This window comes from Cavia porcellus, unplaced genomic scaffold (assembly GCF_034190915.1).
Source record: "Cavia porcellus strain 051 isolate PalLab524CR breed Dunkin Hartley unplaced genomic scaffold, mCavPor4.1 scaffold_25, whole genome shotgun sequence".
In the NCBI taxonomy this organism is placed as follows: Eukaryota; Metazoa; Chordata; class Mammalia; order Rodentia; family Caviidae; genus Cavia; species Cavia porcellus.
In genome coordinates this window covers 25,590,715-26,744,147 of record NW_026947508.1, presented here as the reverse complement: position 1 = coordinate 26,744,147, position 1,153,433 = coordinate 25,590,715, and the positions used below count along the sequence as shown (strand labels likewise).

At 42.0% G+C, this 1,153,433-nt stretch overlaps 8 protein-coding genes and 3 long non-coding RNA genes across 36 annotated transcripts; 4 read left to right on the top strand and 7 right to left on the bottom strand.

The window, feature by feature from the left end:
* Positions 1-292,970: 292,970 nt before the first annotated feature.
* Positions 292,971-331,735, bottom strand: CUNH1orf94 (chromosome unknown C1orf94 homolog). Its single transcript, XM_003471069.4, has 7 exons — positions 330,607-331,735; positions 311,989-312,677; positions 308,588-308,836; positions 307,167-307,342; positions 302,008-302,088; positions 298,286-298,482; positions 292,971-293,414 (listed from the first exon to the last, which is right to left on the bottom strand). The coding sequence occupies exons 1-7, from the start codon at positions 330,927-330,929 to the stop codon at positions 293,339-293,341; spliced, it is 1,791 nt and encodes a 596-aa protein (XP_003471117.3). The 5' UTR covers positions 330,930-331,735; the 3' UTR covers positions 292,971-293,338.
* Positions 331,319-340,178, top strand: LOC134472993 (uncharacterized). Its single transcript, XR_010043071.1, has 4 exons — positions 331,319-331,510; positions 337,248-337,337; positions 338,625-338,689; positions 339,854-340,178. It is a non-coding gene; the product is annotated as an uncharacterized LOC134472993 (long non-coding RNA).
* LOC134472994 (uncharacterized) lies at positions 338,475-346,038 on the bottom strand. The gene is made up of 3 exons (XR_010043072.1): positions 345,912-346,038; positions 341,293-341,463; positions 338,475-340,140 (listed from the first exon to the last, which is right to left on the bottom strand). It is a non-coding gene; the product is annotated as an uncharacterized LOC134472994 (long non-coding RNA).
* Csmd2 (CUB and Sushi multiple domains 2) lies at positions 345,967-912,526 on the top strand. 9 transcript variants are annotated; one of them, XM_063236031.1, is made up of 71 exons: positions 345,967-346,153; positions 410,671-410,887; positions 453,052-453,164; positions 535,805-535,999; positions 548,383-548,590; positions 614,130-614,242; positions 627,432-627,509; positions 632,444-632,531; positions 633,219-633,343; positions 641,856-641,977; positions 657,918-658,021; positions 658,763-658,875; positions 674,547-674,729; positions 699,998-700,324; positions 704,162-704,356; positions 724,045-724,183; positions 725,068-725,255; positions 725,930-726,118; positions 726,316-726,432; positions 733,419-733,634; positions 735,270-735,458; positions 740,635-740,804; positions 749,151-749,307; positions 750,562-750,753; positions 755,589-755,715; positions 778,008-778,210; positions 784,032-784,223; positions 788,879-789,017; positions 792,988-793,175; positions 801,530-801,724; positions 802,699-802,815; positions 804,059-804,172; positions 810,647-810,742; positions 811,829-812,032; positions 812,453-812,577; positions 813,523-813,619; positions 814,661-814,765; positions 819,559-819,677; positions 820,206-820,275; positions 822,127-822,243; positions 825,240-825,449; positions 830,892-831,080; positions 834,633-834,810; positions 836,019-836,164; positions 847,329-847,409; positions 847,923-848,036; positions 852,420-852,608; positions 854,934-855,080; positions 858,074-858,262; positions 862,806-862,991; positions 863,711-863,905; positions 864,897-865,070; positions 866,692-866,865; positions 871,456-871,629; positions 873,003-873,191; positions 882,836-883,009; positions 886,947-887,129; positions 891,018-891,194; positions 892,358-892,537; positions 892,903-893,076; positions 895,438-895,611; positions 895,923-895,996; positions 897,829-897,940; positions 898,406-898,585; positions 901,636-901,698; positions 903,893-904,054; positions 905,460-905,572; positions 907,324-907,411; positions 908,549-908,687; positions 909,147-909,362; positions 910,071-912,526. In XM_063236031.1, the coding sequence occupies exons 1-70, from the start codon at positions 345,967-345,969 to the stop codon at positions 909,304-909,306; spliced, it is 10,821 nt and encodes a 3,606-aa protein (XP_063092101.1). In that variant the 3' UTR covers positions 909,307-909,362; positions 910,071-912,526. The 9 variants fall into 9 exon arrangements, with proteins under 9 accessions (XP_063092101.1, XP_063092100.1, XP_063092102.1 ...); XM_063236030.1 differs by having other exon boundaries at positions 901,633-901,698; XM_063236032.1 differs by lacking the exons at positions 847,329-847,409; positions 847,923-848,036 and having other exon boundaries at positions 901,633-901,698.
* LOC134472992 (endogenous retrovirus group K member 13-1 Env polyprotein-like) lies at positions 363,315-369,284 on the bottom strand. The gene is made up of 2 exons (XM_063236029.1): positions 368,685-369,284; positions 363,315-365,793 (listed from the first exon to the last, which is right to left on the bottom strand). Exon 2 carries the CDS (start codon positions 365,788-365,790, stop codon positions 363,901-363,903), a length of 1,890 nt encoding a protein of 629 aa, XP_063092099.1. The 5' UTR covers positions 365,791-365,793; positions 368,685-369,284; the 3' UTR covers positions 363,315-363,900.
* Positions 595,576-596,319, bottom strand: Hmgb4 (high mobility group box 4). Its single transcript, XM_013153946.2, has one exon. It carries the CDS (start codon positions 596,182-596,184, stop codon positions 595,630-595,632), a length of 555 nt encoding a protein of 184 aa, XP_013009400.2. The 5' UTR covers positions 596,185-596,319; the 3' UTR covers positions 595,576-595,629.
* A 48,620-nt stretch (positions 912,527-961,146) lies between the features above and the next one.
* Zscan20 (zinc finger and SCAN domain containing 20) lies at positions 961,147-990,817 on the bottom strand. 7 transcript variants are annotated; one of them, XM_063236023.1, is made up of 8 exons: positions 990,679-990,817; positions 975,487-976,005; positions 968,342-968,528; positions 967,609-967,685; positions 967,235-967,319; positions 965,464-966,144; positions 964,010-964,438; positions 961,147-963,469 (listed from the first exon to the last, which is right to left on the bottom strand). In XM_063236023.1, exons 2-8 carry the CDS (start codon positions 975,898-975,900, stop codon positions 962,217-962,219), a joined length of 3,126 nt encoding a protein of 1,041 aa, XP_063092093.1. In that variant the 5' UTR covers positions 975,901-976,005; positions 990,679-990,817; the 3' UTR covers positions 961,147-962,216. The 7 variants fall into 7 exon arrangements, with proteins under 7 accessions (XP_063092093.1, XP_063092096.1, XP_063092092.1 ...); XM_063236026.1 differs by lacking the exon at positions 990,679-990,817 and adding an exon at positions 985,533-985,712; XM_063236022.1 differs by lacking the exon at positions 990,679-990,817 and adding an exon at positions 985,517-985,621.
* On the bottom strand, positions 985,795-991,426 carry LOC100725477 (toll-like receptor 12). The gene is given in 6 exon segments (XM_063235121.1): positions 985,795-989,445; positions 989,448-989,498; positions 989,501-989,636; positions 989,719-989,886; positions 990,679-990,956; positions 990,959-991,426. Coding segments are annotated over 6 exon segments (1,713 nt in total). The 5' UTR covers positions 991,347-991,426; the 3' UTR covers positions 985,795-988,753.
* An 18,674-nt stretch (positions 991,427-1,010,100) lies between these two features.
* LOC134472991 (uncharacterized) lies at positions 1,010,101-1,032,099 on the bottom strand. Its single transcript, XR_010043070.1, has 5 exons — positions 1,032,017-1,032,099; positions 1,016,001-1,016,165; positions 1,015,408-1,015,467; positions 1,014,643-1,014,715; positions 1,010,101-1,010,556 (listed from the first exon to the last, which is right to left on the bottom strand). It is a non-coding gene; the product is annotated as an uncharacterized LOC134472991 (long non-coding RNA).
* Phc2 (polyhomeotic homolog 2) lies at positions 1,026,585-1,136,397 on the top strand. 11 transcript variants are annotated; one of them, XM_063236007.1, is made up of 18 exons: positions 1,026,600-1,026,688; positions 1,036,360-1,036,453; positions 1,045,151-1,045,247; positions 1,090,879-1,091,094; positions 1,092,617-1,092,775; positions 1,093,741-1,093,818; positions 1,094,238-1,094,402; positions 1,096,122-1,096,208; positions 1,097,355-1,097,682; positions 1,100,001-1,100,066; positions 1,109,390-1,109,796; positions 1,110,051-1,110,216; positions 1,127,527-1,127,729; positions 1,129,394-1,129,523; positions 1,130,318-1,130,432; positions 1,132,158-1,132,299; positions 1,132,965-1,133,241; positions 1,134,996-1,136,397. In XM_063236007.1, the coding sequence occupies exons 4-18, from the start codon at positions 1,090,933-1,090,935 to the stop codon at positions 1,135,148-1,135,150; spliced, it is 2,640 nt and encodes an 879-aa protein (XP_063092077.1). In that variant the 5' UTR covers positions 1,026,600-1,026,688; positions 1,036,360-1,036,453; positions 1,045,151-1,045,247; positions 1,090,879-1,090,932; the 3' UTR covers positions 1,135,151-1,136,397. The 11 variants fall into 11 exon arrangements, with proteins under 11 accessions (XP_063092078.1, XP_063092081.1, XP_063092077.1 ...); XM_063236008.1 differs by lacking the exon at positions 1,036,360-1,036,453 and having other exon boundaries at positions 1,026,585-1,026,688; XM_063236012.1 differs by lacking the exon at positions 1,045,151-1,045,247.
* A 151-nt stretch (positions 1,136,398-1,136,548) lies between these two features.
* Positions 1,136,549-1,153,050, top strand: A3galt2 (alpha 1,3-galactosyltransferase 2). 2 transcript variants are annotated; one of them, XM_013154216.3, is made up of 5 exons: positions 1,136,549-1,138,684; positions 1,148,322-1,148,399; positions 1,148,539-1,148,628; positions 1,148,924-1,149,061; positions 1,151,607-1,153,050. In XM_013154216.3, exons 1-5 carry the CDS (start codon positions 1,138,665-1,138,667, stop codon positions 1,152,292-1,152,294), a joined length of 1,014 nt encoding a protein of 337 aa, XP_013009670.2. In that variant the 5' UTR covers positions 1,136,549-1,138,664; the 3' UTR covers positions 1,152,295-1,153,050. The 2 variants fall into 2 exon arrangements, with proteins under 2 accessions (XP_013009670.2, XP_063092091.1); XM_063236021.1 differs by lacking the exon at positions 1,148,924-1,149,061.
* The last annotated feature ends 383 nt before the right edge of the window (positions 1,153,051-1,153,433 follow it).

Sequence of the window (1,153,433 nt, the reverse complement as noted above, 5' to 3'; positions counted from 1 at the left end):
CACAAAGTCCTAGTGAGAATTAAATGAGTTTTGTGAAATGCTTATCACAGCGGCTGACATGTGGTTATCATTCCCAAGTTTTAGCTATTATTTTAATTTCAGTGTTGTCAGAAACTAGACATGGATTCTCAGACAAGTCTCTCATCTACTTAAGATCCTGTGGTTTCCTATCTCTAGTACTTTTCCTAATGAATCAAAGCTAGGTTTTAAAGACTGGATGAGGTCACCAGAGCTGGTACAAAGTTAGTGACTCGCTAAACTAGCTTCCCCTAGCTTAAGCCTACCATTAAAGTTTCAGTAAGTTACTAAAGTTAGCCATATAAACAAATTAAGTCATATGAATATGAAATTATAGTTAGAAACAAACATAACAGGCACGTGAAGCTCATCAATTTCTGATACTTTGGGGTGTTTTACTAATATCTGTGTTTTTGTACATATCTATTGTATCTGTGTGGTGGAAATCCTACTTGTTGGACCACTGTGTGGTTTTTTTTCTGAATTCCATAGTCAGAGCTATTATTACACTGGCACCTTGAAATGAATGGAAATTGGCACATGCTACAAACATGGATTTTTTCCTCAGAAAATTTGCTATTAAAGATTTATATATATACCACTGCACATTATGTAAAATAGTCCTCCTGACTTGTGTCTCACGTACATAGAATATTTATGATGCCTTGTGGTCTCACCCAAAAGTGTTGGGCAAGACAGGGCTACCTTCTGAGTACAACAAAAGGATCCTGACATTTGTCTGGTTGTTTGTTGATGCACTGTCCTAATACAAACCTGCCCTTGACAATACCAGTGACATTGTCACGTGCCTTGTTTAGTTCTAATTATCTACATACTCATTTTTTGCACTGTCCTAGATTGGTCTGTTGAACTTGGTGAATATTTGAGAAAAAAAGTGATTCTATATTTTATCTACCCTGTTAAGAGTGTAAAGAGATATTGCCTTCACTGTGCATGCCACATTTCTTGAGCATCTCATCTGCTAATCCAGGCACCCTGCTAAGCACTTGGTGAAAGGATGGGAATGAATGTGATTAAGACCATGCCAGGTAGTTAATAGTATAAATGGGGAGACATGCATGAATAAAGTCTGCAGAAAAATGGAGGAGGAAAGGCGTGGCAGGGCAGTTAATTTGTTCATGTGTATAAAAGGGATGATGGGAGATGGCCGGGAGGAAGATGGAAAGGTTTCAGGGCAGGGAGGGTGTGTCAGAGCTCTTGATTGTAAAAAGTATAAACTAGTCTGAGACAGCTGAACAAAAAACAATAAAAGATAAGAGAAAGACAGAAGGCATTTCAGAAACCTTGGAGACTCTCCAGATGACCTAGTAACTATCTATGCATTTGGAGGCAACACTGAAATCACAGCATAATGCTAAATCAGTGACGTTGTCATGGCTGTCTACCTGGGCACAGAAATGGCAGCTCATGGTCAACTCTGAAGGTGCCAAACAACTACCATTAGGATCTCTACATCTGGTATCTTGGGGGAACTGAATGTAGTGGCTGTCCTAGACTATATAGAGTGCTGATTCTACAATTCAAAAACTTCGCATTCAAAGCCTATCAGGCTACTAATTGTGTTAGTTATTTGAAAAGAACAGTTAATACTATGTTTAGATCAATTTTGCATGTGTATATCTGTTCACCTAAGCATCCCTCTTGAAGGTAACTATATACAATATTACAACCGTTGTCAAATTCCTACTATCTTGTTTTGTAAACCTATACTGTTATTGTATTTGGTTTCTTGTTGTTTGTTTGTCTGTATTGCTTTTTTGTTTTTCTTTCCCGTGTCTTTTTAATCTTAAATAAAAAATAAATAAATAGAGTAAAAAAAAAAAAGCCTACCAGGGATGTGTCTGTATGGTGACACTTATGGTACATCTCTGATCTTAGTTACGAGGCAAGTGGGGAGGAAATTTGAGTTCTCTTAGGGATTTAGAAGACAAATAACTCTCCAAATACAAGAAGTTGTTCAGTAATCTAGTCAGCTCAAGTACTGTCAGGTTCTTTATATTGTAAAACTTCAGCTGAGTTTTGCAGGAAGTTTAAAAGTATGTCAGATTGACAAGGTTTTGATAGGGCATGTTAACGTTGGGAGCAGCATATTCTAGGGCTTGATTGTCCAAGGAACCTGGAACAGACAGGTAATTTCAAGCGTTTTAGTCTGGTTAGTATCAAAGTTGTGTGTGTATGTCTCTGTGTGTAGCAGAGGTGATGACCAGACAGAAATTTTCAGAAATAAGTGAGTTCATGGTAAATATTTAGGGCATTAAGACTTCATTTTGTTGGTGATGGAACCAGGGAAAACTGTAAAACATGAAAAAATGGTGATTTTTTCCAATAGTTATGGAAGAAGACAGAGAGAATACCTATATGAAAGTTTTTAAAAGTTAAGAAAATAAAAATTATTTTATATTTACCTATGTACTTCACATTTTATTATTCATTTTTGAATTTCTATCTGGTATAATTTCTCTTGAGCATGAACAGTTTCCCTTAACATTTGTTATAATTTGGATTTGTCAGTGAAGCATCTTCTCAGTTTTTTTTATATGGCAGTGCCTTCACATTTATTTAGTAAAAATGGTGTCTCTAGGTAGAGAATTTTCATTTGACATTTTTTTTCTTGTTTATCACTTGAGAGATACCATTCTGTTCTCCTCTGAATCTCCCTGTTTCTGAAGCAATCAGAGTTGCGTGCCCCGTGTGTGTGTATGTGTGTGATGCATGTGATTTTTGCTTTCTTGAACTGCCGTAAATGTTTATTTTTTAAATTTCACTATGATACACTTAGATGTAGTTTTTATCACTTATGTCCCATTTGTTTCATGTATCTCTGGATAGACATTTAAAAATAAAATTAGTTATATGTTTTTTTGTATTAAAAAATTCTCTTTTCTCCATTGGACTACATTTACAAGCACGTCACACAACTTTATATTTTTCCATATGTAAATGATGTTCATTTTGACTTCATATGCTCCTTTTTTCTGTTTTTGTTTGGGTAATTCTTCCTGACTTGATTTTAGGTATACTATTGTGTGTGTGTGTGTGTGTTTTGCTTATTGTGTCCCATCTGCTCCTAAGGTCATAGAATTAACTTTAAAGTTTCAAACAAATAAATTTCAGATCTGTAATTTCCATTTGGTTAACGTTCATTAAGAATGTTTTTTTATTTCATGGAAAAAATAAAACAGGATTTCATAACAATAATACGAGAATAACAGTAGTTAATACATTACATATTGTTGTCATTAATTACTCCGAGTACAAAATATGAGTATAAAAATTCTCCAATTGATTTTAGCACAATCATTAAGAATTTTTACTTATTTCTTCACGCATTATATTAATGTTTTCCTGTGAATTTCCTAACATGTTCATAATAGTTACTTTAAATTCCTCACTGCCAATTCCATAATTGGCCTTCTGTGGGTCTGCTTTTACTGGCTGTTTTTTTTTTTTATTATGGGCTATATTTTCTTATTTTTTCATATATCTTGTTAATGTTTTTATTGTGTAACAGATATTACAAATAAAAACAGTTAGTACTGAGGCATACATTTTGCTTTCATGTATATGCATGTATTTATTTTTGTAGAAAGCATAAATCATTTTCTCCATCGGTTGGAATTCAAATTTCATTAAGACCTGAATTGAACTGGGGCTGGGCACCCTCAAAATTGGATTGTATTCACTCCTAGTTTAAAAGAAAGCCAAGATCATATCTCTTTGCCTTTCCTCTGAACCCACAACTTTCCAAGGACTGATTCCTCTATCTCAAGACTACTCTAGGAACAAGTTTTGCTGTAACTTCAAATAGATTTGGTTGTTTCTATATCAAACTCCAGCACAGTCTCAAAATTCAGGAGCCACAAGGCTGAACAGAATTTTCTGTTTGTAGCTATATTTCCTCCACTGGCAATTCAGGAAAATTCCAGAACAGTGCCATGTGCTTTCTTTTTGTGTTTGAGACTCTTCCCGATTCCAATACTTCTGCTTATCACACTATCATTTGGAGCTTGTCTGGCTTCTCTTATTTCTGGAAATGCCCTCTGTCAATGGCAGACCCCATACTCTACCTACTTCAAGACAAGCTCTTGTCTTTGTGTGTGTGGGGAAGCCACCATTACCTTCTTCTCATTTTGCTTCTCTGGAATGAAGTTTGGTGAGGCTTGCTTGCATGTACTGCCCTTTAACTGTCCTATAGTTTACTTTTTGTTGTTTTTTCCTTTCTCTATGGGATTATGGGTTATATACTAAGCAGAAAGAGAAATAACAGTCATCTTTCATTCCACGATTTCATCTTTTCTTGATAATATTCACTTGAGTCTCTGCTTTGAGATGGAAGAAAGAGACCTGACTATGGGTAGACAGAGCTCACTGTCTCTGTCAGGAAAACCCCATGCTCCTCCCTAGGCCTTCTTTGCAAGCACTTCTGGTGCGTTGGTGTAGATGCTGTAAAATTGGCTTGAGAAGGCATTCAACACCTCACTTATTTCAAAGCAAGCACTTTGTACACTTTGAGCTTTTTTCCCTTTATACCCAACAGATACATATACATAAATTTATAATTCCCTCTTTTTTGATTGAGTTACTTGTTCAATGCCCTATGGGGGTTTTCTATGTAAAGGAAATTTGTAGCTAATCCTTTTGTGACATAAATAATGAGAGTGGGAAGTCACCTCTCACTCCTACACACCTATCTCCACTGTGCATCTTGAATACCATATGAAGAGCTTAGACCTGCGAGTTCCAGAGATCTGAAGTCAAACCTTTCCTCTTGCCTCTTAGTGTATGTGTGAACTTCGGTTTGCCTCAATATTATCATTTATGCAAATTGTTCTTGTTGCTCTCAGTATATTTCCTATCTATCATCCCTAATTAGATTCTACTTCTGATCCCAACTGAAGTGTCACTTCCATCTGATCTCCTTGGCTGGGGCAAATAAGCCTGTTTTATATTCTCCGAGCCCACACACTTGTTCTTTGTAGCATTTACCATGAAAATCACTTTATATTTATTTGATTATTGGTTTAGTACCTTCTTTTGATGTAGAATATAAACTGTTTCTTATTGATAGAAACCATGAATATGTTCCCAATGCCTAGTCTTTGGCACTGAGTAATGAAATTCACCTCACCAGTGCTGTTAAATAAGTCAATATGAAGATTTATTCATTTGGCTTCCTCTTGAAATAAGGTGTTAGGTGCAAGAAGTTTATTTGTTTTTAGATCCCAAGTAGGGTGGTGAAGGAGTAGGAGAGTAAAATAAGGGGAGGGGAATAAAAGCAATAAAGGGGTGTCAGTTACCACTGTGGGTAACTAGTGCTCAGTCCTACTGGGGACTCTGACTGTGTAGAACTTACTTTGGAATTGAATTGGGAAGTGACTATCCTGTGTTAATTATTAACCCACTCCTGTGTCTCCTTGTTTGAGGGTCTCTCCTAGACCCTTATCTCCATGCCTTCTCAACTACTAGAATGCATCTTCAAGCAGAAAGATGTAGGAAGCCAGACACTGTATAGAGAAACTGTACACAGAGGACTTAGGGCAGTTAGTACCCTCTGTATCCCCCTACACAGGGAAAGATCCCTGTGCAGAGTCAAATGCTTACTAAAGTTATTCCCATAAATCCCACCCCCTTCTCCATCTTTCACAGCTTTATTCTCCCAAGACAACTGCACAGTTATGAAGCTTACACCAGGGCCTCAGAGTGTCCCTGCTTTTGCCATTGACCAAGGAAATCAGAATAAGTGGACAGGCCCCACTGGGGGGAACGTTTCTCACATTGACCTTGGTGACAGTTGGAGAACACAAGCTCCAACTTGTGCTCTGGTGTGAACTGCAGAGAGGTGAGGTGTGGATCCAACCCGCACCTGAGACATGAGCTTCCAGCCCAGCTCCTGTACCTAGCTGATGCATGCTAAATGCCTATTGAGCTAACAGTGAGTCCACCACAACTGGCCAGACCAAACATAGAACCATTATGGTAAAGATATACTAATATTTTAAAAACATTTGTAGCAATAAAAGTGTTTTGCGACAGTAAAACTATCTACTTCTCTCAGAGATGAGATAGGATGATTCTAATTCCTAGAATAAGATGAAGGTTTATTTTCACACTGAGATGAGGATTTCTAGAATATTTGTACTGCCAGATTTTATCTGTGCTTTAAAAACACCTGTACTACAAATAACGCTGGCTGAGCATCACCTTTTTAGAATGTGAGAGCTGATCTAGCCCTCCCCTCCAAAAAGGAGTAGGGGAGAGGAAGAGAGGGAGGGGGTGGAGGGACGGGGAGAGGGGGAAGGTGAGGGACGGCGGGAGGGGAGGGGAGGGGAGGGGAGGGGAGGGAGAGGGTGCAAAGCCTTTCCTAGCTTTGTGCACACCAATGCTGTATTTTCACAGCCAACAAAGGAAGGAAATCTTTATCTCTTGGTTGCTCTGTCTCTTCCTCACAGTGTCTCTGCCTTTTTGCTACCTGTCTCAGCTTTCCTGTCCATCTCTCTCTGAAGCTTTTGTCACAGCCTGTTTATCTGCCTGTCATCCCTTTTCTACTTCTCTTGTCCTCAAGTATGTTTTTATCTCTTCTCTTGTCTGTCACTGCTTCTGTTCTTCACCTTCCTCTTTGTTTTCCTGCTCTCTCTCTCTCTCTCTCTCTCTCTCTCTCTCTCTTTCTCTCTCTCTCGCTCTGCCACACAGAATTTCTTAAAACACAAAGATATCTTACACTTTATCAAAAGTAGGGTGATACAGTTTCAATCTGCCTCCCTGTTTTCGTTTTATTTTATTTTTTGAGACAGGGGCTCACTATGTAGTTGAGGCTGGCTTTGAACTCACTATATAGCCTAGGTTGGCTTGCAGTGATTCTTCTGCCTCAGCCTCTCAAATACTGGGATTAGAGGCATGTGCCACCCTACCCAGCTGCCTCCCTTTTAAGCAAGAAAAAGCATCTAAATTACCTGTAATAAAAGGTTTGAAGCTCCTTGGCTGGCCTTGACTGGTCACTTGAGTCTGGGATTTTTTTCAGGCACCCCCCCACTGGGAAGCCTGCCCAGTGGCCAGTGGCTGGCACGGCTGTGTGTCCTGCGAGATGACATATATGGATGAGGCTCCCTAGGAGCCCAAAACCACTCTTTCCTTTCACTCTGGTGACTCATAGCACAATTCATCAATGTTGGATACAGTGCTCCACTACTATATTTGCTTTTATATGTCAATTAAAGAATAAATTCTATTTAAACTTTTTTAAAAAGAAGAATTGGTTTGGGGTAAAAATGCCAAGTTCAGTGAGTTTTTCCAAATTAATTGTATTACCTCCACCTGTCATTCTGCTTTTAAGTTCAAACACCTACCAACAAGTGACAGGCAAATTCCTTTATCCCTTGATCCTTGGGCTTCCCAACTGTAAAATGAGGTGATGACTACATTGAAGGATTGTTTCTAGAATTTAATGAGGTTGTCAGTGTAAAGTTCTCAACACACTGCTTGGAACTGAACCATAGTTACAGTGGGGAAGTTAATGCTGCCCTATCTTTCAAAACAACAATTTCAGGTGTTAAATGAAGAAACAGTGGAGAATATGGTTTGAAAATGTGTCAGGCAGCTGGGTGGGTGGCTCATTCTTATTATCCTAGAACTTCAAGAGGTTGAGAAAAGAGGATCACAAGTTCAAAATTTGTCTAGGTAATTTGTGACTTAGTGAGAACTTTTCTCAAATTAAAAAAAAGAACAATTAAAAAGGTTGAAATGTAGTTTAGTGCTTAGTGCAAAGGTCATGGATTCAATCTTCAGTACCAACAAACAAACAAACAAACAAATGAATGTCAAGCATTCTCTAAAGTTTGTTCTTAGTAGGAAAATAGCTTTAATAGCAAACTGTTTTATTGAGCACTTACAATGATGCAATTTAAAAACTGAGGTGGAGATAATCTGTGTTTTACAGATGATGAAATGGAGCCAAGGGCAGGTTAAACGATGACCAACTCAAATGTAAATAATGCAATTTATTTATTAAGTGCATACTATGTGCCAGACACCATACTAAGATCTCTGCCCACATTTTATTTTGTTTCACAATTGCATAAGATAGCCATTATCTCCAGTTTTCTTGTTTGTTTGTTTGTATTGTTTTTAGGTGAAACAAAACTGAAGTTCGGAGAAGTTAAGCAGTTGACCCATGCTCATGTGGCCAGAGACACAGCCTATCAGATGCCAAAACATGTTCTAGAAACTTCCAGCTATTCCATCTCACATCTACTCAAGGGCGGGGCCTGGCTGAAGCACAGTCTCTGGGACTGTGTCCTGTGCATCTCTTGGTGTGTCGTGTAAGTCAAGCAGAGAGTGCGTGTGGTATGCTGGGTATCCTAGGCTGTGGGCATTTTTGCTCTGGTGCACAAAGTCAAGGATACAAGCAGTCCTCCTCTACCTTTCCTTTTTCTCTCCTGTTCTTTTTTCCTTTCCATTTTGCCCTCCCTTCCTCCTTCTCTTTCCTTCCATCCTTCTTTCCTCTTTTCCTCTCTATATGTTACCAATTACTCTTCCATCATCTATTTTTGTCTCTCGTTCTTAACCTTCTCTGACATCCCCTTCTTTCCTCCTCATCCTTTCACCCCTTCCTGTGACTTTTCTCTCCCTTTGCCTCATCTTTGCTCTCCCTTCCAGGTCAGCTCTTCCCCTCTCTTCCTGATTCCCCTTCCTCCTGGCTCATGCCATCCCCACCAACTTGCTGCCTCCAGAGCAACGCTGCCTGTCGTTGCCATGGAAACATCTCAGCCCTCTTGCAGCCTTTTCCTGTATCTCAGCTGGCCAGTGACCAATAGGAGAAGCCTAATGAAGTATCCCCAGCATCTGCTTCCTCTCCCTTACTCTCAAAAGGCCTAACTCTCCACCTCTGGGAGTGTTACAGGCAAAGCCTTGAAGGGTTATATCCAGAGCTCAAGGACAGGTCTGACCATGTGATTCTATAAAGTTACCTTTGCTGTGCCTCCAGTGCCATTCACCAGAGATTTTAATGCACTCTTGTGCTTAAAATGGCCTATCACAAGGATCCTACTCTAGGATTCTTCGCCTAGCACCCAGCTGCACACAGAAGTCTCTATAAACTGATTTGTGCCAGTTCCGTCCCAGCCAGATGTTGGGTTGTGATCATATACTTCGTCTGACAGATACTTAGTCTAGCTAAAAGAGTCTTCAGCCAGATTTCAGTATCTACCTTTGTCCTCATTCTTTCTGGGGGACTTGGAGAGGTCCCTAATACAATGGGAGCTGAATCCACAAAGCTGTGAGACTGTTGGTGATTTCTTGTTTTTCTGGAGGAAAGCTCTATCTATGGACTTATTCTACTGCGGGGAAAATGTTTTCCACTTAGGCTTGTTTTCTGCATTTGTGGGAGCCACCCACAAGGATGGGAAACTCAAAATACCTTGACCGCTTTGTCCTTCCTCTTGTTTCCGGGTCTTCTGTGGCTTCATTACTTTGATTTCAATTCAGAGAACATATTTAGATCATTAATCATGCACAAAAATGCACCCAGTTGGTTTAAAGCTCAATTTTATAACAAAATGCATTATTTTGTAAAACAGCAAGCCTGGGTTACCCCTCCTGAGTCTGTTCTATCACAATAGAGGTTACCTGGTCTGTCTACCACCACTGGGATCATATTTGCATTAGTTGGCATTTCCTGAGGCTACAACCTCCAGCTGCTGCCATCTCAACACCTTATAGCGCCAAGCATTTCCCTCCTGTTTACAATATGCGAGTGTCACTGGTCAGCAGTTGCTGTCCTTGGTTCTTCTGGGCTCTGCAAGATTTGGCTCAGCTCCATCGATCTATTTATTATTTGGGGGCCCTACCCGAAGAGGAAGTTCTATTTGTGACACTGTTCTCATGGCAGAGGCAGGAGCTCAAGGAGAAAGACATGAACCAGCAACTCATTGAAAGGCTCTGCTCAGAAGTGGAGTAAGTACTATCTGCTGTTACCCAGGAGCAGAGCAAGTCACGTGGCTCACCCTGACATCAGGGGGCAGGAGGCAGGGCTGCTTAGCAGGAGGGAGGGAAGAGATGCCTGTGAGGAAAGAATACTACAATGTCTAAAAAGTTCTAGACCGGAGTGAGTCTTTTTCTAGCACTGTTTTCATTTTACTTTGAAATTTTATTACCTGAAATAACAAACTGTGCAGGTTTGGAGCCACCCAGACATGGACTGAAATTTGAATTTTTCAGCTTGCCTGCTCCATGACTTTGGGCAGAGTTAATCCTTAGTTTTTGCATCTACGAAATGGAAATAGTAGCATGCCTTTCATGTGGCTAGTGATGGGCATCAAATAAGATTATACAGTGCTAAACACATAATAAATATTATTGTAGACAAGTAAATAAATTATTTTTTCATTAAACTAAACAACAAATATAATGCAACTGTCTGCTGCTTTTTCCTACTGACCCAACTGGACCAGGTGATGTGAGGAAAAATATAACAATTGCAAATGCTAATGGTTAAGTGGTACTTACAATGCAGGAGATACAATTTAAGGACTTTATGTATTCTAACTCACTTAATCTTCACAGACCTAGGAAATACAGTCATCCATATCTACAGGCATTGCATCTGCACATTCAACCAATTTCAGATCAAAAATAATTGAAAAAATCTGCACTTGTACTGCATATGTATAGATTTTTTCCCCTTGTTCACTTAAAAGAAAAAACCACAGTGCAATTTAAATAGCACTTATAGTGATTAGGTATTATAAGTAATCTAGAGATAATTCAAAGTATACAGGAGGATTTGCATAGGTTATATGCAAATGTTATACCAATTGATATAAGGAACTTGGAACCTTAGCATCTGTCCCCACAGATACTGAGAGAATGCTCTATGCCACAATTAGAAATATGACCATTATCTACACTTTACAGGTGATAGAACTGGCACAGAGAGACCCAAAGGAAGTTCAATGGTTTATTTATAGTCACATAGCTTCCTAGCAGAGTCTGAACTTCCTGAACTTGAACCCAGGTAGTTCAGCTGAAAACCCATGCTCTTAGCCAGGTAGACAGTGGTGGTGCAGGGTTGGTAAAGGGCCATGGGACTGTGGGTGTGATAATTAATCTCAGTTTGTGATACTGAAAGTAAGTCTGGGGAGTCACTTGAGGACAGAACCTATTTGGACATAATGGAGCCACGGGGGGCAAGAGCAAGATGTGGAATGTGTGGGTCCAGCCCTCACAGTTAGCAAGGGGCAGGATCCATGGGGCGGTGTCTGGATTTCCTGGAATGGAGGGTAACTCTTCACTTCTATTCAAAAACCCCAAGCTCTGCTTTGCAGTTAGAACAGGTGCCCTTTAGAAGGCAGGTCTTTGGGACTTCAGTATTTATCAGTACTATTTGCAGGATTGTCTTCTTCTGCACACAAAAGCAGTGAGATAGAAACTTGTCTGGGAAGCACTCTCACTGCCCTTCTTAAGGCCGTGGGAACATTATCATTCCAGCAGACTCAAGGTGACTGTAACATCTGCAGAAGGGAGAGAGCTTATGACATTGCAGAGGAAACTGCAACCACTAGAGTAACCATTACCTTCTCCTCTTAGGCCAGGAATGCAAAGCCATCTCACAACAACTGAGGGAGAGACAGCATCAGAGCCTGACTTACTCTGGGCCTTTACCATAAGCAAGCAAATGCTGTGGGTTGGCTGTGGATGAAGCCTGAGAGTTCATATGTTGAAATTTCATTCATATTGTGAATTCTTAAGAGGGTATAACTGAATCTGATTGTAGTGTTTAGAAGTGGGATCTGTGGATTTGAATTAAATAAGATGGTAAGGTAGAGCACTCAGGATTGAATACTATTGGCGTTATCAGAAAAGAGAGACCAGAAAAGGCATGCACACAAATACTTTTTGCCTCTTGTCCAGCACTACCTTGAAACTCTGCTAGCAGGAAGTTATCAACATAAGCAGGCCCTTAAACCTCCAGAATTATGAGTTAAATAGTCCTCTTTTCTTTGTAAAATTATCCAACTTCAGGTACTTTTTTGCAGTAATAAAAAAACTAATACACCTTATAGCCACATATCATAGGACCTTTACTAGAGTGCCTTGAACATTTCAGTCTTATTGATAGCAAAATTCTTAATCTGTGGATATCAACTCACTACTTCTTGCCTCTTTATTTGCTCAATCCCTACTCCTCAAACACCACTTAACTGTGAATACTGGTAAGTTTCATTTGATTTGATTCATGGATGTGGTTTTGGAGTCACCTTTTAGATTCAGTCCCAACCACTAACTTGCTGGTCCAGATCCCCTGGTCTGGTGTTGGATCCTTGGGAGCCAAACACTGCTTCACTCCAAGTCAGCTGTCATCCTTGGTTTCCCCAAAGCTTCTTGGGACACTGATAATCTAAAGCAAAGGACATAAATTCAATGGTAATCAATGTAGGAATGGCATTAGTTCAGATTCATTTCTTTGTTGTACCCATGCTCACTCCCACCTGTACACTGTAAAGGGACTTTATTTAAAGGAATTATCCAAATGTTTTGTAGACTTAGTTGTCAAGAGAATAGTACATACCTGCTTCTGATCCGTGTATCTGCCCCAGTTCTTGAACCAATAAAGGTCTGGCCTGGAGAACTATTAAAAGAGCCCTTGTCCCCTAATGAGTGGAATCTTTAAACCATCTGTTGCCCCTATATCTCATGTGTCCAGTGTACAAAGGGTGTTTATGCCCAGGTGCCCAAGGGGGTATCATGCTGCATTCTCAGGTCTAATTATCCAGTTCCCAGGTTTCTGACTTTGCTCTGGGTCTTATTATCTAGGTCCATAATCTAGACTAGTATTCAGGTCCCTATATCTCTATTTACTATGTTCCTTCTATCTTATTCATAAGATATATAATCTCTCTGGTGTATATTGCTTCTACTATTCCTCAGATTGCTTAATGGTACATTTAGATCTACAATGCAGATGCCCATTAGGTGCCAGAAAATGTGGCTGTCTAGAAAGTTCACTGAAATCCTTTGGAGGGGATGCTAAGTGAACCAGAATACATCTAACTATACATCCTGAATTTCATGATTTAGACAAATTGGCCTCTTCTTCCAGAGAGCCAGCTCCTTATTCTAAGTGACTTCTCTAGGAAAAATCTCAGCAAGTTCTTCTCTCCCCAGCATGGGCTCTTAGAATCTGTACTGTCCTGTCAAGGCATTATATCATCTCCTTAGATGGGGCTTGTCTTAGATTATTAAATTGTCAAATTTAACAAGAATAAAACATTAAGTTTTATCCATCACACTGACAAAAGTGAACATGATTGACAATGCCTAGAAAGGCTGTAGGGTAATAATACTCCCAGACAACATCTGTAGGAGTGTACATCAGCACACATTTTTACTCCTTTTGAGCATATTTTGAAAATATGTATTGAAACTTTGACCTCAACTATTTTTCTTCTAGGAGTTTGTGAGGGAGTTAATTGGACAAATTTTCAAAAACATATATGCAGAAGAATATTCCTTTCAGTGATGCTTTTGGGTGCAGAAAAAGATGAGGTTTATTGAATAATTTATGTTACATCCATACAAGTGAATACAGTGCAGCTGTTAAAAGAGGTTGTTATAGGGCAACATGCATTGATTCAGAAAGATCGCCACACTGTATTGCTGAGTAAGGAAGCAATATACAAATAGCTTATCTAAGATAAGAAGATTTCATTAGTGTGTCTGTGTATGTATAGATATGTGTGTATATGCATGTATATATGTTTATATACTTGCAAAATTATTTCAAGGAGGTCATAGTTTAACAGTGACAGCAAACATACATCAAAAAGACAACTATGAAATCATCATATGCAGACTAACAGGAAAATGCATACAGGAGAGAAGACTGGTTCAGGAAAATCTTCCTAAAGTGACAACTAAACTGGGCCCTGAAAGATGAGTGGAAGCACTGAGAGGGGGAGATGTAGGGACCCAAGTGGAGGTGTCTGGTAAGTGGTTGGATCTATGGATCTCTAACTACAGTCATGACTTAGGCCTAATAAGCAAGCCTTCTACACTAACCACTGAAATCCCTGGCCACAAGCCACAGACGATGATGAAACACCTCTGAAATGAACTGTGCAAAGAGATTATTAGGTAAAAAGTAGTGTGATGCAGAGAGAACTCTATCTGCTCTAACAAACTTTCCAAGTTCTCTTTCCTTTGCCTGCCCTGCTGTGCCCTACAGCCAGATGACACTTGGTCACACAATCCATTCCATAGTTAAACTTGCACTTTATTAAAATTGCTCTGAATAACTCTGGGGGGAAAATTGTATCCATCTCCATTCATCTTCGATGGCTTTAACACCTCACTCGACATAACTGTCTCCTTTGATTAAATTTCCATTAGGACTCTGTTCCATATTCAGCAGCTCTATAAGCCAATTAACCCATCGTTCCATAGGTTAGGACAAGGAGCAGTGCTTCTTCAGAGAGAGAGGGGAAGATAGAGGAAGAAAGAGGGAAATTTCTTACCCTGGTATAGTCATAGTTAATCAGTACTGTGTCATCGTCCTCTCATTTCTCACACTTAATCTAAAGAAAACGGGAAGGACACCACCAATATGATGCAATGCTAGGCTTAAAAAGTTTGTGTGTGGCCCCCCCCATTATGTCAGAGTCCATAGCTCAGATGCAGTTTATTGTGGCCTTCGTCAGTGATAGAGAACCTTTCAGAGCTTTCGATGATGCGGACACCCTGGTATTGCATGTGTGCCATAGGTTTGCCACTACTCCTTAGGTCATGGCCCAGTGGATCTGGACGCAAGGGCCTGGATGTCCATGAATCACTAAGGTTCTGCTTGCTCAAAAGTATTCTACTACTATGATTTGAATGTTGGCCTAAATTTCATGTACTGGAAACTTAGTTTTTAATGCAACAGTTGTGAGGTGAGATCTTTGAAAGGTAATTAGGCTTTGATGGCTCTACCCTTATGAAAAGGTGTCCTTATCTTGGGAGTGGTTTAGTTATAATAAGAGTGGGTTTCTGATGAAAGGGTGAGTTTAGCCCCCTTCTCCCTCTTGTCCTTCTGCCTCTGCCCTGGGATGATAAAGTAAGAAGTACCTTGCTAGATACAGGTCCCTTGCTCTTTACACGTTCCCAGAGCTATAAGAAACAAACCTTTGTTCTTTATAAGCCACCCACTCTGATATTATTTTATAGCAGCACACAAGCAGCACCCTCTCATCTTGCTCTTGTTGGAGCAAAGTATAAAACTGGCTTTTGGTAACCTTCTTTAAGGGCTGGTGGTCCTATATGCCTCAGACTCTCACACTGGTTGTCAAGAATACAACATTGTCCCCAGTTCTACCGCTTCCTTTCACAGAGGTATGGACACAGTTCTTTGCTTGGCAATGGGATGGAGTTCTTCCCTGGAGAGTCAACATCTGTCCATGTTTTAGTACTGCCTGAAGCTAGAGAATTTCCTATTTCTCAATGCACAACTACTGGTAAAAACACTGTTTATTTCAGACCCTAAACATTGCAACAACCTAAATCTATGGCGGGGCTGAATGAGATGACCTTGAACAAGCGCACATGTCTGGTTTTATGCTGAGGCTAAATTCTCCTGATGAGGTCTGGAGATCAATCCAGTTGGAAGCTGATTTTGGGTGGAGTCCTCCAAGCTATTTAGAATGGATCCACCAATCCCACTTTGTTCCTCTCAAACCAGGAATAATGGCAACAGAAGGTACAAGTTGCCCACAGTTGTCTGTTCCCTAGCAAGTGGTGCTGGGAGGACAATCTTATCTGTTTTCATGTAAATTAAGATTTTAAAGGAGCCACAAGACATAAAGGGCGGTGGCAGCAGCTGGGTGCATCTCCCTGAGCCTCCCAAAAGAACTTGGATGGAAGGGACCTGGTATAGATCCCTGGGATCCTCCAGCCTAGTCCTGTGAGTCTTTGGCAGAAGACCAACAGTCATTTGCAGCCCAGGAAGGGTGTGTGTCTCAGTTACCTTTCTCTTTGCCGAGGCAAAATACCCAACACCCAAAGTTAAAGGAGAAAAGGGTTATTTTGGTTCACACTTTATCGACATTTCAGTCCATAAACGCACTTTATAGAGTTTCAGTCCATAATTAGCTGACTCCAAAGTAAGGTGACATGGCAGAGGGGTATCACAGAGAAGAAACAGCTCGTGGCAGGCAGAAGCCAGCAAAAGCTGCAAGAAGTGGTAGCACCCCTCTTTCAGTCGCTTTTAGTCTATCAGGCCAAATGCCCTTACAGGGGGGTAGAACTCACACCCAGGATGGGTCTTCCCACTATCTATACCTAGAAAGATGCCAAACCAATCAGTGGACTAATTTAGTAATCACGTACCCTTGATCTCGGCATCTCATACTTCATCCCAGCATCACATACTCTGTATCTAGACACCTCTGAAAAGCCCCACTTATGACTGCATAAGGCTTTGGGGGACACCTAGACACAAGCTGTAACAGTGAGTGTGTGCTCTTAAGCCATCTAACCTTTTTCCAGAGCTCACCCAGTTCATACAGACTTTCCACTAAGGTGGGCACATGTCACACGTCCTATTCCATAGTGTTCACGCCTTGACATTCTATTTTGTTCAGGCAGGGCTGGTGCATGACTCTCTTTTTGAGGTTCCTTTAGTGAGATGGCACTGAAGAACCCCTGGTTAACTTCAGTGTTTGGTGTTTTCCCCACATCCAGGTCTCATGGATCCTAGATATCACATTCTGGATCTTAACAACTCAAGTTGACCTCTTCCTGTGAACTCCATTCTGTCTGCCACATATTTCCAGAAAGCCAGAGAACTCAGCAGCAGCACTAGCACAAGTGCAGCTTCTGGAATGAAGGAGGTGACTCCATTTTACTCTGTGTATCTCAGAGTCTGTGGTACTCTATGGAGGGTCTGTAGTACTCTAAGGCCACGAAAAGAAAGAGCAATGCATGCAAGCTTGGCCATACATGGTGGAGGGTAGCAGAGGATCGGAACAAAATCACACAGTGCTATCACAGTTTCCTGTCACTTTTTGTTTCACTCTGCTGCACGTTGACTATATAATTTGGAGCAAATTAATTCATTATTTTGAGCCTCTGTATTCTCAGTCATAAAATGGGAAGAACAATTATGGAGAGAATCAAATGAAACCATGTACATTATCTGGCACTTGGTGAGTGCCTGATAAATGACAGCCATTATGGTGAAATGGCAGAAAGACTCAGGACCATTTTTATGAGGGATATTTGGGAGGACTGAATGATCAACTTGGAAAAGTCTTGGGGGAACATGATGGAGATTTTCAGACACGGGGACAATGCTTAGAGAAGGGGACCAGAACCAGTGAAGTTCCTGCTATGTTTGATATCCTGAGAGAATCTCTTTCAACAACTCCTCTATATAAATAAGATTAATTGTAATAATAAACATGAGGTAAAATAAATAGTAACAAATGAAAAGCAGACAGTCATACACATATATGTATATATATCAGTAAAAATACACAAATATTGTAGAATAAAAAATAAAAAGATTAATGGATTAATATTTTGTTATGATAGTAGAGATTTTGAGAAAAGGGAAAGCCACTTTATAGTATGTTACAGTGATAACTAATAACAGTACATTTTCCTGATTAATTCTTCAGCTCAACAGCAATTATAAAAGAAAGATGAATTTCAAATTTTAAAATATTCTCCAAATTCAATATAAATAAGCTATAAATTGCACTTAACAAAAATATTGCACTTTGTGGTTCTGTTTTACTGTTTTAAACTTTAAAGACAAAAACTCAAGTGTTTGCACTAAATGTTAGAATAGACGCTGCTCATTTTCTGAATTTTTTCAGGTCTTCATGATTGTAGGGCTTACTATAAATTTCCTAAACTCAGGGATATGTAGTACCGTCGGGATTGGAGATATGAAATGTGCTCAAATCAAGCTGGAACTGGTCCAAACTTGAAAATTTTATTCTCAAAATGAACATGTACAGCTGAGTTTGCATGCATTGGGGGGTCAACTGTAAAATTGGGTGTTTTCCAAATTAGTGCCCATTTAGAATAGAATGTCATTAAAGGATTAGTAATAAAAATGTGCTCAATGAAAGCTTATTCCACCTTCATTATTATTAAAACTCAACAGTAACTGTCATAATTATTTAGAATTTGACCAACAAGAGCTTTTGTAAAGGGTAATATTTTACCACTAACATTGTTCAGAATTGCCTGTGGATGGTGATGATAAAGCACAGATCAATTTTTAGTCAGTTTTATTATTTTTGCATTCTCTATAGTTGATGTCTCTTCTTAGCCAAGTTCTCCTCCTTGCCACTTGATCTGCTCCAATCAGGATGGTGGCCCAGAGAAGAGAGGAGCTCAGTCAGGGTTCAGTGTGGAAGAGCACCCCAACTGTCAGGACTCCCCAACCCCGAAAGGAGTGACCAGCCATGAGAGGTAATAAACCTTCTGTCACAAAAGGAGCTTCAGCAAAGATGACCTTTAAGGTCTTTCCAATTTGGAGATTCTAACTCTTTGAATCAGGAATGACAGAGCCTTCCTCAGTTGTTGAGAGAAAGTTGGGGACTTAGCTGTGTCTGGGGCTTGTAGACCAGCTATATTCCATATAGCTACAACCCAGAACTCTAGTGCCAGCTCTACCTCCATCCACCCTAAACCCATGTTTTTGCCAATAACTGACCACACGGCTCATGGCCAGTGTCCAGAAAATTCATGACTTCTAGGTCAGAACAGTAGTAGACAGGCTGAAGCCACCTGGTGGGCTGCCACCAGGAAGATGGTTAAGTGGAGTCTCCTAGATGTTACCTCTTCTGTGACTCAAGTCTTTCTGTAAATCTGATGGTCCTCCTGCCAACCCCAGGAGGACTGGTGCTCCCTGCTGTTTGCACCCCCAGGGATAAAGCAATTTTGGAGAAGGAATATTGACCTTAAATCCCCATACTTCTTTAATTCCCAGTAGGAGGCTCTATAGTACAAAATACATTATTAATGGATTACTCTTTCACCAAGCAAAGGTCAGTTTTTAATGCTTTTAATGCCTCTAACCTGGATTTTCCTTTTGGAGATAGTATTAGCATGGCTCTGACTGTGAACATTAGTGTATAGTGAGTGGATTACAACTGAGGGAGGCACCCAAAGGCAACTGTCGCCTCCTGGGGAACGCACCCATCTGGGTAGGTGTTCAGTTTGTACATGCTAACGCTTGTTCTAGGGCATAGGTAGGGTGAGGCATCAGAAGTCTGAAGATAGGAAAGCAGACTATACACTTAGGGCACCTACAGCCTACAGACAAATAAATGGCCATAAGGGCTCAGCAGATTGTCTAAGTTTGCTTTATTCATTTAAGTAAATGAAAAATGGATTCTGGAGAAATTCAGCAAAAGATGCCAGGATTCTTTTGAGGAGTCAGAGAAGATCTTTTTCAACAAGAGTAGAATGGCTTTGAGAACTTTAAAACTCTCTGGAGGGTTGTACTTTATTGATTCTTTTCCAACGACACCCTTACGCCTAGACCCACCCCACACAGTCTCCATGTTGCTTTGTAAAATCCAAATGCAGGAGAAAGGATCTGATAAGTGATCTTGACTAAAGAATTCTTGAGTAGTTTGTGCAGACAGGGGCATCATGGAGGGCCAGGCAGTACTGCAAGTGTATGAAGTGTCAGCTCATCAGCAGGACCAGAGAAGCTGATCGAAGATTCTTCCATTATCATTAAAACTTGACTTGGGTAAATGGTCCTGGTGAAAGCAATATCGTTTGCAAAGTCTTGGAAGAAATAAAGACCATAGCAGATGTGGAGAACTTTGCATGACTCTATTGGGGAGGATCAAAAATAGCACAATACTTCAGTGTAGACTGTAATGCCAAGCTCCCTGGTTTGAATCCCGCTTTCATCACTTACTAATCTTTAAAACTTTGATTAATTGCTAAATCCCTTGTACATGTATTCCATAACTATGAAAAGAGAATAATAATAAAGTTTACTCCATAGGAGAGTGAATGTATCTAAAGGATGTGGATCGGTGCTGGTACATAGTAAATGTTCAATAAATAGCTATTTTTTTATTATCATGTATGGAGCTTTGAATGAGAAAAGAAGAGGGGGCATACAAGGCTCCATCCCTGCTTCTCCAAATTACCAGATGTTTCCTGGAGTGTGAGAAGAAAATAAGAGGCTAGATGTTGAAAATGATTAAGAAGTTAAGCTTTCTTAGTGTTTAAATGAAGTGAGGTTGTTATCCCCAGTTATCTACTGATCAAACAGGGGTGAGAGTCCTAGGGTATTTGAGATATCCAGAGGAGAAAGAGGGAATCTCTTCACACTAGTAGGCTGCAAAGACTCCCTGAATTTCGCCTGAAGAGCCACATAGCATTTTGCATGGCCTGGCAGAGGATAATGTTTTGAGTGGTAGAATCTTTGGTTACTTTGTGATAAGAAGGGCAGTGATCTTGTGCTACAAAAGGGTCTCTGGCTAGTTTGTTGAACTTAACGATGAGAAGTATAATTTTCTTTTACAAAAAAAAATAAGTTTTCCAAATTTGCTGACCTTTATAGTGATGACAGGTAGCTGCTTTTATTAGATATTTTCAAAAAAGTAAATATCTGTAATCTGCCCTTTCAAAGTAAAGGTGATATTTTTAACAATGAGAGAGAAAGCAACTCCTTTTAAGAGGTTTCTCTGAGAAAAAGTACATTTAAAAATGGACATTTGAAGTATTTCCACCATTATATGTTGTTGTCTAAAATAATGTCAGTGTGTCGTTTATGAATTCTATCATGTGTGTGTTCTTTGAAGACTTGGAGACACAATTTTCCAAAGTACTAAAAAAAAACTTCTAAAAAAAATTCTAAAGGATTCCAAACACATTTGTTCAAATATTAAAATGCCAAACCACCTGTTTATTTGCAAAAGCAACTGACTAGTGTGTAGAAAATGGAAATGTGCTAGGCAAATGTCCACAACATCCTTTGTAAATGGGAATGAGAATGAATCCTACCAATGAGTACAACCAAGAATGTACCTCTTTGTTTTTGATGTTCTCTTTGGGACACCTCACCGCCTGTCAAGCCCCCAAAACCATGCACAAAACAAATATACTTTCAACCTGACCTTCAAAACAGTATGTCAGAAACTGCTAACCTAAGATTTTTGAAAGTAATGAAGCATTTACAGTGAACGATTACATTGCCCTCATTTTTTCAGTTAATGGCTGAAAATGTTGATGCATAAAATACATTTTATAATTTTCATCTTTGTCTTCTCCTTTAAAATTTTCTACTCATGCAAACTTCTGTAGTACACTAGCACATTACATGGTGGTGCATTAATTGCACATATGCTAGACAAGTAAGTAATAAACACATTCACTAAGATGTTGCATCCTCAAAAAGTGTTCACTGATGGAGTGATGATCATTAAAATGGGGAAACTTCAGTAGGTGACAGGGACACCCTAAAGGAAGATAACATATAAGAGTGACAGGGCACATTTGTGAACACTGAGGACAGTCTATGGCCTGTTGGTGCTACAGCAAGGAAATGTAGTCATTGGCCAAGCTGTGTGGCTCACCTTAAACAGAAACGTTCAGGAAAGCTGTGTGGGGATGCATGTTTGTGTGTGTGGGTTTGTGTGTACACACACTTTTGGTGGAGGAGCAAAGATAGACATAGATGGATGTCTTTAGATGTATACTTCAACATGTCTGAATGATACTTAAGGAAAGATGCTCATTGCAGGAGCACCATCTCCTAGTTATGGGATCAAACTGAAGCCATTTGACCAACACAGGGAAAATGAGTTCTTATCTGCTGTTGCTGTTGTAGCACAGTTTAAGAACCTGGGAGATACTTGAGTAATTTTTCCTCCCAGGCACATCAGTAATGACAGTTGGCAACAGAGCCTCGCTGAGGAGCACAGAGGGAATGAATACTTTGCAGTCCATTTTCTGAAAGGTTCTTGATAAGCCTAGAGCTCCATTTCTCGACCCTCCAACCATATGGATTCTTTTTTTTTTTCTTTGTTTGGCTACCAAAATGCATCTTGTTGTCTTCAAAATAGCTTCGTATACCATCAGACATAATAAAATCAGACAAAACAGAATAGAACCAATTAAAACAAAACAATGAACACAATACAAGACTTCAAAACAAGGTAATAGTAAATCCAAAATGGCTACCATATTGTAGCTTGTTGTCTTTGAAATAGCTGCCCATGTCATCGGATATAATAAAATCAAATAAGGCAAAACAGGATAAAACCAAACCAAACCAAACAATGATACAGGACTTTAAAACAAGATAATAGGGAATTAACAATGGCTACCACCTTCAGAAGGAGATCCCACATAGACGCCAAACCCTGTACTATTACCCTCTAAATAGATGATCAAACTACTGGCTTTAGGCCTGCAAAGTCAATGAAATGCTAAACACTATAAGCATTAAGTTGTGTTTTACTTCAATAGCTGTCATCTCAGCCTCTGTTTCTCTGTATCAGCCGTTGCTCATGGGATCTGGTGGCAGGGAAGGGTGGAGACCTTGACTTTCTAGTCTCCAAGCCCGTGTGCTGAAAGGAGCTGGCATCTAGTTGTCCTCCCAGTGGCCTGTGCATGGTGCTGACTCACAAGAAGTGGTTGGGGTCTGGTTCTCCCTGTGGCCCACAAATGGCACCACCATACAGATTCTTGAGGACTGCTGTGGATCTCAGCTTTACTCTGGATATGTTGCTGCGTTTTCTAGTGTAGAGACTAAGTGCAGATGTGAATAAAGCACAAGATGCAGCCTGACAGGAGTTGTAAACCTGAAGCCAATCAACGATCAGAGGGCATATTTTGAACTGGAGAATGTTATTGTTGTGCCTCAACCTTTCTTCAGTCATTCTCCAGTTTGGACTCTGGGCTTCTTATCTATAAAATGAGAGCATTCGACAGTGCTAGTACTTTTGATTCTTTCTTCCCATGTCACAGATGATTAAAGTACCCACTACCTGATAGAGAACTTCCGGCTGTGGAGCACTTCCCATGTTCAAGGCCTGTATCAAAATGCTTTGTACCTTACCTTATTCTGCAGTCTCAGCAACCTTCTGGTGGGAGTTCACTCTCCCTTTTTACAGAGGATACTCCTGAGACTGGAAAGTAGTCCAAGGTCAAGAAGCTGGTAACACAAGTAGGATTTGAACTCAAATCTGTCTAATCTCAGAAGTTCAAACTCTTTGGTACTATGTTAGACTGTTGTGGGAGGCTATTCATAATGTAATTGGGCCATGTTTCCCAGTTTTTAAAAGAACTATTTTCCCTGTTTGTTACATAGGGAAATCTCACACTGCCATTTAATATAGGTCTCTCAAAAGAAATGCTGACTTGATGAGGTCAAGTGTCTCTAAAGTCTATTTTGAATCTATTAATTCAATGAAAAAATTTGCATAAGGCATTCAATCTCCAGCACCTTTAGTGGTCATTTCTAGATGCCCCTCCAGCATCTATTTCTCTGTTCCCTTTTCAAAAAGAGATCTAATCTCCCATTTGTCCCCATGGGTGTGATTTAAACTAAACCCATATCTGAAGTGGGTCTTGACTGGCTGAAGCTATCATACCTTATTCATATTTTCCTGTCACATTTTCAGCCATAATTATTGGTTCACAGATGGCTGTGAGACTAATATTGATCCAATCAGAGAAATCTCTGAGTTTTGTTTAGAATCTCGTATTTGTAGTAGGTGTGAATATTGTGTATCACCAATGATACAACAAAACCTGTAGAGAAAAGATCTAGAAAACAATGATGATACCATTTCACACAAATGGGAGGCAGCAAAACCATGAAGAACTTGCATGATCTTACAAACCAAATAGGAAAGAGTAACTTGGGGGAAAAATGGTCTTTCCCCTCATCTGTCTATGGCTTTGCCTCTGACTTCCAGTTTTTCTTACATCTGAAACCCCTGGTCTCCTTCCCTTAAATGTGCATTTCTCATCCCTCTCAAACATCCCAGACCAGTCTGAGCTGAAGGCAGGGGGTGAAGGGTTGAGGGGTGATGGTTCTTATCACCCTTAAGTCAGTTTCAAGTGTAAGTTAGAGATCCAGAAGTGACCCAGAGCCCCTGAAATGTCACCATAGCTCCCCAAACCTCTTTTCAATAGTTGACATCTCCTGCCCACTAGTAACACAATATATAAGGCTCCAATTTTGAGTCCCCTGAAATAAATTTCCACGGATTTTCATAGTTCCCTAGACCCTAAGAGGTTGACTTTGCCTAAGGCCATGATTGTGCCAATTGCTTGTTGTACATGTATTGACCTCAATGTTGATGTTAGAAACCTGCCGGGATACCAGATACCTGCCATTGTCCACTGGAAATCCATCCCTAAGGCTTGAATATGCACCGCTAAGGCTTAGGCTGTATTTTAGTCCTTTCCCCCTCTTTGAGGAAAGGCAAACATGTTTCCCTGTGGAGGTGGGGTGATGATGACAAGTAGAACCTTCTTTGGATGGACACAGATGGGGATGGATTCGGGCAGCTTTTGGCAAGAACATATGCTAGTACAGGAGAAGAATGCTTTGAAAGGCAGTGATAGATAGATGCTGGTGTGGGCAGCGGAGTGGGCAGTGTGGGAGTCAGACTGAGCTGGCAGTAATTTTTCCTGTTTTCCCTGGCTTTGACATGACAGTCTTGAAACATGGCCCGGCACAGTAGCTGGTCACCTTGAGTGCTTTATTTTTTCTTCTTATCCCCAATCAACAATTGTTCTGCTCTTATTAGCAATCAACACTCTGCCAGGAGTGCTGACGTCAAGGCCCAGTGGTCAGCCCTCCAATAACAACTTGGTGGAGAAATGAGGAGGAGGAGGAGGAGGAGGTGGAGAAGGAGGTGGAGGAGGAGAAGGAGGAAATAGAGAGGGAGGAACAGAAGCAGGAGGCAGGATTATGGGCAAAATTACTTCCCAAAACTGAACAGAACAAGGGCTTGTGGGGGGCTCTAGGCTTTGGGGATCACAACAGGGGCTTGGATTAGTGGAGTATGGCTGGAGGAACTGTCTCAGCACCCACAGCCAACTCTCATCCACTCTTCTTCAGCCCCCTGAGGCTCAGTCTAGAAAACCTCAGTAGGGACTCAGTTTCCCCCGAAGTCCGCAGCAGCGTGATATTTTTTAAATAATTACCTCTCTCTTCCCTAGAAAAGATGAAAGAAAATTCTGTTACTGTGTTTCAAGTGGAAAAAGTCAAAGGCAAAGAGGATACAACCCCTTTTAAGAGCTCAGCCCCTGGCAGCAGCCTAAATCCTCAGTGATTTCACCAATGTTCTTGTGTGGCCACAAAAAGATCCTCAGTGTAATACAGCCCAAGAACCAATCTCTTGGGAGCCTGAGCAGAAATTATCTGTTTTGTCGCAGAGCAGTTAAAAGATGAGCTAGGGGTTGGATCCCACTTGTGCTGAGTTCTGGCTCTGCCCTCCCCGGTGGGGGATCTTATTCATATGTCCTAACCGCGGGGCTGGGGATTTAGCTCAGCGGCATAAGTGCCTGCCTTGCAAGCAGGCAGTCATGAGTTCGATCCCCGGTACCGATAAAAAGCAAAAAGACAAAAAAAAAAAAAAAAAAAAAAAATGTACAAACTCATATGTCCTAACCGCTCTGCTGCTCACCCATTTGATGTGGAGGGCTGAAGGCAAGGAGCAGAAGGGCCCTGTGCTTCTGTGCTTCACAGAATGGCAGGGTGCAGCTCTCTGTTCTGCCACTTAGGATTGGGGTTACTTGGGGCAAATCATGAAGTCACTTAATCTCTAGGTCTCAGTTTCCTCGTCAGTCTCTTCTCTTCTTGGGGCCTTGAAAAGGCTAAATGCTTGCGAAGCAGCTGGAATAGTGACTGGCTTATAGCAGCTAGGTCAGAGGTCAATCAGGTTGGTAAACTACTTCCATCACACTTTGTGGAGGGGGAGGTACTGCAGGCGTGACCGCAGCCGTGATGTTATCGATGTTATCATCTGGGCTCGGTATCAGGAAGTGAGGGCAGCTGTCTTTATCACCCACTTTGGTCTAATGGCAAGAAACATTTGCCCGGAGGCTCTGCAGCCTTACAGCATGACTATTCAAAATGCAGATTTTTTCCAGCCTCCCTGCCAGCCTTCTGAGTCAGAATCTGCATTTCAGCAAGAACCCCAGGAGGCTGTGTCCAGTATTCAATCTTGAGAAGCATCCAGACAGAGTGCCTCAGAAGGAAAGGATAAAACTCGAAGCTTCCAGCATTGTCGCTGGGATGGTCACTCTTGTGAGCTCCTGTGGCACCTGTCATGCAACAATTGTCCCACTATGCTGTCATCACCCATTTACTTGTCTGTTTCCCTTATCAGCTGTGGGCAACTTGAGGGCAGATTCTGTTACACCCACTGTGGAGAGATGGTGAAGCACAGTGGTCAAATTCATCAGCTTGCAGCTGACTTTAGTCCCCCATCCTAGCTCTGTCACTTACTTGTGTGATCTTGCTATGGTTCATTTTCTTCATACATAAACAGTGAAAAATAATAGTATCTGTCCCACAGCGTAGTGAAGGTTAGAGGATTAAATGAATTCCAGGAATGTGGGAAGCATCAATATGAGTCAACTCCTATTGTTGCTTTCATTGTTGCTGCTGTCATTGTGTCCCTAGGCCCTAGCTGTATGCCAGGCACCTTGCTGACGTTCTGTAAACATTGATTGAATGAATGACCACAGCTGGGTGCACATTAATGTTTTCCAAACCCATGACATTGACAAAGCTCTTTCAGATATCAAACATTGAACTCCCCTTCTGTTCTGTGACTTGAATTCCCTGGGAGAAGATGAAGGATGGAAAGGAGACTCTCATGGTCTTCTGAAAAATAACTGCTGAATGTGGGAGACCACGATGGCCTCTGTCTTCAGGGCAAAGTAGAAGAAAGAACAGTACTTTTAAAATACAGTGTTTATGGTTTGAGGAGGCAGATCTTTAGAGTCAAGTGAGCAAAATCCAGGAAAAATAGTGCTGCTTATTTATGTTTAAGGAGAAAGCATGGAGTAAAGCTCTGACCAGCCAGCAAGTGTCTTGCTGCTCTTGAACAAGATGGTGTGCTTTGAAAAAAGAATTTCCCCCCCAACAGGGTCAATGGCTGGAGGAGGGACATGAGGATCTCCCTATTGAGTCTTTGGCTTCTATGTCCACTTCCCCTTCTCAAAGTGATTGGAATGTCCCTTGGTCACCAACGATATGATGCACAGTGTGTTAGAAATGGTGGAGGATGTTAGAGCCACACACTTCCAGGGGGAAACATCACTGCTAATGTGTAATGAAAGCATATTAGGGAACTCTCAGCTCTTGACTCATTGGGACAAGCTTGCTGTGCCTCTATATTGCTCTGAGAGCTTGGGGGACAATTATCCTATGTAACTTGTTAATATTTTCCTGAGTCCTGGGCAGGGCTGATACATAATGTGTGTTAGTAAATCTTAATACGATTAAGCTTAACAAGGATCTGCAGACCTGAGAAGCAGGATCACTTCTTGGAAACTACTGTGAGACAAATTGAGGGGCAGGGACTAGGAGACAGGGGTTGGAGGACAATAACAGTGATACTCACCATTTCCTGTGAACCTCACATGCCAGGCTCTGCACTAAACGTTTAAAGAACATTATCTGTTGTCCCTATTTATGTATGAAAGAAACCTAAATTTTAGAGAAGTACAAACAAATAAATGCATGTTTAAAAAATATTCCCACATGTTCTCTGCTAATAGTGGTAGGAATAACAGTCATGGAAGACTGATTTGAGAGGACAGGAACCCTGCTTTTGATGCTTCAAATTGGACATAGGTGGGAGAAGTTTCGCTACTGTACTTCAGTAAATGTAGGAGCCATGAGCAGGTGGATGTTAACAGGCAGGGCAATTTACCAATATTGAAAGTAGGTCCATACGGAATCAAGGCATGTTGATGAATAACTTTTAATTAAAAAATGTTCCTGCGAACTTTAGATCCATCATTTTCTGAAAATCAAATATGGAGGGAAATAGGGAATTCTAATATTACAAGCTTGGGACACTGCATCCAATATTAGCTCCTGAAGACTCATGATGCCTGCTACATATTTGGAGGATCCTGGAGAAGGAACTGCTGCTTGACTTTCTTGAATGCAGTGTTTCCTACATTTATTTTACCAATGTACATATTTATCAAGTGACTTTTTTTTTTTTTTAGCATTCCAAGGAACAACTGTTCCATTGAACATGTGGGAAAACTTCTTTAAAAATGTGTCTTGAAAGATGCTCTCTGTGTTCCTTCCTCCCTGGGGTTGAGTGAGCATGCCATGGAGCTCAGTGTCAGAAATGTCCCACTTAGCCAATTTGTAACAATTTCCTAAATTGGGCAACTAACCTCCAACAAATGGCTGCAGTGATAAACCCGCCAGAGGACGTGCGGGGAAGCTGTGTGCTTTCCTGCACGTGGGGCACCGCTTCAGCTCCCAGCAAAGCAATGCTGATAGGGATGTTTTCCTTGGGTATTTGAATTTTCCATTCCACAATTATATCTTAAGCCACAGATAAAATTCACAGCCACGTTTCACTCAAGATAAACCTAACATCATAATAATACAAAAGATTAATTTGTGGGGGGGGGGAGATAGAGGAATGAAATGGCCTTGGTTTAAAGAGATGTCAACACTGACGACTTGTAGAAGGAGACTGCTTCTGTCCCGTGCTCACTGATGTGTGAGTAGGTGCAGAAAGCTCATTAGCATATAGGTGTTGGAATGTGAGCCACAGCAACTCACCAATTGATACAGTGACCAATTGAGGTCCACTTTTAAAGCCTATAACCTCTATGCTTTGCTCACCCTCTGGGACTCATGATGGTCTTTTATCCTGAAGTCTTCCTTGACTATTTACATATCACTAAATTTTCTCTTCTATGATCATTTTAGAGAATATGTTAGTTGCCTATCACTATAATTATGCTGCATAATAACTCCCCACAACAAAAACTCAATGGCAAATAACAACAGATATTTATTTATTTATCTCCATCAAACCCAGGACTTCATGGATGCTATGCAAGTACCTTTCCCCTGGGCTTCACTCCCAATCCTACTGCTTACTCTCATGTCGACAGGTCAGGTGGTGGTGGATGATCTAGTCTGAGATTTGGCCTAGATGGTTTCTTTCAGATTTCCTTCATAAGTCTTTCATTTTCTGGTACCGTGAGGCTACCAGTGAGAATGCCCTTCAGAATAGTATATCTCATAAAGCATGTGCTTTGATTTATATATTGTTAACTCTGCCATTGCAGTTTGGCCACACCCTCTGTCATCTCTGCTTGGTCACCACTTTTTATTTCTAACTTCTGACTAATGAAAGAACCAACAAATTTCCCACATGAGAACACTTCCTTGTTGCTGTCTCTTACCATTGCAGTTTGGCCAAAGCAAGTTTCATAACAAAGTCCACCATCTGTGTGTGTTGGGGAGGCGGTGGAAGATGCATTTGTCTGATGGAAACTGAAGGAGAAGCAGTCAATATCTCATGAACAATGTTGAATATACCACAGATGGTTCTTGGTGCTTGATGAGGTGCTCTGAGGAGTTGTGTCTTCATTTTTGTCAGAGGTGGTGACACTGGAGCTGAGCCATAAGGGATGCTGATAATCCTGTGCCTGTGTTCACTGCAGCAGTGCTGAGAAAGGTAGATAACATGACATAAGATGCCCAGGTGGACTGCAGCACATGGTCATGTGTTGTAGCTCTGCTGTACAAGAAGGTGCCCCTGGAAAGTTCTTATTTCTCCCAGTGTTGGAGCTTGGTTGGATCATAATGAGTCACACTCCTCTCCCCCATAAAGTTCTGATCCAATTTAAAATTATATACTAGAGTCTGATGGAGATGAGAATATTAACATTATAACTGGTGAGCCTCAATTTGAGAGCAGCATGCAAGGAATTTTCTTGACACTTTCAGCCTAGTGTGGATTCTGCATTCCACCTGAAGGTAGATCTGGGTTTTCCCAGGGGACCTCTAGCATGATGAGTGGAGAATTGTGGACAGGAGTGATGTACACCTGGTCTGGGGGCTTTTCGTACAATAGAGAAGCACAGATCAATGAATGTCAGCCTCTTGGAATCCCCAAAAATGTGCTTCTTTTTTGCCACTCATATGAGGAGAAAGAGTTGCAAAAAGAGACAGAGATGGAACAGTGTCTTTTCATCCCCACCTTTTGAGTGAGCAAAACTTAGTGTCATGTGGGTCAGCAGAAGATGGGAAAGAAGATTAAAAAGCATGACCTGGAACAGTTCTAGCTTGTTGCTATATCCTAACTCTGTTTCCTTTCATCTCCTTCCTAACCTCTTTCTCTACCCATTTCCAACTGAACGAAGACACTTGAGTGTGATGAATTCATTTACTTGTTGCTGTCTCTTGGGATACAGTCCAATAGGTCAGGAAACTGGAATTTATTATGCAGGGTCAGATGCTGTCATGTTGGAAGTCACATTCTTTCCTCTCATCTGGGAAACCTGTTGGTTCTTTCATTAGGCAGAAGTTAGAAATAAAGAGTGGTGGCCAATCAGAGATGACAGAGGGTGTGGCTGGGAGGGAGTAACTTCTCAGAATTTATGACAAGCTGCAGACTCCACAGAGATTACACTTTTTCTTCAAGGGCAAGACACTGGGTGAGTAAGACTGGGAAGGGGAAAATGGGGAAAGGAGCTTGTGTTTGCAAGGTCAGTATCATTGTCTTCAATGTTACATCTTATCCTCCCAGCAGCCCCATTTTTAGGCACTAGGGTTCAGTGGTGAAGAGCACAGACTCTGCAGCTAGTTTCTAGGCTTCTGTATGCCAGTTGTATGACCCAGCTGAGTCTCTGGGCCTCAGTTTCCCTGTCTGTAGCATAGTGCTAAAAGAATATGTTAAGTATTTACCACACAGAAGTTGCTACAAGGATAAAGTGATATATGAGGATGGTGGGCAGCTTCTGAGTTGGCTCCCTGTTATCCTCCATTGAAATATCCATATACTTGTATGATCCCCCCAATTCTGAATATGGGTTAGACTGAAGGACTTGTGTCTAATGAAGAAAATCTGTCACAATTGACAGGGTGTCACTTTCACTTCTGAGATTAGGTTAAAACTCTAACTTCAATCTTGCTTATCTCCTCTCATATGTTCTGATGGACTTCATGCTTAAATTGACTAATGGCAAGGCCTACCTGGGAAAGACTAAAGAGTGGAATCTGGCTCACAGTCAGCTGGGAGCAAGGTCTATCTAACACCCCCACGGCACTGGATCCTACCAACATCCACACGAGTGAGCTTGGGAGTACACTTTCCCCAAGGACAGCCTGGTGGTGGCTATAGTCCACCTGACACCTGAATCATGATGCATGGGATATTCTGAAACCCAGGCCCCTGGTCCCTTTATCCATGTTCATGGTCCACAGAAACTATGAGATAATAAATGCTTGAGGGTGTAGGCAGCTAGATGTTAGGGCATTTTAAAAAGAAGTAATAGATAATGGATGCAATACCTGTGAAATTTTTAAAGCAAGACCTAGTGCAGAATATATTCTCAATAGATATTCACTATATTTATTATTGATATGATCAGCTGCAGCTTAACAATCAGGATAGGTTCTGAGGAGTGCAATGCTAGGCGATTTTGTCATTGTGTAAACATCATAAGCTGTCCTTATATAAGTGGCACAGCCTACTACACTCCTAGACTACATAGTATAATTATTATTCCTAGGCTACAGGCCTGTCCAGCATGTTACTATTCTGAATATCATAGGCAGTTATGCTACAATGGTGAATATTATGTGTCTAAAAGTATCTACACAGGTTTGTTTACATCAACATCACTGTAAACATATGGGGAAAACACTGTGCTAGATTTTATGATGGTTATGATGGCTACAATATCTCTAGGTGATAGAAGTTTTCAGCTCCATTTGGGGTCCATAATTGACTAAAATGCTGTTGTATGGTGCATGATAGCATTTTCATTTCACTGATGAGTAAAAGACAGGGCTTAGAAAGAGGTGATTTGCCCAGAGTTGCATAATTGCTATGTAGTTGAGTAGGGTCTCTTCCTTGTTCTGACTCTACAGTCAGTACTCTCAAAATACCACTTTTGGGAAGATCTCACTCCTGGTAGTTCTTGTCAAGAGCTACTGAGGCAGGGAAGGGAAGTTCTGTGGAGATCCTGGAGAGAAAAATGACTCATTTGGGCTGCAGAGGGCTGAGTTCTGGAATAGACAGAACCATATCCATCTCCCCAGAGGACCCTACATGGTAGAGTATTCCACCCCAGCCATTGGCTATTCCCTACTTATGAATCCAGTTAGGGCCTGAGCCTTTCCATCACACAGAAGAACCAACACAGGTTGAATCTGTTCCAGGCGTTTCTAAGGTTCTGTGGGTTGAGGGGTGGAGCTCTGATAACCTCTTGTCTTCTCTCATTTCCTCCAGCAGTTCATGAATTCTGAAACAAGCTCTATCTAGAGTGGTCCTATTGGGGCAAAGACCATTTTCTTCATTGTCTTGTCATGGTAAGAACCATGGTGATGACTCCTTCTAGCTCATTGGAGAGTGGTCACCATTACTCAGGAGATCATATTCTCTGAGCATAGTTCTTTCTGGGGATATCAGCAAGATCCCTTAGGAGCTCTGAGCAGCAAATACAGGGAACTGGGAGAGAGGTATGTGGAGAAGGCAGGATACGGGTTGCTTAACCACTGAAATATGAGAAAGTGGGCAGCAGGATGGTTCAGATTTAAGCTTCACCACACAGACACACAAAGAACCAGGCACTCACGCAAAGGCACAGAGATGACCATATCAATACAGATACACTCCAGCCACACAGCCATAGTCACAGCCACACATGTAGAAAGATATCCTCCCTAGATATTCAGCAAGGGACAGAGGATGCAACTAATGGAGCGCTTACCTGTCATGAAAGAGAACCTGAGTTTAATCCCTTAAAGTAGTAAAAATACTTAGTATAAAGACAAAAAAGCTGATAAATTCCCAGATGTTAGGGAGGAATTTTGTATCCCATAACCATGTATGTAGGGAGGGAAGTTTTCTTTCACACTATCCATGAAGGAAAAGTGTGCAAGGAGTTTTTCTTGCTTTTTTCCATCCCCTCACATCTGATTGGCCAGCCTAGAAGAGGAGCTAAATAAGCTCAGTTTAACCTCTCCTGAGGCATCTTTTTCTTCTTCCATTCCTGCCTGCAGAAAGGACTCAGCATTGTTCCTCTAAGTAGCCTCCCAGCCTGGTTGGACCTCTTGGACTCTTTCCTGATGTGACCACTACCAAAGGGATATGTCTTTCTAATTCATTGGTGAAGAATTTGCAAGCCCATTGGTCTATAGATTTAAACTTATATTCTGTCTCGACTTTACCAGCAATTTGGGTTGACTTTCTCAACTCCATTTTGTCTCCTAGGTCTTATTTCATAGTTGTTTTCAGACTCAGGATTCCCCAGCATCAGACACTGCTAGAAAGGAAAAGAAATGTGGGCAGATATTCATAGACACAAGCATTGAGACAGACTAGACAGTTTGTTTTCTTGACTGAGAGAGGAGAAATGGTCAAAAAAGGAGTTTTCAACCCAACTGGATGTTAGAATCACCTGGAAATATTTACAAACTTGTCTTGAGTCTAGATTCCAGTAGGGGACATGGGTAGTAGTAATTTTTAAAGCTTCGTATGTGATTTTTAACAGGTAGTTGCCTACCCCAGCACTCAAAGGCTTACATATACTTTTGCCTCCATGAGGAGCCTAGCGGTCCCCATGGCCTATCTTCTCTGCCACAGACTTCTCTGTGTCATCATTTGTTCCCAGCTACAGCTTCAATTTCTCCCCATAGACTTCCTGGGGATTCTGGTAGTAGCCAATGGCTGTATAACAAGCAGGCAATTGCCTTTACTGTTGGCTGCTGCTAATCCAGTTCTTCTGAAATAGGACTGGGGGCTTTCTCAGCACACATCAAATGTAGATCTCCTTACCTGCCTTGGGCTCCCGGATATGCACAGATGCTCAGAACACCACGTCTCATATTTCACCTCTGGCTTTCAGTCCTGCCTCTGCTGGCCCTCTGTGAGCCAGCCATGCCCTGGCAGAGCAGGGGCACAGGATGTTGAACAGCAAATGCTACCCTGCGAATAGCCAGTGGAACGTACATTTTGGTGGATGGAGGCCAATTTTCTTTGCAAGCAACAGAGAATGCATGGGCAAGGTAAGGTCTGTGAAATGAGAAGGCTCTCTGCCATGGGACCTGGGGCTACCCATATCCTTCTCTGTTTTCCTTACATACATTGAAGGACATCCTGGCAAGGAGTCTGGCTTTCTTTATCGCTCCCTTTTTCTGATACATAATTCTCCACTTGTGTGCATAGAAATCACCTGAAAGACTTGTTAAATCACAGATTTCTGGGTCCCACTTGGAAAGTTTCTGTCTCAGTAGGACTTGAGAATAGGCATTTCTGACAAATCCGAAATGATTGATACAGCTACTGTCGATCCAGACACCACATTTTAAGAATGACTGCTTCATGCTGTTGCTTCACACATCTTTGAGGTTGCTTATAGTGTGTGTGTGTGTGTGTGTGTCTGTGTGTGTCTGTGTGTGCGCGCATGCGCACACGCGTTGTTCTTATCATCTGAAGATCCAGGCACAGGAAGGAGACATTAGGCAAGTTCAACATCAATGATCACGATACCCTTCCTCTTGTTTACTCCTTTCCATGTGCCAGGCACCATGCTGCATGACTTGCTTCCATTATTTTACAGAAATCTCCCAACTGCTCTGTAATTGTTATTTTCCCCTTTCTATAGATGAGGAAACTGAGATAAGCTAACTCACCCAAAGTAACATAATAGAGAGTTAAATAGTCAAGCTGGGACCGGAACGCAAACCAATCATGATGTTAAAATACTGAGTCATACATAACAAATACATTTAACAAAATTATATTAAGCATTGCCAATATTAGTGTTCTAAGCCTTCATTATATAGTAATGAGCAAAGATGCCTGGGTAGCTGGCTCATGAAACCTAAATTAAAGTGAGAAAAAGATACAGTAACAACAAGTATATTTAAAAATGCACATGAGTTTTGATCAACTATTCCTACAAAATATACAAGGAGGAAGGACTTGGCTGACAGCATAGAAACATTTTGACAAGAGCTGCTGGTTGGTGTTGGGGGGCAGAGAGCAGTGAGGGTGGCCCTTCACTCCCTGTGACCTGCAGGTAAGGCTGACGGGCAGGAGCACATGGTTTTTGGTGGCAGGACAGAGCATGGGGCAAGCCCAGCTCTGAGGTGAGTGTCAATCAGCCTCCACCCCCTCAGACAACCACTAAATTCTCTCCAGACCAAAGTACACTTTGTCCTTTGGACAGTTGCAGCCCTCATCGTGACAGCGTGGCTTAGTCTGAAGATCATCTTGTGCTCACTGTATGAAGGAAAATGTCTTATTGAGCTGCTTCCCCAAACTCACTTACACAGTGAGCAGGTGAGGGGTGTTGCCAAGTATCTTATTTTACAAAGCAGCCATAGCCTAATCTAATAATTACGCACACCATCGTAGCAGCCACCCCTCCCAGCTGTTCCCATTACTTATCAATACATGTCCTTGAGCTTGCACAGCATTGTCAATTTAACTTAGTGTCAAGAGCCTGCTGCTTAGGAGTTCCATGAAAGCACCAAAGAGCTCTTAAAAATCTTAACTTCTGCAATACCCACTAGAGTGCCTGAGAGTTACATTTCAGTAAATTTTGGATGAATGAGTAGATGGATGGAGGGACGGGAGGGCGAGTGAATGAATGGATGAGATATTCCCTGGTCCTTTGTCCTCCCTACTGATCTTAGACCTCCTCAGCTGTAGACGCTAAACAACCTTCAAGAAACAAACTCAACCTCATGACTTAGCCTGGCTGCCTTGGAGGAGCCCAGCCACAGCACTCTATCACTTTCCATGTGATATCTGGAGGGAGGAGGAGCGGCTGTCCTGATCGCTATCATCCCTAAGCACTGTTACCATCATTATGCCTCCAACCCCTATTACTGTGATACTTGCCTTAGCTTTCCAGTTGCCCACTAATCCCCTGTATGGACTGAAGTTTGCCTTGTGTCTCTTTTGTTTTTCTAGGAGCCCACCAGCCTACCTATATCTTTTTAGCTCTTTTTTGCAGGCCCTGAACTCTGTCCCCTGTGACTCCAGCAGATGGTGGATTGGACCAAGGGTCCTGCCACTTTCCTTGACTTGCACTTTGCCTCCATTGGGTCCCCATGGGTTCAACTTCTCTCCTTTTCTTAGTGGCCCACGCTCTTTCTGTCTCCCTGGGTAAGGATCCCGCACAGGTTCTCATCTTTACTCCCTAGCCCCTATTTCAGTCTCCTTACTGAGCCTCCTGCTGGATTTAGGAGGGTCTGATGGGTGCCTCCTTTCCTCCGCTGCTCACTCCAGGCCGAGCCCTTCACCCCCAGTCCTCATCTTCTATCAGCCTGACACCGTAGGCAGTCTCCTTCATCTCTTTCCTCTCCTCCTGGCTGCACGTTCCCACCAGACCCCTGTGGCCTCACCGGTGCAATAAGCCATTTCAAACAAAAATCCAATCTTCCAGCATCTAATGTATTCTAACTAATCTGCTCACAGGTGCCTTCAACAATCCCACTGAGAAAACTTGCTTTAAATATTTTAAGAAGTAGGTAATGTGTTAGTTAACTGTCTAATTTCTCATGTTAGACTGCTAGGGTTCAAACCCTAGCTCTGCCACTTTCTTGTTGCCACTTTCTAAGGCAAGATATTAAACCTCTCCGGGAGCTGACTCCCCATCTATACAATAGGAATAATAATTGCACCTGCTCTCAGGGCTTTTGTGCCAACAAAATGAGTAATATATGTAAAATGCTACAAAGAAGATCTAGTACATAATAAGCACTTTAAAAGGTTAGGTATTATAGGATACATACTGATTGTACCAGAGTGCTATTTATTCATTCATCTATCCAAGACACGATCATTGAGAACCTAGTATGTGTCAGTCCTATGAAGCAGCAAAAGACAAATGAATTGCACTCTGTGGCTTTTGAGATGAAGGCAGCGGCTAAGGCACGGACATTCCTAAGGGATAAGTGTGGGTGTCTGTAAGGGATCCTGTGGGGCACAAAAGGCTGAGAAAAGTGCATAGTCTTTTGATCACACATAGGGATGCGCCTGGGTGTGTTGGGAGGTGCCAATTACCTGTTCTCAAGGCAGCCTTGAAGACAGAGAGGCTGCAGGTCTTAAAGATCAGACTGGAAAGGAAAAAGTCTCTCAACTCTGGTCTTAGGAAGAAGCAGAGCCCAGGGCTCTAGGATCCATGCCCCCAATGTATCCTGGTGACGGACAGAGTTGAATGGGGATAATCTCACCAAGGATCTTGGTAGAGTTGTGTAGACCAGAGACTCTGGGTCAGCTGGAGTCTGCTGCACGAATCTCTGCCATCCAGGATGAGGCTCCTTCCTTCCCCAAGATTTTCTTGCCTTTTTTTTTAAAAGGACGGAAATATGTCCTTCTCCTTGTTCTGCAGCCCCTCTCCTAACACTCTGAGAAAAAGATCACCACAAAAGCTGTCTTTTGTCTGCTCCTCCTCTTTTTTGTTGAAGCTTCAAGCATTAGAGTTTCTTCCCTTTCAGAACTTGGTAGAAAAACTACAACTACTGCTTGCCTTTCTATTTTGTTTATAATTCATGTCAGGTGGCTTTTCTGAGTTTACCTCCCTCTGGTCATTTTCTCTGCTTTTTTGAACCAGCTCACTCCTGTTACTCCTGTGCCCACCACCTCGTGAGTCCTTAAACAGCCTGGTTCATCTTCAGGGGGCTCCTGAGGGAGGCCTGGAGTTTTAACACTGTCTTGAGGCTCATTCCAGTCACATAACAAAGCAATCATAAGTGCCTCTGGTAAGGTGCTACATCGGCTTACACAGGAAGGTAGAGGATGTTCCACCACCCACAAAACTGTAGACAGGAAGGCAATGTATAAGGACTCACAAACACTTGAGAACTTCATTATCTTCAGATGTCGCTAAGAGATATCAGACATCTGGTGGGGAATGTAAAACCTCCATTATTAGCCAATGAAGCCTACAGCTGAGAGGAGAGCACTCTTTCTAGGAGTTCCCTTGTGGAAAAGGGAGAATAGGGTGATAATTGAGAAAGCCTGAAAGAGGGTGTGTGTGTGTGCACGTGTGCAAGCGCGTGCACGCATACACGTGCACACTCAAAGGGGAGACTTAAGCCAGTCTGGAAGTTGAGGAGCAGGATACAAAGCAATCCTAAAATGATGAAGAAAAGGACATGGGGAGTGTGTCCTAAAGGTCAGCCCTAAAGAGGGCAAAAGAATGAAGGTCATCACTGTATTAAGTCCAGTTAAAGGAGGGTTCACTCTGCCCTGCATACCATGCCTTGAATGTCACACAGATTATGCCTTCTCTTGCCTCAGAGAGCCACTGTCATGCCCTCATTTTCCACATGAAAACCATGAAGAGCAAGGAGGTTAAGTGACTTCTTCAAGGTCCCAGAACTGAAACATGACACATCCAGGACTTCACAGCTTGTGTTCACAGTGGATTTATATTTGTTTATGTGCTATACTTCTTACATCAGAAAAAAACCACTGTTAACCTTATTCAGTCCATACTCTACTAGACACTGTGTTTTACTTGTGCTAACTTATTTACTACTCAGCAGCTCTATGAGACACAACATGTCAGAGCCATCAGCATTTTGCACATGAAGTGATTTACTGAATGAAGGTCCACAGCTTAACTCAGACTTCATTGCCCTTTTCTTGCAAAAGGAGGGCATGTTAAAAAAACCAGAACAGAAGTAGAGAGTTCTGATCTGATAGCCTTGCTGTTTTCCTGAAGAAAGAGGCACGAAAATCTGTTGGAGATGAGTGTGATGTGGGTCAGGTAGGCTGGGGAGTAGAAATAGCAAGACCTTGAGACAGTAGAAGGATATGGAGAACCCACCCTATGAAGAAATGTGAAGCAGTCCTAGTGAAACATCAGAGGATGGGCAGAGAGCCAGAACCAGTTAGAGTTGTCCAGATATCTGAAGTTGAAGTTGCTCTTGATATCTGAAGTTTGAAGACCTCTCCAAGTCTTCAGCAGAAATCTGGTAGAAATGATGTATCTGGGCCTAAGTAGCATCCCTGTGGGTAGAGCCCTGTGACCTTGAGTCTCAGACACTGAGAGATGGTGAGTATACTGAGGTTCTTATGTCAGTGTTGACAACATTAAATGGACAAAAGGGGCTTTGTTTCTAGAAGACACCCTGTTATGTTTCAGAGGCTGTTGACGGAGAAGAGGGACCTCCAAAAATGTCTCCATGGAGGAGTATGGATGATGCTCCAGGGTGCTTGTCTTGACAAAGTTAACAACCAGTCACCACTTGTTTTAGGGAGCCCCCGGGGCACAGACTTCTCAATGAGGAGAGTCCCAAGGATTTTGAGACTGCATGTTGAGGGTACAAAGTCTGAAGCGTTCATGATCTTTTCTGGGTGCCCTGGAAAACACAATGTAGACCTGGGTGGTTTCCAGCTCCCAGTGATCCTCTTACCACATAGTTTTTAAACTCTAATGGGAAGTACTTGATTCTTCATAAGAGGCTCTGGTAAGAAAGGCCCAGAATCAGTTAGATAACCAGAGTCCCTCTTCTGGTTTCAGTCCCTCCTGTCTCAGTCTGTCTTGGCTATTTTTCTAAGGGGTGACTCCTGGCTCTTGGCCTAGACTGGGAAACCCTTGAGTCTCTGTCTTTGGTGACTCATCTTATTGGCATTAGTGATTCCATGATTCCATTCAGAAGTCATGGGCTAAAAACATGCTTTAGTTCTGAACTGACCATTTCTTGGCCAAGACTTGCCCTGCCCTGGCCATGCTGTGACAGCACATTTCTTGCAATCATTGTACTCAGAGCTCATTACCAGTGTCCAAACACAATACATTCTAGGGATAGAAAGAAAGAGGAGCTTGGGTAAGTATTATAAGTCTGCAGAAGTGCTTGATGGAAGGAGGCAGATAGCTGCAAAGCCAGTGATTATTTATTTATAATTGTCCCCTGGGGTTACAGCCTCAGGGGTTTTGCTCTGCTCTTGTCAGCCTGGAGGACACCAGAGCTCAGTCATATCCATGAAAGGAGTCCGGAATATAAAGACCAGAGGAAGCCATATGCAGGGTTGCACGGGGCTCGGAGGACTCATTAGAGCATTATTTTGCTCTGATAAGTTGTTAGTCAAAAGTTCATCTGAAGGAGCTATTATTGCATCCCACAGAGAAGTCTTACCTCCTACTAAGAGTACATATAAAGGTGGAAGAATTTTATAGATGGTAAAAATGACTAGCCATTCTGAGTGTTACTCAAGCTTTACATAGCTGTGCTCTTTAGACATATAGAAAGAACAACCCTTTGTTGATGGAGGAGCAATCAGAAATAATATTTGGGCAGAATTAGGGGTCAAACAATGCAATGAAAATAATAGTTATAAGAATAGGAACAATAACTTATGGAATTTCTATACACCAGTCACTCTAATTAGCAAGTACCTGCAGTAGCCTAAATAATGGTACTCAGACTATCCACATCCTACTCACAGGAACCTAAAATTGATAAACCTTTGGCCAACCTTATAAAAAAAGGAAAGAAAAGACTCAAATCCATGCATTAAGGAAATAAACAAGTAAAATCACTAGAGATCCTATGAAATTTCAGATCATCAGTACCTACTTCAAAAACCTGTACTCTCATATAATTCTCCAGGGATGGGTCAAGCTCAGCATCAAGTCCAGCCTGCAAATGTGGGGCCGGGGTTGAGGTTGCTTGCAGGTCCCCATCTGTGCTCAGAACCATCTCTGAGGATGCCATAGCTGCATGGGTCAGGAGGAGAGGTGGAAGGGGTTGGTGGGCCACAGAGTCTCTTTCAAGTGAATTCTTAGATATAATTTTGATGAAGGTCCCCAGTGCTAGTTCAAAGTATGGTTCCAAACCAGCAGCACAAAATCTCTTGGGAATTTTTCACAAGTACAATTTCTCATTCCCTCCCCAACACTATTAAATCAGAAACTCTGGGATTGTGGTTTGTTGATCAGTTTTACGGCCTTCCAGGTGACTCTGCTACCTTCTAAAGTCTAAGAACCATTGACTCAGAACCAACTAGGTTGCTTTAGGACGAGTGAGGACATAGCCTGTCCTTCACATTTGCTTCCCCAACCCATGCCACACAAGTGGCAAATCCCCAAAGATGTTCACATCTGTATACAAAACAACCCTCTGCATAAAAGCAGACTTTCCCCTGCTTTCAGGGATATGAATTCCGATCAGCAGATGAGTATCTCCTCTTACTGGGGCTTTTGCATTATACAAGAATGTGGGAGGAGTTCAGGGAATCAAATATTAACTAAGCCTTGAAATGCTTTTTTTTCTAAATGGATGCATAGTCTTTATTTAAACAGAAAACAATTCTGACTAAATTTGGTGGCTTATTTATAGGAAAACCAGCAAAAGCTTGACTTCTGGGAGTCTCGATGATTTAAGCCATGTTAATATTAGCTGCTGGTTGAATCACAGGGAGAAAATCGACAGATTCATTCTCTCGGGGGCAGGGAGGAGAGGGAGCTCCCAGCTGAGTTAAGAGTCTGCAAATGCTGCGTCTGGGTGATTAATGGCGTCAGACCTCTGTGCCCTCTTCAGCGTGCAGCCAGTGGCCTTAGGGAAGCCGTGCAGTATTGGGCTTATGTGCAGCAGCCCTGAGGGTTGGAGGATTGGAGACAGGACTTAGGTGCATCAGGGAGGGAATGAGGGAACAGAAACCTCTGTCATCCATTCCTGGAAGAGCAGCTGGTCTGTTACCTCGTGCACCATGAAAAAAAATGATGACTTGACTTCATTAGGGCCTAGTCATTTTTTCCCTACTGACAGCTTGAAAAGAGCACACTTGCCTGAGCAGAGCAGGATTCCAGGGGCCACTGGGGCACAGAAACCACAGACAGAAGTTTTAGAGATCACTACCTTTCTCCTCGTGTTAAGAAAATGCTTCTCAAGAAAATTAAGTGGGCTGGGGAAAATTCATTCCAGTTTACGTGGTGCTGAGGTATGCACAGTGGTTGAGGTGCCCAAGGGAAGGGCTTCCAGGGACAGCAGGATCCTTGCTTTCCAAGAAAGATCAACCTGGTCTTTCTTGTTTTGAGTTGATTTCCTTACTGCCATGGGGTCCAGTCATTGATGCTTACCAAGCTTCTGAAAATCTCTGAGGTAGTCTCAGTCACACATGTCCTTGAGGGCCTTGAAGGTATCATTCTCTTTGTTCAAAGAAGCAGAGGCTGGAAGACAGGGAGGAGAGGTACTTTTTTGACTCGATCCACAGATGGGACTATATTTGGCCCATTAAACACTTTGGTCTTTGAGTCAAACAGAGACAGCTCAGAGAAGAGTGAGAGCTTCAACCTTGGATGGAGCCCACAGATACCCATTGTCTTGCTGGTGGCCACCTACCTCAGTAGAGAGGACAGACCTCCAGCCCACAGCTCTGTGATCTTTAGTATGCACCCAACCACTTAAAAAGTGAATTACCTTTTAAAAAACTCTTAACTTCTATAAAGAAATTTTAAAACAATGCATATAGTTGAGAATAAGTAAGACATAAAAGACATAATGGAAAAGAACAGCCCTTGACTTGATTGTTTCAAACTTTTTTAGTATTTACTTTAATTCTTTATCTCTATCTTTGTGCTTACACAGTTCTTCTATTTCTTGATTTATGGAAGGGAAATCTCCTTTATGGCTTTGTACCCACCTCACCTCTAACCTCATCATCCTAATTTAGTCTTAACATGGTTTTTACTTAAGTCTATGATAAGAATTAACCATAATTATATTTCCCTTCTGATTTTATTTTCCTTAGAGAATAATTTCTTAACTATTTTGGTGGCATATTTTCTACATATTCCTCTTTAAAGTTTTCAAAATCAATTAGATGTATCATCAATCTATCATTAGTTTGACAAAAATTCCACATTATCACGTATTTTATCATCTCCTCCTTTTCACTGCTGGAGTTCTCCACTGGAAAAAAAAAATCCTTTCTCTTATTTGTAGTTGTCTAGACCAATCTGTAGGCAGAGAACCACCCAATGTCTCACAAGATCCATGCCATGTTGGAACTTAGGGCGCTGGGAAACCAAGCAAACAGCTCACTTCCCTGGTGAGTAGCCATGAGCCTACCAGCATACAGGCTGAGAATCAAATACCCCCTGCCCCCTTTAGCAAATGGGAGCCAGAGATCTGAGCATCTCTTGGGAGGTTGACCATATACAATATAGCAAATAGGGGGTATTTCCTTCTACCATCTATTTGAAGGCAAATATTGTTATCACTATTTTTCTTTGTTCTGATTAATTATATTGCTCTATTTAATATTCTGTTTTGATATGTTCTATAATGTTCTGTATTTGGTTTGATTTTGCTATACCTGATTGAAAGGACAACTATTATGAAGATAACAAAGATATACCATGGTACCTATTACTGTTATCTTGGTAACCTGATGTGACGTTCTGTACCAACTTCACTGCGCTGTCTCAATTGTCTTTGTTCTGTCTTGTTCTGTTGTATTTTACTACCTTCAAAATAATAAAAAAATTTTTAAAAAGTACATCCCAATGAACACTATAGGCTATGGAGGCTCCCAAACTTGGTACTGCTTGACTTCAAGAACAGAGGTTTCATCCATGTGTGGTGGCACATACCTGTAATCCCAGTACTTGAGAGGCTAAGGCAAGAGGATTGCTGTGAGTTCAAGGCCAGCCTGAGCTGCACAGTGAGACCCTTCCTCAACAGAAAAAAAAAATCCAGCACTTCTAAGAGTTCCCAAGGCACTGTCTGCTGTCATTGTTCCGCTCAATAGGAGGTCGGCCTCCTCACCTGGAAAAGTGTTCTGAGACTCCTGAACCTCCAGGGTCAAGGTTGGAAGCCATGGGATCTGAGAAGGAAGGCTGGTGTTCTTCATTGCCCAGTGCAGGGCTCACCTGCCCAGGACTTGCTTACTTCCTGGAGCCGTTCTCTCCTGGACATGGCTGATGGTACAAATGCTAATTTCCCCTTCATTGAACTGGGCAGGTCCTGACTAATGGCATCCAAGCAGACAAAAGCATCTCCTACAATGGTTCAGTATTGGTTCATTCCTCCAGGGCTGCAAGGGAGAGAGTCATTTGCTTAACGTTTTGTAACAAAAAGCCCATTCAAAGAGTTTTCCCAAAATAAATGTCTACTCCTAAGGTCAGTGGAAGTCTCTATCGCTTTGAGGCCAAAAACTGTTTATTTCAATGCTTCAACCATTAAGGTTAAAAAAATACCATAAGCCCACAAATTTCAGCTGGACAATTTTTACACGTACATTTAGATACAGAAAGTGTGTGTCAAACATGTTAAGAAGAGAGGTTATTTCACAGTAGGGAGATGAAGAGTGATTTTTCTTAATTTTGCTTTGGCCTATCTGCTTTTTCTATAATAAACATAGATTATTTGTAAAAATTTTTAAAGTTAAACGAAGATGATGAAGTATATTGTTCATGTTCTTTCGACCAGATCCTTAATAAAGATGTTCAGAGCAGTGGGTACGGGGACTGCCTCTCACTGTCAGAGTGCCTCCGAGAGAATCCATCATGCTTTATATTTCCCCAGCAGTTGACTTTGCAGCTGATTTCAGTCCCTTATCATGTCCCGGCAAATGCCTATGCATTTTCAAAAAGACCTGCATCAGCAAACATTTATTCTGAGGTCTGGGTAGGAAAAGAATCACTGAGATAGATGTGGTATTCTCTGATAGTGCCCCATACTTGCCTCCCTGCCTTTCTGTCACCTACGGCCACCAAGCCCCAAGGAGAGGATTAACCTAGAGAAGCCCTTCTTCAGGAGGGCTCATGGCTTTGGTTGCCAAAGGAAGCAAAACATACAAGCTGGTATGCTGGGTGTGAGTTGCAGGAGTCTGGAGGCAGAGCCTGGTGTGCAAAGGGCTGCAGGATCTGGGTATCAGAAACAAGCAGAACCGTTTAGCCTCTGTGTAGTTAATAGCTGAGGACTTTAGCAGTGAGAACTAAGGATGGACTGAAGGTGCTCAGGTGCTCATGCTGGGTCCCCTCTTTGAGGTCTTTTGTGTGACCCAGATAGATGTAACCTGTCCCCATAACCCAGTACCCTCGAGTCTCAGCTTCCCAGACCAGTGCTGATTTTCAGAGTCCAGAGAGTTTTGGCTTGCCAGTCTCTTCTGCTTGCCTTGGCTCTGTGGGAAGTGGGCAGAGCCTGATATGGGACACAGAATCTGCCAGTTGCCTGGATTCACCAAGAAGTCAATCTTGTCTCTACCAAGTCTGGGGCCATTACTGATTGAAAGAGTATGCTTGGTTTGATATTCAAGTGTAGGAGCTTTTATGGATCCCTCCCCCCAAAAAACAAACTTATGCCTTTCCTGAGTCCCTCTATTGCAAACTTTTTTGCTATTTCAATTGTTTCTATTTTTGAGTATTATTAATTCTCCTTATACTAAGTTCCATCCATCTGTTTCTCAAGCCTTTTAGATCCCATATAAGGTAGACTTACTTACTATAGGATCAGAGGAGATTTCTAGCAGTAGATGACTGTCTTTGCCCAATTTCTGTTTGTATTACTGCATACCACAGACTGGGCAATGCATAATGGTTCTAGGCCTTGAAGGTCTAGGAGCATGGTGCTGGCATCTGGTGGAGACTTTCTTGCTTCATTTTAGCATGATGGAGGGCTTTACATGGCAAGACAGAAAAAGTAGACAAGCTCATGACTTATAAAGCCACCACTGCCACCATGGGGGGACCTACTTTCAACTACCACTCACCTAACATGGGGATTAAGTTTCCAACATGAGAATTTTGGGGGACACATTCAAACCATATCAATGTTCCTGGAAACTAGATGATACCTGTCTCTTTGAGCAGGAGTTCAGCACAGCCTGAGGACAGGGATTCAATTCATGTTACCCAGGGCAGGGACTGGTAGAGCTCATAGTCCTTCCAATTCGGCCAGGGGGTGGAGATGCAGGGAAAAGTGCCAGCCTTATTGGGGGCAGTTAACATCAGGCAGGACTTATAGGCTGGTCCTATAGACTTCTCAGGTAGGATGGTAACTGTAGGAACTATCTAGGGGTGAGACCCATCCAAGGGTTTAAACCTGTTTGAGTTAGTGAGGTAGGAGTCACCCAGCGTTCTTGTGCCTCTGGGTTGAGGCATTAGGAATGGTGTGGGTCTCTACATCGTGGTTGGGAACAGGGCTTCAATCCAGTGGACCAGGCACAATGAGGTTAGTGACTGAGCATTTTGCTCTGTACTAAGCACTATTTTAAGGGCTTCATGCACAATAACTCATACAATCCCACAGCCACCTCATGGGATAGGTACTGTCAGTATTTTCACCTAACAAATTAGGAAACTGGTGCAGATGCCAAACATAATAAGTTCAAAATGACTACTGATAAGTAGCCAGACCCATCATGTTCCTTGTATTACTCCCACCCTTTCTTCCCCACTGTCCCTCCTCTTCCTTCCTCACCCTCCCTTCCCCTCACCTCTCCCCTTCCTCTCCCTCTCCCTCTCTACCCTCCCTTCTCTTTCTTCTTGATACCAGAATCAATCCACTTTGGGGTAGAAAATGTTACTTTTGCCCCAAACTCCCCCTCTCTGCACTCATCATTCAGTAGCTTACTAATACATTTCTCATGCAAGAACTTTTACCTCTTCTCTATTAAAGCGTGTTTTCCAAAATATAGAACTACTAGGGGGTTAATACCCTTGAGAAGAGCCCTCAACCAGCCACTGGAAAAGATTAGCAGATAAATATCCAGTTTCTTGCTCTGGGGTGTGACAACTCTGACCATATTCTACCCAGTCTCCCAGAGGCTTCTGCAGGGCAGAGTTTCAGTTGCCCAGACTGGAACTCTGCATTAGCTTCTTTCTCTTCACTGTGTTACTCACCACTCTTTCACCTGGAGTTACCTACTATATAAACTACTTGCACTCAAATTTTTGTCTCAGGATTTGGTTCAGGGGGCCCAGTCCAGTATCTGCTCTGTCCTCAGCCTGCATATCAGGGCCTCTTAGGCTCTGCCCATCACTTTTGACCTCTTCTTTCCAAGAACACTTTCTGTTGAGTGCAAGGAGGGAGGAGGCACAGTTTCTGAGGACATGTCAGCTCAGTCCCGGAGTTGAAAGGAACAAGGAAGCTTTATGCTGTCAGAGAGAGCTGCTGCTGTTTTGCTCCTGTCTCTCAGGAATACTAGTTCCTATCTGTTGGAGGTGGTCCGTGAAAGATATATAGAAATGAGGGTGTAAAAGGTTTCCTCTGTCATTCAGTGGTTTTGGAAATGTGTGCTGTCTTTTTAATTTGACTGGAAGCTCAGAATGATAAAGCCCAAAGGAAATGAAATTAGTCTTCCTCTGATTTTAAATAGAGGTATGGAGTAATGAAGGGATTAGCTTTGGAATCAGATTTGCTTAATTACTCTGAGCCTCAGTTTTCTCATGGTAAGTGTAGGAGTAACAGTCCACTTGAGAGAATGGCGTGCTGTGGATGGATGGAGGTAGCTGATTGCTGTGTTTGCTGGGCTTTGAGATGGTTAGACAAGGAGATCCATTTATTTTGAAAGTCAAAGAATCCTGAAATTAAGATCAATTTTGGATTCTCTGTGGCTTGGTCAGATTGTCCCTTCAGATCTCTTGTGCTTCAGGGTGACCATTTTGTTTATAAGGCCAAACCAAGAGACTGGGATGTGAGTGAGTGAGTGTGTGTGTGTGTGTGTGTGTGTGTGTGTGTGTGAAGAGAGAGAGAGAGAGAGAGAGAGAGAGAGAGAGAGAGAGAGAGAGAGAGAAGAATCTGGTCCCAAGTTCCCTTTCTCCAAATGACTTACTTGATCCTCCAAACTGTCACCTCTCCTGTCCCCACACTGGGTCCTTGGTGACCCATACATTCTACTCAGTGGCCATGGAGTTTTTCCCACTGTAGCCCTTGGGTTTACTCATACTAGACCCATCACAACCTTGATGTGTTGCTATAGTTTGGATCTTAAATGTGTCCCACTGGACTGTGTTAAGGGTTTGGTTCTCAGCTTGGCACTAGTTGGAGTTGGTGGAAATTTTGAAAAATGGAGCCTAAGGAAAGACTTTGAGTATTAGGAGTGTGTCCCCCAATAAGAATTATTTGACACCTATCTTTTCCTCTCTCTATCACTTCTTAGTCATGAGATGAATGATTGTGCTGTACAACATGTACCCTGCCACAATGCGCTGGTGCTCATCACAGACGCAAAAGCAGTGGGGCCAACTGATAATGGACTGCAAACTTCAAAACTGTGATCCAAGATGAATCTTTTTACATGTTGAAAATCTCAGGTATCTGTTACAGTAATGCAAAGCTGACTACACATATGGTCATCAAGCTCCTTTGCTTATTGCCTCCGACTGTGAGAGGAAAGCCCATCTTACACTCAGTGGTGATGGGAGAGTTTCTTATAGTGCCTTTGTGTTCCAACATTTCTAATTAACTTGTAGGATCAGATGGGCCCTTTTCTTCATTGACTTGAAGAAATCTACTCATGGCTGGGTTTGAGAATCGTCTTTGTGATGCTTTACCAGATCAAAAGTATCTAGCTCTGCTCCTTAAATTTTGTCAGAGATAAGCTTTCAGTGGGTTCCTAGTTAGATAAACTACACATTCATTTGGCTATAGAGATGGTCTCCAACTTACTCAGTCAACTTGTGACTTTTCAACTTCAGGATGGTAAAGAGCAACAATCATTCAGAACAAAGCATATGCTGAAATTTATCTTCTCCTAGGCAAGTAATATGAAGTACAATAATCTCTCATGACCCTGGTAAACAGCAATGCAATCTTGGGATGAACAACCAGTACCCTACAGTGGGCTATGTGGCTAGGTTAGGATGCTTAGTAGGGTGGGTGTATTTAGTGCATTTTCAATTTATAATATTTTAAATTTTGAGTGAGTTCATCAAGATATAACCGCATTTTAAGTTGAGGAGCATCTGTATATATTCTCTCTCTGTTACTGGTGTAGGGTCCTCCTCCATCTCAGATGTTGCCTTATAAGTAGTGCTTATAAATTCCCCTTGCTTACCCATGCTGAGTGTCCCATGTCTTTTCTGTTGGGCCATGACTGGTACAGAGCCCTTGTAGTTTGAGTGATGGAGAATCTTAGTTACAAGACTCCACTGTTTGTCCCAGTGAGAACATTGTATCTCCCAGAATATTATCTACCCAGAGATTATAACACCTATGCCCTGGCACCTGAGATGGTATAAAAATTAGAACTTGGCTACATGGTAAGTTAAATTGCATTTTGGCTTTTCATAATCATTCAAGACCTTCAAAAAATGGGATTGATTATTTTTCTCCTTATTTGTGTTTTCTTCTTTACAGATGCCAGTTTTTGGAAAAGGGAATATCTTGAGCCTTAGGACCAGGGAATAAGGATGTACTTTTTGGCATTTTTATAACACTTAACAAAATGAATGGCTCTCTGTTAGAATTTTCAATCGATTTTATTTACTTTCTTGTATGTCTGTATGAAAAGCCTCTTTTTCAGGATCTTTTTCATTTCTCTTCTTTAACCAGAATTGCCGTGAACTATCCCAAGGGCCTGGAATATGACAGGAGGATGCTTGTGAAATTGTTATGTTCTTTTTAAAATGTAATTTTTCTTTCAAAAAAATCAATAGGCCCATTGTGGTACCTTTACTAGAGATTAGATCTGCTTTTCTTTAATAAATATAAGCTCTTACTTCAGAATACCTTTGAATGATATTTCAATGTTTTGAGAGATGTAAGTCTTGACTGACCCTATTCTGAAGCTCCTGTGAAGTGCTGCTAACTTCCTTGCCTTGCTAACAGATGAGAATTTTAATCCTATAATAAATGTTCAGGGCTGGACCCCACCCAGCCACTCCACGTGGCAAGGGGACCTCTTGCACTGAGTGACGCAAGCTGAAGGCCTGCACAATGAACTCTACCTAGCTATGCAATCTTGGCCTCTTGCTCAGAACCTGGCACACCATGTGGCATGAGCAGAAGCCCTCAACAGCATATTTATCTAGGTGTTTAGCCTTGGTATGCCACTCAGAAACTGACAGAGTCCTGCTCAACAACTTCAAGCAACCAGGGAGCTTCAGAGTGCCATGTAGGATATACTGAAGATCTGCCCAGCATACTTCCCACCATTTGAGGAACCTTTGAGTGCCACTAGAGACTGGGTAAGGCTGTCTAATGATCCCCATTCAACTGGGGAAACTCCCCACAGTATACACAGACGTCCTCAACCCAGGAAGCAACTGATACCTTGCATTTGGCTTCCCCAGGGGAATACAGGAAAATGACAAAACAAAAGAGCAAAATGCAATCTCAAACCTCCAGTACATCCCAAACAAGCCTGGAGACATGGACATAGAAAAAAGTGTATGCTATACACCTGAAACTTCTGAAATGATAGCAAATAAAGTAAAGAAAGAACTCCATAAAGCTATAAGGGAACTCAGATCAGAAATAATCTCCTAGGTAAAATAAGAAATGATAAACATAATAAAAGAAATGCTGAATAAATCTAAAGACATAGCTAAAATAAATGAGCAACACTGCAAAAGATGGAAACCTTGAATGAACAATATAAGAAAGAAATAGAATGCATGAAACAGATTCAAAGAGATATCCAGGAAATAAAAAATTCTATTGAAAGCTGGTAAAACTGCCTCAACGAATGTGAAGATAGACTTTCAGACCTTGCAGACAAAATTGCAGCTAGTGAACAGGAAAGGAAAGACCTTTTAAAAAATAACAAGGAATCAGGAAATAACAGTTCAACAGTTGCAAGAGAATGCAAAGAAAAACAATCTAATATTGACAGGTGTAAATGAAAAAAGTGACAACAAAAATGACATCAAAAGATGATTTACAGAATAACTGAAAATTTCCCAAACTAACACACAGATAAGTGAAGCACATCAAACTCCAATCAGTCATAACCAAAATAAATATATACCCAGACATATAATAATCAACATCCCAGAAATTCAACCTAAGTACAGAATATTAAAAGTTGTTAGAGCAAAGAGACAGATCATCTATAAAAGAAAGCCTCCTATGAGATTCCTATAAAGGAATCACAGCAGATTTTTCGCTACAAACAATAAAGTCAAGAAGAACATAGAATGAAGTATTTCAAATCTTGAAAATGTCCTTCAACCTAGATTGTTGTACCCTGAAAAACTTCTTTAAAGTTTCTTTAAAACTGATGGATAAATAAGATACTTCCATGACAAAGAACAGCTGAAGAATTTCATGAACACCAAATCAATCCTGCAAAGAGTACTGAAAGACATTCTAGATGGACATAGGAAAAAACCACTAAGCAAGGCAAACAATTACACAGAAGGGAAAGATAAGATATATATATATATCAGTTATAACCATTAATGTAAATGGTCTCAATTCACCAATTAAAAGAAATAGACTGGCAGAATGGATCAAGAAAAAAACATCCAACCACATGCTGTATACAAGAAACCTATCTAATCCAAAAGGAAACTCACAGACTGAAAGTCAAAGGATGGAAAACAATACCTCATACAACAGGAAACAAACAAACAAAAGACAGAGATAGCTATTCTGTTTGCAGACAATGTGAACTTCAAACAAAGAATGATACAAAGAGATGAAGAAGACCACTACATACTAGTTAGGGAAAAACTTCAAGAGGAAGAGATAACAATGTTAAATATATATGCGCCAAATTTGGAAGCACACAGCTATACAAAACAAATATTAATAGAAGTGAAAAATCAAATAAACAATAACACAATTATAACAGGAGATCTAACAGACAGATCAGTTAAACAGAAAATCAGCAAGAAGTAATGGAACTGAATCAAATGTGTGAACAAATGGACTTAGTAGATGTTTACAGGGTGTTTAACTCAACAATATCAGAATATACATTCTTCTCAGCTTCACATGGGACATTCATTAGAATAGATCATACATTAGCCCATAGAACATGCTTAAGTAAATGCAAAAGAATCAAAGTTATGTCATGCATATTATCTGATTGTAGAAGCTAGAAATTACTGACAAAAGATATTGCAAAAACTCCATAAAACATGGAAATTAAATAATATACTCCTGAACAACCAATGGGTCACAGAGGAAATTAAAGAAAAAATTAAACAATATCTACAGGTAAACAAAAATACAAATACAACTTACTGGCACCTGTGGGATGCAATGAAAGCAGTCTTCACAGGGAAATTTATTGTAGTAAATTCCCACATCAGAAAAATAGAACAAACACAAATAAACAACCTAATGTTACACCTCAAACATCTATATAAAAAGGAGCAAAGCCAAAAGAAAGAAGGAAATTATAAAGATCAGAGCAGGAATTAATGCAATACAGACTAAGAAAACAATACAAAGAGTTAATGAATCAAAGAGTTGGTTCTTTGAAAGAATAAATAAAATAGATAAGCCCCTAGCCAACCTTATTAAAAAAGGAAAGAAAAAAACCTCAAATTCATGCAATAAAGAAAGAAAAGGGCAAAATCACTACAGATCCTGTGGAAATACATATCATATATGCCTACTTTGAAAATTTGACTCTCATCGGTGCGATAACACAGAAGAAATGGACAGATTCCTAGAAATGTATGAATTACCAAAGCTGGATCAAGAAGATGTAAAATCGCTGAATAACCCAATTTCAAGTAATGAAATTGAAAATGTAATTAGAACCTTGCCAACAAAGAAAAGCCCAAGTCCTCATGGATTCACTACTGAATTCTACAAGAGACTTAGATAAGCAAAGACACACAAGAGACTGGCAAACAAAATGCAGTAAGTCATCAAGAAAATTATACACCATAGCCAAGTAGGATTCATCCCAGGAATGCAGGTATAGTTCAACATAGGCAAAGCAATAAGCATAATACATCATATCAATAGAGCCGAAGATAAGAATCACATGATCATTTCAGTAGATGCAGAAAAAGCTTTTGATAAACTCCAATACTCATTCATGATAAGAACCCTCTGGAAAATTGGAATAGAAGGTCTTTATCTGAATATGATAAAAGCCATCTATGACAAACTAATAGCAAGCCTCAAATTAAATGGTCAAAAACTGAAAGTTTTTACTCTAAAATCAGGAATAAGACAAGGATGTCCACTATCACCACTCCTATTCAATATACTGCTGGAAATAGTAGCCAGAGCAATTAGACAAGAGACAGAAATAAAAGGAATAAGGATATGAAAGGAAGAAGTTAAATTATCATTATTTGCAGATGACATGATGCTCTACATAGAAGACCCTCGAAATTCCACTGAAAGATTTTTAGATGTAGTAAGCAAATTTAGTAATGTAGCTGGATACAAAATCGACACTCAAAAATCAATAGCATTCTTCTACACAAATGATAGACTGAGAGAGAAATAAGAGACCACATCCTTCACAATAGCATCCAAAAAATAAAATACCTAGGAATCAATCTTACAAAGGAAGTAAAAAAGATTTATTCAGCGAAAACTACAATACTCTGAAAACAAAAATCAAAGAGAATCTTAGAAAGGAAATGCATTCCTTATTCATGGATAGGAAGAATACGTGTTGTGAAAATGGCCATTTGCCCAAAATTGTTATACAGATTTAATGTAATTCCAATCAAAATACCACTAGAATACCTCACAAATCTAGAGAAATCATTCCTACAATTAATTTGTAACCAGAAATGACCTTGAATATGAAATGCAATTCTGGGCAACAAAGGCAAGACAGGAGGCATCACAACCCCTGACTTGAAGTTATACTACAAAGCTACTGTGATAAAATCGGCATGGTACTGGAATAAAAACAGACCTGAAGATCAGTGGACTAGATCAGATGATACGACCACAATGACTAACACACTCTGCCACCTAATCTGCAACAAAGGGATTAAACATGTTCACTGGAAAAAGGATAGTCTCTTTAACAAATGGTGTTGGAAAAATTGGCTTTCCATTTGTGGAAGGCTGAAACTAGATCTATGCCTGTCACTATATATGAAGCTAAAATCAAAATGGACCAAAGATCTAAATATTAAAACAGAAACAGTAAACCTTCTAGAAGACAAAGTAGACAGAAATCTTGAAGACATATGGATTGGCAGAGAATTCATGAACAAAAATCAAACTGCCTGGGAAATACTCCCCAGAATCAACAACTAGGATCTGGTCTTACTAAGAATTTTTTGCATGTCTGAAGAAATCTCCAACAGAGTGAGAAAAAACCCCATGAATTGGGAAAAAAATCTTAGCCAACTGTCCATTAGATAAAGCACTTCTATCTAGAGCAGATAAAAAATTTTTTAAAAAATCAGGCCCCCAAAATTCAAAGGCCCAATAAAAAAATGGGCATCTGAGAAATACAAATGGCAAATAAATACATGAAAAAATGTTCAACATCATGGGCCATTGAAGAAATACAAATTCAAACAACACATATTCCATCTCACTCCAGAAAGAATGGCCAGGATCAAGAAAATGACATAATAAATACTGGAGAGGCTGGAGGTAAAAAGGAACTCTTCTGCACTGTTGGTGGATGTGTAGCCTAGTGCAACCCTGTGGAGATCAATCTGGAGTTTCCTCAAAAAGCTGGGATTGGAAGTCCCATTTGACCCCGCTATTCCACTCCTGGGTATATTCTCAGAATAATTGAAAACATCAGACCATAGTGATACATGTACAACCATATTTATAACAGTACAACTTGTAATAGTGAAATCTTGGAAACAACCTAAATGCCCATCAACTGAGGAATGGATAAAGAAGATGTGATGTTTTTATACAATGGAAGCTTACAGGTAAGTGGATGTGACTTTTGACCATTCTCATAGGTGAACTAAATCAAACTCACATGTGGAAATACTGTTTTGTCTCTCTAGTGTAAGAAACTGAAAGAGTAAATAAGATACAAAATCTTCAGTAAATATTGTGAAAGGAAAAGAAACTACTCAAAGGGGAAAAGGAAAAAAGGAAGGGAAAAGAAAAATAGATATAAATGTGTATATATACACTTAAGATAGCTAAGATGATTGTATAACTAATTTTATTAGTTATTGGAACAAAACAGTTAACATTAATATGACTGGATCAATTTTGCAAGTTTATATGTTAATCTGAGTAATTTATGAAGACAACTACGCAAAATAATAACCTTACTTATGTTCCTATCACCTAGTTTTGAAAGCCTATATTGTTATAGTTTGGGGCTTTTGTTATTGTTGTTTATTTGTCTCTTTTGTTTCTTGTATTTTGTTTTGTTTTTCCCTTTAATACAGAAAGGATAGATATGCATGCATAGGCTTATACATTCCTAGAACTTCTAAAGAGTTTATAAGAATTGATTTTACTACATGTGATGCAATGAACAGCTGCTTTGAAAAAAACAAGACATTATGGTACCCATTGTTGATTCCCTATCATCTTGTTTTGAAGTCTAATAATGCTTTTATTTATTGTTTTGATTGGTTTTAGTCTGTTTTCTATTATTTGATTTCAGTATGTGTGATGGTATGAACAACTATTTGGAAGAGAACAAGAGACATTATGGTAGCCATTATTGATTTTCCTATTGTCTGGTTTTGAGGGCCTGTAATGCTTTCATTCTTTTGTTTTGATTGGTTTTATACTATTTTGTTTTGTTTGAATTCATTATGTGTGGATATGGACAACTATTTCAAAGAAAACAAGAGACATTATGATAGCAATTGTTGATCTCCTATTGTCTTGTTTTGAAATCCTTTGTTGTTTGCATTGTTTTGTTCTGATCTGCTTTGTTCTCTTCTGTTTTGTTTTGTTTTATTCTCTTTAAAATAAAAATTGTTCATTGTGTTTGTAGCATCAATGATTGCAGAGGTACTTTCATTCTTCTCCCCATTGTGAAGAGGCACATTTTACAACTGGGTGGAACATCTCCAGGGCCCAGGACACAGCAGGCTCTGGCACAGACATTGTGGGATTTTTGTAGTGACTACTGAGAACCCACTCACATCCAGAAGCCTGCAATTATCTGTTGTCCTTTTTCTCATTGTTGTAGTCAGGGGTTGTGCAAAGAACAATTAAAATCAGGACATGGAATTTATAGTATTATTTTATAGTGGTCACCCAAAGTTAACACAAGAAAGTGCAGGAAATCTATCCACAACACTAAAGACATAGGATATTCAGCCAAGGGCCTGTACCCCACAGCAATGTCCTATATGAGTCCAGATGAAAATCTAGAACCCATGACAATGCCTCCTATAACTCCAGCTGGAGGTATAGAACCCACAAGAAAGACTCACACCAGTCTGTTTAATGGATCCATGCCGGGAAGACCCAAAGGTCAGTGTGGAAGCCAGAAAGTCCATGCCAGTAGGGTGAAGGAGCTGTGCTGGTAGGTTGAGTGTTCTACGCTGGAGCCAAGAAGACAAAAACAAAGATTAGGGCTCTCCTGAAAAGTACCACAGCCATCCTCAGTGACATGGAGGCCCTGAGCTCCTCTCACGATAAGCGCAGTCGAGCACATGGCAGGAAGCTAGCGTGACAAATTCATCCTGGAGATTAAGTGGCATACATCTTCCGCTCCAGAGCCAGGAAGTAATGCTCGATGTAAGGACGAGATCTTCTCCAGGAGAGTCAATGGCTCAAACAGCAACTCATAAGATGCCTCCTCGCCTCGATGCCTCAACATCTCTATTTATGTGGCAGCTTTCCTCAGATGGGACATCTATGCTCAGCACCATACTGATTTAATCCATCTGGCATTAAATTGACCACCAGTTTTCAATCCATGACACTCATCTTTGCTCATAGATGGATCCCAGCCACTTTCTGTGGACTCAGGACTGGCCAGAACAGCAGAGTGTCTCTTCAACAGTGCCTTTCCCTGAAATATCCTTGACTACCTTGGTTGGCTGATCCCTGCTTTGGGGTGCACCACTTAGGGTAAACACTGGGAAATCCTCTTCCTGAAACTCTCACTGGGTTACCTGGGCCATTCACTCTGGTCACCTCCACCAGGGATTAAGCAGGAACCTAAGTTTCCTATCCAAGTGGTGAGAGTCTTGTAGAGCTGATAAATTGCTGAGCACATGGCCTTCAGCAAGTGCTCGGTCAGTGTTTTCAATCTTTATTGCTGTCACTTGTTTTGAATACGGAATCTCAAGGTGACACAGTCATATGAAGAAAAAAAGCACCATATAGCATAATATAAAAAGATTCTACATTGTCATTGTTCTGCGGAAAAAAAATAAAGGCTAACATTTGGGGGAATATGCTCATCTGTCTTCCAGATGTTTGTTCTTAGAAAGGTTTATTTCTTATTCTGAGCGTACATCCTCCTAGTCTTTGCTGTTAAAATGTGATTTCTTTCATGAAATCATAGTAATTAAAAAATCTTTACTTGCTGAAATTTAAAAAAAATTGCAGATCACCCTGGTTTTGAACTCTGACTTGGAGAACAAGGAAGAGCTTTGGGCTCCTGCAGTGAGGGAAAGGACATGAGGTGACCATGGCTAGCTGTGTGAGTAGTGGATTTTGGTAATAAGTAAAAAATCCCATGAAGCTTTGAGCTGAGCCTGTTGTATTCTAGGCTCTGGAGACATTCCAGAGAGCTGTGAATTGTGTTTTCACAGCTGGAGGAGGATGAAAGGCATCCAGCCTCACTGCATTTGTTCACTCCACAAATATTTATTGAGTACCTACTATATGCCAATCAAGGTCCTAGGGCCAGAGCTGTGAGCATGACACATTCTCTGCCCTCACATAGCTCTCATTAGGGATTCTGTCTGTCAGTAAGGCATCTAGTTTGACCCTCCAACTGCCCTGGAAAGGTAGGCATGATACCTCCATCCTCACGGCAGGAAACCTGAAGTGGGGAGGTTGCCACCAGTGATAGCTATGGTTTGGTTCCCTGCTCTCCCTCCAAAGTTCGGCTCCTCAGGTAGAGCCAGGCCATTCCCTGTGCTCATGCTTGGGGGGCAGTCTAACACTGGGGTACTGTTCCTCGGTGAATGTGGTTTGGTGGGACCTTGAAGTTGGTCTGCTCTGTGCAACTTCTTCTCCCCAGCTGCTGTATTAGCAGAAGCCAGAGGCCCTGATGATCACTTTTGACTGATGATCAGCAAGACGAATCCTTCAACTAGTCTTGCATAGCAATAGAACAGTGAAAAAGTTCTTGGTGCATTCATGGTTCCACCATCAACAGATGAATGATGTTGGGGTTATCCCTTCTGCTCCTCTCATCTTTACTCTGGTCTTAATACCCTTGCCAGGCATTTGCAGCCAATCACATAGCACACAGGAACACACCACGTTCATTGCCTGGTCAATATAGTCATTCAATAAATGCTAGTTGATTCGGAGTCTGAAAAAGTGAGGTACACATAATGAGCCTCATTTTTAGGCCTGTAGACTTTATTTGGCTCCTTAATTTGCCTTTAAGTGATTGATTTTATATGCCTGGGCACTCACTGGGATGGTGCAGGGAACCCAATTGCAAGCCCATTTCATATGATGTGTATGTGATCTGTGACTGAAGTCAGCAGCATCTCCACACAGGACATCTGAAAACTCTATGAATGGTCCAGCACTCTCACCTGTGGATTATATCTCTGGGCTAACTACATTGGCAGTTTGACCCCTCCCACCTCTCCTCTCAAGCCAGCAGGAGTCTTGAGAAGCACTGAGGTTGCTTGGAAAGCCAAAGTTGTCAAGCACCTTTTTTCTGATGCCTGTGCTGCACTTTCAATGACGGTCTGATTCTCTCAGTGGATGGGGAACTCAATACCTTCAAAGACCAAGGAGCAGCACAGTCAGGAGTGTTCTCCACCCCAGGGCACGACCCTACTAATTTTCCAGGTGTTAGTGCTGGTGACGATGATGATGCCAGAGGAAGCTCCAGCTGAAATAGTAGACTATAGACTCCTGATCCTACTCACCCAGGAGTAGCCCAAGGGACTATTTCTTTGAAGAGAAGGACGTTTCTCTTTCCTGGTAAGGACACAGAGAGAAAGAGGTGCAGCCATTTTGGTCCCTCTGATGGACCAGAATGAGGTCTCCATAGCTGTGGAGCCTGAGAGCCAGCATCAGAATCATGCCCCCTGAGGAAGGTGCCCTAGCTAGAGTCAAACATCTCAAATGAGCCATCAAGCAGGCGTGCTGGAGGTGGTGTCAGGAGCAGAGGTCAGCAACTGAGATGAGGAAGAGTGGGCTAGAAACTAGGGGATGGGGCTCTGGACAGTCCCAGCTCCTGTCTTCCCTGGGCAAGAGGTAAGACAGAGGCCAGCTGCTTCCCTAGACACACATCAGAGTGGACTTCCTACATAGCCACACAGGTTTGAGGCAGAGGCTTCTGAATCGTTGGACACAGGTCCCTAGCAACATGCTGATGAAGGTGAGGATTCATTTTGGAGGTTGTACTGCTCACATAATGCCAACTGAGGGAGCGGAGGAAGCAAACACCTGACAGATATTTGTCACACACATTATAAGTGGTGGGCCCAGGTGGGCCCAGGTGGTGACCTAGGGGGCTTCAGGAAGCTCTGGGGCCCTCTCTCTGTGCCTGGCTGGCATTTCATGTTCTTCAGCTACTGAACAAACCCCTTACTTCCATCTGCAATTGCAGAAGAGTGAAGCCAAGTAACTGATGTGTCCCACTGGCCAGCAGGCAGGCAGTGTGCCTGACAGCTTCTGTCACCCACGTGACTGGTGGGTTTGGACAGGTTCAGCAGCAGGTAGACTCATCATTTGTCTATGGATGGCAGCCGTGGCAAGATCAGATCTCTGGAGGACCCAGCAGGAGGCCTCTCCTCACTTAGCCTGAGACCTGAAGCAATTACCCGGATTATTCAGGCAAAAGTCCCACAAAGGAGTCACTGAGATGGGGAAAATGCAAGCAGCACATCTTCGTTTAAAAAACTCCCTCTTCTCTATTCCAGAAGCTGCTGTGTTAACCTTACTTTAGTCTGGACTCGGCTGGGGTCTCATTGTGCTCCCCAGGGATTCACACCAGCCCTAGCCTTGTCAGCCCTTCCCAGGGTGATTGTAGCATTGAGTTAAAATTGAGCAGATTAGTAAATAGATTCCCATTTCTGTGCTACACAATAAACAGCATTGGGAAGAACACGTGGAAGGATTACTCAGTGAAAACCTAATCAATCCGTTCAGAAGGGAAGGAGTCTTGCTGCGACCCAGCACAGAGGTGTTTGCACTTGCATATGCTGGCAAGTGAGGAGCAGTTGGAACCTCTGAAACCTCTGAGCCACCCTTCAGGGCCAGAGCACTTTGGCAGTCCCTGCCCCTCCACATTCTTCTTTTCTTCGTTTCTTGTTCTCTCTCTGTTTTTCATTTTTTTCTATACTGAGGATTGAATTCAGGGCCTCTGCACTGAGCTACAATCTTAGACCTTTTATTTTTTCATTTGATGGCAGGAGTTCACTTAAGTTACTAAGTTGCTTAGGCTGAGCTCAAACTTGTGAGTCTCCTGCTTCATCTTCCCAGAGTGCTGGGGTTGCAGGCATATGCTACAATGCCTAGCTCTTACCTCACCCTTTTCTGGTCACTGGGAACTCAGATAACCTTTCCACGGCAGACTCTGCATCCACACTGAACAGGCAGGTCCTGGGTGAGTTCCACCAGCATGTGTCTGGGCTTAGACTGATCTTCCTGGGCTTGGTGTACAGCAGGTGCTGCACTCTCCCCGGCCCTCACCCCATGGGCCTGGCCACTAAGCTTTTCCTCGTCCTTGGTCTTGGAGGATTATTTGTACTCCTTAATGTATCTAGAATGGTGCCTAGCACAGCATAACTTTGTTTTTAGATGATGAAAGGGGACTGAGGATTGGAGGACTTCTCTCAGCTTATACCAAGGTCCCTTAAGATATTATTATTATATCCCAGGTAGGAGGCAGCTTTGGGCTTCAGCAATGGAAACTGAGACTGAAAGCACAAGAACAGCTCTTAGACTAATGGTAGCAAGGCTGACCTTGGGTCCACCTGCTGGTGAGATTCTCATCCCTCCATGATGGGCTGAGCCCCACGTATGCAGGACTCACAGAAAGGTAGTTATCTGAGTCTAAACAAATCTATAAAGTTAGGGTGCAGGAGGGGCACATACAGCACACCTTGTCTGCTGATTACACATGTATGACCTTGCAGATCACAATCAAGACTTCTGTCATTTTCAGCGGTCCCTCCAACCTGATATTCCAGTGCATACCTTCGGTCCTGTCCTCATGACACGAGAGAGTTATCTCAGACTCCTCTCTGCTTATAACTGACAGACTGCATTATTGCATGTATTTCCAGCCATCCTTTTGTTTGCTAATTCAGGAGGTGTCCATTTTCTAGTACCAAAATACAAATCCCTTTACTAGTGATCCAATTTCACTCAATATGACAATTACTAGCTCAATGCAAGCATTTCATCTTTCCAAGCCATGAGATTGCCTAAGAAATTGATTGGAAAGCATATTCTGCTTTCAGGGCTGGATGCTCAACTTGCACATGTGTGTGTTAACTCCTGGGTCACATCCTGACTGGCACTGCCTACAAAACATACAGACAGGGAGATGTATTGGGAAGACATGAGCCAGAGAGGTCAGAGGCTTCTGCCAGACCTTGGGCCTTCTGCATCGCTATCTTCTGTTTTTGGTTGTATTTCCATTTATTTCAGAACCAGGTCTCCCACTCATACCTGCTCAGCACCCTGCAGTTTGGAGGCTCTTCCTGTTCTGGTACCCTCTCTGGCTTCCAAAATTCAGCTTCTCTTTGTTCTGGGCTCTGCACATTCTTTTTTTGTTTTGATCTGTTCTGGGACTCAGGTGCAAGAACTCTGTCTTCCTCTTGCATTTGCGACAAGGTAAGAACTACCCAGAGCTTCCCAATATAAGTGCCCATTGTTCTCATGCTTATCTCTGCCGTGACTCTTCTAGGCCATTCTGGTGGCAGAGAGATCTTAGAAATGAAGTAAACCTGACTTTAGAATCAGGTCACACCTCCCCATGGCCTTTGATACTTGGCACAGTGTGCCTAACAGATATCCCATTGGTTTGCTGTTAACTTTGGCAAGAAATGGAGAAGGGGTGGATCCTTGCTTTTCTTTACCAGATGTTATGAATATATACTTTGTTAGTCTACATAGAATCTCTTTCCCCAGTTTTGTGATTTCCTTGAAATAATCACATCTCCATTTCAATGATCTATTGATCATTGAAGTGAACATAGTGGTTTAACATTTCTTTAAATTGTCTTTTATGATTCAGTGAACTCCTAGGCTCAGCAGGGTGGTCTTCTTATTCTTCCAGATATTGGCTAAGCCACATCCCTTGAGGTCTGGCTGAGCTGAAATGCCACTCACATAGATAGTACTAGTCATGACTGTCAGCTAGGAGCTCATCTGTGCCTCTTGATCTAACCACCTCAGTTCTCATTTATGATGTGTCTATGTGCCTTAGGCTTCTCAGAGCAGACTGACTTAAGTTCTAGGAGAGGGCATTCCCAGAGCCCGGAGCTGAAGTCACAAATGGCATAAGTCTGGCTTTGGCAGTAGAAGAACATCTCGTCTGTGGCCCTGTCCTAGTTAAAATAGCCACAGGTCAACAGTGGACCAGCCCAGGTTCAAGAGGTGGAGGAATGCATCACACCTGTCAGTTCAGTGCATACTGAGGAGTTTTGGGCCTTTCTTAGTTTACTGTTTTAATGTTTGTTGTTGCTCTGACAGAAAATCTGAAACTGAGTAATTTATGAAGAACAGATTTATTTGTTATCTCTCTGGAATCTGGGAAGCCCGACATCAAGGATTCTGGAGCTTATGAGGACCTTCTTACTGTGTCATCCCATGACAGAAGGCAGAAGGGCAAGAATGCGCACAGGAGGGAGGGAAAAAAAGAAGGGTAATAATCTCATCCTTTTGTTAGGACCTCATTCCCCAAATTATTAACTTACTTCTGCAATAACACAACCTTTCATGCGTGCAGAACCCTCTTAAAGGCATCACCTTTCAACACTGTTGCTCTGAGAATTAGGGTTCAATTCATGAAGTCTGAGGGATTCATTCAAACCCACCTAACTTACCTAACACCAAAAAACTGCCTAGGGAGATTGCAGTCAGACTCCAGCCAGTTGGTAACCAAGACAGACAGCTGCCCCAGAACCAGACAATCAAATTTTCTGTCCCTCCTTGAAGAGACAAAAGCCCTAAACTGACAATTAGTTCAGTAATAGGCAACATGTTCCAAGTAGATTCACCTAGACCCACCCCTCTTTAAGATTTAATAGACTGAGCAGGAGTTTGATTAGCTGTGATGACTTGATCCTAAAGCTATCTGTAGCCTGAGAGCTCTTCAAAGCCATCACAGATGCTCTTCTGCTTTAGGCGACAGTGATGCAAATATTCAGATAGGAGAAGTGCAGTTAGAGAATGAGTGAGAGTTAGAAGAGGAGGGCAACAACAAAGATGATGATAAAGTCTTGTGAGGTTTATAGTCTCCAGGCTTCTAACTATATAAAATAACCCATATATAAAATAACTATATAAAATAACTATTTTGCTAACACTAGTTTTAAGTTAGCTCTTGTCTATAGTCAAAAAGGAGGAAGCCATTCATTATGGTTTGCTTTCTCATGTAGAAAATAGCCACGGTGTAGATAACTATTACAGGCCAAGTACTGTGCCAGCAGCGTCACACACATCTCTTTATGTAATGCTCACAGGAATCTTGTAGGTGAGCACTATTTTATCCAGTTTTTAGACAAGGAAACAGAAGCTCAGAGAGATTCATGCCCTGTTTAAAAGTAAGACAACCAGTAAATGGTGTAGCTTTGCTCAAACTCTTTTAAACAATAAATGTATATTCCACCCAGTACTCTTACTCATGTAGATTAAACAGAGAAGGTGTGGTTAGAGTGAGGAGTGGTATGACTTTTGGGGGTAAATGTGCCATCAATACAAGGGCATTATGAGAAAATGGGATCCTTTGGTCTCTCTGAATTCTCCTTCTTTGGGGCATTTTTGTAGAATCACCAACTCATGGTTATAGTTAAGCAAAATCAAGCCATTAGTAGTCTAACATTTTGGGAAAGGCATTTGCAATTCACAGGGACCTTCTGGTGCTAACCAGACAGGAAGAGGGAAGGAATGACAGTGAAGGTTTCTCTGTCCAGCTCTGGGATCCTTTGCAAGACTCTGTCCAGGTTCTTAAGTTTCCTACTTAGAGTCCTTTGGGAATGACTGCTCCTCTGTCTTTTGCAAGCCACTCTTGACAATCGTCTATGATGTGGGTGTCTAATGAGGTAGGAAGCCTTCAGAGCAGATGAGGGCAGTCTGCAAATTAGACAGTTTACCAAACACAAAAACAACTCACCCCTCCCCAGGCCTTTAAACATTTCTGTCCATATCTAGTACCCACAGAGGTTGGTTCAAAGCCTAGATGTCATAACTGGCAGATGTCGGCATAAGAGAGTGGCATGCACTGCACTCACTTACAAAGTATTTAGTCAGTAGGAAACCTTTGATGCTGCTTCATACCAAAGCTGATGCAAAACCCCTTTCTTGGATTGCCTGCTTTATGGCCTTAAGCAAGAATTATGCAGAACTGAATTTGCCTCTTGATGGAAATGGACTTGAGGCCCTGGTGAAGTAAATAAGTAAAGCACACACCCAATATACCAAACATGCATCACTGCTGGCTCTGCTCCCATGGGGCCTGGCTTGGAATGTACAGGTTGAAGCTACCTGTAAAGATACCCACCTCTAATAAGATTCATTAAGATGCCCATTCTGGTTTGACTATTATCTCCTTTGGAAGTCCTGTAATGTTTACAATGTTTAAGTTTTATTGGTCTTGTTCTCTACTGTTTTGTTCAACTTTATAATACCTAATGAGATAGACAATTCTTTTTAAGGAAACAAGAGGCATTATGGTAACCACTGTTGATAACCTTGTACTCTGTTCTTACATCACGTACTATGTCTATCCTTGGTTTTGACTGACAGCTTTGTTTTGCCATATTTGACTTTATTCTCTTCCAAAAAAAAGTAATAAGAACTAAGGAGTAATAAAATCCAAAATGTGTAAATTTTGTTTTAAAAAAAAGAGGGGAAAAAAGTGCTCTAAAGGATACAACTGCAAGTGTGTTTAGGGGTGTTAAATAGCTGACCATATTAATGTTTTTGGTTGGATCATTGAACACAACTGTTTGCAGTCTCTCTGTTTGAATGTTCACTTTGTATGCTTTGATACTGTGACTTGAGCAACTATCTCTAAGACGATAATGTATAATCTATTAACTGGTGATTTCTTACTGGTTTTTTTTTTTTTTTTGTAGTTCTGTATTACTTGTACCCTTACACCACTTTGTTTTGTTTTGTTTTTTCTCTTTTTCCTTTTAAATAAAATTAAAAAAAAAAAAAAAAGATACCCGCCTCTGGGGAGGCCCTGGAGATGTGATGGAATCCTCAAAATTTCCCTGGTGCAGGAGCCCCCTTTGCAGCCCTGGGGATGATTAGTTTTGCCATAATTGCCTTCACTCTCCCTGGCTCCCATTTGAGGCCTGGATTTAGATGTCATCTCTCTCACTCCAAATTCTATTGACTTTCAGAATAACCTTCAGGGCTTCTTCCACTGGAACCTAGAAAAGCTTTTACTTGCCAAGAGATGTTTAAATCCTGTTCACATGAGACTCATCAGCAGTAACTGACCAATCATTTTCTCCCCATTTGGGAAACAGGAGAGGGCACTGACAATCCCTTAATTAAGGGACAGCCAGGGAGGGGATAGACCCTTGACTGACAACTGAGAGAAGGCGATTTTAGACATTTTGCCCATCTTTATGGGTAGCTGTAGATGTCCACACTTCCTACGCAGCCGCTGCTGCCTGCTACAGTCAGTCTCAGTGCTATCCAGTTTCTCCCCTGCTCCCACCCCCTTTCCCCAGTGGCTGTGTAAATATCTGCCAATTGCTAAGCCACAACACCTTCTGCCTGTCAAGCCTTCTGAATGCACCCCTTCCCCATAAGAACAGGTCTCCTGCACCTTCCCTTCTCCCTCCTTTTCCCAAACAGGCCTGGGTGGATCCTGGTAGATGCTTCGGTGGGGCTGGACCCTGTTTACTTCCCATACCTACCAGTACACATTTAGCAGAGAAGATAGTCTCTGTGATAATCTATGGGGCTGCCATAATAAAATGTCACAGGCAGGTGGATTAAAAACTGAAATTTATTTCCTCACAATTCTGGAAGCTTGAAGTCAAAGTCAAGTTCAAGGTTGGTTACTAGTCAAGTTTATCTTCCTGGCTTACAGATGGTACCTTCCACGTATGTCTTCATATGACCTTTTCTCTGCATGTATGAGTGAAGACTGAGAAACTGTGAGAACTCCAAGGTCTCTTTCTCTTCTTATAAGGACTCTGGTCCTATCAAATTAGGGGGCTATTCTGTGACCTCATTTAACCTTAATTACATTTGGAAATGTCCTATCTCCAAATACAGTCAAAGTGGGGGTTGGGGTTTCAAATTATGAATTCAAGGAAGAAAATTCAGTCCATAATAATCTCCTAACCTAGGTGAACACAAACACTACCCAGGGGCTGGAGGCCACCTAGCTCCCTTTGACCAGAATGCTTATAAGCCAAGGCTGAATTTAAGCTTGCCCTGTGTTCTTGCTCATTTTCTTGGGGTAATCACAGCCATGCCCCTGTACCAACAAACATAGTTATAGAAATCTTTCCTGAGGCTCCAGTAGCTCTGCAGATCCCACTTAGTTCCTTATTCCATTCCGTAATTCCCCATCCCTCCCTACCTGCTCCGAGTCAATGCCGGACAGAAAGGTGCATCAAACCCCAGGAACTTCCTTTTTTGCTTGCCTTCTCCTCCCTGATGGCCCTTCATCTTGGAAGCCTCTGCCTTTTGGTATGGGAAAGAGGCTGGCCCAGAGATGAGGACCTGCAAATATGGGCAGGAGGGTTTAGGAGAGAAGAAACCAAATGTTCTTTCAGCATGGTTTGTAGAGTCACAGGCTTGCAACTGGATGTACCAGGGGACAAAGAAGATCAAGTGGAGGTTCAAAACAGTTGCCTGAAGCAAAGCCCCTCTGCCCGCCACCTCTGGTGGAACTCCCTCACCTAACAGTGTGCTAAAGATTCACCCCCAAGGAGCAAGACTGGGCTCTGTGGTTAGAGTTTCCCTCTTTTGCTCCAAGGGGCAATGGCAGGGAGCGGTGGGGCAGCTTCCCACCTTTTTGAAACCCCAGGGAAATAATGAAACACAATCTTGCTTCCATTCTCAGCTCCCTAGGCTTCAGTTCTTGCCTTTCAAGGACACTGGAGGGAGGCAGGGGCTTCTCCTCCTGCATTGGGAGCACTTGATGGATCTGGTGTGCAGCTGTGCTGTCCCACAAGTGGCCCTGTCTTCCAGTCTCCAGGAAGCAGAGAGACCCTGCTGGCTTCCTGCAGACCCAAATGGAGCTAGAATTTCCTGGAAATCCATGAGGCCTTCCTGACCCAGCTGCTGCCTCCCATTCTGTCCATACTTGTGTTATCCCAGTCTTATCTCCCTTCTGCAGTTCATTTTTTATTCATCCACTCAACAAATTTTACACACAAATTCCAATTCTGAGTTTGGGCTACAACAGTGAACAAGCCAAACAAATTTCCTGCCTGAATGCAGCATATTGTCTAATCTGGAGCAGCAAAAGAAACTAGCAATAAAAATATAAAAAGTTCAGACCCCACAGAGGACAGTGACGAGTGCCATGGGAACATCTGGTCGCACCCTGCACTGGTTCCCCAGGGCTGCTATCGCAAAACACAATCATGCTCTTGTTAAAACACCAGAAGTCTATTTTCACAGAGTCTGAAGATTAGGAATGTGAAATCAAGGTGCGGATGGATGCGCTCCCTGGAAAGGTGCTGGAAGAGGACCTGTTCGTGACTGCCTAGCTTCTGGTGGTTGCTGGTGGGCTTTGCCATTCCGTACCAGATAGCTACATCTCTACCTCTAGTCATGTGGCCTTCTCCCTGCAAGTCTGTGTCCAACTTCCTCCTTATAATGATATCAGACATTACTTGAGGGCCCATCCTAATCAAGTATAGTCTCAACTTGGTGAGCCTATTTCCTAGAAAGGTCACTTTCACAAGTAGTTGGAGTTGAAGGATTTGAACATACATTTTGGGGAATAAATCATTCCACATTAGGGACCTTTACATGGACGTGGATCATCAGCTTCTTATAGAAAGTGAAATTAACCTTTGCAAGTGAGTAGGAGTTAGCCAGTTGAAGAATGAAGTCCACTGCAGGACTGAGATCAGAGCACTGAAAGACATAAAGGACATTTGGTCTTGCTGGAGCATTCTTTGGAAATAGACTGCTACGTGAAGGAACTAGGGCTGGAAAGTACAGGGTTCTGCATCACATGTTAAAGGGGTCAGATAAAAGGATCATACTGGCAACAGGGAGACAGATCAGGAATACTTTTTTTTGATCCAAAGTAGACAAAGTGGCTTACACTACGATTAGTGCATAGGAATTGGAAAAAAGTGGATGGGTTGGGGAAATATTTATGAAATGAAATCAATAATACTGTATGATTGAAGGGATGTGGTGAGATGAAAGACAGGAACAAACAGGAATTTCAAACTGACCTCTGGTCCATGTAATTCCCAGAAAGGATAGATCACACTGCTCACCAGAACTTAAGTGAAAACAGTGGAGTCCCCTATCTAAGGAATTCACATGGATGCTTAGACTTTGATCTAAAATGCACAGAGCATTTACTCTGTGTGATGCCAAATGCCTGGAGGGTGAGGGCCCTTCAAAGAAAGCTGTAGTCAGTTTTCCACCAACATGGAGAAACCAAAAACTGTGACATTATTTGGAGAAAGTGAGTTTCAAAGGAGAATAATGTAGTCAAAGACATTACCTTTCAGATGGGGTTGGGCAATAGGAATGCAACAGGGAAGGGACTGTCAACCAATAGGAAAAGTGAGCTCCGGGTCAGTACACCCCACCTGAGTTTTTCCTGACATTTTCTCATCTCCTCTTTCACCTCTTTATCTTTTCCCAGTGCTCCGGACCAATGATTTTTGTGTCACCTTCTCCCCCGCACACCTGGCATGAATTCACCTGTCTATCTCTGGACTGCGGGCTCCAGGATGGCCGATTCCTGGGACGCTCCTAACAGGCCTCTCCATCTGACTGCAGGTATGCAACTCCTGTCCCCCAAAATGTCCCAGAGGCTGCCAACCTGGAGCATCTCACAAAGGAAACAGGTGACCAAACAAGTTGGAAAATGAAGTTATATTTTAGAGTCTGAGAATTACAGAGGTTTTAGAATACTAGGTGGAAAAAAAAACCTCAGGATAACAAAAGTTGCTATTTATGAAGCCATACACTGTACTGAGAACTTTGCATGCATCATCTTATTTGATCTCCATAATCCCCTAAGTATTGATATCTCTATTTCACAGACAAGCAAGAGTGGTTTAGAGAGTTAGGTGAACTGTCCACTGTCACACAACTTGGCCAAGGTCATACAACTAGTACATGGCAAAGTCAAGAAGGAAATTCAGGTTGTCTTCATTTTTAAAGCCTGAGATGTTGATCTTTCCATTTCCTGTCTCCCAGCACCATAGGTCTTTGTTGCACCATGTCCCCATAACTCCATTTACCAGAAATGGGATCACTCCACACCCACATCACAACCACACCACAGTCAGGCTTACTTGCCATTGAAAAAAAATGATCTCAGGAACAGAAATTATGTTAATGATACTCCTTGCATTGTAGCTCATTATCATAAAAAATCTATACAAGGCCTTCTGTTGTTTATGAGCTTTTTCCTACTTTATCCTCAGTACTCGTTCCTATTCTCTTTCTTTCCCTAGGTACTCACTTCTGTATACATGATATATAGCCTTACATACTCATGGATCCTTGTTAAAGTCTAATGTTCTGTAGTATGTATGTGTTTTTAATTTATGCTAATGGTATTATGCTATAAATCTTGCTCTGTTTCTTATTTTCCCCCCTCTGCATTATGTTTTAAGATCTATTCTTTGCACAGCTTGTTCACAGTTTCAAATGCACCCGCCAACTTCTTATCCCTTCTCTCAGGGTTCAGCAAAACAGAGATAGTGCTTGCATCATCTTTCTAGTACATTTCCCTCAGAATGGCTCTGGGCTGTATATCCAGGAAAGAATTGCTGGTCCATAGGCTTCGTGCAAACTTAGTTATATCAAATACTTCCGCAACACTTTCCAGAATGCCTCTAACAATTTATTTTGCTACTAGAAAGGGTTCCCGTCTCTCTATTTTTTTCTCTAGCACTTGGTTGCAGCCTCTTCTTTAATTGTGTAACTCCCTGAAGATTTGTTGGCATGCAAAAATGAGGTGAAAAGACCATGAGTTTGAGTCAGTCACCTCTTTGAGAATAGTAGCTTCTCCCCAACTGCTCGTATGAACAACTGTTCACACACTTGCCTAGCCTCATGGCGTCTGCTAATCTACCTCTTTCTCTATACTGATGGCGGTAGTCCTATTTCATCACAGATGTCCATAAGTATTGGGTAACAATTAGAATTAGATGTGGTCTAGAGTCTTTTACCTAGGGAAGTACCTATCTTATTGGTATCTTCTCAACCCTTGGTATGTATGGTTGCAAGTGTAGCTGGACATTTCCTCATTTCTAGCACCAGCCCAACAGGGCCTCAGTTGATCTGGTCCTCTCAAGCTCAAGTACTTACTCCTCCTTGCCCCTACAAACACTCTCATGCCCAAGAGGGAATCCCAGCACTCCCTCTTCCCTAGGACAGATGACTGTTTGCACAAGTAGCAGAATAACCTGTTGAACATTTAACTTTGCATCTTCACTATGCTAGAAAAAACATTTTCTTAAATTTATTTGTAGGTGGGAGGACTTATCAGGAAGAAATGGTGTCTGCTCATCTTCCATGTTTTCCCTTTGGGTTTCCTCCTGATTGACCATCAATATTATCTTAGTTACTTTTTGCTCCTTGCTGGGACAAAATACCCAACACTCAAAGATAAAGGAGAAAAGGTTTATTGTAGCTCACAGGTTGTAGAGGTCTTAGTCTGTAATCAACTGACTTATGCTGCGAGTGGGATCACAGAGGAGAGGTAGTCCATGGCAAGCAGAAGACAGCAAAATAGTGAAATAGCAAGTAGCAAGCAAGTGACTGCAGCATCCCTTTTTGTCCCTTATATTCCATCCAGAAGGGTGGGTAGCACTCACACGCAGGGTGAGGTGCCCTTAAACCCAGCATCACATCCTTAATCCCAGCATTACATACTCCAGATCCAGCCACTTCTAAAAAACCCAGCCTATGACCACATGAGGCTTAGGAGGACATCTAGACACAGCCATAACAAAGATCCATTGTGGGATAGAAAGTGGAGTAAATTTCTTTTGTTTTGGATTTGACAAAGGAACTGGTCTAGACATTATAGTAACCAACTTAGGACAAAGAAACTGGTCTAGGACTGACAGAGGAACTGCTCTAGAGTTATGAACCAGCTAAGAAATTATGGATGATGCCCCATCCTTGGACCAATCATGTGTTAGCAGAAGAGAAAGCAAAGAAGATGATGTTTAGAAAGAGGCTACAATGAAGCAGAAGAGCATAGCAAAGCAGAGACGAAAGACCATATGGAACCAAGAAATGAAACAAATGGGAAGAGTCACTGCTGACAACTGTATCAGTTAGTTGTTGTCACAAATATGCTGAATAAGAGACAACCACAAATTCCCAGTGTCATATGACAAGTACTGTTATTTAATCTGCATGTTTTGATCATCTACGCTAAACTGATAGAGACTAGGCTTAGGTAATCATTTCTGTGAGGCTCAGCCAGGCTCCCTTTGCATCTGTGGCTGGCTGCAGTTTGGCTGATCTAGGCAGGGCTCCACTGGTAGTAACTCAGCTCCACATTTCATTTTCCTCCTGGAATTGATAGCCTTGCCCAGCCATGTTGTCCTCATGGCAATGGCAAAGTTCAAGACAGCAAGCCCCAATGGTGCACATGCTTTTCAAAGCTTTGGGGTTACGTAGCTTTGAAATGATTCCAAATACTTAGATAGTTTGATACATGAATAATAGCTATTTTGGTGTGAGAAGAATTTGGAGCCTACTTGCTGTCTCCTGGAGACCATGACAATGAACTCTCTTTCCTCTCAGCAATGTTACATCACACTTTATCCAACCACATACATGAGCTGTTGACCTCTATTAGCCTTTGAAGGTACAAATAAATCTGAGTTTGACAGACACTATGAGAGCTAGGCAATGGCAGGCCACACCCTATCAGTCAAATGCTTCTCTGAAGACTGATGGCTCAGGCAGCAACAGGGCTGAAGGTTGTTAGTCTTAGAGCTTCTTCCTGAAGGCCCACACACCAAAACTTGGTGGTGTCCAGTGGCCTGACCTGCTACTGTGGGTCTCTTCTCTGCTGGACTCTGTCTTTCCCAGGAAGATTGGTATATTAAAGGTACACCTCAAATTTTAATTAGATTTTAGATTCCACAGAGGCATACTTCTATCCTAACTGAACAACTAGACTTTAATCATTCTGCAGCTAACTCAGTATGTAGTCCCTTAGTATACTTCATCTATGTTGTATTTTCTGTGAACTTTGTTCACATTATTTTTCCCTTCTTTGAGCCTTGTGAAAATAAGGAAACTGTCATTGTGTGGAAATGAACTGGATGATTTGTGAAATCACACTCAGATTATCTTCTTTCTGTAACTACTCAAAACATTTGGTCACGTAATACTTGTTGTGATTTCACTGGCCAAACCATCGACATAGCAAAGGGTAGAAAATACTGGAGGAGTAAGGATTTGGGGCAATTATTGTATTTTACTTTCAAGACATTTCATTCTTATGAGGTTTATTTCTTCTTCTTTACCTTGTTTCATTTAAGTGGCTTTGCCTTTCATTACCAAAGAATTCCTAATCAAGTAAATAAAAACTACAGTTTTTTTTCTGTGATTTCATAAGACTTCAGGATATGGCTGAGGTGACCGGCTTGATTTGTGTTTGTCTTTCTCATGATAGAGAACATGCATGCGACTGACCAAAAGACACCCTGGTCTTGACCAGGTCCCAGGAGAGACATGAATTTTACCAGCCTTGGAGAAAGGACCATGAAAGGTGTGTTCTTCTTAGAAATTTGTCCTAATCACACATCTAAGGAGCCTGGTGGAACCCATCTTACTGGGTAGGTTTGCACTCAGCAGGATTTCTGGAGAGGTGAGTGGGTGGGTATAACCTCTGGGTAACAGGTGGAGTAGTCCTCAGCATCATGTGGAATGTCAGAGAGATCTGCAAAGCCCATGTGAAGGGTACCAAGGGACACTTCTTCAGGTGAGGAAGGCCTGATGTGCAAGCATCAGAATTCAGTGGATGAGCTAGGAGCCAAGCCCATCAGAGCTGAGTGAGACCAGGTGTCAGGCCCAGGACAGAGGGCTGTTAGAAAGGCTCTAGCTTCATGCTTCTATAAGCACCTGAAACTTGGCCTCCTCAAGTGCAAGAAATGGGGTAGCATATGACTGCCATATGCTTTTGATGTTTTTCCATACCTAGACCCAATCACCAGTGTCTATGCGTGTTTATCGTACTTCAGTGAGGCAGGGGCAGGTAAGTACTAGAGAGACAAGCACCCAGAAACCTGAGTATCTAGGCAAGTTCTTTTTCTACTTTACTTTTTCCCACCTTCTTGGAGGTTGGCAACAACAGGTGGGCAGACCCTGATGCCCATTGACACTGCTTCAGTTATTGGTGGTCCCTGTGGTCTTCTCTCTCACCTACAACAAGTGCTTGGGAACATGATCCTTGGGAGATTTATGGGTGATGATGTATGAACCACAACAAGTTTGATTCCTTGACCTCACATTGAACTGGCAGTGAGATCAATTCTGGTAACCTGAGCAGCAGGGAAGAGTAGGAGAGAGCAACAGAAAACGGTCAAGGCCACTTTCTTACTGCACAACAGGGAAGAGAAGAAAAAACTAAGCCAATAACAACACAATGACTGTGAATTGATGCCTGCTACAAGACGGATCTTGGACTGAATAATTAGATGCAAAGCTGCATGAGATATTGACCTGGAGCTGATCCCACAATGGGTGAATTTTGAGGTATAGATGTATATATGTATATACAATATGCATAATAGGAGGGTTAGAGAGCTGTTTGAATCCAGAGAAAGCAAAACTAGTTAGGTCAGGGAGTCCACATCAGCCAGCACAAGCAAGGTTATGCAGCAGTAATGACTACCCCTAAATCATAAGGGTGGAAAGCTTTCGCTCTTTATTGTGAGAGAGCAGGAAACACTGTTCCACATTACTGCTCTTACTCTGGGAACCAGTTTCAAGGAGTGGCTTCCATCTGCTTTCTATGACAGAGGGAAATATGATTCTGGAGAATCTACCAAGGCAAGAAAATGTGAGGACCAGAACTGCAGCACTTTACTCTTTCTCCCAAATCACTGGTTAGAGTTAGTCATATATTCTCAAAAGCAACAGTCCTGAGAACGCTATTCTATTGTGTGTTTGTCATGTGGAAAAGTTGCAAATTCTGGTGACCAGCACTCAGAACTGCTAGAGATATTTCCTAGAGGGGACCCTTGGTTTGGAACTGACAGAAGGTATAAGCAATGAGGCAGAGTAGAGGAAAAGACCTTTCAGACTCATTTCATGGAGAACTATGAATGCAAGGTGTATCCCAGAAATCCTGAGGACATCAGATCTGGGGCCCAGGGTGAAGGGTGGGATATCCTCAGCGTAGAGCTTCTGGTGAGCTTTACTTGGCAACTTGGAATCTATCCTTCAGCCCCGTGCAGGCAGCAGACATCTCTGAGTAGCACAATGCTGGGAATGCTTAAAAGGGAAATGTCCAGGAGGATTTGGGGAGAGCTATATTGGGCACACGACTTCCCAGGCAGAGGCCTGCAGTCAGCTGCCCTCAGCCTTCATTGCCTTTGATACCTTGGATAATGCTTTTTATAACTCTGTAATATCCAGCATTTGTGCATATATATATATATATATATATATATATATAATCTCAAACCGCACCCCAATCACCACAGCAGATATATATATATATATCTGCTGTGGTGATTGGGGTGCGGTTTGAGATTCTTAGGGTTGTTTTGTTGGCCTTTGCAGATAATGTACAGGAACAGTATACCATGGATGCCAAGAAATTGGGAGCCCCTGCATGTATCAGAGGTTGCTCCCAGGGACCCCATTAAAGCGGATCATCACAGGACCAAGAGCAGGCAATATGATTTTATGATGAGACTTCTGAGGACAAATGTCTCTGAAGACACATACAGCTGCACTTTTAAGTTCCCATCACTCTAGATAATTCTCTTGTTAACATAGAGGGAAGCAGCTGAGCAGGGAGGGAACTAGGAAAGGAGTTGCAATGTACTACAGGCTTAGTTTAAAATACTTTTGTCATACTTGAACCAGTGGAGCTGTGTTGGAGGCAACTCCCTGAAACAGGTGCCCTTTCCCAGGTGGTGCCCCCTGCTAAGGGAAAAGCCTTAGTCACTTCTCCCAGGCATGCACAGCTGGGAGAGGACCTTGGTTCTTCTTTCCCAGATGAGCAAATGTTGCAAAAAACACTCTTGTTTCCTTCATTCTTACATTCCTGCTCTTGCTCCCTAGGGGAACTGCATCCTTTCTGCTGGTGGACTTGGTTCTTACTGGCCACGTTCCTGTGAGCAGGGTTATACAGTTATGCTAGTCTATCTTTCATTCTACCACCTCTCACACAGATATCACCGGCCTTAATGAGTTAGGGCTCTGTCTTCTTCCCTTAGACCCTCAGATCATCATCATAGTATTTTACTCAAGGAATGCCGTCTTCCATTCTGAAAAACAGACGGTGAGGTCATGTTGGTCCTGCACTGTAGAGCTGGTTATCTTGAATTAGGGACTTAGAGTAGGATATTTCATTGTGACTTCAGGTTAGTGTTGCAAACTACAGAGTTCCAAGTAAAGCTGACCACTGGCTCTCCATCTTGTCATTTTTGTCTCCTTTCTAGAGTTTAGAGGGAGGAAGGGCCAGCACTTTAACCCATGGTGTACAGCATTAGCACATTTCTTGAGCCTTGCTATCATAAAGTTCCTTTCTTTTCTCTGCAGGCTTTGTGTCTCGCTGAGTGTGACTATGGTAAAAGAGTTCCTGGACAAAGAACAAGAACTATTAGACTTGTGTTTCAGTGTGAACACTCTGGCAAAGATGGATTGGAGGAAGGTGTGCTTGAAAAGGGCCTCAAAGAGCATATGACAAGAATTCAAGTCAGACAGTGCCTTGAAGGACAGCAAGGTATCCATCAGAGTTCAAATGAGAAAAACAGAAGCAGTAATAAAATAATTTGAAAAGATTTATTGCCAGGAAGTGGGCTCCATGTTTGTGAGGGTTGGTTAGACAAGCCCAAAATTCACAGGGCAGACTATCAGAAGAACAAGTTGGACCTCTCAGGTGAGCTAAAAGTACTGAATACAGATAGAATTTGTCTCCCTCAAGGAAGTCTCTGTTCTGCTCTCAAGGCTGTCAGCTGGACATATCAGGCCTTTCAGATTATCCCAGGCATTGCTGCCCTACTTTGAATCAGAAAGATTTGGATTACATCAACTGCAAACCCTGGAATGGTATTTGAGTTACTGAGGATTATAGCCTAGGCAAGTTGGCACATCTCAGAGGGCTTTGTCCATTCTCTGTATGCCAGAGACGCTGATGTTTCATGGCAAGACTCACTCAGAGGCTCTTAGCATCATTTTGCTTGTGGTCATGATCCTGTAATGGCCACCATGAGTACCAGTCTTCACCTGAGGTAATGAGGAGCCAGGCTGAGGGAACCGAGTCGGAGGTCTAAAGGAAGATAGATATTCGGGACCTCCAGGAAGATGCCTCCAGACCTGAGCCTCCTTATTGCCTCAGGTGTAACAAGGATCTGTCTTCCCTCTCCGGAGCTGTACTTGAGAATTAAATGAGTTAGCAGTGATCTGTCAGCTGTAATCAGGGCAGGTGTGTCAGGATTTCTTTCTGATAGAGTCTATAATAAGCCTGTCCTACTTCAACAATAAAAACAATAATGGAGATTTTAAAAATACTAATTGATAGCACCAGTCTCCTCGTAAGAACCTCTTCACTGTCGGGGCTGATGTTTTTTACCTATTACTAATCATATGTAATTCTGTTAATATGCCATATTCTAGAAACATAACAAAAATCAACTTTTAAATGCCTGATGCAGTATTCTAGAAAGTTATGTGGAGCTATTTCAAGAAGTCTGGCAGAAATGACATTTATGACTCGCTTCCTACATAATCTCAGAAAACTCCCACTTATCTTCTCACATCGCACTGAAATGTTCCTTGCTTGGTGAAGGCTGCCCTAATGTCCTCAGGTCTGGCCTGTGCTTCATCCTAGGATGATCACTGGTGACAGATGTCCAAACGATGGCTCCGCCACTTGCCGCCACCACCACCTGACACTCCCCTCCTATTGTCATCCCCCCAAACTCATGCAGCATTCACAGTCCTCCAAGGTGGTGTATTTAGAGCTTTGCTCCCTTTGCTGAAAGGCAAGACAGGGTCTGGATACCTGGTCCCTTCATACCTGATATCTGTTATCTCTGAGAAACTGTGTGCCTGGAGACCCAGGAGGAGGTTGACCTGCGTCTCTTTCTCTCTGTGGGTGGCTCACCTCTCAGGCATAGAGCTTAATGCTTTGCCCAGCTCACTGTGTTTATTCTCTTATACGAAATTAACAGCATCTGACATTTATATATTTACTGTCTTCCACAGTACAGCCATTTTTCTAAGTAAAGGGCATGTATTAACTTATATAATCCTCATAGCTCTATGAGTAGGTATATCTACTACACTAATTGTATGGTGGGTAAAATTCAGTTTAAAGGACTCGCCCAGTCTTCCAGGCTTGGAAGTAACAAAATGAGTTTGCAAGTCCAGGCTCACCTAATTCCATGGCAAAGTCCTTAACTATTGCCCTTTTGCCCCCATAAAGCAGTGGAATTTGCTGGAATTTGCTCTTCCAGCCCCACCCACTCCCTCTCACAGTCAAGTCCCTGAGACACTCCTATAGGTTTGGAGTAACCCAATCCTTGTCATCTGGGTTCCATAGTCCTCTCAAACAGCTCAGTTAATCCAGCAGCTAGTCTCTCTCTCTTTCTCCTGTCTCATCCCAACCTCCACTCATCAGCCACCCCATTTCCCGAGAGCCACAGAGCAGAGGGAGCCTGACAGTCAAGTCCACAGTGAGCCGGGATACTCCATTCCCTTTTTTATCCCATCGCACCATCTGGCTGTGTCTCTGTTTCTTTGCTGGTCTGTGAACTCCTTTAGGGCAGACCTTGCATCTTATTTACCTTCCTTTCCTTAGATCCTAACTCAAAGGAACAAATGAAAGAGTAAGTTGAGCTGTAGCATTAGTGGGAAAACCCCTTCTAGGAACAGGGTAGAAATGGGGCCAATGAGAAAAGTTAAGGGGATTTGCAGGGGCTGGCTGAGCTGTCTAGCTGCCGGGTGAGAGCAGCAGTTTGTGTTTCTACTGAAAGCCAGGCACTTTTGGAACTGAGAAGAAAAAAAGAAGAAGAAGAAGGCCATAAGAAGGCCAGGGTTCTGCCCAGGGCTGGAAGCCTATGCAATGATGTTGACAAGGCCTTTCGTCCAAGGGCCCCCGTCAAGATTTCTTTGCCATTTACATTATTGGGACTCACTGTTACCTGCAGAGAAAGAATGACAAAAACACAAACAGTAGTGGCTTGAAAGCTTGGAAGAAGAAAATGAAGATAGCAAAGGAGGTGAAAGAGAGGGACAAAAAATGAAAGAGTCAGAAACAGAGATAGAGAGAGACAGACAGGTAGAGAACATGGGAGGAGTAACGGAATACAGAATGTTTCTAAACAGACCTCAGCAATATCCATGGCTGGTGCAAACTCACAATCACAGACCAGGAGATTCTCATCCCATCCCCACCACCCATCATCTCCAGAGGCTCAACTCTGCTTCCTGTGAAATGAGCAATAATTTAGCTTTTACTCCATCCCAAAGGACTTAGGTATGATCCTAAGAATATAATGGTTCCTTTCCCAAGAATATCATGAATTCCGTCAAGTCATTTTGCCGGATTTGAGAGACTTTTGTTCTAAAATGGTGAAACACTTATTCACCAGACAGTGGGGGAGAAGGCAGGGAAGGGAGGGCCTTCACACTCAGGCCTCAGATGGAGAAGCATTTGGGGCAAGGCTAACTGACCACCCGTCAGTAGGACACTGTGGAAGAGAAAACACTGCTTCAGGAGCAGTGAGCATATGCCTGGTCTCTCAAAAAATCATCAAGTACCCCAAAGAACTTTTATTTACATTTAAAAATCTGTTATTATGTATCGCATTGGAAATTCAAACTGAGAACATGTTAAGACACCAAAATATCCAAGCACACGCTTCTTAAGTTCTTAAGAGAAGACATCGTCCTATGTCACACAGACTCAGAAAAACTCCACTGTACACCAGAGAGAGAATGAGAGGGGAAAAGGCAAACCACATTTTAGCATAGTTAGGAAGAGTTTTGATCTCTCAGATACCCAGATGCTCTCTGGACTACGCATTGAGAACTCTGCCCTAGAAGCAGACTGTTGTGTGTGATGGAGTCCCACTAGATCCAACGAGGACATTATGCAATCACAGCTGGATCGCATTTCTTAGATAGGTGCACCAGTGGGTCAGCAGATAGGTCAGAGCAACTTGTCACCCAGCCAGAGGAGCCAAATCAGAGGGATTCAGAAGAATGGAAAATGCAAAGAGGATTCTGGATCCATGTGATCTGTAAAATTTGAGGGCTTGGACTCAATTTGTCTAAATCTGCCAGCAACAGAGAGGACCCATTATTATTATCTAGATTCAAACTTACTGCTGTGGAGTAAGTTTGACTTTCCCCAAAGACTTGGACCCCACAGCATCATCTGCATGCCCCTGTGAGGTCAGTGTCTGTCTCAGCCCCCTCCCAATCCCTCCCCTTTGCCAGTGCTGGAGGAAACAAGAAATGCTGCAATCAAAATGAAATGTCAAATTTTTAAAAACCCAAGGCATAGCTGTAATTTGCAAGGAGACAGAATGAAATTAGCATACCCTTGTCAGAATGAGAGAGGCTCTGTGAGCTCCATATTGCCTCAGTTTTATTAAGACTTGGAGAATTTCTGCAATTCTGTTTGCTTTCTGCGCAAGTTAATGGCCAGACCCGAACAATAAACAGGAAGCTAGTGGAGAGCGTTTATGAGCAGTACGGCATGGCCCTTGAGAGTCTTCACGGAGGACAGTGAAGGACTGAATGCCCGCATGTGACCTTTTGATTGGAATAAGGGGAAAAGGGGCTCTGGCCAAGTGTCCTTCATTTCCCTGACCTAGCAGCATCTTTTGTAACCTTTGCTTCCTGGTTCACAGTTTTTGGTGCAAAAGGTAACAAAATCGAGCAGACGGGAAATAATAAAATTGTTAACCGGTATCTAGATAAGGTCCTGGGGGAATTGTAGTTTTCTAGGCAGGTTTCAGAAAGGCCTTTAAATTGTTACTGCTGGAGCACTTTTCTCTGCTACGTGACATTTGTCAGTGATTGCAGCTACTTGATGTTTCCTATCCTTACCCCTACCTGACCTTGAGGTGCCACTGGGGATACCCCCTGAACCCCACTCCTCTGCCTGCTGCTGTCAGAGGTTCTGCAGCCTTTGACGAAGCCTAGACTTCCTGTATGTGGGGGTGGGGGTGCCTCTTAGGTTATCTTGCGTGTTCACAGCCCCGCTGGGTCCCCTTCCGTGGGCTCCATTAAAGGACTTGAAGCCTATTCCTTGAATGCGTGATCTGAGGATACGACTAAAGTATCATTTTCTTTTGTGCTCATTCTCCCTTTAAAATTTATTCAGTGAGGGCCATTTTTCCCTCGCCTGAGGATGAAATCTGTGTCTCAGGCAGGCCCCATAATTTTCTCTTGGCTTTTAGGTAATAAAACGATCTCTGGTCACTTGAAACCGCAAATACAGTCTCAATTCAGTAATTAAACTGTTTTCATCCTGGATAATAATTTTGAGCGTGTTTTACTGCCAGCTAGCGGAGTTGTTTGCCATGAAGACGAGAGAGGTCTTTGGCTTCCGACCGCAGCATTTTTCCTTCTGCAGCTGTACTGAGAATTTTTGAGGTTTCTGCCCCTTTCCGAGCTTGGCTAGTGCAGTTGTGTGAGTCTCTGGGAACTGCTGGGGCTGGTGGCTTGAAACTTCCTCTCCACTCACCTTCGTTCAACAGGTTCAACAGCTCCCTTGCCCCCGAGTGCTCATTGCGTGTCTGTCACACAGCAGGACCGACTCACTGGAGTTCCTTGCCTAGGTCTAGATGGTTCTTTGGCAAAATTTGGCTACAGCACAGTGCATTTCCCTAGCCTTAGGGGATGGGGTGATGGTGGAACTCTGGTTCCATCCTGTTCACTGGGCTGTCAAGGGACAGCCCAGACTGTCCCTTTAGCTTTGCCTTTTCAGGCTAACAGCAAAGGCCTTTCCTTTGAGATTCCATAATGTGTATGCCTCTGTGTGTGTGTGTGTGTGTGTGTGTGTGTGTGTGTGTGTGTGTGACTAATGCAAAGGGCTCCACAGCTACAGAGGCTTCACGCTGCTCTCTGAGGGCCCCATTAAGGACCTCATGTCACCCCCCAGACACTCGCCGTTTTGTTTGCTGCTTCTAGTCCATGTTTAACTCTGTCTTGTGTGCTTTGACTTTGGCCGGAGGTTCCTGCTGAGGCCTGAATACTGTGAGCATTCCCTAGCCTTCTCACTGTTTCTTCAATGACACTTGTTGGATGCCCCAGGCCTGGTCCTTCTCCTTCTGGAGCAGTGCATCTGTTCATTTGGGAAGACACTGTGCTTCCTTCCTGGGCCTTGTAGCTTTAATCCAGCTCCTGCAGTGGGCCCAGGGAGAAGAGGACAGGGTGAAGAGACAGGCTGGGAGTCCAACATGGAAAGATGCAGGATCTCTGCTCTGTGGGACTAACCCAGGGGAACGACCTCTTTTCTTCTGGATGGTGGGTGAGAAGCTGTGAAGTCTGAGACTGGGGAGCCATTGCATTGCCACGAAAGGAAAGAGTAGATCCACCAGTAATCACTATGTGAACCCTGAGGGTGAGCTGAGACCGCATAAGGCTTAGGCTCTGGTACCAGAAACTAAGTCTTGGTAACATCATTTAAGTCACCAGACCATCTTTCCCCGAACAGCTTCTCAGTAGGGAGATTTGGGCCCTCCTGTCCGAGGGGGTTTCTGGCAGTATTTGCAGGCATTTTTGGCAGTGCTGACCAGGAGGTGTGAGATGGGGGTGCTACTGACATAGCCTTCAGTGGCCAGGAGTGCTGCTAAATGTTGTGTAATGCACAGGAGAACCCTAAAATAAGGGATCAATTGGTCCCAAGTGTAAACTGCATCTGGGCATTTCAATTATATGAGTAACATGTTTCATTTATTTATCTTATTGAGTCAGTTTGAGGGTTTTTTTTTTGTGCCTCTTTTTTTCCTTATGGTCTGTAATTGAAAGGCTCTTAAATGACAATTCCTGGAACAATGAGACCTCCTCCATTACAGTGCTGTTCTCAAGTCTCACCTCAGCCTGCAGACTACTTCTCAGAAACTGTCCCTTTCCACACAGGTCCTCCTGGTTGTTGTAGGCTTATTTTAGAAAAGGCATTTCCCCCTCCTTGAGTCTCCATCCAGAATCCCATCTCCTTAGGTCTTAAAGACACTTGGATACAATTTGGCTTAAAAATTTAAGGGTTATCATTTAAATTATTTATTGTGAACTACTTTAGGCCTACAAAATGAGTGACAGAACAAACCTACCCTCCTGCTTAATAAATGTAGCCTTTCTCCCATATATTATTGGAGAACTGTTGTTCTACCTCTTCCGCTAGAGAAACTAGTACCCTAAAGTTAACAATACTTTCCTGAGTATCTCTCTCTCTCTCTCTCTCTCTCTCTCTCTCTCTCTCTCTCTCTCTCTGTTTCTCTGGTGTTTTTGAGACAGGGTCTCACTGCAATTCGGCTGACCTTGAGCTCACTTTGTAACCCAGGCTGGTCTCAAATTTGCAATGATCCTCCTGCCTCAGCCTCCCAAGTGCCAGGATTACAGGTGTGAGATTGCCACACCCAGCTGAACATATCACCTCTTAGTGATTTCTAAATAACATGTATTTCTTTGACTCCATTGTTTACACTTATATACATGATATATTGTATGCATTCTCTTGTGTCTTCTTTTGTTATGTTTCTCAGAATCTCCCAGACTATGTTAGGTAGATTTGAGTTCTTCAGGTCTATGTGGCATTCCTATATCTGTGTGACTAGATATATGTGTGACTTCCTATATCTAGGAAGTGAAGCACAGAACAACATTTTCTCAAACACAAAAGAGGCTGCTCTAAAGACTCACAAGCCTGTGTCCTAGAACACAAGTGCTTCAGAGCATTCACCTAAAGGTAGCATTGTTTAGTTGTAGAGTGTATACATTGTCATCTCTACTGGCTGTTGACAAATTGGTCTCAACAGTCACTTGGATGTTGTGTAATGTGCTTTAGGATACAAACACTGCTCTTGGCTTCCACCCATCTTAATTACACCTGAGATTTCAGAGTCTACAGAAACCATGTAAATAAAGGTGTGTATAGAGTGGAACTCATGACCTCCAAAAATGTCCAATCCTAATGTCTGAAATCTATGAATATTTACCTTACATGGTAGAAATTTTGTAGATGTGATTAAATTAAGGATCTTAAAGTGAGGATTATCTTGGATTATCCAGGCAGGCTCAATGTAATCCCAGAGTTCTTATAAGAGGCAAGCAGGGAGGAGGGAGTCAGACAAAACTCTGAGCAGTAAACAGATTTTGGAGCGAAGCAAGGAACTGTTCAAAGATGTAAGAAGCCTGTAGAAGTTAAAAAGGCAAGGAAATATATTCTCCCCTAGAGCTTCCAGAAGCAACATAGCTCCACAGACCTGGTTTAGATTTCTGATCTTTGGAAGCATAAAATAACGTATTTGTGTTGTCTTGAGCTGCCAAATTTACGGTAATCCATTAGCAGCTATAGGGAACTAATAAACAAGGCCAACTCAGGAAAAAAATAAAAGGAGAAGGAAAGATTGCATCTGGTGACCCCACTCACCCACTGAAATACCTGAGTTAGAGTAGGCTGTCTTAGTTCATTCAGACTACTGTAAAAAAAAAAAACCCAGCATAAACTGAGGTGGTTATCAACAACAGAAACACACATCATATCTGGAGGCTGAAAAGTCCAAGATCAAAGTGCCAGCAGATTTAGAGTCTGGTGAGGACCTGCTTTCTCACTATGTTCTCACATGGTGGAAGGGTCAAGCCAGCTATTTAAGTGTTCATTTATAAGAACATTAATCCCATTGATCCCTCATTTACAAAGACATTCGCTAATCCTTCATTAATCCACCTTCTTGATTTAATCATCTCCCAAAGGCCCACCTCCTACCCTCAGGGTGGGGGTTAGGATTGGCATATGATAATTCAGGGTTAGGGCATAACCATTCAGACCACAGAATTGACATTTAATGAATGTTTACTTACTCCTGCTTTCCTGGAGTTTCAATCTTCCCTAATGCTGACCCCTGTTCTATCAAGAGGGATACTTGCTAATACAGGTTTTAATATGAGAAAATCTAGATAATACATTATAAGCTCTAACAAAAAAAAAACCAAACAAACAAACAACAGAAAAAAAAACAACATTTTGCTTGTATGAGGTACTTCCCAAAGTGTCTTCACATAGTATTTCACTGAAGTTTCACAAAAATCCAGGAAGGTAAGGGTATAATATATAAGAAATCATAGCTCCCTGTTATGGAGACCTTATTTTTAGGCCTAGGTTTCATTTAAAAGTTCAGTTGAGCTATATAGCTAGATATGCTTGTCTCTTTTTTGTTGACAAGGATGTTGAAGAAGTTAAATGACTTGCCAAGTGCCCAAAGGTAGCATGTTATGGAGCAAGGGCTTGTAACCTAGATCCATGTGGTCTCAGAACATCAGCTTCTTTAGGACAATGCCCTGAGCAAAAGGAGTTACAGGCATTCCTTCCCTTTGTAGCACATGATTGTAGTTCTTATCCTTCCTGTTAATGGTGTGGATCCACTGCAAATAGCATTTCTTAGATCCCAGAGATACTGTGCTCTGTGTATACCTGTTATCATAGGCCTGATAGTACTGCAGTAGGGTGATGGTCCACACACACACCACTATAGAAGTGATGGCAGAGGATGGAGAAACCCTTCCAAGTTCCGGTCCTTCTGAAGGTATCCTGCTTCCATCTGCTGTTGATAACCATCTGGCTTATCATCTCTCCCATTCAAGCCAACTGTCAGAGAGCGCAAGGAAACTGACGAGTTGCCATTGGTGCTTGTGTGTGCACATGTGTGGGAGTAGGTTGCTGTCTGAGTCCCTTTAGGGTGGCTGGGTTAGACCAAAGATCTCAAGTATAAGGATCACTGAAGTCTTTGACTTGCTGATGAAGCATGGAGGGAGGAGAGGGGCTGTGAGTGAATGAGGAGGCTTCAGAGACCATCATCTGACAATGGCGGTCATAAGGCCAACAAACTGTCCCATCTCTTAAAAGTCTCTCCAGTGGCAACACAGCTTGCCCAATTGCAGGTAGATGTGGTTATGATTAAGCACAAGGCAGTGGGATGTGCGCAGACTCTGAAGACTTTGGATCTTCAGATTCTTTCCCAGCAAAGCATAAGCCACCTTCTTTGGGTGTAGCTCCTTTTGTCCTTTCTGAAGCCTGGAACTGACTTCGTTGGTAGATCTAACCATCAGCCCTTGCTGTCTGGATTATTAGCCAAGTGAAAAATAAACTTCTGCTTTATCTAAGTCACTTCACTTTGGAGTGTTTTGTTATATCAGAGAAGTAGTTTTACCCTAATACCCACTCAATAAGTGTTAGTCATTTGGGAGCATATACTTTGGTTTATTCTGTCACATAGATTACAGACATGATCATCACTCCCATCTCTTCTTCACTCTTGGTTATACCATGGAGTTGCTTCCTTAATTGGAGTTAATTTCTATAGATGGGTCATACGGTAACAATAATTAATACTTAGAATGAATTTTATTACCTTTGATAAATCTAATGTGACCTTTTCTTCCAACATTGAAAGATAGCTATTTCCTTGGTTTTACTCTTGATGAAGATTGAGGGACCTTATTATGTGAAAAAATATGTTTTAAAATATCCTTATTCTCCCTCTCTCAACTTTTTCATTCTGCATCTTAGATAGAATTAAATTTACCTGTGTTGACCATGTGTATTAAGCAATTCACTGTCAATGCTGGTAGTCAATAGCTTGGCTGCCAGGAAGGAAGTGGACTGTGAGCACAGGAAGCCAGAAAGCTCTCAGTCCATCTGTTTTGCTTCAGGTACAGTTTTGCCTTGGGTTAGGAAGCTGGACACAGCGATTTAACGAGGTTGCTTTGAGCAAAGACAGACAGCCCCTGAGTGGCAGAGGAAGCAGTTATATGCGTGGGCAATTATTCTGTCTCTTCCATTCTCTCCAACATCTACTCCAAGTAGATTTATTTACTGATTTATGCCTAAAGATCTCCTTCCTCTAACAATGCTTTAGTAGATGTTTCAATATAAGTCTTCGCACTTATTAGTCATCATTTATATATCTACTTTGCAAGCTCAGGTTATTTTTATTAAATGTTCCTCCTGATCTTTGCTGAAGAAAAAAAATATCAACCATATTCCCATTACCTTTCCTTAGCAACTACTGTTTTTATAGCACAATCCCTTTTAGCTTTTGTTTACATAGGTATATTTTTCTTTATTTGCAATTATGTCAAATATACTAGTTCATATCTGGCCTTTTAATTTAAAATTTTATTATTGAAGTCTTTCCATGTAGTTACATATTTATAATTATAATTTTTAAGATGTGTGCAAAAGTCTATTGAATTTATGTATTATATTTTACTCCACAGCTGCTGCAGCTTATAATGGAGAGGATAATATCCACTTTTCAGAGCTGCTGAGATGATTATATGGATATATGGTACTTAGCCTAGCATCTGACATAGCATAGGATTTGTTAATAGCTTGGTTTTTTGCACTCAGACTTCCGGGTTGGGAATTCTGGCTATCTCTACCACACTATGTTTGAGGAGTAACCTACTTCTCGGTATCAAGTTTTTCAGCTACAATGTGGAGAGAGTAACAATTTCTAAGTCATAGATTTTTGATGAGAATCAAGTAAACACTGTACGCATTAGTTGTTACCATTCTTATTTTCATTCCTTTCCAATACACTTGGCCTTTGTCGAAGTCTGAGAATCAATCCTTTCAAACAACTCAATTTTGTGTCTTATTGCTTTATCTAAAACTCCCACGGTAACAATAAATGATTAAATGATTATCTGGCATGATTATTCTGTTGCTTATTTTAGATTTGACATATTTTTAGAATTATCATTAGGTATACAGTTGAGGTTTTCTGTCCAATGGGGTTTTTTAAAAAATAACAGTGGCTATTTTTGTTCATTTTCTTTTAAAACTTTTACATAATGAATAGACTTTAGGTTGTTAACAACTGCTTTGTGTCACTCATTGAAATGATTGTGATGTTTCTTGCTTAACTATTACAGTGACATGCATTTGTTGTTAATTAAATTCACTAGTTTGGATTTTTGTATCTTATCTTTTATTTATTATCTTCTCCCTTTTGATTTCCTTTGGAGTTTTGTTCTGGTTATGTTTTTCCCAATTCTGCTTGCAGCCTCCTCAAATACATTAAATGGTAAGAATATTAGCCATGGTTCCTTGGAAAAATGGAACCAATTGGAGATAGGTAGATGATAGATATAGATATATAGATATGGATAGATGCATAGCTGATAAATATAATAGGAAATTTAGTATAGGGATTCAACCACATGCTTATGGAGACCCAGAACTACAGAACTTTTCATATTTTATCAGTATGAAAGCTACAAGTCCAGGAAAGGTGGAAATATAGAACCAGTCTGAACCCACCTGAGAAACACGAACAAAAATAAAATATCTGAGTACAAAGCCCTGACTACAGTGGTGCTGATGTGCTATGTAGGAGACTGACTATCCAGCTCAAGAAGAGAAAGCACATCGCCCTTTCCTCCACCTTTTTGATTTATCTGGGTCCTCAGTGGAGTAGATGATGCCCACCACATTGGTGAGGGTAGGTGGATTCCTCCTTATTCAGTTTAATGGTTCAAATGTTAGTTTCTTCTAGGGCAGGCTTGTAGGCATACCTAAGAACAATGCTTTACCAGAAAAATGGGCATCTTTTTGCCTAGTCAGATTGACACATGTAAATTTAGAGTTTAGAAAAAATTCACGTGGGCATGGAAGCTATATGAGCACTCTAATCAGTAAGTGAACAAAAACCAAGTAGTAAATTACAGACCACTCCTATTAACTTCAAAACAATGCTAGCAATGAGTACTAGTTAAAAGAATTGCACATATCTGTGCATGGTGGTGCATACTTGTAAACCTAATACTCAGGAGACTGAGGCAGGAGGATCACCAGGAGCTGGAGGTCAGCCTCAGCTACATAGCAAGTTCAAGGACAGCTTGAACTGTCTAGGGAGACCCTGTCTCCAAAAAGAAGTTTCATATACTGAGAGCAGTTTTAGCGATTATTTACTTAATATTTGAAAATTAACCTTAGCATTTCTGTAATGGATAATGTTGAATATTTCACCAATTTTGAATTTAAAAAAATATTTCTTATATGTATTTCTGTGATGGTTACAGTAAAGACTTTGGGAAGATCTGTTCATTTCCTAGGAAATCTATGTTTTGTCACATGTAACATGTAACATTTGCATGACTATCAAGAATTTTTCTCAGGACTTATTTACTTATACCTGTTAGGAATCTGATTTCTATTTGTATTTGCAACAATTTGTGCATAAAGAAGTGATAAAAGCAACATTAATAACTGCTACAATCTTTTAGAATAACATATGTTATGCCAAATGTGCCTGATATGAATGTTTTCCCAAAATAAAACATCTTTATTTTTCTGGAATAAATCCTATATATTATTCTCTTGGTATATTATTCTTCTAATGTAAGTTTGATTTTACTTACTGATACTGTATTTTAATACTTTCTGTCTGTATTCAGATACAATGTGAGCAGAGATTTTGCTTTGTAGGTGTATCTTTATCAGATTTTCAGCTCTGAATTATACTGACTTCGTTGACTAATGTGGACATCCTGAAATGCTTTGCTTTGAAACAGTTTATAGCACACAGGAATCACTTGTATTAGGAATAGTCAACAGCACATCTTTGTAGATACTGTAAATAATCTTAAATTTAAGAACCTATAAACAATTTATGAGAACTGATCATATAATGCGTGATGAAATGAACAACTACTTTAAAGAAAAAGAGAGAGACACTACAGTATCCAGTGCTGATCCCATAGCATCATGATGTGAAGTCCAGCAATACTATTATGCTTTGTTCAGAGTGATTTTAGCCTGTTTGGTTTTGTTTAATATCAACATACGTGAAGATATGGACAGCTATTTTGAAGAGAATGAGAGACACTATAACAGCCATTGTTGACTTCCCTATTGTCTGGTCTTGAAGACCTAAAATGCCTTCCTCATCCTGTTCAGATCAGTTTCATACTATGTTGTTTTGTGTGAATTCTCTGTATGTGAAGATATGGACAACTATTTGGAAGAAAACAAGAGACAATATCATAGATAGTGAAGTCCTGTTGTCTTGCTTTGAAATCTATGTCTTACATTGCTTTCTTATGTTCTATTTTGTTGTGTTTAATTTTATGCTCTTTAAAATAAAAACAATTAATTCCAATAATCTTTTCTATTTTTTCTTACATCAAGTCTGGGATGCCACGTATTTAAGACAATTTTACCTCAAATTTATTAAGGTTTCATATTATCTAACAATCTGGCATATGCTCTCATAACTTAAATATTGTTTTATATTGGTTGCTTTATCAGATTTTTAAATTCTAATTTTGATAATTGGATTTTTAAAAATTAAATTTACTGTTCTAGGTTTCTCTACTATTCTAGGTAGTTTTGATCTGGAATTCCCCCAAAGGCCCCTGCTTTAAAGGTGCTATTGGGAGGCTGTAGAAACCTTGAAAGGTAGGGTTTGCTTGAAGGTATGTTCCTGCAGGGAACTGGCATATGCCAGTCTCTTCCTTTTGCACTTCTTACCTATGAGTTGAGCAGTTTTGCCCTGCCATGCATTCTCACCAAAATATGCTGCCTTACCACAGACCCAAAACAATAGAACAAATTGATCCAAACAAGAACTGAAAATGAGCAAAAATAAAACTATTCTCTTTATAAGTTGGCAATCCCAGGCACTTTGTTATAGTGATGGAAAAGTGGTTAACGTGTGGTTTCTTTATTTTGTCACGTATTTATTTTTTTCTCTTCTCATTTCCTTTGAGCTTCTATTATTCTATCCTTGCCAATAGAGTCCTGTGCCCTTGTAATTTGACCATAGCCACTGATGTTTATTTGATGCCAGTATAGATCTTCCAAAAGGTAAACTTAATCATTAGATTTTTAGAAATGTAACTAAAAGATTCAAGGTCTGTAATTGTTACCTGTGGGGAGCCAAGTTGCAAAGTCACAAGGTGTACAGACCAATTTTACTGTTACCAAAAAAGCCCTGTACAAACTGAAATTAAGGGAAAGAAAGATATCAACCAGAGCAGTGATGCTGATAGAAGAAAGCCAAGAACATATCGAAAGAAGCAAAGATCAGGAGCCAAGTAATCTGAGGAAGATAGGGGATGGGGATTTAGCTCAGCAGCATAAGCCCCTGCCTTGCAAGCAGGCAGTTGTGAGTTCGATCCCTGGTACTGATGAAAAGGAAAAAGATTTAAAAAAAAATCTGAGGAAGATGAAGATGGAAAATCCAGCTGCCTTTTGCCCCTCAGTTCACATGAGGTCTGATTACACTGCTGTCCACGTATTCCTTTAGCTAGACTAAAATTTCTGTTTCATACAACCCAACACGCCTTAAGCTATTTCCTTTTATTTTAAACGTATGCTTATTTTACTGTTATTACTTTTAAATAGGAATTATAATTAAGAGACCGAATTGACACAAATTTATTACTTTATCTATTACTCAGAAAAACTCAGATCCTCTGATTTTTTGATAATCTTTGCTTTGCCCATTTTCCACAGTTCTTGGCAGCCAACACTAGGATGCAGTTTTTGCTTAATGGTTGTCTTAATTTCTCCCAGGTAGGTAAGGTACCAGATTCTCAGCTTATTTTCTTCCTGAATCATAAATTTAAATTATGTAAAAAAATTTAAATCTTTATCTCTGTGAATGTATGTCTACAAAGGGAAAAAAAAGACAAAGAATATAAGCCATCCTATTACGAGTGGTTGTTCAAAGATTTTATTTTCTTGTTTATGCTCCTCTGTTTTTTGGAAACAATGACATCTATTATTGTACAATCAGATAAGAGCAATTATACGATATAAAAATGAACAGTTAATTTCCTCTGAGTGTGACTTTGCTGCAAGTCTTGTTTTATTGATTTCCACATTTGTTATTATTTGACACAAATATAAACTTGCTAAGATTTATTCCCTCACAAGTTTTAAGAATATTTGTGTTTTTAAACATATATTACTAATAAAGTATCATTTTCCTGACCACCAGACCTGGGAGAATATTAAGTCATAATACTATTTTTTTACAGTCTTCCCTGCGTCTTATTCTTTCATTGATTCTGACCCACCTTCCCCAGACACTGGTAGAACATGAACGCCTGGCACAAGCACTGCACATTTTTTCACTTACTGCTTTCAGTAATTATTTGTGTCGAGCTCATGGTTTGCCCACCACAATTCTAAGGTCAGAGGATGAAACTCAGAACTGGACAAGATGGACAAAAACCTGATTTTCGTGGGGTTGGTATTCTAGTAGGGAGTCAAGGAAACAGATCAGAGTATAACATATAGAAATAACAACTCCTCATGGGGAAAGTCTTTAAGTAGATACAGTAAAGACTGGATTTTAGGGAAGGGCTATTTGCAGTGGTTGTATTTACAATGAGATCTGAAAATATGGAGGAAATCACCCCAGGCAGTAAGGGCACCGGTGTGAAGATCCTAACAAAAGAGCTTGCAGTTTTTGAGGAAATACAAAGGCCGGTGTGGTTGGAGTTGAATGGGCAAGAGCACTTAGAGTGGAAAGTCTCCTGGAGAGGTGGGCAGGGAACGGTGCTTAAGGGTGTGGAACAGAGTTAGGTGTGCAGATCTTGTTTTCAGGATGATGTAGTGGAGCACTTTAAACAGGGATATGACATGCCTTGTTAAAAAAGATAACTTGAAGAATTCTGCATTGGGCAGATGGAGAACATAAATTTTTTTTCTTTTCCTCCTAACAATTACAGCAAGTATCTCTGGGTGTTATATATACCCATAAGAAAGTTCTGAAAGGTAGAGAGAAGGATGGGGACCTCTAAACCTGAGGAGTAACGCAATGGTGAGTTTCTCTCTTTCTCTTTCTGTCTTTCTTTCTCTCTGTCTGTCTCTTTCTTTCTTTCTCTCTTTCTCTTCTTTTGTATATTTTTAACTTTTTACCTCATATATCCAAAACTATCTGAAGAAGCCAGCTGTGCAGAAACAGATGCTGACTTTTAAAAAACCCTAATAAAAGTTTACTCTTTCTATCAAGTGAAATAAGAAAAAGAACATATACTCCATCTTCTTGAAGAACTTTTGAAAGGGCCAGGAAAGTAGCAGGATTAGCAAGAGAGAAAATATTTGGACAATAACTGCTGTCTCTAGCCAAATGCCATAGAAAAAACTGAGGCTCCTTCTCTAACCATGACGGCAGAGGCTCAGTGGAGAGCCCAGACTCCCTGAAACAGATGGAAGGTGTCAGTGAAAGCCACACTGAGAGCTGACCCCCTGCAGTATGAGTGAAAACCACAGGGAGAATCAGAAAATTCGCCCCATCAATAGTAACCAGGTGTCTTTCTCCTTCCTCACTAAAGTGTGTCCAGGAGGACCAGTAAAGACTTAGGACTTTCACCCTGCCCAGAAGTAAAGGGCCCACTTGGGGCCCAATATCATCTGTGGTGATATTGGAGATCACCCAAGGAGTGGGAACAAGGCACTCTGACCCCTCCCAACCAGGAAGGTGCTATTGAAGGCCTAGTTAGGGAGCCCGAACTCCCAGCATTCCCTGGAGTAATGAGGGACACACCCTTACAGATGTCAGGGGAAGCTGGGTCTGGATTCCATACTTACACCCTCACCTGTAAGTAATGAAGTAGCCCCAGGCCCCTTACTGTGGTGCACTAGTGTCAGAAGAGCTCAGCTAAAAGAGGTTTAAACTAGCTCCATAACATAATACTCCAGATGTCTAAGTTTTAGTAGAAATTACTTGCCATACGAAGAACAACAAGTTTGACAGAGGCCATCATTGTGGATACAGAAAGGGTAGAACCATTGGACAGAAATTTTTTAAAAAGCCAAGAGAGGGTTAAGAGCCATAAAATGAGGTAAGGCATCTTTCTATATTGCACTTGCCATGGTAAAATGACACTAGTAAGGTATACTTCCTCTCCCCTCCCTCCCATCCCCTCCCTTCCCCTCCTCTCCCCTCCTCTCTTATATATATCATATATATGATATTTGTACTCACTAACAGAAAAATATAGAAATCTCTAAACACTGGGCACTAAACAATATAGTTATAATGATCCATGAGTCAAAGAGGACGCTTGAAGGAATGATTTGAAAAATTAAATCTTGATTTTTGGTCGGTGTGCGGAGGAGGAGCTGCGCGGATCTGGAGCCGCCTGCAGAGGCCCCGTCCTTTGTCTGGAGGAGGAGGGGTCCCGGGTTCCTGGGGCACCTCGGCCCGTACCCAGCCGCGCCTGGCCGTCGGTGTGCGGAGGAGGAGCTGCGCGGATCCCGAGAGCCTGCAGAGGCCCCTTCCTTTGCCTGGAGGAGGAGGGGTCCCGGGTTCCTGGGGCACCTCGGCCCGTGCCCAGCCGCGCCTGGCCGTCGGTGTGCGGAGGAGGAGCTGCGCGGATCCCGAGAGCCTGCAGAGGCCCCTTCCTTTGTCTGGAGGAGGAGGGGTCCCGGGTTCCTGGGGCACCTCAGCCTGTGCCCAGCCGCGCCTGGCCATCGGTGTGCGGAGGAGGAGCTGCGCGGATCCGGAGCCGCCTGCAGAGGCCCCTTCCTTTGTCTGGAGGAGGAGGGGTCCCGGGTTCCTGAGGCACCTCGGCCTGAGCCCAGCCGCGCATAGCCATCTGCGTGCAGAGGAGGAGCGGGGTAGATCCGGAGTGCCCGCAGGAGGCCCTTCCTTTGTCTGGAGGTTTGTGGATATCTCTGCAAGCAGGGAGGGATCACAGGCTCCTGAGGCACTGCGGTCTGTGGTGAGTACCCTAACCCGGCTGCGATCCAAGAGCTGTGGATCTACCAAGGGGCAGGTGGGCGCACAGTGTCCCTGAGGCCCAGCTTGTCTGGAACCGTGGAGTTCTGAACAAGCAGAGAAGGGCCATTGGTTCTGCAGGCCCAATGGCCTGGGGTAGAGTGGTGCCAGAGTCTCAGTAGCTGCAAACATAGAAGGGGATTTTCAACAGATCCTGAGGAGGCTTTCAAATAACACTTGAAACACAGAAATATAGGAAAATGACAAAACGAAAGACCAAATTACAACCTCAAACCTCCAGCCCATCTCAGGAAACCCTAGGAGAAGTGTATTTAGAAGAAAATATATCCCATCCTCCTCATATATTAGACACAATAGCTACTGAAGTTGACAAGCAACTCCAGGAAGCTTTAAAGAAATTCAAACTCGAAATAATTTCCCAGATAAAAGAAGAAATGATAAAAGAAATGAAAGAGATTCTAAATATATCTAAAGAAAACACAGATAAAAAATTGGAGGAATTAAACAAAAAGATAGAATCCCTAGACGAGCAATATAAGAAACAAACAGAATACATAATGCAGATGCACAGAGATATACAGGAAATAAAAAACTCCACTGAAAGTTGTAAAAACCGCCTTAATGAAAGTGAAGATAGAATTTCAGACCTTGAAGACAGGATTGCAGCAAGTGAACAGGAAAGGAAAGATCTTTTAAAAATAACAAGGAATCAGGAAACAACAATTCAACAACTGCAAGATGATGCAAAGAAGAATAACATAAGAATGATAGGGATTAACGAAAAAGAAGGAGACAACATAAAGGATATCAAGAGGATATTTAGAGAAGCAATAGCTGAAAACTTCCCAAGCATGAGATCAGAAACTGACATCAGGATCAGTGAAGCATATAGAACTCCAAATAGTCATAACCAAAATAAAACTACACCCAGACATATAATAATCACCATCCCAGAAATCCAACACAAGAATAGATTATTAAAAGCTGTCAGAGAGAAAAGACAGATCACTTATAAAGGAAAACCTATCAGAATCACAGCAGACTTCTCATCACAAACAATAAAGTCAAGAAGAGCATGGAGTGAAGTATTCCAGATCCTAAAGCAAAATGATTTCCAACCTAGACTGATATATCCTGCAAAACTATCATTTAAAATAGATGGTGAAATACGAAACTTCCATGACAAAGAACAGCTGAAGAACTTCATGAACACCAAACCAACCCTGCAAAAAATATTGAAAGACAGTTTAGATACACAAAGGAAAAAACCACTAAGCAAAGCAAATAATTAAACAGAACAGAAAGATAAAGATGCAACAGCAGAGAGATAAGAATCCTACAATTAAACAACATTTAACAGTAATAACCATTAATGTAAATGGTCTCAATGCACCAATCAAAAGAAACAGACTAGCAGAATGGATCAAGAAACAAAATCCAACCATATGCTGTTTACAGGAAACCCATCTAACCCAGAAGGATACTCACAGACTGAAAGTCAAAGGATGGAAAACAATTCTTCATGCAGCAGGAATCCAAAAAAAGGCAGGAGTAGCCATTCTGTTTGCAGACAACGTGAACTTTAAACCAACAATGACCATAAAGGACAAAGAAGGTCACTACATACTCGTAAGGGGAAAACTCCAAGAGGAAGAGATAACTATCTTAAATATATACGCACCAAACTCCAGAGCGCCCAGTTATATAAAACAATTATTAACAGAAATGAAAACTCAAATTATCAGTAACACAATTGTAACGGGAGACCTTAATACACCATTGACATCAAGGGACAGATCGACCAGACAGAAAATGAGTAAAGAAATAACAGAACTGAATCATACCTGTGAACAAATGGGTTTGATAGACATATACAGAATGTTCCACCCAACAACATCAGAATACACATTCTTCTCAGCAGTACATGGATCATTTTCTAAAATAGACCATATATTAGCTCATAGAACATATTTAAACAAGTGCAAAAGAGCTGAAATCATCCCTTGCATGTTATCGGATCACAGCGCTCTGAAATTAGAAATTAATGATAAAAGATACTGCAAAAATCCCACAAACACATGGAAACTGAATAACACACTCTTGAGTAATCAGTGGGTCACAGAAGAAATTAAAGAAGAAATCAAACAATACCTAAAAGAAAATGAAAATGCAGATACAACTTACCGGAATCTGTGGGATACAATGAAAGCCGTTCTGAGAGGAAAATTTATTGCACTGAGTTCCCACATCAGGAAAACAGAACGAATACAAATAAATAACTTGATGCTACACCTCAAACAGCTAGAAAAGGAAGAGCAAGTCAAGCCCAAAGCCAAAAGAAGAGAGGAAATTATAAAAATCAGAGCAGAAATCAATGCAATAGAGACTAAGAAAACAATCCAAAGGATCAACAAATCAAAGAGTTGGTTCTTTGAAAGAATAAATAAAATCGATAAGCCCCTAGCCAACCTTATTAAAAAAAGGGAAGAAAAAGCTCAAATTCATGCAATAAGAAATGAAAAAGGAGAAGTCACTACAGACCCAATAGAAATACAGAAGATCATCAACACCTATTTTGAAAACCTCTACTCTCAAAAGTTTGATAACACAGAAGAAATAGACAGTTTCTTAGAAGCATATGAAGTGCCAAAGCTAGATCAAGAGGATGTAAAATTGTTGAATAACCCAATCTCGGTTACTGAAATTGAAAATGTAATTAAGTCCTTACCCACCAAGAAGAGCCCAGGCCCAGATGGATTCACTGCAGAATTCTACAAGAAATACAAAGAAGACCTAATGCCGACACTCCTCAAACTATTCAATGAAATTGAAAGGGAAGCAATCCTGCCTAAGTCATTCCTGGAAGCAAATATCACTCTAGTACCAAAACCTGAGAAAGACCCAACTAAAAAAGAGAACTATAGACCGATCTCCCTAATGAACACAGATGCAAAAATCCTCAATAAAATATTGGCAAATAGGATCCAGCAAATCATCAAGAAGATTATACACCATGACCAAGTGGGATTCATCCCAGGAATGCAAGGATGGTTCAACATACGCAAATCAATAAATGTAATTCACCATATCAATAAAGCCAAAAATAAGAATCACATGATCATTTCTATAGATGCAGAAAAAGCCTTCGATAAGGTCCAACATTTATTCATGATAAAAACTCTACAGAAAATTGGAATAGATGGTCTTTACCTCAATATAATAAAGGCCATCTATGACAAACCAACAGCCAGCATCATACTAAATGGCCAAAAATTGAAAGCCTTTACTTTAAAATCAGGCACAAGACAAGGATGTCCTTTATCACCACTCCTATTTAATATAGTACTGGAAGTACTAGCCAGAGCAATTAGGCAAGAAAGAGAAATAAAAGGGGTAAAGATAGGAAAAGAAGAAGTTAAGTTGTCATTGTTTGCAGATGACATGATACTCTACATAGAAGACCCCCTAAGCTCCATTGAAAGACTCTTAGATACAATAAATAAATTCAGGAATGTGGCTGGATACAAAATCAATACTCAGAAATCAATAGCATTCCTATACACAAACAACAAAACCACAGAGAGGGAAATAAGGGAAACTGGACTATTCACATTAGCAAGCAAAAAAATGAAATATTTAGGAATTACTCTTACGAAAGAAGTGAAAGACTTATACAGTGAAAACTATATTACACTGAAAAAGGAAATTGAAGATGATCTCAGAAAATGGAAAGACATCCCTTGCTCATGGATAGGAAGAACAAACATTGTGAAGATGGCCATTCTCCCAAAACTCTTATACAGATTCAATGCAATCCCAATAGAAATACCATCAACATACCTTATAGATCTAGAGAAATCACTCCTAAATTTCATCTGGAACCAGAAGAGACCTAGAATCACAAAAGCAATTCTAAGCAGCAAAGACAAAGCAGGAGGCATCACAATCCCTGACTTGAAACTATACTACAAAGCAACAGTAGTAAAATCAACATGGTATTGGAATCAAAACAGAGCTGAAGATCAATGGAATAGATTAGAAGATACAACCACAACTACAAACACACTCAACCACCTTATCTTCGATAAAGGAGCCAAGCAGGTTCACTGGAAGAACGACAGTCTCTTTAATAAATGGTGCTGGAAAAACTGGCTCTCCATTTGCCGAAAACTAAAGCTAGACCCATGTCTATCACCATGTACTAAATTAAAATCTAAATGGGTCAAAGATCTGAATATTAAAACAGAAACGCTAAATCTATTGGAAGACAAATTGGGTAGAAACCTTGGAGACATAGGAGTAGGTAGAGAATTCATGAATAGGACTCAAACTGCACGGGAAATACTTCCCAGAATCAATAACTGGGACCACTTCTTATTAAAAAGTTTTTGCATGTCAAAAGAAATCTCCAGCATAGTGAAAAGAAAACCCACAAACTGGGAAAAGATTTTAGTGAACTCTCTCTCAGACAAGGGACTCTTGTCTAAAACATATAAAGAATTAAAAAAACTCAGACCTTCAAAATTCAAAGATCCAATCCAAAAATGGGCATCTGAGATGAATACGCAATTCTCAGATGAAGAAATGCAAATGGCAAATAAATACATGAAAAAATGCTCATCATCATTGGTCATTAGAGAAATGCAAATTAAAACCACACTGAGATACCATCTCACTCCTGAAAGAATGGCCAGGATCAAGAAAACCAACAACAACAAATGCTGGAGAGGCTGTGGGGAAAAAGGAACTCTCCTGCACTGTTGGTGGGAGTGTAGACTGGTACAGCCTTTGTGGAGATCTGTCTGGAGGTTTCTCAAAAAGTTGGGATTGGAAATCCCATTTATTCCAGCTATTCCACTTCTAGGCATATTCCCAGAAGAACTGAAAGCATCATACCACAGGGATATATGTGCACCTATGTTTATAGCAGCACAATTTGTAATCGCCAGATCTTGGAAACAACCCAAGTGTCCATCAACTGAGGAATGGATAAAAAAGTTGTGGTATTTCTATACAATGGAGTATTATTCAGCTATAAAGAAGGATCGCATTGAGATATTTATCAATAAATGGGCGCAGCTTGAGACCATACTCATAAGTGAAATAAATCAATCTCGCATGTATGAATACCGAATAGTTTCCCTAATGTAAGTAATGATTCAAATATATAAAAATATGTGATAATCATGATTCCCCATTATGTGGCCTTGAAGCCTTATAAAATTTTCACTTATTAATTAGAAAGGCTTTACTCTGGGCTTTTTGATATGGAATTATTTGAAGCTATAGTATATGAAGTTTTATCCAAATATTTTAAGGAAAAAGACAGACACTATGGTAACTACTATTCTTTAAAAAAAATTATTTAGCTATTTCTTATGTTTATTTTAATTAAGGGAAAAACTTAAAAAATTAGGATATATAGTAGTAACTCTTTTTGATCTCCTATTAACTTGTTTTGAAGTCCTGTAATACTCCCAAGATCTTGTTTTGACTGATTAGACTCTGTTCCATTCTGTGCGATAGTAGCAAGTTTGAAGGTATAGGCAACTAATTTGAAGGCAATAAGATTCACAAAGATGCCCATTCTGGTTTGACTATTGTCTCCTTTGGAAGTCCTGTAATGTTCACAATGCCTAAGTTTTATTGGTCTTGTTCTCCACTGTTTTGTCCGGCTTTATAATATCTAATGAGATGGACAATTCCTTTTAAGGAAACAAGAGACAATGTTGATAACCATTGTTGATGACCTTGTACTCTGTTCTACATCATGTGCTATGTCTATCCTTGGTTTGGACTTACAGCTTTGTTTTGCCATACTTGACTTTATTCTCTCCCCCCCCAAGAGAGTAATGAGAACTGAGGAGTAATAAAATCCAAAATGTGTAAATTTTGTTATAAAAAAGAGAGGGAGGGGAAAAAAAAAGAGCTCTAACGGATATAACAACAAGTGTGTTTAGGGATGTTAAATAGCTGACTATATTAATGTTTTTGGATCATTGAACACAGCTGTTTGCAGGCTCTCCGTTTGAATGTCTACTTTGTATTCTTTGATACTGTGATTTGAGCAACTATTTCCAAGATGATATTATGTAATCTATTAACAGGTGATTTCTTACTGTTATGGTTTTTTTTTGTAGTTCTGTATTATGTGTAACCTTACACTGCTTTGTTTTGTTTTGTGTTTTTCTCTTTTTCCTCTTAAATTAAAAAAAAAAAAAAGAAAAATTAAATCTTGAGCCATGGATAAAGCAGAACTGAGAAGGACATTTGTAGCGCTAAATGCACACATTGGAAAAGAGGAAAAATTCCAAATCCATATTTCTTTAACAATTGAGAAAACGATAGCAAAATAAACTTAAAGCAAGCAGAAGAAAGAAGCTGATAAACAGCAGAAATCAGTGAAGTTGAAAAGAGAAAAAGAATACAGAAAATCAATGGAAGAAAATCTGTTTCTTTGAAAATAGTAATAAAATTTATAGACTGATAGCAAGACTGATGAAATAGCAAAGACACAAGATTAATATGAAGAATGAGACAGGGGATAAACCAACCCTACACACCTTCAAAGGATAAGAACACAACGAACAACACTTTGATTTCTATGCACAGAATTTTGCCAAGTTAGGTGAAATAGATTAATTCTTTGAAAAATACAACTATGATAACCTACCTAAAATTAAACAGCTCATTTGAGTAGAAAATTGAATCATTTCAGTTAAAAAGAATACTAATACAATTTTTTAAATTCTCAGAAAGAAATTAGGGACCTAGATGGTTTCATTGGAGAATTCTACCAAATGACTTCCAGATAATAGAAAAGGAAGTGCCAAAATCAGAGAAAGATGGCTTAAAAAAATTTTCAGACTGATGTTTCTCATGAGTATTGAGACAAATATCTGTAACAAAATATAACAGAATAGTATTCAGCAATAAAAAAGTCTTAAATTTTTTCTCATATAGATGTTTTTAAGTCTTTGATAGTAGAGATTCATTTATTTATTAATATACTGTGATTAGGGCCTAATAATTTTATAAAATACTGGGTTTCAAGTTGGTATTTTTATATAATCATGTAATAAGTTTAGATCAGATTCATTCCCACTACTGTCCTACCTAATACTCCACTTTTCTCTCCCCCTTATTTCCTTTCTCTTGACCAATAGTAATCTAGCTGGGGATTTAGCTCAGCAGCATAAGTACCTGCCTTGCAAGCATGTGGTTGTGAGTTCAATCCCCGGTACAAATAAAAGGACCAATATAGTCTATTTTCATGTTATTATATTTTGATTCCATACATTAGTAAAAATCTAACACACTGGTTTTTCTCACTCTGGCTTAGTTTCCTTAAAATGATGATTTGTACTTACATCTAACTTCCTGCAAATGACATAATTTTATTCTTCTTTGTCACTGAATGATACTCTATTGTGTATACTACATAGATGACATTTTCTTTATGTGTTCACCTGTTGAAGGACACCTAAGCCGATCCATATCTTGGCTATTGTAAATTACACCATAATAAACGTGGGTCTGCATTTATCCCTTTGTTGCCTGATGACTTTATTTTCTTCGGGTATCTACCAATGAGTGGTATAACTAGTTTCTATGGAAGTTTTATTTTAATTTTAAAGGAATCTTTATAGTGATTTCTGTAGTAGCTCTACTAATTTACACTCCCACCAGCAGTGCAGAAGGGTTTCTTCCCCCCGCCCACTTGCTTGCTAGAATTTATTGGTGTTCGTATCCATGATGCCTCTCATTCTGACGGGGGTGAGATAGAATATCAGTATATTTTCACAATTGGCTGTAGATATTTAACATTTTAAAAAATATTTTTAACTGATTGCCCACTGACACCTCTTTTGAGAAGGGGCTGTTCAATTCATTTGCCACTTACTGATCAACCTACTTAATTTTCTGCTATCAAGTTTGTGTTGAGCTCTTTATGAATTGAAAATATTACTCGTCTGTCAGAAGTATCTGGCAAAAATTTTCTTCCATTCTCTAGGCCAGTGGTGGTGAACCTATGGCACATGTACTATCAGTTTTTCTTTTTTTTTTTTTTATTTAAAGAGGAAAAAGAAAGGAAATAAAAAACAAAGCAGTAAAAGGATACAAATAATACAGAATTTCAAGAAAAAAAATAAACAGTAAGAAATCACTAGTTAGTAGGTTACACATTGTCTTCTTAGAAAGTTGTCCAAATCACAAAATTAAAGCGTATAAAGTGGACATTCATACAGTGAGATTGCAGACAGTTCCACTCAATGATCCAACAAAAACTCAGTAATACGGTTTTCCAGCCTACTAGTTTTTCTTTTAAGACAAAAGATGTCAGTGTATGAATTATTTTTTCTAAACGAGAACCTCAGCACTCAGGTTTAATTGCAGTGCTGGCACTTTGTGATAAGTGGGTTTTGGAGGACAGTTCAGGTGCTTGTTTCTAAAACTTTTGCCATCCCTTTATGGGCTATTCCTTCACTTCATTTATTATTTCTTCTGCTGTGCAGAAAGTTTTTAATTTGATGAAGTCTCGTTTGTTAATTCTTGCTATTATTTTCTGTGTTATAGAGTCCTGTTCAGGACGTTTTAAGTGGTTCCCCATGTTTTCTTGTAACAGTTTCAAAGTTCCATGTGTTTTATCCATTTTGAATTGATTTCTCTGCTGAGTGAGAGATAAAAAAGATCTAGTTTAATCTTCTATATATGGACACCCAGCCTTTACCGCACCATTTGTTAAAGAGGCTTTCTCTTCTGCAACATATATTTTTGCCTTGGTTGTCAAGAAGCAGATGGTGGTAGTCACATGGGCTTGTTTCTGGGTCCTCTATTCTATCCCATTGTCTTGGTCTTGGTATTTGTGCCACTAGTGTACTGCTCTTGTTGCTGTGTTTTAGCTATCATGGCTTTGTGGTGTAATTTGAAATCAGGTATTGGGATGCCTCCACCTTGCTTATTTTTCCTTAAGATTGTTTTGATTTTTCTGTGTTTTGTATTTCCATATAGTTGTGGTTACGTGCAGAGGTTTTGCAAAAGCCTCATGTGCCGTAGGTTAGGGTTTTAGAATGTGACTGGATTATGGGGGCTTAGCTTGCTCCTAGGGTGTCTGATTAGAAGGGTGTCTGATTGGAAGAGGTGGGTTATTGGGGTACAGCCTAGAGGAGTTTATCTCTCTCCTCAGCCTCTGTCTCTGCTTTCTGTTTCTTGAATACCATTAGGTGAGCACCTCTCCTCTGTCCAGGACCTTCCTTCATGCAGTTCTGCCTTTGGGACCAGCCCAACTATGGGGTAAAACTTCTGCAAAGTGTGAGCCAAACTATACCTTTTCTCCTTTAAGTTTTGAGTGTTGGGTATTGGATTTCAGTGATACAAAAATGGCAAGACTTATGAATATTAGGATTTTTTCCTAATTCCATTAAGAATGTTATTAGAATTTTGGTGTCATTGGAATGTTACTGGAATTTGAATCTGTAAACCATTTTGGGTAGTATTCCTATGTAAACAGTATTAGCTCTGACAACCTATGAACACAGCCATTCTTCCCATTTTCTAGTGTATTCTCCAATTTTTCTCTTCAGAGTCCCATAATTTTCATTCCAAAAGTCTTTCACCTTTTTACTTATGTCAATTTCTAGATATTTTAAATCTATCTTAATGCGTTATTTTCCTGATTGCCTTCTCAGCTACTTCACCATTTGTATACACTCATATAGATGTTAACTATTTTGTTACATTTATTCTTAAGCACTTCATTTCTGGAGAAGTGCTAGTGTAAATGATATTTGTATTAAGCTTCAAATTACAATTGTTCATTGCTAGTATATATGAACACAAGGGTATGTTAATGTCCTATACAAAAACTTCACTATATTTGCTTACTAGTTTTAAGATTTCTTTTTGTGTCAATTCTTTGGAATTCTCTGTATAAATAATCATGTTACAATAAAACAAAATTTTATTTCTCTTTTCCCAATCTTTGTACATTTCACATCCTTTTATTGTCTTGCACCACTAGAATTTTGTTGGAAAAGGGGAAAGCCTACTTGTAATGTCATCTCTGGTTGTGATAGTAGGTTAATACTGTCTCAGAAAAAGATGCAGGATGTTTATCTTATGCTTGTATTGTTTGGAAGAGATTTGTACAGTGTTCACAACAGTTCTTCCTTAAAAGTTTCGTAGAACTCTCTGTGAAAACATTTGGTTTTGGTGCTTTTTGTTTTTAAGATTAGTATCATTGAATCAGTTTCTTCAATAGATTGGTGACTATTAAGATTATCTCTTATATCTTCTCTGAATCTTGATAGACTTGAGGCTTTCAAGAAATTAGTCCTTTTCATATAAGTAATCAAACTGTAGTCATAAAATTTTTCATACTATTCTTTTATTAACCTTTCAATGTGCATTTGATCAGTATTAATAATCTTTACTTCAATTCTAATGTTAATGATTTGTATCTTTTTCTTTCTTAAGAACGTAAACATTTATCAGTTTTATTGATCCTTTTTAATTAATCAACTTTCAGTTTCAAATTTTTATTGTTTTATTGTTTGCTTCATTGATTTTTGCTTTAATTTTTATGATACATTTTCTTCTGCTCAGTTTAGGTTTATGTTGATTTTCTTTCTCTATTGTCCTAAGATAGAATCTGGAAGTTTAGACTATTAATCTTACATTTTTTATTGTTATTTCTGAATATGACAGCAGTGTAACAAATTAACTTCTAATCATGGTTTTGCTGCATTCTTACAAATCTAAATATATCATACTTTTGATTTAATTTAGTTCATAAAATCTTAAAATTTTTATCTTAATATTTCTTCTTTGATCCACATGCATGTACTATTTAAATTCATATTGTTTAACCTCCATGTGTGTTCCAGTTAGCTTTTTAGTATTTATTTCTAGTTTGATTCTACTGTGAGAAAAGAGCAAATTTTGTATGGTATCTAGGCTTTTAAACTTGGAGTATACAGTAATATCTCAGTTCTTGAATGCTTCTGTTTGCAAAAAATTCTGTGGCAAACAGGAACAGTTGCCAAAATTTTGCTTCATTCAAGAACTCCACATGGATAATGAACACAGTTGAGGCTAGTTTCCTCAAAACTGTGAAGTGAATTAAGCTCGTGAAGTGAGGCGCTGCTGTAGTTTAGCCTAGTGTGTCATCTATTTTAGTGATTGTTTGACCTGAGCTTCAAAAGAATATAGAATTGGCTCCATAATACCTCAGAGTTACCAAAATCTGCAGGTCGTCAGAGTTATGTAACATGGCTTAGTATTTGTATATAACCTATGTGTATCTTCTGTGTACTTTAAATAATAGGTAAAACAGTATAAATGTTATGTAATAGTTGTTATACTGTATTGTTTGAGGTGTGGTCAAGGTCTATACATATTCATCAAGATGCAAATTTTTTCAAGTAAGTTTGACCCATGATTGAACCCATGGGTATGGAACTTGCAGAGATGGCGGTCCAACTGCATATATTGTGCTATTGTTTAATTAACTCCTCTGTAAACATCAAAAATAACCAGTTCATTGGTGATTATTTCACTAATTTTCTGCCAGTTGGATTTTTCAGTTACTGAAAGCAATATGCTGACATTTTCAGTGATAAGCAGTGGTGTTGTCTATTGCCTCTATTTATTTCAGGAATTCGGGAGCTCTGGTATTAAGCACACACATGTTAAACATTGTTTTGTTTTTTAGAGGATGGACTTTCCTTATCATTAAGTAACGTCCTTGATAAGTTTTTTTCTGAAGGCTTTGTCTAAAATTAGCATAGGTATTCCAGGATTCTTTTGATTTTGTTAGCCTACTATATGTTGTGTTATCCTTTTTCTTTTGTTCTCTGATTTCATTCAGATTTTCTCTTTGTGTTTGATAAGGAGTTTGATCATGAGATGACTAGGTGTAAACTTTTTATTATTGTGCTGCTTGCTCTTTTCTGGACATACTGAATCTGTGGTTTGTCATTCTCTAGTCTTACCAATGATTCTCAATTTTCTTAAGGTTTTACATACCTACCTCAAGTATTTATTGTCTTTTTTTCTTTTCTCCTCTTTCTTGCATTCCATTACACGTAGTTTACATCTTTTATAATTGACTCACAGTCTTAAGTAGTCTGTTCAGCTTGTTTCACTTTTATTTTCTCTTTCCAGATCTCCTGGTTTGGGGATTTTCTTTACTGATCAACCTTCAGAATTAAAGTTTCTCTTCAGCTGTGTCTAGAGGTATAGGGAACTTTGGCTAGTGACTTTAGGCTTTGGGTTTTATTATGAGTGTGATGGAAAGCCATGAAGAATTGTAAGGTTCACAGATGTCTTGCAAGGTTCAGCTCAGCTGCTGTAGGAGGAGCAAAGCCAGAGAAGCAGACAGAAAACTAAAGGCTGTCATCATCATCCATCCAGAATGATGGTAGCTTGGACCTAGATAACAACCATGGGGGCACTGGGTAGTGGTTAAATGTGGGGTAATTTAAAAAGCTGATTCAGTTAGACAAAATGCAAAAGGAGAAAAATTTTAAAATCCTCTTAGTAATATCTTCATTCAGGGCTGGGGATTTAGCTCAGCAGCAAAAGTGCCTGCCTGGGAAGTGTAAGGTGAGTTCGATCCCTAGGATCCAAAATAATAACCTACCAAAATAATAACAATGATAATATCTTCATTCAGAATGATAGTTTTTCTCACTGGTATCGTACCTTTCTTGGTTTTTAGCATGTACAGTCATGTGTTGTGTAATGACAGGGATATAACCTGAAAAATGCACTGTTGGTGATTTGCCATTGTACAAACATCATTGAGTTATCTATACCAGTGATGGTGAAACTTTTAGAGCTTTCAGTGATACAGCCTGCTGTGGCATGCATGCCATAGATTTGTCACCACTGAATTATACAAACTACCATAGCTACCATGTTTCTAGGTGATCAGGTCTTCTAAGGCCACTGCTGTGCAGTCTGTAGGCAAACAAAATGCTGTTATGTGGTATAACACATGGTATAAAATATTTTACTGCTAACCCGCTGTGCCATTTATTACAAACATTTTGCAAGTATTTTCTAAAATATAACTTCAGCAATTATACAATATTTGATCATGAAACCCACCAAAATTTACTTAATTTATCCTCTACTTTTAGACATTTACATTATTTTCCATTTTCACTGTTTTATAAATACCTACTTCAATGTTTATTCTATTAACTAAATCCATAAATGCTTACTTACTCCCTTAGGACCTTTCCTCAATGCACACAAAGGTTTTGCATGTTCTTAAGGATTTTAATATTCATTTATTAATCACCCTCTAAATATCCTCCAGCAGCTTGTCTGCAGTATCCCTATTAAGTTTTATCTACTCACCGCAGAGTATCATCTTTGTATTTAATCTTTGCCAGGTTGATAGGCAAACAATGTTACTTCATTGTTTTAATTTGCTATTCTTTGATTATAAGTGAAGTTGAGCATTACCTTGATGACATCGATTGACTCTACCCTAGTCATTACTCAGGCCACTCACAGCTCAGCTGCACTGGCATGAAGAATAAAGTAACTGAGGGTGTGAGGGCCTTTCTGTTGCAAGTGACAAACAACTCATGTAATTGAAAAGCCTGGGAATAGAAAAAGTCATATTCAGGTCTAATTGGATGCAAAGAATGTTGTCCAAACTTCGTTACTCGCTGTCTCCTCAATTCTGTTTTCCACTGTGTTATTTGTTGTTGGTTCAGACTTGTTATGGTAACTGAGGTGACAGTCACTCCAGAGGCCTTTCTTTCAGTGTCCAGCAAGACACCTGCACTACCTCAGAGGTCATAGCAAATGACTCAGTAGATCCCATTGATCCTGGGGGCTAAACAGCTGGCTAAGAGCAGGCACAATGGAAATGGACTAGGAAAAGGGACGGGGAGATTTCAACTGACCATTGAGATGCCACTCATCATGGGGCAAAAACACAATCCCCTTATAAAAAGAGAATAACTCTTCTGTCTCTCTCTCCATTCCTTTCACAATTTGTCATGACTCTTTCCTGTGTGCTCCTTAGCTGGCATGGACAGAGAGTGGCTGGCCAGCCTCCTCTTCAGTGCAGAGTACACACTGACTGATTACATATATCAGGCAGGAGACAGCCATAGCGGTGGAGAGGAAGGTGGATGACATGCAGATGTTTTAGACATGGATTCGCCTTTCAGTGAGTTTCCAGTCTCTGAGAAAAGCAGAAACAAACAACCATACTTCAAAGCAGAAGTGAAGTGATGACCAAATGCAGGCAAAATGACCTGGGGTGATGGGATGAAACAGAGCAGAGAAAAGGAATTCAGAGAACTCTCTGCAGGTGCAGCCTTTGACAGAGCCCTCAACTCTGAGCTGGTTTTCCATAGGTACCAAAAATGACGATGAAATCCCAAGCCCACAGCACTCAACATATAGTTTCCAAACCCCTTTTTTTTTTTCACAGAGCTCTGTGCAAATGACTTGTAAATTATAGGCAATTAATTGCATCATTTATATTCCCTGCAGATCCGAGCCAGATCTAGTCTCAGCCTCTTTAAAGCAAACAGCACAGCCACATTCCTTCCCTATGGCAGATGCCACTTCTTTTAAGTATTTAGTCTCATTTGGCCAGGATGCTGGGGCCCTGGCTACTTCTCAGGCACTCTGAGCAGACCCATGTCTCAGGTCCCTGGGAGCAACAGGAAAGAATGTCAGACAGCACCAGGCTGGCCTCAGCTGTGTTTGGTCTGATTCCAATTGGGAAAGACTCTTTAGTAAACAACCTTCCTAATAGTTACCATTTTTAATTTCTCCTGAAATATTGGCAGGGGAAGGCCCCAGAGAAGAAAAATGCACCTTGTGAGATTATTCACTGACACAAGGTGCAGTCATGCTCAAGCTAAGCCGGGCTGCCTTACCGAAGGCTGCACTGTTCATTCCCTCTCCTAAATTCCCATCAATAACCCACTAACAATAACAAATTGCTACATGACATCCTCGCCATGTTGTTGGGACTAGCACCTGATGAGGTGTTCGCAGTAAATTGGACTCCTTGCCTTTCCTTTTCTGTTCATACTTCATAGAGTCTGCTAATATTTATGGAGTACCCACCTTGTACCAGGCTCATAGTGAACAAGATGGGGAAAGTCCCTTCTCGTGTGATATTGTCAGTCGTGGAGGGCAGAGACTTAAACAATGAAAAATAAGCTCATCATTTTGGAGAGTGGGAAATGCTATGAAGGAAACAAGTGAGAGTAATGGGACAAGTGATGACAGGGAGGAGCTTCTTTCTTCTTGAGTGAGTGTCTTAATCTAGCAAAATAGCTGAGACTGGATTCCTTAATAAGAATAGAAGTTTATTTGGGGTCATGGTTTTGGAGGTGGAGACGTTTAAAAGCCAGCAGCTACCTGGCTTTTTGTGAGTCTCACATGTTGCTCCATATCATGGCAGGAAAGTAGAAAGGAAGCAGGCGTATTGAAGCAGTGGATAAAGGAGAGTGAGCGCTTGATCACCACTCACTCTTATAGCAACTACTCCATTCATGTGAGAGCTAATTCAGTTTCATGAAAAAGATATTACTTCATTCAGGAAGGTGGAGTCTTCATGGCCACAATTGTTCTTTAAAAGCCCCAACTCTCAACACCAATATATTAGGGATGATTCAAGCTTCCATATAAATTTTGGTGGAGAAAAATCATGTTAGATCCATAGTGTGTACCTCCCATGACCTCTCTCTGGAGGTAACATTTGAATTGTAACTTACTTGAGTGATCAATGGGAGTCAGCTCTCCGAAGTGCTGGGGAGAGAACATTCCAGAAAAAAAAAAGCACCAGGAATGCCAGAGGTAAAGAGAGGCTGTGGAGTTGAGTTATTCTAGCCATAGAGGGAAAGAAGCTTCTGGGCACATTGTTTTTTCGTGTGTGTTCTTTTCTTCATCCCTGATTCCTCCTCCTTCCCCAACTCTTTTCCCTGTCTGCATCCCTCCCTTGTTCAATCTCTCAGGACTCCTTGGGATCAGCTTTTCATTCTGGAACTCCCAAACTTATAGACTTCTGGGAGTCCAAGATATTGTGCTTTTTGAAAGTTTGGCTCTTGGCAAAGAGCCAAGGCTATTTCCATCTTGTGTGGAAAATATAGAATTACCGTGAATTATATTGAAAAATTAGATTCATTCACTGCTGTGATAATTTATCTCCCAATCTGTCTCAGAGAGTTAGCAGCTGGTGAGAAAATAAAATGTAATTTAGGCAAAAAAATCACTTTTAATCTATGTCTGGCAGGGAGAGAGGCTATTAAGTGAGTTTACTCTTTGCCAATCAGGTAGTTTTCTTTAGCATACTCTCAAATGAAATGTTGTGATAAAGACTAATGGGTAGCTTGTTGTCCTTGAGTGGGTCCTGACAACAGTGGATGAGAAGCCAGGCTCCACTTACCAGTCAAAGCTTCCTAACCAGGGCCTCTCACAGGCCTGTCTTCTGAGATCCTATTTGGTTAGCTCCTACACTTGAGGATACGCTTGATAGCACTGGGGTTTGGGCAATTTCTGCCTTGAGAAAGGAGCGAAATAGCTCCCAATTTTAAGCCTCACCTATTGAAGATGTTTGAAATATTCCTCTGTGATTGGTAATGATGGCCATTTTTCTTCTCCAGAGTGCCTGATGATGTACCCTGGAATTGTCCTGACATCACTGCATGAGTCAGAACACTGAGCTAATCCTGTTCTGCCCAGAGTGGAGTCCAAAACTCCCTGCCTGGGTGAGTCAGCCTCTCACATTAGCAGGTCCAGTGGAGACCATTTGGAAAGAGCCAGTTTTAGGTGTTACTGTCACCCCTCCCCCACAGCACGTTGTAGTGTAAAGCCAGGCTTTTACTTCTCCTCCTCCTCCTCCTCCTTCACCTCCTCCTCAACATAAGGGGTCCTGTTCTTCCTGAGCAGGGCAGTGCAACATTAACATGGCCCATTTGCTTCCTGAGGAATGGATTCCTTAGCTGGTAAGACTGGAGGACTGGAGGTGGCAGATATTCACTGTTTGTCCTTCTTCCTAGCTTAGAATCCTGCATTTTGGGGGAAACTGAGGCACCATGGGCCAAGAACATCTTGGAATGGGCTCAGGACCGTAAAGATGTAATGGAGTGCTTTAGTCCATTTTCTGCTGCTGTGATATAATACTATCTACTGGGTGATTGGTAAGGCAAAGAAATATATTTCTCACCGTTCTGGAATCTGAAAGTCCAAGATGAAAGGAGTGTGTCTGGGGGGGGGGGAGAGAGAGAGAGAGAGAGAGAGAGAACAAACCTGCTGTCCTGATAACTAAACCACCCCTCCATAATACGCATTAATCCATTAATGTGGGAACTTCTTAAGTTTCTCAACTATTAATAGTAGCAAAATGGCAATTAGATTTCAATGTGAATTTAAAGGGGACATTCAACCTATAGCATGGAGGTTCTGCCATCATTCATTGTAAAACTATGGAGGAAGTCTCTTTTCTCTCTCTTGATTGGAGCTGCCAAAAAGTGAGAAATTTGGGAAAGTTGGGTAAGGTCCCTCCAGCTCAGGGATTTGGACTCTGTGAGTTGCAATTCTGGTTTCACAAATCTGTGCTCAGCTCTGTTTTGCATGCACCCAGTAGAGCAGAGAGCTTGTTTGGAACTCTGATTCTCTTTGCAACTTTTTCTTGAAGTATGATGTCTCTGGTGACTTTGGAGAAGAGGTAGTACAGAGCAGAGGGAGTATCAACTTCTCATTGGTGGCTCAAACACTGGGTGCATCTGGTGGGATGCAATACTGTGGTGCCTGTTGGCAGGGTTTCCTCACAAAACAAAACAAAACAAAACAAAACACCCAGAGACTCCTGCATGGCAGCAGATTAAGGAGAATTTATTGTGACCCTGGCATGGGGGCCCATCTTAAAAGTCACCTTGCCCACCAGGTATCCTTCCACAGAAAACTGTGTCTTGTCTACTTCCCCCAAGATCTCACTAACTTCTTGAATATAACCTCCAAGGCCAGGAAAAGAGAGGAAGAGTTTAATTTAAATTCATTCTGAACTTCCAGGAAAACCAGAGCTCTCATTAGTGATTCCACCTGTCTCATCTCTAGCCTTCCACCCATCAGGTTAAAATTACCAGTAGAATATAAAAACAAGGGGCTCTCACACAGGTGCTGTACAGTAAGAAAGCTGATAGCATTGCATAGAGATTTTTGTAAGATGGAAACAGAGTGGTTCAGAGGGAAAGAGGGTGAGAATCTACAGAAGAATGCTGCACTGTTCATTCATTCATTTTTTCTACTTTTTGTTTTATGGGTACATTTTAGGTATACATAATGATACCATTCATCATAGGGAGTTTGCACCTGCATGTGATATATCTTGCTTTTTCCCCTCATTCTCCTCCCCTCTCTTCAGCTTCCTTCTGCTCTTTACTTACAAAATCTTTAATGAGCACTTCTTACGTACTGTGCATTGCTCTCAGTATTGGGGACAAAGAGGAAAGATATTATCCTTGTTCTTATGAAAGTAATATTCCAGTTTGGAGAGATAGAAGGAAGACTAATGAGTGTGTACACAAACTATTTCACAGTAAGAAACACTGTGCCATGTAACGGAGACTGTGCTCAGGCAAATGGGTCATCTCTACAGGTGGTAAGTGGGGTGAGCTTCAAGCTAATAGTTGAGTGATTACTAGAAGCCACTTCACGAGGAAGACAAAGGGGGAAATTATTCCAGAGAGATTCCAAGATGGGAGCAGCCTGGCTACACCCAGTCTGTGGAAAGTGAAGTTAGGAATTGTCTGAAGTTAGAGACGGATCCTGGTAGGATCCACCAGTATCACCCTTGTCAAAGATATCAGATGAAATGTCTTCTGAAACACTGAAATTACTGAAGGAAGAAGGTGATAATTTTAGATCATGTTTAACCATCCACTCAACAAGATTTGAAATGTCATCGCATCTATAGATCTCAAGCAGAAGCTCACCCATGACAGCATGGAGGGAGGACAGTTGAGGACAGACTGCAGTGGGAGATGATACAGAGTGATGGTGGGAACGGGGGCTGCGTGTTGGCTCCACCGAAAATCCCCCAAATCTCCCAGACTCCCCAAACCCCCAAATCAGAATTCTACAAACAGGGGGTTTAAAATAGTGTTGTCTTCAGAGAGTGTGGCAAAACATAAACAAGATAACAATGTGTGAACAGTGCTTAAAGGTGCAATGTCAGGCAGGCAAAAAGCACCCCACAAATATACCACATTTGCGAGAAAAGTGCATGAAGAGAGAACTCAGTTGCTTAATTTAGAGATTACGATGACGGGAGTGAACAGCAAGTGAGAGTCTGCAGAACCAAGAACAGAATGAAAGGTGAGTCTGGGAGATTTTCATTTGAAAAGAAACGATATGTAAAATGAAAATAATTGGGCAATAAATTCAGGCAGATATCAGAAGTTGAAGAGGTGAAACTAGAGCAAATGAAACTGAATTAATTGTCTTTTTTAAATTGGAAAACATTTTCCACTCTTCCTGCTGGTTCAAAGGACTCACTGAGCAACAGGAAATGAAAACAGACTGACAAATGAAAACACCCCATGGAAGATTTTGAATTTCAAGGATAAAGAAAAACATTTGCCTCATGTAAGAGGAAAATGAAAGAAGTCTATTACAAAAGGAGTAAAATCAGACCAACTTTAGATCTGTCCATCAATTAAGCTCCAGATGAGAAGGAATCTGTGAGAGGGAACTTGTGATGCACAATTGTGATTGCCATTCTAGACCGCATCTGTGCAGGCAGCAGGAAGTGTTACCAGATATGGAAGGTGCGGGGACACTCACCATGGGGTTGGGATGAAGAAAATAATCACTTGAAGATACAGCCAAAAGCTTAAGAGATGTATTAGAAATAGATTTCAAGACAGCAGAAGCTGCAGTTTAAAGAACTGTAGGCTAAATTAGGATATGGAGCTAAGTCTAAATGCAGGATACCAATCACGATACATATCTACTTAGGAAAAAAGGGTGTGTGGGGAAAGAAAGGAGGTGGGGGACGGAGAAGAATTGTTAATAGTGGTTTTTTCTATTCTTTAATAGAGTTTTATAAAGGCAAATATTTTCTTTTTAAAATGCCTTCGAATAAGTTAATAGTAACCTAGAGTTAACACTTTATATTTCTTTTTCTTTTAACTGAGAAATGAGAGTAATATTTAGAGAGGGAAAAGTTTACTAGTTTTCTTCTCTTTCCCAAGCAAGTGTTGATAAAAATTTCTTTTGTGGCAGAGAGTAGGGAGAATGGGACCACTTCTAAAATTCAAAAATGAAAACAGAATATAAACTTCAAATTATTTAGGCCAAAAAAAAAATAGAGAAAAGGTATTCCCATAGATCAAAAACAAGAACAGAATCAATAAAATAGCAAGTAAGTATAAAAACAAAAGCTTAATGTAACAAAAATAAAATCTCTATTTTCTAAAATAGCAACAAATATGAATGAGCTAAGCTCTTATCAAAATTAAAAGACCTCAATTAAAGGATGAATTGAAATCCATCCAAGTTTATGTTACAGAAAAGTTAAAGCCATGATATAAGACATAGGAAAAAAAAGTGAATTAATATCAAAATATATCGTGTTTCTTGGTAGGGAGTCTCAACCGTGAAGTCACAACTTATATCTAATTAATTCATAAATAAAATATAATTCTAATAAACATTCAAGTAAAAATTGTAAAAACTTCACAAAATGATTTTTAAGTTATTCTGGAAGAATAAACATGGGAAAAATCAAAATAAAATTGAGGCAATAGAATAAAAGAGGCACTTATTTTTTTATTAAAAAGTATTTTTTAAGTTTTTAAAATTAAAAAAAGACTTTTAAAAATTTAAAGTACTTTAATTAAGAGGGCGTGGTATTGATGAAAAAATGAAGGTATTACTATATTAGAAATCCCTAGGATAGACCCACCACCAAAAGGTAGAATTTGATGACACTGGGTAAAATATACCTTATTATTGTGCTGAAGTAACTTGCTACTTATTTACCATTAATAAAACTGGATCACTGCATCATAACCTAAACCTAAAAGAAGGTAATGTAGATTAAAATATTAAATGTAAAAGCTAAAACTACAAAACAACTAAGGTCAGGTAAAGGTAAAACAAGACTTTTTCAATCCCTGGGTAGCAATAGGATTATAAGTCAATAATAATAATAATAATAGGAGACAAAAATTATAGTAGGAGAAAATGTGAGATTTGACTATATAAATATTAGAAAATAATCTCTCAAAAAGCTCATAAATGAATTTAAAGGAGAACAAACAAAACTATAAACTGATATTCACTTGCGTACACACACACACACATATGACACATGCAAAGACTGTCCGACTATATAGAAACTGACATCAAATTAGGAAAAAATTAAGCAGTCACCAGGAAGAACTGGGCAACATACACAAATTTATGAATTATAAATAAGCATAGTAGTCAAATGCTCAGCTTTGTTAACAAACATGATATTCTCAAAGTAACATGTCTATTAAATTGAAGAAAAAACATTAAATTATGCAATATTACTGAGTGATAGAATGGGTCCAGGACATGCATTCCTACCTCAGACTTCTTAAAAATGCTCATGATCTTGGCTATAGATATTCTATTCCTCGGAATTTATTGTAGGAAACTTTTAGGAGTTTCTACTAACATTTAGAACAAGGATGATCTTTACAGCATTTTAAAAAGCAGGTCAAAGTGAATGATAATAAGTAAATCTAATATTTATTTATTGAGCACATAAAATGGCCATGTACTCTGCCAAGATTTTTTCACATGCATTATCTCAAGCAACATCCACTATTACCTCTATCGTATAGACAAGAAGATAGAGGATTAAAGTGACTCGAATTCCTAGCAAAGGAGATGGTTATACATACCATGGAACAAAAATAATGTTATTAATATATCGTATTTCTCAGAGAACACAAAGAAACATTCCTAACTGTCCATAGTGTGTGTGTGTGTGTGTGTGTGTGTGTGTGTGTGTGTGTGTGTGTGTTTGATTCATATCAGGATACCGATCATGATATGTATCTCCCTAGGAAGAAAAGGATATCAAGAAAAGATGTAGAGGATGGGGAAGAATTGTTAATAGTGTTTTTTCTTTCTAGGTAGTGCAGTGATGAAGATCTTAATTTTCTTTTTTATCATTATCTGTTTTTCAAAACTTTTTCAATGAATATGCATTTTTAGAATAAAATAGTTCTAAATAGAATTTTATTTAAAGATGGAAATAATTGACGCCATTTTCTAGGTCATCTTTTTAATAGAGAAAAGAGATTGTTCTCCGGTTCAGAACCAAACCCTTGTGGTTTATCCAAGGTTTCTGGGGTCACTAAAATTCTCAAAGCAATCTGATCCAAGAAGAACAAGGCAAATTTCTCTACATTGGAATTATACCACCCTTTGGTCCAGAGAGGTTCAAATTTAAAACAGGTTGTTTGAATTCTTAAGTCTTCCCTCTGGCAAAGGGTTTTATTCTGAGATGGAACCCTCTGTGCATTCCCAGAGAAATATATACGTCTTGATGCTCATGTTTGTATATTGTATATCTGAGAGCCTCCAGCTCAATGGTCACCCAGCTTAAAGTGATTGACTCCACTGCATCATCTCCTGAATTTCCAGAAATTGTTATCTTCACTGAATTCAAATAAGTCACTACATTCTGACCAATTCATTGCGGCAAGGTGATTTAGGCTGGAGAGAAAGAGACAGTGTAATATATAAAGGGGAATCTTAGGGCATCAGTCTAATCATTGCTGGAGAAAATAGCCACGAGGTTGACCACAGAGAGATATGTCCCATCTGCTCCTAAGGACAAGGTTTACAGGTAGAAAGGCTCCTTCCTAGAGGGTAGAGCTTCCAAACTCTCATAGGAGATTTTTAAGAGAGGGAAATAAAAGGCTACCTTTCCCACAAGTAAGACAAAAGAACACAGAAAAGTCTTCTCCTGGCAGTACAGTATTGCATCCTTCTATTTGACCTTTCTACCCATTCATTCATTCTTTCATTCAAAAATATCTGTTGAACATGTGACATGTACCAGGTGTTGGGGATGTAGAGGAGGACAGAGTTGATTAAGCCCCTGCTCGAATGGAGGTTTACACCCTGCTGGAATTGGTTATTCAGTAAGCATGTAAACATACAGACAAGTCAAGCAAATAAAAGGAAATGATTTTAGAAAGTAGTAAGTGCTCAAAGAGAATCAAAGAGAGTACTGAGATCGGAAATGATAGGGTGGCGATAGAAGACCACTCCAGGTGACAGTGCTGCCAAAACTTGAACAAGGGAAAGCTGGGAACTCTAAACAGCACACTGCTGCCTTATTTCCCTTAATCTGACTTCTGACTATCCATCCAGCTACCTGCTCCAGAGACGTTTTCTCTGAAATTCTCAGCAAGTGCTCTGGACCGCCCTCAGATTGTCCAATGATATGCATGTCTGTATGTATGCACATGTCATGCCATACATGAGACTATCCTACCTTCCTGCCAGGCTACAGGTATATCTTGTGGTCAGGCTTCAGCTAGGGCTGGAATTCTTCCCAAGTCTTGGCCCAGATCTCCATATTCAGCTGATTAATGGTTAGATTTAACTGAATCTCCCATAGACACCTTGAACTCTGTACAGGCAAAACTGAATTCATTATTTTCCTTTCCCTAGCATGCTCCTCTTCCTATGTTCTGTGTGTATGTTCAGTGACAACTGAGCATGCATTTCTTTAAAGGTCTATTTCTACCAGGGTCACCATGTGTGGCTGGGCCATTTGCACAATGCACAAAGATTAGAGCATGAGTGGAAGCTGAACCCTAAACCATGTTCACAGTAGTCAGGCCATCTGGCATGGAATTTGGTTCTGTAACAAGAACAAGTACCTTAACCTGATTTGCCCGAAGGTACTATCATGCACCCAGTTCTGCACCACATGCTTAGAGAAGACATATTTTTCTAATTTGAATAAAGATATCCTACAGTGTGCTATGGCCAAGTCCCTATTTAGTGTCTGATCTGTCCCAGCCTACCTTTGTGTTTCATATCAATCAATATTCCCTCTAGCCATCTGTTCCTTCTTTATTCTTCAAGGTCACTAAAAATTCCCCCTTTTCCACAAAGTTCCATAGCAACACAAAATCACCTCTCTTCTGATGTCACAGCACAGTATATCTACATTAATCCCCTCTTCTCCTCTTACGGGTTGCCTTGCAAATTTTGTCACTCCAATTGAACCATCAGTTTGCAATATCTAGGACTGTGTTTTGGGCTCTGTGCCTGGCAATGATGGCTGTAGTCTCAAATATGCCACCTGTGTCCAGGTATGGGTTTCTTCCAATGGCATTGTTTCTCTGTGTGGCATCTGTGAACTGTCATAGCAGATTGCACAGCATGGACTCACCCTGGACCACTGTATCAGAATCTGCAGGAAGTGGACTGCTATTCAATATAGTACTTGAAATATTAGCCAGGGCAATTAATAAGAGAAAGAAATAAAAGTATTACATATGGGGAAAATTATTGTTATTTGAAGGTGATATGACACTCTACATAGAAGACTCAAAGAAATATACCAAATATCTTTTAAAATTAAAAATCAATTTCAGCAAAGTAGTAGAATAAAAGAGTAACACACAAAAATAATCAACATTTGCATACATCAACAATGAGTGAGACGAGAAGGAAACTATAAAAACAATACTATTTATAGTTGTTTCAAGAAAAATGAAATATCTAGGAATTAACCAAGGAAGTGAAAGACCTCCACAGTGAAAATTGTAGTATACTGAAGAAGGAAGAGGACATCAGAAAATGGAAAGATGTCTCTTGCTCCTGGATAGGCAGAACCAATATTGTAAAACTGGTCACACTTCCAGAACTGTTACACAGATTCAACACTGTCCCAATCAAAATGTCAACAGCATACTTTTCAGATCTAGAGAAAATAATCCTAAAATTCATGTAGGACAGAAGAGACCTTGAATAGCAAAAAATAACTTTGGATAATAAAAGAAAGCAGGCAGCATAGCAATACCATATTTCAACTTATACTTCAAAACAACAGTGATAAAAACAGCATGGTACTGGAATCAAACCAGGCACATGGATCAGTGGAAACTGAGGATACAGAAATCTTTCTAGACATATTCAACTATTTGATCTTTGACAAAGGGTCCAAACCATGTATTGGAGGAAAGGTAGCCTATTCAACAAGTGATGCTGGGAAAACTGGTTACCTGATAGTGGAAATCAAACTAGACCCTTATCTCTTACCTTATACTAAATTAAAATCAAAATGATCAAAGATCTAAACATTAGAAACAGTAAATGTCCTGGAAGATAAAATTGGTAAAACTCTTAAAGACATATGTGTAGGAAAAGGTTTTCTACACAAAACCTCAACTGCACAAGAAATACAGCAAAACTCAATGAATGGGATTACATCATACTGAAAAAAGCTTCAATATAAGATAGAATCAATTAGTAGAGTAAAGAGGCAACCTACAAAATGGGAAAATATTTGCTGGCTACTCCTTAGACAGAGGACTAATATCTAGATTATACAAAGAACTAAAAATAAAATTAAATCACCCAAAATAAAATGCCCAATCTAGAAAGTGAACATTTTACAGAGAAAGACATACAAATGGTTAACAAATATGTAAAAAATATGTTCATCTCCTCTAGCCATTAGAGAAATGCAAATTAAAACAACACTAATATTCCATCTTACTCCAAAAAGAATGGCTAAAATCATGAAATCAAATAATAAAAAAATGCTAGCAAGGCTGTGGTGAGAAGTAACATTCCTCATTGTTACAATCAGTATGGAAATCAGTATGGAGATTTCTCAACGAACTGAAATTAAAAATTCCATATGTTCCAGTTACTCTACTGCTAGATATCTACCCCAAAGAATTTAAGCCATTATACTACAGTGATACATGCATACCAATGTTTTTAGCAGCACAATTCTTAATAGCTAAATCCTAGAAGCAACCTGTATACCTACTGACAGACAATTGGATAAATAAAATATATTTATATGTAATGGAATACTACTCAGCTATAAAGAATGACACATTTGAAATATTTGTAGGAAAATGGATGCACCTGGAAAGCGTAGTGTTTAGTGACACAAATAAGACTTAAGCTTAAATATGGCCTGGTATCTCTCATTTCAGTGAGGTAAAATACAAAGAAAATTACAAAGGATGGTTAGAAAGGCACAAGGAAACAGATCTCTTGCAATAAGGTACTGGTCCATAGGAACAAAGAAAAGGGCTTAAGAGAAGGGGAAGGGGAGATGAGAGCAATGAATGTGTACATGTACAGGATCCTAGTAACTCAATTCAATGTAAATATTGTATGCCATAATATGATCTAAGGCAAATAATATCAAGTATGAAAAAGGTGATAGGGGAACCAGAAAAAGAAGGGGGAGGAGGAAGCAAAGAGGAGGGATTCAGGAAAAAGAAAAACAAGCAGTAATATGTACATGCAACCAACTCCCCAAGGTGACTGTAAACTGCATGAGCTGCAAACATATACCAGTAAAATATTTTTAAAAAATTTTTACAAAGAATCTGCAAAAGTTGATTTAATGGAACTTTTAGTTGTTAAGACTCTCCCAAGTGGTGCAAATGCATGTACACTGAGGTGTGGGGACCACTGTCCTGACCACACTAAACCTCCAGAGAAAAGACGATTGTGAAATCGGAGCCAGGGAATGGATCCTGCAGGGTGACTGGGGCAATGAGTCACTGCTCCTTGTGGCTTCCGGTACAACTTCTCAGTCCTCAGAAAGAATAAAGAGTTATGCATGCTTGCCTGGAGCCATTTCTGAGCTATATCTCTAATTTAACAAAAACAAAAGCCAGAGAACCAAATAATTTGGTGACAAGTATATGACAGATAGGTGATAGACAGATAGAGGGCTAGATAGCAATAGATGGACAGACAGATGAGGAAACCGAAAGATAGACAATGTACACCTTTGTAGTGCCTAGAATACCTCTTGGAAGATACTGAAGAGACTAACAACAGAGGTTTCTCTTACAGAAAACAACTTGTGGCTTAGAATAGCTGAAAATTTTTTCCACAAATCTACTGAAATACCATTAGGCTACAATGTCCCTCAGGCTTCTTAGTCCTGGGTTAGTCTAAGAGAGAAGTTCATCTTCCATCTTCCCTTGGCCCTCACAGAATCCACAGAACCTCTGCTCCAAGTATTATCTTCTCTCTCCCTAGCTGATGGATCAGTTACTATTCCAGATAATACATACAGCTCAACCTGAGTGTAGGACATGTACAAATGAATAACTGAATGAATGCATACATTGACCAATCAGTCAATTAGTTAAGGAGTTTCTTTGAAAAGACCATTAACCTAGACACATCTCTGACAGCTGTGATGTGCTAGGTGGGGGTGGCAGGCAGTAGGGTACGTTCCATGTGAGAATTTTGAGATTGGAGGAAGTCAGAAAATGAAGAATTGGAAAGGTCAGTGTGACATGACCATGGTGGAGATGATCAGAGGTATGGCTGGAGAAGTAGGCAGGGTCCAGGCCCTTACAAAGGAGTTTGAATGTGCTCTGAGACCCAGTGGAGCCATGGAGGGATTTCAGCAGGACAATGACTTTCCTAGCAATGTTGGTGGTGGTGTGAGGCATGGCCAGCCGGGTGCTGTGTTGCTTGATGGCACTTACAGTTCTTTTGCTCTGTGAGACTAATGAGCATGAGTAGTGAGTGAATCTGTCCTGCATGCAGGTCAAGATCCTGTGCAGGAGAGGCCCAGATGCCTGCAGAGGGTCCTAGAATAGGATGTGAGAAAATGTCCCCATTGCTGACTTACTCAGTGGCTCTTTGCCTTAGTGCCTTTGCCCCCTCCTACTGGACCTCAAATGGGGATTTTCCTCCAGCTGGAACTTTAGCCAGCAGCTGCCCTTTAAGACCATGGCACTGTGCCCAAGGATTTTGAGTCATGAAGGCAGCAGCGTCAGAAGAGGCAAGGAACTCAGTTGACATTTTGAGCCGACAGGGATGTGTCAGCACATAACGGTTTCCTGAGCCTGCTGGGCAGCCGGACTCTGACTGAGGTCATGAAGACACAGCAAATGGAAGCACACAGCACCCCAGGGGAGGAGACAGAGGTAATGACCCATCAGGTTCCACACAGCCCATTAGCATTGAACAGTGTACTTACCTCAGTTCCTGACCCAGACTCAGTCCTTATCAAGGGCACCCAGCCATGAGAAAGAGTCCAGCAACTGACATCTTTGCAGTCACTTCTTGGGGATGAAGGAGATGGGATGCTGTCTTAGGTGTGAAACCTGGAGATGATTCAATGCAGCTCATCATCAGTTCCTAATAAGTCCTGGATTCCAAAGGCACAGTCTCTGCCCAGGGAAGCTATGGTCCTTGTGGGATGACCCACCTGTGAGTAAAGAATGGCAGTGCAAGGTCCCCCCTCTCAGCAGGAGTGAGGAGCACATGCAACCACATCCTAGAAGGCAGCAAAGAAGTCCTCCCAGAGAACATGGAGGATCGAAGGAACTGAACACAGAAGAAAATGTGTGAGCTGGACCTGGATGGATGAATTGGACTTTGAAGAAAGAACAAGAAAGGAGAGAGTCAGAGGCAAATAGAGGGGCACAGTAATTAAGGAAAAGAACCAGGAGTCAGAGCACTGTGTTTGGAAACACATTTTGCCATTTACTAGCTATATGATCCTGGACATTTTACTTATCCTTTCTGTACATTAGTTTTTTCTGTAAACAAAACAATACTACTAGTATGGACCCCAGAGGATTGAAATAAAGATTTGAAATATTGATGTACATAGAGTGCTCAGAAGAGTGTCTGATCCATAGTAAATACTATGGAAGAATTAGCTGTTGTCATCATCATCACTATTGCCTTTGTCCCAGGATGACCACCATGTAAAGCTACAGGCGGATGAAAGATCAGTCATGACTACAAAGGCCAGCTAAAGCCAGAGAGAGGAATGCTGGCTCATTGTGATTTCAACCCTTGTCTTCCATGGAGAATTTTCACAGGCAGAAAACTAGAAGCACAGTGAGGCTTACCTGTGCCCATGTTTTGGACCAGAGGATGGGAAATCCACTCAGAGCCTAAACCTCAGCTTTAGTCTCTGCCCTGGCCACTGAGCAAGCTCGGTCAGTACCCCATCCTACTCACCAGAGGCAGAGAGGGAGGCACCAATGGCTTTGTCCAAACTGGGCAAACATGGATGAATCTGATGTCTGGAGATTTGGTGGAGCATGAGCAGGGAGACTGGATGGGATTGGGAGCTGCCTCAGATTGATAGGTGGCCCCAAGAGGAGAGGGATATTCAAGAGAAGGATGAATTTGGGATGTACACAGGGCAACGTTGTGGGTGAGCATCTCATGCGAGTATCTCAGCAGAAGGAGAAGAGCCTGGAAAGCAGCAGACAGGACTCCAGCATCCCAGCCAACTGGTGAGTGTGGGCTTCTGGATCCTTGGAGAACTGCAGCATCATCCTGAGTGAGCAGAATGCTGGTGAGAGCAAAGAGCAATTTCTTCTCTCTTCTCTGTTCCTTCTGTCTCCACTTCCTACCTCTGGAGTAAAATCTTAGGGTATCTCATAGTTTGAAATGGCTACTCTTTTATAATAAAGTCCTTTGGTCATATTCAGGCTCCTAAATACTCTCATTTACATAATTGGCATACTCACTATGATAATTAACACTCAAAGCTTAATGTAAAGTGAAAGTTCTTCATTTTCTCCAGCCTGATCACACGTGGTAGATCTGGGGAGGCCATCCCCAGCAGACAAGTAGTCCAGGCTTACTTCTCTCCAGGCCTAATTTCTCCCAATCTCACTCCCACCAGGCTGTCCTGAACTTCTTCTGGTTAAGGGCAGAGGAGAGAGAGTGTGGTGTGCCAGGTCTGATTGCATTTCAGTGACTAGTATGGATTCACTTGGTCTTGAGTGATAGCCAGTATTAACTCAAGGCCCCTTCTTGGGAAAATTCCTTTACAAGATGTCTTTGGATCAGTTTTTCCCCAAGGTCCACTTGATTCATGGGGAACATGGCCTCCACCACACTCTACTTTGTGGACAGAAGCATGACTAATCCCTAGGGTAGGCTGGCTTTTCTCTTTTCAACCCACTAGTCAGACCTTGACCTCTTGCTCTAGGTAACTATTAGAATCAGGTCATTTTCTCCTGATATCTAAGTGACACACATTGAACCCTCCTTTCCATGTCCCTTTCTCATTTGGCTGAAATGAGGAGAGTGTCACCTTCATCACCATGGATTGGTGGTTAGACTGATGGTATATTGATAAATTTTTCTAATAAATTACTTCTCTCACCCCCCAACATTCCTAACCTGACCATTTGTGTTGGATGATGAGGTAAGTTCCCACACTAGTTTTGGGCATCACTTTGCACATAAATCTTGCACTGGTGGTCAGGGAAAACCACCCAGGTTCCCTCTGTCCTAGTGACAAGCATTACATGAGGTTCACTATGGTATTTTCAGATGCTTCAACTGTACTTGTCATTTAATTGCTACAGTTAGTCTGGTAGACAGAATAACAGTCCCCAAAACATCCACTGATGAGTTCAGAAGCAGAATGTGCTGTTAGGAGCTGGGATTGTTTGGAAGTCAGTTACTGAGGACGTGATCAGGAAGGGTGTATTCTTTTTTTTTTTTCTTTTTTTTTTAAATTTTACTTAAGGAGAAAAAGAAAAAAAAAGCAGAGAAAGGGTACAAGTTATACAAATTTACAGAAAGAAGTAAACAGTAGGAAATCACTAGTTAATGGATTACATTTTGTCATCTTAGAAATAATTGTTCAAGTTACAAAATTAAAGCTTATAAAGTGGACATTCCAACAGTGAGACTGCAAACAGTTCTGTTCAATGATTCAACAAAATTGAGTAATATCATTATCTATGTTATACACTTAAATATACATGCAGTTGTATCGTTTAGAGCACTTTCTTTTCCTCTCTTTTGTACAATAACAATTATACGTTTTGGGTTTTGTTGCTCCCACAGTTCTTATTACTTTTTTGAAAGAAAGTAGAACCAAATGTGACATAACAGAACAGTCAGTCAAATCAAAAGGGTGGACATAATAGATAATGTAAAAGCATAATACTAGGTGATCATCAATGGTTACCATAATGCCTCCCGCTATCTCTAATAGAATTGCCTATATCATTAGTTATAATAAAATTGAACAAAACAGTAACCAACAAAACCAAAACATTGGAGACATTATAGGTCTTCAAAAGTAGATAATAGTCAACCAGAATGGGCGTCATACTGAATCCCACTATCTTCACAGCTGTTGCCTAAACTTTCAAACCTGGTACTATCAAGCAAAACAGAATAGAGGAACATCAGTCAAAACAAGATGGTGAGAGTAATACAGGGCTTTAAATCAAGATAATGGAAAGTCAAAGTGGGTTACTATAGTATATACTGCTATTTTTAAATTTATTTTTCCCTTAATTAAAAGGATAAAAAAGTAAATAATAAAATGGAGATTGAGATAAAAGAGGGCATAACAGCAAATCAGCGCAGATCAAAACATAACCATTTAAGCAAAATAGTGTTTCACCACAAGATTATCCTGACATAAAAGTAGTTACCATATTGTCTCTTTCCTTGAAATCTTTGAGTATAACTTCGTATACTGTAGCATCAAATATATCAAAACAATGTAAAACCATTTAAGAGAATGACAGTATTACAGGGTATTTAGAATCGACTAACAGAAAATGAACAATGGTTTCTGTATAATCTCCTTGTCTATAAAAGGTTTTGCTTATGCTATCATATATAATAAAATCCAGTAAGATACCACCTGTTTAGACCAATGGAGACAGAAGAACAAAAGCTTGATGAGACTTCAAAACAAGATGATACTAAATCAGTATTACCTCTTAAGAGGTCATTTTCTCCAAAATAGCTGTTCCTATCATCCAATCTTCTCTGCCTCATTTCTGTTGAGCTCTTTTTCTGTCATTAGTTGTCACTTTGTCTTTTTCATTTTGTTTTCTGCTCCATTCATTGTGGCCTCTCTGCCGCTACTTCTGGATTCTTTGTATTTTTCTTTTTTAGAATATCTTGCAGTATTCTCTGTAGAGTTGAATTGGTGGTTGCATATTCCAATAGATCCTCTTTATCCTGGAAGCACCTTGTTTTTCCATCAATTTCCAGGGATAGTTGTGCGGGATATATCAATCTTGGCTGGAGATTATTATCTTTCAAAGCTTGAATTATTTTCCCCCACGCTCTTCGTGATTTGTGCCGAGAAGTCTGCTGTAATTCTGATGGGTGTTCCCTTGTAAGTGATCTGTTTCTTGTCTCTGACGGCTTTTAGTATTCTGTTCTTGTATTGGATTTCTGGAATTTTAATTATTATATGCCTAGGTGTTGCTCTGTTTGGGTTGTAGGTGGCTGGAGTCCTGTATGCGTCATACAACTGAGTATCTTTACCTTTTGCTAAATTAGGAAAATTCTCCTGGATTATTTCTGTGAGTAGCTTTTGTAGTTCATTTGTTTGTGTCCCTACTTCTTCTTTTATGTTCTTAATTCTTAAGTTATAGACCCTCTTATCATCTTCTAGTCTTTGTATTATTGCTGTTTGTTTCTTTGTTATTTTTAAGAAGTTTTTCATTTCATGCTCCCATATTGCAAATCTGCCCTCCAGTTCAGATAATCTGTCCTTAGTTTCTTTCAAGCTGTTATGCCAGTTTTTGATAGACTTTTTAGTTTCTTGGTAATCTCTTTGAACCTGCTTCACATATTCTATGCTTTCTCTATTTTCTCCATTAAACAATTCTCCCCTCTTCTTCTGTTCTTCCATTCCACCATCTGTTTTTTCTTTGGGTGGTGCTTAGCATTTCTCTAACTATTCTGCTTGTGTCTAGCTTCAGGTCATTAATAACTTCATTCCTGAACTTGTCTATGAGACTCTCGAGATAGCGCTTTATGTCTATTGGTGCTGTGTCTGCTGTTGCCTCTTTCTTAGGATTGGGGGCCAAGGACCCTTTCTTGTTGCTGCCTCTTCCCATATTCTTTGTTCCTTATATATGCAAGCATATATAGGAGGCCCAGCTTCCTTCCCTGTCAGTCACAGTCTGATTGAATTGCCCCGGCTAGGTGTTCCCACCCACTGCAGCGCACCAGGAAGTTGCAGACCAGGCAGCCTATGTGGGGCCTGCCCCTCTAGGTCACCTTCAGGAGCTGGGACCTGGGCTGTGCTAGCCTACTGGGTCTCAGCCAGCAGCGTCATGTGGGCTAGGCACTGCTCACCAATCCTGCTTGAGACAGGTATTGGTGACTGAAGTCACTGCAGCGCCCTGTTCCCACAAGTCTGCGCGGTCCCAGAATGTCCTCTGTTAGAGTCTCCTAGACCGTGGGAGAGTCCCAGTTTTCCCTCACTCACCGGAGGTGGATGCACGGCTCCCTGCCCGTCCCGCTCTCAACTCCGTTCACCGATTCCCGTTCTCAGAGCTTCCACGCCTCTCTCTCCCTGCTGAGCCAATGCAGACGCAGCAGCAGTGTTGGCGGGAAACCCAAATCACGGCTTCCAATGGTGCGGGCTCCAGCTTCCATGCTGAGGCTTTATCTGTTCCTGTTATAGCACCAGGATTGCATTCCCAATTGGTTTCTCTCAGCCCAGTTTGTTCTTGCTTATGATTCCTTACTCAGCACCATTCCTGAATTCTAAGCTGGGTCTTTCAGAGAGCCTCCGTAGCTGCTGCTATCTGTCCGCCATGTTCTCCCGGAAGCGGAAGGGTGTATTCTTGTGCTCCGATCCCTTTCTCCCTGCTTCCTGCTCCATGGGATGAGCAGCTTCCCTCTGCCATTCCCTTGTGCTATGCCATTTCTGCCTTGGAACTAGCCAGCCACAGACCAAAACTGTGAGCCAAGATAAACCTCTCCTCCTTCATATTGTGGGTGTTTGATATTTTGTCCAGCGACAGGACAGTGGCTAAGACAAAGCTGGAGAAGGAAAGAAAATGTATTTTCCCTTAGAGCCTCTAGCAAGAAATATAGCCTGCCAGACACCTTGATTTTAGCCCAGTGGGACTCATTTAGGATTTCTGACCTCCCAAACTAAGATGTCACACTTGGTGTTGTTTTAAGCTACTAGATGTGTAGTGATTTGTTACAGCAGCCCAGGAAAACTAATACAATCAATACTTAATAAATTGTTACTTGAATTGTGAGGTTACACTGAGTGAGGAGAATGCATAATGAATATGGAATCCAAGCAAAGGCAGGAAACAACCTGGAGGGTTGTGTCCTCTGGACTCTAGGGAATGTTGAAACCTTTCTAGAAATTTCCTGTGCCACTCCATAGTGACAAGATATTCAAGTCAGCCACACTCAGAGGTGTCTCCTGTGGTCAGCACTGGACCAATAGTGCCAATTCCTGATTTGCAAATGACTCTTTTTCCAGTTGTTTGCAGGTCACTCTTTTCTGCAATTTTGCTGTTACAGTTTTCAGAATGGTAAAAGTAGTATATGTATCTGCAAAATTTCCCCCTGCAATTCAGAGAAGTATTATAACATGGAAATAGAAGTCTCTTTTCTTCTTATCTTTTACTTCTGATTTTTTAAAGGTAAACTACTGCTTTCTTTCTTTCTCTTTACTCTATTTTTGAGACAAAGTCTTGCTATGTGTAGTTCAAGCTAGCCTTGAACTCACAGCGATCTTCCTACCTCAGCCTCCCAAGTGCTGAGATTGCAGGCATGTGTAGCCATGCCCAGCACTACTGCTATTTTCTTACATCTTTTCACAGTTTTCCTACTTGATAACAGAACACATTTCCGTATTTATTTGTGCACATATACACCAAGTATTTTGATAAGAATTATACCATAAATACTGACCCACAAATTTCTTTGTTCATGTAACATAGCTGGATGTCTTCTATGAGCACAGACAGGTATACTACATTCTTTTTAACAGTTCCGTAGTAGTCCATGCTATGATTTATAGAACCACTGCCATAGTGACATTTAGAGGGTTGGATATAACAGATTCTTTAATATTTAATCACATTCTTTTACGAATAGATACTCACAGACATTTTGTGCACAGACATTTTGTGCTTTTCAAAGACTGGGTAATTAATTATTGGGATTTCTATCCCATATCACATCAAACATTTAAACACACATATTCCACATAAAAAGGAAATTTTTACTGTAAAAATTGAAAGGAATTTTTATGATTTTGCTCTTGATACAATTTGACTCTAGGTTACTTAATTTATGACTACAATTTTTTGGTAATCATCATACATACTGGGAATTCTTTTAAAATGAGACAATTTAACCAGCAAATAGCTTTTAATTGTACTGACTACTAAGATTAACAACTAATGACTTGACAGAATTCTATACTTTGTAGATATTTAAATAAATACTAATTTTGATTCTGTTGCTTTTTTTGTAGTTTTGAGTCAAACATTTTTGAGACTTCTTTTTTTTTCTGAATCCAGAGATCCATACATACTAAACAAATACTCCACTACTAAACTACATCCCCAACCCTTTTGATTTGATTTGGTTTAATTTTTTTAGATAAAATCTCACTACATTATCCAGGTTGGTCTAGAAGTCTTCTTGCTTCTGCCTCCCATGTAACTGGGATTATAGGCCTGAACCATCATGCCCAGCTGAGACATCATGTTTTCTTAAAACTTTGAGAAGTTTTTAATCCCTAGAGATGATGACTGGTGCAAGAAGGGGTCAAAAGACCCTGTACACTCTAAGAAGCTTCCTGCCCCATGCTGGATTCTAGGCTTGCTCTGGAGGTGAGTGGGAGGGCAAGTTGAGGTATGTCCAAGACTGGCCTGGGCAGGAAGCTTCCTGGAGTCCCCAAGATGAACTCTACTCAAGATGATCTGAGGGCAGAGCAAGAAGGGGTGCGGGAAGGGGTCATAAAGAGGAGCAGAGCTGCGGCTAAGCAATATCACCCAGGGCTGTTTCTCACAATGGGAGAAGATATGTCAGGGTTTGGTATCCCCGATTTCCTCACCTGTGCTTTCCACGATGATTTCTCAAAGGTCCTGTTTTATTTACTGCTATTCGGAAAATCTCCCTTATTTCCCTCTCAAAGTGTTTCCAAGCTTTCAAGGTCGGGAGCTTCCTCCTTCTGCCTCTCTATTCAAGCTATTGTAAAATTGGAGCAAGTGGCAGTGGTCGATGGGGAGCTGACTAATGAGCAAACCAGGAGCCTTCATCAGGAGGTAAATTTCCCCATCTGCATTGCTACATGTGGAAATGTCACACTGATCACAGCAGTAAGTGCTCAAGAGGGAAGAGCAACATAACTATGAAGACAATTTGGCATCTCATTTAATTTCCTCACAGAAAATTAACATTTTTTGAAAAGATTGACTTTCTCCATGGAAATTCCTCTCCAATACAAGCACTTGTTCAATGATGGCCTATTATAAATGCTTATGATCTTCAGGATGAGATTTCTATAGCATCTGATGCTGTTATTACTTTGAATGAAATCACTGTAAGGACAATTTCAGGTCCCGCAAGTAGCTCTTAGCTTTAAGAAGTCTCTGTGGATTAGAACAGAGTTTTCATGATTCAGTGACATAGAAAGCCAGGAAGCTGGTCCAGGGGAGGTGAAATTCATGTGGCGCAGGGAATGTAGCAGTGGGGAAAGACAAAGATGAATAACCTTTGGCTCTTGGGTTATGGCTGGGACAAGAAAGAGCTCACAATTTATGGTCCATATGCCATTTCCTCCAGTTCGGTCTAGTGGACTGTGGGACTCCTTGGGAGCCTCCTGGTAAGCCACACTGTACTCTAGATTGGAATTCTTCCTTGGCAACAGTATTTCTTTCTTGACAATCTTCAATATCCATCCTCTTCCTCTTCCAGCCTAGGCCACTGTGGGATGATTTCTGCTCCTAACAATAGCAAATGTGTCTGCTCTTACTGAAGACATCAGTACTGCCACAACTACCAGAGAACTGCCAATGCTAAACAAGGCAAATGCTACCCAATATCAAGGTTGTATACACTGATATCTTTTCTATGTAGGAAAGAATGCTGAGATCCTGCAGTATCTATTCTATTTTTTCTTCTTGGTAAAAGAACTCAACTTTTCGCTACAAAAATATTGACATCAGCAAAAGATTATGTTTCCTGAGTTTCCTTGCAGCTACAAATAGCTATAAAAACCAGTTCTGTCTAATAGGATTGATCAAAATTACTATGTGAGATGCTAGGCACATTTACTGAAAATGAAGTTATACCTTTACTCTTTATTTGGTCCAGCAGCCATCTTAGACCACAAAATGACCTTTAGAATGAAAGTCATGCACTGAAGATGACAGAGTCTTACTCCTCTGATGACACCATGGAACTGTCATCTCGGCTTTTTTTTAAGTGACTTCTGAGTCTTATGCCACAAGCAGTCAAATGTTATACTACCTGAGATATGATTCATGTTGAAAATCCTGCTTCCAAAGTGTATGCAAACCACATGGCACCAGTTCTCTGAAGTTGTAGTCACTCTGCATAGCAGTCTTTTTATCCTCTACCCAGACAGAAATCGATGGGTAGATGGGTGAGTGACACAGTAATAGGTAGAGACTGTGCTGGGGTCTCACTCTTCTGTTATCTGCCCATAGACCCATCACCAGCTTGGCCACATCCTCTCAAGCTTTCCTTGGAGTGGTTTACTTCCCTCTAGACTCCTGAATACATGTCTAATGGACTAGCCCTACCAGTCACTGGCTTCAATTCCATTCACGATAAAGCTGTGACTTCCGTGCTCTTTCTCCTGTGAAGGACATAAGGTCCATGACTAGTTCCTGGCCATCATTCAAGGAATGTTTTCTTGGAAATACCATTGTCAAATTACTTGCAGACATGCTGATCATCTCCTCATCTGCAATCTTCATGCACAGTCAGCCATGACATAGTAAAACTACAGTTGTGCATAGGGCTTTTTCCTTTTGTAACGGGGTAAGTTTTCCCTGGTCAGCGATGCTCTTTGTAACAGTGTTATTAGATTGCTCATCATGGAATTTTTCCCTGCCTCCCCACCTGCATGAGAGGAGCACAGGGTGATGTTATACTGTGCTCCTCACATGTTATGCTTGGTCATGTGACTTATTTTGACCAAAAGAATGTGTAACAAGGAGTGAGGTCCAAGTTTTCAGAGAGATCACACATTTCTCTTTGGCCTTCCGGGAGCTTTTACCTTCCACTGTCAAAACACTCAGGCCTCTGTGTTAGTCACTTGTTGTTGAGTAATAGATGAAGTACAGTTTATAGCTAACCTACAGAGGTACATTCTGAGTCAGGGACACCTCAGCTGACCTGAAGACTTGCAGACTTGGACATAAGTGAAAATTGTTTTATGTTACTATTTTTTGGAGTGGTTTATTTCCATAAAATTCTGACCAATGCAGTGAGAAGTCTCTCTTGTGTCTCACAGCTTCTCAATCCTTACCTAAGCTGACTGCCTCAAGGTGAAAATGATATGATTGATGAAAAGGTACCAACAGGCACAAGAAAAGGAAATGAGCTCTTTTAATACAAAATAGAAGATATAATTAACTACATGCAAACAGCTTCCCAGAGCAAGGACACAGAAGCAGGCCCAGTTCAAAGAGGTATTAGTTATATTAGTTAGTCTTGCTGCTGTAACCAAGAGACCCAAGTTCTTTTTTTCCCAATTTTTAAAATTATTTTAAAAAGAAAAAAACATAAAGCAGATTTTCAATGCAAAGTAATAGGAGAGTGACAATAATTAATACATTGTGTATTGTTATTTTCATAGTAGTTACTCAGAGTACAGGATACAAGCATGAAAGATTGTCCAAACAGTATTAGCACAAATTTTGCCTTTCAGTGAGCTGAGAAACTAGCAGTATAGCTACCTTATCGTGTGTGTGTGTGTGTGTATGTGTGTGTGTGTATGTGTGTGTGTGTATTTTTCCGTTTCCTTTCCTTTCTCCTTCCCCCTATCATGGTTTCTCTTTTCTTTTGAACAGTTTCTTCCCAGTGCACACCATCTATTGTACATTTTTGGTCTTACCTACTCATTCAGTTTCTCACACTGGTGAGACAACACAGTACTTACACGGTGAGTCTGACTTACTTCACTTATAAATATGGAAGAGCTCCAAATTCTGAAGGCACCCTTCAAATCCCAGCTCATGCTTGCACTTGTTACTTGCACTCCTAAAGAACCCACCACGCTATCATATCATTGGTCTGTCCAGATTCAGAGCAGTTCTTAGATTCCAGGGAAGACAGGTAGCCTACCAGATGCTTTTTATATTCCTCAGACATCACTTAGTACATTGCTGGTGTTCAATACCTACCTGAGAAGCAATTTGTATGTTTGAGTTTGGCATAAGAAAGGTAACAGCACACAGACTGGCTGATATGTGTCACCCGGATGGTAGGTGCTTGCTATAGACATAGACTCATGCCCTCTGAATTGGTTCTCTGCCTATGGAATCATCTCATAATGCAACCAAAGCAGTTGTCTGCAGTACCAAGTTACTTGTTCTGCTGTCATTTAAACTGTCCAGGAGCCCTCAGTGCTTTGAGGTCTGCAGTGGGGCTTACAAAGAAGGGGCAAAGAGTATTGAGTTTAAATGCTTGTATTTGATCATATCCATCCTCTTGACTTCCCTCCAAAACTAGGTATTCTGAATTGTGTCTGGCAATCCTGTTTATGAAGCCCTCCTCCCCGGTCCCTGCTTTCCTCTGAAGACTCTTCTCCCACTAGGGCTCTGCGGTAATATTTTAAACCACTTCAGTCCCTCTGCTTCTTCTCTTGAACTTTCTATCATTCTGCTTCTGTAAGAATTAAGTGAGTTTACCAATGCAAAGGGCTTAGAACAGGTCTGGTTCTAAGGGACAGAGCTGGTACATAATAGGAGACACTGAAGTTTTGCTGTTATGGCCATTGCCCACCTTGTTGGACACAGCCCAGTTTCACTGCCCCTATCAGCCAGGTTATTTCCCATCCACTTCTGTGGTTTGGATGTTATTTAATTGTTTAATCTGAGTGTCCCCCAAGAATTCATCATAACTGAAGCATTGGTTGACAAGGTGATACCATTGGGAGTGATGGAGTGTTTGAGAGGGACCTTGTGGGAGGTTCCTAAGTCACTGGAAAATAGTTAGAGTACAGCCTTTTGAATTATCACTAGAGCAGAGGATTGTTATAATAGGGTCGTTTGGTCTTGCTCTGTTCTTTTTTCTCTGCTGTGATTCAAGATGTGACTTTTTTCCTGTACTTCTATCATGATTTTCTATTACCTGTTGCTCTCACCAAGGCCAAACAAATGGAGATTCCAATATTAGACTTTTAACCACCAGAACTATAAACTAAATAAACTTCTATTTACCTTTAAAGTTGCCAGTGTCAGGTAATTTGTTATAGTGATGAGCTACTAATACATGCATTATGTAACAAGATGGTGATCTCAGATGGTCAGTCTCTTCCTTGGGAAGCCTGCTCTAACCATACCTTGGAAGAATTAAGGGTGTTTGGCATATACTCCCAAGTACTCTGCACTTACTGAGTTATAGCTCTCCTATGGTTTGGATGTGATTTTTCCTCTCCAACACTCATATTGAGATTTGCTCTCCAATGCAATAGTGTTGAGAAGTTGTCAGGCCTTTATAAAGTGATTAGGACATTAAAAAGAATTGGTGCCTTCCTCTTGGTAGTGAATTCTCAATCTCACATGACTGAATTGGTTACAATGAAACCAACTTATTATAGGACAAGCAGACACCTCCTCCTGTGTGTCTGTCTCAGTGGCTCTCTCTGCATCTCTGTGTCTGTCTCCCTATCTGTCCTTTTCTTTTTGTCTTCCATCATTTGATGTTCTTTTGCTGTGTGGTCCTCACCAGAAGCCCAGCAGATGCCAGCACCCTACTCAAAAGTAAATCTCTTTTCTTTATGATATACTCACCCTCAATTATTTTTTAAGGAAATAAAATGGACAAAGACAAGCTCTTCATACACTTTTCATGATATCTTACGATCTACTTCCTTACCTGACCATAATGTTAGGAGAGAAAGGAATTGCTTTATTTAGAACATCTCTGCCCTCAGTGCGCAACACTTGAGGGAGGTGGTGGACTCAGTACAGACTGCCTGATAGACTGAACAGCACTCTGCAAATCCCTTTATTGCTCAATAGTTGGTTTTCTAGATAACCTCATTGTGGTCAAGGATCAGAGATGTTCTAACATTGCCCAGCTAGAGGGCTAATTTCTCTTGGGGTACTCCGTCCTTGTTCTGGCAGAAAGGAGGCCAGGGTTTCAGGGTTAATTCTGCATTTTGCAATCCTGAAAACCATGCATCTTTAGTGCTGGGAAAGTTACTTCTCTGAACTTTGTGTCCTCATCTGAGATATGGGGTCAAGAAGCTGCATCTAGACAGGACTGGGGTGGGGACGATGACCTATGCGGTGGTGCTGTGCCTGTGAAGGGATGCAGCATATAGCAGGAGCTCAGCAAATGTGAGTTTTCTTCCTGTCTCTCCTACTGGGCTAACCAGGGCCAGGTTCCTTCAGATAAAATTAAAAAGTCTGGAGCCATGTGACCCATAGCTGCTAAGTTTGCACAGAGCAATGTATTGCAATATATTCCTGTTTCAGATCATGATTAGGAAACTCCGTACTTTAAAGATGAGAAGGAAAAAATATGGAAGTGAGAGAGGCCATGTCTGGAAACTTGAGAGAGAAAAAAGGGGCTGCAAGCAGCAGATCAATCATCAAGGTGAAAACTTAAAAGACGATTGATTTTCCTCCTTGATGTCCACGTTTCAAGGGCCTTGTTGGGTTCCTCCTGGGAAATCAACTTTGAGGCTTGCCTGCCGCAGACAGTCATTTCCTCTATGCTCTGTTTCCAGTGGCTCCCAGGCTCCGGGCAGGGAGCAACTGCTAATGTCCTTGGAGATCAGCAGTGTGACCTTGGGACCATCCCTTGCTCTCTTTCCCTGTGGTTTGGCAGGTTTCTAGAGTTCTGGGATGGAGTAGCCTCACTTGGATCCAACCCAGCTGCTCTGTCTGTGTAATTTTGGGTGAACCGATATACCTGCCTGCAGATAATTGCCAGATGAATTTGGGACAATACTAGTACTAGGTCTTTGAAAGTTGGTGACACATGGACAGGTCAGGGATGTCCAAGGTGCTAAGAATGTGTCATTGAGATGACAGTGTTAGAATAAGAGAGCCAGTGTTCCCCAGGACTGCATTCAAAGAGCAAGCAAGGCAATGAGGTTAGATACAGGGTGAGGGAGCAGTGGAATAAACTACAGAGGCCCACAGTGCCCACCGGTAGCTGCAGAAATCACATGGTAGTAAATGGTCTGGAATACCCCAGATCCGAGTGGACACATCTAGTCTGAAGGCTCAGGGTCAAGAATGACCACTGTACCTTTAACCCTGTTAAGGATCAAGGCTAGCATTGGATAATGAATGGGAAAGTCCTGTCACACAGGGCTTGACAATGGGCTAAGCCAGAGGAAGAATATAAATTAGGCAAATGAAAAAAGAATTGACTCAGTTTCTCTCCCATTCAGCACACAGCTGCCCCCCTGTTGCATGCTTATATCATCTCTTTCTTACTCCAGGTATTCTGTCTGTGGGCATGTCTCCACTCTATTGCTGGGGATTCCAGAGATTTCTTCTCTAGTAAGTGGGCTTTGGAGAGTTGTACACATTGGCCGGCCTTTGCCTTTTATATCTCCTCTACCAGGGCTGGATTGCTCACATCACAGTCAGCTTCCCTGAAACCCACCGGTAGATCCACACACTCACAACCCATCGTTTCTCAAGGGACCTGATCATGGAGTTCACCTGCTTCTCCGTGTTCTCCATTCCACCTGGCCATGACTTTTGCTCAATCTTTTCTAATTATTTCAAATCTTTGGTAGCTTCCTCATCAGTCTCAACCCAAGACATATTCTCCCCAGTTGATTCTTCACATGGCCACCTGAGAAATATTTCTAAACTATAAGGAATTTTGAACACTGCTGTTTTTGAAACAGAGAACATGCCTTCCATGAGCCAGGATCCACTATGAGGAACAAAAAGAGACCCAGAAAGCCAAACCAAGCCTTCCTGTGAGCCAAGGTCTGCCATGAGGAATGAGAGAATCCCCAGCAAGAAGCTGAATCATGCCTTCCCATGAGCAAGCGTCCACCATGGGGAGCGGGAGAAGACTCAGCAATAAGGTTAACTACACCTTCCCATGGACCAGCTGGCAGACAGGTTGGAAAACCAGAAAAGCATCCCCTGCTGCTTCCCCTCATCCCTGGTGAACAACTGGCTGATTAGAGGAACCCAGGATAAGATGATGGACCCTGAGGTGAAAGGAACAGCTTGATGTGTATATTTTTTGATTGACTTCACAGGCCTGGGGCTGGTGATCTGGGCATCCATTTGGAGGATGGCAGTGTGTGATGTGGCAACTGTGGGGATTTCCTTCTGTCCTGTTTTTTAATGCAATGTTTTGTTTTGTTTTATTCCTTTATCTGGTAACCTGAGCAACTATTTTGAAGATAGCAATATGTAGTATAACAACCATTGTTAAGTTCCTATCATCTTGTTTTGAAAACCTATTAGCTCTTGTTGTTTTTTATTGTTGTTGTTTTTAGGTTTGTTGCTTCTTGATTTTTCTGTTTTTTTCCTTAAAATAATAAATAAACAAAGAGAACAATTTTTTAAAGATCTGATCTGTTTTAATTCAGTTATGTGTATTCCCTGTTCTCATTTTCCATGCCCTATTGTAGGCATCCACACATGTGTCATATGTGTATGTGACATTTATCTTTGGAAAATAAAGTTTATTTTGATCTACAGGAGTAACCCTGTCAAGACCCTGACATGTTTCGTGTCTTTCCTTCATTGTGTTACTTCTGCCCATACTCTTGTGCATGCATCTAATTTTACTGCTTACTTGGCTTGTGAGAATACAGGGATTATTCCCAGTTCCTTCTCTGAAAAATCATGGGGCCAAGCACGTCACAGAGATTCCTGTGTGAACTCAGCGGTGTGGTTGAACCAGTCCACATCCTACCAGCCCAAACTCAAGCACTATTTGACCCCTCTGTCCCTAGTTCCTGTCGCTCCATCCTGAGTTCCATGACATGGTCAGTTCACTGACTCCACAAAGGTGAGTGTTTCTAGAAACCACGGAACTCAACCAACCGCACTGCTTTCCTGATTAGAACACTAGGGCCCCGAGAAGGGACATTCATGCCTCATGCTCACATAGCTTAGAATGGCTTAACTAGGAGAGCCTGTACCTCTGGATAAGTCAAGGCTCTTTTTATTTTACTCCAGTATCAAAGTTTTCTTCCCCTTTACAGAAGTGGAAAAGAAAATGCCAGAGATGTCAAGTAACAAAATTGAGTTACATGGAAAATGAGAAATAAGGAAATGGTGGCTCTTGTGTCCCCTATGTGACTTTCCCGGTGTGTACCCACTTACAAAATAAGCCAGAGACAGAGACTAACATCAGAACCTGAGGATTGTGCTGGGCTCAGTTCACATCACACAAAGCAATGAGGGCCCAGATGGCACACCCACTGTGCTTACCGCCGCCACCAGCCTGTGAATCCTGCATGTTCTGATGGGTTTCTCATCAGCTTGGTTTTTCTGAGGTGTCAGCTCCAGGTAGCACATTGAGAGATAAGTTTCTGTGTAATTGTCAGTTGTTACAATGCATTGAAGTGGGTTTGGAAAATCGGAGACTAAGTGTAAGTCTGTTTAAAGATTATAAAATTGTTTGGGAAGAATAATAATGTAAGAAGAAGCAAGTCCTTTAATGCAATTTAAAATTATATCATTGTATTTCATAGGATTTTTATTTCCTCGCCCCTTTCTACCTCCAGGGCATGACTCTCACACTGAGAGAAGGTTTGGGAGGGACACTAAGGGGTGGAAGACACAGTGATGTTGGGATCAGCCTTGCAGCTGCATGCTGGGCAGCCCTAGGGAGTGGTCTCCACACTAAGAACTGAACTCCCCACCTTGAACTCAGGCTACTAGGTGCCTAAGTTCCCACACGCCGAGGCTAAATGGCTTTTCAGCTTCGGTAGTGACATGTGCTTTGTTGCTTGTTCTTTAAGCAGGAACAGCCACAAGCCTACCCCTACCCCTACACCTCCATTTGGCCCCCCAAATTCACCCAAAAGTTACATGCAATTTAACAGGCAGATCTAATCTCATCATAGCTTCAAAGTCTATACAGCCTAGCTCTGCTTCTCTCTGCTTGTCCTCTTCCTTCTCTTCCTCCCAAGCTGTGGCACTGTAGAGACCTGTCAGATAAATCAGAGATTCTTCTCTGTTCAGCTTTGTCTTGTTCTGTTGTAGGTTACAATCGAGGAATGCAAAGTCTTCAGTGATTCTGAGAAAATGTAGACTGTACTGGTTGAGAGCATTGGTTCTGGAGTCACAGAGGCGTGGTTACTAGCTGTGTGACTGGCAGGTTGCATAGCCTGTCTGAGCTTGTATTCCCCAGCCCATGAACTGTGAGTACCCATAAGAACCTGTTAGCACCCCTATGTTCACTGATACGTTTGTTAGCTTACTTTTCCTGTGCCAAAATGCTAGGAACAATGCCTGGTTTATGACAAATATGAGACAGGTGTTGGTTATGATGAAGATGATTGATGACGAGATGATGATGAGCAATCATAGAAAGAGAAGAGAGGTGAGAATTGGATGATTTGATTATTTCTGTATTGTCTTTCCCTCAGTGTCCTTGGGGCTCAGAGATTTTACAAAAGAGCTTCCAGGAAGCCTGTACTAAGTTAGCTTAGTACTTAGCCAGAAAGAAGTCATTTGAGACAAGTGATAGACAGTCTGCATATATTGGAGGGTGTTTCTGGGATTTTGTCTTTTTAGGATAGATAGTTAGCATCCCTATCACATGAGGGATTCTAATACTACTCAGGATATGATCTTAGGACAAACAACATGAGCCTCTTCCAAAAATTTCTCAGAGCCACAGAATTTTAGTTCAGTCTCAAACTGCCACTAAATCAGAATCCGCATTTTAATAATAACCTCAGGAAATTTCTGTGCACATTAAAATTTACAAAGTACTCTCCATCGCAAATATGAGGCAATGAATTCAGTGGTCCCGCTTTGCTGCATGTGATCTGTAGGTAGGGATTGTGTTTTATTTCTACTGTGCCCTCAGTATTTGGCATTGTTTCTATTACATACCAAACACTCAACAGATAAAAAAAAGAATCACTAGAGATGATTCAATGAGCACCAACATAGATGAATGAGTGATGGGCAACTGGGAGGTTCAGGAGTTCCACTATGTTGTTTTGAGGGAAATAATTCTGGGTTAGCACAGCAGGAGGAAACAATTGCTGAAAGAGACAAACACCTTTATGGCACTTAGTGTATCTCCCAAACTGACCAAGATTGGTTTGAGAGCCTTGGAACTTTCAGTTTCACGTAGAGACTGATCTTGGGTCTACCATACGTCCTTACTCACATACTCAGATGAGCCAGGCAAAGAAGGGAAGCAGGTCATCCTGACTCGGCTTGTTCTAGAAGTCTCCAGGTAACCAACAGTGAGCCTTTTATCCTTATCTGGGACCTTGCTGTCTGTATCCTACCAATACTGTGTGCCCTTATGTGAGTGGAGACCATGGGTTATAGAACTTACCTTCTCCAAAGTTTTGAAAAATATAAATGACATATGCCTGTTCCCAAACTTTCAGCCACTACCAGAATTGTACGATTCCTCAAAGATCAACAAATAGTGGTCATTGGGCAATCACCTTTGCAAATGTTTTTATATATCCTGACAAGAAGCAGGAACAAACACACACAAACGCACAGTGTATGATGGTAGAATCCTTTTTTCCCCCTTTTAGATGTCTTTTATCCCTACCAATGTTTATCCTAACCTTTATATTCTAAAGAATTATGTTAAAGAAAGACAATGGGGGTGCTGCATTTATGTCAGACCCAAGACCTTAGAAGATCTATGAGCAGCTCAGAGAGACCCTGCTGTTCAAGACTATCTTTATCTTGCTCCCTGAGAAGCCCTCCTTTGTGATTATTCAATTATAGAAGATTCTTTAAGGATGGAGGCAGAGTGGAATATGATCAAGATATCATGTCAAACAAACCAGAACTGGGATCCCAGCTGGTGAGTAGCAGACCAATAGGGGACAGCTGTTAGTACTAGTAGGTATATCCCGGGGAAGTGTGAGGCACATCTTCCCTCTTTACCTTCCCACCTTGCCCTGCAGGTCTCCCTGCCCTACATTAAGGCAACATTATGTTGTCTTTGCCCATGTAAGTGAAGCCAATGCGGTGGTTGCCTCTTTTCAATCTCCTCTCCTAGCCCTTCTTCCCTTTTCCCAGTGGGCCCCTCCCCATTTCGTTGGGTATTCACCACAGGCCTTAGAGGATTTCATCAGATGTCTATATGGTACATCTGAATGAATCTGAACCAACCGTGGTTATTCCCATCCCCACTACTAGTGCCTGGAATCAGTTCTGCCCAGTAAGGAATGCTGTAAAGAATGTCTGCAGAGCTGTCCCGAAGAGATTTATTTTTTCTTCAAAATACACCCGGGGAAGCGAAGGTATTGTCTCTCCCTCAATGCCAATAGGTCTAGAAATGATACCTGGAAATGGCTATAGCTCCAGGAAAGCCCTGATTTAAGACACAGCCAAGATATTCTGGAAGGCAGAGAGAAAATAGAAAAAAGCCTGGGTCCTTAATGACATGTATAGGTCCCTGGATTAATCAGCCCCATTGCTTGCTGCCCTGCCTCTGGACTGGTTCTAATATAAGATCATAAATCTTTTTATTGTCTGGGGCTGCTGAGTTGAGTTTGCTGGAGCCAAATGTGAAAAAAGCAAAATGCATGATTAGATATAGACATCTCAGGAGGAACTGTATGCTCCTGTCTCCTGCGCAGTGATCGATCTGCAGAGAAACTCACCTCCTTGTCAAGCTGTAAGTGAACGTACCTGTAACTAAATGCACACACATGCTTCATGGACATCCACACACGTATGCATTCAGATCACGGAAGCAGTTACAAATCTGAATATTTCTATGAGAAGAATCCAGTTATGTTAAAAGCCGAAAAGATAAGGACACAGTTTTGTTCAGATCAGGGAAATGAAGCTATACTAGGTGGGATTGGGTGAGAAAAAGCCAATTAAATTGTGACATTTATTAGTATCTTGTCCCTGAGCACAGGGCCTAATTGGTGCACATTTGCCTGGGAGAGGACTTCTGAAGCCATTATTCTGTTGCTAAAACTAAAACTCACAATTTTAACATTAAATGGTCCTTTTACTGTTCAGAATCCATTGGGTAAGTTGGGAGAGACTGCAGCTACAGCATAGACTCTTGTGAGGAAGAGGAAGATGATACCAAGCTTCTGGCTGGGCTTGCCCATGACGGCACATTGTGGCCCCAGAGGTCCTCACTTTCTCCCGTTATCTTCAGCCCAGCTAAAGCCAAGCCTTACACCTGTCTCGGGTGAAGTGCTCCCTGGAATCAGAGTCCATAATGGAACTCTGACTATAGGGAGTTTACTGGGCAGAAATGGAGGTACAGGGGGCAAAGGGGTCCCAGGAACTGGAAGGGAAATGACTGAGAAGAACAGGATTGGGAAGATGGAGGAGTTCAGCTGGGATACAGGAGTGGTGATAGAGATCTTAGCAGATCCCATGGGACATCCTGGAGCTGGACAGGCCCTTTCAAAGCTGTCTTGAATTACAGTGAGGGGCTGAGCCTCTGGCTCTTATCACAGACAGGTTATGGAATGTGGAGAGCAATGATTCTGGGCAAAGTAGCACTCTGAGGGAGAACAGTAATTCCCAGGGAGAAAACAAAAGTCTAGCAGTTAATTTTTCTAACCACTTGAGACACACTGGCCTTAGTCCTGTAGGGGGCGCTGGGTGGCACATCACAGCCTGCTTCTGATGTGGTGGGCATTGGGAAGTGTTGGAAGAGAAATGCTCTCTTACTCTCTCTTTATAACCAAAACATCCCAGAATGCATTGCAGATACTCGGGGCACTGAGTCCCCAAGAAAGGGGTGAAAGTCATGTGACCCTGCCTGTCTTTTCTTCAGCCTGCCCCTCCAATTGGAGAAATCTCCTCCAGGGCTGCCAGATATTGTTTACACTGCACAGATCTGCTTCAGATAAGAAGAGAAAAGAGGACAGGAAATCTGGGAGGGGTTTTTAACATTTGGAAAAAGAATGACAGCATTGCTGTGTAGTAAACGACAAAATAAATTTTAAGCGGTTAAAGAGTTAATTGTAAAACATCTGAAGCCATAAAAGAAGCAGAAAAGTCTAGAGGGAATTTATACGAACTCAGGGTGGTTAAGCCCTTCTAAACACTCCCAAGTATCCAAGAATTTCTGAGCAGAAACAATAAAGGAAAAGATTCATGAATTTGATTACTTAAAAATAAAACCTTCTCTGGGTCAAAAAAAATACCATAAGCAAAATTAAAAGGAAACGGCACACTGGGGAAAATATAATAAACACATATTACAGAAACAGGCTGATATATATGAAGAGTTCTCAGAAGTCAAAAAGGAACAGATAAGCACCCCTATAAAAATGGACAATTGACATAAATAGGCAATTCACTAAAGAAAAATTACAAATAGACAATAAACATATGAGGAAATATTTAGTCTAGCTGGAACCAAATATATGCAAATTAAATTAGCAATGAGTGTGGAGACTTGGGCATTGCTGTGCCCGGCTGCAGAAAGAGTAAATTAGTGCAAACTTTCTAGATGGTAATCTGGCCACATCTACTAACAGACTTAAAAATGTACGTGTATTCTTGACTCAGCAATTTTACTTCTATAAATTTATGTTCATGACCCCCAAAATACATGTGCAAACTACTTATGCATAAGTATGTTCAGAAAAAAGCATTATTTATATCAATGAAAATGGAAATAATCTATATATCTAACCATAGGCAATTAGTAAAATAAATTATGGAATATCCATAATTTGAAATAGTGTGAATTAAAATGAAGTTACCAAAGACTGTTTATTAACATAAATGCTTATAACATTGCTGAATAAAAAAACAGGTTATGAAACAGAATGCATAACACAACGAATGTGGGTGTGCTGATGTGTATGTACCTACAAACATGAATATGTTATTTTGCAAATGTTAACTTTATTTTTCACTTAGTGGTGGATTACTAATTTTTTTCCTCTTTGTATTTTTTTGTGAGCTGTCCAAATTTTCTGAATTAATCAAAGATTATTTTTATATTTAGAAAATAAAATGTCATGAGCAAAATAATTGGAATTGATAGATATGTAATAATAATAATAATAATAATAATAATGTAATTGTTAGTATTAATAGTAGGACTGGGCCCTGAATTCCAAGGTGGGTAAAACTAGGATCGGTTTCATGTGAAGCTGAGGACTGAAAGCCAGAGAGAACAACAGAAGACCCCCAAAGTGAAACAGTCGCCAGGAGGGGACCATCTGTTGTTCAAAGGCAGGATAAGTCCAAGCACCTCTGCTATCAGCACAGAATGGACAATGAGATGAATGAAGGTGCGAATGAGCGGCTTAATTAGTAATCCTACCTTCTACCCTGGCCTCTTTCATGCCACGTTTACTGTGCATGAAAAGGAGCCAGCAGGATCCTCTTGTCGCCAAGGCAACCTGGCTCTGAGCAGAGATTGTAGCCCCATGGAGGACAACTTCTACCTTGGTTTCCTTCACCCCTGCCTGTCCCTCCCTCTGACTCGCTCTTAATTTTCTCTCTGGGAAGTTTCTGTCAATCTCAAGGTACAGATACTTGGCTGCTCTATATGAAGATATTTTGTATTAACCTTGGCCCCAGCAGAGCTGCATGAAACTCCTGAGGCCCCCAAATATAGATTGTTGATGTAGCTTTACTCCTGGAGTAGATGGTGCCGTTGCAGCTAAGCTTGAGAGTGGGTGCATGGATAGATGGATTTGGGGTGATGGATGGATAGATAGGTAGGTAGATGGGTGGATAGATATTAAATCAGTCATCTCAAAGCAGAGGTAGATAGAAAAGGTACTAGAAATTTTATAAATTAATAAGAAGGGTAGAGGTGACTGAGAATGTTGATAAATGAGGACAGTGGTACCCTCCCATACTCACCTTTGCCAACTTGCATGTCATCCAGTGTCTTTGCAGCTCTTGGAGCTCCCATTGCTTGTATTCATCTCTATGGAGAAGCTCCACAGGCTGGTATAACTATTTGCTTGTTTCTCTTACGACCTGGACATGGAGACCTCTGAGGGAGGGATTTTGTTTCAGTGTCCTTCAGTTACAACTTAAAGAAAAATCACTCCAAACTGGCTTCAGAAAAGGGAATTTATAGCTTCGGTAACAACTAAGATCCAAGAAATAACACTGGCTTCAGGGCAATTTGATGCAGGGGCTCAAGTGATCTCACCATGAATGAACTGGTTCTCTTTCCATCACTGCCTTTTTCCTCCAGGTTGGTTTTATTGTCATGCAAGTATTTCCTTGCAATAGCAAGAAAGTTGCTGTGGCTCCTGAAATCACAGCTGCTTCAGTCTCAGTCTCTGACCTCATCATATACAGCCTGACCACCGGACATTGCATGAGACCATGGTAACTGAGTAGGCAGTAAAACCACATTGTAATCAAGAATCATGCTATCCTGCCCTTCTCTTCCTTTTTCTCTTCCTCCCCTTCAACCTCTACCCCTCAGACTCTACCCAAGACTGGGTCATATACTTTACTTTGAATCTTCTTTCTTCAGGAGAGTTTCTCTTACCTGGCTTAGAGTAAACAAGCAATAAATACATGTTGAATTATTGGTTGGATGAGTACATGGGTGGAAAAATGGATGGATGGATGGGTGGATGAATACAATGCTTCATCTGTTTTTATATCTATAAATTTCTGGTACTCTTACCCTACATATTTGAATTTCATTTAAGCTCCAACTAGGATTCTTGCTAGAGTTGATATAATTTGCCTCTGTTTCACAATTAAAAACCTGAGGCCCAGAGCTGGTATTCAAACACAAGCCCATCTGATGTTAAAAATCCATTCATCTTTCTATTTCACTCAACTCCTTCCAACCAAGATGTTGGCAGCTGTGGTTAATGAGACTCTCACATATAGGAATTATACCAATTGGTATCTCTCCTGCAGTAAAATGTCCCAAACGATACTGGCCTTGCCTGCTACACCATGGCAGCCCCAGATGCAACACATCTGGGCTGAAGATCCCCATCGATGACCCACTTCAGGAGTTGATGTGTCTGTCCCGTCCACTGAGGTCTACTTTTTCTCAATTCACGGTCACCTGCAGCATTGCATCTGAGAGGTCAGCTGTTCTCAGAGTTCTCCTAATCCCACAGCTGCTACCCCTTCCAACCCCTTCTGGCTCAGTGAAGAAGCAGCAGCTCCAGCTTGTTTGGAGAAGGTGGACCAGAACTTTACAGTCAGATCTGGTATGCCCACTCCCTTTTCTGAGAGGTTAAATTAAATTTCCTGTTGTAGTCTCAGCCCTGCTCAATTACAAGATACAAGGGATGTCTGTCTGGTCACATTCAGAGGCTTCTGGCCCTCTAGTGGAAGAAGCAGGTATACATACCCCGCTCCCTGGAGACAGCTCCCAGATCCCAGGTCCCAGGCCATGAACTTCCCTGGTTTGTGCTTTGCTTACAAACAGGCTTCCAGCCTGGCCCTGGCCTTCCTCCAGGCCCTGAGTCCTAAATCCTGCAGCTTGGTTGACCTCTCATCCTGTTCCCCCAGGCCTCTCTCCATGTCTCTCTGCAGGTTGGCTTTTATTCTCCATGCAGAGCCACAATTTGGGTCCTCCAGGTCCTAGATACAGTCTCAGCCTGAGATAACTATAGCCACTTATGGCTATCCCCTGGGTATTCTCGGAACCAACTTCTGGGGCCCAAACCTTTCCAGGGTCAAAGTTCTCCAGGCTCCTCCAGCTCAGCCGTATTACTGAGTCCTCTCAGGCTCAAGAAGAGGCTCTGATATAAGTCATGGCCTGGAGGAACTCCCAGCTGGACTTGACGCAGACAGAGTTGAATGCTTTAGAATTGACATAGGCAGGAGGGTTGGTGGTGCTTTGCTATTGTAGAGGAGGTAGAGCTTCCATAAATTTTCAGATCTGATGCTATAGACCAGAGACCACACAGTGCAAAGAAATAAAAGCCTGGTTGTAAGATCACTAAACGAGAATCAGGTATTGGTTTCACAAGATACAAAAACATGCACGTTTTTGTGTGTGTTATACTAAAGACATCTGGATCTCTTTTATTAATGACAACGTTTACTGACTTTACTGTGTGCCAGGCTTTGTTCTAAGTATGAATACATTTGCATACATTAATACATTTAATCCTTATCACATCCTACGTAATAGGCATTATGGCTATCCTCATTTTGTTCTTGGAGAAATTAAGGCCCAGGGAGGCTACATAATGTGACCATGATCACTCAGCCGGCAAGAGGTGAAATTGGTGTTTGAACCCAGATCTTTGTGAATCCCACATTCATGTTTTCAGCTTCTTCATATTAAGATTGTCTCAGAGACACCTGGGGTCTAACAAAGGCTGAGAACCTTAACATGAGAAGTGGGAAGAATGGAAAAGACCCTTTACTAGGTGAAATGTGGAGAAGGGGAGCATTAAAGAATCCACACCCACTCTGAGCCCGTGGTGTGATAGTAGACATCTGTTCTCCACCCTTTGCACGAGTGCTTTCATTTGCTTCTCATGAGCACAGCAGATCCCCTTTACAGATGAATAAAGTGTGGCTCAGCAAGGCTCAATAAACTGCCTGTAATCATATTCTGACATTCAGTCTCAGCCCCACACAAGCCTCGACCTGGTGCTGTTTGAGATACTGCATTTGCTTAGCCATGGACGCACTGATCATGGGCAGCAGCAGTGGTGCCCTGTGTGCCTCCCTCTGTCCCACACTACCTTGGCTTCTCCTCCTTCCCTGTTCCCCACCCACTTCCTGCCCACCACACCTTTTCCTTTTGACTTGCTACAGATTAAGTTAGGGAAACAAAAATGAAATGAACACAGCTTAGCCAGCCCATCCCGGGAGACACTGGCTTACACAGGTCTGATGCCGCTGATGATGTTCTATTGATTTTCCCTCTAATTGCTGCAGCTGGATCTATATTCATTTTCTGTCTCAAACTTCTCTTTTGTTGATTCAATCAGCTAAATGAAAGGCCCATTTCTCCCTGTTCCTGTCCTGAAAAGTCAAAGAAGTTTCAAATCAAAAGCTCTCCTCAGTGAGGTCAACTGACTAGGGGGCAAAGAGGGTTAGAATTTGTGATCTCTTTTGGAGATTTGACTGAGAACATGGCTTGAAAAGAAAGTCCCAAGGGACGAGTCCAGGTGACAAGAAGCAGCTTAAATTCCACCTTACATTTATAGATCAGTGGTCCATTAGTTCACTTTGTTAAGCATCTACCTTGGATCAGACATCATGGTAGAATCTAGAGATACACAGGATGATTCAAATGGACTCATCTCCTGCCTGGATGGAGTTAAATAGGAGTTGAGAGAATATTTAACAACTGAATAACCTTACATATTATTTGTTCTTGGCAAATATCTAGATCAAACTCAAGAACTACAGGAAGAAACCTCAGGCTGGGAATCAGAATTGGTTCAAGTAAGACTCACCTTTCCTCTGTTAGTTCAGCAAGACTTTCTTTCCATGCAACTGTAGAAGTACAACAGAGAGAAAATGCTAAAGGAAATCTCTAATGTGAATTAAACGTGGTACTTTTCTTCCAGGAGTACACTAGATAGAGGAGACAGAACTTGGCACATGAAACTCTTGAGTTAAGGTAGATATTATAACAAAAGTAGAGATTGTGTGCTCTGAGATTCTGGGAAAGCAGAGGTAAAATCTAGTGAGGATCATGTTAGAAGAGTTCTTTTTAGAGGAAGAATTTGAGTTGAGCCTTGAAGACTTAATAGAAACTTGACAGCTCTGCTGCCTCTTCTAGGTACCCAGCCCTTCAACAAATCCCACAGAGAAAAGAGTGAAGGGAGGGGCGTACCATCTGCAGTGACACCTGATTCCAGGGAGAATCAGTTCTAGGAGCATTGTGGGGAAACCAGATGTAGCAGGAATAACACGGGCTTCTGCAGGTCTTTCAGGAGCAGCTGACTGTATGCAGAATCAGCTCTTTTCTTCTGTGACCTGCCTCTGGCTTTGGCCTTTGGGTAACTGGCACCTGTTCTTGGCGTTCACCCCTGAATGTCCACCAGGCATCTGAGGTTGCTCAGTGTCCATTCTTGGAATGTGACTGCACCTTATCTTTTCAACTCAGTCAACTCACCTTCAGTTTGTCATTCTTTCCTGGCCAGCTGAATGTGTGAGGAACACAGGGAAATTAGTCACGATAGACAAGGTTATGCTGTGATAACAGATAACCCTAAAATATCAGTGGCTTAACACAAAAATTTGTTTCTTATATTTTTTAAAATTTGTTTTTATCAGTATCAGGGATTGAACTCACGACCGCCTGCTTGCAAGGTAGGTGCTTATGCTGCTGAGCTAAATCCCCAACCCCTGTTTCTTATATTTTTATGGACTACAGCAAATACAGTGACTCTCAAGGGCAATCTCCCTTTAGTCAGAGTCTTAGGAATTTTATTGGCTTCCACCTGTGGTTCTTATACCTTATACATATTTTGCTTTGTCAGGAGAGGAAGCTGGACATTAAAGAGCTTTTGACTGCATCTTCCCTAAAGTGACATAATTTCTGCTTGCAATCTTGACCAGAATTAATAACATGGGTACACCTGACTTCAAATCTTACCAGGAACAGTCCCTTTTTGTTTTCTTTTTGCAAAACTGGATACTGAACACAAGGATCTTTCACTGAGCTGCATCCCCCACCATAAATGTATATACATATATATTTTGAGACAAGGTCTTGTTAAATTACCCAGGTGAAACTCAAAATTGAGATCTTTCTGCCCCAGCCTCCTGAGCTGCTGGTATATAATGAGCTATTTATAAGTCCTAATCACATCTACGCTGTTCATCTAGACTCTGAAAAAGAGGTCTTTTTATAGATACTCTTATCTAGGGCCCCAAACTTTCAAACTCAGTAGAGCTTTATTCTTATTTCCAATCTTTGACCCTATCATACACACTTACTTTATAGCCTATGTCTCTGTCTTCACTAGAATCTTTTTAGTAATTGGTGAGCTGTGACTCAAAAGGGAAATTCACATCTTTTTTGTCGACTTCCTACTACTGTGTCAGAAAAGTCCCTGTCCTTAAAGCATTCCTGAGATGCAAAGTAAAGTAGTATGGCTCAAATACAATGCTTCAGAGTCCAATCTGCAGGGACCACACATAGTTCAACTCTCAACTCTGACCTTTGGTATTTGGGTGACCATAGGTTGAGAAATTTAACCTCCAACTTGATAATCTGTAAAATGGACATTGTCACAGCACTAACTCAGAGTGGTTGTGATTCCAAATGAACTAATGTGGTTAGTAAAGGCTCAATAAACAGTAACTGCTATTTGTATTATTATTGATTTCTAGAAGTCGAAATCTAATCAAGGGTTTGATAGTGTGTTTCAGATTCAATGCTAAAGATGTGTAGAGACAAGGGAGGGGAAGTAGAAACACTTGGGGATCTGACTTTTTTCAGGCTCCAAATGAGTTGCTGGGCAATTAAGCTGCCAAGGAAGATAGGTATGGTAAGGATCTTTCAGGCATGCATCTCAAGAGCAACAGAGTTTAGAGGTAGAAGTCGATAAATCTCTGAGTGTAAAGGAAAGGCTAGGTGTATGCAGGTGTAATACCTTTTCCTTTTTTCACACCTTTGAAATTAGGCTGCCTCTCAACCTTGTTTGATTTAAATCACCATGTACATAAAATGCTTAGCAAAGTTCCAGGCCTACAGCTTTTATTCTTGGGAAATAGTAATTATCATTAACATCATTATGATTATCATTCTACTCCAGTAAGCTGGCCCAGTGATTTGGGATGCAATAAGCCGGCAGTTATTTATAAAGATACTTATTCTATGAATTGTTGATATACATCCGCAGCGTGTAAGGAACCCTATTCAAGAACAACTTTACATAGTATGATTTGAATCTAAGAAATACATTGCTAGAGCCCTTGAGGAAACTGTGGTCAAGGAATGGAGCTGGATAAAATCACAAAGCCAGTGTGTACTGAGCGTCTTGTTCTATCCTGTGTTTATCATTATCTTCAGATATGCAGTTGACTGCAGTAGGTATTATTCTTTCCATGTTAAAGTTGAAGAGAATTAAACATCTATTTCTTTAACATTAAAAAGCATCCAACAATGAATTTGTCCAACTTGCTGTAAAGATTAGCAACAACTACAAAGAGCATGGAATTATTCCATGATATTGTAGAAGATGACGGAGAAGTCTCCAGAAAACAAGGACATGTCTGTTCAGTTGCTACCTGTATCAGGAAAGTATATGGGGATGGATTGTGACACAGGAATCTGACAGATAGAGTCTAAGAAGAATTGTGTGGAATGAACTACAAGGAGGAGGATGGGGAAATGAGACAGGGAATAAGTGGGAAGGAGGTGATAGGACACAAGGCAGCTTTTCCCAAGGAGATGCATCTCAGACCCTACAGGACTTCCTCCCCTTGAAGATGTGGGGGGGCTAGGCTGGATATGAGTATGGGACAGCTTTTGTACTGTTCCAAACTCCCACTGCCCCACGTAGTTCCAAGATGACCTGAAGTTCAGATCCAGTTTGTGGCTGAGATCCAAAGACTGCTTGCATCTTTGACTTCTTGTGTTTTCCCTGAATTTTCTTTGCAACCAGCCAGTTCCAGAAGTCAAGACACCGGAGGCAAGCCTTAGAGGGGGGCAGCTCCAAGTCTCCCCCAACATACCTCTGTCTTCATCCTACTTAGCATTTTCATGTACAACAGTCATTGTAGTTTTCCACTAGTGACAGAACACAGTAGAATGTGACCCTGTTAGTTTCTAGGCATGGGTTCTACTATATGTAGCACATCTCCTTTCTCTTTGTTTCTAAGTATTTGATTTAAGGTAACATGTTTATGAGACCACAAAGATGACCTTTGAAACAATAATGAAGACATACGCTCTATAGAATTAGTGAGAAATAGCCAACTATTGAGTGAATTTTCTGGAAACCCCCTCATCTAAAATACTGTCTTTCGTGTCAAAGGTCACTACATTCCACCATTAAAGATATTTTACTTTGCATTAAATAGCCCTAAGCCAAAAATCTTTCTAGGGAGGGTAATAGGTAATTCTTTAAAAAAAGAAAAGTAAGGGAAAAAAACTATGACATAGAATTTCAAAACAAAATAATAGGAAATTAATTCAAAGTCTTTAAAGGTGGAGCTTCTTGATGAGGTCACCGGTGGCAAAGTCAACAGTCAGAGCACTGAAGGGTGGATAGCATAAAGCTAGGTTGGACTTCATAAAACCAGAGCCATGGAGAGTTTCTCCCAGGCTTGTTGAAATTTCAGTGCAGTTTAGGTCTATGCCTACCTCCATCATCTGAAGGCATCACGTGAAGGCACCACTGTTTCGGCCATCAGCCTCTCAGCAGAAGAGTTCACTATTAGGCCCTGTGTAGAACATGAAACCTCACTGCTGAGAAAAGGTGAGGATCTTTTCAGTGCACTGAAGTGGAACTTGAGTTGAAATTTGTGTTTAAAAAATCAGATTGATTGGAATCTAAAAAGGCCTGGACTTATCTTCATGATGCTGATGATTATAATGGTTGTGGCAGTAACGGTAACTATAACAGTAGCTAATATATATTATATATTTACCATGTGCTTTTATGGTTTTATGAATTTCATGTGTTTCAATTTATAGACTACCTAGAATAAGCCTAGGAAGTGGTTACTATTATTATCCTCTCTTTATTGATGAGTAAACAAAGCGCAAAAATGTGAACCTTGCTCATGTCACAGCTACGAACAGTTCCTAGAAAATTCCTGTTATGTTCACAATAGTCTATGAGCAGTGTTCCCTGGAGATGGACAGGGCACAAACTGTGCAGATAACCTGTAGAAAGGTCAAGTAACTGACCCGACTCTGAATGGGCTTAGAACCCAGAGTCCTTCTTCATAACTACTGTTTTCAATAGGACATTAACAGTGTTTTTTCTTCAGGTAAGTGTCTTATGGGCATGATAAGCTTCGTTAGTCACCTTGCTACAACTATAATAAATACACAGGGTAATTAACTTACAAAAGAGTAATGTTTTATTTGAGCTTACGGTTTTGAAGACTCCAGTCCACTGGAAGATGGCCCTGCTGTCAGCACTGCCCTTGAGAGTGGTCCCTCAATGACCACAACACCTAGATTTTGAAGGTTTGGCTATCTCACAATAGCACCAAATTGGAGACCAGGCTTTTAATATATGGACTTCAGAGGGTGACACATGACTCCAAACTATCACATGGGCCAAACAGTATTTTTAAACTTCATTTTAAAATTCTTATTTGTTATTAGAAATATACCACATGCTTTTAGCAGCAAATTCAATCATCACAGAAATAATTAATGCAAAATCAAAGTCCCCTCCCTCATATTCATATTCTTTATGTGAGCTGCTGCTGCATACCTTGCCCCTGTCCCCCACTGATAAGAAATAGGCTGGAAGAAGGCAATGCTAGATTACAATTTTGGGAAGTGGGGCTTAATATAAGAATAGACAACAAGAACATTTGGATTCCACAACAACTTTTGGCACTCAGGACAGGCTTCCTGCTTGCATCTCTCTTGTCTGGAGAGATGAGATAGTGACTTTGTCCCATATACAGCTTCAAGGAGTTTATTTAAAGGGCTTTATGAATGGGGTTTTCAGAGCCTTTGAATCTTACTAGCACCTATTAGACTCCTGCCAGGAGGACAAAGCAAGCGTCAGTGTGTAGCATCAAGAGCTGGCTGGTTCTGTTCTCATTTTATAGACTGAAGATTGCAGGGTGCTTCTGGGCAGTTTCCTAGCTAATGCTAGCAGGAACTACACAGACATTGCTGTCGAAAGCCATTCAACCTAGGACACTCCTCCTGATCTCATAAACACAGGCATGTGTTTTTTTTTCTTTCTTTATAAAAATAAGATCATACTCTATTTGCCTACAGTAGATTTTTCTGCTTGTTTCACTGTCACCTATCATGCTTATCTCCACACATCATCAGCACATAAAACCTACCACTTTTTCTAATAGGGGTGTGGGGATCCAGTGTGTATCTGTACTACAATTTCTTTGTCAGCTTCCCATTGATGGATATTTAGATTGCTTTTAACTTCTCCCTGCCCCCTCTACTGTTCCAAGCAATGTCATTACAAGTATTCCTACATATATCCTCTCACTTTGCATTAATACTTTTGTATGAAGGGGAATTGCTGTGTCAAAGGATATGCAATCGGTCGGTTTTAATGATACTGCCAGATGGCGTCAGAAACAAAGGAGATGCGTTTTAATATGAGGGTGGAGGTGTAATGGTTTGAAAGTGGTCCTGAGGAAGAAAGAGAATGCTGACCTGAGATTTCATATTTCACAGGATGCGCTGCCTTGGCTTGAGAAGAGGGCAGAGGCAGCAGCGTCCTTGGAGAGATCTCATTTTCAGTTGAGGTAGGAGACGGGAGGAAGATTCTGGAAAAGTCCCAGGAATGCAGGGAAATCTGCCCGCCACAGAATACGCAAGGACTAGTAGTGAGGGGAGCTGCTGTGAGGTTGAAACAGGACTGTGGAAGAAGAGAGCAGTGTGGGAAGGAAAGGGCAGGGGAAGACAGGGGGCTCAAAGTGAGGGGAGTGTTCCATAGGTGAGGTGAGCAGCACTGGTGACAAGGATGTGACTGTGTGGGGGTGGGGGTGGGGGTTGTCTGGCTACCAGCATCAGCTGGATCTCACGTGATAGTCCCTGAATAGTATCCAAGGCTTAACAACATTTGCAAAAATGTGGTCTTAATATAGGGTTTGTGTTAGGTTCAGCTCCCTAAAGACAGAGCCTCAGGGATTTGGATGTGTGTTCTTTGTTAAGTGAGGACTCTTAGGAAAATCTGCAAGCAACACATGGAAGCAAGAAACAGAATGAGAAAGAGCCAAGCAAGGTCCAGTTTGCCTGGCCAGGGAGTGCTTGCAGAGCTATTGTTTATGAGACAAAAGGGCCAAGTGTACTACAAGTGTTCCAGCCAGGCATTGAATATGGCCTCCCTGATGTTTCCAGACCTAGGGTTCCCATCTGCCAAGAGCAACTCTCCAAAGAAGGTCACAGTCATTAGCCACAGCAATTGCAGCAGCCTCAGTGTCTCAGGAAGAGATATGTGAGCAGGCAAAGAGATGTGGGAAAGATGTGTCTACATTTGGAACAGAGAGGTACTCGAGGCAATCAAATAAGGATACTTCCACTATGTGCAAGCCAGACATGGGACGGCAGTAAGATTCACTCATACTGCAGAACAAACATACCAGGAGGTGAAACAACTCACACTTCTTCAGGTAAGCAGCTGGCCAAGGCCTGGTGCGAATCCCTGAAGAGCAGTGCTTTGTACAGTGGATATTCTGAGACTGAGGCTGGTGCTCATGTAGGTCACTGAGAAACTACCTTTGCTGCAGGGCCTGTGGGAAGAGTCTGAGACTCTGGCACTTGGAGACTGTGCAGGTGAGCCACAGAAAAGGCTGGGGCTGTGTACACTCTGTCTCCGCCTCCCCACATTCTACCTCCCCAGAGCATCTCCATGCCTGTTACTGCCCTGGCAATGCTTCCAAAGAGTGTGCCTCAAATTCTTATTTTAGACAGAGCCCCTCATGAACCAGAGTGTCGTGCTGCCAGCCAAACTCCCAAAGGGACTTCTCAGTTGTGGACGTGGGCAGACTCTGTTGACTGCCCACTAAAGTCCATTCCCTCATTCTCCCTTGCCCACTGAGCCCTCATTTTACTCACAGTAAGTGCCCCCAGTCTTTGGAGAAGAATCATGACTGGACTCTTAAGAAGATATGATAATTTTAATCATTGCTTTCCTGGAAAATGAGGTTGGTCTTTGAACATTTTTTAATTTTATGAAGAAAAGGTAAAACAAAATTTCATAACAAAATAATAGGAGAATAACAATAGTTAATACATTGCATCTTGTTATCTTTAAAGTAGTTGCTCAGGGCACAAGATATGGGCATAAAAAATTCTCCAATCGATATTGGCACAAACCTTCATTTTTAATGAACTAAGAGACACTAATAGTATAAATGACTTGCATTTTTTTCCTGTTCCTTACTGTCATTTCCCCTTTAACCCATCTTAGTTACTTTTTCCTTTTAAATATTTTTCCCATATCAAAATATCTATGTATACTTTATTTATGCTTTCAGTTTTTCACAGCAGGGAGAGAGTAGGATGTTTACACCTGGGAATATTATTTTTTTGAGATAAGGTTTCACTGTGCACTTCAGATTGGCCTTAAACTCTCTTATGTAGCCCAGGCTGGCGTCAAACTCACAGTGATCCTCCTACCTCAACCTCTGGGTTGCAGGTATGTGCTACCACACCTGGCTTCTTTGGACAATTTGGCCAACTGTATCTGTCTGGAAGTCTTCTGATTGGTTCTGGGAAGGTTCTTACTACCTTAATAAAAGAGTAAAAAGTAGAGTTGGGACTGTCTCTTGCTTTTTCTTTTTTCATTTCTGGTTGGGCTTGGGTGCTGTGTTACCTTGTGACCATGAAATAAACTGCAAAGATAAAAGCTAAGAGATGCCATCTCTGACATCATCCAGCTGCTGAGTCATTTGCAGAAGTCTCCTATTTTAGGTACCTGGTGGTGTGGGAGGACAAAGGCTTATTTTCTTAAACCACCTTTAACTCATTGTTCTGTTACTTGTAGCTCAATGCATCCTTATACCATAGGGGGTACACCCTGAGCATGGCATAAAGGATGGACAGTACCTGCTCAAACCTGGCCCATCTTATTTCCTTCCTAACCTTAGTTGACCATAAAAATGTAAATCTCTTGTAATTAGTCAAAAATGAATAATAGGCAAAACCCACCAGAATCAAGAAGCAGAGTTTAGAGACTACCAGAGGACTAGAGCAGGAAAAAATCTTTTAATAGATATTTGTTTTGAGATTAGAGGAAGAGGGCTAACCTAGACACTCCTAAATAGTGAAAATCAACACTGACTTAAAAATACTGCCATAAATTTGATGCCATTATTGAATATGCTCTATATAGTTTTTCACTCATTTGCTCATTTGCACAGCCACTCAATGACATGGTTAATTGATACCCATGTTTCAAGTGAAAAACCTGGGGCTCAGAGAGAAAAGGTAACCCATCTAACATACCAGTTAGAAAGGTCAGAGCCTGAAGATATGCTCCTCTTGCCTGAGTCTGCTGTTCATGTTTAAGGCATCTGTAGGTGTGGAGATACTCCAGGGAGGTGAAATGTGGGGGTAAGCAAATGTGCAAAGCCTTGACCTTACCTGCAGCTTCCTTGTATCCCCTCTGGGTTCTCAGACCCCCTTCTATCGGTCCTGGATCAATGGCTGATTCCTAGTGCCCCATATCAGCACCAGACTTTCATTTTCATTCTCAGAGCATCCACTCTTCCACAAAGCAACTGTTTCTCCTCAGTGTGCCCAAGCCAGACCTTGGCAAACTATTCACCTGAAGGAGTCCGTCTTGTCACCCACTGACACTGTTGCTGTTCTGTGGTGGAGAAAATTCCAGTGAATCTTGCTTCCCCACCCCACATCTGGTTGGCATGAAAATTCAGTCATACCCTGCTCAACTCCTTTTGTCCTGGCAGGGCTGACCAGTGGAAGGCAAGGTTTTCTGGGGGAATCTAGATCTTGTTAATGATGAGTGGGATTTTTTTCACCTCTTTTTCAATTTTGTAATTCTTCCAAACATAAATTTCTAATAAATGTTCTATTTGCTTCAGTTAGCCAACAAACTTTAACTAAAATGATCGTAATTAACAGGTTCTCTTCCTGCATACAAATTATGACATGATTAATGGATTTTCGGTTCACATGCAACATCACAGAGATTGCACACAGGAGGCAGCTTCAAATTTGCTGTTTGCCACAATCACACCATACTCCCTTCTGTCCCTGTGCCCCAGTGCACTTGTCCACACTGCTTTTTCCAACTGGAATGTCCTGTCTCCTTGCAGTCACCTTGTCTGGGGGTACCCAGCAAGCTGTGACAATGACTCGTCTTGAGAGGTGCTCTGTACTCAGTTGTTGGGCCTGAACTTCCTGAGCTGAAACTTCAGGTTGAGCAAAATAAATCAAGAATGGGCCTCTGGCCTAAATTAGGTCAATTAAGTTCTCTGAAAAATCTGGAGTTTCCCACCAGAGGGGAATTCAGAGGCTATGAGTTGATACAAATGTTATCTCAGTGCAATATGTTTTTTAAAGGAAAGTCCTGGACTCCTGCTGCTGAGATTTTCCAAATTTCTGGATTCTTGCCATTCCTGAAACTTACTTGTTCATCTGTTCCTTGGATTCCTTCAAACAACTAAGATCTTACTGATACAGGGGAATGAAGCTCCAATCTACTATGTCCATGAGTTTGTGTTCTCTAAAATCGGAGAATGAATTTTAAGAACAACGAACATTAAGAGTAGAATATATTTATTGAGAGAAAGAAAGCTTCTGTGTGAGAGAGACAGAAGGGGTCCTGAGCGGATTGCCAAAGACTCTGTCTTTTCCAGAGACTTTATAGAGCAAAATCATGGGGTGAGAAGACAGATTCAAGGTGGGGAAAACTGGGAACTCACAAGGCAGATGGGCATAAGCTCGGACAGAACTATAGTCAGCCAATAAGATTAATAGTTCAGGTAATTGATTAAATTGGGGACAAATGGGGAAGCCAGTCATATAGAAGATGGGCATTCTTAGAGAGCCCTGACTCTTCCCTAGGGGGTTGGAATGGTGACTCCAGGTTTCCTTAGGGCGATAGAGAACTATTTAGAGTATCAGTCCTTAGGATGTGGATGTATTTGTTTGATCTTTTATCTTGAGGCCTGGCCCACAGAAAAAGGTGTCTGTCTCCCCCACAAATGGAAGGTATCTGGTCTTACACGCACCGTCTCCTTTGAGGACCTAGCCCTGTCTCACTGCCTATAATATTTCTAACTAACTCAGCCGCCTGCAACACTACCAGTAACTCTCTGGTATTTAAACTAACCAGCTTCTTTTATAGTACTTAGAACCAAGATAATATTCTTCAACACACTCCTGATTTTCTGCCCATTTCTTTAAGACTGCTGTGTCTGTCCCCTTTGCAGGGAATCCTTCTCAGACTCACTTCTCCCACCAGGGGAAGTTCTTCCCTTCCTCTTCTGCATTTTCATGGCATCAGATGATCCTTTCTACTTCAGCATCCTGTATGCTACTTCATAAACGGCTGTGTTTAAACCATGAGTGACTCAAGCAGAGAAGCAGCCTTATTTATCCTAGTGTTCCCATTACTAATCTTAGTGCCTACAACATAAATAAGTGCTTATTAAATTCTTCTTGACTGGCTGATTAAACAAATGAATGAACAATTAGAACTAAATTGGAGATAGAATCCTGAAGAGTTAAATCTGCTCTCCTCTCTCCTTTCCTCTCCTCTCCTCCGATTCTCTCCCCTGTCCTCCCTTCACCCTCTCCTTAGTAAACATGCCAGGATAGTTAGTGTCTGTAGCAACACAGCTCTTCTGGACTCCTACCACAACGGACAAGCTGTCAGAATCCCTTTGTCCCAGTGAAAGGATTATTTGCTGCCTGTTGCTGAGAATGAAAAGCCTTAAGATTGGGACTAGAGATTCTCTTGATGATACAGAGACTTCCTGTTTGCAGAGGGCCTCACATGGCAAACTGCTGGCCATCCCCTTGACCTCTAACTGTCTGAAGCAAGTCCCTGAGGGGCAGAGAGAGGAGCCTTTTTGCCTGGGCTTGGGAGTTATTTGCAACAAGAAACGTAAGTGAGCCTGGCTAACTTGACTCCTTGTTCACAAGGGTTTCATTCTCACAGGCTTCAGAGACTCTGCTGTGTGTGGCCTGGCCCTGAAATTTAAAGACAATCACAGCATGGGTAAATATGTAAATATTTCCAGGGACCCAATGACTTTAACTCTAACCCACATGGCACAAAAATAAGTGCAGTTATGGACAGGCAGGGCAAGAGTGGCCAGATGGATCTGAGGCTAATCAAAGTTCCTGGATTGAGGACATATGCCATCTCAGAAGCTGGATCACAAGGCCAAAGTATGGGTTTCAGCAGAGCTGCAGCTATCTGCAATCAAAGTGCAATCACGCCAGACAACTGTGTTGTATGATTTGGACAGTGGATTAGAAAGGCAGAAACTGCATAGAAGGAAAAAGTTCTCAGAAACAAGGACCTGGGCAAAGGATGGCTGAGAATGATAGTCACAGTGACAAAACAATGATCAAAGTTAATATGCCAGGCATAGTTCTAAGTATCCCAGATGTGCTATCCCATTCAATTTCCATAAAAACTTATAAGATCAATGCCTTTATTATTCCTAGTTTACAGAAATCAAAGCAGTCTTGAATGTTGTATAACTTGTTTGAACTCACCAAGTGGTAGGTTTGTCTGATGCTAAGGCCATCAGGCCAAGTCTCCAGGCCATAGATGCTCCTCCACTACCCAGGGCTGTTTACTTACTCAAGGCCTTTATATATGTTATTGCCTCTGCCCAGGACAATCTCAGTAACTAATAATAACAGTGTAATAAGATGGAATTTTTTACAAGTCTCACATGTTGTTTATCTAAGATATCAGTATGAACTGTCAGAGTCATCAGTAAAACCTAGCAATAGAAAGCAGCCAAGTTGTGGGTAAATATATTTTAAACATTTCACCTTGATAGAGTTAGAATCAAGAGAAAAGAAGATTAAGAAAGATTTTTAGAAAGAAAATGAAGACACAGTACTTTAACTTATCCAAGATTACTCAAGAATTAAAAACTTGTCAAAATGGATCAGACACACAAGCTTAAATAGCACATGGCTTCTCTTATATGAAAAACCCAAGATATAAATAAAGAGCAAAATAAAAGATCGATCATGGAAATAAGGGAGATATATCTTTTGCAAAATGGAAGGAGATCAAGAAATGGAGGAAGGGGGAAAGAAGGGAATGACCAAAGGATAAAATATTAAGATGTGTTATGTAAATGGACCAACTTTGCATAAGGAATGTAATTATTATGTACAGCAAACATGTCTTGATAATAGAATTAAAACAAAAAATAAAATTTGTCATTATGTATCCTGAGGCAAACTGAAGTTGATCTTTGGGGTTTTTTGTGGCTAGGTATTCGTTACTGATCAAAACAATTACCTTTTTCTTCCTGCCACATGGTTAGATGATCTCTCCCAACTTCTCCTAAAGAAACATGTGACCATGACAGAATCCTGGCCAATGGCATGAGAGTAGACATTAGACATTTGTCATTCCTAAGCTTGGCTCCCATGATCGTCTAGTATATGATATTTACTCTGCTTCTATCTCCTAGCAGGGTTTCTAACAGAGAACTCCAAGGCTCTAAGGGATGAAAGGATCACAAGAAGAATAGACTTGGCCACAGAATTCCTTCATAGCAGGCCACTTTCCAAACACCTGTCTGGATGATTTATAGATGAGAAATGAACTTTTATTTTGTGAAACCATTGAAACTTGGGTGTTATAGCCTACATTGTCTAACAGCTTTGCTGGAAAAAGAGCACAGGCAAGCAAGCTAACCATAATTGCAAAGGGAAATCAATTAGTGAAATTGCTAGTTACAGAGTCAGATGGTAAGACTTATTGCAGAACATTTCCTAGCTTTTCATGGCTCCTTCTATAGTTTGGAACAATCTAGCGATTAGTATTTACTATGTGTCTAAGTCATGTTATCAAAATAAGATTGCAGAGCATTCAGGAAAAAATTAAAGACCCCTCCTTGCCCAACAGAGGCTTTTAAAGGTGAAACCATTTGCTGGAGGAGTGGTCCAAAAACCTGTGGCAAATGCTCGTGACACATATGCCATTGATGGGTCCCCTCAAACCTCAGTGGCGGTGGCTGACAAAATACGCAGATTAAGAGAGACTTCAGAATTATATAACCTGTGCTTGCTTTGACAGCACACATACTAAAGAGGATATGACTGCTTTCATGTCCTAGGCAAAGCCTTACTCAGAAAGAAGAAATTTCACAAATAATAAATAGGTTACAAAATTCTATCCACCACCTATGTCCTTCCCTCCGGCATAATCATACTATTATCTCAACACAGTAACCTCTCTACAACCACGATTAGAGGTTGGGGAAAGCTAGGTTTATTTGTCCAGTCATTAACTGTACTGAAAACTACTAATTGTGCTAGGTGAACAAAACATAATAGGAGTCCTAATCTTGAGGAATCAATATGAAGAAAAATGAAACAGAGCAAGAGAATGAAGAGATTAGAGTTTTCTCTGAAGAGATGATACTTAAGCAAAGATTTGGTAGGAGAGAAATATATGGCTTATGTAGGGAAAGAGACCAAGTACACTGTAAAATGGGTGTGGCTTCATGCATCCAAAGAAAAGAAGCGAATATGGCTACAACAGAGTGCTGGTGATGGCAAAAGTCACAGGATGTAAGGTCCAAAAGGCCATGGAGGTCTTTGGCTCTTATAGACCATTGCAAAGCCTTTGAAACTTTTCCTTGAAGCGAAATGGAAAGCTAAGAGAGAGCTTGTACTAAGGAGTTAAATCATTTCTTTCAATTTTTACTTTTATTAGTACATGTTAGCAGTATACAATGCTTCCATTCCTCGTGTGGAGTTGGTATATGAACATAACACATCTTCATTCTTTTCATTTTCATTGCCTTTCCCTCTTCTCCCTCTCCACTCTCGTTCTCTTGGTCTCCACCCCTTTTGCAAAAGATCTGCCTCCCTGTTTTCTGTTATCTATCTTTTATTTTGCTCTTTATTTATATTTTGTATTTTTTAGATGAACCAGATCTTGCATAGCTATTATGTTGAAAACAGGTGTAAGGAGTGTTATCGTGGAAACAGGATTGTGAATTAGAAGCCTATAGAAACAATCCAGGTAAGTGATGATCTTTGGCCAGAGTTGTAGTATCTATGGTCGTTAGAAGTAGTCTTGTTCTGGTTTAATGTTGAAAGAAGAGGTGATAGGATTTTCTGGCACATTGAAAATGGAATGAAAAAGAGAAGAGTCAAGATAATTCTAAGATTTGGAGCCCAAACAACTGGAAGAATAATCCTGCCATTTTCTGTGACAGGAAGGACTTCAAGAGGAGTTACTAGGCTGGGGATTTAGCTTAGCAGCATAAGCACCAGACTGACAAGAACAAGGTCTTGAGTTTAATCCCCTGTATCAAAAAAAAAAAAAGGAGTTACTTGGGGAGACCCATTGGGGTTCAATTTTTGGTACTTTATGATAGAAATGTCCATTAGAAGTTCAAGCAGTCATTGCATATGAAAAGATGTCCGGGTTGGAGAGATGCACTTGGGAACCATCAACATACACATGGTGTTTAAAGTTACAAGGCCAGAGAAGACAACCTAGTTTAGATAGAGAAGAAAAGAGTTTGAGACTGAGTGAAACTACTGTTTAATGTGGAAAGGCAAGGGAGGCAAGGGGAACCTGCAAAGGAAGTGGAGAAGCACCCAACACATCAAGAGGAGGATCAGAAACTTGAAGAAAAAAGTATTTCAGAAAAGATGGAGCAACCAAGGCCAGCTGCCATGGAGAGGTTGAGAGTAAGGATCAGGTAATAGGGAAAAGGAGGGGAAGATATGGATAGAGCATATAGAGGTGATGCTTCTGAAAATTAGGGTAGCTAGGCATGGTGGTGCATGCCTGGAATCCTAGCACTCTGGGAGGGCTAAACAGCAGGATTGTAAATCTAAGCTCAGTCTGGGCAAAATAGCAAGACCCTGCCACCTGTCTCAAAACAAAAATAAAAAAGGGCTGGGGATGTGGTTCAGTGTGAAAGTCCTAGGTTCTATTCATAATATCTAAAGGAATTTTCATGTTAGAAGAAGTGGAGAAATAGTGCAAGCTCTGGGATAGGAGAGTTGTAATTAACATTTGTTGTTATTTTAATGATATTTGAATGCTTATGTGAACGGTCTCAGAGAAAGAGAATAGTTATAAAAGATTAAGAGAGTATATTTTCAGGATTGATGGACATTCTTCTGAGACAAGAAGGATTATTATTCAGGTCATAATTTAAGAGATCCTTAAGTGAGAATCATATGCAGTTCTTAAGGAGGGAAGGCAGCTCTTCTGGGCAAAGATGTCCTTGATATTTGCCTTGGAAACCTAAAAAAGTTACTCATGCAGTGCTCTATGTTCTCAGGGAATTAGGAGGAAAGATTGAAGAGTCAAGATTGAGGAGGGGAAAGATGAAGAAGGTGTGGTAAGACAGATAAAGACAGTTTATAGCCAGAAGTGTGCAGGCTAATCATCAGCTTACATTCAGAGCTGGTTTGAAGTTGGAGTCATAAACAGAAGGGGAGAGCAGTCAGCATGGTTTGGAGTTCTCATCTAGCTACAGCCAGCTGTACATGTGCATTAAGCAGAGAGTTGGATTTAACTCAAACTGGGTTAAGGCAGACCATTGTGACAGTGGAGGACCTTGCTCTGAAAAGAGAGCTCACCCTGACACATTTACCTTGGGTTGTTCTACAAAGGTCTCTTGTACCATGATGCCTTCATGCTCTAGGCATTTTCTGAACTTTACTCATATCAGTAGTGGTCATTAATGTTTACTGAGTTTCTCTCTTCCAGATGATGTGCTGGATTATCTTATTAAACTTCATGATAGCCTAGTGAGGCAGTTGCTCTCCTAGCCATTTTATTGTTGATAATACTGAGACACAGCAAGATTTAGATACTTGGTCAAGGTCATGCAATAAATAAACAGAAAAGTCACAAGTGGTATGAAGAAAAGTCCAGAAGTTATACTATAAATTGTAGTTTTCCACTATAAAGCCCAGAGATTCCATCACTGTTACACACGCTGCTGACCAAGCACCTGTGATATCGCAGAAGCCTGGGCTCTGCTATTCAGCTCAGTGCCTCATGAAAATTAGCAGATTCCTTGAATTTGGAAACCAGATGGGGAAACATATTCCAATTTATAGCCTGACTTATGAAGCGCTCTAACTTAGCTCAAGTTCTACAGGCATGCTTGTTTAACAAAAGCATTCTAATCCAATTATGGGAGCTAGAAAAGGGAAGAATGATGGTTAGTAATTCACAGTCAGCCTGTCTTAACTGTTGGTAAATGGGAGTGGGAGAAAGTTTACCTCAATTCTTAAACTTCTCTATAATTAACAATATTGTGATTCAACATCACATCCACATACACCCACAACTGTTTGCATTGTAGCACGACAAGGGTGATGCCGTTATCTACCATGGCTCCCTAAGAATAACTAGGGAAATGGTCTAGTTGATCTAGACAAAGACATATTAGAAGTTTGTCTACTAAATTATTTAAAAGTCAGTGTTATTAGGCACTCAGATGACCTCAGCAGCCTAAGGGAATCTCAACCACCCATTCTCCATACCTGTAGGATCTCAGCAGCTGATGGGAGCTTTGGCTACCCCTCTCCAATACCCAGAAGAACTTAGAAGCTGGTAGGATCATTGGCTGCCCCTCCTCCACTTTAGGAGGACCTCAGCAGCTGAGGGGAGCCTTGACCACCCATCTACCACACCCATAAAACCTTAGCAGCAAAGGATAGCCTTGGCCATCCATCCCCTGCATCCACAAGACCTCAGCAGCCAACAGGATCATCAGCCACCCCTCTACTACACCCAGAAGATCTCAGCAGCCTAGGGGAGCCTTGACCACTACTCCATCACACCCATAAAGCCTCAGCAGCAAAGGGGAGCCTCAGTCATTCATTCCTTGAAACCAGAAGACCTCAGCATCCAGGGATATTGTTGGCTGCCCCTCCCTCACACTCAGATGATGTCAGCAGCTGAGAGGATCCTCAGCCAACACTCCACTATACGCGAACAAACTCAATAGCTGACAGGATCTTTAGCCACCCCTCCCTAACCCCTTGGAGGTCTTCAGCAACTGAGGAGAGTCTCAGCCCCCCCCCCAACACTTGGACAACCTCAGCAGCTCAAAGGAACATCAGCAACCCCTTCCACTACCTGCAGTACCTCTGCTCACTGACAGGAGTGCAGTGAGTCCCCATCACGCAGAGGACTTTAACAGGAGGCCCAGTGAACTCTCCCCTGACAGGGAGGATGTTGGCAAACCAGCGAGAGCACGGGTGAGTCCTTTTTATGTACAGGGAACCCCAGGTGGGCTGGCTAGAGCACTGGTGAAGTCTCCACTCACCTAGAGAAATCTGATTAGGCTTGCATGACACCAGTGACATGTAGAATCCTAGCTAGGGCACACACTATGGACTGGAACAGACTAAACGATATGGGCTAAGGGTTGGTTCACAACAATACTCCTAGGCTAGTTGGAACTCACACAACTGGTCTACAGGAATAATTCAGATGACTTCAACCTCCACTACACTGTAGGGTCCAGGAACTGGGTGAAATCAGCCACACAGTAGAACTCTAAGATACACACAATGGACAGTTGAGACTAGCAGATTTGAAAATGCCAAAATATTAACCCAAGAGATGAAAATGACGAAACAAAAAAGCAAAATGCAATCTCAATTGCCCACCTCATCTCAAACAAGTACAGGAGACATTGAAATAGAGGTCACTGGAAGTCACACACCTTAAGTTTCTGAAAAGATAGCAAGTGAAATAAAGAAACAAATCCATGAGGATATAGGGGAAATCAAATTAGAAATAATCTCTCAGGTAAAGAAAACAATGACAACTTTAACAAAGAAATTGCTCAGCAAGCTAAAGAAGACCTAAATAAAAGGATGGGAGCATGGGAAAATAATGAAAATCTTGAATGACCAATATCAGAAAGAAATAGAATGTATAAAGCAAATTCAAAGTGATATCCAGGAAATTAAAAATTCCATTGAAGACTGACAACTGCCTGAATGAAACAGAAGATAGACTTTCAGATCTTGAAGACAGGATCACAATTAGGGACCAGAAAAGGAAATAACTCTTAAAAATAACAAGGGACCATGAAATAACAAATCATCAGCTCCAAGATGATGCAAATAAAAACAATGTAAGGATAATAGGTGTTAATGAAAATGCAGGAGTCAACGCAAATGACATTAAATAATGATTTGCAGAAGTAATAGCAGAAAATTTCCCAAGGACGAGGAAAGACTGAAATATTGATAAATGAAGCATACAGAACTCCAAATAGCCAAAACCAAAATAAATCTACACCCAGACATATAATAGTCAAGATCCCAGAAAATCAACATAAAAACAGAATACTAAAAGCTGTTAAAGAAAAGAAACAGCTCACCTATCAAGGAAAGCCCATTAAAATCATGACTGACTTCATAACACAAACCCTCAAGTCAAGACATGCTTGGCATGCAGTATTTCAAGCCTTGAAAGAGAATGATGTGCCTGAAAAACTTTCTTTTGGTTTTGGTTTTGGCTGTTTGGAATTCTGTACACTTCACTTTTCTGTATTTTAGAGTCCTTTTCCGTGCTTGGGCAATTTTCTGCTATTACGTCTCCAAATAATTTTTTAATGTCAGTGAAATACTTCTTGGAGTGCAGCATTTCAAGCTCTGAAAGAGAACAATGTACCCTGAAAAATTTTCTTTCAAAATTGATGGAGAAATAAGATACTTCCATGACAATACAACTCAAGAAATTCATGTCCACCAAACCAACTCCAGAAAGAGTACTGAAAACCATACTAAATAGAGATAAAAATGACCACAGTTTCCAGAACAACAGAAGAAAACCTTGAAAGGAAAGCAACTAAACAAGGAGGGAAAGCAGGGAACCAACAACAGAAAAATAACATGAAAATGTTAAACCAATGTCAGTTATAGCCATCAGTTATAAACTGTCAGTTATAATCATCAATGTAAACGGTCTCAGTTTACCAATTAAAAGAAATAGAAAGAAAAGAAACAGGATCCAACGATATGCTATATCGCAAGAAACACTTTTTTTTTTTTTTGTCTTTTTCCTTTTTATCGGTACCAGGAACCGAACTCATGACTGCCTGCTTGCAAGGCTCGTGCTTTACGCCGCTGAGCTAAATCACCAGTCCCACAAGAAACATTTTTAACTCAAAAAGAAACTCATAGACTGAAAGTCAAAGGAAATACAACATCCCATGAGACAGGAACCCAGAAAAAAGCAGGAGTAGCTGTTCTGTTTGCAGACAACATGAACTTCAAAACAAAAATAATCAAAGGAGATAAAGAAGGTCACTACATATTTCATAGGGGAAAAATTCAAGACGAAGAGATAACAGTCTTAAATATATATGCAGCAAATATAGGAGCATCCAGCTACACAGGACAAATGCTAACAGACACAAGAGAGAGAAATAAAAGGGGCAAAGATAGGAGAAGAGGAAGTTAAATTATCATTATTTGCAGATGACATGATATTCTACATAGAAGACCCCCTAACTCAATTGAAAGTCTCCTAGATATAATAAATAAATTCAGCAATGTAGCTGAATATAAAATCAATACTCAAAAATCAATAGCATTCTTATACACTAACAACAAAATCACTGACAGAGAAATAAGAGAAGCAACACCCTTCATACTAGCATCCAAAAAAATGAAATACTTGGGAATTAATCTCATAAAGGAAGTAAAAGATGTATACAGGGAAATTTATAATACCCTGAAAAAAGAAATCAAAGAGGATCTCAGAAAGTGAGAAGATATCCCTGGTTCATGGATAGGAAGAATAAATATTATGAAAATGGCCATTCTCCCAAAACTATTATACAGATTCAGTGCAATCCCAATGAAAATACCATCAACATACCTCATAGATCTAAAGAAATCACTCCTAAAATTCATCTGGAGTGAGAAGAGACCTAGAATAACAAAGACAATTCTAAGCAGCAAATGCAAGACAGGAGGCATCACAATCCCTGACTTGAAGTCATACTACAAAGCAGCTGTAATAAAATCAACATGGTACTGGAATAAAAACAGATCTGAGGATAACGGAATAGATTAGAAGATACAACCAAAACTACAAACACACTGAGCTACCTTATCTTTGATAAAGGGGCCAAACATGTTCATTGGAAGAATGACAGTCTCTTTAATAAATGGTGCTGAAAAAACTGGCTCTCCATATACCAAAAACTAAAACTAGACCCAGGCCTATCACCGAGTACTAAACTAAAATCTAAGTGGATCAAAGATCTGAATATTAAAACAGAAACACTGAATCTGGAAGACAAATTGGGTAAAAATCTTAAAGACATAGGGGTATGTAGAGAATTCATAAACAGGAATCAAACTGCATGGGAAATATTTCCCAGGATCAATAACTGGAATAACATCTTATTAAAAAGTTTCTGCATGTCAAAAGAAATCTCCAGCATAGTGAAAAGAAAACCCACAAACTGGGAAAAAGTCTCAGTGAACTGTCCCTCAGACAAAAATCTTCTGTCTAAAACATATGAAGAATTAAAAAAAAAACAGACCCCTGAAATTCAAACATCCAATCCAAAAATGGGCATCTGAGATCACAGTTCTCAGATGAAGAAATACAAAAAGCAAATAAATACATGAAAAAATGTTCATCATCATTACTCATTAGAGAAATGCAAATTAAAACCACACTGGGATTCCGTCTCACTCCAGAAAGAATGGCCAAGATCAAGAAAACCAATAACAACAAATGCTGGAAAGGCTGTGGGGAAAAAGGAACTCTCTTGCACTGTTGGGAGTGTAGACTGGTGCAACTATTGTGGAGGTCAGTCTGAAGATTTCTCAAAAAGCTGGGATGGGAAATCCCATTTGTTCCAGCTATTCCACTTCTAGGCATATGCCCAGAAGAACTGAAAGCATAATACCACAGTGATACGTGTGCACCCATGTTTATAGCAGCACAATTTGTAATAGCCAGATCTTGGGAACAACCTAAGTGCCCATCAACTGAGGAATGGATAAAAAAAGTTGTGGTATTTCTATACAACGAAGCACTGCTCAGCTATAAAAAAGATCACATTGAGATATTTATAAAAAAATGGACACAGCTTGAGACCATACTCATAAGCAAAATGAATCAAACTCACTTGTATAAATACCGAATAGTCTCCCTAGTGTAAGAAATGGTAAGAATACATAAAAGTATGTGGTAATCATGACTCATCATCATATTCCTTTGAAGACTTTGGTGTTTTCATTCATTAGTTAGAATGGCTTTATTCTGGGTTGTTTGATTTTATTGTCTGTGATGGTATGAACAGCTATTTTGAAGAAAACAAGATATTACAATACCTAATGCTGATTTAATACCATCTTGTTTTGAAGTCCTACCAAGCTTTTGTTCTTCTGTCTCCATTAGTTTTATCATGTTGTATCTTATTGGATTTTATTATATATGATAGTACGAACAAAATTTTTTATGGACAAGGAGAGAATATAGTAACCATTGTTCATTTTCTGTTAGTTGGTTCTGAATACCCTGTAATATTTTCATTCTCTTGAATGGTTTTATACTGTTTTGTTATGTTTGATGCTGTAGTGGTATGAAGGTATACTCAAATATTTCAAGGAAAGAAACACTATGGTAGCTACTATTATTTCGGGTTGTCTTGTGGTAAAACACTATGTTGCTTAAATTGTTCTGTTCTGACCTGTTTTGTTATATCCTCTTTTAATCTTTTTTTTTAAGTTGTGGTATTTTTATATAATGGAATACTACTTAGCTATAAAGAATGGTCACATTGAGACAAAATGGATACAACTTGAGACCATACCCATAAGCGAAATAAATCAAACTCACATGTATAAATACCATATAGTCTCCCTACTGTAAGAAATGGTAAGAGTACATAAAAGTTTATGGCAATCATGATTCCCCATTACATTGCTTTGAAGCCTTATAATGCTTCCATTCATTAGTTGGAATGGTTTTATTCTGGGTTGTTTGATTTTATTGTCTGTGAGGGTATGAACAGCTATTTTGAAGAAAACAAGACATAATAGCTAGTGCTGATTTAATATCATCTTGTTTTGAAGTCCCACCATACTTTTTTTTCCTACCATACTTTTGGTCTTCTGTTTCCATTGGTTCTATCTTGTAGTATCTTATTGGATTTTATTATATGTGGTAGTATAAACAATTTTTTATGGACAATGAGATAATATAATAACCATTGTTCATTTCTGTTATTTGGTTCTGAATACCCTGTAATACTTTCATTCCTTTCAATGGTTTTATACTATTTTGTTATGTTTGATACTATTGTGTATTTTTATTGTGTACTGTTGTGTATATTGTTTGACACTATTGTGTACTAATGTTTGATACTATTGTGTATTGTGTGTGTGAAGGTATGCTCAACTATTTCAAAGAAAGACACATTATAATAGCTACTGTTATATCGGGTTGCCTTGTGAAATAAGGTGTTGCTTAAATTGTTCTTTTCTGAAAAAAATACTAATAGACATGAAAAATCAAATATTCAATACCATAATTGTAACAGAGGAACTTAATACCCCATTGTCACAAAGAGATAGATCAACTAGACCAAAAGTCAGCAAAGAAATAAGAGAACTGAATCAAACCCATGAACAAGTAGATTTACTGGATGTTTACAGGGTGTTCCACACAACATCAGCATTATTCTCAGCTGCACATAGGATTTTCTCTAAAATAGAGCATATGTTAGCTCATAGAACATGCTTAAGTAAATGCAAAGGGATTGAAATTATCCTATGCATATTACTTGACTATAGTGCATTGAAGTTGGAAATAAATGGTAAAATAAACTGCAAACCTTACATAAGCACATGGAAATTAAATAACACCCTCCTGAACAAACAATGGGTCACAGATGAAATTATAGAGGAAATGAAACAATATCTACAATTCAATGAAAATGCGTATACAACGTACCAGAACCTGTGGGACACAGTGGAAGCAGCTCTAAGAGGGAAATACATAGCAATGAATTTTCACATCAGGAAAACAGAACAAATGCAAATACTTCACTGCAAGTTTCTAGAAAAAGAAGAACAAGTTAAGACCAAAGCTCCTAGAAGGGAGGACATTGTAAAGATCAGAGCAGAAATTAATGCAATTGGAAGTAAGAAAGCAATACAAATAATTAATGAATCAAAGAGTTGGTTCTTAGAAAGAGTAAACAAAACTGATAAACCCCTTGCCAACTTTATCAAGAAGAGGAAATAAAAAGTACAAAGTCATGTAATAAGGAATAAAAAGTGTAAAATTATTATGGATATTTTGAAAATCTGTATTTATATAGGCTGGAAAACACAGAGGAAATGGGCAGATTCCCAGAAACATATGAATTATCAAAGCTGAATCAAGAAGATAGAACAATTTTAAATATCCCAATATCAGTTACTGAAACTGAAAATGATAAAAACTTAGCAACAAAGAAAAGCCTCGGTCATGATGGAGTCATGAAATTTAGAGAATATTTAATGTCAATACTCATCAAACTCTTTAATGAAACTGAAAAGGAAGCAGTTCTTTGTAACCCATTCTGGCAGGCAGAGAAAGACACAACCAAAAGCAACACTATAGGCCTATCTCCCTAATGAACATTGATGCAAAAATTCACAATAAAATGCTAACAAACAGAATATAGCAAATCACCAAGAAGGTTATATTTCATGACCAAGTGGGATTCATCCCAGGAACACAGGGGATGGTTCAACATATGCAAATCAATAAATGTTATACATCACATCAGCAGAGCCAAAAACAAAAATCACATGATCATCTCAATAGACACAGAAAAAAACTTTTGATAAAGTCCAACATTCGTTCATGATAAAAAACCCTACAGAAAAATTGGAATAGATGGCTTCTACCTCAATCTGATAAAAGTCATCTGTGACAAACCGACAGCCAACATCTACTCCAGTTTTCGATTTTGCCCCAGCCTCCAGTGTACTTGGGATTAGGGGCATGTACCACTGCACTCAGCTTCATGGCAGTGTTTGAAAAGCTCTGGGAAACACACCCTAGAGCTTTGTAGAGGGGCAGCCTCAAGGAAACACTGCCCCATTCCCTCAGTCACTGACATTTAGAGGCTCAAAAATTCTATGTGCCAAGCATGGAGACTGGCAACCAGCAGTGTACATAAGCCTGTCTTTATGGTAGCCCAGAGTGATTCTCCCACTGCAGTTTTTGAAAACATTTACTTAAGTAATGCATTTCATTGTAGAGAATTTTAAAAAGCTAGGATAAGTACAGAAAAAAATCTTATAAACACTTCATAAAAACAAACACCTTCACATCTTCACATTTTTATTTCTTTTCACCAACAGTTTTGTGTGTATATCTACACATAAATATATTTTACACAGATGGCTCTGTACTATGTATACTATTTTGTAACTTTCCCTTCCACTTGACAATGCGTCATGTTCAGGTTTCAATGTCAGCACACAGAGTGCTACATCATTCTTAATAACTGCATTGCAGTCCTTTGGGTCAATATGCTAAAATTCATTTAACCAACACACTACAATTGGATATTTTTGTTTCTCTCAAATGTTTTCCTATCATAAAAAAGCTTCAGTGAATATTTCTGAATGTATAGTCTCTGCCTTTGAGGAACTCTGAGCATAAGAATTTGGGAGATGGAATTCCATTTCTTTAGTACATGGCAAATGAAATAATAGCTATTGTCTTTAATAACAATAATGATAATAAAAGCCACTTTATTAAGCATTTGTTTCATTCCAGGCATTGTGTTAAGGGTTTTAGACTAATAGGTCACTTGAGTCTTACAACTCTGGTATTGTTAAATTCCTGTTTTACAAGAGAAGAAATAGAAGTTCAAAAGAAGGAGATAATTTGCCCACAATCACATCGCAGCCTAGGTCTGAAGACTCCAAAGTCCAAACCATAAATTAAACACTAGATTTTTCTCTTGATTGTTAGTTGGTACTCAGATTCCTAGGTTTTAGTCTCAGACCTAATACTTATCAGATAAAGACTTAAGTAATGAATCGGACATTTGTGGATAGTCCAATGGCCACAGAGTCATTGTCTTTTTGTGTATATGCCTTTTGATCTTCCCTTGGAGATGGTGCCTATTTCCTTTACTGTGAAACCAGTGCTTTTTGTTGTTGTTTGTTTTGTGACTTGCTTTATAAGCAAGCAAGAGCAGCTCTAAGCTTGGGCTTCTAGAGGCCCTGCATCTTAGCCCTCACCCTTGCAGTGTTAACAGAGTCAGGCTAGCTTGCTTGGGCTTGTGAGATATATGGCCCCACAACCAATCCAGCAGAATCTAGCTGACAGGTACAGGAGGGACCTAAATGAGACCAAAAACGACCCACTGAGTTGTGAGCTCATAAATACTTACTGTTTAAACCTATAAGTTATAGCACATTGGTTGTGTAGCAAAACCTGATGAGCTTTATGTGGATGACATGGTCTTAGAGGCAGGGTGCCGGTGAGCTATGTGCCTGGGAAGGCTTCACAGAAGAGGCAGCAGCTCATGTACTGCAGGGTGAGCAATAAACAGCCACACCTCGGAAGCAGACCAGGGAGGTGGGCTTGCAGGCAAAATTAGATAAACCTCAGTACTGGTGCTTTGGATTGGTCTCCAGAGCTTGAATTAAGCAGAAACCTCCTTTTAGCCAGAAAAACAGTTAGATATCATTTATTCACTAAGGTAAAAAATAAAACACCTGGCACCCTCAGCAGGTCTGCTCTGAAGGCTGGAGCAAAGATAAGCTGAATGATGGTCAGTTTCAAGTGGGGAATTAGAATTCCATTATTGGACCAGGGGAAAATGAATCTCCTCCTCAAACAAGGGCTGGGCTCTGAGGCATCCTTTGCCCTGAGATGTCCTTAAGGAATGATACATGCATCCTCTAACTAGCCCTCCAATAACCCTTATTGTAAGTGTCCTGGGGGCAGAAGGAGTGGTGTTCCCCAAAGTTTCCAGATGAAAGAATTGAGTAAGTCACTTATACTTTTGTTACTTCATTCATTCCACAATTACCTCCCGCCTAGACAAAGTTCCTTGTCTATGATGCCCTTGAGCAGCTTATAGTCCAGCTTGCAAAGAGCCGCAAGCAGAAAGCTGGGATTCATAAAATCTTAACTTCCTTTACTAGACACTTCTTTTTTCTTTGCTTTCCTTATTGCTCAATAAACATGTCTCTTGAAAATGATGTTCCTGGTCTCAGTTAAGCCTAGTGAGAACACAGGTGATGCAGGAGCAGACCTGTTCAGTCTGGCCTGGTGATAGAGCAGCCTCTGGCATTTGAAGGAATCTGAAGAGCTGGTACAGTGAGAAAACAAAAATGGATGATGTTGTGTGTTGGGTAAAGAGGGTGGTTGGGGGCTGAGACCAATTATACTCTTGGATTTTGGAATCAGCTAGAAAATGAGAAAGGGCAGATATATTAAGGTGCTACTCTTACAGAAGAACCAGGGAACTGGGTTGGAGTCCTGTCTTAGTTACTTTTCACACTGATGAGACAAAATACCGAATGTCTACAGTTTGTGAACATTTCAGTACAAAGCTGGCTGGCTCTAAGGAAGGCAGAGGAGCATCACAGCGAAGAAACAGTTCATGGAAGGCAGAAGGCAGCAAGCATCAATGTACAGGTGAAAAGCAGTGACACTACCCTTTTTTCCTGGCCTTAGGGAGAGTAGCACTCACACCCAGAGTGACATTCTTAATTCTTCCCAGGACTGGGCCAAACCAATCAATGAACTAATTTACTAATCATGTACCCTTGACTCCAGCATCACATACATAATCCCAGCATCACACATTCTAGATCCAGCCACCACTAAAAAAACCCACCTATGATGACCTGAGGCTTAGAGGGGGGACACCGAGGCACAAGCCTTAATGAGTCCTGAGGCTACTGTTACCTGGTATTGTACCATCATTAACAGGAACAATTTTGCACACCTAAAAATATTTTCTGACAATGTTTATCGATACTCTATTTTACTGGTCATGTGGGAGGTGCTGAGGAGCTATAAGAGGATCCTGCCTCCAGGAACTTGTGGTATATTGGCACAAATAGATGTGCAGATAAATGAGTGCATTCCAACTTGATGGGCATTGTGATGGACCAAAACCCAGGGTACTGAGGAAATCAGGGGGAAGGGTTTGGGTGCAGTGGGAAAGCCTTTGTATTAGAATTGGATGAGTAGGAGTTTTAGGTGATAAAGAAGAATTTCAGGAGCAGTAAGGAATTCAATCCACCAAGATACAGTAGAATCATAAAATACTTCAGGGTCTCTGAGTGTAAAATGAACAGAGTTTGGTAGGAGGAAGGATGGCAGGAGGTAGACAGGAGCCGGACCACATAGGGATTTATAGGCCAGTTGGAGGAGCTTGGTCTTTATTCTGCAGAAAATGGAGAGCTCTTGAAAAGCTTTAACCAGAAAGTCACTTGATAAGGGCTGTGTTTTAGAAATATTTGGCTGGTAGTCAGGTGGGAGAAGAGTTTGCAGAGGGGTAAGATCAGGTACACTTACACCGAGTTACAAGGGTTTCTGCAGGAATCTTAGCAGGAGATGAAGACAACGCAATGGGACAACATCAGTGCAGGGGTTATGTGCAAAAGCTCTAGCAGCCTGCCTGGATTCTTGTCAGCTGAGTGGCCTTGGATAAGCTACTTAACCTATCTACACTGAAAAGTAAACTAAGGTTCATAAAAGCAACTACCTCGTGGTATTCATTCTATGAATGAAATGAGATGATCCATGCAAAGCACTTAGACTCTGGTATATTACAAATGCTCTGTACTTACTAATTATTCTTTCTTTTTTTGTGTTTTTCATTTTTATCAGTACTGGGGATCGAACTCACGACTGCTTGCTTGCAAGGCAGGTGCTTATGCTGTTGAGCTAAATCCCCAGCCCCTTAATTATTGTTTATTAAATCTACTATACTGGATATGGACAGTCAGCTAGAATGGTGGTATTCCCAGAGCAAGAAAAGTGAGAATACTGAGACTGTTTTCCAGGAGAATGGAGGGGTGCTGAGTGCATAGAACTAAACTCTCTTCTTGCTTCTTTTGAACTCCTGCTAACGCTGCCTCAGTCATGTGTGAGTAGGTTAAGCTCCAGCCTCAGACCAAGGGTAATAAACACATCTGCAGAGACTCTGCCACACCATCATAGTCTCCTTAAACCTCACAATAAGCTTCTAATACTAAGATGAGCATATTATCATCTCCATTTTTACCAACAAAGAAACTAAGGCTTGGTGTTACTATCAGGAGAGACAGATCAAGAAGAAAGAGATATGAATCTGATCCCCAAGTCTTCTGACCCTCAAATACAGTACTCAGGCCATGACCCCAGGTTACTGTCATCTTTTTGTTTCTTCATGGGTTTTGCAAAGCCCAGGTGACTGCCTAGAGTCCCCAGTAGAAGCTATAAATATCGGTTTTCCTGTCTCTTTGGAGCCAAGATGTGGAATGAGAAGGATGAAGCAGGTGGTGTTTTAACTTTGCTTGAGTTCCCCTAGAAGGAGTCAAGTCATTTGAAAGCCATTGCTACTGGTTCAGAGATTTCTAACCACCACCTGAAGGAGACAGACACAATCAGTAGTCACCCTTTAGAGAATGACCCAAAGAAGAATAGACAGAAAGGGGAAGGAAAGTTAGTCTTTTCCAGCCACTGCTTTCCAAGGCCAAAAACTACTCATTCATTAACTATTCTTGGCCACTACAAGGTCATTAATATCATTTATTTTTTATATGTGAACACCAAAGGCCGGAGAAGTTAGGTACCAAAATTCTTAGCCATTCTGCTGTGGCAATGCTACCTACAGGTAAAGAAATAAGGAGCTGGGACACTGTGTTAGGACAGCTTCTTCTTACTCACTCTGTGTCTTTTTACTCACCCAAGTTAGTCTTCTTCTTTTACCTATTGCATCAGTGAGGAAAACCAGGCACTGTTAAATGGTATCTGAGGAACAGCAGGAGAGGGGAAAGAGCTTGTTGTTTTTGTTTTTCTTATGAGGTTTAAAGTGTGCCTACCTCTATCCTGTAATAAAAATAGCAAGTAATGAAGAAGGAACACTTAAATAGGACATTCTGATCAGTGATCACACACAGAAATGTGATCAGTACTTTTTATATATTATTTCACTTAACACTCAAACAACCCTATCAGTTAGCTACTGTTATCACCATCCCATTTTCCATCTGAGAGACCTGAGGTTCAGAGAAAATGGAGTAACTTCTAGTTCTGTGCTCATGCAGCTACTCAATGGCAGAGTTTAGTCCATGCATTATTAATCTGTGATGTATGGCATCTTTTGAAGTTCAAAAAAATTAACAATTAAGTAACAAAAAAATTGTTAGTTACAGGACAGTGTGGGCATGGCACATAGACCATCCATGATGCCCATATGTACCTTGGAGGCCAGAGTCTTCTGTAGCACCTGAGGCTAATGGCTAGTATAAGCTAAGCACAGTAGCTCCCAACCTTGGATCTTATCCGTGAATGGAAATCCCATTCCCCATGAACCTTGTTTGGAATGCATACCCAGGTTGTATGAACCACTCGTTACTAGGTGGATAGATACTGACAGAACAAACCTTGTGATGAGTCAGATCATTTCTAAGCTCTTGGATTCTGGAAAAATTGCTTTGCATCTCAGATTCCTCATCAGCAAAACATGATTCATTTCAATACCAAATATTCAGATCACAATTGCTTTCTACCTAACGGGGGTTACAACAACTGCATGACTTTGTGGATAAGGAAATTAGAAAATGTAAAGCTGAGCAGTTCTGGTGTGAGGACTCTCAGGTGACTGTAGTCTAGAGTCATTTGGGAGTGCTGCTGTCCAAAGGTTCCACCGATCTGGACATCCAAGATGATCTATTTAATAGTTGGCTATCAGTGTCCAGTACTGCTTGCAGGCACCGTGGAGCTGTTCCAGGGATTGTTTGTATATGGTCTCTCCAGCTTGGCAGGCTTGGGGTGTAACTTCTTATAATGACAACTCAGAGCTCCAAAACAGTGTCCTTTCTAATAAAAGGGGCTTCATCACTTTACATGACGATGCTTCAGAAATCAAACTATGAAGTCAGGTATGGTGATGTACATCTGAAATTTCAGCTACTTCAGAGGTTGAGGCAAAAGGATAGTGAATTTGAGGCTAGTCTTGGCAACCTATTGAGATTATATGTCAAAAAGCCAATCAATTTTATTGCACTCTATTGATTATGAGTGAGCTGCAACACAGCTAGGTTCAAGAGGAAGACAATTAAATTTTGCTCCTAAATGGATGAGGGGGATAAGATTACAGAATAGTGTGTCAAGCAAGTGATATTGTGGTCATCTTTGGAGAATGCAATCTGTCACCCTTGCATTACAATCTTGTAAGTGGATCGAATAAGACATTGTAAAGAAAGCACTTAAAACAGTGCTTAGCATAGAGAAAGTGCTTGCACAGATTTGCTATGGTTATTAGAAATGACATGTTTGGGAGATGTCTTTCAACATACCAGGTTGATGAAAAATGTGGAGGAAAGAGTGAAATGTTGGCAGCATTTGCTCACTGGTAATAGGAAAGAAGATCAGATTTCTCCAATGAGCATCATTTAACTAGTAAATGGGCCCCAGGGGAGGGAAGAAGGACTTCTGCTAGAGGACAAGAAACAATTACGAGGTTTTTGCTAGAGAGTGGACTGAAGTCTTGCATGTGGGGAGATGCAATCCAGGGGGTAGGAAAAAAAAAAGGAGAGGAAGAGAAGAGCCAAGCTGCCTGGGGCAGGAGCAGCACATCCTGGATTCCTATTGTAGAAGAAGAACAGACAAGTTCTGAGACGGATCAAGAGTCCATCAGGTCTAGGGGGAGCCAGCATGCAGTTCAAAGACGTGGAGTTCAATCCACGGAGACTGGAACACTTTGAGCCTGTGTCTGGGCTTGTCCCAAAGGATGAGATAGTAGGTGAACAAACTTGTCTATTTTAGCAGATAGGGATGAATCTGGAAGAGTTCTTAGTTTCCTGCCTTAAAGACATCTGAATTTTTGGAGAAAGTCTAGAAAAAAATCACTTTTCTATTTTATTTTTTCTCCTAAAATAAAATCCAGACTCCACAATATTACTCTCAAAACCATGACCATCATTTGGGCTTGCCTACTTCTACTTTTTTATCTTGCATTCTACTACCAGACCTCAGTTCTACCAAAAATCTTTCAGATCCTTAAGTGCTAAATTTTTCTCTCTTTAGGACCTTTGTCCTTGCTCATTTGCTTCATTTGGAATAGTGCTCTCCTCCTCCCCTGGCATGGCAAGCTCCTCTTACCCTCTAGATCTCAGCTCCAATGTCATCACTTCAATAAAGATTTTCCCAATCTCCCAGACTAAAGCTGGCTTCCCTTTCTCGATCCATTTTGTGCTGCTGCAACAGAATACTTGAGATTTGGTAATTCATTATGAACAGAAGTTTATTTACAGCTAAGGAGGCTAGGAAGAAAAAGATAAAGCACCTCACATCTGGTAAGAACCTTCTACGGTGGAAGAAAGACAAGAGAGAGCCAAATTGCTCTTTGCATAATAGGGGCAATCTTGTTTGTAAGAGTGGAGCCCTCATAACCTAATCACCTGCTAAAATTTCCACTGTGTAACACTGTTACAATGGCGATTAAAGTTCAATATGAGTTTGGGTGGAAACAAACATTCAAACTATAACATCTTGTTCTCTTTTAAAACATCCTATTGTTTTCCTCGTATCATTTATTTCAAGTTGTATTAATGACTTGACTACCTCTTCACTGATTATCTTTTTCTTTCATTAGACTATGCACTATATAAATATTGGTGGCTGTGATTTTTATTTTCACTCTATATAACTGGTACATTTCCAAGTGCCTGGCACTCAGGGGCTATTCACTGAACGTCAGTCCATAACCTCAGTGTTGGTGAACCAGAGGATTTGAGTATTTTCCACCCCAAAGTCACAAAGCTAGGGCAGGTTAGAATAGAACAGTGGGAGGCAAGGTGGCTTTGTCCCTTCAAGTGAGATTGTAGCATCAGGAGCTGGCGCACTTTTGTTTCTGAGGGTCAAGACACCTTGAAGGTGACTGAAGCTGATCTCTCTTCCCTAGAGCGGTGCTTTTGAGAGAGTTTTCCAGGAAATATGGTTTTCTGTGATGACAAATTTTTGTGGTTTTGATTGTCAGAAAAGGAAAACTCTTATTACCCAATGTGCCGTAGCTACCAGGGAACAAGAGTCTAATTTATGGTCTGTCACTTGAGGTGGGCTCTACTGTGGGTTTCGTTCTGCCACTTCACAGGTCAGGTCGCTCTCCTTTCCTATGAGTGTCCCATCTTTACAATGGACCTTTGAAAAAAAATCTATACTTAATTTTAAAGTTTTATTTTTAGTGGCACCTGTTTACAGTAAATAGTTATTACATTTATTGTGAGGAGTTGGTATCTGAAGATTACACATTTCAGAAAACTTAAGAGAGCACAAATTCATATGTACGTGCACATGTACTCATATACACATGCCTATACACACCTTATGAATTCACTCACTGTCATGAGTAATGAGATTATAAAATATGGGTCATGCATGTCTATTAAGTTCTTGCTAAATCTGAGGCAAAATAGGACAGCTTAGTCCCTTTTTGAAACAAACGTCCAGTGTACCTCTTGAGACAGGCTGTTTGCAAAACTATCCACAACTGTTTCCCTCCCAGGATCCATGTCTTCTGCAGTTTAACATACTGTCTCACATCCAGCATCAGAGTCTACTTTCTCCCTGCTTGATTCTAGCGTAGCTTTGTGATTTGCTTTGGCCAATTGAAAGTTATGAAAGTGACATTGCACCATCCAAAGCTAACCTCTCAAGAAGCCTTAAACAGTCTCATGTTTTATTACTAGCATGCCTGGTTGCCACGGAAACATGTCTAGACTACTCTGCTGGGGGCTGAAGGATCACACAATGCCAAGATTAACCATCCTAACTGAGCCCCTTCTAGACCAGCATTATCATCAGTGACTAATGCTATAAGTACACTAGCCCCATTCAAACTAGAAAAGCTGCCTAGCCAACCCATGAACTTGAAATCATTGCTTAAAATCATTATGACTTGAGAAGTTTGTCACTTTAAAAGAGCTAAAGAACTTCCTTACATGAAGAGTTAAAACTGACATTTTCCTGATATGGTTTGGATCTAAAATGTTCTCTAAAGTCTCATTTGTTCAGAGATGAGATTTTTGGAAGACAGTTATATCATGAGGATTCTATGCTCATTAGTGGATCAATACATTAATGAGTTCATAACTGAATGTGATAGGGTTTTTGGTGCAAGGAAAGAGAAAAAAAGAATATAAAGAAACAGAAGCCTTTATTTAAGGATGTGGAGAAGCACCCCATGACCAAAGACAGCTGGGTCTTTTCTGATCAGGACATGTGGTATGGGGACATATATATAACCTCTGACCGTGACATGCGAGCAGCTGATTGGGACTTTTTTTTGCACTACTGGTAGAAGGAAAAGGAAGTTGTCCTAGGGAAGGGAGGCGTGACCTCAAGGTAAACATCCCTTGGTCCTGCCTCCCACTGCCGTAATATCCTATCTAGGGCAAAATCCTTTCAGAATGTATAATCAGGATATGAGGCCTAGTTGGAAGAGGTAAGTCACAGGAGCTGAGCCTTTAGAAGATATATTCTTTCTTCTGGCTCTTATTTGTCTCTGCTTCTTGGCTGCTAAGGTAGAGCAAAGCTTGCCTCAGTCACACTTTCCTATCTTGTGGTTTCTGCCTCGAAGGCAACAGACTATGGACTAAATCCTCTGTAACTATGAGCCAAAATAAACCTATTCTCCTTTAAATTGTAGATTTCAGATATTTTGTTCCACTGATTGAAAATAACAACCAATGCATTCTGAAAGTAGAATGTCTTCAAAAGTCAAATGTGCATGTAGTGTCCTCAAGCAATCCTATCAATGATTATAAAACCTCAGAGGGATGTAACCAAAGAGCTTTAGAAGCAAAGAGATTTAGGTCTTTATTCTGATTCTGACTATGTGACTTGGACAAGTCACTCGACATCCCTTGACCTTGGTTCCTTTATGAAAATATTGAAAGAATAATTTAAGCTACTTTCAGGCTCTTCATACTCTGCTACATATTCGGTGGTCTTGTAAAGCCTTTGTTATCCCCATTTATAAATAAGAAAGGGTAATTCACAACTCATTCCGTTATACAGGATTACCCAGAAAAATGAAGCGCTATTTCCTTGATGACACTGACACTTTTAAGAGTGTGAGTGTCTGCAGCAAGAACAGACATACCGAGGTACTGGCTTTGGAATAATTCACTGGATTTAATCAACACACATGCATATGGATTTTTAGTTAATATTAGAAGCTGGAATGCAACTGGATTGTGATTCCTAGGTAGTCTTTGGGAGATCTATTCAAAGAAGTGTTAGGATCCTATTTTAACATATGCCCTATCTTCCTTTGGGTATTCACTGGAGATTAATGAAACTTGAAGTATGATGTGCAACTGAGTTTCTCACCCAAAACACCCAGCCCAGTCATCAACATGAAAACATCATGGTTAGAAAGTACAGTTACTTGAAGTTTTTCACATAATTCTGACCAACCATAGATAAGTATAGTAATTGAGTAGGAAAAGGTTCTTCCTGTGAACAGTTCTGAATGGATTCTAATAACTGAATTTGTTATAGTAACTTAACTGAAATTTACAGTATGTTATAGGTAATGTAGTTATAATATACTCATTGAGAGAAGCAAATTCAGGAATACTCAGTGAGAAACACGAATCGGAAGTCTGACTTAAGATAGTACCAATACAGGGAAGACAGCATTGCAGATGAACTGCGGGACTGTGGGATGAGAATAAGGAATTCCCGAGTGTGTATACCAAAATCAAGTCCAGTGGGGTACAAAGTCCAAGGGGAGGTCACAGTCAATGACCATGAACACTGTTACAAAAAAGGATAAAACACACAAAAAAAGAATAAAGTAAGCTGGAAAATGTTTTAGAATAAGATACATAGTGCCTTGTTCAGAATTTTTTTGGCCAAAAATCATAGAAAAATCCAATTTTAAATTATCTAATCATAGACAAGGTTTGTGGATTATAAAACTGCAGCGCTCAGTGTGTAAGCTTGTTTTCAGGCATGGCTGATGTAGCAGTTGGGGTGATGCCACAGGACCATTCCTCTCTGTCTTAGTTCAGATCACCCCTCTCAGCATGTTAATGCTGGCAGGTGTTCCTCTAAAGTCACAGGAAGTTTGCAGCTTCGCTAGATCTTCCATTCTCTACAGTCTATATGTAGAAGAGAGAAATTCTCTCAATAGTTTGTAAAAATATCTAGATTTGAGTATTTTTGGCTTAATAAGGTCATGTGATTAATCTTGAACCAACCAATTTCTAAAGTTACACCATACAGTAGTTAACTTCAGTCAATTAAGGTCTGCCTGAGAGCTGTTGGGACCAAACTCACCCTAATCCAAAGTTGAGAGTAGAGAAAGCTTAGCTTCCTAGAGGAAATTCAAGATTCTTTTTTAGTTCAGAATATAATTCAGTAGATTGTAGAAGAAAAAAGCCCATAGGTGTTCATTATAGGCAGCTATGGATAAAAACATGGGGTAGGAATCCAGCATGAAAATCTAAGAAAGGTAGAAGTTGTTTTAAGTAGATAAATCTAGATAATGAATGTCAGCTAAAAAAGGCAAATGATGGCTAGTGATGAGAGAAATAAGCTTCGTGACTAGCTTATGTAAGGGAATGTTCCAGGAGTATAGCAATTCATGGAATCTAGAAGAAAGATCTGCTGGCCTCATTTTGGGTACCATTAGAGTATATATGAAACTATGAAATCATTTAAATGGAACTGATGTTTTCAAGGACTAAGACTCAAAGTAAACATAAGATGCCTGGAAAAGAAGTTGGTTGGATCTTTTGAAGATCAAAACATTTTCAGGCATATCAAGCAGAGCTCTGATTCTTTCGTATGGAACATATACCTCAAATGCAGCTTCACATGCAAAGGAGGCCACATTTAATGTTCAAATTACCATAGCTACAAGCTCCCACCTGCTATATTACAGCATTTATAAAACAGGATAACAGTCTTCTTGACAATTCTGTCACACTCTGTCACCTAGGTCCAAAGCTGTTTACTTGCTCTTCAAGTCCAGGAAATCTTTCAACAAAACAACTCAGTCAGCTGCTGGTGTTGACCTTTTAATCAATGAGATGCAAAATTGACATCTGGAACTGTAAAGGGATAAATATCAGGGTGTCTCTCTTTCCCCCACCCCAGTCTCCTCTGGCTTCATCTTGTACCTAGGCACAAATAAATTGCTATCCTCCTTCCATAGCTGTTCAATAGATAAAGCAAAAGTAAGTAGGTGATATCTCACTCCTTTGACTAACACTTGTGAGTGTATACTATACTAAGTGCTTGAGTTTATAGTTTAGAGAAGATAACAGAATTTTTAAGTACACACAATGTATGTAGAATAGTAATAAATACTGCTTAAAACTATTTAGTTGAAAATGAAGGTAATCCATCACATCAGCTGACTAAAGAAGAAAAAGAACATAATGTCAATGATGCCCAGAAAGACTTGACACAACTGAACACTCATTCATGCTAAAACTTCTCATCAATCTATGAATAGATGAGAGTTTCAACTAGATAAAAAATATCTACAAAAGTACTCTATAACTAACATCATACTTAATGTTGAGAACCAGATGCTTCCTGCTAAGCTTAGGATATACCCTCTCATCACTCCTTTTGAGTTAGTGCTGAAAGTGCTACATAGTACAGTAAGGCAAATGTCTTAATCCATTTGTGCTGCTATAACAAAGCATCTGAAATTAGGTAACTTGTGATGAACAAAAATTTATTCACAACTTTAAGGAAGTCAGGAGTCTAGGACTGGGGCCTCAGCAGTTTCTGTGTTGACAAGAGCCTGGTATCCACTTCTATTTCAGTCCCTTGTTGCTGCATTCTTCCAAGGGGAGGGACATTGTGTCTCCATGTGAAAAAAGAATGGAAAAGACACAACGTGGTGAATTCTCTCTGAAACCTCTTTTATAAGCATAGGAATCCATTCATGAGGGACTTACTTTTTAAAGATCCTGGCTTTTAATATTATAACCTTGGCTGTTAAGTTTCAGAAAACAAATTTTGGAGGAAATACACTCAAGACATAGTAAGAAGAGAATAAAATAAAATGTATACAGATTGTGAGTAAAAATACAAGACTTCATTTGCAGACACCATGGTTGTCTATATAAAAAAAAACCCTAGAGAATTAACCAAAAAACCCTTCTGGAAGTTTAACATATAAAAGTCAATTTCTTTTTCCTGTACCAGTAATGAACAATTGGAATTTGAAATGAAAAAACGCACCACTGTTTACATGGACACCCTAAAATTGAAATATTAGATACAAGGGTCACAAAATATGTAGACTTGTATGAGAAAAAAATTGTATCTCTGAAAAATACATATAATGAAATAAAATGAGAGCTAAGTAGATGAAGAAATATTTTATATACACGGACAGGACGAGTCAATATTATGAAGCATAAATTCTCCCCAGATTGATCTATAGATATACTGCAATCCTAATTAAAATCTCAGCAAGTTACTTTATGAATATTGACAGACTGATTCTAAAGTTTATACAGAAAGGCAAAAGACCAAGAATAGCCAAAAAGATATTGAGGAAAAAGAGCAAGGTTGGAGACCGACATTAATCAACTGCAACACTCAGAATAAAGCTGTAATAAGACAATGTGGTATCAGCGAAACACGGACAAAGAGACAGAAGAGAGAGCACAGAAATGGACTCACACAGAGTCAACCGATATTTGACAAGAGAGCAAGGAAACTCAGTGGGAAAAATATAATCTCTTTTACAAAAAGCTCGTGGAACAATTGAGAAAAAGTAGATCTAGGCCCAGATCTTATAATATTCACAAAAAATAACTCAGAATGGGTCAGAGACCTAAATGAAGAATTTAAAACTATAAAACTCCTAGAAGATGTATAGAAAGTTGAAATAAGTAAAAGGTGCATATCATCATCCTCAGGATCACTGCAAAATTTCAACAGAGACATAAATCAAAAGCCAAGACAGTAATCAAACTGGACTTCCATAACTATTCAATTAGCACAAACGAAGACAGAAAAAACGGAACAGGAAAATAAGGACAGATGAAACGATTGGCAGGACTTTTATCCACACTGGGTAATGCAGAGTATTTTTCTCTGTTGCTGGTTGGTCAGTACAATATAAATGCTGGAAATGGCATGAGAGACAGCAAAAGGGAAGAGCCCGGGAAAGAGGGTGGTAATAAGAAGATTAATTGGTATCATTTCAGGACAGAAGGAAAAGCACAATGCCAGGGTGTCTTGTGTCCTCCTATCCAAGAGAGGAAACTGATCCAGTTTGATATTTCTCTACCCCAATCAAGTAACAAAAGACTTTCCAGGTAGGCCCATTGCTCCTTAATTAAACAGAAGTGCTTTAACAAAATCAAGTGATCCCAATATCTCCTAAAATGGAGACTGATTGACTAGGGGAAGTACTCTTCTTCCCCTCTTAAATTTGACACTGCTGATTTCCATCAGGCAATGATATCCGGAGTAGACAGCAAGATACAATAACCTGGAAACTTATTTATCCCCATGGATGAAGATTCTTTCTATTGCAAGTAGCAATAGAGAAAGAGACTCAGCCATGCCAAATGGCATGGTCCAGGAAATCTTATGGTCTCAAAGCCTGAAGCTTTCCTCACATTCTCAAAGAAAACAGGTAACAGGAAAATACACAGGGAACCCTCTCCCACTGAGTGACACTCAGCCATCTGAATGGGGAAATTCCTTCTTACCCTTCAAGCAGTGCCTACAGAAACCAATAGAACCCCTAGACAGGAATTTAACCAAGAACAAGACATCACTACAAGGCTCTGCAAGTTAAATGTCATTGGAACCACAATCCATAAGATTAACTCAGTAATAACTCTAAAAAGATGTCTGCCTACTAAAATAAATGATTTAAACAGGATCAAGAATCTCCTAATATAATAGAAAAGTTGTCCAGGATACAACTGAAGATTATTCATCACAACAGCAATCAAGAAAATCATAACTTGAATGAGAAAAACAAGCAATGCAAGAAAACGATGGTTTGTTATTTCTGTAGTTCTCATCCCTGGATTCCCCAGAACTGAGCTGGCCACTGAGATAGTTCTTAGAGGGAAGAGCCTCTATGTCCACTTGTCACCCCTCTGCTATCACAGAGGCTTTGATATGTCTGGGGGAGGAATGCAGATACCCAATCAGCCAATGCCTGCAATACAGGATGTCAGAATTATAGGACAGATATAATTTAAATATTTGTCATAAAAAGGTTTAATAATTAAAAATTTTCTGAAACAAATAGACACTAGAAAAATCTCAATAATAGAAATTATAAAAATAACCAAATTGAAATTATGGAACTGAAAAAACAGTACCAAATGAAAATCCCAGTGAGTGGGCTCATTAATAGAGAAGCAATAACAAAACATAGATCAGTGAAATTGACAGAAGAATAATACAATTCATCCAGTCTGAACAAATGAGAAAAAACAGACTAAAAATTAAATAATAAACAGAGCTTCAGAAACAGATCTAACATCTGTGTCATCAAGGTCCCAAAAGGAGAAAAGGGAGTAGTGTTTAAAGAATATTTGGAGAGGGCTGGGGGTTTAGATCAGTGGCGTAAGTGCCTGCCTGGCACGTACAAGATTGTGAATTCGATCCCTGGTACCAAAAAAAAAAAAAAATATATATATATATTTAGAGTATTTGGAGAATGGCTGACTGGAAACATAAATATAGTGAAAGTGACATACAATAAGCTGTGTAAACCCCAACCTCATGATAAACCCAAATAAAATTACTTCTAAAATTACTTTTAAGATCTTTAACTAAAGTTTTGATAGTAGCTAGAAACTGGTTTTAAAGAATTGGGGGAGGGGGACATTTGCGGAGGAAAGAAAACTACAATAATTTTCCACTAGTAGACCTACACGTATAAACTAGGAAAATGAACATCACTAAACAGAGAGGGAATAATAAAAGAAGGAAATGTAGAGGATCAGGAGGGAGGAAGATAGCAGAACTGTGAATGTATGTAATATACCACAAGTTCTTCACCCATTTTATCAATCATATTAATGATTGACACTACATATAAAACTGTAGGTATGTGTGCAAGACAGATAACCATACTACTAAGTTTCTGTTAGTTCATCAAACAGAATGGTTTGTGCTGTCATTGTCCACTTTTTAAGCTTTGATTTTGTGACTTGGGCAACTACTTCTAAGATAACAATATGTAATTTTTCAACTAGTGATTTCTTACTTTTTTTTTGAAATTCTGTATTATTTCTACCCTTTTTATTTTGCTTTTTTTCTCTAAAAACAAAAGTATGACACTACATATATAATAGCATCTTATGCTCAAAGTAAAAATATATAAAACAGAATGATGAAGAGACCTAAATGGAAGATAAGTTTCCACATTTCACTCTATGTGAGAAAATGTCAAAACTAGTAGATAAAGTCATATATATATATATATATATATATATATATATATGACTACCCAGAGAATTCTTAAGAAAACTTGTAAAGATATATAATTAAATGTACTATAAATAATCAAGAGGAAGTCCTAAAAATATTCAAGATAAAGAGTGAAGGCAATATACTGGAGAAGAGAGCTTTTTTCAACAAATGATGCTGGAAGAAACTGGCCATCCATATGCAAAAAAACAAATCCATATTTTATATCTTCACAAAAATTAACTCAATGAATCACAGACCTAAATGTAGAGTGCAAAACTATAAAACTCTTAGAGCATAAGGGAATATATAAACAATGTAGGGCTTGGAATTTTTTAGATACAACACCAAAGCATCATCCATGAAGAAAATAATTAAAAAGCTGCACTTCATTAAAATTAAAATTTTCTTTTCTGGGAAAGATACTGTCAAAGGAACAATAAATACAAGCCACAGACTATGAGAAAATATTTGCAAAAGGAATATCTGATGGATGATTATTATTCAAAATGCACAAAGAACTCTTAAAAATCAACAAAAAACAAACAAATAGCCCATTTAAAAATGTAACCCTGTTACACAGTAACCATTTTAGATCACCTTTGGTTTTATATGGCTTTTTCATTTCATGTTTTTATAGGAACTTGTTTTGTTTTGTCTTGCTTTGTTTTGTTTTCCCCTCTAATACAGAAAGGATAGAAATACATGTAGAGACTCATGCATGTGTAGAACCTATAACTATGAGGAGTGATCATATAACGCGTGATGAAATGAACAACTACTTTGAAGAAAAAGAGACACTAAAGTACCCAGTGCTGATTCCATAGCATCATAATGTGAAATCCAGCAATACTATGATTCTTTGTTCAGAGTTATTTTAGCCCATTTGATTTTGTTTAATTTCAACATACATGAAGGTATTGTCAGCTATTTTGAAGAGAATGAGAAATACTATGACAGCCATTGTTGACTTCTTTATTGTCTGATCTTGATGACCTAAAATACCTTCCTCATCATGTTCAGATCAGTTCTATACTACGTTGTTTCATGTGAATTCTCTGTATGTGAAGATGTGGACGACTGTTTGGAAGCAAACAAGAGACAATATGATAGATAGTGAAGATCTCTGATAATCTTGCTGTGAAATTTATGTCTCTTACATTGCTTTCTTATGTTCTGTTTAGTTGTATTTAATTTTACCCTCTTTAAAATAAAACTTTTTAAAAATGGGTCAGAGACCTTAACAGACAACTCACCAAAAAAGGCAGGTAAGACATTCTGCAGCACATGCCATCAGAGAAATGCAAATTAAAATGACAATGGGATACTACCATGCACTTACCAGAGTGACCAAAATCCAAAACACTCACAATAAATGCTGGTGAAGATGTGAAGGACAAGAATGCTCCATTCACTATAAACAGGCCTACAATATGGTGCAGCCACTTTGGAAAATGGTTAGGTAGTTTCTTACAAAATGCACCACACTCTTATGATATCATCTAGCAACCATGTTCTTTAGCATTTGCCCAAAGTAGCTGAAAACTTACATCCACATTAAAACTCCTACTCAGATATTTATAGCAGCTTTATTCATAATTGCCAAAACATGGAAGCAACCAAGATGTCCTTCAGTAAGCAAGTGGATAAATCATCTGTGGTCCAACTAGTCAAAGGAATTTTATTTAGTGCTATAAAGAAATGAGCTATCGAGCCATGAAAAGACATGGAAGAAATATAAATGTGTATTACAAAGTGAAAGAAGCCAGTCTGAGAAGCACTCACACTGTATGATTTCGAGTATATGACATTGTGGAAAAAGCAAAAGTATGAAGACAGTAAAATCAATTTTGCTTACTTCCGGGTTCAAAGCTGAGGAGGGATGAACAGGCAGAGCGTAAGAACTTTCAGGGCATTGATACTGTACACGAGACTAAAATGATGGATATGTGTCATAAATTTAATCTTATACAATACCAATACTGAGCTCTTCTATAAGCTGTGGAATTTGAATAATAATTGTATGTCAATATAGGCTCATCAATTATAAACAAGATACTACTCTGGTGAGAACTGGTGGTGTAGAGAAGCTAGCTATGCAAACAAGGAGCTGGAATACACTGGAAATCTGTGTACACTCCACTGAATTTGGCTGTGACTCTAAAACTGCTCTAAAAATAAAATCTACTTTTAAAAGATAACAGGTGATTATTACACATTGCCTGAGTGTAAACAACTTTATTTTCATAAAATTGACAATTAGGAAACAATGAATCAATGCTTCAAAAACCTACAAACTACTGTTACTCAACTAAGATGAAATAAACAATATGAGTACTCCAGAAACCATTTAGAATCATAGAAACTCCCCAAAAAAGATATATTCGGGTCCAGATGGCTTCCCAGAAGAATTTGAGCAATATTTTAAAAAGAATTAACACCATTTTCCCACAGTCTCTTCCAGAAAATCAGAGTATGGTAGGCAGAATAGTGGCCCTGGAACCTGTGATGATGTTAAATTTACACAGCAAAAAAAATTTTTTTTTGTTAATGATGTTAAGATGGGGGCTTTATCTTGGATTATTCATGTGAGTTAATGTCATTATAAGGTTTACCTGAGTCAGTGTTTGCACAACTTTGTGACTCTGTAGGTTTGAGTTCCCAGTGACAACTGGAAAGTTTTCACCAAATATTTCTTCAAGTAGTCTTTCTACACTACTTTTTTCTATCTATTTTGGACAGAGACATTAGGTCTTGCTATTGTCCCACAGGTGTCTGAGACTGTTTATAATTTTTCAGTCGGTTTTTCTTCTATTGTTTAAATTAGACGGATTCTGTTATCCTTTTCTTATAAGTCAAAAAAGGAAGCTGTAGGATTATACTCAGAGAGAGAGAGAGAGAGAGAAAGAGAGAGAGAGAGACAGACAGACAGAGACAGAGATAGAGATAGAGACAGAGAGACAGAGACAGAGAGGATTTGAAAATGCTATGCTGATAGCTGTGAAAATAAAGGAAACAGCTACGGAAAAAAGGTGGTTTCTAGAAGCTGGGAAAAGGTAAGAAAGGTTTCCCCTGGAAACTCCGGAAGGAAAGTACCCCAGATGACATCTTATATTAGTCCAATAAATCCCAATTTAGACTTCTGACCTCCAGATTTGTAAGACAATACATTTATTTATGTTTTATTAACCCATTAGGCTTGTGGTGATTTGTTACAACAGCAATGGGAAATCAATAGGATAGAAAGCTAACCCACACTTGCCAGTTCATTCCATGAGACCATATTACTTTGACATAAAAGCCAGATGAAGATAGTACAAATAAAAAAAAGACAGATATCTTTGATAATTTTAGACATAAAAATCTTCAAGATTTCAGTGAATTGAAACTTACGATGTATAAAAGAACTATATGCCTATTTCATTAGCATTGTATTCCACTACGTTTCAGGTATAGTTTGGTTTGGTATTCAAAATTCAATCAGTGTCAACTATCATTCATGCTTTTTTTAAAAAAACCATGAATTAATTCAGACAAAGCATTTGACAAGGTTTAAAACTCATTCATGAAAAGTACTTCAGAAAAATAGAAATGGGGAAAAAGTATCTCAATTTGATAAAAGCAGCATCAAGAAATCTACAATTAACATCACATTTAATAGTGAAAGATCCAGTTCAGGAACAACACAGATATCTACTCTCACAATTCTTCTCACAAAGACCTGGAATTTGTAGCTACAGAAAGCAAGGCTAAAGAAATAACAGGCACACTGATTAGAAAGGAAGACATAGAAGAAATCTAGTTGAAGATGACATAAGAAAACAAAAAAATCAGAAAAAGTACTCCCCAAATCCTCTCCAGAATTAATAAATGAGTACAACAAGACTATAAGATACAAGACCAAGAAGCAATTATATTTCTATGTACTAATATGTACAATTATGAGCATGCAAAATTAAAAGCACAGTACCTTTTTCTTTTTGGTACTGGGAATCAAAAACTCACGACCTCGCACTTGCAGGCGCTTACACTGCTGAGCTACATCTCCAGCCCAAGCACAGTACCATTTACAAGAACTCCAAAGAACAAACATCCACAGAATCTCTACACTGAAATGTATAAAATATTGATGAATAAAATAAAGCAACTTAAATAAATGGAAAACATACTATGTTCACGGACTGGGAAGCTCATTTTAATGGAGATAAAAATTCATCCCAGATTGAGCTATAGGTTTAATGGAATACCTGTAGAAACACGTGCAAGATTTTCTGAAAAGAAATAAAGGTTTATTCTGAAGTTTGTGTGCGAAGACAAGAGGTCCTGTGTGGATAAAATGATCTTAACAAAGAAGAATAAAAATCAAGAGAAATTATCTAATATAAAAATTTACTATGTAGGTACAATAATAAATACTGATATTGGTGAAAGAATAGACAAATCGGTCTCTGGAAAGACAAAAAATCAAAAATAAACTCACACAAGTGAAACTGGCTTTCAACAAAGGTGCAAAAGCAATCTGATGGAGAATAGGATTTTCATCAAATGGTGTTGGAGCTTTTGGACATCTACCAGCAAGAAACTGAACTTCCACCTCTGAGTCTTACATCTTAAGTAAAAGTTGACTCAGTAGGCATAAATATAAAATCAAAAACGTTTAGCAAAGAACGTATCAGAAAATCTTTGGAATCAACAGGGTTAGGGAAAGAGTTCTTACGCTGTATACCAAAAGCATGATCCATAAAAGGAAAAATCTGATCCTTTGAATCTCTCATACCTTTGAAATAAAAATTTAAAACTTTCTCTGTAAAAGGCCATATGAAAAAGAGAAAATAAAAAACAGACAATATTTTACAACACAAATTGTGCAAAGGACTATTACCTGGGCTATTCAAAGAACTTTCAACTAAATAATAATGAAAATCTAATTGGAAAATATACAAAATGTACACTAGGCAGACATTTCTATATATGGATAGAAAATAAGCAGATGAAAAGAAATTGAATATCACTAGTCATTAGGAAAATGCAAATTATAACCACATGAAATACTTCTATAGCCTATCAGAACAGCTAAAATTTAAAAAAACAGCAACAACTGAATGCTGGCAAGGATGTGAAGAAATTGGATCATCATACATTGCTATAGAGGAATGTAAAAATGGTACAGTCACACTGGAAAAAAGTCTGACTGTTTCTTTGAAAACTAAACATGCAGTTACCATAACATCTAGCAATAGCACTCTTGGGTATTTATCCCAAAGAAATAATACTTCATGTTGACATAAAACCTAAACATGAGTATTTCTAGCACCTTTATTTGTAATAGTAAAAGTTGGACTTAGCTCAGATGTCCTTCAGCAGATGACTGGCTAGACCAGTGTGTATATACACCATGGAGTAGCAACAGTTTTAAAACAATTATAATGTGTGCATAAATTTTGATGGATCTCCAGGGAATCACAGTGAAGAAGAAAGCAACTCACAAAAGGTTACACTTTATGGTTCCACTTATATAGCATATGTCTCGAGAGTCAGAAGGAGGAGTGTGTGTTTATAATGGGGCAACATGGGGATTTGGTGGTGTGGGACTATTCCGTATCTAAATGTAATGGTTGATATATGAAACTATGCAGCTAATAAAAATGTATAGAAACTTGATTCATGTTTATGCACACACAAATGTGCACACACACACACACACAAAGTACAACAAATCTAGGACTGATGGACTGTATCAATGTCACTATCTCAGTTGTGATGCTATATTGTTCTATATTTTTATAAAATGTTACCTTGTTAAAACTAGGCAAAAAGCACAAAGAAATTTTCCATCCTTTCTTTTTTCCTTCCTTACCCCCCATTCTTTAACCTATTTAAAACTCACCTGACCAAAGTATAACTGACATAAAAAAGCTTTATGAATTTAATATATATAACTTGATAAGTTTGGAAATACATAAATAACCATGAAAACATTGCCAATCCATAAACATATCACCTCCCAAAGTTTCTTACCACCCCTTTATTATTGTTGTTGTTACTGTTACTATTTTGATATTAAGAATATTTAGTATAAAATCTCAGAAAATTTTGTCAGCTATAGGCATTGTACTGTATGCAAAGCAAACTTTATATTTTAAATCACATTATAATTGCATATGAGTCTAATTGTCTTAGTAAAATTTTTTATTAAATTTAATTATGAAATGGTGCACCTACGCCCAAATTTATAAAAAAAAATCTCAAATACATATGGATTTTGGTTAAAAGAGAAAGATAAAAAAACATGGTATAGCTACACTTTATATGCAGAAAAGCAAATAGTTTTAAAGTACATTAAAAAAAAACAAGTTTCCATACATTGAAAGGTTTTCAAAAGGTAAAATGACAGTGTAACTATCAGAAGAAATACACTTTCAGCCAAGGAGTATTAGCAGAGATCATTTTTTAAAATGCAGAAGACTAAAGTGTCACTTCTTTAGAAAACATAACAAATACAAACCACTATTGAATGAGTACCCCAAAAGCTCATGTTAGAAACTTAATTCCCAGGCTGGGGATTTAGCTCAGCGGCATAAGCGCCTGCCTTGCAAGCAGGTGGTCGTGAGTTCGATCCCTGGTACCGATAAAAAGAAAAAAGACAAAAAAAAAAAAAGAAACTTAATTCCCAAACATAACAATGATAAGTAATGGGCCCTAAGAGAACTAATTCGGTCTTGAGAACTGTGCCCTCATGAATGGGTTAATGTCATTATCAGGGGGATGGGACAATTGTCTCAGACTGGAGTAATTGTGAAAGTGGCCCTGTCCTCATTTTTAGGTCTGTCCTGTGGGCTTGCTTGCCCCTCTGCCATGTTATCATGCAGCATGAGAGGTCAGATGCTGCCTCCATGCTCTGAGACTTCTCAACCTCTAGAACCGTTTTTGCTGTTTATAAATTACACATTTTGTAGTATTCTGCCATTGAAGCAGAAAATGGACTAAGACACACACACATATGCACCGCACAATAGGTCGTCAAAAGGTAGGAAACTAACACTGATGGAGTTACAGAAAGTATTATAAAAATATGTCATCATAGTTCCCTTTCAGTGATTGATAAAATAACCCAAACTTTTTAAAAATCAGCAAGATTTTAAAGGATCTAAACAATACTTTCACCTTATGTTAAAATTCATGTTTTCAGGGTCACAGTGTTCAAGACAGTTAATATGCTGGGCCAAAAAACTTTCAAAATATTAACTGTATAAACTTTCAAAACATTAAAATGCTTTCAAGATACATTATCTACTCAACACTAGAATGAGTAATAACAAGATATCCAGAAAATCCATAATGTTTCTAAATTAAATAATACACTTTAAAAATTATCTGTGTGCCCGTGAAGAATCACAAGGGAAATTAGAAACTAGTTCACAATGAATGATAACAGAAACACAGAACATCAATATTTGTGGCATGCAACGTAAGCAGTATTAAAAGGGCAATCTATATCAAGTTCTTATATTAACAAGGTAAATAAAAACCCAATTATCCACATTTCTACACTAAGACATTATCAAAGCACCATCAATTTAGGGTAAAGTGATGTAATCACATTCACATAGCCTCTCTTACTGAATACAGCTATAAAATTTTGACAGAATATGTACAGCAGCTATTTGAGAACTCAAATGGCAAGCAGATTGAAGAAATAGACAAGAATGCAAAGTACCACTGAACTGATAGCAAATTCATGAGGTTTTTTTTCTTCTAGTATTTCCAGATCTAATTTCAATAGTCCCACAACTTAAAAGTAGCAATGGGACGGGGGAAAATAAAGAACATGAAGAGAAGCTCCTCATTTCTGACCAAAGGGGTAAGACTGGGAACTTCCAATGCTCAGAGCGAGCACAGGGAGTCCTGCTTTAGTCCCAAGAAGATGTGGGGGAAGGTTGCATTGTTTTTTCCCTGTCTTTCTCTTTTTCCTCACACAGATTTGTCCTGAATGTTAGTGCAATTATAGAACCATGAAGCAGAATAAGATGATATAATCTCCAACTTATTGGTCAAACCACAAGATGTTGTGCTTTAGGAAATCAGAAAGTATTGGAAAACAGAGAGAGGGTAAAGCTAAATAAAGAAATCTTATAAAATTGTTATGGATTCGTGGGCTTACCTTCAAGCAGTACACATGTGAATACAATCCTCAGCAGTAACTAAAACCTGAGAACCAAGATGAATGTGGTGGCTCATACCACCTGGGAGGCTGAGGTAGGAAGATTGTTGTGAGCTTAAGACCAGCCTGAGCTACAAAGTAGTGAGCTCAAGGCCAGCCTGAACTGCATAGTGAGATTCTGTTTCAAAAAGACAAAATAAACAAACAAACAAATACAACAAAACAAAATAACCTGAGAACTAGATACAGTAACATCTATGTCCAAAACTGGGCTCTAGATGGGTTAATAGAGGAATGATTCAAATAGCCCTGCTGGGAAGGTCCGCGCTTAAAGCCTGCCACTAACTGGATTGACTGCCTCCTAAACCAGTATCTATATCTGCATAGGAGTGCATAAGATACAAAATTTGAAGATATTGTACTTAAAATGGCCATAATACATCCTTGAAACTTATGATACAAAAAGCAAGAAAATATTGTTTTTTGATAAAAGACTATCAACAGATGCCACCTGAAATGGCATTGATACTGACAAAGATTGAAAGTAACTCACAAAAATATTCCAAAAGACAATATAAGCATTCTTAAAATAAGTGGCAAATTAAAGTCATAGAAATATTGACTTAAAATTTCCCAAATGTCCTAAAGACATCCCTGTGGATTCAATATATTCAATAAACTGAAGTTCAATATATCTCAAACACAACAAACCCAAAATACTCATGCCTTTGATGCACTTTAATCAAACTGCTAAAAAGTAAAGACAAGGGACTGGGGATTTAGCTCAGCAGCATAAGCACCTGCCCTGCAAGCAGGCAATCATGAGTTCGATTCCCGGTACTGATAAAAAAGGAAAAAAGACTAAATAAATAAATAAAAATGAAAAAGACCAAAAAAAAAAAAAAAAAAAAAAAAAAAAGTAAAGACAAAGAAATTTTGAGAGCATCCAAAGGTAAATGTCATATCATTATAAAAAAATTTACCATGATATGATTTGGATGACTATGGATTTCTCATCAAAAACCATGAAGGCCAAAGAGAAATATCACAGCACTTTTTAAATTCTGGAAAAAAATGAAGCTGTCAATTCACAATTCTACATCCAGCAGGACAACAATAAAATACCCTTTAGGAATGAAGAAAGAAATCAACAAAGAAAACTCCTTAGAGCAGTTTTTAAAACCAGGGGAGTAATTCCAGCAGGGAACTCAGACCATCAGGGAAAAGAGAGATATGAGTAAATACAATACACTATTCTTTCCCCCTTGAATACTTTGTGTTTGACAGCTAAAACCAAAATTCATACTATTGTGTGTGTGTGTATATATATATGTGTGTGTGTGTGTGTGTGTATGACAATTATAAAATGAAAGGAATAAAATTCAAAGAACCTATTAGTAAAAAAAAATGACATACTCCATGACTTGCAGATTTTCTATAAAATGGCAGTAATCAACATCAGTGATATTTGTATAGGAACAAACAAAATAAATAATAGAAGTAATAAAATATAAAGTCAAGAAGTGAGATATTGTCTTGTTACTTGATTTTTTAAAGGTGCCAAGAAAAGTTTTTTTTGAGAGAGGAGCATAAACAAAATGGCAGTCTCTTTCCCCATCCTGAGAAGCACTGAAAAATAAATAAAAGATGTCAGATTCAGATTATTTAGTTTTCTAACTGAGGATATAGCTCAGCAGCACAGCAGCTGCCTGGCAGGCACAAGATCATGAGTTCAATTCCTGGTACCAGAAAACAAAACAAATACAGATTTACTAGTATTCCACAAAACAGAAAGGAGAATTCTATTGGAGGGTTTAAACTGTATATTTGGGGGCTGGGGATTTAGCTCAGCAGCATAAGCACCTGCCTTGCAAGCAGGCGGTCATGAGTTCGATCCCTGGTACTGATAAAAAGTTTTAAAAATAAATAAATAAATTATATATTTGAGAGAGAAAGAGTTAATGAAACTAAATGTAGTATATTTGAGGGGCTGGGGATTTAGCTCAGTGGCATAAGCACCTGCCTTGCAAGCAGGCAGTCGTGAGTTCAATCCCTGGTACTGATAAAAATGAAAAAGACAAAAATAAATAAATAAATAAATAAATAAATGTAGTATATTTGAAATTATAGAGTTTGAGGGAAAAGAAGGGGAAAAAAAGAATGAAGAAAAGTGAACAGAACCTGAGGGTTACCATGTAATCCAAACCAGCATATACACCTTAAGTGTTGTGGAAAGTAAAGAGAAAGAGAAAAGGTGAGAGAAAATGTTTGAAAAAATAGCTGAAAACTTCCCAAATTTGATGAAAGACATGGTTCTACAAATCTAAGAAGTCATTACACTCTAAATAGAATGAGGTGAAAAAAAAGGTCCAACAAAGAAACCAAAGCCAAAGAAAAATCTTGAAAGCAACAATAAAGAAGTTATTCATTAAGGATCCTTGATGTGATTAATTTCTCATCAGAATCTATAAAGGTCAGAAAGCAATGGGACAACACATTTCAATTGCTGAGACAAAAAATAATCATGAATTCTATGTCTGATAAAACTATGCTTCAAAAGTGAAAGAGAAATTAAGACATTTTCAAGTGTCAGTGCCTCACTTTCAATAATAGCTGGAACAGCTAGGCAGGAGATCAGTAAGTAAAGAGAGGACTTGAATAGTGCTATAAACCAACTAGAGTTAATAGATACATGTATTACACTTAATATGCAAAACATTTTACAAGATGCATTCTTCTCAAGTGCATATTCTCTTTATCCATTATTGGTCTATTCAGATTTTCATTGTCTTCATGATTCAATCTTGGTAAGTAGGTCACAAAACAATACTCTATAAACTTTAAAATATTGAAATAATACTAAGTATGTTGGCTAATAATAAAATAAAGATTCAATCAATTATAGAAAGCAAACCAGAATATTATGTGAAGATAAGAAAACAATTTTAAGTAGCTTTTTATGTTGTTCTAAAAGTAAATCACAAGAGACATTGGAAAAAGCTGAGATTAATGCAATCCAAAACACAATATGCCAAAACTTATAGAACACAGCAGAGGTCATGCTCAAGATAAATGCATAGCTGTAAAAGAAGGATCTCTAACTAGTAACCTAAGTTTGAACCTTGGGTGAGTAGAAAAAGAGGAGCAAATTAAAATCAAAACTAGCAGAAGTAATAAAATAATAAATTGTAGAGAACAATAAAGCAGAGAATAGAGAAACAGTAGAATCAAGGAACACGTAAGTTAGGTCTTTGAAAGCACCAATAAAACTATAAATTTTATGCTAGTTAAAAAAAGGACATAGATAATTGAAAGCAAAAATGAATCTGAGATTATCATTTGCAGAGATCAAAGGGGATTAAAGGAGTATAGATACTTAAGTGTCATTATTCATTGCAGAATTACAATAGCCAAAAGATTATATATATATATATATGTTTATATGTATTTCATTTTCAAAAGGAATGAAGTTCTGTTGTATGCCACAACCTCAAAAATATTACTGTAAGTTAAATAAGCCAGTCATTTATATAAAATATCTGTACTAGACAAATTCATACAGATATAAAGCAGATTAAGGTTTCTAGGGCCTCAGTGGAGAGGCCAAAAAATGAGAAATTGTGGCTTAATGGTTACAGAATTTTTTTGGAATGGTAAAAATGTTTAGGAAGTATATAATAATAATGGTTATAAAACAATAAATGTAACTAAAGTTACTGAATTGCACACAAATGAAATGGCATATATATATATGCAATAAAAACCAAAGTCCTTCAGTTTTGTGCTGGAGCAATTGAATGATGACCACATGAAAAAATAAATTTCAAATCCTATCTTATACTATACACAAAAATCAATTCAGGATATATAGAGACCTAAGTGTAAACTGAAACTCTAATGCTTTAGGGAAAAACCATAAAATACTATTTTGACCTTGTATCATCAAAGATTTTTTAGGGGCAGCACAGAAAACTGTGACTATAAAGTCGGAAACAGATAAATTAGACTTCATTAAAATTTAAATTCTCTGTTCATGAAAAGACATCATTAAGAAAATGAATGGGCAATCCACAGCCTAGGAAAAAATAGTCATAAAACATGTATTTTTCACAGAACTTTTATCTAGGATATATAAAGAACTACAACTCCAAAATAAAACAGACAAACAACCCAATAAATATACAGTTAAAGGACTTGAGAAAAGTTTCAAGCATTTCAAGGAGAGACAAAAGAAAACATAGTAATGGTCAAAGAGCAAATGAAAAAGTTTTCAATCTCATTTGTTATCACAGAAATACAAATCAAAACCACAATGACTGGCACTATTGCCAGTTAATATAACAAAATAATCAAACTACTAAAACCAAATTATTACTAAGAGTATAGAGCAGCCAGAACTCTAATCTCTTGTTAGTGGAATTATAAAATTGTACATCTACTCTGGGTAAAGCTTTAGTAGCTTCTTACAGAATTAAGCCGAGGACCACCCTGTAACGTCATAGTTCTAATTCCAGACACTTTCCTAAGAGAAATAAAAACACTTGTCCATTCAAAAAGTTGCTTTTGACAAATTTATTCCTAATGATAACAACAAATGTCACAAGTAAAATATACAAAAGTATAAAAGCAAGTTTAAAAATTGTGAAATACTTAATAGAAGACTAATCAATGATAAAAAGATATGCTACAGTACTTGTAGCACATGGATAAACTGATATTGTTTTGAGTATTATGATTTGAAGCCAGACACATAAGATTTCATATTACAATAATGAATGTAAGCAAAATTGTTTTTAAAATGCTGAAAAAATCAAAAGAGTGGTTCACCTCTGGATTGGATGAGAATTTAGTGGAAGGGAAAATGAGAGGAACTGGTGATGGGGATTTGGGTTATACAGATATCTGTCAATTGTCAAAACTGTATATCTTATGTTTGTGCATTTCAATGTGTATAAATTTTACTTTCAAATTAAGAACTATTTTTTAAAATATAAATGTGACACAGGATAAAAGGGATCCAGCCATGCACAATGAAGGGATAGGGTCAAAGACACATAGAACAAGATCTATTAAGCCTAATTGCAGCAAAAATCTTGTTCTATTTGAAAAGGTTAAAGTCAGCTGAGCTGGAAGAGAGTTGATGAAAAAGAGAATGGAATGAGAAAACCATTGAGTTGGTATGGTCCAGATCTCCAAAGCCCAGTTAAGCCAGGACAAGAAGTGCTCACTTTTAAAAAAAAATTAATAGAAAGCTGTTGGAGGGTTTTAAACTGGGAAACACCATGGTCCAGTTTGTGCTTTTTAAAAGATTGCTACAGCAACTGTATAGGGGATACACTGTGGAAGCCAAGAGCCAAGTCAGAGAAACTAGAACAGAGGCCAATGTAGCTCTCTTGCGTGGAAATGACAGTTGCTGGTATGAGTGGGTATCAGCAGCAGGGACAAGAAATGGTGCAAGACGTATTTAAGGGATGGATGGAGTTGAAGTTGATGTGGACAGAATGGTTGGAAGAGAGGAACAAGCAGGGATGGTACTCAGGTTTCTGACTTGAGAAGATGAGGACAGGATGGTACCATTTTCAAAAGTGGCAAAGACTGAGAGCTGGGTTGTGGGAAGGAGAGGAGCATGGAGCTATTTGAACATACCAAGTCAGAGAGTTTGATGAGGGGGAAGATGGTAAAGTGTGGAAGTTTGCTTGCAGATACGAATTAGGGACTCATCAACCTCTGATGGGGTTCTAATCTCTGGAAATGGATTAGAGGAAACTTCAGAAAGAAAAGAGGTCCAAATGTGAGTTTTAAGGAAAATATAAAAGACTTCAGAGAAGTGCATGGCAATGAAAGTGGTCAAAGCATGGGAAAAATAGAAGAGTGTTATCACAGGAAGTGTTTTGATGAGGGAATCACTCACTGTGTGGTAAGTAAGAAATGAGACAAGAAAGTGTCCTCAGGATTTAGTAACAAGGAGATTGCTAATAACTTTGACAAAATCACTGTTGGGGTGTGAAAATTGAATTCAGACTGCACTGAGTAGGGGATATGTGGAATAATAAAATGTAGAGCTCATGTGCCATCTCTTTTCAGACACTTTGCCACAAGAGGAGTCAATAACTTTGGGCATGGAAGTTTGGAAGAGAGAAAGAATGCCGCAGACCTCTTAGAAAACAACTGTAGGATCACTGGCCATAGATGAGTGTTCTAAAAACAAGTTGACTTTTATGGGGAACAAATATGATATTTCTTAAGGTAAGTTTCAGTGGAGGAAGGGGCAAATTAAAATATAAAACAAAGAAATATATATAAAACAAGAGAAGTTGGTCACCTTGGATGTGTAATTGTTATGGCTAGACCTGAAATGTTCTCCAGAAGTCTACTGTTCAGAATCAGGGCTAGGTTGGAAGGAGTGGGTCACTGGGGGTATGACCTAGAAGGGCATATTCTAGTCTCTAGCTCCTCCCTTCTCTCTTTTCTTCCTGGCCACCATGACAGGATCAGCTTGCCTCTAGCATGCATTATGCTATGCTGTTTTCACCTTGGAACAAGTTGACCATGGACTGAACTCCCTGAAACCCTCAAAATAAATGTTTCCTCCTTTAAGTACAAAGTGTATTTTATCCCAGTTATGAGAAGGTTGATTAATACCAAGAATCATGGGGAAACAATAGGACACTTCTGAAGGTAAGTCTCAGTGGGGAAAAAAAAAGACATAAAATTAAAAAATAAAGCAAGAGAAGCTGGTCACCTTGGTTGTGTGGTGTAGTTAACGTGTTGAATACAGCCATGGCATTCGTCCATAGTTAGCACTTCCCAGGGGAGTATGACAAATAAACAGGTGGGCAAGGAGTTAAGGTTCTTCTCAAAAGGGTAATTAGAGCAGTAAGCCACAAAATCTCTTTAGCGGAGAAGTGAAGACACTGGGGGTTGAAGGCAGGAAAGTGTGTACACTGAAGGTGGGCACAGGAATGACTAACTGGGTCTCAGAATGGGGGCACATGAGAAAGTGAACATAAGTATAAGCAGTAGTTAGAGAAGAGTATTGGAATTAAAATTCCGGAGGCAGTAACACCATTTAGGATGAATGTAGAGTCAGGGGAAAAGACTTGGACTTCATAGTCAGAGCAGAAGGAAGTGGTTTTGCAGAATGAGGAACTGTAAAATCCCAAGGATAGCTTATTTACTATTGATGCCATAACAAAACACAACAGAGTAGGTGACAAACAGCAGAAATTGTTGGGTATGATGGTACACACCTGTGACCACAGCACTTGGGAGACTGAGGTAACAGGATCATGGCAAGTTTGAGCGCAGCCTGGGCTACATATTAAGTTCGAGGCCATACTGGACTATGTAGATAGACTCTGTCTTAAACAAACAAGGATTGGTAGAAATTTATTGTTCCAACACTCTGAGGTTAGACATCTGAGAGTTGTGTGAAGACCTGGCTTAACTGAAGCCTTTCTCCTTTACTCACAGATGACCATGGCTGTCTTCCTGTATCCTCACATGGCTGTCCATCAATTGCACATTTGTATATATTCTCTTCTCGTAAGAACAACAGTCACTTTGGATCAGGACCTACCTATTTGGCCTCATTTCACCTCATTTCTTTAAAGGCCTTATTTCCAAATGCAGTCACATTCTGAGATACAGGGGTTAGGACGTTAATCTATGAATTTGGGAGGGAGTGCACAATTCAGTCTATTACAACAGAGTATTAAATGAGTCATTTGCATGGATGCTGTGGTACTTAGCAACTCATATGGGAGAGACAAAGAACCAAGAAATAAGTCTGCAGTGAGTGAGGAAGTATAGTCAGGTCAGTGGTAGTAGCAATGAGTCTCAAAGGACTGAGGATTTTCTTGTTTTTTTGTTTTGTTTTGTTTTGTCTTTTTCTTTTTTTCTGATACCAGGGATCGAACTCACGACCGCCTGCAAGGCAGGTGCTTATGCCGCTGAGCTAAATCTCCAGCCCCAGGACTGAGAACTTTCAAAGAGAGGAAGAGAGATGAAATAACCATGAAGAGAGGAACAGAGATGAAATAACCATAACATCCCTCCCTCTCTGGTCCCAAGGAATTTGTAAATAAAATCTTAAAAATACAAGATGTTAAATTTTGCATGTTGACTTGGTATTCTGTAACCTTACCGCATTTCTTTATTAACTCTAACAGAAATTTTTATTATTTCATATATATGTATATATGTTTATGTATATATGTGTATATATGTGTATATACATATGCATGTATACATATATACCCATATATACCCATATATACATATATATGATCTTTTCACCAACAAACTTCGATAGATTCTTTTTATTTCTTCCTTTATTATTTTACTTCTTTCTCTGCTGTGATTCCTACACAAAATATTTACAACACTATGATAACTAGAAATGGTCAGAGTAAGCATGCTTGTTTAGTTCGGGATGTTAGAATAAAGCATTTCAAATTTTCACCATTGAGTACAATGTTATCTGTGGGTTTATATATGGCATTTATTATGTCGAGATCTGTTCGCTCTGTAGCTAATTTGTTGAATTGTTTCTATCATGAAAGGATGTTGAATTCTTTCAGATGCTTTTCCTGCATCTAATGAGATAATCATATGGCTCTTGTCCTTAATTCTACTAATGTGATTTATTGCACTTACAATTTGCATATGTTGAACCATCCTAATATACCAGGGATAAATCCCACTTGATCATGTTGAATGATATTTTTAATGTGCTTCTCAATTTGATTTGCTAGTATTTTGTTAAGGATATTTGCATTCATGTTCAACAAGTTTATTGGTTTTGATTTTTTTCCTATGATACCCTTGTCTCATTTGGTATCAGGGTATTGATGGCTTTGTAAAAAGGGATGTGGAAATATTTTATCCTCTACAATTTTGGAAAAGTTTGTGAAGGATCGGTATTAGTTAAGTTTAGTAGAATTGAGCAGTGAAGTCATCTGGGCTTTTCTTTGCAGCACTATTCACAAATTCTAGGTTATGAAATCAATTCATGTTCATCAACAGATAATAGATACAGAAAATATTATATATATATAGTCATATATATGAATATTATTCAGTCTTTAAAAAGAAAAAAACCCTCATTTATCACAACATGGATAGAATTATAAAATGAAATAGCCAGGCACAGAAACACAAATATACATGTTATCATTTATATGTGGAATCTAAAACAATCAAAATCTGGGAACACAGGATAGGATGGTGGAACAGAGGCTGGGGACCAGGGGAATGGAGAGATGAAGGTAAGAGAATACAAAAGTTCATTGAGGCAAGAGGAATAACATTTTCTTTGAGATATATTCCACAGCATGGTAAATATAATAATGTACATTTCCAAGTCATTGAGAGAAAATTTTAGATGTTCTCACTATAAAAAAATATTTGAGATGATAGATATGTTAATTAGCTTTATTTAATTATTGTACATTTCATAAAACACAATATCACTTCCTACCCCATAAGTATATACAACTGTAAATTTTAAATTTACAATTAAAAATTGTGTTTAAAAAATAAAGAAAAGACAGGCTCTGCCTCAGAGGGTTACCACAGCAGTGGCATCCTTAGACAACAGAATGTTTCAAAATGGCGGCAGATGATTGGAATGTTGGAGGAGGCTGAAGGCACAAAGGAGTTTGCCAAGCAGAGCAAGAGTTTGTTTGTGCCCCAACCTTATAGCATAGTGTGTGTGTGTGTGTGTGTGTGTGTGTGTGTGTGTGTGTGTGTTTCCTCTGTTTCATCTGTTTCAAGGCCATCATTCAACCTGTCCCATACCCAAAACAATAACTCTGTCTACTGCCCATCTAGGACATTTTCACTGCTTTAAATTGGCGGCTGGAAGAATCATACTTAACTCAGTGGTGAGTTGAGACCACCTGTGAAATGGCAGCTGACTCTGCAATTGAACTTTCAAATCCATTTGTCAATTTGTTGCTGGTGAGTAGTGCCCCCAGGAGCTCCCTGCCAACTTTCTCTCCATTATTCCAAGGACAGCCTGAAGTTAAAGAATCACATCCTGGGATTTGGTGTCTCCATTGGTCTCTCCCATGGAAAGGATCCAATTAAAGTGTCAAAGGCAGAAATACTTCTTTATTTCATTCACACAGAACCAGGTGATTCCTCCCTTCAGATCTCCAAATTAATGTTCAAAATAAAAAGTCAGCTGTGTGCAGTGGCTTAAGCTAATCCTACAAAATACATTTAGCCAAATAAGCATGTGCAAATGCAGAAATTTGAGTTTGGAGCTGGAACATCTGAAGGACAGGATGTGCCTGCACATTTAGTACATTTTACTCTGTGGAATGAGCCAGGCACTTTACTAAGATGATGCATTGCTAAAGACTGCCTAGAAACAGAAAAATGAACCTGAGCCAGGACAGGCTCCCTCAGCTTTAATAGACAAACACCATAAAGAAATGGGTTGAATTTGAAAATCTTAATCACTGGGAAGCAAGAAAGTCAGAATTTCTAAAGAAACAATATATGAGACCATCTGGACAGTTCAAGTTAAATAATGGTAAAATCACCAGGAAGTTAATTCTATTTTCATTCACTCAACCGCAATTCTTGAAAACCTGCTTTGTTTCATGTCATAGACTAGGTGCTTGAGATATAGAAAGGGGCACAATTCCTTTCTCTAAGAATCTCCAAGTCTGAGGAAAGGCAGCCATAGATGTGATCAGTTTATTTTACAAGATGGTCAAGGCTAGATCTTGATTCACAATCTGCAGACTAAAAGAAAAAAGGCAGAGGGCATCCAGATTTGCCAAGCTTTATCGCAACTGGCATTTTCTAAGGGAAAAAATAATTTCACATGGAGATATGCTATTTTAGAAGAGAGTAGATAAAGGTATGCTTAACACAAAAGAAATGTATTTAAAATCTTTTCTGAATTCGTAGAGCTTCTGTCATTATGCATTTTCTCAATTGGTTGATATTAAAAATATATTTATATTTTAAAGACCAGGGTATAGGTTCCAAAGTTCCAAAGGGAGTTTCAAACTAAGAGGAGCTAGTAGCCACTGGTCTAATCAGTAGAGAAGGAGGAGCATAATGCATAGTGTAATCCCAGCCCCTTGCGGAGTACATGACCAGAGATGTCCTCTGATCCAAGGTCAATCTTTTCACCTGTGTTTCCGTTCTATGCTGCTTTCCTCAGGAAAGTCACCACCAATTACTTCTTCTGGGTATCTACAATCTCTCCCAGAGCTTTCCTCTTAGTCCATGTGCATGGATATAAAAATTCTCTATTGTGTTGGTTCTATGTATTGAACTTCTGATGTCCAAGAAAGACCCTGAGAAAGAACATGACCTCAGAATAATTAGTAGCGAGTAGCCAGCAGTTATTCTCAGAGATGTGTTCCAAGCCTTCTATTTTATCTTCTGAAATAAAATTCACATCTATTCTCTGCTTCCAGTACCAAATAGTCCAAGCTGCCATTTACTCCAACCAGAAGTATTTCTAATGTGCTCATAACTTGTCTCATAGCAGAGGGTATCCAGGCCTCATTTTTTTATAGTCTCTGTAATCAGGCCTGCCTGGTCTTTTAAAAGTATGACTGTGTGCAGCTCCTTGCTATGAAGTCTGCTGAGCCCTCATGGTCCAGCTCTCACTCATACGCCTCACCACACATCCCACGTTCCTGCACACCCCCTCTGTAATCCCCACCATCCTCTGTCCTTCACATTTGCTCTGCTCCCTGTCATTGCAGGACCTTATTGCAGGATTTCTCAGTCTGGATTCAGTGGTAAGGAAGTGAATTTAAGAACAATAAGGATGCTGAAAGATTTATGTAAAGGGTTGACCATGATTTATTTCATATTCCTAAAGGAAGAGCTGCTTCTATACGAAGAGTGAATTTAAGGAGTCACAGGATGGAGCAAGGAGAACATCAGGAAGTCTATTTCTGAAGTTCATGTGACAGAGTAATGGAGGATGGGCCCCAGGTGACAGCAGCACAGATGAAGAGGGACAGATTTGAGGTATATTGGAAACTGGGACCAGTAGAATGTGGTGAAGGGAGATGAGAGACAGGAGGGAATTGAGGATGACTCTCCATATGTTGGCTCGGGCAATTGAGTCGGTGTTGGTTTCACTTACTGAACATCTTTGGAAGGGACGGAGAGGGGCTGACGGTCCTATCTTTCTTGATCTCTTGCTTCTCCAGTTCTTTATGGGTCATGAGTTGTTAGGCCAATGAAGGTATGAAGTGCTTGATAGCATAAAACTGTGGAAAATACCAAAATATAAAAAGGATTGAGGAGCCCGGACTATATAAAGCATTGTGAAAGTTCATTCTTTAGAGATGAACTTGAGAAATTATCTTGTTGACTCACAACACCAGCATTCATTTCTCTCTGGATATCAGTCTTTTCCTGTCTTTACGTTCTTCCCTATCCAGCCGAGATATCATTTCTTATCATTTCAACCCTCTCTTACCAGCACCCTTCCTCAAAGATCCCCCAGTACAACTTCTGGCAAAGCACCAACTTTGGATGAATCCAATTATCGCTCATCTCTGGTTGCTAAGCACTGCTGGAAATCTACACAGATTGGTGTCACTATAAATCATTGGTGCCACTCTAAATTTATGGTCTCTGACTTCAAATGGACCCCAATGCTGCCTGGCAATCCTTCTCTATTTCCCTTGTCAGCTCTCTCATTCTCCACAGTGGCTCTGGCAAACTTTTAACCCTCTGTTAAATTCCACTTTGCCTTCTCTCTGAGCAGTCCTGTTTATTGCTATCCACAGAGAAAATAGAAGCTATCAGAAAGGGAAACTTTCTCAGTCTTCTTTCAGCAATGTATAAATTCACTTAAGTCTAAAACTATCCTTTTTTAAACCTCTCTTCAGTCACGTTTCTTCTATATAAATATGACACTGCATTCCTTCCCTCTTGCTTGGAATATGTTTAATATTTATTTCCTTCTCTTTTTTATATTGTCCAACCACTCTTCAATCAGCTCCTTCACATTGAAACTTGCTCATGTCTCCTTATTCTTAAACAAAACCAAACCACAATAGGAGTGAACCCATTTCTCTCCCTACTCTTAGCGAACACTATATAATCTGTTTTTTCTTATCAAAACTTTCTGAAAACATTATCCTAACAATTTGTCTTCAGTTTTCATGGCCTCCCTCATGAACCACCAGCACCTTGCTTTCACCACAAGCCTCCCTCGCCATGATCACCAACCCTCATTTGGAATTCAGTAATCTCTTGGACTCTTGCAATTTTGATGCTGTAAGCCATTCTCTGTGCAGACATGCTGTCTTCCCACGGCCTTTTGTGACACCATGCTCTCCTGGTTTCCTCATGCCTCTGAGGTTAAGGCTCACTCTTCCTTTTTTTGATCTTGAATGACAGAGTTAATGTGCTTGAGATTTTTCCCTTCTGGTATACCACAATTTGGATAGGTTCTATGGTGTTTCTATTTCTAAAAATAGTCTCAAATTTCTACCACTCCTTATAATTATGACTTTATAAAGTAACTTTGCAACTCTTTTTATCAGAATGTGGAGCATATTTATCAGCTTCTTGAATCTGAATTACCCTTGACCTTTGATGGTCAACAATATAGCAAAGCAGTACTATGCTTGTTCCCAACCTGAACCTCTCTGCCTTCTGAACAAACCTGAGTTGGCCTCCTGAATGATATGGGCATTATGATCCAGTCACTCAGTCAATGGCCAACCAAGCAGCTGGTTAGTGATACCATCGGAGTCCAGCCAGTCTCAGCTAACTTATCAGCTGAGCCTGAGCCAGATCACAGAACTTATAAAAACCCATGAACAATAAATACAGGATTGCTTTAAGCCACTAAGTTGAGGTGACTTTCCAGGCAACAAAAGCTAACTCATGCAGTTTTACTCCCTCTCAGGCCCTCAATGGTTGTCCATTGCTAATTTCCTAGACTGCACCTCTAACATAGAGCTTCCTTCTTAATTCTAGACTCACATGCACCTTTACCTACTGGGCAATAGCATTTACTCAGCTTTTATACAAGGTGCAGGCCAATAGTTTAATAGTTTGCATTACCTCTTGACCACCCTATGTGGTGGATTCTTTCATTAATTTGCAGAAGAAAAAGCTGAGGCAAAGAAGTTTGATAACATGATCGTAATTACACAGAAAATATTGTTGGATCTTGCATTTGAATCCAGGTTTTTCAGACTCCAGCACTGTGTTTGCTTGTTTTGTTTTTGGTACTGGGGATAGAACCACGGAGTTGATATCCCAAGCTCTTTTTATTTTGAAACAGGAGGATCTCACTAAGTTGCTCAGGCTGAATTCGAAAACCTCCTTTCTCAGCCTAAAGAGTCACTGGGATTACAAGCCTGTAGCACCCCGCCTGGTTCAGACTTCAAATCTTATTTTGTCACCACTATCTTTCCTTGCTTGACTAATTCCAAGTAGGTAGTATATTCTTATGTCTCTAACTTTATTCATGTGACTTTTTTCCTTATATGGTCTATCCTTTTGCTTTCTTCAGCTAATTCCTACTCACCCTTTACAACTCTGCTTAGATATTCCTTCCTTAAGAAGTTTCTTAAAATTTCCTTTGCTTCCCTCAGAATGGATTATAGAGGACCCTTATTTCTGTTACCATAACACCTTCTGCACACTCCTATCTACTCTTACTGGATGTATCGCAGTTAGTTCCCACTCCCTGGACTCTGGAACTCTTGAGAACAGAGACTTTGGACTCAGGAAGGGGGAAACCAGCATGTGCTACATACATTTTGCTCAGCTAGGAACCATAATTTGACATAACCCAGAAGAATACTTGCTAAAATATCACCATATCGTAGCCCAAGGTCAGATAAGTAGAGCTCAAGTATCCAAAACTGTTCATATTACCAGCTAGCTCTACATAGAAATGAAAAGTTTGGTACATTTGACAGTTTCTGAGTCAGTTGGTTTCAAAATGGACTTTTCCCAGATGAGTTTGTAAGGCCACTCACCCTATACTCAAACATGTAGACTTGAAGAGAAATTGCGAAGGATTACAGGGGTTCTGCTCTTTCTCCTTTATTTCACTGATAGACACTTTCTAATGAAAACAGCCTCTGAAACATGCTAGAAATCAGAGATTTAAGGGAGAGAATTGGTCTATACTGTCACTTCAGCTATAACTCAGGTAATGCAAGATTCAAATGGCTCCAAAAGGGCACTTGCCTTTGACAAGGAAATCCAACCCTCTGTAGGGATAGGTGGGGTTTCTGTAAGCCCATTGTCTCAGGGGTCATTATCATCCCACAGGGGAAGAGAATATGCCATCTGGTACAGGGTCATTAATTCCACTTCAGCCATAGATGACGTGGAAAGACAGGGATGCTGGAAGCTGCTTTTGGGAGAAGTCTCAAAGAGAATTCTGGGTTTGAGAAAAATGTCCCAATCAACTAAAAAAAAAAAGCATCATGAAATATGCATGTAATAAGCAATAACGCAATGTTATAATATAGGTAGAATATGTTTTGCAAAGTTTCTCAAAGGATCTTTAGCCATGTACCTTTGAAGAAATGTCTGATGTTAGGACCTTGATTCCAAAATGAAGAGCACAGTAGTGAGCTGGCACTGGGATGAGGGGCTCGTTGTGGGTCGGTTTGTCTTTGAGTTAGCATGTTTGCCATGTAATATTGGCTTAGTATTAACTGAAATCTATATACTGTTGTAATATAACAAAGACTAATAGATTCTCAACAAAATTCAAGTTTTTCTCTTTAATTAAACAACCAGACTACATTTCCCTGTCTCTCTTGCAGTTAGATATCTCCATGAGCCTAAGTTCTAGCCATTGCAACACAACAGGAAGTAAATATGTACCACTTCCAGGCTGGGTTCTCAAAAGACTCATCCATCAGTCTTATAAGAAAAAGAATTCCGCAGATAGGTGATGGTGATTGCACAACAATGTTTAGTGCTGAATCTCACACTTAAAATGATTAAAATCGTAAATTTTATAATCTCTATATTTTACCACAGTTTAACAAGTTAGAAAATAAATCTCCATGTGTGCTCAGTCATGGTCTTATTCCTCTCCAGTGGTCTGACATGGAGACAATACCAGGGCAATATTAGAAGCTGTTGAAGAAATGACTGCTTCTATAAGCATGGTTACAAGTATAACAAACAAGCTTCTCTTGTATTTTAGTCATTGTATTTCCTGGAGTCTGTTTGAATTATCTATTGCACAGAATATATTGCCCCAAATACAAGTGGCTTAAAACAGTTAATATGTCAGAGTTTCTGCAGATCAGGACCTACATGGGACTTATCTGGGTCCTGTACTTAAATGGCCTTCACAGGTTTTAATCAGAGAGTTAATAAGGGCTGCGATCACCAGTCATCAAATGAGAAGGGACATCCAGGGGCCAAGTTTACTCAGCTAACTGTTGCCAAGCTGTCTGCAGAGGAACCCCCGGGGTTCCTGACTGTGTGAGCCTCTCCAGAGAGGAGCTCACAGCGTGGCAGCTTGTTCCACTACAGCAAGCAAGCAAGAGTCATCATCAGTGAGTTTGCAAGATGGAACTCACCATCTTTTGCAACCTCATTTGATAAGTAACATTCCTTATTTTGCCACATTCAATTTATTAGAACAAATTACTGAGTGTGGCCCACACTCGTATCTTTATACATATGTGAAAAGAAGAATTGTTGGAGAAAGCCAGGAATCAGGGTGCTCGGAAGTCACAGGGTCTCCTTGTTACAGATATTATAGGTTAACTATTAAAATAAGCCTAAGGTCCAATGTTTGATTGTCTACTTTTTATGTTTGATTTTGTAACATGAACAACTACTTCTAAGATAATATTTAATTTATTAACTAGTGATTTCTTACTGTTTTTTGAAATTATGTATTATTTCTATCCTTTTTTCTGTTTTGCTTTTTTTCTCTAAATAAAATAATCCTAATGGAGCCCTGTTAGTTTTGATGCTGGGGAGTATTTGTGAAGGTATTTGCATGCTAGTTGCATGTATCTTTGCTGATTCTTAGGAGCAGCGACAGAAGTGCCCAATTTCAGGTTATTTATAATTAAAGAAATGAGTGGTGACATTTCCAAGAGGACAGTCTTCCCAGCCACATCAGCATCATGACCTCAGCTGACCAATTCACCAAAAGACCAAAGAATTCATTTTCTTTTGTCACTGGATGCTTCTTCTTCTCTTCTTTCAGGTATTCATAACTATGACACCTTCTACAGTAGCACCTTGTACAGAGTGGTGGCTTTGCTACCCACATCCCTGAAGGGTGTGTCCAATTTTGATTCTCCAGAAGGTGAGAAGGAAGCTTATCACTGTGGCTTTCACTATGCCTGGGATTGGGAAGGGCCTGGCCAGACAGCTGTCAGATGCAAAGCTCTTTGCTATGTGTATAGCTCAACTTAATTGCTCATCTGGCTAAGCCCCATGCCTCTCCAGATGTTGCATCATTGCACTGCTGGAATTGCTGCTTCCAGCCCCCTTTCATCACCCTAATTAAGCCAAAATAATAAGGCAACATGTTAGACACGATGATCAAGTTTTAATTAGACTTTGATAAACCCAATGTGAATTTGGTCTCATCAGGTGCAACATTTCTGATGAGCAGTGAGGCTGGTGAGTCACGAGATGGTTTTGGTATAAATAACAACTATGGTCTCAGTTTCATCTATGTGTAGGGAAGCCAGGGATTGGTCTACGTGTAATCACAGTAACCTTTTACATTTGGGGAACACTTACAAGTTCACAAAGCTTTTCCAGGGCATTGCTGTGTGACTCTGTGAGCGAGGCTCATTTGGCACAAAACATGCAATCCCAGATGGCAAAAAGGAAAAGTTAACTTTTAGTCAGCTTCTAAGTCATGCCAGGCCCTGTGCTAGGAGCATCATATACAGAATGGAAGTCAAATGCCTTATCAAAAGTCTCAGTACTGAAGAAGTGTCAGAGCAAGAACTCCCACCACGGTCTGTTCGTTTTCTCTGTAGGGTTCTCTTCCCCACCTCCTGAGAACAATCTCCTAAGATGACTGCTGCAGAGCCACATAACAGAGGCTGAGGGTGCCCTTGGAAATGGAGAGGCTGAAGCCTACAATGAGAAAACTGAGGGCGTGCATCCTGACCACACAATGATATGGTGGCAGAACCAGAAAAAAAATCTTACGTGTGTTACTGCCACTTTCTCTAGTTCATTGATTTCAGTTTGATTCAGAAAGCATTTATTGCTCACATACTGTGAGCCAAGAATGGCTTTAATGATGTATCTGTGAATTAAGACAAATAAAGATACTTGCTTGTGAGAGGGGATAGAGAAAAGTAAATAAGTAAATTATATACTTATAATTTAAACTATATGTGAAGAGAGAATACACATTATGAACAAAAAGAGAGAGGGTGACAGAATGAGGGGGAGAGCACATGGGATGGAGGAAGGGACAGAGACAGAGAGACACAGAGAGACAGAGAATAAGATAAGGGGGCAGAGATGAGTGAGATTAAATGTGAAACAGGATGACTAGGGTAGGTGTTGCTATGACACAGTATACAGGTCCTAGAGGCAAAGGTCACCGATTTCTTACCCATTTTGGGGGATTTCACTGGACACTCAGGAGTGCCTTTTGGTGCAGGTGGGTAGTGAGATCAGAAGCATCCAGCCACCATCTCTTGGGGGATCTCTGCCAACTGCCCACCACTGTAGTCTGAACTGCTTTCCCCTAACAAAACACATCCCCCAAGCACACGGCCTGCCAAATGACTGTAGTGCTACTGGTCACTTCCATAGGGCACAGAACATCTGCACGCTAAAGGGAAAGTAAGGCAGCCCAAACATGGCCGGGTATGGAGGTGAAAGGGGTCCTGGCTCTCGGGGTGGGGGGGGGGGAGGCAGTCTATCTGCAGAAGCACTCACATGGCTGCAGGTCTTCGTCCCTGGAAAATATCCCACCTGCCTCTTCCCACTTTTCCCTTCATAACTCACCCAGAGTGGAGCTAACCTCACAATCAAAGCCCTGTTTGAAAGCCCCAGGTGCCAGCTAGTTGCCCTTGGCAAGTAAAATGGATCTGTGGACTCCTGTGTATATTCCTGTCTGCTAATTAGAGTCTACTGACCCCAGACCATTCATTTTCTTCCTCCTTCTAATTTGTTGAAGTAGCATTCTAGAGATAAGTGGTCTCTGTCAGGGGCCTTCTATTATACTATGTAGGAGCAATAATCCCTTGCATTTGGGTAAGATTTTACAATGGACAAGGTACTCTCACATCATGTCTTTGACACCTACAAATATGTTAGGTCGTTATGCTGTTTTTTAAAACCCTAGATTAGAAGGACCCATACTAATGGGAGTGAGAAATCTGTCCAGCATCACACAACCACAGACATATATTTAATGCACGATTTTCTTTAAAGCACCCAAGCTGGTTGGCTCCATAGATCTCCCAGATATAATAGAATGTAGAGATCAACCAGGTATAATAGAATATAGTATTTTCTAAACCTCAGCATATACAGAGACCCCTTGACGATCTTATTAAAATGCAGATTCTACTGAGCTCCTGACTGTAATATCAGTTATTCAGGAGGCTGAGGCAGGAGGAGAGCAAGCTCAAAGCCAGTCTGGGTTTAGTTTAGCACAAAATAAAATTTTTTAAAAAACTGGAAATATTCAGTACTCTTTGGGCTCAACCCCCAGAACTGGAAAATAAAAAGTACAGTAGGTCTTTTGGACTAGCAAAAGTGAATGCAAGGAGCACCTATTCAGAGTTGTTTGATGGGATGGAATTCAGACTCCAGCTCTGTCCTTGAGTATCTATGTGGCTTCTGCACAATCTGTTCATCGAGTTTAAATTTTACCAGCTTATTTTTTTTTCTCAAACTGGTAACAGAGAAATGGCATTGTGAACACCCAAACTATCCCCCAACAAGACTGTTACATAGGGTTATATGAGGTATGCTCTTCAAAAGGGATCCACCTACTAGGGCCGAGGGCCAGCTGAAACCCAGCCCCCACTGCATGCAGCACCCCCTGCATGATGCTACTCTCCTTTGGAGAAGGAGGCACTTTTTGCACATATACAAGGGTACTGCATGGGCCAGCAGAGGCCTTTATACCTTCCCATCATTCTTGACAAATGCTTGAGGTCTCAGGTTGATCTGCCTCTGTGGAGTTGATCTAGTCATTAAGCAGCTCATCTCTACTCTGTCTCCTTCCTCATTTGCTTCTGAATGGGGACCTCCTGAGTCTTGCTCCAGACCTCTGTGATGCCCCACTCATTTCAGAAGCCTTAGGGTAGACCCAATGTTTATTCATTGCTATTCATTCAACCAACAGCAAATATTTATAGGGTGGCTTTTGTGTGCTGGGCATGGATCCAGGCTCTGCAGTAGTGAACAAAAAATAAATAAATACAGCCCCTTCCCTATGCAGCTACCATTCACAAGGGGATGAGACAGTGTATAAATAATGTTTATGATAATAGCAGCTAATGATATATATAATGAGGAAAATAAGACAGGTGGCCCAGACATGACATTTGAGCAGAGTCCCACATCGGGGGGATGGGCATAAAAGGATGATAGGGAAGCACATGACATGAGGGCAGAAGACCAGCCTCTGCAACAGGTGCAAGAGCAGCAAGGTGCTTGGCATGGAAGTGACCAGTTTCACTGGACTGTGTGAGAGAGAGAGAGACAGAGACAGAGACAGAGAGAGAGAGAGAGAGAGAGAGAGAGAGAGACAGAGACAAAGACACAGAGAGACAGAGACAGAGACAGAGACAGAGACAGAGACAGAGGAGATGAATAAGCCTTAGATTTTGTCCTAAATGTGAAGAGCCTGAGCTGTGGCCCTTGCTGATGCTGAAACAATGCCCTTCCCACCCTTTGTCTCTGGCTTGAGTGATCTAAGTGGCTTGGTGTGTGGCATCATTCATTCAACATTCCCAAGTGCCTACCTTGTGCCAGACACTATTTTAGACTTCATGCTCTGGACAGAACAGTGAGCAAGACAAATCCTCCACTCTCACAGGACTTACACTCCTATCCCCAGGGAGATAGGTCTTCATACGACCTTCTTCTCATTGCGGAGACCTCTGTGGGGATGATGGTGTGCACAAGTTGGGGTTAGAGGGTTAGAGAGGACCGAGGGAGCCTACTATCTACACACAAATATCTTGTATTGGTAACTGCTGTGGTTTAGATATGGTTTGAATCCCAGAGGTTCATGTACTGGAAGCTTGCTTTCTAGGATGGTGGTGCTGAATGGTAGAAATTCAGTAGGAAGGGATTAGGTCCTGGGGACTCTGCTTTACAAAAGAATTAAGGTTTTTCTCTCTTCTCCTCACTCTTGCCCTTGTGGGAAGCCTGTTTTCCTTTCTGATTCTTTACCAGGTTGTGTTGCAGTCAGGGTTGGACTTTCAACCTCCAAGCTTGTGAGCAAAATAAGCTTCTTCTTTTTATGTAATGCCTGGTGTTAGAGATTCTAACAACATGAAATGTATTAATATGGTAACTCTGATGAAAAGCAAGAGCATGAGGTTGATATTAGGTCAATACAAAACAAAAAGAAAAGACAGCCCCAGGAGGGAAGAGCTTATGAGACTTAGGGAGCTGGAATTGACTGGAATGCACGTAAATTCTGAGGAAAAAAGAAAATGAGATAGGATACTTGGCCTCCTTGTATTTCACTTGCACACACATGAGCATTCTATCCAAACTGTACTTGCCCTCCAAGACTGCAGCTTAAAAAGCACCACCTATACATGATCATTCTTTCCAAGTGTGCTCATTGCCTCCTTTCTGTAGCTGTCTCATTCTGCACTGACTCAGGGCTTCTGGTGCTCAGCTGTGAAGCCAGGCACACAGTCAATATATGCTGGGTTAATGGATGGATGTATGGATGGTATGATGCTTATGTGGGTATAGTTTCATCTCAGAACAGGTTGTTGGTTTCAAAGCATATGGAGGTGGGATGGGTGAACCTGTGAGAAAGGTCTGAGATGGAATAATTAGTCTCTCTTTTCTTCTTATAGCACCTAAACTATGGCTTTGTACATAACAGAAGTTCAATAAATATATGCTGAATGAAAGAAGATAAGCTTTGACCTGAAATATGAGTCCAAGAGTTCACTTTTTCCCATGAAACTTTAATGCCAGAAAGGATTTCTGCATATGAAATTCACCCTTCTCTGCTCACCTTTACATAATTCAAGCAGCATGTAGTTCTTTGGGGACTTCTTTGGACATTAAGTTCCCTCTCAACAGTCTGAGAATTGAACAGCTGCACTTAAGCAATTACCATCGATTTGTCATTACGAAGGGGGAATGGGAAACAGTGGAAGGAAGGGCATGAAGACAAGAGGCAGAGGTGCAGAGATCTCTGGGGACATAGGAACTCCATGCCCAAAAGGCATAGAGAGGGGTCTGAGGCACACGGAATGAGGGGAGATGAAGTGGTTGGAGTAGTCAGAGTTCAGGACAAGACATGAATACATTCTAGAGGCATAAGGACCTTTAAGTTTCTTCTTGGTTTGCTTATTTTTCCCTCTCCCCTGCCCCCAGTAGTATCTGGAGTTGATGCTCCTCAATATCAGTTTGACAAGCACATCTCAACAAGCAAAGTGAGGAGAGGAAAGAGGTCGGAGAGGTTGTTTTTGTTTTGCAACAAAAACCCAGGAGATGATGAGGAAAGCATCCAGGCGTTCTTTGAAGATGGAAGTCCCTCAGGAGCTGTCAGAGTGGGAGACGGCTGGGGGTGGGCTGCTGCCCGCTTCCCCACACTCAGGTTCCAGGCACATATGTGCTGATGATTGGTAGGGACAGGTTCAGATTGGAGACCACAAGTGCAGGGCAGTAACTGAACTCCTGGAGAAGAGACAATAAATAAATGACTCCTGTAGTGACCAGAACTCAGAAAGGGGGAGACTAAGAAAAAGCAAAAATGATGGCGCTCTTCTTATTCCTCACTTAAAATGAAATCCTCTCCAATGGAGGAAGGGGAGAGAAGAAACCCTTACTCCCCACCCCCACTTCATGGTGAATTAGTATACAAATGCCTCTGCAGAAGTAAAAAAACTGAAGCCAAAGAATTAGGGGAGGAGCAGCAGCAGCTGACTCTGGCCCAGACAACTTCATATACCTGCTGCATGGAAACTGCCCAACACCTCTCTGAAACAAGCTCTGATTCCCATTTCTGTGGATCAGCTTTCCCTCTCCTCAAAGATACATCCAGAAACCTGTCAATATGATACTATTTGGGAAAGATATAATTTTGCAGATGTAATTGACTTAAGGGTCTGAAAACGAGATCATCTTAGATTATCCTAGTGAGCCCTCGGTCCAATGACAAATGTCCTTATGAGAGACAGAAGAGGGCAAGACAGGGAGAGAAGAGGAGGAGGAGACCATATGAAGACAGAAGCAGAGGATGGAATGATACACCCACAAGCCAAGGAATGGCTGAAGCCAGCAGAAGTGAGAAGATAACTAGGAAGGACTCACCCTACAGCTTTCACAGCAGTGTGGGCCTGCTGACACTTTGGATTTGGACTTCTGCCATACAGAACTGTGAGAGAATAAATTTGTTATTTAAGCCACCAACTTTGTGGTAAGTTATTGTGGTCATTCTGGAAAATGAATGCACCATTTCATGAATTAGGAAAATAAATCTCAGAGAGGTCAAGCAAACTCTCTAGAGATACCTGATTCTTTAGAGACAGGTCAAGGTTACAGACCCTCTTAGAGTGGGAATAAAATGTTAGTATTTCCCAAAGAACGTTCAGCAGAAATGGTCCCAGAAAGCCCATCTGGAAAGCCTTTCATAGTCAGAACATTGGGGAAACGCTGTGCCTTGAGGGCTCTACCAGGACTACATTTGGCTTACACATCACTTCCTCAGCAAGATTTTCCTCACTTAGAGAAGGGTAGGTCCTTGGGCCAGTGAGTCTTCTGCACAGAACCCTTCCTGGGTTTTCTTCTTGGCACCTAAGTTACAAGCCTGAGTAAATTCATAATTGAAATTCATTTTTATCTAGCTAGACCATAAGCCTGATGAGAGCCAGATCTGCATCTGATTCCTTCCCTTGGTATTCCTGGCCCTGCGGGACACTTGGTATGAGGCAGGTGCCTAATATATCTGCATAATGAGTGATCAAGGAGACATTATTTAACTTTTTTAACACAAGATTTCTCAAACTTAACCACTGCACCCTCTTAATTATAGCACCAGAGAACATCACATGTGGGGAATGCCTGCCAAGAAGTTGGACTGATTACATTGTTTTCTAAACACATGGACAGACCCCTATCCAAAGAACCTCTTAGAATAAGGAATCTTTGCCTCTCCCTGGAAGAGAGATATAGTCGTAGTGATTCTATGAACATATCTGCAGAATTTGGGAGGTGCAGAGGGTCAGATGAGCTAATTTAAAATTTATGTGAAAAAAACAAACATGACACTAGCCAGAAAAAGTCTAAAATTTAAAAAGGAATAAGAAAACAAGTTTTGTCAGACATCAGAGCATAATAAAAATCTATAACACTTAAAAGTAGTATGAAGAGAAGCCAGGTGGATAAATGAAAATAGAATTCAGATAGACATCCAAGAACATACAGGAACTTAGCATATGATGAATATGGTATTTCAAATCAGTTAAAAAGAATTATCCAACAAGGTATATTGAGAAAAGCAACTGGCCCTCTGGAAAAGGAAGGCTGGATTTTGTCTTCACTTTTCACACCAAAGCAAATTCCAGATGGAGCAAAGTTTTCAACATAAAAAATAATGCAATAAAGCTATAAGAAAGAGACATGAAGAACATTTTTATGATTATGGAGTGGAGACAGCTTTTCTAAGCAAGCTACAGATTCTAAACTGAAAAGGTAAATAATTAACTCATTTGAGTGGAAAAATTGAATTTTGTGAACTTCAAAGAGTATAATAAACTTAAAAATCAACAAACAAACTGGGGAAAAATATCTGCAACTCATGACAAATATCTAGTTTACCTAACATGTCAAAAACCCTTGTAAATTGGTACAAAAATGATAAACCAACAGGAAAAAGCAATGGGCACAAACAAAAGAAAACTTATAAACAAATAACTCAAAAAATATTTACAAATGGCTACTAATATTTTTTAAAATAAGTATAATATCATATTTCAAGAAAATTACATTTTTTTCACTTTTTTCTTTTAAAAAGGGTAAAAATAAACATAACAAAACACAACAAAGCAGATCAGAAGCAAAACAATGTAAGCGACACAGATTTCAAAGTAAGACAACAGGAAACCTACAGTGGCTACCATGATGTCTCTTGTTTTCTTCTAAACAGTTGCCTGTATCTTTGCACACATTCATACAAAGCAAAATAATATAAAACTGATCAGAACAGAGTAATGAAGGTGTTATAGGACTTCAAAATCAGACAATAGGAAAATTAACAATGGCTCCCATAATGTCTCTTGTTCTTTTCAAACAGTTGTCTATACCTTCATGTCTGTTGAAATTAAGCAATACAAAACAGACTGAAACCACTCTGAACCAAAAATAGAAGCATTACTGGATTTCACAGCATGCCGATACAGAATCAGCAATGGATACCATAAGAAAATTACGTTTGAAATGAGGCATTATTTTCCACTGATTGGAAAAATTCAGAAGTTTAATAAGACATGGTGGTAACATAGAGGTAAAGAAATAGGCATTCTTATATAGTGTTTGTAGAACAAATTGGGAAGGCTCTTTGCAGGAGAATCTGTCAAAAATGACAAGAGTGGACCAGATGTTCAGTGGAGACACTTCCTGCTTCAGTAGTTCTTGGGTTGAACAGCACTCACCCTGGCCAGCCCTTCAGGCCCCAAGTCCACCAGCCCTCAGCTAACTACCAGAATCCCAGGTACCCTTTCTACTACCACCAGCTCTAGAGACCTCTCTCAACACCTGGCCAACTGGAGCTCGATGCCTCCTCACCCACTGCCTACTTTTATTGGCATATACAGCTGTGAATAACTCTGTCAAGCATTTTCTTCTCAAATCCTCGAAAGAGACAAAGAGGCTAAGATCAATGAAACTTCAGAGCTATAGGCTGGTCAGTCTTCCTTCTGGAAATAGTCCACAGCAAACAGGAAATAGATACTACAGTGAATGGGCAGAATGTGAGTGAAGTGGTCATCGTGAGAACTGCACCAACTGTGTGTGTCTACTCAATTAGTTCCCACTTTGCAAATTCATCTCCTAAATGAGCAGATGTGATCCATCATAGGTTAGAGGGACCGTGGAACCAGATCCTCCACTGTGAAACCAGTTTCCACAGTGTGGGGCCTGCAAGCATGGCATGCCAGATGATCTATTTGATGAGCACAACCTGTGCCACAGATACAGTGGGAACTAAACTCATGGCTGGCTTCATAATGACAGGAGTGGATTCCCAGTGTGTGAGGCATACCTTCAGGTTATCTTTACCCTTTCCATACACTGCGCCAAAATATCCACCACATGTTCTTTGCATGTGTCCACATTTCTTCCACAAATCCTCTCCAAAATCTTCCTTAAAGAAATATTAAAGTGTGTATATGTTTCAATGCAGTAATCTATATTCTTCTGAAACTTCAGATATCCTCTTACATGTGTCAAAGGCACGTAAGTTAATATAATTGTTTAAAATAGCAAAATATAAAATAAATGTCAGGCAATAGAGAGGTAATTAGACAAATTATAGGACATCATGGAATGGAAAGATAAGGCAGATGCTATGACAGATCCAAGATATATTAATCTTTAAAAGCCAAGGTATTTGATGCAAAAGGATTAGGTATGTGTAAACTATTTCTAGAAGAAAAGCTGTCAATATGGAAGGTATAAAATAAATATTTTCCCATCCCGCTGTAGACCAGCCCCAGCCTAACTAGGAATATCCATTCCCTGAAAGGTGAGGCTATTCTAGCATATTGTCCTCCCAACTCAGTGGTCCAAATCACACTGTTACTTAAGGTTGTCACCCAAAATCTGCTTGATTAAATGGGACCCATCAATGATGGGTTGGGGCTGATGTTTTCTGGCCAAGACAAAACATCTGCCTGCAGACTTTTAGCCAGGACAACAGAAACCATAGCTCGGGATTAGTGTCCCCATTGCCAGTTGCTCCTAGGTATGAAATACAATCTGTGTGGAGTCTCAGTGCTGTCTCCTATCTCCTGACAAGCACTGGTTCTTGGAGTCCTCAGCAATGCCCCTGGAAAGTCTATAATGCCGTCTGGATGCACAAGTGTGTGCTGGGCTCTGCCCTGGGAAAAACCGTGTACTACTCTGGAGGCATAAGCTCTGACCTGGAGTCCCTCTCTGCCTGGAGAGCAGGTTGGCTGTCAGGAGCACAAGGAGCTGTTTACCTGGACTTCGCTACAATTCCATTCTGAGCACTTGCTACCTATAGGAACTAGCAAAGGCCTGTGAGTGCTGAATGGTACAAGTGAGGGCTGCAGGGCTGAGTGGGTCAAGGGTTTTGAGCACTGTCATTTGGAGTACTGATCATTTAAAATGCTCTCTGATCACTGCCATCATCAGCACTGCTTGCTCATGAACCATTCATGCTGACTACTGTCTCTGCCCAGATATTTTTAGTACCTGTCTGTTCTCTTGTTGAGTATCAACTTCCCAAGTTAGCTGTACCCTGAAACAGAAGTGATATATTCATTTAATGCTTGCTGTCCACTACACACAGAAGCAGCTTTGTCGCCTAGTATGTATGTGTTGGGTCTTGACTATCTACCATGTGCTGGACATGGTAGTAACCTTGGCAACTATTATGTGTGGATCATAGAGGCAGTCTTGATAACTACTGTGTGCTTGGCATGGCAGTAACTTTGACAGGCACCGTGTGCTGGACAGATGGGTACCTTGACACCTATTTTGCACTGGGTATGTTAACAGTCTGGTAGAGTTGGTAGTAGTAACCAAAACAGGACCTGCTTCCTTACCCCAGATATTTCTTAGATGGATTTAAGGTGGTCTAATAGTTTTCCAAGGTTCTTGGACTGAGTTTAGCAGTCAGCATAAAGATCTTGGTTGGCGAAGCTCCCAGAAAGCTGAGAGTTAGAAAGATGGATTCACTTCATTTTAGGAGAGGCCAGGGGATTTGAGATTGGTAATGAATGCTGATAGATGGGAATCCAGTGTGTGCCCAGTTAATCTCAGAGTAGATCAGGAAACCCCAGATGTTTCCTGTGGGTAAGAGGGTAGATCAGAAAGCCCAGGCTATGCCATGATACCCAAACCTTGTCTTCTCCTTGAGTTGGTCTCTGCATTGCTCACCCTACTGACACTACTTAAAGTCTAAAAAGCAGATCCCTTTGCCAGGTGCTCCAAGGAGATAGCTGTTTGGCTTCTGGGTTTAAGCCTAGGCACATTGTCAGTGATTGCTGCATGGAAAATTCAGCAGTTAAGCTCTGCCAGGCATCAATTTCTTTTTCTTGCTGTATCATGCTAAGCTGTATCCTTGGTGCTGGCCCAAGCTTTCTGGAAAAAGATGGCTCCAGAAAGCTTCATGCCTTCTTGAGATAGATGGCAAATTCTACTACCAAGCAGAAAGCTTCAGCAGCAACTACTATCATGTGTGACACCTCCCCAGTGTCAGGTGGTTTATAAGTATGCGAACATCTGGCTGCAAATCTTAGTCACAAGCAAGTCACTTTTTACCTTCTTCATGCCTTCATTTTTGCACTGGAAAAAGATGGTAAAAATTCTATTTATTTCATAAAGTTATTGTACAGATTCAGTGAATTAATACATCTGAAAGCACTTGAAACAGTGCCTAGCATATACTAAGTGCTCAATAAATATTAGCTAACATCACTGTTAACAATAATGTACTGGACTTCAGATACCATCCCTTACATCCTGTACTTCATTCTCACAGGGCAAGGCTCAGGGCAAGTATCATCTCGCTTTTTGCTGTAAGGAAATACAGTCAAAGAGAGGCAAATTAACTTGATATTGAGGAACTGAGTGAACCACTGCTGGAGCCACCTTGGCTCTAACTCAGTGATGGCAAACCTTTCAGGGACTGAGTGCCCAACTTGCAACCAAAACTCACTTACTGTATTTGTTGCTAAGTACCAGCACTGCAATTAAAACTGAACAGTGAGGTTTCAGCTTAGAAAAATCAACAATTATTCCATGCTTTGCTGCTAGAGAGACTTGACTTGCATGCCAGCAGAGAGGGTTCTATATGTCCACTGTGGCATGCATGCCACAGGTTTGCCATGACTGCTCTGACCACTGCCTTGTAGAATCAACCTCCTTGGATTGGTTTGCTGGATGCATTTGTGGAGATCATGTTTCCTTAGAAACGCTGAATTCTGCTGAGCTCCCTTTCAAGTATGCCAGCAGCTCTTCCTATGTCACAGAGGGTAATTGGGCCAAAGTCTCTGCTGGAGTGGTCGGTGGTTCAGGCGAGCTGGCTCCAGCAAGTAGAGAAACCAGAATGAGAATCAGCAGTCATAATAGCTAATACCTGCCCTCATTCAAGCGTCAAACAGTCCTGTTGTCTCATTTTGTAGAATAGGAAACTGACTCACAGACAAGTCAAATCATTTTCCTGAAGTCACACAGCTGGAAAGTGGCAGAGCTAAGATTTGAACTCCAGACTATCTGGCTCCAGAGACCATGCTGCAATCATTGCCCTATACTGCATGAGAAATTGGCGTATTTGAAATATTGCTAATCCAGAGCTCATGCACAAAAGTTAAGGCTTGAACCCTCAGCCCTCCTACTCTCAGCAGAGCAGGAAGGAATTTCAATCCCTGGCAGATGAGAGTCCAGCCACCTAAGGGGAGCTGATATTTGGAACTATCAGGAAGTACAGGACTCTTAGTCACTCCTGCCTGTCATGCCAAGGACTGAAGGAAGGAGGCTGTAGAGCCCAGGAAGAGGAGCATTGGCTGAGGACCAGGGGAGCTAGGTTCTGGTTCCAGATGCATAACCTGAGGATGAACATTTCTTCTCTCTGGGCATTAATCAGCTCATCTGTAAATTAAGTCGATCAGTTCCTCTCTAAAACTCTGTTTAGTTCTGATGCTCTTTGTTCTGTCCAGAGCATTATGGCTCCAGGAAGATCCTTCATAAAAGGTTGATTTGTCTGAAGCTGACACCTTACAGAAGTTGGGAAATATCCACCCACACTCCCGTGCCACCTTGAAGTGGCTCATCAGTGGACAACCTTTCAGGCCAAAGTTTGAGCCAGAGGGTAACAGTTGAAGAAGGACAGAACTGATTTTTGCCTAAGAAAATCAGTACAATGGGCAGCTTACGTGAGAGGATGATCCCCATCATGGAAAGTATCAGTGCATAGAAACAGGTTCATCTTCCTGGGTCTTTGGATAGCAAGTTCCTTCCTTGCTCCACTAGATACAGGATGTATCTCATCTTAGTCTTTATATTCACTGCTCATTTATTCATCCGGAGAATGCTTTTTGAGCACCTACTGTGTGTTAGGCAATGTGCTAGGAACAATTGACACAAAGATGAACAAGACATTAGCCTCCCTTTTGACCAAAAGGGTGTGTTTAAGATCAAGGGTATTAAAAAGGACTCTCACCCACTGTGTTAAAACATTCTGGAGGATTATGAACCACTTGGATAAAGCTTTGGACCTGCATGCTCATGAAATATTTTATATCTAAATCTGAAGTTCACAGGGGAACTTTTTAATCCCCATGCATCCATTCTATTAGCTGCCATGGCTTCATAGCTGAGCATAAATTGGCTGGTGGCTGGCTATGCTAAGGAGATGGCAGACCCATCCAGGGACACAGAGTGGAAGCTAGCAGGATTCAGAATAACTACAGACAAAACTGGTGTCATGGGAAGCCAGCCATGGTGACAGAATCCAAGCTCTTAGAGAGTATGGGATCATCAGCTCATGGTCCAAGGGGTAATCAGTGCCTCTGGCAGGATGAAAAAAGAAAAATGTTGTCAAAATGCAGTACTGGGGGAGAATAAGACCTAAAAAGGAAACCAAATTGGGCTCACCATGGAAAGGCAGTGGGGGATGAGAGCCCAGGCATAAAGCAAGGGACCTTCAATCTCTTGGGGGATTAGATGGAGTAGGAGGTATGCAAAAATACATAACATAACCAGGAAGCCAGTCAGAGGTAAACCAGGCAGCTATCCCATCTCTGGCCAGCACGTCTCTACATTTTGCTCTATACAGAGCAGTCAAACATGTTTCTATCCCACTGATGTTTTTGGTACAGAACCACCTGCCACTGGTCTCTGTGGCAGATTAGCGCTGGCCACAGATGAACAATGAGTGAAGGGGCAACTGAAGATGTATGAATCGTGAGCACGGCACAGAGCTCTCCTAAAGGTTGTTAGAAGCTAAGCCCTGGGGTCAGGCAGGGTCATCTGAGTCTGGGAGGGGTGCAGATAGACCTTCAAGCATTGATCTCTGAGGGATTCATCTTGGAAAACAAAGGATCTGTGTCTTGGCTGAAGAGACCGTGGAGAGGGCAAAAAAGCAGATGAAAAGTTGGAATTAGAGGGTCTGTCTCTGAAACGAAGCTGACCATTGATTCATCTTCCATCAAGGAGGGGTTCAAAGAGTGCTCCCAGCGTGACATTCTTCCCAACACTGGGCTTTCATCACGAAAGCCTTGAGTAACTGCTCTTAGTAGCAGGAGTGCACAGAGAGCAGAAACAAACTGCCTCCATGCAGTGGTCCATTAATTTTAAAAAGACAGAGCCCACGGTCCCCCTCCCAGTGTGTAGCAGGCACTTGTACCAGTTTGCCTACCCATCTTCCATAATCCTCAGGGACCACTGTCTTCATTAGTCAGGTGGAAAAGAAATGAGATTTGGGAGGATTCAGTCATTGGCCAAGATCAGAAATTAGTAATAGGAGAGCTGGAATTTGGACCAGGTCAATTTGGCAGCTACGCCATTGGGCGCTTGGCCTCCTTGTCACTTGTCCTCTATTGGAAACTCCACTAGCTCACACAAGTGTCCTTTTGTGGCCTTTAATGTATTTCCATAAGCACCACCACAACACTCCTTCTTGGTGAGGACCTGGACTGAGTTCTGGTTGTCCCTCGCTGGCTGGCTTGTTGGTTGGCAACCTTAGTTTGAGGCAGCTGGGACACATTTTCCACTCTCACTCTGGCTTCTACCACATGGCAACTAGTACCTCCAAGCCATGTTTCTTAATGCCAGTACTCCTTCCTTAGTAATGTTTCCCCAGACTTTGCAGTGGTTTAGTCCCTGTGCCCGGTCCTAACTCAAGTATATGATGCTCACCAATAGCTCTGACAGCCCCTGAGGCTGGGCCTGAGGCCAGGCACATTGTTTCCCCTCACCCAGATCTCTCCTTCAGTGTTTGCTGATGATGTCACAATCTTTAAGCCTGAGCTTTATCCACATTTAGTCCAGCTTTCCCTAGCTGCATAAAATCATCTCTCTCCAAAACTGGTTCTGCCAGCTGAGATTTTTCTATCCTCAGTGGTCGAGCTCAGGATGTCCAAAAACCTGTCGCCAAGTTAACTTGGATCTGCTCTGATGCATCGTAGCCCAGGATAGATCTGGATGTTCAGCAGATTGGCCACCATGATCGACAGGAAAAGCAGGACCCACTGCTCCATCTGGCACATTCCCGAACAAGCTCAGGCATTTGGCCCTTAAATAAATGCCACTGTGATTCGTGACTTAACTGTTTCTTATCTTCTTTCCCCAACTAGACTAATGTCTTGAGGTTAGTCACATAGTTGCATCTAAAATAACTAATTGAATCAATAATTGCAGGAGAATGAGTAGGTTGAAGAGGAGGAGAAGGGACACTCATTTATTGGATACCTACTTCCAGAAATGTTCTCAGGATTGCTTTGACTGAACTGAGCGCCCCACCATTCGTATGTTGATTCATTTGACAGAATTTGGAGATGGGAAGTTTGGGAAGAAATTAAGGTTAGATAAGGTCATAAGGGTGGGGCCTTGGCAATGGGAATTGTGTCCTTATAAGAGGCATTGGAGAGCACTATCATGTTCTCTTTCTCTTTCTATAAAAGAGATCTTGTGAGTACATGGTGAGATGGTATACACTTATAGACTAAGAGACCTCCAAATGAAACTTTCTTTGCGAGCATCTCAGTCTTGGGCTTTCAGCCTCCATGTTAAGAATAAGAAGAATAAATTTCTGTTGTTTTAGTCACCCAGTGTCTGGTGTTTTATAACGCAGCCTGAAGAGAATGGGACAGGAACTCTTTGTCTTCTAAACTCTCCAACAATCCAGTGAGGGAATGGCATAGGCAAATCTCGTTTCTCCCAGGTCATTTGTCCTTTGTCCTTAGTTTACAAATTCCCATGTGCTTGGAAAGGTTGTTGCTTTCACCAGCCTGATGGCCCTATCTTTCACCAGCCATAATCTAAACTCAAACAAGTGAATGTAATCATCATTCAAATTCCTGTTACAGAACCTGAGGGCCGTAACTGAGTTATGTAGGTTCAAATCTTGGTATACACAGTTACCTTTTGAGTATCTTTGGGCAAGCTTTTTAATGTCTCTGCAGTTTAGAAACAGCTTCTATTTGGAGATTGTTGTGAGTATTAAATTATCCCATGTAAAGAACACAGAATGTTACCTGTCATGTGGTAAGTGCTCAATAAATGTTACTATTGTTGTTATTATTATTGTTTGAGCTATAAAGCAGGAGTCTCCTGGTAACATCAATGAAAGATTATACATTTTGATAAAAATGGAAGTATATGACAAGGAAAACCACCTCTTTTTTCCTGCCCTAAATTTGATTGTGATATGATTTGATGCCCAGAGCTACCATTTTGGGATTTCGAAGCAATAATCTAGGGACAAAAAAAAAATGTGCTAGTGCAATAAGATACAAATTTGGTGCATCCTGGCCCAGAACTTCTCTTTATATTAGCTATTTTATGCTAGTATTACCCCTCATTATACCAATAAGGAAACTGAGGCTGGGAGAAGAGGAAGAGGAGGCGGAGGAGAGGGCAGTGAATATGCAATTTGTTCAGGATCACACAACTAGAGGCACAGCTAGGATTCAGACCCACAGTCTTAAGATTTTTTCTCAGCACCATCAGAGCTGGCAGCCTGGAATGCACAGTGCATGGAGAGGAGGTGAGGAAGGGGTGTACTCTGCCTGACTCCACGCTTCCTCAGGAAGAGGTGTACGGAGCAGGTGCCTGCCTGCCTCCGGCGCCTCAGCTGTCAATAAAACCCCCAGCCTGGCTGTGGCAAGCTGCAGATTCATGCAAATTCAGGTCCTATATTTAGCAGTAATTTAGCTGTCATCAGTCAGAGAAAGAAGAAAAAATCCCTCCCCAAAGTAATGGTTATTCATATAGACTACCTACTCCTCTGGTGCCTTATAAATCCGACGGAATCTGACTCAAAATGATGGTTGCACACAGCGAGGTGGTTGACTGGGATTATTTAGCCCCCAAGGGCCAAGCTGATGGGGCAATGGTCTGAGTACAAAAGGAAAGAAGGTATATTTTTCATGGATGGTGATGATAAGGGAGAGATATAGTGAAAGATGAGTCAGTTGTGAAAATCTAATAATAAAAACCTCTGAAATGAGAAGGATGCCAGTGAGTCAGCAGACGTTGGAACTGGAAGGGACCTCAGAATCAGGCAACCTCACCTCCAGGGAAACTGAGGCCAGGAAGAGGAGTCATCATAATAACAGCTGTTGTAATTAACCTTAATTGAATTCTTGTTCTCTGTGCCAGACATTGTGCAAAGTTCCTCACTGGCTTGTGGTCAACTGGTTCTCTCAGTAACTGGATAACATCACAATTACTGTCCCCATTTTACAGATCTGGACTAGAGATCCAGAGAGATTCTGTCACTTCCTCAGATCCAGAAGTAACAGTGCCAGGATGTGAGCCTGGCCCACTTGATGCCACCGTCATTGCTCATAAACACTAACAATGCTATGATTTTTTAAAACTGTCACATGGGGACACTGGGGAAAGCCTTAGCTTGAGGCAAACCTTAGCTTGAGCAATTCCTGGCACTTTTCCTCTTGAATTCCCTAGGTGGAAGAGGGTCATGGTAAGAGAAGAGAGGAATAAAAAAGTGATGGGAAGAAAAAAGGAGGAGTGTGTGATGCCTATGAAACTGCAAAGGGTACTACTTTAAGACAGGTTTGGCGGGGCTGGGGATTTAGCTCAGCGGCATAAGTGCCTGCCTTATAAGCAGGCAGTCGTGAGTTCGATCCCTGGTACCAATAAGAAGCAAAAAGACAAAAAAAGAGACAGGTTTGGGAGGCACTTCTAGGAAGACATGGGGTGGGAGAGATTAGCCACCACCAGGGCATTGAGGTGTTGATCTGGACACAGAAGAGGATTATTGTGAGGTCAGCTCTACTTATTCATAGGAGAGTGGCTCTCTTACCTAAGACAGCCAGGCACACTTTGCATGAGGGAGCTTTGGGAAGAGGTAACTCTAAAAGGGAGAGATCTTCAGGCTTCACACATAACCCACAATGCTTGCGCCAGCAAGGAACCATGGTCCAGCTTCCAGTCCACAGAACCTGACTGAATTAGTCATCTTTCCTACCTCTAGAACCCAATACCCAATACTCAACACCTACAAAGGAGGAGAAGCTTAATTTGGCTCATGACTTTAGAGGTCTTAGTCCATAGTTGGAGTGCAAGGAGACATCATGCATGGAACATCATGGTGGAAGGGCATGGTGGAGCAAATTTGCTTAGTTTATGTCTTGGAAGCTGAGCACAAGAGCAATGCCAGAAAATAAGGGACCAGATTCAGTCTCCAATGTCATGCTTCTGAGACCCACCTGAGTGGCTCTAAGCCTATCAACTTGGCACAATTAAACGGGACTACCATGTGATCATGGATTTGGAAAGAACATAAATTCACATCCTGGCTGCTGCCAAACTTCTGCACAAGCAATCCTCTAGGACTGAAAGCAAGAATTTGGAGACCAAAGTGCTTAGATGTGAAACCTTGAGCAAGTCACTTAAGCTTCGTATAGTTTGTAGCAGCTGTTAGTATGCTGTGTGGCATAGAGTCAGCGCTGTACGTTAGCTATTACTCTTGCTTTCATTGTTAATTCTGAGATGCTTTCATCAGCCAAAGCAGGTCTATAGGACTGAATGTTTTCCTTTTGTAAACTCAAGATGCTTAAATTACCTCCCTGCCATGTCATAGAATGCACAGCCAGTCATTCAGACAGTATACAAAAATCTTGTATCTCTTCCCTGGTGCCAAACATACCACCTCCACATAATTGCATTTATCTGGGTAATAATAGAGGAAAAACATCCTTGCTTTGTCCCCAAATTGCTCAGGTACCTTAAGGCCAGTTAACTTCATTTGGTGTATTTGGGCCCAGCCTGACTCTGGCTGCTCCTCCTCTGCTCACACTCCTCGGCTGCTTGTATGTCACATCTCCCACCTTGCCTCATGCTGCTCTGGCTACCTTGTCAGAGAGAATCAGATCCCTGCTTTCTGTTCTGGAAGTTTCAGACATCACGTGCAGCTTCACAGTCAGCAATTTGTATCCTGAGCAGCCAGGATGAGGAATTGCTACAAATAACCACGCTAATGGAGGGAATGGAAGAGAGAGACTGATGTCTCTGGTTTACAGGAGCGCTGGGGCACAAGCTCTCTAAGTTGGGCCCAGTTTGAATGTTTCAGCTGCCTGCTGACTTCTGACATAAAAAAGTGAATAAAATGGCTGAGACCGGAGTCTGGAGTCTGGAGGATCTGCCTGTAGTGACAGTATCTAAGGAAAAACTCTCAGTTCTTGGGACAGGGAAAGAACTAAGGACATTCTGTAATTCTCCTGCCTCCCTCAGACCTGGTCCAACTTGCTCTTTTGAAAGCCCTTCACCCCCTGGTGCACAGGGAGTTATGGCATCATCCCTTATTCTCTGCCAGTAGCTCTCAGTATGAGGACCCTGGACCACCAGCATCACCAGAGAACTTCCAGGAAGTGCCACCTCCTAGGCCCCCACCTCATGTCTACTGAGTACTGAATTTGGAAAATTCCAGAGGTGAGTCTCTGCCATCTGGTTTTAACAAGCCCTCTGAGATATTCCACAGCATGATCACATTCAAGGATCACTATTAGTCACAAGTTCTCAAACTTGGCTAAATATTAGAGTCACTTGGGGAGCTTTTGAAACTTTCAATGGTTAGCCCACAGTCCAACCCAATTAAATAATCTCCCAGGCTGGGGGTCAGACTTCAGTGTTTGTAAGTTCTCCCATGTGGTTCTGCTACACACTGAAGATTATAAATCATTAATCTAAATATTTAATGGACTAACCCACAGACGTCCTTTTGGCAAAATGACTGTGCTTATTGGAAAAGCCATAAAGATATTTTGCTTTTGTGCAAAAGAAGGAATATCAAGTTTAGGTTGCACCCATTAGATGCCAAGATGCTATTGTGTCTGTTTTACCAAAGAATAAATGAAGGCACGGAAAACATTAAGTAGCTTGATTAAATACTGAAGCAAAACAAGTGGAAAAAAAACTATGTAAGTTCTAACCTGGGGTCTCAGGCTAGACCTTATGTCTGGAGCTAAAATATGATACCACATGCTGTGTAAAATATGCACACAATTACCATCTCAACAAAAGCAATTATTTAAGCTCTATCTCACTTCTTGTGAATGACATCATCAGCTAACAGACCTCAAGTGCATTCAACTGATGAGAATTCAGCAAGGCCAAAATCATATACCGTTCAGAGACAAGAAGTAATTTGTCTACACCAGCCTTACAAGACAGAAGTTAAACTGTAACTGTATAAGGTGTGGCATCAGAAACAGAAGAAATTCCTTACTAGTCAGTACCTAAAAATGTAAGTTAGGTTTTACCACCACAAGTATAACTGCTAGCCTTGGTTTCTCATCCATTAAGTTTCATTTTATTGGTAAAAATTTGAATCCTCCTCTATCTGATTCCAAATCCTGGATATTTAGGTCTATTCTTGAAGAATAATCATCAGCAAGCAATAGAAATGAGACACTCCCTGAGATTACTCATCAACACACTATTTATAATAGTAAAAACAGCTGAAAAAACAAGATAGCAAAAAAATAATGACAATAGTGTGTGCCCTTTACTGTATACTCCTGTATCCTGGGACACTATGCTGACAACTTTACATGTATCATTCCATCAATATCTGGGGGTTGCACATCCACAATACAACCAAACATAATCAAATATTCCCCAAAAAGCATTCATGTCTATCAACATGTACAGATCTTTTGTGATTGTTTTCTACCAGTGCAGTATAACAATTATTTTCATAGCATTCATAATGGTTAGATAATGTAAATAAATAATTTAGAGATAATTTAAAGTATATGGGAGGATGTATGGAGGTTATTTGCAAATACTATGCCATTTTATATAAGGGTCCTGAGCATCCATGGATTTTTGGTATCCTTTGGAGAAGGATGTCTTAAAATCAATCCTCCGCAATTTCTGAGGTACAACTGTACATGTCATAGAATTAATTATAATAATATGTAGCCCCCCAACTTTATGATATGGATTATTGAACTTTTCTAGTTCTCCTTTTCCAGAATACTGAATGAAATTGTATTTAGTTCTCTATGTATATGAGAGAGACTATGTCACTCCACCAAGTGAGTTGTAAACAGAAGTGACATATGGTTGCTTTTCCAGCCTGCGTTACGAAATGACTACACTGTGCAGAATCACGACAATACTCCCACCCTACTACTAACTAACCCACAATGCACATGTAACATGAAGACAAAATGGACCTGTTAAAAAAATAGATCTGTTTCTTAAACTACTTAGACTTGAAGAGTTGTTTGTTGCCACAAGAAATTTTCCTAATTGACATATTAAATAATATTATTTCATTTTTAACCCTGACAACTTTCCTATGAGTAATCATTATTGGCTTATTTTATTGATAGATGTAGAAACTGACCTTTAGGGGATGATTAGGTGTTAAATGAGACTAGTGAACGCTGAAGGCCACGCCCTTAATCACTATACTCAAGAAACAGCATATCCATTTCACAGGATTATCAGGAAGTCACTAAGATCAAAGGTAATGTGAACAACAGTTGAATATGTCTGATGAAATAATAGATGAAAGAAGTGGCATTCCTAAGTGGTAGGAACAATATGTGTCTATTATGGTTTGATTCTGGCTTGTCCCCTCCAAAACTCATGCTGGAATTTGCTCCACATTGCTCAGTAGCAATGTTCTGAGGTAGAAGAACTATTAAGAGGTGATTGGGTCATTAAGAGAGATTAATGCAGTTCTTTTGGAACCGGGTTAGCTACTGTGAAAGTGGACTTTTAGAGACCAAGTTCACCTCTCATGATTTTCTCTTTGCACATGTCCACTTGAGCTTTCATTTTTCCATTGTATTATGAGTAATGCAAGAATATCACCAGAGGCTGAGCAGATGCTGGGGCCACGCTCTTCTACTTTCCACACTCTAAAATGTAAACTCATTTTATTTATAAATTATTCAATCTTAAGTATTCTGTTATAGCAACAGGAAATTGGTTAAGACAGTATCTAAGCTGAGCAAAACCAGGAAGGAAATATGTAAAAGTAGAAATGGTACATGTGGACTTCCGGTGTCATGGCTGCCCTGACCACAACGTAGTGCTGAGAATTTCTGTCCCGGCTAGACTGCTTACTGAGACTTCTACGGCCTACAGGCCTCATGGAAGGACTCTTGCAGACCGGAAAGACACACAGTGGTATTGTAAGAAGCAGGAGAAAGTCTCTCAGGGAGACGAGTGGGGACCTTCAGAGTTGAGTCACCAACAAATCTGGATGTAGTACCATTTTGCATGGCAGAGATAACATCCGCACCCCCTCTCACGGTCACTGTGCTGACGCGATTCTAGGATCTTTTAATATATTATGGAGGATGTCAAAGATGTAAGATCTAGCCAATTGCTCAGTACACACAATTAAGTTGCCATTTGACTCTTCCGGGAGAACATGGCGGACAGATAACAGCAACTCCCAGCGGCTCTCTGAAAGACTTGGCTCAGAAGCCAGGAATGGTGCGGACTAAGGAGACATAAGCAGGTGGAGATATGCTCTGCTGACTCAGGAATGAACTGGGCTGAGAGAAGCCAACTTGGAATGCAGTCCTGGTGCTAAAACAGGAACAGAAAAGACTCGGTGTGGAGGCTGGAACCGCGCCATTGTAAGCCGCGATTTGGGTTTCCCGCCACGCAGCGGCTGGCTGCCTCTACAGCGGCTCGGCAAGGGGAGAGACGTGCAGAAGCTCTGAGAACGGCAATCTGCGAACGGCAGGGAGGCGTGCACTGACTTATGGTGAGGTGAGTGAGAGAAACTGACACTCTACCACAGTTTGACTCCAGCAGAGGACTTTCTGGGCCCGAGCAGTCCTGCGGGAGCAGGGCGCGGTGGCGACTCCAGCCACACATCCCCCTCTCGGGCGGGATTGGTGAAAAGTGCCTGGCCTGCGTGACACTGCCGGCGGACCTGGTAGACTGTCCCAACCCAGATCCCAGAGCCTGACGGTGGCCGGGAGGGGAGACACGTAGGCTGCCTGGTCCGTAACTCCCTGGTGCGCAGCGGTGAGCGGGAACACCTAACTGGCGCAATTCGATCAGGCTGTGGCTGACTGGGAGAGAAGCTGGGCCTCTTATATAAGCTTGCATATATAAAGAACAGAGAAGAAGAGGCAGCATGGGAAGAGGCAGCAACAAGAAAGGCTCCTCAGCCCCCAATTCTGAGAAACAGGCAATAGCAGACACCGCACCAATACACATAAGGCACCATATAGAGAGCCTCATAGACCAATTCAGGAATGAAGTTATCAACGACCTGAAGCTAGAAGTATGCAGAATAGTTAGAGAAATGCTAAGCACCACCCAAGAAAAAACAGGTGGTGGAATGGAAAAACAGAAAAAAAGGGGAGAATTGTTTGATGGAGAAAACAGAGAAAGCATAGAATACGTGAAGCAGGTTCAAAGGGACTACCAAGATACTAAGAAGTCTATCGAAGACTGGCATAACAGCTTGAAAGAAACTAAGGACAGACTATCTGAACTGGAGGGCAGACTTGTAATATGGGAGAACGAAATGAAAAACTTCTTAAAAATAACAAAGAAACAAACAGCAATAATACAAAGACAAGAAGATGATAAGAGGATCCATAACTTAAGGATTAAGAACATAAAAGAAGAAGTAGGGATGCAAACAAGTGAACTACAAAAGCTACTCACAGAAATAATCCAGGAGAATTTTCCTAATTTAGCAAAAGGTAAAGATACTCAGATGTATGAGGCATACAGGACCCCAGCTACCTACAACCCAAACAGAGCAACACCCAGGCATATAATAATAAAAATTCCAGAAATTCAATACAAGAACAGAATATTAAAAGCTGTAAGAGACAAGAAACAGACCACTTACAAGGGAACACCCATCAGAATTACAGCAGATTTCTCTGCACAAACCATCAAATCACGAAGAGCGTGGGGGGAAATAATTCAAGCATTGAAAGATAATAATCTCCAGCCAAGATTGAGATATCCTGCACAACTGTCCCTGGAAATTGATGGAAAAACAAGGTGCTTCCAGGATAAAGAGGAACTGGGGGAATTTGCAACCACCAATTCAACTCTACAGAAAGTATTGCAGGATATTCTAAAAAAAGAAAAATACAAAGAACCCAGAAATAGTGGCGGGGAGGCCACAACAAATGGAGCAGAGAACAAAATGAAGAAGACAAACTGACAGCTACTGACAGAAAAAGAGCTTAACAGAAATGAGGCAGAGAAGATTGGATGATAGGAACAGCTATTTTGGAGAAAATGACATCTTAATAGGTAATACTGATTTAGTATCATCTTGTTTTGAAGTCTCATCTAGCTTTTGTCCTTCTGTCTCCAATGGTCTAAATAGGCTGTATCTTATTGGATTTTATTATGTACGATAGTATAAGCAAAAACCTTTTAAAGACAAGGAGATTATACAGAAACCATTGTTCATTTTCTGTTAGTCGATTCTAAATACTCTGTAATGCTGTCATTCTCTTGAATGGTTTTACATTGTTTTGATATACTTAATGCTACAGTATACGAAGTTGTACTCAAGGATTTCAAAGAAAGAAACAATATGGTAACTACTTTTAGGTTAGGATTATCTGGTGGTGAAACACTATTCTGCTTAAATGGTTATGTTTTGATCTGCGCTGTTTCGTTGTTATGCCCTCTTTTATCTCAATCTCCACTCCATTATTTACTTTTTTATCTTTATCCTTTTAATTAAAGGAAAAAAATAGCAGGATATATTATAGTAACCCATTTTGACTTTTCATTACCTTGATTTAAAGCCCTGTATTACTCTCACCATCTGGTTTTTAACTGATGTTCCCCTATTCTGTTTTGCTGGATAGTATCAGGTTCGAAAGTTTAGGCATCAGCTGTGAAGATAATGAGATTCATTATGACGCCCATTCTTGTTGACTTTTAGCTACTTTTGAAGACCTACAATGTCTCCAATGTTTTGGTTTTGTCGGTTTTATTCTTTACTGTTTTGTTCAATTGTATTATAACTAATGATATAGGCAATTCTATTAGAGATAGCGGGAGACATTATGGTAACCATTGTTGATCACCTGTATTATGTTTTTACATTATCTATTATGTCCATCCTTTTGACTTGACCGATTCTGTTCTGTTATGTCACATTTGGTTTTACTCTCTTCCAAAAAAGTAATAAGAACCGTGGGAGCAATGAAACCCAAAATGTGTAATAGTCATGGTACAAAAGAGAGGAAAAGAAAGTGCTCTAAACTATATAACTGCATGTATATTTAAGTGTATAAGATAGAAAATGATATCACAGAGTTTTATTGGATCAATGAACAGAACTGTTTGCAGTATCATTGATGGAATGTCCACTTTACAAGCTTTAATTTTGTGACTTGAACAATTATTTCTAAGATGACAATATGTAATCCATTAACTAGTGATTTCCTACTGTTCATTTTTTTTCTGTAAATCTGTATAACTTGTACCCTTTCCCTGCTTTTTTTTTTCTTTTCTCCTTAAATAAAATTAAAAAAAAAAAAAAGAAATGGTACATGTGGGACTTGTCAAGTTTCTCCAGTGTTATTTCACGACTCCTTCATTAATAAAACAAACCAATCTTTCTTTTCCTTAAGTCTGCATCTGTATAATGTCGATCATGTGGGTAGAAAGTTAAAAAGTGCCATCCATCAGCATCATATAACTCTTGGCCAATATCTGACATCTCACCTAAATGAGCCAAATGACTGAGTTTATCAAGTTTTGCTGACAATTTTGGGGAGTGAGCAAAACAGAGTTCTCTGAGTAGCTTGTGAACTTTGTGGAAAAGCCTAGTTTGATAGAAATGCTGTGGAATTCCATGTTCTACTGAGAAAAATTCCTAGGGAAAGTAAGCAGTCTTCCAAACATATCAAATGCAAGACATTCTCCTGAGCAGACACTACTTTGGATCCTGGAAAGAAGCATGGTCACTGGAGAATGGACCTTAGCCAATGATGCTAAAGTTTGTGGGGCAGGTACCATCTTGTCAGGCTCAGCAGATCCCATCTCTGCATTTGGGAAGCACTGAGGACTTTCTTAACCCACCCAAAGTAAACAATGCTTTGTCATCAAAATACAGAGCTATCCAGCCTCAGAACGCTGACATTCCCATTCATCCATTACAATAGAAAGCTTCCATGAAAGTGGTTAGGCTGGAATTATGTGACACCTTCTACTGAGATTTCAGTTGATGAACCCTGGGAGGGCATATAACTCAAGGGCAAGTTACACGCTTTGTGGTGGCTTCTGTCTACATGTCCCCTAAAAGCCTCAATACAGTTATAGGTGGTGAATTTGGCGGGTGGCTGAATTAGGGTGTGTGAATGGATTAAGGATGTGATGCTGTAATTAAGAGAGTGGATGATGGAAGCCCTAATCTGGGCTTGGGTGGCACCAATCAATAGGTTTACAGATCATAAAGGGAGAGAGGGATAGATGGCAGGTTTGCAGGGGTTGCTGTTGCTGGTGCTTGCTGCCTTCTGCCTGCCCTGCCACACCATGGACTGTTTCTCCTCTATGATGCTCCTGTGTCATGCTGCCCTGCTTTAGAGCCAGTCAACTGTGGACTGAAACTTCTACAAATTTTGAGCTGAAATAAAGCTTACCTCCTTCAACTTTGAGTGTCAGGTATATTGCCCCAGCAATGAGAAAGGTAACTAAGACAGTCTTGGTGGTGATATCTGATTTAGTCTGCCCAGGAATCGCTACTCCAAACAACAGTGTTATTTTGCAAGACTAACTGAAGGGGTATTAACATGAGACAAAGATTGGGCAGCAAATAGAAAAGGAAGCATGAAGACACACAGGGAAATACTGAAGTCAGATTGTGATTACTATAGTACTGAACATTCTTTAGCTTCTGGGAATGGAGAGGCAGAGCTACTATGACTCAGTGGCTAAGAAGTGTTGGACACTGAAGAATTTTCTAGGTCCCAAGCTATCTCTCAATGTCAATCTCAAGATCACCTGGCTGTGGAACACCTCACAGGATAACTTGCTTGCTTGAGGTTTTCTCTTTAGAGTCATTTTTACAACCTTGAGTCTACTGAAAAGACAAGATGTTTTGCCTGGGAGCTGGTCTAGGATGCCAAAGCAACAAAACAAGAAGGTGGCTACAAAGTTCTGGCATGGTTCTAAATCTAACTGATTAGTATGTTAGTAATCTTATTCTATAAAGGGCCACATGACTCCTTTTAGTATTTGAGAGTCATATAATTTTTATCATAGTGACTGAACCCGTGGCTTGTAAACAGTCACGAATGGTGTGTATATGAAGAGATGAAGCTTTGTGCAAGAAAATTTCGCAAAACAAAAGATAGGTACATTTGACCTTTAGCCTGTGGTCTGCTGGCTCTAGGATTTGGCCATCAGGTATACATCAAGTTCACCTAGCTTTGGGATACATTGCAGGATAAGCTGCTTGATGTTTTCTCTTTAGAGTCATTCTTACAATCTTGAGTCTACTGAAAAGACAAGAAATTTTGCCTAGGAGCTGATGTGGGAGCAATCTGTCCTGACGCGTCTCAAGGATGGGGTACCTGCAGCTTACTGAACACTCCCGTTACACATCAGTACTGGATCATAGTAGTAGAAAGATTGGTTTGGAAAGCAATGGCATTAGTCTCCAGCCACTTTGCATCCTGGAATTCTGATGGCTCCTGGATTCCTGAGACAACCTGATGATAATAAGACATAGGGATGATGGAGAGCCAGGTTCCTAAGCCCTTTCTGTCCTTGTAATTTTTCTGCCTTCTGGATGAGCGCAATTTCTTAAGATGTGGGAAGACAGAGACTATTTCATGAAAATGCCATCTGCCAAAACAAGAACTTACTTTTATGACTCCTCCCATAGTTAAAAAAAATCCTCTTGCTCATGTAAAAAGTAGGTATCTTACAATGCCTAACCATTTTTGTATCTGTCACTGTTCCCAGACATGCTGTACTATATGGTTTCGAAAGCTCTTAACTGACCTCCAGGAACAGTTAGGCAACTGCCCGCACTTGCATGTGTATTGTCATCCTTTGATTTCTACTACCCATGAGCTCCAAGTGTGTTTTTTTCCCAGCTTTTCCTTATCATGAAAATATAACCTTCAATTACTGGAGTACTCAGGCCGAAGTCCCAGGAATCATTGCTGTCCTTATCCCTAGTTCTCTGCATGGTTAGCTTATTCTTGTTCTTAGGTCTCAGTCCAATTGCAGCTCTCTCACTGAAATCACAATAGCTAAAACCTAGCCCCACGGACAATCATACCCTTCCCCTGTTTAATCCAGAGCCATGCCTGAAATAATAGTCTGAAATAATTTTAGGGGATATTTGTTTATTAATGTTGATTCTACCATAGGAATCTAATCTCCATTAGGACATCAATTTTATGTGTTTTGTCTGCTGCTGTTTCCCCAGTTCCTAGAAGAATACCTGACATAGAACTACATTGTAAATACTTGTTCATTGACTAAGCAAGCTCATTTACAACATATAGAGAAACATTCCACAGGTCCTCCCTTTCTTCTCCTCCCTTCCCAGAACACTTGTCTGGCACTCCCATTTTTTTAAAGAGAGATTAAGGATCTATTGTTACTATTATTACCATCTATTGTTACTATTATTACTACTACTACTACTACTATTGCTGTTGCTGCTGCTGCTACTACTACTGTAACATGAGATAATACAAGATTCCTCTCCTAACAAATCTTTCTATTCTGTAGCATAGTATTATTAAATATGAGCACAATAAGATACATCAGATCTCTAAAGCTTATTCATCTTGCATAAATGAAATGCTACACATCGAACAGCAAATTCCCTGTACCCCTTTCCTTGATTTTGTGGCAACCACCAGTCTACTTTGTGCATCTGTGGATTTTAGGTACATCATGTAAGTAGAATCATACAACATATGTCTTTCTGTGACTGGCTTAGTTCACTTAGCATGTTCTTAGAGTTCACCCATAAGTCTCCTGATGAGACTGAAAAAGGATTCTTTTTAAAGTGTGCTGAAGATCCCACATTAACTTTGCCTCCCAATCAAGATCATGAGGGAGGCGAGTAAGGATGTGTGGCTCAGGGAGCTGGGGCAGCAGGAGTCCCCAGGACTCTAAGTTTCAGTCTCTTCACTCTGAGATGGGATCAGCAACATCCACTTCCCAGAGTTACTGCCAACCAATGAGAGCACACGAATGAAGCTACTTTCCCAGAGGAATCACAGAAACCTGGAGCAGGGTTGGGCTTTTTGGTGCTGCCTTGCTGGGTATGCTGACAATGTCACATCACAGGGGAACATCAAAGCCTCTGCAGAAGAATGGAAGCTCCATGAAGCAGATATTTGATCACTGCTCTGTTCCCGGGGTGATATATCACTAGGCAAGTGATATATCGTAGGCTGTCAAGACTTGAGATAAGTCATTCAGCAAATGCCACCTTTTCTTACTTATTATTAGTCAAATATGACAGACATAGGAATCAAGAAAATAGTCTGAATTTACACCACTGAAAATGTTGTGCATAGGTGTAAATAAAAAATAAGTAAATTAGTAAACAAAGACCAAAGAATCAAAGTGTGACTGGCTAGGCCAAGGACTAGAATGACATATTTTGGAACTGTTTGCCAGTTAACTACAGGATTTAGCACCTGGAAACCTTGTTCTTCTGGGCTGTTATTTTACCCCTTTCTCATCTTTTTCATGTTTAGACTTGATAGATTTCCTAGCAACAAGTATTACATATTACTTTTCTTCCATGCTTCACTTAACCCCAACAGACTCTGGGAGGAACTTGGGCAATCCATTCTGTTCAGAGGAGGGAACTCTTCATTTGGACCGATGTGTGTGGAAACACAAGCAAATTGCTTACCCAGAGCAAGCCACTCTCTGTAGATTGTGGTGGGGATGCAGCAGCTAGGATTTGAGTTTGCGTCCCTTCTCCTCCTGGCCCTGGTGCCTAGGACTAATGGTAGCAAGGCTAGTCTGACTGGGGCTGTTCTGAGAGCTGTCAGTTTCCTGCTAAGTCAGCAGCCAAAGCAAAGCGATGCATGATAATTATTCAGTGCCTAGTCAGAGAGGCTTCTACTGGCTAGTTGCGAATCTGAGGTTCCTTTGCAAGGTTCAGTGTTTCGAGTGCTCAGGGACTGGAATTGAGCAGGAAGGAAGCAGTGTCTCAGGGGCCCCTTAGTTTTGGCTTAAGTAGTCCTCAGTTTAAATCTCATCTGAGCCATTTCTTCTGTAAGAAAAACTATCCCTTCCCCCATATTTTGGCTTCTTTATCCTTCAAGATTTATCAAGGATCCAGGCATGGTGGTTCATATCTGCAATCCCAGCACTCAGGAAGCTGAGGCAGGAGGATTGTGAAAAGTTGAAGGTCAGCCTGAACTACACAGCAAGACCTTGTCTTAAAGAAAAAAAGAAAAGAGATTTAACATGGATACGACCTGGAAGTCTTCCTTGAACTCACTGACTGAGCCAGAGGTCTCTGATCTTTGCTTTGGCCATTAACACAACTCATTATCTTCCCTACTATGCTAGTGATTCCCTATGGCAGGAATTTATTCCTCTGTGGCCACCAGTTTCTAGAGAGGACCTATCCAATGGCAAGCATCAGCAAATGTTGGGTTTGAATCAATGAACCAAGTTTCTGAAGACCACGCAATCAGAGGTAGCAAAGCTGAGTGTATTAATCAATTTTGAAGTATAATAAATGACTCCCTAATCTCAAGGCTGATAACAATATACTTTTAATTTGTGGTTATGCGATCTCTGGATACAACAATGTGACTTTGCATTTTAGGGTTGTCCATTCTCAGAAATGCAAGGAAGAACAGGAGAGGAAGACAAATGATACACTTGAAGCCTTTTCTCAGACATCATCATATACATAGGTTAATCTTCCACTGGCCAAAGTAAGGAACATGGCAAAGCCCAAAGTCAGTGGAGTGGGAAGATACGGTCCTCTGTCATGAATACCAAGAATGAAACAGTTTATCACAGCAAGCCAACTTCAGTTACTCGTCTTTCCTTTGCGCCTGTCTTTCTAGTTTAGAAGCTTTCTCTTGTCTACTCTGAGGAGCTGAGAAAGACCTAGATGTTGAAAAGGAGGCTGATGGTAAAGAATCATAGGGCCGCCTTCCTGAAAAAGCTGTGTTTACTTTCCATCTTGATGAAACATTTGCAGTGTTTACATTACCACACAAAATTTAAGTTGTGTGACTTCTGTGACTGATTCCATGCACTTTAACAGTCCTGTTGTTTCAATGCCTCATAAATTTTCTTTTTCCTCTAGGAACCATGCCTTCAAAACACAGTTATAAACATAATCATAGGAATATGTAAAGCACGGGCTCAATCTTTTCCCTATGTATAGATTTGTGAGCTCCAAAATATCAGACAATGTAAGGCAGAGTCAAATTGAGCCTTTAACTCAAGCCAACATCATGACCATAACAACAGTTAAGAGATTTCATATCTTCTCTAGAACACAAGCCTGGATTTCTCTCCTGTTTCCCTGTTTTGTCTGTCTGCAGCCCATATGACATCTGGGTACCATTTCCATTCCTCAAGAACTCCCCAAGGAGTGGGACAGGTGCCAGTTTGCAAACAGGCAACGTGGGGAAAATTATCTACAAATATCACTCAAAAATCTCGATTTCTGGAGCCTAAAACATGGAAGCTAAAGCAAAATTAGCCTCACAAAGTAACAGTGGCCAGTGCTGAGTGTAGTGAAGGAAAGTGATGCCCTTGCCTGATAATTGAGACATGAACTTTAGTCTGTAGATGGACACTAGTGTCTGAATGTACAACCACATCTAGCTTGCTTCGTCATTTATGGTGCCACCTGGCCTTATGGTGCTTGTAGCTTTTGACTCCCTATATATTAAGTGCTATTGTGTTCTAGGAGCTACCCAGTCTCATTCAGTGTCTTTTTCTGCCCAAACTTCACACCTGATGGCTTTGGAGCCAGAGTGAGTGGCTCTTCTACTGTCTAAAAAGTGGTCTTGTGTAGACCATTGGCATCACTCACTTCTGGAACAGTGCTAATTATGTGTCTTCAATGAGATGTAGGTCTCATTTCCTACATCTAAGATGATGATAAGTTTGAAGGAATATGGGTTTTCAATCAAACTAATCAGGATTCCAATTCCAGTTCCAAGTCATATCAGTTCTCTAGACCTCAGGTTTCTCATTTTTAAAATAAGCATATAATTAGGGTTGTGTTGTATGTAAATGTAATGCACATGTTCAAGTATGTAAAAAAGGAGACCACATATTATAAAATATATACTAAATGTCAGCTGTCTTTAAACATCCCATCCACTTACAATCTTGCAAAATACAAAATCTCAATATAGTGATAATTATACGGCATGAGACAGCTAACAGATATGACCAAAAGAGGAAGTTAGAAGTCTCTCAGTGGAACATTGGAAAACAGTAACCCGAGTCCCCTGTGCTGTAGGAAATAAACATGTTATTTCTTATAAACAGCAAATCGTATGATGTAGCTTCCTATGGAAAGGTTAGTTCTGTTGGGGGCTAAGAAGGTGTTCTCTTATTTTTGTTTGTCTATAGTTTTGTTTCTTCCCAATACACTTTATGACTTTTTGTTAGTCAGATGTCCTGTCTCATTAATACAGAAAACAAGACTCAGGCATTTTAGTCAGTACCCTTGCTTGAAAGCTATCCCTCCTTCACCAAGTCATCTTTGTTGAGCAATTAAAATTTGTGAGTCCCAATGGGACAAAATCTGGCAACTTGGAAGCACAGGACATTTTTTTTTTTTGGGCAACAACTCAAGTCTCTCTCATCTCTTCTCACTAAACTGTAATAGCCTTTAGTCAGGGAAAAGATAATTGCAGCTAGAGTCCTAAATTCCTTGAATGCTGGGTAGAATATATATTTATTTTGTTAAATGTTTATGACAAAATTTCTAAGGCAACAATAAAATAGTAGAAATAGAATGACTGATCTCTATCATATTTGAAGGGTAATGGATAACTTTAGGAGGAAAATTAATCAATCCATAAAAGACAAAGAAGTAAAAGAGGGTGGAAAAAATAAAAGTGTAACACCTATAGAAAGTACAAAACAAAATGGTAGAACAAGATGCAACTCTACCAGTGATCACAACAAATATAAAGTGAATAAATTCTCTCGTTAAAGAAAAATGTCAAGATAAAAATATGCTGTATATAAGATGGAAAGTAGTCAGAATCAAACAGAAAGATTAAAGTATGAAGATGGAAAAGGTCTGTCAGCTGGGTACTAAATAAAAGAGGGATGACATATCTCTACTAGTGTTACCTGATTAAATAGACTTAAAAACACAAAGCATTACCTCAGGTAACAAGAGTCATTACATATTGTAAAAGTTTCATTCACTAGAAAAATATAACAGTTTTAAACTTGCGTGTATAATGATATTGCTTTAAAATAAATAAAACAAAGGTAGAACCCCACAGAAAATTGGTAAATCTAACTTCACAATGGGGGGTTTTTAAACATTCTTAGAGTGTAGTAATAAATACACTAGGCAAAAAAGTCAGTAGGAACATATAAAATATGAATATTTTCTTTTTCTTTTTTGCAGTGCTAGGGATAGACTCCAGGACTTCTCAGATTCAATACACAATTTAAAAGCTAGATTTAATTGAACCCTGGAGCATCAGCTAGAGAATAACATTTTTCTTGTGTTAATAAGGAACATTAAACAAAGCCTAAACAATTTTCAAATAATCTGTATTATAAAGACTGTGGCTAATGATCATAACACAATTTGGTTAGATAACAATGACAAATGAAAAACTAGAAAAATATCATGTGTGAATGCACAGGCTTGTAATCTTTGCTATTCTGAAGGCTGAGGTAGGAAGATAATGGGTTTGAACCCAAACAAGGCAGCATAATGAGACTGTTTCAAAATTTAAAAAAAAAAAAAAAGAAAAGAAAAAAGAAAGGCCAGGGATGTATCACAGAAGTAGAGCACATATCCAGTATCTCTGTGTGCCTGGATTCAACCTCCAGTAACATGCACGTGCACACATATATACACACAGACACTGAAAATAAATCAAACTTCTAAATAGCTCATATATCAAAAAAGAGAATGTAATGCAGGTTAGAAAATGTTTAAAACTAAACAATACTGAAAATAATGCATATGAAACTGTGGAATGAAACTAATATGCTACAGAAAATTTTAAAGACTGAAATAATTGTATTTATAAAGATTACAAATACAGAACAAAGCTTACTTTATCTTAGAAACAGGAAAAATGGAATTAATCAATGACACTAAAAGGAAGCAAATAAGAATGAGAGCAAAGTTAAGGAAATTAGAAATATGTATCATAGGATAAGGAAAGTCATGAGTAAATATTTCAAAAAGACCAACAAATAGCCAAATATCTGATGAGCTATGTAGAAAATTTTAAAACATTAAGCATGCAAATAGGACACAATAAAAATATAACAGAATAAAAAGATAATGGTAAACTTTTATCAACAAAGTTATAGTAAGATTGGGGGCACATAAAATGAAAAAACTCCTCTAAAACATGCCAAAACTAGTCAAAAATAAAATAGAAAATAGGAACAGTTCTGCGACAATTAAAAAAAACTGAGCCAGTAATGTAAAATTATCCCATTTAGAAAATATAGAGTCTAGAAGATTATACTCATCAATTATAACAAACATTTAATAAGCAAGCCATTCCAAGATTGTACAAGTTATTTCAGAGACTACAGAAAGGGAAAAACCCCAAGTGACTTTATGAGACCAGTACAATTTCACAGCTAAGCCTAAAAAGATGAACAAATAAAAGAAAATTCCATGAAATCTTACTTTTCAGCACTGATACAAAATTTTTTTTAAAAATTAGCAAATGAATGACAAAATACATAAATGTATCAATAACTGTAACTTACTTTATATGCAAATTAAAGGAGAAATAGTATATGATTAACTCAGGAGTTTTAGAAATGCATTCAATAAAATTTAATATCCATTGATTATTTTTCTTAAAATATATTATTATAAGCTAAGACGGAAACTCTACAACTGACATAGAGTATCTAAAACAACCTCATTTCTAAGAACTTACTGAACACTGTAAGATGGTTAAAATTCTATTTAAATTTAAGAATAAGTTAAGAATGTCTGTTTTTACTGCTTGTGTTCAACATTATATTCTGGTCCTAACCAGTGGAGTTATACAATAAAAAAAAGTAGACATCATAAAGATTGCAAATGAATATATAAAATTATCATTATTTGTGAGTGTTATAATTGTTTTTGAAGAGTATTCAAAGGGACCTGTAGTCATGAGTTTGATCCCTGGCACCAAAAAAAAAAAAAAAAAAAAAAAAAAGAGAGAGAGAGACCTACAGATTATTCAAATTAAGATAACTTAATAAAGTTTCTGGAGACCAAAGTCAATATGTATGTTGGCAATTTTGCGTCTATACTACAGAGCTAAATGTAAGGGAAATGTAAAAGAAATCTAATAAAAGATACACAAGACATGGAAGAAAATTTTACCAGAATATGCAAAGATATTAAGGAAGAAGTAAATAAGTGGAGCAACTCACTTATTCACAAATAAATCTCAAAGCTATAACAATATTGGTGTTTTGCAATTTGTGTACCAATTTCAATAAGGTTTTTTCTAATCAAACCTGATGAGTGGGCCATAAAATCATATGAAAAAGTAAAGGACACCCCTGAAAAAGAATATTAGTGTGAAAGACCTGTATCAAATTTTAAAATATATTATAAAATTATAATAATTATCACTGTGTTCTTTTGTTGCAGAAACAAACCTATGGGATGGCCCAATCAAATAAATTGGAGAGGCCAAAAGCAGACCCACTAATATTTGGAAACTTCATATGTAATAGCTATTATTACAGATATGCAGGAAAGGATTCTCTGCTTAAATCTTCCTTGAAAAATTGGGAATCTTGCAGGACAATAATAAACTACAATCTTGTCTGAAATAATACACAAAAAATCACTTCTGGATATATGAAATATTTCACGTGAAAGGACAGACTGCAAAATACTAAAAATAATACAAATGTATGTCCTTAAGAGCTCAGTGTAAGAAAGGATTTCCCAAATAAGACTCCAAAAGTATATTACAAAGCAAACTATAGATAAATTCAGCTTCACTGAAGTTAAGTGTTTTTCATTGTGAGAGCAAATAAAGGAACGGGAAACAACCATTAATAGAGAAAATCTCAAAGGAGTAGTATTCAGAAAATACATGATACTCTCATACATCAATAAGGAAAAAGCTCTAGAAAAATTCAGTAAAAGAGTAAAAATTCAGTAAAAGAGGCATGAAAAGTCAGTTATCAACAGATATGAAAATAAAAATGACCTATATAAGGTAGCATGTTCAGCTTCAATATAAATCAGAAAAACATGCTAATTAAAACCACAGTGCATTATCTTACACCACAAGATTGTCAAGATTTCAATTTAATTTATTTAGAAGATAATTGACTAATGGAAAATTAATAATATGTTATGGAGCTTTAAACATACATAAAAATGAAAGGTACATGTCTTATAGTTACTTTTCTCTCATTGCTGAGACAAAATACCCGATGCCCAAAGTGAAACCAGGGAAGATTTATTTCTTACATTTTGCAGGTTTCAGTCCATACTCAATTGGCTCCAAGGCAGGATGGCATGGCTGAGGGGTAGCCATTCAAGGCCACCACAAATAGCAAGAGTGAAAAGGACAAAAGGAGAGGAAAGACAAGCCTTCCTCCTGCCGTTACATTGTATACTGGCTCCATTCCTGAGTGGATATAGCACTCACACCACCAATGCTAGATCCAGACAAGGAACCAATCACAAACACCAGACTCAACCATGTCCATGATTACCTGAGGCTTGGAAGGGCCAGCCAAACACAAATCATAACAGTACAACAGATGTAGCACAAATGAAAGCCAACTATGGTGGCACATACCTGTAATTCCAACACTCTGAAGGCTGAAACTAGGAGGATTGCAAATTTGAAACCAACCTGAGGTACAAAGGCAGTTCAAGTTCAGCCTTAAATAGAGAGTAAGGCTTTGTCTTAGAAAACAAAGAAGAAAAAAAGGCAAAAATGATGGAAAGAGAGGAAGAGAAGTGCTCTGTTTATATTACCTTGCCTAGTAGTGTATAACAGACTGGATGGCTTAACCAACAGAAATGTATGGCCTTCAGGTGTGGAAGTTAGAAATCTGAAATCAAGACACACACAAATTTGGTTTCTTTTGAAAGTTGCAAGAGTAAATCTATCTCATGCTGCTCCCCCAGACTCTGGTGATTCGTGGGCATCCACTGGCATTCCTTGGCTTGTAGAAACATCATCCAACTTTCACTTAATCTCTGTGTCTGACTTCCTTTTCATATAAGGATATAAGTCACACTGAATTAGAAGCCCATTCTACTCACAACCTCATCCAAATTATTAATTATGCCTCCCACAACTTTATTGTCCAATCCATATCCTGAGATACCGGAGTTTAAGGTTTCAGCAGATAAACCTGATAGAGAAAGAGAGGGTAGGAAGTAGCACACTTCAACCCATAACCTGCTGTCTTCTGGCTTCCACCAATTCATGTCTTCCTCATCACGAATCCCAAAAACTCCAAGAGTCTTGACCCATTTCAGCATCAACTTTAAATCCAAAATAACACCTAAATTAGATACTAGTGAGATTTGGATGTGATTTATCTTCGGAAAAATGTCCTCTCTATCTGTGAACCTGTTGCCTGCTTTGAAAATATAACAATGGGAAAGGCATAGACTAAAGTTCATTCTAAAGGGTGAGAATGCAAGGACAAAAGGAGTCTCAAGTACTGAGTGCATCCAAAGCAATAAGGAAAATTCTGTTAAGTTTTATGACCTGAGAATAGTCCTTGGCTTGGTGTTTTGCCCTCTAGGATTTCAGGAATGAAGATTCTGTCCCCATGGCTCTGGGCAGAAGCCTGCTCTCTGGGTGTGTATGCTATGGAGCTGTCACTCAAGTGACAGCTTGAGTAGTCTCTGCACATGTGGGTTTCCTTTAGTAACATTCCTCCTTCATTTTATCCCAACTCTCCCCCTTTAAGTCCAGAATGGAAATGTTTCTGCTGACATAAAATTTCCAAACTCTTGTAGTTTATATGTGAGCTCCATGAGGGTCAATGGCATCAAACAAGAGGAATCTCTACATGCCCTTTTTGAGTAATCACATCTTTATTACTGATTTCTATCGAAATAGTTGATCAGGTTTATGAGATACACATTTAATCTCTTTAATGGTCACACCATTGAACAAGTTTCCAAAATACATTATCTGGGTAGGCAAAGAATCTTCTGAGTATCAAATGCTGGTTTCTTTTTCCTTAGCAATTCCTGCTTTGATTTATTTCTCTTATCTTTAAACAAAGAACCACCAAATCACAACTTTAACTCTTTATTTAGAAATCTCTTCAGCTAAATACCCACATACATATCTTATAAGTTCCATTTTCCGTCCGCCATAACATAATTCACCCAAATACTCTGCCAGTTTATGACCAGGATGATTTTCCCTCCAGTTTATGATAGCATATTTTTCATTTATGTCTGAAATTTCACCATCTTTGATATTCATATCTGATTCTAAGACCATCAGCAACACTTTCCTGCTGTTCTATTTTCTTTCTGATCCCTCACTAGAATCTCCTTTAGTGTCTTCATTTTACCAACAATATTCTGTCCAGCCTAATGTACCCTATGTTCTAACTTAATTCACATCACTGGTGGTGGAATCATACACTGTATGGTCTTAATAAGTTAGAGGAGCTTATTGTAAGTCCCAAAGCATACACAAAAAGAAGTATACTTGATAAGGCAATATAGGAATAAAATGGAACAGAAAGATAATGAAGGAGAAGAAGAAAAGATGGAGGAGGAGAAAAAGGAGGAGGGAAAGAAGGGAATAAATTATGTGGTTGTAATTTTAAACCTCATCACACTGATATTGTATTATGTGTAAATAGTCTAGAATTGTCAGACTGGATTTATAAAGCAACCTCATATATCCTGTCTATAAAGATACATTATAAATATATTGACACAGATATTGGTCAATGTAAAATGGTAAAAAAAAAAAAAAAGAATACACAACATGAACACTAGTCATAGGAAATGTGGTATAAATTGTACTGATATAAGACAAAGTAAGCCTTGATCCAAAAAGATTACCAGGTATAAAGAGAATCTCTTCAAAAAGATGAAGTTTTCATTAATCAAAGAGATATGGTAATCTTTAGTGTGCATATACACAATAGCAGAATTTCAAAATGCATGAAATAAAAACTGACAGGACAGAGGAGAAATAGACAAACTCATAATTAGAGTTGGAGATTGCCACAGCCCTTTCTTTGTAATTAGTACAACAAATAGAAAAATCAGTAAAAATATAGAATATTTGAACTATCGAAACACAGAAAGTATCTGACATTTTTTCATACTATTCTGATAACAGTTGATGACAGATTCTTTTCAAGTAAACATGTAACATTTACCAAGACAAACCAGATGCTGGGATATAAAACAAATCTTCACAAATTTAAAAGAGCTAAGATCATAGAAAGCATCTTTTCTGAATACAGGGAAATTAAATTAGAAATTACCAACAAAAATGCACCTGGAAAATCCCTAGATATTTGAAAACAGAATGAAATATTTCTAACTCACAGCAAAGAAGAAATCACAAGGGAAATTAGAAAATATGAGCCTTAAATAAAAGCAAAAACAAAACATATTGAAACCAGTGGGATGAAACTAAGGGAGTGCTTTGAGAAAAATGTAGAGCTTTATATCCTTATATTAAAAAAGAATAAAGGTCTAAGGTCAGTTTTTAAGTTTCCATCTGAAAAAAATACAAAACTAAAAACATTTAAGATCAAAATAAGCAGAAGGAAAGAAATAATAAGTATAAGAACAGAAATTAATACAATAGGAAATAAAAATTGAGAAAAATCAATAAAATAAAAATGTTACTTTTGAAAAAAATAAGCACAATTTAATACACCTGGAGAGAGTAACTTGTTTAAGAAATAGAGAGACACAAATAACAAAAAGAAAGCAGGACCATCACTACATATGTTGAATATATTATGAATATCTTTATGCAATATATTCAATACCTGGAGAAAAAAATGGCCACATTCTGTGAAAGGTAAAATTAGCTCACTTAAAAAGAAACAAGGAATAAAAGCAGTCCTTTATCTGTTAATGAAGATAATTCTTATTTTAAATCTTTCTAATAAAGAAAACACATGGTTCAGGTAGCTGTGCTGGTGTGTTCTATACAATACTAAAGCAAAGTAACAACAGTACCACTTTCACACATAATCTTTATAAAATAGAATAAGAGAAACATTTTCCAAATAATTTCATGAGACCAGCATTATGATACTAAAACTAGATAAAGACATTACAAAAACAGCAATCTATAGCCTCATACCTTTTTGTGAACATAGGCACAAACACCTTCACAAAAGGTTAGCATATTGAATTCAGCAATGCACAAAAAGATAATACATCTTGACTAATTGGGACAGCAGCATTAGTTAAACATTGAAAAATCAATCAATGTAACTCAGCATAGTCGCAGAATAAAAGAGAAAGTCTATGATCACTTCAATAGAGACAGAAAAAGCATTTGAAAATTTCAAGACCTATTCATGATATAATCTCTCCGCCATCTAAGAATAAAAAGGAACTTTCTCAACCTGATAATGGACATCTACCAAAAAAAAAAAAATCCTCTAAAGCTAGCATTATACTTAGTGGTGAAAGACTAAATGCTTTGCCCCTAAATTCAGACAAGACAAAGCTGTCTGCTCTCAACACTTCTATTCAGCAATGTACTCAATGTCCTAGGCAGCACAAAATGACAAGACAAAGATATAAAAGGCATAAGTTGACATGATAGCTAAGTAGAAAATCCTATGCAGTGAACAAAAAAGCAGTGAGCACTAATAAATGAGTTAGGTAAGGTCAGAGTACTAAACAGACTACACTTCTACAAACCACCTATAATTAATTGGAATAAGAAAACCTTTCCATTTATAGTAGCATCCCAAAGCATGAAATACTTATGGATAAATTCAATTAAATATGTTACAGACTTGCAAAACAAAACTACAAAAAGGAACATAAAGAGCTAAAACTGGAGAGCTGTATCATATTCATCAATCAGAATGCCACATCGTTATGATATTTTTCAGTTTTCTCTCAAACTGCATGTAGACTCAATTCAATTCCACGCACAACCCTAGTGACTTTTGTATAGACATTGAAAAGGTGATTCTAATATTTACATGAAAGTATAAAAGAACTAGAATAATAAAGGATATTTTCAAAAAGAAGAACAAAATAGAAGATTTACAGTATCTGATTTAAGGATTTACCATAAAGCTACATAAAGGGTTACAATACAATACAACACTGGCATGGGGCAGATATATAAATAGAAACGTACGGATTAAATGCACACATATATGACCAGTTTGTTTTAAACAAAGGTACTGTACAGGATGTATCGTTTTATTGCACTTTATTTTCTCATGTTTCATAGATGCAGTTTGTACAAATTGAAGTCTTACAGTGACCCTGCATCAAGCAAATATATAGGCACCGTTTTTCCAATGACATGTGCTCATGTCTCATTGTGTTATATTTTGATAATTCTCCCAATATTTCAAAGTTTTTGTTCTGGTGATCTGTGATCAGTGATCTTTGATGTTACTACTGTAATTGCTTTGGGCACCATGCCCCTCTATGACAGGAAACTTAATCAATAAATATTATGTATGCTCTGACTGCTCTATTGATGACTTATTCCCTTGACCCTTTCTCTCTATTTGGATCTTCTCTTTCCTGGAGACACAACAGTACTGAAATTGAACCAATGAATAACCCTACAATGACTCTAAATGTTTAAGTGAAAGGCAGAGTTGTATATCTTTCGTTTTAAATCAAAAGTTAGACATAATTAAACTTAGAAAGACAAGTCAAAAGCCAAGACAGGCCAAAGTTTGACCTAATGTGCCAAACATCCTTATTGCAAATTCAGAGGAAAAGTCTTGAACGAAACTAAACTTGTATTTCAGTGAATACATTAAAGAAGTAAAAGGGTTTTGTTACTGATACAGAGGAAATTTTAGTGGTCGAGAGAAAACAAACCAGCAACAACATATCCTTAAACCAAGCCTAATCCAAAGCAAGGCCCTAGTTCTGTAATTCTATGAAGGCTGAGAGAGATGAGAAGGTTACAGATGGATGGATCATGGGGTTTAAGCAAAGAAGTCATCTCTATAATACAAAAGCGCAAGATGACACAGAAAGTAATGATGGAGATGTTTCAGCAAAACATGTAGAAGATCTAGCTAAGATAATTGATGGAAGTTGTTACAACCACAGCATTTCATTGTAGGTGGAACAGTTTTATATTTGAAAATATCACACAGGACTCTCATAGCTAAGGATAAGAAGTCATTACCTGACTTCAAGGCTTCAGAGAATAAGCTGATTCTTTTATTGACAGCTAACAGGGCAGACGACTTTAACTTGAAGTTAGTGCTCATACCAATCTGAAAAATCCTGAGACCTTAAAGAATTATACCAGACCTGCTTGGTTCATGCTGTATAAATGGAACAACAAAGCCAAAATGACAGTACACCTGTGTATAGCATGGATTACCAGATATTTTAAGGCCACTGTTGAGAACTGCTACTCAGTCTAGCAGGGCAATGCCTTACAAAATATTACTGCTCCTTTACAGAGCACCTGGTAACTAAAGAGCTCTGATGGAGATGTACAATGAGATTCATGTCATTTTCATGGCTCCCTACACAATATTCATTCTGAATTGCATGGATCAAGGAGTAATATTGATTTTTAAGTGTTATTATTTGACAAATACATTTTGTGAGGACATAGCTGGTGCAATAGTGATTCATCTAATTGGATCTTGGCAACATAAATTGAAAACCTTCTAGAAAAGATTCACCATTCTAGATGCCATTATGAACAAGCTTTCATGTATGGAAGTCATAATACCGACATTAACAAGAGTTAGCAAAAAGTTGATTCTGTGCTTATGGATGACTTCCAGGAGTTGAAGATTTCAGTGGAAGAAGTAACACTGAAGATATGGTAGAAATAGCAAAAAAATAGAAACCAAACCTGCAAAGGCAACTGAATTTCTACAGTCTCATGATAAAACCAATATATGATGAATTGTTTCTAATGAGTAAACACAGAAAGTGATCTCAAGAGGTGAAGTCTGTCCAAGATGAAGATGCTGTGAACATTGTTGAAATGATGACAATAAAGGATTTAGAATATTGCATAAACATGGTTGTTAAAAGCATGGTAAGGTTTGAGAACATTGAATCCAATTTTGAAAGAAGTTCTTCTGTGGGTAAAATACTATCAGAGAGCATCACATGCCGCAAAAAAGTCTTTTGTTTGAGGCTGAATCAACTGCTGTGGAAAACTTCAAGTGATTTATTTTAAGAAATCTGAGCAACTGCTTTGGAGATAACAACATGCAATATATTAACCATTATTAACATCCTACTATGTTGTTTTGAAGTTCAGTATTATCATTTTTGTTTTTCACTTTAAAATAAAAAAAACTAATATTAACTTGCAAGGACTGTTTAAGAAGTAAATTTACAAGAATAAATTTCAGTGTATTTTCTCATGTGAAAAAAAAGAAAGACGTTTCCATAGCCACCCCACAATTCTGCAGCCACCACTGCCACCACTACAGCCATCAGCATGGAGGCAAGATCCTCCATCAGCAAAAAGATTATGACTGGCTGAATCCTCAGACGATCAATAGTATTTTTAAGTAATAAACTATTTTTAATTAAGGTACATTCATATTCTTTTAGACAGAATGTTATTGCACACATGATAGGCTGTACTGTAATATAAACATGATTTTCATGTGCACTGGGAAACTGAAAAATCATCCCTCAAGCAAATGTCAACATTTGCTTTATTGCAGTGGCCAGTGTACTGAACCTGTTCTGTCTCCAAGCTAAACCTGCATTAGTGTTCCACGGCTGCTATAACAAATTACCACCAATTTACTGGCTTAAAACAGCACTCACTTTTTACTTACAATTCTGTAAGTTATTAGTCCAACATTAGTCTTCTTGGGCTAAAGCCAAGGCACCAGGAAGGCTGTGTTCCTTGGAGAGGGTGTAGGGGATGATCTATTTCCTAGCCTTTTCCAGCTCCTACACTCTGCCCCAGTTCTTGGCTTGTGGCCCTTTCCTCCATCTTCAGACTCAGCAATAGTGAGTCAAGTCCTTCTCACATTGCATCACACTACTTTCTATTTTGATTTTCCCTTCCATTTTTAAGGACATTCATAGTCACATCAGTGCAGCCTAGACCATCCAGGAAAATCTCCCTATTTTAACGTCAGATTATCTGTACCAAGAATTCCATCTATAACATTAATTCCCCTCTTCTATGTCACCAAGCATATTCCCATGTTAGGTTTGGACATAGACGCGTTTCTTGGTTACGTTCTCATTGTTAGGACAAAATATCCAATACCCACAAGTTAAAGGAGGAGAAGTTTATTTGGCTTATAGGTTATAGAAGTTTCAGTCTGTAGCCAAGCTGTCTCAAAGGCAGGATGTTGTGGCAGAGGAGAAACAGTCCATGGCAGAGCTGGCAGGAGGCAGTAAAGGAGCAGCACAGTCTCTCTTTCTTTTTATTCCATATAAGCTACAAGCCTGTTGGTTCATTCCACTTACATCCAGGTGGACTTCTCATTATTCAAACCCATAACTATGCTAAACCAATCAGTGAACCAGTTTAATCCCAGTACCGCACATGTACAATCCAGCCACATCCTCAAAGCCCCACCTATAAGCACGTGACGCTTTGGGCAGACATCTATATACATATTAACATCTTTGTGAGGGCTGAGGACAATGTTGTCTCCCACAGAGGCCTGGTAATTCCATGAGGAAATGATTGGCTTTTCATAAAATGATGCTGATACAACTGGCAGAGGAGAAACAGTTCATGGTGGAGCTGGCCATAGGGAGCTGGCCATGATGTACACATGGAAAAACCCATAAAATGATGTTGATAAGGATCATAGTTTTAAATATAAAAACTGAACAATACCACTTATAGAAAATCTTTATGACTTAAACAAAGGCAAAGATTTCTTAGCACACAAAGATAAAACCTTTAGAGGAAAAAAGTCGTAAATTCACATTTGTCAAAGATAAAATCTTTGATGGTATTTTTTCAAAATGAAAAAACATGTCTCAGACTTTTTTTTTAATTTTTATTTAAGGAGAAAAGGAAAGAAAGAAAAAAAACAGTGAAGGGGTACAAGTTATACAGATTTACAGAATAAAAAAATGCGCAGTAGGAAATCACTAGTTAATGGATTACATATTGCCATCTTAGAAATAATTGTTCAAGTCACAAAATTAAAGCTTGTAGAGTGGACATTCCACCAATGATACTGCAAACAGTTCTGTTCAATGATCCAATAAAACTCTGTGATATAATTTTCTATCTTATACTTTTAAATATACATGCAGTTATATAGTTTAGAGCACTTTCTTTTCCTCTCTTTTGTACAGTGACTATTACACATTTTGGGTTTCATTGCTCCCACGGTTCTTGTTGCTTTTTTGGAAGAGAGTAAAACCAAATGTGACATAACAGAACAGAATCGGTCAAGTCAAAAGGGTGGACATAATAGATAATATAAAAACATAATACAAGGTGATCAACAATGGTTACCCTAATGCCTCCCGCTATTTCTAATAGAATTGCCTATATCATTAGTTGTAATACAATTGAACAAAACCGTAAAGAATAAAACCGACAAAACCAAAACATTGGAGACATTGTAGGTCTTCAAAAGTAGATAAAAGTCAACGAGAATGGGCGTTATAATGAATCTCATTATCTTCTCAGCTGATGCCTAAGCTTTCGAACCTGATACTATCCAGCAAAACAGAATAGAGGAACCACAGTCAAAAACAAGATGGTGAGAGTAATACAGGGCTTCAAATAGAGATAATAGAAAGTCAAAGTGGGTTACTATATTATATCCTGCTATATTTTTCCCTGTAATTAAATGGATAAAAATAAAAAAGTAAATAATGGAGTGGAGATTGAGAAAAAAAGAGGGCATAACAGCGAAACAGGGCAGATCAAAACATAACCATTTAAGCAGAATAGTGTTTCACCACCAGCTAATCCTGACCCAAAAATAGTTACCATATTGACTCCCTCCCTGAAGTCCTTGAGTACAACTTCATATACTGTAGCATTAAGTATATCAAAACAATGTAAATCCATTTAAGAGAATGACAGCATTATAGAGTATTTAGAATCGACTAACAGAAAATGAACAATGGTCTCTGTATAATCTCCTTGTCTTTAAAAGGTTTTTTCTTATACTATCGTACATAGTAAAATCCAATAAGATACAACCTGTTTAGACCATTGGAGACAGAAGAACAAAAGCTAGATGAGACTTCAAAACAAGATGGTACTAAATCAGCATTACCTATTAAGATGTCATTTTCTCCAAAAAAAGCTGTTCCTATCATCCAATCTTCTCTGTCTCATTTCTGTTGAACTCTTTTTCTGTCAGTAGCTGTCAGTTTGTCTTCTTCGTTTTGTTCTCTGCTCTATTCGTTGTGGCCTCCCCGCCCCTATTTCTGGGTTCTTTGTATTTTTCTTTTTTTAGAATATCCTGCAATACTTTCTGTAGGGTTGAATTGGTGGTTGCAAATTCCCCCAGTTCCTCTTTATCTTGGAAGCACCTCGTTTTTCCATCAATTTCCAGGGACAGTTGTGCAGGATATCTCAATCTTGGCTGTAGATTATTATCTTTCAAAGCTTGAATTATTTCTCCCCATGCTCTTCGTGATTTGATGGTTTGTGAAGAGAAATCTGCTGTAATTTTGATGGGTCTTCCCTTGTAAGTGATCTGTTTCTTGTCTCTTACAGCTTTTAATATTCTGTTCTTGTATTGAATTTCTGGAATTTTTATTATTATATGCCTGGGTGTTTCTCTGTTAGGGTTGTAGGTAGCTGGGGTCCTGTATGCCTCATACATTTGAGTATCTTTACGTTTTGCTAAATTAGGAAAATTCTCCTGGATTATTTCTGTGAGTAGCTTTTGTAGTTCACTTGTTTGCATCCCTACTTCTTCTTTTATGTTCTTAATCCTTAAGTTATGGCTCCTCTTATCATCTTCTTGTCTTTGTATTATTGCTGTGTGTTTCTTTGTTATTTTTAAGAAGTTTTTCATTTCATTCTCCCATGTTTCAAGTCTGCCCTCCAATTCAGATAGTCTGTCCTTAGTTTCTTTCAAGCTGTTATGCCAGTCTTGGGTAGACTTCTTGATTTCTTGATAGTCCCTTTGCACCTGCTTCACATACTCAATGCTTTCTCTGTTTTCTCCATCAAGCAATTCTCCCCTCTTTTTCTGTTCTTCCACTCCACCATCTGCTTTTTCCTGGGTGGTGCTTAGCATTTCTCTAACTATTCTGCATACTTCTAGCTTCAGGTCATTGATAACTTCATTCCTGAATTGGTCTATGAGGCTCTCTAAATGGCGCTTAATGTATGTTGGTACAGTGTCCACTATTGCCTGATTCTCAGGATTGGGGGTCGAGGAGCCTTTTTTGTTGCTTCCCTTCCCCATATTTTCTGTTCCTTATAAAATGTAATCTTACACAGGAGGCCCGGCTTCCCTGCCTGTCAGCTACAGCTTGATCGAATTGCGCTGGCTAGTTGTTCCAGCTCACCGCTGCGCCCCAGGGAGTTGCGGAGGAGGCAGCCTACGCGGAAGTCGGTCGCTCCTCCGGGCCACCGTCAGGCTCTGGGATCTGGGCTAGGCCAGCCTAGGGGGTCCGCGAGCAGCGTCCCTCCGGCCAGGCACCTTTCACCAATCCCGTCCGAGAGGGAAATGCGCGGCTGCAGTTGCCACCGCGCCCTGCTCTTACAGGACTGCCCGCGCCCAGAAAATCCTCCGCTGGAGTCAGACTGCGGTAGGGAGTCAGTTCCTCGCTCACCTCGCCACCAGTCAGCCTTCCTTCCTGTCCGTCGCGTTTCCGACTCCATTCCCAGACGCCCGTTCCCAGAGCTCGGCGGTCGCGTCTCTCCTTGCTGAGCCGCTGTGGAGGTAGCCGGCCGCCGCGCGGCGGGAAATCCAAACCGCGGTTTCCAATGGCACGGAGTCGAGCCTCCACACCGAGATTTTTCTGTTCCTATTTTAGCGCCAGGACTGTATTCCAAGTTGGATTCTCTCAGCCCAGTTCGTTCCTGAGTCAGCAGAGCATATCTCTACTGGTTCGTATCTCCTTAGTCCGCATCATTCCTGGCCTCTGAGCCGAGCCTTTAGAGAGCGTTCAGTAGTTGCTGTTGTCTGTCCGCCATGTTCTCCAGAGTCCCACATGTCTCAGACTTGAAAAAAACTATTCATGTATATATGTTTTTAAAGGATTTATCTAAATATATAAATAATTCTTAAAACACAATGACGGGACAAAATAGTAAGTTTTACAAGGGCAAAAAGTTGAACAGTCACTTCTTCAAACATGATAGAACCAGAAAATAGGTACACAAAAAATGCTTAGCATCATTGTTCCTTAGGAAAATGAAAATCATAGTGAGAGACCTCTATAAACCCAGTAGAATGGAAAAAATTAACAAGATTGAAGTATCAAGTACTGACAAGGATATGGAACAATGAAACTCTCATTTAGGCTTGGTGAGAATGTAAAATGATACAACCACTTTGGAAAAGTTTGATAGTTTCTTTTTTAAATTTTATTTAAGGAGAAAAAGAAAAAAAAAACAGAAAAAAGGTACAAGTAATACAAAATTTAAAAAATAAACAGTAAGAAATCACTAATTAATAGATTACATATTCTCATCTTAGAAATAGTTGTTCAAGTTACAAAATGAAAGCATATAAAGTGGACTTTCAAACAGTGAGACTGCAAACAGTTTTGTTCAATGATCCAACAAAACTCAGTAATTTGGTTATCTATCTTATACACTTAAACATATGTGCAGTCATAACCTTTAGAGCACTTTCTTTTCTTTTCTTTTGTATAATGACATCTACACATTTTGGGTTTTATTACTCCCACAGTTTTTACTACTTTTTTTGAAGAGAGTAAAACCAAATGCAACATATCAGAACAGAGTCAGTCAAATCAAAAGGATGGACATAATAGATAATGTAAAAGCAAAAGACAAGGTGATCAAAAATGGTTACCATACTGCCTCTTGCTATCTTAAGAATTGCCTATATCATCAGTTATAATAAAATTGAACAAAGCAATAAAGAATAAAACCAAATCATTAGAGACATTACAGGACTTTAAAAGAAGATAATAGTCAACCAGAATGGGCGTCATAATGAATCTTACTGTCTTCACAGTTGTTGCCTATACTTTTGAACTTAGTACTATTAAGCTAAGCAGAATAGAGGAAAATCAGTCAAAGCAAGATGGTGAGGGCAATATAGGATATCAAATCAAGTTAATAGGAAATCAAAGTAGGTTACTATAATGCATCCTGCTATTTTTTTTAATTTATTTTTCCCTTAATTAAAAAGATAAAAGTAAAAAAGTAAATAATTTAAAAAAGGAGATTGAGATAAAAGAGGGCATAACAACAAAACAAGGCAGGTCAAAACATAGCCATTTAAGCAAAATAGTGTTTCACCACAAGATATCCTGACATAAAAGTAGTTACCATAGTGTCTCTTCCCTTAAAATCTTTGGGTATAACTTCGTATACTGTAGCATCAAACATATCAAGACAATGTAAAACCATTCAAGAGAATGACATTATTACAGGGCATTTAGAGCCAACTAACAGAAAATGAACAATGGTTTCTGTATAATCTTGTCTATAAAAGTTTTTGTTTATGTTATCACATATAATAAAATCCAATAAGATACAACCTGTTAAAACCGATGGAGACAGAAGAATAAAAGCTTGATGGGACTTCAAAACAAGATAATACTAAATCAGCACTAGCTATTATGATGTCTTGTTTTCTCCAAAATAGCTGTTCCTACCATCCAATCTTCTCTGCCTCATTTCTATTGAGCTCTTTTTCTGTCGTTTGTTGTTAGTTTGTCTTCTTCACTTCGCTTTCTGCTCCATTCATTGTGACCTCTCTGCCACTGTTTCTGAAGTCTTGGTATTTTCCTTTTTTAGAATATCCTGCAGTATTCTCTATAGAGTTGAATTGGTGGTTGCAAATTCCCCTAGTTCCTCTTTAACCTGGAAGCACTTTTTTTTTTCCCATCAGTTTCCAGGGATAGTTGTGCAGGATATATCAATGTTGGCTGGAGTTTATTATCTTTCAAAGCTTGAATTATTTCCCCCCACACTCTTCATGATTTGATGGTTTGTGCCGAGAAGTCTGCTGTAATTCTGATGGGTGTTCCCTTGTAAGTGATCTGTTTCTTGTGTCTGATGGCTTTTAATATTCTGTTCTTATATTGGATTTCTGAAATTTTGATTATTATATGCCTGGGTGTAGCTCTGTTTGGGCTGTAGGTGGCTGGGGTCCTGTATGCCTCATACATCTGAGTATCTTTACCTTTTGCTAAATTAGGGAAATTCTCTTGAATTATTTCTGTGAATAGCTTTTGTAGTCCATGTGTTTGTGTCCCTCCTTCTTCTTTTATGTTCTTAATTCTTAAGTTATAGATCCTCTTATCAACTTCTAGCTTTTGTATTGTTGCTGTTTGTTTTTTTGTTAGTTTTTAAGAAGTTTTTCATTTCATGCTTGCATATAACAAATCTGCCCTCCAGTTCAGATAATCTATTCTTAGTTTCTTTCAAGCTGTTATGCCAGTTTTCAATGGAGTTTTTAGTTTCCTGGTAATCTCTTTGAACCTGCTTCTATGTTTTCTCTATTTTCCCCATCAAACAATTCTTCCCTTTTTTTCTGTTCTTCCATTTCACCATCTGTTTTTTCTTGGGTGGTGCTTAGCATTTCTTTAACTATTCTACTTATATCTTGCTTTAGGTCGTTAATAACTTCATTTTTGAACTGGTCTATGAGGCTCTGGAGATATCGCTTTATGTCTATTGGTGCCGTGCCTGATATTGCATGTTTCTCAGGATTGGGGGTTGAGGACCCTTTCTTGTTGCTCCCTCTTCCCATATTTTTTGTTCCTTCCATACAAGCATATATAGGAGGCCCAGTTTCTTTCTTTGTCGGTTACAGTTTGTTTGAATTGCGCCAGCTAGGTGTTCCTGCCCACTGCAGTGTACTAGGGAGACACAGACCTGGGCAGCCTCTGCTGGGCCTGCCCCTCCAGGTCAACCTACCAAAGGCTTCACCGCTAGGGTGCACCTCCAGGCACTGGGACCTGGTTTGGGCTAGCCTACCGGGTCTTAAGTCAGCAGCGACACCCAGGCCAGGCACTCCCCACCAATCCCGCTTGAGAGGAGAATATGCAACTAAGGACACTGCAGCGTCCTGTTCCGGCTAGTCTGCCCAGTCCCAGTATGTCCTTTGCTGAAGGCTCCTACTCTATGGAAGGGTCCCCAATCTGCTCACTCACCGCAAGTCAATGCAGAGCTCCCGGCCAGTCCCACTCTCAACTCCATTCATTGCTTTCCACTGTCAGAGCTTTCATGCCTCTCTCCTTGCCATGCCAATTGGGATGCAGCAGCAGTTGCAGGAAATTCAATTCACGGCTTCCAGTGGTGCGGGCTCCAGCTTCTGCGCTGAGACCTTATCTGTTCCTTTCATAGCACCAGGATTGCGTTTCCAGTTGGTTTCTCCTAGTTTAGTTCATTCCTGGGTCAGCAGAGTATATCTCGCCTTGCTTAGGACTTCTTGCCCCGCACCATTCCTGGATTTTAAGTGGGGTATCTCACAGAGCCTCCATAGCTACTGCTATCTATCCACCATGTTTTCCTGGAAGTCCTCAGTTTGATAGTCTCTTATAACATTAAATCTCACTTACCTTGCAACACACTAATTCCATTTCCAAGTGTTTACTCAAGAGAAATGAACACATTTGTCCATACAAAGACTAGCACTTAAAAGCTTATATTAGTTTTACCCATGGTAGTCATTAATGAGAAACAATTTAAGTATCTAACTTTAGGGAAATTGCAGTATGTTTATTTAGGGTAATATTACACAGTAGTGAAATGAGTGATTATTAAACATATCACCATAAACAAATCTCAATGTTTTTACTAATAGCAAATCATGGAAAAATATAACAGGTTGGGGTGCATATATAGAGTTTATAAATACAGATCATTTATGTTTTATACATGTTGGGGGCAGAAAAAAATAAGAGAATGAAAAACAAATGTAGTATGGTGGTCACTGTGGTTAGGAAGGAATATGGGTTTACAGTGGGGCACGCAGGAGAGAGCAATGGTGTCAGTAATATTTTCTCTTACATTGAACCATGGCAGTAAAAGTTTCTGTTCTTTATAAATATACTTTATAATTGTTTTTATATGGATATAAACTTTTAGAAGAGTGTAAATATTTTAAATAAGCAGCATTTTGATACTGAAACTAGAACCTGAAGCTGATCCTTTGGAACCCAGAATGCCCACAGTTTAGGAACCCTGTGCACAGAGGAGAGAAGTCAGACTTCTCACCTTGCCAGAAGATTGAAGTTGAAAGTCTGGGAACACAGGTGGTGCAGCAGATGTCTGGGGGCCAGCCTTCATCCTGCTATCACTATCAACCATGGGTGTAGTGAGTGCCATCTGTCTCTTCTCTCCATTCAATAGCTCCATTTAGCACTGGAGCATTGGACTGCAGATTAGGTCCTGTATGGATTAGGTAAGATCACTGGGGACGATTTTCTCCTATCTTTCTTCCTAGTGATAGTAATAAATAATGAGGTTACTGGTTTCCAGTACAGGTTCATTCTATCTTGAAGCAATTGGGACCTCAGATTTAAGGACATAAAGAGGGAAAAACAGTTTTGGGCTCCACTCCCTAACTGCAAGCAGAGTAGAAAGGGTAGTTTCATGAAGTTCCCTGCAAAGGACTGCCTTCATGCCACTTTCTTCCCAGTTGAAATGCCTATGGACCTGGCAGTTGTCCCTTTCCCTGCACTACATTAGAAGGAACTTTTTTTTTTCCTTGAACAGCATATAGGTCCTCTGCTATTAGTGCATTCATACTCTTGAGGTCGAATCTCTTTGGATTCTATTTATTTATCCACTTATTAAGAACCTACTAATTTCAGACATTGTCATAGTGGATGGGGCACAAAGATGACAAAACAGCCAATGTATTTTTGCATAAGCTTTTAAAGGGAGATAAAAAAAATGATATATAATTGCACCACATTGACTTTGATATTAATTGAGTTTTGTACAAAGGACAAAGTAGCAAACTTCTGAGCTCATCAGAGGTGGTGACATCTGAAATGAGGCTGGCCAAGGGAAGAGACAGATGCTTCTGAAAGATGTGAAAGGTGTTGGTGTTCTCCAGTGAAAGAAAACAAGCTCCTCATGGCTGGAGATTTGAGCTACATAGAAAGGTGGTGTCTACAAAAGTCTGTAGGAGCCCTGGAAATCACAGAAAATTAATAGTTAAAATTCCAGGCCAACTTTTCTTAGCCTGTGGGTTCCTGAAGACATTGTTGGGGATATGAAGCCATTTGAAACAAATCCTCAAATTCTTACTTGCACTGAGCATTTCCTGTTGCATGTATAAATATTGCAAACGTATGTTGCTATTTTTAAATGTAAATAAATATTTCCATGATTTTTAAAATTCAGATGCATTTAAAAGTCATAGTATTTTCAGGCATCATGTTCTTCTTTCCCAGTGAGTAATTCCTAAACTCATACTGCTATCAAAGGTTTGGGTAAAGGGAGCTGGGTAAAATATTGTGTTGCTAAGTGTGGAGGCTGCCGCTCCTCCTAAATGAATCTGGGCATTCTATGAGGAAATATGGAAAATGAGACAAATTTAAACAGGGCCAGGACAGGTCACATTTCTGTTCTGACAAAGTCACATTGTCCACAAGATGGACAAGGTGGATTATAGAAGGGATATGTCTCAGGGGAAAGAATCACCAGTCTGCAGACTCTTTCATGGATGGAGAGGAGAGGGAAGGTTGACCTCAGTTAAAAGGCAGTAGCAAAGATGGAGAGGCATATCCAGAGGTATTGAAAAGGTAGAGCTGGTGGAACTTAGTAATAAGGGATATAGGCAGTGAAGGGGAAGAGGCCCTGGATGATTATGGGTTTGTTGCTCTGACCATTACTGAGGTTACATCATCAGTTTCCATCTACACCACAAGGAGGGTATTTTTGAATCCAAGGCTGCAACTAAATCACTTGTACAAGGTTTCACAATTTGTAAATGGTAGGGAAAAGATCCAAATAATATCTAACATCCATGGAGCACATATGAGGCATCTAAATTTGTTCGCAGGACATAATATGTATGAATTCACTTAATCAACCTCCTAGCTCCAACAGATAAGTAGTATCATTAGCCCCATTTTGTGGGTGAGAAAACTGAGGCAGATACAGAGGTTAAATAATCTATCCAAAGGAGAAGATGTAGTAAGAGAAGAAACTACGAATTTAAGCCCCAGCATTCTGGCACTTCTCTCTCTATAGATCAATACCTCAAATCCATGTCCCAATGCAGCGACTTTAGTATCTACTGAGCCATACTATCCTGACATAGGTGAGAACCCAGCTGTCAAGGGAAATGGTGAAGCTGATCCAAGCCAGGGCAGGTGGGGTACATGGCACCAAGAAGGTGTCCTGGCTCAGAGTGAGGTGGGTCCGAGTGGGCATCTGGATAAAAGAAGCTTGGAGTAAGGAGGCACAGGACAGGACTGATGATTGCACCCTTCTCTGGGCAGAGGCAGGTGAGAGACTGAGGGACTGCAGAATTCTATCAGGGCTGAAGCTAAGGCACGGTGGTGGGAGGGGCTAGGGAAACGTTGGGATTCTACTGAGGCACTTGACAAGAACAGTCAGGCTTTCTGGGTCTTGTGAAATTGATTTTTATTTTTATGTCTTAAGTTTGTGCCAGGATGTTATTTCTCAGTTGAATTCCTTTGACTGCTTCTATCTTCAAATTATACTCTCATCTTCCTCCTGTAGCTGTGCATTCATTCCCACTTGCAAACGGGGACTGAGTGCAGACAAGCCTTGTTTCCTGTAGGCTAAACATGGTGTCTGCCTGTTGGCCTTGACCCAGAAAGGGAACGTGCCTCTGTCTCCGCCGATCCCCTGTTAAGCCAACCCTTCTCCCGTACCTTCTCTCTGCTGTTACTTTTTCATTTCCATTTGCCTCATTAACTCTTCTCTCCAGAGTCTTGATTGTTTTCCTTTCTCATTGAGTGATAGTAAAGTTTAAAAATTGCAGAAGCACTCACCTTTGCTTCCTGCCTTTGCCCTCAGCTGACAGGTACCATCTAAACTTTAGTGCCCTTGGGCAAAGCTCTGTTCTACTTAAAACTACTTTTCATGAAGGCGCTGAGATGCTCTTTCTGAGAGACGCAGCTTCGGGAATAAGTGAAAAGTGTATATTCATACTTAAGGAGGCCCAATTCTGTACCCTGCAAATACTTGGCATTCTCCAATTTAATGCTCGCATTTTTGCCCTACTAAGTGCTCCATACACCAAGGTAGCTTTTAAAAATATGAATATATTCATGTCCAGGTAAAAACTATTCCAGGTTTCCCATTGTTCTTGGCATAGAACTTTAAGTGGAGCTCTTACCACGGCGTAGGAGGCCCCACATGTTCTGCCCCTGGCCACTTCTGTAACCTCATTATACCACCTCTTCTGCTTCTGCTTTAATTCAGATCTCAACTGAAAAGTTGTAGAATAAGAAAAGTAGGAGAACATAGTGGTTTTCTGTATTGTCTCTAATGCTACAGGGGATTCGAATCCCAGGACCTTTCTGGACCTGATGTGACCCATTTGGATCAGGTTCCAATGCATAAGCCTGTCACAAGTCAAGCTGATGGAATATGCTGATTAGTTTAGCCAAAATTCCAGTGTTGCCCTCTAAGACTCATGAAGGAAACCGACTTTTTGGGAAATGCATTCAGAAAGAAATGATTCATCAAGCATATCAAAAAGGACTGAGCATGCAGGCATGACAAATAGTTACCTCAATGTCATACTATGTTTTCTGGACTTTGATCATATGATCTTCCTCCAGGACACTCACTGTGCTCATTTACCAAGTGTAGCAACTTTAATTAGTATTATTCAAGTTCCCTTTTTGTATTTACAGCTTAATTTTTAAACACATTTATTTCTAATATAGCTGTAAATGAAAAATCAATATTACTTGTCATAAATAGGAAGCAATCTTAATTTCTTTTACAGTGAAAACAAAAACATGCTACTAAATTTACCCTAGAGATGGCGGCCTGCTAAAAACAACCTGAAACTGTGGACTTGTTCTCTCCTTGTTAAAAAGAGAGATTATCAAGTGTTAGAGAGGTGCAAAGGCGTACTAACACAAAACTAAGCCTTTCTCCCTGATGTAATCAGAAGGCTAAGAAAGAATTGAAAAGGAAATTACTTTCTCACTATGTGATTCAATGTGATGTGGTGCCATATTCACATAGCATTGAGAAGTCATTTTTTATGCCACTTGCAAGCATTTAGTGTACCACTGGTGCTACCTTCCCAACACAGTAACAAACGTTGTCTCGGAGCATGTGAACTTGGTCAAAACTGTTGACTCCTTGGCTGAAGACACAAAGGACTGAGTGAGGATCAGGTGTTAGTTAGAGAGAATCAGGGGGAAAATCACATTTTATCAATAAAAATTTAGGTCTAATTCACCTTTTAAGTGGAAAAAAAAGTGGTAAAAGTCATCCAGTTTCTCTTCCTACCTTTCTGAGGAAATGTCCTCCTCTGCGTCAGATACTGTTTTCAGCTGTTACCTACAGTCTTCCAAAGAATGGCCCTTCCTTCTGCCCACCCAGAAACCCAAGCTCTACCTTGGAGTATAGCTTTTCATTCATCCCTTTTATCTGGACGTGTTCTCTGGCACCTTGACTCACTTCCATCTCCCAACTGTTTAATCTGTCCATTTCTATCCCTCTCCACTGCCATCTGCTGTAGTTCACAGCAGCATTATCTCCTGTCATCCTTCTTCCCCGTTTGACCTAATTTCTCCATTCACTCTCCACCTATCATCCAAAATGACCTTTTCAGAAAGTGAATTGGAACATTCACTTTTTTGCATTGACTGCAACTATGCTTCACTAAAGTTAGTACAAAAACTATAGCAAGACCTACCCGTGTCATCTGGACTTTCTCTTGTCTCATACCTCTGCATAATACCCAACTCTTCCATCTCTGGGGTGAAGAAGGACCTCTCTTCTCCCTAGAATCCTCTCCCTATACTCTGATCTTACTTTTTATCAGGTCCTTCCTTATCACCCTTAATTCAAATATTACTCCAATAATACCCTCCCTAGCTCTCTGTTCAAAGCATATCCATTCACTGTAGGAATTCTATTCTTTGCTTTTCTAGTGATTGCAATTATTTTGAACTGTGTATTTGTGCATGTGTTTTTTCTCCCAATCAGACAAAAAGCCCTTTTCCAGGAGGGAAAATGTTTTATTTATTCATTGATACATTCCCCAATTATTAGTCTGGAACCAGGATTCATTCATATTTGTTCAAAAGCATAAAAAATACTTTATATAAAGCAAGTAATCTCCTTAATGTCTAAATTGGCTTAGAGGAAATGTGTTGCCATAGAAGAAGAGAAATTGTAGGTTAAGCATTAAGTGCATTTTGTAAGAGGTTTGGTAGTAGATAAGGTTTAATTATGTAGCTTAAATATATTTACGGATGATTGGTGTTTCATGCTTAGTTGTTGTAAATAAAGATCTTTTAAGATGGGTTATTCAGGAAAACATAAAGAGCTAATTAAAACACTGGAAAAAATATGCAAGATAAGCTAAGGGCGCTGAGACCATAGGAGTGAGATGAACCATGGACATAGATGGATGCCAAATAAGCAAAACAAGAGAACCCAAGGCATTCTTTGACCACCACTTCACTTACGTTGCTCCTCCTACTAACTATGACAGAATGGAAATCTACTTGCAAATAGGGCTGGTACTAAAGCCAGCTCCCACTCAGAGAGGCATTGGGTAGAAAGAGAAAGGGCTTCAGAAGAGGTTAAAATGTGATATATGGGACTGACACTGAAGGGTGATTAATAAAAGGATAAAGTGGGCTTGTGTGCTTATCTTGAGTACTGGACCAAGCTGCAAGTTTTTCTTGCAAGCATTTGGTAGCCAATGTTAATCAACTAAAGATTAATGAAATCTGCATTTTCTCCCATCCTGCTCATCACCACGGAGGAGGCTAAGAAAAAGTCATTCTCCACTAAATTTTAAAAACCATGTATCATCTTCCAATTACATTAGTATGACCAGTACAGCATGGAGACATAGTGTGTAGACAGGCAATGCTTTCATGTGTACATTCAGCATACAACTCCAAGAACTTCCAACTAAGATAACTCTTAGGCAGTGTATCTATTAAATGTGCCAACTAGAGAATACGTTTGACCATTAACACAAAATTCCAACTGGGTAAGTTAGTGGTATACTGGAGCCAGCTTAAATTTGCTTGCAAAAATCTATTGTTACATTTTCCAGAATTTTGTGACCTGATTATTAAGTATAGACATTATTAAAAGTTAAATTCTCCAAATCTACAATTATTTTTTAAAAACAAACATAGAATGTACTCAGAAATCATCCTAATTATTGTATAGCTCACTATGTCCTATCCTCTTGAGACTATTTGCATCTATTATATTTATATTATGGAAATACAACACAGTATGCTACTGCACATCTCTTCCCAGCTCTGTTCAGTGATATCATGTTGATACCTTGAAATTGGATAACGTGGAAGCATTTATACCATGGAAATCAGAAAATGCTGCAAATCAGGACTTCTTTTATTGATTGTCTAGACTTAAGAAAATGATGGAGAAAATGTTAATAATGTAGATTAAACTTAAAAGCCTATCCTGCCTGTAAATGTTACATGGTGAATGACACAAAAATTGAGGAAAGTCTTCCAGTATTTGGAAAGCATTATCTGGCTCAGCAAAGCAGTCACTCACATCACTGATAACTTTGATTTCACTCCCATTAAGTTTGCTGTTCCACATGCCAGTCATCTCTGGAAATGCCCTCACAGCCACTTTCACCCCAGAATTGTGCTTTACTAATTTCCCAGGTGTTTCTCGATCCAGTTAAATTGACAGTCAGGATTAACCATCATAGGCACCTTTCCCATTTCCCTGCTCTGATACACAGTGCTTCAGCCATGCTGCTTGTTCTCCTGCCCTCTTTGAGAACTTTCTCAATATTGTTCTATATTATGGTTTGTGTCTAGATGTCCTCCCAATGCCTTGTGTGGTCATAGGGTTTTTTGGAGGTGGCTGAATATACAGTGTGTGTTTGATTCATAGTGCAACGCTGGGATTAAGGGTGTTGGGATTAAGGGTGGGTGATTGCTGTTTCAATCCACTGATTTGATTGACACAGCCCTAATTCCAGTAGATTGGAAACAATATGAGAGACAGAAAGAGACGTGTCTCACTCTCTCTTGTTGCTTTGCTGTATTCTGCTATCGTAAAGTTTTGCTCTTGTACTATGAGCTACCCCTTCCTTGAAGCTGATTATGGACTGAAAGCTCTATAATAAACTGTGAGTTAAATAAACTTTTCCCTTTAACTTTGGGTGTTGGGTACTTTGTCTCAGCAACATGAGACCAGTAACTTAGACATTTCCTGAGTGTATTCAATTTCTATTGATGTGCAGCAAAGTACTACAAACACATTACCTGTTTGTTATCTCACAATTCCTGTAAGTCAGAAATCCAAGCACCATGTGGCTCTTCCTGTTCAGCATCTCCCAAGCCTAAAACCAATGTGTCAGCTGACTGTGTTTTTAGATGGAGCTCAGGGTCCTCTCCCAAACCGATTTAGGCTATTGGCAAAATTCAGTTTCTTTCTGTTTGTCCACAGGGACTGTGTGCAGCTCCTCGAGGCCATTTACCTGTCCCCGTCACATGGATGACTCTACATTCAAAGCCAACAATGTATGGTACCCTACATTTCATACCCTTTCATGCTTTGAATCTCTCTGACTCTGAATCTCCTTCTCTAGGAAAGACTTTGTCCCTTTCTATGGCTCCTGTGATTAGGTTATCAGATATGTCATATAATATCAGTTAATCATAGAATGATATCATATCTATAGGTTCCTCCCAATCCAAAACAGAAGTCCCTTATAGAAGGTGTGGATCCTTGAAGATCATTTTATGTGGATCTCCCATTCTTCAAATTTACTATCTCAATTCTCCTGCCTTTTAGATCCCAGATTAGATGAACCAACTCAATAACAATTATAATTTATGTGTATTACAATCAACACTCCATGCTTTACATATAATATTGCATTTACTTTTCATAACAACCTTGTAAGGTAGATATTTTTATTCTTTGGACTTGAGTTTCTTCTGCCTAGAATTCTTCTCATAGATAATCTTCAGGTTAATTCCCTCACTATTTTCACCATGCAAATGTCACTTTCACAGAGAAGCCTTTCCTGACAACCTTATCTGAGAATAGCTCATAGTGGAATAATAACTAATAGAAGGAATGATTAACTAACAGGAGGAATAACTATTAGGAGGAACTTAGAAAATCACCATTTGGTAACCACTATGTTAGTAAATGATTCAGGCAAGAATTGCCAATGGAAGCAAAACTTTGAAAAGAGGATAATTATATAAGCTAAAGATATCTTCCTCTCAAATACTCATTAATTATAAATGAAAAAAGTAGTGCCTTTGTGTGGAGAAAGCTAGCAATGCTACCTTAACTAAATGATCAGAGTTGTTGTCACCAGTAATGGGATAAAACTGTCTCATGAGCCTCTTATTAGGATGTGCTAAGGAGGATGCATCACTTCTGTAGTTTTCATGCACATCAGATATGTATACTGAAAGACCACTCTACAAAATAGCTAGCCTGTAGTTTTCAAAAATTTCAAGGTGATGAAGAGCTGAACAACTAGTCCAGATTTAAGGAGCTCAAAAAGAAGAGACAACAAAATGGAATGTGTGGTTCTCAATGGTTCCTAGACAAGGGCAAGCAATAGCTTTTTATATTTTTGAATAAAGAACCTTATTGGTACAACTACTATCATTTCAATAAGATGTAGATTATATAATAACATCAATGTTTCCTAATTTTTATATTTATATGGTAACAGTGCAAAAAATCTTGCATTTAAGAAATGCATGTTAAAGTATTCAGGGATAAAGGATAGCATATCGGCAACTTGCTGTTAGTGGTTCAGACAATAATAATATGAAAGAAAGAATGATAAAGCAAACAGCAAAATGATAAGTTGAGGAAGCTGCATAAGTGATACATGAGAACTCTTGCAATTTTTCTGTTTATGTGAAATTATTTCAAAATAAGATTTGGCCAAAAAAAGCAAAGAAAAGGTAATAAGAATAGCTCACTGCTTCATTCTTCAGCTATACTTACTCTGCTTTACTTTTCTGTGTGTTCCTTATTGCCACTGGCTATAGTGTATATTTTATTTAACTTTCACATTCACACCACACCTTTCAGAGATCTGATTTATAAGCGTGCCAGTGTTAATTTCTTCCTTGACTAGACTGAGAACTTGAGAATGGGGACTTTGCTCAGTGCTGAGTACTCAGCATCATCTCCAGTATCAAGCAAATAGTAGGCACTCAATAAATAAATGCTGAATAAAACATATAACTTCACTTCATAGAGGAGATTTAGGAAAAATTGCAGATGATGGACCCAGGGTTTGATAGATCCAGGCTACTACTATGTTCCGCTGCCTCTCCTTTTCCAGGAAGGCAGTCATACAAAGGCAACTGTGGTAGACAGCTTCTGACATGATTTTCAGTAATCCCCACCTTCTGAGATTTATGCCTCTGGGTCCTGCCAACATAAGCTAGACCTTGCAATGCACTTCTAACAAATCAAATATGGCAAACACAAAAGAATATCACTTCCTTGATTAGGTTAGCTCCAAAAGACTAGTTTCCATCTAGTGAGCAGACTCTTGCTGGCACTTTTTCTTGCTTGCTTACTGCCACGTTGTGAGGTGCTCTATGGAGATGCTCATGTGTCAAGAAGCCAAAGGAGGCCTCTGACCAGTGGTATGTGAGGAATAAAATCCTCTCAGCAAACACAAGTCCTCACTTTGGCAACAAACCTTCCAAAGGCAAGTCTGCCAATGAGGGTATAGTCTCAGCAGGCACTTGCATTACAGCCTGTGAGAAAACCTGTGGAAGAAGACCCAGATCAGCCATGTCAAGTTCCTAACACGTGTACACTGTCAGATAATGTGTTGTTTTAAGCCTGTCATCTTGAAGAAATTTGTTACCAGAAATGCATAATTAATGCTACAACCCTCTGTGCCTCCACAGCTGCTGTACTTTCCTACAAAGCAGAAACACTTTGTATATATATTTATCTGTGTCTTCCATTCTTCCCATCACCCACGTGGAAAACACTGTAGGCCTAGATTGTGATTTGCTTGTCATTTTATCATAGGATGGTGCGTATCTCATATTGGAACTCAATAAATGCTTGTTGAAATAGGTGAGTTTTTTAAAACTTTTTCATATGAGTGAACATTGTGCCTAATTCTTTGGTTTTGCTTTGATATTCTTTTACTTTCTCCTTCATTCTTTCTCTTTTGTCTTCTCTAGTTTCTCAAAGCTTGAGTAATCTTTTTTTTTTGTTCTTCAGCCTCTTTTTCTAATATGTTTATCATCATTTATTTCTTGATTTTCTCCCGTAACCTTATATTTCTCCCCACATAGGGTAAATTTACTCTTCTAAAGGAAACTTACTGCATACAAATTCCTGGTTTATGATTAATTTTTGTTATATAACTGTAGATTTTCATTTTATAGTTAAAGGTCAAAATTAATGGTTACCACAGTTTGTCCATTTCTAGACACTGATTAATGCTATTGTTGTTGCTAATTGATTAACTTAACAAAGAGATAATACTTGTTGTAATCGTTTGTCTCCCTGGTATGATAACACTGTAATTGTCTCAGGCTGTAATCATTATCATAGACCAGTACTAAAAGAAAAAACTTCCAACTCAAATTGGTATACCCCACAAAACTATCTTTCAAAATCAATGGACTAAAACTGGGGTGCTAGACCAAATAGATAGCATCTTCTCATCCCTAATAAATCCCTCGTCCCTTCTCATGCCTAATAAATTGGGAATATAAGAATCGAAGGCTAAGAGCCAGAAATACCTAAAAGACATCTCTGAGGAATAGTCACTTCCTAGGGAGGCCTCAAATAGTTATAAAGCTATTTACAATGAACAATTTACAGGCCTCAACACTGAAAACAATTTGTTAAAAAAAATCCAAAAAACAAGACAAAATGCAGAATGCAATTTCTTTTTAAGAATGTTTTTCAAAAAATTCCAAAAAACAAGACAAAAAGCAAAATGCAATCCCAGATTTTCAGCCCACCCAGGACAAGTCCAAGGTACAATGAAATAGAAGAAATCAGAAGCCACCCACCTGAATTTTCTGAAATAGTAGCAGCAGAGGTAGCAAAAGAGATGAACAAGGCTGTAGGGAAAAACAGATCAGAAATAATCTCCCAGGTTAAGGGAGCTATGATAATAGCAAGGGACATGCTCAGTGAATTTAGAGTAGACCCACATGAAAAATAGGGGAGCTTAGGAAAATGATGGAAATCATAAGTTCCAAGCATCAGAAAGAAATTGAATCCATTAAACAGATTTAAACAAATATCCAGGAGATTTTAAAAAAATCTATTGAAAGTATATGCAACAGAATGAGCCAATTTGAGGGAAGAATATCACCTCTAGAAGATAGGATTGCAGTGTGCAGTCATGAAAAGAAAGTGAGGGACCATAAGATAATTAATCTAGGGGCTGGGGATTTAGCTCAGTGGCATATACACCTACTTGGCAAGCGCAATGTCATGAGTTCAATCACTGGTTCCACTAGAAAAAAAAAATCAATCCAACAGCTGCAAGATGATACAAAGAAGAACAGCATAAAGCTGATTAGAGACCATGAAGAAACAAGACACAGTGCAAATGAAAAAAAAAAAAAAACTGTTTGTAGAAGTAATGACAGAAAAGTTTCCAAGCATGGATAAATAATTTTTCATGCAGATAAGTGAGGCATATATAATTCCAATAGCCAAGACCAAAATAAATCTGCACCATGGCAAACTATTGTCAAGATTTCAGAGATTTAGCTCAAGACAAGAATAATAAAGCTGTTAATAGAAAAGAAACAACCCCTCAAAAAAGAAAGCCTGTTGTAATCACGGCAGATTTCTTAAACACTGATGTCAAGGAAAGTTTGGAGTGAAGTATTTCAAGTCCTACAAGAAAAAACTTCCAACTCAAATTGGTATATCCCACAAAACTATCTTTCAAAATCAATGGAGAAATAGATATATTTTCATGACAGAGCAATTAAAGAGATTCATAACCATCAAATCAGCAAAATGTTCTGAAGCGTATTCTAGAAAGTGAAGGAAAACTACAGTATATGAACATCAATGGAAAGAATCCACCAGGAAAAGCAATCAGTTAAATAAAGAGGAAATACAGGGAACCAACAAGAAAATAATATAGCAAAGGTAAGTCAATACATATCAGTTATAATGATCAATGTAATTGTTCTTGATTCACTAGTCTAAAGAAATATGCAGAGTAGATCAAGAAGCAAGATTTAACAACACACTGCTTATGAGAAACATATTTAGCTCAAAAAAAATTCATAGACTGAAAGTCAAAGAATGTAAAATAATACTTCATGTTAACAGGAACGCAGAAAAAAAGCAATGGTAGTTCTTTTATTTGCAAAGTGAACATAAAGTCATGACTGATCAGATGAGACAAAAAAGGTCACTGTATGCAAGAGAAAACTTCAGGAAGAAAAGTAGCAATCATTAACACATACGCACCAAATTTTGGTGCACTCAACTGTGTAAAATAAATACTAATGGACACTAAAAGCCAAATAAGTACTAACATAATTGTAATGGGGGACCTCAGCACCACACTGTCACAAATAAATCAACTAAAATGAAAAAAATATCAGCAAATAACTATCAGAACTAAACCACTGTCACAAATAGACAGATCAACTAAACTACAAATTATCAGCAAAGAACTATCAGAATTAAACCAAACCTGTGAACAAATGGACTTAGCAGATGTCTACAAGGTGGTCTACCCCACAACATTAGAATACACATTCTTCTCAGCTGCACACAGGGCATCCTCCAAAACAGACTACATACTACCTCATAGAACATGCTAAAGTAAATATAAAACAATCAAAATTATTCCACGCATACTATTAGACAATAGTGCAATGAAATTGGAAACCAATGGCAAAAAGAAATCACAAAAACTACATAAACACATGGAAATAAAATAACACCCTACTGAATAACCAAAGGGTCACAGATGAAATTAGAGAAGAAACTATACAGTTTCTACAATTAAATGATAATGCCAAAGCAGTATATAAGAACTTATGCAACACAATGAAAGCAGTCCTATGAAGAACATTTACAGCAGTTAATTCCCACAGTATGTAAACAGAGCAAGCTCAAATAAACAGCTTAAGATTGAACTTCAGTGAACCAGTCAAGCCCAAAGTTGGTATGAGGGAAAAATTATAAATATCAGACCAGAAATTGATGTAATTGTGACTAAGAAAACAATACAGATAATCAATGAATTGAAGTGTTGGTACTTTCATTGATCAAATGAAATTGACAAACCCCTTCGTCAATCTTATTAAAGAAGGAAAATAAAAAACTTGTGTTTTTCTAAGATTCAGAATGCAATTAAACATGAAAATTATGAAATCACAACAGATGCTGTAGAAATCCAGAAAATCATCAATATCTACTATAAAAAACCGTACTCAAATAGGATAGAAAACACAAAAGCAATGGACAGATTCCTAGATACATGTGATTTACAAAAGCTGAACCAACAACATCTAAAAATAACCCTATATAAAAATTTGAAATAACCCAAGATGTGATGCCACTACTGAGGAAACTCTTTAATTAAATTGAAAAAGAAGCAATGCTCCCAAAGTCATTTCCCAGAAGCAAATTTTATCTTGTTATTAAAAGCAGAGAAGGATCCAATCAGAAAAGAGAGCTACAGGCCAATCTTCCTAATGAACATAAATGCAAAAATCCTCTGTAAGATACTAGCAAACAGAATGCAGCAGATCATCAAGAAAATTATACACCAGAACCAAGTAGGAGTCATCACAGTGATGCAGGGACAGTTGAAAATATACAAATTAATAAATGTAATACACCATTTTGACAGAACCAATGACAAAAATCACATGATCATGTTGACAGAGGCTGAAAAACATTTGATAAAGTCTAACATGCATTTATGATAGAAATCCTAGGGAAAATTGGAATAGATGGTCTTTATCTCAATCTAATAAAAGCTATCTATGACAAACAAACAGCCAATATCATACTAAATGGCCAACACTGGAGCTTTTAGTCTAAAATCAGGAATAAGAAAAAGATGCCCACTATCACCACTCCTATTGGATATAATTGTGGAAATGTTAGTCAGAGCAATTAGACAAGAGAAATGAATTAAAAATCATAAGAAAAGGAAAGGAAAGGAAGAAGTAAATCTATCACTATTTGTTGATGACATGGTACTCTACATAGAAGACCCTAAAAACTCCACCAAAAACTTCTAGTTTAATAACCAAATTCATTCATGTAGCTAGATAAAAAACCAATGCTCAAAATTCAATAGCATTTCTGTACACAAACAATAAACTCACTAAGAGAAACATTAGGGGAAAAAGCACTTTTTGCAATGACATTGAAAAAAATGAATCAATCTGAAGGAAGTAAAAGAGCTTTGCATTAAAGACTACACTACTCTGAAAAAGGAGATTGAAGAGAATATCCAAATATGGAAAGATATCACTTGTTCTTGGGTAGGAAGAACCAATATAGTGAAAATGGCCATATTCCTAAAATTGTTATACAGATTTAATGCAATTTCAATCAAAATACCAATAGCATATATAACAGAATTAGGCAAAACAATCCTAAAATTCATTTGGAACCAGAAAAGGCCTAGAATGTCAAAAGCAATTCTGGCAACAAAGGCAAGTCAGGGGCATGACAATCCCTGACTTGAAATTATATTACAAAGCTACTATGATAAAAGCAGCATGGTACTTGCAACAAAACAAAACCAGATGTGAGGATCAATGGAATAGATTAGAAGATGTGGAAACAACTCCAAACACACTTAATCACCTTATTATCTTTGACAAGAGGACCAGATGCCTTCACTGAAAGAAAGATAGTCTCAATAAACGGTGGGTGCTGGAAAAATAGGTTTTCCATGTGCCAAAGATTAAAACTAATTCCATATCTCTTCCCATCCACTAAAGTAGAATCAAAGTGAATCAAAGGTCTAGATATGGAAACAGAAATGTTAAATCTGCTGGCAGAGAGTAAGTAGAACTCTTGAGTACATAGTTGCAGGCAAAGACTTTATAAACAAAACTCCAATTGCATAGGAAATAACACAATGAATCAGCAATTGAGATCTCATGAAAAAGCTTTTGCACGTCAAAATAAATTACTGACAGATTGAAGAGTCAACTCATAGAGTGGAAAAAAATGTCAGCTGTTCCCCAGATAGAAACTTAATATCTAGAATATATAAATAACTAAAAAATCAGATTCTCCAAATTTAAAGACTCAGTCCAAAAATGGGCATCTAAAATGAATAGACCTTTCTTAGATGAAGAAGTACAAATGGCAAATAAATATATGAAAAAATGTTCAATATCACTGGTCATTTCAGAGATGCAAATTAAAACAATGCTAAGATTCCATCTCACCCCAGAAAGAATGGCTATTATCAAGAAAGCAACCAATAAAAATTGCTGGTAGGCTTTGGGGGAAAAATGGAAATCGTTCTCCACTGTTAGTGAGAGTATAGACTGATGCAACCATTGTGGAAATCAGTGTGGAGATTCCCTAAAAAAGTAAAATTAGAGGTTTCATTTGATTCAGCTGTTCCCCTTCTTGGTATTTTCCCAAGAGAATTAAAAGCATGCTACCACAACAATATATGCACATCCATGTTTATAGTGGCACATTTGTAATATCTAAAGCTTGGTATAGTATCCAAATACCATTAACTGATGAATGAATAAAGAAGATGCAGGCTTTTTTTTTTAATACAGTAGAAAACTACTCTGCCATATGGGCAGGTAAACTTGAGACATTTCTAGGTAAATGAATGCACCTTGAAACCTTACTCTTAAGTGAAATAAATGGGATACACATGTTCAAATATTGCATGGTTTCTTTGGTGTGAGAAACAGAACATGAAAATAAGGACCGACACACATTGTATATACTATAAAATAGGAATAAAATGTGCAAATGGGAAGTGGAGGAGGGGGGAAAGTAAGGAAGGAAAACAGGAGAAAAAAAGAAAAAAGGAAACAAAGTCTTTGTAAGTAAGGAAGGGAGGAGAGATTGAAGGGAGGGGAGGGAAATGGGAAATATGTACAGGGACAAATTCCCTATGATGAATGTGATCATCATATGCATCTAAAATATACCAAGAAAATTAATTAATTAAAAAAAGAAATAAATTTATAGTTTGATTTACACATTAGCCTATGAATGTAGCCATTTCTAAGGACATGATAAAGTTCTTGAATTTGCACAGCGCAGAAGCAGAACCTGCACTGTGAGCCCTTCGCCATAGCTCTGCTCCCCATGAGGCCCCATCTGGGTGGCCAGCTGGTCTCTTTGATAATATCTCTATCTCAGCATCTCCAACATTATAATTCTTGAAAATAATGTTTGGAACACTAAATCACACGAGAGTACAAAGTGACCTGCCCATCCACCTGTTCTAATTAATACACTTCAAAACCTTTCAAGGAAAACCATTTCTCCTCCTTCCTTTACACCACACAAAAAATTTAGCCATAAAATTTTGGCTTTAGAGTAATCACATCCTGAATCAATGGATTCTTTTTTGAGTTTTAAAAAAATTCCCTCTAACATGTTCATTTTAATTTTAAAAATGCTATTTTAAATGGTAGGGAGCCTTTTAATTCTCCAGTCTGGGTTATAAAATATAATAGATAGGCAGAAATGTGTTATTAAAGCTATTTTTCTTGGTGTTCTGGTAATTTAATAAACTGCTGAAGCTAAGCCTTAAGACTTTATGATGCAGCAAGAAGACTTGTCTGTTGATTAATAGTTTCTGATCGTCCCTCACCCAACCTCCCTGCTTCCTGGGCTGATTTCTGAAGGACAATAGGCAATTCTGAAGAATGAAGATCATTGTGCAACATGTGTTACCCAAAGATTTTAGTGTCTGAGAATGTACCTATACTTTTCTCTGTGACTTGGGATGCTAATGATTGGTTCAAGTGACTCTCAGAAGACACTTTCTGGATGATGATTTCTCTATGTAACGAGTTTGGGGCATTTTAGCAACATTACAAGTTTTCATGACAAGGTCTTTGAGGGACATCTTACTCTGCTCAAGCTGCTATAGCAAAATTCTATAGACTCAGTGAGTTAAGTAGTAGAAAATTATTTTCCGGAGTTCTAATGATTGGGAAGATCAAGATAAAGGTGCCAGGGAAGAGGTTTCATTCTGAGATCTCTTCTCTTGGCTTGCAGGTAACCACCATTTCACTGTGTGCTCTCATGACCTTTTCTTTGGGAAAGAAAGTAAGCTCTCTGGTGTGTTTTATGAAGTCACTAACCCATCATGAAAGTCCCACTCTCATAACTCCATCCAACCCTAATTACCTCCCAGAGGTCCTGTCTCAAACACTTCCACCACACTGAGGTTAGGGCTTTGAGAGATAACAAATACTCAGTCTGTAACAGGTGTTCCAGTTATTGGGTCTGTTACTTGGCTTCAAATCCATTCTTAATGATCATGAAACTCTACAAACCATCTCTACTGTGCCTGCTGCTTCCCTGTTAGGCTCTGCCAACATGGCACACTAGAAGGAGAGTCAGGGCTGGAGGAGGAAGAGAAACAGCTCGCCACTCTTTGGCTCCTGTTGTAGTCAGCACTAACTGAGTAATGGCAATTTTCCCAAGACAGAGCTCTCCTCTCCAGAAGTATGAATCCCTTCCTCACAGGGCCTTCCTCTAAGCCCAGAATCCAGCACCACCTAAACAGTCCTGCCCCCCACCTTTATGTGTCTAGGTTTTGACTCCCCAAGTTGCTCCTCCTGCCTTCTACACGTCAATAATTCCGCCCTATTCCTCTGTGTGGTAGCTGCTCCTTGAATTTGCTGCTTCTGCATTACTTTTGAGGTTTTTATGGCTTTTCAATTTTTTGGTAAATGTTTAAGTTGTTATATTAAAATAAAAGAAGTCATGTCTGTCTCCTATCCGAGTTCTGACTGATAGTATGAACTTGTCTCCACTTATTCGAAAGGCACAATCATAGAAAGTATGTATAAGCCACTTTGGCATTCTCCAAGGCTCTTTGTAAAGAGAAGCCAGGGGTAAATGTTTCATTTATCAGACTGATGCCTATTTTCACCTTTTCCTTTTGGTAGTGTCTGGGAAGTTTGGCTGTGGCAAGGGAAACCTTACTTATTGAAAATTCTTCCTCTTTTCAGTTACTTAGCTTTGTATGGGGAGGAAATAGGATTGTCTGCCTGTGTCATTCAGCACCTAGCAAGCCTCGTACAAAGAAAATGTTCAATAAATGTCTACTACATAACTCAGTAAGTAGAAAGATGGCTGGGTGAAAGAATGGATGGATGAATAGATATTTCTGATGTCAAGAATATCTAGTAGTGGAAAGAAAGTCTGCTTGAATAATGGTATTACTTCATTTTTAATATGTTCATTAAGAGTGTGTGATTGGCTATGTATGATTAAAGCCCCAAATAACAACAGGTTTTAATAGAAGTTCACTTGCCTTTCATGCAAACAATGCTTAGAAGTAGACACTCAAGGGCTTGTCTGACACTACTACAGTCCAAAAATGTCCTGAGGGGGTCAGATACCTCCCTTGCATGGCTCTGCTAACCTCACCATATATCTTATACCTCCGGCAGTCACACACAGCACTTCCTTCCTACAACCCCTTTGGTAGAACCAAGTTACATATTCTAAATGGTCTCATGTTAAACTGTAAGTGGGATTCTGTTACTAAAGAAAAATGGGTAAATACATATTTGATATCAATGGCATACTCATCTTTCTAAGGAATAACACAACATCAAGGATGTCTTCCCAAAAAGAGATATGGAATATCTGAAGTCCTGCCAAGAATTCCAAGTCTGAGAGTTAACAATTTGTTTTAGGTAACTCTTCTTTCCCCATGAAAGAGTCCACCACCTCTCCCCTTCAGTCCTCAGTCCTTGGCCTCCACTTCTGGTGTCAGTGGCTTAATCCTGGAAAATGAGTTAGAAGTCTTACTTAGCCATCTGAAAATTTGCTGTTGACCTTCTGATAAGAGTTCCAACAAAGTTCATTCACACAGGACTATGTTACTAGAAACAGGAAAGCAGGAGGAAAAGTGGATGAGAAAATATTGAAGTGAGGTCCCTCACTGTCTGTCTGACCTGTTGAATCAGTCTGAACCTTAATTTTTACATATGCCAAAATGTACCTCACACAATGCTATTATGAACATTAAATGATGAAAGTGATGCATATAACTCTGCATCCTTTCTATTGTAAGTTCAATGATTCATAACCAATATTAGTTCATGAAGAGTTTCTAGAATTCACAGAAACAGGCTATGTTTCAACCTTGTTGCTAAAACCACACGTGGACTATCATTATTTTTAAGATTTTCCAATGGAGTTGTCTGAGGAAGGAGTCTGGAGGATGCTTGAGACTTACAAAAAGGTTCCAAGAGCAGATGTCACTTGTCTCACTCTCCAAACTGGGTTTGGTACCCCTAGTGTGTGCTCTTATGGCTCCATATGTAACCTCATCGATTTCCATAGTGACTATCATTTAATGGCCAGGCTTAACAATTAATGGAGGCAGGCAATGCATATGACATGCCTGCTGGTGTATCCCAAAGAATAAGTTTTCAGTGAATTTTTACTGAATGACTAAGGTGGGGACAGGGTTTGCAGTCCCAGCCAGATCTCAGGATCCTGCAGAAGGAAAATCATTCAAGGTGCCTCTTTGTGCTGTTGCACAAGTATCCTTGGAATTTCCTGAAAGCAGAACAGAGTGGGGAAAGGTGTTGAGCATTGGCACCAAGTTTTCCCTTAGCTGTTTCCTCTTAAGAATTTCTTTAAGGGAACAAAATTAAGGGCTTTAGAATATCTGATTCACCCGAGAGCCTGAGATGAGGGTGTGGGCACTCGGCCCCCGCTGTGTGGATAGCAGCTCAGTACAATTCAATGAGTGTTTTGGGGGGGTTTTGACACCCACCATGCGGTTTCCACATGTAATTTTTAAAGTAAACACTTATTTGCGTGAAAGTCATATATGCATATGGTTTAAAAAGCAAATAATGCTTAAAATGCTCAGAAACTAGACAGCATTCCTGTACCATCATCCCCCACAGACCATCCTATAGGTCTCACAGGCAGCCCCTTCAGTTCTCTTAGTTCTGAGTTCTGGTGTTTACCTCCAGATTTTTAGATGATTCTGTGAGCTCCACTGTCCCTCGCATCATCTGTGTTAGGTGTTACCTCCTGACTTCCTATTATGATGAACGAGAATTCCATCTCTAGTCACACCTTTCTTCTTTTTTTTTTTTTTTTTGTCTTTTTCCTTTTTATCGGTACCAGGGATCGAACTCACGACCGCCTGCTTGCAAGGCAGGTGCTTATGCCACTGAGCTAAATCCCCAGGCCTGGGGATTTAGTCACACCTTTCTTCTCCCCTCCATCTTCCCACGCTAGCTACGTCACCATTTCTGCCTAAATCCATATTTGAGCTTTTTACTATTAGGGCCATGTAAATATTATTCATCATTGAGCTAATAACAATTGCTTCATTTTTTAATTTCAATTTATAGCTAAATCTTCCCACACATCTACCAAGTGCTATAAAACATCTCACTGTACAGTTTTCCAGACTCAGCTCCTTGGAAAACTTACTATTTGCCTTTTCTTCAGCCTCTTCAGCTCCATCAGCATAAGAGGTTGCAAAAGAACCCAGGACTTTCACACTGAGCTACATTCCAAACTTTTTTTTTTTTGAGGCGGGGTTTCATTAAGTTGCTAATTTGTTCTGGCTGGGCCGGAATTTGAAGCTCTCCTGCCTCAGTCTACAAGAATGCTGGGATTCCTGACTCACACCACTACCCCAGTGAGAGGATGGCTCATAATGTAAGTTCTTCCTTATTTGTCACCTCAAGGATCTCCTGAATTTCTCTCCAGCACTAGTTACCTGTTTTTCCAGAGTTCACATTGGTTGAACTTCATATTTTAGCCTGTCCCTTAACAGGAGCTAAATGTTTTGAGACTCTTGAGTATCTGAAAACATTCCCTGCCTTCACTGATTGTTTGTAATTAAAATAATTTTCACTCAAAATTTTTCTCAAATCCTTTGTCTCTAATCAAGAAATCAACTGATAATAAATGTTAGCGAGGCTGTGGGGAAAAAGGAACACTTCTCCACTGTTGGTGGGAGTGTAGACTGGCACAGCCATTATGGAAATTCCTCAAAAAACTAGGATTGGAAGTTCTATTCAATCGAACTATTCCCCTCCTGAGTATTTTCCCAGAAAAATGGAAAAGGTCATGTCACAGTGATTTATGTGCACCCATGTTTATAGCATCACAATTTGTAATAGCTAAACCTTGAAAAAAACCAATAGGCCCATCAAACCCAGAATGGATGAAAAAGATGTGGTATTTTTATATAATGGAATATTATTCAGCTATAAAAAGGATGATCTTGAGGCTTTTATAGGTAAATGGAGGCAACTTGAGACTATCCTCATAAGTGAAATCAGACTCATATTTGTAAATGTAAATATGTTTCTTTAGTATTAAAAATAATAAAATAAAAGAATAATAAAATCCAAAATGTATACTAGATATAATAATGAAAGGAAAAGAAAGTGCTCTAAACGATATAACTGTTTATATGTTTAGATGTGCAAGATAGATAACCATACTACTGAGTTTTTCTTAGTTTATCAAACAGAATAGTTTGTACTGTCATTGTTTGATTGACTGTCCACTTTATGCTTTGATTTTGTAACTTGAACAGCTACTTCTAGGATAACAATATGTAATTTATCAGCTAGTGATTTCTTACTTTTTTTTAAAATTCTGTGTTATTTCTGCACTTTGTTTTGCTTTCTTCTCTAAATAAATCCTTTGTCTCTGTGTCTAGGTTCCAGTATTAATGTTGAGAAATATGATGCCATCCCAACCTTTTATCATTTAATGTGTCTCTGAAAATTGTTCTATCTTATCTGTCTCCCCGATACTCTGAAATTTCATCAGGAGATGCTTGTCCCTCCGTTTTTACTCTGCAGCCCAGAGTTCTTGTTGTCCAGATATTGGCTCTCCTGGATGTATCTTTTAGAATACATTGCATATCATTTCTTTTCTTCTTTTCACAAGTTTCCTCTGATAATAACTTCCAACCTTTCTCTGAAATAAAATTAAATCAAGTGTATTTTTTTACTTTCTCCAAAAGTTTTCTTGCATTTTAAATATGTATATATTGTCTTTATTTTTTAAATGCATGATTCTTTCTTATGTCTTTTAGAATATTATTGTCTCTCTTAGTTTCTTTTTACCTTTGTTTTAATCTTTCTTCCACTGGATAGGAACAGACGATTCCTATTCAGCATCAAGTCCTAAAAGCTGATTGGAAATTCTTTGTACAAGGGCGTTAATTGCAGGTTAATTCCCATTGGTACCTCAGAAGGCCTTTGAGATAATTCTCTTTCTCCAGAGGACCTTTCACCTGCTTCCTGGTCCGAGCCCCGAGCCTCCAGCTTCCTGGCTACATGGTGTGCATGTAGGTCTCACTTAATCCTCACTTTTCCCTAGAGTCCTCAGATCCGCAATTCTTACGCATGCTCTATAAGTTTCTTCCGAGGAACATCTCCTGTTTCTGTAGAGCTACCTGTGGCTCCCGGCTTTGTGGGGCCAGATAGGAGATATTCAGTACATCAACCCCTTGATTTCACCTTTCTCCAGCCCCACCGTCAATACTCACAACTCTTACTAGTACCATTAATAGAACTCAAGAACTGAGGAAACCAGAAATACTGAAAGTAAAGGCAAAAGGATCATGATGACTTCCAAATCATGGTCAACAGAAGAAGCCATCAGTCCTCAGGGAACTTAGGAGAAGTAGTTTCAAGGGATCCAGAAAGAAATGCCATTGAGGCCAATGTGTCACATGATAAGGTTCAGAGAAACGTTTTTGTGGGCATGGGCTTGAAGTCATCCCAAGATGTTGGATGACTTTCAACCTTCTAGCCTCTAATTTCTACCAGAAGCAGGGCTCCTAGTGTCACCAGATGTTGCTGTCACAGTGGAGTTGAGTTTTCAGGTGACCAAAAGGCCTAGCAAGACAGATTAGAACTGGTGTCAGTCTGTTGCATACATGCATAGTTCATTTTATACACGGAGAGTATATCCTTACCGTAACTCCTGTTTAATTGTATCTTGTTAGTGTTTGTAATGAAAAGCACATGGATTTCATTTCACAGACCAACTCTGGGCAGTGAGGGGTGCCTGGAGTGCCTACAGAGAATGCATCTGTGGCTCTCTCTAAGTTCAAGCCCTGGGGAGGGCCTAGACTAAGAGAGTTGGAGAATGTGTGTTATCACAATGTATCCAGATGTGCATATCCTCCAGAAAGGTGATCAGGGTGCTGTCAGTGTTGTTAATAAGAGCTGGACAAGACAGATCAAGGCAGCACTATTAATGCTGAGGTTGACTTCTGGGTTGAAACTGACATAAATCATTAGATACAGTTCGTCATTTAGGGTTCACTTTGATGTTTGTCAGACCACATTTGTTTTCCATCTTGTGTCTAAAAGGGACTTTCTGTAAAACCTCCACTTGGAATAAACATGGGTGAGCTCACTCCATTCATGATGTCCAGAAAGCAGGATGCGTACAGTGGGATGTTGAGAAGTAAGTAGATCACAGGAGAAAAGAGTTAAGTCCCCAACCTTGATTCCTAGGGTACCACATCTACAGATGACGGTACTCCGATGACTCCAGCCTGTGGTATCCTTTCATGTTTGGAGGAAATGTAAAGTTCCACAGAGAAAAATGAGCAGTAAAGATTACACAGATCATAACAAAAATAAGCAAGCATATGTGTTTCATGCAGTTCAGAGTTTTATCATAAAATACAAACTTCCTAAAAGTAAATGCCTTACTCCTATTTTAACAACAACAGAAATAAAACTCACTCATATTAGCGAAATACAGGTGCCTGTGTAGTTGACCAAGTGAGTGTGAACAGGAGGGTATGTGTTGGCTTGTGCTGTGTGGAAGGGGGCTGTGTGTGCGTTACAAACATAAATGGTCAATCAGTGAATCTGGTCTTGCTGTTTTCTGGCCACGACCTGGTCTGAGTCTTGGCTTTCGAAACTTCACAACAAGCTATTACACAGTCCAGAATGCTAGCGCTCTTAGCCTAGATCAAAGGGCTATAGGGGAGGAGGGGGAAAAAAAAGAAGTCTAAAAATTGATCCCATTCCCACTGGACGAAAAATAAGGGCTGTTCATCGGGGTCCCGCCAGATGTTGAGTTGAACCTGAAAGAGAGAAAGGATAGCTGTCATGATTAAATTCCTGATGTTACTGGAGAAGTTAGAAAAAAATTAATTCTGTGGCAGTTGAAGACTGTGAGAACTGTGACAGGCTTGGAGGCTAAAAGCTTTAGCATAATAAAAACTTTGGCTCTGGGAAAATAAAATATTAAAATGACACAATTAGAGGCCAATAAATTCTAGTGTCATTAACTTGGACCAGGAAACTGCCGCAAGCCTGTAAGAGTTGCTTCTATGGGACCTAAACTCTCTCCATGCCAGAAACACAGAGAAAGAAGTCTTTATGGAGCTGAGCAGCTCGCCTATATGCCCGTGATCACACTACTTGCCTTAGAGGACTAGGTGTATCCACAGCATCAGATAATATAGCAGTAGGCCCAGGCATTAAAGTTGAGGGTTCAGACAATTCCAGGAGACTTTCTACATGACCAGCAACTGCCTAAAAACCAGGCCCCTCATTGCAACATAACTAAGAGAAGTAAACACCGTGGTATCACTAGGCCCTGAGAGAAAGAAGAGCCAAGAAGATGGCGGCCCACTTTCGAAGAGAAGAAATACGCACACCTCTGCCCTTTCTCTTGAGACACTCCTATTCATACCTCAACATTGGGCTCAAAAGCCATCTCCTATGTGAAGCCTTCCCTGAACTCTCCAGATGGGATGATGTACTCCCACCCCTGGGATCCCATTACAATTTCTTCACCCATCTGCCGGAATGCTTTGAATGAATGAGAACAGAGCTCAGTACAAATTGCAACTGAGCAAATGGCACAGTTAGATTTAGTCTAATCCAGGGATTCTCAATCAGTTTTTAGCTGGGCAGATGCATATTGCAGAACAGATTCACGTCCCAGGCAGCCTCTCGTGAATTGATAAAACAACAAAGGCGGGGTGGGTGGAGGACAGGGGAGAGGAAGGAAGAAGTAATGGAAACAAAACACTGCATTAATTTGGAACGCCTCAGTTGGTAACCAACAGTATCTGTCTCTCTCTAGGAATATCCCTGGACCAGCTAGGCTTTGGTTACGTTTCAGTCACTTCACACTAAAATAAGTTCTTCAAGAGCATGAAAAACACCTGGGCAATTGACCATTTTATACGCAGCACCTCCTCTGGCCCCTACCATGAAGTTGGTGCTACTAGACAAGGGTGTAAAACACACTTTTTCTCTCTTTCAAAAGTCATTTTGGATAACGAATGATTAAAGTGATACTGTTACAAGGATAACCCCAAATTTCACTGTTATACAAAATAAAGGTGGTAACAATTGTAGGAAGAAATTTCTTGTGACAAACGTCCTGATTACCACACCTCATGCAGCTAGCTGCTTCACTTTGGGAACTTCTGATGGGAATCAAGGACCAAGGGCCTGGCCTGGATAGGAAGTAAGCTAGAGGGCCATGACAAGGAGTGATACATGTGGACTACTGCTATCAAAAGATGCTCCCTGGAGGAGGCAGAGGGAAAGGAGGAAGCAAAGGATGAGGAAGAGGAGGAGGAAGAGGGGATAAGGAAGAGGAAGAGACAAAGGAGAAGGAGGAGGTGAGGGTGGTCCAGGGCACCTACCATGCTTTTTTCAGTGTAATTATTACCCATGCCCTTTTAAATCTAAAATGTATTATTGCTCAGAAGATACACTGCATGATATCCCGCCCTGAGGAAGATGTGCAGAATAACGCCTCTGCTCATTCTTCCCCAAGACCCGGCGGAAGCCCCTTGCTTTTCCTTCTCCCACTTCACACAGTTTTGTCTCCTGCCTTCTGTCTTCTATGGACACCCTAGACTGTGTTCTAGGCCAAATCCTCCACAAAGGCTCTGGCAGTACCTGTCTCCTGCCTACGCAGCCTCACCTGCGCCATGCTGTGCTGCTCTCAGGAGCCCTCTTAAGCTCCATCACCATTCTAGCGCTTCCCATGCTCCCTCCTGTGGAGCGTGAGTTTCCATTACTCTCCCATCTTTCCCTCTCTCTGCCAGAAAGCACTTCCTGCGCTTGGCTTCCAGCTCCCTTCCTGAGTCTGTAGTGTGCCTCCCCTCTCAATGGAGGTCTTTTTAGATTCTGTGCTGGTTCCTTTACATCTTCCAGCCTTACTGCCTGCTGGCTGTCTCAGGGCTCAGCCCTCGGGTTTCTTCTCTATACTACACACTACTTAGCCATCGCATCCCATCCTAAGGCCCCATCTTTAAGAATCATGTATTTGCTAATGACTCCCAAATTTATCCCCTGACTTTTAGCCTCCCTTGTCAATCACCCATTTGTCTAACAAGCTTCTCCAAGTTCACATGTCCAAGACTGAACTCAACAAACAGATCCTTGCTCCAATCATCTTGACCTTAGCATTTTGACACTCATTTATTTATACAAATCTAAACCTACAAACCACCCTGGCTCTTCTCTTTCCACATTTCACATGCAACTGTCATCAAGTACCATCAACTCTGTCAGGAAAATGAACATCCCAGATGACTTCATTTTTCTCCTTTCCTACACTCACCACCTCATCAAGTCCATAGCATCTCTTTCCTGAACAGTACTCAAGGCTCCTGCTGTGCTCCCTGCATCGGCTCACCCCTGTATAGTCCATTCTTCATACGTTAGCAAACATGATCTGTTTCATAGAGAAAGTTAGACCACATTCTCAGCAGTTTAAAAGCCTTCATGGCTTCTTCCTGCTTTTAAAAGAAAACTCACCATGCTTACCAAGTCTTATCTCTGATTTCAATTCTGCCCACTCTCACTCTCTCTTTCATTGTGAGCCATCCAGATGTTACTATCTGGATGCATTGCACTTTCTATTCTCTCTACCCTAAGTTCTTTTTCCCCTTTTATATGCGTGGTTCAGGCTCTCATTTCATTCAGCTCTTCTCTTGAGAAACCTCCCTCTGTTCTTCCTCCCCTTTTCCCCAGCACCTGGTGTCGCATGTTTTCTTGCTCATCTCCTTGTTGTTTAGTTCCCCACTAGATGGAATTCCTGAAGAGGAAGAAATACTCTGACTTGTTTACTCTAAATCTCCAGTGACAGGCACCAGAAGACACTGACTCAGTCTTCTTGGGATACAACACACATCATCGTTTTGAGAGTGATGCAAACCGATTCCCTGCTGTCCTGGCTTCCCCACCCCCTCAGGGTGCCATTCCCCCTGCTGACCGCTGCTCCTCACTCATCACCCTTCTCTTTGCCCCCAGTGACTCTGGCCCCCCCCCTCCCTCCTACTTCTCAAACAGTCCTTCCTCAGTCTCCTTTCCACTCCTTCTTCCCCATCTCCTGCACCTCTGCAGACATGCAAACACCATCTCATCTTCTTCCACTCCTACTGTTCTGGCCAGTGCTTTCTATACCTGACCAAGACCTCGGGCCACCCTCCCTCCCCAGGACAAACCTCCTGAGTCCACAGTCACAGCCTGGAATACGGGCTATTTCCTGGCCTACACGTGAGAGGGTGATTCTGAGGAATAACCTCTTGTTTGGATCCCCAAGGCCGACTCCAGACTGTATCTTTTCTCTTCTTCCTCCATTCTCTTTCTTCCCCTTTTCTTCTTCTTCCCCCATCAACTCACTCTGAGTGCACAAATTCTTGGCTCCCCAGGGTTAGCTGCAAAAAAGCCTGTAATAATCCAATGCTAACCTCCCCTTTCCAATCCTATTTTCCGCCTCTTTCAGAAATAAATCTAATACTTCAGCCAGAAGCCCCGATTCCCAGGCTTCCAGCTCACTGCGCACCTTCCCGTCTGAGGTCCCGGATCCCTTGTCTGTTGAACCTTCCACGCTCATGGCTCACTGCGGGGTTCCTCCTCTGGCCTCAGGGCTACCTCTTTGGTTGCTTTTTTTTTTTTTTTTTTTTTTGCCAGGGCAATAACATGTTGTGCCCACCTTTCATCTGCTCTCTTCTCTCTGAAGAGAGGAAGTGGGTCCTATTCATCTGTGGGTCCCCTGCAGGCTAAATTCAAATTAACTACAGAAATTAACACAGTACTTCCTAGGGTGTGTTGGGTGAAATACACCACAATGTATTCTATAAAAACAAGGGGTGGGGAGGCAGGGAAAAAGGAATGGGAGTCGGGAGAAATAGTTGACTGGGGTTGTGGCTATCATGTTCAAATAACATTATCGACCACCTTCTCAAATGTTCCCCACACACCCTAGGAAATTAAATGATCCAGGAATTCCAACAGTTAAGGAATCTATTTATCTTTGTTTCTCACAGCTTTTCCCAAACAGGTCTGACTACTGAAACCTCTTTCTAGCAATTACCCCTTTTAACAAGATATTGAAAAAATGCTGATTGAAAGGATGTTAGTTTGGGGATGTGTGGCAGACACCGCAGAGAAAGTAGCTAGATGGGAATCAATGTCAGGTTGAGTAATTTGGTCCTAATCCTTAGAAACTGAATTTCTCAACCTGGGGCACATACATCCCATGGTATGTCTTGGAAATTTAGACCCAGAAGAATGATGCCATGTGGGATGTCAAGGGGGTATTCAGGAGATTTGCTTGGCAAGAACTTCAGGGTGCAGCCAGTGGGGAAGAAAGTCATAAGCGGATTACCTGGCCATGTCCTATTGTAAACCAAGCAAACGGGCAAGCACACTGTGTCATGCCCCACTGCCTGCCACTGCCCATGGAGTTGGGTGTCTTTGCTTCTGACATGGCAGCCAGACTGTAGAGTTGCAGCCTAAATCATACCTCTGGAGCATGTTCACCTCCACGCCAGCCTGGTCACAATAGAAGACTCTACCTTCTCACCGCCATGAGCTACAGAGACCAAGCAAGGGTCCAGGGACCCCAACTCATTCTCCTCCCCTCTTTAGAAGCTCTCCAAATACAAGCTGGTTTCTCCAGTGTAGTTGTAGAACTCACCCATATCCTTGGGGGAAGAGGTACTGTGGCCCATCTCCTGCCATAGGAGAAGGGTCTCTGGGATTGGTGGGCAGCTTTTGAGGTGTCCTCTGTGGATATGGGTAGTTGGGCTGGACAAAAGGGATGTAGCTCAGCAGGGGGGTGTAGGAAGAGCGGAAGATCTGCTGTCCCATCTGCTGTGGATTGTAGAGTGTCACCTGAGGGTCAGAGAGGAGAGAGGGTAAGGTCATCATCTCCCAGCTTTACCCCTAAATTACCCAGCTGCCACAGCTCAGTCTCTATGTAGGGATGGAAAAAGCCCAGGGCTAAGTGAGGCTGGCAAGTTACCTAATTTATCTTAGTCTCAATTGCCTCATCTGTAAAGTAGACAAACACTATCTACAGCGTGAGGGGATCATGTTACTTGATGTAAGTAAAGAGACAGGCACAAAATAAATAGCAATCCAACATTATTTCCATTCTCTTCTCTGTCTTTCTTTCTTTCCCTCTGTCAATAACCATCCCCAAAGCTCCTTGTTCATTTTTAAAGCGTTTATTATCCCAAGCAAATCTGCTGTGATTTACATAGCCCTGGCTTCTATCTCACCATCTTGGCAGATTCCGAGCTGAAGACAACCCTGCCCAGGGGAAATTCCTTCGGGGGTGGAAGTGGTCTGTCCATGCTGTCCAGCATGGTAGCCACATAAGTCTCCCCTGGGCCCTTGAGATCCGGCTTGTGGAAGTGAGGAACAGAATTGGGGATGTCATTTAATTTTACATTTAAGTTCATTTAAATTTACAGAACCACACGTGACTAGTTGCTACCTAATCTGACAATGTGAAACTAGCAGAAAGGCCGAGTGGACAACAGGGCTCAGCTCAAGCCCAAAGGAAAGACAAGAATTTAGGGGGATTCTGAGACTGCCTTGAAGAAACTCTCATCAAGAACTGAGCTCTGGTTCTCCTGACAAGGCATGAATACCCTCTGCCTTATTGGCTGACATCTCCCAGCTTCAAGATAGTGCCTAGTACACAGTGACTGCTCAATAAACACATGCCCAGTGAATGACTGCCAGGGAGGAGAGAAGGCACACCAATATCTGTTTAAATACCTGAAACGACAGGGAGTTCATTACCTCCTGAGCACTATATCCTACTGCTGACAAAATCAGAAATGTTGTCTCCTATGGAGCCAATATCTATCCATCTTTTGTGTGCTGAGGGCAGTTTCAGCCAAAACATGGCAAAGCTTCTGAATTTCCACACTACCACCAAGATTCTGGAGTCTTGATGCTCAGGAGAATGGCACTAGGAGAGCCTCTAAGTACCCCAAGCCAATAACAACTCACTCAGCTCAGCACGTTTGAATGCTCAGTGAGTGCCAGACCTTCACATAGATTCTCTCATTGAAACTTCAAGCAGCCCAGTGAGGTAGGGCCATTATTATTCCCATTTTGGAGATGAGGAAACTGAGGTTTGGACAAGTCAAGTGACTTTTTCAGTGGGTGTCATCAGTTTTAAACTGCAGTTAGAACCTCAGTGGGAGGTGGATGTAATGGCACTCATTTGAAATCCCAGCAATCTGGGAAATTGAGGCAGGAAGATCTCAAATTCAAACCCAACCAAATAAGCAAGACTCTGCCTCAAAATTTAAAAATTAAGAAAGGGCTGAGGATGTAGTATAGTGCAATCCCCAGTCAAACAAAACTAAACTAAACTAAGCCACCCACAGGCCATGCCCAGAGCCTGTACCCCTTTCTAGCTTTGCTTACTGTGCCATCTCTAAAAGCTGAGCCCCTCCCTGGCCTTTGCCATTATTCCCACAGTGACGATGCAAGGTCTGGTGATGATGGACACAGGCACAGAAACCCAGGGGACCAAGGGCGAACATGCCAGGAGCTCATCAAACAGACACAGAAGGCCACTTCCTAAGGCAGGTCCCTGTGGAGCCCGAGGAGGGAACTCTCCCTTCTTTGTGACTGGAGGAAAAGCCTGATCCTAGAAGAGACTTGAATGGAAAAGGTGACTCTCTGAGTACAGACGAGTTGTTTGAAAATGTACCATGATTCCATGGGATGGATAAAAGCCATCACCAAGGCTCTGTCCACTGCTCTGAAACCATCTCCAGAAAGCAGCAGAACAGCATACTTGGAAAGCTTCATTTTTACAGAAATGTTTATCTGAATAGACATCACTTAAAGACTATGTCAGAAATCAGTAAACAATGACTGCCTCTAGGTTTTTAATCTTCTGCTATGCTTTTATATTTCTATCTTGAAATATATGCACATATGTGCACACGCATAATTGTCTAAAAATCTTTTCTTTGAAGCAGGTAGAAATTTCACTGTTGGGGTGAAAGGGATGTGGCTGGGGTTTCCCATGGCAGACTCTCTCATCCCTGCCTCACTGCAGACAAAGCAGTCTCAGCTCACATAATAGAGTGGTTTACACCTATGGGCCCATCTCTACCTTCCCAAACGTTCTAGCATATTTCAGGTCAGAGATGCAGTCTGTAGAGAAAAGGCAGAGCTCCCTGGAGAAAGAAGTGAAGCAGAAGAACATAGAGTTTGGGCATGGGAGTGTCCATCTACGTGTGTGAGGGCAACACCAGCCTGGGGATATGGCAACCTGATCTCCTGAGCCCTCTATGCCCTGCATTCCCAGCAATCTTCCTCATATCCCAACCCGGCAGCAGACTCACTACTCTCTGATCATGTACTATGTGTATGTGTTTGTACGTGTGGGTTGAGGCTGCTTGGTCCGTGTGTTAACCATGTCTGCGTTCCCACCTGCTGCTGAGTGTGTGTGTTTGCACTGCTGCTCTCACTGCTGTATTCTAATACTGTGTTTTAATGCAACTGTGTACAAAAGGTGACAAAGCATAGTGATTGGGAGTGCCAGGCTGCATGGTCAGACGTCAAATTTTCATTTCCAACCTACCTGCAAACAAGATGTTGCCAGATCTACCAAATAAAACTGCAGTATACACAACTGAATTGATATTTAGATAAACAATGAAAAATCTTTTAGCATAAATATGTCCTCATCCAGTATTTCAGACATGAGTATTTATACTAAAACTTTATTTATTGTTGATCTAAAATTCAAATCGAACAGGAGGTCTGTACTCTCCAGCACAGGAATATGGCCAGAGCCATGTGATTTGCTCTGGCCAGTGGAAAACGGGTACATTTCCAAGTATCACTTCTGTGCTGAAGCTTGTGGAAGCACCGTAAGTGTCCTCAGAGCCCCCAGCACTCCTGTCCTTATTGGAATAACAAGAGCTCCTGCATCTTCAGTCCAGCTCTGATCCTCAGCCCAGGTGAGCCAACCTTTAGACTCTTGAATGAGAATTGAATGTTCATTGTTAGAAGCCCCTGAAACATTGAGGGCATTTATTGCCAAAGTAAAATTTTGTTAACTGTATGACCTCAAACAAATTACTTAATCGCTATATTTCTCGGTTTCCTCGTCTATAATCTACTTGCAGACTGGTTTTGAAGGTTCATTTAGTGCAGGTGGAGCCCTTAGAGGAGGACCTGGTACACAGAAAGGCTGCTGTTACCATCACAGTGGGCCTTGGTTTGTGTTTCCCCACCCAGGTCTCTATGTGTATCTGCACACTAGAGCCAATAATGGGCCAGAAGTACAGAAGATGACCAGCTGGACAAAGATGAAGAAGCCCTGTAACCCAAAGGCCTTCATGGAACTGAGACAGAGGAGAGAGGTCACCTACTCACCTGTCTGGAGTAGCAGCCTAGCTGAGGAGGCACAGTCTGCTGATAGGGCATCCTGGGTGACCTCTGTGGGTACACACCGCCCTAGGAGAAGACACAGAGGCTCAGTGCTGCTGGGCAAGGGCTCCCCGTCAGAGGCTGAGCTGTGCAGCTTCATCTCTCGGGCCCACAAGCTGGGTCTGCAGTCAGGGTTGAGTTTAGCCCCTCACAGTTGTGGCCACCGCTGGAGTCAGGCTGGGACAAGTATGCTTCATGCTTCACAGCACACCTCATTTGCTAAGCTTCAAGCCTCCTTGGAGTGACTGAAATAATAGCTTCAGGAGTCTGACTACCCCTTGGTTTCCAGATCTTCCCTGAGTGGCTCTGTGACTCACCTCTCTGCCCCTTTTTTCTCATCTGCAGCCCTGTGTATTCAGGCCTGCAAAGCCTGTGAAGACAGCAACATTATCTTAGGTGCTGTCTGCCCAACTTTCGTGAATGTCTTGCCTCTATCTGTCTCATCTGAGTGTGTGTGCGTGTGTGTGTGTGTACACTCACGCTATTTAAGTCCACCTACATGCATGTTTGTGACTGTGTCCGTATGTCTGTGTTTTCTGCACACAAGGGTGCAGCTTTGACCTTAGGCGTGTTAGCCTGAGCTTCTGCTGCTCTGCATGTGTATGTCTGCCACACTCCTGATGCTGTAGCTTTCAGGGAGGGACAGGGTGAGAAAATGAGTTAATGCATGTACGGCACTGAGAACAGTATCCGGCGCACAGTAAGGGCTCTGTAAATGTTAAGTCTGTCCATCATCTCCCCCTGCACCCTCCCTTGAAAAGGCGCTGTGGCAGGCAGCTCAGTCACATGGGAAGTGGAAGGAGTATTCACAGCTCTGTCTGGGAGAATGTGGGGCATGCATTTGTCCACACACAAGCACAAGGCACACACACTCCTAAACTCTTGAGGCTGAGCCAACCGATGACCACTCTAGTCTCAGACTGTGCCTCTAGCTGCCAAGCCAGAGTTTCCCCTACAAAGAGGCTCAGAGGCCAATGCGGCTGTCAGCCCAGGACAGGACATCTTCTCAGAGCGTTTTTTACCCTATTGATGCGCTGCTCCCCTTTTGGGTATGACTTCTGCCAACGACCAATGTAGTGACAGCTTTTACTATGCTCTTAAGAACTCCCTCAAGCAATTTGTAATAGTTAAATCTTGGAAACAAGCAAAATGCCCACCAACCGCAGAATACATGAAAAAGATGTGGTATTTTTATACAGTGGAATAATATTCAGCTATAAAGAAGGATGATCTTGAGGCTTTTATAGGTAACTGGAGGCAATTTGAGACTATCCTCATAAGTGAAACAAATCAGACTCACATTTGTAAATATCACATTGTCTCTCTAGCATAAAAATAATAATAAAAGCTGAAAGATTAATAAGATCCAAAATGTATAATAGATATTTTAATAATGAAAAGAAAAGAAAGTGCTCTAAAGGATATAACTGTATGTATAAGGGCACAAGATAGATAACCATACTAAGTTTTTGTTAGTTCATCAAACTGAATGGTTTGTGCTGTCATTATTTGACTCTCTACTTTTTTTTTTTTTTATCGTTCCGGGGATCGAACTCACAACTGCCTGCTTGCAAGGCAGGCGCTTATGCCGCTGAGCTAAATCCTCAGCCCCCTGACTGTCTACTTTTTATGCTTTGATTTTGTGACTTGAGCAACTACTTCTAAAATAATAATATGTAATTTATCAACTAGTGATTTCTTACTGTTTTTTTTAAAATTCTGTTATTTCCACCCTTTTTTCTGTTTTGCTTTTTTCTCTAAGAAAAAGAAAAAGACATCCCCAAAGTCCATGGGGTCCTTTTGAAAGGCTTCAGAGCCTCTGACTTGCAGGCTCCCCCTAACTTTCCTAGTGGTCCACCCTTCAGATACCCAAGACAGAACAATCTCCAGGCAAGCGCCTCTCTGCTGTCTGCTCCAGGGTCTGTGTCACTTCAGACATTTCAGTGCCTAGTGCATCTTACTTCCATGAGACTTTCACCTGAAATCAGCCCCCTGTTCCCTTTCCTCCAGGCCCTGCAGCCAGGGCGGCCTCACTCACCATCATGACCCCTCTGTTCGCTGTGACACTGGCCTTGTTCAGAGCCTGGATAAGGAGGACACACAGAGGAGTGGCTCTGTCCATTTCTAGCACTAAGTAGGCTACAAGGCCACTGGGCAGTTTGATGAGCGTTCCCCTAATTTTACCCCTTTCTGATCCTATTAGCACTTAACTCTGCCTACTGAGCCACTTTCCCAGGGCCAGAGAGCAGCATAGAGGCCTCCATGGCCCACACATGTCCTGTGCCAGGCCACCACAGGATCAGGGTGGGGAGATGCACAATGCCCATCCCTGCTCCATCCTTGAAGGAGACATTGCCTCAAACATCAGTATGAGCCACACCATTCAGCTTTAAGGACATTTCCAGTTGTTAGAATTGTAGTTTTGCAAAATCCCAAGCAAGAGTAAATAAACATTCGCTCTTTTTGGCTTGAGGCTAAAGCTCTTTCCCACACAGCATCTCTCCTTAATGGGGAGCAGTGTCCTTTTATGCCAAGCATACCTGGAGCTGCTAGAGCACCTGGGTATTGGGGACTTTATCTTTCTGTTTCTGAGTCTCTCTACCACAGAGATCCAAGCAAACTAAATTTAGGACTTTATATTTTTCTTATTTCTAACGCCAAACAGGGAAGAGACCAGGAAAGATCAGGCCCAGTTCTCCTCTCTGCTTCCTCAAGGTCCTGCTTTCTTGGAAGTTCACAGCCAAATAATAATAAAAATCGCACATCTATATCGTACTTTTCCATCCATAGACTCAATTAATTCTTACAACCAAAACATCCTGCGCTGCTTCTGCTATAATTACAATGCACTCATTTCACAAACAGGAAGCCAGGACTCAGAGCAGCTGACTAACTTGCCTTAGGTCACACAACTTGGAAGCAGCAGAGCCCTTATACCCAAGTCTACAGATTTCAAAATCTGCCTTCTCTCTATTGTCCCAGAGCCCTTGATCAGTTGTCTTGAAGCTAGGTAGCATTATGGTACTAAGAAGCTGTGTGAGAGTATCTTGTGTTACTACTTGGGAGACTCAATTCCTTTTACAGCTGAGTTCAGTGATGTCCATTATAGAGCCCCTAGGTCCTTCTGCCAGGCCCTTATTCGGCTTGTGTCCACAGCTAGGGAGCCTCATTGTAGGCACCCTGCAATGCAAACACCAGTGTCTCTGAAAACAGCGGACCTTCGTGCTCAGAAAATGTGTCCAATCTCACTCCCTTCAACAAGTCAACTAAGAAGGAATTAAGATAGCAAGGAGATACCTTCCGCACTTTGTACAGGAAACCGTTAGCTTTACATGTGAGCTCTATGAGTGTTTTTTAGACTGAATGCATTTACACTAAATAAAATTATTCACCCGTTTCTTTTTTTAAAGGTTGAAGTGCACCCCGTGGGTCTTTCATTTATTCCTAACTTGCACTACACTCCAAGACTCTTTGTCATCTTTGAATATCCTCACTTAACATAACGCTAAGGTAACAGTAAGCATGAAACAAAGGCTTCTGAAATTATGTAAGCCAATGACTAAATAAATAGAAATTATCAAATCAGTGAAGATGTAAATAGACAAACAGTGGATAAGCAAACTCCAAAGATCAAGGGAAGAAATGGAACAAGGACAGAATCTGTAAATCAATTAACAGAACGCTTCTCTCAAGACTTGTGTAAAGATGATATCACTAATGTGAAACTGACCCACTACTTTCCCCTTTACAGATGACTTTTCATTGCAATCCTTCACTTCAATTGCAGGCATGAGGGTTTTCGTACCTGGCCAGAGAGTGGTACTTGTTCTCTTTGGTAAACAAACAAGTTTAAATATAAAACTGAAAAATTAGACTTTGCTAAATTCCTTTATGATTCAGAAGTTACACCAGTGGACCAGCTCACAGAGTCTTTATATGCAATAGAGAAAATTTCCCCTTCTGCACAGGGCATCTAAAATATAAGTCTGTTGCTCTTGTAGTAGAGGAAATGATGCAAGGTACAAAGGGGTAGTGAGTGGGGAAAGGACATGGAGAAAGACCGTCCAAATACCAGCATATTTGCTTCCCTGTTTCCTCTTTCCAGGCATTGCCAGGCCAGGGTGGGGCAGCAGATGGCCAAAGTATTGGACACACAAGCCCAAGTTCTTATACTTTCCCCACCCAACTGCATGCCATCCTGAAGAGGAGCCAGGAAGGGGAGCAGAAAACTGAGAAATCTTACATGAACATCTTTCCTGAAAAAACTGAGCACTATCTAAAGGGACTATTTAAGTTATTGGATTGAACAAAGCTTAAACCAGAATGGACATTTATTTGATTCTTTTCTCCTTCTGCTGAGTGGGCTGCATCTCTTAAGGGATATCAAGTTAAATGGACAAAATAAAGAAACTACATTTTCCCTGCATAAGTAAATTCTGTGTGTAAAATTTCAAGCCCTGCTACAAGTGTTTCACCATCCTTTTATGTCTGGCCACTAATTCCTTCTTTGCCAGGAGCCAAAGACCAAGAACATGTGCCTGGACACCTTGGCTGGTCTAAATCCAGACTTTCTGGGTATGGTTTAAATAAGGTGGTCATTATCTGTCATCCAAACTATGACACTTGAGAGGGTGCCATAAATAATTACTCTCAGACAAAAGACCTAAGCTGGAATTGTCCTAAGTAATCTAATATATATGCCACAGAAGCTACAGGAAGCAGGTGAGAAACAAGGACCATGACATCCCTCCTATCTTGGGAGACAAGCACTTAACGAGCCAAAGATAGCAAAGAGTGCTGAAATAAATAACACAATGTGAACTAGAATTCAAGTAGTAGAAAATTAGAAAGATATATGCACGCCTGTGTGTATACCTACTGGTTGGTTTGATGTGGTCACAATGAAAGCAATAATGGATGAGACACCACACTGATAGTGTCTTACTGTTGTCCCCATAAGGTCTCTGGAGTATATAGATGGTGTTCAAAGGAAGTCAGGATTTTCCAGCAGCTGGCTTCCTGTATACCACACCTCTCTTATCACCCAGAAACCATATAGATATGGATACTCTACCATGGCCAGGAGGGCCACAGCCACCACTCACCTGATACTGTGGGAAGGCAGAGTGATTGCCGAACACCTGTGGAGGTGGGCAGTTCAAATTGAGCCAGAACGGCTGGTTCATGGAGGGTGAGGTCAAAGCTGTGGCAAAGCGTGGGGTGAAAACATTCCCTGTGTACTTAAGATTGTTCTTCTCTGCAGCTGTTACCGGCGGGTTAACTGTAAGTCACAGGAGAGGGAAATCTGTTCAATGATTGAGGCAGAGAGAGGACAGGATGCCTCCAGGGCCATCACTGGAGAGCTCTGTTCTCAGGGGTCTAGTCATCTCAACTCCAAGAGGTTCTTCAAAGTCGTGGTGAGTCTCAACTATAAGAAACATCATTAGATCACACCTGGCCTGTTTTGAAGGAATGAAAACCCTAGCATTGTTGTCTGGCTTAGAGCCTCTCTTTCCACCATTCTTAGTGAAGGAGGCAGGATATCAAAGGAAACAATAACCAGGTTGCTCTGGCTAGATTTCACCTAGAGCATTTATAAAATCAAATTCTTTCCAATGCTTTAGAAAAATTTGTCTTTATACAAACAAATTCTATGCCATTTGGGATTCAAATGATTAAGGCAGCCCCCAAGCAGTGCCATACACTCAGAACTGAGAATATTGCACTGGCTGTTGCATCTATACTGGTAACTTTTTTGGTTACAGAATCTCTCTAAATTTCTTAGGCTGACCTTAAATTTTAGATCCTCTTGCCTCAGTCTCCCAAGTACTGACAATACAGGGATGAACCATTATGTCTGATTGAGAATATTTTTCTTTTTTAACATTCTAACACATTCAAATAATTCAATTTGGGCTGACTCAAAATTAGCCTAAAATAATAAGTGGCATTGTGGGGCTGGGGATTTAGCAGGCATAAGCGCCTGCCTTGCAAGTGTGTGGTTATGAGTTCCATTCCTGGTACGGATAAAAACTAAAAAGACAAAAAAAAAAGAATAAATGACATTGAGTCATTTCCAGATATGAACCCCAGATTCTCCTCCTCTGAAAGATGTCCTGTGGGTTTGTGCAATCACAAATGGGTCCTCAGTTTCCCTTGTATTGGCATCTTTCTTGGAAAAGAACTTTGATTAAAAAAGATATAGGAAGGCAAGTGAGAGACAAAAGGGACATGAATAATCTCAGTGTAGAAATAATCATAATCTACATCATGATTTTTTTTGACTTGGGAAATCTGAGAAGCTATTGATATGTAACCTAGGTCAGGACTTTTTGCAAACAAACTACAATTCTCTAGAAATTATATTCCTAATAAAGGATATGGGGGGAAAGTTATTTCCCCATTTTAAGGATTTAAAAATACTGACACCCAAGGAAAACCTTGACTCTGGATAAGACACAGCCGCTGGGTCTGAGTCTCGGGAACCCTTTCCTCCACAGCCCCACTCTGGGTACGGTAAACTTACGCTTTAGCTCCAGCCCATCCACGTCCACTTTGCTGCAGAGCTTCAGTTGTCCACTTGAGTTCTTGGTAGTCCCAAGGAACTCATACAGCAGGTTCTTTTCAGCTGGCCATGCAGGCTTCTTGGTGGACATGGTGCCCACTGGGTCACTGTGACTCTCTTCTCCACAAGTGTCCTTTTGATTCTGAGGCCACTGGTTGAGAAAGAGGCTTTCTTGATTCTTGGTCAGCTCCTTCATGCCAGGGTTCCATTCTACGGCAGGAAGAAAACTGAGTCAAAGCCTCCGGAAGGCCAAGTGCTAGACACAGTGGGCCGCCTTCTTCTGGACTAAATGGTGGCTTCCCTGCAACACCCATCTGGGGCTCACTTGAGTCTGGGGATTCTCATTCAGCCAAGTACAGCCCCAAGTATCTCCCTAAAGTTTTCCTTAATCAGTGCCTAGTTTGGCCTTACTGTTTCATGCATCCATCCATCCACCCATCCATCCATCCATCCATCCATCCACCCATCCATCTATCCATCCATATTTATCTTTGTCCTTCCCTTTCCCCAACTTCATTTCTTTCTTTTTTCCTTGCTCCATCCCTCCGCTCTCTGTCCTTCCTTGTCTCTTCACTTCCTTCTAGCCTTCCAAGTGTCAGGCTGGGGACATAAGGATAACCTGAACACAGTTCTTCCCACCAGGGATCATATGACTTATGGAGAAGACACATCTCAACAGAACATGCAGTCAGAGCCACACGGCTTGGTCCTTCACCATGGACTCTTAACTCTGCTGTATTGCTCAGAGGCAATTCAGCTCACTTGTCATTTCCAGGCCCTGCCCTGAGTGCTGGGGACACAGTGATGAGTCAGAGCCAGACTCTGCCCTGCAGGAGCTCACAACAACCAAGAAGAGAGAGACATGCTGGAAATAGCTCCAAGACAAGGCAGATGGGCAACATGAGGTGACAAAGGGACAAAGCAAGAGAAGATGCTGGCTGAGAAGGTCCTTTCTTCTCAGAAGGAAATAGGGTTTCAGCAAGTGGTTGCACGTAAGGTGGTTGGAGAGGAAGGTGCAACAGGCTGGGAAGCATCATTGGAGTGTTCTGGAGGGACCCAACTGGTGCCAGGCTCTGGTCTTGTCCAAATAGATTGTACGTTCATCCCCAAGTGTAGGAATACTGCCTGCACCATGATGGGGTCCTCCTCAGCCGTGCTTCCACCCACATGTCCTTTTAGCACTGGAAAGGTTTCAAACAGAATTAAATGTGTCTATGTAAGAATGAATGAAAAATATCCTGAAAAATTGTACCTTTACTGAACACGCACAGACATTTTTCTTGTCATTATTCCTAAACAATACAGTAAAACAACTATTTATATAACATTTACATTGTATTAGGTATCATAACTAATCTAGAGATGATTTAAACTATAAAGGAGGGTAAGTATGTAGGAGGATGTGCTCTGGTTATTTGCCATTTTACATAAGGACCTGAGCACCCGCCGCTTTGGTATCTGAGGGGATATATGTATATGTATATGTATATGTATATGTATATATATATATATCTCCCCCTGGTTGAAGGCCCTGAACTGTCATCCCCCTTCACTCCTTCTTCTCCTTCTCCTTCTTTCTTCTTCTTCCTCCTCCTCTTCTTCTCTCCTTTCCCTATGTGGTGGCTATGAAGTTTCCACAGAGGTTGGCCATGAAAGTCATCTACACTATATTGAACACAATTTAGGCACCTGAGGATTCCAGTCATGGCCAAATCAGAGGATTTGTTCCTTAGTGCTACCTGCTTGGAGTATACTTTATCACACCAATTCTTGGGCTCCCAATTGTGAGGACTTTGGGGATACAGTCTGCCTAGGACTGGGCCCGGCCTGGCACTATCAACACAGGAAAGTGATGTTTCAGCCTGGGCCAATACAGGATACAATGACATTTTAGCAAAACATGTCCCTGGAGTCTCATCCAAGAGTTTCTCTAGTTGCTGAGTTTAGCCCCTAGCTAGTGTACTGAAATAACATAGCAACTAATAATAGTCCATTCCCCAGAGACATACACACCGGCAACCTCTCTCACATATCTACAGTTCTTTAAACATCTATAAGGTTGCTTCCTCTGAGTCCAGGGCATGGGAGTGTAAACACACACACACACACACACACACACACACACACACACACCCTTGCCAGTCTCTCCTTTCCCTCATTCACAAAATCATACCCATAACAGATACATGGGCAAACAAACATACACACAGACACACGTGGATGTACCACTCCTGCATTTTCTAACAAATACACTCACACTGGCAGTGTTTCCTTTGGCACACCTTTGCTCATACATTTGTGCACAGACACAAATGATGGAGAGGCTGGGTGGGAAGGACCATGTCCAATTTGGTAGCCCCACCCAGCATAGAGGTATCCATGAGTCCTCTATGGGTCCCTCCAGCAGAAGGAGTAGGAGAAAGGTCCCCATCCCCTAGGGAAGGGCTGAGTCCCCTCCCACTGTCAACCCATCATCCCAGATGGCTCTGTTAGGCCTGCCTGCCACTAGCTCCCGCTTGCTGTCCCTGACTCCAATTTCCTGGGCTCCCTACAGTGCTCCAGAATATAGGATGTTCTTGAAGGTGATCTTGCTTTCTCAGAGAGATGGATTTGGACCTTTTGGATACAAGTATCTCTCAGCTACCCATCCATGCACACAGTCTGAAAGTGATTCTTCTTTTGGTTGGCATGAGCATGATCTACTCTCTTAGTGACGGCCGCCCCTGGGCGAATGCCACTTGCTATCCATTTGTCTCCCTAGAACCATTCAGTCTGAGTGGTGAGATCAAAACAAAAGAAGAATCCTGGGGTGGTGGTAGGGATTGGTTTGAGGTTGGGGGGGGTGATTTCATTTCCTGAGGATATGGACTTCTCAATTAGGGGATGGGAAGGTACTTTTCTGAGTCCCTGTGCCTGGATAACTTATGCATTCCCTTGCTCTGGAGAGGACAGGCCTGTCAGCCAGAGCAGATACCTCCATCAAAGTCAATCAAATCCTTCTCCTGGCCTTCTGAAAGTTCTCATGCTTCAGTGTCACCCAGAGCCTCCAATTTGCTCTGGATACCTGGTGGAATCAAAAGCTGAACCAGTCACTACAGGCTCCACTGCAGGGTGCTTATCTCTCCTCACAAAGTGGGCTGGGATTGGTGCCTCTATGCTTGCCCCACAACCATGCCCTGCCTGTGCATGCCCAAGACAGGAGGCCAAAGCCACCCTGCACCTGGGAGCCTGGTCCCACCAGAGAGGGTATTTTGTCTTGCTTTGCACAAGGATACTTTGTCCACGCACTGGAGCCCTGCCTGGCTTCCTGGGAGACTTTTCTCCTTGTAGGACACTCTCTATGGGATCCTAGCCCCACTCACCCATCAAGTGATGCCCCTCTGTGGCGGGGTCAGCTTCAGCCTTGGAACAGATGTTGGCAAACACTGGGAGCTGTCTCTTCTGGCCAGGGAGCTCAGAGAGCTTGTCCAGATGTGCAGGAGGTGGTGGAGGAGGCAGGAGCATGAAGGGGCCTAGCCCCGTGGGCTCTCTGGGTCCAGAGCCACTGAAAATGCTGTTCTGCAGAAAGTCCTTGATGACCCTTGTCTCCTCTAACAACATCTTGTTGTCAGGGGCTTTGGACATTTCTGTGGTCTTCAGTGGAAATTGGGCCAAGAGCTTGCTGATCTCTGAGTTGCAGTCAGCCAGACTGGGGACCCCATCCTCTGCCCCCTTGGCACTCCTGATCTTGGCAGCACGCAGGATGCCTGTTACTGTAGGCAGGGCAGAATCGCAGTCCTGACGGCTGCCAGTAATGGACATGGCCACCCTCTGCTCCTGAAGCCTGTCACCAGCAGTGAGAGAGGCTCCTGGGCATTCACTGTTGCTTGTCATCAGGAAAGGTGCAAGAACACAAGGAGCCAGCTCTCTGGTCCCCTGGGGATCATCACCAACATCCTCCAGCTCCTCTGGTCTCTCTTGGACCAGGATGAGGTGCTCCTTGGTGAGGCTCAAGAATTCCTGTTCCACCAGGAGAGAAATCTCATCTCTGCCTCTGCTGAGCTCCAGTGCTCTGCAAACAAGTTAGAGAGACAAGCAGTGTTAGTGCCTACACCCTGGGGGCTCTACTGCAGGACACTTACCCCAGGGGCCAGTGGACACATGCCTAATGAAAACTACTTTTCTGATAAGAAAGTCCTGTCACTTCCTTTGAGGATGCAAAAACAATCATTATGTGAACTCCCAAGGGGGCTCAACGCTACCCCACGGGGCATGACAGTACCCTATGTATGTATTTTGAGGCACACACACCTGGACAGAAACAGGAAGGCACATGAGTCACCTGTTGCCACACAGAACCAAAGGGTTAGCCGCCCACAACTGACAATTCATCAGAATAGGCATAGTTACAAACTGGAAGTCTTCCTTCTGTCCCCAAGTGAGCCTTTTGGCGGCTGGGTTCTGCTGAAGCTCAGGGGTCCGAGGGCACAGGCTGGTACAGAATTCTGCGCCAGTAATACATAAAGTATGGGTCCATAGTCTCACGCCCAAGGCAACAGAACCTCCTGGCTACTGCCCTGTGTCAACCTCTCCGTTATGTAGGCAGAGTGCTGCCAGGAACAAGCTGGCTCTAGCCAAACAGACTGGGCTTGAAGCTGGGGCAACACTTCTCATGTCATGCCAGGCCCTAGTACCTCAGGGTCCTTCATGGGACAGGGGTATGACACATATCAGCACTGCCTGTGAGGTGGCTGGGAGAACGTGGGATGTAAGCTACACGTGAGCTCACTGTGGGCTGTAGCATTAGCTGATGTGGCTGGGGGCCAGGCTTCCAGAGCCTCCCCCACACCAGCCTATGTATGATACAGGGCCTGGTCTTGTTCTTCCTTCTCACTTTCCTTCCTCTCCGCCCCAGCCCCTCCTTTTACCTTCTTTGGTTGTCAGATTTAGGGCTATAAACAGCCTCCCCCCACCCCCACTGCTGCACAGTGGGAACAAACAGGACAAAGAAGTTGACAACCCATTGCCCCAAGTTTCAGATCGCTTTCTTCCCTTCCCTTCCTCATCCTCAAAGGGAACAGGTGAGTCTCAGTCCCAGGAAACTAATTTCTGCTTTCCCTCTCACCCCCAAGACCTTGCAAAGCAAGCTAGGTGCCAATTAAGTTTCTGAATTAGAAAGACTCACTACAATTATGTTAATTTTTAAAACCTGTAATAATAATACTATGGTTATTTTCCAACAACAGCTAAAGGGAGTCCTTATCTTTCAGAGACACACACCAAAGTATTTACAGATAAAATTATGTCTGGAGTTTCCTTTAGAATTAATTCAGCAACAGGAGAAAAGGGAAGGGCATCTGACAGCTGAACTAAGATTCTTTGTATGTTGCATATGAAGATCATAGTAAAGACTGGAGATAGACATACGTGATCATTGTACACTATTCACCTTGCTTTTGTCTACATTTGGTTTCTGTTTGGTTGGTTGATTGGATTTTGTTGTTACTGTTTTGTTTTGTTTAGAGTACTGGGAATTGGACTCATGACCTAAAACATGTTAGGCAAGTATTCTACTACTGTGTAAGATTCTTACCTTTGTTTTGTTGTTGTTGTTGTTGTTTTTTGTTTTTTGTTTTTTTTTTTTGAGACAGTTTCTTGTTAAACTATACATGCTGGCCTTGAATTTGTGATCCTCCTGCCTCAGCCTCTGAAGCAGCTTGCATTACAGGCCTATGCCATTATGCCTGGCTCTTTTATTTATTTATTTTTTTTTGATAAAAATGTTGCACACACACAAGCATGCATGCACGCACACACACACACACACACACACACACACACACACACACACACAGTGTTCACAGCTAAATCTTTTAAAGTACCAGCTCCAAAGAGTAGAAAAGCAGCTTCTAAAATATTCATCGGACCTTGTGTTCCCTCTACTAGAGACACCCCAGGCATGTCTCTTCTCAGCCTCTACCACTTTGAATCCAGGAACCAGGCAGAAAATCCAGTGGGTGCTGAGTTTCAATACAGTTGCTGCCCCCAATAGCTGCCATCTAGGCTTTGTATTTCTCACATGTCAAGTGGTAATAATAGCTACCTCTCAAGGTGAGACTATGAGGTTGCCCTGAGATAAATTATGCAAAATACTTAGCACAAGCCTGGCTCATAGTAAACTCTTGAGAAGCATTCACGGCATAATTACTATAATGTTATTATCGGTGCTTAGATCTCAGCTATGACATGCTGTATCACCTCTGCACATCCCCCCTCACAGCACCACTGCTGGCATCTTGAGCAGTGAAGGCATCTCCTCTGCTCCCACCCTCAGCCCCTACAGCATCCCAGAAAGCACTCTTGTCCTCCCAGCTGCAATCACCTCCTTCTCTCTATTCTGACTGCACAGTGACTCACAGAAGCCATGCTTCCAACCATCTTGGTCACCCTTCTCTGAACACGTCACAGGCCCTCTTAGAAAGCTAGTTTTTTCTAGAAGCAGTGCCCTGGCTGTGAGTCCTCCATGTGCCCCTAGAAACCCAGCTCAGGACACCCTTTGTTGTGAATCCCCCGTGGACTGAACAGAAGCCAGGCACCCACATCCACACTCACATTCAATCCTCTCCACACCCCTGGGCAGCAGGCAGTATCATCTCCATTTTACAGAGAGGAAGAGTGATCCGGAAAGGCCAAAGGCCTTGTCACCATGCTAGAGAGGAGGCTGGTGTCAGGGCTGGTCCAGATCTTCTCCTTCACTCCTCTGGCCCCACCCCAGGTCCCCTTTTCTGGAAAGTGTACCCTAGGAAGTTCTCCTGCACTCTGAAGGGGCTTTGTTCCCCATCTCAATGCAATCAGGGATACTGCTGCTCTCTAGCCAGTGGAGGATCATCGCAGAGAATCCTGAGCCTGTCACCCAAGGTGTTAGCTGTCCTCTGACAGCTCCGTGTCAGCTGCATGTCTGATGAGCATGACTTCTGAAGAGGAGAGAGTCTGGGGCAGTGCCATGAGGACAGTGCTGGAGACCCTCCTCCCAGCCTGACGGTAATCCTGGGTCAATGCTTTGGAGACATAAGTCCATCTAAGTCCAGCTTTTTCCTTTGAGTTGGTAAAAATCCCTTCTCCATTCTTCCATGACAGCCTTTATCAAACACCCAACCAAGATTCACCATGTAGTTAGAAATTCCTGATCCACTGCTTTGTCCCCTCCATCCCCAAAGAAATAAATACTGCTTGTTCTTATTTGTTTCAGAAAACTACATGCTCACAGAGCTAAGACACTGTCAGAACTCAGATCAAACCATTCCCCTATTTAAAATCTTTTTGTGGGTTCTCATTATGCACAGAATAAAACCCTACTCCTTTATGATCCCTGGACACTACACAATCTGGGCCCACTTCCCTCTTCTAGTCACACAGTTTTCAACTACTCCTTGAAATGCCAAGATTATCCCAGCCCCAGGACCTTTGTACTTTCTATGAAATCCTTCTCAGCTCCTCCCTCATATTGTCCCATGATGGGCTGGCTTATCATTTAGGCCTTGGGTCAAATGTCATATTCTCAAAGAGTTCTTTCTCACCCATTTAAAAAAAAATGTCCCTCTCCTACTTACCAAGTTCTGTCAGTATGTTTATTTTCTTCATAGTATTCATTATCATAGAGTAATGTATCTTTTTTGTGTCTTTGTTCCCAACAACAACATACAGACCGGCAAGGTAGGGATTTTACCTTGTTCACCAGAGGCCTCTCAGCCTGCAACAGATCTTGGCACCTAACTCCAGCTCAACAGTGTTTGCTGAATCAACAAATGAATGACCTCACTTGCCTCTACCTTTGTCCATCACCCTGATGAATATTCCTGTTCCCCTCCCAGGCCAAAGACTTCTCCAATTCCTCCCGCTGGCTGCAACCTATCTGGCCTTGGTTCCATTTACTGACTTTCCACCTCCTGTCCCACCTCTGGCCTGGCATCCCTGGGGGTTGATCAGATGACCCTAGCCATCCTACTTGGCCTGGTCCTCAGAACTCTCAGTCTTTGCAAGGCAGTCCTATGGCAGACTCCACTTAAAACTCACATTGACTCTGAGCAGTCACTTTGGGGCTCACAGCAAGATTCCCATGCAACCCCACAGCTTTGATGAGTTCAATATGAAGCCTGCATCTCCTGGGATTTCTCTTTAACAGTTTTTTTTTTTTTTTTCTGAGACATTTTCCTGGTCCTGGCACCTTTCCTGTGCTGTTTGCTTTTTCCTTTGAGTTGGTAAAAACCATAAAATCCATCCAGTGCTATCCAATGAGGGTACAATCCAGCTCCTGAGCTCCTGACAAAGGAAGCAAGTCAGAATCACTGGCTCCATTTCCACGCTGCCACCTCTGCTTCACCCACCTCCAGAAATGATAGGTGTCTGACAGTGGTTTTGTACTCAAATGCTGTGCATTATTTCTTCATTTGCAGTATACAGTGTTATGTAAAAAAAGAAAAATGAAGGCCATTGACTGGCTGGCACCCCTTCCCAGAATAAAGCCGAAGTAAGCATGCTGTTAGCTCCTCAGCAACAGTTCTGTGTACATGATAACACAGAGCAAAGATGAAAACTGCTCTTCATTTGAGCCAAACAACAGAAAAAATGCAAACAGAATATTGTGAGTGGTGGAGGAGGATACCAAAACAAGTATTTTCTTCCAGCTAGGTTATTTCAGACTAGTTACAAACACAGTACAAGGCTGAGTTTTCTGGCCACGTGGTTGAAGCAAGGTGAAAGCCTCAGAGTCACACAGACCCTGGCTTGAAATGTGATCCATCTGCAGACTGATCTTAGGACTTTGGGTTAGAGCCTGACTTTTCCATGTGTCTGTAGGGTTGGGACAACATAGTATAGTCAAGAGGTCAGTTTCTAGAAAGAAGCAGGAAATAGATTGAAAGCCCCACCATGTAATGAAGGCCAGACCTTTAGCAAGCAGCTAAAACCCACTCTAAAACTTGGGCTCTATTCTGCAAAATAGTAGTAATAAGAGCATTTACTGAATGCATGTTAACAAGCCCTTTACATGCAAAACTCTCATCTGAATCACATCTTCCTGTCTGCTTACCCTTGGGTAGTTACCTCTCTTCTTGATTCAGTTAAGAGCAGAGACTTGAAATGTGCTGAGGAGCTGGCACTTAACCTTTTATCTCTTTTGGGACCAGGAGTCTCCACGTGAGCCAGCCCAACCTAGCCTGTTGGAGGATGACACACTGATGAAGAAAAGCTCCAAGGTGACTGCCAATAGTTGATTGCAGATGTGCAAGTGAGCATGAGCCACATTTAACAAAACCCAGTCCACACCAGAACCACCCAGCTGAACCCAACTCAAATCACCTTGTTAACAATATGAGGGCCAAGTACAGAGTTTACTTTTGAGCCAATAAAGCATCAGAGTGATGTGTTATATATCAAATGCTAACATATGTAGAAGTAATCATTCCAAGTTTCAAAAGGGAAGCATCAAAGGACAGAGAAGTTATGTAATTTCCCTAAGGTTAAAAGGTGACAAAGGGACAAAGCAGGTAAACTGAGACAATCTAGCTCAGATGTCACTCTCTTAACCACTGAAATATTCTGCTCACAAAATAAGGATGAAATGCTAAAGGATCATAAGCATTTAGCTAGGTCAAGGATGTGAGGAGGAGGTTTCCAAACATGAGGACTGCATATACAAAGACCTTGAGATGGGAAAGAGCTCAGAGCATTGATGGTAACTATGTTTTGATGGGTAGAGTCTGCAATAAATCATAAAAGACAGGAGAATCTTCCAGACTTTGAAGGTTATGCCAAGGAATTTTATTGTAAAGGGGCTAAGGATATAGCCCAATGGTCCAGCACCTATCTGGCAAGCACAAGGCCCTTGTTTTGATTCCTGGTACCAAAAAAACAAACAAACAAACAAAAAATAAAATAAAATAAAAATAATCAAGTACCAGTGTAGGGCTATATCTTCCCTGAATCACCTTGGTATCCAGCTACCAGGTTTGTGTTCTGACTCTGGTAAAAACAGCACAAGGCAAAGCTCAGAGGACAAGCAGGTGTCCAGTGCAGAAAGCAGGGTCATAACAGTGACTGAGGAAAAGGACATCAAAGGCCCAGAGCCAAAGAGGTTCTTTTTATGGTCCTTCTCATGGAGGCAAAGAGAGAGGCTCTCCCAGTGGAGGCAGAGGCTCTGGTTTACAGCCTGCATCTTCCCCAAGGACCCTCTCACCCTGACTTAGGCTCAGTGTAGTGGAAATTTCTAGGTCTTTTTGCCTACACAAGAATCAGGAGCCTACTTGCTATTCCCCTGGTGCATATGTCACAACCCCCAGGGTGACCAGTACCACTGTGGAAGGGAAGAGGGCAACCAGCTCTGTCGAAGCTGCCTCATGTTTTCTTCTGCCTTCCCTCAGACCCGGGTCTAGCACACATTGAACTGCTAGAGTTTCTTCTTCTCATGTACACTGCAGCCATGCACACGAATCCCATGGCTATGCAACCATGGATAACACAATAATCACACACACACACACACATACACACACACACACACACACACACACACACACTTCAATCATCCACACATACTCATGAAAACATGCACACACCCAGCAGTGCACACACATGAACACACACAGCCTTGGATACAGACATTCATATCCACAAACCCCACAATTGCCAAGCATGGTGGTGGCACACAGTTGGAACCCTAGCACGCAGGAGACCAGAGAGGATCGCCATGCATTTGAGACCGGCCTGAGCTTTACAGTGAGTTTAAGGCCAGTATAGAATACATGAGACCTTGTAAACAAAAGCCCACATTCATAAAAACACCCAGCCCTGCATACATACACACATGCCTATGTGCACACCTATGCACACACACTCACCACCATAGCCTTCTTGCTTGGAAAACCAGCAGAAGAGAAAAACGACAGGAGATGGAGATGGCCTCCATCCATCACCACCTGAGGGGCCTGGACCATTTCTCTCAGTCTGGAGACTGAGGGAGCTATTGAGAAAAGCTGCAGATTCTGCAGCCATCATGGAAGCTGCATCCCAAAGGTACCTGGAAATAGCCTGAGCTCTGTTGGCTGGGAGTTCTCTGATGAGGAGCACAGGGCTCTCTTAGAAGAGCCTTGGGAAAGCTTCCGCCTCCCCGCCCCCTGCCCTCCTGCCCTCTCCAGGCCTCTGTGAGGATTAAGTGAGAAGATGAATGTGAAAGCGTTTGGTAAATTGTAAGGAGCGCTATGCAAATGTTAGCATCCTGCAGGAGAGCCAGCCTGGCTGTAGGTTTTGCAGTCCTGCTGGCCGGTGCAGTTCAGAGCTCAGAGTCCTGCTTTCTAAAGGTGTGAAGTTGGGCAAGTCGCTGTGACCTGGGTCTTTTCATCTGCTAAACTGGCATAAGCTGGTGATACTCATCCCAGGTTAAAGGAAGCAACCCTGTGAGATGGCTCAGTTCCCACAATGCCAAGCTGGACTTTGTGTTCATCTAATATCTTAGCAAAGCTCTTCACACATAACAGATTCCATTTTAAAATATTCCAGACATACACTTAGAACTCATTAAAGGTCCATCTCCTTCCTTCCTTTTTTCTTTCCTTGTTTTTCTTTGAAACACACCCCTCTCAAAGATGTGCCCCACATTTGCCTTTCAGGTTCTAGATTTCTCACATCTTTGACCTGTAAATCAGGGGAAGCGTCCACACAGATGGGTAAGAGTGGTCTATGTGCTTGTTTCAAATGCAGATTCCTGAACATCCACGGAAAAAGATGGGGCCCACTTTGGCCAGTTTCTCCCTGCTTGCCCCTCCTCCTGCCTCCCAGTACCTGTCCAAGTTCTTGCCATTGCCCTGTTGGACTTGGAGGCTCCCCAGTAGGAGAACAGTTCTCTGTCTGCTGGCCCAGGCAGCAATTCTCTGCCTGGAATGGTGGGACAGCCTTAGAAGGCACATTGGCATTTGTGAGATGCCCCCTCCTAAGCCTTCCTCCACCTGATTGATTCCCCCAGGGGAGCAAATCCTGAGCGGAGCCAAGACTGAGAGGGTTGGATATGGGGAAAGAGGGGGTTGAGGGATTCAGTGAGCTGGGGAATGAGACAGGAAATACTGGGGAATAAACAGCAATAAAGGAGCTTCGGCTGGGAGCTGCAGAGTGATTCTTATTGTTCAAATTATCTTTAAAACTTTTCATTTGAATCTGTTTAATAAGGGAAGGCTTACCCCAAGGAAGAGGTATTTTTTTAATGTGACTTGGGAGCTGAATTGGAAACAACGTTGCAACAAAGATATTAAAAAGGGGATTAATCCAAACCACTGGTGGCCCATCCCTGTAGGTTCCTACAACCTGCGACACAGCTCCCAAAATCATAAAATTAAATTACAAAGGGGAACATGGGAAGTAGGATGTTAATCATGATTCATGTTCACCACTCACGGCACCTAGTGTTAAGTAGACATAGAGGCTATTCTAAAGGGCTCCTGGTGTCCTGCAGTGCTGAGGCCTTGGAGCCCTGTGGGACTCTCCTCCTAGCTCTGTCTCTCACTGAGTGGCACTGATCAAGTTGTCTCCCTTCACTAAGCCTCCCCTTCCTCATGTATAAAATAGTAACAATATTGACCATCTTCTGGGTAGGGTTGCTAAGACAATAAGACAGAAAAATTAAAATATAGAGCCTGGCACATACAAGCTGTTCAAGAAAATGTTAGCTACCTTCTCTACAGCTTAAGAAGGAAAAAGCCCTGCCATGTCTTGGCTTATTGATATTCTGCCCCTATGTCCTTCGGTGCTTTCTCTGATGGCTGTGACCCTTTGCTTGGATCCTGGCCACCTCTGGGCCTCAGCCTCCTCGCGGTGGCATTTTAATGGCTCATCCATCATTCACTTCCTCGTTCATTCATACACACTGCAGAGTCACCAAGTGCCAGGAACTCAGCCAGACACTGGGGAGACAATGATGAGTAAGACACAGTCCTTGCCCTTAAGGAGGTGCAGTTCTGGCAGGAGAGGCAAAATGTTGTCACATGGCAATGGCCACTGTGTGCCAGACGACCACCACCTCTGCAGCATTCCCAGACCCACAGGATTTGGCAGGTGTTCTGGGCTGTTGTAGCTTCCCCACTGCCCAATGGCAATTAAATGTTCATTTCAATCCAACTGTCACTGTCATGTAAAGACCCATGATGGGTGGTCCTCAGAGCCAGGAAAGCATTTGCCTGCCATGACACTGTGTTCTCCTTTCTCTGCTTATTATATGAGTTATGGAAAACAACTGTTATATTTTCTCTTTTCCCTGGATGCCAAGGATCTCAAAGCAAAAGGCTGTCCTTAATGTAATATTCCTACTGTTTTCCATAACCTATGATTTCTGATATATAAAGTCTTCTCTCCCCATATCATTCCTGTTCTGTTGTTGTTCCCTTGGTAATAACAATTATTATACTGATGATAAGATAGTGATGATGATGGTGGTAGTGGTTATGATGACGATGATGGTAATGATGGTGATGGTGGTGAATTTGGTGATGATATTGTTCACTGATGATAGTGGAGGTGGTGATTGTAGTGATGATGATGGTGGTGGTGGTAACTATGGTGATGTTGATGGTAACAGTGGTGACAGTGGTGATGATGCTGGTGATGGTGTTGGTGGCAATGGTGATCATGGTTATGATGATGGTGGCGGCAGTGATGGTGATGATGATAGCAATGATGGTGATGATGGTGACAGTGGTAATCATGATGATGGTGATGGTGATAATGATGATCGTACATATGGGTTGATCTTATCCTAAGTGCTGTGTGGGCTTGCTGTGCATTATCTCAGTAAAGGGCTACTGTGTCACTCTGACTTTTTCTACTTTTTGGATGAGGGAAATTGTATGTAGACAATTGAGAAACTTGGTTACAGCTAGGCAATGTGCCAAAATTAGAATTTACCTGTTTCCTTATTTTTTGTTATCTGAATTGATGTTAAAAGAGGTGGAACATCATTGCTTATTTAAATTTAAAAAGAAGATGGAGAGAGCAGTGAAACATTCAGAAAGCATCACACTAAATCAGAATAGCTAGGAATTCAATAAAGTTAAAGAGAAAGTAGTCCACTAACCTGAGAAAAAGCAGGACTGTGTGTGTGGGGGGGGGGTAGCTCATTTTGGTTCACAGAATCATCCCAGTTAGTTGAGCATTTAAAGAGATATGCAGGGCCAGTCCAGAGACTCTTGAAGATCAGACCAAGGTGTCAGAGGATGATGGAGAGCCAGGGAAGATGTCTGAGTACTATTGATATGCTTCAGGAAGATGAAACTGACTCATAAGGTCATAAAGTGGAGAACATCATGGAGAGAAAGGGACCAAATGTTTCAGGATGAGACAATGTCAGAAAAGGAACAGGCAAATGCCAAGGAGTCAAAAGCTTTGATAATAGGAGACTGACAGGATGTGCAAGGGAGATACAGGAGGGCAGGGCCAGAGATCTGAGTCTCTGTCTGCCAGCAGTATGCTACCACACTGGTCACAAGCAAGGATAAAGTGCCCCGATGCTACTATTATGGGGTGCTGAGGCCCTACCAGCAGGCTCAAGGGAGGAGACACTTGCTTTGGTATTCGATCTCAGGGCAAAGGATTCAAACCTGTGGGCCAAGGGACTCTGTAATCATTTTCAAAATACTGAGAGTTGAGGGGATGCATTTAAGACAAAAAGGAGCCCACTAGCCTTCCTCAGACTTGCAGAGGTGTTTCATTCCTAGACTGGGAGCAAGCACTAGCCTAGACCTTGAGATTCCAAAGATCTTCAGTGGAGGCTCCTGCTGTGGGTCCTCAGACTGAGTTTCTATGTGTAAGTCTTCTTTCACTCCAATCACCAGGTTTCAAGCTTTTAAAATCACCATCATCCCCAGCATGAGATAAGATACATACTCCAAGAAAACATTCTAGGTTAGTCAAGTTCATTTACTTGTATAAAAAACACTAACACAAGGACAGCGATTCAAATAAGACTGTGCCTTGGGTTCCCAGGTCTCGCTGGCTCCACCCACGGGGAAGATTGGCTGCAGAGAACTGGAAGCCAGGATTACTCAGGTCACTGCAAAACAGGCCTCCTCCATCTCCTGACTTTCCCCAAAGCTGTCAGGAAATCACTTCCGGTTTTTTGTTTTCAATGTCTCAAGACAGTACTTTTCTTTCTATGGATTTACCTTTCTACCTTTCTACTAGGAGCTGTCTGGGAATGATGCTCACCAGAGCCTTTTGTATCTGCAAACAAAGTTCTGTCTGACTTGGGTTGATGGGAAGGTCCCAGGCACTCAACAAGGGCTCTGGAAGCAACCAGGGGGTCTAACCTCACCTAGCCAGCTCCTGGCCACTTCCTACCATTTTCCCTCATAGGTGCTGCACTTTAGGGAATTTCTCTTTCCTCCACCTGCTGGATTCTTGCCAGTTTCTTCTTTTTTCTCCAGATCCAGCTCATGTAAAACCTTCAACTAGGAAATCTTCATGATCATCACTGTATTTTTTTTTTCAGAAATTATCTGGCAAGTGATATGTGTACAATAAATGTTTGCTAGCTCTTGCGGTTGCCAGATGAGTATGTGTCCATTCCATCCACTAAACAGGGATTCTTTCTTTCTTTCTTTTTTTTTCTTTTTCTTTTTTTTTTTTTTTTTTTGTCTTTTTGAGACAGGGTCTCTCTCTAGGGTTCAGGTTGGCCTTGAGCTCACTTTGTAGCCCACACTGTTCTCAAACTTGTGACGATCTTCCTGCCTCAGCCTCCCTAGTGCTGGGATAACAGAAGTGTGCCACCATGCCCAGCTGAACAGGGATTCTTTGAGGGAAGAGTTTCTGTCCCTGCATCCCCAAGACCCAACACAAGGCCTGGTGCCCAGAAGACACTGGCAAGTGTTTGTTGAAGAAATCCAAAAATGAAGAAATTAACAAGTGTTCTTCCATTATCAGGGCAATGGAGTCAATAGAAAAGTCATGGCCTCTCTGAGGCTGTAAAATATTTGAATAAGTGAAATAAATGAATAAGTAATCCTTGAAGATGAGTCAGTAAGCAGCTTGCCACAGTTCTCTAAGCTCAAATTTAAGGTGAATTAAAGATGACTGAACAAGATTCTGGAGTTTAGTTGATACTAGAAAACCTATTGATTTCACACCCAAATCCATTTCTCTCCATTTCTTTCCCACCTTTACAAATGGCAGCATTGTCCAAGCAGGGACTCCAGCCAAAACCTAGGTTTAGCACTGATGTCCCTTTTCATGCCCCCCAAGCCTTCGGCAGGTCTGAAGGCTCTTCGTAAATGATACACTGACTCTCCCACTTCTTCCATCTGTGGGGCACTCCCTCTCAGCCCCCCGCCCCATACTACTGCAGTGTCTTTCCAGAGGTCTCTTGACTTCTCCCACATACCCATCTCTGCACAGAAGCTGGACACTTCTTAGTAAAAGCATAACAGTTATCTCACTGTGTTGTGCTGCCTTCTTGAAAACCTCTACAGGTATCCTACAGCATGCAGAATGAAACCAAGCCCCCTTCAGTGATATGCCAAGCCTCTAAGTCCTTGCCATAGGGCTCGCTCCATGTATCCACCCCTCACTGTATTCCTGCTGTGCTGCCCTTCTCAAAATTCACACAGATCTCAGGGGTCTGTGCCTGGCTTTCCCTTCTGCCTGGACACATGTTAGAAGGACATTTCATCATAGGCTTGCACTTGGCATCCACGACTCAACTCAAGCGACCTGACACTACGTCTAAGGAGCTCTGCTGCTACTTTACTCTTTTATTTCCATCACTGTACTCACACGATCTAAAACTATCTTATTTATTTTTATGTGCATATCTTATCAGTCTTTCCCAAGGAAAATATCAATTCTTTTCATACTCTGAAGTCATTGTGGTTTTATTACCATTATTGTCATTATTATTACTATTAACTTGTTTTATGATGCCTTATCTTATTCACAGGTCTGTCTTTCTATCTCTTAGCACAGTGCCAGGCAGGCAGTAGATGCTTAAGAAGTATTTGTTGAACTGAACTAAAAATGAATGAATGTGGCTTCACACTGTCTTGATATGTTTGATGCTATAGTATATGAAGTTATACTCAAATAATTCAAGGAAGGAGGCCCTATGGTGACTACTATTATGTCAGGTTATCTTGTGGTAAAACACAATGATGTTTAAATTGTTCGTTTCTGACCTGTGTTGATCTGTTACTATGTCCTCTTTTATCTCAATCTCCCCCTTTTTAAAAAAAATTAATTTCTTTTTTCTTTTTTTTTTAATTAAAGGAAAACTAAATTTAAAAATAGTGGGATAGGGGCTGGGGATTTAGCTCAGCGGCATAAGCACCTGCCTTGCAAAGAGGCAGTCGTGAGTTCGATCCCTGGTACTGATAAAAACAAAAAAGACAAAAAAAAAAAAAAATAGTGGGATATATTATAGTAACTTTTTGTTTTCCTATTATCCTGATTTGAACCCCAGTATTGCTCTCCCCATCTTGTTCTGACTGATTTTACTATATTCCGTTTTGTTTGATAGTATCAAGTTTGAGGGTATAGGCAACCACTTTGAAGGCAGTAAGATTTACTATGATGCCCATTATGGTTTGACTATTATCTTTTTTTGAAGTTCTGTAAGGTCTCCAATGTAGGTTTTATTGGTTTTGTTCGGCACTGTTTTGTTCAATTCTATTATACCTGATGATATAGGCAACTCTTTTTAAGATAGCAAGAGGCATAGTGGTAACCATTTTTGATCACTGGTATTCTTTTTTTTGCATCATGTACTATGCCCATCCTTCTGTTCTAACTGACTCTTTGCTTTATCACATTTATTTTTTTTTTTGTTCTTCTTTTTTTTCTTCAGAAAAAAAGTAATAAGAACTGTGGGAGTAATAAAACCCAAAAAGTGTAATTGTTATTGTGAAAAAGTGAGGAAAAGAAAGTGGTCTAAAGGATATAACTGCATGTATGTTTAAGTGTGTAAGATAGATAACCATATTGCCGAGTTTTTGTTGGATCACTGAACAGAACTGTCTGCATTCTCACTGTATGAATGTCCACTTTGTATGCTTTAATTTTGTAATTTGGACAACTGTTTCTAAGATGACAATATGTAATCTATTAACTAATGATTTCTTATTGTATATTTTTTTCTTGAAATTCTGTATTACTTGTACCCTTTTACTGCTTTGGTTTTTTTTCTCTTTAAATAAAAAATAAATAAATAAAAATGAATGAATGAACTAAACATGTGTTCATAGAGCAAAATGTTTGTGGAGAGAAAATGAATGTGGTACTAATAGATTGGATCATATCTGCATTATTGTACTTGGTTCTAGAAACTACATTGCCACAAGGACCAGCAGTGTAGACCGGAAATTGAAGAAGTAGGCATGGTTAAGGAAACTTAAGATGCAGAGGCTTTTAGTTTGTAGAGACAAGAATTCCTGGCCAGGGATTTGGTTCAGTGGCATAAGCTCCTGCCTGGCAAGTGCAAGGTTATCAGTTCAATCTCTGGTACCACAAAAAAAAAAAAAAAAAGAATTCTTGGAATATTTTACTATCTTAAGTGATATTGAGAGGAGAGAGGACAGATTAGCTCTGGAACCCAGATTCACAGGTATTAGTTTGATAAACACAGATTTCTATTGCAGAAAAAAAAAAAAGGCCTTTTGAGAAAGTTCATAGCACAAGAAGGAGCCGTGTTAGAAGTGGAAGAAAAGATATGGTGGATAGCCACTTGTCAAGAGCATTGAGGAAGCTGGGCACGGTGGCGCACACCTGTAATCCTAGCACTAGGGAGGCTGAGGCAGGAGAATTGTAGCAAGTTTGAGACCAGGCTGGGCTATAAAGTGAGCTCAAGGCCAGCCTGAACTGCATAGAGAGACCCTGTCTCAAAAAAAGCACAGCAATGAAGGAGGGATCCTGGAAACAGGCTGGATGGATCCTAAGTGGATTTTGGGCTGCAGTTTGGGCACTTAGTCTCTAAAAGATTCACCATCACTGATATATAGGGACAAGACTGAAGCAATTTTCAGCCAATAATTCCAGAACTTAGTTACCTTGCTACCCCAACAGAAGAAGAGAACATTCCCAAAATGAAGCCTACAAATTAAGTGGTGGAAAGACTAGCTGGGTCTTTTAGGTCTGAAAGTGTCCCAGGCATAATTACCACTAGGTCCCTGGATCTGGAATCTACATGGCATTCAAAACATGGACTCTCAAACACCTTAACTATGGAAAATGATTTATACTCCAGGGGAAGACAGCCAGCATTAACATACCATAATCTAAGATGGCCCTAGATTTCATTTCTGAAACTCTACCACTTCCTTTAAACCTCAGGTGCCTCATTTCTAACAAATACCCCCCTTTCTCTCCCCCTTCCACTCCTTCTTTCCTCCTCCCTCTCCCTCTCTCTTTCTCCCTCTTTCTCTCTGTCTCTGTCTCTGTTTCTTTCTTTCTCTTTTATGCAGTACTGAAGATTAAACCGAGGGCTTCTGTAATGAGCAATATTGTTAATTATTTTATTACTATTTTTGTTTTAGTGAAACAAGGTCTTGCTAAGTTATGCGGGCTGGGATCCTCCTGCTTAAGTCTTCCAGAATGCTAGAAATATCGGTGTGTGCTGCTGTGCCCAGTTAAGAGTTTCATTTTTAAAATGGGGAAGGGTACATTTGAAACCTAAATGACACAATCTAATAATTACTAAAACTCAGCATTAAACACATGGTCATTGACTATACTATCCTGTTTTATGTTTGAAAAATCTACATAGTAAAAACTAGGGGGAAAAAAAGATGGGGAGTTTAAATACTGCCTACCTCATGTAATAATTGCAGGGCTTAAGGAAATGATTACCATCATCATTATAAGGAATTTTCATGAATCCCAATTATGATCAGAACTGTTTCTCTGTCTTATTTAGTCACCCAGCAGCCCTACAAAATGTACAGTAATCATCTCCATTTGGCAGATGAGGAGACCAAACAAAGCCCAGTTAATTTAGCTGGCACATGGCTGAAATGTGATCTGAAACCAGAGTCACTTAACTCCACCAGCATAGCTGCCTTTTATTGCAAGAGCTCATTGTGGCCTGCTTGGTTTATATCTACACGATTATGATATCATTTACTCATCGAAGTCAGTGGTTCTCCAGATCTTTTACTCAACAGCAGAACTCTTTTGAATGCAACCTGACTCAGAACTCCAGTAAGTCAAACTGGCAAAAACTGAACAGCTCTGGCTGAAGTGGGGACTGGAACCCAGCAACCAGCCCTCTTGATTCCAGCGTGGTTGCTGAAGTGCCCTGGGGTCTATGGGGCAGGGTGGGAGGAGTCCAGATCAAAGCCGACAATAGCAACCCCCACCTCTACCCCAAATTCCATGAATCACATATTAAGCAGCCTCGTTTGTATAATGCATCTTTCATTTTCTTGTCTTCCCTCACACTTGATCCTCATTATCAACTCAGGTGGACAAGGCAGGGCACATCATCTTCAATTTGCAGATGAAGAAATCAAGGCCAAATGGAGCTAAACAACTGGCCGAAGTTATGCCAGTTCAATTTTCAGCCAAGTACAGACTGGAAGTAGAGTCTGTCTCTATTAATTCAGTGTGACCTGGCAGAGAGGGTGCCATCTACTGGAAATTGCTACTGACCCTTGGTCCAAAAAGTGGACAATCAGCTCTCTGGCTGTGGAGAACTGAGCAATGAGCCGATCCCCACCCCCTTCCCAAGGCCCTGTCCCAGATCAAATGGCAATGGGAGGAGGAGAAGAGCTTAGTGCCTCCAAAAGGCCTTACAGTAGGAGTTTGGCTGTAGTCAAACTATTCCCATTTGAGCCATGTCATGCTGAGCACAGGGCAGGGCAGGCAAGAACAGCCAAAGTGCCTTCCATCTTCAACAGCAGCAAGCAAAGAAACTCACATAAGGATAGCAATAGTACAGACCTGGGTATCAGCTACCCTTTGCTTTTCCTCTGAACTCTTGCTAATCCTAAAACTAGAAGCAGCTGATAAATGCCTAGATGGTTTCCCCACTCCTGGAGCAGCTCTGAACTGAGCTGGAGCATGTGTTGGCACAAACACTTAATTATCACTTAGTCTTTAATTAGCACTTAATTATTAACACTTAATACATCTGTAAAATGGGGACACTAATACCTGCTTCACAGAGACTCTAGGAGGATTAATTAATGTTTGTAGCCCACTTTGAAGATAGGAAGCGTTGAAGAAGTGCTTGACAGTGGCATTAATAACGGCTGCTGATTTATTTTCTTTTCCTAATGAGGTCCCTTTTCCCCCTCTCTTGATTCCTTGAAAATATCTATCCCCAAAATTATCTGCTCAACTTTGCCCTGGTGGAAAAACACTTAGCTCTGTGTTTCCCAGATACAGGATTTCCCAACCAGGGAACAGGCTATTTACAGCCATCTTCCTGCACTTTAATTTTCTATTATGTCCTCTGAATATGTCAATGCCTTCTCAGTAAATATTTTGATGTGCGCTCTTGCAGTAGCTTCTGTGGAGGCTGAATGGGACAGCTGCTCCCTGTATTAGGGAATTCCAGATGTGGCTTAAAACTGCCAGACTAGTAGTCTGTGTGAATGCCTAGCCTTCACGTGGGAGAGAGGCAGGAGCTCCCAGTTGCCTCTGGGAACAGTCATGAGCTATTTAACCTCCAGCCTGGGCTAGGGTGCTTTCCTAAGACCCTTACCCAAATCTGAGTTGCCTGTGTCTTTACAATGAGCAATGTCACCTTAGTACTGGTGAAGAGGCAGCCTAGAATACAATCTTGGTCGGTCCCTTACCCCTGGAAACTTCAGAACCTTGACCTTGTGTAAAGACTGGATTTGGGTTTATGGGAGAAGAGGAAAAGAATATAGCATTGAGGATTTAAGCAGACCGAATGCTGAGTCAGATCATTTTCCCCCCAAGGTCAGACTTCACCTCCCTTCTCCCTTGCTGCCAACCAAACACAGGGTACTCACTCTTCTTGGAAGTTGAGACCATAGTCTCTTGGAGTCCCAGCTATGGGGGCAGAGAGCTGCTCCACGGAGGTCCTGGGCTGCAGGGCCTCTGGCAGGTCTTGAACTTTTTTCCAGATTTCATGGCAAGTCTTGTCTAGGCTGTCTTGTGGGGTGTCCTGATGAATCCAGACAAATCTAGGAAATGGGCCCAGGGCGGAGGGACGCTTGGCCACCAGGGCCGAGGATGTAGGGAGCCCATTCCCACTGGCCATCCTTCTTTCTTTCTGGAAGCCCTTTTGTCTCAGATCTTGAGGAAAGAGGGGCCACCCACCGCTGCTTTGCATTCACCAGAAAGGGTACTGAGGACCTGCTTGGCGGTGGGCTGTTCAGTCTGGCCGTCTCCTGCCAGGTGGCCACCTTCAGAGGGCTTCGCTTTGTGTGGGAGTGGAGCGTGGGGGCACCGCCTTCTTTAGGGGAGGGGGACTTGTTTTGATTTGTTTTTATTTGCTCTTTCCTGCCTCTTGCCCCCTGCCCCCTTAAAAGAAAATATTTAAAGGTCAACAAAACCCAGTAGCTTAGAAACCATGGAATCCCCTGGAGCTCAGGACTCAGGTGCCTGGACAGGCAGAATGACATCTGGGAGGCTAGAAGGAAGGACTGGTTCTCCCCACAGTCCCTGGCACTCCCCTTTTCGGGGCCTGGGGTTCAGCCCATTTTCAGTCAAGCCTTTGAGATGCAGACTGCAAGGTGGCGCAGGGCTGGGCTCAGCGGGGTTAGGAACCCCTCATAAGGTTCTGACTGGGTCCTTTCCAAGGAGCACGAGCACGCCCAGGACCAACGGCCCCCTCCCACCCCCAGAGTCCCTGCTTTCGATCTCCCCTCTACCAGCTCCTGTCTCCCCCTTCCACCGCCGCTCTGCACTCAGGTAAGCTGTCTCCAATGAGCCGACGGGCTCGCAGCGACCTAGCCTAGCCTCGGACCCCAGCAGAAGCCAGCCGCTGCCCTGGCCGGTGTGTGATCCTCAGAGGGAAGGAACCCAGTCCTTAAAAGGGCGCAGTCTCCGCAGGGCGGGCCTGGCGCTCCCGAGGGCTTTAACCAATTTCCGTGCCAAGTAACTCCCAGCCCCTTGCCGTCCAGCGCTGGAATTCTTTCCGTGGGTTCAACCTCAACGGCTCAGGAGCGCGGGCCGCTGGGGTTCGAGCCCAAGGCCCGCAGATGGGGGGTGGTGGGCAACGGGAGCCCAAGGCGCTTTCCCCCCAGAAGTCAAAGGCAGGCAGCCCCGGAGCAAAGCTCCAAGAGTGCAGGATGGGGTTGCCCTTTTATCAGTCCCTTTGACCCCTAAGGTCCACTCTGCCCTGCTGGTTTTCTATCAAGCCCTGGGTTCATATTCAATCCTGATCAATCTCACTGAAATAAATATCACTTTTCATAATCCTCTCAACAATGGAAGAAACTGAGTCTCAAAGTTATGAAAGATTGTCCAAGGCCCACTAAGAAGAGGAAAGCTGGGATTCAAGCTCCAAGACTTTAGGCCTGATGCTGTGCTCCTAGCCACCAGACTCACAGGATGGGTGGGCTCCAGTGGGTCCTAGGATTGAGGGACAGGAAGGTGCCTCTGTGAAAAAGGCTCCAGTTAGCTATTAGCTGAGCAAGAGACTCCTCCTCTCAGGGAGGCAGCTCTCTTCAGCTGAGAGCTGGTACAGTCCCTCTGTGTGGTGTTGTCTGTGGATATTCCTTCGGTGATTCTCTGGCACAGATCAGAGGAGGCTGAGAAAGAAGGGCGGAGGTGGGGCTGCCTTGATTCTGACACTGTCACTCCCAGTCCTGTGACCCTGAAACATTCTTCCTCCATTCTCCCAATGTCTATTGACCCCTTCCTCTGTACTAGGTGAGTTACTGGGCACAGGAGAAGCGAGGGGGGAGCTATGGTGGCAGTTTCTGCTCTCCTGGGGCCCATATTCTGTTGGAGGGAGACAGTTCACCAATAAAGTGAGTGAAAAAGCAGTGATTACAAATGAAACCTATGCTAAAGACTATAGCTTACCGTCTCTGCCTCATGTCTGCTACTCTACTTTACTGCTATAATTTGTCCACCTTACTCCCTCATTCCATTGTCTGCCCTGTTCATTGAGGCCTCTCTGCCACTGTTGCTGGAATCCTGGTATCCCTTCCTCTCTTTTTCTGGAATATCCTTCAGCACTCTCTGTAGGGTTGGAGGCATAACCGCGGTCTTATGAATTGGATTCAAATAAGATCAGTCATAGTAAGACAATGTAAGTAATACAGGATTTCAGTTTAAGTTAATAGGAAATTAAGGATAGTTACTATGGTATAACCTGCTATTTTGGGGTCAGATGTCTGTGCCTGCGAATCTGATATGAGTGGACAGACAGAACAAATTAAATTCAAACTAAACAGGGCGATAAGACTACTGTGTCTTTTAAATCCTGATTATGATTTGTTTTTCTCTATAATACAGAGAGGATAGATATACATGTAGAAATTCACACATGAGAAGATTTTTTAGAAAAACTATTTACAGGAACAGATTATATAATGCAAGATGTAATGAACATCTACTCTGAAGAAGAGACACTAAGAAACCCAATGCTAATTTTGTAGCATTATGATATAAAATCTAGCAATACTATTATTCACTGATCAGAGTGATATTAGTCTAGTCTCTTAAGTTCAATTTCAGCATATGTAAAGATAAGGACAGCTACTACGGAGAGAATGAGAGACACTATGGTAGTTATTATTGTCTTCCCTCCCCAATGTCAGATCTTGAAGACCTAAAAAGCCTTCATCATCCTGTAATGATTTGATTAGTTCTATAACATGCAGTATGTATTTAATGTGCATGAAGATGCGGACAACTATTTGGAAGAAACTAGAGACAATTAGATAAACAGTGAAGATCTCCAGTGGACTTGCTTTGAAATCTGTATTTCTTTAAATTGTTTTTTTTTTAAACTGTTTTGATATGTTTAATCTTACCCTCTTTAAGATATAAACAAGTGTGTAGGACTGATAACCATATTACTAAGTTTTTGTTAGATCATTGAGCAGAGCTGTTGACAGTGTCACTATTTGAATATCATTTTACATACTTTAATTTTGTAACCTGAACAGCTATTTCTAAGATGACAATATGTAACTTATCAACTGGCAATTTCTTACCATTTATTTTTCTATAATTCTGTATTATTTCTACCCTTTTTTTTATCTCCATGTATTTTTTTTGTTTGTTTGTTTGTTTCTCTTTAAATTAAAAAAACAAATGAAACCAAGGCTCTCTGAAAAGGAACTGATAAAGTAAGGTGGCAGGGAGGAGGGAGGGATCCAACATTAGTGGTAGTCTACCCATGGATCTTTGAAGAGTCAGTGTTTGGGATGAAATGGGAAGATGGAAGGAAAGCCTTTTCTAAAGAATGGTTTTAAGTTTTTTACACAGTTTGCCTTTTTGGCACATAGTAGGCATGCAAAAAATATATGTAGTGAAGTAATGGTATACAATATGTAAAGTCCAGACATACAGTAGGTGTCCAATATAACAACCATGCTCTTTACAGAGGGGCTCAATTCCTGGAAATGTTGACTCTGTTTTGAAATCCGAGTTCCATTCCCCTTTGATTTTCATTATAAATTTGAAGATGTGCTCCTTTGGGGAAAATTCTGAGGACCTAGACTGAATAAAATTATAGTTAAGAATGTAGAAAACCTTTTAAGATAGTGTATTTAAAGGAAAAGTGATCATTTCTGATGAAATATTAATAGTTCTGAAAATGTCACTCAGTGTTTGTGCTGCTTGGCATTTGGTTGGCTAACACCCATGCTTAGAGAGGAGCACCGAAGACCCTGACTGCCCAGGCCACAGGATTCTAGAAATCAGCCAGCTCACTCCTCCCACCTTCCTGCCTTAGCTGGAAACCAGGCAGTTGGGGCAAAGTTGGAAAATATCACAAAAATAAAATAGGGATTTGGGGGGGGGGTTTCACAGAGAAATGAGGCGCCTAGCAGATTGGTTTTTTGTCTTTTTCATTTTTACCAGTACTGGGGATCGAACTCACGACCGCCTGCTTGCAAGGCAGGTGCTTATGCCACTGAGCTAAGTCCCCAGCCCTCCTAGCAGATTTTGCAAAAACCTCGTGCTTTGTACTTACAATCTGTATAAAGCTACATGGGATATGGTTGCCACTATAACCATATGAGATTATTTTAATTGTATTTTAATGTAAATTAACAGCTTAACTTCTCCCTTGCATTCACTACATTTCAAGTGCTTCATAACTATATGTGCCTAGTGACTGTCATACTGAACAGTGCATGGAATCAGACTACCTCGGCTCAGATGTAAAGTTCATCAAATTCTGAGTTTTCTGGTATTGTAGATTGAGCCACATTACCCTGTGGCTTGGTGTATTAGTCTGCTGTAACTACCACAACAAAGTACCACAGACTACCAGAGTTAACACATAGAAATTTATATCCTCACAGTTCTGGAGGCTAGAAATTTAAGGGCAAAGTGTCACTGGGGTTGGTTTCCTTCTGAGGTATGGTGTGTAGATGAGTCTGTCTGTCTTCTCCCTGTGTCTTCACATGGTTTTCCTATCCTGTTCTCTTCTTAAAAGGAAACCAGTTATATGGGGTTGGGGGCCTACCCTGATGGTTTCATTTTATCTTATCTCCTCTTTGAAGGCCTTATCAGTAAATAAGCCACATTCCGAAGGACTAAGCATCCAGATGTTAACATGCAAATATTAGGAGGATATAATTCAACCCAAAACACTTGGTTTCCTCATCTGTAGAACAAGATGATGATAAAGAACACTTGGTTTGTACAATTGTGGTAGATACTCTATTACTAAGTAATTGCTTCACACATAGTGATTGCTAGAACAACACCTGGCACTGAAGAGGCATATTAAAGTGCTATGCATTGGCCTGCTTGTTGATTATACTGAAATGTATGCCTTTGGAGTTGCTGAACAACAGCTTCTGTGCTGTGTGGAAGGAGGAAGAATTTTAGCTGTATGTACTGGGGAAATTATTCTGTGATAAACTCAAATCATCATCACAATAAGCCTTTCTGGACTCCGTTTTTGATCACCTATCATGGGCCACAACTGTGCAAGAAAAAAGGATTTGAGGTGAAAAAGTCCTCAACCCTAGACAGAGTCACAGCCTAGTGCAGGAGGCAAAGTGTTCCACTGAGCCCCTGGAGCAGATGTGGTGTAAACTGAGCTTACCTAGCATATTCCTCTAGCACAGGTATGTGTGAGCCCAGCGCTGTTGCAGATGCTGAAGATACAGTAGAAGACAGGCTGAATTCCTGTCGCTTTTAGAGCTCAAAGTAAGGCATTTAATGGTCACAGACACTATTTCACTTTTACAAATTATTCTTAGCTTGGAAACATTCTTTAATTTCCCCTTACTAGCGTTGTTACCCTGGGATGATTGTTTAACCTCTTTGTGCTTGGGTAGCTTTTCTACAAAAGAGATCATAAAATACTGACCTTGGAGGGTTGTTTTGTGACAATTGAGGTAGCACATGTAAAGAATTTAAAAGTTTGGCTGGCACATCTTACCTCTCCAGTGAATGCTAACTATCATGATATAGGATTCTGGGATTCTTGCTTTCCAATCGGGAGCCAGCAAAACTTCACGGGGAGGCAATGTTTCCTTCCTATTCTCCAGTCGAAGCCTTTATTCACTTTCTTCTTCCATCTCTTTACAAACATGGCCATGTTGAAAAACTCAGAAAAGTGGGCTGGCATAGGCTCTTTTATAATCTTGATAGGCCCCAACTATTTATTCTGCAGGCTCTATTCTTCACCAAACGCATTTTATCACCCACCCCAATCTCTGACACTATAACTTTTCAGAAATAAAAAACATTGTGAGAACTTTTGCCATTTTCCTTTTGAAAGTTTTTGGCATGAGCAATTTATTTAATTTATAATAGGCTATGATTTCTCACCACTCTTGGGGTGCCTACTTGGAGAATCTTGCACGGTGAGAAAAACTCCAACCTACAAATCATTATGAAACGTAATGCAAATTTTATGAATACTGTATTCAAAAGTTAATGAAGCTGACATAATGCTACACTTTGCATTTAATTAAACAGTTACTAATTTCAATGTTGTGCTTTTCTTCTTTGTATTATGGGACTAATAATACAGATTTCAGGGCTCAAATTTTTCTGTAGGCCCCTAAAAACCATAGAGACTCCCACTGCCTATTAGTTTTGCCAGTGGGCAAAACTGCCGAGACAGGGCACATGTACAGGGAGGTCCCAGGCAAATTCCTTGAGAAGCCAACCACCAGAGCTGGAGGAAAAGGAAGTTGCAGCCATGCCACCAGACTGGCTTTCCTCAGGTGTTGTCTGAGCATGGAACAGGACTGCAGAGCAACTGGCTGAAATAGCTTTTGAAGACTCTGCAATGGAACTTGCTGTGCTCTGGAAGAAAAGCTGTGACTTAGTGGGTTTTCTCCCCTGGCAATATCATCAGGAATCTCAATCCTTCCCAGCAAGGGGCCAGCTATCCCTTGTTCTTGCCTCTTTCCTTGCTCACCTGTAAGGAGGTAGTTAAGATCTTAGACAGTGGTAACTGACACACTTGAATTTGAATTCTCGCTCTGTTGCTTGCTAATAGGTACCTCTGGGGCTGGGGATATGGCTTAGCAGCACAGCATCTGCCTGGCAAGCACGAGGTCCTGAATTCGATGCTGGTACAAAAAAACAGGTAATTCTGTACATGCTTCATTTCTCTGGCATTTCTTCATCAGCAAAATGATAAAACAATGCACAGACTTGTGGTATAGGGGAAGTTCAAACAGAAAAAAATGCCTGCAAAGTTCTCAGCCCAGTGCCCACCACACAGTGTGCCCTCCATAAAAGAAACTGATTGTTATTTTTATGTTAGTTTATTATTAATAACCTCACAATATAAAACAGGAGCTTGAAAAATCTCCATTTTCGGTTGGAAAGAGGGAAGTCTCTAGTTTACAGATGGAAAGAAGGTATAGAAAGGATGTTTCAACAAAGTAGCAACAAAGTCACAATTCACTCAGGCTGTTGCTTTCTGTTTTCATCTTTTCTCCCAACCCAATGGTGAGCACCCCAAGACTCCTGGGGAGCCGCTGTATAGGATGTTTCTCAATTAGAAGTTTTCTCGCTTTCTTTAATTCCACTCTGGATCACTGGTCATCAATACACATTTATTTAAAACCTCTACCAGCCTACTGCTGAGTGAGTTTGAGGCAGTTTATAGCTTAAAAAGTATGAAATTTGGCATCAAAGAATACAGCAAGAACTGAGTCATCCAAAGAAGGCAAAAAGAGTTGCTCCTTTCAGGAAACTGAATTGGTCGGACTGTATGAAGGTAATAAGGTAATAAAATTGTGTATCCCTATTTGTCAGCTAAAGTAAAAATGGAAACATGTTGGGTGGCAGAGTTTTTATTTTCTGACAGCAGAAAATACACATCTTCATCCACAGAGACAAAATGTTTCCTGGAAATAACCCCAAGCATGAATTTATCATGAGTCCTTGTATAAAGGACACTGAGTGACATAGTGGATAATATATTCAATTCTGTTTTCATAAAAGACAGAAATGCCATTAAGTTGGTCAGTTTCTCACATCAGGGTTCTCTGAAGACAGAGAACATAATATTATATCATAACTCAGTGAAGGCATTTCTTTAGGGAACTGAGACAATGAAGTCTAGCAGAGATAACTTTGATTCCTTTCTACAAACATTACTGAGCACTTACTCAAGCATTCTTCCACACATGCATCCATCTATCTGCCCATCCATCCATCCATCCATCCATCCATCCATCCATGCATCTATTCACTCACCCACTCATCTGCCGATCACCCATCCACTGGTCATCTATGCAAGGTTCACAGGATAACTGTCATGTACCAGGCACTGTTTGGGCGGTGACAAAGATTGCTTGTAAGGACCGACACCTGAATTTTGAGTTGTTGTTTTTTTTTTTTTTTTTTTTTTTTAATTTTAAAGAAGTGAAGAAAAGAGAAACAAGAAAGAAAGATTAAACAGAACAATGAAACCACATTTTGAAACAGGTTAGTTTGAATCATTATAATTGTTGATTCAGTATGTATTATCTTTGGAGCTGTTATTCACTGGATTTTGAATTTTGAAGGGCAAATGGTAGAAGGTCAGGGATAGGAGAAGGATAAGGAGAAAGAAGAGGAACAGGGAGAGGAGGAGGAAAAAGAGAGGCGGGGCACTCCAGGCAGTGGAGTCAGCACACACAAGACTCCCAAGGGAAGGGTGGAGAAAAGCATGCCTTCTTGCAGGAGTATAAATGGCTGCAATATGAGGGTTCAGGAAGGAGGAAACCTGAGGTCGGAGGGGCAGGCAGGTCAGATCATGGATCCTTTTGCAGGGAGGATCTAGCAGGAGCTTGGGTTTTTCTTTGTAGGTCATAGGGTAAGTCCAGGAAAGGCAGGGAAGCTGTAAAGCCAGGTTAGAGTTTTAAAAAGGTAACTGGAGGCAGAAAGAAAGACACTGGACTGGGTAAGAGCGGAGGTGACCTGTTACTTAGCTGCCATAAGTAACCTGAAAGACAGATAATGGAGGTCTTGGCTAGGATTTTGGAAGTGACACAAAAGCAGAATTTAGAAGGCTCTCCGTTGCCCTGATGTGGGGACTGAGAGGAGCGTCCAGTGTGACTCCCAGGTTTTTGGCTCAGGAACCTGGGCAGATGTGGAAACTGATTCCTGAGCTAGAGAACTGAACACAGATTGGAAATAGGCAAGTTCACTTCTGAGCAGGCTGAAGGTCAGGGGCTAGGTGGTCAATGAAGACGAGAGAATACTAAGCACAGGACAGGCAGTGGGGACCTTAAGTTTTTCACCATAAGTAGCTGCAGGTACACTATGATGGAGGTCTATTAAGAAAACTGACAATTACTGAGCCAGGAGAATCTCAGAACAATGTTTGGTTCCCTCTTGAGCTCTACCCTGGGATCCTAGGTTTCTGGTTTACTGCAGATTCTTCACACTCTGTCCAGCTCCCATCACTGACTGTGATTTTTTTCCAAAAAGTTTTACTTCTCACCTCCTCCTTAGGCTAAACTAGGAGCTCCTTTTATTGTTTACAACACACCTGTATGACTCTGAGTATAATCAATCATGCTTTGTTGTTTAAATTTACTCAATAACTATCAGACCCGTGAGGATAGGGACTATGGGAATGTGTTATTCTCTGTTTTTGTTTCTCAGCATCTAGCCCAGAGCCTGGCATAGAGATTGACGCTTGTGGTATGAACAAATAAATCAATGAGTGAAGAGAAGTAAACGACACAGGATACCAGAGGAAGAATGAGGAAGAATATAAAAGGGTATTACTAGCTGTTTCAACAAACCCCAGTATTTCAATAGCTTAGCATTGTTGAAGGACATTTTTCATATAATAGCTTAATGCAGGTGTTGCTGGCTTTCCTTCCTATAGTTACTTGGAGATGCAGGTTTGGTTTTGTGGCTCTGCCATCATCCAGGATTCTAGTGCTCTGTATCCAATAAACAGAAGAGTAACCCTTGGAGAGTGTTATAGGGTAAGCCTTGAACTTACATTCTATTGGCTAGAACCTTGTATACTGAGTACACGCAACTGCAAGTATAGCTGGGAGTTGTAGTCCTTACTAAACATGCACATCTTAAAGGCAGCCTAACATGATTCTCATTTTGGGCCACATAATTCTTTGGAATAGTGTGAAGGTCCTCCCTATGTATTTTAGGATGTTTACTAGCAACCCTGGTTTTACCTCCTAGATTTCAGTAGCACCTGTCAGTTGTGACAAAACTAAAAATGTCTGCAGACATTGCTAAATTTGTGCTGGAGGGAAAAATGGTCCTCAGCTGAGAACCATAGCTCTACACTGTGGAGGAGAAAGCAGGAATCTGTGATGTCCAACTGGCTGCCCACACTGAAAGAGTCACCAAACCAGGAAGGAACAAGGAGGAAAGGCTACCTGATGTAGGTAACAGTGGAGCTGAGTGGTGACCAGGAATTAGAAGAAGAGGGAATGGTGTTGCAGACAGATGAGACAGCATGAGCAAAGCTGGGAGGCATGAAGCACAGCTGACAGGCGGAACTTCCAGGAGAGATAATAGCTTGGAACAGCCCCTTTCCTATGGATTGTGCCCTGTGACATGCAGAGGAAATCACTGACCTCTGTGATGTCACTGCTGTGAGTTCTGCCCTTTTCCTTGTTTTGCATTTGGAAGATTTTTCTGTGATCCTGCATTTGGTAGCATTGGAGAGAGGCCACACTGGGGACTCCTGGCTTCTCCCTCCTGGTTGTGGAGGCCTATAAGCTCAGCATGGTTCTTTCTGGACTATGCCTTCATGAACCCCTTCTGTTACCCTTACTCAGGAGACAGATCACTCCCATCTCTACAAGAACAGTCCTTGGCATTTACTTGCTTCTGTCTGACCCCACTCAGCATTTAGAAGTCCCTGCCCCTAACTCAGATCCCGGGTTCTCCCTCTGAGGCCCTGCCTCACTCACTGGCTCTCCTCTGCAGTTGTGCTTATGTCTCAATCTCCATTTCTGCCCTCACATTGCTAGAGCATCCCACTGCTTTCTCTTTCTGGGCTTCAGCAGGCTCTTTGATTTTTCTTAAGTCAGAATGAAAATTTTAGGGTATTGAGTCCTTACTTGTATCAGGCTGAGTTCTCCAGAGCATCAGGCTTTGTTTTCTCTCCAAAATAAACTGATGATGTCTGGATATCAGGTTAATCTTAGCAAGTCACTCTACTGTAGTTGGGCTTTTTTGTTTGCAGGGTGATAGTATGAAGAGACCTTCAACCACGGCTGCCTGTTTCTCATCTGGAGAAAGAAAGAGGGAGGCAAGAGTCAGCTCTAGGGGCTGCTGGATTGAAAGCCAGGCCAGAAGGAAAGGGATGTGAGTGCCTCTTAGATTCCTTGTTCTCTACGGCCTGCAAGAGCTTCCATGGCCTCCATCCCTGCCTTCGCTCATATGACTCAGAATACAGTACTAAGGGGCTGGGGATTTAGCTCAGCGGCATAAGTGTCTGCCTTGCAAGTAGGCAGTCATGAGTTCGATCCCTGGTACCGATAAAAAGGAAAAATACAAAAAAAAAAAAAGAATACAGTACTGCAGTTCATTCCGTTGCAGTAGCTTCCCAATTAGTTGTGTTTTTTGTTTTGTTTTTTGTTGTGTTTTTCTGCCGCTTCCCTTCTTCTCCATTCTCCACAGAGTTGCTAGAGTCCATGCCAGTTTATGCCACTTGACTTTCATTGCCTAGAAATGAAAGTTCACTTTTTCTTTTTGCCTAGATTCGCCACCCTGTTGTAACATTCTTTTTTTTTTTTTTTTTTTTTATCGGTACTGGGTTGAACTCACAACCACCTGCTTGCAAGGCAGGTGCTTATGCCGCTGAGCTAAATCCCCAGCCCTGAAAGTTCACTTTTTAATACCAGAGCCATGTCCATCTTTCCACTGTCTGCTACTAAAGCAGTCATGCTATCCACAGGTTAAATAGACATATTTGACATTCATGCACCTGCTAGCTCTTATCCTCTATCTGGAAAATTCTCCCCTCCTGTTATGGGATAAAAGTGCCCCTCTTGTATCTTGAAGTTCTAACCCCCAGGCACTTTAAACATGACTTTATTTGGAGATAAGATCTTTAAAGAGATAAAGAGTTAAAATTAGATTAGGGTAGAATCCTAACCCAAGATGACTGGTAACCTCATATGAAGAAGAAATTAGGACACAGACATGCATAGAAGGAAGATCAAGGGAAAAATACATGGGAAAGATAGCCATCTGACAAGCCAAGGAAAAAAGGCCAGTCTTACAGGCTCCTTGATCTTGAACTTCTAGCTTATGGAAATGAGAGGAAGTAAATTTGTGTCCTTCAGGTACATGACCTGCGGTACTTTGCTGTGATACCCCTTAAAAAACCATGTGTCTTTTATTTCCCACTGCCAGAGAGTTAAATCCAGATTTTTTATCATTTCTTAAAGACCCTGGATGAAATCTGTCCCCACTTCCACCCCCATCTCCTGGGGATTTCCTCTTGTTCATCTGAATCCTGCCCCACTCTCCTTCCCGTAGTCTCTTTCCCAGTTTAAGGTCTTACCTGTTTCCAACTCTTTGCATAGCTACCTTACTTTGTTTATTGAACTAGGGATTGAACTCAGAATCTTTGTACTGAGCTACACTTCTAACCTTCTAAAATTTTTTTTTGAGACAGAGTCTCACTAAGTTGCCCCAGTGGGACTTGAACTTGCACTCCTCTTACTTCAGCTTCCCAGAGTGCTTGGGATGACAGTTGTGCATCACCATGCCTGGCTTCTTGCTTAATTTTAGATCCCATCTTCAAGGTTACCACCTCAAAGATTCTTCCCAGACCCTCTGTTTAAACTGGACCAATAATCTTTTCATTGCACTGTGCACTTTTTCTTTCTGTATCCTTAATTAGGAACTTTATGCATATTTATCTGTTTATTGCTTGCCTTCATAAAGTTCTGGACTGTGGTGTGTATTTCTTATTGAGCACAGTCACAGGCTATGTAATGATGCTTAATAAATATTTGTAGAATAAATGAAACTTCACCTGGTTAAAGTCTTTACCCAGGTATCAGGGTTCAGCCAAAATCTTACTTCCTTCCATAAATTAGCCTTCTGATATTCTAAGTCTCAGAAAAGCTTACTGTCTTGATATGCCTCTATGTAATATGCATCTTCTCCAGTCATGGTGGTTATCGCTGTTTGCTGTATCAGCTGAGTGTTAGTTTCCACCTCCATCCAACCTCCTCCCAAAGGAAGACCTCACACTGTGCATCCCTGTGTGAGTCCAGCACAGCCTCCCTCCACCCAAAATGCAGGAAGGCAGGAGGTGCTCAGTTAATATGTGTGGACCCAAATAGTACAGAGACAACACCAATGGTGCAAGATGTTAGCTGGTCCTTTAAGAGTTAAAAGGGTGTCCCTCCCTTCTACAGCCCCCAGGAAGAAGGATGACAATGTTTTTCACCAGGGAGGGCTTTAGGGTAAATCTCATCTGTCATTTGTAAACGCAGAGCAAAGTTCTGGGGTGAGGAAATGTCCTTTATTGACTTGGAGCTCCAGAACTGCAAAACAGCCCAGCCCGTCTCTTCTGCCCAGCTGAGGGGCTGCAGAGAAGTCCAGGCATCACAGTCAGTTCCTTTCTCTGGAGGGCAGCTCAGCCCCCATGCCAGGAAGAAGGTCCAAGATTAGGAGCCAGGAGCACAGCTAACAATCCCCTAGACAGCCACCCTCTCACCGCAAGGTCTGTCCCTTCCCTCCTCTCCAGGCATGGTGGGAAGGCCTGGCCAGTCGCCTCCACTGAGCTCTCTTTCGGGAGCCCGCCTGGACAATGCGAAGCGAAAAGCCCCCTCCTCGCCGCCCCAGGGACATAAAGCAGGCCATTCACTGAGGAGTTCTGGCTGCTTTGGTTGGCTCTTGGCACCCAGAGAGGAGGGACAGGGAAAGCAAGTGTGTTGGGGGTGGGGATGGGCCGGCGATATGGAGGGGGCTAGCCCTCCCAGGACCACCGGGCCAGCTCCCCAGCTGTGGGATGAGCTCATGCAGGGAAACCGGAATAACTTGGGGTAGGGAGGAGGGGAGAGGAATGGCATTTAGCAGGCTGCAAAAATGTGGCTCTGGGGAGCAAATTTTATTTGTGAGGAATAGATAGGCATCCACTCTTGTGGTCCTGCACCCTTCTGTCCAATCCGGGTCTCCCGTTTGGATCTGTAAATCCGTAGCCCCTCTGCAAGGCCTTCCCTGGAAATTCCCAGGTTCACCGACCGTCAGCCAAGCTGGCTAGCCAACCCCTGCCCCTCTCCTCAGTAATCCAGAAAGCCAACCCCAACTCCTCTTTGCTCTTCCAGGGAAATTCTCAGGCCCCTTCGCTTGCCAGGCACTGCCCCTGAAGGCCACGCAGACGCCAGAGCTCGGGGGTGGCCGAATCTCGCGGCTCCCTGGTTCCCCGAACCCCAACTATAGCTTCTCTGGGGGCTTCTTGCAAAGGTGGGTGGAGACGCCCCTCAGCAGGTGCCTTTCTGCTACCTGCGTGCCAGGCTGGGGCCTCTTCCCTGCGCCTTGCCCCTCCCTATCCCCTCCAGCCTCCCTACACCTCGCTAAGCGTGTCTCTCCTCTCGAGCAGAGTTCGGCGTAGACAGCTAAGGAGCCATCGTGACTGGCGGAGGAGCCTAGGATAGACCAGACAGAGACGGCCGCGGAGTCGCTGTGGGGGATGGGGTGGAGACCTACGCTGAGCCCTTGGGGCCCGGAGGCAGAGGGTGTTCCAGAAAGGCGGGGAGCTGCTCACAGCCTACACTCGCCTGCTTTACGGATGTGCTGGAAGGGGGAGGGGAAGAGGCAGAAGAAGCGTCCGGTTATTTAAATTTGAAGATAAATTATATAAGTAACTCTTGCACTGTCTTTCCACCAAGCTCATTCCCTACCCCCATGCTGGAGCACACAGGAGTCTTTCCACTATCCCGAGATTTTGGCTTAAACTAGGGGTAGGGCCGCCCTGGGTCAAATGAAATCCCACCCTCCGCCCCACTTCCACCCGCCAGCCTTCTAATTATTAACCCTGCCTCGGTCCAGTACTCACACCCCTCTCCTGGGATGGGGTGGGTGACTATTATGAAGAGGGCTCCTAAGCATCCTGCAGCCCAAGATTTGCAAGTTCAAAGCCATCACCCAAGATCAGCTCACAAGACTCAAGATGTGGGGAATCACCGTCCTTCTTTGGTTACCTTTCCCCAGACAGTATTCCCGTCTCCAAACGTGGCAGAGGCTGGTGTGTATGTGCCTGTGTGAGTGCGTGTGTCTCTCACTGTGTGTGTATGGGGAGTGTATTAATGGGCGATCTTATGCATGAAAACTGGAGGACTTAACTTAAAAGAAACTGGTCAATTGTAAAACAAACAGGAATAAACAGCCCTTTAGATGTAATTTGTGGTTTATCTGGAGATGGAGGTGGCGCTGAAAGATCCCCCCACCTCCCAATATTTTTTCCTTGGCTGCGCCTCCACTTCCAGCCTTTGGAGCGGCGGAGAAGCGGCTCCGGAGTGATTAATCCGGGGATAATTCACCCCCCACCCCCCGGCGCGAACCCCGCGAAGCGGGATTGGAGCGAGTCATTTCCGAGAGCGCAGCGCGCCTCTCCCCGGCCGGGCGGACACTTGGTTCATTCCAGCCGCAGAAGCTCAGGGCTCCCGCGTACCGGGATTTTTTTCCGAGCAGAAAAAAGCTCCCGAGCTCTCCTGACCTCCTTTCTCCTCAGCGGCGAGCGGAGCCTCTCCCTCGGCGCTGCCGGCCGCGCCATGCCGCGCTCGCGGGGACGGGAGCTGGGGCGCTGCGGCTGCCCCGCGGGGAGGGCTGGCGGCGAAGCCGGGATTTCGGCGCTCGTGCCGGGCGCGGAGTGCCGCTGGGGCCGCCCGCCGCCGCCAACGTCGCCGCCGCTGCTGCTCCTGCTGGGCTGGGGGCTGCTCAGCTCCTCGGCAGCCGCGGGTAAGTGCGTCCGCGCCGGGAAGCCGGCGGCTGCCGTGCGCCCCACCCGAGCCGGGAGCCCACCCGGCCTGGACCCTGTCTCGCTCCCTCCCCCGCCCCCACCCGCCTCACCCCCCACTGCCCACCCTCCTCGGCGCCTTCGCCTCTGCCCCCATCCTCCACCCCACCCTCAACCACCTCCTCACCTCCACCCTCGCCCTTATTGCTCTGCCCAACCCCAACCGCAACTTGGCTGGATTCGGCCGGTGTGAGGGCCTGGGAGCAGGCATCCCTGCCCGCGGCTGCGGGGCACCCGAACCGTGCCTTCAGTTTCTCCATCCTCCCAAGGTGCCAGGCTTTTCCCCGATAAACTTTCCCGGAGCCCTCCTCCCCCCGGCTCCCGATTCTGCTTGGCCCGCCCGTCCGGGGGGCTGAGAGGGACGGCGCGCCCCCTCCGCGTTTCCGCGTCTGCAGGGTCTGTCCTTCCCTGCCCCCGCCCATTTTCTCCGACTGAAGCCCTTGCCCCGGTCGGAGCCACCCGGAGACTGCGGCCGCCACCCCCCTTCCCCAAATGCCTTCTCCCTCAGCACTCGGTGCCGGGGGTGGGTGCAGGTGGGCGTGCGTCCAGGTTGGGGGTCCCGCGCGTTTTTTTTAGGGGAGCTCAGATGGAGGTTGGAGGGTGTTGAACCGAGGGAGACAGTGGCAGGGGGGTGGGAAAGGTGATGTGTGTGTGTGTGTGTGTGATTGTACCCGGGGGCGGGGGAGGGAGTGTCGCTGCCAGGCTCCGCGCCGACACGTTCCCCTCGGTTCTCACTCCGCGCCAAAGTGCCCTTTCCCGCGCCCTGCTGCAGCCGAGCGCCCCGGCTGCGGCAGCAGCCGCGGGGGCGGCGGGACCCACTCTGGATAACCAAGTTCGGGAGGTGGGTAGACCTGGCCAGTGCTGAGAGTTCCGGAACTTCGCGATGTCTGGCTGCATTTTGTAGCTCACAGAGGAAGCATGCGAACCTTGGAGTGAACCCAGTTCTCCTATGGAGGCCACTGGTCTCAACGGGTCCCCTCCCACTTTACCCATGGAACCCCCTGAAGCTCAACTCTAGCCGCAGCCTAGAAAGTTCTGTGTGGGGACAGGTCCAAACCTGGATGACTGAAGCCACATTTTCCTTAGTCCACAGGCTGAAAACCGCTGGAGAGGAAACCCCCAAACACCTGCTGCCCAGAGCACTCTGTGTTTGCTTGTTGATTGTTTTTAAACCACTGATCGAACCTCTGAAGGTTGGCCTCAGCCACCCAAGAGCCCCAGTGACCCTTTTGGAAAGCGCGCCCCTCCCCTGGCAGGCCAATACATGCCCAGCTCCCTGACCTACTGTTGGCTCCAGCAGCTTGTGAAACAGTCCCCCCCACATTGTGTTGCCTATTTCTTAGTCGCAGGATGTTGGGGTCCTGAGTCAGGAACCTCCAAGGCAGTCCTGGCTCTTTCATCCCTACTTGACCGGACTTTCTCTGATTTTCCTAAGAGTCATAGCCGCAGACACCCAGACAGGGGCGCCCGCGGTGCGCGCGCCTGGCACTTCTGGCCTCTCGCACACCCACACCCACCAACAGGAGGCTGCTCACACGGTTGCTGCTGGTCACCCAGTCTTGCTTTTTGGGCTATAGGGTGGCTGCTGTTACCGACCATCAGGTCTCGAACGTTTGTCCAGACGAACCCCGTCTCCCGGCTTAACCAGCTAGAGAATCACTGTAGGTCTGAAAGGATTATTATTCTGGCTGAATTTGCCCCTGCCCCCTGGGGAGAGAAAAAGGCCGACTCATGGAGCTTGCACTGTGCTCCGCGGTGCTGGAATCCTGCCTTACAGAGATCCGTATGCTGACAGCTTTGATCTATGGAGAAGTTGGGGCGTGTGCGTGTGTGCAAGTGTGTGTGTTGATTGAGGAAGGGTAGCTGCTGTCTGGCAGGCCCTGCTCTGGCTTCCACTTACATGTGCTGTCTCCTTTTGCAGGCAGCAGAGATTTAGAAATGGACTTGGGGACAGGAGAGGGGCTTCTTCACACTGCCCTAATGCTCAGGACTGAGCCAGCTCCCTTCTTTGGCTTGCTTATCACTGGCTAGAAAGACTATGAGGATTTGGTAGTGGGAACCTTGCGCACTTTTGCCTGCTTCCTCAACCCTTTCCATCCCAATGTGCCTCATACTCCACCTCCTTGAAGACCTACTCTCCTGTCGGTCCATCAGTCTTGCTCACCTGGTAACAGCTTTCCCCTTGGGTATGATATCTAGGTGCATCTTTACCATAAAACATGTCAAGATGGTGTCTTAGTCCTGCTGAACTCTTTAAGCCACTATCCCATTCCTCTTTGCCTATTACTATCAGTCTATTCAAAAGAGTTGTCACTTACTTTCTCAGCTACCTATTGCTCTCTGGGTTACTCCAGCTTTTGCCCCCCAGGAATCTTCAGGAATGTTCTAGAAGAGATCACTGATGCCATCATCATTGCCAAGACCATTGTATTTTCTCTGTCTTTATCATCTTCTTCTCTGTGGCTTTCTCTTAATCAGGCTCCTGGGACTCTGATTTTTTCCCTATCTCTTGAGTGTTCCTTCTTAGTCTCTTATTAAGCCTTATTCTCCTTCCTGAAGTACAGAGTCCTGCAGCATTCAATTCTATGTCCTTTTTAAAACATATTCCCTTTCACCACTCCTTAGTGACCTTATCCATGCCTCTCCCTTCCAGTACACATTCTGAAACTCCCAGACAGATCTGTCTTGCCAAGGCATTTCCTGATAGATATCTACAATGTCCTAGCCCACTGATACTCTAGGTTCAGACTACCCATGTATCCTGCTGATTCCCACACGTTCCCTTGATATTTCCTTTCCAAAGCAAGCTCATTCTCCCTTAAGCTCATTCCTCAGTTACCCAGCCCAGAACCTTAAGAAAATCCTCAGGTACTTCTTCATCAGGTGGCCGTCATCTTCTTTCTGTTTTATGCCCTCAGTTACTGACAGGAACAGCTACTTTTCTCTGGATTAAGGAGCTCTCAGAATTAAAAAGACTCCCCAACCCCTTAATAAGTAATTGCAAATAGAAGCAATATTAAGTTATAAGGAATTCTGACAAAGTCCTGGATTATTTTCCCCAACACTACCAGGCCACCTTAAGTAAAACCAAACATCAAATTAATTTTTTAAACATTTCTTCTGCTTTTCTGGTTACTTGAGGGCTTGTTTTTAGCCTGTCTCTTGCAGACTGGAGCACCAACTGTACACAGTGTTCTGTGGTAGTGCAGATTGAATGGTATTAAAAGTATTTATTGGCTTTACCTATTAAACTGTGCAGTTCCTGAAGACAGGGACAATGGTTTATTTCCCCAGAGTCCACCTCAGAACCTGCCCTAGAATGTATGTTTGATGAGTAGATGTTACATCAGCAGATGGTGTTGATATTTTTTTTTTTTTGAACAGTTTTTCAGGGACTGATAAGGCTAATTTAGGAGTGTTAGGAGGCAAGGAACCAGCTGGTTTGCAGAGGTAACTCAGTGACAAAGACACCTAATTTCCAGTTGCCTTCTGTCCACAACTAAACATCACAGATTAGTGGAACGGCTTCCTAGATTTTAGAGATGTAGAATAGATCTTAGCAGCCCATCCCCCAATAGCAGAATGCCAAGGAAAAGCATCTAACAGCTCAGTCACCAACATATATATTTCTGTTTACAGTCGAACTGTGAGCTCATGGTTTAAAAAGATAAGCTGGTCATATCTATGACTGGTGACTGTGTGACTTTGTTGAGGGGGAAGCTAGAATCATGGGCAGGGGGCCTGGAGCACCAGATTGCAGGGTCTTAGATGCTTCAAGGTTTCAGTTTGTCCGGAAGAGTCCAGCAGGTGGCTTCAGCAGCATCACCTGTCCTAGCCTGTCTGTTTTATGGTCAATGTCAACAAGATTCAGGGAGTTTGCTAGTTGAGCCACACATTCCATGTTGGAGATCTAGCTGATCTTCAGATCTCTCTAAGGTTTGAGATCTCTACCTCAAAGAAACAAAGAATGTATTTGCTGCAGGTAGGATTCCAGTGGCAGGCCCAGCACCGTACCTGCCTTGTGGAATGTGCCTGTTGATGGGAGGTGGGCTGAACAGTGACCCTGAGGACAAAGGACTCAGTGAGGAAGTCTGGCTGCCGTCATCATGTCCTCCCCACGTACCATGCTCAGAAAACTGCTCTAGTGATATGTGGGCATCTGATACCTCACCCAGGGTAGTGACAGTGGTAGAGAATACTCACTGAGTGCTCACTAACACTTGCCAGAGTTAACTTGATCCTCACAACAACATAGTTGGGGTGGCAGTATCACTGGCCCCACTTGATACACAGGAAATGGATTTAGAGAGGGCACATCCACATAAGTGGATTATCATAAAAAGTAAGCAGCTAAGGCACAGAGGCTAAGGTATAGTTTACATCCAGGTCTGCCTGACTTCATATCCCTTACTGGTAACCACACTGCTGGGTGACTTCCAGGGCACTCAGTGGGTACCTCCCTTTTAGAATCCTGTTAGGCTGTGCTGCTTTTGTACTTGAGGCCTGGCTTCTAAACTTCAAATCCTTAAGCTGCCATCATCCATCCAAACGAACACAAGTTCCTTAGGGGTCATGGCAAAGTCATCCCTGGTCTCCAGCCTCAAATGCCCATCTAAGTGGAACTCTGGTGCAGGCTCTCAGAACTTCACATACTACATATTGTAGCATTTTCACCTTCTTCCTCAGGACTTCTTGAATGTCAGGCAGTTTTGTTCTGGCCCAAATTGAAATTTCTAGCAATAGAAAGTCTCCATCAACCTTTGCTCCCACATGCATGGATCTCAAAATGCTGGAAGCTCCCCTCCAGCTCTAAGCGCTTACTCTTCAAGGAGATATTGGGAGTTCTGTTTGGCTACCACAAGAGTCCTATTAGAGAGATGTGTCAGATAAGTAACACCAGGTGCCCAGAAACACCAGCACAGCTCATGGAAAGTCTAACAGAGAAAGGAATATGCCTACCCTAGAGCTAATGGGGTGGTTGCACCCACATGGAGCAAGAGCCTGGGTGGAATGGGGGTTTACATTCATGATTGCCTTCTTTTGGAGAACCTTTGACTGAAAAGTCATTTATACTTCCACCTATTTGTCTCTGTATTTTTGGCGATTTTTAAATGGAATTGGTCTCTGAGATGATGCCAGTCCTATCCTTGAAAATCTTCATTATAAGCTACTATTGTGGTGCTAAAAATAATGTGTATATGGTTAAATTACGAAGAGCACCAAATACCTCTTGAAATTTATTTGAGAATGTCCTGTATGGCCTAGAACAGAAAATGAGGGCTCCTATTACAACACAAATAGGCTTCCTCTCTTCCACTATCTCATTTGTACTCAATTAAGTGCAATTATAATCCAGAAACTTCAAAAAAATTGTGTCCATCTTCTAGGTTTTCAAATAGAAAACAGAATAAGGCCCATTATTAAGTAGCTACATCTATTTATTGATTGAAAGTAAGCAAGTGTGACGGTTGTGACTTTAAAGGGAGAAAGCAGAGACTTGGAAATTTAGACCATTTGAAATACAAGTGCATTATCAGAGAATGTGCAGGCAGTTTGTGCAAGTGGTTGATGGCCTTTTGTGAGATGAGCAAGTGTGGTAGAGTTGACTCAGGCCTGAGGCAGGGTTGTCTTTCTGCTGGTGCTTAATTCCTCTGTCACCATACCAAGAGTGGGGTCAAGCATGGCGAGTGGTGAAGCTTGGTTTTGAAATGTGGGCATATGATATCTTACTAGGCAGTAAGGAGGAGGTGAAAGTTTAATGGTTTATTTTCTACCCATGCTAATATATTCTTAGCATGAAAATAGCCACTTCCGTGATAGCATCTCCGCCATCCAAGCATCTCCGCCATCCAGGGACCTGTGTGGTCTTGCCCTGCTGCTTTTGTCACATGTGCAGGACCAGAAGGCTGATCCGCAGCAGAGTGGCTGGGAGAAAGGCGTTGTTTGGTCCAGCCTTGCACCTGAACCTGCCTACCTTTGTGGCCCTGAGTGAATCATTTCACCTTCCATTTGCTCCTCTGTAAAATGGAAATATTAATATTCACCCCCATTTTTGTAATATGTTGGGAAGCTTTTTCATCAGCAAAACAGAAAGAAGCCAGAATTATTGGAAGAGGACCAAAAGGTCACTAGTTCAAGCCCCATCCAATAGGAAATCTTGCCCAGTGGTCAGGCTGGTTTGGCTTTCCAAGGGCAGCAAGCTCACTACCTCTGCCAACAGCCTGTCTGCCAGTGCCGCCGGGCTCAAGGGCAGTGGGTGAAAGAGGGTGGACTTGCTGAGCTTTTGGTTCCAATCCAGTCTTACCCTTCAGGCATCTGTGCGGCTGCTCCTGTAACTTGAAAGGGAGGAGACAAACCACCCTCATTCACAACCCTGGACAAGTCAGCCAACCTGCCATGCCATGGGCAACAGCAGTGTTAAATTAAATCTGGGAGAGGTAACTGTTTTACCTTTACAAACATATCCATCTGGAGACAAGATCTGAGTGTAGGCCTTTTAACTGTAGCAGAATGAAAAGCCACTACACTTAGGAACCACTGGACGCTCATCTCCTGTGATATTTTGTTCTAAGGAATATAGAGGAAAATATGAAAGGAATAACTTTCCTGAGTCATACGGAAGGCACAGTTAATATTGTTTTATATTTTGTTTTATTTTGTTTTCTGTTCTCTTTTCTCTTCATTCAATGTCAGGAGCATAACACTGAATTTCTCCTACCTTTCACCACACTTAATGTGGTCATTTGTCTGTGCAAGAGCCTCTCTTATTTCATTTAAAATTTCCTCCCTTCATCCCCAGTCCTAAAATTATTGTTGTCCTCCTTTAATATATAAGTAGCGTGATATATTTGATGTATCTTGAAATGCACAGCACCTCATCAAATATATAAGGTTATTTGTATGTATATATTTTTTTAATTTCTAGTAATGATAATTGAGCTGTAAATCTCACCTATTTTCTTATTTTATTTGCTCAATACTATACTTTAGAGATCTGCCCCAGCTCCTTGTGCTTGTAGTTTGGAATTTCTAATTGCTGCATTACATTATGAGTTACACATCCATTTCATTTTATATACCTGTCCCTCTGTCAACTTTTCCCTCATGAATGGAGTTCTGAAGAATATACGTGTACCTGCTGTCTTAGGACCCTGCTGGGGAAAGACTCTGTCCATGAGTGATTGAGATCCCTGAGTTAGTCTATCAATTTCCTCTATTTTGCCATAATATTTTCCAGAACTGCTATGCCAGGTCTCAGTATTAACCCTTTATCTCTCTTTCCATATCCTCATCAACACCTAATAATATTCATCTTTCTAATTTTGCTGTTCTCCCATCCCACTACTAACCAGGCCCGACCTGCTTAAGCTTCCAAGATCAGACGAGATTGGGCGCATTCAGGGTAGTATGGCTGTAGACTAATTTTGCTATTCTTAGGAGATACAAGAGACACCTCATTGTTTAATGTTTATTGCTCTTATTACCAGTAAGCTTAAAATATGCTTGTTAGCTGTTTGAGTTTCCCTTTTTGAGAATTGCTTGTTCATATCCTTTGCCCATTATAAAAAATTAATTCTCTGTCTTCATTTAAAAATTATTTTGTTTATTTGCAGAAATTTTAATTACTTCCCAGATAATATACTTGGTCAATTTTAGAGGTTACAGATAACTTCTCCAAATCTCTCATCTGTCTGTTTTGCTTATGTTATCTTTCTCTGGATAAAAATGCCTTGCTTTGATACAGTCAGAACAATCAATGTTTTGGGGGAGACAAAACCTGAGAAATATGAGGGAGCTGATACATTAGAGGAAGTGCTGCTAAGCTAACTGAAGGGTGGGTCCTTCTACTGTCCTGGGTTCACTCTCTTGCAGAGTTATCTCTTTGCATGGAGAGCCTGGGGAAATTCCAGAACCTTCCTGTCCAACCTGGGCTCCCAAATCCTAATGAAGATCTCCCTTTTGACTCCAGATCCTGCATTTCCTAAAGGCCCTAGTTAAAAATTCAGCTTAACAAATCAATGGATGCTACACTTGGAGAATGTGAGGATTACTTAGTCTTTTAGTAGGCATCTGTTGAGGGCCTGTGCCATTGCAGAATGCTCAGAAAACACTGCAGATGTGGACAAGTTGCTGTGCTATATATGTGTAAGAAGGGCAATCAGACAGTGTTCTCAGCAGCTTTATTCACTGTAAAATGTGGAAGTAACTCAAACGACCATGGATAGGTGGGTGAATAAGTAAATGTAGTATAGCCATACAATGGGGTATCTTTCCAGCTTAAAAAGGAAGGAAATTCAGATGCTTGCTACAGTGTGAATGAACCTGGAGAACATTATGTTGAACAAAATAACTAAGGCACAATAGGGCAACACTGTGTGATTCCATTACCATGAGGTAAAGTACTTGCATTCCTGGAGACAGTAAAATGATGGCTGGCAGGGGCCAGGAGGATGGAAGGAGAAATTTATGCTTAATGGGCATAGTTTCAGTTTTGCAAGTTGCCGGGTTCTGTGGATGGATGCTGATGATATTAGCTCAGGAACATAAATGTACTTAATCCCACTTAATGATACAATTAGAAATAGTGGAGATGGTCAATCGTTTGTTGTGTGTGTTTTATCACAATAAAAATAAAAGATGGAAAGAGGCAACTGGCTAGACTGAAGGGGCCAGGGAAAGCGCCTAGGCAATCTGTGTTAAGCCGACACCTGTAAGATCAATATTGAACCAGTGAAGATGGTGAGCAGCAGACGTTCCCATAGAGGAAGCTCCCCTGCATAGGCACTGGCTATATGGGAGCAAGCTGTGTTCAGGGTCTGAGAGGAGCTGCTCACTGAAGGGAAGTGTGACGTTTGGAGGGTTTGGAGCAGGGGAGTGGCTGTGTGGCAACCACAAGTCTCTGAAGGAACAAAAAGATGATGAGGACAGGGTACTCCTGGGGAAGGCAGGTCTTGGGGTGAGGAAATGTAAACCAAAAGGGGGTCAGGGAACCCTGTTCTACATTTGCTTTGCCCTGTGTCCTGTCTTCCTAGGGCTGAGGGAACTGTCAAGAATTCACAAAACCCACTCCATCAGTCACAGATGCTGAATCACAGTTCTGTTCATTCTGCCTTGGTGCAAATATCACAAAGATTTCATCAGGAAAGAAAGTGAAAATAGAAAATCTACCTGCTTGGGGCTGACTCAGCAGGTCACTTTGTTATCCCATCTCCTGGGGCACCTGTGTTCTACCTTGGCCCAGCCGTGTGTGCTGTCAAGAGTTTGGCCTTTCTGCCTCTCCACTCCCTCTTCTTCCTTACCAAACTCCTTAGTCTATTTCCCTCCCCCTTTCCTTTCTGATCTTTCCTCTCCCCGAGTCCTGCCACTGCCCTGGACACCAAAGTGCACCTTCTTTGTAGAGTTATCCTCCTCCACCCCAACCTCACTGCTAGTTACAACTCTTTGTGAACTTCCTCTTGGCACCTCCTCTCTCACTACACCCTCCCTTTCTTTTAGCCAGACTTCAGTCTGCCTTCCCTGCTTCCACATGCTTAGAACCCACAGGAACATTAACTGATTACCTAATGTAGTGGCCTCGAGCTGGAGGTCCTGAATGCAAGTACCATTGAAAACCAAGTTCCCTCCTCCAAGCACAGTTGTAGACTACCAAGGGCCCATGAAGCACCAGGCATATGGAGGTGGAGGGAGGATCCCGGGATGGCTTTCTTCAGCAGGATCTTCAAACCTGAGCAGATCTGGTTGCACAGAGATGACATGGGGAGCTTAGGCAGAGGGAGCAGTTAGAGGAGGCTGAGAGCAGAAGCTGTGTTTGGAGCAAGTCAGGTTTGTATTTCTTCCTCCCACAGCATTCTTTGTTTGTTTGTTTGTTTTTGTCTTTTTCCTTTTTATTGGTACCAGGGATCGAACTCACAACTGCCTGCTTGCAAGGCAGGCGCTTATGCCGCTGAGTTAAACCTCCAGCCCCAGCATTCTTGCCTTCATCCTGGAAGCTGGCCTTTCTTGGACACTCTGACTCTATGCTGAGAGTCTCTTACACCTTACAGCACTCCTAAAAAGCCTGTCACTTTTCAGTTGCAGGAATTGAAATTTAAAGAGATTGAATTACTTGTCCAAGACCACACAGCTTAGGAGAGGCAGCCTGGATTTAAAAACCCACAGGTTTATGCATCATGTGGGGTTCCTACTTAAAGTACAAGCTTGCAAGGCCACGTGCTTAATTTCAGAAGGAGAGCACCTAGAAGCAGGATGAGGGAGAACCTGTATTGTTTAGGAGACTCTCCTGCCATCCTTGTCATCCACCTGCCCAAGAATGAACAGAGAAAGGCTTGTGATGCTGTGTGGTTTTGCAGCCAAGGACTCCTCCACCTGTTAGCCCATAACTGGGCTGCTGTTTGCAGCAATCTTCCTTACTCCTCCCTCTTTTTTTTTATTATCAGCCCAGCAGTAGTGTACCAGGATCTGTCCCCAGGGACTGCAGCACCCAGAGGTGATGATCAGGGTGACCATGTTTGTGGCAATGAGATTAGGGAGGTGCCCCAGAGAAGCATGGACAAGCATTAGCATTCTTAAACTGCTTAGCACAATTCACAAAAGACCTTGAGTAAGGGCCTGGCTGACAGCTCATAGCTCCTGAATTGCTGCATCCTTCCCCAGCCTATATTTGTTAGGTGAGAAGTCAGAAAACTCAGGAGTCTTAGCTCCAGCTTCATCTGCACACTAATTCCCATTATTCTATATTTAATACTCACTGAGGAGCAGGCACAAAGCGCCAGCATGCCATTTTCTGTGAGCTTGCTGGCAGTTTAGGACAGAAGAGCCAACAGACAGAGGCCTGGCCTGCTAGCCTGGGGTTGAGAGCAGGTTCTGGGAGGAAGCCATGGAAGAGGGCAAAGAGTGAACCCAGGTTTCAGCCCTTGTCTTAGTGCTGGCTGGAGTACGACTCAGCCCTGGGGAGGGAGGTTGTATGGTAGTGGGGCCCTTGTCCAGTAAAGGGGCATTTAAAGAGTCTGCAGTCTCAATGAGGAACCATAAGCTCACCAGGGCTAGGTCAGTTATTCAAAAGGGAATCTAAGGTAGGAGAGGAGGCCCATGGATGGCAACCATCCATCCATCTACCTATCCATCCCGTCATCCATTAATTCATGTAGCAAGTAAGGAAAGAACTACTAACGAGTACCCCAGAGATGAGGGGTTCATGACCAGATAAGTTTGGGAAATACTGGGCTGTTTTCCAGTGTGTGGTCCAAGGTGACTCTAGGAAGTTTCTTCGAGGTACAGCTCCTAGCCTCCACCTCCAAATTATGGAATCAATCTACATTTTAGCAAGATCCTCAGGTGATTCGTATGCCTGTGAGAATCTGAGAGCACGAGGTGATGTGTTTGCTGAGCACACAGCAGAGTAAGGCCAGCGCGGGAGTGAATCCTGGGTTTACCTCATTACAGGTCTCAGTTGCCAGTTAGGAAAATGGAGTAAAATCCTGTCCTTGCAGTCATGTTCTAAAGCTCCATGCTTTCAAAGTGCCCAACTCAGAGCTCACTGCCTTGTGGCTCCTGTGTCCCAGTGAGTCATCCATACCCCACTGAGGGAGAGGGTTTGGCCCTTTTGTTCTTACTGTGTCCCTAGCACCTAGGATAGTGCCTACATCCTGCTAGGTGCTTAGAAAGTATTGTGAATGCATGAATGAATGAATGAATGAATGCTCATCAATGATTTTCAGGTCAACCTGAACATTCCGGAAGCTACTATTGGAAGGTACAAAGCCACAGTGAAGCTTTGCTTTCTGTTTCTCTCTCTGTCTGTCTCTGTCTGTCTCTGTCTGTCTCTGTCACGGTCTCTGTCTCTGTCTGTGTCTGTCTCTGTCTCTGTCTGTCTCTGTCTGTCTCTGTCTCTGTCTCTCTCTCTCTCTCTCTCTCTCTCTCTCTCTCTCTCTCTCTCTCTCTGTGTGTGTGTGTGTGCGTGTGTGTGTGTGTGTGTGTGCTTGCTGTACCAGTTTATGGCAAATTTCCCAAGATGAAGGATCACTGAGAGGGTAGATGAGGGGATGGTAAAACTTTTTGATACAGAGCTGCTTTGTGACAGACAGCCTGAGTATCAGGAAGATTTGAGTATTGCAGAAATCTTTGGTTTGAAAGCCAATGTTACAGTTAAAAATTATGGGGAATGTTTTTCATGAACATCTCAGTAAGAATAAACTCATTGGCTTGGAAAGGTAGGACCAGGTAGAGCAGAAAAAGAGAAGGCTTGTGTGGATCTGAACCCACCCAATGTTCCCAGGCCTCAGATTTTTGCACCTGCCACTCAACTCTGTGCCTGATGTACCCTACCCTAACTCTCGGGCACTCCAGACCACAGGCTTCCCTCTGGGATTAGCTTTTCACTGGGGCAGCCTCATCCACTGCCTCTCCTGAGCAACTCTATCTCCTACATCATAAAAAATCTGACATTCATCAAAACATCTGTGTGAATCTTGTGGCTGGATTTGCGTATGGAAGTGCTGAGAGCCCTGTGCCCTGTGTTAGCAGGATCATGGCTGCCAGACTTGGCATCCCCACCCTACCCCTTTTCTCTCACTTCTCTGCTTCCTTTATCCCATGAACACGATCTATTTGCATTTTAAAAATACACCCAAAAACACCCCTTCCCTGACTCTGCACCCCTTTTGGCTCTCACCCTGTCTCTCTCCTTCCCGCCCCAGCCATGCTTCCTGTGAGAGTGTCTGCCAAGTCATTTCTCAGTGCCTGTCATCTGGCTTTCACCCTCCGCACTCCAGGGGAAGTGCTCCAGCCCCAGGACGCCACATGACTTCCTATTTACCAACTCCAAGCACTTCTCTTGGCTTCTGGACGCTCCACAGTCTGGCTGCAGCCTGCTCCTTGACCTTCTGACTGTCCTTCTCCCTTCCTTCCCCTTTTCAGCATCTGACACTGCTCATTGCTCCTTCTCCTCTGTCAGTGCTGCCAGGTCTTTGGCCTCAGCCCTCTTTTTATATTTTCCACTTCATTCCTTGCTGTTGCTTTCATGCCACTTTCCAAATGCTGATGAACTCCATATTTAGGACTCTGATGAAGACTTCCCACCTGAACTCCAGACCCACATACCACCCGGTGGTCCACAGGACCACACTTAGCATGCCACAAATAGTTTTTCTTTCTGTTGCTACCTATGGGAGTCTCCCATCCCCTGAAATTTTACCATCCTAAACATTTTTTTTGTCCTACCTTCATGAATCTTTTCAGCAACCAGGCATCTTCCTAAACTAGAAACAGGAAACATCCTAGAATTTGCCCCCACCAATCCCCATACACTAACCAAACCATGTAGGTTTTTACCTCCCAAACAAGTCTCCAGCCTTCTCTTGCCTCATTATGGGTGCTTCCTAGGTTCAGGACTGATCTCCCTTTTTCCTGGACAGTTAGAACATAACTCTAGCTTTTGTGGCTACAGCACTGAGTCCCCATTGTCTCTTGGTGATCCAGTCAGCCAGAAAGGAACAGAGGAGTAGCTAAGCTCTTTGGGATGCAAAAGTTGAGACAAGACAAAACTCTAATTAGAATTGGTGCTCCTTGAAGAATTGGCAATGAATCTGAAACTGCAGGCTTCCAAGTGACCTTAGAAGGTGTTTTAACTGGTAGGTCACTAACACCCTGTCCCTTGTAGGGTGCTGAATGATTGGGGTAAGGGCAAAGAATAATAGTCAAATGGAAAGGAAGAAAAAAAAAAGGAAAAAAAAATGGAAAGGAAGGTACTGGCTTGTCAATTAATGTCTGGCCATGTGCCTGACCCCTGCCTCCTACACACACACACACCCACGCAGGTCTTCTAGTGCACCATGTTAGAGAACATCACTCTCCCTGAGGTTGAATGGTGCTTTTCCTCTTTCCACTGGGAATCTAAACTTGGGAACTAAGCACTTGGAACCTTTGTAGAATGAGAACTCTTTACACAGTCAGTGTTTGCTTTTCTAGGCCACCCCCAGTATGAGGACGACAGGCTTGCTGTATCCAGCAGATGTGGGTAGAATAAGAGTGTTTGGAGAAAAGGTGAGAGAAGGAGGCAAAAATGCCTTCTGAGATCTACTGACACAGGTGAAAAGAGGTGCCCTTTCTTTTGTGTGCTGAGGTTGCCATAGGGATAGAGGTAGGGCAAAACTCCAAGAGTCTCTCCTACATCCCCACAACCTGTTTGTTACGGCGGAGATGCTCTTGCATTCTCTGAGTGTTCCCAGGAATCCTATATGTCAAAGCACTCTTTACATAGACCACATTTATTAAGAGGTACATGGACTCTTTCCCCCATTTTTATTCCTGTGTTTGCAGATCTGTTAACACAGATCAACTCTCTCCCCAGATCCCAACCTCTCTGCTACCTTTACAGGGGGACCTCTCTGCCAAGAGGTGGGGAGAGGGGTCATTAGAGCTCCCCGAGGTTCTTTAGGTCCATTAGAGGCAGTGTGTGGGCAAAGGCGTGTTCATGGGAGGAAGATGCGAGGACAATACTGCTTGGGGAAGCACCTTGCGGCTGTTCGGTCAGCATTTTGACCGTCCTGTTCCTGAGCCCCAGCTCCTTCCCACCCTTCTTCTATGTCTTGCACATGCTTGCCTTTAGCAGTGAACCGTGGCCTTTCCTAATTTGGGTGGGTATGTTCCTTCACTCTGGGAAAGGTGCCTTCTTAGGACCCCATTCTTAGTGCCTTTATCTAAGATTGAGCCTTCTCCATTCATTCCCTCAATGTACCTCATTTCAATTTCGCCTTTCAAAGCAGCAGTGAGCTTTGCCAAGGGGCTAAAGTTTCTCATGCAGTCAAGCAGAGGGGCTGGGGAAACCAACATCCCTTAATTGTCAAGCCACTGGGGTCCCTGTAGGGCCACAGCTCAGTCCCACCAATCAGAATGGACAAAGGGCAGTGTGACCTCACTGATTGGGAATTGTTCCAGCCTGAAGCAGACGCTTGGCATTTATTTGGCCAGTGCATTTTGATTGTGGGTAAATGCAGTTTCTGTTAGGCTCTTAGAAATATTGCAAATAGCTCCCAAACTCTCATTACTGCTTTTGAAGACCCTTGGGGGTCTGGGAAACCCCAGGCAGGGAATACCAATCTTGTCCAGTTCCTCCTCCCTAACCACCACTACAACCATGCATTTCTTTTCCTGTCAAGTTTGGAATCAAGTGAGAGAAAAATACAAGAGGAGTCAGATGGACAGATAAGAATGCAGGCTTTCTAACCAATAAACCTGATTGGAGAACATGGCTTTGGATATATTGGCTTTGTAATACATTGTTCTTGAATTAGAGACCTCTGCACCTGTTCTCCAATGAAGGGGAGGTTCTCAGGCTTCCCTTACACGACAAAGCTACTGGGGAAGTACAGAGAGGTGCAAGGCAAGCTGGGCTGAGCTCAGCATGCCAAGTTCTTTTGTTTTGGTCTGCAGGATAGGGGGAGACTAGAGATCTGGAAGGATATGTGTGCCACTGGTACTGTACCCTCTGGGGTTGAAATGGGAATCTCTCCTCTTTTGGGGACAGGACATGTGGACTTGCATTGTATGGTGGATATGGGCCCATGAAGGTCAGCATGGCCTGCAATTGAGGATGGCTAGAGCCGGAAGGACCTATTCCACCTGCTGGAGAGAAAAAAGGACCTTGCCCGATGGGGCTCCCCTGTAGATACCAGATAGCTTGGGAAGTCCCTCCAAGCCCTTCTCCTTACTGAGAGATGTTGACTAAGACATTGATCATCTGGCTCGCTTATGTCTGTGACATATTTAAACAAGAAAGTAAATCGTTCATTTTTCTTTCTCTCTTCATTGCTCCCTGGAAGAGTGAGTGGAGAATATGCTTCATCCAGGTGAATTGTAAGAAAATGGGACCAGTGTTTAAAGTGCATTGGTGCTGAAGTCAGTTCTGATTCACCTTGGTTAACTCCTTGATAGAAACTGATGTCAGATCAGGGCCAGGCACCATACATTTGCTTTGCAGATGAAGGGACAAAATTGAGTGGAATAAGTCCAAGACAAGAGGAATCAGCCAGGGAGACAGTGAAAGTTTCTAGTAGATGGCAACAGCAGTGCTAAAAGCTTTTCTGTCTTTCCAGTCTCTTTCTTCTTCTCTCCCTCCTTTTCTCCTTTCCTTCCTTCTTTTCTCCAGCCATCAGTATTTCCATTTAACCTAGTTTCATCAAGCCCTACTTTGCATCCTACACTGTGTCACGTTCTGGCATATAGAGTGGATGGCACATGTGATTTCTGTCCCTCCACTGCCACCCTGTAAGCTTTCCTTTATTCTAATGTATTACCTCTGGGGCAGGCAGATAATTAAACAGATAATTTAAACACAGTGCAGTGAAAATTGCAGTAGAACTTAGTGTGGAACTGGGAAGGCTGTTAGGGAGCAGAGAAGATGGGCAGGAAACTGGTGTGGGGTGGGTGGGCATCAAGGATGACTTCCCCAAGATGACCAGGTGCACCCGAGACCGGAGGGTCTGGTGAATGTTACTCTGGATATGACAGAAAAAAGTCAACGAGGGCTTCTTTCACAGAAAGCTGTTGCTAGTAATGGCATTGCTCTGTGGCAAATGTGCACTGGAACTTGTGGGCACCTGTCTGACTCTGACAACACTGAGCCCGTTGCTTTACCCAGGCACTGTTTCTAGGTATGTCATATGTGTGATCATTCTCAATGGACCATGGATTCCACTAAGGGAGGCTGCAGAGTCATTCTTATTTTACATTCATAGACTGAGGTTTAGAGGAATGTAGTGACTTGCCCAAAGGTCATCCTTTGGGATGAAATGGAGTCAGGGAAGAAATGGAGTCAGAGCTATCACTTCTAATCAAGTGGAGTCTTCTGATGGTGATTGCATCATAGCCCTGGGTGGAGTGCAGCACTTGCTGGATTATACACTATTTCTATGATAATAACAGCAAAAACATTTTCCTTGTGCATGGAGTTCCTAGTATGAGTTTCTGTCGTGAGTGTCTAGAGCACTCTGAACTCCGGGCAAGGTAAACACGCACGCCTTGTCGGGACACGGGGGGTACAGCGCTTGGAAAAGAAAGACAGGAGAGACACCTTTGCTGTCTGCACCGCGTTACACTGCACTGCACTGCACTGTACGCACAATCTTTATTTTAGGATTCATATATAGTAAACCCGATCAATTCACAGAGCCCAGATAATTAAGTAGTGAAAAGGCATTCTTTGTGGCAAGCTACAACGTGACAGACTACAATGTTTATTCTAAAACTATCTAAGTGAAGTAAATAATCACAACCAGTTCTCACAACTTCTCTAGCCCAGGAAGAAATTCATTAGCTCAAGAATGTTGTTAATTTGTCTGCTGTTAGTGTCACAAAGGGTGGCCAGCCACTTCCTCAAGACTTCTGCAAAACAAAGCCAGCTCACAGTATGGATTCCAGAGGGTGAGGGCTCACTGAGAACAGGCATTCCCGTTCTACCTCCTTCTCGCATACCAGGGCGGCTATTGTAAATTGCAGGTTAGAGGGGGTTGGGCCTACAAAGTGACACCTCATCCCCCACACTTCCTTCCTTTTTATTTTTTAACAATAATTTTTATAAGATCAGGTTATTAATAGCATTTCGTCTTATGCAGTAAAAATACACAAGAACTATGGCAATGAGAACTATAATTAAACTAAGTCCCATGCCACTAAAAGTGTGGGTAATGCTCTGTCAGATTCCTTTGGAATCTAATCCTTTCAAAGATTGAGCAAGCAATTGCGCGAATTGTGCTAGAGATTCATCATCATTTTGCTTTGCAAAATCCTTGTCAATTTGATTATGCAAAGATTTTATTTCCTCCTGGGCAGAGGTGTTTCCATTTAAATACATTCTAATCATTTCCCATTCATGTTCTGTCTGATTATAAGGTCGTTGGGTTATACAGAAAGTAGTTGAATTCCAATCACATTTTAAAAACACTTGATGCTGAAGAGCCAATATTTTTCTACCCATCCATTCAACTGTTTGTTTAAGGAGGTCTATTTGTTGTTGTAGTTTGGCGTTTATTTGCCACTGAGTTAACCAAAGTTCATGAGAATTCTCATGCCATAATTCGACAACATGTTTTTCTTGCAAAGAGGTATGTAAAGCTACTCCTGAGACTGCTGCTAGAGAGGCTACAGTTATCAGACTTAACAGTACAGCAACCACTATTCCAATAAATCTTTTTGTACGTTTTAACAGATGTTTAAAAAATTCAGTAGTAACAGAAATTACCGGGTCTTGAGACCAAGGTCGAGTTAAATTTACAGGCAACCAAATATGAGTTTTTTGTTGTAACAGCATAACTGTATAAGGCTTAGTGAAATTTAGTGTGCTATTTAAGCATGTAAACAATTGACAATTTAAACAAGTACAAGAAAAATGTGTAAAATTAAAAGTTCCCACTAAAAAGACATAAGGTAGAGGTGCACAAACAGTAATATTATACATTTTAAACCTAGTAAAATTATAAGTAGTAGATACAGATCGACTAGTCCCTGAATATGAAACATTGTACAAGGTTACAGGTTGCATAGCGGCTGGGATCTTCCAAATATGATTTTGAAGGTGATGAGGGTATTCTTCGGCTGCAACAGCAGGGTTAGCGATTCCATCATCTCCCCACCACAAGAGAGCCGTCTTTTGTTGAAATATAGGAGCTCCGTCAGTTATTTTCTTTGGATCTGGAAGACTATACACAACAGAGAGATTACATCTTGTCTCATTCCATTCAGCACATCCATTAACGAATTTTCCAAATGGTCCCCAAATAATATACCCATCAATATTTTTAGCAAATTTTCCCATACATAGTTGCCAAATTATGGGATTATAAGAAATATTTTTATAAGTGAATTCAGGGCATACAGGAAATGTATTTGTATCAGGTGCTGTTAAATTTTTCCAGGTAACATTAAAGGTTTGAGCAGCCAAGGCTTGAAGCCTTGTCCTTTTGTTGCCTGCTTTTATTCCATGTTGAATCCAATACTGCCATCCCAGAGGGATGCAAGGCGGTTCCCCAATGCAAATAGGCCTTTGATTACCATAATAAGTAAAATTGAATAGTGTCCCATCATCTTGATTGTGGGGGGTTAAATCAGCCCACGGTGCTGACAAAATTTCTCTAGGTGTGGTATAAAGTAAAATATCACTAGTTCCCCATTTTACAGGTTCTAATAAAGGGGGGTTTGGAATATATGCCCAGTACGAATGCGGAGGTACCTCAGTCCCCGATGCAACGGTGAGCAAGGCACATAAAGCTAAAAACAAGTTTTCAGGGTTTAAAGGCTTTCCTGCTTGAAGGACAAGCCGTTGCCCTTCTATGGTCAATTTCTTTAATTGTCCCCATGTAGGGAGGGGATTTAAATTTGGTCGCTGTGAGCGGCGGGATTTTCTTAGCTGTAATCTGGCCATGGCTGCGATAGGAACAAACTCAGCATCCTCAGCTTCTAGCTGGTTTCGCGCTCGCTTCTGAAGGCACGGTTCCGGTTCCTTGGGGAGTTGTCTCCGGGGCTGGTGAACAGGATCTGGAGACGCGGGTCCTGATCCATCGTCCAGGGACCCACTGCTGAATTCCATTTTCTGTGGAGATATAACCAAAACCTTTCCCCCTATAGAGCAATGTGCCCCTCTCCCATTCAGCCTCTGGAGCTGTTTTAGTCCAAATAGGTTCATTAATCACAAAAGGCTGTTGTTGCTGTTCAAAATGTTTTTCAGCTCTTGTTAATATTTCACCTTGTGGTAAATTGAGAAAATTTAAAATAAACAATGCTTGATGCAGTAATGTTTTTGGACTGTTTTGCAATTTAAACAGTATTGGTATCTGAATATCCTCCTGACTCCTCCTTTTTAATTTTTTAATTTGCAACTTAAGAGTGCCATGTGCTCTTTCAACAATAGCTTGACCCTGGGGGTTATATTCAATCCCTGTAATATGAATAATATTATGGAGATCACAAAATTGTTTAAATGTTCTGCTAGTATAAGCAGGTCCATTATCTGTTTTGATTTTAGAAGGAATTCCCATAACTGCAAAAGTCTCCAATAAATGTACAATAACATTTTTAGTGGATTCTCCCTGTTGAGCAGTAGCCCATAGAAATGAAGAATAGGTATCAATAACTACATGTACATAAGAAAGCCGACCAAAAGAAGGTACATGTGTAATATCCATTTGCCATAATTCATTAGGTTGAGTTCCTCGAGGGTTGACACCTGCGGGAATAATTCTTAAATGTAATGGTCTACAAATAGGGCAGGCTTTTACAATCTGTTTAGCTTTTGTAAAAGGTATCTTATATTTAAGATGCAAATGTCCTGCATTTGCATGATTAAATTGATGTTCTTCAACGGGTGTGGTGAACATAACTAAGGAATCCACTGCATTGTTACCTGATACTAATGGTCCGGGTAACTGAGAATGAGAACGTAAATGAGTAATAAAATAAGAATGATTTCTTTTTTGAACATGTATTTGTAAATTTTGAAATAAAGACAATAAAGCAGGCTTATTAGAATATAACACAGCTGAATAGATATTTGTCACTACTCCAACAGAATAGGCCGAATCGGCTATAATATTAATAGGTTGGTTATGAAAATCTAAAAACACTTGTAATATAGCAAAAAGTTCATTTTGTTGTACAGAGTTAAAATTTGTCTGACGTACCCAGTAAGATTTTTGAGTCCAATATGCAGCTTTATTTTTAGATCCATCTGTAAATATAGTCAAAGCTTGTGGAATTGGCTGTACAGCTAATAAGGTATTAACCACAAATTGTTGACGTCTAAAAAAATCCCATAATTTACTTTTAGGAAAATGATATGAAAAAGTTCCCATGAAATCTGCTAAAGCAATTTGTAAGGTTTCAGTAATTGACAACAAATATTTCCATTGTTCCTTAGTTAAAGGGATAACTATATTGTTTATATCTTCTCCTATCAAAGTTATAGAACGAGCTCTACCATTCATAATTAAAGCTGCAACCATGTCAATATAAGGCATAACATTTTTAGATTGCTTAGTTTTAGTGAATACCCATTCTACTGGCATAGCATTTTGACCTAAAACTGCAGAGGGATATTGAAAAGTATTAATAATATATAAAGTTAGAGGCAATTTAGGATCAATCCTAATTAAAAATGCATCCTTAATTCGTTGTTCTACAAACTGTAATTCTTGCTCTGCTTTTGTTGTTAAAGAACGAGGGCTGGATGGATCTGAAGAGCCCTGTAGAGTAGCAAACAAATGCTGTAATGCATGGGTAGGAATACCTAGTGTGGGACGAAGCCAATTAATATCCCCTAATAATTTTTGAAAATCATTTAAAGTGGATAACTTATCTCTCCTAATAGACATTTTTTGTGGAATCACCTTTTGTCTAGTAAGAATATATCCCAAATAATGACTAACTTCTTCCTTTTGAATTTTATCCTGTGCTATTACAAGTCCAAACGGAGAAAAATATTGAGGTAAAGTTTTTAAAATATCTTTTAAAACATTTCTATCACTATATTAGCATTTTTGTCTTGCCTTTTTCGCACAACCTTCCATAAACCACATGTGCCACTGTAAATATTCTGGCTCCTTTAAAAGAATTTTGGCCAAGGCTTTCCAATCATAAGGAGCAAGATTACCATACTGATCTGCTACTGATGTTATTAATTCTCTAGTGTAATGAGCCTGAGGGCCATAAAGGGTTACAGCCTTTTTTAATTTTGCTAAATCATCCATATTAAATGCTTCCCATCTAGGGGGAACTGCCTCTCCATCTATTGGCTGAGGTCTGATTACAGGGAAAGCAAAGGCAGGCTTTTCCTCATCAGAATCCCCTAATTTTGGTAAATCAGCCAAAGCTAGCTTGGCTTTACTCCAATTAGGGTTAGATGGAGGAGGTGCAGAGGGAACTATAGGCGGGTTTTGCTTAACGGAGAGTTGTTTCACCTCTTGTGTTAAATGCTGTATAGCCTGTAAAATTGGGCGATTGTCATAATTTGATATTGCTGCGGCAGCTAAAGCTGAGTCGGCTGTAGTGGATTTTACTTTTAGTTTGGACGCCTTTTCACTACTTAAAGCGATAGCGTCATTTTGAACTACATTCTGCTCCTCCTCTGTGAGGGGCAATTCCTGAATAACTGGCTTAATTTCTAGTTGAAGATTTTCTACAATATGTTCATCTTCCATAGCTTTTAATAAAGAGTACACAACCGACCAAATAGCCCAAAAACGTAAAGGAATCTTCTCCTCCTGTTGCATAGCCCTTTCTATACTAACCCTTGCCTTCCTCCATACTTCTACATCCAAAGTTCCTTCATCTGGAAACCAAGGATTATATTCTTTAATTGTATCAATACACATATCCAAGTCAGCTGACCTGAGCGATATGCCATATATAGATAATAAATGTTTAAGAATTTTTAAGAAAGGAGAGGAAGCAGATTGTCCCATTTCCCCGTAATAAAATTATACTTACCTTCCTAAGCGACCTTCGGAGTCCCTGAATTCGGGCGCCACTTGTCGTGAGTGTCTAGAGCACTCTGAACTCCGGGCAAGGTAAACACGCACGCCTTGTCGGGACACGGGGGGTACAGCGCTTGGAAAAGAAAGACAGGAGAGACACCTTTGCTGTCTGCACCGCGTTACACTGCACTGCACTGCACTGTACGCACAATCTTTATTTTAGGATTCATATATAGTAAACCCGATCAATTCACAGAGCCCAGATAATTAAGTAGTGAAAAGGCATTCTTTGTGGCAAGCTACAACGTGACAGACTACAATGTTTATTCTAAAACTATCTAAGTGAAGTAAATAATCACAACCAGTTCTCACAACTTCTCTAGCCCAGGAAGAAATTCATTAGCTCAAGAATGTTGTTAATTTGTCTGCTGTTAGTGTCACAAAGGGTGGCCAGCCACTTCCTCAAGACTTCTGCAAAACAAAGCCAGCTCACAGTATGGATTCCAGAGGGTGAGGGCTCACTGAGAACAGGCATTCCCGTTCTACCTCCTTCTCGCATACCAGGGCGGCTATTGTAAATTGCAGGTTAGAGGGGGTTGGGCCTACAAAGTGACACCTCATCCCCCACAAGTTTCTATACCAAGAATCTCATACATATCATTTAATTAATGTCTTAGAACAATCTGTAAGACGGATGGTATACTACCCTCATTTTGCTGATGGGGAGACTGAGGCTCCATGGTATTAACTCAAGGTCACACATGGAGGGTCAGTGTTGGAACTATATCCAGAGCTGTATTACTTCAAAGCTCATGCTACTGAGAAGATTATTAATTACTTCATCCCACACAAGGGACAGCTACATTTTATATCATTCACTCCTGCCACTTTCCAGACTTACTTTCTCATCAGTGTTAAAGGGCAAGTCATTGCTACCTGTCTTGAACAGGGGTAGAGGCAGATTCACCAGGGCCTCACAAAGGCCCTTTCCATTGGGCTTGCGAAGTGTTTGCTGCTAAACTTGAGGACTGCTATCTCCCAAGGATCCCGAGGCTGCCTAGAGACTGGGACCCGAAATGGCTCTTCTGGGCCTGGATTCCAGAGGCAAGTGTCTAATCCTATTGTGCAGATCCTTTGCCTCTTGGATGAGTACACCATTAACTTATGGCTTCCAGATGTGGAAAAATATGAACCTATTTGGAGACAAAGTGGGCTGTGGGGACAGAGTGACCCCTGACTTTTCTCTGAAGACCACTGCAGCAAAGGGAAAGCTCACAGAAGATGCACGGGGACACCCATGACTCACCCACTCAGCAGAGGTCTATGGGAATAGCTCTGTTCCAGACCACACAGGCGACAACCACAGTCACTGCCTGGAGGGCATTAAGTTGCTATGGAGATGGCACACGTGGAATAGTCACCATGCAGTGTGGGGCCTGGGAACCAGGCCATCGCTTCAACACCTCTTCCTCTTTCTCCACATTAAACCCTGAGTAGATCCTGTCGATTCTACCTTCAAAATCTGCCCAGCGTCCAAGGCCTTCACACCTGTGGAGTCTGAGTCATCATCTTCTTTTGCCTGACCCCTGCAGAAGCTTTTCCCTCATTGTCCTCCTTCCAATGTTGCCTCTCAGTGTTTTTCTTTCAGCTCAGTAGCTGGAGAGCTTTAGATAGTGTAAGGCAGGTTGCTCATTGCTCTATTCAAAAGTGGCTCTTGTCTCATTCAGCGTATGCCAAGGTCTTGTCCATGTTTTCATACTTGTACTAGTTTTCTCTTGCCTAACCAGGGGCTTCTCTGTTATTGCACTAACACACACAGGTGGAATCCCTAATGATTTGGGGTTGCTGTCTTTTGGTAAGCCACAGGGCTCAATGCACTCCTTTCATTAAGTCTCTCTCTGACAGATGTCACCTGCTCACAGGCCTATTTCCCCTCTATATCTTCTACCTTCTCTGTACTAGGTGCCTTCATATCCTTTTACCCACCTAACAAATTATATATGCACTTCCTTTTCATTTACTGTCTGTCTTCTCAAGTGAGTCCCGTGAGATCAAGGAGCTTGTCTGTCTTGTTCTCTGTGGTATATCCAACTCCTTCCATCCTGTCTTACATGTGGTAGGGGCCTCATGAATATTTATGGGTTGCTGAACTAAGGGAGAGATGGAGAGGACCAAGCCTCAAGGAAGCCCAGACTAGGGAACAGACAGCACAGGAGGAGGAAGTGTGGGGGGATCATGGTGGGTGCAGGGACATTAGAACTGGGAATTAAAGGTGCTTCAGGCAGCTCCCAGGGGCTGGAAGGAACGGAAGGTACCCTGGGGAGAGCTCCCCAGGTACCATCTGCAGGACAGCTAAGTTTTGTTGTTGGAGTGCACCCTGTGTGCTGTGGCTGGGATGGAGGCAATGGCTTTAGAGCAGGAGCAGGTAGCAGAGGAGGGGAAGAGTATGGGTACTCATGAATTGACTCTGGACCTCACCCTGCACCAAAGTTCCATGAGGCACCACTGGACGTAGCTGGGAGATCAAGACTGAAGACCTCTTGGGGTAGTGTTTGGTGTCCTTAAAAGCAGGGAGCTTCAGAGATACCAGATGGATGACTTGGCCCTGCCCTGTACCAGCCTGTATGAGAAAGGAGACTTCCTATCTCCTTACATCTCATTTCCTGATGATACTTTGTAATTCAAAAAGTCTTTGCAAGGCTGCTGTGATGTGCCAGAAGTGCTTACCTAGGCTGGCCTAGCACTCAGTCAGGGTTGCCACGGTGACGGTGACGAGGCCTGTTAAATTGTATAGGATCAGTGACAATGGGAGAAAGCTTGTTTCTTAAGCTCTTGGCGAGATTACAGGTGTTCATGGCCATCATGGGCGAGGGGCCAGCCCTTTGCTCAGAAAGCCAGCTGCCTTCCCTCTGGCCCTCAGAGGGCCATGTTCCCCCTTGCCTGCCTCTGGACCTTTGCATGTGCTGATTCTTCTATCTGGAAAATTCCTGTCTCTTTTGTATTTCATTAACTGTGGCTGAAGTTCTTTAACACATCAAAAAAATCCTCCTGTACTCCAAGGTCTGGAGCCTACTCAGAGACTTAATGTTTCCTGCCCTTGAGTAACTGACCTCCCTTGATGACTATATATACACTGATCAAAATCATTCATTTATTATTATTATGGATCTCCTTCCTTAGACTGAAAACTTTGGGAGGGCAGGGACTGTGTCTAAATTTTGCTTTTACTCCTATCTTGGAGCCACAGAGAGACTCTGGCAAATGCTAATATGTCTCAGGGAAAATGGAAATGACAGGCTTGAATGTAGTCACCTTGCTGTGTCTTATTCTTTCTAAACTAGACTGCAAGGACTGAGGGGCCCACCTTAACTGTGAACCTCACAGCTTTAGGAGGGACGCCAGTTCCTTTTGATTTATAATGACAACACCAATAATAAATAACACATACTTAGCACTCTAGTCCATGCATTCTGTAGACATTACTTCATTTAATTGAAACGTCATTATTATTGAGTGAGCAAAGTAAGATGCTGAGGTGTATGTATAACACAGTCCAATTTTAAAAAGATAAACAGCACCAAACTCTTGCTGTGTATGTAAATATGTATATGGGATGTGTAAGGTTTTTTTTTTGTCTTTTTTGAGATGGGGTCTCATTATGCAGTTCAGGCTGGCCTTGAGCTCACTTTGTAGCCCAGGCTGCTCTTGAACTCGAAACAATCCTTCCACCTCAGCCTCCTGAGTGCTGGGATTATAGGTGTGAGCCACCACGCCCGGCTTGGGATATGTATGTTTATGTTTGCATATAGTTTTATGAGCAAGAAGAAAAACAGGAAATGAAGCAAACTAGATTTTAATGTGGGCCCCCAGGAATGTGTGTTGGTGAGTATGCAGTGTGGGTAGGGGAGCCCGGAAGAGAGGGAAGGGCAAGTATGTGAAAAGGATAAATAAGGCAGGTGTGGTGGAACACAGCTATAACCTCAGCTCGTAGGGAAAGTGATGTAGGAGAGTTGCAAATTGGAGGCCATTCTGGGCAACTTAGTTAGATCCTGCCTCAATATAAAAAATAAAAAAGATTAGGGGTGAGCACCTGCCTTCGGTTTGATCTCAAGTTAAACAAATAAATAAGTAAATTGCACTAAATCCTGGTTTGCAGGAGAAGATCATAGTTATGAATTCATGCAAATTATACATGAATGTGTGCGTAGAAAGAAATATAAAAGTCATCCAGAAAGAAAGGACTCTAAGTTGGCACGGGTGCCAGTGATGGGCACTTTCATAAACTGTGGGGACGGAAATTGTTACAGACTTTCTGGAAAGCAGCTTGGCAGCATGTTGTCAGCATCTTTTCGAATATTCATATATTTGGACTCAGTAACCCATTTGAAAGAATTTATCCTGAAGAAATAAATAATCAGAGGTGTAGTCAAAATAAATAATCAGAGATGTAGTCAAGCACTTATGGATAAGATGCATAGAATTCTTTATAACACAGGGGGAAATGGAGATTAAATTGCTGACAACAAAGGAAAGGTTAAACAAACTATTACATCATAAATAAAGTCCCATGACAGTAAATAAATGCAATATTATCTCTATTTCCCACTGGAAGGAAACAGGATTGAGGAGAAGAAAGTTGACCGCAGTAACACCACAAGTGTAGCAGGATTACAACCTCTACATATCTACAAAAACATGAGCACTTCATCTTGCTTTAAACTTGCACTCAAGGCAAATGTGTTGTTCATGTCCTACAGTTCCAAAGGACAATATCTGTGGCCAAAATTCTTGGATTTTTTTCTTTTTGGTAGCAGGAATTGAACTCAGGACCTTGTACTTGCCAGGCAGGCCCTCATACTGCTGAGCTGTATTCCTAGCCCCAAATCATTGGACTCATGTTCAGGGTCTTGCCCAACCACAGTGTGTGAAGATACCCTCTGCAGGATCATCTAAGTGATGTTTCTTTGTAGTAAAATGGCTTGTGGAAAGTGGTTAGCCAACCCTTGACACTGCACTGTAAGTGCTGTAACTTATAGTTCATGGGACTCTTTTTTTCCTTGGTTGGAGACTCACTAGGAAAATTGGGTGGTTTTTTTCTTATCATTTTCATTTCTTTCCTCTGGGTTAGCTTGGAAATTGTCCTCAAGCATTTTGGAGTAGAAAGAGCTGAAGCTTTGGAGGCAGGTCTGAGTTTAAATTCTAGAATTCTTAGCTGCTGTGTGATTTTCAACAGATTGCTTATTTTCTCTGAACCTTTTTGTCTGTTAGAGAATTGAGGTGAAGATGAAGTTGGATGTCAGATAGAGAGCACCTAATATAATCCCTGTCTTGTTGTAGGGGTTTATTGCATGTTAGGTTTCTGCTTTCCCAATTGGAAGGCACATTTCTTGGTTAAATCCTGCACAAAGGCACTGGATTGTTTTAGGTCAGGTTGGATCAGGGTATAGAATAGACCAGGGTCACAGACATCATGGTTAGTACTTCTCCTCAAGCTAGAGTTCAAAGTGGAGGTGGGGGTGAAGGAAGGAAAGGAGCACCCAGTTACCTGGGCCCAGGATAGACACTGGAGGTTATGGGCTAGTTTTGATCTTGATATGTTTTCTTTTGGGGGGACATAGAGATGTCACCTGGGCAGAGATCAGTGGAAGAGGCTGGGCATGGAAAGAGGAAAAGGGACTTGAAGTTTGGATAAAGACTTGCTGCTAAGAGTGCTCGAGTATGTCCTACATAAGGGGGGTTTAGTGGAACTTAAACAAAATAGTTGGGCTTTAGTCACTTTTTTTTCCGTATGAAGCATTATTTGGTTGCCTTAGTTCTTTTACTGTCAGAGGCATAATGAAGTCCAGGTTTTTAGGCAAGCTAAAGAGATGGAACTGGTGAGTGGGTGGGTGGGAGAATGGATAGGATTGACCAATGTTTGGGACGGGTGAGTGAACGGATGGGCTATAACATGGGAGGATGGATGAATGCATGGATGAGTAGGCTGGAAAGATGTGGTTGGCCGGTGAGCTGGTAAAATGGAGGAGTAGATGGAATAGGTAGGATGGATAGACAGAATGGAAGAAAAATGGAAAGGGAGTGGAAGGGTGAATGAGAAGATGGAAGAGTTGGCTTGTGGATATTATAGAGATGAAATAGAATAAAAAGATTAATGGAATGCACAATGAGTAGGTTCATGGAATGAGTAGACTTTTGGTGTTTGAACAGATGAATGCATAAAGACAAGACCCATAGACTTGCAGATGATTGGATAGTGTGTGGATCAGTGTTTTTATAATTTATTGCTCAAACAAATCCATTTGTGGACTAACTACACAAAAGTGATTAAACCTAAACTGGTGAGTAAAATACATTACCTACTTAAAGGTGCTCCCTGGGAATAGGAACTTGGACTCTATATTATTCTTTCATTAATTCCTGTGACACCTTTAATGAAAACTCTTGGTAAATCAGGTCTAGAAAAAAGACCTTGTTCTCATAGCTCTGTGAAAACACACTGTGTCCATCCTAATGCACAGGCGTAGCTTTTATTAACTCTTACATGCAGATACGTGATGTGTCCCCAGTGATGCTTGTGCTCACATAAGATAAGTCACCGAGAAAGCCTGTTTGCACTCTGCTTAAAATGCAGTGGCCACCCTGAGTACAGAGCACAGTCAGTGGGATGGGATGAACCAACAACAGGAAGAAAATAGGTTCAGAGGACCTGGTCTTGTTTAATGAATGTGGAGGTTTCTTTTTTTGTGAAGCAAGTAATTTATTTTTGAAAGCCACATGTTTAGTTTTGAGTTTTCTTTGCTACGCTTTGCTTTGCTATGCTACCTGTGTGACTAAGGATAAAACAGGGGCATTCCTAAGGCTCTAGCTCGGGCTTGAAGAGTCTCCAGGTTGCAATTATCCAAATGACCTAATTTTCTTCCCCTTCTAGCCGTGTTTCCATCTTTTGCTTGCTCTTTCTTTTTCCTGTAAGTTTAATTAGTTATAACTACTTTTAATTACTATAAAAGTGATACTTGCCCAGGGCAAAAATTCAGACAACACAGAAGAGCATATGGTGAAAAAATCCCTTCTCCCCCCGCAAATTCCCAGTTCCACTTATTAATAGTTTCTTCTGATTATTCCAGAAATTTTCACAACATGTAAGAAGGTAGAAATATACCCAGATTCTTTACATTTCACAAAAGAAGAGCATTCTATATATGTCATAGGTAGTATTCTTCAGTGTGCTTTTTTCTCTTAGCAATGTCTCTTATACATCTTTCCAAGTTAGGCATATGTAGATTCATTCCATTCTTTTTAATGGGTGCATAGCATTCATAAATTACCATAAATTAGTCAATCAGTTTTTTATTATTTAGGTTTTTCTAGTTTTGGGGTGCCCTAAACAGTATCACAACAATCTAAATGTGTATGTGCATGCCTGTGAATATGTGACTGATTTTCACAGAAGCAAGCATGCCTAAAAGTATAGACTTGTCTCCATAGCTATAAGTGTTTTTGCTGATAAAAGGCCAAATTTCATTAATTTAATTATTTCTGATAGTAACAGTTTTTGGTAAGTCTCTATTTTAGAGTGCATCAGAACCATCTGAGAGGCTTATTAAAATATAGAATTCCTGGTCCTAAGTGTATCAAACTCAGTATCTGAGGTTGAATAGACCAGCAGTAGAGTAGGCATGGAACAGGATCTGAGAATATGTATTTCTTCCAAGTTCCCAGGTGACACTGTTGTACTAATTGAGGAACCAGTGCTCTATGCTTTTCCAATGAGATATCTCATTATTGTACTCATTTAATTATGTATAACCAAAAACTGAGAATCTTTTCTTATTTTGTGGTTATCTCTATCTCTTTTTCTGCAAATTATTTTGGTGTTTTGATCATTTTCTATGTCACTATTTATTGTATTTATATTTTCATTATTTATTTGTATGCAAAGGCTCTTTGCATATGGGAGATATGCTCGTATCTGTAGCAGAAGTGTGGCTGATCCTTTTCACAATTTGGTTGCTGTCTTTAGACCCTGTGGTTTCTTCATTTTATTTTAGTTTTGCACATATACAGACCGTACATACTTACGTAATCATACTTGTCAATATTTTGGTTTTCCAGTTTTATGTCCTATTTACAGAATGATTTCTCACTTTAAGATTAGTAAAAGTTAACAATGAATATGTCCTAAGCTTCTTCTTTTTACTGTTAAGCTGTAATGGAGCAGCAAAAGTTACTATGACAATATAGTAATTACTTAATTGAAAATGAGTGTGTGAGCTGTCACATTTCTGTATTAACTGGAAGGGAAATGTGCAGCTCTTTATCTCTTGGGTCTGAAAAGAAGTTCCCATTGGATAATTTCTTCCTCAGCAGGCTATTGCTGTCATGAGTTGAGATTTTTCAAAAAATTTAAAGTTTGAGGGCAAAGCAAGCAGGCTGTTTTCAGGCAAACAGATGTTTCAGAAGTGATAGAGGCACAGAGAGAACCAGAAAGGCCTCAAGCAGGAGACACTGTGGGAATCAAAGCCCCCACCACCTGACACTCCCTTTCTGCAGGTCTGACTGCCAGAGCTGTGTGGGCTTTGTGGGCCCACACTTCCTTTCCCAAGGGCATGGTCAGGAGAGAAAGAAGCCTGGTAGACACCCTCAGATGGGGAAACTAGTGACATCTTTAACAAGAGGCAGGTAAGAATAGAAGATGCCAGGCCACACAAAAGCAGTGACCTTATCCTGTCCATCATTCTGTCCCAGGACCCTGCACAGGACCTGATACTAACATGCATAATCAAGACTGATGATTGAACAAATGATTTTATGAGTTTGTGTTCTCTGCATAAGCCAAAGGACATAAAGTGTGTAGATATATATAACTGGGGAGCTATTATTAATAGGACTAGCTTATGCAGTTGTGAAGGCTGAGAAGTTCCCTGAGATGCCACCTGCAAGGTGGACACTCAAGAAAGCCAGTGATATAATTCAGTCTGAGTCTGAGAATGGGGACGTGGTGAATGTGGGGACACCAACATCAGACCTGCAGTGAGAAGGCTCTGACACTCAGAGCTTTGATGTTCAATGCAGAGGAACTTTCCAACTCAAGGAGAGAGGGTGAATTTCCCCCTTTTTTGTATTAGGGCCCTCAGTAGGTAGATAAGGCTGCCCATTTTGATGAGGCTTGGGAGTCTCCTTTCATCAGTGTCTTGCTTCAGATGCTAGTCTCATCCAGACACACACTCACAACACTAGGGCTTATGTTGTTAGGGACATCCCTTAGCACAGGCAAGTTGATGCACAAAATTCACCATCACAGGAGCTGAGAGGTGAGAGCAGGGAGGTATTAGAGGACATCTTTACTGGGAAGAGGGATGACAGAGGAAGGAAAAATCACAATAGGTCTCTAGGTGCCAATTGTTGTCTCCTAGGAACTGGGGTGAATTCTACATGTCACATGATAAGTGTGACTGTGGAGGCTTTATTGGGCTAAAACTAAGCCGATAAAGTTGCTCAGCAAAATGGGGCTATATTGGCACTCATCTCCCTTATCTCACTGGAGGGCTGGACCAGGGCTGTGGGCTCTAGAGGCCTGACATTCAGCGTTTGCATTCCGGGTGTGAGCTCTCCTACATTCTATGGCTCTTCCTTCTTACAGGCCAAGTCACCTGCAGGCTGTCTCATCATTAGATGGACATGCAAACCATGCTGTTTATATGGGCCAGGTAGAAGGGCAGCTGTTCTGTACCTGGAGAATTTGTGGTTCATGGGAAGTTGGGGGTTCTCCTTTGAGCTGAACTTGGGAATGTCTGGACCCAGCTAGCTCATGGTTTAAGCAGTCTCAATGAGTGCACAGAGATGTTTTGGAGGAGCCTGAACCTTTATCTCCATTGAACAAGGGCTAGGGGTTGAGAGAGGAGGGTATGCAAAGTGAGAGGTACAATGCTATGTTGAGATAGAGCCCTCTGGTTGGAGGCTTTGGCTTTGGCCCATTTGAAGATCAGGACATTTTTGTGCCCAGAAGGGAGTGAGCAGCTTGTGGTAGTGGCCTGGGAAGCCCCAGTCTGTGCCACCTCATAGGGAAGCTAGGGCTTGATACCATGGGTGGAGCTCAGAGGGTCTTCAGCCTCACTGCCCTCAGCCCCTGTGACTCCTGGTGGTAGTCAATCTCCCTCTGAACTGGGATGATGAAATTAATACTTGGAACCAGGGTAGAGACCAGAATCTGATCTGTGCACCCTCCTGGAAAGAACAAGACAGAGAAAGTAATTATAGGATGCACTCATCTGTTTGTTTATTGCAAAATCAAAACAGAACAAAGTAAGACCTCTGTCCACTTCTAAAAGAGCAGGCAGCCCTTTAAATTTGGGTCAAGCATAATTCATTTCTCACCAGGTACTTCTACTGTTACCTGAATGTGTCACCATGGGCAAGTCATTTAACCTCCCTTTACCTCCATTTCCTCACCTATGCTGTGGAATTGTCATATTCTGTCACATAGCATAGTTGGAAGATGAAGTGAGCATATGTACTAATGGCAGTTCTTAGTAATATTTAGCAAAACTGAAGCAATAGTGGGGATGTGGAAAGTGGGAAAGTAGGAGAGGGAGGGATACAAAACTGGGCAGAAATGGACAGGTGCCATGTGGAGCTGCACATGCATCAGACACCGACTGTGTGGTTCTGTATGGTGGGCATATGTACAGGGAGAACCAGGTGCTGTTTGTTCCTAAGTCCTAGGTGGGCCTGAGACATGGATTTGCCCTTTGAACTAGGAACCAGTGTTGTAGATATGCAGAGAGAGGGGCCAGAAAGGGCCATCTGGGGTGGTGATCTTTGAGAACACAGGGTTGGAAAGTGGATTCTGAGGTCTGAAGCAGTGAGGGGCCTTCAGTTGGAGCTGGCAGCACTGGGAGTGGGGTGGGCAGGGCAAGTCTTTGAAACCCTTTGTCTCTCCCTAGCTCATCTGCCTGTTTCCACTCCTCACCTGTGGGGGAGTCTTCACACACAGCCTGAGGTCCTAAACATGCAAATCTGACTGGTACAAACCCTCCTGCCTACAAGTTTAGTTCTGACCATTCGAATTTGATTTGGCCTTGACTAGCCACTGACCCCTTTTCATCTCCCACCACTTCTGCCCTCTTCTCTATCCCCCGTGAGCTGACCTTGTTGCTCAAGCTTGTTCCCATCTCCAGGATTATGCCCTGTCTTTCTCTGCTTGGAATGCTGTCCCTCCAGATCTTCACATGGCTCACACTTACCCTGTAGTTTCTGCTCAAGTGTGGCATTCTCAGATGTTGCCACCTTCTTCATTCCTCTGGTCACACTCATACTATTATTTTCTGTTTACTTGTTTATATGCATTTTCTCCACTAGCAAATAAGGTGTGTAAAGATGAAGATTGCAATGTTACACCCCCAGGTCTGTGGCAGCCTGGACATACTGTTAGCACCCTATAAATATTTATCACTTGTGGGAAGGAAAGACCCAGGGGTGAGTGGGAGGGAGAGAATGAATGGTAATTGGTATTTATGCAGCTCCCCAGGGCATGGAGTTTCACATCCATAATCTTATTTAATCTTCCCAGCATGTCCACAAGGAAGATTTTTTTTTTTTTTTTTTTTTTTTTTTTTTTTTTTTGTGCTTTCCCTCAAAGATGAGAGCATTTAAGCTCAGAGAGGGAGAGCTGGGTGATTTAAGTCACACAGCCAACCAATGGTAGAGCAGGGTGGATGACTATGAATTCAGATCTATCCAACTCCCTAGGTTGGGCTTGTGCTACTCTGTTGTACAGATGCATGCTTGGTGTGTGTGTGTGTGTGTGTGTGTGTGTGTGTGTGTGTGTGTGTGCGTGTGTGTGTGCAGGAGCAATGAGCCAGCTTGAGTGGCAGAACTCTAAATGCATGCATGTCTGTAGGAGTGAGGGGATGGTGTAGATTAAATCCTAAGTGCCATGGGCATTTTCTGAGTGCATTATAGTTATATGTATCCTTTCATGTACTGCAAGCTGTACTCGTAAGCACATGGGCGCACATACTTCTCACTTACATATGCAACTTTGGTGCACATACACAATTTTGCCAGAGAGGCACACTGCTGATCACTCATGGACAGTGCCAGGTGGGTGAACACCCAGAGCTTTGCACAGATTCTTCAGAGGCTGTTGGGAGTCTCATGGGGAAAAGCAGCAGTGGGAGGGCCCAAGGGGCCGTCCATCAGAATGGAGAACAAGATGTGTAGCCACATACCTAAGAGTTGTGTGTCTGAGGCATAACTGCAAGTGCCCACCGGGTGTATCCATGTGTACGTGTACGTGCATGTGAATGCTGCACTTTCGCTCTGGGCATCTCAAGCATCTTGGTGGCCTGAATCCCAGACACAACTCTTTGGCCCTAGGAGTGTGTCAGGCCTTGTTTGACCTTGAACCTCCCTACCTTTAGCACTGTCACCCAAGCTAAGCTGGCAGACTTCAGGAGCCAGACCCCTTCTAGACCCACACTGTAGGTTCAATGTGAGGTCCGAGGCAAGGTTTTCTTGGAAACAGAAGCCAAGTCTGCTCATTCACTGCCCCCACCCCTAGGTCCTCTACTCTACAGCTGCTTTTTCTTGTCTCCAGGCAGCTTTCAGAAGACCCAGGTTGTGAGTCTGTACTTGGCAACCATGCCTGGCAACAGCCAGCACTCAAAGAGGCAGGTACATCAGACCCTGCTGGGCTCTGGTGTCATTTGGAAGGCAGGGCCTTTGTGTGCTGTGCTTAGCAGGCTGGGTCTGTGCCTTCACCTGGACACCAGTGTTTTTTCTACATTCAGGACCTCAGTTTTTGTGAAGCTTATGGCTCTTTGGCAATCTGCTGGCGTGGAGGGTATGCTGTCTGTGCTTTCTAAGGGAGGGGGGATGGCAGGACTGCACCCTCAGACTCGAACCAAGCAGCCCTTGATAGAGTATTCAGTCTCCCCAGTGGAGATTGTTCTGCGGATTTCCTGTGGAAGTTGAGCTTTAGTCTGCACTCAGGAAGAGGAGCCTTATAAACTTCCAGAGTTGGGGCAGGTTGGGCAGGCAGGATTAGTTGCCTGAGCTATCGGCCCTCATACCAGATCTACACTGAACTCAAAGCCCAGAGAGAAGGTGGAGCTGGACTTTGGTTGAGGCCAAGATAGAATCAGAAGATGCTACATCCCATGATGAACCAGGAAATGCAGCTGGGCACAAGCTGAAGTCACTGCTGGGTAGGGGAAAGCTTAGGGCCCGGATGATGCCGAGCATGGTGGGGTGATGAGCAGGCACTGCAGCCTGGCAAGGCCTCTCAGAGGCTGCAGACCCGGAGCCTCTCTCCTGTTCCTCTTAAGCAGCCCTTAAACAGGCCCTTTCCCTTATGAGCATGGTTAGATTCCGCTGCCTACTTATGAACAACAATTGTACTATTGATGTGCTCAGCTTTAGTTCCTCTGCTGTCCCTGCTCTGTGCCCTCTGGCTCTGGTCACTCCTGTAGACAGCTCTTGTCCTGCCTTGACCTGCCACCTGGGCTGTGAATCCTGCTACTGCTGGTCCTCTACCATTCCTGATATAAACACAGCACGAACAGCACAGTTTAGCTTTGCTTAGCTAATTTTCTGCCAGCTGTCTGCAAAACTACCTCTGAGTGGCCATTCCAAGATGGCAGATCCCCAGTTCCATCTCAGGATGGCCTCACAGACACCTCATGGAGGACATGGACCACCAAGGGTGGACTTCTCAGTTCAGGGATAGAAATGTGCACAAGGCCCTGAGTTCTATCTATAGTACTTCAAAAAATGGACTTCTCTATATCCTGCCCTACTTGCAGTTACCTGTGCGTGAGGCCTTTACTTCTTTTCTCCCATCCTCCAGGGAGGAGGTGGGCTTCTTCCCACTGGTCTCAGTGCCCAGATCCCAGGACCCTCTTCTTCTGCCTCTTCACTGGGATGTACCTCTTCTCTCACCTCTACTTCTCCCATTCCATTTTTTCTTTCCCAGTGCCTCCTTAAATTTAAAACAAGCTCAACATAAAAAGACTGGTAAGGGCTTGCTTTGGACTTTGAACTACCCTCCAGCTACTGCCCTGTTCCTCCATTTAAAGCAGAGCTCCTCAAATACTTGGGACTCAATCACCGTCTCCATTTCTTCCCGCATAACTCGCATGGGGCTCTGGGTATCAGGTGATACTGACAGAGCCTTTGCTATGGGGCCTCGTGAGAACTCGTGGCTTCTTGTGTCTCACTCTGTGTCATTCTGTTGCTGCCCTTTGCTGCCCCTGATTTAGTCTCTGTGCATGTCTGCCTCTTTTCTGTGTCTGTCACATTTATGCCTCTCTATTTCTTTCCTCTTCTGTCTCCATCTCTCTCCTGTAGCCTCTCTTCCTGTCTGCCTTTGTGTCTCTTTTTCTATCTGCCCATCTCTCTTACTGCCTGTTTTCTTTGAATCCCTGATTTTCTCTGCCATTGTCATTCTGTATTTCTGCCTGTCTGTCTCTGCATGTCTCCCTGTCTCCCTGTCCTGCCCATCTCTCTCTTTGTCTTTTTCCTGTACTCTCTCTGTCTCCTGTCCCTGCGTACCCTGGCCCTACATTTTTCCTCCTTCCATCTGATTACCAGAAAGGCTTCCTTGCTCAAGGTGTTGCCTCCTATAAGCTGGAATCAGTCCTTCTCCACTTTTCTCCCTCCTTGCAGTGGAGTATGCCTCCCAGCCCTCTACATCTCTTGTCCAGGGATTGAGCTACTGTTACAAGGGAGTGAGAGCTCATGGCTCTTAGCCACCCTGCCCAGTGTAAATGTGGAAGCAGAGTTGGAGTCCAGCACCCTCTACTTTCCTAGATACACAGAGCAGATGGTCAGGGGCTTTGTGTTTGGAATTTCACAGTTATGCAATCTCACATATCCTTGGTTCTGCCCCAGTCAAGGACGCTTGGTGTCTTCACCCAGCTAAGCAGAGTGCTTAGCCAACAATAAGAAGCAGGTCCTGAGCCAGGGGCTGTGGTCAGAGCTCAGCTTTATCTTCCTAGGAATGAATTAGACAGAGATTGGGGGACTGGACAGAGAATGTGTCCCAGGTTGGGCTTTCCTGAAACTGGCCTGAATCAGAGACTCCAGTGGAAGCAGTTTAATTTGGAGGTGGCCTGAGAAACACCAGCAGAGGAGGGGAGAAGGAAGAGCCACCAGGAAAAGGCTTATTTGCAAGCTGATTACTGTGGTGGGTAACCAGAGAGGGTCTGGATCAAGAGCCAGGACGAAATGAACTCTTGGCCTTCCCACTGTTTACAGTGATTTCCGCTGCACTTTATATGGAGCTGGAAAGGAGGTTTGGATCCTTCTCCTTTCTGAATATCACTGGGTGTTGGGCCATTCTCTTTAAGAGCCTCTCCTTGGGCTTAGACAGGAGCACCATTAGTCTGGATGTTCAGAGGCTAAGCCCCATGGCCCTGCATAAGGACATACCCTCCAAGAGATGGTGGGGTTGGAGAGAGTCCATCTCTGTGTGGCTGGGTAGAGATGTGCAAGTAGCAGGGCCTGGAGCTCCTCCAGTTAGTGTAATTACATTCCTCCTGCTGACAGTTCCCACCATGCACTCAATTGGATGTGACATTCTTATTAAATAACTTCACCAGTAACTAGTAATAATAACATAGTCCTTACTTCCTGACCTAAATTGCGTGATGCTATTTTGGTGAGCAATGAAGGTGCTGCAGGGCTTCTGCAGAAGCACTGGCCAGAATTCCACCAGCACACATGCATTCATATGCATGGCTAATGGGAAGTGTGTTTGCACCATCTGTGCACAACCTACCTGTGTGTGCCCTGAGGCACAGCTAGGAGCTGTATTTACCTCTAAACTGGGAGGCCCCAAGTGCCTGGCCCAGCAGGCAGGATCAACCTTCCCAGCTTATTGCTGCATGGAATGAAGATTTACCTTCCAGTGTCTCTCTTATTCTGCATCCTTTTCTCCTCCCATCCCAAGGTTCTGTGCATTTGTGTCTTCTTTTTCCTGTCTCGTTAGTTTTTTTTTCCCTTTCCTTTTCCATTAGTGAAATTTTACTCATTTTCCAAGGCCTACTGCAGATGTTACCTCTGCCAAGAAGCCATCTCTGCTTCTGCTTTAGCAGGATTAATCCCTTTGAGTTCTTTCCTGCTTCACCGGGTATGGTCTGGCTTTATATTCTAATTCTGTTACCTAGAGGTAGGATGGTCAAGGACAGATGCTAGGTCATAGTCATTTCTGATAATTTACCCACCCATTCCTTTTGTAAGACTTTCTGAGTTTTTGCTGAATGAAAGAGGACCCAGGCTAGGAACTGAGACCCAGAGGTGGGTAGTGATGGATGTTTTGTCTTGTTTGTTTATTTTCTTTTGTTTTAACAGAGATGAAGTGCCCACAAGGTCCCTTCTATTTATTTTTGGTCTGAACCAAGAAAAATAAAATAAAAAAATATAAAAAGTGAGATGCTCACTCTCACAGAACAAATAGAACTGTGACTTTGGTTTCACAATTTACTTGGCTGATTTTTGTCTGCTTTTGACAGTTCTGACATGTTCCTGACAGTCACGATTTGGTTTCTCTCCAGGACCTTGGGGTGCTAAGTTGGGATGTCACCCTTGCATTTATCCATTGGGTAGTACGTCACCCCATCTTGCTGCTATACAAGCTGTGCTTAGGAATTGGGAGTTCTGAGAAAACCAGGGAAAAGATAGATAGGAAAAACAAGGCAAGGAGAAAGCAGGCAGGTGAATGTGTTCCAAGGACAGCTGACCCAAGTGGCCACCTGAGAGCCTTGGTAGTTCTCTCTTGGTATTCTCCAGACCTCCTCCCCCTATTTGCTCAGTTTCCCAGAGGACAGCTGTAAATGGATTCCCCATCCTCCAACCTTGTGCTATCTCTTTCCTCTTTAATTCACCTACCAGCCTTTGCCATAGCCACTTCCTGTATTGTGGGGTGCCAAGCTGAGTTGATGTGATCTGTTGAGCCAAGAGGTTATGACAGATTTCTCTCTGGATCCTCAAAAGACAGAGCACAGACCTGGCATATAAGTGATATATGTGTGTTGACTGCATGATAAATGAATGAATAGATGGAGGGATAGATCGGTGAGTGAGTGATGCTGTCTTTTAAAGCTTGTCATTTCCTTCCTTGACCAAAGCATGGAACTTCAAGTCTGTTGTGGATTTGAATTCCAGATTCACTATTCATAAACTGAGTGATTTGGGAAAGTTATTTGTTGATCTGGCTTGTTGTCCATGTGAAATGCATAGGAAATCTGCAATTATTAAACCTATTGATGCTAGATAGGTCCACACTATCTGGATTTATACCTCACCCTACTACTTCCTAGCTGTGTGACTTTGGACAACTTCCTTAACTTGTGCTTTGCTCTGTTCATTTGTATGTGGGAATTCCAATGGTCTCTACCTCCCAGGGCTATTGGGAAGATTTCATGAGGCAAAGCCCTAAGTAGGGCCTGGCACATAGAAAGTTCCTAGCACAGGGTTGTAGAATGTCTTGGCTGAGATTAACACCACATGCTTGGACCTCAGACAGCACTGTGAAGACTCTCAGGCAGGATCTTTCCTTATTTTTTAACCTTTGACTTCTATTTCTCACTTCTTGTTCCAGCTGGTGGGAAGTTGTCAACCTCTTTCAGTCTAGTACAACAACCAAGGAATGAGTTTGCTCTTGGGAAACATTTGGCAATGTCTGGAGACATTTTTGATTGTCACAACTCAAGAGGGGATGAGGAGGGATGTGATACTGAGAACTGGTGGCTGCTAAACATTGCACAATGCAAAGTACTGAGTGAGTGCAGGGCACAGAACAGGCTGTGGTGGATGCCTCTGGCTGCATCCAGAATCTCTGCCTTCTCTCAGCTTCAAGTGGTGGGGAGCCCCTCCCTGCCTGCCCCCTTTCAATCCATCTGCTTCTACAGACTGGGTGAAGTTTTCTGGAGCCATTTGCTCTCACCTAGCACCTTAATTTTCATGGAGTCTCCTCTTAATACTCAGTAGACTTTTAGAATGTCTAAAACCTGTCTATGCTCAGGATTCAGATTTCTCCTCATGAACTTACTAAACCTCATGGAAACCAGAGATATGGCCAGATACTCTTCAAGAGGTAAAGGGATCCCTGACTTGGCCAGCTAGGGTGTGTATAACCAGGTTCCAAAGTGCCCTCATACCTTAATCTCAACCAAGAAGATTGAAGAATGGAGGACAGAGAGGCCTGATTTCAGATGACCTGAGAACTCTCTCCTCTTCCCCATTTCCTTAATCATTCATCAGATGTTTTCCTGTGCATCTACTGTGGGCCACACATTCTTCTAAGAGGATTCAGTAATAAACAAGTGAGAAAGAAAACAAGTTGCTACATTTAGAGGACTGCACGTCTGGTTATTTGCAGGCAATAAATAGATACATGAGTATATATAATACTAAGTAGGATGGAGACACATGTTCCTGGAAAAAATGAAGCAGATAAGCGTGACTGGAAAGACCTCTGAGCATACAGAGGGAGGGAGACAACTTTTCCCCCATCTTTAGCTTGAAGGAGTGAAATTTAAATTTCCAATTGATTTTTAAAAATTTTTATTTCGTTTTTGTTTTGTTGGTTGAGACAGGGTCTCAGCATGTAGTTGAGGCTGGCCTTGAACGCATGTCAATCCTCCTGCCTCAGTCTCCAGAGTGGTAGGATTATACGTATGCATAATCCAGCCTCTCACTGATTTGTGGTCCTGTTGTACTCCTCATATTGCTGTCTGTATAAATTTTACCCAACATCCATGCTCCTCCTCTTCTTACTGGGGTGAAAAGCAAATGACATAAAATTCACCATCTTAACTGATAAGTATATGGTGTGGTCTCGTTTACTATACACATCTTTTTTGTGGAATAGAGCTGTATAACTTTTTCATCTTACAAAACTGAAGCACTTTATTACATGGAACAGCAACTGCCCTTTGTCTTTCTCCCCAGCCTCTGGCAGCCACGATTCTACTTTTTGACTATCTAGATAATCTCTTATAAGGTGAACCGCACTTTATTCCTTTTTTGTGACTGGTTTATTGCACTTAGTTTAATATCCTGTTGTACCATGTGAAAGATTTACTATTTTTTTTAAAGACCGAATTATATATCAGTTATATATCTACATTTTCTTTGTTCATTTATTCATGAGTGGACTTTTATGTTGCTTTCACCTCTTGGCTACTGTGAATATTGATGTGCAGTATATATGAGAGCTCCTATTTGCATTATTTTGGATGTTTACCCAGAAATGGAATTGTTGAATCATATGAATATCCTTTTTTAAGAAAAATAATTGTAAGGTCTTTCCCTAATGTTTTCCAGAGTAGTACCACTTTATGTTACTTTTTCCACATCCTCACCAATGTGTGTTAATTGTTTGGATAATGGCCATCCTAACAGATGTAAGGTAATATCTTGTTTCAGTGTTATTTGTATTTCCTTATTACTGATGCTGAGCGAGCATCTCTGCATATGCATGTTGGCCATTTACACATCTTCTTTGGAGAAATGTCTATTTGAGTTGTTTGCCTATTTTTAATCAGATTATTTTTGTTGTTGGGTTGTAGGATTTCTTATGTATTCTGTAGATTAACCCTTTACCAAATATATGGTTTGCAAATATTTTCTCTCATTCTATAGATTGCCTTTTCACTTTGTCAATTATTTCCTTTGCTCTGCAGATTTTTTTGATGTTGCTCTATTTTTCTAATTTTTTTGTCTTTGCTTGTGATTTAATATCCAAGAAATTATTGCCAAATCCAATGATGTGAAGCTTTCTAGGATTTTTTTTTTTGTACCGGGGATTGAACTCATGACCTCAAGTTTGCCAAGCAGGCACTTATTGCTGCTGAGCTAAATCCCCAGCCTTTCTAGGAATTTTTAATAGTTTCAGATCTTACTATTAAGTGTTTAATCCATCTTTAGTTAATTTTTATGTGTCGTACAAGCTTAGAATCTAACTTTGCTTTTATTTTTTGCATATGGATATCCAGTTTTCCAACCTAATTTGTTGAAGGTACAATCCTTTCCCTACTATGTTCCCTTCATCAAACGTGATTGGACTACATTTGTGACGGTTTATTTCTAGGCTTTGTATTCCACGGATCTATATGTCTTTCTTTCTTCTAATATCATACTATTCAGTTTTGAGTTGAGGAAATGTGACGCCTCCAGCTTTGTTTTTCTTTTTCAGAATTGTTTCGGTTGTTCAGGGTCCTTTGAGATTCTGTACGAATATTAGGGGATTTTTTGTTTCTACAAAATATGCCTTTGATATTTTGATAAGGATTGTATTGCATTTATGGACTGCTGTAGCAACATTTTTACATTAATTCTTCCAACCCACGATTATGGGATTCCTTTCTATTAATTTGTGTTTTCTTTAATTTCTTTAAGCAGTGATTTACAGTTTTCAGTGTATAAACTTTTGCTTTCTTGGATAAGTTTATTTTGAAGTATTTTATTCTTTTAATGCTATTGTCAATGGGGTTGATTTCTTATTCTCTTTGTAGATGGTTATTTACATATACCACACAACTGATTTTTGTGTTGATTTTGAGTCCTGCTAAATTTATTAATTATAATAATTTATGTTCATGTATGTGTGTGTTTGTGTAATATTTAGAGTTTTCTATATATAAGGTCCTGTTTTCTGCAAAGAAAACTAATATAACTTTTTCCTCTCAATTTGGATGACTTTTATTTCTTTCCCTTGTTCCCTATTTAGAACTTCCAGTATTATATTGAATAGATCTACCTGCCTTGTTCTTGACTTTCGTGGGAAATCTTTCAATCTTTAACCATTAGAATGGTGTTAGCTGTAGCCTTTGCACATATGGACTTTACTGTTGTGATTATATTTATTAGCATGTTGTATTGAGGTTGATTTCCACATGTTGAACCATCTTTGCATTCCAGAAATAAATTCCATTTGGTCATGGTGCATAATCCTTTCAAGGTGTTGTTAATTTGCAAATATTTTGGTAAGAATTTTTCATCAATATTTACCAGGAATATGTGTCTGTAGCTTTTGTATAGTATTTGTGTCTGATTTTGGTATCAGGGTAATGCTGGCTTTATAAAATGATTTTGGAAGTCTTCCATCCTACTCACTTATTGGGAAGAGTTTGGAAAGGATTAGTAGTAATTCTTCTTTAAATGTTTTGTAGAATTCTCCAGTGAAGCCATCTGGTCCAGGCTTTGTTGAAAGGTTTTCCATTACTGATTCAAACTCTATATTAGTTATAAGTCTGTTCAGATTATTTATTTCTTTATGATTCAGTCTTATTTGACTATATATTTTTGAGAATCCATTTCTTCTAGATTATTCAATTGTCAGCCTATAATTATTCATATTCATCTCTTAAGATCTTTTTCATTTCTGTAATGTCAGTTGTAAGGCTTTTTCTTTCATTTTTTGTTTTTATTTGAGTCATCTCTTTCTCAGCTAGTGTAGCACTTTGTCAATTTTTTTAATCTTTAAAAAGATCAATTCTTAGTTGCATTGGTTATTTCTGTTGTTTTACTATCCTCTTTGTCCTTTATTTCTGCTAATCTCTGTCTCACTATGTAGTTCAGGCTAGCCTTGAACTCACTGTGTAGTCCAAGCTGGCCTCAACCTGTGATAATCCTCCTGCCTCAGCCTACAGTGCTGAAATTACAAGCATGCTCCTCTGTGTCTGGCTTCTTCTCTAATCTTTATAATTTCTTTACTAATGATAATTTTGGGTTTAACTTGTTCTTCTTTCCTCACTGTTTAAGTTAAAGTTGAGCTATGGGTTATTGATTTCAGATTTTTAAAAAATGTAAATATAACGTACTGCTCTTCTGCATTTGATTTTTTGGGTGAATATTATAAAATAATCCTATAAATTATGTGGCCTGTATTAAACCTATTTTCTTGCCACCCTTGACTACAACTGGGGTTGGACAAATGTTTTTTGTGGCCTAATGCTTGATGCAGCCTAGAAATTTTCTGTGTGTACTCGAGAAAAATGTACCTACTGTGGTTGTTGGAAGGAGTGTTCCTTCTGTTGCCTATTAGATTCATTGGTTTCAAATGTTGTTCATATCTTCTTTTTCCTTATTGATCTTCTGTCTAGTTGATCTATCCATTATCAAAAGTGAGATATTACGATCTTTACTCATTATTGTGTTAGTGTCTATTTTCCCTTCAGTTCTGTCATTGCTTGCTTCATATATTTGGATGCTCTGCTATCAGGTTCATGTTTATTTATAATTGTTATAACTTTCTGATTGAATCGATCCTCATTTCATTATACAATGCTGTTCTCTTTCTTTTATGATAGTTTTGGACTTAATGGCCATTTTATCTAACAGCATAACCACTTGGGCTACTTGTTTTTTTAGTTATCATTTAATGGAATTTTTTTTTCATCCTTTAACTTTCAGTATTGCTGTGCCCTTATATATTAAAGTGAGTCTCTTAAGACAACATATATAGTTCAATCTTGTTTTTTTTTAACTCTTTAAGCCTTTTAATTGCTGATTTTAATCCACTCATTCACTTTTCTTCATTCTTGTTTTCTATTTGTTCATCTCAATTGATAACTGCAAACGACCTGTATTTGAGTTCACAGATTTCTTCTTTTTGATCGAGCCTGCTGTTGAACCCTACCAATACATTTTTAAGCTCAGTTCTTTTACTTCGGCTCAAAACCTTTTGGTTTGTTTGCTTTTCCTTTTCTTCAATAGTTGATGTTCTTGCTTTGTTCAAGCATCATTATCTTGATATCATTTAGTTGTCTGTCTGTACCTTCTTGCAACACAAGAGCTGCAAAATGATTATTTTGTATTCTTTGTCAGGTAATTCATATATCTCTTTCTTTAGGGTCAATTTTTGCAGATTTATTTCATTCCTTTTATTGGGCTATGTTGCCTTGTTTTATTTTATTTTTTTGACATGCCTTGTTGCCTTGTTCTTTTATTTTATTTTTGCTATGACTTGTGCATTTGAAGAAAAAAAAGAAACTATCTCTCCCAGTCCTTGAGAATGATTTTATACAAGGAAAACTTACCAGTCAGCCTGGGTAGAGGTTCTGAGAACCTTTCAAAGTTTTGCTGGAGATGCATCTTCTCTGGGCTTGTATGCATAATTTCCCTATTAAAGAAATCTATTGATTTGGTTTGGGGTTTTGGTTTTGTTTTATTTTTGATTTAGGTTTGTAGTTACTAGTTTCTTGCTTCCCCTGTTGCCTGACTTTGGTGCCCTGAGTTGAAATAAGCCATTGAGCTGTCTTTTGAATCCTGTAGCCCCTGGACATCTAAAGTATACTGGTTTCCCATCAACACTGAGAGAATTGGGTGAGACAGAAATCCTTCCCTAGCTAATCCCCTAAAATCTGGAGCACTGAATGTATGTTACACGCTTCACTTTCCTTTCCAAAAAGAAGCTACAAGTTAGAGTTTTCTTTCCAGCCTCACTGAGCTGGGCTAGCTAGAGGGAAGAGTTATCACTCTTGACCTGAAATGCCTTCTCCTCCATGTTTCTTGACTTTGACTTTGCTGATAGTACTGTAACTTTTTTTTAAACCAGTACTGTAATTGTGAATCCAAGCCCTTTTCACTGAGCTACATTTCCAGACCTTTGTATTTTGAGACAGGGTCTCAGTTACTGAGCTGTTCGGGCTGAGCTCAAATTTGCATTCTTTTACCTCACCCTTTCAGAGTGCTACGTTTATGGATGCTTGTCACTGTGTCTGGTGGGTATCGTGACTTCTTCACTTGTGTCTGTGGTCCTATGGAGATGTTTGGGGCCATATGTTACTGCTAAATCAATGTTTCAGTGGGAGGATGAGACCTGCTGCTTCCTATTCTACCACCTTGCTGCTGTCACTGCCAAGCCCCTTGGGAATGGAACCTCTAAGACATCTTTCCCAGCTGACTCTGCAGAAGCCAGTGGACTGCAAGGTGCAACAAGCTCACTAGTGTGTTATACTTATAAAGGCCTTGCTGGACTGTGATAAACTCCTTCCTGCCAACCAGGTGACTGTGCAGCATGTGATGGTTGAACATAAGTGTGTCCTTTATTTGTTCACTCATGACCAGCCTGGACTTTATAAAGCAGGTACACATGTGTTCCAGCTATTTCAGGAACAGTCTGGCTTTGAGAGGTTGTTGCATCTGTGGGATGTCAGGAGTCAGAAGTTGTGGATTCCAGCTCTGCCATTTCCATCCATGTGATACCTGGATCTCTCAACTTATTCATGATCAGACCCCAATTTCTCTTTTAGGAGGCCTAAATAAACGAGTGCCTCACAATCCTAAGAACTCTCATGGGAAGTGTCACTAGAACAGATGAAGGAACTCAGGGACAAAATAATTTCCCAGTCCAAGTTAAGTGTTCTGAGTCGTGAGATGGCTTAGCAAGAAGCAGAGCTTAATTCACAACAGCAGGAATAAAGTGCCATGTCCTTCTTTCCCTCCTTTGTATAAACTCCCTGCCCTTTTTTTTCTGTTATGTTCCCTGCCCTTCTTTGTTACGCATTTACTTACCTTCAGCTGTGAGCACAGCCAAGCCAGACTCAGGCTGCCTTTTAGCAAGTCTTAGTACTGGTCCATCAAGTTGACTTGAATTCCTTCTTTTCATAGCTCCACACCACTCCAGAAGCCAATATTGCCAGAAATCTCCAACACTGGGACCATCTAGTTTCTAGAAGCTTCCTATTATACTTTAATTTTTACAGACTGTCCTATTGAAAGGCTCATTCATTGATTCATTCACTCCATATATACTTTTGATTTTCTATGGCTACCCAGTAGATGATCCTGAGAATTTCTGCCCCAATCTCTAGCATAGTGACACCATTTTGGGATGCCCCCAGGAGAAGTTGCCTAACACTGGAAGTATTTCTGGATGCTTGAAGGGTCTCATCCTGGGTCTAGAATTCTGCAGAGCAGTTCACTGGGAGTCCTTTTGAGGTACCTCATTTCCCGGGTGCCTGTGAGTGGATCTCTGCGCTGGAATGAGAGAGATGCTGGGAAGTTGGTTTATGTGCAATCTGAGGCTGCAACTGATCATATTCAAGGTACCTGAAGTCCACTAAAGGCAGACCTAGTCTTCAGAGGAAATGGCCACAGGGTTATCTTCTAGGCACACTGGGGCAGATTTGGAACCAGATGCTTCCACATCCCCAGCCTAACTGTGTCATTACTATGGTTTGCATGTATATGGGCAAGGGGAAAAGATGGCACTATTAACATTTCCTTTTGTAGAGATTTTAATCAGAAATTCATCTCTCCACTATTCCTTGACACAACTTTTAGATTTTCTTCCCACCTACTCTGGTCATCTTTTTGTGTTCTCCATCATACATATTACATATGGCCACATCCACCATCCTTGCCTCCTTCTGTCCTTTCTTTTTCTTCTTCCCCTTCCCTTTCTATCCTCCCCACGCTATGTTTCAGCAGGTATGTTAAGAGCCCAGTCTCAGGAGTCAGTTAAATCTGTGTTTGATCTTCAGCTGGACTGTTATTGTAAGTGTGAGTTTTGGTGAGCTATTTACCCTAAACATCATTTTTAAAACAAAGTCAGGATAATACCTACTTCTTTGAGATATTATAAAGTTTAAGGAAATAATGTGAGTAAGAAGTTCAGTATTGTGTGGAGCACACGGTCCATGCTTGATAAATGATAGCTGAAATCTTTCACCTTCCTGCTTACTGACCTGTGCCTCCTGTGCTAGGCCCTCAAAGATGTAGGGGTGAGAGGCAGGCCGTGATTTGGAACCTCAAGGTGGAGAGATGACTGTGGAAGCAGGGCACAGGTGGCACCACTGTGTGCTGAGTTAGGGGCCTTCCATCTAAACTGCTTTTGGATAAAACCACACCAGCTGGTTTGGCGTCTTAGGTCTTCAGGGAGTTAGGTTTACATGAGTCATAATTTGTAAGTGCACTGGATTGCAGTTCATTGAAATTCAACAAATGTTTACTGAGTGCCTACTCTGTGCCAGGCACTGTTCTAGGTGCTGGGGATGCAATAATGAATGGAAACAAAAATCTTGCTCTCATGAAGCACATGTTCTAGCAGGGGAAAGTGAACAACAAATACAATATATTAGTAAATAACACAAGGTGCTCTAGAGTGATATATGCTATTGAAGAAAAAAAATTGCAGAATGGGTAAGGAGATTGGAGGTACCAAGGATGGGTGGGAGGTTGATATTTTATGAAGGATAGTCAGGCTGACTTCCCAGAGAAGGCAGTGCTGAGCAGAGACTTAAGGGAAAGAAAAGACATTACCTTATTTTGGAGAAGGAACTTTATGAGAAGAAGAGAAAGCAAATACAAAGGCCTTGAGGAAAAACCCTAAGCAACGTGTTGGAGGAGCAGGAAAAAAGCAAATGTGTCAGGAGAAGCATCAAGAAAAAAGAAAGCGCAGTGAGAGTAGATGGTGCATTTGTCTGTTGTTGACCATGTGACAGAGCACATGAATGTGTGCTGAATGAATAGTGAGTCACTGCTGGTGTCTAGGCTGAGCCAGACCAGGACTGACCCCAGCCCTAATTAGCTTGAGCTCTCTCCTTTGAAGGGAACAATTTTCAGATCACCCACAGAGCTCATATAAAATTTAAATGTGCAGTTGGGAACACTGAAACACAAAGCCCTGTCCTTTGCATGTAAAAAGAGCAGCCCATCTGCTGAAGATTGGGAAAAACAAAGTGAAATTTCAGGTGACCTTTGAATGCCTTCATTTAAGCAAAAGCATGGACTGAGCTTGCCCTTGCTGCTCTGAATGTCCCCATGAGCAGACCTCCTGGATTCCCAGCAGATATTCAGTCTGGAACTGTTGGAGGAATGAGACAATTAGGCCAACGCAGAGAAAGAAGAGGCTGGTCTGGGCGGCTGATGACCACATGCCGTGAACTCTGACTCTGTCCCTACTGCTACCTTATTTGAATCTTCTCAACCCTCATTTCGAGAGAGCTGGCTTCTACCACTCTGTTCTGCTGCAGTGGGCAGTAGTAAGTGCCAGGGATATTTTAGGAATATGTCTTGTAGTATCCCCACTCTGCCCCACTCCCACCTAAGGCTTCCTGTGAAACCACTTCTGGTTCCATCTGGCCCAAGTCACAGGCTTCAGTATTCTCTGCCACCCTATAAGTTTCTGTCTATACATCTCCACTTCTTTATCTTATTGACATTCTCTTGCATTTATTCCCTGGTGCACAAATCCTGGGAGATGTTGAACAGCCATCCCAAGTGGCCAGGGTGAAGAGAGACAATCATTCGTTGACCATCAATGCTGTAGCACCAAAGACAGAGCTTGGCCCCCCAGGCTTTGGACAACCATTCCTTTGGATCAGCTGCTCCTGAATATTTATGTGAAGGTGACTTTGAGAGCTCCATTATACAGGCAGAGGGACAGGGGCTTAAGTGACTACGGGACTTGACCATACCCTTTTCTAGTAAGCAGCAAAGCAGTATTAAGATCCCAGACTTTTATGATTTTTCTTACTGACACAAAGATTTCTGCCCATTCTTAATTAACTTTCAAGTGTAGTTCACAGGAGAGCAAAAAGGGCTTGAAGTTACCTGTTCCCCTTAGAAATCAGGCCAGTGAGGCCAGTTGCCTTTGTGGAGATATCAAAACAGCAGCCAAAGAAACAGATGAAAGCCAAAATAAATGAATAAATAAATGTACAGACTAGAACTACACATATTAAAATTCACTAAATATTATCTAAGCATCTATGAAATGCCAAATCCTACACTGGAGACTTAGTAGTGAATTGAAGTGGTCGTTGCTATCATTATCTTTGGACTGGTGGGAAAGGCTGAGACATAAGCTTTATTTCACATGCTTTTTGACTGTTTACTTCTTATTAAGTTATTGCAGTTATTTTTCTCTCTGGGCAGTCTAATGAGCACAGGTATTGTGGTCTCCCTTCTGGTGCTACATTGCATCTCACCCTAGTGGACTTATCCCCCAGATGGCAGGCAATATGGCAGAAGCTTCAAGAGTGTGAGTTGAGATGAATGACCTGGAGGAAAAGGATCCCTAGAGCACTCTCTTTACTCTCTTTGAGAGCACTCTAGAAAGAGGCATGGATTCTTATGTTGTGCAAAATATCCATCCATCTATCCATCCATCCATGCGTGCATCTAATCATCCATCCATCTATGATGGAGTAGTGGGGTTAAGAAGACAGAATCCAGCAACAGATTGCCTGGAGTTGGCTCATGTTTCTACCATTCATCAACTGCCTGACCTTTGGCAAGTTCCTTAACCTTATAGGACCTTACCTTCCTTTTCTCCTTCCCTCCTTGTCTCCTTCCTTCCCTCCACCTCTTTCCCTATCTTTCTATATTTCTTTTTCTCTTTTGTGTTCTGTTCTCTTCCCTTCTTTCTCTTCCTTTCTTCTTTCCCTTCCCCTTTCCTTTTCCTTACTCTTCCTCTTCTCTTCCCTCCTCACCCTCTTCCTTCTCGTTCTCTTTCTGTTCTTGCCCTTCTTCTCCTCCCTCTCTTTCTCATCTCTCTTCTTTCTCTCTTTCTTCTTCTCCTCCTTCGCCTACTCCACCACCCTCTTCTCTTTTTCCTCCACCTCCTGCCTGGGATTGCACCAACAACCTTTGCAGTGAGATATGTTTTGACCCCTTTTTATTTTTTATTTTGTACTATCCCAGGCTAGACATGAACTGTGCAGTCCTCCAGCATCAGCCTCCTAGAGTGCCAGGATTGCAGTTGTGAGCTACCACCTGAGATCTCAGTTTTCTTATCTATAAAATATAAAGAATAATCATACCTATCTAATAGTATTATGAAGATGGAATGAATTATTACACGTAGCATACATGAGAATACCTTAATATACAAAAATTTAATAAATGTTTAATATTAGTCTCAGCTGAGTGAGAACAGAGATTGTAACTGGGTCACAACTGATCCTTAGTACTATTTTTTTAAATGAGTGAATGAATGAATCAAACCTTTGCTAAGCTCTGGACTTTCAAAGGTTAGCCTCTCTGCTCAGCCACTGTCTCCTGGACTAAAGTACCCATTTTCACTGTAAAGGATGCAGGTAAGAGCGGGACTAGCCTGGCAGAGACACAGCTGGGAAGACCCACTGCCCCCTCCACACCTGTGCCGTTCTCTTGGTGCTGATTCAGACACATGATACAATTTGAAGAGCAACAGCTTCTGCCGTTAGCAAAACAAGAGATTCCTGTGCTCTTTCAGAATCTTCTGTCAACACAATGAACAATCCCTGGCTGGTGTTTACAGGAGTCGATGAAAAATGAGCTGCGTCTGTAGTGCTAGGCAGGGAAAATCATATTTGGTCCACAGTGGTGGCTTCTGTGTTAAGCATGTCCAGGAGAATCAGAGAGCCTGGAGGTAGAATTAGGAAGCTGAGCAGCATGGGATTATTTCCACAGAGCGATTGGATGTGGTACAGGGCCAGGCTTGCTGTCTCGCCCTGCTTGCCGTGCATTGTTTTGTGCCTTTGTTGCCTGCATCCCCAGCTTGAGAGGAAGAAGGGGACCATGTTTTGTTTTCATGTCCCTGAGGCACAGCAACTGTGCTAAGCTCTTTTCAGTAAATCCCAGGCGCTGACCCGTGGTGGTAGGTATAGAGCAGAACCAGGACTGCGGCTTTGGAAGCTTGTCTCAAGACAGCACCTGAAGTCTTTGCAGTCTAGCAGAGGGAGAGACAGTGAAGTTGGAGAGCCTGAGCTTTGCTTTTAAACAGATCTGGGTTTGAATCCCAGGCCTATTACTGTTAGCCGTTTACCCTTAAATGTGTTTTTTGAACTTTGAAGAGATTTAGTGTCTTCACCTGAGAAGTGACAGGGACTGGTTATAGGATAGTCACTTTGGAGGGTTGTTGCTAATGTTAGGGAAGTGGTGTTAATAAAACACCTGGGTAAATGTTGATCCCGCTACTCAGACCTACATAGAAGCACCGTTTTCCTAGGTGGGTTTGTGCTTGCTTCCTTCTATTTCCCAGGCGTTCTAACAATGTGGTCTTTCTGATGCTAAAATACAGTTTTTCTGAGCCATTTGTCAAGAGAATACACAATGGATGAGCCTGTTGCTCTGCTATAGACTCCTTGGGAGCATGGACCATACTGTGTACAATGTACACCTCCCATCTCCCCAACCCCTGACTGCCCACTGAGCTCCCCACCACCCCAGCACTCATATATGCAGCCTGGGACTAAGCATCCCTCTCCCAGACTTGTAGAATAAAAGATTGAATTTGGCTTATACCTTTGAGGATCTTGCTATGGGGAAAATCACATCATTACTTGCAACTTAGCATTTCTATCAATCATGAGCATATGCAACAAAGCACACTAGTATTAGCACTAGTACCTATGAATTTGCCACTGATAAGATCAGGGGTATTTCCATAGAACATTACTATTGTTACAACCATCCATACACAGCTTTTGTGCTTCAGAGTACAGTATTTACTAGGTCTGTTGCTACATCTTTAATGCATTGATAAAGAAATACCTATATTATTGTTGGAACATTTTTTTCAAAATATTTTGAAAACTGTATTTTAGCATAATTGGTTTCTTTTGCAGTTCCATGTATTTTTTTCTACATCAAAAGTAAAGAACCTTTGGCCTGCAAATCCCCTGAAATGAGTGAAAAAAGTAGAAGGTTAGGTTCCTAAGTGTATTATTCCAGGGAGGCGTATTTCTAACTTCTATCAGGAATTCCAAGATGGCTAAGAATTAAACCTGAGGTTAGTGACTGGGGTTGGTTCACCCCATCCTACTCTGGGGATCATTTGGCAATGTCTGGAGAGATTTTTGGTTGTTACAACTGAGAGGTACTACTGCCATCCAATGGGTAGAGGACAAGGACTCTGCTGCACATGTTCTGTGCACAGGATAGCACCTTACAGCAAAGCATGATCCCTGCTTAAAGGTCGGTGGTGCTGAGGCTTAGAAGTTGGAGCAACAAGAGAGGGCAGTGGAGAGTAGGTTCTTGGTCATGAATAGAATCTCTCCAATTGTTAAGACTTCTAAGAAACCAAATCGGTATACTAGTTGGTTAGAAATAACTGATAATCCTGTCCTTCGATGCCTGCTGCCCATCCTCAGTGTACATGACTTATACCTCTGGGATCACAGAGAGCAGAGGGCCCTGGAGCAGCCCTGGATCTGAGCTCAGTAGGATGTGTGACCCCATGCAATAACATCAGAGTCCCACCATTACCCAGCTCTCTTCTGGGAATCTGCTTGTTCCAGGTAATATACTAGGTGATGAGTGTCATATTTTCCTTTGATTTAGCCTTGATCTTTATCACTCAGGAGAGTGACATTAAACTCCAGCCCTTCCCTGATGGGGCCCCAGGGCAGGATGGATGTACACAGTGTGCCTTTCACAAGATTCTCCTTTATGGTGGCAGATAGACTAATGCCTGAGTGTACATCTGGTGACCCTCTTACAGGAGACTTGTTTACAGTGACAGATGCCCTTATTTCTCTTGTCAGACCTGATCTAGTTTATTTTCACCAAGACAGCCACTCTCAAGGTGAGCCCTAGCCAGGAGGAGAGTTTGTTTCAGCCAGGAGAGAGACATACACAGGATGCAGCTCCATCAAATAGTTGAAATAACGGAAGCAGATTTTATTGTTTTCAGATCTCTGGGAGAGAAGACAGAAGACTTGTAAGGCCAGTGGAGAGGAGGCCCTCTGGAACAGACACTCACCATGGTAGGGGCAGGAAAGACAGAGAGATGAACCTATGAGTTGAGGCCTTTTTGGGTGTACAGAAAATTATTTAAGCAGATTTCCCACTGCAAATTCTAAGTGGTAGATTTCTAACAAGCAAGCATAAGTTCCAGAAGATCACACTGACTGAGAGTCATTGTGGCATGTCTGGTTCTGTGGTTTGGGATCAGTGAAGCTGTATCAGGCTGTATCTTGCTGTCCCACTGGGAATGGTCACCATTGTGCATGAGTCACACTGAGGAATCTGGAGGCGATGGAGAACTGGAGACTGCATTAAGGATGACAGAAGCCCTCTTCCGGTGTAAGAAAGTCAAACTTGTGTTCCAAGTGAATGCTAAGGCAGCATAAGATGGTACAATGCATGATCCTGGGGATTGATCCATTGGTTGAATGGCTGGAATGTGGTGTCTGTCTCCATCGAATTCACATCTGAGTGAAAACAGTCATTAAACAGTGTAACAAATGTGCCCCAGGAGCCAGTGGAGACACACAGGTACCGTGACACAACAGAGTGTGTGTAGGGAAAGAATTTTACTTTGTGCAGCAGTTGGGAAGTTCTCTCCAGAGCAGTGAAATTTACCTTGTGGTTTAAAGGATGAGGGCAAGAGTGGAAGATAAGGAAGGATGCTTCAATACAAATAACACATTTGAAGACCCAGAGTGGGCAGCAACAAGGAGCACAGAAGGATCCAATGGGAAGCTGACTGTCACTGGAGTGTCCTTTAGGTGGAGGTGGTAGGAAGTGAAGCCTGGGATAAGGGCAGGGCCGGCCAGTGGAAAGGTCTGTGCACTATATTTGAGATTTGGAGCTTTATCAAGAGAAACCATTGAATGGGATTAAGCAAGAATGGTATATCATCTTTGTTTATTTGAAAGAAGAGGTCTGGAATTTGGTGGATGGCTACTGTCCTGGGGAGAGAGACAGGGAGTGGGAGGGAGAGAGGAACAAAGGGATGGGAGAAGGAAAGAGAGAGACAGAGAGACAGAGAGACAGAGAGAGAAAGAGAGAGAGAGACAGAGAGAGACAGAGAGAGAGAGAGGGAGAGATAGAGATCTGACAGACTAGAGAAGCCCTCCAAGGTGGTGTTGTATGAGCTTAATCTGGCACAAAGAGTTAGACGTTAGATTCACTGGTGTAGACTGCAGAAAATGGCTGCCAGGCAGAGGCCAAGTAGTGTAAAGACCTGCAAGGACCTATAGTGTTAGCAGATGATGAACTAGTTGATGTGATGGAAGTATGTGATGTGCAGGGGAGAGGAACTAAGTTGAGGTTCATTGCCAGCATCCCTCACAACTGAGTGAGTGAGGGTTCCTCTTCTAAAGGATTATGGCAGAGGCCTGTGATTCTGCCTGACCCTGGACCCTCCCATCTGCAGACGAGATGTCCTGCAGGAGGCATGCATAGAGATGGGCCAAAGGCCAGTTCTAGACTTGAGATGTCCAGTGGCATTCCATGTGGCAGGTGTGACACCTTCAGTGGGCATGATGACTTATCCAGCATCTACAGATCTCCTCAGGCAGTTTCATTAATTGCACAGCTTTGACCAATCCATATCTCCAGTGCAGATTGCACTCCCAAATACCAGTGTGTAGCCTAATTGCCTTCTGGCCATCTTCGTCTGCATGTCCCACTGGCATCTCCAACTAAATTTGTTTAAAATTGACCTTATCAGTCAATAAATATTTGTAGAATTGAATTGAATTTTCCTGCCAAACTTCTCAAAAGAGCTATCTCTTAGAAATTATCATTATTTGTAGACAACATGATTGTGTACCTAAAACACCCAAGGGAATCAACTGAGAAATCTTTAGAATTAATAAGAGTTCAAAAATGTGGTTGGATGTGAGATGAATATATAAAAATCAATAGGCTTTCTGTATATCTGTAATAACAATATAAGATGAAAAATAACAGGGAAAATGTAATTCAGTCAAGCAACAAAATGTACATTAAATATCTAGGAATAACGTTAACAAGACTTGACTGAGACTTATGTAAAGAAAAGTACAAATCTTTGCTAAAAGATTAGCTGGTATTTATTGATCATTTATGGTATACTAGATACTGTTCTGCAGTTTAGCAGATGTTACTACCTTAATCTGTACAGCCATTCCACAAGTGGATGCTAATTTTAGAGATGTCAAAGATAAAGTTTAGAGTTTAAATAACTAGCCCATAACATATTAAGTGGAAAATTTGAAATTTGGACTCAAAGCTTTTGCTTCTAAAACCTGTATTTTTAACCTTTTCACTAAGCCTTCCTAAATAACCCATAAATATACAAACAAATGAAGTTGGTGGGTGTTGTCTGAATATTATAAGATTAATTCATTTTATTCAACCATTCATTCAAAATATGTTATCAAGTGTCTACTAAAGACAAGTATTGAGCTCAGTGGGGAGAAAACTACATGAATAAAATGTCAAGGATTCTGCTGAAGCCAGTCTCAGTCAGGTGTCCTTATGTCACCAATGCTAAAGGCAGTGATATTCATAGTGAAGAGTGATGAGGAATGGGAGAATACTTGAGATTGTCTTGAGGATTCTAAGAAGGCTTTCAGGAGGCGGTAATGAGTCTTTAAGTACCTGGAGTTAGCTGGATGAAGTAATAAACCCTGTCAAGAGCTGGGTGGGCAATTAACATGCATTCATTCATTCAACTTGCTCCTCTTCTGTGAGGCTCTCCTAAGTGCCAGGTGCAGGTGTGGGGAGAAAGAGCAGAGAGAAGACGCAGGGGTGGGAGTGAGGCAGGAAGTATCAGAAAGATACAGGTCACAGGTGCTTGTCCTGTGAATAAAGATGGAGCAGGAGCTTGGCGCAGTGGTCTGAATGGAGGAGGCTGGGTTTATTCAGGGTGATCTCTGAGGAAGGCGCTTGCCTCAGAACCAGAACGGAGATTGAGTGGGTCATGGTCCTTTCTGCACTGAAGGACCAGCAGATGCCAGGATCTTAAAGTGGGCATGTGATGGGCTTAGGAAACATCCAGGAGGCAGAGTGGTTGGATCTAGTAGGGAAGGATTGGAGATAAATGCAGAAGCAGTGAGCGCCAGCTCACTTAGGGCCACGGGGCTATGGTGAGAACTTTGGCTTTTTCACTGAATGATATGAAAAGCCAAGTAGTTAGTGGAGAGATGAATTTTAAAAAATGTAAACAAAGGGAGAACACTACAAGAAAAAGAGATAAATATGGTGGCCTAGAAAAGCTGAATAATTTAACCTACAGGCAGAATCTAAACAAAACAAGAAGCACACAGATAAGTAGGAGACAATATTGACAACAAATACAGCAGATTAAAAACCCTGATTCTCTAAAGGTTTAGTGTAAATTGACAAGAAAACAGCGAGACATTACAGAAAATTTGAGTACAGAAAATTTAGAGACTTCTGCAGGTCAAACATAATAAAACTGAAAGGCTGAAAAACTACAAATATATACATTTATAAATCTGTACAATAAGAAAAAATAAATACCACAATGAAACATGATTTCATCAGGTAGTTCCCAAAGGAAAAATTAAAATTTTAAGGAAAGCTGAAAAGTTGTGGAGTCTGATTCATAAAGAAATGCTAAGCAAGCATGGTGGTACACACCTATAGTCCCAGATACTCAGGAGGCTGAAGCAGTGTAACTCCATCTAAAGGCCCTGGGGTTCAATCCTTAGTATTGCTGTACTCCCCCAAGTCCTAACTAAAAGATAATAGCATTTTTGTATCTATTAAGAAGACAAAAAAATCTCAAAAAGATAACCTACTGTGTTGCAAAGGTGTCTCAAGATACATGTTCTCAGACACGGTTGTTGAGAATTCATTGGTACAGATTTTCTAGTAAGTATTTTTTGGTGACCCACAGCCACAGCTTCAGAGATGATCACACCCATAAGCCAGCACTTTTGGAAGTCTTCTCAGGGAAGCTGTCCAGAAACAAATGAATGAAAACAGCCCAGCGTTCAGTTTTCTGGGATTGATCTTGAGCCTTGGCCTTGGTCTTGGCCTTATTTGGTAGCTACATCTGAGCAGAAGCCAAAGGCATGAGAGCAGGTAAAACCTGGCTCCTGACAGGATTCATGGTTAAGGTCACTTGTAGCATTTCCTTGGATGGGGCAGAATGTCAGTGAGTAGAACATAAGGATGGATAGGTATTTTCTTGGATGAAATGGACATTTCATAGGCATGAAAGAACAACTGGCCACTGTAGCAGTGGCTCCCACTCCATCTGTATTTCAGTTTGGAGTTGCTAGCCTGGAATTATATAACTTTCTCAACTCACTGACATTCATTTGATTCAGAGAAACTTCTAAATGAGTCAGTGCCAGCCCTTTCTAACCACCCCCAACAGTGTCTACCACAGAAATCAGCCAGCCTGTTCTGGACAGTACCCCACCAGGAAGCAAAGTTGGCTGTGGTTACTGCACAAGTGAACATTCATTCTGGGACTGTGGCCACGGAAAAGCATTTTCTACTGCACTGACCAGCATCCTGTCACCGGACCTCTCTAAGGGTCCAGGTCTTATTTATAATAGAAGAAAATTATTCACATGTTTTACAATAGACAAATGGTTGAATAAATTCAAGTATAACCCGAACATTGGAATGGTGTGCATCCATTTAAAATGCTATTTGTGAACAGATTCAGTGTCTTGGGGAAAACTCATGTTATAATGTTTACTGAATTGTTACAAAAGAAAACCAAGAAATGGCAAGAATAGCCATCAACAGAGGAGTCGCTGGACAAATTGAGATACATCCATGCCAAGAATATTACACATTTATATATAAAAAATAAGTTAGATCTGTGTCTACTGACCTGGAAGTTGTCCCCAACGTATTGTTAACTGAGAAAGCAAGTTGCAGAGAAATGAGCTCAACTACAACTTCATTTTAAAAACAAAATAATAAAAACTCATCCAGAATGTGTCCATATGTTTGCGTGAGAGGTGCAGATAGAGGACCCATGCCTGGTTGCTGACTTCCATAACTTTGGGTTGGATGGAGGGGAGAAAAGCTGGAAATAAATTTTGCTTCTCTTTCTCATCCTCACTCTGTAGTACTTGGGATTGAATGCTGTGCCTTGTATATGCTAAACAAACGTTTTACCACAAAGCTACATCCCCAGTCCTTCAAATTTTATTTGAGCCACCATTGTGTACCAAACTACAAGGTTGGTCTTGAACTTGTGGTCCTCCTACCTCAGTCTCCTGAAGAGCTAGAATTATAGGTCTGTGTCACTGCACCTGGTTCTACATTTGTATTTATACCTGTGTTGCATACATGCATTGCCATGTCTATTGTAATTGCACGTTGCCTTTTGCAGTTTAAGAATAAAAAGACTGAATGATAATTTTCTGCAAGAAGACTGTCCCAAATTATATGTGCAGTGTTATCTCAATAATGTAAATACTCATGGAAAAATCTAGCAAAACATGAAAATATTAACAACAGTTGCCTCTGGAAAGAAAGCGAGATTATGATCAGTTTCCTCTTTTTAAATCTTGCGTGTATTTTCCAAATTTTCTGCCAGTACCACATATGTTTTAAAACACAGTGGCCTTGCACCTTCTCACTAGACAATCCTGCCTCCACCTTTTACAACCTGGCCTCTTTTCACCCTTAAATCTGCCCAGTGCTGTGGCTGAAATTGATACATCCACTGAGCAAATACTGGCATTGAGTTTGTGGTAGCTGAGGCGGCTGAGGCAGCTGTCTGGGGTGCTGGGGTTGGAGGATGTTGATGTTAATGATTGTCCATGACATGAATGAGGGTGGCCTTCAAGCTGCAGATCCAGTGGGGTCTGACCTGCAGAATCCCTCTGTGTACTCTGTTGATAAAACTGTCCATGGGTGGATTTACTTTTGTCTAGTCTGTGATCACAGGCTCTAATCTGGAGGAATAAATGAATGGATGACACGGTACAATGTACCTTTACCAGTAAAGGCAAGATCAGGGAAGCTCACCTGGGACCTTTGGAAAGTGGTGGAGATAAAAACTTTATTTTATGTTATTGTGGTTGGGCCATTTTTCTAGTTTCCTGAACACTTATGTCTTCTTTTGTGAACTAACTCTTTCAAACCCTGTCCAATTTTTCAGTGATAGTGCTTGTTCACTTTCTTATTATTAGTAATAGCTCTTTTGATTGTAAGGATTTACTTTTCTACCTAACATTTTTATATGTCCTTTGATTTTGTTTCTAGTTTTGACATACATATACTTTTTATATAACAATCTTGTAGTATCTTTCAGGTTTTTCTGCCACAGATAATTATTGACTTGGTTCTTTTTCTAATTATTTTGTGACTTAAACATTTAACTCAACTCCATCTGGAATTTATTTTGGTATATGGCATAATTTGAGGTGATAACTGCATTCTATGTTTAAACAGTTTTAGGTTGACCTTGAAAAATCTTTCTTATTGATATTTTTATATTGTCTTCTACATATTTCAGTTTTCCCATGTATTGGGGTTATATTGCAATGTCATTTCACCATTTATACCTACACGATTTTTGTGTGTCATTTATGATGCTGTAGCTTTTGTATCCTGTAGGATGACTAATAAATTTACTACCTTTATTTTAAAAAATGCATTATCTGCAATAATGTTTTTCTAGTTCAACCTAGGTATCATTTTACCAGATTTAAAACAGGTCATTGGGCTTTTGATCAGAATTTCATTAAGCTTATAAATTAACTTTTCAATAAATTTTCAAGAGGTTAATATTAGAAATTAACCTTTCAATAGTTAGTCTTTCCACTCAAAATTACTGTGTCTAATTATTAAAAAAAAAGTTTAATCCTTCTGTGAAAGTTTTTTTTATTTTTGGTCTTTTTCATTTTCATCGGTACCAGGGATCGAACTCACGACTGCCTCCTTGCAAGGCAGGTGCTTATGCCGCTGAGCTAAACCTCCAGCCCCTGTAAAAGTTATTTTCACATAATGCTTGCACATTTTGTACTGTTTATTTCTACATATTATATGTGTTTTGTAGTTACTGGAAACCAGAACTTTATTTTTATATTTTAATCTGTTGCTTTCATATAGGTACATTATGGATTTTTTTATTATTTTGCAACTGTCTACTAAAATTTCTAATTAGTGCTAATAGTTTTCTAATTGATTCTCCTGGGCTTCCTAGGTGTAGTAATACATTATCTTCATACACCTGCATATAAATCTGTGCTTTCATTTCCTCCTTTTCCATTTCTTTTTTTGGTGTGTGTTACATGGGTTAGCTTTTCCAATACGGCATGAAATCCTAGGTACTATGTCTGTCTTGTTCTTGATCCTAATAAGACATTTCACCACAGTATGATGTAGGGTATTGTTTAAAATAATGGATGCTTTACCATGGGCAGGAAATATTTTTTTAGTTCTGAAAGCTCATTTTAATCAGAGTTACATGTCTAATTTTGTTAAATGCCTTGTTAGAATTTATTCAAAAACCCTTAACTTTTTCTTCCGTGAATGGGATACTTTGTATTAAGAGATTTCTGAATGTTAAAGTCATTTTAGAGATTAAGTGCCTTTGTCAGTTAATCTCTAAAGTGGCTTTAAAAATATTAGCATTGAGTCAATTTATCAGCATCATGGTACAGGAAAAAAGGACTGCATGTGTTTAAATCGTATCTGTTGGGCCTCATTCCTTGTTTCTCTTTGCCTTCATTCTGCATCTGTAAACTGGAAATGACATTAATAGTATTATATCACTGTTGTATTGAAGAAGCCAGTATAGGAAAGATTCTTAGAAGACTGTTTAGCCAAACACTAAACAAATGCAAGGGCTATATTAAATGATTAAGAATTTACCATGTGTTTGATGGGTCAAGTCAAAGATGGTAAATCTCATATATGATCTTTCCTTTCATGGAGTTTATGGTCTGGTGAGAAGATGCTTATAAAACCATCATGGAAACTTGCTTCTGTGATAAGTGCTACCAAAGAGAGATTAATATGGCATGGAAGAATATAATGGGGGCCCTGGGCTAGCCAGGGAAGGACACTAGACTGATACCCAAAGATGAGCGTGTCAAGAAGAGAGGGAAGCCAGATGGCATATGTCTGTCATCCCAGAATTTAAGATACTGAAGTACGAGGATTGCTGTGAGTTTGAGGCCAGCCTGGGCTAGACAGTGAATTCAAGACCAGTGTGGACTACATAGTGAGAATAAGTTTCAAAACAAAAAATAGGGAATAACGTTCTAGGCACAGGGAAGAACACATCTAAAAAGTCCTGCAGTTATAAAGTGAAAGTGTGGTGGGGGCAAATGACCAAGGAGGATGAAAAGCTGGCAGGTATGAGGCTGAAGGTCATAAAGGATCAGATGAGGTAGAGACTCAAGTAGACCTGAAATGTTTTTTCCTTAATGAAGATCAGTGAGGAGCCTTTGCAGCAGATGTGGGTGGGGGTGACTTAATCTGATTCTTGTTTTGAAAAGACCCCCCCCCACCCAGTTACAGAGTGAAGACTGATTGTCCAGGACCAGAGTAAATGTGACTGGCCAGCTGAAAAGAGTTTGTTGTGGAGAGGTGGGAATGAGGTGAAGACAGAATGACAACCAGGGATTGTGGACCAAAGAAATGTGTTGGTTCCAGGGGATCTTATTTAGACAACGAGATGGAAGCTCCATTCCATTCCCTAAGAGAGGAAATATTAAAAGAGGACAGGGATTGGGGGATTTGGGTAGTCATAGGCCTGTGCATCCCAAAGATATCAGGCCTGAAGTGGAGGGTGCCATCTAGCCAGGACTGTGCATTTTTGCAGCATCAATACATGTATGAGAGTCTAGACTAGAGAGAGGAGGGGAGGTCCCAGCATGGAACCTGAGAGGAGAGGGAGAAGGAGCAGTGGGCAACAGAAGAAAGTAGTGTGGGTAGGAGGCTCAGGGTGTGGCTGTTCAAAGTGTGATCCCAAGCAACTGAGTCATCATAGAACCAGGAAGCTGGGGAGAAAAGTGGTCCTCCAGCCCCTCCCACGTGCTGTTCTTCAGATTCTCCTTTTTTGATGCGCATGTATCCAAGTTCTGAGATGCTCTGGTTTACAAGGAGGAAAGTGGGGAGAAAGGGAGGAAGAGGGAAGAGGGGAGAAGGGAGGGAGGCAGGGAGGGAGAGAGAGAGAGAGAGAGAGAGAGAGAGAGAGAGAGAGAGAGAGAGAGAGAGAGAGAGAGAGAATGAGCATCAGTTAAGATGAGGACAGGCCTATCAGTGACCTCCTTAGGTCTGTTCCAATGGTTGCAAGGGCCAGATGGCAGAACTGACAAAGTTGGTGGGTGGATGGGAAATAAGGACATGGAGAGAGAAAGTGTAGACAGATTGTGTTTTCTGTACAGTAAATCTGATTGTGGAAGGAGAGACAAAGCTGAGGGAGATGCAGAATGGAGAGCGGGACTGTTTTCTAACAATCTTGAGCTCATTTCAGATGGGAAGGTTGTGTAGAGAGGCAACCACAGAACATATGAGTGAGTGTAATGGTTGATATATTGTGTTAATTTGCGAAGTCTACAAGCTTAACTAACTAACTTAGCAGTACTACATTCTAGGGTGTAGACGACATGCTCTTACTGCTCTAGGATGTTCACTGTGTCAAATAGAGAAGTTTAGATGTTTAGCTAAGTGACTCAGCAGGAGATCAGGGTCCTCACTTTGTAAACGTCCTGAGCCTGTGCAAGAGGAGGGTGTGGAGTTGGTGTGAGTGCTTTACCCACCAGAGGGCAGATAGCCTGCATACCATATAAAGGAGGAAAAGAGGCTTACTTCTCCGCTTTTCACTCTTCTGCCACCTTGAACACTTGCCCCTCTGCCATGCCACCCTGCCTTGGAGCCAACAGGTTCTTCTATGGACAGAATGAGGAGAGGAGAGTTGAGAAGGCTGGAAAATTCTCATTGATGACTTCTATTTTCCATGGAGGGTAGGAGGGAGCACATGAGCTGAGAGTAAGAAGGCCATGAACAGGGGAAGGGGTTAAAAACAGTCATCCTATTGCTGAATGTTGTCATGTGTGAGTTCAGCCTAGTTTTTGTTGCTTCTTAGTTTAAACTCTTTTAATCTTTGGTTTTCTACCTCCTAGAGTTGGTCTGAGGCTTGAAAGAAACAAATAGTTCAACAACTGGTCACAGGCCATGCTTGTCACCTATGTTTCTTCCCTCTGTGCCAAGCACAGGACTGGCTTGCAGGAAGCACCTGAAAAAGTGGGTCAAAGACTATTGAGCACCTTGCTGCTCTCTCTCCAGAAGCTACTGGAGTTCTTCTGACCACTCTGAACTACTCTGTTTGTCTTTTTCAGGCCAGAACTGCACATTCCAATTGCAAGGTCCCAATGGAACAGTGGAAAGCCCAGGGTTCCCATATGGCTACCCCAATTATGCCAACTGCACATGGACCATCACTGCGGAGGACCAGCACAGGATCCAGCTTGTATTCCAGTCCTTTGCCCTGGAAGAGGACTTTGATGTCCTATCAGTGTTTGATGGCCCACCACAACCAGAGAACCTGCGAACAAGGTACCACCCTCCCTACCTTCCCCAAAGCACACCCCTCGGCCAAGCTTCCCAAAGAGAGGACCTCACTCACCTCCGACCTTTGTTTCTATGAGGCTCCCCTGCAAATTCTCTGCTTTCTTTATGTTCTTAGTTCTTTTCCCCTGTTTCCAAATATCCAATAGGGAGGATTGATTATTAGGACATTTGGGAAAACAAACAGAGAAATGCAAGTCTTTATATTGAAGCTGATTTTACATGCAGAGGTATATGCATGTGTTGGCAAGTATTTTACATACAACTATATTCATTTCCCCTGTTGCATATAAACACATATTTGGTTGACAGTTGTTAGCGATAGGAGTATACTTTGCATCATATGTCTGAGACCTTGTATTCTTTGTTGGGATTTGTGTTGCAGATTTGGAAGATTTGCTGAAAGAGGAGAAAATTGGATGAAAGGGAAATGGCTTTTTTGAACTCAGGACCTACCTCTCAGGGTGTGGCATTTATACATGAGGAAGTAGCCAGGGTAGCAAGGTTTTTACCTCTGCAGGAAGGGCAGAGTTTTTGGGTGAAGGCAAAGGCTTCAGTGTCTGGAGCTTGCTATGCTCTGTTAGAAGCATTGGCCTTGTCCTGCCAGCCAGGCTTTTGGCTCTTCAGGAAGCCAAAGGGCTATTGGCATACTAACCAAGCTCTGGGGATTCCCAGGAACTAATTGCTTTTCTAAGGACTGAGTGCATTAATAAGCCTTCCCAAACAAGTGCTTAATCTCCAAGGTTTGTTTAAGGCACATCTGAGTCCCTGGCTTCTGGAGTTCTAGAGCTGGGTCACACTACACTGATAGGACAGACCCCCAACCTTCTTTCCTGCCCCTTCTTTCCCTTTCAAGGGAAGTGCAGGGTGAATCTGGAAAGCCTGCAGTAAAAGTAGTTTCTAGCAGCCTGGACAGCTCCTATCCATCTTCCCTGTTTTATCAATAAAACTTTGCTAGAGGAATTAGACTCCTCTTCATGCATTCATTCTACAAATGCCTCCCAAGCACCCACTATGTCTTGATGCTAACCTGAGTACTGGGGGCATGACCATAGAACAAAGCCGGTGCCTTTGTGAGTTTACGTGCTAATGGGGAAACAGCCATGGAAATATCTGACACATTTGAGACCATGAAGACAGTGTTCATCAAGGGTGCAAGAATGATGGAAGGGTGCTGGTTTTATAGCGTGGTCGTGGAAGGCCTTTTAAAGGGGTTCACGCTTGAGCAGATACTTGATTTGTGGAGGCGTCGTGTTGCATACTGTGAGGATAAATGGAGGTAGTTCCAGGCTGCAAGTGTAGGAAAGGTAAGTCCTTGGGAGAGTGATCTTACCCATCCTAGGAAAGCTAGCCATATTTTAGGGGGAGGCTCTGGTATTGCACTATCATTGTGTTATCCCTGCTTGAGCTCCTCACCTTGTCCCTTTGTGGTCTGCGCATTTCAATTCATCTCAGAAGTAGCCAAGGTCGTGTAAGGTCAGTCATGGGGAAGAACTGCAGGAGCCCATTGCCTCTTACCACTCCTGGAGCCAAAGGAATTCACACTCTGAGGGTCCCTGACAGAAAGAGCCCAGATAGGCAGTATAAGACTGGAATGCATGTCCTTGGAGGCATTGGAGGCTTTTCTTGAGGGTGTGGACTCTTGGATCTTTGTGATTTTCTTTTTCATGTTGTATGGTTATTGGCTTATGCAGGTTTTCCTTTTGTCTGTGTTTGTCTAGGAAATCACTCACTGTATTGGTACTGTCAAGTGTGGGAGCCTGTGACGTACCTGTCTATGTTTGAAGTATCTGGGTTGCTGCTCCCTTCTTCACTGGTTCCTGGCCCCTGTGTTTTCTTTCCTTGTGCTCAATTGTTCTTGCCAGAACTTTGCGTATTTTATTGGCCTTTTTAAAGTTCCAGGGCTAGGGCCATCAATTTTATTCTTCCTCCATTATCTAACCTATTGATTTCTGCTTTTATCTGTATCCATTCTTTTCTCCTACTTACCTTAGGCTGATGTTGCTCTTTTGCTGATTTCATGAATTGAATTAGTTCCATTATTTCTTGTTTGATATTAAAAACATTAAGAGGCATTTTTCCCTAAGTACGACTGTGAACATATCCCATAAATTTTGATGGGTAGTTGTTATTTCAGAAAGAATTTCTAATTGCAGTTTTGTTCTTTTCTTTGACTCTAGGGATTTTTTTCCTCACATTTTCCAGTAACATTTGTTTATACTTAAAAAATTATTATCTAGTTTCTTTGCATTTATGATCAGGTTATGATTTCTACTTTGGAAAATTTGTTGATTTTTTTCTCCTTTATATAAGATTATTTTTGTAAATGTTTTATTAGTATTGAAAAAGAATAAGATATTCATTCTGTGGTCAAAGGGTGAAAATGTATGTTATTAATGTGAAGTATTCCCAATTGCTTATTATCTAATTTACATTTGTTAAAATAAGCATTATTGTCCCTGTATGTTCACTGTTTTATCAATTTCACCTTTCATTTCTAAGATTTAACTTTAGATATTTTGATGCCATGTCAGCATATAAATGTTTTTGAACATTTAATCTTCACAGAAAAATTAATATTTTCCCAATGTAAAAATTATCCCTCAATGATTTTTGCCACAAGCTCAGTGTGCTACTTTTTTTCTTTTAGGCTTACATTTATTAGGTTCAATTTTGCTAATTCTTTTATTTAATGTTTATCAATGATATTGTTTTAGGAGTAGCACCTAGTGCTACATATAATTGAATTTTTTTTAACAGACAAATCTTAATCTTATTTTTCAGCAGTAAAGTTTAGTCTGCTTTCTCTTCTTTTTTGGTGATACCTGGTATGTTTGCTCTTCTACATATGATATGTAATGCCTTCTTTTTTTACTTTTTTCTTTTCTTTTATCAGTACCGGGGATTGAACTCACGACCACCTGCTTGCAAGGCAGGTGCTTATGCCGCTGAGCTAAATCCCCAGCCCCAATGCTTCTATTTTTAAACTTCTTCACTGTTACTTCCTTTTCCCTGCCTTTGAGTGCAAATTTTCTTTGTGTTTTCTGTGATTTGTATTCTACTTGCAGTTAAAGTTACTTTTTCTCCTTTTTTGTCTTGTATCTTTTATTAGTATGTGTTTGTAGTACATAATGATTACATTTATTGTGGAGAGTTTGTATATATACATAACACACCTTAATTCTTTTTTGTCCTCTTCCCTTCCATCTCTCCCTTCTCTGTCCAATCCTTCACCTCCTTCCCATTTGAAAAAGTTCTAATTCCATTTTTGCCTTTCTGGTTTTTTTTTAAACTAATCCCTTTTCCCTTCCTTCCCTCCCCATCCATATCTTGTTCTCCTTCCCATTTGAAAAACATCTCCCTACTTCCTATCATCCTTATCTTGCTTTTTATTTATATTTTGTGATTATTACAGCAACCATGTGATATTTACACTTGTGCGTCTGATTTAATTCACTTAATATTATAGTCTCGAGGTGCATCGATTTACTTACAAATGCCTCATTTAGTAATACTGCATGTCGTATAACTATCACATTTGCTTTATCCATTCATCTGTTGATGGGCATATAGGTTGTTTCCAAGATTTAGCTATTGTGAATTGTGCTGCTATAAAGATAAGCATACTTATATCACTGTAATATGATGACTTTAACTCTTTTCAGAAGATTCCTACAGGTAGAATATCTGGGTCAAAAGGAATTTCTAGTTTTCATCACTTGAAGAATCTCCATATGATTTCCATAGTGGTTGTACTGGTTTACATTCTCATCAACAGTGTAGAAGGGTTTCTGTTTCCTGCCAGCCTCACCGGCACTGATTATTATTTGATTTCTTGTTGATTACCACTCTTTCTCGAGTATGATGGATCTCAGTGTTGTTTTATTTTGCATTTCTGTAATGGCCAGTGATGCTGAACATTTTTAATGTATTTATTGGACATGTTTACTTCCGAGAAGTGTCTGCTTAGGATGCCTGTGTTTTGATTTGGTCTGTTTTGGGGGAGTATACTTTTTTGAGCTCCTTGTATATTTTAAACTGCATTTCTCTGTCAGCATCCTTCTTAGCTAATCTTTTTCTTAACCGAGTCTTACTTGTTCTGTGACTTATAGAAATTTCTTAATGTTTTGTACATGTTTGTAACTGTCTCTTTTTCTGTTTCCAATGTTAATGTAAATATTCCTTCTTTTTGTATTAAGTTTGATCATTTTCATGAGAAATTCAAGGTCAGGTAGAGGGAGTGTTTTAATATGTTGTCTTTGGAAATTTATCTTATAAAGATTTTTATTCTTTTTGATGCCATTGTGAATGTAATTATTTTTTAAAGTTTTATTTTTGGGTTATTCATTGGTAATATATAAAAATGCAGTTGATTTTAATGTGTTGCCTTTGTATTCTGTAACCTAGATGAGTTCATTATTAGTTCAAATAGCTTTGTTTATTTCTGCGAATAAAAGCAGTTTTAGTTCTTATTTTTAGTTTGGATGTCATTTTTCCTTCTGTCCTTCCTCTCTCCCTCCTCCCCCTTTTTCTTTTCTTTTTGCATGATTAACTAGAACTTCTATTATTATATCCAGTAGAAGTGATAATAGAGGAATCCTGGTCTCGTTCTCATTCAAAGAAACAAAATATTTTTCATTATTAAATACGTTAGCTGTGGGGTTTTTGTACATATGTTTCTAATAAAGGATTTTTAGAAAATAATTTGGGCATGACACAGCTTCAGTGTGCATTGGATAGGGGTGAGACAGGCCACCATCAGGCCAGGCAAAGTACAGTGGCAGTCTGGCCAACAACGGTGAGCTCCTATGATGTTATGGGAAAGCCTTGTCCCCGGAGTTAATAATGGGTTTATGGGAAAGGAAGGAATGGAGGATGACTTAACAGTGTCCAGTTTAGAAACAAAAAACAGATCAGATCAACCTACTGTCAATTCCCATTTCTGGTAAAATGCGTTTTACTGCCCTACTGGACATGGTTTTGACTCATCCAGCAGAACGATGTTGTTGCAGTATTTTCCTGTAAGATGGTCGGAAATGAGAGGACAGACCTAGATTTACACCTAGCAAGGCTCTGCGTTTGTTTATTTATTTGTACTTTTATTTTTGTAATACTTGCTATCAAACCTAGGGACTAGGCAAGCACTCTACCACAAAACTACATCTCCAGAACCCTAAGACTCTATGGTTCTTAATGTTATGACCTCATCTTCTGAGCCTCATCTATAAAATGAAGGTGACACTAACCCACCTCCCAGGGTTGTTCTAGGGGAGGCCTTTGACGATGGCCCTTGAGGATGCATCCTTCTTTGCCCTGCTGTGTGTAGGGCCTAGTAAAGCAGCACTGTGCCCTGTCATCAGACTTCTGGGAATTGCAGGCCTGGTAGAAAGACACTGCATAAAGCACTGGGCTCAGGGGCAGTCATTCAACGTTTATGCAATGAATGGAGTGTATATATGTTATAGTACATAAAATGTATTTCTGGTATATTATCTGTATGTATGTGTGTGAATGTAATGGGTGAGTATAATGTGTCATGTGTATGTGTGTATGTTGTGTGTGTGACATCTCAATGCATAATTGATCCTATCATGGTCCTTGCTCCTATTCCTTCCCACACAGACTGAGGCAGAATGTGCAAGAGGCCTGTAGCAGATTTCTTTATGTTCACATCACCTGGGGGGCTTTCTGTACTATTGTCTGAAACTTAAGAGGCACCTGTTTTGTAGTTACTGTTCTCACTGCATTTTTAATGCAGCTCTGTGTTCTCCCCTTCTTTGTCTTATGTAGGTCTGATCTTTTTTGTCTTATGTATGTCTGATCTTCTTTCCCTTATGTATGTCTGATCTTCTTTAGCTTATGTATAGCTGCCGAAGAGTCACTTCCCACCCCTGGAAATCCACCACTCTCTGAAGGCTTTTTCCTGGGTTGTATTGTGAACTTCTTCCTATTAGATTCTGAGTACTGAGGCTGGAGTTGAGCTTTGTTTTGTGTTTTTGTTACGGGAGAGCCACACAAGAAGCCATATGCTGATCTTGCAAGTGTACAGCATGTGATCTAGGAAGCACTGGTAGACCCCTTCACCACCTGTCCTCAGTGTCTTTATCTATAATATGGGTCTATCAAGATCTACTTCACTGGTTGATTGGTAAAGATTAAATTAAATTAAGTAATATCTTTAAACTGTTTTGAATTACAGTAAGATATAAACAAAAGGAATACTTATGTATTTGTAGAAAAGATTAGAAATCATAATTAGGCCAAAGAGACAAAAACCCTGATAATTTTGCCAGTCTTAAGCAGAGCAGTGTAAGGCTGTTCTGCCCCTCAGGGGACATTTGCCAACATTTGGATACGTTTTTGGTTGACCCAACTGTTGGAGTGCTAAGAGCATCCAGCGAGTTGAAGCCAAGGGTGAGGCTGAATGTCCTACAACATACAGGGTGGATATGCACAATAAAGAATTATTTTGCTCCAGAAGGAGAAGTGCTTAGGCTGAGAACCCTGAGATAGATTGATTTAAGGAGTGAAGGCCTTTAGTTTCAGACATACCTGGGGTCTAATTCTCTTGTGTCAGTGACCTTGGGCAAGTGAATCAACCCATCCTAGCCTCAGTGTTTTCCTCTGCAAAATGAGGCATCCTCAGTGATGCTGTATACTGACAACCGCACCTGGCATCGCTGATGAGAGGTGCCAATAGGCTCCCTGTGCACAGCTTGTGCTATATGCAGATGCCATTCATCTCCCAGAACCTTCCTCTCCAGGAGTTCATAGCCATCTCTTTGAAAGCATCTCACATTTCATCTAGTGCTATTCACAAGCAGTAACATCCCTGGGTGCCAGAAGGCAGCGTCTGGCTGCTTGAAATTAAATTTACAATAGAAGCTGATCAGATTCTTCTCATAATGGATCAGGGTGGGAAATGGGGGTAGGAACTAGTCCTGAAGGCTTAAGAGCCTGTAGGAGTTTGGAAATTAGCAAGAAAAGAACAAAGAGCCTTCTAGATAATGCAGTGTCAGCCCTGCCTAGATGAATTACTGAAACAATCCCTGCGTCTCTGCTTTTGCACAATTAGATGGACTTTCTGTGCTGGCAAGCATCCTATTGCATTGCAGTTTAATGTGGAATGAAGTTTTCTAATGGAACATGACCAAACATAATCTGTGGAGACACTGCTAATAAATGGCATCACTGTATATTGTAGGGTTTATAGGGCGCTTGTGATGATTGCGCCAGTTAAGCACAGCTAAGCATCCCTTAATTTAAACATTTGGGTTCAAGTTATGGGAAGCACAACAACTTGTTCCCTCAGTTACTGGCAATACACATTCTGTCACCAGCCTAAGGTGGAATGGTGTTTGAGTCATTTGGAGCTGGTTTCTGATTTCACTCAACCGGCATTAGACACCTGTTTAGATGTTATAAAACTCCTCAAATTTGCCAGATTTACTGTCATCTTATGAATATGTATCACAGCAGAGTCCCCCAAAGGACCTGTGTGATGAATTCCTTAAAAAATGTGCCTTGCACATCAATAAGGTTGTCCTTGGAGGGTCCTTTCCCCTAAGTCCTTTGGGATTGTGCTCATGAGGGTACAAGAGAGGACCCAGGGGATGAAGAAGAAATCTTTGTTTAGGACTGAAACTGAGAGATGATGCTGGAAAGGGACAGAACGAACACACAATGACACTGAATACTTTTTATGTGCCAGTCGCTGTGCAAGACACATTTGTTGATTCATTCATTGTCATTGATTTGACATTTATCAAATGCCTACCAGGAGTGCGAGGTGTTGGAGATACAACAGTTAACAAGATAACTTCTGCCTTCAAAGAACTTACAATATTTGGAGACATTGAGGATGACAATGAGGATGACAATAAATAATAATGAGACCCTGAGGACGCTAAATGCTGTGATGGGGAAGCTGACCTGGACCTGGGGATGGTCTTGAAGAGGCTCATCTGTGTACCAGGGCTGCCTTCCCTCTCAGTGTTTGTTTGCTTATCTCTTACTCATCCTTCACGTCTTAATGAATTGTCATTGGAATCACCTTTCTCCTCCAGCCTAGTCTAACCCTCCTGTGATATCTTTGTAGATTACCATGCATCCACCCTTCCTGTTTTAAGTGCGTGTGTGATTATTTGACTTATGTCCATTGTCCCACAAAACTGTAAACTCTGTTTGCAGGAATCATTTTTTTTTTTACTCTATTTTAGCACTGAGACCTAGCACAGTACTTGAAAAATGGTAGGTGCTCAATACGCATACTCCCTGGAGGAAGAAATCCCTGTTAGAGCATGGAGAGAGAAAGGGAGAGTGTTTCAAACTAAGAATATACTATGTACACAGGTTTCAGCATCAGTGAGAGAAAGGTGATGTGCAAAATGAGAACAAGTTGGCTCACTGGGGCCAGAGTGTTGTGAGGAGGTTGGAGATTAACCAGGGTCAGATTGCTCAGGGACATTTATGCCTTATAGAGAGCTTGATGCATATATAAAAGGAAGTGGCGATGTACCAAAAAGTTTTAAACAAGCTTTATTACTGTTATCTAATAATTCACTCACACACTTATGAAGTGAGTAGTGTTAATTTCCTTTGCAAAAGTTAACTAAACATCTAAGTCTAAGGCCTATAAGCTGCTAAATACCTGAAGGAGGAGTGAATTGTGAGCCCTGAAGGAACTCCACCAGGGAAGCCTGCTTACTGCTCTGGACTCAATGCATGCATTCTATTTTCTTTTCTTTTCTTTCTTTCTTTCTTTTTTTTTTTAAATCAGTACTGGGAATCGATCTCACGACCACACGCTTGCAAGATAGGCACTTATGCTGCTGAGCTAAATCCCTAACCCCTCTATTTTCCTTTTAAAAATCTATCTGATTTATTTTTTTAAAAGTTTCTCTAAAATAGTAACAGTAATAGGTACTCGGTGCTTTAGAAAAGTCAAGGAGTGCAGAAGTGGACAGAAAAAAAGTCCAAGTGACTCCTTTCCCAATCCCTTGTCCCAGTCCTGCTCCCTGGAGGAAACTACTGTTAATAGTTTGGTGGGTGTCTAATTTCTTTTTAAATAAAGATTCATTAAACTGCCCATGAGGCTTATTGGGACATCCATCAGCCCTTTAAAAATTGTTCTGATGAATTAAGTGTAAACTAATTAGAGACATAGATTCAATTACCCTCGACACACACAAGGGCTTAATAATTAATAGGAAGAGGGCTTGAGGCCAAAGGCATTATGGATTTTATCAAACCCCTAACACTGGAAAAGTAAATATGTTTGATTCTCCATAAATGTTGGCAAATTTGCGTCTGGAGACCAACCTGTTGGTGGGAGCTGTGTATTTAACCAGGAAAGAGGTCTGTGATGGATAAGGTAAGGAGCCAGCTGAGAGGGACTGTAGATGCCAACATCAGCCTCGTGTTGCTGGACAGAACCTGCTGGGGAAGAGCAGCTACACATAGTGTGGGTCACTATAATCAACTTTCTTCATGGTCCTTCCTCATGCAAGCTTTGGAGGTGGGCAGAGTCCTTAGTGGTGTCTCCAATGCCAATTATAGACCCAGAGCATCTGGGGAGCAATACTGGGCAAAGGACACATGTGGGACTTCTGGGAGAAACATTCAGTTCATCCCTTAGACTGTGGACTCTGATCTTTTACATGGAATTAAAAGAGGGTCATAGGTTAGAATGCTATAGTATGCAAGATGCTGTATTGATTGTGTTTCTCCTTTTCCTCACAATCTGCCTGGAAGTAAGAATTATTACTTCCATTTTATTGCTAACGAAATGAAAGCTTAACGCTTAAAGCTGCCTGCCTTATGGAATCTTAAGTTTCCAGGTTTGCTTGATACCCAAGTTCACAAGGTCAGCTGATGGGGGTTGGAAAGAGCCGAGGAGAAGGGGCTGCCTGGGTTGGGCTCTGGGAATGAAGTGCAGTGACCCATGAGGGACCATGTGCTCCATCACCTAATGCCAGAGGGTGGGATGGGAAGACATAGTGAGAGGAGGGGTTGGCAGCAGATGATACACAAAGCCAGGTGGGCAGCAGTGTCGGGGTCCTGAGCAATCTCTCTTTTCACAGTGGGACCCTATGGCTCAAGGTCAAAGTCAGAGTTTGTGGTGAAATCTCCCTTGCTCATTTGTCAAGTCTGCTATTCATTGGCAGCCAAAATTTAGGGCCCTGTGGAGTCTGAGGCTCAGGCCAGAAGGCTGTGCTGTTTCCATGCCTCCTCATCATGGGCCCTGCCCACATGTCAGGTTGGTCCAAGATTTGGAATGACCCAGAATGCAATGGTTACCCTTTCTTGCAAGTGACTGTTGATGGGGATTTTATTGAGTACAGTGGACTCTTCTTTATCCTTAACTCTTATTTTCTGAACTTTGGGAGGTAATAGGAATAGTTGTGCAAAGAATCTTGGTGACTCAAGAAAGTTGAGTAGGGGCAGGTTAGCACCTGTAATTAATTCTAGTATTCCCTCTGTTTCTTTGTTAGCAGTAATGGTACCTGAACAGAAATTCTGTCAATTGTTGGGTTCTTCATTCTCTTGGAATTAAATAGAAGGAAAACCAATTCAAATCTTTTAAGGGAACAAAAAGCCAAATCCTTGCTCCATCAGGTGAGTGTGAGCTGCCACAGGATGAGATGTGGTACCAGAAATCAGGTGGGACTACAAGGCCTGAGTTCCATCCCCACCTGGCCACTGGTTTGTAAGTGATCTTCCTGTCCCTTCTCAGGGCCAGGTGTGTTCTCCTGACTTAAAAACTGAGAACTGGCAAGCTTTCTGTAGCTCTGAAATTGTGGATGAGTGATATATGTAAGAGGGGTAAATGTGAGCCTGATCTTTACCTGATCTTCTGGGATTGTTTCTACCCCATTCAGGTACTGCTTTTGGCGCTTTTAGCAGTGCCATTTGTCTTTGGCATAAGAGTTTATTTTCCCATGGCACATTAAGTGGTGTGACAGTGAAGGTGAGCCATCCACTACCAGTCTTACTCACCTCCCCAATGGAACCTTGTCAGTGGGAAGCAGCCGCTTGGCCAGTGATGATATTTCCTAGCCCTCTTGCTTCTAGGTGGGTCCATGTGACTTAGTGGGCTGGAGAGAGTGGGCAGAAGGGACTTGCATGCTTTCCAGGCCTAGCCCAGAGGAGCTTGTCTGCAACCCTCTACTCCACTTCCCTGCAGGTGGAAGAAGCCAGGATATCTCACTGACCCCTTCCCAAGGACTGCTGATTGACCAGGTCTTGCAGTGAGAAATAAGCTTGCGTATGAAGCTAGACCTCAGGATGGCCAGAGTTTGTCCATCACAGCCACCTGTATTTCCTTAGCTGTAACAAGTTCGGAGTTGTGGTATTTAGAAATTTATCCTAGAACCCAGTTAAGCTTCTATTAAGTATGACGGTTTCTCAGGCTTTCCTTGGTATTGATAACCTTAAGCAGTTACACCAGACAGCAGAGTCTGTCAGTTTTCCAGAACTGACACTTGATCTTGTTTGCTTTACAGGAGAGGAAACTCCAAGATAGTCTGGCCTGTGTGCCCAACCATTAGACCATTGGAACATATCGTATAATTTCTCTAAGGAAATTTTTTGTATTCCTGACTATGGATGGCTTCTCTTTAGCACCAAGGTCTAGTCCTTGCTGTAGTCCTTATGCCTCATTCCACTTTTTGAGGGGATGGCACACAATAGGGTGTGGTGGTTTGGATGGATGATTTAAGAGACAGTCTATCTGGATTCAAGTCTAGCTTTGTCTTTTACTAGTGGCATGACTTTGTGAAAGCTGTTTTTATCTGAGCCTCAGTATCTACACCCATAAAGTCTACCTACCTCCTAATTATGAAGATTCAGTTATCCCCCAAGGCCTAACATACATAGGATATTTTGGACACATAGGAAATGCTAATAATAATAACATTATTATTATTATTATTATTATTATTATTTGGGACACATAGGAAATAATAATTTTGGATGCATAGGAAATATTATTATTATTATTATTATTGTCCAATTTAGAGATTGATTTATTTCAGCTACCTCCACTGCCCCACCCCCTTAGCTCAGTGGTCACAGTAGCCTCCTTCCTGGTCTCCCTACTATTACGTCTGTTCCTTCAGTGTGTTTTCATAAGAGCTAGAGGAATCTTTAAATTGTTTATTTTGGGGTTTTTTTGAACTGGGGATCAAACTCATGACCTCATGCTTACGAGGCAAGCACTTGAGCCACTGAGCTAAATCCCCAGCCGTATTTGCATTTTTTTTTTTTTAATAAACCTTTAGCCTAGCATAATGGTGCACACCCATATTCTCAGCTTCTCAGGAAGTTGAGGTAGGAGGATTGTAAATTTGAGGCCAGCCTGGACAATTTGTGAAGACTGTCTCAAAATAAAATTTAAGAGAAGAATGACTGAATATATAAACCAGTGGTAGAGCACTTGCCTAGCACTCATGAGACCCTAGGTTTAACCTCCAGTTACATAAAACAAACACAAAAAGCCACAAGTTTTAATTAAAACAAATAAAAATTGGTTCAGATTTATGGAAAAGTTGTTAAGGTAGTACAGGGAATGTCTGTGTACCCCATTCCCAGCTTCCCCTGTTAACATCTCAGGTTCATATGGAACATTTGCCATACTAGTGAACCAATATTGATATATTATTATCTTTATTCAGATGTTCCAATTTTCACCAAATACCTGTTTCCTGTCCCGAGACCCTATTGAAGATCCCTCATTATATTTTATTGACATTACATCTGTCATGTCTCTTTAAGCTTCTCTTAACTATGACAATTCCTTAGGCTTTCCTTGGTTTTGATGACCTTAATAGTTTTGAGTAATAGTTACTACAAATTGGGTTGAATGTTCTTCAATTAGAATATATTTCTTGAGTAATGTATCTGGAAGGAAGACCACATTTCCACCTCATCATGCCAAGGGTATATATTATCAACATGCCTTATAACTGGTGATTTTGACCTTGATCACCTAGTTGAGGTAGTGTTTGTCAGATTTCTCCACTGCAGAGTTGCTCCTCAGTCCCAACACTGGGCTCTTTAGAAGAAGCACCATGCGCTGCCTCACTAAGGAAGAGAGCAGTTATGCTTCATCTCTGAGGTCAGAGTCTCCGCAAAGATTATTTGTAATTTTTCTGCCTGAGAGATTTATCTATTCTCCTCTATTTATTAATTTATTCACTCATTTATTAATATCAATGTGTACTCATGAATTTTTATCTCATCCTTTGAATTGTAATCTGACACTAAACTTCATTTATTCCATTGCTAACATGGTTAGAAGCCATTTTAATTGGCTCCTTTTTCTTTCAGTATTCATGTCATTATCATTTTTGTTGTCGATACTGCTGCTGCTGGACACTTGGTTTTTTCTGGCATTCCAATATGCTCCAGATTTGTCTCATACATTTCCTGCCCCCCGTCCTAGAATCAGCCCTTTCTTCTAGGGGCTTTCATTTCTTTTTTTAAAGAATGAAATTGGAAATCAAGGTATACATGCCAGATGTGCTTGTTGCTATTAGGATGTCAGTGCATCTAGGTCTTCTCCTGTGACAAAGCAGGAAAATATGTGTGAACACATGAATATGGACATATACAAATATTTTTGTATGTATCCATCTGTACTTATATTAAACTAAGTATGAATTTTTTTGAATCTTTGACTGTAATCCAATACCACATGGGTCTTTCCAGCCTTTATCCTTCTTTGTCTGTAAACTTCCACTCCACCAATAAGAAAACTGACCACCATCATCAGCCAGTCATGTAGTTGCTCCTGTGAAATACACATGTATAATTGTTACAAACTATTAGCCCACATTCCTATGAAACCCTGAGTTTGATCAACCAAGTTCAGTTCTTATGTGCAGTTCCATTTGCCCCTATTCCTACACACTAGCAGTCCTGTGCCAGTCTGTGGCTTGCTAGAACCTGGGCTGCACAGTAGGAGGTGAGTGTGGGTTATCAAGCACAGCTTTGTCTGTGTTTACAGCTGCTCCCCATTGCTCGAATTGCTGCCTGAGCTCTGCTTTCTGTCAGACCAGCAGTGGCACTAGGTTCTCGTAGGAATGAAAACCCCACCGTGATCTGCATGCATAGGGATCTGGGTTGTATGCTCCTTATAAGAATATCTAATGTAATAATAATAATAGAAATCAAGTGCACAATAAATGTAATGTTCCTGAATCATCCTGAAACCACTTCACCGTTACCCTGGCCATGGAAAAATTGTTTTCCATGAAACTAGTCCAAATGTCAAAATGTTGAGAACAGCTACTATAATCTCTGCAGATTTCCAAAGTCACTTGACACCTTCTGCCCACTGCGCTTACATCAGTGAAAATGTTTCACATTGTGTCACAGATAGGTTCTTTGCCACAGTCTGTATTCCGTTCTGAGATCCCAATACCTCTTTAAAGATTTTTTTAAATTCACATACATATTCACTGTTTGTACTGTAAAGTCTCATAAGTTTTGAATGGTTTTCATAAACTATACATTGGTTACCATCTAGTGTACTGAGTACAGAGACCCAAAGTGCAAGGTCTCCCCTAAAGTAGATAATATAAAGCAATATCAAGAAGCCATTCTGCTCCTAGCATGCTGGAACTGTGCGTGGAGTCCTAAAATAGAGCTGTCTAGAATGCACAGCAGCTCCCAGCCTCAGGTGCCAAATGACAAGGGGGTGGTGAGATGGGAACCACATCCTGCCTCAGGGTCTCATAGTCCCATCTCTCTCTGTTAACCACATGCTGCCACTTTCCCCTGGCACTTCATTCTCCGGCCACACAGGCGGACACTGCAAGCTTCCTTGCCCTCACTCTTGTTTACCCCCATTCTACCCCTGGCTAACATGTCTCCCCCCAGAGACCCTCTGGGTTTCCTGATCTGAATTAGTGTTTTTCCTTATTCTCCACTCATCATCTTGGTGTTTTTTTTTTTGGGGGGGGGGCGGAGTACAGTTATGATGTCCTCTATAGTTTTTAGATACAGCCAATTTCAGCATCTGTGGGTTCAAAGAACCCAGATCAAAAGTATTTGGAAAAGAACTTGCATCTGTATTGAACATGTACCATCCTTTTTCTTATCATTGCTTCCTAAACAATACAGTGTAACAACTATTTACATAGAATTTACATTATATTTGTGTCATAAGTAATCTAGAGGTGATCTAAAGCTACAGGAGAATGTGCACAGGTTATATGCACATGCAATGCCATTTTTATATAAAGGGCCTTGGGCATCTAAGGCTTCTGGTATCTGTGGGAGCCCTAGAACCAAGGATGTGGTCCTAGAACTCTATGGATGACTCTGTTTAATGTATTTATAGGTTTAGTGTCTCCATGAGCAGAAAAGAAGCTTTAGGAGGGCACTGTCCTCCTGCTTGTCCTCATCACTGTGTCCTCAGCCCGAGATGTATATCTGCCAGATAGCAGGCCCTCAAATTCTCTGTGTAGCTCAGGACGTTTGAGGCAGAGAGGAGGGTAGGACTGGATCCCTCTCATCTCATTGTTCCCCCAATCCTTTACTTTCCCCTTCCACCTTCCCTCTGTTTCCTTCTTTCCTTCCTGCCTTCCTTTTTTTCAGTACTGACAAACTCAGAGAACCCTACCACTGAGCTACATCCCAAAATATATTTTATTTTTTGAGACAAGATCTCACTAAGTTTTTTACACTGTCCTTGAGCTTGCAGTTCTCTTGCCTGAGCCTCCTGAGTAACTGAGTATTACATCAATTTCCCTTTCTTTTTGCCTGGACTTGCCACCCCTTCCTTTCCTCCTCCAAGTCTTGGACCTCAGTCTTTGGCATCTCTGTCACAATCACTTAACAAAGATTTTGTGCCTTCAATATTTAACAAACATTTACTGTGCACCAAGTCCTCCCCCTTAGGCAGTAAAAATACAGGTGGGAACAAGACCAAAATCTACGCCTAAATGGAGATTATGTCTGAGGAAAGCAGACTAAACAACTGTTAGATAAGCTCTGTGGAGAAATGGTATGTAGCAAGAGCATGGAAAGTTATGAAAGATGTCAATAGAACATTCAGAGAAGTTGGCCTCGGAATTACAACCTGGAAGAAGGGGAGTTGGGTGTTCCTGCCTCCCTCCAGGGGGCTCCAGAGGCACCTGTCCAGTCTGGCAGTGTGTATTACTGTATGCCAGGTTTCATGAAGAAAATTTAAAGGGGAGGAACCCCTACTTAGCTGGTAACACCTCCTGGTGACATGATGGATATACACAGAAACACACTGTCATACCGGTCCAGCCTGGAGCTGAGGCTGCTAGGGGTTCCCATGGTAACACAGAGAAAGCAGTATAGATAGTGATGCTATGGGTGATGGTCACTGAAGGGATTACTGACCGCATAATGCCCCTGAGCTTCTAGGGGCCAGCATGCAGTGTTTTTAATCCTGTCCAAAGAGAAGATATCTTCACAAGGTTGACATTGCCATTTCCTCTGCATCATAGCAGAGTGCCTCACAGTGCCCTCCTTGTTCATACTGTGCAACTGTCTGCCTCCTTTATCCAAAATTCTGCAGCCACATATCACAGAAAAGCTGGATTTTATACTTACGTAAACCCCACAAAGCAAAGGGAAACGCACAGATCTCGACTCTGATAATCTACCTAAGGTTTCAATCATAACAGGATTTTATCACTGTCCAAAGGAAAGAACATTCAGAAAGCTAGAGAGCTGTCAAGGTCCCTTGGTAGGTGGGGAATGAAGACACAAAGTTCTTGCAGACTAAGGAAGGTCGGGAAATATCCACTAACTGCAAAGCTCCGCCCTTTAAGTGCCTGGCACGCTTCCCAATTCAGCTTGATTGTTCAAGCTTCCCAGATACAGCATGTTACTTACTTCTCTCAGCAATCCAATAGGTATTGTATCCACTCCACTTTGCAGAGGAGAAAGCTAAGGTTCAGAAGGGCTAAAACCCAATAGTAATAAGATGTGGCTTGGTTTTCAGCATTTCATCCCTGTTCTGGGTCAGGGACCTTCAGCTACATGGATGACTGATTATGTAGTGGACAAGGGAAAGAGTTGGAATTTTGTTGAACTTGAAAAAAATGGAAAAGAGACTAGAATTGCTGTTTTTCTTTCCCTGCTTTTCCTCCAATGCAAAATAGGTAAAGGCCTCGACATGGCAAATTATTTGTAGCACCCCGAAGGAGAGGGCTTCTTCTATTTTGGAGTATGTAGAAGAGTAAAGATTTTCTTTAATTAGATAGTGCCGGATAGATTTAATTAAAGCTTCAAACCTGCAATTTTCTTTGTTTGATTGATCAGTTGGTGCTGATTGCCTGGAGTAATTATAAAGGGGGAGGTAGGGTTTCTTAAAGTCTGATGGTGATAAGAAGCAGGTTGAGTCGACTCTTGGGTCCTTGGTTGTCAGAGTGGTCCCGAAAAGTTTTAAATTATATGAATGTTTGTTGGCTGGTCAAGTTAAAGATAAAATATCTGAGTCATGTTCCCAGATGATGAGCCTATATAGCAAAATACCCTTTTCACCCCTTTCTCCAAATGTAATCCCTTCTTCCCTACCCAGAAAAGACAGTATTCTGTTACTTTTGTCTTTCTCTTATGAAATTATTGAAGGGTATCTCATGTGGAGGGTATCTCATGACAACCTTTTAAAATGTCCAGAGCCTATGGAAGGGTCAGAAGAGAAACACAGCCTTTTATAGCCTCAGCGAGAATTAGGGAACTAAGAAAGTGCTTTGAAGACAGGCGATCTTGGATTTGAATTTTGTTTCTACCATTTACAAAATTAGTTCTTGGTCCTTGGAAAGTGCCCTTGAACTTCTCTTCCTCATTTGCAAAGCAGGAGAGTATCAAAAGGACTTGATGAGTTTATATATGTAGCCAGTACCCGTGCCTAGCCTGTAGTGGGTTCTCTCTGAGAGTCTGTCCCTTCCCTTTTCGGTGCTGCGCTGCCTCACTGAGATCACTGCTACTGTGCACACTCCATGAGCTCAGGCAAACAGTCCCATTTTGGCCAGTGGTACAAACTGCTTAGTTTATGGTGGATTTTGACACATCCTTTTCAATGAATGCATACATGAATGAGTATCCTGTGCATTTAGACCTCCAAAAGCAAGCAAAGCCAGTATAGAATAGAAGAGCTGGCTCCAAAGAATGACCATGTTCTTAAAGCTCTGAGGATGCAATCTAAACAGCACATGGGCCATTTGAAAGCTTTGAGAGAGACACTGATCTTTTTCTCTTCAGAACTAGTCAAATCATCTGTTACGGCTTATATATAGTTGTACCCCAAAATCTTATGTGCTCATAGATGGGACTTTTAGGAGGTGACCAATCAGAGGTGTGTGATACACATTGCTGGATTAGTTCCCTGATGTGTTTATAACTGGGTGTGATGTTGGGATGTGCAGCCTAGTGGGAAGCAGTGAATTGCTGTGGACATATCCTTGAAGGGCAGGTATAGAGATATAGATATAGATATAGATATAGATATAGATATAGATATATAGACATACAGGTATAGGTATAGAGATCATTTCTCCTCCCTTAAACCCTCTCTGTTTCTTGCCACCATGAACTATTTCTTCTCTGCCATGTCATCCTTTCTCAGAGCCCGAAAATTATGTACTGAAACCTCCACAAACAGTGAGCCAACATAAACCTTTCCTCCTTTAACTTATAGATGTCAGGTATTTTTGTCCCAGCAATGAGAAACTAACTAAGATACCATCTCAGGAAACAGATTACTTCTGGTGGGAGGGGAGTGGTAAGAATGATTATCAAGACTGTTGCTGCAAAGAAAAAATTTTCAGTTAAAAAATACAGGCCATAGAATAATCTGATCATGATATGTATATTGCTAAGTAGGAACATATACACACAACTGCACAAGGCAGGAAGGAGATATAGCCAGGGGCTAATAACAGATATTAGTGTGGCATTTGCTTTTTTATCTTCAGTATTTCAGTATTTTATCTGCAGTATTTCAATTTCTTTTGTAATGTGGCTGTGTTATTTTTATAGTAAGAAAGCATTTTCAGTTAAATAAAGGAAAAGAGAAAAGTGTAAATATATTCTTCTTCCCCTGTACCTACAGAGGGACAAACTCAAGCATGTCGAAAAGAGAACGATGAGGGTAAAGTGGGATTTAGTTTATGTAGCACGATAGATGTTGAGAGACTTTGGGTGTTTACTTAGAGGAAGCAAACTCTTAGGGGACATGAAAACTATTGTCAAAGGCCTTTGGAAAGGGAACGCAAGCTGGCATTAGACGGTGGCACGCAAGCTATAAAACGGATTTCAAGGGGAGCAAGCTTCAAGTCACTCTCACATCTGTGTCTATCACAAATTAAGGTTTCTTGGCTCCGGAGACATTGATTTTCTACTTCTGGACTGCAGATGCTGAAGCCTGTGGGGCTCTGCTCTCTGGGTGATAGACACCCCTTATCCCCTATATGCACAGTGAGGCTATAGCTCTAAATCAGAAATCTTCTGCCTGGGGAGGTCACTCCTCCAAGCCCCAGTTGAGCTAGCAAATATTGTAGGTGGGAGCTAGACAGATAAGTTTATATACATATGAAAATAATCTTCAGAATGACTATTAAATTGGGTCTAATGCTGAAGTTTACTCATTCATCTATTTATTTGCTTGTATGCTGGGGCTTGAACCCAGGTCCTTGGGCATGCTAAGCAACCACTGTACCACTGAGGTATACCTCTAACCCTATGCTGAAATTTTATATCATATTAAAGAAAGGAGTGACACTTTTGTGCATCACAGGAAGCCTGGGGGCTGGGGGTTTAGCTCAGTGGCAAAGTCTGAGATTGTAAACTCGATCCTCAGTACCCCCTGAAGAAAATAAAAAATAAAAATAAGGAGCCCTGGATTTTTCTAAGGTTGACAGACTTGGTCACTTTTTCAGATGCAGATCATCTGGGATCCCGTGAACATGCCCATTCAGCTCAGTGGGTCCAAGGAAGGCTCAAGATTCTACCTTTCCAGTGAGGTCATAGGATATGCTGAGGCATCTCTTAAAGCCTTCTGGCAGCCTCTGGGGCCCATAGTTCCCCGCAGTAACAGGATATTGGTTACTTATGTTCAAGAGGTTGTTAAGTGAAGAGGAACAAGTCAGGATGTGGACCCACCTAATGCAGGGAGGGATGAAGCATCTCAGTAGCACTAGAGCTAAGTGTCTGTTTCTGAGATTTATATCTTCTGTCCAGGTTTACATTTGTGCGCATCTCTGTTGATCATTTGCAAATAATGCTCTGTTGTCTTAATCCTGATTTTATGGCTGATGATGTGTGTTTCATTCTGATCAAGCATGGGACTAGAGTAAACATATTTCTCAACATTTTCCTAGTCAGGGCTGTGAGTGACTGGAAGAAATCGTGTGTGAGCAAGGAAGGTTACTCTTGGTATCCATCCCCTGCTGCTGCCAGCCTCCTCGGGCTGCCCATCAAAGCTCTGGGGGTGGGGAGTGTGCCCATCCTCCAATGTGGCTTTACTGCAGGCTGAGGGAGCATGAATCTGCGAGGGCATGATGGGCCTGCCGATACCACTGATCGCCGGCCCCCTCTGAGCAAGGTTATTTGAGTCTCATTTCCAGGAATATGCGATGTTTCTGACTTGATTGCTGAATATCGCTCTACACTGTCCTGCTCCTGCTCAGTGGCAGACAGCAGTGTCTGTTCTCCAGACCCTAAGCTGGGCCTACCCAGCCTGGCTATCAGGAAGCCCCATCCTCACAGACTGTGACCCAGGATCTGAGTTGCCAGGGTTCTCAGAGCTTGCTGTACCCTACCTCTTGATTGGTTCATGTACATCCTGCTTTGAGGTCTGGCTCTCCAGGGCAGCGCAAGACTCCATCTGACTCTCACTAACCTACTACTAGGACTGTGCTCCTGATTCCTGTCTCCAAGTCAGACCTGGCCCAAGGGCCTTGGCACCTCCAAGGTCTTTAACCTTTAGTCTCCCTACATGCTTCACACCACCAGGCTCATTGCTGAACCCCCAACTTTGATTCCCCCTTGCTTCTTTCTCTGCTGACTTAGATGATATTTCAAAACGTTAAGAATCAGGGAATGCTGAGGAGAGACAATTCCAGAGCGAGAGGAGGATGAGCTAGGAGGGGGGATAGGACGAACCAAAAGCAGGCTTTGGACCCGCAGCACTTGATTATAAAAGTTAATTCTTACATAGAGTCATATTCATATTATCTCTCTTTCTCTGCATATAGTTGTCTCTCTGTGTGTACATAGAATATGTGCTGTATGTGTCTATATTAAAAGCATATGTGACACATGTACTGTATGTGTTCTGCTTGAAATGTTCACCTCATTTAGTGCTCTCAGCAGCCCAGTAAGGTAGACATTGTTACCCCCACATTATGGATGGCATCTAAAGGGAGGGAAAAGGGCAAAATCTCTTGCAAGTTCACACAACTGTTAAGTTGCAGGACCAGAATTTGGGCCCAGGCAATTAGACATTGGAGCCCATATTCTTGAACACTCTTCAACAGTGTCTCAAGTTTGACACTGTCTAACTTTGACAATGTCACGGTTATGGACCCTCTGAACTCCCAGTGATGGCCATGAACTCTCTCCCATGATAAACATGTATTCAGTTTCAGTGGATGGACACTCGCACTCAGCCTCAGGTCTAGGACTCCTAATTTAGAGGGAGTGCATATGAATGCCAAAAATAATAGCAATTTTTAAACCTTTTAAAACATTGACTATGTTTAGCACAATGCTAAAGACTTATAGTGAGTTGCCTCGTTTACTTGTACAATGATTTCATGAAGTAGGCATTATCATCCCTTTTGTACAGCTAGCAAAACAAGAGGTCAGGTCCCTGTCCTGAGCCTAAGAAGCTTGCACCAGTCTGCCGCAGAGTCAGTGTTCTCTCACATGCTGTGCAGCTAGCCTTGCAGAAAGGTGGGCAGTGCTCTTGACTCTTCTAATAGATGCTTCCAGACTCCTTAACTGACCAAACCCTGGGAGACATGGACAATGCCCAGATCTTAGAGAGTCTGCTGTTGAACATCAAGGCACATCCAAGCATTGATCCCATCTTTAGAGCAGGAAAACAGAGGAAAGGATTGGGGGACTCAAAAGCAGAACTGATTTGTTCCAGGTTGCCTAAAAGATACTCTTAGAGCAAAGAGACTATCACAAAGGCAGGCCCAGGGGAAGGAGGGGTCTCAGGGAGCCTTTTCTTTCAGATAAGGTTTGGGTATTGGTTTCTATAGCCACCTTTGTTGCTTTGCCTCGCTAAGGGCTGCTAGATGTATGTGTCAGAGAACAGAGCCTTATAGACCAGAAGTAGGGATGGGGCTGAGGCCTTGGAGCAGGCCAGGCCGTGGTGGAGCCTGGTCCAGATGCAGATATTGGAGGCTGCCTTAGGTGTCTCCCTGGGATGCAGACTCACACTGGGATTTCATGCCCAGCATGCTTCCCTGGTTTCCTTTCTTGTGCCTTCTTTCTCCTCTGTGTCCTCTGGACCTTGCAGCTCAGAGGTGTACTTGGAGATATGGCCACAGTAGGACCTCTTTTCCTGGACATTTTAGAGCATCCACACTGAAGCAGCTGTCAGAATGTACAGCCTACTTTTTCGTTAACAGTCGTGTGTGCCACAGACACCACTGATGAATGTCAATGACACGCATTACTTGGTAATAAAAATAACTGAAGGCTCATGGGCTTATTTTTAGGTTGGGCCCAGTGTTGCTGCCTCCAAATGCCACTGCAGTCTTGGAGGGCCCACTAGATGCTCTCTCCCTCTCTCCCTCTGAGCTGTGATCAACATCTGGGTTCCGCTGAGGTTGAGGGCCATGGCAGGACATACTCTTGTTGATTTTAGAGTCACCAAAACTAGCAATCAAGAGTCCAAAGAGCCACATCCAGCCTGACTGACCTCCTACCCAAGAGAAGGTCAGCAAATTCCCTGTGTTGAGGTCTGGTCACTCTTTGCTGTTGTATGTACTTTGATGTTCTTGGGGGTTCCATACGCAGATCATGGACACAGGTGCGAGAGGCTGGAAACGAGCCCTCTGACCTGGAGAAGTCCATAGTTTCCTCATGAGGATAATACTGTCAAGCGCTTGCACCATCCACATGGGTGATGATGACAGTAAAAGAATGGAAGTTTTCAAAGAAGCCTGGTAGTAGTCATGCAAAAAATGTGTGCCAATGTACAGTGGTGGGAGGCATTGCAGCTTGGTACCCAGTGATTCTTCCCACTTCCCTGGATATCCATATTAATGACTGCTGTTGAATACTTCCTATGTGCCAGGTACTACCCTAAGCACTGTATATGTATTAATAGATGCTTCCTTATAAGACCAAACCCTTTTGGGTCTTATAAAGCCTCTCTGAAACAGGTAACTCCATTTTACAGATGAGGCAGCTCAAGTGATGCATAAATGGTGGTATTGGGATTTGAACTCAAGCAGTTGAACTCTGAGCTCATTTTTAACAGTGAGTGGGCATAAGAGCAGTGAGTGGTGGCTCTCAGTGCTTAGGAGAAGGCACTACCTAGTGTGTGGATGGCCCAAGGATGTGCAGCTGTCAAGGCTGTGGAAGCCTTTCTATTGGCTCATGAAAGGGCCTGGCTTGCAGCGTCGCAGATTGTCCTATCAGATTTCTTCTCCACTTACATCAGAGACTATTGATAGTCTTCTTGGAAGGGAGTGTCCTCCATGCTGTAGGACACATGAAGACACCCCTGACCTGCTCCTAGTACCCTTTCCCCAAAGCAGAAATCAATGTCTAGGGATTGGAGCAAAATTACTGTCTGCATTAGGAAACTTGAGCTTCCCTCTGTCTTGAGGTCTCTCCACCCACAGTTATTGTCCCTTATACAATGAAATTGAGGCAAAACACTTGAGCTCTGGGATGGAGCTGTGCAGAAACTTTGCACATCCCAGCTTCATAGCAGAAATGAGAGCGAGGGAAGCCTGGGTGAGGCCTGGCTGGAGGGGACTAGACAGTGACTGCTTGCCAAGCCTGCATAGTCTTTTCATCTTTGTCCATTAAACAGGTTCATGGTACTTCTGTTACTCAATTTCTGCAAAGAACCAATTGAAGAGACAAAAAGTATGGCATCTGGAGAGTTTAAAATTAGATTCTTACAAAATACAAAGAGGAAGAGACAAGACAGAAAATAGAAACAGGGAGCCCCATGACTTGCACAGATCCCATATTTGTTGCCTGGGAACTGAGCCTTGTTGGCTCCAGAAAAGAGGGAGATCCAGGAGGCCTGGGGAGAGGGGGTTGTCCACAGGTGTTGGGGAGCAGCGCCTCCTTCAGAGCGGCCCCTGATGGGGCCACTGCCTCTTTTCCTCAGTGCTCTGCCTCTGCATTTTTTTACTTCATGGGCTTTTTACTTCTTTTGCTTTGATAGCTTCTATTACATAAATATCTTCTAATTACAGAAAATTGGAAAATGTACACTATTATAATGGAGAGTTTTTTTAAAAAAATCAGTTGTAATGTTGCCACCTAGAGAGAATGATTGACAACACCCTCCACGCACACTTATACATCAGTTTTACCAAAATTGGATCCTGCTTTATACACTTTGGCACCCTGGAGCCTGGTTTCGGAGTTTTCCTCCCAGAATCTTCATGCCCCTAGCTTTGTTCTTTCTGCCAGCCCTCTGTGGTGTCCCACCCTCCCTGTCCCTGTCTCTGCCCTCAGTTCCTGGCATGCTGCTTTCCTGGCTTCCTCTTTCTTTTCTAATTCTCTCCTCACCCATGTGTTGGTGAATTCCAGCGGGTCAGTTTTAGCCATGGCCATAGCTTCTGGCAGCTCAGACAATTCCTACAACTATGACCTGATGGTCCAGCAGGGTGGGATGTCAAAAAGGTAACATTCTGACACAACCAGATGAGCTGGGGCCAGCCCATAGGGGTTACAGAGTAGTGGCTGGTGCGGATTAAGACTGGGACAGGGGAATTAGCAAAGCAAGAGGTGCTGACTAGAGTGTGCTGGAATTGCCTCACATCAGTTTCTGCAGCTTGTGTTCGTTCATTGTCCAAACATGTACTTCCAGAGGCCGTCATAGCCCATGGTCACCCTGCAGGTGTGAATAAGGCACTGAGAAACGGGGGAAACAAAACACACATTTTCCTGGCTTTTCCAAACTCAGCTTCTAGGAGGAAAGATGAATAAGAAAACAAGGAAACAAAATGATAGCAGCTTACAATAAGCTTTCTCAAGGAAATGAGTATAGTGGTAGGGCAGAGTCAGTGTGGGCACCTACTTAGTTGTCTAGAGTACTCCACAGGGATGGCAGGATTAAAGTAAGGAAGCAGAAAAATTAGGGAGCCAGACAGAGGCACACACAGCAAAAAGTGGTGGATCAGGAGGTAGGAACACCATTCTAGGTAGTGAAGGAGACCCTGTGGGTCCCTCCGCACTCATCCCAGCCATCAGGGCATATTTGCTGCTGGCCACTGGAAGTACTTTCTATCTGATAATATTGCTGGCTTTATCTTTCTCCACATGTAGCAGTGCCCTTATGATCACAGTGTCACTAGGCACTGAGTCAAGACTTGGAGAATCCTTAAGTTTAGCAGGGCCAACTCAGGTATACAAATTTAGGGTCACTGTTCATTTCTTTGGGCCCTTCCATGTCTCCTCATGCTTCTGTCCCATAGGATATTGCAAGTAACTCAGTCTCCAGATTATCAGGAACCCTCAATATGGAAAAGTGTCAGTAGGTGTGGCCAGGGCCAATTTCATTGCCTGGGACACTCATAGACCAGTACCCGAGAGACAGAGTGTCCTACACCTAGGGCATCACAGGTTAGAGAAAAGTTAAGATCTGAGTTGGCAGCACCAGAGCTGAACCTGTAAAACTGCTTTATATCAGGCAGAGGAAGAAACAAGAATACAATCTGGGGCTAAGGTGCAAAAAGCAAGGTCCAGATGTCAAAGGCAGGGGGCTAGCTGGAGCTTACAAGGAAGGGGAAGTGAGCCTGCAGGTCATATGTGTGTTGGGGACCGGGGTGGGTAGCCCCCCAGGCACTCTGACCCTCAGATCTGAGACCCACCTTGATACTTGCTGATCTCCATGTAGCAGGAATGGATGGCAATTCTGATTCTGAACAGGCTGCTCTTTGTATCAGTTGTCTTCCATCTAACCATGCCCCCTTCTCCCCCATCACCCTGAGTCCCTCTCTGCTTTCAGGCCTGAAAAATCTAACTTTTTTAGACACTCTGGGTTCAGGAATATCAGTAGTCTCTGGACAGTGTCACTGGCAACCCAGAGCATGGCTCTCCTCCTTGCCCCACTGCCCGGCTTGCCTGCCAGCACTCAGATGTGTGGTGCTATAAAAAGCCAATAGTAATATGCAAATTGCCTTGATTATTTATGCCCAAGTTAGTAAATAAGCCAGAGACAAGATAGGTTGTTGTTTTTACAGTCTCTGCAATCCTCGCAGGAAAATCTACGATCAGCAGTGAGCAGAGCTGGATCCCATACTTTAATAAATGCAGCCCAATTCTTACACACAGGGGCCAAGTAAGTGAGAGAGGTAGAGAGGGTAATAAGACACTGGGTTAGTGTAGAGCGTAGAGTAGAGAAGGGGAGGCAGGAGTTGGTAGCTGGATGTCCTCTCCACTTTCCCCTCTCCCCAAGCTCCTGAGATACCTGCTGGAAGAGGGCAGGAACAGGCCACAAATCAACTTAATGGGATATATGCTGGCTACAGGTCTGGCCAGTGTGCTGATGAGCCAGGGGATTGCTGGGTCAGGAGCTGCTCACTATAAAAGCTACAGAAAGCTGTCAGGATGGAATAGTGAGGTTGAGATTGGGGGTCTAGAAGAAGGAAGAAGGGCACCTTTCTGCCAGCCCTTGTCTTGGGACTGGCTGGTTTCCCAGCTTAGTGTCCAGTGCTATCATATGTCTGGAATACCGGCCCTGGGGCAATTGTGGTCAGGATTGAGTCAAGCAGAGAGGCCAAGCGGGTGACTGGTAGCACTAGAGGGACTTGGGAAGAGCAAGGCAGGGCACAGTTAGAGGTGATGTTGGGCAATGGCCACCGATCTGTTCAGCTGTTAATGGGAGTAGAGGGGATACCCAGCAGTTCTAGTGGATGCCCCATCATAGTTCACTGGTTTGATTGAGGTGATGTCCTCAGGAGGAAAAATAAGCCAGCAACAGAGGAAGCAGGAAGGAAGGGAGTTGCTAGGTGAGTAGCACAGCTTCCTCTCCCCCAGTAGGATAACTGAGGTGCCTGTTCTGCCTTTCCTCACTGCCTTCACTGCTGGGACCCAGCTGCCTTTATTCACTGTGCCACTGAACCCAACATGACCATGACTGCTTTCTTGGGTGCCTTCTCCTCTTGACCCCCATCCCCTCCTCTCACTGTGTTCTCGGGATACATTCCCCAGCAAACTCACATGCATCCAAATCCTTAGCCCAGGCCCTGTTGGGAACCAAGGCTACTAAGCACTAAACGCTTTGGTAGAAATAATTACTATAACTGTTGAGGACTTCCTATATGTTAAGCACCATCCTAAACATTTCACTTTATTAAGTCAGTTGATAATTTTAACATTATTAACCCCTCATTTGACAAAGGAGATCAAAGTAGAAAATGAGACAGTGATGATAAAGAACCAGGTTGCCAACCTGGAGCTTTTGCACTGTTTTTATTTTTGTTTGTTTTGAGACAAAGTCTCATTAAAGTTTCTATGCTGCCCAGACTGAGCTCAAACTTGTGACTTTCCTGCATTAGTCTCATTAGAATGCTGGGATTACAGGCAATATGCCACCATGCCTGATTAGCTGTAGACTTTTCAAATATTCTCCAAGCCCTTTGTCATTTCCAGCCTTTTTCTTGGGACCTAGGACCTAGGGGTGAAGCAGACTTGGACTCTGATCTTAGGGAGGTTCAAGTTTTGAGGAAACAACACGAAGGAAGTGGAGAAGCAGTGCTGAGTGGAGACAGGTCTGGAGCCAAGGGTATTTAGAGTCAAAGTCCCTGAAGGACTAGAGAAGTGTTGAGTGAAGTCTTCAAGAGGAAAATTGGAGCTATTAGGGGATGGGTGGAGTGGGCAGCACAGTCTAGTCATTGTGATGAAAGGGGCTGAGATGAATTCCCCATGGGGATGGTCAGGGAACTGTGTGACATTATATATGTGGCTGGAGAGAGGGGGTGGATTGGAGTTTTGCTTATTAACTATTATTTATAGTGAGAGCCAACTACTGATGGAAGACACAGAGGCCAGATTATGAAGGGTCTTGTCACCACGTCAGGGACTCCAGCAGAGTTTCATTTTCGTGGTGGGTAGTGAATACACAAGTATTCACTGTATTATTCTCTGTATTTTTTGTACTTTCCAAGGATTTTTATTCTTAAAAAATGACTTAGAAAATTAACATTTAGGAGGTAAACTAACCCTCAAGGGCAGGCCAGGATCATCACCCTCTCCTTGGTCATGCTCTAGTCCGAAGAGCGTATCATAAGGTTTCAGGAGCCCTCACAGAGTCAAAGTCACCCATGAGCTGGGAGGAAGTTTGACAGCAGCCTGTTTGGCAACTGCCTTCCCATTCGGGTTAGGACCCAAGGAAAAAGTTTGCTCTTACTTGTCTTTAATGTAAGTCCTGTAGATAAGATAGGATGGACCTTTAGGATTTGGCTCTTTGGTGTTGCTCTTGGCTTCGTATCAGTCATAATGGACCATTGTGCCATTTCTGTTTCCAGACAAAATATTAAAAATTACGGCCCTCAGTGCCACATGGTATTCCAGAACAGATCATGGAACAGGAAAGGGACATTAGTACAAAAATATATGAAATCTAGACAAAGTCTGTGGTTTAGTCAGTAGTAAGATACCAATATTAAAATCTTAGTTTTGACAAATGTACTGTAGGTATATAAGATATTAACATTGGGAGACATTGGACGAAGACTATATCAGAATCCTGTGTTCTTTCTTGGCAGCTTTCCATTGAAACTATAATTATTCCAGAATTAGAAATTTATTTAAAATATGATGGGTAAGGTAAGATGGAGGATTTAGTTTTGTGACTGGCCACCAGAGCCTTATTCCCGATTGATGTCTGTGCACAGTCCGCAACAGATAGGTATTAATGGGGATAATGCCTGACCTGCCATTCCCTTTCTTGTGTTTTTATAAATGCCTTGTTGAAACAAGTCATTATATACTTGTTACATTTTTCTGGTTTTCCCATATGTGATAAATCTTTTTTAAAAGGCAATGACTTGATCCTCATATACATGTATCAAATTATCACACTATACCCCATAAGTAAGTACAATTATTATGCATTTTTTAAAAATGTAAAAAGAGAATTTTGTCATATTCTACACAACCTGTATGCTTTATAAGAGAGAAGATGATAATAATGCTCCTTGCAGAGAGAACTCCATTTGATCAATAGCCTCAGCCCCAAGTTGCTGGAAATACCATGTGTTCTTACTAGGTTTTAGGAAGTCCATCTACCCAAGTTGTGTTTTCAATGTTTTCTTTCTCCAGAAATCTTTAGAGCAACACAAACTTGTTCCACCCAGGAACGAAGGGAGGAAGAGAGCTTCCAGGGTGCAGAAATCAGAAATAAGAGTAGATCCCGCCGAGTCTATATGAGCCATTAAATTCTAACCTCCCTTGGAACTTTCTTGTTTCTACTTTGTTTGGAGGGACCCAAGAAGGCAGATTAATGAGGAGTCAGTCACCCATGGAAGTGTCCCATTCTGCCTCGGAGACGTGATGACCTTTCATTCTTCCCCAGACAGGCTCCATGGCAAATTGTCCTCCACTTACATCCTTCTAATTGTCCCTGCTGATTAATGAGGTCACTTAAGGTATCAATTATTATCCTGCTAAGAGACTGAAATACCCATGAACTTGCTTATTCTATTAAAAAATAAAGTAATGAGAGATGATTAATGGTGTGTGCCCTGGGAGAAGCCACAGGAAAAAATAGGCAGGAGTGAAAGGTAGAAATGAACATGTTCCAATTAGGGGACATAAAGGCTCTAAAAGTAGCTTTCCATTGACCCTCTTCCTCTCTAAATCGCTACTGAGAGAGCTCCCTGAACTTAGTTTCCCCACTTTCTCCCTTCCACTGTACCGGTTTTGGTCCAGTACTGGCCACCAGTACTGCTCTGAAATAGGACACTATGTTCTCACTGCCAAGGCCACTAGTCCTCCTGTTCTGCTCTAACTTGCCGCACCCCAAGCATTTACTGCCATAGACCTTATTCTTCTTGAAATACTTTTTTTTTTTCTAGCTGGCTTCATTGACTCTTCATTCTTTCCTTATCACTTCATTCAATTTCCAATGTATTTATTTAGTCTCCACTGTGTACTAGGCACTGTGCTAGGCACTACCCCTACTAACATAATGTGGATGAAATCCTTGTTTTAAATGGAACTTACACAGAGGGAGGTAGGCAATGTATTATTCAGCTTTTTGTGGCTCTGATCAAATGCTTGACATATACAATTTAAAAGAGAAAAAGGCTTATTTTGTCTTACAGCCATGGAGATTTCAATCCGCCAATTTCTGGCTCTAAGGCAGAAACATTATTGTAGAAAAGAGTAGTGGAGGAAAGGTGCTCCTACAGCCAAGAAGGAGAGAGAAGAGAGGAAGGAGAGAAAAGAGCAGAGAGAGAGGGAGGGGTGGAGGGAGAGGGGAGAGGGAAGGAGAGACAGAGGGAGAGAGAGAGAGGGAGAAAGAGGGATGGAAAGAGAGAGACTTTCAGAGTTACAAGCCCAGTGACCCAGTCTCTTCCTGAAACCAGATCCCACCTTCCCATTCAGCTGTGAACTCATCCTGAATCAACCCACTGAAGAAGAGGTCAGCACCCTTCCAGTCCAATCACTCTCTGAAAGCTTCACTACTGAACACCTGAGCTTTTGGGGGGAATATTTTGGATCCATATCTTATCATAGGAAATTAACAAATAAATAGACATCAATAAACTGTATTAGCCAGAGTTCTAGGAGGAAACAGAACAAACAGGAAATTTATCAGAAAGTGTTGGCTCACAGGTTATGAACACTGAGAAGTTCTACAATCTGTAGTGGGCAAGCTAGACACCCAAGAGACCTGATGGTGTAAAGTTCCAATCAAGGAAAGATCCTTTCCCAGCCGAAGAGGTTCACACAGAGCCAGTTCCCCCTTACTCAGCCTTTTATTCTGTAGGCCTTTAATAATTGGATGAGACTGGCCCAAATCAGGAGGACACTTCACTTTACTCTGTTTACTGACTTACAGGTTGACCTAATCGAAAAATGCCCTCTCATGCACTCTCAGAACAGTGCTTAACCGAACATCCAAGTGCCCTGTGCCCCTTAAAGTTGGCATCGAAAATTAACAACACAACTCTGCCCTTTGCTAACTTGGCACCCGTATGCTTTACCTCAGAACACATATAGATCACTAGCAAATTTACAGTTTCACCAAACTTTATACAGCTATCCTGTATACAACCAAAAATGCAGCCATCTCTTCCCCAGAAGAGGAGGTAAAGTCTTTGAGTGACTGATGTTTATTTTTCTCTTTGCTATCCCCTAACTGGAGTTCTGTGATGTAAAATGAACAATACTTAAATACTATAATTCAAAATCATTACATCTTATGTTCCATGACAGGGGAATAAGAGAACTAAGCATGTATATTTGTTTAATATATGTGTATATAAATATGTATACATATATTTATGCACACATGCATTTTAAATCTTGCCATTGTTTCCAGGGTTTCATGTTCTTCTTTGTACCATCTCACTCTTTAGAATTGGGAGTGGGCCATCTCTGTTTTACAGAATATGATGCAAAAGTAATCTAAAGGATGTCATCTGGGAGTAGGACCCAGCTCCAACGCCAGCCAACATTTACTTAATCTTAAGTGTCCAGGCAGAAAGCATCAGGGATGAGAGAGTTTGGAATCCACATCCTTGTACTGTTACATGATGGTACTTCTTGAAGCTGTTCAACTCCGTGGCTCCAAAACATCCAGTGTAGATGCTGGAGCCAGAGCAGAATTACAGATTCAGAACAGATACGGGGAGGAGATCCTGTAAGAGTCCCTGAACCAGCTGTGAAAACTCACAGGTGACCAAGTGTGTCAGTTCCCCTGTGGCTGGCCTCGCTTTCTTCCAGAGGTGAGGTCTTTGCTATTGATCGCAAGTATCTTTTTGTTTAAATGCAATTCAGGTTGTTTTTCTGCTGTTCACACTCTTGTCACCTGTGACTTGGCCTTTGCTGGCTGTGCTCAACTTCCTACAGCTGTGAATTCAGTATGCTCTGAAAACCCAGTCTGAGCAGAATCAAAGAGTCCCTCTTGCTCAGAAAGGAATCTCTTTAGATATTCTTCAGGGGTGAGGTTCTAAAGATTCCTGTTTTGCCTGGGTACCTGACAAAATAGTGGCCATGGTGCCCCAGGTGTGCTAGTGCCTGGCCCTGCCCTCCTTCTGTGCCCAAGAAACATTTTTGTCCAGTTCATCAGCACAGGGCCTGAGCATCTCCTGAGTCATGCTAGCGTCTTTGTCTATTTAGTTCTGTAGGAAATACCCCTGGGTCTTGACAGCAAGTGCGCTTAGAGCATTTGCATTCTGCACATGCACTGCTGCTCCCCTATTTTTAGACCTCAGCAGGTGGGCCTGCTCTCACTCAAGATCTTGCTTCTAAAGCCAGTTACACATCCTAGAGAGTATACATGGCAATAGGGAAGCCAGCATTGCTCCCACCCAGCCATTCTTAGCACAGATATCTCAGCCTCCAAAAATAAATGCTCCTGCAGCTGAAGGCAGAGATTTGCTGAGCCAGGAGAGGTGACCTGAAGAGGCCAGGACATGACAGAGAAGAGTCTTTGGACATAAGTTGTTTTTCCAGCTGGTGTCTAGTTAGTACCAGATCACCTTTAGTAAGGGGAGCTTGTCACAAGGTTTCTCACATCTTGGGACAGCATAAGAACCACCTCTCCAGGATTCTAGTCACTCCCAGTTTCAGGGATTCCAAGACCAGGAATATTAGTGCTCTTGTGACTAATGTAACAAAAGCCTGAGCCCCATGACCAGACTTTAGTGGGCCTGGCATTTACTAAGAGAGTTCCACAGAACCTCAGCCCACAGAATGAACTAAAAATAAAAGGGTGTGGGACATATGTACTAAAAGTACAGATAGGCCAATTTTTCAAAGATTTCCAGTTTTTTGGGGGCTGGGGATTTAGCTCAGCGGCATAAGCACCTGCCTTGCAAGCCCAGGTGGTCATGAGTTCAATCCCCGGTACCGATAAAAATGAAAAAGACAAAAAAAAAAAAAAAAAAAAAAAAAAAAAAGATTTCCAGTTTTGGAGGCTCTTGATAAAATGCAAATGGGAATTGCCAGAGAGAACATGTGTCTCTAGGGGTGTATGTGTGTGTCTGTGTATTGTGTGTGATTATGAATAATGTCCATCAATTACCTGCAAATTACTAGATGATGCCCATAATGATAGTTCTGTTTTTAGCTTAATGGTTTATGTATCTAACTAGTGGCTGCTGTCTGGAGCAGGGCTGCCGGCAAATCAAAACACTATTTGCCAAGCCTGTCAGTGTGACAAATGTTGCTTATATTTGCTCTTTTATTCCCAAGGTCAATTGACATGTCTTTTTATATATTGCTGTTTGATGTGCTAAGAGCCTTAAATAAGAACTATTCAATAAAGGCCCAATTTGTTATATTACTGTTTATTCCTAGATAATTCTATATTAGTTTGGCTCTTTAAGATTGCACAGCAGAGATCACTTTCTGAAATGGGGCTTTATTACTGGACTCTCCAGATCTTTGGCAGCTCAAGAATCATCAGCCTTTTGGTCAGTTTGGGCTTGGGGACTTCTAAGATCCAAAGCATCAGTAATCTCATGACCACTGTGGGAACAGTCTGGGCCTCTTAACCTGCCTTCTCTGGGCATATCACTTCCCAAAGAGGGTTTCACAGAACCCCAGCACACACAATACACTAAGAACGAAAGAGTCTTTGATCAAGTGTGTTTGAGAGCTGTTATATATAATCTATTTTTCCCTTGGAGGTTGACACTGACTTAGCTCATTAAAAATCCTCACAAGCTCTTTATTTTTTGTTTGTTTTCTGAAAAGTTCAGGCTTACCCATATTTACCCCAGCATTTCCCAATTCTCTGTTGAACCAATAAACACCCTGCAACACTTGGTGGAGAATAGCCTTGTGCAGTTCTGCACACACACTGTTAGCAGTCTCCACACACAGCAGATTTCATTGCTCTAACTGTCCCCAAGTCTGGGCCTAGCATGGGATACTCTCACTGTGGCATTCGGGCTCACTGTGCCCTCTTAACCTGTATGTACTTTCTTCTGCTCCTTTTTACTGACTGCCCTCTTTGAAACTGTCTATGTGCTGGCAGAGTTGGGAGAACACAATGTCCAACAGAGTCTGCCTTTTCTTTATATCTGACCTCACTCTCTGAATGTGCCAGAGAATTGCCAGTAAGTTGACATACGCAGTCCAAGTCTGGATGTCTCTCCTGCCTGTATCCATATTGCCAGCACCAGGACAACTAGTGACCCTTGTAGCTGTTCTTGAACATGCCAAAGAACCTGCCATTCATTCATTCATTCATTCATTCATTCACTTTAACTACACCTGCAAGGTAAGCAGAGCAAACACAACCCAGCCTCATGAGGATTTCAGCGTAGTCGCGGAGAACTGAATAAAACTGTTTCCAAAATAATAACACTATTTACTGTCATTGAACCTTTAACTAGGAACCATGGTAAATGTTAGGAAAGAAAGGAAAAGGGCCAACAGTCAGGATATGCTGTGTGCCTTCATCATATTTTTTTTTCTGAGGTTTTGATATCTTGGGACCTTGGTGAATGAGTGAATGAGACAGGAAATAGTTGGCCCAGAAGCCTGTCTCATATGCAAACATACTACCTTTTTGTGGGGTGGGGGGTACTGGAGATCCAAACCAGGGCCTTCACACTAAGCTACACCTCATCCTTTATTTTAATTTTTATTTTGAGATTGGGTCTTACTAAGTTGCTCAGACTGGGCTTGCTGTCTTGCCTCAGCCTCCCAGAGTGCAGGCATATACTACTGTATTTGCACCATCTACCTTCTTTATTGAGCTCTCAGCAGATCCCCTCAGAAGCCCTGGACTGGATATCAGACCACAGAGGACCTCATATACCTGGAACTGGTCCTAAACCTGTTCAGTTGCTTAACCTGCCTGGTGCAGTGTTTTCCTAGAAAACCTCAATTTACTACTGGCCACATTTGCCTCTGACTCCTTTAGTCTTCCTTTAGTCTCTGCTCCCTCCTCTTGGGAACTGTTTTTTTTCAGGAACAAATTCTTTTCACTGTCTCTTGATCTACATGGTAGTAACAAACAGCTTTCAACTTGCAATGCCTTAACTCACCAGAACTTTCTTTCCTGCTTATCTGCACGTTCATAAAGAATTTCAGACGTACTTTGCTTAAAGGAGCCACTCAGGGGTCCTTACTGATGAGGCCCAAGCCCACTGCAGCAGGAAGTAGGTAGATAACACCAGCAAAAGATGCAAAGGCAGCTTGTGGGTCCTTCCTAGAAATAGCACACTTTCCAGCTATCTGCTTCTCCTGGGCCAAAGCCCAGGACATGGCCAGGCCCGACCAGAGCAAGGGTGGGGCATGTCAGTTCACCAGGGGCCTGCAAGGAAAGCTTGGAAATGTGATAATGCACAGAGAATACCAGTAAGTTCTACAGGGACCGAGAAGTGCAGAATAGAACAGTCTGGAAGTTCAGGAACAAAAACTTCCAGAAACAATGTTGAGACTTTTGTGATGAGATATGAAGGATAACAAAGCATTAGACAAATCCTCAGAATTGTGGAGGGAAAGTGAGAAATGTTTTAAAAAAAGAAATAGTGTGAACAAAGTCTCTGAGGATGGGGCATGGAAAATTGAAGAAATTAAAATCAGTGTTGTAGGGGCTGCGGATTTAGCTCAGCAGCATAAGCCTTGCAAGCAGGCAGTCGTGAGTTCGTTCCTGGTACCGATAAAAAGGAAAAAGACAAAATAAAATAAAATAAATTCAGTGTTGTACCCAGGAGCGGGTGGTAAGAGAGGCAGACAAATTTTATTTCTAATATTATTTAGAGTATGAACAGATGCTAATAAAAAGTGGACTTTTAGAGTCAGTTTTATTACTATTTTCAAATTCTCAACAGGAAACATACCCCCTTACTTGCCATACTCTGAACTATCCACTCTCCCATGCTTGAGATGCCTCTGATAGAAGAAGACTTGATGGTCTGGAGCCAGGAAAGTGAGAGCAGAGAGGCTGGCAGAGCTGAGCCATTCAGGCTTTGTGGACCTTGTAAGGCATTCTGTTCATGACCTAAAGGACAGAAGGAAGCCATGGATGGATTTAGAACCAAGGCATGAGGGCAAACATGAAGGTGTCTGAGGAAGCGGGGAAAGCAATAAGCCCAAAGTAGAAGATCAGTATTATTGTATTTGTATGACCATGACAACTGTTTACAAAATGTAGAGAACATGCTGCTTATTTTAGAGTTACCAGGTACAATCACCTGTAACAGTGGGGACCTGGCCCGCGTTGCCATCATTTTACCCCGTTTCTCTACTAAAACTGAATTCCACTACTGAAGTACATGTCATTCCTTTCAATATGTCAGGTAGACTTGTCAAATGAAAAATGGGAAAGTGTCAAAGTTTTGTTGTCTGATTCCAACACACAACATACTAGTTCATCCTGCTTGCAGGATCCGCAGCTTCTCTAAAACCAGTCTCAGAGATAAAGAGTGGGTAGAAGAGGAAGGCAACTGATGCTTCAGGTATCCACATGGGGAGATCCAAACGAGCCCTCCGTGCTAGAATCATCTACCATAGTTGGGGAGGGGTAAATACCTGATCAGAGAAAATGCCTAGCAAGCTGCAGTTCCATATATTACAAGTGATAAAACTGCAATTGTTTGTTGACAATGTACAGTAGCTATTCATCACTTGGGTCAGTATAATACCAAGAAACTGAGGGAGCCTTCAATGGCAGTGCAAAAATATGAAATTAACATGGCGACTAAAACTAACGCCAGTCAGTGGGAGGAAAGTCAACCCCAGAGATACTTTTATGAGAGAAGCCCTGGAGAAATCAGACATTCCACCATGTCACTGTGTGAAGCTGAAGAAGACTTTTCCCAGGACGTGACTAAGAAGGATAATTCTGGAGTGACAGGCAGGCTGCAGCTTCTGTGAATTGTATGCACTGGAAGATAATCAACTGGAGCCCAAAGGAGGGAGTCTTGGAGATACATCTTCGTTGAGTCCTGGCTTGACTGGAAGCAGTTTGGTATTCTAATGGTGAGGGTCCAACATGGTGCAGTTATTTGTCGCTGGCAAATATGAATATATGAGAGTTAGGGAAGGGTACCTGGTACATTGGCAAATCAACAATAAGGGGCAGGTGAGTGGCGGCCTGTGCTCCAGTTCTAGAAAGGCCCCATTGAATGTTGCAGGGATGAGGGAACATGAGGGGGGTAGGATGGGTAGAAAGCAGGCAATTTGAGGGGCCTGGCAAGGACTAAGTACGAGCTCAAGGTCAAAGCCAGGAAGATGAACTTCAGGTCACATTCAGTGGAGGGCTGGAGTACTGTCTAATAGAAATCTAATGGTATATATTATTTAAAAACCTTTAATCCTGAATTAATTATAGATTCAGAGGAATTAGCAAACATAATACATAAAGATATACCCTTCACTTTATCTTCTCCATCGATTACATCTTACATAGCTATAAGAAAACTGGAAAATTGACATTGATGCAGTGTGTGTGTTTGTGTGTGTGTGTGTTTCTGTGTCATTTTGACACATGTAGACTCATGTAACCCCCACTGCAGTGAAGACACAGAGCTGTTCCATCATCACAAAGGTCCTTCTTATGGTCGTGTATACTTTTCCTTCTTTTACTGTCTCTAACCGCTGGAAGCCACTAATCCATTTTCTACCTCATTAATTCTGTCATTTCAAGAATGCTGTACCAAATGGAATCATACGGTATGTGATCTTTTGAAAATAGCTTTCATTTCACTTGGCATAATGTCCTTGAGGTACACATAAGTTCTTATATATAACAACGACTCACTCCTTTTTATTGCTGAGTATTATTCCAAGGTATAGTATTGTAGTCTGCATTCATCTATTATAGGGAAATTTAGTTATTTCTAGATTTTGGTTATTATGAATAAACCTTCTATGACAAACATCCACAGATTTTTGTATGTAAGTTTTCATTTCTCTAGGATAAATGTACAGGGCGGAAATTGACTTGTACGATCCAGTATTTCCAAATCATCACCAACACTTGGTATTGTCATTGTTTTACTTCAGCTGTTCAAATGGATTGTACTAGCATATCATCGTGGTCTTAATTTTGCAGTCTCTTAGTGGCTAACAATGTTGAGCATCTTTTTGTGTACTTATTTGCCACCTATATATCCTCTCAGATAAATTATCTCTTCTGTTATGTCTTTTGTTGATTCTCTAATTGGATTGTTGTATTCTTTGTTCTTAGAGAAAAGCATTCAGTCTTTCATTATTGTGATATTAATTGTGTGTATTTTGAAGTTATTTTGCAAAACTGAGAAAAGTTTCCTTTACTTTTAGTTTCCTGAAAGATTTTATTTATATGGTCATGTATGGGTATTGAATTTTGTCAAATGCGTTTTCTGTATCAATTGATATGGGCGTGAGACTTTCCCACTTTTAACCTGTTGGTAGAGTAGATTATATTGATTAAATTTCAAATACTGAACTTAGACTAAACCCCACTTGGTAATGATGTATAATTATTTTTATATACTGTTGAATTCTTTTTGCTAGTATTTTGTTCAGGATTTTTGTGTTTCTATTCATGAGAGATATTGATTTCATATTATCTTTATTTGTACTGTCTTTGACTTTGATATCAGTAAGTACTGACCTCATAATATGAATTTGGAAGAGTTCCTTCCTCCTTGGTTCTCTTGATGTATTGAGGAGAGGTGGTATTAACTTTTCTTTATATGTTTAGTAGAATTTTCTAGTGAAAACATCTTGTCATGGATATTTCTTTTTAGGGAATTTTAAACTTACTAGTTCATTTTCCTTACTGGTTATGAAGCTATCCAAAATATGTTCCATATTTGATAGTTATAGAAATATGTGATTTTCAGGGAACTGGTCAATTGCATTGAATTTGTAGTATTCTTTGTTCTTTTGATAGCCACAGGACCTGATTTCCTTAACCCTTGCTAACACTATATATTTGTCAGTATGATAGGTGAAAAATCAGTGTTACAGATTTGGTTTTCATATTTTAATCTTAATTAGATGGATGCTCTTTCTGGTTTCTTGTCCTCCTCCTCTTTATCTTTTATTTATTGATTTGTAAGTGCTCTTTCTAGTTATGAATAGTAATGTTCCCTCTGTCCTACATATTATATATAATCTTCTAGTTTGCATTTTTCTTTTTATCTTACAGTTTCTTTTGTCACATGTATATGCTTTTAATTCTCATGTCATTAAATCCATACTTGAGATCTCAGAAGGCCTCTGGGTTATCATCTTGGGTATTCAATCAACTCCAAAAGATAAGAACCAAAATCAAAGTAGCTTGAAGAAACAAAACAAAAGAAACAAAGCAAAGAAGTAATGTTGACTTATGGAACCGGGCACTGAAAAGATAGCTTTCTCTGCATGGCTGGATCAAAGATCTCAAAAATCCATCATCAAGCCTCCATCTCCTGCTCAGCTTTTGTTTGTATCTATGTGGTAATATCATTTTCTCTGAAGCTCTATGTGATATAAAAAGACTGCGGCAGTCCCATGCTTACATTTTAATGATTTAAGACCCAAAACTAAAATATTTTCAGAATCTATTATTTGCCATGGAAAGACTCAAGATGACCCTTTATGGATTGTGAGCCTTTTTCCTCTTCTCCCTAACTTCAATCAGTCCATAACAATGAAGGATACTGTGCCATCATTGATCATTGCCCAGCTCTGTGGCTGGTAATCAGGTGGGCTATCAGAACACAAGATGTATTGGTAGAAGCAAAAGTTCTTTAAATATGTCATGCATATAAAAGCTTTCCCAATCATAATTTATTAAATGTTTGTTTCCTTGTGATAAGTGCAGTTTCATTTTTCTGCTTGTAAATTTTTAACCCATATGAAAAAGTGTGTGTGTGTGTGTGTGTGTGTGTGAGAGAGAGAGAGAGAGAGAGAGAGAGAGAGAGAGAGAGAGAGAGAATATGAATATGTAATGAAAGTAGGGATTCTTTGTGGGACATCTTAATACTTGAAGGGGAGATGACCTTGAAACTTACTTGGTCACCCACTCCATGATCATATTTTTGTCTCTCTTCCTTGAGTTTATTTCGAGTTAACATGCATCCTACAAGATTAGGGTGACCAGTAGGGTAAAAACTTGATCTAGCACTGAGTTTTTCACAAAGGGAATTAATTAATACGTGCTTTAACTTCCTGAGCCCAGTATTCATGTTCTTTATTGATCATCATAAGCATCAATATGTCATACAGCAGTGTGTATAGAACAAGTATAGACCAAGTATAGACAAAGTATAGACCAAGTATAGACCAAGATCTACAAACAGTCTACCTAGAAATGATTATGGTAAAGGGAAACTTTGTATGCCTTTCTAGTGCCCTGATGGCAATGGGGGGTGGGCAGGGCAAGCCTTAGAGGAAAGATAAAGGACAAAGGTGGAAGGAGACTGTTCACTCTCCCACCACTTGTATGAGTACGTTGATGTCTTTACTGGGAATCATCATGCATGGCGATCCCTTCCCCGTGGTAGACAAATTATTCCTAAATGTGTCCCAAATTGTCCAGTGTCACATTTTTAATCTTAATAAAGTCTTTAAAATGATTATTTTGTATAAAAACACATCATTTTAGGTTCAACAGAAAGAAAGAAAGAAAAGAAAGTTTCATTTCACTCATTTCTCTTTTTTCATGTAAATTACCCAAAGAAAATGTAAACATTTTAATTTTAAAGCATGCACAGCTTGATTCCACTTGTATGAAATTATTTTGTTGTAGATAATCCCATCTATTGATCTTTCCATCTCTTTGTATATCAGCTGTGGAGTGATTATTTCTAGATTGTGTTGAGTTTTTTATTTTTTGCTTTTTCTTTTTAAGCTGACAAGTGCTCACTTCTATTAAACAGTAGATATTCCTTTTAAAGAATAAATTCCATGATAAGAAGCATTCACATTCTGTTATTTAGAGTTGCATTTTTTATCCTCAGAATGTACAAAATATTGTGTACTTGCAGGTTAATTATAAATTCATGAAGAATTCTACCCAGAACTTCAAAAGACCTCAGCTAGAAAGGAAAAGACAGGAGAAACCAGTAAAGAAAAGATATAAATATAGCAGTCCAGTTTGGGGGATTAGATCATAGCTTTCATGGAGTCACATTTTATGTTTCTATGTCACAGGACTGCAGATTTCCATCAGTTCTACTGAAAAATCACTGCTTCTTTTGACGCCTTCTTTGAGCCTCTTTCCTATCCCTACATGTGATAGTTTTCTACTATTGTTACTAAATACCTGAGATAATCAATTTAAAAAAGGAAATGTTTGTTTTGGCTCATGGTTTTAGAGGATTCAGTCAAGAGTTGGATGTTCTAATTGCTTATGGGACTACAGCAAGGCAGCATATTATGTTGGAGAGCACATAGTGGAGCTAGCTGCTTAGCATATGAAAAGCAAAAGAGAACCAGGGATGTAGCTCAGTGGTAGAGCATTTGGCTAGCATATTATGAGACCTTAGATTTAATGCTCAGTACTGCAGGGTGAGAGGTCAGGGTCCTAATGTCTCCTTCACTAGCATACTGAAGGAGATCTGACTTCCTCCCGCTAGACTCCTACCTCTCAAAGATTCAACCACCTCTCAATAGCTCTATTCCAAACACCAAGCCTTTAATACACAGGCTTTTGGGGGACATTCAGAATTCAATCCTTAACACACCTTGTGTCCGAATCAGCACTGCACGTCCAGCAAGTGCTTAGTAAAATGCATAACAGATATGTGGTTTCCCAGGGGAGTCATTCTCTCTAATTGCACATGTTTGTCTTTCAGACTCACTGGCTTTCAGCTGCCAGCCACCATCGTTAGCGCAGCCACCACCTTGTCCCTGCGCCTCATCAGCGACTATGCAGTCAGCGCCCAGGGCTTTCACGCCAGCTACGAAGGTAGGCATCTTCTGACACAGCCACAGGAGCCTGAGATGTGGTGTTGTCAGAGCCACAGGCAGGGCCTTGGTGCTCTCAGCTCAGGACATCATTCTCTGGGCTGTGTCTGTCCTAAGAACGCTGATTATTAACCAGTAACTCAGTTATTGCAGTGGTCTCTACTGAAACTGAGATTGAAACCACAGCTCAGATACAGTAGTTTACTTATCCTGAGGGCCTGAGACTGCTTCTCTATTCTCTTTAACTGGGTTTGTTGGACTTTTAACTTTTAAAATTCTGTTTTACAGTGAGCTCAATTGTGTGAGGTTCTCTAGGTTGTTGCTAAACAAGAAAAAAGATAGAAACCCTAAGTAAAAGAAATAAAATAAGCAGCTTTAAGCTTAATATAATGACTGCACAGAGTTAGTTTTATATCATTCAGAAAAAGAACAATCAATTTTTCCTTAATAGCATGGATTAGGGTTTTTTAGTTTGAGCTATGCAAATAATTTCCACTTCTCACAGTCTGTTTAAATATGGTGTTAGAATTCAAATTAACACTAATATCTTCAGATTATACACTATTATTACTATTAACTTTATTATGTTAGTTCAGAGGTGGTACTTCTAGATCTCTGTCATTTCCCTAGGAAATTTGCATCTCATTAATAGGTAATTATCCTGCTCTTGGCTAAAACCAGCACCGCTATTTTGTGTTGAGATCATTAATAGCATATTTTAAGACTGTTAATGATAATTAATAACAGTAATGACATAACACCCTAGTAAAGCATGCCAATTATTTGAAAGCTTCCTTTTGCTTGCCTTTGAGAATTTAAAGGATAGGCTGGGTGGGGTGACATACTCCAGTAATTCCAGCTGCTACCAGTAGGGAGGCTAAAGCTGGAGGATGACAAGTTTGTGACATGGATGACACAGTGAGACCCTCTTAAAAAACACAAAAAACAAATGATGATTTCTTGAATAAAGATATCACAGTATAGAAATAGATACTTAGGAGCATACCATGCTAACAGTACAAGTCCTATCTCCTTAGCAAACTCCTCCCCTGGAGGTAGGCGTATTGGGGAGGCAGCTTGATGCTCTAATCTAAGAAATTAAGAACTCCCAAAAGAGTCCTAACTGAAGAGTCCTGAGAAAGCTCCTAAGAAAGTTCCATATGCCTTTAACTGGAGTCTTCTGACAACATTTCACTTTGGCTGAGGACTCCTGACAAAAACTTGACTGTCTTTGTTTAATGTGAGGACTCCTGAGAGATCTTGAGTTCTCTTAAAAAAAAAAATCAGCTCCTCACAATATTAAGTTCATGTTTATGCTCATCCTGGTTTTACCCTCTCATGGCTCTGAACCAAAACATTCTCTTCAACTTTGAGCTACCAGGGCCTTATTAGCAAAGCCTTTTAGAAATTTCTTTAGTGTCTCTGGGCACAGCTCTTTCTGCAGCATGTTGGCCTCAAGACATCTGACTGCTTGAGGCTGGGGGGGCGGGGTGGTTCAGTGACTCTAGAGGATGTGTTTACAGACACTCTGGGAGTGACTGACATAGATACCTATGTCCTCATGGGGTCCTCTTTAAGCAACCCTTGAGGATCTTGGTCTAATGCCTAGGCTTTCATGAGATTTTATGAAAAAAAGTAGGCCACTGATCCCTGGGTGCATTACCCTATTAGGGGGACAATACCACAATGTCAGTACCTCTCCAATCAAGCAAGGCAGATCTGTGGGCACATCCATGGACCCTTTTAAGACAAAGGCTTCTAACTTGTAATTCACAATCAGTGTTTATAGTTGGGAATCAGGGAGTCTGTGAACTCCTTGTAATTAGAGACCAAATTCTATGTGTTCTCAGGAGAGTATACAGCAAGGACTAGCAAACTCAGGCCCCTAGTTACAACCTGCCAGCAACTTGTTTCTGTAAATAAAGCTTTTCTGGAAGGTAGTTCACCTGTTTGCTTACGTGGTGTTTAGGGACATTGCATGCACATGAGCCAGAGCTAAGCTTCTGCAGTAGTGGCCATATGGTCTGCAAATTGTACAAAACATCTGCCCTCTAAGCCTTTTGCAGGAAAGACTTGCTGACCCCTAGGCTAGAGCTGTCCTGTTCAACACAATAACCACAGGATTCATGTGATTGTTTATATTTAAATTAATAAAGGTGAAATAAAAGTTTAAATCCCATATCTCAGATGCGCTAGCCTTGTGTCAGGTATTTAGTAACGATGTCCAGTTTGAGGCTGCCATGTTGGTCAGCATAGAGAATATTTCCATTGTTGCAGAAAACTATGCTGGGCAAAGCTCACCTAGAGCTTCTATCAGATCTGCAAAAGGGCCTGTGATGCAAAAGCATTTGTGAAATATTCAGAGTAAATAAGATAGGCCGATGGGTCGGTCCCTCCTTTTACTGCCTCAGACCTGAGAACACTTAGCATTCTGCATTGAGATCCACAGGACGGGACTACCTCAGCCACACAGGATGTCAGATCCCTGAGAAGCCTTGCAAGTGAGGCTGGCCAAAGCCTGGCACAAACAGGTACCAGTGACTATGCTGTCACATATGCAGGGTTTCTGCAGGCTTCAGGGATATTTGGCTGGTTGTTTGATAATGCATTGTGACATGGGTCACAGATGTCTATGCAGACAAGGAATCTGGCACCCATAAACCAGGGTTGTAGCAGTCACCAAATCCTTGTGGGTTGACTTGGGAGTGAACCATGGGATAGTTTGTGCATGCAGAAAACTGTGAGTCACACCTTTGGCACACTTGAAGTGGTGAAGCCAGAGTCAGGGAGTAGGGGGGAAGAAGCAGGGGCAGCACCTGCTGGAAACAGACCCTGTGATTGTGTCTTGGTCAATGCCATCTGGGAAATTTTCAATAGGAGATCAAAGAATCCAGTATTTGAGGGATATGCTGATAAATATCTGTTTCTTGAACCTATCTGACTGCCTGTGTGACCATGGCTAGAATTTTAACCTCTGCAGGCCCCAGTAGGTTGGGGATGGGAGGGGGTCTTATAATCAAAAGGACTATATGAAGATTGGGCTCCCAGGGAAGGAGGTCAGCTGCTCCCTCCATGGCAGAACCTGCTTAGATATTAGTTTTGAGTGGCAGGCAGGCAGGCAGGCAGACAGACAGGCCAGCAGACAGACAGACAGGCCCTAGTGGTGAAGTTACCCAATCCTACCCAAAGTCCCTGCCAGGTTTGGCTTCCCCCAATGAGGGCAGAGTCCTTTCATTCTCTGCCCACCACATTGCCAGCTCCATTGCAAAATAGCATCAGAGCACTGCTCTTGGTTGCTCCCATTGGCTGGCATCTCTGAATGTCTGCTATCAAAGTGAGTTTGATCCTCTTCCACCCTCACCCACAGTATGAAGAGCTCAGATAAGGAACTGAGCTGCTGCTGCGGATTTGGGAGGAAGGTGAAGGCAGGTGAAGGGTGTCAGCACACAGCTGCTGCCACTTCAAGGAAAAGATCAAAAGGCCAGTAGTCAAACCTGGGGCTGACAGCAGATGCTTGATTTGTAATCCCTGGGGGCACGAGCGTGGGCTGCTGGACAGGAGGAAAGGGATCAGCTTGTATTAAGCACTGACTGTATGCCAGGTACTTTACATACATTATCTCATCTAATCCCCACAGCAACTCCATGGACACACAGTGCTATCTCCATCTTACAGATGTACCCTTGGGTCTCAGGAGAGTTTTGTGTGCAGTTTAAGGCTACTTGATGGCCAGGAGTTTTGATGTGGCTTTTCGGGCACAAAAGACTCTATTCTTGCCTTCCACTTTGATCCTTGTAAAACTCCTTGAGTAGAAGCAGAAGCTGGTGACTCCGTTTCATGGACAGGTAGACTGGCATGAAATCAGAGGCAGAGAGGATTTAGGAAGCCCAGGGTGGCATCTATGTGCCTCCTGACTGGTGTGGATCATCCCATGGCTACAACCATGAATGTGTTCCAGAGCGTCTCCTCTAGGGTCACCAGAGAAACCTGTCTTGTAGAATGCCCAGTTAATTTGAATTTTAAATTTTAAAAACTAGGATAATTTTAGTATGTCTCAAATATTTTGTGGGAGATACTTAGATTAAAAAATTAACTGTTCATCTGAACTCCCAATTTAACTAAGAATGCTGAATTTTTATTTTGCTAGATTTCTCAACAGCCTGGCGGCCCACATCCTTTAACTCATTTTCCTCCTGACTTCTAGGTCTACCCTGCCTTGCTCTGCCCACGGCAGGTCTGCCTATCCTGCATCATCCCATTAGTGCTCACGGAGACCTTACTCTGTGTTCCCACGCATGTGCACACAGATCCAGATCTGTGGGCACTTGGGATTATGCTATCTGTGAAATTCCGCAGTCTGGTTAATGAGGTTAACATTTTCTTGTGTTTAGAAAAGTGGTCCTGTTGTGTCCTTTCTAATAAATATCAGTGAAGGTGTTGTTGTAGTTTGAACATGACACAATTAGTGTTTAACCGGTTATTTTCCGTGGACTGTCAGATAAAAAATACCCTTGTGCATACAATTAAAGTGCTCATCTAATTATCTTCCTAAAATAAATTTTGAAAATGCAATTTCTGGGTCGAAGAGCTTGTGGATTTTACAATTTGGCACATGGTTCCAAAGTCTCTCTAGACATATTGTAATAATGTAGACTTCTAGCAAGAGTATTTGAGTAGTTGGCCCAGACGCCATCTCCTCCGCTGTGCCTTATCGCGCGTTAGTGACTTTTAAATTGGTTTCATTGATTAAGATGGGTGAAAAATGAAATTTCATTTGAGGTTATAATTTGCATTTCTTTGATTATAGGTAAGGTGGAGCACCTGTCATCACTTATGGGCCATTTGTAGATCATTTTGTAAACTGCCTGTCCCAGTTTCTGCCTACTTTCCCAATGGGGTGTTAGTATTTTTCTTATCATCTTTGTAAGTAGTTTTGCATATTAAGGGTATTAATGTGATGAGTTTCTGTTTGATGTGCAGCAGTTTTAATTTTTGTGCCACTAATTTTAAATTTTAATTTTTTTCTTTTATGACATCTACTCTTGGTGCCATGCTTGGAGATGCCTTTTACCGTGCCACGATCAGATAAATATTCATTTAAACATTTGTGTTGCTCTTCACTTTTACTTCTCACATTTTAACCCTCCAGAGTTCAGATGACTGTGTCTTAGAATGTGCAAATTCCATTCTGTACCTCAGTGACCTTGACCCCTGCTACGTGACAGCGTCTCTCTGAGTGTAGGGAGGCTGGCAGGCCTCATAGGGTCTCCTTCATGCTTTTGTCTTGCTGCCACTTGGGCAGTGTTGCTCCCATCCCAGGCCCCAGTCTCTTCACCTTCCAAGCACACAACTCTCAGAGGTTATACGGGATTGTTTGTGCCTCTTCCAGGCTGTTCACCACATAAACAAGAGTTATGAGCACATCAGAAATGTCAGTTAGAGAAAAGTCTCGGCAGGTTTTAACACCTCATCCTAATCACGTGTTTGCATTATAGAAGCACAAATTTTGTGCAGTTGCTCTGGCACTTCAGTAATGGAGAACCCATCTTGGGTGGTGGCTCTCAGTCAGGGCTGTTTAATAGTCTGGATCTCAAAACAGATATTTCTTGATTTAGTTAAGTCAGACTGTGGTTTTACTAGGTTTCTAGCAACATGCAAGACACTTTTTAAAGAATTTAATTGTCTTTGTATAGAATCCAGAAGGATGAGGGACCATAAGGGTGACAGGAGGCATAGCACAAGGATTAAGACTTCAGGTTCTGGATTTAAATCTTACCTTATTCTGTGCTTGTTATGTGATCTTGGGAAAGCCACTTCATTTCTTTGAGCTCCAACTACCATGCCTACAAAATTAATTGAGAATAATACAAGTGAAGTATCCCTAATCCCTAATTTGGATCCCTAATTTCTAAAATCCAAAACTTCTTAAGTGCCAACCTCATACCACACTTAATTTCAGGAAACTGGTCATAGTTAAAATTCAGTTGCACTAAAAATACTATATAAAAGTACCTTCTGGCTATGTGCATAAGCCATGTATAAAATATAAGTGAATTTTGTGTTTAGATTTGGGTTCCCTTCTCCAAGATATCTCATCATACATATTCAGATATCCCCAAATATGGAAAAATATGAACAATGAAGCACTTCTGGTCTGAGGCATTTCGGATAAGAACATTCCACCTGTATTTTCTTTATAGAGCTGCTGTACAAATTAAGACAGAGGATGCACATATCACATGGTGTACTCATCCTGGCAATTGTCAGAGCTTGATAAATGTCAGCTCATTAATTAAGTCACTATCATCTGAATCTTACTTGACTGGGATTCTTTAGGAGATGGAAGAAATAAATCAGCTTCATGGGTCATCAGAGCCCCACCCCAGGGTTCTGGCTTATGAGTCCATATGCATACAGTCTTCCCTCCAGCTGTCCAGGTGTGTCTAGTCCTAAGGGAGACCATGGCTTCTTTGAGGAGGGAGCAGAGTCTTCATATCCAGGACCTACAGCTCCTGCCCAGGAATGTGTCTACTGGGTAGGGAAGAAGTTTCAGGCCTGCTGCATAGAGCTCAGACTGTCAAAGTCAGGAAACTAGTGTCATCATAGCCTGTTTCTCTTGTCTTAGAGATGTTGGCTTTCAAACTAAGCGTCTTGTGACAAGTTCAGTAGGTCTTTAACTTTTGGAGTCATACATTGAAATTCGTGAACTACATATATACACATTTACACAAACATAACATGTTATTAATGGGGTTCACAGATGTCCTTAGCACTCTATGAGCTCTCAGCCCATCTGAAGAACTGAGCCCAGACAGGCTAACATCATACACACATCATTCACAGAGCCAATATGTATTTCATGCTTACAGTGTGAGGTCCTTGATTGCTCATTTGGGCCTTGTTTTCATAGTCAAAATTTGCACCTTTTGTCCCTCTCCATCTCCCCTTCCAAAGGGAACAGAGGGGAAGAAGGGCTCAGCAGAGTATCACTTCTGAAAAGACATCTTGATATGCTATTTCTTCCAGCAGCAATTGACAAGGGTCATCTGCACATGGGACCAGAGCTCTTTGGAACTGGATCTGATGGGCACACTGTGAGGGACTGACAAATAGAGGAAGAGCATACAGTTTCACTGTGCTGGGAGAGGTGCATTAGGAGTGAGCTTGAGGACAAAGTGTACTTCTGTGGCTTTTGAGGTTAGGTATGGTTGAAGGTGATCATGCCCCTCTGCGCATCAGGAAATAGAGATGGAAGTGGAACCCAGTCATTGGAGCAATGGGCCCCTCCAGGTTTATTCCTTCCTCTAATTCAACTGGCTGATTCTACTCTTTTGGCCTCAGTCTTTCAGATAATTTCCTCATTCAGAAAGAGCCCTCCAATTCTGAAACATTATATAGATATCTCCAAATTGGGCTAATGGAAGCTATTTGATAATGTATGTATATGTGTACTGAATATGTGATTCACATCATCAGGCCACTCCAGCCAGAACAGCAGGGCTGCTGAAACTTCCTCTAAGGTGGGAGGTGACAAATGTCCATTTCCTCTGCCCAGAAGTCACAGCATGTGCTTCCTGAACAAACCTGCTTCATTTCCGATGGCTCTGCCTTGGGATTTGGAGAACATTCATTTAATCAGTACCGTGGAGTAGCAAATTAATACATAGGGATGTGACATTTGAGACAAATTGGGTGACACTTCTCAATAAGTAGGGAATCAGGATGATTTTCATATCATGTCCTCAGTAATCCCACAAATAGTTCATTATGCATAGTGATATTTCCCCCCCTTTGGAGAAGAGTATTAGCATAGATCTGAGATGATAATATGCCAAGCTCTCTCTCCATATCACGGTGTCTGATGAAGGGGAGAACTAGTCCAGGTGGTGGGATTGCCTTCAGGAAAGGTGCACTTTACTTTGCTTTTCTCTCGCTAGTTACTCATTCACGCTAGTCACTCATTCAATGGATAGCTACTGAGCACTTACTCTATATCCGCTCCCAAGGCAGGCATTGAAGGTACAAGAATGAATCAGAAATATCCTCTCCTCAAGAAGCATTGCCCCAGCAGTTTTGGAGAAGAGGTAGAATACTTCCAAAGAGGTCAGAAAGGTGGGGGTTCAAACCCTGGATTATCTTCATTCGGTCTGCAAGATCTTGGGCAAGTCTCTCAACTCCCTGAATGAGTTTTGCAAAGTAGAAACAGTAACAAACCCTTGCATGAGTGTAATGAGTTTTAAAGGAGTTGAGGTATGAACAGTGCCTGGTACAGAGTCACTATTCAGTAAAAGCTAGTTCTCTGGCAGGTGGAGAAAACCACTCCATACCTGGTTAGGTCTCTGGAGATCAAATTGGAGTTCTGCCATGTCCTTGTGTGACCATGGGCAAGGCATGTACTTCTCATATCCTTCCTATGAAGAAGGAGATCACCCTGTTTTCTTTTCAAGTATCGGGCATATATGCTAAGCTACAGAAAACACCTAGCAACACACTTGGTTCATAGTAGGCACATAGGTCACAGAAACTATTGTAACAGAGTATGACATATTTTGTGGGAGTGAAAAAAAAAATCCATCCCATGTCAAAACCTTTGGTCAACCCTGTAGCTCTGTAAGAATATGATTGTCACTTACTTTTTATTTCCTCTGTTGCCATTGTATCTTAGTGTAGGGTTTAGCACACAGTGGGGACCCTGCAATGATAGCTCTGTGCTTGTTTCTCCTCACTTGGATCCCTGTGAGTCCATACTTTCAAAACTTGACTCCCAACTCAGCTGGTTAAGCCAGCATGTAACTTTGAGCAGGTCATTTACCCTTCTCCAATCATCTTGTCACAGGAAGACAACAACAAAAATAAGCTGTCCTCCATGGGATTGTGGCCAAGAAGGAATGAAGCAATACATGTCAGGTGTCCCTAACTGCCTAGCGTAGGACAAATACAAAGCAGACTATGAGCTGTTATGATCACTGTTCACAGCTGGCCTAGCCCAGGGTCTGACCTTTAGTAGCTGCTCAATAAATACTAAATAGATACATAAATGAATAAATGACCATCTTACTCATCATAAAAGGCCTAGGAAAAGAAAGAGATTTGCTCAAGTTACCTGCTACTATATTTTGTCAACTCTAAGATGTTCTTACTCATAATATACAGTTATACTTGAGGTGCCACTGAGAAAGAAAAAAATGCCACCAATTGAAGTATATGACATGTCATTGAATACGAGACATATCCTAATTTCAGAGACATTATGATAAGGAAAGCTTGCATCCAGAACTGATGAAATATAGTAACTGCTTAATTGCTTTTGGCCACCCTTCAGCCTCACTTTGGGGTGACTCAACTTCCTGACCTCCTCTACAGCTCAAAGCTCTCTGATAGTCAGGCCTTTTCCTTTTCAGCATTCAGGTGAAGGCTCTGGACTGTGTGATCACCTCTTAATTTATTCTCTCAGCTCTGAGTCTCATTACTTCTCAATTTTCTGCATTGAACTCTATTTAACACCTATTAGCACAGGTCTTCAGCTGATAAATGCCCTTTTTCATGGAAGACAGCAGGGTGCCCTGGCTAGACTTTCCCTCCTGTGTCTGCCCAAAGCACTGGGGATGTAGGACCCAGAACAGGGCTTGCTTGAGACCACTGTAAATCCACTGCAGGCCTCTCCCATAATGTCCCACCATGGCACTGAGAAATTGCTGAACAGGTACTCAGGTGTGATCTCTGCCGTGCAGGGAAAGGGACAGTATTAGTACTTTCCCTAAAGTGCTAGTCTGGCAGGGACAGTAGCTAGCTAGACATACACATTTGTCTGCTTCCTGAGGACTTGGGTCAGGTGGCCCTATCAGAGCTTCCTCTAGTGATCTCAGTGCTAGGTGTTCAAGGGATATATGCCTTTCTACCACCTGTTTAGGGTTGGGGATATAACTCAATGGCACAGGTGCTGACCTGACAAGTTCAAGGTCCTGAGTTCAATTCCCAATACGCCCCCAAAAAACTTTCTCTTTACCACCTCTTCTTTGGGTGTCATTGCCCCAGCCCATGAGCCCAGCATCCATGGGGAAAGAAGACTTCTTAATAGAAATGTCACAATGACAATTTCAGACTACTCTTCATTCATTGATAATTTGGTGGTGATTGGCCACAATTTTGGGTTTTCTACAGGCCTGCCTTTGCTGGAGTAGATAATTGAGACTGAACTCACTGATATTTTGCCTTAACAGCAGGAAGGCACAGCACTCCCACATTAGGGAGAGGTCCTGATCTGGAGATTGGGCAGCAGATAGATTGCATCTCTTTTCCCTTTCTGTTCCTTCAGTTTCAGGAGCTGCTTCTCATGCCTGTGTCCTTGCATGAGCTGCAACATTCATGAGCCCAGGGCTTCTGAAATGTAGAAAATATAGGATCCACCACTTATGGAGTGCCTTTGGCATGCCCTGTGATCCCCTGGGGCTTGACAGACACTTGAAGGTCACCATATCTGAGCAAAGCATTGAGCCTTGTTGTGGCTTGTATCTAGGTGACCTTGTAAAAGCTTCATATGGTCATAGATGGGGAGTTTCAAATGTGGCTGAATTAGGATGTGAGATTGTGGATTAAGGGTGTGATACTAGGATGAAGGGTATGATCAATAGGCTGTAGTCTGGATGAACTAGAAAGGGACAGAAAGAAAGCATGCTGCTGGTGCTGCTGGTGCCACTGGTATTATTGGTGTTGCTGCTGCTGCTGCTGCTGTTTGCTGCCTTCTACCTGCCACACCATGGACTATTTCTCCTCTGTGATGCCCCTGTGTCAAGTCACCTTGTCTTGGAGCCAAGTGACTTTGAAGCCTCTACAGGCCAAGAGCTGAAATAAACTTTTTCTCCTTTAACTTGTGGCTAATGGGTATTTTGTCTCAGCAGTGGGAAAAGTGACTAAGATCCCTATTTTACTGATTAAAATGGGGTTGGATACCTTGCTCAAGGTTGGGTACCTTGTTCAGAGAAGTTGGGCATCTTGTTCAAGGTTATCCAGCCCATGAGGGTCATACATAGTTTGAGAGTCAGATGTTTTTAGAGCTCCTGTTCTCTCCTCTCTATGTTACATCTTAAAATAAGTCCTGCTCAGCTCTCCATAAGTGGCATAACACTGGAGATCTCCTAGGGCTACAACCCCCAGTCTTGGCCTTGCTGCAGCTCCATGGCTGCCCAGGTCACTTGTGATGATAGCTTTACTTCTTGCTCTGAGACTCTCCTGTCCAGCTCTTCATTTCCTGTTTCTTCCTGCAGATTTTTATCTAGCCATCTTCTACAACAGGGATCAGACTTCATAATGAGATACATTATCAGGAGTTGGTCTTGAAGAGTAGAGGGGTGCGGAGGGATGGGAAAGGTAGGCACATGTCAGCCTCAGTACTACCATGCATTCTTTTCCCTTTGCCTGTATTGCTTCGCCTTGTGGCCCCACAACTCTTTCCCTCCTTTCATTTGGCCTCTGTTACACCTGTAACAGGATGTGTCATTCTTCCACAGCTTGGCTGTTTGTTTACTTATTGCCCATCTCTCCTGTGAATGTGAGCTTCCTGGAGTCAGGGGCTTTATCTTTGTGCATTACTCTTGTTCTCTGTTCCATCCCATGGCTCCTAAAACAGCCCTTAACACATGCTAGAGGTCAGTAAATATTTGGTGAATAAATAAACTGAAAGGCCTGAAGACATAAAGCATAAGTATTTGAGCAAATGCAAGAAATCCCAGGGGACAAAAGCATAGACTACAGAGGAGATCGCAGCAACATGTGGGGCACCCTGGGATTTGGGCTATTCCCTGAGTTTGTGCCTGAGTTTGGGCTCTACTTGTAGAAGGACAATCAAAGAAGGCTCTTTGTAGGGAGGTGACACAGTGAACTTTGTGCTTTAGAGACTTTGGGAAGCCAGACTGGAAGCAAAGGGACCAGAATGGGGTCCTAGAGGGCCACTGTGCATGCCAAAACATTCACTAGCACTGAAGATAGGTCCAGGACACGGTGGGGCAAAGCCCAGCTAATACTCTCAATGTTCCCTCTGTGGACAGGTTGTCAGGCTGCTAGAGCAGATAGAGCACGTGATTATGGAGCACCTTAGGGTTCATCATTGCTTAAACCAAAGTGTGCATGATGTTCGTGACCATTGTGCACGCATCCTTGACGTAATTAAATAAACACCTCACCTTAAGATCTAGTGAATCTGTGAATGTTCTAATGCTGGGTCTCTGGGTATGTATGCTGCAGAGGCAGTCCCAGAGCTCAACCTGGAGGCTTTGCAGAGATGCAGATCAGGGAGGAAGAGCAAGAGCATGAAGCAATGATGATTGCAAGGTTACAATAACATCCTTTTTGAGCTGTTGCCAGGTGCCTGGTACTCATCCAAGTGTCGGCATGTTAACATTTAATCTTCACAGCAATTCTATGAGGTAGGCCCTGTTATTATCCCCATTTTACAGGTGAGACACAGAAGGGTTAAATGAATTGCTTGAAGTTACAGAGCTAAGAAGCAAAATGTAGATTTGAATTCAACAGTTTGAGTTCAGGCTGCAAAAAGAAATACAATAATGTCACGTAGCTGGGACTATTGGATCAAAATAAAATATTCCACTATAACAGGGAGGAATGTCAAGCTTTGTACTTTAAGACATCTAACAAAAGGAAAAAGTGGAGTAATCGGGTGATATTCAAATGTAGAAGTTCTGTACAACAAACCCATCTGAAATTTAAAAACCGTAAGTGTTGAATAATACTATACTAATTCAGCAGCACAGGATTAATCTCTGTTTTATAAAGAGCACACACGATGATAAGAAGGATACCCAGTAACTCACACAAGCTGTATAAATAGAGTCAGAAACTCAATACACAGAAAAGTATTTGGTCTCACTAGTTATCAAAGTCATATGAATTAAAACAATACAATGACACTTTATGCCTATTAAATTAGCCCCCAAACTTCAGTGGATACGATATAGTTCTGGAGTGTTTGCAAAGAAATGGACCCATTTATACAATTGCTTGTGGCAATGTAAATTAGTCCTTCGGGAATTTGACTTGACAATATATAGCAAGTCATAAAATGCTCATGGTATTTGACCTACTAATTCCCCTCCTGGGAATTATCCCACAGAAATAATTCAACAGAAGAAGAAAGTTATATGCATGAAAGTGTTGATTTCAGCATTATTTATAATGATGAAAAATTGGAAACTGTGAAAATGTCCCAACAAGAGGGGAATGGCTGGGAAAATTATGGTATCTGTACCTAATGGATTTATGCAGCCATTTAAACTTATAATGGCATTACTTAGTAATATAGAAAGATGTTTATATTATTTTCAGTGAAAAAAGCAGAATGCAAAATTGTTTCCTCATATTTATCACAACCATGTAAAGTAGGTCTTATATGGACAGAGATTGGATAGAAATAAAAACAATTGACCCAGGACAGCACTGAGATTTAAGGTGATTTTTTTGGTTCCTCTTTCTGACTGCTCTAGTGCTGTTTGTATGATTAATAGCAGATGGGAGAAAATCCAAAATTAGAGTAAACAAAAGCTAAAAATCAACAGCAATGAAACCATGCTTGTGTGAAAACTACCTGAAGGCTTCAGTTGGCTGTGCACATGACGGGAGCCAAATGTCCTATAACTCTGGAGTCCATAGAAGCATGGACTCCAGATCTCAGGGCAGGTGGAGACCTTCAGAGGAAGGAACCCCATATAATAAAACCCTAATCTGTAGCAAATTGTTTTTGAGAAGTTATATTTGGAAGGAATGAAAAAAGACCACCCAAAGAACAGTTCAAGATCTTAAAGTGATGGGAGGATTTGTCACATAGATGACAAACAGTATTCATCCTGGGTTGTTCTACCGAGCAGAACAATGAACAACTGGAAAGAAGTTACAGGTAAGTGAATTTCCAGTCAGAACTGAGAAGTTTCACATAGCCTGAAGTACGCTAAGCTAGGGTAGAATGCCTTGTGAGGTAGTGAGTTCCCCATCTCTGGAAATGATTGAGCAAGGATTTGATTAAGGTCTGCCAGGGACATTGTTGGCACACTTCTCCAACTGGTGTGTGTTTTGGAGTTCATTAAAGTGAGCACTATATTGATTTTAACATGTGCCATTATTTTATGTGCTACTAAGGAAAAAAAAAAGCCTGCCAATTAAACTATGACATATTTTTGAATGTAAGACTCATCCTGATTCTGAGCTGTTTAAATAAAAAAAAAAAAAAAGTAAGTGAAAATAACATTGGGAAGTACACCAACTCCTTGTCCTTTAGGTTTCTTGACTTAGGCTCCAAAAACTTTCTAATTGGCTCAGACCCTGTGTATTAAGCCCCATCACAAGACAACAGATTCTGCAGAGAGCTGGCAGCACAGGACAATTGTGCCTGCTGCAGTGCCTAACCCACTCCTTTTTTTACCTTCAGAGGCAGTTACCAGCCCCTCACAGGAGCTCAACGGGTATTGGCCACGTAGGGGGTGCAAGGTTCAGGGAAAGCCTGTAGGTTCTAGCCTGGGCCCTTGAGAAAAGCAGAGAAGACCCCTGACACTCAGACGGCACCCTTTTGTGCAGAGCTGCCTTCCAGGGCTGGGACCTGATGGCAGTACACACAAGGGTTGCCCAGAGGCATGGGGAGCAGGGCACATCTCTGCCTGGCAGACACTTATTGCCCCAGGAAGTATGGGCTGAAAAATCCGTAGTAGGAGTGACAGTGAGTGATGGTACTTGAAGGGAAGTTGCACCATTTTCTTGCAAAGCAACATTCCCCAGAATGTCACCCTGTGCTTGGTTCCGAGACTGTGCCTCTGCAGATGGCTCGATCCTTTGACAGTTCACTGGTGTTAGTACACAGAGGATGATTAGCAAATCTGAAGTGCAAGCCGAGTGTGCAGCTTCTTTTTAAAGGATAATGATTGTTTCAAAAGGCAAGGCCTTTGGACACGTGGTGGGTGGGGCTCCAAGAAAGATTTATCAGTCCAGGTTACTGTGAAATGAAGACAAGCCTGGGGAGAGAGTTGTTTGTCTCTGTGCCCTGGTAGCAATAATGAAGGGAACGATTTGGGATTTGGCACTATTTCATTGGCTTTGTTTATGTAACTGCGCACTTCTGGGGCCTGATCATTCATTCATTCCACGAAAGTTTATTGAGCATCTACTACAATGTGCCAAGCACAATTTGAAGTTCCAGGTTGAAAACAATGGGCAGAGCAGAAAAAAAATTCCTGCTGCTGTGGTGCTTACGTTCTAGTATATACAGCAGGTGAAAGGCACGCTATGTGACTAAAATACACACTAAAGAAAGCAGCAAGCTAAAAAGGACAGGATGGAGCAGGAACAGGGAGATCACACTTTTAGCTTGGGGAGTGAGCAATGAGAACATGTGGAGGAAGAGTCACTAGGCAGTAGAAACAGCAGGTCCAAAGGCCCTGAGGTAGCCTGGCATGTTTGGAGGATGATGAGAAGTCAAGGGTGGCTGGAAGGAGTAAGTGGGGTTAAGGTGCGAAGGAGGTGGAGTTGGAGAGTGACAGGACCAGATGCCATAGACCCCGACAGATAAAATAAATGTAAGCAAACATATTAATGACCAAAAAACATGTTAATAAACAAATATCTCAAGACTTCACTTTTATTTCTATTAGGCTTCAATTTTATTTGCCAAAAAAGTGTTTATTAGCCTATCTGTGTGGTTAGAACTTTCTTTTTTTGTCTTTTTTCTTTTTTAATGCCAGGAATCAAATTCGCGACCATGCTCTTGCCAGGCAGGTGCTGGATTTTTCTGAAATTATTCTGCTTCATTCCTCTGTTGGACAGGGTGGGACCATGCTAGATCCCTATAGTAGCCCACTAGAAACTGCTTTCCAATGTGGACAAACATTCACTAACTTAGCTTGGGTCTTTTTCTCGGCACTCAAGCCTGGCATTTCTCCATCTTCACCCGCAGAAGCTTCCGCCTCCACAGTGCTTTAGATGAGAGGCAGTGTAGCAGAGCAGGGCTGAGGCTTGGACTCAGGAAACCTGGATTAAACGCCTATCCAGCTCCCACTCTAGAGGGACAATTTGGGGCTTAGTGTTAATACCCACGATGCCTGCTTCTCATGGCCCTTGGGAAGGCTAACAAGGGGACAGGCGGGAAGATGAGCTATAACCCACGCAGTACCACACGCCGCTGTGGGTTCTGTCTCTCACCCATGCCCGCATGGACTTAGAACCACTGACAGATAGGTGCAGAGAACTGGGAGCGGATCTTGGGACCGAACTTGGTTCCGTGTGCACAATCATTTGTTGGTTTAAGTGAGTTCTCCAGGCTGTTCAAAGAGTCAAACAATTTATACTCAAGTTGTAGCTCGACAGCTAGATTTGGAAATGCTCGTCTTTTTCAAGACTGCATGTCTTACTTTTACAGATTATGCTACATGCTCATGGGAGGCACTGAAGGAAGTTCACAAAAGCAAAAGAAGAACACTAAAATGATTTATTATCTGAACCTCTCTATGTATATCACCGCAATTAATATATTGCTATTTATTCTTTCAGCATAAATGAATAAAATTAGAAATATATACAACACATATGCTGTATGTATGTGTATATATATATATATATATATATATATATATATTATTTTATTGTTGTAATTACTTAACAAAATCCCTGTGCTTAAAATTTAGTTTGTTTCCACTTTTTTCCCCATGATAAATAACACTGCAGTGGAAAAGTCCTATAAATAAATCACTGGGTTGCATCTGATTATTTCCTTAGAATAAATCTATACAGGTATGATCATTTTGAAGACTTTGGGTATATGATTTCAAATTGCTTTCCAGAAAGATTTATGTTCTTACCAACCATGTATACCCATTCCCTCCCACCCTGCCCAGCACTGAATAGGAACGTTTTTACACATTGGTGCACCAAGTTGAGGGGTAAAACGATTCACCTGTGGTTCAGAGGAGGCCAGTAGGGAGGCATTGCCTAATACCCAGCATCTGTAGGAATCTCAGCAGAGCAATTGTCTCTCACAAGTCTGTTGTCCCATGACCACAGCCTGGCCGACACCTCAGGTCAGAATGAGTGATTGCTCTCTGAGGACTGGATGGCTGCTCCCCGAGGACCCCTGTGTGCTTTCCTCAGATCAGGGTACTTTAACGAGGCTGAGGTCAGGCCAGAGTGCAAGGGCATCTGTTTAAGTCCTGTAGAGGAAGAGGGAACTTCAAGTAGAGGTAGACCAGTCTCCTGAATACCACCTTGCACATTATCCTGGGTTTAGCCTCTAGGGTCTTCTTTTAGTCCACCAGAATTGGACTCTAGAATGCTTTGGTGATTAACAGAGCTTTTCTCTTTCCAACATGGGTGCAGATTCTTTAGAGGCAGTGTGAGCTAGCATCTGATCCTTGGGGGAAGACATTTCCATGTCATCATGGTAGCACCAGAGTTCCCATCCCTGAGTGACCAGGCCAGCTGAGTTACTAAAAACTACTCACCTTCCTTACCAGCATTTGCTTACTCTTTGGGAGTTTCCACTTTCCCAAACCTGGGGCACTCTGGGGTGGTCGTGATTCTACTGTGGTCATGGCTAGAGGCCCATAGGAGGAGGGGGATAAGGATGGAGCACAAACATCCTGAGTCAGTACACGTAAATGAACAGTGGCTCATGTATCTCTTCATTCAGTCTTCCATCATGATGAATGGTAGGAGAAGAATCAAGATGGGCAAGACCAAGTCCTCTGATGCCCTCAAGGAGCTCGTACTGAAGTAAGATGGACAAGCTCATAAGCCAGCAGTTGGCAAACAAGCAGCTGAACAATGCACTCTAGTCTTCCTGAGACCTAGAAGCCCAGAAGCTCGTCTATCCTCATTTCTTTTTTTTTTTTTTTAATGTCTTTTTCCTTTTTATCGGTACCGGGGATCGAACTCATGACTGCCTGCTTGCAAGGCAGGCGCTTATGCTGCTGAGCTAAATCCCGAGCCCCTATCCTCATTTCTTATTTTACACTACAGGAAAAGTTCTTTTGGAAGCAGCATGGGATGGTGAACTGGATATAAGAGAAACAGATAACGAGATCTGGAGTAGGATACAAGTAGTTGGTCTATCAGCAACCTTGCTTGAATTTCTTGGAATAATCATAGGAAGTGAAGGTGGGATCCCAAAACCACATAATTCTGCAGGTGCAACAGGCAGCATCTCCTCCTACATGACAGAGTGTTAGTGTCTCTTAATAAGGGACTAAGAGGCTCAGATAAAGTGTGGGAGAACTACCTGTAAAGAAATTGCTGGCCTGAGGCACCTTGGGAATCCAATCTGACTGGGAATCAGGATGGGTTAGTCATGAATCTATGTGGGCTAGGGACCCAAAAGGGGGAAGGATGTGTGTGTACTGATAGAAGCATCTGTCAGAAGGAGCAAATTGATTTCATCATGGATTGCCAGAACCAGCCAGTTTGTGGTGGTTGCTAAGAACCCTTTGTTGAGACCATATGTAGATTCCCTGAGAAGAATATGGAGTTCAGTGAGTGATGTCTGCAAGGGAGAGGGTGAGAGGAATGGTGGTACATATGCTACTTGTGTGATTCTTTGTTTCAATTACTTTGTACAGAAGTAATTACTATATAGCAGAGACAGTACCATGGTGGTATGCATAATTTATGTTGGTCCCTGGGAATGCAACTGTCTAGGCCCCATTGGATTACAGATCTGGGGTCAGAGCTATAAGAACCATCCGCAGAAGAAAAATTCCTAGCTCAGCAGAGCAGTAGGGCCCCAAACCTGGTGACCAGATTCAGATAAGGTTCTGGTGCCAGGGAACTGCAGTGCCAGCCAATGAAACAAAGGCAGTCATATGCATTCAGCCAAGCTGGTGAGCTTGGTGAGGCTCCAGCTCAGTGGGCAAGCTCTTCCTGGCTCATGATACTGGGCATGCGGCCACAGGGTTAATGTGGACTCCTCCTTCTAATGACAGCCATGACCACATCAGAACCTGGGCATGACAGAAACCACAAGGAATTATGTTTAACCATAACATGTCAGAGGGGCTGTATGCAGGGGAAGTAGGAGGATTCCTGACTAGTGAGGCATTAGGGATACTTTTAAGTCACCTTCTCCCCTCCCTCACTCCCAATTCCTCTTTTATAACCTGAGTACTGTTTCAATTTCCACTTCAGAAGTGGTTTTATGAAGTACCTAAACCAAGGAGTGAGCCTGAGCTTCACTGTCAAGAAGTCGGTTTCTTACCCTCTTTCTGCTTGTCGACCAAGGCAGAGATCTCTCTAGCTGAGCATGCCTTCATCTGGGCATGTTTAATTTCTCTAAACTCTGAGATTTCTCCATGTCGGATCCAATTAGCTTCCTTGTTGTGAGATCATTCTCCCAAAGTGGGGTCTCGGTTCATGGTTTTCAAGTTCCTTCCAAAAGCCACTGATGGTAGTGGCAAGAGACTGCATCTGCTGCAGTCCTTCCATGTCCGCTTTCCTGAGGGCTGTTGGCAAATGACTGATGTGTGGTAGCTGCCCCTGGGCTGCCCAGCCCCACCCATGAAGCACTGAGAAGATACTGCTGAGAACCCGCTCTCAGAACAACATCCAGTTTCTAAGTGTAGCAGAGAGTTAGAAATACGTATCAAACAAGATGGAATTAAGATGGCATTTGGGTAGATCACAGGAATACCTTAATGCTGCCTCCAACTATCTCTTTCTTAAAGGTTCTTTAGGGCAATGTTATTTCTCTTCAACTCCTTGGTGCACTTCTGCCTTTCTACATCTCCTGCAATGGTTTAACCTTTCTCAAATCAAGAAAGATCTCCCAAGCAACAAATGCAGTTTGCACTTTGTGTATTTACTTCTTTTTATTCCAAAAGAGCTCTAATTGAATTGACAGTGCATGTCATTATTGAAGGCATGCTTGAATCAAGGAAATATGGTATATATTCAAAGAATGAAGCTGGCAAAGAAACTCTTGATTACTAGACAAAGCTGTGGCTCCAAATATTCGAGTGTGTTGGCTGGATTCCAATGAAAATGTCTTTAGCCTACTTCTGTAATGTTTTCAGTGGTATGCGAGAGAAAGCCAACTCAAAGAAAGTTGAACACAAAAGGGATAGATGGCTCCAGGACTTGCTGGATCCAGTTTTACTAGGATCATGTTCATTTTTCAGCTCTACTACATGTCTTTTATGTGCCAAACGGTCCCTGGGATTTTCTGGGTTAAAAGATTTTAGAGGTAGAGAGAGATTGTTACTGATCATGCTTGCCTTATAAGCCATATCCCAAGAAATCCACAGTGGCCTAGGGGATGAGCTGCCATATTCATGGGTCTTATGTAGCAAGAAGATAGCGGACCTTGTGATTTGATTGTCAGGATACATAGAGCCACATGAGGTAGGGTGGGGACTGAGCAATTAAAAGCAATCATTGTCCACTCTCGGGTCAGCCCAAAGGACCTGGTGGCAGCATTCTTCCACTTAAAGCTCAGTAAGAGACTTGCCTCTTACCTACTGTTGGTTGGAAGGCCTGTGTGGTCATTGGAATAACAAGGAGACCAGAGGGCAGAGCATGGCACTGCTTGCCAGCCTGGAGTATTGCAGATCCAGGAGAGGCCTCCCCAGGGCCAGGGGTTTGTCCTTGCAGATGCCCCCACAGAGGTCGCATGAGTGTCCACAGAGGAGAGCCAGAGATATTCAGAGAGGCTTAGCAGAGCGTAAACCACATGCAAGGAAGGAAGGAAGCAAGAAGAAACTGCCTCCTCCGTGAAGATAATGCATGGGGATGCTGAGCCCAGTGCCTGGCACCCAGTGCCCAGTCAATAAATGGTAGCTATTATTATTACCCATTAGGAATCATCCCTCAGCACCGGAAGTCTGGGCATGATGGATGCAGGCTGTATTTGTAAAATGGGGATTATTTATTAGTCACCTTGTAAAAAGCAATGACAGAAAGGCACAAAACCAAGTTACCACAGAGGAATCTTATCTCATGAAAATCAAATGCTTCTGTTTTGTCGCTAGGAACCAAGAGAGCTTGTGCTCTGAGATTAATCTAATTCTACTGTTAAGATCTTAAGGGAAAGAGGAGATGTAATTCTCGCAGTTTTCAGCATTGCTTTTAGGGTAATTCTCTTCCATTCCCTAAGTGCCTGGACACTGGGTATGTGGGGAGGGGAGAAGAGGAGGGTGGTGGGCGGGAGTTGGGTTAGGGCCATGGGAGCTGGTGTGCAGGGGCAGAGGAGTTTCCTTCAGCCCCCATTACTCTGCCTTTACTGGCTCAGGACAAAATCCCAGAAGGAACCTTTCTGCAAATGAGTTTCTGTTGGTTGGGGAGGCTGCACCACCCTGAACACACACATTCTAGCCACACCTGCTTCCAACCTCTCTGTCCACTGCAAAATGTGCCCGTTACTGTACATTGTCATTATGTTGCAAATATTGTTTTAGGATACGTGGAAACATTATTTTACAATTTTCTTTTTTGAGTTAACACATGTAGCAAGAGTATGTGGCAATGCTTATTTAGCTGCTCAGAATGGCTGCAGTAGCCCCGTGCAGGAGATTAGGCTTTTGTTAATTATTTGTTTAATAACAGCTCTGCCTAACAACAGGCAAAGACCTAAAGACAACCATCAGCAACTCTTCCCTAAAGAACAAGGGGAAATTTTAAGCTTACAAGTCAGATAAAAGGCAACATATAAATCACTTCTAATTAGCATGCAATAAGACTTCAAGGCTCCTCTGAATATTAACGTTTATTAAGCTAACATTGTCCTGGCACTTTACTCCTCACAGATGTTCTCTGAGATGGTGCTAGCAACTGTCCCCATTTGACAGTGAGGAAACTGAGGCACTGAGAGGTTGGTAGACCAGGACTTCATAGAATATCAAACTTCTGAACTGGTGTGTACTACTCCCACAAAGGAGGCCTTCTGGTAGGGAATGAAGAGAATGAATGCATGAAAAGAAGAGAAATAAGTTTAGCTTTTTAAAATAATTCATCTCTATTATAAACACTCAGGCAACACAGTAAGGATGCAAAAACAGTACAGGCATGGTAACACATACCTGTATTCCCAGAACTCTGAGAAGCTGACACAGGAGGATCTCAAGTGTAAGCCCGATCTCAGAAAGGTAGCAACTTAGCAAGATCCTGTCTCAAAGTAAAAAATAAAAAGGGCTAGGGACACAACTCATTGCAAAGGCCCTGGGTTCAAACCATGGTGTCATAAAAAAGATATAAAAACAAAATTGTTTATAATCACACAAAATCCTAACAACAATTCAAAAGTGAAGCATTGTTAACATTTTGAGAGCAGCATCCTTTAATTCTGTTTTTAAATTTTTTTTATATTTTAAAGGAAATAGAACAAAACAAAACAGAACAAAGCAGATCAGAACAAAACAATGCAAGCAACACAGGATTTCAAAACAAGACAACAGGAAATCAACTGTGGCTACTGTAATGTCACTTGTTTTCTTCAAACTTCAAACTTGTTCATATTTTCACACACAATGAATTCAAACAAGAGAAAAATAGTATAAAACCATCCAAAATAAAAGAATGAAAGCCTTACAGGCCTTCAAAACCAGACAGTAGGAAAATCAACAGTGGCTACCATAATGCCTCTTATTCTTTTCAAAATAGCTGTTCATACCTTCACACATATTGAAATTAAATAACACAAAACAGACTAAAGCCAATCAGAACAAGGAATAGAAGGCTTACTAACTTCACAACAAGATGATAGGAAATCAGCAATGGCTATCATAATGTCCCATTTTCTTCAAACTAGCTATTCATACCATCACACGTAATAAAATCAATTCTTATAAACTTTTTAGAAGATCTAAGCATATATAAGCCTATACATGTACATCTATCCTTTTTATATTAGAAGGAAAAACAAAACCAAAAGAAAAAAAATTACAAGAAACAAAAGAGACAAACATAACAACAACAAAGAGCCCGAACAACGACGATATAGGCCCTCAAAACAAGGGGGTCGAAACATAAATAAAGCTGTTATTTTGCATAGTAATCTTCAAAAGAGTTATTCAGATTACCAGGTATAAACATGCAAAATTGATCCAATCCTATGAAGATTAACTGTTTTGTTCCAAGAACTAATAAGAATTAGTAACACAATTATCTTAGCTATCTTAAATGTGTATATACAAATGTATATCTTTTCCCTTCCTTCTTTTTTCCTTTTCCCTGAGTTATTTTTCCCCCTTGAGCAGTTTCTTCTCTTTCACAATATTTATTGAAGATTTTGTATCGTATTTACTCTTTCAGTTTCTTACACCAGGGAGACAGTATGGTATTTATACATGTGAATCTGATTTATTTCACTTACGATTATGGTCTCAAGTCGCATCCATTTACCTGTAAAAGCCTCTGTGTGATACTTCTTTATAGACAAGTAGTACTCCATTGTATAAAAATACCATATTTTTTTTTATACATTCCTCAGTTTTTGGGCATCTAGGTTATTTCCAAGATCTTGCTATTACAAATTAGCACCCTGTAATTCTAGCCACCTTAGGAAGATCACAAGGTAATGAGAAAGCTCAAAAGACTTGTAGAAAAGAATGGGATTGCACCACCATCTTCATGTTATTTTTACTTTGAAAAATTGTACTTCATTTCAACAGATGGAGAAAATTTGAAGTTATCATAAAACCACACATACATAGACATTAGTGCCTAAGATATATTTCTAAAGCAAAGAACAAAGGTTAGTGAACACACTAAGAAATTATAATTATTATTGTTCCTTTTATTGTTATTTTTGCACATTTCTCAACACCCTGACTTGAAAGTTTGTGTTATTATTTTCTACGCTTCCTTTCTCTAGTTAAAAATGTTCTTAAAATTTTTTAATCTGATGTGATCTACATTTATTTATTCTGTTATATTGCATTGTCATCCTAGTTCCAATATTTAATAGAATTGAATACTTGCCACCGATCGTCTCCCACATTTTGCATTCTAGAATTTTGTTTTGATTGATCTTCTTCTTTTGCAGACATCCACTGACAAGTACATTTTACAAGAAGGGCTCATGGGTGTTGTTTTTCCTGAATTTCTACATGCTTAAGAATATCTGCCTGTTGTTTAATACTAACATGATGACTTCACTGAGTGTACAGTTCTTAAGCTATAATTCTTCTCCAGGCTTGAATGAATTGATCAGCATGAAGCCTACTAGAATTATTTCCTTCTTATTTGTTTTTTCTGCCTGGTTGCTCATGTGATTCACTCTTTTCCCTTGACATTGACTAACTTCAGCAGAATATATCTTGGAGGTGATTGCTATATATAAAATTTGGGGGGAGCTCAGTGGTCTTTTGATCTTGAGATGTCCTTTTCCCTATTTCAGAGATGTTTTCATTGATTATATCTTCATATAGTTTTCTCTATGGACATGTTGGACTTCACTTGTCAATATTACACATCTGTGATCTTCTGGCAACATGTTTATACTTGATCTTTTCTATTTATTTAATTTTCTTAAGCCTGTCTGTCAAGTCCTCTTTTATTTGTCATCCTCTCCTTTCTCTTTCTTCTTCCTCCTCCATTTCACTTTCTTCCTTCAGTTGCCTTCAAGGTTATCTTGATTGTTCTTCTTCTTCTTCTGTTTCATTTCTTTTACGTATACTTTCTTTTTTTAGATCCTTAACGCTCTTCTTTGAAATTCTTTTTTTTTTTCCCACCTGCCATGTCTTGAGAGTGGAGAACCCTGTTTTTCAAAATTCATCTTGCTTCTCTTGATAATTTCTTCTGAAGTCTGTGCTTTTCAGGGCCTTTTGTTTTATTCATTTATTTCTTATTTTATTTATTTTGTCATTTTTCTTGGCAACTAACTCTCCTCCTTGCCCAGCCAGGCCAGATATTTGCTAAGGATTAATGTGTGGAACTCTGTGGTCATGGATGCCTCCCTGTGCTCCCTCTTACTCTGCAGCTTTTGATAGTGTTAATGGAGCCTCTGTGTAGGTATTCTAGTTCTCCCCATCTGGTCCACATTTCCACTCCTTATAACTGTTATTAAAAGTTCACTGAAGGCCTCTGGGATGCTGCTGCTGAAATGCTTCTTCTTAGGGCAATCTGCATTTGGTGAAGTCTGAGGACTCATGTGTAGACTGCTGGCATTTTTCCTTATTTATTTATTATTTGCATTATTTGACACATAGGCCTATGGGTTTATGACTGGGACCACTTTCTGACTTCACTGAAAGTACAGTCATTACTCCTCTATTTTTGTTCTTATTGTTGCTGTTGTTTTTGGATATCAATGGAAATAATAATGTGAATGCCTTTATTTGACCTCTATAAGAAAAAGAATCTCTGCCGTATCTTCACTGTTACGTAGGATTCCACTATGCATATATAGCAACTCTTAATTTACTGCAGTTCTTTCTTGAAGAAAAATTATTTCTTTTTCTTCTTCTTCATCTTCATCATCTTTCTTCTTTGAATGTGAACAGTGCCATATAAATGTCCTTGAATATTTGTCTATAATAGATGCCCTCACTGACTTTAAAGAACTTGAAGAAGTTAGAGGAATTCCTCAGTAGTGTCAATAGCCTTGTTACTAGCAGACCTGAGAGAGTGAGCTTGGCCTCAAGATTTCCATAGTGAAACTGTCCAGCAGCTGCTGGCCCGAATCTTTGCTCATCTCAGTAAAGACCCTTCCTGCTGCCTGTCTCCTCTAATTTGCTGCCTCCTCCTCTGGCTCTACATTCTTGTAGATTTAGCCCCTGTTCTCAGAGGGATTAACTATAAGAGGATTTCTATGCAGCTTTTTTCTTGGATTCACACAAAAGGACATAGATAAGTCTTGGCTTATGGGGCCTTAATGGACCATTAGGGGAAACTAGAACATCTGGGGCCAACCTTAGCCAGAGGGCAGCATCAAGGAAGCTGGTCACGCCTCAAGAGGCCCTTCCAAAGCCTCTTCCTCAATATCCTCATTAAAGGCAGACTTTGAAAGTCAGGGCTGTTTATTCTACCCAGATATTTGGGACTTTTGTATACTGTGGATCAACTTTTTAGTGGAGCCCACACATAAATGACAAGTAATTGAGTTTCTAGCATGTGCCCAGCTCTGATTTATGGGCATATGACCTGTATAGTTCTTAGAGCTAAGTGTGTTGAAGAGCCCTATCTTGGCTAGTGCATTCCTGTTGTGTTCTGGAAGTTCTCAGTCCTGCTTATGTAGCTGGTTCACTATGTGCTGGGTGCAGTCCTGACTTCTCTATCTGGGACGGCAGAGGCTGCCAGGGAAGAGGCAGAACAGGAGGTCTGAGGATGGATAGAGTGAGACCCACAGGTTGAAGTCCAAGAAGCCTGGCATAGGAACAATAGCAAGGCTAAGTACAGCCATCTAGGCAGAGGGACACTTGGACAAAGTGACTGTCCTTTGGTCCTGTAGCCACAATTTGTCATACTGCATCTGTCCATTCTGCGTGCATATGAGCTGGAGGTCCCTAGACTGTATCTCAGGGCCAGATGCAATGCACTCTGACCTTCCTGGGCTGTAGCCAGATGATGCAGTCTGCTAGACAAAAGAATTCATTGGCTCTCACTCATTTTCAACCCATTTGCAGACACACCACCAAAGCAAAGGAGTCTAGCTCAGATGATTGTGCAGATCAGCTTTCCACCCTAACCGTGGCTGGAAGACAGTCTTCTTTCCCCTTCCAAGTCTCTCTCCTTCTCTCTTTCTTCTGTTTTATTAGCTACACACAAAAAAGATTTTTACTACTCAGATGTGCTGTCAGCACATTTGCTAATATACTCCTAATGGATTTTAAGACTTAAGAACAGCAGCATGGCTCACCATTTGCCTGCTCAGCGAGTATTTGCATGGTAGGAGGGTGGGATTGATGGAGGGAGGAAGGTAGAGGACAGGAACTACCTCTGTTGGCTAGACCCACCATGCAAATGAGCTGGGATGCAGTCCCAACATATTAAATGAGTCATAGCAGCTTCTCATTCACATGTGCAAATTAGATTAATCAGCTCAAACACAGAAAGAGAGGAATAGGAATGTGATTACTAAGGACAGAGACACCTGTGCAAAAACATGCCTGAGCTGTACCTGCACTGGGAATCACCTTTGGGCTCCAGGTTATGACCTGGATTCTCTCACCAGTGAGATAATCTTGCCAGATGATCCCTCCCTCAGCAGCCTTCCAGGCCCTTCCTGTGGGGATCAATCAGCTCGGGCAACTTCCAAGACAGCAAAGAGAAAGAAAACTCTGTTTCTTCATTCCCTCCTTGGTTCCTAGGACTGAGCCTTGCACATTTAGAGAGCTATAGTGTGTACTGAGGGTTTGGAGCATTAACATTAGTCAGATTTCCATTGCTGGGACAAAATACCTGACATACACAATTTAGAAGAGAAGAGGTTTATTTTGGATTATGGTTTCTGAGGATTCTTTCAGTTCATGGTCATCTGCCCCCTAGGCAGAAGGCTGTAAAGTTATATAGAGGAAAGCTACTCAACACAAGACATCCAGGAAACAGAGAGTAGGAGGAGAGAACTAAAGGAAGAGGCCAGGGACCAGATGTAATCCCTAAATCCGTGACCTACCAAGACATATCCAAGAGTGTGCTTTACTAATCCCCAGGGATATCCCAAGCCAATTAAGTTAATTATCAAGATTAACCATTACAAACATAGAGATTGTAGTCTGCTGAATTGGAATAGTTTTCTACTACATAACTTTGGGAAACTGATTTGAACCTTGGTTTCTGCTGGTGCTAATGATGACTCCTTTGAAGGGTTGTGCTGTGGAATAAATGAGATAACACATGCAAAGCACAATGCTGAATGTAATAAATTTTACCCATTCAACCTTCTTTCCTTCTTCCTTCCTTCCTTCCTTCCTTCCTTCCTTCCTTCCTTCCTTCCTTCCCTCCTTCCTTCTTTCCTGTCTCCCTGACTTGACTTCTTTCTCTTCCTCCTTTTCTTTGTTTTTTGGATTTATAGCCTTGGTCCCAGTTTTTTCTAAGTGGATTTATAAAGATCACACAAGTTCTTTAATTAGACCTTTCCAGAAAGACACACACCCGTCCAAATGGGTATGGTGCCCTTCAGAGACTCCTGATGCCCACCTGGAGGTATAGCTGCGTGGTAGGTCGGCCTTTCTCTCCAGCCTTTGCAAGTTCCTCAGTTCCTCTCTGGGACTTGGCTTAGCCCTCTCATCTGTCCAGTTCTTTGTAGCTCCAGGATGATCAGGACCTTCTGCCAAGACATTCTGTTGTTCCATGTGTGTTGTGCCCTAAGAGCTGATTCACACAGAATCTGTATACCTGTGCCAGGACCCATAGGCAAAAAGGTTTTCATGAAACAGCCAGGGCAGAGCCTCAAAACTTGACAAATATGGCTTCTCTTCCTCTTTCAACACCTTTTCATCCCTCCATAAGTTTTATTTTAGTGGGAAATATGTGTCCTGGATTGGGGGTGGCAGATAGAGCCTGAAGCTGTGGTAATTGCGTGTTGCTCTGATTGCCAGTGGGGCTGAGCACCTTTCCACATTTATCACCATAGTTCCTTTCTGTGAAATTTTTGCCCATAGCCTTTGGCTGCTTCCTTGGGTCATTTGAGTTTCTTTTCAGTAATTTGCAGGAACTCTGAATAATATTAGGACATCCATTGTTTGCTGTGTCTCTTGTGCATATTTTCTTCTAGTTGGCTGCTTTCCTTACTTTGTCAGCAGTGTTTTTCACCTTGTCACTCTGGCTGACTGCAGCAAAGCTAGCACAAGCACTAGGGTGTGCACACCTATAAAAGTGTTTGGGGTCACACCTGGGAATAACACCTGTCAGGTGCATGTCAACAGCAAAACCTAGAGGTTACTAAATATGAACACACCCAGACTTCGGAATTTTAAAACATTGCTTTTCCTATTTGCAATTAAGTCTTTCTCTTTTCTGGGTGAAACGACAGTAGAGATATGATAAACTCCCACAACTCAGTCAAGGCTGGGAGCAGAAGATGAGCAAACTCATTAGAGAATCATCCTGTTCCGGGCCTGGTGAAACTGCTGCCATGTTTTTCTATTTCCCAAGAAACAAGCTGCACCTAAATATCTGTGCAGGCTTTGGAGATTCTGCACAGGCCCGGAGTCAAAAGAACTGGCCTGAAGGTCAATTACAAAGACGAGGTCTCTCAAGCAAGAGGCCAAGCAATAGCAATAATCAGCTCTTAGGGCACAACATACAAGGAACAACAGAATGTCTTGGCAGAAGGTCCTGATCATCCTGGAGCTACAAAGAACTGGACAGATGAGAGGGCTAAGCCAAGTCCCAGAGAGGAACTGAGGAACTTGCAAAGGCTGGAGAGAAAGGCCGACCTACCACGCAGCTATACCTCCAGGTGGGCATCAGGAGTCTCTGAAGGGCATCAAGGTTCAAGATCTAGTTCTAGGTTTTTAAATGGTAAGGAGTGCAGAGAGACTGGTCTGATGCTTATAGCACAGCCCTGAATTCACCAAGCCCTGCCTGAATCAGCCATGTGGCCACTTCTGATGGTGGTCACACAACAGTCCTGCATGGGCGGGTTTATAGTGGATAATTCTAACCCTAGTGGAACTGAGACCTCTTGTGTTGATCAGTTGAGGCCATTTTTCTGAGAGGCCAAATGAAAAGAAACGGTTGAAATATGAAGTTGGTGGGAGTCAGCCTAGGCCCACTCTTGGAGAATTTATTCTCCTAAAGAACATTTTTTTCAGCTCTTCATTCTTGAGAAACATATTTACCAGGTACCTCTTGTGTTTAGGGCTGATGGGAGCTCGTGGAAATCTTCTTAGCACCATAAGCCAGCTGGTCTGTGGTTGAGGCCAGTGAGATTAGATTCCCAAGCCTGTCAGCATTCAAGGAGTGGAAATGACTTCAGGGAAGTGAGACTAGAGTGACAGCATTTTAATGTGCAGCTAACTAAATTCCATTCTTTTGATGAATTTTTATAGAATATCTACCATGTGTTGAATAGTGGGTTGGGTTGGAGAAATAGAATAAAAACAGGTGTAAGCCTTCTTTTCATGGATCTTAGAGTAGAGAGCCAGAGGCAGATATTAATCAAGGAGCCATAAACACACGTAAGATTCCTCTGCATAAAGAGCCACCAAGGAGCAGCCCATGGTGCTGGGAGCATGGAATGGAAGCATGGTTCAGTGGGAGGCAATGACATTGAGCTGACCTTGGAATGAGGAGCTACCAGTGAAGCAGGGCAGACATTCCCAGCTCAGGGAGCTGCCTCCTGCCATTCCTTATTCTTCTTCATCTTCCTGCTCAGATGCCCTTTTTAACTCAGCACATCTGTCGGGTCATTCTGTCCTATTTAACCTATCCTCACCAAAGTCCCTTGAGTCCCCACCCCTTTTACCTTTCCACCATCTCTGCCTTGTCTTATGTATATATTGTTTCCCTTCACAAATTCACACATTCTAAAGTCATAGCATTGCCTCCATCCATTGGCAAAAGCCTACTTCACTGAAGATGATCCCTACTCAGTTAACCAGCCCACATGGAAAGAAGGTCATGAGGAAGACATGGAACTTGGTAGGGAAAAGGAGTTATGTTTCATGAAAAGGGTATCCTTTAATCTGCGCATGGAGGAATGGATAGAATTTGAATATAAGGGGAGGTAGAGGAGGCTATCGTGGACAAGGGAAGGAGTAGTGTTAATTATTGCAGAGGAGGTCCGGGAGTAGGAGCCTTGAGAGAAGGCAACTGGATAGACAGTCAGCAGGGAGCTTCCAGAGAAATGTTTCTTTAATATGGTGGGAGTAGATGAAAGCCAGATGACGTGGAATTATGTGTCCTGACAGCCAAGAGCACAGAGATGGATTTGTCTTTCAAGTTTTGTTAGTAAGAAGAGCCAAGCGAAGGGGCAGCTAGAGGAGGTAGAAGCAGTGAAGAGAAAGTGATGATAGCAAAGAGAGATTGTTTGAGGCTGTAAGAGTGAACTTGTTCATACAAAAGCACCCACAGTGGACAGAAGTGACCAAGGTGAAGTGGGTAACCCAAGAACAGAGGTAGCCCTTGGCTAGGAGGAGGGAGAAGTCAGCACCATTAGTAGAATCAGAGAAGGGGGGACATCAAGTGGTGCCATCACAACTCTGTGAACTGCATTTTTAAGTGACTAAGCAAAATGTGTTAATATACAATTTTGCCATAAAAGTTTCAAACAGCACAGATATTTGCAAAGTAATAGCTGAGAGTCCCCCTTTACCAGCCCTTTCTTCATTTTCCCCACCCCCACAGAACTTCCCTGGGTTCAGAATTTGATGTGGAACTTTCCAGAAACTTGTATACACACTAAAACCATTGTTTGTGTATCTAGATAGAGGTAGATGTACAGACACAGGCACATACACACACACCTATGTATACAGAGATCGTTGTGCTTTTTTACATAACAAAATGTGTTCTGAAATGTGCTCTTATTATTCCCATGTCTATGTCTTTGGAGCACTTTGTAAATTTGCATTCATTCTTGATGGCCTTATAGGTTTCTGTGCCATGAATTACTAAGTTTTTGATTGACATTGAAGTGGCTTCCAATAGTCTCAAAAGTCACGTTGCCATGTGTTCCATTGCCCGTGCATGTTTGGGAGATTATGTGGTGATGTCTATCAGGTAGTAAATGACGAGTGGAATTGTTGGGTCAAAAAGTGTGCAGGCTGTAATTTTGATGTTATCCAGCTATCTTCCCCCAAAAGCATGCTAATTTATATCCTCACTGACAGCCTAGGTTAACTTCCCTTCTCTCTGCCAGCTCTAGATCTTATCACTTTTTTGTTTCCACTAATCTGATTATCAAATAATGCTACCTCATGTGTTGTTTTGATTTGTATTCTCCAGGTTATTAATAAAGTTCATCTTCTCATACGCTTGTTCTCCATTTTTTAAGTAAATATATGCGTATATCTCATTTTTTTATTGTTTTTTTCTTATTAGTTTAAAAGCTCTTAATATATTCACTGTTTTATCTGTTGTATATCTTATAACTTTTTACTTCTATTCTGTAACGTGTGTTTTTAATTTTGTTTTGAGGCCTATTTCCAAGTTGAAGAAATTGAGTCTCAGAGATATATTTTAAACACTGGCTGGTTGTGGTGGGGCACACCTGTAATCTCACACTCAAGAGGCTGAGGCAGGAGGTTTCCTATGAGTTTGAGGCCAGCCCAACCTACACAGTGAATTCAAGGCCAGTCTGAACTATGATTTGAGACCCTATCTCAAAACAACAAAACAAAACAATAAACACTTGTCCAGGGCTCCTCTAGCCAGAGCTGTTTTCTGATTCCCAGCACTCTTTCCACCAGGTCCACCATTGTTTAGCCCAAGATCAAGGCTATGCCCTCCTCTGGCTCCCAATAAGGGGCATTTGTATAACTGGACACTCTGGTGTAATCTGAATTTTATCTGGCTACAGAGCTGGATGAGACAGATAGACTCAGGATGATTGCCTTTGCTTGATTCCACTCTACCTCTTCCATCTCTCTTCTGTATTCCAATGAATGAATCTCAAAGATTCACCAGTTCACAGTTCAAGTTCACGAAGGATGCGCTACTCTAGAGGGTTTTAAATTGCGAGAAGGCATAGCAAGCATAGACTGTCTGGCATGGGATTGCCAGACTTTGCAGAACATCCAGCTAATTTTGAGTTTCAGATAAATAACAAGTGCATGTTTTCATTGTACATATATCCCATTTGATATTGCAGTATAAAATGTGCCCTGCAATATTTACTTATACTAATGTATCATTCATTGTGTCTGAAATCACATATTTTATGTGGCAACTTTGACTTAAAAGAGATGAGAAAGGACACTGGAGAAGTGTATGGGCTCAGGTTGGCCACCTCTGGCCTCAACAGAAGGGTAACACTTTTAAATATCTTATTTTGTTAATATTCTGGAATTTAAGGTACAGAGATTAAGCAACATGACCATGCTAGGATTTGGACGAAGCTGTGTCTAATTGACAGTCCCATGATTTTTCCCAAGTGCTCTGAAAGTGGGGAGACCAACTATTTTCTTCCTATCCCTCACCATGCTGGAAAGAGCAGTGAAGGAAATGAGGAAAGAGCCCTGTGATGCCAGGGGCTTCCCCTGCGGAGAAGTAAAGGGTGAGGGGACCAATGGAGAGAGAGTAATGGGAGCTTTCTGCAGACTCTCACCACCTTAAATGGAGTGAATCCACATTAATTCAGATTAAATAACTCTTTAATTGGCTCTAACTCCATCCCAAGAGTGAGCTCAGAGCTCATGAATGGATCTTTGAGTCTCTGATTGCCACATATCTTACAATACTATCCATCCTGTCACTTCCTTGGATGCTTAGGTTAAATTTTTACCACTATCTACCTAGTGACCACCACAATCAAAACATTAACATTTCTATCACCTCACAGCTTTCCTTTTTCAGTCACCCTCTGTGCTCTGACCTGAAATAATTAGTTTACTTTCTGTCACTTCAGATGAGTTTTATTGTTCCTGGGATTTCCCATAATGGAATCATATAATCGTGCAGTGTATACTCTTTTAGATCTGGCTTCTTTCAGTGTAATGACTTTGAGAATCATCCGTGTAGGTGTATGTATCAGGAGTTCATTTATTTTTAGTGTTGAGAGATTTTCAATCATATTGTAAGCCATAGTGTGTTTATCACTCGCCTGATGATGAAAATCTGGGTTTTAAAGTTTTGGGCCCTTATAAATAAAGCTGCCATGGAGGAATATTTATATATTAGTCTTTGTGTGATCGGGTTTCTATTTCACTTGGGTAAATATCTAAGGATGAAATTACTAGTCATGTGGTAAGTGTATATTTAATTTCATTAAAAATCACTCAAATGTTTTCCAAATGATTACGTCATCTACATTTAGAGCTGTCACTAATGCGTAGAGGACTCATCCATGTAAAAATCATATATCCTTAGTCTTTTGGATTTTAACCTTTCTAAATGGTGTGTAATAGTGTCTCACTATGGCTTTATTTCTCTGATGGCCACTGATGATAAATATTTTTCATATGTTTCTTGGCCATTTGTATGTCTGTTCAAATCCTATGCTTGTTTTTAATTGAGTTACCTTATTAGTTATATATGATCACATACATATACTACGAGAGAAATTTTGTATATTAGTTTCTGTATATACTTAGGTATATAGCCTGTTTCAAGTTAATACTTGTGTATGGGGTAAAATAGACTGAAGAGTCATTTCTCCTCACATGTCTAGTTTTTCTACAGCTATTGATTGAAAAGTCTATTAGATCATGTTTTGATAAGGTACAACATATCTGATCCCCAATCAATCAGTGCTTTTGTTTTTTCAGCTTCTTCTTTCAGTGAATAAATACTTGTTGAGTTTCTGCTCTGTGTCAGTTGTTTTAAGTACTAAACATTAGCAATGAAGAAGGTGGAAAAAGTCCTTGCTTTCATAGAGGTCATAGTGTAGGAGACAGACAATCAACAATTTAACAAACGATGTATACACACAATGGAATAGTATTCTTCATTTTAAAAAGAAATCTTGTCATTTTTTCATTTGTTTGCAATGTAGATGAGCCTGGAAAATATTACATTGAATGAATGAAGTCACAGACAGAGATAAATGAATGAATAGGCCTGAGATAATGGTTCAACAGTAGCCAATACTACACAATCTCACATGTGGAGTCAAAAAGGTTGAATTAACTTACAGAGCAGAGACCAGAATGATGGTGTTTGGGGAGTGGCCTTGGGGTAATAGGAAGTAGGGCAGTTGGAGAATATTGAGTAGATGAGAAAAAAATAACAAACAAACCAATTTAACAAAAATATTAATATTAGACCAAGTGCTAAAACAAAACAAAATGGGATTAGGAGTCAGAGAGGCAGGATGTGCTGTGAGGGCAGCATTTCTTGGAAGACCATATCCGAGCAGAGAGCTGAGGATGTGGGCAAAAGTCTCGGCTTCCTGCAGGTGGGCCTTAAAGGCCAGAGCCTCATTCTCAGCACCTCCGTTGCCAGTCTGGCACTCAGCATGCCCTACAGGGCTCATCGCTACAGCAGAGGCCTCTGCAGAGTCCACACCTCTTCAGATGTCAGGGTGGGCCTCTACTGAGCTCTGACTGTGCCAGCCCCTGCTCACAAACCTGCATCTTCTGGAGGAATTTTGCTGGAAATGACTAGGAATGACTTTAGCAGATTTGTCACCTTCATTCATTTCTTCAATCAAAGACCATGTATTAAGCACACTAAGTGTGCCTGACACCATGCTAGACCCTAGGGAGACAGAGATGAATGAGTAACGGGCCTGAGTTACTGCTTCAGCCGGAGGCAGGCTAGAGGAGGCAGAAAGGCATTTAGCACCCGAGGTTTGCACCACGGGCAGGGGAGTGCCAGGAAATGGATGAGCACTGACTTCCCTTGCTATTGTATGGCTATGAATTGCTTTTTCACCCGTGGAGAAACGGGGGAAAAGTAGAACTGAACTAAGAGGCTGTTGTAACAGGCCAGGTGAAATATGATACAGATGTGAATTCAAGCCATCAAGACTGGGAATGGATGAGAGAAAGAATCTCAGGGGACCCAAGATGTCAGATTTGAACAAAGGGGAATGGTGGTGCAATTTATCTCTCAGGGGCCACAGAAGGAAAAGGGAGTTTGGGAGGAGTGAGTAGCAAAGTAGAGGGTTTAGGCGGGTATTTGGGGGCATGCTGGGAATGAGGAGCTCCTGGTTAGAAATGCGTTGCCCTTGAGGTCATGCAGAGATCTGGGCTGGACACCAAGAGTAGCAAATCATCCTCAGAGGTCTCTACATATATGTATGCTCTGTCCCAGGCACATTATCAAATGTACAGCATACTGGTTAAGACACTGGGTTCTGATGCCCAGCTCCCTGGATTCAAATCTAAGCACTTCTGTTTCCTAGCAGGGTGACTGTGGACCAGCTACTTCACCTATCTATGCCTCTCTTCTTTGAGTATAATATTATGAGGATTAAACTACTTGTGCTACTTCTCATGGTGTTACTCTGGCTTCTTAAAGAACTTGCCTCTGGGCAGAGGGGATCTGATGCTTGGCTGAGCCTGCATTACAGTTGTGCCATCAGCCACTGTCAGCCCCTTCCCACTCCAGTCTGGGCCAGGACAGTTGATCACCTATCAGGCCTAAGTGTGCAATGCAGGATGCTCCCTTTCTTAGCTGCTCCAGGATGACCATGTCCTTCAACATCCAAACCCTTCCACCTCTCCCAGGAAGCTTTCCTGGAGTCCCATGCCCAGGAGCTTCCTCCTGTGAGTACCCTTAGTTCTGATGTGTGTGCACATGCATGTGTACACACACATGCACACACACACACACACACACACACACACATACACACTCTACGTGGGACAGTCTGATGACATTTCATGACATGATGTTCCTCTTACCCCCACTGTTCCATGTCAAAGTAATCAGATGTTTAGTGTCTCCTTCCCTGATTGTAGGACAGAAGAAGAAAGACACCGGCAGTGGTGCTGATGGAAGTTTCTTTACCATGCCCAGTGCCCTGTGTTACACTCCAGTTTCCCCAATAGGAGGTGAAAGCCAGTCAAAGCCCTGGCCAGGAGAGCATGACAGTGGGAGCTGAAGCTTGGAGAGCAGACTTGGAAATATGTAAGGCCATTAGCAAACTGTACAGAGAGAGACCAGAAGTTCTGACAGGAGCACAGCCATAGAAGCAAGCTGAGCCGTGGCCCAGCAGGGAGACAAGAGGGAAGACAGCCCCACGGAGGGCTGGGAGAATTCAGGCCTGGGTGGGAAGCTGGCTGCACTCATGCTCTGTCACATCACTGTGTCTCTCTGAGCCTCAGTTCCCTCAACCGTAAGAAGGGAATAACTTTAGTACACCCCTCACAGGGTTGTACTGTGCAGACCTATGCTGTACCGAAGATGTTACATGTCAGCTTTTCGTTCTGCGCCACTCTCTCTCCCCATGGGAATGGAGGCAGGCATTACAGAGGAAAGTGATTGGGAAATAAAAATATGGTTTGGGAGAGGAAACAGAGGAGGGGCTGAGCCTCATGGCTGAGGGGAGGGCTCCAAGGCTATGGGAAAACTGGGCAGAAAGAGATAAAGAGGGAAGGACCAGTGATACTAGCTGTGTGCCAGGCTTTGGCCTGGATTTGGATAGTACCAGTACGAATGAGGTGCCACTTCAGGCCTCAGAGAGCTCCCAGTGATGGGACAGTGGGACGGTTAATGGAGCATCTCCACCCCTGGTGATAAATGAGGGCCAAAGGTTGGGCCAAGGCCACAGTTCAGACGAGGGGATACCTGCTGCCTGGTCCTTCCCCAGAATATCGATTGCTGCACTGGCTGAGTCTGTTATTCTTCTGGGTATTGGGTATTGGAGAGGCTCCAGAACCAGAAGCTTGAAAGGTTGATACCAACAGGACCAAGCTAGGAGTGCCCTGAAGCCTTGAGCTCCAGCTAGGGGGATAAAAAAGTGCAAGGTCTACCAGAGCTTTCCTATATGTTATCCCACCCAACTCTCCCAAAGTACAGAGTATGCCTTTGTTGTTGTTGTTGTTGTTTGAAACCCAGAGAGAATAACTTGCTTAAAGACACATAGTAAGTAAGGGGCACCACCAGAACTTGCACTTATTTCCTGACTTCACTGGCCTGATCCTTCTCACATGTCCCCTTCTGCCACCTCCTGTGTCATCCTTACACGTGGGCTATGCCCATTTCCTTACCAAGCTCTGCCTTCCTCCAGAGGACCCAGAGCAACTTCATGCCCTGCCCTCCCTTAGTCCCTGTCCCCACCCTCACTGCCATGCCAGTAATTAATACACCTGGCATTGTAGACTCCTGTATTTACTAGTAATTGTTGCTCACAGCTTCTCTTTCACTCTCAGGGCCCCCAAAGCCTGTTCCTGGCTATATTTAGCAATGGACACTTCCCAGGTAGCAGCTACTGGGTGGGGAGGGAAGCTGAGCCCTGAGCCATGAGTGACCAGTGGGAGGGAGGTGGCCAGGGACCTTTCGAATCGAGCCCTCCAGGTCTTTGACCCTGGGGCTTTGGGCTGCTACATGGTTTTGTTTTGAATATGGTGGATTCTGAGGCCCAAGTACGGGAGCAATAGAAACCCTTATCATTAGACTCCTGCCTTCCTACCAGCTGCCTGCTTCCACCAACAGGTTTTTTATAATAAGCAAACATTACATATTTCTACGTGCATAATACATTTGTATTAATGTCATCTGTTCTATAGATTTGGGTTCTGTGCAAGATTTATTTTGAGAGAGATTTGTTTCTTTAATTTTTTTTTTAAATCATAAATCTCAACAAGAGCTGCTTGCTGCTCCAGGTATACACTAAGGACCTGCAGCCAGGGCACTTATCGGGAGCTGGTTAGAAATGCAAAACTCGGGCCCTGCCCCCACCAAAACATGAGAATATGTACTGTGCCAGAGCCACAGTCACCCTCACACAGTCAGAAAGACTCTACCTTCATCTGAGTCAGGATCATGGGATTGGGTTGGGGGGGCTGTGGAAATGCAATTACCTAGCCCAGCTCGTGGCTCTGACTTGGACTCAGGGAAGGCCACACCTTGCAGTTTACATAGCATCCTGATTATGGCACACACTCTGCCATCTGCCCTCAGACGTGTTAATGTTTGCTTGCTGCTAATAGAAACAAATGCACAGAAACCAGCTTCCTGTAAAGCCTTTCCCTCTCCTTTCTCCCCTAGAGACTGCAATCCTAGCAACAGTGGGATGGGTGACAACCTGGGGAGGGGAATACCTGTGATCCACTGCTGTGCACTTCCGCCCTTTGGTCTTAACCATGGTAATATCCCTTCTTCCACTTTGCAGAGAGGAGAGCTAAGACAGTGGGCATGCGAGGGACCCTCTGGGCACAGACCAGTCTACAAACAGACCTCCCCATGCTAAGATCACTGTCAGCATAACCAGTTCTTAGAAAGCTGATGCCTGTTCTTTCTTCTCCCTTTGCCCTGAAACCTTCCCACAGGGACATTATCCCAAATACAGAAGTATACCAGGGAAGGGGCAAGGAGAGGAGAAGCAGGTAGTCAGACACCTGGATTGACCACTTCCTGGAGGACAAGACCTGGAACTGTTTGGCACCTGCAAAATGCTCAGAAATACTTATTATTGGTCTGGGAATATAACTCAGCGGCACAGTGCCTGCCTGGCAAGCACAAGGCCCTGGGTTCAATTTCTGGTACCAAAAACAACAACAGTGAAAAACTTGTTGAATGAATAAAGAATAATAAAAGGCCCATCCTACTGCTGGAACCTTCTAAAGAGCCTTCCTGTCACCAGCCTGTCTGTCCCTTAATTCATCCTTCTGGTGTGCCTGGGCCCTGAATTCTTTAATCTAAGATCCCTCTGCTCCCTGGAACTCACAGGATCTGGTTCAAACACCTCACACGACTCACGGGACTTTGATCACCCAGGCCTTCTCTGTTCCAATCTTAGTCTTTGCCAGTCTCTCTTCATGCCTTATGGACCTACAAATCCAGGGGCTTGAGGGTGACATTCTCTGTGGGTCCCTCTGTCTGGGGACCTGCTGCTCTCACCACCAGGGATTCACTTTCCTCCCCCTGCCAGCAGGTCTCTTACCACCCATACCACAGGCCACCTCTTCAGTCCATCATTCATTCAGTTATTCACTAGGAATTTGGAAAGTTCCAGCCAGGTGGTAGGAGGGAAGCTGCATCAGATGTAGTCAACTCACCTAAAGTATGTAGGACCCAGAAGCTTCAGGACAATGTCCTTCTTCCTCCAATATTTGCTATCAAGGAAATTGAGGTGCAGCAGAGCTCAGTGCCTTGCTCAAGGACAGCTACAAAGTGAAGGGACAGTCTTGGATGCAGAGGCAGAGCCCAAGGTCTGGGCATGGTGCCACTGTATAACGTGATGGCAAAGGCCTCTTGCTTAATGTCATCAAACTCCTGCTTACACCTCCCACAGCCTTGGGTCCTCCTCTGGCCCTGATCGTTCTACAGCCCTGCATCTCCCACCGGGCTTAGAAGGTGGAACCTCTGCCTCATTCTGAAACCATCTAGGCCTCTATGCTTTACATCATCCAGTCCAGTGTGCCTCCTAAATGTGTCTCAGGTCAGACCACTTTCTCCACTGTCCCCTGCCTCTTCCTCACCCAGGTTTCCACCGTGTCTCACTTGTTCTGTTGTGTTAATTGCCTTCACTGCTTTAGCTCTTGCCCTGGACAATCTGTTCTTCAGAGAAACTGATAGATTTGCAGCCAAGCTGACTTAGTCACTTTGTCATGATCTGCACTGGCTCCTGTGTTGCCCTTACTTACCAGGTCCCACCAGCTGGCTGTCTCAGCCCTTCCTCCAAATCATCTGAGTGTGGGGTACCCTCTGCCCAGATGGTCCCTTTTATCTCCTCCACCCCTACTGCTGCCCAGTCCAGCTGTGCTCAGCTCTTGATTCCTGGCCCCAGGGGTCTCTCTTCTGTGGTGCCTTTGCTTTTTTCACAGACCTGTCTTGATTTCTGCTCATACAGTGATGCCATCCCTTTATCAACACCTGTCCCCTTTGTGAGACAGAATATTCCAGGAGAGTTGGCCTGTGGCTAGCTCTGGTCCTTACTGTATCCAACAGCTAGTCCCTGATATAGAGTAAGCCAAAGATTTTTAATGTAATAAAGTGGTTATTCATTACTTTAAACTTCCTGTGGGAGGATCAAATAAGACAGGGGATATGAGAGCACCATAGCATAAGCAGGCCAGCAATGATGAGCTAAGAGGAATTGTTGTTGTTAGAATCAGTCTTGAGCAAGCCTTACCTGATACTAAAAGAGAGGAAATTGCAAATACCTGGAATGGTGACTGCAGACAATGGGGGCAGGATTCTCAAAAGCTGGAAAGGGTAGCTGACAACATCTGGGAAAGTGAGCAGCTGGGTGGTGACTGCAAATACCTGCGGTTGGTGACTGAGAACAGCTGGGATGCTGACTCAGTCTTCTGAGGGTAAGATCTGTGAATAAACAGGCAGTGAGTACAAATAGCAAGGGCACTGAACTGTAAACAACCGGGATTAAGGCTGCAAAGATCTAGGAGCAGGACAGCCTATGAATGCACACACATGCTACTGCCTGATGGCTCGCATGGGCCCCAGGTACTATCTGTCAAGTCCCAGCTCCTTAATTCCTCCTCTGTCCAAATAGCAGCCCAGTGAGACTCCAGAAGGTGTCTTTCGTGAGCCCTCATCAGCCAGGCCCACATCAGCGTCTGATCTAGGAAATACTTTTCTTCCCCTCTTGTGTTCCAGCCAAGGCACCTCTCAGTTCCACAAATGGGCCATGTTCTTCTTGCTACCCAGCCTTTGCATTTTGCCATCTCTCCCTTCTCCTGAAAATCACTCTCCATCTGCTTCAGATCTTAGTTCTAGTATCACTTTATCAGAGGGCAGGTGAGGTTCTACTTCTTCCTTTCTCATGTCTTCATCTTCAAAAAGAACTGCAATTCTTGTTCAGTTGTTTACATAGATTTGCAGGTTTTCTGATACATGTCCAACTCTCAAGCTGGCAAAGGAACTTCTTGAAAGTGTAGGCCATGACTGTAGCCTGGTGAGCAGCAAGAGCTTGTAAATATGAGACCGAGGGAAGGATGGATGGAGGAAACTGAAGCATGGCTGAGAAGACAGTGTTCCTCAATGGCAGCAGCAAAGAAAATAAAATAGCATTAGTTGGACCCTATAGTGTCCCTGAGGTCAGCCACCCCTTCCAACTGGTGCCGAGGTGGCTGCTCATGCTGCAGTGTCTGCCCAGCTGCTACACAAACAGAAATAACAAACTGGCACCTAGGTTTTGAAAGATTTATTTACAGCAACGGGCATTGATCAGGATCTTATCAAGCCCTGATCTCTGGTGGTCTAGGGCTTATATGTCGTAAGCAAGCAGAAAGCACAGAGGCAGAGTGAATGGCTTTGTTAATTGCATATTGGTTCTTACAGTATGCATCACAGTGACCATCTGTGCATCACAGTGAACAGCGGTTTCTACCAGACAAAAGTAACAGGAACTGTAACAGGAACTATTACCTGGATGACCAACAAACTGAAGTATAATGACAGGGGAGGAGGGGTCTTCTACCACACAGGGAATCTGAGGATTCCTGTTGTCACCTTTGTTCTACTTCAGCTTCAGGGTGGGACCTCCAGGAATCCTGCTGGGGGAAAAACAAAGTATTCCTGCAGGTGTTTTATGCAATAGCTTTTCCTGAACTTTGTTTCAGACAGCAGCAAAGGAGCCATTGACCCCCAAGAACTCAGTTTATCCATTTTAAGACAGGATCCCTGCGGAAAAACCAGGTGTAATGGTCTGAATCTGAGATTGACTTCTGAGGGGCTCCCTATGTCTTTATTCTAGAACTAGCCAGCACCTTCGGAGCATCTCAGGGCCTAGACTGTTATCAAAGTATCTACCACCAAGGCTCACTGCCTTGGCCAGGAAAAGGTCCCCAGTGCTGGCCATCTGTGACCCACATACAATTTCCATTGACTAGTTGCCTATGACAATCTTGCAGACATAGCACCCAGACTGACATAGGCATATAAACCCACTGAGACTCCAAATAATAATAGTCACCTCTTATAAATCACTGTATGCATGCCAGATATTGCTCTGAACTGAAGCTCAGAAAAGTTAAGAAACTTGCCCAAGGCCACGCAGCTTGTCAGTGATACAGCTAGGCTTTGTACCCGAGCAGTGGTGAGAGGGCACCCTATTTTTAAACCCTCAGTCTCAGACACAGCCATCCCCAGACATACGGGCTCACAAAAGCACACACTCACATAATACACATACAGGCTTCTCCAGCAAAACCAATAAAATGACTCCTAGCCTTCCTCTTCCTCTCTGCTTCGAAGTACATTTAGGTTCTGCTGGCTAATAGCTCTGCACAAAGTTGGAAAGGGGCTCTTATCACTGCTTGGTTTTGCTCTCAAATGGCTTGGTGTTCCAGTCCTGCTGGCCAGACTGGAAAAACGAGGCCTGAGAGCCCTGAATGGGGTTCCCTTGGATACTGATGGTACAGTGGGGAAGAGGAGGGGCTATTTCTCTACAGGTCCCTGGCCTGGCTTGACAGCTGTTTTGGATGGCAACTAAAACGCCTTCTTTATCTCCATGATATTCAAAGATGTCATAGGAAACCAATGGTCATAGGGCTGGTTCTCTATATGGAAACCATCCCTCTCCTTCACCCTGCATTAGACATGGTGAGGAAAGGGATTTGGCAGTGGGGAGAAGCCAGATCCTGCCAGTCACAGCCGAGTTTGTATCTCACAGCAGGGTCCAGGGCATTGGATGGGCCAGGGGAGTCTGGGAAGAACTGAGCAGGTGCAGAGGAAACAAACAGAGGGAGAAACAGATGCATAGAACAACAGAAATGTGGGAGCACGGGGATTTAGCTCAGCGGCGTAAGCGCCTGCCTTGCAAGCAGGCAGTCGTGAGTTCAATCCCTGGTACCGATAAAAAGGAAAAAGACCAAAAAAAAAAAAAAATGTACAGTCAGAAATGTGGGAGCACGTACCTGTTAGGATGGGAGTGGAGAGGCTACATGGGTTGGGGCAAGCTACTTAACTCTCTGCTTCATTTTCCTCTTCTATGAGTGAAAGTGATAATAGGACTCACCTCTCAGGTTCGTTGAAAGGATTTAATGAGATAATCTCACAGAGAACTTAACAGTGTCTGGTGTATCATAAGCAAGCAGTAAATGTTAGCTCTTATTATTAGCAAAAATGGAGATGAAGTTGGGAAGGAGAGTCAGGAACTGTGCCAGGGCCAAGACTGGGGACTTTAGGGGTCCAGGGCAGGCTGGCTGTTCTGCATCCTTGCATGATGCCACCCACTCTGACTCTCTACAGCAGCTCAGACATACTGCCTCCTCTTGGTCTCTGCATATGTTGTTCCCTCTGCCTGGAGCACTCTCTCTCGCCTTGCTCTGTTTTAGATTCACTCTGAATTATCTCCAGGCCTCAGGTTAGATCTCTGTCTGTCTGAAAAGCCCTTCCTGACACCTGGCTTATATACCACTTCGTGGGAATCCAGAGGTCGCCTATACCACCCATCTGCACTTTTATTCCCAAGATGAGATGTGGCTCTCTCTATCTGTTCCCTGTAAAGGAAGGAGCTATATGCATCTCACTCAGCACAGAATTCCCATGACCTCCCAGAGCTGGGACACTCTGGGTGCTAAATAAGTATGTTAGGAAAAAACGAAAGAAATACACCCGTGTCATAGGATATTGTTCTGTCAAACAGTGCTTCTTGAAGTCCCAATCCTATGCTTCTCCTAGTGCCTTGATGTCCTGAGGTGCTGAACTTGCTATGGCCAGAGCTCAGGCTGTGCAGTCAGATCCCTGAGTTCCAATCCTGTTTCTTCCCCCAGTAGCTGTATGATCATGAGAAAGCCTCTTAACCTTTTTCTCCTTCAAGTTCCTGATCCATGAAATGCAGATGATAAGATGTTCACATGGTAGAGTTGTCATGAGGATGAATGATGTACCTGACATGTCTGGACCGGGCTCCCCACAGTAGCGTCCCCTGCCCCCCCCCACACACACACACCTGCCTTCCTGTCTTTCTGGGTGTGAATTGCGGACATAGCCTGGCCTTATCCCCCATGTTGACTATTTTAGCAGGTAATGGGGTCTTTGGGGATTTTTTTCCTAATTTAATGTCAATACCTTTTGTGACCTAACCTAAAACAAAATAAAACATTATGTAAGAACAGCTTATGTAAATAAAAATGTACATAAAAGAACAGCTGAAAGCCACGGTGGTTAGAACAGGGCAGAGTTGCCAGCCCCAGTCTGACAGTGGGCTGAGGCCACAGTCTTCATCAAGATGGCTGAATTTCTGGGTCCAACCTGGGGCTCAAGTTCTCTTCCAAATCTTGGCCTGTTTGTCTGAGCCCTGATTTCCTTTTGGCTGCTACCTAATCCAAATCGAGTAAACTTCCCACCCTGAGTTATTCAAAACTCTAGCATGAGGGGCTGGGGATTTAGCTCAGCGGCATAAGCACCTGCCTTGCAAGCAGGCAGTCGTGAGTTCGATCCCCGGTACCGATAAAAAGGAAAAAGACCAAAAAAAAAAAAAAAAAAAAAAAAAAAAAAAACTCTAGCATGAATATCAGCATGGCTGCTCTGCAGCCCTGCTCTGAGCCTGCAGCAGACACTGTGGCTCCCCTGGATCAGATGGTGTTCTGAGCAGGCAGGGAGAACATCCAGCTCAGACAGGGCTGCAAGAGCTGAATTAGGGTAGAAATGAGGCAGGAGGCCAGATCCCTGGAGATAGGCTTTGAGGCTAAGGCCACACATAGCCCAAGATCCCCTGGTGGGTCCTAAGATCCTTCACCACCTCCGCTTCTCTGGCGTCCATCTGCCTCCACCTGGGTTCTTGGCACAGACTCCTCAGTCATCACTTGCCTGACTCCACAGCTCAGTCAGTCCTCAGCCAAGATAGGTGTGCTTCCATCCTGGGCCTCGATGTGGCAAATGGAAAATTCAAGCCAGCCACATCGTGAGCATCCTCCAAAAGTTGAATCAGCATATTCTGCTTGACTGAGACAGTGACCCTGGTCCTCTGGCTCAACATCAAAGGACCCAGATTATCAGCAAGTTGCTTTTGAAAGAGTAGAGAAATGAAACGTGTGAGGATATAACTTTTAATTTAAAATACGGTGCCCTCTGCATTTGGATGTCAGGAGGGATCTTGAGTGACATTTGTGGAGCTGCTGGGGTGAGCGTGTGAGGTCAAGCATCCTCATTAGCCATGCTTGAAGGCAGTGCGGGGGCAGCTGAGAATGTGGTGGCTCTACTGGCTGGGTTTCTCCCTATCAAAGCTCTCATTTGCTGGACATCCCCTGGGCAGGACCACAGCCCAGCAGAGTGGGGACATCCACAGGTGTCATGGTGGTGCACTGGGAGGAAATGTGAAGGGAACAAATGGGCTTTCAAATGTTCTGTTTCTCTGGAGAGGGGAGGCCACAGGGACTCTCATGGCACCTGTGTGGCATCATTTCTGCTTTGAACAAACCAAGTCTTGGTTGCCAAGAACTTTATCATGGAAAGATGCTGGGTAGCCAAACACTGAAATTCCCTAGCCCACAAACCTTGGCACTTTATGTAGGGGTGTGTGTGTGTGTGTGTGTGCACATGCATGTGCATGTGTACTTGGGAGCAGAAAGATCCACAGCTATTAAATGTCTTCAGATTTTCAAAAGGCTGTATTCATTTATTTAAAATACATTTATTGAGCAATTACTATCTACCAGGTGCTGTTTTCAGCACTGGGGATAGAGCAGTGAACAAAACAGTCTGTTTAGACTGTTATCTCAGAGAAAATTACTACATAAAGAAACGCATCAATCTGTGCTTGTTAGTTCCTTGTATCATGAATAACAAAGCTTGGAAAGGTGCATAGGGAAGGATGGCCAATAGTGCTATTGTGTGCAGGACCCTGAAGCCAGCAAGAGCCCTTGGTGTGGACAGTCAGCAGATTCCAGTCCACATGAAGGATGTCCCGTTGCACCTTGCACAGTGGAGATAGACACTGAAGAGACACAGTGACTCCTTTCTCCCCTCATTTTTGCACTGACCTATGCTGACTCCTGAAGGAAGGCTGGGATTTTCCAGCCAAGGACAAATGCTGTCATTCTGTGCAATCAGTGGGAAGTCCCACTGAGTCAGGTGAGCTGAGTTGATCCCACTTTTCTCCTCAGAGATGGAAACTGGGACACCTAACATCATGGTGACTGCTCCTTCTACATGGTCCCCATTTCCTTTGTCTTATTAGGGGTACAGTCAATGGTAGAGGGGTGCAGTCACTCACCTGGACTAGTGTGACAGAAACCAAAAGGCTTCAGTTCAAAAAGACTCTTTGAAATAGCTCTTTGTAGGCCCTTCTGGCCCTCAAGTTCGTGCTCAAATATTTACCAGTATTTTCCTGAGGGCTGCTGTTTACCCAGGCTTGTGCTGAGAGGGGCTGTGCTCAGCCCCTGACCTGGAGGTGCTCAGAGACCAGTGGAGGGAATATCTAGGGCAGAGCAGCTTTGCCACTGACCAGCCTGTCACATTACTCACGTGTCCCAAGGACTCAGTTTCCTCATTTCTACAACAGATATAATCAGAGGACCTTCGGAGGCTTCTGCAAAGATTCTGTGAGTTAGAACACACAAAGCATTTAGAATAGCACACAATAAAACTCACTCTGTGGGGCCAAGTAGCCAGAATTGCTCATGCCTATGTCCCTAGTACCCAGGATAGTGTGTGACTCAAAAGAAAGTATTCCCAGAAAAAAGGCAGCATGAATGAAGGGCAGGAGAATTTCTTCTGCTTGCTGGGTTCTCAGTTTCAGAGCCATGTGAGGCTCGTGCCAGCCCATGTGACCTGCAGATATCTCTCGCACACTCCTATAAAGCCCTTGCCAACACCTGGCCCTTTGAGCTTCTGCATTGTGTACTTGAGCCTTTGATATACGGGGGATGTTTGCCAAGGGAGAAAAATGTTATTGGACATTTTTTTGTGGTTGTAAAGATTACTTCTTGATGAAAACACACACAAAGAAAGACTTACAAGCTGCCCTTAAGGTAGGCAAATGAATGATGTGTGTTTACAGCATCGAGCCATTGCTCAGGGCTGTCAGCTCCTCGGCCTCCTCCCAGGATGGGGGTAGAAGAGGGACGCAGTCACGTGGCCATGTGCCTGAGCACAGGGCAGTCTGCACTGAAACCACAGGGGCTCCAGCTTCTAGTTTGTTCTTTGGCTCTCCTTCCTCCTCTCAGCTTGTCTGTGTTTATCCTACCAAAGATGCTAAGGTCTGTCCTGGTCAGTTCCCCCACCCCAAATTTATGCCATCATCCCGAGTACATCTGCTGGGGGTGTCTGCCCCTGCCTACTGTCATAGGATCTCAGGCGTCTGTGTGGACTCCTGCCTCCTCACCAGGTTGTGAATCCAAAAGGACAGGGGGCATAGCTGTTCCTTTAAGGATGCTCTTGCCCATACTGGTGTTCCCTGCATGCACTAGGTGGACAAGAAGAGGCCGCCAGAAAGAGGAGAACCATCCTCAGGCAGCATCTGCACTTCACTTCCTCGCTCCATGTGTCACACCAATGCCTAGGATCTGAACAGTAGGCCCACAGCATCATAAGGCAGATCCTGTGGGCAGCATGTAGTTCTAACAGGGCTGGATTCCGTCGGCTGGGCCTCTCATCTGGGTGCATAGAGGCTAGAGACAGGCCTGGGTCAGATGAGAAGCTGAGAGCTGGGTCTTGGGATCAGAGTTTAATTTAGAACTATGCAAAGTTAAATGAATGGTTTTTCCTCTCTGTACCCCAAGTTTGTCTCAGTCTGCAAGGATAGCCTCAGAGAGGCTGAGCCAAGGCTTGGAGAAATATCAGCAGACCAGTGAGGAGCTGTGTGAAGTTCATGTTGTACATGGTGGTTTCCTCCTGCAGCTGTAATAAATCTCTGCAAATTTAATGGCTACAAGATAACACAAATGTATCCTCTTACATGTCTGGAATCCAGAAGTCCAAAGTCATTCTCTCTGGGCTAAGGTCAAGGTACAGGCAAGGTTGACTCCTTCTGAAGCTATACAAGAGTCTGTTTCCTTTCTTCAGCTTCAGCAGGTGCCTGTATTCCTTGGCTTGTGACCCCTTCACCCCATTGCTTGAACTTCTCACTTCCATGATTACATATCCCACTATTGACTAGAATCCCCCTGCCATCCCTGCCCTCCTTCTTAGGGCCCGCCGGATGACACTGGGTCCACCCAGATATTCTAGGAGAAATGTCTCTTCTCAAGAGCCTTAATATGTCTGCAAAGTCTCTTACCATGCAAGGCAGTGTAGTCACAGCTCTGGAAATTGGTGTGCAGACATCTCAGAGTAGGGGTTATTATTAACCAACCACAGTGTGGTAAAATGGAAAACTCCTAATCAAATAACCATCAAATATATTACTATGTACCCTAATGATAGTAGACACAGCACAATATGGCCTTGTGAGAGGTCTAACAGGGTCCTGGCCTCACCTTGAGGGACAGTGAGGACTGGGCCACATCCTGTACTTTTCAAGCCATTCTCACTGCCCCATCTGCTGTCCAGAAGTCCCCAAGGAGTCATGACCACCCAGTATTCATTCTCCCACCTCCTGCCCCAGGCAGGGGAACCTTAAGGAGTCACCAAATGTAAGAGTGACTGTCAGGAATGTTAACAGGGACCTCTTCTCCTAAGTGCACACCTTGAAGAACCAGCTTGGCTAAAGAGAGTCCAGAAACAGAAATATTGGTGTTATATATATTTGTCTCCTGGGCAGGAAGAAGTATCAAGCTGTGATTCAGTCATTTGCCATTTGGAAGTCATGCAGGAGCAGAGCTTGTTGCTCCCCACCAAGACTCCTGGTGCCCTCAGAGCAGCCAGGCAGCAGGGGAGGTCAGCTGAAGTCAGAGCTCCTGGTAACATTCTCCCTTGCTGCTTCCCACAGTACCTGCCCCCCCCCCTTCCTGCTGAAGGTACTTGAATGACCCCCCCCCAATTGGTCTTCTCAAAGCTTCCAGAAAGGGCAAAGGAGCCATCAGTCTCCTCTCTGCTGGGCTCCATGGGAAAATAGGCAGCTCCAAACCCATTGCATGAGGATGTGACTCCTGGAGCTGCTCAGAAACTGTTGACTCTCTTAACCACACATAATACAGAAGGGTTCCTGGGATGTGTGTGGCTTCATGCAGAAGCTGGAGCTTGCGGACCAAAGGAAGAACCAAGCTAGGAACAGCACTCTGAGGCTCTGCAGATACATGGGTTTCTGAGCAGTCAGGACTGTGGTTGGCACAGCTCCACCCATGGGGTTGGGGATGGGTCATGAGTATTCATTCCTAGAGGCCACTTGTGCTGGCTCACCCATGTCACAGGTCACTCAGGCTGGCTCCAGGAACTCTGCAGGTCACCACTGATGTGGTCTGGATTGGGCCTCCGGGAAGGACAAAAGCCAGTGCTCATTCACCACACCACATTAATCACAAGTACTGCTGTCCCCTTCAGAAGGTGTCCTTGGTGCCACAAGCCTTGAAGGAGGTTCTCTAACAGTGACTTCCAAACAGTCCCCACAGACACCACAAGGGCCGCCATAATGATAATGGTAATGGTTCTAATAATGGTGATAGCCCTCATTTGCCGAGTGTTTAAGCTCTGCCAGGCACTATGTTTAACTCTTTGTACATGTCATCCCAATTAGTGTTCCCAGCAGCCCAATTATTATCTTGCTGATTTTACTGACAAGGAAACTGAGGCTGGGGGAATTAAGCGAGCATGCAGATGGTTGGTTCGGGGGCAGGCAGTGTGAGTTGTGGTAAAGAGAGCACACATTTTGCATTAGAATCGAGAGTTGGCCATTCATCAGTTAAGTGGCTTGGCAAGTCACATTCCCTGAGTCTCAGGGAAGCAGGTGAGGGAGACAGTGACATATGGGCAGATGGGTCTCCTCCCCAGGGCTAGCTCTGTGTCTGCTTACACCTAGGCTTGAGCAGTCCCTGCAGGCTGGAGAAGCATCTGAGAGGAAGCCACCTGCCTTCTAAAGAAGGCAGACAGGGTTGCTCTGTTGGGTGGACATCTGTTCATCTGCCAGGAAGGGCGGGAGGAGGCATGTGGAACTGTCTGTCTGCTCTTTGCATCCTTCTGAGCCCAGTCTTGGATGCCATGGATAGTCCCTTATGATTCTGCAAGGCTGGCCTCACTTTATGAGAACCGAGACCAGGGCAAGATCTAGAATGACTACAGGCACAAGGATTCCTGAGGAGGGGTGTGGCAGCCTCACACAAATGGGAGGGGGGATGTCCTGGGTGCCCCTTCACAATTGGACCTGCTTTTTCCCAGAAAGGCTGGTAGTGACAGCAATACTGACTCACATTTCATCACTATCTGAAACATATAGTCTCACTCATACTTAATCCAGCTAATCCACTTTAATCCACACTGTAGAGTCACCTGGCTTGGTATTTCTGCCTTTTATGAATTCTTAGAGTGACCTTGAGAAAGTCACTTGTCTTTCAGAACCTCAACATTCTCATATGTAAAATGGAAATAGCAATACTTAAGTCACAGGGTTAAAGAGATTTGGATAAGGCATTATAAATCAGTGCGGTGCCTGACACCAATAAAATTCTCCATAAATAATGTCAAATTTTCTATCTATCTATCATCTACTTCTGTCTAGTTGAAATATGATGTAAATCTAAATATGATATAAACCATACATATAATTTAAGATTTCTAGTAGTCATAATAAAAGAGTAAAAAGAAACTGGTAAAATAAATCTAATAATACATTTTATTTAACCCAGTATATCAAAAATACTACCTTTCAAACATACAGTCAATGCAAACGGTATCAGTGAAATATATTATGATCTTGCAAACTGCCTGTAGTATACTTGTATCTACACTAAGTCCTTGATCAGGTTAATATGCCCACTGACAGCACATCTTGGTTCTAATCAGCTACCTCCCACACATGAGCACCCCAGGGTGTAGATCTGTCCTGCTCTTCCTTCCCTGTCCTCTTTCTCCGTGATCTCCCAGCCTCCCATGGTTTCAGTGATTACCTCTAAGGGAATGACGTTGGGAGTGACTTACAGGACTTACTCCAGGGATAGACAACACATGGGATATGCACAGAACATGCGTAGAAGGCACTGCCCAGAGCATTGGCAGGTAAGAAAGACTTCAAAGAAAGCATCAAGCTGGCCAAGTCCTGGAAGAAGCCCATGCATTCTGTTCTCATTGTCCCCATAGTCAATGGTCACAATTAGCAATAATGATGATCATAGATTACCACAGTTATGAAATGATCACCCACATACCCTAAAACAACACTGGTTCTGTAGGTTTAGTCTGCTTAGGGGCCCCTGCAGGTGAATGTTGGCTGGGGTGTGTTCTTATCTGGAGGAGGCATCCACTCCAAACTCAGTTGGGATGGGAGTAGCTGAATATTAGTTGAAGCTTCCATCTGGTTCTGGAGGCAGCCCTAGGTTGCAGAGCCCAGTGCTATGTGAGCTTCTCTAACATGGCCACTTACTTTTTTAAGTTTGCAAAACAGTCTATCTCTGGATATATATATATATATATATGATATAATCATGGATGTGACAGCTCATCACCTTAGTTACACTGGTTGGAAGTAAATCACAACCCCCATCCACACTTAAGGGGATGGGATTACCCAAAGGCCTAAGCACCAGAAAAGAGAATTGTTGGGGGCTTACCTTGGGGGCCACCTAGAATGTGAGAAAAAACTAACCATGAACAGCAGTAGGTCAGGAGGCTTAAGACACCACCACACTCATTTTCCATTTGAGTTGTAAGACAAGGAAATGAGAAATGCAAAGATAACTTACCAAGTAGGACTCAAAGTACCATCTTGTACATTTCTAAGCAGGCTCCCCAGAGTGTGGGACTCCGGCAGAGCTGTAATGCATTGGGCTTCCTGTCCTCCTCCCCCAGAGCAAATGGCCAGGACCACATCTCATCAGAGTCACCCTCCTGAACAGAATACTGCAGAAACACATGCCAGAGTGCTTTTCTCCTGGAAGATAGGTTAAATCAAAATCAAACAGCCCCCTTTTCTGTTTATTATTAGTTTTTTGGTACATTTTATATATACATAATGATCACATTCGTTCAAGGAAGTTTCACCTGTACATGGTATATCTTCTTTCTTTTTTCCCCCAATCTCCTCTCCTCCCTTCTGCACCTCTTTCTCTCCCTATACAAAAAAGCTTTATTTCCATTTTCTTCCTTCTATTCTCTTTTTGTTCTTTTCCATTCTTTTATGGTTTGTGTCTGGTACCCCTCTCAAACCTCATGCAGTTATGGAGGGCAGGCTTTTTTGGAAGTAGCTGAATCTAGAGTTTGTTAGGATTCATAGTACAATGCTGGAATTAAGGCTGGGTGATTGCTGGATCAGTCCACTGAATGGATTGGTACCACTCTCATCCAAGCAGTCTGGATAAGATCAAAAGGAAAGAAAGAGGCTGTTTCCCCTTTTGGCTCTTGATCCTCTTCTGTTACTTTTGGTATGTTCCACCGCTATGAACTGTTGCCCCTCTGCCATGCCAACTGGAGCCAGCTGATATGAACTGAAACCTCCACAAACTGTGAACTAAATAAACCTTTCCTCCTTTAACATTTGCTGTTGGGTATTTTGCTTAGCAATGAAAGAAAAGTAACAAAGACACCTTCCTTCTTTTCCCCTCCCTATCCCTTGTTCTCCTTCCCATTTGAATATTTTCTTCCTATTTAACAGCATCTGTTATACATTTTGGTCCTTATTAACTCTTTCAATTTCTCCCACCAGAAAAACAATGTGATATTTAAATATGTGTATCCAATTTATTTCACTTAAGAATATGGATTCTTTTATGTCTCTTTTCCCTTTCTTTTCCTTCCCCATTCTCTAGTTTCACTTTCTTTTGAACAATTTATTTCTATTTCATAATACCTTTCATATTTTTGGTCCTTACTTACACATTCAGTATCTCATACCAGAGAAACAATGTGATATTTCCACAGGTGTGTCTGATTTATTTCACTTAAGAATATAGTCTCAGTGTCCATCCATGTACCTAGAAATATTTAGTTTATACTTCTTTATGGCTAAGTAGTATTCCATTGTATTTTTAAAAACCCACTTTTTTTTATCCATTTCTCAGTTGGTGGGCATTGCAGTTGTTTCCAAGATTTAGCTATTGCAAACTTTGCAGCTGTAAACATGGGTACACATGTATCAGTGTGGTATGATGCTTTAATTTTTCTGGGAAGATACCCCAATAGGTAACTGCTGAATCAAATGGAATCTGTAATCTAGGTTTTTCTGAGGAAATCCCACACTGATTTCCACATAAAAGGATTCAGTTTTCCCCACAGCCCCACAGCATTTGCTGTTGGTTTATTTCTTGGTGATAGCCATTCTTTCTGGGGTGAGATGGAATTTCATCTTGTCTTAGTTTGCATCTCTGAAATAACCAGTGAACATTTTTTAATATATTTATTTGCCATTTGTATTTCTTCATCTGAGAAATGTCTATTCATTTCAGATGCCCATTTTTAGATATGGTCTTTAAATTTGGATAGTCTGACTTCTTTTCAGTTCTTTCTCTGTTGTAGGTACTATACTTTGAGGGACAACTAGCTAAAAACCCACTCTGTGGGTTATATTTTTCACTGTGTTGGTAATTTCTTTGCAGTAAAAAAGCTTTTTAATAAAATGAGATCCCAGTTGTTGATTCCTTACAGTATTGCCAATAAGATCCAGATTTTGTCCATGAAACCTTTCCCTACAACTATATCTTTAACTGTTCTTATTTTCTGTTCTAGCATATTTAGTGTTTCTGTTTCAATATTTAAATATTTGACCCATTTTGATTTTAGTTTAGTGCATAGTGAGCATTATAGTCTTAGCATGTGGAAAGCCAGCTTTTCCAGCACCGTATATTAGAGAGGCTGTCTTTCTTCCAATGAGCATACTTGGCCTCTTTGTCACGTGTAAGGTGGCTGGGTATGTTTGGTGTTGCTTATGTCTCTTTAATCTGTTCCCTTAATCTTTGGGTCTGTTTTCTTTTTTTCACGCTGTTTTTTTTTTTTTTATCATGGTAACTTTATAATATGACTTCAAGTCAGAGATTGTGATACTCCCCTGCCTTGCCTTTGTTGCCTAGGATTGGTTTGGCTATTCTAGGTCTCCTCTGGTTCCAAATGAATTTTAGGCATGTTTTCTTTACTTCCATGAAGTATGCTAATGATATTTTGATTTGGATTGCATTAAATCTGTATAACAATTTTTAGAGTATGGATATTTTCACTATGTTGGTTCTTCCTGCTCATGAGATATCTTTCCATTTTCTGATGTGCTATTTAATCTCTTTTTTCAGGATACTATAATTTTCTATGTGTCAGTATTTTGCTTCATTTGTTAGACTAATTCCAAAGTATTTCATTTTTTCCCATGCTATTGTGAAATGTGTAGTTTTCCTAATTTTGCTCCTATTGCTTTTGTTATCAGTGTACAGAAATGTTATTGATTTTCAAGTGTTACTTTGTATCCAGATATGTCATGAATTTATATGTAACTCTACAAGTCTTTTACTGGAGTCTTTGGGATTTTCAGTGCAGAGTATCATGTCATCTGCCAAAAATGGTTTAAGTTCTTCCTTTCCTATCCTTATTCCTTTTGTTCCTTTTTCTTGTCTAATTGATCTAGCTAATGTTTCCAGAACTGTATTGAACATCTTTCCCTTGTTCCTGATTTTAAAGTGAAAGCTTTCTGGTTTTGACCATTTAGTATGATTTTGGTTCTTGGTTTGTCATAGATGACCTTTATCAGATTGAAAGAAAGATCTTCTATTCTAATTTTCTATAAGGCTCTTTTTAAATCATGAATGAGTGTTGAATTTTATCAAATGCTTTTTCTACATCTATTGAGATGATTCTATGATTTGTCTTTGTCTCTGTTGATATTGTGTATTACGTTTATTGATTTGCATATACTGAACCATATCTGCATCACTTGGATGAATCCTACTTGGTTATGGAGAATAATCTTCTTGATGATTTGCTTCTTTCTGTTTGCCAGTATCTTACTGAGGATTTTTGCATCAATGCTCATGAGGGTTATTGGCCTGTTGTTCTCTTTTACTTGCTTCCATGACTGACTTTTGAAGTGTTGCTTCACTTTCAATTTTATTAAAGAGTTTAAGAAGTAATGACATTAGATCTCTAAATTTCTTGTAGAATTTGGCAGTGGATCCATCAGGACTAGAGTTTTCTTTGTTGGTAAGTTTTTAATTACATTTACAATTTCATTGACTGATGCTATTATTTAGAATATTTATGTCCTCTTAATTCAGTTTGTCAATTCATATGTATCTAGGAATCTGTCCATTTCTTCTGTATTTTCCATCTTATTAAGCACAAATTCTCAAAGTAAGTATTGATTATTGTCTGGATTTCAACAGGATCCATTGCAACTTCATCCTTTTCATTACTTATTGCATACATTTTTTCTTTATTCTTTTTTTATAAGATTGGTTAAGGGTTTATCAATTTTATTTAGTCTTTCAAAGAACCAACTCTTCAATTCAGTGATTCCTTGTATTGTTTTCTTGGTCTTGATGGCATTGATTTCTACTCTTGTCTGTATCATTTCCTCCTGTATAAGCATTGGGTTTGATTTATTCTTCTTTTTCTACAAATTTGAGGTTCAACATTAGGTTTTTTATTTGAGCTTATTCTATTTTCCTGATGTGAGAGTTCACTGCTGTAAATTTTCCTCTAATATTGCTTTAGTTTAATTCTATAAGTTCCTCTACGTTGTGTAAACATTATCATTTAGTTGTAGATATTGTTTAATTTCTTCTCTAATTTCATACATGGCCCATTGGTTGTTCAGAAGGATGTTACTTAATTTCCAGATATTTATGTAGTGTTTGTGGTTTCTTTTGCCATAATTTTCCATTTTCATTGCCCTAAGGTCAGATAATATGCCTGGGATAATTTCAGTTCCTTTGCATATACTTAAGCATGTTCTATGGGCTAGTAGGTAATCTATTTTGATGACTATCCCATATGTAGATGAGAAGAATGTGTATTCTGATGTTGTGGAGTGGAACACTCTGTAGAAGTCTACTAAATCCATTTGTTCCCAGGTTTGGTTCACTTTTGACATTTCTTTACTGATTTTTGTTTTTCTAGTTGATCTGTCTATTTGTGATACTGTGGTATTAAGATCCCCCATTACAGTTGTGTTAGTGCTTATTTGATTTTTCATGTCTGTTAATATTTGTTTTATGTACTTGAGTGCACCAGTATTTGGTGCATATATATTTGTGATTGCTAGCTCTTCTTGGAGTTTTCCCTTAACAAGTACATAGTGATTTTCTTTTCTTTTCTTTCTTTTTTTTTTTTTTTGTCTTTTCCTTTTTATCGGTACCAGGGATCGAACTCATGACTGCCTGCTTACAAGGCAGGCGCTTATGCCGCTGGACTAAATCCCCAGCCCCCCATAGTGATTTTCTTCATCTCTTTTGATCATTCTTGGATTGAAGTTCACATTGTCTGCAAATAGAATAGCTACCCTTGATATTTTCTGGATTCCTTTCACATGGAGTATTGTTTTCTGTCCTTTTGCCTTTTAGTCTGTGAATTTCTCTTTGAATTAAATGTGTTTCTCATACGCTGCAAATTGTTGGATCTTGCTTCTTTTTTTTTTTTTTTTTTGTCTTTTTCATTTTTATCGGTACCGGGGATCGAACTCACGACTGCCTGCTTGCAAGGCAGGCGCTTATGCCGCTGACCTAAATCTCCAGCCCCGGATCTTGCTTCTTGATCCATTCTGTCAGTCTGTTTCTTTTAATTAGTGAATTGAGACCATTTACATTGCTGATTATAACTGATATGTATTGAATTAGTCTCCTCATATTTTTTCTGTAGCTGGTACCCTGTTTTTCTCCTCTGTTTAAATGCTTCACCTGCCTGATGGTTTCTTTCTGTTGGTATTCTTGAAATTGTAGTCTTCTTTATCTTTTTCTAAAGTACACTTCAGAGTATTTTGGAGAGTTGGTTTTGTGACCATAAATTTCTTCAGTGTTCTTTGTTATGGAATTATCTTATTTTTTCATTGATTTTGAAAGATAGTTTTACAGGGTACATAAATCTGGATTTGTAGTTGTTTCCTTTAGAGCTTGAAATATTTCACTCCAAGCTCTCCTTGTCTTGAGGGTCTGTGTTGAGACCCTTTATAGGTGGTTTATTTCTTTTCTCCAGTTGCTTTTAATATTCTGTTCTTGTGTTGAATTTCGGGAACCTTGATTATTATATGCATTGGTGTAGATTTATTTTAGTCATGGCTACTTGGAGTTCCATATGCCTTATGCTATTTGTATGTCAAAATCTTGATTCACATTTGAGATATTTTCTGCCATTACTTCTGTTAAGAGGTTTTCTGTGGCATTTGCACTAACTCCAGCTTTCTCATTAACTCCAATTAGTCTTACTGTCTTTGCTTCAGCTTGCAACTTTTGGATTGATTTTTTTTATGATCCCTTGCTTTTTTTAAAGGTATCTTCCTTTTCATGGTCACTAGCTGCAATCCTGTTGTCCAGATCTGATACTCTACCTTCACTTTCATTTCATCTGTTGCTTATACTTTCAATGGAATTTTTAATCTCCATGTTATCTATTAAATCTGCTTCATGGTTTTTATTCCTTTCTATGTTCAGCGTTCATCATTTCCATCATTTTCTTAAATCCCCAAACTCAGCCCCCATCAGCCTGAAAAAGGAAAATCAGTCAGAAAAACAAACAAAAAGAAAAAGAATAAAATTCCTCAGGTGTCTGCAGTTCTGTGATAATGTCCAAATTGGATCCCAGAAATGTGCTTTGTAATCAAGTTTGCAGTAGGATTTGTGCGGGATGAGAGACCGATCTTGTCCTCTGTATGTGAGCGACTGGTCTTCAGCTGGCGTGTTTTGCGTGTCCACTTCTCCTTACTGTATGTCTCTATGGTGCTGGCTCAGTTGCTATGGTGTTCTCAGGTAGGGAAAGCCAAGGGTTGCACCCAGACTGGTGTACAATTGTGTCTATGGATTTTGCACAGCTTCCTGTGTTCCACACCACTAGCTCCCCTCACCTGCTGATTGTAAGGCAAGGTGATGTCCTTGTCCCACCATAGGACAAGGCTGCTTGCCTGCTTGTGCTGCTGCATCAAGGCTGTTTTGCTGGTCCCAGACCAGAGAGACATTTCTAATCATTTGTATTTGGGCTAATAGTGGTTTTTGGTGGCCACCTGAGCAGAATCTGGGTGTGTCCCCAGTTCCTATCTCTTAGCAGATTTCCCCCTGTTTGCTTCCCAATTGCTGGCAGTCCACTGTGACTAAATGACTCTTTTATTCCACTCCAGAGCTTTGGCAGGGAAGCAGCCTAAGCCTGTTCTGCTGCTGAGGCTTGTCCTGATCCCTCTTAGATAGTGTCCCGCTGCCACTCTAGCAGTGGAGGCATGTTGCTTTGGGAGCCCACTCTGGTAGTGGTGGTATGCTCCTCTTTTCTGTTTTTGCTGTAGTTTGGTCCCTAATAACAGAGGGCCCACTGACATCAGGTTCTCAGTAATCAGTTACATGGTTCCTTTTTGCCTTTTGAGGAACAAATGAGACTGGAGAAGAAAAAAAGAAAGAAGCCAGCAGTGTCCTCTCCTCTATGGAAAGGAGATGAGGAACCTCAACACACACGAAAAGAATGCACAATTCTGTTAAAATGGAAAGACATGCAGAGCTGGCTACCAGGTAATGAATAATCCCTCAGTATATGCTGATTAATGACTCCAGGTGACTTCATAGGGCTCTGAATCCAAGTCTTCTGGTTCTCCTTCCAGTCATCTTTCTGTTCTGTATCAGGCTGCCCAGAGAATAAAAACATCTTAGTCTTGTTGGTGATATAGCTCAGTGATAGAGCACTTTGCTGAATATGCACAAGGCCCTCAACTTCTCTCTTCAGCTTCTCTTCCTTTCCCTTAGTTGTTTGTTCAGTCTAAGGGGAAGTTTCACCAAGATTGTCAAGTATAGCTGGAGAATGCTTGGGGAAGAATCACAGAGATCCACCAAGTACATGTCTCATCAGCTCATCCTTGCTTATAATATTCACCAGGGCTGAAAAAAACAGCAGATCCGGGCAATTTCCTGGCATTGGCAACTAATGGTGCTACCCTGGGAAGGTCTGTCATCTGTGTTTCTAACCTCCTCAAGGAAAACCATCTGACAGAGACACAGTAACCTTCTGAGTGTCTGCAACTCTAGACAGAGCCCTCAAACCAGCCTTCCTTCTTATACATCCAGGCCTGTTCTGCTCCCTGAAGCAGAGAGTGTGACATAGGGTCTTCTCAGGGACCCACTGCTCCAAGTGAGGCATTGGCTTTGGAGGACCCAAACCAAATCAATCTGACGCCACTGGAAAGGCTTCTTGGGCATTGCTTCCCAACATGAAAACCCTAGCTTTCTGGATAGCACTTGGGTGGTCATTGGAGTCAATACATTTCCCTTGTGATGCTGCTAAAATGTACCTACTAAACTGTGGGCCTGTGGCTGATATTCAACCTGAGGAGTTAGTTAAGGGCAGAGAAAGTAGGAAGTAAAACTCATTGTGGAAAAGAAAGTCACCAAACACAGCTACATTTGTGAGAAATGGGATGTGCACAATTGAACTTGAATTTACGTGGGGTGCAGGTACGCTGGGTGATTAGGCAAGAGTAAAATGTGTATATGTTCCCACCAGGGCATGCATGGCTACCTGTGTGTACAGATCTTTGAAATTCAAGCAAGTTATATCCTGAGACCTTGACCTTCCCAAATCCTCAAATACCTTCCCAAAATATTTCCCTATTACAAAATCAGTAAAGTGTGTACTTGAGGAAAAAAAATGTTTTGGTGACCCCTTCAGGCCTTTAATGATTCCATAAATATCAGACCAAGACCATTTATAAAATATTAAAATCAATTCTCCACTAAAATAAACTCCCCTCTCTATTGCCTCCCTTGGTTATGACTAGCATTCACTTGGAATTTAAGTAAAGATGCAAAGCTGAAATGGAATCCTGCTGAGTAAAAATGCCACACCCCCATTAACTTCTCCAGCAGCAGCAAGGGAGAACACTTTGCAAAATGTTTAAACCTTCTCTTGAGCTTAAAGGTCAGTGCAGTAGCCACAGAGTTGCCTCCACCACCTGGTGCTGTGTGGAAATATGCACACAGCTCCCATATATACTCTAAATGCATCTCCACAACAGTGAGGTGTGGGTTTCCTGGGTATAGTCTCATAGCACTCTTAACCGCCTTTTTAGCTGTGGCTGAAGTACTTATTCCCACTCAATGAACAGTTCTTGCCCTGGCTGGAGCACTTGCTGAAATGATTTCATAAATCATCTTTTTTTGTTTGTTTTCATACACTCACAAATCAGAGCCACCATCCCATTCAACATCCTCTCCTTAATGCACCCACAGCTTCTATTTTCCAGCTAGAAACCATTAGTTTCCTAGACTCCCTCCCTTACTATTCACTTCCATCACCACCCCAGGCAGTTGGCTCTATTTTGGGAAATGATTTTTCACAATAAAATAAAAAGATTTCCATCACTTTACAGAGGTTGCCACATATGCTCAAGAACAAAACTCCTCTGAGGCTCAGAGATGCGACCATAAGGGCAGAAAATGTCCAGGGCTGCTGCTAAGCAGTGCAGGTGGGACCAAGATTGGCAAGAGCTGCTGTGGAGAAGGCTTAGGTGGAAACGGACTGCCTGGAAGCTGGGGTGTAGGCCAGACGTCTGAGGCCAGACTCCCTGACCCAGGGCACTCCCTGGAGTTCAGGGGTCAAAAGGGTTCCCTTGGCCCTAAGTATCAGACTTTGCATTATTTCTCCTTGGCCACCTTTCTGACCTCCCTCTTGTTTTTCTAAAGCAGAGGAGCTACTTTCAAGTTCACACCACTCCTTGTCATATGCAGCCTTTGGGCACACAGCTCTGTGCAGTGCGTTCCTATTGACTTTTGGATCCTATCAGACTGTGAGCTTGTTGCTGCAGGGACTGCTCTCCTGACCCTCATTGCTTCTGTTGTCACATGGATGGTGGAAATGAGATCCCCTTCATGGAGTTATCAGCATTCAGGACTGATTTCATGGGTGAACAACCTGTGTAATCACCCAGGACACCATGTTAGCTTTCACACCATGCCGCTGAGATCTTGAAATCCATAACCTTTCTTGATCAATTTCTTCCAGCCTTTGGCTCTAAACATTAGGTAGGCATTCCTACCTGTGTTTAATGAGTTGGTAGACTGGGAAGGCTAAGGGGGCCTCTTTTGCCCAGCTGTCTAGTATCAGTGTAACGTTACTGAGAATCCCTGAAGGCAAGCACAATACTTCCTGTGCACTTTTTGGCAGCACCCAGCTTATGCTCAGACACAAGGGCATCCCTCACCATCACCCTTACCTCTTGCTATTGGCTGGTGCATGTTGAAAATAAGAATGGGGTAACCTGCTCCCAGAAGGACCCCTTAACAAGGGTCTCTGACCTACTCCAGGAAGTTGTATGTTTATGGTGCTAAGCACAGCACACTTTTGTGCTCTGGCACAATTTCAAAGTCAAACAAAGATAAAGCCAGAAGTGACAGGCTCTGACAGGGCTGCACAAACCAGGGAGGACATGGGACCATAAGTCCAAGCTTTTTATCACACCTCGTCCTGAGGTGTCCTCTGTGGGAAGCTGGAAAAAGAGCCAGGAGAAGAGAGTGGGGGAAGAATCACATGTGCATCCTGTGACTCCAACCCAACCTCTGAGTTTCTTATCCAGCCTGTCACCCAGAGGAGTGAGAATCAGAGTGGGTGCTGTGGGCAAGTCTCTGCCTCTGTACCTTCTAGTCGTAAAGACTGAAGGCAAACATTTCCTGAGAGTTTTCCATGTGTCACGCGTCACAGTATTAAAGACTCTATGTACAAGTGTTCATGACTTTATGTGCAAGTGTTCACTCCATCCTCCACGATTGTATAGGAAAGCATTTTGACTATCTCTGTTTTATAAATGATGCAGTGGAGCACAGAGAGATCCAGTGACTTGTCTGATTTACTTGGCTAATTCAAGGCAGAACAAGGACATAGACTCCAGTGTTCCTGACACTGAAACCTGTACTCCCAGCACCTACAACTCCTACCACTCACTCTTCCGGGCTTCACATCTCTGGGGCCTGGGAGGAGGCGTTTTCACAGGAAAGGCATGGATCACACATCCATCCCCTCAGAGAGAGGGAAAAAACGGTTTGGGGCCCCATCTTCAGGGATAAAGACAGAGAAGCAAAGTCTTGATAGGAGGAAAGATGAGTCCTGAAGTCATAAAGGGTGTCAGGAGCCTGGAATGTAAGAAACTGAGGATTCTAGACTTAAATGTGCCAAGAAATATAACCAGTGGCTAGAAGTGCAGAGATCAAAAGATACTGTAATTGCACATATTATGATGAGTTACTAACCGTGTATCTGGGTCTGTTTAAATATATTACCTACACTTCTTCATAACAGTTCTGGGAGGCAAGTGCAATGATTAGCATCTCTACTTTATGAATAAAGTAAGACACAGAGGGTGAGTCCCACATCTAATAAGTGGCAGAACTTGAGTTTGAACTTGGACTACCCGTATACTTATAGCAATTTTATTTATAATAATATAAGCTATAGGGGCTGGGGATTTAGCTCAGCGGCATAAGCGCCTGCCTTGCAAGCAGGCAGTCGTGAGTTCGATCCCTGGTACCGATAAAAAGGAAAAAGACCAAAAATAAATAATAATAATATAAGCTATAAATAAGGCAAACATTTGGCAGTAAGTGAATTAATAACCAGACTGTGGCATGGTCACTCAATGAAATAGTACTCAACAATAAACAAGAATGGACAGCAGACACACACAACAACGTGCCTGAGTCTCTATTATACTGGGTGGAAGCCAGACAAAAAAATAGTACATACTGTGTACTTCCATCCATATAAAATTCTAGAAATTTAAAATTAACCAAGAGAGGGAAAACAGATCAGTGGTGGCCTGGGGAGGATGTGTACAGAGGAGTCGAAGGAAGGATGAACTGTGGAGAGAGTTCCACAGGAGACGTGACTTGTGGCTTCATTATCCTGGTTATAGTGGTGTTTTAAGAGGACTATATTTTAAAGTTTTTTAATATACACTTTATGCATGGTGTCTTGTGTCAACTATACCCCCAAAGAGACTCTGACAAAATTAAAACATCTGCATGCTTGAGTCTCACGGCAGATCAAATGCAAGGCATTAGGAGCAGAACTCAGACATTAGTACTTCTAAACTCTCTTGAGATTCTAGGTGGTTGTCAGACTTCAGAAAGGCTGATGTGCTGGAGAGACAGATGTGTTGACAAATGGTAGTTATTCTGCTTGTGTAAGGAGCTTTAGAAGGGACTTTTCAAAGGAGTGAGATGGCCAGGGCTTCATTTAGTAGATCACCCTGGGAGCCAGGGTGAGGAGGGCAAATTTGAGATTCACAGCTTCAACCGCAGAACCTGTGCACAGGCATGTGGTCTTTGTTTACATTTCCTTCCTTCCCTTGTTTGTGCATTTAATAGCTCTTTACCAAGGGCCAAATAGATCCCAAGAGCCAGCATAAAATAAGGCCTAAGGGTTGGAATGAATGAAACAAATAGAAACTCCTTTCCCCATGGGACTTATATCCTAGAGAAAATAAATATACATCTTATATGATATGTTAGATGCTTAGAAATTCTATGAAGGAAAACATATGAGAACAGCGATGGGAGGGGGTGAGGCTCCAGGCAGCACTTGCAATTTTAAGCAGGGTGGTCAGGGAAAATCTCATGAAGAAGCTGACATTGAGCAAACACCGAAGGAGTTAAGGGAGTGAAACTTGCAATTTGATCTCTAGGAGAAAGATCATTTAAGGGAGAAGGATCTGCAGGTGCAGAGTCCTGTGGCCAGAGTTGGATGAGGGAGCAGTTGGGGAGGGGAGGGAAAGAACAGTTTAGGCAGGGCCTTTCAGGCTGGGGAAAGGACTTTGGCATTCACTCCGAGTGAGAGGGGAAGCTGTTGCCACATTTGAGCAGAAAAGTGGTAATAAATCTATTTTTACAAAGTCATTTGCAAATGAAATGTTTGTTAAATGAATCCCACTTAGAATTCCCTCTGTGAACCCAGGCTGGCAGTAGGGTTCTTGCATGCGGGGGCCGGATTCCACAGAACAGGTGTGTTTGCACAGACCTTGCACACACTTTTCCTGTATTAAATCTTTATGTGACTCTGCTAACCACAAACCCTTCTGGGTGAGAGAACAAACCCCTCAAATAGTAACTCTGCCCGCATACAAATCCTATTCCTCCTCCCCAGGGGCTGCTTCCAGACCAATCTGCTCACCCTCATTAAAAGTGGATGAAGCCTGCAAAGAGGAAGGCAGTGTGCAAGGGAGATACTGTTGTGAGTGGCTGCCTGGCCCTGCGGTCAGAGGCCTGAACAAAGCAACCAGAGCCTCTTCTCTCTAGCCCATCCCACACCAGTCCATTGAAATGATTTATCTTCTGTCCAGTTTGAACAGCTATCATCCCATGCATGAAACCATTAATAGGGTGCCAGGGTTTGTTAAATGTTAAGTTTTTCATATCACTCAAGTCTCTGCTGCAGGGTCCCCTCCTCTAGGATCCCCTCTGGGACTGCCTGTCCTAAATAACTCAACTGGCTGCTACTCTATTTCACTTAATGCCCTCCCTGTCCTCAGGTCTTAATATTTTACATTTGAAGCACCTAAGGATCAGGGATGTGCTGTTTTTTAAAGTCACACAATTAAAGTAGACACATAGATCTGACTACAAAATGGTATTTGAGACCTCTGCTCAAATTGTCATCTTCTCTAAGCTGTCACTGAGTCATTGGCACCCACTTCCTTTCAAACAGGACAGAGTGTACTGGGCCAGAAGATCCCATTCCCAGTGGCTACAGCGCTCCAGCCCTCCATAGCATAATGGGACATCAGTGGCTGCCTGTGGGAAGGGATGGACTTGCAAAGAGCTGGGCTCCCAGGATGTGGCCAGGGTGTCAGCCCTCAGAAGGTGCCTGCAGCATCAGCTAAAAGCCTTGAACGTGCCCTGTTACAGCCGTTGGAGGACTGGTACAGAGGGTGAAACCAGCAGAGGCTCCTCGGGCCGTGGCATTCCGAGTTCCCTTGCTTTTGAAATAGGAGGTGAGCAAGGGAAGGCAAGGATGCTTTCTGTCCCACTGATGAACAGGGCTTAGGTTTAGGTCTGGTACTAGCCAGGAATGGGAAATAAGGGCAAAAGATAAAGTCAGAAATCCTGCCCTGAGGTTGTCCTGAAAAAGGACCGGAGATGTGGCCCCTGTCAGACTCTGCCTGCCCTGGGCACATTGCCAGAGCACTGCCTCCCAGGTCCAGGGTCGCCTTCAAGCCAGATATATCCCCGGTCCCCAGTCAGTGAGTGCTTAGATGTTATGTACGTGGACTTCTGCTAAAGGAAAAATGCAGCGCTCTCATCCTCCAGAAAGACCTGCTAGCATAGGGAGGAGGCAACTGATTCCCAAGCTCAGACAGGTTGGCAAACGAGCCTTTCTGTTTCCACAGGAAATGCATACGCCCCCAGCTCCCAGCAAAGGCTTCTGCTCCAACACCCTCTCATCTGCCTATGATTATTTGCTCACAGTCAGTCCCTCCATAAGACCATGAACCCCTTGTAGGCAGGGCCTGCATCTGGTCTATGTCCCAGTCTCCAGTGCCTGACACAGGCTGCCCTATAGAGTGATGCAATAAATTAGTGACTAATTAGGAAAAAACCACTTTCAGAAGGCATCAAGTTTCCGAGCCAGCAGACTGATAATGTCTGAGAGTAGATCTGGCTCCCAAGGCCTTTGCGTGTTGAATAATTGAGGGATGCCAGAGGCAGAGCAGATGTGGGCTTTCTCAAACCTCACATAAATGAAAGACAGTTTCCAACACAGACTTGAGGCTGAGCTCCATCCCGGGGCCCCTGTGGGCTCACCTGATGGAGAGGATAGCCAGGGCCAGGTTCACAGCTTAGGCCCGAGAAAACAGCATGCCCTAGGCACACTGGGAGCCAATTCAAGTGGCTGGGGACAGGCTAGGGCATCACTGCAGACCAGTCCAAACTCCTGAGATCCTGTAAAGAAGGGCACCGGGGACAGAGAAGACAAGTGACCACCCTTGCTGCTTTGGCTTCCCAGAATGTAGAACTTTCAATACTAAACCTGGCTATGACACCTCTCAGGCAAACTGGGACTAAGTGTGACACAGAGAGTGAGGCCTGAGAGCAGAAGAGTGTGACCAAAACATGCAGGGACATCCAGGGAGGATTTTGTGCTCCTCTCTGTGTTTGCTGAGAAGGGAAGACAGTACTGACGTATGGCTGTCACTGCACCAGACAACAAGCAGGACTGAGCCCTCACAGTCTTGCTCGGGGAGTCAGAACCCTCGTGGCCTCTAACCCTGACCACTAAGCCAGCATACTTCTTTTTTCCATAAAATCAATAGGACACCATTGTGCCGTGAGGGAACACCCTTGGACATTCTGAAGACCAAGCCTGGCTACTTTAGCTATCTTGAAAGGTCACAGAAGGAGACAAGCAGGCAGGTACCATGCCACATGTTAGGGGTATGGCAGCTGTGTGAACAGCTGTTAGGGCATCCCCAGTCGCAAGCATCTACCCAATGCTAAGTGTTTCCATTTTCTATTACTGTGTAACAAACGGTTACTTAGCTTAAAACACCTTTATTACCTCGTCACTTCTGTGGGTTTGAAGTCTTGCCCAGCTTGACTAGGTTCTGTACTTGGGGTCTCACAAAGCTGGAATCCAGGTGCTCTCTCTCCAGCTCACAGGACTGTGGGCAGGATTCATTCCTTTCAATTGTAGAATCACTGAAGCTTGCTTCCTCAAGGTTAGCAAGAGAATCTCTGTTGCTTTAATCTCTGATCCCTAAACCCTTGGCGTCCCCTGATTAGGTCAAACCCATCCACACTAATTTCCCTTTTGATTAATTTAGAGTCAGAGAATTGGAGGCCTGAGTTACATGTGCAAAAGAATGCTTTCACCATTGCTGTGTAAATTTCTGAATCATGAGAGTGACATTCCACCATATTCATGGCTGTCGCCCACATCTAATGGAAGAGAACTGCGGGGGTAAACCCTAGACTGAGACCCCTAAGAATCCTTGCAGAATTCTGCTTATGACACCAGCAGCACACTAACTCATTTAGTTTTCAGAACAATCCTAGGAGATGTGTGCTATTATCCTGTTCATTTTGCAAGTAAAGAAATTGAAGCAGAGATTGGGTAAGCAATAAGCTGGGTCCCACAACCAATACAACCCAGGGTTTGTTGGAGCACAGGTTCACAGAGCAAGGATCAGTGGCAGCCAGAGGAGGAGGGGAAGAGAAGCCCACCCAAGTCCTCACTGCTGTTTCATAAAGTGTTGCCATGGAAACTCTGCATGAAGCATCACTTAAAGAGCTGTTTGATTATTTTTTGGGGGGTGGCATCCACAATCACAGAGCAGCAGCACAAACACATACACACTGTGGCTGAGTTAAAAGGTGGACATATGCCAGGGGAGCCGGATCATGCGTTGATAAATGAGTATGCCCACTGGAAGGCTCAGGATTCTGGTCAGTGTCCCTGCTGCAATAACCCAGACCTGGGAAACTTTCAGGTCCTGGAGGTGGCAGGCTCTGTCTTCAGCAACTGTGGCCTAGAAAGCTCTTGTTCAGCTGCCCACCTTTGTCTCCAGCAACTGGTCCACCCTTCTGAGGCCCTCCCTGCATAGCCATTCCTGGGCCTTCTCACATCAGCTATCTTGATGCCTTTGCCCATCCAGGAGTGGAATCGGCCTTTATGGACTCACAGAAGCTACACTTTGACATGCAGACCCAAGAGGCCCAAACCCGCCCACTGGTGACCCCTCCAGTGAGTTTCATCTCTCATCCTGATATGGCAGGTCTGGGACACTTACTAATCTTATCCTAATTGTTAAAGCCAAGGCTGGCATTGCAAACAGATGAGTCAGGAGGTACAGGTAATAGTTAGGATGGCACAATTATCATTATGATAACCAGGGCCTATGCAAAGTGCTTTATCTACATTATGCCCGGTTGCTCACTTTTCAGCTCATTCAACTAAATATTTATTGAGCAATGACTCTGTGCTACATGCTGGGTACACACAGAGGTATGAGTTAGACAGGTTCCCTGCTTATGTGGAGCTTATATTCTAGACGGGTAGACATTTAGTAAAGAAAAAAAGTAGGGAAACTTGCAAAGAATTAAAATAGAACAGCCCTCTGCTTGGATGTGTGTGGAGAGGGCCGGGCACTGGAAGGAGTAATAGGTAAATAGACAAATGGTGGGTGGGGAGATCCACATCAAGAATAGGTACAGTTAGTGCAAAGGACTTAAGCCAGGAACTGATTTGGCGAGTTTAGGAAACAGAAATGTCCCTTGGGGTTGGAGAATGGTGAGTGAAAACCAGAGGATACTGGCAGAGGCTGTGAAGTATACTTTGTACCCCTGAGTAAAGAGAATGGGTATTATTTGAAAGCAGATGAGCTTTTGGAGAGTTTTCAGCAAGGGAGAGACACACTTTCACGGTTGCAAAATACCCCTGGCTTCTGTTTGAGGAATGGGTGTGTGGGGCTGAGCAGGGAGTTGGGGACATCGGTCTTTGTAGATCCTGAAGGGAGATGGTGGAGGCTTGGACAATGGTAGCAACAGAAAGGTCTGAAGGAAATGCATGGCTTGGAGTTAGCTGATGGTTTGGGCACGGGGCTAGGGAAAGGAGAGGGTTCTGGAATATTCTAGAATTGAGGCCGGAACTTCAGAGTTAATAGAAACTTCATCCACAGAGCAGCTCTATGGTTTTCTGCATTGCATAACTGAAAAGAGCAGGCTCATGAAGGCCCCATAGCTGCCGCAGAGTGAACCTCAGAGATATGATGCAGAGTTAAAAGAGGACAATTCTGTATGATTCTCTTACAGGAGGCATTTGGAGCAGTGAAATTCATGAGCAGAAGGGCAGTTGTTAGGGAATAGGGGAAGGAATGGGAATCAGGGTGCAGAGGGCACAGGGGTGCATCTCTGCCTGAGGAAAGCAGTTCTGTGGCCAGATGGTGGTGATGGCACCATAACTCTGTGGAAGGACCAAGCACCACTGAACTGTAGTCTAAAGCATGGCTAGGATGCTGGAATTCACGTCATATGTATTTTACAATCTAAGCAAACAAGCCCACGATTGTACAGCTGACAAGAGGCCAAGTCAGGTTTGAGCTGGGCCCAGCAGACTCGAGCCTGGTCTATTTCATTGCTCTGTGGCACTGCCTGCAGGAACACCAAGTCTCAAACTGACCCCAGCATCAGGGTGGGGACAGGAAGTGCACTGGTGTGGGCACAAAGGGAGGAACAAACCCCCAAGTACCTGTGAGTTGGATGCTGCAGTAGAAAGAGAAACAATAGGAAGTGGACCAAATCTCAGCAGTCGTCTAAATGTAGACATATATGAAGGCACACCTTAGAAATCATGGTGCTGATGGCAATGATAACAACGACAGTGATGACACTGCTAGCCCCAGTTTGTTAACGTATCTGTGCCAAGCCCTTCACACAAAATATTTTGTCCATCCTCACCATAACCCTACAATGCAAGTACCTTTCATTATCCCAATTCTACAGATGAGAAGACTGAGGCCAAACAACTTGGCAAGACTTGCTCAAAGCTGCCCTAGAGTAAGTGGGAATAACAAGTGCCATTCTGATCTGTTTGTTGCCAGAGCCTTGTACCTTTCTAGCAATGGCCGAGGTTAAATGAGGAGACTAATTAAGAAAGTGTAACTGTGCTTGCTCCTCGGCATTCTATTTTTTGGGCCAACTTGAAGGGACACAGGGTAATTATTTCCTGGAATGAGCATCCTCTGCACAGGCCCCAGGATGCTCCACACTCAGCCTCCCGCGTGGAAGCTGACACTGCATTTGCTTGGCAACAAGTCACAACAGAGCACAGCCCACTCCCGCCCCGCCCCACTCAGGTGGCCCCTCACAGGGGAAAATAAGATAAAACAAATCAAGCTGAGCTCCTAATTCACATTCCATCTCCGGCAGCTCCTTGATGATAAATAATTCTGGAATTGGAAATGAGGCAGGCAGGAGGCGCACGGAGATCCGGGCAGTGTGGCTCCTCAGCTCACTTCACTGAGGATCCTCCTCTGCCTCCTTGGGGTGAGCAAGGCAGGGCCCACGGGTGGTGAATGCGCTCTGTCACCACCTCTTCCTTTAAAAGCTGTTTATTTTAAAAATCGCTGGAAAATATCCACAGTGAAACTTTCCATCTTCGCCAGTTTTAAGTGCCCGTTTCACTGGCACTGAGAACACCCACGTTGTGCAGCCATTGCCAGCGGCCCCTCTAGAGTTTTTCAGCTTTCTTAACTGGACTCGCCTGCTGGGGAACCCTAACTCCTCATTTCCCACCATCACACTCTCGATGTCTGTGAACTCGGCAATTCCAGAGACCTCACGGGAGTGGGATCAGATGGTATTTGGCATTTGCAACTGGCTCGTTTCACTTAGTATCGTGTCCCCGAGGCTCATCCATGTTGTAGCAGCTGATGGATGGAGTGTCGTTCTTACTGACGGCTGAGCAGCTTTCCGGTGGACAGATACACTGTACTAAGTTCACATCCCGATAGACCCAGGGGTTGCATAGTGCTGCATGCATATGCCTCATCGCCTTCACTCCATAGTCAGCTTTGACTGTGCATAATTGAGGATGAAACGGGACCCTCTGTGGGACTGCCACCCGCACAGTGCATGCACACCCCTCTACTGACCTAACTGGATCTCACTCTGTGCCCTGCCTATTTCAGCAGCAGAGGGCTGTATCAGCCCTCTGTGAAGGCTGTGTGGTGCCTTTTGCAGTGCGTATCCGAACCCTGGCTGTGTCAATTACCAAGCTGTGACCTGGGATAGTTAATTTGTGTCTGTTTCAGTTTCCTCATCCGTAGACCTAGAGTGATAACTACCTACTCTAGAGCTGGGGGAAGAGGTGTAGGAATTAATACCAACCCTTGACCTATGCTGGGCACCTGATGGGTATTTTGCACAGACTAATTTGGCCCTTAAAACTTCTTTAGGTGGTCATAGTATCATCCTCTTTATAGATGAGGAGACTTGGTTTCAGGGACTTACCTAACAACCCTTGCCAGTGAGCTGTGGTGCTGGATGGAATTCTGCTCTTACCTACAGGAAGTGCCCAGCAAATGACAGCCAGTCTCATACATTTTGGACACAGTTCTAGCTGGCTTCTGGGTCAGTGAAATCAATTCATCTCCCTCAGGGAGCACAATCAGTTTTAACAGGCAAAGCCCTCATTTGGCCTGGACATTCTGAACTAGGGGCTAGATTGGTGGTCTGCTGAACTGAGAAAAAGCACTAAGGATCCATGCCTGACCTTGGGAGTCTATCAATCCTGTCTTCCTGGGAAAGGGGCCTGTGTGTGTTATCATTTCTCAGAACATCCTCGACTCAAACACAGAATCCTACTTTGAGACCACGTGCACCACACAGCCCTGGCTGATGTCAGACAGGGGTGATGTGGATCCCAGGAGGAAAGGCAGGGCAGGAAGCAAGACCCTGGGCTGGAGTTTGGAAGAAGGTGGGGCTTGAGACTTTTACTGCAGACAGGAATTCAGGAGCTAATCACATTAGGAACAGGTGCCTGCAAAACAGAAATATGTAGTGCAGCTTCCTCACCTCTGTCTGGGCTGGTGCCAACCCCTCTACCTGGAACACCCTTCCTTCTCTGCCCGAATCATAGTGAACGCCTCTTCCTGGAAATGCTTCTGAATTACTGCTTCTCATCGTCCCTGAGGCTGTGAACCACAGGCTAGAGACCCGGGCAGCTCAGGGCAGCTCAGAAGAGAAACCGGGAGGAAGCTCTCAGGTCCAGTGGTCTGCAGGGCCACCTCTTACCTCTGTGTTTCCCTAGTTAGTTTAGGGTTAGGTGGGACCAGTGACTAGTGTTGGGATCCAGAGGAGGCCTTTCAGCTCAGAGCAGCAGGACCAACAAAAGTAATGTAGGTGCAAGCAAAAGCAGGGGCAGTTGGCCATGTTCCAGCCCCAGGGCCATCTGCTTCCCTTAGTTACTGACCAGCTTCTCTCTATTGTGTCTCCAGCCTTTCCTGATTGCCCTCACATCTTCTCTTCTCACAAGGAACTTGAGGGATTTAGGTATAATCACATTGCTATATTTATTGAGCATTTATTATGTGCTAGGCATATAATTATGTCATAAACATTTTTTGCATAGTCTGTCTTACTTAATCCTTTCAACAGCTCTAGACCCAGGCATATGATTATCCTTATTTTACCAGTGAGAAAGCTGAGATGAGTAAAAGAGCAGAAACTTGCTGTTTAGTTACAGAGCCGGGGTTTGAGCATAGCCCACCGTACTCTAGCTTCTACTCCTTGCCTGTATACTCTGCTACTGGTTCTCCAGCCAGGAGGACCAACATGAATTCAAGCCCAGGTCTGTAGTTTGCCAGAGCCATTTCTGAGCCCTGGTGTACATGCCTTCCTGGTCCCCACATCTGTCATCCCCTGCCAGAGGTTGACCAGAGTGCAGGCAGACCTGTTGGTATGGGCATGACTTTGGCACCTGGAGGCGTTTTGTTTGTGTACCGGGACATCTAGGAGAAAGGTTTATTAGTCCATAGAGAGTTTACAGAAACAGATCCGTGTTTTGCATCACAAATGTGGGTTGTTTATTTGAATACGTGGGTGTGTGCTGTATTTGTTGTTAGGTGCATGAATGTAAAGGCTGTATACAGCCTTCAGGGTGTAGCTCTCCAGCAGGGTGTTAGCCTAGCATACCCAGGCCCTGGCTTTAGATTCTAGCACCAGAGAACCAGGGGACACAAGGAAGAGGTAGGCAGGGATGGTGGCACATGCTTACAGTCCCAGCACTCTGGCAGACTGAGGCAGGAGGATGGCAAGTTCAAATCTAGGCTGAGCAACTTAGTGAAACTGTCTGAAAATGTGAGAAAGAGGAAGAGAGAGAGAGGGGGGAAAGGAAAGAGCAAAGGGCTGGAGGCATAGTGAAGGCCGTGGGTTTATTCCTCACAGTGGAAAAAAGAAAAAGAGCTGCATAGCGATGCATTCTGCAGGTGTCTGTTTCTGTGCAGTACATCTATGTGTGCACGGATGTGTGAGCACATGTGTAAAGGGGAGGCTCTATGCGTGAATCTCTGCAAGTGTGGACTGTAAGAGGACCTGGGTGTGCCTCTGCTTACGTGTGAACGCATCCCTGGATCTAATGGAGAGCTTTCTAGGAGTGGAGCCACCCCAACTCCTGTCTCTATGAACCTGGATGGAGGACTGAATTAGTCAGTCTCTGTCTCTACCGTGGTCTCCTGGAAGACTTGGGAGACATCACTCACTCTAGGGTGCAGTGAAACTGAAGGGTCAGTAAAAGGGCAGGGCCTGCTTTTCCCCTCTGTTCTGATTCTTAAGCTGCCAAGTGCGCACCAGGCAGCATCTTTAAGGAAGCTGAGGTAACTATGGGAAGGTAGCCTGAAGCCAAATTCTTAGCCAGAGCACCACACATGTTGCACAGCCACTACCTCAGAGTGACACCACAGCTAGGAAAGACCAGTGGGGTCACGTCCCAACTCCACCAGCTCCTGGTGATGTGAATATGAGCAGGCTACTTGCCCGTTCTGGCTCTCAGTTTTGTTACCTGTAAAATGGGCATAGTCTCCACTTTGGTATTATCAGATCGCAAAAAGACAGAATAAGGTATAGTGTACTTACTTGTAAGTAGGCAGTGACTGATGATGAAGAACAGAGAGAATAAGAATACTCAGAATTTGCTATAGGGACTCAGATTCACACAATTTTTACTCATTGTCTCTTGTAATCACTGTCTGCGCTGTGCTTTGCAGAAGGTTCAGGAAACAGGTGCATGGTTGCACTTTGGGCCCCTCTGTTTAGCTCTCAGGCCTTTGGGCTTGTTTCCTCCAATGGGATGCAAGTTCAGCTGCCTCTGACTTTGAGAGAGAGAGATGGCTGTGAGGTGTCCTGGGGCCACAGGCCCTAGACAGGGAGCCAAGTAGAGGAAATGGGGACCCTGAATTCCTTGGGCATTGGCAGGTGAGATATTGCCATGGACATCTCAAGTAGGGCTGGACCCAGGGAGCTCTGCCCTATTAGCCAGCAAGACAAGACATAGAGGACTAAGACTTGGGGAGGGAGCTGCATAGCCTGGTCCAAACGGACCCCCACACTTTGGAGATGAAGAGAAAGCTCGACCACTTATGCAGCCTCGGGGCACAGTCCTGACAAGGGATGGGATGACCACAGAGTGGACAGCCTTCTGGGAGTTATAGTTCCTAGTCTGAAGGCAGGACCATCCTGCAGCTAGATTCAGCATCTCCTTTTCCAGTTCCTTTGCCAGGATTGGCTCGGGGCTGAGCTCCAAAGGATGACATTTTATTTGCAGTTAGACCAGGCAAGGCCAGTCACATCTGGTTCTGGCCATATAAAGCTCCACAACTTTGGGCCCACCAAGCCTAAGTGTCATTCTGTCTCAGCCCAGTGGAAAATATACCATGAGGTGAACATCATCAGATCAAAAGCTAGCCTGTCCCTTTGCCCTTCTGCAATATGAGCTGCTCTCTGTCAGTAGTAACTGTTTGCCTCTCTGGTAAGAACTGATCTTCCCACCAGAAGTCACTGACCAATGGGAACAACAAAACCTCAGGCCATCCCTGCTGCCAGAAAATCATAGGTGTGCATGTGTCCAAAGAGGATCTTATTTGTTGAACTATATATTTAAAAAGTGTGTGTTGGCCTGGAAAGCTGTATCTAAACATCAACTATCATTGCTATTGTTGACTTATTATAATGCACATGAATAAGGAAATAAAGCAACTGGGGTCTACCTTATCTGAGAATCCAGCACCTCCTGAAGTGTGTCCCCCAGAGCAGTTCAGAGGGTAATGATGTTACTGGGGTGGGGGTAGTGAGAGGAGAGATTTTATAGACACATCTTTAGAAATTCTGGATTGAGCAAGGCTAAACAGGTTTCTTTCCTGCAGAATGTAACAGATAAACACATGAGCTCTGGTTTCTTCAAGAGGAAAGGATTTCTGAAGTATTATCTAAAATTAGCTAGCCCACTGAATGTTTTCCTCATGGAATTTATTTCTCACCCACTGTTGTATGAAGTAGACTTTGGAAAACATTTCTAGGCTCCATTCTCCAATTAATCAAATTTAGCCCAAAATTGCATATACAACTATTCTAACTGTAACAGTATTTTGCAGTGTATCTCCTCAGGGTGCCAGTAACTCTCTACGTGCTTTTCTGTCTAGACACATTTGATCATCCCTGGGCTGGAATGTAGGAGAGGAAGGGAGGTTGGATGGGGAGTGATAGGCCTGGGCTAGAGAAGTTGGCAGAAACTGCCATATGAAGGCTCTGGTGCCAGCCTTCAGCTCTTTAGCCCAGAGACTGAATCATGCCAGTCTCCCCAGATAGGAGCGGCAAGAACAACTGACATTTAGGGTAAAAATGTACTAAGTATTCCAGGGGTTACACTTATACTAAAATAGAATTTGTATTTATCTGAAACTCAAATTTAACTGGGCATCCTATATTTTATTTGGCAACTATATGTTTCAGATTGTGATGATTTCTTTTTGATGTTGCTTCTAAAGAATCACAGGTTAAAAAAAAAAAAAAAAAACAGCAGCCATGGGGCCCTGTAGTCAGCAAGCCTCGAGGATAATTCCAGTCTCAGAGTCTCTCTGCAGCCCCGCTGGTAGGATGATGTAGCTTTTGCAGTCTAGGCTGGTCTGGTGTGGGGAAAGGAACCCAACAGGAGATCTGGTGGGTGTGGGCTGGGCGTGCTCTTGGCCTGACAGGTAGAGGAACTCCAAAGGACACAGCCAGGAAGGCAAAGATACAAACTCGATCGAATTCTGGGAGGTCAAGGCCACACTGTCAGCCAAAAGGCACAGGCACTGAGTCAGTAGCTCAAGGCTTAGCTCCAGCTCTGATGCTAACCTGCAGCATGGCCCTGGAACTGGGCTCCCTGGTCCTCATTTTACCCCTGTAAAAAGTGGACAGTGATAGAACTTTGGTCTGGAGGAGGTGAAATAGTGGAGTTCAAACAAATTGCTAAGCAGAGTGTCAGGCCGTATTAAATGCCTGAAAGGTGACTGCTAGCATTGCGGTTACTGCTTCTATCTGGGTGGCCCTTCAGCTCTCTCTCAGTTTGGTAAAATGGAATTTGGAATCCTAATTTAAAGAATAGTAATGAGATTATAAATTATACACTGGGATAAATGCATAACTGAACACCACTAGTTTTGGGCCAATAGACTATGGCTGTCTGTTTTTAGAAACAAAATTTGATTGGAGTACAAATTGCCAGCAACTGCTTTCACACCACATGGACACACTGAGCTAACATGACAGAGACCATGTTTACTACCTGAGCCTTACAGAGAAAGTGTGTCAATCCAGCACTAGTTTAGTGCTGTGTGTATATATAAAAAACATTAAGCTACACATATATGTATTCATAAAATGTATACATATTACATATTATGCATGTATGTGACATATATATGATAATGTCATTCATATATATATGTATATATCTCACTAAACACATTGCAATTTCCAGCTGGACATTTTACTCCTGCCAGGCATTCTGCTAGTTATACAAAGAATGTCAGCACTGTTCCTATTCCTCAAGGAGACCAGAGAGGAAAACAATTACAAGTTTGCTCAGCTGCTGTTTGGAATCCAGGATGTTATGGCTGAATGAACGGATGAGTTAATTACTTAAAAGGCTGTGTGGCAAGTGCAGAAATTAAAGCGTAAATAAAATCCCAACATAACTTTACAAGAGGACTCAAAAACTCAGTCACTTAACATGTGGGATTGTGAGAATACAGAAGTAATAAAATGACCAGAATAAGCTTGCTTAATTAGTGGACCATGAGTTCCAGGATCCTGGGTGCTGGAGTGGGGATGTAGCTCAGCGACACAAGTGCCTGCCTGGCAAGTTCATTCCTGAGTTCAATTCCCAGTACCTCCCTACTCCCCATGCCAAAAAAACCAGATAGGATCCGGGCACTAATTACCACTGACATTATATTATTATTTGCATTCTATCAAGATTGTTGTCCTGGGGTTTTATGGTTTATACAAGATACTAAGGGCGTCAAGGAGGGATTCATGGAGTAAGCAACACTGAAGAGTAGCTTTGCTGGTTTAGTAGGAGTTTGCCAGTGATTTTATTCCTCCTTCTCTTGACCTGCCCGCTAATCCCAGTCACACCTACATGCACCCATGTTCACTCACACACACGCGCGCGCACACACATACACACACATGCACGCACGCACGCACACACAGCTCCGTCTCTTCCTGGCACACAGAGGGCTGTGGGAAGATAGTCATATCACCTTCTCCCTGAATCCCCTTTCCTAACTCCCTGCCACTGTGTATCAGTCATATAGCCATAGAGATGAGAGAAGTTACTTGATGGACAATAAGAAATCAAAACATATGGAGGGTGCTTGTCCAGAGAGCATAAATGACTCTTCATTATAATATGGGAACCAAAGACTCAAATTAAAAATAAAACAAGGCATGACGTTGCTCTTGCAGCACTCCAACCACAGAGGAGAGTCATTGTCATACAATCATGGAGAATATTATGTTAATTGGCAAGAGCTGGGCTTTGTAGTGGGGGCAAAATTCCCCACAGCTAATCTATAATGGAATTGTTCAATGTCAGGCACAGCTTTAATAATATCGTTCTGGGCTGCGTTGGACGTAAATACACCACTCTTCATTTTGTAAGTAATCAAAGAGAAGCTTTATAGATAGGAGAGCTTGAACGGTCAGAATACCTGTGTTGAAAAACACACAGACAAAACAAAACAAAACAAAACAAAATCAAAGAATACTACATCTTATAAAGGCTTTGCTTTGTGGCTTATTTCCAATCTCCTGTGTCTGTCCAGCAAGATACTCATTAGACACACAACAAAGGACCACAGTTTAAATGTTGCCCTTGACATCATTTAAAAAGTACAAGGATTGGCAGATCAGACTGGAAAAATCAGAGTACTAAGCTTGAACGATCAGGTACTGGCCTTCGTCTTATAAAGTCCCCAGCACAATGTAGGAGGAAGAAAAGACTGGTTTCTTGTGCACCTCTTCTGTGCTCAACTGTCTTGCAGTGGAAAACTGTTAATAGTGGAGTCAGGAAGATCTAGACTCCCTTCCTAGCTCTGCCCATTTCTAGCTGTGTGGCTTTGGGCAAGCAACTTACTGTGCCTCAGTTTCTCCACCTTTAAAAGGAGCATAATATACTATGTCCTACAGGTTTGTTTTGAGGTTTAAATAAAATAAGCTTTTGACTCAGGACCTGAAACATACTAGGAACTGGATGGTAGGTATCATATATCTGATTTTCATCTTGTAACAGCCCTATTATGGGTTGAATTGTGTAGTCTCAAAAAAAAAATACGTTGAACAGTTGTGCTTTTAATGTTTGATTGACCATTTTTATGTCTAAATCTTGTAATCTGAACAACTATTTTGAAGATAATAATATGCAATGCATTAGTGTTAATTAATGTTAATTTTCTATTATTTTGTTTTGAAATTCTGTATCATCATTGTTAGTGTTTTATTGTCATGGTTTTCTTTTGTTTTTAAAATTTAAAAAATGTTGGAGACCTCATTTCTTGTATCTGTGACTATGATCATATCTGGAAATAGGGTCTTTGTGGGTGAGCAAAGAATCATTGGGATGCAACATACCCAGTGTCCTTACAAAAAGGGGAAATTTGGTCCTAGAGACACAGAGGAGACCACAGTGTGAGATGCAGGACTGGAAGGATACGTGTACCAGCTAGAGAACTCTAGAGACTACCAAAAGTAAGAACAGAAAAAGAAGGATTCCCTTACAGGTTTCCTAAAATTTGACCTCATAGACTTCATAACTCCAAGAAAATAAATTTTTGCTGGTTTTGCCCACCTAATTTGTGATACTTTGCTATGGCAGCCCTACAAAATTAATGCAACTTGGTCTGTTTTCAGATAAAGAATTGAAGGCCCAGGGAGTGAAGTTTACAGCTCAATTTCACTCTGTCAGAGTTGGGATTCAAACCCAAGCTCCTCTGAGCCCCAAGTCTACCTGCTTTCCATTCACTGAGTGGCTCATGGGACCAGAGTTTAATATGAAAAAGAAGGTGGTGTTGAGAATGGACCTCCATTCACTGCACCCAGGTCCCAGTGGGAACTCAGGTCAGAGTGGTCTGATTATGAACAGCTCATTAAGTAAAGAGTGGTAAGCATTGGAGGGTAACTTTTTAAAAAGAATTGACTTTTATTTATAGTGATGTTCCAGTCATTAATTTTGAAGGAAGAAAGCCCAAAGCAGAAGCAAGTTCATTAAAAATTTGACATTAGTAATTTAATTAAATCGAATTTTTGCGTCTTGTTGCAGAAAATGAAACGTTAGTTCTACACCACTTCTCAGCCTGTTTTCCCGATTGGCTCTCTCTGCGCACCTCAGCTTGGTTTCTTCCCCAAATGTTTAACTGACATGTCCCTCCCAGTCCCAGCCCCAGCCCCAGCCCCAGCCCCAACACACACACACACACACACACACACACACACACACACACCTGTTATTCTTACTGCCTCCATCCTCAGTCTTCACAAACATATGCCCGTTACTGTCTCAGCTAAGATCCAGAAGCAATGGATCATGAGAAACATCAAGAGAGCAGCAGCAGGGAATCATGGGAGAAATCAAGGGAGTCAGCAGCAGGGGACCATGTGAGATGCCAAGGAAACCAGCTAGCAGCAGTGGGGCATGGGAAATACCAGACGAGTCAGTGGCATGGAATTATCAAAAATGTTAACCTGGGATAATAGAGATGAATTCTTTCATCTGTATTATCTCATTTGTTGGAAGTAGAAAACAGGAAAGGAGAACTCTTTGGTTCTTTAGATCATTTGACAAAAATACAAGCCTATGAGAGAGAAAGAGATCTGCTGTGCTGAGGTCATTGCTTATTTCCAGCATCAAGTAGACCCAGGTCCCCACAAGTCCCCAGCATCTTATCGATCTCCAGGATGGCTGTAAAGCAACCCAGGCTCCTGCCCTCCTGGTCCTATGTCCCAGAGGAATGAACACATCTGATCTTTTGAGCCCCAACTGTGTACGAGGCATGTGCTAGCCAGGCAGCATTTATTATCAGAAACCCCCTCAGCCATCAGATGTTAAAGTTCTCACTCCTTGTCCAGTTGAAGAAGCTAGAGCTCAAAGAGGTCTTGTGGCTCAAACTTTTGCAGAAAGATACTGTAATAGCACCTGGTTTCAGACTCATACCAGGATAGTTTCAAGGTCTGCTATTTTCCTTTGCATCAAACCATTTCCTCCTGGAATGGGAGGACACAAGGAAGGAAGGCTGCTTTTCAGAGGGTTCTGAGATCTGCAGGGCTGATAGAAGGGAGCCAGGTACCACCGGCAGTGTGGGCAGGAAAAGGGCACTGCAAGGGCTTGCGGAGGCCCTTAGAGTCCAGCCTGCCCATCCTTGCTTCCTCAGCATTACTGCCCACCCTCTTCCCAAGGTTCTCTGAACTAGCTTCTCTCTAGCCTCAAGGGCTTTGCACATGCTATGCCCTCTGCCCAAAACACTTTTTGGCTTTGTTAATTCGTACTAATCTCTCAGAGTTCTACCCAGATTTCACTGCCTCCTGGAACTCATCTCTGCCTCTCTGCTTGGTCCATATCCCACCATGCCATTTACACTACCTTTAACTGCACACGTCTCTCACTGATGCTACACTCTCTGCCAGGGTCTGAGGTGCATTATATACCTTAACTCTTTTATTTCTTGAAACAGCTGTCTGAGGAAGGTGCTGTTTGTTGTGCTTCCTATCTTATAAATGAGGGAACAGAGGCACAGAGTAAGAGACTTACCGCAGACCCATAGGAAGTGGACCTAAGTGCAGCTTTGACTCTGTACCACCTCTCCCCAGTCCACTGCCAGCCTCTCACAGACGAACCCCATAAACCTTCCCCAGGGAGTTTGAGGAGCAGTATTGAACAGTGTTCTGGGCAGGGCTGAGACTCCTGACCTGGTCTCATGGTGCTGTCCCAGATGGTGACAGGCATGAGCATTAGGGCACAGGCAGTTCCAACCCGGGGGAGAAAGGCAGAGGCGTGGGGACCTGGGTCTGGTGGACCAAGCAACACACAGGCAGGTCAAGATGCTCTTGCACCCTTAACCAGCGCATTTCCTCTAGACGATGAGTACACACTGGCAGCCGTAATTGTGTTGGCTCTGGTTGCACACTGCACGTTGTGTTCCCCAGCTCCCAATTTTCCTGCTTTCAGCAAGTCCAGTTAATGAGAACTCAAGTTCTTATTTTCCCAGCTCACGGCCTATTCCAGCAACTTCGACTAACCAACTCCTTCAACTCCCCAAACATGCTGGGCACAGGACACCTCTGGCTGCCAGGGCAGATCACACATGAAGGAGAAAGGACATTGGGTTTAATGAGATATTGCTCTGTGCCATGATCTGTCCCTTCCTTTGAGTCTGACATCAGGGTGGCCATTCCCAAGAGATTGAAGTGTTCGACCTGGTTTTGAGTCTATAGCAATTAGGATGAATGTCACTCACATCTAGGGTTGTGCATTGGAAAAATCTACATGTTTGATTCTAAGTCACCTGGGTAGCTGGCTGCTTCTTGCCCTGTGATCTCTTGCAAGTGACCCATTCTCTAGGAGTTGGCAGTCTTGAGAAGCACAGGTCAGCAGAGGCCAGCTCCATTCACGGAAAGAAAGATGACCACAAGGCAGCTGACTGGTGATGGGGTGTTGCTAAGCAGTGTGATGTCAGGAACTGAACCCACCTCGCTGACCACGTGTCCTTTCTTCTCCTTACAGTTCTCCCCAGCCACACGTGTGGGAACCCAGGGAGGCTGCCCAATGGCATCCAGCAGGGCTCAACCTTCAATCTTGGTGACAAGGTCCGCTACAGCTGCAATCCTGGCTTCTTCCTGGAGGGCCATGCCGTGCTTACCTGCCAGGCTAGCTCTGAGAACAGTGCCACGTGGGACTTCCCCCTGCCCTCCTGCAGAGGTAGGTGGCAAGAAAGAATCTGAGAGAGTGAGAGGCATCTTGGAGGGGATGTTGGGGCTTAGGGTTAGCCTCCCCTGCATGACATGCAGTACCCACTACAGGAGCCCAAGTCTGGAGAACACCGAGAGACCCAAGAGTCTCCGGCTTCTACAGGTTTCTCATCCTTGCCAACCTCCTAGACCTCAGCTGTGCACTGCCAATTTCCTGCCCTTACACCAAGGATCCTATTTTTTGCCAGTCTACCCTGCCTGTGGCCCCTACCTCAGGGGAAGTGCCCGCTCCCTTCCCCATTCCCTTCCCTTTACAGATCATCACTCCCATTGTACATGGGTCACTAGCTTGTGCACTGATCTCACACTGACCATGTGTCCTTCCTGTTTCCTGGAGCCTCAGCTTCTGTCCCTATTTAATGGTTTGTTTCTGCCAACCCCCCCCATATCTTTGAAGCATACTTACCCCAACAACCCCTCAAAATAAATGCCACCCAGCCCACATGACCAAGGCCCCATTTGTCCAAGGCTTTCCTGAGCTCTGCAAGTCCCAAGTTTGTGAAATCTCCCAAGTCCCAAGCAAGCCAGGACCCTGGTCACCGCAATTCCAACCTTTTCCTCATTGCCCACCCAACTCATCATAGCCAAGCTTCTAAAATAATTTCCAGTGATTCTTATCTGTGATAAAAAAAAAGTACTCAATCATTTTGGAAAAACTTAGAAAACACAGCACAGAGAAAAAATAAAATATATCCATTTTGAGCATGACTTTTGTGTTTTCCTTCCTAGTTCCTTCTAATACATGTTGCACATATGCATATATTACAGTATATTCTTAGACTGGCATTTTACTGAATGTAGATGAATTTTAACCACCTCTAAAGAACTCTCATCCCCCGTAAGAGTCCCCATCCACCCACGCAGCTTTGCATCTTGGAAGCATGGACTGCATTTGTTTCTCTTCTCCCTGCCCAGTCATTTCTTTGCAGAGTTGGGGCCTTTGCCTCTCTGTTCTATACCATGTTGACTAATCAGATTGGAATGTTTTGGTCTTATATTCCTTGGCCTCTCTGCATCCCTTCGCATTCCAGACCACTCTCTTCTTAAATTCTCATCTTTAATTTCCATGGATACAGAACACCTAAATATGAATCCAGGAGGAGTTCAAGAAATTGACAAATAATTGGAGCAAATAACTCCTTCTTTGGTTCAAGTTCTACTTTTCCCTTGGAGGAAGCTCTTGTGTAATTACTCTCAAAAGATGAGCTCTTGTCTTCTGCCATACGTGCACACTTTTCTAAACATTGATAACAGGGATGAAAATAGGCAGGCATACCTGTTCCCCTTATTCTCACTCCCATGGCAGACATAATTAATCAATCACAGCATCGTTTTTGTTTGCTTCCAGAGACAGATGTAAAGTTTTTCCAATAGGCCAGCCACAACCAATCAATCTAAATTGCCACTTGATTCCATGTTTTTTGCCCCTCTTCAGCCAACAGAATTGGCCTTCACCATTCGATCCTTATTGTGGAGCTCCATGAGATTGCAGCCCCCTTTCCTGCCTTCCTGAATTCCATCCTCTCAGGTCCCCTAAATGGCAGGGGCACCTTGGAAAGATAGGCTCTTATCTTTCCAACCTTCTGCATCATCTATCACCATGTCCCTCTGTGCTGGCTATTCCTGCTACCTTGACCATTCCTCAGGAGGACTCTGTGACAGTCTAGGCCTTCTCTTCTCTCTCCTGCTTTCCGAGTGTCTCCTGTAGACAGCCATTATCCAGTCACTGACAGGGTCAAATTCGGTTTCCTTACCTGGAAGCCCGAGGCCCTCCTGGGAAGATTCCCAGGCCTACCTTCCTACTTTGTCTCTCAGTCTCCTCTTTCAGTCTCCTCTTAAGTAACTCCCAATTGAGCTTCACAGACAATGCTCCATTCCAAACACACCAGGGGAGCCGACTGAGGATAGCAAGGTCAAATCTTTCTTTCAGAAAAGCTTTGGCCTGGAGGTTCCCTCTGACAAGGACTGATGTGTGGTTCTGCTCAAAGGCTAAGAGAAAGCGAAATGGTTCTCCAACTCCTGGAGGCCCTGCCCCCCACCCATCACCGCAAGCTACAAGAGTATCCCGAGAAGCAGCCTCAATAAAGTCAATGCTTTTCTGAAAATGATTTTCCAAAGTTTTCTTTCTTGGGAGGTCAAGCTAACCAGGAGTGAAGGGTGCTCGCCCCATTCCCACCCGGTCCTTGCTAGGAGCCGTGATTGTGTCAGAGTTGAGGTGCGTGTGGTCAGAAAGGATTAAAAGCCTCCATCTTTCTTTCTCTTATGTTGAATTTCAAGGGTTGGCATTGTGAGTGGCTAAACCTCATCCAGTGGGGAGTGGTCTATAAATATTTACTGCATGGATGGTATTGGATAGGTCTGATCAACCAGCAGAATGGCCTGCAATCATGAGGGAAATTTCCAGACTGGGTTGTACACCTGCCTGGCAGGTCTGGGTGACATAACCCCTACAATCCAGGGTTTCCTGTGTGTCCACTCCACATAGGAGGTGTTCTGGGCTCACTGCCAGGGGCCCGGTCTGGAGTGAGCTCAGGGTGAGGGAGGTAGCAGGAAGAGAGGCAGAGCAAGTGTGAGACTCCCAAGGAGGCCACCCCTGCTCCACTGAGGCGTGGTCCAGCTGGCAGAAGGCAGGAGGCAGGCTGTGATCTTCCTGTGCCTTTGGGTCACTGTGGGCATGTGTCAAAGGCAGAGGTCCCTGGGAGATGCTGAGCTTTGGATAACTGCCTTGGTCCATAAAAGGCAGACTGTGTGGATCTCAGCCATCGGCATCTGACTTTTGAAGGATGTTAATCTTGGATCAAAGAAGTCTCCTGAGGAGAAAAGGGAATCCAGCACGCTAGGGGTTGAGAGGAAGCCGGTAGAGAAGAAACTGGCTGCAGCCAGACAAGAGAATCGGGTCAAGTATGCAGGCTTCCCCAGACCTGGGGAACAGGCATCCCTATATAGAAGCTTGGACTGCAAGTGCTGAGCTGCATTCCAGATTCTCTGGCCCCAAGGCAGTGGTACTGGGCCCAGGCATAGATAGTGATTTGAGTCAGAAGGGCCAGCTCATAGCTGTACATCCACAGGCATGCTGCTAAACCTCTCTGAGATTTGAAGTTGGGCCATGAGCAGCAGCCTCACAGAAACGATTGCTTATTCATTCACTCTGAGTTAAGATTTGTTTGTCAAGTGCTTACCATGTGCCAGCCAGTAACTGATTCAATTCTTATTTACTGATGCCTATGAAGTGTATAGATCTAGTTACATGGAAAACAGCAGTGGTGGTCAAGTCAGCTAAATCACATGATCTTGTGAGTTTACATACTAGCCTCCATGAGATAGGGAACAGACAAAAATAACAACAAAAAATGAATAAATAAAACAAAACAAAACAAATGAACCTGAAGTAGGGTAGGAGATAAGAAGGAAATACAGTAGCTAGCAGTGAAGAAGGCTACTTTAGATGGAAGCAGCAGGAGGGATCTCTGAGGAAGGACCTGTGATCTGAGTCCTGAGTCTTGAGAAGAAGCCTGTATATGAAGACCTGCAAAGGGGCACTCCCAGAAAATGGAAAGGCAAGTGCAAAGGCCCGGAGGTGAGGAGGAACTAGGCACTTTATAGGAACAGAAAGTAGAGTGAGGGGGCAGGGATGAGTGTGGCAGGGTGAGAGGCTGGGGTTTGATCCTAAGCTCAGGCGATAGCACAGGAGAGTTTTAAGCATAGTTTGATTTCATTTAACTTGCTTTAAAAAAAAACCCACGCCCGATATTGGGAAGGAGAGGGACTGTAGTTCTGCGACAAACACAGCAGGGAGACAGTTAGGAGGCAGCTACTGTGGGCAGCTGTGCTGAGATGGAGCATCTCAGCCAGAGGCCCCAGTGGAGATGGAAGGGTGTGTGCAGGTGCATTTCTTGCTACTAAAGCTTGAACCAGAGACCCTGTTTGTAGCAAGGACTTAGTAAGTGTGCTGATTCTTATTGCCTTTGCAACTACTGGCCAGCATTTATTTATTTAGTCCAGTGTTCCAGACCCTGTGTTATCTAATTTAATCTATACAAACCGGCTAAGAGGTGAAGGTATTGCTAGCCCCTCTTGTGAGACAAGGAACCGAGATCCTGGGAGGTGAGGGGCTTTGCTGTGATGACAGAGAGTGCTGGAGATCAGACTTAACCCAAGCTGTGTCTTGCTGGCCATGGTCTTGGCCACTAATGTCCACAGCAGGCTAGAACAGTTCCTCCAGTCTCATGCTCCAGAGTTGAGAGCCAGGCCCCCAGGCATACGTGTGCCCTGTAGGGACTGCTGGACTCCCATGACTGCCTCTTAGCTTCCTCTTCCACCTGTCCTGGAATCTCATTGGAAAAGACATCCCTGGGAAAGGGCTTGAGGTTACATTCTAGGCAGGTGCTGCTGTAGGGGAGGGCTGGGGGTGCTGAGGCTACTTCTCTTCCTGTCTTAGTTACTTTTTACTCTTCACTGAGACAAAATACCTGATGCCCAAAGTTGAGAAAGGAAAGGTTTATTTTTTACAGTTTTTGCAGGTTTCAGTCCATACTCGGTTGGCTCCAAGGCAGGATGGCATGGCGGGGCCGCAGTTCATGGGGGCTGCAAACAGAAGTCAAAATAGGCAAGAGAAAGAGACACACCTTCTTCCTGCCATGATATTGTATGCTGGCTCCACCCCAAGGTGGGTGTAACACTGACACCATCAATCCAAGCATGCTAGATAGTGAACCAATCACAAATACACAATGCAAACATAAGAGGCCTGGGAGCCACCAACATAAACTATGACACCTCCCTATCAGGGAACTCCAGGCCAAGGCTCTCCCACTTCCTGTGAGTAGGGGTGGTTGGGCCTGATTCTGCAGCAAGGTAGGCCCCTGAGACAGGGAGACACGTGGGTACTGCTGTGACTCTGGAGTTCGTAGCCAGTAGAGTCAGCTAGACTCCGACCTTTAGTAGCTATGTGGTATTGATACTTTGTGGCATTCACCAAGCCCCTGTTATCTCATCTGTAAAATGCCCATTTTCCTGGCTATTTAAGGACTGATGAGAGTACACAGGTGATGTGCGCAGCACAGTGCTTAGCCTACGATGAGCGCCCCATCCATGATGGGCTCCGAGTCCTATCTGCATGTCCTCAGAAGGAGACCTCTGTGACCGGTTCTGTGGAAGGAGTTCCCAGGGCCATGGTGATGTTCTCATGAATTGACAATTTCCTCATTTTAAGAAAGAAGGAAGCCAGGTATGGTGGTGCACCCTGAGAGGCTGAGGCAGAAACATCACAAATTAGAGTCCAGCCTAGACAACTTAGTGACATAGCAAGATCTCATCTGGAAATAAAATAAAAATTTAAAAAACAAGCTGGAAAGGTACCTCAGTTCAATCCCCAGTTCTGAAGGGGGTAGGGGGACAAAAGTGTCTTTGATAAAGCCAGTAATAAAAGGGCAAAATCCAAAGCTCATTAGAAGAGAGGATTGAGGAGGCTGAGCAGGTGATTGTGGCCCGGTAAAAACCGGGGTGCTGAGCCATGCAGTCCAAGAAAGCGGGGGAGGCTGTGGCTTTGGGGTGCCCATGCTTGGCTTTCTCCGTCTTGTGCCTGAGTTGCAAGATGACACCCAGGCCTCTTGGGGTTTGCATTTTCTCAGAGGCTAAGTACCTTTGTTGGGGAGTAGAATATACACCAAGGCCGAATGCCAAGAACCCCCAGTCCTCCATGATGGTGCCCTGTGGGCTGCCTAAAATGCACATGACCTCCAAACCTCCCTGCAACTGGAGAATCATAAAGGGGCTAATACACAACAGTGGGGGTAGTTTTCTAAAATTATAGTTAGTTGCAGAAATTTCAGTAGAACCTAAAGTTGATCATAAATAAAGGCATAAACTTGGAAAGGCAACCATCAGCACCACACACCTGCACCCTGGAATATGCATGAGCTATTGGCTGTGCAGAAGGCCCTTTGCCAGGGAAGGAAAAAGTACAAATGAATATTTTAGGACTGTGATGGCAGCTGAAGGTTATATTTTATGACTCCAGAGTTGGAAGCATGAAATACGATTCCTTTGTTTAAAGTGTGAGAAAATCTCCAAATGGCATTTACTGCATTTTCAATCAAAACAGGAGGGTGCTTGAGCAAGGATGCCCGAGAGAAGAGTTTCAGAGGTAAGGGTGGTGTTTTCAGGAGGAACTGGTGGCTCTAACCAGAGGATCACAAACTCCTGAGTCTGTAGTTTCATTGCATTTCAGAGTTGTTGGTCAGGACAGGGAAGTTAGAGAATCAGGATGGCTCAAACATTGCTCTCTAGCAGTGGGGTACAGCACAGTTGGGGAGACTATTATCCTGGCCCTAGAGAGACTCTCCTAGAATCCTGACTCAGCCTTTCCCGTTTGACTTTAAGAAAGTCTTTTAGGGGCTGGGGATTTAGCTCAGTGGCATAAGTACCTGCCTTGCAAGCAGGCAGTCGTGAGTTCGATCACCGGTACCGGTAAAAATGGAAAAAAAAAAAAAAGAAAATCTTTTAACCTCTCTGGGCCTCGGTTTCCTGTCCCATTTATTTGTTTTTCAGCTATTTATTGAATGCCTACTCTTTATCAAGAAGTGTGCTAGCAGCTGGGAAAAGAACTGGCATGGCCCTTGTTCTAGGAGTTTACTTATCTTAAGTTTGTAACAACATCATTGACCATTTAAGTATGGGAAATAATAATTAATGGAAAAATATGTATTACTCTGAAATCATATAGTGGAAGAACTGTTTCCTGGAGGAATTCACACTTTAACTGGGACCTAAAAGCTGAGGAGGGGCCAGGCAGAACTGTGAGGTAGAGAAGAAAGTCTCTGGTTGAGAAAATATTACTTTCCAAGAACCTGGAAAGTATTTGTGCCCATTGTTGTAGAGAAGCCAGGAGGCGGCCAGTGTGGCTGTGGACGGGAGGGAGAGACAGTGAAGAAGGTTGTGTGAGGTCCTTGTAAATGGCAGGGTCTTCCACTGATCCTGAGTGACAGTGAGAGCTAGTGAAGTTTCCTACAGAGTGGCATCATCAGGCCTCTGTGTGAAGAACAGGTGGACAGGCAGGAGGACGAGGGCCACCCAGGAGGCTGAGAGGATGCTTCTGAGCCGCTGCCTGGAACATGCAAAGCCTCCAGTTAAGCCATGGTGTGAAGGCAGGAGACAGTCTGATTGCTCAGAATGGACAGGATATGCCATGGGCCCTGGTTGGGGACAGGCTGCAGGAGGAGCTGAGGAAGGCTCTGAGAGCATGAGAACTGGGTCCCGGGTGTGACCCCTGTCCAGGCCAGGAGCTCTGAGGAGGGCAGGTTTACAGGGAACAAAGTGTGAGGCTGGTTCAGTGTGTTGTGGTGGGATTCTAAGGTGAGAGGGAGGCCTGAGACTGTGGGGTGCCCCTCTGCCCCCCCCCCCCAGTTCTGCTTCCCTGGCATCATGAGTCCCTGAAGCAGTGTGGATCACAGGCCTGGACAGAGACCCCGGCTCATCCTCAGTGGCTCCCAAGCACTGCCTCCTGAGGGCTGCTTCTGTAGCGCCTGCTCCGTCCCTGCTGAGTGCTCCCTCTCACTGTTCTCTTCCTGCTCCCTGGCTGGGCCCCCATCACTGTCCACTGCCAATAGCAGTCTTCACCCCGAGGAGCCACTCCTTTTGGTCCCATTGAACCAGGCTGCACCATCTCAGGATCCCTGGTCCTGAGCATGGCCATTTGTTTATTCCCACATGTAAGGGGGGGGGGACACCAAGTGGCAGGGACATCCTTCTCTCATGAGCTGCTTCTCTTCTGGGGTCCTTGATACTCAAACAGCCTCACGATCACCTCTTCGCCCCTCCTTTCTGGCTGCAGTCCTGCCCGCCTCTGTTCTTCCCAGTGGCTGCCTTGTGGATTCTTGCTCCTTCTCTCTGGCACTGCTACTGATGTTCCACCTGCCACCATCTTTGACTCCCAAACCGCACTACCCTGCCATCACTCAGGGACCAAAGTCATCTCTCTAAGACAGATCCAGGCTTCAACTCCCTGCTGAAAACCCTCTTTCCCATACCTGCAATGGCTCCCAGCACCTGCAGTACAGAACCCAGGCCCCTCGCCAGACCAGCAAAGCCCTTCCATGCTGACCTCTGCCCTCCCCCATGAACTCCACCTCTCACTCTTGCACCCTGAGCCTCTATAGCATTTGAAGGCAGGCCCAGGTCCCCTGGGCCATGCCCTTCAGGCTGCCTTGCCCCTGCCTGCCTCCTGTGTCCCATCCCGTCTTGCATCTCCCTCCAGCACAATCTGTTCCTTTCTCAGCATTCCGATGAGCACCCTTTCCTTCAACATGATTTCTGCAACCACAGTGTGGTCCAGATTACGCTATGTGGCCGGGGCTGCAGGCTGTTCCCGCCCGAGGCAGCCATGGGAGTGCTGGGGACCAGCAGGCTCAGTGCTTGCTGGGAACAATAGTGACAAATCTCTGGTTTGCCAGTTGGCTCCTGTGGCTTATCTCCCGGTAATGTTCACGGTGAATTTATTTACATCTGAAGGAGACACACTCTTGCCTCAGATGTCAGACTTCATAGCCTGCTGCCAGAGAGACACCCTGGATGGAAACACCGAGCAGCTTGATAAAACAAACAGCGCCACTAAAGTGGATTTAAAGCCAAGCAAGGCCAATCCTGTCTCCCTTTCCTGCTTCTCTCTCTCCTGGGGCATGGGCACCAGGATTGAGACAGCAGAGGAGGAAGAGAGGGGAGGAGAACTTGACCTCAGCTCCTTGCGTGGCTTCAAGGCCCTTGTAAGCACAGTTTGTACCCTCCTGCCCCAGGCAGCCCCATCCCCTCTGCAGGGTTCCCACCAGAGAGCCCTGAACCCACTACACTTACGAATTCCAGCTGCCTTCTTGCTGCCCCCGCAGCATCTGCTGGCCCCGTGTGAAGGATGCAGCCTAACCTGGGCCACATCTCACCATTACCACCCAGTCGAAGCACTGCCACCTCTCCCAGGATCCTCTCAGCAGCCTCCCCGAGGCATCCCCTGCTCCTGTTCTTGCTGTCTTTAGCCTCCAGCTGTCTGTGTGTCAGCTGGAGGATTTCGTTAGTTTGCAAATGCTCTGGTGCTATGTTCTGCTCATCTCTGCCCCAGGAGAAGCCCACATCCTTAGTGTCCACTGAGGTCCTCCACTGTCCAGTGCCACTGACTACATCCCCTTCCACCCCTCGGCTCTCTGGATGCTCTTCATCCTGTCAGACCTCTGTACCCACAGCCTTCACATTGCTGTTCCAATTATTCAGAATACTCTTCCTGTAGATAACCACATGCCTCCTTCTCCCTCCTTTGGGAGTTGGCTGCAATGTCCACTTCTCAGTGAGGCCTTCCTTACCCCATGGGACACATCCCATCCCCATCTGCATTTATCACGATCTCATTTGCTATGGATATTATTGACTTATGTTAGAGTTGTCTTTATACCTCAGATCAGAAATCAAGCTCTGTGTTTTCATGGTTTTTTTTTTTTTTTTTTTTCCTATAGCCAAGTCCTCAGCCCTTAGGACAGAGCTTGACACAGAGCTGGTCCCATTTGTTAAGTGAAAGTCTCAACAAAAATTTTGTCTCCTGTATGAAGCTTCCCTTCCTCCCATGAGCCATGGCCTGCCTCTCGTGCTCCTCTGACCATCTGTGACCCTCTGTGCCCTTGCTGAGTGCCTTTCACCTCTCTGGGAAGCTCTTGATGGCAGGGAGGAAGTTGAGCTCCTCTGATTGTTGTGTCGGCTCCAGCCCCATGGCAGCCTTGTAACTGGAGGGAACCATTTTCAGGTACCTGCCCTGGGCCTAGTCCTACACACCTGCAGTGTGATGTTTAGAAACAACTACATGGTCCTCTGGATCCTGCAAAATGACATCATTGGGAACAGTTTAAAGCCACTAAATTAAGTTACTTTTGTTGCTAGACCAGGTCGCTCCTCTGAATCCAACTGTGGCCATTGAATCCCCATTGGCAGCTCCACAGCCCATCTCCTGGCTGCCCTCACCTACAAGGGGATCCTTTTCTGGGGTCCCTCCCAGGACATGGTCCCTTCACCATTCCCAGTGATGGCTTATAGCACAGTCCTGGGACTCTCAATTCCCCATTGTGGAGTAAAGCCTGTGGATACTGCTTCCTAAGTCTCCACAGCAAAGACTCTCCCCCTATCCTTGCCAAGCCCTCCTCTCCATCCCATCCCATATCACCTCGATGTTGATGACTGCATCCTGTCTAGAGGTCCAGCTTGCTTCTGTGTCAGTCAGAGTAATCTTTCTCATCAATTTTGATCCTCAAGAAGAATGGAAGAAGGACAATGTGTTTGTCATTCATTGGGCATTTGCTACATGTCTGCCACTGGCAGATACGAGGCACTGTCCCACCCTGGTCCCTTTCAGTTTTCACGGTAACCAGTGGTCCAGAGAAGCAAACTGAGGCTTACAGAAGCAAACCATCTGGGACACACGTGCAGCTGGAAATTGCAGAACCCAAATTCAAATCTAGACCTTCCACACCGTAACATCCATTTTGTTTCCAGCACACTCCCGTGTCCAGATTTCTTGGCCTGACATTCTCTGGCATTTGGCCCTTTCTGCGTTGCCATCATCTCTGCCTTTGCTCCTCTGGCTCACTGCAGAGATGAGGCATCGAGAGCTGCTCATCTCGGAGACGCCTTGCACTTCATTCTTCTGCGCATCTCACCATTTGTGTTTCTTCTTTCCTGAGATGCCTTTTCCCTTCTTCTTTAGCTACTCAACCTCTGTGCCTCAAAACTGAGCTCTAACGGAGCATTCTATGTTAAGCTTCCCCAAATAGACTGATGTAAGTGAAGTTACTTGCTGCTTTATTTATACCCTTAATGTGTAGATTTTTCTCAGAGAACTTTTTTGGTTAAGGATGTAAGTTCTGGAAGCCAACTACAGGGCTTAGAATTTCAACTCCTTCAACTGCAGTGAGCTATCACAATTCAAAGAGACTGAATCTCTCTGAGTCTTGAGTTCCTCACTTATCAAATGGAACTTATAGGGTCATAATAGGGAATCAAGTGGAATATGCAATGTACTTAGAATAGTACTTAAAGATTAGTTCTCGTCCTTGTTATCCCACTGCCTCCGATACAGTTGAATGGTGACATTGCATATCCCTTTCTAACCCCTTACTTGAATACAGGTCCCAAGATGGCAGGCTTAGAAAGCATGGGTGACCTGTGGCCATCTCACCCAACTCATTGTATCAGAGAAATTTTCAACTGATGCCTGCAGGATTTCAAAGCCAGTACTGTTGACTTTTATGTGTCAGAGCATATTCTCTGGTTGTCTTTCATGAAGATCAAATCTAAGCTGGGATTTAGATGATAGCAGGAAGACTGCACCAGGTTTTGCTTCATGGACAAGTTAGACAAGATTCCTACCCTCATGGTACCCAGTGGTACTCAAAACCCAGAGAGGGAAGGCATGTAGACGGAGCAGGGTGCCATGTGTGTAGTCAACACTTTACTGTGGGAGGGTGCAAGGATCAGAGAGCAGGTACTCCAAGTTTGAAAGATTAAGTGTCACCAAACCACTGCAGTGGATTTGAGTCCAGAGGCATAAGGATAGTTGCCCTAGACAAATGCATCCTAGACAGAGAGACAGGGCAGGCCAAGGACAGGAAATCTGTATGCACACAGCACTGAGGCACAGCTGGCCTGGGTACAGGGATAGAGGAAAGATTATCCAGGTGTCAGGCCAGGAATGCCCTTTGAGTTTTGTCTCAAATAGTTGTGTTGAATTTTTGTTTTGTTGTTATCACATCTGAGTCTTTACTAAGGTCCAGTGGAAAGAAACGTCCTATTCACCTAAATTGTAACCATGAAAATCAATCTAACAATTGGTTTCTCCTGTTTGCTGGTTGTCACAAAGAAGGATAGTAAGATAGAGATCAAATACTGGGTCTGCCATTCATTGGCTGTGTGACCTAGGTCAGGTTGCTTAACTTCCCTGTGCCCTATCTTTCTTTATATGTTAAATGAGAACAGTAGCCAGCCACGATGCTGTACCTATAATCTCAGACTTGGGAGGCTGAGGCAGGAGGATTGCAAATTTGAGATCAGTCCAGAATACATGCTAGATACCCCCTCACCCCAATAGTGAGAACAGTATGCTCTGAAACTCTCAGAATGGTGCATAGCACATGGTAAAGTCTGTGGAAATGTTTGGTGTCATTTTTCCTCAACCAGTTCAGACTAAGACCTTGTGCGGATTGTATGAATATCATGTTATAGGGCCTTTTGTTTGCCATGGGTGAAGGCCACCATGCCAGGGCCTAGGAATCACAACACTCATTTGAGCTCTTGTCTGTGTGCCCACAGCGGACGATGCCTGTGGTGGGACCCTGCGGGGCCAGAGTGGCATCATTTCCAGCCCCCACTTCCCCTCGGAGTACCACAACAATGCTGACTGCACATGGACCATCCTGGCTGAGCTGGGAGACACCATTGCCCTGGTCTTTATTGACTTCCAGCTGGAAGATGGTTATGACTTTCTGGAAGTCACAGGGACTGAAGGCTCCTCACTGTGGTAAGTACGCTGCCAGGCCTCCTCTCTCTCCCCTGTTACCTTCCCCTGCAGCTGTGAATTTCTGGGTGGCACTCAGTGTTATTGTGCCCTGGACGTAAGCTGGGGACCTCTTTGTCTCTTCCTTTTCCCTATTGTTAGAGTCCTTGCATCTCATCACAATGAGAGATCACTGCATTTAAAGCTGGGGTAAAATTTTACTATAGTTTTGATGTCTGACATGAAGTATGTTCTTGCTGATGATTTCATGTGGACCTTGGTTGAATGCCTATGTTAACACTAAAAGTGTTTTTGGTCCAGGACTTGGGCAGGGTCTCAGTGAAACTAGTTGAGCTATGAGTCTTTTTCTGGAAGAGAAAGGCCCCACTCTGAAGCCTCGAGACCTCAATCAGCAAGGCATGGTGTCTTGATGTGTGCATAGTGGGGACAAGCCTCCAATTAGCATTGCCAAAGAGTGAAGCACTCCTGTGGTGGCCCAGGGACATTCTCAGAAGACTCTGAAACCTTCCCTCATTTCTTGGGAGCTGAGGTGGGCTTAAGGAGATATATAGCTGCCTGGTAGATGACAGACCTTACATGTGATGGTATGGAATTTTGAATGCTCTGTGATGTTCTTGCTGTGGTCATGTCCTCAAGATGAGGACATGCAGGGAAGATGTGACTAGGTGTGTTTCACATGTAACAATTGTGAGGCCCTCACTGCTGTGTACTGACAGGCAGAGACAAGACTCAAGGAATAAGCTAGAGAGCACGTGAGCTGCCACCAAAGAGTCTGGGAGAATCACAATGTGGGTGACTGCAAGTGTCAGAGAGGACAGTGTCTAGGAAAAACAGAGACATAGGAGTTGGTGGGGGAAGGCAGAAAAAAGACATACTGGTTGCATCCCTCCTGAGTAGCAGGTCTATGGCAGAAGACAGATCAGTTGAGAAGAACACAGTCCTTGGAGGAGTTCTAAATCTCTGGATTGAGAAAAGCAAGCAAACCTGTGATAGTAGCCAAGTGTGGTGACAGACAGTAGGAAGGGCTTCCTCCCAAAACAAATTTGGATTTGGGGGACAGTGTAACTGGAAGGACTCATGTCCTGGTGTAGCACTGTGCTGAACTCATTCAGGTTATTATTTCCTACCTGGATGCAAGGTTGGGAGACCTGGATATAAGCTGAATTTAGACACTAATGGAGACTGATATGAACTTGTCTTGGAGCAATTTTGGCAACTCTGTCTAGGTGAGGGGCCCCAGAAACTGAAATCTCCATGAAAGGCCCAGCCAAACACTGAGACCTTACCTCTTTTTATAAAATGCCCATTTTTCTGATTTTAAATAGAATGCATCTGTTCTTTGTAGAAAATGTATACCCACAGTAGTAGAAGAAAAGAAGTAACAACTATTTGGTGTACTCCTCTTTGGTCTTTTATGCTTGGTCTATGTATTAGTCACCTTTCCTGACACTGAGGCATAATACTTATCATACATTACTTAAAGGAGGAGAGGTTTAATTTGCTTCATGGTTTCAAGAGATTCAGTCCATGGTTGGCAGACTCCAAGGCAGAAATGTCATGGCTGAAGGGCACTAGGGAGCAAAGTTCTTTAGTGTGTGGCAGCCCAGAAACAAAGCAATGGAATTAAAGCTGAGGGTAAGGAACCAGAGGCCGGCTATGGTGGAGAAGACTACACCTCCATGACCCATTTGGTCACCCAGGAGCATGCTTTATCAATCCTGCATTTTTTAATCCATTGAAGTTGGCATATCAGGAGTCACAGCCGAGATCAAGCTAGTTATTTATATATAACATTTATATATTTGAGACTAGGATCTTTATATATCTGCAGTCATGTATTTTTAACTAAGCATGATATCATGAAAATGTTTCCTATATCATTACAGATACCTCCAAACTAGTAGAGGTGTGATAAAAGTATCATTACTAAGGATTTACTACCAGTAGTTGCCAAGCTAAGTTCTAAGCTCTTGACAGCTATAATTTCATTTTATTTCCATAAAAACTCTGTGAAGTAGGTAGTACAATTTCTCTCCTTTACAGATGTGGAAGATAAGGCCCAGAGACATTATGCTACTTGCTTGAGGTATTACAGCTAGTGAAGAACAGATCTGGGATTCCACGCCAGATTAGCCCTGCCGCACACTGAAGAACTTTGCTCCCTAGCTCCCTACAGCCATGATGTTTCTTCCTGGGAGTCTGCTAACCATGGACCAGTCTCTTGTCTTCTCAGCCAGGACAGCCCAATGCAACACCCCATGGCCATGTTGGTTTTTATGTTTGTGATGTTCCTCATAAAACTGTGGCACAGATTTCTTACCAGGTATCTTGTTAGACTGTTCCCAAGTTTTTGCTTCTGTAAACAGACACCAAGATGGATATCCTTACCAGTCATCTCTCTTCCAGGCTCCAGGCCTGTGTGACTCACTTGTTTATCCGTAGGCCAAATGGTCTCCTACAGCGTCTGTCCCCCAGGTGTGAGTCTCCACATTGTCCAAACTTCTGGACTGAAACAAATCTGAAAGAGTATTCCTTTTCCTATTAAGTCACTCAGTGGGGAAGGAATTAAGTAAAAGAAATCGTTAGGGGAATCATTCAGAACTCTTTGCTATAAGATTAAATTATAATTATTTATAGGGCTGGTGTCACCATTGCCAGGCAGGATGTATTTGTTGTTCTAATTTATACTTGAATAGCAATTATAGGTAAACAAACGTGGAGGCCTGGGATGGATGTGTGGAAGAATCAGTCTCTCCCTTATCCCTCTTTTTATGGATCCCTGGATTCCTGTGAAAATCTGATACTGCTGGTTTATGAGTATATACTGCTTTTATTAGCACGCATTAAGATTTCAGGCTGTTCTCTTGAATTCTGTGCCAAGATACAGAAAGACAACAGATTCTGTTAGGAAAGATGAATCTGAACAACCTAGCATTCTTTTATGTATCAAGAAGACAGGGACCCTTTGAGAAGAGAAAATCTGTCACCTCCTTACCCTGGCATCAGGTCTCCCACTGATTCAGAAGAGAAAGGGACATGCAGTTTCCCTGATTTAGTGTCCACCCTCTGCTTCCTCAAGTGGGGAAACCACAGAACAGATTTCATTAGGGTCTCAGTTGTTTGGGTTTCATGGACTCATAAAAGAATGTTGGAAATATAGTGCTGACAATTTTTTATTTTGCCAAGTATGGCTATTAGAAGAAAAGCTTCCAACTCCTCAGTACATTATTTCATAAAACAAAGGGCCACTCACAGCCAAAATTATGGCAGTAAATAGTCACTCAGTAATCTTGTGCTGATATCATGAGCGATGAGGTGGGATGGGGTCACATAAACAGCAGTGTGCATGTCACCGGATCCCAAGGATCCAGGGACTGACATCCATTGGTGGACTTGTCCATCCTGTGCTGCTGGTCCACAAGGGGCTTCAGGAGTCCAACAGTGCACATTTTGAGTAAGAAGAGGCTGTCATTGTGATGAGCACTGAGCCTGGCAGCTCTGACATGTTCAGAAAATCTCTCCAAGTGAATTTTCTCTCCAAGTGAATTGCTTTTTGGGTGAAAAATTGACCATGAGCAAAAGCTAGATTTGAAGGGACTGAAGTTGCAATCCAGAGAGTAGATTTGGCATTATTCCCTGAGTACATACACACACACACACAAGAGCACACTTGTGCACACAGCCAAATCACTTCTGACATGTGCTGCAGCAAATCAATGCCATAGAAGACATCACCAAGTCAATCCCCTACCCTTGTACACACACTTTTATCTCCAGTTCACTGAACTGAATTTAGGGGCCAGATTTTCTCACACCAACACTTCTGGAATGGGGAGCCGAGTCTCTTCTTTGGCTCCAACCAGTTGTCTTTGGCGACTACAGAAGCCCACTCCTTCCCAACTAACTAAAGGAGGAAGATGCTCTCCCCTAGCTAAAACTCATCAAATTGGTGAATTCAGAAGACCCTTTTAATTTCTGGGGACTTGGATCCCTGGAGAATATCAAGATCATGGTAAAATACATAACATGATTGCAGAGTCCGTCTCTCCATCGGTGGAGGAAAATCAGTGGAGTAAAGAAATAAAAGCTACTGAAAAGCCAGTAGTTCTGACCCTCTTCCTTTTGTTCCCTATTTGAATCTTTCCAGAATCTTCTTGTAGGCTAAAGGCAGGGGAGAAAGCTAATCACTGCACACACACACACACACACACACACACACACACACACACAAACAAACACATACACACACACAAACAAACAAACAAACACACACACACGCAATTGCCAAGCATATGGAGGAGGTCAGTGCAACTCACTTGAGGTCAGGTGTGGTGCAGCTTGCATCCAAATGATGAAGAAGCAGATTCGGGAATCAGATGAAATTGACCTCGAAACTCAATCCTGCCTCCTACTATAGTTGTGTCATCCTGGAATGGTCACTGACATTGCTGAGCCTCAGTTTCTACATCTAAAAATGGAACTCATCATACAGTGCACCCAGAACATTGAGAGACTGGAGATGCCAGTGCTGCCTGGCTCATCGTAGGTGTAAGATTCCTGGGGTAAGTCTCAGAGTGCAGAGCTCATTCTTTAAGGGGGAAAGAGTAAAATGAGGCACCTCCAGCAGTTCAGGTCCCTGGGGGGCCCATTCTACACAATGCCATCATGCACATCCTTCATATAGTTTAGGCCAGTGCCATCTCCTTGGCAGAAAAGTACAGCCTGGCAGCCTTGATTGACCCAGCCCCTAAAAGAGTTGCCCAGAAATCCAATGTGGTTGGTTGAGGAGGAGTCGGGTTATAGGATGCCCTTGTTGAAATCGTCTTTCTAGAGCTGACATTGTAGCATCACTTTTCTCGTAGCCCAACCCAGACTAGCCAGTGAACTGCTTTGTTAGAGAAGTAGAGGGAGGTCCAGTAATTCAGCTACCACCAATGGCTCTGTGCTGGTCCAGGGACAGAGGTTTCTACAATGAGCTTGAGGAACCTACAGAGTAGAGGGAGAGGGACAAGAGTGTGGAGAAGGCATTCAAAGGGGGCATCTTTCTGAGACAAAGAAGGGATGACATATTTGCCAGGGCCCTTTAGTGTCTCTGGCTATGTAGCTTGAGGGTCCCATTGGACCTTCTTCCTAGAGCAAGGATGATAGGCAAAGTCACAGCATGACCTACACTCAAAACTGAAGCCATATTGCTTCAGGTGGCCAGTGGATATGACAGTTGTAGGAGTCTGTTTGTAGGGTGTGTGCGGTGGGGGATCACAAAGTTCCTTCTCACATATAGGCAATGTTTTTGGGCTGTGACTCTGTGTCAGCTTTTGCAGGTGATTTTGAGCCTGTCTGCCTTACCCCTTTCATTGTACTTTGACCTTTCCTTTCCTTTCTTCCATTGTTCCTTCTACCTTTATTTCCAGTAGTGGCAATTGAACCCAGAGCCTTTGCACTGAGCTACATCTCTGGCCCTTTAAAAAAAAAAAAGTTTTGTTTTTTTTTTTGTTTTTGTTTTTTTTTTAGATGGGTTCTCCAAATAGCCCAAACTTATGTAAATTTTGGTTCCTCCTACTTCAGCCTTCCAGAGTGCTGGGATTACAGGTTTGTGCACCACACCTACTATTTCCTTCTTGTTTCAATCAGATCATTTAGGGTCTACCTGCTTGTTCTCTATGTCCCCACCATTGCCAGGCCAGTCCCCTCAGACCTATATGTGACAAACTTGCCTCCTCCACACGTTGAAAGCAGAAGAGCAGAGAGCTTACTTTAGGACTCCAGGGGAGGATGTTCTCCCAGGGCAAGAGACCAAGGCTTGTAGGAAGAGGCTGCCTCTGATTAGGCCTCAGAGTGAGGACCATTTGATGTGGATGAGACAAAGGGGAGGCATTCTCCTGGGGATCCTCCCTGGTCCTGCTGGCCAGACTGTGGAACTTGCTCCCCACTGTACACACACGTCCAACGGAGGCTTATGTGGCCACTTCTGACCGTAGCAGCCTCCTCAGAAAGTCCACTCTATCTGTCTGAGTTTCCTAGAACTTTTTAGAAAGATTTCCCTGTAAAGCAGGCTCCACCTCTCCAAATCCACCAGTCAGCTCTTGGGGTTCTCCCTGGATCCTCTCATTCACCCCTCCTTTTCCTTCTTAAGAGCCTTGGGGGATTTCTTTTTCACTTTGTTCCCCTACTTTTGTTTGCTTTTGGTTTTGTAGGTGGAGAAACAAAAGCTCCCGTCTACTTTACATATATTTAGTTTGAAAATTTCACTGACAACACTCTTTTTGAAGAGTTTTAATTATTAGGCATTTTACACATGGAATATAAGCCAACCAGAACCATTTGATCTGAGTGCCTTTTAACTAGATATTTCATTCAGGAGCGCTTAGATGCAGATAGTGTTAGAATGAGCCTGGCATGCCAGTGGGAACAGGGAACAATAACTATTCACTTACTTATTCACTCACATGTACTTTATCACACCATTGGTTTAGATGATTTGTGTTTCCTTTAACTTTTCCTCTATTAATTTTCCATAATCATTTTTTGAGACCCATCTGTGAACCAGGCTTTCCTAGATGGTAGGGAAACAAAAATCTAGCCTGAGTGTCTAAGGAGTTACTTACTCATTCCACCAATATTTGTGCAATAGCTGTGCACTGTGCTAGACCCCAAAGCTCACAGTCAGAGCCAAGAGGCAGAATATTATTAAATGTTTTATAATATATTGTATGTTAGATACATTTCTAAGATGTATGAAGAATCCCCAGGGACTGAAAAGAGAAATGTAATAGCCAGTTTTCTTTCAGTTCAATAAACAGAACCCCACCTCCAGATGAATAGAACTACAAAGGGAATGTGTTGGCTTCTGTAACTCCAGGAAAAGGCTTCAGGCACTGCTGGATCAAGGTGTAAAAATAATGTTGCTCCATCTCCCAAGGCTCTGCTGTCCTCTGGGTTGGCTTTATTCTCCAGCATGTTTTCCCTATGAACTAACAAAGGTGACCTACTTCATGTCCCTGTAGCCTACCTGACTTAGCAATCCCAGGAGAAAGGATACGTCTTTCCTGATGGTTCCTATAAAAGCTCTCAGCTAAATCTGGTTTGGATCAGACTCAGTCATGCGCTCACCTCTTAAGATCCCAAAGCCAGAAGGTATTCTCAGTGGGTATTGTCATTGGCTAGACCCACGGGTCAGACACTCCTGCTGGGAGTGGAATATGGGTGGTCTAACAAAATGAAACGCAGATAAATGAATCCCCCAGGGAATGACTTTTGAGTTGAACTGAAAACTGAATTTGATTTTGCCACAGCATGGCAGAAAGAGCCCTAGTGTACTTGGGGCATTGCAAGTTCAGGTAAGGAAGGCAAAGTTGGAAGGCAGGAGAGGAGGCTTCAAAGACCACTGGGGCTCAGTGAGTCATGGGGAGCCTTGCCCCATACTCACATCCAGGGAAGCTTCTCTAGGCTGTGGGAAGCTACTGAGGGTTTTTAAACAAGGATCTAAGATAAACACCCTGCATTTTAATAAGGACAGACTTGAAGACCCGGAAATCAGCTATGTTAGTCAGCTTGTCATCCTCATGACAAAATACCTGAGCAAAACAACTACTAGGAGGAAAAGTTTATTTTAGCTCACAGCTTCAGAAGTTTTGGTCCCTCACAGTTAGCTCCATTGCTATGGGCCTGAGATGCACCATATTATCATGGTGGAAGGGCATGGTAGAGCCCAGCTGCTCACGTCAGGGCAGCTAAGAAGCAGAGAGAGCAAGAGCATGAGAAAAGTTATACCCATCAGAGGCATGGCCCCAGCGACCTCTTTCCTCTAACCCAACCCTACCTGTTTATCACCATTCAGCTATGAACTCATCAGTCAGTGACTCAGCCCATAGATGAGGTCAGCATCCTGACCACAATCCACTCACCTCTCTAGACATGTCTTGATCCAGTCAAGTTGTCGATCAAAATTAATCATCACATCAGTTGAGAAATGTTTCTTGTGATCACTTATAAAAGAAATGATCTAGCCATGAGCTATGGCAGATGTGAAGGGATGAAGAGGAGGTGTGACATCGAAATGCAGCCCAGGTGTAGGATCAGCTGAGTCTAAGGGGTTCACAGGAAGGAGAGATGAAGGCACAGAGGCAGTATGGGATCATGCCCACATTTCTGCCTGAGTGACTGTGGTGGGCCATTTACTGTGCAGAGAAACAGAAGGGAAGGAGTAAGCTGGGGCCAGCTGCAGGAGGGAGAAGGGGTGAGGACATGCTTCTCCAGCACACAATGGGCAATGATAGGAGAGTCAAGGCCACAGCAAGGAAGGAAATGGGGTTGGTCTCCTGCACTCTCCATGGATGCTCTTAGTCAATGCTGCACTTAGGATAACTGACAGGAGTGGTTGATGAACTCCACTGCCACCCTGCCAAGTTTGGAGATCTACATGACCTCGAGGAGCCATCCTCGTGATGAATGCCAGTTCATCTTCATCAGCAATGTCTTCCTTCGTCATCTTCACTGTCACTTTGCTGACTCTGTCTTCAGGACTAGCATCTTTTTATCATAGTTCATTCATCCAGACAAGCTACTTGGGCCTTTCTCTCATCTGACCTTTAGCCTGGCCCTGGGAACACAGTGCTCTTTGTGGAACTCCAGTCTATTTGCTGAGATGGGGGGAGACTGACTCTAACCAAATAAACACAGAATAAACATAAAATAATCTATCATGTGCCAAAAGGATGAATAAGCCTGGGAACAATAACAGAAATCCTATTATAAAATAGAGGGGCCCAGGGAGAACTCATTACAGCAACAGGATTGAAGCAGAGACCTGTCTGCTGAGAAGCAGCCCTGTGGGGGAGCATCCCAGGGAGCAATATGCCAGGCAGTGAAGGGTGAAGCGCCATCTTCACCAGGCCCTATCTGCTCATGAACTTCATACTTGCAATTGGCATAGGCTTGGTATTTATTCTCCAGAGTTTCATTCTTCGTGAATGTCAGGAGCAAGGCACAGTCTCAAGCTGGCTAGATATTCAAACACTGGCTACATCTCACATGACTGAGGTGTGGGACCCATCTCAGTGGGGGCTGGAAAGTGAGTGGGCCTCTTCCAGTTGAGATTCAGAATTCTTTGCCTTCAAGGGGTGGATGATTCCATTTTCTCCCTTTTCTTGCCTGCCATATCATGATGCTTTAAGCCACACCAAGAAATTGTACTCTTCTGATGGAGCCCATGAAATTGCATCTGTTGTATCCATCAGGAGCCAGGCCATAAATAACCAGCCCTTTAAAACCTCATCTCCTCTATCTCTTGGAGTTGGAAATAGTATTACAAGCCCAGCGGCTGAGCAGCAGGAAAGGATTAGTACCCTAGCATGCTACTGGCACAAACACACCTGCAGGGGTAAGGGCTGGAGCTCCTGTGCTCTCCACGGAATAGCAGTGTGATTTCCTTTCTTCTGTAGGTGAGAACTTGTTCTCAGAAAGAAAACAAAAGCCAGAGCTAGGAGGAACAGGAAGCAAGCCATGCTGCCTTGCATGGGCACAGAGGCGGTACTGCTAAAGCTTGGGGCTTGGCAGTGTGTGTGTGGGAAGTAGAGGTCGGGAAGCTGACCTGCCCCCTGTGGGTCCAACTGCGTGCAACAGGTTTGTACCAAGTATGACGTCTGTGGAGTCCTGTGCCAAGACTGTAAAGGGCAGCAGTCAACAAGATGCTGCTCTCGACCTCTCTGGAGGAGCTGCTAGCTGCCTGATGGCACAGCAAAGACAGATGGAAGGAGTTGTTCTGGGCCCTTCCAGGGCCCCTCATTCTGGCAAGCCCTGCCTTCCAGAGTGATGTTGATTCACTCAGAGTGCTCCAGGTCTCTGTTTTCTCATTTAGCTATGAATATTTGCCACTAGCTTTTGGCTTAGCCTTCCTAGGATGTGACTTGGGTTATGCTTCACTATTGCTCCTGCACCCTCTTCTCAGATTCCAAGGATTGGCCTAAGTCTTTGGTTCTCTCCTTGAGCCTAGACTTTTTTATAATCCCAGCTTCCTCATCGTCAGTCATCAGTGTATGTGTGGAGGAGGGTATGTGGGGGGTGACAACCCTAGAATCATCAAGGAAGCAGGATTCACGTAGAAAACTTGGATCTATCTGAATTGAAAAATAATTACTGTGGAACTGAATGGTTCCTTTGGATCTGTTGGAAAGGGAAGAGTGGTCTGAGCAAGATGAGGAGGCTTCAGGAGGGCACAGGTGGGCCTCTATATCTCTGGGCTTTTCTCTTCCATGCTTTCCAAACTGTGGTCTACACCCGCGTGGTTTACATGGATGCTCCATTTCTTCTCTTCCCATCCACTCCCCACCTACTTTGCCCTTCCTCTTCTTCCCTCATTCTTTCGCTGAGACTATATATCATCATCATCAGAGAACACCCCAAACCCACCCCACTTCAACATTACCACTTAGAGTTACCAACACCAAAAGATATTTTAAAATCTTTTTGGACACTTTGACAGTACTTTATATTGGTTAATTTCTTCTGCCAGAGAGTTTCTGTCTCCACTTTCACACCCCTTTTGCTGATTCTTCTGAGACCTCCCTGATCATTCCTCCTTCTGTTTCCTCCTTTGATGTCCCCAGAGGAGTCTGTTGTTCCCTTGATGCCCTACTCACTGCACAGTTCCCCCTGGACATTCTTATCTTCAGATACTTCCTGTTTGTTTTAACCACCAAATCTGACGCCCAAGCCCACTATGCCTACCATCCATCAAACTATAAAGCTACGTACCTTGTGGACACGTCCACTTTGAGGGACCAGCAATATCTCCAACTCAGCATATTCCAATTTGTTCATAATTGACACCTAAAATAACCAAAGTTTGTTTCTGTGCTTAGTTCATGACCCTAAGGTTACTCAAAAATCTAGGAACCAGCCCTATTTAATCCCTATCTCACCAGACACATCTAATTAATTGTTAAATTCAAACAATGCACCACCTACTACATGTCTTTCCATCCTTGCTGCCACTCCCTGAATTCAACCCATCATCATTTCTTTGTTAGTTCTGATAGCCTCCTTACTGATCTCCCAGCATCTTGGCACTCTCCAATTCCTCCTCCCCACTGCTACCAGGATGACTTAATTAAAATGCAGCTCTGATATGCTAAGCCCCAGGCAAAGGCTTTCAATCATCTTTTGTTGTCTAACAAAATCCACACTCTCAATAGGGTATATAAGACCCTTCTGATCCAACCCTTGCCGACAGCCCCAGCCTCATCCCTAGCCACTACTTTCTCTGAATTTTACTAACCCACAACTCAGTGGCATAACATCATAAAGAAATGTCTTGCTTATGTTATTTATGTGTCTGTTATGGGCCACTGAGAGCAGTTCTAATCTACAGAGTCTACAGGTGGGAATCCAGGCTTGAGGGGGTTCCACCATCTGGTAGCTGCCCCACCTGGAATATGTTGCCATCTCCAGTGCCATGGCAGGAAAAGTAAGTGGAGAATCCAACATGCTTTTTTACACTAGCCCAAAGTACCATAGCCCAACATACCACTTCCAACTCATATTTTATTGGTCAGAAATTGTCATGTGGTCCAGACTAGCTGCAAAAGAGCCATGAAATGTGGGTGAACAGATAAAATGCTTGGCGAGCCAACCTCTCTGCCACACCTGGCGTTTCAGCAGACAAGATGCCTTGGTACTCACTAAAGGCTCACCTCTCTCCTATGCCCCAGATTTGACTTTCCCAGTTGAATCCATCTTCTCTTTCTTGCATTGCTTGTATTTACCCCATCTTTTCAGTACTCCCAATAGTAGAGGGACAAGTTGTAATATCTACCATATAAATCAAAACAAAACCCACCCAAGCCCCATTACTTAATTCTATTTACCTACCTCCAATTGTTCATCCACCTACCTGGTGCTAAGACAATCAATCCTCTTTCTTAGGTTCTTACCACTACACCTGACCTTGCTAAGATTGCTAAATGACTTCTAGGTAGCGCAATCCAGTGTCACCTCTCCATCCTCATGTGACTTGTCTTCTTAGCAATAGATATTGGTCATCTGTCATTGAACTATTTTCTTCTGTTGACTGCCATAAAACCAGCTGAGTACCTCCCGTACCCATTCCTCCTGAGGCTCCTTTGTTGTCTCCTCTGCTGCTTGCCTTTTAAATTGTGTCCAAGTTTTTAAATTGCCCAGGTGGTCCCGAACCCTTCCTCTTCTCCAGTCACCCCTCTTTCTCAGTTTCCTCAGCCAAAGCAGGTTGGTTTTCAATATCACAGTTATACCCAAAATTCTCAATTTAAATTTTCAGCCCTGACATTCCAGACTCCATGTATATTAACAAGAATCTCAAAGAAGTCTCTTTTTCAAATGTTGTAAAATATATATGTAACATAAAAGTTATCACTTTATTTTAGATGTAAATGAATTTAGTGGTGTTAAATACTAGTGATGGTTAATAATGCCACTATACATTTCTAGCAGTTTTTCTAGCATACCAAACTGAAGTTCTATATCATTAAATAACAACCCACCACCCCCGGGTAACTACCATTTCACTTTGTCTCCATGAGCCTGCCTACTCTAAGTGCCTCACATCACTGGGATCATGCAGTATTTGCCCTTCTGTGTATGACTTATTTCTCTTTAATGGAGGGTTTTCTGGGAGCACCTGTACTCAAAATTCCATTTCTTTTAAGAGTAGGCAGCACTCTGTATCTTTACATCATACTTAGTTTATCCATTTGAATATTGATGGTCATTTCTAACCTATTTTTCATATAGCAAGGGGGGTAACTTATGTTTGTCAATCAAATCGTGTGTTTCCTACTTAAGCCTCCTATCACATTCCAAATAAAATCCAGAAGAAGATTCCATGTTGTCTAACCTCTGCCTTCCTCCCGTCCCCCACTGGTGTCCATCTCATACCCCTGCTGAACTGGCCTTCATCCTATCCCTTGAGGAGCTAAGCAGTGCTTCTTCTTGGGCCTCTGCTTGGAGTCTTCAAATTCTCTTCGTTTGAAGTTGAAAGAAAGAAGAGAACCTGTCTTTTTTGAAATGTAGAATTCAATTTATATTTCTTCTCCCCAGAAAGGCTTTTCTTGTCCATGGAATCCTAAAGTAGCCCTTCACTCCCTATCATAGCATCTTGTTTTATTTTAAGTATTTGTCAAAATCTGATATTTTCTTGCTTTCTTGAGAATTTGTTATTTTCCTCCCTCATCATTGCCTGCAGGACCATAAAAATCCCCAAGTGCACTGGCACTTAGTAGGTGCTCAGGGTGAGTCTGTTTGGAGGACAGTCCTGCTTGGTACCAACGCCTGTGGCTAATTGCAAAGGTTAACGTGGGGCCTCTCCACCAAGTATTTTAAGTAATAACCTTCCTGGGGGACATTTGCAAATTAGCACTGACTCTTGCTGATTACTCCTCCTAAACTCAGTCTGATTAATAATTAATCAGCAAACTGCATGGCCAGAGAAGGCTGATCAGTGTTAGAAAAGATCTTAAATAATGCAAGTCACTTGGCCAGTCTTAGGAAAGAGAAAAAAGCTCAGCAGTTGACAGAACTGAAGAAGTTTGATTACAACATGAGTGAGAGGTTTCTCAGTTATTTGTTTTTCCTTTTTGTCTTTTTACCTCTTTTTTGACCAAGAAATAATTAGACTCCGACTGGCAACCTCATAGAGGCTAGCATAAAAATAGAAATGTGTTAAATATCATTTGTTTTTTTATTCCTTGTCTTCAAAAGAGTTTTGTTCTGGGAGGCAGAGGTTAAAATTAGCCAGTTTGCTAAGCAAATACCTGTCTGGCACCTGATGTCAATTTCTGCAGTCAGTGATTTCAGATCTTCCCCCACTTCCTCTGAACCTGAGTCCTGCACACTGAGCCTTGCAATAAGCAGGGGAGCGATTTGATGGGCATGGCTTGCTCCACCCACCCTGGGGTTGGGGTGGAATTAATTTGCCAGCAGCCTCACCCAACAAGATTCTTTATAGTGCTTTTTGCCTTCTGCCTGAGAACCCCAGGGAGACAAGAAAAGGCAATCAGAGGATGATGAAGGGACTTCTCACTGTCAGGAGGCTCAGTCTGCAGCCTCTAGTGCTGCATGTAGTTCCACCTTTGCTCTCTAGATTCCTCTTCTGGTCACTAGAAATATGTATAAGGAGAGCCTCAGAGAAGGCAGAGGGGTCTGCTGACACACTGATCTCTGGGCCAGTAAAAAGGTGCAGGAAAAGGACACAGGATGATCTGTGCAACCCCATAGCTGTTGTAACCATCAGAGTGGCAAAGTGACATCCCAGATGAACAACATCAGAGTGCTTGGGAGAGGCAGCAAGCTTCAGTATTTAAAGCTCCCTGTGGGATCTCAGTGTGCCCTGCAGGGAGGAACAATGAACTGATGGAGCCCGGAAGGACTTTAGGAAACAGATCAGTAGGGGCATCAAGGAGGGAAGCAGGAAACAGGACATCTGTCTGGTACATGACAGCAGGGTGTAGGGAGATGTGGTGGTAGATGCGTCAGTTTCCAAAAAGCCTGAGGTTTCTGTTTCATCTCTGTCATACCCCTATTTTAAAGATACCTTCTAGAACCTAACCTGCATCCCTTACATTGTGATGCTAAAACCAACTAACTCCCTGCTCTGAAGATCCCCCTAAAAGAAGGTTCAGAATGCAAATTCCTGAGCTCTCTCCCAACCTCTTCAGTCCTGCTGAGAATAGGACTTGAATTCAGTTCTTTTAACCATTCTTCTGATTGTTCTCAAGCAGAACCACTCTGGGCCCAAACAGAACTTTTTCCAGAACAGTACCAGAAGCAGTGGATTTTTACCCATAATAAAATGGTCTGTGGTCTTACAGAAGGATCCATTATCAGATGACTTGGCAGGGAAGCTGCCCACTTATATCTGTCTTTCATGCTTGGTCATGGTTTATGCATAGGATTGAGTGAACATACCTGTTATATAAAATGCAACACACTGACTCCTTGTGGATTTGATTAATTTATTTCATAATTCATTTTATCTGCCTTTCCTGTGCCAGTTTCTGTGATAAGCCTACTAATAAAGTCTGGACTTTCCAGTCTTGATTAAAAGTCTGAGCTTTTTAAGGGGCCAGTGAAGTCTAGCTTCAGTGCCTGTCTACTTGGTGCAGCCTAGATAAAAGATACCTCCTCTCCAGACCCTGAGAGGTGGGGTATGTGACTTTCCATTGCCTAGCCCAGGCTCCCACTGCACTGGCAGAAGACACTTAATCTTTCAAACCTCCTCCCCAAGAGGTGGACTCCTTAAGCACATGGACTTGGCCCATCATGTCTGAGTCCTTGATGCTCATTGAAAATTCTGGTTCACACAGGTACAAAGATTTTCTGACTGTTTAATAAACACAGCCTGTGAGATCGCAGTTTCCACACGACCCTCACAGTCCCATCTCACCATCACTGAAAAAAGCACGTGGCCCTGGGCTCACCTTGCTGGCCTCAGAGCCCTTTGGCAACAGAGCCACTGTCTAGGTAAATGAACACTACTATTAACTATAGTCCTTGTGGTACATCAGATTTTCAACTTATTCATCCTATGTCTGCTACTTTTTATTCTTCAATTTGCATCTGTCCATTTCCCAACCTCCAAACTTAGCAACCATTGTGTTATTACATGAAGTTTTTTAAAATCTTACTTTCCAGTGAGATCATGCAATATATTTCTGTGTCTGGCTTATGTTGCCAAGAGTAAAGAGGACCTATAACTATATGCAGATAATGGATAGGTCCATTTGTTTTACTGTAGAAACCACTTTGTTATATATGTGTGTGCATGTGTAAGTGCGTTCTGAATCATAAGACAGCACATACATAATAAAATTTACCTTTGGAAATCACCTTTTAGGAAAAGGTAAATATACAAACATTGATTGATTGCCTCTATGATTGAATTGAGACCATCACATTTATTGAATGCTATCACATAGCTTGTGGCATTGAGTCTTCACCACTATCTTTGAATTAGGCAGGAGCATACCCATCATCCTGATGAAAAAATGACCTGAGAGACTTTGTTTTCATCTTTCCAGCACTTCCTCTGCAACTGGGTCTTCCGATTCTATTCTTTGTGCAAATCCTAAGTGAGCCATCACTAGATCATTTCTTGTCTTCCAAACAATCTCTGACGTCTGTCGGGGCATAACCAGGTTCAGGAGCTTTTGTGGGTCAGGCACATGCTATGATGCTATGATCTCACATGCATTCGATTCCTGGTTCCAAAAAAAAAATATTTCACATACATTTTTCTTTTTCTTTCTTTCTTTCCTTTTTTCTTTTCTTTTCTTTTCTTTCTTTTTTTTTTTTTTTTTTTTTTTTTTTTTTTTTTTTGGTGCCAGGGATTGAACTCACAAGCTCATGTTTGCCAAGCAGGCACTTTATGTCGCTGAGCTAAACCTCGGCCCCACATACATTATTTAATTAATCCTTATGAAACTTTGAAGAAAATATTACCATCATTCCTCTTTTTCACATGAAAATCCAAGACTCCAAGAAATGAAGAAAGTTGGTCAAGGTTGCATACCTAGTGTCTGGGTCAGGAGTTGGGTCCCACCCTACACTCCTTGTCCTCTGGACTCTAAAACCTGATCTACACCCTTTCCCCTTTTGTTTCTCTGAGCTGTGATTTATTCTCTGTTCAAACATCAAGGAAGGGTACATGGAGCATGGATTTCAGAATCAGGTCCAACTTCAACAGCAATTCTGCTGCCAACTCTTTTTGTAGCCTCAGCTAACTTACCCTCTCAGCACCTTACATAAAGTTACAAATAATCATTTGGCATAGCTGACTTTGGACAGGCCCAGCTTTTTCAATCGTTTTGTTTGCTTTTGCTTTTGTCTTTCTCCTGACCTTGTGTGGCTATAGCACCTGGAAAGTGACCTGCCTCCCCCAACTCCTCTAGCTCCCAGCATGTGCTTTCTGCAGATGGCTCCCCATGGTGCTACACACAAGTTCAACGTGCCGAGGGCCTTGACTCCCACAGCTGGTGAGTCTGCGAGGCACCTTCTGGTTGGCCAAGTGGAGGCCACAGTAGGAGATTTTCATGTCTCCTAGGGTGAGGCACTCTGAGATCCCATGACCACTGGGCAGTATCCAGAAGGCCATAGGAGAAAATCAGAGGTAAATGGTAATGATTTGGGCACTGTCTTCTGCGCCAAGCACTGAAGATTCTGTGTCCATTGCCCCAGTTTCATAAGGCAGGTCCGAGAGTCCTTCTCGCCTTGTAGGGACTTGAGGCTTGGTCTCTGAGACCTCTTCATTTTTCACATCTGAATACAGCACCATAGATTCCCCTCCAGCAGGATCTACTCTCCACATGACATTTCTGGACCCTGGAACCAGGAGAATTTGGAGAAGAAAAGACAAATACCATTTGCTGTACACTTAATACCTGCCAGGCACTTACTGTGGCTTTCTTTGCATCTCCAAACAACTGTAAAATCTAATGTTCAGCAAAGTCACATGCTCCGGGGCACAGAGCTTTGCTGTTATGGATTCAACCCTCTGTTTTGGACTCCTGTCCTCTGGATTCTGAAGTAAGAGGCTGATCTCTTTCTTTTCCTGTTGCCCTGAGTCTGGGAAGTCAGGAGGAGATTGAGTCACCCGGAAGGATGCTCCTGGGCCTGAGCCATTGGCCTCAGCTCCTCTGCCCTTGTTCTGTGTGTTCTTTGCATGGTGGCTGGTTGAAGCCTCAGGCTGGCTTCCCAGACTCCTTGAGGATGTGTCTGCCACATGCTGCCAGCTTCCTGGAAGTCCCACAGGCCAGCCTGACCAGCCTAGCATCAGCGTTTCACTCTTAGAACCCTGTCACTGCAGATAAATGGCCCGTGTCATTTAGCTGCATCCTTCTCATTGCTGGTCTGTGGCCTGAGTTGTCCAGATAACCTGTTTCATTTAGTGTTGTCTTTGTGGTGCCACAAGGATCCTCAGGCAAGGACAGCCCAGCCTTTACCCTGACCAGGAAGTTATAGACAGGCCTGCTTCCTGGCATCTGTTCGCAGCCTAATCAGCTCCCATGGCTATTGAAATCTGTCAGTCTCCATCAAGTGACATTTTTCACATGAGGGCAAGAATCCCTCAGGCTTTGCTCAGAGCTAGAGAGATATCATGAACGCTGGGTGGTATCCACCCTCCCACCAGCAGGTTCTTCAGTTGCCAGTCTTCTCCCATCCAGGCTGTGCAATGGCCTCCTGAGCTCCCCCAGAGCCTCAGCCCCAAGGCTCATCATTACCCCACCCAGGCCCTTCCTCAGCCCACCCCCACCCCCCATCCCCCACACCCTAACAAGTAATTACCTTCATAAAGAAGTTGACAAGTCTCTGGCGGTTCCTAGCCTGGCTGAAAAAGATTCATTATTCTGTATCTGGAAATAACCAGCAACATCAGCAAGGGGCTGAGATAACACCAGTGTAAAACTTCTCTATTCATGGGAATTAATTAGGATTCCTTATTAAAGATCCAATTAGGCAAAAGGGCATTTTTATCTGTGATAGTCAGCTGCTCTTATTTTTCAAAAGCTATGACTACCAAGTTTTAAGAAAAGGAGAAAAGCAAGGGTTATGTTTCTCCTGAACAATCCACTCCTTCATTGTCAGTTATGTCTTCATCAGGATGTGAAAATAGATTTCCTCATTCAATTTGCAATGCTTTATCTCTCCTGAGTCTGGTAACGACTCCACCTTATCCCTTCAGTAAGAGCTGCGGCCCAGACTGGCTATTTGGGGAGTGGGATGTTCGATTAGGATGACTGCAAGAAAAACAGCAATTTTTAGCAACTTGATTATGAGAGCTGCCATGAAATGTCAGCTCTGCTTCATACTGTCTGGGTGACCTTGGGGAAGTTGCTTCACTTCTCTGAGCCTCAGTTTCTTCCTCTCTGAATGGATCTCCTGGGATCAAGTTAAAGATTAAGAGTAAAGAGATGTGCTATAGCAAGGTAGCTGTGGGCTGAGGGTGCAGCTCAGTGGTAGAGTGCTGGCCTTGAACGTGTGGGGTTCTGGGTCTCACCCCTAGCATGAGGAAGGAAGGAAGAAAGGAAGGAAAAAGGGAGGAGAGGAAAGGAGGGAAGGGGAGGGAGGAAAAGAGGAAAGGAAGAAGACTGGAAGAAAAAGGAGGAATGAAAGAAAAGAAAGGAGGGAGGGATGAGGGAGGAGGCCTAAGAGCCCAGGCTCTTGAGCAAAGCCACCTTGCACCACACTTATGAGCCATGTGGGCTGGTTAACTTCAGAGCCTTGTTTTCTTCATCTGCAAGATGGGTGGGAAGCCCTCCTCCAGAGCCTCTGGGAGGGCTGCTTGAGGCAACACATGAAAACATCTCCTGTAGAGGGCATTTAATAAGCATTCGTCAAACCTGAAATGTGTTTGTTTGTTTGCATTATTGGGGATAGAAAGCCAGGGCCTCACACATACTAGGCAAGCACTCTACAACTGAGCTACACCCCAGACCCTCAGTTTGTATTTCCCCCTAGCTGTTCATGGGGTTCTTTGACCAAGGTATTCCTAGTCATCAGCCAGAGGAAGCAGGCTCATTTTGTCCCAGGTCAGGACAGGGAGATTCTAAAATGCAACAGAGGATGAGGCTTCAGAAAACCCATCGCCCAGCTGTGTCCTCCGTGGCTCCCAAAGCACCAGAGCAGGAGTGGTCCCCCAGTACCCTTAGCCTGGGCCCTACTGCCCCAAGTTTACTGGTCGCATGAGGAGGCCACAGAGTGTGTACTCACAGATTTTCATTTGCATTGCTAAATTGGCTGTAGCTCCTTTATCCCAGGGAAGAAAATACCTAGAAAAATAACAGAATATGAGGCTTTCAGAATGTTCTGTAGGAAGTGTGTTGTCCAACTGCTCCATTCCACAGAGGGGGAAACTGAGTCTCAGCATGACTAAGGCAGTGAAGGTCAGAGCTGGGATGGAATCCATCCATGCTCTCCAAGTGGGACCAAGAAGTCTTTCCACCACATGAGATGCCCCCAGACCACGTAGCCCTGTGTCAGCATTTGCTAGACTGCCTGGGAGAGTGTCAGGGCAGTGCCTGAGAAATCTGTTTCCACCTAAGCCGTATTTCACCCATGTTTCTCTCCTGTCTTCTTGTCCTAGTACCTTGCTATTTGTGCCTCAGTTTACCTCATACAGGAAATATTGTAACTTCTGGCTCCTTTTCTCAATGTTGTTTTGACCTCAGCAAACCTTGTCCAGACCTTGTATTTTCTGAGCATGCCTTCCTATTCATGTGACAGTTCCTTCTTCTGCTCTGGCTCTCGGCCTTGCCCTCTGTTGGGAATAAAGCAACAGGCATGCTCTTCCTGCCTCAGGACCTTTGCACTTAATCATTCCCCCACCACAGTTCCCTAGGCCTATCCACAGAACTCACTGTCACCTCTAAAGTCACATTCTCAGCAAGGCTGGCCTGGAGCTCTTAATAGGAGGACAAGTCCCTCTTCCCACTCTTTAAAGTGTCTGTCTCTTCTCAGCCAGACCCCGTAGCTAAGAATGCAGAGCACAGGTTCCAGCTCCAGGAACTCTGTTGCTTGGCAGCATCATCCTCATTCGCCCAAGAGGACGATACTGAAGCTCAGGGTGTGACACGTGACTGGCTCAAGTCACTCAGGGAGTTAGCAACACAGGAATGGCAGGGCCGAGGACATCCTAAAGCAACTACAAAGGATGTTTATATTTCTCTTTGGTGTGTGCTGTGGTCCTCTGAGTGTGACCTGGTGCTGTCCCCAAGCTTCACTGAGGCAGCCTGGATGTGGCTATGGGTAGTGACCCACTCCCTGGGAACAGAGACCCACTCCCTGGGAACAGATTGCTCTGCTACCAAACCAGGCTGCTGGAAGAGAGTGCAGCCTGGGCTGAGAACCAAGCCACCCTCTCCCCCGCCCCCTCCTGCCCCACCCCCCTGCCAATTCCCCCATCAAATAATTCCTGATAATGAAGTTAGGATGATTCATTGGTTTTCTGATGAGTGTGAATTCATCATCAAAATCTACATATTTCAGTCTCCTGATATGTACTCTCAGATTCCTAACCTGATTAATATGTAAAGTGCTTTATCCTGTGACTTAACAAGAGTGAGCCCGACCTGGCTCAGGGGCCCAAGTAGCTCCCAGCCTCTGGGGCTCTGGGAAGGGTCGGGGGTTGTTGATAGTGTTTTCTTGGGGACAGTAGCAGGAGCTCCTCAGGTACTGGGTCTAGATGTCCGTAGACCCATAGCCCAGAGGAGAGGTGGCTGTTCCCGCTCAGGCCAAGGCACTGCGGCCGGAGACCTCCACCATCTCCTAACACAGAAAGTTATTCCATGCTCCTCACCCCACACACTGCCCACAGGAGACCAGGAGATGCAGTAAACCCCTTGCAAACCTTGCTAAAGGGACACCAGGTCTTTTCTTCAAGCTTATCTAAGCCAGATCATATCCTCTCCAGAGAAAGGCCACAAGCAGGGAAAGCAGCCTGGGCCTCCTCCCTTGCTGCAGCCCTGGGATGGTGTTGCTGCCACCACAAACTTTCACTGCATCTAATTAAGATTTCAGAGCTTGCCCTTTAAGCCTCAGTCACCGACTTGTGGTGGTCCCCACTCCCTGAGGTATGAAGTAGCCAGAGAAAATAATTTGGAAAGGAAAAATTATTTATTAAAGCGCAGGCCTGGTGACCCAGCCTCCAGTAGCCAATATGGAAGACTGCGCGCCTAACAACTAAAGGGTAGAGTTTTTATCCTGTGAAACTACAAACAGCTGCTGGTCTCACAATGCAGGGGGGTGGAGTTTGCAGCGCACTACAGAACAGGAATGCGGTGGTTACTTCTCTTGGGAAAAACAAGGTTCAGGTGGGCTAACAAGGAAGTTTGGATTAGGCAAACATCCTGTTCTGCTGTTAGAGTTACCTTTGATCTTCCTCTTGCCTCCAGGGAGACTTATGAGGGTTTTTTTTTATATATATAGGTTACAACACACCTAACCCACTACAGGTCCTCAGCCTCTACCCAAGACTCTGCAGTTGGCCTAGGATCAGTTGTGACCCACATCTCCCTGGACTTACACTCTCATCCAGTACCCCATGAAGGGCCAATCTCTGCCTCTCTCATCGCACATGCACGCATGCACACACACAAACACACCACATACACACTCATAGAGTCACAGGCTGCAGAAGCTCCTGCCAGGTGCTGTGGCTGTTGATGACATGAGCAGCTGTCTGCCTAGAGGGCTCTGGAGCCAGACAGGGGTTCAAACTTCAGCTCCAGGGTTTGGGCAAGGGATTTAACCTCTCTGAGCCTTTATGTCTTCTGCTTTTAAAACAGAGCTATCAAGAATGATAATTTGCATATGTTAGAGCTGTTGTGAATTTCAAATCAGCCCTAAGTAGAGTCTGGCATGCTGCATAAAGGTAACACTCAATAGTAAAACTATTATTTGCACTCATCTGCACAGCCCCCAACCATGGTAACAGTGTTACCCCCTTTTTTACATGAAAGTGGAGATAACAGAGATGTCAGGGCTGCAGCATCTGGATTTGGGCACCTCACACCTGGATTTGGGACCCCTGCAGAAGATGGGAGTGTCATTTCATGAGAATTGCTCACTGGAGGTAGAAACCAACCTGGATGCCTCAACCTGGAGAAGTCGACCTTGTGAAGGACACTGAACCATGTCAGGCTGGAATTCTTATACCCCAGAACCAGCACACTGTCCCGGTTTGTTTCCCAAAAGCAGCCCAGAAATAAGGGTTTGAGTATAAGTAGTTTATAGGTCACAGCAGACTTTGGTCATGATCCAGAGAAGGGGCAGCAGCCTGTAAAGGATGTGTGATCCTGCCACCATGGTAGGGACCTGGGACATGTCTCACAGGGAGACTCTGTGGAACCCAGGTCTTAGAGCCAAGGTGTGAAAATTATCCCACCCAAGCAATGAGGGAGCTCGGGTATTTATACACAAATTCCTCAGTTCACTAAATGAAGGCTATTCCTGGGAGGTTGTCACGCTAATTCCACAGCCTTTGCTGTCTGCTGGGCACAGGAGCAAAGTAGCTTGGCATGGGGTAAAAAGTCCCCAAGCATAGGGATTCTGATGCTGGAGGCTGGCAGTGAGCCAGCCCATTAAAGACTGAGGATTTTCCATACAAGTTTGAATATGTAGTGGGGCAATGTGAAGGTGAATATACAGAGCTGTAACCCTTGGGATCTAGGCAGCTTTACAGTGGGTCCCAGATCACTGGAAGCACTGAAGCTCTGGGCACTGTGGACATTGCAGTGGATCCAATCAATCAGCCGAGACAGAAGGCAAGAAGAAGCCATAATGAAGGAACCACATTGTTTTGATTTGAAGCCTCTTTCCTCTAGAATCCTGGGAAAGGTGAGGCTGCCCACTGATTTGGCAATTAGCTATTAAGATTTGGAAAATCAGAGACACAAAAACTAGTTTGTAAAAGTGACAGAATGGAAAGTTTTGTGGATTTAGGTCAAACACACACATTTGCCAATTATTCACTGGAATACAGAAGAGTCTGCTGCCAACATTCAAACATTTTTGGAAAGTTTGTATTTTTGGGGCTGTGCATGAAGCAAAGTTGTGCTTATTCCCCAAAGTTGCAGGCACCGGGAGTGAAGTCACAAAGAGCTCATGCATAGCTGAGCAGGGACGCCCACTTTGGGCTTTATTTAGACATGCCCCAGCATTCCCTTCATCACTTTCTGGAGCCACCATGCAATGTTTCAAAACTCAGCCCAAGGAAAAAGAAAAGGGCTCCGAGTTCAGGCACATTCTTTTCTATAAAGTTTGCCTTTGAAAGCTCCTTTCCTGCTTCACTTCCTTATCCTCATCCCTCTTGTCCTCTCCCTGGGAGGCTAATGAGATGTCAAGAATGTGGTGTCAGATAAACCAAGCTCACTGTCCAGCCTGGGCAGATGACCAGTTGCTCACTGTTCCCATCTGCAAAATAGGCATATTAGTACCCAAAATAGAGCTCCAGACAGAAGTGGAACACAGTAAGTGTTCCATAAAGCCACCCCCCCCACTCTTTTCTTGTTAAGTTTACTTCTGTATTTTAATTCATTTCCGTTCCCCAGCCATTCAGATCATCTCAGGCAGAGATGCGACACACATTTTCTATTGATGTGGGGATTGGCTGGATGGATAGAGTGATGATCCATTCACAATCATAATAAAGCACCATCCATTTATTGCACACATTATGGTGCTAAGGACATCCCATTAATCATTTTTAATAGGATAACATGGACCCTTTCATCAGACCCATTTGATCTTGCTCCCATCTGCATTGGACTATTCACCTCCTACAAATGCACTCAAGTCAGAACTTAGGGCCCAGGGTTGCCAAACCCCCACTTCACGCTTCAAAATCACCCGAGCAACCTCTGCAGAAAAAAAGAGGAAAAAGCCCTTATTTTACCAAATTGGTTTCCAGCAGAAAAAAAGGTTAGAAAGAATAAAAGATTTTAGTTTTTTATTTCTATTATAAATGTAAGGCATGATCATTAAAGAAAATTTAGCAAATAGAGACACATTGGATAAATAAACCCTCACAAATGAAAATTTTATACATTTTCCCCCTTTTAGGAATAATTTTGCTTTGTTTTTTGAGAGATGTGTTATAGAGTATATGTATGTTTTGATGTGTTTGTGTGCATATATATATACACACACAGTTATTTACAGAGCAATCCATCTTTAATGTGAAAAATTCAAAACATACTCAAGAGCACAGAATTAAAATGTTAAGATCTTTTTTTTGTCAATCCCTACTCTAATTCCAGTGTCTTCCCCAGAGACAAACATTATTAACAAGTTTGTATAGAGTCTTGTGTATTTACATAGACACAAAAAACAGAAGAGTTGAGCATAAATACATTATTTACAGTGTTTTTAGTCTTTTAAATGTACATATTAAATATTTTTTCATGTCAGTATATACTTCTGCCTCATTGTTTTAAATGATTGCCCAATATTGCATTTTTCCCACCATTTTAAACAATGCTACAGATAACACCATCTTGCATTTGTCTCGGTGCACACTGGAGCATTTATATGGTAGCTTCCTGAAAGTAGAATTTCTGGGTCAAAGTATACATTACTTTTAAATTTAGATTCTGCCAAATTGTACTCCAAAAACGCTCTGCCAATTTAAGGTTTCCTGTGTATGTGGCTGACTATTTCCCCCATCTCCTTCCCGAAGTTAAGTTTTGTTATTTTTATCTATCTGAATACATGAAAAACAACACTCCATGCAGCCCAGTGCGGTGGTGTGCACCTGTGGTCTCAGCACTTGGGAGGCTCACTTGAGCCCAGGAGTTCAAGGCCAGACTGCACAAATAGCAAGAAAGACCCTGTCTCAAGAAACAAAAGCAAATTAAAAATCATATCATTCTTCATTATACTTTTGTTTTGATTCCTCCAATGTTTTCTCTTCATGTATTTGTGATCATTTTTATTTTATTCTCTGAATTTTTCTATTCATATTATTTGCCCAGTTTTTAAAAAATTGAGTTGTACCTGTCTTTCCAATTAATTTGTAGCTCTTTATACATTTTTAACATTAATATATTTTTAAAATCTGTCAGATAACCCTTTTATTCTTTCTCACAGCAGAATTTTTAAATATTTATATGCTAAAATCATGATTTCCTGAATTTTGTTACATAAAACTATTGCATTTTATTTTAACTAGAAATGCCTCCCTAGTTAGAAATTATTAAACGACTCTTCTCTGTTTCTTGCAAGAATACTCCATTTTATATTTTTACATTTAACTTTTAGTCTATTTGAATTAGAGTTTTATACTAGTTATGAACTATAGGTCTAAATTATGTTATTTCCAAGTGACTATTGAATTATCCTGAAACCTGTCCCTTCTGATTTGAAATAGCCCTCTTATTATATACTGAGTTTATATCTGTCCATTGTTGGTCTGAAGATTCTGTTCTGTTTGATTTTTCTATTGCTCTATTTCTGTGACATAATCATACTATTTCAACTTTACCATAGTTTCATAGTAATTTTTGTTTTCCAGTGGGAAAAAATCTCTTTCTATACTGTATTATTACTTCAAAAACATTTCATGGGAAATTCTAATGAATTCACTTTTCCTGGAGAATTTAAGGGTAAGCCTTTCAGATTTCCAACCAAAGAAATTCCACTGTGATTTCAGTTGGAATTTCCCTGAGTTGCTAGATTAACTTAAAACCACCATATTTACAATAGTGAATTTTCCTATCGGGGACCATGGGATACCTCTTGTTTTTCAGCCCTTTCTTTTTTAATGGCTTTAATAAAACTTTTATGTTTGTCATCATGTAGACATAGAAAATTTCTTGTTAGTTTTATTCCTGGGTATTTTTATAGTTTTTCTCATTATTGTGAATAGGTTCTAATTGTTTATTACTGATAAATAAGAAAGCTATTGATTTTTATACATTTCTTTCATAAGCCTCCAATCTTACTGAACTCTGTTAGCTCTAGTAGTTTTAAAGTTTATTATTCTAAAACTTTTGAGGTAGACAATTAGATTAGCAGCAAATAATATAATCTTGTTTCTTCTTTCCCAACATGGGTGGCTTCGCTTCCTTCGTTTGTTTTGATCCGTCTTCCTTTATGGCTGGTATCTACAGGGCTGTATGAAAGGGAAAGGTTTGGCAGCTCCAGGATTTCTGCCTCAAATTGGACTTAAAATTAAGCATAATTTTTTGTTAAATTCTATATTACAGATCAATCAAAGTAGCAAGATTTATGGAGATATTTTTATTCCTATTTTATATAAAATTGAGAAATCATATATTTTCCATATTAAGCAGTTTAAAAAAAAACCTGGAGCAATTTGAAAGAGGCCGACAGAGATAAGATGAGGAAGTGCCCAGAGTGGAAGCCCTGTTCCCATAGCACCGTCACGTCACTGGGTGAGGGGGTGAGCAATTTTTTATCCTGATTACTTTGAACTAATTAGCATTTTTCTGTTATTATAAACCCTTGGTCTCAAAATATTCCATTAAGTGGTTGTATCACAATTTACTTAACCATTTCTCTTGCTGTGAACATTAAGAGTGTCTCTAGTTGCTCGTGTTATAAATATTTCTGTAAAGAACATTTTTGTGTGTAAAGCTTTTTTCTGAATTTATGATTATTTCTTTAGGAGCAATTCCCAGAATGAATATTTTTAAGACTCTTGATTCTTATTGCCAAATTGCTTTCTAAAAGCATTCGATCACTTTACGGTGTCACCCTCAGTATGTGAGTGCCTGAAGAAATGGGCCTTTTAAAATTAAAGGTTATGAAATACATTGTAGAGGAAAGAGGGTGGACTTTGGAGTCATGGAGGTGGGCTTGAATTCTGGTTCCTCCAGTGAAAACTGGGTCATACTTTCAAAGAAACAGCCAAGCCTCAGTTTCCCTTTCTGCAGAATGAGTGGAAAATTTTGTCCACAGTCGTGGCGAAGACTGAATGAGCATAATCTGGTGATAATGCCTGGCACAAAACAGCTACAATCAAAGAGGAGTCGCTTCATCCTTGTTTGGACTATTTGCAGAGTTTTCATTTTCTAACCGCTTTGGTGACTTCCCCTGAAAACTACGCTGCAATTAAGAATGACTTGTGTCCCTTAGCAGAGGCCTGTCTGCCAACGGGGAAGCCCCTCCTGCACCTGGCTGCTGGCCCCAGCTGTGAGCTGTGAGCTCCAGGGCCTGTCAGTCCGTCGCGTGGAAGAATTTCTGTATGGACACTGGACAGAGCGAGTCAGTTGTCACCTGCTCCCATCCCTAATTGCCAAGTCCTACCACCTCTCCTCCCTCAGTACCTTTTTCTCTGCACCACCAGGTCCCCTGACCTTGTTCACGTGCTCTCATACCTGTGACACTGACATAATATCTTCTTAGCCTCCAGAATGGCTCCCTGCTGTCATCCTCTCTTCTGGCCCAGTGTGAGCCTGCTAAACACCCATCATGGCCATACTGTTTCCCTGCTGGACACCCTTCAGTCACCCTTGCCACCCATAGGATATAGCCCAAACCTTTAGCTTGGCGTCCAGTGCCCGCTAGCTGGTGACAGCTCCCAAGTTGTACATGCTACCCATGCATTCATTTTTTCAAGTGACATTTAGCAAGTATGATTGACCAGACTAGGTATTAGAGTTGTTATGGTTTATTCCAAGCTAACCAGTCAAAAATAAGCATGGTATTAACTAATGCTTCTTGCATTCTTTCTAAGCACATGGAACTGTGCTAAGCACTTTATGTGCATAATCTTTCTTAACCCTTTCAATCATCTTATCAAGAAGTTATTATTTCCATTCCTTTTATGCAGATAAGGAAAGCAACTAGGGCTTGGACAATTAACATAGCCTGTTCAGGCTGGGAAGTATGGAGCCAGATTCTTTGTCACTAGAACATATACCTTCACCCACTCAACATATTCGCTTCTTTATGTCTTAAGATACCTGTCAAACTAAACTCATAGTACCTTTATATGCTTATCTTTTAAGAAATATGGCCACAGAACTCACAATTCTAGTTATCCACTAAACACAAAGCTGACCGATGACGAGCACAAGTCCTGGCAGATCTTTCTCCTGTTAAGAGATTCAGGGCTGGCCACAAAATTCCTGCTGTAAACCATGGTTGCCAGGCTCCCAGTCACTACCCGGGTTAGTGACGATTCCTTAACTGCCCTGGTCTCTGGTCCTGTCACAGCTGGCCTTACAGGGTGCATGGTGAGCACTCAATAACTGCGCTGAGTTAAATTGAATTGGATTGAACCAAATTGAATTCAAAAACGATATTCTTCAGCAGCGGCTGGGATTTAAATTCATTGTTGTCTTAATCACCTTGTGGTAGTAACACTGCCTCCCCCATAAGCCAGGCTGAGTACTCAGGTTGTTGAGGAAAGTATATCTTAAGAGGTTTCTGTTTGGGCTTCTGGGAAGCTTTTTCTGCACAGACCACTGGATGTAGATCTGAATAGTGTGTTTCTTTGATGTAGTTTTCTGATAAATCCTGGAATTTGAACACTCTGGGTTGAAGAATCATCTGTACCACTTGTACTGTCACATGACACTGGGCAATATTTAACTTCTCTGGGCCTTTTGTTCTTTGTCTCTGTCTCATGGGGATACTGTGAGAATTAAAATGAGAAACTGAATATAAAATTCTATGCACAGTGCGTGGTAAGAGTGCACAGGCTGGGGCAACACTTAGAATAATTGTCTTTTTCCTATCTCTCCTGTCCATGCTGAAGTGCACAGGAGTGGATTGGGAGCAGAGGCCACAATTGCAAGGCATGATCTTCAAGGAAACCAGCCAGAGCCCTAGAAACAGGGAATTCCCGGGTCTATGCCTCAAACAGTAACAGAAAGATGTGGGAAGTTTAGTGGGGATGAGGCTGGAGAAGTAGCTGGAGGACAAATTACTGGCATTTTATTTTGAGGGCAATAGAGAGGCACTGAAAAGTCTATAGCGAGGGAGCGACATGGTCAACTTTGCGTTTTTGAAGGACCATCCTGGCTGGAACTGCTTATCGTTGTGGCAGCCAAGGAGAGATAGATAAGGCCTGGATTAACATACCATCAGTGCAGCCTAGAGAGGGGTGGATTTCAGAGTATAAAACTGGGTGGAAGGAGCAAACTGACCACAGAGAAAGAGGGCAGATGAGGGGACAGGAGAACACAGAATAACACTCAGCCTTTCTGGGAGCTCTGACTCCAATGGAAGGAAAGTCTGGAGTCGGATGTGTTGACACCCAGAATGTTGTCCGGCCTTCTGTCATCCACTGTGTGTCTGCTGTGGAGCAGACACTGAATACCAATCTGCAAGTGTTGCCCGTAGGCCCCCGCCCTGCCCAACTTCTGCCCACATCTGGTCCTCTCCTTGTAGCTATATTAAAGATTATAGAAATACTTCAAGCCCTGCTCTACATGGGCCTTTCCCAATGCCCTCCCAGTCCTACTTACCAAAGCCTATAAGAAGAGAAGGCTGCTGAGACTAAGCAAAAGAGATGCCCTGAAAAACAGGGCCTGTTCCCTAGATCAGGGGATCAGATGGATACTTGAGTGTGGACCTCTAAAGAAGTTTTGGAGCATGCCCATAGGTGAATTAAGGCTTTCTAACTTCTTTGCACTATGGCTACTGCTCAGTCATAAACATAAGTTTCTTGATCCCACTTTCACAAACTGTAACTCAGTATAATAGGGCTATGACTCAATCCACACTTTAATTACTCACTCTAGGACATCTTGATGCAACAATCACAAGCCACCTTTGAGAAATTCTAATTAGAGGAAGATAACTATGAGGGGCCCCAACATCTCACTAGCACCCACCATTTGCCATGCTACTGACATTTCATTTGATCCTATCCTCATCACCCACCAGTAAGGTAAACCAATCATCACTTACAGTGGACGAAATAATCTGAGACTCAAAACTAGCAACTCGCCCAACAACACACAGCTGGTTATCAGGTACCTAGGATTCCAATCAGAATCTGACACTTTTACACCAACACATCATCTACTGAGAGAAATACAGCATCTGTTTGCAGATGGTTGATTGTCCATCTTGTGGGAAAAGGTTTATATAATTGGCACACACCTAAACAAGAGGTAGTTGTGGGAGTCAAACCTTGACTCAGCATAAATCATTCATGTGCCTGAGTTTAATCACTCCCTGGGGTGAACACTGGCCTGTGATACAGGAGCTAGACAAACATTAGTCAGAGATATCCTTGAGGGGATTTTTGGAGTATGAGACACTGAATCCTCTCTCAAGCCTTTGAGGGGTGAGAGTGAGTTTTGATAAGATGACTCCCCTGAGTCTGGTCCTCATGCTGTCCCTCATCCTATGTGATTGCATTTGTGGTCATGAAATTAGCTAGTAGTTCAGGGTAGGAGGACTGAGAGAGTGATGGACCCTCAACCTTTGGTCCTTCGTGGAATCATTTCTGGATTATGAAACAACTGAGAAAGCAGCTCTGAGCCCTGGAAGTAGGTCCTGAGGTTCTCTTTAGGGCTGATTGAAGCCTATACCCAAGGATGACCTTTTCAGCAGCCCCACGGCTTTCATGGGGAATTCAAACCAACTTTTAGAAAAGCTGACAAATTTTTACATGTGCACCTCCTACTAATGCCATCCCAATACCTGTGACTACAAAGGAATACCGGTTAAGACAGAGATATATTTTACGTCTCTTCAGTCTGATCAGGACACTTAGGCAACTTTAGAAAGTATGAAATTACAAGTGTTGTTCATTGACATCCTGTTCTTTGAAGCTGTCTCATTAGGCTACTTATCTACCCTGGAGTTAATTTCAATCTCGCTGGCTCAATTATCTCCAACCACCCCACACCCCGACTCCCCACCGAAGCTCTGCCATCACCCTGTGGAAACAGCACCCACGCACCCAGGCTCTCTGGTCATAAGCTGTTTAATCTTAGACAAATCATTTAACCTCTTTGAGCCACAGCTCTGCTGGTGGGATTATAAACTAGCAAGACCTTTTTTTGGAAGGCAATATCATGTAATGATTAAAATAGAAAATGTCCATACCACTGTTAGAAATCAAAGAAATGGCAAGTTGATGTAAAGTGAAGCACACAAAGATGTTCACTGAAGTGTTATTTACTATAGAGGGAAAAGGCAAAAGTAGCTATGCAACTTTAATGGTTCAACAAACTGCCATGAACGTGGCTGATAATACATTGTGGCAATCAAAATCACAGTTACAAATGATATTCAAAGAAATTGGAAAATGCTTAATATGTGACAGTAAGTGAAAAAATCAGGATACAAACCTGAATATATAGCATAAAGTAAAATTTTTATACACACATATATAATAGTTATAAAAAGGGAGAACGTGGAGAAAAAAGTTAACATTCCTAGTTCTGAATGGGATATTAATGTAATCTTTTACTTTATGTTTTTTATGTTTCTGTAGGTTTTACAGCAAGTTTATATTACTTCCTGGATGCAGAAAAATCAGTAAAAGATAAAATGTTTATTGTACATAATTTTCTGGTGTTGAGGACAGAACCCAGGACCTTATCATGCTCAGCATGCACTCTGCCATTGAGCTCCTGTCCCAGCCCTTTAAAATGTATTTTGATGCTCCCACCATTTACAGAGGGATTTTTATAACCTGACCCTGAACTAACTCAGCACCACCATCTTTTGCTCCTTCTCCCATTGTCACCAGCTCCCCTGTAATTTCCATGTGCCTTGTCTTGCCACCCAAATCTACTTGCCATTCTGTAAACATGTCATCACTATTTATCCTGTCACCATCTTCTTTCTTCCTGTTTTCCCCACCCAAATGAACTTCTCCACCTTTTTCAAGATCCAATTCAAACATCTCCATGTCTTCCTTCACTGTTGATTGCTTCCTGCCCTTTCCGCTAAAGAACACTTTATATATACGTTAATTACTTAGTTTCTGTCATCTCTACTTTTCCTTCCTGAAGATTTCATAAAAACCCCAGGGATTGGAGAGAGGCTAACTCTGTCTTAGATAGTGAAACAAGAATTCACAAGTTCCAGTTTTTGAAGAATGAATAACAGTTTGTCAGCTAAGCTAAAGACAATGGACATCCCACACAATTCTGGAATATGTTTCCAGTTGGCAAATACCTGCACCTATTTCTCTCACAACCCTTATCTCACTGCCTAGTTTGATGTATGTGGATGCATATCTCTCTGCTAGTGCTCAGTGAGGTCTTCTCATGCAGGAAATTTGCCCACTGTGTTTGCAACATTCAACACAGTGCCTGGCACATATTCTCACCATACATACATTTTTTTGTCCTAGTGAGAAAAGGTCCAAAAGTACCAATACAGTCATTATCTTCCTCATGTCTTAGTGCAGAAAGAGAGAGGATTTTAATCATCACTGGCTTCAAGTATGGGCTTAGAGGCACTGACAATACTTTGTATGTAGTTTGTTGATTTTAAGCAAATTAAATAAGTTTTAAATTTAGTAAGCATTACGAGTCTGCTCTGCAACATTTGGTCTTTCTTAGAGTATAAGTAGCCCATCAGGATGAGTTTTGCTTCTCCTTTAAACACCATCCCAAAGTTTCAGAATGATACTTTTGAAATAAATCCTGCTTGAGTAGTGTTTCTCTTGGACTCATAAAATCTTTATGGCAATCTTGTGTTATCTCATAGACTCTGAAGAAGAAGAAAGCCCAAATCACTGAGCAAGAAGTATGGAATGTAGTATTTTCTCTTATGTGGGTCACACATTTAATGTAAATAATTTTAAAATGTAAATCGCAACACTGGAATTAGCACACACATAGGAATACACAGCATAGCTCTGTCCAAAGTGCTGAATCTGTGAATTAGAATCACTTAATCTTTGATTAAAGAGTAGATGGTATGGAAATGTGTTTATTTGGATGGAGGGTTTCAATGTATTAAAAAATCCAGTAATAAGCATACAAAGAAAAAGAATGCAAACGCTGACAGAAATAAAACAACAGCACAGTGTCCCCCATAATTAAAAACAAATAATGAATCTGCAGAGTTACACTCTCAAGCCAATTATGCAAAGGACATTTACTTGTGAGCTGTGCATTCATTCCACACACATTTTTTGAGTGTCTAGTGTATAGTAGATATTGTACTATGACACTGAATCACATAAAGCATAATCTTTGGTTTCTGTGAGGTCTCAACCAGTGCTTACTCAAGCACTGACCAGCTGTTGACCTTTCAAGCCTCAGATTTCTCATAATTGACATAATAAGAGCTCACAGAGTGACTGTGTAGATTAAATAAGATAATGTTTTACATAAAATTTAATATATTGTAAGCTCTTAACAAATGTTATATATTAGCTTTAGATGCAATGCTCTGTGCTAAATTCTTTATGTCCGTTATCATTTATTTTATACCAGTCATGATTTGCTTCCTCACCCTTTACATGGGTGAGGAAAATGTGACTCAGAAGAATGGGGTTAGGTAACTTGCCAAAGTCCATGCAGTTAGCCAGTAGCATGTACAGAATTCAAAACCAGTTCTTTCTTCCTTAAAAGCCAATACTCATGATTATGGTGCTCCTGGTTAAAGTAAGACTTGTCTACATCAACCATGCAAGGAAGTAAGGCAAAAGTCTACCTTTGTCTGGGCTGGTATTTTTGAGATGGCAAAGTCTCAGGGAACCCGATGGGTACATGACACAGGTACTCTTGTGAATTTTAGGTCAGAGACATGTGTGGGTTAATTGAAATGGAGGGAACAAACCCAACCCTTGAGAGAATAGACTCAAATCACAGCAATGTAGAATGAATTTCACCAGGCTGCCATCCCATGGGAAGCAAGAGCGAGGATGAGACCGGAGAAGACCCAGCAGGCTGACAGCTCCCACTTATTTGTGGGGGTTCACCACCACAGCTGCAGATGCTTCAGCGACTAAATCCCACACCACTTTAAATAAGGGGCACGGGACAAAGACTACTGCAGGCTCTGCTTAACAAGAGGTGGAGGGGCTTTTTATGAATTGCCTGTCAGAGATTCACTGGCACCAGGATGGGGCAGAATGACCTAAAAATTAAAAATGCACTCAGCAGAGGCTGGACAAAAGCTGGTGTCCTCAAAACCCTGTCCCCCATGCTGCATTTTGAGTCTCTGGCTGGGACAACTCTTCAATTGTGCTTGTCTGTGTCCCACAGAGTTGGGGCGGTGGGGGGTCTGAATTAGTGACAACACATTGTTATCTGGGTAGTAAGGCTGTATGTTTTTTCTTTTATCCCAGAGCTTGTGATTCAGGCCTACGGAGTCACATAAATATTCCCTTTGCTTTCCCAACTATGAGAAATGGCTACCAAGCATAGCCCTTTCGCTCTCCCAAAGGCCATCCCATAAACAATAGCAGTTATTTGGATTCCATTGATGGAAATTGGAGAGACCACATTTCAGCAGTGTCTATGACACTCGCTTTTCCTGTCTGTGACAATCCTGTGCCATCCTGGAGCCTCCCTAAGGTGCCCTTCCAGCTCAGACCTACCATGGATGCCTTTCAATCACAGAGTTTGCCAGCCGTCAGGCAGGTAAATAGATCAATGAGGCCTGTTCATGCAGTGGTGCTCCCTGGGCCTCTGTCTGCTGCTTTTAGTCCTTTCTGCCACTGTCAGATCAATGGGGAGCAGATAGCTGTGCTGTGTTACAACAATGGCTCCTTTGCTCAGTTCCTTTTCAAGCTGGGAAGGTCAGGGGCAGCCATGCTTAACACCCTGGAGGCTCTGGGGAGGCCCATGTTGCCTTGTGATAGTTCAGCAGGAGTCTGTGGAATAGCCCACATGCGGCTCTCTGTGGTGTTGTCTGTCCCCAATCCATGGAAAGTAGGATTATTCTCATGTCTTGTGCAAGGCTCCTGGCTTTGGCTTCTGCTGCAGCCAAAGAAAGGAAGGCATGGTGTGTCTGAGAAATCATTTTCAGGAGTTTCAGGTTTCTACAGTGTTTTTGCCTTTCTGCAGCAATAGCCTCATGTGATGGCACTGGCTTCAGAACCAGGGTGTTCATTGAACAAATGTGTGGGGCAGAAAGTGCTAGAGAGTGAAACTTGGGTTACGTGGGCTGATTCCCTTCTCCCAGCTTGTTAGTGTACATCGTCCCAGATGGCCTCTCCTAGCACTAGGGACTCAACTGATTCTGTTCCTCTAGCTCTTATCAAATTGTCAACAGAAAAAATCTGCTTAGCTCTGCTCATTACTCAGGTGTCGTTTCTTGTCCAATCATTTTATGCTATGAAGGAGCAAGTTCAGCAGGCATAAGCATCCCTTTGGAAAGGGAGGAGCAGCACAGTTCCCCAGAAGAGGGCTCCAACTGGGCAAGCAGCCTGAGTGGCCCTTCTACATTGGTGTATCTTCTTTTTCTTATCTTTGGTCTCCCTTGAAAAGTAATGGAGAAAGCTACTCTTTTCACCCAGCTCCTTAATCCTAACCAAATAGTGCAGACAGAGGGCCAAGGACTTGTGAAGAGAGCTTGAGAGCAACTTCAGGTTGTTCTCACAACTACAGTGTTGTGTAGCTGGCTTTTGCTGTCTGCAGAAAAGAAGTCTGATAAATACCAAGGATTACTGTGATTATTATGAATCCTCTAAGTAGTTAAATTCCCCAAATTCTCAGAGTTGTAATGCCTTGGGATTCTGAGATGTAATTAAGAACAGATGAGCCTAAAAGAGGTTGATGGTGGTGATCTAGGATTGCAGCACACAGCAGAATCTTGATGTGAGCTCCAGGCTTTCATCTCCCCGTGTGGCAGTAGAGCCAGGAGTCTGAGGCATGAAGGACCTCACTTACTGGAGTCACTGGGCCCAGGTGTCCTGGTCTCGCATCCTCTTGTGACACAACCCATGAACGTACCAACAGACTGACAAGGAGCAATGCGGAACATCCTGGAGCTGTACTCCACAGCCACAGTGAACAGCTTTGGCCACTGCATGATCAGAAGCTGGCTCTGTCTGACCCACTTCCTGTTGGTGACCATTTACCCTCAGCTCACACATCAATCTTGCTGGAAGAGAACTGTGCCACAACACTGGGTCATCTCCCACACTCTAGCTTTTACCCATTTTCCAACATTTTTCCTTGACTTTAATACTGAGAGGCATAGAAATACCAATAAGGCAACACTATGTTTTATTTCATCTATCGACTGCAGTGACCTGAATCTATATTATCTGTCATGCCAGGAATGTTTTGACCTTCTAAAAGGAAATGAATGTTCTCCCAACCAGAGCCAAGCAAGCAGCTTAGACCCATCTGCAATCAAAAGTCTCAGGCCTGAGGACTTTCAGCATATTAAATCTCCATCCAAACATGACTGGAGCTTTGAAGTTCATGGCTTGGAGTGGCATGGAAGGGGAAGGAGCCCCTCAGCTTCCTTGAGAGGTGGTAGAATGAGGGAACTGGACTCAGAATGTCTATGTTCTGCTACCTGGTAGCTGTGTGATCTCAGACAAGTTGTTTAACTTCTGTGTGCCACCATCCTCTCACCTGCAAGCCAGAGGTCAAAACTGAATCTTCCTCTGGGGTTGCTATATTAGATGAGATAGTACATGTGAGGGGCAAATGTGCCTTGAGTGCAGTAAGTGCTCAAGGTGGTATGTTTCCTACACATTGCATTTTATCTTTGCATTTTATTGTGCTAAGAAGCTTGGAAAGCAAATTTTTGTGTTCCCATTACGAAGAAGAAACTGAATCTCTGATGGTCAACTAAATGTCCCAGTCCACATGGGTAATGAGTGGCAGGAACAGATCCTAAAGTGGAGACCTCTGACACTGAAGCCCATGTTCTTTCTCACTTCCCCTCCGTGGACAGTCCCTTTCCTGGTCAGTCTTGTTTCCCATAATCACAATGCTTCCCGCCAGTCCCCCCACTGGCTCTTGGTTCCTACTGGAATTCCAGTGACCCTGCATACTCAGCACCACTTCCTCGTTGGGACAACTTGGACAAGGCACTTAATGTCTCTGAGTGCTTGTTTCTTGGTCATTCACTCATTTCTATGCCCTAGCACAGAGTGGAGACAGAGAGTGGGAGACCTGGGACTGTGGCTGCCCTGCACTGGCCAGGCTTGCACCTCCAGGACACAACTGTACCCACACTGAGCTCTTGGGATTCTCCGGATGACTAAATAATTTTCACAGTATCAGCGCCATGCAGGGGTGTACTGTGGCCATGTGGGTTAAGACAAAAACAATTCCATTCCCAAATCATGTCTGAACTCCGGCCGTGAGCAGACATTTATCCCAAATATAAAAATATGGCCCACAGCCCACCTAATGAAGTGATGCCGGGTTCTTTACCAACTACAACCTTCATCTTGCTTTAGTCCTCCCACCTTCTGGATTAAATGCACTAAATCCCCAGCCATCGAATTACACTCGCTTCCTGTCAGCATCGATCCAGGCCAAACTCTGCTTCTTCAACCCAGGTTCAATCTTGTAGTAATTTTGTTCCAACACCTTCTTATTAAGACACCCCACACTTATCTGTGAGGTGCATCCCCTGACCAGTGAACCCAGTTTTGTTCAATTACAAAGGATTCTTGGTGGTCTTTGGCTAGGGAGTGGGGGAGACATTGACACCACCTCCAGAATAAATGTGATGCTTGAGAAGCACTTAGAAATCGTCCCGGTGCATAGTCAGCAGCCAGTACATGCTAGAAATAAACACCATTCTATTACAAAAAGTGTGCTTCCCCCTTGGGTAGAGCTGGGGAGCACTCAGGGACTGTCATCAACAACAGGCCCCATCTTTTCTGACATCTATGCAGACGCCCTCTTGTGTTGACCTGTGCTAATGCAACATTTGCCTTTTGCATTTCCCACATCTTTACAGCCCTCAAATCTATGAAAATCTCTTTTGTCCGGGACTTTTGGGCCCTCCATAAAGGACCTCTTTTTTTTTTTTTTTTTTTTTTTTTTTGTACCGGGGATTGAACTCACAACCACATGTTTGCAAGGCAGATGCTTATGCCGCTGAGCTAAATCCCTGGCCCAGGACATCCTCTTAGGAGCACTAGAGGGACAAAGTAAAAGTGAAGGGGTGATGGTACTTTACTGCCTTGCCATAGGAGATACGCTGCAAATGAAAATCCTCCCACCCTCTTGCCAGGGCTGTGCAGACCAGAGGAACAAGGCCATCTACTTTAGTGTGAATGTATTCACAGCTGCATGGGTAACGGGTGGCCCTGGAGTCAGCAGAGTTCTTCCATGCCCACTGCTGCTAATTGCACATAATGCATTAAAAATACAGAGCCACATCTGTTCATTTTAACATGGATACTGGAGAATTTACATGATCTATAATGGCAGGGTGTGAGAAGAGACAAATACTTATTCTGGCTGCGAGCCAGAGACATTGCTGCAATCAAAGTGCTGGAGGCGTGGTTTCCATGCACATCCAACTCCCTGGGTGCCAGCCAAGCCCTTCTGTAGAGGCAACCAGGGGTACATTCAGGTATTTACTGCATAGCCAATCGAGCAGAGAGTCTATATCTAGGCACCTAGGAAATCTTCTGAATGTGCTCTGGTATTTGCAAATAATCTCTGACAGCTGGGGGACTCTAATAAATGATTCTGGGGCTGCTAAGCACAGGACAAGAAGAGTAACCTGCTTCTCCTGATTCAGCCATTCCAGCAAGTGTGAACCGAAAACCTACCCTGGTATCTAAGTTCCTCCTCTGCAAAATGAGGAGTTTAAAGCACTTCCTTTGTTGCTTTTCTAATGAAGATAATTACATTAAATGTCTTCAGCCAACATCAAACATAGCATAGGCATTTAATAAAAGATTGCTATTATTATTTTATTGTATGCAAAATGCCTTGTTAAGTTTTAGGGCACTGGGATGAATAAAGCCCTTCTCTACCAGCTGAGGAGACAAACAGTATTTATGATGTGAGAGGCATTGTCTTACGTATGAACTACATGAGTTGCAGGGATTGAATATGAACTTACATAAGCTGTTATGAGACCATAGAGGAGGCAATGGGTTTATAAAGGACTTCCTAAAGTAAAGTATACCTCACTGAGTCCTGTAGGACAGGTGAAAGTTTCCCAAATGTAGAAGACAGAAATGAGCCTGATCTGGAGTAACATTGCCAAGGCCCTGGGGCTCTAGAGAAAAGAGGATAGTGTTTCTGGGGGGAAACAAGAGTCTAATAGGATCTTGGGATGGATGTATTAGATACCTACTATTGGGTCACAAATTATCCCAAATCATAATGGTTTGAAGTAATACTCACTATCATATTTTCTATGGGTAAGGCATCCAAATGTGGCTTAGCTTGGTTCTCTGGCTTTGGAGTTCTCTTTTGGCTACACTCAAAGCATCCACCAGGGCTTCAGGGATCCTGGAGTTCACCTGGGGGCAGGATTGCTGTCAAATGTATGCATACGGTTGTTGGGTATTTGCAGGTTCAAGTTCTTCCATATTGTGGCAAGAAACTACAAGAAATTATGACAGGCAAGAGACAAAGCATACATTTCAGGTTCTTTCCATAAGGCAGTCGGACACAGCTTTTGGCCTCATCTGTGTAAGCCGAGAAAGAGAGACAGAAAAAGGCTAGTCCTCTATGGCCTAGCACCTGAGTAAGTCACTAGGTCCAGTTCACACAAGGGGAAGGCACTGCAGAAAGGCAGGAAGACAGGAGCCAGAGGCCACATCCAATCCAGTCCAGCACAGCCTGCCTGCCCACCCCAAGACTCATATCTCTTCCGCCTACAGAATACGGCCACTCCTTCCCCAGCTCTAAGTTGAGGCTCATTGTCCAGATCAGATTCAGGTGTGGACTGGCTCTTTTGTCTGTAGCCCCCTGAAGTACCCTAGAAAGTTGCTTAGTCTGGGTGTGGCAGAGCGAGAAACTAACGAGAGACATGATCTGCCCCCATATGCCTACCCTACAGTGGTGGGATAGGTTAGTGCCAAGGTTCTACACACAAAGCAAGGGTAAGGACAAGGTACTGGTCCATAACACTTTTGAAATCCAGCCAGAAAAATGTCAGAGGTGTCTTGATTAGGTTTCAAAGGCTGAGTCAGACTCTTCATGAGTCTTAGCCTCACCTTCTAACCCTTGGTAATTCTGTGTGTGTCTCTTTTATTCGCTTGGTGCTAGGGATTCAATCCAGGGCCTCTGGAATGTTAAGTGAGAGCTCTACCGCTGAGCTACATCCTCACACAAGAAGCATGTGTTTGAAGCTGACTTGGTTCTTCAGCCTGGGTCCTGTTGATAATTTTGGGGGTCTTGTGGCCTATTTTTTATTGTGTTGTCTTGGTTCCTTTTGGTCCTGGTTGTCTGTCTGATAACTGTTTCTCAAACGGTGGAGTTTCTGTAAGTTTCACTGACATTCCCTCTATGCACAAAGGCCACATCCATTGTTTTGTCTGAACTAAGGCCCTTTCTACCTTAGCCTCCTGCTGAGGAGACTAAAGGACACTCCTTATGTCTCCTCCTGTCCTTAATGTTTGGTCTGGAGACTTTCAACGCCCACTCCAATCATTTTAAAAGGGCTTTGTGTGACTCTTTGATGTTTCTGAGGTCTTAACCAAAAGCTATCTAGTCACATTCTTAGCTTTGTCTCCAGACTGCCTTTTTTGGCAGTGTACAAAAGCCAATTCCTAACTTTAGCATCTTTTTGCTATATTGGAAGACAACCTTCACCACTAGCAATTCCTGGGTCCTTTATGTTGGATACTTTTTTCTCTCCTTTTATATCATCTTCAGCGCCCGGCTTGGACATCTCCATAACTAGGTGACTAGATGTAGCAGGTGCATGTTCCTGCCACAAAGCCGCGGTCAAGAGTTGCTAAGCTTTCCATTAGTAGCTAGCAAGGATTCCCTTCTGCGCGCCTCCAATGATGTGTTCTTCATTTCCATCCTCACAGTCCACCTTTCTGTGGAGATTTCTATAACAATTTCCTCACAGTATTCACAGCCTCTGCCCCACTGCCTGGTTCCAAAGCCACCACACTTTTTTTTTTTCCTATAAAATGTGTCACAGTACTATCTTTTTCTTGATACCTAAATCTATATTTATTATCTATTCCAGTTTATAACAAAATACCTGGGAACCGTAAAGTCATGAAACAACATCTGTCAGTATCTGTTTGTCAGGAATCAGGTGCATCCTGGCTGTGGTACAGGTGTCCCCTGGAGCTGCAGCACCTCAAGGCTCACCTGGGGGAATCATCAGAACTCTTCCTGGCTTCCTCATGGTCATTAGCAGGCTTCAGTTCCTAGCAAGCTGTTAGCCAGCAGCCACACTCAGTCCCTGCCACATGAACCTTTTGTGGGACCACTTTCGACCTGTCAGTTTGCTTTAAGCAAGCGAGAGGGAAAAGAAGGGAGAAGTCACAGGCCTTTATAGCCTAATACCAGGTGACATTTCCTTGCTTTTGCCTCATTCTAATCATTAGGATTGAGTCTCTGGGTGCAGCCCACACTCAATGGGATCTACACAAGGGTGTGTATATCAGGGAACATTTCAGAAGTTCAAGGACAGTGTATCTGGCAAGGTCCTAGTGGCCTCATGTAGCCATGTCAGACTCATAGGTGACAGGCAGCCTCTGAAACATTGCATTGCTAAAGGGGAGGCTCTTAGACAGACAGCTCACCAGCTACTGCTGGGGAGGATTAGGAAAGAGGCCAGGGCTAGGGAAAGTTCTTGTAGGGGCATGCTCCCCAATATGGCTTGGTCACAGCAGGCTAACAGTGTCACTGGTAATCAGAGGGTAGGACCAGTCCCATGGTTCACTTGGCTGAGCTGTCTCTTCTGCTTGAAACTGCCGTTACATTTTCTTGCCTTCTAACACATGCTTCAAAGACCAGGGCAGGCATCCCCATTCCTAGGGCATTTCTCACATGACAGTCCATGTCAGTCCATGACAGTCCATTTATTCTCAGCACACCTCAAAGGCATGTATTGCTTGTAGAAGTGTGAGGAGAGGTCACAGGACAGGACAGAGAGAGCACCACTACCTTTGTGACCTTGTCACCATGACCTCACTATGTCCTGATGTGGACTAGACTAAAGGAGTAGATTTCCTTGTCCCCAGTTGATGTGTTTAGTGGAGACTGAAAGCAGTATGAATCTCAGTCAGGTTTTGTAGTCCAGATGCCTATCGATTGTTTTGCAACCATGATCAACTTCTCTGTTGTGATTTGAGGGAAATGCAATCAATAAAGTATATCCATTTCCCTCTCCAGTGCAGAATCAATTGCAGATGCTGAGGACAGCCAGATGAGGATCAAGAGTGTCACCTTGATTACTGAGGGACCAATTGGAAGGCAGACCTGAATACACACTGTGGGGAGAGAGGGAGAAAGGAGGAAGGGGGGAGGTGAAGCTGATCGGGGCGAGTTCCTCCCAAGCTCACCAATAATTAAGATGAACTCCTGTTTCTTCTGAAGAGTGACTGAGAAGCTGCAGGAAGGAGAAGGATCCTTCTGTGGTTCTGGGACCTGCAGCATCAGATATACATGGGAATGACAGAAATGCACCTCACAGGTCCAACTCCCAGAAATATTGAGTCAGACTCAGGGGATTGGTATGGGCAGCGCCTGATTGGGGTTCTAAGCCCAGAAGGTGATTCTAACAGGCCTTGAGTTAGAACCACTGATCTAGAGGAAATTGACCCTCATGGAAATATGAGGCCCAGGAAGAAGTGTTTTCCTGGAATATTCTGCCACTCATGGTCCCCACCCTATTCCTGGGAAAATAGATCACAGGCAGAAAGTTGCCCAGCCCTCACAGTTCCTTCTAGGAAGACTAAGTAGAGGCTCCCTGTGATCTCCGTTCCATATGGACAAGATGTCTTGAGTCTGGAGGCTTCCACACCATTGTACTTACATCTCAAAGTGAACCCCTAGGCAAAGCCTGTACCTTTACAACCACATCTCACTACTTGCCTCACTTCCAATCACTCTGGTCTCTTTCTGTCCTACTAAGATGCTGTACTCGATCCTGCCCACGAGCCTGTGCACTTGCTGCCCTCCCACTTGAAGGATTCTCGCCTTGGATCTTGATACCCCTGGCTGTTTATCCTTTAAACTTGAAATGTCATCCCAGAGATCCTCTGGCCACTCATTCTAGGTACCCACTACCCCACCTGTCATTGTTTATCTTATCAACCTGGTTATTTCCTTCTGAGCACTTGACAGTATCAAAAAATATTCTGATGTGTTTACTTGTTGATTTGTTTATTGTCTATCTCCTCCTTAGCATGCAAGAGATTAAGGACCTTGATGTATCCCCAGCAGCAGAACAGTCACTGGACTGGTATCTTGCAGGCATAATATAAGATTCACATAAATATTTGTTGAATGAGTGAAAATATTAATGTTATGCAAACAAGGTGGAAGGCTCAGAGTGGAGGTTTTGGTCATCAAGACAGTGATGGGTCTCGAGGCTTTGCCTCCGGAGGACAGGGCACCTGAGCCCTGCTGGGTGAACCTGTGAGGCTGCCACGTGCAGACCTCCATCTAAGGTCCAGGATCCCCCACCCTGTCTCCCTCCACTGTCATTACACTGCAGTCATCAGAAGCCAGCAGATTTATGCCCTCCTGTTGTCTTTTTCATAAAGAACTATTAATAGAGTTTGCTTTCCGCAGGGGTGCCATATACTGTTGTCAGATCTCTGACTTACTACATCATTAATCACAAGAAACTAGAAAGTGGTATCACATGGACAGGGCTCAGCTGCGGCCACCTCTTCTCAGAGAGGATTGTGGGCATCACATAGCCGCTGTCCTCCAAGTGCCAACAGTTTGGGCTTAGAACAGTGGTTCCACGAGAACTGCTGCAAAGTGATTACCTTCAAGGACTTATAACCAAGGACAGGAAACTGTAAGGGTAGGACAGAGGCTGGAGGGAAAAATAATGCTAAAGAAGGCCTCTCCTAGAATAATGACAAAGTTAGTATTCATTATGCAGTGTATTAATTACAAGCTTAGTGACTTGAAACAACATGCCTTTACACAGTTGAAACATACCTGCATCTACACCTATGTTTATACAGTTTCTGTGGGTCAGGAACAGCTTAGCTGGGTCCATTTTATAAGGTCTCAAAGACTACAATCAAGGTCATCATCCAGGGCTGGGTTCTCATTTGGTGGCTTGACTAAAGAAAGATCCACCACCCCAACTGTGTGACTGTTGTTGCCTGCAATACCTTGTGGAGACAGAACTGAGAGGTTTCATTTTCTGCTGGTTGTTGGGCTGAACATTCCCTTCAGCTGCTAAAGAATCTCCAAAGTTCCTTGCCACATAGACTTTCTGAAGTTGGCTGTTTGCCTAATTGAACTGCAGGGCAGGGGTGGAATTTCCAGGGCAGACCGGCTAGCAAGATGATGGAGTATTAGTACCATTACATAATCATGAAAATGACAGTCTGTCTCCTTTGCCATGTCCTCTTAGCTGGAAGCAAGTTATAGGTCCTGTCCACAGCTAATGGGGAGTCCACATGAGGAGGGATGTAGATGAGCCACCGTAGAGGGTGTCCACCATGCTACATGTTGGATGTTCAGGATTATGCCTGTGTCATATATTTAGTCACTAAAGGAGTAGTCTACCTGCATGACCCATTTGGAACCAGAAGGTCCTACCTCCCTCACTCCCCACTCCACCCAGCTCTATCCCAGTGTAAGCCAGGTATTATCCCTGTTCCCCAGATAAGAAATGTGAGGAGGCTCATAGGAATGAGGACTGGCCCAAGGTTCTGCCATTGCTCAGGTTAGAGTCACCGTATCACAACATCCAGTAAAATTGGACAAGCTTAGTGGCTGAATGGTCAGCATCCTTATGGTGAGGAGTAGAAGCATGAGAGAGGTAGGGGAAGAGGAAGAGGAGGAGGCATGTGACACCAGGAGGAAAGGATGGGTATGGATGGCATTTTGAGAAAGAAAACTATGAGCACTTACATCTGATGATTTCCATTTTCTCAATGAAGCAGAAAATGAGGATGTCCCCTGAGAAGGTGGAGGATGAGCTGAGGGAAGCAGAGCCAAATTGAAATAGCAGCTGTGGGCGATGAGGATGGGAATTTTGCCAGCATAAAGACAGGTTTCCAGGTAAAGCAAAGCTACTTCCTCCATGAAGACTTGGTGATTGGCGTGGTAGGTCCCTCCACAGTCTCTCCACAGTATTTTGTGGGTTCACTTTTAGCATTATGCCAAGACCATCTCTTATCAGAAGGAAAAGTCCAAAGGAGCAGGATCCTAACAGCAGTCCCTGTCCAGCCCCTGAATACCCAGCATAGGGTGTAGCATGTGGGATACTCTATGAACACAGTGCCCGATTACAGACCCTGATTTCTCAGTCACTGGATTATATGACCTCTCATCCCAAAAGACTTATGCAGTTTTATGTTTGTATTTTACTTTTGAAAAGTACTAATCCCAGTAGCGAGTGGAATGTAGGATTACCAATAAAGTTGGGGAAATCTGTTTGCACATAAGTGGGGACAAAAAAATCAGTTTGGTGTTTTGGCTCAGTCTTGATGCCAGGAAATAAAAAGAACCATTTCACAAGTTTCAATTCATCTTCATTGTTATGAAATACTGCCCGTATTTTGTTGCCAGAAAAATCCAGATACTGTACAGACATAATATAACCCCATTCATCTCAAATTATTAAGTAGCAGAAAACTTGACACAAATCATCCTCTGCAGAAAATGAAATCTGTGGGCTCATCTTCAGTGAAAAGTCCAAAAGAGTGTATGCCAGGGATTATCTACCATCATGGCCTCTCAGGCTATGAGATGGAAATACTGGCTGCATCCTCCCTCAGCACTTCTATGGTATGCCTGAGGCCCACTCTGATTGGACCACTGCTGACCAATCACTTGGACAGTGGAATTCTGTTCTCTGCTCCTCTTGGTCACAAAGGGAGTCACAAAAGGAGTCAAGTTGTTGTGCATGACCAAGAGGAAGAGGCACAGGTGTCAGATGGCCATAAATTCAATGGTACATATTTGGGCACAGAACAATGAGGTTCACATGGGAGCTTCACCCAGAGGTCTTATTTTACCAAATTACTGTGGTGCCTAGATTCACCCTAGGCACTAGATTCACCCCCCTGGGGTTTCACCTTGGCCCACGGAAGGGTAAATGAGCTTCACAGGAGTTCAGATTCTGGAATGAGACCCTTGGTGTCCGTAGCTCCAACTCAACTCTGCTGGCATGGACCTTCCTATGGGATGAGTTCCCAGTGTGTGTCTGGTCATGCTTTGCTTCTGGGACCTCACCCAACCAGACCACCTGCATGACCCATTTGAAACCAGATGATCCCACCTCCATCACTCCCTGTTTCATCCAGCTCTATCCCATGTGCACAAGCCAGCCCGTTTGGACACCGCCACCCACTTCTCTCAAAGGCCAGCCTCCCAGGACCACCCGTGGTCCCAACCCTTCCACCCATCAACCCACTTCAACACAGCCATGAAAACTTCACGGTCACTCATGAGACCAGGGCCAAGCAATAGAGTTCAGCAGCATTTTATTTTGTCAAACTGGATCCATCAGTTTTGCTCAACTCAGCTTCTCCTCTTGCGCTGGGCTCTAGCCAACCTCTGGAGATTCTTCCTGGCACGGCATTGTGAACGGTAGGCTTCAAGCTCCTCGAAGTACTTAGCTCGCAGAATAGCTGCCCTCTGCTCATATGGTTGCTTTTCCGCCTCTGAGGTTGTTGACCACATCTTCCCTGTGGCCTTCGCCACTTGCACCACAGACCAGGTGGGGTTCTCTCTCTTTAGCTGAGTGTAGTGGTCTTGGCAGAATAGCAGGAAGGAGGATGGAGGCCGTCTGGGTGCCTGGGGGTCCCGCTTTTTCCTTTTTCTCCTCTTACCTACATAATTCATCATTTCTTCCTGGTATCGGGCTTTGTCGAGCTTCGCCAGGGCTTCATACTTGGCCTTTTCATGCTTCGAGATGGACCTCCATTTTTCTGAACACTTTCTAGAGAACTCTTTAAAGCCAAAGTAGGAATTTGGCTGCTGCTCCTTGCATTTGTTCCTGTAATTCAAAAAAAAGTGGATGTAAGAAGAGACGTTCACCTTGGGTTTTGGCTGTACTTCTTTTCCCATGTTCATAAAATCATGATGTCTTTTTTCTTCTGGTTTCTGTAATTTGGACAGCAGAGATTTTTGTCTCCACACTCCAGGAGCAATCTAGAAGGTGCTCTTCTGGCAGTGAATGTTTCTGTCTGCAAGAACTGCAGTCCGAGATCGGCCTTTTCAGTGGTAGTGACTTTGTTGGGTCACAGGAGGGAAATTGTGACATCCTTCACAAGCCAGCCAATCCTGGCCAACACTTGTAAGCATTTGTATATGGGTGTGCTTATTGGATGGTTACTCCAGGATCTAGCTGTACGTCTCAGGGAAGATGAAGGTTTATCCAAAGAAAGCTTTGGAGCTGCAGCTCCCACTGGGAATAAGTCTCCTTGGCTTCCTGGAGGCAATGGGTTTTGCTTCACTTTGGGGGCTTTAAATCCATTGGGTGTAGTAACAGGGTCTGCCTTCCCCAGTATGAGACTGTCAGGTTGCCCCATCCTCCCTTCCAAAGACAGGCTGGAAATAAAGAACAGGAGGAGGTGGCTGGCTCAGAGCTGTCAGCATAAAATGTGAAGTCCTTCTGTTTCCCTTGAACAGTGGCAGCTCATGCCATACAAAGGGTTTAGTAGTAACTCTAAAAATAATCAGCTATGACAGCTGTGACTCGGTTGCTGTCAGGACAAAGTTGTCTAATTTAAAACCAGAGCACTTGGGCTATGAGTCTGAACCCTTCGTTTCGCTAAAGAAATTTGAGGTGTTTTAATTACACTTGAGTCCATGAAATCAAAAGCATTTTTAGCTCATTGGGGGTCTCCCCCTCTCCTGTAAAGGGGTCCCCATTTCTTAGGAGTGGAGCACAAATGTCTTAGAAGCTACACTCAAATGAGTTGGCGTTTGGTTTTCTGTAAAACTTGTTGCAAATATTCCACCAGTCTTCCATTTGGAAGGAAAAGAAAAGCATTGTTTGTTTGCCTTTGGCCCCTACAACATATTTACTCATGTGGGATTAAATTTAATACAACTTCCTAGTTGATAATAGTACCAAATGCATAAAACTAGAAAATTAAGTTTCAGAAACATAAACAATAGAAAGTTCAAGGCCAACAGTGTGCCCTTTGAGAGCTGATGATCTGATTCAAAGCTGCACTCCATTCTGCCTGCCTGGGGGGCCTGAGGGTCTATCTGCTGAGGAAGCTTGCCTAACCCCAGGTCACATTTGAAGCTTTTGACAAATCCATTCACAGGACTCAAAAATTGACTTCAAATTTTGGCTTCTGTAAAAGATAGAAATCTAGTAGAGTTCCCAGGCCTGAATTCTAGTCCCACAGTCTGCATAGCTGTGCTGCCTACACCATGCTCTTCCTCTCGTGAGCTTGTGGTTTCTCATAAAGCATGCATTTCGGGAAAAGCTTCCAAGAGACATTCTCTGTATGGTATCAGATGCCAGTAGAAGTCTGGGTTAGTGGTGTCTGGAGGTCTTGTCAGGATTACTCTGGGAACACTCATCAGCCTCAGTAGTTTGTTGTTGTTGCTGCTGCTGCTGATGTTTTGTTTTGTTTGTTTGCTTTACTTTTTCTTCTAAGAGGTCAGAGGTTGGCTCACCTGTTTGTTGAACTTGAGCAGGGCTGTAGAGGTGAAGGGGACACAGCTATTTCTTAAAATTCAAAGATGGAACATGACGAACTTTAGCTGAAGTCTGCACATATTAATCAGATTCTGCTAAGGCATTTGTGCACACACACACACACAACACACATGTGTGCACATACCCTTCTTCCCCCTCTATGAGGATAATAACCAGGAAAATGAACCAGACAACCATCTAATGCCAGGCAGATCCAGAGAAAAGGAAGAGGCAAATGCTGTGCAGTGTATTGGCTCTAGGGCACATTATGGACTTGCAGGCCTGACACTGCAAGGGAATTCACTGGAGAGGTTGGGAACGGCAGTATACCTGGCCTCCTAAATCAGTGCTGTATGCTGGTGTTGGTTTGTCCTTCCAGCATCCTTTTCCACCTTCTACTCTATTCACCCAGGGAGACCCCAACAAATCAGGGATATAGGACCGTGAGACCAAGGCATTTATTCTCCTGGCTCCTCCCGGTGGGGTCATCTAGAACTGGCTCTCCTCCCTGGACTGGAGAAATTTCTGTTCCACTTAAGGTGTCCTCTCTCAATGAATCTCAGTCTCAAACTTCACTCGCTTTCTTCCCCCTCCATCCTAGGCTGATCACAGCTCTCCTTTTACTGGCTCTGAGTACTCTGCCACTTCTCTACATTCTGTGACTTTCCTGTACCTGCACTCACCTTTGTAGATCATCCCTTTATTAAACACTCTTCAAATCATTTTAATTTGAGGCACCATCTGTTTCCTGCTGAGACACTGACCATACTACCATGGCTGCGGCCTTACACCACGTGGGCATCAGTTCAAAGCATAAGGGTATTGAGCCTCTGGAGACCCAAATGCTGCAGCCACAGAGTCCAGAACAGTTTGCAGAAGCAGAATCTGCCAGGGCTCAGGTACATCAAGGCACGAAGGCTTGGGAAGAGACATCTAGTATTCTACGTGGAGAGATGACCTCTAGGCAGAGGTATGGACATAGAGGACCAGAGAGTACATGTTTTAGGTTTTGTGGACCACAGAATTTGTTGCAAGTACTCAGCTCTACTGTGTAGCTCAGAAGCAACCATAATGCATAAACACAGACACATGCCCTTATGTCAGTAAAACTTTATTCACAAAGCAAGCCATAGACAGGAGGTCATAAATTCATTGACTCCTTGTCTAGAGATGAGTTCAATATCTTTGAACATGTTGATGGCAATCTATGATTAAAAATATACTTTGTATCATAATTCATTCATTTACATACATGTATGCATGTAGGTAATAATGATAAATATTTGCCAGCCCGTTCTGAACATAGTGTGTATGTCAACTTATTTCATCCTCATGATAACTCTATGGGGGGGGTATTTTTACTCCCAGTGAAAAGATAAAGTTAGTTAAGCTTAGAAAGTCACAGAAGCAATAAGTTTTATGACTCTATGCTTACTACCTGAATGATAAATTCATTTTCTGTTATGGTTTCTTCTATTGTGTTATTCATGGTACAACCCACAGGTCAAGCTCGTGACCCATTGTTCGGTCACAAATGTATGGACTGATCTGAAGAATTCTGTCTACACAAGTTCAGAGATCATGAGTACCTGTCTGTTTGGTGGCAATAACTTGAATTTGTCTTCTGGCTTTTGAAGACAGACAGACACAAATTCAAAAATTTAACTTTGCCATTTATTTTTGGGTGAATTTGCATTAGGCTACCTCTTTGCAGTCGTGATCAAGGTTGGACAATGATCAAGCCATGAGCATTAGCCAGACTGAAATGATGAGTGTAAAAGCAGCTGGCCCAACCCGCTCCCACAGTGTAGACTGGACCTAGGGACAGGAAAAGGGCAAAAATGTCTTTATACTATAGAAAGCTGGTAGGCATCAGCTCAGCAGAGCAGTCCTAGTAGACAGCAGCGGTAATGGGCCACACTGATATCACACTCTCCTTCTGTGATGTCACGAGGAGAGCACCTCACCACCGCAGTGTCCTTCCACCAAATTCATACTCTTGTCAAATTCTGAGAAAACATTAGAAAAATCAAAATTCAGGGTCAAACAACTGATCTCTTAAAGTGTCAAGGTTTTGAGAAAAGAAGACCAACCAAGAACCTAACATGAACTGGAGGAGACTTAAGATGCGACAACTAAATTCAAATGAGAGATGCTATATTGGATAATGGAACAAAAACAAAAAGTGGAAAACTGGGAATATTCTAATAAAGCTCTCATGCAGTTAGTGCTGTGCCAGTGTTGATTTCTTAGTTTTCATGCATGTTCCTTAGATGGGAAAGGCACTTTGACAAGGTTGGGTGAGGAGTAGTCACAAAATTTGTGTACAGTCTTTCCAACTCAATTCTTATTACAAACTACAAAGTTATTTGTAAAATCTTTTAGATGATAATGTGTCTTCAGCATCAAGATGCCCTGCTCTTGCTGTCACCTCCAGGAGACAAAGGGCCAGATTTTCCTAACTGCAGCAGTCTATTCCGTTGGCGTATCTCTGGCAAAGGCTTGCTTCAATTTACTGACATCCTGGAATCACCTACACTTTGAAAAATCCCAGTGCTTAGGCCACACTAACAATAATAGCCCAAATACTGACACAGGTGTATAGTGAATGAAGCTTTCTCTGTCCCACCCCCTCCTGACCTTCCCTCTGCGGAGTGAGACTCATTGGTTGAAGGATGCTTCTCCAGTGATAACCACATTTTAAGCTCTGAAACCCATGAATGTGTTACTACAATGGGCAAAAAGAACCTGGCAGATAAGATTGCAGTAAGGATCATGAGATGGAGAGGTTATCCTGGATTATCCAAGGGGATCCTGATGTAATCACCTGGTACTTACACTAAAAAAGGGAACAGTGTCAGAGTCATAGAAGATATGATGACAGAAGCAGAGGATCAGAGTCAGATCTGAAGATGCTCTGAGAGAGACCACAAGCCAAGAAATGAAGGCAACCAATGGGAAACTGGAAAAAGGCTAGCAAAAATGTGCTCCCCTAAAGCTACCAGAGTGGGGTCAGCCCTGTGGACACCTTGATCTTGGCTAAGTGAAAATCATTTTGAGCTTTTCAGCTCTAGCATTGTAAGACAATAAATTTATGTTAAGCTACTAACTCTGCAGTAATTTGTTAAAGCAGCCATAGGAAATGAACATAGGATCTTTCTCACCTAGCTGATGGCCTACTATTTTTCCTGGGTTATCCTTAACCCTTGTTAGTATTAATAAAAGTGAAAAATCTACATCACCATTTATTGGATTAGATGAGGAGCATAGAGCATGATCTACTCAATTTTACACACTCTTCTTCACTCTCTTGCTGACTCATTAAGTCACTAATTCACTCAGTCTCCTACCAATTAATTCACTCATATTTTTTCAGCTCGTTCACTCATGTCTCAATAAATAGCTGTGGAGTTGCTGGGGTAGTGTGGCCATTTCTGTGAAGGCCAGTGTTAAGCTGTGTTTGGAGAGGGGAGTTATGTCTTGGAAACATGTCTGAACTCCCCTGGATCTCTGGCTGTAAAAGGCCAGACTAGGACAGCACAAGACTGTAACTTGCCAGATTTATGACCTTATGCTGGAAACTGATAATCAGATTATAGCATATTTCAATTAAAATGATAACGATACTTTATCAGTGGTGGTGAACCTGTAGCATGCAGGCCATAGCTGGCTGTTTGTTGTTATTGAAAGTTCTGCAAGATTCGCCATCACTGCTTTAAGCACATCATCTCTGGAAGCCTATTCCTTTTCTGGAACCATATTCCTTTCCAAGGTCATGCAGTAGTGAGTGGAAGAGCCATGTTTCAAGTCTGGTTTGTTTGACTCCTCAGTCTATTTGATCTGTACTTGTGGTCTGGGACCTGCCTTGGATGAGACCAGGGGACAGAAGAAATCAGGAAGGATCAAGGCCAAGTTCTTTAGGAAATGGACAAGTGGAAGGGAAATAAATTATGTATGTCTCAGCATTTAAAGGGACTCAGGTGAATCTTTTCCCATCGAGGTCGGTCTTCATTGCTGATGTGTCTAGTTGATTCATTTGCTGATCATAGGAGGCTCTGGGGCCAGTAGATAGACTGATATACAGGGTTACACAGACCAAGAATCTGCTCACAAGGACAGAGGCTGTCCAGAGTACCCAGACCAATGATCTAGTGAACAGTGGACAGAAAATAAGACAGATGATCACAAGAATGAGATTCTCATGGTAAGGTGTTGGAAAACCTGGTTACCTCTAGCAAGATACGGAACAGGTGTAGAACAAAACCAACTCTGGGGAGACAACCCCACAGCTTTAGTGACAGCATCATCAGTTGGAGAGCAGTCTGATCAATCTTTCTCCTAACCAAAGTGGGTATCTTTCGTATTCCCTGCACCCATCCCTTCTTTTGAGCACATTCCTTGTTTAGCAGAACTATCCCCAGACCAGTCATGGTATCCTCAATGGGACCATGGCCCTGACCCTATAAAAAGGCACATTCCCCAGATAACCTAGTCAGACACTAACCTAACCCACACACACACCATGGACTTTTTAGATTAGAACAAAGGATAAGAAGATGGGTCAGAGGGCTACTATGGGTGGGCACTGTTCCAGCTTCAAACAGCTACCATTTGCAATAGAATGAGACCCTCAGACAGAGATAGGGAGAGAGAGACTTGAGGTATTTGAGGTCCTTGTTCCAGGCATGCCTCAGGACAGCCACAGCCTGATCTTCCTACGATTTGACTACAGCAGCCAATAATTTGTTCTGTATCCTAAGCTTACTTGATTTATATCTCTACCACTTAAAAGCATAAGACATTGTCCCAAGTGTGATGGAAGCAAATAGTACAAGAAGATGACTCTTTTTCTCCCCAGCATTTGGGTCTCTTTTTTCTTGTTCTCTTCCTTTACTTGGTCTGTTTCAGCATCATCAGAGTGATGACTGGACCTCTGACTTGTTATTCAGATAGTGTGTGTACAACACTGTCCTACATAGGCCCTTATAGTACTACGGACTGTGTTTGGGTCACTTGCTCTGCACCAGGCACCCTGCTGAGAGTATTTATGCACTCATCTCACTTAACCTCTTAATAATCTGCTCCATAACGTACATGCTGCTGTCTCATTAAATAGGGAAACTGAGGCCAGGGCAAATCCATTTTACTTATCCAAAGTGCGCCAGCTAATAACTTTGGAGTTGAGACATGCCAGGGCAGTCTCTCCAGACCCCAGGTGCTATGTCTCCACCCTACACTACTTCTACTATAAATGTTAGTTCCTTTTCCTGAGAGACTCTCTTGCTGCCTAGAGACATGACATGCCCAAGAGAGTCAGCCACTGTCTTGAAACCTTAGTGAGTGCTCTCTGAGCCTACCTCACCACCTGTAAGCCTCACAATAGCCACAGCCTCACAATAGCCACAGCCAAGTTGCTGTGGCTATAGAGTGTCACAGCAGCTCTGCAAGATCACTTGGTCAGTGAAAGGTGGTGGGGGTGGGATCAGAACCTAGCTTTGTACATGACTCCAGGAAATCTCACTGACTATCGTGTACATGAGGTGCTTAGCCCACCACTCAGTAGTCAGCCAGGAGGCTCTTCCACTCAGTGGGGCTTTGAGGCTGCCTTCTGGAGAAGATCAGAGCCTAGGTGGTACTCAGACCAGGATGGCAGTCAAGTGTCAGGCAAACACAGATGCAGGCGGCTCCTCGATAAGCCATCTGCAAACACTTCCTCTGCATGAGAAGTGTCATTCTGCTGTAATCCCTGGAGGTCTATGCAAAGGCAAGCACTGCCACCCTCCCTGGTAGAGCAGGTTCCTTCTCTGAGTTACGCCTGGCAGTGACAAGAGGACAGTGGGCAAGGGTAAGGATGCTGGAGTTGGTAGAGGCAGTGGTCTAGCACACTGGCTACTCTGAGTGTTACCCTGGCCCTGTTCTGTGACCAGAGTGAATACAAATCTGTGGCTTCTCTTGGAAAACCTTCTCTTGGAAAAAACCTTCTCTTGGAAAACTGGTCTGGGGGCTGCTTGATTTCCATGTCATCTGAGGTAGGGTATTAGGCATTGATACAATCCCACCCCTCTCCTCACAGCAAACAATGAAAACAGTTCACATTTGTGAGGCACCTACTGTATGTCCTATATGACCCTTGACATATTACGTACAGGGACACAACTATTTAGAGGAATCCATTGCACAGATAAGGAAATTATGGCTCGGAGAAGTTATGTTGCCTGTCCACATTGTCATGTCTAGTAAGGAGTGGATTATAGATTCAAATGCAGAACTGTCTGGTTCTGAGACGCAGCCCTTAACTCTTAACCTTCTCAAACCTGTTACCTTCATGTAGGAGAATAAGACAGGTGGCATCTCCACTTGGGCAGAAACCTAAGCCAGGCAAGGGAGAGGACCAGGCAGGGTATAAGATTACTGTGGTCACCAGGCTCTAATGGCCTGCACCTGCCCTGGCCACCCCTCAGTTGGAATCCTAGGGCCTGGGGACTGCCACCTTCAGCCAAAGAAATGGGCTAGGGACAGGACACAGCCCATTCAAGACCCCACAGCTGGTCAGAGACTGCTCTGAGAGTCTATCCCTGTCAGACTAGTGTAGAGTGCAGAGGTAAGGAGTGCAGAACCTCATAGAAATGTGATGGGCTGAAAGAGGGAGACAGCAACAGGAATGAGAGAGGTGATGTTCAGGCAACTTTTCCCAAATCTCCCTGGGAAAGCCAGGTGCAAGGCTTCCTCTTCAGACTGTGTGTTCCGCCCCTTTTCATCAGGTGACCTCAAACCAGAGCCTCAGGGACCTAGCTTTCTGATAGAACCCTCTTATTGGTCCAGCCTCTGTCACATGGCTACCTTAATCCAATCAGCTGTGATCTAAGAATCCCATGTTGCATTTCAGTGCCTCATTCAGGGAGCAGTGAGTGGAGGGTGGGAGACTAGTCCTCAGAGAAATCTAGTGCTCAGAAAAAGGTAGAACTGCCGTATTTGGTGATAGCAAATGAGAGAGTTGGGCAGCTCTGAAAGGTGGCTGGGTTCTACCACAAGCTACCTGGCGTACAGTTTATTGCCCAGCACCATCCTTAGACCCAGTTTTGTCCTGTCACTTCAGCATCACAGGTGCCTCCAGTCCACAAGGCAGAAAAGTCTACCATCAGCCCTGCTAGCTGAGCATAGAAGGTGGACAAGCAGCCCTCAAGTTCTGCTCAGTGCATCACCCCAGCATATAAGACTCAGGATGTCAGTGACAAAGCTGTCCTTCCTCAAGCAGTCAAAGCTAAGGGTCCTGTCCCTCCGTGCTTTAGGATCCAGACATATGTCCTCCAGGGAGCCATACATCTGGAGGAAAAACCTGATGTGGTTTGTGTGGGTTCCCCAAACAGGAAAGAGTTCTGATAACCTGTTGAGTTTATTGGATTGCTTCTGGGGAAAAAAGCAATATTTGCCCACACTGATTACCAGAGCCCACTGTTGGTGCACTTGGGTAGGTGTGCATCTGAGTAGTGTCCCAGGGAGAAGCCAGTAGCTGCTAAGTGAATAGGAAGCATGGCGCCAGGGACTGGTACGGTGGAGAAGCACGTCTTCCTGACAGGCAAGGGCAGTACCCTGGGAAAGGACTTGCACCCAACACAGCATCTCTGGCTCCCCCTACTGTCCACTAATTGCCTTGCTCACTGCCTCTTCCTCTACTTTGCCCACACATCCCTCAGCTCTCACCAGCAGGATCTCACTCACTCACACACCCAGCCAATCATTTCTTCTTCCACTGAGTAATATCTATGTGCCCAATACTCTACAAGATACCGAGGAAAGAACGAGGAACAGGAAACATAGCTACAAAATAAAAGATAGATAAGAAGAAGTAAGGAGATAAACTTTTTCAAGTGGGAAGGAGATCAAGAGATGGAGGGAAAGGAAATGAAAAAGAAATTAAGATGTGTTATGTACATGTACCAGTTCCACGCAAAGGATGTAAGCATCATGTACTGCAAATGTACTAATAATGGTAAATAAAATAAAGAAAGACAGCTGTGTTGTGCAGGGTCTTTCAGCTCAGGGACAGGCCGTGAATAATGGCTGGTGAGACCAGCACAGAGATAGAAAGTGTGGGGAGCCCAGGAGTGTGCAAGAGAAGCAAATCAGACTTGCAGGAAAGCGCAGGTTTCCTGCAAGCAGTGACTGCTGCACGAGGGAGAAGAAAGGTGGTAGCTAGGAAAGGGTTTTAGTAGATGCAGGTGGACAGAGGGAATTTGACAAGGAGGTGAATTCCTGATGGTTAGAAACATTCCAAGTACATAATGATTGTTGGGGTTCAAACACTAGCTGGACATTAGGCCTTGAAGACTCTGAGGTCATTCTCAAAGCTAAAATTTGAAGATTATCTGGTTCTCACTCCTGACTGCAGATGAAACATAATTAGAAAAGATGCCCATCACCGGTAGCAGGAACTACCTACCATTCATTCATTTGTTACTTGTGCATTCATTCATTCATTCATTCATTCGCGAAGCATGTGTAATGAGAGCTACCTTAATGTATCTCTACCAAAGTAGCTCCCTGAATGAACCTGTCCTCCCATAGCCTCAGAGCCCCCCTGCAGCAGAGCCCCCTCCCCCTGCTGTACACTTCTGCTCCCTCTAGCTGAGTTTTACAGTTTCTACGAACCACTTGGGTCTGTTGCCAACTCTCTCCGTGCCACTCATACTTGTTATTGTAATTATGTGATTTAAATTAAACATCACATAAACTGATGAAATATGAGTAAGAAAGGAGATACCGTTGCAGCTATGGAAACTCAATTGAATGCTTTGGAACGACTTCATGAAGGAGAATCTCTAAAAAAGAATTGCTTTCTAAATATTAGGTGTCCCTAAAAGAGACACCTGCTCCCCACCAGATAAGTTCCATGGGAACAGTGAAGAATGGGTACACATCCCTAGAACCTGGCACACAGTAGGTACTCAATAAATATTTGTTCCCCAGGTGACCGCTAGCAAAATTGAAAATGGTGAATGAAATTGTTTGTAATTTATGTAAGACAGGCAATGCGGTAAACAAGCCCATGGTCAAAGGGAAGGCCTTGGTCCTTCATTAAACTATCTGGTGATTAAATGGGGACTGAAATATTCTATGTCCTTTTATGATTCTCCACTGTGAAATTAAATTGCAATTTATCAACTGCATCATCTGTGAGGCTTCTATGATGGGAAGTTAGCAACTATTTTCTGTAAAAGACCTGCAAATATTTTTGGCGTTGTAAGCTGTCATCTCTGGCACAATGATTCAACTCTGCCATGCAACGTGAAAGCAGCCACAGATGCCATGTAATGCATGCATGCTTGTGGTTGTGACCTGGTGAAACCTAACGTACAGTAAGAAGCAGCAGGCATGGTTTGCCAGCCCTTGTTCTGCATCCTGATGTGTCCTGTGTGCCAGATACAGTGCAGTGCTGCTGGAGATCCTGAGATTAAAAAAGCTGCTACCCCAGCTTGAGCTTGCCTTGTGATGTGGAGATCTTTATGTCAGAAGACAATTTCAATGTGGTGCGTCCAAGATAATGGCAGGCATGTGCCCATGCTGCAGAGAGACAGAGAGACGGAAAGTTGGAGGCAATTGTCTAGGTTTAAAGGATCGGTGATGTTTTGCCAGGTTGGATGACAGGAAGGGCCATTCCAGGTGAGGGAGCAGAATGTGCAGAGGCTAAGGCATGGGGGCATGACGTACTTGCTGTGTCCTGGGATGCATAAGCCTTGTGGCATGGCTGGAACTTAAAGTGAGTGTCATTGGAGTGGGAGGACATTTGAAAGTTTGGACTTTGTTCTGGAGCCTATGGTTTGCCCTTCAAAGGTGGATTTCCTGCAAGACAGAGACTTGATCCAGACCTCCCAGTGTGTGAAAGATAGTTGGAAAGTAGAGGAGAGGTCAGAACATTGCCTCTGCAGGCAAGTGAGAAATGATGAAGTCATAAATTGGCTACATCTGGACATGGGGAGTAAAGAGAGGGGGAGTGAAGGTGATGCCTAGGTGGGTGCTGAGAGCAGGATGACTGGGCGAGGGGAAGCTTTGGCTTGTTCAGAGCACAGATCAGGTAACTGGAAGTGGAATCAGTACAGAGTGGCTCAGACTTTCAGAGACGTTGGCACCAAAGTGTGGGTAGGTGCTGCCTGGAAAGAGCCCAGAGGGATCATGGAGTCTATTTTTAAAGGTAAGTCCAGAGCTGTGAGACTCCAGCAGTCCCTTCCTCAAAGGGCAGTGTTCATTCCAGGCATTCACCCAGTTTTTGGAAAATATATTAACATCAGGGGATTGTCTTGCAAAAACATCATGGGATTAACTTGACTTAGTTTGAGTCCTAGGAATTTGGCTGATAGAAACATGATTATGAAAAGCATCTGTGATGTTACTAAGTGGCAAGGCTGAGTCAATAAAGCTGGCTTCAGGGAAGAGGGGGAGATCAGGTAGGGAGTAAGACAGAAATCAGCCTCCAGAAGAGCCCTAGTCCTTCTGCTCACCACTGACCATGACAACTCAAGGATTTCACTGGTGGTGTCAGAGATGTCCCATTCCCTGTAGCATGTCAGAATGGAAAGGGGTTGGGAGTGTGGACAGGGTGATAAACACATCCCATATTTCCCATTTTCCCAGGCTAGCCTCTGAGGGTGGAAGGAAGGTCCTAGGATGACAAAAATCTTTAGCCCTCCCTACTCCTCCCAGAGCTGGGCAATGCCCAGAGCTTGGGTAGGGGACGTTGCTTACTGGAGGTGCTCTGGGAGCTCAAAAGCCAGATTCTAATTACTAAGAAAGACTGGAAGGAGCACAGGGACTGGGACATCCTGCCGCTGACTCCTAGAGACCACAGGCTTTGCAGGAGCGCCTCACCTTGGAGGAATGGGAGAAGTGACCCCACCATGAGCCCTGTTCGTGCCTTGGCACACCATGTGCCTGTGAGTGGATCAATGAAGGTTCCCCTGCAGCTGTCAGTGTTCGGAGATGCTGGGGTTTCATTCACAATCTCCTTCCTCTCAGCTTAAATGGGCAGCAATCCCTTGGGAGACATTGCTGTCATATATCGGGGTAGGATGTCTGTCTCCCAGCACCCCAACATCTTGACTACACCAGAAGCTTCTAAGAAGAAATGCCTTCCACAAAGCCTGCCTTGAGCTCCCCTATTACCACGCTAAAGGCTTAGAGCTTTCTGTGAAAGAACTCAAAGCCACTTTTCCCATAATCAACTACGTCCATTAAAGGCAGTGATTTTTTTAATTCTCCCCAAGCCAGATTCCATTAATGAAGCCCCATTTAACAGAACACAATTTACCAAAAAGAAAAAAAAGCGAGAGTAATTGCTTAAATACATTTTGTGTTGTACTGCAATAGCAATTTACTGGGCCAACTTGGAATTCCCCAGACCCCCTACGGGGAAGTTAATGTGGACAGAAAGGTTTGAAGGGGAGACTCTGTCTTTCTGTTTCTCTCCTTTAATTATGATTCTAAGAGGAGCAAAATTAGAGAGGATCCTCAAGGGGGAGGGAAGGAAGGGAGGGGACAGAAACAGAACGGAGTTCAGCCTAGATGTTCTGCCACCTCCCTGAGTGCTTATGTGTATGTAGCACTTATGCAGTGGATCTGAGGACCCAGGCTGAGTGCACTGGCCTGAGTTTGAATCCCACCTTTGCCACTTGATAGCTGAGTAACTCTGAACAAGTTTCCTTACATTTTTGTGCAGCCATGTGATGCTGTGGGAAAAGTAATACAGGATACACATAGCTCTTCTGTTTAACTAGAAAATTGTATGTGTGTGTGTGTATGCTCACACATGAATGCACACATGCATGTATATGCACACACTCGAGATGGAAAGGCAACTAGGAAGTCAGACTAAGAAAACTCCAGTGAGGTGATGTTTGATCAAAACCTTGAAGGAAGGGAACAGACAGGCCAGCTGGAAATCTGAGAGAATAGCCAGCATGGCACGCTATGGTAGCATGGCAGAGGGAGTGTCAAGTGCAAAGACCCTGAGGCAGCAGTGGGCCAGCAGAGTCTATTTAGCTGGACTATAAAGAATAAGAAGAGAGAACTGGAGAAGTAAAAGTAATGGGCTTATTTTTTTTTTTTTTCTTCCAGTACTGGGATTCAACTTAAGGCCTTCACATTTAGTTACATTCTCAGTCTCTTTTTTAAATTTTTTAATTTTGGGACAGGGTCTTGCTAAGTTACTGAGTTGCCCAGGCTGGCTTCAAATATGTGATCCTCTTGTCTCCACCTCTCAGAGCACAGGGATTATAGCCATGTGCCATCATGCCAGGCACAATTGGCTTTTATAAAGACCTTGTGAGTCACCAATAGGCCTTTTGCTCTGATTATTAGAGCCATCAAAGGTTCATTTTAGTTTGTTTTTAATTAACTCTATTAAAGTATAATTTACATAAAATAAAATTGCTCATTGTAAATGTGCAGTTATTTGGAGCACCTCCCATGTTGTTAAGATCCCATTTAAGGTATGGAACCATTCCATCACCCCCTTGTACTCTTTTCCCAGCTGGGCAGTCCTCACCTTTACCACCCACCTCCAGCTCTTACAGCCACTAATCTGCTTTCTCTCACTAAAGAGGATCTCACACAACACACTGGCAGTATTTACTCACATCTCCCAACATAATGCTTTTGAAGTTCATCCCTGTCATTACCTGTGCCAGCGATCTTTCCCTTTAATGGAGGCTTTATTATTATTATTATTGTTATTTGGTTGCAGTACTGGGAATTGAACCTGTCACCATGTGGAGCCCAAGCCTTTCCCCAAAGTGGAGACTGGAAACCTAGGCTTATTTCACCTGCAGGACAGGACATTCGTGATAGTAAAAAAAAAAAAAAAAAAAAAAAAATTGAGAAGCCTCAGGGAGAGGAACAGAGGTTTACTAGACAGAATTTAAAGTAACCCTCAAGACAAGAATGCAGGCTCTCAAAAGAAGGGCGCCTTGTAATCCAGAGCTAGGAATATTTGTGTGATTTGGAGAGTAGAAATCTGGGATTTGTGAATCTATAGAAAGTTTGGTCCAACCATGATAGAAAGAACTTGGCTCATTTGACAGGTAAAAGGTAACCCATTTCATAGGAGAAAGATAGGGACCCAGACCAGTTTATTGTATTTTTAAAAAGGGATGATCTAAAATGCTTTACTTAAGGACATTCTTTTCAATGCTTTGAATCTGTGTTTCTCTATATTAAGGTCAGATTTCTGCCCTTTAGCTTATCAACTAAGCTAATATGTGGGTCTATAGTATCTTTAAGAGATTTGCAGTGTGACAGACCTGAAAACAAACAAACAAACAAACCTAAGAAGCACAGACAAGCCTAGGAAGCACAGATTCGGATAACCTTAGATAGCTTCGTGACTGGAAGTTGCAGACTTCCAAAAGTATAATTTAAAAATTAAGATTTTCCTTGTTTCTTTCCTACCTATCTTATTTCTCCTTTTCTGCCTCAAATCCAGGGTCTTTGTGCTGAATTACATCCATAACCCTTTACTGATTCTTATTTTGAGAAGTGTTTTTCTCAGTCACTGAACTGCTTGGATTGGGACTCAAACTTGCAGTCCTTCTGCCTTAACCTCCCAGGATGCCAGGGTTACAGATAGATGCCACCATGACCAGCTTGTTGGAGGGTTTAAGCAAAGCATGGCACCATCTCAATGACAGAATCTGATGAGGATTGTTCCATATAAACCTCTCATTCTTTGATGGGTTCCCAAAAACCTCTCAACTGTTTAAGCGTATGTGGAGAGGAAGGGACAGCGCAGAGCAAAGATGCATGGACAGCTCGAGGCTTTTCCAAGTTTAGCCTTGGGAAAGAACAAATAATTTCCGGGATTGCTGGGACTGGAAAGTCATGGAAGAAATGGAAGCTGCCCCAATCCCAGCTGTATTTTGGAGATTCAAGCATTCTGCCTGATATTAGGGGCGGAGAAACCTCCCAGACCACTGTTCCAGGCTGGATCATTCCCCTCATCCTGCCCTTGGAGACCCTAGCACCCTCCCCTCATTCCTTTTGCAGTAAAGAGGCTTTGGTTTCTGAATTATTCAGGTAAATTCTCCCTATTTCTACTTCCCTTATGTAAATGGCCTAGCTTTGTCACTGAGATAGAATTGAATTCGAACTGGGGGAAGGGGGGCGGGGAGTCCACAGCACCATTTGTGACTCCTTAGAAAATTTAAATGACTCACCCTGTAATAAACTATTTTAAATGGGATCTAGTGAAATACAGTAATTGGTTTCTATAATAGTTCCTACCCTAGTGATATGGGTTATATTCCTAGAGTTTGGTATAAGTCAGCATTTTCATTATAGTAACAATTCAGTTTGGCAGGGTGTGAAGCTCCGTGGTTAAGTCTTTTGTTTTAATAAGTATTTATGAAGTCCCACCATGCTGGATCTCTTCTGTGTATCCCTCACCTTTTCCCTGCTGCATTCCTGGGGTGACTAACCTATTGTCAGTATTCCTCACTTTTCTTCTGCCTTCCAGTTGGGCTAGATCAACAGGAGCATCAAGAGGAGATGGGAGGACAGTGAGCTTTAGGTATTCACACCGTTTTCCTGATAGGATCTTCACAAACCATCTATGGCTATTGAAGATCTGGGTCTATATAGTGGCTTTTGCTGTGAAGCACTGTCTTAGGGGACATTTCTTTTCTCTGCTCAGAGGTTGAAGAAGAAGGAGTAGGAATGAGCTCCCTGTTACTATTTCCAAATCAGGGATCTTGTCCAGGTTCTTGATATCCTGAACAAAGAATTGAGCAGGACACACAAAACGAGTGGCAAGATCAAAGATTTATTGCAAAATGAAAGTACACTCCACAGGATAGGAGTGTGCTTGCGCTGAGGATTTTAAACATTAGTGTTTGGAGTAGGACTGAAGGTTGGTGTGCGGTTTGGTCTCTGCTAACGGGTAGCTTGGCTTATACTCCTCCCTCATGCAGTGAGGTTTGTGACTTTTTGTGCCCTTTGAAGGAATTGTCATGATGCTCAAAGAGGAAAGGGTCAAAAACAGCATCACTAATGACATGGTAATTAAGAGCCACTTTGGCCAAAACATTGCTGAAGATCCCTGGACGTATGCCAGGAGACATACTGTATATAAACTAGATCATCTGGTTACTTTCCTCCATTGTATTTGCACCCACATACCCTGGTTCTGGGCTAGTGTTTGATTCAGAAGGTGAATGTAGCCCAGGAAGCAAGCTACAAAGCAGACCCTTCCTTGTTTCATCTGAAATTTCCTTGTCTAGCTCCTGCCTCATTACCAGTCCCAGGGTACCACCTCCCTCCTATCCTCTCCTTGCCTTTGTAAAGGGTCATTCATCAAACTCTTGGAGTTATCCTCTTGTGACTAGGCCACCAGCGTGTTACTGGAACCCTTCCTTATCTGCCTCATTGCAAGTCTCGTGTTCAGTGCTAGGAACTAAGATGAAGAACATAACAGCAGTGCGTTAACAAGAGCTTACTCTCACAATGACTGTGCTAGGATCACTTCTGTGCATTAGCTCATTGAATCGTTGCAGGTTTTTGAGGGAGAAGTTTTTATTTTTCCCATTTTGTAGATAAAGTTAGTGAATCTCAGAAGGATTAGGTGATCTTTCTAAAGGGGGGCATTTCCAGTCCCTCTAAGATGTGAGCTTCTTGACCACAGGGCCACATTATTGTGTCCTTTGAGGAACTGTCTCAGGGAAACACATGGCTGGGTAAGTGAATTATAACTGGGATGAAGTATTGTGCCTCCTAGAGGAGAGGAAGGAAGATTACATTCCAGAAGTGGAATGCTGGTTCTGTGCTCAGTTTTCTCTTATTCCTACAGACCCCTCAGGCTGGTGTCATTCTTATTCTTAGAAAGAGTGAGTAGAGCCCAAAGCCTCACTGGTGAAGGCCAGATCTGAACCAAGATCTGTAAGGCTTCAAAGCCAGGAAAGGTAGAAAAGCTCTCCAGGCCTGTGACATTCCTGAAATCCTCTCAGGTGACAGGATGCTGCAGCAGAAAGGATTACTGGTAGGTATATTCCAGGCATGAAAGGCAAAGGCCTAAAGAAAGGGGATGTATGGGATGGTTGGGGGATGTAAGAGGTGTTGACCCTCCGCTCCTCTGCTGCCCTGGGAGCCAGTCCGCCCTCTCCACATCTCAGGCCTTTTGTGGTGACAGGAGGCCCTGGAGAAGCCAGCTGGAGGTGCACAGGCCCAGGCTTCTGGATGGCTCCAGGCTAGCACAGCTCTGGTCCCCTGCCTCGTGCCTGGGCTGAGGTGGAGCCCACCTGGGGAGTAAGGAGACTTTGGGATGACAAGGCCACCTCTCAACTCTGCTCCCTGACCCTGCTGTGTCCTGTCCCCACAGGTTCACCGGAGGCAGCCTCCCGGCCCCTGTCATCAGCAGTAAGAACTGGCTGCGACTGCACTTTACATCGGACGGCAACCACCGGCAGCGCGGCTTCAGTGCTCAGTACCAAGGTGAGCAGCATCAGGACGGTCAAGGCTCCTCTGTAGGTGGCAAAGACAAACCTGTGCACAGTGTGGATTCAGGGCATCCCTCCCTCCCCATCTGTTGCTGTCTGTGGACCCAGGTCTCTGCTTCTGTACATCTCTGCATTTGTCCTGTGGTCCTTTATCCCAGGGAGTAACATTCCTTGGTCAGTAGTTACTGTCCCTGGGCCAGGCTGATCTTACTAGGAAATATGCCCAGATACCTTCCTGGAGCAGCGCACAGTGCTAGGCACTAAATATGCATCATTTAGTATAATTTCACCATTAGTTACACTGCGAGGTGCATACTGTTCCCATTCTTATTATAGGAACAATGAAACTGATGCTCAGAGAAGTGAAGTCACATTCCCAAGACTACCTGACCTGCCATCTTTGAGCCAGAGACATCCTCTTGCCCACCAGTGTATAGCTGTTCTCCCTACACAGCGAGGGTGCATCCCACACTTCCCCCCATTTTCATTTTACCTAGAACACAGCTGTATTGCAAACAAAGACAAAACACTTCAGGGAGCAGTGGAGCTCGTGTGCTCCAATCTGGGAAGAGCAGTCTTAGTGGCAAGAGATCAGACCAGGAGTGGCAGGTGGAAATTGCAGGTAAGCACATTTCTGCTCCAGTAATGAAGAGTTTCCTAGCCCCAAGAGCCATCCATGAAAAAGAAGCAGATTAATCCAGAAAAAGAGGTGGAGCGGGCTCTGCAGCTGGAAGAGATCCAACATGGCATTAGATGCATAGGAGTGGGGAGGGCTTCCTTCTCAACCTGGAGTTTATTCAAAATGCCCTAAATTTATAAACAGCGAAGGTTGGCCTCATAATGTGCTCATTAAGCTTGTAACTGTTACTAATCACAAACCGCTGTTGGTTTTAGTAGATCTGACAATGCGCTTGTATTGCGCACTTATTATGAATAAGGTCCTCTATGAAGTCCTGGGGCTGCAAGGCCAAGGGTCTCCTGGTCCACCTAGAGCTCCTCCTACGGTCCCTGGAGTCAGGCTCTCTTGCTAAAAACTAGAATAAATGCTGCACTGGAGACAGAAACATTATCTTTAGGATCTGAGCTTTAATGTGTCACATCATTACTCAGGGCCTAGGGTCACCTTTGAAATATCTACAAAGTAAACAGGAAATCCCCTGGTCAGAGGAGTTTTCCTAAAGATGTTTTGTCACTGTTGAGACTAGGCCTCTGTGTTAGAGGTACCTCTCTGCATCTCTTTGCTGTGTTTTCCCAAATAGAAAAGTTGAGCTGAATGTTATAATGATTTTTTTCTAGTTAAATAAGTGCTGGGTGATTCTCACATTTCAAGTGACCAAGGAGCCATGTGTTGTAATAGGTTAAGGTTTGATGCCAGGCAAGAGCAACAAAAACATAGTCAAGGCTCTCCAGATCACACAGTGCTTGCATACCTACTGTGTGCCAGGCCCTGTATATGCATTGTGCCATACATTCCTCCTTACTGTGGATTTGCTTGAATTTTTCCAGCTGAGGCTCAGATAGGTATGTAAATAGTCCAAGATCACACATACCGTAAATAGTAAAACTTGAATTCATTCTTGGTTCTACGAATTCTTCTCAAAACCTACAGTGTCTTTTCTATGGTGCTTCTTTCCTTATGGTCTCCCTTTTCCTGTATGACTGATACACGTGCACGTACACACACACACACACACACACACACAATTACACACAGGCAACTAAAAGGAAAATGTCACCAAAAGGTATTTACTTATACTAAATGTGATGTACCCTGAAATTTTCTTTTCCATTTTTAAATGTTGACTATAACCTTTATATTAATTTCAAGCCTCTGTAGCAGGAAACAACTCACAATCTGTAAAACCTCATTTTGTTCCTGGCCTTCTTCTTGAGAAAGCAGATCCTACCTCCCCTAACCTATCCCCGGACAGGGCTTGCATGTCCCTGTGTGTTTGTGTCTAAGGTGGCTACTGAGATTGTAGACACATGACACTTCAGTCTTCATCCTAGTTGCGGGTGCAGAGAGTAGGTTTATTATTGGCCCCATTTTACAGATGAAGACAGCGAGCTGTAGAGAACATGCATGTCATGCTCAGAGTCTCATTAAGGATAGCTTGGGGCCCGATTTGAAGCCCAGCAGTGTTAGTCTGAATCTGCAATGTTTCATGACTGTGATTGTGTTTCTCCATGTTCTCCCCGGGGCCGTTTTCCAGATGGAAGTTGTATGGTGCAAGGCTATAAAATGATTATTCAGTAACTGAGGTGGTAACTCCATAAAGAGGTTTCTCAGCCTCAGCACTACTGACATCATATACTGGAGACTTCTTGGCTTTAGCTAAAGAGAGTTTAGTGAAGGGACAATTTACAGAAGCTGAGATAGTAGGGTTCACACCCAGGGGCCTTTACCATCACTCGGCTCTAAGGGCTCAGCTGTTCAGTAGAATAACTGAAGCCATGGAAGAGAGGCCCCTGCCAGATCGGAAATGCTACTGCTTACCTATAGCGCAAGAGGAATGGCCATGGGATCAGTGACCTGAACCCTCTCTTCTCCCTCATCCAACCTGTTCTGGGTTCCCTCAGCCAACCCAACAGGAAGCCAGCAGCAGGGAGCAGAGGTCCTGGTCTGCCTGCCTTATACCCTGGGAGGCTGGATGGCTTCACCAGTGGACCTTCTTGCTTGCAGGAAGTTCACAGAGGTCAGCTCTCTGGGGCACAGAACAAGGCAAAGAAATCTAAAAACAGTCCAGAGCCTTGAGAAACCAGCTTCCGGTGAAGAATCATCATTGGCTGGGGATTAGTTTCACCAATACTCAGAGTTACAACATTAGAGACTAAGTGATTTATGGCCTTTCAGAGGTAATAATTACCAACTCTAATTATATTGATGGGTAATTTTTCTCAGAGGAACAAAAACTAAATTAAAATTTTACAGATAGATAAATAATCCACAATATGACATATTCCATCCTTGTCTTAGTCCAATCAGAATTTAGGGGGTTTGTGTCCAGAAGTTTTGATTAATACTCAGAGAACTGAAAGGTCTGACTGCTGGTTGGGATGTGCCCCTAATGGGCTGTCAGGTGGACAATGGATACTATTTCACAAACATTCTCTGTGTGACACTAAGATGTGACTGTGGAAAGATGAACTCAATGAGACCCACCTCTGTTCTCCAGGAGAACAGGCTCAACAGGGGCCCAGACCTTGATCTCTAACATCTACATGGCCTAAGAGCCATGATAGAGGCCTGATTAAAAGGTCTAGGACTAGAGATGAAGGACCAATTGGTTTTGCTGGAGAGACTGAAGAAAAACCATAGAAGAACAAAGGTACAAAAGAGGCAGTGACTTAAAGGAGAGTCTGGAAAAGATGCCAGACAGACAGCTGGACAAAGCATGCAGTTAGGGAAAAAAGACAAGACAACCTAGCACTGCTAAATCTACAGAACCATAAATATATATGTGCATGTGGATTGCAGCCCAAATTCAGCATTCCACCTGTCTTTGGAAAACCCTCACCCTGAAAATGGGTTTCACGGTTTAAAACAGTTTAAGAAAAAAGGAACAAAAGCAGAAGAATATTTCATGACACATAAAAACTGTGTGGAATTCAAATTTCAGTGCCCATAAATAAAAGGCATTGGAAAACAGCTATGTGCCTTCATTTCCGCTTTGTCTCTGGCTGCTTTAGCACTACCAGGGCAGAGTTTGCGACCAGGGTGATAACCATAGGCCTAATATATTTACTGCCAACCACTGCACAAAGGTTGCCAACACCTGGGCAAGTCTGCCATCCAGAGCAAAGGTAAGCAGGGAGGGGTGGCAAGTACAGAGTCTGAGAGATGACGTAGAGATCAAGTACTGTAAAGTTCACAAAATCAGACTTCTGGCATGGATCATGGATGAGAGGAGAGCAGACATTAGGAATCAGAGAGGAGTCTTGCTCACATTTCCATTTTAGGAAGGTCTTTGTTCTGGAGTGAACACAGTGAGGATACCTAACAGTCTTTGAGCATTGTTATGACTTGTATCTAGATGTTCCCCCAAACTTCATATGATCATAGGTGGAGCTTTTTGGAGATGGTTGGATCTAGAGTGTGTGATGATGCTGGGATTACTTATGGTGTGATGCTAGGATTCAGAATTCCTCACCCTGCGTGTGTTACCTGTCCTAAGGGTGAGTAACCTGGGTAGACTATAAAGTACCGAAAGAGGACTGCAGTTGTCACTGCCTGTCACTTGCTGCTTGCTGATTTTGCTGCCTTCTGCCTGCCATGAACTGCCTTGAGCCAGCTGATTATGGACTGAAATCTCTACAAACTGTGATCCAAGATAAACCTTTCCTCTTCTAACTTTGTGTGTCAGATAATTTTTCTGCGCAATGAGAAAAGTAACCAACAGAAGTATACAGTGATAAGGGCCAGAGTTTAGACAGGAGTGAAGTTGTAGAGAGACAGACTAGGAAAGAGATCTTCAGGGTGAACCATGCTGAACTCATGATTGATTGGAATTGGTGGGTGTGGAAGGGGATAAAATGAAAGAGGTGAAGGAATCGTGGATGAATCTTAGGCTTCTATTTTGAGTAAGTGCATGAAAAGTGTCACTGCTCACCAAGATGGCCTAGACCAAAGACAGAGACAGAGACAGAGAGGAAATGAATTGTGCTTGAGATATTGGTTCTTGGTTAGTATTTGGATTTCAGGTTTGGGGGAACTAGCTAGTAGTTACTTGGCTATTCTGTGGGTCTGCAGCTCAGGGAAAAAGGATTTGGGATGCAGAGAGAGATATGAAAGTTTCAAGCTGAAGTAGAAGCTGAGATTGTCATTCTCCTCTCCATATGTATAACATGACAAAATGGAGCCAAAAGTATGTTTTACAAAGTGGATTCTCTGGGGACCAAAAGGGTCTCCCAGAAAGTTTTTGACAGAGAATGAGAGGGTGGTATACTGCCAGAGCAGTCCTTCTTGGATCTATTTTATGTGGTATTTACCCAAGAGTTTACTAAAAGATTCTCTGAGGAAATCTTTAAGTTTTAAAGGAAACTTTTAGATTCCTTTCAGTTCTGGAAGATCCACTGAAGTTGTGTCAACAATCTCTTACCTCCAGTAAGGAATCTTTCCAGTCCTTTTCAGGGTGCTATTTTCTTTTTCCTCCCAGTGTACAAGGAATGATGCAAAGAAGAGTCTTTGTTAAATGTACTCAATGACTGATAATCACAATTATTGAGGGTTTTCCCTGGCAAGAAAGACAGAGAAAACCCTATGACTGCTATGACCCTCCTCACCTGTAGACCAGAAATGTTATTAGCCCCAAAAGCTTTAGACATTAAAAGAGGCCCTGATAAATACCAGGCATAAGGTAGGTGGTCAGGAAACAAAACCTTGATCTCCATTTCTCTGGTGAAACTTTGTGCAGTGAGGGAAAAGGATCTGGCTCAACTGACTCTTCCTCTGAGACCTTGCCTCACACACTCACCTGACAACTGTTGTCTGGCACCTGCCTCTCCCTGAAGCCAAACTCCAGCCGAGTCTCTCTCGCTGCCTCTCATGCTAAGTCAACTCTGATGACCAAGAGATGCAGGATAATCCTCAGTGAAAACCATCATCTCGGCCTCCCAGATCCCTTGTACTGGACCTTGATGGTGTGCAGAACAGACTTAGATATTTGAGAAGAGTTTGTTTTTGCTGAGGGGCTTGAGACCCATTGTAATACCAAGCAGGAGCTTGTTTTGCATATGAGCATGCTGCTTTCTTGCTTATTGCTAACATGCAGCCTCAGACTAGAAAAGTGCCACAGGTGTCCTGCAGCCCAAGCTTTGGCTCCTTTCTCCCTCTGTGGTTGGCCTGCTGAGCTGCTGAACTGTTTCCAACCTCATTTCCAGGCTCCAAATCTCCAGGGCCCTCTGCATAAACTGCAGAGTTTTTGTTGTCTGGCTCAGGAGCCTGTGGCCAGGTAACCACAAGCTAGGCTCCAGTTGAGCGTAAACCTGTTACCAACACATAAACACAAAATACAATACCTCTCACCTCACCACGTTACATGTGTAACCCATCCTTTTACCAGGAAATGATTTTAAACCATGTATTCTTCAAACAGTTAGTCATTCATCCATTCAGTCATCAAACTAGGAAACGAGAATACTGGGAAACTTATGTGCTCCTTGCCGTGTGTCAGTCCCAGGATGCTGATATTTGAGCTCCTGAGACAACTAGAGGAGGACATGGCATATCAGTGTAAGTAAGGTTTCAGCAAAGATCTGAATGAAGTCTTGAGTGGGCGGTGACTTGTACATGAGACTTGGAGCCACAGGGAGACGGTAACATTTTCATTAGGCCCTGGCTACAGACCAGGAAGATGTAAGTTGGCAGAGAATAGGAAGAAGGAATCCAGGTGGACAGAACAGCATCATCCAGTAGCTGAGGGCTACTGAGACTTCCTGAAACAGCTTTTCTCTTGTCATTTTCTCCAGCTGAATTATCTGAGATTGTTAATGAGGCCACCCCAAACCATTAATAATGGCAAGTGGTATTCCAGGAATTAGAACATACCACTCCCCAACTCTGCCCCCACCCCACCATGCTTTTCTTCTTTAGGAATTCCTGTGGCTACCAGACCTACTGTAATGAACAGAGAAGCCACACCTGTGGCATCCAACAAGCACTTTTGTAACCTTTGACAGGGCAATGATGTTTCTGCCACGTTAAAAAACATCACCAAGCATAATACATAACCAGCTTCTGAGAAGCTTCACATACTTTTCTTAGCTATCAGTAATTCTTCAACACCTGCATTCAGAGCAATGGTTATTACCAGAATTGGTGGTGTCGTTTAGCTATTTCTATACCCATCATTTGCCCTTCATTAGCTGAAGGAGTGAATCTAAGAGAGGAGTGCACCAAGGTGCCTACATGATAGTATTTTTTCAATAGCAAATCCTGTAGCATTCAGTATATCTTAACTATTTCTTTTCATTTGCTTCCACATCACTTATCCCATCAATCTACAGCAGACGTACTGCATCTGAAGTTTTGCCAGATGTTCATTTAGTCTTCCTTTTTCATCAGCGCTAGTAGTAACTGCATGATGATTTCTTGCATGTGTCTCCCAGCTTGAGTCCTGTCACCTTTTCCATCAGGACTTAGGAACAAGCTCTCTTTTCCAAAACCCACACCATCTATAATAGCTTTGTTGATTCTTTCAATGTTACTAGAACCTGGAGGTGTTGTGTTGCGTTGTGTTGCATTATGGTTTTTTTTTTTTTTTTTTTTGAGGCACGGTCTTACTCTGTAGTTCAAACTTAGTATAAAACCCAGGCTGACCTTGAACTCATGGTGATCCCTCTTGCCTCAGTCTCTCAAGTACTGGGATTACAGATATGTACCAGCACCCATACCAGGTCTGGAGTTTGACTGATGTAACCTGAAAGCCAATTTTGAGCCTACTTAAAATAATTTTACTAAGAGTATATCCAGCAATTATGAAGAAAAACTTGCCATAGTCATTAACCATTTCAAGAGTGAGCCCAATGAACTGGACCCTGGAAATCTTAAGCATTCTAATGGCTGCCTCTTGGAATTTTGGATGTTATTCAAGTAGTGAGAGCTGCAACCTTGGTCAGACTCCATGCTTGAATTTCTAATTTATCACCAAATGGCTTGGGACCTTTGCTGTGATGTCACCCTTCCGAGCTCTGTGATGACAGCAGAAATGATGCAGCTGACTCTTCTGTCTCTGTTTGCAAATATGGCAAACTGAACAATTTCTTCAGGGGTTGTTGAGAGTTTCTACTGCTTCCTAAATTTGATAATAGACCTTTCTTGGTCTCTACTGGATTAATACCTTTATAAGCCATCTGTGATGACTAGGCTTGCCAGTATAGTACCTGGTAGTGGTGCTACCTTGGTTTCCTCCTGGTCATGCGTAATACTAGTAGTTGTATATTTATCCTATGTGTCAGCTGATATGTCATCTTTATCACTTTGAAGTCATCCTAAATCTGTTTAAGAAGCAATCTTCCCTATGGTTCCATAAGAGCCATAGAGAAGGTTCCACCAGGTCTACACCTTGAAGGATTAGATCTCAGTCAATTGTACTGAATTTTACATCTTTGTCACAAATCTGTGTGAGTGGAGGAGCCAGTGTTCCAGACACTGGCCCCATCTGGCACAGGACTGTGGAAACTGCATTGAAAACAGGTCTACAGAACAAGTGGCCAGGCCACAAAGCCGACCATCAGCAGAAAGGGCAGAATAGCACATAGGATACACACAACACTCTTCAAGTACAAAAAAAGAAGAAAACAGATTTTAGGCTTCAGAAGATTTTTAAAAGATGGGCTGGAGGGGATGGTCTGTAACCAAAACTCAAGCAAGAGAGGATGAATTTAGGCAGGAGTGCTTAGAACCTGTAAGGAGGGATATATGTTGGAAAGTTGTTCTAAGAGTGAACCAACTGGATTTTGGGACGGAGTGAGCAGAGTGGGGAGGAAGCACTGGTCCAGCTAACAGGGCAGCCACATTTCAGGGAAAGGGGAGCGGATGAGGGAAGTAGAGGGGCTTGCCATATGGGAAGGGAGTCTGGATTCACTGGGACAAAAAGAAGCAGCTCCCTGGAGGAATGTAACTCAAGGGCCCATCTACAGAGCCTTGGGGGCAGGTCAGGTCACCCTCCCCTGACAGGTGCATGTCCTGTCAGCTCAGCCCAATAACTCATGCTGCAGACTAGAAAGCCATTCTTATTGCCAGATTCTTCTAGCTAAATGTGTACCATGTGTCCCACTAACCTTTACAACAGCGGGGAAATGTCTTGTAATTAACCAGAATATAAAGGATGAATGGAGCAGCCTGGCAGTCTCCTGTAGTCATTATCATTCGCAGGAGATGAATGTACCTAGTAAGATTTCCATCAGCCAGTTACAGCCTGCACACTTCTCTTGGGAGCCCTGACTTTGTTCACCTACAAGGGAAAAGTGCGTAATATATGTGTGTGACTTGCATTTTGTTTGTGACTATTTGTAGTTGTGTGTGAGTGCTTGTGACTATTTGTAGTTGTGTGAGTGTGAGTGCTTGTGAAGACATGAATGTGCATGTATACATGCATATGTGTACACACATATACACATCAAGGGATGGCATTTGAGGGAGACCAAAAACATAAGAGCAAACTCAAGCACTGTCTTCTCCTCACTGCATTTCTGGTAATCAAATTCTCTTTATAGAGAGACCAGTGTTTTGGTGAAATACCACTGGCACAAGGCTAGAGCGCACTTCACAAATGACTGAGTGGACAAAAAACATGAATAAATGCATCCCAGGAATTCTCTAGGTTCTTGCTATTTTTACCCCTCTGCTGACTTTGACCTTTCTTTCTGGCTGGTCCTACTGGTGGTACTCTCTGAAGATTTAGAAGGAGTTCTTCCCTGTCCTCTGATACTGCACCGTCAGTCTGCCCTGATCTGCAGAGCCAGCTCATTAACAGCCATGTTTAGTGACTGATTTCCCTTGGTGCTCCATGATCCAGGATGGTTCCCCCCTCTCTGGGCAAACTGATTAAAAAGATAGTTTGCTGTATAGAGTTCAGGATGTGTCTGCTTCCTGGAATCTCCCAGAATGTAAGGCCCTGGTATCTGGAGGTAAAGGTTTTATGCCACTAATCCTGGTGATGTGAATCTTGCTTACATCTACTCTCTAGGCCAATTGTCAATTTCCATATAGTATGGGCCAGCTGTGGGCTCCACCCACCTGAGCCTGAAGCTGTATCAGTTGGCCTTTTTATACATCTTTTAGGAACTGTGTTATTCATATGAGGAGCCCTGGCCCAGAGTGAAGTGGGCACTGATTCTTGCAGGTTAACATGAAGATAAGTACTCTACCTGTGGATTCTAATGTGTGTAACAGGGTCGTGTGGTACCTAAGGGCATCATGGCTGATGCAGACTCTGAGACACAGCTCAAAGGATTAATCACAAAGTTTATATGTAAATTAAGCATCCTCTAGGAGTATTTTGGCTCTTTTTCTATTGGTTCTCATCACTATAACAAACTCAACCCTTTAGTAAGTACCAGGAGGTGGAATAGGAAGAGCAGTAGTTATCTCTAGTGTGACAATGTCATCAATTCCTAAAAACAGCCCAGTGATTCAGGAGCTACAGTGCTTCTGGGTTACATAGTTCTTCCCAGGGACTAGTAGGGAGGATGGACTCAGAAACTATGATTCCTTCCAGGGCTTGAGAGGGGAGAAGGGTGAGGGGCTTTTCCTCAGTTGTGAGGAGAGGGGAAGAGAGCAACAGGGAGACCATAAAGACCCTGACTCCACCCCTACTTCTTAGCCAGATGCTGAGTCATCTCTCCAGACTAACCTCAGAGGGGCTGCACTGGGTTCTAGGGACTTCCACCTTATCCCCACCTCCCTGGAACATCAGTGACAATAGCTCAAAATGTTCTCATGGTGCTGGGGCCTCTCTGCTTTTCCTAGGGATGATTAAATCAGTGGGATTTTTTTCCCCTGTTGCACCATATTAGCTAGGTTTGAATAATGCATGTTTCCCTACTAATGCCCTTTTTTTTGATAATGGGACCACAGTAGTGTTCATTGGAAATTTTCCTGCTGGCTACACACCGAGAGTAATGCACATTTATAAAAGAGGGTGAATATGTGCCAGAAAACTATGAGTCTGTGGCAGTAACTGAATTTTATCAGGCATTCTGCTTAGACTGTGACTGGCCAAGGGGACCCTTGGTGAACCTTTTGTTTAGCCACAGTGGGGAGACTGGGAGAGTCCCAAGCACACCTGACTGCTATGGGCTTTACTTTGGGGGTTGGCATGTGTCATAAATCCAGCCTGAGTTCTCAAGGTCTAAACTAGGTAGAGGACAGGTGCTGAGAGAGATCAATTTTGCCTCTGGAGTTGCTTGGAGACAAGGTTACAGATAAGAAGCAGGGCTAAGCCTACAACCAGTACTAAACCACTTTGAGCCCCAATTTTATTTTCTCGCAAGATAGTGCAATAAATATGGTCAAGGTTGCTGAAAGTTTAATGACCAAATGAGATGATTATTGAGGGCCCAATACACATGTACCGTGTACTACTCTAGGCATTGAGGATACAGCAGTAAATACAAATGTTTGTTTTCATGGAACTTACTTTGCATTAAGGAGGGACAAAAATAATCCCATAAATGATGGAGTATGTCATAAATTTGGGAAGGTGAAGTAGAGAGGAGACAATATACCTGGGGTCGGAGTTGTTTTAAGAGTGGAGGCCTCTATGAAGAAGTGATTTTTGCACAATTTCTTCAAGAGAAAAAGGCAGTTTTTCATACATACAGTTTGTTGAGGGGCAGCATTCTAAGGAACTTACATTCTTATGCAATATGCCTGGCATATTGTAGGAACATCAGGGAGGCCCAAGAGGCTGCAGAAGAGTGATCGAGGTCAAGGAAAGGGCCAAGAAGGTCTTGGGGAGAGCAGATTGGTCCTTGTGGGCTGTTTTAAAGACTTTGGTTTTTACTCTAGGAGAGAAGGGTTGCTGCTGATGTTTCAAGCAGAGTTGTAGCATGGTCTGATTTATGTTTTTGCAGTATCCATCTGGCTGTTGCGCTGAAAACAGATTATATGGGGGCAAGGGTGGAAGATGGGCAGCCATGGCAATAAGAGGAAGGTATAGGAGACCAGTGTTATAGACATGGAAGTTGTGGGAAGTGGTTGTATCTGGTATATAGTTGGAAGGATTTGCTAACAGATCATATGTGAGGGTGACAGAGAGGAGCCCTCATCAGATGTGCCTTGTCACAATTGTCACCATTGCCGGGGATCAGTCTTAACAAGGCTGAGTCAGCAGACAAGGGTCAGCTGCAAGATTGCTAGAATTGGATTAAATCCCTGGAGACCAAAACAATGCCTGGAGCGACAGGGAAGCCAGGCTAAAGGAGGTTGATAGGCACAGAAGAATGCATAACCTTAGGAATTTTTGTTGTTAAGTTCTGACTTTACCTTTTGTGTACTGATTGGCAAAGTCCTAATGAGCTGCAGACTGGACTGAGTTCAAATGTGTGTTTAGTCCATTAGGTACCCACCTGAGCCAGGCTCCATTCTTCAGTGACCCCCAGGACTCATCTTTCTTTGTCCATAATGGACTGGCTGATGAAGGTCAGGCCTGATTGGGCCATTTGGGTCTGCCCCATGTCTCTCGTCCCCCTAGACTAGCTACATTTCTAACAGTGATGGCAGAGCTACCAGAGAGCATACCTGATATGATCTTCTAGCCATTGGACAGGTCAAGGTCTTAAAATTTCACATGGCTAAGCCCAAAATCAAAGAGTAGGGAACTATACTCCACTTCTGTAATAGGAGGAACTACAAAATTACATCCCAAAGCATATATGGATCTAGGGAGGGATGAAAATTTGGGGTTATACTCTTAATCCACTGCACCTTGTCAGGGCTGGCTCAGAAAATTAGACAGGCAGATTTTCCAAAGGAGCAGAAGTGCAGGGGTGGGGTGAGGCTATCCTTTAGCTAGCTTTTCATCTTTGCATTGCTGTAACAAATACTTGAATTAAGTCAACTTAAAAGGAAGAAAACATTTATTTTGGCTCAGTTTTGGCAATTGGAGCAGATGATCAATTGCTCCCATGTTTCTGCACCTGTGTTGAAGCAATACCTTCTGGCTAGAGCAGGTGGGAGAAGAAGCTACTCACCATATGGCATCTGGGAAACAAAAGTGAAAGGAAGAGAAGGGACTAGGGTCCCAGTATCCCCTTCACAGCCCCAGTGACCTAATCTCCTTCCACTAGGCCCTACCCCTTCCCAATAGTACCACAGTCTGGGGGACAAGCCTTCAGTACAGAGACCTTTGGGAGACATTCCTGATCCACATCATAGTAGGCTGCAAGCTCTCATGAGAAGTTTGCTGTAAAGTCTTAGGCTCCTGTGAGAGGCTGCTAGAGAAGTCTCAGAGGCCACCAAATGCCTCTTCTACGGAGATGGCCTCCACAGAAGCTCTTCCATGTCTTGGGTCCATGCTACCCTTGAATGGTACCCTTGGTATAGCCCTGCCCAGACCTGGCTTGGAACTGGCTTGGACCTCCACAGAATGTCCCTAGGCAAGAGAGGGAATCATTCAGGAATCATTATCTCTGATCACAGAAATCAATTCAACCTGGCTTTCTTCTTATCCCCCCTCTAGTCAAGAAGCAAATTGAGCTGAAGTCTCGGGGTGTGAAGCTGATGCCTAGCAAAGACAACAACCAGAAGACATCTGTGTGTAAGTGTCTGCCTGTCTGCCCGCCCGCCGGGCCTCGTGCTCTGGTCAGACCCGCCGGTGCTATGACAGCGGGGAAGCCAGGTGATGCTGGATGAATTCCCTTCACCCCTGCTTCCCTCCATCCCAGGCTGTGTGCATGGACACACTGACGCAGTGGACTACAAGCAGCCCTGGGTCTGTCCTTGGCCGTCTCCTCCTCCCATTGTCCTCCTTTTCCCTCTTATTTCCTCACTTCCCATTTGAACTGCAGTCCAGGGAGTCATTACTGCTACATTTCTCTCTTTATTTTTGCTTTCAAATCACTTCCACCTGCTAAGGTCCTTTTTCTGGCTCCTTTTGTAGGAGTCAATAACCCTAGGCTGGGGTGCAGGGGGTTGCAATGGCAAGGACCCAATTTCAGCTCCCAAGGCCAGATTGGGAAGAAGAGGAAGGGACATGCTGAGTAACCTCCTCCAAGCGTCCTGGACCTGGCTGGGCAGAGAGAGGATTAGAGGAGGCAGGGGCCCTGCCTCTTGGGATGAGAGAGAGGTGCTGGGTCTCTGCTTGGGCATGGGGAAGATTTTATCTTCTCAAGAACGTGTTTCTATTACCATTGTTTGGGGGATTAAAAGAGATCTGGCACTGAGGAATGATCTGGAATGTCTCTCAAGGAAACACCTAATGAGAATCTAGGCTCAAGGGGCTTTTGAGTGAGCACACAGAAGGTGTGGATGGGATAAATTCTGGGCCCTTGCAGAAGTCTGGATTTAAGAGCAGATAGGATTTTCTAGAAACCCACCATTTTCTTTCTGAAGGCAACTGCAGGGATTCTGCCAAGTCCCCATGACTGGCCTTCTGGTTTCTCTCACTTCTCTGTCCCTTTTCTGTTTCTCTTGTCCTCTTCCTCCCTCCATGTTTTGCTCCCTCTCTCCTCCCTTACACCTCGCCACCTTTCTTCTCTGTCTGTACCTACCAGCCTTCCCACCCTTGCCCATCTCCTTTGATCCATCTCAGCTCTGTGCATTCCCTTTTCTTCAGCTGCTAGAAGTACTTAATGAGGAGTGGAGGAGAGCAGCCGTCAGGTCCTCAAGCTGTGCTGGTGGCTGCGACCAGGAGAGAGTTTGGGGTAGAGACAGCTAAGTTCTGGTTTGCATGCCCAGTTTGTTCAAGTCCTCTGAATAGGGTTGGTACCATTGACTATTGGGTGTTGTTGGAGATCTTCATTTAAAGATCCTAGATGGCAAAAGTCATCCAGGAGATCCTGTTTCTAAACAGGACTAGAGATTCAAGGGAAGGGACAAGAACTAGAAGAGCTCAGGATTCTGCTGAGAAGGCTCAGTCATAGTCCCAGGCCTTACATTCTTTCTCCCGATAGCCACAGAGACCCCATGGACTGAGACAGGCATGGTTTTATTTCTGAATTCACCTGAAGCCTCCGACGAACTTAAGGGAATGGCCCTTGCTTAAGAGACCAGATATTTGTCCCAATTGTATCTTCAGATAGCCGTCTTACTCCAGTTTCCAAAATATCTGTTTCCAGAATGGGGATTCAAAACTTACTCTCTCTTCCTCCCAAGAGATGCTAAGACAGACCTTCCTGACCAAGGAGGCTCCATGAACCAGCTGAGAAACTGCAGTAGGGCACATTTTTCTGGAGAGAGAATCCTTGGGTTTCATTAACTAATCAGAGATGCCCAGACTTGCTCAGAAAGATGAAAAGTCTAAGAACGTAATGCAATTACTCTTCTAAAAAACACGAATCTCTTTCTACTGACAAGAGGGGTTAATCTCTATTCTAAGATCTCCTTGAGAAATAATGGATATAACTCACACTGCTCAGAGACTGGGAGCCAAACAACTGCAGGTATCTACCCTGAGTGCTCTGCCCCCAAGGCCAGCTGTCCTGAGCTTAAGAGAAGCAGGGGACTCTGTGGATTCCCTTTACCACAGTCCACAAGTCCCATGGACCCCTGACCAATGCTTCTGCTCACCCAGCTATCTGCGTCTCCCTTCAGGAAGGTGCTGCCTTTCCTTGCCATAGGGGCCTGCATAAATATGGATTACTTTTGTTGTTATCCCACTGGAACCAATAGAAAATAAATGCCATAAACAGTAGTGGCTGTTTTTAAACAGATAGTGAAGGCTGGAAATAAAAAGTGGAAATGCCTCTTAACTCCATAGTGAAGACAATAATAAACTGTTCACTGAGACTGAAATTTGCTTGATTCTTTGGGAGCCTTGAAGGCCTTTATGGGACTGTCACCTATCCAGTCTTTCCTGGAAGAGGGTGCTGGCTGGGTGTGGGCTGCATCATGGCTGTTTGTAACTTCCTGGATGGTGCCAGGACCTGGTGATGGGTTGGCTGACTAATGGGGAGCACCAAACCTGCTCTGGGTGTCAGGGATGTGGCTTGATGGGTGGGCATTGTCATGATTCTTCCTCACCCACCAGCCTTCTATTCGCTCCGTCTGCTCTCTGAGCTGTGTTGATACAGAATGAAAGGGCAAGAGAAAGGGGTGCTGAGTGTTCTCCATGTGCCACAAGGGGGCTGTGTGGGTCCTATCTGGTGATTGTCAGGGTCTCTGGGATGGGTGTGGCCCGTGGGCACGTTGGGGAGGTAGGACCTAAAGAAGATGGGTGCTTAGCTGGGGAGACCTCATTAGTTGATCACTGAGGCTGTTTGATGGGACTACCAACACATAAGCCAGTCAGGACAGCTGGGATGGTCACCTCACTGCTTAAGACAAGCTTTCTTTCTGGAGAGAAGGCCCATGATTCCCACCTCCAAACTACAGGAGGACACTATTCGATCTTTCCATTTCTTTCACACCAAGGTTCTCCAGAAGCAAGAGCTTCCTCTGCTGGGAGGATAACACTGCCATCTTATTATACAGCCTGAAGCTTTCTGGGTTGGTGGGGATAGTGGCTTTGTTTAGCTGAGGATGTGAAAGCTTTGAAGATGGAGACTGGGTAGGGAAGAGAATGGGGCAGGGGACAAGCATCAGTGGGAGTGACTGGCTTTCACCAGGCAGTGTGTAGTATTGGAGAAAGGGGGTTTACTCAGGAGGCCTTGTGCATGTTTCCATACAACACAGAGGCTACCTGGCATCTGGCTTGCACTTGCAGTGCCCAAACCCTCAGGTTCCCTTCACTGGCATAACCTGAGCCTGAACAGAGTCTGTATCAGGCCTCCACCTGTAGGAATGAGCTTCAGCCTCAGCAGGTCTGAAATAGGATTCCCCACTAGCATCCATCCACCATCACATCCTCATAGGGCCTCAGGACCAGGAAACCCTGTACCTCTCCTCCTGTCCTAGTCCTCCATGAGCCCTGGGGATTCTTTCTTTACCATATCCATTTTCAGCATCTCCTATCTACTCCTACTGTTAGGTTCTTGACCTGGACATACTTCCTCACTGGCCTCACAGAAATCGGCCTAGCCCTGAGCAACCCAGTCTCCCGGGCCCCTCTGCCCCTCAGAACTCTTCAGCGGCTCCCCACAATATTAAGGATTAGATCTACTCTCTGAAACCTCACCTCCCACTTTGTTTGTCAGTATTTACCTTTTCCACTGTAATCATACCAAGCAACTCTCAGTTGATTTCACCTCATACCTTATACCTGTCTTGCACTGTCTTCTAATGCTGTCGTCCTGTGTCAAACTCCTACCTCTTCAGAAGGTCCATGATAAATGCTGTCTTCTCTTGGTAATGTGAGGCTAGTCCTCCCTCTGAGCATCCTTTTATCACTTCCTCATTATGATTCTGTAGTTCATTTTCATGTTTCATATCTTTAGTGGAAGCTCCTCAAGGGCAGAATTCATATTTAACTACCCTTGGCACTGCCATGGTATCCAAAAAATGTCTTGTATAAAGTAGGTGCTCTATGAATGTTTGTGGTGTGTCTATGCGTGAAAATGAGTCCGTGGGTGTGTGAGTGATGGAGTGCTTTGCACATTATGGGACATCGCATGGATGGGGAGGGACATGGGAAGCTCAGAGACTTCTCCAGATTTTCTCCAACCTCTCATTCAGAGGTTGCAGTGGGAAACCATGGGATTTGTGAATCCGTGAGTGGAACTTCTGGACCACAGCTTCACAAAACCAGGGATCCAGAAATGTGAGAAATTCTTGCCTTAGCAGTATAAACATCCAAGAACAATGGCCAGGCAGGGACCAGAGGCTTGCCTGCCCTCTGTACCATGCATTGTCTGCCACTCCTGGACCAAGCTTGTGCTCTAGCCCAGACAATTGTGTACATAGTTTTTGTAAACAGAACTCTGGTATGGGCTGGTGTCAGATCGTCACACAACCTCCTGGAACCATCACAGGTCCCATCTCCACTCAGTACCCTTGGCCAGTGTGGCCTTGGGAAGGGTGGAAGTGCTCTGGTTACTACTTACTCTCCTCTGCCTTGACAAGTATCTGATGGGAAGAAATATCTATATTTGAACTAAACTCCTTGCTTTGAACGTCAAACTGAAGCTTTCTCTTACATTCTTTACTGTTTCTGATCATGCATTCACCTTTTATTTAACTTTCTTTGAGTCATTTATTCATTTGGGGCTGAGGTTGGGGGGCTCATCTCATCTAGAGTCTCCACCTCAGACCCGAAGTGCAGGATGGGCAGGTCACCAGGGTCTGTGGACAGTCCATCTCTGGCCAGTGGTGTGGGATAAGGAAATTGGGTGGCTATTGTTGCAGAGGGCCTGTCTGGTAGCCCATGTGCTCTTGATGAATTTCTCTTGTATTTTTCTTACAAAGGAATTTGTCAAAAGCAGCTCCCCACCTTGTGCAGCCAGGAAAGCCCAGTCCAGGAGACCCCAGCCATCCCCACAGATTCCCTGGAGCAGGGCTTTGTTCTGTCTGCCTCCACCCCATGCCCTGAGACACTGCCCCAGTTCCTACCTTCCTGTGACTATCCATCTATGTATATGCTGTTTTTTTCCCTTGTAGTAACTCAGGTTGGTGTGTCCCAAGGACATAATATGTGTCCAGACCCTGGCATACCTGAAAGGGGCAAAAGACTAGGCTCGGATTTCAGGTAAGATCTATTTGGGAACTGTTTTGATTACAAGGAGGGCGGGGTGTCCTGACTGGGGGGAAGACAAGGGTTATCTGGCCTTCTTAGAGGTGGAATGAAGAGGATGATACAATGGAGGAGCTGACACGTGCTGGAAAGATGCCTTTGACATTCTTGGCCTGGTCCTTGGGACAGTGTCCATGCAATATAGGGGTGGGGGAGATCTATCAGCAGCCAACATTATCCTGCAAACCTATATAACTCTGTACAAAGGGCCGCCATCTTTGGTAATGATATACCACCAGGAAACTCATATCTGCAATTATTCAAGAGACTTCAGGGCCCCCAAGGTGGTGTATTTTTTTCAGTATCAGACCATCAAGGCATTTTTCCCATGGCCCTCCATTTTCATTACACTTTGTGAGTATCATCCACCCACTCTTAGCTGCCCTAATTGATAGTTATCTCAGAGGATCACTGTTGCTCACAAAGTCACCTTTTAATTCAATCCTAAACCTATTAAATGGTCCAAGAAAAAAAAAGATGAAGAGCAGATGTTCCTTCCAGTGGAGATTGTAAGTGATAAACAGTGGAGCAGAAATTAAGCAGCAAAAGGAGAAATAACCTTGCACATAGGAAAAACCAGAAAAACTCGAGGCTGGAACTCAGGCCCAGGGACCAAGCTCACAGACATACTTTGTCTCCTAGGTTAGGATCCAGTGTCCAGTTCACCTGCAATGAGGGCTATGACCTGCAAGGGTCCAAGAGGATCACCTGCATGAAAGTGAGCAACATGTTCGCGGCCTGGAGTGATCACAGGCCCGTCTGCCGAGGTGAGGACCGTGGGGAAGTGGAGGCTTTGCAGAAAGCTGGGCTGAGTCAGGAGGATGAGCCCAGCTTCCAGTACCTGAGGCCCAAGCTTTCATCCAGACCAGTTCATTTTTCTCCCTTGTTGCTCCCAGGGCTTTAGGTCCTACATTTATGTATTAATAAATGTATTAATTAATAAACCCTCTCTGTATCAAGCCTGTTCTAGGTTCAGGACGTGCAGAGGTGAGGACAACAGACCTGCATAGACTTTATAGTCTGATGGGGAAGGCACATATGAAGCAGATTGCTTGCTTATTGCGGAAAGATATCACAGCCACAAAAGGAGGACACCTTAAATACCTCTATTATAACACACATATATGTCCAAGCCCTCTTTCCCAATGTCCTTGTTTCTTGCCCCCCACTCTGTAATTAGCGTATCTGTCATTTCTGAACCGATGCTTTTAGCTATACTGTAGTGGCCAAGGTATCAAAAGGCTTCTCCATGGGCTGCTTCTACCACCATACCTGGTATCTTGTTCTCAGGGCCCTGCCACTCATATTTGAGGTATCACATGAACCAAGGATAAGCTCGCCTAGTCACTGCAACCCCAACTCCTATTCCCATCAAATAATCATAAAAGGTTAGACCTGAGTGTGTTCCTTCACCAGGTCAGGACAGCACTGCAATAGAGAAGCCCCTGATCTTAATGCCTTAGGGTGCCTGAGTTCTAGGCTACTAAATACCATTAAAAACCAGCCAGGAGTCTTCTGAGGGCCCTTTTTGGGGTCAAGAATTGCTGCCTACTATAAAGTTACACCTGTATCCTTCAGTGTGAGAAGATTCTTTCTTTTCTCTGGAGAAAGAAATTCACTCTTTCTTTTTAATGTACCAACAGGTAATCTGGAGGATACTCATGAAAACATTTTTGAAATAAGTCTTTAATTTATCCCTCCTTACTCAACTCCAAAGTGACTACAATCAGTGACTTATAGTATACTTTGATTTTCCATTAATTTTAGCTGTATTTTTTCAAGAGTTTTGCATGGCTGCTATTTTTCTACAGTCAAACAAAGAATTCTTAGTAGAACTCAAGCAACTGAGCAAATCAGCTACTGGGCCTGTTTTCTTATGTTCAGATAGTACCTTCTCGGCACTGTTTTGTGTTTAATGTGACAGTCAAGTGAAGTTGGAGATATGGAAATACTTTATGAATTGAAGGTGATAGAAGAAAAATATTCTCATGCTAGGATATGGCTTCTACCAGAACAAGGACTTCTGTTTGCATCACCACTTACTACCAGGTCTGGCACACGATAGGTGCTTAATAACAACTTGAATGAATGATTGGATAAATGCATAATTGGTTAGCACACCAACCCATGTGCAGAGAGACAAGGCACTAGCTGTGTGGAGAAGCAGTAAATTATCCAGTCTGAGGACTGAGAGACCCTTGGCCAGCCAATCTTTTTGAAACTGTTTTTTGGAAGCTAGTAGTAGGATCTGCTCTCTCACCACCACCTTTTTCTCTTAGCAATTGTGGTTGTTTCCATGAATATACCCAGGGCAGAGAAGAGCCACTGTTTCATAAAGAAACTTGAAGTTGAATTACATGCTCCTCTTTTTCTGTACACGTGACATTTGCCCTCTTCAAGCTATGTCTAGTGATTTTGATATGTCAAATTGGATTCTGTGCTACACTTTTACTAAGCATTGGACTAAGCTGTCTCACATCTGTGATCTGATTCCATCCTCTGCTGCTGTGAAAGTGTGGAATCACAACTCAAATCCAACCATCATCACTTTCAGTTCTGTATCCGTGGCCAGTTTCTGCAGCCCTTTGAATTTTTTACCTGCTAAATGTCTGTGACACTAGAACATCACCTCATGGCATTACTTTGAGGACCAGAAGAAAGTGCTCAGTTAACAGTGGTGCCAGTGTGAGGTTTAAGCACATGTGTTTAGTTTCACTTGATGCACACGGTTGGTACATCGCTTCCTCAAGCCCTAGAGCAGACATCAGCCTCCAGTGGCCATAGATCCTTTCCACAGCCGCTGTCATGTCCAGTCTTATAGCAGCCACATGATTTGAGTGTCACAAAGACTTTGATCTAGAGCACAACTCTGCCACCTGATAGCTGACTAGACCAGTTTTCACCTTTGGGGGAAGGGGGGGGGTATGGAGCACAGTGCCCTTGTTTGTGAATGGAGAAATGAAAACTTCCCCTGCCTAGTAATCGTGAATTTAAAGAAAATCATGTCATAGAAGGTGCCAATACCACCTGCAATGGAGTGTGAGGTCTTAGCATAGCCTGGCCTCTTGCCTTCCTCTCCCTCTGTTGATCCACTTCCATGGGCCATTGTAGGATGATACAGAAAGGCCAAGGCACTTGGGCTTAGACCAAGATGATTTTTCCTGGGCTTTCCAAAAGCTAAAGGAAAAGATTGGTATTAACTTCAAGGGTCTCTTTATTTTTGGCAGTCCTGAAGCTTTTTCTTTTAAAATCTTTTGATTCTAATTAATTAGAACTGCTATTCTAATTGTGATTTTTAGGAGAGCTTAGGCATACCGTGCTTTAGAATTAAAAAGGGACAAAAGTCTTTCAATTACAAGAAGCCCCACTCAAAAGAAGGTTACCAAAAGATCACATTCTAAAGAGCATTGACCACCATACGTAGTGGTATTGTTTTCCATCTAATGCATTTAAAATATGATTTGGGCTTAAGTATTCATTTTTCCATAAAATTAATTCTACTAAGACACAGGGCCTGGCAAATAATAGGTTCTCGATAAATGTTTAAGAACTACCTGAATAAATCAGTGATTGAAATGAAAGAATAATATGGAACTGTGCCTTCATCTTGGAATTGGAAATTAGGTATTCATAAAGCTTGCTTTCTTCCCTCCCACCAGAAGAAATAAAGCCTCTAATTCGACTCCTAGGAAATCTTGCTCATGCAAAGGAGGTAGAGAGCAATGCAAAATACTGGTAAACTAATTCTGTGCAGCTCCACTTAAAAGTGGGATAGGATAGTATGGAACTTTCAAGTAGACCCTAATACTTAGAAATAAACATCTGCAGAAACTTAAGAAATAGAACAGACACAGTGGAGCTTCTCTAGTTAGAGTAAGAACAGACTTGGAGTGTTCCCTCCCCCACCGTGTTTAGCAGCCCCTAAAGCCTGGTAGCCCTAGGGCTAAGGGTATCAATGTTTGTAAGAGGATCAAATTAAAAAAAAAAAAAGAGGACCAAATTAGCAACTAAGAGACCTAGTTTATTCTGGCCACAGTTGGTGCTGATGCAGATGTGAACTGAGTATCAGCTCCAGATGAATTACAGATTCACAAAGTAAATAATTAATAGAAAACTGTGTATTATTTTTCCTTTGTGGCTAAATCTTTGGGTGTTCTTGTGCCTATATATGTGCTTCTGTTTAGAATAAAACCCTTTGTGTGGATAGGGTATCAGTCTTGGAACTCAAAGACCTAAGTTTAAGTTCACACTTGGCTATTAACAAACCACATAGCACAGGGAAAATTATTTAAATGTCCTGAATCTTTTCTGTGGGTGAAACATGGGAAATATGAACTGAACCAGACTAAATGAAATGCTGTGGTAATTGCAGGTGCCTGTTTGGTGGCTGGCTTGGTGGCTATCAGTGGGATCTGCTTCCTACCCCTTAAGCACTGTTGTAGTCAAGAGTGCTATTTCTCTGTCCTCCCACTTCTCTACTCTCTCTGCTCCCTTTCTCTACTTCTCATCTCTCCTCTTTTCCTTTCTGTCCACTCAGGTGGAGACTGAATACTGACTGCAGTAGAATACAGACCCATTGTTCCAACCCTAGGAATGTCCCTTGAGTCTCTTATCTATATGTACTAATGATAAAGTTCCCATTTATTAAGCTATTTATACTTGTCTAAAGTATTACACTGGGCATTTTTCATAATTTCTTTATGAGTCAAGTGGCAGTAACCATATTTCATATTCAGCTAAAGCTTAGAGTGGTCAACCAACTTACCCAAGGGCACAAAACCAGTTGAGCTGAGCCTTAAGTGCTAACTCCAAAGATTCTAGGCTACTTCCCCTGGAAAATTACACCTGGACATCTTTCTGAGCCAATAATGGATGGAACCATGCAAAATAATGCCTCTTCCTCTTCTCCCCTTTTGGTAACTTTTTGTTTTGATATAATTTAAAATTTATAGAAAAGTTGCAATCAATATACAGAGAACCCCCGTACACCATCACCTAGATCTAAACAACTACTTTTAATAAATTAATGGAGAAAAAAGAAGCAGAGGGGTTTTGGAGACATAGGAAAGAACTAAGAGGTAACTGTTTCACAGAGAGAGAAGGGTCAGTGGGGTCAGATACTCCAAGAAGTCAAGTGTAATAGTGATTAAAAGTAACCAGTGGGGTTAAGTGGCTCTGCCATATGTGGAGTGTTTGAGGTTGTCTCTGCAGGGATTGGCAGGGTAGACAAGGCTAAAAAGACTTTTGATTGGGCTGAAGCTTTGATTATGGAAAACCATGAATCTGTGGATACCATGGGACTCAAATGGAAACCTGAGTGATAGAGAGATCAAAGGCAGGCATTGCACCAAGCAGATATGACAGTACAATGCAACTGAAGGTGCTAGTGAATGATCTTAAGGTCCAGACCATGGAGCAAAAGAAGAGTCGGAGAGAATTGAGAGCTGGGAATAAATGTGGGGGCCACAGGGCTAGAGGGACCAAGGATGGGTCACAACAGGAGACTCAAAACTAGAGTCACTTTTTTGGGATCATAGGCAGTGGAGAAGAAATGGATGATTAAATTTATTTTCTGAGAATTAAGACTTTTTCTGTTCCAGGACAGCACAGGCCTGGATGTGGCTACAGACAAAATTGATCTTGTGATGGAGAAAGCTGGAATGTCAAATCTCATGAGCAGGGACTGGCCTCTAAAAGAAGGGGTCACCCCTCTTAGAACAAGAAGAAAAAAGATGAGCATATTAGCAGACAGAGTTTCACATCAGAGAAAGACAGAGGTTGTATCTGCTAAGTGGTTTCTGTTTCCTCCAAGAAGCCTGAGGCAAGGTCATCAGCTGAGAATAAGAGGAGGACAAAGAGAGATGAGGCTCCGAGGGGCATGGAGAAGGCACAAAAGGATCTGAGAGAATGAGATGATAGACCTAAGTGACAGGGTTGCTTCATTTTTTTTGAGATGAGTAATCATGAATTTATAGTGACATCAGTCTTCCTTCAGATGTGAGGACAGGTACGGAGAGCAGAGTTAGAGACTTTTATCCATAATCAATGTGTTCCAGATGCTATTTAGAGGGGGAATTTGCAAAAATTTGTAAAATGACCATAATGGTGGATGATGGTGTCTAAGCTGGGAAAGGACAGAGGGAAGAATGGGAGGGAGCAATGTAGGTCTTAGTAAGTCAAAGATGAGTTCTGGGAGCTCAGAAAATATTTCTGGAGAGAAATACTGGTGGGGGAAGATCTTAGGGACAAAATCTCCACTGTGAAGGCCTGCAGAGGAAGCAATGGCCTGGAAAAGGGCAGAGAGATTTCTGTAGAGGCTGAATTGGAGTAGAAGGCTCTGAAAGATGTTTTGCACAAGGCAGCCAGGAGGTAGGAGGAGGAGGAGCAAAGGAAAACAGTTTGGAAGAGGGTAGGAATAAGATTTGGAAAGAAGCTAGGAGACCAGAGGGACTCTATGCCTCTTGCACTTGGAGTAGGTCCCCTTTTGGGGCAGCCAAAGTGTTTTAAAATGAGAACTGGCCATGGGTCCAGGCAATGTCCTCCTATGGTCCCCCGATACAGTGTCCCCTGTTAAATGGCATGGTCATGTCCCAAAGGATTAAGGAGAGTGGATGCAGAGCCCAGCCATGGAAGGACTCAGAGAAATTTTTTCAGAAGTGTATCCGGAAGACCTTATGGTGAGGAAAGGCAAGCAGAGAAACATAGAGATAGGTTCTTTCATTTCTTCCAACACTGAGCACCCACAATTTTGCCAGTCCATCTGGGTCACAGCAAGAAACTTGCCATCTGTTGGAGGGAACTTGGGAGCTGACTGCTCAGGTAGAAATCCGTCTGTCTGCCTTTAGAATCCCTGACCTTGTCCAGACAGCAGACAAAAAAACTGATGCTCCATTCAGATCCTTTTTTAGGTGCCCCATACTATTTGTAAATTGTAATATTTTAATTAAGCTCCTCCAAGCCTTTAAAGTGGTAAATGCCTTTTTGACCTGTTCTCTCTAATTACCTTCGGCATGTTTCAACAGACTGCAAATACCATCTAATTCCTGGAAACAAGTGCAGGATAAATTGAAACTGGAACTGAGGGCTTTTAGAAGCAAAATCTGCCTTTCCAGAAGAGGTGAAAGATGGTATTGGTAGAGATTTGTAAGGATTTGCTACAGGGCTAGGGTTCTGAAACCACAGATCCTTTTTGTAAAGGTGGGATAGGATCACGGTTTTGGTTTTGATTATCTTACTCAATTTGTTTAGTAATGTCAGTCTCAAATGTAATTGGAAGGAAATGCCTATGTGAAGAAGTAAGAAAAAGTAGAAAGAAGCTTCTTAGCTTTGAGTAAGATCTTGAGCACAGAGAAGGATTATACACATGGCATTGAGTTCATTTGTCCTGGTTCCCCTTTGTGGAATATTGACCATGTCCCAGCCCTGGAATGAGCCTTCACATCCATCACCCTGTATATGTTCATCTTAACCTACATCAGTGAGATGATAGCACTACTACCCTTTCTGACAAATGACGAAGAACAATCAGAGAGGTTTTCTAACTCAACTAGGCTTAATCAGCCAGAAATGGATTTTGATCCAGGTGGCTAAGTTAGTAAGCCCCAGAGGCTGTCCTCCCTCCTCAACTGTGCCGTGCTGCCCCAGAGCCCACTGTATCAAGTATAGTCTGTGAATCTAAGGGTGACTTGGCACAGAATTAATGCTGAATGGAACGGGGAAGGGGGATAAAGCTCTATTCATTATTTGAGCTTATTGCATGAATCATTGTGTGGGTTCAGGGTTGGGAGAAGCAGACCCTTTGCATTCAGGCAGTAGCGAGCCACTGGAGGATCATCTCACAGAAGGATTCAGCTCCAGAAAGGAGGGAGCAGAATGTCCATTGCAATCAGCCCTTCAACACCCTGGTGTCTGCTTGATTGGAACTGTCCTCCTCATTCCTGTTTCCCACACTGGCTATGGCCCTTCCAAGAGGAGAGCTGTGTTAGACATTTTTCTCTCTCCACATTCTGGCTGGCCTGTAATAGGCACTTAATAAATGTGGAATGAATGAGCATAGGAATGAGTGCATGAAACAAGATATTCATTATGTCCAGGAGCTGCAGAATCTGCTTCCCAGAGCCTCCTAGGAGGGGTTTCCTAGGGAAGGTTTATCATGGCCCTGTCCCCACATGGAGCTCCAGGATATTTGCACTCATCAGCAGAAACCAGGTTTGACAGCACTTTCATTTTATATACTTAAGTCTGTTGAGTTTGCTCACTCTTTCTTTACTGTTAGGCATTTTGCCTACAATTAGGATAAATTGCCATGTGGGCAGCGACAGAATAGGCTCATGGAACCCTTTATTAAAATAGCTGCTCACTAACATTGAAGAATAAAGTGGCTAAGACTCAAGCACACATTTTTAAAGAAAGCAAACACCTAGATACAATGTAGTACCTTAACTATGATCAATCACTACTTAATCTAATTAGTTTAGAAGCTATTTTAAAGAGCTTAATTAGATTAAGCCATGATTGATAACACTTTATATCTACTTGAGTACAGCACTTCTTCTAATTCACCTTGAATCTTTATGCTTCCAGTCAAAAGCCTGTTTTGGGCATGAGCTGATGTGAGGAAGGGTTTGGGAAGTACTAGATTGGCACTAAGACCACTGGTGCCTGGCACTGAGTGAGCTGGGGCCTTGGCAACTCCCTTGGGCACAGGCATTTTGAGGCCTGATGAGGTGGTCTTGACAAGAACATCCTAAAATTCTACTTTGGGAGGCTAGTGAGGTTGCAGAGGGTGGGACTGAGGACTAGCAGAATCTTGGATGAGGTCTGACTGCTAGGTAAGCAAATTTGGGTCCAGAGCAGCATTCAGCTGCTTTGGAGACCTGGAGTGCAAATAAAGAAACACAGGCTGGTAAACAAAGCCAAGGCAAGCTGCTTAGTGGTCCATAAGTACCTTCAACCCACCTAGCTTTAGGGCGTCATGCATGGCACTAGTCAATACCTTCTATGTGAAGATGTGCTACTTAATCTTAGGGGACTCAGGGATTCCTTAGGCTGCCTTGGAAAGTAACCAATGCCTCCAAGAAGTAGGATAGGCCATGTAGTATCTGCTCCCAACACTGAGACTTTCCATGACCTGCTGAGAACCATGGGGAAACGGTGCAGGAAGCAGGTCATTTCTGGGGTAGAACCATACAGATTCAACCTCGTAGGGCATAGGAATGGGAGGTGGGAAGAGGAAGTGGACTACTACTAAAAGGCCTGTCTTTCATTTTCCCTCTGCAGCTCGCATGTGTGATGCCCACCTTCGCGGCCCCTCGGGCATCATCACCTCCCCCAATTTCCCCATTCAGTATGACAACAATGCACACTGTGTGTGGATCATCACAGCGCTCAACCCCTCCAAGGTAAGACTCTGGGGTGGGAGTCCTGCAGGCAGGACCATATTGAGACAGCTGGTCTATCAGAGATTTCAAACTCCGAAACTGATAGTAATATCTTCTCCGCAGACTATACTTTTACACTGTTTTCATTAAATACTGAGTAAATAATAGCATATTTATGAAATATAAGCAAGACATAAATAACACCAATACAGTAAACACCTTTGTAGCCATCACCCAGGTTAAGTAAAAAAAGGACTTGCAGTTTCCTTAATGAGGCATGGTCATCACCAATCTCATTCCACTCCCTACACCCTCAGAGGAAGCCATTACCTCAACCGTGTGAATATTATTCCTTTCTCTTTCTTTAGACTTAGTGTGTTTCCTTAAATGCGTTGTTTGGTATGTTAGCATTCTTAATCAACTTCATTCAAAATTTGTGTCATATATATTTTGTTTGTTTGTTTGTTTGTTTAGGTTTTTTTCTGTACCTTTTATTTTGTCATAAATTTTACAACTGTCTTGCCCAAATCCATAACAAAATGTTTGAATCTTCCTTTTAATTATATCAAAGCTGTAAATCAACTGAAGAACTGATATATTTTGATGCTGAGTCTTCTAGTCCGTGAGTCTTCAATGGCCTTCAATGAACTTGTATAATTTTTCCATTAGATATCTTATATAATTCTCTATGTATTTATTTACTCAAATATCAAATACTTGTTGTTACTATTATAAATCATATATTTTTAAATTGCATTTTCTACCTGTTTCTTGCAGATATTTAGAAATGTAATTGATTTTTGCATTTGATTTTTATAAATAGCAACTATCATGTAATAATTGTATCTGTGAACTTTTGGGTTGTCTACATGAGTGGTAATCATCTGCAAAGAATGATGGTTTTGTTTCTTCCTTCCCAATCCATGTAACATTTCCTTCTTTCTTTTGCTTGCTTTACTGATCTGACTAGAACCATAGTATAGTGTCCAGTCACTGTGATGATGGTGGGCACTCTTGTCATGGGTTGAGGTTTTATGGTATGTTTTTATTTCTTTGCCAGTGAGCATGATGTTTGCCAAAGTTCATTTTATTTTTAATTTAAACATTTTCCTTTTTGAGTTCAGAAAATTCATTCCTAATCCTAAGTCTGAGAAATTTTCATTGAGAATGTCTGTTGAATTTTATCAAATACCTCTGTATATCTACTGATACAATTATTGATTTCCTCCTTTATTCTGTTGGTATCATGAATTACATTGGCTAGTTTTTCTATGTTAAGCCAATCTTGCAATCCTAGGAAAAATCTAACCTGGTCACTTGTTCTTTACATTTTTGTACATTCTTGTATTTTATTTATTAACGTTTTGTTTGATGATTTGTTTCTATTTAATTAGTGAGATTGTCCTTTTTTTATGCCTCCTAGGTTCTTATATTGTTATTACTAGCCTCATAAGATGATTTGGAGAATGTTTCTTCTCTTTCTATCCTTTCAGGTACTTAGTGAAAAATTGCAATAACTTTTGCCTTGAACGTTTAGGTGGGATTTTTTTTTTTAAGCAAAACTATCTCAGTCTGGTGTTTCCGTTTCTGGAAAATATAAACTATAGATTTAATACCTGTCACAACTAAAGGTTAATTATATCATCTACTTTTGTCTGGAGTTCATTTTCATACATTTTCAAATTTACTGGATATAAAATTGTGCATACTCTCACTATATTTACAATCACTGTTATTTTTCTGTCTCTTTCTTCTTGCATTTCTGATTTGAATTTTTAAGTTGGTATTTTCAAATGTTTCACATTTGTTAGCCTTGTCAAAGAATTAATTTTGGTTTGGGTCATACTCTTTTTAGTATATTATTTCATATTTCATCCATAACTGTTCTCATTATTATTATCTCTTTCCTTGAATTAGACTTGTTTTGTTGGATTTTTTTCCTCTAGCATCTTAATTTTGATGCTTAGTCTACTATCTGTTTTCAAATCTTACTTAACCATCTAAGGCTATACATTTTCCTCAAAGGACTACTTTGGCCACATTTCTACAGATTTTTATACACAGAATTTCTATTACAGTTTGGCTCTAGTTTGTTTTTGTGGTGTTAGGCATTGAACACAAGGCCCTGCCATACATGCTAGGCACATGCTATGCCACTCAACTACATCTCCAGTGCTTTTCTGAATATTTTCTAATTTACACTTTTATTTCATCTTTCAACTTTGATTTATTTAGAAGAGTATATTAATTTCCAACAGACTCTTCTAGCTGTCTTCTTGTTATTTACATAGATCATAAAGCTGGTATTTGGAAAACATTATATTTCAACCATTTGAAACTTGTGGAGATGTGATTTGGGGGCCAGAAATGGTCATTTTTCATATTCTATATGTTCCTGATAAAATAAACATTGAAATTTGCCGTTTTTATGTTCTAATATGACCATTACTTCAAATAGTTGTGTTTGTCTTTATTGATTTTTTTGTCTTCTTGATAAATCTACTACAGAATGAAAAAATATTAAAATCTTCCACATAGTAATGAGTTTATCTATTATGCTTTGAACTTCTGTCAGTTTTGGCTTTATAGATTTCCCCCCTTATCTATTACATCAGCTTGCTTTCTCTCTCTCTCTCTCTCTCTCTCTCTCTCTCTCTCTCTCTCTTCCTTCTTTCATTCTTTCTTTCTTTCCAAATCCGTTTTATTTCAAGGATAAAATTTTAAAAAGAAGAAGAAGAAAACTACAATAAATTTCAAAGCACATCAATCAGGGACAACAATGATACATACATTCTGCATTGTTGTTCCCAAATCATTCACCCAGAGCACAAGACATCTGTATTCAATTGTCCAAACAGTACCAGCACAAATACTTCTCTTTCTTTTTTCTTTCTTTCTTTCTTTCTTTCTTTCTTTCCTTCTTTCTTTCCTCATTATTTCCTTCGTTTCTCTTTTTCCTTTTCTTCTTTCTGTCTTTTTTCTTTCTTTTTTATTCTAATGTTTTCTATACTTTTCCTATTGACCTTCTGCTTTCTTTATGTTTTATGTGTGCTTTGTGTATAGCTGTATGTTTTTAAATCCAGTCTAATAATGTTCTTTAACTAGAAAATTTATACTATTTAAATCATACAATTATTTCTATACCCTAGAAATTTTAACATGCATACTTACTGAAGTCTAAAGTTAAAGGTTAATCTTGAGTTCCTCCTGAAAAATCAGGAGTCTTAGAACCCCTGCTCTGTGTTGATTTGTGCTCCACAGGACATGTGTATGCATGTCACCTTACTCCTTACAAATAATGGTGCTGTTAAGAAATCAGTATGTGTCCATTCAGATTCACCCACTGCTTTTGTGTTCACCAATGACTCTTGCATCCTAGTCCTCCTCTTTGGAATTTCCTTCTGTCAAAATACATTTCTCATTTTTCTATTGATGTTTCTTAGTTCTTCTTTGTTTGAAAATGTCTCTTTCCTCCTGCAAATATACTAGTATTTCCTAGACATTTGATTATCAGTTGGTAGTCATAGTTTTCCTATATGTAGGATGTTGTGCCCATGTCTTCTAGCTTCATTTGTCACTTTCACTGTTCCTTGTGGTTCCTTTGTATGACACCTACTGGCTGCTGTTCTCGTCATCTCCTTGTCTTTGGTATCCTGCAATTTCCCTATGATATATCTGATGTGGACAGTTTTATTCACCCTTCTTGAATTCATTATGTTTCTTGAATCCATGGGTTTTGTCTTGTATTAGCTTAGAAAAATGTTTAACCATCATCTTTCCAACTATTATGGTTTCTTTGTGCTCTTTTTGCCCTGTGAAAGTCTAATAAGCTGTTTTAGTTTTTCCAAATCTTCCAAGTTTCTTTTCTCATATTTTCTCCCTTATTTTGTTCACTTATTTTCTGTTCTACTATATAGAGTATCTGTTAATGCACTTATTGATAATTTTAGTTCAAAATGCAATTTTAATTTTCTGAAAGTTCTATTTGGCTCTTTTTCAAATGTTTTTGGTCATATTTTACCGTCTCTTGCTCCTTATTCCTATTTTATATACTTTTTAAATTAATTTAAATGTACTAAGCTTACTTATTTTACATTGTATCCTTTAATGCTAATAGCTAAAGTGTTTGTGGATTCTCATGGTTCCCAAAGCCATGTTTATTTCTTTCTTGTGTAATTTTTGACTATGGCTAAACTAATAAACTCTCTTGTCTGGAAGTTCTTTGAGACCTTGTTAGAAGGTGGTTTCTTGCAAAATTTGCATTAGCTACCGCCCTGCACTGGGACATTACCAGCCCAAAACCTCTTCAGACTGAATTCTCAGTATAAAAGTTTCAAGCCACAAAGTTCTACAAAGGTTCTATGAAGGCTACAAAGCACACAAAGGTTGCTTTCAGTCTTGGATTTCACTGAAAGTGTTTTGTCCTCTTGCTGTCAAGGTCTGAGATAGAAGTAACCTCCCAGTCTGCCAGATGGTGGTGGTGGCTGGTGAGAAGGCAGGCAGATTTGTAATTATCCCTTCTTCTCCAAGAGTCCCTGCACAACCAAAGATATGTTTTGTCAGTTTTATAATGCACTCAAAGTCAAAGACAGCTTCTTGCCCTGATCACATTCTGAGTCCATTATGCTGTAGACTCTGAGTACTCCTCACTATGTTAGTCTACAAACAAAATACCAAGAACCTTTATTCTCTGAAAGTCTTGGAGACTGGGAGTCACTGCTCAAGGTGCTGGCAAACTTGGTTTCTGATGAGGGTTCTCTTCCTGGATGTAGGTAGTCGCCTCCACCCTGTCTCCTGCTGGGGCTCACCCATGTCTCCTCCTGCTTGTGAGAACCCAAGTCTGCTCTCCCCAGTACCTCACCTTTATAACCTTATTAACCTTAACTGTCTCCCCAAATCCCCCATCTCAAAATACGGTCATAGGAGATTCAGTACATGAATTTTGAAAGGATAGAATTCAGTCCCGAACACTAACTTATTTTTTTTTTTTTAAAAAACTATTTTTTCCTCTTTAAATTTTACCCAACCTTTCAAATTCCTTTGGCTCAAGTGCCTGAGGCCACAGAGTTGGGGACACTGGAAGCAGGCCTCCTCTACATAGCATTTTACAGAAGAGTCATATTGTATTAAACCATTTCATAGTGAACTTAGTCAGCAAAGAAGAATGCTTCCGCATCAGAAGGTGAAGACGAAGCTAGACCAGAATAACTTACCTCCCTGAAGTTATTAAATGATTGACCAGAGGATTCTTCCTCAGATATTGTCCATAATACTGATTTTCATCTTCTTTTGAACTTGAAGATAAGGTGTCAGAGAAACCTAGGTGAGGCCTAAGAATTTCCTAAGAAGGAATTGGTTGACCCTCCCCCTCCAGGAGACTTAGGCTTGGCCAGCATGTAGAGTCAGTGACTTCACATTGTCTGTCCTTGTTCTTCAAGAGACCTCACCATACCAAGCTCCTGAGACCAGCCCCTCTGAAAGGCATGGCTCAAAGTCAGAATGTTCCCTGCATCTCCATGTGTCCTCGCTGGGCTTCAGCAGGAGCCCCAAAGGTCTAAGAGAGCCCAACCTGAAAACAGGGGTAGAAAGCCAGGGAATACAGAGTATGACCAGAAAGAAATGAGTTGAAAACTTGAAGTCTAGGACTAAAGCATAGAATCTGCTGTCCTGCAATCAACAGGAAAAGCAGAAAGAGTTCTGTGTGCCTTGTTCATGCACTGCTCCACAGGTGGGACAGGTGTGCCCACTGCACACCCTAGTCTCCAGCAAAATAGTATGGTCTCTCTAACTTTTCAGTATGCTGTATGAGATAAGTATTCATTTATTCCCTGACAATAGCTCCCACTTCTGCCCATGAGCAATGTGCCTGTAGGAGTGAAGATGGGCATGTAAATAAAACACGAAAGTATGAACTGTGTTGGTGGGATGTGTCCATGGCGCTAGGGAAAACTCAGGGCAGTTTCCACAAAAGAAGTGACATTTGAGCAAGGTTGTGAAGGGGGAGTAGGGTTGGAAATCAGTGTTCTAGGGTGAGAACATTTGCAAAGGTACTGAGGTTTGCAGTAGCCTCTTGAAAGTGACTCAGCATCCTTGCATCAAGGAACGATGGAAGAGTAAGCAGGATGAAGGTCATATTTAGCTCACATACTTGATAAAGAAGTTTGTGTTTTATCTCAGAATGGAGGATTTTAAGGCTAAAGGTTTTAGACTTCATTAATAACAATAACAGATTTTATTGTATGCCTATCTGGTGCCGACCACAGAGCCAATACCTCTGTATAAATGATTTTATTTCATTTTCTTAATAGCACAATGAATTGGTTTTTAATAGAGCCACTTGATAGATGGAGGAAGTGGATCATGGTGAGGTTAAAGGTTGAGAGACAGCTACTGCACACAGCCAGTAAGAGGCAGAGCTGGAATTAAAATCCAGTCTTTCGGACTGCAGCATCCATGCACTTAAATAGCTATGCTGTGCCACTAGGTGAAATGAGGTCTTGGAGAAGAAGGGAGGGCTAGGACTGTCCACACTAGGGGCTGGAGTGCCATCCTCCTTTTTGAACCAGAATAAGGGAAAGTCTGAGTGTGGGCAGAATTGCTGCAGAATCAGCAGAAGAGACAGACAGAGGATTCTCAGGGGAGCAAGAGCAGCCAGGAAACTAAAGCAGTTCCCCAGCAGGAACAGTGGAGATGTCAACCAAGGCTTTGGAGATGTCGAGAAGGAAAGAGCTGAGAGAGATTTAAGGAGTGGAATAGGACTTCATTGCAGATGGTATGGAGGTTGTGTATTTTAAGTGACCAACACACAGCAGGTGCTCAGTGTAATTTATGTAATGGACAAAGGAATGATGATTCAGTGGACTCCATGGCTAGGGACCAATGGGAGACTTTAATAGGAGATACAGAGGATGAGTGTGCTTTATAAAGATCAAGATAGTAATATGCCCTTGAAGAGCCCATGGTTCATCCAATAGCATTTGAACACACTGCTTGAAAACCCTGGGTTCAAGGGTGAGATTTGGCTGTCATCTCATTAATCCATGGGTGGGAATAGAATTCTAATGAATGGAAAACATGTCTTGGAAAGAGTCAAGACAAGAAGATTTAGAATGGATCTGGAAACTGTCCTTCTAAGTGAATGACATAGAGAAGGAGCAGTCAGAGAGGCAGAGGGAGGGATGAGGGAGTCTTCTACTAGGACATGTGTGATCATGACCGTGATGAAGGAAGACTGGGTAGAGGAAGCCTGAAGGGAACCATTGACTTTGGCCTTGGCAAGAAGCCTATCAGAACAGAGTTCGGGGGAGGAACAGACAGCAGTGAGGGGAAGACTTGGGTGGGAGGTGAGGCACTGGGGGTCACAGAGCAGACAGACAGTGGTATGGACACGTCCATGGGGAATAAAAAGGAAGGAGAAAGGGCAGTAGCACATGAGAGGGGCAATGGAAGAGAAAGTTTGGGGTTACTTTGAGGTGTTTATTTAGAAAAATGGAAACGGAGTTTGTGTGCCAGCCAAGGACAGAGTAAGCAAACAGGAAGAGGGAGAAGGTGTGGAAGACAGGAAGTGAAAGAAGGGAAGTCCCAGAACAACTAACTGATAGGGACGCAGGGTTGAGCATGCAGAGTGCCCTTTGCAGGGAGCAATGCGGCTGTCCTGAGCAGTGCTGAGCATTTGCCTGAAGCAGTACCAAGTGGGACACACTTGCCCTTGGTCTTCTGCTAGTCCACAAATGATTGTGTATCCCAGGAGTTTGCACATTTGTGGACAAGAGCTCCTGCCTGGAATTCTAAGCCCTGGAAGCCCTCTTCTAGCTGTGCCCAGAAAGGAGCTAGGAATGCGCCAGGCCCAGAGAGACACAGGGAGCTGCACTGGTGTGGGACGGCCACATCCCTGCTCTGAATTACCAGCAGTAACTGAACACCAGAGGCCACATAATCTGACCCTGCAGAGGCAAGAACTCAGCTGAAATGGGGAAGTGTATCTCAATAAGTTAAGAATTAAACAAACCGAAATACTTTCTCTGTCCTCCCAGAAGCCTGATAGATTCAATGAGGAGAGACAAGAAGATGCAGACAGAGACAGTGACGTTGGCCTCTTCCACATGCCTGCTCCACCCTCTCTGCTTGATTAGCATTTGGGTGACCTTAGTCCTTACAGCATTGATTTAATATTAATGTAATATCTGCCTATAATAACATCCTCTAAATTTTGCTATCATCAGAAATACTTGGGGAGACTTTAGGGCTATAAATTCCCAACCTTTTCCCCCGAGACATGATTTGGGAAACATGAGGTTGAAGTGCTTGGAAACTCTTAAAGAGCATTCTGGTGGCTTGGATCAGCCAAACTAACCTGATAAATCCCAGTCTCGCCCCCACAGAGCACAGTGCTCCACCCCTGATGCTTCCCTCAGGCAACCCCAACTTCAGCCACATTGGCCTCTGCTTCCTAGGCACATCTGGCCCTGCAAGACCTCTTCCTGGGCATAGCCTGTCCTGCTGTCCTTGGAGACCCAGTCCTGCTGAATAGCCTCCTACTCTACCAGGACTTACTACTTCCTGGTCCCTCCAGAATCCCATCAGTGTGCAGAGTGTGCTGTGCAGTCTTTACCATTAGTTTCCTCCAGAGCTCTGAATACTTTAAAGGCAGTGATGGGCTTTTGTTTATGGCTCCCACAGAGAGCACGAAGCTTGGCAGAGCTTTGAGAATGTTTGTTGATAACTGATGGAAGAGAAGCTCCCGGGTGCCTCTCCACCTCTGTCAGGCTGAAATCCGACCGAATATGATCCCGGTGCCTCTTCACCTGAGGACTGCTGAGCTCCAGCTCATGGAGAAATATGTCTGTGGTCTGGTCTGGGGGCCTCTGACCTACACACATCTGCCTTTATTTTGCAGCTACTCAAGTGAACGGCATATTTGACCAATTTGCATATGAGGTCCTTGATTTGATTAGGAAACTCAATCCGCTTTTCCTAGGAAAGAAGGGAAAATAGGATAAGAGAGAGAGACAGAGAAACAGAAAGAATAAGAATGAGGCTGGGAGGGAAGATGGAGGGGCTGAGGCAAGAAGAGGGAAGGGAAAGCTCGTTTCATGAACTTCAAAGCCGAATCTAACAACATTTTAATGCTTCACTCCTGAAGGATCATTAGTGTCACTCTTCCCTTTGCAGTCCCAAAGATCTGAGAAGTAACTCTCCAGGCAGTGATCACCCACCAGTGCAAATGTCAGAATTGCATTTATTGGTCCATTTGTTCATTCACTTATTCATTCAACAAACATTTGCTCACATCTTCTCTGTGCCAGCCACAAGTGACATGCTGATGATCAGAGAGAAGTCCCCATGTGCTTCTGATGTCCGTTTCTCATCAGCCAGTGGTGTGGAGGGACCCTTTAATGACACTCTCCAGTGCCTTTCCTTCATATAGTTGTTTCTGTTTCTCAATCTATATTGGCATCACCCATCCACACCCAACCACAGAGGCCCAGTGTCCCTGCACACACTTCTCTACTGCAGGAGGCAAGCCTACTCCCTGCAGAACTGTGTCCCTCCTACCTATGTCACCGCAGACTCCCCTGGTCCCAGCTCTCATCTTATGGTCTTGCTTCCTGTGCACTTGGGGGCCTATGGTCCTCTCTCCTAGACCATGGACTCTGAGGGCAATTACCATGTCCCTGCCACCTGCACCGCTTCTCCAAGGCGCAGCACTGGTGAGCTTGTGCTAGGTGAGCTTGGGCTGACCATTGGGCAAACTGGTACACAGATCCATCAGTCAATGGGTGAACGAGGCAGTGGATGAGGAAAAGATTTACTGCGTCTGATCTACCAAAATTAAACTATAGACATGGTCACACCCCAGAACTTTCTGAAATCCTTGGTACTATGGCTAAGAGGAAGCACTGGAGCCTCCTTCTCTCCTGGAGTTCCAGGAGGTCCAGCATTTGCTCCTTCCCAGAGCCCCAGGACCTCATTCTCCAGCCAGACCCTGGAGGAGCACCGGGTCACCTTGTATCCAGGCACGGCGAGCTACCTTTGGCTCATGGACGGTGGCTGCCCTGGTGCAGTGTTAATAAGCCAAGGTCGGCTCTTGAATGCTCACAGGTGCTTTGTAGCAAAAGTGGGTAATTAAGACTGCACAGCACTGTGGGAGCCTCTGAAGAACTGGGACGAAGCAGGTGTGGGCGTGGGGAGCCCGTGGTTTCCATACCAGGAAGCTGAATTGCATCCTGAGGATGAGCACTTGGCAGTCTCTCTGGAGTGATGAGAACCCTTCCTCAGAATCTGCACCCTATAGGTCATGAGTGACTGTGAGTTGCACAAAATTCCTCTGAAGTTTAAACAAGTCACAGTGTGTTTTCTCCACTTACCAAGCCCGGGGATAGGGAGCCCAGGTTTGGTTCATTCGTTCCCGCAGTGTCCAGAGTGCCTTGTCCCCTCTGCCATTCTTTGCATGTAGTTCTCATCCTCATGATCACAAGAAGATTGCTCCATCTCTATCCTCACATCTGTATTCCAAAAAAAGCAAAAAGAAAGATGGGAAAATATCCCAAGAGTCCTCAGCTCATATTTCATTGCCCGGGCTTGTTCAATATTCATCCTTAGCTTTGAGATTGGCTACGTGTATTGCCATATGCCCCCAAAATTCTGGGTTCTGTTAGGAAGGAATAAAGAAAAGAAAGGTACATTGGAAACAATATCACCCATGCATGTCACAAAATCTCAGAATAATAACTAGATCAGAATAGAACTATTTCGGTTGAAGCCGGATTGTGCTCGGACTGTCATATTCACTTCTACTGGTCCCCTACTACAAAGATGTTTATGGAATCCTGGAGTGCCTAGGAACCCAGTTTGAAAACCATTGTTCCAGGGTGAAGGTTAGTAAATTATTTCTGTAAAGAGCTGTATTAAAATGTTTTAGGGCTTGAGGAGCACATAACATTTTGTTGCATATTCTTTGCTGTGAGTTTTTGGAGTTTTGCTCTAAAATGTAAAAATCTTCAGAATTCTAAGGAACTCGTTAGAACAGGTTGGGGGCCAGATTTGGCCCAAAAGCTTTAATTTCTAGCTCCTGTTCTGGGAGTAGCAAGGCCCTGAGTCTGGGAACAGAATGAAGGACGGGAAGCAGAGGCTGTTGGAGAAAACACCCAGCAGAACAATCTAGGTCCAGATCTTCTGGGACTCCACTTTCACAAATAGAAAAATACTCCTAACCAGGCATGGTGGTACACACTTGTAACCCCAGCACTCAGGCGGCTGAGACAGGAGAGTTGTCATGAGTGCAAGGCCAGCCTGAACTATGTAGTGAGACCCTGTCTCAAAACAACATGAAACATGTCCCTGAGCTGTTAGGTCCTCAGCAGCGTCACCTAGACCTTGGACCCGGCCTGACAGGACATAAGCACTGTGCTTTGACTAGTCCTGGACAATACTGCTCAGGGCAAGGAGAATGATCCCCCAAGGCCCGACCCCACTCCCCACAATTCTCAGGACACTTGACCACGTTCTGAGGAGCCCAATCTCCAGCCTCCCCTTTGTACCCTCTCTCTGCCCACATGCCAAGCCCTTCCACCCTAGGGCCCTGCACCTGATCCTGCTGGTTTCTCTGCCTCCAGTCCTCCTCCCATGCTGAGTCATAGCTCCCCATCAGCTTGACCATGAAGCCCAGACTGCTTGCTCTGGCTGCTGGGCAGAATCCAACTGCAGACTCATCCAGCCTGTTCTCCCAACCCTGTTCTCCCCCCCCCCCCAGCTGCCCGCCCTGCCCTGTCGTCTCCTCTTCTGCTCTTGGCAGTACCTGGACCAAGTTCACAAACCCTGCCAGGCCTGGTGCACCCAGCTCCTCCGTGCATCTCCCTCCCTTGATCTTCTTTGCAATCCTCCTGCAGTCACCATCTGTGCCATGTCCTTGGCATTTAGATTTGTTACTAAATTGTCAAGCAAGCGAGATAACTTATGGGAAGCAGCTAGCCCAGTGCTTGGCACATGGCAGGTGCTCAGTAATTATGTCCTGGATGATGGGTTTGTTTATTCATTTATCTAATAGGCTTAAGTTGGGTGTCTGAGCTGTGTACAAATGTGCCTCTTTGATCGAGCCTCTTTCTGGTGCTGCCATTTCGCCTGCCTCAGAAAGGTGCTTTGTGAGCTTGATTGATCTGCATGTTGGTTAATGAGTCATTTCAGAATTCTGTCTTTAAACAATGGCCAAAGCAGAGGAAGAAAAAAGAAAAGGAAAGAAAGCCTCAGTACTTTGAGCACTGGGGGCCTCCCAGTGCTGTGTCTGTCCAACAGTCCCCCTGATACAATCAACTGCCACCTTAGGATGGGCGCCCTGAAACACAGGTCACACCCATGGTGGCTCTAACTGGTAATGGGAGTCACTTTATGGCTCTGGGTCCCAGGCTTCACAGTAATATTTTCCCTTAATAGGCCTAATCATCATGCACTCCCATTTTGGAAATGGCTTGGTGAGCAGTGTCCTCTCTGCCCCAGGGTTGGTAGAAAGGGGCTGAAGTGGTGACACTGCGCAGCTCGGATCCTTAGGTCCTTCAGTGATGGGGTTCCTTCTGCGGAAACCACCAGCTACCTTGGGATATTTTATGTGCAGCAAGGTTTGCTGAGCATCTGAGAACATCCAGAAAGAGCTCAAGGGAGCATTTAAGTGGAAAAGTCATGGTCCTCACTGGGATACTCGGAGGTACAGCTACTCTATTCCACTAATGCCACGGAGCCTGGAGAGTCTCACTGTACTACTTAGCTGTGTCAGCCTAGCAAGTTACCTAACCTCTCTTACCTGGACTTTCCAGTTTGTACAACATGGGTCATCAGAGTAGCCAATGTTACATGAGTTGCTTTTTGTAAAGTGCTCAGGACAGTCTCAACCACATTGTAGGTGCCAGCTCTTATAGAGAAACAACCTCAGAAGATGATCAAGGACTATAATTAAGTCTCTCAAAGAAACTCCTAGTGCAAGAACCAGAAAACTATGACCTATGGGCCACATCTAGCTTATCACTTGTTCTGCAAATAAAGTTTTATTTGACAGGGTCACAAGCACTCAAGTACACATTGCATGTGGCTGTGTTTGTGCCACAGCACAGAGCAGGATAGATGTAACAGAGATTGTGGTTGTCAGAGGATACTATACTTCCTAGGCCATTTGATTTTGTTTATACAATAAAGGATCCCAGAGCCAGCAATCTGTCCATGCTGAAAAATCAGCAAAGGCTCAGAAAATGTTGTAAGCCCCTGGAATATGCCTGGTTTGCTGCCAGGCCCTGATAGTGAAGGTAGTCAGGTCTTGCATCCCTCTCTGGGAGTTGATGAGTAGTGGTGTCAACTGCTCAGGTAAGTCCTAAGACAAAAGGGAGGAAAGTGCTCAGACTCGAAGGGTTGGTGGAGAAGAGACAGGGTGTGGGAGGGGCCTGAGCAAACCTCTGATAGTGACCAAACACCATGATGTGATGTCTAGGAGTTCAGGTGGCCATACTGGCTCCACGATGGGGCATGAAGAGATCAGCAGGGAGCAGATTTGAGGGCCTCCCCTTCTGTCTTGAGGTGGGAAGTGGGACTCCTGGCAGTGTTCTACATAGAGGATTATGAAATGTGAGAGATAAGAAGGAGATTCCAACTTGAGTGACCCACTGGTGGTGCCATTAGTCAACACCAAACATTCTGGATGAGAAGCCCACAAGGATCAAGGAATCTCCACCCCCTATTGATTGTTAAATTTCGCTTTTTTCTCATACCAGGGATTGAACTCACAACCTCGTATTTGCAAGGCAGGCGCTTATGCTGCTGAGCTAAATCCCCAGTGCAATTGTTAAATTTCATCCCATCTTTATAAACCCTGCCCAATCACTATCAATCTATATCCTCCCGCACCAGACTATTGCTATAGTCCTGTCTTGTTTTTCAACTGCCCCTCAATGCTGTGGATTTTTATTGTGAGGCGGGGTCTTGCTAAGTCACTAAATAAATGCCTCTCATATTGAGAGCTCACAGCTGTCCCCTGTTAGACCAAAGCTGCAAATCCTTTGCATGACAGACAGCCCTTCCTAACCTGGCTTCTCTTACTACTCTCAAGTCACCACCTTCTGCTTCCCTCCCATTTGAACAGTACTGGATGAAATAGAAGCCTCTGGACAAGTCTCACTGCTCCATCTAGACTGGATTGCTTTCCCCTCTGTATCCATTGGTTGAATTCCATCCAGTTCAGCTTACAAACAGCCTAGGCTTCATTTCTTCCAAGATTCTCCTTAGCCGTTCTCCCAGCCAATGGAATCACTCTCTTCTTTAGTCAGCCTGTGGAGCTACTGATGTGCTCAAGGATGTTCTGACCTAAAGACGCTGCTGTGTGATTCCCACATCCATGCAGAGAGCACCTGGCTCATGAATGTGGGTGACATGAGTCTGAGATAGACACCTAAGGCACTCGAGTTGAACTCTGCTGGCATCCTGGCAGCATGTGGATGCTGTTTGGTTTAGGTAGAGGAAAACCTCAGGAAAAGTCAATGGCAACTAGGAGAATATACCCTCAAGAATTCTGCACTCACTAGGAAGTAGAGTAGAAAGTAAAGGACCAACATTAGCCAGTATGGAGAGAAGGCCATCGTCAGGTCGAAAAGAGCCTGAAATGGACAAAGTGAGCCACAGATTAGACCCTGGGAGTGGTTGCCTCTGTGTCCTGTCTTCATGAATGGGTGCCACTCACTGCCCAACCTCCCAGGCCAGAAATCTCCAAGTCGTTATAGACTCCATCCTTCACCCCTGCTCAGCCCTCAGCTCACCCAGTTACAAGGCTAGCCCCAGCTTCTTCTCCATCCTGCATGGCTCAGCTGCCTGGCTGCAAAGCCTGGCACCTCCTCCCTTACCCACCTCATTCTTGCCTGTTGGTGTGAATATGAGCAGTGGGTGTCCTCTCGCAATTTTGTCTCCTTCCCCCAGCTCCTTGCAAGGGAGGAGCAAGAGACCTTTTGGGCGCAGATCTAGGTGGACTTCTTAATTTTTGGACTTCCCAAGTCCAAAATTCCCTTGCATGGAATGCCCACCCACATAGTCCCCAAGGGGGAGGCAGCTGGCAGCTGTGCGTGTTTATAGATCTGCTGTCAGCAGCCAGTGAACAGCCCGCTCTGGAGTGTTTCATCCCAGCCCCAGCTCATGCTCTGCCTCCTCAGATCTTTCATCCTTCTCCCAGCCACCCCCTTTGGCCTGACAGAGGCTTTCTTAGCCTTAAGAATTCCCTCGGATGCTACCATCAGAGTGGCCTCCCTCCTCCCACTGCAGGCTCCTCTCCTTTCCTCAGTCCCCACCTTAGCACCTGCCTCTTGGTGTTGTGGTTATCGGTTTACATCTCCGGCCTCTCTTCTCATCCAGGGCAGAGACAGTGTCATGCTCACCATGGAAACCTTCCCAAGCATGGCATATGGCAGGTGCTTAGGACATATTTGTGGAAGGCAAACTAAAACAAATGAAGGAAGAATCTGTTGAAATCTCTTTCTAAGAACATTCATTCATTCAACAAACAAACAAAAAAGATGGAGAAAAACAGGCCTGAAAGAGGCTGGGAGAAGTTTCTATGGGTCCCTAGGGCAAGAAAGCTGAGGTTCCACATATGGCCTAAAGTACTGCCACCAACCCCATGGGGATTTCTGGGCATTAAAGCATGAAGAAAGAGTCCAATCATCTTGCATTTGGCCAGATGTGTCTGGTGTTGCTGTGACAACCTCCAGAATTGGCCAGATGTGCCATGAACATCTTCAGAGATGTAAGGGCCCCCAGAGACTTGGTTGCTTGGAAATAGTTCATACTCATGAGGTGGCACAGAAATTGCCAGTTTGTATAGGGTGATGTCACCAGCGACTTGGGGTATCAGGACACAGTGGGGAAATTTTGGCCTAGTCTCCAGGCTTTGGAGTCCTCCCAGCTCCTGCCAGTGACTAACCCTGTCCTCTCTCCCTAGGTGATCAAGCTGGCATTTGAGGAGTTCGATTTAGAGAGGGGCTATGACACCCTGACGGTTGGGGACGGTGGGCAAGATGGGGACCAGAAGACAGTTCTCTACATGTAAGTGAAGTCCTGAGCTTTGTCCAGAGGCCAGGACAACAAGGGACCTTTGTTGGGTGTGGTGGTATAGGGTTTCTAAGTCCTACCTGATTCTATCTGGTCATGTGAGGACAGTGTCTTTTGACACTCCTGGTATCAGTGACAAGCCCTTCACCTCTTTCCAATAGTCAAAGGGAACTGAGCACTGACCAAATCCTCATGGGGATTCACATGAAAAGTGGCCAGAATGAGCTATCCCTTAGGGGAAAATAGAGGGTTTTTTATGCAATTTAGAGCCTTCCATGGGTTATCTACACCTCTGCAGACCCTGTTTCTCCACCCAGTAGTGTTTAGTCCTAGCCACACCCATCCAAGGCTGTGTTTCCTTCCCTGAGGTTCAGAACTCTCTAAAACGTGGATGGCTTTAGAGAACAGGGATCATACAGACATGGTGACCTATTTCCTAATCCAAGAATGGTCAGTATGATGTGGTCAAGGGAGTCAAGGGAGAAGACAGTATCAGATGTCCATGAATTCTGATAGGCTGGGCCTTTGCTTTGGGGAGCCTTTAAGTTCTCCTCTGCCCACCAAAGTAGACTGACAAGAGAGCAAGAATATCCTGGGCAGTGTATGTGACCCAGCTGCAGAGACAAGCAGTTATCGGAGTGGCCCTTGATATCCCCCAAGCTCTTGCAGTCAGGCTGGCACTCTCCATGAGTGCCACGGTAACAGGCATGCCTCTAACCATCTCTTCCCTAACAGTCTAACAGGTAATTCGGTCCCAGACCTCATCGTCAGTACCAACCATCAAATGTGGCTCCTTTTCCAGACAGATGGCAGTGGCAGCTCTCTGGGATTCAAGGCTTCTTATGAAGGTAACTGCTCTTGGGAACCCAATGAACTTACCCTGGGAGTAAGAGACTTGGGGTCTGGACTTAAAGCCCTGGGTTCAAGTCCTGATTTAGCTCTGTAGTAACTTCCTTTCCACAGGCATGTTCTTCTCAATTCTCTAAAGCCCTGGTTCCTTCTTTGATCAGTAAGCCCCTATGTTGTTTTGAAGATCATCTGGGATAAATCTCTTAAAATACCAGGCACCAAGTACTAGGCAAATGCATCATCAGTTCCACGCTCAATTCATCCCTGGCTCAGGCAGATTTTTAGGAGGTCCTATAAACTTGCTGAGTCTCACTTATTGTTACAGTCTTTGTGGTAGTCAGTAGCTTCTCAGGCTATACTGTTTGGGTGTTGTGCAGTTCATGAGTGACTCTGCATAGGACTAAGGACAGACACACTGACAAACCACTGACCTGAGGAGATTGCAGACAAAAGTCTTCATCTCGTTAGAAACAGAAATTAAAGGGACTGCAAACACTAGGTCCAAGACACATCTCTGCCATCACCCTTCTGTGTACTCCCAAACTTCCTGTTGGCCAATGAAAGCTGATGCCCATGCCCATAAAAAAGGAAGGCAAAGTCATTTCCATTTCCTAAGTAGTTGTTAAGCCCTGTTATATACTAGACACTAACCCAGCACTAGGACTGCAAATGTACCACATCTAGGCCTTTCCTGGGTGGTTTCCTTTCTAGAAATAAAGCAAGATGGCAGCCCACACAGCCAGTGGGAGAAGAGGGAAGGGAGCAAGAATACTTTATCAAGGGCATAGGCCTAAAATGACCCGATGGCTACTAAAGAGATATGAGGCAGGGTACAGAGGCCGGAAGATACATACACCTTCTCTCCCCACCCAAGGTCTCCCTATAATAGTATCCAAACTGTTTCTAAACCAGGTGCCCAGGAGGTGTTATGGCTGACTTGACAGACTGCCACAATTGGGTGGCTCAAAACAATTGAAATATATTCTCACTTTGTCTGGAGGTCAGAGGTCTGACATTCTGGTAACAGCAGAAGGAGTCTGGGTAGCAGAATTCCTTGTCTCTTCATGGCTTCTGGTAGTAGCTGTCAGTCCTTGGCATTCCCTGGTTTGTAGCTACGTCTTTAATCTCTGCCTTTGCCACCACACACATTTTTGTCTCTCTCTTCTCTAGTAAGTACACCAGCATATGTGATTAAGAACTTGCCCTACTCCATTAGGTCTTATTCTAACTTTATTACACATGTAATTTCCAAGTAAGGTCACCTCTGTAGATACCAGTTGTTAGCACTTTAACGTGTCTGTAACAAAAGGACAGGCTGTATTCTCTATGCTAACACTGCCACACCACAGTGTCCCCTAGGGTAGAGATGAATGTTGCACTAAGCCACACTCTTAGCCATGTGTCTAAGTGGAGCAGAACCACAGAGGATACAGTGATGACAAGAGCTGAGTGCAGATCCTTGTTCTGTCACTTTACAGCCTATGGCAGGTCATGAATCTTTCTGGGGCTCTGTTTCCTTCCTCATCTATCAATTGGAGGTGATGACATATTCTAAGTCACAGGGAACTCCACGAAGACTGTTACATAATAAGTGTGAAAATAAGAAATGCTGGAAATTGCAAAACAATAAGTAACTGAGTGAGTTTATCCATCATTAAAGGAAGAGATGGTATAAAGTGATATATAAGCAGCTGTAGGGCCATGGAAAGAGCCTCAGGCAGAAATCAAGAGTTCTTGATTTAGGTCCTAGTACTGTCCTTCACCACTTTGAAAATGGGACAAATTTGGAAGCAAAGTTTCTAGGTTTTCCCCACTGCTGAAAGTCCACGTATATTTAGCAGTGAGTATTCTCAGGGGTGAGGAGGAATAACCTTGTGTCATCAGCATGCCCTTGATATGTCCTAGTTTGACCAACCGTTTGGGTAAGGTACAAATGACTTGAGCCTGAAAGAAGGGATGATCAGCAGACAGAATGAGCAAAGGTCTGGGGAAAACAGAGCTATTGGCAAATTTAGCAAGATACAATAAAATACAGATAAATATATTTTTAAAAATTAGGTACCAGAATTTATCTACCTGGTATCTACAGATGTGACATTTATCTACCTTGTATCTATAGATGTGACCTTATTTGAAATTACATTTAGGGAGTTAGTTGTGCTTTATTCTACCCTGGTCAAACTCCAAAAACCATACTTCCATGTAGGGCCCTCAGCTTGAGATAGATAAGGAAAGGATTTAAGCCTATCTCTGTGAGAAATGTTTGTGACCCCTGAATGTTTATCTGAAGGGAAAGAAGGCAGACTCAGGAAACTGGAGAGCTATGTCCAAATATTTGAAGGGTTGTCATACACGAGGGAGGAATTTGGGCTTTTTGATATGGCTTTATTGGTGAAGAAAGGGATATAATATTTGTTGAGGGCCTACTATGTGCTAGAAGCTTTATGTTCATTATCTCAGAGTTTCAAAGCATGTCATGAAAAGATGGGGGTAGCCCCAGGAATGGCTCTGGCATAGGGGATACCTAGCAGGGAGGGCTCTGGCCCTGTCTCTATTTCTTTCTCCTTTTCTGTCTTTTACTTCTCATAGGCCTTATTTTATGACAGAATTCATAGTAAAACACTGGTTTGAAGATCACTGCTTCATCTCATGCGATGTTAGCAGCCATGCAATAGCTGCTATTTTATAGATGATGCATCTGAGACTCAGAGAGGTAGAAGTGACCTGCCTGAGATCACATAAGAGCCAGGTTCCTCTTGGCTTTAAAAGCTTATCATTTTCTCTCTATAGCAGGAACCTCCAAAAACTACAGAATTTGAATTCTATATGGAATCTTTATAGAAGCCAAAACTTTGCCCTAATCAAATGCAAAATATATCATAAACCTGGATTCCATATCACTGGAGTTGGAGTTTTTGTTCATTCATTCCACTCAAGATTAAGACCTGCTATGTGCCCCGTACAATACTGAGCACTGAGATCATAATAGCAAGCCACCAAGACATGGCTAGAAATTATGTTATGCTGGTCAGAGACATGGTATCAGCAGGACTCCTTCTTGGGCTTGGGAAAAATTAGGAAAGGCATTCTGGTATTGAGAGACCTTGCTAACCCTCCTGGCTATGTCTATCCAGAAGCAGCAGGTTCCATGAAGATAAAGCAGACTCAAATTGAACCAGCCTGGGGGAAATCCCACCATGATCCTAGCTGTGTGACCGACCATGGGGAAGTGACATGTTCTCTATGAGCCTCAATTTTACCACTCATAAAGCAGAGATAATAACACCAGCCTTAGGACATTTATCTGCCAGTGAAGTGAGGTCATAAAAAGCTCTTTACACAATTCCTTGATACGGAGATGCTGCCTTCCCTTTGCAAGTTCACCAAAGTCCCTCTGTACTCGAACCTTCTACGTTCCTTGTCCTCCAGGCCAGGTTCGGTATGCTTCCTGTGGCTGTGCTGGTGACAGTAGCCCCTGCCTGGTTCAGATCCCCACTTCACTGGGGCACTCCAATGGGGCTCTTGCTCCTGGACTGGCTGAGCAACGTAGAGGCTCACTGTGTTGTGCAGTGGGGCGAGGAAGCCAAATGCAGCTCACAGAAGCATTTAAGCTTTGTCCAGGGGGGAAAACCTGAGAAGGTTCACTTGAGAAAACTCACTTCTTTCTTCTTGTCCCTTTCACCATGACTTTTTATTTAAAGGGCGAAACCCATCCTTCTTAACCCTTAATGATAAACAGCACCCTACACTGTACCAAGATGGTGGGTCAAAGTCCTCTAGGGCTCAAATGTGACTCCTTTCTCACTCCAATGCGTGATTCCGCACCACTCCTGGCTGCCCCTGCATACCCAGTGTGGCTTCTCACTGCCCCTTTCCCAGCTGTGTCCCCAGCCTTCATCCTACTGAGCTGGGTAACTTCTGCAGTTGATTGCATCTACTCCCATGGCTCGAGCTACAACATGAACTCTCATGACTTCTACATCTGTCAGCATCAGAATTGCTACCTACCACTGTGTTCATGGGCTCCTCCCAAATCTCTCAAACCAACCCATCTGTCCTAGCCAGCCACAGAGTAGTTGATTTAAACAACAGACATTTACATTTTCTCACAGTCATGGGGGCCAGGGGTGTAAGATTAAGGTTTTGGTCAATTTGGCCTCTGGGGAGGACTCTCTTCTTGGCCTGCAGATGGCTACTTTCTCATCATGGCTCTGAACAGTCTTCCTCAGGAAGAAGTAAGCTCTGTGGTTTTTTTTCTTTGTATAAAAACATAATCCTGTCAGTCCAGCCTCTATCCTTATAAACTCATTTGACCCTAATTGGCCCCTTTTTGGCCCCATCATTTTGGCCCCATCTCCAAATACATGTATTCTCATTAGGGGTTAAAATGCTCCAATATATAAATTTTGGAGGACATATTCAATTCATAACAACACCCAAAACTATGCTTATCGCTCCACCCCACTGGCCTGGCCCCTTCACCTTAGCTGTATCCCATTCTTGAGAAAGAGCACTGCTGTCTGCTCCATTGTCCAACCCCTTCTCACCTCTCCCTGGCTCACAAGTTCCATGTTCTGTTTGTCACTGAGCCCCTGCCTTGTCCCTCTTCCACTGTCCTCACAGATAGCACAAGCCCCCTACCTGGTATGCACCCCACCCCTCCACCCACCACATGGCTCACAGCGAGTTTCCCAAAATCCACATCTTGCACAGTGATCTCCTACTTAAAAAAAAGACTTCGATGACAGTGTCTTATGAACTTCAGGGTGAGATAGCAATCTTTCATGTGCTTTTCCAAGTACTCCATGATAATAATTCCAAACAAGCTCTGGTCCCTAGGATTCCATTCAAAGCGGAGATCAGTTTGCTAATCTCTCCAGTCCTGACAGGCCAGGCCCATTCCTGCACAGAGCATATGTTCAAAAAACTTTACAGAATTAAATTGCAGTGACTTTGGACAGGCACAATCAGAGACCTCTGCAGCACCCTCAGTGTCTTTTTGGCCCACTTAGCCACCTCCCCATGCTCAGTTACCAACAGCCTATCCCTGTCATCCCAAGAAGACAAACCCAACTCACAGTCTGGCTTTTCCAGGGAGCCATGGGCCAATGGCTCCTCACTGAGGAGCCTCAGTTTCCTCATCTGTGAAGAGGGGCTGGTAACTGATCAGCTTGTCAGTGTTTTCCTGGAGACCCAGGGTACCAAAGCTCCCAATAGTGGACCCAGCACTTAGGAAGTACTAGGTTGAAAACTTCTCCCTTCTTTTACCTCCACAGGCCTACAACTCTTCCAGTCAGCATCACCACCCAAAAATTTACTCTTACTTCTTTTCTTTTTATTTTATTTTTATTTTTTTGTACCAGGGATTGAACTCATGACCTCATACTTGCCAGGCAGGTGCTTAAGCCACTGAGCTAAATCCTCGGCCCTCACTCTTACTTCTAACTCCATCTTGCTCCTCTCTTTCTCCAAGTCCCTACAGAATTCCATACCTGATAGATATTTTGACAGCTGAGATGCAGATGTCCTGCAGAATGGCATGAGACATTGAAGGGCAGGGGCCTCTCGCCTCCAACACTCCCCACCCTTCCCTGGCATAGCTGGCCCTATCGTCAATACGCCCTGTGCCCCAATTCAGGCAAAGAGATGCTATCTTGGAACAGGCAGGTGGCTCTGCAGCATCATCCCTCCCCCCTCATTAAAAGCTTCAGCCCCTGTGGGAAAACTGGGGCATTGGCTTCCCGGAAAATTTTGAAGTTCTGCTTGTCACAATCCCAGATTGGGCTGGAGGAGGGGATTCAGGATCTGTCAATATCTGAGCACTCAGAGCCTAGAAACTCAGTCTCCCTCCATGGGGGCGGCCAGCTGTGGGAAATGCATTCATAGTTGCAATTGCTTTGCTTCCCAGTAGAACAAGAAATATTTAAGGAACAGGCAATTAGCACTTACCAGAAACATTATAAAATTACACACAACTTGCTAACAAGTTTTCACATCAATCTGGAAGTCTCCTGGCTTCCTAACTGGAGCCTGGAATCTGGCAGTCTGACGCCCAATCTAGGAGGCTGGTCCAGGGGAGGACAGAGAAGGGACACTGCCCCCAGAGAAGTAGGACCATGTAGATGATACACAAAGGGCGCTTGCTCAACAGACCAGGGACTCAAGTTAGAAATGATGTCCGCTGTTGACCCAGTATTTTCTAAGGTTCTGTGATGTGTTGCAGTCACTGTTCAGGATACTGGGGCTGTAAGGGCAAGACTGTCGCTGCCTTCCCCTGATTTAAAGTCTGTTTTCACCAGCGAAGTGTAAGTGCTAGAAGAGTGGGAGAAAAGCTAGCCTAGATTGAGGGCATCATAGAAGGCTCCCTGAAGGAGCTAATGGTGGGACCTGACACTTGCTTGGAAAACGAGATGATAGACATCCCCAAGAAAGGGGGATGTACTCTGAAAGCTGACGTGTGGAGAGGGTTGAGGCTCTAAACATTGGGAGCACGTAAGTAGAAGAGATCAATACTTGCTCTCTGCAGACGAGGTCCACATCCCCTTTGCTAGCACAAAACTCTGGCAGTGGGTGTAAGTGAGTCTCTTGAAAGAGATGGAGCTGGAGCCAGGCTTGAAAGGAAGCCAAGGCAGCAGCTAGGCGCCATGTACTGCACTCCCTTTCGGACGCTGGCTCTCTTCTGGCCAGATGTCAAGCGCGTGGCCATGTCCGCCTCTCATCTGCTATTTTCAGCACAACTCTACTCTTCCTAATTCTTTAAGTGGGGGCTCAAACATTCTGACTCTGGCTGCAAATAACACCAGGCATGTTTCTAACGCATTCACTGGGTTTTCCTGATGTTCTTCAAGGTTTTCCAGAAGGTGGGGATCAAAATTTAACTAGGTAGGAGCAGCAGCTACCCTGTCTCAGATCTAATGGGTAAGTTTGTTCTGGCCTGTAGGGGCTGGGCCAGCAAAAGGCTGAGGATGCTTCAGCACTGAAATTCAGAGTGTAACTTGTTAGTGAGATCTGCTTTAAATTCTTAGGCTTTTGCAAATGATAAGCTTGTTTGCGGCTAATGCAGACAGTGTGGAAGCAACCTAAATACTCCTCATGTCCATATTTACCACTGTTTCTGAGCCTCCTCCAGCCGACTTGTGACTGTGTTGTGCAGGAAAGAGAAAGAAAGTGAAGAACATCAGCCCTTCAGCTATCCATGCCTTCCTCCCATTCATGACAAGCATGTGCACAGACATGTGAAAGTCCCAGAGTTGCACATATAGATGCACAATCTCTCACCTCCTGGTATCTTCACTCTCATCAGAAAAAGAAAAGTAGAGTAAGAGATGGTTCTAAGGATATCCAGGAGATCCAGCCATGCCCAGTGTGTCATCTCTGTGCACTTAATATGTCCTGGTCAGTTTCTAGAAGTTTCTGCTGACTGAATAGTGGATCTGGTGTATGTAAAACACTGGGATTAGTTCCAGAGATACAAAGAAGAGAAAGAATGCAAGAGCTGACACCCTGCAGGTTAAAGTTGGCCAAATAGCCATTCATTTCACATACCCTTTATGGCTCTTCCTTAGAGCATCTCTCTATCATCACTCAAACTTCCTGCTGCAGTGAACTTTTCACTCTTCTCCAGATACTGTACACTTATCTTACCATCCTTTTCTCCACCCTCTCTTCCTCTTCCCTGTAACACTTGCTGTGTGCCCTCTTTGTATCCTGCAATCTTCCATAAGCTGGGATACAGACATTTCAGAACCTCCATTCTGGGACCTTGAGAAAGTTACTATTTACCAGTGAAAAGTGCATATCCAAAGCACTGCTAGAGAAAAAACAACCAAGGGGCAGGAGCCAGAGAGAATGTGCTCCTGGTTCTGCCTCAGCAATCCCAGGAAGCGCCCAGATTGGGAGCCACTCACACTGACACTGAAAGATGATTCTTTGGGAGGCAACTGTGGGGGTTGTTTGTTTCGGGAAGAGCATACAGCAGGTGCCTAGATCAAGCCTCAGGAGAGCCAGTGGGGCTCTGCAAACAGTGGTGATGACAGCAATAATAAAAAAAAGTCTCCAGTTACATGCCATATGCTGGATATTTTGTCCCATACACATAAACCCATTTGATCCTTACAACAACCCTAAGAGGGGGTGTTATTATTACCATTTCTATATTGCAGATGACAAAACTAAGGCTCCAAAAGTATAATGAATGTGTTGTGGGTCTAAGGGAGTTAGTGTTGGAGCCAGGATTTAGACCCAGGACTTTGTGATCTCAGAGTTCTGGCTCATCACTATTGTACTATTTCACGTCGCTACAGGTCCCTCAGTTTGTGGCATACAAATCTCAAGGCTAGTGATAGCCAAAAACGAGTTGGGGGCTGGAGAGGGTCCCACCATGCTGAAGAGCTAAGGTTTTAGCCTGTGCATTCCAGGGAACCATGAGACAACCAATGAGCAGGGGTCAGTATGATCAGATTTCCATTTATGAGTGATCTTCTACTGCTTTGTGGAGTGTGGAATAGAGCAGAAAGGCAGGGGCAACACCAGGTCATTGCCAGCATCCAGATGGGAAATGAGGGCTGAATTCAGAAAGTGAGAGAAGAGGTGGAGAGCAGAGTGTTCAGGGTTGTTTAGAAGGAGGGAAAGGAACGAATAGAATTGGGAGTGAATCCTAGGATTCTGGTTTAGACAATCTGAGTCTGTCCAGCATTCCAGGCCTGAGGCTGGAACTGCCTCTCTATTCTCCTCCAGGTGTGATCAGGTCTATACTTTCTCCTTTCCCCTCATTATTTGCTTTGGAATTATACCCCTTCCCACCTGACTGGGCATTCTTTAGTTCAAGGGGCTGTGGGTTAAGCAGATCAGCTTGTCTAGTGTGGTATTTGGCACAGTTTCCAAGCAATCAACATTAGCTGAACTCATAATTAAACAGAATATTCTCTGTGTTCTGGGCAAAGTGCTGGGTACACAGTGATCTACCGTACATAATTGAAGCCTGCTTTTCTAGGGCTTTTCTACAGGAAGTGAGAAGACAAGAGACCAGGAGCCCTCCTGGTGGGCACCTGGGAGGGAGGGGGCCAAGGTAGGGAATCAGTTTGACCCTTACTCAATCAGATGGTAAGTGCCAGAACAAAAGATGTTTGCCCCTTTTTCCTGTCATAGTCCTAAACCTAGGACAGTACCAGAAAGTACTTGTTGAAGCAATAAACAAATAAATACAAGAGGTGATCAGTGCTATGAAGGAAAATGGAATGCCAAAACAGAAAAGAAAATGGGCACCACTGCAGATGTGTGGCCAGGGAAAACATCTGGAAGGAGGTGATGGTTTAAGCTAAAATCTATTGCGGTAGAGCTAAGCACATGAAAGAGAGGAAAGACAGTACCAAGTCAGGCTGAGTGGACCATGAAAAAATAAAGTTCCCTAGCTAGAAGGGCAGCAAACGTACCCAGGTGGGGCAGCTCCCTCCAAGCCATGTGTCCCTTACTGAAGCGCATCAAATAGCCAGTGAATTTATGGGCACACATGATGCACTTCCTTCCATACAAACATTGTCATAAAGTAGGATTCCAGTTTAGTTGGAAATTCAAAAACCTGGAGAGAAGACCAGAAGGTGGATCATTGATGATAAGGATAAAACAGCCAAGAAGGAGAAAAGCAAATATGGAAAGCCTGGTCAGGATGGAATTCTTTGCATCTTAGGATCAGTCAGCATAGGCTTCCCCTATTGCTGTTGGCAGTCAAAAGCAGACAGAGCGAGAAAGGAAAGACTTATAAAGTAGAATTATTTTAAACCAGATAACAGGAAATTGTATGTCTGATCTTTCCCTAATTCAGAATTCTGTTTATCCAACTGTAATTCTGGGTTCTAATATCAGAGTTTGTCAGCACCTCCAGGAGGCCCAAGGTCAAGAACCTGGCAGGCAGGGCGGTGGAGCTCAGAGAGCCCTCTGCAGGATGGCAAGGACCTCTATTCCCATCGAGGCTGTCAGTGGGCCTGGTAAGAAGGCCCAGGCCAACCCAGACGGTGTCAGGGGAAGAAGCTAGGCACCAGCTGTGTGTGTCCTTCTAGAAGGAACTGTCCAGCTCTCAGTCCACTGCTGTCTTTCCTCTCCCCACCTCCCAGTCTGTGTTGTTCTTCTTCTTCTTTTCTTCTTTTGTTTTTGCTTTTTTCTTTACTTACTTTTGTTTGTTGCAGTGCTGGGAATTGACCCCAGGTACCCTCCTTCCTATATTTTTTTAAAGACAATGTTTTGCTAAATTGTTAAATTGCCCAAACTGGGCACAAACTTTCAATACTCCTGCCTGTTTTCCAGAGTGCTGGATTATAGCATGCACCACTATGCCCAATGCCAGTGTGTATTCTGTAATCAGCTCACTGTCCTGTTCCAGAACCCCTTTTCAAACACATCCTAGAACCAGGCTTCCCTTGTGATTTCCATGGCACAGTGAGCCTTTCCACAGCTGGCAACTCCTCCTCCTACACCATCCATGCACGTCATATTGGAGAGATGCCTCACAGGTTCCCTCCCCACCACACCCCACCTCACCTACATGACCTTCTCCTTTGACCTTATCTGTCTTCAGCTCAGCTGATTTCTTTGACCTCTTATTCCCATCACTGTCATCTGTCTCTTTCTCTCTCCTCAGAGCCTCAAGCTTCCCCCTTTTTCAGAAGCCTCCACTCTGGCTGCAGCCAGACCTTGTCATTCAGCCCTTCTGAAATCTCAAGGTTACACATCCTGCCCTGGGGTCTTTTGTCTCTCAGCTCATCCTCTTGTCACTCCCCACTCCTGTTCATTATCCCTTCCTGGACTTCTTGAAAGACTCTGGCTCTTTTCACTTCTTTTCTTCTAGACCTAAGCCTCTTGGCTGCTGCTTGGTTGTATTTTGTATTTTAAGTAGTACCCAAAGCCCTCACACTGAGCTACATCGCCCAACCCTTTTTATGTTTTATTTTGAGACAGGATCTCATTAGGTCACTAAGTTACCCAAACTGGGCTCAAACTCACCATCTTCCTGCCTCAGCCTCCTAAAGTCCTCAGATTACAACTGTTTGATCCTTTTCATGTTCAGCTACAGGCACAGTAGCCTTGGTTCCTTTCCCCAATGTCCTTCCATTTCTCCAAGCCCAGCCCCAAGCCCAATCTCTCCTGTGGTCCCTTTCTCTGGGTCTTTATGAACCAAGTTTCTGAGCACAAGTGTGACAAGATACCCAGCCCTGTGAGCTGGCTTCCCTACCTGTGACTTATCGCCACCTTTGGTGCCTACGGGTGCATGGCCATCCATCTAGCCTTAGTCTGATGTTCTGCAGAGTCACAGAACTGTCGACATCCAATCCTTGTCCCCATGACTGGTGCCTCACCTTTACCAATGATCTTCTCCTAATGCTCCATTTAGAAAATAGAGCCTGTGTCATACAGGGCCTCCTGCCTGCCTCCCTGCCTAAAAACTCACTGCCAGCACTTTCCTGTTCAGTCCTGTTGGAAGAGAATTAGTCCTCCTAGTCACTAAGGTCAGTCCTCCAGCATGCTCAGGGTCCCCTGCCCCTGCCCTCTCTGGAGCCTTGCGCCACCTTCTCCAATTCTCCACTTCTTCTCCAAATACTCAGTTAACCCCTCAGTCTCTTTCCTCCTCACCCCTTCTCTTCCCTTCCTTTCCTTTCCCCTCTCTCCTCCCATCACCTTCTCCCTCTTCCTCTCCTCTTTCTCTTCCTCTCTCTCCCTCTCCTTCCTTCTGTCTCTCTTTCTTCTCTCTCCACCTCTCTTTTTCCTCCCTTTCTTTGCTCATCTCTGGCATTTAAATGTGGTCACATTTTTTAAAAATATTTTTAACCGCTGTCCTCATGTCTTTTTCCTTTTCTACCTTTGGGTAGTGGCTTCATGATGACACTCAGTCTAATACTTTCAGCATCAAGAGTAGCCTCCGTGGATAACCTGCTTTTGGGTCCTACCTACAGTTCCCTACAGCATTGAGCCTGTTGACCTTCTCAAAAGTCCCTCTTCTCTAAGCCTCTGTGACTCCCATTCCTCCAGGACTGTAGTCTACTGTGCAGCTGCTCTCCTAATGTCTTGTCTTGAACTCACACCTCTTCTTACCCTCCTTGGGTGGTCTCATTCTTCTGTGGTTTCTTTTACCATCAGTTAGCTGAGTTCTAGATTCTCTATTTCTAGACCAGAAACCCAAGACTGATGTTTCACCTTAAGATTGATGTAGCCACCTTGTACTAGAAAACTCCCATTGGAGATTCCACCACAACTCAAAATTCAGCGTGACCTAGTGGTGAGCCTCCATTCAGCCCTGCTTCTCCTTCTGCATTCTCATCCCGGAGAAGCCATTGCTTGTGCCCAGGCCAAACCTTTGAGGCCTGGTGGAGTACTCCCCTCTGCTCCTCCAGCCTTCTCACTGATGACACAGCCTGTGACTCCCTCCTCCCAGGTCTTTCTACCTCTCCCATTTCTGCATGTGCACCATCCAGGATGCCATCAAAACATCTCCCAGACAGTTGCAAGCCTTCCACTAGAGTGGAGATTCTAGAGATTCTAGGCCAGGATGGGGCTTAGATTTCCCTGGGTCTCTTCTGTGTTCTCAGGCCCCAGCACAGTGGCTTCCACTCAGTGGGCACTCACAGGCTTGGTGGGTGATGGAATGCTCTCCCTTCCTCAGGGGAAGCCACCCCCAGACTATTCTCCAGGCAGTGACCATAAGGATCTTTCTCCCATACAAAATACCAAATGCCTAATAGAATGAAGTCCTTTATTGTTTCTCCATTTCCTATATGGAAAGTTCAATGTGTTTAGCAGATTGCAAAGGCCCTTTCCTGGTTAGTCCTGCCTGCTGGTGCCTTTTCTAACTTTCCTAGCCTCATCTCTCATCGCCTTGTAGAAGTGCTTAGACTTGCAGAAAGCAGTGCAACACAGAGATTAGGAGCATAGGAACCATGCAGACCACTTCTGAGTCTCAAATCCACCACTTCCTAGCTCCGTGGCCCTGCATAATTACCTGATGTCTCTGTGCCTCAGTTCTATCAGGATTGCTGCTCAGGTGCAGTGAGTCAATATATGTCAAGTACTGTGTTTCCAGGCAGTAGTGCTAGAATTCTCATATAACTAGAAGTCAGTTCTGAGAAGAAGTATTAGGTAGTTATTGGCACACTGATATTTTGTACGCCTATAAACAGCCTTATCTCTGGGACCTGGCCTCGATTTTTTCCCGTCACCTGGACCGCCCTTCCTCCCTCTTCTCACCTGCACATCTTTCTCTTTGCTGGCTCCTCCTCAGCTCAGACTTCACCTCCTCCAAGAAGCCCTCCTAGACCCAGGGCTGGGACTCAGCAGAGCTGAGAGAGACATTCTCCTTGGGCACAAAATTTTAACAGTGGTGCCAAAAACTCAGTAATTAAGATACGTAATATTTTAATGCAGTATTTTACAAATCAAGATTACTGCAAAATATTCCTGATTTTAAAAAATGGGTAAGTGGTACGGTAAGTTATTGAAGTGTAAGATCAGAGCCAGTCTTCATTTTAAATATTGGTGTTTTTCTTTGTTGTGGGCTGGATTTGTATGCATCAGTTGTAATTTTCTAAAGGGATTTTCTTAAAAAGCAATATTGCCTGAAGATTTAGTTGCCTTGATTACTGAGTCCTCGGTGCTCCTAAAAACTTGTGTGCTCACAAAATTTTAACTGGATTCAGTTAGATGCTTCTGTAAGCTTCCATAGCATAACTCACCTGTGTTCTAAATACCTGTTTTGCTGTCTGTTCACTCCTTGATGACAGAGACCATATGCAGACTTCAAATGGCTTGTACTGGGCTGGTGCAGAGTTAGGTACTCACTTCATGCCTACGATTACACTGTGGGCAGGAGAAGTGTGGTCGCTGTGGGCAGGGCTGTGTGTACACAAAGGGAGACTGGCAGATTCCTTCTTCCCCCTGAGGACACTTGTTCTCTTCACCCCATCACAGCTTTAGGCTAGCTGCTGAGGCAGGACAGACAGCATTCCACACATGCATGTCTTCTGCAATCTAAGTGAGACTTCACTGGAAACTTTAAATCTGTCTTCGGTTCTCTTCTTAAATGCTGAGAAACTTCCATCAGGCTTCAAATGCCTACAGTGACAGAACTTGCATGCCAGACACTTAAATTCCAGAAAGCACTATGAGGGTATCAGGAGAAGGAGAGCCCTGATGCTTACTTTCCAGGTTAACTTGTCATAAGGGCTCCTTCTTCCTTCCCTTCAGATCTTGGGGCTCTGGAACCTGGACTCAAGGGACCACATTCTCCAGAATGCTTCCCTTACCCCCAACCCTGAGCATGCAAAGGCCAGTTGCAAAAGCAGGCTTAGACACAGCCTCAGCAGGTATGTGTGTATAGACAGGGAGGTCAAAGGGACACATGAGATGAGAGATTGGAGGACTGAGTTTACTTGAGCTTCAAAGGACCTTTGATTGAGATCACACACACACACACACACACACACACACACACACACACTTATCCTGCACCCCACCCTCAGCAGAGGACATGAGGTTCTGGTTTTCAAGGTAACATAAATATGATAGTCAAGAGGTTCTCTCTATGTGGTGAAGCCATCAGCTACCCTGATTCACTCACAGAAATCCCCCAGAAGGAAATATTTCCAGAACCACCCCTACCATGGCTACATACAGCAATTTCTAGTACCATGGCTTCTGACAACCCATAAATGTGTCTGTAGGAAAAAGATGTCCAGCATACTCCATTGATGACCCTGAGTCCTCCTTTACAAATCTCAGAACTCTTACAATCTCACTTCACCACTGAGCACCTCCTTCATGACTTCCTCTTTTTTCTTTTTAAAATTTATTTTCTGTAGTGTTAGGGATTTAACCCAGGGCCTCATGAGTGCTAGGCAAGTGTTCTGCCACTGAGCTACTTCCAGTTCCTGTCTTTCCTGTAGGAAGCCCTCCCCCTGGTAAGATTTCCACCTTCATCTCTTGCAGTCTGAAGCACAAGACAGGTGGAAGTTGGGGTTACCAGGACAGACCTCTTCCTGGGTTTTAGCTAACTCCTGTGAGTTGTCCATCATACCCGAGCTGTCTCAGGGACCCCACTTCAAGGCTAGCTCACCATTGTTGGCTCAACTGGGCTTTAAAAGTGCTCTCAACAAGTTGTTTCATTTTGCCTGTTACTATCTCAAACTACATTTTAAAAAGACTTCCACAGCACTTCTGTAACAGAAGGCAGCAAGTATTGATCACCACCAAATCTCCAGGTTGTGACAATGCCAGCCGCCTCTTCACCTGCCTTTGCTGCTCTGGAGTAGCTTGCATTTATGCTGCCTCCAAGGACAAGAGTGATTAGATGCAGGGTCAGGTTTACTCAGGAAGTCTTCAAAGTCTGGGCCTTATCAGCCCCTAGAATAAGTAACCTACTAAGAATGAAAATCCAAAAATAAGCAAGTGTGTGGACCAAAATCACAGACATGTGTCAGCTGAAGGGCACTTTGTTCACCAATGCTGTGTTCAAACATGAATCTCACCCCCAATAAGCATGTTAAATGTATACCTATGTGGCTCAGAGAGCTGACTCATGGCAAGGGGTTGGGGTAGGGGTTGGTAGTAAAAGATGCATGGTAGATCTACAACTTCAAAAGGGATATCAAGTCACCTATTGTCTCTGTTTTCTCATCTTCCTGTCTTTCAGAGATCGAGCAGGGCAGCTGTGGCGACCCCGGCATCCCTGCCTATGGCCGGAGGGAAGGTTCCCGTTTTCGCCATGGTGACACGCTCACGTTTGAGTGCCAACCCGCCTTTGAGCTGGTGGGGCAGAAGGCAATCACATGCCAAAAGAATAACCAGTGGTCAGCTAAGAAGCCAGGCTGTGTGTGTAAGTGAGTGGGAGGCAGCACCACAGAGTCTCCACCAAGAGTCAGAGGCCATGTCCTAGCCAGCCCAGGGTCCTATCCTTGGGCACATTGCAGGGTGTGCCAACAGCTTCACTCTGCTTGGTTTCTTCTGTTCCTCAGGATGTTGCTGGCTGGGCCCTTGTTTCTGGCAGTAATGTAGGCTACAACATTGAGAACGATTGCCCTTGACCTTTGGGGACCTTGTACCTTCCATGGTGATCCTTAAGAGCAAAGAAGAGCCATGGGCATGGGTCACAAGGCTCAGATCCAGACACTTCCTCCTCACCTTCATTACTGCCACTGCCACTGTAGAGTCCACTGGGGCTCTAGGGACCTGCATGTCTGAACACTGGTCCATACTAACCTTCCAGCGCTATGGGACACCACACTTGCGGTATATGCATATCCTACAGTTACTCTCTCTTGCCGTCTCTTGTCGGATTTAGAGGGGTAAGGGCTCCAGCGGTCTTTGGATTGTTGATCTTTGAGGGAGGCCTTGGAGTTGATCCAATAGAGAAGGCCTTCTTCCTTCCTCCTTCTTGGACAGGTTGGCCATACTTTGCGGCGCAAATGGTACTGGAAGTCTTACAAGTGTGAGGGGCTGTGGATGGCAGGGGAGGCCAGGCAGGATCTCTGTCCAGAAGATTCCAGCTTCTCTGGGTTGTTGCTTTGTCTTCCAATCCTCATCACTCCACCTCCTCCAGTTCTTGCAATGTGCTTCTCTCAGGGAAAGGCAGGCAGCCTGACTCTGTGGTCCTTCACTTACTTTGGTGGGCTGCTCAAGGCCTCTGCATTCTGCATACTAGATAATGATAGGCCTATGGGGCCAAGGGAAGAGTAGTCTTGGAGTCTTGTCAGCTTCTCTATGATGATGAGAGTTTGGGGCATATGAGCTGGTAAGTTGGGTCATAATACAGTGATTATACTTTTCAAGTGAAAAAATACTACTGTGTCTGTAAAGACATTTTTGATGACTCATAAGTTGATTTATGTAAAAGTCTTCAGAGGTTTAAAGATCAAATCACTCTTAAATTCACATTGAATAAGTCAGCCTTATTGAAAAAATCGAAATGCATGGTATCTTCCTACTTCTGCTCCTCTGTGAGGTTGGAAAATGATGATCATCAATGTTATCCCTTAGCATGCTGGGTGCCACAGGATGGGAGGAACAGGGAATGTTCTCCTGGGACCCCCTCAAGACATCAAGAACAAAGGGTCTGACTGTGGTAGACACCTAGCCCAGGCAGGAGTGAACAGAGCAGGACTCTGCAGACATTGGCTGGAGACAAGCTTGAGAAGGCAAAGCTATAGATGGAGTCCCCAGTAAATTTCTGAAAGTCATCTAGATAAAGGAAGACAGAACCAGAATAGGGCTGGGTTTCCAGGTTTGGGAGCTGGTAGGACTGAAGCTCGAAGGACCAGGACAAATTCCCTGTCCCCACAAGCTGAGAAATGGGGGAGGGCAAGGAGGAACATGCCATCTGGGAACCATCACTCATGTGAATTTACTAGGCCCTCTGCCTCTTAGGAGTCATCTTAGGACATTTTCTAAAACTTTCACTAAGAGCAGAAGACCTTGAAGTGCAGCTCAGCAGGCCTTGTATTCCAGGAGCAGGGCTGACAGCCTACAGTAAGCTGGACGTTATTTGCAAATAGATGACAAAAAAGGGGAATGGAGCTGTCCCTGCAAATACAGTTTGGTGAGGTCTGTGGTTTCCAACAAGAATGAGGGGCTTGGGGCTTGTTGATAAGAACTCTGAAGCAGGTGCTGTAGGCCTGGTATGGTATTTCTGCTGGACAATTCTGGGATAGAGGAGGGTGACATTCCCAAGCATTTCTATCACTCAACCGTGTCTGGATATCTTTGGGTATAATAGAGCACAGCTTGAATCTCAAAGATGCTGGCTTCAGTGGAGGAGGCCAGAAAGAATCAACTATCCTTATGCCTCTGTACCACCTAGCAAGGTCACATTCATACCCCGTGAATGCAAGAGGTGGCCATCTGTCCGCTCTCTGCTGAGTACCCAGCTCCTAAGCTGATGCTGCTGGAGACCCTGGCCTTGCTGTCAAGGAGCTCACAGTCTAATCTGTAGTAGAGAAATGATGATAAGGAAAATCTGAAGCACTTAAAAACTTTGGATTCAGAGTCTGGAAATCTGATTCTTAGTCTCAGCTCAGCTTCCTAACTGTAGCCAGTATACCTAACTCAGATGATTTCCTAATTGATCCAACTGACTCCAAAAATCCTAAGCCTCTATGATGATCTTTATAGTGTAAAATAAGTGTGACATGAGAAGTCCCCACAATGAATGCTTGGAAATTACTCCATAAGTGGATTGTTACAGAGCAGGTCATTCTTTGACAGAGGGACAGCTCTGTTCCTGACTTCAGATTAACTACATCATAGTGTGAGATCAATAGAAAAGGAACGACATCCCTAAAAGTCTATAAAAGTATAAAATACTAAGCTTGTCTCTACATACACATAAAAGCACCTCTTGCAGAAACTCGCTTAAGTGTGCTAAATTTTACCACACGTGTCAAAATAAATATTAAAATTGATATTTAGCAAACAGTGTTGCTCTCTGCTTCATAAGAGTTAGAAAGAGATTGGGAAAATTATTTCAGTGGTTCAAAATTTTGAACAGTGTCTAAAACACCTAAAACAGTGTCTAAATGCACAAAACAGTGCATTTTTCTTCTCTTGAAACATTTTCCTCCCAGCAGCTTCTTACTAAGGAATTGCCCTGCTGAGACCACACAAATACAGTCTTCCTTCATGTGCCCAAACATCTTCTGTAGCAAACAGACTTCAGAACCATTTGATTGCCTTTTGAGCTGTCCTCACAGTGGTACAGGTCCAATAAACAGTCTTTTTCCATCTGGGTTTTCAGGATGATGATATATCTCGCAGTGAAAAGCATTTTGAAAGAAAAGATGGAGTCAGTTTCTTCCCTCTCACTCTGTTGGCCTCCTTGGCTAATTTGCATCTCCAGAGATCACTTCACAGAACCATCTGGAAGTAGAACTTCTTTCCATCCATTCAGCAGTATTCACTGAGTGTCTACCCTGTGCTAGGCACCAAGTGTTGGATTAAGAACTATCTATTCTCTGTCTAGGAAATCTGACAAGAGAGACCGTAGCCCAGTCCTGATACTCTTTACTCTCCCAAATCTCTGCCTGTTTAATCCTATCCTTCAAAAAAAAAAAAAAACAAATAGAGCCATTTACATGCAACCTACCTAATCATTCCTGCACCACAAATGCTACAATAGGAAGGAAGATACAAATAAATCTGAGGTTGGTTTGCACGGTACTTGATGCTTTGTTGACAGGCTAGCAGAACACTTCACACTTCATAAGGAAGCCAGGAAAGCAATTATCAGTCCATTAGCAACCACTTTCAAAAGAAATTTCAAAACAGACTTTACCAGAGATGTGCCAAGACAGCAGGAATGTTCATGCTTGCTTTCCTTTCCTTCGCCATTTTGTAAAGCACCGTAAAAAAGGTGTGAATCCTAATTGCTTGCGTCTTAATATATATGGTGCATGTGTGAAATGAGAAGGTGGGGCCTCCTAGGATAAACAGTTTAAGTTACAGATCAGCTGCTGAATCTTGAGTGGTCAGGGAGGGAGAATTTGGGTCCTTGAGTGCTAAGAAAAAATGTCACGAGGACAGAGGGTTCCAGCTGGGCTTTGAAGAGTTGGGAGCCAAAGGAAGGTGTTCCACACAGGATGCTACAGGAAATGGCCCTCTTCCAGTGTCCTCCTGTCCTTTTTCCTGAGTTCCTCCCCATCACACTGCCTTGGAGGCATATACACCAGCATGCACACATGCACACACATACACATTTGCACACATTTCTGCAGAAAGAAAGGGATTTGATCAAAAGATCATCACAAGGTTGGTCTCTCCTATGGATTGTTACTCAAATGTAGGATTCACTAATCTTGTCTATTGGTCTTTACACTCAGTCTTTTTGTGTTAAGCAGTCTGGGGTATGGCAGGCTGTTTAAGCAACACCCCTATCCTCTTCCCACTGAATGCCAATGTCATCCACCCCACACAAACCAGTTGTGACAACCAAAAACATTTCTGGAAGCTACCAAATATTCCCTGAGGGAAAACCCAGCCTCACTGAAAAACTCCTGGTATAAGATAACTTAGTCTCATCTAATATGAACACCCTTGTAGATCTGCATTTTAAATAAGGCTGTGAATGGTCTGTAGCATTATGACTATGAGAAAGTTTGGGGCAGGAGAGGATGCTAATATTTATTGAATATTTTATATTATTGAGAGATAGGAATCTTCCCTACAACTTTGCATTTATTCTCTTAGTTTATGTGAAGTCTTCAAATTATATGATGAATATTTAGATTTTTTTAAAAATTTTTTTTACAGTAAAAGGCCCATTGCCATCAATCTCCCTCAAACTGCTCTCTACTTTAAACACGTATATCCCATCTTTACCACTTTCTGAAATAATTCTGGAAGTCCTCTTTTGTGAGTATCTTTACAAGATGTGATAAAAAAAAAAAATACAATGAGTGCTACTCCCAGGACCAACCCAGTGGAACAACATGCTCATAAAACTTGCAGCATGTCCCCATCCTCCTTATCTACCACATCTGGCACCTAGTGACTTTTGACTCTCCCCCAAAGTCAAAATGGCCATGAAAGGCAAACTTTGTGAATCAATGCAGGACATCAAGGCAGCCATAACAGCACAACTAAAGACCCTCATGAAAGAGGACTTCCAGAGCTGCTTCAAAAAGAGGCAAGAATAATGAGATAAGCATGTTTAAAGAGAGAGAATTTTGAGGGGAATTAATTACAACATGACTTTTAGCATAATGCATCTTTAAAAATTAAACATACACTGTATTTTTCAGTCACACCTCAGAATGATAACAAAGTTCAAGGAAACGAGGTAACTGACTCAAAGGCTGTGCTTGGCTAGAATTTGAACTACAGCGGTACCTTGGTTCATGAACTTAATTCTTGCCATGAGTCTGGTTGCAAACCAAATTGGACAAAAAGTGAATTAAATTCAGTGGTTAGGTTTAATATTGACTGAATGGGGAAATTTGATTTTGTTCTTGTCCAATTTGATTTGTGACCAGAATCGTGGAAAGAATTAAGTTCATGAACCAATGCATCACTGGAGCCAGTGACAGAGTAACAACCTGAACCTGGGTTCCCACTCCAAATCCTACACGTTTTCCATAGCATCAGATTTCCTGAATCTGAGGGCGCATCTGTAAAAAGACACAGCTCCCTTCTGACAAAAACAGTACACCAGATTACAGAAGCACGCTGTTGACTAAAGTTACTCACACGAAATTACAGTTCAGCAAGAGTTAAACAGATTCATGAAGGAAAGATCTATGACCATGTCAGAACCTTACCAATACCAAATAGCAGTGTGCACTATGCTTTATAGGAAAGCATTTCCTATTTTTTGCTGTTTTTCTTTTTTTTTTAACCCATCCACTTATCCATCCATCTTGAATTTTTGAGTACCTACTATATACAAAGTCAGGAGCATAAGAGGGTACTTGGTTCCTGGTTAGTTTCTAAACTAAAGGGCAAGGGGATGATCCTGCTCAGGCTGCAGGGGTTAGGTCACTGGTTAAGGGGTAGCTGGTCAAGGCTATTCCCCATATAATATGCTATAATTGTATATCAAGAAATATATGCCAATTAAGGGCTAATATGCAAACAAGCTTTTGTTATAGTCTAGTATTTTAAAATTTTCAATAAATGTATTAATTTAAATAAATTAAAAGGTTTAAAGAAATAAAATATTCTGTCTCTTTCCCTTAAATGAAAGTGATTTCAAATTTGTCTCTTTTAATTTTTTCTTTTATTGGTGTATGTTTGCAACACAGAGTAGGGATGTTTGTTTTGGGGACTTGGTACTTGCATAACATATCTCAACCACTTTGAATCCTTAACCCCTCTTACCTCAACACCCGGGATCCTTATCTGTTCTTTTTGATTCTTAACCACTTACGCACATCTTTCACGTGGTTTTAATCAAAGTGAACATACCATTTTGTATGCCGCATTTTAAAGTCCACTCTGTGTTGTGTATCTTACCATATGGCCGCATGTCTTTCATCGTTCTCCTTCTTAAGATCAATGGAATATTCTGTCTAGTGAATCAACCGTGACTTATTCAACCAATTATGTTCAATTATTTTATATAAGGCTGTAATTAACACTCTCATGTATATGACTTTTTCCCCCCTTCTCTTAAATTATTTCCTTAGGATAAATTTCTAGCAGTAAGAACATCAACCCAGTGTATGAGCATTTTTATCCTTGCTGCATACTCTTAGCATCGGTCTCTCAGAGTGCTGTATCCTCCCACGACGCCAAAAGCAAGAGCTGTAGGATTAAGAACAAAATTCATGTAATGTGAGGCTGTCCTATCCAGAAACACATCGTATCTCTTTTATATTCATCTACTTCCACTTGCTAAAGATAAAAACTTTGTGGCTTTCCTCATATAGGTCACGTATATCACTTGTAACCTTTATCAGCTTTCCTAAACTTCAAGTATTTGCGCGGCCTTTTGGAACACACTTATTTAATAAATACAAGTTGAACACATCCCTGCAGCAGAACCCTGCTGACTGCTGTAAAGCACTCAAGGTCGTGATGAGTGCTAGGAATCCAGAGATGAGTGGGGCACAGCGCTTGACCTTCAGGAGCTCTCTCCATGCAGAGACAGACACAATTCTGTAAAAGAAAGTACTTTCTTATAAGTAAAAATGTGGTTTTCAGTGAGAAGCCATGCTGGTGCAGACGCATTTAAGTTCTTTCTTTCACTTAACACATATTTGTGGAGCATCTGGTGGGCCAAGCATCAGAGTGGGTGCTGAATAGACTGCTATTGTCCCTCACCTCATAGAGTGCAGAGTCAACTTCATCCTTGTTAGAATGGAGACCTGAAATGGGAGGACAGCATCAGAGCATGGTTGGAAAATAAGACCTGCTAGTGCAGAAGTGAGTTCTGAGAGCAGATGGGCTGTGGGATTCAGCATAAAGGAGATGATCTGTGGTACAGATGCAAGTGTACATGCACTCTTGTGCACATGTGTGCATGTGCTACCGGTCTGGGTACCTGGGTCTGCAGGTGTTCCTAGAGGGACCAACACATGAATGTACGTGAAGAAGGATGATGGGGTTCCATGGGAGGAGAGGCTGAGTGGCCACAGAATGCCCTGCTGGGGTGAGAGGTGTGAAAATGTGCCAGGAATGCTCCAGAATTTCTGCCACAGGACACCAGTTTGGGACTTACTCCTAGCTTGTATGCAGTCAGCCTGAATTCAGCCCCATCTAGCAGGAACATGAACTGCATTTTATAATCCCTGTGTGGTAACTGTAGCTAAGCCAGGCGTTACTGTTTTCCTTTCCAACTTGAAGGCGGTCTTTCTAGCGTGTGGCTAGGAATTCTATGTGGTCTTTAATATACGTATTTTTCCAATCTTGTTTTCCTTTGTATGTGCGTGTTGCTATTCTGCATTATAACATTGTTTTGCTTTTGCATGTAGACAAACCCCTCAATATTTGTGATTTCTTTTCAAAGCTGACAAAGTGATCATTCTACCATGGTTCTAAGAAACAGTTCATTCTATTTTTAGTTTCTTGTCAGTAATTTGATTTTTAAACTATAATTTGTTAATACATCTGAAGGTTATTTAGATGAATGTATAATATTGTTCAAACTTTTAGGCAGATTTCCAACATAATTTATTAATTCACTTCCCTTGCGATTTGAGGGAAATAGATTATTTTTTCACTGAATCCTCAAATGTAGTTAAGTCTGTTTCTTAAGTCACACTTTGTACTGTTGCTCTGTCTATCTTGGCCCCAGCCTTGAATAATTTTAATTGTTGTTTTATAAGATGTTCTAATATCTAGCAGAGCTAAAAATGACTCCTTCCTCCTTAATTATTTTCTCTTTCAGAATAGTCATTGTTATTCTCATCTGTTTGTTGTTCAAGATTAATTTTAGAATCATTTTCTCAGAGTAAAAATAAATCCTATTGGGACTGTGTGTGTGCACTCTTGTTAAACTGTAAATTAACTTGAAGAAAATAGGCATTTTATAATACACAGCCTTCCCATCCAGCCGTGTGGCATGTCTCTCCTTTGGATTCTCTACTTTCATTTTCCTAAATTTAACAGCTCTGTGGTTTTCTTCATATAGGTCACATACATGGCTAGCCAGCTACCTTTCTTCTTAAACAAGCAGGTGCCTTTATTCCCTTCCCTCCCCACCTCGACCTCTGTGCCCCGTGCACAGATGAAGCGTGCCCCCATTTTTCCTCCTCTCCTTAGCTAAACCCTGGTATTCCCTACATATGTATAATTCCAGATTTTCTGGAACAAGTACAATTTCAAGCATCCTTTGCATTGGCCCAGAAAATATGATCACAATAGCTAAGGTCCTCAGCAATTGCTGTTTTCAAATGTTCAAAGTCAGAGTTGGGATCAGGCAGGGCCTGAAAGCATCACCCTCAGTACAGAGCAGTGATGAGGAACCTTTGAGAGACTGAGTGCCAAACTTTAACCCTAAACCCATTTATCACAAAGTACTCACACTGTGATTAAACGTGCATACCGAGGTTTTAGTTTAGAAAATATAAAACAACTCTACATTAATATCTTTTGTCTTAAAAGAAAAATACAATAACACGGGTGCTGTAGGTTCCCCACCACTGATACAGAGGGTGATATTTCTGGGATTATTTATGATCGGTGCAGGAACTATGTGAACTTTCTCTGCTTGTCATAATATTCTCATTTCAAAATCCCTGCAAAGTCCCACTGACCATTAGGAGCCATAGAAATAAATAGGGAGTTTGGGGAGTCCTGGAACCCTTTCTTTCTGTTACATTTAAAAACCTGGATGCTGAGAACCTGTGGCCTCACTCTGCTGCTGGTGACATGGCCTGCCCTGCAGAAAGGCTCTCAGTGGCCCGAAGAGTCCTTGCCTTGGCAGAAAGTCATAGTGACGGAGGAGGGAGAGGGCTGGAGTGCACTGGGGTGTAGGCATGGCAGTGTATGTATAACCCTAACGCATGGCAGGGCACACCAGAGTTAAGGGAGGCCTGGCCCTGGGTGAAAGGATGGCTCACCAAGGGAGATGTGGTCATTGCTCATCAGGATGTCCAGAGAGAGAGTCAGCCCTTGTTTTACCAGGCCAGTTGGATTTCCTTCATCCTAGGATAGCTTTATGTTTATATAAGCAGATAACTGATATGGGCTCCAGCTTTAGGTTGAGTCAGGTCCTCACCCAAGAGAATGAGGTCTTTCCTGCAGATTATACACTGCCCCAGCCTGAGGCTACCGTTTCAGAAAGAGCTTTAATCCCAGCAGGGATGAGAGACTCCAACACTCAATTTAAAAGCCCACACATGTTGGAGAAGGGGTGGCAGAGGGGGTGGTGGAGCCAGTTTGCTGGCTCATCTCAAGCCCACCAGATACTGCCTCTCTGAATCCACCCGCACACCTCACTCCACTGGCTTGTGGAGCTGGAATGTCCTAACATACCAATGTCTAGCTGGGTGTGGCTCCAAATCTGTCTGTAAGAACTAGGTCTGAGGAGTACAGGTGTTTGGCGTACCTGGCAATGGGCGGGTCACACAAAGATTGGGTGAACCCTTGATTCACAGTGAAGACCCCAGCAGATTTCCCTCCAGAATGCCCGAGGAAGCAGAGTCAACATTTTTCCTATCAGGCTAGTACAGGCCCCATACATCACTTGCTACTTTTATGTTTAAATAGGCAGATACTCGTTGGCGACCCTGCCCAGTCTAAAATGGATTCCTACTCAGCTAATCCTCAGACTTCCTCAAAGGCATTTTAAAATGTAGAATTCTCAGCCTCCTTCCCAGAAACTCTAATTCAGCAGGCCCAAGATAGGACCCAGGAATTGTAATTCTAAAACTTTTCTTGGTGATCTAGACGTTGGGCAAGATTTCTAAACTTGCTAGTGCAGAATACCTACTGTGTGCCAGATGCTTGGAGAGACATTGACATCTTCCTGAGGAATTTGGTTCCTTGACAAATGGCATCCCATATGGCATGAGCTATGGTGCATGCAGTGATCTGTTGTGATTGTATATTGTTGCCACAAAGCCGGGCAGACTGAGGCTGCTGTAATTTAGTTGTTTTAGTATCATGATCTCTTGGGATTCATGGAATATCAACCTCTACGCTGATAACTCAGCAAGGAATGAAGTGTTGGGCCAATACTTTGACATTTTACATCTTGATACTGTGGTTGCCTGTTTAATTTAATTTAAATGCAGCAAAAAAGGGGTCGGGGATTTAGCTCAGCAGCATAGGTGCCTGACTGTCAAGCACAAGGTCATGAGTTCAACCCCTGCTATCCCCCACAAAAAAAAGTGCAGCAAAAGATGAAAGGAAGGGGCTTCCGTACCCCCAGGCATCATGCTCAACACCTAGAGTGTCAGGGGTCATCCTCACATGGTCTGAGCCTCCAAGAGTTCAGATAGTCTATTGAGTGACATAAGCACACAATTTTATCACCAAGCAATCTAAATTGTTACAATAATAGATGCATTACAAAATGCTACAACAAATAAAAGAAATTTTATTCCAGTTGACAGCTTCTCAGAAGTTTCCTTGGAAGATTGCAGCACAGACAACATTTCAATCCAGTGTGACTCAGCAATCTGTCCAGAACCAAACTGCAAACACAGTTTAATCCCCAGTCAGTCCAGAGATCATATTCTTCCAGGCCAGACTCCAGGGCTAAGGAATGTTAAGACCTCAGCTATTGGACAGAATGGGGACTGGGAAATCTAGCTAATCTAAGCTATTACCAAGGAATCTTAGTCATGGTGGTGATCTCTACTTTTGGGGGTTCCTATATCTCTGTCCTTCTCACTTCCTTTCTACCTTCCAGATCAAACTAACAGACTCTTTTTCTCTGTGAATGTTCCACACACTGTTTGTACCTTCTCCTTGTGCTCTGCCACACGTGACTGTGCAGCTATGGAGACAGACACAGGACCTCACCTACAAGGGTCTGTCCTCTCAGCTGCTGGCTTCAGAGTAGAAGTGTGAGGTTCTGTCAGTATCCCTACCCTGTTCTTTGAGCCTCTTGGCAAATTTTTGGTTTGGTATGTGCATCACTCTGGCCTGGGTATGGTGGGTGTCCTCAGTTCTGTAGTTCTCAGGGGGCACTACTCACTTTTTCTAGGACTTAGTTTTCTAAGAGAGTCTTGAGTTAGCTTTTAAGGACCTCCCTCCAGTCACTATATACAAAACCAATCTTCTGGAGCTCAGATGAGGGGTTAAGAATGGGAATGCTACCCATAGGCTTGTTAATTCAGGTAAAGCTTCCCAAGGCCTTGAAGGTTGATATCTCAGGCTGAGTATGGCTCTGGATTGTGGTGGTTCCCCTGCAGGAAAATCTACACAAACTTCCTTACCATCTTGCTGAGCAGTGACTTACATTCTTTTCCAGCCTTCAGTGGGTGACAGTTTGAAACATGAGTGGACTGTAGCTTGTTTTACATCTGAGAAAAAGCAGTTGCTGAAACAGCCATAGGAGACATGATGGACTTTAATAGAACTCAGGGCTTTTGGAAGTGATAAGCCCCGATGACCTCAGAGATCAAGTGGCTGGGCCTGCAGTCCTGGGAGCACCTCCTGAACCATGAGGAATGCGGTGCATACCCTTTCTTATATTCCTCCGGCATGATGGAAGGCTTAAGCTCTTGAATGACATTACACTAAGCCATTGTCCTCCCAGCTAACACTGGTGTCTGGCTGGCCCAGGGAATAAGCTAGCCTCAGTGGGACCCAATGGCCAGCCTGGATCGGCTCCTATGGCAAAGATAGAACCCTCTGAAGGTCACTCAAAGATCCTAGGGGCTAGGCTCTGGCAGCTGTGTGACTTCACAGAGGTAAGAGGCATTTTGCTAAGGCCATGGAAAGACTGAGTCATCAGGGCATCCATCTTCTACCCAAAATGTCACAGTCCTCAGACTCCTACAGTGAAAGTCAAAGCTGATAGACCATCCACCCCTCATGTATCAAGCCATTTAGCACCAGAGGCCCCCTTACTGCCCACAGAAGGCAGCAGCCCACATCACAGTTTGCAATCAAGAATCAACCATGCCATTAAAGGGATTCCATTAGAGTCTCCTGGGACTGAGATCATCTGTTCATTCACTGAGAAGGAGAGCGACCGAGGGGCAGAGGAGCTTGCTTGGTAGAAGCTGTGCTGTGAAAGGAGTGGAAAACTCTGCTCTAGCTGGCTGGTTGAGACCAAGAGTTGCACTGGGAAGAAGCATGAGTGGAGACACAGCTGGGACAGGCCCTCTTGTTGCGGAGTCAGTAAAAATCAAAGGCATGCTCTCAGGCCCCAGGCGTGGGGCTACACTCCCTGCCTTCCAAGCTTCATCACTTTGGGTGTTCCCATCGAAGCTGTAGTTTAGAAGTTATTCATCCCGAAGTTATTTACCCATGTCAGAAAAGATTCAGTAAGTTAAAATACCTGCTACCCCCTGTCATTGTACAGTTAATAAGTGAAACATAACATGCAAACCCAATGTTCTTTACATTTGTTTCACCTTTATTTAGGTTGATGGCTTGGTTTAGCTACACGTGTTTTCCAAAGAGTTTGTGGTCTATGTTCGAGGTAATTGCTAAGCCTTTGGAGTGTGGATTCTGCTGTTTGCCAGGAACTTAGAGCACACTTCACACTTTGTTCCGTAAAGTGTCAGAATCTGCTCCTTGAACAGATAAGAATCAGAATGGCTTCAGGATAATTCCAGGCTGTGGTAATTCCCAGAGACCATGCCACTGAGCAGGTAGGTGATCTATATTAAGAACCTAGCCTAGCTCTAGGGGTTTCAGGGAACAGGGAGAAAAGAACTTAATAATCATCAGACTCACCTGGGAGATTCAGCATAGGGTCCCAGTCCCAGAGGGCCTCATGGTGAGGGGGAAATTTAAACAGAAGCTACTTCCACAGTATAGAATCGCTTTGGTGGGCAGGAAATAAAAGGGCCGTGAGTGGACTGACCATATATCCCTATGTGCTTAGTACAATCCTGGTTTATACCTTTTCTTCTGTGTAATTATTCTTCATGTCACGTCTCATTCTCTAAAGAATCCCTTGTGTAATATATGGCTTCCCTCATCATGGCCTGACAGGCTTCACACCAAACTAAGGACTGGGCCTCAGCTGAGTGATTTGGCTGCCGTGAGAGATCCCTGAGCAAAAGGTCTATGAAACTGTACGTGGCTGACCCCTTCCTGTCTCCTCCCTTCATCACGCAGCACTCTTTCCTTTGAAACTTTCCTACCTAAGTGCCTTTTCACTTATGGTTCACTAGGTTGAAAAACTGTCATAATGCTGGCTGCATCTCATTATCCCTTAACTGTCGCTTTCCTAGAGGTGCCTTCTCTAACCTTCATGCCTCCCTTCACATGTGTATCAGTCAACTTTTGTGGTGATATCAACTGCCTCAAGATGTGAATAGCCTCTACCTGGAGCATGCTGTTCTCATGGCAGAAAGCAAAAGCTTCAAAAGACAGAAGCAAACCACCCAAGCACCTTGAAATTCTCTGCTTGGAAATGCCTGTGTCATGTCTACTCATACTCTGTGGGTTAGAGCTAATCACAAGACCAAGACCAAAGTCAGGGGTGATAGGCATGAAGGTTCCATGGAAAGGGGTGTATGGCAAGGACAGGAAGGGACCAAGTGATTGTGGACAATAATACAATCTACTACAGTGAGCACCACTTATTTCATTTGTTGTATGACACTCTCATTTGAGTGCAAACTGCCTGCAGGCAGAACTGTGTCCTGTTCATTGTATCTTCAGTGCCAATCATCCAGCAAATCCTTAGTATTAGTGTCCTGTCTTTGTCATAGTTGTTATTATTTGTATTAGTATTATCATTAGACAATGCTGGTGTGGAAGAAGTGGAAGAGGATTTGGTTTAGAATATGCTTACTTTCCCACCCACCCAGCCTATTATTAGCAGGATTTACTCTTCAGCTCTCAATTTCATGGAATTGCATCCAAAGCCTGGCACAGATAGGCACTGAGGTAGGGGGAGCTTGATACAGCTTCTCCTCTGTTCTTTGCTCTGTTCATCTCCATCCTCCACTGACTTGTATTAGTACAGGGTGGTAAGGCCCCACTGTACTCAACAGAAATCATACTAAGCAGTTTTAACATGGACAAGAGACAAGAACATTCTAGAATGACAAAATAGCATGGAGAGAAGTACAAACATGAGGTTAGCCTTATACGATTGTGGAGTTGCAAGTGGTTTAATTTAACTGGAATAGTTTTCACTGAGTGGGGGATGAAGATAGAAGAGCTTAGCAACAGTCTTGGGTCTTGGGAGTCGTGAGCCCTTTTGAGAAGTCTAGCTTTATCCTCTGCAGCAGGGTGTCTTTAAAGAATTTTAAATGAGGATATAACTGAACAAAAATTTGTGATTGATAAAAGTGATCCTCCACATTGAGCCAACACTGAGGATGTATTCAAACTGCCTGAGACTTAAAATGGGAGACCACGGAGCCTGTTTCAGTAAGAAGAAGATCTCCACTTAATAGGGTGCAAAGACGTTTTGACAACTACAAGAGACATTGACAAGATAGAATTTACAGTAGTTACTGATTGGATGTGGAGGTGAAGAAGGAGTTGATGTATTTTTCTTAGGCAACTAGATACTATCATTCGTGGAGGTAAGGAATAAAGGAGGCATCAGAAAAATAGTTTAATTCTGAGCATGCGTTTGAGGTGCTGGTGGGATCTTCAGGAGAGATAAACATCAAGCAGCTTTGTTTTGAGTCTGGAATGTGGCAGGATGGCCTGGGATACTGGTGTTTCTTTGGAAGGCAGCAGTATAAAGGAGAAGAGAGAGAGAAGTGAGAAGAGGGTCTGGCTCATACGTGGTTGATGGCAGGGATGAATTATTTATTAATGCCATAGAACATTCTATGTCCTGAAACCTAGAGCCATGTGTGGGGAAGATGACCGAGAGTGCAACTTGGAACATGTTTTATTTAAAATAATGTGATAAAAAGCCATACTCTTTCTCATGATTTAAAAGACTTTTGCCATCCTCTGCATCTCCTCTGTTCCTTGCTCCATCCATCACCATTCTTCTGTCACTCTGGCTTTCTCTGTCTCTCACATACACCAAGCTCATTCCCATCCCAGGGCCTTTGCACTTGCAGAATTCTCTCTGCCTGTAGTGAGCTCCCTAAGATGGCTGGCTTCTCCTCCTCAGAACATGCTTCGGAGACCACTTCCTCAGACAGGCCATATTTCACTCCCTGATTGAAAGCCACCCACTCACATTCCATCAGTGTTTTTCTATTTGCCCATTCTTATGTTGTATCATCTATTAGAAGTCAATCAGACAGGGACTGATGGCTTATCCATCGTTTTGGCTACTAACCTCCTTTTTAGAACAGTGGCTGGCATAGCTTCCCTGAAGCCAGAGCTAGATGAAGACAATTCACAGACCATTGATATAGGGCTCTGGAGCCAGAAGAGAGATCAGTTCTGGAGGTGCACATTTAGGGGTGCAGGTCAGGAGGGGAACCCTGATAAAAGTGTGTATTATGAAAAGACAACTCTGAAAGAGCCCTTCATGCTCCAAAATGTAAAAGTCAGGTAGAAGAAAAGAACTTCCAAGTGACTGGCAAGGGGCAGTCAGAGCAAGAGGTCATAGCAGAATCCAGAGTCATCAGGAAAGAGGGAGGGGGCAGCTCTGGTGAATGCCATGCCAACTTGCCTCAGGTCACCAGCATTCAAATCCTGCTGTGCCAAGAGATAGGGATTTTAAAGAGAAACTAAATGCAAAATCTTCAGCACAGTGAATGGTTTTTGAATCAGATTATATCAAATATGAATTAAAAGTACATACAAGATACTTAGGAAATACATAGCCAGTACTTAGAATTTGTGTGCATTTCTAGAAGAAATCCTCGATATTGTCTTTTCTTTACATGTATGTTTTTATAACACGTGTTTGTGATGCATAATGAATGCATTCATCGTGGGGAGTTAGTACATAAGTATATCACATCTTAATCTTTTTGTCCTCAGTAATCTCATGTAGAACTGGGGCACTAAAATTAACCTTTTTTGTGACAAAGATGAGTCATGACAGGTGGCTGACTAGCTTCACCTCTGACGTGTCACCTTGAGAATTTCCCACAGTCTCCATGCAACCATCAAAGTTAAATGATAACTTTTACCAAGCTCCAACCCTAGAGGTGATGTTAAGTTAACTGAGATGGAAATTAACCACACTGAGCTGAGTAAAAAGAGGCAAAGGAAATGTGAAGGTTGGTTTGTTAAACCTCTGCCTTCAGCTCAGCAGTAGCATTAATCAGCAAAGCTACCTCAGCTGATCCCAAGACGTAAAATGAAGCAAGAGGTGTCTGATTGGGGGATTTATGCTTGGGTGAACATTGCTGGAGAAAATCACCCAAGCAGGCAAAATTGGCACTGCTGTAGGTTCATGGTCACCAATTTCAATCAAACCTGCAACAGTGCCTGGCAACCCATCTGTGTTTCTCAAGTCAGCCTGGTCTCTGCTCCTCCATGAAAATTATCCTGGGCATTCTCCACTCTCCACAAACCCTTCCCTGCCTTCGCATTGCACTGGAGAGTGACCTCACTTCCACCTCACAGGCAACACAATGAATTTGCAAATACCAAAGACACCAAGCTTGCAGATCCATACCCTCTTGTCTCTTCTGCCATCCTCTCTCTTACTATAATAGAAAGATGATCAAGCCTTTCTCCCATCAAAAACCAATCCCACTTGTAGATTAATATTAAGAAAATATTAATATTAATAAAAATTTTAACATGCTTTTATTCAAGTTCAATGTCAGAAGCTTTCAAACACTTAGCATCATAATAAAAATGCATTTTTATATTGTATCTAATACACACTTACACAGAATTCAGCATACAGTCACAAACAGTTCTCACCTTCTCTACCTGTAATGAATTCACACATTTTTCTGTTCTCTTCCTTTTTTGTGTGTGTTTGTTTTCAACATCCAGCTCATGTCATGACCAGTCTCTAAAGGGTGATAAAACACCGATTCATATATTTTGCTATGGACCCCCCCTCACGCTCACATTCTGTGTTGTTCAGTTTCCCATGACTGTAACAAGTACCTGAGATAATCAGCTTAGGAAATTTTTGTTTCAGCTAACAATTTGGGAGGTTCCGATCTGTAACTGGCTAGCCCTTAGCTTTGTGAGTCAGCACATCGTGGCAGGAGATTTGGTAGAGCAAACCTGTTCGTCTCATGAGGTTTTTGGCTTTTTGTTTTTTTGTTTTTTTCAAAAAGAAAACATAAAAGCATCTTTCTTTACAACCACATCACATTTCCTTGCAGAATCTCGGAAACTCTCTTGACATCTCAGGCTTTTTTGACAGGTTCCAGGTCTGTACCCTGTACACATCTTAACCTTCCAGTACTCCATTACCCGCCCTTGTCTGACTTGGGTCCCCCGCACTTGTGAAACTGTTCTCACCAAGGTCACCAACAAGCCTCTTGTCACCAAAACCTGATGAGCCGAGCGCTCTCAGCACAGGGGATACTTCTGCTCAGAGGCCCATCAGCAGGTGACCCCTCCTCCTCCTCCTGGACACCCCGCTTTATTCCTGTAACTGCTTACCCCTGCCTGTTTTCCTTCTGCCCCTGGTTAGTCTTCTCCTCGTCAGTATTTCTGTTATTTTAAGTTTCTGTTTTCTAATAACATTGCCCACTTTTCCACACCTTCAGTGTCCTAAACTTTATTTTGCTTTTGTTAGTTGCCTCTTTATTTCCCTGGCTTATATTTCTAGTTCAAGTGCTTTGTCTTTTGTTGAATCGTAGTTTTTTATATATGAAGCAGAGTAAGTATCTACCTATAAAGACGTGCAAATATTTTCTCTCCACTTATTCCTTACCTCAGGGACCTGGCCAGATCCCCAACTGCCTGTATGAGGGATACAGCCAAAGGATGGAATAAGAAACCAACATTTTTAATAATAAAAATGGGAGGCTGGGAGATCAGTGCCTCAGACCAGGCACTCCAAGCCAGCCACTATTTATCAGCCAGTGTAGGGGAGAAGATGGGGTGCTTTTCCTGGAACAGCCTAGAGGCTGCAGTAGAATGGACAAGTTTAACATCATAAAAGAAACATGCCAAGGTCATCCCCACACTTGAGTGTTGATTTCATTGATCCAGAGAAAGGTGGTTTCCACCAGGCAGGTAAGGTAAGGAGAGCCTAGGACATATGATGTCAATTTACAATTTCTGGTCCCCAACACCTTTTTGAAATTCAGAAGTTTTCTATTTTTTTTTTTTTTTTTTTAGTTTAAAATATTGTTTCCCTTGCAATTTCTAACTTGGCCATAATACTTAAGTCTTCCTCTGAAATTATACACATATTCCATATATTTTTTCTAGCACTTTTATGGCACATGGAGTGAGATGTGTCTAATCTTCAAAACCTGGTTGACTATTTGTCCTCAGGTATTCTACTGATCAAGTAACATTTTCTTTGCAAATTTGAAAAGACCCTTAACCATATGCTAAATTCTTACATTTCTGTATGTATTTATTCACTTTTTTTCAGTTCCATTGATATGTTATTTGAAACCAATACTACATAGATTTTATTATTGCAGCTTTGTAATAACTATTAATATGTTACACCTAGAATCTATTTTAGTGAGCTCTCCCTCCACTGGGTGGAAGCAGATATGGTTGAGTGCTTGGGCTGTAGAACTAACCTGACTGGGTCATTGTGCCAGCGCCATCATTTACAGGCTATGTGATATGGGCAGGTTGTGTGAACACTTGGACTTAGTTTCTGCATCTGTAACAGGGAGATTAATGATAGTGCCAGTCATAGATCTTGCTATAACAGTGTTGGAATGCCAGCTAGCACCTCCTACATTATTTTTCCTCATCAGTTTCAAAGAGAGCATGACTACTTCAACCTTTTTATTCCAATGGATGGATCTTACAATTGTTTTTCAGTACCACAAAAAAAATGGGGTGGCTTTTGCCTGGAATCAGGTTACATTTATACTGTGGCTTAAGGATAACTGTCACCTTAGCAATATGAACTCTTTTCAAACAGGAATGCTTACTCCGTTTTTCAATTTCCTTCTTTATATATCAGTAAAGCTTTGTTGTTTTTTGTTAGATAGGGTGTGCTTGTATTATTTTAGAACTGAATTTGATTTGCTAGCACTTTATATATAGGATTGTTTTCTCCTCACTGTTCATGTGTACATGCATAAGCAGGTGGATGTGAATATGTGTATCATACGTACTATTGTTATGAGACTATTTGTATCAAAATTAAACAGTTTGGATAGTATCTGTTTGTTTAAGATTTTAAACATGAGACCACCTACTTCCTAAATAATGTCCAGTTTCCTCAAGATTTTTCCTTCAAACTACTTTTGATAATTCAAATCTGCCTGGAAAATTCATTCTGCTTGAATTTTAAATACATTATTCAATGTTCCACATTCTATACTTTATAATTAGATCATTGTCTTAACTTTATAACCTTCTCTCATATATACACACACAAATATGTCTTTCTAAGGTAGACAAATCTAAAATTTCTCTTCTGTTTTTGTCTTTAGAAGCCAGCTATTTTTTTCCTGTTTTGATCTCTCCTGAATTTATTCTCCTTTCTTTTCTTATTCCTATTCATTTATTTTCTTTGTAACTTTTTGGATATAAACACTCATTTCATTTATATTTATTTATTATTTCATAATGAATATGGCTGTGCATTTTCTCCTTACTGAAGTTTTGGCTTAGGATCATTGTTGACAATTGTATTTCCTCTTTGAATGCAAAATGTTGTTTAATAAAAGTCTTAGGAATTTTCAAATGATTATGAGTTTTTTTTTATACTTTCCTTACTGACTTATACTTTATTTGTTCTCTGAGTAGAAAATGTGGCCAGATAAATTTTACTGTGTGGCAGAAATTATGGAAATTTCCTTGTAGCCTATTATAAGGTCCATTTTTGCAGTATTCCATGAGAACCTGTAAAAATGTTGTTTCTTAGTTAAAAGCCCACAGAGTTGCATATAACACATAGAATATTTTTGATCTTCCAATGTCTCCTTTTTTTAAGTATATTTTAGTGTGCTTGTTTTGGTGATTTGTGTCATACAGAATAACTATAAAGTCTTCATTTGAAAATGTGTCCATCTTCCATGTTTTAAATATCATCTTTGGCCTTTGTTTTAGCTCTTCATCAAGATCGATGAAATACTCTTCACACTGTCAGACTACACCTGATAGAATTAGCATTTTGAACACAGCAGAGCTACTTGTACCGATAGCAAAAGAAAAAGTTGCAGAGCTTTCCAACAATTCCCCTTTACATTCTACTCAAGATCATAGTAAATTCATATTATGCACAGTAATTTTATACATCTGCTTGGTAATGAGTTTTCTACCATTATTTTTTTTTTTAATCCGAGCTATCTAAAGTCGGGATCCAGGAACACAATCTGGTAACTACTTTGAAGGGGGAAGGCACCTGATATCTCTTTCAAGCTGCATGATTGATAGTGATGAGATCAATTACAACTCTTGTTGTTATTTCTCATTTGGGACACTGAAAAGCAAGCTGTTTCTATTCACTAATAGAAAAGTTAATGTAACATGCATAGATGATTTTCCCGAGCAAGAAATATTAAACCTGTGTGGTGTGTACCTCCTTTTCCTGCCCTCACTGGGGCAGCTCTGAATTATCTCCTGAGATGAAAGGCAGAGATTTTTAAGGTCATAATCTCTTCTTAATCGTGTTGTTAGCAACCCCGTCTCTTTCCAGGTGCAAGAAGAAATGTTTATTGGTAGCTGTCCAGTAGAATCTTGGCTTGAAAAATTAATTATCTAAGAATCAGGGATAATGTAAAATAAAAAGATCTGATGTTAATATTAAAACCTTTTGCTTTGTTATTGTTGTTCATATTTGCTTCTGCCAGTAGCACTTCAACCAGATTGCAGTTAGATCTACCTGGAAAGCTTTGAAATCTGTGATGACTGAGCTTATGCCATCAATCAAGTAAAATCTTTGGGATCTGGGCATTGGTAAATTGTAGCCTTCCTCTAATGTACAGCCCAAGCAATCTTGGCCCATTCTTTTCCTCTAGACTATTCAGAGTCACTTTATTTTAGCTGTATGTCTTGTCTCAAGCTAAGAGTTATATTTTACGAGGATACTAACGTGCTTGCATTTATTGGCATAAATGATATTTTGTCTTTTCTTTTAGTATCTTACTTTATGGTTCCCCTCTTTATACTTCCTTATTAATTTTTGCTTGAATTCCTTCTTTTTTCTAAATTAATCGCTTTGATTTTTCCCCTTTTGATAATTTTGAAGATAAGCTGTTTCATATTCTATTACTAATTACACTTAGCATCTTTAAAAACATGCTGTAACCTATATTTCTCTAATTAACCACTGAAACTATAAAACAGAATTTCTTGCAAGATGAGGAAATTAACATATCTTCTAGCTCCAGCTTTATACTTTATATCAATGTAATCTGCAATACTTTACCCTAGGGTTTGGGTGGGAGTAATATCTTATATGTTCTCTTCCAAGGAATATTTGTTACATTTACAATTCATTTCATAACTTTTCAAAGCAATTATTTAGATTCATTACTATATTAGCTTATTTGCTTTTTGTTAATCTTTTTTCTTTTGTATTAACCACAACTTGCCCCTACTTGAATTTTTAAGTTTGATTCATCTCTTGATTGGATAGAAAACATCTTCAAGTGCTGTTTACATGAATGTAATATGATTACCATATTTCTTGTGGTCTTTGATATTTAATGACTTACTGGGTCATACACATTTCTACTCTAAATTATTTAAGGTCACATCCATACTGTGTCTAAGAGCATCACACCCACTATTTTTCCCTACGTCCCAGAGCTGATAAGATTGGTCCACCTATTTTTACAGATTTTAGTCAATTCTATTGCTTGTGGTTTGAAGTGGGATGAGTTTGTGCGACCCCCATGTTCATATCACCATCTTTTCTGACAGTCTTGCAATTAGATACTCATTAATTCATTCATCAAGTGTTGATTGAGCATCTTCCATGTGGCAGGTACTGTAAGCCATTAGGAGTTCAGGGGAAGATTTTTATTCTTGTGGAGTATCTATGTATGTATCGAGAAGAAGGTGGTTCACAAAACAAGTGAACAAGACAAATTGAGAGATAAATGACTTTATATAGTTGCCCATGATCCAAAATGGATCCAAATTGAAAACAGCTATAAAGAAAAACAATATAGTCTTAGAGTGATGGAGAGGGGAGTGGGGACTCAGATGTTGTTAGTTAAATTCTCTGTAGAAAATCTTTTTGCTCACATGCTTACAATGTTCCTGATCCATCTCCCTCTGGAACTGTAGAATTTTTTCTTCATTCCATCTTGAGCTAGTTTAACAGGACACACCACCCTCCCCTTTTGGTCTTCAAGGCCATTGTCTTTAGGCATCATTTACATGATACTGCCAAGTGGACTACCAAAAGCTGAAGGGAGTGTGGCTGTGTGTGACCACAATTCAGTCTGATACAATGCTTGAAATAAATAGATGGGCATCTAACGGATTTAAGGAACCCTCAAGAACTGCGCTGTCAGACTTAGACCCAGTGGGCAGTACAGTGTTACTCTCATGCTGGGAGATACTGTGGGGTGTTTACCATCTTGTTCCCTGGAGTCAAATTGCGTGGATTTGAATTAGTCACTGTCACATATTGGCTATGTGACCATGGCAAATTACCCATCTTCTCCGTGCCTCTGTGTCTTTATCTTTAAATTCAGTCACTAATAATACTTACTCAAGAGTGTTACATGACAATTAAATTGAGTAATTGTTGGAAGTACTTAGAATCATACCTATACTTAGAAAAACCTTAATAACACATAACAATCAGTACTATTAATTCTGTGTTGCACTGCCTAAAAGTTTTTTCATGCCCTTCTCTTTCCTTGGCTCAAATTATTTCAATACCTTAAAAAATACTAGAATTACAGAGATGAGACCAAATAAGTCTTAAGAACCAGGCTTACTTTTCTGAATTTGATGGGAGGGCTTTCAACAGCAGATTAGAAAAGAAATACTTCAGGTAGGAAAGGAGAATACGGATAGGATAGAAAAATTTAGAAGAAATTACACCCAAGGAATCACTACTTCCTTTGGTTTTCTTAGATTTTTGTTTCTTTTTTTTTGATACCATGAGTTTTGATACCATGAGTTTTGATTGAACTCATGACCTTGTGCTTGCTGCTGAGCTAAATCCCAGAGTTTTCTTTCTTTGACAAACATGATTTTATTATTTTCATTTTAGCTTCATTATAATTAGCAAAGTCAAATCCTTTGCTCACTACAGTATGAATATTATTAAAATAAAACAAATATGCTATTAACATAAAACAAATATATAACATTAATATTAATATATAACATAAATATAATATATAACAAAAATATTTAATAATATTATAAATATTATTAACATAAAATATGAATATAAATAAAGGATTTAAGTGATCACCAATTTTCATTTTTACCTTCTTTGTACTTTTATATGTTTAAAAGATGTTTAAGATGACTATAATGTTTTTGCAAACATGGAAATTAAATGTCACTTCATTTTCAAAATAAATATCACCTAGAAATCTACTATCCTAACATCCTACACTTTCTACTTTGGGGCTCATGTCCAGTATCTATTCATATATAAACAAGTATTTAATAGCTATCATCAAAAGTACACATATAATTTTATGGTCTAATGTTTTATTTAAAATGATATTTAATATAGTCTTCCCACCAGGTCATATGTATCACTTTAATGATTGCTTTCAAACTGCATCACATTAAATGTTATAATTTACCTCACTTTATCGGGCTGACATGTACACTGCTCGCATTTTTCCCCATAATAGAATTATGTCACTGTGAACATCTTTGTCTATGTAGCTCTTTTTCTTTTGAATTAATTCCTGCAGATTACTGACTCAGAGTATCTGTGCAGTTCCATGATTCTTAATGAGAATTCATATGCTCCCTTCTGAAAAGATTATATCAAATTTACTCTGTAACCAGCAATAGATGCCATAATGAGTTCCCATGAAGCCTCAACTGTAGTAGGTTTTATGTTTTTTCTTTATTTTTTCTAGTAACGTTGACTGTTTTCCTACTAATTCTATTTTCTCTCATATGAACCCTCTAAGCATACTCTTTGCTTACCTTGGGGATATTTTTACAGAATTATAAAAGCTTTAACTCAATATTGATATTTTTCCCTGCATCACAGTTGTTGCAATTAATTTTTGCATTCTATATTTCCCCTGTTTAATTTTGGCTTAGTATTTGTCTGTCTGTATTTTCACTTGATGGCAGTTTTCTTGCCTCATCCTCCTTCTGTTAATTCTGTTAGTAATTAACAAAAAATGACCTGAAAGAAAAGGGCTTTCTAAAGAGTGGATTTTTAGGAAAGAGACAACAGAGAAAAGGGGAGAAATAACAGGAAGGGGACAGGGCACAGAGATGGGATCTTGTTGCCTCTCTCAACCAGTTTCTTCAAAAGCTTTGATCTCTGAAAGAGGTGCTCACCTGGCACCTCATTTGCATATGATTTGTTGTGGCTTGAAATTGTCAGAATCCCAATGACTCCCTGTCATTTCCCATCAAAGACATTTAAAAGGAGAGAAATGGACTTGCATTATATCTGCCTGGAAATGCAACCTCTGTGTCTTTAAGTGGCTTCCTTTCTTACTACTGCAAATCAAACTGAAAAGGATGAGGAACTGTGACTCTACATTTAAGTTTGAATAATGGTTTTTCCCAACACCCGCTACCAAGAGTATGCAGACATTGCCTGGGGTGAGCAAGAGGGGCTAAGAGAAAGCCAACTCCACCATGACTGCTGTTGGCCAAAGGGACCCTGCCAGCGCTATGCCTAGCATGGAACCCAGCATGTCTCCTGCCTAGAGCTCAGAGCCCAGCCAGTCCAGCCCAACCCTGGCACACTCTTTCTTTCTGTTGCTCTGTAAGCTAAGAAAATGTACCCCCTGCTGGCCCCAGTGGCCATGCAGAAAGCTGGGGGACGCCCACTGACCCTCCACTGCTCTTCTCTTACAGTTTCCTGTTTCTTCAACTTCACCAGCCCCTCCGGGATCGTCCTGTCTCCCAACTACCCAGAGGACTATGGCAACCACCTGCACTGTGTCTGGCTCATCCTGGCTAGACCTGAGAGCCGCATCCACCTAGCTTTCAACGACATTGATGTGGAGCCTCAATTTGATTTTCTGGTCATCAAAGATGGGGCCACTGCCGAGGCTCCGGTCCTGGGCACCTTCTCAGGAAACCAGCTCCCCACCTCCATCACAAGCAGCGGCCACGTGGCTCGTCTCGAGTTCCAGACTGACCACTCCACAGGGAAGCGGGGCTTCAACATCACTTTTACCAGTGAGTCCTTGCTCTGACACCTGCTGCTCATCCCCAGGTGCCCACTTGTGAGGGTGATCAAAGGTGCTCCCATAGAGCAGCGTTGGTGTGGGTGGGTCAGTTCTCAGGGCCAGGCTTTGAGCTCCCAGAACTACTAGAAAAAAGCAAGAAGCCCTGCCTTCTGGGCTGGCTCCTCTTCTCTGCAATCTTGCTCTCTGTGGAGCATTTATTGCCATAGGTGTGATATATGATATAAAAGAAATGAGCCCAGAAACTCATGTTTCCTTCCTATTGCCCACTTCCTACATAGCGCAGCTAAAAGTAGGCAGGGCCTAAGGGAAAGAAAGCTTCCGATATTCTTTCATTAGCTCCTGAGTCCCTCTGATGAGCTTCCCTAAACCCCTAAGCACTACTTCCTGTTGACTTCTGGTGTTCCTTGCAGGCTGCCCACACATTGCTCTGCCCAGATCTGATTCAGAGTCAAAGCACAAACAAAGGCTTGGAGAAGTGTTTCTGTGTGGCCAAGAGACTTATTGCAGCCAGCCCTTAGGATATTTCTTCCCAGCTCTTCGTAGGGCTACAGTCTGAAAGCTATCAACTCCAGTTTCAGTCCTAGAAGCTAAATCTCAACGGAAGTTATTTTTATTTGTATCTTGTGGCCCACCGTGCAGGAGGCAGGGCAGAAGCTTACAGATTGGGTAAAGCAAACCTCTAGAGAGAGCAAGAAGTGATTATCGGATCATAGGAAATAATGAACCTGGCGAACTTAGCCTATAGTTAGGGGGTGGTGGGAGTGGGTTCTGTTGAGCAGTTAACTAGATCCTTTTCCCACAGGCTGTGTGGAAAGTACAAGTTCCTAATTTAAGCTCTGCTCCATACCTACAAATGTATGCACAGCTTACCCCTCTGGCATTTTTAAACAGAATTCCTCTGCCCCCAGCTCTCATGCACAGCTTTGGCATAGATTGCTTGCCTCCTTGTCCCACATACCCCTAAGGACCAGTTGAGCCAAAGAGTAAAGATGCTACATGGTAGAACATGAGGCCCCACATTCTAAAGCATCACCCAAACTAACTCTGTCCCCTCACGACCCTTCTCTGGGACATCAGATTTGTTGGAAACCACCTCTTCAGGACACATTACCTCCAGGGTTTCTGTTCCCATCATCCAGAAACAGGAAGAAGAAAAGCCTGGTTCTGTCTTTCCTAGTCATCCTATCCTAGTATGCACAGTCCTGACTTTTGGCACCTCTGTCCTCCTACCTGTTTTCTTCAGTAGCTCATGGAAAGGGGGCAGGTATATATTACTCACCTTTCCATCCCCACCTCCCAGGGCCTAGCTGCGGTAAAGGTCAGTAGATGCTTTTTGAATGGAGAGATCTGTAAATGATTCCATGTTCTTTCATACACCAGCAGAAATGGGAAGAACAGGGGAAGAGGAAGCCCAGGGAAGCCTACTGATCCAGAATATGAAGGCCAAGAATTCACCAAGGGAAAGTTTGGGTCAAAAATGGAAACTGGATGTGTCCAAAGAAAATCAAATCTTAATAAAACTGAGCTTTCCAGAAAAGAAGCAGAGGTGGAGTCCTTGGCAGAAAGAGGCCCTAGGCAGTCCAGAGGGCAAGCTCAGGGTAGCAGGCCCATCCCAGGACCAGCACACCCTGCCATTTCCCTCCAAGGTGTTTCCACCATTGTCAGAACAATACACAACCAACATATGAATACTCAAAAACTAGGACAGGTCAAAATAGAAATGTTAATTACACCCCAAATCCCACACCCAGAAATAAACCTTGCCAACATTTGGTGAATACAATTACAGCAAGCAGATATTTTTCTATACATTTATACAAATAGGCAGCTGGATAGAGAGAAAGAAATCATTTGTAAAACTCTGGACCTCATCCCAGGCCTACTAAATCAAAACCTCTGAGGGGACATGGCCCTAACTCTACATTTTTACAGTAGAGTAAATGGAGTTGTATGTAGTCAGTGAAGCAGGAGTCCTTGGACAAGGGTTTGGGAACTAGCCTAGTCTCCCCCTGAGGACATTAGTTTCCTCCCTCATCTCAGTCAGTGATCATGTGGGCTGAGCTTAGTTTTACCAAGTGTCACTTTCTCTTATTGCTTTTGCCTCATGTAACCTGAAATCTATGTCTCTGTAACAATGATCAGTGGTCCTGTTTCCACACCTAGAGCTCCTGGCAGTAAAATTAATCCTCCTTATACATGAAGGACCATGGACAAGGATGACACAACCGCTGTTTAACTGAGTTCCTACTGTGTGCCTACTGTGTGGACTGCTAGCCCACAGTGACACTCTACTGGCCAAGATCTGTCCCTTCTCAAATGCCAGGACCTGAGGTTCAAGCAGGTACACAGTTAGAAGTAGGTAGGATGAAAACCTTGACTTAAGAAATTTTGCTCCCAGATATTCAAACAGCTCCATATCCCTGCTGTGCACATTCATATACATGTACAGCGCATGCGCGTGTGCATGGATGTGTGTATATACACATGTATATTGATGTGTGGGACTAACAAGATTTTTAATGGAAAACCCCTTGATTTCCAGGCCTCAGTCATCACTCTTGTTCTCCCCTCGCATCTCTGTCAGAGAAGGTGCATGGTCATTTTCTAATGAAGAAAGGTTGGGATACAGAGTATGAGTTTGCAGAGGGGATAAATGGCAAGGCCCCATTGTTTCTACATCCAAGGCACAGTGACCATCTATGGTAGAAAGGCTCACAAGTCTGCAGCTCTCCTGCCCCTAGCAAGGTCCAGCAGCCTATAAGACCACTTCTATTTTTGAATGTGCATATGTTTCTGTCCGTAGGAAATTTCAGAGGCCTGTGCACATGACACATGCCATGCAAACATGGAGCTTGGTCTCCATGGGAAGGTGACCATCGTTAAAACAGTGGGAACATGTGTAAGATCAGACTCTAGCAGCATCTCTGTGAACATTTTGGCACTCCTGATGGAGGAAAGCTGAGAATGTGCTTGGTTGAAGATGTAGAAAAGAGTATCTTTCCAGGCAGAAAAGGAAAGAAGAAAAGAAACTTTTCTCTAGGTGCACTTACTAGATGTAAGTGCTACACCAAATGTTCACTTCACATTCTTATCAACTTTCATTTTATTTGTTTCTCAGAATGACCCTGTAGGTGAAGGCAGATCCCTTATTTAGGACAGGAAACTGAGGCTCAGCAAGATTACATAAATTGCCCAGGACTGGTGCAATAATGAGGCAACGCTTGATTAAATCTGCAGTGTTCTGTCTCTCTCCTCTCCCTGCTCACTGCATTATCGGTTTCCTGAGCAGAGAGAGAAGCAGCCCTGACAAGAAGCAGGGAAAGGAAGGGAATAGCTTCAGACAGGGTTAATTCCAGGGCAGCTTCTTTATGATGCTTAGTGCCTCTTAGCATCACAGGAGTGAGAACCACTTCCCCTGCAGCATAAATGATCCCATAACTGTCTGAAGTCAGGGAAGCATGGAATGAATTTGACACTGGGGAGGCAGATCTACACACCTCAATCACACTGAGACTCAGTTTCCTATTTGTAAACTAGGGTAGTATGTACTTGTCAGAATCATGACATGATGCAAATGAGCTGACATAAGAAAACACTTCACTCACTGCCTGATATGTGAATATCCATTAGAATGGAGTCGGATTGGGTGCTCAGAAAAAGAGAAGGTCAAGTTTAATAAGCACCTGCTTTGTGGGTGGGATGTAGCAGTCATAACCATCAGTCCCAGCTTCTGGAACGTCTAGCTCTCCCCCCAGCATGACATGTTCTTGGGACATGATGGATGTCTAGGGTCTACTCTAACTGTCTCCTTGACTTCCATCCACAGCCTTTCGACACAATGAGTGTCCAGATCCTGGCGTTCCAGTAAATGGCAAAAGATTTGGTGACAGCCTCCAACTGGGCAGCTCCATCTCCTTCCTCTGTGATGAAGGCTTCCTGGGCACACAGGGCTCAGAGACCATCACCTGCATCCTGAAGGAGGGCAGTGTGGTCTGGAACAGTGCTGTGCTGCGCTGTGAAGGTACATTTTCATGGGTTGGGGGCTGTGACTGTCAGTCAGAGGAATTCAGCAGAGGGACTGAGTGGTTCTGACCACAATGGTCCCATTCTACATCCATCCATCCATCCTCTTCTCCTAGGACCCATGGCTACCCATGGCCTTCACGCTGGAATGGCAGGGCCTTTAAAGGATCTGTTTGTACAGGTGTTTGAATCATGAGTGGAAATTAAACTGGACAAATGCTAGTTTTGGACTGTGAGGTATCAAGACTTGCTTTTTCTTTCCGTTGGAATCTCAGCTTCGCAAAGATTAGGACCTCCTGTTTCTGGCTCCATGTAGCCCCACCAGATGTTGGCAGTGCTGTGAGTTTCCTAGTCTTTTCTGCTGTCTGCCAATCTTCTCTTCTCTACATGCTTATTTTCTCCAGTTCCCTGAACTATCTCCCTGCCCTAACCGTTGTGGCCCTATTAAATACTGGTTGGTATCCTGGTATCTTCAAGCAACACAGGGAGAGCCAGCCAGGACAAATACAGCTTACAGCAGTTGCTGGGCTAAAGTGGCATCCTCTCAGTCCCACCTTGCTTTAGTCTGTGTCAGTGACCACCTTCTGTTCGACCAAATTGCAGGCATTTAAAATACAGATGAAGCCTCTGAGAGCAATGATCATACCAAATCTGTACCAAGCACAGCAACTAATACAGAGTTGGTGCTCAAAAATTACTTGGGAATACCGGATAGTGTGTATCCTAAAGATCCCTAAGGAAGTGATGGTACTCCAGGAGGCAGAGGCATAAAGCTTTGTCTCACATCCTGTGAAGGGCCAAGGATGGAGACCTAAGAGACCACTCTACTTACTCAGTTTCAATACCAAATCTGAGCAGCAAGACTGGTCACAAGTGGGAGGGCGAGGAAAAGAAAGGGGCTCCTGCCTTAGAAATGGCATTGCTCCAAGCTAATGGGTGTGTGGGGAGGAGAAAACTACCCAGAATGTATTGCAGCTGGCAAGATTCAGGGGCTTCCAAGTTAGAGGGCTCTGAGCTGCAATCCTGGTAAGCTGCCATTTCTCTGGGAGTCTCTGTCTTTTCAGCTGAAAAAAGAGAGCAAAATAAAAACAGGGATAATTATAAGCTGTGTATATCAAGGGCCATCCCAGGCATAAAGTGAGCATATATATAAGTGCTAGTGGTGTTCATCCTGGTGTATACACCCAGGGAATCTTCTTTGGCCTCATATCCCCATTTCCAAGCATAGTGTTTGACATTTGATAGATGCCTCGTCAAAATTAATAAATAAATCACTGAATGAATGAATGAATGACCTCTTAAGTCTCAGTGGGCAAGCAACTTGACCACTGTGTACCTCAGTGAAGTGCAGGTGACCCTGGGGACCTCCCAGCAGTGTTGTTAACGTGCACCAGTAACATGAAGCAGCAGCAGTGCCTGGTAGAGGTAGCGCTCAGGAAGGGTTGGCTGTTGGCATTATTCTCACTTGGTTCTAGCTGTGTCCTTATGGGACCAGTGAATCAGCATTCACTCCACTTTGGGGTAAATGCGCTATGTTTGGAATAGCAGACACCTGAAGTGAGGGCAGCCTATTGGAGACCCTGACTTAGCACAGGGGGAGCCTGCTCAGTCTTCTCAGTGATGAGGTTTTCCTGCCAACTTGGTTCTGGGGATCTGGGGAGCAGCACATCAGACAGGCAGAGAACCAGATGCCACCCGAAGAGGCCAAACCCTAGGATTGAAACCTGGGAGTCTTCTCTCCTCAGCCCACTCTTCCTTTCGTCCAAACCTCGGAAGGAACTGCTTTGTGATTAGCAGCTTTGTCTTTTTTTCTAGTTTTGTTTTTGATTAAGTATCCCCACCTTGTGGACAATTAAGTGCAAAAACTAATGGTCTTTTAGAAAATCTTGTAATATATGCTAAGAGCCACTTAGCTTTTGAGAGGCTGTAATAGGACATGGGAGAAAATGGCTTCTCCTAAATTTAGAAAGGAGGAGGATCTTCAGGCAGATGGGAAGCAGTGGGAGGGGATGGGCAAGCATTTTCTTAAAGAGCCACAGAGGAAATATTGTTGACCTTGTGGGCCATAATATTTCTGCTCAATTCTGCCATCACCATATGACAGCAACCTTAGGCCACATAAGTGATTGGGCTGGGCTTGGCCCAGAAGCAGTAGTTCAATCACCATAAATCTAGAGTTCAGAGGATGGAGGCATTATCCATAGGTGTAAAATGAAACATGTCCTAAGATAGACTTCCAAGGAGTGAAGGTCACTACATAGAAACACCTGGTTAACCCCATCTTTGTCTCTTCTTTGCTTTCCTTTTAAGAAAGAATCAAATAAGCACACTGCACCATGTAAGTGTTTTGTATGTCCAACCTAGGAAAGAGGTGTCATTTTGACCCCTCTGGGACTTAGAAGTTTAAGCCACTTGTCCAGAGTCCTTCCAACTTGCAAGTTGATAGAACCACAATTGACACCCCTGCTCTTGGCTGTCTTGTCACTACATTCTTGCATTATATCGCTAGAGAGAAAATGACATCAAATGTGTTGGTGAAAAACTTAAAAGCACTTGCAAATTGAATGAAAGGTGAGCTTGCTGCTTTCCATGTCCCAATAGAAAATTAAAACAGGAGGAAACACATTGTCTATCTCAAAAGACAAAGAAGGCAGGACACCACGTAAGAGCTTCAGAAATTGGCCACATAAAGCAAAATGACAGCAGTGAGACAAACATATTAGTTACGACATTAAAAGATAAAGACTTTCAAACTGAGTTTAGAAAAAAACTGCTTATAAGAAATTCACAAGAAAGAAAGAAATGCACAAGAAAAAAGGAGATAAATGATCTACAGTGAGTGTATTTTCCATGTTCTTAGTACTTAAGGGAATACTTGTGGTTGTAAAAGTTTCAAACAATGCACAAGTATGATAAAGTTTAAAGTAAACACACACACACACACACACACACACACACACACACACATCCCAGCCCCATTCCACAGAGAACGGTGGTTTAAGTTTGGTGAAAAAAAACTTCACATACACCACATGTTTACTTTTTATAATCAGAAGGAAGATGTCTTGTAGAAAAGAAAAAAATCTTCCCTCCTCACTCCCACAAGAAAGCTAAGTAATGGTTGTGCCTCATTGGAAGGGTCTAAGGAAGAATTTTAAGACTCTGTGTTCTGACATTATCACATTTAATCTTCTTGTCACTGTAATGAGAAAGATACTATTATGCTTTCTACAGGAGAAATCTAAGAACTAGTGAGGTGAATGGACTCATCTCAAATCACCCAGCTTTTATTAATTATCAATTATTTTGTACTACACACCAGGCCAAGTGTTTGACATACATTGTCCTCTTGAGTCCTCATGAAAACTCTATGAGGTAGGTACTCTGATTGTCACATCACAGAAAAGGATATTGAAGCAGAGTCGTTAAGTCACTTGTCCAAGCTACAGATCCAGGTGAATGGGTAAGTCACAGTTCAAATCCACATATTCTGATTCATCACTTCTAGAATCATCACTTTTAGTCCCATGCAAGTTCTAAGTTCACTCTGCTTTTATTCTATCACAAAATTATAGAGCACGAGTAGGATGGTGGTCAGGGAGTCAGGGCTGGAGGAAACAGGAGGCCACACTTCCAGGTACAAGGCTAAGAAACTAGGGTCATTATGGTCAGAGGAAAGGGCTTTCACTACTTCTGCTCATTACACTGATAGCCTGTGTCCATTCAGAAGCAGCAGTCAGAGTGGGCATTACCATGCTCCTGGAGTAGCTAGAAATGAAGGCTCTGGGATCAGATACCCCAATTTAGGTTCTGGCTCAGCCACTTCCCAGCTGTGGTTCCTCAACCAGGCTCTAACTTCTCTGTGTTTCTTCAACTGTGAACAGAAGCTGATATTGTAGTCATAGGCTATGGTGAACATACAGGTAGCAACCAGGTGCACATAAAGTCCAATGTCTAACACACTGGAGAGACTGTTTGTTCTGTGCATTCTAATCTGTCACCATTTCTATTTCTAGCTCCCCCTTGATTGTACAGCTTCAGCATCAGGGGTTGGGAGAAGGTGGCTCATTCCTCACAGGGGAGGCTGGCCTTTCATGGAAAGCCAGTGTATTGGTCAGCCAGGGCTTCCATAACAGAACTCCACACACTCAGAGGCTTAAACAGGTAGCATTTATCCTCTCACAGTTCTGAAGGCTGGCAGACCAAGGTGAAAAGGCTGACAAGGTTGGCTTCTCCTAAGGCCTCTCTCCTTGGCATGCAGATGATAGCTGTCTCCTCTCTAAGTTTTTTCATAGCCTTTAGTCTGAGCACATGCATGCTAGCATCTCTACCTCTTCTAATAAAGACCCCAGTCCTACTTTATTAGGGCTCCATACATAAGTCCTCATCTACCTGTTTATGTCCTTCAAGTTTGTGTCCAATATAGTCACATTCGGCGTTAGAGCTTCAACCTATGGATTTTAGGAAGATGCATTTCAATCCATAACATTCAGTATTTCTTTGTTACTTTTTCACTGCTGGGACAAAATACCTAACATACACCATTTAAATGAAGAGAGGTTTACAAATTGGCTCACAAATTGTAGAGGTTCCAGTCTATAGTTGGCTGGTTTTGAGGAAGGACAGCATGATACAGGGACATGCAAGAGGAGAATCAGCTCATGGCATGCTGAAAGGAAGCAGAACATAATCAAGGGAGGAAGGGAGGAAGAGGGAAAAATACACCTATATCTCCTTCCCCCCCATCCCTCAGTATCCCACCTCTTCCCACGTCACATCCAATTTTAAACCTACTCAAGGACTATTCCAGTATCATATACCCGTGATCCTGTCACCTCCTCAAAGCCCCGCCCACCTGCACTTGAGGCTTTGGGGGAACATTTAGATATAAACTATGAGAGTCTCTCTATTTTTAACCAGTAATTCCTCTTTTCAACAAATATTTATTGAGGAAATACTATATGCCGGGGACTGGTTTAAGCACAGGGTCTTTTGTCTTTTCTCTCCCTACTAGGTACAAGCATGCATGCTTTTTTTTCCCTAATATTTTTTTAAATGGAAAACTTCAAACTTAGCCTAAAACAAAGAGAATAATCTAACCAACCCTCACTCTGTTTCCCCAGTAAATAAAGCCATGGCCCATGTTACCTCATTAGTGCCCTAACCTGTTCCCCACCAACCGTTCACCTTTCTCCTCCCCCTCAATCCTCCTTCCTTATCATCACCACCTTGCTCACTCTAGGATAAATTTCAGGCATAATATTGCACCTATAACATTTTAGAATGTACCTCTAACCAATAAAAAGGACCCTTTAAAATATAACCACAATACTGTTATCTTAATTTTTTTTAAAAATGCAACCAAATTGTCACAGTTGGCTAATACAGTTTACTCTTGCAAATTGGAACCCTGGTTAGTTTCACACATTACAATTGACTGATATGGTTCATCTTTTTTAATCCATAGGGCTCTACCTCTGCCCTTTGTGTTTTCTTTCTTTTTCTTTTTTCTTTCTTCCTTTTTTTAATTGAAGGAACATTCATTCTGAGAATTCGTCTGTATTCTGAATTTTCCTGATTGCTTCTCTGAGAGCTTGTTTAACATGATCCTCTCTGTTTTATTTTCTATAATTGGAAATAAGATTTCAAAACTCAGTTTCAAGATTCAGTTTTTGGCTGGTTCATCTTATAGGAAGAGCTTTGTGACTCCATTAGAGACATATAATGACTGATCGCTTGTCTTTGGGAGACATTAGGAGCCATTGATTGTAGTTTAGAGATTGCACAATGGTAGCATTTTATCATTTCTACTTTTATAAATTGGAACACTTAGGAAAAGTTGTCCTTGTCAGCTGTCTACTCTGAGGTATAGTACATAAAGGAAAGATTTGAGAAAGACTTAATTGTTTTCCTTTGTTTATGTATTTAAAGTCATTGTAGTTATTATTCTAACTGATGTTCAGATTGTCCCATTAGCTAATAGAAGCTAGAAGATGGCCCAAACTCAACTTGTACATTTTCTGCTCTGACCTAGTGTCAGTAGTTTCTCCAAGAAGCCCTCACTCCATTTAGTGGAAATTGATAGAGTGTGGACACTAAGGGTATGTATAGTCAGTTTTTAAACAGATATGACACAAGATATACAAATGTATAAAGAAATTACAGAATTGGCTTACGATGGTCAGCCACAAAGTTGGATGAAGAAGTGACAGAGGGTATCTTCACACTGGAAACTGAAGATTTCAGTCTGAAGTGTGGAGTTCACTGCAGTGTGCCATGCAAATCTGTACCAAAAAACTAATGGATCTGTGTCAGATGGCTGAAAAGTTGACCCTGCAAGGCTGAAAGATCTGAGATGGAAGCTGAAGAGTCTGCTCCAGAAGGCAGGAGATGATTCCAAACAGACGGTGAAGATGGGAGCTCTTCAAAGAACAGAAGCAAATCTGCCCTTCCTCATTTCTCTTTTATACTTACTGTCCAGGTGATGAACTGCCCTAGCGCAGGTCCTCTACACTCTAGAGTGTAGAATTGCCGAGCCAATTTACCAAGGTTCTAAACTTCTCAAATTGACAGGATTAATCAGTCATTACAGGTTGCTTATTACTATTGAGTTATTTCTTGTTTCTGAGCCTCTTTAATAAACACAGGAAATGTTTTTTGTTTTTAAATACATCTTCTAACGAGGAGCCACCATGTGTGAGCTGAAGGCCGCCACAATGAACTCTATCTAGCTGTGGAGCGGTGAGACTTTGCCAAGAACCTGGTAGGGCCCCTTCTAGCATCCCCGAACAGTCCAGGATCTTTACATTGTCACTCAGGTCCTGGTTGGGCCTTGCCCAGTGACCCCCAAGTAACCGGGAGCTTCCGTGTGTTAAGTGTTGTGAGCGAAGGTCTCCAAGGCAAACTCCACCTAGCCATTCAGTCTTAGTATGTTGCTCAGAACCTTGTAGGGTGCCACCCAGAGACCGCAAGAAGCCAGGGAGATAGGTGTGCCAGGTGGCATGAGCTGAAGTGTTCTCCACATACCATTCAACCTTCATACACCACTCAGAACTTGGTAGAGCCCTGCCCTCAAGCAGCTGAGGGAGGAGATTTGGTGAGCCATGCGGGGTGTGCTGAAGGTCCATCCAGTGCACCCCTCATCTGGGAAGCCATTGAGTGCCACTAGGCACCTGGTGAGGACTGCCTTACATCCACCTGCAGTACGGGCAGCCATCCTCAATCCAAGAAACAACCGACACTTTGCATTCAACTGCCCCAGGGAATATAGGAAAATGACAAAATGAAAGAGCAAAATGCAATCACAAACCTCCAGCCCATCACAAACAAGCCTAGGAGACATGGACATAGAAGAAAATGTAAGCCATACATCTGAAACTTCTGAAATGATAGCAACTGAAGTAAAGAAACAACTCCATGAAGCTATAAAGGAACTCAGATCAAAAATAATCTCCCAGGTAAAATAAGAAATGATCAACGCAATGAAAGAAATGCTGAACACATCTAAAGAAGACATAGTTTAAAAAAATTGAGGAACATGGCAAAATGATTGAAACTTTGAATAAACAATGTAAAAAAAACTAGAAGGCATGAAACATTCGATGAGATATCCAAGAAATCAAAAATTCCATTGAAAGGTGGCAAAACCACTGCATTGAATGCGAAGATAGACTTTTAGACGTCAAAGACAAGATTGTAGCTACTGAATAGGAAATGAAAGATCTTTTAAAAATAGCAAGGAATCAGGAAGTAATTCAACAGTTGCAAGATGATTCAAAGAAAAATAATATAAAATTAATAGGTGTAAATGAAAAAGAAGGTGACAACACAAATGATATCTATTTACAAAAGACTATTTACAAAAGTAATAGCTGAAAATTTTCCAAACATAGGAAACTGACATACAGATAAGTGATGCATATCAAACTCCAATCAGCCATAATCAAAATAAATCTACACCCAGATGTATAGTAATCAACATCCTAGAAATTCAACATAAGAACAGAATATTAAAAGTTGATAGAGACAAGAAACAAATGTATTTAAGAATGTTCTATGGGCTAGTATATATGGGACTATATAATGGGACATAGAGACTGTCCCATTAGAAACTGAGAAGAATGAAGTAATAAAGGAAATCCCATCAAAATCACAGCAGATTTCTCAACATAAACAATGAAATTAAGAAGAGCATGAAGTGTTTCAAATCCTAAAGAAAAATGACTTCCAACCCAGATTGATGTACTCTGCAAAACTATCCTTCAAGATCAATGAACAAATAAGATACTTCCACAATAAACAACAACTGAAGAACTTCATGACCATCAAACCAACCCTGCAAGGAACACTAAAACATAGCCTAGATAGACATAAAAATAACTATGACTTCAAGAACACCACCAGAAAGAAACCACCAACAGTGCAAACAATTAAACATAGGGCAAAGGTAAAGAACAGCAGAAAGCCAACATGACAAAAATAGCCCAATATCTATCACTTATAACCATTATGTAAATGGCTTCATCTCACCAATTAAAATAAACAGACTGGCAGAATGGATCAAGAAGAAACATCCAACCAAATGCTGTGTACAAGAAACCTATTTAATCCAAAAAGAAATTCATAAACTGAAAGTCAAAGGATGGAGAACAATAATTCATGCAACAAGAACAAAAAAATCAGGGGTAGTTATTCTGCTTGTAAACAATGTGAATTTTTCAAAAATAATCTAAACAGATAAAGAAGATCACTATATATTGGTTTGGGAAACACTTCAAGAGGAAGAGATAACAATCTTAAATGTATATGCACTGAATATGGGAGCACCCAGCTATATAGCTATGTAGAACAAATGAAATGAAAAATCAAATAAGCAATAACACAATTATAACAGGAGACCTTAGCACCCCATTGACACAAAGAAACATCAACAAGGCAGAAAATCAGCAAAGAAATAAAGTAACTGATTCAAACATGTGAAGAAAAGGCCCTAATAGACATGTACATAGTGTTCCAGCCAACAACAGAATATACATTCTTCTCAGCTTCTAATGGGACATTCTTTAAAAGAGACCATATAATAGCCCACAAAATATTCTTAAGTAAATGCAAAAGAATCAAAATTATCCCATGCATATTATCTGATAATAATCAATTTCCAGTTCTATAAAACTGGAAATTAATGAAAAAAGAAACTGCAAGAAGTCCATGAACACAGAGAAATAAAATAATACACTCCTGAAGAATCAATGAGTCACAGAAGAAATTAAATAATATCTACAAGTAAACAAAAACACAAATACAACTTACCAAAACCTATAGGATACAATAAAAGCAGTCCTCAGAGGCAAATTTATTATGGTGACTCCCACATCAGGAAAACAGAATGAGCACAAATAAACAACTTGATGCTACACTTCAAACATCTAGAAAAAGAACAACTCAAACCTACAGGTAAAAGAAGGGAGGAAATTCTAAAGGTCAGAGTGGAAATCAACACAATAAAGACTAATAAACAATACAAAGAATTAATGAATCATAGAGTTGGTTCTTTTAAAGAAAAAATAAAGTTGATAAGCCCCTTGACAACCTTATTTATAAAAGGAAAAAAAAACCTCAAATTCATACAATAAGGAATGAAAAGTGTTAAATCACTACAGACTCTGGAAATATAGAAGATCATCAAAACCTACTTTGAAAACCTTTACTCCCTAGATTTGATAACGTAAAAGAAATGGACAGATTTCTAGAAGCATATGAATTACCAAAGGTGAATCAAGAAGATGTAAAACTGCTGAATAAAGCAATTTCAGTTAATAAAATTGAAAATGTAATTAGAATTTTACCAACAAAGAAAAGCCCAAGTCCTGATGGATTCACAACTGAATTCTACAAGAAATTCAAGGAAGACTTAATACCAACACTCCTCAAACTCTTTAGTGAAATTGAAAGGCAAGCAATTCTCCCTAACTCATTTCTGGAAGAAAGTATTACACTAATACCAAAACCAGAGACAGACCCAACCAAAAAAGAGAACTATGAGGCCAATCTCCCTAATAAACATAGATGCAAAAATCCTCAATAAAATGCTGGCAAACAGAATGCAGCAAGTCATCAAGAAAATTATATACACTGTGACCAAGTGGGATTCATCCCATGAATGCAGGCATGGTTCAACATATGCAAATCAATAAGCATAATACATCATATCAGTAGATGCAGAAAAAGCTTTTGGTAAAGTCCAACAGTCATTCATGATAAGAACCCTACAGAAAAATTGGAATTGAGAGTCTTTACCTCTGCTTGATAAAAGCCATCTATGACAAACCAACAGCCTGCATCATATTAAACAGTCAAAAACTGAAACAGTTCACCTTAAAATCTGGAACAAGACAAGGCTGTCCACTACCACCACACCTGTTCAATTAATGCTGGAAATATTAGTCATAACAATTAGACAATTGAGAGAAATTGGTTTTTTTTTTAAAAAAAAAAAAAGGATAAGAAAGGTAGAAGTTAAACTACCATTGTTGGAAGATGACATGATACTCTACATAGAAGACCTCAAAAATTCCATTGAAAGACTTCTAGATGTAATAACCAAATTCAGCTGGATACAAAATCAATACTCAAAAATCAATAAGCATTCCTGTACACAAACAAACTCACTGAGAGAGAAATAAAAGAAACCACACCCTTCACAATAACATCCAAAAAAATGGATACTTAGGAACCAATCTAACAAAGGAAGTAAAAGATCTAGTCAGTGGAAATTGCAGTACTCTGAAAAAAGAAATAGGACAGGATTTCAGAAAATGGAAAGACATTCCTTGTTCATGGATAGGAAGAATTGTGAAAATGGCCATTGTCCCAAAAGTGCTACACAGATTTAGTGCAATTCCAATAAAAATACCATTAACATACCTCACAGATCTAGAGAAATCATTCCTAAAGTTCATCTAGAATCAGAAGAGAACTAGAATAGCAATTCTGGGCAACAAAGGCAAGGCCGGAAATATCACAATCACGGACTCAAAGTTATTCTACGAAGTTACTGTGATAAAAATCAGCATGATACTAGGATAAAAACAGGCCTGAAGATCAGTGGAATAGATTAGAAGATATAACCACAACTACAAACACACTCAGCCACCTTATCTATGACAAAGGGACCCAACATTCTCACTGGAAAAAGGATACCCTCTTTAATAAGTGGTGCTGGAAAAACTGGCTTTCCATATGCCAAAAATTAAAATTAGACTCATGCCTATCACCATGCACTAAACTAAAATAAAAAAGGATCAAAGATCTAAATATTAAAACAGAAACACTAAATATACTGGAAGATAAAGTAGGTAGAAATCCTGAAGACATAGGGGTTGGCAGAGTATTCATGAATAAAAATTAAACTGCATGGGAAATACTTCCCAGGATCAACAACTGGGATCTCATCTTATTAAAAAGTTTCTCCATGTCAAAAGGAATCTCCAACAGAGTGAAAAGTAAAACCACAAATTGGGAAAAAAAAAATCTTACTCAACTGTCCCTCAGACAAAGGACTTCTATCTAGAACATATAAAATATTTTAAAAATCAGACCCCCAAAGTTCAAAGAGCCAATCCAAAAATGGGCATCTGGAATGAATACACAGTTCTCAGATGAAGAAATACAAATGGCAAATAAATACATTTTAAAATGTTCAGCATCATTGGTCATTAGAGAAATGCAAATTACAACCACACTGAGATTCCTTCCCACTCCAGAAAGAATTGCCAGGATCAAGAAAACCACCAATAACAAATGCTGGAGAGGCTATGGGGAAAAGGAATTCTTCTGCACTGTTGGTGGGAGTGTAGACTGGAGCAACCACTATGGAAATCAATGCACAGGTTCCACAAAAAGCTGTGATTGTAAGTCCTGTTTGACTCAGCTGTTCCACTTCTCCGAATATTCCCAGAAGAACTGAAAACATCATACCACAGTGATGTATGTGTGCCCATGTTTATAGCAGCACAATTTGTAATAGCTGAATCTTGGAAACAACCCAAATGCCCATTAACTGAGGAATGGATAAAAAAAGATGTGGTATTTTTAAACAATGCAATACTACTCAGCTATAAAGAAAGATCACACTGAGGCTTTTATACGTAAATGGATGCAACTTGAGACCATACTCATAAGTGAAGTAAATCAAACTCACATGTATAAATACCATATTGTCTCCATAGTATAAGAAACTTAGCGTAAATAAGGTATAAAATCTTCAATAAATATTGTGAAAGGATAAGAAACTACTCAAAGCGAAAAAAATAACTCAGGGAAAAGGAGAAAAGGAAAAAGATATAAATTTTTATATATGCACTTGAGATTACTAGGATGATTGTACTACTAATTCTATTAGTTCTTGGAACAAAACAGTTAACATCCATAGGATTAGATCGATTTTGCATGGCCATATCTGATCATTTGAGTAAGACTTTTGAAGATAACTATGCAAAACAACAAAATTTTTTATGTTCCTACCACCTTGTTTTGAAAGCCTATATTGTTATTAATTTGGGCTCTTTCTTATAGTTATTTATTTGACTCTTGTTTTTCTTATACTTTTTTCTCTCTAATACAGAAAGAAAGGTTAGATGTACCTGTGTAAGATTATATATGCCTAGAACTTCACCTAAAGAGTTTACAAAAATTGATTTTATTATGTGTGATGGTATGAACAGCTACATTGAAAAAAATGAGACATCATGGTAGCCATTGATGATTTCCTATCATTTTGCTTTGAAGTCCATGCTTTTATTCTTGGTTTTGATTGGTTTTTCTGTTTTCAACTATTTGATTTCAATATGTATGAAGATGTGGACAGCTATTTTGAAACAAACAAGAGACAATATGGTAGCCATGATCGATTTCCTAGTATCTGGCTTTGAAGGACCATGAGGCTCTCATTCTTTGATTGCTTTTATACTGTTTTAATTTGTATTAACTTAATGTGTGTGCAGCTATGGACAGCTATTTCAACGAAAATAAGAGACATCATGGTAGCCACTTGATTTCCTTCTGCCTTGTTCTGAAATCCTATGTTATTTGCGTTGTTTTACTCTAATCTGCTTTATTCTGTTTTGTTTTGCATTGTTTTCTTTTATTCTCTTTAAAATAAAAAAATGCATCATGGATTCATTTCAAAGGCAAGAACATTTTTTGGCTTTAACTTTCTTGTTATCATATCTGCATCTCGTTTTACTCTTGCTAAATATCTAAGCTCCCAACAGCACCAGTATAACTTCCTATATCATAATACATACCAAGGAACCTCAGAATAGAACTACTTCCAACAACATGATTATGAGAATAGTCCTATTGATCATCATTATGATTTTCAGTTGTTTCTGTCCTTATATTCTACTAGGGATAGGTTATAAATTTACTGTGCTTGAAAATCTCTGTAACTAGTTTCTGCATATGTGATTCTGCTAGCAATTTATACAATATTGTGTTTATTTGTAGAAATTTTATTGGATTTTATCTTTCTTTTTAATTATGTAAAATATTTACATAGCTGCAAAGTTAAATCTATAAAGCAAGGTGTATTCTGGGAAAGTGTAACTTTCAAATCTACCCTTTCTAACTCATTTCTTCCCTCTTTCCATAGGGAAGAATTTTTTTTGGTTTACCTGTAATCTTTGGTTTACTTTTTCCTTGATGGTTAATCTGAGTGAATATTAACACAGCACTATTAATTTAACTTTTAATAGAGCTTCTTTCTTAGTTAAGTGGAATCATACTTCATCCCCTCTCTGTACCTTGCTTGTGTTCACTTAAGTATTCTGACACTCACTCCATGGCATTATTTAGCATGTTCTTTGTTTTTGTTTTATAGCTACATAAAAAGTCCATTTTACTATTTACCTTAGTTTATTCATTCATGTCCTTGTTGTTGAATGACTGTTTCCATTCTTTTGTTTTTGCCATTACAAATAGTGCTGTCTCATACAGCCTTGTACAAATATATGGGGTTTTTTTTCACATTTTTTCCAGTATAATTTTGGGATACATTGAACAAGTCTAGACATGTAATTCTTATGTTAGAGCATAAATGCATATGAATTTTGCTGTTATTACCAAATTTCTCTCCATAAGAGTTGTGCCATTTTATATTTCCACCAGCAAGATAGCAAAATTCCTGCTTTCTTGCATCTCATATGCCATCAAACTTTTAATCTTGCCATGCTGGAGGATGAGAAATAATATATCATTGATGTTTTAAAATATATTTTTCTTATTAAAGTGAACTGGAACATCTTTTCAAATATTAAAGAGATGTTGCACATAGGAAGCTTCCCCCACGAGATCCTTGCCTGGCAACTACCACTCTGCAATCTGAGATAAAAAATAGAAACAGCAAAAGACTAAATGAATAAAGAGGTCACATGGCAATCTGATGAGTACAGGAAGAGATTAATTAGCTAAAGTAATAAAATAATAGAGCAGTCACTTTCCCTATCACCGGGGCAAAATGCCTAATGCCTGCAACTTAAAGAAAGAGAGGCTTATTATGGCATACAGAAGTTTCTGTCCATGCTCATCAGGCTAAACTGCAGAAAATGCCATGGTGTGAGGACCATGTGAAGGCATCATAGCAGCCAGGAGCCAGAGAGTGATGAGAGGAGGCAGGAAATAAGCTGCACCTTTCCAGGTTACATCCCCAATGATCTGTCTCTTACTATTCTTGTGACGCATCCTGATCCTACTTCTTAACAGCAGGTCAGCTATATCACCCACATGTTCCAGTCAACTTCAAAAGCCCCACCTATGCACACATGAGGCCTTTGGCAGACATTCTCCATGTAAACTGTAGCATTCCAACCCTGGCCCTAGAAAAGACTTATGTACATCTCTTTATGCAAAATGTATTAGTCTCTCTCTAAGAATCACCAAAGTCTTAATTTTAGCTTTGCGGAAAAGCCTATGTCCAATGTCTCCTCTGAAACTCACTGCAAACTCTTAGCTGGGAACTCCTGTATGAATCTCAAAGAAAGTTAAATATTGCCAACATATAATGGCATTGAGTAACTATTCCTACCTTATAAGGGAGGAACAGAGGATAGAAATTTGAACCAAAGAAAGACCAAAATCCATCAGAACAAACATTAAATCCTGTAGCTCCGTGTCCAACACCCAGGGCAAGTTCTAGTAAAATATGAATTCCAAAGGATTTGGGTGGCCCCACCCCTAAGACTTTGACAGTTATAGCCCTTGTGGCCCCTCTCTTGGGATGACTTCACTAACTTCCCTCAGCAGATGTTCTATGTTTCTAACATCTCCAACTTCTTAGGGTCCCACTGCACTTTCAACTTCTGCATGCACTCCCCTCCTAGGACCACATTGCCGGGCCTTCCAGGCTTTCTCCTGAAATCTGAGTGGAAGCCTCTCTGACCTCACAACTCTTGCCTTCTGCATGTCATAAAATCAGCACCATATGGATGCTGCCAAGATGTACCCCCAGCTCAAGTAGCCAGTCTTCCTTCTACCATGGCTGCAAAGGCTCCTGCATGCCTGGATGGCTGATCACTGTGAACAGAATCCTGGGAATTAATGCCCTTGGTGTCCTTTCTGGAGCAGGGTTCTCAGGAGCTCTCTTCCTACATGAAAACTTTACAGCTTTGCAGCCTTGAGCCTGTGATGAGTGGCGTCTTGAAGATTTCTGACATCCCCTCAAGGAATATTTTCTACTGGTCTAATGTAATGCACTTGGATTCTTTTTAAAACTAATCTTTTCAACAACCAAGTTCTCCTCACCCAGAGCCACATAAGCCAAATTTTCTAGGCCCCAGCTTTATGAGCTCTTCCTTTTGTGGTCACTAGCAAAAAATTTTCAAATTATTCAGCTCTGTTTTTTGGTTTTAACCTCTCACAGTAGATGTAGCTAAAAAGCCATCAACAGTACAAATGGGCTGCCTTAAATTTTCCTCTTCCAGGTTAATTAATCCACCATTTTTAATTTCAGTCTCCTGCAAAATCCTTTGTGTGAGGGCATGACACACACATCTTGATTCTAACAGCTAATGGAGTCCTTTTTTTCAACTGCATCCTCCTGAGCCTGGTCTTTACCAGCACTTTTATCACCAGCCTGGTATTCTGAGCTTTGAACCAAATATTTCATCAAGCTCTGCTTATAGAATTTTAGGATTTGTTTCACCAAGATCTCCAAAAATTCCTCAACTCCTCCCACAAACCAATTCCAAAAGCTTGTAAACTGCATGATTAGGTATATTCACAGGAAAGACTCCCCCTAAGGACCAAAAGCTGTCTTAGTCACTTTGTTCATCACTGGACAAAATAGCTGACACCTACAACTTGACAGAGAAGAGGTTTCCTTTGGCTTATAGTTTCAGAACTTTCTGTTCATATTCAGAAGGCTCAAATAAAAATCTGGCAAAGTGGGAGGGCCTGGGCTGCTCACATTCTCATGGCCAGGACGCAGAGAGACAAGAGGAGACCGGGCGGGGGGGGTGGGTGGGTATACCTTTTCATGTCATGCCACCCCTGACTTGCCTCCTCCCATCAGGCCCCACCTCCTCACAATAATTCAGCTACATCACCTGTCAAAAGCCCTGCCTGTGAGTGTATGAGGCTTTGGGAGACATTCTCAGTCTAAACCATAACTACAAGAAGGATTTGAATTTCCCTTTCTAGAGGTTTCAAACAAGTTTTTAAAAAAATATATCAACTTGGGGGCTGGGGATTTAGCTCAGCTGCATAAGTGCCTGCCTTGCAAGCAGGCAGTCATGAGTTCAATCCCTGGTACTGGTAAAAACGAAAAAGACAGGGGGTCAGGGATATAGCTCAGTGGCATAAGCACCTGTCTGGCAAGCATGAGGTTATGAACTCAGTCCCCAACGCCAAAAAAATAAAATAAAATAAAAACATGTATTGACTTAATGGAGAGTAACCCAGCAGGCAATAGTGACTGTGTAGGATATAGCTTCCTGAAAATTAAATGAGATCACAGTCGAGCAACCAGAGAAGTGAGCCTGTGCTGATCTGGATCCAAGAAAGAGTCCCAACTCAATGCCAAGTCATGGTACCTACATGAAAAAAATGGGGATATTGTGACAGGCACACCACTTCTTACCTCCAAGGCCCTTCAAAGAAGAAGAGTGGCATGTTAGGAGGTTCAAGCAGATGGTAGATGAGTTTTGAAAATTAGGCTATGCAGAAGTCAAAGTATACATGTATAACTTATCCTCTCAATGTTCAGTGTAGGTGCTATGTAATTACTTAGTTTCTCTAAGCCTTTAATTCACAAAAAATAGGGATAGTAATCCCTTTCTATAACATGAAGATAATAATATGTATGCTAACAGGCAATTATCACAAGGATAATCCACATTTGGTCCTGATATGTATTAAACTTTCAATATAATTGAGCTTATTATTGTCTGCCATGAGTGTGGTATGTTGTGCACAATGGGGGGATTTGAGGTCTTGAGGTTAATCTCAGCCCTAACTTCATTAGCTTCAATGTTCTTATGGTGTCTCTACCTATTTGTCCTTGATTTCCTCCTCTGTAAAATGGGACTAATAGTTCATAAATGAGATGAGATATACACAGACAGCACCTGGAAGAGTAAGTCATCAGTATGAGTTGACTATACCTATTAATATTATTAGATTATCTCCTTTATGTTAAATTTTCTATTGAGAATCCTTGACGACTATTTTAGATAATTCCAAGGAAATTATGGGAATGAGGGAAAGATGAAGTTCATTTGACTGTATCTTATGCAACTGATTACTTGGAGAAATCCACAAAACTTTGCAATGAGATGAGTGCTGTATATCTCCCTATAACTACCTCAGTACTATTTAGGAGTTTTCACTTCTGTCAGCTCTGTAATAAGACACCCCAGAAGAAGCAGAGTTTCCTTTCAGATTAGAAGCTGCTTAGTTTATGATCCTCAGTTCTCTACTGACTCACGTGAGTTTGAATCCAGACTCTACGACTTGCAAACCCCAGATTACTTAACCTCCATAATTGCCAGCTTTCTTAGGAAATAATAATAGTGCCAACCTCACAAGAGAGTTTGCTTAGGGAAGAGTGAATATGATTGTGTGTGTGTGTGTGTGTGTGTGTGTGTGTGTGTGTGTGTGTGTGTGAGTGCCTACCTGCATGTGTGTGTGTCTGTGTGTCTGTGAGTGCCTGCATGTGTGTGTGTGTGCGTGTGCGTGTGCGTGTGCGTGTGCGTGTGCGTGTGCGTGTCTGTGTCTGTGTCTGTGTCTGTGTCTGTGTCTGTGTCTGTGTTTGTCTAATGCCAGTGTGGAACCAGCACTAAGTTAGTGGCAATGGCAGTGACAGTGAGGCAGCCTTGATGATAGGTGACACCCTCATCCTCATCATTAGTTTTGGGAAGGTATCAGAGTGGACTAGGTTAAGCCTATTAACAGACAACCCCTATATCTCTGTGCTTTAAACATAGGATTACAGACCACTGAGCAATAGGTTTAACACAATTCATTGGAGAATCTGCTCCACAGAGTCACTTCAAGACCCAGCTGGATCAGATTTCATCTTGGCATCCGCTTCCACAGTCACTGAGTTAGGCATCAGAAACATGGCAAATTCTGCACAGGCCCTTCAGTTCCCACACGGGCATGACATGTGCCCCTTCTGGGCTCACTGTATTGAGCTAAGGGATCCCTTGGCTTTGCATTACCTCAAAAGGGAGGTATAATGAAGACCACAATATGCCCTGAAGAAGCAGCACTGGAGGAGCTTGGATGACCTTCTCCAGTGCCAGAGTCTAGATATAAGACGAGGCAGAAAGAGTGGGAAGATGCAGATGCAGATAGGAAAGCTTAATGATAGTAGGAATGAGCAGAAGGACACTGAGAGGGTAAGGAAACAGACTTTGGAAGGCTCAGACAGCTGGGAGGTACGCTGAGACCTGCCAGTGTCTTGTGGAGTTACCTGCCATGGGCTGCATCCATCCATTCTTTTGTTATGTAATCATCCAGTCAATGGTCGAGAAGGGATAGCTGTGTGCCAAATGCTGTGCTCAAGACTAGAGATGCCAAGTTGCAGAAGACATGAAGCTCCCAAACTGAGCAGTCCTGATCACTCACTGCCTATTGTAGTTGAGAGAAAATGAGCTATCAGATGCTAACACTTTGTTCAACATCTGATAGCGTTTGATCTACTACTCTGCCTGCTTGGGAATTAGGAAGAGGGAAGGAGTTGGGGTACCAATTGTCCCCCCAGCCATCTCCTCCGCAGATACAGTCACCCAACAGGACAAACCATGCCTAAGGGCAAAGCCAGTGAAGTCTGTCTCCACACAGAGCAGTGGGGATCCCCAATGCCTCTGACTCAGTCCTGACAACGGAGTGAGGAACAAAGAAAAAGCCAATGTAATCCAAATATTAACTTACTTCAGCCCTCCTAGAATGATAAAAAGACTTTTAAAAATTTCTTTTCATTTCTCCCCTCTGGCCTTCAATAAACCCCCAAGTGATATAACTAGACATAGCTATAAAAGCCCCGATAGACAAAGCTCACAGTTTTATGTAATTTTCCATAAAAACAAAAACAATCCTTGTTGGCTGGCACATTTTATAGAAATGGTTTTTATGTGTTTGTTCATTCATTTGTCTCCAGGAAAACTCTTCTCTCCTTCTCTTCCTTAGCTCCCTGCGGTGGTCATCTGACTTCTCCCAGTGGCACCATCCTTTCTCCAGGCTGGCCTGGCTTCTACAAGGATGCCTTGAGCTGTGCCTGGGTGATTGAAGCACAGCCAGGCTACCCCATCAAAATTACCTTTGACAGGTACTTGGAACCACTGCTTCTGGGAAGGGGCTGACGGGGTAGTGTCTACACTGTGGGAGGGAATCTGGAGTAGGTCAGGGACTTGCTTCCTTGCTGAAATATCAGCAAGGTCAGGGAACAGTGGAGCCCACTGCTGTGAGTGGAGACAGACCTTACTGGCTTTGCCCTTAGGCATGGTTTGTCCTGTTAGGGGATTGTGCCTGTTAGGGGAGGAGATGGCTGGGCTGTCAATTGGCACCCAAACTCTTTCCCTCTTTCTAACTCCCAAGCAGGCAGAGTAGCAGATAAAACCCTATCAGATGTTGAACAAAGTGTTAGCATCTGAGAAGCAATCTGCTCCTTATCTCTTACATGAAATTTGGTTTCCCTGAATTCTGTCCCAAATCCTGCTCAGATGCCCACTTTGACTCATACTCAGCTTATGCTAAAGGGGTTTGGGGAAGTAGGCAACCAACTATGAACACAAACTTCTTCTAGAAAAATATTCACAGCCTGGGCTGGTGATTTAGCTCAGAGGCATAAGCACTTGAGGACTTGAGTTCGATCCTCAGTACCAAATATATATATATATAAATATATTCACAACCTGGAGTAAGTCTTCACACTTTTCTGTAGTGAGCCAGATAATATCTTGGACCACTTGCAGATCTCTGTTACATGTTCTTTATTATTTTTTTTTCTGAAACCCTTTGTAAAAGTAAAAACCAATCTTTGCTTTCTAGATCATAGATCAAACTTGGCCATGTAACTTTAGTTTACAGACCCCTCACATAGAACATTGCAGTCCCCATGATCAGTATGCCTGGGTAAGGTGGAGCTTTTGTCATTTGCAAATTAATAAGCCTTGGTTTTCTCCAGAAGTCTTCATTTGCATCATTTGGCAGATTTAAAACTGAGGTCAACTATGACACCCTGGAAGTGCGAGATGGACGGACATACTCGGCACCATTGATTGGAGTTTACCATGGGACCCAGGTCCCCCAGTTCCTCATCAGCACCAGCAACTACCTCTACCTCCTCTTCTCTACTGACAAGAGTCACTCGGATATTGGCTTCCAGCTCCGCTATGAAAGTGAGTCTTTGTGGGGAGGTGCAGAGAGGTGGGTAACATGGTTGGCCCAGGTAGGTGAAAAGACCCAGTTAGGTTGCTCCCTTTGGAAGGTGCTCCCTTGTGCTTGGAATCTCTCAAGGATCATGGGAGCTAAGAGTTGCCCATGACCTCTGTACTAGGTTGCATACCTCACAGATTCCTCTGCATGCAGCTGAGTGCTACCATGAGGGGTACATTAGGGACAGTATTTGACCATAAACATGAAGTAAAATAGCATCACATAAAATAGTAAAATAGTGAGTGCTCACACTCACTCTGTTATCATCTACTGTATTCATCCCCTCAGTTTAAGGTGAGACTGAAATAGAAAGTTAGAATTGAGAGGACCATGAGGATAGGGTATTTTCTGATCCCTGTTTATATCCCTAAGTCTTAGCACAGAGCCCAAACTACAGTGAACACTCAGCTGTTACCGATTGAATGAGCCGAGGAGAAAACCATCAAGCCTGCTTTATCTAAGAGATAGGTCTTCAAACTCTTCACAAATTCCAGCAGCCCCGCTTAACAAGTTGGTGAATGGTGATTCCAGCTTTCTGTGAATGTGGACCTCTCTTTCCTTTCTCTGTGACCCAACTGGAGTCCCTCTGTGGGAACAGTGCATGCTGTCTTTTCTAGCGGCAGCCTCTCTTTTCTAGCGATAACACTGCAGTCAGACCACTGTCTGGACCCAGGGATTCCGGTCAACGGCCAGCGGCACGGGAATGACTTCTATGTCGGTGCTCTGGTGACATTCAGCTGTGATTCTGGCTACACCTTAAGTGACGGGGAGCCACTAGAGTGTGAGCCCAACTTCCAGTGGAGCCGGGCACTGCCCAGCTGTGAAGGTGAGGCACACCATTAGGGGGTACTGAAGGAGGGTGTCCCTTCCCTACCTTGAAAACCCAGACGGAGGAAGGACTACTGGCTGTCCTGCCCATGAGTGAGGGTTGGGGTTTTGAGTGGAGTTGGGATGTTGGGTCTCAGGAGAATCGTGAGCTTCTAGAACCACTCTGGTCTTTCACTGCCCTCTCCTCTCCTGCAGCTCTCTGTGGTGGTTTCATTCAAGGCTCCAGTGGAACCATCTTGTCACCAGGGTTCCCTGACTTCTACCCCAACAACTTGAACTGCACTTGGATCATTGAAACATCGCATGGAAAGGGTGAGTGTTAGTGTTGGGGCCTGTGGCAGGTGTTAGAAAGTGACCAAAGTCACAGCCCCAAATCCTCATGTTATGGTGACTTCAATGGGGATTTCCCTGTATGTTGACATGTATATGTAGTCTGAATTTTTCTAACCAACAAGAAAACTTCCAGAACCTTCTCATCTCTTTGAATCACAGAATTTAGAATCTCCATACTGAAAGAGATCTTACTGGTTTACCAGCCATCAAATCCCACTCATGCAAAAATCTTCTCTAAATCACCTCTCACAAGACAGAGACACATCTTCTGTCTCCACACGTGTATGGTGGTGAGGGTACCAATTCATTCCACAAAGGACATTTCTTACCATTTTTGATAAATCTGTTCTTTCTCAGTAATCATTCAGTGTGTCTGAGACCTTCATCCCTGTACCGTGTCCTGGAGGAACTCCCAGTGGAGCTGGGTGCTCCTTTGCTCCCTCTTGCTCATATCCACCTCTCACATTCTGAACACAGTGATCCTCTTCCTACATAATGATGCTCACACTCACTCTGTTATCATCTTCTGTATTCATCCCTTCAGTTAGGGGTCATCCTCAGGTGTCACACATTCTGGTTCCTCACCAGCGTGCACCATTGTCTCAGCTTCCCTTGCATAAGTGGCTTTGGTGGTCCAAGTTTAAGGTAATGATGTTGGTTTGAAAATAATGTTAGTTAATACATCTTTCATCCAACAATTAGTCATTAAATATCACCCAGGGGGCAGACACCAAGGCTGAGGATTGGTGGGAATCAGACAGATGCAGTCTTTACTCTGAAAGCTCATTCTACCGTTCATCTTTTCAAGTACAGTAGATAATGCCAAGGCCCACCTTACAGGTTTTGATTTTCTTCACTGGGGGTAGAAACCAGGCATTTATTTCTTAAGAATACCTCACCAATTATCCTGATGCTTGCCTTTAATTTAATGATCTGGAAGTTTGCAAAAGAACCCAGGGGAAAAATTGAACTGGAAGAATAACCTCCCAGATACTGAAGTGTAGTGGACTAAATAATGCTCGCAGTGTGGTGTGAGTGTGAGTGGACATTCAAGTCAGTGAGGGACAGTAAAGGTCCCAAAAGGTATTCTTTTGCTTATATGTGCAAATGCCTGTGAACATGTGACAAGGAGGTAGTTTAGTATACAATTAAAGTGTCACTTCAGATACACTGAAGACAGGAAGGGTTATTTAATAAATGATGTTAAAACAGTATGCGTAACCACTTGAAAAAAATGTTAGAGCCCAGTGTATCTCCTTCATATACTTAGACATGTGAGTTCCAGCACTAGGAAAACAGAGATATCTAACATCAGCTGGGGCTATAGCTTTAAAAGAAACACCACCAGCAGAATTGATAAAGGCAGAGGCTGTAAGATTCAATTAAATAAAACCGATAGAATTTATGTTTTAAAAAACAAGTCAAATGGTAAATGGGCAAAAGAAAATTCGCAATACATGTAACTAACTAAGGAGCACCAACCTGAGGCATAAAGAGCTTTTAAAACTCTTCAAGGGAAATAGGCTTGGCCCACTGGCCTGCAAAATGAGCAAGAGCTATAAAGTAATGCTTCATAATTGATGAAAGACAAATTGAAAAACATCAGCGCTGCCAATAATTAACAAAATGCAATTTCAACCAGTAATGGAATTCCATTTCTCTCTGCAAGTCATCAAAGAAAACCATACCATGGGGGGAGAGTGTGGGCCCGCGAGTGCTCTTACTGCTGACCTGCTGGTTAGAGGCGGTTCATATTTCTAGGGGCTGGTTCCATGACAGGAATCAGAAGCCTTCAAAACACTCATGCCTTTGGACCCAGCAGTTCCACCTACTGGAATTTACCTGAGGAAACTAAGTACAACTATACATCAAGTTGTAGTTGCAAGAATGTCCACTAAAGCATTTATTGATATTGAAAAAATCAAGAACTGTTCAAATGTCCATCTGTAAAGAAATATGGTATATGGTACAGCCACAGAATGAAATACTAGGCAGCTATTAAAATGAGTAATAGGAAAATATCTTTACAGATCTATAGAAGTGATCGCAACAAATCATTCAGTAACAGAGTTTGCCAAAAGACTAGGTTATATTTGTAAAGCATAAACAAGGATATTTGCATGAAAAACAGTCTGAAAGGATCTATCCCAAGATGTTAATACAGCAAATCCCTCACTTATAAGCATTTGAGTTGCAAACATTCACAAGTATGTAAGACTGATTTTGTCAAATTATGAATGTATCCAATTTACAAGGTTCTCCTGGAAGGTAACGCATTCCTAAGTCAGGTGCTTACTGTACTGTACTCTTGTCATCTTTTATCTGTTCTTTTCTAATTTTGAGCAATAAATATGTATTGCATGTAAAATGTACTATTTATTCCAAGAAAAAAATGAGGGAAAGTCATTTCTAGTCCCTCCATGTGTATTTAAGTGTTTCACTTTGGCCTTATGAGGTCAGCCCTGGCTGGTTTGGCCCAGCACTTCTTGGAACAAAGTAGGGAGCTCCAGGCAGTCAAGGAAACTCCCTTTGTTCTTGGAGATATAACCCATGTGGCCAAAATTTTCTGTGTCGGACTATGCCCTCACTGTACTGTGTGCTTCCCTGTGCTTTTCTGTGTCATTGCCTGAAAGTCTGCGCAGCTTGTCAGTTACTTTCAATGCTTATTGAATACCTGCACTCTGGAGTTTAGGCCCTAGGGTTAGAGACAGAGAGCTAAACCCAGATCTCAATGTAGCTTAGCCATTCTGTGATAGAACACAGAGGCAGAAACAGCTGGAACCCAGCCAAGGTGTTAGATGATTGACCTGGAGTTAAACCTAAGTTTGTCTTCAAGAATGAACAGGAATTAGCCAGAATGAGATGTGTTCAGGCAGAGAATCAACAGCAGGCTATGGATGAATGACTGGGTCACTTCCTGAGAACAAAGTCAAGGCTTCCCCTAACCCTTAGTGTAGAACCCCAGAGTACAGAATAGCAAGTGAGGCCTACAACCCTGCCTTACCTTTCTCAGCCTCATACCCAGCCCTCTAAGCTGAGTTCTAGCTACACATAACCTTCATTCAGTTTCTGGAAGTGGCCAGGCTTTCTTTCTCCTCTGGAGCTTTACACAGAAAGCTCTTCTCTCCAGAACCACCTCCTGTCCCCATCCAGGGAAGCAGTGAAGATGCCCAAACCCTTTGCTTGGGTAATTTCATCCTTCCAGATCTACTTCTTCTCAGAAGTCTTCTCAGATTCTCTTCAACCATGTCATCTAACCCAGACTTCATCACACTATGTGAAACTTTCCACTGGGCCTCCTTGACAGATTCAGAGCTCTTGGACCATCTGCTTTTTCTTGTTTCCTGCAGCTTCTCCAGCTGCTGGCTTTCAACCTGGAAAACAGGGAACTCCGAGAGTATATTGGTGACATGAACCCTTCTTCTCAGGCTCTGCCCATAAGATATGTCTGGGTAACTGACCATTATGCTGCTGGCTCAGGTTGCTCCCTAAAACATCTCCAACTGGGAACATTCCAAACATTATCAAAATCATAATTACCTAGCTTGCCACATACACAGGATATAGTGAATTTAGGAGTCCAGAGACTATGCTTGTGAAGATCCTGGGTCAGACCTCTCCTAACCCACAAGGCCACTGGGGGACAAATGAGCTGAGCAAAGGAGACTTGGTAGTGCCCACCTGATGCCTTCCAGGGCTATGCTGGGCATTTAGATGCACCATCCTGGGGTGCCTCACTCAGGGATTAAGTGCCATCTGTGAAGAAGATGCTGTCACCCTTTGTTACAGCTGATGAAAAGAGAACACCGGGGATGCCAAGCAGCTTTGACTGTGGCCTTTGGGCTCACAGGCAGGCATCTGATCCCCACTCTTCTGCCCCAGTGTGGTATTGATGCCATCTCTACAGCTCTGCATGATTACTCCAGTGTATGTATCTGTCACTCCAAATCTAGATTCCACCTCCAACTTGGGACTTCTCTATTTCTGTGACAATGTCTTCATTTTCTCACAGTGACCGAAAAAAACCCAAGCAATCAGCACAGCTGGGAAATCCAGGGGTTTCATCTCAATTGTTTGCTCATCCTCAGAATCCTAGCCAAATGTTTACTCCTTGGGGAGGACCACATTTGCATGCCAGGAGAATAGAGCCCAAAGTGAGCACTTAATCAACTTGTTTCTGCTTGTTACTGTGTCTGACCTGCTCTCTATACAACCCTGTGTACTAGGGAGGGGAGAAGGGTGTTTATTCAGCAGCCTTCTTGATGGAGAAGAGTGTGCTCATCTGCACATAGGTCTCCGTGTCAGCAGGACAGTGTAATGTAGGCAAACCCCCCAATACGTCCCCTCTGCGTTTGCCACCTCTCATAACAAGGTCATGCCTCCTGCATAGCCCCTACAACTCCCAATGCATAGAGTTCCCTACTCTTCCTCACGCTTCACTGTAGATTCTTACAACTGATGCATCTGTCTCCTCCACTGAACTGGGATAATTTTCTCAGCACTAAGCACTAGGCGCAGCACATGATAGGTGCTTAGGGCTCAAGCCCTTGAATAAATGGATACACAGCTGCATCTCAGTTTCCTGGACATGTGTTATTTGCAAACTACAGCCCCTTACTGTTGCCACTCTTGCCAGGATCACTGGGTCTCTTCAAACCCACAACCCATGGGAGCCTGTGTATTCTTGGTCACTAGCTCTTATCAACAGAGAGGCAAACATATGACAACTTTTAAAATACTTTAGTTTTATGATCTTGGATCTACTATCATTTATCAAAAGGACACCAGTGATTATCTAGAGATATTTTTTTCTCCAACTTTCAAATGCCTACAAATCATGTTAGTTGGCATGCAAATTCCATGTCAGTGCATCTGCAAGTGAGGTCAATACCTGCATTCCCAATAAACACCTATACCACTGGTCTGTGGACCACACTTTGACTGGTAGGTGGGCCCAGCACTCCTTTTCCAGTCATGCTTCTGCCCAGGCACCAACACAATGCATATACCCATGGGCACACTGACTTCTGCATGGGCATTAACACGTATTTCCACCTAAACACAACTGAAGCCTGAACACGTTCATGACCTGCTTTGGATTTTAAGATCCTGCCACTCCATAACCTTCCTCATGACCCCATTTTCTCATTTCCTACAACCTTGACATCTCTTTCCTTCTGTGGTTTGTGAGACAGCATCCTGGATCAGATCAGCTGTTTCTGTGGGCAGATTGCTTCTGTTCAGATCCCAGCTACCATGCACCACCACCTACCAGTTGTGAGATCTCAGGCAAAAAAATTTCATCTTGTGACTCATTTTCCTTGGGTGCAAAATGGAGATGATAATAGTTGTACTTATGCCTTAGGGTAACTGGCTGGTGTGAATGAATTTTCATGTCTTCCTACTAGTTGACAGAGCCTGACTACAAAGCCACTGAAACAGGATGGTGGTGCCAAATATTTGGTGTTTATTTTATTTTATTTTGATACCAGGAATTGAACTCATGACCTTGCACTTGCCAAGCAGGCACTGTGCCACTGAGCCATATCCCTGGCCAAATATTTAGTGTTTAATGTCAATGGGTATTGTTGCTTTTCATCTTATATTCTTAACCTCTCCCCCACTGGTAGTACTTTGGTACTTGACAGAGGCTTCAGCCTTGATTCTGTGTGTAAACATACTTTGATGCATGTCAGGCACCTGTGCAAGGGACATTTGCATACTTCCTCTGTTCATCTCTCTGATTCTTCTTACCCTACCCTTCTTTTTTTCCTCTCCATCTCATATCATTTCTCTCCAGATTCCCATTTCCCCTTCTCTGACCATTTGCCTACTCTCCTCAGTCTTCTCCATGCTGTGCCTTCAAATATCACTTCTTTGCTGGTGACTCTCAGATCTGGCTGTGTAGTCCCACCTTGATCCTGAACTTGCAAACCTTCCCTTCCAGCTGCCTACTAAGTTAACACTCACTGGATGCTGAAAAGGCTGATTTTCGAGGCTGAATCTATTACTTTTCTGAAAGGTGCCCTTGTAGGTCAAGACCCTCCCAACCATTCTTTCTAGTCTCCTTTGCATTGGTGCCCGCTGAATGCTGTCCACCTTCTGGCCTTAGGTCTCACAGTCATCTCCTGTTCTTGCCCTTCTGCCAAATCCCATTCTCCCTAGTCCAGCCTATGGCAGCTGCCATCCTAACTGATCTCTCTGCCTCCTCACTCCATTTGTCCTCCTCACAGCCACCAACATCTTCCTAAAACTGAAATCTGATTTACTCTGATAGAATGGCTCCTTGTTGTTTCCAGAAAGAAGAGTATCAAGCCTGGCCTCCACCTATCTTTCCAACCTCAATTCCAAGTATTCTCCCTGGTGTGTGCAGCCACATGCTGCTCCCCACAAAGCCCTTGACACAGGCTGGTCGCCTAGCTGGGACACGCTTTCTTCTCCTACCAAGTTCATCCCTATGTGTCTTTTTAAGTTACAAATCAAGTGTTCACTGATTTCTGAGGCTGTCCTACATTTCCCTCTCCTGCTGTAAACTGCTATCTCTTCTGCCCTGTGACACACTGATCTACATCTAACACAGCACCCATCCTTTTGTGTTGTAGCCATTTGTTTAAGTCTTGTGTATCTGCTTGCACCTCACCCTGGATTCTTGCCTATAGAAGTGTCCAACAAATGTACAACTAGTTGTTGAGTGGATTAATGAATGGCTGTGAAGCATTCTTATAGATCCAACTATAAATCTGCCTCTCTAATGTTGTCGACCATAAAGAGGAGCCCCTCTCCTCGCCTGGAACTCATCATTACCCAAGGTCCATTCATTCAGATTCTCTTGAACACTTTACTATGCATGCTTGGATGTACTCACTGACAGGTATTTGCAAATTGGAAACACGGGCAGATCCATTCTGAAGCTGGGCTGCTGCAACCCTTGTCTCATCACAACCTGACCCTCTGGTCTCTTGCAGGTGTGTTCTTTACTTTCCATACCTTTCACCTGGAGAGTGGCCACGACTACCTCCTCATCACAGAGAATGGCAGCTTCACCCAGCCCCTGAGGCAGTTGACTGGCTCAAGGCTACCAGCTCCCATCAGTGCTGGGCTCTATGGCAACTTCACCGCGCAGGTCCGCTTCATTTCTGATTTCTCCATGTCATATGAAGGATTCAACATCACCTTCTCAGGTAAAAACTGTGAGAGTCTCTGGGAAGAAGAGATGGCCGAGATATTCTGTCCCTCCCTTTGCTGCTAGTCCCTGGCCTTCCTAACCAGATGGCTATTTGTTACTCCCCAGTCTCTGGGAGAAGGACCTCAATACTACAGCAAAAGATATTTGGCTCAGACACAAGGAAGAACTTCCCTATAATGATCCTGGAAGGAGTTAACAGGCTCTTTGAGAGAATCTTCTTTTCTGATTTAGGATTCACTCTGAACATGATCTCAGTTGGCTGAACTAGAGGACTTCATAAAAGTTCCTACCTCGGCCAGGGATTTAACTCAGTGGCATAAGCGCCTGCCTGGCAAGTGTGAGGTCTTGAGTTCGATCCCTGGTACCAAAAACAAAACAAAAACAAACCCAAAAGTTCCTATCTCCTCCAGTAACTCCAAATTCTTTTCCTGATTCCACTTCCACTATTTCCAGCCAGTAAAAAAAAATGAAGAAAAAGAAGAAAGGGTTTTAAATTAACATATTAGAATGTTTTAGTCTCACTTGGGATCTTCTTCATCAATGCTAATTTTTCAGTGATAGATAGTTGTCTCTGTGTTTGGGAAGCCTGGAAAGAAAGCTGTTTCATTTGGCATTCAGGAAGGAAAGAGGGCTCTTGGCTCCTCTTGTGCTGAATCACCTAGCACTCCTGTTGCAAGCTGCCCCAGGGGCTCATGCCCACTCCAGCAGGAGCAGGGATATCAGAGAGTTTACTGAGATTAGCAAGAGGAGTCAGCCCCTGGGAATTAGACCTTGGCCCAGCACAACCCCCATTGGCCCACCATGCAGAATCCACCTGCCTTGCATCTGGGCAGCCCTGGCCATAAGACACATCCAAATAGTATACCTCAGCCCATCTGAGAGACCCTCTCTTTACCACAAAAAGCCCAGGAGGACTGTGTCTCAAAGGGAAGATGCTCTTCCCTTTGTGGAATAAGGGAATGGCACTGTTGTCTATGGCTATCCCACCCTGCACATGCCCAGTCTCATGTGACCTCAGAAGTAAGCAGGATCAGGCCTGGTTAGTACTTGGATGGGAATAGCACTTCTGTGTTGTCACTGGAAACACCAGACAGATCTCTGGCCTGTAAATGTCACCCCACCATGTTTACCATCTGCCTCAAAGCCAGAATTATCAAGTAAAAGCTTCTAATGAAACAATTTGAATCTTTCCCCCAGTGGGAGTTGTCCAAGGCTGGGTCATAGGCTCTGACCCTCTGGAACAGGTTGATGAGATTAATCTGGTTCAGTGCCTCAAGAAAAATCACAGGACAGCCCACAGGCCGTAAGGTCCAGGGTCCAAATGGAGATGAAGAAGTAGAAGAGGAAAAAAAAAACCTCAGAAGTCCTTCTGGGCAGCGTCCCTTAGAATCGCTATGTACTAATCCACTGCTCACAGTAATGAGGACCCAGACTACCCGCTTTGGCCTCCCTGAACATCTCTCAGTCTCAGCTTCCCTGGGATGCACCCTTTTCTCTTTACCTCTTATTACCCGGTTTGCATGGTCTATCCCTTTGCCTGTCTTTGTCTCTGGCCTTCTTACCCTGTCATTTCAGTCTGTGTGTTCTCCGAAAAATGTCTCTGAGTCCAGCCTTCCCTCTACCTTTGCAGAGTATGACCTGGAGCCCTGTGAGGAGCCCGAGGTCCCAGCCTACAGCATCCGGAAGGGCTTGCAGTTTGGTGTGGGTGACACTCTGATCTTCTCCTGCTTCCCCGGGTACCGTCTGGAGGGCACAGCCCGAATCACGTGCCTGGGGGGCAGACGGCGCCTGTGGAGCTCGCCTCTGCCAAGGTGTGTTGGTAGGTGGTCACGTGCTTTCATTTTGCTTCACTTAATGGGGGAGGGCAATTTGTAGGCAATTGATGTGAGGTGGTGGGTTGCACATGGCAAACAGTGATTGGGCCTGGGTTTGAGGATGAGCTACTGTGGGTCTGTGGGCAAGTGACTGAATCTCCTTCTCCTCCAGCCTCCTTATCTGTAAAATAAGGATGGTGACACCTGCTTAGCAGGCTGTTCTGCGGCCTAACCTGATCTTTGCCAAGTGAACCCCCATTGGCTCTGAAATGAAGCTGACTTCAAAACTGTCACTTCTCCCACCTTCCCACACAGGCCCCTTGCTTACAGATGCATCTTACAGAGAAAACTGGATGGGGAACGGGGGATGGATTGGGTTTTAGGAAAGAGGCTTAGGTTTGCTCAAGTGGAGTCTCGGTGCAGGGGTGGGTGTTTGTACTAGGCTGATGGAGCTGCTTGTCCTGGGAGAATCCCTAGGAAAGCTATCCATTCAGTGGAGGAGGAGGGAGGGGCAGAAGTCAGATTCATTTTCAGAGAACTTGTTACCTGCACATCAGGCAACTCAGGGTCCCATATTGTAGTGGAGGAGATACAAACCATCAACACATAGATATGTAATTCATGCAACAGTGTTGCAAGACGGAGAGAAAAATTAGGTCAGCTTAGAAAGCAGTCGAGGTAAGGCTGCTCTTTTGTAAAGAATAGGCAGGGAAGGCCTCACTGTTGAGGTGCATTTTTGCTGACATCTGGAGAAACTGAGAAGAGAGACTAGAAAGTCAGGACCAGAGGGCCATGAGCATGTTGGGGGTTTGAGGATGAGCTCAGAGATCGGTCTGGAGCAAGAGGCTGAGAGAACAAGACATGTTGAGAGCAGAGAGGCAGCCAGTTGGAGGTTGGCACCCAGCCCTGCCTGCCTCCTTGCCAGAACCCTAGAGAAGGCTGATTAGAGCTCCAGACTCCAGGAGGGTAGGGAAAAATAGGGTGATAGCCCAGAGAGCTGGGCCAATTGTTAGCTGTGTCTAGCTTGGAAGGCTCGTGACTCTGCTTGCTCATACTCTCAATGCAGGACTGGCTGAAACAGGCTGAATTAGTGGAGTACTTACCATTAGCCATGGAACTCACTTAAAGCGAGGTATTACATAAAACTCCATAAAAATACACAGAACAGCTCAAAGCGGCACTGCACCTGAAATGGGAATGGGCATCTCAAAAGTCTGTGAGGAGCTGGGTCATAGCTCAGTGGTAGGATTCTTGCTCAGTGTGCACAAGATCCTGGGGTCCATCCCTAGCACCTTAAAGAGATAAAAAGCCCATGAGGGCATTCTTGCCTGAGTATTCCATGATGCCAAGGGCTCTGCAGAGGACAGGCTGGAAGGAGGATCCGGGCTCAGCTGCACAGTTACACAGGCCCAAGATCAAATCTTTCTACTCTTACCAACCATTAGTCACTAAAACCTTCAGCCTCAGCTTCTTCATCTAGAAAACAGTGATAACACTGCCCAACTCTCAGGCCTTAATCTAGATGAGGTGCCTAAAATTTACCTACACCAGAGGTACCATATTACTACCATCATTTTTCCCAGTAACCTTTTTATTGTTATTTGTGATTATTAGTCATTGTTTTGTCAATCGCCCTCTACTGTCTTAGAAAGGAAATGCTAAGACAGAGTTGCAGAGTTTTGTTTTTGAACCATTAAATGATCTCATCTCCCAGAGTTCCCACACCCTGACCTGGGCCCACACTCAGACACAGAGAATCACATTCGGTTCCAGGCACTTGACTGCCAGCAGCTTGTTTCTGGTAAAACATCCTCGGTGAGGTGGTTCTGGGGAAACTTTTTCTTGAATGGGGTTAGGCAGGCCCACAGATGCACACACTGCTGAAGCTCCTGCCTCATTGATCTCATTACACAAACTCATCCTTTAGCTTATTATTCCAATTACTGTTTGTTCATGGCACCTCACAATATTTTTATTATTACATTTGTCTTCTGTTTCACATGTTATTAATAACGCAGAGCAATTATAATCACCTCTAATTACCACCATCCTGCCGCAGAGGCTCACTCGGGAGGTATCTCAGAAAGTGCCCACCCAGGGGATGCTCCCAGTTGCCACGTGCAGCAGAAGTGCAAATTGGATGATTTAGCCCACACAGCACCACCAGGAACATTCCCAGCTGAGAAGGAGATGGATAGCCTTGGGCTCTAATTCATAGTGTGACAGGAGGTGACATAGACCCTGACTTCAGGGCCCCCGTGTTTGATATGGATGAAACAATTCTGACCGCAGGGGACCCCAGTCTGCAGCAAGAGACATGGTTCTGTCCTTGAAAGTCCCAGTGTTATGAAGAAGACCTAATCCTCACCCGCAGACCCCCCAGACTGATGAATAAGATACAGCCTCTGCCCTGAATGAGACCTCTTTTGACAGGAGTGACAGAAGTCACAGATGTCTGCATCAGTGACAGCAGTTTCCTGGGCATATGATTGCTTGTTTCTCTGTAACATTTACTTGTTTCCATTTACGCTTGTCTTTGGCTCCTCAGTGTATCTGCTCACCTCCCCCTGTTACTTTGGAAACTCTCCCAGAAGCAAGAATCATGTCCCTGCACTCTCTCATACCCATCGTGGTACTTGGAAGCAAGGCTCTGACAGGAGGTTATGACCTGGTGGCCTGGGCAAGGATTGGTCACATCTGAGCCTATTAGCTCTGTCCTTCCTCCTAAAAGTGTTGGGTGTGTAAGAAAAATGTGGACACTGACAGAGTGTACAGCTAGATGCAGCAGGGAGCAGGACCTGGAAAACAGCCCAAGGATATACCAAAGACCATGTTTTTAAAAATCCAACTGTCAGGTACTAAGCAGGGTTTCAGAGACATCAGGAGTGGTGAGGGCACTGTGAACCCCACGCAGCTAAGGTGAGCTTCCTTCCCATAAGCTGTCAGCACAGATCACAGGCAGCGGGAGCAGGAGAGCTACATAGATTCACTGGGCATAGATATGAGGAGAGGAAGGAAATAACTCTGACTGGGGACCTACTATGTGCTAGCCACTCCCCATATAGTCACTTAGTTGACAGCTAAAATTTCATGTTTATTTTCTACTGTTTTGTGAGGATACTCTTACTGTCCAGAGAAAAACAGATGAAGAGACCAAGGTTCAGAGAGTTTATATGTCTTCTGTCTGCCCGCCTTGAAAGTCTGTGCTCATCCTACTGCATCCCATACCTCAGCCTAGAAGGTGGGGAATGGAGTGTAACCCTAGAGCCAATGGAGAGAAACCCCAGAGATGCCACGTGGTGTGACTAAGTAATAATGTTCAACTGTGCACAGCCCTTTGTAACCATCACTCTCATCTCAGGGCACCCAGAAAGTGTGCACCATCTAAAATCCTGTCTGCTGAAACTGTCAGCACCCACTGCCCCACAGTGCCTGCCCACTGCTGCCCCTCCAAGTGCCAACTTGGCACATTCATCTGATATCTGAATGCTTTCCACACCAACTGAGCTTAAAGTTCGCGAGGCTACATCTCACCTTGAACATAACTAAATAAGGATTTATATAATGTCTTAGGACATTGAACTGGGCAGGACTCAAGAAGTAAAAGATGAAAAGTATACTTGGTGGAGGACATGGTCACCATCTTAAAATGGCCAAGAATAGCCCAGGGACAAGCATGTGTTCCACACAAGCATATGGCAAGGCCTGTGGCAGACTCAGCCCTGGAGTTTTCCACATGCCCCATCTCTGCCTAGCACACTCCTGCTCAAGGCAATTAGGGCTGACTTTATGGTCAAAATAATGGCATCTTGACCACTCAGGGTCCTTCCAACCAAGGACTACATCTAGGATAAGGACATTGAGGGGTGGTTTAGAAAAAGCAGACTTGCTATGATCAGCCACAAAGATTCAAGACATGCTTCAAACTCCCCATATGCCCAGACAAATAATGAGTCTGCCATCTGGACTTGTATTTACATCCTTCTGGACCCTAATTATTTTTAGAACTGTACATCTTTCTGAGGTCAGTGCATGCCATATTCATTCATTCATTCATTTAACAAATATTTGTCTTACAGATGATCTGAGCTAAGCCTTGGAAATCCATTGATTCATCAAGCATGAGCCTATCCCCTAAGTAACTCACAGTTTGGGTGGGGGGCAAAGGTAAATAGCAAGCTGCAGGGACCAATGAGATAGGTGTCCTAGTACAGGAAGGCAGAGAAGGGCTTTGCAAACAAGCCCTTAGAGTGCCACCACAAGGTTGTCAGCATGTCCCACCACTGAGCTGCACCCCTCCATTTGCAGAACTCGAGCCAGCCAAGTGTGTATTGGAAAGATAGATATGACAATCTCAAAGGATCACAGTGCAGTGATGGAGAAAAAGATACTAACAAATAAATCAATTAAAATGTGATACATGTTATAAATAACTGTATAGGAACAATGAAGAAAAATGACTAATTCTGGAGAAGGAAAAACAGATTTCCACAGGAGGGTCTGATATCATTAGCAGTGTTTCAAGGAGACTATGCTAAAACTTTCTCCAGAGCCTCAGAGTCCCTGAACTCCAACCCCCTCCTCTTTGTGAATTAAGAGCCTTGATCTAAATTGCTAAGTACTAAGTCCTTGTCTTTAGATTAAAGATGATAACTGTGCCGGCCTTAGGGTGTTGGTTGTTGTGACAGTTGACTGAAATGGTCTTTTGTCTATCATGGTGTTTTACACATCAGGGTTAACAATTATTATTCCATCTTGTCTCCTCTTAGTTTCCATCTTCTGATGCTGAAAGGCTCCCTGTCTTCTTGCTTGGCTCCCTCTCTTCTAACATCCTCCTTGGTCATTTCTGTTGCTATGATACAAATTGAACAGATGTGGAAAACAACTGCTTTACAACATAGTGAGAGGAAAAGCTGGTTAGTTTCAATTTCTATGAGAGAGGGAGAAACAGAGACAGAAACAGATACACACAGAAACAGACAGAAAGACAAAGACAGAGAGAGAAACGCAGTACTATAGGTAGCAGGTATACTTTAAGTTTGTCCTGTAGACAGACAGATAAGCAGGCATTTGGATAGGTAGGCAGGCAAAAAAACTTGTTACCTTTATGAGATTATTCACTGTGAGTTGTAACCAATGTGAGTTAATGTGTGATTATTGTAATTCTCTTTCTCTTTCCAGCTGAGTGTGGGAATTCTGTCACGGGAACACAGGGCACTTTGCTTTCCCCCAACTTTCCTGTGAACTACAATAACAATCATGAATGCATCTACTCCATTCAGACCCAGCCAGGAAAGGGGATTCAGCTTAAAGCCAGAGCATTTGAACTTGCTGAAGGAGATGTCCTCAAGGTACATTTGATAGATTTCATACAGTATGTACGTTATAGTGTCAAAAGTATAGTTACTTGTTTGTCCCCATGTGAATAATCCAGACTTTCTCCTCCCCTCTTTCATCCCTAGATGGTGTCCTCACTCACCTAGAGGAAGAGTGAGGACCAAAAAGAGAGGGGTGGGTGAGTGTCTAAGAATATGGTATTAGAGTTTGCTTAGGAACTGCCTACTGTCACATATATATGTGGTCAGTTATGGGTTGGCCACATGGATTCATTTGGAGCAGCCACTGGATCAGATTTCCCATTGTGAACCATAACTTTCAAGCTGGACAACGAAGAACTCGTGAATGGGTGTGTGTATGTTCAAGTGTGGATGTGTTTGTGTAGCTATATGCTTGTGAATATATACTTGTGTGTCTACTTTCACATGTGTGTGAATCTGTGCAGGTATGTGGTTTGGGCATCTGTGTCCCTGTTTATGTGTGTGTACTGTGTGTGTACTTGTGAAAATTTTTACTCATGTCAGTGTGTAATGGCCTGTGTGTGGCAATGAGACTAAGAAATTAAAGACATTGTAATGGGGGAAAAAATGACAGGATTTGGATAAAAGAGAAGGTTATAAAGGGGGAGTTGTTACGACACTGAGCATATATATCTTTTACTTTCTTGTATGTCTGATTAAGTAGTAATCTCCAACAGTGTAGGATGTATGTGTATATATAAAATCAATGAGTTGACTTTGGAGATGTCGTTAAAGTTGTATCTTAATAAGAAAAACCTGGGAGTAAGTTGACTTTCATCCTAGGCCAAGGGGTATACTTTTAGTTTATTCTTGTATAGTTTTATTCTTGGGAGACAGAGAAGTGCTGGAATTAGAAAACGTTGAGACAACCAAAGGCCACTACTCTGGTAGATCCTAAGAGAGAATACTCTGTACTTACCATGGGAACATGTGCTGTTCTCTCTCTCTCTCTCTCTCTCTCTCTCTCTCTCTCTCTCTCTCCCTCTCTTTCTTTCTCTCACTGTGTGAGTGTGTGTGTGAGTGTATGTGTACAGTGTTTCCTGCACTCACCTAATCCTCTTTGAACCTGAGAGGTTGTGCTCATGAGACAGTTGAGGGGGCTGAGTATTCATGAAATAAGACAGAACAATCCCAGTTGGCAAGGGATTAGAGGTCTGCTATTGGCTTCTTCAAATCTACTTTTTAAGAGATCCCAGGAGAGCTTTAAGCCTTTCTGAGGACTGTGCTGTGCTCATCAGCTATCTCATTACTGGGGTAAAATAATAATTTGGTTCACTGTTTTAGAAGTTTCACCCCATGGTCAGTTGACTCCAAGGCAGAAAAATCATGGCAGAAGAGCTTGGCAGAGCAAAACTGCGCACTTCGTGGCAACCAGAAAGGAGAGCAGTGAAATAGCACCAGAGAGGAAAGAGCTAAGAACCTGACTTAGTCTCCAAGGTCACACCAACATGACTCGCTCAGACACTGAAGTTTGCACGACTATCTGCTAGGTGTTTCCTAATCCAGTCAATTGACAATCATGATTAAAGGTTACATGTGTCTTCAGGCTTTGTACTTGACCCTCGTTCCTGTCCATCTGCTCAGTCAACAGCATCAGAACCTTAGAGGACACATCTGAAATGGCAGTACAAAGGGACCGCCTCCCTGCCATGGTGCAGATGGAAGGGATGTGAAACGGGAAGTGCAGGGCCTTTTTTGGATGAAGGCTGTTGGTAAAAACAGGGAATTGATGCATGGATTGCTAAGGATTGAAGGGACTATGGGCAGTGGTTCTAGGCAGGGGACTAGGTAAAACCAGCAAAAATGGTGGCTGGAGATAACAAGAACCATGGCCAGCAACCAAGTTTCCTCTCTAGAGGGGCCTAGACTCAGAGAAGCACCTAAAAGCAATTAAGACTCAAATACACTGTCCAGGTTCTGGCCTTGGTTAGATGATCAGTTTAACAGACTGGCAGAAGACAGACTTTCCAAGGTGGTCAGAATAAAAAAAGGACTCTGAACAGCTAGTCTAAGGCAGAGACAGGCAGGACTCACACAGGATTCTTATGTTTCTAAAGAACCTTCCTAGACCTCAGACTTTGCCTCTGCAGCCATGACCCAACTGGCCCTGTTACCCAGCCTCTAAAATGGGCTTGACCATCATGACCAAGTGTCCCCCTTACATGTCTAGATCTCTTTAGACCTCAGGAAGTCAGACAGTGGCTTCTCACCTAGCTGAAAAGCCATTTAAGGGATGCTGTGACCACTAGAATTTCTAGAAAGTGATCCTGGAAGGGTTGAACACTAGAAAGATTAGGGAGCCATCGTGTTCCCTTCTTATTCTAGCTCTATTCCCCAGAACCCTTCATTGTCCCAAGGAAAGCCTAGGCCAGAGGTAGGTCCCAGAAGTAAGAGACACTCAAAGTCGTACTTCCCCAAAGTAGAGTCAGAAGAGTCCTGCAACTACAATCAATTTTTTAGACTAACATCGTCTCAACAGGGATACATGCAGAAGAAGCCCAGAGTGGGAGAGGCCCCTGCAAAATATCTAGACTTGCTTGGCATAATTGGCCTATGTACCGGAATGCTAAAATATTGTTAATCCTAAGAACTTGCCTGTCCTTGTGCACACCTGAACTCTGACCAAGAAATATTCCACCTCTTCCACACTTGTTCTTCCAATACAGATTATTTTGTGCATCGGACTAACCCTCTAAACTTACAGTCTTGCATTTCTGACCCAAAAAATGCCTGTTTTCTTTCATTGGATGTAACCCCTGATCTCTTCTTTACCCTCAATAACTGCAGATTTTTTCAACTATCACCACATACACACCCTGGCTTGTCTCCCAGAACCACCCAATCCTTTTGATTTTGGTCCCTGCTATGTGATATTGCTGCTAGTTTGACATGAACAAGTCAGGAAGGGCCTTTAAATGCCAGAACAGAAAAATATCTTTCAGCTCAAGATGGCAAATGAAGCACATGCATAAACTCCCCCTTGGGTTCCCACTAGAATAACTAAAGAAACTTAAAAACAGGGGAACACGGAAAATAACTCCTCGCCTGTTAGATGTCACATGTGCCAGGCTCCCGGTCCCACAGCAGCAAGGAATGAAGTCAGGAAACAAAGAAGGAAGTTAGGAGAGATGTATTGGAAAGAAAGAATAGAAGATTAGCTCCTGAATACCCAAATGAGTGGCCACTGAGACTTTTTGTCAAGGGTAATTTATACAGCAAAGTCACGACATGGGTACATCGTGGGTCAAACTACAACCAGCTATAAGATTACAAGTATAGTTGCTTAGCTTATAATATTTATCCAATAGGGAAACGAGTCATATAGCAAGGGTTCAGAGAAAGAGTGAAGGCATTCCTGAAAAGGGATGGGAGCATGGGCCCAGATGTTCTGGTGACCCACCTACACATCTGATGCCACGCTGCGTTCACCTGACCAGGTGGTGCTAATTATATTATAATTTGAAGTTGCTGCTTATCTCTAAGGAGGCTTGGCCTGGTTATCTGTCTCCACTTTGAGCCCTGGCCCTCTTTAGATTCATCTCCAGCCACAGTTTTGATGTCTTCATCTTTTCTGCTTATTTGCTTGAGGGTCCAATCTCTGTTAGACACTATATTAATTTCTATCTAACTTGCTGTCTGTAATAATGCCATGGCTGGTGGCTAACAAGGGTAGTTAGACTGAGGCTCACTGGAGATAACTGTGATCTCTCTCTCCCTCTTTTTCTTTGAAATGCTCCTGCTTGCTGTGGTCTCTTGTGGCTTACTTTTGCTATTCTGCTTTCAAGATATTTACATTCTCCATTTCTATTTTCTGTGAGCAATCATGTGCCAACAAGGAAATTAACTGGATATGTGTGACTGTTCAGTAGATTAGAAATAGGGGACCTATCTGAGGAATCAGAACTACCTGCCCTCTGTAAGCAATAAAGAACAGAAACATACTTTTTAAACCTCCTAATTTGTATTCTTGACAGGATTTGAGAGAATATTATATTTATGTCACAAAAATAAGCAGTAATGAAAACAGAGCAATCTAAGATGAGGAAAGATTGAATGGAGATGAAAAACATGATCACTCTATTAAACAATGGAATGCAGGCAATGAAGAGAGGTGGTAAGACCACAGAAAAATGAAAATCAGTTCATGATACGATACATTGGAGAACTCCTACATCACATGAAATAAAATTGGGATTCTTATATACTAATAAGATGTGCGATCGATCCACAGTAAAATTTTATGTGCCAAATAAGATAGCATAAATAAATTAAATTAGAAATGCTAAAAATTTTTAATAAAGTTACAATCATCAGAGGAGATTTTAATATATCTGTTAGTTTAGGACTTATCATCAAGGTTAAAAACAAATAAGGATTTAGACAACTTGATTAATAGAACAAATCTTTAAAAAGTAGTAGAAAGATACTCTTAATAATCACACCAAAAAAAAAATAAAAATAAAAAACTGGAGTCTGGGTATAGTGGTGCACACCTATAATCCTACCATTTAGGAGACTAACATAGGAGAATACTTGCAAGTTTGAGGCCAGTGTGGGTTACAAAATGGGTTCACAACCAGTCTGAACTTCATAACAAAGCTCTGTCTCAAAAAGATCAAAACGAATAAACAAACCAAAGATAATAGCAGAAACAATAGGAAAAGAAAAATTTGAAAAAACAATAATTACCAACAAGCCAACTTTTTAAAAACATAAGAAAGTAGAAAACCTGATTGAAGTGTACCTGATCAATGATTGATCACGGAATAATGAAGTAATAAATGTGTAATACCAAGAATGAAAAAGGGAACACACTCATAGATGTAGTGGAGGTTATGAAAATAATAAAACATTTAGTATAAGACAAAATAAAGCTCAAATTAAATGAAAATTTTTATGCATAATTTAGCTCAGCGGCATAAGCACCTGCCTTACAAGCAGGCGGTCGTGAGTTCGATCCCTGGTACTGATAAAAGTGAAAAATACAATAAAATGAAAATCTGAATAAACCAGAAACAGTTGGAATTCCCGTATATTCGCTCTCAACAGCCTCAAGCCTAGACTATTTTACAGATATATTTTTAACAAAACTTTGAAGAACAATGAATCCTATAATAATCAACATATTCTAGAAAAGAGAAAAATAAAGATCCATCTCCTAATTCATGTTTTTAAATGTAACAAAGTAGAACCACTGATATCAAAGAGTAGAAGGGATTTGTATAAGCTGGGGTAATGGATGTGGGGAGATAATGGTAAAATGGTACAAAGCCACAGGTACACATGGAAGATAAGCCTTTTTTTCTCTGAGATCTATTGTACACCATAATGAATATAGTAAATAATAATATATTTTACATTTTAGCATGACATCACAAAAATGATGCCTTTTTGAAGGGATGAATATGTTAATCAGCTTGATTGACTTTTTCCATCTTGTACTTGTAAGTCTTAACAGTGTTTATTTATTCCATAAATATATGCAAAAGTTTGTTGATTTCTAAGTTTTTAAAATTACAATCAAAACAGAAACTCGAAACTATAGGGCAATCATTATGATCTTAAATCTAAAAATTCTAGGCACAATATCAGACTGAATGTAGTTGTGTATTAAAACTAAGAAGACCAAGTAGCCTGATTACAAGAAGGTAAGAATGTATCAGCAGCAGAAAAGCTTGTATGTTATTTGTTAGACAGACCTTATGCCGTTGCTGATTTATAGGTCAAGTTCTTCAAATACTGGCAATTCCAGGGGCTGGGGATTTAGCTCAGCGGCATAAGCGCCTGCCTTGCAAGCAGGCAGTCGTGAGTTCGATCCCCGGTACCGATAAAAAAAAGGAAAAAGACCAAAAAAAAAAAAATTACTGGCAATTCCATGTGACTCACGTAATATCCAATAAACAAATTAGAAAAGAGAAGTGCATGCTCCTACTGAGCCATCCCAAGCATCACTTGATGACATTCAACACCCAGTTATTTCCTAAGACTATGAATACAACCTACTCAACTTGATAAAGTTTTTATCTAACACCTTTTTGGAAGTAATGATGTGCATAAAATTCTCTTGGATTTCTTAGAGAAACATTCCTATCACCTGCATACAATGATTAACTGGACCATCAAGCAATAGCCTGTTAAGAAATAAACATATACAAAGGCTCAATTCCCAATAGCAATTAAAAATGTAAAAATACTGAAGAATATGTAACAAATTTTACTGAGAGACATAAAAATAACTTGATTAAATGTAACCAGACACCATGAATATGAATCAAGAGATTTAATACAACACAGGTGCATTTTTCTCAAATCAACCTATATATTTCCTATAATCAATCAGAATGGCACAAAAATTTTCTTTTGGGGGGTAATTATTTTTTTAACTGGAGGGAAATTCTTCAGGCTATCTAAAAGAGTGAATAGAAAGATTTTTAAATTGAAATCCAAATGAGTGGGCCAGGGGGTTTAGCTCAGTGACATAAGTACCTGCCTGGCAAGGGTAAGGTTGTGAGTTCCATCTCTGGTACAAAAAAAAAAAAAAAAAAAAAAAAAAAGTTATACACAAGGAACTGGAGATTTAGCTCAGTGCCATAAATGCCTGCCTGGCAATTGCTAGGTTATAAGTTCAATCCCCGGTACCCAAAAAAAAAAAAAAAAGGAAAATCCAAATGAGGACTTACTATACTACTATACATACTATGTTTTAAATGTATTATATAACTACAATAACTGAAACAATGCAAGTTACACACAGTACCAAATAGGCAAATACAATAAAATAATAAGTTTACTTTAAAAACCAAAGTTCATAATATGTACATAAATTATATATATGTAATAAACTTGGATTTAAAATTGGTGGTGAGTGGATAATTTACAACAGATTCCTGCTAAATGATTAATTGAGGGGGAAAAGTAGAATCGTATATGCCAAAATAAATTCCAAATGGATTTAAGGATAAAACCTCTGGAGGAAAATAATCAGTAGAATTTTCCACATTGTAGATTTTGCAGACTACCTGCTCAGAGTCCCTTTTCTTACGTTCATCTACCTTAGTATTTTTGGTAAGATGGCAGTTGGATTCAGTGTCTTCAGCCAATCAGGTCTGATTCTTTGCAGCAGGGCAGTTCTACAGGTAGTTCTAGTGGTGGTTTGCCTTCCATTAAGAAGTACATGGTGTTTGGATTTTTCTTATTATGATGTTGGCAACTATCGATGATTAACACCTTGATCCATTCATTCCAATATATGTTCTGATGGATAAAAATATTTTTATAACAATTTGCATATGGCAGGGGCGGCCCATGTCTGCTGGAACCTCACGATTCTCTCATTCTGTCAGTAATATAAACCAATTGCACACGGGATATGGAAACAAACGTGAAGGTCTGAGGTGCCTGAACAAATCTCTGTTAATATACAGCACCGTTGGCATGAAAGATGGCTTCTTTTAGAAAGCTTTGCTTCATAAATAGCAGGATGGAAATATTGTTCCAATTTTCTGGCAGCTGGCACCACATTGTGTACCATGCACAAATATTCATCATTCATCCATAGATCTCATCTCTGATATTTACCAAAGCACCAGGGGGGTCTTTCACTCAATCACAACTTCTGTTATTTGTACAATTATCTAGAAGGGAGCAGCAACTTCAGAACCTGGGGAGCCAGTTTATTATTCTGATGATTGTTGTCTTTGCTAGTGCTCAAAAGTTCAGAACACAGATGGGAATGAGGGATGCCAGATGCCTGTATGATTCCAACCTTGGCAAGCCCAGCAGCCCCTAACTGGAGACCTCATTACAGGAGGGGAAGGGGCAGAGGCAAGGCGTGGGGAAGGGAAAGTCACCATGACATGATGGTCATTTTAACTCCATCCTGCCTGGATCCCAGGGATTGTATCCAACAAAATGGTTAAGACCAGTCACTGTCATCATTAGGTGGGCTAATGTTGGAGGAGGACTGCCTCATCTACTAAAATAATAAAGATTGAGTGTTCAGTAATGAAGAGATACCAGATGCTTTCAGCCTGGCCTCCTCCCCAGGCTGCTGCTGCTTTGTGGGGGTTGAGGGAGATATCCAGTGGAAAGGTTGGAGTAGCAACCTGTTCCCAAAGATTAGACTCACGGGACAGATGGGCTGGACACGGAACTGACACAAGAAGATTCAAGAGAACATACTTAGCTTCTAGCTTCACTCTATCATTTTTTGACAACCGACTGCCCCTCTAACCATTCTTATCAAGGCTAAACTCTGGGAGTGCAGGCTGTGGAGTGAGCAGGTGTCATCTGTAATAAGCAGTGCTAATCACCATGGATTGGGACCTCACCTGTCTTTAGGTCTATGATGGTAACAACAACTCCGCCCGTTTGCTGGGAGTCTTCAGCCATTCTGAGATGTTGGGGGTGACTCTGAACAGCACATCCAGCAGTCTGTGGCTTGACTTCATCACTGATGCTGAAAATACCAGTACAGGCTTTGAACTGCAGTTTTCTAGTAAGTCTTTCCTGCATCTGAATGGCCAATGAAGTACACTTTTCCCATTTTATTCATTTATTGAAGCTTCTGCTTGCCCAATAGACAGAAAGAATGTGCTTTTGGAGATTACTTAAAATCCAGTGAGTCTCTATCAATTGATGAGTAGAAAAATAAAATGCGGTATGTCCATACAATGGAATATTATTTGGCCACAAAAATAAGTGAAATGATGATACATGCTGCAATCTGGGTGAGCTTTGAAAACAGAACACTAAGTGAAGGAAGCCAGTTGCAAAAGCCATATATTGCATATTTCCATTTTTTTAATAATCTTCCCAATGCAGAAAAATTCGAAGAAACAAGGTAAATGGGAGGAGAGAATTGAGAGGAAATGCACATGAACTTCTCTTTGAAGCGATGAAAATATTTTACGGTTAACTGTGATAACAGCTACACAACTCTGCAAACAGATAAAGGACACTGATTTCTGCGGTTTAGATGGGTGCATTGTGGTATAAGATTTATGTCTCAATACATTCTCTAGGAATGAAAAAATCTCAGTGAAGCTACTCAGGATTCCCCTTGCTTGAGCATTAGTCTGCCAGGCGGAGAGATTTTTACTGGTTTCAGAGGTGACTTAGGGCAGGAGGATTAAATAGAGTCACATTTGAATCCCATTTCCATTATCTGAAAACAGTGTGAGTTTGGAACAATTTATTTAACCTTCCCAAGTCAATACTCCCAGTTGTAAACTGCAGATAATTATACCTACCTGCAAAACCCCTGTGAATAACAAATGAGAGACAGCATTATGTGATAACCCACAAAGGAAGAGCTCTGTACATGTCTGTATCTGTTTCCTTCTCCATTCCCTTTCAACAGAGTATATTTCAGCAGGACATAATGGGGCTTTCAGACGTGTATCTGAAGTTTCTGTATTACTCTTGCCTATCTGACTATTTCAGTGAGCAAAACAGCAGAAACAGAATCTGCTAGCAAAAAGCTATGGGGTCAATAAAGGATATAGAAAATGTAGCCTCTAGACTGAAAAATATTTAAGCTGAAATCCTTTACACATGGTAACAGGGGAAGGAGTGCTCCCTCAAACACCCTCCACTGAACACAAAAATGTGGAAGGACCCCAAGCAGTGAGTCTAGCATACTTGGGGAGGGGTAGGTACTTCCTCTGAGCACCTGGGCTGTGGGGCAGCAGAGGGAGCTTGGTTTCTGCCACATTAGTCTTGCTCATTCTGCCTCTTGCCTTTTCTCTAGGTTTTGAGCTCATCAAATGTGAAGACCCAGGGACCCCACAGTTTGGCTACAAGGTTCATGATGGAGGTCACTTTGCAGGCAGCTCTGTGACCTTCAGCTGTGACCCTGGCTACAGCCTGCGGGGAAGTGAGGAGCTGCTGTGTCTAAGTGGAGAACGCAGGACCTGGGATCAGCCTCTGCCCACCTGTGTTGGTAGGATGCCTCTTGTTCATTAAGGGACCCCTGGGTCTCCCCTGACCTAACTCCTAGCCTGTTAACAGCATTGTGGACCTATACCCATTCTTCTCCAATTCCTAACTTTCACACCTCATTACACCAGAGTGGCAGTGCAGTCAAGCAGCGACTTGCCATTGTCACATACGTAGCAGTTGGGACCAGAGTCAAGTTATGTCCTCAGAGTTGTAACACGGCAGTGAAGCAGTGGTAGGAGAGTCCTTTAAGATGGGAAACGTGGGACTTTTGCCTGGATTCCAAGGCTTCCTGTAACACCGGGGACCAGTGAATTTCCAACTCACTCAGTTTCCATGTAGATAAAATGGGCCCATAATTCCTTTTCCTGGGAAATGCTGGGAAGAAGGATAATGAACTAGAATTGATTTCATTCTTAAAGAAAAATAGTAATGAACTTGCATCTACTTAAACTAAGATTCTTCCAGAATGGCAGCAGTTTCTCTGGAAAGCCTGATTTATGCATCACAGGAAAAGAGACAGTGGTCCACGTCAGAAGTGTAAAATAGTGCAACGTTCGGTTTGCCCGGCTTTTCACCTTCTTGCTGATCGGGATTCCCAGCCCACTGCTTCAAGCCTTCCCCAACACCAGGCTTTTCCCACCTTCCCCCAGAAATTCCAAGATGTTTGTGCAGCATGGGCTAATCTTTCAAGAACAAAAAACCACTGGATAATCATTTAAGAGCCTTCCAAGTCCCACATACCAGAATCAGCTAGGTGCATGTCTGAGGATGTCTTGTCAGAAAAACAAAAAGAAAAGGAGTAAAGCATTCACCCTGTCCTTGGGGAGCCCATACTCTAGCAGGAATAACCACACAAGCAGATCATTATCATACAAGATGAGCACTGTAAAAATAGTTATGCTCAAAGTATTGAGAGATATTAGAAGCTTGTATAGGAAGTGTCATTTCAACTGAAATTTGGGAGGATGGGTAAGAACTCACCCACAGGATGGATGAAGTGGGGAGGCAGATGTTCTAGTCTGAGCACTGGCAGAGCCAACAGGATGAGCCAGCATGATAGGGAGGATTAATGGCCACATTGGATTCCCCTGATGACTGCAGTTTAACAGAATCTTTAATACAACGACACGACAAGAGAGTCAAGAGCAAAAGTTTTAAGCTTGAAAGTAGACAGACTGGGGTAGTGGCCTCTAAATAGCTTCTAGTATCTTCTTCTTCCTTTGTCCTTGAAGTTGACTCAATCTGTAGGCGTGTTCCTGCCTTTTCTCATGTCATTCCACTTTTTATTCCCTGTTTTCATTCATGGGCCGTACCCTGGGAATATAGAAAGGTCCCAGGCCAGCCAGCGAGACATGAGACCAGTGCATAACCAGGTAACAGTAAAGTGCCATAGGCAAGCAAGCCAGAACAAATAAAATGTAAAAGGAGGGACACTGATTCACATTGGACGACAAATGCTTTGCAGAAAGAATTTACTTCTTTGCAGAAAGGATTCACTGTAAGATTCTTTTCAATGTCAAATATGCCACTTGGACTGAATTTAAAGGATCTTACAAACAGGACTAAGAAAAATATCCTTTAAGCATTAGGTGCCTTCCCCATTGAGACTCCTCTAGCCTCCATTACATTTAGGGGAGTGAGGCTGTGTGCTTAGTGTTACACATGTATGCTTTACATCTGTCTTTTTGGGGTAGAGTTCAGCTTGACCAACCGGAAGTGACTACTCTAGCTGGAAACACCCAGTGTCTCCTGTATTGATTAGCAGATTCTGCAGCTCCCAAACAGCCAGACTGTGCAATGGGATGAAGGAAACAGACCAGAAAGGGCAAAATCTCATGGTATCCATGGTGAATTTGTAGCAAGCTGTCCCTCTTAGCCCACTCCTGCTAGCCTCCCAGTACTTAGACTAAGTGATCCCTGGGAAGAAAAGCAGGAACTGTGTCCCTGTGGAAGCACTCCTGCAACTGTTGCCTCCAAACATTCACTTTCTGAGAATCAGGGACTACTTCTTCTGGAATATGGGCAGAAACTCTGGCCAATGACCTAGCTGATGTCCTGTCACCATCCATGCTCCCTCTCTCATTTGTAGGGCTATTGTCCATTCCCTGACTTGGGCCCTTCACCCTGGTACCTTTCAACCAAGCTAGTGCCTCTCACCCCAACAACACAGAAGGAGGGCACATGATCAAGAATGAGAAAAGGGTCCAGTCTTCTCAGGATGCTTCTTCTCCTTCCCCTTCTTGGTGGCACTATATAGAGCCTGGGGGCCCATGAGATACTTGATGAGTCTTTCAAGGCTACAGGTGAAAGTCAGTCCGCCATCTGTAACTGTGGTCCCATCCTCTCCTGTTGCTTCTAACATCTTGCCTAATCAATTATTCCCTTTTCTAAATAACTCTGCCATAAATCTCTTCCTCCTCATTTTCATACCGGCTCCCTTGATTCAGACACATATAGTAATCTTCCTGGGAAGCAATAAGCTTCTTTCATTAACTTGATCATCTACCCATCCATTCAATAAACATTTATTAAGCTTCTCTAATATGCACAGCACTATACTGGGCAGTTGGTATACAAATATAAATAAGATAAAGTCCCTGAAGCCGAGGAGCTTGTAGTCTTGTGGAAGAGATCGACATTATTTTAATAATGTGTTACTGTTTCTATGACAAAAATCTATTCACATAATAATGAGGATACAAAGGAAGACAATGTCAGCTCTACCTGGGGAGGAGAGGAATATTACAAAGAGTTCCATAGAAAGAATGTCTGTCCAGTTGTCATTCCAAGTGCAGACAAAAAGAGGTATAGCTGCCTACATTTATGGAGTTCATTAGACCTGGCTGGACCAAAGGTTTACTGTTGGCAGCCAGGGAAGCTGAAGGGAGCCTCTCTGCAGAGTTTGAACCCTGTTCCGGGAAAGAAGGTTTAAAAGAAACAAGGACTTATTTACATTTTGTAAAGATCCCTCTGGTGCCACTGCTGATGGTGAGCAACTGTGCCAGGCAAAAGAGGGTGAGGACCTGAGCCAAGACTCTGGTGGCAGGGGCTGAATAGGAACGAATGTGAAAAGTGTCACAGAGGTTCAAGGACTTGGGCTTGAAAGCAGACCAGACAGGAGAGAAGAAAAGGCCGGGGGAGCCACTAGCCTGTGGGTTAGGTGACCACTCTGTTGGTAACACAGATCTCTCTGTGGTCTCCTGACCTCCAGTTTCAGCCCTTTGCACACCTCCAAACTGCTACCACAGACTGCTCTTCACCTGCAAATTTCAGGGATGCGTACAGTGCTGAGGTATTCGGGGGTAGTCACTGCAGTTCTTCCCTGGAGCCGAGCGAACATCCAACAGCTTGGTGTGTGATGCCCTCCAACATTATCACCTTTTTATCCTGCCTACCCCCACTGCATGTCCTCAGCCCACCCTGCTGTGTGATGCCTCTCACTGTTTGCAGTGTCCTCTTCCTCCTGTCCTCTCCTAGCTCTGCCACCAGCCAATCTGCTCAGCTCCTGCTCCTCTTTCTAGGTTCCTTGGAAACCAGCACCTTGCCTAGCTCTACCTACCCTGCCCTAAAGAATACTGGCTGCTTCCTCCTCTGTGCTGCCACTTGCCAGAGATGTGCCTGTGCTTGAGTACACAACACAGGCCATAGCTGTCCCCATCCCTGACTGTCAACTCTTCCCAAGAAGGGACAGTATTCTTGTCCATCTCTGTCCACTTGACAGCTGGCACAGGTACCCTTGCTGTCAATGAACAGGTGCAAGGTCCTGTCCCCACTCCTCCCCCGGAGGCTTTGAGGAGTTGGCTCACAGAGTAGGCAGTCAGATCTTCTCCTTTAACAAGTTTATTCACCCACTAAAGTGTATAATTCATTTGTTTTTAGGACATTTTCAAGGCTATATAATCATCTCTACAGTCTGATTTTTAACATTTTCCCCATCAGAAAGAATCCCTGTACCCATTAGTAATCACTTCCCACTGCTCTACCTAAGGTGCCTTTTATCTCCATGGATTTGCTTATTCTGGACATTTCATATATGTGGAATCACACAATAGTCACCCTTTCATGTTTGGTTCTCTTGCTTGGCATGTTTTCAAAGTTCATCTATGTTACAGCATGCATCTGTGTGCCTTTTTATGACTGAATAATATTCTTTTGTACAGAAATATCACATTTTGTATGCCTGTTCTTAATTTCATGGCTATTTGGATGATTTGCAGTTGTTGGCTTTCATGAATAATGACACTTTAAGCATCCATGTTAAAATGTTTGTGCAAAAATATGTTTTCATTTCTATTGGACATATGCCTGTGAGAATACTTGCTGGGTTGCATGGTAGCTATGTTTAACATTTTGAGGAAGTATCGGATTGTTTTCCAAACAGCTACACCATTTTACATTTCCATGAGTATTGTGAGGCGTCTAACATCTCCATATCATCACCTACTCTTGCTATTATCTGTCATTTTTATTACAGCACCCTAGTGGGTATGAAGTGGGATCTCTTTGTGATTTTGATTTGCACTTCCCTGATGACTAATGATATTAAGCATCTTTTTACATGTACATTGGCTTTACATGTACAGTTCTGTGGAGAACTGTCTATTCAAATCCCTTGCCCATTTTAAAATTGGGTTATGTGTCTTTTTATTGTTGAGAAGTAAGAGTCTGTTTTAGGTTCTGAATACAGTCTCATCCAGGGACATTTTTACATGCTGCGCTCAGCCACCTGGCATGAACAAGGGAGACTTGGAGACTCATAGGCACAGAGGAGCTGCTAAGAGAATCCCAGAAGCTCAGGCCACCCTACAAAGCTCATTCTTCTGGGATTTCTTTCAGCTGAATGTGGAGGGACAGTGAGAGGAGAAGTGACAGGGCAGGTGCTGTCACCTGGGTATCCAGCTCCCTACGAACACAACCTCAACTGCATCTGGACCATCGAAGCAGACGCTGGCTGCACCATTGGGTAAGTGTCAGGGCTGGCAGAGTCACATTGCCACTTGTTGAGGTGAACCATCGCCAGCATCATTACCAGACCCCAACTAATGCCTGGTCCCCTCTGCCTCTCCTGGAGACCCTTCACATTAGCAGAGGTGGCCTTGACCCCAGGCATGAGATACCCAGATCCTTTGAAAGATCTGGTCCAGCAAGTTTCAGTCGCACAGGGCTACAGTCCATGTCCAGCTACTTCTCTGCCTGGACCGCTGGCTACAGCAGAGCAGTGGAATGAAGGGCTTGACGCCATGCAGCCCTGGGCTCGATTACAACCCTTCCATTTACTGCTTGCAGGACTCTGGAAAAGATCTTTAACTTCTACTAGTCTTCCCATCTCCTATAAAGTATGGGTCTCAGGATAATGCACTTGAGTGAGATGCTGCTTGATAGCACATGGAATTGGTACAGGCTAAGTAATGTTGGCTGTGCTTGTTCCTAGAGCTGTATGAGCCCAGGCGTGGTGCTTTCTTTTCATAGTTTGCTTCCTTTTCTGTACTATGAGGACAATGGTGCTTGTATTTTAGGGTTGTGGATGGAATAAATAACTAGCCCAGCAGTACCTGTTAGTTGGTACATTTTCTCCACAAGTACAGCATCCCCTCCCATATGAACATCTGACTAACAGGAACTCCATATCAGAATTCTAAGGAGTCAGAGAACAAAAGAGCATAACCATTTATAGAGTACAAGGTCTGTCTTATTACTCTTCACAGTAGTCCTATCAATGATGACAATAATAATAATAAGTGAATATTATTACTTTCATTTTATAAATGAGAAAACAGATTCCATGAGAATGCATAATATGTCTAAGTTGCAGAAGGAATCGGAAAGCAGGCTATAAACAAAGATCTTTCTGAATCTTCACATTACATCACAGTGATGACAAGGCTGGGCCTTGAACTGCTGACTCTTATGAGTTAGGAATAAAGATCAAGCTGGATACCAGTATGCAGAGAGATGTGAGGTGAAAGAAGGATTGAATATAGGAATAGGGTAGGAAACTGGCTGAAGTAGGGAATGAGAGTGGATAAGGAATGGATAGGATTAGAAAATAGCCTTGTAGAAGATTATGCCAATAAAGAGAGAGAGCCATAGTGTGTTCTTGAGTAGAGTTGGCCCACCAGGATTTGTAGTGCAGAGAGCTCATGAGGAAGTAGTAACTAGTAGTCACAGTGATACAAAATGAAGTGTTTAAGTGTTGAGGAAAATGAAGTAGCCCAGAAAAGGAGCAGAATTGTAGCTAGGAGATCCCTGTCCTTGAGAGTTTTTGATGAAGGAGAACTAGCTAAATTGATGTATTGCTACAAGAAATGCAGACAGTCGTTTGTGCATATTCATTGGTGTACATATTCTTAGTTCAATTAAAATGAAGGAAATTTATGCATAAAGTAATGTATGCTACAGCCAATGTCTTGAGCTATACCCTGTGGAAAATAAGGTTTACAACACTTTTAGACACTTTGTACTACTGGGGAACAAGTACACTTTCATCTTGCACACAGATGCTGGGCTATCCCAGTGGAAGCAGTCCTGATCCATTTCCTCTCTGTGGTTATATAACTAGTGACTCTATGGTAGCACCTAGTAAATAGTGAATGAACAATGAGTAAGTTGAGACATAATGACTGTTTTACTGTAGTATGCTTATATAAATCAGAGAAGGTTCCCCCATCTCCTAACTTGAGCACAATTCATTCATTCATGCATGCATGTGACAATTCTGTTTATGACATGATGTGGATTTGTCAACTTTCCTTTTGCTGAGATATAGGACTTAAAAGAGGAAGGATTTATTTTCTCTTGTGGTTCAGAGGGTTCAGTCCATGGTCACTTGGCTTCAAGGCAGAAATGCCATGACAGATGGAAGCTGCTTAGTCCATGTTGACTGGGAAGCAAAGAGGAGAGGAAGAGCCACAGAGGAAGGGGCCAAAGACCATATATAGTATCTAAAGTCATGCCACATGACCAAATTCCTCCAAATAGGTCCCACCTTCTACTAGCTCTGAATCCAGGAATGAGCTAACTCTTAACTACTTAGTGCCCTCAGGATCCAATCACCTTCTCCAGAAGTCTTTTAATACAGTCAAGTTGACAATCAAGATAAACTGACAGATGGTGTTACATAAATGAAATAAAAGAACACTCCTTAAGTGTTCATAATGGGACATTGTGCATGTGTGCATAGAATGGGGTGATGGCTTCAGAAGAAAGTGAGTGAGAAGGCAGATTAGGAGACTGGAGATAGTATCTTGGAAAAAGTGATACTAGATTCAAGTCCTAAAGGATGGAGGGGAGTTGGCCAGGAAGCCAAGGAAGCAGGCTGACAGGAAAAGAAAGGTCTTCTCAGCAGAAGAAGTGAGGAAGGGTGGTCACCCAAGGGAACTGGGAGTACTTTCCATGACTGGACAAACACCTGTGCTTTGGCGGGTCATAGCAGCCATGGGAAATGGAGCTGGTAGAGGAGGTACAGCCAGAGCCCAGATGCTGCTGGGCTGTGACTGCATCTGGACATCTGACAGCCCCACAGAAAATAGGCATAAGGGGAAAGTCTAGATCTGGGAGCTCCAGGAGGAGGTTGTCTCCAGCCTATGGTGAAATAAGGAGAACTAAAGCCATGCTGTAGCAGCAGAGATGGGGACAGAGAGATAAATTCAGAAAACATTTAAGCAGCACACCAGCTGGACCCAATAAATATGGTAATGAATTTTTCTTCTGTTTTCCCCTATTTTTATTGTGTAATAAAAAATATATAAGATATACTGAAAAGTTGGAAAAGCAATATGCCAAGCACCTGAACACTAACCACCTAGACACATTATTAATATTTTGGTTTTTTTTATTTTGAAGAAAATAAAACCAAAAGAAATAAAACAAAATAGAGACAATCAAAATAAAACAATGATTATGTTACAAGACTTCAAAACAAAATAAAAGGAAACCAACAATGGCTACCATGATGCCTCTTGCTGTCTTCAAAATAACTACCCATACCATCAGGCACAATAAAATCAAACTGAACAGAGTAAACCCAATCAAAACAAAACAATGAAAGCAATACAGGACTTCAAAACAAGGCAATAGGAGTACAACAGTGGCCTCCATAATTCATCTTGTTATCTTCAAAGTAGCTGCTTATACCATCAGACATAATAAAATCAAACAAAACAAGACAGAATAAAATCAATCAAAAGAAAACAAGTAAAGCATATAGGACTTCAAAACCAGATAATAGGAAATCAATAATGACTACTATAGTATGTCTTACTATTTTTGAAATAGCTGTCTATGCCATCAAATATGAAAATATCAAACAAAACAAAATAGAATAAAACCAAGCTAAACAGAACAATGAACACAATACAGAGTTTCAAAACAGGATATAGATTAACAATGGCGACAGCCTTCCCCCTCTAGACATCTCCTCCCCTTTCACCTTTACAACATCTATTGTGAATTTTGGGTTCCACTAACTTCTTTAGTTTTTTATACTAAAGAGAAAACATGATGTTCACCCATGAGCATGATCTCAAGTTGTATCCTTTTACCTACAAGAGTGTCAAGGTTATCTTTCTTTATAGCTGAGTAGCTTTCTGTATAAAAATGTCATATCTTTCTTATCCATTCTGCAGTAATGGGCAAGCTACCCCTACTTTTTTTCTGATTCCTTGTTACATAGAGCATCATTTTCTCTCCTTTGACTTTTAGTCTATGAATTTCCTTTTGAGTTAAATATGCTTCTTGAACAAAGCATATTGAAGGGTCTTGTCTCTTGATCTACTCTGCCTGTGTTCCTTTTTATTGGTGGATTGAGGCCATTTACATTAATGGTTATGGCCAACATTCAGTGGCTCATCTCTGCCATGCTATTTTCTGCCATTGGCTGCCTACTTTCCCCTTCCATTCAATTGTATGCCCCACTTGGTGATCCCACTCTGCTGCTCTTCCTGGAAATGTGTTGTTGTTTTTTTAATCTCTCTCTAGAATGTCCTTCAGTATTTTTTTATAGGGTTGGTTTGTTGGTCATGAATTCTTTCACTTGTTCTTTGTCATGAAAGTATTTTGTTTCTCCATTAATTTTGAAAGATGGTTTTTCAGGGTACATCAATCTGTCAGTGAAAAAGCAGTTTTCACTGCTTAAAAGTTGTTTTCTTTCAGGACTTGAAATACTTCACTCCAAGCTCTTCTTGACTTAATGGTTTGTGTTGAGAAGTCTGTCATGATTCTGATGAGTTTTCCTTTATAGGCAATCAGTTTCTTTTTTCTAACAGCTTTTAATATTCTGTTTTTGTGTTGAATTTCTGGAATCTTGATTATTACATGTCTGGCTGTAGATTTATTTTGGTTATGACTGGAGTTCTAGCTGTCTCTCTTACCTGTATATCACACCCTTTTCCCATGTTTGGAAAGTTTTCTGCTATTACTTCTGTAAATAGAATTTTAATGTCATTTGTGTTGATCCCTGTTTTTTCACTGACATCTATTATTCATCAGTTATTTTGCTTTGCCTCATCTTGCAGTCATTGAATTGTTATTTCCTGATTCCTTGTTATTTTTAAGAGATCTTTCCTTTCATGATCATAAAGTGCACACCTCTCTTCAAGGTCTGAAAGTCTATCTTCAGTTTCTTTTGGGCAGTTTTGCCAGCTTTCAGTGCAGTTTTTAATTTCCTCTTTGGATCTGTTTCATGTATTTTAAATCTGTCTTATAATGTTCATTCACAGTTTCCCTCATTTTCTTATGCTCCTCTATTTTTTTTATCTATGTCATCTTTAGAGATGCTTAGCAATTCTTATATTATGTTTTTCATTTCTTCTTTTACCTGAGATAGTATTTCTGTTCTAATTTCTTTTATAGCCTCATGAAGTTATCCCTTTACTTAAGTTGCCGTCACTTCAAAAACTTTAGGTGTGCAGCTCCCGATCTCTTCCATGTTTTCATCTCCTGGACTTGCTCTGCTTGGGTTGGAGTCCAGGGACTGCCTTTTGCTTTTTCCTCTAGACATTTTGTTGGGTCCCAGGCACTTCCCATGTTGGCTACAATTTCTCTGGAGTGTGACTGTTTGGTTCTCCTGGGTTCACCTGGCCAGTGCTGGCTGCTGGTATCCAGTGCTTGCCACTGTGTTCTGGTGCAGGGCCAGCTGCATTTTTCCAAGCCCATGTTGGCTCCCTGGAGCAGTAGCATCTCGAGAGTGCTGGAGTCAGGTGGGGAGCAGGGCTGGCTGCTGCCTCCTTACCAAACTGGTTACCTGAGGGCAATGTCTTCATTATTAATATTTTGGCGTATGTGTCTCCTCACTTTCCTTCTCTTTCCACCCTTTAATTTTTTTTTTCTTTTTGGCTGAGGCACTCAAGAATGCATTGTATGTACCATGATACTCTGTCCCTATATACTCTGGTGGGCACTTTCCAAAGAGCATGATATACACATCTCCTCCAAGACACAGCTACATTAGCATCCCTAAGAGGCCCAATAGCATCTCTCTGATGACTAAAACTGAGGACCAAGGTTGAAGGACAGCAGAGCAAATCTAGAGGCATCTGGCATGGGGGAAGCATAAGAAATAAAATGAAGAGGGGTCCGGATGGGAATGAGGCTTTCTTCACCAATGACAATCACCTTCGCTGATGAGAATGGTAAGTGGAGAGGTGGAGGGCAGGAAGGAAGCAAAAATCTCAGTGAATGCGAGGAATATTCTCTCCAAAGTAACAGGGCAAGAAACATGGACCCATGCCACATCAAACATGTATGTGAGGAAGGGAGATGGGAAACAAAATTTGCAGACAACATTAGTCCTCACTTATGAAGGCTCCTTAGAGCCACAAACATCCCAGAAGAGCTAACGTTAAATTGGCAGAGGGCTTCAGCTGCTTTCCTCACTCAGTCCCCACCCAACCTGCCATCACCAAGGCTTGCAGGGTGCACATGGGAACCTGCACACCTGCACGTGGGCACCTGCACTCACCTGCACACATGGCTCCCTCTCCCCCCGCACCTCTCTCTCCCTGTCCTTCCTGCCTCACCATCGCAGCTGAATAATCAGCAGCAACGTGAAAGAACTAACAGTTACACAGTCTTGAGAAATCTTTTGTGTTCGAGTCTTTATTTAGTTGTTTAAAAATATAGAGAGAAGTTTTCTATATTAAAATAGATACTTGTCTTTAAAAATTTAAAATGCAACAGTACTGAGGATTATAAAGGTAACTACAAAGCCCCCACCGTCTTACTCTGTACCTTGATTCCTCCCACATCCTAAGTAAGATAACCATTGATACTTTTTTTGTTCTGTGTATTCTTTCAAACATTTTGTGTACTGTTTTATATGTAAAGTGAATTCAGTAAACATGGTTTCTGAAACAAAACCATCTTAATGCATGGCTCAGTAACTTGCTTTCTGTTTTACCAGTTAATCATATGTCATCACCTTATTATGTCAATATATATAGATCTGCCTCATCCTGCCTGATGGCTACAGAGAATTCTATTGTGTGCATAGCCGTAATTTATTTAACTAACTCCTCTATTGATAAAGTACTTTTAGGTTTTCACTCAAGTGAAGATCCTTACACATGAATCTTTGAACAGATATCCAATTATTTCCTTGATTTCATTCTTAGAAAGCAAATCTTTTTACATGGCTTGCAGTTTCTCTCAAGATATTGCTGTAATTCACACATCCACCAGCAATCTATGGGAAGACCTGCTGCCCACACAGCAGCAGGACAGACACAGTGTCTATCTTTTCAGTCTTTATCAGTTGGATGGACAAAAGGATATTTTCAATTCTTTGTATTTTTTTTCTTTTAGGTAGTTTGTCTTTCTCACATAGGGTATTCACCACTTATCATTTCAGTCTAGTTTTCTTTTGATCCAAGAATATATAAGAATTTTTAAAGTTATTAAGTGGTTATATATTTTGCATGCTCTTTTAATTTCCACTGCATCACTCCTTTTTATTTTTTGGAACATCTTGTTTTGTTCATCTCCTAGGGACACTTAAGAATTCGAGAAGAGCATGGGGTCTATATTTTTCTCACATCAAATGTATTATGCTTTCTTTCAACCAAAATGTATTCTGCTTCTTTAATACTTGCTTTTATTTTTGACTCTCCTATTGTTAGCTGGACTGTTTAATTGGCTTTATTTTTCATCTAGTGATTTGAAGTTCTTTGTCCTGTTTTTATTCTGCCAGTGGTCTTGTGTTTTCACTAATTCAGTTTTCAATGGTAATTATCCTGTTATGTGCTCCCTCTTCATTTTGGAAACCTTGCTTTTGTTTGTTTTTGTTTAAAGGAAACTGCGTTTTTTGTTTTCAGACTGCTCTTGACAGCTTCCTATTGTTTTTTATCAAAATATCATCATCGTGCTTTTCTCTGAGGATACTATTTGTGTTTTATTTTATGCCATCACTTGTTTTCCCATGCAGCAACTACATTTTGCAGTTGGGCAACTTGGTTTGATTATTCAGCTAGATTCTTTATGTCTCTCAAGTTTTACTATTTATTCAGCCTCAAGTCATAGCTAAGAGCTGGACTAACCCCGGCTACCTCTCTGCTTAGCCCTGTAACTTGGAAAGCTCCCAGCATTCTGTGCTTTGGCCCTCATATCTGTGGAAGAGCAATTAAAGGCCATGCCTACCATCAGGTCACTATGAGGAATGAATGAGTTAAACATGTGTAATGCACTTAGAACCATGGCTGGCACCTGGTTCTAGGAAGACAGTTGTTTATTTTACCTAGTTGGGGCATCTTCTGAGCACAGCAGCGTGTAGGTTGCCCCTTGAGAGTCCCAGATGGTGACTGATGGGCTGTGGGTAGGAGCAAGTATGCCTGACATGTGGAATGGCCACCAGGCCAGCCTGTTCACAAAGGCATAAACAGGAGAAGGCTTCCAGCAGGCTCTCTTTACCTTGTCCCAGCCGCAACCAAGCACTGATAGTGAACAGAGGAATTGGTGGTCAGATTCACCTTAATAAGTTGGGCAAGGATAGTTCTCTCCAGAAGTGCCCAAGAGAAGCAGTGGGCATCTGCAGGAATCTAACCAGAGTGCCCTGTGTGTGGCCCCAGCTGCAAAGTGGGCCCTGCCTGGATATATCTACAAAGTGGGCTGGCAGGAAGAATTGCCCCCCTTGAACCCAAGAGCACCAATAGCCTTTAGCAGGGTGGTAGGGGAACTGACCTAGTTCCACCCTAGCTGGAAGCTCACAGCATGGGTGAGAGCAGAGCAGTGAGCTGTGCCTGCCATGCTGCTTACGCAGGAGTCTTTCACCACCTAGAACACAGAAAGTTAAGACCACGTAGGTAGGACTTCTAATTGGTCTCCGGTGTGGGGTTAGAATCTTTCTTTTTTTAATCAGTGGACCAGCTCAGAGGATAATTGGAGAAGAAAGGAAAGCAAATCCTTTAGCTCTGAATCCTGCTTCTCTACCTAACATTTATCAAATATCTTCAGCATACCAAATTTTAGACTGATAATTATTTTCTCCATTTCATAGACGGGATCATCAATGTTCAGAAAAAATTATCCAGTAATGTGAGTTTTTGGAATCCTGGCCTAATTCTATTAAGTAAAGTGGGTACTGAATACCTACCCATGCCCAGGATCATGCCCTACTGTGCAATGGTAGCCAGGGTCTGCTTCCCAAGGGCTCATATTGTAGTAGAGAACAAGTCCAACAAGCAGATACCTCCAGGATAAGAGAAAAGTTGTCAGCACAAGGCAAACAGCAGGTCAGTACATGAAGAGACAGAAGCCCTACCCAGAGATGCAGAGGTGATGGGGGTGATCTTTCCAACTGGGATCAGGGCGTAGAGTCATGAGCAACAGGGGAGCAACACAGGCTGTCCATATTGGAGCTGCCTGTCAGGGAGAGAAGGCTGCTTGAGTAAAGCAGGGTCTCAGTGGTCCTTATGGGACAAGCCATGACCACTGAATGGATTTTTCAGGGTAAAAAGGAGCCACTGGAATATTGTCAAGACAGTAATGACATTCAGTTCAAGTCAAAACTTTGGAGCATTTACTCAGCCAGGCATTCTGCCAGGCATGGAGGGCATAAATATAAATAAGAAACAGTTTTCTCTTAAAGATCTGAGTATTATAGAGAGAAATTATATCAGCTAGGAATAGAAACAGGAAAAAAACTAACTAAAGCTGGCTTCACAGATGGAAGTTGGGTTTTTCTTTGGAAAAAATATCTCAAGGTCCCTTCTGGATCTGTTACAACTACTCAAGATGTCACGGCTTTTCCTTTTGCTCTGCCATCCTGAGGCTTCCATCATCATGGTTACCTAATTAGCAGCTCCAGCTCCAGACAATACATCTGTGTTCCAGTCAAGAAGAAGAATGAGGAAAGAGTACAGAAGCTCTCTCCTAATGAGGATTCTAATATTTATATAGCAAAAGCCATCATCCTTAGAGACCATCTTCCTGTATCTTGCCACACCTGGTTAAAGAAAAGTTAGAAATGAATTTTGCTCTGTTTTTACAGTCTCAATAGTAGAGACAGATTAGAAGTTTGGAATAGTGTAAAGATCAGCAACCTATAGTGTCTGTTACAGATTCTAATATAATGTGATAAATACTACAGCAGAGGCATGTACAAAACACAGAGGAGAAGCACCTGCAAGGACAGTTCATAGTTCTAGGTGCACCTGGGGTGTTACAGAATGAAAGTGTGATTCCAGGGGTGCTTAAAGAATGGCAGGAGGGTGCCATGTTGGTGGGGGGCTCCCAGGCATGAGAAAGAAGATGTGGGTATACGTGGCCATGTCTGGAAGCACTTGTGACGGGGGTAGCATGGTTACATCTTTGCTTCAGGAAAATCAGTGGTGGCAATGCAGAGGACAAGCTGGCTAGCACACCATTTGAGGATCTTGGCTCCATTCAGAATAACTGAGCTGCGTTTCTTGCCTCCAAGTCCAGTTGGGAGCTACAGGAGGCTGGCAGTATGGCCAAGCAAATAGGAAAGCAAAAGAGAGGCTGCTGCAGTTGTGCATAGAGCTGGGACCCAGAAGGGTGGAGAATTTCTTGATCTCTGACACTCTACTTTCCATTCTTAATGCCTAAATATCATAAAACTCCTCTATTTGGCGATAGCCCTTTTGTTGATTTTTAACTTTAGATACACTTCCTAATAATTAAGGCAGAGAGCAAGCTGCAAGCTCCATTCTTAGATGCCAGTCACCAAGCAGACAGCAGCATTGCCTAGAGGAGGGGCACAGTTCTGATTCACCAGGTCCCCTGCCCAGTGGAGCTTGTCTTCCTAGGAGGATGCTGGCCTAGACAAAACACCTAGCTGTGCCTGCAGCCAGGTTCCCCGCTGCAGCTGTAACTCCCTCACAAGACAGCCACTCCGCGCCATGGGCAGCACTTTCTCCCTCTAGCCAGCAAGTGGGCAGCTGGCCCAGAGGAGACAGAAGGCATTGGAAGTAAAGCCTGTGCTCACAGCTCTTGCCAAGAATCCTGGCTATGGGTTCAGTTGCTCTCAGAAGGTTTTTGAACAACTACAGTGATTTAAACTTTAAACAGAGAAGGTCCATGTACTTGCATCACAAGAATCAACCTCCTGAAGGCACCACAAATATAACACACACAGCAGGCCTTCCTTTCTCAGAGTTAAGGTTTCAACAGATCTGGAAATAACCAAAAGGAGCTGGGAAGTTGTTTTGAAGGAGGGGTATCAATAGCCCAGTAGGTATAAATGTGACTTTAAGAACAGCAGTGCTCTCTGGTGACTTTATTTCTCATGGATCATCTCTAGAAAAGGACACAAACTACTTCAAATTATCTAAGTAGGATCATCCTGCTGAGCTACACTGGCTAGCTGAATTGGCCAGAAAGCATCCATTTGACTGCCAGTAAGTGATCCTAGAAATGAATTCCAACATTTCCCAGGAAGCAAATAAACAGTTCAACCAAAGAAATGCATGTACCTTGTTGGGTGACACACAGAACCAATATGGAACACTTCCTTTCAAAAAAAGTTAAGAAATGATAAAGATGAATAAAACAAACTTACAGGTTGTTGCATGGAGTTCACCATTCATAAGAAAAAAATACATTACCCTGAAGAAAAAGAAAAACATTTTTCTTTCCTGAAAAGATTTTACTGTAATAGTTGAAAGAAATTTAAAGACTACCACATTAGCCACCTTTCTGAGGGTAGGACAAATTACATGATATACATAGCTTAAAGGAGAAAAAGTTTATTTTGGTTCAGTTTTAGAAGTTTTAGTCTCAGACAGAAATATCGTAGTAGAAGAGCATGGAGGAGGAGAGCTGCTCACTTCATGGCAGCCAGGAAGCAGAGAGAGAGAGAGAGAGAGAGAGAGAGAGAGAGAGAGAGACTGTGGACAAGATTTACCCTGCCAGGTCACTTATTCAGGGACCTCCCACCTGAACCTGCCTGCAACAGGGCATGCAGCTGTGAACTCATCAATGGATTAACCCACTGGAGGTCAGTACATCCATAGTCTAATCACCTTCCAGAAGTCTCACCTCTGAACACATAAGTCTCCTGGGGGACATTTTTGAACCAAACATGTAACAGCCAAATAAATAACATTCTCATTTAAAAACATCAAGAATAGGAGTACAGAGTAAAAGAAGGATGGTGACCTGAGAGAGGGAGGCTCCTGAGATGGAAGTGGTAGAGACAACCAAGAAATGTGAAGAAAGTAAGCACGAAGTAATGATTAAAATCCACAGTAGCAGGGCTTTCCTTGTATGAAAGAAAAATTTGAAATAGGCAACAAGCTAGACTCTCTCTCCCAGACTGCAGATGAAAAGTGTGAGGATGAAGAAGTAATGAAAGGAAAGTAGGCAGCTTGGAAGACCGAGTGATGGCGCCAGAGCGTAAATGAGGAACAAGCAGCACTTCCTGTGACGGTTCTGGAGGCCAGGAAGCCCAAGGGCAAGGCTCCGGCAGGTTTCTTGTGTGATGAGGGTGGCCAGGGCCTTTTCTTCACAGATGGAACCTTCTCTTTGTGCCCTTGTGTGATATATGGGGCAATCAAGCTCTTCAGCCTCTTTCACAAAGGCACTAATCCCATCCCTGAGATCACGCTTGTGATTTTCCTTTTTATCGGTACCGGGGATTGAACTCACGACTGCCTGCTTACAAGGCAGGCTCTTATGCCGCTGAGCTAAATCCCCAGCCCCCACGCTTGTGATTTAATCACTCCCTAGAGGCCCCACCTCCTAACACCATCACTGTGGGTAGGGGGTATGAATTTATGGAGACAGAAACACTCAGGCCTTCCTCCCATGTCCCAGTGACAAAATATGTTTCATAGCTGCACCTGATTATAATGGAGATTATGCCTACAGGGAAAAAAAATCAAGAGCTGAACACACAGCATTGGCTCTGCCATCAAGAACAGACATATTAGTTCAGATAAATATAAATTCACTTCTTTTTGAGATCAAAGGGTACAAGGGAGCAGTAGTCTCTGGAGCGGATCAAGGTTGTGGAGTACAGGAGTGCACAAGAACGGGGGAGTCCACAGATACAAGGTCCTGAGAACACAATAACTGCAATCTGAGCCTGGCTGAAGGGTCAGCAGAGAACCCTGGGTAAGTGGGTAAGAAGAGGGCAAGAGTCAGATCCTGAGCAAAGAGTCTGCAATAGTGCGGGGCATCCCATAGAGGCTCTAAGACATGGGCACGGTGGGCACTGAAGCAATTAAGACTGACTTTGGACAGGCGGGGAGATGTTGGGGTGCTCATAAGTTCAACATCTGTATTACGAGACACAGATTGATTAAAAAGAAAAACTGCTAAATAAAACAGCAAAATAGTTTTTCAAAAAATTGAAACAAAGGAAAGGAATAAGAGCACATCAGTTAAAAAGGCATAGATCACAGTCTTGCCTTTATAAAAATAGATAAAATTCAAGGCAAAGATAGCATTACAGAGGGAAAATTCTCACATGTGATAAAAGGCAAAGTCCTCAAATTGCTAACAGTTATAAATCTTTACACACCAAATAACCTGATATAATGCAAAATCTGATGGAATTTGGCAATCACTGCAATGGAGACTTTATTACATCTCTCTTACTCAAGAGAAAATAATATAGAACAAAAATGAACTTTGTTTCAGGTGATTTTCTCATTGGTCGATTTTATACTATATATCAGGTTTAGTTCTAGGTGCTATGTATACGATTTCATTTACAGTAATCCTGTTAGTGACAGTGTCACTGTTATTTTACAAAGAGGTAAACTGAGGCTCTGCAAGTTCATGCAAATAGATCTTTGACTCCATAGCCAGTGTTTTTCATTTGATGGAAAACATTTGTTCCAAAGATAAAGATGCATCTGCCCCTCACCGAATCTCTGTCACATACAGGACAGACTTTGTCTAATGATCCTCTCAGAGTCTCCAGTTAAGTGTGAGAATAACAAAAGCACAAGTGGTCCGAGGTCACCAGGCTCATTAGAAAGAAGAAAAAGACAGCAACCTACATCCAAAACACCAGCCACCACTTTCATGTGTTATGCAGCCCTCCCAGTGACCTGCAGCCTGGTATTGTGCTTCCACTTTTAAAAATAAGCAGAGAATCTTTTTTTTTTCTTTTGAATATGAGCTGGCCCCAGGAGACAAGAGTCCCTAACACAGCTGTAGACACCAATGCCGGCGTTGGGCTTTGGGTTGTCTTCTCAATTTTTACTCTTTAGATAGCTCGATGCTTTAATTATTATTGTCTGCTATTATGATCATGGTTTAATTGTTAGTTTGCTCTCGGGTGGCTCAGTGGGGGGCATTTTATAGAACACGTATTATTTGCTTATTGTCATTTCCAGTGTCACTGAGGATAATTTAAGCTGCCTTCTCATTTGGGGACAGGAGTGATTTCTTCTTGCAGCAGCTGTTGGCCCACATGCCATCTTCCCCTGGTGGAAAGATCCACAGTCACAACACGGATCTGTGCGGGGTCCATTGGGTTCATGCTGTGGTGACAGTTGCTTGGGAGCACCCAAAGAACTTTCATATTCTGGGGCTCTAGGCAAAAGACAAGTGAAATCAACATGTCAAGATGCCGTAGTTTAGGGGTTTTTTAATCCACTTTTCTCATTTTTGCATGTCTTGACAGTACACATTGGATACAGATGAGCCCCCGATACCGTGGGTGGTATCCAAAAATGCCTGTTGTATTCAGATTTCCTTTGGCCTGAGAGAGCTGAGGAGCCTGGTCCCAGAAGCAAGTTCTGCCTATGGGCAGCACCTGAGCAACCCCATGTGCTCTCCCAGCTGCTTAGGTGTAGGCTGTGATAGAACACCTCCTCCCAGCATTGAGGCCACATGTGGGGGACCTTGCCAGCCTTGCCAGCTGGGCATGGTAGAATCTCACTGGGAAGAAGAGCAGAGAGGGCCAGGTGAGAGCACCCTCAGTGGAACACCTGCTGCTGGAGCTGGGGGGTCTGGTGGGAGATGAGACTCTGAAAGTACTGTAAGAAAAAGTACCCAGTGGCATCAGACTTGAATAGGGTCAGACCATGAGCCAGGCCACCAAGTGCCTGCAGGGGAAGCAATCGATAGCCAGCTGTAAAGGGAACACTCAGGCCTTGCAGATCAAGCAGCGCTTAGGGTGAGTCCCCAGGAGAAGGGGAAAGAGAACAGGTAACCTTTGGGCCCTGGTCCTGCAGCTAGTGTGATTGATGGGGCATTTTGCAGGTGATTATGATACCTGGGTTGCAGACCAGACAACAAGACACCATGCATATGATGCTGAGACCAGCTCAAAACTACTCTTGTGTGGAAAATGGTCCTGTCTTTCATGGCCCTCAACCTGATCCACTGACATTAGGATTGCAGTGGCCACACTTTCCTTACCTCTCACAGCTTGGACTGTACGCCATTCCCTTGACTTTACACTGTACCTTCCTCGTCCTTTCTTCCTCCTTACCACCTCCCCTGGTTCTCCTCAGGCTTCTCTTCCTGCTCTCCCTCACTACTGCTATTTCCAGAACTTGCACCTCCTTGGGTGAGCCCGGTTGAGCCCATGGCTTCAGGTCCCTGCCTGCTGTGCTTTGCCTTGCTGAAGAGCTGCATGGTCCCATGGTGGATGCCTCTGCTCTGCCCTTTTCTCCTCACATGCCTCAGCACCCCTTCACCCGGGCACACCTCATGCATCTCTCAGGACTGAGCTGAGCTGTTACCTCCCCCAAGAGATCTGGACTCGCCTGTCAGCCTGAATCAAATCTTGTCTATGCAGACCATTAACACAATGCTTTATTACACTGTATTTAGTAACAAAAATATGCCACATTTCTGTTCGTGTCTGCAGTTTCTGGTGAGCTGCCTGCACAGAGTACCTGCTGCTTGTGGACTGAACATGTGAGCATCAGCATCTCTTGAATGGGCCCAAAGAACCTTGTAGGGCTGTATTCAGAGAACGAGAGCATAGATGACAAATCCCAGTTCTCCTGGAGCCAGCTCTGGCCCAAAGTCCGTGGGCTAGATTAGTCAGTATGGCAGAAAACCCCTGAGAGCTTTCAATAACAAATAGGCCATTGTGCCAAAAGTGCCACAGGTTCACCACTACTGGGCTAGATCCTCTCTCTCGGTGCTGATAACACCCTCAAAGATACACTTAGAGAATGTGAGGGGCTGGATGTGGGCTGCAAAGAGAGATGTCAAAACTTCTGGAGAATTAGGAAGAGTTTTCTTGGATCAGAAGAGGATCTGTTCATGTTGCTTCTTTTGTGGGACACTATCAGGACAACGGTGAGTTGGACTGAACCATGGGGTCACTGAAAGCTGAGAGCCATTCATTCACTGATCAAGTCAATCAGACAACATTCACCATTGAGTTGTGTAGGTCAGGGCTGGTGCTGAAAAGCAGGTGTAGAGGTGAGAAAGATACAAGCATGACAGAAAAGAAACTCAGCAAGACAGCAGGTCAGTGGAGGACTCTGAGACAGCAGAGTTCATGGTGGAACATCTCAGCAGCTGGGCATAGGAGGGCACAGAGAAGCCAGCAGGTGCACTCCCCACAGACTATACCCATCAGTCAGGTATATGTTTATTTACTAGTGCTGCCAGAACAAACCAAATCACATAAAACAACAGAAATTTAGTTTCTCAAACACTGGAAGTCCAAAGTCAAGGTGTCAGGAAGGCTGACTCCCTCTATGACTCTTGAGAAGACTTTGTTTGACATTTTCTCAGCTTCTGGAGACTGCCAGCACTCCTTGGCATTCCTTGGCTTGTTGGCACATTATTTCAACTCTGCCTCCATCTTCACATGGTCTCTCATGCCTTCACTGAATCTCTATATCTGCATGTGCCTCCCTTTTCTAGAATAAAGATACCAATCACTGAATTTGGGCCCACTCAATGTAACCTCCCTGTCATAGCTTGATTGCATCTGCAAAGATCTTATGTCCCAATAAGATCATATCCATAGATTCAAAAGATTAGGGCTTGAGCATATCCATTTGGAGGGGTGCAATTGAACTCTTTGGGCATACAGGGGTAAGAGACTTCTAATAAGAGAGAAATGAGTAAAAGGTCAAGGGAAAGAAAAAAGCCACAGGGGTCATTCATGAGTGACTTACTGGTCCCTAAATGTCTGGTTTTATTCTGTAGAAAAACAAGAGAAACCAAATCAAATATGTGAGTCAGAAATCACTGTGGTCCAGGTGGAGAGGATGTTGGAGAGTGGGGAAGGGGCGTGCACCCAGGAAAGCCAGTTCCCCATAATGCCTCCATGTAAACTGCACGCTGTTTTGTCTCGCGCGTGTGTGTGTGTGTGTGTGTGTGTGTGTGTGTGTGTGTGTGTTGTGTCTCCATTTCTCAATTTCTTCATGTATTTTTCTCTTCAAAACTGTTTCAAAGACACCTCCTCCTTGAAGCCTTCTTTGTTTCTCTGAGTGCAAAGGAGATGATGTAAAGGAAGGGCTCCATTACAAGCAGGACACAGTTAGGACTCTGGCTCTGACCCCCTCCTTGCTGTCTGATCCCTGGCCTGTGTTATCCCCATAGAACTTTGCTTCCTATTTGCCAACTGGTGGAAATATCCTAAATTGCAGGGTTTCATGAGGATACCAGGCAACATACACAAAGCAGCTGGCGTATAGTAGATTGTTTACAAATATTAGCTTCTTTCTTCTCTGGCAATTTCGATAGCACTGTATTCGTCCCACTCTTTTAGCACCTATCACACATAATGCTGTTTTGTGTGTCACCTTCACTAAGCAGCAGAAGCCTCCAGGGCAAAGACAGCTTTCTTCATTCTGCATCTCTCAAAACAGAGCCTGATGCACATAGCACCTCATCCTTCTTCCCAGGAAGCAGCGTGTTTTGTGTCCTGGGCTCAAAGAAACAAACAGGCATACAAGCCCTTCAGAATCTCCCCACCCAGGGACACAGTGCGGGCCTGGTGTTCAAACTGTTGTCTACATTCCAAATGCCAAAAGAAAGCCCCATATTCACCTACCTAGGAGCTTCTCAGGAAAACCCCAATGTCTGATTGGGTTGGAATTATCTCTATCGATCAGAACCTCGAATTAACATTTATAGGCTTTGATTTCTAAAGATGAGAAAAACATTCAGTATCTGCCTGAATAAATGTGGTCAGTTTTACAAACCACAACTTTCTTGGCCATCATTGAGGATATATAATGAGAGGCATCCCCTAGCTAATTCCCCTGCCTACACCGCTGCTTGTTCTAAGTTATTCTCACCTGTACAGCAAGACTGATCCTAAAATATAAATCAGACTCTCAGTTTGGAATCTTGCAGTGACTTCATAGTCCTATAGAATAAAATCCAAACGTCCACAAACCACAGAGTCCCAGCAGGCCTGGTCCCTGCCTACTGCTGTTGGCCCAGCCTCTACCTCCGTGGCCTTTCCTTTTTCTACAACACTGCAGGATGCCACCCTTTCAGGACCTTTGCACATGCTGCCCTTTATACAGGGAACATTACTTGCCCCCTCTTACCCTGCCTGCTCTGCCTGGGGCCAGCTTCCTTTGAGCCTGTCATCTTGTTTAAATGTCACCTCCTTGGAGAGATCCTTCCTGGCTGCTTTTCCTAAAGTGGTTACTTTTCTCAGCACTGCCCTTCCCTCACTAAATTTGCCACAATTGTTCATCCTTTTATGGTTCGCGCATATAGAAATGCTCATCTCCAGAATCTCCTGGACAATGGCAATCTGCCTGGCTTCACCATTATATCACAGCCCCAAGGCATAGGAGGTATTTAAACAAATGCTGGAAGAATAGGGAGCTTGAGCCTTTGTCCTTCTAGTTGCCAAGTTGCATTGTTTGTGCATGCAAAGTAGCCCTGTCTTCCTCCCCACCCCACCTGTCAGCCTCATCAGTGCCAAACCTTCGTCTCTGTCTGATTATCCGATCAGCTGAGCTGAATGCCATGAACTGATACTTTTAATTCATGATCTTGCATCTTTGTGTGTGCTGCATGTGTAAACCCCTGGTTACTAGCAGCTCCTCTCCAGCCCCTGCGTGGCTCTCAATCCTAACTTCTTCCTCCTGGGGGTGTGGACAGCTTTGACAAGGGAAAGAACAAAGGTGCTAAAGTCTGACCTGAACAACACTTATGCAGTGGTAATCCTGACTCACTCTCTCACCAGTTCTTGACCTTGGACAAGTTACTATATCTCACTGAGCCCCAGTTTCTAATCTTTAAAGATGGGACTGATGTGCAGACTTAGAGGGATCATTAGGAAGCACCTTATACACAGATGTGCTTACAGAAACATGTTGCTTTCACTTCTCAGTCTCCATGTTCTCACTTTTCTCAGTTTCCTTGCTGACCTATCCTCCTGCTTTCACTCATTAATGCACCTGTTTTCCAATTACTCGCCCTCAGGGATTTCAGATGTTCTCTAGAACCACTTTCTAGCTAGTTGAGGAGAAAGCCAAAGTCCTCAGCTCCTTCTAAGGCCCTTATGCCCTTCCCTCTCTCAACCCTGCCTGACGCTCTCTGACACCTGAACTCAAGCATGGAGCTGCCTCTCTTTCCAGTGCCTCAACCTCCTCTCCACCTACCTCTGGGTCTTATCTCATATTATTGGGTCCAGAGAAAGCACACTCCCTTTTATGCACCCAAACTTCAAGTCTGATTCCCTTCTTCTTTCTGTGATAGGTACAGTCACACCATCCTCTCCTTTCTGAGACCAGGTCCCGCTGCACAGTGCAGTATACATGGTCACCCATGGGAGTGGATGCTGGTTTATCAGTGTACTGAGTAGCAGGAAGAAAGCTGAGAGGGGGTTGGAGAGTTAGCTCAGTGGCATAAGCGCCTGCCTTGCAAGCAAGGAGTCGTGAGTTCGATCCCCGCTGCTGATAAAAAGGAAAAAGACAAAAAAAAGAAAGAAAAAAAGCTGAGAAGGAAACAGAGCTGGACACACAGCAGCGAGTGTACTTGTTGGCTCCCCACCTCTGGGGAGCACCTTCCTCCTTTTCAATCCAGGGCAGGATTCTGACCTCACACAGCTCCTGATATTGAGAAATATTCAGGGATATTTGTGAAAAATCTACCTAAAATGTCCATGTGATTCACTTGGATCCTATTAATGCTACCTGATGACTAAAAATAAGACACATACAACAATATGTAACTAGAATATATAATTTAAACTTAAATCTCATTCACGGGAGAACAAAATCTATAATCTTATAGATAGCCAAAGAATGCATTTAACAAAGTGTCCAAAGAAGGCAATTATAACAAAGAAAAAGCAATAAAACTTTGCCAAAATACATAAACTGAGTTGACATCTGTAGTGTTCCTGGTTTGAGGAAATTCATAACGGAAATATTGATTCTTTCTCACATTAATTAGTAACTGTGTGTAGTTACAATAGGAATCACAATGGGATATTTTTGGAACTGGGTAACCATAAGATTTTATCTGATAAAGTAAATTTGGGAGATTAGTAAAACATTTGAGGGGACAAGATATAAAGACAACTTGCCTTGTAAGAATATTGCAATATGAGAATAGGAAGCATGCGGTAAACTGAAGGGCTATGTTCTTGGTGCCACAAATAGAATCCAGTCTAGGCAAAAGAGTGCACAGCAGAACTGAGCTGGGAGTCGAGAAACAGCCTCATGAACAAAGGGCCATTTCCAGCATCGGGGAACCAGGGTTGCTGTTGTGAGTGTTTCCGTGCCACAGGTATCCATGTGACCCTCATCCGCACACCCCGGCACAGCCTGAGTGTGAAGCTTTAATGGTGAACACCACCTCGCACTCATAAAAATTATTCTGCAGGAGAGAAAGGCAGAAACAAAGACAGAGACATCATAAACAAGTAAATAAGTTAAGTATATGCTGATATATGCTAATGAGAAAGTAAATGGGTTTCAATAGACAAAATAAGGAGGGAGTTAACTTCAGACAGATGCTGGGATAAGTTAATGTACATTTGAGAAAAATAATGATCCTATCAACCTCAAAAATGAGGCTGTGAATTCTGAAAATATATTAAGATTTTGGTTTTTAATCAGTTCGGTGAAGAACCGTGGATTGCTGAGGCATAATATGATGCCCTATGTCCTTAAAGGAGAAGATTACCATATTTGATTATATGAAATGAATAGCTTCTTTAATAAAATACCATAAGCAAAATTTAAAAGGGAAGGGCATCAGGCACTGAGAGAAAATATTATTAGTATTGAAATACATCATATAAAAGAGGAATCAAAATATATACAGTTAATACAGAAAAATCATAATATATAAATAGAATCTCAAAAGACCAATCACCCAATGAATATGTACAAAGAATCCCAACATGTAAAATTCTAAATTCTCTAAATTCAAAATACTAGTAAGATTCCATTTTGGTCTAGCAGGTGGAATAGTACTTCAATATTGAATATATTTGTAACATCACAATATTAGATTTTGATGAGATGTAGTTTAGAGGGAATAGTAAAGTAAATACTGTTTAGTGAGGATCTATGTTGATACAATCCCTTGAGAGGACAACCTAGCAATGTTAATCAAAATTAGAAGTTAGATAGATACCCTTCCAATGCTCCCAAACATTTGTGGCATAAGTCAACTGAAACATTAACAAAAGTATGCAAAGCTACATAAAGATGAGAATTCCTTGCAGTTTGATGAAAAACGGTCAATTTCTATGGAAAATAATGAAATGTATGTATGTGTTCATAATATGGTATTAAGTCAAGACAGAATGCTAACCTTAAATCTATGCAAAATATTATTCTATTGAAAGGGGGTATCGTGTACCAGTACATGCTGAGAAAAGTCTAAAAGGACACACAGCAAATCTAATAGTTAGCAAAAAACTTGTGTGAAAGAGAGATTCCTTTAAAACTTAGTATACCTGCACATTGCTTGTGACTTATTTTTATAATTTTTAAAAGATAGCAGTGAATGGATTGCATTCTGAGATAAAGAAGGCACATCAGTGGAAAAACTGGTGAATTCATGTACGGTCTGGAGTTTAGTTCCTTGGCTTCTTGGTTGTAACATGTGTTGTAGAAATGTCAAGAATCAACAGTAGGAGAACTGGTGAAAAGTTTATGGGAATTCTCTGTATTGCCCCTGTACTTTTCTGAGAGACTGAAATTATTCCAAAATAAAACAAATGACTAACAGAACCACATGGGCTTGTCAACAAGGTGTTTTGGCTGCCAGAACTTCTATGAGAAGAATTCAGAGTCCTACTAAGCTGACTGACTCTGAGAGCTTAGCGTGGCCTTGTATCCCCTTCCGCGACATATACACACCACCGTCACCACTATTCACACACAGAGGCCCCTTTGGACTGCTAAGGTTTGCAAGTATTATCTAAGCCAAACCTGTCTATGGCTGATGTCCTCAAAATCTGGGCTGGGCAACCAAGATGAAACCTTACCCCTGCCACTGCTACAGCCGAGATAGCATTTCAGAAGTTCAAGAGCTTCCTTGCCCTCTGCCCTTCTTTCTTTAAACTTATACATATCCTTTTCCAAGCCAGATCCCTCTCAGTCTAAAATAATAGGTTCTAAGCTCAAAATTAGGCTGTCTGCTCTGCGGAACCAAAGTGAAGGTGGGATTCTACTCATGGTAATATAGAGCTCACAACAAACAAGACGTACAAAATCTCCACCCCTTTGCTGGTGGCACCAATAGGAGGGAGAAGCCAATTGGGAGCATGGGGGTGCTGCCAGATACTGCCTTCTACCTGCAAGTCTTCCCGGTTTATAACCTCATTCCTTGACCAGAAGCCGGAAAGGACCAAGCCTGATGTAACCGCCTGCTCTTGTCTCTGTCCAGGCTCCACTTCCTGGTGTTTGACACAGAGGAGGTCCACGATGTGCTGCGCATCTGGGATGGGCCTGTGGAGAGTGGGGTTCTGCTGAAGGAGCTGAGCGGCTCAGCCTTACCCAAGGACCTGCACAGCACCTTCAGCTCAGTGGTTCTGCAGTTCAGCACAGACTTCTTCACCAGCAAACAGGGCTTTGCCATCCAGTTCTCAGGTGAGCACTTACCCTCTGCCAGCCCCTCTCCACACGCCCTGGCATGACACTGACTTCTCCAAGTCCCCCTTCCCTCAACCTCTCCACCAATGTAAAGATATTTATTAAGCATCTGCTACATTCCTGGTTCATGGTGAATGATTTTTCAAATATCTGTATTGAGTTTACTCTGGTGGGGAAAGCAGACAGGTTAGTAAACACCTATGTACCAACTGACAAGTATGCGGATAGAGGGATGCAGGTTCTCTTAGTCACATTAGAGCATTGAGGAAGATGTTCCAGAACAGATGGTGTCAAAGCTCAGACCTGAAGGATGAGTAGAAATAACTCAAGAAAAGAAAATGTTTCGAGGAAGGAGTGATCAGTTATGCAATGGGGTGCTGCACTGAGCTGGAGTTTGGAGGACTGTGGACCTTTATTGAACAGGAAGAAGAAAATAGGACATACCAGGTGCACAGAACACATGAACAGCGTAGGAGCAGCACAGCATGTTTGGAAGTGGAGGGTTCTGGGAGCTGAAACTCAGAGTGCATGGAAGAACAAGGGGAGATACATCAAACAGTGGTCTGGGGCACAGTGATGAAAGAGTTGATATAACAGGTCATATGCTCTGGGTCTTCATTTAGCACAGGTCTCAGTAAGGACTGGAAGCCAAACCTGAATAATCTAATTTCAGTTATTATGTCTGCAGTATCCGTTATGGAGGAGCATGACAAAGATCTATCCAAAATGGGCAATGCTCAAACACCCCAGTTCCCATATTGGATAATTTCTACGATTGGTCTTCTTCTCGCTAGAATGTCTCATCTCATCTTCTCTGAAATGCCTCTTGCACCACTCCTCTCCCTGAACAAGCAACTTGGCCTTCATTTCTTCTGTGCTTATTCACAGCAGCTGTCTTCATTACCGTCTTCTTACTCTCCTGTGTGGGGTTCTGTGGTGATTACAAAGCAAGTCTGTGTGGCACCCATGCCATGTTTTGGCCCCATACATCCTCCCAGCTGGTAGATCAGCCCCTGGCAGCAATGAGTCGGTAACAGGATTGCAAATCCCACTTCTGGCTTTTTAGGCACCTTTCTTTGCTGTAGAGATGTGCAGTTAGCTGTGTCTGGGGCAGATGAGAGTCTCCAGGATCACATTCTGCTACACAGGTGGCCTCTATATCCCTAAGTTCATTATCTGTGGAGTCAATGAACCATGGGTTAAGAATATTCAGAAAATAATTGAGTCTGTATTGAACATGTAGTTTTTTCTTGTCATTATTCCCTATCAATATAGTATAACAACTGTTTACATAGCACTTACATTGTATTCAGTATTATAAATAACCTAGAGATAGTATAAGAATAAGAGAGGATTGCGTAAGTTATATGCAAACATTATGCCATTTTATATAAGGAACATGTGTACCCATGGGTTTTGGATCCTTGTGAGGTTGGGGGGTATAGAGCCAATCCTTTTTGGATACTAGAGGACAACTGCACTTACTACCTTATCCACCTAATACATGTGCAGGCTTCCAGCCTAGCATTCCCCTATATTCTTAGAGCTCCATGGAATATTAAATGGTATTTCAAGAAAAAGAAGTTTGCCTGACCAAGTAATATTGGGAGGGTACTTGGTTGAGGCATCCCTAGAGAGATTATTTATAATGTGAGACCTCTGAGAATGCCTGATACGCAAACCATATAAATTCAAAATGTACTGGCACATCATATTTGAGTACAGATGACTTTTCCTGATGCTGTCTCAGGAGATTCACACTGCATGAAACAAATGTTGGACACTGCTAGATAAGCAATGGAAGGATCCCCTCTCATAAGGAGGACAGAATGCTAGAAGGCTTTCAGGCATTCTCTGGGGACAGAATATTATGAATAATTAAAGTCACCACTTGTATTTTCTCTGACTATGCCCATGCTGATGGATATGGCTTAAAAGAAAAAAAAAAAAAAAAGAGACAGAGACCGAGAGAAGCCCATTGTTGTACTGACAAATTCCCCATCAATTTGCATGATCTGACCTCCACTGTGTCCTCACTGTAGGCGCGTGGGGTAGAGTCCCTGGATGCCCTCCTGTGCCTGTGCTCTTACTTGAGCTGTTTTCTCATGCATTACCCAGCTTGTAGAAGTCCGATTCATCCTTCAGAGTTCATCTCACTTGCCACTGCCTTGTGATCTCCCCATTCAGAGTAAATGGCTTCAGCCTGCAGTGCCCTAGCATTTCTTTAGCATGCTGTCATTTCTTTAGCATGTTGTCATTCCTGGTCTTTCTGCCTTGTCCTAGAACTGCATCTACTGCATCCCACTGAGTGCTCTTAGAATGTCAGGTACATGCCATTGCTCCCAGACTCCCCCATAGTGTGTGTATGTAGCAGGTGCTGATTGATTAGGGAGCAAATGAGCACATTACACACAAACACATGAACGGATGGTTCTCTGTCACCAGGATTTCCTTAGGCAAACTGTCCCAAGCAGCTTCAAGCCCATTGAAAGTAGAGGAGTCAAAGTTAGCTAGCTGAGGCTCCGGGAAGGCTGTGACAGTCTGGCCCAGTGTTCTGGGTATAACCTGGGTTTAGGAAAGGTCACCTTTCCTGTTGCTGTCATCATTTAGCAAATACCAGGGCTACTCCAGGGAAGCCAGAATGGCTTACCCCATGTCAACTTTATAGTGTGTATTTGACAGGGGATTGTGCAGAAATGCCAGAGACGATTAGCACAGGCTTGGCTTTATTAAGTAAACACGACTGTGTAACATATAACATCCTGTCTGTACCACGTGGATGCAGCCTTTCCCTGGGGCTTTGCCAAGCAGCTCAAATTCAGGAGTATTAAAAAGAGAAAATAAGAACCCAAAAAAAGGTGAATGGGAAGTATAATCATATCCATCTATTGAGTAGGCACCATTCTAAGCTCTTCAGAATGCTATTTCTTATAAGTTTTACAAAAACCGTAAAGTCGGGGCTGGGGATTTAGCTCAGCGGCATAAGTACCTGCCTTGCAAGCAGGCGGTCATGAGTTTGATCCCCGGTACCAATAAAAATGAAAAAGACAAAAAAAAAAAAAAAAAAAAAAAAAAAAAAAAAAACAAACCGTAAAGTCTGAGCAGAGTTATTAATCCATGTTGCATATATGAGCTCTGAGGCTTCTCATACAAAGTCATCTAGTTAATAAGATGCAGAGCCTGGATCAAAACCCATGTGCCTGATTCCCAAACCTAGGCTCTCAATCATTACACTCTGTTGCCTCCCATATAAATAATCTTCCTAAGTTTGGTCATAACAGGAAGCTATTTTTCTTCTAAGGAATCATTTACATGTGTACAGTGTACTGTAAAGCTAGAGATGAAAGCTAAGTCTGTCTTTAATTGGGAAAGAAGATGATTGATTCTTATCTGACTTTATAAATAAATTCAGTAAGTGTCAAATGTTGATGATTTGTTCATTCATTCATTTGTTCAACAAATATTTACTGAGCACCATTGTGTGTTGAATAGTGCTGTAAGCCCTGGGAATACCGTTGGGAGCCAAGTAGCCAAGGTCTCTGCTCTCATAGAGATTCCAGAAGATATACAAGAAAGATGAAAACAAATATTGTAAATTAGCGAGTTTATTATAGATTGCACTATGCAATGAACAAAATGAAACAGGAGAATGTGATTAAATGGATGGAAGGGAGTTAAAGGATGTTTGTACGCTTTTCACTGCCGTGACCAAGTACCTAACATGTGCATCTTAAACGAGGAGAGGTTTCTTTTGAATCATGGTCCACGTTCCATTGCTTTAGGCCTATGGGAAGGCAGAATCATTGTGCCAGAAGGGCACAACAGAGGAAAGCTGGCCTCATGGCATTCAGGAAACAGAGTGAAAGGGAAAGAGAGCGGAGCTGGAAAAAAAGATCTCTTCAAAGGCACATCTCCATTGACCTATCTCATTCAATTAGGCCCCCTCAATAAACCCACTGAGCTACAAACTTATCAATGGATTAATCCACTTGAAGTTAAGGTCTTTGTGATCCAATCAGCTCTTCAGATACCATTCAGCACAATGAGGCTTTTGAGGGGATATTTCAGACCCCAACCATAACAATGGATTAGCCCCGAAGAAGGTGATCAAGGAGGCCTGTCAGAGGAGGTGATATTGGAGCTACAAATGAAATGACAAAATGAGGCTGGCATAGAAAGATCTATGACAAGATCATTCCATAAAGAGGCACCAGCAGGTGAAAAAGAAGGAGGAAGGAAGGGGGAGTGAGATTTCTGTGTTAGAAGTAGATTCTACGAGCATGGCTGTAATATAGTGATGCTAATGATAATAGTGAAGGGTAGGTTTTAAAACCTTATCTCAAAAAAGGAGGGCTTACAACAGAATACCATATACCGAGGATTGGCAAACATTTTCCATCAAAAACTAGATTGCCTTTCTGGCTTTGTGGGCCATATGGTCTCTGTTGTCACAACTCTTTTTTGCCATCATAGCTGGAAAGCAACCTAAGCAACATGTAAATAAACATATCTCTATGAACTTTTAGAGGAACAAGCATAGATTTAGATTTAGCCATGGACCATAATTTGCTATATTCTATCTTATAACAGGTAACGTTAGGTGTTGGTATAGTATGGTATAAGGTGTTAGGTACTATAATTCCATAGTCATCCACACACTCCAGATCTTCTGATGAGTGGCACTGGCAGGCAAAGTTGCCCTAGGCTGATGCCTCTCAGACTGAAGTTCTGATAGCAAAAAAGAATGGGTGCAACTCCCCCAGATGTCTGGAGAGTACAGCAAGCACAATATCTCTTCGAGACATTACTGATGCGTTAGTGATCCCACGGTCTCCAGGCCTCCTGCCCCTAGCATCTGACGGCCACAGTGTCTGAGCAGTGACATGCTGGAGACCAGGCCCTGTTGTGACCCAGAGCAGTGGAGGTGGCTGAGATTTGTTGAGGCTGCCTCGGAATTCTTTCTTTCTCCTGGCTATCTTGTGTCATTTCTACTGTGGGTTTTCTCACACACATTTGTCTATTCATTCACTCATTCATTCTCTCTTTCATTCCTTCCTTCTTCTTCCATCCATTCAGTGCCTGCTTTTAAAACGCCTGCTCTATGTTAAACTGGGTTAGATACTAGACCACAAATATCGCTTAAGTTTCTGAGGTTTATAAGTGTTTAATTAATCTCAGCTACTTACGTTGGTTTTTAACTCTGCTCTTCCACTTTCTACAAATATCCCATTTCTTTTTAATGTGGCTTGGGTTTAGTGGGTCCTTGGTTATCTGCTTGCAAGAGAGGACGTGGTCTCCACTCAATTTAAGCAAATGCAGTGTCACAACCAGCGCTTGTTACTCTGGCAGGCCAACTCCAAATTCCTTTGCAAACCCTTTACATGGTATTTGTTATTGTGTCACTCCCTCATACAGATCATGTTCCTTAAATTGTACAAAATTGCAAAATGTTGTCTATATAACAATGTTTGTATTTGAAATCAAAATGCATTCAATTCTACCATTATAACAGCACAATCAAGCTAAATGTGTAGGATCTTGTGATGGGCTGATGAAGGTGATGGTGAAAGCACTGGTGGGACAGCAGTGGTGACATCAGTGGGAGGAACTGGTGGATACAATGATGCAGTATGACCCAGGCGCTGATGGACAATAAGGGAGGGGAGAACAGTGGTACTCTTGCCACAGTGATGACAGGACTAGGAAGTGACAGTGGTCATGGCAGTGCTCTAGTGATGGTGGTCGGTGCAGGTTATGAGCTGGGAGTTGGCTGGAAGACACCGAGGCAGCCTCTCTCCTTCTTGTTTTCTTGTCCCAGTGTCCACAGCAACATCCTGCAATGACCCTGGGGTCCCACAGAATGGGAGCCGGAGCGGCAACAGCTGGGAAGCCGGTGACTCCACGGTGTTCCAGTGTGATCCTGGCTATGCACTGCAGGGAAGCGCCGAGATCAGCTGTGTGAAGATTGAAAACAGATTCTTCTGGCAGCCCAGCCCGCCAACATGCATTGGTACAGAGCAGCTGCAGAGTGCATTGCCCCCTGGCCTCATGGCTATGTGCCCAAGGCCCTTCTGTGCAAGAGACAGCAGTGTCTTGAGGCTGGGGCCAGGAGATTGGAACAGCTGAAAATGGAAAGAAATCTAACATTTACCCTGATTTCCATGCATGTGTACAACACTCACATATATACTCTACGCACAACACAAACACAGACATAGTCACACACACACCCCAAATTATTCACTTGCTAAAATGTTCTTAAAGACTTACAGACCAAGAAGGTCTTCTCTGAAGTCCCAGATATCTAGGTTGACAAGGGTCCCCTTGATTAAGTATGGTCAGCCATTCTACTATTTGAAGCACTACAAGGGCACCCCCATGCTCAGGAGCAAAGGAAAGATACTTGTTCCTTCTCTTCTGAAGGGGATTACTGGCTATCTTAGTTTGGGTTCATAAGCTCTGCCTTAGGCTTTTAAACCTACCCTTCTCACAAATGAAGAAACAGACTTGTGTGAGGTCATGTAGCTTGAGGGAATTGAGCCTGAATAATTCTGCCCCCTAGCTGCTTAAAAGGGGAAAAGGGAGGAACTTGAGGAGAGAGGAAGACAGGAAAGAAAATTAGAAAATTCCAGATGCTCATTTCTCTCTGCTCTTGTTCTCAGGCTAAATGATGAATACCTTTATCTCTGCACCAGTAATGGGTCCTAGGGGAGAGGAGACCCAGTGGCCACTAAGTTTTTACTGTGTGCCAACCACATGCCGAATATTCACTCAGATAACTGAGGTTAACTTTCCCAGCAGTGCTCTAAAAATTAGCACTATTCTTGCATGTACAGTTGCAGAAACTGAAACACAAATTTGTATATCTTGTCTCAAATGTCGGAGCTAGGATGTGGCAAAGCCAAGTTTCACACCCACATCAATTTAAGGACAAAACCTCACATTTTCTCACCTACCATGCTATCCCTGCTAGAGATGGCTGTGAGGGTCTTCCTGAGACCTCCCCTGCAATGTCCTCCCTGAAACTGCCCTGCATCTCTCTGTGCTGGCTCCAAGGGAGGCACTGTCCCAGCATCTGAAGGCTGGGCTTTGTAGGTCCTGACTCTGAGACCTGGCACTGGATGCAAAACACGGAGTCCTGTTCCTTAGAGGAGACAGGGGCCATCTGGGTGCTTGTGACAGGAGCAGTACGAACGTATGGGGACAGAGGTCTGAGACTGGGTTCCAGAACCTACTCAGTTCTTAGCTACATACAAGTGGGAAAGAGTGTGGGATATGGAAGTAGACAGATCTGAGTTTAGTGTTCGGCTTTGCCATTTACTAGCTTGATGGCCTTTGGAAAATTGGGCCAGTTCTGAGCTTCAGTTTCCTCATTGCAAGGTTAAACATACTTCCCTTATAGCATTCTGGGGTGATAATATACAAGTTCCCTCCATCCATCTTTCCTTCCTTCCCACCTCTGTTTCCTATTGCACGTTTATGAATTCACCTCCCTTCCCTGAGTCAGAATTCCTGCTGGTCAAGGGGATTCTCATAAGAGAGAATCTCAATGGCCTCCAAGTTTCCTTTCAAACTCACCCTTCTATAAGCCTGAGATTCCTGAATCTTGTTCTGCAGAAAAGCAGGTCCTGAGGTAAGATGGGGCACAGAGAAAGGGGCTGCCACATGCAGAGCTGATGAAGGCCGTATCAGGCAGAAAACAGAGCAGCGAGGTTAATCAGTTTCCACTGCTCATTCCTCTTCATGGCTCTGGGAAGTGTTCCTCAGGCAGCAGAATAAATGCCTCTGTACTCGCAAATAGCCTGGAAATCTGAGGAACAAGCCTCTAATTTCCACCTCCCTGGCAATCTGCCTTCATGGTCTTTCATTACAGGAAGGAAGCAAAGAAGCAAGTATTTATTGAGCATCAATATATACAAAAGGCACCGAGCTCAACGTGATGTAGATGTTGGAACTGAAATCACCATGTGAGCTTGGATCTCAGGTTCTAGATTCTGACTTAGGTTCAAATCCAGCTTCACAGCGACAAGCTCTGTAGCCTTACACACAAACTATGTAACTTCCCTGTGCCTTAGTTTACTTATCTGTGAAATAGGGAAATAAGAGTCCCTATGTCACTGGGTTGTTTTGAGGGTTAAACAAGATAAAGCTAGAATTCACTCAGGTGATTGGTTCCTAGTAACCACTGTGTTTTAGAAGTCATTATCATTATCATTATTCTTTCATCTTGAAGACAAGAAAGTAGAGGCTTCCAGTGGATGAGGGGGAGTTCACCCAAATTCATACTGCTAGTGAGTGTCATTGTCAGAATTTGAACCCAGGACTGTGTGACTTCCAAATTGATGCCCTTGTCACAGTCCTTGCCCCTGCATACAGCTTGCCCACTTCCTGGCTGTCCAAAATAATAAGGGGTGATGCTCACTTCCAGTTGGAAATTATGTTTGCACCTGCCACATCTGTCCCTGAGGCAGCCAAGAGCCCTCCTGGGCCTCGGGTACAACTGGCACAGGGCAGTGGTGTTTGCTCAGACTCCCAGGTAGGAAGAAGATGCCTGGATGTCTGAGGCCAGGAACCATCTGCAGAAGAGCTGTGTTGGGGCAGAGGCAAACGAAGAGAACTTTGGGTTTGGCAGAAAAGTGGAGGCAGATTCAGACATTCCCAGAGTCACCCAATCTGTGGCAAATCTGAAGGAAGAAGCCCCTGAGCTGACAGTGGAGGCAGCATGGAGACCCCATAGGCAACTGGCATTTCTGACGGGACACAGGCTTTTTCACTCCCTGTCTATGCCAGACCTTGTCTCCAGGCTGACCAGAGCAGGGTGGCACCTCTGCCCACAGCCCCAACCCCACAGACCTTGCTCAGTCTGCCTCCATGAGCATTTGGTGGAGAAGAATGTGAGGCTCAGGCACCTGAGACCAGGCACTGAGGCCCAGAGATCCAGAGAAGTGCTACCCTTCTCTGGAACAAGCAGAGGGCAGACTTGGGAGGCAGCTGGGCTTGAGTCTCCGAGTGACTGAAAAAACTGTTTCGTCTCTTTGGGCCTCATTTCCCCTTTTATCATCCAGAAAAATAATCCACAGCTCGCTGGGTTGTTAATGAGACATATATAAGAGGATGCACAGTGCTACCTCCATTCATGGTTCACAAGCACTTTTGCTGGCAAACAATTTGGCTCACAAACAGAAGCGTCTGGCAAATTTTGTTTTTGTTTGTGAACTCTGCGTCAGGTAACAAATACAGGTGCGGCCATCTTTCCCATATGAACTTGGTCATCTTTTCCAGAATCATGATACAAATTAAGTTCACAAACTAAGGTAGCACTTATCTAAAATGCCATGAGTCTTGCTTGATGAGATGTCCAGCTTGAGTGTTTGGCCTCCACTTGGTGCTTGTGGTGTGTTTTCCCACGGGAAAAAAAAGCACCCTACTCATGACCCCAAGAGGCTCGGGTTCAGCCATGATATGTTTCTCTGGCCTGAACTGCCCTTTTAGGAGACTCAGCCCTTTAAGCTTCACACAGCAAAGGCCACAGCATAAGGCAAGAGCTCAGATCTGTGACAAGGGCGTTATTGGCTGCTTCTCAGTGTACAAATACCCTTTGACTCTGGAATTTCTGTCCTCTTCCTTTCCCCAGCTACCTCTCCTTCTTCAGAGTCACCATTTGTTGGTTCCCCTGGCAACCTTATCATGGCTCTGTTGTGTCCACACAGAGCCCTGAGCATAGTCTCAGCCATCTTTTCCTGCTTATGACCCTACAGACTTCCCAGCTTCACTCTGTCTGTCCACCCACACAGTGTATCCACAACTCCATCACAGGGGCATGAGGGGACCTGGCTGAGGAGGTAGGGAGGTGGTTTGGCAGGTCCATTGCTGAGGAGTTTGCTGGACCATCCAACCACCTTGCCCTTTCTACCTGCTATCATCTCAGCAGACCGAGGACTTGAAGATTCTCAGGGATTATAGCACCTCCATCCAGCTAATTGTGCACAATCCCTTCTGGACAGGCCTCTGGGGAAGCTGGAAGGTGTCTGCCACCCCAGCAGATGCCAGGAGAACTGGCATCAAGACCGGGTAGCCAGGCTTGGCAGACAAGCATAGCCATGTGGATCCTTGTGTCTGAGTACATGGGAACACACAGTAAATCCCCACAAAATCTGCCTGATATCTGGGTGCAAGCCGGAGGGTATCATGCATTTCAGCTGTCTGAAAGGCAGTGATGGCACCATATTGACAAACCAGAACTCTCCAGTGATCCTTCCAGCCACGCCACAAGGAAGATATTACTTCTATTTTACTATTGAGGGAGGACACAGAGACCTAGAGAGATCAGATAAATTCCCTAAGATCACAGTCAGGTAGTGGCAGAGCCAGACATTATAAAAAAATAATTCATTGAGGTAAAATGCATGCAGCCTAAAAATCACTCATTTTAAAATGAACAATTTGGTGGAATCTGGAACATTCATGCTACTGTGCACCGCTGTCTCCTTCCAGGACATTCCCATCACTCCCAAGTCATGCTCCATTGCTCCACACTCAGCCCTAGAGCCAGGTTTTAACTTGGACCTGTGACCTCACCCCTTCTCTACCATGCCTCACCACCACTCATTAACGTGTGACCAGCGTGAAAGAAACAGTTTTACCTTCGGCCTCCTTTCTTCTCAGCTCCCTGCGGAGGAGACCTAACCGGACCATCAGGAGTCATCCTCTCGCCAAATTACCCCGAGCCCTACCCACCAGGCAAGGAGTGCGACTGGAAAGTGACTGTCTCACCAGACTACGTCATCGCCCTGGTATTTAACATGTATGTACCTTCCCCCAGGTGGGAGACAAGGGTTCAGAGCAGTTGGGGGTTGAGGACCGGGGTCCCCAGGTAAGTATGTAGGTCTGTAGGGAAAGCTGTCAGTTTCAAAGGAGATGAGAGACAGAAAGACAGACAAAGAGAGAACTTTTTTTAACATCCCTTCTGTGGCAAGCTAAGTGGTTTCACAAACACATTATCTTATATAATCCTTATAATAATTTGTCTGTGTGTGTGTGTGTGTGTGTGTGTGTGTGTGTGTGTGTGTGTGTGGAGTTTGGGACAGAACCCAGGGCCTATACATGCTCACCAAATATTCTAGCACTGAACTGTACTCTAGCTCTTTTTTTATTTTATTTTAAGATAGGGTCTCATTTAATTGTCCAGGATGACCTCAAACTCACTATCTTCTTGCCTCAGCCTCTAAGTACAAGGACTAGATGGCATGTCCCACCACAACTGGCTCCTTGTAATAATTTATACAGTAACTCTGAACTACCTGGGATTCAGAAAGAAGGCCCTCAGGAAATCCTTTTGCCCTGCCCGCCTCTATTTCCCCTTCTGCTCCCCCTGACTCCATCCATCCTGCTCCTCAGCACGTGGCCAAGCTCAGGCTTCCCTGTTCTCCCCTCTTAGCTCTGCCTTCTCTCTTGCAGCCCATCCCTAGGCAAGCCTGCAAAAGACCCGTCTCTGCTTCTCTCTCCCTGCTCCTTATGGAGCACTCAGCCATGGTCCCTGATTTCTGCTACCCTGGTTCCACTAAAAACTCCTCTGATGAAAGGCGTCAATCAATTCCTGCTTGTCAAACAACATAGAATTTCCCAAGTCTCGTCCTGTTCCACCTCTTAAACCTCTAAAACCTCACCATCCTTATGTTTTCCCTGTGACTTTGTAAGCTTCTCTCCCCTACTTCTCTAGCCTCTTCTGTAGTTTCCTGGCTCCCTTTCTTGCCCCTACTTCTCGGCCACGCTTTGCCATAATTGCCCCTTCCCTACCTGTGCCTCCTTCCAGAGCCAGCTCACTTCTGTGCCTGCAACCTCCTGGGGAAGGTGGAGGACTCCCCTCTGTCACCTGCCCTGACTTCCTTCCTTCAGAGATATAGAAGCCCATATCCCCATGTCGACAGCCTAGATCTGATGCCTCATTCACTGCATATGAAACATGCACAATTCCCAGCCTGTGACTTCTTCCAAAGGCAAGCTGTATTCAGAATGCCTGGGAGTGCCACTGTCCCCTTGGACCCTCAATACTTCTTCCAAGAGCAGCCAAGGCGTTCACCTCTACTGCCTTAACTTTCTCATGTGTTTCTCTCTTCTCCATCATACCAGCTCCTATCTTGATTTGAGTCATTCAAGTGACTGCTGACATCTCCTAACTGCTTTCTCTGCCCCATGTTGCTTTGCTCATCAATCTCTTCTTTATCCAGCTGTCAGAAGGATCTTGTCACTCAAATGTGCAGAAATAACCACCCCATTTTCCATTTAACACCCTGTAATGATAGTGCTTAGCAGTTAAAAAGAATCAGCTACTAATACATGCAACAGTGCAGATGAGTTCCCAAAATATGTTGCTGGGTGAAAGAAGCCAGACACATGAAATACATAATATATGGTTCAACTTGTGTGAAGTTTTAGGATCAGCAAAGCTAATCTATGGGGAGGAGAGATCATCAATAGTGGTATCTTAGTTACTTTTCTCTCATTGCTGAAATAACATACTTGATGTATAATGTTAAGGAAATTTATTTACTTCACAGTTTATAGAGGTATCAATCCATAATCAGCTGGCTCCAATGCAGGGTAGTATGGCAGAGAATAGTTCATGGCTAGAAGACTGTAGCAAAGCAACAATGGAGAGAGAGAGACAGAGAGAGAGAGAGAGACAGAGAGAGAGAGAGAGAGAGAGAGAGAGAGAGAGAGAGAGAGAGAGAGGAGACACACCTCTTTCTGTTCCTTATATTATATGCAGGCTACCTGCCCTAGATCAGCTGTAGCACTCACACCCTTAATCACACCATTGGACCATGACTCAGTCACAAATTGTAGATTCAGCCACCTGTGAAAAACCTGGCCCCCATGATTGCATGAGGCTTTAGACAAGCAGACACAAACTATAACAAGGGACTTCTAAGACAGAGGAAGGTGAATGGGAACTGTCTGGGGTGATGGGAATATTCTGAGTCTTTATGTACATGTCTATTTAAAAATGAACATGTAAATAGTTCCCTTTTAAAAAATTCTTTAATGATTCTCTCTTGCCCACAAATAAGTCTGAACTTTTGGGTGTCACTTTAAAGGACCTAGCCCTTGTCCACATCCCAGGTAGGCTCCTATCCCATCTGAGCTCCAGTCAGATTGAACATGGGTGCCTTCAGGGATTGTATAGTCTCTTTGATGTCTTTGAGACCTTGCCTGTGCATCTGCTGTGCATCTGCCTTCACAGAAACTTCCTTTTCTCTCCTTTTCCAACCACTGAGAGTCTTGTTACCTCCTGAGACCAGCAGGGGCTTAACCTCCATGAAATCTGGATTGTTTCACTTTTCAAGGAGCTGTGTGCTCCCACTCTGGTCTATCCAGATCTTATTAGCCACTTTGTTGTCTGGATGTCCACCGCTTCCTACAGCACCAACTTCTGGAAGGAAAGAGTGGTATCTGATATGTTCCTCCCACCAAGAATCTGGGACATTGCTTGGCTTATTAAGAATGTTCACATAAATTTTAATGAGTGAAAGAAAAATAAGTATAGAAGGAAGTCAATTAGTTAAGAACTGATCATGCTATAATTTATGCCCAAGATAGATTCACTCTGTAACCCTTCCCCAGGGGTATGTAGAAACTGAGTTGCAGGAAAACATGATCAGATCTTCCAACAGGGGTGGGGTGACCATGCAGCTGACACATGTGTGACAGGGTGCTGGGGGAAGAGGCTGCACGGTTGCCTCTAAGCCCTTCACCCTCTCTCCTCACTGGCCTTCTACCCTTTGTTCTAGAGATGTCTACTATATATCTTAGCTAGAGGGTAGGAAGACCATTTCATTCTCAGTTCAACCAAATGATGCATCTGAGTATCCAGCTCATGGCTGTGGGTGAATTCGCATCAAAAACCTGTTTTCTGCAATTTCATTTACTTTTCTGTTATTTTCCTCTTTGCACAATTGCTATCAATTGCTGTTGTTAGATCTATGCTTGAATGTGAAATCACTACCTCAGAGAGCAGATCTGTTTTCAAAGTTCCCAGATACCATGGTCCAACAGGAAAATTCAGGCCACAAAGCCTCCAGCAAGTCAGGAGGGCCCTGGGACTCCATTTCTTGCCAATACATGGCATTTTTGGTCATTTTTATGATAGTCATTCCAATTTGGGATTATGTGGGATAAGTCATATTCATGAACTCTAATACTCAATTTGCTAAATAAAGAGTTTTTAAATGGATTTTTCCCTCTCAATGGGATCAGGGAAGTTAAGAGAGAGACACCCCTTGTTTGAGTGCTGGGAGTGGGGTGGCAGCAAATCCTGACAACTGGGGAACTGGCTTGGGATGAGGAATGAGGGCTTTCCTACCTGAGAATGGCCCCTGGGAAGCTCCTTCCTCTTAGGGAAGAGGTGAAGAAAAGCATGCTCTCAAACGCATGCTGACATCAGGTAGGAAACTGAAGTTCTGGACCTGCCTTGGCTGACCCCTCAGTGCCTAGGGTTGGCAACCCATTTTCCCTGCTGTAGAAAGAGGGAATTAGGTTCTCAGCTCTCAATTTTTGGACACTGACTCTGGAATCTAGGTTCTTTACCTCCTCATCCTTCAGGAAAGTTTATCCACCCCACCCCACACCCAACTCCCCATCCAGCCTTTAGGCGCTGGCAACCAAGATGCTGGACTTGCTCTCTGGGCACCTCCATCACTGGGTTGAACCTAAGTCTGCAGCATGAGCCTTTGTTTGACCTTAGTGGGGTGGGGTGGGGTGTTTTTGTTCCCTAGCTTTAACTTGGAGCCTGGCTATGACTTCCTCCATATCTACGATGGAAGAGACTCTCTCAGCCCTCTCATAGGAAGCTTCTATGGCTCCCAGCTCCCAGGCCGCATCGAAAGCAGCAGCAACAGCCTCTTCCTTGCCTTCCGCAGTGACGCATCTGTGAGCAATGCTGGCTTCGTGATTGACTACACAGGTAAGGGCCTAGTGCCAGAAGTTGCCAAGGGCACAGCCAATCAAGTTGGCAGAGGGGGCACAATGTAGTGCAGAAAGGACCGCCTGGGGCTGGGCCAGGGGCATCTGGGCCAACTCTGGTGCAGCTGCTCCTTCAGAGGACCTGCCTCCCCTGAAACTCTGAGGGTGGCTCAGTCTTCTACACTTAGACGGCCCAGGGTAAAGAGAAGGGGAATAGCATTCTCTTTGTAGTTCACTTCTACTTCCAAGTCATGCTTCTCTTCTTCCTTTTCCTGAGATGGACATTCCTAGCTCTTCTTCAGTCTCCTAACCCCCTTCCTTAGCTATCAGCTAATATCTTCCTGGTCCCTCACCTGCTTTAGCTAGGATCTAGGATGTATCTCAATCTTCTCTACACCAAATCCTCCCACTGTCCTCGGTAACTTCAATGACCATGGCTTAGTCCACTTCCTGTTATTGTAACAAATGCCTGAAGAGTACATTATAAATTTAAAATGTTTGTTTAACATACAGTTTGGGGGCCTGCCGTTACAAGATCATGTCAGTCCATCTTTATGGCTCTGATGAGGGTCTCATGGTGAATGGTATCACACTACCAGGGTTCCATGTAGGAACAATCACACAGCATGACAGGAGGCCAGAAAAATTTAGGAGACAGGTTCACCCTTTGCATAACAACCCACTGTAATTAGGGTCACACAGAACTATGTTAATTCCTTCCAAGAGCAGTGGTTCCCATGACCTAACTTTCTTCCACTAGGCCTCTCCTCTTAAAGGTTCCCCAATTTCAACATCACCACACTGGAAGCCAAGTCTCTTATCTCATCAACATTTGGAAGACACACTTAATCCCGATCCAAACCACATCCACTCATATGGACAGCCTGTCCACTCCAAGGGTCACTGTGCTTGGACTGCCATCCCAAGAATACTCTTTGACTATATACTCCTGCTTTTTGTCATAGAGAGGTCATTTTCTGATACTTTCTCATCACATTTTCTCTCTTCCCCATTCATGTATTTATGTGTTTATTTTGCAGTGTTGGAGATCAAATCCAGGGCTTTGCATGTACTAAGCAAGTAATATACCACTGAGCTACATGCCCATCCCTAGTCATATTTCCTCATCCTTCCAGGTGCCCTATTCACTTACTCCCATTGCATCTGTGAATTAATTTAGTCAAGCAGAATGCTATCATGGAGGTATCAAAAGCAGGAGCCAACAACTTTTTCTTAAAGATAGTAAGGGTTATAGGTTTACCCACTACAACTACTCTGCTCAACCATCATAGAGCTCTAGCAGCCCTACACAAAATGTAAAGGAATAGGTGTGATCATTTGACAACTAAAATTTATTTACAAAAATAGGTCCCTGCCTGGCCAAGATCACAGACTCAGATTAACAGGATTGCAAGTCCATGACTACTATTTAACAGTTGTGTGATCATGTACAAATTATTTGACCTCTCAAAACCCCCATGTCTTCATTTGTGAAGCAATCATAGGAAAATTCCTGCCCTCTAGAAATGTAAAGATCAATGAGTCCATGCACTGAAGCCCTTGGTACGGTGCCTGGCACATGTCGAATGTTCTGTAATCTTCCAGTGTTATTAATAGTAGTGAGAGAGTTCCAGGCTCTTGGGCACTCCACTTTATTCTACCCCATTATTCTCTTTTTGACCTTTTCTTCTTTCTTAATTATCCCAGACCCCATTATCCAAATTCTAGCTCCATTTCTTGCTTGATTTGTGAGTTTGGCAAGTTATTATCTCCTGGAACATCATCCACAAAAAATGGGGGTAATAAAAATTACGTTGCAGAAGGTTAAGAATAAAAGATACTCTGTACAGACATATTATGTAGAGATATATAGATATATATATTAGTGTAATGCTCAGAATATACTAAACATTCTACAGATTCTCTGGAGATGATGAATTTTGTTATTATTACCGTAATCCAAGTTCACTCCTCGCCAGCCTGTGTATACAAATGGGGTCATATTACTGGTTAAAATTAAAAATTTTCTGGCTCATGGTTCCCACTTGCACAATGTAGGGCCTGAGCCACCTTTTAAAATGTCCCTTAATGAAATATTTCTGGCAATGCTTGAGACTTTCTCATATGAGTTCACAAATACCACTAATTATGATAATAGCTAACTGTGTGTACCAACTGCCACCACTGCCCTGGGTATTTCATATTCACCACCTCACTGAACTCTTCATAGCTATTAGTGGTCTGCTATTTGTCAAGTACAGTTCTAGAAGATATAAAGTGCATAAATTAGAGATTGCTTTGCTTGTCATCTTTTTGCCTCAAGGGGCTGACTTGGAGAATGAAATGGACCTTTCTACTGTCCTTTCTTCCTCCAGTCACCTATCCTGTCTCCACACCTTCTCCTCATACTGTGTCAGGACATGGACACTGCAGAATTCTAACTATAGATATAAATATTAGTGTACACCCAGTCTGGGAGCGCCACTTCTCTACATACCACCAATCCACCTGCTGGGTTATCATGACTATTTTTTTATTATTCTTTCTTTATTCATATTCTCATCAGTACCCTCAATTTCCCTACTCCCTGATCCTTCTTTGTATAATCTTTACCAAACCATACCCTTGGTAAAACTCACACCCAAATGGCTGAGGACAGCCAGAAAAAGCTGCACAAACATGATATTTAGAGCTACAACAAGTGCTGCCCTTGAGCCCAAGCCAAGTGTAAGTAACAGCTAGAGCTGCTTCTGACTTGTCCCACCTGGGGTCTTCTGGGTGGAGACCCCAATATTTCACCCAAGTGTCATCATCATCAGTTTTATCCTTATAAGCTGACTTTATTTCACATTCCTTTGGGACAATAAGGTGCTGGGCAGAAAGTCCCTCAACTTCCTCCTCAGTCGCTTTGTGGTCACCTGGCTATGGCCTCCTCTTCTCTAGGTCGTCTTTGATGAAATCAAGGATTAAAATACACATCACACAGTATTCTTCTCCATGAAGCACTTTCCACCTTCAGTGGGCATCCCAAAGTGTGTTATGTGGAAGGATCCCCCAAGTCCAAAATACAGCCCAGGGAAGAAGACGTTCCCAGCTGGCATCTGGGCCAGCTAAATAGTAGAGGGACAGTTGATGACTGAAAAGAGAGGATGGAGAAAGAAGTGCAGCCTCCACTACTTAATTAAGATTTGTAGTGCAAGTGCCAGAAGAGATGTGTGTGTTCTATCAGGTGGGGGCTGGTAAGAACCTTTAGCTTCCTGCCTGCTTGTCTAGGCTGCACACCCTGGTGTTAACCACTTTCTGCTGTTTCCCTGGGTCTCTGGTCCAGCAGCCCATTTGGTGGAACCCAGAGAACCTTGCATTTTCTATGCTTTTTTTTTCCCCTCTCTAACCAGGACCCTTAGATTCCTGTAATGGGTTACTTTGCTGTCGGTTCCCATAGCTTTGATATCCTCCGGTGCTCAATATCTCACAGGGATGGGCTCCATCACTTATTAATTCAGCTGCCTAAAGCAACCTGCCTAACTTCCTTGAGCATCAACTTCTTTATTCACATAGCGAGATATAAATAGGTCCAGCCCTGGTTCTGGGCACATACTCTGATAGTCTCTGTTCTATCCCAAAGACATTTTGCTGGGCTCTTATTTGGAAAAAGGATATCGATACCTCATCCTGGAGCTAGCCCAGTGAAACAATACCTTTTCCTTTCTGCTTACTGAAAATATAAAGTGCAAGCATAATGTTTTGTACGGTACACATACGTGTATGAGATATTTAGAACAGACATTTATGGTGTGCATGTATATGTCCTCTATACTTTGCCAGTCCCTGGCTAACAATTAAGACACTCTTCTCTGCAGGTCCACAGAGCACTGCAGATGGAATCATAAGACTTGCATAGTAGGCAGTTTGACGTCCTCCGGAGGTACAGAGTTGGCCTCCTCCATCTGGGAACCATCTTTATGTCCTTGCCTTTTTGAGAGATCTAAGGCTCTGCTAATGCTGAGGAGATGAGTCTCCTGGGAGCTATGGCTTCAGGAGCTCTGCTTTGAGGGGTGAGAGGAGCTCACAAACCCCACCCCCCCACCCATGGAGAGAAGTCCTTGCTGGAGTCAGCTGGCTGAGCACCATGGAAACCAGTCTGGCCTGGGGCAGGGAGCCCAGGAGTGCTTCCTGCATCCTTCCAACTTCCCCAGTGAGAGGCAGCAGCTCTTTGCTCTCATCTAAAATGTTATTTCAGTTTGAAAATTAAAAAAAGAAAACCCACTCAGCAGAGGGGGCAGGAATTTATTATAAGAATATAAGAAACAGAAGCCCACTCAAAACAACCTGAGCCAGAAAGAAGGCTTTATTATTAGAAAACAACTAACAACCAACCCAATCTAAACTAAAAAGGGTTCTATATTTTAACAGTACATATAACAAAAACGGAAGCAAATGTAATACAGAAAAGCAAAATATTTTTAGAAGCAGGAACCCACAGGCAGGAAGTGTAAACACCCAAGGGGCAGAATCAGTATGGAAAATCAAATATAGAGGGCCTGGAATTTAGCTCAGTGGCTCAAGTGCTAGCCTGTTACATGCAAGGTCATGAGTTCGATCTCTGATACCAAAAAAAGAAAAAAAGATCAGATATAGATAACATCATCTCCCATTCAGGGCTTGTCTCTCGCCTGATGCTTTCTGAGTATTTTCTGAGAGTCAATTTTCCTGGCTTCTTCCTTCTTCTGGGACAAGAATGGCTGCAACACTCTCAACACAGTATCACTTCCCAGTTTTTATCCCACTTCCAAGTCCCTGAGAGGTCCTAAGGGGACAAGAACTTAATCTAAGTGTCCATGGAAGAGCATCACCGGGTTTGGCTTTGGCATCAAGGGCAAAGGTAGATCAGGCATTTATAGTTGTTTGTTCATTCAGTAGATATTGACAAAGTACCTGTCATGTGCCCCACACTGATACAAATGCTAGGAACACAGGGGGGAAACAAAGCCCCTGCCTCCATGGAGTTCACATCCAAGCAACAGTCAGGCTGGCTGGTGGATCTTTCTCCTGCAGATGTGGTGCTGAAGGCCTACCAAATTCTAAGGCAAAGGGTGTGGGGTTTTAAACACTGTTCAGTTGTCCCATGAACCTGGCTGGGCTGACCTCCTGGAAGATGTTCCTGAACAGGATTAGGCCAGAGGTACCAAATCCACTGCTTTGTGGAATTTTCGAAATCCATTCTCCTGGGGAGCTTTGCCCTTTTATCGAAGAAACAAAAAGCAAAGAGGGGATCTTCTCTTGGGGATCCAGTCACTAAGATCAGTCTCAAGGAGGCTTGTTGTCTTTCTCCTGGCCGGTGACATTGGTGGAAAGGGTGAATGGAAGAACCTTTGTTCTGCAGCATGTATGGTGGTCTCCCTCAAGGCAGAGGCAGACTAGGTTGTCCACGCAGGTGTGTGACACCACTGTTTCCTCCAACAATGCTCACCGAGCTCCCACTTCATTCATGCCCTGTGCTACTGATTGAGTTTACAGTAGTGAGCTAAACAGCCAAGGTCCCTACCCCAGTATAACTCAAAAGTGAGTGAGAGAAACAGATAATGAAGTAAACAAACCAAACATGAAAAGTATAAGAAATTAGGAGAGAAAAAATAGGCTACTCTGAGAAAAATAAACAAAGTACGCATTCAGAATGGTAGTTTGTGAAGGAGTTGCTGAACAGGGACCATTTAGACAGGACCTTGAAGCTGAATAGGAGTCTTTGGTACAGATTAGAGTAGGAGTAAATGGATGTTTCAGAGGAAAGAGCTCAAAACATGCATGAAGAAAATCTGAAATAGCTCAAAAAAGGTCACAGTGAATCAACTTTTACCAGACAGGAACTAAAAAGTGTCTGTTTTCCCTTTCAAACTCTTAGAAGAATTCTGTGGGCCTGGGAGTTGTAATGAAGATTCTCACTCCACCTCCCACTGTGGGAGGCTTCTTGTATGAATTCAAAAAGGAATTATCTTCATTTTGCCTATTTTAAAAGTAATGTGTTTGTTGGAGAACCAAATAATATAGAAGCATGTAAGATATACTATACAGCATAACATTCCCCTAATAGTACTCCCATCTTCTAGGGTTCCATTATTAATGGTTTGTTACCTCATTATGGATATATTGTATAAAGTAATGTACATTCTGTATCAGGGATTGGCAAACGCTTTCTGTAAAATGCCAGGAAGTAAATATTTGGATCCAGATGGTTTCTCTTGCAACTGCTTATCTCTGCTGTTGCAATGCTTAAAAAAAAGCCACAGACCAAATGTAAACAAGCATAACTGTGTTAAGATAAAACTTTATTTACAAAAACGGGCAGTAGCTGTTCTATATGAATAAGATCACATCATATGTACTGATCTGTAATCTGATCTATTGAGTACATACACCAACAGATCTTGGACATCTTCCCACATCAGTATTCAGACTTACTGCTTCACAGGCTGCTTGTGTTTCCGTGGATGGCTCTCATCAATACCTTTTAACCAGCTCCTTACTGATTCAATGTCCAGCGTTGTTCTTTCCAACTTTTTGCTATTACAAAATTTGGAAATAGACTGCATGTATTAGAATCCAGATAAAGCTGGTCCTTTTAATTTTTCCATCTTGAAGGACTTGGGATTTATTTATTGTCATCATTATAGGGTTTTAGTCATTTAGTTTTATCATTCACAACGGAGCTGTGGTTTGGCAGACTGAAGACCTGATTTTGGTCTTAATTCTATCTCTCAATAGCTGAATAGCTTGGAAAATGCATTTACCTTCTCTGATTACCACATTCCTCATCTGTGTCCTGACTGTGAGGATACCTGGCCCTGCCTGCTGCAGAGGGTATTGTGAGACACAAATGAGATAACAAATTGAAAAGTGCTTGGAAATTATAAGGTGATATTATTGCATAAGGAACTATCATCACTGTCATTGTCCTCATCATTATTATTAATATGGTAATGCTTGAGATGATAAGCTTGTCTTCCTCTGAAATGGGAGTAAATACACAATAGAGTCTGTAGTTGGAAACATTGATGTGGTTGTTCATTTTCCAAGACCTAGAGTGTTCAGCCAAACAATTCAGCCGTCATTTATTAAGCCTATGTTATGTGCCAAATACAGACAGCACTGGTGCCAAGTTCTGTGCTAGTTGCTGGGGTTATGAGAGGACTAGGTGATTAACCCTGTCCTCCAGGAGTTTAGAACCCACTGAAGATAACTACCAAGATAATGTGAGACTTGCTATAATCAGGGGAAGAAAATTCTGCCAGAGAGCAGGCAAATTTGAAGAACTTTGCTCAGAAATAACAGCCTTGAAGTGTTTAGGAGTTTCCCACAGTACAGGAAGGAGAGCCTGATACTCAGTAGCATGTCCCTGGTACCATCTTGTCTCATCCATGTCCAACCACTGCCCATTTGGGCTTGTCAGCTTCCTGACCATCAATGATCTTGGAGCCAGAAGCACTGAGAAGGAGTAGTAATGAATGAAAGCCAGGAGATGCTTCAGATTTCCTGCTGTTGGCGAGGGAAGCGTCCTTTTGTAGTGTCCTCCAGAGATTCAGGACCTGGCTAGCACTCCCAATCCTCAGAAAGCATCAACTACTCTCTTGCCATGTGCAGAGGGACATCTGTAGGAATAAATTACTATTAGCTACATCTACATTATGCCTGGTGGGAAGCTACATAAGGATCAATAACCAAACAGAAAACACTGCTGTTCTAATAAACTAGCAAACACTTAATACCCAATGCAAAGCCCTGGTAACTGTAGTGGAGACTTCAGCTTATCCAGGAGGCGGGGCAAATCCAGTACTGACTGTTGGTGCTCAGTACTCAAGGGTGCCTACAGCGGGTAGGTGTGACTGGATGGCTCCATCTCTAACCAAGAGCATGTAGAGGCAGAAGACGGAGAGGAAGAGAAAGACCTGTTTCCAAAAGCAGATTGTCACTGTTTCCCAGCTGAGGATGGGGTCAGAGATGAGCAGAGGGGAGGGCTTTGCCCAAGTACTCACTTTTATTATGGTAACCCTGCCTACAACCATGGGCTGGAACATCAGCTTCCAGTAATTAGAGCAACATTTACTCCCCTTGGAGGTGAGACTAGGAGAGAGAGTCTCGGGATTTGCCTCTCATTCCTTCCGCTGCAGCAAGAATGTGGAGGAAAAGAAGGGAAGCTTCAACATGACGTGCAGCCATGTCTCACCGAGATTAGAGAAGTTTCTGGATCTGAGGAAATAGGACCGGCAATCTGAAGTCCCCAAGGACTTCTCATGGAAATAGGCCACTAATGATTTGTGCGTGCGTGCATGTGTGTGTGCGTGTGTTTGTGTCTTTTTCCAGAAAACCCGAGAGAGTCATGCTTTGACCCTGGCTCCATCAAAAATGGCACACGTGTGGGATCTGACCTGAAGCTGGGCTCATCTGTCACTTACTACTGCCATGCGGGCTACGAAGTTGAGGGTTCCTCCACCCTTAGCTGCATCCTGGGACCCGATGGGAAGCCAGCATGGAACAACCCACGACCAGTCTGCACAGGTTGGCAGGCGGGTGAGGTGGGGGATTGCTGAGGACCAAGGGATGCAGGGCAAGAGGGGAAAGGGATGGGATGTGGTCCTCAAAGGTGACTCCTGAGAGCAGGGCCAGGTAAACTTGGGTTTGCTGTGAATGGAAACAGCTCATAATTCACAAGGTATCCTGGTCCTTGTCTGTATCTTCTTTTCCCATCATGTAATATCCCTATTCAGATCAATGCTTATGTCCTCACAGAAGCCACCGATGTGCCACCCCAGGGAGCACACTCTCAGAGAAGGGAGTTAAAGGAGGCCTTGGTGTTGCACCTGTGCATGGGGACATCCCTGAGGTCAGCTGCATAAAGTCAGACCACGAAATAAGCTGACTCCTTGTGGAGTTTCCTAGCGAGAAAAGTGGGAAAGAGCTTCAGAAGCTCTAGAGTGAAGGGAGCCCCCACCATGTGGAAAAGCCTAGTGGCACCCTTGCCTAGGTAAGCAAGAGAGGCAGGTTCTAAGGCCCACCTCTTGTGGAAATCGGCACCAGAGATGGGAACAGGTGACTGAGCTATGAGGCTCTCAGTGAGTTAGTCTGGGAGAGGAAACATACGTCTCCTGCTCATGAAATCCTACCACCCAGGTGTAACCACAAGCCATGAGACAGCTGGCCATTTCTGGGCCCCACATGTAGGCTAGAGGGGCTTGTGATACATGTCCCAAGCTGTACTTTCTGGGAATAAGCCCAGTATTCATAGTTAGGGGACAAAGGCTGATGTGTACCCAAGTAGGCCCTTGATAACATCAGGGTGGGTTTCAGGCCAATCCAGAGATGACTGTCCTTGTGCAGGGCAAGGTCCTTAAACTACTTCTTCATGCTTATAGCTCTCCACCTCAGGGAAGCCTCCCCAAAACCAGAGGCTCCATCTAGAAGCTGAAGGGAGAACAGACAATTGACAAGAGACCCATGGCATCACCTGGCTCTCCCTATGGCTTTTCTTTCAGCCCCCTGTGGCGGACAGTATGTGGGTTCAGATGGAGTGGTCCTGTCTCCCAACTACCCCCAGAACTACACCAGTGGACAGACCTGCTCATATTTTGTCACTGTACCCAAGGACTATGGTATGAGTTTTTTGGTTTGGTTTGGTTTGGTTTGGCTTGGTTTCCTGGTTCTTCCCTCTCATTCCAAATGCGCAACTCCTTCTCAGACTTCTCCTAGTTACCCATTCCCACTGTGGCAGCCAGCAGAGCAGCTGTCCAGGTAGGACAGCTGCATCTCTTGCTCAGAAACAGGCTGCAGAAGGCACTCCTGGTATGAGAGGGGAAGGGCACAGCAAGGCTGGCAAGAAGCCAGGGTACAGAGTTAGTGAGGAACTGGTCGGGCCAGAGGGAGGCCAACTCCCCCCGGGGGTCTCTAGCACAGTTCAGACTGCAGATCAGTCCTGCAGGGACCATGCTGTAGAGCAGAATCTGCAAAATGAACTGGGGATGGAAGACAGCTAGACGGAAGCTGTGCCCCCACTGGGCCAACAGGGCCCCTACCCCACCACGGTGACTGTCAGAGAGGAGAGGAAGGAGGAAATCCTTTCTACTCAGAGCTGGTGATCTGAATACCCATCTAGTGGCAGATCCTTGAGGCCTTATCTGATTAGGGGCCTACTTTTAGACTCTTTCCTAATTAGCTGATAGCTCTGGGGAACTCTTAACTTCAGAGCCTTAGTTTCCAGGGGTACAAAAATAAGAATACTCTCTGGAAAAGTCAGAAAAGATGGTGCACATCCAAGTGTAGTACCTGGCATCCAGTAGGTGCCTAATACATGTTACGTTCCCTCCTGAGTGAAATGAAGTGGAGGTATTGTCTGCTCAGTAGACAGTTGTTCATAAGACACAGGCTGCTGCTCCCCAGCCTCCTTCCTCTTAACTTTGGAGGGAGATCCTGTATCCAGGGACTGCCCTCATCAGCAGGGCCTTTTGAAGAAAAAGTAAGGCAGAATATGGGGTCTTGAGGTTATGTGGAAAATGAGAGGTTACCAGAAACCCTTTCATGGCCTCATGAAGCTGCTGCAGCTGCAATCTGGAAAGCAATAAGGTTAACTCAGTGCTGCTTCCACCCACCTGTCATTGTGTGTGGTCCTCAGTGTTGTCTTGACCCCTGTGGAGAAGGTGACTCCCAACCTTCCCAGCTCTCCACGTCTCTGTGCCCATGTCAATCTGCCAGCAAAATGACCAGCAAGCGGTTAATGTGTGGGCCAGCAGCTCCCTCTGGCCTGCCCATCTCACCCAAGACCTCTGGCCTGTCGGTGCCCCAGCCTGCCTGCCCCAGCTTTCACACTAAGCCCCCCACCCTACCCTTTCTCTTCCACAGTGGTGTTTGGCCAGTTCGCCTTCTTCCACACGGCCCTCAATGACGTGGTGGAGGTGCACGATGGTCACAGCCAGCACTCTCGGCTCCTCAGCTCCCTCTCGGGCTCTCACACAGGTACCCAGGTCTGGGCTGGGCTGTTGTTGGGGGAGGCGTGGTCTGGGGCATCGCAGGTCCGCAGAGAGGAGTAATATTCTGCAAGCAGCCTGGCCATCCAGTGTTGTGTTGTCATGCTCTGGGATGTCCTCACATCACAATGACCAGCCCCCTGAGCACTCACACACAGCTAGGGGCCTCAAGCACACCCTGTTCCATGCTCCTGTTTTTTATGTTCAGATTCAACTGTTTTTTCCAATCATTATTATGCTGCATTTTCACTGCAGAAAATCTAATGGCAAAACAAAATAATTATAATAGAGAACTTAAATAAAAACCACCCAGAAACAACCACTGATAACATGTAGTATATTTTCTTTCAGTCTATATATCTATTTAGACCTAATCTTTTACATATTACATATTTTTATTGAAATAGTCACTGTGAACTTTTCTCTGCCATTATTTTTCCTTTGTAATAGCATTTTTAAATGCTGCTTAGTAGTCTCTCATACAGTTAAGATTTATGTAATGAATTCCATTTGCATTCCCTTTAGATTGTTTCCACTTTGTTACTCTTCTGAATAGTAATTCAATGAATATACAGATATCTTTATGCACATCTCTGCCTACTACCTTAGAATACCTAGAAGCACAATTACTAAGTTAAAGGATATGTGAGATCATTAAGGCTTTTGATACAGATTATCAAATGCCTCTCTAGAAAGATCTTGCTACTTTGTTCACCAGCAATGAGTAAGAGGGCATGCTTTATTCTCACAAAAGTAGGTAATTAAAAAACCAAAAGCATCATCAGTTTGAAAAGTGAAAATGAGATCTCATTTTCTAATTTGCCTTTTTATCATTGGTAGGTGTTAACCTTTTTATAATGTGCTTATTGGTCCATGAGGTTTTTGTTTGTTAATTTGTGTCAATTTTTCTATGAACATCTGTTTCTGTATTTATTCAGTAGAACTCTATATTATTATAAGCATATATATTACATACAATACCAACCTTTTGTCTAGATTATATGCTATAACCACCCCCATTTTGCCATTTGCCATTTAATTTACTTCAGGGTATGTTTTAATGGTAGAAAATTTTAATTTCCCATGATATCAAATCTATCAATGTTTTCTTTTATGTTTTTCTCCTTTGCCTTTATGCTGATCAAATATGTATTCCTCTGTGTCTCCTTTTACTTCTTTAGTGTGTTTCTTTTGTTTCTTTTTGTCTTAACACCTTTGGAATTTATTTTGAATCATTATTTGATACAGAGACTCTAACCAGTTACAGAAGACTTCTCAAAATGCCAGATTTCCATATACTAAGTTTTTATAAAGGGTCTGTTCCTAGACTTTTTATTTATTGCCTCCAATTATCTGTTTATGCTTTTATGATTTAGTTACTGTAACAGTATGATAGTGTTTAACATTATAATGATTTTAAATATGTTTATGGTCTTATCAATCCCCATGGTCATTCTTTTCCTGAGACTTTTGTTGGCTATTCTTACTTATTTTTGTCTCCAAGTAAAATTTAGAATTATTTTGTCAAGTTAAAACATGACATCAAATTTTTTTACTGGAATTTCAGAAAATGTATGAGTCACACTGGGAGATTCACATCTTTATATTAACACTTTTTTCCAGGAATGTGGTGTGCGTCTCTACATTTATTTATGTTTTGTAGTGTCTAAGGAGGTGATATAATCTCCATTTAAACAGTACTTGTTTTTTGTTAATTTTATTCCTAGTTATGTCATCTATATTTTTGGTTATAGTTTTTGTTGCCACTATAAATAGATCTTCCTCTCCCCTCGCTGTATTTTTTAACTGTGTTTCACTAGTAAATTCCAAAACTGGCATTTTTTGGTATATTTTTGGCTTTGTAAAGTCATTGACTCCTCCACAGTAATGCCAACATTGGCAACTAATTCTTGATTTCCAGGTAAGAAGCAATATCATTTTGTAAATAAATTTGCCTCATTATTCTACTTCCTACTTTTTGGTGGTTTTTCTTTTGTGTTTTGTTTTTTTTTTACCATGGTTATTGACCTATTTTTGCATATTATTTTAATTTCAATGTTGATAACTTATCTTTTAGTAAAGCATTTATTCCGTGATTTCTCATAAATGTAGCGGCATAATTTATGTACTATACTGATATTTAATATGATTTGTTTTAATTCATGCTTTTATAATGCTTTATGCCTTTATAATGCTTAATGAAGTATTCATAGTTCCCCCTTTTCCTTGGCTGTACATTAGAGGTTTTGTGGGGTATCTTATTTATTTTTAACTTTTTTATTGCTCCAATTTATCAAAATTGGAGTTTCCTTGGTGGAGTTTGTTGCTGTTATTTCCCAATTATACTCAGCTTTTATTTCATAATTTCTCTCCTCTTTTGCTTCCCCAAGTTACTTTGTTCTTCTTGTTCTAACTTCTTGAATTGAGAGCTGAGTTTGTTATTTTCCCTGTGTAACACACAGCATATTTACCACAGTGCAATCAGTTTTAGCTTTATCCCATAAATTTCAATATGTACTATTACCGTCACCATTACTTTTACCCAAGAATTGATGTCTTATTTACTTAACTCTCATTGCTGAAATAAAATACCCAACATCTAAAGTTAAGATTTATTTATCTCACAGCTTGTGGAGGTTTCAGTCTATAATCAGCTGGCTCCAAGGATGGGTGGCATGGCAGGGGAGCAACAGTTCATGGCAGCAGAAGACAACAAAAGCTGCAAGAGAAAAAAGAAAGGAGCAACCTTCTTTTCCTCCCTTATATTGTGTGCAGGCTGCCCAACCTATGGTGGATGTAGGACCCAATCCCAGCAGTAACAATGAACCAATCACACACTCTAGATTCAGCCACCTCAGAAAAGCTTGCCCATCATGACCACATGAAACTTTGGGGGCCATCCAGACACAAACCATAACTGTTAGCTAAGAATATCTCATTGTTCCTAGCCAAGAATTTGGATTTTGTTCTTGCTACTTTAAATTTTGTACTCATTTTTTTATTGTCATATAATTAGAGAATGTGGCCTCCACCATTTCCACTTTGAAAAATAAATGAAGTCTTCTCAGTAGCCAAAGACTTTTTTTTTTAATTCCCTAAGTATCTGATAACTGTGTCGTCTGTAAGGTAGAGAGAGGTGGGGTTGGACTCTGCAGTCTCCTGGATGCACTCTTCTCTCTATTCTTGGGATATTTCACTAGGTGTCAGTGGGCACAGCAGTGGACTTCACTGAGCATCAGTTTCCTCATCTGTAAAATACAGAGCAGAAATTCTTTTCCCTAGAATTTTTGGTATGAGTAAATAAACTTTGAAATAGCTATGAGACTAATCTTAACACATTTTTATTGTTCAGATCTATCAGGGAGTCTCCACTAAATGATTTTCAGTATCACCGCCACTCACCCAATGAGAGTGTAAATCAGGATCTCTGCAGTGGCATGTTTTCTCAAAATTAATCGATAGATGATTGATGATAGATAGATAGATAGATAGATAGATAGATAGATAGATAGATGTTTAGGACCTATAGATATAAAAATGGATAGAGATATAGATATAGATATAGATACACTGCACAAGTACAATAGAAATAGGAAAAAAGAAGGATTAGTGGATGAATGCATAGACAGACAGGCAGGCAGATGAATAGGACCCAAAGATATCAGCATTAATGTACTCAGGGAATCTCTGAATTCCTCATTTAGAGAAACTGATAATGAGCCACAAGACTGAACCATGTCCCCATCCCTGAGGTGTGATGGGGTTGAGGAAAAAAACCTAAGAAATGCTACTTAACATTTTCATTTTTTTCTATTTGATACATCAATGACCAAGAATGTCATATTAAATTATCTCCTACTGATTGTGACATTTTTGTCTTCTCGTGTTTCTAACAATTTTTGTATCTGCATCCAACTGATACATCTTTCCTCATTTCTCCCAAGAGCATTCTTTTAAAAGAAGATTACTTTCTTATTCTAAAAGTGAAATATTTGTCCTGATATCTGTCAACTTGCTTTGTGTCTGATTTTTAGTTTATGTTGCTTTGGTTTTGCACCCTCACTTTTCTATTTATACCTGACTTATCTCTTATTTACACATTTTTCCATCTGAGCTTTTATATTAATGTTCTCAGTAATTATTTTAAAATTATCAATGTCTTCCATAAGGACATTTTGATATTTGCATTTAGTTCTGTTTCCTTATTGATGACAGTTATGCAAAGTTAGCCATCCTTTCCGGCTCTGTTTCTCCCTGCTATCCCTTCATTCCTCTATTTTAGTTCTTTCTTTCAGTAGAGCTTATAACTATGGCCCTCTTGTCACCTTGCATGTATGAGAATGTCTTCCTTCTGACATGTCATACAAGTGACGGTTTGATTGTAAATCACATTTTCGGTCACATACCTTTATCTTTTGAAGTTGTAGCCGTTATTTCACTGTATTACAACAGTAATATCATAGGTAAATTAGAATCCAACATGATTTTTTGCCCTTGTAAGTAAAATATGCTTTTTTTTATTCATATGATTTTCGTATTCTTTCTCTACTTTAAAAATTAGACAGCCCCTTGGACTTCTATAATAGAGGCACTCTCTTTCCACTGATCAGACTGCAAAAGCTGCAGTCTGAACCTCAATTCTTAGAGAAGGTATCTTCCTTCTTAAATTATCTTTTCTCCTTTGATTTCTCTGCCTTCTTTCTCTGGCATTTCCTATATGCCTACTGGAATTTTGTCATCTGTCTTCCATATCATTTCTCACATTGCTTTGATAATCTTTACCCTTTTTCTGTGGATTCTGAAGAATTTCCCAAATTTCCCCTCCACTTCACTGTTTGATTTCTGCAGAATACAGAAATTGTAGGTTAGCATTTCTCATTCCTTCATAACCTGTATCCATCTTACATCTTTCCTCTGGTGTGTTCTCCTCCTCTGACTTTACAAATGCCACACACGGTTTAATATTGTGATAACCATGACTGAAAATCTTCTTCGTTTTCTTTTAGCCCTCTCTTTGTTGTACTTCACATAAAAATATTCATTTCACCTTCTCAGAATGGTCTTCTCTCTTAGAACTTTGAGATTTTGTTTCTTATGTCCCGTATTCTCTATGGAGAAGGAGGTCTATGTTCATCCAGGACTGAAGTCACCATAAGCTCTGGAGCCTTAATCCACATCTTGCAGAGCAAATGGGGAGAGGAATCTGTTTTCTCCACCCACGTCTACTGAGAAGAGCTAACAAGGGCAGTGACGATAAAGAGAGAATCTGTCTCCATGAATGGTTTTGTTTTTATTTTTGTTTTTGTGCTGGTAGTCACAGGTTAGCTGGTGCAATGGCTGCTAGCGAGGGCCAACCATCTGGGCACATGTAAATCTAAGTGTACTGTGCAAAAAGCCTCTTTACTTTATAAGGATGGTAGCATCACATGAGATTTTGGGAAGCTTTGATGAACAGTCCCCTCCCCAAATGGCTCCCCACAGCTCCTGGGTGGTCTGAATCCCAGCTCTCCTCACAGTGGAGAGGTGGCCTGGTTTTCTGTAACCCCTACTTGCTTTCTGAGGGTGGAGTCTGCAGCTGTGTTTTCAGGGTCACTCAGAAATCCAGAAGGGCAACATGCACAGTAGCCATGCCCCCCACGACACCATGTTCTCCTTTGGCCTCTGGAGGAAAGTGATGATGAGCAGGACTGTGTTTCATGGCTGCTGGACCAAATGGCACTATCTCTCCCTCACCCACTTGTACCTATGCAGACCTATGCCTTTATCTCCTGCTACAAAGGCCACACGCCTCCTCCAGCTTACAGTGCCCATGCACGTTTCCCCCAAGTTTGTCCTGGGGTCCAGGTTGAGTGACAGTTTGTCCTGGTTTGCCTGAGACAGGCCCAGCCTCCACTTGGCTGTTCCAGCATAATTACTAATATAGTATCCTAGCATGAGCAATAAATTAATTATACTGTCACACTGCTTATCCATCATTTCAAGGGAGATCTGGAAAAGGCCAGTTGCTCTCAAGAGATTACAGGATCCTCCTTCTCAGAAGGCAGTGTCTTTTTTGATCAGATCAACGTCAGCTTTCCAAGGAGACCACCAGTCATCTTAACAGTCTTTCTCCCAGTCCTTGTAGAGACCTTTAGCAGCAGTAGCTGTCTCCTCCTTTCCAGGCAGATCATGTAGGCTTATTGTAGCTCTCGGTCTTGCTCTGGTAAGTGAGGTTACTGAACTCTGTCAGACCACCCTCACGTTACCAGGGGCCAAGGTAAGACCATGAATGTGAAAGCCTTCTGTAAACTTTAAACTGTGGAGGGCAATGAAATGTGAGAGCTCCTTTCAGGAAGGCCTAAAGTATGGAATGAATTACTGTGAAAGTATAGGCTGCCCCCTCCTTTGTGGTCAGGCTTATATCTGCTGGACCTCACTGCTAGACTCACTGACTTCCTCTCCCCCTCACCTCTTATTTTGGCAGGAGAATCACTGCCCTTGGCCACCTCCAATCAAGTTCTTATTAAGTTCAGTGCCAAAGGCCCAGCACCAGCCAGAGGTTTCCACTTTGTCTACCAAGGTATGTGCACATGGGCACCATAGCTCCCCAGTGATTCTGAGGCTCAGGAAATAAAAACCTTGGACCTTCTCATCTGAGCCTCTTTCTCAGGAGGTTTGGGGCCGTTATTATTCTGTAGGGCAATTTCCTGACACTCAACTGAATTTTACACATTCATTTACCCAACAGATATTTCTTGGACCAAAATTTAGGTTGAATAAGAAAGAAATCAGACATGGGAATCCCTTCCAATAACCCATCCTTGTCGCACCCCAAACCATTCTCTAATTGCTCTTGGAGACTGATTTTGTCCTTGAGGTACACAAAGGTGTGAGGAAGGAAGACACAGGCTCTGAAGTAGGATGGACTGCAGCTGCTCCATGTCTTGGAGTCTTGCATACATTTCAAAGGAAGGAAATACTAGTTCATCATTGATAGGATTAAAAGAGAATTCACAAAGTAACTGGTACCAAGCAGTAATCATGTCCATGCCCACCTTTATTGACCAGAAAGGCAATGTTTTGGAACATTTTGGTCTTCACCCACAGGCCACAGCCTCCATATTATGTAGAACATTCACCTCTGTAGGGCCCAGGTTCCAAACGTAGCCCATGCATTTGACTCTACACAGGACAAAGTGCAGGGGGGCTAACCCTTCCCTGGGGCCTGGATTAAGGGCCCATCTGGTCTGCCACTGTGAACAGGTCATGAAAAGCAGCCCCTAATCAGGGTTTTAGGTGCATGGGGCAGGGCAAAGGCACTGAAGTGGAGAAGGAAGGGTCATTCTCCCTGTGAGTAGCATGGGAACCTGAGCCAGCGAAGGGCATTACTGGGGAAGTGAAGAAAAAGGGTAGGCCTAATGTGGGTCCCAAAGGGTTCTCATTACCCCTGTGGTTCCTGGAAATTGTGTCAAAGCCTTGTGTGTCCAGCTATGTTCAGTAAAATGGGCCTCCCCATGGAAAGCTCCAGCCCTTGCCCTGAGCAAAAGTGGCCTAATCCTCCCAAGGCCCCATTCAGGCTGGCTATATTCCAGTCCTATTGTGCATGCATCCCTGGCCCAGACTCTAGAGGAGTGAGGCCTGCCCTTGGTGACCTTGTCTCCTGCAGCCGTGCCCCGAACCAGCGCCACACAATGCAGCTCTGTGCCTGAACCCCGCTATGGCAAGAGGCTGGGCAGTGACTTCTCGGTGGGGGCCATCGTCCGCTTCGAATGCAACTCCGGCTATGCCCTGCAGGGGTCCCCAGAGATCGAGTGCCTCCCCGTGCCTGGGGCCTTGGCGCAATGGAACGTCTCCGCACCAACCTGTGTGGGTGAGTGCCGCACGGCTGGAGAAGAGGAAAGGCTGGGCAGAACTGTCTCCCTGTGGGGCGGAAGGGCATCCAGTTCCTGAAGATGCCCAGGACACACAGCAGTCCCTTCCAGCAAGTGACATAAGTAGACTGCCCTCTCAGCTGGCTCATTGGTCCTGTGGATTGGTGTAGACACAGCAGCAGGAGGAGCTGGGTGAAACCTGTGAAAGGAAGAGCAGGGATCCAGGGTCCTACAGGAAGGTCCTCTGGGGAAAGGTCACAGAGGAGGTCAAGAACAGAAGGTGGAACTGGGGGCCAGGAAGGGGTGGGGGCTGAGTCACAAGCAGAGGCCTGGGCCCTGAGAAGATTCTGTTCAGGAGACTCCTTGGAGGATCCACAAAACTAAGCTAGAAGTCTGACCAGCACTGCCTCTCTTCCCAGTCCCCTGTGGAGGCAACCTCACGGAGCGCAAAGGCACTATCCTGTCACCTGGCTTCCCTGAGCCCTACCTCAACAGCCTCAACTGCGTGTGGAAGATTGTAGTCCCTGAAGGTGCTGGCATCCAGGTAGGAGCAAGGAGCACCTCAGCAGGGGCTGATCCCAGGTGGGAACTACTGCTGAGCCCCAAGCCAGAAGGAAACACGTCAGCCCTGCCCTGCCCCTGCCCCTGCCCCTGCCCCAGCCCCAGCCCCAGCCCTGCTCCTGCTCCTGCCCCTGCCCCTGGGGCTAAGAAGGCACAGCCCATGAGCAAGAGTCACAGCAGTTCATGAGGGTGAGGATGGGGACAGATAGTTCAGGAAGGAAGAGAGGCAGGCTGTGGCCTGCACTAGCCAGGCAGACTCTAGAAAGAGGTGGGCCTGGAACTGGAGTATGAAGACGGCTTGGGCTATGTTATTCAAATGGCTTAAGGGTGCTTTTTCCCCCACTTAAGGTTGTAGGGAGAGAAAGGGAGATATTGGAGCCAAGTGGAAGGAGCAAGTACTAAGCACAGGCCAAGCATGAGAGTCACCAGGGACCCAGCTGGGCCAGCACACCTAAATCTGAGCTCTGGAAGCTCAACTGGACCTAACCAATGCCCAGGAGTGAGAACCAAATGGAGTGAGGCACAGAAGATCCAGAGCCCTCTAGGCAACGGATCACACCTGGGCAGGAGCGAGTTGCTGGTTCATGGTGAAGCAGTCAAGCCAGGGAAATGGGGAAAGACAAGAAATATTCCAGAGATGAGGAGAAAGCAAGCCAGACTGAAGTGTTCCCAGCTCCTTAGACTACTTTTCCGTTTCTACTTTGCTCAGCATTCATTCGTTCCCGTCTTGTGATCATTTGTTTCACACCTGTCTTGCCCAGCTCCTGGTGGTAGAGAATGTGTCTTACTTTTACGAGAAGCACAGAGTCGGGCCCAGTACACTGTGTAGGTGCTCAATACGCTGAATACACTATGTGAAGGAAGGAGAGGAAAGGGAAGGGAGGGAATCGGCCACCTAAGCAATGCTTCAATCCCTCTGCCCTCCCAGATTCAAGTCATCAGTTTTGTCACAGAGCAGAACTGGGACTCTCTGGAAGTGTTTGATGGCGCAGATAACACTGTGACCATGCTGGGGAGTTTCTCAGGTAAGCTGGGGCTTCAGCTTGGAGGGCTGTGATAGATATCAGCATCCTCATCCTCATCATCAAACCACGGTGCCTAACTATACACTTCACCATTTTCAAGTGGACATGTCGGTGGGTTTTCTCGTATTCAAAGATTCCTCAACCATCGCTGCTATCTAATTCAAGAACATTTTATCAACCCACAAAGAAGCCAGGAACCCATTTTTTCACTCTGCACCCCTCAACCCCAGCCTATGCAACCATCAGTCTTGTCTTTCTATCTGTGGATTTTCTCATCCAGGCGTTTCATATAGATGCAGTCATAAAGGATGTGGCCTTCTGTCTGGTTTCTTTCACTCCTCATAATGTTTTCAATGTTATAAAACAGTGTTTCATGTGTGGATAAGACATATCCATTCATCAGTTGATGGGTGTTTGGGCTGTTTCTAACTTGGGGCATTATGAATAATGCTTCTTCAACCAGTCCCAGGCAGGTTGTGTGAGCATGTCAGTCAGTTCTTTTGAGAATGCACCTAGAAATGGTTTCTAGGCCACATAACAATTCTGCTTAACTTTTGAAGGACTACTAAACTGATTGCTAATGTGGCTATACCACTATCCATTCCAGTGGTGGGCTTCTGCCTGAATTTAGTGTATATTTTTGCCTAAGAACCAATACAATTATCTAAATTTGTTGTAGGCCCAAAATTCCATGCTGCCAAGATTTTAAAAAGATGCCTCTGTAAAATGTTCTATGCCTGCAGGTTGCTGATTTTCCCAGATAATTATAGATGTCAGATTCATTTTGAAGGGCACCAAATGCCCAGGCCTCCAAGGAGCTCCCCTTCCTGCAGAAATTGGGCAGCGGTTTGGAATTTCTCCTCCCTGAGTCACTGGAAACCTGGCACTCTCAAGTTTCTAATTTGTCATTTAGTGGGTTTGACAATGGGAGGCATTTAGGAATCTTGGGAGCAACGTGTCAACATGCAGCAGAGTTGAGAAGAACAGGGAGGAGCTGAGGGCTGGGAGGCCACCCCCAAATGACCCTGTTTCCTTACCCAGGGACAACTGTGCCTGCCCTTCTGAACAGCACGTCCAACCAGCTCTACCTTCACTTCTACTCGGATATCAGCGTGTCAGCCGCCGGCTTCCACCTGGAGTACAAAAGTGAGAATGCGGGATCTTGGGGTGGTGATGGCTGGTTACTGGGCCCCTGCTAGGAGCTAAGGTTACACTGGGGCTTTACCTTCCCCATCCCACTTAAGCCTTCCCACAGACCGAGATGAGGATGCTTAGACTTGGAGAAGATCTGAAACCTTCTCAAGCACACACAGACATAAAATATGGGAAATCTGGGTTCCAAATCTATATACTCAAAAATCAGTGTGTTCTCTTTATAGCCATCTGAGGCCAGTGGCCTAGCTCTCAATCCATGTATAGACTTTGGAATGTAAGCAAATGGAAGTGGTCTTCCCCAGTCCTGCAAGCTGTCCTCTCTGGTCCCTTGTTCTGTGATGTGGCTATCATCTAAGTTTCTTATGTCATTGGAAACTTCATAGCTCCTCTGTAAGTCTCCTCCCTCCACACTCAAATCTGGGTATCCTGACTCACCATCCCTATGTGTTCCTGACCAAAATGACAAGAAAAACTGTGATTGTATGTTCTGAGAAATAAAGAAAGAGGTTTCCAGGGAGGCTGTGTTCATGTGAGGATTTTGTGCCCCACTCCCTCCCATGTCGGGAGAAAGAAAGACTAGACAGGCATTAGCATTTTTTACCTCTGCATTCAGCCCATAACTATGGAGCATTTATAACCTGCCATGTGCTTTGCTCGATTTTACTACAACTGAGTAGGATCAAGAAGAGTTGGTCCCTTCGCAGTCCTCTAGAAGAAGGCAGATACATGGAGAAGGGCATCTCAACATTATAGGGCATTGCCCTAGATTGGAGAACAATGGTTCAAAAGAGAGAATGGTCACTTCTACCTTGAAGAGAGGTGAATGGCACAAAGAAACACTGAGCACCTGTGATAGGCCAAGACCTGGGTTTGGTGCCCAATAAAGCAAAGATAAATAAAACACAAGGCCTAGAGGGAGAAATGGACAGGGAAGCAGTCAGTTTAGTGCAACGTGGTAATTGAAGGAAATACAGATGAGGGGTCTAAGCCTAGCCAGATAAGGCCTTGCAGAAATGTCCACCTGAGTTCGCTTTTCCTGAGAAGAAAGAGCTGTGGGAAGGCATGGTTGTTGTCTTGGCCATCTGCGACATGTTCCCACCTGATAGAAGGCTCTGGTGGTGCTAGAGTCCTGGTGGGGTCAGCAGTAGATGTCATGCAGATGCTTAAGTGGGTCACCTGGAAGAATGAACTTTATTCAGGTAGCCAAGTGAGCAGGATCTTTCTGGATCCCAGGACATCCATCACCAGGAAGAATTAATGTGCACTGGTGAAAAGACCTGGGGCGACGTAACAGCAAAGGTTAGGGAGGAGAGGACAGGACAGAGACATCTGAGCCTCCCTCCACACACAGGGCTAAGACTGTGCTGTCTCACTGGAATGAAATATCCTGGGTTTCTTGAATTATTCACATTTTCCCTTTTACTCGCTCTTCTCTGTTCTCTCCAGTTTTATTTTTATTTGAGACCTAAATGTTTCCTGAAACCATTGCTTGTTCTTTTTTCCTCCAAAGATATGCTTCCTTCCTAAATCTCCTTGTCACTCAACTGCCACCTTCCCAAGAAAAACTCATCTTTCTCTGTTTTCTGTGTCCAAGGGAGCTGGCAGTTCTTGAGGCTGGCATTTCTCATTCACTGTCATCTGTGATGTGAAGAGCTAGAGAAAAACAGTCCCCAGGGATATTTGGGGACTGAAATTCTTAGGAGCCAAAATCCTATAGTTAATATTTTCTTGATAATCTACAAAGAGAGTACAGAAGATAGAAAATTAGCTGCTGTTGTAGAGGTAAATGGTTTTGAAGGGTGCTATAAAGCCACATCTACTGCTATGACTGGTATTTAATTTTTATTTAATTGAAATGGAAATGAAACAATACACTCTCAAAAGTCACAAATTACATATGATTTTTTAAAAAGTAAGTTCTCCTTTGTTGTGAGCATCGTTTAAGAGAAACCCAGCTGTGCAGTGTAAGGATAATTAGAATGGACTATTCTCTGGTCCTCTCCTTCATCTTCCTCCCTTCTGCTTTTTCCTCTTTTTTTTCTTGCTCTGTTTGTCTCTCTGCATCTCCTTTTCCTTCTGTTCAAAGTAACAGGTCTCAAGCAACTAAGCTGTGATCACCTCACTAAATAATGAGGTGCCTTACTGAGAAAAATACCAGAAGCCAACCAAGATGAAGTACTTCAGATTCATCCTGATGGTTATTTTAATCCTTGTCCTTGGGGTCTTTTTAGCTGCCGAGCGTTTTAGACATAGGCCCAAACAGCCTCATTCCAAGTATTATATTTACTTCCTAAAAGCACACACAGGGCAGAGACTGTCTGGGGGAATGGAAAAGAACTTCCTAATGGACAGCAAGGCTCTACAGTTTTGATAAGGGTTTGAGTTTTACAGGTGCAAAGGCATGTTAAAATGCAGCCCACAAACATTTGCAATAATGACGATTACACTTGAAGATCACAACACGTGCATGTACGTTTTATGCATTTCATTGCACATAAATTTCGCTCTGAAGGGTAAAAAAAAATGTAGCTACCAGTATCTTCTCAGAATGCAGTATGAAGGCTTGCCAGCTGCTGCACAGAGATGGGCGGGTGGCTCATGGCCCGGGGTGACCCATCCCTCCCCATTCCTCTTCCGCAGCACCTGACTCTCTGTGGGTACTAGATAGCTGAGGGCTTCCCAGGGAGTCTGTGACTGTCAAAGAGCTACCAGAGGTCAAAAGCTGCCCACTACCAAACCCTCAGGCCTCGCAGATGCCCAGAACAAAGCCAGCCACACAGTCTGCCAGCACCTTGCCCTCCTCTCTTGTGGCCTTGGTGCAGAAGCCCACAGTGCAGTGGGCAGAGGACTCAATGTGCAACCACCCCTCAGCCTTCTTGTAAGTCTTTAGTCTGTTTTTAAATTTCATTTTAAAAAGCAAAACAGAAAAAAAATGATAGAAATAATACAGAATTTCAAAAAACAGTAAAAAAGCAATACTAGTTAATATATTGCATATTGTTATCTTGGAAGTAGTTGTTCAGGTTACCAGATCTAAGCACAAAAAAAATGATCAGATGGTCAAACAATGAAAGCACAAACTGTTCTTTTTGATGAACTAACAGAGATTAGTAGTATAGTTATCTGTCTTGCAGACATATATGCAGTTATATGTGTACACCTACATACATATAATCTTTTCCTTTCTTCCATTTCTTCTTTCCCGTATCCCACCTCATAAGTCTTTTAGCCTGCCACCTCCAATCTACCAGTCCATGGGAACTTATTCTGTGCCCCCCACACCTGTGGTGGGCTCCTGTGCCCCCACTCAGGAGATGCTGCAATGCTGTCCTCTATGTGTCGATCAAGAGGGGACTCAGAGTAGCATGAGGATGACTTCAAGAGGGGAGCAGAGGAAACCTGGGGACACGGTAAAGACCTAGGGTCAGACTGAGCTGAGTCCGAAACCCCGCTCTTTGTCTTACTAAAGGCCCCTAACCTGAGTCCTGTCTAAGAAATAGGAGTTCAGGTCTGCTTCAAGGGGACAAGGTGAGGCCTGCAACTCTCTGGCTTGGCCTTGCTCAGGGCTGTGCTTGGTGTCTGGGTGAGTGTTGCCCCTGTGATGGTGGTATGGACAGGCAGGGAGGAGGAGGAGGTAGTGGGAGGAGGTAGTGAGATTAAGATGGATGCCCAGCAAATACTGTATACAAGGCTGGTTGGGGATATAATAAAGAACATGGGTTTAGTTTGAAAAGTTAAAAGGAGTGAAAGAGGAGGATTTGAGAGCTTATGAAGGTGATCTTGGAAAGGGACCTGGCCAACATCACCATGAAGGTCCCAGACGTGAGATGAGAAGGCCATGGGACACACTTTAGAGTGCTGGGCAAGGAGGGCTGTGGTTCAGAGAGGGCTTTGCTTTGGTGTTTGGTTTTGGTGGGACTGCAGAATGAACCCAGGGACTTCACAATGAGCTACTCCCACATGCACACTTTTTTTTTTTTTTTGAGATAGAGTCTTCCTGAGTTATTAAATTATGCAGGCTGAAATCAAACTTGTAATCCTCTGGCCTGGCCTCTGAGTGCTGGAATTACATGAATGCACCACCACACCCCACTTCAAGGAGAGATTTTAAGGAACATCAGTTGCCTGTCAGGATGAAAGGGATTTTGTCACACGGTCTTGCAGTGGTACAGACCGTGGGAGGTGAAGGGTGAGGAGTCAGTCACCAGTTCCACTCCCAGAAAGAGCAGGTCTGACCTTGACAGCAGTAGTATACACAAGGCAGTGGAGAATCTTACACACACGCAAACTTCTCTCAGGACAGTCTGCCTCCAGAGAAGGGGAGCATACCCATTAAGCTCTGGGCATCACAGAGGTCCCTGTCCCCTAACTGCTCTCTGTCCTTCGTTCCTTCTCTGAGTCCTCTCTCCCAACATACCAATCTACAGGAACTGTCCTGTTAGGGTAGGAGGAGGGAGGGAAGGCAGGAGCAATGTGGGAGTAGCTCCCATAGAGAGACCTGATGGTCTACAGCCAGAGCTCAGCTCCCAGCTCTGAACTCAGTGGGGAGCAGGGTACCCAGAGTCCCTGGACTGATGCCGTACTGCCCCAGGCAGCTTCGGTCTGTTGACCCTCCAGGCTATACAGTTATTCTCAGCTCTCCTGTGTGCCACAAGATAGAGAGCTGGGAAGCACTGGCCTCAAGGCCCCTTGGCTTTCTTACTGCCAGCAACAGCTCAATCTGCTGTCACCTTGGTCTTCTGGGCTTGTCTATTCACCTCTCCCTCTGTCTGTGTCCTGTCTAGCCGTGGGCCTGAGCAGCTGTCCAGAACCTGCTGTGCCCAGTAATGGTGTAAAGACCGGTGAGCGCTACTTGGTGAACGACGTGGTCTCTTTCCAGTGTGAGCCAGGATACGCCCTCCAGGTACCTCCTCTTAACCCCTCAGGACAAGAACAGGTGTCCCCTGAGATGTGACTGGCCAGCTTTGTTCCAGCATAGCCACAGTCACCAAGGAAGGAGGGGTAGCACACACCCCGCCCCGCCACTCCCATGGGACCATCATCTCCTCCTGGAGCTGTTCACACAAGAGACAAACTGAACTGACTTTCACAGTCTGGCAAAAGCATGCCTCGAAAGTGTTCTTGTAAAGTTAGGTTTCATTGGGCTTAAGGAAAATTAAATTTTCCTTTGAAGACCATGAGGGAATTTAGTAATTAAAGAAATCTCACAAGGAAACCTTTAGTAATGAGAATTCTCTAGTAATGGCTGTTACTAGTTGTCTTTCCCTCAAATCTATCCCTCCCTGTTCTACCTCAGCCCCACAGTAGACCTATGTGTCTTTGCATATCATATTCCTTAACCCAACGCGCTAAAGGAGACCTGGTCCTGGGTTGTACAGAGGGATTGCACCCAGAGGGGGCTGTACCCCAACCCTGTTCCTGATTCCTCTAGGGCCACGCCCACATCTCCTGCATGCCTGGAACCGTGCGGCGATGGAATTACCCTCCTCCGCTCTGTATTGGTAAGAGAGCCCGGAGTGTTCAACCCACACACATCCATTCTCTCGGGATTTGAGCTCAGTGGAATATTGCAGGTTTTAAGTTCAAATTAGAGGAAAGTTTGATGTCCTGGATCTGTTCCCCATTGGTAGTTTCAGACTGATGTTTTTGTAATTTCTAACTCTTATATCAAGCTGTCACGACTTATGGAACCCTCTGCATATCAAGTGAAAAATCACAAGAGGTTTTCCCACTTGAAAGTGTTATGATGGCCATTGTGATTCCAGACAACAGAAATAGGTGTCCAATCAAATGGTAAAATTTTCAGGCAATTTTGGCTTTCCTTACAACTTGTTATAGGACAAATATATCTGCTAATCAATGCCAAGGGTCACACATGAAACGAGAAATTGGCTTGGTTTCATTGCTCACTCTCGGTTTCATTGTGTTGAGAAATGATGAGAAAATCGGTAGATAAAGAAAAGAGTCATTACCCTTGGAGACTTCCGGTCAGGTAGGGCAAAGAGGAAATGAACTTTTATTGAGGGTCTACTGTGTGCCAGGCTTCATAGTCTGTGTTTCCCCATGATAGCTCTTCAAGGGAGGGATCATTATCCTGAGCTGATTATCTAAGTCTTTGTAGATTCAGAGAAGGTGGTATAGTCACAATAGAAAGCTAAAGTTCTACAACTATAAATTATCGCCACATACAAGGTCAACCTTGAGACAGGAAAGGAAATGGGAAAATCGTTTCTGTGATTTTCCTGGTATGCAAAGGTCAAAAAATGTCTGGAAACGTAAGGCACTGCCCCCAGTGTATACCACAAAGACCTGGCCAAGGAAACCATATTAATATATCACCAGCAGCTGCCATTGGCAATAGGTTTACTGCATATACCAGCCCTGTTCCAAGTGAGCTGCAGTCCTTTCCAGAACTTTCATAACAACACTGAAGGGTTGGTGCTGTTGTTAGCTCCATTTTTGTATCTGAGAGAAACTGGAGTTCAGAAGGGTTTAGGATTTGCCCACAGCCCCATGGATGTAAAGTGGAGATTTCAACCCAGGTGGTTACATAAATCCATTCATGAGTATATCTGAGTTATCCCTTCCTGGAAAGCACCTCCCTGGCTCTCCTCCTCTGTGACCTTTCCTGGATACCCTGGTCAGTCAGAATGACCAACCCCTCTCTGCTCTCATAAATTTTCCACATGAGGTATGAAAGACACCCAGTCATCTGACCAAGGGGCAGTTGAGCCCCAGTCCTGCCCATGTTGTCTGTTGACCATGAATCCAGATGTCTTTAGGCCCTCCCCGGATCAGTGACTCATGGTGGTTGGCTCCCAAGAGGTACTAATCACAGGCACTTTTCTCGTGGTGGGCTCACCTTCCAACCACTCTGTCTCATGGAAAATATATTTGAAAAGAGTCTGGAATGGGACCTGGCAGAGTAAGAACACAGTGCAAGCTGGTCCTCTCCTCTGTCTTTGCCCCTTTTCTGCACTCTTAAAAGAGTGGACTGGGCAGCAAGGAGAGGGAGAGGTAGGCATAAGATATGGTCAGATTTCTCTTGGAGAAGACCACTGGTACTTTTCCTGCACATCCTTGAAAAGAGAACTTACCTTTGAAGGGTTTATCCAAGGTCAAGAGTCCATAACTCATATTTGTGGACTTATAGCTGTCTTAGGACATGCTTTCGTCCTGGATACATGTACCTAGTTTTGCCTCTGGGTGCAGTTTTCAGGCAAATTCCTTTGAATTCCCAAAAGGGTTTATGACTGAGGAAGTTTAGATGGCTGTTTCAGGGAGATTCCAAACATCGGCCTGGCTCTGTACTTTCTCTTAGATATTGTCCTAACCCCCATCTTGTCTCACAGCCCAGTGTGGGGGAGCAGTGGAAGAGATGGAAGGGGTAATCCTGAGCCCTGGTTTCCCAGGCAACTACCCCAGTAACATGGACTGTTCCTGGAAGATAGCACTGCCTGTGGGTTTTGGTAAGTCTGCAGCCTCCTTGGGAGGCTGGGGATTCAAGGCCAGGTCTCTGCACTAAAACAACTCTGGGTCCAATCTCAATGGCCAAGGCAGTTCAACGTTCTGCTTTTTTATTCCTCTTCTGTTGCCTCTTGTACAGTTCCCAGAATCAATTAAGACTGCAAGAGATGAAAAAATAAGGAGGACAAATCTTAAGGGCTGCCATTATTATCATTTGAGTAGTGAGTTAAAATCTAAGAATATGGAATGAGAGATTACTCAAGGATGGTTAAGAAAGAAAAACACGATCTATTTTACCAAGACCAGATCTCAAGTTGTGCTTTTAACTCCATATCAGATCTAGCATTATAATTAAATTGAGCCAGAGTCGATATGAAATTGAGTCTGCATTCTTCATAGGCACATTCTAGCTGGTCTAGAGATTGGGAAATAAATTTGTTTTCCAGACAGAAGGAGATGGAGTATGCAGGCATGAGCGTGGTTTGTTGTAGAGGATATTAATCTGGACACAAATTTTAATTGCTACCCCAAATATCTGTGGAAGGAGTAATGTTTGACGATACTGCTGTGAACCTAGTGAGACTGCTCTTGCCTAAGTCATTGCTTTGCTTCCAAGACAGAAATGTCTTAAGGAGGTTATCCTCAGCAATAAAGATTGATTATTTTACCATTGAACATTCATCCCAGAGTAGGACTTAACTGATTAGAGGAAGTGGCCTAACTGGGCTTCTCTAAACCTAGCTGGAGGGGAGGAGAAGGGCTGGTGACCCTTAAAGGATGGACTCTTCTATGTAGTACCATCTTCTACAGGGAACTGGGTGCAAAGTGAAAACGTCTGGTAGGTGTGAGACACTCCAGATTTTGAAACGTTGAGAAAAGAGGGACTGGAAACCCCTGTCACTTTGCATTCAGGCCTCAGGCAGGCGGGAAGAGGACAGCATGCAAAGACAATTAAAGTTTAAATGGGATGCTGTTCTCTGTGAGTCCTTATGTTCAACCACCAGGACTCTCTGTCTTAGCTCTCATTCAAACTCTGAGGACTCAGACAGCTGCAGGTCCAGGCACACAGGCCAGGATTCCTCACTTTCCAGTGAACGTTGAATTTCGGTACCTCGCCTGACGTCATCTGCACTGGGCTTCAGCATTGTAAAGAGCCTCAGCATGTATGCTCTGCTGCCACCAGATGGCGAGCACAGGCTACTTCTCTCCACAAGAGTCCTGAGCAAGCAGGCCACTGCCTTCTCTGTGGGAGGGCGCATGGGCTGCAGAAAGGAAAGCACAGGTTCACAAGTGATTTGGAAACAATGTAAATATTCCTTAGGAGGAGAGTGGGTTATGTGGTTGAGGAATTCACAAGATTGAATTGCTTCTTATGTAAAGTGAATGAACTGTTTGTGTGCATTAACCTGGACTGACCTTAAAAACCACAATGTTGAGTAAAAAGAAGTATGACATAATATCATTTATGTAAATATTTAAAAACATAGGCTCAGGCTTAAGAATCTAAAGTCAGGGGCTGGAGATTTAGCTCAGCGGCATAAGCGCCTGCCTTGCAAGCAGGCAGTCATGAGTTCGATCCCCGGTACCGATAAAAAGGAAAAAGAAAAAATAAATAAATAAATACAAGAATCTAAAGTCAAACTGGAAAGGTATCTTCCAGATTTGTGATAGCAACCGCTTCTGTGAAGGAAAGGAGGGGACAGGAGAGACAGGAGACAAACAGTCTTCAACATTGTATGCCAGGTCTTCATTCGCAGATCCAAAGGCACAGATCCAAAGGCAGTTACACAGAGGTACACATTCTAAGCAAATTAGAAAGTGCGTATGAGCATATTCTTTAAAAAAAAATCAAACTCCACCAAATATCCCATTGTGCAGAGATAATCAGTAGTGGCTTAGTCTGTCGCCCTTAGACTGTGACTTTCATGAAGACAGCGACCTTCTGATCTTGCTCATCCTGTGCGATGCCTAGCATGGTGCTAATGTATGGCAAATGGTCAGTTAAAATGAGTACTGAAGGAATATTCTTCCAAGTCTTTTAATCAAACAGAATTGTATTATACATACAACTTTGCAATCTGATTTTCCTGATCAACAATATATTTTTGGCATTGCTCACTAAATAGATTTCTTCTGTTACATTTTCCATCTGAATATTACTTTGAAAAATCTTATCAGTAAACAAATATTAATGTTCCTCCCTCCACGTATGCAGTGGTACCTCAGTTCACAAACTCAGTTCTCTCTGCAATTCTGTTCACAAACCAAACTGCTACAGGTCAAGAACTGTATCACATTTCCCCATAAGGCCAACATTGAACTTAACCGTTGAATTTGATTCAGCTCTCATCCAATTTGTTTTGCTACCAGAATCATGGAAAGAATCAAATTCATGAACCAAGGCACCACAGTAATGTGTATAAATATGTACATTAAGAGCTTAATTGATCCATTTAGCCTGTCATGTTGCTGGGAGATCTTGATTAACCTACTAAGATCCCAAAGTGTACATTTATTTTGCTTCTCCATGGAACAGATGGATAATGTATACTTCTAACCCTTGTATTTATGATTCATCTTAGGGATTCTAGAAAACACCAGTATTAAAGGTCAGATCTTTTGAATAAGTGTGAGAGTTGTTATTTTTAAGAAAAAAGTTTGTTCTAGTGAAATTTCCATGAATATTGTAGACGCATAGCTCAAACTAAACCAAATGTTAACCCTCAGTTTTGCTTTCAATCAAATAAAATAAACTCGAGATACAGTTCAAGATGATTGATGCCTTTACTTTGGAATGAATCATAGACTTTTGGACCTGTTGGAAGGCAGAAGAGACTTGTCTGGCAACTTTCAGAGCATGTCTTAGGAGCCCTGGTTGGGTGGGCAGGAAGTGAGTGGTCAGGACCCTGGGCTCTGGCAGGAGCTGCTCTTGTGGGGTGATGTATTTGCAGCAGGACTGCGTGACTTTGGGCACTATCTGCCTCTGTCTTTTTTCCAGGAGCTCACATCCAGTTTCTGAACTTCTCCACTGAGCCCAATCACGACTTCATAGAAATTCGGAATGGCCCCTATGAGACCAGCCGCATGATGGGCAGATTTAGCGGAAGTGAGTTGCCGAGCTCCCTGCTTTCCACATCCCACGAGACCACCGTGTATTTCCATAGCGACCACTCCCAGAACCGACCAGGATTCAAGCTGGAGTACCAGGGTAAGGACAGGAGCCCTGCTCTGTCCACTCCCATTTCTTACCCACAACTGTCTATCTTCCCATGGGTTAGAGAGCCATGAAGGGGTGAAAGACAGTGCACAGGTTATCGGTGTAGACTTCCAGTGGGTAACATCTCTCTGGCCCTCAAATGCCTAACCAGCTTCATTACTTCTGCAGACTTTCCTGCAGCACCTTCTGAGGCCCCACAAATGTCCAGACCCGACTACTAGCAGCTTTCCCAAGACAGGTAGCCCATCGGCTCCTTCTCAGGGCTGCTGGGCTGTCCAGCCAGCCACCCACCAGTGGCCTTGAGGTGCTGAGTTGCCACTGTGGGTCAGACCTGATGACTGACATCACAGCTCTACCTAGTACAGAATGGAGGATTCAGGCAACAGTCCTGATGCCCACAAGCTTTGCACGGCACCCTGAGTTTTCCTGTATGAGACCCAGCCACACTCACAGAGGCTGCACTTCCTGAGGGGAAACCCTGTGACAAATCCACACTCCTCCTGGTGCACTTTACCTGGAAAGGTCCCATCCACTCTGACCCAGGCTCTTCCTCTGCAGCTGTGCCCAACCTGTGCAGCTGTACACCGCAGCAGCCCTGTGTTAACCTAGTCTTTCCGTTGGATGCCTACCTAAGTGTAATGGACTGAACCATTTATTCTAACCCATTTCCCAAATTCTTCCTCAGACTTTCTCCCACATTTTTAGATACTATCTAGTATTAGTACATACTTATTTTTTAAAAAGACAAAATATTACAGATCTTTCTGTGAACACATTTTGTGTTAGTCTGCTCAGAATGCTATAAGAAAATATCATAAACTAGGTGACTTATAAACAGTGAATTCTGCTTCTTGCTGTTCTGGAGGACAGAAGTCTAAGGAAAAGGTTCTGGCAAAACCCATGTCTGCTGAGGTCTTGCCTCCTGCTTCAGGGATGGAACTTTCTCACTGCATCTTCATTTGGTGGAGGGGGCAAGGGTGTTATCTGAAGCCTTTTGTATAAGGGTACCAATGCTATTCCTGAGAGAAGACCTCCAAAGGCCCTACCTCCAAGCACTCTCACACTGGGGATTAGGTTTCAGGGTGTAAATTTTGGGGAGCACCAACATTCAGGCTGTAGCACACATCGCTTATGGTCTCACCTATCATTAGCCTATGACGAGGTATCAGCTTTTAACAATTCAATGTATTTTCCATATATACATATATAATTGTAGCTATACTTTTTTTTTTTGCAAAATTGGATCATACTATACTCTTTTTACAATTTTCTTCTTCAAAGTTAATTTTTAAATACAAAAGCAATTCACCGACATAATCTCCTTTTTAAAAGAAAAATATGACACACAACAGTGGAGGCCAAAGCTACCCTTGCTCTGGCTTCCAAACCCAGGGTTATTCCCCAAAAGCAACCACTGTTGTTTTGATGTGATCTTTCCAGACGTTTTTGTGCTTCAATGTACCTATGTGATGTGTACCTGGGAAGAATAGGTAATGTTTTACAAAGTTTTCCGTATAAAGAATACCATGCATCATTTTCTTTTTTCAATTTTAAAAAGAAAAACAGAAAAGAGGGTAGAAACAATACAGAATTTCAAAAAAAGTAGAAAAGTAAAACTAAATTATATATTGCATTTTGTTATCTTAGAAGTAGTTGTTTAGGTTACAAAATTTAGGCACAAAATAATAATCAAACAATGAAAGCACAAACTGTTCTTTTGGATGAACCAATAAAGGTTAGTAATATAGCTAGCTATCTTGCATATATATACATATATATGTATACCTATATTCATATAATTTTTCCCTCCTTCCTTCTCTCCTTTCCCCATCCTGGTTGTTCTTTCCTTTTGAGCACTTTCTTTCCCTTTCATTATCATAATATCTATTGTACATTTTGGATCTTATTATCCTTTCAGTTTGTTCTTTGTTTTTTGGTTTTTTTTTTTTTTTTTTTCACTAGGCGTCACTTCCTGAGACTTGGCTTTTATATATGTATGACCTGGAGCTCATCCCTTGTAAGAGCGGAACACTGAGGGAGGACTGTGCTTCTCGTCCAGGGAAAGTCTTACAAGGGTGTCCCATGAGGTGGGCACATTTGGGCCTGTTATACAGGGACAGGGCCTGTCTGTCTGGGGGAACTTTAGACAGCATACCTGGGTTTGTCATGACCTGGGGACCGCCAGAAAAGCTGGGCCTCAATGGACAGTGCTGCTGCCTGCTTCACCTTCACGGGTGTTCTTTGTGTCTGTCTCCACCCTAACCCCCGTTTTGATTGACATAATAATTGTACATGTTTATGGGGTACAGTGTGATGTTCTGATACATTGTGTGTGAGCACATCTGGGTAAGTAGTGTACCCATCACCTTAAACATTGTCCTTCTTTATGATGATAGCACTCAAAACCTTCTCTTATGTGTTGATAAGGATGTGAAGCAAAGGAGACCTTACATATTGTTGATGGAAATGTAAGTTAAAGAGTCATTATAGAAAATAGTATCAAGTTTCCTCAAATTGCCCTTGTTTAGAAAGACACTACTCACATTAGATTAGGATCTACTCTAGAGACTTCATTTTAGGTAGGATAGGAAAGTTCCCATTGCTTACTCAGGTGCTAGGGATTAAGACCTCTGAATGTACGAATATATTCAACCTATGAATATATGGGGGACACAGTTTGTACTCTCACTGGAGAATTTCCTCACAGACCTAATATGTATCAACAATACCACCACTATAGCAGGAACATCTGCTCTGGGCCTGCACCATGCCTTTTCCACCAGACAGGTGCCATCCACCCACTAAGTCCCTGAGTTGGGACAGCCACTGTCATTCCTGGTGTGATAAACCCACTTTCTTTGCAAAGATTGCCCTTCAGTGATAATCTCAGACTCCACTGACAACTACCCCCCCCCACTCTATCCTCAAGAACCTGAACTACTCCCACGGAGTCCTGCCTCTACCTCAGATGACCTCACCTCTGCCAGCCTCTACCTTCCTTTGGGAAGCTGCCTGCTGAACCTGCCTGGCACAGGACCCAGATGGCCCCCTGAGTCTTCCAGATGTCACACCAACACTGTGGTCAGCGTTTCTCTCTGTGACGTGTCTGCTACTCCCAGTGAGGCTTCACATATTCGGGTTCCCAGTCTTCCTCAGAGGACTTTCCCTGTGGCCAGGGCTTCTTCCTGTGCCTTCTGAGATTGGCCTGACTGCAGTGGACTCAGCGATGTCCACTGTGGCCTCTGCCGTGGGACAAGCCCACTTATCCACTCGCCTTTCACCTTCAGGACTTGCCTAAATAGTCCTAGCTGAGTCACAGGCCATCTCTTCCCCCTTGTGCCTTGGTCCTTATAGTAGCTGGCATACGTCCCCTGAACCTGTCAGACTGGAGCTGAGCTTCCATCAAGGCTTCTTGTGATGGTTCAAGCTTTGGACTAGATTGTCTCTTGCGCCATGCCCTTCCACTAAGGCTTCCAATTTATGACAGGCCCAATAATTCTCCCTAAACTATAGGTCTCATTTTGTATTTATACCTTCCTCAGCCCTGTGAACTTGTGCTCTTTAAACAAACTCAATGCTATCCTCAATCTTTCCCTTTATGAGAAGACCCAGCTTCATGGGGGAGTCATCTATCCCCACTGAGGATATTTCTATTGAGCAAGCCCAGCTTTCTGTGGTTCCGCTGCTCTCCTTAGAAGAAGTCCAAATCATTCTTCTTCCTCAAAATTCCTTAATTGAATGGTTCAGAATTCCTAAATTGGGGCTTCTCTTTCCCTTCCTCATAAAAACATTCCCATAAAATTTGTGTTAACAACCTAGGCTACTTCTGCTAAGGCCTTCCTGTCTAATAAACTTAACTGACAGCATTAAAACTTCTCGAGAGAGAGAACTCAGCAAAATAACTGATACATGTAATTGTCCCAAATGTTAGATATCATCATTATTAGTGCTTTACTGAGTGTACCTTGTTTGAAATCACGTCTGTTTCCAGGGCAGTATCACCATTGAGGGCAACTCAGCTCCTCTCCCTGAGAAGTCCTGATTGGGGAGAATCAGTGCTATTCATAGGCTTCTGTTCTGCCTTCTGAGCCACCCGGTCCCTCTGAAGCAACTCTCAGAGTACTCTCCCAGGATGAAAGAAATCCAGGCATTCCTGCTAAAGTGTCTCCTTTTTTTAAAAAAAAAAAAAAAAAAAAAAAAAAAAACTCCTTTCAATTTGACAATTGTGGCATTCTCATTAAGGCTGCTCCAGCTTCTAACACATAGCCACTGTCCTCAGACTCGTCACTGTCTTGGGGCCCCCATAGTTCCCATCCAGGCTTTTAGTAGCCTTACTAGGCAACAAGCTCCCCACTTTCTCCAGGACTTCATGGCCAGATGGTCCCAACCCCCTCTGCTGACAGAGCCCTGTCTCTGAGCCACCCACATTCACTACAGCTGCTTAGTTTTTTAATACACCAGTTACCTCAGTGATTTAGAGTGAAACCTGCTCAGGTCTTCCCGCTAAGAATGGAAACACGGGACAGTGGGTGCGTAGGAAACAGCTCTGAGGCCATCCCTATTTATATTGTTATTTTGTGTGATGAGTGTATCCTCTTCTGTGGAGCATTTATCTGGTTGAGCTACCTCCATAGAGAGATTCTCCTATGGGAACATTCCATCCCTTCCACTTCTGATTTCCTTTGTAGTATGGGCCCAATTATTTCCATGGAGAATGTTCTTTGTCCTGTGGACCCAATTATTTGTTGAACACTTTGCTCTGTGGCCCGTGCTCAGAAAATCCCTCAGCTACTCTCATGAAGACATCTTCTTCTGAGTCAGGCCCACATATTCTCAGGGGGCAGCTTTCCTGGTCTGTGGAGGGACTTGCTTATATAACAGTGACACATTCACTCAGAGCCCCACTAGTCTATCTGGAAGCTTTTTGTCCTGGCCACAGGTCTGGCTTATTCCTACCAGATTTCTTCCTTCCTCATAGGTTCTAATTCTCAGAGCCAGAAAACCTACTTGAATTCTCTCCTCATTGCTTCCTGAGTTTATGATCTAGTTCACCTAAATGGCAAAAGCAACATGAAAATGCCCAGGCCAAACAAGACCCAAACAGGCATTGATAGCTCTTGATACCTAGTAATAACTTCCTGGAGCCTCCTTTGCAGTAGAAATGCTAATACTAATTAACATTTACTGAATTCTACCCATGTGCCAGTGCTGTGCAACAGACTGTGCCTATGCTAGCCTGCTTAGTCACCTGATAAGCATTTAACAAATCAGAAATAAAAGGCATAGAAAATTATAGAACTTTCCCAAAACCAACACCTAGTGAGTGACAAAGATCTAGCAGAGCCCAAGGCCTGATGCTTCACCAGTATATTCTGAATGAGAAGAAAATACCCAGAGAAAATCAAATGACCTTTTCTCCCAATCTTTTTCCAGCCTATGAACTTCAAGAGTGCCCAGACCCAGAGCCCTTTGCCAATGGCATTGTAAGGGGAGCTGGCTACAATGTTGGACAATCGGTGACCTTTGAGTGCCTCCCAGGATATCAACTGATTGGCCACCCTGTCCTTACATGTCAACACGGCACCAACCGGAACTGGGACCACCCCCTACCCAGGTGTGAAGGTATGTCCTTCCGTCATCCCTGATGATCCTTGCTGGGTTGGTCACAGAAACAGAGCCAGAACAGCCCCACATTTTACATTCCTGTCTCCTCCGTGGGATGATCAGTACTGGGAGGTCCAGTGGGATCTGGTCCCTCAACCTTTCACGTGGGCATCACCCATCCAGGAAGAGTCCCCCAGGTAACAGAGCTCTGAGCCGGCACTAGGGAGAATCTGATGGCGATGTGGCCGGGTTGTAACCAAGGAAAAGACATCCCAAACCTTTGGGAAGAGCTAACCTGTTGGAAGCCACATAAGGATGCAGAATTCAGTGATATGCTGAGGGGTAAAAGTACAGTTAGTCATGGCATCTTTGCAAATGCAGAAGAGAAAGAGCCCTCTTTCTAAGAGCCCTCTTGTTTCCTTCTTCTCCTGCTCCCCATTATTCTGGCCTTCCTCCATGTATCTAGAGAGAGCTGGGTTGATGATATCAGGGAAATGAAAGTGGCACTTTCCAGGGTCTTAGTCTTAAACCAGAACCAACATGAAGATGACCAAGAGACTTTGCTGCCTCGATCCCTTTCTGCACACAGCTGTATGAATTTATTTCCCTTTTCACTCTGCCAATCAAGCATTTTCCTAGAAGAGAAGCTGCGTCTTGGTTACTTTTCTCTCTTGGCTGGGACAGAATACCCAACACTCAAAATGAAGGAAAGAAAGATTTATTTAGCTCACTGTTTGTGGAGGTTTTAGTCCATAATCAGCTGGCTCCCAGGCAGGATAGCATGGCACTGGGGCAACACTTCAAAGCAGCAGCCAGCAAAAGCAACAAGAACAAAAGAGGGGTGAAGAACAAGATACTTTTCTTTCCTTATATTGTACACAGGCCACCCCCTCTCTCCAGGGCAGATGTAGCACTCACAAAAATCTCTGCCTTCCTCTGGCACAGGATGAGGATATTTACAAAGTAAGGATTCTGGCTCCCTGTTGAGTCTCTCAGTTAAATTTCTGAACTTCCCAAATTGACACATGTATCAACCATAACAATCTGGAGTTTACCTTGAAACAGAAAGTAGGGGCAGTAACCCCACTTGGCAGTAACTGTGGCATCCAACAACCTAGGCTCCATTCCTTACCTATCTGAGCTTCGGTTTCTTTCTTAGTAAAACAGGGCATTCCCTGAAATCTGGGGAAGTGCACAGGTGGTTAAGACCATAAACTCACAGCGTTAGCTCTTCAGAGAGAAAGAAAGCTGTTTGCAACACTGAGTTACACTGAAGTTAGGATATAAGCCTAATTTCTAAAGCTATTAAACCCCTATTAGTTTTCCAAAACTATCCTGCCCATAATAGATCACTCTGGAACTGCTGTGGAGTCACATGCTGTGTGACAAGCTTTGTCATGGACTTTGTTCCCTTGATTCCCTTCTTACTCTGTCTTTTTATGATTCACAGGAGAGAAAAAAGAGCAGCTCTTTCTCAGTCTGCTCTCTGAGCCAGAAGCTCTCTCCCTGCTGAAAAACTGATTCTCTTGGTCTCTTTGGCACTGTATTTTCTTGCTTTTCTACCACTTTCTTATCAGCTTCTATGACCATCTCTTCTTGGCCCCTTGTCTGGTGTTATCTGGGGAGTGTTTTCTAGACCAGTGATGGTGAACCCATGGCACCTATGCTGCAGCTGACTGTTAGCTCTGCAAGATTCCCTATCACTGTTCTAGACTGCTTTCTTTCTCTCTTCCACTCCCACATCCCTAAATGCCATCTTAACCTGAAACCTTTATCCCCTCACTGACAGCCACATCTGTACATCTAGTTGCTACTGAATATCTTCTCCTTGGTCAAAGGCATCTAAAGCCTAAAGTATGTAGGAATGTATCATCTTTCTACTATCAAACTGAAATCTCCATCTGGTGTCAGACAAAACTAGACCCTGGTTACTCAGCCCTTCATAGACATACCAAGGGCATCTACCTTAACCCAGGTCACCAATAAGATGGGTCTCCTCACTGGACTGATTCCACTCCCCAGTGAGCCGCCTTTAACACTGTGTTCTTCACCAGACAGGGAGTGAGACTTTGAGACCATCAGGCATTCCTGACACTTCCCTACTCCAAAGGCATTAGAGCACCCTCATCTTTCAGCCCTAAAGTAGTGTGGTCTGGTTATTGCTTTTTTCTCAACGACCTCCTCCCTCACAGATAGGGTACCCCAGCAAAGTGAAAGGCTTTCCAGGTTTCCAGTGTGCCATGTTTTCTTGTGTCTGGTTCTTGGTGCACATGGTTTCTTCCCTGGGTAGCATTTCTCTCTCCTGTCTCATCTAGTTGACCCTGGTCTCCCTCGGGCCTAAGTCTAAGTGTGACTCCTACCAGAAACCCTTCTCTGCTCTTGTGGATTCAGATGGCCTCCCCCAACATGCCCTGGATTCCCGATGACTCACTCCATGCTGTACACCAAGTGTTCTGGGCCGTATCCCAGCTAAGTTTAGTGTCCAGCTCCCCACTGTCTCCCAGCCTCACCTGGCATGGAAGTGCCTATTCTCTCTATGTGGGTGGGTGCTATGCTTTTGTGACTTTCAACATGTATTTGTGCTCACAGGAGTCTTGTCCTCTGCCTGCAGCCACTTGGGATTGTTTTACCTCAGTCTGATTTGCCCTATCCATGTGCTTGCTTGAGGCTCCACATCAGCCAGAAACACTCATTGCTGTGGTCCAGGGTATTTGGAGCATCTTTTGCCCCACACCTCTGTTCTCTTTCTTCTTTGGTACTGAGCTAAATGCCATCGAGGCTTCACACCTCTTCATCCCCTGCCTGAAGCCTAGATCAGAGTGAGCCTAAAATTGGGTGCTGCTTCTGGGAAATAGGAGGATAAGGAGCATATCTGCGTATTGTGTGCCTCCTCTATAGGCAAGATACAGGACCAAACATTTATTTATTGTAGTCTTGCACATGCCAGGCGGACACTCTACCCCTAAGCCACAACCCCTGCCCTGGGCCAAACATTTTACATGTGTCATTAAACCTTACTGCCACTGAAATCCCATGAGAACAGATTGTTAGGCCCATTTTACATATGAGGAATAGAGACTCAGACTAAGCCACTTGTCCAAGATTATATAGTCAATAGTTGATTTAGCTAGAATTTGAACCCAACTTTGACTTCACCACAAAAACATCAAAAACTCTAAGAGCAAAAATACCATTCTAGAAAGAACAAACCACACAAAGAGAACAATTTTCATAATCTCTTAGTTCTTCCCAGCAAAAGTACTGCAGCCCTGACTCTAACATCTTCTCCTTCCCTTTTAAGGAAAAAACAGGGTAGCTTTTGTGTGCCTTTCCTTCTATGAGAAAGATGACAAAAAGGCCCATGAAGCAACCATAGTAATGATGAAGAGCTAGAGAGCAAGACAAGGTGTGGGGTGTTGGTCTAGCAGGGTGTGGATCCAGGCACAGGTATTCTCAGCCCAGTCTCCTCTCTTATCACCACAACTAACTTCCTTGGCAGGGTACTGGGACCTGGGGTATGTTAGGAAGTCATCTGAGTTCTCATCTGCCTATTTCTTTTCTCCCCGGCAGTCCCTTGTGGCGGGAACATCACCTCTTCCAATGGCACTGTGTACTCCCCTGGGTACCCCAGCCCATACTCCAGTTCCCAGGACTGTGTATGGCTGATCACTGTGCCCATCGGTCATGGTGTTCGCCTCAACCTCAGCCTCCTGCAGTCAGAACCCTCTGGAGACTTCATCACCGTCTGGTAGGGCCAGGTGCCACATCAACAGGCAATTACAAAGGGGCAATGAAGGTGCTCCACACTGGGTTAAGGCTCAGCTCCAGATAGCCACTGTGGCTCTGAAGGGTGAGGGTGGGGAGATACAGGCTCCCCAGCTGGAGCCAGCATCTGTGAGGGGAGTGCAGAAACACAGGCTTTCCTGTGTATTTCCATAACTCATGCACCCAACAGTCTACGTGTACCCAAGATGAGCTAAGCAGACTAATAGAAGAGGCTTGGGGTGGAATTGTATCGAGTCCCTGTGGTAATCCCAGCTGAGCCAGTGCTGCCCAACAAAATTTTCTGCACTGATCAAAATGGCCTCTGTCCATAGTGTCCAGCATGATAGCCACCAGACACATACCCCTGAGCACACAGATGGGACTAGAGTGACTGAGGAGCTGAGTTTTATATTTTACTTAACTTTAATGAATTTAAACAGCCACATGTGGCTAGTAACTTTTGGAGTTGGACAGCTCAGCACTGTCATAATTACATGAAACATAACAAGTTAATTTTAAAATGAGAGTATAATTATTAGTTGATAAGTATGGTTTCCTAGACAGGTATTTTTTTCCCAAATTACTATCTTTCACAAAGATATGAAGTAATTTTAAAGTAATTGTGTTTAGAGGTTAGTGCCAATCTGAGAATTATCAAGGGAAGTAGGATTCTTTTCCAAAATTCCCGAGGTTGTGTAACTGTAACCAGACTTTCCTGGGTTCATTTCAGCTAAATTTATAAGGAACGTCTAAGAACAGATGTGAGGGGATAGATATAGATCCCAGGGAAGAAATCCTTTGTCTAGAAAGTCAACAAAAGTGTATCTCTTTGCTTGGAGGATAAGGAGATGTTGCTGCCTGGATAGCATAGGAGATTCCTGTACCAATTCCTCAGTCCTGGCCTTGGGCTGCCTCACATTGAAAGGACCTGTGATAAGAACAGTAGCCCTGCTCCACAGTGTCTGCACTGTGCCCACGGACTGGGCTGGGCTGGGATGGGAAAAGACAGGTGATGAGGAGTTTGTGTGAATGAGTCTCGCTCATTCCAATGACCCTGCTAGGAGATGAATCTGGGTGCAAGAGGAGTCATAAGTAGCTGCTGGAGGTCTCCCTTATGGCCACTGATGGCATTTGGGGGAGATGCAGCCATAATGAATGGTGGCATGCTAGAACCTTCTTTCCTACACACAGGGATGGACCACAGCAGACATCTCCACAGCTTGGAGTCTTCACTCGAAGCATGGCCAAGAAAACAGTGCACAGCTCAACCAACCAGGTCCTGCTCAAGTTCCACCATGATGCAGCCATGGGTGGGATCTTCGCCATCGCCTTCTCTGGTCAGTGTGGCAGCTTGACCTGGCGGGAAGGTCAGGCTTCTGAGTCAAGCCTGAACTTGACTCCTAGATCCATCCTTCCCTAGTTGTGTGGTTTTGAGTAAGTGGAAAGATCTCTGAGCCTCAGAGTCCCCAAAGATAAGAGAATGGACTACCCTACATGAAAGCTCTCAGCTCCCAAAGCAGGTCCTACCTGTAACACTGTGGTGACAGAGGCATGTGAGGCTGATGCTGGATGCCAATGCCAGGCTTCATCAGACACCCAACTCACAGGCCAACTTGGCCATTTGCCTGTTCCCCACCTCTGGAAAGGGATCCAAGGCCTCTACTGACTTTGCAAGGAGTGCTCTGTTCTTGGGCACAAGAGAAGGCAGAGCAGTTTCAGGGAGGTTAAATATGCACAGATTGAGTGGGTTCACACTCATGGCCACCTATAGAGTCCAAAATTAGTCATGGAGCTCAGTATTTTCTGATGTGTATTAAGCAGTTAACACCTAGAAAAGTCAGAATTTCTCTACAGGTTTGTTTCCTCTATGGAATGATTTCTATATTTACAATTTACCAAGTCTTGCACATATTTGAACTGGAAGTCAGGAAAGCTGGATTTTTATGGCTGGTTTCACCTTGGACCAGGTGTATGTGACTTTGTGTGACTCTTCCCTGCTTGAGACTACCTTTTCTTCTATACTATAAAGGGCTTGGAGTTTGTGGCTTCTAGAACTTCCATGAGCTATAAGGCAGATATTATTACCCCTATTATAAATGAGGAGAAAGGGACAAAGGAAGCTTTCAGGATTTTCCTGGAGCATGTGGACAGAATCAGGAACTGTACTCAGGTCTTTTCAGTTCTGCAAAATCTGCTCTGGCAGGATGGTACAGTGTGTGTACGTCACACATACACTTAGAGAAACTTAAGCACATTCAGCCTAAACCCCTGGGAGAGGTAGTGGTGGAGAAGCAGAAACAGAAGCAATAATGTAAAAGCCACAGACAGATGCTAAAGCCTAGAGTGAGTACGGAATGCAGACAAGACCCTGCCTTCTCTGTGCCTCAATACTCCAGAGAGACATACTTATTCCCCCAGTAATGGGACCCAGGCTTTGAGGCAATTCATTTCAACTCTCTATGACTTTTGCCTAAAGTAATAGAATGTAGACTCCGAAGCCATGACCTTGAGTTCAAATCTTGACTGTGTTACACATGAGCTGTGTGTCTTGGGTCTCTCATTTTAGCTAAGATTCAGTTTTGCTATCCACAGAAAGAGAATAACATCAGTGCCCAGTCTCAAAGAGTTAAGTGAAATAATGCATGGAAACCCTTAGCTCCAGGCGAGGAGTGTAAAAGACACTTAGTAAGTGGCAGCTGTAATAGTCATCTCCATTACAGCTGGTATTTTTATACAGTATTTAGAGATCAGCAGCCTGATGTGATATTAGCTTTCTAAGCTGGACCTCTTGTTCTCCCCATTCCTATTCCTAAGCCCTCACCTGTGCCAAGACCAGATGAAGGTCACTCAGCACAACCCCGGGCCACTCTTCCGTAAAATTCTCCTATGTCCCTCACTATGGCACTTGCTTCTAGGTGTGACATGGGCACTGAGTTCTCTCAAAAAGGCATGAGACCCTTGGTATGGTCTGAGTGTGTTCTCCTAAAATACATGTGTTGAAATCTTAACTCTCAAAATGATATTAGGAGTCTTTGGGATGTAACCATATCATCAGGGTAAAGCATATAAATGAAATAGGTGCCCTTGTGAAAGAGACCTGAGCAGGCTCATTTGCCAGTTCCTTAATGTCAGGTCACAGTGAAAGCATAAGCCTATAGGAGGCCTTCAGCAGACAATAAATTTGTCGAAACCTTTTGGACTTCCTAGCTTCCAGAACCGTGAGAAGTAAATTTCTGTTGCTGATAAGCTACCAGTCTATGGTAGTTTGTTATGGCAGCCTGAACAGATGAAAACAACCTCGGGTGTCAGTTCAGACCAGCACCTCACTGACCAGAGGAGTAGACGAGGGCCTAGGGCAGGAGAAGAACAGTGCTGAACGCAGGACAGGGAGTTCCAATGAAAGGGTACTGTCCTCAGGCTGAGCAGCGTTGGAGACACACCATGCCACGCTTCAGGGAACTTTGACAGGCTGTGGGGAATATCCTAGGTGTACAAAGTATGCTCCCCATGTGCATTCAGTTAAAGGAGAAAGGCCAGGAGTTTAGCTCAGTGGCATAAGCACCTTCCTGGCAAGCAAGCTCGAGGTCATGCATTCGATTCCCAGTACCCCCCCCCAAAAAGAAATAAAGAATAAAATGAGTACCATCATTGATCCAAAAGCAAAGAACACCTTAGAGGCCCCTGTTTCTTCTGTGTGTTCGCCTTCCCTAGCCCTAAAATCAGCCATGATCTCGAAATGTGGGTGAATCCTTCATTACTTTTCTTTGTAATTTGATCCCATGTGTCTTTCTCCAAAAATACATGTTGTTTAATTTTTGCATGTCACTTCCTTTATATAAGTGGAGCCATTCTATAAATATTTGTTTTCTGCTGCTATAACAAAACCTCTCAAGCTGGATGATGTGTAAAGGGATTTATTTAGCTCATGTATTTGGAGGCTAAAGTCCCAGGAATGTGCAGCCTCATTGGTTCAGCCCCTGGTGAGGGCTTCGTAGCAGATGACATCACAGTAGAGGTTCTGTGTGTGGTGAGCCAAGAAGCAGAGGGGTTCCAGAGCCAGGCTCGATGTTTCTACGACAGCCTACTCTCAGGGGAACTAATTGGGCCCAGCAGGAGTTACATGAATGCCTTCCAAGGCAACATCCCCAGTGACCTAGTCACTTTCCACTAATTTCACCTCCTAAAAATTCCACCACCTCTCAGCATTGCCACACTGATGACCAAGCTTCCAGCATATGGACCATGGGGAAATAGCCACATTCAAACCATTGCAAATATTCTTCTGAGACCTATTTTTTTTTTTTTTTGCTATTAAGTTTTAAAAATTAATGCAGATGGGGCTGGGGATTTAGCTCAGCGGCATAAGTGCCTGCCTTGCAAGCAGGCAGTCGTGAGTTCGATCTCTGGTACCGATAAAAACGAAAAAGACCAAAAAAAAAAAAAAATTAATGCAGATGCATGAGACTTAATTCATTTTCCCTGCTGTGTAGTAATCTATCAGAAAAATACAGTCGCTTACTGGTCTACTGTTAATGAACATTCAAGTTCTTTTATTTCAAACAATATGAACGTTCTTGTATGCTCTGATTTGTGAATGTATATGAGTTTCTCTAGAGCACAAATCCACCCAGAATTGTAAGTTTTTAAGTATCGAAATATTCAGATTCTGATAATGAAAAATTATGATAATGAAAAATTTATGTTACAGAGTGGTTATAACAACCTACACTCTTCCTGGAAATCAAAGAAGTGCTCCTGTTACCATGTATCTCGGCAAACTCGGGATTTTATCAGACTTTTAAATTTTTACTACTCTGGTGGATTTGTGAAATGGCCCCTCACTGTTAGGTTGATGATGAGACGAAGCATCTTTTATGTCTTTATTGATGATGGTTACTCCCCATAAAGCTTTCTTCCTCTGAGGAAAGAGATAGCACATAAGTGAACAATGAAATCCTTGAAATTTGTAATCAGGAGGTTTATCTAGCAAACAAAAAGGCAGAGAACTCCACTTCCTGTGGAATGACTGTAGTAAACTAGTCTGAGAGATGATATTTGAGATGAGCTAAAATGGGCACGGGTGGGAGAAAGAAAGCTTACTTCCTGCTGGCAAACATTAGCCCTAAGTAACTGAGGACTGAGAAGCAGAAAAGGAAAAAAAAAAAATACTGTGCTAGTCAACTGTTTGTCAGAATAACTGAGAAAAACAACTTCAAGGTAGAAAGGGGTCAGGCGTGGTGGCACACTCTTATAATCCCAGGCCTCTGGTAGCTGGCGCAGGAAGACTGCAAGTTTCAACTGAGTCTGAGCAACTTAGTGACTTAGAAAGGTTCTGTCTCTAAATTTAGGATGGGCAGGGCATGTGGCTCAGTGTGAAGGCTTGCATTCAATCCCCAGCACTAAAAATGTTTTAAAAGATGGAAGGATTTAGTTTGGCTCACAATTTCAGTCTCGGGTCACCTGGCTCCATTGCTTTCAGCCTATGTTAAAGCAGAAGGATCGTGGCAGAAAGAAAGGCCTGATGGAGGAAAGCTGCTCAGCCCATGGCAGCCAGGGAACAAAGAGTAAGGGAGGTTCATGAATAAGATATACTCAGGCAGGTTATCCCTCCAGGGACCCACTTCCTCCAATTAGGCCCCACCTCCTAACAGCCGGTTCAGCTATGAGCTTTGTGCCCTCATGCTTTGGTCACATCCAAAAACCTCACCTGTAGCAGGACATCATAACACATGCCTGTAATCCCAGCTCTTGGGAGGCTGAGCCAGAAGGATCTCCACAGAGGTCAGCCTGGACTACATAGTGAGTTCAAGGCCAGCCCAAATTACATAATAAGACCCTATCTCAAAACAAACAAAAAGAGCCCTGCCTTACACCAAACTTTTAGGGAATATTTTTATCCAACCCATAACAAATACTCTTAAGGAAACCCACAAAAAGATTTTGTAACATATTTTTAAAATTTTAAGAAGAGAAAATAAGATTTGAAGTGCAGAGGAAAATGTCCTTGAAAATTACATGATTTTGAAAATAGAAATAAGCACTAAGTCTAGCATGAGTCTGAATAACATGGATTATGATGAAAGATGAGACATTAAGACAGCAAGCAGAGATGAAAAGATAGATCTGACTAAGGGATAAGTAAAATTGTCCCTTGCGGAACAATTTGGTCCTGAAGGTAGCAGGTGGAACAAAGCAGAACAGGCATCCACACCTGCTGGGTAAGAGGAGTTGGGAGCCACTGTGGCCAAGGCCAGGGTGGCAGAGGGGAGAGGGGCGTCCACACGGAGGGGCTTCCTGGCCCTGAAGCTGAAGGCTGTGAGGAGAGACTGTACCTGTACAGGGAGGGAACTGGGACAGGGCATCAGAGCTCTGACCAAGATGACCAAACATCTGCACTGGATCTGGGAGCCAAAGCAGAGTGCTGAGGGCATCGCATAGGGGTCAGTCCAACAAGAGACAGGGCCTGGGGCTGGGGATTTAGCTCAGCGGCATAAGCACCTGCCTTGCAAGCAGGCGGTCGTGAGTTCGATCCCCGGTACCGATAAAAATGAAAAAGACAAAAAAAAAAAAAAAAAGACAGGGCCTAAGTGGGAGAGGACAGAGGGAGGCAGTAGAGTGGGACTTAGGTCCACATGGGCGATTAGCCAAATAAGCCGATATGATAAGAACAGTAGAAGAAAGGCTTTTCATGTCAGAAAAAAAAGGGCTAGAAATGTTGAAAAACCAAATTATATGCCCGATGGGGCTAGACCATTTAAACAGGACATATCAGTGTGAGATCACGGGTTTCAATATGTTGAAGGGAAGGGGGAGATTTTTTAGTTCCTCCCACTATAGGAGCCCTGGAGCAAAGTCTCCTCACTAGTAATGATCACCTGTAGTACCAGATCTTGGTTTCTAAACAGCATCTTCCACTAAGAACAGACCAGGGATCCTTGAAAAACTGGCTGATCTCAAGGCTGGGACAGAGAAAGTACAAGAAGAGCCAGAAATATCTGCTGGCAGAAAGTAGAAAATACCCAAGTGCCAAAAGGACACAGAAGCTGGCTTGACAGGCCTCCTAGTGGCCATCCTATGAGTTAGTCCACTGAGGAGTTTTGATAATTCAAATACTAGAGTTATTAATATACTAAGAAGAGTAACATTCCAGTGTGTACATGCCTATCATCCCAACTAGTCAGGAGGCTGAATGAAGAGGTTCATGGGCAGCCTAGGCAACATCAGAAACTACAAAAATAGTAGCAACAGATGAGAAACTGTTGACTCAAACAAGACACTATATTCATCAGACATAAATTAATTAGTGGTTTTGAGAACAGGATATTTACATAGATTCAAGCTTCTTCCTTTGCAACAACTACAAAGAGAAAAAGAGCAGCTTTAAGGTGGGGAAGTCTGGAAGATACCACTTAATCAAGTGATCCTAGAAGTTGTCATCAGAAATAGTGCAAACTGAGATCAGACCCTGGCTGAGAAGATACAGAAAAAGGAGTCCACATCCCTTCTGTGACTGTCCAGTCAAGGATGAACTGTACAACCGGAATCTAAGCAAGAGGAAACATCCGACAAATCTAAATTTAGCATACAGTAAACTCACTGCTTGTCATTGTCAAAAGTATAAAAGCCTTGAAGGTCAAGGGCAGACTTCAGAACCAAAGTACAGCAAGGAGACGTGACAACTAGTGTACAGTGTGACTCTGAGCTGGATCCTTCTGCTACTCAGGACCTTATTGGGACAAGTGAAGAAACTTGCCTGGGATGTGAGGAGGAGACGGCAGCAATCTATCAGGGTTCATTTCCAGATTTTGATAGTTGTTTTGAAGTTACACGGGAGAAGGTGATGGTAAGAAATGGCAAAGTAAAATATTCTGGAGCTAATGATTCATGGAAAAAAAGGGCGTTTTACTATGCTTCCAACCTTCCCTATACTTTTGTGATTGCTCAAAATAAAAGTCTGATTAACAAGGAGAATTAGTAAAAAATAATATTAAAGAGAATACAGTAGCATAATTTAAATCAGCACAAGAATCAGAAAACAGTAAAATATCACCATAAAACAACAATTTAAAGTAGGAAAAAAAACCTGAAAATGTCCACAGAAGGAGGGAAAAGGACAAGACTTGAACATGATCAAGAGAAACCTGGTCACTAGGAGAGTCAGGAGGGAAGCCCAACATGCAGAGGGAAGAAACATTTAAAGAAAGAAGATAAACGGGTGGAACAGAATTAAATACAACTTTTCTGAGATTAAAAAAAGAGACCCTGTAGAATAAACGAGGTGATTATCATATACCAGGAAAAATCAAAAACAGTATGGCCATGTTTTCAAACTATGAGGATGGAGGTTAGGGAAAAGCTACTAGAATCCAGACTGAGAAAGTGTCCTTTAAAGGAACCAAAGCCAGGCTATCTTTGCAATTAGAGGGCAGAAAATAAAATGGACATTTCTGTAGGTGCATAGGGGGAAAAGGAAGTTGTGAGCCTTGCATATGAGGGGAAGAGCTAGTCACTTACAGTGATCCAAAAGCTTAAATTTAAGTCCACGCTAGTCTCAGTCTGAACTGTGACTCAAGAATGTAATCACTCAAGAGATGAGCCAAGAACTCAAAAAAGAAAAGATACATAAAAGAAATGAGCAAATGAGAAACATTGATACTAGCAAAGTACAGAGTTAAATCTATTAACTGAAAATATAAAATTAAAGCAGAATGCAAATTTAACAATTCTTAAGGTATTAAAAATACTTTTGTATTAACAATTTGATAGAAAGATAGAATGTCTTGGTCTTTCATAAAGGTCAAATCAGTAGATAGCATTTAATTACTAGACAAAGGCTGCAAGTCTATATTATAGTCGCTGATTAGTTTTAAATGGAACATTTAAATATTAAATATTTCAACATCACTAAAAGAAAACCCAAAATAAAATTTAATCCTAATATAAAAGGTAGAAAGCCAAGACAACTCCTTAGAAGCGAAATTATAAAAAGTATAAAATAAGATAAAGCAATGAAAGAAAATCATTCAGTTATTAAGAAAAATGGGAGTTTGTTACAATCTAATTCCCTACTCTTAGGATACAGCAATTCCCTACTTTTAAGAAAGTCTTAAACTTAGCTAAATAATATTAAACTAAATTTTCTGTGCTAGAACAAATAAACACAGTTTAGAAATAAAAGGGTGGGTGTGGGGCTATAGCTCAATGGCACAGTGTTTGCCTACCGTGCTCAAGACCCTGGGTTTGATCCCCAGCAACATAGATAGATAGATAGGTAGATAGATAGGCAGACAGACAGATGGATAGACTGGTGATCTATCAGGAAAACATAAACAATGATAATAACACTTTTTAAAATTATGTAGTCCAAAACAAAACACATTTAATGAAAAAAGAAATTATAATCTGCATGTTTTCTCAGAACTGAGGACTGAACTGAGTGCATTCACAATTAGCTACATTTCCAGTGTTTTCTTTTTTCTGAACTAGGGTGCTATGGTTTGGATCTGAAATGTCCCCCCTCAGGTTATGTGTTTGGAAGATGATTGGATAATGGAAGCATTATATTCATGAGTGATATTTCTACAGATCAAAAGAGTGTCAGAAATCATATGAATCAAATAATAAACTGAAAACATAATTAACAGGTTAAGATCAGTCTTGACAATCTATAGAGTCCCTCAAATTTGTAGTAAAATAGAGGCAAAGGATGTGAATAGACCATTAAAATGAGAAACAAAAAAGTCCATTAACATATCAGTAATGTTTATCCTAATTAGTTACCAAATGCCAGTTAAAACAAAACAAATGCTAGATTTTGTTGGTCATCCTGACAAAGACTGAGATAGATGATTATCTCCCCCTTGGGCTTGAAGTTCTAGAGGGTGAAGGCTGAGAATGCCTCGTTTATTTCTGCATCATCAGCCTGAGCACAGTGCCTGACCTGGGAGAGCTCTCCACAGAAAACCGCTCAGTGAATGGGTTGACAGAAGAACAATGACACCTAGTGCTGGAGAAAGTGTCCTCTGTAACGGATAGCAGTGACAGTGATTTCCCTAGAGAGAAAGATGGAAGCACACGTCATGTGGACACGCAGTCCTTCTAGTTCACTTTAAATCAAAATTAAACTCACTTGGCTGCCTCTAAGTGCCTTAGGTTTTAAAAACTCACACTTCATAAAGCCTATGTATCAATATGACACTTTTCAGCCAATACAGCTGTATAAAAAAATTTAAAGTCAGGCTCCTGAAACATAAGACAGTATTTTAACTAAAACTATATACAGGAAAAGTCCCAAGTTACATTCCACCTGCAGTTAGCAAAATGTGAGAACCGTCTGTAAATGTTTGGAGAGGAGCTCTCTGAGCCACCGTGGGGATGTGTGGCTCACATATAGATACTCAGGCTAAGAGGTGTCACACTGAACCTTTCACTGGGAATGGTCCACCTCACACTTGTAATGAACGCTTTTCCACTGTGACCTTCATACTTGGTCCTTGTTTCTGCATAGTGTTTTACAACATGAAACACCTAAATTTCTCCAGATGAAAAGTTGCCATGATACATCAAGTGTTTCAGGTACAGACCGCAAAGTATGTGTGCCATGATGCACCCAGCCACTTTTTTGTGATAGCCATATGAATTGTTGGGTGCTCGTAAAGTAATAGTTTAAGTAGTCAGCTTCTAGTTTATGGTTTGAGGCATATACATATTTTATTGTTTTAATTTCTTCTGGATTTTGATGTATAGTGCATTATAATTGTTTCTGTCTTCAAGTATTATAGAAAGGGGTCCTAATTAGTACCTGATTTCCAGAATATGTTAACTGATATTCAACACTTTTAAAAGGGTATGGCCTTCAATCATTCTTAGTTTAAAAAGAAAACTAGAAAAATTATAAAAGATCTGTGCATGTAAGGATTTCATCACTTAAATTTCTATGTTTTTAAAATTGTTTTTTTATTTTAAAGAGAATGAAACCAAACAAAACAGAACAAAGTAGATCAGAACAAAACAATGCAAGCAACACAGAATTTCAAAACAAGACAACAGGAAATCAACAGTGGATACTATAATGTCTTTTGTTTGCTTCTAAATAGTTGTCCATAGCATCATACACAATGAATTGAAACAAGACAAAATAATATAAAACTGATCAAAACAAAAGAATGAAGGCATTACAGGCCTTCAAAATTAAGACAATTGGAAAATCAACAATGCTACCATAATGTTTCTTGTTCTCTTCAAAATAGCTGTCCATACTTTCACACATATTGAAGTTAAATAATACAAAAGAGACTAAAGCTAATCAAAACAAAATAAAAGCATTACTGCACTTAACAACAAGATGATAGGAAATCAGCAATGGCTACCATAATATCTCATTTTCTTCAAAGTAGCTGTTCATACCATCACACATAAGAAAATCAATTTTCATAAACTCTTTAGAAGTTCTAGGCATGCATAAGCCTATACATATACATCTATCCTTTCTGTATTATTGCTAAATTTTGAAAACCTAAATAGTTGACAGTAGTATATCTGTGAAACAATTTCTGGTAAATCTGTGTGATTAAACTCTATGAAATAACTTTAGTCTTATTGTTGAAGAAAATTCATTACATAGGAAAACTCTCTAAATGTAATGGTAGTGGATAACTATCAACACAAAATATATAATATATGATGCAAATAAGAGAAAAATATTTATGTATGAAGAGAATAAACATTGCAAGACCTCAAGGTAAGAGACTGACAATCATTATCTGAGAACACAATGCACAAGTTTAATTTTCTTCCTCCTGCTTTAATAGAATCTCTGATTTTTAATGGCAATACATTGCATATATATTCAAATGTTATTCTTAAAGACTATAACAAGGATTAAGGTTGTTTTGGAAACAAAAAATATCAATGAAGGTGGCAGTGGCAGGACTAATTCTTATATAGCTCTTACCCGTGCCAGATAGTGAAAGCCAAGCATAAGCCTGCTCTGACCTTTGCCTTGACAAGCCCATCCTGCATCTAATCCCACCCCTCTGTCCAGGAGCACTGACTCCAGTTTAGAATGACCACAGGGCATAGGTCAGAAGGAAAGCACGCTGACCTCAAGAGACTGGAGATGCAGCCAATTGTGAATGCCCCCGTGAGAATTAGAGGTGACAGTTTTCACAAGTGCCAATGTAAAAGAAGTACTCAGCAATCCACCCCTCTCCGCCCAGTGCTGGAGGATGTCACTGGCTCCTTCTTAAATCCTCTATCTTTTGATGTTCCTTATGAAATATAGTTTCTGGGTTTTGCATCAAAAACAAATAAACAAAAAGGACAACAGAAGCTATGCAAAATAGCCCCTGGCTAAACTTTCCCTAGGTATAGATAAATACTCATTAATAAAGATCTCTTTCACAAATGAATGAGGAATGAGGAAGTGAGGCTTTGAACTAATGAATGACGGCATGTCCGGAGGACAGTGCTCTTACCCTGACTCGTGTTTTTTCTTTGCAGCATATCCACTCACCAAATGTCCTCCACCCACCATCCTCCCCAATGCTGAAGTTGTCACAGAGAATGAAGAATTCAACATAGGTACCACCTCCCAAACCAGCAAGGACCATGAGCCGGGGTCTGACAGGGCCAGGATGGGCAGCAGGGGGGCACTGGGCAGCAGGGCTCATCTCTACCCCTCCCCACCCCCTACGCAGACAGAAACAAAGACTCTTGTGCAAGAAGAATGTTCATATTCTGTCAACTCAGTTTCCACCTAAAATGCATTCTTCTTTTAGCCATCCCTAGGAAGAGGATGTTGGAAAGTCATTTTCTTTTCCTCTGTGATTCCAGTTAGCATGATTTTGAGAAATCCATGTAAAACAGAATCAATTTCTTAAAATATGAATATATTCATGATCACAATAAAGCTGACCCATGAGAATGAAGCTGTTGTTAGGGCAACTGTATTGGAGTTGAGCTAGTTAGAAAAATCTGAACAGAACGTGACCCACTGCTGATTGTCTTGCCCAGAAGTAGGTTGCAGGCATTAGGAAGGCTAGGCAGCCCTACCAGACTGCTCCAGAGAATCCCCATGTTGATCTGTCTTGACAGGTGACATCGTTCGCTACAGGTGCCTTCCTGGTTTTACTTTGGTGGGGAATGAAATTCTGACCTGCAAACTTGGAACCTACCTGCAGTTTGAAGGCCCACCCCCTATATGTGAAGGTAACCACACTCAGTCATGTCTCTGGGGCCTGAAGACATCCCAAGCAAACTTGAGTATCATGCTCCTTCTGTCAGCAGCTTTCAGTTCAATCCCTGCCCCATAGAGTAAGAGGCCACCTGTAAATGTTGCTTGGTGCACAAGGGAGTGGATGAGGAATAAGCAAGTTCTCTTGACAGGGCCTGTGTCTTGTTCTGAGGTCTGGGGCTGAAAATTGCCACATTTATGTCTGTCCTTTATCCTTACTCCAACATTCTCTGCAAGTGCAAACTGATTAGAAAGACGAAGTTCTGGACCTCAAGAATGGGTAGGCTTACCCAGTGACCCTGCTCTGTTGAAGTGCAACTGTAAGGTCTTAGGTGCTGATTTTGGCAGCCCAGAAACCACATTTTCCCTCAGCCCATCATAGTACTTTGGCAAAAAAGACTTTGGCAAAAAAGAGACTTTACCTGTCTCTCCCAACTCAGACCAAATCCAGTAGTCTCCACTCCTGAGGCATCTGACCAACCGTCCTGTGTATACCTGACCAAGGTATCAAACTGTCCTGTGCCTTGGTTGTCTCTCCTGTAAAGTAAAGGTAATGATCGTACTTAATGCCATGGGGTTATTTTGCAAAATCAAATGAGTTAATTATATAATGCATTTTAAAACAATGCCTGGTACCATGTACCGCTCCATACTGACTATTACTACATAACTAGTGCTACCCCTTCTAGTACTATTTCTACCAAAAGTAAATATTTAGTTATCTATGGAGAAGTATATCAGTGTCTCTCCTATTCCTTGGAAGGCAAGAGTAGGAGAAACATGCAATACAAATTGTTAGTAATGAAGAGAGAAGCCACACATAATGGGGTTAGGCTGCTTCAATACAATGACAAATTGACTGTTTATTTTAGCCTAACCAGTGCACCTGAACGCCTGACAGCATTCGTAACAGTAAATGTCAGCCTTTGTCCTCCTCTGGAACCTCCTTAGTTTGCTCCAGCCTGCTCCAGCCTCTAGTTTCTCATTTCTTGTGCTGCTTCTGTGTCTGCATGGCCACAGTCCTACTGGTTTTACTCCCCATTCCTCTGGGACTTGGTGGCATTTTTGCCTTTATAGACTTGCTTTTAATAACAGCTTCACGAAAAGATAATTCACACACAGTGCAGTTCGTCCATTTAAAGAATGCAATTCTAATAGCCGGTTGTATATTCAGAGTTTTGCAACCATTGCTATGATTAATTGAAAACATTTAATCACTTAAAAGAAACCCCATGTACATTAGCAATCACCATTTCCTTGCAACCCCCATAGTCTTAGATAATCACTAAGTTCTAATTTCTCTATAGATTTGCCTATTCTGGCCATGACGTATAAAATAATCCTACTATATCTGGTCTGTAGTTACTGGCTCCTTTCACTTTAACGTAGTATTTTCAAGGCTCATCTGTGTTGTAGTGTGCATCAACATTTGCAACACCAAATAATATTCTGTTGTATAGACACCCCTCATTTTGCTTGCCTATTTGGGCTGATTTCACTTTTCAGCTGTTACAAATAGTGCTGCAATAGACACCATTTACCTGTTTTATATGCATGTATTTTTTGTCCTCTTATTGTAGACCTAGAAATAAAGTTGTTGGACTACATAATAACATTATATCTAGTCTTCTGAGGAACCTCCAAGTTGTACTTCAAAGTAACTGAACCATTTTCCATTTCCACCAGATGTGTAAGAGGCTTCTGGTTTCTCCACATTCTTGCCAACATGTATCATTATCTATCTTTTTAATTATAGCAATCTTAGTGGAAATAAAGTAGTTTTGATTTGCATTTCCCTGGTGGTTAATGATTTTGAGCATCGTCTCGTGTGCTTATTATATGGAGAAATATTGCCTTCATCACTTTCCTCATTGCTAGGACACATCCCCACAAACATACACAATTTAAAGGGGGAGAGGTTTGTTTTGATTCACAATCAGCTGGCTCCAAGGCAGGAACGGCACGGTGAAAGGCCAGGTGGAGGGAAGCTGCTCGTGCCACGGCAGCCAGGAAGCAGACAGCAGAGGGAGGAGCTGGGAGCAAGATACACTCTTCCAGGTCCCACATCCAGTGTCCTGCCCCCGCACCCCAAGTCAGCTCTGAACTCTCACACTAATCCAGAGATGAGTACTGTGCTCTCGTGACCCAATCGCCTTCTGAATGTGTCAGATCTAAATCATATCAAATATCTGTTCAGTTCCTTTACTCATTTTTAAAACCAGGCATTATTAAAATTTCAGGGTTCTATACATTATAAATACAAATCCTTATGTGTTATATTTTTAAATTTCTCTCAACTTGTGGATTATCTCTTTGCTTTCTTTTCCTTTGTGTGTTCTTTGAAACACAAAAGTTTTCACTAATTTAATAATGCTGAATTAATATTTTTTTCATTGGTTTGTTGTGCTTTAGATGTGTTATTTAAAGAATTGTTACCTAGTCTAAGGTCAAGAAGATTTACATCTATATTTTCTTCTAATGATTTGTACTTCAAACTCTAACACTTCAGTCTTCAGTCCATTATGAGTTAATTTTGTATATGATATCAAGCAGGGGACCCACTTCCCTTTTTTGCAAGTGGAGACCCATGCATCCTGCACCACTCAGTGAAAATTATGTTAGTCCTCTTGCTTTTTCTTCCTTGTCACGATTACTTTGGTAATCTGAGTCTTTTTAACATTTACATGAATTTTAGGAGCAGATTATCAGTGGATACAAAGAACCCAGATAGTATTTGAAGGGACTGAGTTGAATCTATAGAGCAGTCTGGGTAGAATTACCTTCTTAAAAATATTGAGTCTTTCCAACCATGCACACGGATATATATTTCCACTCATAGTCTCCCTTGAAAACCTTCCTCCATTCCTTGACTTATTTTACTCTTTGATGCCTTGGTTTAACACCTTGTCCAATGAAGTCTTAATTTTTTATGACAGAGATGTCATTATTCTATGTTCCCAGAAGCATGTCTCTTGCTATGACAACCTAGAAGACCTGGTGAAGATTTTAAACCTAAGAACATCACCATGAAATTCCAGAATGTCGAACATAAAATTATAGCTAGAAATATGTCATTCATCCTTGACATATAAAAAAATTTTTCGGGGGCTGGGGATTTAGCTCAGCGGCCTAAGCGCCTGCCTTGCAAGCAGGCAGTCATGAGTTGGATCTCTGGTACCGATAAAAAGGAAAAAAGACAAAAAAAAATTTTTTTTCAAAAAAATGTATAGCAAATACTTTGAGATGCTAATGCAGCAAAGGTAATATCAGAAAAAATAGAATTTAACTCAGAACACATTAAGAAGAATAAGGAAATATATTTCATACTAATAAGCATGATATTCATAACAATATATGTCAAAATATTACATATATTAGAGTACTTAATACTACTGTTTTTTGAGGGGAGGGGGGAAAGTTGAGACAGGGTCTTGCTATGTTGCTCAAGCTGGCCTTGAATTCATGGCAATCCTCCTGTCTCAGCCTCCTGAATAGTGGGATTACAGGTGTGCACCAACACACCCAGTTTGTACTACTGTTGACAGCACTAAAGAAATGATTTAGTCCTTAAAACTTTGCTATGAGTTCTCAAGTGAAGGTTAATCATAGTCCTGCAATTTGTTTCATGCAAGGTGTTGTGATACTTCCCTATTCCTGAGGACAGAGCACCTTGGGATGTGCAAGTTCCCTCTGAAACAGTATCTTCTGTCACTTTCATGGAGGCAAGAACACCCAGTCCTCCTCCTTTTCCAAGGTCCACACTGATTGTCTTCCTTAATGTAACATTTTTCTTTGGTTTTATTAATACTAATTAGTTTACTGCCAAGCTCCGTAACCCTTTCTGCTCCATGCAATCATCATTATCATCCTCATGTCTATGTACTAAGGCACTGTTTCAGGTTTTATGTACATATTATTTCAAATAGTATGATATCATAGTCCTGGGGGGTAGGGGTAAAGAATCCACCATACACACAGAGGAAATCATTTGTTGAAAACCATATAAGTACTCAGTGGCAGGAGATGGGCTATAATCCAAAGGTTTTTTATCCCAAGTCCCTATACTACCCCAAAAGATAGTGTAGGGATCACCTCTACCTTCTATTATCTTTCTAAAATTAAATCCATTTTCTAGATTAACCTTTTGGAACTGGGGTACCTTTTAAGCCCTGCAATATTTTAACTCAGGATCTGGACTACACCATGTCATGGAGCAGCATAATGACTGGGATGATGTCTCATTAAAATGTTCCTAAATAACTATTTTCCTAGTGGTTGTCTTTTACACCACAGAAAAACCAAAGTGTTGGCTGGTTTTATCTCTATCCACTTACCTGGTATTTCTTTGTTTCTCCAAGTGCATTGCCCAACGAACGAGCTTCTGACAGATTCCACGGGCGTGATCCTGAGCCAGAGCTACCCCGGCAGCTACCCCCAGTTCCAGACCTGCTCTTGGCTAGTGAGAGTGGAGCCCGATTATAACATCTCCATCACGGTGGAATACTTCCTCAGTGAGAAGCAGTATGATGAGTTTGAGATCTTTGACGGTAAGTCAGTCAGGTGCTGTGTAATCCTCTGCTGCAGGTGACACAGGCCTGCTCCAGCCCCCTGGGAGCCTGCCCTGCAGTCTTTCTGGCCTGAAGCTTTCCTAGGACTGGTCAGAGGCTCCACATGATGTGTTTGTACACTTCAGAAACCCCAAGACCATGGGATTGGAAGGACTATATGGCTGCTGCTTGTATGCCATCCTGGACCTGTTACAGAACCCTTTCTTACTGTAGTCCCCACTTTAAGGTCATAACTTGTGATCCAATAAATTGGTCACAGCAGCAAAGTATGCTCCCTTTAGAATCCACAGACATCTGCCAAACATGGACCTTCTTGTTCAGTGGTAGGAGGAGAAAATGTGCAATAGTTTGCTCTTAAATTGGGAGGCAATGTCTCTGCTTGCTCCACACCACTCCATCCTAAAAACTTCACTGCAGACTTTGTAGAATTATCTCTTATTCTCTGGAGCACATGAAACTTACAGAGGCATCTACACTCCTTTCCCTAGAGGTTCATCAGATCCAAAGAATGTGATGTCCTCAATATAGTGAACCTATCTACTTACACTACATTCTGCCAGATGTTCAGATGGTCTCCATCCCTTCAAACGGTATTATGACAAAAAGCAGGAAAATTAACACAGCTCTGATACCAAACCACGGATGTATATTGGTGCCTGCCCCATGTGATTCTGACCCTTCTTTCTGGTGGAAAATGCATTTCCAGTTCCACAGCTGCATTCCATTGTAACCAAGAGTATGTTACTGTGCTCTGATAAAGATACAACATCTGGCACAGATGCTACAACTAGGTTACCGTGGCTAAGTTTGTACTGTGGTGGGGAACCAGGCCAGGGCTCCATTAACTGCAAGTTTCAACCTTCACATACCTCTGTCCTAGCAAAGCATCTATGATTTGCTTCAGATCTCCAAATGTCAGCATCAATCTATACCCAATATACCAAAGTCTTTAATACAGTATTTAGACATTCTTGCTTCCATAATATTCAGTTATCTAAGAAAATAATGGTGAGCCTTTGGGGAAAAAAGACCTAGAATAATCACTACTATCTACAGTTTGTCATTTTGCAGGTTCCTTTTCTACAGGGACCTACCTTGTCCTTCAGCTAAGTGTCCTGCAAGGCTGAATGCACCCTGGCCTGAGTCTACAAACTGAGCAAAGGATTGGGATTTTCCATTTTGAACAGTTTTCCTCACACTTTATCTACTCATGATCTGTTTTGATTATTTATTCATATCGTTTTTGGCCACCCATCTGTCTTGTCCTTAGGAATGCCATGTCTGTGAGCCATCACTGTAGACCCTGCAGGTCAGGCCCTTCCAGTTGCTATTGTAATCTCCATGCTCATTGCAGTCATTATGCCAACTGGTGCTGGTGCTGGCTGCTAAGTGCTTCCACTTGACCTCTATCTTGTAAGATCTTTTCAGCCCCTCCAATACTAGCAATCCCAGTTCTCTGACAGATATCTCACATCACTTTCAGCATAAAGAAGACAGTTGCAACTTGGAGTCTCAGTAGTGTTGGGGCTCGGCCCTCCCCAGAGTGCTGCTGATTGCTTCAGTAATTCCTCCATCCTGAGGAATAAGGTCAGCCTTTGCCCTCTTGATGGACCTATTCAAACATATCATCCCACTAAGCCTTTGGGCACCTTCCTTCCTGGTTTGCCACAGCCATTCAATGGGACTACTTTGTTTAATCTGGTCCATTACTTCGTCAGCCTTCCAAGAGGTGTCTCAACAGCATCTTATAAACTTTACTCAGGTCCTTTTCCAGAGATAAATCCTAGATTCTGGATAATCTAGCTTTCTGCCTTGAACCAGCACTCCCAGAAGGCAATTCCAGGTGCTTATGATAGAAAAGAGAGGAAGAAGATTTTTCTCAAAGAACCTTGGGAAGGAAGTTGGAGAGCGCTGTTACTAAGGACACTGACACCTGACTTTGCCCTTTGGCTTTCTTGCCATCTATTCATCAATAAATACTTTTTACATACCAGCACCAAATTGTCTTTTGAAGTAGAGTGGCCAAGGGGAAGAAGTTCTCAATTTGAAAACATGTTTTTCCACTGACCAGCTGTGTAACCCTAGCCAATTCCAAAACTAGCAAATAGATTTCATGGCTGCCTGTAGGTAAGTAGGAACTTCATAGGATGCTGTTTCAGATCTGGGCTGAGGGGAAAGAGCCCTCAACTAAAAGAGAGGATGTTATTGACTGTATGAATCACTCTGCCTTCTACTCCCTAGTGTCTGCACCATGGCTTTCTGTAGCACAAAGATGGCTTCTAAGCCTGCGTCTTTCTCATTCAGGTCCCTCAGGACAAAGCCCTCTGCTGAAAGCCCTCAGTGGGAATTACTCAGCTCCCCTGATTGTCACCAGCACCAGCAATTCTGTATATCTGCGTTGGTCATCTGACCATGCCTACAACCGGAAAGGCTTTAAGATTCGCTACTCAGGTAAGTAAATCCTGCACACTCAAGAGAGGACCATGTGCCCTGGACCTCTTAGGGTGTCTTTTTTTTTAAACCTAAACATCCAAATAAGCTATGGTCCATCTCATCAAGGAAGCAAGTTTCCCTGTGGGAACTGTGAAGCTACTTTCTCTATGTGCCTCACCAAAAGCTGTGCAAGTGGTCCTTGGATTTTCACACCTATTCCAGTCTTTCCCCACATCTAACCTCTGCCCTCTCCACTGTCAGGCTGCCGCCATGTGTCTTTAAGATGAGTTTAACTATTATACATGCTCTCATATAGCCCAAGGGCATCTAATGCTTTTAGAAATTTCTCTTTAGGAAATTAGAGAATGTTAGCAAAATTCCTGAAAAACCTAGAGTCTGTAACCGGCAGATGTTAGGCAGGCAGCAGAGCACTGGCTATATTTTAAAACCAGGAGCCTCTTTTCTGCTCTTCAAGCCATATGTTTTTGTGGGTTTTTTCACTGACCATAAAAATTGTACATATTTATGGGACACAATGTGACATTTTCATATATATCAATAATATGTAATGATCAAATCAGGGCCATTACCACATTCATCACCTTAAATATTTATCCTTTCTTTGTGTTATACACAGTCAAAACCCTTTTTCTAGCTCTTTCATAATATAAAATAAATTTATTATTAACTAAGTCACCCTACTGTGCCACAGAACACCAGAATTCTTCCTCTTATCTAGCTATATTTTTTGTACCTGATAACTGACCTATTTCTAGCCCCATCCCTATCCTCTCCATTTCTATAAAACCAACATTTTTAGTTTGTGTAAGTAAAAACAGGCAGTGTTTGTCTTTCTGTGCCTAATTTCACTTAATATAATGTCCTCCAGTTCCATTTACATTACTGCAAATAGGATTTCATTCCTCTTTATAACAAGCCATGTCTTAAAGGCAGGCTCGAATAAAATAGCAGGCCTTTCAGACAGCTGACCCAGGCAACGATTCACAAAGAATGCAAAAATATCCCTAGGAATACAATAAGATGGAGAAAAATGAATTTCTCTGAGCTGCGATTAGGGAGATTATGGCTCAGGCTATTGGAGAACTGGTTAAGCTGCTGGATCCCCATGTTGAGGGCCCTTGCTTCTGCAGACTGCTACCCCATCCTTCAAGGTTGGAGGCAGAACTGAATTACTCTGGGCTGAATTACTGTAGAGTTCTGCCATGCACCAGTGCCCCTCCAGCACCTTCTTCTGGCTGAATCTGCCTTGCATTCAAACACATTTGAGGCATATTTTTTAAAATAATATTTGGATTGGTAGAGATGCCAAATATCACAGACTGCCTGAAATACCACTGTCTCAGCCCATGTCTTCTCATGGGCCTCCCACTCGCAAGAGGGCCCGCTGGATCCTAAAGGACTCTTGGTGTGGCTTCCAGGGCAAAGCCAACCAGATGAAGCCAAACAGATTGTGGGAAGGGATGGAGTTTTCCTATCTCAGGATCTATTTTTTCTATACAAACTTTCCTTTCCCTGATGCGTATATTACAGGGGTGGTGGCCTCATGAATGGGTCTCTCAGAGTTAATGACGTGCTCTGTCACCAACTAACTATAGAATTTTCAGACAAGATACTCACTTAACCACTTTGAGCTTCAGTTTCCTCAGGATGGAAAAGAAGCCTCTAGGTACGTCTCAGGCTCAATCTGAGCTAAGTTCCGGGAAACTGCTCAGACAAAAGGGAAATATGATATTTCCCTACCCTGCTTGCTAAATTAGGAAATAAAAGCTATTAGAGAATTACCCTTTGCTTGACATTCAAAGACTCACATGTTTGGGATAACGAGTCAGTGGTAATTACAGTACATACACCGCATAGAAAGGGAATTGATTACATGCTGCAACAATTAGTACTTAATAATTAAACTACGGTAGACGCGTATAATTTGCATGTGTATCTGTCACTGTGACTGTGTATTTTATAATTGAGATTCTTGTTCCTGCATGGATTCAATACACACAGGACAGAGAGAGCAAAGTAAGAGAAAGGTAATTTGGCTTGGTACAGAGGTATTTAAAACACCAGTTCTACCGGCAAAGGGGTGTGATCCCCAAACAAGAGGCCAGAGTCACTCACTGTAAGGCATATGACTATGACCTGGCCTCCTGTGCCCCACCCCAGGCTTCCTAGAAGATCCAGCCAAAAACGCCCACATGGTTCTGGGATCACCTTTCCTTTGCAGCCTACAGAACTTACTTTGGGATTCTGTAATGTAAGTTCTCTCAGAGCAGGATTTTTGTCTGATTCCCTCATTGTTTCCCCAAAGTTTAGAACAACAGCTGGCACTTAACAGAGACTCGAGATCTATTTGTTAGCTAAATGAAGCCACATGTTGAGGGGAAATGAACCTTATAGAGAAATGTGTATCCTGGGTTGCCAGGAGCACCCTACAAAACAAAAAGAAGAAAGACAGCCGATTACGGAGTTCTGAGTGCCTTGTGCTGTGTGTGGGGCGTTACATACATGGTCCCTGCTAGACCATCCAAACACAGGTGAGACAGGTGCCATGGGTTCCAGTTTACAGGGAAGGAAACGAGCTAAGCAAACTGACCTAAATTGTCCCAAGTTACACATTTTCTAAGATCAGAAAGGGGACCCCGTTACAGTCACACCTTTGGGGAACCAGTTACTTTGCAAGACTGGCTATGAGTCTAAACTGAGCCATAAATTCACTGCTGCCTTCAGACAACAAATGGGCCCTAGTGCTTCATGGAGCAGTTTTTTATCTTGTTTTTGTTTTCATTTTCCTTCATTGTTCCCTGGCCTAATAAACTGACTGGCTGTTTTCCAGTACCAACCACTCAGAACTTTCTAAATAGGAAAACACCGGCAGTGGCAAAAACAGGAAATGGGGGGCGGAGGGGCAGGTCCATCAGGAGAAAGACTGTCTGTGCTCCTGTGTCTGTGCTCCTGTTTGTACTCGGTTCTCTCAGCATCAACCCTTTGTACAGCTCCCTACTGCAGCCTGCCCAGGGCTCCACTCCACGGCTACATTCTGGGCCAGACCAGCACCCAGCCTGGTGGCTCCATCCACTTTGGTTGCAACTCAGGCTACCGCTTGGTGGGACACAGCATGGCCATTTGTACTCGACACCCCCAGGGCTACCATCTGTGGAGCGAGGCCATTCCTCTCTGTCAAGGTAAGAAGCAGGTGGGAAGGGGAGTCACAAGGTGACTGAGATCCAACACACATGTTGAGTTTGTTTGAGGCCCAGTCACTTCCAAATATGTTTCCTCTAGATTTAATAATGAATTCATTCTTTCAGCAAACACTGAAGACCCATAGTATCTCTAACATATGTACACACAACCTGTGTTTTCAGGAACATGAGAAGATGAATGTGTGAGCACATAAATACAAAATAACAGAGTGAGAAAGTGCCATGTCAGATGTATAAACACTTATGGAGCCCAAAGAGAAGAAGGGACCTCTCATGGACAGCTAGGGAAGCTTCCCAGAAGAAAAGGAGGGCTTGGGCTCCACAGCACATGAAGTGATTAAACACTTGAACTGTACCACTCAGTTTGCATGCATTGCCTTTAATAATTTATGAGTGTTTTTTTTCCTTAAAGCAATATGCATTCATGGGCTGGGGATTTAGCTCAGCGGCATAAGCACCTGCCTTGCAAGCAGGCAGTTGTGAGTTCAAACCCCAGTACCGATAAAAAGGAAAAAGACCAAAAAAAAAAAAAAAATAGCAAAGCAATATGCATTCAGGCTAGAAATCTGAAAAAAAAAGATAGCTATGATTATAGATAATGCAAAAGAAAAAAAGTAAATATGATCTGTAATCCTGTCACATGAGATCACTGCCATTAACATTTCAGCATATTTCTTTTGGTCTTCTATACAAAAATGGATACTCAGTATATAGAATTCTTAATATTTTGTTGACATCTTTCATCTAATTAAATCTAATTCCTTGTCATTATTTGCAGTAGTTGCATGGTATTATGGCATTTGTTCAAATTATCAACCTACTGTTAGTAATTTGGATGTCTATATTTTGTGATACTGTAAAGTATATTTTTATGCTTAGAAACATATTTAGTTCCTTAAAATAAATTCTCAGACATGAGAGTGTTGAATCACAACATATGCAAAATTTACAGCCTTTTTGATGCTTACTGCCATCTCAAAATGTTGTCTCATTTATACTTCTACCCACTGGTACGTGAAAATTGTCTTCTGTCCCGTAGTCTTAGCATTATGTACTATGTTTAAAAAGAATAAACTTGGCTGGTTATATGAGCAAAAAGAGAAAATTACTTTGCTGTTTGACTTTGTTTTCCTTTGGTTCCCAGGGCTTTAATGACATTAATAGCTTTAATGACATCTATAATCTCTCATCTTCACAACCTCCTGGCCTGTGCCCACACTTCCACAAAGAACCAAAACAACATGTTGTGAATACTCTATTATAAGCCCTAAGCAAAGATCACAGCGAACTGACCATCCACAAATAGCAATTTGGCTTCAATTTCCATGTCTCTATCAATGTGGAGAAGTCATCTTTCCAGAGCCCCAGTGAGAAACCTCCTGCCTATGTGATCTTATATCACTACACAAAATTAAGCCCTGCAGGCCTCTGGCCACCTGTCCCCATACTATTCTACATGCCCACTACCATGAGCTTCTTCTGAGGCCCTCTTAGCCATTCCTTCTGCCTCCTCTGGTATCCGAGTTCCATCGCCAGCAAGCACCCAGCTCACTCACCATCTATAAGTGTCTCCTCATTTCCTCCTCCACTACCCAGAGGCTCTCTTCACTTTCTCCTCAAGGACACAGTAGCTCTCCTGAGAGCCTGTGTGCCGTGATGTGGAGGCTTTCGATCGCTTAACACCTTTTCCCACATGGTCAGGAAGGGCCTAGCATTCTTCCCATTCTCTATTGCTGTTTCCCAACCATAACTTCCCCGCTCCCCATTCTTCCTCCAGTCCATTCTCTCATACTGCATTGTCTGCCACAGAGATCTCATTCCATCCCAAATATTTTGAGCTTCCATCTCCTCCTCTCCTACTCATAGCAGTGTCTTTATTACCTCAGGGATGGGAACTATGGTTTGGCATGGAGATCTTGAGACCCAGGCTTGTGGTCTCTCCGGTGTCAGGTTATCATCTGTCCTCCCTGCTATCCACAAAAGCTGGGACAGGCCAGAGCCATATGAAGTGGCATTGGCCACCCCTTCACTCACTTTCTCTGAATTGACTCTCCATGCAGGACATCAGTGGGGACCTGGTATTCTTCCCGAAATATTCAAGGAAGGGTAGTTAGTTGATCTGATACAAGTTTGGCTGACCTAATATCTATTTGGCTCAACATTTGTTGTTCGGGCATAAGAAGAATGTCCATGTATGTTTTTCCTATTTCTTCTGAATTCCAAATCCTTCTGTTGTAATCCCACATCCAGCCTTTGAATCCTTCTTCCTTGTTGGTATTCTAGTTCTCTCCCCCTGAACAGTCAACTTCACATCATAATGGAACCCTAGCCTAATACCTCTTCTTGGTTTTGGAAATTCTAGTAGCATCTAGTAGCATCATTGTTAGTATCAATGGGATTTTCCTTTATGCGAGCTTATTCCGTCTCCAAGTGAGGGAATTCTGAGCTCTGAACTAGTTGTTACAGGATAATGTATGAGGGACAGTAGCAGGTACTTTGATTTTGATTAATCTACCATCCATAACAGTTTCTGAGCTATCAGACAGTGAAAACAGTTTGTACATAATTTCTTTCAGAGAAATAAATGTGGCAACATGGCCAAAGCTATTCTTTTTATGTTTATAGAAGGAATGTACATTACTTAGGTAAGAGTAGACTGTATGATCTTTGAAAGAAATTAATGTGTACCCCTAAATTAATGTATCACTTTTTATATCCTGTATCTTGTCATTTCTTCATTTCTATCTTCTTTTGCATGGAGAATAACCTCAAACTTCGCAGGAAAGATTCACAAGATGTAAACTTTTCTGAGCCCATAAATTTCTGAAAATCATAATTTTTGTCCTCACCAAGGCTGTGTACATGCTTGGTAGATTGACCAGATAAAACTCTAGAGTTATAAATTCAGAAGTTTAAAGTTTTTTCCCCGTGTTCTTCAAACACTCAGTGGCACCGAGGGGAAGTCTGATGTCAGTCTGCTTCTCATCCCTTCACAGTAGTGTCACATCCTTCCTGTGTCTGGGAATTTGCAAAAATCTTTATGCTGCTCTAGGTTCCTGAAATCTTCTGGCATTGTATCTAAGAAGACTTGTGGGGGCTGGTGATATAGCTCAGGGGCACAGGGCCTGCCAGGCAAACATGAGGTCCTGAGTTTTCTTCCTGATATCAGAAAAACAGAGAGAGAGAGAGAGAGAGAGAGAGAGAGAGAGAGAGAGAGAGAGAGAAGAAAGAAATGAAAGAACGAAGAAAAGAAAAAAAGGAAAGAAAACAAAAGAAAAGATTTATGTCTTTCTTTAGCTCTGGGAAATTTTCATTTACAATAATTCCATCCCATCTCCCTTCTCTGTTCTCCATTTCTGGAGCACTGAACAGTGGGCTGTTGAACCTTCTAGAGTGATCCTTTGTTTTCAATCCTTTTATTGTCAGTCTCTTGTCTTTTTGATCTACATTCTGGAAAGTTTCCTTTGCTTTCTAATCATCAACCTTTCTTTTTGATGCATATTTAACAACATATTTTTAATTTGAAAGAGTTCCTTTTTGTCTTCTTTTTGTTGTGATGCTTTCAAAGTACTCTTTTCATTTTTTGCAAATACCATATATCACCTCGACTTCAAAATACTACTAAAGTTCAAAGATCATATACCTTCTGTTTCCTGAATTAACTATTTCCTAAGGGGACTTGTCTCCCCTATTTTTAATCTTATGTTTGCTTATCACATTGACATGTTTTCTTTACATGCTTAGTGATCTTTGATTGTTCACATCTAAAAAGTAAAGGCTAGTTTGTTTTTTGTAGCCAGAGGTAAAAGATAGATTCTTTGTTGTTTTTCTGTGAAGTTTCTTTGCCCACTAGGCTCATCCCATGAATAACAAGCTAAACTCTCTGTGTGGCAGGGATAATCATGCAGAGGGGCAGGCTTTGGGGTGGGAGATTTAAGTCTTTAGGCTTCAACTGTAAGATCGGGAGCTTTCTTCTAGGGTGTCAGCACCCACCTTAACAGCTCTAGTTTTTTTCAAGGTAGTTCTCTCCCCACATCTTAAGTTCCATGGTGGCTTTTTATTTAGTTTGGAAAGTTGATGCTTGAATGCCTCTACCCTGTATTTATGGGCTAGAATGGAAGCAAATTGATCTCACCCTGAGGCTCTTTCTCATATATTTTGAGCTACAGCCTTTTAGTTCCATTTACGCTCTCAGCCCACACTCATCTTTACTCCATCTTCCAAATGACCTTTTCTGAAGCCTCTGCAGATGGTGCTCCCTTTTTCCTTTTTATTATGAGGATTTTCCCCCTGTTTTTACTGTAATATTATAGGGCCTTAGGTGAAGAAGAGAGATCAAAATGTGTTCTCATAGGGGCTGGGGATTTAGCTCAGCGGCATAAGCACCTGCCTTGCAAGCAGGCGGTCGTGAGTTCAATTCCTGGTACCGGTAAAAAAGACAAAAAAAAAAAAAAAAAAAAATGTGTTCTCATAACACAATCTTAAACCAGAAATGCTCGTGACATGATTTCTCCTTTGCTAGCTCTTTCTTGTGGTGTTCCTGATGCCCCCAAAAATGGAATGGTGTTTGGCAAGGAGTATACCGTGGGGACCAAGGCTGTGTACAGCTGCAGTGAAGGCTATCACCTCCAGGCAGATGCTGAGGCCACCACGGAGTGTCTGGATACAGGCCTGTGGAGCAATCACAACGTTCCCCCACAGTGTGTCCGTGAGTGCTTGGGCAGTGGAGGCGGGCATAAGGAAGGCCTGAGTAAACAGCTGAAAATATTCCTGCAAGGATGGAGCTAAAAGCCCAGCCATGGGATTGAGGGAAATGTATATGGGTGTTGGAGATGTTGGAGAAGGTTGTGGTTGGCATGTACCAGTTTGGGTTCTCATTTGGTAATTACCATAGAAGCTAGGAATGACATGGTCCACTCCCTTTTAGATGGAGAAGCTTTCAGAAAACATGCATGACTACCTCTTGGTCATGAAACTCTGAAATGACAGTGTTCCGGCCAGTTATAAAAGTGGTAGCCTAATGGACCACATTTAGTCCAAAACTATTAGCCTCAGTTTTTGTTCGGCCTGTCCTATGCTTTATAAAATATTTTTTCATTTGCTTCTCAATATTTTAAAGTGAAGAAATTTTAAATAAAAATCCAGGTTTCTGACTTATCTTGAAAAATAAATGTCTGGCCAAATGAAGCATATAGTCCTACATCCAATAATCAACATTGACTGAGTACCACTCCCTCTTTTTTTGGTTCACCATCTTGGTTTGCCACATCCCCCCGCAACCCACATCGTTCATTTAGCAGACCTGCCAAGGGACCAAAGAGTCTTGGGTTCATCATGACTATATTAAGTCTTTCCGTGTCCATCTCTGGACTCCTGCAGTGCCTTCTATAATGAATTTACCATCTTCCCCACTCCTTGTTTCTCCAGCTGTGACCTGTCCTGACATCAGCAGCATCAGTGTGGAGCATGGCCGGTGGAGGCTAATCTTTGAGACCCAATACCAGTACCAGGCCCAGCTGATGCTCATCTGTGACCCTGGCTACTACTACACTGGTCAAAGGGTCATCCGCTGTCAGGCCAATGGCCGATGGAGCCTTGGGGACTCTATGCCTACCTGCCAAAGTAAGCCCCCATGGGAACTTTATGTATGATCTCACATAAAGGGTGAATCAGGGATAGGGAGATGGGTATCTCCAGGGACCCCAGAATGCTTTGTTTTGGAAACACCTTAAATCAGAAACTAGGAAAATCTCTGCTCCTCTGAATTTATTAGCATCTTATTAAAATCTTCCTTTTACTAAGCAGTTCAGGTACACATGCACTATTTCATTAACCAGTGTTCATTAGGCCCCTACTATATGCCAGATATTGTGGAGATGTGTAAGTAAAAATGGTGGCTCCTGCCTGCACAGAATTTATAGCCTTCAGAAGAGAGAGAGAGAGAGAGAGAGGGAAGCAATGATGGTGTGGCATGTGACAAGGGGTGTTTATAGGAAGAGTAAGAGCACCACTTAGGCTGGTGTGGCTGTCCTTCTCCATTGGGAATTTGTTTTCTTTGATTCTCTAATGTAGTTTCAAAGTCTGAGACAGAGGTTAATTAGGGAGCCCTCTTAGGACCACCACCGAAAGGGAGGAAGGTCCATGGACTGTACAGTGGAATATACGCACAGTGAGGCAGGTCACAGGTATGGAGCCACCTCACTGCTGTGCAGCCTGGGTAATGGGGTCTCACCTCATATATCAGCCAGAAGCCAGCAGCAGTGCTCTGTTGAGAAGGAGCATGAAGACAGGGAGACTGAGATCTGCCATCTCTTCCTCCCCAACCACCTGAGGAATTTTAAAAACTAATAAAAATACACATACTTGGGCTCTGTCTCCAGAGACTGAGGGTTGTACCTCTGAAGTAAAACCCAGCATTTCAACAGTTCCTCTGGTGCTGCTGGGGACACCTGCTGTTGAGGTGTCACATCACACAAGTCAGTGTCACTCCCCACACGCTGGTCATGAGTTGTTTTGTTTAAACAAAATTTACTTTGTCATCATCCTTGACCATCAGAGGCAGCACATTTCCCTCTCTTGGTGTCACTTACTGAGCACTTGGTCATCCCTTTAGTCATCTCCTGTGGAGAGCTCCCCACGCCTCCCAGCGGGCACCGCATCGGAACGCTTTCTGTCTACGGGGCCACTGCCATCTTCTCCTGCAATTCTGGGTACACGCTGGTGGGCTCCAGGGTGCGTGAGTGCCTGGCCAATGGGCTCTGGAGTGGCTCGGAGATCCACTGCCTGGGTAAGTGGCTTCCCAGGGCTGCCTCCCGCCTTTCACAATACCATTTATCTCCCGCCAAAAAGGTGCACTCTGAGCACCAACTATTGGGCATCTTCCCCAAGTAAAGCCTTGAACTTGCTTCTGTTGGCACACCCAGAAGAATGAGAAGAACTTCAAAGCTGATGAGACAGGCCTCTGAGGGGTTGCTCAGAAAACAGCTCCTCGCTGGCCCTGGCATGATGAGATAGCTCCAGCCTCTACCTTTTAGAGACACATTCCTATAACATACCTAAATTTTTTTTAATTTAAAGAGAAAAAAAGGAAATAAAAAAGCAAAACAGTAAAAGGGTACAAGTAATACAGAATTTCAAGAAAAAAATATACAATAAGAAATCACTAGTTAATAGGTTACATATTGTCATCTTAGAAACAAACAATATTTCATATTAGCAAAGTATTTTTAAAATATATGTATATGTGTATAAATTACACAAGGAATGTTCGTGTGTATATACACATTTATACATACTAAAAAAATGAGAAAAGTTGTAAAAGCCACCTGATGTACAAAAGGCAAAAATGTTCCTTTCTTCCATAGCTTGACCATTCCCTGCATGAGCCTTCTATGTTCTTTCCTTTCTGGGACTCTTCACTTCCAAAAAATGATCTCAACCACACAAACACACCCGGACAAAGTGGGTGATCTGTCATGGATGAACAGTGTCACTCTGTCTGTGTCCGCCCCCTGTCAATGACAGAGTCACTGGTTATCTCCACACTGAACCAAAGAAACTGGTGAAGGAGCCAACATTCTTTCTGAACCTTACCTAATAAAAATCACTCACCTAGGAACCGCTTAATCAGGAAAGGTGAATTCTGCCCAACCACCTGTTTTACAGGATTGTTTTCAGCACATCTAGGCTTTGACAATCTTAATTAATAGATGCCAGTTGGTAAAAGGAAGAGGACAGTTCCTCTGTTATAGTCTAACAAAATATCTGAGATATAATCAGCTTATTAAAGGGAGCGGTATATTTTAGCTCATGGTTTTAGAGGTTTCAGGTCATGGTCCCTTGACCCTCTGATCTTTGATCCTCTGCAAGACAGAATATCATAGTGGCAATGAAGGGGAGAAGACTGCTCACCTTGTGGTCAGGAAGCAAAAAAAAAAAAGAAATTGAAAAGACGGAGTCCCTATATTCCCTTCAAGGTCACCATGACCTAAGTTTCTCTGGCTTGGCCCCAGCACAGAAGATTTTACCACCTTCTTGCTCTGCTGGAGCCAAACCTCCAACACGTAGGGCTCTGGAGGATTTATCCAAATCATAGCAAAGCCAGAAGCAGGCAACAGTGACAAGCCCTGTTTATGTACGACACAGAAATTAAATCTCAGAAATGAATGGCCGTTTGAGATATACCATGGTACTGGGCATTGTCAAGGCCTCATCCCCATTCCTGCCACGGCTAGAAGTCACTCCTAGATTACTACCCTAAGGGAGAGAGGAATAAGACGCAGGGTGGCTGTGTACCTTGTCCTTTTCCCCACCACTCCTTGTCCCTCCATCGTCCCCCCAGTCAAGCACGACTTCCATTCTGGAAGCTTCTCTTTGACTTGCTGTCTTCCCCCACCCCGTCACCAAAGCTGGACACTGTGGGACTCCGGAACCCATCGTCAATGGACATATCAACGGGGAGAACTACAACTACCGGGGCAGCGTGGTGTACCAGTGCAACGCCGGCTTCCGCCTCATTGGCATGTCCGTGCGCATCTGCCAGCAGGACCATCACTGGTCGGGCAAGACCCCTTTCTGTGTGCGTAAGTATGTCAGCCCCTCCCTAGCTATGGGCTCAGCCTCAGCATGGACCTTCTCCCTTTTTCTCTTGCTAGGTTAGCTAGAAGTTTTGAAAGTTTGGGGGTTTTTTCAAAGATATAATCATTACATCTATTGTTTTTCAGTCTATCATTCATTCGTTATACCTGTGTTTGTCTTTGAAATTTCTTTTGGTTGACTTCTTGTTCATTTTCCAGCTTTTGAATGGAGACTTTGTTTATTAGAAATTCTGTAATTTTGGCATTAATTTCCCTTTCTACTAGATTTTTAGTAGAAAGATTTTTTTAAATCTTTAGGTAAAAGGATCTTTTGCTTTTATTGTGTGTTTCTAATTTTATAGCGTAGTATATAATCTGTCTACATCATCAAATTTATTGATGCTTTCTTTGTGACCTAATATTTTATCAATTATTGAGAAAGCTCCACATTCACTTAAGAAAAAGGGTATTATGTACAACTCTCTGTCTCTCTCTTTATATATATATATATATATATTTATATATATATATATATATATATATATATATTCATAAGATATATTGTTTTTGTCCTCTGGATTCTTATTTTTTCCCCACTTGGCCTATTTCATTATGAAAGATTCCTATTATTAGTGTGTTTCCAACTTTCCTTGTATTTTCTGTAGTTTGTGACACATATGTCACTATGTAGTAGTGACTATGTTGTTTGAGGTCTAGGTATTTATAACTATTGTATCTCCATGGCAAAGTGTGGTTTTAGCCTCTAAAATGTCTTTTTCATAATTGTTAATATTTTTTAACTTGAATTTCACTTTACTGGATATTAGGCTTACAGCTCCTACTTTTACCCTTTTTCCTGGTATACCTTTGATTATCCATTTAATGAGGGACGAATCTCTTTAAGTGGAACTATTCTGTACACAGTAAGTTTCGCCTTGCCTGGTGAGCCAACTTGAAAATTTTCCTTTTGGTAGGTTAAACTCATTCACATATGTCAATATGTTGGCCTTAAATTCTGTCATGTTTTATGTACTTACTATGTTTAAAATGTTGGGGCTGGGGATTTAGCTCAGCGCATAAGCACCTCCCTTGCAAGCAGGCAGTCGTGAGTTCGATCCCTGGTACCGATTTAAAAAAAAAAAAAAAAAAACTGAATCTAAAATGTTATATCTATGCTATATCTTTGTATAGTGTGTTTTCTTTGCTTATTTAAAAATTTTTTCTGACAGTAAGAAACTTTGGATTTCTGTTCTGGTGCTTACTTTTATACTTGGAACATTTAATACCATTAGACCCTTGTTGTCTTATTAAGCATTGTATTGTACAGTTTATCAATTTTAGTAGCATTCTTTGGCTTTTGATATATTGGTTATGCAATAATTAATGAGCTTATTCCACATTTCTTTCATCTCTCCCCCTTTCATTTTTAGTTGAATTATTTCTACTTTATCAGGACATGAAACATTTATTATAGTGTTTAAATATTATGATTCTGCCCAACACACAGAGATTTTACCTTTATTGCTGGATTCATAATTCAGTATATCAAAAACTCATGAACTTTTTTTGTGGGGCGGAGGTTCTGGGAATCAAACTCATGACCTTGTGCTCACCAGGCAGATGCTGTGCCACTGAGCTAAATCCCCAGTCCCTTTCTAGTAACTCTCAATAGGGTCAAGCTCAGTCTGTAATAGATTCTTTAGTAAGATCTTTTGCATAATTTTTCCCATTGCTTGCATATTTAAAATTGTTCTGTACCTTAAAATTTAAAATACAGATGAATTAGACGTCAAATCCTTGTTCACCAATTATTGCTTTGACTTTCTTAAAAAATGTTTCCCCACTGTTATATTGTTATTTTGCTCTGCGTTTTACTTCTTTTGCAGGGGGGCATCTTGCATATTAATTTTTCTGTTGTACGTGGTCAACCTGCACAACAGGTTGTGGTTTGTATGTATGCATACTGACATATTTACTACAGGGAAGCAAATTGACATACCCATCTTCACACATGCTTACCTTTAGGTGAATACATTAAAAATGCCTGAAATTTACTCTCTTCAGACTTTTTCAGTTCAGAGTAATACAGTATCATGAGCTATCGTTGTTTTGTGGTATACTAAATCTCTAGATTTACTCATGCTATACAATTGCAACTTTGGTCCTTTTGATCATTGTCTTCCCTGTCCCCCACTTCTCTACCACTGGTAACCACCATTGTACTGTTTCTAGGGATCTGAGTTTAATATTCATTTAGTTTTATTTTTATGTAATTATATGGTGGTTTTCCAGAGGTCTTGATTATTTTTTTCTTTCTCCTTCAAATCTAATTATTTTTACTAAGTTACGCTTCAGAGTTGACTGTTCCAAGATAATTTCCCAAGGTATTCTGTGGGTCTTTGAATTACAGATACGGTCTTCTTTCATTTCTGAAAGAGTGATAGTTTTAAATACTGGTTCTGGCCCACTGTACCTGGGATTATGCTTTGCTTCTATCTGTATCTAACCTAAGGCTGAGAACATTCCCTATTTTATAGCTGTGCTGCAAGACTGGGTTTTCTGTCTTTTGACTTGTTCTTGTTAATTTGAGTTTGAGGAGGATTTAGGTGGCCACCATCATCAGCTATTTGGAAATAATTTTTAAAATTCTTCATTTTCGAAAGTTCTCTAATGTGAATTTTCATGTGAAAAGCAGAGGTTTGTTCTTAATTTTGTACAAAGCAGGATTTTACTTTTACTTCTTCATCTTCATATATTGCAATAAAATAATGAAGCTTGCTCTATAAGGAATGGATGAAAGGTAGTCTTACTGACTTCTTTGTATTAAGTTCACAGAGAAAGATTCATCTATATCGACTCTTCCACATGTATCTAAACAAAACATGTTAGTTTCTGCTAGAAGAGGTAAATGTAAATGACTTCAGGACACAGATACTGAGTGTACATAAAGAGACATTAGGAATGTTGGTGTCTTAGAGGACAATGTTTGCTCAGCCTACGAACACTCCATTTCAGGCATGGGTCATGTCACCAGGCTGTAAATAGAGAGTCAGCCACTCAGGTGTGGGCCTCAACTACCTGGTATCCACCCCAGCTCCACCGCCAGGTACCATGTGGCTATGTGACTGGTGACAAGGTAGCTTCCCTCACTCAGTCCTGGTCTTGTCATCTTTGAAAAGCAGGTGCATCAGGGACTAATGCAAGCATTAAATGAATTAATACATGTGAAAGGTTGGAATGCTGCTGCTTCAGGTGGCATGGTGACAATATGACGGTGGCAGGGTGGTGATGCTGCCACCTTGTCATCACAGAATCCAGGACTTCCTGTGCCATACCCCATTCTTTTCTAGAGCACATGGAGTTCAGTATTCACCGGAAAAGGAAGGCAAATTATAAGAACAAGTATTTATATAAGTATCGCTCCGTGCTAGATGCTGTATTAGTGCCATCACACGTAAATTCAAAGTGTCCAGTATTACCTGGATGCTTCACTTTCGAGCTCTTTTCCACCTTTGCTCTACTATGTCTCTCCTATTCTCCACCATCTATTTCTCATTTTCACCTGTTTTTCAAAGATACTCTGCAAACTCTGTCTACATTCTTGGTAAATAGTCATGGCCCAGCAATGTTGACTCATAAATTAGTCATCACGGGGCCATGTTTCTTAGAAAACTCCCTCTCTCTAGTTGTTTCCACTTCTTCCCTCTTTAGCAAAAGCCACTGCAGTCTGAGGTGAACCCCACCACTTCTCTGCTCTAGCCAAAAGAACCTCCCAGCGAACAAGAGAGAAGCCCCAGTCCTGGGCCGTGGTGCAGAGTCCTTGGGACCCCATTGCCCAGGAGCTGCAGGGCAGGAACTGAGTATGTGGCAGTCAAAGCTGTCACACAGACAGCAAGCTCAAGACGGAGATAGCAGTAAGGAATTAACGTTAAGGACAGGAGATGGCTCCCAGTGGCAACAGTGGCTCCTGCTCCTGCCACTCCTTGAACTGGCCTGTGACCTGGGAATGTGTGAGAAGCAGATAGCGTGAGTCCCAGCCTGACAGGATACTTCCAGGCTACCAGTGAGCCTACTGGATCTGATGGATTGTTCTCGGTCCTTATCTTACAGGACCTGTCTAGGGTATCTGCTATGTCTTGCATTCTCTCCTCGGCTTCTGTGATGCCACTCCTCCTGCTGAGCTTTTGCTGTATGACTTTCCTGACCTCCTCAACTTCTTTTGCAGGCTTTTTTTGTCTAGCTATCCTTGAAAAGGTGACATTCCTCAAAGGTTGTAATTCTGACCACTTTTCTCTCACTTTGGGTAGATAGTTTTTAATCTTAGGGGAAGGTGTCATGGAAAACATGGGCTAACCTGGAAAAAGTGACAAATCCCCCCCACCCCGAATGGGCTGCATATGCCAATACTTTGTACATGATTTCAGTAGCTTTGCAGACTCTATCAAGCTTATCCTCACTTTCCCGCCCCCCCCCCTGACATGGCAAAGTCCTCCTCACCCTAAGACCCAGTTCAGATGTCATAGCAAGGAAGGAGAGAGTGAATTTTGAGGACGGTGGGATGGTGGAGGGCTTACCTGTCTTCTGTCTTGGTTACAGCAATTACTTGTGGACACCCAGGCAACCCCATCAATGGTCTCACTCAAGGCAGCCAGTTTAACCTCAACGACGTGGTCAAGTTTGTTTGCAACCCTGGGTATGTGGCTGAAGGGGCTGCTAGGTCCCAATGCCTGGCCAGCGGGCAGTGGAGTGACACGCTGCCCACTTGCAGAAGTGAGTCGCCCTTGCTTTCCCTCCCCTCCTCACTGCATCACCATCTATGATTCTGTACCCCAGGAAAAAAGCCAGAGAATGCAATCCAGAAGCTACTGTAACTCAGGGAAGACTTGGGGCAGAGAAGGGTCACAGTAGAGAACTTTCTCAAGCCCTAGATACACCTATGTAAAATTTTATCATTTGGATATATAGGAAAGTGAAACTCAGTTTCATCTTTCAAGTTTTCTTGTTTGCATTTCATAAAAGAAATAATTTATCATCCATCATCATCTGAAAGCCCCTTTCTCTTTTATACAAACAAAAATTTATTTTTCTCACATAAATAAGAAATCTAAACGTACTATCATTTCTGTTGCTGTTGTTGAGGTCAAGAGCAACAACTTGGTCTTGCTTTGTTGTTGCAAAATGCATGCTGTGGTTCCTTTTTTCTTGATGAAAAAAATTTATAGCAACAGAGATGGAATAAAAAATGAAAACACAGAGGCATCTCAGGGTGGAGATGAAGGGGTAAGAATGGGGACAAGACATATAGAGAAGAAATTTTAAAAACTCAAGCAAACTGGACAGAGGATATTGAGGCCCCATTTTAACTATTTAGGAAGTGGTTTGCAAAGCATTAGAAGGATTTTTACAGCAAATGCAGTGAAGCCTCAGACAGATTCATCAAAGGTAAAAGTACTTTATACCTTAAATCCTTATCCAAGAGGGAAAAAAATATCTTCTCTGCCCACCTCATTTTATTAGTAAGAGACTCAGGTAGGATAATGGATGTAGTGTTTTGAAAGCAAATGCACATATTATGGGTTATGAATAATACTGTCATTATCCTAAAATTACACTCTGATTTTTAGTAAAACTCTTAGAAATATTTTAACATTTCAAAGTCAATTTCATCCTCCAGGATATTAATGTCTCCCTAAAATACTCATAAAAGTGAAAAAAAAGTTTCCAAAAGAGCCCTCCTGCTGTTCAAGTTAGCTCAGGTGCCTCATTTTTCCAATGGATGAGATTTTCAGTGGGACCAGGTCAGAGTCATGCCTTCAAGGACACATGTTTTGAGACAAATCACAGCCCTGGCTTGTAAAGCCAGAAAGAGATGTGTGTGCACAGCGTCGCTGGGAGGGGTGAGCCAGTCCAGGAGTAGGGGCAGGCTTCCCTAAAAATGTGATTTCCCACTGGGATGTGACCTGGTAACCAAGGTTGGGTAGACACTCAGCAGCCTCAGGAGCAATCCATTGTCCCAGGCAGGATCTGCTTCATTGCAGGGCTTAGAGCTGGAAATCTTGCTGTGCTGGAAACATGTGCCTATTTGGACTTCTGAATTCTCTCATACTCAGCTTTTGGCCTCTGACTGTCCTATTCAATTGCAGTCATCAACTGTACAGATCCCGGGCACCAAGAGAACAGCATCCGCCAAGTCCACGCCAGTGGCCCACACAGGTTCAGCTTTGGCACCACTGTGTCCTACCAGTGCAACCACGGCTTCTATCTTCTGGGCACCCCTGTGCTCAGCTGCCAGGGAGATGGCACCTGGGACCGGCCCCGGCCCCAATGTCTCTGTAAGTAGATGTCGATTGGAAGTGACTGTTGGGTGATCCATGTCAAAGAATGATCCTCCCTCTGTGCGTGCATGCATGTGTGTCTGTGTGTATACGTGCATGCATGTGTGTGCGGGTATATGTGCAAGCATGCTGTATCACCATGACAGGTGCCCTGGCTGCTCCTAGCTAGCAAGACCCTTCTTGAACCCCCACTGACTTCACTGCTATTCCAGTTCATATGCACTCTTCCTGGTGAAAGGCCATTTCTTCTTCCCAGTACTGCCCCCAGCCTCTGCAGCCTTCAGGAGCCTGTCCTTCTGAAATGGCTCCCTTTACGGCATCCTCATTTTACCTATTCAGAGAGCAACCGAACTCCTTCCCTTTCGAGGACTGAGTAGAGACTCCAGTCCCTTGCAGGAACACATACTTGGATATAAACTCCAGCCTCACCCACTAACAAGCTGTGTGATACAGAGAAAGTTTGCTACCCTCCCAGAGCTGCCGTTTCTTCATCTATGAAAATGATAACAATACCTATTCCACAAGGTTATTAGATAGACCATGAAATGGGAAATCTACAGGAAGTGCTAGATTACTACCTGTTACACAGAGGATACTACTCAGGAAGTGATAACTGCATTAATAATTGCTAGAGAAATTTGCAGGGACAGCGTGAAAATAAAAGGAAAGAAGGAAACGCACTCAGGATCCTGACACCTGATTGTAGGCCTTGGTCGCGCTCTCTCCTCGTGGCTGACGGGGAATCCTGGGAAGTGCTCTCTCCCCACCCCACTTCAGAGAGACCAGTGGCGACAGAGTCTCAGCCATGCACCAGGGCACCTGTCTTTGGTGTGCCGTGTTCATTCTGCCAGCTTCAGTGCGAGCGGCTTCATTACAAGCCTACAAGCCCTGTGACTCTTGGCATAATAGGATGCTGGTAAAGATGCCTGCGGCCCATATTTCCCTTGCTCAAGGGTCTTGACCTGGCCATCCCTCCCTACATGTGACCAACAAGTTGTCTGGTGCTTAAATAGTGGTGCCAGTTAAGATCCAGAAACCCTGGTGGCTTCAAGTTATTGCCTCTTCTAGCAAAATAAAGCATTTGTCGTAATAAAACAACCTTCTTTGTATGAACTTTTTTCCTCAAAGCTTAATTTATCTGATGTTAATATTGATGTTGATTTAACTAATATAATTCTATTAATATAACTTACAGCCAGTTTCTTTAGTAAAAAGATAGGTTTTCTGGTTGTTTTTCTTTTAACTGTTATATATGTAAAATACATAAATTTTGATTTTTTTCAAATCTATCTTCTTTTTTTTTTTTTTTTTGTTTGTTTGTTTGTTTCTGGTGCTGGGGATCAAACTCACAACCTCCCATTTGCCAAGCAGACACTTACACCACTGAGCTAAACCCCCAACCCCTATATCTTATCTTTTAAAGGAGCATTTAATGCACTTGCATTTTTTTCTTTTCTTTAGTGAAATACAATTCACTCTTTCAAAGATTATGTCAGTTTAAGGGAAATACAGATGAACCCCCATGCTAAAAGCCAATTTGGAAATAATGCAAAAAACGTAGCATTGCAGTTTGGGCCACACAGATTAGGGTGACCTCTGGCATGTCTGGAGGTTATGCAAGTTGTTTTGGCCATTCATTGGCACTGGCAGCATCTTACAAGAGCTGGTAATTGTGACTGGCATGTCAGTAGTTGCTGGGTAGGATTTGTAATCTGGAAGGATGGTTAGGTCCTTGAAAATTTTCACTGGGTTCATGAGACAATATTTGAGCAGTTGTATGTGGTGGAATTGTGACTTCTTAATTCCATTTTAGTTGGATAGGACATAAATGATTCCATTTCATAGCACTGACTTTCGCATATAATTTATATAATTTCAGTATATTCATAAGAAGTTGTGCGGCCATCACCCCATGTTATTCTAAATCATTTCATCACCTCAGAACACCCTCCTTTAGCAGTCACCTGCTGTTCTCCACCCTCACCCTGTCCCCTGGCAACCCCATCTACTTCTTGTCTTTATAGATTTACCTACTCTGGATATTTCATATAAATGGAATTATTTGTGTGGCTTTTTTGTGTCTGCTTCATCCATTTTGCATAATTTTCAAAGCTTGTCTATGCTTTAGCATGTATCAATATTTCATTCCTTTTGATGGCCAAACACTATTGCATTATAAGGATATACCACATTTTATTTGTTCGTCAGACCTTGAACATTTCTGCTTTTTGGCTAGTACATTTCCACTTTGGGGTTGTTTTGAACAAGGCCATAAGCATTTGTGTATACATTTTTGTGTGAACATGTTTCCTTTCTCTTTGGTATAAACGCAGGGGTGAAATTGCCGAGTCAAATGGTAACTCCAGACTCAACTTTTTGAGAAAATGCTAAACTGTTCCAAAATGGTTGCACAATCTATGAGGTATAATTGAAAAATATGGTGTCTGTATAACTTTTTTAAAAACTTACAGAAGTTGGGACTGGGGATTTAGCTCACTGGCGTAAGCACCCGCCTGGCAAGCACAGGGTCATGAGTTCAGTTCCTGGTACCAAAAAAACAACCTATGACAGTAAAAACCATATTGCCATTAACACCCCTCCAAACACTCCCATTTGATTTGAACACTCTTATCCCCTCATTCCTGCCACTTTCTGAAACAGCTCTAGAAATCCTCTCTCATAAGTATCTTTAGTTGCACTGATGTGGCTGCCTTAATGTCCTGAATGGATTCCAAATGCCCACCTTTCATGATCATTTTGACTTCAAGGAGGAGCCAGAAGTCACAGATGCCACACACCGTACTGTTTCTGCAAGCCTGCCTTCCCGGTGGACGGCACTTGGCAGCGTAACTCACTGTAGTCTTTATCAGACCTGATAAAGACACTCACCAAAGAGGACTTCGGAACTTCTTCAGAAACTGGCAAGAGCAATGGGAAAAGTGTGTTTGAAGACCAGGAGAGCATTTTGAGAGCAATTAATGGCAGTATGTCTTTTACTGTAATGATTTAAAATTTAAGCACGTATCATATATTCTGATCAGTGCGTGTTCATTCTCACCAGCAGTACATGAAAATTCTAGATTCTTCACATACCCACTTCTGTTTTGTTCACTGTCGGCATCTTAGTGGGTATGAACTAGTATCTCCTGTTTGGGGGCGATTTGGTGGTGTGTGTTTCATTTTGATCTTTTTTAAGTACTTGGGGGTTAAACCCATGGCCTTTTCACTAACCGACACCCCTAGCCCTTTTTTATTTTTCATTCTGAAACAGGGTCTTGCTAAGTTGCCCAGGTTGGGCTCAGATCTTGCCTCCCAAGTCTACAGGGTAACAGGATGCATGCAGGCCCACTGCGGCTTTGATTTGCATTTTCCTCCTAGTGATGAGGAGCATCTTTTTATATGCTTATTGGCCTTTTGTATATCTTCTTGAAAAAAAGTCTAAAATTCTTTTATTTTCTTTAATTAGATTGTCTATCTTTGTGTTGTTGAATTGTAACAGTTCTTTTTGTATACTGAATACCTGATCAGCTACATGATTTGTAAATATATTCTCCCATTGTGTAGGCTGTATATTTACTTTTTTGATAGTAACTTTTGATGTATGAGAATTTTTAATTTTAACGAATATTTTCTTTTGAGCCCAGGTGATTTCCAGTGAAACCAGTCACTGATATTTCATGATTATCATATTTTTTTCAAGGATCAAACACATTTCCACATTTAGAATTTCAAACTACCTGGGAATAAGACTGCAGCAAATTGTGAAGGACTTTACATATCCTAGGTCAAGCTGGTTAATGAAAATCGTGTTCCTTTCAGGTGGAGACAAACTGCTTCAACTATGTGCTGTGATCAATAAAAATGCATGATCTAAGGCTATTATCATAGGCCATCTCCCAGCTGATGAGCTTTGGAAGAGTATCACAAATACAACTCTCATAGTTAAGCTTCAGGGCTCAGGATAGGGATCCTTTCTCTTTTGCTGTAGGATCCAGCATAGCCCATGCCCAACCAACTGGTGACTTATATTTTTGGTTTTGGCTTAATTATGACATTACAGGGTTTTTTTTTTCAGTGTCCGGTTTTATTTGCATTCTGTGGAAAGCAAGAAAGTCTATTATTATTTGGATTGCTAAGTACCTATGTTGTCTATTTTCACATTCATATTTAAATTTATTTTACACTTAGCAGTGAGTTACTGAAATTACCCAGAGAGGACTCATTTGAATATAAGCATGAGCATTAAAAACATTTAAAAAGTTTTTAGATTGACAAACTGAGAAATACATTAGCTATTCACATTCTCTTTGTTCTCTACTGCTTTGATTTTTATGTAAATATATGCTGAACATAAATTGTTTCTCTTGTTGCCGCCATATGACCTTTTGCTTTTTCTTTATTCACAGCAACCAGATGTCATTGTTTTATCTCTTATTGCAAACATTACTATTGTTGACTTCTTCCTCCTTTAAAAGAAAAAAACCCAAGAACAAAAATAAAACAATAGAGTACGCTCTGCTAATTTTACACATACCCAGGTAGCATAAATCAAACCAACAACAAACAATTCAAGCATTATGTAAATTTTTTTCAGAGATTATTATGTAGTACCATAAATGTAACACTGTCCACAAATCCCTGAAAGAAAAATTTTAAAGCCAAATAAGCATAACATAAAAGAAAAAGTGAGATATTCTCCACAAATCATGAGGAGTAGCCAATATCAGTATATACATATGTATGCCTGTAGAAATGAACAAATATTCATGAATTTTTTAGAAAATGCTCAGAATATCAGCATTACTCATAAGAGTCCAAAAGCACACACAACTCAAATGCTCATAAATAAGAAATGGATAAATAAAATATGAAACAATAGATGGCCCCAAAGGTCCCTGCCTCCTGTATTCATTGCTTTTGTTGGACCAGGACTGGTCTATGTGACCAGCAGACCATGGTGGAAGTGGAGACATATGGTTTCCACAATCATTATAAGAGACATTGTCACCTCTGCTGTCTCTTCTTGGATCAGCCACTCTGGGGAAACCTTCAGATAACAATAGACATGCTGGCTATGTCATGAGAGATCCTGAGCTACAACGACCCAGCTAAGCTATCCCTAATTTTTGACCCATCGAGACTGTGAACAGTAACAAATGCTTATTGTTGTCTAAGTTTTGGAGTTGTTACATGGTGATGGATAACTGATACAAATAACATACCATATATCAGATGTCAACAAACCTCGGCCCTTGGGACAAATTCAGCCTGTATCTTCTCTGAGCCCTTCACATTTTTAAATGGTTTTCATAAAATGAAAACAAGCATAGGTCATAAATATTTACTATTTGGCTCTTAAGAGAAAGTTTGCCAACCCTTTCTATATTGCAATGATAATAAACAAATTAGAGCTTCACATAGCAGAGATGACTCTCACAAATAGAATGTTGATGGAGAAAAAAATGCCAAATGTAAAATATGTACTGTATAATTCCATTTGTATAATTCAAAATCAGAAGTGAGCAAAACTAATGATCTGCAAGCTGAATAGTAGTTTACTGTGGAGAGGTAAGACGGCAGTGACAGGGGGCTTCTGAGAGATTCTGTTTCCCAACGAGGATGGTAGTTAGCTGAGTGTAATGAGTGTACTCATTTTGTAGAAATCCATTAAGCCATGCACTGATTATTACTGTGTTTGTGTATATATGCTATTAAAGAGAGTGCATTTGAAAAACTATTAGAGTTTAAAATGGACAACTTCTGAAAGTTCTAACATCTACTAAACAATTATAGAATCATTTGAATTATGGTTGGAGACTTTCAGAAGAAAAAATTTATAGCATTAAAATGGTATCGCAGAAGGGAGTTCACTGGACTGCATGGGTGTATGGTCACACGGATTCTACCATTGACTAGGACTGTGACCTTTGCAACTTACTTATCCTCACCATGCCTCATTCTTCTTACCAGTAAGATAGAGATAAAAATGGTGCCCACTGTAAGGCTGTCTTGAGAATAAGTAGAATAGGGCTGGGGACGTAGCTCAGAGGCACAGAGCCTGCCTGGTAAGCACTGAGTTCTGAGTTCAATGCTTGGTACCAAAAAAAATGTTTAAACTAGCAAAGAATAAGTGGGATAATCCTTGAAATTCATTAAGTTAGTGATCAATCGCTAAGAAACAAACCATCATTAAACTTAATGATTGAAAATAGCTAATTTGGGCTGGGGATTTAGCTCAGCGGCATAAGCACCTGCCTTATAAGCAGGCGGTCATGAGTTCGATCCCTGGTACCGATAAAAATGAAAAAGACAAAAAAAACAAACAAACCCAAAAAAAGAAAATAGCAAATTTTTTTGTTTGCTCACAGTTCTTGTGGTCAGGTAGATCTTAGCAAATATATTCTGGGTTTTTCCAGACAAATAGGAAGCACAGGAAATAAAAACCAGGAGATACAAGAAGTTGAGTCATATGATTATGGAAGCTGAAGGTCCCAAAATCTCCAGTTGGCAAACTGGACATTCAGAAAAGCGGATAGCATAGCCCAAGACCCAGGAGATCCCATATTGTAAGTTCCAGTGTAGAAGATGACCTGGGCACTTCTCCTTGAATGCAGAACAATTGCTGCGACATTAGTTAAATTGAGTCTTATTTCCATACACTGATGTGTACAGAGCTGGCTGTGCCCTTCCCTTCTCCCTCCTATTGGCTCTAACCGATGCAAATAAGGCTAGCTAAGGTACTGATATGTAATCTTTGAAGCCAACTAGACAATTTCCTGTTTCCTTGCATTGTGCTCTCTGTGGCAGAACCACTCAGCTCCAGGAATATCAGCTAAATACAAGCCTCAAAATAAGAGGCTGTGACTTCCCCAGGGCACAGAAGTTTACAGAAACTGAAGCAACAGCCTCCTAAAACCATTCAAGTTCTACCCTAACTGAGTTACGCAGACTGATCCTTCTGCATATCATTCTCTCTGCATATTATAAAGATGCTTTTCCTGTCATCCTTATTGTCACTTATCCTTAAACCACTCCCTTCTTCACAAGATAATAAAGTCTGGGAGAGGCTTTGATGATTATCAAGGCCTTTGTCCATATATCCTCATTTGATGAGACTAAGGACCCCTTGGCTACCTATAACTTTGAATATATCTCAATGTCTTTATTCTCACGTGGGTTACATTCAAGGTGGTAGATTGGAATTAACTATCTGAAATTCCAATAACATTTCTATGGAATTACAAACATAACTTTCCAGATTATGAGGTGAACTGAAAAAAGGATTACAATATGTGGATTATAATATACAGTATTGGGTTTACAGTATATAATATTGGGTTTTCAATATTCCAGCACAAGACCAAGTCTGAAGGTAGCAGAAGACTGGTGTCAAAACTGTAAGGCAGGCAGCTACAGAGAACAAATTCTCTTTTACTCAGCCTTTGTGTTCTATTTAGGCCTTTGAAGGATTGAATGAGACCCACTCACGTTGGAAAAGGCAATCTGCTTTACCCAGTCTTCCTGTTTAAGTGTTAATATTGCCCCTAAACACCCTCACTAATACACCTAGAATGTTTGACCAAATATCTGGGCCCCTCTGGTCCAGTCAAACTGACTTATTAAAATTAAACATCACAGCGAGGATGGTTCATTGGGCTCCATGGAGCTGAATTAGGAATGGAAGATCCAAGATGGCCTCACTGTTATATTCAGTCCCTTGGTGTTGGCTGTTAAGTGAGAGGAGGCTGTTGTGCTCCATGTGGCACCGCTCTGTGTGGCTAATCTGTGTGGTTAATTGCTCTAGCAGGATGGTGTGGTCTTCTTCACTTGAAGGTTGGGTTCCTAGAGCAAAAGAGGAAATCATCAGATCTCTTCAGGCCAGAGATAAGAATTCCCAATATATTATGGCATCACATTCACATAATCAAAATAGTATAAGGCTAGCCCACATTCAAGAGGAGAAATCACAGACCCTACTTCTTGAAGTAGGACAAATGGCATGCATGCAGTGCTGGGAAGAAATGCTGGTGGTCATCTCTGCACACAGAGTACCATTGTCAGCCCTCCAGTCACCTAGTCCATATTTTTCCCTTTTACAGTATACGATCCCTTGCCCTCAAAATCTCCAATGTCATAGTCATCGTTTCAGTTGTTTATTGTGTGACAAATTACCCCAAAACATACCAACATAATGCAATAACCATTTTATTGGTTATGATTGCCAATTCAGGCAGAATTGAGTGAAGAGAGGTCATCTCTGCTCCACATTTTATTCGATACTGTGGCTCCACTGGGCCTAGAAGATCCAAGATAGTTTTGATTACATGCAAAATCCTAGGTGCTGGTTGTTATGTGGGATATTGTGGTTGTTCTCTACATGGTCCTTCTCTACACAATTTTTTTTTTACCGTTTAGTAGTCTGAGCCAGGCTTCCTTACATGGTTAGCTATAGTATTTGAAAAAATGAAGATAAAAATTGCTAAGCCTCTTAGATTGCAACTAGCCCAAGGTCACTTTCACCATGTTCCATTAAGCAGCACAAGTCACAAGGTAAGCTCTTATTCAAAGAGAAGGGAATCAGGCTGCACCTGGATGAAGGAAACTGTTAGGATAGTCTTTGCACATAAGCTACAAGAGCATTGGGAGAGTGTTGAACACATATTAAGACTATAATGAGAAGTTAAAGCACATAAGGCCTAGTCATGCCATTCCCTGCACCCTGCTAAAATTTTATCATCACCAATAGCACTGGCCAGGCCAGGTTTTATCCTTTGATCCCTATGTTGATCAGAATCCATGCCCTGATCTGTGCCTTTTCTGGATACATGTTGTGAATACAAGGACCCCGAAATTTATCAAAATCATTACCCTTTCTTTTGAACTACTACATCAATCCCCTCTTTGTTGCCCCATCTTTTCTCCATACAGAAGCTGGAGTGATCTTGTTAAAATGTAAACTAAATCATATACCTCCAGTGGCTTCCTATGATGTAGTCCTGGTCACTTTTCTCATTGCTGAGACTCAATACCATGCATACAAACACATACAACAGTGTGTGGCGTGTAATGCACATGAAGTAAATGTGTGCTGACTAAATGCAAAGGTCACTCTGTGACAATAATGGGAAGGCCAAGTCAAGCAATGAGGACAGCTTTCCCCTGCCTTAACCCGCACATCTCAATCCTGGTGTCCAAATCTTTTCAGTGGTTTTCAGTCACACTCCCATGTTGCAGGAAAGAGACCCTGTAGAGTGAAGGGGACAAGTCAGGGACAACTGATGAGGCAACTGTAAGTTGTAATTAGAAAAGGATTCTAATTCGTCCTCCTTCTGGAACTGCAGCCAGTGAAGACAGCCCTAGAATGGCAGATCTCTTATTTTGTCTTATTTGTACTATGTGAACCCTCTTTCTGCCCAGAGCCATCCCAGATCCATCCTATTGCAGTGAGGAAACAGGAAGAGGTGAGCACAAAGGCAGGAAAGAGAACAAACTAACATTATTGCATTATTCTCTTCATAGATGTTCTCTTCACAGATCAGGAAACAGTGAGGAATGAATGTCCTGTCTGCTGGTTCCCTAGCTTGTGTGGAGTGAGGATTTGTCCCTACACAGCTTGCTGACGTGTTTATTCTTCCCCACAGTGGTGTCTTGTGGCCATCCAGGCTCCCCACCTCACTCCCAGATGTTTGGAGACAGCTACACCGTAGGGGCAGTCGTGCGTTACAGCTGCACTGGCAAGAGGACTCTGGTGGGAAATGCCACCCGTATGTGTGGGCTGGATGGACACTGGACTGGCTCCCTTCCCCACTGCTCAGGTATGGAACGTGGCATTAAGGGAGGGTTTGATGGAACACTGGCTGATGGGAAATAGACAAGCTCCCAAGGTGGAGGTGTAAAGATGACCAAAAGCAGGGGACTCCTTTGGGATCTCGTCATTTCTCTTCCAGGAAGAAAGCACAGCTAGAAGAGGTATTGTGGACTTCTCCCAGTTCACACCCTTAGTCAGCTCTGGCCAAGTCCACACAGCCAAGAGACTAAACAGTTAGGGAGAGCACAACTTTACAAGGACTCTCTAAGGTCATTGTCCTATCCAGACACTTGATTCCATGAGTTCCTGAATTAACAGCTCAGGCCAAACCCACTTCTCTGTTCTTTTCTTCCAAGTTTCAGGCTCTTGGGCACCAACAGAAGAAACTACCAGGTTAAAAAATATTACCCATGGCTTTGTATTCCATGAGGTAAACTTGCCTGGTCCTGAGAAGGGGTCCCATTCAGAATGTCACCCCTAAGATAGCTGTTCATGTAGCTTGAGTTTCGTCATGGAGCCTACCTAGGCATTGAAATTAGCCCCTACACTTTCTTATGCCAGATCTCTTCTAGAGGCAAAGATCCCAGCTTTCAAAAGTGAAGACTTCTCCCAATAAGATATGTGCTGATTTTTTTGCAATTTGAGAATCCAACATGAGCCTGTCTACCAATATTTAGGAAATTTTAGAGGACATAGGCTCCATCATTAGGGGAAATGCATTACAGACTAATTAATCCTTGATCCTGAATAATTAGTCAGTGTCTTATCTCTGACATTACCATCAAACATGGCAGACACTTAGGGGATCAGAATCCTGAGGAAACTCATTATTTCCTGGAGGCCCCTGGGGACAGCATTAGAAAGGATTCTATAAATGTTAAGGAATGAATGAATTTTAAATTCCTTAAATAAAATAATGAGAGCTGAGAAGAACAGGTGGTCAGGAAGTAATTCTGAGTTTGCACCAATGGGCAAAGGCAATGTAGTTCTTTCCTTCCTGAAACTCACCATGTCTCCTTGTGTAGCAGCATCTTCCTACCAGTCCTATTGATATAGGGGAAAGAAATCCCCAACCTGCTAGATGTCCAGCACAAATTTGTGTTCTCTCAAGTCAAAGAATGAATTTTAGGAACAATGGAGGTTAAGAACAGAATAAATTTATTGGGGGGAAAGAAAGCTTCTGTCTGAGAAAGAGACAGAAGGGGGCCTAAGAGAGTTGCCAAGGATCCCACCTTTTTTAGGGATTTTATAGAGCAAAATCATAAGGTGAGGCAGGCCCAAGGTGGGGAAAAATGAGAAATCACAAAGTGGGCATGAGATGGGACAAAACGGTGGTCGACTAATGAGATTACAAGTATAATTGTTCAAGTAAAATTGATTAAATTGGAATCAAATGGGGAAGCAACGCTTCCTGTAGGGGGCTGTCAGTGGCTCTTTCTGGCTTCCTGGAGATGTAACCTATTTAGAATATCAATTCCTGATGTTTATCCTTAAGAAGTATGTGAGTGCATTTGTTTTATCTTTTGGTTTGAAGTCTGGCCCAGAGCGGGAGGTGTCTGTCTTCCCAGCAGTCGCAAGGTCTCTGGTCTTCCGCTTTGGCTCCTTTGAGTGCCCAGCCCTATCTGATTGCCTATAATATTTCTGCCTAACTTAGCTGTCTGTAACACTATGAATAACACAGTACAATCAAGGACCTATATGATGCTTAATAAAAATCACCTGAGTGCTTGAGGCATCAACCCCTGGGCCATATCAGCAGGAAGAGATTCCAGAAGTTTGAGGACCACTTTGAGAAGTTCATTGCCCATCTCCAGGATCACCACACTGCCTCTTGCAGTGACATTCAATTCTCATGGGAACACAAACCCTACTGTGAACCTCATATGCAAGGGATATAGGTTGTGCACAACTTTTGAGAACCTAATGTTAAAAGAGTAGAAATAAAGTACAGAATAAAGATAAAGCATTTGAATCACCCTGAAACCACACACCCCCAAACCAGTCCATGAAAAAAATCATCATCCACAAAGCCAGTCCCTGGTTCCAAGGAGATTGCAGACTGCTGCCTTGTAGCATTGAAGCAAAGGCCCCAACACTGAAATGGGGGCTCTCTGTCAGCACAAGCTGCCAGCACTGCAGAGCTTCACCCCTCTGACTACCTTGGAATAATGTGAGCCCTCTGAGGTCAGCAAGGCAGAGTGGGAGTCAGAGCTATTCACCATCAAGGCTGCCTTCAAGGGACCCCCAACTCTCTGTTGCATGAACTACTTCCTGAGAATCTAGCCAGATGGGATGGGCTCTCTTTTTTCAAATATTTGAGGTGAAAGTTGATTGAGTCTCCCCTCCCCGATGGGGAGCAGTTTGTGAAGATGAGGCTACATCACATTCTCAGTTCAAGACTAGACTAGAAAAGGAAGTAACTCCATGGCTGAGAGGGTGGAAGGATAAACATCAGGAAGATTTTTATTAAGCATAAAGGGAAAGTGGCAGAGTAAACATGACTGAAACATCCTTCACTTCAGCCACAAAATGGGGTCATTCAGACGTTGTGGTTTGCAGAGCCCATGTGTGGATTCATGAGGAGATGGAGTCCATGGCAGTTGGAAGTCTTATCTTCTCACCCAGCTGCTACTTATTTCCTCTTCCTCAGACCTGTCCTCAGGCCCTGATCTGACCTCACCCAGTGTTCCCTGTCTGTCTCTGTACATGAAGTATGCTGGCTCCTTCAGGCACTAGGTCCTGTGGCTCTGTCTTCTGCCCCTCTCTCTGTCTCTGTCTCTGTCTCTGTCTCTCTGTCTCTGTCTCTGTCTCTGTCTCTGTCTCTCTGTCTCTGTCTCTCTGTCTCTGTCTCTGTCTCTGTCTCTCTGTCTCTCTTTCTCTCTCATCCTTATCACTCTATGGAGTAAGTGTCCAGAATATTGGAAGCAATGTAAATGTGGGAATATATCACAAGGCAGGAAGCAAAGCAAAAATAAAATGAGCAGGCCTAAAAGTATTCAATCCAGAGCCCATATATATATGCATACTCTATGAGTAGGGAATCCTTACTAAAGGACCAGGATCAACCACCTCAAATAGTTACCATTTCTTTATGGTAAGAACATTAAAAACCCTCTCATTCTATTTTGAAATTATATACATATATATATATATAGATATAGATATAGATATAGATATAGATATAGATATATTACTGTACTCCATAAATGTATAGCACTCCTCTTGTCAGTTAAAAATAAAATAAAAAATTTTTAAAAATTAATGGAAGATACATAAATGCATGTCCAGGACGAGGTCAAGCTCAGTTGTTGAGAAGAAAAAGTGATGCTAAGCAGTTTAGACTTTCTCCTGTCAGCACTGGGAAGCCAGTCGAGTTGTTTCTGCAGAAAAGAAACAAAATCAGACAGTCAGTGGTTGTTCATTTTCAGACTGAAGGATACAGGGAGAGAAAGTTTAGGAAGAGACATTAGTCGGGAGACTTGCAATCATTCAGGCAAAAGAATGAGTGAGTGTCTGAGCGTCTAAGCCAAGACAGTAGCATTGAGAATGGATTTGGAGCCAGGGGATCAACAGTTATTGGTGGGGAGGAGGTAAAGGGAGGAAGAGGATGTGTGGCCGGGCTGGACCACTGGAATCGCAGACTAGCACAGGCCTAAGAACTAGGGTACACTTTGTGCCTCGGAGCCCTTCCTCTGCTTTCTTGCTTTCCTTTCCCTGTGTGTCCCAGGACTTCCCCCAGGACCTCCCATCTTAGTAGCCTCTGACGACTGACAGTGAGGCAGAGCCTGTCGGGGTACCATAAGCTGGACACACAGTCAGCTGTGGCCCTCCTCATCCATCGGGACCGCTGCTTCCCCGTAACAACGGTCCCATCTCTTCCTCTGGCTATCTGCTCCATTCCTTATTTGCAAAAACTGCAGGGATTGTTTGGTTCTGTTCCACAGGAACCAGCTCAAGTGTGTGTGGTGACCCCGGGATCCCAGCCCATGGTATCCGTCTGGGTGACAGCTTTGTTCCAGGCTGTCTGATGCGCTTCAGCTGTGAGGCTGGCCACGTGCTTCGGGGATCATCGGAACGAACCTGCCAAGCAAACGGCTCCTGGAGCGGCACACAGCCTGAGTGTGGAGGTAATGTATGTGACCATTCTGCTTCTTCCCTTTCCCCAGCCCCAGCACCCTCCTCCCCTCCCCGACCTGCCTCACAAAGAAAACCCATGGTCCTGCTCAAATCTGTGGTCTGATGGATCGCAGACCTCAGCAGATAGCCCACATTCGTCTTCATTAGTAATCCAGGATGAACATATGTATTCCCACCCTCACCTAAAAAAGGAATATAAGAAAAAGCTACATTTGGCCCATGAATTCACTCATTTCTCATACAGTTTCATTCAACAATTATGTGTCAAATGCTGTGTTGTGTCCTTGGGACATAATGGTGACCAAGACAGACACATTGTTGTGGTATGTATGTTTGTCTCTCTCCAAAATTCATACATCAAAACCTAATCACCAAAATAGTAGCATTAAGAGATGGTTATGTCATGAGATCAGAGCTCTCATAAGAGACAACATCAATGAGACCCCAGAAAAGAGCTCTTTTCTCTGTCCGCCAGTGGGAGAACAGAACAAGAAGACACTATCTACAAACAAGATAATAGGCTTTTGCTAGGCACTGCATCTGTAAATCCCCCATTTCAAACTTTCCAGGCTCTAGAACCATAAGAGTAAATATTTGCTGTCCATAGCCAGCCAGGATGTAATGTCGTATTATGGTATCTTGCACAAAATAAGACATATCCCTTTTTCCATCAGAAGTTATGGTCTAAGGGAAGAAACTATGTTAAACAAATATTCAAAGCGCCAAAAGACTTCAAAAGCAATGTTTTTAAAACTCTTTAAAAATAGTCTAGATCCTCAGTGGTTTCTTGTGAAGCAGCACCAATGGGGGAAATTATATTTTCCCACACATTTCTAACAGTCAGGGATAAGATTACATGAGAATATGCGGAAGAGGGAGAAGACGATAAGAAATAGTCATCTAGCGCAGTAATGGAAATGAAATAGAGAAGGATGTCATTGTTGGACAGCACTGAGGACGATTTAAGGATCAGTAATTCAAAGCCAGAACAATCATCTCAAGGCCTGCCTGTTCAATTGTGTTTTGCTGCAGAGATGCAGGTATAGACGGTCCACTGGGTTTAGGACTGGAGTTTGGCCAGGCAACCAGACATCAGCAGAAAATAGCAAGAGAAATGATGAGACCAAGGCAGTGGCCATGATGGGTCTTGGCATCTACTCTGAGCAGGAGTGAGCAGGTTTATGCATAGAGTAGCAGATAGTGAGAAAGTGATAGGACCAATGGCTCCTAAGCCCTCATAACACCAAAGAATCACCAGGCAATTAGTCCCAGGGGGAAGCGAGCTGGAGGGGCAAGAGGCAATTTTTCTGAGAGCAGCCTGGTGGAAACTGAGATTGGGGCACTGTCCTGCCCAGCAAGGGGAAACATCCTGGTCTGTGCTCAGGGAACACCGCCCAGGAAATGAGACAGCTGGAATCAGAGCCCCTCCCACTAGTCTGCGCAAAGTCCTGCTTCTCTGCAAGTGCTGTTTGCAAAACTGATTCTGGTAGAATTTTGTAGGCTTGCTAAGAGAGGTTTTTGGACATGGGAAAGTGTATAGCAAAAGGAGAAGTTGGTGCGTTCATAAACATCCCCGTGGCATCTTCTTGGATGACATCCAGGTCCTGGGATGAAATCAGTTACCAGCTCAGAGTCTGGCTGTGAAAGCAAATGTTTAGAGAAGGGGAGAAAGGGAGGGATAGAGAGACTTAAAGACATACAGCGTTTATGCTTTCTCTTGACAAGTTCTTAATTCTCCTTAGAAGGTCTACTCACATTCATGTCTCCAGCCCCAATATGTTCTCCTTAGTGCTTTTTCCCCTTCACATTTAAGATGTACTATGTCATATTTTCTTCATTGTGTTTAATAGTTGATTTCTTATGAACAGAGGATCCTCATAGACAGGGAACATAACCTGTTCATTGTTGCCTTCTGGGCACTAGGCAGCACAAATATTTGATTGATGAATGAATGGTGGAGCCTGTTGTGCCAATTATATGGGAATCATTTCTAGATTTCACTTTGAGCTCACATAAATGTTGTATATACTTACAAAATTAAATTAAGTTTTAACAGACATTCACTCTTTAAATGTCAAAAGCCTAATGGAAACAAGTGAACCTAACTAACCATGTACCAACTCGGTAATTTAATAACCCAGAACATTGTGTTAGCTACCTTGAGAAAAATGACATTATCCAAAAGATCAAGGGAATTGCAAAGAAATCTTAAAATTGTTTTTAGCCATCATACTGTAACAATATTAACATTATGATTCTGAAACTACTACATATCAAATATCACATATCAAATATCACAAAGCATATGGATAAAATAAATATAAATACTGTTAGTAAGAACCAAGATTTTTTAGTAAAAAGAGCTATAGCTGTAGTAGAAAAATAAAGAAGTTAAAGGAAAACCCTTAATTTTAAATTTGGACTGGCAGTCTCATTCCAAATTCATAACATATTTTCAGTTTAAAATAAAAAGTTATGGTCCTAGCTTTAGCCACTTTGAAAGTGTAGGGTCACTAACTATTCAGTAGTAGTGAATACACTTACTACTCAGATTGTGATCTGAAAATCCATTCTCCATTAGAAGGAGCCAGGCTCTTGGAAAATGGTAGATTCTAGGGCCAGGGCAAGAAATATACAAATAAATGCGGCATATCTTATCCAGCAAGAAATCTATCAAAGATAACTTACGTCGTGTGAAAGACCTCAGGATCCAACTCAAAGTTGCACCGGTTGGCTAACAATGGGATAATGTGATCTTGATAAAGAGAATAGCAATGGGTGGCAACATACTAAATAAATTTAAATCCCTGAGTTCAAAATAATTTCTAAATATACTCTTTGGCCATTAGTAGAACTGATTAAGGAACAAATTTATTTTATGTCATTAAAAAAAGAATAAGTATTACTCACCTTCTATATGAACTGCATTTTATAGTATGCAAATATATGATGCTAGGAAACTTCTTTAATAAAGAACTCAATTTATGCGAAAAAATGATAGAATAATGCCATTTTCTGATCTCCAATACAGTCATGAATCTGTTCAACATCTATTGCTGCTACAACTATTAAGTAAAAATGAATGAGGCCCTTGTAATGCCAGATTAGGCAAGCCAACCCAGACTGTGCATCAGCCTCAGTATCATGAACCAGAACACAACCAGACAATCTGTGCCTCTCAATCCAATGCAACGGGAGAGCTGTAAGATCACTTAAAAACCTCCTTGCCAAAAAGTAATACAGCAATTAGATGAGACAGAGGAACTTGTGAAACCCTATCTCTTTTGATGCTGTTAGCAAAATCCAGAGAGTGGGAGGTACTGCTGAATAAATGCCCTGATTTCTGCAATAAATCAGAGCAGAGGAACAGCAACCTCCAGATCCAACTGCATAGCAAGGTGCCAAGCAAATGTCAAATATGGACCATATTGAGATCCTGATTCAAACAAATCAACGATAAAAAAAATATAGTTTATACAAATGCATATAAATGTACAATAAAACCCAATGTTTTGTAAAATTAATATAAGTGCCAAAAGGAAGCTCAATATTTTGTAAAATTAACTCTAAGAAAAAGAAGAAAGAGCATTAAGGAAAATTAATTAATGATTGAATATTAAGGAAGTATTTAAAATTTTAGGTGTGATGATAAAAATGTAGTCTTTTTTCTTTAAAAGTACAGAAGGTTTTAGAAATAAAAGAAAGGTAACACAGGCCTCTGCCTTCTAAAGGTGGAATGATCAGGTATGAAAGCATCATGAGGCCTTCTTCATCCACAAGGTCCTTCCATGGAATGTGGGGTTCCAGCTCTGGGAAGTTCTCAGTCCCCAAGGTGGCACCCACCAATGTCTGAATAATATGCTCTTCTGGTTTCCTAGTAATCTCTTGTGGCAACCCCGGGACTCCAAGCAACGCCCGAGTTCTGTTCAGTGATGGCCTGGTTTTCTCCAGCTCCATTGTCTACGAGTGTCGGGAAGGCTACTACGCCACCGGCCTGCTCAGCCGACATTGCTCTGTGAATGGCACCTGGACAGGCAGTGACCCTGAGTGCACAGGTGAGACCTCAGGCTTGCTGGGCTCCGTGGTAAATGGTGCCCCAGGCAGGGTGGCCTCTATTGTCAAAGAAGGCTGTCCAGAGGAGCCTGGGAGAGCTAGCTGGAGTAGAGGGGACTTGTGCCTGAATAAGGGCACACACATAACTTCTACTCACTGAACAAGTGGCAGCCACAAAGTTAAGTCCTTTTTTTCATTTCCATATATCATTTGATTCTCTCTACGATCCCATTAAATAGCGACTGTGTCCCCTGTCTTGGATATGGAATGGTTGAGAAGATATATTGACCATTTCCCAGGCTCTAACCAGTTTATTGGGTACTTGTTTGCTTGTTTTTTAGAGCAAAACCCCGGACAGACTTATTCTCTTTCCACTTGAAAGCAGCCACCATCAACCATCTTTTTTACCTTTTCCTCTTTCTCGAACCCATCACCACCCTGGCTTGGCTCCCCAACATTGTAGCCTCACAGTTCCCCTTTCTTGGTCCTCTCAAGGAAACCTTGAACTCTTCCACTGTGGAGCCCAGATGGAGGAAAAAAAGGATAGGGTAATCTGATAATATTCTGTCTTTCAAAGTCCAATCTATATTTGCAAATTCATGTGACCTCTTGTATCAGGTTCACTTTTGTTCTGACACCACAGTTCACCCACCAAACCTGCCTTCTCTTGAGTCTGTAACAGAGGAATGATCATTGCATGGATTGTAAGACTCTGCATTCAGGCTGTTTGGCCAACAAGGTCCCCTACAGAGAACAGCAGGTTATAAAATGTATCCCTAAGCAAACTGTCTTATGTGGTCTATAACCACATCTTAGACACTTAAATCTGGAAAGCCTCCACTCCCTGGGCATCAGCCTCATTAGGAAGAGAACCTTATGCCTACTTCCTTGGAGGGGGTGTCTGTTAATAATAGAAATGGTCATCATAGCCCAATTTCCTGGTGTACATAGGATGCTATGGGTATGGACAGCAGGTATGTTCAAGGTCCATGCAGAAAGACTTAATCTAATAGCCTTTGGGATGAGCGATGACCACCTGGAAGCTTCTGAAGCACAGAGCACCCCTGATGTGACCATTTTCTTCCTGGACATTTACAGGGAGTGACAGAGATGGTACTGGAATTCTGAGAAATAGGTGCAAATAACACTATAACTCTTATTCTAGTCATAAACTGTGGTGACCCTGGGATTCCAGCCAATGGCCTCCGTCTGGGCAATGACTTCAGATACAACAAAACTGTAACATACCAGTGTGTCCCTGGCTACATGATGGAGTCACACCGGGTGTCTGTGCTGAGCTGCACAAAGGACCGGACGTGGAATGGTACCAAGCCAGTCTGCAAAGGTGCGTCTGAGGGCTGAAGCTATGAACAGAGGGCCAGAGAAGATATACAGGTGGGACATGGGCCTTGAATATCCAGAAGGGAAGAGGTGACAGGGCACCCTAATGTGTTACCAGGGGGTGTACAAGGTGAGGACTGGTCCTGAATATCAGCTCAGAAGGAACCGTTGGAAGGCCTGGGCTTCAGACATTGGGGGGCTAGGGAGGACAGGACTGTCACACTTGAGAGGAGGCATTGTAAGTTACAAAAGTATCAGACTTCCCACAGCTCAGGCTCCCAGCTGGGAACAGAGTAGCCCGTGTAGGTGACAGCATTTGGTTTCCCCAGGACAATACCAGCACTCAGCCTGCTCTGACCTCCTCCACAGCTATCATGTGCAGGCCACCTCAGCTCATCCCCAATGGGAAAGTGCTGGGGTCTGATTTCATGTGGGGCTCAAGTGTGACCTACGCCTGCCTGGAGGGTTACCAGCTCTCCCTGCCTGCCGTGCTCACCTGTGAAGGAAACGGATCCTGGACCGGGGAGCTGCCTCAGTGTTTCCGTGAGTGGCTCATGAGGGCCCAGGCCCAGGCCCTCTGAGATACCTCCCCAAATTCCCTCCTCAGAAAGCCTGACGTCAGCTCTCTGGAAAGCCTGACATGAATATCGCCCACTCCAAAATCAGGGAAGAGGTTTGTCAAAGACATGTTAGAGAGAAAGAAAGTTTTAAAGAGCATGACCGTATTGAATCTTTACTGAGCTCTGGTTGGAACAGTGGCTAGAGACACAGAGGAAGAAATTAAGCCAGAGACAAAGAGGTGTTTCAAGAAATACCTGAGGGGCTTTTGCCTAGATGAGATGGTACCCAAGATCTGGGGACAATTAGGAATAAAACTAGCTTGTCTTTGGGGAAATGTCCCATACTAGAGAGACTTCTGGGAGCCCACAATTTTCTGGTGTTCGTAAGAGTCCTAAACCCATTTAAGGACTTTTCACTTACTGAGGCATGAGACTTTTTCGCATGTATAGGATATGTATACAAATTTCTTTCTTTTTTTTTTTTTTTTTTTTTGTCTTTTTCCTTTTTATCGGTACCGGGGATCAAACTCAGGACCACCTGATTGCATGGCAGGCACTTATGCCGCTGACCTAAATCCCCAGCCCCTATATACAAATTTCTATAACTGGATTACACTGCACACAGTATTTTATAACTTGTGTTCATTGACAAGCCACCACAGTCTTTCTACAGACTCTGTCTCTATAATACATACTCATCTACATACCGTGTTTCATGATTTTAAAGAATTCCCTTGTTGTATAAACCACAATTTGCTTGCTATTCATTTGTGATGAACTTAAGTTATCTCCAATGTAATCATGTTGGAAAGGTTTCTGCAATAAGTATCCCTGAAAAGTATCTTTGCTCTTGTGGTAAAGACCTAGGAATGAGAATGCTGGGCCAACAGGCAGGCACCTGTACGTCCTAATGTGTGTTCCTGAACTGCCTTCTAGGAAGGGCCTTCCAAGTTACATTCCTACCAGCAGCTATGAGAATGTTTCTTCACTTACACCCTCATCAACAACTGATGTTACAAATATTGAATGTTTATTAACCTGAGGAGTTTTTAAAGATATCTCAGGGCTCTAATTTGCATTGCTGGTTCGAATGGCGGAGTTGCTGTTTCTTTGTCAGCCACTGGGATATTGTGTTACTTAAGTTGCTTCTTCCCAGAAACAATGACTTTGATTAACTTGGCTTTTGACTGACATCTGACTGTTCAACCCAGATTCCCAGCTTCCAGAACACAGGCTAGTCCAGCTTCCTTCAAGGTTTTATGTACACATATGCATGCTCCTTCACATGCTCATACACACCTGCGTGTGTATGAGCACATGCACACACACATGCTGACATATGGCAAAATATGATGCTTACAGTGATGTCCTGAAAGCTTTGCCTTTAGTCATGACTTTTGATAATGCACTCTAATTTTAACATGAGCAGAGAGACATGGATACATTCACACTACCCACCACAGTACATCGTGACACCACACGTAGACAGCTGAGAAATTTTTGAAAATAAAGACTTTGAAGATAAGAACTTTGAAGTCTACTCCTAGAAATTTCTCCTAAGAATTTTATACCTGTGAAGGAAAAATTACATGTAACTTTATAATTAAAAAAGGCTTTGTGCATAAATGTAATTGCAGTACAGCCATTCATCACAAAATTGACAACAGCCAGCTTTTGAGAATGGTGTTATAAACATAGAAAATATTTGCTAGATAATATTAAGTGAATGAGCATATGGACACAAGTGTATTCACAACTGGAGAATACTAGAATGGAATATACATGAAATGGGGGGAAAGTTTTAGAAAATGGGATTGTAGCTTGTTTTTGGTTTTGTTTGTGTGCTTGTTTTGGTTTTGGGTTTAGGTTTAGTTTTTTGCAGGGGAGGGGGTGGTACCGGGGATTGAACTCACAACCTGGTGCTTGCAGGCAGGCACTTACACCGCTGAGCTAAACCCCCAGCCCCTGTAGCTTATTTTTCCTCAGTGTTCTCTGTTTGTTGTAGTCCCTGCTGGGGATTGAACTCAAAGCCTCAAGCATGCTGAGCACATTCCCTGCCTCTGAGCTGCACCCCAAGTACCCCTCAATGTTCTAAACTTCTTGAAATGTTAGTCCATGGCGGATGATAACTAAACTCTGTGCAGGGGAAAGAAGAGGAAGCTCCTATCAGCTGCTGCAGTAATGAGGCAGAAGCTCTTAACTGCTTACTGGGGTTGCCCCAGTTTCCAGAGTTCAAAGTGGAACCTGGAGAAAATCAGAACAAGGAACAAAAGCAAGGGTGGAGTAGGAAAGAGTGGCTTCTGGGAAACAACTTGGACCCTCCTTCCTCCCTGTGTCTCTCCAGCTGTGTTCTGTGGAGATCCTGGGGTTCCACCTCATGGGAGGAGAGAGGACCGAGGCTTCTCCTACAGGTCATCTGTGTCCTACTCCTGCCACCCCCCTCTGGTACTGGTGGGCTCTCCACGGAGGTTTTGCCAGTCAGATGGCACATGGAGTGGCACACAGCCCAGCTGCATAGGTGAGTGGAATTTGAGGCATGAGTGTCTTGGCTGGTAGGTGACTTCTGCGGACTGAGGTGATGGTGTCCCTTCCTGGTCTTTGATGGTCTCATCTGCAATAGAGAGTGAGTCTCATGCTCCGAGCTCCATGGAGCAACCAGAGCTTAGGCGCTTGGGGAATGGAATGGCCAGCTCAGAGACCAATGACAGTTGTAGAAGGTGGGGCATCAGGCCAGTGCTCTGTTTTCTGTCCCACATCTATCAATCGGTGAGAGGAGGTAGTGAATATGCCAGTGACCATGGGGTCTGCCTCTTTGTTTTGCCCATCCAGATCCAATGCTAACCATGTGTGCTGATCCTGGCGTGCCACAGTTCGGGATACAGAACAATTCCCAGGGCTACCAGGTAATGAGATCATCCCAGATGGATCCTTCTTCCCTCCTGTCCCTTTCTGTCACTCTCAGTGTCAGAAGACCCAGGGATATTCATGAGGACAGGATAAAAGGGAAGGGGCCTAGTGGAAGCACCTTGGCACGATTCCTTAGGTTCAGCATTCACACACCGGGACACCCAAGTCCCACTCCTGGAAACATGGCCCAGAGATACTCTTGCACATGTCATGAAGGAAGCAAAAAAAAATTATTATACAGGAGTGAAAATTTAAAAACTCTAGCTCTACATTTCAAGATGAATCTTAGAAGCATACTATTGAATTTAGGTAATGAGTTTAGATAAAAAGATTAAAACCAGTAAAAAGTTATTAAACTGTTTAGAGAACAAGTATGCATATGTGACAGAATTATTTTCTAACAAAGCAGAGAAATTGAAAACACAAACTTCAGGATGGTGGTTACTACTGAGAGGAGCTGAGAATTGGATCAGGACAGGATCACATACAGTCCATCCCATAATATCCCAGTCTTTATGCCACACAGCACCTTCCACTTAAGGTGCTCATTTTATTATTACATTACTATCTCTAGGTGTCACTATATCCATTTGTATGCATCAGAGGTCATATAATGATTTTTGCAAAGAGGAAAGCACGGGCCAGGTTCATGCAGGGTCCTGAGGCCAATGTAAGCATTTTGGGTTTTAGTTTAAATGACACTGAATTCATCCTTTGAAATACCACTCCAACTGCTGAGTCACAGATGGAGAACAGAAGGGTTGAAGAGAGAAGCTCTTAGACAGGTAAGACAGTGTTGTCGTGACTTGAGTAAAAGACAAGGGTGGTTTTCTGTGAAGGCAACGGCAGTGAGGGCAGAGAGAAGTGGGCCTCCAGGTCTACTCTGTACGCAGAGCTCTTCCCTAGAACTAAGAGAACAGTGAAAGGTTGGATTGAGGGCTGAAAGAATCAAACATGACATGAAGGTTTTGATCTGAGCAACTGGGTGGATAAAGGTGCCATTTACTGAATCACATGATGAAATCTAAACATGTTGGGCGTGGAAGAAAGGAGTACAAATGTAAGAGTTTTATATTACATGTGAATGTGCTTCCATACATTAGAGAGATGCATGAGCGTTTGAGCTGGGAAGGAGTGAAGTCCAACTTGCAATGTTGGGAACTGACCTGGGCACATTAAACCAGCTGTCTAGGGGAGAGAGAGATGAAACTGGTGGGTGTAGCAATATGGAGTGGACAGTAAGGGGCTGTTGGGGGTAGAGATGAGGAACACAACCAAGCAGAGGGAGATGAGAGGGAGAGTGGCATTTGTGTCCAGCTGATACCTATAAAGACAGCCTCAGTTTCCGGGGCCACGTCTGTAAGAAAAGCTGGTCTCCTATCCTTGGAGAACTTGCAGTTTTATAAAAGAAGATGACACACTCAAGTGAAATTTGATTTTGCACAGATGATCATGCTATATAAAATGCTTTCGGCTCCACTATGGCATTTGAGTGTCATGACATTTCTGACTAGTGTGACACAACGGCCATCTCTCTTTACATTTAGGAAGACTAAGGTTTAGAAATCAGATCTAGTCTCCTGATTCTGTCTACCACAATTGTGTGATCAGAACACTGATCTAGCTCAGAGTACTAGATAAGCCTTGTGAAAGAGGTATGATACTGGCTGCCCAAAGGATCAATAAGGTTTAATCAGGCAGAGAAGCTTTTCATTGCAACCCGAGGCACTATTATAAGTTGAGACATGGGAAATAAGTGGCCATGGGACAGAGTTGGGAAGTGTCGCTGGATACAGGGTGATGCTGGCCTCTTCCATCCTTGCTGCAGGTTGGAAGCACAGTTCTCTTCCGTTGTCAGAAAGGTTACTTGCTTCAGGGCTCCACCACCAGGACCTGTCTTCCCAACCTGACCTGGAGTGGCACCCCACCGGACTGTGTCCGTGAGTACACTTCAGACTTTGCCTATACCCTCCTACCCCAGAGGGGCAACCAGCATGTGCTGGAATGCTCACCACCTTCATCTAGATAGATACTGATCTCTTTTGAGTCTTTATTCCTTTGGGCTGCCTCATTCTTTGGCACCTCAAAGCCTTTCTGGAATTTGAAGGCAATTCCTATACCTTACCAAGTAAAAAACTATCTAGTGAATTATCCATTGGCAGCAAAAACAACTACAAGGGCAAGACTCAGGTGGCGATTTCAGGCTTTGACCATGGTCACTGCATCTTCCCTCAGACAAAGTGCTACAGGCTTAGAGAGCCACATGACATTCAGGAAGCAGCCTGGGGAGAGAATGAAAGAGACTAGCAAGGGAGGAAGGGAATGTTCCATCTAGAAACGGGATGATGGAAAAGGCCACGAAGACTCATCTCCTCAGGTCTAACGAGGTCTTTTTTCTTGCTCAGCTCACCACTGCAAGCAGCCAGAGACGCCAACCCATGCCAATGTCGGGGCCCTGGACTTGCCCTCCATGGGCTACACACTCATCTACTCCTGCCAAGAGGGCTTCTCCCTCAAGGGTGGCTCCGAGCACCGCACCTGCAAAGCAGACGGCAGCTGGACAGGCAAACCACCCATCTGCCTGGGTGAGTGAGGCCATAGGAGCCACTATATGCAGAGGCCAGAGGGACATGAGCATGGGCTGTAAGAGGGCCAAAGGAACTGACAGTGGGGTTTCTAGGAGCTGAACCTTGCTTCTGAGGTGTTAAATCTCCAGGAAACAAACCAAGGCTGTGTAAGGGGCCCCTGCCAAATGCATCCCAAATTTCACCTTTGTCATCTCACTGAAGCACACTCTTGGGAGAACACATCGGCAGAGGGAAGCTCCCTCCTCCATCAAACTGGAGAGCACAGCATGTGCTCTGGTTATTCAAAACCTTGCATAATCAGTGCCCACCCAGGCCATTCCAGACTCTCCTCCCTCTCTTTTTCTTTAACAGAAAAATTGTGTGTTTTTAAGGGGTCCCACAGTATGTTTCGATATACATATACATTGTGTAATGTACAAACCCAGGGAAACATGTCTACCTCTTTAAAAAATTGTCATTTCCTCCCCCTGTTCTTTGCTCATTCAGTCACTATTTGTGTGGCACATGGTCCCTGTCCTGGGCAGGGGTATTCTGGAGGTGGAAGACACCATCCTACCCTAAAGGAACTGGTGCTCAGCTGCAGAGATCTCTACAGTCACAGATGGAACAGTACCTTCAGGAGCACAGAGATGCACTGAGTGCTGGGGGAATGAGACGGTAGAGGGTTGGGGCTCAAGTAAAAGGTGATGTCTGTGTCCCATCTTTAATCTGGCACTGAAATAGCATTGAGCTCTCTGTGACACGAGCCGCCCTCCTCATATGCACCTGGTTGTTCTAAGCACTTTGTATTGACTCACTGGTCCTCATGAGCATCCCCTCACGAAGGTGCTATTGTAACTCTAACATATAAGGAAACTGAGACACAGAGAAATTATGCACCAGCTGGTACAAAAGAAAGAGCTGAAGGTCTAGACAGTGACGGTGAACCTTTCAGAGCTTTTGGCGATACAAAAGCCTCCTGCAGCGCACATGTCATAGATTTACCACCACTGATCTAAACTGTGGCACTCTAACTTTAGGGTTCCAGCTGCTAACAACTTTTCCATCCTGCCTTTCAAACACAGAGAAGATTTCATGGCCAAAGCCTTGATCAGGGGTAGAATTTAATAATGTCTTATTTTCATGGTATGAATTATTATAAATTTTATTTCTATAAATATTTTTAAAATTTTTTCTGTTTACAGTTATTTCAGTTTTATCTTTATTAGTGAATGTCTGCAGTATGTAGTGATTACATTTTTTATTTAAAATATCCTAATTAACACATTTTTGTACATATTTCGGAGGCACAGAATGACAATGTGTAATGACCAAATCCGAGAAATTTCTATTTCTTCAAACATTTATCATGTCTATGTGTTTTCCACATGTGATAGTGTTGTAAGATTCTTTTAAAAGTACATTCATTATTTTTATTGTGGCAAATATACGTAATATAACTGGACATTCAGTGGCATTGGTGCATTCAGTATCATACACTTATCACCACTATCATCATTCTTAACAGAAACTCTATATCCATGAAACAGTACCATCCCATTTCTCTTTTTCCTTAGCTAGGGTAATCTCTATTATACCATCTGTCTCCATCAAATTTTGTGTTGTAAGGCCCTCATTTTGGAAGTCATACGCTATTTGTCTTTTTGTGTCGTTTATTTCATTTGACATAATGTTTTAAAGACTCATCCATGCTTCAGCTGGCATAAGAGTTTCACTCATTTTATGGCCCAGTAATACTCCAGCACACGGACATAGCACATTTTGTTAATCAAGTCATCCACTGTTAGACAGTGGAGTTGTTTCCACTTTCAGCTGGTATAAGTAAAGGTGGTGTGAACATACTTGTATGTATTTGGTGTGGATGTGTTCCCTGTTCTCTTGGGGGTGTATCTAGGAGTGGAATAGTATCTCCATGTGTAACATGTTGGGGAGCTTCCAGACTTTTCCAAAATGCTGGCAGCGTTTTACCTTCCCACCAGCCATGCCCCAGGGTTCCAGTTCTTTTGAATACTTGCCTGCCTTGTTACTGTCCATCTTTTTGTGTGTATTGATCTTGGGCAGATGTAAAGTGGTGTCTCATGTTTTCTTTTAATGTATGCATTGCAGCAGAATAGTTAAATCAAGCTAATAAACATGTCCACTGCCTCACATTACTATCGTTTTTTCCACAAAAACACTTAAAATCTCTCAGCAGTTTCCAAGCACACAATAAATTATTAACTTTACTAACACAATAAATTGTTAAACTTGTTCCTCCTGTCTACGTGAAATTTTGTATCCGTGACCAAACTCTTCCCAATGCAGCCTCCTCCCTGCCCCACACCCTGATCACCACCATTCTGCTTTCTGGGCCTATGGGTTTGGCTTTTTTAGATTCCAATAAATATGAGCTCATGAAGTATTTGACTTTCTGTGCCTACCTTATTTCATTTAATATGGATAGGACTTCCTTCTTGTGATTAGTACTTCTGTATGTGTGTGAGTGTGTTTATGTGTGTGTGTGTGTGCATGTTTGTGTGTAAATACAAATGATGAGCAAATGGGTTGATTCCATATCTTGGCTACCATGAAAAGATGTTGCAATGAACATCAAAGTATAGACATCTCTTCAACATACTAATTTCAAGTCCTGTGGCCACATTCCCAGTAGTGGGCTTGATGGATCATACATTAATTCTATCTTCATTTTTTTCTCCTGTCTACTCTAAGGTTATGGTAGATCCCATTATTCTGTTACTTAATGCATTAATAAAGAATCATGTATATGACTATATCCCAATGCCTTGTTTAATATCGCAATAACTATAACTGGCAAAATGCACATAATATAATTGGACTGATAGACTGCTTTGTATTTTATTATTCTGAGACAGGCCTATAACACCATCAGATCATCAAAATAATTCATGTCCTGCCAGGTCTAAGAAGATAAGTCCAAAGCAAGATGTCAGAGAACCCAGTGACCTAATGTGAGGCAGCCATTACCTTTCCAAGAGAGCGTGAATCAGACGCTGACCCTGTTTCCTTCCATTCTCTTTCCCCAGCAGAGGTCCGGCCCAGTGGGAGACCCATCAACACTGTCCGAGAGCCACCACTTGCCCAACCCTTGGGTATGTATGGTCTGATTGTTGGCTCAAAAAATTGGTATTGTTCCCATCCCTTAGCCAGAAACATACACATGGATTGCTGAGTGACTGGAGGAAGGGCATGAAGACCATCGACAGACTCAAGTCTATTTGCTTTCGCACCTTCCTACCCAAGCAGCCTTCAGGAGGAAGTTAGTCTCAAGGAAGCAGAAACCTCACCCACAGGGGTAAGCCAGGGCCACCCAGAAACATGTCCTGAGCTCAGAATTTTGCAACCAGTGATAAAGTGCTTGTGCAGAAAGGATGCAGGTCCTGCCCAAGAGCTCCCTAGAAATGGTTACTTCTTTAAAACAGGTATTGACTCTTTCAGTATCACATCTAGAACTGGACATAGAATGAAAGGTGTACCATGACCAATGCAAAATTATTATAGACTATCCCATTCTTTTGGGGGCCTTCTATTTTTTTATGACGTGCTAGTTAGCTTTCTATTACTATGACAAACACCTGAGATAATCAGTTTATGAAGAGAAAAAGATTCACTTTGCATCATGCCTTTGGAGGTGAGTCCATAACTGGTTGGCCCCATTACTTTTGGATCTAAGGTGAGGCAGCACTTCATGGTGAGAGCATGTGCTGGAGGAAACCCGCACAGCTAGTAATCGGTATGAAAGAAAGCGATAAGAAGAAGGACCAGGGTCCCACAATCCTCTTCAAGGCCATGTCCCCAGTGACCTTAAACCCCCAGCTATACCTCCTAAAGTTTCCACTGTCTCCCAGTAGTGCCACACTTGGAACAAAGCATTTACACATGGACCTTTGGGGGACATTTCAAATCCACACAACAGCACCACATTTGCATGGGTATTAAATGGAAAACAAGACTGGATTGGCATCCTAAAGTCAGTTTAGGACCAATTTGGTCACTGACCAGTTGTGTCCTTGAGCAAATAAGCATCATCTCTTAAGCTTCCGTTAACATTTGATAAGATAGGGATCAAAATTCTTGCCTTAGAGAATTATTCCAAGGATAAATAGAAATGTCACTAGCTATCACTTTTTAGGTGATGTTTTGTGCTCAACATTGTGTAGCACGTAATTTACGTTGCTAGGTTATCTAAGCCCTACGATCACCCCGGTGAGGTAGATGGGGTTTACAGAACTACAGATGTGGCCCTTCTACGTAAGAAAGCTAAGATTCTTCCTTGTGATCAAGAAACAGATAAGTGACAGCTAAGACTGGAATCCACATCAGTCTTCATCAGCTAATGTTCCTCTCTACCACACTGTGCTAACATTAGCTTTCTCCTCTTTTTTCCCTTTCTCCACCTTTTAGATCCCTTCCCTCCTCTTTCCTTTCCTTCTTTTTTCTCCTCTCTTCCTTGTAGTTCTATCTCTCTTTTTATCTTTTGTAATATTTTATTTTAATTGACAAATTATTAGTATGTACATCTATGGGATAGCAAGTAAACATATGTTTAAACATTTGTATGTTTTAGTAAACTGAATAAATCTAGTTAATAGAACCATTCATTCACCTAGTTTGTTTCTGTGGTGAAAATATTTGAAATCTACTCTTTTAACAATTTTGAAATATAGAAGATGCATTATCATGCTGTGTAATAAATAACTAAAACTTATTCTTCCTGTCCAGCCAAACTTGCTGGACTTTGATCACTATGTCCCCATCCCACCTCTCACCTTCCCACCCCCTGGGAATCACCATTCCACTCTCTACTTCTTTGTGTTTGACTTTTTTAGTTTGTACACACATGAGATCATGCAGTTTGTGTGCCTGCCTTATTTCCTTTAGTCTAGTGTCCTCCTGGCTCAGTCATGTTGTCACAAATAACAGAAAATGCACTCTGTTTAAAGACTGAATTATATTCCATTGTGTATCCATGCCACATTTCCTTTATCCATTCATCTGTCGATGGGCCCTTAAGTAACTTCTATATTGGTTTTTTGTGGAAGATGCTGAAATGAACATGGGAGTATGGATATCTCTTCAACCTATTGATTTCAATTCCCTGCATCCATCCACTCTGAGATACAAGAGGTTCATGAAAGGACCTCAGCACTCCGCCATCCTCCCCACGAGTTAGACGGTGGGAAAGAAAACAACCTCAATGAGTGAGGTGGATTCAGTCCTCAGGTGGCCTCAGTTATACCAGCAACACAAAAAGTCCTTCTCACATGTGTTTCTCAACTCCTCCAGTTCCTGGTGATGTTTTTGCCAAGAATTTCCTATGGAAAGGGGCCTATGAGTACCAAGGGAAGAAGCAGCCAGCTATGCTTAGAGTAACTGGCTTCCAGGTCGCCAACAGCAAGGTCAATGCCACCATGATTGACCACAGCGGTGTGGAGCTGCACTTGGCCGGTAAGGAGGAGGCCATGCCCATGAAACCGGGGCAAGCAGTGAGGGTGACGGGTGCATACTTCTGCCAGGATGGGCTCAGCATCGTATCATGTGAGGCTTTCCCTTGTCTGGTGATCCAAGGGAGGAGAGGAGGCATATGTTCATTTTGACCACAAGTTCACAAAGTGGTTAGATGACAGACATTAATATGTAAAGAACAAAAAGAAGACACACACTACAACTGAGCCAACAGGAAAGCCAGAATATTTCCAGAAATCCAAATATGACCAATCAATAAATGAAAGAAAATACATCTCATCAAAAATATTAAAAATAAACACAAAATACCATTTTCCATTTATACCATCAAACTCAGCTTTTAAAGTGATAGCCCTTAGTGCTGTCAGATTCAGAGCAGCGAAAGTCAAAGTATAAAATAGTGCAGTGCTAGAAAAAAATGGCAAAAGATCCTTGAAGATGACTGGATGCATTAATTACATTGCTAATGATTCTTATTATAAGAAATTGACATGAACAAGTCAATATTTATGAATAAAGTGTGATTATTTTAGAGAGTTGTGTTATAAAAAACTGAAAATAGAAAATGTCTTAAATATAAAATACAGGTTTTGTAATTATGTAATATCTGCAGGATAGAATATTCCAAATCAGGGGGAAATATACCTACTGTATATTTCCAGTCATATTTCCCCCTGGGGAAAACTTTTAAAGAAAAAAATATAATAAAAAGAAAACTACCAGTATTTACATGAAAACGTTCCCAGTGGTTGTTGCTTAGTAGCGACATTAGGAGAGAGTTTTTTCTCCATGTACCTCTGTGTTTTTCAAAATTTTGCCAATTTTTAATTTTTGCTTAATCAGAAAAACCAAATATTGTTTCAAATATTTCAAAAAACAATTGTTTCTTGAATAGAATTGAATGCATGACTAAGTTAAGGGTCATACTAATCCACTGCCCCACATACAGTCATGTCCACTCGTGCACACATACACACCACCACATGGTCATGTGCGCTTATGTACTCTGACACATATCCATAAACACACCCACACACTCCAATGTGCAGGCCCTCATGTCTTCCTGCACCCCCTGAATTGTAAACATATCCATGCATCAGCAGGCAGGTCAAAGTACATAAAATCATATTCTTGATGTGCAGCTATAAACAGGATCAGTCTCCATGTAGTAATCCAGTTATTAACATGCATTGTACTTGCACATACTCACATTTAGCCTACACTAACAGCTGACACTACCTCCAACCCCTTACACATATGCAGTTTCTATCAGTAATTACATGTGAAATTCCATTCAGGCCATTGCTCACACCCATGTGTCCACAAATTTGTGTTTTGAGATTTTCGCACTCCTTTCAAATGTATTCTCTGAACTTTGTTTTCCCAGGGAATTACAAAAAAGAAGATTTTCACCTCTTGCTGCAGGTCTACCAAATCATAGGGCCTGAGGAGGTCTTTGTGAATAAGTTCAAAGATGATCACTGGGCTTTAGATGGACATGTAAGTTCAGCAAACTGACCTCTCCATACTCCACACCATCCTGATTCCCAGATCCCTGGCAGGAAAGTGAACAGAAGGATGTGGACACTCCCAGGAAAAACACAGAACATAGAGGAAGTTTTTATGGGGCCAGGAATAGAAGCTGGGAAGTCCTTGTCTTCTAATGAAGTGGACAACAGAAAATATAAAAAGAATCAGAACATTCAAAATCCAGATAGTTGCCATGTTTGGGAGAGATGAGCAAGTTCTGGGAGCCAGGGTTGGAGGTTGGAGTATATGCAAATTACTATGGTAGGAGGGAGCTGGAAGAAGGTGGTCTACCCTAACGTCTACCTTGAACATTTGAGCATGCATCTTGTGGATGATTTAGCGCAGCTTGAGAAACCAGGACATAAAGGTGAAGCAGGATTTCTTGTACTCCCTTATGAGACATTACACTGTAGGGCATTCTTGAGGTGAAAACCAAGTTCCCCTGTGATGTTCCTCTGCCTGTACCTTCCTTTTTCATAGATGGTAGAGTTGAGCAGAGTGTCACCTACCACATCCAGGGTGTACCTGTCATGGATTCCTGGTTCTAGAAGAAGAAAGATAGACCAAGAGGTCATGGTGGGCCAGAATAGCAAAGACCCAAGGAGCCACTGTGCCTCCTTGGTGACAGGGCTGGCCAGTGGAGCACTGTGTCTGAGTGACCTTGCTTTATAAACTCATCAGAAGAACCAAGTGGCTTCTCCAGGGCCTGACACCTACTGTCAGTTCCTTGGTATGCCAGAGATGATCTGTGGGTTTTCTTGGGTACCTAGCTACCATCCAGCTTCCACAATGACAGTCCAAAAGCTGAGCAGAAACAACAGATTCCACCATTAGGAATACTGCCAGGAGTGAGTGGACAAGAGTCACATGTGAAACCCAGAGCTAGCAGTGCAAGCTAGAGACAAGACCAAAAGAGAGCTGTGGGGCCAGGAGAGCACAAGCTGCTGCCTAGAATGACAGCAAATGATCAGGGCCCCTTTGAAAGCCAGCCAGGGCATGTTTGATGGCACAGGTGAGTAGTCAGCCATGGCATGGTAGAGAGTACCCCATGGCACAGGTTGGGAGCTATGCTAACAGTAGAGATCCTCAAAGCACATTTCAGCTGCTGAGGCACAAGCTATCTGTCTGAGCTCCATAGCAGAACAGAGACAGAGGGAACAGGGAAGAGTTGTTATATCCCCAGTTACCCCCAAAACTAAGAACTGCCAGGTGATGAGCTCTCCAAAGCAAGTTAAATCTGCTAGGCACATTTTAATCACTTCTGCTCAATCCACAATGCCCCCAAAGTCAGTTTTCATCAAAGTAACAATAGCTCACCTGTGTCTAAGTCCTATTCATTAAGCAATAAGTGCTTTATCTCTATTAACTCATTCAATCCTTATGGCATCCCCATGCCAATGGATACTGTTATTGTTCCCATTTTACAAATGAGAAACTGAAGCACAGAAAGACCAATTTGGCCAGTAGAAAAATCACATCATCTCTCTACCTCATTCTGTGCAGGAACCCCACCCCTGGGTCCGCTTTGCTCTTCCCTTGCCTGGGTGTGGACAGAGGGTCATATGTCTGTGTGCTAGAGAAGCAGGTCACTGGGGGATAGCAGGCTGCCTGGCAGCATGTACCTGTGAGTGTGTCTCCAGACTGGCCTGGTGGGCCAGCAAAGGTTCTGGAACCTTCTAGCATGCTTTGCTTCTTGTTGTCTCTACTCCCCACCATCACAGGTCTCCTCAGAGTCTTCTGGAGGCACCTTCATCTACCAGGGCTCTGTGAAGGGTCAAGGCTTTGGGCAATTCGGCTTTCAAAGACTTGGTAACTAACAACTGCCATGTGGACATGGGGGTGGCAGAAGAATTGCATGTTGTGGGGTGGGGAGAGGGCCACAAAGTACAGCTCCCAGCAGGCGAGTTCTCACTCACCTCTGGGTCATGGTTTCAGATTCTGACGGAGTTGTGGCATATCTGTCCAGAACCAAACATCTAATCCTACTCAACCCTGCCAGCCAGAATCATGCTTAGCCTTGAGTAGAGTTCAGGGATGTTCCCTCAGGTGTCACTCCAGACTCAAGGCCCAGAGGTATTCTGCAGCATTCAAGCGAAGGTTCTTAGGGCTGCCCTGCCTCCTGATGCCACTTCATCCTGAGCCCAGTCCTGGAGATGGTACCGTCTCCATGTCACATTTGAGAAACATGAGCGCAAAGGAGGTTCCTCTCCTTTCCTGCTTCCTGGCATCTTGATCCAACAAGCCCAGCCTCCAAGTGATGTAGGGAGGGGTCCTAACTTCTCAGGAGCACTATCTAGATAGCAATTAGAGACCTGCTTTATACCCTTGGCATTGTCACCTCCAGTTTCCAGGACTCCTTCCACCACTACAGTTTGTTGCATTTTCTCATAGCTCTGACCCCCAGAAAGCTCTCAGTTATAAAAAGAAATCTGTCTCCATGGTTCCCCCTCCTTGCTTTCATAAACTCCCAGCCCTTGAGGGCTCAGATGAACATAGTCAGACTCTGTGGCCCTGAGAGGCAGCAAGGAGGAAGGAAGAGCCTCCAGAAGAGGAGCCTTCAGCCCCACCTCAGCTTGAGCAGTTCTTGCTCTGTGCTGTACTTTGGCTCCATTTGAGGAGGAGTCTATGGCCATGAGAAGCATAGAAATTTCTAATGGACTGAGTCCTATAAGATCTCCTCTGGAACCACGATTCCAGGTCCTTCCACAGTCACCTTCCCTGGGACTGGAGATAGCCCATGCTGGATAGGATTGTGCCCAGCACATGCAGGAGCCTAGGGCCCTTCCCAGGGATTTCCATCATGTGAAAGGTAGGTGGCAGGGCTCTGCTAGCCAAGCAGGACTGGGAGACACTTCCCCATAACATGCGACATAGAGTGGCCAACGGGGACTGTCCACCTGAGGCTGCATATCTGCGACTTGAGTGCTTTGCTTTGGGACTTTGCAGACCGCAGACTGCTGGAGTCAGAACACGAGTCCATCGGCCGCCACTTTGCTTCCAACAGCAGCTCTGTGGCCGCGGCCATCCTGGTGCCTTTCATCGCTCTCATCATCGCCGGCTTTGTGCTCTATCTCTACAAGCACAGGTACCATGGAGGAAGAAGCCCAGCCAGTAGGGCCACCAACACAACCCACTGGGAGCCTCCTTGGTTTGGGAAGGTGTATGCAGCCTTCTAAAGAAAAGAAAGAGGTTGGGCATGGTGGCACACGCCTATAATCCCAGCACTAGGGAGGCTGAGGCAGGAGGATTGTTGCAAGTTTAAGAGCTGCATAGGCTACAAAGTGAGTTCACGGTCAACCCGAACTGTATAGCAAGACCCTGTCTCAAAAAAAAAAGAAAGGAAAGAAAGAGTCGCACTACTTGGGCTGGGGATTTAGCTCAGTGGCATAAGCGCCTGCCTGGCAAGCACGAAGTTGTGAGTTCAATCCCTAGTACCGCAAAAAAAAAAAAAAAAAAAAAGAGTCCCACTCCGCCTCTCCCCCCTTTGAGCCCTTGTGCAGTGTCTCCATGTCTTCCTATGTCATAGGCACTCTCTCTTTCCCAGGAGAAGACCCAAAGTTCCTTTCAATGGCTATGCAGGCCACGAGAACACAAACGTGCGAGCCACATTTGAGAACCCCATGTATGACCGCAACATCCAGCCCACAGACATCATGGCCAACGAGGCGGAGTTCACAGTCAGCACAGTGTGTACCGCAGTATAGCCCCCAGGCCTGGCTGCCACCGCTGCCGCCACCGAGAGCCCCGCCTCCAGCAGCTGGTGAGATGGGGGGTGGGAAGCGGGCTGTAGGGGTGGGGGAAAGATAGGTACCGGGCACACGCAGTCGCTCTGACAGGGTGACCCTGCCACAGCACAAGCACAGGCAGAGAGGGCTCTCTCTGAGCCACACCGTGCTCCAGGCACTGAGCTGGGCAATTCACAGACACAGCTGAATCCTATCTACCTATCAGGTAGGTGCTGTTAAGATCCTCACTGAAGGCGTAAGTGCCTACCTGGCAAGCATGAGGTTGTGAGTTCAAAAAATCCTCACTGAACATGAGAAAACCAAAAGCAGGCACTCAAAAAATTCATGCGTGTAGGGGCTGGGATTTAGCTCAGCGGCAAAAGCGCCTGCCTTGCAAGCACACAGTAGTGAGCTCAATCCCTGGTACCGATAATAAAAAAAGAATTCAAAAAATTGATGCGTGTGACCAAGACCACACCGCTAATAACTCCTAGGTTAGAATCCAGTCCCGAGCTGTATAAGTTAGCCCTTGAGGGGGAAAAGACTACAGGAAGAAAAATATATGTTCTACATATATTCCCCAGCCAGTTAGGGAAGAATAAAAAAATGGAGCCAACTAATTTTCTTTCATTCTTTCCCTTTTTTCTTTCTTGCGTTGCCTCTTCTCCTGCTGCCTTTACTGCCACCTTACCCTACCTGCCTCCCGTCTTCTACCAATTCTGCTGTGGTCTATCTGTCCCCAGCTCCCAGGGGGGCAGGAAGGAGCTCCCTGTGCACAGTGCCCAGTGCCCTTCATCCGTCTCTCTGCCTGTGTCTGCAACTGCTGGGACTCTGGCCCCGCCCTGCCGCCATCTATGCCTGCCACCCTGGAGAGGACTCCTGCTATGCCCTGGCTTGCCACAGTAAAGGAAGAAAAGCTCCAGACAGAGGAAGGAAGTTTATAGATTTAAAATAGCAAAGCAACCTGTGGGTGTGTACGTGTGTGCATGTGTGTGCGTTTGTGTATGGGCCTCAACACACAAACACACACCTCTCCCTCACTTGTGTCATATGGAAGGGACAACAAAGGCGTAAAAACGTAAGTGCATGTAAAAGATGACCTGTGTCCTGCTCCCCACAAACTCAGAGAAGATACGGTAGGCATAATCAGCTGTCTCAAACCAACATGCTCCTAACTGGCCCCGTGAGTGAGGACACTGTGAATGCATTAGTAGGATGCTTCCCAGGGGTCAGCTTACAGACAGCAGTCATCTGCAGATGGATGGTCCCATCTGCACAGTAACAGCAAGGATGACCCTGGAGATAGGGAAAAACCTCTAGAAATGGTTTGCCAATTAATTTCTTTATTTTTTCCAGACATAATTGTACTGAGTTCTAAACCTAGTGAGTTAAAAGAAAAAAAATCTCTGAGTCCTGGGAAGCTCTTGGAAAGAAAAGTGGGCCAAAGAGAAGAGGGCAGGAATCTGGCCAGAGCCCAAGTTCACATCTGAGTGTCTGATGACCAAGAGAAGAGAAAACAAGTCTGTGACTCAGAAAGGGGTAATAGATCTAGTGGCAGGAGGGAGGTGCTGGAGAGGACACACAAGGCACTGAAAAATTGCAGCTGCCATGTACGAGGTTTCTTCTCTGTGCCTGATACCTGCGTATATTATTTCTAGTTCTTACAACGCGATCAAAACAGGATTGGTAGCCCCATTTTACAGATGAGAACACTGCAGCCTAGGAAGGTAAAGAGGTATGAGCTACAAAGTAAGAGTGGAGTCAGTATGCAGACTCAAATCAGTCTAATCCCAGAGTCCACTGCACCCACTTCCAGAAACTCAGGCCTAGAAGGGGCACCAAAGGAAGGGAAGGGTGTGTCTTGACATGACCCCAGGGCCAGGTCTGGCAGACAGGGACACCTGTGACCTGTCTGGGTTCTGCTCTTTCCACCTGGACAGCATCACGTAGGAACCCAGTAAGCCCATCCCGCCCCCATCCTTGCCTACTGGCATTGGTGCTGGCCTCTTGGCTCCCAGAAGCCCCTGATCACAGCAGACAAAGGAGCTGGCAGCTCATGAATCAAAGGGACAGAAGGAATGAAAGTCACACTTTATCCTTCTCCTTTAAAGTGGTTTTGATTTGTCTTGACAGTTTCATTGTGCTTGAGTCATTAACGAACTCCATATGAGTATTGTTCTGAAGCCTACACGTTTAGGAACCCAAGTATTACATTTTGAACCACCTCCGCTGTCCTTGGGAAGGTGCCTGTGGGCTCACACCCTCTGCATATATGACATGCCAGCCTCGGCTGTCTCTATGACATGTTGAAAAAACAAACGGAAATGTGTGCGAGTGGGGGGAGAAGGTCACCTGGTTCCCCAATTCTGAGTTGGAGCAATTAAAAGATTTGGCTGATGCTAAGATAGGCTAAAGTGAGAAGTGCCATTTCAGCAAACACAGTGGAGACTGGCGATGGTGGGAGCCCACTCCTGCCTCCATCCCCCGGGACACCTCATTCCCAGGCTAGGTGGGAGAGGATCGGTCCAAAGAAACACACTCAATGCACTCACCCTTTCCGTCTTTGGAACAAATGCAGGAAGCCCTGTGCTGCTCCTTCCTTTTCTTAAGTGCTGATCACCCGGGACTCCTCCTCCAGCCCTGCTCCCCACCGCAGTGTTTTCTTGTGAGTCCACCAGATGCCCAAGGTGAACAGGCTGCCGGGCACAGCGCTGTGCTGTGCAGCACCCCCTCCCCACTCTGGCATTTTCTCTCCACCTCCAGAGACTTGGACAGAAGCAGGGCAGATTAGGCTCTCTGCCGCCTTTCACACCACACACCCACACCGCCATCCCATGAGGGGAAAAAAAAAGTAAAACAAAAAATCTTTTGTACAGAGATATATTTTTATTATACAAAGTTTGTACAGTACCAAAAAAGAAAGAAAAAGGGGTGTAAATTTTTTTTCATTATTGTAGGTAAACAGTAGTGAAAGCCTTTTTTGTAAATGTAATAAAATGTATAAATATGGTTTTCAGAAAACATCAAGTGCTGTAAATATGTAATCTACACACCTTCTTGGCTTGTCTGCAGTATATAAATTTAATTTATCTGTCTCTGTATATGAGGCTTCCCCCACTGGGGTCCTGCATTATGGTACTTTCCTGAATTTGAAAGCAATTTTAAATTTTTGAATTCAAATAAAATATAAATTTTTGCATTGGTTTTCTTACATTTTTATGGTCTCTTTCATAGCTGGTGGCAAATGTTTGTTGGACAAAGGAGAAAGGCATGCTTTAGGTGAGCATCCAAGAATGAAAATGTGGAAATCTCTTTTATCTACACCAGGGTGTCACTGCTGTATGCTATACTCCCGACAAAAGGATATTATACACAGCACATACAGAATTAATTCAAGATGATCAAAGACTTAAACTGCAAAAGTCTTACAAGAAAACATAGAAGTAAAACTTCATGACATTAGATTTGGTGAAGATCTGGATATGACACCAAAAGTACAGCCCACAAGAAAAAATTAAGTAGACTCCATTAAAATGAAAAACCTCTGTATACAAAAAAGGGCAACCATCAGAGTTAAAGGCAATCTATGGAATGGAAGAAAACAGTTCCAAGTCATATATCCGATAAAGGGTTAATCTGTAGACTAGATAAAGAATACTAATTATCCAGAATAAAGAACTTCTGGGGCTGTGGATTTAGCTCAGCAGAATAAGTGCCTGCCTGGCAAACGTGAGGTCATGAGTTCGATCCCTGGTACCAAAAAAAAAAAAAAAAAAAGAAGAAAGAACTTCTACAAAAGACGTGAAGAGTCATTGCTCTAAAGAAAATATTTAAATATTTAAATGACCAAAACAAGCACATTTGAAAAGATGCTCAAATCATTAAATATTAAGAGTAATACAAACCAAAACCACAATGCGATACAACTGCATAGCCACAAGGATGGCTACTGCAGGACAGGACAGGACAGGACAGGACAGGACAGGAAAGCAATGCACATCAAGGCAGGGAGCATTGGTAAAGATGTGGAGGAATGAGAACACTTCTGCCCCATTGGCAGGAATGTAAAAGGTGCTACCCCTATGGAAAATAATATGGTAGTTCTCAAAAAACTAAAAATGGAATTACAATATAACACAGTAATTCCATTTTTTGTTGTATATCCAAAACTATTGAAAGTAAGGTCTGAAAAAGATACTTGTGAGCCAAGATTCATAGTATTAGTGTTTACAATAGTCAAAATGTGGTAGCAAACCAAATGTCCATCAACGGATGGATGGATAAACAAAATGTGATACATATGTACAATGGCATATTATTCAGTCTTTAGAAGGAGAAAAACATGTGCTAACATGTGCTGCAAAACGAATGGACTCTGGGAATATTATGCTAAGCAAAATAAACCAGTCACAAGTAACAGGTTCTGCATGATTCCATTTATCTGAAGTACCTAGGGTAGTCAAACCCACAGACAGCAGGATGGTGATTATGGTGAATGGGGACCTACTGTTTAATGGGCACAACATTCAGTTTTGCGAGATGAAAAGTTATAGAGTTGGTCTCCCAACAGTGTGAATTTACTAAACCTTAGTTGAGGTGGTAAATTTTATGTTGTGTGTATTCTACTATAATTTTTAAAATATTAAAAATTTAATAGTGGAGTCCAAGGCAACTCAAGACAGGAACCTAGGGACAAAGAATTTGCTCCTCTTCGTTGGTATGTGGTCAGGTATGTGAAGGTCAGAATCTAAAGGTTACAATCTAAAAGGCAGGTGTGCTAAGGCAGCACAAAATGTACAGGAGAGAAAAGCCAGCTCAGATGGTCATCAAGGCAAGACTGTCAGTAAACAGGGAGGAAACTAGGGAGGGCTGGCAAAAAATCATTAAATCCATGTGTCAGGAGTCATCATTTTATGTGGAAAATGTGCCCCAATGCCGTCCTATTTTCTGATTTCCATTACCCCAACTGTTTGCCTCTCCTTGTCACCACAATTATCTGATTCATAGCAACTTCCCAGCTTCAGTGTGGGCGTTTTATCTAGGACAAGACGTCTGGTATTTATCTCTCACTACATGGAACCAGCTGGGTGGACCCAGTCATCCTATTGTTACTGAGGTAGCTTGGCAGGGTTCAGGATCAGGGATTAGACTGTTGTACAACACAATCCACATTGGATTGGGTGATGGAGAATCAAAAGGAGGACATGAGGTAGAAGTCCAGAATGAGTTCACACATACTTTACCAGGAAAATAGCAAAAAATGTCTACTCACCTCCAAACATCAGGGCAGGACAAGTTTTCTAAAGTGAAGCACACAGAAAGTGGGGACAATCCTAAAACCGACACCACTGCCATCAACCAACTATACTGTGAAGACTGTGCCCTTGAACAAAGAAATCAAATAACCAACCAAAGCCGTTTCACCATCTCTCTCTCCAACAGAATCACCCCTTATCGCTGGTCTAGCAAAATCCGATACACTTATTGTGGCCAGCAGAAAGCATCCACATATTTTCAAAGTTTCTATAAGAATAAGATTCTCACAGATTTCATAAGTACATAACATGAATAGCAAAATATTGTGACCAACTAAAATACCACCCCCCAAAAAAGTAAATAAGGGAGAGAAATATTTTAAAACATCTCAGCATTAATTAAATATAAATAAGCAATTGCAAATATTAAACTACAACATAAATCAGTTTCAAAACTCTAAATACAAATAGATATTCTATAAGGAGTGAAAATAAGAGCTTATGAAAAGCTTACGAAAATTTAGAAATTAAGACCAAACTGCAAAGTATGTAATACATAAAGTATAGATACAGAAAAAAAGTAATAATTGTCATACAGAAAGGAAATTAAAGTACCTAAGAAAATAACTCTTGTACGAAGAGGTAAAACAAATGAGAAAGAAAGTGAAACACAACCCAGAGAAAGTAAGATAAGTTATAGAAGCCCCTGAAGAAGGAAACCTAAATAAAAGACACAGAGCAAACACTTAAAATTCTACACTAAGAAAATGTCTAAAACTAAAAAAAATTAAAAAGTAAAAAAAAAAAACCTTGACCTCTATATTGAAAGGCTCACTATGTTTCTAGAAATATTATCCTGGAATGGTAATAGCCCAGTAAATCTGTAAGATTTTAAAGCAATAGATATTGTAATAATGAAAAGGAAAGAAAGTGCTCTGAAGGATATAACTGTTTGTATGTTTAAGTGTGTAATATAGATAACCACACTGCTAAGTTTTTATTAGTTCATCAAACAGAATAGTTTGTGCTGTCATTGTTTTATTGTCCACTTTTTATGCTTTGATTTTGTAACTTGAGGGGCTGGGGATTTAGCTCAGTGGCATAAGCACCTGCCTTGCAAGCAGGCAGTCGTGAGTTCGATCCCCAATACCGATTAAAAAAAAAAAGAAAAAGAAAAAGATTTTGTAACTTGAACAACTACTTCTAAGATAACAATATATAATTTATCAACTAGTGATTTCTTGCTTTTTTAAAATTGTGTATTATTCTTCCCTTTTTTCTGTTTTGCTTTTTTCTCTAAATAAAAAGTTTTTTAAAAGATTTTAAAGAAAAATAAAACGTTACCTAGGCCTATAGTTTCAAAAATAACTCATTTGCAAAGGGAAGAAAATCAAGTTGTCATCAGATTTCCTAATAGCAACATACAAGGCAAAATAGAAGGAAAAATGTACAAACCAAGGATTTTATATACATGATTTTTAAGCATCAAGACCACAAAAACAAAATACTAAATATTCAAAAACTCAAGACTATTTTCCTTACCAACCATTCCCCCAAGATTCTGCTAATGAGAACAAAAGTTGCATCCAGTCTTGGGATAATTGGAAAACTTCAGTAACAGTATATTGTTATAAAAGTAATCACTAATAAAAATAAAAATTTTGCCAAATACTAATACACACATTTTTATTTTATGAAAAGATAAAACAAAATAATGAGAATGAAAATAGTACACTGTGTCTTATTATCTTTGAAGTAGTTATTCAGTATATAAGACATCAACAAAAAAGATTCTTAACAAAGAAGGAAAAGCAGACATTAGCACAAAACTTTCTTTTCAATGTACTAAGAAACTAGTATGAATGAAACACTTTAGCACATATATTAGAATATTTTTGGAAGAATGAAATAGGTAATTTGGAGAACCATCTGACCCTCTTCCCACTATCTACTTATCTTAAAGCTTCTGTTTTGTTCCTCTTTTGCATATATACACTTTGAGTTTCTCGCACAAGAGAAACTGTGTGATATTTAAGGTTAAGGGTTTGCCTCATTTCACTTAACATCATGTTCTCAAGTTGCACTCTTTTACCTACTAATTCCTCAAGATAATCTTCCTTTATGGCATATTCCTCTGTGTATATATAACACATTTTCCTTACCCATTCATCTGTTGATAAACATATGTACTGTTCCAAAATCTATTACAAACATAGATATACATGTATCCCTTTAATATGGTGACTTTAACTCTTGATGATACCTAGAAGAGGAAAGCTGAGTCAAATGGTATTTCTATTTTTAATGTTTTGAGGAACAATGATTTCTGTAGGTCTGGTATTAGTTTACATTCCCACCAACAGTGTAGAGGAGTTTCTTTTCCTCCACATCATAAACAGTACTTTTTTATTAGATTTTTGATGACAGCCATCCTTACCCAGATAAAATGGTATCTCAAAGTAGTCTTGATTTGCCTTTCTCTAATAGCCAGAGATATTGAAACTTTTTTAACTAGCCATTTGCACTTCTGAAAAGTATCTTTTCATTTCAGTTGCCTATTTTTGGTCTTTTATTTTAGGGAGTCTAGTTTTTTTCCCCATTTTTTAGGTTGTCTCTTTGCCCTGTTGGTTGGTTTTTTTGCTATGCAGAAACTTAATTTTATGTAGTCCAGTTGGTTGGTTTTTAATGTTATTACTTGTGCAATTGAGGTTCTGTTCAAAAAGTCCTTGACTACTCCTATGTCTTCAAGAGTTTTGCCTATTTTACCTTGCAGCAGGTTGTGTGCTTCTGTTCTAACATTTGGGTCTTTAATCTATTTTTGTTTTAGTTTAATACATGGTAAGATACATGAATATAGACCTAATCTGCTACATGTGGATATCCAGTTTTCCTAGCACTACTTATAAAAGAGGCTATCTTTTCTTCAGTGTATGTTTTTGACTCCTTTGTCAAAGATCAAATAACTGCATGTGCCCGGAATTGTTTCTGCTTCTTCTATTCTATTCCATTGATCCACATGCCTGTTTTCTGCCAGTACCATGCTGTTTTAATCACTGTAGCTTTATAGTGTAACTTCAAATCTGGGGTTGTGATGCCAGTTGCTTTACTTTTGCTATGCAGGATTTCTTTTACTATTCTAGGTGTCTTCTTGTTCCATGCAAATTTTAGGATTCTTTTCTCCAGATCTGTGAGAAATGCCATTGACATTTTGATTGGAATTGCATTATATCTATAAATGATTTTAGATTATATTAGTTCTGCCTATCTAGGAACCGGAGATATCATTCCATTTTCTGATGTCCTCCCTCCATTTCCTTTTTCAGAGTGAGGAAATTTTCATTGTAAAGATATTTTGCTCCTTAGTTAGGTTAATTCCTAAATATTTAATTTTTTGATGCTATTGTAATACACTGTTGTTAAAGCAGCCCAAAACTTAAGTTGTGAAAGAACCAGTAATAATGACAAATGTACAAAGTAAACACAACATACAATTTTATGACAGATCTGAGTACAAACATAAACATTATGTAATAAAAGGTAAAGATTTTCAGATTAGCTTACAAAATAAACCTCACTCTTGTGCTGTAACAAGCACATCTAAAACAGAGTGAGTTAAACTGTAAAGCAACACCAGGCATGTGGGAGCAAATCTTGAGACCAGATAAAATAGAATTCAGCCCACCAGCATTAAAATGGACAAAGAAGAATGTTTTAAAGAAGATGGCTCACAATGAACATAACATAAATATTAATAACTGCACAAATTAAGAAGCAGCCACCTTTGTAAAGTAGAGGTTAGGAGGTGCAAAGTAATACAGAAAGTAATAAATTTAACCCACCACGCCCAGTTCACAAGAGATCAAGGAAATGAGAGAAAGGTTGCAGAACATCTAATCAAAATAATCAAAAGAAGTTTTTGTGAATAAACGTCAAACCTGCAACTCAACATTAGAGAATATATTTTCTTTTGAAGAAACACCTAAAACATGCAAACATGTTCATATGTAAAGAACCCTTATAATTCAGGAAAATAAGACTGTAAATACCATGAGCAAAAATAATCAAAAAACTATAAAAAGAACATGAGAAGACCTTTACATATACGGAAAGGTACTCAGTTTCACTCCTGGAGATACAATTTTTCAACTATAATATCAACAAAATTCCAAAAGCTGGAAAGAACTATAATGCTCCTCTGATCCAACTCATGGAGAATAATTTGACAATATATAACAAGAGTTCGTGATTATTTATCCTTGTTTCCAATAATACCATTACAGAATTTTTCTGAAGATCTGAACCCTTAAATTCAAATTAGTATGTATGCAATGTTACAGCAGTATCATTTACAAAAGCAAAATATTAAAAATAGCCTTGGAGAGGCTGGGGATTTAGCTCAGTTGTAAAACATTTGTCTAGCAAGCTAGAAGCCTTGTATTCAGTCCTTAGCACCAAAAAAATCTAAAAACAACAACAAAAAAAAAGACCAAAAAAAACCCAAGATAACTGGCACACACAAAAATAGCCTTGAGGTATATCAGTAGGAGACTACTCTCACAAACCAAGTAAATCTCACAAATGAAGTATTATACAGCTCTCAAAAAGACAAGGAGCCACCACTCCTTTTCAATCTAGTACTCAAAATTTTTACCACAACAGTCAAGAAAGAAAACAAAATAAAAGAATATGAATAAGAAAGGAAGACATCTAACTATCCTTATTTGCAAATGAAATGATACTTTTTATAGAAGACCCAAAAAGAGTTTCACTAGAAGACTTTTCAAACTCACAAATAAATGTAGCAAGGTGGCAGGGTACAAAATAAACACACAAAAATCAACAGAGCTCCTGTACACCAACAATGAACCAACAAATAAAGCAGAAACATTCTCAGTAAATACCTAGGAATTAACCTAACAGAGGAGTAAAAGATCTCTATAATGAAAACTATATTGCACCAAAAAAAAGATTGAAGAGGACTTAAGATTATGTAAAGATTTCCAATATTATCAAAATTGCCATATTACAAATATACATATATATATTAAAGTTCCTTGAAACCAAAAAAGAGTCAGAATATCCAAAGCTGTCCTAAGTAAAAAGACCAAAGCAAGAGGCATTATAACTCTGGATTTAAAGTTAGACTACAAAACTATGATAATAAAAACAGCAAAACACTGGCACAAAAATAGACATGTTAAACAATGGAATAGAATTGAGGATGGAGAAACAATCCTTTGCACCTTCGGCCATCTGATTTTTGACAAAGGGACCAAAAATACATACTACAGGAAAAAATGGCCTCTTCAATAAATGTTGGCAGGAAAACTGGCTATTCAAGTACAGAAGAGGAAATCTCGACCATATCACTCACCAAAAATGAATTAAACACCTACATTAAAAGCAAAAACACTGACTATGCCACAAAACAAGAACAATTTTTGCCAGCTACTCTTCAAACAAAGGATTAGTATATAGAAAATATAAACAAGGCAGAAGAAATTAGACTCCTACAAAATAATAGAACAAATCAAACGTGAGTTGTTGAAATTAATAAACATTTCTCAAAAGAAGTACAAATGGCCAAAAAGTACATGAAGAAAGGTTCAATATTTTTAGCAATTAAAATAAATGCAACTCAAAAGAACATTGAGATTCGATTTTACCTCAGTAAGAATGACTATCATCAAGAACTTAAAAAACAGTAAATACTGGCAAAGCTGCAAGGAAAAACAAGTCCTTCTATATTATTGGTGAGAATAAACTAGCATAACCAACCACTAAGAAAACCAGAATGAAGATTCTTCAAAAAACTAAAAGTAAAAATTCCATTTGACCCCACTGTTCCTCTCCTAGGTATTTTCCCAAAAAGAGTTAAAAATCATATTACAGCGATACATGCACAGCCATGTTTGTAGTAGCACAATTTATAATAACTGAATTACAGAAGCAGCCTATATGACCATCAATAGATTAATGGATAAAGAAAATGTGATACATATTAATAATAATTTAGCTATAAAAATTATAAATTTCAGTCATTTGTAGGATAATGCATGGATCTTGAGACCATAATGCTAAGTAAAATAAATCAGACACAAAGGAGTAAACATTACATGTATCCTTTTATATAAGAAACTCTTAATATAAACAATTTAAAGAGCAAAATAAAAAGAGAAATAGTAGGAAACAAAGAAGTAAACTGTGAAGATGAAGACAGGAAGGAAATCTAAGAAAGGAGGGATAAAGGAAAAGGAAGCAAAATTATCAAGATGTGATACGTGTATGTACCAATTCACCAAGATGAATGTAATTATATTTTATTACAACAGTAGATCAACAATAAAAAAGAAAGAGAACAGAACCCCAGGAAATTTCTCCTTCTCAAGGACAATCAGTATCATACTTCTAATACCACAGATTAGTTTGCTTTTTGGGGAACTTTATATAAATAAAATCACATAGTATAATTTTATGTTTCAAAATTATATTTGTGGAATTCATTCATAATGCTGCATGAGTAATTTGTTGCTTATTTTTATTGTTGTATGATATTCCATTGCATGTATATACCACTGTATTTATCCATCTGTTACTGATGGCCATTTGGATTGTTTCTAGTTTGAGTCACTACAAATAATGCATATATACATCAAGTTCTGAACTATGTGAATATACTGCCTCTTCAAAATAGGATCAAATTAAAACTTGAAAGTTAAAAAAAAAGGATAGAGGAGCCTCAGAGACCCCTCTCCTCCTCAGAGAATCTCAGCAGGCCAGTGAGAGTGCAGGTGAGCCCTCTTTCCATACAGAGGACCTCAGCAGGGCCACCTAGAGCATTGGTGAGCCCTATCCCCACCCAGAGGATCCCAGGCAGCCAGCCAGAATGCAGGTGAGCCCTCTTTCCATTTTCAGGACCCTACGTGGGCTGTCAAGAGTGTGGATGAGGCTTTTTCCATCAAGAAGAACCATGATGGGCATATGAGGTTACCCAATGACACAGTAGGGCCCCAAAAGGGGCACGCACCATGGAGGGGGGGTCAGGTGGCCTGGAAAAGTCTGAAACACTAATAACAATATGAGCTAAGGGTTGGTCCACATCAATACCCCTAGGCAGCACAGGAAGAATCTAAGATACACCAAACTGTCCCCACAGGAGAACTTGGATGACTGGACCTTTCTCAATGTAGAGACATTGTGGGATCTGGCAACTAGATGAGCATACATAGGATACTGACAAAGATGTACATGACATACAGACAAGACTAACAAGATTAAAAAGAAAGAAATATGAACTAAGAGGTGAAAATTACAAAACAAAAGCAAAATGCAATCTTAGACATCCAGCCCATCTGAAACAAGTACATAAGACATCAACTTGGAAGACACACACCTAAATTTTCTGAAAAGATAGCAAGAAACAAATCTATGAGGCCTTAGAGGAAATTGCATCAGAAATAATCTCTAAGATCAAAAAAGAAATAACTACTTTAATGAAAGAATTACTCAGCATAGGAAGAGAAGACATGAATAAAAAAGAACAGAAGCATAGAAAAATGATAGAAACCTTGAACAAACAATATAGGAAAGAAATACAATGCATGAAATGGAGTCAAACACATACCCAGGAAATTAAAAATCCCATTGAAAGCTGGCCAAACTACTTGAACAAAACTGAAGACAGACTTTCAGACCCTGAAGACAGAATCACAGCTAGTGATCATGAAAGTAAAAGTCACTTGAAAATAATTTTTAAAAATCACAAAATAATTCAAAAGTTGCAAGACTACACACAGAAAAATATTATAATAATTGGTGTCAAAAAAGGCAGGAGTCAAAAAATGACATTTTAAAAAACTATTTGCAGAAGCAGTAGCAGAAATTTTCTTAAGCATGGAAACAGAATTTAACATGCAGGTTAATGAGGCATATTAGAATCCAATTAGCCATAATCAAAATAAGTCTGTACCCAGAAATATAATAATAAGATCCCAGAAATTCAGCATAAGAACAGAATATTAATAGCTATTACAGAAAAGAAACAGATCACATATAAAGGAAAACCCATCAGAGTAACAGCAGACTTCTCAACACAAACCCTCAAATCAAAAAAGATGTAAAGTTAAGTATTTCAAATCCTGAGGAAAAAAAGAGATTCCACCCTAAATTGATGTAACCTACCAAATTATCTTTCCAAATTAATGAAGAAATAAGATACTTCCAAGACAAAGAACAAAAGAAATTCATGACCATCAAACAACCAACACTACAAAGGATACTGAAAGATACTGTAAACAGAGATAAAAATGACCACAATTGGAGAGCTTTGGACCATTACTCCCAGTGGTTAGGAGCCCGTCCAGCTTCCTGAAATACTGTAGGAGGCACAGGAGGTCCCGTGGGCCTGACTGGACCAAGCCTAGCGACTTTCTTTCAATCTGGTGAGCTGAGGGCACATGAGATGAGTTCCAGAACACCTATGCTAGCTCGGGGAGAGCATTGTACCATCACTCCCAGCAGTTAGGAGCCTACCCAACTTTCTGAACCAACTGAGGAGGCATAGGAGGTCCTGCAGGCCTGACTGGGCCACACCTAGCCACCTCCATTGAGCCCCGGGAGCTGAGGGTGGGCAAGGTGATTTCCAGCATGCTTGGGCTTGCTCAGGAAGAGCTTTGGACCACCACTCCAGTGGTTAGGAGCCAGCCCAGCTTCCTAAAACACCACAGGAGGCCCAGGGGGTCCTGCAGACCAGATTGGGCCACACCTAGTGACCTTTTTCAATCCGGGGAGCTGAGAGCCCATAAGGTGAGTTCCAGCATGCTTATGCTGGCTCAGGGAAAGCTTTGGACCATTGCCCCCAGCAGTTAGGACCCACCCGCATCCTAGACCACCAGAAGAGGCAGAGGAAGTCCTATGGGCCTGACTGGGCCACACTCAGCAAGCTCCATTAAGTCTCAGATGCTGAGGACACATGAGGTGACTTCCAGCATGCCTGGGAGAAGCTTTGGAACATTGTTCTAAACCCAGAAATACAGGAAAATAACAAAATGAAAGACCAAAATGCAATCTCAAACCTCCAACCCATACCAAGAAAGCCTAGGACACATGAACATAGAAAAAAATATAAGTCTTACACCTGAAATTCCTGAAATGATATCAACTGAAATAAAGGAAAAACTCCAGGAAGCTATAAAAGAACTCAAATCAGAAATAATCTCCCAGGTAAAAGAAGAAATGATAAAAGTAATGAAAGAAATGCTGAACACATCTAAAGAAGACATAGATAAAAAATTAGAGGAATAATACAAAAAGATGGAAACCCTGAATGAACAATATAAGAAATAAACAGAATGCATGAAGCAGATTCAAAGAGATATCAAAAATTCCACTGAAAGTTGGCAAAACCACCTCAACAAAAGTGACAATAGAATTTCAGACCTTGAAGACAAGATTGTAGCTAGTGAACAAGAAAGGAAAGATCTTTTAAAAATAACAAGGAATCAGGAAATAACAATTCAACAGTTGCAAGATGAAGCAAAGAAAAAAACATAAGATTGATAGGGATAAATGAAACAGAAGGGACCAACACAAATGATATCAAGAGGCTATTTACAGAAGTAATATCTGAAAATTTCCAAAATATGAGAATGGAAACTGACATATGGATCAATGAAACATATACACCTCCAAATAACCATAACCAAAATAAAAGTACACCCAGACATATAATAATCACCATCCCAGAAATCCAACATGAGAACAGAATATTAAAAGCTGTTAGAGAGAAAAGACAGATCACCTATAAGGAGAACCCATCAGAATCACAGCAGACTTCTCAACACAAACAATGAAGTCAAGAAGAGCATGGAGTGAAATATTTCAGATCCTAAAGGAAAACAATGTCCAACCCAGACTGATGTACCATGCAAAACTGCCCTTCAAAATGGATGGAGAAATAAGATACTTCAACAACAAATAACAGCTGAAGAACTTCATGACCACCAAACCAACACTGCAAAGAATACTGAAAGACATTCTAGATACACATAGGGAAAAAACACCAAGCAAGGCAGACAATTAAACAGAGTGGAAAGGTAAATAATCAACAGCAGAAAGATAACATCAAAAAATAAACTAATTTATAACAATTATAACCGTTAATGTAAATGGCCTCAAGTCACCAATTAAAAGAAACAGACTGGCAAAATGGATCAAGAAGCAACATCCAACCATATGCTGTCTACAAGAAACCCATCTAACCCAAAAGGAAACTTCTAGACTGAAAATCAAAAGATGGAAAACAAAACTTCATGCAACAGAAACCCCCAAATAAGCAGGGGTAGCTATTCTGTTTACAGACAATGTGAACTTCAAACCAAGAATGATCAAAAGATAAAGAAGGTCGCTACATACTAGTTAGGGGAAAACTTCAAGAGGAGGAGATAAAAATCTTAAATATCTATGCACTAAATTAGGGATCACCCAGCTATACAAAACAAGTATTAACAGAAATGAAAAATCAAATAATAACACAATTATAACAGGAGATCTTAACATGCCATTGACACAAAGTGACAGATCAACCAGACAGAAAATCAGCAAAGTAATAACAACTGAATCACAACTGTGAACAAATAGACTTGATAGACATATACAGAGTGTTCACTCCAACAACATCAGAACATACATTCTTCTCAGCAGTACTTGGGACATTCTCTAAAATAGACCATATAATAGCCCACAAAACATACTTAAGTAAATGCAAAAGAACTAAATTATCCCATGCATGTTATCAGATCATAGTGCATGAAACTAGAAATTAATGATAAAAGAATCTGCAAAAACTCTACAAACACATTAAATTGAATAATATACTCTTCAGCAATCAGTGGGTCACAGAGGAAATTAAACAAGAAATTAAACACTATCTATAAGCAAACAAAAATACAAATACAACTTACCGGAATCTGTGGAATGCAATGAAAGAAGTCCTCAGGGGAAATTTATTGCAGTGAATCCCCATATCAGGAAAACAGAATGAACACAAATAAACAGCCTGATGCTACACCTCAAACATCTAGAAAAAGAGCAAGTCAAGCCCAAAGCCAAAAGAAGAGAGAAAATTATAAAGATGAGCAGAAATTAATGCAATAGAGACTAAGAAAACAATACAAAGAATCAATGAATCAAACAGCTGGTTCTTTGAAAGAATAAATAAAATTGAAAAGACCCTAGACAACCTTTTTTTTAAAAAAGGGAAAAAAGCTCAAATTCAAGCAATAAGAAATGAAAAGGGTGAAATCATTACAGCCTCTGTGGAAATACAGAAGATCATCAACATCTATTTTGAAAACCTCTAGTCTCATAGGCTTGATAACACAGAAGAAAGGGACAGATTCCTAGAAACATATGAACTACCAAAGCTGGGTCAAGAAGATGTAAAACTGCTGAATAACATAATTTCTATTAATGAAATTGAAAACATAATCAAATCCTTACCAACAAAGAATATCCCAGACACAGACGGATTCATTGGGGAATTCTACAAGAAATACAAAGAAGGCGTAATGCCAACACTCCTCAAACTCTTCAAAGAAATTGAAAGGCAAGCAATTCTTCCTAAGTCGTTCCTGGAAGCAAATATTACTCTAGTACCAAAACCTGAGAAAGACCCAACCAAAAAAGAGAACTACAGGCCAATTTCCCTAGTGAACATTGATGCAAAACTTCTCAATAAAATACTGGCAAACAGAATTCAGCAAATCATCAAGAAGATTATATACCACCACCAAGTGGGATTCATCCTAGGAATGCAGGGATGTTTCAACACACATAAATCAAGAAATGTAATCCACCATATCAATAGAGCCAAAAATAAGAATCACATGATCATTTCTATAGCTGCAGAAAAAGCTTTTGATAAGGTTCAAAACTCATTCATGGAAGAACCCTAGAGAAGAAACAGGAAAGATGGTAAATAGATAACAGCAGGCTACAGAGGCTCCCTGAGATAGTCAACTTAGACTCCAAAAATAATACATTGTGGAGAGTCTGGAACAGAGGGAGATGGATCCACCCAACCCAGGAACAAACTAAGCTGAGAGAAACCAATTAAACATACAGTCCCAGTGCTACTATTGGAACAGCTAAAGGCTCAGTGCTCCCATTGCAGCACTTGAACTCGCACAGCTGAGACTTACTGAGCTACTGAAAGCCTGCCGCTTCAACTCACTGGAGACACACTCACACTGAGGTCGGGGGTCAGCACACCGAACAGAGAGCTGAGCTGGCGGGGAACCTGCATCAACCTGCGGTGAGTGACGGGAATAAAACCAATCCACAGAAAAAGGGGCTCCAACAGATGACATTCTGGGGCTGGGCAGACTGTTGAGAATAGGAGCAACTGTGACTTCAGTCTTCTGCTCCCTTCTCAAGCACGATTGGTGGGGTGTACTTGGCCTGGGTCACACCCTGGGCTGAGATCCAATAGGCTAGCCCAAACCAAGTCCCTACGCCTGGCAGCGCACCCTAATACAGTGAAGCCCTCAGCAGGTTGACTGACCTGGAGGGGAGGGCCCAGCATATGATGCCCCTGTTTGTACCTTCATAGTACACTGCAGTGGGCAGGAGCACCTAGTCAGTGTGCTTCAGATGAACTGCAACCAAGAAAGAAAGAAACTGGGGCCTCCTATATACACCTGTATGGAAGGAACAAAAAATATCAGAAGAGGAAACAATAAAAAAAGGTCCCCAACCCCAACCCTGAGAACATTGATCCAGGAAAGGTAAATGCAAAAGAGATTGAGGACGACAAACATGCAATATCAGACACGGCACCAGTGGACATAAAGCGATATCTTCGGGACCTCATAGACAAGTTCAAAAGTGAAATATTTAACCCAGTAAAGCAAGAGATAAATAGAACAATAAAAGAAATGCTAAGCACTTCTCAAGAAGACACAGATGGAAGAATGGAGGAACAAAAAAAGGGGGAGAAACATTTGATGGAGAATATAAAGAAAACACAGAACACATTAAGCAGGTTCAAAGAGATTACCAAGAAATTAAAAACTCCATTGAAAGCTGGCAAAACTGCTTGAAAGAAACTAAGGGTAGATTATCCAAACTGGAGGACAGGTTTGCAATATGGGAGCATGAGAGGAAAAATTTCTTAAAAATAACAAAGAAACAAGCAGTAACAATACAAAGGCTAGAAGATGACAAGAGGATCTATAACTTAAGAATAAACAATATGAATGAAGAAGCAGGGGTACAAACAAAGGAACTACAAATGCTATTCACAAAAATAATTAAGGAAAACTTCCCAAATATAGGAAAAGGAAATGATATTCAGATATATGAGACATATAGAACTCCAGCTACCTACAACCAAAACAGAACTACACCCAGGCATATAATAATCAAGATCCCAGAAATCCAGTATAAGAGCAGAATATTAAAAGCTGCCAGAGACAAGAAACAGATTACTTACAAGGGAAAGCCCATCAGAATTATGGCAGACTTCTCAGCACAAACCATCAAATTGAGAAGAACATGGAGTGAAGTATTCCAAGCCCTGAAAGAAAATAACCTCCAGCCCAGATTGATGTATCCTGAAAAATTGTCTCTAGAAATTAATGGAGAAACAAGATGCTCCCAAGATAAAGAGGAACTAAGTGAAATGAAGAAGACAAACAGACAACAAATGATGGGAAAAGAGCACAACAGAAGTGAGACAGAGAAGGTTGGATATAATTTCTAATATATATGGCCCAGATGCACTAAATTAAGGAAAAAAAGGAAGACTCACAGGCAGAGTGGATCAAGAAATAGGGTCCACTGAGATGATCTTTATAGGAAATATAATTAACCTGAAGAAGGGTATATAGACTGAAAATAAAATGTGAGAGAACAGTAGTCTATGTGATAGGGAACCAGAGAGTAAAAGGGGCAACTGGACCAGTATTTATGGATAGATTGGAAAGACAGGCTTTAGTAGATAAAGAAATACAACTAGAGATCAAGTCCAGAAGTGAGAAGGTTCAGAACCACTTAGATAAATAGCAGGTTGCCCCTCCACTATAAAACCGAAGGTGTTGGGGAGACCCAAAAATGCACAGTGCACCCTGGGGGACTGAAAGGGGAGGAATAGTCTTAAAAAAGACAGCAGAAGATATTGCTAATAGTGTATCAGGAATTAAAACCCATATTGCTCTCACCACTTTGTTTAGATAGAACTTATTCCATCCCAGTTTGTATACAAGCATTATATCTGAGGGCACAGATAGCTATCCCAAAAATATCAGGATATAGCACATTAATCATCTTTAATTTCCTATTAACTTAATCTGGATCCCTGTATAACTTATACTGTTATATCATGACTGATCTTAGTTAAATCTGATTTGTTTGATTGCTGTTTGTTATTGACAGATTTTTTTTTTTTGTCTTTTTCCTTTTTATCGGTACCGGGGATCCAATTCACGACTGCCTGCTTGCAAGGCAGGTGCTTATGCTGCTGAGCTAAATCCCCAGCCTGACAGATTTTATTCAAAACTTATATGATTGATAGTATCAAGTCTGAGCCTTTAGGCAATTACACTGAAGATGACAAGACTCAGTACGATACACATTCTGGCTTGATTACTACCTGTTTTTCAAGTTTTATACTACATACAAAATTGTGTTTTTATTAACACTGCTATGTACTGATATATTCAGTTATAATATGTCTGATGATATAGCCAATTCTATTGAAGATAACAAGAGACAACACAGTAACCATGGCAGAACTCCATATAAGTGGTCTTATATGTTTTTCAATACATGTGTTTATAAGAATATGATTTGTTTTGTCTTGCTTTGTTTTGTTCCTCCCTCTTATATAGAAAGGATAAAAATACATGTCAAGACTCATGCATGCGTAGAACCAATAAACAATTTATGAGAACTGATCTTATGACACATGATGAAATGAACAAATACTTTGAAGAAAAACAGACACTACAGTACCCAGTGCTGATCTAGGAGTATCATAATGTGAAACCCAGCAATACTATTATTCTTTGTTCAGAGTGATTTTAGACTGCTTTGGTTTGTCTAATCTCAACATAAATGAAGATATGGATAAATGTGTGTATGTTTAAGAGTATAGGATTGATAACCATATTACTAAGTTTTTATTAGATAGTTGAACAGAACTATTTGCAGTCTCGTGGTTTGAATTCCCATTTATATGTCCCACTTTTGTATCTTGAACAACTACTTGTAAGAGGAAAATATGGAAACTTCAACAAGTGACTTATTACTGTTTATTTTTTTCTTTGAAAGTATGTACTATTTCTACCTGTTTTCTGTTTTGTTTTGTCTTTCTTTAAATAAAATTGAAAAAAGAAGAACCTTAGAGAAGTGGAATGGTTGGTCACTACCTCGATATGACAAAGGCCATGTATGACAAACCAACAGCCAAAATCATATTAAATGGCCAAAAACTGAAAGCCTTTACCCTGAAATCAGGCACAAGACAAGGATGTCCATTATCACCACTCCTATTCAACATAGTACTGGAAATACTAGCCAGAGCAATTAGACGAGAGAGAAATAAAAGGAGTAAGGATAGGAAAAGAGGAAGTTAAATTATCATTATTTGCAGATGACATGATACTCTACATAGAAGACTCCCAAAACTCCATTGAAAGACTCCTAGATATAATAAATAAGTTCAGTAATGTAGCTGGATACAAAGTCAACACTCAAAAACCAATAGCATTCCTATACACTAACAACAAAATCACTGAGAGAAAAATAAGAGAAGCCACACCCTTCACAATAGCATACCAAAAATGAAATACTTAGGAATTAATCTAACAAAAAAAGATCTATTCAGGCAAAATTATAATACTCTGAAAAATGAAATCAAAGAGGACCTCAAAAAATGGAAACACATCCCTTGTTCATGGATAGGAAGAACAAATATTGTGAAAATAGCCATTCCCCCAAAATTGTTATACAGATTCAATGCAAAACCATACCTCACTAGCATACCTCATGGATCTAGGGAAATCACTCTCAAAATTCATCTGGAACCAGAAGAGACCTAGAATAGCAAAGACTGTTCTAAGCAGCAAAGGCAAGGCAGGAAGCATCACATCCCTGACTTGAAGCTATACTACAAAGCTACTGTAATAAAATCAACATGGTACTGGAATAGAAACAGACCTGAAGATCAATGGAACAGATTAGAAGATACAACTACAACTACAAACACACTCAGCCACCTTATCTTTAATAAAGGAGCCAAACACATTCACTGGAAGAATGACAGTCTCTTTAATAAGTGGCGCTGGAAAAATTGGCTCTTCATGTGCCAAAAACTAAAACTAGACCCATGCCTATCACCATGTACTAAAGTCAAAATGATTAAAGATCTAAATATTAAAACAGAAATACTAAATCTGTTGGAAGACAAAGTATGTAAAAATCTTAAAGATCTAGGGGTAGGTTAGAGAATTCAAGAACAAGAATCAAACTGTGTGGGAAACAGAAATACTTCCCAGAATCAATGACTGGGATCACATCTTTTTTTAAAGAGTTTCTGCATTGTGAAAGAAATCTCCAGCATAGTGAAAAGAAAACCCACAAATTGGGGAAAAAAATCTTAGTGAACTGTCCTTCAGACAAAGGACTTCTGTCTAGAACATATAAAGAATTTTTAAAAATCAGACCCCCGAAATTCAAAGACCCAATCCAAAAATATGCATCCGAGATGAATACATAGTTCTCAGATGAAAAAATAAAAATGGCAATAAATACATGAAAAAATGTTCAGCATCATTAGTCATTAGGGAAATGCAAATTAAAACCACACTGAGATTCTATCTCACTCCAGAAAGAATGGCCAGGATAAAGAAAACTACCAAAAACAAATACCAACTACCAAAAACTACCACGGGGAAAAAGGGACCCTTGTGCACTGTTGGTGGGAATGTAGACTGGTGCAATCACTGTGAAGGTCAGTCTAGAGATTCCTCAAAGAGCTGGGATTGGAAGTTCCATTTGACCAAACTATTCTACTTCTGGGCATAGTCCCAGAAGAAATGAAAACTTCATACCACAGTGATATATGTGCACCCATGTTTATAGCAGCACAATTTGTAATCACCAGATCTTGGAAACAACCTAAGTGCCCATCAACTGAGGAATGGATAAAAAAGATGTGATATTTTTATACAATGGAGTACTACTCAGCTATGAAAAATGATCACATTGAGATATATATAAATAAATGGATGCAACATGAGACCATACTCATAAGTGAAATAAATAAAACTTACATGTGTAAAAACCATACAATCTTCCTAGTGTAAGAAATGGTAAGAGTACATAATATTTTATGGTAATCATGGTTCCCCATTACATTGCTTTGAAGTCTTATAATGTTGTTATTCATTGGTTGGAATGGTTTTATTCTGTGTTGTTTGATTTTATTATGTGTGATGGTATGAAGAAAATAAGACATTGTGGTATTCATTGCTGGTTTAATATCATCTTGCTTTGAATTCCTACCATGCTTTTGTTCTTCTATTTCCATTGATTCTATCATGTTGTATCTTATTGGATTTTAATATGTGTGATAGTATAAACAAATTTTTATGGAAAATGAGATATTATAGCAGTCATTGTTCATTATCTGTTATTTGGTTTTGAATGTCATGTAATACTTTCATTCTTTTGAATGGTTTTATACTATTTTGTTATGTTTGATATTATTGTGTGTGAAGGTATGCTCAACTATTTCAAAGAAAAGAGACATTATGGGCAGATCCTAAAATGGCAGCTTGCTAGGGAATTGGGCAGAGAGTCTCCATAGAAATCATACTAGATGCTAGAATATGACAACATGGAGAGAGCCAGTTGAAAGGGTAACGATTCTTATTAAGCAAGACAGCGTGGCTGGAGGATTTAAAGTCGTGCTGAGACTGCGAAGGCTGATAACGGGAGGCTGCGAATCCCGTGCTTTTAACGCGGCAAACTGACCAGTGGACCCAACAGGAAAAGCTGTGTTGGCTTTTGGTAACTGCTGGAAATTGAGACCCGGGACCCCGAGAAGCAGCCAGGACTGCCCGGCTGCACCAGAGGACATTGTGAAAGGCTATGGAGCTCTGAAGCCGAATGCTGTGCAGTTTTCTGACCATTCCATGCTGTGCCGGGAGCACAGTAAGGTCAAGTGGCATAATGTGCAGTAGACTCAAGAGGAGGACCTGCACCGAGCCCTGGTGAGTACTGGGGACTGGGTCCCGTGGCTGCTGGGGTTGGCCAGAGAACATCTTGGAACTGGGCAGAGCCCGCCACCACAGGGACATCAATAACACAGAGAGTCTGGCGGAAGACATCTTAGAGTTGGGCAGAACCTGCGGCTCAGTGACATCACCAAGTCGCCCCTGGCGTAGAGGTGTCTGGTGGAGGACATCTTGAAATTGGGCAGAGCCTGATGCCGTGTTGGCTTCAGTGTCATACAGAGAACTAGTGGAAGACATCTTGGAATTGGGCAGACCCGCTGTCCTGGTGCTCCAGGCACAGAGAGGGCTGGAAGAGAACAGCTGGGATTTGGGCAGAACCCCATGCCATGGTGACATTAGTCAGCTGTTTCTGGCACAGAGAGAACTGGAAGGATCTGCTGGGGCTGAACCAAGCCTCTGCTTGGGGCCCAATAAGCAGACACAAAATAGTCACAACTCTGTGACATCTAGAAAGTACAACCTAATATACGGATTGACTGGCACAGAGGCTGGAGGCTAGCCTGCACCATCCCTGCATCCCAGCCTACCCCAGATAACAGCAAATTGGGGAGGACAGCAAAAACTCAAGTCAGCACGCTTCTGAAAGGCCCTAAGCAATACGGAGAGGGCCAGAGATCCCCAGGACACTCCAGTCTGAAAGAAACCAGAAACATGACAAGAGATAAAAATTTTAAAAATCTCCAGCTGCCCAACATGAGAAAATAAGCCCAGGAGAAGTAAACACTGAAGAGAACAAGCACAGGAACCATCTAATACTGGACACAGCATCAGCTGAAATTAAAAAATACCTCCATGACCTCATAGATGAATTTAAAGCTGTACTCCTGATCCAAGTGAGGCAAGATATAAAGAGATTAATTAAAGAAATGATAAGCCCCACCAAGAGAACACAGATGGAAGAACTGAGGAATCAGAAAAGAAAGAGAAACTTCTGAAGAAGAATTTAAACATTTAAACTTAGAATACATGAAACAAATCCAAAGAGATTACCAGGAAACTAAAAACTCCATTGAACACTGGCAAAATATCCTGACAGAAACTAAAGCCAGCCTTCTGAAACTTGAAGAGAGATTTATGACATATGATCATGAAAGAAAAAACCTCTTAAAAATAACAAGGAACCAGAAAGAAACAATTCAAAAGCTAGAAGATGACAAAAAGATACATCACTTAAGAATAAAGAATGTAAGTGAGGAAGCAGGAGGAACCAAAAATGAAATACAAAGAATATTCACAGATATATTAAAGCAAAATTTCCTATGTATAGCAAAAAGAAATGATATCCAGATAAAAGAGGCATACAGAACACCAGCTACCTACAACCAAAACAGATCTACACCTAGACATATAATAATCAAGATTCCAGAAATCCACCAAAAGAACAGAATATTAAAAGCAGCCAGAGAAAAGAAGCAGATTACCTACAACGGGAAAATTATCAAAATAACAGCAGACTTATCAACACAAACTCTTAAGTCAAGAAGGAAATGGGGAGAAATATTCCAAGTCCTGAAAGAAAATAATATGCATCCAAGACTCATATACCCGTCAAAACTCTCTCTCAAAATTAATGGAGAAATAAGATGCTTCCAAGACAAGGAGGAACTGTGGGAGTTTGTGGCCACCAATCCAACCCTACAGAGAGTGCTGAAGGACATTCCAGAGAAAGAGAGAAGGGATATCAGGATTCCAGCAACAGTGGCAGAGAGGCCTCAATGAACAGGGCAGGCAGTGGAATGAGGGAATAAGGTGGACAAATTATAGCAGAAAAGTGGAGTAGCAGACATGAGGCAGAGACGGTAAGCTATAGTCTTTAGTATTGACAGCTCTGCCTATAAAAAAAGGCAGAGGTCATTGTTAATAGTGTATCAGGATTTAAAAGACACAGTAGTCTTATTGCCATATTTAGTTTGAATTTAATTTGTTCTGGTCTGTCCACTCATGTCAGATTTGTGGGCACAGACATCTTGACCCAAAAATAGCAGGTTATACCATGGTAACTATCCTTACTTTCCTATTAACTTAAACTGAAATCCTGTATTACTTATATTGTCTTACTATGACTGATCTTAATTGAATCCGATTCATAAGACCATGGGTTGGCCTTGGCTGATTTTATTTGAATTTTGTATGCTTGTTAGTATCAACCCTAAAAGTAGAGGCAACTACTCTGAAGATGACAAGATGTAAAGGATATCCATACTGGTATTAATTAGTAACAGCTCTCAAATCCTACAATGCTTTCAAAGTTGTGTTTTTAAAAAAATAGGTAATACTATGTTTAACTATATTAATCCAATGTTGTGGACAAATCTATTGAAAATAACAAGATAAAACATAGTAACTATGGAAGATCACCTATATTGTGGTCTTATATGTCTTATCCATTGCATGTTTTTCTAGGAATTTGTTTTGCTGTCTTGTTACGACTTGTTTTTCCCTGTAATACAGAGAGAATACATATATATGTAGAAATTCACACATAAGTTTTTTTTAAAAAAATTATTTACGGGAACATTATATAATGCAAGATGTAATGAACAGATACTCTGAAGAAGAGATGCTAAGAAACCCAATGCTAATTTTGTAGCATTCTGATATAAATTCTAGCAATACTATTGTTCACTGATTAGAATGACATTGGTCTGGTCTCTTGAGTTCAATTTCAGCATATGTAGAGATGGGGATGGCTACCACAAAGAGAATGAGAGATGCAATGGTAGTTATTATTGTCTTCCCTAATGTTGGATCTTGAAGACCTAAAAAGCCTTCATCATCCTGTAATGATTTGATTAGTTCTATAATATGCAATAAGTATATAAAGTGGGTGAAGACGGGGACAACTATTTGTAAGAAACTAGAGACAGTTAGATAGACATTGAAGATCTCCAGTGGACTTGCTTAGAAATCTGTATTTCTTTAAATTGTTTTTTTAACTGTTTTGTTGTTTTGATGTCTAATTGTACCCTCTTTGAGATGTGTAGGACTGATAACCATATTACTGAGTTTTTGTTCGATCACTGAGCAGAACTGTTTGCAGTGTCACTTTTTGAATGTCATTTTAAATACTTTAATTTTATAACCTGAACAGCTATTTCTAAGATGACAATATGTAACTTATCAACCAGCAATTTCTTACCATTTGTTTTTCTGTAATTTTGTATTATTTCTACCCTTTTTTATCTCCATGTATTTTTTGTTTCCTTTTCTTTAAATAAAAAAAAAGAAAAGAGACATTATGGTAGCTGCTGTTAATATCTAGTTGTCTTGTTGGAAGTGCTGTGTTGCTTACGTTGTTCTGTTCTGATGTGCTTTGTTATGTCCTCTTTTGTTTTATTCTCTTTAAAATAAAAAAGTGACCAGAATTCCAGGAACAGTAACAGAAAGAAACAAATAAGCTGGGCAACCAATTAAACAGAGGAGAAAGTAGGGGAGAAACAGCAGGAAAATAACATGATGAAGATAAACCAATAGATACTACTTATAACCATCAATGTAATTGACCCAGTTCACCAATCAAAAGACATAGACTAGCAGAATAGATCAAAAAACAAGATCTAACAATATGCTGCATACAAGAAACACATTTAACTCAAAAAGAAATCCATACACTTAAACTCAAATTGTGGAAAACAATACTCCATGCAATAGGAGCCTAGAAAAAAGCAGGGGTACTCTGTTTGCAGACAATGTAAACTTCAAATCAAGAATGATCAAAAGAGATAAGGTGACTATACACTTGTTGGTGGAAAATATTGAGAGGAGAAGTTAACAATCATAAATATATATGAACCAAATACAGTAACACTCAACTATATAAGACAAATATTAATAGGTATAAAAAATCAACTCAGCAATAACACAATTGTAATTGGGGAACTTAATACATCATTGTCACAAATACATAGATCCCCAGACAAAAAATCAGCAAGGAAATATCAGAACTAAACCAAACCGATGTAGTAGATGTTTACACAATGTTCCACTCAATAACATCAGAATGCACATTCTTCTCAGCTGTGCATGAGATCTTTTCTAAAATAGCACATATACTGGCCCATAGAACATGATTAAGTAAATGCAAGAAAACTGAAATTATTCCATGTATATTATCTGACCATACTGCAATGAAATTATAAATTAATGTCAAAAGAAATGCAAAACTTCTCTAAACACATGGAAATTAATTAACAATCTTCTGAACAACCAATGGGTTACAGATGAAATTAAAGAAGAAATTAAGTAATATCTACAATCAAATGAAAATTCAGATACAACTTACTGAAAAATGTGGGCACAATGAAAGCAGTCCTAAGAGGGAAATATAGAGCAGTGAATTCTCACATCAGGAAAACAGAATGAACACAAGCAAACTAACGTTCCACCTCAACATTCTAGAAATAGAAGAGCAAGTCAGACTCTAATCTCAGACAGGGAGGAAATTACAAAAATTAAAGAAATTAATGCAGTTGAGGCTAAGAAAATAATAAAAAGAATTAATGAGTTGAAGAGTTGGTTCTTTGAAAGAACAAATAAAATTTATAAACCCTGAGCCAATCTTATCAAAAAAGGAAAAAGACTCAAATTCATGCCATGAGAAATGAAAAGGGTAAAATTGTTACAGATCATGTGGAAATTCAGATCATGAATAACTACTTTGAAAATCTACTCTTGTAAGAAAGAAAACACAGAAGAAATGGACAGATTCCTAGATACATATGAATTACCAAAACTGAATTCAGAAGTCATAAAAATTCTGAATAACCCAATATCACTCAATGAAATTGAAAATGTAATTAAATACTTACCAACAAAGAAAATTCCAGGTCCTGGTGGATTCACTGTTGAATTCTACAAGAAACCTAGAAAAGATTTAATACCAATACTCCTCAAATTCTTTAATGAAATTAAAAGGGAAGCAATTCTCCCTAACTCATTCATGGAGGCAAGTATTACCCTGATACTAAAACAGAGAAATATCGAACCAAAAAGAGAACTACAGACCAATCTCCCTATGAACACAAAGAGATGCAAAAATCCTCAATAAGATACTAGCAAACAGATGCAGCAAATCATCAAGATTATATACTATGACCAAGTGGAATTTGTCTCAGGAATTCAGGGATGGTTCAACATACACAAATCAATAAATGCAACATATCATATCAACAGAACCAAAGACAAAAGTCACATGATCATCTCAATAGATTACAGAAAACACTTTTGACAAAGTCCAACACTCAGTCATGATAAAAACTCTACAGAAAATTGGAATAGATTATCTTTATCTCAATCTATCTATGACAAATGAACAGTCAACATCACACTAAATGGACAAAAACTGAAAACTTTCATTCTAGAATCAGGAGCAAGATAAGGATGTCCACTGTCTCTACTCTTATTCGATAGAGTTCTAGAAACTTTAGCCAGAGCAACTAGACAAGAGAAATCAATAAAAGGGATATTGATAGGAGAAGAAATTAAATTATCATTATTCACAGAAGACATGATACTCTATATAGAAGACCCCCAAAACTCCACATAAAGACCTTCAGATTTAATAACCAAATTCAGTAGCATAGGTGAATACAAACACTCAAAAATCAACAGCATTCCTGTACATACACAACAAACTCATTGAGAGAGAAATTAGGGAAATCACACCCTTCACAATAGCATTCAAAAAAATGAAATACTTAGAAATAAATCTAACAAAGGAAGTAAAAGATCTGTACATTAAGAATTACAGTTCTCTGAAAAGGGAGATTGAAGAGAACATCAGAAAACAGAAAGACATTCCTTGTTCATGAATAGGAAGAACAAATATTGTAAAATGGCCATTCTCCCCAAATTATTATACAGATTTAATGCAATTACAATCAAACTACCACTAGCATACCTCACAGATCTAGAGAAATCATTCCTAAAATTCATTTGGATCCAGACATGGCAATTCTAGGCAATGGTACTAGAAAGCTACTTTGATAAAATCAACATGACACAAGGACAGTGGAACAGATTATAATATACAGACACAACTACAAACACACTCATCCATCTTATCCTTGACAGAGGGGCCAAACGTGTTCACTGGAAGAAAGACCAAACATGTTCACTGCTTAACAAACCGTGCTGGAAAAACTGGCTCTCTACATGCTGAAGACTGCAACTAGACACATGTTTATCATGATGCACTAAACTAAAGTCAAAATTGGTCAAAGATCTAAATATTAAAACAGAAACACTAAATCTACTGAAAGATAAAATAGGTAAAAATCTTGAAGACATAAGCATAGGTGAAGAGTTCATGAACAAAACCCAGACTACATGGGAAATACTTCCAAGAATTAACAACTGGGAACTCATCATATTAAAAAGCTTCACAGAAAAAAAAATCACTAACAAAATGAAAAGACAACCCACAGAGTGAGAAAAAATTTTAGCAAATTGTCCCTCAGACAAAAGACTGCTATCTAGAACATATAAAGAATTGAAAAAAAATCAGATCTCCTCAAATTCAAAGACCCAGTCCAAAATTGGGCATCTGAGATGAATATACACATCTCAGATGAAGAAATACAAGTGTCAAACAACACATGAAAAAATGTTCAACACCACTGGTCATTTGAGAGATGCATATTAAAACAATACTGAGATTCCATCTCAGCCTAGAAAAAATGGCTAGTATCTATCTAGAAATCAACCAATAATAAATATTGGTGGGGCTTTGGGAAAAAAGGAACCCTTCTCCACTGTTGGTGGGAGCATAGATTGGTACAATCACTGTGGAAATCAGTGTGGAGGTTCCTCAAAAATCTAGGGTTAGAGGTCCCATTCCACCTAGCTATTCCCTTTTGCATATCTTCCCAGAAGAATTAAAAACCTCATTACACAGTGACATATAAGCATCTATGTTTATAGAAGCAAAATTTGTAATAGCTAGAACTTGGAAACAATCCAAATGCCCATCAACTGAGGAATGATTTTTAAAAATATAGTCTTTTTATATAATGGAGTACTACTCAGCCATAAAGAAAGATGAACTGGAGATTTTATAGTTAAATGGATGCAAATTAAGACTATATTTGTAAATGAAATGAATCAGACTCACATGTGTAAATACTGTATTATCTCCCTAGTGTGAGAAACTAAAAGAGTAAATAAATTCTAAAATATACAATAGATATTGTGAAATGGGGAGAAATTGTTCAAAAGGAAAAAGGAACTAGGATGAGTGAAAGGGGAAAGGCCAGAAAAAAAAAGAGAAGAAATGCAAGTCAGTTACACTATTAGTGTTTTTTAATTCATTAAAAAGGATGGTTTGTGCTTATATTAATTGGAGAAATTTTTATGCCCTTATCTTGTACCCTGAGCAACTATTTTAACGATAACAAAATGTATTAACTACTGTTCTCATATTATTTGGTTATGAAATTTTGTTTTATATTTTTCCATAATATATTTTTAAAAAGTAGGTGAGAGTGCTGGGAAGCTAGTTCACAAGGAAATTGGTGTGGACATTCTGAGCTGTAGAGAAATCAAGTAATTAGTTGTGCAATTAATAGCACTCAGGAGAGAAATCTCAGGAGAGAGATCAGTGGCTAGATTAGTTGAAGTGATGATACCAGAAGCAGAGGTTTCAGGACTAAAATGTGGTTGAGTTAGCACGATGGAGGCTGCCATGAAGTCAACGTAGGCTATCCAGATGGCTCTTCTGTGGACACATAAATCATCCATGATGGTGGCAAGCGTTGGAATGTAAAGGACAGCTATCCAGGGGAAGAAGTCTCGGTGAATGCAGAAGAATATCCAGGAGGTGGGAGCTCATACAGACAGAATAATACTGGATGATAGAAAGGAACAACATTGCCATCAAAGAGCAGGGGCTCCCAAATGACCTCAGTGGAGGTCATTTGGAGAAGTGCTGGCTTAGGAGGCAGTCCTAGGGCCTAACTGTTGCACCTGAGTTAGAACCTGGGCTTTCCCACCTAACCAACCATGTTACCTAAAGCAAGTTTCTAACCTGAGCCTCTCTGGCCCCTTTGTAACTTGGCATAGAAATGACACTATCTCGCTGAGTTGTAGTGAAACTGAAATCAAGTCATCTACCTAAGTTCTTTGGGCTCTATTTAGACATTAGCTCTGAACTATCGGTCAAATGAATAAAGAACAGTAACAATCTGAAGACAGCAGAGGAGTAAAGAGGACAACAACCCTGCCTTCCCACTGAAAGCACTTGGCTGTGAGCAAACAAGCACTTCCTGAGGAACCAGGAGCTTCTAGGGAAAGCTGTTTCCACAGACCAGGTGGATAATGAAAGCGTCAACTGAAACAATGGAAGTTTTCAGGAGGTTGGCTAATGGGGAACAGAACTTCAAAGGGGCTGAGTCTGAAGAGCTTTGTTTGAGACAGAAGGAACAGCCCTGGGCATTAGGAAGAGATGATCAATACAATCGGCAATGTAAGGGAGGCTGGGCAAATCCACCTGACACTGGAAGGAGGAGTGGAGGACAATGATCTCACCTCATCAAATTCATCTTTCTTCCATGGACAGCAAAAGAAGATCCAGGAAAAAGGGTGTATACTAGCATCTCCTAGAGAAGTGCACATAGCACTGGGCAAGGAAAAGGAGATGGATCATTGAGCACAATAGAGTGGGAAGTGTTGGGGTAGACTTTGGCCCTTAGAGGATACAGATCTGTATGGAAAGGCAGTTACTATCCTGTATGTTCAGGGCAGGCAATAAATTCATTTTCCTTACCTTAGAATCCAACAGAGACCAGGAATAAATCATCACTGGAAAGTCCCAAGAGTGGGAAAGGTATATTCTAGTAGTCAACAACTCTTCTTTTAGTCCTCTCTATTATAGACTAGTGAGTAGAAAGAGCACTGAACCAGCACCCAGAGGTCTAGTTGAAAGGCTTCCACTTCTGTATCTCTGTGTTTATTGGACTGTGGGCTTCGGCACAAGTTCTTATTATGAACCTTATCTGGAAATGAGCATAGCATCTTTACTTTGGAAACTTCATATAAACTTTCAGTAAGATGAACTGAGATTTTGAAAACAGTGGTATGATGAGGACTGTGATTTTAACTTCTCTTCTTCATCCTATTTGAGTATCAGAAACATATCCTGAGTTACCAGCACAAATTCAGCTTGTGACAATGACCTGATCTCAGGTTTGCTGCTTTTATGTAATGCACACATTCCATCATTCAATGTCTTTCTCTAGAATAGCCATAAGGGGAAGGCCATGGAAGTCTTGGACTCATGGAAAGAGGCATTTTCAGGGCAGCAGGTACTTGTTTCTCAGATGATGACAGAGAGCAGCTCAAGCTGCATCTGGCCAGCTGAAGTTTATAGGGAAAGCCATGCACCAATGGGATGAAAATACCTGTATCTTCATCTGAATGCTCTTCAAAATTGCCTTGTAGGTGTAAACAAACTCCTACCATCCAACTGCCTCATCAGGAGTCTTTCATAGTTCTAATACCCTAGACCAGTGTTAAACTAGAAACACAATGAATTCCACAAATTCATATGTGATTTAACTTTTTCTTAGAGTTGCTTTATAAAAGCAAAATGAAATGGGTGATGTTAACTTAATAACATATTTTATTGATCCTAACATATCCAAAATATTATTATTTCAAGATGTAACCAATACAAAATATATTGAGATCTTTTGAAGTTTTTCACAGAAGTCTTCAGTGTCTGCTATAAATTTAAAACTTACTATATATCTCAATTCAGACTAGCCACATTTAAGTTTCTACAAGTGCGCAAAGCTCACTCACTGTTCAAGTGCACCCCAAGAGTTCTTGATCTGGTTACCATGGAGGCCAGGTTATAGAAGAATGCTGAAGAATATTGTATGAAGAGGTCCAAGTGGCTCATCGCACTTGCAATAGAGGAAGAATCCACCTCTCCTGCTTTGCACGCCCCTTCCCTGCTCCAGTTCAGCTTTCCTCTTCAGTTCTACCTGCCCCTTGTCCACCATGCCCGTATCTCCTAACCAGCTTTTGGGCTCACTGGACACACAGACAGTTGGCCCCTATTTCTACCTTTTACCTTTGTCTTCCAATAGTGATTGCCTCCTTCTTGCATGTTCTCTAACCCTCTTCCTTGTTGCTCTATGCTCCCTATCCACTCCTCTCTTTCCAGTTTGCTCCCCTCTTTTCTGTCAATAGAATTCCTTTGACCCTGACCTAGTTTCTTCCACCAGCCACTTAGCCTTACAGTGCTCAGATTCTTCACTCCTCCTCTTCAGACCTCAATCCCAGAGATGTCCCAGCTTCACCTGATAATCCTCACTGCTTGAGAATCAAGTGACTCTGTCGCTCATATTCATGGTACAGGCCAAAATTTCTGGCCACTTGAGCCCCAGAAGCTTTTGACAAGAGGGCTAACATGGCCAGCCCAGTGGACAAGGTATCTCCTGTAGGAAGGCTTTCTCCATAGTGCTTCTCATGTACTGACCCTGACTAGCTCTGCTGTTTTACACTGAGCCCTTTCAGACAGCACAGTTGCCGTTGTTGCCTGGATCATCTGGCCATTCTCCATGGACCCTGGCATTAATATTCACCCTTTATGCCTTACCGTGTTCCAGGAAATAAAGCCCAGCAACTGCTAGAAGAAAGGTATAGAAAAACATGTACACAAGTCCCAAGACTTGATCCACAAGGGACCATGATCATTTTCACCTGTCCCAAGATATACAGAAGTTTAGCACATGCCAACCAGTACTGCCACCTACACCTGAGATTCTGACTCCTTTCGAAAGAAAGAGGTTACCAGTGGTTTCTGAACAAAATTATATCAAATTCTCTCTGTCCATTAATTCACATTCCGAACTGAGGATATTGAGTTGTCTATAACCCTTTGGAAAGGATAAAAGAATAAGTTCATTAGGACATCTCAACCTTGAGCTATCAAGTCTTCTGAATGTTACCAGAAGGAAAATGGTGTAAAAAGAGGACAAAGAACTCCCATAAAAACCCTCCATCTCTGTCCTTCTCAAGTAAAAAAATGGGACAGCTCTGTTCCTGAGTCAGGGAGCAAATCAGAAGAGTCAGTAAGATCCAACCCTCTGGGAACTCCTTGCTTTCTTTTCATTGATAACCATCCTATGTTATTTAGGTCTCGGGTACCTCAGGTTCCCTAGAACAAAGGTCCTGTGCACAAAAGCAAAGTATACATGTGGATAAGGCCACAAGAAGCAAGTTGTTATGGACAAGAGGCAATGATAGTCAGGTTATATACAATCTGCCTATGTCTAAAACACTATGGAAGGACCTCTGGGAAGATGGTGGAGCAGTAAGCAGCAAAGAAAGAGCATCTCTGAGATTTGCTGTCCAGACACTGGAATATAGCAATGCAAGGAAGAGGAGAAAAGTGGGTCTCTGGACCCAGGAAAGATCTGAAATGAGAACTGAGAGTGTGGGAAAGAAAAACTTCAACACAGAAGAAAGTAACATGCAGCACTTTCTCCTGACTGTAAATTATTCAAATCTGTGAACACAGAATGACTGCCGTTAACTCCAGAGACATCCATGGAGAGACACAGCCGTGGAAGGGCAGTGGACATGGAGGGCTGTACTGGCTGGTGGCGACTGTGATAGAATCGATGTTTCATGGAAGAGGATGATTGGCCAGGAGCCACCCTGGAGACAGGCCAACTGACTCAGAACTCAGAACTGCTGGGTCTTTTTAATAGTTTCCAGTTGAGTTCAAGCCTACAGAAGATATGCTGACTGCTGCAGGCTTAATGATCTGTTCTCAGCCTCACAGCCAGAAACCAACTTGAACTTCAGGAGAAATAAAGGTGCAGGATCACTAAGATTATCTACTACCTCACCATAAAGCTACTTCTGGCTTGCTGGGATAAATCAACATGGATCTGGACTGTCTCCACACATTGTCTACATGAAAGCAGAGACAAACCTTGAAATGGACTCACTCTCTCGCTCACTCTCTCGCTCTGCTTTTTCTTTCATTATTTGATCTTATTTTTACATGAGTGTGAATGTTTTCTAATTTTTTTTGTGGTTGCTGGTCTGTTCTGTTCTTCTTTTTATTTCTTCCTTCTCTCTTTCCCTCCTGTCTTCTGCACCAGTTTCCCAAAGTTTGCATGAACCTCCTTTGTTCTCTGGGCTTGTTTTTAATCTTTCCCTTTTTCTATTTCTCTATATTTTCCCTCTAACTCCACCTAAACATTCTCCCCTGGGAGGAAAATTGGCATATTGGGGACTGATTTACTGCATACAATTTCTGGTTTGTTTTAGATTTTGTTATACAATCACAAATCTAGTTCATACAGTTAAAGCTGGCAAATTAATGGTTTCCTCAATTTTCCATTTTCTAGGCTGTTTCATGCTATTGTTATTGCTGATTATACAACTTTATCCACAGTGATATAATTGCTCTAATCAGCTGTTCTTCCTGATGTACCAAGACTGTGATTGCGTAAGGATCATAATATTACTATAAGCAAGGGCCAGGGACTGCGCCAAACAGGCAGTAACTTCTCTTTTTTTTTTTTTTTTTTATTTATTTAAAGAAAAGGAAACGAAAAAAAAAATACATGGAGATTAAAAAAAAAGGGTAGAAATAATACTAAATTACAGACAAACAAAAGGTAAGAAATTGCCAGTTGATGAGTTACAAATTGTCTTCTTCGAAATGGCTGTTCAGATTATAGAATTAAAGTATTTAGAATGACATTCAAAAAAGTGACCCTACAAACCATTCTGCTTTATGGCCGAACAAAAGCTCCGTAATATGATTATCAGTCCCACCTATTTGTTTTACATCTCTAAGAGGATAAGGTTAGCCATATCAAAACAGAACAGAACATTTAAAAAAAAATAAAAAACAATTTAAAGAAATACAGATTTCAAAGCAAGTCCACTGGAGATCTACCTTATCTAACTGTCTCTAGCTTCTTACAAATAGTTGTCCCTAACTTCACCCACTTTCTATACTTATTGCATATTATAGAACAAATCAAATCATTACAGGATGATGGAGTCTTTTTAGGTCCTCAAGTTCCAGATTAGGGAAGACATTTCCAACTACCATCGCATCTCTCATTCTCTTTGTGATAGCCGTCCCCATCTCTGCATATGCTGAAGTTGAGCTGAAGAAACCAGTCCAGAGTCATTTTAATCAGCAAGCAATAGATTGCTAGAATTTATATTATAATGCTACAAAATAAGCCTCGGGTTTTTCAGGTCTCTTCCTCAGAGTATTTGTTCCTATCCTCTCTGTATTATAGGGAAAACCAAGTCATAACAAGACAGCGAAACAATTTCCTAGATAAACATGCAATGGATAAGACTTATAAAACTATAATATAAATGATCTTCCGTAGCTACTATGTTTTCTCTTGTTATTTTCAATAGATTTGTCGACAACACTGGCTTATTATAGTTAAATATACTATCACCTATTTTTATAAAAACTTATCTTTGACTGCATTGTAGTATTTGAGAGCTGTTACTGATTCATACCAGTATGGATATCCTTTACATCCTGTCATGCTCAGAGTAGTTTCCTCTACTTTTAGGGTTGATTCTAACACGCATACGGATTTCAAATAGGATCAGTCAAGGCCAACCAATAGTCTTATGATTCAGATACAATTAAGATCAGTCATAGTAAGACAATGTAAGTAATACAGGATTTCAGCTTAAGTCAATAGGAAAATAAGGATAGTTACCATGGTATAACCTGCTATTTTTGGTTCTAGAGGTCTGTGTCCTCAAATCTGATATGAGTGGACAGACCAGAACAAATTTAATTCAATCTAAATATGGCACTAGGACTACTGTGTCTTTTAAATCGTTATACACCATTAGCAATGACCTCTGCTTTTTTTTTTTAAATATAGTTTCAGAGCTGTCTCTACCAAAGACTAGCTTACCGTCTCTGCCTCATGTCTGCTACTCCACTTTTCTGCTATAATTTGTCCACCTTATTCCCTCATTCCATGGTCTGCCCTGTACACTGAGGCCTCTCTGCCACTGTAGCTGTAATCCTGATATCTCTTCCTCTCTTTCTCTGTAATGTCCTTCAGCACTCTCTGTAGGGTTGGATTGGTGGCCACGAACTCCCATAGTTCCTCCTTGTCTTGAAAGTATCTTATTTCTTCATTAATTTTTAGAGAGAGTTTTGACGGATATATGAACTTAGGTTGCATATTTTTTTCCTTCAGGACTTGGAATATTTCTCCCCACTCCCTTCTTGACTTAAGAGTTTGTGTTGATAAGTCTGCTGTTATTTTGATAGATTTCCCGTTATAGGTAACCTGCATCTTTTCTCTGGCTGCTTTTAATATTCTGGTTTTTTTTGGTGGATTTCTAGGATCTCGATTATTATATGCCTAGGCGTAGATCTGTTTTGGTTGTAGGTAGCTGGCGTTCTGTATGCTTCTTTTATCTGGATATCATTTCTTTTTGCTATACGTGGGAAATTTTGCTTTAATATCTCTGTGAATATTTTTTGTATTTCATTTTTGGATGTTCCTGCTTCCTCACTCACATTCTTTATTCTTAGGTTATGCATCTTTTTATCATCTTCCAGTTTTAGAATTGCTTCTTTCTGGTTCCTTGTTATTTTTAAGAGGCTTTTTCTTTCACGTTCATAAGCCCTAAATCTCTCTTCAAGTTTCAGAAGGTTGTCTTTAGTTTCTGTCAAGGCATTTTGCCAATATTCAATGGAGTTTTTAGTTTCCTGATATTCTCTTTGGATCTGTTTCATGTATTCTAAGTTATGCTTAAATTCTTCTTCAGATGCTTCTCTTTCTTTTCTGATTTCCTCAGTTCTTCCATCTGTGTTCTCTTGGGCAGGGCTTGTCATTTCTTTAATTAATCTCTTTATATCTTGCCTCACTTGGATCAGGAGTACATCTTTAAATTCCTCTATGAGATCATGTAAATACTTTTTAATTTCGGCTGATGCTGTGTCGAGCAATGGATGGTTACTGTGTTTGTTCTCTTCAGTGTTTAGTTCTCTTGGGTTTAATTTCTCCTGTTGAACAGCTGGAGATTTTTTTTATTTTTATCTCTTGTCATGTTTCTGGTTTCTTTCAGACTGTCCTGGAGTTCTCTGGCCCTCTCCGAATTGCTTAGGGCCTTTCAGAAGCGTGCTGGCTTGAGTTTTTGCTGTCCTCCCCAATTTGCTGTTATCTGGGGTAGGCTGGGATGCAGGGGCGGTACAGTCTAGTCTCTAGCCTCTGTGTCAGTTAGTTCATAAATTAGGCTGTACTTTCTGGTTGTCACTGAGTTGTGACCATTCTGCATCCGCCCATTGGGCCCCAAGCAGAGGCCTGGTCTAGCCCCAGTAGCTCCTGCCAGTTCTGCCTGAATCAGAAGCAGCTGGGTAATGGCACAGGATTCTGCCCAGGTCCCAGCCATTCTCTTCCAAACCTCTCTGTGATAGGAGCTCTAGAAAAGCAGATCTGCCCAAAACCAAGATGGCTCCCACTAAGTTCTCCGTGCAGAGCTGAAGCCAGCAAGCAATCAGACTCTGCCAGGACTCAAGATGTCTTCCACCAGCCCTCCCTACAGGGGGACCTGGTGATGTTACCAAGCTGCGGTTTCTGCCGCCAGGCTAATATGTCTGCACCAGATTCTGTGTTATTGATTTCCCCGTGGTGGCGGGCCAGCTGTTCTCTGGTCAAACCCAGCAGCCGCGGGGTTTTGTGTACTCACCAGAGTCCGGTGCAAGTCCCCACTCCGGGACCGCCGCACACCAAGCCGTCCACTTTTCCCCCACTCGCGGCTCAGCGCTGACCGGTCAGATTTCTGTGCACCGTTTAGATTCGAAACGCCAGAGCTCTGCACATCTGCTCTGGTGCAGCGGTGCAGAACTGGCTGCCACCTGGAGTCTCGATCTGGGTCTCAGTTTCCGCAGTCCCCAAAAGCAACTCAGCTTTTCGTGCTGGGTCCACGAGTCTGTTCGTTGATTTAAGGGTGCAGGATTTGCAGCCTCCGGTCTCAGCACGACTTTAAATCCTCCAGCTGTACTGTCTTGGTTAATAAGAATCGCTATCGATTTGTCTGGTCCTCTCCATGCTGTCTTTTTTTTTAGCTTTGAGTTTGAATTCTCTGGAGAGATTCTTCGCTCGATCCCCTAGCTCGCCGCCATTTTCAGACCCATTTAGGCAGTAACTTCTCATCCCCAACAAATTGAAGAAGTAGGATCTTGTGACGGACTTCAAAACCCCAAAACCAACTATACCTGGAAGACATCTCTAAAAAGTAATCATTTCCTAAGGGTTCTAAATATTAGCAGCAAAGCAACTCACCAGATGCAATTTATAAGCATCAACCCAGGAACTAAACTAAAAAAAAAAAAAAAATGAGAAGACACTTAAAATGTAACCCCAGATATCCAGTTCACCAAAGGCAAATCCAGAGGGCAATGAGCTGGGATAAACCAAAAGCAACCTTCCTGGCCTCTCTGAAGTGGTAACAACAAAGCAATAAATGAGGCTTTTGAAAAAGTCAAATCATAAATAATTTCTCAAATAACTACAGAGATGGTGACCACAATGAAAAACATGATTAGTGATCCCAGAGAAAATACAGATAAAACAAATAGAAGAACTTTAGAAAATGATGAAAACCATGAATGCTCAACATAGGAAAGAAATGGAAACAATAAAACAGATTCAAGCAGATATCCAGGAGACTAACACTTCTATTAAAAGTATCCACAGTAGAATAAACCAATATAAGGACAGAATCTCAGACACAGAAGAAAGGCTTGTGGTTAGAGATCATGAAAAAAAAAAAGATTTCATAAAAATAGCAAGGGGTCATGAGAAATCAATCCAGCAATTGCTATACAATGCAACAAAGAATAACATAAGATTCATTGGAGTTAATGAAAAACTGTAAATAAGGACCAAACTATATAATTTAGATATTGTGAAATAAAATGTTCAAATGAGGAGGAGAACAAACAGAAGGAGAAAGAAGAGAAAGAAAAAGTAAAGAAAATGAAAAAAGCAGGAAAACATGGAAATAAATCTTTTCTAAACAGAAAGGGGAGGAGGGGTTGAAGGGAGAGCAGGGGAGTGGGAAAACATCATCAATTTGCATATCATGCGCAGTTACAAATTCTCTGTGATGAATGTGATCACTATGTATTTCTAAAATATATCAATAAAATCTAATTGAACAGAACATTTAAGGGCCCCATCCAGTGACCCCCAAGTAGCTTGCTGCTGCCAGTGTTCCACCTCATGAGCTGCAAGTATGCACAGTGATCCCCAGCCCAGGGGGAGGCTTGGGAACATCACTCCAAGCCCAGTAAGAACCGGCCCAGTGTCCCACATCAGCTGAGAATGCACTGGAAGTCCCTCCAGGCTTATTTGGGCCTCACCTAGCAACCTTCGAGTGGGCCACAGCTGCCTGCAGTTTGCCTTATAAGCCAAAAGTGTGCAGAGTGACTTCCAGCCCAGAAAGAAGCTTTGGCACATTGCTCTAAGACTGGTAAGGCCCTGCCAGGTGACCCAAAGTGACTGAGAGCCACCTAGTAAGATCTGTCTAAGGACTTCCACTCATTTGGGAAAACTCCCTGCAATAGGGATAGATATTCTCAACCCAAGAAACAATGAGACCTTGCCTTCAGCTTCCCTAAGGAAACATAGGGCATTGATAAAACAAAAGAGCAAAATGCAATCTCAAACCTCCAGCCCATACCAAGCAAGCCTAGGAGAGATGGACATAGAAGAAAATGTAAGCCACACACCTGAAACTCCTGAAATGATAGCAACTGAAGTAAAAAAAACAACTCTGGGAAGCTATAAAAGAACTCAAATGAGAAATAATCTCCCAAATAAAAGAAGAAATGATAAATATAATGAAATGATAGAAGAAATGATAAATGTAATGAAAGAAATGCTGAACATATCTAAAGAAGACATACTTTTAAAATTAGAGGAGCACTGCAAAAATATGGAAACCTTGAATAAACAATATAAGAAACAAACAGAATGCATGAAGCAGATGCAAAGACATACACAGGAAATCAAAAATTCCATCGAAAGTTGGAAAAATCACCTCAATGAAAGTGAAAATAGACTTTCACACTTTGAAGACTAGATTGGGGCTAGTGAGCAGGAAAGGAAAGAACTTTTAAAAATAACAAGGAATCAGGAAATAACAATTCACCAACTACAAGATAATGTAAAGAAAAACAACATAAGACTGTTACATATAAGCCAAAAAGACAGGGACAACACAAAGGATATCAAGAGGCTATTTACAGAAGTAATATCTGAAAATTTCCCAAACATGAGAATGAAAACTGAGATATAGATAAGTGAAGCATATACAACTCCAAATAGCCATAACTAAAATAAAACTACACCCAGACATATAACAATCAACATCCCAAAAATCCAGCATAAGAACAAAATATTGAAAGCTATTAGAAGAGACAGATCACCTATAAAGGAAAGCTTATCAGAGTCACAGCAGACTTCTCAACATAAACAATGAAGTCAAGAAGAGCATTGAGGGGCTGGGGATTTAGCTCAGCGGCATAAGCACCTGCCTTGTAAGCAGGCAGTCGTAAGTTCGATCCCTGGTACCGATAAAAACGAAAAAGACAAAAAAAAAAAAAAAAAAAAAGAAGAGCATGGAGTAAAGTATTTCAAAACCTAAAGGAAAATGACTTCAAACCCAGGTTGATATATCTTGCAAAACTATCCTTCAATATGGATGGAACATACAATACTTCCATGACAAAGAACAGCTGAAGAACTTCATGACCACCAAACCAACACTGCAAAGAATACTGAAAGACATTCTAGATAGACATAAGAAAAAAAAACACTAAGCAAGGCAGAAAATTAAACAGAGTGGAAAGGTAAAGAATCAACAGCAGAAAGATAATAAAAATAAAGCAATTAATGTAAATTATAACCATTAATATAAATGGCCTCAATTCACCTATTAAAAGAAACAGACTGGCAGAATGGATCAAGAAGCAATATCCAACAATATGCTGTATACAAGAAACTCATCTAACCCAAAAGGAAACTTATAAACTGAAAGTCTAAAGATGGAAAACAATACTTCATGCAACAGGAACCCCAAAAAAGCTGGAGTAGCTACTCTGTTTACAGACAATATGAACTTCAAACCAAGAGTAATAAAAAGAGATAAAGAAGGTCACTACATACTAGCCAGGTGAAAACTTGAAGAAGAAGAGTTAAAATTCTTAAATATCTATGCACCAAATTTGGGAGCACCCAGCAATATAAAACAAATATTAACAGAAATGAAAAACCAAATAAACAATTACACAATTATAACAGGAGACCTTAACATGTCATTGACACAAAGGGACAGATCAACCAGACAGAAAATCAGCAAAGAAATAACAGCCCTGAATCATATCTGTGAACAAATGGACTTGGTGGATGTACACAGAATGTTCCACCAAACATCAGAATATATGTTCTTCTCAGTAGCACACAGGACACTCTCTAAAATAGACCATATAATAGCCAATACAACACGTTTAAGTAAATATAAAAGAATTGAAATTATCCCATGCATGTTATCAGATCTAGAAATTAATGACAAAAGAAACCATAAAAACCCACAAACACATGGAAATTGAATAATACACTCTTGAATAATCAGTGGGTCACAGATGAAATTAAAAAGAAATTAAACAAGATCTACAAGCAAATGAAAATACAAATACAACTTAACAGAACCTGTGAGATGCAATGCAAGCAGTCCTCAGAGGAAAATATATTGCAGTCAATTCCCACATCAGGAAAACAGTATGAACACAAATAAAAACCTGATGCTACACCTCAAACATCTAGAAAAAGAAAAATAAGTCAAGCCCAAAGTCAAAAGAAGGGAGGAAATTATAAAGATCAGAGCAGAAATCATTGCAACAGAGACTAAGAAAACAATACAAAAAATCAATGAATCAAAGAGTTGGTTCTTTGAAAGAATAAAAAAAATCAGTCAGCTCCTATACAACCTTATTTTAAAAAGGAAAGAAAAACTCAAATTCATGCAATAAGAAAAGAAAAGGGTGAAATCACTACAGATCCTGTAGAAATACAGAAGATCATCAATACCTATTTGAAAACCTCCACTCTCATAAGCTTGATAACACAGAAGAAAGGGACAGAGTCCTAGAAAAATATGAACTACCAAAGCTGGATCAAGAAGACATAAAACTGCTGAATAATGAATTAATGAAATTTAAAATGTAATTAAAACCTTACCAACAAAGAAAAGCCCAGGTTCAGATGGATTCACTGGGGAAATCTAATAGAAATTCAAAGAAGACTTAATGCCTACACTCCTCAAACTCTCTAATGAAACTGAAAGGGAAGCAATTCTCCCTAACTCACTCCTGGAAGCAAACATTACTCTAGTACCAAAACCAGAGGAAGACCCAATCAAAAAAGAGAACTACAGCACAATCTCCCTAATGAACATAGATGCAAAACTTTTCAATAAAATATTGGCAAACAGAATGCAGCAAATCATCAAGAAGATTATACACCATGACCAAGTGGGATTCATCCCAAGGATGCAGGGATGGTTCAACATACATAAATCAAGAAATGTAATCCTCTATATCAATAGAGCCAAAAATAAGAATCACATGATCATTTCTATAGCTGTTGAAATTTTTTTTTTTTTGTCTTTTTCTTTTTTTACCGGTACTGGTGATCAAACACAACCACACACTTACAAGGCAGGTGCTTATGTTGCTGAGCTAAACCCCTAGTCCCCTGAAAAAGTTTTTGATAAGATCCAACACTTACTCATGATAAGAACCTTAGAGAAGTAGAATCAATGGTCTTTACCTCAATATGATAAAAAAAAAAACTACCTATGACAAACCAACAGCCAGCATCATATTAAACAGCCAAAAACTGAAAGCCTTTACTTTAAATTCAGGAACAAGATAAGGATGGCCATTATCACTATTCCTATTCAATATAGTGCTGGAAATACTATCCAGAGCAATTAGACAAGAGAGAGAAATAAAAGAAGTAAGGCTAGGAAAAGAAAAAGTTAAATTATTATTATTTACGACATGATACTCTACATAGAAGACCCCCAAAACTCCATTGAAAGACTCCTAGATATAATAAATTTAATGTAGCCAGATACAAAGTCAACACTCAAATATCAACAGCATTCCTGTACACAAACAACAAACTCACTGAGAGAAATAAGAGAAGCCCACACCCTTCACAATGGCATCCAAAAAAATGAAATACTTGTGAATCAATCTAAAAGATGTAAAAGATCTATTCAGTGAAAATTATAATACCCAGAAAATAGAAATTGAAGGGGATCTCATAAAATGGAAAGCCATTCTTTGTTCATTGATATGAAGAACAAATATTTTGAAAACGGCCATTGTCCCAAAATTTTTATATGGATTTAATGCAATCCCAATCAAAATATCACTAGCATACCTCACAGATCTAGAGAAATCATTCCTAAAACTCATCTGGAATCAGAAAAGTTCTAGAATAGCAAAAGCAATTCTGGGCAACAAAGGCAAGGCAGGAGGCATCACCATCCCTGACTTGAAGCTATACTACAAAGCTACTGTAATAAAATCAGCATGGTACTGGAATAAAAACAGACCTGAAGATCAATGGAATAGATTAAAAGATACAACTACAATTACAAACACACTCAGCCACCTTATCTTTGATAAAGGAATCAAACACATTCATTGGAAGAAAGGTAGTCTCTTTAATAAATGATGCTGGAAAAACTGGTTCTCCATATGCCAAAAACTAAAACTAGATCCATGCCTATCACCATGCACTAAATAAAGTCAAAATGGATCAAATATCTAAATATTAAAACAGAAACACTAAATATTCTAGAAGACAAAGTAGGAAGAAGTCTTGAAGACATAGGGGTAGGTAGAAAATTCATAAACAAAAATCAAACTACATGACAAATACTTCCCAGAATCAATAACTGGGATTTCATCTTATTTAAAAGTTTTTGCATGTCAAAAGAAATCTCCAACAGAGTAAAAAGGAAACTCATGAATTTTGAAAATGTCTTAGTCAACTGTCCCTCAGACAAAGGACTTCTGTCTAGAATATATATAAAGAATTTTTAAAAATTAGACCTGCAAAGTTCAAAGACCCAATCCAAAATAGGCATCTGAGATAAATACAGAGTTCTCAGATAAAAAAATACAAATGGCATATAAATACATAAAAAAAAGTTCAGCATCATTGGTCGTTAGATAAATGCAAATTAAAACCACACCAAGATTCCATCTGACTCCAGAAAGAATAGCCAGGATAAAGAAAACTACCAACAACAAATACTGGAGAGACTGCAGGGGAAAAGGAACTCTTCTGCACTGTTGGTGGGAGGACAGACTGGTACAACCACTGTGGAGATCAGTCTGGAGGTTCCTTAAAAAGCTGGGATTGGAAGTCCCGTTTGACCCAGTTATTCCACTTCTAGACATAATCCCAGAAGAAATGAAAATATCATACCACAGTGCTATATGTGCAGCCATGTTTATAGCAGCAGTTTGTAATCACCAGATCTTGGAAACAACTTAAATGCCCATCGACCGAGGAATGGATAAAAAAGATGTGGTATTTTTATACAGTGGGATACAACTCAGCTATAAAGAATGATCACATTGAGATATTTATAAATAAATGGATGCAACTTGAAACCATACTCATAAGTGAAACAAATCAAACTCACATGTATAAATACTATATTGTCTCCCTAGTATAAGAAATGGTAAGAGTACATAAGATACAAAATCCTCAATAAATACAGTGAAAGGATAAGAATCTGCTCAAAGGTGAAATAATATCTCAGGGAAAAGGAGGAAAAAGAAAAAGGGAAAAGAAAAATATCTAAATTTGTATAAACATACTTAGGATAGCTAAGATCATTGTGCTACAAATTCTGTAACTTTTTGGAACAAAACAGTTAACATTCAGAGGATTGGAACAATTTTTCACGTTTGTGTCTGGTGATTTGAGGAACTCCTGAAGATCATTATGTAAAATAACAACCTTTTATGTTCCTACCACCTTGTTTTGAAGGCCTATATTGTCATTGTTTTGGGCTTTTTGTTATTGTTTAATTATGTCTTTTTTGTTTTTCTAGTAATCTGTTTGGTTTTTCCCTCTAATACAGAAAAGATAGGTATATATGTAAAGACTTATACATGTGTAAAACTTCTCCTAAACAGTTTATGAGAATCAATTATATTACGTGATGAAATAAACAAGCTAAAGAAACATTACGGTATCCATTGCTGATTCTGTATCAACATGCTGTGAAATCCAGTAATGCTTTTATTCTTTGTTCACATTGATTTTAGTCTGGTTTGTATAATTTAATTTCAACATATCTGGAAGTATGACAGCTATTGTGAAGAGAACAAGAGACATTATGGCAGCCATTGTTGATTTTCCTATTGTCTGGTTTTGCAGGCCTGTGATGCCTTCATTACTCTGTTCTGAACAGTTTAATACTATTTTGTTTTGTATGAATTCATTGTATGTGAAGATATGGATAACTATTTAGAAGAAAACAAGAAACAGTATGGTAGCCACTGTAGATCTTCTGTTGTCTTGCTTTGAAATCTGTGTCACTTACATTGTCTTCTTCTGATCTGCTTTGTTTTGTTTTGTTTAGTTTTACTGCTTTAAAATAAATAATAAATAATAAAAAAGTTTAAAAAATAATTATGGAAAACAGGAAAGAGAAGCTTTCCTCCAACACAAAAGGGTTTTGAGATCCTGAGTTCCAGTCTCCCTGATGCAGCATTTTGTTTGATGATTCCCCTTCCTGCTTTACTCCACCCTTTTGGTATAATAAGATGCCAGAAGAATTCATAACCAAATAGTTTTCTTTTTTTACAGTAGTTTGATATAATTTATTAATCAGGACACTATCCCAAATAGAATTTGACTAGCTTCACAAGGTGTACATAATACAACAGGAAAAAGAATACAAAGCCAGATGAGCTGAAGTCAGTTGCAAACCTGCAAATTCAAAAAGCCTGTTTCCTTTTTTGAGAATTAGACGAAAAGACTCAGAGCCTCCTGGATGCCAGACATTAATTCATTTTAATTTCACTTGAATTTGTTTTAATTTGTCAAAACTAAAGGGAATCAAAATCTATCACAAATGTTTAGTTTTCATAAGAACTTAGTTCAGCAGGAAAATCCCCAGACATAACACCTGTTTGCTGTTTCCCAGGACACGCCACAAGGGGTTAGCGTGAACTTAGCCTGGCAAGCCTCATGTCTCCCAACTGTTTCAGGGAAACTGCAGAAGCAGGCATGATTTAGAGACATCAGTCTTCTCCTGCCGTGGTCCCTTGGGTTTTATAAGAAGCTTCTCACCCCTACTTCCAGTTGTGTCCTTCAGACCTCCTGCTGGTCTCTGTTACCCCAAACAGGCAGAAAGTACTCTACAGAAGCAGTACTCAAAGTGGAAGACAGAAGTCTGCTTTTCCGCTGTGTGGCCTTTGTCATCTCCCATCAAAGTTGGGCCTCCTGATCCCCCATGACTCAAGATTTCACCCTGCAGCTCCTCTCCCTCTTGGGCTCAGACAAGCCATAATGCCATTCCAGGGCCATCTTGAGACTTGTTTTTCTAATCTCCCTTCCTGTTGCCTGTATCTTTTAGGTGGCATGAAAATGAGGTACTTTTCTACAGTGAAAATATGAACAATTAATGTGACTGCAGAAATAAGTATTATTGTATAATGGCAGACATAATCAGAATCATCATTACATACAAAGATAATCTGAGTGTCCTGGTTAGGTCATCATGTCAGTGTGAAAGCCTCGTCCACTCACTCAGTGTGTACAGGTAAAATTATTTAATTGGAGTCTGTCTACTCTTCATTTATGTGAGACTCTTGACTTAACCAAGTGTTTCCTAAAGATGCTGTCAGCTTTGAGGATGAAAGAGCTGCTCATATACCAAGAAGAATCAAGGCCTCTTGAGCTCCTGATTTCCTTCTCAAGATGTGGTCTTGACACAGGCAAGCTGAGAGATATGACTCAGGGAAAAAAGGAACAGAAGTCATCTATCAGCTTTACAAAAGAACAAAGAAGTAGGGAAGGGGTATGACTTCTCCCACCTGAAACATTCCTGGAGATATTGAAGTTAGCCAAAAACCAGTGAGGCTGAAAATGATGGTAAAGATATGCTAATAATAGTAAAGCTGATGTTGAGGATATAAAGAGACACTCATAGGTTGAAAGAGGAAAAAGTCAATGTCTTTCATTCCCAGCTTTGGGATCCTCCTGTTCCAATTCCAGCTCTCATGCAAAGCCTGCCTGATTTCTTCTTAGGTAGCACTGATCCCTTAGCAAGTTGGGGAAGAGGATTAAGAATGCTTAAGGGGAAAGGGAAAATGAGATCCAACCCTTAGGATGTTCCACAGGATTCATTTTGGCTTTAGGTACTGGCTCCAGTGTCCAATGGCAAATGCCCTGAAAGGGAGAATGTGTGGGATCAAGCCAGAGGAAGGATTGAGTCTGAGTTAAGACTGTGCAAGGAGTAAGGAGGCTGAAGATGTGTGAAGGAGGCTTGCATATGAGCTACTGTGTTCATAAATGTCCATGCTGACTGAGTGAAGAGAGAGGCCAAAGATGGGGGAAACTCATGAGTCACTACAGAGTAACTACTCAAGCCAAGGGGGAGTTCATGAGCAGGGGGAATTCATGAGTCACTCAAGCCAGGGTTGGCGCAGCAAGCAGCTGGGTTACTGAGAGGCCTGGGTGGGAGACAAATCTGGAAGGCATCATCTACATGACAGTTAGAAAGCAAAACAGCAAGGCACACCTTGGACAGCAGTGTGGAGCACAGACAAAGGGCACCTGTCACACACATTTCCACTCCAGCCATCACTGCATTCATCACTTCAGGCTCACCCCTAGCCCAAAGGGAGGTTTTCCTTTCCACAGAGTAAGAAAACATGAACTCTTCTCTCTGGCCTGAAGACCTAGAGCTATCCCCACTGGGGCCCAGAACATAAGGAGGCAGAGGAAGGAAACCTGACTTCATTTTTAGCATGATGGCTGGAGGGAGTGATCAGTTGCTTTACTCTATTTTGGGGAGGAAGACATATAGGCACAGTCAGGCTGCAGCCATCATCATAAGCTGGGTGCTGGGGCTCAGGCCTAAGAAATACTGAACATCTAAAGCAGCATTGGTCTACGCTTCCCTGCCTCTACCTTTGGGTCTGTTGCTTCCTGACAAGTATGTGGAAAGTGGAGGACCTCTTGGTCACTACAGAGGATGAAGGGTACTGAAGAAAATGAAGCTGGTGGGGAGGTGCACCCACTTTTAATAGCTCACATAAAACACCATCTTCCACCAGGGCAGGCTTTGCTGCTTCCATTTTTCCATAACCAGGGTCTGACCTAGAAGATTCTAGAAGGCCTTCTAGGTGTCACCTAGAAGAATGCTTCTTTCAAAGGAAAAGTCCAGTAGACAGAGAGGAAGGTTACACTTGCATCCAATATGCTCCTGGTTTATGCTGCCCTTGCTTTCATGGCTGAATCTACAGTTAAGACTTTTGAGAAAGGAGTGATAGATAGAAGGATCTAAATTGTCCACTGAAAACAGAAGATGCCAGCAGTCAAAAGAACAGAGAGAAGTGACACTCAGTGGGGCGAGAGCTGGCATCTCATTTACATAGTTAGTTCAGGTTGGCTTCCATAGTGAAGGCTCAAAAAAAAAAAAAAAAAAAAAAAAAAACCAGGACTACTCTGAGAATTCAGGGATCAGTCACAAGGAAGGCAGGAGCCAAAAGAGATGTTAGGAGTAAGAGTGAGCAATGACCCAGATTTACCTGCAGGGGCACACTCCTCTCCCTTTTAGTGCTTCTCAAATTCGCTTAGGCCCAATACTTCTTTGGCATTGAATATAATCTGTTTCTCACTAACTACCATATAGACTAGATAAATCTCTAGGCTTACCCTTTCCCACAACTTCTGGCAAAGATACATAAATGTTCAGATGTCTAGTTGCCTTGGATTCAAAATATCTCAGAGTAAACTTACAATACTCTGCCCTCCTGCCCTGTGTTTCTTCCTCGTGTCCCCGACTCTAAATGATACATGCTCTATCCAGTCACCCCAGGTTTTCATGATGTAGTCTGACTCTGAAACACTGCAACTACATTTCCTCCTCTTTAGTGCAGGTACCGTTCAAGTTCAGATCCTTACCTTTTATCTGGAATGTCACAATGTCCATCAGTAGTTCCAACTGCAGTGCATCCAAGTCTCAACTAGCTGTTAGATTTTCAGGGTACATATCTCAACATGTCACCCTTAGCATGACATCCAAGCTCCATTCACATCTGACTCAGTTCCATTCCCCATCCAGTCTCAAACTCAATCCTACTATATGCCCCCAAAATTTAAGAAGCTTATAGTTCCCACTTCCTCCCCTGAATCCGTGCTATTTCTCCCACAGTGCTCTTCTTGTGCTCCCTCTTCCCCGCTGGGACCCTTCCTGTTGGCCCTCAGGATACTCTGAATATCTTATTGTAGTCACTGACATCTGCCAGGTTTCAACCCTGGATTCAGGACCTCTACCCCTCAGATATAAGGGGAGTCAGGAAAGGTAAACTGGGACAAGGTTGATAGTGACCTCAAATGGATTGGTTCTTGGGAAGAAAGGAGGTTCTGGAGCAGGGGAAGGGATTAAGGAATGATCTCATTCTATGTGAGTAACAAAACTCTACATATATTCTCACATGTGAATATAGAGTCTCTATCTTCAAGATTCCAGCACTTCCATTATTTGTCAGGTACCACCCACAGCCAAGGTATGGATGTCATCCCGCTGTCGTAGGTAGGTGTTGGGAAAAAGATTTTCTTTTAAAATCCCATGAAAATCAAAGTCGCCACCAATATTTCTAAAATTCTCTCAAGAAGCAATCCAGGAGGCCTCCTGTGTATGTGAAACCAGTTTCAATGGGCAGCACTAGGTCAGCTAGGGGACAAGAGGGCTCAGGATAAGAAGGTGTCATTAATCTACAATTGTATTCAAATCTCTCTCAGGAAGACTACACACCAACTTATGTTACTTTAGTCTTGGTACTGGGATCAGATATAAGGGTAAGGACCCAGAGGGACTAAAACACAGAGATAGGAAAGCACTGGAGAGGTGCCAAGTACAATAAGAAGTAGGAATGACCCCTGAGAAAAGAAACTCCTAAACCCCACTTCCATAGCGAAAGCACTATTTATTGGAAGACACATCACTTTGGCTACATACTCTCCTCAGTTTCAACCCATCTATATCTCTCAGGCATATTACTACAAAAATGGAAACTCACACCCAGCACTTTGATAATAGCTCAGCCTCACTCAAAGCATTACAACAAATTATAAACATTTCAAGTCCTTTCATCTTTAGGAATTCTTGGTTACCATATTTGACATAAAGATAATTTATTAAGTATCACATTTTGAGACCTTGGTACCTGAGTTACTTGTCCTTACACAAAAGGGAACTCAGGGGACACTGAAAGCATCTCAGACCCTGGAAACACAGAGATCTAGCTGAATTCTGCCTCTCTCATTTTCAGCTATGTGGCCAATACAAGTAACTTTCTTAAGCCTCAGTTTTCTCCAGGGAGATGAGTAGAAAATTGATAGTTATCTCCTGGAGCTGTCACCAGGATTAAATGAGATAATACTCATAGCCTGCCAAAAAGCAAATGCTCAATACCAAGTATTTTTGCTATTATGAATAACAATTTTGTAACGATGTCACTGTTGTTCCTACTCATTGCTAAGCTCATGGTGGACTATTCTTGGCCACTGATTTTCAGTTATGCCCCTCTCTCACCAGTCTCCTGTGAGGAAATGCCCTGACTGCAAAATGTGATGTGTGAGAGATGGTGGGAAGGGGTTTTGCACATATAGGCAGTGTCAAGGCACAGCAGAGTCTAAAATCACTGCTCCAGCCACTGATTTAACTCCAGTCCCCTAAGTCACCAGTCTGGCTCAAATACTGATAAAGCTCCTATACAACAGCAGGTATAAGGATAGCCTGAGGATTATATGGGAAATTTTAACAGGAAAAAAAAATTACACTTGAGAAACAAAGTGCCTTCAAATCTGGATCCTTAGTATTTGCAATTCACTTTCAAATTACCTGGATTTTACCAAAACTTCTCTGCTTATACATCAAGCTTAAAAACTGAAAGATTTCTTGCTAATTTAGGTTTCATGACCTGGGGAGATATAAATATACATGTATCACTCTTTTGTTGGGGGTTAAGAGTCTCCTACAATGGTTTGCCACCTGTGTGGGTTCTCCGGTGGGCACTAAAGTGGGAGCTGTTGTTGAAGTCTTTGCCACACTCTGTGCACTTGTAGGGTTTCTCCCCAGTGTGGATTCTCTGATGAATAATAAGACTGGAGCTCTGGTTAAAGCATTTCCCACACTCTCTGCACTTATAGGGCTTCTCTCCCGTGTGAATCCTCTGGTGAGTGATGAGGTTAGAACGATCTCGGAAGTACTTTCCACACTCTGGGCATTTGTAGGGCTTCTCTCCTGTGTGTACTCTCTGGTGGGTGATGAGCTTGGAACGCTCACTGAAGCACTTCCCGCAGTCCACACACTTATATGGTTTTTCTCCAGTGTGGGTTCGCTGGTGGTTGGCCAGGGTGGAACTCTTACTGAAGCTTTTCCCACACTCAGCACACTCGTAAGGTTTCTCTCCTGTATGGATTCTTTGGTGACTAATGAGGGCAGAGCTCTTTGAGAAGCATCTTCCACATTCAGAGCACTGATACAGTTTCTCCCCTGAGTTAGTACCGTGGGGTGCAGGAAAGCTCAAGTGTGTCCCAATATTCTGAGATGGCTCAGTTGTCTCCTCTGTGGAATTCCTCCAGTGAGCACTAACAGATAGGCTTTGACCAGTGTTTTCTCTAGTCTCACTGTAGGGTTCAGGACTTCCTCCCAAATGGACCCTCTGATGTTTCAGAAGGTTTGAGCTCTGATTAAAGCTTTTCCAGCACTCTCCACATTTATAGAGCTTTTCTCCCATGTGGATTCTCTGGTGGGTGATAAGATTGGAGTGATCACTAAAGCTTTTTCCACATTCAAGGCATCTGTAGGGCTTCTCTCCAGTGTGGATTCTCTGATGTATATTGAGGTTAGAGCGGTCACTAAAGCTTTTTCCACATTCAAGGCATGCATAAAGTTTCTCCCCTGTGTGGATCCGCTGGTGGGCAATGAAGTGGGAGCTCCTACTGAAGCTTTTCACACATGTATCACACTTGTAGGGTTTCTCTGCAAGGTACAGGCCTTGATGATCAATGAGTTTTTCTAAATCCTCCTCAGAACACTCTTCCCACTGCTCTTGTGAAAGACTGCCCCATACCCCTTCACCTTCATTTTCATTTTCACTGTCTTCTCCCCAGTCATGAGGGGAATAAATAGCCTCTGTAGTATATTTTGGTAAGGCTCCCGATAAATCCTCAAAAATGTCCTGCTCTGAAATCTGGTCTTCATCCTTATGCCTCCACTCAAAACCTAAAAGAATGGATAGAAATGCAGTTTATTCATCAGTTAGCATTTATGTATCTTTATCTGTGTCTTATGAGTGTGGCCAAAATGAATCTATATCTTAAATATCACATCTTATAAATGTGACTAATGTGAAACTGACAAAGTTTGGGGGCATACATGCATTTCTAAGCCTGAGCAACGTAGGCACACAGTCTAGGACATTGTAGTCCCCAAAAGAGCCATGAGGGCCAGCCCAAGCAGTCAGTCAATCAGTCTCTCCAGCCAGTCAGCATTAAATAACTACCTCCTTCCTTCTTCCAGTACATTCAGTAGATTCTATGTCACACAAAATCAATCCCCTCACAGCCCAGATGTTTCCTTTTAAAAGCTAGACTGTATCATGTGGGGGGCCTTTGTCTTTACAATAATCTGAGCAAAGCACAAATCCTTTTCCTATCCAATCCCATTCTCTCTTTTAGCCCAGAGTCAAAACATATTAAGTCAGGTTTTCCACCCTTTTACAAGCCTATGGATTTTGTGGCCATCTTGTGACTCCAGGCTTACCAGTGTCTGGAGTTTTAGGACATGGGGTTGGAGGTTTGACGGCATCTTCATCTGCCATCTCACTCCAGGCTTCCTGGTCATCTGTCTCAGTACTGTTCTGCCCAGACCTAGGAAGACCCATTGCCTCCCTGACAGTCTCCATGGCTCTGACTGCAGTCCGAGCCCTCATGAGTGAGTCCAGCTCCTCATAGAAGGGGCACGTCCCTGGTGGGTGGCTGCTCTTGGCTTTCCGGTAGCTTCGAAGGAGGTTTTTGAATCTGTAGCGACATTGCTCCAGTGTCCGCAGGAAACCCAGTGCACACAGTCGCTCTGCAATGGCCCGATATACCTGGCTGTTCTGATGACAGGTACAAAGCTTTTCAGAGAATGGAGACTCACTGAGAATTGCCAGGAAAGCCTTGGTCTCCTCATATCCCCAGTGCACACCTGCTGTCAGGAGTGAAGAGTTCAGAGGTGTAAGACTTGAGATTTGCCTAGATAATCAGGGATCAGGGTCATCTATCCTTCTAAACACCTGGAACACAGGCATCCCAGAAACTGCCCCAGTGGCTGGGAACATACCTTTTCTTCTCAGGGATGGTCTAGAAAAGCCAGTCAGAGCATCTGCCCCACCCCTTTGAAGAGATTCCATTAACACTTTAAGTCTTACTAACGGGGAGGACTTACATGGCCATACTTCTAAGTTCTACTAGGTGACCCAAGTCCCTTAGCTTGAGCTGTCTAGCAACTGGGATCCATGAGATTTTCCCTATAGCCAAGCAGTACATATCCTCTATCTTCTTTATGAATTCTCCTTTAATGAACCATGGAAGCACAAAATCCCTAAAAACCAAAGATATGAATGGATTTCAAATAATCAGAGTCCAACTAAGGATGTCCCTTCCTCTTATGGAAGAGTAATTAGGAAACAACCTCATCTCAGTTCTTCAAGTAAGGGTTACCACCCAGCAAGGCAACATGGGGCAGGAAAACCACATGAAACTGGCAGGCATAAGCCATGGACTGTGCTCCTATTTGTGCACCCTTAAACAAGACGCATCATTTCTTGGGCTCCAGAGATTCTACCTTACAGTGACTGGGTGTTTGCCACACATTGACTGTCTAAGTCTACATTGCCATCTTTTCTGCTTTATCTGTTCAATATTTTACTGTTTTTCTTTATCTAAATTTGCTATCTGTGAGGCCTATTTACTCATACACAGTAAGAGAAACACCTAATCATCACCATTAGAAGTTCACTCATGTGATACTTATGATCATCCCCAAAGGCTCTTGTAGGCTAAAAAATATTTTTTTATATATAAGAAAACCTGAGAAAGGAGACTCAGTTACAAAAAAGATGAGAGTTCAAAGATGACCCAAGAAACTTAACACTTTAGTGGCATCAATTCAGGGATCAGAGGCCTGACTGGTAGGACTGGAATCTGTACCAGGTTAAACCCCCACATTCTTACCAATACGACTCTGGAGTAGTGCTGGGCCACCTGCAATCTTAGGCCCCTGGGCAGACTCATCAGTAGCCACGCCAGCACTATTACAGTCTTCTGTTGTTTCTTCAGGCTCCCAGCCACCTTCCTCATGCTCATCCATCTCAGCATCACTATCCCCCAGCCTGGGGAGTGTCACAGCCTCTGCTGAGCCACCAGTGACTCTGATGGCTGTTCGAGCCCTCATCAGGGCTTCCAGTTCGTCATAGAAAGGGCATGTCCCTGGTGGGTGGCTGCTCTTGGCTTTCCGGTAATTCCGTAGGAGGTTTTTGACCCTGTAGCGACACTGTTCGAGTGTCCGCAGGAAACCCCGTGCCCTTAACCGCTCAGCAATAGCCCGATACACCTGGCGGTTCTGGTGACAAGTCCGAAGCTTTTCCGAAAAAGGAGACTCGCTCAAGATTGACAGGAAAGTCTTGGTCTCCTCGTAGCCCCAGTGAACACCTGACACTTTCACGTCCTCCACATCCCATTGGCATTGTTCTTCCCAGGCTCTAGAGTCCTTTAAGACCTGAGCTGGCTTTGTTGGTTCATTATCCAGTCTGTAATCAGCAGTACTCTTTTTCACAGAATTTATTAGGTTTACATCCCATAATTCTGGTCCTTGCTCTAGCTGTGAAGTGACACTTGGTTTCAAAATTGGAACTCCTGTACAAAAGAAAAAAGACAAACAATTGAATAGAAGTGATCTATTGAGCAGCAGGTTAGTCCAAACTGTCCCTGACACTTACATCCTTTCTCTGCCAGACAGTGATGAGAGATTCTTGTATTACTCTGTTAAAATATCTGAAAGATTAGGGAAAGGCAACTAGACACAATCCTCATCAGAAAGAGGAAGTGACTTATTTGCTTTATTTGCTTTTTGTTGTTATTGTTATGAAATATATTATAGGAAATAGTAACTTATTATTGGTTCACAGAGAGACACATGACATAAATTGGCCCAAACAAACTGACCTGCTTTGTTGGGGGTGGGGGCAGGGACACAGATGGACACCACTGTATCTTAGGAAATTTATGACCACCATTGCCCTAGAATCTTTCCTGAAGATAAGTTAGCATTTCCATCTGTTTCTTTAAACACTGTATCCCCCAACTCAATAGCATGTGTCAGAAAGGGATTCTACTGTCAAGTAAGTAGCCAACAAGCTTCTGGTTCCTAACCTGACTGTGCATTAGAACTGCCCAGTCTCTTCCATTTTACCCCATCTTTGTGTCTAACTCCCCACACAGTGACCCCAGAATCCCCAGGGAAATGGCTTATTAGTTTGGCTTCCCATGCAGGAATGCCTACAGAAAAAAAGGAGTCTATGTTGATTCAATGGGCTCGAGTATTTTGAGGCCTGTGATACTTATTTTCCTTTCTGGTTTAATATGTTTGTCTTGCAGGCTTAGTTCACTTGCGTTGCCCCTAAGAGGCAGATCTCAGTTGGTGTGGAAGAGATCAGATTTCCAAGGCAGTAGGCTGGGCCCAGCTCCAGGATCTGGAGACTGTCTTGAGGAAGTGAAGATGATAAGCCCCAACTTGGCAAGCTCTGGAAAAATCAACCTGCTACCCTCAATCTGGACCAACTCTCTCTCTCTGTTCTAACAGTGTTGGCTATAAAAAACAAGTCTTTTCTACCTCTGAAATTCCAGAGCACACAGAGCTATGATTCTTAAGGGAGTAGCATACCACTCCTTGGGAACCACAGAAACTGGATGTCTTTTGCTCCAGGGAAGGGCATATTTTCCTTACTCAGACACAGGCTATTGACGCAATCATCTCCTGTGGGGTCCTTGCAGAACTTCTTCTCATCATGCTTGCCAGGGCCTGGGACTTCCTGTGACATGCACAAGAGAAGGTTCTTAAATATTACTGATCTTTGAAAAGAGCCTTGGAATCCTACAGGTCCCAGAAAAAGGAGAGAAATGCAGGGATTCCTGCATCACAGGGTTTAGCATCACAAGCAGCAGCATGACCAAGGAGGGACCCAGGAGACTGGGGATGGGGCAAAGGTAACACTTTATGCCTTTGCACTTCTGTGGGGATGCCCTGGAATCAGAAAGAACCTGGAGGGCAACAGTAGAATAGGAGTAAGAACACGAAGGGAAAAACAAATAGCAGCTTACCTGGGACTCAGCTGTCACCTCCCAATCTCCAACACTACCCATTTTTGGAAGAGCAGGGACTCGAGGAGTGAAGGCAGCTGAGGAAAAGAAAAAGTCTCTGAAACCCAAGCCCTGGTTCTCAAAAACCACCTTCCTCTAAGGTCCACCTTCCCACAAGTCACACTTGAAACAGACTGAGGCTACTCTATGGCCAGTGCAAATCACCTCTTTTATTTCCCTTCTAGGGAATACTGGGAGGCTACTCAAGTGTTTCAACAAGACTGCCACTGTTCAAAACATGTTTAATTCATAAAGAGATAAATTAGGTAAAAGTCTTATGACATTAAACAACTCAAAAGCATAAAATATAGGTTATTTACCTTTTACATAGTTATAATCAAAGATGAAGTGAATGACTGTACTCAATAACAACTTTACTCTGAGGGAACAAAGCACCTAAGCCTGGTTTGTGTGACACGTGAGATAACTGCCTTGAACCTCTGTGATAACCACCCCACTTCGTCCCAGACTGAATCTGCTGCATCTGCTGCTCTAGCTGGCATCACTGGGAACTTCTTACTCTTTTACAATGCATTTTTACCCTACTTCTGAGTAAGTGTGTTCATCGCACACTATCCTGTCCTTTGCCTTGAACTCTCCACATCCTCCCCTCATGTGCCCTTCCTTACTTCTCAATCCTCTCCCTTGGAGGAAAGGCTTCATCCTCTAGTTTTCCCAGATTCTTTGTACTCACCACTCTCTTTTAAGAGACGTGATGCCATCTTGGCATTTAGATGCGCAGGGAGGTCAGAGCATGAATTCTTTACCCACTGCTTCTGCGATTGTCCCCCAGGCCTGTGATCTGTTGGCTGCAGCTGGAAGCACTGAGATTCTTGTGCTGCCTTTAATGATTTGGTCTCTTCTACACCCCACTCTAGTTCCTGCACACAGATATTCAAAATTCCCAATCATTAGTTCAATAAGGCCTACTTCAGAGGGCAAGAAATGTTACTTTGAGTAGGTCTATGGTCCGAGGCTTAACGGGTTTGTAAAGGACTTCAGGTGTAATGAGGAAGCCATCAGACTGACTTCAATAAATAGACCAGCATTTACACAGATGAGGATCTAAGTGCCTAGACTCAACAACAATCCTTACTTTCAGCCCAGCTCCTCCACCTGTTCCACTGCTAAATAAAGACTCTGATTATATGAATGCTAACTATAGACACAGAAAAAAGTATATTCAAGTAATAATGAGGTAAAAAGTCAGTAGAACAAACTTCTTGTTTCTAGTTCAGCAAGTATCATAGAAGTATCTCTTCATCCTAACAGGTAAAAACCTGGACCAACTGAAAAATCAACAATTCTTGAATCCATCAAGTGAGGTCATAAAATACACTGCTGCCCTCAAAACAGAAGAAATTAAAACAGGTAGATTCAGAGAACCACACTTACTAGAGTACAAACCTGTGGGAACTAGTGCCAGAGCCAGAAAAAATAAACTGTAATTGACGAACTGTGAAAGGCTCAGGGTGGAAAATCCTGAGAGTTAAAAGGTCCAGCAGACCCAGTCAGTCATTGGGGAGGACGAGGAGACACAGATAAGTAAAGGGAAGAATATAGCAAAATAACACTGCCAAAAGAAAAATATATAAATTCCAGACACAGCAGACTTCAAAGCAAGAAAAGGTATCAAGAATTTAAAGTGGCATTACTGGCACACAGACAGGAGCCATGTAAAAAGATGTGCCAAGAAGGTTACCAGGATAAGGAGAGGCCAGAAGAAACCAAATCAGAGACATGCTGATCTGGGTCTTCCAGTCTCCAGAAGTGTATGAAAATAAATTTCCGTCATTTTAAGTAAGTAAATTTAATGAATTAAATTTAATTAATAAAATAAAAGTGATATTATAAAATGATGTAAAAGTCTATACTCTAAGACATAATAATTCTTAGTGCACATAAGGGTTATATGTACTGAATGTTTAATGCTCCTAAAACACAACATAAAAATATTATATATAGGCAAAAACTGATACAACTGTAAAGAGAAACAATTAATTCACTAGTATAATTGGAAACTTTAAAATCCCTCTATTAGAAATGGAAACACTGGCAGGCAGAAACTTAGGAAAGACATAGTTGAACTAAACACACTATAATGCTGGGCATGCCTGTGATCCCAGCACTTGGGCAGCTGACAGAGGATCCCTGTGAGTTCAAGGCCAGCCTGGGCCACATAGTTAAAGACCAGCCTGGATTACAAAGTGAGATGCTGTCTCGATAAACAAACAAAGTATGAGGGGATTTAGATACATGAATCAAGTAAAACAGAAAAGATATAATTCACATATATGAAGTATTCTATCCAATGACAGAATGCTACTCATGTTTCTTAAGCTCATACAAAATATTATTTGCTGTACAACATTCTGGGCCATAAAACATATCTTAACAAATTTAAAATAACAGAATCATAGAATATCTTCTCTCAGACCTATATCTTCTAGAAGATATTCTAGTTTAATTAAACTAGAAATGAGTAACAGAAAAATACATAGCTAGAAAATCCAGATACTTAGGCTAAAAACATTTTTTCTGAATATTACTTGGGTCAGTGGCACAACACCTGGCTGGCAAGTACAGTGCAAGGACCCGAATTTGAACCCCAGGACAAAAGAAAATTTAAAAATAAAAAAATTTATATATATATCGTCTGAAGAAGAAACTTCAAGAAAGTTTTTAAAATGTTTTGAATCAAATGAAAATGAAAATACAATTTACAAAAAAATACAGAATACAGCAAAACCTGTGCCAATGTCTAATAAAGACTAAGAAAATAAAGACTAAATACACAAATCACTAGTATCAGAAATAGAGTACATCATCACAGATCCCAAGGACACTAAAATGATATTAAATGATTATAAATAACCCAGTACCCACACATTTGATAATTTGCATGAAAAGGACCGATTCCTTGAAAGTCATATCCTGCCAAAACTCACACAAGAAGAAACAGAATCTGAACAGGTCTATATTTACTTTAAAGATTGAATCAATAATTAGTAACCTTCTAAAACAGAAAGCACAAGGCTTATAGGTTCACTGGTGAACTCTGCCAAAGGAAAAAATTACAACAATTCTCTGTAGTCCCTTCTAGAAGACAAAAGGGAAAAAATTTTCCTTACTCATTTGTGAGGTCAGCAATATTCTAATACCAAAATCAGATAAAAGTATTACAAGAATACTATCAGACCAACATAGATGTAAAACTATATCCTCAACAAAATATTAACAAATCCAGTAATGCACAAAAAGAATATATACCACAACCAAGTGGAGTTATCCCAAGTATGAAAGATTGGTCCAACATTTGAAAATCAGTTAATAAAATCCATCACCTCAATAAGCAAAAGAAGAAAAATCATGATTATATAATAAATGCAGAAAGATAATTTCAAAAAAATTCAACACTTACTGATGATAAAAATCATCATCAAACTAGGACTAGAGAGGAGCTTCCTCAACTTGATCAAGAATATCTACAAATAATATCTACAATAAACCCATATCTAATATTCTACTTAATGGTGAAAAACTAAAACTTTTGCATTAAGGTCAGGAACAAAGGTGTCCCTGTTCGGTCTTTTACTGGAAATCCCAACTAATAGAATATGACAAGAAAAGACAGTGAAAGGTACGCATATTGAAAGGAAGAAATAAAGCTGACTATGCTTGCATATGGCATGCTCATCTATGGAGAAAATCCAAAATGAACTGCGGTGGTGGGAGAGAAACACTCCTAGAATCAATACATGATACAGGTTTCACAATGCAAAAGCTAATATTCAAAAGTCAATCACTTTCCTACATATCTAACAGTATTAAACAAGCAGAATTTGATATTAAAAGAAACTAACACATATTTTTATCTAAAAAAGAAATACTTAGGTATAATTCTGGCAAAATATTCACCAATTTACAGAAGTAAAACTCCAAAATTCTGATGAAAGATATTAACTAAAACAGAGATAGAGAATAACTCAGTACTGTCAACATGTCAGTTCTTCCCAATTTGATCTACAGATTCAATGCAGTCCCAGTTAAAACCCTAACAAGATTTTTTGTGGAAACAGAGAGCCAAAAGACCCAAAACAGCAATTACAGTACTGAAGGAGAAGAGCAAATTTTAAGAACTCACAATACCTCACTATAAATCCATAATAATCAAGAAAGTATGGTGTTGGCAAAAGGAAAAAAATCAATAGAAATGAATCAGAGGACTCAAAACAGATATAAGTACAGTCAACTAAACTTTGACAATGCACAGAAGGCAACACAATATAGTAACAGTAGTATTTTCAACTGATGCTAGAACTTGACCTCCACATGCAAAAAAAAAAAAAAAAAAATCTAGGCAGACTCTACACCCTTCCCACAAATTAATTCAAAATGCATCAGAGACCTCAATTAAAACATTAATCACCTAAAAGATAAAACAGGAAAAACCTGATGACCTTAAGTATAGAGATGACTTTTTAAATACAACACGAAAGGCAATATCCATGAAAGAAACAATTGATATTGACTGAGAGAAAAACTTTGCAAAAGTCACAGCTGATAAAGGACTGTTACACAAAATATACAAAAAACTCTTAAAACTCAACAGTAAGAAAACAACCCAATTAAAATATGGGTAAAGACCTAAACAGACATCTACAGAAGATATACAGGTGGCAAATAAGAATATGAAAAATATTTTTAATATTTTCTCACCAATCAATGCAAATTAAAACAAAGAGAAATCAGTATACCACTAATACAATGGCCAAAATATGAGTATTTACAAAACCAAATGCTAGTAAGGATGTACAGCAACAGAAACTCTCATTCTCTGCTAGGGGTTAGCTCAACAGCATAAGCACCTGCCTGGCAAGTGCGAGGTTATGAGTTCGATTCCCCGTACAAAAAAAAGAAAGAAACTCATTCTCAACAGGTAGAAACACAGAACAGTACAATCCCTTTAGAAGACAATTTGGCAGTTTCTTACAAAATTAAAATGGTTCTCTTACAATACGATCCAGCAGTCATGTTCCTTGGTATTTACCCAATGAAAACTGTGCATACACAAAAATCTGCACATAGTCATTTATAAGCAGCTTTATAAATAACTGCCAAGACACACACATGACTAAGATATCCTTCAGCAAGTGAGTGGATAAATAAACTGTAGTACATCCAGACAATGGCCTACTATTCAGCATTAAGAGGAAATGAAGGGCCAGGGATGTAGCTCAACAGCACAGTGCCTGCCTGGCAAGCCCAAGGCTGAGTTTGATTCCTGGTACCAGAAATAAATAAATAAAGAGTTATGAAGCAATAAAAAGACACGGAGAAAAGTTAAACGTATATGATTAAGTGAAAGAATCTACAAAGGCTATATACTATATTATTCCAATGTATATGATTAAGTGAAAGAAGTCAATCTACAAAGGCTATATCCTGTATTATTCCAACTTGGTAACATTCTGGAAAGGGGAAAACTATAGATACAGTAAAAATATTTGTGATTATCAAGATTTAGGAGGGAAAGATGAATAAACAGATAGAGCCCAGAGAATTTTTAGGGTAGTGAAATTATTCTGTATGATAATACTATCATGGATACACACCATTATATGTATATTTGTCAAAACTCAGAGGATGTACAATGCCAAGAGAGAACACTAATGTAAACTAAAGAATTTGGACAATAATGATGTGTTAATATTGGTTCCTCAGGGTAGCAAATGTACCAGTCTAGTGGGGGATGTGGATAGAGGGAGAGATGAAAGAAAGACCAGTTTTGCCATGATCTAAAACTGCTCTAAAAAATAGTTTTGTTTTGTCTGCACCAGGACTCATATTGAGGACCTTGCACTTGCCAGGCAGGCACTGCACTGCTGAGCCATAACCCCAGCCCTAAAAATGTCTATTATTTAAAAAAACCTGTGTCCCTGACGAAGAATGTCACTCTGTAATACCGTGATAACAAATGAAATGAGCTAAAGATAATAAAATAAGAGCTGGACAATCCATTTTAGGGTATCTTGGCAATAATCTCTTTTGATAGTTAACTTTGAGGAACATAAGATATATTTCATCACCGTATGAAGACTTGGAAAATTTTTACCTACAGGAAATAAAACTAAGTCATATGCCTTATAACAGAAGATCACAGGTTATAACACATGTGCCTGAGATATGCTATTTATCAATTTGTTTTAAAGTTTATGAGTACTCAGGAGCAGGCAGAAAAGCCAGAAAAACAAAAATGAGAGTCACACACACCAAAAAAATTTATAGTAAAGCAGGCTTCATAATTTTTTTTCTCAGTTTAGAAACAGTTCAACATTTGGTCAAGTCAGGGAGCATAATTGAGAGCTTTTGGAGTATTCCAATTCTTTCATCCTTACAGAAGAAAAAATCAAAAAGATCTTGATTTAAGTCAGTTCTCATCTCTGGTCTCAACTTCTTTTATCATCCAGCTCTGAAGTCATAAGACTTCCATTTGTTTCTTCACTGACACTTAAGACAAATGGTCTCTTAACAGGAGTAACATGAGGGAATGAGGAGATATATTAAAATAAGGCACATGTTCTCATATTTAGTTCTCTAAATATTACTCTCTTAAAGTGTCTTCAATCAATTTGTAAAGGAATCCAAATGGAAAGCCACAGTTCTTAATCCTTCCTTACCCCAATCTCATATCTATATAGACCTTTACATTTTAAATATGCAGAAAATCCCTACCATTTTAAAGGATATATTCTCAAACCTAACATTTCTCTCAATAAAATGTGGTTAATATAATATCACAAGAATTTCTGACTGTGACAAGTATAGTGGAAAGGGTTATGTTAAGGTGAAGTTTATAGATGGATGGCTTAACCCATGGCCAGCTAAAAGGATCTGTTCTACATATACTGAGATTCAAAATCTGTCATGGCAAAATTATATATTACAACATAGGCCTTCAGGGCTGCTCATAAATTGTTGAAATTGTAACACAATGTGCTGCATACACAATGTGTTCACTGCCCTTTTCTCAGCTCTGGTACCTACATAAATTTAGACAAGTTACTTACCTCTTTGTATGTCAACTCACTTGAAAGAGGGCAATGACAATAGTACCTACCTGGACTGCTAGGTTCATAGGATGAGGGATACATAAAAGATTAGAACAGTATCTGACACAAGAGTACTCAAAAAATATTAGTTAATATCTCATTTGGGTCTCACAATTCAAAGCTATTTTCTTTCCCATGAATCGTAACACACCCGTCTATAATGGGCAAAACAATGACACTGGAACCGGAGGGTTAGGCTCTGGTTTGCGTACCAAGTGACATTTGTGAGTCCTCTGATTTTGGAGCCTTAACCTCAAAAATGGGGAAAATACTATTCCTACTAACTTATATTACTGCTATAACCATCCAAAAAAGTCATACAAAGATTGTGATATACATAAAACATAATACAGATTAACCATACTGCTCAGTATGGTTCTTGAGAGGCACTTTGGAGTAGTGGTTATGCAAGCAAGCAGTCAAGAGTTCAGATTGCTGGGGTTCAAATCCTGGCTCTTCTAGCTAGTAGCTGTGCAACCTTGAACCAATTAACTCTCTTTACTCTGCCATTGTTTCCTCATTGGTAAAATGAGGGTAATAGTATCTATCTCATTAAATTGTTTATAAGACTTGACAGTACCTGCTACATAGTAGTGCTCAGAAAATGTCAACAATTATTGCTCAATAATTATTGTTATCATTATTGTGATTTGGGGCACTTATAAATCAAATCACAGCTCTCATGCCTTGGCAGAGCTATCTTTGGAAAACAAACTATTTGCCTCACCTGCTGCTGGGCAGCTTGGGCCTCTCGTTGCCAATCCTCCACCAGGGCCACTGCCTCCTCCCCACTCTCAGGGTGGTGTGCCTGCACCCAGCTCTGCATCTCCTGGGGTAAGATGGTCAGGAACTGCTCTAGCACCAGCAGCTCTAGGATCTGTTCTTTGAGGCGGATCTCTGGCCTCAGCCAATGACAGCAGAGAGCCCAGAGCTGGCTGAAGGCCTCATGGGGTCCAGCTGCATCCCTGTATTTGAACTGCCTAAAGCGCTGGCGGGAAGCCTCGGGACCAGAGATAGGATCACAGTCCTTCTGGGGTTTGTGTTCTGATCCCCATGAGTCCTCTTCCAGTTTCACAATCAGGAGGTTCTGAGATTCTGGTGAGGGAGAGGCTTGGGCCTCAGATTCCAGAGCCACAGCCATTGACTGGCTTGTATGCCTTGCTTCAGCTGTGTTGTCCTCGTTCAATGACTTCCTGCATCTATGTTGTGTCTCTCAAGAGGCCTTTGGGAGAGAGACTGCTCAAGGCTGTGAAAGTAAAAAAATCAAAGGGTGAGTAAGCAAAAACACAGGAGCTTCGTTTTCCTCACAACCCCTCCACTACCATACTGTTCAACTCCTTTGGTAGGCACAGAGAAGCTCAGCAACGTACTTCTCCTGTAGGCAGGAAGTAAGACTACAGCCTGGCACAAAGCCAGCAGACAGCTTGCTATGGAGTGTTAAGTCCTTCAGGACATGCCTGAACACCTCGGCCAGCACCAGCCTCCATGATCTGGCCCTGAAGTCTTCGTTTCGCACATGTACAATGTCTGTCCTTCCCTCAATTGGGTTTTAAATGTTACCCCCTCAAAAGAAGAAAAATATGCAAACAAAGCTTTTTTAAATAAGGAGAGGAAGAGAAGTTGAGGGGAGAGGAGGGAAATGGGGGTATCAAGTTATATCATGCATGGGTACAAATTCCTTATGACAAATGTGATCATTGATGTATACTTAAAAATGTACCAATAAACTTAGTTAATTTAAAAATCAATAAATGTCAACCCCCTCTGTAAGGCCTATTCTTCTTGATCTTAAATTTTGGTGTTCCACAGAATGTTCTCCTTACAAAAACCCTTTCTCAATTCTACACTCCCTGTTGGTCCTGCCATACATTTGGGATTACTCACCACCATTTTTTTTAATACATGTTTACAATACATGAAGTTTATGTTCATCTTAGGGAGTACATACATGTATATAACATATCTTGATTCTTTTTTTTATTCTTCTTCCTACCCGTAGCCACCTCCCCATCTCTAAATCCTCTTTCCCCATTTTCATTGTTTTGTTATTATTCGTTCATATTTATGGCATGGAATGTTTACATCACTGTGCATATTTGGTACATGTACATGACACAAATCTTCTTATTTCCCCTTCTCTTGCTCACGTTCCTTGCCCTTGGTTTCCCATTTACAAAGTATCTATCTCCCTATTCCTCCTACCAAACCTTCATTTTGCTCTTTATTTACTTTGCCTTACTCAAGTGAGAAATATCACATGGTATTTAAACTTGTGTCTGACTCATTTCATTTACCATCTATTTTTCCTGCATGTGTCTCAAATTTATCCTTCCTTACAGCCAAGCAGTATTCCTTGTATATAGATAACACATTTTCTTTAGTTCACTGATAGACATACAAGCTGTTTCCAGGATTTGATTATAATGAATTGTGCTGCTATAAACGTTAGTATCCATGTATCACTGTAATATGATGTCTAACTGATCATCTCAAAATTCCAGCCAGTGCTATCTCCAGACCCTAACATCCAGATACCTACAGGACATTTCCATTGAGTATTAGCCTGCTTCAACTACACTCACCTCCTTTCCCAGTCCATTCTTTGCATAATCACCAGACTAGAACAAAACGTGACATCACTTCCCTGCTAAATACTCTTTAGTGATCTTTTCCCTCAGGATAAAATGCAAACCTTGTCCAAGGGTCGAATTTCATTTCTTCATCATGCTCCCATTAGTCCGGGGCTTCCAACTACATAGTTTGCAATTCCAACATGTGACTCACAGAACTCCCATTCTCCTTTCCCTTCCTCACCTAGTTAGGTCTCCACTTTTTTTCCTCAAGAACTTCAGTGTTCCCTGAAACAAGATTCCACCCTCAGCATGAGCTTCCACAGCATCTTACGTTTTCTCTACCATAACCCTGATCACTCTTTATTATAATTATCTCATCCACTACATTATAAACTTCCAGAGAAATCTAGTACAGTGCTCAGCACAGGGTGGAAGCACTGAGCAAACAGTGAAGTCGTAAATGATGAACTAATGCAGCTGTGTCATGAAGCAAAAGTTATAACTAACCCCTTTCTATGCACAGTAGATTTAAAAAAAAAATAAATAAACGAGCTGCTCATGCTAGAGGAATTCCTTTCTTCTCTTTATGTCCATCTCTTCATGACTTGTACCATTTTCCATGCTGTTTTAGATGGCTGCGTACGCATACATCCCCAAGGAGACTACAGCCTCCCTGATGGTACTCATGCTGGATTACATGAGAAAATAAGCTCTTTGAGACAAGCTAACATGGCATGTCCACTCAAAGAAAGCTATGAGCTGCTTCTGAGCGGCAACAACACAGCTGGACTATGAGTGGAGAGGTTAGCATTTTGCACTTTAGACCATTTGGACTGCCCAGTATGAAAACAAGGCAAAAATGAATTTAAAAAATAAAGATTTCCCTAAAGCTCTTCACATACTTAGAGGCTAGGAGCACAACTCATGGCTACCAGGCAATTTCTTTTATCATCCTTTAGCTACCAGCCCAAATGTCACTTCCTGTGATAAAAAAGTGTCTGCATATCATGATCATATCAGATGCATATCATGCCCTGCCCTCCTCCTTGGTCTCTAAAAATTGGCCCCTGATCCTCTTTTCCTTCATAAAGCAGCTGGTACATACATCTAAAATGTTACCCTACACTATTAGAGTAACTTATTCCAACATCTGACAACTTCATTAGACTGGGTTACTAGGACTAGAACTTACCTTACTTTACTATGTATCCAGTCCTCAACTCACTATCTGATAGCAGGGCCATTAAAAAGTCATGTTGCCTTTTATTAAAATGGTGAATCTGACACATCAAGAGCCTAATGGACTATGCAAGATCCGCAATTTGTATTAAACTAAAGAATTAATCTTTCATAATTCTTCTTTAAACTACTGTTTTACTGATGGATTAGACCAGATACATTTGGCCTCGTCTGGTTTACTAATATTCACACAGCATCCAGTACGTAATCTATTATACCAGGAGCTACAGACCCAACAGTAGCTAGGTCACACAATCCTGTCTTCACAAAAGCTACAGTCTTGTGAGACAGTAAGTAAGTAACCAAAAATATCTGTGTTCCTGCATAAAGAGGACACTACAACAAAACACAGAATAGCAGTCTTACTGGGTCCAAGTCACAGATAATAGGAATCTTCTTTTGGGATGATCCAAAAGTCCAAAGATTAGTTTCACATAGAAATCAGAAAGCCCAGGAACCCTATGTTAATCTTTTCTACTCCTTTTGTAAACAACATGGACAGCAGGCTATGGTGAATAGAGATGGAGGTCAGCACAGTCATCTGCTATAAGGGTGACTTGCACTGAGGTAGCCATGAGAAAATGGATGAGCAAATGGCACTCCTCAGTCGTGAAGCCACCAGGAACACCCAAGCCTCACTAACACCAGCACCCTCCAAAGGTAGGTAATTATGGAGTGCCAGGCACAGTGCTAGGTGTTCTACACTGACATTCTCACCAAATTCTCCAGGAAAATAGAATATCTATGGTGTGGCACTGCATTTCACTGACCTGTAACTTCCAATACAAAGAATAGGAAAAAAGCAAAATTTAAATCATACCACCTGTTCTATTCACCATATGACTGTTCTGGAGTAAGTATATGATGCTGATACCCATGACTATACTATTCCCCAATCTGGTCTTAGTTCCCCTAAATGTTTCTTTACACTGAGTGTGAGTGAATGTTTCACACACTACAGTCCCTAAAAACTCAACTCTTCCATCTAATGTTCACACAAGAAAACCTGGCTGTGCTGATTAGCTTACTGAAAGATAACTGTGTTGACTTCTAAAATGGCTCCTTGTCCAAAGAGCTGCAAGCTGCAATTTTTAACTAAATGTGATTTTCACCTTCTGAGCTGACCTTAGGTAATTATCTGGTAATGTACAGTCCTACAACATCTTCAGTATATATAGAGAAATTAAGATTCTATGAATTCACTTAAGATTATACAACTAGCAAATGGTAATTAGAATCTAGCCCAAGACCTGTCTTTTCCACTTTGCTTAACTGTATCACAGGGCCTCCTCCAGGTCTGCTAGTCATCCAGACTTCTAAGAGCATGGTACATGAGAGTAGAAAGTGATGGGCTCCGCCCATATGAAACAGTATGGCACCTGCCAAGCATGGCAATGGGCCGTGGAGGAACGGCAGGTCCCTCCTGTGTTAACTTCCAAGCTGAAATTGAACATCTCACTTTTCGCGCACGCCAGCGACCCCCCAAATCAGCTGTCAATACATCATCATTTTGCCCGCCCCTTCAAACACCACCCCCTGCCAAACCAAATAAAAGCACACCGCTTCTCTGTCTGCCTCAGGGAGATCTTGCATGCTTCTGCAGCCCTACCATGCCCACAATAAAGGCTTTTTTTCCTCTTTCTACTCTTACTTCTCTACCGTGCCAAAAACATTTTTGGCGCTGTGACTTAGATCAACAGGGCAAGTGGCTCCGGGGAGTCAACCCCTGATTTGAGCTCCTGCAGTCAACAACCCACCTTTCTGCAATTTCTTGCCCCTATTTTCCTCTTTCTCTCATATCTGCCACTGCCATTAGTAGCTTCCATCCAACACCAATCCATGTCAATTCTCACAGGTGAGCCACCTCTTGCTTCAGGGTTCCAGTCTCATAAACTGTGAGCTCATGTCAGGATTTCCCCCACATCCTTTGGGACAACGTCCTTCAGGACTCCCTGCTTGTTTCCTTGGTGACTGGTAGATACAGGTATTGGGGATTTCTCTTGTTCACACAATCCTGAGAAGGGTGACAACTCTCCAAGGGATTGTGGCTTGGCTTTTGGAACCTCTGGCTCACCTCTAATTCAATCACTATGGGAAATATCCCTTCCCGACCCCAAAAACACACTCTGCTTGGGTGTCTCACCCTAAGTCTACTGCCAGACAGCTTATGTCCAATAATGCCAGCTGCTAGCCCAAAGAGGACACTTTCAATATCCTCCATAATCTACACAATTTCTGCTATCAGAAAGGCAAATGGTTAGAGATTTCTTATGTGCACGACTTTTTTGTGCTCAGGGCAGGACCCTCCCTCATTCAAGCATGTGGAGTGGCCCAAGCTCTTTTGGTCTGCTCCACATAGCCATACCCACCACCTGACAATCCCACTGACCCTACAGATGATGTCCGTTCTGCCTTTGCCACCCCCATATCCCCAAGAGATTTCCTGTTCTCTGTCACCATCTTCTCCTCCCCTCTCCATCACCCTTTCTCCCTCCTGCTCCGCCTCCACCCCACTATTGCCAATTTCCCCACCTGCCCAATCTCATACCCAATCTCACTCCTCCCTCTCACCACTTTGCAACCCCTCCCAAGTGTCACCATCATTATCCCCACCCAACCTTATTTAACATCAAATAAGAACTTCAATTTGTGATTCCTATAGCTTTCTATAGCTGTCTTTAGTAACTGTCTTTGCTTTAAAAGATGTAAAAGGTTTTATTCCTTTTGATTCTTACTATAAGCGATCTCTTAATTGACCTATAAAATGGTTCTAATTAGTCCATTTTTACTTACAAATCTAAAAACTATGTTATAATTCAAACTAGCCAAATACATTTGAGTGCACTCTGATTTTATAAGATGTCTGTTAAGCTTATATGTTTCTATGTCCAATCAGCACAGACCATCTCTGTTTCTTTGTCATACCCACAAACAGCTGATTTTTATTTGAGCTCAACAATTTTTTTCTTTCATTTCTGGATCATTTGTTCAAAATTTAATAAGGTTTAGATCTAAAAACATGCTCCCACCTGAATTGCCAGCTGGTCAAAATCAGGCTATAATTGGCTGTATAAATTTAATGTACACTGCTATTTATATACCATGACTTGAGTCTCTCATTGATCAAAAACACTCTGTTGGGTTTTACATTGGTCATCATCAAAAGGTTAAGTTTTATATATAAAAGTAATACAATAAGGTTTTTTCATAAAAGATGTTCTTGATACAAAACCAAATTAAAATATCAAGGTTTTCATATGGCTGTGATTAAATATATTCATGCTTCCAGATTTACAGGTCTTCCAAAATGTAAAACAGGGGTTGTTTATGGTAATAGGCTTTCTTTCAGATTCTGACATCTGCCTTTAACAAAAACTTATGTAATGTACATCTCACCAAAGGTCAATACGTTAGATAAAAGCTTTTTTATGTATTAGATAACTATGCTTGACTAAAAGAGGTATTTTATGTCAGAATGGAAATTCTGGTGGTTACAAAATGTCATAATTGTCATGCTACAATATTATGTATGGTTTTAATTTCAAATTTTCTGAGTCAAATGTGTAACTGTTAACATTTACAGGGATTTAAATACTAGGACATCCATGGTTGATAAAAAAACAACAGCTCTATTTTATGTTCTAAGCTGCTTGATATTCAGATAAGGTAGTAATGTCATGCTTCCTGCTTTATTACACTGTAATATTAGCAATCTTCTCTTCTGGATGTTCAACAACTGAGGTTTGGCGACCAAAAACTAAAAAGATAGATAGGCTAGCAGATAACCAATATTGTGACTCCAGCCCTCTGATATCAATAAAAACCCAGGATATAAGAGAACCTCTGCAATGACATTTCCTAACTCTGTGAGTCCGTGGTCTTCTGATCAAGGAGACTGTGGGAACAAAGAGAAAAGTGATCTACGATACATACTTGCCTATGGAGAGTCACGAAGAAAAAAAAGTCTCCCAATCTTTCACAAAAAGCAACTTCATCAAGCAATGGCCATGACTCATCCTGACAGCTGACACTGTCAAGAACAGAGAGGTTCTATACACCGTTCTAAGACAAATCCTGACGAGATTTAATTGGCCTTGATTGAGAGCAAGAAGTTAATTTTAATTAGTACAGGTCTCAGTTTAATTTGGTCTTAAACATCCTGCTGAAAAATACAATCAAAAGATACATTAAAAATGTCATAAGTTAGATATAAAAGGGGCCACCTGCACCATGTTAGAAAAAAAAAATGCTGTTACTTTGTTATGCAATCAGGTATCATGATAGATAAGATAAAAAATCCACAAGTATATTGCCTCTGAAACCAAGGAGATCTCTCACAAAGATTCTTCCATCTGATCTTCCCTAGTGGGCTGGGCCCTCTCTTCTCCCCGTGGTGGGACTCCCTCATAATACTTGGGGGCGGGGAGGTTATTCTGTTTTGTTTTGTTTTGTTTTGTTTTTGCTTATAGCTCTTTGTCTATTTAAACTTTTTTTGGTATTTCTCCAATCCAGATTGCAGGCCTTCACTATCAGGCAACTCCTTGTCCTGGCCAAGACCCCTGGCACCTTACAGTCTAACCCTACTTAGCAGTCACCTCAGACTCTCTAGTTAAAATGATGGGTACAAAACAAGAGGAAAGGGAAACTAGAATCAGTGGTTATCATCTTATATTCCTACAGGGGCCTAGGAATGCAAATGAATACATGTGTGAAGGAAAGTGAAATGGGAGGGAACTGAATATTCCAGGAGGAATACAGACCCAAAGTATACCCCAAACTTCCAATTTTTCCAAAAGAAGCTAGAATTATGGATTTTTATATGTTAGCAGCCACCAATTAAAAAAAAAAAAAAAAACGGGGGCTGGGAATTTAGCTCAGCCGCATAAGTGCCTGCCTTGCAAGCGCAGAGTTGTGAGTTCGATCCCAGGTACCGATTTAAAAAAAAAAAAGTTAGCAGCCAACACAAATTATTGCAAACACTATGAGACTAAATAAAGCATGATGGCTAAAAGTCATTCACCATGGGCTGCCACTTAGTGACCTTTCAGCTTAATGACTTCAACATCCAGGAAAATCTAGAAATGGTACAGATCCCACCCACAAAAGACAAAAGATGGGTGCTAACAACAATCAAGAGCAGGATCCCTTTTAAAACACAGAGAAGCCGAAAAACATCTTAGGTCCTGAGACTGGGAATATGGATACAGACAAGAGGAACCAACCCATTCCAGTGTGAAGGATGAGAAGAGAAAGTTCTCCCCACACCCAGAAAAAAAGCAAAGACTAGTGTGTGGCCTCCAAACAAAAAAGAAACTACAAGTTCCCAATGGCTCTCAGGCCCACTTGGCTGATGGTCTAAGCTATGGCTAAAAGCAGGCCAGCCTTAACATAATAGGGTTTAAACTAGGGAGAACAAGTAAGTTTTGCTTAAAGCAAGGACTTCAGTCAACTAAAAGATGGTCTACAGCACTATGTTGAGGAATCCAGTTCCAAAAGAGTATGTACTATAACCAATAAACCATGACTGTGAGGCACATAGAAAATGGAAGTGAAAGTATATATTCTATATTATTTGCTATCCTCAGTTGAAATTCCCATTGGCTCTAAATTAGCCTTGGCTTCCAGCAAACAACTCTGAAAGGCAGAACACTGAAATTCTTGGCCCTGGAAATCCACTGGTCTTCAATTCAAGTATAATAAAGCTTACCCTAATGGTCTCCTGTCATTCACCAAGTATTTGACTTCCTTGGCTTAAATCAAATGTGTACTGTTTTTGGACTGAGCAGTGAGGAAATGATGATTCACAATTGTACCTGTACAATGATACTCAATCTAGTGGAAGAAATATGTTTGAAGTCACAGATAATTATGATAGAATGCAATAAATACAGTAAGAGAAGTTATGGGAACAGAAGGTTAGAGATGACTTAATCTGCTTAAGAGAATTGAACAAAGTAACAGTTGAGTTGATTCTTGAAGGAAGAATGGATCTCTTAGTAGATAACTGGGGGAAAGGTATTCTAAGCAGAGAAAACAGTATATATGATGGCCTGTCCAGAAAAATAGTGGGAAACTAGACAGCCCTGAAGCATGGGATGGATCATTAGGCTGCAAAGGGAGTTTATAAAGGGTCTAGATACAAGCTAAGATGTTTGGATTTAACTCAATCTGTGATGACAGGCTTTTAGAGGGAGAAAGCACAATCAAATCTGTCAGTTAAACAAGATACACTGGGTTCGGTGTGTTGGTCCATGCTGGGAAAGTGAAAAGGAGACTTTGACCAAACCCCTGACATGAAAGGTGCAAATTAAAGACATTAAACAAAGATGTGAGGATCCATCAGTGTGGAAGAATGCAAGAGGAATCATTAGATAAAGTCAGTAGGTAGGTAAAGTGAATGACAGCCATTCATTTCCATCAGGCATAATGAAAGAAGTGCATGTTTGGGACAGAACATAATGGCCAGTGCCACCCACTGAGTTCTAGAAGTAACTAACAACCATTAAAAAGGCTATCAAATTAGGTATGCTTATTCTAGGCGGTAGGTAGCAAATGAAACACTTTTTTTTTTTTAATCTGGCTTCCAGTTTAGGCCTTTATATCTTCACTTCTTGCCAGGGCCCCAGAACCTTCTATCATTCCCTCTGTGCTCTCCAGATCCCAATGTGACTTTTCCGACTCCTAAACCTCTCTCTCCGCCTCTCCTACAGACCTTTTCTAAGCCCTGCCTCACTCCCGCGGCCTCCTCTCTCCTCATCCACGACCCCTCTATGACCCTTGCCATCACCGTACACTTCATCTTCTGACCGCCCTTCACCCTCCACCCCTACATTGAAGGTTCTTTGGCCTTCTCACCTTCCCCGTCCCTCTGTGACACCAACACCTCCTAAGCCTCCAGCCCAGTGCCTGCGTCTCGGCTGCCCCCGCCCCGCCACCCGGACTCACCCACCAAGACACCCACTTCACAACAGGGCGGAAGTGCTCCAATGCGCGCGCAGGGAATGCTGGTACGCGGAGTCCGGACGGCGCCAGCCCGGGAACGGAGCAGCTAGAACTACAACTCCCAGAAGGAGCCGCGCGAGTGCCTGTGGGTGGCTCCCTCCGTGTGCAGCTTTTGAGATGTACACCAATAGCTGTGTCATTTTCCCACAGCTCTGGCACTGGAACGAATCAAAACGGGTTCGACACGTGGGGCGCGGCCTGTTGCTATCAAGACCCCTTCCGTTGGCTTCGTAATAACGGCACCGCCCAGTGGGCGGACACCAATGCTGAAGGGGCGGAGCCTACTGAGGGATGGCCGAGAACTCAGTAAGCCTGGAGAAGCCAGAGCAGAAACAAGATATAGGAAAAAGGGAGACTAGAGGTGACCAGAGTGGAGGGAGGAGACCGGAAGATAGTTGCAGCTTTAATTTCCAGCTTACAGCTGAATTGCATGAATTTGGATGAATTTTGACCCTCTCCTTCCTCTTCTGAAAAATAAAGACAATTATAGCATCCATGTCACTGGCTTTTGGTGAAGTTGCAAATGACATGATAATCCTAAAACAGTTCATTCAAGGCCCCATCCTAACAATATGCGATAAATGCTAGCAATTATGTAAATCAGTTTATACAGCACTTAACACTTCGTGGGTATTAGAAGAATGTGAATCATTATTACAAAAAAAATCTTATAATATGCTATTGCCATTGTGAATACTTTGAGGTAGGAGCAATGTAATATGGGGTTGATAATGTGGATTTTGTAGTCACATGGATCCAAACTCTGACCCACCTACTTCCTACTTGTGTGGCCAAAGACTATTGCATTGTTATGTCTCCGATTATCTCACCTATGAAATGCAAGTAGTATAACCAAACCTACTTTGTAGGGAGTTGTAAAGATTAAATTAGATGATATAGTAAAAACATAGTCTCTGGAGTCCTTGTTGTCTGAGACTTATTTCAATCAGGAAATGCACTTTGCCCACGTATTGATCACGAAAGCTCGAACAAATCACTTAACCTCTTTGTACCTCAGTTTCCTCATGTGGAAAATAGAAATGATAATAGTATCTTCCTGGTAAGTTTGTTGCTGAGAGGAATAACAGAAGTATATAATGAGTTTAGCGTATGTGTAACCACTGCCTCCAATAATTTTATTAATGGCTATAAGATTTTGAGTAATTGACAGTGTCTAGCATATGGTAAAGTCCCTCGACATGATGGCTAGTGTTAAAATCAAGAGAAATTTGTATCTTAATTTTAATAACCCAGTTTGAATTCCTTCTCTTCTATAAACCATGTTTCATCCAATTTATAGTAACAGCTAATGTGATTTTACTGAGTAAACCTAATAGTAACCTATTAATGTTCCTTGTTGTTGAAGTCTCACAAAAGCCCTGAAATTAGTGTTTTTACCCCCAATTTACCAAGAGGGAATGTGAGGCTTAGAGAGAGAAAGTGACTTCCTCAAGAATACAGAGGCAGTAAGTGGCAGAGTTTGAACCCTTGGGATGTACCTGCAAAGATCTCTCTGATACTTCATGAGACCAAAGACAGAAAGAGGACAGGGCTTGGGAAGGGAGAGAGAGTGCAGATATATGGGGTGCTAAGTGCGTTGGAGACATTTGAGAGAGTGTCAGGCTCTAAAGTTGGGAAGGCAGCTTTGCAGAGTCAGGTAAAGATTTCTACTTCAAGCTGACTTGAAGGAGGGGTAGAAGTGGACCAAGTAGGGAAAAAGAAAAACACCATTAGAACACAAGAGGGCGCCCCTCACCCTATGGCTAACGTGGAATTTTCTGTGGATTCCCTTAGCCTTTCTGTTAATAAAGCCTGGCGTTTTACTGAAGAGAAAAACTAAGAAACTCTCTAAAGATGCAAAGTGCCCTGGCCAGTGTCATTCAGAAATAAGCAACAGAGTCTGGTAAAACTTTCCCAGTCAAGTACTCCTTTGAGTTTTGAAGCATATATCTCCATCATTTGTGTATTTACTTATTTTATAGTACATATATATTTATTGAACATTTATAGACACAATTAGGTCCTGCTGTTAGTGCTTTAGACGTATTAGCTGATTTAATCCTCACAAAATCCTTTTGGGGAAGGTGTAATGCTTTTCCTTATTACAGAACAGAAAACTAAGGGACAAAAATAAAGTAACATGCCAAAGCCACACAGTTACAAAGCAGACAGTCTAGTTTTAGAACGAGGTAAGACTTTTAAAAGAGAAATAAAAGTTGTAACATTTTCTTTTTAAGCCCAATGGATCACCCTGTGCATCTCACTTTGGAAATAACTGCACTAAGGGCTCTCAGGTCTGCCCTTTGCAACAGAGAGATGCAGGAAGTTGAGAGAGCCCAGGGGAACAGTTTATCTAAGTCTGGAGGGCAGGGAAGGTTTCTAGAGAAAATGATGGGTGAGCTGAATCTTTAGGGTTGCTTAGGAAGTTCCCAGGGGAAAGGCAGTCTTCAGAAGAGTGTTCAGAATGACAGTATTGCTATCACGCTCAAAAGTGTGATAAATGTGAATGCAGATTTATATTTCCAACCGAGGGGGATCAGTCTGTCTTCTGGCCAGCTGTTTGATCCTCAGCCACTAACCTTTCTATAACCCCAGATCACAGAAGGAATCCTTTATCCTTTAAAGACATGGTTGAATTTGGCCATGTCCCAGATTCTACAGTTTAGGAGCACCCTCCCAGAGCCCACCTTCCTGCCTTCCCCCACATGCCTCATGAATCCCTCTTGCCTTATTTGCTCTGGGCTTCAAGTTCTGTGATTCAGTAGTCCCTTTACCGCCTGCCTCCTTTGAGTCACCAATGTTTTTTAAAACAAAATCTCATCAAGCCATGCATTTCGTAGATAAATGAGATCACATAGCATACCACATGGCCACTTGCCATCCCCCAGTTTTCTCACTCAGCACTGGAACATCCCCAAAGTCTGTGTTCCCAGCATTTGATCCTCCTTGCACGCACAGCACCCCTCCTGAAAACTGAGTTCAACCTATCAACTCATACCCATGTCCATTCTCTCCTGGCCAGCATGCCTGCTTTTTCTGCCCCTACCCTCTGACACATGTACCCCTGCCCGGCCCTAACCCAAGCTTTTCCAGACTACTCTTCAACCAAGCCCAGAAGCCTCCTTCTAGTCTTGCTTGGGCCACAAGCAGTAGTTTCCTCAGTGGAGCAGCCAGGCCAGTCTATGGTAGTGGGGGGGGGGGGTGAGGAGAGATGCGCTCCAGGAAGACCAGCAGCAGCGCTGGGGGGTGCAGGGAAGCCAGCAGGAGGGAAATGGCCAGGCGAAGCTCCAGGTGGCAGTGAGGTGTGTGCAGGGCCTTATGACTTAGCACACAGAGTGTTACACGGCTGCCTGCTATGCTGTCTGCCACATTATCAACCACATTCTTGCCTGGCTCAAAATCTCGCTCAGGGAGGCAGAGGTGCAGTCCCTGTTCAATGGGAGAGCAGCCCTCCAGAACTGGCAGCAGCTCCCGTATTATCCAGTCTTGATCTTTCCTGCAATGGGACACAAACACTTCATAGAGGAACCTCTTGCCCTCATCCCTTTGACCTCTCAGACTCTGGAACCAAGTCCTGAACAAGGCCTGGAGATAGAAGACCCAGGAGTTCCTGGCTTCCTGGAGGAGAGGCAAGGAGATTAGCAGCAGCAAGGTAAAGCTGCCCAAAAACAGTTCCAGTTTCAAGGTCTTAGAGCAGTGACTCCAGAGAAAGAGGGAAAGAAGACTCTTAGACCTGTTTCCTATTTTCAAGTGGCATAGAGGCTTTCTTGATACATATGTGTATATTCTGGGGGACTGCTCCAGCCACAGTCCTACCCAGGCATTGGCACACTGGCAGGCCAAGGATGAAGACAGAATGTACATGTACTGGACATCTGAGGACTATATTCCCACAGGCTGACATCCAGAACAAGCTTATTCTCTAGTCTAGCATTAAGATCTAAATACTGCTGAAGCCCTTGAAAGCAGAACCTGACAATGTCTCCAACCCCATGTTAACCAGATGCAACACCTGAAGCCTGGGCAGCTCACCCACCAGCTCCTCGAGCCACACTGGACGGGGCTGTGAGATGAATCTTAGGGCCTCCAGCTTCAACTCCTCAAGGCTATTCCCCCTTGTGCGCCTATCCCCCGTCCCCCCATACTCTCAGGGAATGGAGCCTGGGGAGCTGCCAGAGGAAGAAGCTAGAGGTGTTCTGGGAGCAGACGGCCTCCAAACTACTGCCAAGCAGGAAAAGTTGACGAAGGGAAGGGAAGATCTTGAAGATGTTCTGGATCCCCAGCTGCAGCCCCCAGTCTTTTAAAGTCAGAGTCTGCCAGAATGGAAATACACTAGGCAACAACTTCCAGTGCTTTGTGCCTGAGCCAGCATGGAGCTCCAAGCTGGTCAGCACTGTGAACAAAGACACTGTCATCCCAGGAGAAGAAAAAGAAAGCTGTAGTCTTAGGTTGTGCAGACTCTCTTGATCCCCGAAGCCCCAGATTGTGTTCAGCAAAATTCGGTTGTCCAGCAGATTGAGGGTGGTCAGTGAAGGCAGAGAACTCAACCACCCCTCACTCAGCTCTACTAATGGATTTTTATTCAAATCTAAGATCTCTAGCCTCCCTAGACCCTAGAATACCTGTCCATCCAAAAAAACCAGGTAGCTTCCTTGAAGGAATAGCTCCTGCAGGTTGGGCAGGCAGGAGAAGGAGGCTGGGAGCAGGCTACGCAGCCGATTGACGGACAGATTCAGGGTGCACTGTCCTGATACAGCTTTTGTCTCATTAGCGCACAGGGTGGCACTCTGTAACTGGTTATGGGCCAAATTTAGTCTCTGAAGACTGGTCATGGCTGCCAGGAAACCTACGGGCGGCTTATTGAGGTTATTAGACTGAAGATTCAAGCCCTTCAGGCTGTGGCAGGAAGCCAGAGCTTCCAGAGCTGTGTCCCTTATTTTATTGTTTTCTAAATTCGGCTCTTGCAGCTCAAAATGGGCCACTATATCAGCAGGAAGCTCAGCCATGTTAGTGAATGTCATAAACAGAGCACTGAGCCTCTGAAGCCCTAGTCCCTCCACTGCAGCTACCTCCATCTTTGTGTGGTCCAGGTATAGAGTCCTTACCTTGAGGCCCTGGAGGGCCCCAGGGCTGTCCACTTTCAGCTTCCTGCTCATTGACAGATCCAACATGTCCAGGGTCCAGGCATCCCCAGAGGAGGGCTCATATACCAGATCTGGGAAGATGTCAGCCAACTCTCCCACATCCTGAAGGCAATCGTACTTGATAGCCAGCTGTTGTAGACTGGTAGGCAATTGGACACTCAAATTCCTGTCCAGGCAGACGCCTAAGAATTGGAGTTTCTGGAGAGATCTCAGGTCGCAAAAAGGAATCAAAAAGAGGTATTCCCTTTTAGAGAAGATATGAAAGAGAGTTTCTGAAGCTGTCCCAATCCTTGGAGAGCTCCTGGCAGGAGCTGGGTGAGATGCAGGCTCAACCCCAGGGCCTTGAACCCAGGCAAGGTAGAGAAGGCATCCTGGGGGAGAATAGAAATAGAACCAAAGAGGCAGAGCCCCTCCACCTTTGGAAGCACAGCTTGCAATGCCTGTGTCACACTGGTCACTGAGTTGCATGAAACAAGGAGGAGCAGCCAAGGGTCCAAAGAGCAGATTCCATAGAAGCCAGAGACCAGGGGCAGGCGGGAACCTTCTGTCACCAGGCAACTGGAAGCACTCCAGCCTGCAGTCAGAGGAAGGGTTAGGAGCAGACCGGACAGCAGCAAGTGCCTACCCATTATGGCTCCAGTTTGCTTCACAGAGAAGTGAAACTGCAGCCTGTCTCACTTCCTCTCCTTTTCTCAGAGAGGAACCTAGGGCCACCTACCTCTCTGCACATGCAGTACTCACAGCAGTGGCAGGAGTCCCAGTGTGTGCAGGAGGTCTGGGAGCAGAGTAGAGAACCACGATACTTCCTGATGGTTGAACTGCTGGGGAACTGAACAGATGGGTGGGGAAATAGGTGGGTATGTTTATAGCTGAGGTCAGGGAGAAGAACTACACTTAGTAGTAGGGCCCAAATCTCACTTCTCTATAGTGAGAAAACAAGCAATGTTTCTAAGTGTAAGATTTCAAGCCAGAGAGCCAAGCTATTTCTCTGCCAGTATCCTGTGTAGGGCGTTTCATCTCTCTGAGCCTCGGGCATACTAACACCAGCCTCACAGGATCACTGAAAATTACAAATGGAATGGGTTTCTCTCTGCATCACTTCCTTTATTCCATCTTTCTCTAACTCCTAGAGGAAAAGAGCTCTTAAACAAATAAACGAGCAGAATTTTGTAAACAAAATAGTATATCAACATTATGCTACTGTAGACATCTTGTAATGCTTCACACAAAAAATTCCAAAAAGCTGAAGCTTCGCTTGAGAATACTAAGGAATTCTTATGCCTCTTCTATGCTGGGGCAAGAAATGAAAGTCTCCATGGCCTTATCTTTGACATACGCTAACAGAACCCAAGGGAAAGAAGAAAGAGGAAAAAGAAAAGAATTGTATAGTTACCTCAAACAATGCAATAAAACACTTAATATAAGTCAAAATCTGTTTATAATTTTAAAAAATAGCAAAGAGAAGAATTCCTTGAGTTTCAAAGGGTTCCTATCACAGATCTACAATATATTTTATGCTTAACAGTGAACAACTTGTTGCATTCAACTTAAAATCAAGACAACTATAATTATTTCTGGTCAGCCATTATAATGGAAGCTTAAACTAAGAAAATAAGAAATAAAAAGAACAGAATTTAAGAGTGTTTTAAAGGAAGAAACCAGGCTGCATGCATGATGGTGCATCCAGTAATCCCAGCACTCCAGAGGCTGAGAAAGCAGGATCACTGCAAGTTCAAGCCCAGCCTGGGCTACATAGTGAGCCCAAGGCCAGCCTGAACTACATAGTGAGACCCTTAGGAAAGACCTTAGTGAGTCTTAGGGAAAAAAAAAAGGAAAAAATATAAAAAGTTGCCATATGTAAAGTGCTATGATTGTTTGCCCAGAATTTCTATTGAATTCTAGAATTCCTATTAAAACTAAAGAATACTTAGCAAAAATGCTGAATAATTGATGCATCTTTTAATATTCTCTACTATACCAATACAATTAATTAGGGTTTCAATAGACAACAGTGCATTCAAATTAGGATCTTATAAGAATTTTGTGTGCAAAGGATATATTATCAGGTATGGAGTTACTAAGGGACAATTCAGATACTCGGGCAGGGTTAGCAGGCATAGGAGCATCACTTATTCTAAAACTGAAGAGATAATTTTGGGGAGGAGTTATCAGAATCCAAGAGAGAAACTGTGTAGGCTTTGCTGCTTTGGGAGTAGCAGAGACATTTGGTGAAGTCACAAAACCAACTGGAGGGAACCTCATAGGACAGAAAACAGAAGCTTAAATGTCCTGATTTTTCCTCACTCTCTATAACCTCTTCCCAAGGTACTCCACTGGTCCCAGAATCAGACTTTAATGTAATCCATTCAGGTCAACTTCCCTGAAGTCAGCACAATGGAGGGGAGCAAGTAGAGATGGAGGGATAAACAAAACAAAAACACAAACACTGGCAGCAGAGGGTTAGAAAAGGAACTTTGAAAAAAAAAAAGTAAAGTAAAATAAATAAGGCACAAAGATTTATAGATAAATGGAGTAGAATACAATACAGAAACAAAACTAATCATATTTAGTCACCTGATTTGTAAAATGATGCCTATTTAAGTCCATGCATCTTCATCAAAGATAATTCAGTGTATGAAAAGGTAATGGGAGCTCATGCAGCAGCTGCAGACACGTTGGAAAGTCATGACACTTTTGTGCAGTGGAGAACTACTCAGCTATAAGGAAGGAAAACCTTGAGGCTTTAGTAGGTAAAGCTCAAGATCAACCTCAGGGGTAAAAAGATTCAGAACCACTTAAGTAGATAACGAGTTGCCCACTAATCTAAAAACTAAAGGAGTTAGTGGGACCCAAAATGTACAAAGCACCCTGAGAAAGTGAAAGGGGAGGAATTGCCTAAAAAAGGAAGGCAGAGAACATTGTTAATAGTGTATTAGGATTTAAAAGCCACATTAGTCTTATTGCTCTGTTTAGTTTGATTTTATTCTGTTCCAGTCTTTCTATTCATACTAGATTTGAGGGCACAGATCGCTATTCCAAACATAGCAGGATATACTATGATAACTATCCTTAATTTTCTATTAACTTAAACTAAAGCCCTGTGTTACTTACACTGTCTTACTATGGCTGATCTTATTTAAAGCTGGTTTGTTAAATTACTGTTTTGTCATGACTGATTTTATTCAAATCTGGTATGCTTGGTAGTATCAAGTCTGAGAGTAGAGGCAACTACTCTGAAGACAACGAGATTCAATAGGATATCCATTCCGGTTTGATTATTAACTGCTTTTGAGGTCCTATAGTGTCTCTAATGTTTTGTTTTTATTAATATTGCTATGTACTGCTATGTTCAACTATCCTATGCCTGATGATACAGACAATTCTATTGAAAATAACAAGAGACATCATAATAACTACTGTAGATCACCTATTATTGTGATTTTATATCTTATTCATTTTATATTTTTCTAGGAATTTGTTTTGTTGTCTTGTTTTGATTTGTTTCTCCCTCTAATACAGAAAGGATAGGCATACATGTAGAGATTCATGCATGTGTAGAACTTCTAAACAGTTTATAAGAATTGATTATATAATGCACAATGTAATGAACACATACTCTGAAGAAAAAGAGACCCTATGATACCCAGTGCTGATTCTATAGCATCATGATACAAAATCTAACAATACTGTTATTTTTTCAGAGTGATATTAGTCTGTTTTCTTTTGTTTAATTTGAATTTTGATTTTGTTTAGTTTTGTTTAATTTTACATACATAAAGATATGAACAGCTATTTCAAAGAGAATGAGAGACATTATGGCAGCCATTGTTGACTTCCCTATTGTCTGGTCTTGAAGACCTAAAATGCCTTCATTATCCTGTTCTGATCAGTTTAATACTATTTTGTTCGTTATGAATTCACTGTATGTGAAGATATGGACAACTATTTGGAAGAAAACAAGAGACAATATGATAGATAGTGAAGATCTCCAGTGGTCTTGCTCTGTTTCTTAAATTGTTTTCTTATGATCTGCTTTGTTATGTTTAATTTTACCCTCTTTAAAATAAAAAAGGTAAAAATAAGAAGATAATGGGGATATCAATATGATCAACATATACCATCACATGTATCAAAAATACCACATTGAAAACCAATATCTTGTAAGTTAATGGGCACAAATAAAGTATATTTTAAAATAATAAAAACAATTTTTTAAAAAATGGCTTAGGATACAGCATAAGCCTAAAGAAAAAATAAAACGATAATTTTTAGGTGAAAAAAGAATATTTTCATGGTCTTGAGATAAGCAAGAACTTCCTAAGTAGGTCACAAAAATTATTATCCATAAAATTGTTTTCATAATTGGACTCTATTAAAATTAAGAAATTGTCTCCATTAAAAACTATGATTTAACCAGTAAAAAAGATAAACCATACATAAAAGCATTTACAATATATGTGCTCACCAAAGGAGTCATAGTTGTGGTTAGGATTAGGATTAGAGTTAGGTTGTCTCTTTCCTTATCTGTTCCTTAAAAATACTTTCTAGTTGTGGAAATAGTCTATGGGCCAAGGAGGAACCATAATAAAACTAGAGAATGTTTTAATTGAACCATAAGAAAAATAACTACATAGCAAAACTGGTAGGATAAAGTTAAAGCAATCTTCTGGGGAAACGTACAACCTTAAACATCTGAATTAGATATCAAATAACAAAAAATGAAAATTAGTGAACCAGGCAACAGCCTCAAAAGGTTACAAAAGGAACAGCTTAAAAAAAAAAAAAGACTCCTATTTTTCCCATTATGCTGTAACTCACACCGAACAAACTCTCCTACCATGAACAACTATAAAGCAGGACCAAATGTGTGAAATGACCAAGAATTTATCTTAGTCAATTTGTACTGCTGAATATCGCAATCTAGACATTTTATAATGAACAGAAGTTAATTTCTTATAGTCTGAAGGCTGAGAAGTTTAAGGCACTGGCAGGCTTGGTTGTTTGGTGAGGGCTGCTTTCTACTTCCAAGATGGTACCAAGATGGTGCGTGCTCCAGAGAAGAGAGGCGGGTCACTGTGTCATCATATGGTAGAAGGCAAAAGGGAAAGAAGGCTGAACACTGCGTGATGCTTCTTTTATAAGGGCCTTGATCTCATTCACAAAGGAGGGAACTTTATGGTCTTTTCACTGATTAAGTATTTTTGGCACTCAATCTGAAGTGGCACAGAGAAAATGAGAGAGATGAGGAAGAAGGAGGCCTTTAATGTGGGCATGGGAGAGATTCAAAGGGACAGAGCAGCTCTCAGCAAGAACAAAGAAGTGGCACTACTTTTATCAGTTGTCTGGGAGAAGAAGTTTGGGAGGTGGGCAAAATGACATATCAACTGCTGATTTGAAGGAGCATCTGCTTATGTAAAACAGGAAACAGAAAGATTTCCTGGGAGCTGGGGGTAGAGGCTTGGGTGGCTGTGGAGTCTTGAGATTGGAGAGGGCTCAGCACATGCTCAAAAATGGAGTATGAGGTTTATTTCTGGAATGAGAAGGAGAAGCTGGAAGTTACTCTTGGAGAGATAAATTGTTTCTCTGGGTCCAGTACCAAGTTGGGCAGATGTAGCTAAACTCCAGGCTAACACAATCTATCCACCACCTGCTACAGAGCCTACTTAATTCTATCACATTGGTAACATCTGAATTTTGGACGGGACATATTGTAACCACATGCAATATAGGATGATCATCCATGAGAGATGGGAGAAAAACCAGGCAAGCTCTACCATTGCCCTGATTTTCTACTGATAGGTATTTACTGATCCCCAGCACAGAGAAAGAAGGAAGCACAGCACAACAGTCTCTGAGAAAACAGAGGGTCAAAACAACTGCAATTGATGGGTCAGAGTATAGAGCAAAAGAAGAGAAGGAACTCTAGAAATCTGCATGAATTCCTTTTAGATTTTTAGTTGATCACATGTCTAGGATGAAACTCCGTAAGACTAAGTAAAGAATAACTACTGGAGTGCTGTAAGATTAATAATTTTCAGAGCTCAAACTGGGAGGTGGGTAAGCCTCACTAACCAGATCTGAAGGACTTTATTGTACACCCAGAGCATTCAATGGGGAACACTAGGTGACACCTTAGCAATAGGGTGAAATTAATCTACAGAATAGGCTTGAAAGAAAGTCTTGAATTATCATGGTAATCAACAAATGACTGTCTAAAAATACTTCAGTAATGTAAAGTGAAACAACAAAACCTAGCTTGTTTGTAATGTAACCTTTACATTACAATCTAATCAAAACTATAAGGCATGAAAAAGCAGAAAAATGAACATATAACCAAGAAAAATATGGATCACTATTAATATTCTCAGAAATGAAAGGTGATGGAGTTATCAGAAGCAATAAACTAGTGTGAACATATTCAATGTGCTCAGTGATTTAAAGGAAAGTATAAATATAATGAGAAAAGAAAGGAAAAAAATTTTAAATAAACTCAGAGCTGAAAAATTCAATACCTAGTATTAAAATTTCACTGAATAAAATTTAAAGCAGAGAGAAATAATTAGTAAATTTAAAGACCTAGAAATAGAAACTATCTTAAGTGAGATTCAAAAAGACAAACTGGGAAAAAATGAACAAGACCTCGTCACCTTTAGGACAGTATCAAAAAAGTCTAATGTACATACTAAGCATTCCCAAAAAACAAGGAATTAGGTCACAATTTGATTCTTTTAACTAAAAATGAAAGATTTATGTTTTTCATGTTGTTTTTGTGAAAATAAAATCACCCCTAACAATAAAAAAGTCTAATGTATGTGTAATTAGAATCTTACAGAAACAAAGAGGACAGATATGAAGAAATAAGAATCAAAACTTTTCAGAATTTAATGAAAAGCATAAACCCACAGCACTAAGAATTTCAAGAAATCCTAAGGAAGATAAAACCAAAGAAGATCTAAGATGTGTTATGTTCATGTATCAACTCCCTGTGATAAATGTAGTCATTGCGTTCTAGATAGATTGATAGAAGATAGATAGATAGATAGATAGATAGATAGATAGATAGATACATACATACATACATACATACATAGAGCGAGCACTAGATAGGAATCAGAATTTATAGTATAAAACCTTAGTGTCCAAAGGCCACTTTTCTACATGAAGTCTCCTTGCAGAAATGGCTGATTCCAGCCTCAAGAAGCAAAGGTATCAGAAGACTATGGAAAACCTTAATGGAAGCAATAAAGACATTCTTCAAAACTCCTTGGACATTTTGAGAAGACACCAAGGCCCACAGGCATGGGATGCTACTGTACAAACTCGGGGCAATTTGATTGCTTAGTTATCTCCAGGGACAGCACCAAGAACTGTTCTAGGTCCGGTCAAAATAACGTCATCAATCTGCTGGCAGCATTATCCACCTTACACAATAAAACTGTAGCTGGAAATAAAAACAATGGCATAATCAAAGTGTTGAAAATAACTGATGAGGGGCTGGGGATTTAGCTCAGCGGCATAAGCGCCTGCCTTGCAAGCAGGCAGTCGTGAGTTCAATCCCTGGTACCGATAAAAACGAAAAAGACAAAAAAAAAAAAAAAAAAAAAAAAAAAAAAGCAAAGAAAGAAAATAACTGATGAAGTTTTGAGAACAGCCAGAGGAAAATAACCCATTGAACAAACGGGGGAGGAGGGCAACCAAAAATGATTGGTTTTACTTTATTTGGTAAAGGGTTTATATTGAACTTTACTAAAAGAAAGGAATTTGTCAATAGATAGGCAAAGGGCGTTTGTTATTATAGCACCTTTCCTATTCCTATTTAGTAACAATACCCATCTTGCCTCTGCTAGCTAAGTGTTACTACTTGGAGTCGATCACCCTAGGAATTCTGCTATCCCTGTTGAAATCAGGGGCCTCTTTTCAGTTATAGTGCCCTACTATTGTGGCCCTAGCATCACAGAGAATAGCCACAACAATGTTTTTCAAATGTGATAGTGCCCCTCCTATTGCTAATGTATTTGTCAATACCTTCACAAAGGATTGTCTTTTGGGTCTATTCTGGGAATATTGTTTGGGAATAAGAAAAACACTTCATACAGAAATTTACTCAGTATTTCTGTCTTCCCCTTATTTAACAGCAGGGAATTTTAGTTTCTTAACTTTATTTTGTAAATCATTGTCTAGTCCAAATTTCAGCCAACCAATTAAGCAAATGGTTAGAACCCTTTGGGTACTCAAATTAGCCTAAAGAATTAAGATTCTCTAGAAAATGCATTCTTATTGACAAATTCAGTACAATCTAAAATTATACTATTCCCTTGTTGGTCTAGCATCCTCAGAGTCTGTTTCCACATTTGTTCCTTGGGTTTTGCAAATATGAATCAATATAACTCTATTTGTTTACTTTTTAGATTTGACTCTGTAATTGCCTTCCATGTGTACTGGGATCTTTAGTTCTACATCTCTGGACTCCCAAGATGATTTTCCTGCTTTTCAGATTCATTCTTCCCCTTCTCCTTTGTAGTATTACATGCAATCTGATGACTAAAAGTTATATTTTCTGACTTTTGCATAGAGGTTGGAGGAGAAAAGGAGAATCCTAGATAGTTCTTCCCCTCCTCTGCTTTAGTGGCATCTGCAGCAACCCTTCCATGGCTCCAAATACTGCATAACAGCCTGCCATACTCCCAGCTTCCACTGGTTGACTCTGGGCTCCAGGCTCTGGTGATCGGAACTCCTTTGTTCCTACCTCTGTGAGAAATCTGAGATTCTTAAATAATAGTCATAGCAAGGTAGACTTCTGAGCTAAAGAGTTAGGATATGAGCTTATACAACATAGTTAGAAGTGACCAGCCACCTCATAGCCCTTGACATCTTTGTGTCACACTGGCACATAGCAATGATCCCTCAACCTTAGAGCCTGCTTTTAATAACATTTCATTCTAGGTGGCTAAAAGTTTTGATTTATCAATGGTTTCACCAGTGTATGCTTAATCTGTCAGAGGGCTATCATTAACAGCAGGGTTTTTCAAACAGGCCAAAATATTCAATCCTCAGACTACTGTTTTCCTGAGGACCCATAATCACTAACAATTCTGTATACAAATTTCTGCTTCATTCAAGGTTTGTTGATATGCAATAGAACATGACTCTTAATTGTTTAAAGCAGAAAATATACTTGTAAAAAGAATATCTGTTAGCTCATGGAATTTTCAGGGAGATTGAGAACCAGACCTAATCACCACACAGCCAGAAATAATACCCCAACTCATGCTACAGAATTGACCTGGGGACATCACTTCTGCTGCAACTGAGGCTAATGTGTCCTGACAGTCTCCCAGAAATTACACTGGAATGGCTGCTAGACTAAAACCCAGGTGTCACTACCTTCCTCTTTCTCTGTCTCATTATTAGAGCGTCTCCTTGATTCCTGCCTTTTGAAGTCAGATCTTAAAATTTAAACTCAGCCTCAGGTGCACCTGATTGGTGATTACTTATCCACGAATTTGCACTACAGCTCAGGAAGTTGAAAAGGCAAGACTTTGTCATTTTTTATCTTCTTTATAGAAAAGAAAGCCTTGCTTCCTTACATTTGAGTGAACCCTGTACCCCTAAAAGAAACATAGAATATGACTTGGATAGTCACGGCTTGACAGCCAAAAAAGATGGTAAGTACCTACTGCTCTGTACGACATTCACTGAATTCATAGTTAGGGGAGAATGCTTCTTACTACTGATGCTTCTTCCATGTGAAGGAACGTCCATCAGTACAACCCCTGGCTGACCTTCACCCCATCACCTATCCTCAGGGAGGAGGTGGGACCTGTATTAATGACAAGTTTGAGGAAGACAGCTCAAACTAGGTATGCCTCTGCCTTCCTCTTTCTTTCCCTTTTGGAGAAGACATTTTAATCTGTTCTTTCATGTTTCGGGTTTTACTGACAAACCCTTCCCATAGGAAGAAACTATAGGTTCTCTTCATTGTCTTTAACTGAATGCATGAAACAAATTCTGGAGTTCACCTTTAGGAAGCCCATACATCTGAAACTCTAAGACATAGTCTTGAATATCAGCTTTTGGCACATTTCTCAATTAGTCATAAGACTGGGATGGAAAAAGAGCCACCTCAACCACCCAGTATTTATATGTATTTACACAGCTATCTGTGTCATGGTCTCTGCTCTTGGGGAGCCCACAGTCTATGGGGAGAGAGATACAAACAGATTATTGCAATGTAATGTGATGCGGTTAGTATATTCAATGATAACAGTCATTGTGGATAGTTAGTACATGTCCACAATGCATCTAAATTCTTTTCACTTCCCCTTCTTCCTTCTCTTCTCCCTCCACTCTCCCTCCATCTGTGGATCCCCTTCTCCTTTGCAAAAGCTCAATCTCTCTATTTTCTGTTATCTATCTTTTATTTTCTCTTTAAACTATTTATACTTTAGGTTCCTCATATAAGAGAAACACTCCAATATTTAAGTTTGAATGTCTATTTTATTCTACAAACAACTCAAGTTTACTCTTCTTTGTGACTAATATTCCATTGCATATAAATACCACATTTTTTATCTGTTCATCTTTTAATTGTCATACAGGCCACTTCCAAGATTTGGCTATTATGAGTTATGGTGCTATAAACATGGGTACACATGTATCACTGTAATATAACAATGTAATATAACAAATGCTGGCAGGGCTGTGAGGAAAAAGAAACTCTTCTCCATTGTTAGTAGGAATGTAGACTGGTGTGACCACTGTGGAAATCAGTGTGAAGATTCCTCAAAAAACCAGGACTAGAGGTCTCGTTTAACCCAGGTATTCCCATTTTTGGTATCTTCCTGAAAGAATTAAAAAGCATCATATCATACTGATATATACATACTCACGTTTATAATAGCAGTTTGTAATAGCTAAATCTTGGCAATAGCCCAAATGCCCATCACTCGGTAAACAAACAAAGAAGTGAGTGTTTTAAACAATGTAGGGCTACTCATTCATACAGAAGATAAACATGTCTAGGTAAATGGATGCACCTTGAGACCATACCCTTAAGAGAAATAAGTCAGACACACTTGTGTAAATATTGCATTGTTTGTTTGGTGTGCAAAATTGAAAGTGTAGATAAGAACCAAAAGGTATAACAGGAACCAAAAGGTTCCTTCAAATGGGAAGGAAAATAGAGACAGGGTGCAGGCAAGGAAGGAAGGGAAAAGAAAAAATGAGAAAAGGAGAAAATGAAAGCAAAGCTTTGTAAATAAGGAGGGGAAGAGGAGATGAAGGGGGATGACAATGGGGAAAAAGGAGCAAGAAATGCCAGGCACAGGCACAAATTCCCTAAGACGAATATGATTATCATAAATCTAAATGGTACTGATAAAGTTAATTTTAAAAAAAAATTAACCAGTTCTTTAATTTAAATAATATCTTTCATGAGTAAGTCAGGGTAACCTTCACCAAAATCCTACCCAGAATATCGAAACATAAGCTAACTCCCAACATATTAACAGGTTTCAGCCTTCTCGCTACTTCCCTTTACTCCAATTACACTTCCCTTACTCTGTCCCTTCTCCCACTTACACAAACATTCTCCCAAGCTCCCTCAACGTGAGCTCTAGACTCTGACGTCCAACTGCCGACTTGCAATCTTCACGTGGAGATCAAAATAAGCAGTTGAGACTTGGCCAAAACAATCCTCGATTTCCAGTAACATCATGCCTGCCCCGCCTGTCCCCTCCAAGTGCTTCTACCTTAGAGGAAGTTTCCACACATACACAGCACAACACTGTCTACATGATTGCTCAGTACGTAAACTTGAAAAGCACTCTTGCTTCCTTTCTTTCCTTATCCTTACTATAGCAGTGAGACATGTTGACACCACATCAGACCCCTTCCTGAATCTATTCTCTTCTCCCCAACCCTTCATTAAGCTCCTAGATTATGTGGTCATCCCTTCTTGCCTGGCCCTGACAGTTGTCTCCTGATTTGTCTCTCTGCTTCACTTCCTGCCCCTGAAACCCATGCTCTATGCCAAGCCCACAGTGAGGTTTGAAAATGTAAACCGTATCGCTTCACTCTCCTGCATAAGCCCTTCAGTAGTTCCCAGCACATTTAGAATAAAACTTAATTTCTGATGCTGACCCACAAGGCTCTGCCTGGTCTGGTGCTTGCCTCCTTCCTCTACTATGCCGTCAAATTCATTCTCCTCTCCTGACCTCATCTCCCCTTCTTTTCCCTCCCCTTCCCTCTCTGTCCTCTCCTCTGGTCTCCTCTTAATTCTTTCTTTCCAACCCACCTTCATCAGAAAAGCCACCATTTCCACCCTTTTGTTTTGCCAGAGGCATTCCCTTAGTCTGGTAAGCTCTGCCCATTTGTGAGGGGATTTTTGTGTTTGTGTTTGTGATGCTTAGTTGTTGTGCAGATATGTCTGCTTCTGTTGTGTGTTTTACAGTTAATAACCATGAGTTAATGGTACAAACTGATGCTTTGCGTGCCGGTCACCACTTCTTTGGGAACTTTTTGTCTGAGATAAAACAATTCTAGGCCATTGGGAAATTCTGTTCTCCCATCTTATTTTCTTAGCAGACAGAATGACTTTGAACCTAAGACAAAACAAAATATTTTGAGGTCTTTCCAACAATGAAAACACCATAATTAGTAATAATAATAATAATCAAGACAAAATAGAATTTAAGGCCAAATCTTTTGAAATTAAAGAGGATCATAGTGAAGTAATAAAAGCTATAAACACACACAACGCAGCTTTTAGAAATATAAGAAGCTGGCAAGAGCACAATTATGGTTCTCATTTGTTTATCCAACAAAAGACAGCCTACTATGGGCCATAATGTACGTAGTGGAGAATAAGCACTGACCAAATATCAAATCTCTGAGATTATAGAGTTTAATTCTAATGGGAGACATCAGGCAATGTTTTAAAGTAAACAGGTACTAAATTCATCTAGCCTGGCCTCTTTGCAAAGAAAGCCAGAAGGCCAGAATGGTTGATGGGGGAATTAGGAAAGTGGCAGAAGTTAAAACCAGAAAGGTCTAGGGGGCAAACGCAGGTCAGGTTGGAACCTGTAGACCATTGTTTGGCTTTTATCTTGCTAGAGTAGTGGGATCATTGTAGAGTTTGGAGCAGAAGAGTGACGCGATCTGATCTACACTATTAAAGTACCATTTAAGCTACTATGGTAAGGAGGTAGTAGATAAGTGAGGACAGAAACAAACCGGTAGGTGACGAGTTATTGTAGTAAATCAGGTACATGATTACATTGATTTGAACCATGGTGATAAATATGGGTAAGGAGTTAAAACACAGATCCAATATAGATTGTCCCTGCCCACCAGCACCCCTTGGTTTTTTTTGTTTGGTTGGTTGTTTGATTGTTTTTGGTTTTTTGTTTGCTTGTTTTTTGCAGTGTCTTGCTGGCTTTAAACTCACTACTTAGCCCAGGCTGGCCTCAAACTCATGGTGATCCTCTTGCCTCAGTGATGGGACTATAAACTAATGCCACCATACCCAGCTGTCTGTCTATCTCTATCTCCAGCTCTCTCTCCATCTCTCTGTTTCTGTCAGTCTGTCTGTCAGTCTCTCTCTCTCTCTCTCTCTCTCTCTCTCTCTCTCTCTCTCTCTCTCTCATTTCCACTCTCTCTCTGGCCCCCTCCAAAAATTTCTTCACTAACAAAAGCTGGTTGAAAAGGACTAGATGGGAGCTGGGAGTTCTCCTCTGTCTCTGTCTTTCTGTCTCTGTCTGTCTGTCTCTCTCTCTGTCGCTCTCTGTTTTTGTCTCTCTGTCTCTCTCTCTGTGTCTGTCTCTCTGTCTCTGTCTCTGTTTCTCTCTCTCTCTCTCTCTCTCTCTCTCTCTCTCTCTCTCTCTCTCTCGTGTGTGTGTGTGTGTGTGTGTGTGTGTATGTGTCTGGCGTGTCTGCCATGAGAAACCACTTTGCTCCATACACTCCCTGCCATGATATTCTGCCAGGCCAGAAGCAACAAAATCAGGTGAGCATGGACTGAAACCATGAGTCAAAATAAATAACTTCACCTCTAAAAAAGAGAAATGTTAATGTGAAGTGCTAAGCAAAGGAGGCACTTTATGCGCACATGTGTACATGTATATGTGTATGCACACGTGTGATGCATGTGCATGTAGGCATGCTGTGGTTAGACCTACTTTTGGGTCTTGGTGGCTGTGTGATCTTGGTAAGTCACTCAGCTTCTTTGGGATGCCATGATCACCCAGCTTACTTCCCAGAGTAGGCTGCTCTTAAATCATATATGCAATGTTTTTTGACACTCCTTCTAGCAAAAGATTGATACTAACTGTTGTACTTCCCCAAAAAGGTCCCTGAGATGAAAAATGGGGCAAAACCCCTGAGATGGAAAAGATGGGGCAGAACAATGTCGTTTTTAGGAAGAAGCACTTTTATTTTAGCTGGTCCAGTGACACGGTGCAGATGGAATTTGCAAAGCTGTGCAGCTGAGAGTTTTGACTGATTTTTGTAGTTCATTTATGATTAGCTCATTGATCATTAAGAATATAGTGATGAGAAACAGAAACAAGGTGAGCCTTTGTTCTCTTTTGCTTGAGGTCAGAGGCATTCCGCAGTAGGTGGTTAGCCAACTCATAGCCCTTGGTCTGCCAATTCCAGGAACATTTGTCTCTCATAAAGGGAACAGTGGCTGACACAGCATCATTTGTCTCTTACAAGGGGAACAAAAGTTGACATAGCACACAGGTTACTAAGGTGGGGGGGCGGGATGACGCATTACAGAACAGCATAATGACGCGGTCAGTTAATTTATAACTATGTGATTGGTGCTTGGTTACTAGGGTAATGAGCTCAGTACAGAATGATGACAGTATTACTAATAACTATCTTTTTAAGTAACTATTTTTGTTCATTATCTTTAATCAATTATTTTAATTTTTCAGCATCTTAGTATAACACTAACTCCTCTCTCCCTTTGCACATTAGAAGATCTCAGTGACTGGCAGCTAATGACTTCTACTTCAGCAGAAGTACAGTTAGATATCCACGCTAAGTTAACAACACTGCCACCTGGCTCTCATTTTGAGAACACTCATCCTGGGAAGGCAGCTGCTATGTTCAGAAGAAGCCCAGGTCACAAAGAGAGGTCACATGTAGATTTCAGCTCAGCCCCAGCATTCACAGCTGTGAGTAACAAACCCTCCAGATGATCCTGGATGCTCCACTAATGATGAATAGAGCAGAGATAATTTCTGCCAAACCCTGCCCAAATTAATGCCGCTATTTTGTGTGTGTTATACATCTGGAACACTGGGAAGTTGTAAGTGGATTTTGCACACTGGAAAACCATCTACAGAAGTGGAACATCGGTCAGTAGACATTCTCAGCTGCTCATTTAGTGAGTTCAGTCAAGTCTTCTAGAAAAGGGTGTCATCTCAGGGTCAGGGCAGCCTCTGAGTCTTTCAGAATGCCAAGGAGCATCAGTGGAACGCCTTGCAGTCATAGCTTGATCCTCTCTTCCTCTAACCTAGTCTTCTATCAGACCCTCATGTGCGTCACTTCATACCACCCATAGGATTTTTCAACATGTTTTATTTAACTACATCTCTGCTTTTTCCCACACTGTCCCTTCTGCTTGAGATACATTTTCCTCCCTGGGCCCCAGACACTTTGATTCCCAGATACTTCTTCCTTCTTAATAAATACAGGCTTACTTCTCCAAATCTGATCTAAGGAAAAATTAAAACTTTCCTGTGCAAAGACCTTTTTTCTCCTTCCCTAAAAGCTTAGGGTCTGGGGCTACTCCCCAGAAACAGGTAGGAAATAGGGAGTTGAAGCAATGAAGTCTTGGAAAATAGAAGGGGGAGGTAGAGGGGTGCCGTTGCCAGGGCTGATGGAAGAGAAGAGAAGGGAGGAGTTAAGACAGTCAGTGTAGTTTGTGAAATTGGCTTTCAGTAACCATGTCATCTTCAGTCCCTTATGAAGTGCCCCTACTGAGTTTTATTGTCCTAAGGTACACCTCGCTTATGCTAAGAAATGAATCTGTTCCCACAGCACATGAGTGGCCCTGCTTTTTTGCTGACCCCAGGGTCCTTCCACATTCTTCTGCAGAGCTTATCCGTCCGTCCAAGCCCGATTTCCAATTTCACACAGCTGCTCTGGCCGGGCACAGCTGTTATCTGCAGATGCCTGCAGTCATATTGCCAGAGGCCAGGACAGTGGGTGCTTCCCTGCTCCCCTGCTGGGCGTGGCATGCACAGCTGCTTCTTTCCTCAGCTCCAACAGTACCTTGTTCTTCTCATGATTCCCAACCCAGCATCTCTCTTGAGTCCCCTAAGTCATCTGGAGTTGTAGGAAGCAGGAGAGAATGTCTCCGTACTAGTTGGCTAATGTTGCCGTGACAAATTACCACAAACTGCACAATTTAGACAACAGAAATGTATCAGCTCACAGTCCTGGAAGCTGGAAGTCTGAGATTAAGGTGTGGGCAAGGCGGGTTCCTTCTGAGGACTGTAAAGCATATCTGCTCCAGGCCCCTCTCCTTGGTTTACAGATAACTGTCCCTCTCCTTGCCTTATAGATGACTGTCGTCTCTCTGTGACTCTTCACATTGTTTTCCCTCTATTGGTCAATCTCTGTGTCCAAATTTCTCCCTTTTATAAGGAGGCCAGTTGAACTGGATTATGACCCACTCTTTAACTTAATCTTAACTATTTTACTTGTTTAAATACCCTAAGTTCAAAGGTCACATTCTGAGATCCTAGGGAAACTAGTATTCTAATATATCTTTGGAGGGGGCCACATTTAACTCAGCAGTCTCCTTCTGTTTGTATTATAGGAGCAAACTGGAGGCAATGGACCTCATTCCTAGGAATGAAGCCACCTTATCATTTAGACACATTTTGCTGACCCATCCCCAGCCTGGAACTCAGAACTGTAGGCTGCTTTGCTCCTAGGTGTCTTCAAGGCTCACCGAATTGTCTGGGCCAGTCAGGGCTGCTCCTCCTGCTGTCTCCTGCACTATGCCCTTGATGTCATGCAGGACAGATGACATCACACTCTGCTTTTGCCCACGTGGGCTGTGTTCCTGATACACTGTTTGCCCTAGACTGCCTCTTGATGGGACTGTTGCTTGCGCCCCACTTGGATCAACACCGGTGCCCTGATCCTGGCCCTTGCCTTTTACTCCAAAAAGAATAATGAGGTGGATCTCCCTCTGCTGGGTTCTGCACCCAGAGGAGAGCCACAGCAAGGTGCTGTTGAAGTGGTACATTATTTAGAGAGATGGTTTCTTCCCCTACATGTAGAAGTATACAATACAGATGCTAAACACAATTCATGACCATTCCTCAGATCCTGAGCTGACTTTTATTCTTCATTCTAGACTCCTTAAGGTACTCACTCCTTATTTACCAATCTCTAATGTGATTCAAAGACTAAGATAATACCCAGATTCATAAGTTTTGTATTATTGCTGCTACAAATTGCCACACAGTTAGGGGTTTAAAATAGTGCAGATATATTATTATATTGCCCTGAAAATCAGAAGTCTATAGTGGAGTCAGAAAACTGCACTTCTTCTGGAGTGGAAACTGTAGGGGAGAATCCATTTCTTTGTCCTTTCTGTCTTCTGAAGGCCTCTTACATTCCTTGGCTTGTGACCCCACATTATCTCATGGATGCTTCTGTCCTGTCTTCTTGTCTGACTCTGGTCCTGATGTTTCCTTCTTATAAGTATCTGTGATTACACTAGGCCCACCTAAGTAATTCAGAATAATCTCTCTGTCACAAAGTCCTTAATTTAAATCAGATTTGTAAAGTCTTAGCTGCTGTACAAGGCAATAGATTCCTAAGTTTTGAGGATAAAAATGTGGCCTTTTAAGAGGAACTTATTCTGCCTATCACACTGAGTTGAATGGCTTCTACCTCATATTTTCCCCTATGATTTTGCTTTCTGTCACTATCTCTTTGTTTCCCAGTTTGTGAGACATAGTTGTTCATACCTATACATCAATCATTGGTACAGTTCAAGTTCTTTCCTCAGATGCTTCTTCTTCAGCTATCGTGTAAATTAGAATGAAAACATTTCCTCTCATTGGAGAATGATTCCACTTTCAGAAGTAAGGACTCTAGTTCTCTCCTCTTAACATCACAGGAAGTAGTCAGATATTCAGGTAAGGGTACTGAGCCCACAGTGTATATGTGCCATGTAGAATCCCATAGAAGCTTCCTGTGTTCTTCCATTTACCTCCCCCACCCCAAGACATATTCTCCATCTTCTTCAACCCTGCCCTGGACCCAGATAGCTGACCTCTAGCAACTACGCCAATAAGGTCATATGCACTCTGGCTCCCTGTGGGGTGTAGCCGTGACAAGAGATTGGAGGTCAGGAGAAAGATGAGGGTAGGATGTGTGTTCCTCTGACTTCCCCATCCCAGGCTGCCATGGGCTGCTACATTCTTCAACTGGCAATCTCAGCCCTCTATAGGAAGGCTCCTCTGAGTTCAAGAAATTGCTTTTATGCCTTCAGATCTAGGGAAGGTAACAATTTTGTTGTTGCTAACTGCAGGATCTGCACCATTTTTTATGGTTTTCCTAAACCCTACCCATTCCTTTGTACATCCCTGGAGATAAAAACTCTACAATGGGCCAGAATTTGACCCTTTGTTAAATTTTTCTCAAATTACTTCATGTCAACTGTGTTCTGATGGGATTCTGAGTTTTACACTCCCCAAAGAGTAATTCAAATGCCCCTTAAGTGTCACCAGTTTATGGCTATAAATAAAATCACAATACAAGTTAGACACAGATGGGGATATTTAACCTCATATGAGACAGTGTCAAGAGTTCAGTTCTTTTTTAAGTTTCTAGAATTGCTGCGCACACACACACACACACACACACACACCCATTGCCCCAGGAAAATTTAACATTCCCTCCACACTTCCCATGTCTATGCCATGGACCAAGCCATCACTGAAAAAATGGAACTGTCCATTTCTTGGAATCAGGATCTTCCCAAGGCCCAGAGACCCCTTGCCTTTGGTTCTATGACATCCCTACTTTATCTCTCAACTAGTTTGGTTTTGATAATCTCTGAATGTGTGAGTCAAAGCTGGATGACTCTGAATCTGATTGAATCCTCACATGGGTGCGTGGATCTGTTATCCCTTGCTCAGTCACATGCCTCTTCTGTGCCAGAAATTCCCTCCCTTCTGGTTCACTCAGAGCAAGGTGCTCTCAAGCAGAAGTGGCTGGATTTTCATCCCCTTTGTCCCACAGACACCTTCACCATTTTGTGGGAAAATTCCCAAAACAAATCAAATGGAAAGGAAGACTCTTTGTACCATGGAGATAAGAAGGCAGCCTTTAATCTTTACACCGGAAGACTGTTGAATCTTGACACCAGTGGACTCCTGCAGGATAATTCCACAAAGGCTACAACACTGAATTTACAGAAATCTTAGTTTATATAGTATTCAGAAGTGGGAGGTACAAAGCAAGTGACAAAGTTACATAGTTGGATATATGCTTTGAGTTATATATTGACAGACAGGCTAGTCTTGAACACAGGCTACTTTTGAACACATTTGTTGAAACAAAGGAATTGTTTATCATAATATGTTAACACTCCAGGGAACAAAGGGAAGGGCCCTTACAGAGCAAGCATAGTCAAAGGCATCCTTGACTAGGTCAAAGTGCCTTGAGGTATAAGAAGTTACTCTGATTCTGTGCTCATCAAAGTCGTGCAGTTGGGCTTGAGACACTGTCAAGGTCAACTGAATTCAGCAGAAGCAGCAGAATAGAAACTTGGTCGGAGACCTCTGATTGATCATGAAATATCTGTAAGATACAAATGTGTTCTTACATTATAACTGTGCGCCAATAACCTCACCACACATCCTTGCTGTCTTCCTTTCCTCTCAGAGGAAATGCTTCACTCTGCTCAAGGCTGCTCTCTGCTCTTTGGGATGATTCTGTCTGCTCTGAGAGCTGCCTCTCACCAGTACAATGTGATACCTTCCAATTTCTCATTTCATTCAACTCTCCTCCATTAAAATGTTCCTCCTTGTCACACATATTCTCTGTTGAGACAGACAGACAGACCGAAACAGACAAAGACAGAGACAGATAGAGACTAGGGGTGTAGCTTAATGGTAAGAGCATATGTTCAATATCTACAAGGTTGGATTTCCAGACCAGGAGGGAGGAAAGAAAAGAAAGTCCTCTTCTGTTCTTTTGTTCTAGATTCAGTTATTTCTGCCTCTCTTACCTTCTCTTCTTATCAAAGTTATTTTTTTATTCAGATCATATTCTGTAAAAGTACATATTTGTAGTGCATGACATTTACATTCCTTGTGTGGAGTTGGTACATATGCATAATACATCTCAGTTCCTTTTTCGTCCCTTCCCCTTCCTTCAGTCGCCTCCCTCCATCTCTTAATTCCCTTCCCCTTTGAGAAAGATCTATCTTTCTATTATCTATCTTTTATTTTGCTATTTATCTATACTTTGGGTTTCTCTTATATGAGAATATTTAACCTTGTGCCTCTGATTTATTCTACTTAACATTATGGTCTCAAAATGCATCCATTTTCCATCAAATGACTCAAGCTTATTTTATTTTATAGAAACACCCAATGGGACTCTGTTCCCCATCTTTCCCTGCAGCTGGTTGTGACACTCTGAGTTCTTGTCTCAAGGATATGACCACACTTGGTGCTATAAACCCAGAGATGAGGCCTCATTTTCAGGAATCATATAAACCCACCAAGTTGAACTATCCAAGTGAGAAAAACAAATATATATCTGGGGTAAGCTATTATATGTTAGGAGACTTTTTATTATAGCAACTAACCCTGTATTCTAAATAGTTGACTCATGAGCAAGCAAGCCATTTGCCTTTGGAAATTCCTACCTCTACCTAATCTAAGTTAGGTCTTTCTGTCACACTGTCTTATAGCAATGTATACTTCTTCGAAGAAATGTTCACAATTTAAAGTTATTTATTTATTTATTTATTTATTTGGTGCCAGGGATCGAATTCACACCCTTGACATTTGCCAAGCAGGCACTTACACGGCTGAGCTAAACCTCCAAACCCAAAATTAGTTATTTATGTAACACAAAGTTCACTTTTGATTGCTGTCCCAATAACATTCCCCGCCTCCATTATTTGGATCTCCCAGAATCTTGATTTTATTCAAATGTACATACCTCCCTCATCCAGACTTGGGCTGTATGAAAAGTGGGCTTCACTAATTAGATTCTTCATTATATGCTTTGAACTAAAATAGTAACCATAATAATAACAATGCAGTTATCAAAACAAATTAAGACTAAGACTTCATGATATAGAAGAAGCCAGTGAAACAATAAAGGACCATGTATAAGAAAAAAAGTGTTAGAGAAACCAAAACTAAGAATGAGAGGGGTCCACAGGTAGGAAAGAAGCAGAGTTGGGATACACAGGCAAACTGCATCGCTGGTGACCTATGCTTCCTGTCTGCAAAGGACCTGCAGCCACCTTCTTCCAGGAGTATCTCCCAGATGTAGTCTCTGCTCTTGGCTTTGACAGCATCTTAAACTAGACAGCATCTTTCTTAGCATCTTTCTTAGACAGCACCTAAAACTATCCCTAAAATATGTGACCTTTCCTAAGCTAGCAGGAGTGTATACCTGTTTCTCATAATTAAGCAACTTTGGGAAAATATACTCAATACATATGATGTTAACATCTACTATGTCTTAGGTCCTATGTAGTACTAGAAAGAGCAAGATAGGGTGCCTAAAACATCTCTACCTGGCACAGGACAAGAAAGGCCAAGTGTGTTACCTGAATAAAATTCTTCAATGGTTTCCACTTGACCTCAAACTAATGCCCTTAAATTCTTATTATGGTTATAAAGTTATTTTGCATGATCTGCCTCCTTCCATTTTTTGCATTTAATTCTCTTACTTTACCCTTCCCATCATGTTAAACCACACCAAATTACTCTCAGGTTTTCAAATACTCTCATTCGTAGAAGTCCTGGGACACACTCTCTCTTCTACTTGACAGTGGTGAGAAAAAGAGGCAAGAATACCATGGCAGTGATGGTAATATCACTACCACTTACCAAGTTGTTACATATATTATTCTCAGTCTTCCTAATACTATTCCAAGGCAGACTCTGCTATTTCTATTTCACAGAAGAGAAAACTGAAGCTTCTGAAATTCAGTAACTTGCTTCAGAACACTTAATTAGGAAGTGGCAAAGGCAGGCTTTGATCTAAACCTGTGTGATTCCAAAAGACAATTTGTCTAGGTCTGCAACATGGTTTTAGAACTCAGTGTCTGAGGCGAACGGGTTTGAATTTGGGGCTCCACCATTGCTGAAGTGGGTAGTCCTGGCAAATCGGTCAGCCTCACAAGCCTCAGTTTGATCATCTGTAAAATGAAGTCAACAACAGACACTCCTTCAAGGTTGTTGCAAGGCTAATGAAATAATTGTGTAAAATGGTTGGCATGTTTCTTGCTTGCTGCAGTCAGTGTAAGTAAGTAGAGGTTGTTATTTCATTATCATTATTTTTACCCTCTTCACATATCTTTCTCCCCTTCATCCTGTCCAAGTTAGAGCTCTGCATCTTGTCATAGACACAGTCTGAGAGCTGCTGCTTGCAGGGTCTCCTGGGGCCCTGCTTGCACAATTCTGTGGAAGTAACTCAGGCAGGCAAAGGAATAGACTGTAATTGATCCCAGTTAGAGTTGGGCAGGTCCTGTCTTCCTTGGATGGGGCCTCAGGAAGCAGGGTGCTGCCTGATTTATGTCTGCACTGCGCCGGGGATGACCTGGTGCCCTCTCTACGTGTTCCAGCATCAGACAAGGCCATAAAATGTAATTGATGCTGCACATTTGTTCCTTCAGGGGCAACTTATACACCGGTGTACCCAGCAGAGGTCAATCCCCTGCCAGGAAATGTTGGTGTGTGTGGCTGCCCTGTGCAGTGAGGCTACTAGGAGTTCAGGGCACTTGGACCTACATCCAGTGACAATGAACATGTGCTGTGAAGCTAAACTGAGCATCTTTTTGCAAACTTCCCCCAATATACAACCTAAGTTTATACCCCCTTCTAACCTCAGTCCCAGCTGTCATGGGCCAATTGGCTACTTCCTCTCACATGTCTCATGGTTCCCAGCCTGAACTTATCATTCTCACCCCTCTGCCTGTTCCTCTCCCTTTTCTTCCTACCTCCCTTCCAACACACACATACACACACACACACACACACACACACACACACACACACATACGCGCGCGCACACACATACACACAACATCACGTCAAGGCTGAGGAAGCTGTGTCCTTCAGATGTGATACAGCATCTTTGTATATTTCCTTTATATTCCTGATCACTCTGTTTTGAACATAGATCACTTGCCTCAGGTTTACCATTATCTATGTCCTTGTGTATCCCCTTCAATAAAGGGGAAACTCCTTGAAACAAAGTGTTGAATCTAACTATTCCTGTACCTCCATTAAAGCCTGGCACAAAGAACACCTACTTGTGTATTTGAATGAACAAACAGACACATGAGAAGTTTATCAGGGCTGCCTTCCAAGGTACTTTTAAAGAACAAGACTTCTAAAGATTCACTGGGAATAGGGAAGTTAGATATTAACTTCTTAGAGTCTGCTGTGGTGTGAATGTGTCTCCCCAAAAGTTCAGTATTGGAAACTTAAATCATCAAGCATGTATGTCAATAATATTTAAATATGGAGCCTTCAGAAAGTAGTTTGAATTAGATGAAATCATGAGAGGGGCCACCATGATGGCAGAAGGTAGCTTTAGTAAAAGACAAAGACCCCAACTATACCCAAGTGTGTGTGCCTTGTTTTGTCATGTGGTGTCCTCCATAAAGTCAGTATGAAGCAAAATGATACTCACCAGATGCCAAGCAGATACTGGTACCATGCTGTTGGACTTTCCAGACTCCAGAATTCTGTTCTTTATAAATTACCTATTATAACAAGAAAAAATGGACCAAGACTTGGAAATATATTAGCTGCATGCTCTAATACTTGCATGCACAGACAACTAAGACTCAGGGACATTAAACAACTTTCTGATTCTAAATAGGCATTTAGTGGTAAAGCCCCTAGACTTACCTCCCAATTTTCTAACTTTTGTCTACAGCCTTCTCTTCTCTTTCTACATGCTGAGCTTAAAATAAGTCCTCTACAAACCCCTGGGCTTGGCTTCCAAAAGTAGACTCCAAAAGGCAGAAGGTATTCTACATTATCCACATTTTATTAATGAGAACTTGATCCACAGAAGAGACACTGGGGTGAGATTCTCAGAGATTTCAACTCCAAAAACACATAGATGATATGACCACATAGCTTCTTAAGCTCCGCCATCATCATTTGTGAAAGGACAATATAATAGTAACACCTGCCCAAACAGGATGCATGTTTTTCACTTTGCATTTTTTGATACAGTGTATCTCTATTCCATATGTTTTATTGGATTTTAAGTAAAAGGATTACCCATCCCTGCCCTTGCAACACAATTTGTAGTGCCTGTCTGTGGCAGAAGCAAACCCCACTGGCTTCTTAATGTTAGTCTCGACTTCTGTTCGCCTATTGAACATGCACAGAAAGTATGTATGCCACATCCCAACAGTAATTTTAAAGCCATGGCAAGACTTACCCACTGCAGGTTTCTTTCTGTCTTCAAATTGATATACAGGCAACTTCTTCAGTCTGGGACCTAGAATGTGAAGACATGTCAAGAGAAGCTTAAATAACCTGCAGTTGTCATTCAACTTCAGTGACAAATCTTTGGTGTTCTCAGTTACTGAGATTGTTAGGATGGTTTCTGTAGTTTATTCTAACAATGCTAACATTTTTTGGTTACAACATAAAGAGAATCATTTGGGACACTTTAAAAGGGAGGACAAAGTTGTGGTAAAAGTATTCACAAAATGAATCCATTCTCAGGTAGCTCTAGGGCTAGGTATTAGTATTCAGAGTACAGCGCCTTGGTAAAGAGACTCCAAAATACAAATTTTTTGTTTGTTCATTTGTTTATTCATTTTTGGTATTGAGCATTGAACCCAAGTTCTTCATACTGAACTACACTCCAGTCTTTTTTTAAAAATTTAAGAAAAGGTTTTGTTAAGTCACTGAGTTTCCCAGGATTGGCTAGAACTCGTGATCCTTCTGCTTCAGTTTCCTAGAGCGCTGTGATTAGAGGCACACATCACCAAGAAGGGCTTTCAAAATACAAGTTTTAAGATATACAGTGACTGAGGTCTGCATTCCAAAATGGTACAGAAGTACACAAGTAGCCCAGGATTGCTGGCAGCTCTGCTCCAAAGTGTTGTCCAAAGATCAGATTCTCTCTAATTCACTGGTCCTATTGGCCCCCATGGTGTTATCCCCATCTACACCATGTTGGAGTCCAACCTAAAGGAAAGGGGAAAGAAAATAAGCAGGGTCAGCCAAAGGCTGTTTAAGGATAGAAGTTGCCCACGTTAATTCTATTCACAATCCACTGACTAGATTTTATTTATATGGCCATTTCCAATAGAGAGGGGCTGGGAAATATAGTTCCTAGTCAGGTAGCCACCTACCCTGATGAATCCCAGAGGGAGCTTCTTAATAGTATAAACAAGGAGAAGATAACTCGGTGGTGACCTGGAGTTGGCTCACATAGACTTATTAGATCCATGCATGCAGTGCCCCCAGCCCATCCCATTTTTATTCATTGATATCATCTGGAAATCAGTCTTAGAGTACCTATACCACACAAATTGGCAATCATCCCATTCTGTACTCTGTCTTTCCTCCTTCCTCCACCCATCAAGAGGCAGCTGAACATTTATTTACTAACAATGAGGGCAGTTAGCAGTGTCTACCACAGCCAGGACATGTGTCGATGGCATATCTGCTGTCACCTCTCACTCTTGACCACTTTCGCCAATTTCTGCTCTGCAAGTAGCCCTCATTTGGCTCAAATTTATGAGGGTGCTCCTCTATTCTTATTTCTGTCTTACCTATAGATTGCCTGCTCTGGGGTAAGGTGATAGGTACCCCAGGGCTACTCAGCTCTACTCAGGAATTGAGGTGAGGCAGAGAGACCATGAAGAAATCTGACTTCAGAGGCGCCATAGGCAAAAATGATACCAGAAGTAGACATCATTTTGTGCAACCAAGGAGGAAAAACTCTGCCCCTAGGTCCTATCCACATGCACAGGATTTAAGTTTCCTTGTGCAGTTTTCTGATATTCTTTTGTAACTCTTGAGATTATATGGTTCAATTTGGTGAATGATTCACTTAAACTAACAGGAAGCATCTTGCTATGCCTTGTATTACAAAGAAATTTTCATGATGTAGTTAGGGCAGCAGTAATATGCAGATCAAAACAGTGATTTGCAGGTCGTCCATTCCCAATGATCTTAATAAGGTGGTTGATTGTGCAGGAGCAAAAATAATCCAGGAAGAATGAAAGTACATAGACTTTAGAATCAGACAGACACAGACCCAGGGTCCTGCCCTGCTCCTTCTCAGCTAGGTGTCCTTAGACACACTCAACTAATGACAGACTCTTCATACCAGTATTTTCTGAGCCCCTCTTCCTGAACTGCTGTTCTCTAAAGTCTTTGAGTCTTTCCACCCCCCCCTAAAATGAGCTTCTGCATGATTCACTCTTGCCAGACAGCAGTCTTTCTCTTTATAGCATTAGTCAGAGCTTAATAGTACAACATTTATATATCTTATCAGAATGGTTGGGTTTCAAAATTGTTTCAAATTTCACATGTGGAGGGGTGGATACTTGTATATTATACATAGTGAAAAATGTCTTGAAGATGAAATCCAAATCCAAACACAAGATTTGTTTATGGTTAATACGTACCTTATACACATAGTCTGAAGGTTATTTTACACAGTATTTTCAGTTTTTTACTGCATTTGTGCTTTGACTGCAACCTGTCCCATGAGATCAGGTGTGGAATTTTCCACATGTGCTGTCACATTGGCACTTAAATAGTTTTGAATTTTGGAGCATTCCGTATTTTGGATTTCAAGTTAGGGATGGTCAACTAGTTTCTATTTGTTTATCTACTTACCTCCTGTTGTTCCATCTGTCTAACAACCTGGACTCTTTATGTTAGCTTTGTTCAGCATTAAAGCTTCAGCACTTAGCCCAGGAAAGACCCAAAGCTGCCTCTCAAAATTTTGTTAAATGAATGAATGTCCAAGTAAAAAAACTAATGACATTAGTTCTTTAAACATTTTCTATAAACAAGACGTATATTTAAGATACCAAGTGTGACTCAGATAGAAGCAAATTGGAAACCATGCCAACTGTCTAAGCCTAAGCTTTACAGGAGCATTTGGAGGTCCCTGCTAGGCCAGTATTAACCTTTTAGTTGCTGGAAATTGCAGAGTTCTTGGAGATTCCAAGGGAGGTTGAGGAGGGTACTTAGAAGGCTAGAAATCAATTGGAAACTGTCTCATCAAATTAATAAGCACTTGATGCTGTACTGATCCAAAAGAGCTGTCAGTTCCACCCACAAGACAGAAGAAAAGATACCTAACTGAGCAAAAGTTGTGCAGAAGAGGGTAACACACTTCAGTTCCATGGCATGTAGTAGAGGCAGATCTAAAGTAAGGGAAGCCCCAGAAGCTTCAATAATATGAAGACACATATTTCAGTATTCCATCTTCCTGCTCCCTAGACCCAGGAGGGACAGATAAGACCTCATCACCAATTCCGTGTGTCTGTGGGAAATCTGACTCAAGGTGGAAAATATGTCAGTGCCTGAAACATTGTGAACGTGAAGGAAAAGAACAGTGCTGTGGATGACAGATACAAAAGAAACTATGGTTCTCCAGGAGATTCCTTTAAGGACATTTAGAAATAGGAGCCTTCCATGAAAGCTAGGCCAAGCATCCAACTAGTATTCAAGATTCCCAGCCCTTTTATCTTCTGTTTGTAAAACTGCCTGATCCAAAAGCTCATTAAGGGGAGATGGAGGTTCTAGAGTCGGGATAGGGCTTTCTGGTCTCAAGAATGCCAGTCCTGAAACCTTGAATTTGCTTCTTTATTGAGCAGCCCTTGGGAAATAAATATGTCGAGCATGAGAAAGACAAGCTGACAGGGTCCTTTCAGGAAGCAAGGAATAAGTAATACTTGTTACATCTGATTTACATTCAAGGAAGGATTAGTGAAAGAATAAAAAATGTGTCACAGGACCAAAGACTGGAGATGCTTTGGTGTCCCAGAATAAAGAGACAATCTGGAACCTTAGTTGCCTGATAAATCTGAATGTTGGCTCTACTTTTCTTTCTAACTGCAGACTGGTGGAAATTTCAGCACTAACATCTCCTAGATTTATATTCCCTCCATTCAGTAAGATAACTGGAGTCTTCAGGGACTTGAAGACAGGATTGGTTCAACTTAGGTAGGTGCCCACCCTCATTCACCATCCGAGGCCTAATTGAAGACCAAACCATATGTATATTTCTAGTCTTCTCCCAGCCCTGTAGGTAAAGAGGGACAAGGCCATTTCTAGAGATTGTGCAGGCAGTAGAGAGAAGGTATCTTCTACATGAAATTTGCAATATCACTCACTAAAAAATGGAGCACCAAGTCCAAATGATCCCTATGTTCTGTCCATTTTGTTCCATGCTATGGTTATGAAATGAAGTTCACTGTGCTTATGGATACCAGAAGTGAAGCCCAGAGCATCAGAATCCAATGAGGGTTCAGAGATCTGAAGGCAGTGAGTGGAACAGTACTGCCAATACTGGTTCCATGCTAGTGCCATGATATAAGTGGAAAGGGTTGTGTGTACTTAAGAGTCTTTACAGGTAGGAGTATTTATAGAAAAATTTAAAAATGAATGAATGAATGAATGAATGAATGAAGTGTGCTTCTAAATCTCTTATAGAGCTTGGTAAAAAGAAAGGTAACAACATGTGACATCTAAGCTTATTGTCAACTTGACTGGATTAAGAGATTTCTAGAAAGATGATTGGATCATGGGAGTGCTAAATTCAATAGGCGATGAGTATACTCATCACCATATGAGTAATTTTTATAGTTGCATATGCTATTAGTACATGGGTGCACTTAGAGGTAGGTCACTGGGGGGATGCCTTAGAAAAGTATATCTCCCACTGGCACTCTTCCCCTGTGCTCTGCTTCTGGCTTTTATGAGGTGAGCAGCTTTCTTCTGACAAGCCCTTCTACCTTGATGTTTCTGTTTCAGAGCCAGCTAACCATAGACTGAACCCTCTGAATCTGTGAGCAAAAATAAATCCTCTGTAAATGGATACAACTTGAGACCATACAGATTTACACGTGTAAGCATTATATTATTTCCCTAGAAATATGATCCAGAATGTACAATAGATACTATAAAATGGGAAGAAATTGTTCAAAAGGAAAAAAAAAACAGGTATGGAAGAAAGGAGAAAAGAAGAAAGGGGAAAAATGCATATAGTAGTTAAGATAGTTGCACTACTAATTTCTCTTAGTTCACTGAAAAGAAAGATTTATGCTAATATTGTTTGGTCAGTTTTTCATGCTTATATCTTGCATGTTGAGCAACTACTTGAAGACAACAATACACAATGTATTAACCACTGTTACTCACCTACTATCCTGTTTTGAAATTTTGCTTCATTGTTTTTCTCTTTAAAATTAAAAAAAAAAGATGTGTATGTCAGTTATTTGGTCCCAGCAATGAAAAACTGACCAATACAAATAGTAAATAACATTTATTGAGCACTTAGCATATATTAAATCACTAGTCTTTCATAATAAACCAATGGAATGAATAGGATTATTTCCTGTAATAGATAATATACTAGCACGGAAATGTTAAGAAATTCACCCAAGTTCTCTGGGCTGGGGGCAGAACTATTGCAATCTAAGCAGTCTTCCTTGACAGACTCTACACTTAGCCATTGTGTCACATTGTCTTTCAGGATGTTAGGAGCCACATCAGACTTAGAGGCAGGCCCAGGAAAGCTGTATCTTAACAATGTCACAGGTGACTCAGAGTTACCTGGTGCTCAGACAGAGCTAGACCTAAAACTGTCTGCATATAAAACAGCTGAAAGCTTGGTGCCCTGTCATTAGAACTAACAAGGCTGTTTCTATGATTTTAAAGTTTATCTGATTACGTGACTATAAGGCTTGCTGAATAATGCTGACAGGTTGCATCCTATTGTGAAGGGAGGAATTCAAAATTCAGATCAATTACAAAGAACCCTCTGAGGACTCTTGAACAGAAACCCTGCTCAGAGGATCTGCTGGTGAGACATTGGTGAGCCAATGGGCTCCAGGCCTCAACTGGAGAGAGACAGTACTGACTGTACCTGCCCTAGTTCCTGGACTTTGATCTCCCATCTGACCTCCTCCTCACCCCTGCTCTGATCTGACAACTCCTGCTGGGTTGACCCCATCTCTGACCCGGCCTGCCCCAGTTTTCAGCCTCACTGCCCCAGGCTGATATCTCACAAAATGACAGCTCCAGGCAGGACAATTTTGGTATCAGCCACCAGTATTAGCATCAATGATGTAGGGGTAGATGAAATGTTTATGTAAAAATAATTGTGACTCTGAGAGTAGAATTCAGTTATTGTAAACCATCTAGACACTGTTACTGAACATGGGCTGTTGTAACAGTGAGACAGAAATGGCTCAGAACACTAACTAGGGGGATGTATTTCCATTCACTGAAGAAATGCTTTCTAAGGGTCATTCGACAATGACTTCTTCATTAACTCTGAGGGAAAACAAACCTGTCCGCAAGTGGCTCCCTTATTCCCAATTTTGCTTTTGAACCTAGAGATGATATATTTAAGATTAGGCAACTGCATCAAAGAGGAGAAAGGCCACCAGATCTCACTTTCACAGAAGGGATGTTTCTAGCTTTGTCCAAGACTTCAAACTCTTTCAAATACTGAATCAACTGTGAAAGAACACAGTTTTTAAAAACTTACATCCATCTGTGCAACAGAGGTCAGGCCCAGGAAGATACAGCCTTCTTAATAGGCATCAAAATAAATCAGGATTAGGGCCCAGGATACCACTCCATTCCTAGATATACTCTAATTTGATGTGTGATCTTACACAACTCACATCCACCCTCTGGACCACATTTTCCTCAGACATGTCTTTCTCTCTGAATACTTAGCTCTTGATAATGTTTATGGAATGAATGAATGAATCTCAGAGGTCCCTTTGAGCTCTGATACTGTAACCCTACGAGCTGTAGACCTCTTTGGGAAAGAATGGAATTAGTCAAGAAGAAAAAGATTGATCCCAGTGGTCACACTCCACCCTGTAGTTATGATCTGCCCTTAACAGATCATCTCTTCCCCTTTCTGTCATCTTCTTTACTTCATTTTGTATTTCCTCCCCATTTTACCCCAAACATTGTTATCATTTAAATCATGTACCCAAAATATATATATATATATATTCAAATCCTAGCCCCCAGTACCTGTGAATGTGACCTTATTTGGAAATATATAGTCTCTACAAATGTCAAGTTAGGGTAAGGTCATACTTCATTAGAGTGGACCCTTGTCCAAGCACTAATGTGCTTATAAAAACAGGAAAAATTTAGACATGGATACATAGGGAGACTATTATGTGACAACAGAGGGAGAGATTGGACTAATACATCCACAAAAGAATGATATAGATTGCTGGCAATCACCAGAAGCTAGGAAAAACACACAAAAAAGGTTCCCTGGCCCCTTAAAGAGACATCAACACTGATGACAATGTGGTGCCTGACTTCTGGCCTCATGAACTGTACAAGAGTCAGTTTGGGTTTTTCAGTTACCTATTTTATGGTAATGTATTTTATCATGGCAGCCCTAGGAAGCTAATACACCTATCCAATAGCATGGCTATATTTGGAAATTATCCTACTGAAGCATATTGCCCTAGAAACCTCCAGTATCCCTGACATCTCTCCAAATATATACTAAAAATGAGTCATTATTGTCTCCTCCACATTTATTTTTTAAATGTTTTATTTTTAAGAGAATAAAACCAAATAAAATAAGACAGAATAAAGCCAGTCAAAACAAAACAGTGAATGATACAGAATTTCAAAGCAAGATAATAGCAAATCAACAATGGCAACCATAATGCCTCTTGTTATCTTCAAAATAGCTGTCCATACAATCAGACCTAATAAAATCAAATAAAACAGAACAGAATAAAACCAATCAAAACAAAACAGTGACAATGATACAGGACACTGAAACAAGATAACAGAAAATCCAGACTCTTGGTTCCTCCAGGGCAAAGAAAGGAAGACTTCCACATGATTATCAGCAGGGAGAGGATTCTAGGGGTGAGAAGAAGGGTTGCCAACTGCTTTTCTTCCCACAAGAGACAACTCAAAAAATAAAGAACTTTCATCATTATAAGATGCTACTGTCACTTACATTCACGCATTCAGTAAATATATATGGAACACTTACTATGCAAGGTGCTGGTGAATGACAAAGGAGAGTGTGTAGAGGGATAGGGAGGAGTGCTGAAGAAATGTAACAACACATATTCCTTGACTTCTAAGAGCCACACTGGTGTTGGAGATCTGTATGCACCATGATGTACGCAGCATGGTCTCAGGAATCAGGTAAAGTACTGGTTGGAATTCTAGCTCTGCCACTGATGCTCACAATTTACTTAATCTAGCTGGACCGTAGGCTTTGTGGGAAGATAGAGTAACACAATGTATACAGCATAAGGCCAGGATAAGTGCTCAATAAATGTTAGTTATTTTCATTTTTGAAGGGAAAAGAAAAAAAGAATAGAAGGAGCAAACAGAAACAAAGATTTTTAAAATAAAGAAGGAAATAGGGGTGGAAGGGAGGGGAAGGGTTTGAGGGAAAAAAAGAATTAAGATATATTATGTACAGGTACAAATTCCCTATGATGAATGTGATCATTATGCATATCTAAAACGTACCAATAAAATTAATCTTTAGAAATATACAATGTTTAGGGAGAAAAAAAAGAAAGAAAAGATGTTCCCTAGAAACAGCTATATAAAAGATTTAGATCAAGTAGGGGCTCTGTCCATTTCAGGCCCTCAGGACCTCCTATCAGACATTTGCTAGAATGCTCAGAACAACTCCAGGAAGAAGTTCCAATCACTTTACATGTAACAAAACTGTAACAAGTTGGCCAAGTTCACACTTGTTTAGCAGTGGAGGGTACAAACTAGATCTACCAAGGACCCTATCTTCCTACTCCTGGGCACTATGTATATGCAAGTCAGAAGGATGGGAGGGCAGCAGTGTTTGGAAGAGAGTCCAGGGTGCCTCACCTAAAGCTGCAGTTATCTCTACAAAAAGTTCTTTGTACTGGACTTACCTGTTTTTGTTTAATTATCAAATGCATCTCTGGTGCTTACTAAAGGGTGCTCTAAGCACTTCATGTTGGCAACTCATTTAATCCTAACAAAAGCCTTGTAGGACAAGCACTGATATTGGTCACATTTTGAAGATGTGGAAATTGAAATGGAAAAAGGTTAAGCAAGTTCCTTAACATCACACAGATAGCTGAGTTGCAGAAACACGATTTACATCTGGTTTTTAGCTCTTAACCATTGTTCTACACTGCAGTATCTTTGATGGGGGAAGGCTTAGAGTGTACACATTGAGAGAACAGGAGTGTTCACACATACACATAACCATAAGCCACCCTTTGGTGCTATTGCTGCCATAAGACTATGAGTAATCTGACCCTCTAGGCTGAATGACAGGATGGGGGCTATTTAACCCTGGGACTCTCTGAGTCACAGATTCTCATCCCCAGCCCACTTCCTGAAAACTCTTTGCGCCTCAGCTTTGGAAACCCTTTGAGCACAAAGAGCTCATTTCCTGTGCCCAGGAAAGACGGGACAAGTTCCTGATGACAGCTCATCTCCCTCATTAAGGCACTCATAAAAGTGCTTCAAGGAGGCTGACTTATTGCTCCACTGTTTGTCAAGTCTCCTTCTGCAAGGAGCCACTCCGGTAATTTGGTGCTAGGAGATGTGCAAGAGAAACCAGCTCCTTTGAGTCCAGGAATTATTTATGGCCCCCAAAAGAGAGAATGTCATTTGGAGAGATAACAAGCCTTCACCAGCACAACAGGCTGCTTAATGTGCCACAGGATGGAGGCAGATTCAGAATTCCAAAGCCAGCTAAGAAGCCTTGAGAGAGCTTGTACACAGAGGTTGTCTGATCTGAGGAAAGCTCCTTAGACAATAGCACAAATGACAACAGCTAGCAATTATGGAAGTTTACCCTGGGCCAGGGCCTATACTAAACGTTTTTTGTAATTCTCATAACATTCCTATTTTACAAGTAAGGAAATTTAGGTGTATAGATGTTATGTAATTTGCCTAAATTCATACAGCCAATCAGCAGCCAAGATATTAATTTAAGTGTGCTCAAATTATTATGCTTATACTCTGAGATATCAAATATAGTTTAGGAAGAAATTGGGTTGTAAGTCAGTCTAGTAAGACAAAATGTACGTATATTCAAAATTACCTTTGATAGACCTGTCAAATCCTTGTATAGTTTATTTCATTTGAGCCATAGAGTTCAGTCCAGTGATTCATAAGTAGTACTTGACATTTGGATTAAGGAGTTAAATAAGAGGTTTGTGTGTGAACACTCTGCATTAAGGTGAACTATCAAGTGCACAGGGAATAAAAAAAGAAAGACAAATTCTACAGTGTCTCTACCAACCTGGTAACTTTTGCTTGTTTAGTATTAGCCTGTATGATCTTAATATGTCACTTGTCACAAGATTTATTCGAGTTAGGATTAAGTGCTCACACAGTCACATCTTGAAAGTTCTATTAGAGAAGCCTAAATTAAACTAGCCAATGAGACTCCATGACACCAGATTTGGAGCCAGATAAAACTGAATTCAGACCCTAAATCTGATACTTACTAGCTGTATAACCTAGGGTGATTTGCTTAACTTGCCAAGGCTTTAGTGTCTTAATCTGTAAAATGGTCACACTATTATCACTGGGTTGAGAAATCTGAATTTAAGTGCTTTTTAAGCATTGAGTTTGAATATACATAAATCATAGTAAATATTATCTTTAATGGTTTTGACCTAAGGCAGGTTACATCACTTCTCTAAGTCTCGTTTCTCATCAGTATTATGGACATAACCGTTGTACTAACCTCAAAGGTCACTGTAAGAAAACAGACACTGTAGACATTATACATGAAGATCTTCTCAACCACTTGTATATCTGAAATTGTGAGGAAGTGTTGGGGGACCCCTACTGGAGAAAATAACTCAGAAGGGTCCTGGGGTTAAGGACCAGAAATGTGCTCGGATCTAGCTCCATTTTTGCCATATAGTGTGGTTGCGTGACGGATGAATGACCTAACCTCTCTGAGTCACCACTTTCCTCCCTACTGTCAAATGAGGCTAATAGTACAGACATCGGAAGGTTACCCGGAAGATTACATTTTGCAGAAGTGTTAGGCACGTGGTTAAGCACTACTCAGTAAGTGCCGAATCTCAATCTTCCTGGTTGAGCCAAATTCAACCCTTTCCCTACGTGAAGTAGGAAAAGTACTGTGCTGCCACGCGAAGCTCAGGTAGGACAGATATTCCCCGGGGGCCACTGGGCTGCAGTGCCTCCCCACTCCCCAGCCCGCCCAGCCGTTGCCATGGTCACCGGTTCAGGCCCGGAGCAGCACAGAGGCGTGTTCAGCCCAATCCCCGCCTTTCCAGAGTGACCATTGGCTGGAGAGGTCACGTGACAAGCACTGGTATGCTAATATATGTTAATCTCCCACGCCCCTCCTTCCCGGGCCGCGAAGGAGTAGCCCGCAGGGTGCACGGCGCGGAGCCTAGGGGGCGGGCTGAGGGGCGGCCCCCGGGAGAGAGCAGCCAGGTGGAGGAGGAGCGCGAAGGCGACCGCAGGTAACGGGCGGGCGCGTGCGCGCTGGGGCAGGCAGCGCGCGGGGGACACCCGGCGCCGGGCTGCCGGCTTAACCCTTTGGACACCCAGCTGTCACGCCGTGGCTGGAGCAGCCGCCAGGCTGGGCCGCGCGAGGCGGAGCACTGCCGTGGACACCCACCGGCAGGCGGGCGGCCTGACCCAGCAGTCGCAGTCAACGACTGGCGCGCCGGGGTCCGGGAAGGCGCTGAGGGCTGCCGCGAGCTGTGGGGCCGCGGTTTGCAGGAGGCTGTGGGGAAGCGGCTGAAGTCCCGGCACTCACGCGCCTTCAGAGGCGGGGAGCCCCGCCGCGCACAGAGGCCTGCCTCGGCTGCCCCTGGCCTCGCGAGGCCTGCGTCTCCTCCGCTGCTCCTCAGAGTGCGGGGAGACACTGCTGGCGGTGGGGCCTGAGCGCGGCGCCCCCTCCTCAGCTTCGGCCTGACAGCCTAGCAGCCGGCACTTTTGACCCCAGTAGAGCCTAGGGGACTCCCTGCAGGAAGACGGCAAGACTGGTGCGTGGTGGCACCAGCTGAGGGAACGGGGTTGGTGCTGGGAGGAGAGGACCGTCCGCTTACGAGAAAGCAGGCCCCAAGGCATGAGAAGGAGGGATGCTCGAGAAAGACACCGGCCCCTTCTTTTTCTGTGCTGGGTGGTGATCCAAAACCCATGGGGAAAGATCATTGCCGAACACCTGGATCGGGTCTGTCATGTACAGAGGAAGCAGCTGTTTTACGTGAGTTTCTAACAAATTTCTTATAAGGCAAGGTTTAAGTTAATCTTCCTCCTCCTGCCCCCGCGGAGGTCTTAAGTCAGAAGTGTCGTCTTTTAATTATTCCCCTCCCCCAGTTCACTAAGACGGGTGGCAGCCTTAGGCTCACAGTGTAATTTAGTTTTCACTGCAGTAGAAATGGTAGGATGGGGAATGTACCACTATTAAGCTTGCCCCAAGAATTTTAGTGTGGAGGGGAAATGTTCTATCACCAGTGAGGTTGAAAAACCAACTACTGCGCCAGTGATACCAATAGAGCTTCCTTTATGAATCTAAAGTTTCCTCAAAATCAAACGAAAATGTGGTTACACAGGAAAAGTACCAGAAACCAAATTGATTTTTTTTAAAGTGAAGTGCAAATTGCACTTCCATGTTGCTCTTGATGTCTTTTATCCACAACAACAAATACTTGGTCCAGATGCTCTGCTATGTCCTGCAGATGCAAAAAACTAGTGGGACCAGAAGAGAAAACAATTAAGTGTTAAAAATCAGGAGAAAACACATTTAAGCAAAATGTCGAAGGATGAAAATAGGAGCTTGCCTTGCAAGATGATGGAAAGAACAGGAAGGAAAACCAAAGCCAAGAAAACAGAATGAATTTAGCTACTTAAAGAGAATGATTTTAAAATTGCAGCTGTGGCATTTTTCCTTTCTGTACAAGGCAGTTTTCAAAAAGTTATCTAGAACTCCTCATTCATCACAATTTTCCAGTGGTATTTTTCTTATCTTTTTTTCTCTCCCTATTCTCTCTCCTCTGAACCTCATTCACATCTTTCCAAGAAAGCAACCAACAAGTGGAGGTTTTTTAAAAAGGCATTTTACAGTAGCTGCAAGATGCAGGACCTAAAACTTGTCGGTAATGTTTGGCACTTCAGGCAGCGTCCTAGGAGGGCAGATCTAAACCATAGAAAAACAAAGCACTGGCCATAGGGGAACAATGCTGGATGTCATATCTGTGAGACCTAGAGAAATTAATAATAAGAGCAGATGTAAGAGGGATCTGAATTAAGAGAGGACTGAACTGTGCGGTGGGTCAGAGCAAACAGTTCAGCATAGACCATGAATCATTGTGCTGTGATAGAACCCATGTTATGTGGTGACAGCTGTCAGAACAGCAATGAATCTGACAGCTTCAAGCAACTGTGCAGAGGACTATGCCATCTCCTAGATAGATTATTTCAGTGCCTCCTCCTTTTTGTTCCATCCCTCCTATTATCCTCTTCTCTTGATCCAGTTTCCACCTACTGTTAACTTTGTATTGTTTCTTCTACTGAGGTCTTGCCAGAGGAAAGAAGATTCTATTCTGATGTCTCAGTATCTATCCCTAGAACTCTAAATAGTCTGCTTTACTTCATAAGCTGTCAACTAGCCAGACTATTTTTACTTCATGATTATTAGAAACACAACAAGGATGGAACCCAAAGAAGTAAAATAGACTTCATCCCTTGAAATCACCTAATGTTTGAATCAGATAAAGGTATTTTAGCTTTACTTATACCAAAATTTATTTTTAGCATGAACTGTGGTGAGTGTTTGGCAAATCTCCTGTTTTGAACTGTATTATAGATTAAGCCTCGTAAAAAGATGACATAGGTGCCCAACATGCTCCGGTAACACTGCCAAGTCTATGAGTACTAGAAGATCATGGGTTGTAGTTAAGCAGTCTTATCAATCAACATATTTACTGAACATCTGTGTGCAAATACTGTGCTGGATTTGTGCTTTGAGGGAGACAGAGAAATCCCTGTGGAGAGTTTAACAAGAAATTCAGTTTAACAAGAATTTGGATTCCAGTTCTACCAGTCACTTGCTACTTGATTTGGGACAAATTATTTGATCTCAATTTCTTCATCTATAATAGTGCTACCTATCTTATATAGTTGCAAGAACTAAGTGAAATCACAAATGTAGAGTACTAATACTTTTTTTTTTTTTGGTACCGGGGATTGAACTCACGACCTCACACTTGCCAGGCAGACGCTTATGCCACTGAGCTAAATCCCCAGCTCAGCACTAATACATTTTTGATGTGCTAACCATGTGGTATTATAGGAGTTGAGAAATAAAGTGATCATCATGAACTATGATTACCAAGAGAAGCTTTTTCAGAGCCATGGTGAATTCTGTTGGACAGAAATTTCAGACAGGAAAAATCATGTTCATGAAACGAAGGCCAGAATAGAAGATTCCAGGTGCCAAACGATGAGGTCAGTCTGGCAAGATCAGAAGGTTTAAGTTGAGAAGTCTTAAAATTGGAAGGGTTTCCTGAAGTCAGATTATAGCAGGCATTGAATGCCAAACAAAAAGTTAGGATTATATCCTGTAGATGATAGAAAGTAAAGAATTTTGGTTAAGGAAGTATAGGGTCATGAAGATTCTCAATAGAAACATGGAGAATAGAGTTTAGTAGAGAGAGAGAGAATTCTACAATCAACTAGTCAGTTATTTAAATGGTCTACAATCAACTAGTAGGTTATTTAAATAGTGTGAAAGGATAAGGAATTGAAATAAAGTGACAATGGAAGTAAGAGATGAGTCCAATAAGTATCTAATGGAAAAATAAACAAGACTTTGTGATTGATTAACTATGAGTAACTAGAGATAAGCTAGCATCAAATATAGTTTTCACTTGTGGTAAAGGATTAGCAAAAAATAAGACACACAGATGAAAATCCTATCAAAAATAGGATAAGTAGAAAGGAAGCCAGTTTAAGGATGAGACGCTAAATGCTATCTTAATAAGATACTGGAACTTCTCAGTGGACATACCCTGTAAATGTTTGGAACTTGGTATAAGGGGAAATCAAAGACTTTATACAAAGAAGTTAATCACTGAAGCCTTATGGTTAGCTGAGTTTATCAGTGGTAGCAACAGAGAAACAGAAGTAAAGACCTACGATCAAAGCTTATAGTTTAGCTACATTTGAGGAGAAAGGGAGAAGGGGATTACTATGGTAGAAAACAAGGAATATCAGCGAAATAAAAAAAAACTAGTTTATTTATCCAACACTAGCATCCTATTTACCACCATTTATGGTTGTCTCTGGTGACTGCCTGGCCAGTTAAACATGCTGTTAACCACAAGAGGGCAGGCCCACAGGAATTAAGAGAGGCAGGCAGCTCCAGCCAAAGACATTAGTCAGCAGTTTGAGATTCTACAGAAAACTTGGAAATGCCCATTATATTTATTAAATGGAAGGTCATTGGCAACTTTTAGGAAATGATCCCTTCTATTGTGCAGGGAGGCTGATATTAAAAGCCAGAGAAAAGAGGATTGTAGCATGAAGTACAGCTAAAAAATAGAGATAACATGCAGATCCCCCTTTGTATGTCTGACAACGAAAGGAAGAAAAGAAATTGGAAAGGGATTAGAAAAAGCAACAGTCAAGATTTTGTCTTCCTTACCTGCTTCATTATTTTGTTCTAAAATACTCTCTTTCATATCTTTAACAGCAATTCAGCAATTCATTTAAATTTACCACTTATGAACTATGTGTACATTTTTATACAGAACAATAATAGGATAGTTACCATTTATTGTATGCTTACTATGTGCTAGGCATTATGCTAATCATGTTGTATATATCCTATTCATGATTCCACTTAATCCTCACTATACTAGAGTCTAACTATATAAACTCTTGGAAACATGAAGATGTGAAATAAATTGCCTAGGTCCAGGATCACATAATTAATGAGTGCCAGAGATGGCGTTTAGATCCAGCTCTGACTCTGAAGCTCTTATATAGGACCATCTGTACCATCTTTGACAGCAGGGCCAGTGTCATGGCCATGCAATTTGTGCAGAAGGGCCCTGTGCTTGGCTTAATGCTGTATTGCTGCTGTCATGAAGTCTTCAAAATTTTTAAACAAGGAGTCCTACATTTTCATTTTTGTAGTGGACCCCACAGACTATAACCAGTTATGTCTAAAACTGCTACTTCCTAAAGCTTTCCCAGCTTTTCATGCATAGCCTTTATTTTGGTCAAGTGACCCAGAGTCCTTGCTGTCATTATTTTCCTATGTTCTCATTTTGGAACCCTTAAGTCTGGTGAGATGAAGGGCAAGAGGGAAATATTTTCGTTTTAAAGAGGTAACCCAAGCAGTATAAAGAATTAAGAAGGAATGAATTATTTACTCAGAATGAGGTCTGGAAACATCTGTCATATTTCAAGTGTTACTGGTAAGAGTTACAGTTCTGATGCTGTTTTATTCCCAATGTAAATAACATATGAATTCATTTCTACTCCTTTGGTACTCAGATGTACCCATTTGCTCCAGGGAAATTAGGGAGACTATTTTTCAACTTCTTGAAGCAGAAATTGAAGTTAAACAGGTATTCTACAACTTTTCTGCTCTGATCAGGTGCTTTTAAACCAGGCTGATGCCACCTTTTCACCCTCAAACTATGTGCTACCCAGCAGCTTTGAACCAGGGGGCCCTGCTTACCAAGTTGTCTGGAATATTCATGTTCTGCTGTGCCTTTGTTGCCTGCTCTATCCCTTCATCTACCCACATGGATCATCAAAGGCAGGAGACTTACTTTTCTCTCTTCTTTGGCTTTACATCACTACTTGGAACTGACAACAGCATTAGATCTTTCTGGTTTTCATGGTTATTGCTCTCTCAGAACAATTTTTACTTACTCTCTTGCTCCTCCCATTTCTAGACTCCCTGGCTAATGATTTAACCAAATACTGAGCAATAGTGCACTAACTGTCCCCTTGGCCAAGTCCCCTGAGAACAGGAGGAACTCAGACAAGACTGAGTGTGCAGCCTCTTCCCGTTACCTATCTCCTTACCATTCTGAGTGTTTTTTTTAAGTTTTCTACTTCCAACATGTACAAAGTAAACCCAAGACTATGTGAGATTAAAAATATTAAGAGACTTTCAGCTTATGTCACACAGCAAAGTTTATTTAAACAGCAAGGTATTCTCCACAATCTATTTGTGCTGTGACATGTAGTCTCCATAAGGCACCACAGTAATCTATTGCTTCATAACAAGTCACCCAACATTTACTAGCTTAAAATAATGTTTATTTATTTTGTAAGGCTCCATGCAAGCATTACCTCTCAGAAGCACTTCCCAGCTTTTTTTTATGAATTACTACCCTTCCTGTCTGATCTTCCTTTGTACTTTACCATATTGTTATAACATAAACCACATTGTTGTAATTTCTAGGAATGTTGTCTCTTTCATACACGTAACTTCAATTCCTAAAACTATTCCTTGACCATAATAGATGCTCATTAAATAGTTATTGAATGAGCTTATGAATAGCTCCTACCTTTATGGGCTTTCACTCTATTTTTTAGGAAACTCAACCTTGTGGTCTGTGATAAAAAAATACCCTTCATTATCTCCCCATGTATACATTTTATGTATCACTGATTAAAGCTAAAAATATTTTTTAAAAGACTACTGTTTATTTCAAAGACTGCTTGATTTACCTAACCTAAGGAAGATATCTTGACTTTGACTTAGTCTGTAAATACCTGTATCAACCCTCTTAAATCCAGTTCTAGCCCTTAGAGGAAGTCGTGTAGTTGTTAACGTCAACATTAGTTCACTATTCAACTTTGACTTTAAACTTTATGAAGACAGGTTCTATGTCTGGCCTATTCACTACTCTACTTCCAACATCAAGTGCTAATAACTGCTTAATAAATATTTGGTGAACAAATTAGTGAAAATCCATTCTGGATAACTGTTAACCAAGTGCTGACCTTTGAACACTAAGAACTTTAGCCCTGACTCATCATTTGTAAACTAGACTTTTTATTTTGTCCTTAACTCTTCTTTTCCAGTGCTTTATCATAGTTTACTTGCTTACTCAGAAGTGAGGTACCTCTTTATTCTTATCTTCTTAACTAATATTGACCAGGTGCCCTTGGGAGAATACCCTTTTCCCTAGCTATAACCAGAAACATGCAGACTACATAAGAAATGTGTTTTAAAATACTGGAACTAAATATTGTTATATTGATATTCCTAAAGAAAATGAACAGGCTCTTTAAAAGGCAGATTTGAGGCAGAGACCAGAGTCTAAAATTTTGAGGGTCTGTTAGACTGATCAACTTTGTAAGTTTTGGCGATTCAGTGCACGTTAATTTTTATATCACACAGTGAATCAAAGAAGAGGAGGGAGTTGAGTGTGTAAATATGGTTGCCAGGGCAACTTTTCCTCAGGGTACAGATAAATTTGACTGGACACTTTTCAAGAGACCTGAGAAGTAAGTTCTCTAAGACAGTAGACTTCCCTAGGACAAATGATGGCTGTCCTACAGCACCCATTCTTTTCAAGGAACCATCTGAAAACCAAATTTCTATTAGTTCATCTCTAACACAATATTGCTTTATTCAATAATTATTTATTCAGCACTCTCTAAATGGTTCACTGTTCAAAAGGCAATGTAATCATAAGAGGTTGATAACCATTTGAAGATAATGAGTTACACCTAATGGATGTGCCTTAAGTTTTTCTCTGAACTACTTTTTTGAGTAGAGAATGATATAAACTTAATTATTTAATGCTTTTTCCCAAAAAATACCATTTTGTTTCTATAGGAAAAAACCTAACACAATTGCCCTATTTCTATACTTTGGTTGTCACTCCTGAGAAATGCCATATCCAACAGTGGATGTTCATTCAGTGACAGTGTCATCTTTATTATCGTTATAGGACCAACAGAGGACTTATCCATCTACTCACTGGCTAAAAATCACAAGAGATCCTCTTTGTTTTAACTATGAAGTATGAGTGGTTTAGAGTCTTGGCTATAAAATATATTTGGAATGAAACACAGGACACTGTTTCATGTCTGAAGTCTACCATTCATGGTCTTCTTTTTTCCCCCTACTTACAAATAAGGATTGCATTTATCTGAAAAGAAATGTAATTGTAAGCTCTTTTATACTTTAACATGCTGGGGTTTTGCTTGGTACAGCATAGCTTTCACTTTTCCTCTGCAAAGAGGTAGAGGAGGAAGGTTGCAGCAGGGACACTTGTGCCAAAATGCACAGCCTTGCCTCTGCCACCCTTTAACTGTAATCTTCATTCTTTTTCACCTGTTACTCTCTGCTTCCAGCTTCTTGTGCATAGTGGAAATAATTGTAACTCCTACCTCAAATAATTACAGAAACAGATGAGTTAATACCTGAACATATGTAATAAATACCAAGAAATTTTTACCTTTTATTCTTTTTTATGACCTTCGAGATAGAGGGGTTGAATCTATCCAAAAGAAGAGAAAGTTGAGACATAAGAAATATAATAACTTCCCCATGAATGTTCAGCAAGTTCAGATTCATTCTTAGCCTTGGTTTGGCTCTGTAATTTTCCATTCAACTAAGTAAGAGAGAAAGAAATGAGAATAGAGTTAGAGGGAAGAACTTTTGGAATATTTTGTAGTAAAAGTTACTTCTCAAAAGACCTTAATGCACATAGAAATGAAATAGATTTATCAAAGGCAAAGTGAATATAAAAATGGTTGGAAGTAATATAAGATAGGGAATATCATTTTGAATTAGGCCTGTAGTATATCCAGTCCAAAATCCTGTTTCTGATCATGATAGAAAGAACAGTTGGAGTGCAGTATTAGAGCTGTCAACCATGACAAAATCTTCTAATTACATAAGTGATCTTACTAATTTCTCACTGGCTTTGAGCATCTTGTTGTGGTGCACCTGAGTATTTAAGCTTTAGTTCTTTTTTGTTTTTTTGTTTGGTTTTTTGGCTTTACAATCTATTCATTTCTTCAACAATCATTGTTTTTAAAAACTTTTTTATCCTATTCCATAGAATGGGGATGTTAAAACAATAGAATCCAATCTGAGATATCAAAAGGAAGACATGGAAATATTAATGACTTAATTAGTACTATAATAGGTACATGAACAAATGGTTTTGAAAACTTAGAGGAGGGATCACTTAATTCTGGGTAGAAATGTTAGGACATTTTTCTGAAGAAAATTATATTTGACATGATGACTGAAAGATTCAGAGGGGCTCCTCAGGCAAACAGGAAGCAGTGTGCACAGCATAGGGCACCTGGGAGTGAGAGAGGACATATGTGGGGAACTTCATCAGCCCTGCAGGATCACAACATAGCATGAGTAGGAGAGCCACAGCAGCAGGGTATCAGATCACAAAAGACTCAGTTTGACAGGCTAAGAGACTTACAGTGTATGGGGCAGCCATGGAGTTTAAAGCACCTGAAGAATACCATGACCAGCTTTGCAATTTTGGAAGAGCCAGTGGAGGATGGTTTGAATGAAAGTGAGACTATAGACAGAACCATGCAGTTAAAGAAGGGAACCTCTTTGACCTCTCACTGCCAATATTTTTACTATTGAGTGACTTTATTCAACCCTGATTGGGGTTAAATCACATACCTAATACTGGTGATGACATACTAGGTATTAGGTATGCCAGAAATACTGAGGGAAGCAACACATCATCCATGTCTTAGAGTTGCTGCAGTATTTTAATTTCACTAAACACATACTTCCTTGGATTTTCAGGTTTCAGCTTCCCTTGTTTTGTCTGTCCCAGTGCTTATGTTCAGGGATGTAAAAGTAAGCTGGTTTGTGTTGGCCTTGTCTGTATTCTTCTCAGTTGTACTGCCTTTGTTATAACTCCTTCTCAGCCTTCATCTCTCCACAGTGCAAAGTTATGATCATTTAATAAATTCTTATAGACAATGAATTCATTGCACTACATTCTGTAGTCTTAAATTCTTAGTTTTTCTTCTTGCTTCTCCCAAACCTAAAGTACTGTGTGTTAACCCTCCTAGTCATACATTGAACTCTTTGGGCCCTACTTCCTTCCTTTTGCTAGCTTACAATATCCTCTCTTAATTCTTCTTTTCCTATTTCCCCAAGGATGGATCTGCATCAAGGAATATCAAGGAATAGAAGACTTCTTCACTTTTTCTGTGTAATGCCATTCCTTCATAATATCACAACCCTCAAAGAGGTAACTCTCCTACTCTGGAAAATAAAGAAGTTAAATATTAGGCAATATTTCTGCTTAAACAGAAGACTGAGTTGTATTAGAGGTACCGTTATTATTGCATAATAATTTTGAGTACAATTTATTGAACTATGTATGGTAATCATCTAGCTATGGCATTATATGAAAACTTATTTACTCAGAACAATTCTAAGATACATTAGTCATAATTTTCATCATCAAATCTAGTTTCTTCCAAGTTCCTTGATTTCTCCTAATGATCTTAAAAAGTTATTTTATTTTACTCATTAGAAGATCTACTCTGTTTCTAAGAATGATTTCCCTCCCCAAAGTTTGAGGCAACTCTCATAATTGTATAGGTTTGACTTTGCATATTACTATTATAGTGTTATACTTCATTTAGATTGTATATTCAGAGTTTGGAGACTTACTTTCAGGTGAATTAAATGTGCTTAGGAATATGGTTGCTATGTATTAATGGGCCAATTGTAGATAGAGCTAAATATCATTTAAAAACAAGTGTTTTATGTTGTAATTTCCACACTAAATTAATCTGTCCCAGTGATGAGTTATGATCACCAAGTATATAAGATCCCTATTATCTGCAAATATTACCTCATATAGTGAAAGGGTGTTTGCAGTATTCATTAAGTTAAGAATCTTGACATGGGAAGATTGTTTTGGATATCTGGGTTGATCGATCATAAATGTCTTTATAAGAGTGAGGCAGAGGGAAACACAGATGAGGAGGAAGCAGTGTAACCATGTAGGCAAAGATCGGAGTGATGTAGCTGCAAGGAATGCTGGCAGCTCCCAGAATCTTTAAGAATCAAGGACACACAAATTTTTCCCTAGAACCACCTGATGAAGTGCAGCCCTGGTGAACCTTTGATTTTGGCATAGCAAAACTAATATTGTATTTCTGGTTTTCAGTGCTGTGAGAGAATAAATTTGTGTTGTTGTAAGCCACTAAATTTATACCAGTTTGTTATGGCAGCAGAGGCAGAGATCTAATACAATGAGGATAGTCGCTTGTACTGCTTAGTTTATTTTGAGAGTGAATATTATGAGATAACAACTAATGTAACAGGGATAATAATGTTAGCAAGCATGTATGTCGAGTTTACTGTCAGCCTCGGTATAAGCATTTGAAGTGTATTTAATCATTTAATCTTTATAACAACTGTATGAGAGGAGTTCTGTTATTATTTCCATTTATAGATAGGAAGTTTGAAGAACGAAAATTAGGTAACTTAGCTAAAGTCGTACGACTAGTAAGTAATGAGACTAGAAAGTAAACCCAGACAATTTGGCTGTGGGCTAAATTATGTCAAGTATATAAATCAACTTCAACTATTAACATTGTGTGTGGGGGGGGAAGAACAAGTAGGCTCTTTTATTTAACATCTTACATATGTCAGGTACCTCAATATTAACAGCCTTGTTAATTCATTTTTAGTTGTGTATCTTAGATATTTAACGAAAACCTGAGATCCAGTGATCATAAATGGCACATTCAATTTTTTTTTACTATACCATACTATCTTTTACAATGCTAAGCAGCATTACCTTCCATAGCACCATAAGCCAGGTATAAACACACCACAAACACAGTGTTGTGAAATTTATCTTGTATTCATATTTATGGGCTATAACAGTAGAATTTTGATGAATAATTATAGTTTTTTCACAAAAATAATTTAAAGCTCATAATTTACATATAGTAAGTCAAAATAATAAAGCAGTGAAGACAACACGTTATTATTTATACATAGGCCAAGTTAATTGAAAAAATATATACACAACACCATATCTGACCTATCATTCAGATAGGCCTTTTAGTAGCCCTGTTTGTAACTCTATTTTAAACTTATGATTTTCATAAATAATCTTCATATTTGACATCGAATAATTTTTCTGTAACTGATTCCAAGCTGTGCCATTCTGTGTAAGGTCCTACATTTACTACTACAGGTTAAATATTCCTTATCTGAAGTTGTTGGGACCAGAAGTATTTTAGATTTTTGAATATTTACATAAAAATAATGAAGTATCTTGGGAATAGGGCCCAATTTTATATATGAAATCTACTTATGTTTTATATATACTTTATATGCATAGCCTGAAGGTAACATTGTAGAATATTTTTCAATTTTTTTTACCAGTAGAGTGTGTGCAAGATACAATAATTGCATTCTTTCTGGGGAGTTGGAATATGTGCATAACATATCTTAATTATTTTTCTATCTCCTTCTCTCTCTTCCTTCCTCCCTCCAACTCTTGTTCCCCTTCCCATATAAAAAAGGTCTATCTCCCTATTTTCTATCTTTTATTTTGTACTTTATTTATATTTTGGGTATCTCATATATGAGAAACCATGCAGTATTTAAGCTTGTCTGATTTATTTCATGTAATACTATGATCTCAAGGTGCTTCCATTTTACTACAAATGACTGAATTTTATTCTTTATGGCAGAGTAGCACTCTGTTGTATATAAATATCACATGTTCTTTATCTATTCATCTGTTGATGGACACATAAACCACTTCCATGATTTAACTATTACGAATTGCTAAAAACATGGGTGCACAGGTATCACTGTACCAAGTCTTTAAACTCTTTCAGAAAAAACACCTAAAAGAGCAATAGCAGGGTTGAACAGAATTTGTTTTTAGTCTTCTGAGGCGTAGCTATAGTAATTTCCATAGTGGTTATACTAGTTCACATTTACACCACAATGTAGAAGGTTCTTTTCCACCTCCTACCCAGGCATTGTTGTCAACTGTTGTCAGCCCTTCTTTCTGAAGTAAGATGGGATCTCAGTGTATTTTAATTTGCATTTATCTACTGGCCAGAGATGTTAACCATTTTTTCATTTATTTAAATTGGCCATTTGTACTTCTTCTGAGAAGCATGTATGTATTTCAGTTGCCCTTTTTTTGATTGGATCTTATTTTGGGAGGGGTCTGATTTTCTTGAGTTCTTTGTGTAGTTTAGAGGTTGGTCCTGTTTGAGGCGTAGGTGGCAAAAATGTTTTCCCATTCACTTGGTTGTTTTGTTTGCAGTGCAGAAGCTCAATTTTATATAGTATTTTAAATTACTCTGTGCATGAAACCAAGTTTAATGGTATAGAATTTTCTGCTGATATGTCATATCAGAACTCAGAATGTTTCAAATTTTGGAGCATTTTGGGTTTTTTGCTTTCAGAGGAAGGATGTCCAATTTGTACTTTGTTTATTGTAACCCTGATTTGGCTTATGGTGAAGCTACCTCAGGCTCCTAATGTTTCTATTGGCCTACAAGCTAGTGTCCAGTTTTGGTGGACTGCTATATTTCAGTTTCAGTATTAGTAGATTCAATAAATGTTTGAGAATTTAGCAATGCTAGTTATCCTATTTGTTATTAATGGTACAGGCAACTTTAAGTATAACTACTTAAAATTCTATATATAAAATCCGTAATGGTAGCCCTGAGTTTCCTCTGAAGACAAAAATGCTGAGAGATTTTACTTTAGTTTGTGGCTAATTGGGCATTAAAGCCCTACTTTCAAAGCCTACACTAGTTTTTAATTCTGTTTCTGAATTTATCAGTGAGCATGTTATGTACCCTTCATATGCAATAATGATGCTCCTGATGCATCATCAGTACTCTTTCAAGTTTTGTTTTCTAATATTAAACTTGAATATTTGTATTTATTGGGGCTAAGTAGGGAACATATATCTGGCACATAGTTCAGTGTGAAATGTGCTGGTCTATCTAAGAATTACATCTACAACTTTGGCTTTTCAGTATTAGTCAGTGGTCATGCTTTTTCTATGCAGAATTAGGATTCTGGACTTACACCTTGTTTTTTTATTCCTCTTCATCACAATTTAAGGTGAAGCTAATGATAATTGAATAGAGGAAGAAAAATGATGTTTGGTGTTAGCATATATGATAGCCACTTTCCCATGGCTAGGGCAAAATACCTAACACCTGCAGCTTAAGGGAAGTGAGGTGAATTCAGTCCAAGGCTCCAAAGTCAAAATAGCATGCAGAATAGCATGTCAGAGGAAAGCTATTCACTCTAGGGCTTCTATGTATCTTGATGTTTTTGAGTATTGATTTTATTTTTTCTATTTAACTGGCACACAGTTGTACATATTTATGGGCTATAGAGTGACCATTCAATACATGTATATGATGTGGAAGGATCAAATCAGGTAATTATCATCTTCTTGTCTTACATGGTTATCATTTCTTTGGGTGTGGAGCATTCAAAGAGAAGAGAAGCTTTTTCTTCTAGTTCTAAATAAAATATATGATAGTTGTTGAAAGTCACAGTTACCTTACTGTGCTGTAGAACATGAACTTACTCCTCCTGACTGTATTTTACCATCCATTATTTAACCTTTTGTTATCCTTCCCCTATCCATCCTTCTTACATCTAATAACCACTATTCTACTCTCTTATTTGAAAGCAAATGTTTTAGTTTCTACATATGAGTGACAACATGTGGTATTTGTCTTTCTGTGCCTGGCTTATTTCATTTAACATGATAACCTCCAGTTCCATCTATTTTATCCTAAATGACAGAATAGCACTCTTTTTTTAGGGTGAATAATATTTCACTGGATATATGTACCACATTTTGTTTATTTATTCACCTAATAGGTACCTTGTGTTGATGCCATATATTGGCTATTGTGCATATCAATACTGGGATGGAGGGGAACAACTTGGTTTTTAAGATACCGTATAAGTATTATATGGTAAGAGAAAGTCTCCAGGACCAGATTTCCTGGGTTTGAATCCTGGTTCTTTCAGTTACTGTCATTATAACTATGGTCCACTACTTAATCTCTGTGTGTTATTGTATCCTGTGATCTTGATCACTTTGGTTCTAAGAAGTTTTTAGTAGGTTCCTTAGCATTTTCTGCAAATACATTACATAGTCTGAAAATGAAGACAGTTTTACTTCTGTCTTTCCAATCTTTTTTCCTTTCTATATGCCTTATTGCACTAGCTTGCACCTCCAATATAATATTCCAAATCTTAGGGAGAAATCATTTATTCTTTCAAACATAAACATGATATTAGCTATAGATTTTGTTGCAGAGTTTTTATGAAATTAAAGAAACTTTCTCTTATTTCTAATGCTTAGGGTTGATATGATAATTCGGTATTTAATTTTGCCAAATGATTTTCCTTCATTTCTAGGGATAATCATAAGATTGCCATCCTTATTAATATGGTGATTTACATGAATTTTTCAAATGTTAAGCTGTTTAATATAACAAAAAGAAAAATATTTTACTATTTTTTGTGCTTTTGTTGAGACTTGGCAGTATCTTAAGTAGTCCAAAATATCTAGACTTTATCATAAATCTTTCTTTTCAATGAACTAAGAGAAACTAGCAATATAACTATATTGTATATATATATATATATATATATAGTTTGTACAATATCTTATGCCTATATCTTGTACTCTGAGTAACTACCCTGAAGATAACAATATGCAATGTGTTAATTATGTTACTCTTTTATCTTGCTTTTGAAATTCTGGGGTTTTTCCTTTTTAAAATTAAAAAAAATCTCTAGATTTATTCTCCAGTTACCTCTCAATTTAAAAAATGATATGTTAAAGACATAGTAATCAACAATAACATAACCTTTGGGAAGAAACACAAATGGTTATATTAAGACTCCTTATTTAGTGGTTTAGATATATTTTAGTAAAATGTCAACCAGTACCAGAACATAGTACTTATACTAACTTCCTCATCATTTACTTTACTTCTCTTATAATTCATAAAAAAGTAATCTTAATTCTTTTGAGAACTTCCTTTTTGATGAAATGAATATATTGGGTAATGAAGCCAGCTAGGTAATACATAGTTATTCAGATGTACTTTACTCTGTATTTAGAAATATTTTGAAGTAATAACCATAATAAGCAGAAGTCCTCAGATAAAGAAAGACTTGATTTTTCATTAGGTGATAAACAAAATGAGTACTACCATCAGTGGTGCCTTGATTTATCATACTTGCTCTTTGACTGTGGACCATAATAGTGAATAGAAAGGTATTTGTGTTTTTTGTTACTAGGTACTACCAAGACTGTTTTAGTATAATGACTATTATTTTTGTGAAGAAGACATTTAAATATCAGTATATGGTGAGAGTGATTCATTCTTCCTAGTGGCAGATCTTAATCCTATAAATGAAAATAACACTGTCAGGACATCTGCTAATTGAGTCTTCCGTTAGGTATTATTTGCGTAGCTCTTAATCCCTAAAGATACAGACTACCCATTAACTCAGTAAACCTTTTGTATGAATAGAATTGAATAAAGCAGATGAGTGAGTATATGTGGTTGGAGACAGACCTTGGAATCTTGTTCTGTTTCTCATGTGTGAAGCTACACTGCCTATCTTTCTCTGTACACACAACTTTTGGGCACAACCCTGTGACAGAGCTCTCATCAACTCATTTACAAGCTTAGCCTTGTCAGCTTCCAGAAGCAGCATGACCTTCTCCATTCAGCTGCTGATACTAGCCCATTCTTTAACTCTGTCTCTTCCATTCCCATGGAGTAAGGCTCTGGACTGCTTCTGCACATGCTTGCTGAGAGTCATTCACAGGCTATCTGCACAAGACCAACTGGGAAAGGAGATGTGGCGTCGTGCCAAATGATGGGGGGCAGAGTGAGACATATTGAAAATGACATCAGAGCAGTAATCCCTCAGGGATGAATGCAAATTAAGCTGATAATATTTTTCCTGGAAATTCCAGCTCGTTCCAGGCATTTGTTCTCTGTAAAGGAGTAGAAGCAGATTTGATTCTTTCTGTGTGACAGGCCAGTCTGCCACAGAGGCAGTTCATATTTGTGGACTACACTACACAGAACTATGAAATACACCACAGATCTTGCTTTATATACTTCATGCATATTGACATGAATTCATTATAGTAATAGTTTTCTGTTTGGACATCCTTTCATAAATATTTTTACTTAGTTTGAGTATGTAAGATAATTTAAGGCCAGAAGAATCATTTAAAATGGAAATTATTTAGTAGAAAACAGTCACATTTTAAATCTTTGACATTCTGCCACCATTAAATGGGTAAATTTCTGGTTCTTAGCAATGAGTTCAATTCAATAAATATATATTACAAGCCACCCACTTATCCATGAATGAATGCTACTCTATATTTTCAGGGACCAAAAAGCTGTGTATGGCTCAAGTGGAAAAGAGTATGAAATTAAGAGACTATAAACTTCTTTGCTGATCACTGATAGATTTAAGGATTGGCCTGAGGTAGCTGATCATATGTACTGAATATAACAGAACTCTGGTTTGTTTTTAAATAATCAATAATGTATTTTCTTATAAAAGTAACATTTTCATTATAGGAGATTTAGTATAGAAAAAATTAGCAAAGCTAAGAAAAAACCCATCAGTGAAGCACCCCAAAATAATAACGTTGACATGTTGTTTTATAACCCCCCTAGCTTTTTAAGTTTATATCAAAAAATCTTGCCTCATACTCTTTCATAGGCTGCTTTTGTCATCTTATTGTGATATTTTGTAGCATTAAATATCATAATATTCTATCATATGAAGGTATAATTCCCTAAACCCCAACAGATGGAATTTTAAAATTTTAATTTCTCCTCAGTAATGACCATCCAGATAGATAAATCTTTGTTTGTTTGTTTGTTTGTTTGTTTGTTTGTTTGTTTTTGGAGGCAGAGTCTTATTGTGTTGCCGAGGTTGTTTTCAAACTCTTATGCTGGGTGATCCTCCCTCCTCAGCCTCGCAAGAGACTGAGAGTACAAACTAAGAGTACAGTTGTGCGTTAACACACTTCATGATTATTTTTAAACCAAGATCATGGAAGTATTGTATTGAAAATTATATGAAATACTATGACTTTGGTGTATTTATTTAAAATTTTTCCCAGCTTATATCAGTAGTAAGTTTATGAGAAAGTCAGAATTCTAAGTGAACATAATTGACCAGTATCAAACTCTGTATTTGTATTGACCTATATTGACCTATTATCTGTACTCTGATTAAATATTTAAATTTGATATAATTTTTGTTTCTCTTAGTAATCAGTGAATGCTCTACAACGAGTAGGTGGGGAGATGGGAAAGAGTTGAATCCTTGGGAATCTAGTTCTCTCCCAGGAGCCCCAGGAGGGAGAGCAGAAAGACAGGAAGATTGATATTTTATTATTTTGACTTAGATCTTACATAAAGGGTGGATACTTATAAAACCAGAACAAATATTTAATCTTCAAAAACTTACTGTCTAGTCAGGAAAGAGAGAACACACATCCATGTAAAGTAAACTAGTACAAATACAAACTCACAAGATAAAACTATTTTCTTTTTTGGTTCATGATTTAAATGTAGTATTCCTTTTCCCTATAAATAGAGTTTGACATAATGTGACCAAAATAGGCTAGTGATTATCTCCATCGCCTATTGCCTTTTCTTCACATGTTATCTAGGACTTTCCACTTCTGTTAATGTTAAAAACTAGGTATTTAGGGCCACTGAAGAAAACTAAAAATCTGACATATTATTTTTAAATGTTATTACATAGATTGAAGAGTTAATGAAATAGTAATGAGTGAAATTCCAGAGTAAAGCAAGAACCCAGAAAAGTAAGCTGAGCATTCAGAACCTCTTTTCCTTTGAAGGTGTTTGCTAGTCTGAAAGAAGTATCTGTGAATTGAAGCCGAGGGTTTGCTCATCTCAGAGAGGAAGACAGGAATCAAAGTCAGGAGCCTACTGCAGGTAAGAAATTTGATAATGCTCTTTATCTCTTTAAGTGAGATGTAAGCCAGGCATTGAGGGCACTATTCCTAGAACTCTGATAGGCTGAGGTAGGAGGATCGCAAGTTGGAGTGTAGCCTAGGCAGGTTGGGACTGAGTGATGTCTCAAAAATGAAAAGTGCCAAGGATGTAGCTCAGTGCAAAAGCCCTGGATTTAATCCCCAGGACCACACAAACACAAAGGAGAGAGAGAGAGGAGGAGGAGGAGAGAGAGAGAGACAGAGACAGAGACAGAGACAGAGACAGAGGGAGACAGAGAGAGACAGAGAGAGACAGAGAGACAGAGAAAGACAGAGAGAGACAGAGACAGAAAGACAGAGAGAAAAAGAGAGAGAGACAGAGAGAGAGAGAGAGAGAGAGAGAGACTATAATGAGCTAGTTCTGTAAAGAGAGTTGTCTAGAAGTAAATGTTTAACCAAACAGTTCAGGTTTATGTCACTTAGGAGGCCCAGGTGTATTAGTCAGTTTTCCTGTCACTGGAATAAAATAGCTACATAATTTAGATGAAGAGAGATTTATTTTGGCTTACACTTCTCAGAGGATTCAAGGTCTGGTTGGCTCCAAGGCAGAACAAGGAATGCTACTTATTCCATGGTAACCAGAAAGTGAAAGGAGAGGAGCCACAAACAAGTGAAAGGAGGAGGAGCCATGCCCATCCTGCCGGGCATGGTGGCACACACCTGTAATCCTAGCACTCGAGAGGTCAGATCATTGTGAATTCAAGACCATCCTGGTCTACAAAGTGAGCTCAAGTCCAGCCTCAACTGCATAGTGAGACCCTGTATCAAAAAAGACAAAATGAATTCCCATCCAGGTCATGCCCCGTGACCTGTCTCTAACCAGGCCCCTCCTCCTACAACATGCTGTAAGCTCATCAGTGTAGCATCCCCGTAGTAAATCACCTCTCAAGCACATGAGACTTTTGAGGGAACATTTTAGATCTACACCGTAGCACCAGGGAACCTCAAATTTTTCACCTAGACCAGTCGGTTCCCTACTAGTGGTGTCTTCCTGACACAAGCCAAGAAAAGTCCTTTCTAGAGAATGGTTCCATTATTGTAGAATTCAAATCTTTAAAATATATTTCTAGTATAATTACCAATGGAAATATAATTATTTCTATAAAATAACAAAATATCCTAACCAACAGAAACAATAAACAAATTTTTACAAAAACTTCAAGCCAGGCAGAGTGGTACATGCCTATAATCCTAGTACTCAGGAGGCTGAGGCAGGAAGATAGCTTCAAATTCCAGACCAAACTAGCTTACCTGTTGAGTTCAAGGCCAGTCTGAACTACATGGCAAGACCATGTCTCAAAAAAAAAAAAAATAACTACAGCTAAAGAGATTTGTTAAAATAAGTTTGAAAATATCTGTAAGAGCAGTAATTAATAAAAAGTATTAGAACAGATTTGAAAGAAATCTAAGCAGAACTTTAAAAATTAAAACAACCAAAATTAAGAATTTAGTGAGCATTTATCAGCAGATCAAACATAATACATGACAAAACAAGAAGATAGGCCTAAAGACATTACCTGGAATATAGCAGAACAGATAAAATGATAGAATACATGGAAGATAGAACAGGAGAGCTGAAGGATGGAATGAAAGTGCCTAGTAACATAACTTAAATGAAAGTCCCAGAAGATAAAGGAATTTTGAAAAATAGGCATATTTGAAAAGATAATGTCTGATAATTTTCTACATTAATCTACTAGTTCAAGAAACATAATGAGTGCCAAACTGGAAAATGAAAAGAATTCTCACTTGAGAATGAGAGATGATAAAATTTTAGCTAACCAAAGACAAATATTTTAAAATAATAAGTAATCTGGGTATGGTAGTGCATCCCTTCAGTCCCAAGACTCTGGAGACTGAGGTAGGAGGATCACCACAAGTTTGAGGCCAATCTGGACCACATTGTGAATTTAAGGCCATCTTGAACTACATAGCAAGACCCTGCCTCAAAAAATAAAACAAACAACATAATAATAATAATAAAATAATTTGCCTTCATAAAAGCAACAGGCAAATTGATGCTAGCTTCTTAATAATACACTGAAAGCTAAAAGACTGAGACCTCCATAATTCTTTTTGCAGTTTGTTCATTGAACAAGGAACTCCTGCCAAGGGTGTATGAGAAGCCAAAATCTACTCATTGTAGTTGTCAGAACTTGTGCCTAGATCTGAGCTGTTTCTGCCCACAGAAAGGGGTATCTTCTTGTAATTTCCACCAAGGTATCTTCCATTTCTCAAACCATGCCAGTAAGGAGCCTCAGCAGATAGCCAGCAACAGCTCTGAAGAAGGGGTTAATAATGTCAAAGTGTCTTAATTAGTTTTAAAATTATACATTGTCTTTTCATAATTGGGCATAGAGGAAAAATTGATCTCAGGTAGGTACTGAAGAAGGAACATTGAAGGCTTTCAGAGTTCACTAGATAGTTAACAGATTTAATAATATATACAAGATATATAGATACATAAAAATATAATGTGACTTACAAGGTAGGCTTACATGGCCATCTGCAAAGTCAGATGTAGAGGAATACAAAAGGCCATCTGCATACTGGCAAGCTGCATGTTCCACTCAAAAGTGCAAGAGACCAATATCTCACTGCAGAGTCCCTTTAGAATCTGCACTGGAAACCCAAGGGCCTGTGTTGGAAGCTGAAGAGTCTGGGATAATAGGCTGAAAAGTCTGAATTAAAAGCCCAGAGATAGATAGCCAAAGGCAATGATGAAAGCTGGAACTCCTCCAGAGCAGTGAAAGTGAGACTTCTTTCTTTCCCTTATTATCCATCCAGGCTACAAGCTTATTGGTTGCTGCCACCCACACCCAGGGTAGGTCTTCCCTCTTCAGTAAGCCCATCATTGAAACACATCCAAGACTATGTTAAACTAATCAGCTGGGTGTTTCTTACTCAAGTTGACACTACAGTTAACTATCAAAAGGCATTTTAAGAAAAAAGAAGATAACCTGCCACTAGGTTGATGAGCTAAATGTTCCTATTAAAAGTATACTGAATAAAATAATTCAACTGTCTCCTATTTATAGAAGGCATGCCTAAAATGTAAGTGAGCAATTTTCAACTTGGGGTGGTTTCCCCCCAAGGAGGATATTTAACAGTGTCTGGAGTTACTTTAACAGTTATTTTTACAGTGTCTGGAGTTACTGATCACCATGACTAACTGGAATCTATTGTAAACTACAATGTGTAAGACTGAGCCCTCACAACAAACAATTAATCTGGCCCTAATATTAATAATGCCAAGGCCAGGCATATAGCTCAATGGCAGAGTGCCTTCCTCGGAAGCACAAGGTCCTGAGTTCAACTTCTGGTAGTAATAATAATAATGTCGAAGTTGAAAAGCCCTGATACAGGTAAACAAAAAGATAGGAAGGAATATATACAAGGGATATATGTGCGCACCAAAATTAAGCCTATATAGCTATATTTTCATAGATAAAATTATATTGAATCATCAAACATGTCTAGAGATAAAAGGAGCTAGTTCAAAATAAAAGTTTTCATTCACTAGAAATATGTAAGTATTTTAAAATTATCTGGCCAGGCACAGTGGCATATACTGAGTCCCTGCTACTTGGGAGGCAGAAGCAGGAAGATCACTTGAGCCCAGGAGTTCAGGGCTAGCCTGGGCAACATAAGAAGACCCCATCGCTCAAACAATAAATGAATAGCTGTACATACCTAATACAGAGAGCAAAACTTTCAGAATGCCAAGAAAAAAGATAAATTTACTATCAGCTTGTTTTATGTTTTCATGCCTTCCTCAGGACTGATATAACAAGTAGTCAAAACTTCAATAGGATTTGAGTAATGTTGTAGTTTTGGTTTACCAAGGGGAAAAATTTAATACAGGACACATAATTTATAGGATTATTTTATAATATTCACCCAAAGAGTCAAGTGCAAAAGAGTACGGAAGATTTATTGACACACTAGAGACCCAAAGAATCCAGCTGAGGGTCTGGATCCCACAGCAATGTCCTGCACGAGTTAAGCTGAAGACCTAGAGCCCATGACAATGTATCCTGCAAGTCGGTATCAAGGATCTGTGCTGGGAAGGCCCAAAGGTCAGTGGTGGCAGCTAAATGTCTGTGCTGTAGAATGGAGGATCTGTGCCAGCAGGCTGAGGGATCTGCACTGGAGCCAAGAAGTGATGTTCAAAGTAAAAACCAGAGCTACCCAAAGAGAACCGAAGCCATCCTCAACAACAGCAAGGTCCCAAACTCCTCTGATGCTAATAGCTGAATTCCTATCAGGCAAACCAGCACAACATGCTTCTTCAGGAGAATCAATAGCACATCATCTTCCCCTCTGCTTCTGCTTTTCATGGTGTTGGCAACAATCCTCAGATGGGCCTTCCACTCCGAGTACCACAGTGATTCAGTTCAACTGAGTGTTGCAAGTTGACCACCAGTTGTCAGTCTACCACAAGTAACATAATGATTAAGTTTTATTAATAAATATATAGAAATTATGCATAAAAACTACTGCACACATATTCTTTTCAAGCATATATGGAACACTTATGGAAATTAACCATATATTGAAACATAGTGCTCTTCTTAATAAATTTGACAGAATTAAAATCAAACATAATTATGTTCCCTGACCACAATGCAATTATGTTAGTACTGAACAAGGAACAGGTGCCTGTAATAACTCTCACACCAACTGTGTGGAAAGTAGGCAGTGTACTTCTGTATAACTCATCATTAAAGAAAATAGAAAATAGTCTTAACTGAATGATAATGAAAAATACTACATATAAAATCTTCTGAGGTATAAATAAAGTTAAGTTTAAAGGGAGCTTTGTAGCTTTAAATTCACCATCTCAAGAAGTAGGGGTAAGCAGTAGCAAATTAAACCCAAAGAAAGTAGAAGCAAGGAAATAAAAAAGTAAGAACAGAAATTAATGAAATAAAATCCTCCCATAAAGAGGGTCTATAAAGCTGAAAGTTAGTTCTTTTTAAAGGCTACTGGATTATTAACCCTTATAAAGATTTATAAAGAAAAAACCACAGATAACCAATAACAGCAACAAAAAAATATACATCGCTGAAGATCTTACAAATATTAAAAATAATACATTGCTAAAAGTAAATTTACTGTAGTCATAGGTAGAGCTGTGTGGTATAGTCCCTGAATTCATCACATATTACATGATTTCTGTCTTGTCTGTAGCCATCAAACATCCAAATTTTCTCTCTTAAGGTCCTTATACTAACTAGTGCAAAGGATGCAGGAACTATCTCTTTGCAATTTGGTCTCAGTTTTAAACATTACCTTCTGAGAAAAGCCTTTCCTGAACACACAATCCAGAATAACCACCTAGTTATTCTCCATCAAGTCATTCAATTTTGATTTCCTAATTTAAGCTTATATTACCATCTGACTGTCAAATATAAAACAGTTTGCTCCATGTCAGTTATACAACACATTAGGAACCTTGATCATCACTCTGTCCCAGAGTATATGCAACAGGTGCTCAATAAATATTGATTGATTGAAATATATCCTCCGATTCAATCACAGAGAAGTGGGCTAAGGGAAATGTGAAAAAAAAGTAGAATAGAAAATGAAGAAATGGGGTTGGGGATTTAGCTCAGCGGCATAAGTGCCTGCCTTGCAAGCAGGCAGTCGTGAGTTCGATCCCCCATACCAGGAAAAAGACAAAAAAAAAAAAAAAAAAAGAAGTAAAATCAAAAACTAAGAACCAATTATGAGCAAAAGTGTAGTACAAAGAAGAGATAAGAAAATGTGCATACAGGGCTTTAAAAATGGAAAGAGGAAAATGCTTTGATTATACATGATTATTGTGTTTTGGAAAACTCTTAATTAGAAGAAAGAGAACTAGTTTCATTGAGTTGCCTCTATGTAGGGAACCTAAATTGCCAGATGATGATATTTTTTGCAAGATTTTATTCCTAGAGTCATCACTAGAAAAACTTCCTTGGTTTTCAATCCTTTTCTAGGAAAAAAATAAAATAAGAAGAGAGAGTGAATGCCTTTATTCTATAGAAGAAAATGAAAATTCTGTTCATTGTCCTGGAACAGACTGTCAAGGAGACTGGAAATGCTGTTCACTGAGAAAGAATACTAGAACTGTTTTTGGAGAGAAGTCATAACTTTCATTTTTAAGAGCTTAAAGTATAGTTGCTTTGAAACGCCCAGGTAGAGATGTTGACATCCACAGTAAAGGGATTCATCTACCTGGAGCTCTGAGGAAAGTCCTGAGCTGGAGTTTTAAAACTTTCCTGTGTGGGTGGTAATTGAAGCTATAGGTAGAGAATGTCTAGAGTTTGCAAAACTGGGTTCCAGGGGTGACCTTAAGGAACTCCAATATGAAATGGCCTGTGAAGGAGGCTGAGAAAGAATAGCCAGGAGAATATGATTTCATGAAAGCTAAGATAAGACACCATTTGAAATACAGTCAGCAGTATTGAATGATGCTCAGACACCAAGGAAGATAATAATTGAGTATTCTTATTAGCTCTAGTGACACTGACATCTTTAACTTCAGTGAAAGAAGTTTTATAAGGGTAGAGATTGAATCTGATCAGTCTTAGTTTAATATCCACAGTATCTTTGCCTATGGTAGACCATAGGTGTTCACCCTTTCACCTTGCATAGGCCACATTGAGTGAAGAGAATTGTCCTAGGCCACATATAAAATATATAGTATAGTTAATGTATTTAACAAAGATTTTTCTTTAAATTTTTTATTATAGCATTTCTAGTATTAGTGATTTTTGTAAGTATAGCAATATCATGAACAAAAAATTATTTTACACATTTTTGTACTTCCTGTATCATGTGCTAAAAATATTTTAACATATATCATTGCATAGAATTATACAAGCCCATTTAATAATTAAATAAGAAAACATGTATGCCTTGCTTAATAACAATAAATTCATGTCTTCACAGGCACATACATGTAGATAGGTTGAAATGCTTTTACTGGTAATCATTTCACTTCACTCACCAAGTCACATAAGTGCATACAACATCTGATGCACCCAGGTTTTGATTCAGCTGACTGTGTGACAGGAGCAAGAGGGGAACTGTGCACTCTTCTACTCAACGTGATGTCTCTGCACAGTCCGCTCTTGAGCACCATGCAAATTCATGAAAAAAACTCACTTAAAATCAAATATAGCGTTCAACATTTATGATCTTATGGGGCCATTTAACTGCCTAGGACCACAGGCAGCCCACAACACAGACCACATGTTAGACATACCTAAGATAAGATGACTTTTAACTTCATTTTATCACTAATTTTTTTTTTTTTTTTGGTACTGGGGATCGAATTCATGACTGTGTGCTTGTAAGGCAGGCACTTATGCTGTGACTAAATCCCAGGCCTCCATTTTATCACTAAATGTTTAATCATAAAGAATGAAGAATGTATATTTAGTATTTAAAGAATAAAGTAGACAACCTTTACCTATCCTTGTCACTCAAATTAGGAAATAGAATCCTAGTAGACACGTTTCCCTCTTTGTGATTATATTGTCCTTTCTCTGCTCTCTCCACACCTTATTTTTCTTTTCTTTTCTTTTTTTTTTTTTTTTTTTGTCTTTTTCATTTTTATCGGTACCAGGGATCGAACTCACGACCGCCTGCTTGCAAGGCAGGTGCTTATGCCGCTGAGCTAAATCCCCAGCCCCACACCTTATTTTTAACAATATGCATTTTTAGTTATAGCTGATTTTGAACTCTACAAATGGAATCAGCCTTATCAATTCTGAGGCTTCTTTTGCTTTAAACTATGTTTTTGAAATGCATCTATGTTGCAAGAGATTATACGCAAGCCATTCATTTTCACTGTTGTAGCCTTTTGGATTATTATGTACAATATTTTTATTTTTCTGATTGTGATGCAGATATAGATCATTTCTAGCTTTTTGGTATAAAAAGAACAATTCTACTAGGAACATACTAATATATGTCATCTTATGAGCATGTGCAAGAGTCTTCATAGGTGGATATATATGATATATATAGAATTGCTAAATCGTATATTAAGGATATTTCTACTTTATTATGAAATACTAAACTTTTTTCCAAATTGATTATATTAATTTACATTCCTGCCTCATCTGCATGAGGATTACCATTCCTCCATATCCTTGCCAGTGTTTGTTACTGTCACCCTATAAAATTGATGTCAGTTTCATGGGTATGAAATTTTATCTCATTGTGGCTTTAATTTGTACTTTTTTGATAATTAACAGTGGCACTTTTATAATTTTGACCTATGAGTATGCACAAAATAGAAAATCCAGGGGCTGGGGATTTAGCTCAGCCGCATAAGCACCTGCCTTGCAAGCAGGTAGTCGTGAGTTTGATCCCCAGTACCGATTAAAAAAATTAGAAAATCCATTTCAACTGTAATGCTCATTTTTCTATAGTACCATATCTTTTATCTATGTATTCTAAGTTCTTTTTAATATTTTAGATACAAATCTTGTATTCATTATGTGTGATGCTGATTTTCCCCTCAGTATAAATCTTATTATGATGCCTTATGACCAACAGAAATTTTTCACTTTAATGTAGTCATTATTTTTCTTTATTTCCTTATTGATACATGCTTTACATAGTGGCCATATTTCTCATGGGGAGTTGGTACATGTACATAACACCTCTGAATTCTCTTTTTTAATCTGCTTCTCCTTTGATTCCCTCCCTATATCTCTTGGGCCCCTTCCTATATACAAAAAAATATCTCTCTCTGTCTGTTTCCTATTATGTACTTTTTTATTTTGTACTTTATTTATATATTGGGTTTCTCATAAGTGAAACCATGTGATATTAAACTTGGGTGTCTGGTTTATTTCACTTAACATTTTGATTTTGAGGCACCTCTATAAAGAAGGACAAAAGTTTATCTTTTATGGCAGAATGTCACTTCATTGTGTATGAGTAGCACATTTTCTTTATCCATTCATCTGTTAGTGAACATATAGGCTACTTCCTAAATCTAGCTATTATGAATTATGCTACTATAAACATGGGTGCACATATATCACTGTGATATTCTTTAACACTCAGGAAAATATCTATAAGAGGAATAGCGGGGTTGAACAGAATTTCTATTTTTAGCTTTTTGAGGAGTCTCTGTACTAATTCCTAAAGTGGTTGTACTAGTTTATGTATCTACCAACAGTGTAAAAGGGCTCCTTTTTCACCGCAGCCCCTCCAGCATTTGTTATTATTTGATTCCTTGGTGATACCCAGTTTTTCTAGAATAAAATGGAATCGCAGAGTTTCTATTTGCATTTACCCAGCTAGAGATGCTATCTATTGTTTCATATATTTATTGACCCTGTATATTACTTCTTGGAAATGTCTATTCATTTCAGTTGCCCATTTTTGATTGGGTCTTTTGTTTTTGGGGGGCTACTTTTCGTTATTTATATATTGTAGATATTAGTCCTCTGCCCAAGGAATAGCTGGCAAAAACGTTTTCCAGTCTCTAGGTTTTCTTTTTCACTTCATTAGTCACTTCCTTTATTGATTATAGGTATTATTTCTTGTGCAATTGGGGTTCTTTTCAAAAGGTGTTTCCCTACACCTATGTATTCAAGACTTTTAACTATCTCATCTTCCTGCATAATGTTTCACATTTAGATTATGATCCATTTTTATTTTAGTTTAGTTCATTGCAAGAGATATGGGTCTAGGGCCAAGGACTAGTTCAATGGTATAAGTGCCTGCTTGGCAAGTGCAAGGTCATGAGTTCAATCCCCAATACAAAAAAAGGGGGGGCAGAGGGAGAAAGATAAATGGGCCTAGCTTCAGTCTTCTGCCTATGTGTAACCAGCTTTCCCAACACCATTTGTTAAAGTGGCTCTTTCCTCCAGCATAAGTTTTTGCCCCTTGTGAAATCAGACAACTTAATGTCCTTGGAGTTGTATCTTTATCCTGTATTCTATTTATCCATAGGCTGTCTTTGTTTGTGCCAATTCCATGCTGTTTTTATCACTATAGCTTTATGGTATAATTTGAAGCCCAAGATTGTGATGCTCCTGGTTTGCTCTTGTTGCCCAAGATTGTTTTTGTTATTCTGGGTCTTTCCTGATTCCATATGAATTTTAAGGTTGTTTTCTCTAGTTCTGTGAGGAATGTTGTTGGTGTTTTGATTGGGATTACATTAAATCTGAGTATCAGTTTTAGAAGTATGACCAATTTGACTATGTTTTCTTTTTACTTAGTTGGGAATAGAAGGATTGTTTTCATTTGCTAGTGTCCTCTTTGATCTGCTTTTTAAAGTGCCATATTCTTTATTATAGAGTTCTTTCACTTCCTTGGTTAGGTTAATTCCTAAGTATTTAATTTTTCTTGATGCTGTTGTAAAAGGTCTTGTTTCCCTAATTTCTTTCTCCATGAGTTTATTATTGGTGTGTAGGAATGCTATTGATTTTTGTGTGTTGACTTTGTATCCTGCTATGCTACTTCTCTGTAGCTTTTACCCTCTTCCCCCAAAATTAAGACCTACCCAGAAAATAATCAGGCTTGAAAACTGGAGATTAAAAATGCTAGCACCAGTCATGCTATCCTTGCCTTCCATGCCATCCCTGTTCTCCTGCTCAGTGGCTATTCTTTAAGGCGAGGATAGGTTGTTGGGGCTAGCATTTTTGATCTCTACATTTCAAGGCTCATGGTTTTCCAGCTAGGTCTTATTTTCAGGGAAACTTGATAATTTTCCTGTCAGTTCCTTCCCAATTCCTAGTAGTCAGCTTCTTCACCATGTTGTTATCTTCCAGTATCAGGTTCCGGATCTCATAGAGGCTCAATTTGGCTGTCAATCATCACTTCATTTTCTCTTCCCTCTAATGTAGTCAAGTTTTTCAATATTTTCTAATTTAAAATATTCTTTCTTTTTATAGAGTGATTATGATTTTTTTGTACATTTCATTCTAATATTTTTGTCTTTTCACTTAAACATTTAATATATTTAAATGTGGAGTTCATCCTGAAATGGGATATCAATTTTATTTCTCTATTCAGATGCCTGATTTTCACATATCATTTAATGAAATATGACTGTTCTTTTCTACTGGTATGATAAACCTATCTGTTATGTAACTAGCATTCATAAATATGTGGATGTGTTTCGAGAATCACTATTTGACCCTATTAAGTGGTGTGCTGGTAAATATTTAGTAACCAGCTCTTCCCACTTTAGTCCCATACACAAAAAAACATTAGTCTATGGTATTTTCTGATGTCTGTAATATAAATATTGCCACTATAATATAAATATTGGCAATATAAATATTGCCAGTTTAAAGCTACCAAGTATGGTATAATGAAATAAAGAAGAAATTTTCACTATTGCAGATCAAGAACAGCATCTGTCCCAGATAATGTTAATAACAAACTTGCCTTTAATGATCAAAGCTTGATACATGAAAGGACAGTTCTTCTTTCATTCTTCTTTCAAGTGATTCACTTATTATTGGTCTTTTGTATTACTATATAATTTTAGAATCAGTTTATCAAATTTCTCTTAAAACTTTGGAGACTTAAATTGGAATTTCATTTAATCTATAGACAGACTTAGGAAGAAATAATATCTTCATAATATGAAGTTTTCTAAACCATGAACATAGTATATCTCTCTGTTTATTCAGGTCTTCTAATTTTTCAAGTTATATTTTTTATTAGTACATGCCTGCAGTACATAGTGCTTACATTCCTAGGGGGAGTTCGTACATGTACATAATACGTTTTAATTTTTCAATTCTCTTTTCTCCCTTCCCTCAGCCCTCTTAAATATTTTTCACTGAGTTTTTGTTGTTGTTGTTGTTGCTGTTATTGTTTGTGGTTTTGGTTTTTGGTACTGGAGAATCAAACTCAGAACCTTACACTTGCCAGGCAGGTGCTGTGCCACTGAGCTATATCACTGGCCCTCACTGAATTTCTATAATTTACCTCCTGAATGTCTTGTGTATCTTTTCTTAGTTCTTTTTTTTTTAAAGAGAAAAAAAAAGCACTGAAAAATAAAACAAAAAAACAAGAGACATACAAAAACCAACCTCAGGAACAACAAAAAACCCAAAACAATAACAATGTAGGCTTTTAAAACAAGATGATAGGAATTTAAAAATAGTTGGAATACCACATATTGTTATCATCAAAAGAATTGCTTAGATTATCAGAGATACACATGAAAAATTGATCAAATTGTATGAGTATTAACTGTTCTTTTCCAAGAACTATCTTAGCTATTTTATAAATATATAAACAAATTTATATATTTTTCTTTTTCCCTTCCTTCTTTTCTTCTTTCCCCTATCCCAGTTATTTTTCTTCTGTGAGCAGTTTCTTACCTTTTCACAATATCTATGGTGGATTTTTAATCTTATTTATTCTTTCCATTTCTTACACTAGGGACACAAGAAGGTATTTACATATATGAGTCTAATTTATTTCACGTATGAGTGTGCTTTCAAGTCTCATCCATTTGTCTATAAAAGCCTCAATCTTTCTTTATAGCTGAGTGGTACTCCATTGTATTAAAATACCATCTTATTTTTAAATTTTTATTTTAAAGGGGGTAAAACAGAGTAAAACCAATCAAAGCAAACTGATGTAAGAGATACAGGACTTCAAAACATTATGAGAGGGGTTGGGGGTTTAGCTCAGCGGCATAAGCACCTGCCTTGCAAGCAGGCGGTCGTGAGTTCGATTCCCCGGTACCGATAAAAATTAAAAAGACAAAAAAAAAAAAAAAAAAAAAAAAAACATTATGAGATAAACAGTAGTTACCATACTGCCTTTTGATTTCTTCAAAATAGCTGCAAATAACTTTGATTTTTTTTTTTTTTATCGGTACCGGGGATCAAACTCACAACCACCTACTTACAAGGCAGGTGCTTATACAGCTGAGCTAAATCCCCAGCCCACTTTTTTTGATCTTTTTTTTAGTTGCAAATAACTTTGGACATAGTAAAAATCAAACAGAACAGAATAGAATAGAAATAATAAAAACAAAACAATGAATGCAATAAAGGACTTTATAACAAGCTGATAATAAATACAAAGTGGCTACCATAATATATCTTACTGTCTTGGAAATAGCTGCTCCTGCCATCAGATTTGCCATAATCAAACAAAAGAGCATAAAACCCAACCCAGCAAAACAATGGAGACAATAAGGGAATCAACAATGGCTGCAAACCTCCTAAGGAAATCTCCTCCACCCCATCCCCTCACCTCCACCTCCCCCAGATGTGACACTGTATACCACTATCCTCTGAACCTATGATCAGACCACTGGCCCTAGACCTACTGTTAGTGAAACAACAAAGCACCACAGGCATCAAACTGTGTTTCACCTCCATAGCTGTCATTACAGCCTGTGTTTCTCCAGATAGGCTGGTCGCTTATGCCGCCCAGGGTGGGAGGGGGTGGGTGTGGGTGGGATTGGTACTTCTTGTTTGCCAACCCATGTGCCGGAAGGGGCTGGGGTCTGGCTGTTCCAGTCTGCCGGTGGTCTGCACATGGCACTGGTTTCCAGACTGGCTTGCTTTCTGGTGTGGCCTTGTTCTCTCTAGCCCCCATCCTTGAATAGTGCTGACTCACAGGAAGAGGGTGGGGTCTCCCTGCCAAACCTTTCAAGGCTGGCCCAACAGCAGCACTATAGTACTCTGCCTGGGGCCCAGAACACAAGACCTCCCATATCTTTTGGATCCATTCCTCAGTTGATGGGCATTTGAGTTGTTTCCAAGATTTGGCTATTACAAATTGTGCTGCAATAAACATGGGTACACGTATATCACTGTGGTGTGTTTTTTCAATTCTCTGGGAAAATAGCCAGACGTGAGAGAACTAGGTCAAATTGGACCTCTAATCATAGCTTTTTGAAGAACTTCCACACTGATTTCCACAGTGGTTCCACAGTGCCACCCTACACACCCCATCAACAGTGTAGAAGAGTTCCTTTTTCCCCACAGCCCCTCCATCATTTGTTATTGGTTGGTTTCTTCATCTTGATCATTCTTTCTGGAGTGAGATGGAATCTCAGCATTGCTTTAATTTGCATTTCTCTGATGACCAATGATGCTAAACATTTTTGCATATATTTATTTGCCATTTGTATTTCTTCATCTCAGAAGTGTGTATTCATCTCAGATACCCATTTTTGGTTTGGATCTTTGAATTTGAGGGGCCTGATCTTTTTCTTTGTATGTTCTAGATAAAAGTCCTTTGTCTGAAGGACAGTAGGCTAAGATTTTTTTCCCAATTCATGTGTTTTCTCTCCACTGGAGATCTCCTTTCACATGAAAAACTTTTTAATAATATGAGATCCTAGTTGTTGATTCTGGGAAGTGTCCCATGTAGTTTGATATTTGTTCATGAACATTCTACATACTCCTATGTCTTTAAGATTTCTGCCTACTTTGTCTTCCAGAAGATTTAGTGTTTCCGTTTTAATATTACATCTTTGATCCATTTTGACTTTAGTTTAAGTGCATGGTGGTAGACATGGATCTAGTTTTAGTTTTAGGCATGTGGAAAGCCAGTTTTTCCAGCACCACTTATCAAAGAGACTGTCTTTCTTCCAGTGAACTTGTTAGGCTCCTTTGTCAAAGATAAGGTGGCTGAGTGTGTTTGTAGCTATCTGTGTATCTTATAATCTATTCCATTGATCTTCAGACCTGTTTTTTTGCTAGTACCATGCTGGGTTTATCACCATAGCTTTCTGGTATAATTTCAAGTCAAGATTCAGATGCCTTCTGCCTTGCCTTTGTTGCCCAGAATTGCCTTTGCTGTTCTAGGTCATGTCTGGTTCCAGATGAATTTTAGGAATGATTTATCTAGATCTCTGAGGTATGCTAATGGTAGTTTGATTGAGATTGCATTAAATCTGTATAATAATTTTGTGAGAATGGCCATTTTCACAATGTTTGTTTTTCCTTTTCATGAACAAGGAATGTCTTTTCCACTTTCTGAAGTCCTCTTCTATTTCTTTTTTCAGAGTAATATAATTTCCAATGTCTAAATCTTTTTACTTCCTTTTTTAGGTTGATTCCTAAATATTTTATTTTTAGGGGTGCTATTGTGAAGGATGTGGTTTTCCTTATTTCTCTCTCAGTGAATTTGTTGTTTGTGTACAGGAATACTGTTGATTTTTAAATGTTGACTTTATATCTAGCTACATTACTGAACTTGGTTATTAGATCTAGAAGTCTTTCAGTGGAGTTTTGGGGGTCTTCTATGTATTGTGTCATCTGCAAATAAAGATAATTTGACTTTTTCCTTTCCTATCCTTATTCTTTTTATTTCTCTCTTGTCTAGTTGCTCTGGCTAATGTTCCCAGAACTATATTGAATAGGGGAGATGATAGTGTACCTTCTTGCCTTATTCCTGATTTTAGGTTGAAAGTTTTCAGTTTTGTCCATTTAGTACGATGTTGGCTGTTGGTTTATTGTATATGGCTTTTATCAGATTTAGGTAGGTAAAGCCCTTCTATTTCAATTTGCTGTAGGGCCTTTATCATGAATGAGTGTTGGACTTTATCAAAAGCTTTTCTGCATCTTCCTATGATTCTTGTCTTTGGCTCTATTAATATAGTGTATTACATTTATTGATTTGCATATGTTGAACCATCCCTGCATTGCTAGGATGAATCCCAGTTGGTCATGGTGTATAATCTTTTTGATGACTCACTTCATTCTGTTTGTTAATATTTTATTGAAGATTTTGCATCTGTGTTCATCAGGTAGATTGGCCTATAGAGCTCTTTTTTGGTTGAGTCTTTCTCTGGTTTTAGTATCAGGGTACTGATTCTAGGAATGAATTAGAACTGCTTCCCTTTCAATGTCATTGAAGAGTTTGAAAAGTGTTGGCATTGTCTTCCCCAAATTTCATGTAGAATTCAGCAGTGAATCTATCAGGACCTGGGCTTTTTTTTGTTAAGGTTGTAATTACATTTTCAATTTCATTAACTGAAATTGGGTTATTCTACAGTTTTACATCTTATCTTGCTTTGGTAATTCATATGTTTATAAGAATCTGTTCATTACTTCTGTGTTATCGAAGCTATGAAAGTAAAGGTTTTCAAAGCAGGTATTGATCATCTTCTGTATTTCCACAAGATCTGTAGTGATTTTACCATTTTCATTCCTTATTGCATGACTTTGAGCTTTTGCTTTCCTTTTTTTATAAGCTTAGGTAGGGGTTTATCAATTTTATTCTTTCAAAGAAACAACTCTTTGATTCATTAATTCTTTGTATTGTTTTTCTTAGCCTCAATTGCATTAATTTCCACTCTGATCTTTCCTGCCTTCTTTGGGCTTTCGATTTGAGTTGCTTTTTTTTTTCCAGATGTTTGAGGTGTAGCATCAGCTTGTTTATTTGTGTTTGTTCTGCTTTACTGATGTGAGAATTCACCACAATAAATTTCCGTGTAAAGACTGCTTTCATTGGGTCCCCAAGTTCTGATAATTTGTATTTGCATTTTTGTTTGCTTGTAGATATTGTTTAATTTCTGATTTAATTTCCTCTGTGACCCATTGATTATTCAGAAAGATATTATTTAGTTTCCATGTGTTTATGGTCTTTTGTAATTTCTTTTGTCATTAATTTCCAGTTTGATGGCACTATGATCAGATAATATGAATTAGATAATTTCAGTTCTTTTGTTCTTACTTAAGCATGTTCTATGGGCTAGTATATCATCTATTTTAGAGAATGTCCCATGTCTGAGAAGAATGTGCATTCTGATGTTGTTAGGTGTAATACTCTGTACGCATTTACTAAGTCTATTTGTTCATATTTCAGTTGTTATTTTTTTGCTGATTTTTTGTCTAGTTATCAGTTTCTTTGTGACAATGGAGTGTTAAGGTCCCCCGTTATGACTGTATTATTGTTTATTTGATTTTTCATGCCTATTAATATTTGTCTTATATAGCTAGGTGCTCCCGTATTTGGTGCATATATATTTACGATTGTTATTTCTTCCTTTTGAAGTTTTCCCCTAAAATTCTGACTGAATAGTCTGTTCTTATGCTGAATTTCTGGGATCTTGATTATTATATGTCAAGGTGTAGACTTATTTTGATTATGGCTAAGAGATTCTATATGCCTCACTTATCTGTATGTCAGGTTTTTTACAATATTTGGGAAATTTTCTGCTATTACATCTTCAAATAGTCTTTATGTCATTAGTGTTGTCTCTTTTTTCATTGACACCTATCATCCTTATATCATTTCTCTTTGCATCATCTTGCAGCTGTTGAATTGTTATTTCCTGATTCCTTGTTATTTTTAAGAGTTGTTTCCTTTCATGATCACTAGTTGTAATCATGTTTTTGAGGTCTGAGAGTCTATCTTTAGTTTCATTCATGCAGTTTTTCCAGCTTTCAATGGAGTTTTTGATTTCCTGAATCCTTGAATCTGTTTCATGTATTCTAATTGTTTCCTGTATTGTTCATTCAAAGTTTCCCTCATTTTCTTACTCCTATATTTTTTATCTATGTCTTCTTTGGACATAGTGACCAATTATTTCATTATGTTTGTCATTTCTGTTTTTACCTGAGTGATTATTTCTGATCTGATTCCTTTACAGCTTCCTGAAGTTGTTTCTTTACTTCCCTTGCTATCATTTCAGAGATTTCAGGTGTGTAATTTTCAAAGTCATACATGTCTGTGTCTCCTAGACTTGATCTGAATGGGCTGGAAGTTTGAAGTTGCAATTTGTTCTTTCATTTTGGTATTTTCCTGTGTTCCTCCAAATCAGCCAGATTCCAAGTCCTAGTTGCTTCCTATTCTGGTGGCCTGTCCAGCAGCAGGCCTACTTTGGGTAGCTGTTGGTTCTCGATCACTGAATACAGGCACCCAGGCCCCACAGGTCTCACTGAGGGGTCCTGGATGGTTGCAGGTTGCTGGGCATGGGTTCCCAGTCTCTGTGGGCCTCAGAGATGGTTCCCAGGTATTGATGGTTCATTGGGCACAGACTCCCAGTCCTAGCCTCAGCAAGGGTTCGTGGATGACTGTGGGTCACTGGACCCAAACTTCCAGTCTCTGCAGGCCTAAAGTTAATATCCAGATATAGGTGGGCCACTCAGCACAGCTTCCCAGTCCCCAAGAGCCTCGCTGAGGGTTCCTGGATGACTCTCTTTTGTTAGTTCTATTCTTAGGAATTTTATCCTTGTTGCTATTCTAAACAGTATACATTCTAAGATTTCATTTTAACTCTTTACTACTAGTATATAAAAATACATACAATTTCTACATACTGATTTTATAGCCAAAAATTTGCAAAATTTTTACTAGTTGTAAAAGCTGTGGATTCAGTCAGATTTTCTATGTAATCTTAATTAAAAACAAGATTTCTTCCTTCCCTGTATTTTACTTTATATAATTGGATTCTTTTTCTTGCCCTACAATGGTGGTGAAGCTTTCTACTTTATTATATAAATGGTGCTAGTAGGTACCTACCCATTTTTCCCCTTAGAATATGGCTTGACATATGTGAAAAGAATATTGAAGGTTAAATTGGGCAATGTAAACTAGAAAATCTAAAGATGTTTTGGAGAAGATGGGATTCTTTTGGTTAAGGAAGGCTATTAATTGGAATCCTGAATCCAGACTGACTAGACTTTGTTCAGTTAAGAAAAGAGTAGGGCAGGAAGAAAGGAATAGCAAGAACAAAGGCAGGAATGAACTTGGCATATTGTCAGAACATCAAGTGATTACAGTTCATTTTGATGAAGTAACTAATCCTATTAGTTCAACCTTCAAAATACACACAGAATCAGACCACTTCTTACTCCTTTTATCACCGCACCCTAGTTCAAACTACTATTACTTCCCTCCTTGGTGGTTACAAAAGCTGCCTGACAGGTTTCTACTTCAGTCTTTTCCCTTTGCAGTCCATTCTTCATTTCCAGTCGTCACTTTAAAAATTTAGATTAGAAAATGTCACCCCTTTACTTAACAACCCCCTGACAGTTTTCCATCTCACATAAAGTAAAAGCCAAAGTTCCTCCAATGGCCTGCCTGCCCTACATTAGGGTTTCTCTGCCTGGACACTACTAAAAGTTGGAGCTGGATAATTCTTTGTGAGGAGGAGTTACTGTTCTATGCTTTGTAGATGGTTAGCATCATTCCAGATTTCTATCTACTGGATCCCAGTGGCACACAAAAATGTCTCCAGACATTTCAAAATGTTCCTTGGGGATAAAACTGCCCTCAATTGAGAACTTCTGTTCATGTGATCCACCTTTCAGTACACCCCTCTCAGCCTTTCTGATTGGCTCAGCCACACTGGGGTCTTTTTATTCTATGATGTGACACAGGTTCCCACATCAGAGCCTTGGCCTGTTTTCCTTGCCTGCAATACTTTTCCTCAATGGAGTTACATAATTCACTTACTCCCTCCATTTCTTTCAGGTTTCTTTTCAAATGTTCCTTATTGGTGAGATATTCTGTGACAACCTTCTGTACTAGTAACTTTCTCTATTGTGCCCTCATCCTATATGCCTTTGATTCTGTCTTACTTCTCTCCCCATCACTTGAGATTTATTTTCTATCTCCCCAACTAGAACACAAACTCTAAAAGGAAGGGACTTTGTCTATTTTTTTCATCCTCATGTTACAAGCACTGCCTGGCACACTGTTGATGAACAATATCTTATTAAATGAATGAACAGGGCTGTTGGATAGGGGCAGTCAATTAGGGGTCAGTGACTGCTACACTAACTGACATGAACCCTCTCCTAAAGCTCCACTATTCAAGTCCTTATAGGAGTGAATGGTAAAGCCAGTATTATAGAAAGATGAAACTGGTGGAACTGGTCATTCCATTGATGAATTAGAGAAATGATACAGGAAACAAGAAACCTGTTAGAAACCTTTTCTCAATAATTCATCCACATTATTATGGCTTCTGTACTAAGGTGGTAGCACTCAGAATGCACAAGAATGGTGAGAAGATAGGGCACGTAGCTACCAAATACACAAAAGCTATGACATGGCTTAAGTTTCACTGAAACATTAGGCTTCAGCTATGATGTATTTCCTAGGTCCCTTTCCTGAAGATGAGCCCAGACTTTGAGGATCTTGTGCTTGTGTCACTATTGTAACACCCACACATGTTCTCCCAACTTTGTTCTGCATAAGTAGTGATTGGAACAATCTTCAAAAATATATAATCATGTCAGCCACTTGTTTTTATAAATAAACCCACATTGATCTGTATTACATTTAAATCTAGACTTTGGTTTGGCCTTTGAGATTTAATCTCCCTCCTCTCATTCTTTCAGGTCCTGTTTCCCCACCATACTGAAGAAATAATTTAGTTTAGGAAAACCCATTATGAAACATCACATTTACCACTCCCTCTTTCCTGCCACTCAAAAAAATTAATGTCATTTTTATGATACAAAATGATTTATATTTGGATTGGAGTCTTTTACTCTTTAGACAGCTTCCCAAAAGCTTTTAGTTACTATTTTTTTAAATGTGGAGGAAAATGATACCATGACCCATTGATATATCTCCTCTTTCTGAAGACTAAGCAAAGACATGTGAAACACATTATTCCAACCTAGATCTTCTCAGTTAATAAAATATCTTAGAGGTCTTTCCATATCAACACATGCAATTCTGGCCAATTCTTTTTAACTGATGCAGTTATTTCATTATGTGTTATATGTATTGGATATATGTATGTGACATAGTGGAGCATGAGTTCTAGAACAAGACTATTTCAAAATTGCTTTACAACCTGCCAAGTGATTTTAGACAAATTTCTTCATCTCTATGGGTCTCATTTTCTTCATTTATATAATGGAAAAAATACCAATCATAGAACTGGTGAAGATTAAATGTGTTAACTTATATAAAGCATTGGAGCCTACCAACCACAGAGTAAGTTCTCAATAAATATTAACCATTACTATTTTTGCCCTTTCATTAGTGGTATTCCTACTGTTACTGCTGCACTGCTGATGAATACTTAATTTGTTTCCAGATTTTTCCTATGACAAGCAATGCTGTAATGAATATCCTTATACATATGTCTGAAAACTTGAGGGCCATATATTCCTGAATGTAAATTCCTATAAACAGAGTTAAGTCAAAGATAATATGCCTAAAACTATTATCTATTGTTAATTTCCCATTAAAAAGGGTATTCAAAATTATTTCCCACCAGCAGTATTATAAGTGCATTACACATCTTACATCAGCCATGAATATTATCAAATTTCTAAATGTTTACCAATTCTAGAGTTACTATTTTGGTTTAGGTTCTTTAAATTTGAGGCAGGTAAAACGTCTTTTATAAGTTTATTATTTATGATTTGTACAAATGATGAATTGCTTGTTTATATCTCTTGCTTATTTTCCCACTGTCTTTTTCTTGCTCATGTCTGAGTCTGTCATACCTTAAAAATAAGACTGTCAGCATACCAGTTTTTATAAACATAGTTACTGTGAAAGCTAGACATAACTGTGGCTTAGTTGTATTCACTTGATATTATTTTGTAAAGCTATTTGCCTTCTGTTCCTTTAACCTCTCCTGTTTCCTGTTATTTCAGTAGTTAAATACCAGCTTCTTTTCAAAATTCCATGGTTCAGGACATTTCAAAAAAGTGGACTTAGTCACAGTCCTAAGATGTAAACCATCCTCTGGGTCATGTGAAGCCTTAAAAAAGAAAGAAAAGTTGATCAGAAACTATGTAAGCTGTTTGCATATTTCCAAAGACAAGCACGCATAGGTCAGTGACAACAAATAGAAAGACTGGCCTCTTTGTGTGGCTCCTATAGGGAAAACTTGAAGCCAATAACTGAGCTTTTTAAATTACGCTGTATTAACCCTGTCATTCACTCAAAGCAGCCATTCTTAATATTTTGGAATATATTCTCTCAGCTAAGCTATACTTCAAGTAACATGTAATCGATAAAAATGACATTATATGATACATTCTGTGTTTGTAACAAGCTAAGTGCCCTTTCATTCTTACTGGTTGTTCCAAGTCAAATGAAAGCCTATTAGAGCAAAGTCCAGTCCTTCCTCTCACTGTAATATGGGGTGGAGGTGGAGTTTAAGTAATACTTACACTTAAATATCATTTAAAACGTTGCAAAGCACTTCACCTTCTAATGAGGAAACAGCTTAGTCATGCTCACTGTGCTGGGGTAAGACAAAGTGTCTTTGTTTTCCAGCTTCTGAATCTCTCCACAGTGCATTAAGTTTCAGGTTTCAGGGTGGTGGGTGGAATAGACAGACATGAATAGAATAGATAGTATAATGGCAGGGCCAGATGTGATATTGTTTGTAATTGCCATCTATTTGAGGCATTCTTATTAAAAGTATACTTACTAAGTAATTCTTTGGTGTGTTTTACATGCACAGAGAACAACATTCAAAAGATACAGAAGGGACACAGTGAAAAACACACCTGCTTCCCATTTACCTCCGTACCACTAAATCCCTCTGCCATCCAGCTACTCAATCTGTGCGCATCATTGTCCACAGTTTCTTGTGTGTCCTTGTGGGAAGCATTCAGAGTTCAAAGGGCAGAGGGTCACAGCAGTGATCAAGGGTGCTCTCCTCCATTGCCTCAGTATGCTCTGTGAAGTCATCGCAGAAACAGATCTCCCAATCCCCAACAGTATCACAAAGGGAACTGAGTCTTCTTTCAAAGGCCATATCTTAAGGCTGGTTCAAAACTGCTGCCCTTAATATCATTCCAGAAAAGGGGAGCATAGCTCTATGCTACCAAAGAAACAACCTCAGGGGGGCAATTCTGAATCTAGACTAACCTCAGGTCAGGAGACCAGAAGCTTTGTCTGGGAGGTACCATGGCCTCACTGTAGGGAAGCTGCCTGATCTTGCTGAGTCTGGGCTTTTAACTAAGCAGTACCCAAGTCCCTTCCTTCTCTAATAGTGTAAGACTCAAAATAGTGCTCAAGCCCCATGGCAGGTTCTGGTGCAATGGGTCTGGGATAGGCCATGATTCTGCATTTTCGGCATGTTCCCAATGATGTGATCCTGCTGCTCCAGAGACTATGACCTCTCCTGGGACCTACATACTTGGCAGTCTACGTGAATGTGTACTTCAAAGATGAGCAACTGCCACTGGAGAAACCTGGCATTAGGTATCCTTGTCCAGTATTTGTGTGGCCTCTGGTCCAGGCAGTGCTGCTGGAAAAGAAGACTCCATGAACTTCACTGTATGCCAGGCACCATATGAAACACTCCATATTCATCCTCTTTCCTTCAATCCTTATGCCTATCCAATGGGATAGGTGCTGTGATTCTCCCCATCCAACAGAAGCGGAAACTAAAACTTAGAGAGGATAACATCCTCAAGACTGCTTAGCAGGGCAGAGGCAGAGCAGGCATTACAAAACAGACCTTCTTTATTTCCCCCAGTTTTATTTCTTATTAGTACATGTTTGCATTACATATGATTACATTTGTTGTTGGGAGCTGGTCCATGTACATAACAAATCTCAATTATTTTTTCAACCGTTTTCTTTTTCTTCCTCCCTTCTCCCTTCACCTCTTGATCTCCTTCCCATTTGAAAAAGATTTTCCTCCCTCCTATCTTTTGTTTTGCTCTTTATTTACATTTTGGGTTTCTTATATAAGAGACACCATGAAATATTTAATCTTGTGTGGCTGATTTGAGATGTGTTCATTTACATATGAATGACTCAAGTTTATCCTTCTTTTATGACAGAGTAGTACTCCTTTGTGTATAAATTCCATATTTTCTGTATGTATTTATCTATTGATGGACATATAGGTTGCTTCCAACATTTAACTATTCTGAATTGTGCTGCTATAAACAGATATGTGTGTAACACTGTACTGTGACGTCTTTAACTCTTTTAGGATGATACCTAGAAAGGAAATAGCTGGGTCAAATGAAATTTCTACTTTTAGATTTTTAGGGAACCTGCGTACCGATTTCCATAGTGTCCAACACAGACCTGATTCCAAACTCCTAGTCATAACACTAAACCAAAGAAGAAAATGGCATTCTCCGTTCCAGCCTGGAAAACAAACACTACAGGGATTGCTGTATCACAGGTCCTCCTTTTATGTCTCTGTAGGAAACGTCCTGCCATCTGTCAGCTCAATTGTGTCCTCCAAGAAAATATATCTCAGCTTGCAAATCTATCTTCTGCCTCAAGTTTTCTGGATAATTCTTAATGGGTTCTGATGGTAGCTGCATCAGTTAAGGGTGGGAAGGCTGCTTTCATGACCCTTCTTTCTGCCTACCTCCACAAGAGAGTTCCTAAGTGCTGTGTGAACAGCACTTAGTTTGTGTCAAGGGAAGGCCATGGGCCTTAGCAGGCCACATTTATTTTCATTTATCTTCTGAAAGAAGATTAAGGGGAAAATTCAATTTTGCCTAATGTCTCCCCCCAAATGGCTAATTTATATGCTAATTAGCAAGATAGGGATCGATGAAACTGGTAATCAATATGATATCCAAGGCACCAGTAATGAAATTCATTTGGAGATGCACTGCCAGTGGAAATGAAGCAATTATGCAGAATAAATGGGGCAGCTCAGGGAATAGAGGCTCCATATTGCACTTGACTGCATTATTTCCCCCTTTACTCCTCCCCTCTCTCTTCCTTCACCCCATTAAAATCAACTGTCTATTGAGACCCTTTAAGGCGCCACGCAGCAGCTTCTTCCTCTCCAAAAATGCCTGGACCTGTACTGTCCCTGTGAACTTCTGGGAAAACAGCTAGAGAAAATGAGAGTCTGAGCAGACCAGAGGTGCAAGCCCTAAAGGAGAATTTGGGGTCAAATGAGAGGTCTTTATGCCATATACTGAATAGAGAATAAATACTTTACTGTCACACCTACTGAGGTTAACACTTTTTTTAATTTAGAGAATAGTATAGTCACTATATTGTACAGAGTTTTTTAGAACTATACGATTTCCATTACTCCATACCATGAGACTACATATCAAATGATGTGTCCTATTTAAGTCCAGCATGAGGTAGATCATAGTGTCTCTCTAAGATTTAACCTAATTCTAGCAAGTCTTGTTTCATCCTGGATATTTATTCCAGGGTTTCAGATACTTGGAGTGGGGGCTGGAGTCATTTCTGCAGATTTAGGAGAATAATATTACTCATTTCACATTTTTCAAATAAGAAACGAATGTAGTCTTTTATCCAAATATCTGCTGCTTAGAATTGCCTGGGGAAATTTCCCCAAATTACATGTATCCTATATCAATTTTACAATTAGAATTTTTATCAAACTTAGCTCATCATATAGCCATCGTTGTTGAGACAAAATACCCAACACCCAAAGTTAAAGGAAGAAAGGTTCATTTAGCTCACAGTTTGTAGAGGTTTCAGTGCGTAATTAGTTGGCTCCAAGATAGGGTAGTGTGACAGAGATGCATCACAGAGGAAAAATAGTTTGTGGCGGCCAGAAGATAGCAAAACAACAAGGGAGAAGACAAGCCTCTTTCTCTCTCTTATATTTTATCCAGGCTACCAGAATTGGTGTGGTGCCAAACCAATCAGTGTCCTGTTTTAGTTATCATACACCATTAATCCTCGCATCACATTCTGCAGATTCAGCCACCCCTGAAAAAGCCCCATCAATGACCACATGTGGCTGTGGGGGGACATCTGAACCCAAACCACAACACCACCCATCTTGCTATCCATTCATGAGTTTCATCTTTTTCTAAAATCTATTTCAAAGTAAGTTGCCATAATAGGTGTACTTCAACCAAAACACTTTAGCATACATATTATTAGAGTTTAATATTTGTTTTATTTTTTAGGTAAAAATCTGTATACAATGATATATGCAGATCTGAAGAATAGCAGTCTGTAAGCTGGACAGTGTGTACACTGCTGGAATATAAATCATTACTACTGGTCACCCTTGAAGTTCCTTCACGCCCCTTCCTAACCACTCCCTACCCTCGGCCTTCCCACTATTTCTAGTCAACCACTGCTCATGTAATTCATGTAAATGGAACATACTGTTTCACTTACTATATCCATCAGCTCATATATTATTTCTTTATGTTGGAATATTCAAAATTCTCTCTTTCAGCTATTTTGAAATATGCAATGAACTATAGTTTCTATAATATAATACTATAAGTTAATCTTCCTATCTCTACCTATTAAACAATCCTTATAAATTCTTAAAATATGAGGCTTCTTTCATTAAGCATAGTATTTTTGAGACTATTTTATAGTATATATCAATAATTTGTTCCTTTTTATTGTTCTTTTTTATTCTCTTGTATGGATATAAGACAAGTTTGGGGCTATTAAGAATAAAGCAGCTGGGGCTGGGGACTTAGCTCAGCAGTATAAGTGCCTGCTGGGCAAGCGCAAAGTCATGAGTTCGATCCCCAGAACCCAAAAAAGAATAAAGCTGCCATGAACTTGTTGGTACATATTTGAACATTTTGTATAAGAATTTTATGAAAATATGCTTTTTTTGCTTAAATAAATTCCTAGGGATGAAATTTCTGGGCTATAAAGTAGGTAAATGTTTCATTTTATGAGGAATTGAGTGTTTCTTTTAGAAGAAGAAAGTCAAATCATGGTTAAAGAGGCTGGAAAGGGTAGAGGAGAGTAGGTGGTTTAATGAGTACAATTAACTAGGGGGACTAATTCTAGTATTCTATAGCACAATAGGGTGACTATAGTGAAAAAATTAATGTATATTTCATAACAGAAAAGAAAATATTGAATAATTCAACACAAAGAAACAATAGAAATGTTTGAGGTGACACATATGCTTACTGTTTACATATAACAAAAATTACACAGTATCCCATAAATAAATGTGAATAGTATGTCAATCAATTAAAATAAAAAATTAGAAGAAATTGCCAAACCATTTTCCAAAGTAGTTGTGCTATTCCTGGAGAGTTTTTTAAAAGTACTGCTCTTCCCTCAGAAGATTTTTAATTAGTCAGGAGCGGAACCCATGCATAGATATTTCTGACATGCTCACTCAGTAATTCTAATATGCAACTGAAGATAACTGAAAAATTTAACGTTAGGTACAGATGAAAGACCTTCAGATACTATAATAAATGTGAAAGTTGATTTTTTTTCCTACTTCAAAAAGTAGCTTTTTGTTGCCATTCCTTTACCTTTATTGTTATAAAAGCCTAGCAGGGCAGGGGGCTTCTATGTCCATGATAGTGCAGGCTGTAGAGGCAAAAGACCAGTTTTTCATTGACCAGTTTGGCACTTTATAATTGTGTAATTCTGAGCAAATTATTCATCAGATTTCTCTCTGTAAAATAGAGTTTCTACTATGTATTCCATGTTATAAGGACTAAAGTACATAACTGAGAAAATTTTCTGAAATTTACTAAAGAACTGGGGTGGGGATAGAGTTATGCAACAACTCCGCCACAGCCACCAGCACCACTACCCCACCAGTCAGATTCCCTAACTGCCTTTCCGAACATGGCAGTTGTTTCCTTGCTCCTCTAATGTGGCTCTTGACTAGAGGATGTAAAAGTCAGAGGTTGGAAAATTGTCACTACCTCTTTATAATGGCTGAAGTAAACCTTGTCTTACAAATTTGTAAATGCTGCAAATCAGCAGGATAAAGGTTTTTCCATTGCTTTTTCCATTCCTAATGGTGACTTGGGCTGATCTAACTATTCATTGCCCAGACTGCTGGTTAAGATTGGTTAACTTGGGGGGCTGGAGGTTTAGCTCAGTGGCATAAGCGCCTGCCTTGCAAGCAGGCAGTCGTGAGTTCAATCCCCGGTACCGATCAAAAAGGAAAAAGACAGAAAAAAAAAAAAAAAGATTGGTTAACTTAAGAGTTATCCAGCAGCTGAGGTCTTAGTGTATGCTTTCCTTGGCTCGGAGTACTGAACATTGTGTCAACAACAACAAACAAACCTACTGAAATCTGATCCGTACTCTATGAAACCAGGCTGCTACCCCTGAAGAAAAAACTTGGAGAGTGTCTTCTGAATCCACTTCATATGGCACCATCCCGCTCTGACTGAACTGGTCCTTGGGCCAGACACAGTTGGTGTGTGTGGCTCCTGACAACATTTTGTATCATATGTTCAGTATTTGTTTAAAGAAAAACAAATCACTTTAAGGAATGTTATAAGTAGTATGATTTGTCTCACTGAACTCTCTATACAATGATTTGTCTGTTAGCTCCAACAAAAGTGCAGTTGCAAATAATAGGTTTTCCATGTGAGATAGGCCAGCATGAGGCATTTGAATCAGAGAATGCAAGATTTTAGCTATTTTTGAATAGGAGAATTGAAGAGTACAGACGGCTATAGAGCAGCCAATATTTTTTGCCTTCCTGGGAAGGAAGTAAGGGTTTGAGAGTATCAGAGATTTCTCTGGGGTCAGGTTGTCAGCACAGAGACCCAGAGTGAGCACGGCTGCCGATGAGCTTGCTCTTCAAGTTTTGGCCTCCCTGATTGTCTCCACGGAACCTTCATGCTTTGTAAGAGGGTACCAGGCAGAAAGGCAAAGGAATGAGATCAGATGGCCTGCTCTCTGAAGCATGTGCCTGGCTTCAATAGTCCCCTTTTGGGTTGGTTGTATTCTGTAATGTGTCCCCTGAGAAGACAGACTAAGCAGGCTGTGTTACCCTGCAATTTCTCCAAACTATTTGCATGAAATACTGCAGACAAAAAGCCCAGCCCCTGATTGGCTGTTGCTAGGTAACAACATAATCATCAGGAAATTAGGCTGTCCTCTTTTTTTCCAACCCAGAGTATGTGTGTGATTGCAGCATTGTGCAGGAAGAGAGAGTGAGTGGAACAAAGAGAGATAAATGGGATGGTCTTGAAGGCGGGGACACCATAGCCACAAACCTGCATCCCACGGTAGGACAATCTGCTTTATGTTGGGCTCTTTACTCAGTCAAGCCAATATTCGTACATTTTTCTTTTTCTTTTTTTTTTTTTTTTTTTTTCTGTAAGAATGAAAAAGCAGGGTCCTGCAGACAGCAGGAACAGAAGCTATGGAAGCAACTTTGACATTTGAAGTGATTTTTTTGAAGCAGAAGATAATATTTAATATATGAAAATTACTTGAGTGAGGATGAATAAGTGAATGTGCCTAGAGAATGTGTATCGGTAGGTAAGAATTCAGTAGCAAGGCTGCAGAGTGCCTGCAAGGAACAGAACACTAGAAAATATGTGTGAGTGAGACATGTAGCAAAAAACCTAGCATGCTATAAAATGTGGAAGGAAGCTCCTGCAATTGAAGTTTAGAACTATCTGTTGTAACTCTGCCAGTGTTCTACCATGTGGTCCTTAAGTGTTCAACCAGGCAATCCTCAGTCTACCTTTGTGCCTGGTTAGACTTTGTAGGTAGCTTTAAAAACATTTGCATGTTTGTGTGCATGTGTGTATGCCAGTGCACGTACACATACAGCCAAAGCACCTAGTTTGTTTTCGGGATTGTGTCCAAGGATGACAGCCTGGAGAGCCCTGGCAGGTGAACAGCCGCACCTGGACAGTTCCACCGGGTAATAGCCATGAAGACCCTGAGCACTTTCCCTTCATGCTAGCCCAGGTGGCTTTCCACCTCCAACCTCCCTTGTCCTAACCTCTCTTTCATTTCCCTTTCAGTGACCCTGCCCTTACATTAGACCTCCATTGCCATACTGCATACTTCACTAGCTTGCTACAACCCCAGGCAAGCTCATTGCCTTTTGCCATTCATTGTCTGCCAGATTAATGACTTCTTGTGTGTCTGGTTGCCATTGCCTCCTCTGAGATTTCTCTGTGTATTCTCCTTGGTTTGTCTTTCTTCTCTTTCCCAATCCTCAGATCAGCCTGTCTGAGTGCCACATCCGAGTTTTTAGAATCGATTTAATTTAAATGCTAAAATAGAAGCATGATGGGGGGGCTGGTCAAAGTAGATAGTCCCAAAACTGGGCACAGTGGTGAACACCTGTAATCCCAGCTTGGGAAGCTGAGGCAGGAGGATCACTGTAAGTTTGCAGCCATCCTGGGCTACATAAGCAAGTTCAAGGCCTGCCTGCACTACATAGTGAGACCCTGTCTCAAAAAACTATGCAGATGTATCAGAAGAAGATAGTAGCCCAGACTCAGAAGATCCTCCCAACACCCCTCACCCCCAAAGACTTACTGTCTCCAGTGGATGATCTTAACATCACTAATTTTTTTTTGTCTTTTTCTTTTTTATCAGTACCAGGGATTGAACTCACGACCACACACTTGCAAGGCAGGCGCTTATGCCGCTAAGCTAAATCCCCAGCCCCCAAATCACTAATATTTTTAACATCACTAATTTACAAGGACTCAAAACCCTTTCAAGAGTATAGATATAAAAGCAATGAACCTGGTGCTCTGCAGAACCTCTTCTATCTGCAACAGTGACTTTCATTAACTCTTGCTTCTCAGTTCTTCCTCCCAGCTTTCTCATATATTAAAATAGAAAACTGGGCTGGAGATATAGCTCAGTGGCATAAGTACCTGCCTGGTAAGTACAAGGTTCTGAGTTCAATTCCTGGTACAAAAAAAAATATTAGAGAACAATCTCTATTCCACCTCTGCTTCCCCAGCATTCTCCTGAGATAATATGCTCAAAACATGGTCCCTGAATCAGTAGCATAAGAAATTGGGGTGGAATTCAGCAAGCCTTTAACAAATCCTCCAGGTGATTCTAATGCTAATGTTTGAAGACCACTGTAGGCCTAAAAATTTTGCATTTTAATAAGTTATCAGATGATACTGACTGTTCCAAAAAATTTGTCCTTAGAAAATGAAACCATGTATAATAATAATGTATAATGAGACCATGGAATAATCTTCCACCTTCAGTTCCCCTTCCATATTTCTAGGTAGGCGCTTGTGCCACTGCACTGTATCCCCAGCATACCCTTCCATGTTTCCAAAGTCCCAATAAATCACTTTAAAGATCCACCTCAGTGCAACCTCAATTGATTTAAGTGAAAGTTATCACCTCATTACATTCCAGGACCAGGAAAACTGGGGTCTCGGGGCCAAACCCAGCCCACAACCTGTTTGTGTAAAGCTCTCAACTTAAGAACAGTGTTTACATTTTTAAAAAGGAGGATGGAAATCAAAGATGAATATACAATAGAAGCCTTTTATGGTCTACAAAGCCTAAATTATATACTATCTGGCCCTTTGCAGAAAAAAAGCTTGCTTATTTATTTATTTATTTATTTGTCTTTTTTGAGGCAGAGTTTTACTATATGGTTCAGGCTGGCCTTGAACTCACTTCATAGCCCAGATTGGCCTCAAACTTGCAGCTATCCTCTTGGCTCAGCCTCCTGAGTGCTGGGATTACAGGCATGCGCCACTGCGCCAGCTTTAAAAAAAAAAAAAAAGCTTTGTAACTCCTATTATACACCTTGTTTCTCTTCTTTTACTGTTAACTTCCTTAATAACAGAGTTGATATTTAAATTATTTTTATATCCATTCAGTACCAAGCACATAATAGTTGTTGAGTAAGTGAAGAAAAGGGTAGCTAATCTAGTGGTGGTTAGATGACCTTGTTGGGTGCTGACAAGTGTTCTGGAAATCAAGAAAAGATTAATTTGACTTAGCTACTTTGTTGATGTCCAATCTATTGGATAGGAACAGTGATTTCTTTCACCTTAAACAGATGAAGAGAATCAAGACATTTGTACTAGCCAACTGTACTGGTGCACACCTGTAATCTTGGCTACTTAGGAGGCTGAGGCAGGAGACTGGAAGTTCAAGTACAGCCTCAGCAATTCAGCAAGTCTATTTCAAAAGTTCTGAACAATGTCTGGGACTGTAACTTGGTGCTCTGTAAGTTCAATCACCACTACCACAAAAACGAAAAAAAGAAAAAGAAAAAATTCATAGCAGTGGAAGTTACTCTTTTCCATAATAACTAAAAATGAAAAATAATGAAAGCCAGTTGGAAGCTTCCCTGCAGCTTAAAAAGCAAAACTAACATTTAAAATGTTCATAAATGGAACGGTTAAAAAAACAAGCAAAAAAACTTAAATTTCAAGTGGATTTCTGCGTCCAGTGAAAACTTTCCATGCATAATATGCTACTAGTGTTAAAACAGAGCCTAGCAGTTCCCTTGAGTGAATTATACCTGCCTTGGGGCTGCCCATTCTGCCTGGACAGCTCTACTGACAGAAACTTGCTTCCTGAGGAAGCAGCCTCTTCCACATCTTAACAGTAAGTTGTAACTAACAACTCCAGTTGTAAGTACTTTTTTCTACTGAGCTAAAATTTCTCACCTTATAATTTGTACCCTGTAGTCCTCATTTCTGCCTCCTTTTATGATCAAAATAAGCTACCTAAGTCTTATGAGAAAAGGAGCAGGCTAGAGTTATACTTGATTAGAAAGGATGGAGTTTTGAGGAAAATCTACTTATTTAGATAGTTTTCCCCTGAAAATATTAGAGAATGGATTAGAAATGCAAGAAACTAAAAGCATTAGATATGCTAGGAGAGAAACTCATCCATACAAGTATAAAAAAATAGGATATTCCCAAATGAAAGGAAGCAAAAAGTTGGTGATCACAGTAGATCACAGACTGACCACAGATTCATGGGTTCATAGTGTGTTTCTGCTGGAAAAGAATGTTAATTGCAATTAAAGCCTATTATTTGGGACAAATGAGGATGAGTAGGCCCCAGAGCTAGGCATGAGGGACTTTGGAATTGCTTTGTGATTCCTGAGCTATAAAACAGCTTCAAGTTGCTAGGTAGAAGCAGAACAAGAGAAAAACCCTCAGGCATGGCAGAGTCCTGTAACTGGTGGGCTCAGGCAAAGTAGAGAGGATCTTACAGAAAGAACTGCCCCTGAGAGGATGAAGGAATGGAGAGAGGAAAGCTCAAATTTCAAGTTGCACACCAGTTTACAATGTAACGTACAGTAGTCTTAATATTAATTCAAACAGCTTGAGAACTGATAAGTTAATTATTGCATAAAAAAATAACCCTACGAAGAATGTTTATTGAATGTCCACTTATCCTCTGAATTGCCAAAGCACTTTTATTGGACAGAACTTTGAGAACTGTGAGAAATGCAACCTAGCAATTAGCAGTCACTAACTTCTAGTATTTCACTTCCTCCCTCCTTCTCATATATGTACAAATGTGAATGAGTGTATATGTGTGAGTCCCTACCACAGACACGCATACACGGACATATACATACATACCTTGTGGCTTATGTCTATACTGATTATCACTTTCAGTTTTACCTAGAGGTGAAGATTTCTGTGTGACTTTTGTTTTTTCTTACTTTGTTTCTTAGGAAGCAAATTCTTAGGGTTTTGATAATGGAGCTTTTTGGATTATGGTAGAAAGCTTATGTCCAATCCAGTACTGACAGTACATTCAATCATTTTCAAGGATTAAAAGTCCCAACTATTTGAGTCGTCCCTTCATAATCAAGGTACTCCCACACTGCCATTGGACATGAACTCTAGATTAATTCTTCTCTGGGTTATGTTGCTTGGTAATTGGATGGCTGTTACTTGACCTATCAGCACCTGTATCCTCTATAATTACTGCTCTAAGACAAAGCTAGAAAGGCAGAGCACATAAAGGGAGGTTGGCTTTAACTGAATGTCTAGCGTGTGCTGCATGTGGTGCTAGGTATTTTCCTTGTGTATTCTTATTTACTTTTTGCAGTACTATAATTTTTAATAATCAATGTAATTAGTACTTTTTTATAGATGAGGAAACTGAGGCCCATGGAGGTTAAGTAACCTGTTCAAGTTCTCCCAGCTAGGCAGAAATCAAAGTAGCTTTCTCTAACTAAGCAGCTCTTCCTCTTTCTTATAAATCACACTATTTCTGACACTGTGCCCACTACTTGATGGAGCACCCAAGAAGGGTAAACTTCCTCTGTCCCTTCTCTTCAAAGCACTATGGGACTTTTGTTTTATTGCTTTTAAATTAAACGATTCCAAGTGATTTTGTAACCGGTACTAACATATGTAGTCAAATGTACAGGTAATTTATGTCAGAATACTTATGAATAGGAAAGACCTACATGTCCTGATTATTATACCACGTGTGATTCCTAGGATACCAGGAAACACCTGGGAGAGTTGTAGCTGAAAGATTTGCTATGACTGACCCAACTACTTGGGATGGCCTTTGTAAGGCAGCCTATTAAATAGAAGGCTATAGTAGCCCAGTTAGCTTCAAAAGAAGTGACTGGCTCACAGTGGCCTAGACTGGTATAAGTGCAAGGAATTCTGCCCCTTTGACTTCTGATAAGTGTAGGACTTCAATGGATCTCACTTTTCTCATGAGAAAAAAGTGAAATAATCCCTGTGTCGGGATGGTTGTAAGGAACAAACAAGATTGTATATATTAGAATTCTTGTCCTGACCAACAAAAGTAAATGGCAAGAAGTATTATTATTTACCAGTATCAGGCCAAAGGATGCTGGCCTTTTAATAAATGAAAGATCATTTATATATCAAATGAAAGGCTTAATGACAAGAGGCACTCCATTGTCCCTGCCAGCCTGTCTCTTTAGAGCATGGCAACATGTTTAAAGCCCCATTCTCCTAATCTCCCCATAGGGAGTATAAAGGGAAACTCTAAGACTATACTCTTAAAAGTAGCTCCAAGAAGGTCATACCAATAGTCACAGGAGAACAGAGCACCCTAACATAATGCCTGCTTCTCCAAGTCACTATTGATTTAAAAAAAAAAAAAAAAAAAGACTCCCTTCATAAAAATCATCAAATACCTAACCCCTCATGCTACAAAATGTTAAGCAATACCTATAGAGAAACCTGGGCTACAACCATTGGAAGAAATGAAGGATGCTCAAAAATTTCTAGAACACTTTCTGGCATTTGAACAGTTTTTCTAAAGCCTGGTAATCCACTGCTTCCTAAGACTCTGTTTAGTTTAATCATGCTTGTCAGGAAGAAAGACTATTAAGGCTAAGTTCGAATGGCAGAAAATGGCAAGCTCTAAAAATGACAGGAGGATGTGAGTGTGAAGTGTGTGTGTGAGAAACACACACAGAGACAGATTTAATAGCGAGAAGTTTTATAGAAGCCTTTTTTAGCCTTTATGTACTATTATAAAATCTAAAAATGTATAGCTGTACTAAAAATGGACAAAGAAGAATTGACTGAAATCACAGCATGAAGAATTTACTCTATCATTGGAAACAGGAAAGATTTTCTAATTTGAGGTTATTGAGGAAAACTAATTGGCGGGGAGGAATCACCTATTTTAGCCTATCAGTCTATGTCGGAGCTGTGTCTTGTGTTTTAAATGCATTATTTCCCCTACTCAAGAAACCAGTGGAATCTGTATTACCATTCTATTGTGTCCATTTGGCAGAGGAAGAAAATGAAACACACAGAGGTTAAGTAACTTTGCCAGGATTGCATTTCTATATGCAATGACATTAACAATGGCTATTCATTTTCATATTACTCAATTTCTCATCTGATCTCAAAACATTTTGCATATGTGTAATTTTTGTTCCAAAATGCTTTCTTATGTCTATATTGGTTTCTTTTTACAAAACCTTTGTGAAGTAGGAGATAGGGTATTATCATCTCTGCCTATGTTGATACATCATTCCCAGCTGGAAATGGTATGGCTAGGTCCAGAACACAGGGTTACTTCCTGTCTAGGTTCACCTGCATCTGCCTTTTACAGTAACCTGGTCCCCATACCCATTGCTCCACACCTCTTTCCTTTCATTTTCCCTCTCACTTTTCCCAACCAAATTTTACATGTGCTGGGCCATGTTTCTTGAGGGTAGTAATCTGGATCAACAAATTTGAGCAAAGGAATTAGTGGCTAGTGAGTTTCAAAGCACCTTCTTAGAAAATATCTTATTTTCATAGATGTTCCAATATCTTACCTGAAGGTGCTCATCAAGAAGTAAGATCTCCCAGCGGAGTTTCCGGCTGTATTTATTCCTCACTTAACAAACATTCACACTGCTGACCATGAACTATGTTAGAATTAGAGATCTAAAAATAAGAGTCCCTGACTGATGAACAAAATCAGATAACCTGCTTTGTCATCACAGGTCAGAAGAGGTAAGGGTACACAAACAAAGCCTCTAGAAGGTGCAGACCTCATGGCTGAATGGCACAGGTTGACCAGGCTTTTCACAGGGAGGTCAGTAAGAAGGACATAGGAAGCAGGCCAGGCAGCAGGAAGAGTCTGGAAAAGGGCATGTCACAGTGTTGCCTGATTTTGGCACCTGCTGTATATGAGATGCAATAGGTGATGGAGCTGGAGAGAAGCAGGAAGATGTGGGGCTGAGCAATGCCAACATTCTGCCGCTTCAGTGGGCAGGTATTTTAGGATCTTCAATGGGGAAGAAGTTGACAACTCTCCCCATCTCACTGCTGTCCACCTTTTAGTCCTCCTCTTTCAGGAATTTCATAATGCCCATTTTATAATGGGTAATTTAAAATATAATATGTTCAAATAAAAAAATTATTACAGTAAAAACACATTGCCATTCATCCCCCTCAAAATACCCTCACTTTGAACACACTTGCCCTATCATTGCCACTGTCTGAAGCATTCCAGAAATCCTCTTCTGTATCTTTATGCAGTGTGATTAAAAATATGGTGAATGCTGTTGCCAAGTACCATCCAACAGAAAGGAAGATTCCTAAAAACATTAGTGTATTGTCATCCACCTTATTCACTGGATCTAGCACTATACAACTTCTGACTCTTCCCCAAAGACAATATGACCATGAAAGGTTTATGTTTTGCATTGATTCAGGACATCCAGGCAGCCATAACTGCGTAACCAAAGACACAGAAAGCACTTCCAGAACTGCTTCAAAAGGTGGCAAGAATGATAGAATAAGGTGTTTGAAGTTAAGGGGAATATTTTAAGGGTGATTAATGGCAATGTGGATTTTACTATAATAAACTTAACATTTATCATATTTTTATTACTTTGCAAATCCTAAGACAGCTGCTTTTCAAAATCAAATAGAGTTGCTAACGGACCCCCTTAGAGCAGTAGTTTTCAGACTTTATGAGTATCAGAGTCCCCCAGGGGGCTGGTAAAGTCACAGGTCACTGAGTTCCTTCCTAGAATCTCTGATTTGGTAGGTCTGAAGGAGGGTCCAAAAACTGGCATATTTGAAGAGTTGCCAAGGGACTGCATTTTGAGAACCCCTGCCATAAAGCATGTGTGTCACATTAAAAGGTTCTCTGGGTGTGTCTTTGTACCCTTATTTTTCTGATTTAATTTGACCCTTTTTGGCTGATCAGGTTTAGTACTAGGCAATTTAATTTACTATTTCCTTGGGTTGCCATAACAAAATGCCAGAAATTGGATGACTGGAAACAACAGAAAAGTATTGTCCTCACTACCCTGATGACTATAAGTGTGAAATCAGGTGTTAGCAGTGCCACAGTCCCTGTGAAATCCTTCCCTTCCTCTTCTTAGCTTCTGATTGTTCCAGGCATTCTTGGCTTATGGCAGAATTGCGCAGGTCTCTGTCTCCATTTCCACATGACTGTCTGATCCCTTCATGAGCCTGTCTCTTTACATGACCCTTTTTAATACACCACTTATATTTGGCTAGGAGCTCAAAAGAGATTCAGGATGTAGACTGCTCTCCTTTCAAACAATGAGACTAAAAGTGTCTGAGTATAGACAAATTCACTTCATTCCTGAGTCCCCAAACACTCGGCATGTGTAGAATTGCCTCAAACTACATATCCATTCCAAAAAAAGATCAAATCCTTCCTTTTCTTCTTCATACTCTTCTATTAGCCTATACCAGTTTGTAACATAAATATATGGATTTATGTGCGTTTTGTAAATTACGAAGAAAATAGTAAGGTTTCAGAAAAAGGTTTCATACGTTTAGCTTGTGTTTCCCAATGGTATCATCTGTTTTGACTGCTAGGACTACATGACTGGTTTTTAACTTTATGTCCTTCACGTCTTTGTTGGCCTTCATTTATTTACCTCAGTTTATAGATACACGAAAGGTGGTAATATACAGAAGTCTAGGGAAAGGGAGAACAGATCTTGAGGAGGTTTGAGCTGAGTCCATTTGAACTGTTCCCAGTGTATCAGTCAGGTCAGACTCCTGCCAGAGGCAGAGTTTAACCCAATTCAAGCTGCTTAGGTTCATGCAGCGATGTGGAGATGTGAGGGGTCTCCCCTAGGTCTCACAAATCTAGGGAGTTGAAACCTTGTGTCTTATATCTCAGAGAGAGTAGCGACCAAAGAGGAACTTCATCATCTTGCCTTTTCAAACTCTACTTGTACGTTTTACAGGCATAACACCAGCAACACAGCTGACTAGACCTCTCATTTCCTGTCAAGCTCTGATTCCATTAGAAAACCCTCACTCGCCTTACCCCAGGGCTTTCGGCTGGGTTTGGAGAGCTCTGTTTTCAGTATCTTTCCCCTCTGCTCCCCTGGAACACTGTCACAGCTGTAATCCACAGCAAATGGATTTCCCGGACCCTGGGGACAAAGGCCTAGTGTTTCCTAGACTTAGCGGCTCCTGGAAGGCAGAACCATCAGCATTTCTCCAGCTGCTGGTCTCAGGCCCTGTGGGCAGCAGAGACCTGTAATAAGATCACTATCCAAGCCAGTTATAGTCAGCACATCATTCAAAGTGATCCCTTGTGGTTGGGAGGGGAGAATTGACTGAAATAGGAATCACAGCCCTTTAGAGCTCACGCAAAACCACACAACGAGTTGGAACCCACAGAAAAACAGACTTCCCGTTCTGGCTGTCAGCCATTAGTGAGATCTGGCTGTGGTTCACAGTGGGAGTGCAGAGAGATGGGTGGCCTTGGGGGAGAAATAATGTACTCATGAAGGAAGAGAAGGAGAAATGAGAGTAGAAATTAACAGAAAACAATAGCAGTGGGTTAAATGCTTAAAGCGCAGATACTGTGAAAATTATAGCATTCAGGTTTTCTAGTGTGGGATACTAGAAGGTAAGACGCAGTGATTAGTCCACAGACTCTTCAGTGGCCCTCCCTGAAACTCCAGAAAGCCTCCTACTCTTCCCATCAGCCCAGAGGCTTGAGGTAGGAGGAGGTGAGAATGAGGAATACAAAGCTTTGCTGCAAAGAATAAAACTAGAAGAAAAACTCAGAAGCTGCTGTAATGACCCACACTTCCTAATTAACTGTCCTGGACTCAAATTCCCTGCCACTAGGAGACCAACGAGAATGTAACATATAGTGGGACCTTTGCTTTGCTTTCTCCTCAGGGACATTCCTCTGACGGAGTAAGTCCCCACCACCATAAAGCCAGTAGGTTTTTTGAGGTGCCTTTCATTACACTTGGAGAAAGTCAGGAACCATGTCATAAGGATAAGTTACTCCCCCCAAAATTGGGCCTCACTTTTTGCACAGAAAAACGGGGGAGATTACAATGTTCAAGTTTTTAAACTGGCTGATGGGTATACATGCATAGTATCATGTGTGAGTGTGTGTGTGTATAGATAAATTTGTTAGTATAAAATGTTTGATGGACATTAATAAATAGGGTATTAAATTCAGCAATCTCAGTTTTTTCCCAGTGTTAAAAATCCAGTATGCTCTGACATTGGACTGTGCTTGGTGTCACTGAAATAATGGCTCAATATGGATGAAGCTGCAGGATTTGAATCCCAGTTATGTGATTACCTTAAATAAGTTAGATAAATTTCTTATTGAAAAAATTGAAATATTAATAACTACTCCATCAGGGAGGTCATAAGTATATATAAACAATCTATTATAGTGCTTGACAAGTAGTAGGTGCTTGGTAAATAATCACTGCTGATAGTATAGACATCATTAATGGAAGATACGGAAACTAAATTACAGGTGGTTTACATTTTAAGATAGGGAAAATTTTGCAGATGAGGTGAAAATTAAACTACACTTTCAGATGAGCAATATTTTATGGTATGAAGTACCAGGTATCCATGATAAAATATGACATGATCCCTGTTCTCCAGGAGTGAAGAATCCAGTGGGGAAGACAAATGCCCCCAAGCAAATCAGTTCCTTACAGCATTCCTTGTGCATTGGAGGACAGCGGCAAGTCCCAAGAGCTCTGAGGGCAGCCCTCTAACTGGATGGCTGAAAGGAGATATCTGGGATGAATTTGAAGAAAGCAGGAAAAGAGTTTGAATAGGCTGCACTCAGTATATATGTCACAAGAGAGACTTGTGTTGAAGATCTAAGGAGTTGGTTAAATGGAAGGGAGGCATTTCAGGGAACAGCATGAGTAACTCACAGCAATAACCCCAGAGGTAGCACGTAGCAAGGCTTCAGGCCATTGAGAACAATGCTGAGCCCAGCGGGAGTACAGTGTGGAAAAGTGGTGGAAAATGAGGCAAGGGAGGCAGGTGGCTCAGACCTAGCATCCACACTGAGCAGTTTAGGGAGGAACCAAATGGGTCCAGGAGCACACAATCATGCAAGTACAGCTGGATGTTCACATGCCCAAACAGAATTATCATATGAACCAGAAATTTCACCTTTACTTACATATCTAAAGTAATTAAAGGCCAGGATCCAATTAGGTACGTACATGCCAGTGTTTCTTGCAGCCTTTTTCATAATAGCTATAGTCAAAAGGTGGAAATAACAAAATATTCATCAACAGATGAGTAGACAAACAAAATGTGGTGTGTATGCGTAACACTGGAATATTATTTAACCACAAGAAGAGAATTTTGACACAGGCTATGACATAAAAGAATGTTGAAAACCATTATGCTAAGTGAAATAAATCAGACACAAAAGAAGAGATGTGGTATAGTTCTGCTTATAAGAGATATCTAAAATAGGCAAATTCATAAAGACAGGAAGTAGATTAGAGGTTACCAGGGCCTATGCAGAAAGATGGAGGAATGTTGCTTAATAGTTGGAGAATTTCTGTTCCAGGTAATGAAAAAAGTTCCAAAAATAGAGAATGGTAGTAGTTACACACTATTGTGAGTGTAGAAAATATTACTGAACTGCACATTTAAAAATGATTAATCTGCCAGGGATTTAGCTCAGCCACATAAGAGCCTGCCTTGCAAGTACAAGGTCATGAGTCCAATCCTTGGTACCAAAACAAAACAAAAGATTAATCTCCAGATCCTCTAGTCAGAGTCTGTCCTTCCCTCTCTCCCTCTGTCCTGTGCATGACTGATTGAGAGAGAGCCAAAGAGGGAATAGTCAGGAGAGTGAGAGAGAGCCGAGTACCCTTGGAAGACAGCTATAGCTATCAAAAGCATGCGCTAGGACAGAGCGTGCTGAGAGACAGAGTGTGTTGTGAGCATGCGCTGTCTAGGGACTACAGTGTGTGTGCATAACACAAATGAGAGAGAATGTGCTCGATCAGGCCCAAGGGACAGAGATCCTGAGAGCAGAGAGGACTGCAGCCTGAATGGCAAAGAAGCCACAGAGGGGCCCGTCCAGGGCAAGGGGCTGGAGACAGCAGAGGTAAGATTAGGAGAGAGAGCTGTCAGTGAATGGGAGCCATCAGGCAGGGTCCCTCACAGGAAGAGAGAGAGAGGGTAAGAAAGGGAATGAGAGGAAGGGAAGGGGATATGCTTATATTCCAGAGAGCCTGAGCACAGTGAGTGAGTGCACACAGGAGGCAGCCAGGGAGACCTGTGGGGACAGTGCAGGCAGGTGTAAGCAAAGGTGTGACAGCGGATAGGACCAGGGGTCAGGGGGCAGCAGCTGTGAGACAGACCCAGCAAAGTGGGGAGGAGGCTAGAGCCAAGAACAAATGCAGCGGAAGTGAAGAGAGAAGGGAAAAGCATGCTGGCCGACAGCAGGAAGGAGACAGGTTGGCAGAAGCCAGGAGGTGCTTTGTGCCTGTGACCCCAAGCTGCTCAGGTAAGTCTCTCACCTCTGCCTGAAGCGGTGGCTGTCCTTGCCTGTGTGGTTTTCTGTAAAGGGATGCCATGCTGTTTTTAGCATGTTGAGTGTCTGCCCCACTGCTGCAAAAGAAAAAAGTATACCTGAGGCTCAATCCTCTAATATGTATTTTTTAATTTGCTGTGACCGCTAGTCTATTTTTCCATTTTATTTGTTATGAATGCTTTAGCTAAGATTTCCTAGAACAGGATGAAAAGCAAGAAGTGCAATGCAATGCTGGTCAGTATTTGGGAGAAGAGAGGTAAGGCCCTGAACCAAAAGATCTTGGGTTCCTAAGGGGTATTCCATATTTGGAAAAAAAACTATCATTTCCTGATGTGTTGCTCAGTGATCCTTAAAACTGCAATTGAATCTCCTCTGGACAACTAGTTTTCAGTTTCTGCAAGGTCAGAAATTATGCTTTCTATTACTTTCCACCCTGCCTGTCCTTCCCTCCCTGGAGCATAGATAAGGTAGATGTTGCACAGCAGGGCACAGGAAATATTTGCTGACTTTGCTGTGTCATGAATTCTGGCATTATCATCATACACACCCTTAACAAGTGAGTAGCCATAATGAGGCCCACTGCAGTTCAGAACAAAGACAATTCATGACAGTGGCCTGGCCCTGTGACAGTCAGAGCAGACACATAGAAATGTTAGGGGAAATCTCTGCACAGACACCCAGGTCATGTGCACAGTTTGCAGGTTAGCACACCACCTTGGAAGTAAAACTCAACTTGCCACCCACCACCTGGCAATGGCTCAGATTTTCTGACTCCCAACACTTCTACCTTTTTTAGCCTTCACCTATATTTTTCTAACTCACAGTGAACCCCACTGAGTGAAGAAAGCAGCTTGAGGAATGGCATCCCCCAAACTTGGCAGCATTAGTGAGATGACAACAGGACAGAACACTAACGCCTGCTGAGGTCTTTGCACTAATCAATCTTTTCTTTAATGTGAAAAATTATATGCTCTTTTATTAAATGGGTGTGATCTACAAGCAGGGGATTAAATGTCTACGATTGGGTGCCAGACAATCACTGTTGTTACATTGTGGGAAGGAATGAGTAAAAAGAAAATCTTATGCATAGAAATTTGGATTTGAGAAATAGCATGAATGAAGAGGAACTTGACCTTAAATCTGAGTGTGCTTCCCTACCACTCAGTTCTTGTTTAAGCTTTGTCCATACCAGGTATATAGCCTCAGAGAAATGTACAGTTTCCAGCTGTATACCTGGACCACAGGAGGTGGAATTTCTGAAGGCATTTCTGGCCCTCATTAATGATTGGGACAAGAGGTCTCTAGAGTCTCTGCCAGTTCCACCTTGGGAGCAGCCTGGTCTGTTAGAACCAAGCAGTGGGAACCAGACTGGGGCAATATTTATAGCCACAACAACAGCTGGTGTTTATGGAGCTCTCACTGGGTGCTTGACACCTGCCAAACACTTTGTGTATCACAGTTATTTTATGCTTGCAACAGTCCATAGACTATCACATTTGGCACATTAATAAACAGAATGCCAGACAAGTGTGCCTGGCCAAGATTTCCCAGCTACAAAGTGCAAAGCTAGGACTCAAACCTAAGTCCTTTTTACCAAAACCTGAAATTTTTTTTTCAGCAGCTCTGTTATATGACAAAACCTGAAATTTTAACCAAATTACTCAAGTTCTCTGCTCTGCATTACATTCAAAATGTACTCACTAAGTACTTAATAAAGAAAACAGAGACTCCAAACTTAGTCAAAGTTTTTCTGGCTTTGAAAACAGTAACATTTCCATTTACTTTATTACCTCCTGATTTGCCTTTTATTTTTTTTAACAGATTCTTTTTTTTAATTTTTTTATTTTAAAAAAATTTATTTAAAAAAATTTAAAAAGGAGATTAAGATAAAAGAGGACACAACAACACAGGTCAGAACAGAACAATTTAAGCAACATAGTTTTTTACCAGAGGATAACCTGACATAACAGTAGTTACCAAATATCTCTTTCCTTGAAATATTTGAGTGTAACTTTGTATACTATAACATCAAACATAACATGACAGTGTAAAACCATTCAAGAGAATGAAAGTATTACAGGGTATTTAGAATCAACTAATAAAAAATGAACAATGGTTTCTATATTATCTCCTTGTCTATAAAAAATTTTGTTTATATTATTACATATAATAAAATCCAATAAGATATAACATGATAAAATCGATGGAGACAGAATAACAAAAGCTTGATGGGACTTCAAAACAAGATGATAGTAAATCAGCAGTAGCTATTATATTGTCTTGTTTTCTTTCAAAATAACTGTTCATACCATCACAGACAATAAAATCAAACCCAGAGTAAAACCATTTGAATTAATGAATGGAAACATTATAAGGCTTCAAAGCAATATAATGGGGAATTATGATTACCACATACTTTTATGTATTCTTACCATTCCTTACACTAGGGAAACTTCAATATTTATACATGTGAGTTTGACTTATTTCACTTATGAGTGTGGTCTCAAGCTGCGCCCATTTATTTATAAATATCTCAATGTGATCTTTCTTTATAGCTGAGTAGTACTCCATTGTATAAAAATACCACAACTTTTTTATCCATTGCTTAGTTGATGGACACTTAGGTAGTTTCCAAGATCTGGCTATTACAAATTATGCTGCTATAAACATGGGTGTACATATATCACTGTGGTATGATGTTTTCAGTTCTTGTGGGAATATGCCTAGAAGTGGAATAGCTGATTTGCCTTTTCTCTCATTCTGTTTTTTTGTTTGTTTGTTTGTTTGTTTTTCCAGTACTGGAGGTTGAGTCTAGGGCCGTCGCACTGAGGTAGATTTCTAGGCTTTAAACTTTTTTTAACTTTTTTTTTTTAGTCAAGGTTATCCTGAGTCACTCCCAGGTTAGACTTGAACCTACCTCAACCTCCAGAGTACTAGGATTACAGGTGTGCACCACCAGGCCCATTTTCTAGATTTTTAGTCCTACTTTGGTCACCATCTGGCATATGGGTCAACAATAAATTATTTGAAGTTCATTTTCTCATTCCAAAAATTCAAAGCTTAACAGGGCAGTATAATTCCTAAGATCACAGTCAGGAAGAAAAATACAGAAAATCTATATCCTTTTCTCATTTTACCTCTGCTGGAAGAAGGTACAGATGACAGGCTTTAGAATCGGGAAGACCTGATTTAGAGCCTCACCTAATGAACCGAGTCTGGCCTTGTCCTTCTGGTGGCAACTGTGTCTTGAAACCTCAGTTCACAGGTAGCCCCATGATGGGCTAGCTGGGGGACTGATGCCCATATAGTCCTCCATTGTCCACAGAGGATTGGTTATAGCACTTCTGGAAGACACCAAAATCTGTAAATGCTCAAGTCCATTACATAAAATCGTGTAGTTTTGTACAACCTCACATATACTTATGTCATCTCTAGATTATGTACACTACTTAGTCCAAAATAAGTTCAATGCAAATAGTTGTTATACCACATTATTTAGTGAATAATGATAAGAAAAATGTCTGTACATGTTCAATACAGGTAGTTTTTTCTCCAAATATTTTCCACCCAATGGTGGTTGGATTCACAATGTAAAACATCTGAATAGAGGCCCAGCAGCATGGCCATTCTCTAATAAGCACTGGCTAAACACTTCCCTCCTGGCTCTTCCCTCCTAGCATCTGGCTGCTCTTCTACCACCTGAGCACCCTGATTGTGCCACCCTGTAGGCCATGGAGAATGAGCTGCCGGTCCCACACACGTCCAGCTGTGCCGGTGCCACAAGCAGCAGTGGGGCCAACAGCAGCAGTGGCTGCAGCAATGGTGGCAATGGCCGCCCCACAGGACCCCAGATTTCTGTGTACAGTGGTATTCCTGACCGGCAGACTGTGCAGGTAAGATTCTGATTTGTCCAGGAATTCTATGCATCATCTAAAGGGCTGGTTGGGAGAAGGTAAGGGCCAGCCCTGGCGAATAGCCTGGAGGACTCCAGAGTAAGCAAAAAGGAGCAAGTTTGTGGGAATAAATGTGTACATGAGGAGGGGAAGTGATGGAGGGGGGGGGGCAAATCAAGGAAGTTTGGTGACAGGGAGAATACTTTGCAAATCAGGGGGACAAAAAGGCCCTATATTACCTGATGGTGTGGATTCCTGAGGATGATTTGTAAAAATAGGTTTGTAAAGGTATAAAGAGCAGACAAGTAAAAAATGATAAATACCAAAAATGACAGGGGCCTGCTCAACCACAAGCCAAACCCTGCTCTGTAAGGAAGAGATCTAAGTTTCCCAAAGGCAGAAGGCCAAAAACAAGCCCCAAACAGTCCTTTGTCTTTGAAACGTTTTTTCTTGCTTTACTAAAGTTTGCAAAGTGCCATTCACAAGACCAGCCTCTCAGGTGACTACACACTGTCCCAGAATGCAAACATGATCATGTATTGCCATCTGCTCCGCACTGCACTAAGATTTTGTGCATTCATCTTCTTCCCAGCTATGAGAGTGGCTCTCACTAAGCACATTATACAAGTGATAGAATGGAGCCAGCTCAGAGAAACTCATAACTTGTCCAAAGCCATTGGACAAAAAGATTGAACCTAGCTGTCTCATCCCACACCTGTGTTCTTAATCACAACAAAATCTGTTTTCAGTTCCTGGATAACATGGGCAGAAAAGAGAAACTGCAGCTGAGAAATATTTACTCCAAGTAACTTTGCTGTTCACCATTAAGAAGGATGGAATAGCAGTAAGCCCGGAGAATGGGAGGCAGTAGCTAAAATGAATGAGGAAGCAAAGGTCAGAAAAGGGAAGAGAGAATCAAAGTGGAATGTGTAATCCCTGTGGTGTAGGCATGCTCTGGAAGGCCAAAGCCACCTCACCAGCTGAGAGGACTTTCAGGGAGCTGGGGCAGAACCTGGGGAGCAGAAGCAGGCCAGACTTGAAGCCCTGCTCCCGGGGTCTGTTAGTTGCCTTGGTATGAGTACGAATTTGACTGCTGCTGCTGAACCTGGAGCAGGCCCATGTGGCTTGGCTTTTCTTCCCAGTCCCTTTCAGTGCTCTGCCTTGTTCAGCTTTACCTTCATCTGGTCTACAGAGTGATGGAGGAGAGGAGTGCCTGCCTAGCTCTCCCCAAGAGTAGGTTAGAGTAGCAGTGTCTGCTTTGACCCTCCTTATGACAGCTGGCACAGAAGCAGACCTGTCAGGGAGGAGCCTAAGAGGAGCTCAATAGACAACATAAAGTTCTACAAACAACTGTCTTCCTGCCCCCTCCTCCCACTCCAAGAGGGGTGATGGATTAGAAGGGTAGTCACAAGTCTGCACTACCTCTCTGAGCAGCCAGGAAGAGCTGAGGTGACAAGCCATGATGCAGGAGGGACCTGCGGTGTGGCAAGCGATGGCTCCAGCCCCCCTGCCTCCCTCCCAGGTGATCCAGCAGGCCCTGCACCGGCAGCCCAGCACAGCAGCTCAGTACCTGCAGCAGATGTATGCCGCTCAGCAGCAGCACCTCATGTTGCAGACAGCTGCCTTACAGCAGCAGCAGCTCAGCAGCGCCCAGCTCCAGAGCCTGGCAGCTGTACAGCAGGTGAGAATCACAGGGAACGTGGCACCAAGGCTCCTTTGAGTTACAGTTGTGGCAGAGACAGGAAAAGGAGGAAAGTATGGCCCATACAACCTTCTTAAAGTCCTCAGAGGGATCTCACAAAGCTGGCACCGTTGCCATCTTGTCCTATTGGTGGGTGAAGGACAGAGCCCAGGTCAGTCACAGAGCTAATAAGTAGAGTAATTCTGTCCTGGGCAGCCCAAGGAAGGGGTGCTGAGAGAGCCCCTTTTCTACCCACACCACCACCCTGCTAGAGAGGGACCACAACTCACAAGAAGTTGCCTGTCTGTCATTGTTCCCTCTCCTCCTTATGACTGAGAACAACACATTCATTTATGCATTTATTTGTCATTTAACAAAATGTCTGATGTACCTGCTGTGTACAACACTTGTCATGGATATACTGTGGACTCTGTCCTTTTGGAGCTTTAGAGTTAGGAGACAGCAAGTAAACAAGAACCTAAATAGACAAGGAAACAAACTATTTAACTAAGTTGTGATCAGCTATGACTGACAAGAACAGAATGCTACAAATGAAGGACAGAGGATGGTGCTGGGTGGTCAGGGAAGGCCTGGGTGCTAGAGTAACATTGAAGCTGATGGTTGAAGGATGAGAAGAAGCTAGCCAAGGGAAGAAGGGCAGGCCAGACATTTGGGTGAAGCAGGTGGGATGGAGCACTGTGGAGAGCTGAGCAGTAGTAATGGGGGCGAGTCGGAGTGCTCTCAGTGCCAACCCTGTGTGTTCAGTCTTCTCAGCAACCCTCCAAGGTAGGCACAGCCTGGGCTTTCACTCAGGGCTACATGAGTGAGGCAGGGGGCACTGCTGCAGAGGCTGCTGTCTTCACCATGGTCTGGGGTGTTCCTGAAGGTGAAGTCCCAAGAATGAATGACTTGGGAGAATGCGGTGGGGAGTGAGACACTAGTGACAGGCGTTTGTTCTTCTCCAGGCAAGCCTGGTGGCCAACAGACAAGGGAGTACTTCTAGCAGCAGTGTGTCTGCACAGGCCCCATCCCAGTCATCTTCGGTGAGTAGGGTAGGGTAGCAAGCAGACTCCACATCTCTGGACTGGCTCCTTCCTCCTTGCCCAAAATGCTCATTAGTTCCTGGACCCATTTGTAGGGAATCCTTAGCCGCATGGAATCATGGCTGGAGTCTGTTGCTCTTGCCAAGAGGAAAAAAGTGCACGGCCTCTTTCCAACCCTTATATTAACACCGCGTCATGTTGCCATAGTTGAGGCTCTGTTGTTAGCTCAGTTTTCTCTCTACACCAATCCTCTGCAGCCAGATCAGAAGGAAATTCCCAGGCTCAAGGACCAGAGATGGTCTTAAAGGAGACTGTAAAACCAACGGGCAGAAAAGGAAGAAGAGCAATAAATAGATGAAGTGGACACAGCTCACCCCTCAGAACTTCCTGTTTTCTACTTCATGTGTGTCTCTCACCAGATCAACCTGGCAGCCTCTCCGGCTGCAGCCCAGCTCATCAACCGGGCCCAGAGTGTCAATTCAGCCACAGCCTCAGGCCTTGCCCAGCAGGCTGTGCTGTTGGGCAACACATCTTCTCCAGCCCTGACTGCAAGCCAAGCACAGATGTATCTCAGGGCACAGATGGTGAGTACCCACAGCCTGGATTTGCCTCTGAGACTGGGAGGGCAAGGACAGAAGCTGGGAGCTAGGAGACTAAAGAAGGAGGGTGGAGCAGGAGAGGCTGGGGGCAAGCAAAAGGGCATAGAATAAAGAAGGGTGGGCCTCAAAGGCTGAGAGGGACATGGTTTTGTAAGCTCCACAACTCATGGAAGATGGGTTCCAAGCTAAAACAACTACCCACGATGCTTCCTTTCCTTCTTCTGGAGTGAAACCAAGTATCAGAATCTGCTCTTCAGAACCAATTAAGGTAGACAGTGCAGGACTCCATGCTCAGATGGTCCTCAGCACTCACACTGTAAGATGAGATGCAGAGATACTGGGTGCTCCACAGAAATGGGATCACCCCCCGCAGTGGCAGGCCACTAAGGACTGGTCACCTCTGGCTTAGGAGCCAAACGTGTATTGTAGCCCAAGGGGGTAAGCTTCAGAGCCAGCTACTTTTACTGCTGCTGCTGCTACTGGAATCTCTCCTTTACACCTGTGCCTAAGAAAAGAAAAGGACCCTCTAAGATTCAGAAGAGCTTCCTGGGTCCATAGCAACATTCTCCTTAGGAGGCAGGAACATACAGTGTTACTGTGTTAGAATCCAAGCACAGAATCATATCTAATACTTTCCATGCTGAAGTTTTCCCTTTGGTTCCTCATTACATCATCCTGGAGACAATGCAGTCCTGCCTGTCCCTTTTCTCTTATGTCTGGAACTTGACAGTTGGAGCTTTTCTGGTCCTGTTCCCATGCCTTTGTTCATGGCTCTGAGTTCATCATTTGAGGCACATCTCCATTCCCAGGGAACACCTCTTGGACACACAGCATAAAATAGACTTCTGCTTCCCCAGCAAACTGCCAGCCACAATGACCCCACTCAAATCTGCCTGCACTTTCACTTTAGTCATTCTCACATCTCACCCAGCAGCCCGCCCCTACGGTCCTGACACCTGCCTACTGCCCCCCAAAATCAAGACATACACACACAAAGAGGAGCAAGCCCAGATGCTTCAACACAGAGCTGCAGGAAAAGCACCTTGGCGCCAGTTTATCCACAAGGACACAGAGCTAGACCCACCTGCAGATGGAAATGCCAGGCAAGGAACATAATAACCTGTGTCCTCCAGATGAGACCGAGATGCAACCACTGATCCAGGCTACCTTCTTACGACATTTCTGGCTTTAACTCCCTGAGTAAAAATTTGAATAGAAAAAGCATACATCTGATCTGAATCTTTCTAAAGGAGAGTATTTTTCCAACCGAGCCCTGGGGTGGGTAACTTAGAACTAGGAAATAACCCTCAGGCATCTGCCCAAGGTCCCTACTTGCCAGGACTTTGAGGAGAGAGTAACTTCAGCATGTCCCAGGAATATTGATTCCCCACAGGATGAACCCTCGCAGGGTTCTGAAGCCCCAGAATAACTCTCAGACCCCACACCATCATTGCCCAGCCCGGGTCAGCATGATACCAGCCTCTTGAGACATTGAAGCAGTCCTTGGTACTCTTGCCCTTCCTCGCCTTCCTATTTTATTCCCTGGCCATCGTCATGTCTGCTTTGGCTAAACTGTTCTGCCCCGTGGCTGAGCTCACACTGGGCAGGTAAAAGGCGCCTCGTTTCCTATGATTCCATGCCCAGCCAGGTAACCTGGTACAGGTAGCTGGGAGCCTAGGCGGCACTGTTTCTCTGTCCCCTCAGCTCATCTTCACGCCCACGGCCACCGTCGCTACTGTGCAGCCTGAGCTCGGCACTGGTTCCCCCGCGCGGCCCCCTACCCCGGCCCAGGTGAGGATTCCATGCTTGTGGGAGGGCAAGGGGCTGGCTACCTCTGTAGAAGGGAACGATGCTGGGGATGGGCAGCTCTGGGGAGCTTTGAGTCTTTGGAAAGGCTGGGTTCTTTTAGGGGGAAGCAAGTGCTCCCAGACTAGCTCTTTCATTACCATCCTTACGGGCTCAGCCCTCCTTGACTCTATTTTCTTCTCAAATATAGTTAGGAATCAAAGGACAGAATTCTGAGGCTTTAGTACCCCATCTCATCTAGGGGATAACTTGCTTTATTGTTGCTGCTTTGCCAGTGGAAAATTCCACTCTGGTTACATATGCCAGCACTGCTAGGAATCGGGGGAAGCAGCACAGAAGGGAAAATAAGAATGTTTCCTGGATACCTGCCTTTTGCTGGGAGCACGTGGTTGCTATTATGGCTGTGAAGATCCTGTGGGCAGCTGAGAAAGGAGAATTGAGAATTTCTCGCTTCTGTCTCAGCACCCCATGTCCAAAATGGAGCCAGAGCTGGAGAATTGGGTAGCCAGGGAGTGAGAATCTGGCACAGCCACCTCATGTCCAGCAGAGGGCGCCAAGGACCAGGCTGAATAAGTATGCCAGCTGTCCAAAAGCCCGAGAGTTAACCTTATTCTAAGGACAAGATAATCCTTTGCCTGGTGGCCTTACTAGTCAGTTAACTTTCACTTTTGCCCTGCTTTTTTTCAGCATGGGAAGCCCCATGTTCCACTATATCTGGAGATTATTTCTTGGTGTATGCTTCCAATTTTGATAGTTTGGGGGAGGGCAGACGCTAGCAGCAGTGAGAGATCCTGGCCTCCCTACCCTTGCCTGCCCAGCCTGGACAGCAGTCACTTGTCAGAATTCAGGACCTTCTGTTGGTGGACCCAATCGTTGGTGATCTTTCTTGTCCTCTTTTGACATTCCATCTGCTCCTGGTTCCTCTTTCAGCCCCTAACTCATTTACTAATATTTTCTGTCTCTGTCTCTGTCTCTCTCTCACCTCCCCCTTTCTTCCTCCCCCTCCCCTCATGTTTCACCCTGATTTTATAATCCACTCTCATGTTCAGGACATCCCTGAATCCATCCCAAACTTCTTCTCTTAGTTATGTGTTGGCATTATTGTTACCCACATTCTCTGGACTCCCACAGACCCCTCTCTTCCAGGTACAGAACCTGACCCTCCGAACACAGCAGACACCAGCTGCAGCAGTCTCGGGCCCTACCCCCACTCAGCCTGTCCTGCCCAGCTTGGCCCTGAAACCTACACCAGGCAGTAGCCAGCCTCTGCCTACCCCATCACAGGGCAGAAACACTGCTCAGGGTTCTCCTGCAGGTGCCAAGCCTGGCTTAGCTGACAATGTGATGGAGCCACTCAAGAAAGGAGATAGCAACAGCAGCCTGCCAGGGAGTGTGGAGAGCCGGGCTGGCCTCGGCCGGACGATCCCTGCTGTGGCCACCCATCCCCTTATTGCACCAGGTAAGGGCCTTGGGAAGAAGGAACCTGGACTCTGAGTCAGGAGCAAGGTTCCAAGCCCTCCTTTTATAATGGTTGTGCTAAGATTCTAGCCACATGTCTCCGTCCCTCTCCTAATCTTGAGGTGTATGTCAGCTCTGGATTCTGTTACATGCTTTGAGTCTAACTTTAAGAAAGCCACAGGGACAGGAACAACAAGTCCTTCTACACAGTGGCACAGTGATGGACCTTGGAGCACACAGGCACAGTTCTTAATCTTGAGTCAATGGAGGCTGGCAGCAGACTATTTTGAAATTTCCTAAGAGTCGGGGAATAGGATAGAGACCAGCCAGGTACTTAAGAACCATACAGGGAGATTGGAAGTGAAAGTTCATTTTCTTATCATTTCACAGGCACACCTAGGCAAACAATGCCCACGTTGCAAATTCTGGGTATGTGGACATCAGTGAGATAAGAGGGCACAGGATGGGGAGACAGGCAGGTACAGGGCCGCACAGTGTGACCAGTACTACTCTGTGAGCTAAGCTCAGCACTGCAGGAGCAGAGGAGCCATCTAGCCAAGAGCTGCATTCCAGTGAGAGGACACTTGAGACTAGATCTAGAAGATGAAAAAAAAAAATCCAGCTAATTATGTGTAAGGCCAGTTCTGCAAAGGGGATGAATCAGTACCCTCCGGCTAGCTTTCCTGCCTGCTAAGCTTTTCCCAGCACTGCCTGTTACAAGCAGCGATTAATGAAAAATCTGCCAAGAGCTCTAGAAGTCAGATTTATCAGTCTAGGAAACAAGACCAAGTCATTATACCACAGAAATAAATGGCTTGGAATTAAAGATAGAATCACTGTGGTCCCATCTCCGAGAAAACTTCTAACCTTCTGTCCTCATCCAGACCATTTTGCAATCCAATTTGTGTGTTTTGTTTTGATTTGGCTTTTTGTTTCATTTTCTGGAGGACATACTATATGCTTGTCATTGGGTTAAAACCAAGACGGCCAGTGTACAATTTCTTATCTAACGGTGTACAAATCAAAGGGGCAGAGCCAGATATGTGAGTACCTTTCTTCAGTTTCCTAACCCTGCATTAGGTACAGTGCGGTCAGCTCACTGCCAAGGAGGCTGCATCAGGACTGGCACCTGAGTCCTAGAAGATGAGCAATAACTTGGCGGAAAAAGCATCCCAGACAGAGAGGAAACACAAGTAGAGCTCATATCACTTAGATGGAAAGAAATCAAGCTGAAGTCATTTGTTCACCTTTTTGAAATTTTAAAAATCACAAGGGCCAAGTCTGCCTGCCTGTGGTCACTGCTGAACTGAGGCGGGCCCCTCCCCTCAGAGGCCTTGTGGTCCAGAGTGTTTCTCACTGTCTGGCATTGCTTTCTCCAGAGACTGGACCAGCCTGTTCCTTTTATGGAAAAAGAAACTGAGGTTTAAAGGATGAATATTCAGGGATCTTATAGTGTATTAATAACAGCTTGGGCTGGAGCCAAGCCCTCCAGGCCACACTACTGCTACGTTTTCATCGAACTCTCAGTGTCAGGACTCAAGACTTCCTGAGAATTCCAGTCCTGACTGGCCAGAATGTAGCTTCTCTCAACTTAAGCTAGCCCCCAGATTCTGAGGACCACTCAGAAGCAATCCTTGGGCCACTCTAATGGCTGTGAGACATCTAGAGGGTCTCAAGAAAACTGGACAGAAAGGGGACCAACAGCAGGGGCAAGTCCATCACTTGCTGGCTACTACGCAAGGCACTTCATCCATACCACTTCTCTAATCCTTCAAAAGAGATCTGCTGTGGAGGTGTTTTTATGCATGTTACAGAGATGGCAACTCAGACCCATGGAGGTTCCCTTTACTCATATAAAGACCTTGAAGTCACCAAGGGAGTGAGCAGCAGAACTGGGACCAGACTCCACATCCACTAGAGTCAGCTTCTGTGCCCTTTAATCATCAAGTCAGGTTGCTTCTCTCATTTTCTCATGATTTGGGGCCTTCTTGGACTTTCTAGTTCCTGACAAGCTGAGCCTTGGGATCCTCAGGCAGTTTCTGATTTGCAGAGGCAGGTGGTAGGCTCTCTCCTCTTGAGCTGTAAAAAACAAACACCAATCAGTGACAGGCTTGAGAGCCAGTGCCTTGAGACTAACAGTATGTGGCTATAATGTAATACAGAGACCAGTGGCCCCACACAACTTTCTATGGAGCAGCTGTGAGCTGAAAATTACAAAGACCCTCACCCCAGACACACAGACCAGTGAGCCTTGCATTGTTCCTGCCTCCCACTGTCCATTCCATTCTTCCTTTCTCTCCCACCCCTTTCTCCCTGTAGGCCCTTGGTTCCACTCCCCCACTCCCACCTCCGGAATGGAAAGCAGCTGGGGGAAGCCTCCTAGGGGTAGGTCTGCTTGGGGCCTCTGGAATTATGCTTATGACCTGGGGAGGGGGGGATTCTGGAGCAGCACCTGTCTTGGGATCCTCAGCTCCGAGGCAAAGGTGACTTCTGGCCTCCTGCCCTGCCAGCTCACTGTGAATGAGCCTGGGAGAAGGCAGCCAGAGGGAAGAGCATGCTTGTGTGTGTGCGGGAGAGAGCTAGATGCAGAGCACTGTGCATGTTTTGTTTGTTATCTGAGCATTTTTTTGAGCCAGCTGCCTGCCCCCAGGGAAGGTAGTCAGTGGAGCCTCTGGATGGGGAGGGAAGGTGGGTGGAAGTTGGGCGGGGGCACAGTGTAGTCAAGAGGAATGTGTCCTCCTGGGGGTATTTCCTCCCAGAGAGGCAAACTCTCTAGTCCCTTCTGGGACTGCTCCCACTGACAGCTGTTTGGGGGCAAAGCCCCTCCCCCATGGCAAGCTCCCTGCTGTTCCCCCGCTCCTGTCACCTTGGCAACCAGCTTCTTTAGGCTCCGCAAATAGAAAAGGTCCCTTATGCCCTGAAAAGGGATGGGTGTGGGGGAGGGGATGAGGGGAGGAGAGCTGAACCTAAGAGGTTGGGCTTCAGAGAGGGAAGCAAAGGGCTGGCTTTCCCCTCCAGAGTGATAGAAGGATGGGACCACCAAGGACCAGGCTGCAAGGGTCCCTTGGGGAGCCAAGTCCCAAAGGAACTGTGCCATGGTTCCAGTTAGGAAGCTTTGTCATTCTAGATGACAAACTCTAGGTTTTGGGTGGACACTCTGGCCCAGAGGTGAGGAGAAAGTTGCTGACCAGAACGGGAATGCTGAGATAAAAGGGAGCTGATGGATCATTGAAAACCCTGAGCGCTTTCACCCAGCCATGTCTCCAGATGCCAGTTTTTTGTTTGGTATCCTCAACCCACCTCAAGTCTCAGCTGAAGGAAGAGTTCTCTGTTGGGCAGGCCTGCCACATAGCTGCTTTGTTTTTATCACAGAAAATATTTTATGTCAGGGAGCAGAGATTTCTGTTTGTCCAAGATTCTTTGGTACAGTATTTTCCTCCTAAAGCAGCCACCAAAATGTGGGACAGATATACTTTTTACTTAAAGAATTCAATAAACAACAAGGCATACAGCTAGGCCTGTTAACTAGCTGGAAATCAAAATTCCCATCAACTTACTATGACCTCAGTCATAAAGATCACTTCAGTTATCCGTTATAGGCCCAAAGTTAGATTACTACACTAAGAATCTACTTTTATATAGAGGGAGGCCACTCAGAAGATTATCAGTGGAAGAGTTTTATATAGTGCTGAACATCCTTCACTGTGTGACTCTGTGTGTGTGCATGTGCATGTCTGTGTCTTTTGTGTAAGAAAAAGAAAAACCAACTGTGGTGCACAAAGGTCTTGGAATTTTTCGGCACTGGTTCTTGCCTTCATAGGTTTCTATTATACCACCTCCCTGGTTTCTGCCAGTTAATAATAATAATTACTACTTAATGAACAACAATGTTTCAGATACTGTACTAACAGCCTTACCTACATATCTTGTGAATTCCATTGCCCAAATGAAGAAGGTATGCCTCAGAAAGAATAATTAGCTTCCATCTTCAAAGTTTCTGTTCCTTTAATTTTCAGTTTGGCTCAACAAATATTCATTTAGCAACTGTTCTGTGTCAGCCATTATGCTAAGCATCATGAGAGTTCCATAGACAAGAGCTCCAATTCTAATAGAGGCTGTGGAAATTTGAGTTGTGCTCCGAAAAATTAGTCAATTTCAAGAATGAAACAGAAGAATTGTCTCAGCAGCACTGAGAGGCACTTGGGGCTGGAATGGCCAGCTGCACATGTGACCACGTGTGTAGTAGATGAGACCTGTTCCTCCTGCCATTTCCCTTGACTTACTCCCATTGGCACTGGCCGTCCCCTGGCTGTATCCCTTCATATTTCACCCTTAGAAGAGCTTGTCTGTTCCCGCCTCTCAGACACCTTCCACCTCTCTGCCAGTGGCTTCTCAGTATGCGTCTGTCCCTGCCCACATACCCTCTCCCCCATTTTTCCACTATTTATAGGATATTTCTACTCAGGTATTAGCCCACTTACATACAAATTTCTTTTATTTGGAGAATTTATGAACAAAACAAAAACCCAGAAGTCCTCCTCCACAGAAAGGTCTGCTTTCCCAGGTTCCTAACTACTGTCCACAGTCCTTAAGTCTTCTTGGAATCCAGCTACACAAGCTCAGAGGCACTTTGACTTCATTTTCCTTCCCTAGAGAGGCAGAGTATTCCAGAAGGAAAGCCAGGGGCTTTGGCAGTCATCTTGGTTTCTGACCATTTTCATTAAAGTTTAATGATCATGATCAGGTTGCTTAGTCTCTAAATCTCAGTTTTCTCATCTATAAAACAGAGGTGGTCACATTTCCCATAGACCATACAGATAAATAGGAAGCCTTTGAAAGTGACCAGCCCAGAAAAAGTCAGGATAGACTTCCATTCTCTTTCCCTCCTTGTTCCCACCACCTGTCATTGCCCAGTCTATCATCAGGTGATCATCAGGTTCTGATATCTTCTGTACTTCCTTTCAAATGCTTTGCTCAAGGCCTCCTGACTGGATGAGACTTAACTGATCTCCAAGACACCCTACTCACTGTCATTACAAAGATCTTCCTCTGGGACTGTAGAAACTTGTGCTATATCTGTATTCCTAGTCCATTGTAAGGGTCCCGTAAATGGCATATTGATGCCACTGATGGACTGGCTCTTGGACTGCAACACTCTCCCCATGCTGCCTACCATGCCAGCCTGGTTGGTATGGCTTTTTAATGCAGACCCTATGTTACAGCCAAGCAAATATGCTCCTATTTCTTCTCTCATTCCTACCCCTTTGAGGCTGGCTTGACCTGTCATAGATCTTTTGCCTCCCTACCTTCTGCCAGAACTCACCACTCCCACTGTCTGTTCCTCCAAGATTACCTGCAAAACCCTCAACACTTTGCAAGTCATATTCATAGGCTTGCTCCATTCATTTGTGCTTTCTGCTGGCAAGTAATTCACTCAGCTGTCAGCAGTTGGGGCATTTGTCATATGCAAGTCATCACATCTCATCTTATAAATGAAGTCAGTTTTCCTTCAACCTGCTGATCATGAAAGTCACTTGGAAATTACTCCAGTTCCTGCTTGTACAGTATAATGAGGACTCTGCCTGGTTTAATAAATGAGATTCAAATTATAAAAAATTATTTGAGATATTCAAAGCAATGTAAAAGAACAGGCAGAAATTTAAGAATAGCTACAATTTTCTGGGCATCTGCTAGGTACCAGGCAGCACCGTTTGATCCTAACAACTACCTTATATGATATGTACCACCATTTGCAGAACAGGAAGTCAAGATCCAGAGAGATGAAGCAATTTGTCTAAAGTTGCATAACCTATAGTTAGTACAGCCAAACTCATACCCAAATCTGTCTGACTCTAAAACCCATGCTCACAGCTACTTCACTATATTTCCATCCTTCTGCCAATGGCAGGACAGGGCAGAAATGCAGATACTAATTTCTTTTTGAATGTCCAAGCTGCTTAGCAAGGAATCCTGTATATACAGAGGTTTTTGTACTTTTACCAGATGGCTCCCAAGCAGGTCCAAAGACATTAAGGCTTATGTGGCCCACATAGAATACTCAGCAGTTGGCAAGCCTGTTTTTATTACCTAGCTCCCCCTTACCCTCCAAGCTGCCTTTCCCATCTCAGATTCCTCCCATTCATAAGCCCAGGAGCAATGCATTATGGAAAATTCATGTGGCTTGCCTTAGGTCTTTCTATAAAGAATGTCCTTGCCCATTTCTCTCTACGTGGAGCTCTGGCCTCTTGCCAACTTTAATCTTAGTCACCCTTGATGCTTGATCACATGAAGCATCTTTGGAGATGAGCAACCTCTTTACTGTGCTGTACATCTTAGATACAAGCTAAAAATGCCTCCTCTTCTGCCTTCTTTCCTGCAGACACCCTGGGCTACAGCTACACAGGATGCTCTGTAGGTTCTGGAGTGTAGCACAGTGTTTCGTGCTTCTAAGTCTCCATATTTGCTATTTCTTTCTAACTGCATCATGTTAAACACTTCCTTTGGGAAGCCTGCCTGCCCTCCTTCTAAAGCTGAATCCTCTTTTACTGTGTTCTCAATATCTGTGCTCATCTGCCATCATAGTATTTACAAAACTATGCTAAGAGTCTCTGTCTACCATCTGTCTGTTTTACTATGCTATAATCGATTCTAGCGACATGTTTTAGCCAGCACCAAGCATAGTAGGTGGCCTTTAGTAGGTATTTAGTAAATGTTTGTTGGATGAATTAATAGTTGAATATATATTTTGACTTAACCTGCTAAATCTTAAAAAGTAGTAGTTAGTAAAAAGATATGCCATTCCTCTCCCACAGGCATCCTCACTCACCCAGTTAACTTTAAACTATAGTCAATTATAAGGGATCCTAGAAAAATAAAGGAAAAGCAGGCCTCCCACCTGTGAGAGAGATGATTGCAACTCCTATATATTTCAGGGCATTTTTGGACCAGTGGGCTGTTTCCTGCATACTTGAAACCTTGAAACAATAGAGAGCTACAAGTATTATTGATAAATTCTGGCAGAAGATACAGTGAAGAGGCATGCCAATGATCTCTCACATTCAGCCCCCTGCCTGGAAGACCATAATCCTCTTGTTGCTATCAATGAACTGGTTTGAAGCAGTGAGTGAACTGGCTTCTTTAGATTCTAAGGAGGCAGTTCAAGTTTAGGGCACCAGACAGGAAGTTGAGTATTGCCTACAATCTTTCCTCTGAATTGGGTGCTAATTTATAGAAGCCCTAGACCTGCCCCTTCTTTGCTTCTTGACAGAAAGAGTTGATCCAAACTTTCCAACTGCCAACAAGGTCTCATGGGACCAATTCCTTGTGTTTCTTACAAGTAATGAACTTTCCAGTAGGAGAGAGAATGGCATGCAGGGGGTATAGCTACTTGTCCTTAGAAAGAAGCATACAATCTTGCTGGAAAGATAGCATATACATACAAAAATAAAAGTATTTCCATTTCATTTAACCTAGGACATCTCTGATTATAAGATATACCATTAGTTTATTAACTCTAAGAAAAATAAGCCCTGCCAATTAATTTAATATGTAACTTGTAATATGTATCCCAATTCCAAAGATGCTAAAAGGGAAGGAATAATCAACTTTTCAGAATCCATGAAATACACGTGTAAGAGAATGCATGTTAAGTGATAAATGAATCAAGTCAACAAAGCATGCAGGAATTCTGAGGAAACGCTCACCATTGCGAGTTAAGGCTAGCAGGGAGAACAGAACAGAACAGAAATGGAGCCTGGGCCAAAGACTCTTGCACCTTAGATCACTAAAGCGGAAGGATGGATTCCAAAAAGTGGAAGCACTGAAACTGAGACCTAAAAGGCAGGAAGACAGACAGTGTTATGGTACAATAAGAGGACCAGTTACAGGAAGGCTGCAGTAAGCCAGAATGTTGGCAAGGCCCAAATAGTCTATGGAGTTACACCTATTTTACCTAAGTTTTGGCTCTCAAGAGAACCAGTTTTTTAGAATAAGCATGTTCCACAAATAGAGTGTTATCATTCATTTATTCAGCAAGACTGATTAAGCATCTACTAAATTTGAGGTACTTTGTAGGAAAACAAATGAGTTACATGAATTCTGTCTATTAAAGGAGATTATTCATTTACTAAAATAACTATAAGACCTATCATCCTAATCCCCATTTTTAAAGATAACACAGAGGTCAAGTAGCTCACCCAATGTCACACAGCTTGTAGACAGCAGAGCTAAAATTTACATCTAAGCACTTTGATTCTAGAGTTCACACCAACGTCCAGCACAGTGCATTTTGAGATCAGTGAAAGCAGAGAAAATCAGAAGCAGTCTAGAGAAAGGAAGAGGCCTGTCAGCTATATGGTCAAGGAAGGATATGTAGAATTTGATGTATGACCTCTTGACAATATGCAAAAAAGCATAAATTCTGAACATAGGATAATAAAGATTGCTTGGGTCAAAGAAATAAAACTTAAAATACTAGTTTACATTGTACAGAGGTATGGAGTGCCAGTGGTTTTGTACAATACACAAAGGAGAATATATCCTGATGATTTTTAGTTAGAGGTCAGATCAGTGCTCTAGGAAGATTAATTTGTACTCTATAAGTTGGATTGCATCAGAAAAAAACCGGAACCAGGAAGATTAGTTAGAAAATTATTGCTACTCCAAAAATAAATATTTTGACACAGGATAATGCTGAGGTTAAATCATGGTCTTTGTTTTTCATTAACCTCAAAAGGTTAATGATGTATGCTCCTCAAGAAAAACCTTTGGGTGGTTGATCTATGAACTTCTTTAAGCCTTATAAGCTTTATTGCTAGCTTGAGTATTTAGTGGTACCATTTGTCCTAAAATGATTGCCTCCCATTTTCTATGAGCAGCACAAGTAGGGGAAAGGATGTGTAGGAGGAGAAGCACAGGAAAACACAGCCATGAAGCCAGCAGCTCCCTTCTCAGTCTTTTTGGTGTGTTTTTCAACTCTATCACTAAAGCAAATACCTGAAGTAATCAACCTAGACAAGATTTATTTTGGCTCACAGTCTTGGAGGTTCCAGTCCAAGTGTCTTTGTTGTGGCCCATATCATGGGAGGATCACGTGATATAGCAACATCATTCACCTCATACCCAAGAAGCAAGAGAGCGAAGGTGGGTAGAGGTTCTATGATGCCCTTCAATGGCATACCTGAAGACTGTTCATGAGGCTTAAATGTTGTAGCACCATCCTGTGGACCAACCTTTTAACAGACTGGCAAGAGTTTCAAACTATAGCATTTGGTAAAAATAATGTGTATGGCCCCTAACTGTATTTTATATGCTCTGAATATGTAGAATCACCTTATAAAGCCTTAATTTTAAAACTTTTCCTAGTATAGGCAGCCCATCAACTTTGTAGAGCTAGAAGAGATTTGTGCGATCAACTAGCCCAGATTTCTTGTTCCACCAAAAAAACTAGTTCTGATAAGAAAGAAGCCCTTCTCTCAGGCCACACAGTCAGCAGTAGTGGGTCATGCCTTTGATTCTCCTAGCTTCCCTTAACTGGAACACTGCCAGCTCTCACCTCAGATGAACAGGGTTTTGCTATGTAACTCAGGCTGGCCTTGAATTTACTATGTATCCCAGATTAGCCTCAAACTTATAGTGATCCTCCCCAGCCTCTGAAGTGTTGGAATTACAGGGATGTACCACTATGCCCAGCACTTGATTTTTTATTTTTTTGCAGTACCAAGAATTGAATACAGGACATTTGCACTAAGCTATAGCACCAGCCCCACCTTTTATTTTATTTTGAGATAAGTTCTCCACAGGTCACTAATTTGCCCGGGCTGGCCTTGAACTTATGATCCTCCTGCCTTAGCCTCCAAGAGTAGTAGCATTACAGACATGGGCCATCAAATCCAGCAAGTTTGCCTGATGAGCAATCTGTACTGCTTGTTAACCTCTGAACTCTTCCATGTAGAATTAGGACACAAGGCTTAGACTTGGATCTGGGAAAATTTATAATCACCAGATCCCTGATGGTAATTTCCATCAAGGTTCTGCAATCACCTCAGACCCAACACACCTTCTCTAAAACCACACTGATGTACAGGTTTTCCAAGTCCATTATTAGGGTTATCTAGATGAAAACTCTGTGGACCTTCCAGATTCCCTGTCACTGGTTCCAGCACAGTAGTCATCCACCAAGGGCCGCTATGCTTTTCCTCTGTAACACTTCCTGTGTCTGTTCTTTCCTTTCCATTCTTGCTGTCATCCTCCTTGGACTTCCATGTTAGGCAATGATGAGATGCTTGCAAGCTTACATAGAATAATAAAATTCAAGAAAGAAACTACCTCTTTCTAACTCAGTTTGAGATCTGAGTACCTGTAGCATCACAAGCATTTTTTTAAAATATTAGTTTGAGACCCAGAATTGGCCTTTATCCTTCCTAATTGTGAGATTTGGGGTGTACAAATCCATTTGGGAGTTTCCAGCTATGGATCCCTGTACCTTTGCAGGGCATGTCCTCTTTCTGTGGCTTACCAGATGTTGGAATTTTGGGGGCCAGCTTTAGACGGGACAGATGCAGCAGAGCTGGCTCATCCTGAGCTGGCCTGGATCCCACCAGGCAGTGATTTGCATGAAGAAAAACAATCTCTAAGATGAATTTCCTGGATTCATAATATACGCAAATCAGGACCTAAATGCTAACTAGGTGTTTTTTGCTTTAAAAAACAAAATTGTCCTTACCTCAAAGAGTCGGCCTGATTAAAATGGAGGAAAGAAAAGTTAGCAACACAGCAAAAACATGTGAAAACAAAAAATAAGTCCAGATCAAGATAACAAGTTTATCTTCTTGTTGTAACTAAACCAATCTATAGTCAGACACAATGTTAGGTTGGGGTAAAGACATACACTGAAGTCTCCAGCCACAGGAATTCATGGTCTGGGAAGGAAGATAAATAAGAAACAGTATAATCCACCACCATAAATATTATGATAGAGGTACAAGATATTCTGAGAACCTAAACCAAGACCAAAATAGTATGTATAATTATATATAGAAATGCATGTACATGACAGATGCCAGGCATTGTGCTATGTACATTATGTCATTTTCTTCATTTTATTCTCGTAGAGTTTTTTTGTTTCTCTCATTTCATCTTACAACAAAACTTTCTGAACAGAAACTGTATTTTTAACTCTCAGATTAGGAAGTTGAGGCCCAGAGAGGTTAAATAGCTTCTCCTAGATCCCACCATTTGTAAAATTAAACAATAAAAAATGAAATAGTGGTCCAGCCCTGGTCTGTCTGTATAGGCATCCAAGAACTCATGTATCTGCTGGTGGGGGAGGCGGGGACAGTGGGGAGACTGCAGGTATCAAAGGCATGGAGAAGGACATGGAAGAGAAAGCAAATCTGTCTCCCTTAGACTCCAGTGGTTTTTTTGAACACGTGGGAAGCCTTCCCAGAGGCAATGAGTGCTGAACTGAGCTAAGAGGGACAGCCCAAAGAGCAGAGTGTTAGGAAAAATATTTCTGTGGGAGATCTAGAAGAGAGAGGCTGTTGGGCCCTGACACTGACCAGGCCACTCTCCAGCAGAAAAGTTAAAGGGATGAAAGCCAGAGGCCTTGGGTTTGGGAAGCCTTTTGTGTGGCTGAGAGGTGTGCAGTCAAGGGACATGGAGATGAATCCAGCCCAGCTGTGTTATCTAACCTGGTCTTTCCCCTCCAGCTTATGCTCAACTGCAGCCACATCAGCTCCTCCCACAGCCATCATCAAAGCACCTGCAGTCCCAGTTTGTGATCCAGCAGCAGCCACAGCTGCAGCAGCAGCCCCAGCCACCACGGCCTGCATCCCAAGCCCAGGCCCAACCCCAGCTCGCCTCAGTCCTCCCAAGTGTGGCTTTGCAGCCCAGTTCAGAAGCCCACACCATGCCACTAGGCCCAGCTACACCCACCCTGCCACTCCAGTGTCCCACTGCCCATCTACACAAGCCTGGCAGCAGTCAGCAATGTCACCTTCCCACGTCTGACCCTGGGCCTCAGAATGGACATCCTGAGGACATGTCCCACACCCCTCAGCGCAGGTTCCAGCACACCTCAGCTGTCATCTTACAGCTACAGCCTGCTTCGCCAGTGGTAAGTAAGCTGACCCCAAGCTGCAAGGAGCAAACAGGGAAGCCACAACTCAGTCTCCACCCAGGTGTTTTTCTGGGTAGACTAAGTGTTGAAGTTATCTCTGGACACTCCAAGAAAGAAGACAGGGCTTTCCCTAACTTGGGGATGACTGCGTTTAAGGTCCTTGCCTGCTACCACAAGCTCCATAGATACTGGGTTAGTTCTTAAAGTGCAGTCTTGTATGAGCAGACTGATCTTTCTATCTACCCCAACAGCCTCAGCAGTGTGTCCATGATGACTGGAAAGAAGTGGTGCCTGGGGAGAAGAGTGTGCCTGAGCCTCGGTCAGGCCCATCACCACCTCAGCAAGCCATTGTCACTGCCATGCCTGGTAGCCTGCCTATACCCAAGAGCCCTAACATCCAGCAGTCCCCAGCTCACGGTATGAAGTATAGCTGGGCCCTGGGGGACGGGACAAAGTCAGCTTTCCTTGCCATCCCCTGTCACCTTGCATTTGGGTGTCAAGAATGGGAGGGTAAGCAAGGCAACAAAGAAACTGGGGATTTGGAAATGAGAGGAAAATAAAAAGACGACTCAGGGCGAAAGACAGGGAACCTAGAAGATATAAGAGTGAATGGGTAGAGAAAAGGGGGAGCTGGGAATTCTCGAACCAAAATCTGAGATCCCCATGTTATTGATGCCAGATGTAGGTGCATCTATATAGAGTTGAGGAAGAGATGCAGTGGTTATAGATCTTGCCTTCATTTAATATAAGAGAGAGTTCTTCAGATTGAATGCAAGGTACTGCATTTTGTAAAAGGAAAGGGAAGTACCTGAGAGGTGTTAGAAGGGGATTCTGAGTTCAGTTCCCAAAGAGCATCTTTGAGGAATGCTGCTCAGCTCTGGGGTTCCCATATGTCTGTCTGTGAGTTACAAGTGGTCTTCACCATGGCCTGAGTTTAAAGAACCTCTGCTGGGATCACTCCACCTCGATGGGAGAAACAGCAGTATCTCTGGCCTCTGCAGCAATCCACTTGCTTTCCTTCCCTCACTGCCAGTTTGCACAGCAATCTTGGCCCAGATCTGTGACACTGTGTCACAGGCTGCCTGCAACTCAGGAAGGCAATTCCAGTAATGATGCTAAGAATGTTCTGGGAGGGGAGTAGAAGCAAGAGAAAAAGAGTTTACTTTGGAAATCAAAAGAGAAATGAGAAAAGAAAATATTTTGGGACAAGATAGAATGAAAGGTTATAAGGTCCTATAAGGAATAGGCGTTGGAGGAAGGAAAAGGAAAGAAGGTCACCCAAACTCTCTTAGCTTACTTTCAACAACAAGAGGTTTGTCATTTTGAAAAGCAGCCCAGAAGTTGGGAGGTGACACAACTCAGAGAGAGAGCTACCCTGGCATATGTAAGGCCATGGGATCAGTCTCTAACACTGAACAGGAAGGAAGGGAGGGAGGAGGACAAGCAAGCTGCTCCTTCAACTGTAGAATCGCTTTAATTATCAGAAAGATTGCTCTTGAAATTAAGCCAATAGCTGTTCCTCTGGATTTTGGCCATCATTGGTCATAATTCCATCTTTTGAATTATGAGTCCGTCTCATACAGTACAGACACTTGTCACATCTCTTGCATCTCCTTCCCATTAAAAAGAGAGACGATCTCCAGGCTAAAGACCTGAGACTTTTCATATTTTCTTTATACCATATGAGAACCTCAGTTCCCATCATTCTAGTCATGCTTGTCTATCCATATTCTACCTTTCAGTATTTTCTGACAGTACAGTTCCCCCAAAAAGCACATTAATTCCAAGGATAAAAGACCGCTAATCTTTGTAAGAGTATTTTCTAGATCTATATGGAATTGTAGAAGACACTAAAACTTTTCAAACACCTACTATGTGCTAGATAGCAGTTCTATTTTTATCCCCATTATTCAGAGGAGGAAAAAAAGTTGAAGGAACTCTAGGTCACACATCCTGGTTCTGGCTCCCAGTACTGTAACTCCTCAATGTCCTTCACAAGACCACTATGCTCAGGGCTCCCCATTAACTCTTCTGACCCACAGGAATAATGCTGTTGGTTCAGAGGACAATGTCAACTGAATTCCAGAGTTTTGTTTTTGTTTTTGAGGTTACTTTTTACTTAAAGTGCTTTATCTTCCAGCTCGCCTCAGCCTCTCACTTTATATGATTTATGTTTTGAGCCAAAATATGATTATATCAGCTAAATATTATCTTGTGAACTCATCCCATAGTTTCAGCCTTAAAAGAGATTAGTAATAGTTAATAGCTAACATTCATTGAATTATTTCTCGTAGGCTCCCCATATATTTCTTCATTTAATCCTGACAATAACTCTCTAAGATAAGAACTTTTTTTATCCCAATTTTAAAGGTGGGAAAATTGAGACACAGAGAGACTAAGTGTTGGGTCAAGAATCTTTTATACCTGGTTTCTGTTACTTACTATGCTAGTTCATCTGTTTAATGTTGCCACTCAACTACACAGTATAGTTTCTTTGTCATTATCAATTTGTTTATTGAAGTGCTGTGTAGCCCATGACTGAGGACACATGCCTTGTCTCCAGGCTGCTGTAAAGCAACATTCTTTGTTCAAGTATTTATTATCTAACAACCTCTAAATGAACTGACATTTACCTACCTTTTCCCATCTTATTCATAATGCTCTGAAACCCTTTTTGAAATGTAACCAAGGAGATCAACACATAACAAGCATTCTTCTCTTGAGGTCCTATCTTGTGAGAGAAGTAAGCCTTGCATAGTGGCCAAGTACTCACAACTTATATATCCATACATTCTGTGTATGTCTGAATGTTGGCTCTGTTCTGGACATCTGTGGGGCAGGAGGCAGTACACACAGAATAAGGCCTGTACCCACCTTCAAGGAGCTTAAGATTTACTTGGAAAGATGAAAATTACACAGAAGAAAATGAAAATGAATGCTAAAATGTGATAAATACTTCAGAAGGATTTTGAGTAAGTGCTTTACATGTTACAAAGAGGGAAATTTTACTGGTGAGTAGAGATTGTCAGTATAGATTTCAGGGAGGTTTTGGCCTTGCTGTAGAGCAGGGGTTAACAAACTATAGGCCCAGGGCTGGGGATTTAGCTCAGCGGCATAAGCACCTGCCTTGCAGGCAGGCGGTCGTGAGTTCGGTCCCCAGTACCGATAAAAATGAAAAAGACAAAAAAAAAAAAAAAAAAAAAAAAAAAAAAACCTATAGGCCCAGGTCCATATCCATCACATTGCCATTGCTTGTACAGCCAGAAAGCTAATGATTTTAACTATCAAAAGTATACTGTTTCATAAGAGCTCTCAAACCACTGAGTTACAAATTTCAGTATTCACAGTGAAGTTCTACTGGTACATTGTCACAACATTCATGTGCATATCCATGGCCAAGGGCTGGGTGGAGCAGTTGGGCCTGAGACCATCTGGCCTGCAAAGTCTAAAATATTTCCTCCTTGGTCCCTTACAGAAAGTTTGCCAACCACTGTTCTTGAGTCTGGATCTTACAGGATGGGTGGGACCTGAACAAGCAAGATTGGGAAAAGAGTATTCCAGGAAAGACAAGTGGAATTTAGGGTGAGAGAACAGGAAAGTGTGTGCACGTTTGGGGATGAGACAGAAGTTAAATATTCAATTCCATGTTAGTTTAAAAAGCAAAATATAAGTGTAAGAAATGCAAAAGCAGAGAGGGGAAGAACATGTGAAAATTAGTGAAAAGAGGATTTGAAAATTCAGCAAAAGTAAAGGAGAAAGGAAAGCGGGGAGAAGGAAAGAAGTAAACATTCGGATTATGAAGTAAATGTAAAAAGTGGAACTAAAAAAAGACAAAGCCAAAAGGGAAAAGCAGGTGAGGAGACAGAAATAAAATTATAGAGAATGATTCTAAATACCAAGAAAGGCAAGGGGAAATACTGTGACTAGAAAGGTCAAAAATGGGGGCAGAAATTTACTGCTCTGTGCAGCAACTCCTGGGGTGAGAATTGTGCATCAGATCAAAGATCTTCCTAGTGTGTTTGATGAAGGACAGTATCACACACACACACACACACACACACACACACACACACACACACACACACACAGCAAACAGAGTGTTCAAGTTAAAGCAGTGTTTGGGAAAGAAAACTAACATTTATTGGGCTCCCACTGTGCACCAGGCACTGCCGACAATTTGTAATCAGTTAACCCTCACATTAAACCTCACAGGCAGGGATTACGCCCTTTATGGAGGTATGCTTAGGTCACTTCGGTCATTACTTCACCTCTCTGGTCCCGGTTCCCAGTAAGGAGAATAATGACTGTTTGGAGGGTTATTGTGAACAATAAGGGAGGGGCTGCGACATTAGGCCCTGACACATACTAAGCCCTCAATTACTGGCGCCCCTGCCTCTGAGGCCGCACAGATAGTGAGCCGTGGAGGAGAGAGTACCCGAGGAGGAGCGACGACAGCACTACCAGGCCGGGCGCTCGCCCTCACCAACCGAGGACCCGAGCCCACCGCGACGCCGGCCCCGCTGCGCCTTCCGGAGAGCGCGGGGCGGAGCCCGCCGCACAAAGGAAGCGCGCGGCCCGAGGCCCCGCCCCGCGCCGCCCCCGCCGGCCCCGCCCCGCCCCCGGCGAGGCGGCCGCGGGAGCCGTCCCGGACGCGCCGCATTGTCTCCGCGGCGCTGCAGCCCTCGAGCGCCCGCCGCGCGCGCGCAGCCCGGCCGCTACCCGCGCCCCCGCCCGGCTTCGCGACCCTGCCTGAGCCAGCGCCCCAGTCGCCCTTTGTTGAGGCCGACCAGGCCGCTGCGATCGGATGCGCCGCGGCAGCCCCGGGCCCCGGCTCGGAGGCTCCCGGCCGAAAGCAGGCGGCCCTCCCGGGCCCGGGACCCTGAGCGAGGCGGCGCTGGGCCGTGGGGCTGCGTAGGCCCCGCCCGGCCAGGCCCAGCCGGGCCCTGGACAGGTCAGTGCCGGGGCGGGGGAGGGGTGCCCGCCGCAGGGCCCGGGCCGCGTTGGAGACTGGGCACCGCCCTCAGCCGCGCGGCGGGCCTACTCCGCTGCCAGGCCGTGCCAGCCGCGACGCTCGCCGGCTCGGCGCCGGGGAGGTGCCCGGGACCTGCTGCCCGCCTGCCCACCCGCCCCAGGGAATCCGCCGCGTCAGCCTCGTGGGTGTTCCGGTCCCTCGCCCGCGCTCGCCCGCCTGCCCCGGGAGCGCGACTTTCCTGTAGATCGACTGTACCTATCTAGGAGGGAGCTGCGGCCTCGCTGGAGAGTTGTATTCTTAATGTAGTTCACCCTCACGAGGTTTCTTATTGGATGGAAAAGGACAAGCTGTTCCGTGCCTGTCCTATCTTCCATTTTTAGAAGAGCATTTTCTTTTCTTTCTGTGCCAGATGAAGGTATGCTGCATTTGTTGGTTCTTCGCGTTAAAAACCGAGATTTGTGATTTGTGAAATTTTCTATTTAATCGAAGTTCACAAAGCGAGATAATTTGCCCAAGGCCAGGCTGCAAACTATTGAAGCTGCGGGATGAACCCCTCACCCCATGGCTTCTGTGTTGCTGAATGCCAGTGTATTCCCATTGAGACCCTCACCCTCCCCAAGCCCCAATTTGCCTTTGCTACCTGATCACAAAGATACTTTCTGATCAACTTTTTCTTATTACTCCACATCTAGAATGTTTACCTTGTTCGGGTGCAATCTATGGAGCACACTTTTTTCTGCTTTACAAATCAATGACAGCTTTCCCCTCAGGGATCTCCCATCCTTGATCCTTAATCCTCTTCCATTAGTGTACTGGCTCCAGAGGATCCCTTGTTAAATAAACTATGGACCTAAATCCACCTAATGTCCCCAATATTTCTAGGGCAACTCCAGTTTAAACTCTTCCATCGTTTTGACTGTCAGCCCAAGTGTCTGGGGTTTCCGATTTAGGAAATAATGTCAGTTGACTGTTTTCAGACCCCACAGTCCTAGACTTTTTTCAGCCATTTGGCCCTGGGGCATTATGGGGTAATCCAATTATCATTCACCTGGGGTTTTTCTTCCCCTCTTGAGTTACGCAAATGTTGGAATTGCCAAGATTTCTAGGTCAGCATGAACATTACAGGCTAATGAGGCAAGGATTTGCCTTCTTCTTCCTGTGTTCTACCTCCTCTCTTTTTTTATTTCAGTACAGAAGCAGACCTGTGACAGTGCCTATTGATTACAGTTTAGGTTTGGATAACAAGGGATGCAGGGCTTCACATCATTCTGGGTCTAGAAACGACCCTACTGTGTCACTACAGGGTAGAAAATTTTTTTTATCTTGAATTCAGTGTACCAGCACAGCTGAGTAGTTCTGGTTTCATTCAGTTAGCTTTAATACACCTTTATCAGGCTCCAATTTCAGGTAAAGTACTGTTGAGGGCCTGTGGAGACTATAAAAGTGATTTTAACGCATTACCTTGTTATCTGAATTGTTTGGAAATGTTCACTTTCCCAAATCACCTGTTCTCCACTATTAATTTTTGCACCTAAATTCGAGCCTGAGGCAGGGACAAGAGCTTCTGGCTTGGCTCCTTGACCAGGGCGGGCTTGTTTCACAGAGGGTCTGGCAGACGGGGAATGGTGCCGTTCTGGCACCTGCCCTTGCCAGGCAGTGTTTATCATGTGAGCCCAGCTTCTCTGCCCACCCTAGATCTGTTCAGGCTTATCCGTTTACACTGGGAGGAATAGATGCCTCTTTTCTTCCAGTCTTAATCTTAAAAGAGTGGTAGATTCTTAGTCCACTTCTGTGTTATTCATGAGTTGGTTTCTAGTTGTATAACTGCGTTTCCATGTGCAATATTTCCTGTTTTCACCCTCCCCTCCAATTGTTCTTTATTGATTTGTAATGCATAAGTACTGTATCATATACCAACTTTCTATCACTTTCCACTTTTCCACATTCTGGCTTAATTTTAATTTGCCTTCAAGTATACTCATATATATTACTTTCTTCCCTCAGAGTAAAGAGGAAGCTCCAACTCTCTTCTGTTCTAATCTTGTTCTCCCACCAACAGGTCTCTATCCCTTGCTTGTCTGCATACTCTGAACTCTTCTTTGCAGACAGTATTTTAGGAGAGTAGTTTTATTCTATAAACATATCCCGTCTTTGACTTTCTAACATAAGCTGATTGACAGACACTGAGATTTCTTTTCCTGCCATCAAGACCCTTTCCCCCAGCTCTGACCCTGTGCCTGTTACTTGCTCTGGCTCAGCCCCAGAATCCACTCTTTTTCAGACCACATCCTTTTTCCTGTCTTACTCATTTCCTGTCTCAAATGCTTTGGATCCCTTGGTTCTGATCTTTCAGAGGGAGAGGGAATAAACCACGTGAAGAGGAATAGATGAATAGATGATCTTATAAAATTGAACTGTTCTTGCTTCTGCATTTGCATAGTCTTGTGTTGATTGGCCCTTTCCTAGATTATTTCAGAATTAAGAACTCATTTGCTTCTCTCTCTCTCTCTCTCTCTCTCTCTCCCTCTCTCTCTCTCTCTCTCCCTCTCCCTCTCCCCCTCCCTCCCCCCCTCCCTCCCTCTCTCTCTCCTATATTTCTCTCTCCCCTTCTTCCCTCCCTCCCTGGTGTGTATACAGCAGATGACTTCACTGACTTACACTGTTCCTCTAGGTCTCTATCCTGCTTTGGGCTGAAAGTCTCATTAGGCATTTGATAACCACTTGCCAAATAAAGTTCACCTACCTTCTACCAGTACTTGAGTTAGCGTGGATCAGCAAGGTACAGTAAAAGTTAAAATTAGGGAATTAGGATGCTGGTTCTGGTTCTGGTACTACTACTCCATGGTAGTCTGAAACTACCAGGGACTTTTCCCTCTTCTTGAGTCAGTCTAAATTTATTTTCAAAGTTCTTCTGCCTGTTTGATACTTAATCTCCAAACTTCTGGTCTTAATCCACGAAAAAGGAGAGGCGAGGAAGGATATGAGAATAAGGTGTCTTCATAAATGAAGGCTTCATCCTTTATTCCCTTTGCATGGGTGCTGTTTTGCAATTGGAAGAGAATGAGAAGGGAGATTCTCAGAAAAGTGGTAGTAGGGAAGGGCTTTTGTTTACCTTCCCAGAGACTAGCATGACCTGAGATTCAGTGTCTAGGCCTGTCCTTCCCTCTCACCACCTGCCCAGTCCCCACTCCCATGAAAAAGGACTGACTGCTTTATGCAGTCTCTGATGGGGCTTTTGTACAAGTAACAGAAATCATTCTCTCCAGAAGCTGGACTACCTCTTACAGAGGTTGTGCATGTATAGATTTATGTTTTAAAAGTTTGTATGGCATGGTTTGAACTATAACCTGAGTCATGATTTGCAGACTCTGTTTTCTGACTTTTAGTGCCACATAAAGATAATTTTATTCGTAAGTCAAAGAGACACAGGTTTCATATTAAGCATTAACACTTACAATTTTTCAGTTTTAATCATTAGCTACCCCAGAATACTGATTTGATTTTTATAAAGATACTCAGAAGCAAAACATCTTTAATTTTACTTTACATCATGGATATTTTGGAAATTGTTAAGCAAACAACCATTTGTCTATCCATGACAACTTTCTTAAAATTCTGAACTTTCTTTCCCCCATCAGCAAGAGAAGAGGGATATAACTGACATGATCAAGCAATGGACTGATTTATAGTTAATCAAAAGTTATGCAATTTAGAATGATTAGTTTTTTGAAGATAAAAGAGTATAATAAGCATAACATTTTAAATAGTAAACTCTTACTGGAAGGTTCAATATAAAACCATTTAGGCCAGCACAGTAAACTGCATGCTTTTTTTACCAAGTTATTTATAGTTCGTGAAATAGTACATACTTTACTCTTTGAATTTCCAAATGGCATTTTAGTTCAGATAAACTCAAAAGAAAACATTCTGCATCTGGTAAAGAAATGATTGCTGTTAAGCACAAATTGCCAGGGTTTTAAGATGAATCCAGATGTTGAAGAGAATCCTGGTTTGCTATTATGACTTTCTTTAAAGCACAACCAAATGTGTTTCTTGGCTGATTTTCTTAACAGTGAAATTTATTATCATTTCTACTGAGAAACGATAACTGTTAGATGTCATGTCATGACCATCTCTTCTGCAGTAAATGAGGACCAGGACTGATACTGAATATTGAAAATATTGGCAAGAAAATTAAGTTCATGATTCTGAGTTATTTTTAAAAGTCTAGTTGCAAAGCTGTTGTGCCTCAGAAAATGCATAATTACTGGTTTCTTAAGTGTATGTGAAGCCATCCATATGTATTCTAAAACTACACAGCTGTATGAAGGCATCTGAAACAACCAAAGCACATGACACTTTAAATTAAAATGAATATGAAGCTTATTTAATCCACATTTCCAAGCCTCCAGTAATCAGTATTATCTATCCTTTCAGTTGACTGGTGGCAAATAGGGTATTGAAAGCTTAGACAAGGGTACAAGAAGAAAAGGAGTAATGTTTTCCAGGAGAAGAAACTAGCAGAAGGATTGACTTACAAGACAAGTATCGACCTAAAATTATGTTGGGAACACAACTGAAGCCTGGCACTGTCTCACCCATCCCACCCCCTAACTTTCTATCTAAGATAGTGATCCTGTCACTGGTAGCCAAAAATAAATATCAAATTGGGGAATATGGTTACCTTGTCTTATTATTAGCCATTAAATAATTGGGGCATGGGACTGGGGATTTAGCTCAGCAGCAAAAGCGCCTGCCTTGCAAGCAGGCAGTCATGAGTTCGATCCCTGGTACTGATAAAAAGGAAAAAGACAAAATAATAATAATAATAATAATTGGGGCATTTTTGTGAAATGGCAAAAACGCCTCTTCCATGAGGTTAGCCTTTTAAACTGATTTCATTTCACAGACTAAATCATCTCCCTAGCACTAAAGTCCCACAAATTCATTATTTCCTAAGTAAAGTAGTTCTTTGTCTTAAAGTTAAGCTTTTTTTGTTTTCTAGGGTTCTTCAATGTCTCAGTTTGAGACGTTATGAAAGATTTATATAAAAAGGGAATATGTTTTTTGTCTTCTACTTTGGATTAGTAAGTGATGACAGTGAATTGAGACTCACTAAAGAGCAGAAACATTGGTGTTTAGGATGAAGGCACAGGACAGGATGCCCTGAGGTAGACCAAGGCATTGGGGAACATGAGCAATGCCTCTTTGGGGCCATGTAAAAAACAGTTCTGTTTTGAGACAGGAAAAGACTGGACTCAGTGACCTTACCACGACTGTGGCCAGCTCACATCTGTAACACTGTTTTGTCCAACATTATCTCACTGAATCCTCACACAGCCAGGTAAGACAGACAGAAGTAACCCAAGTCACAGGCTTGGCCTGTGAGGCCTAGAGTAGCCTGTTGACATTACAAGCTAGGCTTGAAGCGTAGGGTCTTTCTGATCCCAGATTTTTAACTGCTATGTAGCACAACTTGACCATCTCTTAGTGCCAGGTCTATCAGATACATAAAGTTATTTACTGTCATCTTGCAAGACAGGCAATGTGATCCTGTTCCTTAAAGATGGAATACCTAATATCTGGCATATACTGAATGCCTGAAGCCACACAGATCATCACAGTGAGCCCAGGTCTGACCCCAGAGCCAATGCTTTCCTCATCCTATCATTTTTCCTTTCTTCTCCTGTGACTTGTAAGTCTCTGTAGAGCCTCTCTTCTGGTCCTAGACATATTGCCTGTGAAACTGTCACCTATGCCAAGAAACTGTGATATGAAACCACCTGGGAGCCCATGGACTTGGCATTAGGTATCATTTTATAGACTGGCCTTCCTTGCCAGGGCTAAGCAGAACTCTGAAGACTGCCTTGACCCCTCAGCCACTGCTAGTTCATTCCTAGTGCAGAGCCTGTTGGAACTCTCTCCTCCTACAGGAACTGCTGCTGCTTTTTTTTTTTTTTTTTTTTTTTTTTTTTTTGGTCTTTTTTTCATTTTTATCGGTGCCGGGGATTGAACTCTGAGCCTCTTTGTGGTACTCAGCTGTGGCCTGCCTGGGAGGCAGATCAAGCAGCCGCTTGGAAGTCCCCAAATGTTCTTGTCATCCTGTGCTGCATAGGGGAGGGTGGCTGTTCGCTCCATTGATTCCTTCCCTCCTAGCCGAGGTGGCAGCTTGGAAGACTTTCAGCTATTTACAATTCAGCTTATGTACACTTTAGCTGGGGATTGTGGGTGAGTCAGAACGGCTCTCTCTGCCAGTGTCCTGAGAGACAGCATGAAAGTCAGCTGTATGGTAATGACTGCCAGCAAGGAAGCTAGCCTCCCCAATAATCCTTAGCAAGAGGTACTCAGCCTAAATGCTTCAGATGCAAGAAGCAAGTCTGCTCTTCAGTCCTGCTTACCCAGATTCTTCCAGGTCATTTTGCAGTACAGTGAGGGCTCACTTCCTCCTCCATTCTGCTGGCCAATTCCCTCCCCTGTAGTGCACCCAGGTGTGACTTGGAGGGGTGGGTCACGCATGCTTCATGACTGAGTAGTTCACTGTGCTGGACAAAGTGCCCCAAGAGGTTCTCCAGCCACTTTATTCCTTCCCTTCTCTAGAGGAGTTCAAAATAAGTTGCTCTTGTTGGTAGAGGAAAGTACTCTGGGGGCAGGCTGGTAGTGGCATGCCCGTCTGACTGCCATATCCTGGGTGTACTCGAGGCCAGGAACTCTTGCATGTCTTACAGCTCTGTCCTTAGCAGAACTAGGACGTTAATATACATTTGGCAGTGGTTCTTACAGTCTATCTTCTAGTACTCAGAGGACCCTGGATGGGAAGGAACCTACAGTTTTCCTACCACAGAGAGTTCCTTTGGTAAGTGTTTTTAGAAGGAGCTATCTTCCAAATGACATTCACTCTCACCTTGATTCTAAAATGTACAATCTGCACAGGAGATGTATGTGTAATCATTGTGTAAATTTAATTAAAAACTTGAGAAGGAAATGAGCCATCTTAACTGATAGCTTTTAAATTTGGGAAACATGGTGTTAAATCATAGCGTGTTTAGCTATGATTCACCTGTGCTAATTTGTTTTTAGTTACCTGTGCTAATTTGTTTGTGGGTGTCTTATACAGAATCTAGTTTGAGGGCTCTGATTAACCATGTTCTGGGATCCTTTTCCTATTAGTCCAGGAATCCTGTTCTAGGACTCACTGTAATCTAGATTATCCCTCTCTCCCCAACCTGAATGCTCCAGGCCCCACAGGATACATGGCCTCTGTTTCAGAATGTCCCAGAATGCAGTTTACATTCCATGTCCACTTTTTGCCAGCCATGCCATCCATGGCTAATCTAACCACAGCCCTCCCTCCGCTACTCCACTAGAGCAGCCCACCCAGGGAAATCTAAAGCTCTTGAGTGCTGCCTCTACCTACCTTTGTGACATTAATTAACTCATCTCTGAGGTCAACTTGCTTAATCTAAAAAATTAAGGCTTTTGATCAGGGCCTTCACTCAGGTTCTGTGTGATCTAATGCCCTGTCATTCAAAACACTCCAGCTCATCCCCTGCTTTCCTTAAGCTGGACAATTTGCATATCTAAGTGCTGTGATTCAAGGTAAGGTGTGAATGACCTTAGGGCCTACATTTGCATTTTAAAGATTATTTACCAAATGAATTTCTTTAATTGTTGGACTCTGTGAGGGTCCCAGGATAGAGCCCCGGGCTGCCTCCCTCTCCTTCCCTTTCCCTTCCCTGTCCTGGGGAGGGAGAGATGTCAAGAATTTGGCGTTCTTGAAATATTAAGTTTCTGCACTTTGAAAGTTCCACTAATTTCTTTGGGGGTCCATTACAATTAAAGAGATTATAAAGGTGGTCCTTGATCTTTCTGTAGGCCTGGTACTTTGCCCTGAGCATACTGTGTGGCAGGCCAGCCTGCTGCTGGAACTAGGCAGTCTGATCTGTCTGCTATGGATAAGGTTCATAACCTTTATCAACTGGTGTTCCACTGGGCTTCAGAGTATGCTGTTCTTTAGAACCGGCGGTCAGCCCCTAGGCACCCTGACACTTGCTGGCCTTGCTAACCTCAGGCACAGTGAGCACAATTCTAATGCTTGGGCCTGCAGCAGGTGTTCTGTTTTTGATGGGCAGCCTTGTTTTGCTATTGGTTGAACAGAATTGGCCATAAGAAAATAATCCATGCTGTCCCCTACTCTGCTCCCTTAAATTCTTTAACTTCATTAGTTCTATCTTAATCCTGCTGCAGCCAAGCAAGGATAGTTGGAAATCTTTTAAATTAAAATATTCTTCTTTGTCTTATCTAAAGAAACTGGAAATCAGCTAATAAACAGGCTGCAGAGGTAGAAGGAGAAGTTCCACTGGTTCTGTTTCTTCCACAATCAGGTCTCACAGGTCTATGAAACAGGGCAATCACAGTGAGTGCTAGGCCATCTGTATTGCCCCTTGCAAATGTTAGCGCAAAACCATATTCCAGCATAACAGGTAGGAGTTTTTCCTTTACCTGTGCATATAAAGAGCATCAGAACTGGATTGTAAGTAGCCAAACTTTGCATCTCGGGCACCAGCTTGATCTCTGTCTTCAGCTCTGTCAGTCACCTCTGTATCTCCAGGGACTAATCCAGTGCCCAACATATGACACATGCCTAATATCAGGCTGGAAAATGCAGCCTCTCTGGATACTTACCAACAAGTCCTGAAGGAAAGGTCATTTTTCCAGGCCCTCCCTACTTCTGCCTGTGGAGCTCTTATCTCCTCTGGCAGGTTTCTGGCTCTACCATAAATATTTCAAAATGAGACTGGGAACCCAGAGTTAACAGCCTCAGGGTTAAGCTTAATGCTGTATCTCCTGGGGAAATCCCCACTGTGTCAGGAAGATAGGGCCAAAGAGCTTCATAGCTAGGTACCCAGGAATGCCGTGCCTGTAGGCAGTCAGCAGCCTAACCTCTCTCCTACCATGAGCGTTTCAGAGAGCAATCAGCAAATCTCAGCTGCTACCACATTGCTTGTTTTGTATTAGGGACACATGTACTCTATGCTGACAATGATGACAGAGACTGGATCACATACACCAGTTTAGCAGATATTAGGCATGTGTCATATGTTGGGCATTGGATTAGTCCCTGGAGATACAGAGGTGACTGACAGCCCCTTGTTCTGTTGAGTGGAGGTAACCAGCCCCCAAAGCAGGTGATTTCACATCAGGCGGGCCTGCCTATTTTATCCCGGCTTAAGAGCTGTCTCTGCCAAAATTGTGAATGAGACCTGAATGAAACATATGTTCTCTGACACTCACCAGCACATTCTGTTTTGTTCACTGTGACCCAAATATTTGGTCCTCCGTGGTCAATTTTAAGGCAAGTTTCTCCCTCCTTGCTTCCCACTGGACTCAATTTTACTTTGTCCCAACCCCACCTGCTTCCACTTCAGGTGCCCAGGATGAAGGCAGTCAAGACCTGTGGGAATCCCCCAGCAGCATTTTCAGCCTTGGGACTAGTCAAGAGAACTGAGTAGTGAACCACATTCCAGAGATAAGAGTATTTCTTTGTTTCTTTTATCTGGCTTGTAAGCCAGCAGGGCAGGTTTCTGCAAGTTTCACTCTTAAACTGCTTTCCCCCAGCCAAGCCGAAAAGCAGTATGGGAGAGAGCAAGAAGCAGATTAAATTAATCTCAGTGTGCTGAGCTTGGCAGGGGGTGAGATTGTATTTGGTCACTCCAGAAATAGCCCCAAACTCCTTTGTTACTAATGCAGATGGATGAGCTGTTGGCCTACAAAGTAACTGCAAAGCAAAACAGCTGTGAAGCTTTGTTATTTGCGGAATACCCTCCTTTTTGCCCCTTTAGATCTGTCTTTCCTATAATCTGCCCCAGGGTTATAATGAAGAGTAAGACATCTAATGAAGGGTGAAAGGGTTTATTACTTGTCCTCTAAGACTTTTTTTTTAACTCCAGATTCCAAAAAGCCTGCTTTCCAGAGATAGCATTAGCTCTGAAGCCTCTAAGCTCATGAATGTATCTGTGTTTGGCATTTAAAAAGTATCTGACTTCAAGATTAACCCCATGGTACAATAGATCCAAGTCATGAGGATGGATAGGGAAATTACAGTCAAGAAGGGATATTAGCTATTTGGTGATGAATATCAGTGGGAGGCAGGAGATGACAGCAATCTTAGAATTCAGAAGAGAGTAGATTCTATTTTATGCCATTATTAATTTCAAAGATGATAAAATGAAACAAGGGAGCCACTTCCTTCTACCTGTGCCCTCAGTTGGGACTGTGCCTGTTAAAAATCTTACCAATCAGATCTCTTAGATGATTATATTTGATAGGTTATGTCCAGTATTGACTGGGTACCTGATGTTAAAAGATACAGACAAAGAAGACCTAGGATGGTGATGAACTTGCACCGTTACATAAGGAATAGTTAGTTAAAAGAGCAGAGGGGGTTTGTCTGGAGGAGAGAAGACACGCTGAGGTCATGAGTGCTGCCCTTCGTGATCTCAGGAGTATTTCTTGAGCATCTCCTGGAAGTTAACACTGCACACAGTAACACAGGTAGGTATTAGCAGTTATTTTATACCTGGTGAACCAGAGTCACAGAGGGACCATGACTTGCTAATTCACTCAGTGATAATAATCGCAAAGCCAGGTCTAGGCTTGTATATTTTGGTCAGTATATGGTGATTAGCTTTTGTCTTGTTTTAAGAAAGAAAGCCATGATTAGGGGGTGGAAGACAAATATTGTGCTCCTCATAAATAGGAAGAATTTTTACCTGTACTACCCAAACTGGTTTAACATATGAAGTGATAGTGAGTTCCTTTGTCATCAGAACGCCAGAAAATCAGTAGGCTGGGGCATCATAAAGAATGTTCAAGCATTGGTAAGAGATTGAAGCCAACTTTTTGATCTTGTGATCTTGTGATCTGTGGTTTATTGTATCTCTCAGAATTTCAGTAGGCTCTAATGAGAAGAAAACATACATCACCTAAAAATATAATTTTAGCTTCCATGAAAAGCTATTGTTTCAAAATTTATCTACTGCTTTAAATAAAGTATCCATTTGTTTCTTTGCACATTTAAAATCCTAGAAAGCAAAAAGAAATTGTAAAGATACAAGTTTAGGGGGTTGGGGATTTAAGCGCCTGCCTTGCAAGCAGGCAGTCGTGAGTTTGATCCCTGGTACTGATAAAAAGGAAAAAGACAAAAAAAAAAAAAAAAAAAAGATACAGGTTTAAATATTTACAATTTGAAAGGAGAAACTTACTTGATTATGGGATTAACTCAGTCTTCCTTCCTAGAGGTTGTTAAGGAAAGCTTTTTTCAGTTCTCACATATCTTCACAGTTTAGAAACACTAACTCCAAAAATGAGGGGAAGGGTTTCCCACGTCTACTGAAAAGCCAAAACTATTAATTTTTTTTTAAATGAATGTAGATACTTAAGAGAGTTCTTCTCACTTGCTGGTGTGACTTTGGGTCAAACAAAAAGTTTTTTAAATGTGTATCAGTCACATCTCTTGAATGACTTCTGGTCAGCTCTGAAATTTATCATGTAATTGAATTATGGAGAAATGAGCACTAAAGACATAATGCTTTTTCATTCAAAAATGAAATTTATTAAGCCTCAGGATAACTACTAGCAAGAAAAAACTTGAGGGGATAAAGGCCTATTGAAATCCAGTGATAAACCAGTTCCATATATATCTGTTTTGATTTCCTCACACTGGGGAAATAATCCAGCATTGTGACAGCACTGTTCCATGGTGACAATATGGATCCTTACCATGAACTAAGAGTATCTTCAGCCAGATGTGGGGGCACTTGCCTGTAATCCCAACAGCTCAGGAGAGATGCTGTTGGAAATGAAAGAGAGGAGGTCTGCTGTGGTAAACTACAGAAAGCCCCCTGTCAGATTTTTTGGGGACACTGTATTAGCTCTTACAGGAAGCCTAGCAACCCCATGGAGAACTTAGCAAAGGCTGTTCACAGATGGAGGGAAGGTCTATGATTTGCTGAAGGTCCAACTAATTAGGAGGAAATGAAATTATGGTGATGTATACTAGGCTAGGAGTTTAATTAAGAGCAGGGGCCAGCAGAAGCAGCATAGAAAATTGTGGCTCTACTCAACAGTTTCCGTGGTAGAAAAGACTATATGCATGTCTTAATGCAGTGACCCTAAGTAACCAGTCTCTAAAATAGTCCTTATTCACACAATCATGTCCACTGATGGCTCAACCCCCAATTAACCTTGGTAATAATTTCTTGGATTTAGTGCTTTGATATTTCACCTTCCAAGGAAACTCACAGAAGGTTCTCTTAACCTCTGTTTGCCAAACTCCATTACAATCCAAACCCTACACATACTTTAGCATCCTTTTTTAGATGTCACCTTGAATACTAATTTTCTCCTTCAAGCTGAATGTTACTTTATTCAAATCAATATTGCCCAAGTTGTTACCTCATCAAAGACAGAATTCTTACCTATTTAACCTGGTTAAACTGTTCTCAGCACTGCTGGGAAATTAAAAAAACACTGTTAGCTGATTAGCTGTGTTACTGCAGAAGTGATTACACTCATATTTGGTGGTGTATGCACTGAAACTGTACCGCTTTTAAATAGGTCAGTGAGAGAGCTTGGCTGGCACTGTCACTCAGTGGCACAGAAAAGCCAGGAGCATTTTGAGTCCTTGATGCCCCTTCTTCAGGCCCAGCCTCTATTTTGATTTCCACTGCTTTGTTTTCTTATTCTCCCTTGTGCAGAGACAGGGCAGGGCATTGTTCATGCACTGACCGACCTCAGCAGCCCCGGCATGACCTCAGGGAACGGAAATTCTGCCTCCAGCATCACCGGCACTGCCCCCCAGAATGGTGAGAATAAACCACCACAGGCCATTGTGAAACCCCAAATCCTGACGCATGTTATCGAAGGGTTTGTGATCCAGGAGGGGGCGGAGCCTTTCCCGGTACGGACTACTTCTTTTCCCCTTTTTTTGTTTTGTTTTGTTTTGTTTTAAGTATATTTTGGATGTGTATTAGAATATTTTTGCATTTCCATGTACAGTTTCTGAAAATGTGGACAATTTGCTTTCCTTGCTAGCCCCCGCAAAAATGTCAGTACTACTTTTTCCCTAAGATTGAGTATCTTGCCAAGTTTAGAAGCTCTCAGTTATCAGAAATAACTGGCAAGAACCTTGATTAGGAGTTTCTGCACACAGTTTTAGTGTGTCCTTGCTTAGTAACCTGTGATCCTTTGTTAGAACAGAGTTAGTGCACTGTGCGGTATTCAGAAAATAATGAATTTGGAGAAACTAGACCTAATGTAGCTTCAAATGCTAAAACCTCTCAGTGACAAAACTTTGGCCAGTTCTAGAACACAAGGAACCTGCATATTAGTACAGTTTTTTTAAAGACATGGGAAATGAAAATGAGGGAGCAGGATCACAACCCTTAATCTGTTTTCTGGGGGCAGAGCCTTAAAAAAGAAGTAACGAAATTGAGAGGTCCTTAGAAAATATATGATCTGGAATCTTCAATGAGAACCTGACTTAAAGAAAACATAAAAGGATCATGAAGATGTTTTATATGCACAAAGCCCCCCGAACTGATTGTGGTGGCTGTGGTACTGCTCCGCAGGTGTCCAAAGCCTATAGCCAGGTATATGCTGGCCTGTCTTCTGGTAGCCATGATCTCTTCAGGCTGCCACCTGCTCACTGCTCATTCTTTGAATCCATGGTGGTTCTTTAGTGGTTTGATGAGTCAGCAGAAGACCTGATTAACTAAGATGGGTGACTGGCCCTTCAGAAATGCCAGACACAAGTAGGTTCTTGTCCTCTTTCCCTCTGGAGATTCTCCAAGGCCAGTAGCAAATCCAGCAGGGATACCTAGCTGTAAATAATCCTAGTCCTGCTGCGTTTCTTCCCTTACTAGACCAGGTCCTCTCCTTACCTCCTGGAGTAACTCTAGAAACCAGCGGGGCTCACAGGGTAGATTCAAAATGAACGGCATGCCAGCACTGTCCTGGAGTCAGACATCAAGTGATGTGGCCACTACGCTGCCTGAACAAAGGCCACAAAGGGAGGATGAGTAAAGTGAATAAGCAAATCTGGGATCCTGACAACCACAGAGCACTTGCTCAGTAGCCCAGGTTTGTTTGTTTCTGGCTCTCCTTTGTGGCTGCCTGTACCTCTGGCTTCAGTGGGGCAATGGTATGGTATGGTGGAGAACAGTAAGAAATCCAAAGAGGGGTGCTGAGTGTCTCCTTCATAAGTACACTTACACACAGACTCAGTGCTACCTCAGGGCCTGGCACTTGGTCTGGCACTCTAGGAAACCTGATCTGCTCTGTCTCTGCCCTGAGACACCCGGAAAAAGCGAATCGTTCTGGCCTCCCAAGCCATCCACTAGATACAGACCAAAGCCATTCCTGTACTTTGGTGTCCATTGCTTCTTTCCTCATGAGCTAGATAAGGCATTGAGAAGGGTACCGTGAATGAAAACTCGGTGGGGGGAGGTGTTGAGGAGGGCTGGCATCTGCCTGCATACTTTATACATGTAATTGTGATGAGGCTGCATTGCAAGGGAGCTATTCCACCTAACCCTTGTGGTCTCCTTGTCACCTGTCCTGTAGGTGGGACGCTCGTCCTTGCTGGTGGGGAATCTCAAAAAGAAGTATGTACAGGGGTTCTTGCCTGAGAAACTTCCACAGCAGGATCATACCACCACCACTGACTCAGAGATGGAGGAGCCCTACCTGCAAGGTAGGTGCCTCAGGCCTATCTGAAGGCCTTCCAGTTGCCAGGACAGCAGGCCTCAGACCTTCCCCTTCTCAGTGTCTGTGGAGGAACAAGGACTGAGAAACATTTCCATCAAAGGAACTTCTCCCCCAGTACCTCCTCTGTTCCTAGAGAAAAGAGACAGGAAAAATGGTGAACCATTTATCCCTGCTTTTCCAGCCAATCACAGGATTTCAAGAGTTGTACTTTCTTTGGAAACCATTAGGACATTCGAGAAATGAATACAAGGCTGCACCAGGCCAGCATGTCTTCCTTTTACTGCCTCAGAAGGCTGCATTCAGATGGGCTCAGCTCTGAGGCATAGCAGTGGCCAAGCAAGGACCATATTTTGCACACTAACTGCTGGGGAATTGTGCAGGGTTCTCTGGCCCAGGCCTGCAGCCAGCTAGATGAATCAGAGTAGGATGGGATAATCCCAGACTGCCAGTCATGACAGTACCCAGAGGATTTCCTTCCTTCAACGGTTATGAAGGCTGCTGATTCTGCCCTGTCTGTGTTATGCCTCAGGATTACAGGACCTGAAAAAAAAACACCAGGTTTATAAGAGTTATTATAAGACATTATTGGGAACTTTCCAGTGGGCAGACAGAGCATTTTCAAAAGCAGTGATGAAATGTTCTTGGCATTTCTAAGCTGTATTGTCATATCCATAGAGACATACAGAGGCAAGGTAGAGCAGGGAAGCCCTGTAGTGGGGCTATTTGCAGGCCTACAGGAATTTATTCTTCTCTACACTTACCCATTCCCGTATTTTCCAGAATCCAAAGAGGAAGGTACTCCCCTCAAACTCAAATGTGAGCTCTGTGGCCGGGTGGACTTTGCCTACAAGTTCAAGCGGTCCAAACGCTTCTGTTCCATGGCTTGTGCAAAAAGGTAAGTGGCTTCAGCTTTCTGCCTTGTCCAACCTTCCCTTACCTCAGAACTGTACCTTAGAATCCTGATTATATGTTCTTTCTCCTTCTGGTAATCATCTACCCCAGAACCAGAGGTGTGGCTTATCGAGCATCCTGTTTCCTTGAGCTGCCTGGATACAGTTGTGTATCCCTGATGCACTGGGTCTATAAAACCAAAACCCATAGGAATAGATAGAGAGAGCAGCAGAGCTGAGGAAAGGAAGCAGCCCATGAACTGGGCTGGCCTACTGGGTCCCACTGGCACCCATTCTCCTTGCCTCCCCTCAGCAGCTAACTTTACAGTCAGCTCTCCAACAGAAGCTTTGCCTAGAACTGCAGCACAAGTTATAGTCTTCTCAAGGTGAGCTTTCATCCACCTTAGAAGACTGATGGTTATAATAAAAACTGCTGTCATTTATTGAGAACCTGCCATGTGCTGCATGTCAGTTTATGTGCAGTGTCTCATTTCACAGTAACGCAGCAAGGCAGTTGTTATTGTCCAACAGTAATATGTGATGGAAATCTAAGCCACAAAGTAGTTGTCCCTAAAATGACAAAGTTAATAAATCACAGACTTAGGGATTTAGAATCATTTGATTCTAAAGTCCTGTGCTGTCAGATTTGGGCCAGCAAACCCTGATAGACAAATGAGCACAGGAGACAGCATCTTTGTGGAGGGTTGGGATTCCACTGAAATGAAGTCCTGAACTCATTTAGAGTCCCAGGTTTACTGAGCAACAACAAAGGGCACGGCTTTCTGCTGAGCGCAGATGTTGTTTCAGATTAGCAAGGCACAGTGATGGCTGAATTATTAACTTCTACCTGACTGTCCCGTAGGGAGCCTCCTTGTTTTTCTCATAAAGCCCATCTCTGCTCAAGCTGGCAAAACATCCCACCTTAAAGATATTATGGCTTCTCTGAGTTACCATCTTTGCCCCACAAGTAGACCTGAGCAGCCACTGTCACAAGGAACTTTACACACAATGAAGTCTTTTTACCAAGTGGAATAAGTAACTGATCTTGAAGTCCTGAGCTCCTAAAAGAGAAGAAATTTCTAGGTCCAGGCAGCAGTTCTCTGCATGCTCAGGAAGAATCACTGGCCTCAGCCTCACTGTCATCTGGCTATTTGTTGCAAGCCACTAGGGCCCCTTGATTAAGCTTTGCCTGTCCACTTTCCAGCAAGACAGCTAACAGTACTGATTAACTCTAAGTTAGTACTTAGAGTATGTCAGCCAAGAGTCAGCCATGCTGCAAGTTTTTGTGTTAAATGTGTCATCAAGCTCACGCCTGTAATCCCAGCACTCAGGAGGCTGAGGTGGGAGGATCGTTATGAGTTCGAGACCAGCCTGGGCTACAAAGTGAGCTCAAGGCCAGCCTGAACTGCATAGCGAGATCCCATCTCAAAAAAACACACACACACATACACACACACACACACACACACACACACACACACAAAATGTGTCATCAGCATTATTTCAGGTCATTGTGAGACCTGTTTCACAAGGCAAATAGTGTCTCCCCAACTCTTAGTAAGGCCCAGAGCTTAAGTGGTTGCCCAGAGTTGCACAGCCAACAGTGAATGATGGAGTCAGGATTTGAACCAATAGATGGACTCAGATTTTGTTAGACAACTTGGCTGCTTTCCTTCTGCCTGGGGCTTAGGAGCCCTCCAGCTGCTAACTTTACCTGTGTCTCCTGACAGATATAATGTGGGATGTACCAAGCGAGTGGGACTTTTCCACTCAGACCGCAGCAAGCTACAGAAGGCAGGGGCCACAACCCACAACCGCCGCCGGGCCAGCAAAGCCAGTCTGCCAACACTTAGCAAGGATACCAAGAAACAGGTGAGAGGCCGGCAGAGTCTAGGCTTTGTTCCTTCATATGCTCAGTATTTTTTCAGCACCAGCTCTATGCCAGGAACTCTGTTAGGCACTGAAGTTCTAAAAACATAGTCTAAATATTATTCTTAGAGGAAATCATAGCCTAGTTTAGTTTAATTGTGTTTTGTTTGTGGTACTGGGGACTGGGCCTAGGGATGTATATGTGCTGGGCAAGTCATCTACCTCTGAGCTATATACCCTCAGCCCTATTTTTTAAAACTTTAATTTTGAGACAGGGCCTTACTATTTCACATAGAGCCCTTGTTTAAAATGTCACATCTAAAAGAAAGGTAAACATAAAATCAGATCATTGTACAGTAGTCCAGTGTGGTAGGCATGACAGTTCTGGAAAAGGCTGACAGTTCAGAGCCAGAAACAGTACAGCACAGAAGATGCTCTTTGATTCAGGAATGTCTAAGATGTAGTACTGGACCAAGCAGAAAAGGGAAACACATCTGCCTTCACTCATTGCTGCTACTAGAAATAGTTCGTTCCCCCATTGTTTTTTTCTTTTGGTACCAGGGATTGAACTCACGACTTTGTGCTTGCCAGGCAGCCACTGATATCACTGAGCTAAATCCCTGGCCCTGTTCCCCATTCTGAAGAAAGCTATTTCTCTCTGTCCCCAGCCAACAGGCACTGTACCCCTTTCAGTTACTGCTGCATTACAGCTGACGCACAGCCAGGAAGACTCCAGCCGTTGCTCAGATAACTCAAGCTATGAGGAACCCCTGTCACCCATCTCAGCCAGCTCTTCCACCTCCCGCCGGCGACAAGGCCAGAGGGACCTGGAGCTCCCTGACATGCACATGCGGGATCTGGTAGGCATGGGACACCACTTCCTCCCAAGTGAGCCCACCAAGTGGAACGTAGAAGATGTCTATGAATTCATCCGTTCTCTGCCAGGTAAGGCCTTGGAAATTCCAGGCCTGCGTGGGGTAGCAAGGAATGGGAGGGAGGGAGACCTCACCTCCCTCTACCAGGTACCATCAGGTAGTTCAGTTAGTGGCTCAGGAACTAGGGTGCAAAGATTACTGACCATGAGGCTTCTGAAGTGGTATCCACAGCTTTAATTCTGAATACCGTTGGTAGGTGATCTGTATGAAACGCGGCGGTGGTAATGAAATCAACTTTGTCTCTTAAGGTAGGCAGGCTGTGAGGGGAGTCAGAAATGTAGGAAGTCTGTCAAGACAGACGTAAAAACCGAAGATTATTACTTTTCCCTTGGTTAGCCCTTGGGCTAGACACTATTTCATCTGGAGAAGCAGGGCAGCCAGAGCCAGGAAATGCTGGCTCCCTTGTGTTAAATAGCTTTTCCTTTACTTTCTTTCTTTTCCCTTTTTTACTTAGCATTTTTTGAGCTAGGATCTCACACTGCAGTATAAGTTGGCCTTTAATTCATTATGTAGCCCAGGCTGTCCTTGAACACACTGTGACCCTTTAGCCTCAGCCTCCTGAGTGCTGGGACTGTAAGCCTATGCCATTATGCCCTGTTCTTCCTTTTTTACTATGACGAGCAGCAAGAAGCTAGGCAATGCCTTCAGCATTCTGCTTGAAAATCATCTCAACCAGATAGAGCCAGACATGGTGGCACACACCTATAATCCCAGCACTCAAGAAGCTGAGGCAGGAAGACTGCTGCAAGTTCTAGGCCAGCCTAGGTTACATAGTGAGTCCAGGCCAGCCTGAACTGCATAGCAAGACCATGTCTGCAAAAAAAAAAAACCTCTCAACTAGTTCACTCAGTTCCTTGTGTAAATTTAACTTTAGCATATCATCAACAAAGTTGCTAAATTTTCTGTTTAACAAGGTAAAGTTGAAATTTCTGTCCCTTCTAATCATCAACAGCGTTTTCTTTAATTTCCTTTAAGCTTCCCAGCCACTTCTTCAGAAGCTGTCAGGCTTTTGCTGATAATGTCAAAGCACCTTAGCTGTTCACTGTGACTCCTTAACACCCACCCAACTGCTGCCCACTGCAGATCCAAGACCATGCCCATGTATTTAGTTTTTTTTTAGTGACAGCACCCCTATTTCAGATATCAACATTTCTTTTAGTTATTTACTGTGATATAGATTACTCTAAAATTTAGTGGCTTTAAACAGTAACTACTTATCTTAAGGGTCTATGAGGGAAGAAACTGGAGTGGTTCAGCTGGGCAACTCTGGTTTAGGGATTCATACAAGGTCTCAGGGACACCAACCAGGACTACAGTCATCTAAAGGTTTTGGAGCTCAATGGCAAGTAGGGCTGGCTCTTGGTAAGGTATCTCAGTTGCTCTCCATGTGAACTTCTCCAGAGAGGGGAGTCTCGTGACAGGATGGTCAGCTTACTCCAAAATAACCTAAAAGGTGAAAGCCACTGTACCTTTTATGATCCAACCTCAGAAATCACACACTGTTGTGTGTGTGATTCTGGCAGTGTGAGATCCTGGCTCAGCAGATCCATACCACCCTGTTGGCCACCTGGGTAGCGCAGTTTGAGGAGGAGGAGGTCTGACAAGGACATGAGTGAGGGAGCATGGATCAGGACTTGCGTGGCTGAGTCACTGGGCCGCTCATAAGCTACAGGATGAGATGGCCCTCAGTGATAGACCTCACACACTATGGGGTAAAGTGAATGCTGTCACTTTAACTGATGCTGTCTTTGGTGGCACCCCCAGGATGCCAGGAGATCGCAGAGGAATTTCGTGCCCAGGAGATTGATGGACAAGCCCTGCTGCTGCTCAAGGAGGACCACCTGATGAGTGCCATGAACATCAAGCTGGGGCCTGCCCTGAAGATCTATGCCCGCATCAGCATGCTAAAGGACTCCTAGGGCTGGCAGGGCAGCCAGTCGGGGCCCAGGGCTCCCAACTGGGCACAGCCAGATAGACATTCCTGAGGGGCCCAGAGATGGGGCCAGTCAGTGAGAAGGGCCTCTCTGTAGGGGCATGGCTGGTGAGGAGGTCTGGGTACCTCCTCAATGGCTCTCAGGGGCCTTTCATTTCTTTGTGGGGGGGGCAGAGAGGCAGGGGGCGTAGAAGATGGGGCTTTATGCTTGTAAATATTGATAGCACTGGCTTCCTCCAAAGTCCCAATACTCTAGCCCCGCTCTCTTCCCCTCTCTCTGTCCCCCATTTTCCAGGGGGTTTATGGTCAGGGCTCCCCAACATGAGTTGGGTTAATTCCAAGGGCAGCCAGCAGGCCTGGGTAGAGGCCGTGAAAGCCCTTGCCTTCCTTCTTTCCACCTCCTTCTCCAGGCCTGGTTAACCTTCCGTTGCCAGCTTCTTACCCTCCATCCTGTTTTGGCAGCAACGGGGTGGTTCTCCCCTTATATCCTGTGCAGGTGGGGAGAGAAGCTGGGCCCAGTTTGGCCATGCCTGCTGGCATAGACGCCTTAACGCTGTGTGTGTGACTGTGTGACTGTGTGGGAGCCTGACTGGCAGGCCGTGAGCTGCCCTGTGGCATCTCCAGGTGTTTGTAGCAAATGGCCACTTAGTGCTTTGTCCTGGACTCCACTCGGCCTGAGGATGGGGAATAGAAAAGAAGGGCAGCCGCTGTGGGGATTAGATTTCCTCTCCAGACATGTCAAGAGGTCTCTGAAGCTCCTCCCCACACTGTGATGTCCCTGACTGCCCTGCTGTCTCACAAGCAGCATCAAGGAAGCTGCTAGTGGGGTGGCTGGGCCATGTAGCCCAGGGGCCGAGCCAGGCGGAGCCTCCTGGACAGCCTGCCTGCTCCCCCTGGAACTCCCAAGGTGGGACCCAAGAACTGAGGGGAGAGAACAGCCAGAGGTAGGATGTGTGAAGAAGACAGCCTTTGACCTCCCACTCCCACATTTCTCTGCTTGTAAAACTTCCTAGCAGCAGTAACGCTGGCTGAGGAGGAGGCTGGGCAGGAGAGCAAAAGCTGCCTTTCTCTTGTCCTGTCCTCCAGCCTCCAAGGGTCGAGTTGGACTCTTCCTGGAAGGGGTGGGCATCGTTCTCAGCTTGTTTTATTCCCCACCCACACCCCCAGGCAGGATTGGAAATGAAGGACTTTTTTTAACCTTTTTTTTTTTTTTAAATAAATCTGTAAAATCTGCCTCTTCTGTGTCTTTCTCCTGTAGATATGCCTGTTTTTCCACATGGCTACTTTCTACCTGTAAAAACAAGGCATGGCTACCTTACCTGGCAATGCATTGTGTCCACCACAGTTGGCAGCAGGATCACTGGAAGTATCCCAGCCCCGCCATGCCCCTTAGAGAAGGTCCAGAGCACCTCCTCAACATTCCCATCTCTCACCATTCCCGTCTGGTAGGGAACACCTGGGCCAGATTCTACCACCCTCCAACAGATGCCTTTGGGGGGAGCTACCAGTGTCCAGAAGAGCCCCTGGGATGGGTTTACGTCTCTGGATTTTCCAGGCGTTTTTTAGGATTAGAACAGGAGGTGACAGCCTTACATAAAGGAGAAAGAAGGGCATCTCAGGCCAAAGCAGTATGGCAAGGGCAAGCACGGACACAGAAGTGCAGCTAAGTGGGCCCCAGCTGGCTGGGCTGGATGAGCTGTGAGTTGTGGTCAGCAGTGACCAGGGAGGCTGTGTACTTGGGCCAGACACTGCCAAAGATGAGCATGTCCTCTGGTGTGAAGCAAATCTCCAGGACAGGACAGAGAGGAAAGCACCTGCCTCACTTGCCTAGGTTTTTAAGGCAACTGTCAAGAATGTGGGTTTCTTAAGCCAAGCGTGGTAGCTCACGCCTGTAATCCCAGCACTCGGCAGGCTGAGGCAGGAAGATCGCTGCGAGTGTGAGACCAGCCTGGGCTACAAAGTGAGCTCAAGGCCAACCTGAACTGCATAGGGAGACCCTGTCTCAAAAAGACAAAAAAAAAAAAAAAATGTTTCTCTACCTCACCCCACCTGTACTGGACCGGAACCTCAAAAGAAAGATTAGGCATAATTTTTGAGAACCAGTACCTAGATCTTGGTAACTCCTTTCTAAAGAACCTGTTAAAATGCAACTACCACTGAGAGGAGGAGAAACTAACTGATCTATACCCAAGGGGACCACGGCCTGGCAAGCAAGGTGTTCCCTGGCAAGCAGGGAACCCTGGGAAAGTGGGAGGGCCCAGGCAGGCTTTGGGGAGACTGTAGACTAGAGAGCCCTAGGAGCTGACCTGGTGGCAGCAAGGGCATCATTCTCTTTGGCTTTCCTTTTCAAAAAGGAATGTAGGAACACACTGATCGCACAGCACTTTGGGCAGATCTCATCTAGGTCGAAGCCTCCTTAACTGGGAAAAATGGAAACCAGGCCCCACCCAAGTTTTGTTTCTAAGTGTGTGACAGAGAGGGAGGAAACCATGACTATTAACACAGTGAATATGAGGGGCTGACTTGCACAGTAAGTACTCGGGGTTTTTTTCCTGCTTTGGGTGACAGGCCCCAACCTACTGCAAGTTTGAAGGGCCTGTCTTTAAATACGCATTTGTTTTTTTTTGTTTGTTTGTTTGTTTACTCTTCCATGGAAGTTTACAAACCCTTGATCATGACTCAGTTTTACAAAGTATTTCCCACCTTTGGTCCATACAACATTTCATGCATGCACTACCCCTGGGTATAGATCGGTTCTTTGCCTTTTCCTACTTTCAAGGTCTTGATCATGGTCCACTAAACTTCTTGACTCTGGTGGGATACCACTTGCACGTTTTTGTGGTTTTTGTTTTCTGAGACAGGATCTCACTATTAATTCAGGCTGACCTCAAACTCTACATCAGTCCTCCTGCCGTAGCCTCCCTAGTACTGGGATCACAGGAATGCACCACCATGCCCAGCTGCCATTTGCACCTTTAAGAAACTTGCCCAGTGTGAGCTTCACAAAATTTCCACAGCCCTGATCTTATCCAGCTCACTTGTCCTACAGTGTGTACCCTACTTTACTGAGGAGTGAACTGCCCAAGGCTGCAGTGTCCATCCAGTGCTCTTCAGCTCCCCCTGGGGCTCTGTGGAACAGGACTTTCCCTGACACACACTCTAGCCTGAGGACTTTCTGAAATGACTGAACTGGAGCTCAGTGGCCACTGGAAAGATAAGAGAAGTTAAATACAAACCTGGCCAGCTCAGACCCACTTCCTCCTGCTGATTGGCCAAGGAGGGTCAGCTTCCTCCAGGAGGCTCCGCCCCCTGCAGGTGCCTTGCTGGGCAGTCCACTTCTGCTTGTTTATGTGGATGTGGTTCCTGAAGTGAGGGGCAGGAAGGAGCTGCTTTGTTCCAGTCACCACCACTGGAAACAGTTATTTCTTTGCTGACAGCAGAGAAAGCATTTTTCTTTGTTCAGTAGAATTTGTAGAAGGCTGTTCCATTGGCTGCTTCCTATGGCCCTCGAGGGACTCAGGTGAGTAGGGGCACTGCCAGGGGAGAGGATGGAGAGGAGGAGAAAGAGAGCTGATCTAAGAAAGGTCTTATCTTGGTGGCCCCAACAGTTAAGGGGAAAGCATCAAAACTAGACCACCAAAAACCAGCAGAGCTGTATGTCCTGGGAAAGATGACAGAGAGATGGCCCATGAGATGGATGGGAACCTGGTAGGTTCTATAGCCAGTGAAGAGATAGACTGCCTTGGTAAGGCAGAGAGCAAAGACCCAGCGCATGTACCCCGTGCTCCCATACTGAGCTTTGTCCCATGATACTGATTATCCAGGACTACGAACCTGCCTCTTGAAAACTAAGTTGTGCCCTTTCATGATCTGTACCCTTTCATGAAAGCAAAGAAAGGGAGCAGAGTACAAGGCTTGAACACGTGCTGCAGGTGGAACTGGCAGACAGGTTTTTTTTTTTTTTTTTTTTTTTTTTTTTTGTACCAGGGATTGAATTCATGACCCAACGCTTGCCGGGTAGGCACTAACACACTGAACTAAATCCCTGGCAGGTATTTTGTCAAGGCAACAAGTAGAACTTAATCCCTTTTAAAAGTATTGGACCAAGGATGTTGGGGAGTGGGTCAGCCAGGCACCTCCATGGATGAGAATTCTGGGTGGGATGTGGGATGTGTGGAAGGAGCTGGCATGGGACCTACTCTGGCCTGGGACCCAGCTCCCTTCCTCACCTGACTGAGCTCACCTCGGCCACTCAGAGGCAGCTCTGCCTATCTGCCCTGGCAAAGGTCTAATGTCCGTTCTGCCTGGCTGCCCTGGCGAAGGCCCAGTGCCCAAGATAAATGTCACCTGCCTGCCCTAGTGGGGTAGAGGGTTACTGACTGAAAAAACACAGCCAATAAGTGCAGAAAGAAGCAGCTAGCTTTTTTCTATCCCGAACCACAGCCAGTCTTTTCAGCTGCCAGCTCAGACTAGCTTCTGTAAACCAAAAGAGCACAGCCACTGCCCATGGAGTTTGTAGTGGGCTGCAAGAAACTTGGGAGCAGTCAGGAACCCAGCATTGGGCGGGGACCAGGCCGTAAGTACCCAAATGGCACATCAGAGACCCTGCTTAGAGTTAGACACCTAAACTCAAGGCTGAACACACCCTCCACCATCCTGGAAACCCTGTGCAGGTGACCTTAGTCTCCTGACTCACAAGGTGGAGACCATTCCAGCCTCCTCCTAGGGACTGTGGTCAGGTTTCAGCAGGGACAGGCAGGGGGTTTGGTTCAATTCAGTGTCGGATTAAAGGTCCAAATCTTGGAGAAAATGGAGTTTTAAGCAAAAATAAGAATTTGAGACTTTGGGAAACAGTGAAGTCAGACCATTCCATTCACTTCTTTGTTTATCAAACAGATGATTATCAGTACCACCAGTTACGGGGCAGGTTTTGGGGTCTGGCAGCACAGGGACAAAGTCTCATTAAACAGAAACTCACAGCCCAGACCGGCAGTCAACTCATTGTTTGACAAGGGCTAGAGAGGGGTTTGGCAAAGGTTCAGAAAAAAATTTTGGGGACACAGTGTAGTGGCAAGACTTCAGAGAAAGCTTCACAGAGGAGGAAAATGGAGATTAAGGAATGATCAGAGGATGGGAAAAATGACCTAAACAAAGGTGGGGGAGACTCAAAGTCATGGAAAGCTTAAGTGACATGATAGAGGATGCAGAATTGAGACTGGGAACTTGTCTTATCTACTTTCTACTTGTTGCTGAGACAAAATACCTGGAGCCCAGGTTGGGAAAGGAAAGATTTATTTCTTACAGTTTTTGTAGGTTTTAGTCCACACTCAGTTGGCTCCAAGGCAGGCAGGTGGGCATGGCTGGACCGCAGTTCATGGTGGCTGCAAACAGCAAACAAAAACCAGCAAAGAGCAAGACACACCTTCTTCCTGCCATTACATTATATCCTGGCTCCACTTCTATGTGAGTGTAGCACTGACAGCATCAATCCAAGCACTAGACAATAAACCATCACAAATGTACAATGCAAACTCATGAGGCCTGGGGGCCACAGACATAAACTGTGACAGAACCAATGGATGGATTTTAAAAAGATGCAGGTTTTTTCCTACAATGGAGTACTACTCAGTCATAAAGAAGGATAAGCACATTTATAGCTAAATGGATGGACCGTGAGACCATTTTCATTTAAAATAAATCAAACACATGTAAATAAATATCCTATTGTCTCTGGTGTGAGAAACTGAAAATGTAAAGAACCAAAATGTAAGATACATACTGTGAAACAGAAGAAATTGTTCAAAAGGGAAGGTACTAGGGAGAGGGAAGGGAGATATGAAGGATGGAAAAAATGAGGAAAGGGTAAAAAGGAAATAAAGCTTTGTAAGAAGGGGGAAAGGAGGATGGGGGAGGTAAGAGAAGGGAAAAAGCAGGAATTGCTATCCCACGTATAGTGAGAAACTGAAAGAGTAAAGTCTAAAATACAACAGATACTATGAAATGGGGAGAAGTTGTTCAGGAGGTAAAAGGAACTAGGATGAGTGAAAGGGGAAAAGAACAGTAAGGAAAATAACATGTTATGTATTAACTATTGTTATTCTATTATTTTGTTGTGAAATTTTGTTTTACATTTTTTCCATAAAAAAAAAAAATCCATGTACAGGTATAAGCTCCCTGTGATGAATGTGATCACTATGTGCATCTAGATTATACCAATCAACTTAATTAAGAAAGCCAGGTATGATGGTGCCTGCCTGTAATTCCAGCACATGGGAGGCTGAGGCAAAAAGATCCCCAAAAGTTTGACACCAGCCTGGCCTACATAGTGAGTTCAAGGCCAGCCTGAAACGCATAGCAAGACCCTGTCTCAAAAAAAAAAAAAAAAACACAGACAGACAGACGGAATTGAGAGTAGGGGGCAGGTTAGGAAGCTGTTACCCAAATCCAGATGAGGGACAGTGAGTGACTAACAGTGGGACTGGAGAGCAGGGAGGCTCAGGGCTAGAAAGGAGGCAGAAGCAACAGAAACGGATGACTAAGCCACCGCGGCTGAGGGAGAAGGCTGCCCGCTCCACGCCATGGGACAGGTTTGGGGAAAATGCCAACTGCAGCCTGAGAGCCTCTCAGTTTGAGGCAGCTGTGCGACACCCAGGTGGACACAGCCCTCTAGGGAACACATGACGCCTGAGGCCAGTGTTCAGCAAGAGGCTGGACTGGGGTCGCCAGCAGAAAAGCTGACGGTGAAAGAGGAGCGTCAGAGAACTGAGCTCCAGCAAACAGGCAGCGCTGAAGGGCTGGGTGACAAGGACCAGAGCGACAGGACAGGACAGGACAGGACTGGAGAGATGGGCAGGGGCCAGAGTAACAAGCACGGCGCCCACTGTAAGAGCAGTGAGAAGTCATCAGAAGGAGCTGAGGAAGAGAGGTGTGTGGTGTATGGATGGATGAGGGTAGGGGACAGAGCAGAAGCAGGAAGGCTGGCAAAGCCAAGAGGCTCCGCCAGGGCACGGGATGTGGACAGCTGGGCACGCAGCATGACGGACATGAGGGAAGGGACACAGTGAGTTAGCAGAAGGAACATGATAGGAGAGCGGGGATGACGGGTGTGGACAGGGATGCGCCATGTTGGCTATGGGGGTTAACACGGCGGTGGTAGGAGGGAGACACACTTAGAATCCCAGCACTCTGAGAGGTTTAAGGCAGGAGAAGCTCAAGCGTGAGCCCAGTCTGTGCAATTTAGTGGTTTGGTGCAATTTAGTAAAACCCTGTCCCAAAACCAAAATCTAAAAGGGGCGGGGGGATATAGCTTGGTGTGAAGGCTCTGAGTTCAATCGCCAGTACTGCCCAAAAAAATAATTAAGATTACTCCCACTATTCCTTTTCACTTTTTAAACATATTAATAATGGGGCCATAATCCATATGTCTCATAGCCAAGTGGCTCTGATATAATTCATATGTCTTACCTCCAGGCATCTTTGATTAAACTTATTAGTAAAAAGACCAATAAAAGTGATTAGATCTGTTTGTACTCCCAGTGCTTCCAGCCAGCAGGAACATGTTAATACGGCTAATACAAAATCTTAAATTACCTAGGTGGCTGATGTTTGAGCACACACTTACAGGGCGTGGATATGCATGCCTTGAGAGCATCAAAGCATGGACACAGGTTCAGAGCTTCCCCTCACAGGCAGGACCTCTGTCTCTACTGGGCTGTTACTCCTTCTCCACTTCAAACCCTCTTCGGGGTGCTCTGACGCATCTACAAGTACATACATCACCCTTAGTGGCCGTGTTGACCTGTGCTGTACAGACATCCGGAATACACTGAGTAAGGGAACACTGAGGTTGTTTATATTCCCTTACCTTTTTCAACAGTGCTACAAGAGCATGGTGGACAGTCCACTCTGGCATGTCCATGCCTACAGGCGGGAAAGGGGTGTGGGGGCGGGGCAGGCCCTGCAGCTGCAGCAGATTGAGAAGGCTCCTTCCAGCGCTGAGATGAGGACTTGACCCTGGTCAACAGGACACCACAGAACAGCGGTTTTTTGTAAAGTATTTTCTTTGTATACTTCCTTCACTAAACAGCAATATAAGTCCGTTACAGACACTAGAAAGAAAAATAAAAGGGAAAGCTCCCTACTAGAACACTTTGGTTTTCCTCTCACTGACTGGCGCATGTTTTACTCTTGCAATTCTCACCATGGTGCACGCTGCTTTTCGAGCCTGCCTTTCCCCTTTCACATCTGAGTCAGTATTTTTGCATGTGACTCTGAAGTCCTGGCGACAAGTTTATTCAGCAGGTCCCTCTGGCTGGACACTGAGACTGTGCAGTTAACCTGAGTGGCTCAGGTCACAGTGCTTCTGTGACTTCCAACACTTCTCTGTGCATGTCCCAGGCAGTGGTCAGCAAGCTGGCCTCTCTTGAGTCCAAATACCCATTTCTAGTTCCTCTTCTCCTTCTGGTTACCATCCTATCTCTTTCTTCCACACAACTATCTTCTTCTCAGAAGAGTTACACACACACACACACACACATTCCAGGCCCTTCTCTCACACTTACCACCCAGCCTCTCTCCTGCCCTCATCAGCTCTCTGGGCCGGGGCTCTGGCCTCCGCTCCCTGTGCACTCCTAGTGAATCCCAGCGCTCTCTCCTAACCTACCTGCCTGCCTGCCTTAGGGCTCCAACTCCTACCCCAACCAGACCAGCGGACACCCTCTTCTTTCCCGGCCCCGCAGCTCTATGCCTCCATCAGCGGCGGAGCCATGGCTGTCCCTCGTCCTCCACCCTATGTTAGGTCCTAACACCTAACATTCCTGCTGCACCGCCTGCCCCCAGTAGCAGCCTCACTCTAACTTATCTTCCCATCTCCAGCCACACCTTCCCTCCCAGCCCACCATAGTTCAGCACAAGTACTTCCTTTTTTCCAAATAAAAACCGTACGGGGCCCACCTTGGAGGAAACCCTCCAAGGCTCCCCATGGCCCACGGAGCGGTGGCCCTGACTGACTCCTGTAGCCTCGGCTTGAAGCAGCCCGCACCCACTCTGTCTCCTCCCCTGCAGCGCCACCTACTCACCTCATGGGCTGCTCTTCCCCTCACTGCCTCCTTTGCCTGCGTATCTTCTAATCCTTCAGGTCCTACCTCACCGGCTACCTCCTCCAGGAATCTTCCTGACCTCCTCCTGTATGCCAGGCTCTGGTGCCAGCCTACAGCTTACCTCCTAACACCAGTGTGTGCCCTGCTCACAACACTCGTCGTCTCTGGTCTGTCATGGATCCTTCCTGACGCTCCTTCTCTCACTGTACTCACATCTTCCAGTTCCACACCCTGAAGACAGTCTGTCTCACTCCCCTCTAAACCCTTAACTTATGTTGTCCTTGTGTCTGAATGCACAGCTGACCGGAAACAGACAGATATCCTGATGCATAAACCTTCCATACCGAAGGTCATTACATATGAACAGATGCCCAGGGACTGGAGGGGCTGAATCAAAGATGAATATTAAAAGCTTTCAATTTCAGCTTTCCAAAGTTACCTTCATAATTCTCACTCTCACCAGTGAGCCTATCTCCTTGTATGCTAGCAGCTTGGTTATTTGCATTATTTTTTTAAGTGCTGATTTTCTAGGCAAAATCTACCACCTTGTTCTAATTTGTGTGTCTCTGGTTACTAGGAAAGATGAATGTTTTTCCATATATTTGCTTACTAAATGTATTTTTCCTTTGAGTATTTACCTGTTGATGTGACACAAACACTGCTACGGGGGTGCACAGTTGATGAGCTGACTCGGGGTGCTTAGGGAATGACTGGACATAGGGAGGGCTCTGTGGCAATGGTCCTGGTGACAGATGTGCCAGGGAAGGTCCCTACGGAGGCTTTGGGGAGGAACACGAAGTGGGCAGAGACCAAGGAAGCCAACTCGACCCAACATGGGGACTGACAGCAGACAGTGAGTGCAGACAAATGGTCTTAGTGCACACCGATCTCAGCATGGCCAAGGGGACAGAAAGAGGGGCTGGTCTGAGATGGTGTCCAGGTAGATGCAAACACAACTGCAAGATGGTTCTCATGGCTGCTCCTAGGAACATCTCCTGAGGAACCAAGAAGTGGAAAAACAAGAAAGACAGGAGGCAGAGGGTCTGATGCCAGCAGCCTTCTTGAAAGAGACCAGAGGGAGCCAGAGTTTGTAGAATCAAGTTAGGAGGTTGCCAGGGAATGATGAGGGTCTGTTAGGAAAAAGAATCACCATCTTCACCATCAACTAACTTCTGCCAGTTATTACAGTGTACCAAGCCTGGCTCCAGCCACTATGTTAACGCACAGCTTACAGCCTTCTGCAGACAGTACTCTTATCACCCATCTTACAAATAAGGAGGCTGATACATACAAATATGCAGGCGTTGCCTGAGGTCAGACAGCTTAGGAGTGGCAGAGCTGGCATTCAGATGTGTGGATCTGGGCTCAGTGTCTGTGGTCTTTGGCTTCTCTCAACATGTAAGGACATTCTTGAAAAACAACCTACTATAGATAAATCCTGTAACGTGCCTTCAAAGCCAGGAATGGGGCCACTGAGCCCTGTGGGAGGAACTCCAGTCTAGTCTGGACGTCAGCCAACATGGACACACAGTTTCTGATCATACCCAATCCAGCAACTTACTTCTTGGTAGCTTCACTCTCACCTACCAAACCCAAGCCCCAAACTCCCCTGCAGCCTCTTCTGGTCTGACCAGGGTCACCCTTACCCCCACCCTAGCTAAGTACCCCAACCCACTAATGCTACTGTCCTCCAAACCCACCCAGGGTCATACCTTTTTTTTTTTAATTTTATTTAAAGAAAGACTAAACAAAACAGAAAATAGGTAGAAATAATACATGCATTCAGAGAAAAAATAAACAGTAAGAAATCACTGGTTGATGTTTACATATTGTCATTTTACAAATAGTTATTCAAGATACAAAAATGGAACATGTAAAGTGAGAATTCAAACAGTGAGACTACAAACAGTTCTGTTCAACTGTCCAATAAAAACTTAGAAATATGATTATCAATCCTATACACTTAAACATACATGCAGTTATCCATATCTTCAATTGTGTTGAGACAGAAAAAACCCAAGCAGGCTAATATCACTCTGAACAGAGAATAATACTATTGCTGGATTTCACATTATGACACACCAGAATCAGCACTGGGTTCTTTAGTGACTCTTTTTCCTCAAAGTATCTGTTCATTTCATCATGTGTCGTAAGATCAGCTCTCATAAACTGTTTATAGATTCTACACATGCATGAGTCTTAACATGTATTTCTGTTCTTTCTATATTAGAGGTAGAAACGAAACAAAGCAAGACAGAACAAAACATATTCCTATAAACACATGAAACAAAAAAGACATATAAGACCATTGTGCAAGGACTTCTACCATAGTTCCTGTGTTGTCTCTTGTTATATTCAATAGAACTGGCTATATCATCAGACATAGTATAACTGAATATATCAGTATATAACAGTATTAATAAAAACACAACTTTGTATATAGTATAGAACTTCAAAAACTGGCAGTTATCAAACCAGAATGTATATCGTAGGGTCTTGTCTGCTTCAGTGTAGTTGCCTATAATCCCAAACTTGATACTATTAATCATATTAGTTTTTTTTTATTTTATAGAATCTGAAAATGATTTTATAAGTTCATGTAAATTGCACAGAATAGTGGATTACATTTTGGTGTACTGCAACTTACATATAATTTACATGGATTTTTTTTTTCCCGGAGGTATTGGCTTGGCTTCCCAGAGTCCTAAGTTCCAACATGGCGTGGATCTCAGGAGACACTGCTAGTTCTCCCCCTGCAAGGGCTGCAGGCTGCCACCCTGCCTCCACTTACAGGGAGGGGAGGTGCTGGCTTGGCTTCCAGGAGTTCTAAGCTCCAGCATGGCATGGATCTCAGGAGACACTGCTTGTTCTCCCTCTGGAAGGGCTGCAGGCTGCCACCCTGCCTCCACTTACAGGGAGGGGAGGTGCTGGCTTGGCTTCCAGGAGTTCTAAGCTCCAGCATGGCATGGATCTCAGGAGACACTGCTTGTTCTCCCTCTGGAAGGGCTGCAGGCTGCCACCCTGCCTCCGCTTACAGGGAGGGGAGATGCTGACTTGGCTTCCCAGAGTCCAAAGCTCCAACATGGTGTGGATCTCAGGAGACACTGCTAGTTCTCCCCTTGGAAGGGCTGCAGTGGGCTAAACTACTGCCGCTTACCAGGGAGGGGAGATGCTGGCTTGGATTCCCAGAGTCCTAAGTTCCAACTTGGCGTGGATCTCAGGAGACACTACTAGTTCTCCCCCTGGAAGGGTTGCAGTGGGCCACACTACCGCCGCTTACCAGGGAGGGGAGGTGCTGGCTTGGCTTCCCAGAGTCCTAAGTTCCAACATGGCGTGGATCTCAGGAGACACTGCTAGTTCTCCCCCTGGAAGGGCTGCAGTGGGCTAAACTACTGCCGCTTACCAGGGAGGGGAGGTGCTGGCTTGGATTCCCAGAGTCCTAAGTTCCAACATGGCGTGGATCTCAGAAGACACTGCTAGTTCTCCCCCTGGGAGGGCTGCAGGCTGCCACCCTGCCTCCGCTTACAGGGAGGAGAGATGCTGACTTGGCTTCCCAGAGTCCTAAACTCCAGGGTCATACCTTGAAGCAGTGCTGTCTAAAGACAAGCTCAGGGTTCATCAGCTGAGCCCTGGTAGGGAAATCATGCCACCTCCAATCTGTAGCATACTAGGCAGCTGGGCAAATGGGCAAGGAGAGTAAGTACTGAGGTGGGGATATCTTAAAGATATCACTGCAAAACATGCAAGGTGCAGAATGGTGTATCCATTATGCTGCCATCTGTGGAAGAGCCAAAGAAAGACGAAGGGTGTACTTGTTACCACATTTATATGTGTCTCTGGAAGACACATAAGAAACCTAACATTGGCTGCCTCCATGTGGAGGAACAGCAAAGACTTTTTGCTGTATATAATCTTTCCCCCCTTTGAATCTCTGTACCATATGAACGGGATGCATTCTTAAAAACAACAAATAACATCAGGCACTAGTAGTATGCAAATGATTTCTCCATTGTGTATGTATGTATAAATAAATGAGTTACCAATGCCTTTTCTCCCCAGGGCGAGGAGAACATTCTGGCGGACGACTGTACTTTCACTTGGCCTCTTAGTCCTGCTCCTGTACTGGTTCCCTGTCAGGTACAGCCTCCTTGCCCCACCATGGTCACAGCTGAGACTGAGCTTCCCAAGTGCCTCCTCAAGGGGTGGAGTAAGTGGCTAGTGTCTTTATGGGCTGCCTCTTCTGGGTGTGCCCCTTACTGCTGGCCCCACTCCACAGGAATCTGGATCTCTTAATCCCCATGGGTGTGTGCCCTTCAGCCACAATGGTCCTGCTGAGAGACAACTTCACAGGTGTCCTTCGACTCTGGTAAGGCACTACCATTCCTCCCACAAGTCTTCAAGAGGCTGCCCCATGTCCCTACCCTCCCATCTCCCATCCCTCAGAGCCAGCTTCTGCACCTATCAACCCCAGGATCCTCACTGGGACACATGTCTCCTAATCCTCTAACTCTAACTTTGTGCCGAGCTAGGGGCTTTTAACCACAGGGACTGAAGTTTGATGAATCTGTGGGTACCCGAGGTCCAGCACTAGGGAGCTGGCAATGAGCATGCACTGAATAGGTGGATGATTAGAGCTCTCTCTGCATTCTTACGCTGCCCAGGAACCGGCCTAATGTCCTGACCTGTACCTCCTGGAAGGCCCCCATTATTTGGGATGGCACCTTCAACCCAGATGTAGCCCAGCGAGAGGCTAGACGGCAGAACCTCACGATTGGGCTGACTGTCTTTGCAGTAGGCAGGTAAGGCCTGGGGCAGGCAGCGCCACTCTCCACGTAGGGAGTGGGAAGAGTATGCATGTGTGCAGGGATGTCTGACTGCCTGTTCCCCTGTTCCACAGGACCCCAAAGTGCAGCTAGAGACTGCAACCCTTGTCCCAGACACCCAAGGTGAACAAACACAAGAGCATCCTCTCCCTTCCCCTCCTCCCTTGACACCAGTGCCACAGAGCCCACCTAGCACAGGCATCCAGGAGCTCAGGACTGTATCCTAGTAGGAATCTGCCCAGAGGCTAGGGCTGGTCCACTAGATTTGTGGTGAGGAAAAGATGGAGCTTCTCAGGTGAGAGGAGGAAGAAAGAGGAGAGAGCAAATGGCTAAACAAAGACAGTACGGTGCCCACTGGAGGTCAGCAACCCAGTCACAGGCACAGAGGGGGTGTGGCGAGGTTCTGCCTGGGAATTCTGGTGGGGGGAGAAGGACTACAGAGCAAAAAGTGTTTGCAAGGGTGTGAATCTGAGCTGGGTAAAGAAGGTAGGTCCTGGGGGCTGGAGATTTAGCTCAGCAGCATAAGCGTATGCCTTGCAAGCTTGTGGTTGTGAGTTCGATCCCTGGTACCGGTAAAAAAACAAAAAACAAAACAAAACCAAGAAGGCGGGTTCTGGCAAGTGGCAGAATTGGAGGACCTGGTGAGGCAGGACTGATGTGTGGGAGCAGAGTAAGGGTGCTGAAGGGATGAGGGGCTCACACAGCGGTATGAGTGAGGCAGTCTGGAAGGTGGGACACTGTGAGTGGCCACAGAAGCAAGTGACCGAGGAGAGTGGAGGACAGAGTCACTGCAAGAGAGTAGGTCAGTAAGAAGCTGAAAGGCCCAGGCAATGCATGGGGCTCTAGGTGTGAAGAAGGTTGGGCCGAGAAAAGTGGCAGGGGCACTGACTTCCCCACCATGGACAGGAGGAGGATCCAGGATAAGTGGTCACCTTTCAGAGGCAATGCAGTCGCTCGGCTAGGAGTGGCGATCAGACCTATGACTCTAAGGCCCAGAGGGTACAGTCCTGGGCAATAAAGGACGTTTTACTAATGCTGGGACAGCCCACTGTGGAAGGTAATGAAGGTTTCCTCTTTACCCAGAAGAAAAGACTTCTGAAAGGCTAGAAAAGGAATTTTGTCACCAGCTACTTCAGACAACTCCTCAACTCTGTCCCTCACACTCTAGAAGGGGAAAGAAGCTAGGAGGGTAACTGAGAAGCAAGGGGACAAACAAGACCAAGGGCTGGCCCAGGGATAGGTGGGCACAGCTGCTATGCCACTTGGCCCCTCCCAGGACCCCAGTACTCCCACTTCCACTAATGACACCAAGGAGTGTTCCTGAACCAGCCCTAGAGGCTTCAGGCTCAAGGAACTGCAATTCCAGGATCTGAAGTCCTGAGTTCCAAGCTCCTGCGATGCCGAGGTCTCCAAGATCTCTCATTTCCCACAGTTCCACCAGACACACAGTAAGACCCAGACTCCAAAGACAAGCCGGGTTCAATCCTATACCTACCATTTAGCAAGTATATATGCTTGCACAACTAACTAGAGCTCCTTAAATGAAATAATGCATGATGGCTTAGAACCACAGGAAAAATGTTCACAATATTAGACATTTTGACATCCTAGTATCCCAAGGCCTAGTAGTAATACAATTTCCAGGATTCTAAGCACTCTGGTTACCTACAAGAATTATTACAAACTCAGTCATTTAAAAATGACTGATAATTCTTTTTGTTTGCTTTTAGTTTTTGTTTTTCTTGTTTGTTTTTGTCGTTTTTGAGATAAGGTTTCACTATACAATTCAGGCTCACTTTGTAGCCCAGGCTGGGCTTGAACTCCCAGTGATCCTTCTGCCTCAGTTTCTTGAGTGCTGGCATTACAGACACAAAATGACTGATTATTTTTATAGTTTACCATTTTGAATGTCAGGAATTCAGACGAGACTTATCAGAAAGACCTCCTCCCTGGCTCCCAAAGGTCTAAGTCTCAAGTGGTAGAATAAATGCTGAGGAACAGCAGGGCACTTCTCCCTCTATCCAGCCTCTCCATGGAGCTAGCCTGGCTTTCCTCACATCCTGAATCTCTTACATGGAGGTTCAAAGCAGGGCAGAGGCGGACACTGCCCCGCCTTAAGGCCCAGCAGTCACTGTCTCGGTACTGCTTGGCCCGGGGCATTTAGAGGAGAGCCCATGTCCAGGGCCTAGCACACTGCGCCTCCTCCCTTCAGGGCAAGCGTGGCAAACATGTAAGCACACTACGGTTGAAAGGTTCTAGGTCTGCCTGGGGTTTGTGTTTTCTGGTTGTTTTTTTTTTTTTTTGTTTTGTTTTTTTTTTTTTTGGTACTGGGGATTGAACTCACGACCTAGCAATTTGCCAAGCAGGTACTTATGCCACTGAGCTAAAATCCCCAGCCCTGCCTGGGGTTTCTGGACTTTCACAGATTAGTGTGGGCAGGACTCGGATGCAGGCGGGGTTTGGCAAGGGGGGGGGGGAAGGGTGGCCAACCATGATAACTTTGGGGGCGCCCACCCGGCAGGTACCTGGAGAAGTACCTGTCACACTTCCTGGAGTCGGCCGAGCAGTACTTCATGGTGGGCCAGCGCGTTGTCTACTACGTGTTCACCGAGCAGCCCGCTGCGGTGCCCCGCGTGGCACTGGGCCCGGGCCGCCAGCTGCGCGTGGAGCCGGTGATGCGTGAGCGGCGCTGGCAGGATGTGTCGATGGCGCGCATGCGCACGCTGCATGAGGCGCTGGGCGGGCGGCTGGGCCGCGAGGCGCAGTACGTGCTCTGCATGGACGTGGACCAGCATTTCAGTGGCCCCTTCGGGCCGGAGGTGCTGGCCGACTCTGTGGCACAGCTGCACGCCTGGCACTACCGCAGGCCGCGGTGGCTGCTGCCCTTTGAGCGCGATGAGCGCTCGGCCGCCGCGATAGCGTTCGGCGAGGGCGACTTCTACTACCACGCGGCCGTGTTCGGGGGCAGCGTGGCGGCGCTGCGCAGGCTGACGGCGCACTGCGCGCGAGGCCTGCAGCTGGACCGCGCGCGCGGCCTCGAGGCGCGCTGGCACGACGAGAGCCACCTCAACAAGTTCTTCTGGCTGCACAAGCCCGCCAAGGTGCTGTCGCCCGAGTTTTGCTGGAGCCGGGATATTGGCAGGCGGGCGGAGATCCGCCATCCGCGCCTGTTCTGGGCGCCCAAGGAGTACGCAGAGGTGCGCAACTAACGCCATCGCGGGGCCGGCCCAGTCAACCAGGACGCATGGAGTCGGGTTTACAGGAGGGGAAGACGCTGTGACCAGTTCCAAGGAGGCCCTTCTGGAAGCTGCGCAGCAGGCTGTAGGCCGAGGAAATGTTGGCTGGAAGGACCCACATGCCTGTCTCTCACCTTCACAGGCGGTCAAACTGCAGCAGCAACAGGACCCGGGGCAGGCAATCTATGGATCTTTGACGTCTGACCTTACTGAATTTGGTTGATGTGGCCTGACTGAATAGTTTAGCTTCATCTCTTTTAAGCCAGGAGCCCGTGATACAGAGGGATGTGCCTTCCAGACACTGCCAGGAGCCCGTGATACAGAGGGATGTGTCTTCCAGACACTATCATCAACTCATCCTGGTGTCAGCAATGGAGAACCAGTCCAGCTGCTGGAGGGAGCATGAACCAGAGGGAGAAACACAGAAAGCATCCCTGACGTGGACTCTTTTTACCTCTCTTGCCCATAAGCAGGGAGAACGTATATATTTATCTTGAGTAATTTTATTATTTCATTGGTACTGGGAACCAAACTCAGAGGCATTCTGCCACTATGCTACATCCTCAGGTCCTTTTTTACTTTTTACTTTGAGATACAGTCTCACTAAGTTGCCCAGGCAGGATTTGAACTTGCAGACCTCCTGCCTCAACCTCCCAAGGTGCTAGGTTCACAGGCATATGCCACTGTGCCCTTTTTTGAGTAATCTCACAATAAATTGTTCCGACATTATTTTTGTTGCCTTTCTATTAGAGTCAATAACTGTAAAAGTGATATTTTATGACCTCCAGATGACAGGGCAAAGTCTGGCCACCTCACCATATGTGTATTATAAATTCCTTCATCCATGCCTGCCCTGCAGACCCATTTGCCCATCAGGAAAAACACAGGCTCTGAGTAGAAGCCAGAAGTAATCGGGCCCTCCAGGAAGTCCCAGATATTTTGCCTGAAACTGGGGCTCGGAGAAAGTGAGATTTCATTGTGAGCTTCTTAAATTCTCTGCATAGTGTTCACACTGGCCTTGTAGTTTTAGCCTTCTCCACTGTTCCCAAGTATGGTGGCCACTCCAGCTGTTTACCTGGCCCAACCATGACAGTTTTTACTATCTGCTTATT

What these genes read in the sequence shown, in the direction of transcription:
- CUNH1orf94 (XM_003471069.4), bottom strand. Translation starts at nt 330,929, where the DNA reads ATGCAAAGCAGCGGTGGGTGGCCCCTCTTTCCTCAAGATCTGAGACAA. An exon ending in CTGCCTTCCCACAGTATCAG is followed by an intron (nt 302,089 to 307,166) that starts GTGAGTGGTGGC and finishes GTCTTCTCCTAG; the next exon opens with GGCGGTGTGTACCCACAGAG. An exon ending in TAGGCTGCTACTCCAGACAG is followed by an intron (nt 298,483 to 302,007) that starts GTGAGTAGGTGA and finishes TCTGACCCTCAG; the next exon opens with GTGACACTCTACAATCCACA.
- Csmd2 (XM_063236030.1), top strand. Translation starts at nt 345,967, where the DNA reads ATGCCGCGCTCGCGGGGACGGGAGCTGGGGCGCTGCGGCTGCCCCGCG. An exon ending in CAGAAGACAGTTCTCTACAT is followed by an intron (nt 658,022 to 658,762) that starts GTAAGTGAAGTC and finishes CTTCCCTAACAG; the next exon opens with TCTAACAGGTAATTCGGTCC. An exon ending in TACCAAGCCAGTCTGCAAAG is followed by an intron (nt 892,538 to 892,902) that starts GTGCGTCTGAGG and finishes CCTCCTCCACAG; the next exon opens with CTATCATGTGCAGGCCACCT.
- LOC134472992 (XM_063236029.1), bottom strand. Translation starts at nt 365,790, where the DNA reads ATGGAATTCAGCAGTGGGTCCCTGGACGATGGATCAGGACCCGCGTCT.
- Hmgb4 (XM_013153946.2), bottom strand. Translation starts at nt 596,184, where the DNA reads ATGAACATGGGAAAAGAAGTACAGCCAAAACCCAAGGTGAACGTCTCT.
- Zscan20 (XM_063236023.1), bottom strand. Translation starts at nt 975,900, where the DNA reads ATGGCTGTGGCTCTGGAATCTGAGGCCCAAGCCTCTCCCTCACCAGAA. An exon ending in AGGTGACAGCTGAGTCCCAG is followed by an intron (nt 967,320 to 967,608) that starts GTAAGCTGCTAT and finishes TGCATGTCACAG; the next exon opens with GAAGTCCCAGGCCCTGGCAA. An exon ending in CGTCAATAGCCTGTGTCTGA is followed by an intron (nt 966,145 to 967,234) that starts GTAAGGAAAATA and finishes TCTTTTGTACAG; the next exon opens with GAGTTCCAATTTTGAAACCA.
- Phc2 (XM_063236008.1), top strand. Translation starts at nt 1,090,933, where the DNA reads ATGGAGAATGAGCTGCCGGTCCCACACACGTCCAGCTGTGCCGGTGCC. An exon ending in CTGACCGGCAGACTGTGCAG is followed by an intron (nt 1,091,095 to 1,092,616) that starts GTAAGATTCTGA and finishes CCTCCCTCCCAG; the next exon opens with GTGATCCAGCAGGCCCTGCA. An exon ending in TCCATGGCTTGTGCAAAAAG is followed by an intron (nt 1,130,433 to 1,132,157) that starts GTAAGTGGCTTC and finishes GTCTCCTGACAG; the next exon opens with ATATAATGTGGGATGTACCA.
- A3galt2 (XM_013154216.3), top strand. Translation starts at nt 1,138,665, where the DNA reads ATGGCCCTCGAGGGACTCAG. An exon ending in ACAGGTGTCCTTCGACTCTG is followed by an intron (nt 1,148,629 to 1,148,923) that starts GTAAGGCACTAC and finishes TACGCTGCCCAG; the next exon opens with GAACCGGCCTAATGTCCTGA. An exon ending in ACTGTCTTTGCAGTAGGCAG is followed by an intron (nt 1,149,062 to 1,151,606) that starts GTAAGGCCTGGG and finishes CCCACCCGGCAG; the next exon opens with GTACCTGGAGAAGTACCTGT.